We start from the raw sequence: 1,050,000 nt of genomic DNA, 5'->3' as shown, positions 1-1,050,000 counted from the left end.
TTGAGAAGTACACACAAAAAAGTGTAAGACAAGCACTGACACACCATTCAATTTATATAGATTCAACCATATAAAAAAAGAATAAACCATACTAAGTAGAGTTAAATGGCAAAAAAGTATACCAGAGATCAGTGTGAAGGTTTTGAGGTTGACTGGTGAAGTGATTTAGTTTCTGTGCAGTTTTTTTCTTGAATATGTGTCTCCAAATACCTATGATTATTTCCAAATATGGGCATTCTCTTATGTTGCTGCCTTTATCAGGAATGTCCTCCCTCCCCTGTTCTGTTTCCAAGACCCTCATGATCAACAATACCCCAGGTTTCCCTCTGCATTTGTTATCACATGGATCATCAGTTACACGTTCTTGAAGCCTTTCATGTGATTCATGCTTGTCTTCAGTTCTCTGTGCACCCTAAACTTCAGTGTCTTCCATAGCCCTTCTGTCGGCTGGTCTGGAATTATCCCAGCATTGATCTTTCTTTTGAAGAGCATTATAGGCTTTAGAGCACGATTACCTCATCAACCACCTTCTGTTGAAGATATCAGTTACTTGGAGAATGCTCTTGGCCTTGAATAGAGTAAGAAAATAAAGAATATGTAAAACGCACACACACACCTCTCTGTGTTAATCACTAGAACTTATTTTTCCTCTTATCAATATGATAGTCTCAATCCAACTATAAGTGGAACAGAAACAATAAATTCTGTGTTAATATTACTAACGTTGTATGACTAGCATGCTACTCCTGAATCCCTGTTTTGTCTTTCAGAGTGGGCCTTTCAGAGTTGGCTTTAGTGGAGACAAGATTGATTCCCTGTCACTTCAGAGACTTGTAGGGGAAGACACATAATAGGGGCATGATAGATGCTGGTTGAATTGAATTCTTTAGTGTTAGAGAAACCCTGTCATTGAAAGAGAATATAGTTAACTTTAAGAAGACAAGAAGTATTGCTTGCAAGTTCTTATTGACATGTTTGAGCAGAGTGGATTAAAATACCTACCTGCTGATACAATTAATAATCTGCATTATTTTATTTTATTTTCTAATGCAGGGCTGATTCTAGGGAGAATAGAAATTCAGAAAACCATGTCTTCATTCTCTCCTCCTTGTGACTTGATACTTGTCCCTTGGCAAGAAGCCACAGGACCCCTTCCCTCATTTCTATCTCAGGCTTGTTCTCCCTGTGTAACTGCTAAGCTCTAGACATTTCATGATTTTTCCTCGCCTTCATAAAAAAATATAAGTGTACAGGTCTGAAGCTCCACTCTCCCTATGCCATTCTTGCTACTTCCTTGAAATTGGTTAATGAAATAAATAGTAGACGTATTATTTGTTTAATAAAACCAAATCCAGGCTAATGTGGTCTTGAAAAAAAGTTAAACCCTCAACCCCCTTTACATCCCCAGTAATTCAAGGGCATTTAATTATTGTCTTCTTGAGACTATACCTTTGCTTCAACCCAAAAAAAGTGATTTTTATAATGAAATTTTTAAGTCAGGAAGAATAGACAATGGTGGTCTTTCTATAGAAAAGGAAAAGTGAGGCCACACATGGTGGCTCACTCCTGTAATCTCAGCACTTTGGGAGCCCAAGGTGGGAGGATCACTTGAGGTCAGGAGTTTGAGACCAGCCTGGCCAGCATACCAAAAAATACAAAAATCAGCTAGGTGTGGTGGCGGGCACCTGTAGTCCCAGCTACTTGGGAGGCTGAGGTGGGAGAATTGCTTGAACTTGGGAAGCGGAGGTTGCAGTGAGCCGAGATGGCACCACTGCACTTAAAAAAAAAAAAAAAAAAAAAGAAAAAGAAAAAAAGAAAAAGAAAAGTGAAGGTAGGTAACTAGTATTTGTTGAGTGCTTCCTCTGTGCTAGGCATTTTATTGCAAGCTATATGCACATAATATCATTAAATCCTCACACCAGCTCTGTGAGATAGGTCCTATTATTATGCTAATTTTATATATGAGGAAACTGAGACTTCAGGCAGTAATCTCCCAAGGTAAGAAAGAGCAAATAGTGATACTGAAGTCCACTTTTATCTCAATGTGTTCTAAAGCTGAACGACTTTTCAGGTTTCAAAGTGAGGTCCAGCCGTTGCTGTAAGGAGTATAGACAAGGCTTGGTCCTCCATCATTCAATCATCAGGGTCTCCTAGTATATGTGGGGCTCCCATCTGTGAGTCTTTACCTGCCTTTATGTGAGACTGGACCCAGAGCTAACTTCCTCAGCCCCATATATAGGTGTGTGCTGCAGTTAAACATGACTGCCTATGGGGAGGGTGTCAGGGGCACACACCACAGAGCACCCTGCTCCACATAGCTGTGGAAGGAACAAGAAAGTTTCCTGTGATACTTATTTTAGAAACTTTGAAGGCCAATTAAAAGAAAGGCATTGGCTGCCTTTAGAAAGCCACTTTAGTTGAGCAAGAGGTTGCTTTCCATCCAAAAGGAGGTGATGCAGTGCCTGTTAGGAGTCTAGGACAGGGTTCATGAACTCTTGAGCCAAGGCAAAGTAAGAACTTCATCAAGGACACCCTGGAGGTAGAAAGTCACATCTTACAACCTCTATTTAGAAACAAAAACTTGTCCCTTCTGTCCCAACTAGTGCATAGGCATTCAGAGAAGTGGACTTCCCTCTCCACCACCCTCAAGCCTTAAATGGGTCATCGGGAGTAAAGACACCTAGGATGGGGAGAAAGGACAGGTGACCCCTCTCTTTCAACCCTATGTCCCTCTCAGCTGGAATTCTGCCCAGGCTCAGAGAAGGACTGACAAATTCAAGTGATCAAAAGCCATGGAAGGGGTCAGTGGTCCTCTTACTGAATAAATAAGTTTTCTTCTCAGAGTTCTCCCTTCCTTGCCTTCCCCAACAGATGAAAGAAGTGTGGGCCTGGAAAGCAACTCAGATAGCACAGTCAGAAACAAAGCTAGAGATAATCATATGGAAAAAATCAAAGTGAGGTCTAGTATGAGTGTCAACAAAAGATGAGCAAAGTGTCAAAGAACGAGGTGGAGCAATCTAGGTTCCAGTCATTGTTTGGGATTTGTGTCTCCTTCTTTCCCCCTCACGGCTTTCGCTTGCTCTGCTCCCGCCATGAGTGGACTTCCTGCTTGCCTCTGCTGCCCAAATGCATCAAGGACAACCATCCTCTCTGGCTCCCTGCCTGAATCTCCAGTACTTATTTCTCCTCTCCCTTAACTGGTCCTCAGCTCACTGTTGTCACAGCTCCTCTGTACCTGCTAAGTACTCCCGTCCCTGTGTCTCCGTCCTAGTTTGCTTTTCTCGGTATCATTTATACTGCAGTTGTTTCAGGATTTGTTTTGAATGTGGGTGAATCTCCAAACTCTAATGGCCCTCAAATTCAAGTGGAGGTTGCAAACCACACTGCCCAGTCATTTGGGGCTTCCCAAATTCTCTTTCTCTTTCTTTTATTTATTTTTGTTTTTATTTTGAGACAGGGTCTCACTCTGTTGCCCAAGTTGGAGGGCAGTGATGATCTCGGCTCATTGCAACCTCTGCCTCCCAGGTTCAAGCAATTCTTTTGCCTCAGTCTCCCAAATAGCTGGGACTACAGGTGCCTGTCACCACGACTGGCTAATTTTTGTATTTTTTGGTAGAGATGGGGTTTTAGCATGTTGGCCAGGCTGGTCTTGAACTCCTGACCTCAAGTGATTCACCCACCTTGGCCTCCCAAATTGCTGGGATTATAGGCGTGAGCCACCATGCCCGGCCTCTCTCCCTCTTTTAAAAATGAAACCTAGTAGGGCTCCTGTGCTTTCTGTCACAGTCCTTTGGCTCTTCTATCCTGGAGCACCACCTGAAACAGGCAGGAACAATCAGCCATTACCAAAGACAGATTCGTTTTCACTTGTGAAACTGCTGTTGGTTGTATAATATTTACAGTCGTTTGGAGCATGTGTCAGCCTAAGCAAGTATGACAGAATCAGTGTGGCAAGAAAATAAAGATTTGTATTTATTCTCTCTGTGTGATTCCATTCCCCTGACTCCTCCCCACACAGCAGGTAACCAGCCTTTTTCTAGCAGCAAAAATTGCTTGGAGCTTCTATTAGTTTCTGAAGTTGAGTTTTGTTGTGACGTCTAAGCTCACTGAAGACATTTTGCTGGGTGTTCTGAGAGGGAGGGGAAGCTTTCAGTGGTCCTAAGAGAGGAAAATGGGGGAGATGCTTGCAAAGAGATTCTTGGGAAATAGTTGGAATGTTGGTGGGGGCCTATGGGTCATTCCAAGGTGTTGTCCTGGAGTGGGGACAACACCTCAGAGGCTTAGGAGCTTCCAGGCAGAAGCAGCAGGACCTTGAAATATGAGAAAATCCTTTGGGTTGGGAGACTAGGCCTCTCTGATAACCAGAGTGAACCAGCAGCTGGAGAAATATCTTAGATACTTTCACATCATGTGAAAATGATGACAATGATGGTGATAGATATTTGCTGCACAGCTAAGTGCCAGACATCATTCTAAGACACTTATATATATTAACTCATCTATTGTCTAAAAACTCTATGAAGTAGTTACTATCATATCTCCATTAGTCATCAGATAGGTTAATTAAGTTACCCAACATCTCACACTAGTAAGTGGCAGGACCAGGATGCAAATCTAGGTGGTCTGGTTCTAGAGCCTTCAGATAATGTCATTTTTACCTCTCTAAAAGGAGACCTTTGCATGACCTTGAGTTGGAGGTGGCAGTGAGTAGGAAGAAACAAAACCTCATAATGATTAAAATTGAATTTCCCACCACCTGCTGGGATGGAGATTGAGTTTTATTTAGGTTTATAGAAAGGAAATAAAGAAATGTGACTTTTTTTGTATTACTAGCTTGTGGACCAAAAATCAAACCTTTTTCATATATAAAAAACTTATTTTTAAAATACTGTATTAACATTACCACCAACAAATACAAGGCAGGAAATTGACTTCAGACTGCATGATTCATTTAATCTTGCATATTTTGTTCTCTCATCAGGTCTAGATCACCTACTGACTCTCTCTAGCTGTAGCTCTCTAAAGAGACTTCTCCCCACTGAGACCTAGCGGGGCCAGCACAGCTAGATGTGGATATAAGATGTGTGCTCCGAAAAGATGGGTGCCATGGTAACCTCATGAACAAGTAAGGGTCAGTGATTCTAAGTCAGGTGGGTGGGCTTTTGTAGACACACATACAAATGCATATTCATCGATTAAACAATTTCCTAGTTTTTTTTGTATTTGTACTGTCTCATTATACGAACACAAAACAAAAAACAATGTGAAGAAAATTTCTTCCTATTTATCACTAGCTTGAGGGTATGATTTAGACAATATTTCTAAAGAGAAATGAAAGAGGAGGAATAATTTAGACACTACAGTAAAGCTATGATTTCAAGAGGGTTGTGAGCTGTGGGATAAGTTGTGATGGGTGTTGGGAGCCACCTCAGGAGAACCAGTTTGCAGCCACATGGATTCTCTTGCAGTTCTTTGAATAGGTTGAGTTTTTCTTGCCTCTGGATCTTTGTACTTGCTGTGCCCTTTGTATAAAAAGCTCTTCCTTCACTTTTCTTTGTGCCTGGCTCCTTCTCAGCCTTCCATGACTGTGCTTTCTAAAATAGGTCCTCTCTCCCTGTTCTGCCTCTCAGCATCCTGCCTGCTTCCTTCATAGCTCTATCATAATCTTAAATGTGGTATTTGCTTACTTCCTAATCAGGTTATTTATTTATTTGATCTGCTCCCCACTCCCTGCTCCCTGCCATAATATAAGCTCCATGAAGTTAGAGACTGTTCTCTTTACCCCAGTACTCAGCATAGTGTTTGTACAGAAAACAGTATCAATTAATATGTGTTGGATAAGGTGCAAATGGAGTCAGGCTTGGCTCTACAATTGGTAGTTCCTTTTCCTCCCCTCAGCAGTGCTGCACTTGAACAAAAACCTCTCTGCTTGTACTCACTTTGTCTCCTCTAATCCTTTTCACATTATTATCTTGGTTTGGCTGGGTCCTAGGCTTCTGTTTTGTAGTGACTGTTACGTTTGCTCCATGTCACCCTGATTCTCCACCATGGTTTTGCCTCTGGTTTTTGCTGTTTGACCTGATTTCTCCCAACTCCTGCTGCTTTCCTTCTTAGCAATGGCTCCTGTGACATTGTGACTGACTTGACTGGATTAGATTCTCATAGCAGATGCATTCCAATTAAAATTAAAAAAAAAATTTAAATGAACAAAAATAAGCTGTACTTTCATAAAAAGAAAAATAAAAACCAGATTTTAACGTAATTTTAATTAAGCTCATCTTAAATTTTTTATTCTTATTTATTTATATTGGAGACAAGATTTCTCTCTGTCACCCAGGCTTGAGTGCCGTGGCACAATCATGGCTCACTGAAGCCTCATCTTGTTCTCAAGTGATCCTCCTGTCTCAGCCTCCAGAGTAGGTAGGACTACAGGCACACTCCAGCATGCCTGGCTAATTAAAAAATAATTTTTTTGTAGAGACAGTCTCACTATGTTGCCCGGGCTGACCTCAAACTCTTGGCCTCACATGATCCTCTGCCTTCAGCCTCCCCAAATGCTGGGATTACAGGTGTAAGCCACCATGCCCAGCTGAGCTCATCTTAATTAGACAATTAAAAATAATACATGGGTTGGTTATTCAATTCCATATTCCCAATTGCAAGACTTAATGAAACTATTTATTATGAACCACTTTAGAAAGTTTTACTAAAAAAAAAAAATCTACATTCAGGATATTCTTCCAGGAACTCAGAGTGCCCAAATTCTTTAATCAATTTATGTGATGAGAAATACACCTAAAATGACCTTACTAAACCCCACCACTAGTTGGAAATCAAGACATGGAAATTCTTATCAGAAATTCCATGACTTTCTCAGAAGAGACTAAATCTTTATCACTAAATGCCCTTCATTCTTAGCAAGGGACTTGGGATTTTGAACGTCATCTAGAAGGAAAAGTCCTTCCCTAAAAGGACAATTTCCTTTACTTTGATTGGTGCCAAAGTGTTTCTATTTTTGTGTCTAGACTGAAACCACATTATCTTCCTGCTACCTAGTTTTTGAGCTCTTTCAACACCCTCTGCCTCAATGGAGAATAGAACCAGCCTCAGAAACTTACTCTTATCTTTGTTGGTGTCCCTTCTGTGCATCAGATGGAAGCTTTACATTATGTTTGGAGGGAGCAGGTGGGAGGAGCAGCTGGTATGAGAAGTGAGCAGCCTGACAACAGTAAAAGTGAGAAGCATGTGAGCATGTGTGTGTGCATGTGTGTGTGCACGTGCGTGTGTGTGAAGAGAGAGAAAGTGCCACAATATGAAAATTTGCCCATAAATTGTAAACCTTACAGTCTGTTCTCCAGAGCTAACAGTACAGTAAATGTGCCAGGTAAAAAGTCAGTGAGACCCTAGACGTTGTGAAAATCAGAACAGCAGAAATTTGGATTAGTATTTGTTAAAACACAGCCGAATTTACAAAGAATTTCAGTGATACATTATAACATTATGTTTTTTGTTGTTTCTTTTAGATACAATTCAATTTACATATTTAATTTACTCAGAATACTTTTGTGCCCTTATACTGTGTCTGGTTCTGTCACAGCCTCTGGGGATGACAGGGAACAAGACAAAGACTCTATTCTTATTGAATTTACCAATTTTCTTTTCATTTCATTTTGAGACAGGGTCTCATTCTGTCACCCAGGCTGGAGTGCAGTGGTGCGATCTCAGCTCACTGCAACCTCCGCATCCCAGGATCAAGCCATTTTCCCACCTCAGCCTCCCGAGTAGCTGGGACTACAGGTGTGTGCCACCACACCTGGCTAATTTTTGTATTTTTTTGTAGAGACAGGGTCTCACTATGTTGCTCAGGCTGGTCTCAAACTTCTAGGATCAAGCAATCTGCCTGCTTTGGCCTTCCATACTAATTTTTTTTTAATGGCAGAACACTGAGGCTATTTGGGATTGCTGTAACTGTTGTTTTTACACTGTGAAATAAACATTGTCCCTTTTTCAAGTTTGAATTATTATTTTTTAAGTTTCAATTATAAATAAATTATTTTAACATTAGGTTTGTTGTTGCAACAATGCATTTTATAGAGCTAGCTAATTGAAATCTTTCAACTTTTTATCTGGAATGTTACCTGAAATTGAAAGCCTACATATCTTTTCAAACATTAATGTTAGCCCAGGATGACACATTTAATTGGAGATTATAAACTAGAATTTTTATCTTTTTCATTTTGTGAGCCATTCATTTTTATTCTATTGTATTTAAATCTAATTAAATGATTAATTTGAATAGGTAATATATAAACATATTACAGCATTAAAAATATGCACAGCGTCATGAATACTAAGAGTACATTTCCTTTACTTCCTCTCTCCTGGCCAGCTTCTCCTCCTTGTAGGCAACCTTTGTTATGAGTTTCTTATATATGTTTAGAAAGATATTCATTACATAAGCAAGCATATGTATGTATGTGTATATATATATTTCTCTGCTTCTGCAAACCCAAAAAGAATTATAATACACATATTTTTCTGCACTCCTTCACTTAACAATATATCTTTTTATTCCAAATTAGTATATAGAAAGCTCCTTTTAACAGTTACATAGAATTCCATTGTGTAAATATACTATATTTTATTTAAGCAGCTCCTGTTGATGGACATTTAGGTCCTTTCCAATCTTTCCAAATAATGCAATGATGTATATCCTTGTGCATAAATAATTTGGCAAATATTCGTATGTATTGTAGAATAAATATCTGGAACTGGAATTCCTAGGTCAAAAACTATGTATGCTTGTGCTTTTCATATATATTGTCAAATTTCTGTCAGTATGTTGTATCAATTTACACTGATAATATATTCTTTGGGCAAGCTTTTGAGAAAACATGTTCTTAGGTATTGCCAAGTTTTTGATTCTTATCAATCTAATAGGTAGAAAATGCTACCTCTTAGTAACTTTAATTTGTATTTCTGTTATTATGAGTAAGACTGAGCATCTTTTCATATATTTAAGACTTATTCACATTTCCTGTTTTTTAAATGTCTTAAAACAACACAAACTTATTAAATTATAGTTTTGGAGGTCGTAAGTCATTTCTCCACATTTCTTTTCTAGAAACAGTCTGTTCATAATCATTGCCAGTTTTTCAACAGAGCTAGTGGCATTTAGCCCTAGTGTAATGCAAAATATGTTGCAAATATTTTATCCAATTTGTTGTTTTCTTTTAACCTTGTGATGGTGTTTTTTTTTCACGTAGAATTTTTATGTAGTTGAATTTATCAACCTTTCATTTTATGTTGTCTAGTTTTGTATTATATTGAGAAAGGCCTTCTTACCTCAAAATTATAAAAATATTTCTCTCATGTTTTCATACATTTATAGTTTTTGTTTTGTTTTTAACATTTAAATATTTAAGACTTCTGGAGTTTTTTTTGGTGTAAGATATGATACTGGGACAAAAGGAACTCTACTGGTTAAGTTCAGCTAAGAATGATAATTAAAGTGATGAGATATGGATAAGACTGAAGTTTCTGTGTCTCTCTCATGCAGATTCAGAGCTTGTGTGATATTTCATGATGAAGGATTTCTGCTCTTTCCATTTCATTACTTCACTATCAGAAACTTCTATTTCCAAGGTCACTTTATGGTCCAAGATGGCTGTTGGAGTGCCATCCAAGACTTATGGATTCCAGCAGGAAGGAGGAAAGGATGAAAAAAGCCACATCCTTTCCCTTTAAAAACACTTATTGAAAGCTGTATATCAATTCTATATTCATCCTTATTGGCTAGTACTTAAGTCACGAGGCCACAGTGAACAGTCAGGGAATCAGGGAAATGAAACTATGTATCCAGCTAAAGATCAGGAATTCTGTGACAAAAAAAGAAGCAGAGAATGAATATTGAGGGATATTTCATAGTCTGTGCCACAAGATCCAATTTTATTAATTTTCTAGATGGCTATCTACTTGTTCCAACAGTATTTATAAAGTAATTCATTGTCATCCACACTTCTGAAATGCCACTTTGTTAATTTTTGTATGTACTGGGTCTATTTTTGGATGTATTCTATTTCATTTTCTGTTCTGTTTGTATGCCAGGACCACACTGTTGTCTTTTTAGTCTACAGTCTTTCATATCAGAAAATATTATTTTTACTTATTTTTTCCTTCAGAATTTAGCATTTTTTTGGGAGGGCTATTATAGGATTTTTTTTTAAATAATATGATTGGTCCATAGATATTTGGAAAAAAAGTTTATCATCTGTTTCCAGAGTATAAAAGTGGTTTTTAAAAAATAGCATATATATCTATTTTATTAGGCATTTTTTCCCCAAATTCTTATTTATTTTTGTTTGAGCATTCATAAGCTGGAAAAAATGAATAAAAACTACTACCATTAATATATTTCTGTATATTTCTTCTTGAAGTACCTTGTATTTTTGCTTCATAAATGTTGTTGACTGGTTATTAGGTGCATAGGTATTTGTTACTTTTAGATATCCGTTGTGTGTCATGTTTTTTATTCTGATAAAATATCTTTGTTTTGGTTAAATATTTTGGCCTTGAATTCAGCTGGCTCTGAATATTAAGATCATGACTGCTTCTTTCCTAACGGTTTATATACGCTGACATATTTGCCCACTATTTTTCACTTTCAAGTTTTTTGAATCACTGGTGCAGCACACCAGCATGGCACATGTATACATATGTAACTAACCTGCACATTGTGCACATGTACCCTAAAACTTAAAGTATAATAATAATAATTAAAAAAGAATTTTAGTTTTAACCACCAGGTTATTGGAATAAATATTTTATAAGCCTCTTAAGGAGGTTACAGAAAGTCTGTGCCTCTTTCCAGCAAGGTGAGCACTGCTTGCCTGCATCTCTGTGTTGGGATGGGTGAAAAGTCTAGCTTGTAAATGCTTCATAGGAACAATTATTATCAAACTACGGAAATAAAAGTGGATTTTCAAAAAAAATAAAGTTGTTTCTTTTATATCTTAGCATTTTGCTGAGTTCAATCAGTTCTGCCTCTCTTTATTTTTGAGTGAGTTTTCTTATCTGATATATTTGTTAGTTCTGTTCATTATCTTAAGTTTCACTCTGTTTCTGTAACTTAAAAAACTCATAAATAACCTGCCTTTGCTTTGCTTTCTATTTCTTTTGATAATTTGGAGGGTTCGTACTTGGTTAAAACTTTATTAAATATTCTTAATCATTTTTTTAGTAAATATATCAACTCCGTACTATAAGCAATGAGAAAATGAGTATATTTCTAAATTCTCTGACTACTTTTACCCAACTATTTGGTTTTAGTTATTTATATTCTTTTTCTAAGTATTTACCTTTAAGTATATTGTATATCCATTACTTGAAAAGTTCACTTTAAATGATCTCTTTTGACTTTTGGCTATCGGCATTATTATACTAAAGTAACAGGGAAAACAAGTAACACACAAAGCTTACCAGATAAATGTAGCCACCAAGTCCATGAAAATTGTGACCAAAACTCTCCACGACATCAATAAAATCTTAAAGAAGCAATGAAGGAAGAATCAATATCATGAAAATGGCCATACTGCCCAAGGTAATTTATAGATTCAATGCCATCCCCATCAAGCTACAAATGACTTTCTTCAAAGAATTGGAAAAAACTACTTTAAAGTTCATATGGAACCAAAAAAGAGCCTACATTGCCAAGTCAATCCTAAGCCAAAAGAACAAAGCTGGAGGCATCATGCTACCTGACTTCAAACTATACTACAAGGCTACAGTAACCAAAACAGCATGGTACTGGTACCAAAACAGAGATATAGACCAATGGAACAGAACAGAGCCCTCAGAAATAATGCCACATATCTACAACCATCTGATCTTTGACAAACCTGACAAAAACAAGAAATGGGGAAAGGATTCCCTATTTAATAAATGGTGCTGGGAAAACTGGCTAGCCATATGTAGAAAGCTGAAACTGGATCCTTTCCTTACACCTTATACAAAAATTAATTCAAGATGGATTAAAGACTTAAATGTTAGACCTAAAACCATAAAAACCCTAGAAGAAAACCTAGGCAATACTATTCAGGACATAGGCATGGGAAAGGACTTCATGTCTAAAACACCAAAAGCAATGGCAACAAAAGCAAAAATTGACAAATGGGATCTAATTAAACTAAAGAGCTTCTGCACAGCAAAAGAAACTACTCTAAGAGTGAAGAGGCAACCTACAGAATGGGAGAAAATTTTTGCAATCTACTCATCTGACAAAGGGCTAATATCCAGAATCTACAATGAACTCCAACAAATTTACAAGAAAAAAACAAACAACCCCATCAAAAAGTAGGCAAAGGATATGAACAGATACTTCTCAAAAGAAGACATTTATGCAGCCAAAAGACACATGAAAAAATGCTCATCATCACTGGCCATCAGAGAAATGCAAATCAAAACCACAATGAGATACCATCTCACACCAGTTAGAATGGCAATCATTAAAAAGTCAGGAAACAACAGGTGCTGGAGAGGATGTGGAGAAATAGGAACATTTTTACACTGTTTGTGGGACTGTAAACTAGTTCAACCGTTGTGGAAGTCAGTGTGGCAATTCCTCAGGGATCTAGAACTAGAAATACCATTTGACCCAGCAATCCCATTACTGGGTATATACCCAAAGGATTATAAATCATGCTGCTATAAAGACACATGCACACATATGTTTATTGCGGCACTATTCACAATAGCAAAGACTCGGAACCAACCCAAATGTCCAATAATGATAGACTGGATTAAGAAAATGTGGCACATATACACCATGGAATACTATGCAGCCATAAAAAATGATGAGTTCATGTCCTTTGTAGGGCATCATTCTCAGCAAACTATCGCAAGGACACAAAACCAAACACCGCATGTTCTCACTCGTAGGTGGGAATTGAACAATGAGAACACATGGACACAGGAAGAGGAACATCACACACTGGGGCCTGTTATGGGGTTGGGGGAGGGGGGAGGGAGAGCATTTGGAGATATACCTAATGTTAAATGACGAATTACTGGGTGCAGCATACCAACATGGCACATGTATACATATGTGACTAACCTGCACGTTGTGCCCATGTACCCTAAAACTTAAAGTATAATAAAAAAAAGAAGCGATGAAGACATTTATAAAATAAAAATTCATTGCCAGGACTTGATGGCATTAATAAATAGATATTCAGACAAAGATACAAGAGTTTAGAAAAGTTGGTCAGATACCAGAAAAAGATGGAAATGAACTCAAGAAAGTAAGACTGTTGGAAACAAAGGAAGGGACACATGAGATAGAAATGAGAAAAGTGAAAAAACTTTTATAAAACAAAAGAGAGAAAATGACTGATATTAAAGACAAAGGAGCTCTATCATAGGTGTTTGGTATCTCTAATTACGAGAAACAAATTAAGATTTTTTAAAGATGTAAGTCAAAAAACAAAGAACAAATCAAAGAAGATGAAAAGATTTGAAGAGTGAAAGAGAACACACTGTTGTAGGAAAATTTAACACACAAAGTTTAAAAACCACACATATCCAAGTAAAATGAAAGGACTTCAGATAAATAATCCTTTAGGCATTGAGGCAGAGAAGAACAAGCCATCTGTAAGGGGAAAAAAAAATCAGGTTCAACTTGGATTTCTCCTCAGCAACATTTAACATGAATACATAAATGGGAAATACATGAAAAATCTTCAGGAAAGAAAACGTAACTCTGAGATACGGGGGGAAAAGTTATTTTCCCACTTTCACTCACCACTCAACACAACAGTTCTGACACCTGATGTGTGTGGGATTTTCCCCACAAACCAAGCAACTCTCCAGTGGACACCAGCTGGGTTGTCTTCTAATTCAATTCAATTCAATTCTGACACTGTCTGCCTGGAGGTAGCCCCAGATCCCACAGGTTAAGGGGGTTCAGTCACAGAAGACTCTCCCCTACTTCAAATTCCAATCACAAGTTCCAGGCTGTGACCTATATTTCGGACCTACCATTTATAAATCAGGGTTCTCATGACCTTCAACTCAGTTTGAATAATTGGCTAGGACTGCTCACAGAACTCAGGGAAACACTTTACTTACATTTACCAGTTTATCAATAAAGGATATAATAAAGAATACAGATAAAGAGAGGCACAAGGCAAGCTCTGGAAGGACTGAACACAGAAGCTTCTGTGCCCATTTACGTGGTTGTGCCACCCTTCCAGCACATGATGCATTCACCAGTCCAGAAGCTCTCCCAACCTTATAGTTCAAGGTCTTTTATGGAGGTTTATTAACTCCATTTTCAGGCACTCTGTCTGCTCTAGAGAATGAGGGGTGAGGCTGAAATCTCCAAGCTTCCAATCATGGCTTGGTCATCCTGGTGACCAGCCCCCTTTAGGAGCCCAGCAAAAGTCACCTCATTAGAACAAAATATGCTCTTATTACCCAGTAAATTTCAAGGGATTTAGGAGCTCATTGTCAGGAACCAGAGTCAAAGATCAAATATTAGAACAAAAGTTTCTCCTAGCACCCCTATCACTCAGGAAAATGCAAGGATTTTAGGAGCTCTGGACCAGGGGCTGGGGGCAGTTACATATATTATATGTCTTATTATTTCACAGTAACCCAAGGATTTAATCCCCAACCAAATAAGCCTCAAATACAAAAATATGGGAAAAATTTGCACTTCTAAAAAGTCAAAGAATACATTTCCCCCTAAGCCCTTCTGAAAGATGATGTTAGAGAACAAACAGCAATGGAAAGAGATGAATAGAGAACCTCCAATAAATAGAACTGACAGCGAGCATTGACTCTACCCATAGGACTAAAATTAAAATAAGTCTAAAATGACAAAAGTACTTGCTATTTTTCATGGCTAGCATATATATTTAATAATTTAAGAGAAAAATAATTAGACTTTATTGGGAATTCAGTTTTGTTGTATTCTGCATCCAGACTAAAGAACTTTTAGGTTTCTTCCTCTTAGATGAAGTTCAAATTATATCAAGTTTTTATTTGAATAAGACAATAACAGTACAACTGCCATAATTTTGAGCTGATCCAGAGTTGTGGTTTTTTAAAAAATTTTTATAAAAGCCATATATCTGCATTGTAGAAAATTAGAAAGTACAGATGAGCAAAATTAAAATATCATGTTTCTATCACCAAGAGATTACTATTCTTAACCTTTTAGTGTATATCCATGTTTTGTGTGAAACCGTTTTTCTCAAAATTTATTTTTTGAACATTCAGTTGGAAAAAATGTTTTTTCTCTATCAAAATAAATCTATTAACTGTATTTTGTGTCTGTGTTCATGAAAAAGTAAACTCTAGTGTAAAGAGAAACCCAAGAGATGGCGCAGATAAGCAAAAAGAGAAAAAGACTTGAACGTCTAAGGAAGTACAAATTCATTTGATGGTGAATTGCTCTCTTTTATAGATAACTTCATGAGCATCCACAGACTCTGCTTAGCAACACAGCTGGAGGTTATCAGTTCAGACAGGCTAGAGAAAAATGTCCAAATTACTTCTCAACCAAAATGGAAATGTTTTCCAAACATTGCAGAACAGGAAGAAGCCCAGAGAATGAGTGAGAGCAGCAAGTCTAAAATATAAAGGAAACAATTCATTCTGTAGTTCCAGTTTTTAAATGACAATAAAATTGGCCTTTCGCTTTTTGCCTGGTCTTCTTCTAAGCACCTCACATGTATTATTGCATTTTTTTGTAACATTATCAAATAAAATTATTCCTCTATATTGCCATCAGTAATTCGAATGTTCATATATTGGAGATTTATTTTTATTGGGTAGTATATGGTAAATGAGACACTCCTGATAAATGATTTTACCTAAGGAGGAAGATGGTTCAAAACAGGCTTTGTAAAGATAGGCTTTACAGTGGAAGTGGAACAGATTACATACAACAAGGCCTTGAATGCCAGGGTTTTTGCTTTGGATGGAAATCTTTCTGAAAGGCAATGGTAAATCTTTGGAAATTATTGCTTAAAAGAGATTATATGACCAAAGCAGAGTGGCAAACTTTTCTTCTGTAATTATTTGATTTTGATACCTCCAAAGTTAAACTAGCTTTGTAACATGGTTGGATATTAAGAGATGGAATGCATGATACTGAGTTAGCTGTGAGAACTTCAGTGGGCCCAGGTAAGTACAATCACGAAAAAAGTAAGATTGTTTGAAGACTGTAATATTGCATTCTGATGCAAACTTATGGCTTTGTCATTTTACTAATTTTGTGATTTGGGGCAAATTTTCTAATCTATGAGTTTTAGCTTTTATATCTGTAAGATATTAAAAGTATTTTATTTTTTTCTATGCTATTATTGTAAATGGATTTATTTTCTTAATTTTCTTTTTAGATAGTTATTAGTGTAAAGAAATGCAACTGTTTTTAAAATTTTTTATTATTTTTATTTATTTATTTATTTGAGATGGAGTCTTGCTTTGTTGCCCAGGCTGGAGTGCAGTGGCGTGATCTTGGCTCACTGCAACCTCTGCCTCCCGGGTTCAAGGGATTCTCCTGCCTCAGCTTCCTGAGTACCTGGGACTACAGGCTCCTGCCACCATGCCTGGCTAATTTTTGTATTTTTAGTAGAGACAGGGTTTCACCATATTGGCCAGGCTGGTCTTGAACTCCTGATCTTGTGATCCACCCAACTCGGCCTCCTAAAATGCTGGGATTACAGGTGTGAAATTTTTAATTTTTATTTTGTTCACAGGTACATGTTTAAGTCTGTTACATAGGTGAATTTGTGTGATGGGAGTTTTTTGTACAGATTATTTCATCACCCAAGTACTAAGCCTAGTATCCATTATTTATTTATTTTTTAATCTTCTCCTTCCTCCCACCCTCCACCATAAGGTAGGTCCCAGTGTGTGTTTTTCCCTTCAATGTGGCCATGTGTTCTCATCATTTAGCTTCCACTTGTAAGTGAGAACATTCTGTATTTGTCTTTCTGTTCCTGCATTAGTTTGCTATAGATAATGGCCTCCAGCTTCATCCATGTCCCTGCAAAGGACACAATCTCACTCTTTTTTATGGCTGCATAGTATTCCATGGTGTATATGTACCACATTTTCTTTATCCAGTCTAACATTGATAGGCATTTATGTTGATTCTATGTCTTTGCTGTTGTGAATAGAGCTGCAATGAACATACACGTGCATGTGTCTTTATGATAGAATGATTTATATTCATTTGGGTATATACCCAGTAATGGGATTGCTGGGTTGAATGGTATTTCCGTTTTTAGTTCTTTGAAGAATCATTACACTGCTTTCCACAATGATTGAACTAATTTACATTCCCACCAGCAGTGTATAAGCATTCCCTTTTCTTCTACAACCTTGCCAGCATCTGTTATTTTTGATTTTTTAATATAGTCATTCTAATTGGATGAAAGATGGTATCTCATTGCAATTTTTATTTACATTTCTCTAATGACCAGTGATATAATTTTTTTAAATGTTGATTTTGTATACCGCAACTTTACCAGCTGCAGAATGTTGTTAAATTTAAACCTCACTTTTTTGAATATTGATTTTCTATACTTCAACTTTACTAGTTGTAACAGTTTTTTTTTTGGAGCTCTTAGGGTTTTCTACATATAGGATCATGTCATCTGTGAACAGGAATAGTTTTACTACTTCCTTTCTGATATCTAAATCAGATGCCTTTTATTTCTTTTTCTTAACCGATTGCTCTGGTGGAGACTTCAAGTACTATGTTGAATATAAGTGGCAATAGTTGGGATCCTTGCTTTATACCAGATCTTAGAGGAAAAGCTTTCAATTTTTTCCCATTGATTATACTGTTAGCTGTGGACTTTTCATAAATAGCTTTTATTGTGTGAGGGAATTTCCTTCTATACCTATTTTGTTGAGAGTTTTTATCATGAAAGGATGTTGAATTTGTCAAATGATTTTTCCACATCTATTGAGATGATTGTGATTTTTTTTTTATTTGGGGTTCAATTTATTCCCTCTGCTTTATTTTTTTATTTTTATTTTTTATTATACTTTAAGTTTTAGGGTACATGTGCACAATGTGCAGGTTTGTTACATATGTATACATGTGCCATGTTGGTGTGTTGCACCCATTAACTTGTCATTTAGCATTAGGTATATCTCCTAATGCTATCCCTCCCCCCTCCCCCCACCCCACAACAGGCCCCAGTGTGTGATGTTCCCCTTCCTGTGTCCATGTGTTCTCATTGTTCAATTCCCACCTATAAGTGAGAACATGCGGTGTTTGGTTTTTTGTCCTTGTGATAGTTTGCTGAGAATGATGGTTTCCAGCTTCATCCATGTCCCTACAAAGGACATGAACTCATCATTTTTTATGGCTGCATAGTATTCCATGGTGTATATGTGCCACATTTTCTTAATCCAGTCTATCATTGTTGGACATTTGGGTTGATTTTTATCCTTCATTCTGTTACTGTGGTATATGACAGTGATTGATTTGTGTATGTTAAACCAGCCTAGCATTCTGGGGATAAACCGCCCTTTGTCATAATGTATAATGCTCTTGATATGTTGTTGAATTCAGTTTGCTGATATTTTACTGAGGAGTTTTACATCTATGCTCTTCAAAGATACTGGTCTATAGTCTACTTTTCTTGTGGTATCTTTGTTTGGTTTGGTATCAGGATGATGCTGGCCTCATGAAATGAGTTAGAAATATTCCTTTTACTTCTATTTTTTGAACGGTTTGAAAAGAATTGGTGTTAATTTTTCTTTGAATGTTTGGTGGAATTCAGTGATGAAGCTATCTGGTCCTTGGCTTCTATTTGTTGAGAGGACATTGATTACTATTTCAGTCTCCTTATTAGTTATTAATCTGTTCAGAATTTCTATTTCTTTTTGATTTAGTCTTGATAGGTTGTATATTTCCACAGATTTATCCATTTTCACTTATACAATATATTGGCATATAATTGTTCATAATAGTCCCTTGTGACCTTTTAAAATTTTTATTACTGAGGCATCCATTGTAATGTCTCTTCTTTCCTTTCTAATTTTATTAACGTAACCAAAGAGGTGACAGATTTGTTGTCTTAGTCCATTTGTACTACTGTAACAAAATACCTGAGACTTAGTAATTTATAAAGAATGAAAAGCCTCAGGCACCCTACTCTAATTGGTGAAAGCTGTGGCATGGGCTGCACCAAGCAAAGATTTGTCTCATGGAGAAATCTACTTTTCCAAGGTCAAGGAACCAGCTGGTTCAGTATCTAGTGAGGGCCTTTTTCATTGATAGCGTCTTCTCACATTGACACTCTCACATGGTGGAAGATGGAAGAGTAAGAGAGGTGAACACTCTCTGAAGCTTCTTTTATAAGGACATTAATCTATTTATAAGGTCAGAGCCCTCATGACTTAATCATTTCCCTAAAGGCCTCAATTCTTAATATAACCACAATGGAGATTCAGTTTCAACACGAATTTTGGAGAGAATATCACATTTACACCATAGCATCTATACACTGAAAACTATAACACGCTAATGAAAGAAATTGAAGAAGACAGAAATAAATAGAAAGATATCCTGTGTTCATGGATTGGAAGAATTAATATTGTTAAAATGTTTACACTATTCAAAGCAATGTATAAATTCAATGCAGTCTTTATCAAATTTCAATGGCATTTTTTCATAGAGATGGAAAAAACAATTCATATAGAACCACAAAAGATCCTGAAGATTCTAAATTTCATACAGAACCACAAAACATCCTAAATAGCCAATCTTGAGAAAGAAATACAAAGTTGGAAACACCATACTTCCGGATTTCAAATTATATTACTGCATGTATAGTAACCAAAACAGTTTGATACTGGCCTAAAAACAGACACGTAAACCAATGGAACAGAATTAAAAGCCCAGAAATAGGCCCAGGAATATATAGTCAACTAATTTTCAACAAGAGCACCAAGAATATATAATGGAGAAAAGATAGTCTCTTCAGTAAATGATGTTGGGAAAACTGGATGGTCACATGCAAAATCATAAAATTGGACCTTTATCTTATGCCACACACAAAAATCAACTCCAAATAGATTCAAGTAAGACTTGAAACCATAAAACTTCTAGAAGGAAACATAGGGGAAAGGCTCCTTGACATTGGCTTTGGAATGTAATTTGGTCATCATACAGGCAACAAAAGCAAAAATAAACAAATGGAACTATATCAAACTGAAAAGCTTTGCACAGCAAAGAAAACAATCAACAAAATGCAAAGGCAACTGACAGATTGGGAGAAAATATTTGTAAACCACATTACTGATAAGGTATTAACATCCAAAATATATAAGGAACTCAAACAACTCAATAGCAAAAAGCCAAATAACCTGATTAAAACATGGGTAAAGGTCTCAAATAGACATTTTTCCAAAGAAGACACAAAAATAGCCAACAGCTATATGAAAAGGTACTCAGCATTGCTAATCATCAGGGAAATGTAAGTCAAAACCATGGTGAGATATCCCTCACACCTGTTAGGATGGTTATTATGAAAAGATGAAAGATAGCAAGTGCTGGGGAGGATGTGAGCAAAAGGGAACCCTAGTATACTGTTGGTGGGAATGTAAATTGGTACAACTATTGTGGAAAATAGTGTGGAGATTCCTCAAAAATTAAAAACAGAACTACTATATGATCCAGCAATCCCTCTTCTGGGCATATATCCAAAGAAAATGAAATCAGTACCTTGAAAAGCTATCTGTTGTCCCAAGTTCATTGCAGCTTTGGTCACAATGGCCAAGATTTGAAACCAATATATATATAGTGATATTATTCAACCTTAAAAAAAAAGGAGATTCTGCCATCTTCGACAACATAGATGAATTTGGGAGATATTATGCTAAGTGAAATAAGCCAGACAGAAAAAAAAATACTGCATGACCTCATTTATATGTGGAATCTAAAAAAGTTGAATACATAGAAGCAGAGAACGAACAGTGGTTACTAGGGACCTGGGGGTAGGGGAAATGGGGAGATGTTGGTCAAAGGCTTCAAATGGACAGTTCTATGATGAGTAAGTACTAGAGACCTAATGTACACCATGGTGACTATAGTTAATAATAATGTATCGTATACTTGAAATTTGCTAAAAGAGTAGATCTTAAGTCTTCTCACTACACACACACAAAAGTAATTACATGAGGTGATGGATATATTACTTGCTTGTGGTAATCATTTCACAAGGTATATGTGTATCAAAACATCAGTGTACACCTTGAATAGATACAATTTTTAAATTTGCCAATTATGCCTCAATAAAGCTTAAAATATATGGAAAGTAATGTTCATTTCACAGGGTTGTTAGAGTTGAGACACTATCTACAAAGCACTTAATACAATGGCAGCCATATGTAATAGGTGCTTAATGAATGAAAAGTAATTCAAAACCCCAAAACAAACAAACTGAGGGGTAAGTTTTATGAGTAGAGGAAAGTTAATTGAAGGGAATACAGTATCCTTCTTTCTTTCATGTACCAGAGACACTTGTACTTAACAATTGTACAAAAATAATTTCTGTGTCTGTCTCCCCTCTACAGACTGTGAGATTTTCAAGATGGGAGAATGTCTTTATTGTTATGTACTCATACCTAGGACCATTGCTGACACACAACACATAATCAATATTTGTTGCAGTGAACTGAGCTGAAATTGACCACCATTAGCTGTTTCTCTCTGCATGCTACTATGTTGTGGGAAAATAGCTGAACAAATATTCCCCAACCGTGGACTATGCTTGTGATTTTCTGACTTAAAATAGGAAGTATTTGATGTACATAACATTCAACTTCTGGGCGGGCTCTGGGCAATACCTCAAAGGGAGAGACGTCATCTGAACCTGAGAGTGGAAGGACTACAGGACTGCTTTGAGGACAGACGTGTTATGTATTAAGATGTTCTGGACTGAGAAAGCAAAAAAAGGTGTAGAATATGAATCTTAAATGGACAAATCCCAAGGACTCTGCTTCATTGATGTAAAATCAAGCTGTTTCTCACTCAGGTGAGTTCTGCCTGAGAGCCTGATTGGGGTGAATGATAGCAAGGAGTTCCTTTCTTCCTTCCAGGTGTGCTAGGTGCTAAGTTACAAAGGTGAATCTCAGCTTCTGCCCCTGTGAGCTGGTCTAGTGTGACAATGAGGATGTGCACCTCCCTCACAATGTTCTACCTAGTTTTCACCAAAATAATCCTTAATGTTTATAGGTTTCTTTAAAATTTTTTTAAACCCCTTTTCTTCTTGCCCCGAGCATCATTGTGTTTCTGGCTTAGCCAAAGTTTTCCTCTTGCCCCGAGTCTTGTCATCATAGTCCTGATTCAACTTCCACATTGCCAAATTCATAATAAATTGTTATAGTGGTCGTATCAGAATGGAGGGGATTATTGGTGAATTTAATTTCATTTCTTTGGGTTTTTCCTTGATTTATTTTTTAATTAAAAAAATGGAATGCTTCACGAATTTTCATGTTATCTATGTGCAGGGGCCATGCTAATTCTTCTCTGTACTGTTAAAATTTTAGTATATGTGCTGCTGAAGCAAGCACTTCTTTTTCTATCACCTCCAAGTGGGCATTACTTTTGCAATTAGTTACAGAAGTTATTGAGAGAAAAAGAAAAGTATCAACTTGCCCTGAAAAATCCTAATTATCTTCCTTTAAACATTTAAACTCATATAATTGTATTAACATTTTAACAGAGAAAATCTACACCCCCCCTCCACCTCCCACCTTCTGAGACATTAATGTGTTACACTCCACAGTTTTTGGGAGGTGGCATCTCTCCAGAGAATACAGGATGGGGGAGTTACCCAAGGCTTGGCACGATTTACGCTGAGTGAGCTCATTGCTCCATCTGAGGGTTCTTCACAGTCCAGAATGTTGAGAGATGCAGGACTCACTCCATGCCACGTGAATCTGTGGACTGTGACCCAGTAATCACGTATCCCAAGAGGGGCTGCTAGATATGTTATAAGAAGCCAGTTGGTATTAATTAATATTACTATTTTCTTGTCAGCTGCTTTTGACACTTCATAAAATTATTCATTAGCTAGTTAGCTCTCTTCTCAATTCTCTTTAATATGTTTGCACTAATTTAATTTGAAATTGTTACAACCGTTGCCACAATTTTCAGTGTGGCAAAATCTTAATCATTAAATCCAGGGACCTATAAAAGTTCAAGATGACAGAATATTAGAAGTGTGTTTAATAGGCTTCCTCTGTGCAGCAGATACTAACTGGCTATAACAGTTTCCTCTTTTCCATGGTGATATGTTTCAAGACCCCCAGTGAATGCCTAAAATCATGGATAGTACCAAATCCCATATATACATTTTTTTTTTCTATACGTACATACCTATGATAAAGTTTGATTTATAAATTAGGCACATTGAGAGATTAACAATAGCTAATAATAAAATAGAACAACAATAACAACATCCTACCACCACTACTCTTGTGCTTTGGGGACATTATTAATTAAAATAAAGGTTACATGAACACAAGCATTCAGATACTGCAACAGTTGATCTGATAACAGAGAGAGCTGCTGATTGCCTCGTGGGTGGGTGGCCTCTACAGCATGGATACACTGGACAAAGAGATGACTCCTGTCCCAGGTGGTATGGAACAGGACAGCTTGTGATTTCATCATGTTACTTAGAATAGCTATCAATTTAAAACTTATGAATTGTTTATTTCTGGAGTTTTCAATATAATCTTTTAGGATTGCAGTTGACTGTGGGTAACTGAAACTGTGGAAAGCAAAACTGAGTATAAGCAGAAGCTACTGTATTTCTAAACTCAAATTTCTCTTTTCACTCAGCTCCTCTTAAACCTGTAAGTACTCACCAACCTTAACACGGAATACTAGAGTATTAAAATGAGTGATGATGGATGGGATTTATTTTGAGTACAGGTCAAGGTTGAAGTTACTTTCCTTAGCAATAAGCATCCTTACCACCCCTGACCCATGGTTACTCAACTGTTTATAGTGAAATTTTTTTGATTTTATTTTAAATTACAAAGAGAAGTTGTAGACTCACCTTCTCATATTTATGGCCGCAGGAGAGATTTGAGCAATCTGCAAATAATCGGGGATCCCTAAGAGTAGCCTGGCCAATATCCAGGTAGCGAACAGGTGAGATATGGAAACAGATTTATTGACCTATTCTGCCCCCTTACATCGAGATCATTATCTACAGAAGCAGTCTTGCAATGGGTTGTTATTTTTTCACATAATAGGCGCTAATTCTTTTAGGTAAATGAATGCTGGGGTAGAGAGTAGTAAATAGATTACACAAAATTGCAGAATTGTCTCTCTTGCAAACATTGAGAAACTTGACAGACTTTTTAGAATTCCCTTTGTAGCGTTCAGTCAGATATTTCCTTAATGCACATGACAATCCTGTGGTTCTATTAAGCCACTGCCTACTTACACATAAGGCTTCCAAAAATACGTCTCATTAAAATCTCACAGAGCCCTAACAAGTGAGAATGTTAAGCCTATTTTAGAGAGAAGGAAATGGAGGCATAGAGTGGTTAGCAACATGCCCTAGGGCAGAGAGCTGAATAGCAGAACTGAGACTTGAAACTCTGGAGTCTTGATGCCAAAGCTCGTGTGCTTTCCACTGGTCTGGAGTCAAGAGTTTGGAGGCACTGGGTGAGGGGAGATTGGGTACTGAGGGTCAGTGAAAAGAGGCCTTTGCAGACAGCCTTTATCTAGTTGTAAATTTTTTCCTTCTTATTAGGTAGGTCTACTCTCCAAAGCCAGATTGGGAATTGATAGGCTGGTCTTTGGATCCGGAACCAAGGCAGTCACTAGTGACATAGGACAGCTGAATTTGAATGGTGTGTTGAAAAATGCTCACATTGGGGGGTCAACTGCACCCCACACTCTCCTCCCTGCTCCCTGGCATCAGTCTGTGGGGTCTCAGGCAAGCCTCTGACTTCCTGGGCCTCAGTTTCCTTATCTGTCAAAGGAAGGCAGTGAACTAGACAATCTATAAAGACCCTTCCTTCTGTGATATTCTGTGTTGCTGATATAGCCTCACTCTGAAGAGCAAGAGATTCATCAATCCATTACAAATTGAATTGGTTGTTAAAAGTTCTCCCATCTTATTTTGGTTTCAGAAATATGTAACACTGTACTGTTTTGGTAATATTTTCTTCCTCTCAGGGTAGATATAGTATATGATGAAAATTAAAAGAAGCCTGTGAATAGAAGTGAGAAGAGTTGGGACAGCGAATCAGGTGGCAGAATATCTGGAAGCTTCTTGCAGACACAGATGGTCGGCGTAAACTGTTGTGGCGGGGAATTTCTGCCAGACATCCCATGGAGTTTATTACTAAATGTGGGATCAGTAAACTTTTAAAAACATACTGTGCATGTAAAATCATTTAACATACTGCAAGTGCAAAATCTTTTTGTTTCAGCAATACCTAATCCTGCCCTTCTGCTTTATAAATAATTTAAATTAAAATCTCAGCTTTGGTGTTGAACAGTTTTATTTTTACAATATTTTTGAATGACTCATTAGGAAAAGTGAAGGTTCTGATTGTTTGGTAGCCCCTGGTTCTAGGATAAGCTTCACTTAACCTCCAAAAAAATTTTTAAGACAGAAATACTGTAAAGGACAATTAAGTATAAAATAAATGTGAAACACTGGAATAAAATGAAAGGATATTATGCCACAGTGTGTGGTCTGAGTAAAAAGCATTAAGGTTGAACCAGCTGCTAAACTCTGCACTAAAGCAAAACAGTTAATTTTATAATGTAGCAGGCAACCATAATTAGGGAATGGTTTTATCTTTAAAACGTAACCCTGTATAGTAAAGCCAGAGAGCCTTGCAGGTGGAAGCTGGGATTTTTATGGAACATTAAAATGTTTCAGTGGAAGAAATCCCAGCTGCAGAAATTTGTAATTGAATATATGCTGTTTTTCCTCAGCATATAATAGCTAATATTTTACAATTTATAAATATTTTCACATATATTATCAAACTTGATCATTGTACCCCAAAAGGTACGTGGAAGATATTATTGCACTAACAGCTTCACTTTAGAGATGAAAAATTGGGCTTCAGACAGGCTAATGACTTGCCCAAGTTAAAATAACTAGTAAGCATACTCAAACTGAGTTTCTATTGGAGCGTCTGTGTCAGCAGCCGTAGACAGAAGCTTCATGGAACAACATTTAGTGGTACTTATTTTGTCCTGAAATGAGTTGTAGACACTGGTACAATTTCTGGTATGATCTTCAGGCAAAAATTATTTACATTTTAATCTCCAAGTTCATTCTTACCTAAGTAAGTCATCCATGAATTGATATTATTATGTCTATTTCTGGGGAAATTGAATTTGAGGTTTTTAGAACAAAATAAAATTGCCAAAAATCTTTGCTGAGTTGATATTAGTTTTTAAACTCTAAATATGTTGAAGCCAAAGGACATTGGCTGGCTTCTTTATTTGGCATGGCTAAAGGAGCCATCCCTTTATATGTAAACGTATGTAAATAAATACAGAAAAACAAACTAATGGAGTATAGAATGTTGGAAGAGATTATTAGGTCAGTGAACCCAACCTCCTTCTCATGGCAGGAATATAATCCATACCTCTTTGGCAGGTATTTGTCAAGTTCATTGCTTTAAAAGGCAATCAGTTTTTTATAGGATAGCAGTATTCATTATGGACTTCTTTCTCAAAGTGAATCCAACACTGCTTCTTGTCAGCTTCCTTAAATTGGTACTAGTTCCACCCGCTAGAGACCCTCAGAGTTAGTGTAAGTTCTCAGGAAAGTATTTTCTTGTTTGGTCCTTTTTTCTCTAGACCCCATTAAGTTATTATTTATGACATGGTTTCTAGACCCTTCCACTTTCTAGTCCTCTTTCCTTGGAAGTGTTTGTCAATGTATCCCTTAAATACAGAATCCAGAGTTGAATAGAATCATCTAGATGTAATGATATTGAGTAGTGGTATGACCAATACTCTTGTTTTGGACACAAGGATTAATTCTCCTTAAGGATGCATCTTATATGATAGTGCCCTGCCAGAAGTTTGACCAATAGCTAGCTGGGCCTGGTGGCTCACACCTATCATCCCAGCACTTTGGGAGGCCAAGCGGGGCAGATCAGTTAGGTCAGGAGTTCGAGACCAGCCTGGCCAACATGGTGAAACCCCATCTCTACTAAAAATACAAAAATTAGCCAGGTGTTGTGGTGGGTGCCTGTAATCCCAGCTACTCAGGGGGCTGAGGCAGGAGAATTGCTTGAATTTGGGAGGCAAAGGTTGCAGTGGGTGGAGATCGTGCCACTGCACCCCAGCCTGGGTGCCAGAGTGAGATTCTGTCTCAAAAATTTTTTTTTTTTACTCACAGCCACATTGCAATTAAGAGAAGCTCATAGATTGCTTTTTTGCCCCACTTGATTGCTCTTGTGCCAGATCTACCACATTCTGAACTCCAAGTCAGTTTTCTTTTGATCCTCAGTGTAGCACTTCACATTGATTCCTAATACATTTTATTATGCTGGTTTTGACATATTATTTTACAATTTTGAAATAGTCATTTTTAAACCTTCTCAAATTTGTATTCTCAGCAGATTTTGTGAGCATGCTTTAAAAGTCTTTATTTAAGTTGATAACACGTTTAAGAGTCAGGGTAAAGTGTAATGTTCTGTGGAATGCATCTAGGGACATCCCTTAATATTGACAAAAATCTATTAACATTCTTTGAGCACATTGCTTAACCAAGAAGAGTTCAGTCAGAAAGACTGTTATTGTCTAATTCTTCACGATTGACTTTGGGCCTTGGTTTCTTGTACAATCCCTTATACTGCACAGGTCCCTGACAAAGTTATGTGGAATTGAATGGAATGTCCCCCTTCATGGCTCTGCTTTGCATTTTGGATCTTTGGCTCCCTGTAATCAAACAAAATCTTATGTATACTTCAGAGGGGAGCTCGTATCCCTCATCCTTCAGAAAGTTTTTCTCTACTAATTCTAAGCTAATAAATCCTTTGAAAATTCTGTAGCTTAACTTGCTTGTATACAGAGCTGCACATTTAATTATGGGCAACTTCCTGCTGTTACTTAAAGTTTGTGAATGTAATTGTGTGTTTGCAATGGTGTTTGCATAGCAACACGTTTTTCTTTTTTTTCAGTGCAACATTCTCTACTATTTCAGCCCCTTCTGGTTATATATTTACTGTCTGAGCATTACCCCATTGTGGTCATATTTGATTGGTTCAAGTTTGGTTACCTGACCCAGGATTGGACAATCAGAGGGCTTCCTGGGAATTTTGAAAATCAAGAAAGAGGTGGCTAGCTCTATTTAGAAGCCTAAATCTTGTAAAAATGTTTGGGAGTTATTCATGGCTGCAGCCTCGCCATCAGAAGACATGAATAAAATCAAATCAATGAGAGAGAGAGAGAGAGAGAGAGAAGGTATGGGGGAGAGAGAAATGAAGGAGCTGTACAGGAAAAGTAGCCATTACAACTGGAAAATTCTGATGAGATTTGAGTCCCTGAACCCAATGTTCCCAAGATCCAGCCACATTCCTCAGCTTGGGCCCCATAAGATACACTCAATGAATTACCCTTCTTAAGCCAGTTCAAACTGTTACTACAATATTTAAAACAGAAATTTTAGAGTTGTCCATTGGCATCTCCAATAGCAGAAAGGAACCCTAGAATTTGAGATGGAAGACAGGTTCTTCTTCTAGCTGGATAGACTGCCTCATACAAGTCTTATTTTTCTCACATAGTATTTAAAAAATTAAAATAGTAGCCACGTCTTTTAAAATTAGGAAATTTATACATACTGGATATCTGGCTTCTCTTGAAAAGTTAGCAGATCTGGTGGCATTGGGTTGGCAACAGAGGCTGGAGCTGGAGACCAGTTGCCTCCTTTAGAAGACGAAGGCACTTTTTAGTTTGCTTGAGTGCTTACCATCCCCTACTTACTAGAAAATGAGGCCAAAATCAATCACATCAAACGGACAGACATACACACAGACACACACACACACCATACATACAAATATATATTTTTAAAAACAGTAACTTTAAGAATAAGGTAAAAATTTGCAAAAGGAAAGGCTGACAAAGCCATGTGTTTGAAGAAAACTTTATTTGTGAAAGTAAAAGCTACTCATTAACTTTATTGCCTTGCACCCATATGCATATAAGCCTGGAGAGAAATGTGCCCTGTAGAATGGAGAAAAGACAGGGCTTACCTAGAAAAATGGCCAGTGTAATTAACCTGTGGTAGGGAATGGCCAATGAATTGCTAGAGATATTGGTGTTTAATGTTCACTATAAAGTTATTCCCGACTTTAATTATCCTCAGTAAACATACGTTGTATATGTTATATGTAATGGCCTTAGGTGAAGAGTGTTGGTGGAATAAAGGCAATGGGAATTTCAGTCCGGGACAGTAGCAAATCTCCAGTGAGCTGAGAACAATGGTTAGAAGCCAGCTGGCAGTGAGGAGGACTGAATTGGATGGAGGCATGAGAAAAACTCAATTTCCCAAAATATACTAGACGATGACAAGATTATGCTATCGTGTGGGCTGGATGATGCAAATAATTGAGTAGAATCATTTTATTTGACATTAAATGCAATTACTTAAACAGCTAACATGACATTTACTGCCCTACAGTTTGAGTTTAATATTTTATCTCTTGGGTTTTGCTCTCATCATCAACTGTTTCTAACACTTTATATTTGTCTTGTATTCAGACTCCTGAGTGAGATCTGACTCGGTGAGTCCATCTCTATCTAAGATAAAACATCTCTAGTGGCTAGGAGTCTTTTCCTAGATCTTCATATAAGTTGCATGACAGCCTGTAGCTGGTGGCTATTGGGTCAAATGTGGCCAAGGAAGGAGGTTCTAATGGGCAGTTTCCCAAGAGTAACATAAATTTGACTCTAAATACACTGCAGCATTGTACCTAATAATTCTACCTAATATCGTAAAATTTACTCTGTAAAGTCTTGTCTAACTCACCATATATTATTATTTGGAAGTGAGTAGGAGGGCACTGTTAATACATTAAAAATATAGAATAAATATTCTGATGTTTATTCTTGATTTTGTAAACTCAAAGATGATTATCATTAGTTCCTTGGTGGTTGTTATGTCTTAGTTTGGGCAGCTGTAACAAAGTACCATAAACTGGGTGGCTTATAAACAACAGAAGTTTATTTTTTACAGTTCTGGAGACTGGAAGCCCAAGATCAGGGTGCCAGTGTGGTCAGGTTCTGGTGCCTCTTCTGGGCTGTAGACCGCCAATTTCTCCTTGTATCCTCACATAGTGGAATGGGAGCTACCTAGTTCTCCAGCCTCTTCTTATAAAGGCACTCTGCCAATCCATTTTGTATTGCTGTAAAGGAATACCTGAGACTGGGTAATTTATAAAGAAAAGAGTTATATTTGGCTCATAGTTCTGCAGACTGTACAAGAAGTATGGTGTACTCAGAATGGCTATTACTAATAAGTTGAAAAATAACAGATGCTGACAATGTTGTGGAGAAAAAGGGATGCTTATACTATTGGTGGGAGTGTAAATTAGTTCAGCCACTGTGGAAGACAGTGTGATGATTCCTCCAAGACCTAAATACAGAAATATCATGCAACCCAGCAATCCCATTATTGGATATATACCCAAAGGAATATAAAGTATTCTATTTTAAAGAAACATGCATGAGTATGTTCATTGCAGCACTATTCACAATAGCAAAGACATGGAATCAACTTAATGTCTATCAGTAATAAACTGGATAAAGAAAATGTGGTACATATACACCATGGAATACTATGCAGCCATAAAGAAGAATGAGATCATGTCTTTTACAGGGACATGGATGGAGCTGAAGGCCATTAGGACCAGAAAACCAAATGCCACATGTTCTCACTTGTAAGTAGGAGCTACATGATGAGACCACATGGACACATAGAGGGGAATAACATACACTGGGCCCTTTCAGAAAGTGGGGGAAAGGGAGGATGGAGATGATCAGAAAAAATAACTAATGAGTACTAGGCTTAATATTGGGTGATAGAATAAGCTGTACAACAAGCCCCCATGCTGCAAGTTTACCTATGTAACAAACCTTCACATCCTGCACATGTACCCCTGCACTTAAAAGTTTTAAAAAAAGAAGTGTGGTGCCAGCATCTGCTTCTGGTAAGGGCTTCAAGAAGCTTACAATCATGCCAGAAGGTGAAGGGGGAGCCGGCATATCACATGGCAAGAGAAGGACCGAGAGAGGAGGAGGTGCCAGGGTCTTTAACAACCAGGTCTCATGTGAACTCATTACCATGGGAAGGACACCAAGCCATTAATGAGGGATCTGCCCCCATGACCCAAACACCACCCACTAGGCTCCACCTTCAACATTAGAGATCACATTTCAACATGAGATTTGGAGCAGACAAACATCCAAACTATATCAGGCACTTATGCCGTTCATGAGCGTTCCATCCTTATGACCTAGTCATCTCCCACAGACCCTACCTCCAAATGTCATCACACTGGGATTAGAAGTTCAGCATATAAATTATGGGGGGACACAAACATTCAGTCTACTGCATGTTACTTTCATTTCTTCAACATTTCTTCAGCTTTGGTCAGAATGAACACCAATACATTCATAAGATACTTCATCTGAAGACTGAAAAACGAGAACTCTTTATGTGAAAGCATTTTCATATTTTATTTCATATACTTATCTTCATTTTATATAAGCCTGCACACATTTTATCAGAAAAAAAAACCTTAAGTACTCCAATATTTTATTTCTGAACTAAGTGTCTGGAATTAAACTTTGAGGGACATTTTATTTGAATAAGAGTTAACCAGAGTGTCAGCTGTGGTACGAAAACCTACTTTTATTTTACTTTTTTTTTTTTTGATATGGAGTTTTACTCTTATCACCCAGGCTGGAGTGCAGTGGTGTGATCTCGGCTCACTGCAACCTCTGACTCCTGGATTCAAGTGATTCTCCTGTCTCAGCCTCCTGAGTAGCTGGGATTACAGGTGCGGGCCACCGTGTCCAGCTAATTTTTTGTATTTTTAGTAGAGATGGGGTTTCATCATGTTGGCCAGGCTGGTGTTGAACTCCTGACCTCAGGTGATCCACCTGCCTCAGCCTCCCAAAGTGCTGTGATTATTTTACTTTTATCTAATGCATTAGTCAACTTAATGTATGCTTGGCCTGACCTTACAATTTCTGTTTAGTAGAGTACAGTTTAAAGAATATTAATTGTGAAGGAACAGTCATTGAGTCATCTTTTAACATTTTTCTTTAAGTGAACAATGAAATGTGAAGCAATTTTGCCTTAAGGTCTCAGGCACTTCGTTGTTGAAACACTGCTCTGCATGTAACTGTGGTACATTTACTTCCACCTTGTCATCTGCCTAGTGCTTGTCAATACTATTGATACAGGAGTGCTGGGAAGGGAAGATTGTCTTCCCTTTAAATGATAAGGAACGGAGAAGGGAAGTGCTGGGTAGAGAAAGGCCCGTCCCTGGCTAGGGCTCCACCCCCATGGACCTAGGTGATGACAGGCGTTTCTGCCTTCCAACCCAAATGTTGTATTTTCTAAGACCACCCTGGCCCACCACACACCCATCCTGGGCCTATAAAAACCTGAGACCCTAGCGAGGCAGAGATAGAAGCAGCTGGACGTCATGAAGAATACTTCGGCAGAAGAAAACACGGATGGCTTGTCGTTAAGAGCATGCTGACAGGCACCACCAGACCGGCAGGCCATCCACCAGCAGAATGTCACAGAGTTTGGCTGGAGCAGTCTGAGAAGAGCCGGGGCTGCCTAGCAGCCTGACTCCAGGGGAAAACCATCTCTCTTCTGGCTCCATCATCTGTTGAGAGCCACTTCTACTCAATAAAACCTTGCACTCATTCTCCAGGACCATGCGTGATCGGATTCTTCTGGTACACCAAGGCAAGAAACCCTGGAATACAGAAATTCCTTTGTCTTTGTGATAAGGAAGGGGATCTAACTGAGCTGGTTAACACAAGCCGCCAGTAGACGGCAAACTAAAAGAGTATTCTGTAACACTCACCCACTGGGGCTTCAGGAGCTGTAAACATTCACCCCTAGACACTGCTGTGGGGTCAGAGCCCCACAGCCTGCCATCTCTATGCTTCCCTAGAGGTTTGAGCAGCGGGGCACTGAAGAAGCAAGCCACTTCCCCATTACACACCCTGCGAGGGGGACAAGGGAACTTTTCCTGTTTCACTATTGATTAGAAATGCCGCCCACCAAGTGTAAAATCAAATATTTGAAAGTCAAGTGAAATGATAAACTACATTTCCAGGCTTAATGTGCTATTCTGAAGCTGGTTTGTGACATTCTCTGCCTATTCCCAGAAATGCCGAATTAGCAGCCAATGATCCTGTTACATGGTATTTGCACGAAGTTGTCATCTTTCTAGTAAGGATGTGGAAACGGGACAAGAATAAACTTTAATAATGTTAGATTTGCACTTGAGGAAGCAGAGGTAAAGTTACTGACAAGGAAACTACTACGTCGAAGGCAAGACAGCCGCTAGGAAAAATCGTAAAACAGTGTCCAATGACGAGATATTTGCTTTGTAACTCATTGGCTAAATTCTGAATAGAAATGTAGAATTTCTGGGAATTTTGAAAATGTAGCAAAACAACAGGTTGGGAAAAGGATGTCTTCGTCATTTGAGGGGTTGGGGGCGGGGTAGATTCCAATGTACACATCGCTTATTTGTTTAGATTTCTCCACAGGTCTTGTCATTGTGTTAGTTTGTTACATGTTAAGTGAGACACCTCCAACATGATTGCCATCTTGAATTTGGAAGTATAATTTGGGGCAATAATATAAAAATTGTTGTTTATTCTCAAATGTTCTAAAGAGTTTTAGAAAATGACTTACAAACTTCTGTTGTTAAAAAAAGTAAAATCTTTAGATTTTTGACGATTTGCAGAAAATAGGCAACCACTTAAATGAAGAGAAAAAGTCTCGGCTGGGCATGGTGGCTCACCCCCGTAATCCCAGCACTTTGGGGGGCTGAGGTGGGCCGATCACCTGAGATCAGGAGTTCCAGACCAGCCTGGCCAACATGGCGAAACCCCGTCCCTACTAAAAACACAAAAATTAGCCAGGCGCAGTGGTGGGTGCCTGTAATCCCAGCTTCTCAGGAGGCCGAGGCTGGAGAATTGCTTGGATACAGGAGGCGGAGGTTGCAGTGAGCCAAGATCGCGCCACTGCACTCCAGCCTGGGCAACAGAGAGAGGGAGACTTCATCTAAAAAAAAAAGGTCTCCAATATTATAGTAAAAGAAAAAAGTCAATTAAAATTCCTGGATTTGCAGTACTCATTTTCAGAAAATAACCTGAGAAAAGGAAGGATCATGCCTACTCCCCTCCAATCCACAAACTACATTCAATATATTTTTCACCATATGGGAATGGGTCTACTCAGTTTTTTTCCATCCACCAAAATTGTCTGTTGTACTGAACTGCATCGACATACATTTCCTAAGCTATTGGTAGTTTTTTTTATTTAACTTTGACTTATGTAAACTTATTTTATATTTCATATAATAGAGCACAGATGGTCTCTGACTTATGATGGTTTGACTTAATGATTTTCAACTTCACAATGGGTTTATTGGCATATTAAATGTATTTTCGACTTACAATATCTTTGACTCCAGTGGGTTTATTGGGCTGTAACCCTGTCGTAAGTCAAGGAGCATTTGTAATGAGAAACTAGTTAAAAGGCAAAGGAGTCTGAAGCCAGGTCACTTGTTTGGTATATGGGATACACTTGTCAGGAAATCCTTTTGCATTCCTGTACCAAACCTTGAAGATATTCTGATTACTGAAATGTTCGAAGAAGCTTTCCAGTGTCAAATTTTGTAACCCATTTAAATGCTTGCTTTTTTTTTTTATTGTAGCAAACCTATGTAGTGCCTAGTTTTCTGAATTTCCTCATTTATGTTTGCCCATTTTCTTTCTCCATGAGCTCTTTTTTTTTTTTTTCCAGCTATTCAATGATTATTTGAAATTTCACCTCCTACACTAGGATCTTAACTTTTTATCACAGTACCTTGGATACAAAATAATCTCTGAATAAATATTTGAAATCATTAATTATGTTGATTGTGTAGTAAACTCTAAAATAGAAGTGGAATGGTCTCATGTCCCAGACATTTCTGAATTTTTAAATATTTGGCTACAAATGTAAAAACATGGAATAAAAGCAAAAAAGTTCTGACAATTTTGTGTAATGGGAAGGAAGCAAGCAGACCTGCATCCTAATCTTGACTATGTCTCATGTGTAATCGTTTCACTAGTCTTTTTTAATCTCCTTGAGCCTGTTAACCTTATTAGTAAATTAAACAGAATTGGTTTGGTAGAGCTCTCATCTTATTCTAGAATTTACAACTCTATTTAAGACTAATTTTTCTCTATCTCAATGGTCTTAGGCTTTTTTGATATCAAACTACTTTTCCCCTTGGGACCTATTCTTTTTTTGGGGGGTGCTACACAAGGGCTAGAAGAGGTGCAGAGTTTGGACTATTTTTAGAGACAGCAGGTCTAGCTAAGATGCCCAAGTGGGAGGCCCTAAGAAGTCAGGACGGCATGAGACCACTGGGTGTTTGGGGATGAGGGCAGGGAAAAAGAGATAGAACCCCCTGAGGATAAACTTTACTTGGTACACAGTTTTGCCCAGGACTCTCTGTGAATGATTTCCATGGGAGAGAAATTTGAGGAAGTAGAATAATGGAACCATAGAAATGTTACAGTGATTCTTTTTTACTTTTGTCAAAAAGAAAACCTTTCTAGCCACTAGTGCTGCGCTGAGCCATATAAGAGCCAGAGGAAAAAGAAAAAGGCAGTAATACTTATCTTTATTTAAAATTTTGGTATGTTGTTCATCATGGATGTTTTTGCATTAATTTTTATTTCTCAAAATATTGCATTAACATATTACTCATCTGGATTACCAAGATTTTTGGCACTCATTCAATTTTGCACCCAGAGAGACTATCTCACGTGCCTCATCCTAATCCTGGCCCCTGCTAGGCACTCAATAATGACATTTTATTTTTGATTTCTATCTGCCTCCTAAGTAGGTTAGCAACATGAGAAAGGAGGGTCTACTTTTGGTTGCACATTGAGAATGCGCCCTCTAGTGGGGTCTTGCTCTCTAAGGACTTTGTAATGCATCAGTTGATGGCACTATATGGACCAAAAAAATGTATAAAGTGCAGTTTTCAAGAATGTCATCCGTGGTCTCTTTTGTTGCAATCATGTGCAGTTCACATTCCTAGCAACCACTAAATTGTATACTTAGTGAGGTTATTCCTGAAGTTTTAAGACAAAAGATTAATGCAGAAGAAATTCTTTCTGTAGGCAACACAAAATTACACCACTAAATGAGACAATCAATCTGCCAGAAGCAGGAAGAGCAGCCTGCAATTGCTCTGGGAAATGACATGGGAAAATTTTTTAAAGGAGGAAAAGGACTGGAAAGTGTAACCACAATCTGGTGGTGTGGAAGGATCTGGGTATTTAGGGGAGCGGAGGACAATTCCCAGCATATGTGTAGGGTAACTAATAATAGGCCTTGGACGTGTTTCCTTCCATTCAACCAAAATAGTGCTTTCCCACAGTGCTGTCATGGAGAATGGAAATAATATGGGCTACTGAACTAAAAGAAGAAATATGTACTTAATTACATGTGATTGTTTAATAGAAAAACACAAACAAAACCAAGTGTTAAAATGGGGACTATTTTGCAGGCCATTTATAAAAGTCAGGAGTATAGTGTGACAAGATTAAAGATTACACAGGCTGGCTCTTTGAGATACAGGCCGATTATTTATTCCGTCCTTTTTTTTCTTGGCTATTCTAAGGCTTAAAATAAAGTTGCTTGAGAAGGAGAAAACTGCTGTTGGGAATGTAAAATGGTGCAGCTGCTGTGGAAAACCGTTTGGTGGATCCTCCAAAAGGTTAAACCTAGAATGATCATATGCCCCAGCAGTTTCACTCTTAAGTTATAAACCTAAAGGAATCAAAAACAGAGATTCAACAGATACCTGTCCAGCAGTGTTTGTTGCAGCATTATTTACAACAGCCAAAAGTTGAAAACAATCCAAGTGTCTATCAACAGATGAATGGATAAATAAAATGTGATATGCACATACAATGGAATCTTATTTGACTGTAAAAATGAAGTTCCAATATATGCAGTAACATGGATGAACCTTGAAAACATGCCAATTGAAGTAGCATAAGCCAGATACAAAAGGACACATATTGCATGATTCCACTTACATGAAATACTTAGAGTAGGCAAGACTCATACAGATAGAAGTAGATTAGTGGCTATTGGGGGTTCAGGGGAAGGAGGAATGGGAAGTTGTCACTTAATGGGTATAGAATTTCTGATGAGTATAATAAAGAATTTCAGAAATAGATATGATAACGGTGGTACAACATTGTGGATGTAATTAATGTCGTTGAAATGTACATTAAAAATGACTAAGATGACAAATTTTATGTTACATATATTCTACCACAATAAAAAGAAAAAAATGTAAACCAAAAAAAAAAAGAAGGAAAAAACTCAGGACAGTATGGATATGTGTGAAATATAACACTGTACAGTAATGAAGGCCAATTGCTGTATTTGGAGCCATACTCTTGATTGGATATGACTAAAGCAACCTAGTGTTAGTGGGTTACTTCTCCACGAAAATTTCATAAAAGAGGTTCTAGAGAAGTAAAACGTTGTGTGAACCATTAAACAGGAATTTAATATGAATGAAAAAACACACAGTGACCATTTTGGCTTCACAGAACTCTATTAAGGCTAAATGATGCCTTGGCTATAGCGATCACTATGTTGCCCCTCTTTCCTACAACTAATCAATAGCATCATCTCCTAGGAAGGGAGGGGTGATCCTGACATCCCTCTCGCCACTGCTGTAATGTTTTCTAGCAAATTTACACACGGCAGTAGCTGTCAATGGGCTGGGGTGGGGAAGTGTGGTTTACACCTCTTCCAAATAAGAAATAGCTGATATCTTATTGGTATAATTTTGAAATATTGTGACTCTAAATGTCTGAACACATTAGAATGTGGAATTAAAAGCATTTTTATACTATAGATTTTCTGTGATTAACTTAAAATATACGTGGCAGGTCATACCTTTTAAAAAACCTAATTTGAATTTGATATACATTTAAATTTGGTAAGAATATTTGTGGGCTAGTTAAGAAATTCTGCTTATCTATTCATTAAATCCAGGTTCACCACATTAACCATTTGTTGGCCTTCTTGGATTATTATAGATATCTGAAAGTATTAAGGTTTCATTAAAAATATCTATTTTTCCCAGACTAAACTTACAGGCAAGTAGTCTATACAGGGTTCACTCCATGTGCAGCTGCTAGAAGCTGAGGTACAGTTCTTCATGTTTGCCTAACAATTTAAATAAGGTTTGGAAACCTAAGGAAGAAATGTGACTTTCCTATGGTGTTGGAAAAACTTTATCCCCCTTGAAGCCTGCTTCTACAATTTTCTCTTCAAAAGTGTCATTATTTTTAGCTTTTTGCCAAGTCCCTGTGTGTGTTTTGTTCTTTTTTTTTTTCTTTAACTGCTTCATGCTTATTATGCTGAGAAAGGGTAAGGGGGATTTTATGACTCAGTAAATCATCTGTAAATATACTACATGTGCAGAGTATCCACCTAACATGTATGAACATGCAGGGTGTTATATAGGTGAATGTATACGTACCTGTAAAAGTATGTGTAGACATACATCTCTGTGCACTTCCTATGAAGAAAGAGGAGCCAGAAAAAATAAAAAGTGGAGTGGTCTGTTTGAGGTAGGTGCTTCCTGAAACCAAGTGGCTGTATACGTATAGTGTCGACACCTATACTTACATATAAACGATGATGTAATAATACACCTTTTATAAAGACTAATTTGAGGCACATTTAAGTGTGTCTAAAACACATGTATTAATCTCTGGAGTTGTCATTTAAAAAATTTTCAAGTGTTTTATTGTTTTGATGCCTTAGGATTCTAACTTGGTGTGATGTTTGGTTCGGTCTGAAATGGATGAAATCCCTCCAAACTTAAAATGTTCCTCACAATCATGTGTAACTTCAAGGAGTCTTTGGAAATGGTTCTGTGTGGACATTTGCATCAATAGTTTGTTCAGTCTGAGGGTTGCAGTTGCTGATGCTAAGGGCCCAAATGATTGCACTTGTAAGTGGCACTTCCTGGCCAGAGAGAGCTGTTGTTGAATCTCAGCTAGGAAAAACTCCCCATTATAGCAATTTAAGTGTGCATGTGCATCGGTGACCTGCCCTTATTCCTTTAAGAAAGCAAGGGCACTGCATGTTCTCACTCATAGGTGGGAATTGGACAATGAGAACACTTGGACACAGGGTGGGGAACATCACACACCGGGGCCTGTCGTGGGGTGGAGGGGAGGGGGGACAGATAGCATTAGGAGATAGACCTAATGTAAATGATGAATTAATGGATGCAGCACACCAACATGACACATGTATACATATGTAACAAACCTGCACGTTGTGCACATGTACCCTAGAACTTAAAGTATAATAATAATAAAAAAAGAAAGCAAGGGTAGGAGTTACACACAGGGAGGCACCACCACACCCCACACCCTGATAACCTCTCACCTCTTCTCTCCTCTTTGCCACTCCACCCTATAAGTGGAAGAGTTGGGCTCACTCCTTAGATAAGAAAACAGATCCTGGAGAATAGAAAAACACCAGCAATTACCATGTCAAACACACACATAATATTTATTCTAGGAGTGCTCACACATTCAGCATGCAAGCACCTAAGAATTATATATGTGCTTTTTGTTCAGTGTAATTTCAACAAATGTGTAATATTATAAACATTGATTGAATATCTGTGCTTTCATGAAAGTAAGGTCCTGTTTTTATGCAAATATTAACAAAGTAGTTAAGAAAACACAGGGAAGCAATGAGGAAATATGACTTGTGGGCAGATGGTTTCTGCAATTATATATTTTTCTGTGAAGCATTAACCAATGCTTTTTAAAAGCAAAACAACATTTTGAATGCGGGTGTATAGTATAAGGTAAAATACCTTCATTGCACAGTGCAAAGTTTACTTTGCCATGTACTTAATGTATAATATGTTTTGACTTTCTTCTCTTAATATATTTCCTCAAAATTGTTTGGTAATTTTTTTTAGGTGGGGAGAATATTTCTGGGACAGTTTTTATTTGAGGGCTGAGAGAAATTTTGAGAGAATTATCCGGAGCAGAAAAGATTTTATTTAAAGAATGCCTTCTTAAAAGGTGTGATTCTACAATTTCTCATGTAAAGTCTTCCTAAGGTTTATCAGCTGCTCTCTGTCAGGAAAATCGTTTAAAATTTTTCATCTAAGTATCCCATCTTGCACATCTAAATCCTTATTTTCTTATCTCTCTAACAAAGAACAGCTGGCCACAGAATTCTGGGTAAGACCTTTTGTATATGTGAAATAGCTTACTAAAATTCTCTCATAATCTGGATTTTAAAATCATTTTTTTTCCATAGACATAATTTTATAACAACTGGCTGATTTTGAAGAATCTCCCCACCCACCTTCCTATATCCTATTCCATCTTTAAGTGGTGGAAATGGAAGTGGACACGCAGTGGAGCCAAAATGGAGAAAACGGGGCTTCTGGTTTGTCAGTACAGCATTCCTACTTTTATGTTACATTATTTTAATAGATTTCCAGATGACAGTGACAGGTTGATGTTTAAAATTCAACTTGATGTCCCATCTGACCTCTAAAGTGATTTCTACTCTCAACTGGGCAGCCTCAGTACATGAGACCGTCTGGCTGGTCGCTCACATGAATGGTCTTTCAGGCAGGTTTGCTTCCTGGGACAGCGTGGAGATGCAGCTGCAGAGAAGCCTGGTCCCTCTCTTGCTATCCTGTGTGTCTCTAATCAAATGAGTGCTTAATAGAAAATCACCACTTTCCCGGATAAAGTTGTTTTTCATGTAGAGGAATATGAACTGTGCTTCCTAGCTAGCACTTTTATTTTTAAAATATTAATTTCCCTTCCTTATTTGTACTACTCTTTTGTCATCCTCTCTTTAAATATTAGCTCAGTTTTGACCACTTCCTCAATTTTAATAAAATACATCTTCATATTACGGAGCTCTTCTCACTGCCTCTTAGATGTCAACTGCACATTTAAGGCCTATGGTTTTCATTTTATCACCAGGCCAAGAGACTTTGGTTTAGTTCTCAGAGGTTGATAAGCCCCGAAGGAAGAGTTATCTATTTTCTAGTGTGCTGGGTAATTTTATTCTATTGGCTGGAGTCCAGGTCTAGACTATGCTATCCCTGTTTTCTTTTTTACATTTCTTTACCTTTCCCGTTTCTTTGATGACAATACCATATGGCACAGGATGAGAATTCTTGCTAAAGTTGGGACATTGCATTTATCTCTGCCCCTTGATCTGCCAGGCCTATTACTCTGTCATGTTACAAAATTAGGTTAGTCTAATGAGACCTGCTCCTTACAGATCATTCATTTTGATGTATTCAAGGTGTTTGTGAATTTATTGTGTAATGATTTCTTTGCTCATTTTTCAAGCATAGCTAATAGATTTGAAATATTTGGAAGAATTTCATTTTTCAAATATCATCTACTCTGACCCTCCCTGATCATTTTTAAAAAAGGGAGCTATTTCAAATATACAGAAAAGCATAAAGAATCACATAACAAGATAATATCCCATAGTTTAACCACATAATTTTTAATCCATTTTTCTGTTGGTAGACTTATAGGTTATTTTCAACATTTCACTATCACAAACAGCAGTGCAAAGAATATTGTGTATAGGTCTCTTTGGAGACCTTGTTACAGTTTCTGTAGGAGTAGAATTGCTGAGACAAAAAGTATGGCTATTTTCAATTTTATTAGATATTGCCAAATTTTTCTCCAACATTGTACCAATTTGTAACTCCATCAGTAGTTTAGGAGAGTTCATTGCTTCATATTCTTGCCAACATTCGGTACTTACAGATTTTAAATTTATTGCTAACTTCATGAGTGTGAAACGGTATCATATCATGGTCTTAATTTGCATTTTCTAGATTTCTGAGTAGGATAACATCTTTATATTTGTTCGTTAGCGATTCATGTTTCTTTCTCTTTGACCTTCCTATTTCTATCTTTGGCCTATTTTATATTGAGCTTTTGTTTTCTTATTTTTCAGAGTTCTTGCTAAATTCTGGATCCTATTCCTTGATGGTTATATTTGTTATACCTTCTCCTGGTATATAGCATATTTTTTTCTTATTTATGTGTCTTTTGTGCTACTAAAGTTTTATTTTAAAAGTATAGTCAGTAGTATAAGTATTTTCTTTATTGCTTGTCTTTTGATGCCTTGTTTCAGAAATTTTTTTTCATCCTGCAAACATAGTCTCCGTTTCTTATAAATGTTGTAAACTTTTGTTTTTCATTTTCTGTTGTTTTAAATCACAAACAACTTTTGTGTATGGCAGCCCAATTTATTAAATAAATATGTTTTAACATAAATATTAATATATTTGCTCAATTATCTGTACCACAACCATTTATTAACAGCTTCTTTCTTTTTTGAGCATTTTATTCATCTCATTTGTGTAATTAGTCAAGACTCCATTGTCTTAATTACTAGAGTTTTGTAGTAAGTGTTGATTCCTCACTGCTTTGTCAAGTTACCCCAGCTTGTTCGTTGTCTCCAAAACTATCTCAGCTTTTATTGTTCCATTACTTTTCTAAATAAATTTTAGCATCAGCTCTTCAAGTTCCATAGAAATCTACGGAGTTTTAAATTGGAATTACATTGATTTATATATAAATTTGAGCAAAATGAAAAACTTTATGGTTCGACTCTTTCCACCCATGAACACCATATATTTCTTCTTTCATTTGGTTATTTTTTTCTACCTTTAGATGATGTTTGGTAAATTTTTTCCATATGGGTGCTACCCAACATTTTAAATTTTATTTGTATGTATTTTATAGTTTTTGTTGTTGTTATGGAGTCTTTTTAAAAATGGAGTCTTTTAAAAAATACATTTTCTAATTGTTACACGTATATGGAAGCATTACAGATTTAATGTATTGCTTTTTTCTCACCTTGCAATTCAGCTAAACTCTCCCATCCAAGTACTAACCAGGCCCAGCTCTGCTTAGCTGCTGAGATCAGATGGGATTGGGTGCATTCAGGGCGGTATGGCGGTAGACATGATTCCGCTAAACTCTCTTGTAATTTATCTGCAGATTTTCTTTAAGTGTTCTAGGTTGAAAATCATGTTATATACAAAACAGTGATACTTATGCCCACTCCTTTCCAATCCTTAACTCTTTTTTAAATTTTATTTTACTGATTGATTAGGAATTCCAGGACAAGTTTGAATAGAACCAATAATAGAATATCCTTGTCTTATGTTTGACTTTAAATAACTTTTTATGTTTGACTTTTAAAGAAACATCCTGATTTTTCTTTAGTATAATATTCCATTAGCATAATACTCATTCTGAGTTTTTATTATATATTCTTTTTAAATTAATGAAGTTTTTTTTTCTAGTACTATTTTGCTAATGTAAAAAAAGTCATGAGTAGGTTAAATGTTACCAAATGCCTTTTTTTCACTCTACCTGTTGAGGTGATTATGTAATTTTTTTTCTTACAATCCATTAGTATGATCAATTACATAAACAGATTTTTATTGCATTAATTCATCTTTGTATTATTGTTATAAATAAAATATTTTATTTTTAAAAAATATACTGCTGGATTTGGATTGATAATATTTTGTTTAGGATTTTGTGTTCATGATCATACGTAAGATTAATCTATAATTTTACATTTTAAAATATCTTGATTTTTGTGTTAAGGTTACTTCTTGATACAAAATGAGTTGGGCATCAGTATCACCCTCCTTTAAATTAAATCAGTATATACAAGACTAGAATTGTCTGTTCTCTGAATGTTTGGTAGAACTTACTTTTCCCTTGTAAGGCATCTGAGCCTAGAGTTGTATTTTTCACAAATGAAAATAACCTTTTCTTAACTGTTATCATATATTAATATTCCTTTATTTAAATACATGTATGTTATGGAGAATTATATGTGGATCTGTATATGAAAATATTCAAATCTCCATATGACACAACTCTTATTTATACATATATTAAAATACAGAATGCCATGCATATTGTTTATGACAATTATCTAATCAGGGGCACAATTTTAAATTCTGAGCTCCTATGTAAATCCAGAGCCTCTTAACCTTTGGAATTTTTAATAATCCAAATTTGTAATATTGAGTATGTTGGTGCTATGACAATAATAACAATTAATATTTGTTGAGTACCTATTCAGGGTCAGGAAGTTTACCTACATTATTAACATTTAATGCCTATGACAATTATGTGAGACATAGCTAATTCTATTAGGCATGAGGAAGTTGAGGCCAAGAAGATGGATAATTTGTAGAAAATATCATGGATAGTGAGTGGCAGATTTGAGATTTAAACTAAATGTGTCTGAAGGAAAGTGGGTGTTCTTTTCACAACACCTAACTAGGAAATGAATGATAAAGATAGATTCAGTTTTGATAATAAGTAATAACAAATTTGTTGCTGTTACTTTTTGAAATTGAGTTTAATGATATAGGACAGCAGGAAAATTGACTATGGCAAATATAAATACTGCTATGGCTTTCATGTACTGTCACATAGCCTGTATACTGCACAATTCCAGGGGGCACCATGTATATGAGCCCCAAAGTGAATGGTGCTTCTCTGGATTGTGCATATGATGGCATTTAATGCTGTGAACAGGTACTTGCCTTGCAAGGTTCTGAGGAAAGAAAGAAGTCATTCTAATGAGAATATACTTACTTTACAATTAGTAAAAGATTAACTGAATTACTGGGCAGAGTTTTGGGATTCATGTTAGTACATAAATGGGACTTGTTAAGATTGTATTTTTCAAAACTTCTGTTTGATATTTGCTATTTTTGGTTTGATACTTCATAAAAAAGACAAATATATTTTGGGTAGGGCAGCTTCTTAACCTCTAAAATTTTAGTTGAGCATTGATTGTAATATTAAAGAAAGAAGTTTAAAAAGGAAATTCACAGGTTTGATGATTACTTCATGCAAAAATTCTTGCAATGCAATGGAAAAAGGAAGCAAGTATGTTTCTTAAAGAGGTAGAGACTTTGTTTCTTATTTCTTTATTTTTCCTTACTGAAATTTAATTTGGAGTTTTTAGTAACTAAGGATAAGTGACAAATATAGTAAATGTGACAATCTATTTAGTCATGATGCTAGCTTTGGAAATAACAAGTACACTAAAAAAGGAATTTCATAGCACGAACATATTTTACAGGCATTAGAAGTAATTTGTTTTTTTTTTCTCAGAGTTTTTTTTCCTCAGAGTTTCTTTTCTGGTCAATATTGTGTCCTATATTTTATGTTTTGAATGCAAAACTTTTATAGTGTTTATGATTTTCCCTGACCCATCCATTCTTCTGTGCTTGTTTCTCCATTTCCACTACACTTTTGCTTCCTTTACCCTGAATATATTTTTTCCTTCTAAGTCCTTTTATCACAGCAGTATCCACTCTCCCTGCTGGCTGTCAGTTCTTTTTCTCCTCTCAAAGTCGTTTCAGTCATTGTTTTTTATGCCTCTCAGAGGAATAAAAAAAGGGCTGGTCTCTGAATTATTATTTCTCTTTGAAGCAAGGAAAATGCCAAGTGTGCTAAAAATCACTTTAATTTAATAGGCTCCAAAAAAAGTGAATTCAGTTTTTCTCTCTATTGCCATTAAAAAATTTATTTACCCTGTCATTTAAACTTTATAATAGATTACAAAAACTTTTAACATTTAATATGACATGAACATTTGGCACTTTTCTTTTTGAACTCACCTTCAGGCAATGTGTAAAAACAATGCCTCTCTACCCTTGGTGAAAGTTTTGACGTCTCAAAACAAATGTGTTAATGCAATGTTTTTCTTGAGTGAAGCAACACTAAAATAGTTATTTTTTCCCTTGGATTTTTAAAGAGCTCTGCATATATTCCCACGGAAAATCTTGAAGTCTTTCTCAAGTATTACACACATATGTACATATGCATGCAGCCCCCAAAGGTTAAATTGTTAGCTCATTCACTAGGATATGGAATGTATTTCCCCATAATAGTCATAGAGTGGTGGTTATATTTATTTACATCCTATTCCACCCCAATGTCAATACTATATCACCAGGCCTAACTTCCATCAGTAAGGTCTTATATGAGTACTACATTCTGATATCTGGTGGTAGTTATGGCTATGGAGGTGGAATGGGTAATATCTTTCGGGGCATATCCCTTGAGTGAGTCAGGCAAAACTAACTACATATAATCTTGACCTGATTTTAATTATTATTTACACAGAGCACAAAACATCACATATCTTGGGGAAATAAGATAGTCTGAAAAAACCAAAGCCACATAATGAAAATTAGAAGAGCGTATAATATGGGTCAAGGTTCTCAGGCATCCCATAAACAAACACATAAGTGCATTAACATAATTTAACAAAAATGTAATTGGGGTTCCATGAGCAACATATTTTTATTTTCAATATTGACTGTAAATGCCTTCTTAATTTCTTTTCATAGCTAAATTCATTACAACATTGAACTAAATAATACAAGTTTTTGTTTGTTTGTTTGTTTGTTTTGAGATAGAGTCTTGCTCTGTCACCTGGGCTAGAGTGCAGTGGTGTGATCTTGACTCACTGCAACCTCCGCCTCCTGGGTTCAAGCAATTCTCTGCCTCAGCCTCCCGAGTAGCTGGGATTACAGGCGCCTGCCACCATGCCTGGCTAATTTTTGTATTTTTAGTAGAGACGGGATTTCACCATTTTGGCCAGGCTGGTCTTGAACTCCTGACCTCATGATTGACCCGCCTTGGCCTCCCAAAGTGCTGGGATTACAGGTGTGAGCCACTGCACCCAGCCAAGAATACAAATTTTAACGCCTTATTGATAAAAAATCTGAGACAGTGAAAGATGAATGGAGCATTTGTCTTCTCCATTCTTTATTAAATTTTGTTTTTGTGACAGGGTCTCACTCTGTCACCCAGGCATGTGGTGCAATCATGGCTAACTGCAGCCTTGAACTCCTGGGCTCAAGTGATCCTCCTGCCTTAGCCTCTTGAGTAGCTGGGGCCACAGTTGCACTCCACCATGCCCAGCTAATTTTTTTTTTTTTTTGGTAGAGATGGGGGTATCACCATGTTGCCCAGGCTGGTCTTGAACTCCTCGGATCAAGCGATCCTCCCACCTAGGCCTGCCAAAGTGCTGGGATTACAAGCATGAGCCACTACACTCTATCATCCTACCATTCTTCAGCCTGTTTTTACTTGTTTTCCAGGCCTGACTAATGCTTCTCCAGCCTGCCCCAATTTTCCTTGTGAAGTCTAAAGTGTATTTGTATATAGATTTTGGAGCATAATTTTAACCTCTAGAATATCCTCTCTCCACTGATCTCTCCCACTCTCCCCTTCCTCTCCCAGCATTATTTATTTATTTATTTATTTATTTATTTAGGGATGGGTTTTGCCATGTTGCCCAGGTTGGTCTCAAACTCCCGAGCTCAGGCAATTCACCTGCCTCAGCCTCCCAAAGTGCTAGGATTACCGGCATGAGCCACCGTGCCCAGCCTCTCCTAGCATTTCATTCAGTTTATCTTATTCATCTCTCAAATTTGGTAATCTGAATATTTTGCCTATATGTGATTTCATCAGATTTCTCCATTTCTATTTTGTGTATTGGAGTTAGGGATTGTGTACTTAACATACAACTACATAATGAAACACTAAAAATAATTTGACTTATTTTTTTCCTGTGTATCTAAGACCAGTGGTGTGTGAATCTTTTAATATGGTTATAATAATAGTACCTAATATTCTTTCTTTTGTGGAGCTGGCTTTGTTGTACACGGGGAGTTTAGCCTTTATTATTCTCAATCTAGATTCTGTATTTCTTTATTTCTGGATTCAATCTGCCTTCACCCAAGAGTTGCATCACAGAGTGCCTAAATGCTACTTAAAATGAAATCTGAAAAACTGATAATTAAATAAACTTTATTATTATTTCTGTACTAATCTTTTATGAGGGAAGGATCAATAACAAATAAATTACCATCAGATGCTTATTCAAGCAATAAGAATACCACGGAGGCAGTAGACAGTTTAATCTCTTTATTCTCACTACACTGATTTGATTGGAAAGATTTGAAATCAATTTGTTTCAAGCAATTTGGGGTGAGGGGAGGACACAAGATATGAGAATCAAGAAGAAACCAGAACTAGATGTCAGCTCAGAATTCAAGGCAGATCTAGGGATTTGGACAGCAGGAGTCTATTGATTTTGAGTCAACGGCTCTGCCATTATTGTGATTCAGTTACCTTTCCTGTGTCTGTTTCATTCTCCTCACTCTACTGACTTTATTCATCACCCTCCATTCTTTATATATCTTTTCTCTGCGTTTTGCCTTCTGCTTACTCATAATTTTGGTTTGCTCATAAATTCGGCTCTCACAGTTTCCTTCATCCTATATTTTTCCATGAACCTTCACTGGCTTTCTTTAATAGATATAATATATATTTTTAACAAGTTTAAATTTCCTAAGACAGAGGTTGATATTTTTCAGGTCAAATAATATTATAGATTACTGACTAGACTGTGGATTGACTTCTTATGGGTCAATAATCATCTTGGTCCAATCAGCAGATGTTGCCCGGACTTTCAAACTATGCAGAAACTGTGGGCATGGGGCAGTTTCCATTTGCAGGGGCTGCTGGCATGGTAGCCACCATGATTAACAAAATCTGTCCTCATTATATGTTGGAGTTAAAAGCTTCTCAACCAAATGTTCGATCTGTTAAGCAATGATGAACTTTCCCTTAGAAACAAAATTATACAAGTAGAGGTAATTTCAAAAGAAGAATATCTGAAAATTCTTACCCCTCAATTCAGTAATGACTCATTAGTGTACATATTATTTAATTATAATGTGATTAAAATTCTAAGAATAAATACTTTTCAATTCTTACTACTGTGAAGCACACTTCTTGAACCTTAGTTAATATTTACTGACTACTATCACCTGTGATAACACAGTAAGTATAACTTATACAGTAAACAATCTGACTGGCTGCTGAAAAAGGAATGGAGAATAAAGGGTTTAGGACCATGTATTGTAGAATTCAGATAATTCTAAAAAAAAAAAAAAACAAAAACGAGTGCCTTTATGGTCTATGGGATGGTCACAATGCATTGCTTAAATTTGCTTGGGAAATACACCTATTCTTCCTGATATTTACTTTCACAACCATAATCTGTAAGATGAAACTATGTCCTTAAAACATCAACAAGTTATATCCAGTAGGGGAACTGGACAGGTGTGCTGGAGGGTGGTTAGAGGGAAATTCCTAGTAATCACCTTCTGTGTACTATGCAACGTATTATATGTGTCTATAAAACATTTATAATGCTCATTTTATAGATGAGGAAGTTGGCCTAAAACTGCCCAGTGTCACAAAATTCCTAAATGAAAAACCAGACATGATTCTTTCTTCATGTTCAAAGCTTGTATCCTTTTTTTAAAAATTTATTTCAGTAGCTTTTGGGGTACAACTGGTTTTTTGTTACATGGATGAATTATATAGTGGTGAATTCTGAGATTTTCATGCACTTATCACCCGAGTAGTATATATTGTATCTAATATATAGTTTTTTATCCTTAGCCCTCCTCTCACCCTCCCCCTGCTGAGTCTCTAGAGTCCTTTACATCACCTTATATAAAGCTCATATCTTTTAACAACATGCTGTTGCTTTACTTTGGCCCTTCTCTGATATTCTTTCCCTCTTTAATATTTCTCAAATAATGATGATTTCCTCAGATATTTTATGACAGTTTCAGTATTCCAACAGGTGCAGTCATTGTGGACTGGTGAGAGAGGAAGAGATAGAAAAGCAGCTTAGACTTCTGAACTGTTAAAGAACTCCCAGAGGTCTTGGCTTTGAATACAAGAAAAGGAACATGAATATTTGCAGATATTTCTAGGTGCTCTTGCCACAATTGCTGATTAGTAGAATGGGTTGGGTGGTGGAGTATAGCATATTATCTTATGACTGACAAATGAAGGTAAGGTATTCTTCCAGTGGAATACCCAGATCAGTATCTGTACTATCTCAGAACTCTGCATATATTCCCAGGGAAAATCTTGAAGTCTTTCTCAAGTATTACACACATATGTACATATGCATGCAGCCCCCAAAGGTTAAATTGAATAATTAATAGAAATAATAGAAATCTCTAATTTCTAACCTTTATTTATATTCTATATTTTATGAAGTATAGTATGCAAGAACCACAGCATAAATCAAGAAGTTTTCAGACCAACCAGCTTTAAGAAAATGGAAGCAAAGCATCATAATAACCCACCAGCTTTAGGACAAAGAACTTTTAATTTTTTTTCATATAATGTAGGTTAATTAGAATTAAACCTAGAAGGCTAAATGCATTGACTATTTTACAAGTTAAATTTTATTCTACTTTGTAAAAGTATGAATAATTCTTAATTTTACCTTTTATTTCACTAATCTTATATTTTAAAACAAAATTCCATTGACCCTTCAATGAAGAGTTCTAATTTACATTTCAAATTTGTGCCTAATTATAAAATTTTAGAATAACTTAGGAAATCATGCGGTCTCTAGCTTTCAAATTGATTAATTGCTTAGGCAATGATATTAAACTCTGGTTTGATATCACTCCAGGGAGAGTCCAGTGATCTAAAAATTATTGAAATAAACTTTAAACTACAAAGTAAATGTATACTTTGAATATTGAGTTGGTAAAACATAAAAAACTATTTAAACCAACTTGATCTATGTGTCATTAATAGAATACTCATTTAAACAATGGGAGAATATGAATTCTTTCCAAGTATACTTGGAACATTCTCTAAGAGAGACCATATGCTGAACTATAAAACAATTTTCAACTACTTTTAAAGGATTGAAATTATGGAGAATTTGTTCTATGACCACAACTGAATTAAATAAGTTATCAATAACATAATAATCTAGAGAATTCTGAAATGTTTGGAAATGTAACAACACACTGTAAAAAAACTGATGGGTCAAAGAAGAAATGACAAGAGAAATTAGAAAGTAGAATTGAATATTAATGAAAATACAATATATAAAAATTTGTGAAATGTAGCTAAAGCAGGGTATAGAAATCCATTCATGTCTTTAAATGCTTATGTTAGAAAAGCGATTTAAATCTAATGATCTTGGCTTTCATCATAAGAAACTAGAAAAAGAACCCAAAGTAAGTAGGAGGAAAGAAACAATAAAGAGCAGACATTAACAACATAAAAATTAGAGAAACATTAGATAAAATCAATACAACCAAAAGCTACTTCTTGGAAAGTACAAAAAATGTTGATAAACCTCATCAGACTAGTCAAGAAAAAGAGAGACAAATAACCAATGATTGAAAGAGGGGATATCACTACAGATCCTACAGAATTTGAGAAGACAACAGAAAATATTTATGAACATCTTTGTGCCAATAAATGTGACAACTTGGACTAAATGGACAAATCTTTGAAAAATACCAATTAACAAAATGAACTAAAATATAAATAAAAAATGAGAATAGATCTATCTCTACTAAATAACTTGAATTCATAAATAGAAACCTTACCTCAAAGGAAACCATAGTTTTACTAATGAATTCTATAAAACATATAAGAAAGAAATATTTCCGGCTTTACAAAAACCTCTTCCAGAAAATGGGAGGCCAAACTAATTTTATGAGGCCAACATTACTCTAATATTAAAACCAGATATCACAGTAAAATAAAACTACAGATCAATGTCCCTCGTGACATAGACAAAAAAATCTGTAACAAAATATTGACAAATATGTATTATGTTAGAAAGATAGCACCTCTCCACTAAGTATGGTTTATACTAGAAATGCTGATAGAATCTACACCCAACCTAAACAAATGAGGCATTTAAGTTGGCAGAAAACATTTTCAAAAAACCCTGCTAAATGCAAGTTTATTAAGTTTAAAATTGCCTACTTTAAAATATATCTATAGGTTTTGCTAAACATATAAAGCTTTACAACACAATTCTTGTTGGCTACTTCTAAGTTTGCATGCTACATTCTTGCACCTTATTTTTCTAAAACCTACCCATTAGCATTGGTATTGTGCCTGATTTGATAGACATTTTCATAATTCATAAGAAAATGGAGGAGATTAAAAGAAAAAATTTTAGTTGTCTGCTTTTCTGATCTAGAATAATTTTTCTATTTATTCTATGTATTGAACAAGTACAAATCTTTTAAAATTGAAAAAATATATTTTTTGCTTATGATACAAAATTTATATAATGCAAAAAACAAAAAGTATAAAAAATAGTCTAAGATTCCATGCTTCTAGATTATTATAATCAATGTCTTGATGTAACTTCTCTATACAGTTTAATAATAAATATGTCAGTGGGAAGAGAACTAGGGAGAATTAATAACTGTGAGTTTTAATCTGGAGAAAATGAATGTAGGACATTGCTTAAGTGACTTAATCCCTTTGGGCCTCAGTTTCCTCATCTATAGAATGTGGGGACCTGGTTAGACATTCTTATTGTCCCTTCTAACTTTCAAGTATATATTAATACAAAGTGAATCTCACAACTCTTGAAGGCATAGAAATAAAGTGAAAGTCTATACTAAGCAGAAGGTGGCAGTGTTGTTGAAGAAAAGGCCTAGATTTTAATATCAGTAAATGCAGGTGGATTGCTATGCATGGTGTTTGCACCTTGATAAAATTAGTGCTGGAGCAAATTAGTGACAAACCACTAATTTAGCAGGATTAAGATATCCTGTTATAACAGGTAGTTGTTTTTCTGAGGTCAATAATATCATTATATATGACATTGCTTTGCTGTGAAATGAGACAGAATCAAATATGATCACCTAAAGCTCACACAAATATAGAAGTCATGCTAAGCTCAGAGCTTTTAAGCGAATAATAATTATTGTTATATCGGTTTCAGGTATTTTGAAAGAGTTTTCCTGGCTATTATTAAGTGACAACTTACTCATACATATTTGCAGTTTGGCACCGATATTTTTAGTGAGGCAAAGTTTTTCATTCTTTGTTTTCTAACTTTTTGAAATAAAGGAGGATTCAAGCACATACATTTTAATGGGCTTTAGAGAGCTTATCTTTAATACATAGTAATGGTATTCAATAATTTTTGTTCTTTGTCTTAGAAATATCTGAGTTCAGTGCTTATAGTGGGGTTAAGATATGATATTTAAATTTATGATCTATTGTTTGTTTAGCATAACATACTAGAATACCATTTAATAAGGCAATCAATTGTAGGGACAATTGTTAAATTAAGATTTCATTTAGAATGAAAAAAATCTGTTAGTAGATTTTGCTTGAGTCAGGTACAGTACTCCCCTAAAATCCCTCAAATTTCTACATTAACTAGATACCGCTGTCTTAGTCCATTTGGACTACCATAACAGTGTATGATAAATCAAGTAGGTTATAAACAACAGAAATTTATTTCTCTCTGTTCTGAAGTCCAAGATCAAAGTGCCAGCAGCTTCAGTGTCTGGTGAGAGCCTGCTTTCTGGCTCATTGAGAACACCTTCTTGCTGTGTCCTCACCTGTCCCTCACACCTCACTAGGAGTGAGGGAGCTCCCTTGGGCCTCTTGTGTAAGGCTCTGCCCTCATGACCTCATCACCACCCAAAGGCCCCACCTCCTAATAGCATCACTTTGGAGGTTAGGATTTCAGCATATGAATTTTGGGGAGACACACACATTTAGACCATAACAACCATTTTTTACTGCAATATCCCTCTCCTCTGCATTTCTGGGAATATATACTATAGGAAGCAGATACACATCCAGGCCAAATTGTCTTTCTGTCCCTCTGCAAAATTTTGGGGAAAGATTAAACTATCAGAAAAAACAGAACCAGCTATGCCAGAGATGAAGCATGAGATCACATGCTAATGCTAACACTCTTCCAAAACTCCTTTTTATCTGGGTTTGTGTCATTTGCATGCAGCCCACAGGGTGGAGGCAGAAACCAGTGTGGGAGAGTGGAAGGCCTCTCCAGTTGTAGGAGTCAAAGCCTCCATTCTTAATTGAATACCCTTTATTTCTTTCTCTTGCCTGATTGCCCTGGCCAGAACTTCCAACACTATGTTGAATAGGAGTGGTGAGAGAGGGCATCCCTGTCTTGTGCCAGTTTTCAAAGGGAATGCTTCCAGTTTTTGCCCATTCAGTATGATATTGGCTGTGGGTTTGTCATAAATAGCTCTTATTATTTTGAGATATGTCCCATCAATACCTAGCTTATTGCGAGTTTTTAGCATGAAGCGCTGTTGAATTTTGTCGAAGGCCTTTTCTGCATCTATTGAGATAATCATGTGGTTTTTGTCTTTGGTTCTGTTTATAGGATGGATTACGTTTATTGATTTGCGTATGTTGAACCAGCCTTGCATCCCAGGGATGAAGCCAACTTGATCATGGTAGATAAGCTTTTTGATGTGCTGCTGGATTCGGTTTGTCAGTATTTTATTGAGGATTTTTGCACTGATGTTCATCAAGGATATTGGTCTAAAATTCTCTTTTTTTGTTGTGTCTCTGCCAGGCTTTGGTATCAGGATGATGTTGGCCTAACGTAAATGACGAGTTAATGGGTGCAGCACACCAACATGGCACATGTATACATATGTAACAAACCTGCACGTTGTGCACATGTACCCTATAACTTAAAGTATATATATTTATATATATATAAAGTATATATATACATAAAGTATATATATATATACATAAAGTGTATATATATACATAAAGTATATATATATATACATAAAGTATATATATATACATAAAGTATATATATATATAAAGTATATATATACATAAAGTATATACATATATATATATATAAAGCCTCCATTCCCCCACTGCTGGGCCACCATCCCCCAAGGTTGTTGCCTTACTCCTAAATTACCATGGCTTTTCCAGCAGGAACATTAAAGTTTTGTTTTAGGTAACATCTTTCCTTCTTTATGAAGCTGACTCCTCTGTCTTTAGCTATTATTCTATAGAAAGAGTCACTCCATATATCTAAGCTACATATTCTCATGTCTGGGGTAACTTCCTATATTATACCATGAGCATCTCTTTCTATTGCCTCAAATTCCCATGGCAGCACCCATCAGAGTGACCTCCTTGTTCTTCCTTGATGATGCCAGACCTGTTCCCACCTCAGGACTTTTACAGTGGCTGTTCCCTATGCCTGGAATGCTTTTCCCCTGATAATCATGTGACTAACTTTCTTAATGCTTCCAAATCTTTTTGTTCTAATGTTGCTTTCTCTGTGAAGACTTCCCTGATCTTCTATATGCAGTTGCTACTCCCTTCACCCCCACCGTCCTCTGTCCCCAGCATTCCCACTCCCCTTTCCACTCAATTTTTTCTCCATAGCACTTCCCACCTTCTAATAACTACATAACTTACATATTGATTTTGTTTACTGTTTGTCTCCCTCTGCCAAAATGTAAGCCCTACGAAGGCAACGCATTTTGTCTGTTTGGCTCACTGCTGCATTTTCAGTGCTAAAAAAGTGCCTGTCAGAACAGAAATAAGCAATAACTACTTCTTGAATGAAGATATCAGTACATTTTCTCAAAAGAACTTTCTAAGTGGTTAGAAAATTATTATTCTCTATTCATTTTCTTCAAAATAAAAGAAGGAACAGGGATGTATGCAGTAGACAGAAGCATACATACTTTTCAAGCTTGGTAGATATTTTAAAAATATTTCAGAGATTCTTTGTATTCTTAATGCAACCAAAGATGACTTATAGGAAAATATGTGTCAGGATAAGAATTGAATTCATATCCTGCTGTATAAACTTAATAATAGAATAATTTTAAGATATAGGTTAAGGCCAACTTGGATCTTTTTGAATATTCTCACAGGTGAGTTTATTATTCTGTGCCCAGTGTTTCCTCTAGTGGGCTGCAGTAATGCTTTGGCTGCCAGGTCATTGGGCAACATTACCAAGAGGTGCTGAACATTCTAACTCCCTTCCTTTCCTTCCCATGGCTAACCTGGAAAAGTGCAAGAAGTATAACACATTCTGTAGATCACTAGCCAACGTGTGGTTCCTCTGGGGTGTGTGTCTAAGTCATATGCTTATTAGGAGCTTGGTGAGTTAAAAACCTGTACTCAAAGAAAGTTATTCTGATGATACTTTACCTATAATTTGGAAAGCAAAAAAGCATATTTTCAGACACTCTGAGCTCAACCAAAACTGGATAACTCTGTTTTCCTTACAAATACAATTTAAAAGTTAGCCTTACGCCAGGATCCTCCCTTCTCTCTGTTTTTAAAAAAATTTAATTTAAAAGCAAATTTTACTTTTTTTTCTTTTTTTTATGAGACAGGGTCTTGCTCTGTCACCCAGGCTGGAGTGCAGTGGTGCCATTTCAGCTCACTACAACCTCCACCTCCCGGGTAGCTGCCTCAGCCTCCTGAGTAGCTGGGATTATCCTGCCTCAGCCTCCTGAGTAGCTGGGATTACAGGTGCGTGCCACCACACTTGGCTAATTTTTTTTTTTTTTTTTTGCATTTTTAGTAGAGATGGGGTTTTACCATGTTGGCCAGGCTGATCTTGAACGAACTCCTGGCCTCTAGTGAGCCGCCCACTTTGGCATCCCAAAGTGCTGGGATTACAGGTGTGAACCACCGTACCTGGCCCAAAGACCCTCCCTTCTCTAGAACAGATCTTTTCAGTTTTCTTACATTCAAATTTTCCTCATTTTTAAGGCTCAATTTAAAGGCTACTTCTTGCTTATTTTTGTTCCTGGATTCTCCAGATGGAAGGTAGTATCTAACTTCTGTCTACCACCAATGCTAGTCTTTCATTTCGAGGAGTTTATAGGCCAGCAGGAAGGATAAGTTGTGTTTGCTAATAACTATGAAACAAGCTAGAAATTGAGCAATGTGGTTTTGGATAATCAGATAAAATCCTACAAACATTTAGAGACAGATAGTCAGCTTCTGACTGCTTCATGGTGGAGGTGGTATTTGACCCTTAAGGAATGGATACAATTTGGGTGGGCATAGAAAGAGGAGGAAAGAAGGACTTGCCAAGTTAGAAGTTAAGAGCAGACACAAACATGGAAACAGGAATTCTTATAGGAAATAGTTATTGGTTCAATGAATGTGATGTAACAAAGTTTAACAAAGGAAACCTAATGAGAGCCAGGGCTGGAAACGTAAGATTGGTCCAAACCGTGAAAAGGTCTGAGTGTCAGGCTAAGGAATTTAGATTTTTTTTTCTTTTTTTTTGAGACAGTCTTGCTCTGTTGCCCAGGCTGGAGTGCACTGGCACGATCTTGGCTCACTGTGACCTCTGCCTCCTGGGTCCAAGTGATTCTCCTGCCTCAGCCTCTGAGTAGCTGGGATTACAGGCACCCACCACCATGCCTGGCTAATTTTTGTATTTTTAGCAGAGACAGGGTTTCGCCATGTTGGCCAGGCTGGTCTTGAACTCCTGACTTCAGGTGATCCACCCACCTTGGACTCCCAAAGTGCTGGGATCACAGGCATAAGCCACTCTGCCTGGCCAGAAATTTAGATTGCTATTGAAAATGGAGAATTATAGAGTTTTTTATCAGGCAAGTGACATGGACACAGATCTACTTAAGATTAAATTAAACCAATGTATAGATAGAATGGCTTAGAGTGGGGAGATTCTGTAGACATGGAGACCATTGCAATAATCAAGCAAAGAGATGATAGAGGCATGAACGTAATAGTAGCAATGAGAAAAGAAAGATTGGGATGGTTAATTGACAGGGCCGAGCTAGAATCAACAGGACTAGACAACTGGCTGGTTGAGTAAAGGGAAGAGGTGTTGTGTCTCGGTTACTGGGAGAATGGTGTTTATTAACCAAAATGAGTATGTAGGTTTTTGTGTATGTGGGACAGTTAGGTTTTACTGAGAAAAGAAGAAAATGTTGTTTAGGGTGTTTCCAGAAATATATCAGAGTGGCTAACTAGTAGGTTATAGATGCCAGCTTTTTCTAACTTCATAAATATTATTATATAGGCAATTTAAGGTGAGGAACAGTGTCTGATATTTTTCATTTTTACCTTTCATCTATCCTGAGACCTAGAACAGTGCTGAGCACATTGTAGGTACTCAAGACATATGTATTGATTGATAATGTATTTTACTTTTGGAAACAGGTTTGTGGAGAGAAGGTACTGGCCTCACTCTAAAATTGCTGATTAAAAAGTGCCCACTGGCCAGGCGTGGTGGCTCATGCCTGTAATCTCAGCATTTTGGGGGGCCAAGGTGAGCAGATCATTTGAGGTCAGGAGTTTGAGACCAGCCTGACCAACATGGTGAAACCCTGTCTGTATGAAAAATACAAAAAATTAGCCGGGCGAGGTGGCACATGCCTGTAATCTCAGCTACTCAGTAGGCTGAGGCACGAGAATCGCTTGAACCTGGGAGGCGGAGGTTATAGTGAGCCGAGATCATGTCAGTGCACTCCAGCCTGGGCAACAGAGCGAGACTCCATCTCAAAAAAATATAAAAAGTAAAAAAATAAAAAGCACCCATGGCTCTGAAGTTTCCTTCCTTGACTAGCCTGAGGCCTGACATTCCCTGCACTTGAATTCTTTGGGTTACTACAATGTAGGTGGCCATTAACATGTAAATAATATCTGCATGGACATAACACACTACAGTTAACATATTCTTTAAATGAACAAATCAGTTCCTTAGATGAGAGCTGGGTTCTAAGGGAATAAGAGAAAGGACAGGTACTTTCTGTAGGGAACAAATGAGAAGGGAAATTGTGAAAGTAGGGTCAGTGACAGGCCCAGTAAAGTGGTGAATTCTGGGCAGATCTGAAGTAGAGGCTGGAGGAAAGATGGGAAAGAGTAGTGCTGGGCAAGCAAAAACAATAGAAATTCACTACACTGAATGAATGGGATCATTTAATTTACAGTGTAAACCAAGAATACAATTTTAAGGCCCTCAGCCAATTAAATGGATCCACTTCTTGGCCACAGGCATTCCAAAGTAAATCTGAAACACTAGTTAAGGCCATAATGGGAAGTGGGGGGGTGTCAAACATTCCTCACTATATCGTCCTCCCTTTCGAATTCAGACACAACTGACCAGCATTAAAATTAAAACAGAGATCTTAAGACTGACAAAACTGACTCTTTGTTGCAGTAAGATACACAATTCCAGCCTGACTCCAGTGTGGCATTGCATGACAGATAACAGGCTCTAAAGGAAATTGAGTATTTTACCCCAAAATACATTTCTTTGACATATTTTGAAATGGCCCTGCAAAGTTGTGTCTTGTGGGGAAAAATCTACATTCTGTAGAGAATCACCTTCCCTTTCCAGGTATTTTCCTGATCCAGGAGAGATTAAGAGTCTGGTACCTTTTTAGGTTTGATTAGAGACATTTAGCATCTACATTCCCTGAAGCCTGCTACCTGGAGGCTTCATCTTCCTAATAAGAACCTTGGTCACCACAACCACCTGTATTTTAACCCAGACACTTCTTTCTATTGATCCCAGGACTTCAGATACTAATTTAACTCTTTCAACCAATTGCCAATCAGAAAATCTTTGAATCCACCTGTGATCTGGAAGCTCACCACCCCCCACCCCCAGCTTCAAGTTGTCCTGCCTTTCTGGACCAAACCAATGTACACCTTACATGTATTGACTGATGTCTATCTGTAACTTCTGTCCCCCTAAAAGGTGTAAAGTCGAGCTATAACCCAACCTCCTTGAGCACATGTTCTCAGGACCTCTTGGGGCTGTGTCATGAGCCTTGGTCATTCATATTTGGCTCAGGATAAACCTCTTGAACTATTTTATAGAGTTTAACTCTTTGTGTCAACAACAGTGTCATGTGTCTTCAGTTATAGATAATATAAATTGCAGTGTTACTTACAGTGGGGAGACTCTGAGGCTGGAAGTCCAGAGGCCTAGCTGTCCCCACTTCACTGGCTAGGTTGCCTAGCACCGTTTTTAAACCTCCAAATGCCTCTGTGAGGCAACCTAGCATAGTGTAAAGAGGCTCCAGATCCAGAAAATCTGAGTTAAATTTTGACTCTTTCACTTACCAAGTCATGTGCCCTTAGAAAACTTACTTCAACTTGTTCAGCCTTAGTTTCCATCTTTGTAAGCTGGAGATATCATTACATCATACCATTTTTTAAAGGATGAATGAAATGACAAATTTAAAGCACTTGGTAAGTAATGGGACCTCAGTAAATATCCTCTTTTTCCTTTCCTCTCTTCACTTTCCAAGTCTATGAAATGATAGAACTGGACTAGATACATTGCATATCCCCCTTTCCATGCTTCTTTTAAAAAATGATTCTATGAATTCTTGAAATCCTTCCTCCTACATTCCTGCCAAAAGTCTGCAAGAATCATAAATTAATGCTGCCCGGAAAATGAGTCAAATAAATGACTTCTTTTCTCCTCCTCTGACATGCTGGTGTTCCCTCTGTTACCCTTCCCTTCCTTTTCCTCTCTCTTCAGAAGGCTGTGTTTTAGTTTGGCTAATGTTAAAAAAAAATCAGTGTTAATTGTGAAAGCGCAGTAAAGAAGAATTTATTCAGGAGCATCGTGATAGGTAGTGGCTCCACTGCAATGTAGTCTTGTGGTGGGGAGAGAGATTGAGCTTGACTCTGAATACAGCATGGGTAAGTGGGAATTTATGGCCCAGGAGAGGGTGGGGGTCAGTGGATAGAAAATTAAGAGGAAACATCAGGGGTAAGAGGGATTCTGGCTAAATTGATCTAACAGGATGCTTGATGAGGGCAGGTCAGGGTGATCAGACATTATGGAGAGTGGGGGATGGTTGAGGATAAGAAACCTGATCAGGTATCCAGGGCAATCAGATACTACCAGTGGGGAGTTCTTGCTAAACTGACTTAGCAGGGTTCTTTGCTAAAACTGGTTTTTATAAGAAAGGGCACAGACGGGCCTACGAAAACATTCAGGAGCTGACTAAAGTTTGGACAAACAAAGAATCTTTGTCAATACTAAAGGCAGATTACAGCCACACCTTTCCAATGGTACTAAATGACTGTGGCTGAACATAGGATTTTTTTTTCTTTATGTGTTGAACAACAGGCTAACAGAGATGTTGGCAGGAGAAAAGAAGGCCAAGATTCCTTTGGTGAGGTGATTCAGGACTCAGGTAATGTTTGCTAGAAGACAATACCCTTAACATTCCCTGAAGAGGGAAGGGAATGTGTCCTTATGGCAATCTACACAAATACAGACAGCTGGGAGCTGCTGAGTCCCTTTGTGGGGATAGTTGCCAAGCAGAGGTGCTTGGAGGCTGCCTGTTACAGTGAAGTACAAGTTCTTGCAAATATTTCTGAGGCCACACTTGATCCCTTGAGGCTGCCCACTTTAAAAAGGGTGAGGTCTTCTCACTGCCTGATTTTGACTTCTGAATCCTAGCTACCGAGGTTTGTGTTGGAGTGCCTCAGTGTTTGCTGTAGGCTTGCTTCTGAATAGGCTGGCACATGGGAACTTATGCTTCTTGTGTTTTGTCCCTGAAGTGTTCTGCATCAAGTGCTTTTTCTGTTTATTATTCCTTGTGCTTACTGTTTGTTTTTTTCTGTTCTTATTGGAACAGAATCACAAATGTACTAACTTTTTCTGAATTTTGGTCCATCTCAAGGAAGGCTCCAATCTAAGCCCGCCTCTGGGTAGAAAGGGTTCTTTACTGCTTTTTGCTCTAAGAGTTGGCTGTCAACAACATTTAGGATCTCCACCTGGAATCCAGATTGTCCTTGATATGGTTTGGCTCTGTGTCCCCACCCAAATCTCATCTTGTAGCTCCCATAATTCCGACATGTTGTGGGAGGGACCTGGTGGGAGATGATTGAATCATGGAGGCGGGTCTTTCCCGTGCTGTTCTTGTGATAGTGAATGGGTCTCACAAGAACTGATGGTTTTAAAAATGGGAGTCTCCCTGCACGAGCTCTCTCTTTGTCTGCTGCCATCCACATAAGATGTGTCTTGCTCCTCCTTCTGCCGTGATTGTGAGGCCTCCCCAGCCATGTGGAATTGTAAGTCCAATTAACTTCTTTCTTTTGTAAATTGCCCAGTCTCAAGTATGTCTTTATCAGTAGCATGAAAACAGACTAATACAGTTTTGTGTTTTGGATGAAGTTGGTAATAGATCTTAACAAAAGCAAAATATGGTTTCAAATAAGAAGAGTAAGCCTGTCCTCTTTCTCTGTATATTAATATGCTATTATACTCAGGGAACAATGTTTTCCAGATTCATATCAGAGAACCAAAAAAGTGAATGTAACTTTCTGCTATCACTCTCAGTTTCAATCAATTAGTTGGAAAACCCATCTGAATAGGCTAGCAAATAGGACTTGATAGGATGAGAATTGAATGTAGGCTGGCTGGAAAGACAGCCATAAGACCATACTGCAACACACCTGCAATCCTGATTCAGGGCTTATACTTTTCATTGACCAAGACAAAGATGTCCTGGACAGGGAAATTGTCTGTGCAAAGTTCCCTACCAAAATATCTCTAATCCTTATAGCAGCATCAGAGAACATTCTGTTATCCATTTCATTAATTTCTCATGGAGCACAATGACACCTACTGTTGTTATAAGGTGTTTTCCTAAAATTTGATAGACTTATTTCTGAGAGCACAACTGAGAAAGGTGGTTACTCCCAGAAAATACTAGTGAAGAATTCATACATTCAGAGTTGAGCTTCATAGGATTAGTTAGAAGACCAGAAGGGCAAGAGAGATAAGGAAATGTTGGGAACATAACTGAAGTTTAGGGGTAGAACATTCGCTCAAAAGGGAGCTAATGGATGGGAAATAAATGGAAAGTGGGTGTTATGGAGGAACTGGGGGCTTCAGCAAGGTTTAAAAAAAGCCAGATACATTGTGTTTAAAACAGTGAACAAGTTAGACATATGGAAGTTTCAGTCATTCAGTGAGAATTAATTTAAGATTTCAGAGAGAGTAAATGAGAAGTCCTATGTGACTAGATGTAGATACCTGTGAGAAGAGCTTCAGGAGTTAAGACTGGAGTAGTAGTTGGGGCTAGACTCTGAAGGTCTTTTATGCCTTTTTAAGGAGCTCTAACTTCATCTGAAGACAGCTGAGGTAAAACAATGGGGTCTTTGTCTTGGGGAGTGGCAGAATCAGCACTTGTTTTTAGGATTATGTATGTGAATCCTTGCCACGAGAGGGAGAAATTGAGGTTATTTCTTCAATGCATTTGCCAGATAAGGAGTGCTTAGTCTAAGGCAGAGGCAATGGTGCAGGAGAGAAACTAGATTTGCAAAGCATTTCTGTGATTGATAGAACTCATGGGTTTTGATGACTCACTGGGCAGGGTGAGAGAAAGAGAGGAAGCACAGAATATTACCAGGCCTTTACATTTGAAGTGTCACCCTTAACGGAGACAAAAACATGAGAAGGAACAGGTTTTGAAGTGGGATGGGGTAAGGCAGAGCTAAAATAAGTTTTGGTCATGGTGTATGAGAAAAAGCTATGAAACATAAAGGTGGATATGGGTGTCTGGACCTCGGGAAAGATTGGGGCTGGAGCTGAAGATTGAAAGCTTATCAGCTGTAGATGGTAGCTGAGGTCATGAAGAGAGAGCAGGTGGTGTGAATGGAGAAAATGACCTCAGATGCAAACATGGTAACCAATAGAAGTAGAAGTAGTAGTCACTATGGCATGAAAGAAAATGACCAGAGAGGAAGGAGGAGAAGCAGGAGCCAATGGGGCTCTGGAAGATATGATAAACAATACTAAATGCTGCAGAGGGCTAGGAGGGGTGAAGATAGAAAATAGAAAGTTGGATTTAGCAATAAGAAGGCAACCTAGAGCATTGCCAGTAGAGTGGTGGAGGCAATGAATTGAGGAATGTCCGTGTAGTGAGAAAAAGTAGATAGTGTGGATAGAATTCACATTTGATGAGTTTAGTGATAAAACAAGTGCACAGCACTAGAGAAGAAGGTCCTGTCATGAAGGTTGTTGCTGGATTCAGGTACCTAAAAAGCTTTAACCTTGCAAAGGGCTGTGAGACAACTTGGCAAATGTAGTCAAAATGAAATCACTCTTTACAGCTGTGTCTTCTTGGGCTTTAACTAATGTAACTGTTATGTCTTGGGATATATTCATTTCATCCTCAGAATATCTATGTTTACCAGCAAGCTGTATTATAAAGCAACTCTGTTACACATTATTTAAAGAATTAGAAACCATCCGTTTTGTTTTCCTTACCCAACTGCAAAAATTTTCTTTTTTAAAAGCAGGGCTGGGCTATGATGACAGTTCATGGCCTACATCAAGCACAGGCTAAGACCCCTCACTTCCAGCTGGCCTTTCCCAAGTTTTCCCCAGTTCTTTGAGACCTTTGGAGGGTGGGCTTTTCTGTACATAAAAGACTCAGACGTTTTTAGTCCCTCTAATTGCCCATCTCTTTGAGTCACAGATATACACACAGCCTTCTGAGAATTCCTGCCCTAATCTTTGATGGGTGATGTGTTAGCTATGCAGACTATTTTCAAGTTATTGTTTTAATAGACCTTTACCATCAGGCTCAAATAAATCATGACTGCTTTATACTGGTTGGAAGACAGATTTAGACTTAATGGGAGAGCACAACTAAATCACAGTATAACACTTGGAAAATTTACCTTCTTTTAATGTCATATTTCTTTCTAAATGGCTGTGATGAGTGGTTTCTTAGAAGGCTTGTGAAAGTAGTAGAGTATTTTAAAAGTTAATACTTTATGACAGGTTTCAAAAATATCTGAAAATCAGTATATATGTTCAAGCTTAATCGTTCTATATCATAATACCTGTAATAGATTTTAAAAACCTTTCTTGGCAATTAAAAAATTAACTAATCCTAAAGAGAGATGAAAAAAACTTAAAACCAAGTGAAATGTGTCAAGATTTTAGGTGGAAGCTGAAAATGAATATGTGGGTTGGAGAATAGGGCAGACTTTTTATTATATTTAAAGCTATCTAGAGTTTAGACAATGTGAAATTATTAATGAGGCTGGTTCTCTCCTTCTGCACCCAGAGGAAATAACTCTTCTGCCTATGGTTAGGGATCTTCCTCCTTATGCTTGTGACAAGGTGACCTCTAAAATCATGGAAGACATGCTAATGCTAAATAAAAGTTCAGACCAGGTAAAAATTTGTTTTCAGTACTTTCAGCCTCTTCTTTCTCTTCTCTCCCTCAGGGCTCACTCAGATTCTTCCTGGCAACTTACCTACCTAATCCTCTTCTCAGAAAAGGGTCAGGTAAGGGCAATTTTCAGTTTGCAGTAAATTTGCTCATCTTTTACCTCTTCTAAGGGGATTTACATTTTAGGTTTTATTTCTAGTTATTGTGTGATGGAAAGGCTTTTTCTTCTGTCAGATTTCCAGGCATTCGTCAATTGGTGGAAAGGTCTTTACAGGAAGAGGGGAGCTTGCTGACATGCTTAACATCACACCATGTAGATAGCAGTTTATAACACTGTCTACTCAGGACCAGTGTGGTTTTAACAAGTGGGCTGAAGGTGTGACTGTGTGTTTGCAATGTGTGTTAAATAAGCCACGTGTGTTAGTCTGGAAAGAGCTGAGCTGGGTCTGCTTGCTTTCACTTGCTCAACTTCCTAATTAATCTTCAACCCAGGAACCCCAGCTTCCACCCCTCCTCCCTCCCTTCAGACTCATGAATGGTTCCTTAGTTATCAAATCCAGTAGACATTTTTTTTTCTGTGCCTTTTCATGTCCTGGTAGCAACATTTAGTACTGGTGACCACGCTCTCCTCCTCTCAGTGGTTGCCATGATTTGAGCCTCTCCTTAGGAATTCTGTTGCCTCTGCTCACCTCATATATCAGGCTCCTTCTTGGTCCCTCCTATTCTCACCTCTGCACTCACTTATGCAAACTCATCATGCTCATTGCTTTAACTGCTCCTTCTGTTCTCTGCACATTCAACTCTCACAAACCATCTCTGTCTATCCTGGTCTTTTACTTGTTTTACTCAAGATAGAAACTTCAGCATTATTTTTGTTGCTTGCCTCCTTCTCATGCCTATACCCAATGACCAGATTCTATATGTTCATGTCTGTGTGTTTGTAAGCATTCCCTCATTTCTATTTACTATGACTACTGCTTTATTTCAGGAATGCACCATATCTGGCCTGAGGTTCTGACTCTGCCTCTCCTATCTTGCAGGCTTGTTTCTGTGACTAGAACGTTCTTTCCAAAATTGAAATCAGTGAGTATTCGTCTCTTTGTCATAGTTCTCTGTGTACCACTTATAGGATAAAATCTGCATTCCGTAGCCAGGCACGAATGATCTGTTTCCTATCAACCACTCGAGTTTTCTCTCCTAGCTGTGACTCCAACTATATTGTACCCTTTGGCAATACCAATCTCTTGGCAGCACGTCAAGCAGGCAGTGCTCTTTCATGCCTCCACGTTTTGGCAGATGTAGTTCCTTTTGCCTGAAATGTTCTCTCTTTCTTCCTAGACTGAGAAAAATCTCTTTTCCAATTTCATTTTTTTTTCCCTTTGGGAAGTTTTTTTGCCTGATACTTCCAGGCAGGCAGCAGGCATTGGCCCTCTTTTGTTTTTTATTATTCCTATTGTATCTTAAACACACTTCTAATACTTCTCTTATCATACTGTATTATAAGTTTTGGGTTTTGTGGCTGTGTTACCACTCACCTACAAACTCTTTGAGGGAAAAGACTGTGTATTTCCTTAACTACCTGTGGTTTCTTGAACAATGCTTAACATTTTCAATAGATATATATTCAGTGAAAGAATGTATGGATTAACTTAAAATGCAGAAACATGTCTTTCATTTTTCTAAAACTGTTGGGGCACTTAGAAAGAGACTTAGCCCTTAGCTTCTTCATCGTTATTTCTCTATAAACATTTTTAATGAAGACCTCTTCTTTAATAACCACTTATGGAATCTGCATATATACTCCTGAATTGGTCTGTAAGTTCTGCCATTATGGACACACAGAAAGGAGACAGTTGAGACTCAGAAAAGATGCAGAAACCACAAAGGGTAGAATGATAAAGAAGAAAAACAAACCCTAAATATGGCACAGTCTACCTTTTTTCCAATGAAAATAGGATTTAATTTCATTTTAAGGGTATAATTGTGATCAGAAGGTATGACTAAAAATACCTTATAAACATTCTATTTGGTATTTCCAATAGGATGACATCAAGATTTTGAAAGCAATATTTCATCAGAATTATTTCTTTTTTGGCTGTAATATTTAATTCTTAAGTAAAGCCAACATAGCACACGGGGCATATAGTTTCCATACAATTACAGGTTCTGGGAGCTGGGAGGTACTTTAGAAGTCGTCTCTTGATTACCTTAGAGAATATTTACTGGGTAGTTACTAGAGCAGGTATTGTTTTACTGCTTCACATGTATTAAATCATTTCATGAGATAAATGCTATTATCACCCCCCATTTTACAGATGAGGAAGCTGACGCACAGTGAAGTTAAGTAATCCATTCAAGATTATGGAAATTAAGTGGAAGAGCCAGGCCTTGAACTTAATCTAGTTCAATCTGTTCATTTGACACATATGAGAAAACTAAGACTCATCAAGGGCACACACTTAATTACAAGGAACCCACTCTTACACTTTTGGCATAAGGAAATACATTGGCACTTTTTGATTTGTTCAGGGTATGTATTACAAATTGGTAGCAGACCATCAGGAGTAGTGCTTTTCTATAGTCAGTGTCAGCTTAAGTCAGGGGCTGTTCATAGCAAGAAAATTTTTGAGAATTCTTCAGTTCAGAATCAGAACAAAAAAAGCCAAATAAAACTCACATACATACATACATCTCTTTGCACTGACCATTCTTAATCAGTGAGTCTCTTTTTGTTCATTGTGGGAACATAGAACAGGCCAGAAAATTATAAGAATACCCATTTGAATAGTACAATAAGATGCAGATATATATATATACATATATATATAAAATTATTAAGACTTGATTTTAGAGTATTTGAAATTTAACTTTGATACAAAACTATTCCATGTTTGGTTTTTCTCCATTTCTGATGTAAAAGCTTGGATTCCTGAGTTCCTGGCCTCATTCTGAGAAGCAGTCAACCCATATGGGACTGCACATGTTAAGTTGCTATGATTGTGATTTGCAAGGCTCATGGAGAAAGCTATTTCATGTTTTCTGTGGGGATTACAGAACTAATTGTTGCACTGGTTTTTGTATCTTTAAATTAGTAGTTTTGTGTGGTGGTGGGCTATTCTTCTAGCAGCATGTTTCTACTTATTGAAAGCTTTGCTGAACACAATATACCCACTCTGCTATGTAAATAAAGACATTATTGTTGGAATAATGTAGTTCAGGGGATGCCTCTTCTGGTAGCCTATCTGTCAATCTGTGTTTAGTTGGCTTTCTCAGCCCACCTATTCTAATTACTGCTTTTCAATCTCCTAGAATGGAGATCTGGGAAGGGGATTTGTGACAACTGGGTTATTTAAATGGAATTTTCCAAATATACAGAATCTCCTCCTCAGATCCCAAGCTCACTCCCCTATTCCTTCCTGCTTGCTTTAGAAGCCCTTGGCAGGCTGTTATTATGGGCTGAAGGGCAGGTTTCAAGCACCCTCTATTTATGAAATGGCAAGGGCCAGTCAGTAAGCTGCATGTGTTTGGAATTGTTACCCTTTGTTCTAACTGCATTTTGACTTCTGCTGAATTTGGCAGTGTAAGTTTTTTCAGGAGATAAATTCATAAATGTCAAGTATTAGATATACTGTCAGTCATCTGGTTATTTTTGTGATTAAAGTTTGTGCTGACATTGGAATTAATAGAGGTAATTTGATGGATGCTATATTCTAAATATTTTGTGTTATCAAATTACTTCTAGTAGGATCTATTTTTTGAAAAAGATCTGAAAATGTTAATTTGGAAGTGTGAAGGAAAACATTACCTTAAAAAGTTGTATACCTGTGACACTATTTGTTTTGTTTAGTAAAATGATGGATGTCTTTGCAATATCCCAGCCCTTGGCCTAAAGGCCAGTGGCTCAGAATCAGCTGCACGTGGCTAGGATATGGTCTACTTCACATCAGTGTAGATTTCTCTGTGTATCTTCTTACATGTGAGAGCCTGCTATGTCTCTTATTGTGACCTATTTGTAAAGGAAACATTGAAACACTAGAGGCAAATTTTCCAGCTCTATAAAATGGATGGTTCTTCTCTACTCTCTTCTAAAATATTGCAAACTTGACATGACTCATAATTTCTTTTTCTTTCTTTCTTTCTTTCTTTCTTTCTTTCTTTCTTTCTTTCTTTCTTTTTCTTTCCTTTCTTTCTTTCTTTCTTTCTTTCTTTCTTTCTTTCTTTCTTTTTCTTTCTTTCTCTCTTTCTCTCTCTCTCTCTCTCGCTCTTTCTCTCTCTCTCTCTTTCTTTCTTTTTAAATTGAGACAGAGTCTCGCTCTGTTGCCCAGGCTGGAGTGCAGTGGTTCGATCTCGGCTGCAACCTCCTTCTGCCGGGTTCAAGTGATTCTCCTGCCTCAGCCTCCTGAGTAGCTGGGACTACAGATGCACGCCACCATGCCTGGCTAATTTTCTAATACTTTTAGTAGAGAGGGGGTTTCACCATGTTGGCCAGGCTGGTCTCAAACTCCTGACCTCAAGTGATCTGCTGGCCTTGGCCTCCCAAATTGCTGGGATTACAGGCGTGAGCCACTGCACCCGGCCAAGGCTCATAATTTCTTTAAGCAGACATCTTGTCCCTCCCCAACCCTTCCTTTCTCTACCAATACTTTCTAAAATCGGGTATTGTCTGCATTTCTCATTTTCTACTCACGTTGTTCCTTGTAGACTGGCTTCCATTCCCACTCAACTCTCTGAGGACACTAATGATCTCATTGTCAATCTCCTCATTGACATTTCTCTGTATTCCTTTCTTTTTAATGTCTATATCATCTCATCTTATTGACCATTCCCCCATGACCTTTGTATTTCTTTGTAGTAACCATAATAGTAATAGTAATTAATAAAATTATTAATAATATAATTATAAATTACATGACAATTTATAATAATAATTATTACCACTTTTATTCTTAATGTTGCAAAGGGCTGGTTGCCATTCTATTTTTGAGTTAATTTTCTCCATCTTCTTTAATGATTCTACTCTCTTCTACAATCTTTTAATCTGAGGCATTTTCCAATTTACCTAGCTGGGAAATTTTTGAGTCACTTTGGCTTCTTGTTCTCTCTCTCTCTTTCCCCTCATAATTCGTTAACAAATCTTTTGGGTCTTCTTGTATAGTGCATTTCCCCCTCATCTTTTCCCCCTCATTGCCACTGCTCTAATCTGTCTTCATTACCTCCTGTCTGGACTGCTGCCTCTCTTTGCCCCTCCTAGTGCAGCCCACATCGCAAGAATGAACTCTCCAAAACAATTTATGTGCATGCTGTCTTCCTTGTCAAAAGCCATGTTTTTACTAATAGGTGAAATTTTGAGCTTTGCAGTTATATCTACTTATATTACTTCCCATTGCTCCCTTATGTGAATGCTATGCTTCAACCAAACATGCCATGGATGTTCTCTTCATTCCCATACCCACTTCTCCCTTCTCCTTCTTGTTTGTTTGTTTTTTTTGGCCATTTTTTCCCCTTTCCTCTTTTTACCACTCACTGACTTGTTCCACAACCATGAATGAAGCTCTTACCATGGGCAAGTCATTGTGTAGGTCCTGAAGACAGAAAAACAACTATAAATCAGTTACACCCCCTCCAGGTTCTAGACTAGTAAGTGGTACTAACAAGTGAAAAAATCATGTTACCAGGATAAATGACATAACCAAGTTCTGTTCAAAGAGTTTTTAGAAATGCAGAGGTAGTAACCAACACTGATTGGCAGTGTCAGAAAGAGTCCTACTGAGAATATGACCCATCAGCTGAATGTTGAAACCAGTTTTTTTTCAGACAAACAAGAGGAAAGATCATTCCAGTCAGAGGAAACAAACTGCAATTATGAGACATTATGGCAAAATTTGGAAATTACTAGATATAAGAAAAACTGGATATAAAGGGAGATGAGAAAGAAAAGGTAGGCAGATGTGCAGATGATAGAACTTGTATTCTCTCATTCTGTGGTAGATGAAGGGGAGGCAGGGACGTATTGACATAGAGAATGACACAACCTTGTTTCTAATTTAGAAATATTACTCTGGCTCCAGTTTGGAGGATGAAAGGTGACTGATAAACTGGAGGCCAGAGACCAATAGGATTCCATTGCACCAGTTTGCCCAAAAGATATATGGGCCTGAAAAAAATCAATGATCCAAAGCAGAGAATGGAATGGTGTAAGAGATATTTATTATTCGCAGGACTTTGTGACTGATTGGGTTCTGGGGAAAATGGAGATGAAGGACTTGAGATAAAGAGCTGGATATCATTGTATAGGGGGTAGTTGAAGCCATAGGAGGAAAGTAATCACCCTGGAAAGAGAAAGCCGAGGACAATTTCACTTCTAAAGAACAGAGATCATCTTCTTTCTTCCCTCTATTGCAGTTAGAGCCCTTGATTCAAAGAAACTCTTACCTGAATGCCAATATGTAAGGCAGATATACAAATGAAGCTGCTCATATAAAAGCTTAGCCTGTTTGACCTCCTCATCTCACCCCATCAATGGCTGGGGTTCCTGAGGCACCAGAGGGGAATCACTGCATAGCGTTTGATAGAGGAGTAGAGGTAGGTAGGGGAAGGGAATTATATTTATTGAGTGTCTCCTTTGTGCTGAGCACTGGTCTAGGTACTTCTTGTGAATGAGGTATGATTAAGATTGATGATCCTGGGAAAAATCAGTAATTTCTTTTTCCAAGATATTAAAAGTTATTGCTATGCAAATCCTTCCTAAAGCACTTAAAAATTCTTCATTCCACTTGGAATTAGTGTATGTGCTTTTCAAATGAGAAACAAACATAGAGATGTTAAATCTGTTATACAAAAGTAGTCACTAGAAGCTATTTGACTCCAGAAATGTAGTTCTATTCATGAATGCTTTCCAAAAATTCTCTTCTGAAAATATAGATGTTCCAGGTAACTATTGGTTATAATCCCTATGAGGAATTATTTTGCCAGGTTATTTTAACACATCTGGCAAATTCATTTTATTCTCTCACACACTTCTTTTTTATTTTTATGGGCCGTCAATGACACCACATAAGGGATTCTGAGCTATGTGTTTTGTTTAATTTCCAAAAATTTCTTTACTGATGGCTTTAGACATTTTTGAGAACTAAACACCATGGGAGTTTGTTTAGCACCTTTTGGCAAGTAATCTGTTAATCATCCTGGTATATATTTTAATTTTTTTTTCTTAGCTTGTATTAGCGTGTGTTAAAAATCTTACATTCATAGTGGTATTATAGTCTCCTTGGCTTTGCATTACTGCTTTATCAGGAGGTAGTAGAAAAGTTTTAAGATAAAAATTCCTTAAAAAATTGATTCATTCTGTGTGTTAGGTTTTAAATTACTTATAGCTTTAATTCCATTCTTTAAGTGCATTAGCTTACTTTATATTTTGTTTCTGCATTGTGAATACATGATTCAACTTTTATAGATTTTCTTATGAAAATTGTTTATAATTTTTATTAGAATAATATATCATGTCTTTGTAAGATCTTATATTAAGTCATGAAGAAAGCTTTTTTGTAAATATTTCATACTAAGAGATTACAATGAATATAAATTGATGTAAATAGTTAAAGAGTTAGATTTCATATTTCTAAATTAACATCTTAAAAATATGGCTTTCACAATTTCCATATCTGAGAGAATGCTCTTCTATGGTCGTAAGCAATGAAACTATTTTTAAATTAATCTTTCATATGGAAATTTAATTATTCATATTTTGTTGGGTTGTTTTATAAATTTTTTTTATAGTAAAGAAGAACAAATAAGCCCACAACAATACAATAAAGGCTTCAGGGCCATTTAATCAAAGGAACCAAGAACCTAAGAATTTTTATTTTTTTCTGGTGACATATTTAATGGACTGCCATTGTTCTCTTCATTTCTGGGTTTATTGTGACCTGAATTAGGAAGGCTTTTGCAATTTCCCTCTTTAATTAGATAATAATTTTGTAGTTAGGAGTTTCCTGGAGATAGCAGATTTATTGACACTGTAAATAAAATTCTGTATATAATTTCATGCTGTTCATTTCATTGTTGGTAGATATAGAGGTCATGCACAGTATGGGGCAAATGTTAATTCTGCCAAAAAATTAAGTAAGTCTTTAGTAATATAGGATTATCTTGAAAACAATGGAAGAAAGATTGGGATAGTAGCCCAAGTGAGTGAAATCCTGCAGAAGATCAAGAATATTCTGATATTTTTCTAAACATTGGCAAGCATGCCCTGCATTTTATAGAATTAAATATGTGAAGATACGGGAGTGTCTGAACTGTTAATATCAAGGATTCTCCAACCCCATAGTTCTCGAGATAAGAATATTTATAACTGAAAGATAATGAGCTACAGTAATTTTCTCTTTTGTTGTTGACATTTAGGGTTTCTCACCCATATAGTCACTTGAACTCTGACCTGGGCTTTGTTCCTTTGTATCTTTGGAAATCTTTGTAGGTATTAACACACAGCTATGAATATTTTTGCCTAAACAGTGTTCTCAAACTTTTTTTTTTGCATCAGAACCTTCTTTTCACTTAAAATTTTTCACACAACACCAATCTATAAAAATTGCATTTTTCTACAATGAGTTTTTTTAAGTTCAAATTTTGATGTTTACTTTTAAAAGAATTCACTGAGAATGATGAAATTATTTTGACAAACAGAAAATTTAAAACTGGGCATTATAGATGAAAGTTTATCAGCAACCAATTTCTGTTTTCTGATTGCATAGTAATGAGAAAATAATGGTATACAGATAGGTAGCTACAAATAATAAAATAGTAACTATTTGTTTCCCCCTTAAGCACTTGCCTTTCAATTCCTAAATAACTTTCAACTAAGGAAAACCAGAGATTTGAAAGAGAAATAACAGAGACTTTAACTGGTAGCCAAGATGGAGTAATGAGACAAAACATATACAGTAACGGTTTTCAAATATTGGACATCAAGCAGTGCAGGACAGTGATCCCTGAGAGACAGGAAATGTGCATGGGGAGCCTACAGTTAACCCAGCTTACTGTCTAGAAAAAATTTCCAGGCAACAATGCTGCAAGGAGGAATACAAAAGGAGTCCAATAGTCTCTCTGAATTGAAGAGGTGTCACTGGGAATTAGGTAGGGCCAATGAGGCTAGACTTCATAAAACAGGGTATCTGAACACAGCAACACAGGGAGATGGCTTCAGAAATAGGCAGTGGGGTCTCCTTGAGTCTGCAGCTGAGTATTATCCCTGAAACAACATTAAGAAACACATGTGTGTGAGAAAACTAGTCAAGGCCAGGGAAAGAAGCAACCATACTGGTCCTGTCTAATAGAACTTAAAAGCAAGCCTCAAAGGATGAAACAGTTTCCTGGCAAGAAATACAATCTTAATGAGGAGAAAAATCAATTAATCAAAACTGACTCAGAAATGACCTAGATTACAGAATTAGCAAAGACATTAAAATAGTTATATAACTATATTGCACATATTTTTAAAGTTATATAAAGATTGAGCTTATAAGGTAGAGATATGAAAGATACAAAAAAGACTCATTAAATTTTTAGACATGAAATATAAAATATCTGTGATTAAAAAATACATTGTACAGGAACAACAGCAGATTAGAATCTGTAGAAGAAAAGATTAGTGATCTTGAAGACACAGCAATTGAACCTACCCAAAATGACAGAGAAAAAAACTAAGTCCTCCCCCCAAAGAGCCCACCCTCAACAAAGATAAAAAAGAGATTAATTGAAATCTAATAATATAAAATTATAATGCAATAAAAAGGATTATATTTCATGACCAACTGGGGTGTGGGACTGAGGAATGCAACTAAGAACCAGAGATTTGAAAGAGAAATACCAGAGACTTTAACTTGTAGCCAAGATGGAGTAACCAGACAAAATATATGAAACAATGGTTTTCAAATATTGGACATCAAGCAGTGCAGGACAATGACCTCTGTTTAACATTAAAAAAATTGATCGATGTAAACTGACCATATTAACAGAACCAAAAAGAAAAAAAAATGATAATTTCAATAGATGTAAAAGAAAACATTTTATAAAATCCAACATTCATTTGTAATGACAACTTTTTGAAAACTAGGAATATAATGGAATGTCTTCAACTTGATAAATGGCATTTATGAAAAACCACAGCTAATATTATAGTTATTGAAAAAAATTGAATGCTTTCTGTCTTCTCAGGGATCCAAAAGAATACCCACTCTCATCACTTGCATTCAATATTTTCTGGCCAGTGCTATTGAACTATTAGAACTAATAAGTCAGTTTAGCAAAGATGCAGGTCTCAGGAGCAATAAATAAAAATCAGTTGTATTTCTCTGTACTGAAAAAGAACAAATGGAAATTGAAAAGAAAAAAATACCATTTTTAAATTAATATCACAAAGATGTGAAAAATATGACAAAAATGTGTAAGACATGTACACAGAAATCTGTAAGATATTCCTGAGGGAAATTAAGGAAAAATTAAATTAATGAAGAAATATTCTGTATTTATGCATCAAAAGACTCAAAATTATTAAGATACCAATTCTCCCCAAATTTACATATGCAATGCAATTTCACTCAAAATCTCAAGTCTTTTTTTTGTATAAATTGATTTAACAAAACCCTAAAATATACATGAAAATTTTACGTGAAAAAGCCAAAACAATTTTGAAAAAGTTCAAGATTGCAGGACAGACTTATAATAAATCTATAGTAATCAAAACTGTGTGATAATTAATGGCAGAGAGATAGGCATAGAGCTTTGGAATAGAATGGAGCATCCAGACTCCCCCACTCATGGTCAATTGATTTCCACAAAGTTTTCAAGGCAATTTAAGGGGGGAAAATTGCAATCCTTTCAATAAATGGTTCTGGAACAATGGATAGCTATATGCAAAACAGTAAATACAATTTAAAAATTAACTTTGGCTTGCCATATTAAAAAGTTAACTCCAGATGGATCACAGACCTAAATGTAAGTGGTAAACTCTAAAACTTCTAAAAAAAATGTTGAGAAAAATCACAGTGGCTTTGAGTTTGGTAAAGATTTTTTAAAGGAACCAAATCAATAAATTAGACTTCAGTAAAAGTAAAAACCTTACTCCTCAAAAAACATTGGTAAAAATGGAAATAAAAGCCAGCAATAAGGAGAAAGTATTTGTAAACAATATACCTAACAGAGGCTCTTGCTAAAGCTTGAGTATTTGTCCCCTCCACATCTCATGATGAAATGTGATCCCTAATGGTTGTAGATGGGGCAGAGTGGGAAATGTTTGGATCATGCGGGTGGATCCCTCATGAATGGTTTGGTGCCCTCCTCACAGTAATGAGTTAACGGGAGAGGTGGTTGTTAAAAGAGCCTGGTACGTCCTCCCCTCTCTCTCTTCCTCTCTCTCTCTCTCTCTCTCTCTCTCTTTCTCTATGTGACATGCCTACTACCACTTTGGCATCCAACCTAATTGTAAGCTTCCTGAGGCCACACCAAAAGCAGATGTTGACACTCTGCTTCTTGCTACTTGTACAGTCTGTAGAACCATGGGCCAGAATAAAACCTCTTTCCTTTATAAATTATCCAGCCTCAGGAATTCCTTTATAGAAATACAAAATGAATTAATACTTCCTCATTTCTAGACATATAAAGAATTCTTACAACTCATTAGTAAGGCATCAATGCAATAAAAAATAGGAAAGTATTTAAACACATGGGTGTCATACAAACACAGGAAGAGACGATTAACATAATTTGTTGTTAGGGGAATGCAAATTAAGCCCATACTACATACCCACTAGAATGGCTATAATTTATAAAAACCTTACCACTTTAAATGTTGGTGGAGATATGAAATGACTAGAACCCTTATTCACTGCTGGTAGAAATGGAAAATGGTTAAAATGATTTTGGAAATTTTGGTACTTTCATAAAAGGTTAAGTGTAAAAGTACTATGTGACCCAGTCATTCCACCCAGAGGTATTTATTAAATGAAAGCATATGTCCACTCAAAGATTTGCACATAAGTGTTCATAACTGCTTTAGTTATGATAGCCCCAAACTGGAAATGACCAAAACTTTTTTAGCAAATTAATGGTGTGGTAAATGCATACAATGGAATATATTTCAGCAATTAAAAGGAATGAAATATTGATACGTGCAACCACATGAATGAATTTCAAAATAATTATACAGTGTGAGAGAACTGCAAGAAAAAAACACATATGTATGATTCAATTTACATAAAACTCTAGGAAATGCAAATTAATCTCTACTGGCCAAAAGCAAACCAGTGGTTACCTGGGCACTGTGGGGAGGAAAAGCAGGAAGATTATACAGGGACACAAACACAATTTTGGGAGTGATGGGTATGTTCATTATCCTGCTTGTGGTGCTGGTTTTATGAGTGTATGCTATGTCAAAATTTATCAAATTTTATACTTTAAATATATGAAGTTTATTGTAAGTCAATTAAGCTAAATAAGATGTTTTTAAACAGGAATAATTGTGAATATTTTGAGGCTAAATCTAACAAATATTCACATTCTGTAATATAAGCATAAGCATCAGATAAGAAACAGTCAAAATGTGTTAGTTCTAAAATGATTTTTAATACAATCCTAATACTGTGCTTCATCTTAATCCATTCACTTGTTATTGTAAAATTGTATATCATACGTTGAGGAGAGTAGATGCACCCATATTATTGCAGGGCACTTGCACAAAATTTTTTATAAGTATAGGCGTGCATAGGACTGTATATTTAGAAAAAGCACTTTATTGCCCAAGGAAAATGAAAACATGTCCATTCAAAACTCATACTCAAATACTTGAAGATGTTCTATTCACAACTGCTGAAAATGGATAAACCAACAGTCATATAGCCAGACAATGAAATATTACTCAGCTTTAAAATGAGTGAACTACTGACATATGCAACAATATGTGTGATCAATAACATTTTGCTAAGTGAAAGAAGATACAGAATACTACATACTGTATAATCCCATGTATATCAAATTCCAGAAAAGGCAAACCAATAGTGATGAAAACCAAATTAGTGGTTAGTAAGGGCCAGAGGGCAGGAGTAGGGAATTGACTACAGAGAGGCACATGCAAACTTGGAAGGTGGTGGTATATATACATATATACACACACACACACACACACACATATATATATACACACACATACATGTATATACATATATACACATACATGTATATACATAATATACACAGGTACACACACACATATATATATGAGAGAGAGAGAGAGAGAGAGACAGAGACAGAGACAGGGTTTTGCTTTGTCACCCAGGCTGGTGTTGATCTCCTGGCTTCAAGTGATCCTCCCGCCTCGGCCTCCCAAAATCACATCTAGCCGAGGCTCACCATATTATATAATAATCTCTCAATTTTATTTAAACATTCCCTACAATATTTGATAAACTAATAGGATGATTGAAGGTTTAGTCTCATCAGAGCACTCATCCTAATGCAGAAATATGTTTCACAAGTAGCCTTAGCAGCCTGGTGAGGACAATTCTTCATCTATTTATAAGGAGTTGTATCATCTGACTGTCATTTTAGGAATTTTTTGGATGAATCCAAAGATAGGAAGCTGAAAAGCTGAATAAGCAATTGATCTATTAGTGAAACTAAAAGACAAGTTATAGGCACTTTGCACTCAAGGTGGATAGGTTCTTGTGATGTTAAGGACTGAAAGTGTATGGTGATCAAATCTGTTCCTTTGAAAAGCTCCTTTGGAAGTCCTATTCAGGATTACTTTGATCATTTCTGTTTGGTCAGAACTGGGAATGGCTACCCTTAGTTACAAGCACAGCTCAGAAGGTAAGTATTGAGCTGTTCACCTTGTATTCATGAGCAAAATAAGGGTTCCACTTTAGTAAGAAAGAAGAGCAGCATGGGTATTGGATAGACAGCTAGCGGTGTTCACCACTGGGGGCGAGAATGGAAATGGGTCATGTTTGAAGGCTACTTCAGGAACTATGGTGAGAGATGATGGTGCGTGGACTAGGAAGATAGAGGTAGTTGTAGTAAACCGTGGTCAGATTTATGATTTTTTTTTAAAAAGGATCAACATGCGCTTGATAATGGATTTAATGTGAGACGACAAGGTAGTGAGTAGCCAAGGATAATTTCCAAGTATTTTTCTTGCTCTATGGGTGAAAATGATATCATTTCCTAAGATCATGAAACTTGGGAGGAGTTGACTTGGGAGAAAAAAATCTGGAATTCTCTCTCATAGGCAGAGATGTCAACATTGCTAATGTCAGAGGTAGAAGTGCTTTTGGCTGACTATCAGACATGTTGTGGCAGATGTACAAAGGGAAGATGGGTTGATGGACATAACGGTTGAACTTTTCAAGCTTCCAAATATGTTATTCCATACAAAGCAGCAGCCAGCTGTAGCAAAAGAGTCTGTCTTTTACACTCTGGAGACCTTGAATCAATGGAATTCTCTCATATCATTACAGTTTTTGTGTAACCAGGCTTTTTAAGTAAGAAATATGCTCTTGGGCTTGCGAGTAGAGTGATTTTCTCTGAAATAGATAGGCCACTGAAGAAATAGAACCAATATGAATAGGGTGGGGAATATGCATGAGCTACAGGAATGGGCATTGTCACTTTAAAGAGGATTTAAGAGTGAATAATTAAAATTTGAAATAGCAGAATGAAACTTCGAGTTAATACTGTTGGACACTGCTTCCATAATGTTACTAACCTAGCATGGTGCCTTTAGGATTGTTAAGATACAATGGCCTCTTAATCCTGAGTTAAGTTCCACCTTCTTGGCCTGCTTTTCAAAATTCTTCAGGATATGGCTCCATCCAACCATATTATGTCAGTGCAATTAGTTTCTGTGGGCTGTTTCTTCTGCCTCTCTGTTCCCCGGTCCATGTAGATGTTGGTATCAGTGGTCCCTAGATGTTGTACAGATCTGATGTGGCCAGGAGGCTCATCATGAGCTTCAGCACCATGATCACATGGGGATCAGAATTCAGTACATTGTCCACTAGACTCCATGTTCTGGAGCACCCTGAGAAGCCCTCTGGACCACCTTGAGAACTCCTGAGTCACAGCACTACACCTTGGTCTGGGCTTCTACCTCAACCACACTTCATACACTACCAGCTATTTTGCACAATACTGTTGTTTTCTGTGAGGATTGGGGATGCTGCTCTATTTTCCTATCTGCATATATCTCCCTACTCTTGTTACCTTGGAGAGGTATATTGTGATTCCTTCAGTCTTAGCTACAGGTTTTCTTTTTCTCTGTTGTAAATGAACAGGTCTCCTAGAACCACATGCAAATGCCCACTGACTCCTATATAACTATGCAGAGACTACTGTTACTATGTTTTGTCCTATGGATTAGGAGGACAGAGCCATACTTGTTTGTTTTGCTCTTTGGCTCTGTATTACAGACCCTTTTATATATATATAAAACATAACATATATATAACATATATCTGTGCTACTCAATAATGAGCCCTTGTAGGCATAAAATAAAATGTGTGTTTAAATTAGTCTGAGTTAAGGTAAACCTTTCCTAGTGGAATTTGGGATTTTCGCTATCCAAAACTGCATCTCACCCACCACCTATACTTTCTCTCTACTAGCTTTTTTTTTCTGTTTACTGTTGAAATAACTGTGACCTTGGCTTAGACAATGGTTTATTACATAAGCAACCAAAATAAAAAAATAGATCACTTGCACATTAACAATATTAAAAACTTTTATGCTTCAGAGGACATCATAAGGTGAAAAGAAAGCCCGTAAAATGAGAAAATTTTTGTAAATCACATATCTGATAAAGGACTTGGATTTAGAATGTATAAAAAACCCTTAGATCTCAAAAAGAAAAAGACAAACAACACAGTTTTTTAAATGGGCAAAGGATCTGACTAAACATTTGTTCCAAAGAAGATATATAAATAGCCAATAAGTACATGAAAAGATGCCCAATGTTATTAGCCACCAGGGAAATGCAAATGAAAACCATAATTACATACCACGCCATATCCATTCACTCATTCACTCACTCACTCACTCACTCAAATGGTTTTAATAAAGAGACAATAACAAGTGTTCACAAAAATGTGGAGAAATAGGAACCCTGATATACTGCTAGTGGGAATGTAAAATGTATGACTGCTTTGAAAAACAATTTGACAATTTCTAACAGTTACCTTATGATCCAGCAATTCTAATCCTAGCAATACACCCATGAGAATATGTCCATCCAAGCACTTGTACATGAATGTTCATAGCAGCATTATTCATCATAGCCAAAAAGTAGAAATAACACATTTGTACACCAACTGATCAATAGATAAATAAAATCTGGTATACCTATATAATGGAATATTATTTGGCAATGAAAAGAACTGAAGTACTGATTCATGCTACAACATAGCTTTGAAAATATTATGCTAAGTGAAAGAAGCCAGTCACAAAGAACCACCTATTTTATGATTCCATTTATATGAAATGTCTACAACACGCAGGTCTACAAAGACAGAAAGTAGTGTTTGCCTAGAGCTAGGGGAGATGAAGGGATTGGGAGAGTGATAGCTAAGGAGTATGGGGTTTTTTTTTAGGGGGGAGGGGATAATAAAATGTTTTAAAATTGATTGTGGTGATAGATGCACAACTCTGTTAATATATTAAAAACCATTGAATTGTACACTTTAAAATGGCGAATTGTGTGGTATGTGAATCTCAATAAAGCTGTTTAAGAAAACCCCAGACTTCACTCTATTCAGCTATTCCTCCTCCCTGCTCCCAAAAGGTGCCATTGACTATTTCTTTGTAGTGAGTGTTGTGATGCATTACACAGACCTACCCCTTAAGGACTAAAGGACTTAGTCTTACAGCTGCTGAGAGTATTGACTACTGTGGCTCACAGCTGAGTCTTTCCTGGAGTCTTCAGTTGATGAAACTGCTCCTCAAAAATGATACCTTATCCCAACCATGGCTCACACCAAATAACTGCTCATTGTGGGAGTGTAAAGGCCTGATCCCCTTGCCTCAATTCAGGACATTTCTGAAGAGTAATCTCAGCCCCAGAGCTTCCCATGGGATCATTTGCAACTGTATCTCAGTTTAATGTTTCCCTTACTCTTTTATAGATGTTCTTACTAGCACTGCTCAGTAAACCTTCCCCATACAAATCTCCTTCTGAGAGTCTCCTTCCCAAGGAGCTCAACTTAAAACACCTGACACTGAATGACTCTGACTGATTCTGTCTTTTTTCATTGATGCATAACAAATGTATGTAGTTCTGAGATATGTGTGATAATTTAATATGCTCATATAATTGGCAAAGGTCAAATCAGTGTACTTGGAATATCAATCACCTTAAATATATCTTTTCTTTATGCTAGAAACATTTGAATTCTAGCTACTTTGAAATGTACAATAGATTGTTGTAAATGATAGTCTCCCTGCTGATCTATCTAACACTAGGTCCTATTTCTTCTATCAAAGTGTATGTTTGTACCCATTAATCAACTTCTCTTCATCCCCTCTTCCCTGCTACCTTTCCTGGCCTCTGGTAACCACCAAAATACTCCCTACTTCCACGAGATACACCTTTCAGCTCTCACATATGAATGAGAACAAGTGATATTTGTCTTTCTGTGCCTGGCTTATTTCACTTAAGGTAATGACTTCCAGTTCTATCCATGTTGCTGCAAATGAGTGGATTTCATTTTTTTATGGCTGAATAATATTTTGTTTTATATATATGTATATATTCCATTTTCTTTATCCTTTCATTGACTGATAAGCACTTGGGTTAATTCCACATTTTGGCTATTGTGAATAGTGCTGCAAGAAACATGGGTGTGCAGATGTCTTTCTGATATATTGATTTCCTTTCTTTTGGGTATATATACCCAGTAGTGGAATTGCTGGATCATATGGTAGTTTCATTTTTAGTTTTTTGAAGAACCTCCAAATTGTGCTTCACAGTGACTACCACGACATTACACTCCAACAAACAGTGTACAAGGGTTCCCCTTTCTCTCCATCCTTGCCAGCATTCATTATTGCCTTTTTGATAAAACCACTTTAATTAGAGTTAGATGATATCTTATTGTGGGTTTTATTTGCATTTTTCTAATGATTAGTGATATTGAGCATTTGCACATACACATTTTAGGCAAGTTGTATGTCTTCTTTTGAGAAATGTCTATTCAGATCTTTTGCCCATTTAAAAAATCAGATTAAATTTTTTTTGCTATTGAGTTGTTTTGAGATAGATATATATATATATATATATATATATATATATATATATATATGTACATGTATATGTATATATTCTGGCTACTATTCCCTTGTCAGATGGTTAGTTTCCAAATATTTTCTCCCATTCTGTAGGTTTTTACTTTGATGATTGTTTCCTTTACTGTGCAGAAGGTTTTTAGCTTGACATAATCCCATTTATCTATTTTTGCTTTGGTTACCTGTGCTTTTGAGGTCTTACACACAAAAAAATTACCCAGACCAATATCCTGAATTGTTTCTCCAATGTTTTCTTCTAATAGTTTCATAGCTTCAGGTCTTACATTTAAGTCGTTAATCCATTGTGATTTAAATTTTTGGTAAGGTGAGGGGGTCTAGTTTCATTCTTCTGCATATAATATAGCTATCCATTTTTTGCTGCATCACTAATTAAAAAGATTATCCTTTCCCCACTGTAGGTTCTTGGTACCTTTGTTGAAGATAAGTTGGCTGTAAATGTGTGAATATATATCTGGGTTCTCTATTCTGTTCCATTGGTCTATATGTCTGTTTTTATGCCAGTACCATGACGATTTGGTTACGCTGGCTTTGTAGTAAAATTTGAAGTCAGGTAGTGTGATGCCTTTACTTTGTTCTTTTTGCTCAGGATTGCTTTGACTATTTGGTGTCTTTTGTTATTCCATGCCTTTTATATTTCTGTGAAGAATGTCACTGGAATATTGATAGGTATCACATTGAATCTGTAAATTGTTTTGGATAGTATTGTCATTTTAACAATATTCTTCTAATCAATGAACATGGAATATCTTTTCATTTTTGGTGTCTTTTTCAATTTCTTTCATCAGTGTTTCTATAGTTTTCCTTATATAGAACTTTCATTTCTTTGGTTAAATGGATTCCTAGGTATTTTATGTTCTTCGTAGATATTATAAATGGGATTGCTTTCTTGATTTTTTTTAGGTTGTTCACTGTTGGCATATATACATTATACTGATTTATGTACATTGATTTTGGATCATGCAACTTCACTGAATTCATTAATAAGATCTAAGAGATTTTTTGTGTGGGTTCTTTAGGTTTTTCTAAGTATAAGACTATATCATCTGTGAACAACGCTAATTTGATTTTCTCTTTCCAATTTGGATGGTTCTTATTTCTTTCTCTTGACTAAATGCTCTGGCCTGTACTTCCAGTACTATATTAAATAAAAGTGGTGAAACTGATCATGCTTGCCTTTTTCCAGATCTTAGAAGAAAGGACTTCAATTCTCCTCATCCAGTACAATGCTAGTTGTGGTTTTGTCATATATGGCCTTCATTATGTTGAAGTACGTTTCTTCTGTACCCAGTTTGAGGAAGGTTTTATTGTTAAGGGATGTTAAATTTTATTGAATGTTTTTGGCATCTATCGAAATAATCATATGTTGTTTTTCCTTCATTCTGTTTATATGATGTATCAAATTGATTGATTTGCATATGTTGAAACATTTTGCATTTCTGGAATTAATCCTATTTGATCATAGTGTGTGCTCTTTTTAATGTGTTGTTGAATTCAGTTTGCTGGTTTCTTTGTTGAGGATTTTTGCATCTTTATCAGTTATACTGGCCTGTAGTTTTCCTTTTTTCTTGTTGTTGTATCTTTGTCTGGTTTTGGTAGAAGGGTAATGCTGGCCTTGTAGAACAGGTGAGGGAGAATTCTCTTCTCTTAAATTTTTTTGAAGACTTTGAGTAGAATTGGTATTAGTTCTTTAAATGTTTGGTAAAATTCAGCAAAGCCATCTGATTCTGGGCTTTTCTTTGAAGGCAGACTTTTTATTATAGCTATTAATCTTGTTATTCATTTTTGGTTTATTGAGGTTTTCTATTTCTTCATGGTCCATTCTTGGTAGGTTGCATGTGTCCAGGAATTTATCCATTCCTTCTAGGTTTTCCAAGTCATTGGCATATAAGTGTTCATAATCTATATTATGATTAAAACGGAATTGATCATAATGATTTGTTATATTTCTATTGTTTCAGTGGTTATGTCTCATATTTTGTTTCTGATGTTTATGTAGTTTTGTCTTCTCTTGTTAGTCTAACCAAAGGTTTATCAATGTTATTTGTCTTTTCAAAAACCCAAATTTTCATTTTGTTGATCTTTTGTATTGTTATTTTGGTCTTTCTGTCATTTATTTCTGCTCTAATCTTTATCATTTCTTTCCTTCTACTAATTTTGGGCTTGATTTGTTTTTGCTTTTCTAGTTCCTGGAGGTGCACTGTTAGAATGTTTATTTGAAGTCTTTCTACTTTTTAGATGTAGGTGTTTATTGCTGTAAATTTTTCTCTTAGTACTGCTTTTGCTGCATCCCATAGATTTTGGTATGTTTTATTTCCATTTTTATATGCTTCAAGAAAATTGTTAATTTCCTTCTTAATTTCTTTAACTCAATGGTCATTCAAAAGCATATTATTTAATATGTATTCGTGAAGTTTCCGATTGTTATTGATTTCTAGTTTTATTCCATTGTGGTAAGAAAAAATACTTGGTATAATTTCTGTTTTTTCAACTTTGTTCAGACTTGTTTTGTTGCCTAGCATACGGTCTATTCTGGAGAATATACTATGTGCTGATGTAAAGAATGTGTATTCTGCAGCAATTGGTGCAATGTTCTATCAATTTCAGTTAGGCCTATTAGATCTAGTGTGTAGTTTTAACTCTGATGTTTCTTTGTTGATTATTTTTGTTGAATGAGCTGTTCATTACTGACAGTAGGGTGTTAAAGTCCCCTACTATTATTGTTTTGTAGTCTATCTCTACCTTCAAATTTTTAATGTTTGCTTTATATACTTGGGAGCCCTGGTATTGTGTGCATAGAGATTTGTAATTATTATATACTCTCTTGCTAAGTTGACCCCTTTATCATTTTACGCTCACTGTCTTTTCTCTTTTTACAGTCTTTGATTTGTAGTCTCTTATCTAAGTATAGCTACTCCTGCTCTTTTTTGATTTTCAGTTGCATGAAATATCTTTTTTCACCTTTTTACTTTTAGTCTGTGTGTGTCAATATAGGTGAAGTGGAATTCTTGAAAGTAGTATATAGTTGGGTCTTACTTTTTTTTTATCTATTCAGCCACTCTATGCCTTTTAATTGAAGAATTGAGTCTATTTACATCCTGTGATGGTTAATATTGAGTGTCAACTTGATTGGATTGAAGGATACAAAGTATTGATCCCCTGGGTGTGTCTGTGAGGGTGTAGCCAAAGGAGATTAACATTTGAGTCAGTGGGCTGGGGAAGGCAGACCCACCCTTAATCTGGTGGGCACAACCTAATCAGCTGCCAGTAAATATAAAGCAGGCAGAAAAAACGTGAATGAACAAGACAGGCCTAGCCTCCCAGCCTACATCTTTCTCCCATGCTGGATGCTTCCTTCCCTCGAACGTCGGACTCCATGTTCTTCAGTTCTGGGACTCAGATTGGCTCTCATTGCTCCTCAGCCTGCAGACGGCCTATTGTGGGACCTTGTGATCATGTCAGTTAATACTTAATAAACTTCCCTTTATATATATATATACATACATATATATACACACACATACATATATGTATACACACATACATATATACATACATATATACACACATACATATATGTATACTTACATATATACACACACATATATACATACATATATACACGCACATATATACACACATATATATACACATACATATATATACATACATATATATACACACACACACACATATATATATATAGAGAGAGAAAATGAGGGAACTAATAGGTTCTTTATATATAGTTCTGTCCCTCTAAGAGAACCCTGACTAATACATATCCTGTGTTGTAAGTAAGTAAGTAAGTAAGGACTTACTGCTGTCGTTTTCATTTTGTTGCTTATTTTCTGGTTGTTTTGAGATTCTTCTCTTCCTTTCTTGTTGTCTTCCTCTGTGATTAAGTTATTTTTTTTCTGGTAGTATGTTTTAATTCATTGCTTTTTTATTTTAATCTATATATAGGTTTTTGTGTTGTGGTTACAATGAGGCTTCTCAAAAAATCCTATATATAGCTATATAGTTATAAGTTATATAAATTATATAGTTATTTTAAAAGAGGTGACAAATTATCTTAGATCGCAAAGAAAATAGAAACAGAAAAAATAAAAAGGAATCCTACACTTTAACTTCATCCCCACACATTTTGACTTGTAGTTGTCCCAATTTATATATTTTCATTTTACCTGTTTCTTAAGAGGTTATAATAGCTATTATTGTTTGTGATTTATTTGTCTTTGGGAGCTTCATACTAGAGTTATGAGTGGATTGTACAATAATAATTGTAGTATTCTGGGTCCATTTGCATACTTCATTTTATTGGGAGGTTTTATACCTTCAGTATTTTTTCACGTTATTGTTTTGTTTTGTTTTAAGATTGAAGAATTCCCTTTAGCATTTCTTATAAGATGAATCTGGTGGTGGTAAATTCATTCAGCTTTTGTTTTTCTGGGTGTGGGAAAGACTATCTTTCCTTCACATTTGAAGGATAACTTTGCTAGATACAATATTCTTGGACGGCAATTATTTCTTTCAGTGCTTTGAAAATGTTGTTCCCGTTTCCTGGCCTGTGTGGTTTTCACTGAGAAGTCAGTTGCCAGACAAATGGAAGCTCTTTTATATGTTACTTGATTCTTTTCTCTGGCTCCTTTTAGGATTCTCTGTTTATTCTTGATCTTTTTTGTTTTTTTCAGTCTTGCTCTGTTGCCCAGGCTGGAATGCAGTGGAGCAATCTCAGCTCACTGCAACCTCTGTGTCCCGGTTCCCTTGACCTTTGAGGACCTTTGAAAGTTTTGTTAATATGTGCCTTGAGGTAGTCTTATATGGGTCAAATATGTTTGATGTTCTCTGACTGTCCTGTACCTAGATATTTATCTCTTAAGTTTTGAAAAGTTTTTTTGTTATTAATTATTTGAATAAGCTTTCTACTTCTTGCTCTTGCTTAATTACCCCTTGAACATCAATAGTTCTTTGATTTGGTCTTTTTAGTTAATTTTCTGTATCTTGTAGGCAATCTTTGTCACTTTCATTCTTTTTTTCTTTTGTCTCCTCTGACTGTGTATTTTCCAATAACCTGTTTTCAAGTTCACTGACACTTTCCTCTGCTTGATCCATTCAGCTGTTAAGAGCCTTGAATGAATTTTTCAGTTCAGCAAATGTATTTTACAGTTCCAAGATTTGTTTGATTTTTAAAAATTATTACAATCTTTTTGTTAACTTTCTGTGATAAATTTCTGGATTGCTTTTTTGTATTATCTTAGAAATTAGTAAGTTTTCTTAACACTACTATTTTGAGTTATTGGTCACAGAGCTCACATATTGCCATATCATTAGGGTCAGTTACTGGTTCCTTGCTTTGCCCATTTGGGAAGATTGAAGTTCCCTGTTTGTTGTTATTTCTTGTGGGTGTATATCTTTGCATTGAAAGATTAGTTAATTATTCCTGTATCCCTGTCTGGTTGTTTTGGTTTTTGTTGGATATATTTGCTTAGAGGTTCTTTACTACTAGTTTACTGCCTCCTTTTGGCTCCAGGTGATGTCTTGTGCCTATGTTCACCTTGGCTCTAGTAAACACGCAGAGCACTGCCTTTGTCAAATACGGGAGGTACCAAAGGGGATGTCCTAGAAGTGGAAAGACTAGCTATGGGTTCCTGCTCAGGGTACTTGTGGGACAAACCTCCTACAGCATGGTGCTGCTGAATAGCCACTTTAATTTGGTGTTTCCTTTGGCTGAGTTACAGTCCAGAGCTTCCAGGGCTGGGATGATAGTCCCACCTCCCCCTTTTGTCTCTGCCTGTCTTTATGGACATTTCTCCCTTCAGGCAATTGTAATGCTTCATGTGGGTTAAGGCAGGGACAGGTGTTCTTCAAGAGAACCCAAGATGGTGGGGAAGCTGGTTGTCCACCTTGGTATCACTTTGCTCAGTGTAGAAACAATGAGTTGAGGAAAAATTTCCACATGCTTGGTGCCAGGCAGTATGGGATGAGGCGTGTTGCAGATGTGGAAATCTGATTCTCTTACAATCTGCTATAAGTTATTTCATTTTTCTGTGGTTCTAGGAATTGTCTCATCTTCATATTTGAGTTCTGGGATATTCCTGACAATAATCTCACTGTTGCAAATTTGTTTTTTATTTTCTGTTGGTTGTGTGCAGTAAAGCCAGCTTGCTTCTATACCACCATTTTGGAACTGAACATCCAAACAGTGCCTGATTTTCACTGTCTTTAATACAAGTAGTCCCCATCAGTCACATATCAGGCGCTCAAAATACTCGGTGAACTGAATTCTTCTCTAGAGACTGAGTGGTTTGCCATTTCTGTGGAGAATGGTTTTACGGACAATGGCTGTTTATCTTCTCCTTGATTTCTGAAGGTAGTTATTTCACAAGGTTCAATCCTCTGACCTCTCTCTTTGTTCTGTATTTTGGCAAACTCAACTTTTTTCACAATTTCAATTCACCAAATAAATCTTTCTCCTGGTAAATGTCAAATCCTCACCAGGCTGCTAAGTACTCCACTTTGTCCTGCAGACTCCTAGTTAAGATTGAATGCTAGTCTGTTCTATTCCTATGGGTTGGCAGAATTAAGAGTGATAGTGAGGGGTGGCAGTGAAGCATGTTGAAGGGGCCTCTTAGATTCTAAGGGCAGAGAAGAATGGAAGGAAAACACAAGAAGCACCTGGAAGCTTGTGAGAAGGAGACTGAGGGAGAGAGAAAATGAAGGTATGCTGAACTTGTTAGAGAAGAAGTAGCTGGTATTTGCAATTTAGGACTGAGAGATAGGCACACTGCAATCAGAGCAGTTAGAAATTGTGACTTTACTATGATTTGATCATTACACATTGTATACATGTCTAAAAATATATATATCCCAAAATATGTACAACTATGATATATAAAAAGAAATTATGGCTTGAATCTTGAGCCATTTTTATGACGCAGCCAGGTGTGTGTTTATTTCTGAAAATGTCAACTGTGGTGGATGTCACCACACCCCTAACTCAACAAACTAACACAAAACCCAGTGTCCTATTTTAACTTGATATCCCTAAATATCTGTTTGTTAATTACTGGCCCCACTCTTGTTCTGATCACTCATTCTCAGAATATTCAAGAAATCTCTGACCTTTCCATAGACATTGTCCCTCATAGCCACTACATTTTAATATTTTTGTAATATCATTCTTTCTCCAATTAGGGAGAATGGAGTTACAGCGAATGCTTGCTTGATTCTGAACTGATTTTTGGCATTCATTAAACAAATATTTATTAAGCATTTACCATATATCATTTACCATTGTGCTGGGGCTACAATGAATACATTGTAAAGGTACAATGTATTTCATTATACAACAAATATATTGTACAGTGAAACATTATACATGGTTCTCAGCTTATAGTCTAAAGGAGGAGATAGATTTTAATAAAACAATTACATAAATCAATGTTAAACTACAACTATAACAGTTGCTAGCTAAGTAGGAGAGATAAATAGTGCTATAGGTGTTTTAACAGGAAGATTTCGATAAATAGTCAGATGGCAGGAAAGAGACCCTTGAGTACATAAAGATATAAAGAAGCATATATACGATATATGATAAATAGGCACTGTTAGACAAGAAAAGGAGGGAAGGGTGTTCTTAACAGAGGGACAGTTTGTGCAAAGACCTTCTGTGGGAGGGAACATGGCAAAATGAGGGAATTAAAGGAAAGAAGCATGGCTAAGGCATAAGAAATGTGTGAGCTATTGCTAGACAGCCAGGGGCCAGGGGCTCATAAGCCACAGTAAGGTACTTTGTCTTTATTCCAAGAATACCACTAATGTTCAAAGCAGGGATGTGGCATAATTGGTGTTCATATTTAACAGATCACTGGCTGCTGTGTAGACTGGTTTGGGGAGGGTGGTGACCGTGAATGGGCTAGAACATCTTGAAGAGTTGCCTTGTGAGAAATGAGGGTATCATTCGATGGCTGTGGTGGAGACAGAAAGTAGTGGGCATATTTGAAAGGTACTTGGGATCAAATAGGCATGATTTTATGATGGATTGAGGGAGAGAGGAAAGCATCAAAGATGATTCTGAGGCATCTGGCTTTTGCCACTGGATGAGTTATGATAACATTCAGTGGCATAGGAAACACTGGAAATTAAACTTAGATTTTTGGGGAACTTTATAAGCTAATTTTAGACCTGCTGAGTTTGAGATACTTGTATGACTTCCAAAAGAAGATGGTCAAGTAGAGATGTTGGTTAAATAGGCAGCTGGATATATGAGTCTGGAACTCAGAGGAGAGGTCTAGGCTGGACATACAAGAAGATCATTAGGTTACGAATGATAATTAACGTGTTGGTGTATTTTAGCCCAGGGAGAGAGTACAGTGAGGAGAGGAGAGGGCCTAGGACAAAGACTTGAGGAACTCTAAGATTTAATGGACAAGCAGAAGGTAGGAAATGAGTGACTATTAAAAGTAGAATGCAAAACACAAAAACCTTCCATCAAAGAAGCCAAGGAGAACCCACTGAGTGGTAGACAAGGGTAAGTAAGACTATTGGTTGGAGAAAACAAAATGTCACTTGTATTCAGTGATATGAATACTGATGGCCTTATTTGCACTGTTTTGTTGGAATAATGGGAGCAGGGACAGATGAAAGACTTGAAGAATGTGTTGTGGTTGAGGAACTGTGTGAACACGTTGGAGAAGTTTAGTTACCTACCGAAAGAGAGATAGGGCATCAGGTGAAGAGGGGTGAGGATGAACAGGGTGTTTCCTTCTTTTTGTGATGGAGGAGAGTTTGGATATAGCAGTATGGAAAACTTCAAGAAATGCAGACAGAAAGAAAGGTATCAGAATCAAGAAATACAGACAGAAAGGTATCAGAAATGTGAAGGATGGTTTATGTAACTGCAAAAATGAATAAAGCATATCTATACATACCGAAAAGGAATAATCTCCAAGATACATTTTTAAGAAAAGAACAATATGCAGAACAGTATTATAGATGCTACCATTTGCATAGAAACTTGTATATTCATGCTTTCTGGATAGGTAGACATTTAGATTGCTTTTAAGCTCTTTTTTTTTTGTTACAATCACCGTTACAGTGAATACTCACCATATCTTTGCAAACAGATAGATTCTTAGAGCTAGAATTAATTTGTGGATATTCATTTAAAATTTTGATAGACATCAGTTTGTCCTCCAGAGAAACTGTTTCAGTTTCCACATTGACACTAATATATGGGAATGTCTGTTTCTCTACATACTGGCTGACATGATGTATTATCCAACAGTGCCAAACTAAGAGATAAGAAATAGTGTATTCATGTCTTAATTTTATGTATTTAATTTTGATTGAGTTTATACATATATAAATTATATTTATATTTCTTTTAAAATGAACTATCTATACATAACTTGGAAAAAAAAAAAAAACCTCTTGTGTCCAGGGTTGACTTTCAGTAAACTGCAGTGAGGGAGCTGCTCCACTACGTACAAAACATCCATGCAGAAGCAGGTCATTTAGAATGGTTTAGAACCAGCATCCCCATGAACATGCATTGTGGAATGGGCGAGGGGGTGGCCACCTTTCTGGCCTCACCCCATTTCCTAGAATGAGGGGATCTTAGCACTGAATCCCAGTTCTGGTGCACAGTGGGACATGCCTACCTAGTTATGACTGTTTTTTTCTTATTGGGTTGTTGATAATTTTTAAAAATGATCTTTAAGAGCTTCTTATATATTAAGGAAAATATCCTATTATCTTTCACATTTAGTTGCAAGTTTCTATTTGGTTACTTGTTGTTTGACTTGTATGGCTTGTAAATTATTTTTGTTATGTTGAAATTTCAACATTTTGTTTAACGAAGTAAGGGTCATGGGTTTATACCCTAACTTCCTTTGAAGTTATTTAAAAATATTTTTTTCTGGTAAATTTTTACTTTACTTTTGTGTTTGAACATTTGATCTATTATGATGCAGTATATTTTATTATAAAGAGCGAGTGAGGGATACAGCATTTTTTAACCAGATGGCTAGCCAGTTTTTCTAATACCATTTATTGAATAATCTATTTTTCCTACCAATTTGAAATGTCAGTTTACTAATAAGTAATTGATGTATATGGGCCTATTTCTGGACTATCCATACTTTCCCATTGTCAATCCATTTTAATTAATTTGCTTTATAATATGTGTTTATGTCCTGTGGCTCTAAATTGTATGATGACTTTTTCTTTTTTATTTCTTTCCTGGGTTTTTCAGCATATTAAAAAAACCCATAAAACTCCTTTGGTCTTCTTATTTCTTTCTCAACTCCTTCTATCTATGCTTTAAACTTTTATTTCATAGATGCCATTTTTGCTACTGAAATTTTCTAAAGAATTGTTTAGCTGGATGATCACCTGTTCCATGGGAAAATTTTTCTGGAGTGCATTATTTGTCTGCCTGCTATTTGTCCATGTTTCTTTCCTTCTTTTTCTTTCAGTATTCTCACATAGGTTTATGTGTTCTTTCTCAGCATCATTTTGTATACAGGTCCAATTTTTACTGCAAACTCTCGTTCAAATATACTGTGGTTTGTCCAATCTATTTCTGTTTCTTATTCTCCTTGTTGTTTTCAGATAGTTTCAGAGGGAGACAGAATCACTAATGCCTTTATTCTTCTGTTTTAAAGCTTGGAGTTCTCTGACTTTTATCTCTTGAGGCTAGATTTTGCCTGCCTTGAGTGCTATTGATTTAAAGACTTAGCTGCAAAGTTTTGGAAACTTACACTGATCTGCATGGCTCTGTTACTGGGCAAGTACTGGAGTAGCTACAGGACTATGGAGTAATTCAAAGTTTGCTGGTTTATATATTTTCTTTGTCTGATTCTAATAAATATCTGAAAAAAACTGGTATTATAAAATATGTCTATATCAAGCTTTTCATCATGGGAGTTATTTAGAGTCCTCAGTCAAATTTCTGGTCCTCTGTGAAAAAATACGGGAATAGATGTGAAAAGCATTTAGGATCTGGGGATAGCTCCTTGGTAGAGAAGACATAGGTGTATAATAAGGAAGCAGCCTAGACATTTTTTTCTACTCTTATTTTTAATGGAACTCTCTTGGAAACTTATTAAAGGAAAGAGGTGATTCAACATTTCTTTAGGATTAACTGTTTTGGAAATTATATCTCCCAAGGTCTATTTTCTGTGCCCCATTGTTTCAGTATTAGAAATTAGACCCACATAAAGTGTCCATTTTGTTTCTTAATCTTATCAAGAAGTAGAAAATAAACTATGGACTTAATGGGTCCATAGTGATGCAGCCATACATTTGGGATATTTCATTAATATCTCCTCTAGTCATGTAATCATCTTCAGAAATTATCTTTTAGGGTTGATGAGGGAGTGAGGCAAGAGAAGATGTTCTGGACACAGGGAACCTAAGACCAGTTTGCGCTGAATTTCTGGAACTGGATTAAAAGGAAAATCCCACCTCTCTATGCCCAAGTGACAAGGGACTAGAGGCCACTCCCCGTACTCCACTGGGTTACAAATGAAAAGTGCCTCTGATTGGCCATGGGCCAATACTTCATTTGTATAAGGTGCCAATTCACATCAGCCTGAGTGGCTGTGGGCCAAGCCTTTGCTCAGCCTCTAACTGGCCATGGACCAATTCTTCATTTACATAGGGCGTAACCAATTGGAGACATCTAAAGAGTACTTTGGGGTGTTACAAAATTCTCTTAGCTTAATAAAAACCCTGCAGAACATTGTAATTGGGACTCTTGAGCTGTTTGCTCAAGCCTGCTCCCACACTGTGGAGAGTACTTTCATTTCAATAAACCTGTGCTTTCATTGCTTCTTTATTTTGTTGCTTTGTGTGTTTTGTTCAATTCATTGTTCAACACACCAAGTATCTGGACAACTCACACTCAAGACTGTCCATCCAGTAACGGGGGTACTAAGAAAACATTGCAACCCTACCTATATGTAGTTGCCACAGGTTCAGAATTTGTTATGTTCCACATTCTATTTTATATATATATATATATATATATATGAAGTTTGTTATTAGTAATCAAAATTTAAAGTATGTTGTGTGCTGGCTAAAAACAAATAAAGAACTTTTTCAAATATATTAGAGAAAAAATAAAAATCTAATATGGAAGAGAATTTTTAAGTGGGTAAAATAAAACCTTAGTAAAATACTGAAATGAATGAAAATAGTTTAATATTTTCCCCTGTGGAGTTGGTTGTATAAGAAAACTGTAAAAATGAGGGGTACACTGAGTAGACTCATTGCTTTTAAGAATTATAAAATAGTTCACAAAAATCTACTTTTTATTTAAACAAACAATTATTTTTAAATGCAAAGATTTAGTTGTTAGATGATATATAGGTGTTATTTCTTATTGTTCAGTTCAATGTATTAAAAGTGATGCAAAAATAACAATGACAATATCCAGACCAAGACAACATATGTCCCTCAACACATGAGTAAATACAAGAATTGTTTTTTCTGTTGCAAAGTGCATTAAGCACCTGTTTTCCCACACAGCATGTTTTATAGAAGCAACAGTTTTTGCTTTAGATTTTCTTTCCCATAAAACAGTGATTTTACTACATCCAAAAGAAGGCAGGCCAAAAGAGTTTTTATCTGACTTTTAAAAATATGCTGCTTGTTTATCTTTCCTTCATTTTTGTTGTTTTGTCACTGTTGAGAGATGTAATTTTTTTGATGTTCACTCAGTTACAGGCAAATTGTATGTACAGCTTAACATAAATGTTCAATTTTTTCACAATCATTTTAACCTTTTTTTAAGGGCTCCACAAGTTCAGATAAAAGAAGTAGATCCAAGATGTTTATATCTAGGACTTTTCTGGAATTTGCAGGTGTCCAGTTCTCTATATGATGACTTGACTTTTATAAAAAGAGGAGCTGCCATCTATTCGGAGATAATCAACTGCTGTAACCTATTTGTCATTTCATCATAAATGATACTGTAGAAGGTTTGGCCCCATCAAAGCACTAAAAATTAAGCAGTGTTATAATTTAGTTTTCTCTGATTCAGTACTAGTGGTTCACTGTTGATTACTGTTCTTCCCAGACACACATTATGTGAAGTGCCTCTAAGTTCTAATTATCATATCAATTCCAATGTACTAACTATCAATGATCATCCTGTATAGAGCATTCAGTCTAGTGTAAAGGAGATTTAGGAAACTTTATTATATTTCTTTCTAATTAATGATTTTATTATTGTAAATATGGGAAGAGAATGGTCTTGGATAATCTAAATCAGAGATTCACCCCAAAGTGACTGAGATTGGGGTTAGTAAGTTGTATGTCATTTTACGGTTGGAAGCAAATTTATCTGTTTCATTCTATTTTACTATATTGAAAATATTCACATTTTTCCTCTCCTGCTGCAAAGAAGGATCTGTAGGTTTTCTCCAAATCCAAGCCAGGCTATTCAGGAGAGCTACCAACAATGAAGGTTTAAGTGGATAGAAATAGAACTTTTTGGGAACTTGGGTGACAAAATGTGACATGGAGTTGAACAGGTTGTCATTCTCTTCTCTTCCACATGGAGCTTAGAAACAAGTCTGATATTTGTTCCAAAGATTGGAAGTATTAGGAGTCTCTGTAGTTAGGACCCTTGATTTGGACCTTGGAGTTTCAGTGATGGATAGTGCAGAGTGGAGCCTCTCTTGGTGGTTTTATGAGAGGTGAACATAGAACAGTTGAAGACAGAATGGTTAAGTCCTATAAAAAATTGATTTTTTGGGGAGTTCCAGAAAAACTGAAGGAAATTATGAGAGAAACTAGTTTTCAGTAATTAGTTTGTTGGGAAAGGGAAATGAAATTACAAAAATCTGGTCTTTAAAAGTAAATGGGGCCTTAAGGGTGCTTTAGTTAATTCTGAATCTCTACAGGGATTTTTTATAATAATTGTGCAATATATATCTGCAACCACTGCCTCACTCATAGAATGAGATTTATTGCTTTTTCTCAGAATTATCCTTAAAGCTGGGCAACCAGATTTTGAGGGGCTTTTCTCTGGCCCTCCTCTCTATACCCTCCCTAGAGGGTATGGAGACTGCTGGGCTAGGGCATGTGCCTGCCCAGAGCCTGTGTCCTATACTCCAGACAATGCTTATTGTCTGTTAACCTGGAGCTTCTTGTCTAAATGGGCCAAGCATGCTTCCAGAACCAGCATGGGCCTCTGCTCCCTGGGTGTCCTCCTAAGTACAGATCATGCTCCCTTAGGCTCAAGTGGTGGAGGTGTGGATAAAGGTTGGCTCTTGGGTCAGAGTGTACATATACATATGTTTTGAGGCCCCATACATTGCAAGAAAAAGCTGTGACTGGGAGGAGAAGGAGGTTGGAGCATGGAACTAGAGTCTCCTGATATATTCTTACCATAGGGCCTGTAAATATTAGGAGCAGGCTTAAACTTGGGACAATGTCAATGTCTTTATTGGAGGATTAGTACATGGAATATGGAGGAGGATTTTCAGAGATTAGATCTGGTGTGGTGGATATTAGTGAATTGAGGTAAAGCTTGATTTAGAGAGATTTTACACGTGGCCTTCAAGCTCATGGGAAGAAACTTCACGTGGGAAGTTAACAAGTTTGCAACATTTTTTGAATTTTTCCAACATATTCATTTCCTCATAATTTTTCCTCTTTATAAGAAAAAGAGAATATATGAAAGTGATTTTAATGTTTCTGTTTATCAATTTGTGTCTTATTCCATTTTTTGCTGCTATAACAGGATACCACAGATTGGGTCATTTATAAAGAACAGAAGTTTATTTGGCCCACAGTTCTGGAGGCTGGGAAGTCCAAGAGCATGGTGCTGTCATCCCACAGTGGAAGGCAGAAGGGAGAAAGGAGCATGTGATACAGAGGAAATCAGGTCAAACTCATCCTTTTTTAAATCAGGAAACCACTCCCAAGATAATTAACCCACGTCACAATAATGGCATTAATCCCTTCACAAGGGCAGAGTCCTTATGGCCTAAACACATCTTAGAGGCCCTACCTCTTAATACTGTTATAATGGCAATTAAATTTTCAATACATAAACTTTGGGAAACATATTCGAACCACAGCACTGTGGATTTTTAAAAAGACAACCAACCCAAAAGTTTCATATGAGGTTCATATGAGGTATGATAGCACTCCTGACGCTCCCAGTAGTGTTTCTTAAGTGTACAATGATAGTTTTATTGCTCTTGTATATTAATGTGTTTCAAAAGTTCCGTTTTAACTTCTAATATGATAAATATCAATATATATATAACCCATATAAACAAAAATATTTGGGGCATGCAATAATTTTTAAGAGTATAGAGTGTTCTTGAGGCCAAAATGTTTGAGAACCACTGGGTTAGACATTACTGTTTCTCACAGGAATACAGAAGCAAATCACTTTTCAGCAGTACAAATGTTTTGCTAAGAGCTATAAAAAGACCAACAGCACTGTGGTTTTTAGGCCTTCCCAGTACAGTAGTTTAATGTTATTTTTTTTTTAATCACTGACCACCACTAAATACATTGTCAAAAACAAGACAGAACAAATCAAAGGGAGCCACTAAAATAATTCCTGCCAACTATTTCTGATCGTTGTTGATAAGAATAAGACCTGGAGAATGGCTTCATCTAAGTAAGATTTGCTGAGCAGGTCTCCCGATCACATGGGAAAGAGAGAAGACCGTGAGGCAGTAATACAGGGAATGAAGATGGGGCTACTGACGTTTCACACTGGAATGTTAGCCTGCATAGTTTTGCAGCACTTATTCAGTACTCTTTGATCCTGAAGGTATGTGAAGGACCTCTGACCTGCAGGAAAAGAAGCTAAGACCAATCCAGATGTAGACTCTCATTTTGAAGGGGACCTTGGAATGAGTGGTATATTTTAGATGGGAATACAGTGGGAAGACTGTGGGAAGGAACAGGGCAATATATGGATTTGTTTCCCATCTCATGCTATTTCTGGGGTGCCAGGAATGCCATACAAAAAAGTTGGGTTTCCTGGTGAGACTGTTTCTTGGATCCCACCTATGAAGAAGTACACAGGTATATCAATGGAATGATTGTGCTCTTCCTCAGCCTCTACAAAATAATTGTTAGAGGAGACAGTAATCTTTATAAAGCAATATAATGATGTTTTCAGAGGGAAAGTATATAGGGAAAAAACTTTATTTCCTGGATTGTTCTACCTTCCTTCCACTATTATCTGTATAACAGAAAAATTAATTTTGAAATTATCCAAGGCATTTTCCATTCCTCCTAATTCTTGTCATCTCAGCCTTTCATACATTGAAGGGAGGCAGAACTCAGCCAGTGATAACAATAAAAATAATTATTATTTTGTTAGTGATAACACAAACATAGTGCTTTTTAGTACATGCTAGACACTGTTCTAAGAACTTTACATATTTGGCTGTACCTTGAAGAAAGTCTCCTCTGTAAGCATTATTCAGGCAGATCACCTCTTCTTTCTTTTTAATCGTGTGTGTGTGTGTGTGTATATATATATATACATATATATATTTCATTTTATTTAAGAAAGAATGTTCTTGTAGAATCTTCCAATTTCATTTTGCGGTTCTGATTTTGAATGTTAGAAATAAAATATATTGAGTTGAATATATTTCAATTCTTTAATAGTACAGACTCTCTGAGGGGCCTTTTGTTCCTGACCAGTGTGAGACAGAAAGCTCAATATGCAGGCAGCTATGGAGGCAAAAATAAGGGCCCAAAACAAAATCTGAACAGGTTTAAGGGAGGTTACAGTCAGGAGACTCATATTAGAAAAATTATTTGGCTTATCTTCTATAAAATGCTTACAAATATAGATTATACTGATGTTCAATTTCATAACTACATACAGTAGGACAAATAAAATCTTGCCTATTTTTCTAAACATAGAAAAATGATCATTACATAATTGGATTATATGCACATAATGTTTTATTGTGCTTCACTTTATTCTGCTTCCCAAATAATGAGTTTTTCACAAATTGAAAGTTTGTGGCAGCCCTGTGTCCAGCAAGTCTATTGACACAATTTTTCCAACATATGCTAACTTTGTGTCTCTGTATCACATTTTGGTAATTGTGGCTCTGTATCACATTTTGGTAATTCTCACAATGTTTCAAACTTCATTGTAATTATTATACCTGTTATGGTGATCTGTGATTGATGGTCTTTGATATTACTACTGTAATTGTTTAGGGCACCATAAACTGCACCAATACAAGATAGTGAACTTAATGGCTAAACATGTGTGTTCTGATGGTTCCACTCACTCACCATTCACCTGTCTTTCTATATCTCCTTGGGCCTCTCTATCCCCTGAAACACAATAATATTGAAATTAAGCCAATTAATAACCCAATAATGGCCTCCAAGTGTTCAAGTGAAAGAAAGAGTCACATATCTCTAACTAAATCTAAAGCTAGAAAAGATTCAGCTTAGTGAGGAGAACATGTCAAAAGCTGGATAGCCCAAAAGCTCAGTCTCTTATACCAAATAACCAAGCTGTGAATGTAAAGGAAAAGTTCTTGAAGGAAATTAAAAGTGAAACTCCAGTGAAAACATGAATAATAAGAAAGCAATATAGCCTGATTGCTGATATGGAGAAAGTTTGAGTGGTCTGGATAGAAGATCAGAACAGTCACAACATTCTCATAGGCTAAAGCCTAATACAGAGCAAGGTCCTAACTCTCTTAAATTCTGTGAGAGCTGAGAGAGGTGATAAAGCTGAAGAAAAAAAGTTGGAAGCTAGCAGAGTTTGGATCATGAGGTTTAAGGAAAGAAGACATCTTCATGACAGAAAAGTGCAAGGTGAAGCAGCAAGTACTGATGGAGAAGCTGCAGCAAGTTATCCAGAAGATCTAGCCAAAATAATTGATGAAAGTAGCTACATTAAACAACAAATTTTCAATGTAGATAAAATAGCATTGAAAGATGTCATCTAGGACTTTCTTATTTTGAGAGGAGAAGTCAATTCCTTGGCTTCAAAGCTTCAAAGGACAGGCTGACTTTCCTGTTGGAAGCTAATGCAGCTGGTGACTTGAAGTTGAAGTGAATGCTCATTTACCATTCTTAAAATTATAGGGCCCTTAAGAATAATGGGAAATCTATTTTGCCTGTTGCTCTATCAATGGTACAACAAAGCCTGGATTGACAGCACATCTGTTTATAGCATGGTTTACTAAATATTTTAAATTCACCATTGAGACCCACTGCTAAGAAAAAGGTTCCTTTCAAAATACTACTGCTCATTGACAATGCACCTAGTCACTCAGAGCTCTGGTGGAGGTATACTAGGAAATTCATGTTGTTTTCATGCCTGTTAACACAACATTCATTCTGCAGTCCATGGATCAAGGACTCATTTTGACTTTCAGGTCTTATTATTCAAGAAATACATTTCATAAGATTATAAATGACATAGATAGCAATTCCTCTGATGGATATGGACAAAGTAAATTGAAAGCCTTCTAGAGAGGATTTACTATTCTATATGCCATTATAAACATTTATTATTCATGGAAGGGGGTAAAAATATCAACAGTAACAGGAGATAGGAAGAAGATAATTTTAACCTTCATGGATGACTTGGAGGGGGTTCAAGATTTCAGTGGAAAAAGTCACTGCAGAGGGGGTGGAAATACCAAGACAACTAGAATTAGAAGTGGACACTGACTGATTTCTGCAATCCCAGAAAAAAACTTGATTGGATGAGGTATTGCTTCTTTTGCATGAGTGAAGAAAGTGGTTTCTCAAGATGGAATCTATTACTGGTGAAGATACTATGAACATTGCTGAAATGACAATAAAGGATTTAGAATATTACATAAACTTAGTTGATAAAGCAGTGGCAGTTTTGAGAGGATTGACTCCAATTGTGAAAGAAGTTCTACTGGAGGAAAATGCTACTAAATAGTATCACAAGCCACAGAGAAATCTTTTGTGAAAGGAAGAGTCCATTAATGGGGCAAACTTCATTGCCATCTTATTTTAAAAAATTGTCACACCCACCCCAGTCTTTAGCAACCACTACCCAGATCAGTCAGCAGCCATCAACATTGAGGCAAGATCCTCCACTAGCAAAACGATTACAACTCACTGAAGGCTGAGATGACTTAGCATCTTTTAGCAAAAAAGTATTTTAAAATTGAGGTATGTACCTTGTTTTTAGACATAATGCTGCTGCACAATTAATATACTGCAGTATAATATAACATTAATATAATAGTACAGTATAATATAACAAAACTTTTATATTCACTGAGAAACCACAAAATTTGTGTGACTCATTTTATTGTGATATTTGCCTTATTGTGGTAGTATGGAGCTGAACCTGTAATATTGCTGGAGGTATGCCTGTATTTACTTGTTCAAATAATTAGTACCAGTGAGCTAGAGTAATATTGGAGAGTAAATAAGAAATCATGTTCAAGTGATATTATAAATATAAAATCTATTTGTTACTTCAACAAATCCTTCAAAAGATAATTTGAAGCTATAAGAAAAATATAAACCTTTTAACACAGTTGTGTAAAGTCTTATTCATTAAAATGCAGTTGTGATTGGATGAACTCAGACAAGAAACTTAGACTCTCTTTGAATTACTTATGACGTAGCTTTGTATTTGCTACAAATGATCCATTCATAAAGTATATATGTTGAATTTAAGCATACTTGGTGTTGTGCAAAAGGATTAATGTATTATTTTTGAGTATGTGAGTGATCACAACATGAAGAGCCTATTGCACACTATCCTCTGAACTATAATTTAGAATAAACACAATCTTTCCTTTTTATGCACAGGACTTTCAAATTCATTTAATTGCACATGAATCAGGAATGTATGCAATTCTGAATTAATAAATATATTTATTCTACTTTCATGATTCTCTAAAAAATCTGTAACAATTCTAAAATCAGCTTTGACATCATAACATTGTTTTAATTTAATAATTCAGATTGATTGGCACAAATGTCAAAACAATCCCACATATCCTTCCTCGATATGCAAGAAGTAATCCTGTATCTAGTAATTAATAATATCTTTCCTTGATATTCTTCTCCTCAAGTAAACGAGAGAGTTAGATAATGAATCCTGGAAGTAGAAAAATGTGCCTGCCTGGAGGAGAAAAAAATACCCTAGATTTACAAATGATATGGAGAAACAGTGTTTTATGATCAGAGTGTATTGTAGTTGAGTGATGGACCTTTTACTCTGAGAGCATCAGCTTAATGTGAGGATGTAAAAATTATGCCCATAATCAACATGGAACCCAAAAGATGTAAATGTGTATGTCCTGCAAACACTCTCATGCACACACACACTCCTGTTCCATAAATTAATTCACAGTTTCAAGTTATTTTCTTCCTTTCCTTTCCTTTCCTTTTCTTCTCTCTTCCTCTCTCTCTCTCTCTTCTCTCTCTCTCTTTCTTTCTTTCTTTTTTTTGATGGTGTCTCACTCTGTCGCCCAGGCTGGAGTGCAGTAGTGTGATCTCGGCTCACTGCAACCTCTGCCTCCCAGGTTCAAGCAATTCTCTCACCTCAGCCTCCCGAGTACCTGGGATTACAGGCGTGCATCAACATGCCCGGCTAATTTCTGTATTTTCACTAGAGATAGGGTTTCGCCATGTTAGCCAGTCTGGTCTCGAACTCCTGACCTCAGGAAGTTAAATTTCATTCCATATAGTTTAAACCCATGGTTCTCAAACTGTGTGCTGAGACACTGAGTCACTGGAATGAACTCACAAGGTCATTGCATGATATTTCAGATATTCAAGGAAAGAGGGCAATACTTCACATCTGTCAGGAACTACATGGGCTACTAGCTTGAGGTAGTTCACAGTTTGAATATTAGATAGTGCTACATTCCCTTCAGTGATGCCATATCTTTGCAAAGTTGGTTTTTTGGTGGTTGCTTTGAGAAAAAAATGACTACCACGTAAAATCAGTGTGGAACAGAAAATGAGGGTGGCATGTAGCCTGATGCCAAGATTTGCGAATTTTGTGTGTCCCAAAGGCTCACACATCTTATGAATAATTGTTGTTGAGAATGAGATACAAATATTTTCTCTATTATTTTTTCAAAGGCTACTAAGTTATTAGTATATAAATATGTATTGGTTGTTTAGACCTAACTACTTAATACATAGGATGGTTAGGTATTTCTTTGGGCCTAGAGGTGCTGTGAAAAGATTACTCAGGCATTCAGGGTGCTGTGAAAATTTAAGAATCTTTGGATCAGCATTTATTTTTATAGTAACAGCCAAAGTCATTTTGTGTTAAATTAAAATTTTCAGTACCATAAATATTTCCCAAATGAAAGTTCTTTGTGAATGAAAAGAAATTTTTGTTTTACATCACTTTTCACTTCCTATTTGGGAATGCTTTAAAAAAATGACAAAAGGTAAGTGACCCTTGCAGCAACAGAATGTGAGGTAAATTCCTAGCCTTTCCTATTTTCTCCCCTCTCCAAGTGGGCATCTGGCATTTAGGGAGGTTTAGCATATCCCAGCCCTAAGCCCTGCATGCCCCCAAGTAGGCAGCAACTCCAATCGTACCACGGGAGTTCAGAGTGGGGCGGCTGCCCTCCAGTGTGAAGCCAAAAGGGGGAAGCCAGCGATGGGGCCCTGACGCTGAGGTGACCAACAGATCTCTGCTTCCTGTCTTTCGCAGTTACCTGGATTCCTCGCGTCCATTTTCTGGTAGTCCTGGGCCACCACAGTAAGAGGCCACAGGCCTACAAAGGCCTTACAGCTAACCAGTCTACTTCTGAAGCTGGTGAAGATCTCTGCCCATGAACAATAGCTAAGTCTGAGGCTATGTGACGGCCATTGTTTTTCTTTGTAGCTATGACCCCCCTCAAAGGCACTGTGAGAAGCACTCGTTTGTACCTTGAGGGCGCTGTCTTGAGCCTGCAGGAGGTTTGCTAAGTGGATAGGCGGCTGAGGTCTCTGGATCGCTGACAAGTCTGAGGCCACCACAGGTAGCTGAGGAGTCGGCAGTGGGCGGGAGGAAGGCGGGAGGGGTGCTGGGAGGAGTCACGTGACGGGCGGGGCAGGGCGCGGGCTGGGGCTTGATGAGGCGGGTGGAGCGGGTGGAGCGGGTGGAGGTGCCGCACGCTGAGGAGGCGCAAAGTGCTTCAGGAGCGGAGCCCGGCTGAGGCAGAAGCACAGGTGAGTCGCCTCGGGGCAGCAGGAGGGGCTTGGGCAAGGGTTGGGGTGCAACTTGGGGACTTTTTTTTTTTTTTTTTAATACTTACACTTCATAGATTGTACGTACCTTTCAGGCAACGTTTATATGGGGAAAATGTGTATGTACATTCCGCAAACTCAATACAACGTTTTTAAATAAAAGGATGTACAGTAAAAAGTCTGGAGTTATTTCAGAGTGACAGAAGATCAGAATACCGTGTAGACTTTTCGAAAAGCCACAATCTTGGGCATTTTGAATGCTGCTGGCTCCAGCTGGGGCGTCACTGCATCGTACTCAGTGTGACCCCCACTCTGTCATTGTGTGCTGGTCCTGAACTGTTTCTACAATGCCTTTGTATTTAGGCCTCGTTTTGCCTAAAACTGTGTAATAAGAAAATATTGAACAAAATAGAGAAGAAGATAGTGAAATGGCAAAGCTACTGAGAAAAACAAGTGGAAAAGATGTTACTTCATAGAAAGTTTTTAAACAAGCATATTAATGATGTTTAGTGATCAGAAAGAGAAGTTTTGAACATTTTAATCCCCAAACGATTCTCTGTTAGTTATAAATAGGCACAGTGTTACTGCTTCAGTTTCTATTTAGGAAGTCGACTGTGGATTTTTCTAATTTGGAATAACATAGGCTGGTGAGCATTTGTGCATACACATTCAATTTTTGGGAACAGATTACTGGTATTAAGTATGAGATGCTTTTAGTAAATTATTTAATCCTTACTATCCCATAAGATAGATGCTATTATTTGGATCCATTTCGTAGACTGGAAAACTAAGATTCAGAGAAATTAATTTGCCAAGGTCACACAGATAGATAAGGGCAGTGCCAGGATTGAATCCAAGAGACCTAACCCCAGTGTTTATGTTTTTAACCACAACTCTGTGAAGTCTCTCAAGACTCCTTTCCAAATGGTTCTCTATTAAATCCCTAGAAGAGACAGCAGCCATGACAGTGGCTTTCAACTGTAAGAACCCAGCATCTGAAGAATATTTTCTTTTCTTCGTCCTTGCAGGATGTGCTTATTCTTTCTCCCTCACCGATTCCTTCCATGTGATTTTGGGATAAAACCTTTCAGGTGAAGAACTCCCAGAAAGCTTTGCTCATGTGTAAGCAGAGGATACCTGTGCTCTGCTTCTTGATAATTGTTAGTATGTTTATTCAGGGCAACAGATCCTTAGAAACAGTGAAGTTGTAGGTAGCAAGTATTTTAGACTTTGCCGTCGATAATGGTTTTTGTCACAAGGACTTAGCTTTGTTGTTGTAGGGTGTATTAGTCCATTCTCATACTGCTATAAAGAACTGCCTGAGACGGGGTAATTTATAAAGGAAAGAGGTTTAATTGATTCACAGTTCCTCATGGCGGGGGAGGGCTCAGGAAACTTACAATCATAGTGGAAAGGGAAGCAGGCACCTTCTTCACAAGGTGGCAGGAGAGAGAAGTGCAGAGCGAAGGGGGAAGAACCCCTTATAAAACCATCAGATCTTGTGAGAACTCACTATCATGAGGACAGCATGGGGGAACTGCCTCTGTGATCCAGTCACCTGCCACCAGGCCCCTCCTCCAACACGTGAGGATTATAATTCTGATTGCAATTCAAGATGAGATTTGGGCGGAGACACAGAGCTAGACCATATCATAGGGTGAAAGCAGCCATAGGCAATATGTAAATGAATGAGGCATGGCTGGTTTCCAAGACAACTACTTACAAAAACAGTGGCCCGCTGCATTTGGCTTGTGGGCCTGGCTATATTTTGCCAACCCCTGGTCTAGACTCTAATTTCTATTAATAGATCATTTTTCTGGATAACAGTCAAAGTATATTATGTGGATGTTCTGTGTCAGGCACTGCATACGTACATTATATGGACTCATTTGTTACAGTATATGAGGCAAGTACTTTGAAAACCCTGTTTTACAGGGAAGGAAATGAAAATATACAGAAACGAAGTTAACTCAAATGCAGGCATACTTCATTGCGCTTTGCTTGATTACACTTTGCAGATACTGCATTTTTTATAAATTGAAGGTCTGTGGCAACCCTGCATTGAGAAAGTCTATTGACATGATTTTTCTGTCAGTGGGTGCTCATTTTGTGTCTCTGTGTCACATTTTGGTAATTTTCACAATATTTCAAACTTTTTATTATTGTATCTGTTATGGGGATCTGTGATCAGTGATCTCTGATGTTACTATTGTAATTGTTTTGAGGTGCCATTAACTGCATCCTTTTAATACAGCAAACTTAATAAATGTTGTGTGTGTTCTGACTGCTCCACTGACCAGCTGTTCCCTGTCTCTCTCCCTCTGCTTGGGCCTCTGTATTTGCTGTGACACAACAATATTGAAATTAGGTCAATTAATAACCTTATAATGGCCTCTAAATGTTCAAGTGAAAGGAAGAGTTACAAGCCTGTTAAAATCAAGAGCTATAAATGATTAAGCTTAGTGACGAAGGCATGTGGAAAGCTGAGATAGGCCAAAAGCTAGGTTTTTTGCACCAAATATTCAAATTGTGAATGCAAAGGAAAAGTTCTTGAAGGAAATTAAAAATGTTACTGCAGTGAACACATAAATGATAAGAAAGCAAAAGAGCCTTATTGCTGATATGTTGAAAGTTTGAGTGGTCTGGATAGAAGACCAAACCAGTCACAGCATTCTCTTAGGCCCCAAGTCCTATCTAGAGCAAGGTCCTAACTCTCTTCAATTCTATAAGGGCTAAGAGAGGTGATAAAGCTGAGGGAAAAAAGTTGGAAGCTAGCAGATGTTGGTTCACGAGGTTTAAGGAAAGGAGACATCATTATAATACAAAAATATAAGGTGAAGCAGCAAGTGCTCATGGAAAAGCTGCAGCCAAGTTATCCAGAAGATCTAGCTAAGATCACTGATGAAGGTGGCCACACTAAATCAGATTTTTAGTGTAGATGGAACAGCTTTCTAATAGAAGATGCTATCTAGGATTTTCCTAGCTAGAGAGAAGTAGTCAATTCCTGGCTTCAAAGGACACACTGATTCTTGTTAGGGGCTAATGCAGCTGGTGACTTCAAATTGAAGCCAGTGCTCATTTACCATTCTTAAAATTCTAGGGCCTTTAAGAATAATGGGAAATCTACTCTGTCTGTGCTCTGTAAATGGAACAACAAAGCCTGGATGACAGCACATCTGTTTATAGCATGGTTTACTGAATAAGCCTACTGTTGAGATCCACTGCTCAGAAAAAAAGATTGCCTTCAAAATATTACTGTTCATGACAATGCACCTCATCACCCAGAGCTCTAATGGAGATGTACAAGGAGAATCATATTGTTTTCATGCTTGCTAACACAACATCCATTCTACAGCCCTTGGATCAAAGAGTCATTTGGCTTTCAAGTTCTGTCATTTAAGAAATACATTTTGTAAGGCTATAGCTGGCATAGATAGTAATTTGAGTCTGGGAAAAGTAAATTGAAAACCTTCTGGAGATGATTCACCATCTATATGCCATTAAGAACACTCATGATTCATGAGAGGAGATCAAAATATCAACAGTTACAGGAATTTGGACAAAGTTTATTTTAACACTGATGGATAGCTTGAAGGGGGTTCAAGATTTTAGTGGAAAAACTCACTGCAGATGGAGTGAAAATAGAGAACTAGAATTAGAAGTGGAGCTTGAAGATATCACTGAATTGCTGCAATCTTAGGATAAAACTTGAATGGACAAGGTGTTGCTTATTTTGGATGAGCAAAGAAAATGGTTTCTTGAGATGGAATCTATTCCTGGTGAAGATGCTGTGAACATTGTTGAAATGACAATAAAGGATTTAGAATATTGCATAAATTTATTTGATAAAGCACTGGAAGTTTTAGAGGATAGACTCCAATTGTGAAAGAAATTCTACTATGGGTAAAATACTACTAAACAGTATCAGATACTACAGAGAAATCTCTCGTGAAAGGAAGAGTCCATTGATGGGGCAAACTTTGTTGTTGTCTTATTTCAAGAAATTGCCACAGCCACCCCAACAACCACTTCAACAACCACTACCCAGATTAGTCTGCTGCCATCAACATTGAGGCTAGATCCTCCACCAGCAAAACAATTAAAACTCACTGAAGGCTGAGATGATTCTTAGCATCCTTTAGCAATAAAGTATTTTAAAATTAAGATATGTACATTTTAAAGACATAATGTTATTGTCTTTAAAAGTTAATAGACTATAGTATAGTGTAAACATAACTTATGAGAAACCAAAAGGTTCGAGTGACTCATTTTATTGCAATATTTTCTTTATTGTGGTAGCCTGGAACCGAACCCACAATATCTTAGAGGTATGCTGGCGTCTCATAAGTAGGGCTAGAATTTCAGGAAATTTGCTCTTAAATACTACATTCTACTAATTGGTGTTTTAACTCTTCCAGTATTATTTTTATTTCATTATTCATTCTTATATACTTGGAAATTTATGTTACCATTCTAGTTATCCATATTACTTTTTGAGTCTGCAGTTGTTGCTGTTTTTGTTGTTTTTAGTCTGCAGTTTCTGTCTTAACATTTCTGTTCTGAGTCTTTAAATTTAAATAAAAATCCTGATTGCCCATTTTGCATCTGATGCTTAGCATGTAGTCATTAATATTTATATAGGCTACATGGATTATAATACCATCTGTTTATGGCTATGAACATAAAAGGTCTAATGACTTTGAAGAATACTTAAGAGCAATATCCAAGAATTCGGGAGGTAAGTACTTTTGGAACCACTTGACAAAACTATAATAGAAGATGCAGAAACAAGATCACTTCTCTCTGCACAAGAATAGCGAAGACAAAAGACCATCCTGGGAATATGAGAAGGTTTTCTTTTTGTTCTTTTCGAGTATGCACGTGCCAGCTGAGAACAGATAGACTAGAAGGGTATAATGCCAGGGTATGAGTGACATCCTCTGTGAGAATCTTTGGTCTTTTCTTTCACCAAAGAACAGGGGCCCCAAATTTAACTTCTGGTGAATTAATGATATCATTAAGCAAACGAGCATTAGAAATCATCAAGATATAATTTTTATATGCAAGAGGATATATTTGTTTTTGAATGAGTGTTTTAATAAAGAAATTTAGTCATACAATATAAAATGTATTTAAAAGGAATAGTCATTCTGTTTGGATTTAAGAATTTGTAAAGTACTTATATAGAATGACATTGTAAAACAGAATTAATGATAGTATTTTTTAAAAACAGTATAAATTTTAACCAGAGGCCTCAACAAATGCAATAAACCATCTTATTTTTGTGTCAAACATTCTTGGTTGTACCCTTCAAGTACTATCTCTGTTTTCCAGTGAAAACAAACAAAAAACTAAAGCCAAGAATATATAAAGAATCCTGCTTAAGGCTCTGCAATGGAGCAGGACAGAGATGCTGACTGAATCTAGGTTTCTTGAATATTTTTCTGCTTTTTATACAACTGGATTAAACAAATAGCTGATAGCGAAAAAGAAGTTATTTTAGGCAGAAATTTCTGGCATTTTCCCTCTTGTTAATTTTTTTATTTCATTAGACTACATCACCTACACTATGGACTTTTGCTGAGCATTATAACCATTTCAACTTTGAATTTATACTGAAATTTTATTACCCTGATTTCTTCATAGCCTACATATATTTCACTGCAGAAATTCACATTAAAGAAGTCATTTTTGACCACTTTTCATTAGATCACTAAAATAAATACAGTTCTGGTGAACATCAAAATAAAGCATCAGAGAATATTAAAGATGGAAGGGAGTTCAGAGGTTATTTAATGAAGGATCTTTCAACCTCAGCACTATGATAATTTGAAATGGATAATTCTTTGTTGGGAAGTAGTGGGGGCAGGAGGAGACAGTCCTGTGCATTGCAGAATGTTTAGTAGTACCTCTAGTATCTACTCACTAGATGCTGATAGCATCTTTTTATTTATTTGTAGCTGTGACAATGAAAAAGTTCTCCAGATGTTGCCAAATGCTTCCTGGGGGGCAAAATCACCCTCAGTTGAACCACTGATTCAGGGCAACCCCTTTATTGTAAAGTGATGTTAATATCCTATCTGTTTCCTGAATTAAGAGGCTTTCCCTTATTTACCCAGTTAGTAGCATAGGTAGGTTTATCTAGTATGCCAGAGGTAAGAGAAAACAATGAATGGAGTTATGGATATAATTTATATAAATAGAAATGACAGATACAAAATTTTTATTTAGTGGCTTGTTTTTGCTTTTAAGGTCCTATTGTTTAGTTCTTTTTCTAGCGCCTTCAGATTGTGCTATAGAGCAGTGCCACTGAAAGTCACTAAACACCGTGTTTAAATTCAGCTAATTATTTATTAATTCCTTTTGTAGCAAGACTTTCTCAATGAAGGAAGCAGTGTTGATTCCCAGTGTAAGCTTCTATCTTCCCACTGTCCTGAAACAAAGAGTTCACACAAGAAACTTGCTGGTTCCTTGTTTGGTGGCACTGATATAGAGATGGTCATGGCCTGTAAGTGGGCACCCTAACTAGGTTTACATCTATGCCTACTACTCTCCTTGGACATTTCTCACCCTGAGGCTCTTTTGTCTGCCTGCCATATTCACAAAACAAAATGTATTGTTACCTTCACCAGGTTCATTACATGCGGATAATTCTATGTCCAATTCTCTTAAAATTTATACTTGCATCTTCACAAGAATGCCCTAGTAAGAGAAATTTTTGAGACAGATGTCTTTTGATGGCAACTCTAATTCTATCAGACATTAACAAATACTGTGTGTATGTGTATTAGAATCAGAGGGAGAGAGGTAGAGATGAGATGAGAATGAGAAATAGGTAGGCAGGCAAAAGGGATCATAGTACTTCCAGCAAGAGTGTTCAGGTAGAGAGAGGGATGTGTGCAGGCTCCAGTACAACAAAGAGTTTGGTGCCTTGCAGAATGGGAAGGAGTTTACTGAAGCTGAGGCTAGAGTTCAAGGGGGAAATGGGGCCTTGAAAGAGTAAACAGAAGGCAGATGGTACAGGACTTGTAAGCCAAATTAAGTAGTTTTGATTTCATCACAAAGACAATGGAAAGCCAGGGATGTAAATTGAACAGATTTAATAAAGACTATCTACCAGAAAGTTATTTCTACTATGGAAGGGTTTCTAGTCTTTTGCTACCTTGATCTTAAAAGTGACCTAGGAGAGCAGAACTACATCATAATTATAGAGAAACTGAGACAATACTGTTTTCTAAATGTGTGAATGTTTGTGGAATGATGCCAAACTAAACAGAGGGATCAATCACAATTTCATACAAAGGGGTATTTGGTTCAGAATCTAATAGCCAGGAAAATATCTAGGCATATGACCAGATCTTCTAGGCAAGAGAGAAAAGAAATAGTCTTTAAATTCCACTTAGAAAGCTAATGAGTACATTAACTGCTATTAGCATTTGAATAAATAAACTTAGCCCTAACTAGAGCATGCACATTTGGAAAACAGTCTCAGTTTTAGAGAAGACTGCTGCTGGTTCGATTTTTGTTCTGCTGATGGAACAATCTGTTCCTGTTATGGTGCCCCGCTACCTCAGTGAAATAGAAAGATTGCAAGCTGTACAATTGGGAACCCAACAAAGTCAAGCTGTCCTGACTTTTCTAGTTTAGCCTTTGAATTGTCAACTTAGCCATAAACTGGGACATGTTTAACACAGGAGGAGGTCCATATTGCCACCCCAAAATGTGGAATGCTTATTACTTTTTCTAAATTTAATTAAACATATGATTGTTCTATGTAATATGAAGAAAGCGAGGCCAATGAATCAGAGGATGACTAAAATAGAACCACGGTGCTCTTTGATGTAAAATCATAGAGTTTACATAACTGAGTGGGATCTGGCAATGATAACTCCTGTCATTATTCAACTTTTAAAGAGTTAAATCCTAAAGTTTGACTCCCTCCTACTGTAGTTCATGTAGATAACAATCAGTGAGAAAATTATTAACGTAAATTCTACTTAGTACTTTTCCCTGAAGCTGTTGGACAAGATTCTTTTCATATCATGAATGAATAAACAAGAACCTAGTATTTTATCCATGTTGCCTCTTAGACTTTGAAAGGCAGGACATTTTAATTGTAAGTTAGAATAATATTTTTTTCAGGATTGTTTTTGGACATGTACAAGGTAAAAGTACTATTCAAATTACTTAAAAATAAATGTTAGGTATTTGACACAATGTTTTGAGATGCTTAGTTAAACTCCAAGGATTTCTTTGAATTTTTACATTAAGTTATCAAATTCTTTTCAAATGAGGGTTTGGGGGAGATTATCTTGGCTATACTGGCTTTGGTAATAATTCCATTCATTTAGTGTACTTTATTTCCTGTTTTTTAAAATACTAGTTTTGATTCTGAGAAAATTAAGAAAGCCAGTGTGGTAAAGTCAATTTTCTTTTTATGTAAAAATAAAAAGTCTTACTAATTTTACAAACTAGTTCTGCATTCTAAGTGTGGGGTTACATTAAAAAATTTTTCAAAAACTGAATTTTTTTTCTTTTTTGAAGAGGTGCTTGTTAGGTCACAATTGGAACTCTCAGCAGTATTGCAGTTCTTTCTACACTATTCTTGAAAATAGAGGAAATTTCTGCACTTGATACAGAACAGAGGTATTGTAAGTATAAAAGTTGCAGGGTAAAAATATCATCATACTGTATTGAAGAACTGTGTTAAAATAAGAGTGGAGTAATGGGCCATGGAAGAGACATGTCTTCCAAGATTGACAAATGACTAGGAAGAGAACACTGAGGATAAGAAAGACTTTAGTGGACAATGAGTATTTAGAATTAGCTGCCTTTTCTGAGGACAGGGGAATAACGGTTGTAGATGAAAGGGACTGGTTTTACTTTCATGCTTATTCACTCTCACTTGAGTGGATGGTCTTTATGTCCTACCAGCTGTTTGCTTTTAAGAAGAAAATATCTATTATCTTTTGGCTTCGTCATCATGATGAACACTAATTATGAATAGTTTAGGTAGACTGATAGTAGTTAAAGAATCCAGTAAATAGTCTTCCCCAAACTGAGATATTTGGGCAGTCTTCTTTTGATTTATCTTATTGTAGTGAAATAGTACTATTGCTTCTCAAGTTTTATCATTATTTAACATTTCTCCATACAGTCATGTCTTAATGCTTTTTGTCATTCTCATTCTTCTTTCTTCTCCTTAGGTAGTATACTTTCCTACAATACATATTTTAACATTTTTTTCTTTCTTTCTTGGTTCTCTCCCTATTAAACTTCTTGCAGTTTCTAATGTGTAGTATGTGCAAAGAGTGCTTAACTAGCTACCTCTGTACTTTAGACATGATCTTTACTCTGTCTAGCGCCTTCTTGACACATCTGGAATATAATGGGATGGACTAAAGCAGTGTATCTCAGTGAAGATTGTCATAAATTGGGTTCCATGGAAACAAACTGAGAGGGAGAGTTGAATGCAGAAGTTTTACTGGTGTGTGTTCATAAGAGATACTTTTATAATGAAGTTGAGAAGGCAGGATTGGGCAGAGGGGGAAGCTATCCTGCAATAGGATACCAATTGAGGCCCTCGGTCAATCATACAAGGAGCTATAGGAATAGGAAGGCCCTGTGGAATTGTCCCAAGTTGAAGCAAAGGAGTCAGCCATTGTTTCCTGTATCAGCAGACATCACCCATGGGTACCACCTGGGAGGGGGAATAATAACCTTGGGCAAGGCAGGTCTCTGCAGCAATGCTTGATGAAAGACACAGCTGTGATCCAGAAATAAGCAATATTCCCAGAAAATGGGAATGGGCGGCCTTGAAGAGAGGACCTGGGTAAAGCACCAGTTCTACTGCTGGTACTTTCGGCAGGGGAATTCTTTGTTATATGGAAATAATTCTGGCATTGCAGGCATGTGGCATCCCTGGCCCACTCACTAGGACCATCAAATACTCTCCAAAATTTAAAAGTAATCCTTAGGAACCTGTTTGAAAATCACTGGAAATAACTGGGCACAAAGATTGCTCATGTCTACTGCGGCTCTAACGTTGTTTCTGGATGTGTGAGTGTATTCTGTATTAGAGTACTAGCTGATTAAAGTTAGAAAAAAAATCTGGCAAGTGAGTGAATCTATTGTGAATCAAATAATGCTGTGCTGGACTTACTTGTCTATAAATAGTTATGTGGAATTACTGGGTATAAGGGCATGAAGATTTTAAAAAGCGTTGCTTTATATTGCCCTACAGAGCAGTTGGACCAATTTATACTCTCATTAGCAATCTAGCAATCATGTCCTTTTACTTTTTTCTCCCTATTAACTTGAATCTCTGTAAATTTCATTGATATTGTGGATGGGGTCCAGGAAGGGAGGTAAGAAAACGCGGCTTGTGTAACATGCTGCTATGCATAGTTTTTTTTGTTTTTTTTGTTTTTTTTTGAGGCGGAGTCTCGCTCTGTCACTCAGGCTGGAGTGCAGTGGCGCGATCCCGGCTCACTGCAAGCTCCGCCTCCTGGGTTCACGCCATTCTCCTGCCTCAGCCTCTCCGAGTAGCTGGGACTACAGGAGCCCTGCACCATTCCCTGCTATGCCTAGTTTTATTCAGGTTTCACTAATGCTTGCAAGGACCACTTTGACAACACAGGAAAGAGCCAGGCAAAAGAGAGCAGTAGAATTGATAGGCACTTATTTACAACCAATATTTAAGAAAAACCAGAGCACTTAAAAGAGGTAAGCACAATTAGCTCGGCGTGGTGGTGCCCGCCTGTAGTCCCAGCTTCTTGGGAGGCTGAGGCAGGAGAATTGCTTGAACCCAGGAGGCGGAGGTTGCAATGAGCCAAGATCACACTGCAACTGCACTATGGCCTGGTGACGGAGTGAGACTTCGTCTCAAAAAAATAAAAATATAAATAAAAAAATAAAAAAATAAAAAAAAGGTAAGCACTTATAGGGAAGAAAATGGAAATGTTTTAAATTTTGACCATAGAATTCAAATTCCCTTGAAGGCAACCTTTGTTTCCAACTTAATAGATTTAGGTTAGTTCAACTTTATCCTTTTAATATTTATTAACAGTTCAAAAAGAAGTTATCTGCTGTTAGCTTAGTCTTGTTCCCAAGAGGCCAGCTGGTGCTGGGTTTGGCAGCTTCTCTGGAGAAAGACTCAATGAGTGTGGAGACTAAAATAACAAACTTGTTTTGAGACTGAATGCTTTCAGAACATGATCGGAGACTTTAAAAATTGATTCCAGAAGTAGCCAACTATCATCTACGAATAGAAGAACCTGTCTTCCACATTTACACAGAATCCTTTATGTGATTAATTTCAGAACCCTTTATTTTCCCTTGTTTATTTTTTTTCTGTAACTATGATTCACCCTCTAAATAATTAATCTGTCATCGTATTTTAGTGTGTTGGTAGGCACCATGACATTTTTCTACACATTGCTAGAAAATGAGTCAGCCAATCAACAGTGTGTGTTGGATACTGATATTACATCACCCATTTTAGTTTAAAAACCAATTGACCAGCAGACACTTACAATTTTACTTTGGAAAGGCTAAAAATATAAGGGTTAGAGCGAGTATTAGCTATACCCCTTGATTTTAGATTTTAGAAGCAATGAATCAATTATCTTAAATGTGAAAAAAAATAATACTCGGAAGACTGGTCTATTTTAGTGTAGCTGCAAAAAGAGAAAAACAGTATTTCTCTGTAAAAACAGATTGGTTTTCTTTAATTAATGTTTATGAGCCTATTAAAGATGAATATTTTAATATAAATTCTTTGGTTGTAAGAAGTTTAATTATTACAAAGACAAAACATGTTTATTAAAGAAAAATCAGGAAATATCGAAACAAAAGGAAGAAAATAATATTTATGATTCAACTATTCATAGACAACCATGTTAACCTTGGTTAATATTTTTCCAAACTATTTTCTTTTCTTTGTTTGGTTACACCTTTCCAGACTTAAAAATATGTATTTGATTACATAAATTGTATTATGCTATAAATAATTATCCCCTAGCCTGCTTTATTCAAGCAACACTATGCCAAGAACAGCTTTTTAAATATTAATCTACTTTACTTTTCTAAACAAATGAATAAGATATCATAGTATGGAAATACCATAATTTGGTCAACAAACTGAGGGACACTTATGTTTGTTTGAAAGATGTCACCATTTTAACTAATTTTTCCATAAATGCCTTTCTACACAACTTATTGAATACTTGTTAGATTAGTTCCTTAGAAACATCCCTAGCAGTAAAATTACTAGTTTGAAGGCACATATATTTTGATACTGATGTAGATTGCTAGATTCCTTTCCAGAGAACTTCTACCTGTGTATTCCCTCATTGGCAATGAAATGAGTCCCAACTTCCCCAGCACTGGGCATTAATAATCATAATAATTTTTGACAGATAGGTGAAAAGTATCAGATTGTTGTTTTAATTGTTATCTTTTGCTCATCAATGAGATCAATCATCTTTTAATTACTGGCCATTTTCATTTATTTTATGAATTGTCTGTATTCTTCTGATTTTTTAAAAATAATGTTCATCTTTTTAAATCAACAATTTATACTTTATTAAAGATATGCTGCAAATGTTTTGCTCAATAATTTTTATATCTTTTGACTTTGTTTATGGTGTATTTTTTGAACAGAAGTTATAATTTTACATGTCAAAACTTTTAATATTTTCCTGTATGATTTTTGGCTTTTTAGTCATGCTTAGAAAGAACAGCCTCAAGATAAAAATATTATAATTTTTAAAATATGCTATTGGATTTTTATACATAAAATTTTATTTTGGGGACAGATATGGTGGTTCATGCATATAATGCCAGCACTTTGGGAATCCCAGGTAGGAGGATTGCTTGAACCCAGGAGTTTGAGAGCAGCCTGGTCAACAAAGAGAGACTTATCTCTACAAAAATTAAAAAAATTAGCCAGATGTGATAGTGCGTGCCTGCAGTCATAGCTACTCAGGAGGATGAAGTGGAAGGATTGCTTGAACCCAGCAGTTCAAAGTTGCAGTAAGCATGATCATGCCACTGCACTTGAGCCTGGGCAACAGAGCAAGACTCTGTCGCTAACAATGACAACAACAATAACAATAAAAGTTACTTCCTCTGTAGTTTATTTTTTGTGTGTTATGGTGTGTGGTAGGATTTCTTCTTTCCCAAATGGAGGGTTATTGTCCCAATTATATTTATTTTATAATTCAGTCTTTTCTATTTATTTCAAATTATCTTTTAATATTCTGAATTTTTTATTCTCTCCCATTAATATGTATGTTTGAAACAGAATAAAGGAATATTTGATAGTTTAGTCTCTCATGAGAATCATTCTAATGTTTCATTGCATCTAGGACCCCTTATGGACAGAACCCACTCTATGACCATTGCTGCCAGCTCTTGATCTTGCTTTTGGTTTTATTACACCTCCATTTGATGCCTATAACCTGAGAAAACTCCTTAATTTATCTGACCTTTGATTTATGCAGAAGTAGAATAAGAATCCTAATAATGATAGAACCACCTCAATTAGATTGTTGTGTCTAGCATATTAGCTACTACTATTATTAGAATCTTGAGTTTTCCAATGGATTCATTTCCCACCCAGCAGTCAGAAAAGCTCGACAGTGGTCACTTTCTGGACTGTCTTCAGAACTCATAGTCAACAATAAATGTGGAACTCTTGCTCACTCTCTGTCTCTGCTCTTTGTCTTCTCACAAAGACCCATAACCTACTTCAAGAGAGAGTTAATAATTAATGGCATGAACTTTCTTGCATAACATATGTTTCATGCTCTTGATATACATCATAATCTCTACTTCACAACTAAAAACCAAAACAACCAAAAAATAAAAATAAAACAAACAACAATAAGAACAAACATCAGAGGCTCTGAGTGATTATATAACTAGCCCAAATTTACACATCCAGGAAGGATCGCAATCAGGATTCCAATTCAGGCTTTTGGTTTTATGCAATTCTTCAAATAGTCAAACTTTTCAAGATTTTATCTCTGGACACTTGGCCTTTTGTCCTAGGATTTTAAAAATCTCCATTTAAATATTTTAAAAATGCAATTTCAATTCTTTCACATTCTAAACTTGGGAGCAAAGGTGCAAGTTAGGTAAGTATACCTTGACGTCTTGTCCATCTTTGCAACAACTTATTTCCTTTATCTTGTGTTCCTTATGTGATTTTCTATACTTTCTATTAATCTCTGAAAACCTGGAAAGATATCAGTATCTCTTAACCACTTTCTCCTTCTTGGAAACATTTGTGGCAGTCAAGCCTTTCTCCACTTGTGGAAATCAAAATAAAACTACTTACAGAACAGAATGCGTGAAACTTCTCTGACTTTATTTCAACCTTGATGACATTCCTGCTGTAGGGAATTCAACTAAAAGAAATTGTCAGATGTAAGGGCTATAGTCATTGCTGAAAAGGTGAAAATGTGGAGGCTTCTGTATTTGGACTAACTGAGGTTTCCAGTCAGCTTTTCATTTTTGGAAACCTTTAAAGACATTTAAGTCCTGCTTTTCTTCAGTTTTCTTATCCACTGCCTTATTCTTTAGGTATCCGGTATTTATCATTTTCATACTAAATTGTTGTGTCAAAAAAATCACCAGATGAACACATGCGTGTTCAGAAGACCCAAAGTCCTGAAATCGTTTTTTAGAGTGTGCTCAGAGTGATATAGTGAAACATTACAAGTCAGTGTTGTTGGTGAATTATGACCAAGGTCATGGAAAACACATTGCTTTTTCTAGTGGTTGCATGATTATCATGCCTCTGATGATAAATCTGCACCCACTGAAAATGCAGTTAACTTACCTTGGTGATTTTGATTTATTAGCCTTGGGATGGACAAGGTTGCACATTTGTTAGTGCTTGTTTTATATTTGAATAGCTTGGAAGCATATAAATTTGAGGCATAGCTTAGAGTTGGTTTAGCTATTTCATATTTCATAGAAGGCATCTGATCAGAGAACTTTGGTTTCTGATATTTCTATTGTGACACTGTATAGTTTTTAGTATAGTGAGGATATCTGATTTACATTTTGGAGCATCTCTTTTCATGATAAAAGTTGAAGTTTCAGATAACTGTCAGAACTATAATAGAAACAGGAAAATTGCCAGTGAAGAATCAACTTCATTTGGGGAGTAAAAGTTAGATGGTTTAAATAGAAGACATTGAAGGACTAGTGACCAACAAAATGTATTTTATTTAGTTTCTCTTTGAACTTTTGTTCAAAATAGACATATGACCCTGAGGGCTTTTATTAAAAATGGTACTTAATATTAATTATTCAGAGGTATCTGCCAGCATTGGACTGGAATGGCATAAGAAGATTCTTGAATGTAAGTATGTGGCTAGAATGAGAGCTAAATGAATGCGTATGGACTTGGAGTGCCAAAATGTAGAATAAATTATAGGGTTAAATTGACCATTGAAAAAGTTATTTGTTAGCCCTAGGTCTTTCATCTTCCTTATTACAACATGAATCATAGCACATTAATAGGATCTTTGTAGTGTTAGTCCTTGTGTCAGGGTTTCTCAATCTTCACGATATTGTTATTTTGGGTTGGATAATTCTTTGTTGTCAGGGGTTTGTCCCGTGTATTGTAAGGGGTTTAGCATCATGGTTTAGCATCATCCCTGGCCTTTACCAATTATATGCCAGTAACACTATCCCCATTGCGACAACCACAAATGTCTTTAGACATTGTCAAATGTCCCCAGGTGGGTAAAATCATCCCTGATTGAGGATCACTGCCTTATAGTGGTGGTGCAAGAGAGAAGAGTGACCAAGAAGGAGTCAATTTTGAAGATACCACAATATGTGTATTAAGATCAGATGCCGATCACAGTATTTAGCGCATTTACTACCAAGCCCAGTTAAGCTGAACTCTTATAAATTTAAACCAGTCAGAGATGGCTGCAAAGTAATTTCAGTTTTCTAGGTCTAATACTGTACAACATTTGTTAGTTTTGCATTCAATGTTGCATTTGATGCAACATTGATTACATCAAGCCTTTTGATGTAATCTAATATTTGGTTTTATCAGCATTGCAGTTTTAATCATCCATGGACAACTGTGGTTTTATACTGTTATGTAATGTTAAATATTTTAAGAAATGATGAAAAATAAGGAATGCTTATCCTTCAGTCAACTTTTATTGGTTCTTTTAAATCTTACATGTTAAAAGTAAAGTCTTTCTCCCATGAGGCATTTTACTATTTTCTGTTGTCAGATTTGGTGTTCTTCACGAAGGAGCTTAGTCTGTACCTGTACTGTTTGGAATAGAGAGCTCCCCCTGACATAAGCAGGATGATAATAATAGCCAATTATCTAATACATCACAAATAAATATTCTGATTCTAGAATTCTTTTGATGCCCAAAGAAGACAGGCATATGTGAGAAGAAGCAATCAGAAGATTGGCAGGATTTAGAAATCTATTTGAAATATTCATTACCTATTTTGAACTGGTCTTAAAAATTTAAAGGAATGTAAAGCTGGATAATTAAAGATAAAAAAGGAAGAATACAAGTTTTCTATGCTATGAAGCGACTGAGATTATTATTATTTTGGGGCAGTGAATTTGTTTCTAGAAGTTTTGTTGGAACTAAGGCAAAAAGGTAAGTACTATCAATTGGCTTAAGTAGTATTAATTATCTGTTTCTTATAAAAAGCTTTACACACTTACTGCAAGGCACATTTTTTTTCTCATTGAATTTGTTCAAAGAAATAAGTTTTCTTAGGATTTGATAAAATTATGTTTATAACTTTTTTTTGCTTAGATGATAAGATATATGGTTGACAATGTTTTTTGCTTTACAAGCCGTGAGTATATTTTCAGTGAACTCTCCTGTGCCTTCTAGGAAGAAAAACAAATGACCTTGGAATGAAAAACTTTAAGGTAGAAGTTACTAATATACCACATTGTCTGTATATAACAATTCAGGCCCCTTGGTCAGTGTCTGATTTTAAGCAGCATTGCATCCTCATGTGCCTTCAGTTATAAACTATACCCCCATGTAGCTTCATGAGTTGGTTTGCTTATTTGGGCTACTTAAAATTTTCCTTTTAAAGGCTAAGTGATTTTGCCAAATTAAATACATTTAATGTTAATACTGAGCTGTTATGACTATTGTCAACAGAGACCACTATGTATTTGAGAAGCCTCTTACAAAGAGAAAATAAAATCATGCATTTTCAAAGAGTAGGATACTCTACTATTGCTTTATTTTTGTAAATCAACACCATTACTAAATTGCTTTTACATATAGATTTTTAGGGTGCTCTTGAACACAGACATATTTAATCTCTTTAAAGACTGAATTGGAAGATTGAATGTGGCATGAGAAAAATCCTAGCTTTTAACTGTATATGATTCATATTCCAGTGTGGTCATATACAGAATCATCAGCATTATACATTTTTTTACTCTTGATGGTCTCTGCCCATTGGGTCAAATGCTAATAACAGGTCCAAGAGATAGGTCAAAGAAATTATTCAGAGAAATTAATCTTAACTGTTAATTAATCTTAACTGTCCCTAAGTGAGATGGAACAGAGGTGAATAGTGGTTTTAGAATAGCTATTCTGGATACCTGATTGATATTTGTCATTTGTTACGAAAAAAATCTGTTATGGAGTTCTAAAAACATACTAAAAATATTATCAGTCTGTTTTTTGGAATGATTAAGTATGAAGATATCACCTTGAGCATCTTGAAATAATTACCCTGTATACTTAAGATAATTAACTTGATAAAGACTGGGTTGTTCTTTCAGAACGGACTGTGAAAATAATTCTGGTGGTAAGAGATCATTTTCTAAAGCTGATTCCAATATAGCATGACTAATTATATGTTTTCAAGGGGAGGAAGTTACAGGCTTGTAACATGATTTTTAATATGGAACTATCAACATGAATTATCATTTAGAGTGAAATTATTTGACCAGTATTTGATGGACATTTGTGCTTCAATGTTTCCTCTTGGAAGGTCTTGCAATTTTAAAACATAATTCTCTGTATTTTAGAAGTTTAGGTAGTGTGCAGAAGGTTTTATTGCAATGAATATTAAAGAACTCAGGACCTAGGCTCCATCTGATTTTCTGTATCTTAACCATATCCAGAGAGTTTCCTGTTTACTTTTAGAAATGTAAAGGAATTCAGAAGATTCGTTTCAACTGCTTCCTACCATTCAGATACTTTCTTCATGAAGCCCTGGATTACAGCATGCTCATAATGAATTGCAGTTGTTCAATTATTGGGAGGTTTGTAATGAAGCTTTGGAGTTCTAAATGGGTCAGAGCAGGTTTTGCACTTTATCAACTTGTGAGAAAATCCAAGTGGCACTCTGTGCTAAGGACTCTAGAATAATAATTTTGGCACCTGTTGGTCTCTGTTTTTCTAAAGAGAGGAGGATATTATTGAGGACTAGCCAATAAATGAATTCTTTAAAGGTATTCCTTATCTGGAGATGAATCAGTTTGTTCTGGCTCAATATAAAGATGCTTAGATTCAAACAAGATTCTAGTAACTTAAGTAACTAAAGTGGAGTAGGGGAAGACATATAGGTATCTAATTACTTCTCAGATAGCTTTTATCCAGTCTCCTTATTTTAGGTTTCTATCTGCCTACCCATTTTTAATTCCCAGTTTTAGAGAAATTGGTACTGCCAGTTGCTGAGCATTTGGGGGTATCTGTTGTGTAACTAGTTAATTCTTGGCTTTTCCTATCACTCACTTAAGATTGAGCTTTCTTTGGTATAGTACTTCAATTACTTCTTGTCCACCTGCTTCTCAGCTTTAAAAATTTCATTGCCATTGTCTCCTGTCCTGTTCTTCCCATTCTTGTGGGTTCATGTCTTTAAAAAAAAGATGCATTAGATACATTTGTTCAATATTTTATATTACCCTAGAACACCCTATTCAAGATGTACCTTTGAGTAAGAAACTGACAACCTCTTTCAGATGATAGATCTGAAGCTAATAGTACAGCAGGGTCTGGTGTAGAAAATTTACTTAGCTGAGAAGGATTTATTTTTTGAGTGGAAAGAAAAAAATAATAAAAATTTTCTTGTTTGCGGGATACCAGGACTAAGAATGCTTTTCTTGTGTAATAACCTTTAATCCAGCCCCATCATGTGAATTTTGAATATTAAGACAAAATGTAATACTTTAATGCAATGAAAAAGTTCACCGAGGGTTAAATATAGCCTGACATTTCTGCAAAAAGATGCTCATTAACTCTGAGATATTAATGTAGCTGACTGATAACCAGGATTAAGTTGTTGATTTTTAAAACTATTACAACAGAATAAAATGCTAGAGGCTTTTATCATGACCAGAGAGGTCTCCATTGTCACCTGGGTGTAGGGGAGGGCAAAATATACAATTAGCCAGAGCAGAGGATCAGCTTCAATTTATGTCAGTGAAACTGAAGGCCGAGAGTAAGTAGTTCCTTCTCTTTGCATTTTATACCTGGTATAAGGGCAGAAAAAAATACACTGTCAATCAAAGCAAAAAGGTAGTCCTAATCATGTCAAACCTAATTTATTAACAATAATGATATGATAGCATTGTAATTATCAATGTTATTCCAAAATTTTAGACAATAGCTAAATTTTAAGAGAATACTCTGTAAATACTGTTTGAGGAATAGTGGATTTTACTATCCTCAAAGGATAGTGTGTGTGTGTGTGTGTGAGAGAGAGAGAAAGAGAAAGAGATCTAGAAGGTAGAATGGATAAAATGAAAGGAAGAAATTTAGCATGAGGTTTCTTTTCCAGTATATTGTTATTTGCATCTTCACAATATACAGAGCTATATCATGTATTTCTGGTGCTCATTCCCATCCTCCAATTAAAAGTTAAAAAACATGTAAGTAATCTAAAAAGGGTCACTTCTGCAACAAAGGATTTGCCCTTTGTCATAGTGATATTTGGTGTTTAAGGATGACTCTTAGGAATTTGGCTCCAAATTAAAAGAAGCATTTGTATTTCTCAGTTCACCCAAAGGAGTAATAAACCATACTTTGACTTCTGAAGTCTGTTTCAAAGTCAAATGCCTTCCTTTGAGAGTACTTTGCTGCTCACTTATAAAACTGGAAAAGGACATTTCAGTCAATGCTTTATTCTCCTAGTTAGGAATGGAGGCTGAGTATGTGGCCACCAACATGGATAATTTAAGGAACTCTTAGAAGGCCCTTCTATAAAAACATATCTCCCTGAATGAAGCCTATATATTTCTCTTTACTTTTTTGAACTGTTTGAAAGTCTGCCTGTTACAGAGTCACTCAGATTACGGTGTCCTCTTTTAAAAGAAAAATATCCCAGGGAGGGTTAAGTAGTCTGTTAATCAATTATTCACAGTCCAATGTGGCTTAGTTTAATTAAATTGCTTTTCTGTAGTTATGGACATTTTGATGGAGCCCAGGAAGAGAGAAAAGGGAAGTAATTTAGTCCCCGGGAGTTTTTAGTATAAGGCAAGCCTGAGCTGAGAGCACTGAAGTGGGCTCACTATTGTCATCCAAAAGGCAGAATGAGGACCCTGGATACCTGGGAGTGGGGCAGAGGAGACAGGAGCTAAGAGAGGAAAAGAGAAAGAGAAGCAGGGAAATGCCAAAGATAAACTTTGACATATTGTGGATCAGTCCATTCGCTATCATAAAAGCTTTTACGTTAATATTGTTGGGTACTGTGCTGAAATGGTTTTGTATTTCTTTTTTGAATTTGTTTTTTGTTTAATATATATCTTGATATTTTGGGAAAAAGAATGTAGACAAGCTGTATTAGAATGATGCTGTAAACATACAGTGCTATATATATGTTATCATTAAACATGGTTGTGGATTAATTATTATCCAAAGCAAGGAGAAAAGCTCAGAATTACTCAGTTAAATAATTTGGAAACTCTGTTGATGGAAAGAAATCACTAGATTTCTATCAAAGATGAATTTTTTTCATGTACTTTTGGTACATGGCAGTGATAATGCAATGTAGTTGTGTCATTGGTAGACTTGAAAGATATTTCAGTTCAAGCAGGTGCCTTTTTTTTAAGGCTTGCTCTAAATTGTAAAGACTTTGAAATATAATACACTTATTTTAGAAATTTTTAGGCTTGTTCTTCTTATAGAACAGTATCTATGAGTAGAAAAGCAAGCTAAGAAATCTAACCAATCTTGGTTAATCACACCAATGGGAAACTGACAGCTATAGCAGGGTTCAGGCACCACCTACTACTTCGAGTGTTTAATTTGCAGATATGTTACATAGGAGGAAAGAAATATCATTCATACAAACTTGGCAAAGTTTGGCGGGTTACATAAATTCAAATACAATAGCTAGGATGATTACATGATTTATCACCCAATCCAAATCCAGACGATTTTGAGAGTGAAAGGTGATGTTCAAAATAATTAAAATTATATGTTTTTGGCTGGGCATGGTGGCTCATGCCTGTAATCCCAGCAATTTGGGAGGCTGAGGTGGGCAGATCACGAGGTTAGGGGTTTGAGACCAGCCTGACCAACATGGTAAAACCCCATCTCTACTAAAAAAATACAAAACTTAGCCAGGCGTGGTGTCGTGTGATTTTAATCCCAGCTGCTCAGGAGGCTGAGGCAGAAGAATCGCTTGAACCTGGGAGGCAGAGTTTGCGGTGAGCCAAGAGTGCACCACTGTACTCCAGCCTGGGTGACAGAGCGAGACTCTGTCTCAAAGAAAAAAAAATTAAATATTTTTGAAATAATATGTATCCATCTATTAATAGGTTTATTATCTTTTATTATTAGTAAATAAAAGTTATTATTTACTAACTTTTTTTTTTTTTTTTGGAGACAGTCTCTTGCTCTGTCATCCAGGCTGGAGTGTAATGGCGCAATCATGGCTTACCACAACCTCTGCATCCTGGGCCCAAACAATCCTCCTGCCTCAGCCTCCCAAGTAGCTGGGACTACAGGCATGTGCCACTGTGCTCCATGATGGGTTTCATCATGTTGCCCAGGCTGGTCTCAAACTCCTGAACTCAAGTGATCCACCCACCTTGGCCTCCCAAAACGCTAGGATTACCGGTGTGAGCCACTGTGCCCAGTCCGTACTCTAACATTGTAATACCTGTGGGGAGGAAAAAGCAGCTGATCTATGACCGAGGGAGGAGTTGGAGATACAGATATATATCTGTATATCTACAGAGAGAGAGAGAGAGAGAGAAGAAAGAAACATGGGAACGTGCTAATCAGACACGGTATTTATTAAGGAAAAGAGATAACTGAGAGTACTTGTCTGTGGAATATTTTCAGCAGAAAATATCTGATCTATCTGAGTTGCTTATGGTAAACAACAATAGCATTGAAAGATTTCTGGTGCATATCATGTTTGAAATTGTCAATGTCAGTTTTAGGTAATTATCAGAATATGAAATGGAGATGCTTTATGATCAAAATAGTTCCCACTCTGTAAGTAATGCCTCTCATGCATCATTTGGTGATTACATGTGTTAGATGTGGACTGGAGCACATCCTAATGTGGCAAGGATCAATCGAAGAGTTGTATTGTTGCCCTCAGACTTCTTTAGGTGTTGCCTGTGTATCAAGCTTACTTTTATGTTTTGAAATTACTAAAGTTTGATACTGGGTAAGATTTCTTATTTTATTGGCAATTCAATTATTTTCTGGTCTCAAACTATAAAATACTCCTATTCAAATACTATTTTCAAAAATAAAAATCTTTAAGTCAATTAAAATAAATAAGTCCATATACATTAAAGCTAAACAAACAAAAACCTACTTGGTTATCTGACTATCAAAAAAATGACTATAAGTGGAATAGCCATTTTTGGGAAGTATTTGTGTACTGTAAGATTGTTCTTAGCCTGTTTTTATTATAGTGACACCAGTATTTGTCTGAAAATTGTATTTTTCAACTGTTTTTTTTTTTTCTTTTTGAGACAGAGTCTCACTCTGTCACCAGGCTGGAGTGCAGTGGCACGATCTTGGCTCACTGCACCCTCTACCTCCTGGGTTCAAGCGATTCCCCTGCCTCAGCCTCCCGAGTGGCTGGGTTTTTCATAAAATTGAACTTGTTGATACCTTCAGTGAATCTTGTCTAAGAACACACTATTTTTAACTGAGAAAACACTCTCTACAGGTGCTGAGGTGCCTGGTAAGTTCAGGACAAATATTAAATGAAGGATATCCCTAGTTCTCATTTTTTCAAAATATTAAAATTTATAAATATTCCAAAACAAACATCTTCAAAAGTGTTTGCTACATTTTTACTTCCATTTAGAGTAACTTTCTTCAAAAAATTGTCTTACAAGACGACTCATCAAATTTGTTTCTATTTATAATTTCTATGAATATTTCACAAAACTTAGATACTACAGTCATACCCTTCTAAATTTCATTACATTCTGATAGAGGATATATATTTATCCACTTAAAAATAAGCACTTCATCAAGATTCTTCTCCCACGTTGAGAAACTTGAAGCACAAATATAGATTTTCTTTATTTTATTTTTTATGATACATTGTACGTATTTTGGGGATACATGTGGTATTTTGATACACGTATACAATGTGTAATGATCAAATCAAGGTAATTGAGATATCCAACACCTCAAACATCTACCTTTTTGTGTTAAGAACATTATAATTATTCTCTTCTAGATATTTTGAAAACTATGATAAATTATGATATATTATTAACTATAATTTCTTTACTGTACTATCAAATATTAGAACTTATTGCTTCTATGTAACTGTATTTTTGTACTCATTAGCCAACTTTTCTTCATCCTTTCTTCCTCCTCTAGTAACCACTATTCTATTCTCTATCTCCATGAGACACACTTTTAGCTCCCTCATATGTGTGAGAACATGCAATATTTGTCTTTCTGTCTGGCTTATTTCACTTAACATAATGACCTCCATTTCCATCCATGTTGCTGCAAATGACAGGATTTCATTATTTTTATGTATGAATAATATTGCATTGTGCATCTATACTACATTTTATCCTTTTATCCACTGATGAGCACTTAGGTTGATTCCATATCTTGCCATTGTCAATAGTGGTGCAATGAACATAGGCTTGCAGATATCTCTTAAATATACTGATTTCCTTTCTTTTGGAAATATGCTCAGCAGTGGAATTGCTGGATAATATGGTAGTTCTATTTTTAGTTTTTTGAGAAACTTCCATACCATTCTCCATAGTGGCTATACTAATTTACTTTCCTATCGATAGTGTAAAAGTGGTCACTTTTCTCCACATCATCACCAGCGTTTGTTATTTTTTGTCTTTTTAATAATAGTATTCTAACTGGGGTGAGGTGGTTTTGACATGCATCTTCCTGGTGATTAGTGATGCTGAACATTTTTTCATATGCCTGTTGGCCATTTGTGTGTCATCTTTTAAGATGTGTCTATTCAGGTCTTTGACCACTTTTAAAATTGGATTATTCGTTGTTTTTGCTATTGAATTGTTTTTTTCCTTATATATTCTAGCTATTAATTCCTTGTCAGATGGGTAGTTTGCAAATATTTTCTCCCGTTCTGTGGGTTGTCTCTTCACTTTGTTCATTGTTTCCTTTGCGTGCAGAAACCTTTTAGCTTGATGTAATCTCTTTTGTCTATTTTTGCTGTGATTGCCTGTGCTTTTGAGATCTTACCTTCCAAAAAAAACTTTGCCCAGACTGATGTCCTGTAGCATTTCCTCAGTATCTTCTCATAGTTTCTAGTTTCAGTTCTTACATTTAAGTCTTTAATCCATTTTCAGTTGATTTTTGTATATGGCAAAAGATGAGTATCTAGCTTAATTCTTCTACATTTGGATATCTGGTTTTCCCAGCACAATTTATTTAAAAAGAGTCTATCCCTTCCCCCAGTTGTATGTTCTTGGAGTTTTATGTCAGTACCATGGTGTTTTGATTACTGTAGTTTTTTTAGAATAATTTGAAATTAGGTAGTGTGATATTTCTAGCCTTACTTTTTTTGCTTAGGATTGCTTTAGCTATTTGGGATCTTTCATGATTCCCTATGAGTTTTAGGATTTTTTTTTCTATTTCTGTAAGAATGTCTTTGGTATTTTGATAGGGATTGTGTTGGATATGTAGATTGTTTTGGATAGTATAGAGATTTTAATAATATTCATTCTTCTAGTCCATGAGTGTGAAATATATTTCCATTTTTTTGTGTCCTCTTCAATTTATTTTATCAGTGTTTTATAGGTTTTCTTTTAGAGATTTTTCACCTCTTTGATTTAATTTATTCCTGTTTTGTAGCTATTGTAAATGGGATTGTTTTCTTGATTTTTTTGTAAGATTGATCACTGTCAGTGTCAAACATACATTTTCAAAATTAAATCATGTATGTTTTTTAAGCTCTCATCATTTGATTTGTTTATCCTTCCTTTGCTTTTTGCTGTGATACATGTATAGGTTTTTCTGTTTACAAGCTTGTTTTCAAAAATTGCAATTTGTGAAAAGCTTCAAGGTCATAAGATTTTTGATCCTTTATTTACTGATGACTTTTATTAAAAATTTCCAGCTATTATTTAATAAAATGCAACCAGGGACTTACTTATAAAAGTTTATTACCATTTCTCAATTTCTAGGCACAGAAAGAAAAATGTCACCTGTTCCTACTCATATGTAGGGGCTAAAACAAATGTATCTCATGGAGGTAGACAGCAGAATGCTGGTTACCAAAGACTGGAAAGAGAAGAAGGGAAGGAGGATGAAGGAAGGTTGGCTAATGGGTACAAAAATACAGTTATATAGGAGAAATAAGTTCTGGTATTTGATAATACAGTAGAGAAATTAGAGTTAACAACAAGTTATTATATATTTCAAATTAGCCAAAATAGAATAAGTGTAATGTTCTCGACACATAAAATAAGATAAATCTTTGAGGTGACCGATATACCTCCTTAAAAAATAACTAAACTAAATTAAATAAATAATATTATCCTGGAAAAATAATCCATTTGAGCTGCAAAGAAAGAAAACACATAATACCATGCTAAAGCATATACATAAAAATTAACATCTTTTTACAAAAATTCTTTTAAATTAATATCTTTAATATTTCTATATATACTTCTTTGCATATTTTGACAATCAAAGTTTCTATTTCATTTGGCAGAATATCATAGCTCATTTTGGATGTGAATATATATATTATGTGTGTACCAAAAACAACTCCAATTATATTTCTCCAAGCTTTATTAATTTAGCAAACCATTGTAACTTATTGTGTGCTACCAAAATTTATATTAACATCACAAAACAAATAATTTAATCTTCAACATTGAATTTTTAAGCTGATGTTACATGCATATTCACAATACTATCTGATGTTTAATTTTGACAGACTAAAGACCCAGAGCTTTAATTTCAGTCCAAGAATTAGATGAAAAATAAAAATCAAACACTATTGGAATTAACTGTTTTTTTCCTTCAAAGCAACTGATGACATTGATATGAAATTGGAAATATTTAACCATTTGCAAATTCTTTTTATGCTAATGGAGCCAACATTTCAACAGCTATTACTTCACTTTGTGTAATGAGAAAATTTAGAATTAAAAATATACAAAGTTGTTTTAAAAGCCTTATCTGATCTAAATGAAAGGTCATGTTTCACAGAGTGACACATAAAAATATCTTCTGCAGCTACATGTTAAATTTTAAGATAACTTTAAAACAGATGCTGATATTTCTTCAGGATGTTTGTTCCTCTTGGTTTCATGTGGCTAGAAATGACCATCCCAAAGGATGGAAAATGTTGAAAAACACTTTGTGTCAGTTACACATTCATTATCAACTCTCTAGAGAAAAGAAAATTCATTGCTCATTTTTTATTTAACATGTACTTTTTTGAGCTGATTTCTCAATAAAGTATTTATTTAAAAACAAACAGAAAAGCATTTCCAAGAAATAAAATGAATGAATCACTGTAGATATACAGTATAGAATAAAATTTAAAAACTACATAGCAAGAGTACTCATACTATTCTCTATATGCTCAAGAGCAGATTTAAATTTCTTACACATATTCATGCAACTCTAGCCTATAATTTCTCATATTTCTTACTGCTCATTACTGGTGGCTTGACAGCTTTATGAATGGCACAAACCTCAGCACAGAACACTTCACAACTGGCTTTTCTTTTAAGTGGCCAACAGGACAGCAATGTGAATACTTCTCCCATCATCATTCAAGATTAGAGGCAGTTATATGTTCCCAGCAGGTTGCATCCTACTTAGTGCACTTCATTTTATTAGTAAATGCCCTAGATGCTGTTCTTGAAAGGGATGTGCTACTTATACTGTATCCAGAAAGGGTCCGTGGAAAAGAGGAAAATACACTAAATATTTTTCAAATTTAATCATGTATTAAAGTGAGAAATCTGCCCACTGCACAACTGTTTCTCTCACATGTTACTAGAAAAGACCACGACAGAAGTTAGAATTAACAAGTGGAGGTCTACGAAGCCCATCCTGGATTATTTTAATGCAACTATTAATAACAATACTTTTTTTCTAAAAAAGGGATAAACATACAGGGCAAAAATTAAATAGGCAAAACTTCCAATTTCTGGTCTGACATGTCAGCTTGGAAGTCATCATTTCTGTCTTCACAACAAGAAAAAAGCTGAATAAACTGAAAGTCAACAACTCTTCTTAGATTCTTTAGACAGTTAAGGTCACAGGGCAGTCTGTCACTCTGTAAACTGGAGAGACAGGCAGATACAGAGAATCACAGCTCATTGGCAGTGGAAACTGCTGCTAGAACCTGGAAGGGACTCTTAAAGGGTAATTGACTACTGAAGACTGAGTGTGGACTTCCTAGAGAAATAAAAATTCCTGGGGTCCTAGCTTAAGGAAGGTCCCCATACTTTGTAAATTTTGTGTCCAGGAGCTAGGTTGTCATGGCACTAGGTTGTCATGGTGAAGATTAAAGAAAAATCCTCTTGTGCTTCTGTCAGGGTGAGGGAGAAAGTAACTGTTTTGAAATAAGCCCACAGTGCTCTCTTCTCCTTAATAATGACCTGCCCTCAAGGAAAACTATCTTACCAGAGCCAAATCTCCTTGGGTTTTACTAGAGCCAAACCAACTTGAGGAAAGGGAAATACTCAACTCCAGCCCGCTGTAGCCTTCCATGTGGAGAAGGAAAATATCTAGTGCCAGCCCCTCCAGCCATCTTGTATCACCTAAGGGGAGGAGGGAGAAGCTAAGAAGCACTTTTGAAGATCACAACCCAAGGGCACAGGCTTATTAAAAGACTGAGACCCTCAGAAGATTATAGAACATTTCCTCTCTCATCTTACCACCACATTAATAGGGCTTTTATATAATAACAGAAAATTAGAGCTCAAAGAACTGCACATCTCAGACCCTATTTAAGAAATAGTCTGTAGGGAAACCCAGAGACGACTGAGGAGAAAAAACAAAAACACTAGCAAAAATGTTGACACCTATAAGAGAAGCAAATGTAGACACAGATAAACTTCTAGCCAGATAAACATAAAACTCCACACTAAAGGTGTATTTACCCCAGTTCCTTTTCATGAAACTGTCCAGCTTAAAAAAAAAATGAGGCATTCTAGAAGGCGAAAAACACACTCTGAAGAGACAAGACAAACATCAGAATCAGACTCAATTGTACCAGAAATTTTTGAATTATCAGATTGTAAATCAAAGGAAATGTGAGAATGAAGAATGCCTTTGATGTGCTTATTAGTAGGCTGAAGATGGTCAAGGAAAGGCTCAGTGAGGTTGAATAAATGTCAATAGAAACTTCCAACCTTCTCTCAAAGAGAAAAAAGAATAAATGAAAAAGGAGCAGAGTATTTAAGAACTGTGGGAAAATTACAAATGTTGTAATATGCATATAGTGGAAATATTATATTGCCCATTATATAATATATTACATGGGAATTGTCCTTATGATGGCACATAACACGATATAGGAAGGGAAATAGACAAAATCAAGATTATGGAAGGATTTTTTTCTTGAACATAATCTATGTCTCAGAAAGCTTTAATGACTTTCTGTACCAAGTATTTAAGAGTACATACAGGCTCTGGAACTAGAAGGCTTGGGTACAAACCTCGGTTCCATAGTTTACTAGCACATGGATTGTGGGCAAGTTACTGCATCTGTCTGAGGATCAGTTACCTTATAAAATTGGGCTAATCATAGAGTCTAACTCATGAAGTTGATGTGATGATGAAATGAGATCATATATATTAAATTTTTAGGATTGTTCCTGACCTCCAAACATAGGACATTAGAAAGTATTGTCATTGTTGTCATATGTAGAGCAGCATTTTCCCGAGTATCTTCTGTAGAACACAAGATTCTAGGGGTGTTAAGAATTACCAGAAACATGCTCCACAATAAAGAACTTTTAGGAAATATCTGACTACATAAAGAATTTTTAAAAGTCTCTTTACTATATAACCTTGAAAATGTTATGTATTTTAGAGAAGGGGAATTAATATGAAGCATTTCTCAAATACATTTGTCATCCTAAAAGGAAGAAGCTGAGGTACAAAATATAATTTAGAGTTTACTTGCGCCAAAGTTAGGAAAGCTTCCCAGGACATACTTTTATGTTGCCTTGGAGAATGCTCCATTGACTTTTGTTACAAGCAGGTTTTTAAGGGCAAAGGGAGCAAAAAGTGGGCCAGTACAAGTTGTTTGACAGGAATTCTCATCAGTTTACAGAAACAACATTGATAGTGATTGGCTGTACATCATTGAACTATAGGTTATGAGTTATGGTGTCTAGCCTGTGGAATTTTTATGGCTACTTGGGCAGTCAGTAAGGAGCCCACATAGCCAGTGACTACAAGAGGCAATTATTTAGCTCAAGGTGAAGTGAGATGTGACTGCTGTCACATTTTAAATGCTTCTGTTGGCCTGATAATTTTAAGGGGCTTACATTTGTCAGATGAAAAGTTTTTTTTTTCCCTCTTTCACATTTGACCGTAGAACATTTTTAAAAGGCTCATCCTAGGGGACTAGTTTTGCATGAAGCATACTTTGGGAAACATGGCTTTTACATATTGGCTGCCACTTAAATCCTTTAAAATTTGGCCTAATTTAACTTACCAAACTGTATAAGCCATACTTCTTTTTTGTTTTATATTTTTATTCTTTTAATTTTTTGTGGCTGCATAGTAGATATATATATTAATAGGGTACATGAGATGTTTTGAAACAGGCATGCAATGCATAATAATTACGTCATGGAGAATCTGGTATCCATCCCCTCAAGCATTTATCCTTGGTGTTACAAACAATCCAATTATACTAGTTTAGTTATTTGAAAATGTATAATTATTATTGACTATAGTCACCCTGTTGTGCTATCAAACAGCAGGTCTTATTTATTCTTTCTATTTTTTTTGGTACCCATTAATCATCCTCACCTTCCCTCCAGTCTCCCACTACTCTTCTTAGCCTCTGGTAACCATCCTTCTACTCTCTATGTCCATGGTTTCAATTGTTTTGATTTTTAGATACCACAAATAAGTGAAAACATGTGATGTTTGTGTTTCTGTCCCTGTCTTATTTCATTTAACATAATGATCTCCAGCTGCATCCACGTTGTTGCAAATAACAGGATCTCATTTTTTATGGCTGAATAGTATTCCATTGTGTATAAGTACCATATAAGATAAAGAACATATAAGTACCATATGTTCTTTATCCATTCAACTGTCGATAGATACTTAAGTTGCTTCCAAATCTTGGCTATTGTGAACAGAGCTGCAACAAACACGGGAGTGCAGATATCTCTTTGATATACTGATCTCCTTTCTTTTAAGTATATACCCAGCAGTGGGATTGCTGGATCATGTGATAGCTCCTTTTTTAGTTTTTTGAGGAACCTCCAAACTGTTCTCCTTAGTGGTTGTACTAATTTTACATTCCCACCAACAGTGTAAGAGGGTTCTTGTTTTTTTCTACATCCTCACCAGAATTTGTTATTGCCTGTCTTTTGAATATAAGCCATATTTGTTGGGGTGAGATGATCTCATTGTAGTTTTGATTTGCATTTCTCTGATGATCCGTGATGTTGAGCACCTTTTCATATGCCTGTTTGTCATTTGTGTGTCTACTTTTGAGAAATGTCCATTCATTTTGCCCAAAAACTTTGCCCCCAAGTATTTTGCCCCAAAAATGCCCAAAGGATAACTTTGGCTATTCGGAGTCTTTGTGATTCCATACCAATTTTAGAATTTTTTTTCTATTTTTGTGAAGAATGTCATTGGTATTTTGACAGGGCTTGCATTGAATTTGTGGAGTGCTTTGGGAAGTATGGACATTTTAACAGTATTGACTCTTCCAATCCATAAACATGGAAGATCTTTCTGTTTTTGGTGTCCTTTTCAATTTCTCTCATTTGTGTTTTATAGTTTTCATTATAGAGATCTTTCACTTCTTTGATTAATTCCTAGGTAAATTTATGTGTGGCTATTTTAAATGAGGTTACTTTTTGATCCCTTTTTCATATTGCTCTCTGTTGGCATATAGAAATGCTACTACTTTTTCTGTGTTGACTTTGTATGCTGCAAATTTACTGAAATTTTTTTCAGTTCTAATAGTTTTTCAGTGGAGTCTTTAGGTTTTTCCAAATATAAGATTATATCATCTGCAAAGAAAGATAATTTGACTTTTTCCTTTCCAGTTTGGATGCCCTTTATTTCTTTCTCTTGTCTGATTGCTCTAGCTAGGACTTCCAGTACTAAGTTGAATAACAGTGGTGAAAGTAGGCATTCTTGTGTTCCAGATCTTAGAGGAAAGGGTTTCAGTTTTTCCCCCCATGATTCTAGCTGTGAGTCTGTCATATATGGCTTTTATTATGTTGAGATATGTTCCTTCTATACACATTTTTTGCAGGCTTTTATTTATGAAGTAATGTTGAGTTTTATTAAATGCTTTTTTAGGTGTTAATTGAAATGATCATTTGGTTTTTATTCATTATTCTGTTGATATGATGTATCACATTGATTGATTTGCATATGTTAAATCATCTATGCATCCAAGGGATAAATTCCACTTGGTCATGATGAGTGGTCTTTTTAAAGTATTGCTGAATTTGGTTTGCTAGTATTTTGTTGAGGATTTTTGCATCAATATGCAGCAGAGATATTTGCCTGTAGTTTTCCTTTTTTGGTATCTTTGTCTGGTTTTGGTATCAGGGTATTACTAGATTGTGGAATGAGTTTGGAAGTATTCCCTCCTTCTCTATTTTTTAGAATAGTTTGAGTGGAATTGGTGTTAGTTATTTATATGTTTGGTAGAATTCATCAGTGAAGCCATTAGGTCCTGGGTTTTTTTTTTTTTTTTACTGGTAGACTTTTTATTACAGCTTCAACCTTGTTACTTACTACTCATCTGATCAGGTTTTGGATTTCCTCTTGATTCATTCTTGGTAAGTTTTATGTGTTTTGGAATCTGTCCATTTCTTCTAGATTTTTCAATTTATTGGCATGTAGTTGCTCATAGTAGCCACTGATGGTCCTTTGAACTTCTGCAGTATCAGTTGTAATGTCTCCTTTTTCATCTCTGATTTTACTTCTATCTTCTTTCTTCTTTTCTTAGTCTAGCTAAAGGTTGGTCAATTTAGTTTAACTTTTAAAAAACCAACTTTTTGTCTCATTGATCTTTTGTATTGTTTTCTTCATTAAAATTTAATTTATTTCTGCTCTAATCTTTATTTTTTTTCTTCTACTAATTTTGGGTTTTGTTTGCTGTAGCTTTTCTGTTCTTTTAGATGCATCATTAGATTATCTGAAGTTTTTCTTCTTTTTGATGCAGGCACATATAGCTATAAACTTTCCTTTTAGTACTTTTCTGCTGTATCCCATGGGTTTTGGTGTGTTGTGTTTCCATTTTTATTTTTTCAAGAACTTTTTCAATTTCCTTGGTAATTTCTTCATTGACCCACTGGTCTTTCAGGAGCATACTGTTTAATTTCCATGTATTTGTATAGTTTCCAAAATTCCTGTTGTTATTGATTTCTAGTTTTTTTCCATTGTGGGTAGAGAAGATGCTTGATATTATTTTAATTTTTTGAATGTGTTAAGCCTTGTTTTGTGACCTAACACATGTTCTGTCCTTGAGAGTAATCCATGTGCTGAGTGAAAAAAAAAAAAAAGGATGCATATCTTGCAGCTCTTGGATGAAATATTCTGTAAATATCTATTAGATCCAATTGGTTTATAGTGCAGATTAAGTCCAATGTTTCTTTTTTGATTTCCTGTGTGAATAGTCTGTCCAATGCTTAAAGTGGAGTGTTGAAGTCTCCAGCTCTTATTGTATTGGGACCCATCTCTCTCTCCAGCTCCAATAATATTTGCTTTCTATATCTAATTGCTAAAGTATTGGATACATATATATGCACCCTCTTGCTGAATTGACACCTTCATCGTTATATAGTGAACTTTTTTGTCTCTTATGGTTTTGTCTTGAAATTTATTTTGTCTGATATAAGTATAGTGACTCCTGCTCTTTTTTGATTTCTATTGGAATGTATTATCTTTTTCCATCCCTTTATTTTCAGTCTATGTGTGTTTTTACAGGTGAAGTGTGTTTCTTGTAGGCAACAGATAATGGGTCTTGTTTTTTCATTCATTCAACTACTCTCTGTCTTTTGATTGGAGAGTTTAGTCCATTTATCTTCAAACATATTATTGATAAGTAAGGACTTACTCCTGCCATTTTGTAATTTATTTTCTGAATGTTTTGTTGTCTTTACTTCTTTCTTTCCTTCTTGTCTTTCTTTAAACTGTTTGCAAAAACAAGCAAAAAGAAAAGTAATAAAAACTCTATGCCTTAACTTTGTCCCCATACTTTTTAACTTTTTGTGCTATCTATGTCTTGAAAAGTTGTTGTAGTTATTATTTTTGATTGGTTCATTATTTAGTTTTTCTACTTATGACAAAAGTAGTTTACACCCCATAGTTACAGTATTATAATATCCTGTGTTTTTCTGTGTAATTACTATTACCAGTGAGTTTTGTATCTTTAGGTGACGATTTATTGCTCATTGTTGTCTTTTTTTTTTCTGATTGAAGTACTCTCTAGCATTTCCTGTAGGACAGGTATGGTGTTAATGAAATCCCTCAGCTTTTGTTTGTCTGGGAAAGTCTTTATTTCTCCTTCATGTTTAAAGGATATTTTTTATCATAGTATGCTATTCCAGGGAAAAAGTTTTTTTTCTTCAGCATTTTAAATATGACATGCCACTATTTCCTAGTCTGTAAGGTTTCCATTGAAAAGTCTGCTGCTAGACATATTACACCTCTATTACATGTTATTTGTTTCTTTTCTCTTGCTGCTTTTAAGGTTCTTTCTTTATCCTTAATTTTGGGAGTTTGATTATTAAATGCCTTGAAGTAGTCTTCTTTGGATTAAATTTGCTTGGTTTTCTATAACCTTTCTGTACTTGAATATTGATATCTCTCTGTAGGATATTGGATATCCTATTATTATCTTATTATCCCTTTGAATAAGCTTTCCACCCCATCTCTTTCTCTACCTCCTCTTTAAGGCTGAGAACTCTTAGATTTGCCCCTCTGAGGCTATTTTCTAGATCCTGTAGGCATGCTTCATTTTTTCTTCTTTTTCCTATTGTTTCCTTTGACTGTTATTTTAAAATAGCCTGTCTTCCATGCACACGTATGTTTATTGCGGCACTATTCACAATAGTAAAGACTTGGAACCAACCTAAATGTCCAACAACGATAGACTGGATTAAGAAAATGTGGCACATATACACCATGGAATACTATGCAGCCATAAAAAATGATGAGTTCATGTCCTTTGTAGGGACATGGATGAAGCTGGAAACCATCATTCTCAGCAAACTATCGCAAGGACAAAAAACCAAACACTGCATGTTCTCACTCATAGGTGGGAATTGAACAATGAGAACACATGGACACAGGAAGGGGAACATCACATACCGGGGACTGTTGTGGGGTAGGGGGAGGGCGGAGGGATAGCATTAGGAGATATACCTAATGCTAAATGACGAGTTAATGGGTGCAGCATACTAACATGGCACATGTATACATATGTAACAAACCTGCACGTTGTGCACATGTTCCCTAAAACTTAAAGTGTAATAATAAAAAAAAAAAAAAAAAAAAAATAGCCTGTCTTCAAACTCAGTAATTCTTTCTTCTGCTTGATCAGTTCTGCTACTAAAGAACTCTGGTGCAGTCTTCATTATGCCAAACGCCTTTTTCAGCTCCAGATTTTTTACTTGATTCTTTTTAACTATTTAAATCTTTTTGTTAAGTTTATCTGATAGAACTCTGAATTCCTTCTCTGTATTATCTTGAATTTCTTTGAGTTTCCTCTACACAGCCATTTTGAATGCTCTGTCTGAAAGGTCACATATCTGTGTTTCTCCAGGATTGGCCCCTGGTGTCTTATTTAGCTGATTTGGTGAGATCATGTTTTCCTGGATTGTCTTGATACTTTGTAGGTGTTATTTTGTGTCTGAGCATTGAAGAGTTAGGTATTTATTGTAGTCTTTGCAGTCTGGGCTTGTTTGTATTTATCCTTCTTAGAAGACTTTCTAGATATTTGAAATGACTTGGGTGTTGTGATCTAAGCTGTATTTGCTTTAGGGGAACCCCAAGTCCAGCAATACTGTGGTTCTTGAAAAATCATATAGGTGCTGCCTTGATAGTCTTGGACAAGATCTGGGAGAATTTTTTGGATTACCAGGTAGACATTCTTGTCCTCTTCCCTTACTTTCTCTCAAACAAATGGAGTCTCTTTCTGTATTCTGAGCCATCTGAAGCTGGAGGTGGAGTGACTCAAGCACCCCTGTGGCCACCACCACTATGACTGCACTGTGTAAAACCTGAAGCCAACAAAGGACTGCATCTCACCCAAGGCCTGATATGTAATCACTCCTTAGCTACTGCCTATGCTCACTCAAACGCCTGGGGCTCTACAATCAGCAGGTTATAACCCAGTTAGGCCTATGTCCTTCCCTTCAGGGCAGCAAGTTCCCCTCAAATTTCCGGCAGATACAGAGGTGCTGTCCAGGAGCCAGGGATTACAGTCAAAAACCTTAGAAGTCTACCTGGTATTCTACCGTACTGAGGCTGAGCTGACACTTAAACCATGAGACATAGTTCTTCCCACTCTTCCTTCCCCTTTCCGAAGGGAGAGGAGCCTCACTCTGTGACCACTACCACCTCAGGCACAGGAGGAGTACTGCCAGACTACTGCTTATGTTTTCTTATAGCCCAATGGCTCCTCAGTCAGCTTGTGGTGATGCTGCCTGGCTTGGATCTCACCCTTCATGGGAGTGGGCTCCCCTCTGTCCCCAGGGCAGGTCCAGAAATGCTTCCCAAGAGTAAAGTCCTGGAATTGGACACCTCAAGGCCCCACTTGTTACTCTACCCTTGTGGCCAAAGACAAAGTCTCCCTTACTTTTCCCTCTGCTTTTCTCAAGCACAAGGAGTCTCGCCCCAGGGCCACCATAGCTGGCAATGTTCTGAGTCTTACCTAGAGCCAGCAAGTCTCAGAGTCTCACTCAAGGCCCTCAGTGAAGTTCCTGGGTATAACTGCTGGTTAGTCAGTGCCAAAGGGCTCTTACAGTTAGCAGGGGATAAATGCTGCCAGAACTGAGTCCTTTCCTTCAAGGTAGTGTGTTCCCTTCTGGCCCAGGGCGTTTCTAGAAGTGTCATCCAGGAGCTAGGGCTTAGAAAGGGGGTCTCACAATTCTGACCAGTGCCTTATCCTGCTGTTGCTGAGCTGTTATCCAAGATGCAAGACAAAGTTCTCCTCACTATTCCCTCTCTTCTCCTGAAGCAGAAGGAAGGGGTCTCTTTTGGAGGTGTGATCTCTGCAGCCTGGGGTTAAGGGTGAGGAGATGCCAGCACTTATTTAGCCACCCTAGCTGTTGTCTCATTAGGTTGCATGTCCCGTGAGTCCATTGGCTCTGGGCCCAGTTCAACACTAGGACTTGCTTAAATGTGGCCTTGTGAAATTTATTTAGAGCCTCAGTGCACTTTAGCCTGCAGTGGTGAGGCTTGTGGGAACTCAATTCTGACCACTGGGATCAGTGATTCCCCTCTGGCTAGGGCTGGTTTAAATGCTCCCTCTTTGGGTGGCTGTTAGCTGAGTTTGGTCTGGTCTTCCTTTCTGTTATGACTGCACAGCACTGAGTTAAATGCCTCACAAGTGCAGTCCTCTCCCTCCCCCAGCACACAGAAGTGCTCTCCACAGCAATCCATGGCTGCCAGGGGTGGAGGAGTTATTAATCTGTTTTTTAATCTATGCCCAGTTTAAACATGATCACTTTTACTGACCTCTATGAGTTCACTACTCTTTTCTTCTGCAGCATGCAATCTGACGTTAAGAGCATTCAAATAATTTTAAAAAATTTTAGATATAATTTTCAGTTGCAGAATTTCTCTTTAGTTCTTTTTAGCGTTTCCATTTATCTCCTGAATACCCCATATTTTCAACCATTGTATCTTTTACTATAAATTATTTAATGTAATTATTATTGATGTCTTAAAATCCTTGTCTCCTAATTCCAATAACAGGGTCATCTGTGATCCGCTTCTGTTGAATATATGTTCACTCGATTATTAGTTTCCTGCCTCTTTGTAGGTCTTAAAGGTTTAAAAAATGATATTCTGAATTTATTTACTAAAGAACAAAAGCTGAAATATCTGTATCTATCTTTTAAATTTACTGTTTTTTATTGTGTGAGTTTCTTGACTTTATCTTATAGCTCTTGTATTGAATTCTAATTTTAGTAATTATATTTTCAATTTCCTTTAAGCTCTTATTTTCTAATCACTCCACCACCACAACACAGAAGTCTTTTTTTATTATTATATGAATGCACCATTTCTTGGAATTTCTCTTATGCTATTGATTTTCCTCAAATGTCTGGTGATCCATGGTTGTCTACTGTTCCTTGTTAATGGGAAAGGTTGAGTAACATAACTCGCTGGCTAGTTTTCCTTCACCATTGTACTAGTCTGTCCCCTGAATGGGATATTTTAACATAAACTGTGTATACTTGGGTGAACACGTTCACTGATTCAGTGGTAAATAGGCTTGAATTTAATATGGACACTGTGTAATAGGCAGATAAGCTGGTAGTTTTCTCTGGAGTGTAGCGCTTCCCAGAAAAATTATTCAAATTATTTAGAGATGAACTGTTTTCCTCCTGTGTCATATGGCATTTCTGCCAGTTGTCTGAAAGTGAAAATGTGGGAGGGATTTATCCAGCTGTTCAGTAGTCAGTACTTTAATGAAATATCCTCAATACTGCCCTACAATCTACTCCTGCCCCATTTCTAGCCTGTGTGGTTAAATCTTTTCTGGGTTCTTTCCTGGGCAGAACAGACCCATCTTCTGTATAGGCCCCACGTGCCACTCCACAGGCTCTGTCTTCTCCATCACTGCAGTAATCCCATCTGCATGCTATCTTCTCTAAACCCTGTTAAACACTGTAGAACACTCATTACAGTTTTCTGGCCACTCTGCTTCCATACCTCATTCACTTTTTGCTATTGCATTCTGTTTTTACATTTTTAGAATCATTTCAGTGTGATTTAGGAGGTAGAAAGGTAAATATTCATGCTCAGTCTGCTCTCCTGCCTGAGCAGTAGCATGCATTTAGAATGTCATCTTGTTATTTAAATATTCATGCTTTTGCCTTTTTTTGATTTTCAAAGAAATTTAGAAGGAATAAAATCAGTCTTAAGTATCTTATAGGTTTTTTTCCCTCTCTTTATATTTTATAGATTCTATCATGGACTGAATGCTGGACAGACCCAGTACATACTTGTTGAGTGACTAATTTATAAAATCCATTAACATAAACCATAACTGAATGTATTACAACAGAATGTGTAGAAGTTTTGTTGTGGCAAATTTGTGTTCTGGCAAAAGCAGAAAAGCTAAAAGCAAATTCATAACATGCATATTTAAAATAATATATGCTTAAAATGAATTGTGCTTAAAGCAATTTTTGGCTTTGCTTGATTTTATTCTTAGGAAGCAGGAAAGGATAAAGATAGTCAGAAGCTGGTGCAATTAGAAGAGAGAGGCACTAGGAGGAGTAAAGCAAAAGAACTGACAAAAGGTGGAAAATGAGGTGCCTAAAAGTAAAGAGTAAAAATAGAGAATATCTCATCTTCTGCCTCTTGTCTCCTTTGGCATGGAAGGAATTTTGAGGTGGTTCTGACCCTGAACACTTAGAACTCAAGACTATTACAGAAAAACAAATCTGAATTTCTCTAGATCTTGGGTATAAATGCATGGATTCATTAGTTCTCCTCAGGTAGAAGGTAGCTATCTACTTTTTAAGCCAGTGGAGTGTTTATGAGAACTAGCAAGGGGCTGCAAACCTCTCTTAACACTTTTTAATTAGGCTGAAATTCCATCAAGGGATTTGAGCTGACCTCATAAATAATGAATTGAAATTTAATTTTCCAAAGTCACAGGTGCCCAGTCAAGGATATAGACAATTTATGTATCTTTTCAGGATAGGCTACTGCATGTGAACATTGCTCCCCTGCTGAGATGTGTGGGGCCTATGGTAGAACCTGCTTTTGCATTATGGTTGAAAACTTCTTAAAGCATTTGTTCCTCTGAACACTTTGGAGATCAGTCAGGTGCATTACTACCTGACTCACTATAATTTTGCAGCATCACTTGTATTTTCCATCACTTGGTTTAATTGTTTGCTTTTCTAATATCTGGAAATGTTATAGTACAATGAAAACAGTAAGCATAGGATTTAGTTATGGCTTCTGTTTATAAACACGTCGAATACTAAAGAAGGTAAATGAAGATGGGCCAAAGACAAAAGTAGAGACTGCTTACATGTTAAATTTTTGTATTGTTTGAAAGTCACCTATGATGCATTTTGGGAATGATTGGACAGAAAATATTTTTTAAAATAGGCATTTTCCCCCTGGCTAACTTCCCTGTGATGAATTAGCGTAAACATATAACTTTGTAAAAATAACATGACCCTTTAAATTATAATACTTTACAGTTAACATCACATAGTGTAAAGTGCTCCTGCCTGAAAATTTTATATATTTTTTATTTTTGGTAGAGACAGGGTCTTACTATGTTGCCCAGGCTGGTTAATATTTAATTTTAATCTTGCAGAATTACACTGTATAAATAGTTCTTGTACTATCAAAAGTAGTTAACAATGCATATTTCATTTTTACATATGGTAAAATTTTCTCAAGTGAATTAAAATACTGTTAATCTTTTCATTGACTATAAATATGGGCTCCCCTCTGATGTAATTAATATAACCTATACTATTCAGTAGAGAACAGAAATGTTAAATCATACATTTAAAAGTGGCAAAGAGTATTTCATTAGCAAACCAGTTTTCCAATTTCCATAGACTTATGGAAAATGTTATTCACCTCTTGGGGAAAGCTTTTGGCAGAAAGCTGAGTTTTGCTTGGCATCCTATTTGCATCAGTTTAGTCTCTGGTTAGCCTGCTCTTGATGTCAATTGTGTATATGCTCTTCATGTGTTGAAAAAACAATTTTAGTTTTCAACCCATATTTATTTTTTCTACTGGTATTTAATCTCTGTGTTGAGTTTAAGATTTAGCATTCCAATGTGATAGCTTAAGTATGTACTGTTTGCAATAATGACTGTTTGCAATTGATCATATGGGATTCTGAAGTTTTGATGCTTATCCTATTAGATGCTCTTCATCTAAACATCCCTGTGGTATAAAATAAGAACATTATATGAAGTATGGTTATGTTACTTATACATAATAAGCCTTTTAGAATTCTCAGCCATCCAATAGCATACATGCAGAATGCACACTAAAAAACAATTTCTAGGTAAGAGTAGAATGATGGTTACCAGAGGCTGGGAAAAGGTAGTGGAGGGGGAGGCAGATAAAGAGGGAATGGTTAGTGGGAACAGAAATACAGTTAGATGGAAGGAATATGATCTAATGTTTGGTAGCACAATAGGGCAACTACAGTTAACCATTTTTTTGCATATTTCAAAATAATGAAAAGAGTGGAACTGAAATGTTTCTAACACAAAGAAATGATAAATGCTTGAGGAGATAGCTCTCCTAATTACTCGGATTTGATCATTGCACAACATATGCTTATATCAATGTATTACATGTACCCCCCCCAAAGTGTACAACTATTATGTATCTATAATAATTTTTTTAAGTTTCCAGTTAAAAATAATGAGAGTCGATAAAAATCAATAAAAGACAGTAATAAAATTTGGCCAATAAACATGTGTTATCTACCAAAATGATTTATGTTAACGAAATATGAAGCATACATGTCACTATTAATCCTTTTATTGGAATTTTTGGCTCCTGAATAAAATTACTTGCACTTTATATTGCTTTACTTTTTAATTACTGAAGGTTTGATTATCTGTAACCTTTGCTCTAAAATGAGGTCAGTAGTTCTCAACATATGAGTATAAGAGAGTTCTTTTCTTTCTTAGAGTACTTTATTTTATTTTAGAAGTAAATGTTTTATTCTTCCAACTAATTCCAGTTCTACAAGGGCAGTAAAACAATGATACACTGGAAAAAAATGCAGCAATAAACATTTGTTAAAAAGACTGATAGAATAAATAAAACTACCAAAAAAAAAAAAAAAAGGAAAATCATATAAACCCATTCTGAAACCTCAAGAAGTCCTAGAATACAGAAATGCCCTCCTCTGTCGCTATTTCACAGGAGGCACTGCAGGCTATTTTCTTAATATTGTCCTGGGATTATATTCTAAAATTAGTACCTAGTTAGAGCTTAGTTGTACTGCACAATTAAAATCACACTAACTTTATTTGAGTGTCATTCTGCAGTTTTTTTATACAACCAGTGAAGGGCATGTTCTAGAATACCGGCTTTAATCCTTTTAAAACATTAATGTAAGAAGCCAAATTGTAATGATGCCTTACAAAATGAGGCCACTGGTATTAATACAGGTAGCAAACATCCACATCCAGGTGGTACTGACATCGGGGAAATTTCCAAAACCAGTTGCTGCTGCTTAAGAGTAGTTGCCACTGAAGAAAGCTTGAAATAGCTTGTATTCACAGAAGGGGTATTGGCATTGCTGCATGTCATAAGTGGGACCTCTTGCAACAACTCAGCAAGGAACAAGGCAGCTCGCAAATGCAGAATACGTGATTCATGAAACATAACTAGCAGGCTGTTCTCCATATTGTCACATTATTTGATCATGCGTAAACTTCACAGACGCATCATTATTGTTCTGCAAGTTTTGTGTTCAATATTCTTCATATTCTTCCCAAACTTTCTCTTCATGTTCTTTCAACAAATGTTCACAGATCATCCCAACCTGCCATAGAGTAAATAAGGGCTGTTCTTTTTTTAATGGTGAGGATGCTGCAGATGAAGTTCCTGGTGAAGCTGATCCACTGAGGAGAAATGCATGTGCATCAGAAGTACAACATGGATCTGTGTCTTGGAAACTCGTTTCTGAGTATCTTCTTTTCTGCCTTTCTTTTCTTTTTGCTTTGGCAAAGGCAAAAGCCTTTGCATTTTTGTGTTTGCCTTTGCCTGAGACAGAGTCTTACTCTGTCACCTGGGCTGGAGTGCGGTGGTGTGATCTCAGCTCATTGCAACCTCTACCTCCTGGGCTCAACAATCCTCCCAACTCCTTAGCCTCCTGAGTATCTGGGACCACAGGTGTGCAACACCATGTTCAGCTGGACTTGAACTCTTGAGCTCAAGTGATACACCCACCTTGGCCTTCCAAAGTGCTTGGATTACAGACGTGAACCACTGCACCCTGGCTCTTAAGGTGTATGTATTCATAATATTTGTCTGGATGTTAATATTGAGATGATAAATTTAAAAGCTAAAGACCATTAACATGGAATGACTGAGTTACTTACCTCAAGTCACAATACTTTATTAAATTGATACTGGAAGGAATTGGGGGTACAAATGGCAGTACGTTTTTTCTTGCTATGTGGCCTGATCCTTGGGTTGTCTCAGAATAGGATTTATAATTACTGAACTGTGCTATTTCACTGTCCTTTTGTTATATAATATTTTAAATATTTATGGAGTACATGTGATATTTTTTTGCACGCATAGAATACCTAATGGTCAAGTCAGAGTATTTGGGGTATCCATCACTCTGAGTGTGTATCATTTTCATGTGTTGGGAACATTTTAAGCTCTCTCTTCTAGCCACTTTGAAATATACCATACATTGTTGTTAACTATAGTCATCCTACTTTGCTGTTGAACAATAAACCTTATCCTTTCTATCTAGCTGCATGTTTGTACCCATTAACCAGCCTCTCTTCATCTCCTCTACCACCTGCACATTCTTCCCAGCCTCTGCCATCCATCACTGTACTCTCTACCTCCATAAGACTTACTTATTTAGCTCCCACATAAGAGTGAGAACATGTGATGCTTGCCTTTCTGTGCCTGACTTATTTCACTTAACATAATGACCTCCAGTTACATCTATGTTGCTGCAAGTGACAGGCTTTTATTATTTTCTAAGGTGAATAGTATTCCATTGTGTATATATACCACATTTTATTTATCCATTCATCCATTGATGGACACTTATGTTGATTCTATGTCTTAATTGTTGTGAATAGTGCTGCAATAAACATGAGGATGCGTGTATTTCTTTGATATACTTACTTCATTTCCTTTGGATAAATATCGAGTAGTGGGACTTCTGGATTGTATGATAGTTCTATTTTTAATTTTTTGAGCAATCTGCATACTGTTTTCCATAGTGGCTGTACTCATTTACATTCCCACCAACAGTGTATAGAAGTTCCATTCTCTCCACACCCTCACCAGCATCTGTTATTTTGTGTCTTTTTATACAGTAGCCATTCTAACTAGGGTAAGATGATATTCAGTTGTGGTTTTGATTTACATTTCCCTGATGATTAATAATTTTGAGCATTTTCTCACATATCTTCTGGTCATTTGTATTTTGTTTTTGTTTTTTGTTTTTTGAGATGGAGTCTTGCTCTGTCGCCCAGGCTGGAGTGCAGTGGCGCGATCTCAGCTCACTGCAACCTCCGCCTCCCGGATTCAAGCGTTCCTCCTGCCTTAGCCTTCCAAGTAGCTGGGATTACAGACTTGTGCCACTATGCCCAGCTAATTTTTGTATTTGTAGTAGAGATGGAGTTTCGCCATGTTGGCCAGGCTGGTCTCGAACTCCTGACCTCAGGTGATCTGCCCGCCTTGGCCTCCCAAAGTGTTGAAATTACAGGCATGAGCCACCGCGCCTGGCCTGTATGTGTTCTTTTGAGAAATGTCTATTCATGTCCTTTGCCAACTTTTTAATGAGATTATTTGTTTTTTTCCTATTGAGTTGTTTGAGCTTCTTGTATATTTTGAATATTATTTTGTCAGACAAATAGTGTGCAAATATTTTCTTCCATTCAACTAGTTGTCTCTTTGTTGATTGCTTCCTTTGCTGTGCAGAAGCTTTTTACTTTAATATGGTCCCATTTGTCTATTTTTTATTTTGTTGCCTGTGTTTTTGAGGTCTTAGCCATAAAATCATTGTCTACACCAATGTTTTGAGGTGTTTTCCCTGTTTTTTTCTAGTAGTTTTATCGTTTCAGGTCTTATGTTTAAGTCTTTAATCTGGCTTGGGTTGATTTTTGTATATGGTGAGAAATAGAGAGTCCAGATTCATTCTTCTGCATATGGATATCCAATTTTCATAGCATCATTTATTGAGGAAGATGTTCTTTCTCTAGTGGATGTTCTTGGCATCTTTGTAAAAAAAATTAGTTAGCTGGAAATACATGGATTTATTTTCAGGTTCTCTATCCTGTTCCATTGGTCTATGTGTCTGCTTTTATACACATACAACGCTCTTTTGGTTACTGTAGCTTGGTAATGTATTTTGAAGTCAGGTAGTATGATGTCTCCAGCTTGGATATTTAGGATATTTTTTGTTTCTATATAAGTTTTAGGATTTTTTTCCATTTCTATGAAAAAGGATGTATTTTATTTTATTTCATTTATTCCTCTATTTCTTCTAAAAAAAAAAAAAAACCCAGGGTACATGGGCAGAACGTGCAGGTTTGTTACATAGGTATATGTATGCTGTGGTGGTTTGCTGCACCTATTGACCTGTCCTCTAAGTTCCCACCCCCATCCCCCAACAGGCCCTAGTATGTTGTTCCTCTCTCTGTGTCCATATGTTCTCAATGTTCAACTCCCACTTATGAGTGAGAATATGTGGTGTTTGGTTTTCCGTTCCTGTGTTAGTTTGCTGAGGATGATGGCTTCCAGCTTCATCCATGTCCCTGCAAAGGACATGATATCATTCCTTTTTATGGCTGCATAGTAGTCCATGGTGTATATGTACTACATTTTCTTTATCCAGTCTATCATTGATGGGCATTTGGGTTAGGTTCCATGTCTTTGCTGTTGTAAGTAGTGCTGCGATAAACATACGTGTGCATGTGTCTTTATAGCAGAATGATTTATATTCCTTTGGGTATATACCCAGTAATGGGATTGCTGGGTCAAATGGTATTTCTGGTTCTAGACCCTGGAAGAATCACCATACTGTCTTCCAATGGGTGAACTAATTTACATTCCCACCAACAGTATAAAAGCATTCCTATTTCTCCACAGCCTCACCAGCATCTATTGTTTCCTGACTTTTTAATAATCATCATTCTGACTGGCGTGAGATGGTATTTCATTGTGGTTTTAATTTGCATTTCTCTGATGATCAGTGATGTTGAGCTTTTTTCATATGTTTGTTGGCTGTATAAATGTCTTCTTTTGGGAAGTATCTGTTGATATCCTTTGCCCACTTTTTGATGGTTTTTGTTTGTTCTTTTTCTTGTGAATTTGTTTAAGGTTCCTCTTCTACTCTGGGGTGGTTCTGTTCTTGGTCTTGGGTAGTTTCCTTATATGTATCATTATTTAGCTGAATATTCTAGAGTACATTTTTACATCTCTAGACCTCTTTCTCTGTAAAATCTCTCCACTCTGATATTCTGCTTCCTGATCTCTCCAGATTACCAGGTCCCCTTCAACTCAAGGAGCTTGCCTGGCTCCACCTGGCTTCCTTCGTTGCCAGAAATTCCCTCCAGGCAGTAAGCTGGGGGCAATTGTAAGGCTAATTTTGTGTGAGTCATATGTCTCAGGAATTACTGACCCTTCATTGTGTGATTTCCAAAGTCCGGAAATGTTTCTTATATTTGGTTCATTTATTTAGTTGTTCCAGATGGAAGGAAAATTAAGCCCTTATTTCATCTTGGCCAGAAATGGAAGTTCTACACATTATAATATAATTTGGAAATACAAAATACCACAATTAGTTTTACTTAAATTTAACAGAATCAAAAGATTCTAGAGTGAAACTGAAGAAACAATGGAATTTTGGCTCAGTGTTACATCATTGTAAGCCAGGACTCAACAAACTACATCAAGCAGGCCAAATTCAGCTCATGGCCTGTTTTTGTGCAGGTTGAGGGCTAAGATTTTTTTTTTTATTTACATTTTTAAAGGGTTGTAAAAGAAACAAAGAATAATAAGCAACAGAGATTGTATGTGGTCTGAAAAGCCTAAAACATTTACAATCTGACCATCCACAGAAAAAATGTGTACAAAAAAGCCTAAAAGATCTAAGGTTAGAAAAATTTTTATGAAGGTTTAATTAAGTTTTTTGGGTCATTTTTTTTTTAACAATTTCATGCTTCAAGTTGAGATAATATAAATTTTCTCCCTGATGTTAATTGTAAGGAAATACTTCTTTCAGCCATTTGTGTACCATCCTTCAGTTTTGTTGGTTATATTATTTTTCTTTGTCAAAGTTTAAAACATTCAAATTATATTTTCCTACCAATTACTATAGTTGTTTAAATAAATTATTTAAATTGATGGAATGCCTACCAACCCTTATTCATTAATTACATTTCTATTTGAGTTCCTTATTTTATACGTTTCTTGATTAGCATAGGATTTTACTTTTCATAAAGCTAGTGTAAAAATTATATTTCTTATAACTTTGTGTGCCTAATAAAGTCAGCTGCCTCAGTCTCAAAGGAAGTTTGATGAGTATAAAATTCTAAGGTCACACTCTCTTTCTCTTAGAACATTTTACTCATTGCTCCATTGTTTTCTGGCAGTTGTTGTGAACAGGTATGAAGGCAGCCTATTTCTCATGAGTGGAAAAGTTATTATTTTTCCTGCCTAGATCGTAAGGAATCAGGAAGTTAGCATCTATTATAGCCATGGATGCATTTTCTGTTCCATCTGTTACATAAAACATATCTCTATATTAAATTGTTTTGTTTACTCTTCGTATCTGTTAATTTCCCTCTAATTTCTTCAATGTCATAGTGTATTCATTTTGATTGTTAATTTGTTCATTAACTTATCTACTTATTTATTCATTTGCTTATTTAACAAATGATTTCCATATATAAGTTTACAACAGTTAACAAAGTCTGTACCTCCTTACAGTTTACATTCTGGTACAGGGAGAAATACAATAAATAAATGAATAAATGCATATTAGGCAGTGATATGTGAGTGCTAATGAGAAAATACAGCATTCAGACATTCGCAATGCATATTGGTTGGGGATAAGATTTACTTTTTTCAGGCCGGGCGCAGTGGCTCACACCTGTAATCCCAGCTTTTGGGAGGTCGAGGCGGGTGGATCACGAGGTCAGGAGATCCAGACCATCCTGGCTAACACGGTGAAACCCCATCTCTACTAAAAATACAAAAAATTAGCCGGGCGTGGTGGCGGGTGCCTGTAGTCCCAGCTACTCGGGAGGCTGAGGCAGGAGAATGGCGTGAACCCAGGAGGCGGAGCTTGCAGTGAGCCGAGATGGCGCCACTGCACTCCAGCCTGGGCGAAAGAGCAAGAAAAAGATTTACTTTTTTCAGAGAAGGTGTCTCCAACAAAATGATCTTTGACTAGGGATCTAAAGAAGGTGAGGGTTGTGAGCCAAGGAGGATATCTGGGGGAACAGCATATTCAGGCAGAATGTTTGAAATCTGTGAGCCAGTGGCAAGTTTTTCATATTTGGGGAGCAACATAAAGGCCATTGTAGCTAGAGCAAAGTGAGAAATATAGACAATGGAAGATGAGTCAGAGTTGGATATAGGCCAAATTGTGGAAATAACTTGAGATTTTACTCTGAGTAAAATGGAAAGCCATTGGAGGAAATATTAGTTTTCTATTGCTGTGTAATACATTATCACAAATTAAGTAGCTTAAAACAACACTTACATTATCTCATAGTTTCTATGGGTAAGGATGCTGGGCATGGCTTGAGTCTGTTTTGTGCTTTGAAGTCTTAAAAGGCTTCATTTAATGAACTAGCCAGCTTGCATTCTCAACTGGAGGCTAGACTGAGGATGAATCCACTTCCATGCTCATTCATGTTGCTGGAAGAATTTATTTCCTTGCAGTTATATGATTGAGGGTCCTAACTGTTTGCTGACTGTCAACTGAAGGCTGCCTCAGGTCCTAGAGGCTACCTGCAGTATCTAGATGCTATTGAAGCTCTTTGTCACGTGGACTTCTTTACATGGTCACTCACTGCATCAAGCCCACAATGAGAGCCTCTCTCTCTAGTCTGATGAGATAGTCTTACATAATGTAATTATAGAGACAACATTATACTAGTCTTGCCATCTTCTATTGGTTATAAGCAAGTCATAGCGCCTACATACTCAAAGGGAGGAGATTACATAATGACATGAATATCAAAGGGCAAGGATCACCCTAGAGTCTTTCCACTACAGAGGGTTTTGTGCTGGCAGTGACTTGATCTGAATCTTGATATTAAATGATTATTCTTGTTGCTATATGAAGAATATCCTGTAGGGAGGTCAAGACGGAAGCAGGTGGCCCAGCTAGGAGGCTAATGTAATAATCAAGTTGTTTGAAATAGGGTGGTAATGGAGAAGGTAATAAGAAGTGGTCAGATTCTAGATATAATTTTGAGAGCATTTGTTAATACTAAAGAATTACATGTGATATACAAGCAACATAGAAGATTCAGGAATTATGTGCAAGTTTTTAGCCTAAGAAAATTGAAGAAATGAATTGACATTTACTGAGATGAAGACTTGAATGAAGAATAGGTTTTATTGTGAGATGGTTAGAAAAAAGAATTCAGTTTTAGACTTGTTAAGTTAGGAAATGCTGGTTAGATAGCCAAGTGGAGATGTTGAGAAAGTAGTTAGATAGATGAATGTGGAGTACAGGGGAGAGTTCTGTACTATAGATATACATTTAAGATCAATCAGACAAGATGGAATTTAAAACAGTGAGACTGGATGAGATCACCAAAGAGGTAGGAATAGAGAATCAAAGCCATCTGAAGTCTGATATATGAAACACTCTAATGTTTAGAGGTGGAGAGATGAAGAGGAAACAGCGAGGAAGACTGAGAAGGAGTGTCCAGTGAGGGTGGAAGGTGAAAGAGAACCACGAGAGAGTAGAATCCTAGGAGCCAAGTGAGAAAAATGTTTCACATGATTATCATAAAATCTGTCTTCCTTCTATATCACTAATTAGATTTCTAGCTAAGTCTTTTCTATTCCTTGCTTTTTTTAAGGTATCAATTACCTAATAATGTTAGATTCACAGTGGTTGATAGTGGTGTTTTTGTTTTTTTTTAAGTTCTGGAATCTTCCTTTTTCTTTTGAATCTTATTGTATTTCCCACCCCCACCCCTCCCCCCCACCTTTTTTTTTTTCTTTCTTTGAGACAGACTCTTGCTCTGACACCCAGACTGGAGTGCAGTGGCATGATCATAGCTCATTGCAGCCTGGGCTCAAGCAATCCTCCCACCTCAGCCTCTCAAATAGCTGGGACTCTAGCCGTGTGCCACCACATCTGGCAATTTAAAAAAAATTGTACAGAGAGAGTCTCACTTTGTTTCCCAGGTTGGTTGTTATATTGTTTTATCATCTTATTTTTGAGTTCTTGTTTTATTACATATTTAGTGTGAAAAATATTTTGGGAAAAATCTATTTTTTATTTGCCTTATATTTTTCTTTCCTTTTTTTCCTCATAACTGAGTTCTTCATCTTTGCAATGATTGTTTCCAGTTTGCATGTATGTGTATATAAATAGTAGTAGTAAGAGTAGCATATATATTTATTATCTTGCTTATGCATAACATGGGCAGAATGGGTAAATTTTTCTTGAATCATTTTCCACTGAATTTATAACTTATTTGCCCCTCTGGGCTACAGTTTGAAGGCTAAGTATTGTTATTATTATTATTGTTGCTTGAGCAAATAAGTGCTAGGGCTGTTTATTGTCTTATTTGAGACATGGTCTTTTCTCTCTCTTCTGAGATTAAAAAAAAATATTGTCTTATGCAGTCAGAATACATTATCTTCTTGTGGATGGATACCTTTAGACATCATATTGTTTCTCCTACTCAGTGTGTTTCCCCTAGCAGGTTTTTATGCTTTTGCCAAGATCTCAAATTCTTGGAGGTTTTTCATGACCTTTTCCTAGGCTGCCTACTCATTCCCTTAGTCTGCTTCTTTTCCAATGTATCCAGCATAGAATATTCTTACAGTTTTGTCAATTCATAATGTTTTGGCCGTTCACTAGTCTCCCTTTGAGGGGGATGCATTCCAAGACCCCCAGCAGATGCCTGAAACTGCAGATAGTACTGAATCCTATATATACCATGTTTTTTCCTATATGTACCTATGATTAAGTTTAATTCATATGTTAGGCACAGAAAAAGATTAACAATAACTAATAATAAGACAGAACAACTATAACAATATACCAGCATCACTACTCTTGCACTTTGGGGCCATTATTAAGTAAAATAAAGGTTACTTGAATATAAGCGTTGTGATACCTTGACAGTTGATTTGATAAATGAGATGGCTACTAAATGACTAAGGGTGGGTAGCATAAACATAGCATATATATGCTGGACAAATGGATGAGTCACATCCTGGGTGGGATGGAGTGGGACGGCATGAGATTTCATCATGCTACTCAAAACAGCATGCAATTTAAAACTTCTAAATTATTTATTTCTGGAATTATCTGTTTAATATTTTTGGACCATGGTTTACCATGGGTAATTGAAACCACAGAAAGCAAAACAATGGATAAGGACAATTACTGTATACAATAGTTCAGGGGCTTGCAGTGAAGATTGAAGCTACAACTTCATCATCCTTAGCTTTCTGCTTCTTCTTTTCTTGAAATAGGAATGTTTTCCAAAATCCAGGTTCTCAATCCTTTCTTTCTTTCTCACTTTGTACTTCTTTTATGTATTTAATGATTATATCTATATAAATAACTCTTAGAGGTTTATGTCTTTCCTGGACTTCTCTCATCATTACTTAAATTCACCATTTGAATGCCTATTATTTCCTTAAACTCAACATGTCTAAACCACTCATCTTTGCATGATACCTGGCACATGGGAAGTGAACAGTGCATTTAATACATTCCATTTTAATTCATCTATCTCTTCACTATCTTAGGCTTTTAGTTCTTTGATTTTTCTTTTTAATCTAGCCCCATGTACAACCACTTACTGGTTGTGGTGATGTTTCTTTGGAGTGTTTTTCACCTCTAGACCTGCTTCCTACTCCCTTTGTCAAGGTATTTTAAATTCATTTCCACCCCTGCCCTGAAGAAATGAAATTTAGGAACTGTTTTTCTTTCTCATATATCTCTTTTCAGTACAATAAACCTTTTTTGTTTACTTTTACCAGTAAGTTTCAGGGTAGCTCTATTTAAGGGTTTTCTTCTGTGGAAAAAAAATATGTTTTTTATATATATATATATATATAACTTACATATTTTAAAGTTACCTCATTAAGGCTAAGGATTTCCTCATTGTTCATGTTGGGTTTCTGATGGTGTCTTGGATGATGAGACTCTCTCTCTTGGTTGGTAGTCACTTTTGGCCAGTGTATTTTTTACCTGGGTTTTGAAATCTTCATGCAGAGAATTATTGAAGAATCATTTTGTTCCCTACTGTGAACTTTTGTTTTCAGGCTAATCCATCAAGACGTGTCAACAAAGATATCGTCCCTGTATGTGTTTCAGGGTCAAATGTGCAAAAGCTGGACAGTATTTTCTTGTTCTAACATGAGTTCCTTTTCCATAGAACTAAAAATAATTATAACATTTCTAATTACTCCTCACTTGTAGGGATTGTCTTCAACAATATGTTTCTAATGTTTATGCTGTAATATTTAATTGTGTCCTTTTCTAATTGACATAGACTTGATGGCTTAAATCGAACAAATATCTCATTGAAGCTAAGAATTTGCTACTTTGGATACATTCAATAATTTGCATCTTTCCCTCAAATTCATTTGGATTGATATGACATACTTCCTATCACTAGTGACAGCCATTGGATTTGGATTTTTCAGTGTTTCACTAATTTTGTGAAGTAATGAGGCAAAATGCAATAAAAATTTAATTAGCTGCACAAACACCGTAGTATAAAGATAGTGACCTTACAGCAACTAATTTGTTGCCTGGTAGCCAGTGCCAATTCAGGGCTTGAAAGTTGGCATAAAGTTGTCAAAACATATTTATGGGATATTCAAAAATCAAATGCATATTTGGAGACTCTGTACCAGAACCTTTTACCAACTGCCTTCTCTTAGGGAATGAATAGCTGCCTGCTTATTTAATACTGGTTCTATCTGATTTATTTTTCAGTTTTGACTCTCCAAACCTATTATTACATTTTATATTTAGTCCATGATTCATTTTGAATTTTTTGTATAAGGTTTAGGTTGATGTTCACTTTTTGGTCTACAGATATCCATTTGTTCTAGTATCATTTATTGAAAAGGCTTACTTCCATTGAATTTTGTTTCTTTGTCAAAACCCAGCATATTGGTGTGGGTTCTTTTTCTGGGTGCTCTACTCTGTTTTATTGACCTATTTGTCTATGCCAATACAACACAGCCTTAGTCACTGTAGCTATAGAGTAAATCTTGAAATTGGATATACTTTAATTCTTCCCACTTTATTCATCTTTTTCAAAATACTTTAGCTATTCTAGTTCCTTGACTTTCATATGAATTTTAGAATAATCTTGTCTGTATCTATAAGAAATCTTGATAGGATTTGTATAGGAATTGTTTTAAACCTGTTAGTAGAGTGGATTACATTGCTGGGTTTTTGAATATGAAGCTAGCATTGAATGACTGGAATAAACTCTACTTGGTCATGGTGTGTAATTTTAAAAATATTTGCTGAATTTTATTTCCTTCTATTTTGTTAAGAATTTTTCTGTACATTCATGATGAATATGAGTCCTTTAATTTTTTGTTTGGTATTATCCCTGTCTGGTTTTACTGGATTAGTAAAATGAACTTGGAAGTATTTCTCTTGTTCAGTATTCTAGAAGAGATTGTATAGAATTTGTGTTCATTCTTCTTTAATAATGTGGTAGTATTTACAGTGAAACCATCTAGGTCTGGCAATTTCTTTTTCAAGAGTGTTAAAATTATCAGCTTTATTTATCTAATAATTATAAGGCTATTCAAAAATATCTGTTTCTTATTGGCTTAATTATGACAATTTATACTTTTCGAGGAATTTGTCTATTTCATTTGTTTTCATATTTGTGTATATAGAGCTGTTTCTAGTATTTCCTTATTTTTTTGATATCTGCAAATCTGTAGTGATACCCATTTCATTTCTAATATTAGTAATTTTTGTCTTCTCTCTTTTTATCTTTTGTCAGTCTTACTAGGGATTTCTCAATTGTATTAATCTTTTCAAATAATTGGGTTTTTGCTCTTATTTTTATTGCTGTTTTTCTAAGTTCTTGAAAGTAAAAACTCAAATTGTTGATTTAAATTTTCCTCTTTTCTAATGTAAGCATTCAGTGCTATAAATTTCCCTCTTACCACTGTTTTAGCTTTGTTGCCCAAATTTTGACATGTTGTATATTAAATTTTCTTTTGTCTTTTTTCTTTTTTTTTTTTGAGACGGAGTCTTGCTCTGTCTCCCAGGCTGGAGTGCAGTGGCGCCATCTCCACTCACTGCAAGCTCCGCCTCCCGGGTTCACGCCATTCTCCTGCCTCAGCCTTCCGAGTAGCTGGGACTACAAGCGCCCGCCAGAATGTCCGGCTAATTTTTTGTATTTTTAGTAGAGATGGGGTTTCACCGTGTTAGCCAGGATGGTCTGGATCTCCTGACCTCGTGATCCACCCGCCTCGGCCTTCCAAAGTGCTGGCATTACAGGCGTGAGCCACCGCGCCCGGCCAATTCATTTTAATTTAACTGTGTTTTTTAAAATTTCCCTTGAGACTTTCTTTCTGACCCATAGATTACCTAGAAGTACATTGTTTAGTTTCCATGGGTTTGGAGATTTTCCTGTTCTTCAAGGTAGAGAGAATAGGCTTTGGTTTGGTTTGGGCCTTTTTTTTTTTGGTCTGCATCTGTTGGTATTCTTGGATTGCTGACTTCTTTACTTCCAAGTCTGAGATATATGAAATGAAAAGAAAAGTTAAGGAACGCACCACTGCGTCATTCCTTGGGTGCTGAGGTCCCTAGCTAGCATGCCGCCTCCTCTTTACTTTCATAGTCTTCCAATGCTTATTTTATATAATGTCCAGAGTTTTTAGTTGTGCTTCAGGGAAAGAAAAGGGAAAATTACGTCTACTCCGTTTTCTCAGAAGCAGAAGTGGTATTTCCTTTATTTCTATATTCTTGAGGAGCACCATGCTTTTGGTCACGTATGCCTATTATAGGCAAAATAGATGAAAGATGTCAGGGAATAAATCTCAACACAACAATGAAATGAAAATTATTTTAATGTTACCAGCAGTTTTTCAAAGGGTGACATATAAATCTCATTGATAAATAAACTTGTTTCTCAGAGTTTACTATCTTTTTAGAAATCCATTATAAAAGCTGAAAAACAGGCATATAAAATGGGCTGTACCAGGCTGTTAGAAAGCCAGTTTTGAACCAGGCGACGTTGTAAAAACACATACACATCCTTTTTATCATGGACATTGTTTTCCCTTGTCTGCATTGAATGCTCTGAGAGTGAATGTCAATATTTATACATTATTGAAGAGTAGAAGCAGAGACAAATTGGCAATTTTTATTTGGCCACAAATTTGCTGCCAGTGGTCAAAGATTAGGTGCAGAATTTCAGACAGCCTTTGTCCTGAAAGGAAAGATTTTAGTAAATCCTAGTGGTCATAGGTAGAAGAGAGACTATTGCTCTAATAGTAGCTTTGGAATTTGGAGAAATTTTCCAAACCAGGTACTTTAGAGGTGGGATGTTATATATTCTGTTCAAGAACATAAAAACGTTATACAACTGGAGCAGAGATCTATACGGCATGAGAAGCGTTCTGGAGGTGCCTGGAACTGATAGGATGAGGACCTTATCGACAGAAATTAGATTCTGATTTAAAAAATATCTTAAATCTAGCCATCTTATCAATTTTAAAATTTTTTAGTGGTTATTGTTTATTATTATTTTATTATAGACTCTTGAATGTTCTATGTATATAATCTTATTAGCAAAAAAGATGTTTTTATGTCTTCTTAGCTATTCTTCATTTGTTACAACTTAAAAGACAATTTGAATAATAATGATAAGGAGGACATCCCTCTTTACATTTTAAAATTGTTTTAACTATTTTTTGTAAGTAATCTTTACATCATATAAAATGTTTCATTTTATTAATCTGCCCTTATTCATCCACAAATACATTTTACCGTCAAAATAGTAATACTTTCAAATTGGTAAATGTTTTCTCCCTATATCTTTATATGGATGTTATAATCAGAAGAACCATGTTTCTTTCAAGTTGTGATTATAGAATTTAGCTGTGTGTCTTGTGGTTACAGTTATTGATGCAGCAATGTGTTATAGTGGAAAGATATTAGATTTGAAATTAGAAAACCTAAAAGTTCAAGCATTGAACCTAACATTTATTAGCTATGTGACCTTAGATTAGTCCTTTAGCTTCTCTGAGCCTCGGTTTTCCCATCTAAAAGTGGGGATAGTATTGTGTTATTGATCTCATATCTTTGTTTTCAGAAAGAAAATAGATTTTTGAAACAACTTAGTAAACTACAAAGCATTGTATGCCATAGTTAGGGTGATTATATGTTCCAGTTTTCCTTGGACATTTATGTCTGTTATCCTTGCTTGATTTCTTTTGCTTTCTAAATTTAAATTAAATTAAATTTTTTAGAGACACAGCCTTGCTCTGTCCCCAAGCTGAAGTGTAGTGGCGTGATCAAAGTTCCTTGTAGCCTTGAACTCTTGTGTTCAAATGATCTTCCCAAATTCTGGCTTAATTTGTAAGAGCACCTCTCCCAGTCTCAAAAGTGTCCTAGATTGAATAATAAATTTTGTCATCTAAAGTACAGTTATTATTTTTCTTATACATGTCATCCTGGGTAGACTGAAAACTAACTGAGGACAGGGATAGCTCTCCACCTTTGTGTTACCAACCCCACGTAGCTCAGCGCCTTTCATTTGGGGCACTCTTAATCCTTGGATTAAGGAATATTTTTTAAAAATAGGTATTTAAACCTGCTATAGATAGTGTTTTCTAGTGAACATCATTATCTTGGCTGATACTAGAACTTAAAATAGGTTATGTGGGAGGAACTTGCAGCTATATAATATGCCATGTTTTTCAGTTTGGGCAAGCAAAGTATAATTTAAGAGATGTATCTATAATAAATTGGAAAATATGCACTTAGAATCACTGAGCTGCTTAAAGACCTGATTAAAAGCCCTATGCAATACCAAGTGAGTTTATGACCTGTGTTGACAAATAGAACTATAGAAAAGAACATTATAAGATTGGGAATTTAGAAGTGATGGTTTTATCTCAGATTATTTAGCAGGTTTTAGTAGTTTTAGAGCTCTATTTTTATTTTTATTTTTTGTCTCTTAATCAGGAGATTAAAGTGCTGGTGAACTGCAATGAATGCTTTGCTAAGTATTTACTGGATTCCCTTTTGTAAATCTTAAAACTTCAGGCACTACTTCTTTTTTTTTTGGCTTGGGCTGAGAAATAGTATTCTGGGTCATATCGTGAGACATTTGTTTTTGGAGAAACAACATTCAATCAGACACTTATTTTAGAGAAGATTTTGTATTTAATCATTTTCAAGAACATGAGTAATCAAGAAATCTATCTCCTAGAAACCTTGAATTGAGGGGTAGGATGAAAGAAAATAATTTAGCTTTTAAATGTTCATAAGAAAGGAGGAATAATGCAAAGTTGCTGCATTGTCTAAAGTAACTTGGATTTTTTTTTTTTTTTTTGGCAAAAAGAACTCAAGAAAAATGTGGGCTTATTTTCAGGATCATTAAATGACAATGAAGCAGTAAAACTCATGAACCTGTCCAATAATGTGGAAATGATTACTTGGTAAAAAAAATAAATGTCTAATTATTACAACATCTTAACTTGCTAAATAAAAAATTAAAACATATTTTTCTATCCTCTCTTTTATATATACTTTCCTCCTGGGAAAGGGAGACAGTTGGAGGTATTTTACTTCACCTTCCTGAATATATATATATATATATATATATATATATATATATATATATATAGATATAGATATTGGTTTTAAGGAGAGGGAAGTTTAATAGGCAAGAGGAAGGGAGAAGAGAGAAGGAAGAAGCTCCCTCGTACAGAGACAGAGGGAGGGGGCCTCCAAAGCTGAAAGAGGACATCCCCAAGTGCGGCAGACTCCAGCCAGGTATATATGCAGAGGCTGGAGGAGGCCGTGTCTGATTTGTCTAGGGCTCAGGGGATTGGTTTGACCAGGCATGTCATTCACGTGGCCTGCGGAAAAAGCTGGCCCTCCCACCCTTGCCTTTTAATATGCAAATGCAGGGCACCATGATGTTCTACACACGTGGGGATATGTGGGGGCAGCCATGTCTTGAGGAACATGTGAATATTGTTTTTTTAAAGGAAGTAGAGGTTTTTATTTTATTGCAAGCTTGTTGCTGCTGTAGGTTTGCAAATTGAGGAGGTGACATGTATTACAGAGTTAGTTTTGGTTCTGCAAGAAAAAGAACTTCTGGATATCTGTTTCAGGACAGCATGAATATACTTAATACTACTGAACTTTAACACTTAAGGTTAAAATTGTAAATTTTATGTTATGTGTTTTTTTACCACAATAAAAAAATTTTTTTTTTTACCTGGTCAATGTAGTCTATTTTCTGTAAATAAACCTTGGGTTAGAGCTTACCCAGAAATCTGAAACAATGAAGCCTAGAGATTTTAACAGACGATTTTCTTGGTATGAGTGACATTTACCTTGAAAGTCACAATAGAGAAGGACGAGGAATCAGCCATGTACATACACAAATATATAAGGTGTGTAAAATTAGAACTATGAGTTAGGCTAGATGAGCTCCGCATTACCATATTAATATTGTTACAGATTTGGCATTTCAGGGCTGAGATGACAACTATATTCTCAATCTTCAATTGTAGGTTTAGTTAACAAACAAAAAACACCAAAGGGAAATAGATAATCAGGATAAAGTGTTAAGGGAGCATATGCATAATACCAATTCACCACTTTGGCCAGTAGTATTGAACACTTGCATGAAATAATTATTCTAACTTTTAACATGCACAGCAGTCAACTCATTTAAATGAACTCCTCTTTGCCCCCTCCACCTCTGGTGGGAGTGCTAATGAACAGTGAAGTGGCTGAGAAGAATCACTAACTGGCTATTAAATGATGGAACATCGGCTTTATCTTACAGTTTGATGTAAAAAGAAATGTGAGAAATGTGGATTAAATCTCAGTAATATTAACATCACATTATGCCGGATTTGGAGAGATCATTACAGAACAGTTCGTTTAAATACCCATCTGATGCCTAGCTCCTTTCTCTAAAACAAGATTAAGAAGAGCGTATTTAAAAACAATACCAGATTCCAAACTGGTTGTCATATGGGCTCTTTTGCACTGTGATATTCGATCTGTTTGGTGGATAGTAATTCTTTCTTTTTTGTTTTTTTTTTTTTGAAACGGAGTTTTGCTCTGTCGCCCAGGCTGGGGTGCAGTGGCACCATCTTGGCTCACTGCAAGCTCTGCTTCCCGGGTTCATACCATTTTCCGGCCTTGAGTAGCTGGAACTACAGGCGCCTGTCACCATGCCCGGCTAATGTTTTTGTATTTTTAGTAGAGATGGGGTTTCACCATGTTAGCCAGGATGGGCTCGATCTCCTGACCTCGTGATCCGCCAGCCTCGGCCTCCCAAAGTGCTGGGATTACAGGCGTGAGCCACCACGCCCGGCTGATAGTAATTCTTAAGTGGTTAGCTCTGACCATTAGCTATTTCTTCACTAGATGATGCAAAATCTGTGTCCACTTAAATTTTTTCCCTCAGATAAGCATTCCCAGGATCTTTAAGAGTTCTCTATACAACAGGCTTTCAAGTGTTTTTTTTTTTTTTTTTTAAATCTTAGCTGCTAGCCTTTAATAAACATGTTCCACTTAAAAAAGTTTCTCTTTAAACTGTTCACAATATTAGACTCAAAGTGATATTTAGTTGTTAGTTTAAGTAAGTACTTCAATTTTAGACACTTTTCTGTTTGAATTACTGTTTGAATTAGTAACGTCTGAAACAGCACAGAAAATGACCTGTTACTAACCAATGTTACCATGTTATTTTCAAAGATGCTTCTTGCTTTATGCCTCATTTACTTATACAAATTGGTTTCTCTACTGCCCAAATTCCAAAGTGGTAGATTTTTTTTAGTCATCCTGATTCTCTTTCTTATATTCTTGTGACAATGTATTTTTTTTGTTTATAAAGTGACACATTATTAAACAAAACTTGAAAAACACAGCAGTTTGAAGGAAATATATGACCCATAATAATTATCCATAACCATTCATCATTTTGCACATTTCTATTTTTCTGAATGGGGGGTGTATGTATTTATGCATGAAATATATATATAACAGAGTAGAGATTATACTATATACACATTTTGTACTTTATTTTTTCTATCAAAATTACATTTTGAGCATTTCTTATTAATTGAACATTTGAAAAACCATAATGTGTAAGTTATGTATAATATTCCATTTATTTATGAACTATTACTTAGTGTTTCTTCTATTTACATTGTTTACAACTGTGTTTACACTGAATTATAAATAATCTCATAATGGACATATTTTTATACAAATGTGTATCTCTGCATTTGTAATTATTTTATTTGCATAGATTTCTTGAAGGATGAATGGATCAAAAGATATGAACATTTCCTGAGGCTGAGAGTTACCTCTCTAAAAGGCAGGGTGACCATGTTGTTGATCATTTCAGCCAGGACATTTTTACCAGAACAAATGCTAACCTGGACAGAACTGGGATAATAGGTGCAAAGATTTAACTGATTGAAATGGGACATAGGGTCATCCTACTAAAAGAAAATAGAATTATTTTTCTTTTAAGTTAAAAGTCTTCCAATGTTTACCCCTTAGTAGGATTAAAAAATAAATCCGTTAGTATGATCTATTTTAATAAAGACAGTAAAAGCATATTGTCATGATAATCATTATCAGCACAAGAATTTATGCTTTCTTATTCATCAGAATCTGTTTATGAATGAATGTGAAGACACATTGAGTGTTAGAAATAACACGTATAGACACACACCCAAACTTAGGATCTACAAGGTAATCTCACTATAAAATTACAAAATAGATCTGAACATAACACATTTCAAAGCATTACTATAAAGAGGAAGCCTGAACCAAGTAACCAACCAAGAAGTAAATATGTGGAAGAAAGAACTTTATTAGTCTTTTAAGTCTTTCCCAAATAGAATGAGAAAAGGATTTTACTCTATATGGGATATTTTGAAGAGATAACTTTCATAATCTAAGTGAATAAATTAATTAGCTTGTAATATGAGGTTTTTTTTATGAGACAGTATGACATTTAAGCGTGACACAACTATTTTAAGGCCGTCTTTGTCTTTAGCTTTTATTCTTTTGCCTATATATGACTTGGAACTTGTGATAAGGCATTGTGCTTGACAGGGGCAGATAGTTAGATGACAATTCTAAGACAAAAATTTAGTAGGACATTTTTGCAAACAGTAGATTTAAAAGGGGTTGCTAAGAGGGTTCTTGGCAGGCAATGATATTCTGTTTCATAGATAACAGTTTCCTTGGGTCATCTGTCTGAAAAATAAAATTGTGTTCTTTATAGAAAATATATAACTGCTAATAAACATTCTTTAGTAATTTTAATTGTAGATTTCTTTTACTATTTAAGATATATAAAGAGATGGAAAATATAAATCATGAAGTTAGAGGTATGGTAGAATGAGCACTGGACATATAAAGACAATTTTCCTCCCTTGCCAGTCCAGATGTCTTTCGTTTCATTTCCTTTGCTTATTGTACTGATTAGAACCTTCTGTACAATACTATAGAAGAGATATTGAGAATAGGCATCCTTGTGCCACTCCTGACCATAGGGGGAAAATTGTTCAGTGTTAGGCTGTTAATTTAAGTATGATACTAGCTGTAGGTTTTTCACAGGTGCTCTTTATCAAGTCCAGAAAATTCTATTCATAGCTTGCTGAAAGTTACTTTAAAATGAAGAATGAATATTGAATTTTGTCAAACTTGTTTTTCCCTAAATCTACTGAGATGATTATATGGGTTTTCTCATTTAGTTTGTTAATATGGTGAATTACATTCATTATATTTTATTGGTAAGACAATTTGCATTATGGGATGAACTTTATTATGATGTGTTATTCTTCTTACATATTACCAAATTTTATTTACTAATTTTATTTTGCATCCATGTTCATAAAGGATATTGTCCATAGGTTTTGTTTTGTTTTCTTGTAATGTATCTCTGGTTTTGCCTTAATACTTGCCTCACAGAAGTTGGAAAGTATTTTTGTCCTTTCCAATTTTCTGGAAGAGCTGTGTAGAATTGATATTATATCTTTCTTAAAATTTTGGTAGAGTTCACCAGTGAAGCCATCTGGGCCAGGAGCTTTGTTTGTGAAAAAGCTACCCAGTCAGTTTTAAAAATAAGCAGGTTATCTGTTTCTTCTTGAGTGAACTTTGGTAGTTGGTATCTTTTAAGAATACCATTTTACCTAAGTTGTTGAATTTTTTTGACATAAAGTTATTGATAAAATACACTTATTATTTAACTTTTTGTAGAATCTGTAGTGATGCCCCTTTTTTTATTGATAATTTGTGTCTTCACCCAGTTTTTCTCCATGAGTCTGGCTAGCAGTTTGTCAGCTTTATTGATTTTCTAAAGAATGAGCTTTGGAGTTTATTAATATTTTCTATTTTTTTCTTTTTTGTTGATTTCTGCTCTGCTATTTATTTATTGTGCTTACTTGAGGTTTAATATGCTATTCTTTTTATTCTATAAATGCCAGTTATGTCAAGTTGCTTGATAGTGTTGTCTCCTGCATTGTTGCCAATTATCTGTTTTTCTATCAATTATAGACAAAGAAATATTCAAGTTTCCAACCATAATTCTAGATTTGTGTATTTCTCTTTGCAGTTTTATTAGGTTTTTACTTTGTGTATTTTCAAGGTCTGTTATTAGTTGCATAAACCTAAGCACAATAGGATTGTTATTTCCTCTTATACAATTGACCCCTTTATTATTATGAAGTTTTTTTTTTTATCCCTGGCAATATTCTTTGCTCGAAATATTTAATATTAATATAGCTACTCCATTTTTTTCTTTTGATTACTGTGGCATGGTCTACCTTTTCTATCCTTTTACTTTTAATCTTTTTTTTTTTTTTTTTTTTTTAGCTATAGAGCATTGTACATTTTGGGGCTCTCGGTTTTGTGTGGGTGGATCTTTGATATCATTTTGTACTTTTGAGGGACTTGGACTGTATCTTCTTTCCCTTATGTGTGCCCCATTAACATTCTGAGTCAGAATGGTAGGTAGTTTTATTTGTGAAGATATGGAGAAGGGCTCATTTTGGATATAAAGGGTTGTTGGATTTTATGTGGTCAATTTGAGTTAGCAATTCCTGATGGACTACCTTGGGGGCGGATATGTCCAGCAGGCAGTTGAACATATGGTTCTGGATCTCAGGACTACATGTTCAGGAGGACTTGAATTCATGGGTATGGAAGAGTTTCCCTAATAAAACTCTTCAGAATGAGAGGACCAAGTATGAAAACCTGGCATGCATGAATATTTAATGAGATAGAATCGGTAGTTTAGGAAAGTTCTAATGCCATAGTGATACTTATAATAATAATTTTTTTATATCTATGAATTGTTAAATACAAAAACAGTGAATCCTGTATAATGAAAGATTATTTGGATATTTCACGCTATGATCTGCAGAGATTTTAATATTTCTTCTAAAGTACTTGATCTAAATGTATTACCTCAGATAGCTTAAATGTCCATAAGTATATATTTTTTTAAAATTTAGTATTGGATGCCACAAAGAATTCAATTGTCCTGGTGAAAAAGTTACATAAAGTGCCCAAAAAACTCAAGTTTGTCAGCCTTTTTGTTCATAACTGTTAGTGCCAAGTCATATGACAGCAGATTCACATATCCTAAAGCTTTGATAATTATGTGATTCAGTTGCTGTGTCTCAGAGTATTTTCCCTAATGATCTTTGATCTCTGTTTAAGTGCTCCTGTTGTTGAGTAACCTTATCCTGATTAGGGGTGGGGAAAATAGTGGGATAATCCCATTACATGAAAAATATCACAGGCTGAATTCTGCATGCTGGAACTCTTGGCATCAAAAGTTCAAGTTCCTAAGGGATGTGGGTAGGCTGTTCAGAAAATTGATCCATGTAAGATTTTATTTTAACTTTAAAATGCACTTGTCCAAAAACTTTTAAAGTGATGTAATAATATTTGGCATAATGTCTCTACTTAATTTTTTAATGTTAACTGTTGGTTATCTATGAAATTTATTGTACTTATCCATAATCCAATGACAGGATAGAAAATTGGATGGTTTATTATAAGTGATCTACCTAGAAAGTAAAATTTTCAGATTCTAACTCTGGTTTTATTATCAGCAGATTGTGATGTGGGCAGTTATACGCTGGCTGGTATTACAGTTAATTCAATGTCCAAATTTCGGAAGGATTTTGAAATTATGTCTTTGCTGAAGGCATGATTACTAGCAATTTAATTTAACCATTCCTTCATGTTTTTATAAAATATTTAATTTAAAGCCAAATGCAAGATTTGTGAACAGAACCTCATCTCCAGTTTAATTATTATTTTAGGAACTTTGGTGATAAAATTAGTTACATCAGGGCTGTGAGTTACTTGAGACATGGAACTGATTATCACATTCATTTCACATGAATTTTTTTCTAGGCCCATATAACTAAAATTAGGCCAGCTATGTAAGTTAAAAATAGTAAATACTGTAAACCATAAAACAGATATTCTTAGTGTATATATATTTATAAAAATCCATTTTATGTTGTCACTTAAAAATGTGTCTATAGTTCCTCTACAGTTGTATTTATTCTCTTTGTATTTTTTCAGGAAATATTTACGCATAGGGATTGCAATTATTCAAAAATCATTTTAACTTGTCATGTTAATGATAAGAGTGATGATCAGCAAAGGTAATAACACAGCTCAACAAACCATTTAATACAACGAAAAGGTGCAGTTACCATACTGAAACTTTTACTCACCAACATAATCAGTGAGGGAAGACCATAGGCCTTCAAACAAGATGCATCCTAGAAACTGGGGTCCAGTTCAGGAAATATTATCCTCCAATACTGATGCTAGCACCATGCATGGATGGGATTTGCTATTTAAAGCCATCTCTCGTCTAGTGTAATTTTGAAACTGCAAGAGCTGAATATGACAGCAGGAATGAACCAAACTAAAATATAATTAAATATAGTGAAATAAAAATTACATATTGTGGACATATATTGAAACAAATACAGGTAATAATCTTGCATGAACTGTTGAAAAACCAGTTATAGAGTAAGGATTCTCTTTGATACACAAAACTTGTGTGTATCAAGTTTTCTCAGGCAAGATGGCACCCAGCTTAATACCCTTTTATTGTAATATCTGAGCATCACATGTCTTCATGAAGATCTTCATGATAGTTACTTTAAGAAATAAATAAATGGCCATTTTAGTGATAGATAATTTTGGTTAATGAAAATCGTTTCATTAGATTTTACCTCTTTCTATTCTCTCTTTTAAAAATTATATGAGTAATACATGTTGTTTTTAGAAAAATTAGAAAAGAAAAAAGATGAAATTGCATCACAATTTCATTTGTACTTTTTATAAAATATGATCCTTTTAAACATATTATTTTAAAACCTAATATTTGTTTTTGTTAGTGATATCATTAGGTAAAGATATTTCAGTTAGGAAAAAATATGATTACTACTATTAGGTTTACTTTCCATTAATGTGAAAAGAGTAGCAGTAGTAACACTGAATTTAAACATCAGAAAGTTATATGCAGTGATTTTTTTAACCTGCAAGCCTGAGAGCCAAATCCTGTACCTATAGGAATCCACCAAATTTTCTATTTTCGTCAACCATCTTTTCTATATTAAGATTTATTCATAAAAAATCTTCCTGTTATGGAGTAATAATTGCAAAATAGTAACAGTTGGGTCATTTGTTAGCAAGTAATAGAAATACAATAATAGAAATGTTAACAAAAGACCATACGACCTGTGGGGACAATAAAAGGGGCTTTATTTTCTGATAGTAATCTCTAGATTGGGTAGACCCAGCCTTTGGGACAATATAAAACTACACTCTGAGGAAGGACTGGAGAGTTAGAGATTATAAAGGCAAGAACTGAAATGCAAGGGAGGGGTATCTGGGGAGCCAGGAACAGAGCCTTGCTTGGACCACCTTTAAGCCTAAAATGACAAGTCTCTATTGGTTAATTCCAAGTGGTCAATTGGGAAATTTTTAGCAGCAGTCTATTTTGGCATCCATAGGCATCAATAAATAACAGGAACTGGTTTAGCTTGATTGCAGAAAGGGAAGTCATAATATTTTTGCAACATTTTCCAAGAACACAGAGTATGTGACTGCCCCTTCATCCTACTATGGCTGCCAAGTTTTGCTTTAACTTGAGTGTCTCAGTTAGCCACAGGGAGTCCATTTTGTCTGTAGATGGGGCATAATTTGACAGCAATAAGTGTTACAGCCCAGTGGGTTCTTCTTGCCTGCTGTACAGAAAAGCCAATACACAGAGACAGTGGTGTTGCAGTACAGAGAGAGTTTATTTATTGCAAGGCAGCTGAGTTGAAGAATGGGAGATATTTCTCAAATTCACCTCCCTGAGAACTCAGAGGCTAGGATTTTTGAGGATAATTTGGCAGGCAGGGAGCTAGGAAATGGGTGCTGCTAATTGGTTGGGGATGAAATCATGGATCTTGGTCAAAAAATTTCTTGGGTGCTGAGTCAGTTTCTGGGTAGGGGCCACTGGACTGGTTGAATCAGTTCCTTGGTATGAGTCATTGATCTGGGTGGATTCAGTCCGTTGCTAGAATGCAAAAGTCTGAAAAATAACTCAAAGACCAAGATAGTGATGTTATCTATAGGAGCAAATGGGGAAGTCACAAATCTTTTGATCTCTGGTTACATGACTCCTGAGAAGGAAGAAATTATAGAAAAGCAAGCTAGGATACAATAACTGGTTATCATTTAGCTACACTAACATTTTAGCAGAATTCAGGCCCCTCCCATAATCCTAACCCTGTGGTCTTTCGTTAATTTTACAAGGGCAGTTTTCAGTCCCCAACCAGAAGGGACTTAGTTTTGGGAAGGGACTATTATCATCCTTGCTTTAAAGTTAAACTATAATTTCTGTTAGCTTGACCTACACCCAGGACAGTTAGCTTGTGAGGTTGGAAGCAAAATGGAGTCAGTTATGTTAGATTTCTCTCAGTGTCATAATTTTTGCAAAGATGATTTCATAAGCACAGAGATTCTTATCTTTTTTCTCTTCGAAATTACTTCATCTTTGATATATCTCTTATATTCTCACACATATTTTTATCTTGGCCAATGTCTGTTTCATACTTCATAATAATGCCACCTTTATTGCTCCTTAAGGTCACCTCATTTAGGAGAAGACTGTTCCAGACAGACTCTGACCTTGTTTTTTGGTTTCCCTGATCCCAGCATTAGCCAGTACATAAGATGCATTAGTGTAGCTAAATGTGTCACATTCTAAATTTTTCAAGGATAGTTCATAAAGAATTTTTTTTTGGTAATTTTTCTATGTTTAAAGTGATTTTGAGTTGGTTTGATAGAAGAAACATTTTTTTCTATGTCTAGCAGCTGTCAACTCTTCTCCTCTTTATCATTTTCTAGGTTAGTGGCAGACCCAAATATCACTCTGAGACCCCTTTACTGTTCTTTCCTAATTTCTGTAACATTCAGAAGCAAATGTTAAAGCAATGCTGCTATTGAGTTTGAGCTATGGTAGAAGTAGTAAAACCTTAGTAAATCATTTTTGTTCAATAATGCATACCATACCTGACCAGAGATATATGGCTTGGGACTTGTCATTTTTGTTAGGGAAATGTGGGATTTGTAGTATGTCAAGCTTTTTTATCCAGCTATGAGGTCTCTAGTACCTGTTCCTGCACTAGAGAGTTGTAGAAAGGCAGGGGAAACTTTCCCTTTGTCCTCTGAAAGTTTGCTGAAAATGAACTGACAAAAGGCATATTAAAAGGAGAAAAGGCTTTCAACATTTATTGATGTGCACACATATGCAGGGGAGTCATACAAAATGTGAACTTAAAGAGGGGCCAGACGGTGGTGCTTAAATACTCTCTTCACAAGAGAGAGATGTATGGGCCTGGGAGGCATGAGGCAGACATTATGTGAAGGTGAGCGGGGAGCTGCACAGCGACAAAAGTTGTCTCATTATGCAGACTAAGTCCCTCAGGAAATCTCTTGGAGATGCTCTCAGAAGAATAGATGAAAATTCTGTCCAGGCTAGTGAGGACTGTCAGTCTCTTTTCTTATGCAGTGATTGGTCTTTCCTGGTTATTTGATGAGATCCCTAGGGAGGGGGTTTAAGACAATTGCATTTCTTTGGAAAGATGTTTTCTTGGTCAGATAAGGAAATTCCAAAGAGAGTCTCTCCCAGTGCTTGGGGGTGAAATAAGACAATGTTAGACGGACCTTGAATCTGATTCAGGTTCTAAGATCTCTCAGCATATCCAAGCACCAGTTTTTGTGGCGATTGGTTGTTGTGCCCCAACAGGGTATAAGAGCATCCTCACTGAAATCCAGATTTGCCTTGTGATTCAAGTACTTGATTCCAGCACTTTTGGTCACAAGGTAAATTTGAGGATTTTTTTATTTTTTATTTATTTTATTTTTTTTAAAATGCATCTTTTCTGTGGCAAATAGGGCTCTTTGCTCAGCTCTAACACAAAGATCACCAAGTGTTTTCTGTTCCGACATCTTTCTCCTCATTACAGAGATTCCTGCAGATTAAAAAAAAAAAGTTCCCTGTTCTTCAGGTATTGCATCTTTTTGCAGGACTTTCTCTTCATTCATTTCATAGTGAAAAGCAGCATGCCCAAAGATTAAGAGCTTGAGTTTTGGAGTCAGAGGAGTCTGGATTGAATCCTGGCTCTGCCACCGTAGCTCTTCCGCCTTGAGCAGATCACTGGCTCTCCCCAAACCCCAGTGTCTCTAGCTAAGAAGTTGAGATTATTTCTGCTAAATGCGGAGCAATTATTATTAAATGTAGCTTTTCAATAATATAATGTATTAAAGGGTTTAGCATAGTAACAGTCATACCCTGGGGGCTTCACATACCAGTTTATCCTAATTTACAGCCTTTTGTGAGATTCCCTCTGATGTTCTAGTTTAGGAGAGGAGCTCCTCCACTCATTGTGCTTTTCTAAGCCTCTTTTTCTCCTCTAGAAACCTCTTTAAAATCCCATCTTTTGCATGGATTTTTGTGTATATCCTCAACTCAACATGCAAAAAAATAATACTCTGTGATGACTGCAGATGTTTATTTCACCATATCTGGATTTGGCATCTGCTTGTCTATCTTTCCAACTAATAGTTTAGGATGCAGACTAGGCTTTTTTTGTTTGTTCTTCCTGATGTCATATAAATCATGCTATACTGTGCACTACTTGGTATAATATGCTGTCCACATTATTGCTTCCTGGTGATGACCGTGATGATGATGATGAGTTCTGTACAAATACAAAGCCATAATATTGTCAGGATGAAGGCCAATATTAGATTAAATTTAATTAGATTTTAATGTGACTAATTGAATGCACTCCATAGCCTTTTGAATTTAACTTCCTATGGAGTATGAAGTTATAGGAGCATGGAACTGGTTGTAATACATACAATTCTCAATACATATTTACATGAGGATGTGTGCACCTCATGTAAATATGTATTTAAATTTAACATGTTTATGAAGCTGCTACTAAAAATTGCTATGTGGCAACGGATTAACATCTCTGAGAACTCCTTATAAGAGTAATTAGGAAAGGTGATTCAAATAAAGTATTAAGCGATTTGTTTGTTAAATCTTATAGAGGTCTGTGGAGAACCTTATCCCCTGACTTACAATTGAATAGGCTTTTAATAAATTAATCTGAACTAGAAATTATTTTTTCAAATCCCTCATGTGGAACTCCACCCAAAATTTATTAAATAACAAAGAAATTAAATATAATTTCCCTCCTGGCATTGATTGTCTTATAGAGAGGAGAGATGAGCAGAGCCTAGGAGATCACAATACCTTTTTAATATAAAAATACTGCAACCTTTATGTTCAATGCACCTGTCTTTGTAAGTAAGGGCCTGCTCTCCTAATCTGATCTTGTTCTGTTCATTACTTTAAAACTTGCATATCCCTCTATTTTCCCTACCAATAAAGAATTTCCCCTGTCACATTTTTCAAGCTTTTAGATACAATTTTAAAGATTCACCATGCAGTTTTTCTTAATATTTTGCTTAAACTTGTTTTACTGTATCTTAACTTTATCATTTCTTATTTGGCTACCCTAATGGTTTTTTGAGGCCTGTCCTCCTTAACTGTGACAGCTATAATACTGCCTCCTCAGTCATTTCTTCTTCTTTTTCATCACTGAGCATGCCTAAATCTTTTATCCTTTAATCATGAAAATTATTTTGGGAAGCTTGCACCTTTAATTATTAAATTTTTAAAAATTATGACCTCTTGTGTCTCACACATTCTTAAAGTACCACCTTACCTAGAGTTATTGTCCTAATTGATGATTAAGCCTTGTCAATGGAGATAAATTCTTCAGTTCTTTATGATAAGCTAGCAGGTTGATTTTTTGGAGGATACTTACAGTAGCATCTACATTAGTTTCTAAAGATCTTAATTTTTACTTTGTATATCATGTAACTTTTTTCATAAATTTTATAAGTTAAAAAGTTTTTACTGCTCTTAATTAATGCTATACATATTTGAGAAATTAAGGTCCCAGAAAATAAATCATATCATAGAAGAAGTCAGTAGCTAAACATAGTTTTGGCACATATATTTCTGAGGAACTAACTTTTTGTACTACTAACAAAATCACTGCAATTTATTGCTATATCAATTGTTTTGCAAATAGTTTTGAACACTTGTATTAGAGACTCTTCCTAGGAACTATGAGGGATATTATAGTTCAGACAGAAATATTATCCTTAAGACTCTTGTAAATATAGTGGGGGATATAACATGTGCACACAAATAACCATACTACAAGATTTAAAAGGACAAGTATCATAGAGGATAGATAGTGTAAGTGCTGTGGGATTCTTACGGGAGAAGAAAGACTTCTGATGAGGAGGAGCAAAAGGAGAAAATTTTGTGGAGGAGGCATTCAGTATGTTCCTCTAAAGAAAATCAATATTGGAGAAAGCAGCATGAGCAAAACTAAGGAAGGAGGAAAGCACAGGGTGGTAGTAGTGTTGGGAATAGGAAATGAGTTCACCTTTGCCCAAACTTATTGAGCATCAGTAAGGACATGGGGACTTTGAGCTGGACATGTGGCTTTGGATTATTTATTATTAGATTATTTATAAACACTGGTACTTTTATAAAAAGAGATCCACAAATAGATCCACGATTAAGGGGATTTTTATGATTTTTTAAGTATTTAGTAATAAGGTTGTATGTGAAGGAAAGCTAGATTTTATATCATTTATTTGGCTCTAAACACTGTTATTTAGTTTCACGTGCTGGCGTATGTATCAAAGGTATTGTTAGCCCAAGGAATTGGCAGAATACTAGTGGTCCCCCCTTTATATTGTGATTTTAGAAATACCAGGAAAGTTTGTTTTACAAAATTCTCTGTCCTCTAATACCTGATATTTTCTTTGACATATTCTCTAAAAGCAAGTGATCAATGCCTTGATACATTTCCTTTGTTAAAGTACAAAAGACTTTGGGCATAATATGGGAGTCCTGTGTAGGGAAAGAATATCTCTTTGAGTAAGTACTAAGAGTATTTATTTAAATATTATTTAAACTCTTTGAGTAAATACTAAGAGTAAATACTAAGAAGAGAATATCTAGGCCAAATCTGGTTTTAATATTTTTAGACTGACTTTGTAATTTTATCTACTCTGTTCTGATGTATCTCAGAAAAATGTCAAATATAAGTAAATGAATATATATATAAACATGAATATAACACTGAGTTCATTGGTAGTTTTTATCTGTATATTTTAATAAAAATTAAATAAAATAATCATTGTTTCTGTCCTAAAAGGCATTTTCCAGCACATGAAATCTGCTGGAAAGACCCTTAGTGGGTAGTTGGATTAGGGATCCTTCTCTGGAGGAAGATTGGCTGTGGTTTCCTAATGACTACCTTGATTTCTGTTAATGAGCTATTCAGATGTATAAAAGGACAATTAAGTTCACTTTCAACCTTCTGCTGTACTATTTTCATCTTGTATAAATAGTTCTTAATAAAGTCATTTTATTCTAAATTGCTTTTATTTTTTGTAATGCCAGCTTTTTACTTAGAAAGAAAATACTTGAAGAGCTAGCATATGGTTAACTTATGCCACTCTTCACTTGGCTTTCTTGTTGGTATATTTCATGCTCTTCTTTGTGGTCTTTTTTCCTTATTCTCTATTATTTCTTCTTTGATGTAAGACCCATTGCTTTTGTGCTGCTCTTGAATGTTTGGGCCTTCCTTGCTGTCCTTTAACTGGGCCTATTTTGTCCAGCCAGTACCCTAACAAAATCTAGAGTTCTCTCCCCATCATCTTCAGCCTTGCCATTTTTCCTAATATTCTTCCCTCCCTCCCTCCGTCCCTCCCTCCCTCCATCCCTCCCTCCCTCCCTCCTTCCCTTCCCTTCCTTTTCCTTCCTCCCTCCCTCCCTCCCTCCCTTCCTTCCTTCCTTCCGTCTAGAACCTAGAGGTTTGTATATTTTGTTAATATTTACAAAGAACTAGTTTTGATTTTGTTCATAATCTCTGTTGTGCCATATTTTGCAGTTGTTTTCTATTCATTTTTACTCCTTTAAATTTCTTTCTTCTATTTTCTTTGAATTTAATATATTTTTTGCTTTGCATCTGTTAAAGTTGAATACTTGTTTAAATGCTTATTTTGTTTTAATAAACACATTTAAGACAATTAACTTATTTCTTGATATTACTTTGCTTTTCATAGGTATGGTTTATTGTGTTTCTGTTTACTCCCAATTTTAAATATTTCATAATTTCCCTTGTGATCTATTCTTTTTTTAAAAAAAGATATTTAATTTTTTAAGAGAAGTTTTGGCTTTACAGTAAAATTAAGAGGAAAGTATAGAGATTTCCTATATATTGCCTAAATTCACTTGTGCTGAATTTTATTTGTATTATTTGATAATGTCTATTGATAAGTGAATGTGATCTGTTTATTTCATGAGGCTATACTATAGTTTCCCCTATTATTGACATCACCCACCAGAGTGATATATTTGTTACAATTGATGACCCTATATTGACACATTATTATTGCCCAACACCCATAGTTTACATGAGGGTTCACTCTTGGTGTTATACATTCTGTGGGTTTGGACAAATGTATAATGACATGTATTCACCATTACATGGTGTATTTCACTGTCCTAAAAATCCTCTGTGCTCTATTAATTCATCTCTCCCCCTCCCTTTACCCCTGGCAACTAGTGATCTGCTTACTGTCTGAATAGTTTTGCTTTTTCCAGAATATCATATAGTTGAAATTATATAGTATGTAGCTTTTTCAGATTGGCTTCTTTCACCCAGTAGTATGCATTTAAGTTTCTTCCATGTCTTTTCATGGCTTGATAGCTCGTTTATTTTTAGCACTGAGTAATAATTCATTCTACTGAAGGATATCGTGGTTGCTTCTGTTTTAGCAATTATGAATAAAGGTACTATGAACATTCATATGCAGGCTTTTATGTGGACATGTTTTAAACGCTTTGAGTAAATACTAAGGAGTGCTATAGCGGGATTACATGGTCAAAGCACGTTTAGTTTTGTAAGGAACTGACAAATTGTCCTCCAGAGTGGCTGTATCATTTCACATTCCCACCAGCAATGAGTGAGTTTCTGTTGCTCTGCATCCTGTCAGCATTTGATGTGGTCAGTGTTCTAGATTTTGGCCATTCTAATAAGTATGTAGTGGTATCTCATTGTTTTAATTTGCATTTCCCTGATGATGTATAATGTGAAGCATCTTTTCATTTATATTCTTTGGTGAGGTGTCTGTTAAAATATTTGGCCCATTTAAAAATCAGATTGTTTTCTTATTGTTGAGTTTTGAGAATTCTTTGTATATTTTAAATAACAGTTCTGTATCAGATATATCTTTTGCAAGTATTTTCTCCCAGTCTGTGGCTTGTCTTCTCATTCTCAAGGCAGTGTCTTTTACAGAGCAGAAGTTTTTATTTTAATAAAATATAGCTTAAATCAATTATTTTTTCATGAATAATAACTTTGGTGTCATATTTTAAAAAGTCACCAGCAAACCAAGTTATCTAGATTTTTCTCCCGTTATCTTCTAGGAGTTTTATGGTTTTGCATTTTACATTTAGGTTTGTGATCCATTTTGAGTTAGTTTTTGAGAAGGGTGTAAGATTTGTGTTTAGATTCTTTGTTTTTGCATCTGGATGTCCAGTTGTTCCATACCATTTGTTGAAATGACTGTCTTTTGTCCATAGATCCTTATTTATTCCTATTAATAATTTTTCATCTAATGTCTATTTTATCTGATAACATTATTGCTACAAAAGCTCCTTTGTCAAAGGTCAGCTGACTATATTTATGTAGACTATTTCTGGGCTATCCATTCTGTTCCACTTATCTGTTTTTCTGTTCTTTCACCAATACCACATTGTCCTGATTACTGTAGCTTTATATTAAGACTTGAAATGAGGTAGTGCCAGTCTTCCAACTTTGTTCTTCTTCAGTGTTGTGTTGGCTATTGATCTATGGTTTAATCAATGAGTTATTCAGGAGTACATTTTAATAAGCTATCTTTATTGTTCACTTTTAACAGTTATATTCAAATGTTTAACATTTATTGAGACATTTCATGTGACTTAGAATATGGACACTTTTTGTAAATGCCCCACATGTGCTTAAGAAGAATATGTATTTTTTCTGCAGAAATATATACACATACACACATATATATATAATATCAGGAATATATCTAATGTTAGATCTAAATCCTTTCTAATTTGTGTGTGCTAAAACGTTTGGAACTATTTTGTTAGGTACGTATGAATTCATGTTTACCCTGTCTTCCTGACCTGTTGTTGTCTTAATCATAATTTGGTGTACCTATTTATCCCTATTAATAATTTTTCATCTAATGTCTATTTTATCTGATAACATTATTGCTAAAAATTTTTTGTTATTATTTCTTCGTATTTATTTTCTCAGGAATTTTCACCCTTTCTATGTTCTTTGGTTTTAACTGTATATTTTATAGCCAACCTGAGCTGAACTGTATTTGTATTATTTGATAATCTCTATTGATAAGTGAATAGAATCTGTTTATTTTATTGTATTTATTAATTTATATTTATTTTAGTATCTTAATTTAGGTTTCTGCTTATCTTCGTTTTTCCTTTTCTTTTTCTTTTTCCTCATATTTGGCCTTATTTTTTTTTTGAGACGGAGTCTCGCTTTGTTGCCCAGGCTGGAGTGCAGTGGTGTGATCTTGGCTCACTGCAAGCTCTGCCTCCCAGGTTCATGCCATTCTCCTGCCTCAGCCTCCTGAGTAGCTGGGACTACAGGCGCCTGCCACCATGCCTGGCTAATTTTTTGTATTTTCAGTAGAGATGGAGTTTCACTGTGTTAGCCAGGATGGTCTGGATCTCCTGACCTCGTGATCCACCCACCTCGGCCTCCCAAAGTGCTGGGATTACAGGCGTGAGCCACCGCACCCGGCCATCTATGGCCTTATTTAACTTGATAACATTTTCAAAAATTACTATGTGGTTTCTCTGGTAGTTTGGGAGTTATACGTTATATTTCTATTCTATTAAATGTTACCTTTAATATTTCAATGGCAATATTTGTCTCCAAATTTTTCTTTAAACGTTGCTTAGTCTATTTATCCTCATCTTAAACAAGCTAAGGACCCAGAACCGTTAATCCACTAACTCCTCCTTTTTGTGCCTTCTTTCCCCCTTCTTGATTGTTGGGTTTAAAATTTTAGTTCTACATGAAAAAATCCACACTGATGGCTCTTTTAAATTTTTGTAAGTAATAGCTATTTAAATTTATAAACATAAACATATTTATAAGCATATTTGTAAATATCAATTTCTGGGCTTACTTTTTTTTTCTTGTGTTCCATTCATTCTTTTGGGTTCATTTTATTCTTCCTGTGAAGCTTATTTTTTAGCAGCACTTTTGAGGATCTATGTGTTTGGGTATGTTGTATGATTTCTTAGACTTAGTATTTTGGAAAGTCTTTGTTTTGTTCTCATTTTGCGTGACAGTTTAGATTGATTTAGAATTTTATATTTATTTGTATTTTCCCTCAGATGTTTTAAAACATTGTCTTCTGTTAATTATCATTGCTGTCAAGAGTTCTTTTATCAAAGTTGCCATCCTTTTCTAGATAGCCTATCTTTTTTCTATGTGAGAATTTAAGTTTTTTATTCATTATTCTTCAAATATTTATTGATTTCCAGTCAGTGTTGTAGGCACGGGGGGATACATCAGTGAACAAAGCAGTAAAAAATCCTGGCATTCATTAACCTTGCAGTCTAGGGAGTGAATATATAAGCTAAGATAAAGCTAGATGCTATAGTAAATTAAACTCCCAATTATCAGTAGCTTGATTACGTGAGATTTTATTTTTTATTTATCAAACTGTCCCAGTTAGACAGCTCTCCTCCAAACAATTATTAAAAGACCCAGCCTTCTTATTCTGCTATGTGACTCTGCTATCTTTTACATTTGGACTTTGGTACCAATGGTGTCCTAGAGTCACCTCCATTCTAGCAGGCAGGGAGGGGAAAGGGCATAGAGGATTGCATGGGGCGGGTATTTAGGCACCAGGTTTACAAGGGGCACTTATTTTGACCACATTTTTTCTTGTGGCCAGAACTAAGTCACTTGCCACACTTTAACTTCAAGTGCACCTGGAAAAAGTAGTCCAGCTATGGGTCCAGGAGGAAGAGAAAATACATTTGGGAATCAGCTAGCAGTCTCTGCATGTAGAGATGAATAATAAATGAGTATCTATATATATTGTATGTTAAATAGTATTAGTGTAAAGGAGGAAAATAAATCAGGAAGGATTTAGGGAGGGTTGCAATCGTGAATGGGTGGCTGGTGAAGGCCTCATGGAGAAGATGTGTTTAAGTGTACACCTGGGAGAAGTGAAGGGTTGGTACCTTGTGAATATGACAAAAGAACATTTCAGGCAAATAAAGTAGCAAATGCAAATATCTTCAGGTGGGGGCAATCCTGGTCTGATCAGAGCAGCTGGGAAAGAAAGCTGTGTGGCTCCAGGAGAGGGATTGAGGGGCTGGAGGGAAAATGAGGTCAGCTAGCCACAGATAATATAGGGGTGTGTGGGGACATGGTGACTTCTGTATTTACTCCATTGTTACGGGAAGGCATCAGTAGCTTTTGAATGGAGGATATTGTCTGACCTATGTTTTATTTGAATAACTCTGGTTGCTGGGTTGGGAGTAGGTCATGGATAGGGGCAGGAAGTAGAACTAGGCCACTTAGAAGGCTATTCTGATAATTCAGGTAAGAGACAATAGTGGTTTCAGCTAGAGTGTTAATAGTAAAGGTGTTGTGAAGCTATCAGCTTCTGAATATATTTTGAAGGTAGAGCTGACAGGATTTGCTAATGAATAGGACGTGGAATGTACAAAACAGAGAAGAGCCAAGGATGATTGTCTGGCCTCAGTAACTGGAAGAGTGGAGATGTCATTTGCTGAGGGAGAAATCATCAGAATAGGATCAGGAACTCAGTTTTGATGTGTAAAATTTGAGATGGTTTGGTGACATCCAAATGAAGATGTGAGATAGACAAGGGGAGAGGCCCAGGATAAAAATATCTATTTGCTAGTTATCAACATAGAGATGGTATTGAAAGCCATGAGCCAGGACTAAATCACAAAATAAATATATGTGGTGGAAAAGAAAAGAGATTCAAGGCCTGAGCCTTGGGATGTTCCAATATGCTGAGGTCAGTGAGATGAGGAGGAACTAGCATAAGAGACTGAGAAGGAAGTAAGAGAAGGTAAGAGAAAATCTAGGACACTGGAAATCCCTGGAAGCTAAATGAAGAAAATATTTCAAGAAGGAGACAGTAATAAAATACATAAAATGCTGTTAACAGGTCAGCTAAGATGAGGACTAAGATTGACAATTAGATTTAACAGCATGAAGGTTATTGGCAACTTTGACAAAGAATGGCAGGCTGCATTCCCCAGAAAGACCCTCTGACATGGAGAAGAGAGAGATGTTTGTTAATTAGTGCTCTTAAAATAGCCATCTCTGGATTTCGAAAGGGAAGAAAGCAGGAATTGTCAGAGGGGGAAATTCAGCTTTGATGCTGTCTAGTGAAGACTCCCCGGGGCGAGGAGGGGCTTTGATGTTGAGTTGACCCTTCAGAGTTGTCCTGAGTTGGGACAAGTTATCTGAGCCTGCATAAACCCTAGTTGACTAGTCACTGATATTGGACTGCCCTTTAAGGTAACTGTGTGACTCCTCAGCCAGGGCAATTCTGAAGGGCAAAGCTGTGGACTGTAATCTGGTAGCATTGCTAGCAGCTGGGTAATAAGTTCTTTAGGGGGCTCTTAGTAGTGCGTCACAGAGTTCACTAGAAACAGTTTAAAGTAGCAAGGGCAAAAGCCTGGTGAGAGCCAGTTCAAAAGAGAATGGGAAGAGAGAAATTGGAGATAATCAGCTTAGATGATTCTTTTTTTTTCTTCATTTCTGATACTCACTAGGAAGTGTCTGGGTGTGGATTTATTTTTATTCTTTCTTGGCATCTGGAATGTACTTTCAATCTCTAGATTCATGTCATTTTTCAATATGATACTTCAAATATTGTTTTTCCTCCATTTCCCATCCCCCTCCCCCAAACTTCCTTTATACACATGTTGGAATCTTTCAATTTTTCCTTTATATCTTTTTTTTGGTCTCAGTGTTTTAATTTTGTTTTTTATTATACTTTAAGTTTTAGGGTACATGGACACAATGTGCAGGTTTGTTACATATGTATACATGTGCCATGTTGGTGTGCTGCACCCATTAACTTGTCATTTACATTAGGTATATCTCCTAATGCTATCACTCCCCCCTCCCCACACCCTCCTTTATGTCTTTTCATTGTTATTTCATCTTTCTTTCTCTATCTCATTTCATCAACTTCTGAGAAACTCCTTAGTGTTATCTTCTAGCTCACTGATTCTCTTATACTGTGTCCAATCCAGATTTTATTCTGTATATCAAGCTTATACAGTTTTTGAAAGAATGTATTTTTATTTAAAGGATTCCAATTTGTTCTATTTCATATCTCTATTTTGTTTCTGGCTATTTTGTTTCATATTTTTATATTCTTTTTTAGAGATATGATTTCCTCCTCTGTCTCTTGGTAGAGTCTTAACCTATTTATTTTAAATTATTTTTCATATTCTTTTATTGTTTTCATTTCCTATGGAGTAAATTACTAATCCAATTGTTGATCTTATTGATCTTATTGGCTGTCTTTCCTAGTGTTAGTTTTGGACATATGTTTAATAATTTTTAAATTATTTCATAATAATTTTCAGGCTTATGTAGGGTAGTAAGTTTTATTATATTTTTATGTTTTATTTACTTCTAATGCTCACCACTTTCTGATTCACAGTTTTGTAGTTGCCACTAAGTTCCCAGTCCAGAACCAGATCTTATATTGGTTCTTTAGGGCTCCTGCCCCTTTGATAGTGATATTTCAAACCTGTTTCCGAGTCAGTGTTGGTGTGGCTAGGGTGTGGTGGTGAGACATGTCTGTCTCCTCTGCCTCTCCAAATATGGAGCTTGTGATAACCCCCTGTATCAAGCACCAGTGGGAAGTTGCATTTCTACCTCTTTTCAGCTAGTCATTTTTAGCAGAGCCTGGCTGTGATCCCCTACCTCACATGAGAATTACTCTGAGTTCTGGCTACTACACTGGAGCTGAACTCCAGGTTGCCTCTACTTGGCTTCTGGGAGCTGGGACAGCATCCACAGCTTCAGTCCCATCACCCCTCTGTATTAATTTTCTATTTCTGGCCCTTGAAGATGACTAAAAGTACATCCCTACCCTATTAATGCCTGTCTCATTCCTTAGGGAAAAGCTTTCAGCCATTTTTTTTTTTTTTTTTTTTTTCAGACAGAGTCTCATTCTGTTACCAGGCTGGAGTGCAGTGGTGTTATCTTGGCTCACTACAACCTCTGCCTCCCAGGTTCAAGCAATTCTCCTGCCTCAGCCCTGTGAGTAGCTGGGATTACAGATGCATGCCACCATGCCTGGCTAATTTTTGTATTTTTAGTAGAGATGGGGTTTCACCATGTTGGCCAGGCTGGTCTCGAACTCCTGACCTCAGGTGATCCACCTTCCTCAGCCTCCCAAAGTGCTGGGATTACAGGCGTGAGCCACCTGTGCCTGGCCCTTCAGCCAGATATCGATGAGAAAAAGAAAGGTGCTTTGATAATAGTTAGTCAATGTGTTATTCCTCTCAGGGATTTTTTTTTTTCTAGAAAGATGTAAATGCTAGACATGATACTGTATGCATCAATGATGTGTTAATTGTGGACAATATTTGCTTTCTTGGGGACTCTTCATGTTTCTAAAGTCACCCATGTAGTACACAAAATATTATACCTATTTATCTCTTATCCTTTCTCTTTCTTCTGTTTTAATTCTTTATAGAATCCACACATATTTACAGACTCAAGAGTAGAGTTTATTACTAAGTCCTTCCACGCAGATCATGTCCCTAGAATTCCCTTCTTTTCTTCTTTGATGATGTTGACGAATATGGCCTTGAGGCACTTGCCATCCTTCTTTGTGTTCTCTGTTCTTTCTATGTTATTCCTACCCTCCCCGAGTCTGCTGCTTGCCCTGTTTCTCAGATAACTCATTCTCTCTCTTGGTTTTACATATCATCTCTGGTTTAAACTACTCTCAAATTTAAATCTCCAATATAGAATAGATCCAATAAGAAGTAACAGATATGGAAATGAGTATTTACTGAGTGGACCAGGTGTAGACCTGTCCTAAATGTTTTTAGACATTCATTCATTTGGTCTCGCAGTAGCCCTGTGAGATATAAAGATTATATAATGATTATTACAGATAAAAGAGCTTAGTCTATGAGGGTTAAGAAAATTGCTGTCCTAATTTCTGGGACTGTGCAGCTCCCAGGATTCAGGACCTTCAGTTTTAAAGCCGGGAAAATCTCAGGCAGACTGGAATGAATTGATTACTTAAGGCCTAAGACCCTTGATTGGGAAGTGATTAAGCCTGGGCTTGAACCCAGTCCCATCTGAGCAAATCTGTGCTCTTCACCATGACGTCATACTGTCTCTGTTAGAACAAAGTAGAATAAGAGAGTTCAGTCAGAGAGCAAGGTAAAGAAAGAATTCACGGAGGGGAAAATTCTTTCAGGGAATTTCATCAGGGGGATTCTTGCTTCATCAGGAGTCAGGAAACCCATATTCTGGTTCCAGTTCATTCACAAATCCAGTGTTAAGCTGAAATCGCCTACATCCCTATGTTGCTCTTCCCTCTCCTGTGAAATGAGAGGCTAAACAAGACAACTCCCAAGATTGTTTTCAATTTTAAAGTTGTTTTCCTTGAAACTATCCCTTACATATAAACGCTCCAAAACCATTTCAGACTTTGTAAATATTAGCTAGTTTTTACAAGGTTATAGAGATAAAAAAGAAAACAAAATATAAGCCAGAATTTTGCAATATTTCATGATTTACTCAAATTTCTAGATTTTGCTCTTTAACATCACTATTTCTAAGCACAGCATAATTCTATTGGAACAGTTGAACAGTTTTGGCCTCTAATTTATTGTATTTAATTTGTTGTAATTAACTTTATGGTGTTTTCATTGTTGTCTTTAACTGTTAACATAGTGTCCCAAACATCTCAGCGGGGAATGCTTTATAAATTTTCTCTCTTTATTGTTATTTATAAAATGTTAATGGCTTCTATTTAAGGCATGTGAGATTAATAACTGGGAGAATGTACTTTTATAACAGCACTGTTTTAATCTGTGAAAATCACAAGAAAAACAAAGTCACAGCATGCCATAATTATCAGTGAAGGCATACCTGCATGTACTGATATGGGACTTTTCATAAAATATTTTGAAATCATTTCTGATATAGTAGAGTTCTAAGGAAATAAGGCTCTTTTTACCTTTTTTGTTCTTGGACATATATGCCCTAACTGATACATTTCTAACTGAAATTCCCCAGAAATAAAATTTACAATAAGACATAACTTCTAATATTTTAACATTTTGTTCAAGAAAAGCTTCACTCTATTACCCCTACCTCTGCCTTTCTCTTGGCATATGAGAGTTGTATTCAATGACTGAATGGGAATTTCAGGTGAGAAAAATGTGGAAAAATGTGAACTTTTCTGAAACCAGTTTTTGGAGAGTGTGTGTGTGTTTCTTTACCATTCACTTTGGATCAAAGTACTTAGCTCCTCATTGGATAATTATGGTCTTCCTATCAAAATCTTATCAAGATAACAAGAGGGAAAAAATTAAATAAGCAAAGCCCATTAGTCACATTACAAAAATTCATGACAGGTTATACATACATTTCAGTAGTAGCGGGATTTCCAAATAAATATTAGGAACTCTGAGAAAACGAAGAAGATTGTAATGCTAATGCTTTAGGACTTCTTTGCAGGAATTCAAATAAACAGTTTTTATAGAATTTTATTACTTGGCTAGTCATGTGCTCAGTCTTATGGAAGACAAAGAAATTTAAACAACTAGTTCCTGACCTGGTGGGGCTTACCATCCAGCACAGATCTTGGTGGCTTTTACCAAAGCTCGATGCTTCATATTTCTTTTGAGTGAGTGTAAGAAGAGAAATGGAACTACCTGTAATGACTAGGGTAGTATTTTTAGGGTTCTAACAGGTTATACTGAAACATTAATAAAGTATATATAATTATCGTTAAGTAAATAGTAATTGATTTATAACATATAATCAGAAAAGTGCACAATTCCTGTGTGTAGCTCAATGAATATTGACGAAGTGAACACATCTCTTTAATCACCGTCTGATAAAGAAATGCGTACCCCCTGGAGGGTATTCCAGAGGCCCTCCTTGTGCTCCCCACCTCAGACCCTGCACTCTTTCCTCACAGGTCTCTATTATCCTGTTTCCTATTGTCATTAGTAAGTTTGGCCTGTTTTTGAACTTTATATTATTAAAAACATAGACTGTGTCCTGTTTATGCTGGCTTCTTTCAAAATAATATATGTGAGAATATACTATGTCTTTGAATATACCAGTTTATTTTCACTGATGTGAAATATTCCATTGTATAAACAAAATGCAAATTCTGTATTCTACTGTCAATGGACATTTGGGTTGCTTCTAGTTTTTAGCTGTTACAAATAGCACTGCTATGATCATTCTTATATGTGCCTTTTGGTACACATTATAAGCCTTTCTGTTGGGAGTCTGAGGGTTGGGTCATGGTTAGGTACAGATTCAATTTTTAAAGATAATACCAAATGGTTTCCTGAAGACTACCAACTAACACTGCAACAGGCAGTGTGTGAATATTTCAGTAGTTCTATCTTTCTCAACATTTGCTATTTTTAAAGAAGCCATTCTTTTGGGAGTGTGATGGTCATGGTTTTATTTGTGTTTCCTGGGTGATGAATGAATTTTGAATGAGTGTCTTTTCACATGCTTCTTTCCCATTTGGTTGCTTATTTTTATATTCAACTGCCTGTATTTTTCATTGATTTGTAAAAGTTCTTTATATTATAAGGTACATTTGTGCTTATAATTGTGGATGATACATGGACTAAAATTCAGTATTTCAATTTATTCTAGTAGTTGATCTCTACTCAAGTATAGGTCTATCTAACATTGATCATTTCATTTTTACCCCCAAGTTACTCCACTTAACCACTATGAATGATAGTCTTGTCTCACCAACCCCAGCCCATCATCTGTTGGTAAGCTTTGATCTTCAGTGACCTTCAATGTACGTGTTCCTGTATTGCCAAATCCTATTTTATACATAACTGTTGTCAAAATCCTAAAATAAAATCACAGAAAAACTCCATAGCTTGTTGAATATGGCTCAGAATAGTTGGTTTTACCCATTAAGAGAGTCAAAAGATGAAAAAAAGAGTGTATTTTAGCCAAAAAAAGTAAGAATTTTAAAATATAATGGGAGAGTGTTCTCAGTTTAACATCTCCTTTTTAATGAGTTGAGAACTGAAATGTATTAATAACTGCTTTTTTGTGATTTAAAGATTTAAATATTTCATGTAAAGCTGGGAATATTTGAGATATCTTAATTAATGTAAGTGTCCATGCATGCCCATAAAAGAATAGAACATAATATCTATTTTATGAAAGAGTGAAAACTTATATCCAGAAGTTACCTTTGAAGTCATTGATGGTGTGCCTCTGAACCTGGGGGGTGCTGGGGTTGAAGGTGGGTGGGAGGTAGTCGGGAGTGATGGGCAGTTCAGGGAAAGCCCATGAGATCCTCTTCAGTCAGAGCAGCCAGGCTTTCCACCTGTTATTCTCATTGACTTCTGAGACAGAGTTCCTTTAAACATAAGTTGAAGCTGCTATTTTTAATATTATGGGTCTATTTTAAATCTTTTGCTTCTAGATGAGGTAGGATTCAGAGAGGTTAATTGGTTTGCTTCAGATCACTTTGGCAATGGCAGAATCAGGATTGAAATCCAAGTTTGCTCTCATCACAGTGCTCCTAGACTCTGAGCTTTGTGTTAGCTAAAGTGATATCCTAATGATTCATTTATATTCTTTCCTTCCCACTTCCTGGTTCTGGGTAATATATTAACCTGAATTAATTAGAGATTTAGAGGAAGGTTTCTGCATCAGGAAAGGAGTACAATTTCATGGGCTTGCCACTGTTCCATGTGGTCCCTGGGTTCCTAGCTAGCCTGATATTAATCATAAATTCATAGAGTATCTTCTTTCGAACTCATTTTATGGCTGTCTCACAAGTTTGGATTATAGTTTAATTTTGCAATTATAAATTTCTTATTCTCCTATCATCTACTGTAGTTGAACCTCTGTATCCATGGATTCCACATATGTAGATTCAACTAAACATGGATTGAAAATATTTTTTAAAAATGGACAGTTGTGTCTGTACTGAATGTGCAGACTTTTTCTTGTCATCATTTCCTAAACAATATGGTGTTAGAACTACTTGCATAGCATTTACATTGCATTAGGCATTATAAATAATCTTGAGATGATTTAAACTATATGGGAGGGTATGCATAGGTTACATGCAAATACTATGGTATTTTACATAAGGGACTTGAGCATCTGCAGATTTTGACATCTACAGGGGTCTTGGAATCAATCTTTCATATACAGAGCAATGACTGTATACCTTTGCATATTTTAGATGCCTAATATTTGTCCTGTTATACTGGCCCTCATTGGAACTTGTTCTGTTTGGTTTTCTTTACCTGCTCTCCTTTCTCTTTTCTTATTCCTATTGTTTGGTGCTAGCAGATCTGATGATTTGGTCAGAGACACCAGGAGACTTGACAGAAGTCAGTTAGAAAGAAAATCCAGAAAATAACCTAAAGGTCCTTGTTGACTTAGTAGAGGAAAAGTGGAAGGGGGCTTATACTTATCAGAGAAGGGTGACTAGGACAAAAGCTGGGAAGGAGGTCCTAGTGGCCTAAGCTTGAGAGACACATGATGAGGCCTGCAACTAGGGACATGACCAGAAGTGGCCTGGTCTAGACTACTTTTTTTTGGTATTCTTCTCCAGAGTTACAGAGCGCAGAGTAAAGTAGAGAAGGTCAGGAGGGAGGCATGAACTCTTGCCCATGCAGTTGATTTCTTGGATTTGGAGCCAACTATTTTTTTGGCATAGTATACAAAACAATGGAATAATAGTGTTTTAGAAACTGATGGGGTCTTAGAGATCTTCTTGCCCAAAAATTTTACCTTGTAAATGAGAAAACTAAGTCCAAGAGAAGTCAAACCAAGGCTTCTGGCTCAGTTCTGTGTGGAGTTGTGGAATGCCAGTACTATGCTTATCACCCATATATACTCAGTTGCATAAGAGAGAAGAGCTCAGGGCAAGAGGTTACGTTTTATTTTAAATGAAGTTCAGAAACCATGGAAGGGAAATAATATGATCTGATACACGATTAAGAAGATGACTTCTGCTGTGTGGAGAATGAATTGGCAGAGAAAGAGAGGAAATTGAGAGAGCAGTTAAGAAGCTATTTCAGCAGTCCCAGAATGAAATGATTGTGGCTGGGAGATTAAGATGGGGAGAAGCAGATGTATTTTTAAGTTAAAAACCTAGAAGACTTGATGAATTGGATGTGGTAGACAAAAATATAGGAGAAATAAAAGATATATGGCTTGAGCAACTAGGTAGATATAGGTACAATTTGTAAGATAGAGAAATGGGGAAGGGTGAAAGCATGATTCAGGGTTAGGAGGATTGAGGTGGAGGAACAGTGGGGAGAAAGTTTTGGGTAGTAAATGAGGACTTCCATTTGCCGTAATATCAACTGCTGAAACTGCCTTTCCAGATCCCTGGAGCATGGCTTGTTTCCCTGCATCCTGCTAATTACCATAAGGCATTTTTTTTTTTTTTCCAAAAGAATACTGAATTATAAGGGCCATGATAAAGTCTTGGCTTGTCTTGTTTTTTTCTTTTCTTTGAGACAGGGTCTCACTCTGTTGCCCAGCTGGAATGCAGTGGCACGATCATGGCTCACTGCAGCCTTGACCTCCCAGGCTCAACTGATCCTCCCACCTCAGCCTCCAGTAGAGTAGCTGGGACTACATGAATGCACCATACCCAGCTAATTTTTGTATTCTTTGTTGAGAAGGAATTTTACCATGTTGCCCAGACTTGTGTTGAACACCTGGGCTCAAGCAATCCTTCTGCCTCAGCTTCCCAAAGTTCTGGGATTTTAATACTGAGCCACTGTACCCAGCCTTAAAGTCTTATCAGTCATCTACTTTAGGAATGTCAAGCTAAGAAGATAAGGTAGGGAAATAATTTCTACTTCTGTTTGTCTTTCATCCATGTAGAAATGGAATTAGAAATCCTTAGCATTCCTGTAACCCAGTTTCAGAGAGCCTTAAATTGCATCTACTGTAAAAGAAAGGGTGAAAGGACTTTTTCACAAATGTGCTGAAGGAAACGTGAGAAGGTAGGTCATCCCTGTCCAGTATGCTGTTGCCATAATTACTGATTATACAAATAGCAAATGCTTTTTGAGATCCTTCCAAATACCAAGCCTTGTTCAAGGCATGGGAGGTTGCAGAGAGGAAAACAGAATCTTTGCCTTTATGGAAGTTACATTCTGGAACATTCGTTATGTCAATGCCCTGTTCAAAAACTTTCAATAGTTCTTTGACCATTTCAGCAGCATAAAATGTAGCCCTCTGCTAAAATCAAACAGACACACAACTTGATGTCCCCCAGACTACGAATATTCTCACCTCCATGCCTTTGCTTGTACTATTTCTCTCACCTCTCTGTCTTCTCTGCTCTTAAGTTAGGCATTCTGATCCACTCAGGACTGGTATTCAGTACCACAGGGGTGTACTGGCCAGCATTTGGTTCTGATTAACCCTGTGCTCACCCTTCCAGGTGTAAGTAGCTCAGTTCTTCTTGAACTCTCTTTTATGTCACCTTCTCAGGCCTCGGTGATGTTGTCTTCATTTGAACTCATAGTACTCACGGATTTATATCACTTATTTCACAAAGCTCAGAGATTTCCTTATGACATCTGGCATACTTTTTGCATGTTGTTTGCATCTTTATTTAAAATTTGATTTATGTTTTTGGCTTTTTTTTCTGAAATAAATGGCAAGTCCTTTGCACAGCTCAGGCACTAAATATGCTTTTATTAATTGATGGATGCATTAGGAAGGACTCAGCATCTCGTAACTGTCTGCTGGAGACTTAAAGTGGAGAGGGGCCCCATTTGCTGATATTTTGTGGCATTTTGCCCATCTCTAAGCAATTCCATCCTTCATGGCCTTTCTACACCCCCAGCTCCTGTCTCAGAGTCCTCCCTCATCAGTTTGCAGGGACATTACCATGCCAGCACCCCTTAGGATGCTTGGCTAGTTTTCTGCATTAAAAGGACAGTGGGATGTCTTGCTTTCCAGCCAATTTAATGCAGGCTGACACTCCTGGCACACTGAATTAAGGTGGAGGAGTCAACAGACCCAGAGAAGAGTCCATTTCTGTGGAAATTAAAACAAGAAAATGATGGAGCACAAAACATTTTTATTTCCTTCTTATACTTAAAGAAGACAGTGTAATTAAACCAGGCCAGAAGATGAGTTCTGATTGTTAATTGCTGAGGGAGATGCAGTATTTTAATTTATCCCAGTTCATTTGCAGAACTAGGCAGACAAGGTACATGTTCTGTGCTCTAGCCCATGAGATGATGCTGACAATTTGAGAATTAATCATTTTTGGAAGTTCCAGATTTGCTATTTTAAAACTGTAACTGCAATAGTATTTTCCCCCCTCTGGGTAGAAGCTGAGGAAAAGTGTTGTAGTCTTTTATCTAAGAGCATGAGGCTACAGGGTCCTGACTTTCATAGGGCAAAGCTGGCTTACAGATTTACTGAAATAATTACCACATTATTTAATAGGTTTTGGATTCTGAACTCATAGTTTGTTAGTCAAGTCTGTCAACTGAACAATTATACATAGAATCTTAGAACAAGGGCCTCCATGGAACTCTGCTAAAGCATTTAATATTCCTATTTCTAATTGTAAAGCCATTTGAGCATATAGTAGTATGCACTGGTGTAACTGACTCCTTGGATATAGAGGTAACATTTGATGCATTTTGGATAATGCTTTTGAAGTAATGATAATATCAAATGTAGAAGGGCTCAGCTAATGAAACCATTAATCAGCCCTTTATTGAGCACCTCTAGAATGCAATGCACTGAGCTGGGAACCATGAAGGATGAGGCACAAGGCAGATTTCATTCCTCTAACTGAACATTTAAATATTCTGGGAAACTTTCAAAAATACCAGATGCCTAGGTCCCACTCTAGACGTATATTTAAAAACTCCTTAGGTGATTCTGATATTCATCCAGCATTGAGAACTACTGGTATAAAGTATAGTTTTGGTTTCAAGGCATTTGGAGTCTAACTGGGAATATATAGGACTAAAATTGGGAATATAGATATGTAGTATATATCGATCACTGTGTTCTTAGCCCCTTACACAGACAGCATATGATACATTTCTTGGGAGAGGCATGGACAACATAACTACTGTATTTAAGAGAGGAATAGATCACAGGAAAAGAGGCTGGGTGGTCATGGAAGAGGTAGCATTTGAACCTAGGCTTTGAGGGCAGGTAGGATATAAATAAATCTAGACGAGAGGTCAAGGCGTTCTGAGTGGAAGGCTTGCATAAACCTAAGCTGAAGGCAGGAGTGTATAAGGTATGTGCCATACCTTATTATTAGTATTAACTAATAATATAAATATATTATTAGTTAATATATTTATATATATTAACTAATATAACCAACTATAATAACTAATAAAAATACCTTATTATTAGTATTAACTGGATATTAGTTGAAAGTAGTAAGAAAGCAAGTAGTAGAAAGTAGTAGAAAATCAGAGAGACCTGCATAGGGTCTTGAGCCCAAACATCTGGATTTGAGTTTTGCACATGCCACTACATAGCTTCTTACCTTGACAAGTTATTTTACTTCTCTAAGCTCCAGTTTCCACATCTGCCAAATATTCATAATAATAGTTCCTATCAGGTTGCTTAGAACCAGTAAGGCAACATGTATATGAGCACTCGATAAACTACAGAGCCCTACCCAATGCTAGCTATTGTTATTGTGTTTTGGAGGGGAAGGCATTGAAGGTTATAGAGCACAGAAATGACATATAAAAAGTTTTAATCATTCACCCTATTTACCTATGAGTGAGCAAAAGAAATAGCTAAAAATAAATATTTAACATCACTGAATTACTTAATGTAACTGTGTTTAAGGACTTGGAGCTCACACTTTAAAAAAGAAGATCATTCTAACTGCTCCTCATGACTGCTGAAGAGGCTATGCCTGAAAAAGCAAAATGTGAGTATCTATGCTTACCTAACATCGTACAAGTCATAACACTCTGTTTTAACCAGTCTTTTCTATTAATTAGTGACCCTCAGAGCACTACACTTTTTGGCACGTCTTGAAAGGATTTATTCCATTCCCTTTATTTAAAAATAACCAACTTTTGAGAGATCTTTTTAACTTATTGTGCTGTCCCATGTGGTATCCACTTGTCACATGTGGGCTATTCAGTCCTTGAAATGTGGCTGGTGAAACTAAGGAACTGAATATTTAATTTAAATTTAATGAATTTTAATTTAAACTTAAAAACTGATAATTCAGTTATTGGAAAACCTTTAAGCATGTTTGGAACAAATTTGGGCATATAAATCTATTTTTTCAAGTGATGATTTTATAAAATGTAAATACAGATTAAGTAGTTCTGATAAAAATTTAGCATGTGAGTTGTGATGTATGTAAGTACAAACAAAATACATATAGAGTTTTGAAGATGGAACAAAAAGAATGTAAAATATCTAATTCGTTTTAAATATTGATTAATGTTGAAGTGGTAATATTTAGATGTATTTTATTTAAATAAAATATTCTATAAAAATTATGTTAGACAAATTAATTTCACCTTTTTTAATATGTCTACCAGAAAAATTTAAATTACATGTAAATTACATATTCAGTTCACACTGTATAATCTTCTAGCTTTATTGAGGTATAATTTGCAAATAAAAATTGAATATAAAGGTGTGCAATGTGCGTGTTAACATATATACACATTGTAAAATTATTACCTCTATGAAGCTAATTATAATATCCATTACTTCACATAATTAGCTTTTTTTCTGGTGTGATGAGACTACTTAAGATCTCTCTCAGCAACTTTCAGATATACCATACATTATTATTAATTACACATTATATTTCTTTTAGAGTTAATCTAGACTTGGCAGCAAATACAAGCAATCCTAACATATAGTGCTGCACATAGAGCTGAGGTTATTACTGTTCTGCTGCTTCGTCTTGGCTCCTGTTACCCCTGACAGTATACGATACAGGCCAGCTGGCATCTGCCCAGGGCTGCCAATAGAGCTCTGTGATGATCACTTTAACTCTCTTTTTATTTGGATAACACAGAACATTTTTAAAGATGGGAAGGTCAGAAAGGGTGGAAGATCCAGGAAGTGGAGGAGAAATATTCTCTAGTTCCATTTTGCCTTAGGTCATGCCCACATGACCTTGATGCTATGAGCCTGGCATTTCCCTACATCTCCTTAGTAACCTGACCACAGTCTGAGAAATATTAATATAGAAAGATTTTTGGGCAGTACCCTGTAAAATATGTCTGAGGTATATATGAAACTTATTAGCATTTCTTGGTGCAAAGAAGGCAAGATACTCTGTTAAAGAAGACCAGAGAATAAGGGAGGGGGAAAGTGAGTCAGTAAGAGACAACTCAACAGAGTGCCTTTAATTTAGAACTGAAGAGTTGAGTCTTAATGCAGAATGTATTATGGGAAAAAATGTTGAATATGTGTTTTAGGAGATGATAACCAAATGCCACTTGAAACTTGGGTTTCATTTGGTTCTTTAACTCTTTTTAGGAAGAAATTAGAAATAATTTATGTTTTCTTCACTTACATGTAATGAAATTAATATAAATTATTGTATTTGAAGTTTTTGTCCAAAGAGCTTCTATTTACTTTCCAGCTCCATAACTCTTTACCCTAGAACTGATGGCCTTAATTCCAGCTTCTCTCCTCTTCAGCTTCTACTCTCTACAGCTTCTCCCCAATTCTTGGTACTCTAATCCTTCTCTCCATCTGAACCTGTTTACAAGCAGGTTCTTTCCACAGATGCACTGTTATTCAGACCTTTATTTGTTTTTTGTTTAGCTGTTGTGTGTTTACTTTTCAGCAAAGAAATTCTGCAAAATAAAACTTAGGAAGAGCTCAAATATGTAAAACAGATAAGATCTGAGCTTCTTTGATTGAAAGAAGAAAGCACCCCCAAGGCACATGAAATTAATGAAGCACATATTTAAAACCACTGCCTTAGCCTGGCTTCCATTCACCTATTTCTCTTGGGATATTTCTGTTTTCAATGTTATTTTCAATAATACAGTGTAAAGCTTTATCTTTTTAAAGGGAAATTCATACATTAGTGAGCTAGCGGTAGGGGGTGTTGGTAGTTTATGTTGGCTTCTATCACAGTGCCTATCTTAACTGACTGTCAAGGCATTTATTTACACATTTTTTTCTAGCACTAGACTCTTAAGCACTTGGAAGACAGAAATAGCTAGTCTTACTTATTTTAGCACATTTAGCATCAAAACAGCATCTAGCACTTAGTAGGTACTTAAAAAATGTGTGCTAAACTGAGTCCCATTGTGTCTGAGGTGGGGCTTTTGTTACACCTGTCAGGCATTTACTCTGATTACATACACAGGGTTGGCCTTAGCCATGTGGCCACACATCTTTGCTTAAGATTATCTTTTAACTAAAATTTTGTGAAGCCTCTCTGAAGAATGTAACCTGTTAATGGGAAGGATGTAAACCCTCTGAGTATGGCCGGTTGTTTTTATTATTGTTATGAAAAGCAAATGTTTTTAAGCCCCTGGGTCTTTTTGGATACAGAAAATACTTACTCAATGATTCTAATTAAGAGATGGCTCATTCTCTGTCATAGTTTCCATAACTAGATTTTCTTTTTGTATCTTCACTTCAGAGGCTCACTGGAGCAACTATGTAGAACCTCTAAAGTAGTAGAGAAATCTGGTTTTATGAACCATCATCACAGTTGTGTTAAGCTGATGATATATGAAAAATGAATTTTTTTTTAAAGATAAAATAAATGTGTGAAAATTTTTAGGCTAGTGAAATATTTGGGATTAGAGCTACTCATATTTTTTTTCCTATGGGAATGTTAGTATTTGCACTCATGTCTTAGATGAGTTTAATATGACCATTTCAACCTCTTCATGAACTTTATTGCAAAACATTTATTATTGCTTATAATGACTTACTATTGCTTTTGGGAACTTTAATAACATGAAGAATCCTACGTATGAAAATATTTTATTAACTGCAAACATATTAGTTTTGGATAAAAGGAATTTTAATAAGACAATTTACGCAAACTGCATTAGGAAGTTATCTTTGTGATTTTGAAGAAATGAGGGTTGACTAAAAAAAAAAATTATATAAACACTGTTGGAGAAAAGTTTAGCCCAATGATAGTAATGCAATAATATCAAAAATAATAAAATTTCTCACATTTATTGAAAGCTTTTATGTTAGGTGCTGTGCTGTTTTGTAACAATGTTTAAGTTAATCTTCAGACAAATCTCTGTGACATATATTATTATTATCCTCAGTTTACAAATAAGAAAAATAAGGCTAAGACGATAAGGTTCATGAGCAAACTGGAATTCAAGCACAAAATAGTGTGACTCAGGAATAAGAGCTCTTAAAAATCATTCTATATACTATCAATATGTATTTACAAATTAAGTTATAAGTATAGTTTTCATAATAAAGAAGGAGCAGACCTTGGCAACTTCCTCAAAATAATAGATGAAGTGCACTTGAATGTGTAAAAGATGCAAGCTTGTATTCTTACCCCATTATGAACAAAGAAAAGAGAAGCCTCAAAGATTATTGACTAGATGGAGCTTTAATAAAAATGTTGTTTGATTTCTCGTAATTTTTAGACTCATTTGTGGAATAGATACATGTCCTTGGAAATTGTAAAAATAAATGATGCTATCATTGTCTTTTCTAAGGCATTGAGGTATGAGTTATCTTGTACTATCTTGTGAATTTCACTCTTTTGTTCAAGGGCTACTTTTTAGTGATGGTAGAAAATCGGAACAGCTACCTCAGTGCCTCAAATAACAACAAGGGCTCAGGACTGCCAGCTGGAAGTCAATGTCCACATGCCTTCATTGGAGCCATTTCAGGATCTATGTGAAATTGCTGCTTTCTGACCTTGGCTGCTTTTCTCTGCTCCTTTATGAACAGTCTCAGGCCTTGTTCTGCTCAATAATCTCATGGCCTGACTATATGGGTGTGCTGTGACAATACCTTGATATGTCAAGATCTGCTTTCTGGCCCCAACAAGGCCATTAGCGCTACTAGAGCGCATATAGTTTCTCCACAGTCCACAGGTGATGGGTGGCACTTGTGGACAGGGGAAATCAGGGACTAATCAACAAAGAGCCCAGCAAGGAAGAAAATGCTACTTTGGGAATTTAACTCCTCTGTCAAAAGCTAATTCTAGTTACAAAGGGGGAAATCGAAACAGCTGCATCAGCACATTAAATGACAACAAGGGGCAGGAGTGCTGGCTTAAAATGCAAGTGTCAGGGAAATCTGCATATCTCACCAGTGTGACCAGCCAAGTTTCAGAGGAATTTCCAGTACTCATGAGGTGTACATGGCACTGGGAAAAGCAGTACATTTGTAGAAAAGAGCAGCAAGGAACTCAGGAGCACAGTGCCTACGCAGAGCCGCAGTACTGCTGTGTGACTTCAGCAGGCTGTCAGGTCTCTGCTTCTCAGAATTTGCCTATAAATGAAGACTAGAACATCTCTAAGGTCTTGTCTGAAATGAAGACATGATGGTTTCCACAAAGCTACATTTTGAACAACAACAAAAAACCAGTGACTTAATATATTAATAAATTATATTGCTTGTCATGTGTACGACACATGACAATGTTGTAATTATAAGTGATTGTAATTAAAGTAATTGTAAGGGATATTTGATTAGTCAGAAAAAGGGAATTAAAAGAGGAAAGGACTGTCACGAGAGAAGGAAAAGGAGGACAGGTTGTGAAGTCACACCTACGAATAGCTCGCTGCCTTTCCTCCATGAAGTAAATGCTCTGGCTAGAGGCCTCCTCAAAGCAAAATTGGATTTTAGTTGAAATTTGATGAAACAGTTTTAATTCCAGAACTCTTGCCCTTTCCATGTGAGGACAGTGCTTCTTTTGGCTTTGAATTGGGAAATTAATGTGAACCAGGCTCCATTCCTCAGGACCTCATTACCCTAAGGTAACAGCTACCTGTGGCCTGTGAGTCTACGTGGTGAAAAGCAAGGAGATATTTTGTGCAAGAATAAAGAGATAGTGTGGCCTTCAATAATTTATTATGAAATTTTCAAACATACAGCAAACTTGAAAGAATTTTGAATCAATGCCCATATACTTACTACCAAGTTCTTACCATTAATATTTTTCTGTACCTGATTTATCACATATCCATCCATCAATCAACATGCATATCATTAGTTAGAATTAATTATTTGTTTATAGTTTTTCTTCTTTTGATGTAAAATGTACATACAATGAAATGCACAAATCTTAGGTGTACATTGAGTACACTAATGATAATATGTGCCTGTATAATCCAAATTCCTATCAAAATACAGAACATTTATCACTCCAGAAATTTCCTTCATGTCTCTTCTCAGTTAATCCATCATACCTTCCCACAGAATAATAACTGTTTTGTTTTTTCCACCATAGATTAGTTTTACCTGTTCTAGAACTTTGTATAAGTGGAACCATGTAGCATGTGCTTTTTTGTGTAAGTCTGCTTTAACTTGGCATAATATTTATGAAATTTATCCATAGTGTTGTACATGTCAGTACCTCTTTTTATTGCTAAGTAGTAGTTTATTGTACACATATAACCACAGTTTACAAACTCTTCTGTTGTTTCATATCTGGGCTGTTTTCAATTTAGAATTATTATGAGTAAAGCTACTGTAAACATTTTTGTACAAATCTTTTGTGAACATACATTTTCATTCTCTCTGGTAAATACCTAGGATTGGAATTGCTGGGTTGTAGGATGAGTGTATATTTAGTTTTATAAGAGATTGCCATATCTTTCCCAAACTGATTATGCTATTTTACATTTCCACCAGCAATACTTGAGGGTTCCAGTAGCTCTACAGCCTCATCAACATTTGGTGTTATCAGTCTTTTTAATTTTAGCCATTTTGGTGAGTGTGGTGGTATCTCATTATAGTTTTGATTTACATGAAGATTGAGTTTTTAATTGCTTAAAATTTGAGTGGGTGAAGAGTAGAGAAAACCTTCATAGTAAGAGTACTAATGGAGGTAGAGTTATAAAAACAGAGAGCCCACTGGCCAGACTTTGAATAGGTAATATATTTAAATTTCGCTGAGTTCGAGTTAAGAGGAGGAAGCCAAGAAACACTTATAAGTGTCAGGATCCACTGATACAATTCCATTTTTAGTATTTGTGCTGCTGAAGCAAGCACACAATCAGCTAATAATAAAGAAAATATATAAAGAGGAAAACTTAGACAAGGCTAAATGAGAATGATGTAGTCTACATGCTGTGGAATTGTATACACAGCCCTGGTTAAAAGAAATTAAGAAACTTAGGCCGGGTGCTTTCGGTCACACCTGTAATCCCAGCACTTTGGGAGGCCAAGGCAGGTAGATTGCTTGAGCCCTGGAGTTCGAGACCAGCCTGGGCAGCATGGTGAAACCCCATCTCTACAATAAGTACAAAAATTAACTGGATGTCGTGGTGCACGCCTGTAATCCCAGATACTCAGAAGGCTGAGGTGGGAGGATTGCTTGAGCCTGGAAAGCAGAGGTTGCACTGAGCCATAATTGTGCAACTGTACTCCAGATTGGGCAACAGAGGGAGACTCTGTCTCACAAAAAAAAAAAAAAAAAAAAAGAAAAGTCGAAAGAAATTAAGAAACGTAGAAAAATCCATAGGCATGTGTTTTTTAATTTCAGTGCTTCTTCTATTTAATAAATTTATTGAGGTATTTTATTTTACAGTTATAATTTTATCAACAAGTTGGAAGGTAAATACTCTTGAGGAAATGTACAGCTTCATACATTAGTCATCAAGTATGGAAAACACAGATAGACTTGTTAATAACTTTTGTGCCCAAAACATGTTGTTATATCTTCTATACAGTAACATTTAAAGGACTTTCAGAACTGAAGGATGTTTCTGTTTTGTATATTTGTTTCTGTTTTGTATATTTTCTTTGCTTTCTCTGGACTGAAGTAACTTAGGATAACCTATCTTATCACTTGACCATTACAACCTTATATTTCTTCTTAAAAGCAAAATATTATGTTAAGAGATCATTATATTCTTTTGCTTCCTTTTATAATGTCAACTTATAAAATTTACTTTCACATTAACTGCTTAAAAAATGTTTCTCTGTTTCTATATTAGGTCCTACATTAGAGATCACCAAGCAAGACTTTTTTCAAGAAGCAAAAGCTCTCATTGCCCAACATTATGAGAAAATAAATGAGGTTAGTCCTTTGCATTTATCTAATGTTACATTTTAAAATTTTTGCATACTACAAGGATTATTCCAAAGAATTGCATAAACCCTAATATATGATAGAATAAATAAAAAATAGAATAGAATTGAAAAGAAAAATGAAATGCTCACTAGCTATAAAAATTGATTTCAAATGACATTTTAAAATAAGATTTTTTAGTTATATGAATTTTAATTATATAAATGTGTTTAATTTGTACATTTAATACAATTTAAAATTTTTTTGAAGAATTTTAACATAAATAATTGGATTTATCATCTCAAGTAAATATCCCTTTAAATGCTGTTTAGTCAGAGCTAAACTAGAAAATAAATTGTGAGATGAGTCTCTTCTATACCCTTGGCATGATTACCTTAGCATTATACATTATATTCCATGTATCTTTTTGCATTAAGATTGTCCATTTGCTGGTCTGATAGATCCTTGAGGGCATAGACTATTTTTTGAATGCTGTATCTCTAGCAATAATGATTATGCCTGGCTCAATAAATATTTGCTGAATGGCATATATTTGGAAAGTGAGAAGATGGAGTGAAAGGGAAAGGGATAACAAAGAGACAGAGGAGGGTCAGCACAGGGTGACGTTTTGGAGGAGAGCATCTATAGAGGAGGTAGCAAATTTGGGGAAGGGGCAACTATTGTGACCGTTGGGCCTTTGGGAAGACAGGTGAGGGGAGAGTACCTTCGGATGTTTTACTGTGTATCAAATGATCCTAGTCCCCTGCTGAATACTTAAAAGTTTTTTTAAACAAAATTTTAAGTAAGCTTTTAAATATTTTTCAATATTTCTTGCAGTTGGAGAGGAGGATTCTAATTTTTACTTATGTTTCTTTTGAATGGTCCTCTATGCCACGACTGGCCATACATACTTTTAATCTTGTAATCAACATTGTACACATTGCTTAACTAATTTTTCCTCTAACCAATTTAAAATGATTTTCAATTATATTAATTTCACTGGTGGGAACATGGGATGAATGTTTCATGGTCTTCAGAGTTAGACAGATGTGCCTTAGAAACTTGACCTGTTTTAAAATTTGTATCTAATAATAACAGCCCAATGTTCCATCTTCAGTTGCCTGGCAAAATGTAATACTAGCACACTAAAACCTCCTTATTGACCTTTTGAGTCAGCAACAATTTGAATTTTTCTAAACCTTTTTTTGGGTGTGTGTGTGTTGTTGGGGGAATAGGGAAGAACTATAGCTCTATCTGTGTGTAGAACAGTTACGCTATTTGGATAATTACCTGTCAGAGACCTGGAGCTGTATTATTTCTCTGTTGTTCAAGGTGGTCAAAATAAAGAAGCAATTATGATTAAAAGGATATGAAATGTATGTCCTATTACCAGTATGCTCTTTTTGAGAGCTTACCTCCATGTATGTTCAGTTATTTCTGTTTCAGCAAAGGAAGAGATTTGGGGGATGTTAGCATTTTATGGACATCTGAAAGTTCTTCAAAGATGGTTGAAAATAATTTAATTCCTATATGTCTATTTGAAAAACTCCTATTTTGCAGTGGACTTGAAACCTGTAATTAAAAATATCACTTTGGGGAGAAAGTTGCTATTTTAAAATTTACATTTCTTTCGAAGGGGAATATAATCCTTATGCTTGTGAAGGACTTTTAGAGAGTGACATGGAATAACATCTGATTTAGCTGGTTACTGTCATTTGTAATTTACATTAGAGTAAATGTCTTATATAGTAAGGTACCTTGTAAAATGTATGTAGTAGAGATGCAATTTTGTGAACTTATTAATAAAATTTATTATTTAACTTTATTAAATCATGCATACTAAAATTAAATTTTGCCAAAATCTATTTTTGTTTTATTCATAGAATAAAGTTCAAGGTACTTCTATAAATGTTTTTAGAAAGAAACACCAAAAACTGAAATCTGGCAAATACATACCTTTGGAGATTGACAAAAAGGAAACACGTGATGTGGTGCAAGAACATCAGGCAACACTCAGAAGGATTTGCTTTCCCAAGGAGCTTTCCAAAAGTGAACATCTTCAGGAACCCCCACAACGAATCTCCTTCAAGGAACCACACATTTTTAGTAGAAGAGAAAGATGCAGGCCCATAGATCTAATTACAAAAGGTGAGTTTTTGGTGGAGTGAAGAAATTCAGCAAACCCACGGGCAAAACTATTTGCTTCTTATGTACCTGTAATGGAATTTTCTTGTTCAAATAATTCCCTGAACTTTAAATCTTAACAGTGAAAGATAGGGAGGCCTGATTATTAGAGCTGCTAATCTCTGGGCACCACCAGAAATTGAGATGAACCCATTCTAAAGGGAAAGAGAAATTTAGGGGAACAAAACTTGTTAGCCATGTCTTCCAGAAGTGATTTTCTTTCTAGTGAAAATACTCAGAAACTGTTTATTTCACAGATGCTAAAGCAGCCATGGATGATAGCCCTGAATTCTGTTTTTGAGCAGGATCGATAGGATAGGCAACTTACTCGTGAGTGTGTTTCCTCAAAACACTAAAAAGATTTTTGGAAGCTATAGAGTTTTCCCTTAAAAGAAATTGTAAAGGTTTATCCTCTATCAGTGACATGGTAGGTGTAAATTAGAGATCGCTTTAAGCAAAGTGATATTGTTTTCCTGAAACTAATGGCATGAATACATGACCACTTATAATACATTTCTAGTATAGCTTTCACAGCCTCATCTTATTTTTTTCCTCTTACGTTATTTCTAAAGATGTTTATTTATTCATACACTCATTTGTATTTTTCCTATTCAACAAAGAATGACTGCTCTGTGCCAGGCACTAAGTTAAGAGCTGGAGAAACAGCAATTAAAAGGCTCAGAGAATAATGGTGAGGATAAACACAGGGTAATTTCTTACTATACAGTGCAGCAGTTGCTGTAAGAGGGTAAGTGTGAAGCATTATGGAAACACTGAGGAGTAACCAACCAAAGACCAGAAAAGATTTCTCCTGAAAATTTATCAGAAGAGATCTCTTTAGAACTGGGTTTTCAGAAGTAGGATGGAAACAGGAGATGCCATTCTGAGCCACAGGAACAAAATGTGTTAAAACTCCAAAGGACGTAAGAACGTGATATATTTTGGGAAGGGAGAGATGTGGTAGGAAATAAATTTTGGAAGATGGGTGGGCTAGAGTTTGAAGGGAATATAATAGTAGACCTAGAATTTGAACTTATGTTTAATGGAAAGACATGATGATTTCAAAGCTGTAGGTGGGGGAAGAGGTGAGATATAATCAGATCTTTCAGTTAGAAAAATAAAACTGGCAGCAGAGACTGTAGAGAGAGTGATGACAGAGAGCTAAGTGAGGAGGCTGTCCAGGTGAGAGATGACAGGGCCTAAATTAGGGCAGTAGGGAAGTATAAAGTGTGGAGGAGGGCTGTTCCATCAGCATTTCTCAAAGCATGCTCTTCAGAATGTTAGTCGTGAGTGATTCAGTGACCTGACAAAGGGTTCTTTGGTTAGAAACATTTAAAAAAAATACATGTTATAATCCTTATTGGAGATTCGTATTGATTATTAATATATTGAAAGATCTAGGAAATACTGCAGAAAAGAAATCTGTTTACTGTTTTTAACCTTGCTACCGCCGATTCATTTGGCCAAAGAACCCCCATTTTTTTTCACATTATACCAGTTAATGTCCTTGAGACTAGTGTTCTTTTTAATACATTTTGATAAATTCAGAATTAGTGGATTATTTTAGGATGAATTAACTGGTTTTTGAAAAATCAACTGATTGTGTAATGAAAATGAAGATGATAAAGTTATTGAGGTTTCTAGACTGAGAAACTGGACAAAAATCCTTAGGATTGGATAGAAATTTAGAGAGTATCTTAGTCTGTTATTGCTGCTATAACAAAATGCCTGAATAATTTATAAACAGACTAAATGTATTATTCATAGTTATGGAGGCGGGAAATCCCAGATCAAGGTACTAACTAGCAGGTGGTTTTGTGAGGGTCCAGTCTCTGCTTCCAAGATGGCACATTGAATGCTCTGTCCTCTGGATGGGACAAAAGCTGTGTCCTCACGTGGTGGAAGGGATGGAAGGGAAAAGGGCTAGCAGCTCTCTGAAACCTCTCTTATTAGGGCATTAATTTCATTTATGAGGGTGAAGCCCTCATAACTTAATCACTTCCTCAAAGGTCTTATCTCTTAATACTATCACATTGGATCTTAGGTTCCAACATGAATATTGGAGACATACAAACATTTGAACCATAATAAGGGGAGAAGCAGATTTTGGACAAGTGGGGAAAGGGCCGGGGGAAAATAATGAATTCAGTTTTAGACCTGTTAAGTAGACACACATGTGGAGATAGCCATTAGGAAGTTGAAAAAGGAGAGCTAGCACTTGAGAGGTAGGTGAAGATTGAAAATAGATGTGAGGGGTCACTACCGTACTGAAATTGTGGGGCTCATGCATTTCTTCACCTAACATTTGTTTAATTTAATATATGAGGTATGAGAGACAAAAGATATGCTGCTTCCCTTCAAGAAATTCAAATTTGATGTATATAGTTTTTGCAGCGTCATTGAAGGACAATAAATAGACAATTATAGTATGACTCATACTGTAACAGAAAGTAACTCTACTGCTTTAAAATGAATAGGAGGATATCTGATTCAGATTTAGGTGTCAGGAATAGATTCTCAGGAAATTTAAAGTCTTTGGTAAATTTTGAAAGATAAAAAAGTGTTAACTCAAAAAAGAAAGAAAATTCTGTCTAGCTAGAGGGCCTAGCATCTACCTGATAGTGGATATCTGAGAAAGTGATTATGATGTTTTTGACAGAATTAAAATGATTTTACATGACTGGAACATGAGGATTGGGGAGTGATTACAGATAACGGACTAGATACTGAACAACATTGAATTTTAACCTAAAAGCTATGAGAACCATTTAAATGTTTTAAAGAGAAGTTGCAGTGATAATATTTGCATTTTAGCATGTTTACTGGCTGTAGAGATGGGGTGTGATGGATTTTAGATGCATAGAGACCAATAAGGAGATAGTAATTTACACGGGGAAAGACAATTTAAATGAAGGTAGTAACACTGGGGATAGTGTTGGGAGAGATTTTACAGATATTAGAAAGGTAGTGTTATTTAAACTTGGTCAACGATAAAGTAAAGCATAAGGCACAGGGAAGAGCTGTGGTACTGGGTTAGTGGTTTACACTAAGTGGCAGCATGAAGCCAGGTATAGGAAATTAGAAGGTTGGAGATGCATCTTATATAATGGTAAAAACTGCCACCAGCAATAAGTTGGAATCTAGACCATGTACCTACTGAGCTTTGTAGCTTCAGGTAAAGAAGTTGGGAAATTCATCATTAAGACATATTGCTGGTTTCTGGCTTGCTTTGGGAATTATTATAAACATGAGATAAACTGAGAAAAGTCCTGGCTAGTCTACAATTAGAAATGAATGGGCATAGAGAGATACTAGGTACTTGGGGTCTTGGTTTTGAGCAAATATCTACTAATACTTAACATTGCCACAAAAAGCATATTAAAAGTACATCTTTTACCACACAGCCCATTATCTCAGATACCCTCATGGCAGTCATTATTGAGAGACTAATCCAAGGGGTAAGGGAAACAAAGATGCAAAGGAGATTTTAGAGCCATATATTAAAAAAAAGACTTTGCATTCTGGCCAGCATGGTGAAACCCCATCTCTGCTAAAAATATAAAAATTAGCTGGGCATGGTGGCACGCTCCTGTAATCCTAGCTATTTGGGAGGCTGAGGCAGGAGAATCGCTTGAACCTGGGAAGAGGAGGTTGCAGTGAGCTGAGATCGTGCCACTGCACTCCAGCCTGGCAACAGAGTGAGACTCCATTTCAAAAAAGGTAAAAAAAAAAAAAAAAAAAAAAAAAAAAAATACTTTGAATGTGGTTATTGTCAGGCAGAATTAACTGGAAGCAAATAGATTAAAAAGCCTAACAGATTTTTTTAGAGAATTTAATTCCCAAAGAAACCATGAACCTTGATGTAATTGAATGTTGAAAAAGTAAGATAACCTAGATTTATCAGGAAGTGGGTGACACAAGCCATACAACCTCCAAGGAGGGTAATGGCAAGATGTGTCCAAGGAGCCAGTAAAAGGCTTCTCAGAGAGTAGATCAAGAGGCCACTGAAAAAATGAAGAGAGCACTTCCCAGGACAAAATCATTGTCTATTCAAGGAACTTCCCCACCTCCAGGTTAGGGGGCCTTCTCAGTGACTTTCCAATAGAATTCTATAACATCTTTGGACTGGTGACTATTATGTTTACTTTCTTCCCTTTCACTAATGGAGTTTTTACTAAGGTTATCCTATACCTGCTCTATTACTGTATGTTATATGCTTTAGGAAAGATGGAGATATCTTCTGTACTTGGGTCTCATATTACTGGACCATAAGGAACCACATCTGAACTTGTTGGATAAAACTACACAGCAGCTGGAGGTCCTGCTCTCGGAGCTGGATGTAGCGCCTGGGGGGAACTTTGGGTTGTCATCTTTGGGGAGAGGAAAGGTGTGTTCTGTAAAGGAACAAGAAGGAATGAATATTTAGTGTCCTAAAGAACAGACTGTAGCAGAGACGGGATAGATGCTCATCAAACTTGTATCCTTTTATTTCTTGGTACTTGGAAAATAGATGGGGCTATGTGACAGATTTGTCTCAGTGGATTATAGCTGGAAGTGATGCACATAAAATGCACATAAGTGATGCCCATAAAAGTGTTATGTCTTCTTCTCCCAATGTGGCTCCCCACATTTTCAAGTAGGAGGACTTCTTTTCAATATTCTTAAAATAATTAAACAGTGGTAATAGTACTTTTAATATGTGTTGATTAAAAAACTTAGTTCAGATATTCAGTAAATATACAAAGCTCAGTGCAGAGAATACAAAGGAGAAAAAATGGACATAAATTGTGTCGTCGTGGAACCTGTGGTCTAGCTAGGGAAACAGATATCAATTAACAATCACATATATACAGATTGAGAGTACATCACAAGTAAATTGGACATGGACTGTGTGTCAGCAAGACTTCCCAGAGGAAATGATATTTGAGCTAAGATGTAAAAGATGCATAGGTGTTACTCAAAGAGTGGGAAGTTTAAGGCAATTGCAAAACCATTTGCAATGATGCAAGGTGTAGGGCACATGGAAGAACTTTCAAATAAGTGAAAAAAGAGTTAATGTGGTTGCAGTTCTGAGAATCAGCTGGAGAGAAGTGAGCTGAGACTGTATAAGAACAGAACCTTTTAGTCAGTGCTGTGCTAGCACATGTTTAACAACTGGCTCTGGTGAGGGGAGGGAGGAAGGCCTGGTTTGTAGTTTTTACTGATTTCCATGGTGTGAATACTCTTAACATAGCCAGTTTCAAACTACCAATAGTGGTACCACTGATTACAGGAGCTGGGAAGAGATGTACACAGTCAGCTCTCCTGAGCAGGTCTGAGCTTGCTGCAGCACACCACTGCATGCAGGCCGTGTCAAACACTTCTCATTCATCACCTGAAATCCTCTTGGGCTCATCTCTTATTCCAGGCACTGCAGCCACTGCTAGGGTGACTGGTCCTTGTTCCATACTTCCTGGACTCCTTCCTGGCTTGAGACATTCATAGGACCAGCTTCAGCTGACACATAAACAACCAGGAAGGGGGGATGAGAGCCAGTGGATAAATGTTTCCTCCCTTCTGTCCCTGGGCAGAAGGGTCTCAATAACCTTTTATAAAGCTTCTCAGAAGGTTTTGGACAGTTAAGCAACCAGTATCTTATAATGATGGTCAACTCAGAAAAAAATTTCACGTTAGTTTTCCCTTCTTGCTTGTTTTATTTTCTCCTCCTTCATTTCTAATATCACTTTAAAAATACTGTCATAAAAATATTTTAATGGAAGAATTGTCAGTACTTGCTGAAAGATTAGGTGTGGAGTGTAAGGGAAAGACAGCATGAAGGATGACTCTTAGGCTTTAGTCCTGATGAACTGGAAGATGAGAACTGCTACTTTCTGAGATGGAGAATAGAGAGAGATGCGTTTTAAATGGGCAGAAACCAAGAATTGGGATATGGATATATTAAGTTTGAGGAGGCTATTAGACATACAAATCAAAATGTCAAATAGGTAGTCCATTATAAGTAAGTGCAGACTCATGGGAAAGGTTGGAGTCATTAATTTGTAGATAATATTGTCCAGTAGACATGCCACATGAGCCACATATAATAAACAATTTTCTAGTGGCCACATTAAACAGTAAAAAGAAACAGGTAAAATTAATTTCAATAATATATTTGGGGCCAGGCGTGGTGACTCACACCTGTAATCCCAGCACTTTGGGAGGCCAAGGCAGGCAGATCACTTGAGGGCAGGAGATAAGCCTGGCTAACATGGTGAAATGCCATCTCTACTGAAAAATACAAAAATTAGCCAGGCTTGATGGCAGGCACCTGTAATCCCAGCTATCCGGGAGGCAGAGGCTGCAGTGAGCCGAGATTGTCCCACTGCACTCTAGCTGGGAGACAGAGAAAAAAAAGATATATAATATCTCAATAATTTTTACATATATATATAAAATTATTGAGATATTATATATTTTTCATATTAAATCTTCAAAATCCAGTGTATATTTTACTTACTGTTACTCTTAAATTGGACTAGCCACATTTCAAGTGCTCATAGCTGCTTATGGTAATTGGCTATCATATTGGACAACACAGGTATAGATACTATTTACAGTCATAGACTTAGATAAGATCATTGAGGAAGTAAATGTAGGTAGAGAAAAAATCCAAGAACTGAGCCCTGAGAATTTCTAACACTTAGAGGGCAAGAAAAGGAGTATCCAGCAAAGGAAGCAGAAAATGAACAGGAGCCAAATCAGGGGAGTGGGAAATATATTAGTCTTATTTCAGTTAAGGAGTAATGCATTAGAAAGGAGCAAGGACAGCTTATTTGTTGTCCCAAGAGAAAGGCAGGGGCATGAGTGCAGATGCAGGTGGATTGATAGAGCAGGTGATGAGATTACTTCAATTTTTTTTTCCAATGAAGTTAGAAGTGAGTTATTCACTTGAGGGTAGGATGGGACCGAAAGTATTGGGGTTTTGAGGAGCAAGGAGAAGGGTGAAATAATCAAGTTTGGAAAAATGTGAAAGTGAAAATATAGTTCGCTATGAAAAAATGAAATTCCTTCTTTCTTTCTTTCTTTCCTTCCTTCCTTCCTTCCTTCTTTCTTTAGAGGGAAGAGAAATGGTTGGGAAGTGTCACTGAGCATCAGCGAAGGAACTGTTTTGCCTAAAGCCCTAGGGTATGTGAAGGGTAGAAGAAAAGAATAGCTATTCGTTGAGAGAGCTGCTGAAAAAGCTGTCTCCTTAGGAAAATAGGATTATTAGAACAAGAAGATAGGGGGAACATGTACAGAAGATAGCAAGAATATTAATTTAGCTGATAGAAGGTCTTGGGTTTCTTAGGACAAATGAAGAGTTTGGGAGCTGGTTCGAGGAAGAATGAAAGATGGCAGGTCTATGGAGATTGAGGTCAGCAGTAAGAAGAGTGAGAAGACTAGTTCCGAGGGTCACTTAGAGTATGTGAGTAATCCTTTCTAATGATAGTCTCTTTTGGGGGATTTTTCTCTTTAGCACTTTGTTATCATGAGGCCAAAGTGTTGGGGGTGGACAATGTTGGTGGTGGACAATGTAAGAGGGAAGTGAAGATTTTATCAGGAGCACAAGGAGGGCAGAAATCCTCCTGAAAATCTCATTATAGACTCTGCTGAGGTCGGAGACATGCTACTAGGAACCTTTGCATGTGCCTCACTAGACAGCTCTGAAATGCTGATCTTTGAGTTTATATTTGAATTAAAATTGCAATTCATTTTTCAAAGTTCTTATCTCAAAAGGCATGTATTAGCTCTGTACTTTGGATCTATTTTTAAAGCATATTCCCAATATTCACTTCCCGGTGAATGGAAGCATGATCTAAGATATCAGTGGCATTAATTCCAGAACTTGATTAAAGTCTGTGACATTAGAAAGAAACGTGTGTACTGCGTGTGTAGAGTATGTAGTTTCTGCTCAGACAGCCCAGACAAATTCAGTTGCATTATCTTCCATAAACTGAATATCTTACGTGAGAATAGGCCAAACATTCCTTGAATTTGATCCAAGGATATCAACTTAAAAAATACCCTGTAACAATTATAGTATCAAATATCCTTTGTAAATATCTTCTTTGTGCTTGCCTGTAAATACATGCCCATAGTTTTGATACAGCAAAGTCAGGAAAAATATGAAATTATCTTCTCTTTCTGTGTATATTCTACAGTACTGCTTAACCAGTTTGTATTGTCATTCTGCTGATAATTTATGAATCTTAATTATTAAAAATTATTAAATTTTAAATTATTGGATTACTAAAATGATTGACTATTAGAAATTAGAAATCTCATGTAAAATCAGTGTTTTTGTGATATATATAAAATATTAATGTTAGTTAGCATATAATACAGTATTGTCTTGTTCATGTAGTACCATATAATATATAATTTGCATTCTCTTAGGAATTAAAAATATTTATATCTATTTTGAGTTATTTAAATTTGAAAACAGGCTGTAATTAAGCTCAACAAGATTTCATTACATCCATGTCATGCACATATACTTAGGGTTGATATGGAGTTGTTCTTTACCCAGTCTGGAAGAAGGTAAAAATATGTATGAGTGTGTGAGTTGTGAGAGTGTGTTTGAGTGTGTATGTGTGTGTTTGTGACTGTTTATATATGTTTATGGGTGTGGGAGAGTCTCTACATATGTGTATGAGTGTACGTGTATGTGTGTCAGAGAGAGAGAGAAAGAGAGAGTGTTTATGTATTCCTTGGTCTCCAAATCACAAATCTTTTCCTTTATATATAAAATGAGAGCATAATAAATTGTAATAATGCTTTAAAATGACTACATAGCTAGAAGGCACTGGAGAAATCTATCAGAAAAAAAATGACTTTGTGCTGTGATTATTCCTTTGCCTACAGTGGTGACAACTTACCAAATAGTTTTTTGATCAACAATGTTTATGAAACCTAATTTATATTTTAATGATTTCAGGTATATGATCATTCCTTGGTATCTGTGGGGAATTGGTTCTATGAACTCTGCAGATTCCAAAATTGGCAGATGCTCAAGTCCCTTATTTAAAATGCTATAGTACAGAAATACAAGCATCTGAGACTACTATGTACACCTCTATGCACACAAACTAGAAAATCCATAGGAAATAGATAAATGCTTGGAAACATACAATTCTCCTAGCTTGAATCAGGAAGAAATAGAAATCCTGAACAGACCAGTAACAAGCAATGAAATTTAATCAGTAATTTAAAAAAAAGTCTCCCAGGAAGAAAAAAAAAAGCCCAGGCCCAGATTCATAGACAAATTCTACCAGACATCCAAAGTAGAATTGGTATCAATCCTACTGAAACTATTCCAAAATATCAAAAAGGAGGAAATCCTCCCTAACTCATTCTATGAAGCCAGTATCGCCCTGGTACCAAAGCCAGGAAAGGAAATAACAACAACAACAAAATTACAGACTGATATGCCTGATGAACATAGATGCAAAAATCCTCAACAAAACACTAACAAACTGAATCCAACAGCACATCAGAAAGATAATTCACCATGATCAAGAGGGTTTCATCCCAGGGGTGCAGGGATGGTTCAATATGTGCAAGTCAATAAATGTGATTCACCACATAAACAGACTTAAAAACAAAAACCATATGATTATCTCAATAGATGCTGAAAAAGCATTTGAAAAAATGCAGCATCCCTTTACAATAAAAACCTTCAACAAACTAAGAATATAAAGAATATACCTCAAAATAATAAAAGCCATATATGATAGACCCACAGCCAATAACATGCTGAACAAGGAAAGGTTGAAAACATTTCTCCTAAGTACTAGAACAAGAGAGGAGTACCTGCTTACACTACTTCTATTCAACATAATACTGGAGGTCCTGGGCAGAGCAATCACGCAAGAGAAAGAAATAAGACGCATCCAAATTAGAAAAGAAGAAGTAAAACTATCTCTGTTTGCTCATAATATGATCTCATGTGTAGAAAACCCTAAAGACTCCTCCAAAAGACTCCTAGATTTGAGCAAAGAATTCTGTTTGGTCTCAGTTTACTAAAACAATATACACAAATCAGTAGCACTGCTATACACCAACAATGACCAACCTGAGAATCGAATAAAGAACTCAGTTCCTTTTACAATAGCTACAAGAAAAGATACCTAGCAATATACTTAACCAAGGAGGTGAAAGATCTCTACAAGAACTATAAAACACTGATGAAAGACATCATAAATGACAGAAATAAATAGAAAAACATCTCATGCTCATGGATTGAAAGAAACAATGTCACAGAAATGACCATACTACTCAAAACAATCCACAGATTCAATGCAATTCTGATAAAATTACTAATGTCTTTTTTTCCCATAGAATTAGAAAAAACAGTCTTAAAATTCATACGGAACCAAATAAGAGCTCAAATAGCCAAAGAATTCCTAAGCAAAAAGAAAAATTCTGGAGATATCACATTACCCGATTTCAAATAATACCACAAAGCTATAGTAACAAAAACAGCATGGTACTGATGTACAAGTAGACACACAGGTCAATAGAACAGAATAGAGGACCCAGAAACAAAGCCAAATACTTTATAACCAACTGATCTTTGACAAAGCAGATGAAAGCATACACTGGAGAAAGGACAACCCTATTCAATAAATGGTGCTAGGAAAATTAGATACCCACATGTAGAAGAATGAAACTGTATCCCTACCACTTGCCATATGCAAAAATTAAGATAGATTAAAGACTTAAATATGAGACCCAAACCATGAAATTCTAGAAGAAAACCTAGGAAAAATTTTTCTGGACATTGGCCGAGGCAAATAATTTATGAGTAAGTTCTCAAAAGGAAACTCAAGAAAAACAAAAATAAATTAATGGGACCCAATTAAACTGAAAAACTGATGCCTTGAAAAGGAAATATTCAACAGAGTAAACAGATAAACTACAGAATGGGAGAAAATGTTTGCAAACTATGCATCTGACAAAGGGCTAATATCCAGAATCTATAAGAAACTCAAACAAATCAGCAAGGAAAAGACCAAATAATCCCATTTAAAAGTTGGTAAACAACATGAACAAACATTTTGCAAAAGAAGATATACAAATGGTCAAAAAACATATGAAGAATTCTCCATATCACTAATCATCAGGGAAATGCAAATTAAAACCACAGTGAGGTACCACACTACCATAGCCAGAATGGCCATTATTAAAAAGTCAAAAAACAATAGATGTTGGCACAGATGTGGTGAAAAGGGAATGCTTATATGCTGCTGGTGGAAATGTCAACTGGTACAACCTTTATGGAAAATAGTACAGTGATTTCTCAAAGAACTAAAAGTAGATCTACCGTTCAACCCAGCAGTCTAACTACTGGGTATCTACTCAAAGGAAAAGAAGTCATTTTATAAAGAAGACACCTACATGCACATGTTTATCACAGCACAATTCACAATTGCTAAGATATGGAATCAACCTAAGTGCCCATCAACTGATGAGTGGATAAAGAAAATGTGGTATATTTATACCATGAAATATTACTCAGCCATATAAAAGAACAGAATAATGTCTTTTGCAGAAACTTAGGTGGAATGGAAGGACACTATCTTAAGTGAAGTAACTCAGGAATAGAAAATAAAATACTGCCTGTTCTCACTTATAAGTGTGAGCTAAGCTGAGTCGACACAAAGGCATATAGAGTGGTATAATGGACACTGGAGATTCAGAAGGGAGGAGGGTGGGAGAGGTCTAAAGAATGAAAAACTACCTATGGAGTACCATGTACACTATTTGGGTGATGGGTACACTAAAATTCTAGACTTCACCACTATACAGTTCAATTAAGCAACCAAAAACCACTTGTAGCCCTAAAGCTATTGAAATAAAAAATATAAATAAAAGAAAAAAATGAAAATGGCGTATTTGCATATAACTTAAGCACACACTGTTGTATACTTTAAATCATATTGAGATTACTTATGATACGTAATACAGTGTAAATCCCATGTAAATAGTTGTTGTTGTATTGTTTTTTAAATTGTATTATTTTTTATTGTTGTGTATTTTTAAAAAATATTTTCAACCTGCCATTAGTTGAATCAGCGGATGCTAAATCTACAGAAACAGATGACTGATTATACATACAAACATGCAATAAACATGCTAAAACGTTTTTACTCATTCCTGCAAAATTACTTGGAAGAATTTAAGGAGCCATAACAATTTATAAAAAAAGTGGAAACTAGAGATTGTTTTCAATGAGGTGGAAAATTATGCTGAGTTTGGTGTCACAGAATAATTTGATTTGAAGTCTCGGAATTTGAAACATACTAATATTTCTCCATGCATAAAAACAGATCCTTATTGTGAAATTTCTAAATGAGAGAATAAGTTTGAGATAATCTCTTGAGAGATTATCACACAGAGAATTTTGCAAATGCTTCTACTTTTCTTCATTTCTTCCTGGTTTAGATTGCTGTATTTCTTCTCATTTCTTGTCAGGAATTTTCTTTTGCTGGCCCTTTTGAATGCTCTTGCAGAAAGAACCTAAACAGAATTCTTAAATTAGCACATGAATAGAATTATAATTCATATCTGAATGACAAATGTTTTGAACATGCTCCTTTCTTCTTTATACTTTTTCTCTTTTTATACTGACCTGGTAAGCTCTGAAATAGAAAGATGCAAGATGAGGACTCAGAGTAAGACAGGAGACTCATTGCTTCTGAGCAACTTGGTTTACTACAGTGAAGTAGCCACAAAGTTCACTAACTTTTAATGAAGTTAATAGCATCTTAAATATGAATTAATATAATTGAATAAAGCTATGAATACATAGAATTAATAGTACGTTATAAATAGAAAAGATATTAAAACGTTATAAGGATTTAGAAGCAATTGAAACACATTCTTTTTTACCATTTTTCTTTTTTTTTATTTTTTAAATTTTTTATTTTTTAAAATTATTATTATTATACTTTAGGTTTTATGGTACATGTGTGCAATGTGCAGGTTAGTTACATACGTATACATGTGCCATGCTGGTGCGCTGCACCCACTAACTCGTCATCTAGCATTAGGTATATCTCCCAATGCTATCCCTCCCCCCTCCCCCCACCCCACAACAGTCCCCCAAGTGTGATGTTCCCTTTCCTGTGTCCATGTGTTCTCATTGTTCAATTGCCACCTATGAGTGAGAATATGCAGTGTTTGGTTTTTTGTTCTTGCGATAGTTTACTGAGAATGATGATTTCCAATTTCATCCATGTCCCTACAAAGGACATGAACTCATCCTTTTTTATGGCTGCATGGTATTCCATGGTGTATGTGTGCCACATTTTCTTAATCCAGTCTATCATTGTTGGACATTTGGGTTGGTTCCAAGTCTTTGCTATTGTGAATAATGCCGCAATAAACATACGTGTGCATGTGTCTTTATAGCAGCATGATTTATAGTCCTTTGGGTATGTACCCAGTAATGAGATGGCTGGGTCAAATGGTATTTCTAGTTCTAGATCCCTGAGGAATCGCCACACTAACTTCCACAAGGGTTGAACTAGTTTACAGACCCACCAACAGTGTAAAAGTGTTCCTATTTCTCCACATCCTCTCCAGCATCTGTTGTTTCCTGACTTTTTAATGATTGCCATTCTAACTGGTGTGAGGTGGTATCTCATTGTGGTTTTGATTTGCATTTCTCTGATGGCCAGTGATGGTGAGCATTTTTTCATGTGTTTTTTGGCTGCATAAATGTCTTCTTTTGAGAAGTGTCTGTTCATGTCCTTCGCCCACTTTTTGATGGGGTTGTTTGTTTTTTCTTGTAAATTTGTTGGAGTTCATTGTAGATTCTGGATATTAGCCCTTTGTCAGATGAGTAGGTTGCGAAAATTTTCTCCCATTTTGTAGGTTGCCTGTTCACTCTGATGGTAGTTTCTTTTGCTGTGCAGAAGCTCTTTAGTTTAATTAGAACCCATTTGTCAATTTTGTCTTTTGTTGCCATTGCTTTTGGTGTTTTAGACATGAAGTCCTTGCCCATGCCTATGTCCTGAATGGTAATGCCTAGGTTTTCTTCTAGGGTTTTTATGGTTTTAGGTCTAACGTTTAAGTCTTTAATCCATCTTGAATTGATTTTTTGTATAAGGTGTAAGGAAGGGATCCAGTTTCAGCTTTGTACATATGGCTAGCCAGTTTTCCCAGCACCATTTATTAAATAGGGAATCCTTTCCCCATTTCTTGTTTTTCTCAGGTTTGTCAAAGATCAGATAGTTGTAGATATGTGGCGTTATTTCTGAGGGCTCTGTTCTGTTCCATTGATCTATATCTCTGTTTTGGTACCAGTACCATGCTGTTTTGGTTACTGTAGCCTTGTAGTATAGTTTGAAGTCAGGTAGTGTGATGCCGCCAGCTTTGTTCTTTTGGCTTAGGATTGACTTGGCGATGTGGGCTCTTTTTTGGTTCCATATGAACTTTAAAGTAGTTTTTTCCAATTCTGTGAAGAAAGTCATTGGTAGCTTGATGGGGATGGCATTGAATCTGTAAATTACCTTGGGCAGTATGGCCATTTTCACGATATTGATTCTTCCTGCCCATGAGCATGGAATGTTCTTCCATTTGTTTGTATCCTCTTTTATTTCCTTGAGCAGTGGTTTGTAGTTCTCCTTGAAGAGGTCCTTCACATCCCTTGTAAGTTGGATTCCTAGGTATTTTATTCTCTTTGAAGCAATTGTGAATGGGAGTTCACTCATGATTTGGCTCTCTGTTTGTCTGTTATTGATGTATAAGAATGCTTGTGATTTTTGCACATTGATTTTGTATCCTGAGACTTTGCTGAAGTTGCTTATCGGCTTAAGGAGATTTTGGGCTGAGACAATGGGGTTTTCTAGATATACAATCATGTCATCTGCAAACAGGGACAATTTGACTTCCTCTTTTCCTAATTGAATACCTTTTATTTCCTTCTCCTGCCTAATTGCCCTGGCCAGAACTTCCAACACTATGTTGAATAGAAGTGGTGAGAGAGGGCATCCCTGTCTTGTGCCAGTTTTCAAAGGGAATGCTTCCAGTTTTTGCCCATTCAGTATGATATTGGCTGTGGGTTTGTCATAGATAGCTCTTATTATTTTGAGATACGTCCCATCAATACCTAATTTATTGAGAGTTTTTAGCATGAAGGTTGTTGAATTTTGTCAAAGGCCTTTTCTGCATCTATTGAGATAATCATGTGGTTTTTGTCTTTGGTTCTATTTATATGCTGGATTACATTTATTGATTTGCATATATTGAACCAGCCTTGCATCCCAGGGATGAAGCCCACTTGATCATGGTGGATATGCTTTTTGATGTGCTGCTGGATTCTGTTTGCCAGTATTTTATTGAGGATTTTTGAGGATTTTTGCATCAATGTTCATCAAGGATATTGGTCTAAAATTCTCTTTTTTTGTTGTGTCTCTGCCCGGCTTTGGTATCAGGATGATGCTGGCCTCATAAAATGCGTTAGGGAGGATTCCCTCTTTTTCTATTGATTGGAATAGTTTCAGAAGGAATGGTACCAGTTCCTCCTTGTACCTCTGGTAGAATTCGGCTGTGAACCCATCTGGTCCTGGACTTTTTTTGGTTGGTAAGCTATTGATTATTGCCACAATTTCAGCTCCTGTTATTGGTCTATTCAGAGATTCAACTTCTTCCTGGTTTAGTCTTGGGAGGGTGTATGTGTTGAGGAATTTATCCATTTCTTCTAGATTTTCTAGTTTATTTGCGTAGAGGTGTTTGTAGTATTTTCTGATGGTAGTTTGTATTTCTGTGGGATCGGTGTTGATATCCCCTTTATCATTTTTTATTGCATCTATTTGATTCTTCTCTCTTTTTTTCTTTATTAATCTTGCTAGCGGTCTATCAATTTTGTTGATCCTTTCAAAAAACCAGCTCCTGGATTCATTAATTTTTTGAAGGGTTTTTTGTGTCTCTATTTCCTTCAGTTCTGCTCTGATTTTAGTTATTTCTTGCCATCTGCTATCTTTTGAATGTGTTTGCTCTTGCTTTTCTAGTTCTTTTAATTGTGATGTTAGGGTGTCAATTTTGGATCTTTCCTGCTTTCTCTTATGGGCATTTAGTGCTATAAATTTCCCTCTACACACTGCTTTGAATGCATCCCAGAGATTCTGGTATGTTGTGTCTTGGTTCTCGTTGGTTTCAAAGAACATCTTTATTTCTGCCTTCATTTTGTTATGTACCCAGTAGTCATTCAGGAGCAGGTTATTCAGTTTCCATGTAGTTGAGCGGTTTTGAGTGAGATTCTTAATCCTGAGTTCTAGCTTGATTGCACTGTGATCTGAGAGATAGTTTGTTATAATTTCTGTTCTTTTACATTTACTGAGGAGAGCTTTACTTCCAAGTATGTGGTCAGTCTTGGAATAGGTGTGGTGTGGTGCTGAAAAAAATGTATATTCTGTTGATTTGGGGTGGAGAGTTCTGTAGATGTCTATCAGGTCTGCTTGGTGCAGGGCTGAGTTCAATTCCTGGGTATCCTTGTTGACTTTCTGTCTTGTTGATCTGTCTATTGTTGACAGTGTGGTGTTAAAGTCTCCCATTATTAATGTGTGGGAGTCTAAGTCTCTTTGTAGGTCACTCAGGACTTGCTTTATGAATCTGGGTGCTCCTGTATTGGGTGCAGATATATTTAGGATAGTTAGTTCTTCTTGTTGAATTAATCCCTTTACCATTATGTAATGGCCTTCTTTGTCTCTTTTGATCTTTGTTGGTTTAAAGTCTGTTTTATCAGAGACTAGGATTGCAACCCCTGCCTTTTTTTGTTTTCCATTTGCTTGGTAGATCTTCCTCCATCCTTTTATTTTGAGCCTATGTGTGTCTCTGCACATGAGATGGGTTTTCTGAATACAGCACACTGATGGGTCTTGAGTCTTTATCCAATTTGCCAGTCTGTGTCTTTTAATTGGAGCATTTAGTCCATTTACATTTAAAGTTAATATTGTTTTATGTGAATTTGATCCTGTCATTATGATGTTAGCTGGTTATTTTGCTCGTTAGTTGATGCAGTCTCTTCCTAGTCTCGATGGTCTTTAGATTTTGGCATGATTTTGCAATGGCTGATACCGGTTGTGCCTTTCCATGTTTAGCACTTCCTTCAGGAGCTCTTTTAGGGCAGGCCTGGTGGTGACAAAATCTCTCAGCATTTGCTTGTCTGTAAAGTATTTTATTTCTCCTTCACTTATGAAGCTTAGTTTGGCAGGATATGAAATTCTGGGTTGAAAATTCTTTAAGAATGTGGAATATTGGCCCCCACTCTCTTCTGGCTTGTAGGGTTTCTGCTGAGAGATCCGCTGTTAGTCTGATGGGCTTCCCTTAGAGGGTATCCCGACCTTTCTCTCTGGCTGCCCTTAACATTTTTTCCTTCATTTCAACTTTGGTGAATCTGACAATTATGTGTCTTGGAGTTGCTCTTCTCGAGGAGTATCTTTGTGGCGTTCTCTGTATTTCCTGAATCTGAATGTTGGCCTGCCTTGCTAGATTGGGGAAGTTCTCCTGGATAATATCCTGCAGAGTGTTTTCCAACTTGGTTCCATTCTCCCCGTCACTTTCAGGTACACCAATCAGACGTAGATTTGGTCTTTTCACATAGTCCCACATTTCTTGGAGGCTTTGCTCGTTTCTTTTTATTCTTTTTTCTCTAAACTTCCCTTCTCACTTCATTTCATTCATTTCGTCTTCCATGGCTGATACCCTTTCTTCCATTTGATCGCATCGGCTCCTGAGGCTTCTGCATTCTTCACGTAGTTCTCGAGCCTTGGTTTTCAGCTCCATCAGCTCCTTTAAGCACTTCTCTGTATTGGTTATTCTAGTTATACATTCTTTTAAATTTTTTTCAAAGTTTTCAACTTCTTTACCTTTGGTTTGAATATTCTCCCGTAGCTCGGAATAATTTGATCATCTGAAGCCTTCTTCTCTCGGCTCGTCAAAGTCATTCTCTGTCCAGCTTTGTTCCATTGCTGGTGAGGAACTGCATTCCTTTGGAGGAGGAGAGGCACTCTGCTTTTTAGAGTTTCCAGTTTTTCTGCTCTGTTTTTTCCCCATCTTTGTGGTTTTATCTACTTTTGGTCTTTGATGATGGTGATGTACAGATGGGTTTTTGGTGTGGATGTCCTTTCTGTTAGCTTTCCTTCTAACAGACAGGACCCTCAGCTGCAGGTCTGTTGGAGTACCTGGCCGGCCGTGTGAGGTGTCATTCTGCCCCTGCTGGGGGGTGCCTCCCAGTTAGGCTGCTCGGGGGTCAGGGGTCAGGGACCCACTTGGGGAGGCAGTCTGCCTGTTCTCAGATCTCCAGGTGCGTGCTGGGAGAACCACTGCTCTCCTCAAAGCTGTCAGACAGGGACATTTAAGTCTGCAGAGGTTACTGCTGTCTTTTTGTTTGTCTGTGCCCTGCCCCCAGAGGTGGAGCCTACAGAGGCAGGCAGGCCTCCTTGAGCTGTGGTGGGCTCCACCCAGTTCAAGCTTCCTGGCTGCTTTGTTTACCTAAGTGAGCCTGGGCAATGGCGGGCGCCCCTCCCCCAGCCTCGCTACCGCCTTGCTGTTTGATCTCAGACTGCTGTGCTAGCAAACAGCGAGACTCCGTGGGCGTAGGACCCTCTGAGCCAGGTGCGCGCTATAATCTCCTGGTGCACCGTTTCCTTAGCCTATCGGAAAAGCACAGTATTCGGGTGGGAGTGGCCCGATTTTCCAGGTACCGTCTGTCAGCCCTGGAAAGGGAACTCCATGACCCCTTGCACTTCCCGAGTGAGGCAGTGCCTCGCCCCTGCTTCGGCTGGCGCACGGTGCGCTCACCCACTGACCTGTGCCCACTGTCTGGCACTCCCTAGTGAGATGAACACGGTACCTCAGATGGAAATGCAGAAATCAGCGTCACTGACGCTGGGAGCTGTAGACCAGACCTGTTCCTATTCGGCCATCTTGGCTCCTCTTACCATTTTTCTTCTGCTAACTCTGATATTATTGGCCCAGAGGGGAAATTAAGGAATAAGAAAAATCTTAGAATAGAGTGGTGACTTGTAGACGTTTTCTGATTAAGCACATGTTTTGGAACATTAGAACATGTTTGTTCCATGTTTTGTACTTGACAAAGAACACAGGCAGAGAATTAAAATGTTCGTCAAATGTTTTACAGTGGTCCAGGGTCATTCTGTGAGCTTTATGTGGGTGTAAATAATACCACCTCTTCTGAGGAAGTGAAATGAGAGCCGTAGCTTTCTAGAAATGGTTTTCTATTTGTAGTGCAGACCCTCTTCAGTGAACATGTGTTGGTTTTGGCTTCTCGGTATTCTTTAACCTTAGATCTTGTAACAAGATTTCAATTTGATTTGGAAAAATACTCCTCTACTTGGAGTTCATGCAGTTTGGGTAGGACTGTTATGTCACCTGTCATCTTTGGGCTTGTGATTCAGGCATAGCCAATGGTATTAGATTATTCTCTTGGCCACAGTGATGGGTTGAGTGATGGGACTTAATCCAACAAGGATGATGTGAGCTTGGAGGTCACAGAGGACACAGTATGAAATTCTGGAATAAAGCCAACATGGAAGAAAGAGCTGAATGGTGGAGGGAGATGAAGTACTGATGACATTGTTTATATCTTTGAATGAAGCATTGCTGAAGATAAACTTTAGCTGGACTTTCCAGTTTATGTGAATCAGTGAATTCTTCCCTTTTGAGGAGGCAGATAGATGGTTTAGTGTCTCAGAGCATGGGATTTCAACTTCCCAGGCTCAAATCCCAGCTTTATCACTTGGTAGTTTCTTATATTTGTTTCAGATAATTTAGTTTTCTGTTGATAGTCACTGGAGGTCTAATGGAGACACCTTTCTTTTTGCTTTTTTTTTTTTGAGACTGACTTTTGTTCTTGTTGCCCAGGCTGGAGTGCAATGGCGCAGTCTTGGGTCACTGCAACCTCCACCTCCTGGGTTCAAGTAATTCTCCTGCCTCAGCCTCCGGAGTAGCTGGGATTACAGGCATGTGCCACCATACCCGGCTAATTTTGTATTTTTAGTAGAGATGGGATTTCACCATGTTGGCCAGGCTGGTCTCGAACTCCTGACCTCAGGTGATCTGCCCGCCTCGGCCTCCCAAAGTGCTGGGATTACAGACATGAGCCACCATGCCTGACCTGGAAAACCTTTCTTATCCAATCATTCTTGGAAAAATTTCACTTCAGGTGTAAATAGTAGGTTGAATAATGGCCACCCAAAGATATCAGATGATAATTCCTAGAACCTGTAAATGTTTTATTTGGGATAAAGGTCTTTGCTGATGTGAGTAAGATAAGAATCTTTGGGTGGGGAGACTATCTTGGATTATCTAGGTTAGCTATAAATACTGTCACAAGTGTCCTTATAAAAGAGAGGCAAAGGGAGATTACAGACAAAAGAGGAAAACACAAAGAGACCATGGAGGCAGGATTCATGTGATGTAACCACACCAATCTGGCAGTCACCGGAAGCTGGAAGAGGCAAGGGATGGATTTGTCCCTAGAGGCTATGAAGGAGAGCAGCCCTGCCAGGATCTTGATTCTGGACTGCTGGCCTCCAGAACTGTGAGGAAATCGTTGTTTTAAGTCACAAGCTTCTGGTAATTTGTTTTAATGGGCATATAAAACTAATACAGTATACTTATGAAAGTACATTTCAATTCTAGACATCCTTTTTCTAAAATAATTTCCTTGTCAAAAGGAGTATAGAAGTGTGATCAATAGGCTAATTGTTTCAACTTTCATCTCTTCATTCATGTATTTATTCAGCAGCTATATTAAACTCCTACTTGAACAAGATACTGTGTACCATGGTCTGTGCCCTCATGGAAGTTTTAGTTTAGCAGACATCACTCTTCTTCTCTCTTGCTTGAAAAAATACATATTTCAGGGTTTTTGAGGGGAGGGTAGGAATCAGAGTTATGGTAGCACCACCTTTTTCTTTCTGGGTTTGGAACCACTTGAATTGAGAAGTAAGACACAGGAATGGAGCAAATGATCAAATGTTTATTTTATTATGGAGGAAGTTGATTAGAGAATATGGCTTTAAATAAGTGGTTCCATGGTTTGTTGTTCCTCTCCCAGAATTAAACTTACCCTTCCAGTTGTAGGCAGGAGGGCCTTTTACTCTCACCAAAGCCATGAACCTCTCTGTCTAGCCAGTCTTCTTTGTCTAAACTAAGAGAAAGGGCATAAATATATTCCCCATGGATACAAATTCGTATCATCAGAGGCCACCATGTTACTAACTACTTGTAGGCACCGGGGATTTGCCAATAGCATGAGGTTTACATACCTTTTGGAGGGTTTAGGAAAGGGACAACCATAAACCAGTTATTAAAGTAGTTAAATCTTTTATTGAATGGCACATGCATTTCCTCCTAGCAGTATTAGGCCCTTTAGGACTTTAAAAGTCTATGCCATGAAATACTTTCTGTCTCAGTAATTTATATGTAGCCAAGGGACCCATAATTATTTTTGCCATACTCTGTGTAAGTTGGTCAACCTCACCCATTAACATTTGTATTACTTTAACCTTTTTCAGGCTCAATTCTTATTATTAAATGCTAATTAGTAAATCAAGCAAAGTTAACTTTAAACATTTGAGGCTGAACTTAATAAGATTTTAGTTTTCTTTCTGGGATAATAGTGTGCTGAAATTGATGTATATTTATATAAAAGAAGTTAAAATAATGGAATTATATTTTACTAATTTTGAAATGGGTTTCTCAGCTATAAAGGGAAAAACAAAGTGTGTTTCTTCTGTTCTCTGCTAACCACAACACAGAATAATTCTGTGTCCTCTGGTCACCAAAACGTATGGGAATTTCTCCTCACACACTGAGCAGTTCTCCAGTGGACACCAGCTGGGTGTCCTCCAATTCAATTCAAATCTGACACTATCTACCTGGAGGTAGCATCAGATCCCATAGGTTGAGGGCTTAGTCCTCAAACTGCCCGTCACTTCAGATGCTATTCTCAAGTATGAGCATCTAGAATTTCTCAACAACTGGCTATAAATTGGGAGTCCACAACTCCCAACTCAGTTTGATGAATTTTCTCAGCTCACAGAACGCAGGGAAACACCTTACCTAAGTTTACCAATTTGTTGATAAAGGATATAATAAAAGTTATAAATGAACAGCCAGATGAAGAGATACATAGAGTGAGGTCTGGATGGGTCCTGAGCTCAGGAGCTGTTGCTGTAAAGTTGGAATGTGCCATCCTCCTGGCACATAGTGTGCTTGCCAACCTGGAAGCTCTCCAAACTCCCATAGTTCAGGGATTTTTGTAGAGGCTTCATCACGTAGGCAGGATTGATTATTAACTAAATTTCCAGCCCTTCTCTCCTTTCCAAAGAACCTAAAGGATTTTCTGATGAATTGGTTATTTGGATGTGAGAGGAAGATGACTCCAAGCTTTTGCCTTTATGTACTGTGGATGGGGTTGTCATTTACCAAACTGGGGAAGTCTTTGTGAAGAACAGGTTTGATGGGTATGAACTATTGTTCAGCTTTAGACATACAATAGCGATGGCAGCAGCAGCCCATCTGGAGCGGCTGCTGCAAAGATGCTGGCTGCAGCCGGGGAGGCTTGGCTGGGGCAAGGTGCTCCATGGAGCCGCAGGGAACCGAAAACAGGTGTGAGCCCCGCCCCCTTCTGCGTTGGAGGATCTTGCCTTCTTTGGCGCAGCTGCAGCTGCCTAGCTGCAACAGCGGACCTGGACATCCCTGCTCTCTTGAGGGCCTGGGAGGCTCCACCTGCCCCCCACAGGCTCAGAAATGCCTGTTCCTGCTGCCTGGCCTCTCCCAACTCCCAGTCCTCACTCCAATTTTGGAGCAAAGTTGTGGCCAAGCCCCAGCACTGTCACGACCCAGCCAGGTGTGCACATGCTCAGGGCTGTGCTGACGTGCCAGCCCCCTGCCATCTTGGCCTGCTCTGAACTTTGGGCACCAACAAGCATGGGACGGAGGCCAAGGGGGTTGCTGAAGGCAGCTCGGTGTGGGACTGGAGGTACCCCTTGGCATGAACAGCTTGGGTGCTGTGGGTGCTGTAGATGGCAGGTTGATGGCAGCAAGAGGCAGACAGGCTCCTGGGCAGAAAGGGGCAGATCCTAGTGAAGCCTCACCTTCGAGCTGGGGATGGCCTGAAGCCTGAGGCTGGGCTGCCAGTTCTGTGGACTAGAGTGAGAACCTATGGTGCTTTTTCTGGGTCCGCCCATGGTCCACCCATAGACCAATCAGTAAGCACTTTCTCGCTGGGACTCAGCCAGACTTGGACAGAGGACAGGAAGACCTATCTGCAGTTAAGAGCCACCCACTACTGGTCTCATCTCCCCTGAGGGCTGCAGAGACATTGATGTTGGGATGACCTGCCTGTGGAGAGGAATCTGTGGAGCTGAGAGCTGAGCAAATGTCTGACTGACCTGCCTGCAGAAAGAAGCTACCCACTTCGGGTCTCCTTAGAGCTGTACTGTTGCTCAATAAAGCACCTCTTCACCTCACCCTCCAGTTGTCCACATACCTCATTCTTCCTGGACATGGGACAAGAACTCCGGACTCACCAAATGGCAGGACTGAAAGAGCTGTAACACAAACAGGGCTGAAACACGCCCTTTGCTCACCATGTTGCAGGCCATGAGAAGGAGAGAAGAGGAAAGGAGAGAAGAGCTGTGGTCCTTCAGGGAGCCCAGACCTAGGAGCTCCCCAAGCCAGGACTGTGACACTCTCTTTGGGGCTCTGCGATTCCTGGCATCTCCAAGATTCCAGGGATTACTATGTTCCCTGGTGCCAGCAGTGGAAGCTGCTTGCAGTATGCCTGGTATAGCTGCAGCCTTGCAGGAGTTGGTGCTGGGAGCTGGCCACCCCTCCACAGCCAGCATTACTGACTCTATGCAGTGGCCGAACCCTGTGCTCGCTCGTTCATGCACCCCTTGCCACTCCATGCCTGGCTCACCCTTGGCAGGCATGGGATCTGGGCCAGTAATGTGAGCTGAGCACAGCCTGTCAGTCCAAGCAGGCAGACTGAACCCAGCAGGCCCCAGCAAAACTCAGGCAAAGGCGCCACCAGCCACAGAGGTTTCTGGCTGGTGAAGTGATGCCCCAAGGATCCCATGACAGTAGTCTCTCCTTATCCATGGTTTTGTTTTCCATGGTTTCACTTTCTGAACTTTTAGTTACGTGAAGTTAACTGTGGTCTGAAAGTATTAAATGGGAAATTCCAGAAATAAACAATTCATAAGTTTTAAATTATACATCCTTCTGAGTAGGGAGATGAAATCTTGCCCCATACCAATTCATCCCACCCAGGATAAGAATCCTCCCTGTCTCCAGCATATCCACACTATATATATGCCCCATCCATTTAATCACTTAGTAGCTGTCTTGGTTATCAGCTTGGTTGTTGCCATATTGCAGTATTTGTATTCAAGTAACCCTTGCCTTATTTAATAATGGTCCCAAAATGCAAGAGTAGTGATGGTGGCATATTATTATAATTATTCTATTTTATTATTGTTGTTAATCTTTTACTGTGCCTAATGTGTAAATAAATTTTATCATAGGTATGTATGTATGTATGTATAGGAAAAAACATGGTACATATAGGATTTGGTACTATCCACAGTTTCAGGCATCCACTAGGGGTCTTCAATGTATCCACCCTCAGATAAGGGAGTACTACTATATAAAGTCTGAAATGTTTGTTAGATATTTAGATGGAGATATTGAATAGAAAGTTGGATATCTGGATTTGGAGTTCCTGGGAAAGGACCAGTATCAGTTATCAACCTGGGATACCTCAGTTTGTAGATGGTAGTTAATGCCATGAGGCTATGATATAATCATGGGAGGAAGTTAGAGAAGTCTGAGTAGTAAGCTGTGGATTATTTAGATTTCAGGGAAATGTGGAGAAACTAACAAAGAGACTGAGAAGGAGCGGCAAGTGAGGAAGAAAAAACAAAAATGGGAGACTGAGATATGCAGGATACTGAGTGAAGACTGTCTTCCCAGGAGCAGAGAGTGTTGGATCTACTGTGTTAGATTCTGCTTACAGATCAAGGAAAACAAAGACTTAAAATTGACATTGGGGTTAGCACTGTGGAGGTCAACGATGACCTTGACACCTACTATTTTAGTAGCGTGATCAATTCAAAAGAGAATTGAGGGAGAGAAATTAGATAAATATGGATAACTATTGCAAATAGTTATGAAGAACACAGAAATTAGGTGACTATTGGGGGAGGTGAGATCAAGAGAGCACTCTTTTTTCCCTTTATTTAAGATGGGAGAAATGTCAATATATTTTTATACTGATAGAAACAATTAGGAGGAGATGGAAAATCACCAGTGAAGGAAGAAAAAGGAAGAATTGCTGGAACAGTATCTATAAGAAGGTGAGAGTGGGTGAGAGCTGTTGTAATATAAGTACAGGGGTTGGCCTTAGATGGGAATGTAAAATATTTTCACCTGTAGTAATGAGAGGGCACATGGAGTGTATGGGAACAGATACTCTCAGGACGCAGGCTTTGGAAGGTCTCTTCTGATTGCTTCTGGTTTCTCAATGAAATAGGAAGCAAAAAAAGCAGCTGAAAGTAAGGGCAGGGGGACGTGTTAGAGGTTTAAAGAGAGAAAATATGAAATACAGACCAGAGAGTGAATGGACTGAGAAATGGAGGATGATTACTGGATAACAGTTATGTCCACTTGGGTTAGTGTTAATGTTATATGAGACCAGTCATGGTTTTGTTTTCTCCCATCACATTAATTATGCAGAGTACAAACACCACAGGGTAGATAGAAAGACTTACATTTAACTAGGGCTTTGTGTTTTCTCAAATAAGATGACAAAATAAGAGGGAGGCAACAAAATCAGCCTGTGAGAGGAGTGTTCATAAGGATTGACCTTGGAATTTAAGCTGCCTAAGGTGTGAAGGTGGCAAGGGAAGGTAAAAAGGTGGTAGTATCAATGAATCACAGGGCCTGGTAGGGGGTCCAACATTGTTGGTGATAGGGAATAACCCAAAGAAAGGAGAAAGTGGTGATTGGAAAGTGGGATGCTTCAAAATGAGCTCATCAAGTAGCAGTGATGTTTCACATAGCCTCTATGTTTTAATATTTTGTTTTAGTAGGACTTCAGTAGAAAATCCTATTATCATCTAGATTGTTAATCATCTAATATTAGTTATTTTGCTAGTGAACATTACTATTAGCAAGCCTTGGCTAGCCAGGATCTTTATAAACTTTTTGACATTTTCTCCTAATAAGGCCCCTTATTTGTATCCTGACCTAGGCAGATAATTTGTACCAGAACATATGAGGGCAAGTTATTTTTCAGGCCAAATATTTTAAAAATAATAAATGTTCTTTATAGTCCTCTACTCCAGGGATATGGATTTCTTGGAAAGTAGCCTCATGAGACATGAACAATCTTCCAAAATTACTGGGGGCAGTATTCAATATTCTTATTACCATTTTGGAGAGGTATTAAGTACTCCTGAAAAACACCTTCCATCAGATTGGTTTGCCTATGTACTAATCTGTACCCTATGCTAGAAAGTAAGCCTGTAGAAGGCAGAGACCTTACCAGTCTTGTTTGTATTTCCATCCTCTGTGGCTAAATAGAAAAACAGTAGGCTTCTTGAGAATTTTAAATACATTCTATAAATGCTTGTTGCATAATGAAATGAAGTGAATATATGAGTGTAAGTGTAAATTGCTAGCCAGGTTTAAGCAAACCAGGTGGTTTTTCAAACTGATCTATGTACCACGGAGGGGGTACTTCTGTTATGCTGATCCCTGAGTTATACCAGAAGACTGTGTGTGTATGTGTGTTGTGTGTGTGTGTGTGTGTGAACATTGACAGTATAACAGTATCTGCACAGGATAAAGAGATCAATCCTAATCACTGTCCGGTGCAAAACAGCTGTTGCCTGAGCAAGTCAGTGCCCAAGGTAGTTATTAATTTCTCTGGCCTGCATGAATGCTTCCAAAATGATTCTGTCACAGCATGTGTGTTCTGGCATTCCCTCTGAACCCTGGGAATCCTGGAGCCAAGGATCTATTAGTGCCTAAAGTGTGGAATGTGAGACATTGATCATCCCTTCTCTAAGCTGGCGCTGCTCTGAAGCAGCCTAAGAACCAGGGGAACAAGCCTGCTGCCAAATCCTTCTGGTTTTGGTCCCATTGCAGTTAATGAATCAAAACATTATTTTAGAGACACTTTATTTTTTAAACTATTCCAGAAGCCCAGTGAGTACTCTGAATATACTTAGTGAAGATGGATCAAAAAAGCATTTTATATGCTTACTGTAGTAGAGGCATTCACAAAGACATATAACATGCCATCATCACATTTAACAGGTGCTCATAAGTACTACCAATGTGACTGAGTTGATGGTAGTTTCTGCCAAAATTCCTGGTGTCCAACTATACTCAACTGTTAAGTATGGCCTTTAAGTAGCTTTCAAAAATAGACTGGAATAGCTGGTTGTAGCTCTGTAAGTAAATGACCTTTGCTTTTTTATTTTATGAAAGTTCAAAAATGTGTTTATATCTCTGCAAAGTGGTTTTTGGTTTTAAAAACCCAAAAATGCTTCCACTGCTTTATTGAAAGCCAATTTATAGAGAATAGGACAGAGCAGCTAAAAAAAGTTGGCCTGTATTGAGTATCTCCTACTTATCAGTCAGTATATTAAGCCATGCATTATCAAAATCTTGCAAGATTTGCATATTATTAGATGGATTTTACAGACAGGAAAACTCAGGCTCAGAGACATGCTGAAATTGTCACCAATAGTAAATGGCAGAACCAGGCTTTGAACCTGAATTTAGTCTTTCTGAATGTAAAGCTTTCACTCGTTTAATTCATACAGTGTGCTACACATCCTCTTTCTTGAGTAATTGGGGTATGTGGAGGAATGAGGGTCTCTCAAGTGCCTTGGGAGTATGGAAGTGACTCTTAGTCTTTTTCCAAATTATTGTATAACCTTGAGCAAGTTGCTTTTCTTCTTAGCATCTCAGTATGCCTTATAAAACTGATCTGGTCTTAGCTGCTTGGAAAAAACTATTTTATTTTCATAAAGAACTATAAGCTTTCAGAAGAAAGGTGGCATTTAAAGTGCCCAACATTATTCTTAGATAATAAATTATCCTATTGTCAGTTATATCCTATAGCAATTGAGTACTTTCCTGCTTCTTCCAAAGATGTCCCCAAGTGTCTGTGTCATTTTCAGTAGGTCCTCACAGAGGTGTCCTATGGATGAAGACAAAAAATGCCGGAGAGTGGTTATGGCTAGGTAATTCAGCTCTGATTTCTTGTATGGGTCAGTGGTGAAATATTGGACTACTGCTACTCCCTCCACTTTCCTGTCTGACCAAAGCTACAAAGACCTGATGAATTTCAGAAACTTCACCAGAAAAGAAATGGCATCTGAGAGGTATATTGTGCTACAGATCAGAGAGCCCAAAAAATTCCAGGAAACAAATATAGTTTTGCTAGTAAAAATAAATAGAGAGCTAGTGTTGTACAAATATTTTAAAGGTTAGAATATTAGCTTTGGGATGAGCTTTGTCAGTCACTTTTTTATTGAGAAAATAGTGACTGTTCCTACGTCTACCTGGAGAGTCTTTCTAACAATACCACATTTATTAATGGGAGCACAGATGGTTTTCTTGAATGGGAGGAGCAGCAAGAATATGGGCATGGATTGCCTGTTTCTATAAAGAAGATGAGGGCGTGATTACTTTGCTGGGCCAACAACGATGAATTGTCCAAAATGGCTATAAAGTTTGTTTTGGAGCTCCTAGACAGTTTCTTAGATAAAATTGTTCTGTGAATAGTTAGAAGTGAATAGACACTATACATTTAGAATTCTAGGACCCAATGCTGGGCCTTGGGTTTACACCTTGCAAAGCATTTCTTTGCCTAGCTTTTAAGTGAAGCCTTATTTTAATTTGTACACAGTGCTTTTGCCTTATTTAAGAAAGAAGATAATAACTAGAACCCCAATTTGCTCAGAGCTGCCTCTTACAACTGATTTTATTTACTTATAGGGTGCAATTACATTTAGAAAGAGTTTTATGACATCAGCAATAAAATCAAATGAGTGTATAACTTTTCTAGTCATTTATTTCCTACAGATAATTTAATAGTCCAGACATTAAATTTGGATCATTCTTTCCCTTGAAAACAGAATGTTACTCTCAAAGAGTTGATTTTCACTGTTATAAGAGGTTGCACTCCTTTTTTGGTTGGCCTGCAAGCTTTACTTTCTTGAACCTGTAGTGAATTTTATATCTTCCTAGACTTGTTCCTGTGTTAGTTGCCCTGAAGTAAACATTCCTTCCAGGAGAAAATGTTTGCACTCCTTACAGGAGCAGCTTCTGTGGCTGGAGAGGATGAGTAACAAGACTTTGCATTTGTGCATCCATGCTGTGAACGTAGTCCAGAATGATGGTTTGTTTCTGGATGATAATGGGAGTCTAATTAAATGTGCCACACTTAATAAAATCACTGCATCTACTTAGAAAGAATCTGGGATTTAGGGACCAAAGATCAAACACCAAGGTCTGGTTCTCCTGCTGAAATATCCTGGCCAAATTATTTAATATGCTGGATCCTCCATTTTCTATGTTGTTAAGTGGTGATGATAAAAATAACTGCTGACTATATTGCTGTGAGGATCAAATGAGATTTTTGTGTGAAAACATAATATAAACTATAAAATACCAGACACATTAGTGATGGCTCCTTGAAAGACTCATAAGAGTATATATGCTCATACAGAAAAGCAGATGATCCTATATCAGGGCAAAGCAGGCACAAAGTGCTTTTGTAAAAAGAGAATTTTCTGTGAAATACAGGTGGGTTGCATGTTCTCTCTTCCTTTATTTCTCTTCAACCAACAGTTTGTATTTAAACCTTACTTTCATTTGGCAGAGAATCTAATGCTTAGTATAATACATTTACCTGGAGTTTATCTGAAAGCTAATGTTCTAGTTTTATGTGACCATGTTCAAGCTATGTTGATACCCCAAGTACATTATGTGGTTTTAGAGTTTAGTGTTTCTTATGGCTTTAAAGAGTTAATAAAACCTTAACTACTTAATAAACTGCTATGAAACAACTGTGACACATGTTTTTGGCATCAGATATACTGGGAAATAGGACTTTCTGCAGAAGTGTTTTAATTAGCTTTGGGGCCAGGTTCTATCCTCTATTTCACCTTGATTTCTGATTCTGCAATGAGTCACAAAAACTGGTCAGCTTTACAGCCTAGAGCTTTGTGATTGGCTGCAAATGAGTTGGATTCCTGTTCTGTCTGGTTGTTAATACCATTGGCAAGTTTATGTAGATAAACAATAAAAAGAGTGCCAAATTCATTTGAGGACAAACAACATATTATAGTTTGGCAAGCATCTTTTGTCCTTTCATGTAGACTTAGTTTTAGGCATAGAAAAAATATGACTCCTAATGCAAGGTCAGAAAGTATGTCAAGATGTTTGAGATATATTACCTAAAACAAACAGTAGTATACAATGTGAGGAAAGCTAAGAGCTGGTGAGAAATAATCATGTACAAAGAGCTGTTTACCTCACTGGAAAATGATCCTAATCAGGAATTTGCATTTCTTTAAAGCCTTTCTGTTAGTGATAATATCTTTATCCCTATTTCTCAAAAGGCAATTATCACATAAAATGGTTTATAATAGAAGTGCTATTGCTCTCCTAGCATTCAGCATGTAAGATTTTTTATTGGTTTGCTTGTCTTTTTTTTTCTAAGCACCTGTAATTATATTTACATTCTGACAAAATATAGTAGAGGTGGCACTTAAATCTTCAAGTTCCTGTCTATGATCCTAAGCAATTTTACAGTCTTTTCAGCTTTGTTTTTCTGTAGCAATTTCAAGTGCAATTAGGGATAGAAGTATAACTTGTAAAGTTTCCACTACGAGAACATATTTTATATTTCGGTGCTGGATAACATTACAATAACTTGCTTTACAATTAGTGTAGCAGATCTGGGATCAGCTCAGGATCAGAAGAACCTTAGTAGTGAAGCTGTAAGACTTTAGCTTTGAACGTGGGAAACATTCTGACTGTGTGAAGATAAAGAAGAAAGGTGGTGAAGTACTGGCATTTGTCAGAAATGTTGAGTGGATGGCAGAGTGGGATGTTGATAATGCAGTGAATTATGCAACAGATGACAATTTGTGAGGACTGGAAGAAGGAAGATTGCAAACATCACACAAATTGTCTTCCTGGTTCTAGATTAAAATATAGAACTGTGTTTATTCTACCAAGAAAAGATAATGAAATACATATGAAATACACTAATTTGCATTCATCTAACAATCATACATTTACTAAGCCTCTCCGTAGGGTCTCTGAAGGGTCTGGAATTTCCCCATATTTACAAGCTAAAAAGTTAGTGCTGCCAGTTTCATGGGTATAGGCAGAAAACACAGTCACGACTCATTAGAGACAAGAACATTATTACTTATAAGTACAACATGTAGGCTGAGCTTTCCATCCATGTCAGTTTCCCCCAAGTCCACTGGGAGCAACATAGAGGACTCAGGTAGATGCTGCACCCATAGTAGATTTGTGTTAGAGCTGAGAGATGTGAGCTTGGGGAGTCTATCGCTTTTAGAGCAAGATTGCTCTTTGTCCCAGGGAGAGATGTTACTTCATTCCTCAAGGATGCCCTGAGAAAAGGCCTGGATAGAGAGCAAAGAGTGGCCAGAACCTCACATTCGTGGCATACCCAGTATGATTTCAGGGATGCTCTGGGTCCATGGTGGATAGCCTCTTCCAACACTAAGGAACTCATATCTTATAAACAATGTGTCTGTTGTAACATGCATAACCACTATACACATATATTTGCAGTTTCAAAGCATTATTATTCCCTGTTTTTAGCAAATGAGGAAGTTGAGGCTCAATGTATTTGAATAAGAAGCTAAAATCACAAGTAAATGACATGGCAGGCACTGCAACATAGCATTCTTAGTTCATAGCCTAATGCTACTATCATTAACCAGTTTACCTCACTGCTAAAGAATTTTCAAGCCATGTTGGCTCCATGTTTTAGTAAGAACTTTTCCATTATTTTATTTATTGCTCTCTACATTTCAGGAAATGAGCACTTCTTTCCTGAAGTTGTTCATCTATTGCTGTCTTTTGATTCAGTCAGTCTACTGTGTTCCTACATCTTTTCTTCCTTTAGCTTGGAAAAACCTGTTTATTTCTAAAGGCCTTTCACAAAGTTCTAGGAAATAGACTCAAAACAATGAAATTGCCTGTTATCTTAGAACTGTAGAATTGTAGAAATAAAATGTACATTAGACTCACAATTTAACCATCCCATCTTCATTTTAGGAATAAAAAACAGAGGTCCAGAGAGCCTCAGTGAATTTCCACTCAAGGTCACAAGTCTTATTAGTGGAAAAGAGAAGACCAGAACCCATTTTTTTAATATCTAAAATTCAGCATTCTTGTCATTATACTACGTTATATCATGAAAGAAAAAGAATTAAAGGATATTGGTAGAAGCTTACTGCCTTCACATTATATGTTCTCAAGTTTGGTTTAGTAACAATAGGACTTCTGTTTTACATATACAAGATAATACTTAGCTGTCAAAATAACAGAATTATAATTCCTTATAAGTCATGAGTTCCAAACTCAAATGCTCTTCTAAGATCAGCAGGTATTTCAATGTGTGAAATAGCTGATGTGATCAATGGAAGGAATGGAGTCTATGGCAATCTAGAGAAAGCACAGCCATCTAGACACACTCTGATTTAATATTTCCTAAATACCACATGCCCCCCAAATCCATGTCTGCCTCTGGCTTTGACCTTCTTGCTGCCATTTTGCAATACCTTACCTGAATAGTGTGGTTTTAAAAGATTTTTTTATATCCTTAAATATGATTTTTGTCACATAGACTTTCAGAGCTAAATGGGATATTAATTACAGCTGCTCTAACCCATCATTATGCTGAAATGGAAATAAAGAAGATTCAGTGACATGCTGAAGTCCACAAAGCTAGCTTGTCACACGAATTGTGACTAGAACTAGATTTGCATACTCCTAGTCCACTGTTTTTTCTACTTTATCTTGAAACTTTAAAAAAAAAAATCCTATTTTGCAATGAAAGCAATGGGAAAATTAGATTTGACATGTTGCAGTGTATTTTGTACATGACTTCTGGAGAACCAATTAATAATTACTTATTGAGTACTGTATATTACCAAGTGACATGGGGCATACAAAGATATAGAATATTTTTGTTTATTTCTGTCTTCTCCAGTTGGGAAGTCAAAACTAATATAGGAGAATAACTAAATGCTATAATCTTTGGCATTGACTTTAAATATAATAAAACTTCAGAAAGAACAGAAAGTATTGGTGACTGAAAGCCTTAACTCTCCATATCCCAACAAATATTTTTAGTAGCATATTTTTAAAAACCCTCTTTCATGACCAAAGGAATACTATGATATTTACTAGAAGGTGCCAGTACTAGAATTATGTGTGTGCAGGTATATGTGTGCTAGAGAGACACTGAATTGGAATCTTTGCTATTCATTATTTATGTTAAATTATAATTTTTGCCATTGATATCTTAAATATCTCCTTGGGCCTATTTTGACGTTTATGGCAAGTAGAAAAATGGATATAAAAGGTATGCCAACTCAAGTTGTGCTGGAATGGAGAGAGATACCTACCCTCTGATGGAGGTGTTATTAGAAACACCAGTTAAAAAAATAATGCCACAACTATTGCTGTCTATGCCTTTTGACTTATGTTTTCTTTTTACTGGTATTAAAGTTCCATTTTTGTACCCTGTCATGCTATAGTCAGCCCTACTCTAATAGTTGTATCCTGGTAGAAAATTTCACTCCTATGCCTATTGTATTAGGGCTCTCCAGAGAAAAAGAAACAGTAGGATAGAAAAAGAAACAGTAGGATATATATATATCCTACTGTTTCTTTTTCTATATTTATAATATATATAAATATATTTTATTTTTATATATTTTTATATATTTATAATATCTATATATAATATAGATATATATGATTTATTATGGGAATTATATCATTAGCATGTGATTATGGATGCTGAGAAGTCCCACCATATGCTGTTTGCAAGCTGGAGAACCAGGAAAGCTGGTGTTGTAAGTCCAAGTCTGAAGGCCTTAGAACCAAGGGTGTAAGTTCTGGAGTCAGAGTCCAAAGGCTTGAGAATGTCTAAGGGCAGCTGTCATGTCTAAGGGCAAAAGAAGATGAACATTCCAACTCCAGAAGAATTTGCCCTTCTTCTGCCTTTTTGCTTTATTTGACTCCTTGATAGACTGAAGTTGCCTATCCATGTTCATGAGAATGGATCTTCTTTATTCAGTCTACCGATTCAAATGTAAACATTTTCTGGAAACACTCTCACAGACACACACAGTAATAATGTTTTCTAGCTATCTGGGCATCCCTTAGCTCAATCAAGTTGACACATAAAATTAATCATCACACCTGCTTTGCAACTTTGTTGCCATTCTTGGCAGATTTATCTCTTCTGCCTCTCTTTTCCATCTCATATGCTCAGCCTTATTACTCTGTCTGGAGAACTTTTCCTTCATAAGTACCTTGAAATTAATCCTAATCTAGGGGTCAGAAAACGTTTTCTGTAAAGGGTGAGATAGTAAATATTTTTGGCCTTGTGGGCCGTATGATTTCTGTCACAATTATTCATATCTTTGTGGCAAGGAAGTGGCCAGAAGCAATTGGTAAACAAGTTGGTTGGCTGTGTACCAATAAAGCTTTATTTGCAAAAATAAGTGATGGGCTGGATTCGGCCCAGACCATGGTTTGCCAATCCCTGTTCTAATCCATTGGTATCATGAGGAGTGTTTATTCCAAGGGTTGAACCAGATGATACATGATTGTGTAGGAAGAAGCTTCTATTTATATTTTTTCTATATCTTCTGAATACAGTGTGTATTTCAGTGTTAGTTTTATAGTGTATGTGATATGTTAATAAAGTAAAATAGGAATATAGTTTATAATATAAATAATGTTAAGCAGTAAGATAAATAACTTTACATATATTGGGGTAGCTGGTGAAAATTTTTTTTAGTAATAGCAGTATGCAAAAAAGATTAGAAAATTGGAGGCACCTGCTCCACCTTTTCACACTTTTCACAAAGACTGTACATTTGGAATATATCACTCCTGTGCTTGTATAAGTGAAAGGAATTCTTAGTATAGGGAGCAGTGAGTATGAGATGTGAAATAGTGAAAGGGTTCTAGAGAATGTTAGAACCTTATTAATTCTCACTGTCTTTACTGTTCTAACAGTTTTTGGGGAAACTGTCTCAGCTACTAAACATTTGACCATTAGTTCATTTATCCCTTTAGTAGTAATTATTTTCCCTTTGACAGTCACAAGAATATTAGGAATTACTGCTTTCTACATATTGTTAAAATAAATTCTTATTCTGTATAAGATACTATTCTCTAATTTTATTGATGGCTCAGACCATGTATTTTATATATTTTATAGCTTTTGTTAACCCTGCAGTGTCTGACAGTATGTTTGATATGCAAAGAGCAACATGCTCATAACTAAATAAAAAGTAAACAGGGTTGCCTGAAAGCCCTGTTCGTCTCTATAGAGACCATAGTTCAAGATGTTGGCCTACTGTCTGTACCAACACTTCCCAACCATTTTTTTTGAAAGTTATGATAGTTATGAGATTTTGTGTGTATTTTTTATCCATTCTTCCTAGCCCTTCTCCAAACAATCTACTCCTAAACATGCCACTGGAAGTACTAATTTTTATGTTAACATGAATAAGAATTAATTGATTTTAAGAACTTTTTTGTTAATTCCATAAACCCATTTGATACAGTTTTAGTACCTTGGGGCTGTTGTAAATCTAGAGCAGAATGTCTCTGCTTTCTAGTAGTGTACTTTTATTCTTGTACTAAAGAAGTTGTATGAATTATCTGTGGCTGCTAAACATTTAAGTATGTATGCATTTAAAGAGAAAGTTGCAAATGTAAAATATGATGAAGACAGTTTTGCATTTTTGGTGTGGCCTTGTCAACTTAGCATTTGGATTAAGTTGATAACACAAAGCAAGCTATGTTAGTATACTGTCTTGATCAGCTTTTCTTACGTGCATTTTGTGGCAGGTTGGCTGTCTCCACACACACATTTGCAGAATTACTCTGATTTCTTGTCAGAATATTTGAAACTGAAGTAGGCCTTTTGAACCTTTACCAGTGCTGTCAAAATGTTAGCATAATTAGTCATTATTTGTTTCTCTGTTAAGAGCAGGATCCCTCAGATAAAAAAGTTACTCTCTTACTTTCCAGTAATTAGTTGTAATCTTTCAGATAGCCAAAATTGTAAGTATAAATTCCCTCTTCCTAAGATGGAAAAATTCTTTTAAATTGTCTGAGGAAAATAATTTCAGATACTAAAATCTTATTCAGAGCATGCCTAAAAATGTCGCTATGAGTTTCCATCTGTACTTTCTTATTTCTCTTTTTGCTTTCCTTTCATGCTTACCAGTGGGTCTCAGTTTCTATTTGTATTGAAACAAACCAGACATTTGAACTTAAGGAGGTGTCTTGGGAAGTTGGAAAGACAAGGAGAGGAAAAGGATGAATCTTTACTGAGTGCTTAATTTATGTCAGATGTTTCTTCAAGACCATTCTCCTGTGTGAAAAGCTTCTTTTTATGGGTCTTAACATGTTTATTGTCATTTATTTATGTATTTGATTTTTGGTTGACTGTGGGGCAGAATAAGTTAATAAAAAATACAGGTAGTATTTAGGCGGTCAAATGCCAATGTGCTATGGGGGTGTGTGTGTGTGTGTGTGTGTGTGTGAAGTGAGGGAGTCATCAGTGAGTGTATAGAGGGAGAATAGAGGAAGTCGTCAGGTATGTGATTGCTTTACAAAAATTGTTGGTGACATGTGTGTCATTATTTGTAAGTGCCAGTGAATATCTTACTTAGTGTGTTATCAGTTGTAATGACTTTATATTTGTGGCAGATATAAGTCATTCTATTTTTGTTTAAATAGATTGACTTTAACACATTAAGCTGAAACATGCATCGAGATACATACATAAAAATTCACTCAATATTTATACTGGATTAGATCAAGTGACTGGATTGAGGCTCTTGGGCTTGTTATGTTGGAGCATATGGACAAGTTGTGAGGCTAGAAAAGATGTATGGTGTTTTAAATTTCCTTCTAATTATATAATCTTATCTACATCAATAAAAGTTTATATTTAACTTTATAAGAACTGTATGGTGAGAAAAATAATTGTACTCATCCATACATCTGTAAAACATAAATTAGATTTTGATAAAAAGTAAAGTGATTCTTGATAAAGTTCTGAATGTTAATGAAACAAAAATTCCCATCTGACTCTAACCATTTTCTATTCTTGTAGTATCTTTTTTAGTGATATAGGCTGATTTTTTTGGCACCCACATATAGCAAATAACTGTGAAACATTTCAAACCTCAAAGTGACACTAAAACTGTGAAGTATGAAATGGAAGTGCCAGAGCGTGTGAGACACATTGCATAGCACTGCTCAGTAATTCAGTGTGTGCATGCAAAAGAAATGACAACACCATTGCAAGATGCAACATGATTAATGCTACAAAAAAATTAAATAAATAAAAACAACCTTTATTCTCAAACACTCTCTCATGCCTTAAAGTTACCACTTTCTATGTTTAGCGGCCCTGCCCTAGTAATTACACCTTTTCGTCCCATGCTGTGAGGAACAAAATGATACATGAATATTCTTCTTGCTATGTCAAGGTTACTAAATGGTTATAAGCAAGGACTGTGGCGTTTTAGGCTTCTCCATGAATGCTTTTGTTTTTCCCCCAACACATGAAAAAAATTATTTTTGGTCATTACTTTGGTTTTTATTTCTGTCTGTCACCCGCCACTAATGACTGCTCCCTTCTCAGGTTTCCTCAGACAGTATCCCAGCTGGGGTTAAATGAATTCTTTCAGTTCTCAAAATATTATTGAGGGCCTATGTTAGAGTGATCCTATAAATGTACCTGTTTCTGAGCCTCAGTTTGTATATTTGTATGCCTCATTTTTGGGAAGCATGTAAAGAGGGATTTGGGGTTATGACTAAGTCTCCTATATTCTCCAGTTCAAATACGATGGGAAAGAAAGATGAATTCTACTAGAGTATCCCTGATGATTTCCTTAGTGGACTCAGGAGTCCTGCCAGGTAAAACAGATGCTGATGAATTTATGTTTCTTTTGCTTTTCACAATAAAAATATTAATAATAGTAAGTGTTCTCTATTTCTTGAGTGCTCAGTACTTTCTGTAAGTTGTTTATAGCTTATTTAATACATCACAATCTAATTTATAATGTTCAGAAGTATCACTCACCAATTTTAAGAAAGAGGAAACAGAAGTTCAGAGAGGCTAAGTGACTTTCCCAAGGCAAGCAGTCAGGCAGCTGAGTCTACTAAATGGCCATGCTCCTGACTTAAGTATATCACACTCTATGGTTTGGTGCATTTCCTGAGAGAATAAATTTTTTTGAGTTGTTTTCAAAAATCCTTGTCCTGAAAGACATTTGCAACAGGATAGTTACCACTAGAGGGTTTAGTAGGTACTCAGTAGGTACCCATCTGTGAGCTAAAAGAGAATAGTGCCAAAGCCGTAAAGGTACCGAGAACAGCCTTCTTTTCAGTGATGAGAGAGCTGGGGGACATGTGTGTATGTGTGGGAGGGGTGACCTGATAGAGGTACATTTGAGGACATCAGGAGCTGCCCGGAGAAGAGAGTGAGAATACAAAGGTGTTTAAGCTTGGAGAGCAATTACAAGGGGCCAGATTAATTGATGGACTAAAGATAGTTTAAACTTCTGGAAGTCAGCTCTTAACAAAGCTCCATTTGGGCTATCTGTGAAGGAGAGGAGTATGTCAGACCTGCTTAGATTAAGTTTTAAAATCTTTATGTATGCCTATATGTATGCCTATCTAGCTATCTTGACAGGAAACACAGAATTTCTACATCAGAGACAGACTGTGATTACTCAGAGCATCTTGCCTCAGTTTTCCCATGCCTCGGTCCTCTTTGGGGCAACACAATGAGGGCAAGTGTTATCTACATGAATAATGCAGTTAGTACCACAAAAAAGGAACACTGGATTTATGAATCTCAGAACTTAAGTAGGGCATCAGGCACATTTTCCCCTCCTCCACTGCAGGGAGAGAGAGGGAAAAGAAAGAGAAAGAGATAGAGGGAGAGACAGAAGGGGAGGGAAAGCAAGTGCTTTGTAAATGCAAACACACCCAATCTGGAGACAGGTGGTGAACTAAAGGTCCCCAGGTCTATCATTCTTTGAAATGTAAGTAAATAAATGGCACAAGGGGAGGTGCCTGTAAATCTCCCTCAAGGTCTCTGTCTTTAACTTCCATGGCTTTTTTTTTTTTTTTTTGCCACTCAAACCCCTTTTAACCCAGATGCCAGAATTCCTTGCTCACAAAGCTCTGACTCTACAGACACGTGAAAATATTCATGAAGAATTGTCTCCTGGACGCTTGTTTTAACTTTTTTTATGGGGAAGATCAGGATTGGCTGACTAGGGATATATGCCTCTATCTTTCCATCAGATGGACTAGAGCCCAGTAAGCCTGAGCAAAGGCTCAGATTTGATAAAGGTATTGAACTGTAGCCATATCTGTTATTGTTGGAGAGGGTAATCCAGGGAAGATCAATCTAAACACATTTCTTCTGGGCAATTTTGCTAAGCCTCTGACCATGGTATTTATTTGGTAAAAATTCACTTTTCTCACTAGTAGATAATGGTATTATTTTCTTTTTTGGGGAAGAGTGTATACTATCTAATTTGGCAAAGACTTGATGAGCACTTTTGTATCTTATAACTGACATGGGAGAAAATTGTTGATGGAGAAGTTTTGGTCATGGAAATATAAAGCACAATATAACTTTGCATTTTGTTTTCAATATGTTGTGCTATTACTAAAAGTTTACATATTTCAGATAATATTTTCATATCATTTTGTCTTATGGCACTTATAGTCTTATACTGTATGACATTATGTGTCTGACTCATCTGTTGTATAGACCATAATATCATGTTGTTAAAATTCATATCTTTATAATCATCAACATCACTAATTTTATTGAGTACTTACTATGTACCAGGCCTTGTGCTAAGGACTTTGCATGTATCATTTACACAATCCATATGACAATCTATTATTCTTATGTACTTTTTTACAAAGGATGAAGCTGAGCTCAGATGTGATATAACTTGTTGAGGGTCATACCGGTGATAAATTGTAAAGTTCAAATTTATACTTACTTAAGTCTGTCTGCTCTCTTAACCACTTTTCTGAATTATCTCTCATAATTAATGCAATATATTTACCTGGAAGATAAGATTTAAATTCCTGAAATATATGTTAGCATAAAAGACATTGAATTGGTTTTCATTACATTGTCTTTATTAGAGTTGTACAAACTTCATCTTACTTTTCATTACTATCATGTTTTTAGATTTCTGAAAATAGTTATGTTTTTGTAGTACATTTTGCTCTATTGCTACACACATTGAAGTTTCGTGGTGAAGTTAAATTGCACGGACAAAACATGGATTAACTTTCAACTCTTCTACTAACATTGTAGAGAACTTTATATTCTTAAGCATTTAATTCAGCTCTGCCCTCAGTTCTTGGCTGAGTTTCATTCATTTATTCAGCAAACATTTATTGGGTGCCTAATATATGCTAGGCCAGTCACTGAGATATTTGTTCAATCAATATTATGAACAATATTATGGGATTATGGGATTATGAAATATAAACTTTGCTAAGTGGAAATGATGTTTCCTTTTTTTTCCCCTATAACCTCCATGGTCCCTAGCACATGGCTAAAAAGAATAGTGAATAACAACTTATTAGTTAAATGATCTTATTGAATTGAGGACAATAATTATTTACATGAAGGTAGAGTAGGAAAAAAATCTGTATAACGAAGTACAAAGTATTCAGACAACCTGTCTAGCACAGATGTCTTTATTCCCCTACCTTACATCAAATCTGAAATTCATTATATCTGTACCTAGTAAACACACTAATAAATTATTTCATTTATCCAATTAATATTTATTGGGCTTCTGATTTATAATGCTATATGTGAGTTAGAAAGAGAATAAGAATGTTTCCATTCTTAAAGAACTCATAATATACCAGGGGAAGTTCATTCATGCAATAAGTATTTATTGAACATCTATTATATGCCAGGCATTCTTCTTGACATTGATGATATAGTTGTGAATAAGTGAAGCTTACATTCTGCTGGGAGTAGATAGGCAAAATGCAATTAAGGAGCAAACAGATAAGATAATGACAAAACATGATAATCACAATGAAGGCAATGGAATGATTTAATAGACTAACTGTAGGGACACATTTTAGATGCCAATGCCATGAATGCCTGTCTTAGGAACTTATGTATTTGATTTGAGATCTGAAGGACAAGAAGGACCAATGGTGTGCTGGTAAATTTGTTCTGCAGGGGGCAAAAAAACCTGATTTACGGCATGTCCTGACTCCCAGGGTATAAATATTCTCACCCTGGCTGATTTAAGGCTACCAGACATTTAATCTGGATTGCAAAATTCCTTATAATTAACAATCAACTCTTTTTTTTTTTTACGCTGAAATGACTTTATTTTTTTTTATTATACTTTAAGTTCTAGGGTACATGTGCACAATGTGCAGGTTTGTTACATATGTATACATGTGCCATTAATGGGTGCAGCACAACAATCAACTCTTGAATACTGGTACAAATCAGCCCTGAGGAGGAACAGGCCTTGACTTATTCAAGGTCCTGAAGGGAAATATTGTGGCTGCAGCGTAATAGCAGATAAAATGATAGTGATGTTAAATCAGCTGAGAGAGATAGGCATAAATTAGATAATGTGTGGCCCTGTAGGTAATGGCAAAGACTTGATTTAAGAGTGGTAGAAAGTCATTGAATGATTTAAAGACGAACGTTATGATCAGATTTCCATTTTTAAAAGATATGCAGGCCTCTATTCTGTAGGATGGAATAAACAGAGGACAGAGGAAAGACCAGAGAAAGTGATTTTTAAATCTAGGAAAGAGATAATGATGGCTTAGATTGGGTTATTGTTCCACCTTTCCTTTCCTCCTCCACCTTGGTTTGGAGTATATTTTCTTGCTTCACTAAATTTGAGATTGACCCTATCTTGTTTTGGCTAATGGAAGATGAGAAGGCATGATGCAGACAATGACTTTAAATGTACGTAGTAGTTTATCTTGTCTCTTACACTTTTTGATCTACCAAGAAAAGACCATGCCCCAGGTGGTGGCACCTATCTAGCCTGATCCGTATAAGCCAGCTGACTCATAGCTTGAAGCAGAACTGCTCTGGCTAACTCAAAGGACCATAAGCAAGAGACATCTAAACTTACAAACTGCATTAAAATGTCTCTTTAATGGAAGAGTTCCATTAAATAGATTATATTTGAGATAGTAATTAATGCATACATAAGTCTGAAATTTTGAGGAGAGATATGGGCTGGAGAATAAAGTTTTGGAGTCTTTGGTGTGTGAACAGTATTTAAAGCCATGGATGGAACTGGATGAAATTTCCTAAGGAATAAGTGAAGTTAACATAAACAAAAAGGCTTAAGACAGAGGCTTAAGATATTTCATTCATTGGAGGTCTGATAGAAGAGGGAGAGTCAGCAAAAGAGATTGACAATGAGAAGCAGCATCACAGGAGGAAATCTAGGAGAAATTTTTGGAATCTTTTCATAAAAGAAAATCATTATCATTGAGTGCTGCTGTGAAGGCTCAGCAAAAAGCTGACAAATACTTGTTCATTGGGTGTGCTACCATGGAAGTCGTTGTATCTTTGATGAGAGCAGTTTTCACAGAGCAACCACTGTACAAGGTAGATTGGGAGTGTAGTGATGAAAAAGTGTGGTGAGAAAGAGCAAACAATATATGTAGACAACCAGTCTAAACATTTTGTTATGAAGTGTGGAGAAACTGAACAATAGGAAGAGAAGGTTTGTGTTTCAAGTGCTAGCTAGCTATGATTATGACTGCATTAAGTAGTAATCTAAGTTAAAAATCTTTAATTTGACCTTTTTCAATTCTTTTACCCATCTCACTTACTATTTAGCCCAAACCTTCACAACCGTTAACAAATCTCAGCCTGCTTCCCTCAGTAAATGACCTTACCTCCTACTTCATAGAGAAAATAAAGGTCTTCATGGTGAACTCACTGGAAACTTATTAATAGCCACCCAAAATCTCGTCTATGGTTTTAGAAGATGCCTCTTCAGGTATGAATTCTATCCCATTCTTTCTGTTTTCTTTCAGGAACCTATCTTATCTATTATGTATTATTTGCCCTCTTTTATGTCTCCATCTCTCCTTTCCTATAACCTATAAGCATACTAAAGTTTCTCTCATATTAAAAATATATTGACACTATAATTTACTTTCTCAAACTTGTGTTTCTGTGGTGATCATTTCATTGCTGTCTGTTTCTTCAAACCACATACCTCTTGAAAAGGGAGTCTACATTGATTACCTCCAATAACATTATTCCTTCAACCCAAAGAAATCTTGTTTCTACTTCCATTAAATTGTCCAATGACATCCCAATTACAAAAGCTGAAGGGTACATTTCATTCCTTGTTTTAAATTCATGAGATAATGAAAATAAAGTTTCACAGCACTGTATTTGGAATTATGTAATTATTTGTAGTTAATTTCATTCCTAAGAATGTTGACTTCATAATCTCCGGGTTCTTTTTTGCATTCCTAGTGCCTAGCAGACTGCCTGTCACATTGTAGGTATTCAATAAATACTTGTTGAATGAATGATTGAATAAATGGATGGATGCATAAAAACACAATGTCTGTCCTCAAGAAACCATCAGAGTTCACAGTCTAGTGAGGAATTGGCATTCTATATAACACACATGTGCTTGAAATTCCAACAGTAGAAAATTATATGACATCTACCCAGCCCACACACTAGAATGTGAAATGTCAGTAAATTGCAATCTGTCATTCTTGACTAATGAATCTGTCTATAAATTTGAAACTTTAAAATTTTTAAGTTTCATTATAATTCATATGGAATTAAATAAAATTTAAACAGTGGGTCTTAAAAAGAGAGAAAGGTGAGAAAACCATTTTATAATTATTCAGTGTACAAAATATAAAATCTCTCATTGTTTGAATGAAAATGATGTTACCGACCTGAAGCACTTTCATAGTAGTAAGTCTTTGTGTAGAAGAGACCTTAAAGCTCTTCTAGCCCAACTATTTTCACAACATAAAATCCCCTCTACAATGTTCTTCTGAAATTTTCTGCTAACAGATATCTGTGATGAGGAACACACTCCCTTTTCTGACACTGAATTTCCAATTTGTTTGAGCTTTAAATTCTAGAAAACTAGTTTCCAATAACACATTGGTTCAGTTTAACTATTTAACATAGACGATTTTTACAACCTGAAATAGAGATGCTGTTTTATTTTTTGTTCTTTTTTTTTTGTGGAAGGATGGGGAGAAATAGGGATTCTTTATGAAGGTCAGGAGAGCAGTGGGAATTAGTGGAAGGAAGTATGTATATAGTATCTACGGTATCCGAGAAAGTAATGGAAAGAAATTAATCCATGGCACTGGCAAACAGAAAAGTGATACTGAAAAATCTATGTGACTGAATAAGAGGTATTAAATGTTTTATTTATTGATTCTTATAACAAATGTTTGTTGAATGTGCTGGGTATTCTAAGGAAATGCTGAGTATTCAAGGGAAATAAGTCCCAGTCCACATGATCAGAGAGTTTACAGATTAGTAAAGGGATGATGGGCCAACCAAACAATGAGTGCTGCAAATTGTTTCAATGTTAAGATAGATTAGAGAATATCCCTTGTACTGAGTCTTGAAATGACTAGCAAAATGGGGAACAATTAAATTAACAAGTTGATTTATCAGGTAGATATAAGACATTGCTCCTAAGAATTAAATAATATACTTATTTTCAGACAAATATGGAGCATTATGAAAACTGACTACACAATGGTATATAAAGTGGGAGTCAACCAATTTCAAAGAATTAGAATTATACAAAACCTGTTCTCTGACTACTGTGATGTTAAATTAGAAAACAATAACACCATGATAATTTAAAATTCCATGATTTGGAAATGAAAGATTATTTATGGAAAGTATGGAGGATGGGTTAGAGTTTCATGGTTGGATGCAGGAATCCAAGCGGAGAAGCTGCTAATGTACCAGATGAAAGATGATAAGGGTCTGAATTGAGAGAGTATGAGTGGGAAAGGATAGAAGGGATTTAATAACTCTATTAGGGGATTGAGGGAGAGTGAATAGTGGAGATGACTTTCAGGCTTGTGGATGGACAGTAGTGTCATTACGTGTGAGAGGGACATGTTGATTGAGATAGAGATAGTTGGCTATTCAAATTTGGATCTCAAGAGTGGTCTAAGCAAGATATACGGATTTGTGCACATTGAAGTGCTAAATATAGCCAAGGTCATGGACCATAACATTCAAGTAAAGGGTTAGAAGGTAGCCAAGGAAAGAAATAGCTTTGGGGGACACACAATAGCTGGAGGTGGTCAAAGCAAAATGAGCCCATGAAGGAGAAAGGCAAAATTGTCAGAAATGAATGAAATTGAATGGATGATTGATTTCAGGTGAACAAATGATTGAGCTCAGGTGAATGAATAATTCCAGCTGGACTCTGAGGAGCAAATAGTAAGTAGTGTTAGAGACTAGAGTCTTTTGGTTGGGAGTTTTTGTTGTTGTTTTTCTTTTTTGCCTGTCAGCTCATACCTAAGTTGGCAGTTTTAATGCCTTACATTCCTTTTGCTTAACTTCATTGTAAGACCTCTAAGAACTCATCACTTTACCTCTGTTTTTTTTTTCGCCCTGGTCTCCCTTTTGGTCTCTCTTTGAATAAGTATTCTAATCAGAAGTTATTTATAATTTATATTTCAGAACTGAAATTCTAGTTTGGTGGAATTGGTTTAACTACTAGATTTTACATAAGCAATAGTTAGAAATTCAGAGATGTTGTAATTGGCCTAAAGTCACACACTAAGTCTCATTTGCCGTCTAAAGGTTTATCTGCAGCAATGTTAGATTTTCATATGTTTTAATTGCCTTTTTAGAGATCTCCTTTAACTTTATATACTACTTTTTAAAGAGTATATCTGCATTTATTTTGTATGTTGGATGCAGTCCTAATATGATTTAGCTAAATGGTCTATAGAGGGCTTTTAGTGTAGCACTTAAATGGATTATACCCAAAGTATTTAACAGGTTTTTTTTCTCTAAAATAGACATATCTTTTTCTTAATTATTGTATTAACACAAACTCATTATAAAGATTTTAAAAATACATACATATATAGGATTGAAAGGGAAAGTCCTAACAATACTACATTTTCCACTTCCTTCCAAAGATAGACACTGCTGATGTTCTTAGTTTGGTGTAAATATTAGACAAGAAAGGTTGCACTCTGTTGAGTAACAAATGAACCCTGGAGTCTCTGTCACTTCATGTTTCATAAAGACTTATTTTCCCCCTACATCAATCACAGTGTGATAGACAGTTTACCTTATAGCTCTGCCATTTGGCACACAGGCTTCCTGGGGCAATGTGGCAGGGAAAGAGTGGGCTTCGGCCCAGGTCTCGTAGTGGCTCACACCTCATGTACTCACATCTCATTGGTCAGAGTCTAATTACATGTCTTCAAAGTAATTTTAAAGGGGTATGGAAAATATAGGGGAGCACATGGATAATTTGATGAGTACTAATTGTCTCTGCTGTAGTATACATTCTTCCATATCTTTCCTTGCATTTGCAAATAAATAAACCAAGATACACATATATGTATGTTTTCTGCATAGATGTGTATTTTTACAAACGTGAATTCCTCATTAGTGAAAATTTATTTTCATAATGTTGCTTTCAAAATAATATTATCCTTAAATAATACCTTCACTTGTGAACTTCATCATATCCTTCCTAGGTATGCAGTGAACCTGTTCCCTGCTCATGTATTCAATTCCAAGTGTATTCAGATGTGAGTATCTGTAATCTCTTGATCTATATTGGCTCCTTTCCTACCTGACTTGAAAACCTCCTGCCTTGAAAAATAAAACAACAACAAAAATTTCACTAAATCCCAATGCTTTCTTTAGCTTCTATGATTGTCTTTCTTTCATTGCAAGGTTAATTTCTTTACCATTGCTGTAAAATTTCACTCTTTATATCTCCAGATTGCACTTCCCATCACCTTTGCCCCATCCTTTTCCTCCTTCACTTTTCTGCAGTGATTTTCACTGTTATGCTGTCCATTGAAGGTAGCAATAGTGCTTTATTAACCATTATATTCTACACTGCTCCCCTCCCAGGAGTTAGCATAGCAATTTTTATTAAGTAGATACTCTATAAATAAGTACACTAAACAAACAGGCATATTGAGCATCAGAGTGATTAAGAATTCAGGTTCCAGGGGCTATCTGCCTGGGTTTGAATATCATCTCTACCTATTGCTAATGGTCTAATCTTGGGGAAAATAATCACACCTCTGCTTTCATTTCCTCATCTGTAAAATGGAGATAGTAATAGTACTTAATCTATGGGATGTCTCTAAGAATAAAACATGATAATCCATATATAGCAATTAGCACACTTGGCATATGGCAAATATTTTAATGTTTCTATTTTTAAGACTCAAACTTAAAAATTCTTCTTTAATATGATATCACTTAACATACCACGTGTCTTTATATAAAGTGTGTCCTCTGAGCTTTATAGTTAACTTCTGAAGTAAACAAGGCAGAAATTACCCACTTTTACTGATGAATCCCCTGAAGCCCCACAAGTTCCAGGGGGCAGTGTAGAGCACAGTGAAAAAGAATGGAGTCCTGGCTCTATACCTTCCAGGTTAAAGGATCTTGGGAAAGTTGCTTCTCTGAGTAAACGGACTAATCACAGTACTTTACAAAAACAAAAACAGAACAAAACTGTTGAAGCTTACATGAGATAACTCATAAGGAATGCTAACCAATACTTCTGGTACCTTATAAATGCAGCCTTTGCTCAGTATCCTTGGGGAACTGGTTGCAGGACTTCCCCTACCTCCATCATTCCAAGATCTGAGAATGCCCAAGTCCCTGATAAGATGTGTAGTATGTATTTGCACATAATCTATGCACATTTTCCCATATATTTTATTTTTTAAAATTTATTTACTTTTTCTATATGTTATTGGGGTATTGGTGGTATTTGGTTACATGTTAAATTCTTTAGTGGTGATTTGTGAGATTTTGGTGCACCCATCACCCGAGCAGTATACACTGCACCCTATTTGTAGTCTTTTATCCCTCATCCCCCTCCCACCTTTCCCCCCAAGTCCCCAAAGTCCATTGTATCATTCTTATGCCTTTGCATCCACATGTCTTAGCTCCCACATATCAGTGAGAACATATGATGTTTGGTTTTCCTTTCCTGAGTTACTTCTCTTAGAATAATAGTCTCCAATCTCATCCAGGTTGCTGCAAATGCTGTTAATTCATTTCTTTTTATGGCTGAGTAATATTCCATTGTGTGTGTATATATATATGCATACACCAGTTTCTTTATCCACTCGTTGATTGACGGGCATTTGAGCTGGTTCTATGTCTCTACAATTGCGAATTGTGCTGCTATAAACATGCATGTGCAAGTATCTTTTTCGTATGATGACTTCTTTTCATTTGGGTAGATACCCAGTAGTGAGATTGCTGGATCAAACGGTAGTTCTACTTTTAGTTCTTTAAGGAATCCCCACACTGTTTTCCATACTGGCTGTACTAGTTTACATTCCCACCAGCAGTGTAGAAGTGTTCCCTGATCACTGCATCCATGCCAACATCTGCTGTTTTTAATTTTTTTATTATGGCTGTTCTTGCACATTGTGGTTTTGATTTGCATTTCCCTGATCATTAGAGATGTTGAGCGTTTTTTCATATGTTTGTTGGGCATTTGTATATCTTCTTTTGAGAACTGTGTATTCAGTTCCTTAGCCCACTTTTTGATGGGATTTTGTGTTTTTTTCTTATTGATTTGTTTGAGTTTGTTGCAGATTCTGGATATTAGTCTTTTGTCAGATGCATAGATTGTGAAGATTTTCTCCCACTCTGTGGGTTGTCTGTTTACTCTGCTGACTGTTCCTTTTGCTGTGCAAAAGTTCTTTAGTTAATTAAGTCCCAAATATTTGTCTTTTTTTAATTTTTATTTTTTATTATTATACTTTAAGTTCTGGGGTACATGTGCAGAATGTGCAGGTTTGTTACATAGGTATACATGTGCCATGGTGGTTTGCTGCACTTGTCAACCTGTCATCTACATTAAGTATTTCTCCTAATGTTCTCCCACCCCCCACAGGCCCCAGAGTGTGATGTTCCCTTCCCTGTGTCCATGTGTTCTTATTGTTCAGCTCCCACTTATGAGTGAGAACATGCAGTGTTTGGTTTTCTGTTCCTGTGTTAATTCGTTGCAGATGATGGTTTCCAGCTTCATCCATGTCCCTACAAAGGACATGAACTCATTCCTTTTTCTGGCTGCATAGTATTCCATGGTGTATATGTACCACACTTTCTTTATCCAGTCTATCATTGATGGGCATTTGGGTTGGTTCCAAGTCTTTGCTATTGTGAACAGTGCCATAATAAACATACGTGTGCATGTGTCCTTATCTTTGCTTTTATTGCATTTGCTTTTGGGTTCTTGGTCATGAAATCCTTGCCTAAGCCAATGTCTAGAAGGGTTTTTCCACTGTTATCTTCTAGAATTTTTGTAGTTTCAGGTCTTAGATTTAAGCCCTTCATCCACCTTGAGTTGATTTTTGTATAAGGTGAAAGATGAGGATCCAGTTTTATTTTCCTAAATGTGGCTAGCCAATTATCCCAGCACCATTTGTTGAAAAGGATGTCCTTTCCCCACTTTGTTTTTGTTTGCTTTGTTGAAGATCAGATGGCTGTAAATATTAGGGTTTATTTCTGGGTTCTCTCTTCTGTTCCATTGGTTTATATGCCTATTTTTATACCAGTACCATGCTGTTTTGGTGACTATGGCCTTATAGTATAGTTTGAAATCAGGTAATCTGATGCCTCCAGATTTCTTCTTTTTGCTTAGTCTTGGCTTTGGTTATGCAGGCTCTTTTTGGTTCCATATAAATTTTAGAATTGTTTTTTTAAAAAATTCTGTGAAGAATGATGATGGTAGTTTGATGGGGATTGTGTTGAATTTGTAGATTGCTTTTGGCAGTATGGTCATTTTCACAATATTGATTCTACCCATCCATGAGCATGGCATGTGTTTCCATTTTTTGTGTCATGTGTGATTTCTTTCAGCAGTGTTTTGTAGTTTTCCTTGTAGAGGTCTTTTGCCTCCTTGGTTAGGTATATTCCTAAGTATTTTATTTTTTGTTTGCAGGTATTGTAAAAGGGGTTGAGTTTTTGATTTGATTTTCTGCTTGGGTGCTGTTGGTGTATGGAAGAGTTACTGATTTGTGTACATTAATCTTGTATCTGGAAACTTTGCTGAATTTTTTTTTTTTATCAGTTCTAGGAACTTTCTGGAGGAGTCTTTAGAGTTTTCAAGGTAAATGAAAGTATCTTCAGCAAACATTGGCAGTTTGACTTCCTCTTTAGAGATTTGGATGCCCTTTATTTCTTTCTCTTGTCTGATTGCTCTGGCTAGGACTTCCAGTATTACACTGAAGAGGAATGGTAAGAGTGGGCATTCTTGTCTTGTTCCAGTTCTCAGAGGGAATGCTTTCAACTTTTCCCCATTCAGTATTATGTCAGCTGTGGATTTGTCATAGATGGCTTTTATTACATCGAGGTGTGTCCCTTGTATGCTGATTTTGCTGGGAGTTTTAATCATAAAGGGTGCTGGATTTCATCAAATGCTTTTTCTGCATCTATTGAGATGATCATGTGATTTTTGTTTTTAATTCTGCGTATGTGGTGTATCACATTTATTGACTTGAGTATGTTAAACCATCCCTGCATCCCTGGTATGAAACCCACTTGATCATGGTGGATTATCTTTTAGATATGTTGTTGGATTCAGTTAGCTAGTATTTTGTTAAGGATTTTAGTATGTATGTTCATCAGGGATATCAGTCTGTAGTTTTCTTTTTAGTTATGTCCTTTCCTGGTTTTGTTAGTAGGGTGATGCTGGCTTCATAGAATGAATTAGGGTTCCCTCTTTCTCTGTCTTGTGGAGTAGTGTCAAAATGATTGGCATCAATTTCTTCTTGTATACTTTAAATCATCTCTAGATTACTTATAATACAAAATGCTATGCAAACTCTATGCAAATAGCTTTCATACTATATTGTTTTTAAATTTATATTATTTTTATTGTATTGTATTTTTAAAATTTTTTTTCTGAATATTGTCAATCTGTGGTTGGTTGAATCTGCAGATGCAGAACCCCAGGACACCGAAGGCTGACTGTAGTTAATCAATATTAATGTTCTGTTTTCCATTTCTACAAAAATTTTATGTTCTCTGAACGTACATTTTGAATATACATTACATAATTCAGTCTAGTATACTCTTCTTTTTGATGACATTGAGATCCAACTAGCCTGTAATTTTCTAAAGCAGAGGGTTTTGTCTCATGTGTTCTGTATCTTTTATTATTAATACATCTGAGCTAGTAGCTAGAAGGTGCTCAATAGTTACCTGATAATATTTTTGTTATAATATTTCAAACTATATATTGGTCCCATTATCTGTGGACAATAGAAAGTAATGAGTATTTTAAAAATACTGATGTAAATTTCTCTTTAGACTTGAATAATTGATTTTTTAAAAAGTAGAACCTTTGCCTTTTGTGGATGTTAGTCTTACTCTATCAAATAATGAGATTTCTGGAGCACTTTGTGTTCCTATTTATAGGAATGAGAGATTTGCCAAATTATTTTAAAATAGCAGCCCCTTCTGTAAGAACTAAGCTTTGTGATGATAATGATTATAATAATACTGATATGTATAAATGAGGCTGTTTGTATTCATCGGTATATGCTATGCTGTTGCAGCCATTTCTCTGAGAGCAATCTCCTTTCTGATTTATGTAGTTCATTTGCACTATAATTTTCAGTCCTAAAGTTTAGTAATTGCAAAGCATCTGAGTAGCATGGAGTGAAGAAAACTACTCAACTGTGATTTTTAGTATCTCTGTGTTAGTAACATTTTTAAAGATTATAGCTCTTGTTATTAAAAATCTGTGATTTGCAATTGAATTCAAAAAATGCATTTACAACTTGAAAACTAATAGTATGCAATTAAAACTTTAACAAAATTTCAGGACAAGTTAAATTGGATAAAATCATGACTATTATTGAACCAGTGAGTAAAAAAATGGAGACAGCAAAGCAACAGCACTTTGAGGAGTCCAGGTAATGTATAATTAGCTAACCTATAGAAAATATATATTTTCTTCTACTTTGCCAATATTCCCTGACCAATTGTCATGGTCTCTCAAGTTTTTCTGTTAACACCCCATACATGAAGCTAATTTATTGTTCTGCTTGAGTTCCTCAAAGCATATCAATTATCAAAATTTTTGTTTTCAGTTCAATTAACTTTTGAACTGGAGGATGTCTGAGTAGTTAAGTAAACCATCTGGGTTTTACAGTGCATAAGCTTGAATCCAATTTGTGGCTTTCCTGAGCAAAAAATGCCATATTTTATGGTAATATTACATAAGTTTAGAATTTTAATAACTCATCTGCAGCAATTATGGAGCAGAGTAAGTTATAATTTTCCTTTCTAAATCTAATAATTAAAGGTTAGTCTTTTTCTAACAGAAGGTGACGCTGGTTCTACAGAACATAGTTTGAACGCAGGAATTCTGAGCATTGCCTCTGCTTTCCAAAAGTGACTGGAGATGGGTCAGTTCCTTTTCTGAATTATTGCATGAAATAGCATCACTGTCTTCAAGATAACTTTAAAATTACATACACAATAGTTGGCCCTGGAGCTATAGACAGAACCTCTAAGCCCTTCAGCACATATTTTGTAAGAACATTTATACTTACAGACAGTAAACACTTCTCTGCTAAAATGTATTTTTCAGTAGCTTGTTTTACAATAATTCATTGATATTATAACATGGTCAGAAATTTGGGGTAATTGGCACAGCTATAAGTTAGTTGAGGAAATGCTGGCAAGGCTACGAAGAACTTTATGGGTCTTCCAACGTTTAAGTTGTGAACTATGTGCTTAACACTAGAAGATCCATGCTCAGGGTAACCACTTTCTTGGCTTAAGTGTAATACAATACTCAAATTTGAAAGAGTGAAATATATACACAGCCTTAATACTAAAGGTTTGGTTATACCCATGATGAGGGAAGACATTAATTACAAAGGAAAAGAAATTATTATATTGGAAATTTACTAGTTTTTATAAATTTCTTTTCTGCCTTTGAGTTACCCATTTTAACTCAAGATCCAAATTGGTCTAGCAAATTGGTAGCTCCTAAAAGAGTAGTTAATATAGCTATTTAGTCAAATTGTTTAGAATTTCATGTCAGCTTTTACTAACTGAAAAGGTTAACTGATTTGAAAATCATTTTCAGTATCTTTAGATGAGGCTGGTAAGCCATGGCAGAATAATAATGTTTTAGGGACACGTGAAGCACTTATTAATAAATCTGGTCAGGTATAATATCTTTCAGTATAATGTCTTTCTCAAGAGAGTTGACTATTTTCCGAAGAATTGTTTCTTCTGCAACTGGTAGAAGATAAGGGTCCCTTGACACCCTAACTTTCCATTTTTAATGAAAACATGTGCTGCTTAATGAGGAAGATCAACATCCTTTGAAATTAAGAGCAAGTGCATGTACTTCCAGTGACAGCCCAGGGCATATAAAGCCTGAACTTCAATACACCTGGGCTGCCTTGTCTTTATTTATAGCTAGTTGATGGTGGTAACTTGTTTCCTACTTTAACAGTTAACTTCACTTCATTAATGTTAAAAGTGTGATGGGAATGCAGGGGGAAAGACAAATAAGTGCTTTGGGACGTGGTGACTAAGGATTTTTGGAAACCTGTGCTTAACTAGACAAATAGAATGTGATTAGACAAAATTTTTTTTTGAAATCGGGTTCACCACATAATGAAGATAAGGAAACAGCAATGAGAATATAAGCAGAAGAAAAGATAATATAATCAGTTGGGAAATAGATATGAGATTGTTACCAATGCAGGGACAGGCTCTAGGACTAATTAGTATGAATGACCCAACTCTTCATAAAACTCCCAAAAGGTTTTTGTTCAAGTTAAATAGACCCCTGTGAGAAAAGTTGTATATAAACAACTTATAATTATCCTGAAGATGCCTTGAAAAATACTGATTGTTAAGATGACTATAATATTTTTGGGATGACTATTGAAATATTGGCCCAACAAAAGAAATTTCCTTGAGCAAAACATGAATATGAATATGACCAAATCTTTTAAATATATGATTTCTTCCCTTTTCTAAACTTGTCTATTTTTGACCTGTGGTGGGAAAACACAATCGAATACTTTTACAATTTCAATATAAGTTTAAGAAAGTAAAGTTCTTCAATGTACCTTTGAATTCTAAATTCAAAGATTGCCCTACATTAAAATACTCTTTATGATGATGATAGATATGGGTTCATCCTAAATTTTAATTTCCCATCAACAAAATGCATTTATTAATCACTTATTTACTAGTGCTAATTTTTAGTTGATATTATTTGGTGCATTTGAAGGTATGACAACTGAATTTCAGTAAATGCATTCTGTAATTTAGGCAAGTGAGCCTGGACTTCTTTGCCCAGTTTTGTGATCAGTGAGTTTCCTGTGTTACATGACAATTCATGTTTAGGTTGTTCTGATCAATTTCATAACAGAATGAGGATATTATAAAATAACGATAGAATCCCTCATGGTATTTCACATTTGTGTGAAGCAACTGCCGTTTCATCTTAATGTCTGTAAAATATTTTGCTTCAGTGGTTGAATGGTCTACTTCCATTAGAATCTTTCATTAGTCAGGAATAATTGAAAATACATAATTAGTTCTAACTTGGTGATTAAATAACACTTATCCATGGACCAGATATTAGAAAGCAAAGGAAATTATGCCTGATCAATGAAATTTGATCCCATTCTTGGTGATATATAAAGACGTTCTAGAATTTCAAATGGAATTTTATAAAACTGCATACTCATGTCTCTCTATTTTCTCTTGATACAACTTAAGGGATACCTCAGTCCTTTGGCCAACTCCGTGGGCATGACCACATGAGTGACAGTCAAATTAATAGATCCTATCATTAGTTATTTCTTTACTATTTATTGAGTGCCTACTATGTGCCAAATGTGAATCTCTGAAGAGTCTCCTCCTTCATAGACCATGCTTCTTTGTGGGCAAATGTTTTAAAATTCTAGAAATTTATGTAAGATTTACATAACTTTTGAACCAACCTTTTAATTTCTAGGCATTTATAGTAACACAAGGAAATACAGGTGCACAAATATGAATGTTCAAAGATTTTCATCCTTGTTTATAAACAACAAAAAAGCAAAACCAACAAATATATCCCACAGAAGAACACTGGTAAATAAGCGATCAGTATGTCAAAATCTATACAATGAATTTCTATGTAACGGGCCAAAATAACATGGAATTCTATGTAATAGGTCAAAATAACAATGTGCACCTTTGTACATTTATAAAGAAAGATCTCCATGATATATTAGTGCAAAAGAATAGTATAAAATTTTGCGTGCATTTATGTACACTGAAACAGAGAAAAGGAATGAAATATATTCCATATGCTAATCATGTCAAATGGAATCAGTATAAAATAGTAATATGGTTCCTGAAGTCCCACTGCCTGAATTTCAATCCTGACCCCACCCATTTCTAGCTGAAATAATCTGAACTGTATACTGCTTAACCCCTAAATGTCTTAGTTTCTTCATTTATACAATGAGCATCATAATAGTAAGTACCTACATGCTTGTTTTGAAGAATAAATCAGGTAAAACATATAAAAAGGATTAGAATAGTGCCCTGAATGCTGGCCTATAGGAAGTATTGAAGGGTTTGCAATTATTACTAAAATATCAGGGTAATAAGATTAGGGGAGATTTTTATTTTCTTTCATTTTGCTTATTCACATTTTCCAAAGTTTCTATGTGATACTTGTCTTTATTCACCTGTTGGGATTGAAGCTCTCCAAATCATGTTAGGAAAACATGCTACTCAAAAATCTCTTGTAAAACACTGAAGAAATATATAGATATGATGCTTGTTCATTTTCCTGATTTTTGCTAGTTTGGGCTCATTTGGAAAGCAAATGTTCGTATTTGTTATTCATCTCAGAACCAGCAAAATTTGGTAGTATTTTCTCTTTGTTTAATAATATTTACTCTTCAAGGCACTGAGAGAACAACAGGTATAGTCCTGTTGACCAGAGACAAGTGGTTTTCTATGATTAGCATTTAGTCCTATAACTTTAGTGTTGAAGATTTGTATTACAAAATAGGGACTATCAAATTACTTAAAGATCCAATTTAATGTTTCAGAAACAGAATGTTGGAATTACTCTATCCCTTTCCTGTCCATCTTTACTTACAACCTGGGACCTCTACCTTGGAACTTCTGAAAGAACCTGGTGAGTCTTATACATAAATGTTGGTGGCAGCACATTGATTTTCATTATTTTGCATTCATTTAAATGCAAAAACAAAGAGCTAGTATTGAACAGAGTTATTTCCTTTATTTTCGTTTCAAACACTGTATCAAAGATAAGCAGATTTTGGAAACAACTACTAATAACTAGTTTTCCATGCCTTTATCTGAAATTGAGAGACTGGATTTTTAAAAATATGAATATTGCAGGTTGTAGTAAATTATAAAGATAAAATTTGTAATTTTAAAAGTTTATTTACAGTTGAGTTATTGTTGTTTTTAAAAAAATGCATACGATTCTTTAAAAGAGAATATAGATGATTCTTTAAAGTCCCTTAAGTGTAATTGAGAAACTCTCTGGAAATTGAACTGCTTAAAGACCTAGGGGCTATTGATTCAAAACAACTATTTTTTAGTTTTCCCTCTTTTTAACTTGTTCCTCATGAGCTTCAGGCTGTCATTAAGGGAAAACTCTTCTTGTAAAGTAGGACTTTTATTGATTTCAGAAGAAATTTTTAAAAGTTTGCTGAATAAACTCTTCTTTGGGTTCTCAAGGCACTTTTGCATATGATAACCTTTATAATTTTACCACCTTTTGTTTGGATTATTATAGAAGGAACTCAAGCATTAAGTGGAAGCTCACTTCCAAACAAATTCTATGAATCATGTTTTCATTATTCCAATCAATATTCACCAAAACTAAAATTTGTGAATATGCTGTCAAAATGTTGAAGATATGCAATAGATGTGTTTTACAATTTTGATTGTTACATTGGTTCAGAGCTTAAATTCTTTTAAGGCTTTATTAGATAATTTGAGGTCCCAGGGCAATACAATAATGTATGGGTCTCAAGTGATTCTAAAATTGAATATACATGTGTGGAAGTAAATGTAGGCAAATATTTATACAAGGCTAGGATCTAATGGGTGTAATAAATAATACTTTTGAAATCTGATCTCCTTGAAAGCTGTGTTCTATAGCTCTTTACCATAAGTCAAAGTTCTACTAATTCTGTGACATTTAGAATTTATTCAGGATGATCGAAGGGTTGATGAAAGCCTCAGTCTTCAAGTATCATTCACCTCACATGGACCAGTTGTGTCATCATCTTGCAGGGGAACTTTTCAGCTCTTTGAAGGACTTGGCAATTCTCATAGCTTTAGTTTGGATGTTGAAATTAATTTAAGTCTTATTTTTCTATATTTATGGAGCTTATATACAGGGGCTAGACCACAGTTTATTTAATGCTAAACAAGAGTATAAAACTTTTCTAAAATATTTGAGAGAATACTGGTTATTAGATACAGATCATTATGAAATTGTGAATGGAAAAGGGTGGCAGAATTGGTAGTCACCCATGTGATAAGTTTTGAAATTTGCTAAAGGTTCTACCCATGCAGAAATGTTCTGCTGAATTGTGAAATGTTTCTTAATTGAACCATAACTTCATAGAAGCTAAAAGACTCCTCATAGTTATTCCAGTGCATGACACATACATAGTAGGTGCTAATAACCATATGTTAAATGAATGAACAAATGTAAATTAAAAAGGAAAAAACCACCCAAGTGAGGTATACTTCAGTATTATCTGTGTACCTGTCTCTGCACAGTAGGCTAAAACTCAATAACTGCTAAAGAAAAAAAGAAATTGAGAAAATAAGATACTAGATACTATTTTTTACAATTCTTTTTAAAAACTGATTATATGTAGACTGCAGAGATACCATCAAAATAAACAAAATGTTATGCAGTTTAGTTTATATGGTTTAAAAACAAATTGTTGAGGAGATTATTAGTTTTATGATAAGTATCTCAATACTCATATAACTTCATGGAGAGTTGGAAGGTTGAATATGCTGAAAAAGTAAAAATTTTACAATAAAAATCATACTTTCCAAATGCTATAGAGTAGGTGTTCTTTTTTCCTTTAAAATGAAATGTATCTTTAATCAAATAAGAACAGGGATTTTCACTGATTTGTTATTTAGGAAGTTTTTATTTTATTTTCAGCCACACCATTCTTTTATAATTACATATTTTTAAAGCAAGGCTAGAAATATCTGAAAGATTATGGCCAGCAACTTATTTTGTGTAAGCTATTAGTGAAATGTGAAAAATGTTCATTTTTGTGGAATAATTTAAGAGTGGTCCACACTTTGTGTCTTTGGTGAAAAATAATGAATACTTTTTATTGTTGTTATTTTTTTTGTTCATGTTAAGGCTATAGTCTAAAAAGTCTGCACAAAAAAGCTTATTCTCCACAACATTATTATAACTCGACGTAATAATTTATAGCTTCAATGAATATCTGACATAATCATTGAGGTCTATTTAACAAGATAATATATAAATAGTAAAAAATGTAGATATTGCCATTTTCCCTGGGGTATATGGTAATCTACTGGACTCAAATTATCACCCAATTCTTTTTTTTTACAATTCATGCATAATACATGTACACAGTTTGGTGATACACATGATTATTTAATACATTCATGTAATTTGTAAAGATCAAATCAGTTCTTGGGATGTCCATCACCATAAATATTTGTCTTCTCTTTATGACAGAACCATTTCCATTCTTCTCTTCTAGCTATTTTGAAACATGCAATAGATTATTGTAAACTGTAGTTACCCTGCTAATCTATCTAACACTAGGTCTTATTTCTTCTGGCAACCCATATATTTACATCTTCTTTTTATTTATTTATTTATTTTTTTTTTTAACTTTTCTTTTTTATTATTATACTTTAAGTTTTAGGGTATATGTGCACAATATGCAGGTTAGTTACATATGTATACATGTGCTATGCTGGTGTGCACCCATTAACTCGCCATTTAGCATTAGGTATATCTCCTAATGCTATCCCTCCCCCCTCCCCCCACCCCACAACAGTCCCCAGAGTGTGATGTTCCCCTTCCTGTGTCCATGTGTTCTCATTGTTCAATTCCCATCTATGAGTGAGAACATGCAGTGTTTGGTTTTTTGTCCTTGCGATAGTTTACTGAGAATGATGATTTCCAATTTCATCCATGTCCCTACAAAGGACATGAACTCATCATTTTTTATGGCTGCATAGTATTCCATGGTGTATATGTGCCACATTTTCTTAATCCAGTCTATCATTGTTGGACATTTGGATTGGTTCCAAGTCTTTGCTATTGTGAATAGTGCTGCAATAAACATACGTGTGCATCGGTCTTTATAGCAGCATGATTTATAATCCTTTGGGTATATACCCAGTAATGGGATGGCTGGGTCAAATGGTATTTCTAGTTCTAGATCCCTGAGGAATCGCCACACTGACTTCCACAAGGCTTGAACTAGTTTACAGTCCCACAGTGTAAAAGTGTTCCTACTTCTCCACATCCTCTCCAGCACCTGTTGTTTCCTGACTTTTTAATGATTGCCATTCTAACTGGTGTGAGATGGTATCTCATTGTGGTTTTGATTTGCATTTCTCTGATGGCCAGTGATGGTGAGCATTTTTTCATGTGTTTTTTGGCTGCATAAATGTCTTCTTTTGAGAAGTGTCTGTTCATATCCTTCACCCACTTTTCGATGGGGTTGTTTGTTTTTTTCTTGTAAATTTGTTGGTGTTCATTGTAGATTCTGGATATTATCCCTTTGTCAGACGAGTAGGTTGCGAAAATTTTCTCCCATTTTGTAAGTTGCCTGTTCACTCTGATGGTAGTTTCTTTTGCTGTGCAGAAGCTCTTTAGTTTAATTAGATCTCATTTGTCAATTTTGTCTTTTGTTGCCATTGCTTTTGGTGTTTTAGACATGAAGTCCTTGCCCATGCCTATGTCCTGAATGGTAATGCCTAGGTTTTCTTCTAGGGTTTTTATGGTTTTAGGTCTAACGTTTATGTCTTTAATCCATCTTGAATTAATTTTTGTATAAGGTGTAAGGAAGGGATCCAGTTTCAGCTTTCTACATATGGCTAGCCAGTTTTCCCAGCACCATTTATTAAATAGGGAATCCTTTCCCCATTGCTTGTTTTTCTCAGGTTTGTCAAAGATCAGATAGTTGTAGATATGCAGCGTTATTTCTGATGGCTCTGTTCTGTTCCATTGATCTATATCTCTGTTTTGGTACCAGTACCATGCTGTTTTGGTTACTATAGCCTTGTAGTATAGTTTGAAGTCAGGTAGTGTGATGCCTCTAGCTTTGTTCTTTTGGCTTAGGATTGACTTGGCGATGTGGGCTCTTTTTTGGTTCCATATGAACTTTAAAGTAGTTTTTTCTAATTCTGTGAAGAAAGGCATTTGTAGCTTGATGGAGATGGCATTGAATCTATAAATTACCTTGGGCAGTATGGCCATTTTCACGATATTGATTCTTCCTACCCATGAGCATGGAATGTTCTTCCATTTGTTTGTATCCTCTTTTATTTCATTGAGCAGTGGTTTATAGTTCTCCTTGAAGAGGTCCTTCACGTCCCTTGTAAGTTGGATTTCTAAGTATTTTATTCTGTTTGAAGCAATTGTGAATGGGAGTTCACTCATGATTTGGCTCTCTGTTCATCTGTTATTGGTGTATAAGAATGCTTGTGATTTTTGTACATTGATTTTGTATCCTGAGACTTTGCTGAAGTTGCTTATCAGCTTAAGGAGATTTTGGGCTGAGACAATGGGGTTTTCTAGATATACAATCATGTCATCTGCAAACAGGGACAATTTGACTTCCTCTTTTCCTAATTGAATACCCTTTATTTCCTTCTCCTGCCTAATTGCCCTGGCCAGAACTTCCAACACTATGTTGAATAGGAGTGGTGAGAGAGGGCATCCCTGTCTTGTTCCAGTTTTCAAAGGGAATGCTTCCAGTTTTTGCCCATTCAGTATGATATTGGCTGTGGGTTTGTCATAGATAGCTCTTATTATTTTGAGATAGGTCCCATCAATACCTAATTTATTGAGAGTTTTTAGCATGAAGGGTTGTTGAATTTTGTCAAAGGCCTTTTCTGCATCTATTGAGATAATCATGTGGTTTTTGTCTTTGGTTCTGTTTATATGCTGGATTACATTTATTGATTTGCGTATGTTGAACCAGCCTTGCATCCCAGGGATGAAGCCTACTTGATCGTGGTGGATAAGCTTTTTGATGTGCTGCTGGATTTGGTTTGCCAGTATTTTATTGAGGATTGTTGCATCAATGTTCATCAAGGATATTGGTCTAAAATTCTCTTTTTTGGTTGTGTCTCTGCCTGGCTTTGGTATCAGGATGATGCTGGCCTCATAAAATGAGTTAGGGAGGATTCCCTCTTTTTCTACTGATTGGAAGAGTTTCAGAAGGAATGGTACCAGTTCCTCCTTGCACCTCTGGTAGAATTTGGCTGTGAATCCATCTGATCCTGGACTTTTTTTTGGTTGGTAAGCTATTGATTATTGCCACAATTTCAGCTCCTGTTATTGGTCTATTCAGAGATTCAACTTCTTCCTGGTTTAGTCTTGGGAGGGTGTATGTGTCGAGGAATTTATCCATTTCTTCTAGATTTTCTAGTTTATTTGTGTAGAGGTGTTTGTAGTATTCTCTGATGGTAGTTTGTATTTCTGTGGGATTGGTGGTGATGTCTCCTTTATCATTTTTTATTGCATCTATTTGATTCTTCTCTCTTCTCTTCTTTATTAGTCTTGATAGCGGTCTATCAATTTTGTTGATCCTTTCAAAAAACCAGCTCCTGGATTCATTATTTTTTTGAAGGGTGTTTTTTTGTCTCTATTTCTTTCAGTTCTGCTCTGATTTTAGTTATTTCTTGCCTTCTACTATCTTTCGAATGTGTTTGCTCTTGCTTTTCTAGTTCTTTTAATTGTGATATTAGGGTCTCAATTTTGGATCTTTCCTGCTTTCTCTTATGGGCATTTAGTGCTATAAATTTCCCTCTACACACTGCTTTGAATGTGTCCCAGAGATTCTGGTACGTTGTGTTTTTGTTCTCTTTGGTTTCAAAGAACATCTTTATTTCTGCTTTCATTTCGTTATGTACCCAGTAGTCATTCAGGAGCAGGTTGTTCCGTTTCCATGTAGTTGAGCGGTTTTGAGTGAGTTTCTTAATCCTGAGTTCTAGTTTGATTGCACTGTGGTCTGAGAGACAGTTTGTTATAATCTCTGTTCTTTTACATTTGCTGAGGAGAGCTTTACTTCCAACTATGTGGTCAATTTTGGAATAGGTGTGGTGTGGTGCTGAAAAAAATGTATATTCTGTTGATTTGGGGTGGAGAGTTCTGTAGATGTCTATTAGGTCCGCGTGGTGCAGAGCTGAGTTCAATTCCTGGGTATCCTTGTTAACTTTCTGTCTCGTTGATCTGTCCAATGTTGACAGTGGGGTGTTAAAGTCTCCCATTATTATTGTGTGGGAGTCTAAGTCTCTTTGTAGGTCACTGAGGATTTGCTTTATGAATCTGGGTGCCCCTGTATTGGGTGCATGTATATTTAGGATAGTTAGCTCTTCCTGTTGAATTGATCCCTTTACCATTATGTAATGGCCTTCTTTGTCTTTTTTGATCTTTGTTGGCTTAAAGTCTGTTTTATCAGAGACTAGGATTGCAACTCCTGCCTTTTTTCATTTTCCATTTGCTTGGTAGATCTTCCTCCTTCCTTTTATTTTGAGCCTATGTGTGTCTCTGTACGTGAGATGGGTTTCCTGAATACAGCACACTGATGGGTCTTGAGTCTTTATCCAATTTGCCAGTCTGTGTCTTTTAATTGGAGCATTTAGTCCATTTACATTAAAGTTAATATTGTTATGTGTGAATTTGATCCTGTCGTTATGATGTTAGCTGGTTATTTTGCTCATTAGTTGATTCAGTCTCTTCCTAGTCTCGATGGTCTTTACATTTTGGCATGATTTTGCAGCGGCTGGTACTGGTTGTGCCTTTCCATGTTTAGCGCTTCCTTCAGGAGCTCTTTTAGGGCAGGCCTAGTGGTGACAAAATCTCTCAGCATTTGCTTGTCTGTAAAGTATTTTTTTTCTCCTTCACTTATGAAGCTTAGTTTGGCCAGATATGAAATTCTGGGTTGAAAATTCTTTTCTTTAAGAATGTTGAATATTGGCCCCCACTCTCTTGTGGCTTGTAGAGTTTCTGCCAAGAGATCTGCTGTTAGTCTGATGGGCTTCCCTTTGTGGGTAACCCGACCTTTCTCTCTGGCTGCCCTTAACATTTTTTCCTTCATTTCAACTTTGGTGAATCTGACAATTATGTGTCTTGGAGTTGCTCTTCTTGAGGAGTATCTTTGTGGTGTTCTCTGTATTTCCTGAATCTGAATGTTGGCCTGCCTTGCTAGATTGGGGAAGTTCTGCTGGATAATATCCTGCACAGTGTTTTCCAACTTGGTTCCATTCTCCCCGTCACTTTCAGGTACACCAATCAGACGCAGATTTGGTCTTTTCACATGGTCCCATATTTCTTGGAGGCTTTGTTCGTTTCTTTTTATTCTTTTTTCTCTAAACTTCCCTTCTCGCTTCATTTCATTCATTTCGTCTTCCATGGCTGATACCCTTTCTTCCAGTTGGTGGCGTCGGCTCCTGAGGCTTCTGCATTCTTCACGTAGTTCTCGAGCCTTGGCTTTCAGCTCCATCAGCTCCTTTAAGCACTTCTCTGTATTGGTTATTCTAGTTATACATTCCTCTAAAGTTTTTTCAAAGTTTTCAACTTCTTTGCCTTTGGTTTGAATTTCCTCCTGTAGCTCTGAGTAGTTTGATCGTCTGAAGCCTTCTTCTCTCAACTCGTCAAAGTCATTCTCCATCCAGCTTTGTTCCGTTGCTGGTGAGGAACTGCATTCCTTTGGAGGAGGAGAGGCACTCTGCTTTTTAGAGTTTTCAGTTTTTCTGCTCTGTTTTTTCCCCATCTTTGTGGTTTTAACTACTTTTGGTCTTTTATGATGGTGTTGTACAGATGGGTTTTTGGTGTGGATGTCCTTTATGTTTGTTAGTTTTCCTTCTAACAGACAGGACCCTCAACTGCAGGTCTGTTGCTGTTTGCTAGAGGTCCACTCTAGACCCTGTTTGCCTGGGTATCAGCAGTGGTGTCTGCAGAACCGCGGATTTTCATGATCTGCGAATGCTGCTTTCTGATCATTCCTCTGGAAGTTTTGTCTCAGAGGAGTACCCAGTCATGTGAGGTGTCAGTGTGCCCCTACTTGGGGGGTGCCTCCCAGTTAGGCTGCTCGGGAGTCAGGGGTCAGGGACCCACTTGAGGAGGCAGTGTGCCCATTCTCAGATCTCTAGCTGCGTGCTGGGAGAACCACTGCTCTCCTCAAAGCTGTCAGACAGGGACATTTAAGTCTGCAGAGGTTACTGCTGTCTTTTTCTTTGTCTGTGCCCTGCCCCCAGAGGTGGAGCCTACAGAGGCAGGCAGGCCTCCTTGAGCTGTGGTGGGCTCCACCCAGTTCAAGCTTCCTGGCTGCTTTGTTTACCTAAGCGAGCCTGGGCAATGATGGGCACCCCTCCCCCAGCCTCGCTGCCGCCTTGCAGTTTGATCTCAGACTGCTGTGCTAGCAATCAGCGAGACTCCGTGGGCGTAGGACCCTCTGAGCCAGGTGCGGGGTATAATCTCCTGGTGTGCTGTTTCCTAAGCCCGTGGGAAAAGCACAGTATTCGGGTGGGAGTGGCCCAGTTTTCCAGGTGCTGTCTGTCACCCCTTTCCTTGACCAGGAAAGGGAACTCCCTGACCCCTTGCGCTTTCTGAGTGAGGCAATGCCTCGCCCTGCTTCGGCTGGTGCACGGTGCGCTGCCCCCACTATCCTGCACCCACTGTCTGGCACTCCCTAGTGAGATGAACCCGGCACCTCAGATGGAAATGCAGAAATCACCCATCTTCTGCGTCGCTCACGCTGGGAGCTGTAGACCGGAGCTGTTCCTATTCGGCCATCTTCTTTTCATTTTTTCTCCTCCCTGCCCTTCATGGCCTCTGATAACCACAAATCTACTGTTTGTCTTTGAGATTCACTTTTTTTTTGCTTTCACATATGAATGAGAACACACAATATTTATCTTTCTGTGCTTGGCTTACTTCACTTAACGACCTCTAGTTCCCTCCATGTTGTCACAAATGACAGGATTTCATTCTTTTTTATGGCAGAGTCATATTCCATTGTGTATAATATATGTCACATTTTCTTTACTCATCTGTTGATGGGCACATATGTTGATTCCATATTTTGTCTGTTGTGAATAGTGCTGCAATAAACATGGGAATGCAGATGTCTTTTTGATATATTCATTACCTTTTTAAAAGATATATACCCAGTAGTGGAATTGCTGGATCATACGGTAGTTCTAGTTTTAGCAATTGTAAGGAAACTTCATACTGTTCTGAATAATGTCTCTACTAATTTCCATGCCCACTAACAGTGTTTAAGGTTTCTCTTTCTTCATATCATCAGCACCTTTTATTGCCTGTCTTTTTGATAGAAGCCGTTTTTAACTGGGGTAATATCATATTTCATTGTAGTTTTGATTCACATGTCTCCATTGAGTATTTTTCATATGCCTATTGGCCATTCGTATGTCTTTTTTTGAAACATTATCAATCTGCTAACAGGTCAGTCTAGCTATTATTGTTGTTGCTAGATTTGTCTTTAGTACTTCATACTAGATTGATTTATTAGTGGATTGCATACAACAATTATATTATTATAGTATTCTGGGTTTGTCCTTGTACTTAATTTTACCAGTGGGTTTTATTACTTCCATTTTTTAAAAACACATTAGTGTCTTTTTCTTTTAGATTGAATAACTTCCTTTAGAATGTATTGTAAGATGGATAACATGGTAATGAATTACCTCCACTTTTGCTTGTCTGGGAAAGAATTTATCAGTCTTTTATGTTTGATGGGTATTTTTGTTGGATACAGTATTCTTAGCTAGCAATAGTTTTTCTGTTTCAGCACTTTGAAAATGTTATTCTATTCTCTCCTGGCATGTGTGATTTCCATTGAGAAGTCTGTTGCCAGATTAATTGGAGCTTTTTTATGTTATTTGCTTTGTTTCTCTTGTTGCTTTTAGGATTCTTTCTTTATCCTTGATCTTTGAGGGTCTGATTATCATATGCCATGGAGTAGTCTTATTTGAGTCAAATCTGTTTGGTGTTCTCTGACCTTCCCATACCTGGATATTTATCTTTAATCAAGTTTTGGAAAGTTTTCTGTTATTTCCTTGAATAAGCTTTCTACCCTTTGCTCTTGCTGACCTCCCTCTTAAACACCAATAATTCTTAGATTTGGTCTTTTGAGGTAATTTTCTATATCTTTTAGGTGATCTTTCTTGATTTTCATTCTTTTTTCTTCTCCATATATTTTCAGATAGTCTGTATTTGAGCTCACTGATTCTTTGCTCTTCTTGATTCTTTCTGTTGAGAGCTTCTAATGAATTTTTCAGTTCAGCAAATATATTTATCAGTTTCTAGATTTCTGTTTAATTTTAAAAAATTGTTTCAATCTGTTAAATTTCTCTGATAAGTTTCTGGATTGTTTTCTTGTGTTATCCAGGAGATCACCAAGTTTCCTTAAAACTACTATTTTGGGTTCTTGGTCAAAGAGCTCACCAATTGCTGTTTCATTAGGGTCAGTTGCTATATCTTTGCTTTGTCTGCTTGGGGAAATCATGGTTCCCTGTTTGTGGTTGTTATTCGTGGATGTACATCTATGTCTTTGCATTGTAAGATTAATTTGGTCTTATTTAATTATTATTTTATTTATTTTTGTCTTCTCTGTCTTGCTTCTTTTGTTTTTTATTGGTTATATTTGCTTATAGGTTCTTTACTGCCAGGTAACTCCCTCCTTTTCAGTTCTAGATGGCACCTTAAGCCCAGATTTGTCTCAGCTCTAGCAAGTGTTTGGAGTGCTACCCTTCCCAAGTTCAGGAAGTCCCAATGGGGATATCTCAGCAGTGGGATAGGCTGGCAAAGGTTTGTGCCCATGAGACATGTGAAACATCTCCTGGAGTGTGGTGCTGCTTAAAAGCCACTCTTGTTTGGCCCTTGGCCAAGTTGTAGAGCAGTTTCCAGAGCTGGAGATGGTAGTCCTGCATCCCTACTTTGTCTCTACCTGTCCTCAGGGATATTTCTCCTTTCAGGCACTAATGATGCTTCTTATGGGTCAGGGGAGGGACAGATCTCCTGTCAGAGAACCCAAGATGGTGAATAAACTGTTCGTTCACTTTGATCTCACTTTTCCAGTGTCAAAACAGTGATTTTGGGGAGTATTTTTTGCACACTTGGTGCCAGGCAGAATGTGGGGTGAGGCATTGTGGATGTGCCAATTCTCTTACTGCCTACATGAAGTTTTTTCACTTCTTTGTGGCCCCAAGAACTGACTTGTGTTGATAATTTTTGTGTTTGAATTCTGGTATATTTCTGGTAATAATCTTGGCACTGTATATTTGTTTATGGTTTTCTAGGGGATTATGCTAGCTTGCTTCTATGCTGCCATTTTGGAACTGGAGGTCCTCAGTTCTTCTTTAGAATAAATAATTATTCTTATTAAAGGAAAAAGAAAAGGATATTAGAACATAAGATATAAGGCAAGTTATGATTTCTCTCCGTTTGCTTAAAAAATCATCTATTTGTTTTGAAGCCTTGCCTTTTAAAGCAGGATGGTATAGTGATTAATAGTGAAAGCACTGAAGTTACTCTAATGAGGTCAGAATTCTGGCTTTGCCTGTTTCTAGCTTCAAATCTTATCCAAGTTACTCAATTGCACTGTGACTCAATTTCTTCCTTGGGTAGAGGGGGGATAATACCAATTCCAACCTCAAAGTGTTTAGATAATGCTTGTCAAGTGTATAATGTACCTCCTGGTGCTTAATAAAATTGAGCTACCATAGTCACAACTTCCTACATTCATATAAATTTTAATGCATAATATACTAAAAAACATGTTGTTCAATTACTTAGCTTTGGTCCTGTCCTAAAGGACATATTACTGTAATCACAAGACACACCCTATCACAACATTGACTGACTTTCGCTATCACATTGTGAATTCAGGAAGTGGCAGTGAGGTTTATGGTCTTGTGTAAATACAATAACTGTAGCCCTTCGTGGAGTCTGCTATTTTTGCTATTGTCACTGTTATCCTGCTAGAGAGCTTGACTCTGCCTTTTGCTCTTCTATTTTGATACATTTGGTAGGTCACTCTTAAATTGATATTCCTCAAGTGTTCATTTTACTGATCATTTTAAAGTTTTTGTAAGGAAACAGACCCATGGCAGAAACTCTTTTGTTAAGAGAAACACTTTAAGAGACTTTTTCAAAAGAAAAAAAGCTAATAGTGCTCTACATAATAACCAACTCTCTGTGTGGCCTGGTGCGAATCTCTTCAAACCTCTGGGCTTAGTTTCATCATCTGTAATCCTCAAGGAAAGAATGAAATGGCCCTCAAAGAGATAAAAAGTTAGAAAATTTCCTCTTTCTGGATGGCTGCTTCTCAGATATTAAAAACATCTCTACATAATCATTGGCAGCAGAGAGGAGGGATTCCCTAAAGTCAGCTCCTGGCAAGATTCTTTATTTCTCTCTACTTGCCAAGTTGACAGCCTTCAGACTCTTAAGATGGATCTCATTATGTATTTAAGCTCTGTCTACCTCAGTCTCCACAAGACACCTAGGACTTCCAGGCTACCTGTGATCACTAAAACCCCACTCTATATAGTTTTGTATATCTTCTTTTCTGATGTCACCCCTCAACCTTCCCACTCCTGAAATTCATCCATTATGCTCCCTGAATTCATAGCCAGCAAAAACTCAGAATCCTTAACCTCATCTGAGTGTTTCCTTCCCCTTCCTGGCCTAACTGAAATCTGTGCCCTGAAGACAGTTCTTCCCCTGCCACCCTTTCAGGTGGTGCTGGGTTTTTTTCCTCCCGTGCCTCATACCTCTGAGACTGGTGGTGGGGTGGTTTCCTCCTTGCTCCTCATTGCTGTTTCCAAACCATTCTCCCTTCATCTTCCCTAGCATGCTCAGCTTTGAATCTCATGTCATCAAACTATATCCTCTCCTTATAATAATCTGTTGATTTATATCTATTCTCGCATATCTTTAAAGAAATGTAGACCCTGGATCCTTGTCAATTTCTCTAACACTAATCTTTTCGTAGTTTTTGGTGATATTTATCTTGGATAGATATCATCTTTTAATCCATTCACTTTTCTATTCCTTGAGCTCTTTTCCTCCCATGATTTTGCCCTCCATCATAATACATATATTCTCCAATAGTTATGGTCTAGAAATACTTCCAAATAACAAAAATCTTTGTAATACTTCCAAAATCTCTTGAAGAGCACTACTGTTCAACCAGACCACCTTCTATATGCTGACAATTTTTAAAATCCATACTGGGGCTCTCAGTGGTTACACTAGGCCCAGATATCAAGTTTTTAATTTCTTCCCTAGCTAAACAACATTCTCATGTAATTTTATCCAGATCATGGCTTTAAGTACCGTTAATAGGCTGATGATTCCACAATTTTATCTGCAAACTGGTTATTCTCCAAAACTCCAGCTCATATTCAACTGCTTAATTAAGGTTTCCACCTGGATTTTTAATTTTTAATATGCATTTCCAACCTAACACGTCAAACTCAGGGACTGTGTACATTTTGTTCTCTCTGCCTGGAAAGTTTTTTTCTTTGGAGATTACAGGCATCAATCCATCACTATTTTTATGCTTTGCCCAAAGGCCTCTCTAACAGTAAGGCCATCCCTGATTACTCTGTCGTAGGCATAGCCACATCCTCCAGACCTATCTACTTCTCTTTCTTTGATTTCTAGCATTTAAGATATCAAGATATACGGCCTATTTTACTTATCTGGTATTATTTGCCTCCTCCTGCTAGAATATAATCTCCATAAAAGCAGTTAGCATTGACTCATTTGTTCATACTAAATCCTTTAGAATAATGTCTGGCACATAAAAAGGGCTTACTACATTTTGTTGGATTAATTAAGATATTGGCATTTTATTTTGTAAAAGTGTTGTAATAATTATCATATTTTTTTCTATTTAATGAGGAAAGTTACCTAATTTATTTTATTTTATTTTTTTGATGTCTTTTTATTATTATTATTATTATTATTATACTTTAGGTTTTATGGTACATGTGTGCAATGTGCAGGTAAGTTACATATGTATACATGTGCCATGCTGGTGCGCTGCACCTGCTAACTCATCTAGCATTAGGTATATCTCCCAATGCTATCCCTTCCCCCTCCCCCCACCCCACAACAGTCACAGAAGTGTGATGTTCCCCTTCCTGTGTCCATGTGTTCTCATTGTTCAATTCCCACCTATGAGTGAGAATATGCGGTGTTTGGTTTTTTGTTCTTGCGATAGTTTACTGAGAATGATGATTTCCAATTTCATCCATGTCCCTACAAAGGACATGAACTCATCATTTTTTATGGCTGCCTAGTATTCCATGGTGTATATGTGCCACATTTTCTTAATCCAGTCTATCATTGTTGGACATTTGGGTTGGTTCCAAGTCTTTGCTATTGTGAATAATGCCGCAATAAACATACGTGTGCATGTGTCTTTATAGCAGCATGATTTATAATCCTTTGGGTATATACCCAGTAATGGGATGGCTGGGTCGAATGGAATTTCTAGTTCTAGATCCCTGAGGAATCGCCACACTGACTTCCACAAGGGTTGAACTAGTTTACAGTCCCACCAACAGTGTAAAAGTGTTCCTATTTCTCCACATCCTCTCCAGCACCTGTTGTTTCCTGACTTTTTAATGATTGCCATTCTAACTGGTGTGAGATGGTATCTCATTGTGGTTTTGATTTGCATTTCTCTGATGGCCAGTGATGGTGAGCATTTTTTCATGTGTTTTTTGGCCGCATAAATGTCTTCTTTTGAGAAGTGTCTGTTCATGTCCTTCGCCCACTTTTTGATGGGGTTGTTTGTTTTTTTCTTGTAAATTTGTTGGAGTTCATTGTAGATTCTGGATATTAGCCCTTTGTCAGATGAGTAGGTTGCGAAAATTTTCTCCCATTTTGTAGGTTGCCTGTTCACTCTGATGGTAGTTTCTTTTGCTGTGCAGAAGCTCTTTAGTTTAATTAGATCCCATTTGTCAATTTTGTCTTTTGTTGCCATTGCTTTTGGTGTTTTAGACATGAAGTCCTTGCCCATGCCTATGTCCTGAATGGTATTGCCTAGGTTTTCTTCTAGGGTTTTTATGGTTTTAGGTCTAACATTTAAGTCTTTAATCCATCTTGAATTGATTTTTGTATAAGCTGTAAGGAAGGGATCCAGTTTCAACTTTCTCCATATGGCTAGCCGGTTTTCCCAGCACCATTTATTAAATAGGGAATCCTTTCCCCATTTCTTGTTTTTCTCAGGTTTGTCAAAGATCAGATAGTTGTAGATATGTGGCATTATTTCTGAGGGCTCTGTTCTGTTCCATTGATCTATATCTCTGTTTTGGTACCAGTACCATGCTGTTTTGGTTACTGTAGCCTTGTAGTATAGTTTGAAGTCAGGTAGTGTGATGCCTCCAGCTTTGTTCTTTTGGCCTAGGATTGACTTGGCGATGCGGGCTCTTTTTTGGTTCCATATGAACTTTAAAGTAGTTTTTTCCAATTCTGTGAAGAAAGTCATTGGTAGCTTGATGGGGATGGCATTGAATCTGTAAATTACCTTGGGAAGGATGGCCATTTTCACGATATTGATTCTTCCTACCCATGAGCATGGAATGTTCTTCCATTTGTTTGTATCCTCTTTTATTTCATTGAGCAGTGGTTTGTAGTTCTCCTTGAAGAGGTCCTTCACATCCCTTGTAAGTTGGATTCCTAGGTATTTTATTCTCTTTGAAGCAATTGTGAATGGGAGTTCACTCATGATTTGGCTCTCTGTTTGTCTGTTATTGATGTATAAGAATGCTTGTGATTTTTGTACATTGATTTTGTATCCTGAGACTTTGCTGAAGTTGCTTATCAGCTTAAGGAGATTTTGGGCTGAGACAATGGGGTTTTCTAGATATACAATCATGTCGTCTGCAAACAGGGACAATTTGACTTCCTCTTTTCCTAATTGAATACCCTTTATTTCCTTCTCCTGCCTAATTGCCCTGGCCAGAACTTCCAACACTATGTTGAATAGAAGTGGTGAGAGAGGGCATCCCTGTCTTGTGCCAGTTTTCAAAGGGAATGCTTCCAGTTTTTGCCCATTCAGTATGATATTGGCTGTGGGTTTGTCATAGATAGTTCTTATTATTTTGAGATACATCCCATCAATACCTAATTTATTGAGAGTTTTTAGCATGAAGGGTTGTTGAATTTTGTCAAAGGCCTTTTCTGCATCTATTGAGATAATCATGTGGTTTTTGTCTTTGGTTCTGTTTATATGCTGGATTACATTTATTGATTTGCGTATATTGAACCAGCCTGGCATCTCAGGGATGAATCCCACTTGATCATGGTGGATAAGCTTTTTGATGTGCTGCTGGATTCTGTGTGCCAGTATTTTATTGAGGATTTTTGCATCAATGTTCATCAAGGATATTGGTCTAAAATTCTCTCTTTTGGTTGTGTCTCTGCCCGGCTTTGGTATCAGGATGATGCTGGCCTCATAAAATGAGTTAGGGAGGATTCCCTCTTTTTCTATTGATTGGAATAGTTTCAGAAGGAATGGTACCAGCTCCTCCTTGTACCTCTGGTAGAATTCGGCTGTGAACCCATCTGGTCCGGGACTTTTTTTGGTTGGTAAGCTATTGATTATTGCCACAATTTCAGCTCCTGTTATTGGTCTATTCAGAGATTCAAGTTCTTCCTGGTTTAGTCTTGGGAGGGTGTATGTGTTGAGGAATTTATCCATTTCTTCTAGATTTTCTACTTTATTTGCATAGAGGTGTTTGTAATATTCTCTGATGGTAGTTTGTATTTCTGTGGGATTGGTGGTGATATCCCCTGTATCATTTTTTATTGCATCTATTTGATTCTTCTCTCTTTTTTTCTTTATTAATCTTGCTAGCGGTCTATCAATTTTGTTGATCCTTTCAAAAAACCAGCTCCTGGATTCATTAATTTTTTGAAGGGTTTTTTGTGTCTCTGTTTCCTTCAGTTCTGCTCTGATTTTAGTTATTTCTTGCCTTCTGCTATCTTTTGAATGTGTTTGCTCTTGCTTTTCTAGTTCTTTTAATTGTGATGTTAGGGTGTCAATTTTGGATCTTTCCTGCTTTCTCTTATGGGCATTTAGTGCTATAAATTTCCCTCTACACACTGCTTTGAATGCATCCCAGAGATTCTGGTATGTTGTGTCTTTGTTCTCGCTGGTTTCAAAGAACATCTTTATTTCTGCCTTCATTTTGTTATGTACCCAGTAGTCATTCAGGAGCAGGTTGTTCAGTTTCCATGTAGTTGAGTGGTTTTGAGTGTGATTCTTAATCCTGAGTTCTAGCTTGATTGCACTGTGATCTGAGAGATAGTTTGTTATAATTTCTGTTCTTTTACATTTATTGAGGAGAGCTTTACTTCGAAGTATGTGGTCAATTTTGGAATAGGTGTGGTGTGGTGCTGAAAAAAATGTATATTCTGTTGATTTCGGGTGGAGAGTTCTGTAGATGTCTATTAGGTCCGCTTGGTGCAGAGCTGAGTTCAATTCCTGGGTATCCTTGTTAACTTTCTGTCTCGTTGATCTGTCTAATGTTGACAGTGGGGTGTTAAAGTCTCCCATTATTAATGTGTGGGAGTCTAAGTCTCTTTGTAGGTCACTGAGGACTTGCTTTATGAATCTGGGTGCTCCTGTATTGGGTGCATATATATTTAGGATAGTTAGCTCTTCTTGTTGAATTGATCCCTTTACCATTATGTAATGGCCTTCTTTGTCTCTTTTGATCTTTGTTGGTTTAAAGTCTGTTTTATCAGAGACTAGGATTGCAACCCCTGCCTTTTTTTGTTTTCCATTTGCTTGGTAGATCTTCCTCCATCCTTTTATTTTGAGCCTATGTGTGTCTCTGCACGTGAGACGGGTTTCCTGAATACAGCACACTGATGGGTCTTGAGTCTTTATCCAATTTGCCAGTCTGTGTCTTTTAATTGGAGCATTTAGTCCATTTACATTTAAAGTTAATACTGTTATGTGTGAATTTGATCCTGTCATTATGATGTTAGCTGGTTATTTTGCTCGTTAGTTGATGCAGTCTCTTCCTAGTCTCGATGGTCTTTACATTTTGGCATGATTTTGCAGCGGCTGGTACCGGTTGTGCCTTTCCATGTTTATCGCTTCCTTCAGGAGCTCTTTTAGGGCAGGCCTGGTGGTGACAAAATCTCTCAGCATTTGCTTGTCTGTAAAGTATTTTATTTCTCCTTCACTTATGAAGCTTAGTTTGGCTGGATATGAAATTCTGGGTTGAAAATTCTTTTCTTTAAGAATGTTGAATATTGGCCCCCACTCTCTTCTGGCTTGTAGGGTTTCTACGGAGAGATCCGCTCTTAGTCTGATGGGCTTCCCTTTGATGGTAACCCGACCTTTCTCTTTGGCTGCCCTTAACATTTTTTCCTTCATTTCAACTTTGGTGAATCTGACAATTATGTGTCTTGGAGTTGCTCTTCTCGAGGAGTATCTTTGTGGCATTCTCTGTATGTCCTGAATCTGAATGTCAGCCTGCCTTGCTAGATTGGGGAAGTTCTGCTGGATAATATCCTGCAGAGTGTTTTCCAACTTGGTTCCATTCTCCCCGTCACTTTCAGGTACACCAATCAGACGTAGATTTGGTCTTTTCACATAGTCCCATATTTCTTGGAGGCTTTGTTCGTTTCTTTTTATTCTTTTTTCTCTAAACTTCCCTTCTCGCTTCATTTCATTCATTTCATCTTCCACGGCTGATACCCTTTCTTCCATTTGATCGCATCGGCTCCTGAGGCTTCTGTATTCTTCACGTAGTTCTCGAGCCTTGGTTTTCAGCTCCATCAGCTCCTTTAAGCACTTCTCTGTATTGGTTATTCTAGTTATACATTCTTCTAAATTTTTTTCAATGTTTTCAACTTCTTTGCCTTCGGTTTGAATATCCTCCTGTAGTTCGGAGTAATTTGATCATCTGAAGCCTTCTTCCCTCAGCTCGTCAAAGTAATTCTCTGTCCAGCTTTGTTCCGTTGCTGGTGAGGAACTGCGTTCCTTTGGAAGAGGAGAGGTACTCTGCTTTTTAGAGTTTCCAGTTTTTTTGCTCTGTTTTTTCCCCATCTTTGTGGTTTTATCTACTTTTGGTCTTTGATGATGGTGATGTACAGGTGGGTTTTTGGTGTGGATGTCCTTTCTGTTAGTTTTCCTTCTAACAGGCAGGACCTTCAGCTGCAGGTCTGTTGGAGTACCTGGCAGGCTGTGTGAGGTGTCAGTCTGCCCCTGCTAGGGGGTGCCTCCCAGTTAGGCTGCTCAGGGGTCAGGGGTCAGGGACCCACTTGAGGAGGCAGTCTGCCTGTTCTCAGATCTCCAGGTGCGTGCTGGGAGAACCACTGCTCTCCTCAAAGCTGTCAGACAGGGACATTTAAGTCTGCAGAGGTTACTGCTGTCTTTTTGTTTGTCTGTGCCCTGCCCTCAGAGGTGGAGCCAACAGAGGCAGGCAGGCCTCCTTGAGCTGTGGTGGGCTCCACCCAGTTCAAGCTTCCTGGCTGCTTTGCTTACCTAAGCGAGCCTGGGCAATGGTGTTCGCCCCTCCCCCAGCCTCGCTGCTGCCTTGCTGTTTGATCTCAGACTGCTGTGCTAGCAATCAGTGAGACTCCGTGGGCATAGGACCCTCTGAGCCACGTGCGGGCTATAATCTCCTGGGGCACCTTTTCCTAAGCCCCTCGGAAAAGCACAGTATTCGGGTGGGAGTGGCCTGATTTTCCAGGTGCCCTCTGTCACCCCTGGAAAGGGAACTCCCTGACCCCTTGCACTTCCCAAGTGAGGCAATGCCTCACCCCTGCTTCGGCTGGCGCACGGTGCACTCACCCACTGACCTGTGCCCACTGTCTGGCACTCCCTAGTGAGATGAACAGGGTACCTCAGATGGAAATGCAGAAATCACCAGTCTTCTGCGTCGCTCACGCTGGGAGCTATAGACGGGAGCTGTTCCTATTCGGCCATCTTGGCTCCTCCCCAATCGAAAGTTACCTGATTTATTAGAATAAATATTTTCATCTGGGTCTAAGGAGCTCAAGTATGCTGTTTTCATTTTTAATAAAAAATACACCTGACAAAAATCATTGGTGTGTTTTTGTTTCATTGTATCTTTTTCTGAGAATATGGTGAACAACTCTGTAAAGAAAGACTTCTGAGTACAGAATACCTAATAATGCTGCTTAAATATGGAAAAATAATTTTTAAAACCTGGCCAAACTGGCAAGAAAGTGTAAATAATTACATTCAGAAAATATAAGACAGCTATATTATATGGGGGTTTAAAGTTCTTTAGAGTTTGCTTTCATGGTTCATACCTATTTCTGGTGGCCTAGAACTCTCCTAGAAATAAAAACAACAACAAAAAACTTAGCTTTTTTTGGAATAAGTGCAAAGTGGTTCTGAGAAGAATGTATATTCTGTTGATTTGGGGTGGAGAGTTCTGTAGATGTCTATTAGGTGTGTTTGGTGCAGAGCTGAGTTCAATTCCTGGATATCCGTGTTAACTTTCTGTCTCATTGATCTGTCTAATGTTGACAGTGGGATGTTAAAGTCTCCCATTATTATTGTGTGGGAGTCTAAGTCTCTTTGTAGGTCTCTAAGGGCTTGCTTTATGAATCTGGGTGCTCCTGTATTGGGTGCATATATATTTAGGATAGTTAGCTCTTCCTGTTGAATTGATCCCTTTACCATTATGTAATGGCCTTCTTTGTCTCTTTTGATCTTTGTTGGTTTAAAGTCTGTTTTATCAGAAACTAGTATTGCAACCCCTGCTTTTTTTTTTTTTTTTTCCATTTGCTTGGTAGATCTTCCTCCATCCCTTTATTTTGAGCTTATGTGTGTCTCTGCACGTGAGATGGGTTTCCTGAATACAGCACACTGATGGGTCTTGACTGTTAACCAATTTGCCAGTCTGTTTTTTAATTGGAGCATTTAGCCCATTTACATTTAAGGTTAATATTGTTATGTGTGAATTTGATCCTGTCATTATGATGTTAGCTGGTTATTTTGCTCATTAGTTGATGCAGTTTCTTCCTAGCATTGATGGTCTTTACAATTAGGCATGTTTTTGCAGTGGCTGGTACTGTTGGTTCCTTTCCATGCTTAGTGCTTCCTTCAGGAGCTCTTGTAAGGCAGGCCTGGTGGTGACAAAATCTCTCAGTCTTTGTTTGTCTGTATAGGATTTTATTTCTCCTTCACTTATGAAGCTTAGTTTGGCTGGGTATGAAATTCTGGGTTGAAAATTCTTTTCTTTAAGAATGTTGAATATAGGCCCCCACTCTTCTGGCATGTAGAGTTTCTGCTGAGACATCTGTTGTTAGTCTGATAGGCTTCCTGTTTTGGGTAACCTGACCTTTCTTTCTGGCTGCCCTTAACATTTTTTCCTTCATTTCAGCTTTGGTAAATCTGACAATCATGTGTCTTGGGACTGCTCTTCTCGAGGAGTATCTTTGTGGTGTTCTCTGTATTTCCTGAATTTGAATGTTGGCCTGACTTGCTAGGCTGGGGAATTCTCCTGGATAATATCCTGAAGAGCGTTTCCCAACTTGGTTCCATTCTCCCCGTCACTTTCAGGTACAGCAATCAGATGTAGATTTGGTCTTTTCACATAGTCTCATATTTCTTGAAGGCTTTGTTAGTTTCTTTTCATTCTTTTTTCTCTAAACTTTTCTTCTTGCTTCATTTCACTCATTTGATTTTCAATCACTGATACCCTTTCTTTCACTTGATCGAATCAGCTACTGAAGCTTGTGTATGTGTCACGTAGTTCTTGTGCCATATTTTTCAGCTCCATCAGGTCATTTAAGGTCTTCTCTACTCTGTTTCTTCTAACTAGCCATTTGTCTATCTTTTTTCAAGGTTTTTGGCTGCTTTGCAATGGGTTCGAACATCGTCCTTTAGCTTAGAGAAGTTTGTTATTACCGATCATCTGAAGCCTTCTTCTCTCAACTTGTCAAAGTCATTCTCTGTGCAGCTTTCTTCTGTTGCTGGCGAGGAGCTGCGTTTCTTTGGAGGAGAAGAGTCGCTCTGATTTTTAGAATTTTCAGCTTTTCTGCTCTGGTTTCTCCCCATCTTTGTGGTTTTATCTACCTTTGGTCTTTGATGATGGTGACGTATAGGTGGGGTTTTGGTGTGGATGTCCTTTCTCTGTTAGTTTTTCTTCTAAGTCAGGACCCTCAGCTGCAGGTCTGTTGGAGTTTGCTGGAGGTCCACTCCAGATCCTGTTTGCCTGGGTATCACCAGCGGAGGTGCAGAACTGCAAATATTGCAGAAGGGCAAATGTTGCTGCCTAATCCTTCCTCTGGAAGCTTTGTCTCAGAGGGGCACCCATAGTTGGAAGTAAAGCACTCCTCAGCAAATGTAAAAGAACAGAAATTATAACAAACTGTCTCTCAGATCACAGAGCAATCAAACTAGAACTCAGGATTAAGAAAATCACTCAAAACTGCTCAACTACATGGAAACTGAACAACCTGCTCCTGAATGACTACTGGGTACATAACGAAATGAACTCAGACATTAAGATGTTCTTTGAAACCAATGAGAACAAAGACACAACATACCAGAATCTCTGGGACACATTTAAAGCAGCGTGTAGAGGGAAATTTATAGCACTAAATGCCCACAAGAGAAAGCAGGAAAGATTTAAAATTGACACCCTAACATCACAATTAAAAGAACTGGAGAAGCAAGAGCAAACACATTCAAAAGCTAGCAGAAGGCAAGAAATAACTAAGATCAGAGCAGAACTGAAGGAAATAGAGACACAAAAAAACCCTTCAAAAAAATCAGTGAATCCAGGAGCTGGTTTTTGAGATCAACAAAATTGATAGACCGCTAGCAGGACTAATAAAGAAGAGAAGAGAGAAGAATCAAATAGATGCAATAAAAAATGATAAAGGGGATATCACCACCGATCCCACAGAAATACAAACTACCATCAGAGAATACTATAAACACCTCTATGCAAATAAACTAGCAAATCTAGAAGAAATGGATAAATTCCTGGACACATACACCCTCCCAAGACTAAACCAGGAAGAAGTTGAATCCCTGAATAGACCAATAACAAGCTCTGAAATTTAGGCAATAATTAATAGCCCACCAACCAAAAAACGTCCAGGACCAGATGGATTCACAGCTGAATTCCACCAGAGGTACAAATAGGAACTGGTACCATTCCTTCTGAAACTCTTCCAATCAATAGGAAAAGAGGGAATCCTCCTTAGCTCATTTTATGAGGCCAGCATCATCCTGATACCAAAGCCTGGCAGAGACACAACAAAAAAAGAGAATTTTAGACCAATATCCTTGATGAACATTGATGTAAAAATCCTCAATAAAATAATGGCAAACCGAATCCAGCAGCACATCAAAATATTTATCCAGCATGATCAAGTTGGCTTCATCCCTGGGATGCAAGGCTGGTTCAACATATGCAAGTCAATAAATGTCATCCAGCATATGAACAGAACCAAAGACAAAAACCACAAGATTATCTCAATAGATGCAGAAAAGGCCTTCAACAAAATTCAACAGCCCTTCATGCTAAAAACTCTCAATGAACTAGGCATTCATGGGACACATCTCAACATGATAAGAGCTATTTATCACAAACCCACAGCCAGTATCATACTGAAGGAGCAAAAACTGGAAGCATTCCCTTTGAAAACTGGCACAAGTCAGGATGCCCTCTCTCACCACTCCTATTCAACATAGTGTTGGAAGTTCTGGCCAGGGCAATCAGGCAGGATAAAGAAATAAAGGGTATTCAATTAGGAAAAAAGGAAGTCAAATTGTCCCTGTTTGCAGATGACATGATTGTGTATTTAGAAAACCCCATCATCTCAGCCCCAAATCTCCTTAAGCTGATAAACAACTTCAGCAAAGTCTCAGGATACAAAATCAATGTGCAGAAATGACAAGCATTCCTATACCCCAATAACAGACAAACAGAGAGCCAAATCATGAGTGAACTCCCATTGACAATTGCTTCAAAGAGAATAAAATACCTAGGAATCCAACTTACAAGGGATGTGAAGGACCTCTTCAATAAGAACTACAAACCACTGCTCAATGAAATAAAAGAGGACACAAACAAACGGAAGAACATTCCATGCTCATGGGCAGGAAAAATAAATATCATGAAAATGGCCATACTGCCCAAGGTAATTTATAGATTCAATGCCATCCCCATCAAGCTACCAATGACTTTCTTCACAGAATTGGAAAAAACTATTTTAAAGTTCATATGTAACCAAAACAGAGCCCACATTGTCAAGACAATCCTAAGCCAAAAGAACAAAGCTGGAGGCATCGTGCTACTTGACTTCCAACTACACTATAAGGCTGCAGTAACCAAAACAGCATTGTGCTGTTACCAAAACAGAGATATAGACCAATGGAACAAAACAGAGCCCTCAGAAATAATACCACACATCTACAACCATCTGATCTTTCACAAACCTGACAAAAAAAAAGAAACAGGGAAAGGATTCCCTATTTAATAAATGGTGCTGGGAAGACTGGCTAGCCATATGTAGAAAGCTGAAACTGGATCCCTTCCTTACAACTTATACAAAAATTAATTCAAGATGGATTAAAGACTTAAATGTTAGACCTAAAACCATAAAAACCCTAGAAGAAAACCTAGGCAATACCATTCAGGACATAGGCATGGGCAAGGACTTCATGGCTAAAACACCAAAAGCAATGGCAACAAAAGCCAAAATTGACAAATGGGATCTAATTAAACTAAAGCGCTTCTGCACAGCAAAATTAACTACCATCAGAGTGAACAGGCAACCTACAGAATGGGAGAAAATTTTTGCAATCTACCCATCTGACAAAGGGCTAATATCCAGAATCTACAAAGAACTCAAACAAATTTACAAGAAAAAATCAACCCCATCAAAAAGTGGGCAAAGGATATGAATAGACACTTCTCTAAAGAAGACATTTATGTAGCGAACAGACAATAAAAAAATGCTCACCATCACTGGCCATCAGAGAAATGCAAATCAAAACTACAACGAGATACCATCTCACACCAGTTAGAATGGCGATCATGAAAAAGTCAGGAAACACAACAGGTGCTGGAGAGGATGTGGAGAAATAGGAACACTTTTACACTGTTGGTGGGACTGTAAACTAATTCAACCATTGTGGAAGGCATCTTCTATCAGTTGAGTAAGTGTTTATAAAGATATGTTTAAATTGTCAAAAGTATTGCTATAAAGTTGTTCATAATAATATCTGTAGTGATATCTCTTTATTCTTGATATTGATTATTTAGGTACTTGCTCTCTATCTCTCTCACTTTTCACCCCTTTTTCCTCTTTCTCTTTGGATAATTTTGCTGAAGTACTCTCAACTTTATTTTCTTCTTCTTTTAAAAGCCAACTTTTAGTTTTGCTGATTTTCTCTATATCACATTGCTATATATTGGTATTTCTTCCTGCTCTTCATGTTGATCAGCTCTGACCAAACACTTTGTTTGAAGTCCTAATATTTGTTATTTAATTTTACTTCAGCATTTACTTATAATAATTCACATTTTCATTCTTTTAATTATTATATTTCAGTTCTGGGAAACGTGCAGAATGTGCAGGTTTGTTATATATGTATACATGTGCCATGGTGGTTTGCTGCACCCATCAACCCATCATCTACATTAGGAATTTCCCCTAACGCTATCCCTCCCCTTGCCCCCCACTGACCTGAGAGGCAATGTTGATGGTCTTTACATTTTGGTATGTGTTTGCAGTGGCTGGTACTAGTTTTCCTTTCCATATTTAGTGCTTCCTTCAGGAGCTCTTGTAAGGCAGGCCTGGTGGTGACAAAATCCCTCAACATTTGCTTGTCTGTAAAGGATTTTATTTCTCCTTAACTTATGAAGAATGGTTTGGCTGGATATGAAATTCTGGGTTGAAAATTATTTTATTTAAGAACATTGAATATTGGCCTCCACTCTCTTATGGCTTGTAGGGTTTCTGCAGAGAGATCTGCCGTTAGTCTGATGGCTTCCCTTTGTGGGTAACCCGACCTTTCTGGCTGCCCTTAATATTTTTTCCTTCATTTCAACTTTGGTGAATTTGACAATTATGTGTCTTGGGATTGCTCTTCTCGAGAAATATCTTTGTGGTGTTCTCTGTATTTCCTGATTTTGAATGTTGGCTTGTCTTGCTAGGTTGGGGAAGTTCTCCTGGATAATATCCTGAAGAGTGTTTTCCAAGTTGGTTCCATTCTTCCTGTCACTTTCAGGTACACCAAACAAATGTAGTTTTGGTCTTTTCACATAGTCCCATATTTCTTGGAAGCTTTGTTTGTTTCTTTTCATTCTTCTCTAATCTTGTCTTCATGCTTTATTTCATTAAATTGATCTTCAATCTCTGATATCCTTTCTTCTGCTTGATTAATTCGGCTACTGATACTTGTGTATGCTTCACAAAGTTCTTGTGCTGTGTTTTTCAGCTCCATCAGGTCATTTATGTTCTTCTCTAAACTGGTTATTCTAGTTAGCAATTCCTGTAACCTTTTATCAAGGTTCTTAGCTTCCTTGCATTGGGTTAGAACATGCTCCTTTAGCTCCAAGGAGTTTGTTGCTACCCGCCTTCTGAATCCTACTTCTGTCAGTTTGTTAAATTTATTCTCTGTCCAGTTTTGTTCCCTTGCTGGGGAGGAGTTGTGTTCCTTTGGAGGAGAAGAGGTGTTCTGGTTTTTGGAATTTTTAGCCTTTTTGCGCTGGTTTCCTCATCTTCATGGATTTATCTACCTTTGGTCTTTGCTGTTGGTGACCTTCGGATGGGGTTTTTGTGTGGTTTTCCTTTTTGTTGATGTTGATGCTCTTCCTTTCTGTTTGTTAGTTTTCCTTCTAATAGTCAGGCCCCTCTTCTGCAGGTCTGCTGGAGTTTGCTGGAGGTCCACTCCAGGCCCTGTTTGCCTGGGTATCACCAGCAGAGGCTGCAGAACAGCTAAGATTGCTGCCTGCTCCTTCCTCTGGAAGCTTCATCCCAGAGGGGCATGTGCCAAATGCCAGCCAGAGCTCTCCTGTATGAGTTGTCTGTTGACCCCAACTGGGAGGTGTCTCCCAGACAGGAGGCATGGGGGTCAGGGACTCACTTGACGAGGCAGTCTGTCCCCTTAACAGAGCTTGAGTGCTGTGCTGGGAGATCTGCTGCTCTTTTCAGAGCTGGCAAGCAGGGACGTTTAAGTCTGCTGAAGCTGTGCCCACAGCTATCCCTTCCCCCAGGTGCTCTGTCCCAGGGAGATGGGAATTTTATCTTTAAGCCCCTGACTGGTGCTGCTGCCTTTCTTTCAGAGACGCCCTGCCCAGGGAGGAGGAATATAGAGAGGCAGTCTGGCTACGGTGGCTTTGTGGTGCTGTGGTGGCCTCCGCTCAATCTGAATTTCTGGGCAGCTTTGTTTACACTGTGAGGGGAAAACTGCCTACTCAAGCCTCAGTAATGGCAGACACCCCTCCCCCCACTAAGCTCTAGTGTCCCAGGTCAACTTCAGCCTGCTGTGCTGACAGCGAGAATTTCAAGCCAGTGGGTTTTAGCTTGTTGGGCTCTGTGGGGGTAGGATCTGCTGAGCAAGACCACTTGTCTCCCTGGCTTCAGCCCCCTTTCCAGGGGAGTAAATGGTTCTGTCTTGCTGATGTTCCAGGCACCACTGGGGTATGAACAAAAACTCCTGCAGCTAGCTCAGTATCTGCCCAAATGGCTGCCCAGTTTTGTGCTTGAAACCCAGGGCCCTGGTGGTGCAGGCACCCAAGGGAATCTCCTGGTCTGTGGATTTTGAAGACCATGGGAAAAGCGTAGTATCTGGGCCGGATAGCATTGTCCGTTACAGCACAGTTTCTCATGGCTTCCCTTTGCTAGGGAAGGGAGTTCCCCGACCCCTTGTGCTTCCTGGGTGAGGCGATGTCCTACCCTGCTTCTGCTTGCCCTCCGTGGGCTCCACCCACTGTGTAGCCAGTCCCAATGAGATGAACCAGGTATCTCAGTTGGAAAAATCACCCACCTTCTGCATTGGTCTCACTGGGAGCTGCAGACTGGAGCTGTTCCTATTTGGCCATCTTGCCCAGGAATGAAGGGGAATTTATTAAGGAGTATTGACTCACACAAGGTGAAGTCCCACAATAGGCCATCTGTAAGCTGAGGACCAAAGAAGCCAGTCTGAGTCCCAAAACCTCAAAAATAAGGAAGCCAACAGTGCAGCCTTCAGTCTGTGGCCAAAGGCCTGAGAGACCCTGGCAAATCACTGATGTAGGTAACAGAGTCCACAAGCTGAAGATCTTTGAGTCTGATGTTTGAGGGCAGGAAGTGTCCAACATGGGAGAAAGATGGTGGCCAGAAGACTTAGCCAGTTGAGTCCTTCCACCTTTCTCCACCTGCTTTTATCCTAGCCACACTGGCAGCTGATTAGACGGTGCCCACCCAGATTGAGGGTGGGTCTGCCAATAATTAACATTGTCTAAATACAGTTCCATATGAAATTATTGTCCAATTAGTGTGATGGAACCTTCTCTCAATAAGGTGAATGAGAGTTGTTAGGATAGCAATCTCTCTCTAAAATGAGCTTGTAGGCAAGTGATAGCATGGCCAACTGGAGTTGCTTGGCATTTTTCTCCCCACAAAGAGAGACCAAAACAATAAATAAACAAGTATATTTCATCTGGAGTGACTGAGGAAGTTTGCTGGATAGCACCAGAGGAGCAGCAAAATCTGTGGAGCATGGAAGTATAGGACAGCACCATAGAAAAGTGAGTGAGTCACTCTGCCTCTGATACACAGTCTTCCCTGCTAGGACAGGCTCAGAGTCAAGGAAGACTTCTTACAAGGAAAAAGTAAGGTGGAGACCCCTCAGTGGTCCTCATTACTGCCTTAGATGCCAGTAGTTTACTACAGGAGAGTCCTTCAGTCCTCACAGGACCTGAAGCCAATTTGGAGAATTGCTAGGAGTTTGTGCTGCTGAATTGTCTTGGGGTAAGGGCCCATGTTTAGCACCTTCCTTTCCTATGATTTAAGTTGCTATGGCATGGCACCATCCTGAAGCTGGACCTACTACCAGAGTGTGTCCTACCCCAGGGGCCAGTAGCCCCTGACTCTTTCCATTTGTGAGGCCCTACAATTGTTCCACCACATTCACATGGGTTTCTGCAGCACTGCAATTCTGACTGCCCAGAGCCTAGGTCCAACAAAACAGTTGATAATTTGATTTCAAATTCTATGTGCCTAACCTCTTTCTAGGGAATGAAAAGATCTGCATAGTAAAGAAGCTGCCTAATAGCTAGCTGACCTGCTGCACCTGTGCACACTGGCATAGCATTGCCAGCTGGCCTACTGAGGCTGTGTATGCCTATGTCCAGCTTGAAAGCCAGAACATTGGTGGCCCTGCCTCTCTGGAGAGACCAACTCACAGCCACCTGACTTGCAAAACTTGCTTGTAACCCCACCTGTTGCCTTTCCAGACAGTCAGTCTGGCAGCAGCCCTGCACCCTTAGAAAGTTCATTGCACAAACTGTTGATCCATTATAAGTAAACATGCTTGGCCTGACAATCAGCCCAGTGCCCTTGTCCCCAACCAAACTGTGGCATTGCCATCACAAACTCTCACATCTTAGCCATTGAGACAATCACAGACATAATGAGGAGGATTATAATTAAAGAAATTGCACAGAGATGATGCTACTGAGTCCTCACAGAACCAAAGCCAATGCACCATAGCCAACTGACACTCTATGACCATCTGCAGGAAAAAGTCTCTCCCTACAAAAGCTACTCCATAAAGTTAGAAAAAGTGACGGCTCCATTGGATCCACAGATATCAATGTGGGGACTTAAGAAACACAAAAAAGCAGGGACATATGACACCCTCAATGGAACAAATAAGTCTATAGTAACAGACCCCAAAGAAAAGGATACTTATGAAATGCCTGAAAGGAATTCAGAATAATAATCTTAAGGAAGCTCAGGGAGATACAAAAGAATATATACAAATAATTCAATAAAATTAGGAAAAAAGTTTATGATCTGAATAAGAAATCCAATAAGGAGATAGATATTATAGAAAAGAACCACACAGAAATCTTAGAGCTGAAGAATTCAATGAATGAAGTAAAAATACAATTGAGGGCTTCAACAACAGACTAATCAAGCATAAAAATTTATAAACTTGCTTTCAAAATAATCCAGAGGAAAAAGAATCAAACAATGAAGAAAGCCTATGGGACTTACGGAACATCGTTAAGTGAACTAATACTTGCATTATAGGGATGCTGGGGGAAGAAATGGAGAAGGGTACATAAAACTTCTTTACTTAAATAATTACTGAAACCTTCTGAAGTCTAGGGAAAGATATGATCATCAAGATCCTGGGATTTCAAAAATTCTAAATTATATTCAACCTGCAAAAATCTTCTCTGATGTACATTATAATCAAACTGTCAAATGTCAAACACAGAGAATTCTAAAAGCTGCATGAGAGAAACATCAAGTTACAGAAACTGAAATTCCTGCTAGATTATCAGCAGATGTCTCAGCCAAAACCATCCAGGCTAGAAAAGAATGGGATGGTATATTCAACATACTGAAAAAAGGAAAACCAATTGTCAGTAAAGAATACTATACCTAGCAAAGGTTTCCTTCAGAAATAAAGGAGAAATACTATACCTAGCAAAGGTTTCCTTCAGAAATAAAGGAGAAATAAAGATCTTCCCAGACAAGCAAAAGCCAAGGGAATTCATCACTAGCCTAGCCTTACGAGAAATGCTTAAGGGAATATTACAGCTGTAAACAAGAGGATGATAATTACTATCATGAATACACATGAAAGCATAAAACTTTCCAGTAGAGGTAAATACATAATCAAGCTCAGAATACCCCAATGCTCTAATGGTGCAATCTAAATCTTTCAGTGTTCTAGTATAAAAGTTTAAAGTAAAAACAGCTAAAAAAAAAGCAACAGATACCATTAGTGGCTGAGGAACACATACTACATAAAGATATAAATTAGGGAAAAAAATAAATTGTAGGGTGGAGGGAAAATATCTAGAGTACTTTTATGTTCACTAAACTAAGAATGTTATCAGCTTAAAATTAGCTATTACAACTACAAGACTCTTTATGTTAGTCCCATAGTAACCACAAAGAGAGAAATCATAGTAAATACACAAAAGAGAAAGAGAATGGAAACAAAGCTTAGCATCACAAAAAAACCACCAGTCTAGAGAGGTAAACAACAAAATAAGAACAAAGGGCCTAAAAAACAATCAGAAAACAAGGAACAAAGTGCAGGAGTAAGTTCTTACCTATCAATAATAACGTAGAATGTAAATGGATTAAATCCCCTAATTAAAAGATACAGAGTGAGTGAATGGACAAAAAACAAGACCCAACTGTATGCTGCCAACAAGGTACTCACTTTGCTTTTAAAGACAAACATAGACTGAAAGTGAAGGAATAGAAAAAGATATTCTTTGCAGATGGAAAACAAAACTGAGCAGGAATAGCCATGCTTATGTAAAAAAATAGGCTTTAATTAAAAAATTATAGAAAGAAGCAGAGAAGGTTATATAATGATAAAGGGATCAACTCAATAAGAGGATGTAACAATTGTAAATACATATTCACCCAGCATCAGAGCTCCTAAATATATACATATTATTACATCTAAAGTGAAAGATAGACTGCAATATAAAATTAGTAGAGCACTTTAACACCCAACTTTCAACAATGGACAGATCATTAAGATAAAAAAATAAAGAAACATTGGACTTAAACTGCACTATAGACCAAATGGACCTAAAAGACATTTATGGAACATGCCATCCAACATCTGCACATGGAACATTCTTCAGGATAGATCATATGTTAGGCTACAAAACAAGTTTCAACAAATTTAAGAAGACAGGAATTATATCAAGTATCTTTTCTGATCACAGTGGTATAAAGCTAGAAATCAACAAGAAAATCTTCAGAAACATAACGAAAACATGGACATTAGTCAACATGCTCCTAAATAACCAGTGGGTCAATGAAGAAATTAAAAGGGAAATATAAAAATACGTTGTGACAAACAAGAATGAAAACACATCGTACCAAAACCCATGGGACATAGCAAAAGCAGTTATATCAGAGTTGTTTATAGTAATAAATGCCTACATCAAAAAGGAAGAAAGATTTTTAATAAACAACACGATAATACACTGCAAGGAACTAAAAACACCAAGAAAAACTAAACTCAAAATTGGTAGAAGGGAGGAAATAATAAATCTCAGAGCAAAAATAAAAAAAATACAGATTGAAAACCATTCAAAAGATCAATGAAACAAAGAACTTTTTTAAGAAACATAACCAATATTGACAAGTCATTAGCCAGACTAAGATAGAGAAGACTCAATAAAATTTGAAATAAAAAAGGAGACATTACAACTTGATACCACAGAAATACAAAGGTTCAAAAGAGACTTGTGAACAACTATACCTCAACAAATTTGATAATATAGAAGAAATATATAAATTCCTAGACATTTACAACCTACCAAGTTTAAATTATGAAGACATAGAAAATCTAAACAGACCAAGGGTGAGTGAGGAAATTGAATCAGTAACAAAAAATCTTTCATCAAAGAAAAGCTCAGGACCTGATGACTTCACTGCTGAAATCTGCAAAATATTTAAAAAAGAACTAAAACCAGTGCTCTTTCAACTCTTCTATAAACTTGAAGAGAGAATACTTTCAAGCTCATTTTGTGAGGCCAGCAATTTACTGATTCCAAAACAGACAAGGACACAACAACAACAAAACTACAATTCAATATCCCTGACGAATGTAGATGCAAACATTCTCAACAATATACTAGCAAACTAAATCCAACAGCACATTAAAAAGAGCATTCAATAGGATCAAGTGGGATTTATCCCAGGCATGCAAGGATAGTTCAACATATGCAAATCAATAAATGTGATATACCACATTAACAGAAAGGAAAACAAAAACTGTATGATAATTTCAAAATTTTTAGGAAAAGCATTTGACAAAATTCAACATCATTTCCTGATAAAAACTCTCAATAAATTAAGTATAGAAGATACGTACCTCAACTCAATAAAGGCCATCTATGACAAACACACTGCTAACACCAAACTGTTCCTCTAAGATTGGAAACAAGACAAAGATACCCATTTTTTTTAACCACTTCTATTCATCATAATACTAGAAGTCTTCATCCAAGCAATTAAGCAAGAGAAAGAAACAAGATGCATCCAAATTGGAAAGGAGAAGGACAAATTGTTCACGTTTGAAGACAACATGATCTTATGTATAGAAAACTCTAACAACGCCACCAAAAAACATTAGAACTAATAAATGAATTCAGTAAAGTTTCACAATACAAAATCAACATACAAAAATCAGTAGCATTTCTATATGCTTATAGTGAACTGTCTGAAAAAGAACTCAAGAAAACAATTCCACGATAGCTATAAAAAAATTAAGATACCTAGAAATAAACTAAACCAAGGTTGTGAAAGATGCCTTCATTGAAGACTACAAAACACTTATGAAAGAAATTGAGGAAGGCACAAATAAATGGAAAGTTATCCCATGTTTATGAATTGGAAGAATTAACATTGTTAAAGTGGCTATACTACCTGAAGCAACCCTATGAAAATATGAATATTCTTTACATAAATAGAAAAAAATCTTAAAATTCATATGGAACCACGAGAGACCCCAAAAGCCAAGACAGTCTTGAGTAGAAGGTACAAAGCTTGAGGCATTACACAACATGACTTCAAAATATATTACAAGGCTTTAGTAACCAAAACAGCATTGTACTGGCATAAAAACCAAACACATAGACCGAGGGAACAAAACAGAGAGCCCAGAAATAAATTCCGACATCTACAGCCAACTGATTTTCAACAAAAGTGCCACCAAGAACACACATTGGGGAAAAGATAGTCTCTTCCATACACAGTGGTGGGAAATTGGATATCTACTTGAAAAAGAATGAGACTAGACCCCTACCTCTTAACACACAACAGTAAACTCAAAATGGATTAATGACTTAAATCTAAAACTATCAAAATACTAGAAGATAACATAAGGAAAATACTTCACAACATTGAGCTGGGCAAGGATGAGACTCAAATGCACAGGGAACAAAAGCAAAAATAGACAAATATGATTATATCAAATTGAAAAGCTTTTCCACAGCAAAACAAAACAAAAAATCCAAAACAAAATAATAGCATAAAGAGACAACCTACAGAATGGGAGAAAGTATTTGCAAACTATATATCTGACAAGGAGTTAGTATCCATAATATATAAGAAACTTAACAGCAAAAAAATCTAGTAGCCCAATTAACAAATGGGGAAGAGACCTTGATAGGCATTTCTCAAAAGAAGACATACAAATGACTGACACATATATGAAAAAATGCTCGTGACTAATCATCAGGAAAATATAAATCAAAACCATAATGAGATACCATCTCATCTGAGTTAGAATGGCAATTATGAAAAAGACAAAATAAAACAAGTATTAGCGAAGATGTAGAGAAAAGGAAACACTTATATACTGCTAGTAGGATTGTAAATTAGTACAGCAATCATGGAAAACAGTATGGAGGTTTCTCAAAATGTTAAAAATAGACCTGACATATGATCCAGCAATCAAACTACTTGGTCTATATCCACAGGAGATGAGTTCTGTCTGTTGAGATATCTGCAGTCCAAAGTTTTTGCAGCACTGTTCACAATATCCAAGATACAGAATCAACCTAAGTGTTTAACAATGGATGAATGGTAGACAAAATGTGGTATATATACAGAATAAAATACTATTCAGCTATAAAAAGAATGAATCCCATCATTTGTGACAATATGAATGAACCTCAAGGACATCATATTTAGTGAAACAAGCCAGACTCAGAAAGACAAATACCATGTGATCTCAGTCATATGTGGAATCTTAAAATATATCAATATCATAGAAGCAGACAGTAGAACAGTGGTTACTAGAAATTGGGTAGGCAGGAGGTGGAGGAGGATGGAAAGAGGTTAGTCAACTGGTACAAAGTTACAATGAGATAGAAGGAGTTAAGTTCTGGTGTTCTGTTGCACAGTAGGGTGATGATGGTTAACGGTAAGGTATTGTATATTACAACATAGCTAGAAGAGAGGATTTCAAATGTTGTTGTACGCAATAAACGTTAAAGAGCATTTGGAGAAATGGAAAAAACTTTTCTTAATGCCACCACCCTCGCTCAGCCATGATTAACAACTTAGTTTATTTCCTTCTGATTTTGTTCTCTTTGCTTCTCCTTAAAACACACTGGCTATACAAATTGGAACTTTTTTATAGTTAAGTTTAATATAATTATTTCGTTTCCGTAACTGGAAAAAAAATGTCCAGTTCATTTTCTCTCAAGGCTTGTAAGAGAATTCCACCCTACGTACCAGTGCACCAACTCTCCAGTCTTCCCACCTGCCTGCCCCACCATGGATTGCTCAGTATCAGAGCAAAAGCCATGTTGTTTTTCCCGGTCTTCTGATACTTTGTGACGGCAGCTGAAGGAAGTAAGGAAAGGAAGGAGGTATTCTCAATCCATTTTGAAAGTGGAAAATAGATTTCTTAAAATAATAAAATTTAAACATTCTAAATAGATTTAATGTCATGCAGGAATCCACTGTATCACAACAGGTACAGTGGGAGGTAGATGATGCTTGCCTACGTACATTCAGGCTGTTGCTGTTTGCCCTTTTAATTCTATGGTCAGCTGTCTCCCAAAATTCGATTGTCATCATCAAGTATCTTTTCATAAATATTTTTATTTATTGGTGTGATTTTAGTAATTTATACCAAGATGATTCCAAAATGATTTGAAAATGCTGAAATTTAATATATTTAAAATATTTTTATTTTTGTTACAATAACTATTCAAAACATTAATTGAAGTGTAGATGTTTATAATAAAATAATAGAATAAACTCATTTTTAATATAATGATAGCATAATTTGTGTCACACATTACTGGTAACACATTTCTTTTATGTATGCTCTCCTTTGAGTTTCACAGGCTCCCCAGGCATGGCCAGCCTTACTTTTCCTGTTTTTCAGATGAGGGAATTAAAATCAGAAAGTTTTTGACTACCTGAAGCCTCAGAAGTATCTGGCTTGTGATTCCATGTCTTTGTATGTTCCATTTTATAATGTTGCTTTGTGTGTGCTCATACTGTCTTATGTGTATTTATGACAATTTTGTTTTTTGTTGATAAAATTGGAATACTTCAGTTTTATCAAACCATTTCAGTTTTATTAAAAGGCAAAACAAAGTGATTCAGTGTAGGAGGGGCTTATAAAGTGAGCGTTTTGTGGTACAGAAAATACCAGTTTAGTTTAATTATGAACTAAAGCATAGTATAAAGTTGTGTGATTTTTTTTGACAGTTTTGGTCCATGAACTCTCAGTTAAAATTTGGTGTTTCTCATTATTTTACATATTTTTTGGAATTGCATTTTCAATCATTCTTACAAGTTTATCAATATAGTTACTATCTCTTACACAACTTTCGAGTGTTAGGCTTTATCTTGAATTATAAATTTATATTGCTCTTTCAGTATGTAACAATATTATAGAAAAGATGCCATTTTGTATGATTCCCCACTGTTCATATTAATAGATATTTCATAAAGACAAATGTTTTATTATCTGAAAACACATCTTGCCTGATCTTCTTTAGGAAAACATGAAAAATATTTTTAATGTATCAAATTCTAAACAAAATTTTTCATGCTGGCAGAAATGCATGCATGCTATCATATTAAAAGTGTTCAGCAAATCTCTAAGAGAGACTTGTGGGATGTAAGAAAAGAGTTTTAAATCCATTACAAGAATTTCTGTGTCTGAAATTGAGGTGTCTCCTGCTCAATGTGTGCTCTGTCAGGAAAATAAAAACCAACAGGATTTAGCCAATTTTAATTTGACTTTTAAAATTTTAAGAGAGATTGAATATACAGTCAATAAGTATTGATGGTGGCAGAAAGTGGATTACAGGTATTTCTTATTTGAAATAATCTTGAAATATAACATTTAAAAATTACAGGTAGGTAATTCATGTATATATCCTAAAGCGAGATTGAGATGGCATCTTTAGGCCAGTGGTGTATAATAGATATGAAATGTGAGACACACTTATAACTTAAAATTTTCTGGTAGTCACATTGAAAAAGTAAGGAGAAATTGTTAAAATAAATTTTAAATATACGTTTTATTTAACCTCATATCCAAAATTAATTATTTCTACAGGCAATCAATATAAAAAATTATGTTATATGTTTTACATACTTTTTACCAAGTCTTCTAAATATAATGTATTATTTAATTTACAGCATATCTCAAATCATACTGGCCACATTTCAAGTGCTCATAGATGTACATAGCTTGTAGTTACCATATTGACAGTTCAGGCTTGGATGTTGTGTTCCAAAGGACTTTGGTCACTCATTTCTACATTTGTACTACCTCTCATAATGGTTGACACTTAGTAAATGTACAGTGTGTTATGCTGTTCTTGCGTCACTATAAAGAAGTACCTGAGACTGGGTAATTTATAAGGAAAAAGAGTTTAATGGTTCTGCAGGCTGTAAAAGCCTAGTGTAGACATCTGCTTCTGGGGAGGCCTCAGGAAGCTTTTACTCATGGCGGAAAGTGAAGCAGGAGCTTGCATGTTGCATGGTAAAAGCAGGGGCAACAGAGGGTGGTGGGGGCAAGAGGAGATGAGGGAGTAGGTGCCACACACTTAAACAACCAGATCTACCAAGAACCCACTCACTATGGTGAGGACAGCACTGAGTCATGAGGGATCCACCCCCATGGCCCAAACACCTCCTACCACACCCAATCTCCAACAATGGGGATCATATTTCAACATAAGATTTGGTGGGGACACAGATCCAAACCATATCATACAGTAGATATTTAAGAAAGGAAGACAATGAGAAAGGAAAAGAAAGGTAATAGAACTTTGTAGTAAATAGAGCTACATATCCACTTACTAGCTGATGGCCTTGGTTAGTAAATTATCCTCCCTAACTTGTGTTCTTTATAGGAATGAGGATATTTGCATCTGCTTTTCAGAAAAATTGTGTAAGAATCAAATAAATGTAACATATGTAAAGCACCTTTGTTTTCTTCCATCCTTTTCCTTTCTGTAGTCTTAATTAAGTTATATATTAGATGACTTAATATATGTGTATCCACTTTTATTAGATTTTATAAATTGCCCCACCAAACATAGTACATTTTTTTTTCCCAGTTACAATTGAGTAGAAAGGAAGAAACTAAAAATCAGAAAGTAGGAGTTTCTTGGCATCAAGATTATAACCAAGGACAATTATATTAAATTGCTTAGCATGCTGTGGAATTAATTGCCCATGATCTTAATTATAAATAATTTATAAAACAGCCTCTAAATGTACAGGTCCACATTTCGATGTATGACCATTTTGGTAAATGTGTCAGCCTGATATCCGATTTAAAAATTTAATGTCACAGTCACCTCAAATCTTCTCAATTTCCTTCTGCTCACACCTGATCCATGGCTCAGGGAATTGCAGAAGAAAATAGGGGCATGATCTGTTCTTTTCTACACTCATGCTCATACATACACACATACAATATAAAAAGCCTGAAGAAGTATGCAGGAAATATATATATATATTTATGTTATATATATATAAATATATATATATATTTATGTTATATATATATAAATATATATATATATATAACATATATGCACACACACACACATATATGTTATATGCATATATACATAGAAAGAAAGAGAGGTTGGCTTCATGGGCATGAGACCCTGCAATCACACAGGACCTTGCCTTTAGAAGAGTTTAATGCTGTGTAGCTGCTGTCTTAAAATTCTCAGTGGCTTTGTCTTTAAATCTGTGTTTGGTAAGAGAGTCTGATGGGATAAGGAAACATGCAATGGAGGTTTGGAGCCTTGGCTTTCAATTGGCCACACCTGCTGCCATCTTCTCCACCTCCCAGGGAAGATTCTTGACCACCTGCTCCCTGGTTCATGTTATTAATTTTAAATGATACACCATTTACCAACTTCTTTTCCCTCTCAAAATTTTGGTTAGTTAAGATCTTTATTGATTTTATAACTTAGGCTAGGATAAAAAAATCTCATGTTACACTTATTTTCCTTGAGTATTTTGTCAACATTTTTCACTGCCTTCTAGTCTGCAGCTTTGCTTTTTATAGGCAGATTGTTCTTTTTGCCTGGCTATTCAAAAGATTATTTCTGTATTCTAGTAAAATTTATGAGGTGTGTTTTGGTGAACATCCTACTGTGGCAATTCTTTTCCCCTGAAATAAGATATGTCCTTCAGTTTCAAGGTTTTAATCTCATTTAACTTCAGTAACTTTTTATTAAACTATGTCTTTAACATGTTTTCTATTATTTTGTTTCCTTTCTTCTTTTTGTTTCATTTCTTCTTTTTCTGTTTACCATGTCTATCATTTTTCTTTTACTCCTTTTAAACTCTTCCTTTATTTTGTTTCTTGTTGTTCACATCTATCAATCCTATTTTCAATGTTACATCTTCTCTCTTCATTTCTGGAAATGATGTTTGTTTTTTCTTTGCTACTTTATTGAACTGTTGGCTCAAGTCGTACTTTCTGTTGTCTCACCATTATCTCTCCTCAGCTTTTATATCCTTTTTGTTGGTTTGTTCTTCTAATAGAGGTGATACCTTTTTGCCCCCAAAATCTTTTTGGTTTTTATGCTATGGTTTTTTTTTTTAATTTTACTTTAAGTTCTGGGGTATATGTGCTGAATGTGCAGGTTTGTTACATAGGTATACATGTGCTATGGTGGTTTGCTGCACCTATTATCCCGTCATCTGGATTTTAAGCCCCATGTGCATTAGGTATTTTTCCTAATGCTCTCCCTCCCCTTCCCTCCACCCCTCAACAGGCCCTGGCGTGTGAAGTTTCCCTCCATGTGTCCATGTGTTCTCATTGTTCAGTTCCTACTTATGAGTGAGGACATGAAGTGTTTGGTTTTCTGTTCCTGTGTTAATTTGCTGCAGTTGATGGTTTCCAGCTTCATCCGTGTCCCTACAGAGGACATGAACTCATTCTTTTTCCTGGGTGTATAGTATTCCGTGGTGTATATGTACCACATTTTCTTTATCCAGTCTATCACTGATGGGCATTTGGGTTGGTTCAAAGTCTTTGCTATTGTGAATAGGGCTGCAATAAACATATGTGTGCATATGTCTTTATAGTAGAATGATTTATGATCCTTTGGGTATATACCCAATAATGGGATTGCTGGGTCAAATGGTAATTCTTGTTCTAAATCCTTGAGAAATTGCCACACTGTCTTCCATAATGGCTGAACTAATTTACACTCCCACCAACAGTGTAAAAGCATTTCTATTTCTCCACATCCTCACCAGCATCTGTTGTTTCCTGACTTTTTAATGACAGCCGTTCTAAGTGGTTGACCCCAAAATCTTCTTAGGCCATATGTTTAGTCAAAATGTTTATAATGTTAGGGGCAATATTTTTTTTTCCTTAGCAACATTTTTCTTTTGTCATTCATTGGTCATATCTTTTTATACCTTTTCCATTTTGTTACTGCAGTAGTTTTGTATACCTTGTATGTTAGTTCATTTTTAAATTTTTTTCACTTTTAATGTGGTGGATTCTTCCCAGACCAGCCATTTGTAAGGAAGTTTGTGTGTGAGAGTAGCCAGAGCAGTGTTCCAGGTGAATGGGAAACACTTGTAATGACACAAATTGTGTATGTGCATGAATTCTTTTAGCCTTTATTTCTCCTAGCCAGGTTATTTCCACACTGAAGGGCAACTCACTTTGTTGAGTAGCTCTTCTTACCCCTGCTTCAACTGGAGGTTGAGTCCTAAAAATATGAATTATCTGTGAGATTCCTCATCTATTTCCACCTTCCAGTTTCTTGAGACCTTGGGAAAATGTGGTCCAGGGTGCTTCTGCTGTCAGAATAAGCACTTTATCTCCCTTTTTCTCAGATGGATTTGCTCCTCAGGATATGACCACTTATTTTAGAAGGCAATTTTCTGTTGTCTCAGATCTGCAGCTGTGGATGTCTTTAAGTTCCTCTTCTTTCACTTCCAATTTAACTTTCATTTATATTAGGAAGTTTGTTCTCATGCATTGTGCTTTAGGGTTATCGATGTCTTCTGATTTAATGTAAGGAATTTGAATTCCTGATTTTTCACTTTTATTAATGGTTTTGGATTATTTCCAAGAAGAAAAAGGGGCAAAGACTGTATTTTTCCTCCACCATTTACAAATCAGAAGGTGTGTAACAACCTTTTGAGGAACTAAAGCAAATGCCAAGAAGCAAGCTTCCTTGAAACAATTACAGTTCGTAAACAAATATTTAACACAAAACTTATTGCCAATCTGTACTTTTATGTTAAATGGTAGTATTAAAACTTCCGCAAAAGATGTAAAACTAGGGTGCGTTAGTTTCTTAGCTCTGTGGTAACAAATTACCACAAACTGAAGGGCTTAAAAACAACAGAAATTTAGGCTGGACGTGGTTGTTCATGCCTGTAATGTCAGCACTTTGGGAGGTCGAGGTGGGCACATCATCCGAGGTCAGGAGTTCGAGACCAGCCTGGCCAACATGGTGAAACCCTGTCTCTACTAAAAATACAAAAATTAGCCAGGCATGGCATGCGCTTGTAATCCCAGCTACTTGGGAGGCTGAGGCAGGAGAATCGCTTGAATCCGGGAGGTGGAGATTGCAGTGAACCAAGATCACGCCACTGCACTCCAGCCTGGGTGACAGAGTCAAAAAAAAAAAAAAAAAACCCAGAAATTAATTGAAACAAAGGTGTTGGAAGGGCCATGTTGCCTCCAAAGTTTCTAGGGAAGGAATCTTCCTTGTGTTTTTTAGCTTCTGGTAGTCCGTGATGTTACTTGGCTCATAGAAGCATATTTCTAATCTGTGCCTCTGACTTTCACAAAACTGTCTTCCTGTGTGTCTTTGTGTCTCTCCTCTTGTTATAAGGACATAAAACATATTGGATTAGGGGCCTACCCTACTCCAATATGACCTCATCTTAATTTAACTAATTACATCTGCAATGACCCTATTTGAAATGAGGTCAAATCCTGAGGTATCAGAGTTAGAACATCAACATACCTTTTTGGGCAACATAATTGAATCCATAACATGGGGCCTACTATCTTTTGGTAGATACTGGATTAGCTGATTATTTTAACTCATTCATAGTTTATTTTTTAATAGATAAGCAAGGCTTGTGAAACGATCCTTAAAAAACACAAACATTGTTCTCTTTATGATAACTATATCAAACCACTGAAACGTGGATTTCCTTGTTTTAATACTGTGTCTAAATTTGTATATTTTTAAAGCTGGGTAAAAGATGTTTGGAGACCTGACAGTGATTATTGTATCAAGAGATTTAAATACAATCCAGCATTTCCTAGCTATCTATTTTATGGGCAGATGAATACTTAGTAAGTCTTTAAAAGTTGTTACCATGCAGTCAAAAAATGGAGGCCTTGGAATAGTGCTTTGTTTTAGTTTGTGGGTAAATGAAACCTATTAAGCTCTGGCTTTTGTAATTTGACAATTTGAATGAGGTAATTATTTCAGTTAATGGGTGGGTGGTAATATTATTTGAATAAATCATCCTTTTTGAAATAATGAAAAATAAACTTTTTTAAAAAATCATCTTTAAAAAGTCACCATAGGACTTAAAAAACAGTAGGGGAACCCCACAGATCAATTTTTGTTTGACCAACTATATCCAGAATAGGAAGTGAAATATTGGAGTGCCACACCTGTTTATGCCATGAAGGCATTGTTGACACTGCACACTTAGGAAAATCAAGCATGCAGGTAAGGGAAACAGTCAAGGCCTAAGGTCTGTCCATGTTGGAGATCTTCATAAAAGACCCTCCCTGCATTAAGCCAGGGTGAGAGCAAACTAGAATGGAACCCATTCCATCACCCAGCAGATGATGGGAACTGTTAAGGAAAGGACCCCTCCTTAAGAAAAGGAGGGGTCCTTTTCTGAACAGGTGGGGTGGGGGGATTCTTTTTTGCTGAGGAGAAAAAGAGAACAATGACAAAAATCCTCTAGAAGTTGTGGCCACATACAATCTTGCATGAATTTACACCTTTTGTATGCATAGCCTAGCTTGGTCAGGTGATCTCAAGTTATAATGTAGTTTAAGATGATTTCCAACTGGCAATGCCCAAGATGCTGGCATAAGGAAATGTGAACCATATCGAATAAAGGTAACTTACACAAATTATTTTTTCTTTTTTTAATTTTTGTGTTCTTTTTTTTCTTTTTTTTAATTATACTTTAAGTTTTAGGGTACATGTGCACAACGTGCAGGTTTGTTACATATGTATACATGTGCCATGTTGGTGTGCTGCACCCATTAACTCATCATTTACATTAGATATGTCTCCTAATGCTATCCCTCCCCTCTCCCCCCACCCCACAACAGGCCCCAGTGTGTGATGTTCCCCTTCCTGTGTCCATGTGTTCTCGTTGTTCAATTCTCACCTATGAGTGAGAACATGCAGTGTTTGGTTTTTTGTCCTTACAGTTCAACCATTGTGGAAGTCAGTGTGGCGATTCCTCAGGGATCTAGAACTAGAAATACCATTTGACCCAGCCATCCCATTACTGGGTATACACCCAAAGGATTATAAATCATGCTGCTATAAAGACACATGCACATGTACGTTTATTGCGGCACTTTTCACAATAGCAAAGACTTGGAACCAACCCAAATGTCCAACAATGATAGACTGGATTAAGAAAATGTGGCACATATACACCATGGAATACTATGCAGCCATAAAAAATGATGAGTTCATGTCCTTTGTAGGGACATGGATGAAGCTGGAAACCATCATTCTCAGCAAACTATTGCAAATTGTTTTTTTAAAGACAACAACAAATTAGGAGTCAATAATAGCTAAGCACATAAGGAAACAATGCAAAAGGTACAAAAACCAACGGAAAAAATAGACAATTATAACAGCTTCAATCAGATTCAGATATTGGAATGATAAGATTTAGATACTAAGGCAATTATATTCCATGTGTTTAAATAAATAAATGAGAAGACAAAAATATCTGCAGAAAACAGGAAATTATAAACAGGAACATAAATTTGAAATAGAACAGCAGAAATTCTAGAAAAAATATATTGTCAATGAACATATTTGTTAGCATATTGGATGCAGCAGAGAAGAGGTAACTAGTGGAATGAATTATCCAGAATGCAACACAGAGCAATGAGAAAGAAAATACAAAAGAGTAGGTAAGAATGATACTACAAAAAGTGCCAAGATCTTACATTCCTACAATCAGAGTCCAAAAAGAAGAGAATATTTTCTCTTGTGGATATGGCAAAGGCCACATCTATAGGGACAATGGCTCAGAATGTTTCAGAAATGATGACAGACATTAATTCTTAGATTCAAGAGACCCAATTAATCCTAAATTTGATTAATACGAAGGAATACACACTTTGAAATCATAGTGAAGATGAAGAAAACCAAACAAAAAGAGAAACAATTTTTAAAAGCCAGCAAAAAGAGAAGAAAAAAAGAAAAGAAGTAAAAGAAAAAGGATAAGAAAAATAGAGAAAAATTATTTCCAAAGGAAGAACAGTAAAATAACTGATTTCTCAACAGTGATAATGAAAGCTTGAAGATAGTGGAATAATAACCTTACTAGGTTTAAGAAACACGACTTCCAATCTAAAATTCCACAAGCATCTTTCAGGATGCTTGATAAATAAAGACAAAGTAGATAAATAAAAACAATGTGTTTATGACCAGCAAACTTTCATGAAGGAAATAGTAAAACTGTACTTTAGAACCAAGAAAAAAATGTTCTTAGAAGGGAGACCTGAAATATAAGGGGAAATAAAATTTTCCTTTAAAGATTTAAAAAGCCCAAAATAGTAATTATAATCAATCTATTATCTATACATTAACATATAAGTTAAGGTATTAAAGAGCAGTTGAGTTGTTTTATCCAAAAAGTGGGTAAAATTTTTACGTATGCATTTTTTAGTATCTACAGTATCACTTTTAAAACTGTACAACATTCAAACTAGTAGTGGGTTTCAAACAACATAATAAAAAGTATTTAATGCAAATAGGTACAAGAAGGGGGAGAAAAGGAACAAGTGGCAAAAGAGAAAAGGCAAATTAGAAGGTGAACACACACAAAAATTATTATTATTATTTTTTGAGATAGAGTTTCGCTCTTGTCACCCAGGTTGGCGTGCAGTTGCGCTATCCCAGCTCACTGCAACCTCTACCCCCTAAGTTCAAGAGATTCTCCTGCCTCAGCCTCCTGAGTAGCTGGGATTACAGGCGCCCGCCACCACGCCCAGCTAATTTTTATATTTTTGGTAGAGACAGGGTTTCACCATGTTGGCCAAACTGGTCTTGAACTGCTGACCTCAGGTGATGTGCCTGCCTCAGCCTCCCAAAGCACTGGGATTACAGGCGTAAGCCACCGCACCCGGCCTAAAAAAGTTATTAATTGAACATAAATGAACGAAATATACCATTTGAAAGTCAAAGAACTTCAGAGTGTGGAAATCAATGATCAAATATAAAAGACACATTTAAAACATAAGATATAGAAAAGTTGAAGTAAAAAGTTTGCCAACTTTCTTTTGATTACTGCTTACATATCTTTTTTGTCCTTTTATCAATATTAAGAATGTAGAAGGTGATATTATAGATATAATAGACTAACAGAAAAGAGAGAGATGTTATACCAATACTTTTGAAAATTTAGACATAATGAAAATATTCTGGAAAAATATTCTGTACCCAACTGACTCAAAAAAAAAAAAACCTTGAGAATCCATGATGCATTCAAAGGATAAATAACTCTAATCTGATATTTCAGAGGATATTAAAAGTTTATATTTCAGAAATAGAAACGATTTATATTAGTCTAGGTCTAATCAAGAGGCATAAACAATAGAGTGATTTAATTAAGGGGAAGTATAATATAAAGAATTATTAAGCCTTGATAGAAGAATAACTATTAGATTTAAGAGAACTCTACAGGGTTCCCTAAGGCTGACAGAGAGTACCTAGGGATGGAAAAACTTAGACCCCTTCTCCCCCAAGGCTGGGATTCAGACTTCATTAGAGAAGGTATAGTTGCAGACCACTGGATGGCAGAAAAGTTCACTGTGTGCCTGAGCCAATCCACAGGCACTGGATAAGCAGGAAGTATTCCTCTGGGTTGCAAGCAAGTCTCAGCCAGGGGCAGGTACACAGGCATGCAGGTGTGCAGAGGAAGTAGGGATGCTACTGTGGGTGGGAGGCCTGGAATGCCTGGTGTCCGCATCAGGAGGGTAATGGAAGACAAACCTCTGGGAGGGGATAGGTGAGCAGAGGGAGTTGGGTGCCACTGTTGGCAGGAGGTCGGGAGTGTGATGTCTTTACTACAAGGGCCTTGGGAAAGTAATCTCCAGGTCAGTCTGGGGCTATGAGTTTGCCAAGGGATCTACACCCTATATGCACATTTGATGTACTAAAAAGGCAGTGCTACATATGAATAGAAAAAGAAGGGATTTTTCAATACACAATAGAGAAATTATCATCGTAGAAAAAGGCAAAATTGGACAGTTGTCTCACATCACCTTACTGTGGGGCAGTACTGATTAAAGGGGAGCATCAGAGGGGCTCCTGGATTGCTTGAAATGTTCTGGTTCTTAATCTAAGCACTATTAACCAAGATGTTGTGAAAATTCATTAAGTTGAATTCTTATGTTCAATTTTCTACAAGAAATTTCAATTAAAAAGTTAAAAAATGTGAATCTTTTAACTTCTGCAGACAATATAGGAAAATACACTGATTTTGCAGTAGGACAGGATTTCTTAAAGAAGATGCATAATCACAAACATCAATTAAAAAACTGATGAAGTTACATTAAAATTAAGAACTTCTGTTCATCAAATAAAGGAGTGAAACGATATGCTACTCTGGCTTGCAAAAAATTGTAATACATATAACCAACAATTTTTAAAAACCTACATGTATAAGACATTTCTGGAAACTAAAGAGTAAATGAGGAAAACCCAACAGAAAACTGGACTGAGGACTAGAAAAGGGGTTTTAAAATGAAGAAATCCAAATCTTTTATAAACTTATGGAAAGATGCTCGAACTCATTAGTGATTAAGAATATGCAAAGCAAATCTAGGAGAGTCCAGTATATACCCACCAGATAGTTATAGATCTAAAAGACTGACAGTGCGAAGTGTTGGTGAGGATACAGAAGGCTGATATACTTCTGGTGCCAAGTAAAATTTAATTCCAGTGATTGCACTCTTTAGGTTATATTCTGGAGAAGTGCTTCTCTTATTTTTCTCTGCATACTATTTGCACAGACTTTAATGTGCAAATGAATGTTGTTAAAATGGAAATTCTTATTCAGTAGGTTGGGAATGAGGCCTGAGCATCTGCATTTCTATCAAGCTCCCACATGTTGAAGGTTCTGCTAATCCGTGGACCACACTAACACAGCCCTAGAGAACCTCTTGCATTTGTACCCCAGGATGAACATACAGCAATGTTCACAGCAGCATACTCTGTAATAACCTCACACTGGTAACAATTCAAATGTCACCAACAGTTCAATAGATAAATAAATTGTGAAAAATGCATTCAAGATAAGAGTATATAACAAGAAAGTAGACAATCTACATTTGCATGCAACAACAGGAATCAGTTTTATAAACAATGTTGATCAATAAAAGCAAAACATAAAGATATTTTGGTAGATCAAATTCAAATAAAAAGTTAAAGCTAAGATTTATAGTTTAACACCATTGGCAAGTTTATTTCTTTTAAGAAGGCAAATATTTACAAGAAAAGTTAGGAAAGTCGTTAGCTCTTGGGGGAGGAAAAGTACTTTGGGAAGGAAGGATTCTGGGGTGGTAGCATCTATATTGTTTCCGCTAAGTGGCCCACTATCAAAAGCTGTAGGTACATAATTTAAATCCTTTTTTCTGTGTTATATTTTACAATAGTAGATTTAAAAAAACCAAATTTACTAGAAAAGGAGGTGCTGAGCATCTATTTTGCCAGATGCTTTGGGAATAGGAAATTTTAGGGTGACCAACTGGCCCAGTTTGCCTTAAACCGAGCTGTTTTCTTGGAGCATGATTTTCAGTGCTAAAACCAAGGCAGTCTTGGGCAAACTGGATGTTTGGTCACCATGTATCCATTTAGACCACTTTATCACTAAAAAGACCATTAAATGTGAAGAGTAAGGCCTGGATAGTTCATCAGTTAATATAAAATTATGATCGGAAATATATTAAGAGTAAGAAGGCGGAGTCTGTAAACCCAGGAATTAAAGCAAGAATCTAAAGTGTAATCCACTGGAGAGATTTATTTGAAGTTTCTAGTTATAGCATCTAGGCACAGGCCACAGTATTAAACAATTACGTGTTTTTTACAAGCTTCTAACTGCCAAGGCTTGTCCTGACTGACAAGCCTCTCTGGATACCATTGGCAACTTCTGGATTTTGACTGGGTTTTCTCACTTACACCCTCCTGTTTGGATAAACAGTGCTCGGTACTTAAGTCATAGAGATATCTAAAAAGGATTTGAGTACCCTGATAACATGAGTCTCAGAGCCTGATCTCATTTTTATTGTTGCTGTATTCTGAGAAACAGAATCTTTTTCACCCCCTGGGGGACCTACTCACCAACCTTTAATGTCCAGCTTAAACGTCTTATCACCTGGGGAGCTATCCCTAGACTTCCTCTGGTAGAGTTGCTTTGTCTTTGAGCAAGCCTCCATAACGTAAATCTATGATAACACTTAGCACAAAGTGATAGTGAATTTTTAAAATTTACTTTTCCCCATTAGATGGTATACTTTTTAAAGCCTGGGGCTTTTTCTTGTACATCTTGCATTCTCAACACTTGGTACATGCCTGACACAAAGTAGGTATTCAGTGTTTATCTGCATCTAGTAAATATGAAATAAATACCTGCTGAGGTTGTAGACAATAACTCCATGTGTTAAACTGAAATACTAGACGTTACAATTAGTTTGGCCCAAAGAAAACCATGCTATGTTGTTCCTATGTCTGGTTGAATATAACTGCGGTAAATAATGTTTTGATTTTTTTTAAGTTAAAAAAAAGGAAAAAATTAAAAAAATTTAAAAAAGGTCAGTACTGATCTGTAGGCTACTGATTCTTATTGAATATAAATGTCTTAGAATATAAACCACTCTAGGGCAGGTACTATATTGTGTATGAGTTCTGCTAAGTAACCACCAATTATTACAATTTTTTTAAAAAAAGTAACATATGTTTTCTCTCTGGAATACATATGGCAAAGAGTGGTACAAATTTTATGAACCAGTAGACTTGTTTGTGTCCCTAAATATATTTTTGAATCTATCCCAAATCTAAGGAGAACTATTCATTATTATGTTCTAACTCATAGCGAAATGAAAGTCATTCTCAAATTTAATATACTGGAACAATATTCTAGTGTTCTAAAACGTACTTTAAATCAATGAGGATCTCTGTTGTCTTTGGATGGCTGAGCTTTGAAGGAGCTCCAAATTTTCCTGTGTAGTCCATAGATGAGTTTATAGTTTAGATATATGAAGGCAATAACTGTTGGGATCACAGAATATCTCTTATTTGCTGAAAGAGGAAAATACTTTTTATCATTCCTGACTACTTTGCAAGAGGTAAAATATTTCATTGCCTTAAAGTTGGAATTAATTTATAGCAACTATTCGAAGAATCTATTCAATTACACACCAATGGATATGAAAATAGATTTATTTTACGACCTCTCATTTTTATCAGTTTGTGCTAAGCTGTGTCCACTGGGAAATACAGTGGCTATATATATGCAATGTTTCTTTCAAGCATTTCATATATATGAATCTTTTAAACATGAGGTAGTAAAATTATGCTGGCAAAATATACTATAATTCTATTGTTTTAAAATAATAAGCAAAGTTGGTTTGACTTGAAAGTTTACTGAAGCTTAGCAGTTCTTCAAAGTTCCATTTATTAAATGTCATATTAATTACTTAAACTATCACCCCTGTAAAGCAACTCTCTGTGCAAGCATTTTCTGATTCTTTTCCCCCTTGTTCACTGTCTGGACTATTTCTTCTTGAGTATACACACTGAGGATTTAACTTTGTCCACAGATAGACAAAATATTAATGTTGGTTAATTTATCTACAGTGAAATTGTTGAACTAATTTTTAGAATACAAAATCAAGATCTTACTCCTTAATTTGGCTTTTTTAAAAGGCAATTTCCCAAACAGATTAATGATCTTTTTTTATCCCCAAGGTAGTTTCTCTGGCATATGTTTTAAAAATTGGAATTAATAATTCATGACCCTAGTAAATTGCAGTCATGCTATATAACACGTTTTAAGCTTTATCTGACTTAAGGAATAGGAAAGAAACCAAATCATGGAAATAAGGATAATTTTAATGTTCTAAATTTTTCATTTTCTGATATCATAATATTTTGTTGAAATCCTCTGTAGAGGAAAATATGGTTGGGAAATATATTGAAAAAACATTTAAATGACTGATGCATTTTTCTCTTATTGTATTTAAAAAATGAGACCATTTATATCCCATTTACAAAAAGAGAAAACACACAGACTTTAAAAAATATTTTTGCTTATGTTTTTCATGATCTTTAATTGCCCCAAATCATTTTCATCTAATTGTATATGAATGAAAGTGTTTTTCTTCAATTAATTTGTAGGACATTAATTTTTAAAATGGTATTTATAATTTTTCTTCATTTTCAGTGTTTCTGAAAGTGCATAATTAAATATAGGGAAGGATTTTGTGGGTGATTGTAATATCCTGGGTCTTTTAAAAGTAATTTCAATCAGAATTAATAAATAGATGTAGAGAAAAACATTAAATAAACTGGCTAAATAACATAATTGTTTTATCTTTTTGTTATAATTCTTTTCTATTTTTCTGTTGTTTTGTTTTCTCATAGTTTAATATTTGAGCATCAATTAAAATGAGAACACTTTTTTTTTTCTTTTTTTGAAACAGGAGTCTCACTCTGTCACCCAGGCTGGAGTACAGTGGCATGATATCGGCTCACTGCAACCTCTGCCTTCTGGGTTCAAGTGATTCTCCTGCCTCAGCCTCCTGAGTATCTGGGACTACAGGCGTGCACCACCACACTTGGCTAATTTTTGTATTTTTGGTGTGGACGGGGTTTTACCATGTTGACCAGACTGGCCTTGAACTCCTGACCTTAGATGATCCACTGGCCTCGGCCTCCTAAAGTGCTGGGATTATACAGACGTGAGCCACTGCACCTGGCTGAACACATTTTCTGAAAGGTGGATCAGGGATGTTATCTGGTTGTTAAAAAACTTTTAATATATTCTCGACTCCATTAAATTGACTTTGTATCAAAAGATTGGCCTCAAAATGAGAGAAAAAAATCACACAAACACAACGTTGGATAAAAAGGATAACTTCTTTAGAAAAACTGAAGATGTTAACTATGGGAAAAGCCTTAAAGATGATATAGAAATGCAAAATGTGGTTAGAATTTAAGCAGTCCAGAAGGAAGACAGTTTTAAAGGAAAGATAATTTTCAAGCAAGATAAGGAAGAATATTAAGAGAAGAGAAAATGATAGCTTTGCCTTTTTCTAAAATGGTAGAAGAAACCACTTTCATCTACTTCTCATGGTGAATATGAGGACCAGGTGAGATTGTTTATGTACAGGTTAATTTATAAATTGTGAAGCATGAAACTTTATTGATTACTGTGTTTAGAATAAAGTGTTAATACTTGAATTTTTGAATAATTTAATATAATATTGTTCTGCATTTTAAAGTAACTAATAGAGTATAACTGGATTGTTTGTAACACAAAGGATACATGCTTGAGGAGATTAATATCCAGTTTTCCATGATGTGATTATTATGTGTTACATGCCTATACCAAAATATCTCAAGCATTCCATAAATATATATGCCTACTATGTACCCACACATTTTTTAAATTAAAACAATTGTTCTAAAATTCTAAAGCCAATTTAAAATAACCACAAGAATTTTGATTCTCAGTGTACTTTGAAATCCACCTGAATGCAACATTCAAGAAATAATTTTTAAACTTATTGCATGTGCCAGTGAAAGAAAAAGAGCTTAATTTCAGAAAATTGAGTTGGCTACTTTAGATTTTGAAATGCTCTAATTTATTTTGCAAACATTTTATTTTAATGATGTAGTTGTCTTACTCTGTCACCCAGGCTGGAGTGCAGTGGTGTGGTCTGGCTCAATGCAACCTCCACCTCGCTGTCTTAAGGTATCCTCCCACTTCAGCCTTCCAAGTAGCTGGGACTACAGATGCACGCCACTATGCCTGGCTAATTTTTTTATTTTTAATTTTTTTGTAGAGCTAGAGTTTTGCCATATTTCCCAGGCTGGTCTCAAACTCCTGGGCTCAAGTGATCCACCCACCTCAGCCTCCCAAAGTGCTGGAATTATAGGCATGAGCCACTGCACCTGGCCGAAAGATGAACTTTAAATTAAGAAAGTATCTTTAAAATATTTGGTAGGAGCTTTTAACCTTTCAGGAATATGACTCAAATTTGATTTGGCACCATAACATGAATAATATAAATTGCTTATGTGGAGATACTAATAGAAGATAAGTTGATAAGTTGAATATTTAACTTGTCTTCTTCTTCTTTTTTTTTTTTCATTTTTTTTTTTCTTCTTCTTCTTATTATTATTATTATACTTTAGGTTTTATGGTACATGTGCGCAATGTGCAGGTAAGTTACATATGTATACATGTGCCATGCTGGTGCGCTGCACCCACCAACTCGTCATCTAGCATTAGGTATATCTCCCAATGCTATCCCTCCCCCCTCCCCCCACCCCACAACAGTCCCCAGAGTGTGATGTTCCCCTTCCTGTGTCCATGTGTTCTCATTGTTCAATTCCCACCTATGAGTGAGAATATGCGGTGTTTGGTTTTTTGTTCTTGCGATAGTTTACTGAGAATGATGATTTCCAATTTCATCCATGTCCCTACAAAGGACGTGAACTCATCATTTTTTATGGCTGCATAGTATTCCATGGTGTATATGTGCCACATTTTCTTAATCCAGTCTATCATTGTTGGACATTTGGGTTGGTTCCGAAGGTCTCACTCTGTTTCCCAGGCTGGAGAGCAGCAGCAAGATCATAGCTCACTGCAGCCTCGATCTCCCGGGCTCAAGCAATCCTCCCACCTCAGCCTCCTGAGTAGATGGGACCACAGGTGCGTGCCACCATGTGCAGCTAATTTTTAAATTTTTTGTAGAGACAGGTCTCCCTGTGTTGCCCAGGCTGGTCACAAACCAGCGGGCTCAAGTGATCCTCTTGTCTTGGCCTCCCAAAGTGCTGGTATTATAGGCGTGAGCCCCTGCCCCAATCCCTGTCTTCATTTTTTGATTGAAATATAATTTATATTCAGTGAATGACCAGATCTCAAACGTGACTTTCAGTCAGTTTTGGCAAGTAGATGTCACCTTAGAAAGTTCCCTTTGGTTCCTTCTCAATTTACCCTTGCTCCACTCTCTACCTCTAGAAGTAAATGCTGATCTGAGTTTACTTTTGCCAGTTTGGAACTTTGAAGCTGGCAAAACTAAACCCTGATAGTGGAGAGTTTAAGCTGACGGTAGAGCCATGTGATGCTTTCTGTCCAGGTTAATATTTCAGGGCCCTGCTTTCCTTCTTGGTGTATGCATGTGCTGCTCACATCCACCATTTTGCAACAGCCTTGATGAATCAGCAGTTGCTATTTAGATAGCTGGCTAATTGGATCTACCTAGGCTAAGCTAATTCACTGATTGGAATTAGTCAATAGCTGATACATGAAATCCTACAGTACGTATATTTTCTTGCCTTGCTGCTTTTAATTAGCATAATATTTTTAGATTTATCCATGTTTTTGCATATATCAGTAATTCATTCTTTTTATTAACGAGTAGTAGTCCATTGTTTGACTACACCACAGTGTATCAATTCATTATATTGTTGAACATCTATCTTATTTCCAGATTTTATCTAGTATAAAGCATCTTCCAGTATTTGTTTCCTCATATTTGTGTGGGCATATGTATTCATATTTTTAATACCTGGCTGTGGAATTGCTGGATCATAGCATAGATGTATGTTTACTTAAGAAACAAAAGAGTTTTCTCACATACCATTTTACACTCTCATCAGCCATCTATGAGTGTTTCAGTTGCTCCACATCCTCTTCTACATTTTATGTTGTCAATCTCATTTTAATCATGTCAGTGGGTTTACCCATTGGGGTTTTAATTTACACATCCTTGCCTGATGACTAATGATGCTGGGCACTTTCTCACATGCATATTTTTTATTGGTCTATTTTCTATTGTGAATAATCAGTGTCCTTTGCCCATTTTAAAAATCGAGTTGTCTTTTTATTATTGAATTGCAGAACTCTGTATATATTCTGAATTTAAGTCCTTTGTCCTGTGTTGTGAATATTTACTCACAGTCTGTAGCTTGCCTACTTTTTTCTTGCCTTTTCTTATGAGCAGCTTTTATTTTTGATTAAGTCTAATTTTTCCGTTTTTAAAATAGTGTGATTTTGTTTTGTCTGTTCCAGGGTTGTGAAGATTTTCTACAGTTATTCTTTGGTAGCTTTGTTGTTTTAGCTTACATATTTTGACCTATGAGCCACCTCAAATTGATTTCTGTGTGTGGTTTAAGATAGTACCATTTGTTGAGGAGACTTTTCCTTCTCCGTTGAATTGCTTTGGTACCTTTGTCTTTGATATTATATGTGCAGGTCGATTTAGGTACTCTCTGTTCTGTTCCATTGGTCTGTTTGTATATCCTCTTGCTAATACCGTATTATCTTAATACTGTAGCTTTATATTAAGTCTTGAAGTCATGTCATGTATGCCTCCTAGTTTTGTTTCTTTTTAAGATTGTTTTAGCTATTCTTGTTTCTTTTGCCTTTCCAGGTAAAATTTTAAATTATCTTGTCAATTTTCAGAAAAATCCTGCTGTGATTTTAATTGGGATTACTTTGAATCTATATATGAATTGAAGGGACATGGAATAATAATCTTAAAATTAAGTCTTCAATCCATGAGCATAGTGTATCTCTTTATTAATTTAGGCCTTCTTTAATCTCTCAGCAATGTTCTATATTTTGAGTGTACAGTTCTTACATGCTATTTATTAAATTTACCCTTAATACTCAAAGTCTTGAAACTATTATAATTAATGTTGATTTTACATTTTTCTAATTGTTTCAGTTACTATATAGATTACAATTAATTTTTAATTTACTTTGTATACTGTAACATTGCTAAATTCACTTTCTAGTTCTGCTAGTTTTCTTTTGGATTTATCAGGATTTCTACATACATGGTCATATCATCTGTTAATAAAAACAGCTTTACTCCCTGCCCCCCAATTTTCTGTCTACTTATCGTTTTCTTATTTTATTTAACTGATTAGAAACTCTAGCACAATGCTGAATAGAAGCAGTGATTATAGACCTCCTGCCTTATTTTTAAATCTTAGGCAAGATTTAAAAATAAAGAATATTAAAAAAAATAATTGCCTGGTATCAGTGTAGAGGTGAGGCATGCGTGGCTTTTCTGGTCCTTCTCAGCAGCATTTATGCAGTGTTTGGATTGGAGATAGACTTCTCCGGGTTCTTCTGCTCCACCTCCAAATCAAAAGAGGATCCACACACCTCTGTCATGGAGGAGGTCTCTCTTAGGTCTCCTCTCCTGCCACCAGTCTTTCTCGTTGCCAGTCAGTGGAAGTCCTTACGTAAGAGTAGTAGAGTCAGTGCAGATACCCATTTTGTCCAGGGCTTCTGAGGATTCTGTACTCTCAAATTGGGTCACAATTGGCCTTTAAAGATTAATTAAAATTTTATCTGTTTTCTTCTTGCCTGCTTCTGTGGTGGCCATCTCTTTCTCTTTGGTCTGCCCAAGGTATTATAGTAGTGTGTTCCGTCTCTGCGGAGGAGTTTGTCAACTTTGTATCGCAGTTCATCAGACTGCCTTGTGACCATAGCACTCTAGCTAGAAAACGAAATCATTATTTTGTAGACTGTCTGGTTCGTTCTCATTGTTATAGTGGGAAATATCTCTTTTTATGGCGTTCTATGTCTAAAGTAAACATAGAACTCTATGTGTTTTAAGATTTTTAAATGATATTTCTTAATATTGTACCTAAAAGTTGGTGTAATGCATTTGATTTTTAAAATCTCTTATTCTGTGAGCCTGAGTTCAACCTCTCAGCATCTATTTCCTCTATTACTAGAAATAATGATACTGGAAATGCTTGATGAATTGATGGGGCCCAATTTAAAGAAATATACAGGTATTTCTATAATTTATAGAATAATGAACTATGTGTCAAAAAACAGAGTTGGAATCTCATCAGATTATCAATATATTCTGAGTTTCAGTTTTTTTCTTTTCTAGGACTAGAGAGGTAATTCTCGTTTTTATCTACCTCTCAGTGGACATAAGGCTAACATGAGAAGAGGCATGCAGGTGTTATTTGTAAATTTTTAATATGCAAAATAGATAAGTTAATGATAAGCTATTTTCAGAAAGGAATATACATAATTAAAATTGGAAACTTTGAAATGAATTTTTATTCTAATAGCTTAACATTCATAATACTTTATGACCTTTTTGTAGTAGGCAGGAGAGGGCATATTTTATACATAGAAATAATTGACAAATGTATATTGAGTACCTGCTATCTGGGCTGGATGTACTGTTTGTTGCTGGAGAGATACTGGAGAACAAAGTAAAGATGTTGACCTAGTGGCACTTACATTCTAGTTGAAAAGATAGCTAATAAGCAAGTAAACACATTTCTGATGCTTTGCTCTAACTGAGAATAGTTCTGATCTGGGAGTTTACAGTATTTTTAACAGTCACCGTGTGAGGATCTGGAGAGTTGCTTGGGGGATTGCTGAGATGTGCCTCCTTGCACTTTATGATGCAGTTCCATTCTTTCTCTTTTAAAGCCACACTTTGTTGGAAAAGTAGTATTATTCATGTTTTGCTGTGAGTCTGATCTCTTTTCCTCATGAATAGATGTTTAATTCAAACTTTTCTTGGCATTGGAAAAGTTTGTGCATTTTGGAATAAAGTAAAAAACAATTTTATTATAGAAAATCTAAATATACAAAAGTAAAGGAACTAGGATAATAAATCCACAAATATTCATCATCCAGCTCCAACAATTATGAATGCATGGCCAGTATTATTTTATCCATGCACCCATCCAATTCCCTTCTCAGCTTGGATTAGATGAGGCAAATTCTTTGATATCCATTCATAAATATTTTTCAGCTTGTATTATAAAAGATGAAGAATCTCTTCTTAAAGTGCAATCAAAATACATCACCTAAAATTAACAACTTATTAATATGAACCTAATATATAGTAATTGTTCTAATGTTCATGTTTCATTATATTTGATAGAGGCTTCATTCAAATGCAGATGGGTTTGTTTCATCTTTTTTTACTTCCATCTTTTAAAAGGATAAAGGCTTTTGTTATAAGTATATAGAATGAAAATGAAAATGTCATCTGAGTTTTAAAGGCAAAGAAGTGTTGACTAAGGATTTTTTGTTCATGTTTTGAAACGTGACCATACCAAATGCTGTGCTATATATATAGGAATACAAATTAATTTTAGATGTCATCCATGCCTTATAAGGAATTTACAGTCTTGTGGCTGAGTTAGAATACAAGAAAAGATAATCCCTTTTGTAATCTACAATACCAGGCAATGGGGTGTGTTCTGTTCCAGTGGTGGAGATTAGTAGTTCTCATTCTCCATGGTCATTCATGTTAGCATATCAGGATCAGTGAAGTGATTGCAAGGTATATTTTCTAAATACTGAAAAGAAAAAGCTCACTTTGGGAGGCCAAGGTGGGCAGTTCACTTGAGTTTGGGAGTTTGAGACCAGCTGGCCAACATGGTGAAACCCCGTCTCTATTAAAAATACAAAAATTAGCCAGGTGTGGTGGCACGTACCTATAATTCCAGCTACTCAGGAGGCTAAGGCAGGAGAGTCGCTTGAACCTGGGAGGCAGAGGTTCCAGTGAGCCGAGATCATGCTACTGCACTCCAGTCTGGGCAACAGAGTCAGAGTCTGTCTCAAATAAATAAATAAATAAATAAAAGAAAAAAAAGAAAAAGATAAAGCTGAGAATTATTTAACCTTTTAATAATTAGAGTAGATTCAGGGTTATCTTTGTTATCACATAGTCACATTCCTTTGAATTCAAATGTACCATCATGAGTGGAAAGAAAAAAAATAACGGTATAGCTTGGCCTTGAAAGTTGCCCATACTTTTGGAAGGTGGAGATCAGTGAGGATGGGTTACTGGGGGACCGTGGCATAGGCAACTGTGTGGAGATGTGTCTCAAAGTTATTTCAGGTTGAGGTAGTAGAGTAGTTTAACTGGAGGAAAGGTTCATATGTGGACATAGTAGTTAGTAAGACCAGTAAAGTAGATTGAAAAATTAACTTAATTTTGTTCTTAATTATTCCTAAAATTTCTATGCAAGTAATACATATTATGTTTCTCAAAAGAACCAAATTATGTTGAATTTGATCTGTTGGTGTGTAGGAGGGAGAAGACAGAGCATCTGTGGAATATTTTATTAGTACCATCAATTTTCAATTATTAGTAATAATGGAAACAGAATCCATGTGGCTATCTGAGCTTTATAGATAACATCCAAAGCATTAATATTCAGAATTTTCTTCATCCTCTTAAGACTTAGCCTTTTACTTATATTGATAACAAGTAGAAATGATGATTTGTGTTTCATTTTGCTTTCTTTCTGATGAAAGGACTAAAAAGGATAGGCAGAATTTGGCTAATCCGTACATCCAATAATTGTAAACATTGATCACAATAATAGAAAGTCTTTGCCTTAGCTCATTTCACTATTCTTGTTTCTTATATTTATGTGTGATATTTGCTTTATATTTATCTTTTACTTTACCTTTATCACTTGGACTTTGTGAGCCTCTTAGTACTAACACAGATTTTTAATTTAATTCTCCACATGCCTACGATTTAGTGAAGTTCCCACCAATCATATACAGTTCATACCTTGTAAGGTGACAAGCTAGTTTCCTCCCAGCCCTGACTAGGAGAGTAGTAAAGAATAGAGTGGTTTTGATTTGCATTTCTCTGATGGCCAGTGATGGTGAGCATTTTTTCATGTGTTTTTTGGCTGCATAAATGTCTTCTTTTGAGAAGTGTCTGTTCATGTCCTTCGCCCACTTTTTGATGGGGTTGTTTGTTTTTTTCTTGTAAATTTGTTTGAGTTCATTGTAGATTCTGGATATTAGCCCTTTGTCAGATGAGTAGGTTGCGAAAATTTTCTCCCATTTTGTAGGTTGCCTGTTCACTCTGATGGTAGTTTCTTTTGCTGTGCAGAAGCTCTTGAGTTTAATTAGATCCCATTTGTCAATTTTGGCTTTTGTTGCCATTGCTTTTGGTGTTTTAGACATGAAGTCCTTGCCCATGCCTATGTCCTGAATGGTAATGCCTAGGTTTTCTTCTAGGGTTTTTATGGTTTCAGGTCTAACATTTAAGTCTTTAATCCATCTTGAATTGATTTTTGTATAAGGTGTAAGGAAGGGATCCAGTTTCAGCTTTCTACATATGGCTAGCCAGTTTTCCCAGCACCATTTATTAAATAGGGAATCCTTTCCCCATTTCTTGTTTTTGTCAGGTTTGTCAAAGATCAGATACTTGTAGATATGTGGCGTTATTTCTGACGGCTCTGTTCTGTTCCATTGATCTATATCTCTGTTTTGGTACCAGTACCATGCTGTTTTGGTTACTGTAGCCTTGTAGTATAGTTTGAAGTCAGGTAGTGTGATGCCTCCAGCTTTGTTCTTTTGGCTCAGGATTGACTTGGCGATGCGGGCTCTTTTTTGGTTCCATATGAACTTTAAAGTAGTTTTTTCCAATTCTGTGAAGAAAGTCATTGGTAGCTTGATGGGGATGGCATTGAATCTGTAAATTACCTTGGGAAGGATGGCCATTTTCATGATATTGATTCTTCCTACCCATGAGCATGGAATGTTCTTCCATTTGTTTGTATCCTCTTTTATTTCCTTGAGCAGTGGTGTGTAGTTCTCCTTGAAGAGGTCTTTCACATCCCTTGTAAGTTGGATTCCTAGGTATTTTATTCTCTTTGAAGCAATTGTGAATGGGAGTTCACTCATGATTTGGCTCTCTGTCTGTCTGTTATTGATGTATAAGAATGCTTGTGATTTTTGCACATTGATTTTGTATCCTGAGACTTTGCTGAAGTTGCTTAATAATAATAAAAAGATAAAAAAAAAAGAAAAAAAAAAAAAAAAGAAAAAAAAAAAAAAAGAATAGAGTGAAACATTTGGAATGAATATATAAATATAAGCAGTGCTAAAATTTTGTTCTGTAATTATCCCTTTGTTTTTGTCACCAGGATCTTTCTTTCCTCTTTTGAATGTCTTACGTTAATTAACTTTCAGTAAAGATAATGTTACATTGGTGACCTTCAATCTTCTGACAAGCCAGTCATCAAAAACAGATGAAAATAACAAAATTAATAATCTTTTTTAGGGGATTAGTTTCTTATTTTTGTTTCCTAAAAAGGCTAGCTCATTGAATTTGCTCAGAATTTGCACAATTATTCTAGCTCATACATAACCTGTGAATAAATAAAATACCAAAGATTTATGACATTACATTTTGTAGGTAGTTTTTGTTTTCTAAAGCTTAATCATTCTTTCACATTGCCAATCAAATATCTCTTCATTATAAAAATTCTGGAAAGCCAAATGTTCAGGTCTGTTTCTTTACAAAACCTGTAGAAATTTCCTTTAGTAATGGAGCTTATATGTGAAGATATCATGGAAAGTCATCCCCTGACCCCAGTCATTCTCAGTTCTAGACTTCCCAATGCTGGGATTATCAACCAGTTTCAGAAAGAACTGGCGAGGTTGGTTCACCTCTCGGCTAACATGGCCTGCTTCTGTTCATTCACCTAGCTTTTAAACTGTTAACATGTAAGATTTGATTTTATCAGATTATTTCTATGTGGTATAGAAACCAAACTGGGTAGAGTTTGAGCCAAATATGTCCAATGTGCTTAATCACTTATGTCCAACTCATATGCGTTTGCCTCAGACTCACGGACTGCTTCCTAATCCTGTCCTCCAAAGCTCAGTGGCAAGTCTGGTTTCACAGTGAAACCACGGTTTAGGTACAATGGCAATTGATATGGAGAAAAAACAATTAGAATAACATTCCTTAAGAGGTGGCAATATGTGAGTCAGGTATTTAAGGTTTCATGAACTCCACCATCAGTCCATTCAGAAATAAGAGAATAGAATACAGAAAAAAAATTGATCAAACCAAAAGCTATTACTTTTAACATTTTGGCACAATTTTGTGAAGTCTTTTGGTTTATAGATTTTTTTTGGTCCATAATTAAAAGCACAAGGTATATGAGATTTTTTTTCTTACAATACAGTTATAATGCAAAATACTTCATAAGCATAACTTTTGTTGTTGAGGAATAAGTCAATGCATGATATAGTAAAATTTATCCAGTCTTCCATTTCTGGACATTTATATTATATTTACATTTATATTTTTTCCAATTTTATTTTTATATTGGAGTCCCAAAGACCACCCCAAGTTTGCTGATTCATTAGAGGGTCTCACAGTACTTAGTATATGGTCGTAGTCATGGCTAAGGTTTATTACAGTGAAAGGTTACAAAGCAAAATCAGCAAAGGGAAGAGGTACAGGGAATGAAATCCACAGGAAACCGAGAGCAAGAGTCCAATAGTTCTCTCCCAGTGGAGTCAGAAAGGATGCCCTGAATTCCTCCAGCAGCAAGTCATGACAACATGTGTAAAGTGTTATATACCTGGGATGCTTGTTAAAAACTTAGTACCCAAGATTTTTATTGGAGCCTAGTCACATAGGCATACTCTGCCTAGCATGTACCAACATTTTGGATTTCTGGAAGGAAAGCAGATATTCAGCAAAAACCATATTGCTTGCACAATTGGTCTGGGTATAGTGAGACACCCTTATCATTTAAGGAAAGTTTTATATCAGGAATTGTTTACCCGCTAAGTTTTAAGATATCAACCAAAGGTCAACTTTACAAGCAGATGTTGCTAAGAGTAGCAGTCTCAAGCTTGCTATATTAAGTGTTTTCTGCATAATTATTATAAATAATGCTATAATAAACAATTTTGTTAATCTTTAGTCACATTTCAGATAATTTTCTTAGGAAAGACTCTTAGAAATTGGTATTACAAAAATATGAACATTTAAAAGACTTTTTTTACTGACAATTCTTTCCTAAAAGTCTTTTCAAATTTTCATTTTCATCAGGGATGTATGAGTTCAGGCATCAAAGCCTTGGCTAAAATAGGTAAGGTACATATGATTCATACATCAATATATGATAAATTTGGAATAATTCTTATTTTTTAAAAAATCAAATTATGTGAGATAAATGAAAAACTAATTAATTGTTGCTTCCTTTTCAGGTAGACCACTAAGAATATGACTTTTAAATTATCACTCAGTGTCCACTTTGCCCCAGGACCTCTGTCTTTCTTGCTTAGAAACCTATACTTCCCTGTTATCTGTAAAACATGTATCATCTAGTTCACTATAACAATCATTTGTGCTATAAAATTAGTGCATATCCTGTTCCAGTAACTGTGGTTATGCAGGCAGCAAAACAGTGCCCAGGACACAGTCCCAATCCTGCTGGAGTTTGCAGCCCATTGCCCGCAACAACTGCGTTTGGCAGAGTGCTTCCTGACAAAGATGACAAGTATGCTGCCATCCAAGCCAGATAGTAGCCACTACATTGCAGAAGTCAATCTTTGATAGACTTGTCATCAGGACCTCTGATTTTCTTAATCAAGAGTCTTCACTTTGTAAGCCTGAGACCAAATCTTTCTAAAGCTATTAGACAGCAGGCTGTCTCTCTCCCTTCCTGGGAAGGTAATATGAGTTCTCACTTTTACCTAATGATACTGTGGTTCACACCCTGCCTACCCCCCACCCCACACCCGGTCCCAAAAAGGTGCCATTGACGGCATATTTAAAGGAAACATTCATTTTATTATGTATCTTTATTAAAGGAAGTTTAAACAAATTGTATTTTCTCCTTTGCAAATACAAAATGTTCTCTTTAGAAAAAGATGAGTGCAATTTAGTCTCAATCTAATGCTTCCTTTGAGGCAAACATTTCTAAAACTCATTTTGCTTTCTCCATACCTTGCTTTTGCTCATAATTTTAACATAATTTTTGCCCACTTTTACCTAAAATTATATAGACTTATTTTTAATGTGTTTTCTCTAAAATTGCCATTAGTTATGATTAATTGCAAAACATTTGGAAAATACAGAACATTATCATGACAGCCATCTAGTATTCTCCTGCCTAAAGGCAATTGCTTGTTAATTTTTTTTCTCTTAGTTAAGCCACCCAGCTTTATAGGAACACCCAGAGGCTGTTCCCATGATATAAGGAAGAGCTTTCTGAAGGGCAAGGTCATGATTCAGGTGATTCAGTTTGAGTTGCTAAAATGGAGAAAACTCATATTTAAGTTATAAGAAAATAAAAATCGCCATTATATTGGGTCTCTGGGTACATGTTCAAGCCAAATAAAATGTTTAGTCTTTGCAAGTGCATAACAGAACAAACTGGTTATTGTTTCTTTGGATAATCATAGGGCAGGATTCAGTTTGAAAGCTCATTTCATTTGAACTGTGAGTGAGTTCAAGTTTATACCCTAGGGGAAAAAAATGGTTTAGTTCCTAAGAAAGTAGAATATGCAGAATAGAAATCTGTGAGGTAAAGCCAGGCAGGACCACACTTTAAGACCAAGCTATAGAATCCATGTAACTACACCTGATCCTATGAGAACTGAGTATATTGGTGAGGGGAGGAACTGCTAGTTCTCTTATACTGTGGTTTCTAAATTCTTTGATTGATTCATGCCTCAGTCTTTAGTTAAGTGTTTTCTGAGCAAATTTTCAGAGCACTGATGTATTTGATAATGATTTTTTTTCCTAGCCTTTACACATGGAAGACAATTTGGTTATAAAATTTATTTAACTTTTCGCTTTCCTGAAAATTCTGTTGGTGGTCTATTATTTATTGATTCTTTTGCTGTTTCACAGAAGAAATTTGAGAATAACCTGAAGTTTATACCTTTGCAGATGTTTTTCTTCTTGAATACGTATTAAATTTTCTTTATTCTTATCATTTAAGTTTTCTTTACTCCTGTAATTTTGCAGAATATACTTGCATGCAAGTCTCTTTTAATAAACTTACCCCATAACTCAGTGAACTCCAATAGTCAGATGATTCAAATCTTTTGTTCAGCTCAGGAAATTATTACATAGTATGTTTTCTTCATTTCTGATTGTTCTAGTTTCATCTTCAGTAATGTGTGTGGTTCCTTTGATGGATATTTATTTTTTTGTGCTCTTTAATCTATAATCTTCTCTCTTATAATTCTCATCTTTGATGCTTTTCTTCTGCATTCTAGGAGTGCTTGCCAAATCCAGTCATTTGATATTCCATGCTGTCACTTATACTCCTACTAACTCTGAAGTACATTTTTATTCTGCCATTACATTTTTGGTTTCTTTGTATTTCTTCCCTTTTAAAAATGCTAATTCTCATTTTTATTTGGCTTACAATTATTATTATTGTTAAACTTTTAGTTATTTCTTTATTGTTTTGGCTTCTATTTCAAAGAGTTGGCTTATTATAATATAGTGAGAATGCCAAGCATTTTTCTATAATTTTCCCCTGGGTCTAGCAGAATATTTTTAGATTTAAACACTTCTACTGAATTTTTAGAATTATAGACTGTGTTAGTTTCCCTATGGCTGCTGTAACAAATTACTGAAAACCTGGTAACTTGAAACAATCCCCAATTTTTTCTTATATTTGTAGAGGCTAGAAGTTTGAAATCAATTTCACTGAATTAAGTCAAAGTGTCTTCTGCAGGACTAGTTCCTTCCAGAGATGCTAGGGAAGAATCTGTTTCCATGCCTTTTCCAGCTTCTGGAGGCCACCTGCATTCCTTGGCTTATGAGCCCTTTTTCACATCACTCCATTCTATTTTTTGCCTCATCACATCTTCTCTTCTGTAGTAAAGTCTGCCTCTGCCTCTCTTGTAAGGACACTTGTGATTACATGTGGGGCCCACCAGGACAATCCCAGATAATCTCCCTCCCCATTTCAGAATCCTTAATTTAATCACAGTTGCAAAGTCTCTTTTGCCATATAAGCTAACATTTATAGGTTTCAGGGATTAGGACATGGGTCTCTTTCTGAACAGTCTGCCACAAAGACCTTTTCCCTTGTGTCAGTCACAGGTAAGCTTCAAGATAGACCTGGGTTCACACAACCTCTTACCCTCTGAACTTGACCAAGGGACATAATATGTTTTCTCCTCTGTTAAATGGAACATCCACCTCATAGGGTTATTCTGCAGCATAGGTCAGGTAATGTGTGTAAATTGTTTAGTAATTTGAGCCTTCAATAAGTGTTAACAAATATTACCATGATTAATATAGGCCCTAGTTTATTTACTCTGCCCCAGATAAGGAGAAATTGATCTATGCAGTGAGTGATTACAAATAGAAAGAACGTGTGGATTTTTCTCAGCCCTGAGAAAAATCTAGTTCTATAGTTGATGATCAGGTGTCAATGCCTGGTTCTCTGCCTAATTCCCAGTAACTTGCAGACATCTGTCTCAAACGGTTGAGCTTTGCTGAAGTAGAGACTTTCCTATTCCACACCTTCGTTCTTATTATTTTCAGCTATTTACCTCATGAAAAATTACAATCTCCATTATGCATTGTTATCAATACCTGCCCTCCCCAGCCTCCACACAGAACTCTTTCCTTTCCATAGGACTGTATCAAATACTGCTGCTAAAGCCAGGGCTGCTTTCTTTCCTAGTTGTTGTCTTGGAGCTATAGTGTCTAAGTGAATTGTGGTAGATGAAGGTAGGAAAAGGGAATCAGTTATTTTAAAGCAGCACCTACATTGTAGAGAAACATTTTTTGTTCTTTTTTTTCCCGTATTTTTTTCCTTGGGAGATATTAAGCATCTTTCTACCATCTTTCAAATTAGGGAGGGGTGAGTATATTATTATGTAAAAGTCACTGATTGCTTTCCTCAATTCACTTCCATTATCCTAATTAAATTTTCTTCTCAATTGCAAATTGGTAAATGGTTAGATTTATTTTTTGTGATCTTGAGATTTTCATCTTCTCCTTTATCATTATAGTATTTATTGAGGTTGTAAAGGGGCTGCCTCACAGCCAAAGGTAACAGACCATATTGAACCAGAAGTCATTATTTTTTTGAAGAATTTTTATCTACTATTAGCTTCAAAGTATCTACCAAACTTGTTCAAATACTTGGCAATTCAGAAAGATGTTATGCAACAGTGATGCTACTGTTCTACATCACATTCTTTTCTAATCAGAATGAAGTTCCCATACATTTTCTAACTTACCTTAAGTTTGTTTTGCTGCTTAGTATTTGCTATCTACAAACCTCTGGTTCCTTCAGATAGCTAAAAAAGGATTAGAAGTATGTCTTATTTGCTATAAACTCATATATATATGTTTATTAAGCATAACTAACACAATCACAAGATCCCACAAAGGTCCCACAATAGGCTGTCTGCAGGCTGAGGAGCAAGGAGAGCCAATGCGAGCTCCAAAACTGAAGAACTTGGAGTCTGATGTTCGAGGGCAGGAAGCATCCAGCATGGGAGAAAGATGTAGGCTGGGAGGCTAGGCCAGTCTCTCTTTTCATATTTTTCTGCCTGCTTATATTCTAGCCATGCTGGCAGTTGATTAGATTGTGCCCACCCAGGCTAAGGGTGGGTCTGCCTTTCCCATCCCACTGACTCAAATGCTAATCTCTTTTGGCAACACCCTCACAGACACACCCAGCATCAATACTTTGTGTCCTTCAATCCAGTCAAGTTGACACTCATTATTAACCATCACAGCACACAAAGTATTAAACAGAACATAGTATGAGAAGAATTATCCATATTTCTTAGATATTTTATAACATAGAAATGGTATCCATGATTATTAACTGGCATTCACTAGATGTACATAATTTAGTCTATCGAATCTGTCAGGACTCAGAACACGATACCCCAAAAATGCCTTGGCATGCTGAGTGGTGCCTTGGCATGCTGAGTATTTTGAGTTGCAAGAATTGAGAGGACAGTAGAAGCAGGAAGCCCTCTCTGGATTTTTCTCCCTAGAAGCTGGACATAGAAACTAGAATTCCTCTCCTCCAAAGCTAGCGATAAAACCCAGGAAATTCACTCTTGACTTCCTCCCTTCCCTCCTGAAGACTCTCTTGTGACAAATGTCCTGCCCCATATCTGGAAGCCAAGAAAAATCTGAAGAAATAGGTCTTGCTGAGTTTCCCATAGTTTACTACCATAAGGTCATACCGCATTTTGTCCGATCATACTTCTACATAAAAAATACAGTTCTCCCTGAGTCTTTGTGTCTTCATTTCTGAAGCCTCCTATGTTACACAAAACTTTGATAAACAAGCTTGTTATACTTTTCTCTTGTTAATCAGTCTTTGTTATAGGAATGTCTCCTCCATGAACACTTCCAATGGGTGAGGAAAATATATTACTTTTTCTTCTCTACAAATCTTTGTTTTCATTGAATCCTTTTGGAAACAGCTTATTATAAACAAACAAAAGAAGGTGGTTTAAGTAATTTTAGAGTAAATGCCTTGTTCATTTTGTACTATAAATTCAACACATATGAATTGATTTAAATGGACATTTCAGTCATTAATTCTAGAATTTAAGCTAATGTAACAGATGGAATTCAGCCACCCAAGCAAGCTTCTGGGGTTTGATTATTCAAATGATTAAGATGCTATTTGTCAACTCTAGTTTGCCACCCCTTTTAATTATATAGATAATCAAACTAAGAACTGCTAATTCTGTCTCCTAACTATTAATTGTTTGTAATTACCTACAGAATAAAACTGCATGTGCAATTAACTCAAAGAATTAATTGATATGAGAGAATTGATAAAAGGGAAACAGAACGAGCTTGGCATAAAAGAGGCTCTAGGGACACGGGACCACTAAACTCAGTAATGTCTTTGGTTTTATCATATCCTAATAAAGATACATTTTCATTTGAACTGCCTTCTACTCTGGAAAGCAGATATACAGACTGTTTCTTAAGAGCATTTGGTTTCTAAGTTGACTAAAACAGTGTATTTTTAAACGCTGAACTACTATTGCCTTTGGGTCTTTTGCTGATATCCAGGTGAATTGAACCAATCTATTCATTTGTGATACGAAGATAATATTTGTCACTACAAAAATTATAGATGTGGGGATTGTTTTAACTACCTAAGAACTTTTCTTTCCTTCCTTTTTCTTTCCCTTGCTTCTCATTCCCTGACATGATCACCTGTCGTATACGATCTTTTCAGTTTTCTGTGAGTCATTTGTATAATTTAAGCTTATAAAATAACAACTACTTAGTAGGTTTTGGAAATGTCTCCCACCTGTGTAAATAATGGGCTAATTGTCAACTACATAAATTTGAATAAAAACAGAAAATAAAATTGAAAAATGATTACCATTATAAACGTCAAGATGATGTTAGAAAGTGAGGGGAGATGGTCTGGTGAAAAATACCTAAAAATCAGAATTTTAAAAGCCTATTTTTAAGGATTTTCTGTTTCTTCGTGTATTTATTTCAGTTGGATTCTATGGGACCTTTCACTCTTACGGTTTTGTTGGTTAGCCTTGTAGTCAATGCCAAATCGGGTTCTAATCCAGGAGCACATGTGCGCGTGCACACACACACACATACACACATTTGGGGCACACCATTAGATTCAGTTTCATGGCGCATACAAAGCAAGTGAAAGACTTTAAGTCTTGATGTGCAAATTAGATATGCAGAAAGGCAGCGCACTAACATGAATTAATATTTTTTGATGATAGTCTAAAATATTGAAGAAACACAAAGTCAGATATCAGTATGAGTAGTTATTTAACAAATTTTTTAATGTTCAAGGATAGCTACTTTTTAACTCCTTGTTAAACTGATGTGAGCATTTTGGTTTCTTTCCAAATCTTGATATTGCGTTTTCCTCAGATTTGTTTACTCTTACAATATTTTATTCTGTCCTGCTGACTGATAACTGGGATTACTGACAAAATTTCTTTTCCATCTATCAATATACGGCCTACTCTTGTGCACATGTGTACACACACACAAACACACACACACACACCTGGGATTCAGAACCTTTATTTCTGTGTGTCATTATCTGTGAAGATTGTTGACTCCAGGAAGGGTTTGTGAAGATTTAGTCTGAATAATGACTTTGGTCTTCATCAAACTATTAGCTTATAACTTTTGACTGACTTTGTGGAATAAACTGGAATTTGTTGCATGTCACCTTCTGTGCCTGGCTTCTAAGGAGGAGTCATTAGCGTACATCAGTATGTGAATGATTACCTTGAGGATTTTAGTGGAGGCTTTGCTGCTTCCTGAAGCAGAAAAGTCATAGCTATATTTTCTAGTATGATACCTATATACTGGGAGAAAATAATGCATGGTGTTTTCAACTCTGTGAGTCTGTTTTGTGAGTAAGCAAGATAAAACATCTGAAAATGCTCTGGACTCTATTGGAAAAATAAATTGTATAGGTTTTAGTTTCATATATTGGGTTGGACTCTTCAATGATCAAGAAGATAATCTCTTTGCCTGTAAGATTTAACCTTTTCAGACCAATTCATTTTTTAATCACAGAGCAATTTTATTTATTTATTTAATTTTATTTTTTAAATTAACAAGTGTACACATTCATGGGAGTACAGAGTGATGTTTTTATACATATAATGTATAGTGATCAGATCAGGGTAGTTAATATATTTATCATCTCAGACATTTGTCATTTCTTTGTGTTGGGAATGTTCAATATCCTCCTTCTTATTCACCAGTGTTTACATAGCTACCTTATTCACATTGCTAATGAATCAGAAACACAGAGCAATTCCAGGTAAGTTATAGTCCTTGCCTTGGAACAGTTTATAAATTCAAAAAGGAGATTGGAAAGAGAAGCACGATTATCTAAAATATGAGATATTGCTTATTGTATGTAGTGGTGCATTAAGGGGAGTGGGTAGGTCAGGAATAATGCTGATGAGCTGGAGAATGCTTTGAATTCGTTAAGAGGGCTTCATAAGAAATGTAAGGGTGTATACATCTTAATAACTCTTGTGTTACTCTTTTACATTCCCTTGGTCTTATAAAGCTGCCAAATGAAAATATAAAGGGCATGGTCTTTCCATTGCTATCTTCTTCTTAGGTACTAAAATGCTCAGATTCTCTACAAGCTACTTGTTACTGGCCTTTACTTCCATTAAAGAATTTTGAGTTCGAGACCATCCTGGCTAACACTCTGAAACCCTGTCTGTACTAAAAAATACAAAAAATTAGCCGGGTGTGGAGGCGGGTGCCTGTAGTCCCAGCTACTCAGGGGGCTGAGGCAGGAGAATGACGTGAACCGGGGAAGTGGAGCTTGCAGTGAGCTGAGATCGTGCCACTGCACTCCAGCCTGGGGGAAAGAGTGAAACTACGTCTCCAAAAAAAAAAAAAAAAAAGAATTCCACTGGTTCACATTGAATTGTGATTGAAATATATGATTGTGTTGCCTCTTCTAGAGATTTTGCCTTTTTGAAAGAGTGCAGAGACTCTTGACTGAAATGGAAGAAATATATATAAAGTTAAAACGAGGCAGAATGTTTATGTACTGATCAGAATGTCTCTGAGATAACATTACCTTTTTATTATTTTATGTTATTTCATTGCCTCCCCATAGACCACTCAAATTATGATCCTGTAAATAAATTGAAGCAATGAAGTGAGAGAATTTATTACTTCTTGAGTTTTCTATAAATTTATATAAAACTAAGCAGTCCATGGATGACTTTATCAAATTGAAAGTTTCAGGAAAGACTATATAGATACACATATATACATATATACATATATGAAGGAAAATTGGAAATATGAAAATAGTTTGATTCATTTGGATGGCAGGATTGAACTGAATTTTCTTCTTTTTAAATGATTAATATCTCTGAGAAAAAAATGGACAAATAAATCTTAGATCTCTTTCCTATGATTAAAGAAAAAAGGTTCCTGTAGAAATCTTATGTACCAACTGCCATGAGACAGAACAAATATGTGGTGATGCTGGCTAACCTTTTGTGCTTTCGACCTATTTACCTTAAACACTTTTAATAATTTAATTTACTTTGCAATATCAAAACTTGTGCCTTATAAAATACTGAATTTTCTTTTAAAGTATGTAACACAGAGAGGTTTTCCTTTTATTTTTATAAGTGCTATTCGCAAACATGATTTTCGTTTAAGCCTTCTTTAAAAAAAGAAGTTGATGTTCTTCAGGAGGAGATAGTGAAGAGAATGAACCTATTAATTTTCTGATGGGCACACTGTGCAATAAAAACACGAGAGCCTTACGGTATGAAGGAGCCAATTAATCGAAGCCTCTCTCTATGCAATCCTATCACTTCTCTCTGATTAGATGACAAGATGTGATTTTAATACAGAATAGTGAGGCCATAAAGATGATTTGCTTTACTCTTTGCAACATTAAGCAATATAATCAGTGTGTACTTTTCCTGGATAGATACTGTTTTAACCTGCATTGATATTTCTAACAGACAAAGCATTCTATGACTGGAGAGGATTTGTGCCGACAAGGTCTTTCTGTTTTGCTTGTGACTCTGGTCGAGTTAGCTTCTCTCAATCATCATCAATATTTCGGGATTATTATTCTGTAAGTATTTATAAAACTGGATGTAGATTTGAATTACCATTTTTCCAGTAAATTATTGGGTTAATTTTGATGAACGCACTTGAGATTTTACTATGGACCTGTTTCGGTCCTAAGATGGTTCTCCACTGAAATTCATTTTTTCTGAAGCATTACTTTAGTTCTGTTCTTGTGTCTTGTGTAAATCTTGCTGATCAACCGATCCCACAATATGCGTGTCATTATTTATTGGAAGAGCATTAGTTAAAGTGATCATCACATGGTTTGCCCCAAATGTGTTAGCACCTCAACTATTTTTGTAATGGTACATAGACCGTCAAGAAAACATAATGAAGTCAGGGGGAGAATGTAGAATGTAGACATCTGTTAAAGGCATGATAATGGAAGGATTAAAAAATCCAAGGGCAGTTTTATGACCACATGTTGATGGTTTTCTGAATGAAGACTCTAATCTAGGACATGAGAACTTGTGATCTGAAAGTAGAATTGGTACTTTAAATTTATTTATTTCTCAAAGCAAGTCCTAATATACATGTGAATAGTAGAAGAAACTCATGTTATTCAGACATCTTTAGCAACAATTTCTTAAAAGATCACGTAATGCTATTTTACAACATTGTGTTTTGCAGTGTCTGTAGATATGTCTGGGTTTCTTACATCTCCCACATGTTCTGTTGTGTGTGTGAATATGTCTGTCCTGTCCTTTATCTTCTTTATCTTTTTCTCTCTTTTCATATCACTGATTTTTTTTCCCTGGACTTGCTATTTGCTGCTATTACAAAATACCACAGACTGGATGGATTAAACAACAAAAATTTATTGTCTTACTATTCTGGAGGCTGGAAGTCCAAGATGAAGTTGCTGGCAGCATTGGTTTCTCCTGAGACCCCTTTCCTTGGCTTGCAGACTGCTGCCTTCTCATTGTGTCCTCACATTGTCTTTCTTCTTCTTCTTTTCTTTTTTTTTTTTGAGATGGAGTCTCACTCTGTTGCTCAGGCTGCAGTGTAATGGTGTGATCTCAGCTCACAGCAACCTCCACCTGCCGGGTTTAAGTGATTCTTGTGCCTCAGCCTTCTGAGTAGCTGGAGTTACAGATGCTTGCCACCATGCCTGGATAATTTTTGTATTTTTAATAGAGGCGGGGTTTCACCATATTGGTTAGGCAGGTCTCAAACTCCTGACCTTAGGTGATCCGCCCACCTTACCCTCCCAAAATGCTGGGATTACAGGTGTCAGCCACCATGTGCGGCCATGTTGTCTTTCTTCTGTACTAATGCACCCCTAGTGTCATATTGGATTAGGACCCTACCCTTATGACCTCATTTAATCTTAATTACCTCCTTAAAGGCCTTATTCCCAAATTAAGTTACAGTTGAGGTTTGAACTTCTACATTTGAATTTCAAAGGGACACAATTTAGTCCATAACATCATTAGACAACTGAAATATATTTTACCAAATTATTTTATCTACCTGTTGAATAGTTCTTAATCTGTCATTTTAAATAGCACATGTTAGATTTTTATTTTTTTCTGTAAATCAAAACTTTTAAGTTATTAATATATCATATTTAGCATATGTTGCTAAATTCCTTGTGAGTCAAATTTACTAAAACCAATTGTTTTTATTTTTAATGTTTTTATTATGTTTGTTTTTATAGATTTAGAGATAGTGTAGTTGTTTTACATGGATAGTTACATTGTGCTGAAGTCTGGGCTTCCAGTGTAGCTGCCACCTGAATAATGTACATTGTACACAATAGATAGCATTTCATCCCCCACCCCTTTCCCATCCTCCCACCTATTAGCGTCTCCAGTGTCTATTGGATGACCACCGCTACCCATAGTTTAGCTCCCACTTACGAGTGAGAACATGTGGTTTTTGACTTTCTGCTTCTGAGTCATTTCGCTTAGGATAATGGCCTCCAATTCCATCCACGTTGCTGCAAAATACATGATTTCATTCTTTTATGTGACTGAGTAGTATTCCATGGTGTATATATATATATTTCCCACATTTTTAATCCAATCATCTATTGATGAACATTTAGGTTTATTCTATGACTTTGTTATTGTAAACAGTGCTGCCATAAACATAATGAATGTGTGTATACAATGGTTTCTTTTTGTTTGGGTAGATACCCAGTAGTTAGATTGCTGAACTGAAGTTAGTTCTATTTTTAGTTCTGAGAAATCTCCAGACTGTTTCCCATAGAGGGTGTACTAACTTATATTTCCACTAACTGTATAAGTGTTCCCTTTTCTCTGCATCCTCACCAACATCTACTGTTTTTTGACATTTCAATAGCCACTCTGATGTGTAAGATGGTGTTTCATTGTGGTTTTAATTTGCATTTCTTTGGTGATTAGTGATGTGGAGCATTTTTTCATGTTTGTTGGCTGCTTGTGTGTCTTCTTTTGAAAAATGTCCACTTATGCCCTTTGCCCACTTTTTAATGGGATTATTTGTTTTTTTCTAGTTTGCATTTCTAATAGATTCTGGATATTAACCTTTTGTCAGATGCATGTTTGTAAGTATTTTCTCCCATTCTGTAGGTTGTCTGTTTATTCTTTTAATTATTTCTTATCTTGTACAGGAGCTTTTCAGTTTAATGAAGTCTATTTGCCCATTTTTGTTTTCATTGCATTTCCTTTTGAGGGCTTATCTGTAAATTATTTGCCTAGGCCAATGTCCAGAAGAGTTTTTCCTAGGTTTTCTTCTAAGAATTTTATGGCTTCAGGTCTTACATTTAAGTCTTTAATCCATCTTGAGTTAACTTTTGTACATAGTGAGAGATAGGGGTCCAGTTTTATTCTTCTGCATATGGCTTTCCAATTTTACCAGCACCATTTCTTGAATAGGGTATCCTTTCCCCGATGTATTTTTTAATTGCCTTTGTCAAAGATCACTTGGTTGTAATAATGTAACTTTATTTCTGGGTTATTTATTCTTCCATTGATGTATGTGTCTATTTTTGAACCAATATCATGCTGTTTTGTTTATTATGGTCTTGTATAATTTGAAGTTAGGTAATGTGATACCTCTAGCTTTATCATTTTTGCTTAGGATTACTTTGGCTATTTAGGTTCTTTTTTGCTTCCATATAAATTTTAGGATTATTTGTTCTAATCCTGTGAAGAATGACATTGGTAATTTGACAGTAATTGTATTAAATCTAGACATTACCTTGGGCAGTATGATCATTTAAATTATTTTTATCCTTCCAATTCATGAGACTGGGAAGCTTTTCCATTTGTTTGTGCCATCTATGATTTCTTTCATCAGTATTTTTTAGTTTTCCTTGTTGAGATATTTCGCTCCCTAGCTTAAATGTATTCCTCAGCGTTTTTTTTTTCCTGTAGCTTTTATAAATGGGATTGAGTTATTGATTTGGTTTCCAACTTGATCATTATTGGTATATTGAAATGCTGCTAATTTTTGTACATTGATTTTGTATCCTGAAACTTTACTGAGTTCATTTATCTGTTCTAATAGTTTTTTTGATGGAGACTTCAGGTGTTTATAAACTGAAAGTTTGGGGTGTACTGGAGTGGACACCAGGTGGTCAATAAAGTGACCTTTTGTACCTGTCCAGTTAGAGGTAATAAAGGTTTATATCTTACCCTTGTGTACCAACTACATGGGTGGGGGTGTGTCTGAATAAATATGAAAGAATGATATTCAAACACTCAAATTTGTTTTTTGCTGCTCACTTCATTTTCAATTTTCACCACTGGAAGTCTAAATGGATGTTTTAGTAAGGATTCCCCTTTTGTTTATTTTTTAAAATACCAACACCTATAACAAGAATCAAACAGCAAGTTGTTTTTTTGTTTGTTTTTTGAGTTTACTTTAAGTTCCAGGTTATTGGCTGGGTGCAGTGGCTCATGCTTGTAATTCCAGTACTTTGGGAGGCTGAGGCAGGTGGATCACCTGAGGTTGCGAGTTCAAGACCAGCCTGACCAACATGGAGAAACCCTGTGTCTACTAAAAATACAAAATTAGCCAGGCGTAGTGGCACATGCCTGTAATCCCAGCTACTCGGGAGGCTGAGGCAGGAGAATAGCTTGAACCCAGGAGGTGGAGATTGTGGTGCTGAGATTGCGCCATTGTACTCCAGCCTGGGCAATAAGAGTGAAACTCCATCTCAAAAAAAAAAAAAAAAAAGTTCCAGGATATATGTGCAGAACATGTAGGTTTGTTACATAGGTATACATGTGCCATGGTGGTTTGCTGCACCTATTAACCTGGCACCTAGGTTTGAGTTTGTTACATAGGTATATGTATGCCATGGTGGTTTGCTGCACCTATCAACCTGGAACATAGGTTTTAAGCCCCAAATGCATTAGCTATTTGTCCTTATGTTTTCCCTCCCCTCCCCACACCCTACTGCCGCCCAACATGCCCTGTGTGTGTTGTTCCCCTCCCTGTGTCCATGTAAACACCAAGTTCTAAGTAGACTTTTTTCATTTTAAATAATGAAAATAATTTAAAATTATTGTTTATAAGTTTATTTTTGTAAAATATACATAACATAAATTTTACCATTTTAACTATTTTTAAGTTTATAGTTCTTTGGCATTTATCACAATCACATTGTGTGTAACCATCATTACTATCCATCTCCAGAGCTTTTTTATCTTTCCAAACTGAAACTCTACATAGTAAACACTAATTGTCTCTATGTCTCTCCCTTGATTCCCTGGAAACCACCATTCTACTTTCTGTTTTTATTAATTTGACTACTCGAGGTATCTCATAAACAGAATCATAGAATATTTGTTCTTTTGTGGCTGGGTTATCTCAGCATGTTTTCAAGGTTCATACACATTGCATCATGTGTCAGAATTTCTTTCTTAGGCTGAATAATATTCTATTGCATGTATATACTACATTTTGTTTATCCATTCTCCCATCAGTGGACACTTGGGTTGCTTCCACCTTTTGGATATTTTGAATAATGTTGCCACGAACGTGGGTGTACAGATATTGTTTGAGTTCTACTTTTACTTCTGGGTGTGTACCCGGAAGTGTAATTGCTAGAATATATTGTATTTCTCTGTTTAATTTTTTGAGGAATAACCATATCATTTTCCACAGTGGCTGTACCATTTTACCTTCCCACCAGCAATGCACAAGGGTTCTAGTTTCTCCCCATTTTCTTATATTTTCTGGTTCTTCACATCCTAATGGATATGAAGTTGTAAGTCATCTTGATGTGAAATTATTTAATCAATTCAGAAGACAAAAGGTAACTGGGAAAACTCAAAACAGAGAAGCCTGCCTTGTTAAAAGAGGAGTGGAAACAAGGGCATAGGAAACTTGGTTTTTATTTCATTGGAAGAGAGATAAATATAACATACTCTACTTAGAAGAACTCTTTACAACTTAGTCTTATCAAAATTTTAATTTGCTAAAATAAAGTTATTGTAGATATGCATTCTTTAGGCTAGAAGAACACTAACCTTTTTAAGCCTGAAGTGCTTTTTAAAATGTATTTTGTATCCTCATATGTTTTTAGTTCTAATTAAAAAAAATCAGTAGTGCTATATGTCTTTATGCTTTAAACGTTTCACTTCTGCAACCACATGTTTATTGTATTAGAATTATATTAGAATTTCCAGTTACTTTAATCAGTGGCACATGGGCCCCTAAACTTTTTAATGTAAAATTTTAAAAACTGCATCCTGAAGAAACAGTTTCTAGTATTACTTTTTATGGTCTCTGAAGTACTAAGATATTTTTAACCTTAATTATCCTGAAAGATAATATTTATCTAAGGTGAGTGAGACCTGGAATATAATTCCTTGTGTAACATAAAATGTAATATTACATTGCAATCAGATAGGAAAGATCACCATCTCCAACTTTCTTGTGGCAATTTCTCATCATAACTCTGCTTTAAAAGGTTTGCTAACTTTATAATGTATGAAGGAATCATGGAACATATAATGTAGGGGATTGTAGTCATAGTTGAAAAAAAACAAAATCTAACCTTGGTATTTATCAAAATTCTGAGACGCGACAATCAATGCACTTATCTATAGGGTTCTTAAAATAGGAGGATAGAAACAAATATTGGCAAAAATTTGTATAAATAATTTCTAGTTAGTATTTGGAAATACAGAAGAGTGAAATAACTATAATCAATTAGCTGTCAGTATGGCAGGACTCTCCTCAGCAAGTAGCTAACATACTATGTTGCAGTGGTCCTAAGAGTCAGGAAGGTGTCACTGAGAGGAGCTCTGCCAGTTGTGGATGCCCTAGAACAAGCTTGTCCAGCCCGCAGCCTGTGGGCCACGTGTGGCCCAGGATGGCTTTAAATGAGGCCCAATACAAATTCGTAAACTTTCTTAAAACACTATCAGATTTTTTGGCGATTTTTCTTTTTAGCTTACCAGCTATCATTTAGTGTATTTTATGTGCGGCCCCAGACAATTCTTCTTCTTCCAATGTTGCCCAGGGAAGCCAAAAGATTGGACACCCATGCCCTAGAATGAGGAAAAGCTGACAAGCAAGGGAATGTCTGTGCTGCATGAACACATGCACTTTGCAATGATGATAGGGCCCAGGGATAGCAGGAAAATTGTTCCAGCCACAGAAAGGACAGTTGTGGTTGTCCAAGGTGCAAAGACAGGATTCATTTCAGAGACTGAAATAAATTAAGTGTGGCAAAAGCACAGCATGCTAGAGGGAAAGTGGCAAGAAGTGAAGCAGCGAGAACCAAGACACAACATACCAGAATCTCTGGGATGCATTCAAAGCAGTGTGTAGAGGGAAATTTATAGCACTAAATGCCCACAAGAGAAAGCAGGAAAGATCCAAAATTGACACCCTAACATCACAATTAAAAGAACTAGAAAAGCAAGAGCAAACACATTCAAAAGCTAGCAGAAGGCAAGAAATAACTAAAATCAGAGCAGAACTGAAGGAAATAGAGACACAAAAAAACCCTTCAAAAAATAAATGAATCCAGGAGCTGGTTTTTTGAAAGGATCAGCAAAATTGATAGACCGCTAGCAATATTAATTAAGAAAAAAAGAGAGAAGAATCAAATAGATGCAATAAAAAATGATAAAGGGGATATCACCACCGATCCCACAGAAATACAAACTACCATCAGAGAATATTACAAACACCTCTATGCAAATAAACTAGGAAATCTAGAAGAAATGGATAAATTCCTCAACACATACACTCTCCCAAGACTAAACCAGGAAGAAGTTGAATCTCTGAATAGACCAATAACAGGAGCTGAAATTGTGGCAATAATCAATAGCTTACCAACCAAAAAAAGTCCAGGACCAGATGGGTTCACAGCCGAATTCTACCAGAGGTACAAGGAGGAGCTGGTACCATTCCTTCTGAAACTATTCCAATCAATAGAAAAAGAGGGAATCCTCCCTAACTCATTTTATGAGGCCAGCATCATCCTGATACCAAAGCCTGGCAGAGACACAACAAAAAAAGAGAATTTTAGACCAATATCCTTGATGAACATTGATGCAAAAATCCTCAATAAAATACTGGCAAACAGAATCCAGCAGCACATCAAAAAGCTCATCCACCATGATCAAGTGGGCTTCATCCCTGGGATGCAAGGCTGGTTCAATATACGCAAATTAATAAATGTAATCCAGCATATAAATGAACCAAAGTCAAAAACCACATGATTATCTCAATAGATGCAGAAAAGGCCTTTGACAAAATTCAACAACCCTTCATGCTAAAAACTCTCAATAAATTAGGTATTGATGGGTCATATCTCAAAATAATAAGAGCTATTTATGACAAACCCACAGCCAATATCATACTGAATGGGCAAAAACTGGAAGCATTCCCTTTGAAAACTGGCACAAGACAGGGATGCCCTCTCTCACCACTTCTATTCAACATAGTGTTGGAAGTTCTGGCCAGGGCAATTAGGCAAGAGAAGGAAATAAAGGGTATTCAATTAGGAAAAGAGGAAGTCAAATTGTCCCTGTTTGCAGATGACATGATAGTATATCTAGAAAACCCCATTGTCTCAGCCCAAAATCTCCTTAAGCTGATAAGCAACTTCAGCAAAGTCTCAGGATACAAAATCAATGTACAAAAATCACAAGCATTCTTACACATCAATAACAAACAGAGAGCCAAATCATGAGTGAACTCCCATTCACAATTGCTTCAAACAGAATAAAATACCTAGGAATCCAACTTACAAGGGATGTGAAGGACCTCTTCAAGGAGAACTACAAACCACTGCTCAAGGAAATAAAAGAGGATACAAACAAATGGAAGAACATTCCATGCTCATGGGTAGGAAGAATCAATATCATGAAAATGGCCATCCTTCCCAAGGTAATTTACAGATTCAATGCCATCCCCATCAAGTTACCAATGACTTTCTTCACAGAATTGGAAAAAACTACTTTAAAGTTCATATGGAACCAAAAAAGAGCCCGCATCGCCAATTCAATCCTAAGCCAAAAGAACAAAGCTGGAGGCATCACGCTACCTGACTTCAAACTATACTACAAGGCTATAGTAACCAAAACAGCATGGTACTGGTACCAAAACAGAGATATAGATCAATGGAACAGAACAGAGCCATCAGAAATAATGCCACATATCTACAACTATCTGATCTTTGACAAGCCTGACAAAAACAAGAAATGGGGAAAGGATTCCCTATTTAATAAATGGTGCTGGGAAAACTGGCTAGCCATATGTACAAAGCTGAAACTGGATCCCTTCCTTACGCCTTATACAAAAATCAATTCAAGATGGATTAAAGACTTAAATGTTAGACCTAAAACCATAAAAACCCTAGAAGAAAACCTAGGCAATACCATTCAGGACATAGGCATGGGCAAGGACTTCATGTCTAAAACACCAAAAGCAATGGCAATAAAAGCCAAAATTGACAAATGGGATCTAATTAAACTAAAGAGCTTCTGCACAGCAAAGGAAACTACCATCAGAGTGAACAGGCAACCTACAAAATAGGAGAAAATTTTCGCAACCTACTCATCTGACAAAGGGCTAATATCCAGAATCTACAATGAACTCCAACAAATTTACAAGAAAAAAACAACCCCATCAAAAAGTGGGCGAAGGACATGAACAGGCACTTCTCAAAAGAAGACATTTATGCAGCCAAAAAACACATGAAAAAATGCTCACCATCACTGGCCATCAGAGAAATGCAAATCAAAACCACAATGAGATACCATCTCACACCAGTTAGGATGGCAATCATTAAAAAGTCAGGAAACAACAGGTGCTGGAGAGCATGTGGAGAAATAGGAACACTTTTACACTGTTGGTGGGACTGTAAACTAGTTCAACCCTCGTGGAAGTCAGTGTGGCAATTCCTCAGGGATCTAGAACTAGAAATTCCATTTGACCCAGCCATCCCATTACTGGGTATATACCCAAAGGAGTATAAATCATGCTGCTATAAAGACACATGCACACGTATGTTTATTGCAGCATTATTCACAATAGCAAAGACTTGGAACCAACCCAAATGTCCAACAATGATAGACTGGATTAAGAAAATGTGGCACATATACACCATGGAATACTATGCAGCCATAAAAAATGATGAGTTCATGTCCTTTGTAGGGACATGGATGAAATTGGAAATCATCATTCTCAGTAAACTATCGCAAGAAGAAAAAACCAAACACCGCATATTCTCACTCATAGGTGGGAATTGAACAATGAGAACATATGGACACAGGAAGGGGAACATCATACTTCGGGGACTGTTGTGGGTGGGGGGAGGGGGGAGGGATAGCATTGGGAGATATACCTAATGCTAGATGACGAGTTGGTGGGTGCAGCGCACCAGCATGGCACATGTATACATATGTAACTTACCTGCACGTTGCGCACATGTACCATAGAGCCTAAAGTATAATAATAATAATAATGATAATAATAATAATAAATAAAATAAAATAAAATAAAGAAATGAAGCTGAAGAGATAATCAAGGACCTATAATCATCAAGTGCCATGTAGACCTCTTTAATGAGCTTATGCCCTAGGATAGGAGGAAGCCAGTCAATCACTTTATAGCTTCTTAACTCTCAATGAAAAGAATTTGCCTAACCTTGATGCTTGAAGTACAGGATTATGAGCAAATACAATTCAGTCTCATAATAGGCTTCATTAAAAATTGTTTTCAAAGAACACATTATGGACTTCCGGACATTAGACTTTTCATCCCCACCCTCAACACTCCCACCAAGGGGAACACATCCTACATGAGAGAGGAGAATAAAAAAGATTTGCTGGTCATATTTTTTAAAAAACGTAGGTTTAGGTCATGAAAAAAACAAAAACAGGTCATTCGTTTTGTAGAAACATATTGTTTCAAAGACTTGGAAGCAGCCCATATGTCCAACAATGATAGACTGGATTAAGAAAATGTGGCACATATACACCATGGAATACTATGCAGCCATAAAAAATGATGAGTTCATGTCCTTTGTAGGGACATGGATGAAGCTGGAAACCATCATTCTCAGCAAACTATCGCAAGGACGAAAAACCAAACACCGCATGTTCTCACTCATAGGTGGGAATTGAACAATGAAAACACATGGACACAGGAAGGGGAACATCACACACCGGGGCCTGTTGTGGGGTGGGGTGGAGGGGGGAGAGATAGCATTAGGAGATATACCTAATGTTAAATGACTAGTTAATGGGTGCGGCACACCAACATGGCACATGTATACATATGTAACTAACCTGCATGTTGTGCACATGTACCCTAAAACTTAAAGTATAATTAAAAAAAAAAAGTGAAAACAGGAATTTCAAGTATAACTTAAGTTCTTCACATCAGGTTAATTTTGACCATAGAATGGATTGACGAGATTTTAATATATGAAATTTCTCATTTTTCTCTGGAGAAATTTCTTGAATCATTTTGGTAAAAATGAATAAGGGAAGAATCTAAGGAGATTTTCTTCTTCTGACTTGGAAATTTCAACATCTTTTAAAATTCCTTACCAAACTGTACTGTGAGAAAACTGTGGGCGTGCACTTGAAAAATTTTATTACATAATGAAAAATAGTAAATTAACTCTTATTATATAAAACATATTTACTCATTTTTTTCTCCCTCATCATATTTTCTTCTCTTTGCCCTTTTTCTTCTCTCCTCCAAAACATTTGAGGAGGTATTGTAATTATTTTCATACTCATGATTTTCTCCTCTAATGGGTTACATTTGATAAAAGATGGTTATCTCATTTGATTTTCTGACATTTCTATGAATTAGCACAAATCATCAGAACTACTAAATTTAAAAATTGCTTTTATTCATATGATTTCCTAATTTTAGAGGGTCATTTTGTTTAGCAATAAAATTGCTTTTGGGAAATTCTGTAGTGGGGTTGGAATTAACTCAGGTCCTGAGTTAACAGTTAAGTGACTATGATTTTTTTTGACATTTTGAATAGCATTCCAGTAGTTAATTCTTATCTGTGTTTTGTGTTTGTTTTCTTCCTACCGTAAGGAGTAGTGATGCCCAAGGTTGTACATTATCTTTAAACTTCCCAATTTTAATTTTGAAATGCATATTTCTTTTCCTATGAAATATTCATATGAAGTATGAATCTCTTTGACAAAATGACATAGATATTTACTTTGAAAAAAACCGTATATTTAGTTTACATAGTTTACAGTTACAGTTACATAGTTTACATAGTTACATAGTTACAGTTACATAGTTACAAAAAAACCCCACTTTTTTTGTTTCTTAAAACAATTTTATTGTACAATTTAGAGCACAGGAATTGTTCCTGCTTTGCTACTTTTAGTACAAGTCATTTCATGTCTTTGTGATCCATCTTGCTCTGTTGAAAATGAACATACATATGTATTTATGTATTAATAACTCACCTTGTTTCACAAAGGTTTTAAATCTGTGTCTAAAAGTGTGACAAAAATGACCTCAGAAATATGTAAATGAGAAAATGGGTGGAAAAATAAAATGAAGCTGAGGTTATTTTGGACATACATAAAGTAATTTCACTTGGTAGAGATGGCCGTGAATGTGCTTTGGAGCTTTACAATCATAATTGCCAAAAGAATAGTACGGTTTGGCTCTGGGTCCTCACCCAAATCTCATCTCAAATTATAATCCCCATATGTTGGGGGAGGGCCTGGTGGGAGGTAATTGAGTCATGGGAATGGACATCCCCCTTGATAGTGAATTTCCACAAGATCTGATTGTTTGAAGGTGTGTGGTACTTCCTCCTTTGCTCTCTCTCTCTCTCCTTCCACCTTGTAAGATGTGCCCCACTTCCCTTCACCTTCCACCATGATTGTACGTTTCTTGAGGTCTCCCCAGCCATGTAGAACTGTGAGTCAATTAAACCTCTTTTCTTTATAAATAATAAAATTATTGTTAATTATTGTAAATATGTAATAGTTGTACATTTTCATGGGATACATATGATATTTTGATACAACATATAATTATCAAATCTCAAGTATTTATTATTTCTTTATGTTAGGAACAGTCCAGTTTCACTTTTTAAGTTATTTTGAAATATACAATAAATCATAGTTAACCATAGTTGCCCTATTGTTCTACTGAACACTAGATCTTATTCCGTCTGTCTAACTATATTTTTGTACCCATTAACCATCTCTTCTTTATCTCACCCCCCCCAGTACTCTTCCCAGACTTGGGTAACCATCATTTTACTCCCTCTCTCCGTGAGATAAAATTATTTTTTAGCTCCCATATGTGAGTGAGAACGTGCAATATTTATTCTTTTGTGCCTGGCTTATTTCATTTTACATAATGTCCTTCAGTTCCATTCATGTTGTTGCAAGTGACAGGATTTCATCCTTTTTTACACCTGAATAATATTCTATTGTGTATATGTACCATACTTTCTTTATTCATTCATTTGTTGATGGACTTTTAGGTTGATACCATATCTTGGATTTGTGAATAGTGGTGCAACAAACATATAAGTGCAACTGTCTCTTTGAAATAGTGATTTCCTTTTCTTTGGATATATACCCAGCAGTGGGGTTGCTGAATCATGTAGTAGTTCTATTTTTAGTTTTTTGAGGAACCTCCATACTGTTCTTCATAGTGGCTATAGTAATTTACATTTTTCATTTCTCTGCATTCTCACCAGCATCTGTTATTCCATTTTTTTTTAGTAAAAGCCATTTTAACTGGGTTGACATGATATCTTACTGTGGTTTTGATTTGTATTTCTCTGATAATAGTGATGTTGACAATTTTTTTCATATTCTTGACCATTTGTATGTCTTCTTCTGAGAAATGTCTATTCAGATATTTTGCCTATTTTAAAATCAGATTATTTATCTTTTCCTATTGAGTTGTTTGAGCTTTTTATATATTTTGGTTATTAATCCCTTGTTAGGCAGTAGTTTGCAAATATTTTGCCCCATTTGTTGGCTGTCTCTACTTTGTTGATTTCTTTGCTGTGAAGCAGCTTTTTAACTTAATATTATCCCATTTGTTAATTTCTGCTTTGGCTTCCTGTGCTTTTTAGGTCTTATTCAAGAAATCTTTGCCAAGACCTACATCCTAGAGTGTTTACCCAATGTTTTCTTCTAGTATTTTCATAGTTTCAAGTCTTATATTTAAGCCTTTAATTCATTTTCATTTGAGTTTTGTGTAAGGTGAGATATAGGGGTCTAGTTTCATTCTTCTGCCTATGGATGTTCAGTTTTCCCAGCACCATTTACTGAAGACTGTTATTTTCCCAGGCCGTGTTCTTGGCACCTTTGTTGAAAATGAGTTTACTGTAAATACATGAATTTACTTCTTGTTTCTCTGTTCAGTTCCATTGGTCTGTTTTTATGCCACTATTAGGCTGTTTACGTTACTATAGCTTTGTAGTATAATTGGAAGTCAGGTAATGCAATGCCTCGAGCTTTGTACTTTTTACTCAGGATTGCCTTGGCTATTCAGGGTCTTTTGCAGTTCCATATAAATTTTAGGATTATTTTTTATTTCCGTGAAGAATGCCATTGGTATTTTGATATGTTTTACACTGAATTTGTAGATTGCTTTGGGTAGTATAGACATTTTAACAAAATTGATTCTTCCAGTTCATGAACATGGGAATATCCTTCCATTTTTTTGTCCTTTTCAATTTCTTTCATCAATGTTTTATAGTTTTCGTTGTAGAGATATTTTACTTCTTTGGTTAAGTGTATTCCTAGGTGTTTTTATTTGTGACTATTATAAATAGAATTACTTTGTTGGTTTCTTTTTCATATTGTTGGCAGTTGGCATATAAACATGCTACTGATTTTTGTAAGTTGATTTTATATTCTTCAACTTTGCTGAATTTGTTTATCAGTTCTAATTTTTTTTGGTGGAGTACTTATGTTTTTATAAATATATGATCATATAATCTGCAAACTAGGATAATTTGACTTTTTCCTTTTCAATTTTGATGCCCTTTATTTTTCTTGTTAAATACTCTGTCTAAGGCTTATAGTGCTATGTTGAATAAAAATGGTGAAAGTGGACATCCCTGTCTTGTCCTAGATATTAAAGGAAAGGCTTTTCGTTTTTCTCCATTTAGAATGGTATTGGTTGTGAGTTTGTCTTCTATGGCTTTTGTTATGTTGAGGTATGTTCCACCTATACCGAGTTTGTTGAGAGTTTTTTTTTTTTAATTTATTTATTTATTATTATTATACTTTAGGTTTTAGGGTACATGTGCGCAATGTGCAGGTTAGTTACATATGTATACATGTGCCATGCTGGTGCACTGCACCAACTAACTCGTCATCTAGCATTAAGTATATCTCCCAATGCTATCCCTTCCCCCTCCCCCCACCCCACAACAGTCCCCAGAGTGTATGATCCCCTTCCTGTGTCCATGTGTTCTCATTGTTCAATTCCCACCTATGAGTGAGAATATGCGGTGTTTGGTTTTTTGTTCTTGCGATAGTTTACTGAGAATGATGATTTCCAATTTCATCCATGTCCCTACAAAGGACATGAACTCATCATTTTTTATGGCTGCATAGTATTCCATGGTGTATATGTGCCACATTTTCTTAATCCAGTCTATCATTGTTGGACATTTGGGTTGGTTCCAAGTCTTTGCTATTGTGAATAATGCCGCAATAAACATACGTGTGCATGTGTCTTTATAGCAGCATGATTTATAGTCCTTTGGGTATATACCCAGTAATGGGATGGCTGGGTCAAATGGAATTTCTAGTTCTAGATCCCTGAGGAATCGCCACACTGACTTCCACGAGGGTTGAACTAGTTTACAGTCCCACCAACAGTGTAAAAGTGTTCCTGTTTCTCCACATCCTCTCCAGCACCTGTTGTTTCCTGACTTTTTAATGATTGCCATTCTAACTGGTGTTTTTATCATAAAGGGATGCTGGATTTTGTCAAATGCTTTCTCAGCATCTATTGAAACAATCATATGATTTTTGTCTTTCATTCTGTTGGTATGATGTATCACATTTATTAATCTGTGTGTTTTGCCATCTTTGCATCCCTGGGATAAATCCCATTTAATCATGATTAATGATCCTTTTAATGTATTGTTGAATTTTGTTTGCTAGTATTTTTGGAGGATTTTTGTATCTATGGTCAAGATATTGGCCTGTAGTTTTCTTTGATTTTGTTCTGGCTTTGTCTGGTTTTGGTATCAGCATAATACTGGCCTTGTAGAATGAGTTTGGAAGTATTCCCTCCTCAATTTTTTTAAAAAGTAGTTTGAGTATGATTGGTATTAGCTGTTCTTTAAATGTTTGGTAGAATTCAACAGTGAAGCCATCAGGTCCTGGACTTTTGTTTGATGGGAGATTTTTAAATTACTGCTTCTATCTCAATACTAGTTGTTGGTCTATTCAGGTTTTTTATTTCTTCATGGTTCAATCTTCGTAGGTTGTATGTGTCTAGGAGTTTATCCATTTTTATAGGCTTTCCAATTAATTAGCATATAGTTGCTAATTATAATCTCTAATGATCCTTTGAATTTCTGTGGTATCAGTGGAATATCTCCTTTTTCATCTCTCATTTTATTTATTTGGGTCTTCTCTCTTTTTTTTTTTTCAGTCTGGCTAAACTTTTGTTCATTTTGTTTTCCTTTTAAGATACCATCTTTTTGGTTTTTGATCCTTCATGGTGTTGTTTTCATTTCATTTATGTCTGCTCTGATCTTTATATTTTTCTCTTCTATTAATTTCGGTTTTGGTTTGTTCTTGCTTTTCTTATTCTTTAAGATGCATCATTAGGTTATTTGACTGTTTTCTGCTTTTTTGATGTAGGCATTTATTGCTATAAATTTCATTCAGTGCTGCTTTTGCTGTATCCCATAGGTTTTGGTATGTTGTGTTTTCATTTTCATTTGTTTCCAGAAAGTTTTCAATTTGTTTCTTAATTTTTTAATTGACCCACTAGTCATTTGGGAATATATTAACTTCCATATGTTTCTACCATTTTCAAAGTTCTTCTTGTTATTGATTTCTATTTTATTCCATTGTAGTTAGAAAAGGTACTTCATATGATTTCAATGTTTTTAAACTTTTTGAGACCTGTTTTGTGGCATAACATATAGTTTATCCTTAAGAATATTCCATGTATTGAGGAGAAGAGTGTGTATTTTGCTGCTGTTGAATAAAATATTCCATAAATATCTATTTAGTTCATTTGGTCTATAGTGAAGGTTAAGTCTGATGTTTCTTAATTGATTTTCTGTCTAGATTATCTGTCTAATGCTGAAAATGGAGTGTTGATGTACTCAGCTATGATTATATTGGAGTCTATATTTGTCTTTAGTTCTGGTAAAATTTGCTTTATATTTCTGGGTGCTCCAGTGTTGGATGAATATAATTTGGAAATTGTTATATTCTCTTGCTGTATTGTCTCCTGTACCATTATATAATAACCTTCTTTTTTCCTTTTTGTCTTGAAATCTCTTTTATCTGATAAGTATAGTCATTCCTACTCTTTTTTTGGTTTCCACTGGCATGGAGTATTTTTTTTCCATTCCTTTATTTCAAGTCTATGTGTGTCTATAGGTGAAGTGACTTTTTTGTAGGCACCATATTGTTGGCTCTTGTTTTTTAAATCCATTCAGCCGCTCTATGTATTTTGATTGGAAAATTTAGTTCATTTATATTCAATGTTATTATTCATTGGTAAGGACTTACTACTGCCATTTTGTTATTTGTCTCCTTTTTCCCCTCCCTCCCTTCCTTCCTTCCTTCCATCCATCTTTGTTTGTGTAAAAGTGATTTTCATTGGTAGTATGTTTTAATTTCTTTTCTTAAAATGTTATGTATCTAAAGTAGGTTTTTGTTTTGTGGCTATCATAAGGTTTACAAATAACATCTTACAATCAATTATTTTAAACTGATGGCAACTTAACTATTATTACAAAGAAAACAAAGAGAAAACTAAAATACTCTATATTTTAACCTCATGCTTCCTATTTTTTGACTCTTTCTTACCTCTATTTATATCTTTTATATTATTTATCTCTTAAGTTGCAGTTATTATTTTTGTTATATTTGTCTTTTAGTTTTTCTACTAAAGATATGAGTGGTTTACACATCACAATTACATTGTTAGAGTATTCTGTGTTTGTGTACTTTTAGCAGTGAGTTGTATACCTTCAGGATGATTTCTTGTTGCTCACTAACCTCTTTTTTTTCTCGGGTTGAACAAACTCCCTTTAGTATTTCTTGTAAGACGGGTCTGGTGTCAGTGAAATCTCTCACCTTTTGTTTGTTTGGGAAAGTCTTTATTTATTTGTGTTTGAAGGATAATTTTACGGGATATAACATTCTAGTTGTGTTTTTCCTTCAGCACTTTGAGAATGTTATCCTACTGCCTCCTAGCCTCAGAAACCTGTTGTCAAGACTTGTCAGAGCTCCTTTATATGTGACTTGCTTTTTTTTCTTTTGCTGATTTAGGGTCCCTTCTTTATCCTTGACCTGTAAGACTTTGATTATTATATGCCTTGTGGTAGTCTTATTTGGGTTGAATCCGCTTGGTATTCTTTGAGCTTCTTGTACATGGATATTAATATTTTTCTCTGGATTTGGAAAGTTTTCTGTTATTATTTCTTTGAGCAAACTTTCTACTCTGATCTCTCTGTGTCTATATCATCTTTAAGGCCAGTAACTCTAAGATTTGCCCCTTTGAGACTATTTGCTAGATGTTGTATGTGTGCTTCATTGTACTTTTTTCTTTTTTCTCTTTTATGTACTTTGAAATAGCTTGTCTTTGAGTTCACTAATTATTTGTTCTGCTTGAGCAATTCTGCATTGAGGGACTGTAGTGCATTCTTCAGTTTGTCAATTGAATTTTTCAGCTCTAGAGTTTCTGCTTGATTTAAAAAATTATTTTAATCTCTTTGTTAAATTTATTTGATAGAATTCTAAATTCCTTCTATGTGTTATCTTGAAGTTCATCAAGCTTCCTCAAAACAGCTAGTTTGAATTCCCTGTCTAAAAGGTCACATATCTTCATCACTCCAGGATTGATCCTTGGTGCCTTATTTTGTCAGTTTGGTGAGGTCATGTTTTCCTGAATGTTCTTGATCCTTGTGGATGTTCACTGATGTCTATGCATTGACGAATTAGGTATTTATTTCAATCTTTGTGGTTTGGGCTTGTTTGTATCATACTTCTTGAGAGGGCCTTCTAGTAGTTTAAAGGGGACTGAGTGTTGTGACCTAAGGCTGTGGTCACTGCTGCTGTTTCAGTACTATGGTACACCAGTGTTCCTGGTAAACCCAGGAATATTGCAACTCTTGGGTTACCAGGCAAAGTCTCTCACTGTATTTCCTCTGTTTCCTCCAAACAGAAGGAGTCTCTCTCTGTACTGGGCTGCCTGGAGCTGGGGGAGGGGTGATGCTGGTACTCCCATGGCCATCACAAATGGCATTATGTAGGTTCCCAGCTGAAGCCTTGCAAACCGGCACAGAACTGGGTTTCACGCAAGGCCCACAGCAAATACTGCCTTGCTTCCTTTTTTGCTTATTCAAGGCTCAATGCCATTTTAGTTAGAAGGTGGTGAATCTTGCCAAGACTGGGTCTGTCGTATCAGAGCTGTGGATTCCCTTCTGACTGAGGGTGGGTTTAGAAACACCATACAGGAGCAAAGGCCTGGAATCAGGGGTTTCAAGTAATTTCTCTGGTACTTTATTTTACTGTGGCTGAGCTGGTATTCAAGTTGCAAGACAAAGTGCTCTGTACTCTTCCCTTGCCTTCCCCCAAGCAGAAATCTCTCTCTGAGCTTCACTGCCTGCAGTTGGGGGAGGGGTTATATAGGCATTGCATTCCCTTGGCTACTACAGCTGGTGTCATATTGAGTCACGTACACCCCAAGTTCACTGCCTCCAAGACCAGTGTAGCACCAGAATAAACGCCCATATTTTAATAGTAATGTTTTCTTGCAGCAATATTATCTGGGCCTAAAGTGTATTTTTACAACTATCATTTATTTTATTTTACTTAATGTTTCTTTTTAGATAATAACCCTACTATTGTCCTAGCTTAGAATATACTTATTGGGAGAATGTACTACATGCAAAATTTATTTAGCAGTAAATAGATCAAGATGTATATTCAACTATTCTCATAGAGTTTTGAAAGAAAGCACTCTTGGCAAATGCAAGATGTGAATTGTGATGTTACTTAGATATACCAACATGCCACTTCCTAGACCACATCACAGTTCCACCCACATAAAAGATTTTCAAATGTGGAGGTTTAGGTAAATAAGTGGTATAATTTGAAATGTGTATTTTTGAATGAATTTAATATTATAGAGAAAACTCTTAATACCTATTTTCAGTTTCCTTTATTATAAAAGGCCATTGACTTTTTGTTTTGGAGGCCACTTCACATTCTTTCTTTACTGTAGAAGCCAAAATATTCAACCCAATTCTCAATCATAATTGACCTTTTGCTCTGAGATATCCTTATGTGGGAAAGATATCTGAGGAGCACTAGGCCCATACACATTAGTAATACTGTTAACAATAGTTTTAGTTGTACAGTTGTGTCAACATAGGCATTGTTTGGTGAGATAAACAGATATGTGGTTGTGAAATCACACAAGTGAATATCTGGATGGGAGAATGAAAAGTTGAATGTAGAGAGCATTTGAGCAGATAGCAGATTAAGAAAATGAACAGACTGTGCCTGCCCTGGGGAATCCCTCCTCCCACCCCCCATCACCTCCTGGGAAGCTAGGTATGCTTGTTCTCTAGTAAAGGGAACATTAACTAAATTTCTTAAAAAGTAATGAAAGAGAACAAACTGTAAAAAGGCAGCCAAATAAGGCAAACATCTGTTACTGAACATGTCTCACTTGACTTCCTTTTAATGTTCTTAGGAATAAATTTATAAACTAGGGAAGGTTTAATACTAATTAGCTTGTTTTCATCAAACAAAATGCACCAGACATGAGTGTTGAATACAAATGAAAATTTCAATAGTAATAATAAGAAGACTTAGAAAGTGGTAGTAGCCAGGGTTATGGCCACAGGCTTTGGATATTGTGGCTGTTAATATTGTGTTGGTTTAAATTTGCAGTAATTTTTTTAAATGATCAGGTAAAATGTTTTAAAAGTCATGTATTCATTAAACAATAGATGGATCTTTAGTTATACACCTTTAGGCTGATGAGCTGTTAGAATGATCTGGAATAACAAATATAGAGCTACATAAAGGCAAAGTTTTATAACACATGCAGCAGCAGTGGTAATAGTTACAGCTTATATTAGTTGTGTAGATCTATAATCCTTTATTTGAAACTCTTGGGCCTACACATATGTAAGAATTCTGAAAATTTAAAATTTTAGAAAGGTAAGAAGATAAGTGGATTCACAATCAAACCAGTAATTACACTTGCTAATATTTGTAGCATATGCATATTCTCATTAAGTGGTAGATAGAGGCCACTATATAGGCCTTGTGTTGGTCAGCTTAGGTCAGGTTTTGCCACCCAAAATCAGGTGTTAAGTTTTACCTTTATATATATTATGAAAACTTTGTTGGTTTTCAGAGCTTTTTATACATTTCAGAGTCTTAGAATTGTAGACCTGCAGCAGTAGTACTAATAATAACAGTAGTGGTGGTAGTAGTTGGTGAAGGAGACTAGGAAAGATAAGGAGATGAGGATGCACATGTCACAGGTGTGCATATACACATAGTTCAAAAGCAGTGAAAAACACAGCTATAATATTAAGAAGAGGAAAAGGAGTAAAAATGCTGAATTTAGGATGTTGTCTACATTTTGCTGTAATTTTTTTTTTCTATATTGACAACAAAGACTCATACAGTCCTTAATTTCTGTTCTGAAATTGACTGTTTTTTTTTTTTTTTTTTTAAACTATTCCTCTTCTCTGAAATCAGTGGCCATTCTTATTTTGTCAGGGAATTTTCATGTTGATTTCTCTTTTTCTATTTTCTAACACCCTCTAACACTCATTAGAAGACCACTTTTTCGACCACAGGCAAGGCATGTTGCATTGGCTAGATGGAAGGATTGAGTCTACCACAGGGACACAAACCCAAAACTTTGACTCTTAGGGGATCCTAGTAATGAAGAATAGGTCATGAATGGTGAGACCTGGTTGGTAGTAATTAAGAGGCTACACCAAGTTGTTGTGTTAGGAAATTATCAAACAATTGATGCCATATCAATGATGAAAGATTATTTTAAGATACTTGAGTCCTCAGTGATTGATTCCTAATCTGATTCCAGTTTTACTCTTGAACCAAACATGTAAGATAACTTTTAACCTTTGCCTTTTAACATTTGTCTTTTATCATGTGTTAAGATTTTTTAAAATTATGCTTTCAATACATATATTTTGAAGAAAACTCAGATGAGCAAAATAAGGAGAAAATCAACCATAATTATTATAACAATATTTAATAGCCACTATTTTTTCAAATTAATCTTTCTATATAGATTAATATATTTCTTACCATGAAATAAATGACAGCAATATCCTATTTATGGAAATAACTTGTTTTTTGGTTATTTGGCAATTGAACAGAGCTTTGGCAACTTGTAGTACACTATATTTGTAGTTAAGTTTTTGTAGATTTAATATTTTACAATAAATTCCTTGCAGTGGAATTTTTGGTACCTTTCCTACTCCTACCTTTTTCCTTTGTCTTTTGTTATATATTGTTAAATTGCCCTCTAAATAGTGTTGGTTTTGAATTTTTTGGATTTTTATTGCTTCTTCTATTCTGAAACAAGAGTGCATAAAAAAGGACAAACTGATAACCAAAAAAAAAAATAGATAATCCTATATGAAAAGGGCTTAGCATAGTATTAGTGGGTTATAGTAAGGACTTACTATATTATAGCTATTATTAACTTTATTAAATATTTAAAAATTTATTACATTCTTTCATGAAGAATTTATGATACCCTATAAAAATCTATACAACATGAAATATTACATAAATAAAGACATCAGGGGTTATGGAAAAGAAAATAGAAAATAAGAATTTAAGATTTAGGTAAGTATACAGATTCAGAATTTGGTATATTAGATGTTTGTAATACAAAGGCCATAAATTTGGCCATAGACATTTTAACAATTAATAAAAGAGGATATAATTTTTGGTCACTTGATTCAGAGTATTTCCATAAAATAAATGCAAACAAACCAGAAATATGTGCCATGTAGATGATAATAAAGAGGATACTATGAAATAAATATAATGAATATAGTTATCTCACTATATGCATGGGGGATTGGTTCCAGTATCCAAATTAGTATTCGAGATTCTGAATTGATATTCAGTAGATACCAAATTCCAGTAATGTTCAAATTCCTTACGTAAAGTGGCATACTGTTTTTTGTATAACCTGTACAAGCCCTCCCCTGTACTTTACGTCATCTCTAGCTTACTTATAATGCATAATATGATGTAAATAGCATGTAAATAGTTTTTGTACTCTATTGTTTTTTGCTTGTATATTTTTATTGATGTATTCTAATTTCTTATTGTTTAGTAAAAAACGTATTTTTTTTCTTTTTCTTTTTTTTTTTTTTGGTCACCCAGGCTGGAGTGCAGTGGCGCGATCTTGGCTCACTGCAAGCTCTGCCTCCGGGGTTCACGTCATTCTCCCGCCTCAGCCTCCCAAGTAGCTCAGACTACAGGCGACCGCCACCATGCCTGGCTGATTTTGTTTTTGTATTTTTAGTAGAGATGGGGTTTCACCGTGTTAGCCAGGATGGTCTCGATCTTGGGATCTGCCCACCTTGGCCTCCCAAAGTGCTGGGATTACAGGCGTGAGCCATCGCGCCAGGCCATATAAAACATATTTCTATTCCACTGTTGGTTGAATCTGCAGATGCAGAACCAGATGAAGGGTTGACTGTAATGTACTAAAACATACACTTTCATAAAATGTAGTAGTATACTAAATATTGACCCTCATTTTATTTATAAGCCTGAAGTACAATTTGGTGAAAGCACTTTTTCAGGAGTGGGAGGGCTTAGAGGTGTCGGTTGTTGTGGCAGTGGTGTGGAAACAATATTATCCTAGAACAGCTGGCCGTACTTATCCATAGGTTCTGCAACTATGGATTCAACCAATTGCAGATCAAAAATATACATATTTTTAAATTGCATCTGTACTGAACATGTATAGCCTTTTCTTCTTGCCATTTCTCCCTAAACAGTAGCACAACTATTTTGTTTCATTGTGTCATTGTTTGTTTAAGTTCACCTACATGCTGACTTAGTTTCAATCAGAGATAGATTTGAAGGTATCTTGAGGAATGGAGGCATATATTTTTGGCCCTGTCTGCTCTATGTGTTGTCCATGGGTCAGTAGCCTTGTTACCACCTAGGAATTTGTTAGAAATGTAGAATCTTAGGCCCCAGCCCAATCTATTGAATCAGAAGATCTGTAGTGATTTATAAGCACTTTAAAGTTTGAGAAACACTGTTTTAAAAGATTCTCCATAAATTATTCATATTAAGTGAGCTTTTTATAAGTAGTGACAATGTGTACGAGGTAATTTTTTTCCTGATAAATACCTGAAGTGCAGAAATTCTATGAATTTAGTCATGGTGTGGGGTAGGAATGCATTTCTCTGTGAAAGTTGGGGAATGAGATAATACCCAATCAAAGATATTAGAAATACATTCTCAAATAATGAAATAGGACCACAGTTGATGTCAAAATTGTCCTAAAAAAATTTTCCAGGTATTTGGGTAATAGAACTTTCACCCAAATGGATTAATCTGGACAGTTTCAACAAACTGATATATTTATGTAAGCATATCCTCAGTCTCTAGGAATCAGATCCCTGGTGATTTATAAGCACATTAAAGTTTGAGAATCGCTGTTTTAGATAATTCTCCATCAAAGTCCTCCAAACAAGGAGTGATAGTCAAGTTGTAGTTGGGAGGCTAGGGCAGCCTTTGACCCCAATGCATTTGATAGGCAGCTGTAAATCCCATTAAGATTAATTCCCAGAGACTCCCTAGAAAATCACTGGGTCTTTTCTAAATAAATAAACAATGTAGAAAACAAAATTGCTGATGGCTAAGTAATTAAAAATCTAATGTGAATTCCATCATTATCTTTTTTCACTGTATTCTATTTTCATAGATTAAAAACTTCCTGCCTGTATCCCCAATTTAACTTTCTGAATTTTAGTATATTGAATTTGAATCCTATCTATCTCTTACTTGTGGAATCAAGGTAAGGATACTAAATTTTTCAATTTCCTCAGGAAAAGTGGGAATAAAACATCTGCTTTGCAGAGTCTTGGTGAAGATTGAAGATAATACACATAAAGCACAAAGCAGGCTCTAATTGTTAGATGTAACAATTTTTTATTAGTTCTGTGATGCAGCTCCAGGCCTGCCACGTAGAATATAAATCTCATAATAATAGCAAAACTCATCATTTAGAATGGATTTACATTCAAATTAGTCCTGAATAAATACACAAATAAAAAGTATTGAATTCAATTTTTAAAAATACTGTCCAATTTATAACTGAATTGTTTAGTAAAAATTAACTACTCAGGGGGCTCCCTTAAAATCTAAAGGTGGGAATCATGTTCAAAAGCAAATAATCAACTTGCATAGTTTTAAGTATCAACTTCAACATCAATATGAACACAAGTATATTAAAATGCCCCCAAATTATAAAATGGAAATTCATTTCTTCAGTCTGGCCTTTTAGATATAAAGTTTTAATTCCAGTTAATAAAAAATTAGTAGCAAGTATTACAGACTTGTACAATTTAAAACTTCAGAATAAAGTAATTAACACCTGGCAGCAGCTGTTCATTGCTTGGCATTCTTCAATCTTAGAGTTTCCAAAGCATACACAAACCACAGGAGAAATTTGGATCCATATAACCTTATAGGAAGTTGTCATATATCTGCCAAACCTATTATCACAGGGTGATATGCTCAATTTAAGCTCAAGGAATATTTCCACAATTTTATTAAAAATTTCCTATTGTTTTATATGTCAATCATTTAAAAGAATATATATATGTATACCTGCATGTGTGTGAAGGAATAATACTCAAAAAAAAGTCCCACAAAGCTTAAGGATTAGAACATTGTATGTCTTTTCTCTCTTCATATCCTGAGGAAACATCTCTTTAATTTTATGTTAATGATTCTCTTACATTTCCACACAATTTTAGCACATGTACACATTTTTCTAGTTAGTATCTTGTTTACTTTTGCTTGTTTATAACTTTGTGTCAATGTAATTATAATTTCTTCGCTTTCTTTTTTGCTCAACAATGTATTTTTGTGATCCATTCATCTTTATTGATGTGATTGTATAATCCCATGGTTCATTCATTTCTATCAATGCACAACATCCTATTGAATAAATATACTCTAATTTATTTATCCTTTCTATAGCTGAGAGATATTTTGCTTTTAAAAAAGGTACTTCTTATTGTGAATAAACCTGCTACAAGCATTCTTTTATATGTCTCCTGAAGCATAGGTGTCAGTTTCTGTAGGGCAAGCACTCCTAACATCAATATAAACCTGCATTCTGTTGCATCTGGGATGTCATTCATATGTGTATATATATATATGCCATCCAGTCTTGGGGGTGGATGGGCAAGGTCAGTGCAGTGGGAACTGTATAACTGATTATTGATTACCTGAATAATTGATTTCCACTAGCTATAAGCAGCTCCTCTATTTACTCCACCAACTCCTACAATCCCTAGCCATGGAATGGCTGTGCTGTCAAGTGAGCATAGGTTCAACTTTTCCAGGCAATAGCAAGCAGCTTTCCACTTCCAGAAGCGGTTTATGAGAGTCTCCATTGCTTCATATACTTGGAAACAATTAATATTGTCGAAGTTTTAACCTTCGCCAACTTGGCACTTATGAAGTTATATTTCGTTGTGATTTTTAATTTACATTTTCCTAATGACAAATAAAATTGAGAATTTTTATATGTTTCTGGGCCATTATTTATTTCTTCTTTGTGAACATCTCATGGTTGTGTTTTAAAAAACGTATTTAAATGCATTTCTTTCATTTCATTTTTGCTCTTTATTTGTTCTTTCCATTTTGTACTTGTTATTTGCCCAAGAAGAAGAAATAAAAATACTTCTCTTATTTTTTGAAATATCCTCTTGCGCTTTCATTTCTGCTAGCTTGGCATTTATATTTTTGTTTTTATTTTTTTATAAATGGTTAATCTGTAGATTTTAATGTATTTTACCTTAAACTCCCTACTTTCTTATTCCACACAACAATGGTAGATTGACTTAACTTCTAGAGTTTAGTTCTTTCTTTTTTAAAACCTCAAAAATTAGACACAATTATTTTGTTTCATTGTGTCATTGTTAAAGTTTATCTATATGCTTCCCAATTATTTTACTTGCCATTACATCTAGCATCACAGACCTCTTGGATAATTTTCCTTCTTGAACTACATCCTTTAGAAGTGCCATTAGTAAGGGTCAGTTGGCAAAATGCTTCAATTGATAATGTATTTTTTCTTCCTCTCAACCATACTTTCTTGGCATTTTGAAGTTATTCTTCTGTCTTCTGGCTACCATTGTTGCTGGGGGGAAAAAAAGATGTTTGTCAAGTTGTCTTTCTTTTGTAGGTAATCTGTCTATGTACTCTATTTCTAAGAACTTTTTTTTTTCTCATTCTGTTGTAAGTGTAGTTTATTTTGAACTATTCTCCATTTTTGTTGGGCTTCTTATATCTGAAAATCAATGTCTTTCAGTAATTATGAGAACAAAAACCCCAAACACAAAACTCTGCCACTGTATTTTCAAATACTATCTGTCTTCTATAGTTTCCGTATAAAACTCTAATTAAAAATTTTATGAATCTCTAGGTCGAGTGCAGTGGCTCACATCTGTAATCCCAGCACTTTGGGAAGCTGAGGCAGGCAGATCATTTGAGGTCACGAGTTAGAGACCAGCCTGGCTAACATGGCAAAACCCCATCTCTACTAAAAATACAAAGATTAGCTGGCCATGGTAGCGTGAGCGTGTAATCCCAGCTACTCAGGAGGCTGAGGCAGGAGAATTGCTTGAACCTGGGAGGCGGAGGTTGTAGTGAGCCGAGATCATACCACTGCACTCCAGCCTGGGCAACAGAGCGAGACTCTATCTCAAAAACAAAAAACAAAGAAAAAAAGCACAACAACAAGAAAAAACTTTATAAATCTCTAATCAGACATATGTGAGTCATTCAATTGTCATTGTCCTTACTCTTTTTCCTCTTTTAATATTTGCCGTCTCTTTCTGTCTCACTGCTGCAACCTAGGTGTTTTTTTATCCCTCATAGTTTATACTCTATATTATCAGTTCTCTTTTTATCTGTGTCTATTATTTTCTTTTGCTATTCACTGAGTTTCCAATTTTAAATATTATGTGTTTTATTTTTATAATGTCTATTGTTACTTTCCAAGTCTGCTCAGTCAATTTTAATAATTTTTTGTTTCTTCAGTATATTTCTCTAAACATGTAGAAATGGAATTTCATTCTTATTTTATAGTCTGTACATAATAATTACAGTATATTTAGTCTTTGAGGTTCTGAATATGTAGGTTCTGATTCCTTGATTGCTGCTTTCTCATTTTACTGAATTTCCTGATTTTGAGCTATTTTTTCTTGGTATTTTATTGTGAGAATTCTTAGAAGTGTGTGTTAAACTGCAATCTAAAAATGATTGACAAAATTGCTTTTACCTGGTGCTTTAGGGCACTACTAAGGTGAGACCACTTTTATTCTAAATTTTCGAACTTTTTTGGTGGCGGCCCAGAGTTGTACAGCATTACAGTAATCTGAATTGAATCTCTAAATCTAGGTAAATGGTATATTGTCATTAGAAATTCCCAGAGAACTTCTAGGAATTTTACCTCTTCACTCAGAGCCAAGGCCATAGTGTGTACATGGTCTCACAGTCTCTCTCTTTCTACAGGACAATTTAAAAATCTTGGTTTATGCCTTAAGTCTACTGCCCTTCCAAGACCTGGGTTTTATGAGTACTTTTCTTAGATTTGACTTTCCTTGGTACTCTGGGTTCCAGTGTTTACCTCTCAACTGAAGGGCATGCAGGTCATTAAAACCTAGACTCTAAGCTGTCAGAAATTGCCATACCATCCCCAAGGCAAAGACAAGCTTCTGAACTTATAAAACAGTAATTTCAACATTTCAGTGTTTGGCCAGAATGGAATTCCATTACTTTCCCATCAGCTCAGCCATGCATTAAACAACATCTTTTATTTTTATGTTTTTAGAATTTATTGTTGGATTATGTTGAGATCTGTTACTATGAACATATTCCTAGAAACAGCAATCCCCTTGTATCTTTTTTCAAATAGATTCCAACATTTACAGGGCCTTATATTGGGATGCAAAGTTCCCTATCCATTTCCCTCCTTCTCTTCAGCCTGTGTATTGCCTCCTACACTTAGCTTAAACACCTACATAAATGAGTAAATTTCTGTAGTTTTCATTTTTTGTGAAGGTTAAAGAAATTTTCTCTAGTGACTGGTAGATGAACAACATGTATTTTTCTGCGTCATCTTCTCCAGTCTTTCCTAATCTGAAAGTTGAATGGCTTTTTGAAGCCATGGCTATTACAGAGTGACCAGCATTATCTTTGGGATACCTTCACCTCCATAAAGAAATGTAAATAAAGGGAATACTACACTTAAGACCATCTTCCCAAGTGGAGGCTGGTCTGGCTCCATGAGAAGATTTTGCATAACTCCCATGGGTGGTTATATGGCTTCTAAACCATCCTGTGGTTTGTGTGCATTCCTGGAAGCTCTAAAATTCAAGAATGTAAGGAGATTGGCTTGTGAAAAATCTCAGACGGATGTGTTTGTTACCTTCTGATTCTGCATGTGTGCAAGTGATTGACGTTTTTTCTGTTTAAACCATAGTAGTAGCAGCATAAAGAATACAGCTCACCGCTATTTCACAGAAGGCACTAGGGACGTGACTGACTTCTTCAGGGCAAATGCTAGTGTTAATAGCCCAGCCTGGCAGAAAAAAACTCTTCAGTTTACTTCACATGTTTTAATATATAATTTGTAATTTTATATGTATTTGCAATTAATAATTTTCTCTTCACAGTACCTATTAAAAGAAACCTTTCGTATTACCTTGAGTGATGTGTTTATTAATGTTTCTGGTAGGGTCACAAGGCTGTTTAAAACCAAGAAAATCTCTTCCTACTTAGAAAATAAAGGGATGACGGAAGATCTACCAAGCAAATGGAAAACAAAAAAAAGCAGGGGTTGCAATCCTACTCTCTGATAAAACAGACTTTAAACCAACAAAGATCAAAAGAGACAAAGAAGGCCATTACATAATGGTAAAGGGATCAATTCAACAAGAAGAGCTAACTATCCTAAATATATATGCACCCAATACAAGAGCACCCAGATTCATAAAGCAAGTCCTTAGAGACCTACAAGAGACTTAGACTACCACACAATAATAATGGGAGACTTTAACACCCCACTGTCAACATTAGACAGATCAATGAGACAGAAAGTTAACAAGGATATCCAGAAATTGAACTCAGCTCTGCACCAAGTGGACCTAATAGACATCTACAGAACTCTCCACCCCAAATCAACAGAATATAAATTCTTCTCAGCATGACATCGCACTTATTTCAAAATTGACCACATAGTCGGAAGTAAAGCACTCCTCAGCAAATGTAAAAGAATAGAAATTACAACAAACTGTCTCTCAGACCACAGTGCAATCAAATTAGAACTCAGGATTAAGAAACTCACTCAAAACCGCTCAACTTCATGGCAACTGAACAACCTGCTCCTGAATGACTACTGGGTACATAATGAAAGGAAGGCAGAAATAAAGATGTTCTTTGAAACTAATGAGAACAAAGACACAACATACCAGAATCTCTGGGACACATTTAAAGCAGTGTGTAGAGGGAAATTTAAAGCACTAAATGCCCACAAGGGAAAGCAGGAAAGATCTAAAATTGACACCCTAACATCACAATTAAAAGAACTAGAGAAGCAAGAGCAAACACATTCAAAAGCTAGCAGAAGGCAAGAAATAACTAAGATCAGAGCAGAACTGAAGGAGATAGAGACACAAAAGCCCTTCAAAAAATCAATGAATCCAGGAGCTGGTTTTTTGAAAAGATGAACAAAATTGATAGACCGCTAGCAAGACTAATAAAGAAGAAAAGAGAGAAGAATGAAATAGACGCAATAAAAAATGATAAAGGAGGTATCACCACTGATCCCACAGAAATACAGACTGCCATCAGAGAATACTATAAACACCTCTATGCAAATAAACTAGAAAATCTAGAAGAAATGGATAAATTCCTCGACACATACACCCTCCCAAGACTAAACCAGAAAGAAGTTGAATCCCTGAATAGACCAATAACAGGCTCTGAAATTGAGGCAATAATTAATAGCCTACCAACCAAAAACAGTCCAGGACCACATGGATTCACAGCCAAATTCTACCAGAGGTACAAGGAGGAGCTGGTACCATTCCTTCTAAAACTATTCCAATCAATAGAAAAAGAGGGAATCCTCCCTAACTCATTTTATGAGGCCAGCATCATCCTGATACCAAAGCCTGGCATAGACACAACAAAACAAGAGAATTTTAGACCAATATCCCTGATGAACATTGATGCAAAAATCCTCAGTAAAATACTGACAAACCGAATCCAGCAGCACATCAAAAAGCTTATCCACCATGATCAAGTGGGCTTCATCCCTGGGATGCAAGGTTGGTTCAACATACGCAAGTCAATAAACGTAATCCATCATATAAACAGAACCAAAGACAAAAACCATATGATTATCTCAATAGATGCAGAAAAGGCCTTCGACAAAATTCAACAACGCTTCATGCTAAAAACTCTCAATAAACTAGGTATTGATGGGATGTATCTCAAAATAATAAGAGCTATCTATGACAAACCCACAGCCAATATCATACTGAATGGGCAAAAACTGGAAGCATTCCCTTTGAAAACTGGCACAAGACAGGGATGCCCTCTCTCACCACTCCTATTCAACATAGTGTTGGAAGTTCTGGCCAGGGGAATCAAGCAGGAGAAGGAAATAAAGGGTATTCAATTAGGAAAAGAGGAAGTCAAATTGTCCCTGTTTGCAGATGACATGATTGTATATTTAGAAAACCCCATCATCTCAGCCCAAAATCTCCTTAACCTGATAAGCAACTTCAGCAATGTCTCAGGATACAAAATGAATGTGCAAAAATCACAAGCATTCCTATACACCAATAACAGACAAATAGAGAGCCAAATCATGAGTGAACTCCCATTGACAATTGCTTCAAAGAGAATAAAATACCTAGGAATGCAACTTACAAGGGATGTGAAGGACCTCTTCAGGGAGAACTACAAACCACTGCTCAACGAAATAAAAGAGGACAGAAACAAATTCAAGAACATGCCATGCTTATGGGTAGGAAGAATCAGTATCATGAAAATGGCCACACTGCCCAAGGTAATTTATAGATTCAATGCCATCCCCGTCAAGCTACCAATGACTTTCTTCAAAGAATTGGAAAAAACTACTTTAAAGTTCATATGGAACCAGAAAAGAGCCTGCATAGCCAAGACAATCCTAAGACAAAAGGACAAAGCTGGAGACATCATGCTACCTGACTTCAAACTATACTACAAGGCTACAGTAACCAAAACAGCATGGTACTAGTACCAAAACAGAGATGTAGACCAATGGAACAGAACAGAGCCCTCAGAAATAATACCACACATCTACAACCATCTGATCTTTGACAAACCTGACAGAAACAAGCAATGGGGAAAGGATTCCCTGTTTAATAAATGGTGCTGGGAAAACTGGCTAGCCATATGTAGAAAGCTGAAACTGGATCCCTTCCTTACATGTTACACAAAAATTAATTCAAGATGGATTAAAGACTTAAATGTTAGACCTAAAACCATAAAAACCCTAGAAGAAAACCTAGGCAGTACCATTCAGGACATAGGCATGGGCAAGGACTTCGTGTCTAAAACACCAAAAGCAATGGCAACAAAAGCCAAAATTGACAAATGGGATCTAATTAAACTAAAGAGCTTTTGCACAGCAGAAGAAACTACCATCAGACTGAACAGGCAACCTACAGAATGGGAGAAAATTTTTGCAATCTACCCATCTGACAAAGGGCTAATATCCAGAATCTACAAAGAACTTAAACAAATTTACAAGAAAAAAAAATCAAACAACCCCATCAAAACGTGCGTGAAGGATATAAACAGACACTTCTTAAAAGAAGACATTTATGCAGCCAACAGATACATGAAAAAATGCTCATCATCACTGGCCATCAGAGAAATGCATATCAAAACCACTGTGAGATACCATCTCACACCAGTTAGAATGGCGGTCATTAAAAAGTCAGGAAACAGCAGGTGCTGGAGAGGATGTGGAGAAACAGGAACACTTTTACACTGTTGGTGGGACTGTAAACTAATTCAACCATGTGGAAGACGGTGTGGCGATTCCTCAAAGATCTAGAACTGGAAATACCATTTGACCCAGCTATCCCATTACTGGGTATATACGCAAAGGATTATAAATCATGCTGCTATAAAGACACATGCACACGTGTGTTTATTGCGGCACTATTCACAATAGCAAAGACTTGGAACCAAGCCAAATGTCCAACAATGATATACTGGATTAAGAAAATATGCCACATATACACCATGGAATACTATGCAGCCGTAAAAAGTGATGAGTTCATGTCCGTTGTAGGGACATGGATGAAGCTGGAAACCATCATTCTCAGGAAACTATCGCAAGGACAGAAAACCAAACACCACATGTTCTCACTCATAGGTGGGAATTGAACAATGAGAACACTTGGACACAGAGTGGGGAACATCACACACTGGGACCTGTCATGGGGTGGGAGGAGGGGGGAGGGATAGCATTAGGAGATATACCTAATGTAAATGACGAGTTAATGGGTACAGCACACCATCATGGCACATGTATACATATGTAACAAACCTGCACATTGTGCACATGTACCCTAGAACTTAAAGTATAAAAAAAATACCCTTTAACCACATTTGGGATTACTCCCAAGTGTTGGGGTATAGTTGGCCAATTATAAATTACATATTTTATAATTTTATGCTAATAGGAGTTAAATGAAATTTATCTATAAGATGCAGAAATTGAAGGCTAAATATTTATGGTTTATTAATGAAAGAATTTAATCATTAGACCATGAAGGAATTGTCAAAAGAAAAAAAAATCCCAATGAGATTTGAAAAGAGGAAGGGAATTGATGGATTATACAGGTGCTTTTTTAGAAAGAAGCCTCAGGTGTAAAAATATTGTGTAAATTATCAGAAGCTTGGTACCAGTTAAACTGTGGGATTTGAGAAAACATATGGGGAAAGGAGTATGAAAAGTAGTTTTCAATACATCTATTTAGGTTGTTACAAAAATTTGAAAATTTTACCAGGGGAGTTTAATAAATGACTTACATATTCAGCCAAGTGTTTAGAATGTGTTGGCCAAATGCATTGGCCTGGGAAGACCAGGTTTTTAAAGAAGGATGATAAAGCATTCTGCTATAAAGACACATGCACACATATGTTTATTGCAGCACTGTTCCCAATAGTAAAGACTTGGAACCAATCCAAATGCCCATCAATGATAGACTGAATAAAGAAGATGTGGCACATATACACCATGGAATACTATGCAGCCATAAAAAAGGATGAGTTCATGTGCTTTCCAGGGACATGGATGAAGTTGCAAACCATCATTCTCAACAAACTAACACAGGAACAGAAAACCAAACACCTCATGTTCTCACTCATAAGTGGGAGTTGAACAATGAGAACATGTGGAGACAAGGAGGGGAACATCACACACTGGGGCCTGTTGGCGGGTGGGGGGCTAGGGAGGGAGAGCATTAGGAGAAAAACCTAATGCACATGACGGGTTGATGGGTGCAGCAAACCACCATGGCATGTGTGTACCTATGTAACAAATCTGCACGTTCTGTACATTATCCCAGAACTTAAAGTATAATAATAAAAAAAGAAGTTGAAAGAAGCAGGTAGTGGCTGTGTAAAGAGGAGAGAAAGAATTTAAGAGAAAACAGAGGTGAAACATCAGGCATAATGGACTTGAGATGTGAATATATAAGTATGTAGAAGACTAAGACTTAGAAAAACACCAGACCCCTTGTAACAAAGGCGATATTTACTTTGCAAAAAGGAAAGCAAAAAAAAAAAAAAATCAATTGCTAATTATGTTAGGTAGAAAACATCAATGGAGGTTGCAAAGGCAGTGAAGTTGGAAGAGAGAAAATAGAGTCACAGAGGATATCTAAAGAAAGGAAATCCTCAGGAATGTTTGTCTGAGATTGTTTTACTTAGCAGCCTTCACATTTGCCACCCCTCATTATGGAGAATGTGCCAATTCAGTTAGTCTGGCCAAGAAGGAAAGACTTGAAAAAAAAATTAAGTTAGCAAGTGTAAACAGTAGTAGCACAGGAGGACACTGTGTCCCAATCCAAGTGTATTGTTTTGTGTAAAAGTATGAAATATCAAGATTAACAATTATTTTCTGGCCATTAGTATTTTTATAGCCATGAAAATGTGTCACAGAACATCTTGAGGGCGACATTTAAAATGTAGTTCCTGCTTCCTGCTTTATTATCATTTACATGTTGTACATATATTTTAAAAAGTACAGTATTATTCTTGAGGATTATTGTTTACTTTGAAAAAGGAAACATGATCAGGGAATTCTAAATGTAACAAATATTGAGAGATGATGCACAGCAATTTTCCAGGTTATTGTATTCCCGAAGAAAGGTCAATGTTAGTTCTTAAGAAATGAATCATGAAATGAAATTAACACTTACAAGTAAGATTGCATCTGAGATGGCAGCATAAGTCAGAATGAAGCTTAACTCAGTAAAAGAGATTTGTGATTTTTTAAAAATGTTTTAGAAATCAGTGCATGTCTTAATGCTGAGTATTTTTGCAAGATAAACACACTTTCTTCCACATTTTATCTTTACATTGGCTCTTTATATCTCCTGAGAGTTTATAGAAGAGACATTTTTGGCTTTAGTTGTCAATGACACCTTTGAAACTTAAAATTCAAAACTAAAATAAGCACTTTCCTTGTGGTATCATGAACACACCATATATCACTGACCAATAAATTTTTGTTACTGACTTCTTAGAGTGTCTGAGGGAGACAACAACACTAACAACTCAAAATCCCCTAACCATTTTACTCATTTATCAAGTTTACTTCAAATTCCTCTTCCCTATTTTCTAAAAGCTATTTTATACAAAAATTGTCCTGGAAGATTATAAAGTAGATATGCAAGCCACCAGTGCCTCTAGCTATCAATTTTACATTTGGACCACACTGAATGACCAGACAGGCAATGGCCCAGTTTTTCTGGGGTCTTGTAGAATTATCTTCCTCAGTTATTCTTCTTATCTTTGACTAACATTGAAGGATTATATAAGAAAAATCCATAAATTGTTGGAATTGATGCTGTTGAAGCTGGTACATTATACCAGGTTTATTTGAAAAACCTATGGAAGCAATTTTTCACTGAAAATAAGCTTGCTTTGTTACAGACATTGTGAATGTTAGAACTACTGTTTTATTTGTTACTGTGTGTATTAGTGTGTTAGGGTTACCATAAGAAAATACCACAGACTGGGTGACTTAAACAACATAAATTTATTTTCTTACAGTTCTGGGGGCTGGAAGTCCAAAATTAAGGTGTCTGTGGGGTTGGTTTCTCCTGATGTTTCTCTCCTTGGCTTGAAGATGGCCATCTTCTTATTGTGTCCTCACGTGGCCTTTTCTTGGGTATTTTTCCTCCTCTTATTTGAATTAGGCCCTGCCCTTTTGACCTCATTCAGCAATAGTTACTTCATTAAAAACCTTATCTTCAAATACAGTCACATTGAGGGGTTAGGGCTTTGACATATGGATTTAGGGGAAGCACAATTCAGTTCATAACACCTCAATAGTTAGGTTTTTGAGAGCCAAATTTCAAATATCACAAATTATCAGGGCATATTTGGCATTATTTTTCTACCCATAGTTTCCCTTTCACTGGATTTTATTTCCCTTTTGCATATGTACTGTATTTATTAAAAGGCATCTTAAATCTCTTTTGTAAGACAGAGGACAAATAAATAAATAAATAAAATTGTGATCTATAATATAGTTGTAAGGATATTTGCTCATTAAAATAACTAGTAGGAACTATGTTCCTAGGTGCTAAAAGGATCTGAAGGAGGTTCAACAGTCATACCCTTCTGAGTACACTAAAAAATGTATACAAATATGCAGATTTATAATATATATTATAATGAGTCTCCGTTTGATAATATAACAGAACATCAATGGAATTAAAATTTTATAGGTGATGACATTGTTTTTCTAGTTATGTCAACTCTTCTTTTCCTTGTTATAGAAAACGTTTAAAACCTTTATTAAAAAGGAGCGACAACCTATCAAGCCAGAACCAAAATCACAACCCAGGTATATCTTTTATATAATAGAAAAGTGTAAATTAATGCACTCATTTTTGTTGTTATCAATGTAATTGCTGACTTTAATAACTAGGTTTAAAGAAGTATAGGTTGTTGAAAGCTCAGGTTTTTAATACATATTTTTCAATGTGGCCTTTTAATTTGACGGAGGAAAGGAGAAAAATACATTTTTTTTGAGTGTTTTAGTAATCAGTTAGTAGACCCAGCTGAAGTTTTACTTTTCAGTATCTAGGAGAAAGCAGTGGAAACATTTAATTTGCCATAAATGACAGTAAATGCCGTAAATGACAGTAAATGACAATGTCGTAAATGACACTGCATATGTTTTAGCTATTTTTTTTTATTAGAAACTATGTACCACAATTCACTAGGGTTAAGCATGCATTTCAATGACTCTATTAAAAACTCTTAGATTGCTTTGCTACTTTGTATACTTTGTTGATAAACTGTTTTGAAAACATTGATTTTGTGAGACAGATTAGAGCGTGAGATTGAAAGAAGCAATTGTAGAAAGTTAACAATGAAGTTTCTGAAAAAGGCAGGTTTTATACTTGTGTTTTCTTATTCACTGGGAATATATTCATTTATTAATTATAAATGATTATAACCCCCCAAAAATAAAAAGAATATTTGAAGGCACTGGAGAGTAATGGCATGTGGACAGAAACTGGAGGGAAACTATTTGACTCTTGAAAGAAAGGAACTGCAATGGGTAAGATCCCCATTTATCTAGCTTTTCCAACGTCATGCAGTGTAAGATAGTGAGACCTTAGGCAGAAAACCTCAGTGTTAATGGTGTGAAATGTCAGAAGACAGAGTTTAGAGCTGCCAAAATGACTAAAAGTTGATTAGGAAGTTTCATAAAAGGAGAAAACCACAGAGAGAGGAGTCCCAATTCTGTGTACAAACTCTTCTAAAATTATGGGCTGACTCCTGAATTGTGCATGTGTAGAAAATACTTCAAGAAAGTGCATCCTAAAGTAACAGCTTGCATAGTTTTCAATTGCTTCATCTGTTTACATAGAAAGAAAAAAAATCTTTTTTTCTTTCTATGGATGTTGGAATTAGCAGATAATGGCTTTAAAGCAGTTACTATAAATGTTCAAAACTTAAAAACGGTGTTCATAATAACAGGAGATCACCAGTGCAGAAATAGAAGTTACACAAAAGAATCAAGTGAAAATTCTACATATAGCAGATTTTAACAAACCATTAATTAATTTGCCAAAAATGACAGTTATAGAAGACTATATCCAATAATGTAGAACATACATTATTTTTAAGGGCACATATAACAGGCTTTATAAAGATAAGAATAGAAAGCAATGAAATAGAAATTAGGGAAGCAATAAAGCAAATTAAGAAAGCATATTAATCTTTGGAAAGATTAATAAAATTTATGTGCTCTTTTTAAGACCAGTTTTTAAAAAAGAAGAGATAAAACACAAATTACCAATACCAGGAATGAAAGAGAGGGCATCATTATATATCCTGTAGACATTAGAATGATAATAAAATAATATGTAAATAACTTCTTGTCATTTGCATTTTATAGGAAGTAGTCTAATTTTTTGAAAACAGATAGCATACCAAAACTGACACAAGAAGAAATAGAAAATCTCAATGACCTGTGTCTACTAAAGAAATTGAATTTGTTTTCAAAAACCTTCCCACGGAGAGACTTCCTCTAAAGCAAATAAATTATAACAGTCACATATACATTATTTTGAAAATATTTGATGGTGTTCAAAGCAGTTTGTGTTCTTGCATAAGTCCTTTTCCTAGAAATATTCTTTACCTGGTTAATTTGATTGGGAAGCCTTTTTTCCTTACAAATGCTACTAAAATTACTCCAGCCATTTCAATGATAAAACATTGGACAGCCTCCAAGATGAGCATTTATTATAGTTATTTCCCTGGGGCCAGCCAGCCAGTCAGATAATCTGGACTCTAAACATTTTTCTGTATAGTCTACCCTCTGTAAGTTTTTCGGGGATGTCTTAAATATTTTAAAGAATGATGGCTGAAGGAATTTTAGACATCACTTGGTTCAATCCTTCTGTTTTCCAATTAGGAAAACTGGGATAAAAAAGATTTAGTGACTTCTTCAAGGTCCTGAAAGTAAAAAACAGAACTGTGACTAGAATGTAAATCTCACCTCACAGCATAGTGATATTCTTAGTCAGTTATGCTTCTTTTATACCATTTGTATCTTAAATTTTAATAGACTTTCTGATGATTACTTAAGAGAGGTAAATTGAAACTATACTTAATAAATTATTAAACTTGAGTGGCTTTAGCGATTTAAAAAATATTACCAGCATAGAATCAAAGAGAGAGAGAAATATAAAAGAGTGAAATTGAATGTGAAAATAAAGCAAAGTAGTGAACAATATAAAACTGTATATATGTATATATGTGAGACTTTATATATGTCTATATAAAATACACAAATGTACTTAATTGAAAATATTTAAGTAAATCAATATTAAGATTCTCTTCTTTATTTGAAATCCTGCACCATTTCTATCATAAAAATTCCATGAAACTTTAGAGTCCACATGTTGGATTTATAGCTTTGCCTAAAGAACTTTTCTTGTTACAGAGGAATTTCCCATATATTTTTCGGCTAGAGGTTTCCTTAGAGCCTGCATGAGGCACAGAATATTATAACCTTCCATCAGTCATCAGTCAACTTCAATAAAGTACTGGCCGATTTCTAAAGTACTTTTGTGTTTCAAGGGTAAAAATATGTCACACATATATTACTATTGCCAGGCTACAGTAAATATAAGAGAGTCTGTTTTCCCCCATCTCTTCTTAGTTATAGAAAAAAAGATGATGGAATTAATTTACACATACCCACAAGCTTTGCGGGAACCCTTTACAGTTGGCAAATAGGACTGGTTTATGTACCCACTCAGCAGTATTTTTTTAAAAGAGGCAGTCACTTGGCTGTTAAAGGTAGGAGTGGGGAAGTTAAGCAAACTAAAAATGCTGCAGCAGCACTTGGTCTGGAATTACTGCTAATGTGAACACTCACTCCTATTCTTGGTTGCCTTATATGGATAAATAGTGGTGGATAAGTCAGAGTCCTGGTTATTTCGCTTCTAATCTTCAATGATCACAAACCTAAAAAGCAAATTTCACATTCATTTGTCATTGTTGTTGTTGATTTTCCTGTTTTCTTCAACTGTAAACATTTCAATATTCAGAAAGGGAAGAAAAGATGGCTGTATAGTGCTTGGGTACGTTTGTTTGTACAAATATATGTACAAGTATATATAAGATTTTCCCTTAGAAGCATTATTAAACAGAGCTATAATGTTAAAATCTCACATATTTAGAATGAATTTACTGGGTTGAAAAGACTGCATAGTGAATATAGATACTTGATTTAATTTGGGGGTTCTTAAATATATTTGTGTATTTTTATGAGAAAAAGTTTATCTTTTTGCTATCATTTTATAATTCTGCTATATAAGTATTCATTTCATATACACCTATGCTCAACATTTATACTAAATTATTTTCATAGATGAAAACTTATAAAACAAAATTGCTTAATATCTGAATTTTTCTATTTCCTCAATATTTTAATTTAAATGACACATTTTCAAATTGTTAGAACTCCATAAGTTTCTGAAAGTTGTTAGAAATTCATAAGATTAAAATATGGTTGAGAAATTCTAAAACCATTTTTAAAGGAAAAGAAGTTTATGTTAAACATTTCAAAGAAAGCCAACAAATCTCAGGTCAATCAGAATTGCCAAAGGAACATTTTTGTGTTTTTTAAATAAAATATCTATTTTTTTAAAAAAATTAAATACCTCTAAACCAGATAGAAGTGATTCAAATAATTGTTGTTCTTAATTTTTAGTTTAAATAAATGTAATGTGTACATGAATGATAGTGTACACATTTATTTTTTATTTTTATAAAGTTAAAGATTATTTTGTGATGAAGTGGTATCTCATCTTTTCCTAGCATCATATTTTTCAACTACTTCTTTATTAATATATTTTCTCTTTTTAAATATAGTATCCTTAATATAAAGTATGAAAAATAGTTTATATTATTAGCTAAAGGGAAATAATGAATTGAGAGTTCATTCTCAATATCTAAGCAAAAACTGTGAACCAGAAGCTGTATAGATTATAATTCATTGTACTATTGTGATGACATTGTTCTTTTATTTTCCATAAGAAAAAATACTTTATATATAATGTTCCTTGAGGTCCACTTGAATTTGTTTAGTACCTCTAACCATATTGCAAAAGTCTACATTTTCCTTAAGATAACCTATCGCATTCCATGAATAAAACACTCTTTTGATTTTTTTTTGCAGTGAGCTGTTAATCCTTTGTAGATTAATATGACCTCAGTGATAAATTTTCCTTTTGTTGAACTTCGAAAACTCATAATTGTTTTTAAAAATGCTTGACTGATTTCCAGGTATAGAATATAACAATTGATGGGTCTTTAATTCATAGAGGAAAAACATTCTATTGTTGACTCATAATATTAAATTTGTGATTGTGATAAGTTCAGAGGCTGGTCATCAGCCTTTCATATTTTTAGTATTTAATTTGCTTTAATTATTGATATAAGTGTTAACATTTAAATTTACCATCTATGAGGTAAGTGTACTGTTTTGGAACTTTTGAGTTTTCCTTATTTTCAAAAAATCTTTAGAATTTCAAATATTATTATAGTTCATGTAAATATGTAGATGAAGAATAATTGTATTCTTCCTTCTTCCTATTTTGTAGCATACTGAAACTAAAATAATAATAAGATATGACACTAATATCTTTCTGAAAGGCAAATTGAATTACCAATTCTAAATATTTCCTTTTTTGATATAGTGGCATATGGTACATCAACTTACATATCTAAGTATAAATTTCACATTTCAGAGTCCAGATATTTATGTAGGTTCTTGAATGTTTCCCTTTTATCTTGAAAATTACTGTATTCTCTTTGTCACCATTTTTTTTTTTCCTGAAAGAAATCAAGTCCTCTTATTTTATCTCAAAACAATCTTACAATTTCCTACCTAAAAACCTTTCTTTGGTCTCTTCTGAAATTTTGTTACCTATGAATGGAAAGTTACCCTGCTTATCATTAGACATCTTTTGTCAATAGGTTCTTCTGGGTCAGTGCCTATCCTAAGCATTATTTGAAAATAAATGTATGGTGAATAACATTTCTCAGGTGACCTCTACTTGTGTGTTCTGTCTTTGCAGAATTATAGACTTTGAGAGTTTGAGGAAACTTAAAGATTTTCTACTAAAACTCTCTTTCCAAAGGACAAATCTCCTGTATAACACTGTACACACATAGACTCTATTTGCAAAATCCAGGGATTCATAATACCTCAATTCAAGTGTCATCCTATTTAATTCAAAGGACTTCTCTGATTTTCAGACAGTTGTCTGATTTAAGCTTAATACCTATCTCTCTTGAACTGGTATCCCTTGGTCTTCTAGAAGTCACCCCTCCTTACCAACTTTTTCTTTTCTGATTAAGCCCCTCAGCCTATTTCAACTATATATATATATGTCTACAACATCTTCATTGGATTGACTGACCCATCTAAATAGAAATTACAAGGGTGCAGGATCTGGTGGCTGTTTGTTCTTTGTATCGGTTTAGCATCTCAGGCTCAGATGACTCAAGGACTCAAGTAATGTCTTCAGGATGCATTGTCTTTTCTTTCATTTTTAATCTCTGCTTGGCTTTAATACCTCCTTCTATAGAATTTTTCTCCATGTGGCAAGGAAAATGAGTAGCTCCCAGGTATCTAATTCACTTCTCGATCTTACCAAAATGGCGGTGTTGTATTAGCACAAAAAATAAAAAACAAAAACAAAAGCAACAAACAATCCCCCACCAAACCTCCCCGCTCCAAAACAGAAAGCACCTCGCCCCTCCCCTTCTCCTCACATACACACACACACAGAAATATTCTGGCTGACTTCCCACCTTGGAAGACATGACCAGCCCTAGACAAATCATGGGAGAGTCCCATGACTGGAATGGGGAAGTGCAATTCTCCAAAGAATAGGAGGTGCCAGACAGAGGAAAGAAACAGATGCTCACTGTACTAAAAAATGTCCCCATTAAAATATGCTTCAGAAAGAACACAGTATTTCAAATGAAATTTTAGTAGCACAATGTAAAGTGGAACCCAACCCTAGACCCTGTAGATCAACTCATGAAACCCACCATGTCAGCTTTAGGGGTCAACTTCCCAAGGGCAATAACTCATACTGATTTGAGTTCCGAAAAAAAGACAAACCCCAAGAACTTTTCAGATATTCTAATGTGTTACCAATATATTCTTCCTTTCTCCTTCCTTCCTGTTCTTTCTCTACGTCTTTCTTTCTCTCTTCACCTATTATACAAGAAAAGTAGTCACTTTCAGGGATTCTGGGTATAGAAGGGAGATATACCTGGAGATCATTATAAAATAGTGTAATAACTACAATGAGGGAGGTAAGACACCTAACATCTTCAAGGTCATAGTGAAATTATTGTGCAGTCACACACACACACACAAATATATATATATATGTGTATATATGTATGTATATATATGTGTATATATATATATATGAATTGAAGTACTTTACAAGTAATTTTATTACATTTTGACTTAGCTTCTTGTCACATTTTCCTCACATAATTACTACATGTCATCTTTTCAGTAACCTCTCCACCTGCCATGATATACTATTTAAAATTGCGTATTCGATCTCTGCCAGAACTCCCCAACCACCAAATCCTACTTAATTTTTTACCATAGCACACATCATCTTCTAACATACTCTATTATTAACTTGGTTACTGTGATTACTTTTGATCTATTCTACTGGAATATAAGCTCAATAAGGACAGGGGAATTTTTTTTGTATTTTATTCAACAGGTTATCTTCAACATTAGAATAGCACCTTACACAAGTAATAAAATACATATGTAAATAAATAAATACTTGTTCAATTATTGAATCACCCTTTTAATATATTTTCTCTGCTTTATAATGAATTTTCTTTCTCTTCCATCTGTGTATAGTTCTCATCTCAAGTTAGAAATTAGAGACTGCTTCCTGGGCATCTTCACTAGAATATCCCGTAATAACTTTTCAAAATGGAAATAATTATGTGTTAGTTTTCCCGTCCTTTTCTACTGTGTTCTTTATTCCAGTTAGTAATGATGCAGTCTTCCTCCCATCACCCAAGACCACCCAATCAGCCTATAGTTCCCTACCTTGTTTACAAAGATTTTATGAGAAGCTTGAAAATTGCCTACCTGAAATTCAGACACATTAAAAGTTATTTCCTGGTCTAGCAATATAGTAAGAAAAAGCAAAATAGCTATACAATTAAATTAAAATAAAGAAAATGAGTTTAGCATGGCATGACTTATTCTTTTTGTATACATTCTGGCTCTTGGCACCACTGCTTCGTTTGTTAAGTCCTCACCCAACATCCAATTGATAACTGATAGACTCTGAGATTTAATTTACTGGCCTAGAGTTTACAATTTTTTATTCTTTTCTTTTTTAAAGTGAGGACATTTGCCATTCTCCAGAATTCTCACATCACTTTTATTCTCCAGCTTCTCAAAGATAGCAGATCAGCAGATGTCTATGGAAAATTATTCACCTGAGCCCAGAAAATTTAACTAATTAAAAGAAGTCTCAATTTTCTTTATGAGATCTTTTGTGGCTTGCATTTCAGTTCTCTCCTATCAGTATTTGTTCTATCATTTTTAGGCTGATGGTTATTCTTTTTGAGCATAGTAGAATCGAAATGGCCTGAAATACTGCATTTCAAATAAACTCTCAGGTGATACTGATCTGCTGGTGCTCAGACCACACTTTGAGCACCAAGTTAGAGAATATACTTAACTATGTCCAGTACTTACTTTCCTGGCTCTGTCAATTCCTAGGATGACTTAGTTCTTTCTGCTTTGATTAGCTAGTTAATAGAGCTATAGTTAATTACCTTGATGATATCTCAGTGTCATGATCTTGGGATAGGATGAAGTCTTCAAAAGCAGCTACTAGAGACTGCATCTCCTGAAAATGCTACCATCTCCAAACTCCCTTGTATACCTCCAAGTCAAGTGTTATTTAGCTGCACCTTAAGTCTTCTAGGCCTGTTTTCTTTAGGATTGCTTCTCAGTGGTATGAAGCAAAAATAAAGATAATCAAATTTAAGGCAAGCAATTGCCTCTTATGCAAAAGTCCTGCCCAAGAGAGCTGTAGGCTGAAGCAGGAGCACGGTCAGGCGGTGAACTGCTGGTAGTTCATGGCTCTGAATGTGTCCAGAGTCTAACACTGGCATTAGTCACAAGGCATCAGAATGTCAGCATCACTCATTTCCCAGTCTAGCCTAATTGGATGGAAAAAAACACTGCTCTGATAGGCAGAACAAAGAGGACACAAAATAACCAGTTACTGTCGGCTGGGATCTCTGGTAAACCTGAGTTAGAGCATATTGGCTTCAGGTACAGGCTGAATCGGGGCCTTCTGCTTTCTCCCCTGGAATAGAAAAGGCCTCATCTCTAGAGAAGTCAAGAGTGTACTTCCTCACTCGTAAGCATGGGATACACATAATTCCACTAGTTTCTGCTGAAGGGTGTAGCAGAGAGTAAGGAAACTGACTATAGGAAATCAGCAGCTGCGAAAGAGGAAAACTAGGCCTAGTTCAAGAGGAAGTTGTAGGTGTGACTCATGCATGTAATAAGAAGAAAATTGTCCAAGGAGGAGCAAGCAGAATAGAGAGACAGAACACACATAAGTTCTCTTCTTTAAAACATAGTAATCCTCCCTAATAGTGCTATGAGAATGAATGAAATCTCAGGCAGGGACAATCAGATTTGCAATTGCTTTTTCATGGAGGAACAAATTAAGAGGGTGAATAGAGAGGCAAAAGCAGGGGAAAGGGGGGCAAAGGATCCCATCTCTCTCTAATCCAGGTTACTTTCAGACTGTCCACAGTTCTACTTCTCTAACAGGCTTTGCCTATGATTGCCTGACCATCATTCTGTGTGTTCCCACTTGAGGGTCTCCCCAATCTTTTGGAAATGGTAGTCCCTGATATATACGTGGTTGGGAATAAAACATTGAGTATAATATTAGAAATTGTTTTTAGAATCACCTTAATTGTGGACATTTATTTATTTTCTGGAGCCCTATAATCTAAAGTCCCTATTCTAGGGATAAGGAATCTTATCTTTCACCCTTTTTTGAGCAGAGGTGAGAGAGATGGATGGGAGTAGGTAAAGTCAGCTCTTCTCCATGACTGACTAAAGTTTGGATTGGGAGCAGAAGTATCCCCAAGAGGAATAAATAACTGTGTTGGGATGAAGAGCAGAACAATTTACTATGTTCCATTTTTCATAGATAAAAATTGACACCTCTGGTCACTGTGCCACTGAAAAATCAGCCCTCATCACGCCTTTGGCATAAACACCCTAGTTATTTCAGTTGACTTCAATGGTAATATTTTTCAGTATCCTACCGGTAAAACATGTAGGTACAATAAAATGGAGTTTCCGACATGTTTAGGTTAAAGAGAGTTCCCTAAAATGCATTATATATTAACTTGATTTAAAAAATCAGAATCTAGAAGTCTTAGCCAGAGCAATCAGGCAAGAGAATATAAAGATATAAAAGGTATCCAAATAGCAAGAGAGGTCAAACTATCTCTCTTCATAGATGAAATGATTCTATACCTAGAAAACCCCATAGCCTCTGCCTAAAGGTTCCGTGATCTGATAAACTTCAGCAAAGTTTCAGGATACAAAATCAATGAACAAGTCAGTAGTATTTCTATTCACCAATGTCCAAGCTGACAGCCTAATCAGGAACACAATTCCATTCACAATAGCCACCAAAGGAATGAAATACCTACAAATACACCTAACCAGGGAGGTGAAAGATCTCTATAATGAGAATTACAAAACACTGCTGAAAGAAATCAAGGATGACCCAAACAAATGGAAAAACATGCTCATTTATAGGAAGAATCAGTATTGTTAAAATGGCCATACTGCCTGAAGCAATTTACAGATTTAATGCTAGTCCTATCAACTACCAATATCATTTTTCACATAATTAGAAAAAACTCTTTTAAAATTCATATAGAACCAAGAAAAGTGCCCAAATAGCCAAAGCAATCCTAAGCAAAATGAACAGAGCTAGAGGCATCACACTACTTGACTTCAAACTATACTATAAGGCTACAGTAACCAAAACAGTACAATACTGGTACAAAAACAGACATATAGACCAAGGAACAGGTTAGAAAACTCAGAAATAAAGCCGCGCACCTACAACCATCTGATCTTTGACAAAGCCAACAATAACAAGCAATGGGGAAAGGATTCCCTATTCATTAAATGGTGCTGGGATAATTAGCTAGCTATACGTAGGAGATTAAAACTGGATCATTCCTTTCATTATATACAAAAATCAACTCAAGATAGATTAAAGACTTAAATGTAAAACCTAAAAGTATAAAAAATTCTAGAAGAAAACCTAGGAAATACCATTTTGGATATCAGCCCTGGTAAAGATTTCATGACTAAGACTCCAAAAACAATTGCTGCAAAAACAGAAATTGGCAAAATTAAACTAAAGAGCTTCTGCACGCAAAAGAAATTATCAGCAGAGTAAACAGACAACCCACAGAATGGGAGAAAATGTTTGCAAACTATGCATCTGACAAAGATCTAATATCCAGAATCTATAAGGAACTTAAATCAACAAGCAAAAAACCCCATTAAAAAGTGGGCAAAGGATATGAACAGACATTTTCCCCAAAATAAGACATATATGTGGCCAATGAGCATATAAAAAATGCTTAACATGACTAATCAGTGGAGAAATGCAAACCAAACTTACAATGAGATACCATCTCACACCAGTAAGAATGGGTACTATTAAAAACTCAAAAAATAAGATACTGGTGAGGTTGTGGAGAAAAGGGAGCACTTATACATTGCTGGTGGGAATGTAAATTGGTTCAGGCACTGTGGGAAGCAGTTTGGAGATTTCTCAAAGAACTTAAACTATCATTCAACCTCGCAATCCCATTACTGGGTATATACCCAAAGGAATATAAATTGTTCTACCATGAAGACACATAAACATGTATGTTCATGGCAATGCTATTCACCATAGCAAAGACATGGAATCAACCTTAATGTCCATCAGTGGTGGACTAGATAAAGAAAATGCAGTACATGTACACCATAGAATACTATGCAGTCATAGAAAAGGACAAAATCCTATTCTTTGCGGCAACATGGGTGTAGCTGGAGGCCATTATCCTAAGCGGATTAATCCGGGAACAAAAAACCAAATACCATTTGGGTGATACGTGCACTAAAATCTCAAACCTCACCACTATACAATTCATCCATGTAACCAAAAACCACTTGTACCCTTAAAGCTACTGAAATAATAATAAAAAAGCAAATCAAGCTAAATATTGAGTACACACGGACACAAGGAAGGGAACAATAGACACAAGGACCTACTTCAGGGTGGAGAGTGGGAGGAGGGTGAGGATCAAAAAACTACTTTTTGGGTACTGTGCTTATTACTTGGGTGACAAAATAATCTGCACTTCAAAACTCCGTAACACAAAATACCATATACCCATAAAAAATCCTGCACGTGTACACCTTGAACCTGAAAAGTTGGAAAGAAAAAAATCAGAATTGATTAAATTTGAATAAAAACAGTATTTTTTCTGGTTTTGCTTTTCCATTATGTGAAATGATAATTCCAACTTAATTCATAATAAGCAGTGCTCCTGCAGAATGTTTATCTATGCCAGAAGGAAAGAAATAATTGTGTTTTTTGAACTGAATTTGGAATTTTAAAAGTCTCTATTTTGTTTTGAGGAAAATCTGTTGGAAAATTGAAACCAAGCAGTAATAACAATAAGACCCCTCTTTCCTTAGACATGATATCATGCGCCTGGAAAATGTCTTCTGCCTCCTGCGCCCATGCCTAATTCTCTTCTCCCATAGTGAGTGCCTTCAGCATTTTACTACCCGAAATGTTCTAACTAGGAATCTATATAGGTGGTAAAAATATCCTACCCAGAAATTCCAATTCTCTCAGAGATTTTAAATGGGTTATCAATCTCCATCCTTTGATATATCTAGTTAAACAGATTGCTGTGGACCTAGAAACAGTCAAAAATAGGAGGGCACTTGTTTTTTGGGGGTTGGCATGGAGTAGCATTTTGAGGAATGATTGGGGTACAAAAAGAACAGAAGGCACCCAAGAATTACATCTCCTTTAGGTACTTAAACTATTTTTAAAATTTGCCTGAATTAAAGTGACATTATCTTCCACTTCAGGGTGCATCTTATTTTAGAAAGTCCCAGGAATGCTGCTCTGATTTTTGAAGTGAACAGGTTTTACTAGCATGAAGTACTGAACCCTTGGGAACATGTAGAAATGGAATAGTAAAATAATAATGAGACAAAAGATGAATTTCACAAGCATGTATTACATCCCTCCTCTTAAAAATCTATGTCACCCATGTTGAATTTAATGCATTGTTTTCAAACTTAACAGAAATAATTTAGGGGTTTAAAGTAGGCCACAAACTTGTTCTACTCATTACCCAAGTTACTTTCAAATCCCACATTCAAAGCACAAGAGTATCACATGTTTCTACTTCAAGGCTGCACGTACAGGAAACGAAAGCCCTCGACACAGCTTGGTAGCAGCAGATCCAAATCAGAGTAAATTGTGTAAATTATAACTAAATTGCAAAGCATTTGGACAAAGCAGGCATGCTAGTCTAATCAGGAAAGCAGTGATATTTACTTTTCAATAATGCAGGTTGGAAGAGGAATTGGGGGAGGGAGGCATCACAGATCTCTTTTAATATATTTCTGAACTTGGCAACCTGATCTGGTTTTGTCACATATTTGCAGCTTAAAAAGTATTTGGCTTTTACAACAGCCAAAATAAGTATCCTTAATCACTTTCAACCTATGAACAGATGGGCAAATAGTGCTTTTATAAATGGAGCATACAAAATACTTCAATATCAGCCAAAACTAATTAGTAGCAATATCTGAACCAAACTCTAAAACTGATTTAGTGTTTAACATATATTATCGTATAAGCATTAGCAGTTGAAAGGAAATTCCCTGTTCAAATGTTTGCCAAGCTCAGGGTGTAATGTTCGGACATGATTAACTTACTAATTAACTTATCGTATCTTTTCTCACATGTAATCTTGCATAATGTTCTCTTATCTCTCTGAAAACTATTTGATTTGATGCTTTGAGCATAGATTTGTCAAACTTCAAATGAAAAAGTAAAAGGCAGCCAGTCAGCCCTGTTCTTTCTCTCATTCTTAGAGTGACATTAGTAGGAGGTGGCATGAAAACAAGTGGAGTGGTCTCTTCTGTGATGAAAACTTGTTTTGTATCTTGCCTTTAATGACTCACATTTTTATTTTCATGAGGATTTTTTAAGAGTTGTATGGAGACTCTTTAGTGGCTAAAAATGTCTGTAAAAATGACAATTTGCTCCATATCAAAATTCTATGGTAAAGAAAGATAAATTTAAAAATTACATTTGGAGGGTAAGCAAAGAATAATTTCTATTATTCTCTAACTCAGAGGAGGTCACTTAGTCTCCATATATCTGACAGTCACAATACATTTCTCATATCTCATCTACAACTCATATAAAGAATGAACATAAAGTCCGTGGCATAAAATTGAACATTTCTGTAATAGTCTGTCTGTATTTGTGATATGGCTGTATCTTTCAATACTCCTGAAACAAACAAATGAACAAAAACCTAAAGCCAGTTACCCAAGTCATCCTAACTATTGAGGATAGGCTATTGTCAATACCACCCTTTCTGTTGTCATGGCATAATTTTGTCCTCCTTTGATTTCATCACACAGAGGATCAACAGGGCTTGGAATTATGGCTGTGCTACTTATAAATTTATCATTTATAAAATCAGAATAATAATCATCCAACAAAACTATTTTTTTTTTAATTTTGATTTTTTTTTTTTGAGCCAGGGTCTCACTAGGTTGCCTGGGTTAGTTTCTCACTCCTGGGCTCAAGCAGTTCTCCTGTCTAAGCCACCTGACTTGCTGAGACTATAGGTGCACGTCACTGCCTCCATCCTTAACAATACTATTTTGAAGAGTGAAGGAGAAAGTATGTCTGAAATAAATGCTTAATAAAAGATTGTTACTACCACTACTGCTGATATTAATGGATTTAATTATTATACTTTTACTTTACGCAGTGAATGCTAGCCTATTTCAGGAACTGTGAACAAAATCGGAAAACAAGAAACAAATTATCATTTTTCTTTACAACCTAATGTTTTTTTTTACAACCCAGCATCTAATCAGGAATTTGCATCAGTTTTACTGAAGGAGTCAATGAAATAATCTTTGAAGGAAGGTCCTGAAGAGGAGTTCCCTGGAAATAATTGGCGTGATTCCTATCCATTCCTGATTTAGAAACACTGAGTTAATATAACCATTAATAATATTTGGCATGTTTTTGTAGTCTTTTATATATATGTATATAAATATATACATTTTTTAAAGTTACAATTATATAATGCATATTAATATCCTTATTCTTTTAATATCAATTTTTGGAATGACAAGCGTTTACTCAAATTATTACATAATCTTCAAAAGCAACACCTTTACGACCTCATAATAGTCTATTGATTGGCTCTAACACAATTTACTTAGATATTTGTTTCTAAATTTTTTCTATTATAAATGAAACTGGGGATGAATGTCTTCATGCATATAGCTTTTTTCATACTTAGGGGAAATTTCCAAAGAGGAAATTACTAGGTTGTATGCTCTTGATTCATATTGCCAAGTCAATCTATTTTCCAAGTAGATTACACAATTGAGAATAATGTTGGAAATGCATCTTGAACCAAACTTTCTCTGGAATTTTATAGATTCACAGGGTTTTCCTCCTAAATTTGGAAGTGAAAAATGGTGCCTTATTTCTATTTTAACTTAAAATAATTATTGAAACATTTTTCTGTATGTATGTTTCTAATTATTTTTTGCCAGGTGTGTGTTTTAACTAATCACAACAAAAAATTTATTTGAGAACATGATGAAACCTTCAAGGGACTCTGGTGGTGTGGTTCTCACAAAAATATGTTCAGAAATTATTATTCCAAAGTTAGGAAATATAATTCAGATGAAATACGGGATGTTCATTTTGGAAGGGAGATTTTATATATATACATATATATGTTTTAATAGAGATATAAAATTTGAAATTAAGTGAAAGATGCTTTTATGAAGACAGGGTTGGTTGCTGGAAACTAAAAGAAAAATGAGCCAGGCTTAGTGATGCATACCTGTAGTCCCAGCTACTTGGGAGATTGAGGCAGGAGAATCACTTGAGCTCAGGAGTTAGAGGTTGCAGTGAGCTGTGATTGCACCACTGCACTCCAGCCTTGGTGATAGAGCAAGACTCTGTTTCTAAAATAAAATAAAAATAAAAATATATTAATAAAAGGAAAATAAAAGAAAAAGATCAGCAATAGATATTGTTTTATCCAGAAAATAAGTACAAATCTGAAATAACGTGAAGGGAGCCAGTCCCTTTTGCTTGTCTGCACATTATTACCATTCTTAGAATGTGTTAGGTGGTCAAAAACTAAATGACTGACTAATGCTTTACCTTCCCATCCAGGGTCATCATATATATATCAGTGAGAGCTGTAAGTCATTCTTTGGTTATAGATTCAGTAATAACTTATATAAAGAAAGGGGGAGCCCTAGAGATTCTAATTATTTTGGAGATTAGTGCTAGACAGAATTACCTGTGTTTGTTTGTCACAGGGTAGCAGGTGCTTATTCCCCTCGATTGTAAGATATTATATACTATTTATGCGTTATGGAGGAAGCTAAGTTGTTTACTTTCTCATCCCTATCTTGTGATCAAGATGCATTCATAAAGCATGGTTGTGACTGCGTAAGTTTGTTCAGCAACTGTTTCTTTGGTTTACTCATTATGTATTTTTATTTACAGACAAAATTGTATGTATTGTGTACAACATGATGCTTCGAAGTATATATATGTTGCGGAATGACTAAATCGAGCTAATTAACATATGCATTACTTTACATAGTTATCATTTTTATGGTGTAAACACTTTATGTCCACGCTCTTAACATTTTTCAAGAATACAATATATTGTTAACTATAGTCACCATGTTGTACAATAGATCTCTTGGACTTATTCTGCCTATGTAAATATCATTTTATATCCTTTGGCCAACATCTCCCCAACACCTGCTCCCAAGTGTTCCAGCTCTTTTTGCCACCATTTTACTCTCTACTGTGAGATCAACATTTTAGATTCTACATATGAGTGAGGTCATGTGGTATTTGCCTTTCTGTATCTGGCTTATTTCACTTAGCACAATGTCCTCCAGGTACATCCATGTTGTCACAAATGATAGAATTTCCTTCTTTTTATGGCTGAATAGTATTCCATTGTGTATATATACTGCATCTTCTTTTTTCATTCATATGTTAACAAACACTTAGGTTGATTCCATATCTTGGCTATTGTGAATAATGGTGCAGTGAGCACGGTGGTGCAGATATCTCTGACAAACTGATTTCATTTCCTTTGGATGCGTACCCAGGAGTGGGATAGTTGGATTAAATGGTATTCTGTTTTAATTTTTTGAGGAAACTCTGTACTGTTTTCCATAAGGTTGTGCTAATTTACATTCCCACCGACAGTGTGCAGGGGTTCCCCGTTCTCTGTGTCCTCTCTAATACTTGCTGTCTTTTCTCTTTCTGATAGTAAATTCTAACATGTGTGAGGTGATAACTCATTATGCTTTTGTCTTTCCCTGATGATTAGTGATGTTGAGAATTTTTTCATACATGTTTTGACAATTTGTATGTCTTCTTTAGGGAAATCTCTATTTGAATGCTCTACCCATGTTCCAGCAACTTTTGATTCAATATCATTAACTTGGTGTTTTACTGAGTCAGTTTCATTGGTAAACATGGAATAAGGAATGGATTAAAACGTGGATGCTTTTATTGTTTCATTAGCAAAACTAGAATCATGATACTAACATATCAGTAACTTCTGTCTAGAAGACTGATAAATCCCCTGGTGTCATATTATATTCTTTCATAATGATTTTATGTAGCAGGATTTTTATTGCCCTTGTCAGTTTTTTCATTGAGGTTAGGAATTAGGAATCATCCAATTTTCTTCTTCCAGGTTTTACCTACATTACATATAATGGTAAAAACACCCGCTTTCTCTTTTTAATATCCTCAAGTTTCCCAATATGTGTTTTCCTGTAACATTACATTAGTTGGCAATCCCTAACCAACATAGAAAAGAGTGAGCTGGTTTTTTAGGAGGACCTAGTGGGCATCATTTTCACCTAAAGATTAAATCCACGTTCCTTAATAGGAGCCACCATACTAGTTTATTGACTTACCTTTAAATGTTTTATATTAAAATGGAAAATAGATTACAAACTTGATTTTTCAATTACATTATGATAGAAAAAAGTATCAATTCTTATTAAAACTTTGTAAATAAATACTTCTATAATGAACTCAGTAAAGGAATTTTGTATATATTTAACTATTGTTCTATATTGTTTTAAAGATAAAATAAATGAAAATGTATTCTTAATTTCCATAAACTTATTCACAATGATTTATTAACTTATTATATATATGAACATTTTCATTAAGACTTTTTTTCCCCTCAAGTTCTGAGGGGTTAGTTGAAACCATTTATATACTATTTAAAGGATATTTCATTCCAGTTTGTACTAGTAAAAGCAAACAAATTGAAGTTTATAAATTGATTCAAAGAAAAAGCTTTCTCATATTTTATTAGGAAATAAATATGAAACATAATTCAATCAGTGTATTCAATTCTAGATAATTAATTCTTATTTTGCTGATCTTGGTTTAAGCAGATTACCATGTGAAGTTTTCTGTTTCTGGATGAAAAAAAGTCCTGAAATCCTGAATCAGTTCTTCTGCTTAGTCTAACAGGTTCATGGTTATGATGTCAGTTTAAACTGATAAACCTGTACCCTTAGGTCTTTTACTGCTACTATAAACTGTTAAGAAAATGCATTGTTCATAAGGCTACCATTCTTTTGATGTTTCTTTCAAAAGATGAAATTTATAACCTGTAACTTGTAGCAGGGCTTTGGGCAGAAACTACCTGCTAATGATATGATTGATTTGTATAATATATGTTTAGCAAAAATTTGCTGTAATAATCAACAATCTCAGAGTGGAGAGGAATAGAGTCCTCTACTGAGGACATACATTTTTTTTTCATATGGATTTAGTCATTGATCACCTTGAAATAAGAACATATTGACAACAAGGACATTGACAAACCTCAAGGTTTTAAAAATTTCATCCCTAATGTCACGACTTGACAGATAATTTACCTCTGAAACAAAACCTTTGAAAAAATCAATTTGACAGTTATTGTGTTAGTCTTTGAGTATAAACCTAAGTATATGCATCAGTTATCTATTGCCACAATGGCATCACGAAACTTAGTGGCTTAAAACAACAGCTATTTATTATTTCTTGTGCAACAATAATGATGATCTGGTCCAGACCTGGGCTCATGCTAGTGGGTACAACTTCTCTCTTCCCCACGTGGCTTCTCATCCTTTAGAGACTTGCTGGCTTATTGTCATGTAGATGTAGGGTTCTGAAAGAATGAAACTGTGTAAAGTCTCTTAAAGCACATACTTAGAACTGGCACATTATCACTTCCATTGGATTCTATTGGCTAGACCGATTCACAAGACCAGCTCATAGTCCTAGAGTAGGTGAATAGACTCCACCTCTTGATGAGTAGGGCTGCACAATCACGTTGCAAAGGTATGGATTTAAGGAGGCTTTAATTGACCATCAATATACCATACTGTGCTTCTAATATGTTTATGTTAATGTAAAAATATGTATGTACACGCGTATTTTGAGATAGGGTCCCACTCTGTCACCCAGGCTGGAGTGCAATGGCACAATCATTGCTTACTGCAGCCTCGACTTCCTGGGTTTGGGCAATCCTCCCACCTCAGCCTCCCATGGTAGCATGTGCCACCATGCCTGCTAATTTTTCATAGTTGTTTTTGTAGAGACAGAGTTTCACCTTGTGGCTCAGGCTGGTCTTGAACTCCTGGATTCAAATAATCCACCTGCTGCAGCCTCCCTAAGTGGTGGGATAACAGGCATGGAGCCACTGTACCTGGCTTTATTAATATTTTATTTGTTATATATTCAACTTAGGCCAAAATTTTCCTTGATTAGTCACCTCTTTTTATATTTTGAGATTTGATAAACAGGACAGCCCTCAATACAGTATTGAATTAGATAAAAATATGGACCATTGTAACAAGGTCAAGGATCATGAGTCTTGTCAAGGAAAAGACATGACCCTGAAGTGGCAGTAGCCCATACCAAGCTGTATTTGGGCAGCACATGGATAGGTTTGCATGAGAGGTCTCTCCCAGCAAAGGCCTTCCAGAGGCTGTGACCTGCAGCCACTACCCAGAAGGAGTAGTGGTCTCCTGTGGGAGAGGGAAATCAGAGAGGGGACTTCCATGTCTAGATGATGACACTCAACCACAGGATGGAGAATCTCTGGGTCATTGAGCTCCAAAGAGCAGCAGCCACATGAGGTCTTTTATAGCCCCAGGATGTGCCTTATTGATGTCTAACAGATATTGGAAGCAATTTCATGGTGTAGGCAAAGCAAGTAGACTCTAAACGGCTAAAAATATGCTTATTTGGGCCATATTTAAAACAACTGAATGTCTAAGAATTTTGAATTTGGAGCTGGCAAGCTTTTGAGCCAATGGTCCTAATATGCAGAAGTAAACATAAGGGCCAACATATAGGAAACCTGGCTTTAAAAAAATAAAATTGTTATAACATTTGTATAACAACCACACAAGACATACCTTGTCATGTCTTGCAGCCCTCCTTTTATATAGTGAAGAAGAAAATCTTTGGTATGATCCTGAAGCCATCTGTGATACCCAAAAGATAGGTTAAAAAGACATTATAATGTTTTGTTTGTTTGTTTGTTTAATTTGCAACTTGAGGCCCGGCACCGTGGCTCATGCCTGTAATCCCAACACTTTGAGAGGTGGAGGCAGGGGATCATTTGAGGACAGGAGTTTAAGACCCACCTGGCCAGCATAGCAAAACCCTGTCTCTACTAAAAATACAAAAAATTAGCTGTGTGTGGTGGCACACACCTGTAATCCCAGCTACTCGGGAGGCTGAGGCATGATAATTGCTTGTACCCAGGAGGTGGAGGTTGTGGTGAGACTAGATCGCACCGCTGCACTCCGGCCTGGGTGACAGAGCAAGACTCTGTCTCAAAAAAGGATAATAATAATAAAATAAAATTTGGAACTTGAATGTGGGGAAAACATTGAAAAAATTGTCAGATGAAGTAAAACATGAACAGAAGTCACAGGTGCCTTTTGAGTAAAAAAGAAGTAACAGAGACACAAGTAACTAAGTAACTTTAAATGTTAGGAATACCAAACTTTGCAAAAAAGTCACAAAGAAGAGAAAAAAGATTCACAAGCACAATAAAAGGAATACTTATGTGATAAAAGGAACTTTTTGATATTTGGGCAAAATATATTGAAGGCACAGAATGGTTTTCCCTATGTTAAGAGCAGACTATGTAATCAAAAATCAGTTTGTCAGTGTAACAAAAGTGATATCATATTCTAATTTTACTTTTAAAATGTACTACCTATGTAATGTTTTATAGTTAAGGATTCACAAGCATTTCTCTGTTTTATGATTAAGCTCATCAAAATTTACCATTGTCAAAATTTAGTGTATTAGCTTCTTTTCAAACTCATTATTTGTAAATACAATTTGTTTTCCATCAAGACTTCTATAAATTGTTCACTTCTATAAATTGTTCTTGTCTTTTCTTTAACATTCCAATTATCTAGAGATATAGTATTGATCAAAGTTCATCTGTTTCAGACCTAAGATAAAATTCATTTCTTTTCAATTGTTATGATAACCAGACAAACCACATTCATCATTTTGTAAACATGCTTGCATTTCTTCTTATTTTTTACGTAATATAGTTCTGATTATTCATATTAACTACAGCTTTTACCCCAAGTAACTTTCAATTCTCTCTCTGCCTCTGTTGTCTGTGTCTCTCTTTCTTTGTCTCTTTTCTCTCTCTCTCTCGTACACATGTACACACACACACACACACAAACTTTTCAGTAGAGGATTAAAAACTCTGTGCCTCTCAAGGCAACTTAGGAGACCAGAAGACTGTAATGACCTAGAGCTGTCACTTCAATAGTACACATTACATATCACCCTACCATTACACATATTCCTTTGCTATTTGCATCTTGTTAGAACATGAAACCTTCCCTCACTTTTTGGCTTGGGTATTTAACTATTTCTATAACAGTCCTCTTATTTCCTCCGAGAGAAATGAGAAAAAGATGTCAACTCAGAATCTCTTAGGTCTTGATGCTACGGACAAGCCAGAAGTAATCATTACTATTTCACCTGCATTCCACTTGATCTCATACATCTCATACATCAATGCCCGTTCCTGAAATTTATTATATTAGCCAAGCAAAAATCCTCTTAGAAGGCAGAGCTGCCCCTTTTCTAAGCTATTCAAAATCAGTCTTAATTTAAACAAACAAATACAAAACCTTGTTTCCTATTCTTCAGCTCTTCTGGCAGCTTTGTTTAATAAGACATCTATCCCTCAGTGTACAAAATGATATATATTTGGCTCAGTAATTTATAAAAATTTTCAAGAGAGTGAAAGAAAGAAAATGATAGAATGAATCAGCCACTGATACAAAAGAGCTACAGTTATAAGAATATTGTACAAGACTAATTTATTTCCTTTTGCAAAGAGGAAAATGACTTTTTTTTCATTTACACACAGAAACAAAGAGAACTAGCAGCCTCAGTTATACATGTTTAGATATAGGTCAAAAATAAATATACAGCACAATTTTCTGTGCTTCAACAAATCTCACTGGTTCATTGCAGCTACTTGGGAGTAGGAAGGTCAGGAAGTAAAAAAGATCTCCAACAAATTCTTCTTATGAAAATTTCTTAATCTTGGGCTGATCTCCATTCTAGTGGGTGGGAAATTTTCTCCTGAATGATATTCAAACTAGTGTTCAAAAATGGTGTTATGCTAGTGTTCAAATGACATACAATATAGAGAATATCAGGAGATAGTACAAGCTTCAAGAATAACTACAGAAAGACAAATATGAAAAGACAGAACTGGGATTTCCTGCCATCTACCACTGAACAGAGACTTTGTGGCTGGGTCAAATAATCAAAATCATACTCCACATTTCAGTTACCAAGAGAATAAAAATAATAGCCATATACAAAACAGAACAAGACTTAAGAATCAACTTAACATAAAAATTAAATAAAACAGACTAAGAAAATAATGCAAAAACAGAGTGAGCATGAGTCAGAGATTCACTCTGAGAATCAAGAAACTTGGGTCTGGGATTCAGAGGTGTAGGTACAGATCATTTTTGGGGCAAGACTGAGCCCTGGTGAATGAATTGACCTGGGCATCTCAGTCAGTGGAACTCCATTTGTGAGAGGGCAGAAATAAAAACATTAAGAAGAAAGCATTTTTATATGCTAAAAATTGCAAGGGAACTAGACTTTGGACTTTGGAAGACTTTGAAAAAACTGGCTATCATATGTAAAACATAACAGGTATATACATATAACAAAAAAGCTGACACAAGGTTACCAAGATTACAGATAATCTGTTAATGGTAGTAAATCTTCAGTTTTCTCAAATGTTATTAATCGCTGCTAGGGTCACTGTATTAGGGTTCTCTAGAGGGACAGAACTATTGGAATATATATATATATATATGTATAGGAATATATATATATAGGAATATATATATAGGAATATATATATAAGAATATATATAGAGGAATATATATATAAGAATATATATATATAGGAATATATATATATAGGAATATATATATAGGAATATATATATATAGGAATATATATATATAGGAATATATATATATAGGAATATATATATATAGGAATATATATATAGGAATATATATATATGGGAATATATATATATAGGAATATGTATATAGGAATATGTATATATAGGAATATATATATAGGAATATGTATATATAGGAATATATATATGTATAGGAATATATATATGTATAGGAATATATATATATGTATAGGAATATATATATAGGAATATATATATATAGGAATATATATATATAGGAATATATATATATAGGAATATATATATATAGGAATATATATATATAGGAATATATATATATAGGAATATAGGAATATATATATATAAGAATATAGGAATATATATATATATATGTATAGGAATTTATTAAGTATTAACTCACATGACCATAAGGAGGTCCCACAATAGGTCGTCTGCAGGCTGGGGAGCAAGGAGAGCCAGTCGGAGTTCAAGACTGAAGGACTTGGAGTCTGATGTTTGAGGAGGCATCCAGTATGGAAGAAAGATGTAGCCTAGGAGACTAGGCCAGCCTCTCTTTACACATTTTTCTGCCTGCTTATATTCTAGCTGCACTGGCAGCTGATTATGTTGTGCCCACCCAGATTAAGGGTGGGTCTGTCTTTCCCAGCCCACTGACTTAAATGTTAATCTTCTTTGGCAACACCCTCACAGACACACTCAGGATCAATACTTTGTTCCTTCAGTCCGGTCAAGTTGACACTCATTATTAACTACCACAGTCACCCATAGCCGTATTGCAGACTGGTCATTGTTTGCAGTATCACCCTTCCCATCTGCTGATCCTATAGGCCATGATCCTACCACCATAGTACAGAGACTCTCAATTCAAAGCATTTGAATCAAAGTTACTTTTCTGATGATGTTTGGTTAACAGAATATCAGTGCCAAATAATTAAATAATTTTGAAGCGCTCTGTAGTTTAAAATAGCTTCTAGGACAGGAAAATTATTTGAACTAACCTGCCGTGTCATATGAAAACATTCTCTTTGGAATAGTTGTAGATAGACTGACAAATTCACTTTCTTTTGGATTTCTTTTCATTAGAAGGTTAATTTTATCCATGTAATATTGATCTTGGCATATTCAACCTTCTTTGGAGGACCTTATTGACATGTCCTGGTGATACTATGTATTGAATTCTATGTACAAGTTATAATATATTCCCTATTTCAATGTATTCATCATTGAAATAATTTAAAACTGTTTGTGGAAGTGTTAATTTTTCATATTATCTATAATAAGAAATTGTTTTATTTTTAGGATAAAAGGTACTCCAAATGAAACTGATAAACTTGACAGTAAAGTTAAAAGAATTGGACCACACATAGAAATCTTCCAAGTGTTCCGAGAAAGAAAAAAATTCATGATTACTCCAAAATTGATTAGAATGGTCACCATCATGCAGGCACACGTCAGGGGATGGCTTGAACGCAAAAGACTGCAAAGAGTAATGACCAAGGTAAGATATCCATCAGATATTATAATGTGTTTAAAATTTCTCATTAGATTCAATTAAGTAGAATTTTGAACAGTCATCTGGTCAATATGCCTCTGATTTTTCTAAGTAAAATTCTGTGTACATACTTTTTTTTTTTTTGGAGATAGAGTTTTGCTATTGTCGTCCAGGCTGGAGTGCAATGGCGTGATCTTGGCTCACTGCAACCTCTGCCTCCTGGGTTCAAGCGATTCTCCTGCCTCAGCCTCCTGAGTAGCTGGGATTACAGGTGCCTGCCACAACATCTGTCTTGTTTGTTTCTGTATTCAAATGCCTAGAATGGTGTTTAGTATGTAGTAGGCACTCAACAAATACCTATTGTATTTGATTATATGTAGGCACTTAACAAATACCTCTTGAGTGGATGAATTAATATAATTGTAGAAGTTTATTATGGCAGTCTAAGGAGATCACACACACACACACATCCTTAAAGTTCTGTCTACACACATTTGACACATGCTATATAGTTCAATTACAGCATTTCCTAATATCAGAAGTAATTGTAGAATCATTCATATCCTCTGGGACAAAAATGAATCTAAAAAATTGAGAGAGAAAGAATGGGCCAAAGATGAGGGTGAAAAGGAGTGATTTAATTGATAAAGAAAATGCTGAATTTCTATACGGAGATAGAATTTGAGATTTAAAAAAACGTACTTTTAAAGGATCAGAGCCAATATAAAGTAGATTGTTGACTTTTATTTGGTTATAAAATTTGTTATGATCATTGATTTTCTTTTTTATTCCATCAATGGCATGATGCTTTGTCTGTTGGATGATTGCTTTGTTGATGTGGTTAAAGTTGTTTCGCCTACTGTCAAAATCCTGGTATGACAGCCTGTAATGCAGTTAATAGTAAGTTTCCTGGACTGTGCTTGTGTGAAGGGTTGCTGTTGGGGGAATTCTTGATAACTTTCTGCTCTAGAGGTTGCACAGCAAATCACTGGATAATTGTCAGCACAGTGGCAGTCCCTCCACTGGGAGACTTCCATAGTCATATTGCTTTACTGCCACCTCAGAGTTTGTTGCTGTGGACAGTGTCTGCTAGAATGTGTGCTAGAAGTTTAAGATTACTCAAGAGACTGTACAATTTCCATTCCCTGTGAAAAATTTAGTTTGGAATTATTTGGAAATAATGAAGCAGCATCAAATTATCTTACCTGTTATACATCAAAAGACCACAGAGATTGCTGTATTTTAATATGAATATTTTTTCCACAATTAAAAATGTCCTTTTCCTTTAAAAATTTTTGTGCTGTTTGTTTGCATGTGTTTTGGTATAAGTAATAATGATATTAAAAATTATAAAGACACAAAACAGGGTATGTTCCTTGATGTAACGCTTCTAGGCTCTTACTTAATTTCAATATTTTTCTCTAAATATTTATAATTTTAAAGTTTTAATCCTTAATTAAATATATTCTATTGCTATTGGCTAAAAATGTTGAAATTCCAGGACATTGGAATGGTTGATAGCTACAATAATAAAAAGTGTTTGAAATTGGCTTTTAATGAATATTTGTTGAATCAATAAATTTGGAACAGCGCTGGAGAATCTGAGTTTCAATATTACTATAAGAATAACTCAATGGTCTTCAATATTTTGGAGGTTATAGAATTCTTTGAAAATTTGATAAAGTAGGAATTTCCTATCATTATCTCAAAAGAACAAAACAGAAATAATAACAAAATCTGAACCTATTCATGAAGCCTATAGGACAGGTCACATTGTATAGCAGCAATCCCCAACCTTTTCAGTGCCAGGGACCAGTTTTGTGGAAGTCAATTTTTCCATGGACCAGAGCAGGGGCAGGGATGTTTTCGGGATGAAACTGTTCTGCTTCAGATCATCAGGCATTAGATTCTCATTAAGAGCACACAACCTGGATCCCTTGCATGTGCGGTTCACAATAGGCTTCTTGCTCCTATGAGAATCTAATGCTGCCACTGACCTGACAGGAGAAGGAGCTCAGGCAGTAATGCTTGCTCACCCACCATTCACCTCCTGCTTTGCAGCCTGGTTCCCAACAGGCCACAGACCAGTTGGTTGGGGACTCCTGTTGTATAGAACAGTTTTATTACATAACATGTGCTAACACTCACAAGTACCTGAAGACCTATGTTCATTTATTCAATAACATATGTATTTTTTGATTTGATAATAGTTACTATATACTGGGTCCAATTTCCTGCCTGGTGTGTGAAGAGCATACATAGTCTGGTGAGCAATGCAGACAACTGAAAGAAGTCTTAGGTATCATTAGAGCATTTAGAAAGGCCATTTAACCCCAAGTGTGTTTGATGTGGCAATTGGATAGGACCAATAAACTGAGATCTGGAGGGTGAGGCTTTATTTTGTCAGGTATACTGGGAGGCTGAGAGGCACAGGAAAGACAATATCAATGAGCTTAGGTGAGCTATTTACATTTAAGGGGCTGGGGCATAGCTGGGAGGACAATGGCAGTAAAGGAAGCTGAAGGTAGGAATCAGATTAATAAAGTTCTTAGAAACCTTAATAAGGAGTTTATACTTGGTGTCTGAGAATGGATGCCTTTAAAATAGATCAGTGACACCAATAGATTTGTATTTTTGAAAAATTACTGACTTTGGACAATGGATTGGGAGGAGAGGGTGACAAAATGGAGGGAGAACAACTAGTATGCTTTTTCAGTAATCCAGTGCATGGTGGTGATGGGGAAATGGACAGTTGAGAGGACTTTGGGTTTGGTTGTATTTGGAGATAAGGAAGAGGGTGGAGTCAAGAATGATTCCCAGGTGCTTGTCTTGAGCAATCTGGTGTATGGTTGAGAAATGCAGAATTTAAGGGAAAGGGCAGGCAAGAGGGAGCAGAAGAAAGGAACGAAGGTAGAGTCCAATTTTCAACACTGTGTTTTTAACACTGAGTCCAAGTTTCAACACTGAATTTAAAACTTCTGTGGGAAATCCTTGAGATGTCTGGGAAGCAGTTGAGTATATGGGTCCAAAATTCAGAAGGGAATTGGGCCATATAGAAAGACTTGGGATTTATCAGTAGTTCTTAAATTCTTTCACTGAAGAAGAATGTAAAACCCTCTCATCTATAAAAGTACCTCATTTTGGCAATGAATCTCATTATATTTCTGAGAAAGCTCTTCCCCCAGGTGACGCTCCTTTACTTCATTCAGGTCTCTGCTCATTGTCACATTATCGAAAAGCTGCCCCATACTAACCTGTACAAAATACTCTCTAATCACTCCCTGTCTCTTTTAAAACACTTTATTGTTCTTCATGGCACTTACTACCACCTAACATATATTTGTTTATTAGATTATTGCTCCTTTCACTAAAATGTAACCCCCTAAAAACAGAAATTTTATCTTTCCTGATCTTTAATCTATTCACAAGGTCTTGTACATTCTTGGCCCATACTAGGAGCCTAATACATGTTTTTAATAAATTATTTTCAAGAGAGTGAAGGACACATAACAGCATTTTGGGGCCAGGAGGGATTTGAAATTTGAGAAACGTCTTCTAAATATGTTGATGCAGCTCCTTGACCAAAGATGCCGTCCTTGAAACCTGCCACCACCCATAGATTTGAGAATCATTGTTACTGATACTAACTGGAGCCATGAGAGTCAATGTCATTGTCTAGGGAGACTATGTAGAGTAAAGAGAGAATCATAAAAGGAAAGATTGAGAGGAACTGGTTGGCGTTCAAGGGGAAGCAGAAGATGAGTATTCCACAAACACTAAAGTAGTAACCAGAGAGGTAAGAAGAAAACCAAAATATGCTAGATCAAGGAACTTGAAAGGCAGTACAAGGAAGAGGGTTAGGTCCATAGTCTCCAATGCTGCTAGACAGAATTTTCTGGCTTTATTAACGGTACGTTCATGCAGTGAAAACATCTGCAGTAGATAAATTGAGGCACTATGAGGTTTAGAGAAGGATAGTTTAAGATAAAAAATATTTATATATATTTAATGCCCATTGGAAGAAGACAGTAAGAGAGAAAGGTTGTCAATACAAGAAAGATGAAGATAATCCATATTATAAGGCCTTTAAGGAGATTGGAGGGGGTGGATTTCTAATTTACTTGACAAGATTAGCGTTAAGTGAGAGGAAACATATTTCTCCATTGTTGCAGGAGAAGAAGATGTGTAGATGCAGCAAAGTGTTTAGACTTGCTGGTGGGAAGTTGGGGTTGCAATAAACTAATTGTTTTTTCTTCCTTTGTGAAGTAAGGAATTAGGCCATTTGGTGAGAGTAAGCATTTAGATGGGTTTGAATGTTTGAGAAGATTGAGGTAATATAGAAAATGGCAGAGAGATGCCTTAAAAAGCGTGCATGAAATTCCAGGCCACTTTGAGAACCCCATTGAGGTTGGTGATCAAGAATTGGAGTAGTATCATTTCTCCAGTTTGTATAATTTTCTTTAGTAATTATGAAAAATGAGGCATGGAGATGTAACATAATTACCCAAAATTGGACATCTTGCAAGTGACATAGTTGAGAATGAATTTTGAGAATCAAACATAAGGCTGTCTAGCTCCAGAGCACTATAAAACGAGGCCATTCTGGTACCAGAAGTGTCCAATTATTGCAAATGGTGGAGTCTTTTCTCAGATCAGGCTCAACATGAACATTGGAGTTTCCTGCCAAAAGCCAAGGCTAGATAATACTCCCACCTGACGCTAATAGAGCTAATCCAGGTGAGCTCACATCAGAGACATGAAGCCAAGAACCACGGCCTATAGAGAGGCACCCTTTCTATGGCAATCAGGAGCTGCTATTTAACATTTTTCGGAGTACACTGGGGGAAAACAATATATTTTTATTTATATTTAATGATAAAGTTGACCAAGAACATTTATTTAACAGTTTCTATACTGAGCAATTAGACATAGAGTGATTGAGGCATATGCTTCAGGTAGTAGTAAAAATAATCTCTTTGACTCAGATCAAAATGAGTACAGCAAGCAACAGTGACACAGAGGAGAGGCCTGAAAGAGGGCAAGAGGAACCAAACCTAGGAGAGACACATGTCCAGTAGCTATGCATGGATAAGGTCTTCACTAGTTTCTCAGTGGATGGGAAAGTGAATATAAGATTCACACTTAATGGTATTTGTGGCTTGTATATTTGTAAGTGTGTGTTTATGCGTATGCGATTGAGATAACTATTTAGAATGTTCAATTTTTATTTCACTGTGTATAGGTTTAGCCATTTTAAAACATTTTCCCTTTTGTTTTTATAAGGCTTTTGAATAAATTTTTTTTGGTATTTTCATACCTAAATGCTTAGACAAGGTGGGACTTCAATCAACAAATGTGGTCAGGATATCTTCTTATAAGTCTATAGAATCTTTTTTCAAAGTTAAAAGTCAAACTGGCAAAATAATTGCTGAAATATGACATGAAGTTTAAAAAAGCCTAACATATAAAAATCTCTTACAAACTGGTAAGAAACACACTAACGGAAATTAAGTCCTACTAAGTGTTGTATGATGGCGGAATTCTCCAAACAATGAATAAATTACTTAAGAAAAAAAAAAGACATGACCATATCAAGCAAAAGCAAACTGAAATAAATACTGGAAAATTTTATTAAATGTTGATAAGTATAATACATTTGTCCATTAAGATAACAGAAATTGGAATATTATAATCAGTAATTTACAATAACTCTTTATATTGCAATATTGCTGTTGTAAGTAGAAATTTGTACTTCTTGTCTGATAAATTCTACCTTGAGAAATATTTAGACTTATAGTGAAAGATTTACATACTGAAATGTACTAGCACAATAGCTGAAGCATATTGCCATGCAAAAGGCTGTGAGGGACACTCCCTGTAATAAAAACCACATGGATGGACCATTGACATTTTCTCTGGCTCAACTTCCTAACCATGAAACACCCTAGGTAACCTTCCAAATGCCTGAGATCTGAAAAGGGCTCCCTTAAAAGATAGATTGTGTTCCCCAAAAGAGTTATTACATTCAGAGGAAAAGGTACTCAAATTGAAGTCGGTGGTTGCCCAATGCCCTTCCTTTTCTCAGAAACATCATCTGTCCAAGTAGCACATTCCAAGAGGGAACTTTTCTATTCAGGTTTTAAAGATACAATCAAAAAACTGCTTGATTCTTAATTATAAGCAAAAGAAATCCACTTATAGATTTAAGCAGAAAGATGTTGAATAGGATATTGTACAGAGGTCTAGAGAACTAAGTTCAGAAGCATAAAGGAATAGTAAAGGCTGGGTAGCTCCCAGTTATCCAGCCAAATCCTATACAGAAAGAGTCCGATGCAGAGACTGAATCCTGGGTGTTCCTGACTTCACAAATGCTGCCCTTGAAAAATGTATATTGGTACTACAGTTACTCTGTCACACAAATAGATTTCCCACTGTTTCACTCTTAAAATCATTATTTGTTTCCATTCAAAGTTTGGGATTGGTGGAGATAATGGATGAAGTTTACATGTGTGCATCCTAGCAACAGAAGAGGTATGAGTCATGAGCATCTGACTTTTGGCTTCAAATTGTGGGAAGTGAGTTCTGCCTCTCACTAAGATTCATATGTTGGGAATGTGCCAAAAGTGCGACCAATTTATTATTTTTTTTAAAGACAAAAGCCTATTGAACAAAAGGCAGATTAAAAATACACATTGAAAAATGTTATTAAATGTTGAGAGACATTAGCAGATTCTGTGTATGCATTTTCATCCAGAATCTGCTATTAGATGGAAGGAGAAAGGAGAAGAGGAAGGTAATAAAATTATGCTGATTTATTTGTCATTCAAATAAACAAAAAATATTATTTCACATAAACGGAAAATAACATGACAGAAACAAGAAAAATAATGTGTAATATGGGCCGGGTGTGGTGGCTCACGCATGTAATCCCAGCACTTTGGGAGGCCGAGGCGGGCGGATCACAAGGTCAGGAGATCGAGACCATCCTGGCTAACACAGTGAAACCCCGTCTCTACTAAAAATACAAAAAATTAGCCAGGCGTGGTGGCGGGCACCTCTATTCCAAGCTACTCAGGAGGCTGAGGCAGGAGAATGGCGTGAACCCGGGAGGTGGAGCTTGCAGTGAGCCGAGATTGCGCCACTGCACTCCAGCCTGGGTGACAGAGCGAAACTCTGTCTCAAAAAAAAAAAAAAAAAAAAGAAAGAAAAAAAAGAAAAAATTAATGCGTAATATGAAATATGCTAGGAAAGAAACAAACAAAAAAAATCTTGTAGAATGGATGAAAACACGGCCAGGTGCGGTGGCTCATGCCTGCAATCCCAGCACTTTGTGAGGCCGAGGTGGGCAGATCATGAGGTCAGGAGATCGAGACCATCCTGGCTAACATGGTGAAACCTGACCTCTACAAAAATACAGAAATTAGCCGGTCATGATGGTGAGTGCCTGTAGTCCCAGCTACTCCAGAGGCTGAGGCGTGAGAATCGCTTGAAGCCAGGAGGCAGAGGTGCACTCCAGCCGGGTAACAGACCGAGACTCTGTCTCAAAAAAAAAAAAAAAAAAAGGATAAAAACACTAAATCAAAAGGAATGTAGAGTAAAATTAAGCGGGCTCTGGAATGCCTCTATGCTAGTTTCAAAACCAATGATACAACTTACTGGCTATGGGGCCTTGGGAAAGTTATTTAAAGATTTTCTGCTTCAGTTTTTTTCATTTATAATATGGTATGCAAAACACAGAAAAGGAAAGCCAACTCAGCGAAAAGTGTGTAAATGTAAACACATTCCTAAACAAACAAGAAATAATGAAAATTTAAAAAATTAAGCCTTTAAGAAGTCAAGAACAGGAAAATAAATCTAAATATTATTTAGAAAGGAATTAATAAAGATATATAGAGACATTAATAAGCCAGAAAATGTAAAACGTAAAAATAATTGACTTGTTAACTAAAAGGGAATGGCTCTTTAGAAAAGAGAAAAAAATATGAAATAGGTAAATATTTAAAACTTTAATAGAAAAACTGTCGGTGGAATGTTGAAAATGCATACACAGAAGAATGTAGTCACAGGTAAACTAATAAAACAAAATTTGCACATATGCTGAAAAGGGTTAATTTCTTGAATATTCAAAGAGATTTTTAGAAATCAACAACAACAAAAAAACCTTAAAAAGCCCAGGGAAAAATAGGTAAAGGACATGAATGTACAATTTCCAAAGGAAATAAGAGACAACAATTTGAGCACCCAGAGAGGACTGCTTAGACAAGAATCATCTATTACAGAATAATACCTTAATAAGACTACATTGTTTCTGGCGGAGTGGGCTACATATTATAGAAATCCGGACACAAGTATAGGAAGTGTCTGTGAAAGAAGCCGATATTGGAAGCTCTATTCTATGGGAAGTATGAATATATAATGACAAAGCAATTCATAATGGAAATCTCTGAACTTCAGGGAGATTATGTTACTCTACAATGCGTATATTTAGCCAGCCTAGGCAATAAACAATAAATACACCCATAATCTAAGAAACTAGGTGAAATAGACTAAATGAAAGCGGCAAAATCAAATTAAATATAAATACTAGAAATATATAAGGAGCTTTTCTGTCTTTGTAGGCTTTGGATCATGGACCGGATATGAAAGCAGTTATTAACATGTATGGCAGACTAATCCACCGTGTTAGATATCGACGTGGTCTTTGGAGGACAAGACAAATTGTCAACTTAGCAGAGCTAGAGGAATGGATGGACCGAAAAAAATGTAAGTGATACAGACACTTCTGGTTTGAATTTAAGTTTGGAGTTAATTTAACCATTGGAATTTTAAATATAATTACCTTTAGAAAGCAAAGGTAGATTATATTTTATATTGCTGTAAGCAATATGCATTTTAAATTAGAATGTTGTATATTTGAATTAATTTATTTGGATCCTCTGCAAGTAACAGAAAACTCATTCTAGCTAACCAAAGCAAAAAGGAAATTTAACAGCAGAATATTGCAAAGATAGTGAAACAATTAGCTTTCAGACTGAATATGAAACACAACTGCTTCAGAGATCTAGGGAGCAGGAAATAAGGGATAATCTCAATTTGCCTCTGGGGGATAGATAAGCCCCTACCACTTAAAGACTCTTTGTTGCTATGCTTTAAATTCATATTCCAGGGAGACAGCAGCTGATATGTATAACTTGAGTCATAAATCCAACACTTTGCAGTGGGAGGGTAGGGAATCTTGCTTGAGAGTTGTACAGAAACTGTTTTCATTGGAGGAGGGGTAGCTGCACAAAGGAAAACTAAGTATTTATACCAGAATAATAGTTAATGGACACCGAGCATACTAGACAACACATTGCTTATTAGTGTTAGAATTCTATTCATAGAACAAATTATCTCATTGATGTCTTAATTTTCAGAGATCCCAATTTATATTTATATTTAATGAATTCAGTATTGCTTAGGATTAGGATAGATTATTAGTGCCAGTTTCTTGACTAAAAAAATGATACAAGTAAATTATATTTAATTGGAATCATTGTCTTACTGCTTTATAAGGTAAAAATGTGAAAATGTTGGTAGTCTCAGCTAGTCATACAGTATTTATTTTACATTTAAGACTGTAAGTTCCATGAAGAAAGGGATTATGTCTGTTATATTTATCAGTAAGTACTATCTAGCAAATGCCTGGTTTCTAAGAAGGGCTCAAAAATATCTGTTAAAATGATAGTTTTCATTAAGTTATGATAAAATTATGTGCTAAAAGCTATTTGCAGATAACCAGAACTCTTTGAGTTAGAATAGTTTCTTTTCTATGGCTAGAGGTAGAGGGAGGAAGAAGTCAGAGAGAGAGGAGAAAGAGAAAAGGGAGAGAGAGGTTGTTCTATATAAGTCAGACGTCCCTAGATCAATTCATCCAGCCCAGCCCAACAGCCTGGTTTCTAGAGAAAAGAGCAGAAAGCAGCAAAGTGTTGGAGAGATGGGAAGACAGGAAGAAGAAAGAATGAGAAAGCGAGAAGAGAGAGAGAGAGGCAGAGATAGAGAAAATCCTTCTCCCATTAAGAAGCTACTTGGACTCCTTTTACTTATAGAACTGAGAGAGAGAGAGAGTGAGAGTCAGATTTTAAGACTTTTGCCCATAAACTCTCCATACCACTAGTAGAAAATTCAGGAAGATCTTAGTACTTTTTTATGAATCGTAGTTTATGTTATATAATCTGATATAAATGTACTGATTTTATAATACTTATCAAAATATATACTAAAACTTTACAGTTATTACACTGACCACATTTTCTTTTCCATCCACTTTAATTTTTAGCTGCTGACTTCTAAATCACATATCCTTTCCAAAATGCTCCTACTATTTTACTCAATTAGTCTTCTCTTCATACCCCAAACTATCACTAAATTGATTTTTTAATGTTATGGAATGTTTATTTTTCATAGCTTTACTTTCTTTCCATGGTTTCTCCTTCTCAATTTGTAATGCAGATTTCAATATTTTTGCATCCTAAAATATCCCTTCAGTTTGAAAAAAATAATGTGATTTCTGTTTTCCAGCCTGGACTCTGGTGCTTTCTAGCTGAGAAGCTTTTTGAGTAAAAGTCTTATAGATAGTGAGGGATAAGCCAGGTGGACTCTGGGGGAAGAAGGTTCTAAGCAGAGGGAGCAGCAAGCACAAAGGCCTTAATTTGGAGATGGCTAGTCTTGGAGAAAGCCAGGAGACTAGTATTACTGGAATGAAGTTTGTGACTGGAAAGCAGAGCAAAATGAAATTGGAAAGGTAGTGGTGAGCACAGGTTACGTCAAGCTTTATAGACCATTGCATTTTACCTTGAGAGAATTGGGAAGCCATTGGAGGATTGGGAACAGAGGACTATGAAGCAACTTGTGTTGCAGACATCACTCTGGTAATTTTGTTGAGAATAGGCTCACATGTGGCAAAAACAGAATAAAGGAGTCCAGTTAGGACAGGTGGTGGTCTGTCCAACATAGGAGCTGAACAATAGAACAGAAATTGGTAAATGAATAATTTAAAGAATTACCATGTGTTCTCATTGTTCAATTCCCACCTATGAGTGAGAATATGTGGTGTTTGGTTTTTTGTTCTTGCGATAGTTTACTGAGGAGGGGGGAGGGATAGCATTGGGAGATATATCTAATGCTAGATGACGAGTTGGTGGGTGCAGTGCACCAGCATGGCACATGTATACATATGTAACTTACCTGCACGTTGCGCACATGTACCATAGAGCCTAAAGTATAATAATAATAATAATAATAATAAAAAGAAAAAAAAAAAAAGAATTACCAACCAGAGCATCCATTTACATTGAGGGGTAAAGTAACTCAATAGAGACAGAATTTGCAAGTTCTAATTTGTCTTCATGTTACTTAGAAAATTCTTCATCCTTTCCATGTGTTGATGGCTAATTGGGTGACATTTGGCAGATACCTATACCCTTTTTAAGCATCTTTCAATGATCAGAAAATTTCATTAATTTTCGTGATTTAAATTTTATATTTACCCTAAGTATGTCATCCTTGAATACTAATTCTCCTTGCATGTTGCTGAAAGTTTGCTCATAGGGCATAATATACAGGTTAAGGGCACTGTTATCAATTATACAGTTTCAAAGTCATGATATTAATAGGTATATCAATATTATCTTGTGAGAAACATATAAAATGATTAATTCAAGGAGAAACTAATAAAGGTCTATATACTTTTTCAAGGAGAAATACATTTACTTAATCACAAAAGTAAAAGGTGATATTCTTTTTGTTTTAGTTTAGAATCAGATCCTGAGACAATAATTCAAGTACAACTAATTTGCTTGGGAGTTAATCCTAGGCAATACTGTTAATGGAATGGAGAAAGGAGACAGAAGGGAAAGGAGTCAAAAAAGAGTGCAATATCAAGCAAATTAGTATGTGGACAACTGAAGCTTAATCCCTCTAGGGAACTCAGAAAAAACAGTGTAAACAACTTGCCCTGAGTGCTGGGTCTTTATCAACCAACTCCCCTGAGTCAGTGGTTGAGGCCCACTGCTTGGTACATAGATAGTTTGAGTGAAGGCCTGTAGCCAGAGGGAGCCCTTAGGCAATGGAATGCAGATGCTGGCAATTGAAAGTCAACTTAGCATGCACAGAAGTAAGGGACAAGGAGATATGGATGGGGCACTGAAAGAAACTGCTCTAGTTTGCTTATTTCAAAAGAGACAAATAGCCATAAATAAACTAAATATACATTTTCATTTATTTTACTGCTGTGTTTTAGGATCTCAAATAGCTATTCATATTTAGACAGTCACTAAATATGTCTTGAATCTGTTGATGTCTGATAGCTATCTCCCTCAACTAAATGAATGAATGAATAGAAAAACAGAAATCCATGTGGTTGAGTGCCAGGATGATATAACTTCTGTTAGAAACCACCTTGGTGCCCTTTGCCATTGGCAGCCAGAGCTAAACATGTATTTGAGCAGTCCCTGACATCCTATAAATGTTGACTTATACAATCAACATTTACAGGATACAATTATACAATTCATGGGGTTAAATGTAACATATTTCAAAGTAGAAACTCAGTGTCACTTTTTTGAAAAAAGAAAAAAGGAAATTATTTATGGAAAACTACACTTATAAAATGTATGCATCAATTTTCTTGCTCATTATCTAACTCCCTTCTAAAGTCAAGTATGGGAGATAAGTGATAGGTGGCCCAACTGAGTGGTTTTCTGTGGTAGTCTTGAGCCAGGAGTGACAAAGTATCTTAAATGTGAAAGTAGAAATACATGAAGTTAGTGAGCAAAAAGTAGACATTGCTCCCAATTAGAGGCCAACTTTAGAAACAGAATAAGCCATCTAAAGTAGAATTACCAATTTAAGTAGTTAGAATGTGAGTAAAAGCCAAAAAGAGATGAAAAAAGTAGAGCAGCTAATAAACAATGAAGAGTGAACTGGATCAGTAGGTGTCAGGTCCTCAGAAGTCCTGACATAAAAACTGTCTTATGACATGGTTGAGTTGACATTATAGGATTTATGGTCAATTGTCATGAAGCCAGTATAGAAGATGCCAGTATTCATCTTGGGGAATCAAGTAAAAATTTCACTACTATGGAATGTGAGGAGAGAGAAACATGCCCACTTCCTTCTAACCTTTGCCAGAAAGTTGACATAGTGCTAGACTAATCATGGAGACTTACTGGTAGACAGGAAAATAAAGCTAGAGTTAAAGTTTTTACTTGACGTATTGTTTAAAAAATTTTTTTCCTTTACATTTTTGTCCTTTTAGTCTATGAAATAATGTTTGCTAAGAGGGAAGATTGGCCAAAAATTGAAAGAAGTGAGCTCCCCAATTTCTTCAGTGACTGTGGTCATTTCCCAACTCAGAAACAAATTGATGATACTTGGGACCTGGTCCATCAAGGTGAGTAGTTTCTCATTTCTTTTTTTTTTCCACCTTCTTTTCCTTTCAACTTCTTTCTTTTCTCTTTCCCAACTTTCCTTTGTTGTTCTCTTCCTTTCTTCATTCCTTCCCTTACTTTTACTAAATTTTTTGTATAAATCCTTTCCCTCAAATTTCTTTGTATCTGATCTTAATATTTGTGAAGGAAAATATTTGAAAAGTAGGCTAAAAGAAGTTAATACAATACAGGTTTTTTTGGAGGAAGGTGGAAGAGGTGGTTTTCATTTTTATAGTTTTTAAGTATTTTTGGATATAAAATAAGTTACATCAAGCTGAGTATATTTTAAACCATCGTATTTTAAATACTGATGCTAGGAGGCTTTCTCCTGCATAGTTAGATTTGGTATTGGAGAACACGGTCAAGTTAAAATGTATAAACATTGTAAGCTATTTCAATATAATAGACTTTCACAGAAAATCATTTCTTTTCTAAATAATACATGAAAAAATATTGTTTATGAGAATATTTAATAAGTTAAATTGAGCAAGATTTCTCTCTACACTAAAGACTAATAAGGGGATGTAAATTGTCACAAAAGCATGAAAAAATCTCGATGAATTTTCCTTTAATATTTTAAGATTCTTTTCAGCTTTTCTTTTTTCCCCAGCTTTGTCAAAGTATAACTGACAAATTAAAATGATTTATATTAAAGATGTAATGTGATGATTTGAGATACATATGCATTGTGTAATGACTATCACAATCAAATTAATCAATATATCCATCACCATCCATAGTCACCGTTTGTGTATGTAAGTGTGAGTGTGTGGTGAGGACACATAAGAACTATTCTTCTAGCTAATTTCAGGTAATCAATACAGTATTAACTACAGTCACCATGCTGTACATTAGATCCCCAGAACTTATTTGTCTTTCAAACTGAAAGACAAAAAGTTTGTATGTTTTGACCAACATCTCCTTAATTCACTCCAACCCTCAGCCCTGGCAACTGCCATCCAACTCTATGCTTTTATATCAACTTTTATAGATTCCACATATAAGTGAGACTACACAGTATTTGTGTTTCCATATCTGGCTTGTTTAACTTAACATAATGTCTTCCAAGTTCATCTTTATAGTGACAAATGACAAAATTGCCTTATTTTTAAAGGCTGAATACCATTCCATTGTGTATAATACCACTTTTTAACAAAGCTGGAGGCATCATGCTACCTGACTTCAAACTATACTACAAGGCTACAGTAACCAAAACAGCATGGTACTGGTACCAAAACAGAGATATAGACCAATGGAACAGAACAGAGCCCTCAGAAATAATACCACACATCTACAACCATCTGATCTTTCACAAACCTGACAAAAACAAGCAATGGGGAAAGGATTCCCTATTTAATAAATGGTGCTGGGAAAACTGGCTAGCCATATATAGAAAGCTGAAACTGGATCCCTTCCTTAACACCTTATACAAAAATTAATTCAAGATGGATTTAAGACTTAAATGTTAGACCTAAAACCATAAAAACCCTAGAAGAAAACCTAGGCAGTACCATTCAGGACATAGGTATGGGCAAGGACTTCATGTCTAAAACACCAAAAGCAATGGCAACAAAAGCCAAAACTGACAAATGGGATCTAATTAAACTAAAGAGCTTCTGCACAGCAAAAGAAACTATCATCAGAGTGAACAGGCAACCTACAGAATGGGAGAAAATTTTTGCAATCTACTCATCTGACAAAGGGCTATTATCCAGAATCTACAAAGAACTCAAACAAACTTACAAGAAAAAACAAACAACACCATCAAAAAGTGGGTGAAAGATATGAGCAGACACTTCTTAAAAGAAGACATTTCTGCAGCCAAAAGACACTTGAAAAAATGCTCATCATCACTGGCCATCAGAGAAATGCAAATCAAAACCACAATGAGATACCATCTCACACCAGTTAGAATGGCGATCATTAAAAAGTCAGGAAACAACAGGTGCTGGAGACGATGTGGAGAAATAGGGACACTTTTACACTGTTGGTGGGACTGTAAACTAGTTCAACCATTGTGGAAGACAGTGTGGCAATTCCTCAAGGATCTAGAACTAGAAATGTCATTTGACCCAGCTATCCCATTACTGGGTATATACCCAAAGGATTATAAATCATGCTGCTATAAAGACACATGCACATGTATGTTTATTGCGGCACTATTCACAATAGCAAAGACTTGGAACCAACCCAAATGTCCATCAATGATGACTGGATTAAGAAAATGTGGCACATATACACCATGCAATACTATGCAGCCATAAAAAAGGATGAGTTCATGTCCTTTGTAGGGACATGGTTGAAGCTGGAAACCATCATTCTCAGCAAACTATCGCAAGGCCAAAAAACCAGACACCGCATGTTCTCACTCATAGGTGGAAATTGAACAATGAGAACACTTGGACACAGGAAGGGGAACATCACACACCGGGGCCTGTCGTGGGTTGGGGGAGGGGGGAGGGATAGCATTAGGAGATATACCTAATGTTAATGGGTGCAGCACACCAACATGGCACATGTATACATATGTAACAAACCTGCACATTGTGCACATGTACCCTAGAACTTAAAGTATAATAATAAAAAAAAAAACACTTTTTTTTGTCCATTCATTTGTTGACAGGTTGCTTTCTTATCTTGGCTATTGTGAATAATGCTGCAATGTAGGTACAGCTATCTCTTTAACAAACTGATTTCATTTATTTGGATGTATACCCAGTAGTAGGATTGTTGGATCTTATGGTAGTTCTATTTTTAATTGTTTAAGGAAATTCCATACTATTTTACATAGTGGGTATACCAATCTATATTCTACCAACAGTGTACAAAGGTTCCCTTTTCTCCACCTCTTCACCAATACTTGCTATCTCTTGTCTTTTTAATAATAGCTATCATATTAGGTGTGAGGTAATATCTCACTGTTGTTTTGACTTGCATTTCCCTGATGATCATATACATGTTGGCCATTTGCATATCTTCTTTGGAAAAATGTTTATTGAGGTTTGTTGGCCATTTTTGAACTGAGTTATTTGGGGATTTTTGCTACTAAGTTGTATGTTTATCATTTATTTTGGATATTAATCCTTTATCAGACATATGGTTTACAAATATTTTCTCCCATTCTGTAGGTTCTCTTTTCGTTTTGTTGACTGTGTTTCCTCTGCTGTGCATAAGCATTTTAGTTTGATGTAGTTCCACTTGTTTTTTAAAAATTATTTTTATTTTTTATGATAGAGACTGGGATCTAAGTTGCTTAGGATAGTTTTGGACTCTTGGTCTCAAGTGATCCTCCTGCCTCAACCTCCCAAGTGGCTGGGACTACAGGCACATGCCACTGTGCCCAACTCTTTTTTGTTTGTTTGTTTGTTTTTGCTTCTGTCACCTGTGCTTTTGGGGTCATATTAAAAAAAAACATAGCCAAGATTGCCATCACAGTGTTTTTCCCCTGTTTTCTTCTAGAAGTTTTGTGGCTTCAGACTTTACATTTAAGTCTTTAATCCATGTCAAGTTAATTTTTAAATATGGTGTTAAATAAACAGCAGATTTTATTCTTTTGCATGGGGCTATCGAGTTTGCCCAACACCACTTATTGTAAAAACTATCCTTTCCCTATTGTGTATTCTTGTCACCCTTGTCAAAAATTAGTTGCATATAAATGCAAGGGTTTACTTCTGGGCTCTCTATTCTATTCCATTGTTCTATTTGTCTGTTTTTATGCCTGTATCATACTGTTTTGAATACAATAGCTTTTTAATATAGGTTGAAATCAGGAAATGTGATGCCACTAGCTTTGTTTTTCTTTCTCAAGGTTTATTTAGCTATTCAGGAACTTTTATAGTTTCATGTAATTTAGGTTTGGTTTTTATAAAATGCCATTGGAATTTTGTTATGGATTGAATTGAATCAATAGATCATTTTGAGTAGTATAGGCATATTAACAATATAAAGTCTAATTCATGAACACAATATATCTTTTCAACTATTTGTGTCTTCAATTTATTTCATCAGTGTCTTATGGTTTTCAGGGTACAGATCTTTTGCCTTTTGGGTTAAATTTATTACTAAATGTATTTTCTTTGATGCGATTGCAAAGGGAATTGTTTTCTTAGTTTCTTTTTCAGATAATTTTTTGTTGATGTAGAGAAATGCAACTGATTTTGTTTGTTAGCTTTTCTTTCTATTTATATACTCATGCTCTGGCTTTCTACTGTGTTTAGAGATAATGTCTCCACAATGTAATTGAGAAGAGATGGTAGGGAAGTGAAACAAACATTTCAGGATTTTTTTTTAATCTAAAGAAAGGGCTCACATACTAGTACAAAGGTGTGAGTAAATCAGAATGTAAAGATGGATGCTTCATTATATGTTTGGAGTTCTCTTCTTTCATTCTTAGTGCAAATTTAAACAATTCTTTACCTATGGACTTTGTTTTGCCACTGCTGTATCCTAGTACCTGCAACAACTTTTTAGACTTTGATAATTATTTGTTCATCTATTTGTAGAAGCACCTACATCACTTTGTGCTTCAGTTTAGGTTGTTTAAGTGACTTTTTCTTAATGACAAAAGTATTTAATGTTTTATTATAGAAAGTTTGGAAAATATAGAAATATATAAAAATTTTGAAGAAATAGCAATTGTTAACATTTTCTTTATCTAAGTTTTTCTGTCAATATGACATTATTTTATGAAAATCCAGATTTTCCATATATAGTTTGAACATATTGTTTTTGTTTAACAATACTCATTAGTTTCAAAGCTATAAATAGGTTTTACGGTGTTATTTTTGACAGAGTAGTAATCTGCCATATGGATGTTCTATAATGTATTTATTGTTATACATTTAAGTTGTTTTCATTTTTCTTATAATAATAAAATTAAAAAATTAAATGCAGCAAGAAATCAAGTACTTAAAACACATATATGACTAGTGTTAGTAATTTAGAATATGTATTTTTTTTTCAAATTAACAGTTTCATAGGGGTATTTTTCTCTATTCATTATTTTAGAGTATATCATAATGGCTTAGATTTAGAGCATGGCTCTGTGATTAGCTTGCCTGGGCTTAATTCCCTGCTTTACCACTTTCTAGCTGTCTTTAGACAAGTTATTTATTCCTTCTATACCTCACTTTTTTCAGCTGTAAAAGGAAGATAATATCTAAGTCACTGGACTGTCGTGAGGCTTAAATGAAATAATTATGTAAAATATGTGGTCCATTGTAAGTGCACAATAAAAGTTTGCTATTATTCATAAATAATTCTTACATATTCTTAATTATGAAAATAAACTTTTATAATTATCTTCATTTTGAAAATGTTTAAATATTAAACAAAATTGTATAATGACTCATTTTAACAGAGATTTTATACTGAATGTCATCAGTTGGTTTCTACCCATATCATCTCTTTTGATTATCATCATGATCTATATGCTAGAGGAGGGGATATGCCCATTTATACATATTTTATGGATGGGAGAACTGAGGCTTAGAAAGAGACTTTTCTAAGCTCATTGATAGACCTGGAACTTTAATCTTGCTCTCTTCAAGTTAAGGTGAATGCTTTTTCCATTTTACTATGTGCAGACATTTTAAAAATCAATGTTATAAAAACATAATTGGATGGATGATTAAAACATTCTTGATAGCATAGGCTGCCTTTTATTCATGTTTCCCCGACTAGCTTAATGCCTTGCAATATGTTAGATTTTTCTGTAAATGATTGTGTCTGTTAAGATTCTTATTTAAACTAAAATTTTCAAAAGAAAAGTTAATTTAAAAGCATATTTTTATTATAATGCATAAGATTGGAAAACTTTCCTTTACAGAAAGGGGCCACTCCAATGTAATTTTAAATATATGTCTAATTATATTGCTCCATCCAGCTACAATACTTTTTGACGCATAAGAAGATTTAATTTAAAATGGAGGAGATATTCTAAAATAATGAAAAGACAACAGAAAATTGATACAAAAAGGAGCTAAATTAATGGATTCCTATTTGCTTCTGGTATATATTCTATTCTTAAAAGAATTTGATTTTATGCATTTTAGATTGTCTATCATCTTCATTCATACTGACTTCTTTGATTGTGTATAATAGCTCCAGATGTGCAACCTACGCATTTTTTCATCCAGTAGAATATTTCACCTGAATGCATATGTAACTAATTCAATTGATTAACTACTTTAGTGTACGACATCAAGTGGGTCACATTTCTAAAACTGTCTTCAGGTATTTTTAGCTCTTTTTTTTTTTTCATTCTTTATTCTTATCACTATGGTAACAAAAAAATTTGTGACTGAGGACATGATTTTTGTCTAAAAATCTTACTTTTGGAGAATGAAGCAACTTCAGGCTACATGTGTAGGCAGATCTTAAAAGCTGCAGAATATGCAAACATGAAAACCATTACTTGATATCCATTTAAATTCCAATAAATGAAACTAATAATAAGAGAATAGCATATCAAAAAGTAAAGAAAATAATAAATTGTGGGTGTATGTTATCTACTTATACTTTTGTCTAGTCTTTAGAAATGTGAACTTTGAAGGTTTTCCCCTATTTTTCCAACATGTAAATAGAACTTTTAGTTCATTTTCTGCAATTAAGATAATCAAAAAAACTCAACAATGATAAGTTCATTTTTAGTGAGGAGCCATAGACAAAAATCTTAAAAAACATGAAAGGTACTTATGTTCTGTTTAACCTGAAATATCCTATGCATCTGAACAAATTATAACCTGAGATATTATATGAGTCATTTTAGGTTTTCTGACTAGTTAGTGACAAACTATAACTATTTCCTGAGCCTCCTGTTCCTCAGACCACAGCTTTGTCCACCACAAACCAACAATGCTGCGTTTTCTGCTCCTTTACCAATATATAGCTTTTTGTTATTAGATGGGAAACATATAATGATTTTCTCTTAAAAGTTTTTCACATGAACAGGCACTCTAATCATAAAGTTTAATTATCTAGGAAGGGATTTAAAAGGATATTTTAAAAATAGAGGAATTTAGATTATAAAAAATTTAAGACTGAAAAATTCTGATGGTAAAAGAATGAAGACGTATCAGAGGTAACATGTTACAATAGCCTTATTTTAAATAACTTCTAAAATTGAAATTTAACACATTCTTATTGTAACACATTTTGAAAATACACACTAAAAATAAAAGGTGAAATGAAGAACACTGGCAACTTTATGTTTGAGAATGGCGTGAGGCTCCTGACTAGGGATCAGAATAGGTAGTCAGTACTTATAAGGATCTTATAAGTTCCCCCATTAACATTTGGTTAAATGTGTTTGGCTATTTATCGTCTTCATTAATAGAATAAAAATAGGATCACATTATACATATGTTGCTGGTGCAAATTGCAGCTCACAAGCTCACTGTTTAAGACTTACTTTATATTTTCAGGCTTCATGCATCAGATTTAATTTCAGGCAATTTGACATTTCATTCTATTTTTTTGAGGTTTTTGTTAAATAAGAATGGACGACAGTCAATCTCTATTGCCACTATCAGCCCCAACCAACCACTGATCTGCTTTTTGTCTCTATAGATTTGCCATTTCCGAAAATTTCTTGTAAATAGAATCATACAATATGAAGTCTATTGTCTTTTAGGTAGTGACATAGCTTGTGGGGTCCAGATGATCTGCAATATTAGCTGTCAACTTTGGCACTTCCTGGTAGATAGTTCACTACAATCCCACATACTAGATCACTTAAACAATGATAATTTAGTGTCTCATAGTTCTAAACATCAGGAGTCTAAGATCAAGGTGTTGGCTGATTTGGTTTTCCTTAAGGCCTCTTTTCTGGGCTTGTTTTCTTGCTGTGTCCTCACATGGCCTTTCTTCTGGGCAGGCTTACCTCAGTATCTCTTCAGTTTTACAGGGACTCCTGTCCTGTTGAAGTAGGGCCCTACCCTTATGACCTCATTTAACCTTAATGCCTTCTTTAAAGGTCATATCTCCAAATAAAGTCGCATTACAGGTTAAAGTTGCTTAACAGGTTAATTTTGGGAGGAGACACAATTCAGTCTATAACACCTGGGATATCCACTGGACTTATTGGCACTTATTAGTCAATTTAATCAGGATGAAATAAAGATTCTCTTTTTATTTTATTTTTTGAGATGAAGTCTTGCTCTGTTGCCCAGGCTGGAGTGCAGTGGTGCCATCTGTGCTCACTGCAACCCCCACCTCCTAGTTCCAAGAGATTTTCCTTCCTCAGCCTCCTGAGTAGCTAGGATTACAGGTGCCCACAACAATGCCCAGCTAGATTTCTGTATTTCTTTTAGCAGAGACGGGGTTTCACCATGTTGGCCAGGCTGGTCTCAAACTCCTGACCTCAGATGATGGGTCTGCCTTGGCCTACTGGGATTACAGGCATGAGCCACCACTCCTGGACAATTCTCTTTTTATTTTTTAACATCTCAATTGAGTTATAATTTACATCTTAAAAAATTCACCCATTGTAAGGATTCAGTTAAATGATTTTTAGTAAATGTACAACGGTGTACAACCATAAGCATATTAGATTAAATTTAAAATTTAAAATTTTAACCTCAAAACATCATTTTGTGCCCATTTGCAGCTAATCCGTACTGTTACTCCCAGCCCCAGACAACCACTAGACTGCCTTCTGTCTCTATAGATTTGTCATTTCTCATAAATAGAGTCATGCAATATGTAGTCTACTATGACTGGCTTTTTTCAACAATATTTTTGAAGTTCATCCATGTTGTAGCATATTTTAAGTACTATATTCTTTCTTATTGCTGAATAAGATTTCTTTGTATAAATAAGCTACATTTTGTTTATCTACTCATTAGTTGATGGACATTGGGGTTGTTTCCACCTTTTTGTTATGAATAATGTTGCTATGAAGATCTCATTGTGGTTTTAATTTGCATTTCTCTAATAATGAATGATGTTGAGCATCTTTCATTAGACATTTTTATCTTCTATAGAGAAGCCTATTCAGAACTTTTGCATATTGTTTCAATTGAGAGCTTTATTTTCTTATTATTAAATTATTAACGTCTTTCTATTCTGGGTACAAATTCTTTATCAGATATATAATTTGCAAGCATTTTTTTTCCCAGGCTGTGGAATATCTTTTTATTTTCTTAATGGTATCCCTGAAAAGCAAAGGTTTTTAATTTTTATGAAGTCTAATTCATCAGTTTCTTTTTTTCTTTTCTGGGGTATACTTGTGGTGTTATATCTAAGAAGTTTTTGCTTGTAACAAGATAAAAGTTTTTTTCTATGATTTTTCCAAGTATTTTAATGACTTAGCTCTTACTTTTTGGTCTATAGTTTATTTTCTTTCAGCCTATTTGCAAATTTGAATATAAAGTGTTTTCTTATAGAGAGCATAGAGTTTGATCTTTTAAAAATGTAGTCTGATTGGAGTCTTTAGTTCATTCATATTTGGTACAATAATTGATATGCTACATTTATGTCTGTCATTTTACTATTTATTTTGTATATGATTCATGTCTCCTTTGTCCCCATGTTCCTCCTTTGCTTCCTTCTTTTGCATTTTGTATGTATACTTTTAGTGTACCATTATAATTATACCAGGAATTTTTAAAGTATATTTTAATAATTATTTTCTTAGTGGTTGCTCTAGGTGTTGCAATATACATTTTATTACAATATTTTTAGATAAATACTAAAATAATTCCAGTTAAACGTAGTCACTTTGCTTCAATACAGCTTCCTGTCATCCTTCCTCCTTTGTGTTGTTATTGTCATATGTGTAACATATGAAATTTATAAGCCTAGCAATATAGTTTTATAATTATGTTTTATGTAATAATATACTATTGAAAGGAGTTAAGAGAAGATATTTGCAGATATCTTTTATACTGTTATATATATATAAACCTAACATATATAAGTGTATAAAAGATATCTGCAAATGTATATTGCAAATGTATATATATACTCATATATGTATATATATATGAATATATTTACAATTTCCTTTGCTCTTCATTATTTCTCTGGATATGAGTTACCATCTGGTGTCTTTTTCTTTCAGCAGGTCTCTGGCAGTGTATTCATTTAATGTCTTTATGTCTGGAAATGTCTTTATCACCTTTATTCTTGAATAATATTTTTGCTGGATATAGAATTCTTGGTTGACAATTTTTTTATTTTTCAGTCAGCATTTTGAATATATCCTTCTACTGCCTTCTGCCCACCATTGATTCTGATGGGAAATCAGTCATTAATCTTATTTTTGTTATCTTGTGTATGATGAGGCATTTTTCTCTTTCTTCTTTCAAGAGTATCTCTTTGCCTTTGTCTTTCAACATTTTGGCTATAGTGTGTTTACATGTGATCACTTCATGTTTGTTTATCATACTTGGGGTTCATTGAACTTCTTGGACTTTTAGATTAATGTTTTTCTTCAAATTTGGCAATTTTCAGCCAATGTATTTTTCTTCACTTTTCCTTCTCTCTCCTTTCCTTTGATAACTCTCATTATACTTATGTTAGTATACTTAAAGTTTTCCCAGAAGTCTCTGGTGTTGTTTATTTTTACATCTTTCTTTCTTTGGTTGTTCAAATTGGATAATAGCTATTAATCTGCCTTCAAATTAACTATTTCTTCTGCCTTTTCAAACCTGTGGCTGAGACCATTTTGTAATTTTTCTTATTTCATTATTGTATTTTTCAACTCTAGAATATATTTAGTTCATTTTATTGATTCTATTTCTCTTTATAATCTCTATTTTAATATTATCACATTTTTCTTTAATTCTTTAAATATAATGTATAATAATTATTTGAACATGTTTGTAATAGTGTCTTTGAGTTCTTTGTTAAATCTAACCTCTGAGTTCATTCAGAGTCAATTTTTAGTAACTCCTTTTCACATAAGTATGGGTCACCCTTTTCCATTTCTTGGCGTGTCTCATTTTGTTGTTGTTATTGTTGAGTACTGGAAATTTTAGATACTTTATTGTTACAACTATGGATTATCCCTTTTCCATTATGGCCTGCTCCAGGATTTACTTATGTAAAGGTTTTGGGCAGTGGTGTCAACAACTTTTGTGTAGCAGGCTGCCACTTTTCTGATATTTAGTAGGTATTCTTTAATGCTTTCACCCTTCTGAGAGATAAAAGTACATTCTCTTTTCTGGTTAATAATTTAAAGAATAAGTCAAAAAGTGAAAGGAAATTCATGAGAACATACTAATGGATACCTTCCTTGGTTGAAGCAATCCAGAGTCTTTTTGGATGAAATTGTTTGTAAATATAACTAACAAGTATAATATATTTTGAACACTTAATATGTGCTGTGAAAGTAATGTGGTTCAAATATTTCAGACTCTCCATAATAACTGGAGAGACATACACACATATAACTACATACATATAATGTTACAAGTGCTTAGACATTCACACATGTATCAAGTGCTAAGATGATATAGTATTAATTACATGTTCCTTAGATAGAGGGTAGGATTTGAGTTAATCATTGTAAGATGAGTTAACTAGATAAAATAAAAGCAAAGGTTTAACACATAGAAGAGAGATAATGTGCAAAGCAGATTAGAATTTTCAGGATAGCTGGTAACAGTGAATAGGGGAAAGTCTGTGTCTGTGGGGTGGATACCTGGAGAGGGAGCCATGCTACTAAAACTGCTGACTAAAATACGTGTGATCATTTATTTAGGTCTAGTGAATTGTGATTGCTTTTCCCCATGGGATTCTATTGTTTTCAGTTCGTTATTTACCTATCATCTGCTACTGTAAATGGATGTTTTCAAATATACAATGCAAATTAGATTTTGGAAATAAATCAATATTGTCAGTAGAAGCTGTTTAAACCCTTTTCCCTAGAGCTGAATACCTCTGGATAAACAAGAAACCAAACTCTAAGGGCAAAGAGCAACCCTGAAAGATTTGTCTTATCATCACCTAGCTTTAGCTACCTAATCCAGGCAGCTGTTCCTACAATTCTGCCTGCCCTCTTCTCTAGCACTTTTTAAAGATGGTTCTTGACATATGGTCTCATCTTACATTATTTAACTCTGTTAATGCCTGCTTTCACCATAGCAATAACTGTGTAAAGCCTATTAAAGCCTCTGGGAATCATCATGGCTAGTGAAAGGCTTTTTCTTCCCCTCCACTTTCCTGTCTTACCCTACAGTCATGTGAGTTGTTACTCCAATTAGTAAGTTACTCTAATTTGCCATTCTGTATTTTTTAAACCTTTGACTCTTATTATTTGGTTTGATATATTTGTACCATTGTTATGTAAGCTGCATAGAGAATCTGATTAAATTCTGTAATATTACTTAACAACAGTTATTCTTCTAAAGTGTGTCTGTTTTCTTTAAGTAGAAAATAACCATCTTTAAGAAATAGCAGGAACAGCAGGGGCTTTAGGAATGGTGTAACTTCAATAAAGGTATAATTACTTTCATAAGTCTGTTAGAGAGCAAGACTTTTGGTTCCTTTTGTTAGATCTCTGTTTATTAAGATTATACACCCAGTACTCGTAACATGCAGAGAGCCACTAGCAAGTCTTTGTTTTATATGATTAAATTGCTATAATACTAGGAATATAAACTCCCTGATGAGAACAACTTAGCCATACAAGTCTCTGATACATGAAAGGAACATGAATATAAAATATTGTATCATAAATTCTTGAATACAAGCTGTTAAAATATGCAAACTTTTAATTAATATAATTATTCCAACATCGTAAACATAGTATTAAGGATATTTTTATTTTTTCTGGCATTTATCTTGGTCCAGAGTCCTACAAATTGCTACAGTAAAGTGAAAACTTCCAAAGGACTTAAGATAGTTTTCAGTCCTTTACTGTCATAATGTTTTGTAGTTCTCACTCAGTTTGCTTAAGTCACATTTAGTAATGAACATTTTTCTAGCTTTTCTGAATCAAGCTTTTATTATACATTACGCATTGCTCAATAAGGCAACAAGATGCTTCCATGCTGTGAAGCCTATCACGCATGACATAAATTATTAGTGGTATTGAATTGAAAGCTTATGATTCAGGTTTGTAAAAGCAAGCCTCTTACTAGGAGCTGCCAATTTGGCGGAACATAAGCCAATTGTTTATGCTAAAAGCTTGGTTTTTTAAAAAGTTTACCTCTAGAGCCATGATTGGTCCATAAGAGTTTCATTTTGGTATTTTGATTTCCAGAATTTAAAATTCAGTTTTCATATTGAAATTAACATGGAATACAGTGGTGTAGCTATGTCTTTTATAAACCATGCTGACTTATAAAAGGAGATGTTTATGGAGTAAACTTCTTGGGGGCATAGTTTTTCAGGGATTAATATAAATATCTCATGTTCCTACCATAAAACTGTTGAGTTTTTATTCTTTAAAAATATTCTCATCAATGATTATATACCATTGTGTATATATATAATTTTAGCATGATGAGGGACCAAACATCTTTTTGGCTGATGTTGTTCAGTGGTTTGGATATAGAGGACATGATTTTCGTATACCTCTTCATATGCACTTGTCATCTTTTGAAGTAAACACAGATACACACATACAAGCATATTTGCATAGCATGTACATCAATAGTAATGCCCATTGGCGTTAACAACTTCCTATATTAAAGGCAGATATCAGAACCATCTCTTTCTCTTTTTTTGTGGAGTTTAATTCATAATACTAATGAAAAAAGGCACAAAATTGAATGTTCACCTACAATTTATAGTATGCATTTTCTAGCATTAAGGTTTACATTTAACATTAAACAAATATTTAGTGGCTCTTAACCAAGGTCTCATAACCTATTTATGTATTTAAATAAATTGTAAAGTGAGTGCCAAATAAGTTGATTCTAAGAAAGTTAACGTACCTAGATTTTTAAAGTAAGAAATAGATTTGAATGGATTAAAGGATAATCAATATAACATCACTGTTACTGTCTAAAATTCTAAAGACAAAAAAAGCAGTAGAATTTCCCTGCCAGATATATTACCCTTCTTGGACTTTTTCATTCTATATAAATGTGAGAATTAGTCTCTCTAGTTCCATGAAAGTGCAGTTAATATTAAGATAGTTTGTAGAGAATGGATTTCTTTTTTTCTATTAAATCTTGCTATTTAACAATAGTGTTGTGGTTTGGATGTGTTCCCACCCAAATCTCATCTTCAACTGTAGTTCCCATAATCCCCGTGTGTGATGGGAGGGATTCAGTGGGAAGTAATTGAATCATGGGGGCAGTTACCTCCATGCTGTTCTCATGATAGTGAGTTCTCATGAGAGCTTATAACTGTATAAGGGGCTTTCCCTCACCTTCATTCTGGACTTCTCTTTGCCTGCTGCCATGTAAGATGTGCCTTTGTTCCTCCTTTGCCTTCTGCCATGACTGTGAGGCTTCCCCATCCATGTAGAATTATGAGTCCATTAAGCTTCTATTTCTTTATATACCCAGTCTCGGGTATGTCTTTATCAGCAGCGTGAGAACGGACCGATACAAATAGGCTATCTGCTTACTTAAGTTTTCTTTTGTATTTTTTAATAAGGTTTTTTTTAATTCTCTATAAAGAACTTATGGATCCCTTTTTATACTTATTTCTAAGAACCTTAGTCTTCTGCTGCTGTTGGGAAATAAAGGAGATTCAGTTCTCTCATATGTTTTCTTAAGTCAGGCGCTAGATACAGAGATGCTTATTTCTTTATTTCTTTTTTATATGTCAGAAATACTTCAAAATAAAAATATAAAAATTCTCTCATTCCTTCCTATCACATGTAGAATAAACACTTAACAAATGACACATTTTCTACCTTTCTGACTTCAGCTCCTATTCCTCTCATTTTTGCTCACTGCACTCTAATTAGGCAAATAACTTGACTTTTTAAATACACTAAATTACTTGCATTTGCTGTTTCTTCTATTTAAAATTTTCTTCCCTCATGGCTCCCTTTGTAAGAGTTTGACTCATGTCTTTTCTTCAATATCAATTACTCATAAAGCCCCTTCCTGACTTTTCTCTCTAAAATAGCCTACTGTCTTCCCACTGACCTCTGCCCTCCATCTTTGCTCCATTACCTTAATATTTATTTTCTTTCATTCCACTTATTACTACTTGAGATTATATTACACACGTTTCTCTTTATTTGTTTATGGTCCATCTCCTTCTACTAGCCTGTTGATTTCCAGTGTGGCAGGGGCCATACCTTGCATGTTCACTGCTATGACCCAGTTCATAGAATAGAACCTTGTTTGTAGAAAGGAGGGAAGAGATGGTGTCACCAGCCACAGCAGATTGAAGGCCACATGCCCATACTAAGCTAAGAAACATGAAAGGAAAATCTTTCCTACTTTCCTTTAAAATTAGTAGTGTAGGAAAAAATTGTAAAGAGGTAGTATATGCCCCCACATAGTCCTCTGGTGATAAAAAGAAATGATTCAGCCTCTTTTTTTTCTTGTCTTGGGACAAAAAAAAAAAAAAAAGATAATTATCCTTCAGAAAAAGCCTTCTCCTCTCAGAACTTTCCAAAACTCTTTGTCAGGAAAGCTTGTGGAGATCCTGTAGTATTTCCCAGGTAATACTTTCTTATTCATGAGTATTCTGTGTGATTCTTGGGAAATATTATTTCAAACATGGAATCTCTTGTAGATCTCTTGCCAATGTGTCGCCTGGTAGGCACTGAGAATGCCTAATGGACCCTGGCATCGTACCAGCATTGCCTTTGTATACTAGGTAAAAGACATATTGCTGCTCTTATATTTATTAGTTTGTATATTGTTTTTGAGCTTTCTAAGGTGAAAACAGCTTTCATGTATACCGAGGCTATATCTATACAGGAACACTCGCATTATTTTCTGCTATGATCTTGTGAACTTAGGACACACTTGCAGAGCCGGCCAAGTATGAGTCACCCAACAAAAGTGAAAGTTGGGAGGGGATTAAATAAGATTAGGATTTAGATACATGAGGTGATAGTGGAGCTGGCCCTCGTGTCAGGCAAAGCTACCCTCTTATGTGGCCAAGAATGAGCCTTCAATGACCACTTATGTTAATAAGACACCTGCTATAAACAATATGTTCATAAGAAAGTTAACAAACAGTACCAGGCCAGTGTCTGTTATGAGTCAGGAGAAATTGACAGTTTAATCACAGAAAATGTTTAAATATTAAAAAGACCATTATTCTAATTGTTAAAATAAAAGTAAAACAGAATGGTAACTAGTATGTATGCAGTCTCCTCTGAGGGGCTCAGTTGTGCTAGTGCTACATATAATTAATTTTAAAAACTGATGGCTGCCAGTTTACATCCAAGAAATTTCTACATATTTATAACAGTTTCTGGTGATAAATGCATTGAAATTAATGCTTTTTCCTCTTTTACATACTAGGCTATAAGCACCTGGTCATTATCTTATGCCTTTTTGTATGCTCAGGATTAGCACATTTTAAAAAGGTTGATAAATATTTGTTGAAGGAAAGAAGGGAAGGAGAAAGAGAAGGAAGTTGCAGTTGGAAAAAGAGAGGGAATAAGGAAGGAAAGAATGCAAGGAGGAAAGAAGGAAGCAATGAGTGAGGATTACAGTAGTTTTGAACTTTTTTAGGTTGAAACATACAGAGTTTACAAAAATAGAGAAAAATCTCTTCTCAAATGTTTATCTTGTTACCATCATTTCTTGCCATTTGAAAGGAGTTAGAAAGGAGTTTACTCAGAACTGGCGTACCATACAGATGCTTAAGAAGTAAAACTCATGTCACTTTTTAAGGGATGAGTTTACACATATAACAAAGAGAATGAATCAAATAGTTCTTCATAGAATCTTATCATACAATGAATATAGTAAATTTATCATGTAGACACAGTTATAACTTACTCTATCATTTCTGCTCCTGAGTAAAACTTTTTCACATGAATTCCAGTATTGTCTAATTATATTGAATATATACATGAAGTGTGGAAGTTTTTCTTAAAAGTATTCCCAAAACATTGTTGCAAATAAGTTCCAGTTGTTGTTAGCCCACCACTCATCAGAAAATAAATGTGATAATTGTGCATATAGAACATAAAACAAAGTAGCCCATACATTTTTAGGAATCTGTGCCTCTTCTATTTCTCTACCTGGAGATTTTATGGCTTAAAATAGGCTATGATGTTAACTGATTGAACACAATTAGTGTGTATGTGTGTGTGGGCGGGGGGGGGGCGGGGGGTGTCTGTGTCTGAGTATGCAGGTGTAGGTAACATGATAGCTAGATATATCTTCATTGGATAAGGTGTTAGCCTTTTCTTTGTTCTTTCTACCTGGAAATAAAATCTCTCTGATTGTCTTAACTGAATCAGGCCCCTAGTGGTAACTATCAGTGGTAAAGTACAATATGAAGAGAAACTAAATAGATTTAATTAAGAATTTGGGATTTAATCTATTTCCAGTCCCTTTGCCATGATGCTCTCTCAGGACTAATATATTTCAAAACTACTTTTATGTTCCAATAACTTAGTCTATGTGTCAATTCTGTATCCTCTCTTGTATACACAGAGATTGCTTTCCTGGTTGTTCCCATAGATACATAGAGTTTTCTATCCCATTCACTAATTCAACGAATATTTATTGAGCATCTTACATGTTGTATGTTCTTCAAGGTTCCATGGGTACAGTATGAATAAAGCAAATTTCCTGCCCTCCTGAAGCTTACATTGTACTGGAGAGGGAATTATATATATGTATATATATTTATATATATAAATTTTATATATTTTATGTGTATATATACACATACACACATATATATTTATATGTCAAATCAGTGATAAGTTCTATGAAGAAAACTAAAGCAAGGTAAGAAGACAGAGAGCAAGGTGGGGACATTTTTCTTTGGGGTGGTCAGAATAATTGTTTGGAATACCATGGTGTTTGAGCAGGGACCATAAGGAAGTGAGGGAGGGAACCATACTGATGACTGTGGGAAGGATCAAGTCCTAAGGCAGGAGTGGATAATGAGAGACAGCAAGAAAGCCAGTGTAGCTGGAACAGATGGATCAAGGCAGGTGGTGAAAGGAAACGACAGTGGAGCAGTCGCCAAGGACTAGGTCATAGAGTATCTTGAAGGCAACATTAAATACTTTAGATTTTATTGTAAATATGATGGAGACTTCATGTGACTTATATTATGAAAGAGTGGCATGACTTTCATGCGAATGGGCTGTGGGGCCCAAAAGAGGAAGCATGAAGAATTGGCTGGGAAGCTATTGCAACTGGACCTGTAAGAGAGTGGGAAAGCTCAGTTAAGTGGGTTTACAGGGTATGATGAGAATGATGGATTCAGGAACCTCTCAAGAGGAGCATTTTATAACCTTTGAAATCCTTGCAACTAAAAACTGGACTATGTTAGAGATGTTCTCTGTAGAGCTGTAGACTTTTGGTAACAGTGCAAATCTTTATTCAAAGATTTGGCAAAATCCCTATAGCCTAGCATATGGCCTGTAGGAAGACACTGTTGGTCAATGCCAATGAAAGCCTGAGATGGGATGAGACCTTTATGATTTTATGAGAAAAATATGTCACCAACCCAAAGGAAGTAAAATATAATAACTCAAAACCAGAATATTTGGAATGACGAAAACCTTTCTTTTAAAATGTATTCTTCTGGCTGGGTGTGGTGGCTCACGCCTGTAATCCCAGCACTTTGGGAGGCCAAGGCCCGCAGATCACTTGAGGTCAGGAGTTTGAGATCAGCCTGGCCAAAATGGCTGAAATCCCATCTCTACTAAAAATACAAAAATTAGCCGGCTGTTGTGGTGTGTGCTTGTAATCCCAGCTACTTGGGAGGCCGAAGTGGGAGAATCGCTTGAACCCAGGAGGCTGAGGTTGCAGTGAGCTGAGATTGTGCTACTGCTCTCCAGCCTGAGTGATGGAGTGAGACTCCATCTCAAAAAAAAAAAATATATATATATATATATTTTCCCTACCCAGTAATATTTGCTTTTCATAATAAACTTTGCTCATTAAATATTATGCCTCTGTGCTCAATTCCTTTACTTTTGCTTTATTGCTACTTTTTCACTTGTTAAAGGAGTATATTATTTAATGAAGACCCTTTAGTGCAGCAGAATAAAAATGCTTTTACTTCTTATGCAAAAAAAATTCTTCCTTTTGCTCCTGTAAGCTTCACCTCAAGCAGAATGCCGTTCATACCTCAGAGAGCTTCTATAGTGCAAGGTACACTGTCTGTCAAGTTAACTGATGGTCAGAAGTACCATCTACTGAGCATTTAAACTAGCCTAAGACAAACTGTGGCATGTGAGAATTTGTCTTGGGGAGTCCTCCATCAATGTTGATACTTTTATACTCATTTTCTATACCCAGAATCCTCATTGCCATGTTCTGTTACCTCAATTCCTCAGGCTTATTCTTTCCTAATTTACTCTCCTACTTCAAACATTTGATTCTCCCATGAGCCACTTCTTCAGAGCTTTACAAGGCAATTGGATGATTACATTTTACCTCATCTTTTCAGAATTTGAGATTACCTATGTTATGTAGTAATATCTGATGAGATAGTGATGGGTGCATAATACTATCCTTGCCATGTAGCAGGTATGTAATTTTATAAAATCTTTTAATGCCTTAACTCAAAGAATTGATAAGTGATGATTGACAAAATGTCAAGCTGTGAAGCTTTTTGGGTTCTACATGGTGCCTCAGTTGAGAAGACTGAGTATTCTATTTAAAAATCAAGATAGGCTGGGTGTGGTGGCTCACGCCTGTAATCCCAGCACTTTGGGAGGCTGAGGTGGGTGGATCATCTGAGGTCAGGAGTTCAAGACCAGCATGGCCAACATGGTGAAACACCGTCTCTACTAAAAATACAAAAATTAGCCAGGCGTGCAGGCAGTTGCCTGTAATCCCAGCTACTCAGGAGGCTGCGGCACGAGAATCACTTGAAAGCAGGAGGTGGAGGTTGCAGTGGGCAAAGATCATGCCACTGCACTCCAGCCTGGGCGATAGAGCAAAACTCAGTCTCAAAAAAAAAAAAAAAAAAAAAATCAAGATAAATCTCTCATGAAGATATCCAATCAACATCATTAAGTACCTATTATGTACAAGATGACTAGGAAGAAATACTGTTACTGAGTCAATTGCTGATGTCAGGGAAAGGAAAGTGGCATTATTCTTTGAACATTGCCTCAGAAAATCACTTTTTTCTTCATATTGCTGCATGGTTGTGTTTACTTTAACACAGCATGGCATGGGAGAAGCAAAAAGACTTGAGTGAAATATAACTTGTTTTAATTTTGGTTCCACCACAAACTAGCTGTATAATCTTGGGCAAATTTCTCTTTTGGAACCTTATTAACTCCTGTGTAAATTAGAATAACACATACTGAAATTCAACAGGTATCTTACTCCGCTCAGGCTGCTTAACAAAATACTATAGCCTGGGTGGCTTAAACAATAAATATATATTTCTCACAGTTCTGGAAACTGGGAAGTTCAAGATCAAGGGGCTGACAGATTGAGTGTCTGGTGAGGACTCTCTTCCTGACTTGCAGATGGCAGCCTTCTTGCTGCATCCTCACATGGCAGAAGGAAGAGCTCTTGTTTCCTCCTCTTCTTAAAAGGACACTCATCTCATTCTGGAGGTGCCATCCTCATGACTTAATTTAAACTTAATTACCTCCTGAAAGCCACCTGCTAATACTATCACATTGGGGGTTGAAGTGTCAACATATGAATTTGGGGAAAGGCACAAACATTTAATCCATAATAAGAGGGAAATACATGTCACATATAAAGCAACACATCTTCAGGTTCATAAATATTAGTCACTTCATATCCTTAGTCTTTCTTATTCTTGTGAAAAACATTCAACTATTAAATCTGCTTTGGTAGGTGTGGCCAGCACCATGCTTAGTTTAGTGCTTGATAGTTTATGGGAACGATAATCATGATCTTTTTATAGTAAGTTCAGTTCATATGGTGATTCCCGTTAGTTCTTGCTGAGATCATAATTCCAGGAGTCAGATAGGAAAGTATTTTGGCATGTAACTAGAATTCCCCTTGCTCTACTGATCTGTAAATGTCCTATAAACTGACTATATATTATTACTTTCCCAAGAGGCTATAAAAATAAATAATGGAATATATTATTTAAAAATTTTTATAATAAATTATTTCCTTAAAATGGAATAAAACATTCATTAATAAGCAAAATATATAGGAAACAACAAAAAAATAAAAATTATGCAAGGTAATTTTTTAAATTCTGGATATTAATATGTTGCATTCACAGTTTACATATTTAAAATATTGCCATAAAATATTTTTTTATAGAACTTTCTAGTTTTACCATTTACACATATGTTCATTGTCAAAAACAATATCAGCTCATTTTAATTCTGTTGAGAGCATTTTATCATTATAGTATAATTTATTTATACATTAAACAGGGATTAATCTGTCATGATGATTGTACAGAGAAGTAGGTTTCACTTGTCTAGATTAAATTTCCATTTGTGTAATGTAAATAATTTGAGGAGCCATTTTTTACATTTTTATAGCTCTTTGAAATTTTTCACAGTGAAAAGAACTCTTTTGGTGATATAAATAATATATTTTTGTAAAATTGAAAAATATTCAGTGCTCTTCTTCTTGCTTATATATGAATATGAAAGTACATGTTTATGGTCATTGTTTATTACACTGTCTGGAATCACCATGAGAATCTTCTAACCCTTTTCAATGTCTTCATTATGTTCCATGATATAAATATACCCCATTCTATTCAGTCATTCTCCAGTTAGTCAGAATTCACTTTGTTTATAGTTTGGTGCCCTTACAAACATCTTTTTGGATTGGTGCTTCTATTTTTATGAAACAGATTTACAAGAGTAAAATTGTTGGATAAAAGTGTATAAATATTTTTAATTTTGATTGATATCTACAGAATGATTATCAGTTCAAATTTCTCAGCAAAATTTGAGCACATCTTTTTATTTCTGAATTCCCAATGGTAGATGTATTTGCCAATGTGATGAGTGTGAAATGATTTACACTTATTTAATTTACATTTCTGTGATATATAGTTGCTCTTCATATATATGTGGCTCTTCTATGGATTGCCTATTTATAATTTTTGTCTATTTTTTAATTTTTTATTTGTCTTTTTCTTACTGATGCACATTTTACCCTATTTATATATTAATCCTTCTCTTGTCATTTATTTTATAACAATTTACCAGTCATTTAATTATGACCTTTGTTTATGTTATCTTTGGTAATATGAAATCTTTAAATTTCTATGTAATTAGTATATATTTACACTTTTGGTTTACCTTTTTTTGGTTAAAAACATTTTTCAAACTCCATAGGTACACATAGAACCTATTAACGTTTTCTTCTAAAATTATTATTTTACAAACCTTTAATACATCTGGAACTTATATCCGAATGTAGTGTGAGTAGAGGTCCAACTTATTTTTCTTCCAGCTGGATATTTGTTTATATCAATATCATTTACTATCTTTTGACCACTAAGTGAAAATAATTCTTTGTACATTAAATTCTCATATATTCTTAAATCTAGTTAAGGGCACTTTGTTCTGTTGTATTTATCCATATGTCTGTTATAAAGTTTCGGTAGGATTGACTGCTTGATTCAATCTATTGCCAGTTTAACATCTATGAATCACATATTTTTTGTTTTAATATTTTGATTTAATACATTTTATTAGCAGATTTGCTGGCATTGTAGTGACTTTCCTAAAATAAATATACTTTTTTATAGTGAAAATCTTGCTACATTCTATTTTGTAATATTTTATGTAGAATGTTTCATCTACTTTCATAAATGAAGCTAGTCTGTGACATTTTGATAACTTCAAATTTTACAGTTAAGATTATGTTGGTTTCACAAAATAAAGATTTTTCTGTGATCTCGTAGGGTTCAGGGAAGTTTAATTAAAATACTGGAATTATTTTTCCTTAAAGATTAGGTAAAATTTAGGTAGGAACATTGGGTTCCAGTGCTTCTTTGAAAGGAAAATCATTGATCACTGTTTCAATTGACTTTAAAGTTATTGTTTTATTCAAATATCCATTTTTTTATTAATAGTGATACTTTATGGTACCACTATTAGTTTATATTAGTTTTAGGAAATTATTGATTTATTTTAGGTTTATATTACAATCAAATTGTTTTTCATGTTCTCATAATTTATTTTAATATTTTCTCTACATATGGTTATGTCTCTTTTCATTCTTATTGTCTTGTATGTCTTCTCTACTCTTCCTTTGAAAGCTTGCAAAGATTTTCTATGGGATTAATTATTTAAAACCACTAGGATTTGAATTTACACTCTTTTATTTTTTGTTTTCTTTTGTATTCATGTCAGCTTTTATCATTACTAATTTTATTTTTTGCTTATTTTATTATTTAAAACTTAAAGATGTGTATTAAGTTCCTTTATTTGTAGTTGTTCTCCCTTTACAATGCTACAAATTTGATCTAGCTATTGCTCTAGTTCTCCTAATTTTTTTGGCGTGAAGTATTCGTTTTTCACTCTTCTCTAAGAGAGTTCTAATTTTAGTTTCTTTATTTTAAATATTTATTTAATGAGACATAACTTATCTACTCTTAAGTTTACAGCTCTTAAGTCTTAAATCTTACAGTGCACAAATCTTAAGTTTACAGCTGGATGAATTTTACATATCTGTACTGTACATTTGTGTAGCCACCATTTAGATCAACATATAGAACATTTTCATTGCCCCAGAAAATTTCCTGTGCTGCTGCTCCTCAGTCAGTACACCACTCCAAGAGATAACCACCAAATTGACTTGTATTACCATAGACTAATTTCTCAACTTCTTGTTAGGGGACTCATACAGCATCTGCTCTTTTCTGTCTGATTTTCTTCACTTTTAACATTTCTGGGAGTCATCTATGTGGTGTATAACGGTATTACATTTTTAAAATTGTTATTTGGATTTCCAAATAAAATTGTTATTTGAATTTATCTATCATAAGTTATTCATTCTCTTTTTGATGGAAATTTGATATATTTCCTGGTTAGGGTTATTATACACAAAGCTGTTATAAACATTATATATGCAATTATATATGAACAAGTTACTATTTCCACCCACTCTTTTCAGTCTAGAATGCGTTTACTCTGCCCTTTTCCTTTGGTTTTGCAGAGAAAGTTAATTATTTTTACTTGAAGATCATTGGATTTTTCTTTGTATTATTAATATTCCTTTTCCAGAATTCTTATTTAGTACTTACTTTGTGTATAATTCCAGTCTCTTTCTCATTTTCCATTTTGATATAAATCTATTAGTCAATCAACCAATCAGTTCATCAATTGATCCAGCTATCCACCCATCCATCTACCTATAAATATTGATGTAGATATTCCAGTGAATGATTATTGCTCACCTTTGTCTGCTCTCCTCTTTGTCTTTCTCTGTCTTGTGGTTTTTCTTCTGATTTATTTTTTGTTGATCATCATGCTCAGCTGGAATACTTGGGTATGTAGTCTCAAAATACTTGACTTTCCATAAACATATTTATTTTTATATTTATATATTTACTTTTATGTGACATGTGAACTGTCCTTGTTTGTGTAAATATGTTTGGTTATATTCCTTTCTCCTGACAATTTGAGGATTTTTTTCATCTGTCTTTTAACTTCTTATGTTGTTGATGAGAAATTCAATACTTTGTCTGATTCTTTTTTCTTTGTAATTGCATGCTATGGACTGAATGTATTTCCCCAAAATTTGTATGCTGTAACCCTAATCCCCAGTGTGATGATACTTGGAGATGGGCCTTTGGGAGGTAATTGGGTCGTGAGGGTGAGTCATGACGGGATTAGTGCTTTTATAAGAAGAGACAGGAGAGCGCTTGCTTCCTCTCTCTCTGCTGTCTGCCATGTGAGGATGCAAGTATAAGGCAGTTTTCTATAAACCAGGAAGCAATTGCTCCCTCACTAGATACTGCATCTGCTAGTGACTTGATCTTGGACTTCCCAGCCTCTCCAGAATCATGAGAAATAAGTATTTGTTATTTAATCCACTCAGTCGATGGTATTTTTGTTATAATAGTCTGAGCTGACTAATATATCATAGTTTTCAGTCTGGAATCATGTACAAATTTTTTGTTTTATCTTTGGGGTTCAGGAATTTTACCAGGATATACCTATTTTGTGTATTTTCTTATAGTCCCAATAGGAACTCTGGAGCTTTATAAATTCTTTCAACTTATACATTCAAGTTTGGATTAATTCAAGCAATATAATTTTCTATCAGTTGATTAATTACTCTTCCTTCCATAATTACTTTTTTCTTATAAAACCTCAATTTCTGTGTTATATTTTTTGGATCTGTTGATATGTTGCTTATCTTTACTCTGGAGATATTAATTCCTCCTTCTCCCCACTTTTTCCCCCTCTATGTCTTGAATTATTTCCCCCTCTGTATCGTCTAGGCTACTAAATCAGGCTTTAATAATGATTATCGTCTTTTTACAATGAATCCACTGAATTATTAAAGTAGAAAATCATATTTGTGTTGTTGTATAAAGTCTTTTTGGTCTTTAATGGTATGTTTTCTTACGTTATTTTGTTCAAGTGCTATTCTGTCTCCATCTCTTCTATTCTGATAGGAGCCGTCTGTTTTCGGTGTTCTGTTTCTTCTTCTACTTGACTCTTGGGTTCCTGGAGCATAGCATTATTTTCGTTTGCATACTTATGGTCCTTTATATCTTGGCAGACAGGGCCAGCTACTGGTTACTTTAAGCTGTGGCAATCTGGTTAGTGGTGGGGTGAGCAGCTGTCCTGCCCTATGAATTGGCAGGGACTGGCTGGTAGTGACAGGAAAGGTTCCAGAGGAACTAGAAGAACTCTGTCTGTTCCAAGGTAGTCTTAACAGCATAGGCTCTCTTAGCATCAGATGTCAGAAACTCTGGGATTATCTGCTGGCTCCCCTGTAACACCCCCAGTGAGAGGGAGACTAGCATATGCTCCCTGGAATTGGCAGCCTTTTGTTTCTAAGTTTTATATCACTACTGGTGCAGCTCTGTCAGAATAAGGGGTGGTGTTTTGATCCTTTTCCCAGGACTGTCCCCTCAGCATTCAGTGTTTCTTGCATTGGATGCAGATGTCAGATCTACTGAGCCCTGGCCTGAGCCCTGGATTTACTCATGCTCTCCAGGCCCATCTTGTCTGGAGACAAAGCAAGCATTCCAGTCAGTTGGACTGCAGTGGGAGAGGACTGCAGGTATGAGTCCAAAGGCCAATATAACCTGACTCATTACCTTCATTTCCCAAGTTGGAACTGAGATACTATTAAATTCATGTTTGTCTCAGTCACACCCAATTAGTCCAGTGAAGCCTTTAATGCTGTCGCTGTTAGATACTTAAGTAATAGCTTATGCTTTGGAGAAAGCTTGGTCAAATTATTGTCTAAAGGGTCAATTCATTTCAAGACTCTTCAACTAAATGACATCTGGATTGCATTTTGACCTAAAACATCTGACCTATTCTCAGGAAGCTTGAATGATTCAAATATTTAAACTGAATTAAACAATTACTAAAAGTAGATTGATTTTTCTGTCTCCGAAACAAAAACTGATTTTTTTTGTGGCAATTGTGAGTAGGTAATAATTTGCATGGTAGAAAAAAGAGAAAATTTTTTTAGATGCATTTTTCCTTTTATTTGTCCCCTCCCTCCCTTCTGCTTGCCTTGCCTTCCTCCCATCCTTCCTTTTTTCCTTTCTCTCCTTGTTTTTGTTCTCCTCTTCCTTTCAAATGCATGGGGGCTAAGAAAGACGAAAAGGAGGAAATGAGCTCACAGACTAATTCTTTGTCACCTCTTGTTCTCCAAGTAATAACCTGATTTAAGGCTTTGTTTAAAGAGGGTCTGTGACCATGAACAGAAAGAACTATTCATGAATAATTTGATGACACTTTGGGTAAGAACAGATTCTTATGGACCCAAGTGAGAAACTGCAGACCAGAGTGGGTTAGCTAGCTGTCCTGTTTCAGCTCTGCATCATCACAGAACTCAGGGTAGCTTGGGATCCTGCACAGAAGCTACCAGCAGAGTGTTACTGTGCACAGCAGAGCAGCGAGAGAAGCTGGGGCACTTGAGAGAGTGCAGTTCTTTTGGGCATATGAGATAGGAACAGTGTCCTTGCTAAGTAGGAGGCAAGGTGGGAGAGCTTGAAAGCATTTTGTCTGCAGGTATGTGGTATATATTCTGGAGACTCTAAGATAACTGGGAAAGACTTTGAGGGAAGTATGATGTCTTGGCATTATCCAGATGGTAACTAGAATTTGTTCATTGAAGCTAATGAGACTGCATTTTTGCTGACAGGTTAGTGACATCTGGAGCACTCAAATTACATTTCTATAATAAGGAAAAAAACATCTGATATATTACTAGCCCCTTGAGATGGTACATTTTAACTTTATTCACTGTTCTTAGCAACAGTTTCTTCATTTTCCCCTTTTTCATCCTCAGCACTGCTAGCTTTCTGCCAAGGAGGCAGTATTGTGTTGTTGATAAAGATTTGGGTTCTGGGTAGGCTAACGATGTAATTCATCATCCCAAATAGGACATTTTGAGAATTAAAGGACAAGCCACTAATAATTACCCTGGGACAACAGGCAAAATGGTGAACCACCCAGGAAAACAGGAAGGTGTTCTTCATTGAGCTCTGGAGTCAGCCATGTGGGTTTGAGCTCTGCATCTGCCATTTATGGGAGCCTGGGTGCATTACTCAAACTTCCTTTGCTCTGATTTTCTTACCTGCAAAAAAAAAAAAAAAAAAAAAAAGATGGTGCCCACCTTATATACGGTTTTGTGTGGAATAAACCAATTAATATACAGAAAGTACTTCAAGCCATGCCTGGGCTATAGATAAGCACTTTAAAATGTTAACCATTATTACCCTACCATTATTATTTAGTGGGCATTCTTAACCAATTGTACTACATATTGTTTAATGGATATAAAATAGGATAGTGGTTTTTTGTTTTTGTTTTTGTTTTCTTTGAGACAGAGTCTTCCTGTGTCTCCCAGGCTGGAGTGCAGTGGCGTGATCTCGCCTCACTGCAAGCTCCGCCTCCCAGGTTCACGCCATTCTCTGCCTCAGCCTCCTGAGTAGCTGGGACTACAGGCACCCGCCACCACACCCGGTTAATTTTTTTGTATTTTTAGTAGAGACAGGGTTTCACCGTGTTAGCCAGGAAGGTCTCAATCTCCTGACCTCGTGATCCACCCGCTTCGGCCTCCCAAAGTGCTGGGATTACAGGCATAAGTCACCATGCCCAGCCCAAAACAGGATACTGTTTTAAAAGCATGACGCATATATTAAGAGGCACATTTTTAAGAAAGCAAGCTTTTTTTTTTGAGACAGAGTCTCGCCCTGTTGCCCAGGCTGGAGCGCAGTGGCGCGATCTGGGCTCATTGCAAGCTCCACCTCTCAGGTACATGCCTCCCGGGTTCATGCCATTCACCTACCTCAGCCTCCCGAGTAGCTGGGACTACAGGCGCCCACCACCACGCCTGGCTAATTTTTTTGTATTTTTAGTAGAGGCGGGGTTTCACTGTGTTAGCCAGGATGGTCTCCATCTCCTGACCTCGTGATCTGCCCGCCTTGGCCTCCCAAAGTGCTGGGATTACAGGCGTGAGCCACCACGCCCGGCCAAGAAAGCACTTTTAAGGGTATGGTCTGATTAATAGAAAAGCAAATATCATTCTTTTTGCAAGCAAAAAAATTACAATAATTTTCCAATGATTCAAAATGGTACAAACACTCACCAAACACCAGTAGAAAATGAATCACAACTTTGTGTAACACTTTATATTGTATATAGCATCAAGCTGCTCTTATTTATTTGCTTTTACTCGATTCAGAAAGGCGATTTCTATCTAGAAAAAGAAAAGTAATGTCTGGGAAAAATGGTCACTTGCACTGTTTGACAAGAAACCAGACCATGGGATTTAGTGTCTTTCCTCTGCTTTTTTCTCGAAATCAAATGATGGAATTTGTTATCTATTATTTTTTGTGTGATTGATTTTGTGGGCAAGGAAGCTTAATATTCTCTCTTTGTTTCCTTTTTACCTCCTCCCTAAGTGCAGGAACTCTTCAAGAGTGCCTCCCTTGTTGCTTTCTATATGTTTCCATAGTACTTTCCTTAAGTAACCTCATCATCTTTCTCAACTTCTGTCTGAGACTTTTACATTTCTCTCTCTCTCTCCCTGGTCTGGCTCCTTGACTGAACTCTCTTTTCACCTTTACAATATTCTGTGAGTCATTTCCATCTTAATATCCACTGGAACCTAAAATCCATTGTGATTCTTTCCACTTGTTTCACACCATTGAATTAGTTGTCAAGTTTTTAAATCCTTCTTTCACAATATCTCTGACTTTCTTTTCTTTCTATTTTCCTGGCTAGTACTTTATATGACCCATGTGACTTGTAATATGCTAATGAGACAGCTCCTAAATATTCCCTTATTTGGAAAAAAAAGGATATAAGAATTTACTATTCTTTTCAAGCTTAGTATTACCTCCTTTCTGGGGAGCTTTTTTATACTACAGGTTTCCTACATATCACAGAGACTTAAAGGAATAAACTTAAATAGTGATATTTTAGGTAGATTGGTGAGTAGGGGAATACCCTTTCACAGGGCTCTCATCTACCCAGTAAGCACTAGGGTAAGAGAGACCTACTCGTATTTTGCTAAGTAAATTATGACATTGAGGCTTGCGAAATGTTCATTTCCCCCCTCCTACTCCCTTCATGGTAGGAGTATACTTCCCTACATTCTTGATACCGTACTTGGACATATAACTAGCTTTAGCCTCACGGTAGGTGAAGTGTACTTTTTTCATTCTTTGGCGCTGGGCTTGGCTATGTCACTTGCCTTGGTCAATGGGATATTAGTAGATGTGACACCAGCAGAGACTCGAAATATGCTTGTGTCATTACTATAACAACATACCCCAACTAGTCAAGAACCCCTGTATTAGTCAGGGTTCTCTAGAGGGACAGAACTAATAGGATAGATACATGTATATAAAGTGGAGTTTATTAAGTAGTATTAACTCACACAATCACAAGGTCCCACAATAGGCCATCTACAAGCTGAAGAGCAAGGAAGCCAGTCCAAGTCCCAAAGCTGAAGAACTTGGAGTCTGATGTTCCAAGGCAAGAAGCATCCAGCACAGGACAAAGACCTATGCTGGCAGGCTAAGCCAGTCTAGCCTTTTCACATTTTTCTGCCTTCTTTATATTCTGGGCACACTGACAGCTAATTAGATTGTGCCCACCCAGGTAAAGGATGGGTCTGCCTTTCCCAGCCCACTGACTCAAATGTTAATCTCCTTTGGCAACACCTTCACAGACAAGCACAAGGATCAATACTTTGCATCCTTCAATCCAATCAAGTTGACACTCAGTATTAACCATCACAAGTCTACCTCTTGTTAACTTGAACCCATACACATCTCCTGAGATCATACATAATCTTCAAATAAAGACAATAATAAGGTCATAATTATGCCTAACAATACAACTCTCCTTCGCATGACTGGAAATGCACCAATCCCCAACCCAAATGCTATTACATAAAGTTAACAATACTTAAATGCTGATAAGAAGTCAATAAAATCTTATGTCACATGATAAAGGGTAAAGGAAATACAATGAAGATATTTTCTTAGTACAAGTGTGTACATGCACAAACATGTTTTTAACAAAAGAAGGAGGAAATACTCATGCAATTAAGTCCTTGTTTCTGCAACTGGTTACATGGTCATAGCTGGAATTGATGACTACCTTCTTCTACTACCCATTCTGTATTCCCTTTACCTTTAGCAAGCGCCTCAGCAGGTTGTGGCTATTTTTTTTTCCTGGTGGAGTGACCCAAACCTTCATTCCTGAAGGGTCTGGGTCATTTGTAGTCATGCCTGGATTGGGTTGTTGTAGTTTCCCATTGACCTTAATCACAGGTCGTGGTAATACTAAGAGATGCCCTAATGGATCTCCTCTATTCCATGCATACTCTTACTTACCTTCGTTATGGAGTAGTAGACTAATTTCATCTTGATATTCTGGGTCAATCACCCCAGCCAACACTGTAACTCCCTTCTTAGCCTGTTGACTTAAAGATGGAAGTGACCAGGTGGTAATCTTAACTTCCAGTTTACTGAATCATTGTGTCTCCTGGTGGCAGTGTTCCTCCCTCTGGAACTAAGACCTCTAGGCAAGCAGAACGTGATGTAACAGAAACAGGAAGCAAAAATTTTGCTAGTGAATCACTAGGGGTGATGGTGAGTGGTGCCACTTCCACTTCCACTTCCACCCCTTGATTCCTGGACCTGTGAATCCTGGCTATGGGAGAAACAGTGCCGTATATTGAACACTGATTCAGAGCCTACATGGCCTTCTGGAGAACTTTGCCCCAGCCCTGAAAAGTATTGTTACTTGGTTGGCATTGTAATTGTGACTTCAAAAGGCTATTCTACCATTCTGTCAATCCAGCTGCTTCAGGATGATGGGGAACATGGTAAGACCAGTAAATTCCATGAGCATGAGCCCACTGCCATACTTCTTTAGCTGTAAAGTGAGTGCCTTGGTCAGAGGCAATGCTGTATGGAATACCATGATGGCTGATAAGGCACTCTGTGAGTCCATGGATAGTAGTCTTGGCAGAAGCATTGTGAGCAGGATAAGCAAACCCATATCCAAAGTAAGTGTCTATTCCAATGAGGACAAACCTCTGCCTTTTCCATGATGGAAGAGGTCCAGTATAATCAACCTACCACCAGGTAGCTGGCTGATCACCCTGAGGAGTGGTGCCATATCAAGGGCTCAGTGTTGGTCTCTGCTGCTGGCAAATTGGGCACTCGGCAATGGCCATAGCCAGGTCAGCCTTGGTGAGCAGAAGTCCGTGTTGCTGAGCCCATGCATAACCTCCATCCCTGCTTCCACAGCCACTTTGTTCATGGGCCCATTGGGTAATGACAGAGGTGGCTAGGCAGAGGCTGAGTGGTGTCCACAGAATGGGTCAACCTAACCACTTGATTTTAAAATCCTCTCTTCTGAGGTCACCAGTTGGTAAGCACTCACATGGGATACAAATATCTTCACAGTTTTTGACCACTCAGAGAGGTCCATTTGCATACCTTTTCCCCAAATTTCTTTGTCACCAGTTTTCCAGTAATGCTTTTTCCAAGTCCCTGACCATCCAGCCAAACCATTGGCTACAGCCCGTGAATCAGTATACAATTGCTCATCTGGCTATTTCTCCTTCCATGCAAAGTGCACAACCAAGTGCACTGCTCAGAGTTCTCCCCACTGGGAAGATTTCCCTTCACTGCTGTCCTTCGGGGATGTCCTAGAAAGGGGCTGTAGTGCTGCACCTCTCCACTTTCAGGTGGTACCTGCATATCGTGCAGAACCATCTGTGAACCAGGCCCTAGTCTTCTCTTCCTCTGTCAACTGATCGTAGAGAACTCCCCATGAGAGCGTTGGTGCAGGCTGAGGGAGAGAAGGCAGTGTGGCAGGGGTGGTGACCATGGGTATTTGAGCCACTTCCTCATGTAACTTTACTATTGCCTTCAGGACCTGCTCAAGCCCAATCACATATATACAACTTCCATTTGATGATGGAATGCTGCTGTGCATGACCCACTTTATGGCTAGATGGGTCTGAAAGCACCCAGTTCATGATGGGCAATTCAGATCACATGGTGACTTGATGACCCATAGTCAAACGTTTGGTTTCCACCAAAGCCTAGTAACAGGCCAAGAGCTGCCTCTCAAAAAAAGGAGAGTAGTTATCTCCAGAAGATGGCAGGGCCTTGCTCTAAAAATCCTAGAGAACTCTGCTGTGATTCACCTATGGGCGCCTGCACACACACACACACACACACACACACACGTATATATATGGGAGTTTATTAAGCAGTATTAACTCACACAATCACAAGGTCCCACAATAGGCCATCTACAAGCTGAGGAGCAAGGAAACCAGTCTGAGTCCCAAAGCTGAAGAACTTGGAGTCTGATGTTCAAGGGCAGGAAGCATCCAGCACAGGAGAAAGATGTTGGCTGGGAGGCTAAACCAGTCTAGCCTTTTCACATTTTTCTGCCTGCTCTATATTCTGGCCATGCTGGCAGCTGATTAGATGGTACCCACCCAGATTAAGGGTGAATCTGCCTTTCCCAGCCCACTGACACTTAATATCCTTTGCCAACACCTTCACAGACACACCCAGGATCAATATTTTGCATCCTTCAATCCAATCAAGTTGACACTCAGTATTAACCATCACAAGCTCCAAGAAGGTTAAGAGACATTAACAGACTGAAAACCAACCTGCGGCATATAGCTGCCCAGCTATGCCCAGCCTAGATCAGTTGAACCCCACCTGACTCACATGAGCTAACTAAATGTTTATCATTGATATGATAAACACATATGAGGTAAGTAAATGCTTTTCATCATATGCCCCTGATAGCCATTGTTTGTTTCACAATAATAGCTGCCTGATACAAATTTCTGTAAGATTTGTTTAGCTTCAAATAAGCCAAGTATTTTAGTATGTGATACTCATTAAGAAGGTAAAATGAATTCGTATAATTTGCAGATTGTCATAATAATGTTTAAGGAGAAGAGAGGAATCCTAATATATATTTAGCATGTTCTTTCACAATTAAAAATCGAATTCAGCAGATCTCAAATTTTCATGTGATTAAGAATCACTTGGGCAGATCGTTTAAAGAACAAATTCCTGGCTCTAACCCTAGCAAGTAATTCATTTGTTTTGGGTCAAGTACTAGGAATCTGTATTTTTAATTATTACTCCCAAATGGTTATAACGCAGTTAGTTTAAGAAACATTGGTTTCTGGTTTCTTTTTTTTTTTTTACATTCTTCTCTTCTCTTTTTCAAGATGCCACAGAAACAAAAAGTATAAGATGTATTTGAGTGACACATAAAACAAACAAATATAACATAGAAAATGAAATGATAAGGGGTCTGTTCAGTTCATTTATACTCTGCTGAATCTTTTTGGCTATTATGAGTTGAAGATTGAAGAGCAACATCGTCCTAATATTTCTGGTATCTAGGAGTTTATGTCATAAACTTGGCATGCTTTAATTTTTATTTTAGCATTATTTCTTTTTAATACCAAACAATTCTCCAGAGACCTCTTTTCAACAACCAATGTTCCCTTTGGCAGTGAAATCCACTTACCTTAACTGACTGTGATTATACTTCAACCTAGTTCTCAGAGCCATGATGGTAACATTCATTTTACTCTCCCAAAAGGCTCTTAGTATTCATTAAATATTTGATTAACATTGTCTAATAAAGCTTATAGAATGCAGAAACATGAAACCTAACTCCACCATGATTTTTACTTCTGTCTCTTTCATTAACACCGTGAGTTGCTTCTCTAAAATAATTAAAATCCATAATTGAATACACTAGAATAATTTTGGAAAATTAGCTTAATTATTCTAATACTTCCATTTGGAAAGCTTGCATTATTTATTACAACTAAATGGATAAATGTGGTCCTTCTTTTCTTTTATTTTCATTTAACATTTACTATTTATAAGGGAATATTAGTTTTGTATGTTTTTATTGTTTTCTAAAGGAAGTGAAAAATAGCCTTAAAGCTAAGTTGACAAGAAGAACATAAGGATGACTTGGGCACTATAAATAAGATGAGTGCACTAACTGCAGAAGTCTCATTCACCTTCAGGAATTGGCTCATTATACTCTGAAATATCCAGCTCTCTCTCCTCACTGAGTATATTTTCCAAGTTTTAAATTATTCCATACCCTTTAGAAGCAAAATGGAATATGGGAAATGGTAAATTTTTCAAAGATTCTCTTTGGAATAAAGAGACTAGATTTTCTTTCTCTACTAACTTTAGGCTTTATGATTCACTGGTAACCTAGAGTGAATTTGGGCTACAAATAGTTCACTAGTCTGCATTAGGTCTGTAGCTGAGCATGGCATCTAGGACACAGCTTGGTTATTTATATAACAGAAAAACTGGAGGTGTTTTATGGACCCAAATATAAACCTAAATAAGACATTGTAAACTTAGATTAAATCCCTCTTCGTTATATTCACATAGCAATCCAAGCAATCATACTGTAGGTAGAGGACAGTATTTTTATTAAAAACATCTCAGTTCAGCTTTATGAGATAAAAGTTATTCAGAACACTGATGACTATAGTGACTTTATTTTTTTTGAGACACATATTTATGAGAAATAGCAAGGGCCTCAATGGGAATTACTCAATTAATATTTTAGAAGGTCTGGGGTTCACCCAGTCAGCAGTAATATGAGCTGCTGGGTCATAAGTCACAAATATGCTTGGATTTCATAATTGTAAGTTTTACCTCTGGCTTAGTAGAATAATTCAACTGTCTACACAAAATCAAATAAAAATACTCAAACAATTTAAAAGAGAAAGAAATTAAACCTAATATAAAATGTCAAAAGCTCTCCATTAAAATTTATATTTGTGAATTCTCTCAAGTTAAGTTAAATAAGCATCTGTAATAAAGAGTTCTAAAACGCCACTGCCAACTTTACTACCAAATTTATTAGCTTAGCATTTGAAATAAAATTTGCAGAACCAGGTTGTGGCATGGTATCATGTCAGTGCTGAAATCCCCAATTTCTATACCATTTTCTCTACTTTCTTTGATATTTCTATTCCCCATTCCCACACTGCCCCCCCAACCCCTATAAACTACTTACTTAAGCTTTCCAAGGGAAGCTGATCATGGAATAAGAGTACTTGATTTATATTTCCTATGAAGTAGAGCTCATGTTGCTCTGGAGCCTAAGGGGTTGACCAGTCAGTATTGACAGGCACAAGGTGGCCCATGAACAACTTTTTGGAATGGACTTAACCTTTTAAAAAGTTTCATGATTTTTTGCAGTACATGACACTATGGTCATGAAAGCAGAGGCCCTGTCTGTCTTGTTCACTAGGCACCCAACACCTAGGACTTAGGATGTATCTGGCACAAAGGAGGTATACAATAAATATTGATTGAATAAATGAATGAATAAAGGCATGCATAAATAATTGAAAATTAAGAGCAATAAACACATGTTTTTGAGGCTACTACAGTCAAGACATTAGTATTTTGAAGCAACATGTATTTATTTGTTTATAAAATATTTACTCAGTACACATTATGCAACAGGCACTATGCTAGCCTCTGGAGACACAAACGAAAGAGGATAGACACTATCACTGCTCTGCTGTAATGTGTAGTCCTAGTACAAGATACAGAGGATTATAACACACAACAAGAAGGTCTATGACAGGGGAGGACAACATGCCATGGGAGCACAGAGATATGTCACCAGACCCAAACTGGAGATCTCACGAAAAACATTTTTTTAAATGTTTAATATTTATTTATTTATTTATTTAGAGACAGGGTCTCATTCTGCCACCCAGGCTGGACTGCAGTGGTGTGATCTCAGCTCACTGCAACCTCTGCCTCCCGGGTTCAAGTGATTTTCCTGCATCAGCCTCCCAACTAGCTGGGATTACAGACATGTACCACCGTGTCTGGCTAATTGTTTTTTTTTTTTTTTTTTTTTTTGTATTGTTAGTAGACATGAGGTTTCACCATGTTGGCCAATCTGGTCTCAAATTTCTGACCTCAAGTGATCCACCTGCCTTGGCCTCCCAAAGTCCTGGGACTACAGGCATGAGCTAACGTGCCCAGCCACAAAATACATTTTAAAAAGTGATATATAAGTTGGTATCTGAAGAAAGAATAAGATTTAACTCAGTGAAATTAGAGATGAGGGAGAGAAAGAAAGAATATTATAGACATGTCAGAATGAAGCTGAGAAAGATACTGACAGTGACATCCTCTAAGGACTTAACTTAGGGGTCATGTTAAGGAGGCTGGCCTTTATTCCATAAGCTATGAGGAAGTATTTGAGGAAAGAAACTCAAAAGTTTAAATGAAAATTATGCATTTGATTATAAAAAATGTATGCCTTTAGTGACTTGCTTTCAAAGAACAGAGTATAGAAAGAGACAGGTAGTAACAATGGAGAAACCTGGCAAATACTATAGTATCTAAGTGATCAAGGTTACTACCATCAGTGATGTTGTGTGGATAGCAGGTACTGCCTGATATGATGTGATGAGAAGGGCACTCTATGACACTGTATCTACAAACACATAACCCCAGTCTAATTATGAGAAAAATATCAGACAAATCCAAATTTAGGGTCATTTTATAAAATACTTGACTAGTATTCCTCAAAACTGTAAAGGTCATGAAAGAAAGACTGAGAGACTATCATAAACCAGAGGATACCAGAAAGACATAACAAATAAATATAATATGGCATCCTGTATCAGTAATATATCAATACTGATTTATTAGATTTAACAAATGTCTCATGATGATGGAAGATGGCAACAGGTGAGGGGATTTCGGTATTCCCTATACTATCTTTACAATGTCTCTATAAATCTAAAATTCTTCCAAAATAAAAATGTTTATTGTAAAACAGTGAAAAATAATGTATGGCTATGGCATGATGGATTTGTAAATAATACTTGTAATACTTTAGATATAAATATTTAAATTCTATACCACACAAAGATTATTGAAATTGATAAGAGAAACACAAATAACTGACTAGAAAAATAGGCCAATTTTATTATAAAGAATTTCCCAAAAGAGTACATTCGAATGACCAATAACCATGCTCAGTCTTACCAGTAGCCAGGGAAATGCAGATTAAAATAATGAGATAATCGCTTTTTAACCTAGTAAATTGTTAAAAATTTAAAAGAGTGGTAATTTCTGGTGTTAACAAGGATTCTAAAAATTTAGCATTTTCATATATTGCACGTGGAAATTTTGCTATATTTTTGTGGAAATCATGTTGGCAATATATTAGAATATAATATGCATACATTTTCCTAGCAAACAGACTCATGCTTTCTGCTTCTATGATTTCATAAAATTAAAAGTTAGCATAAAATAAGGGTAGATATTGCAGTGGGGTTTTTTGAGCAACAGAAATTATTGAAATGAAAAGGAAGTTATTAATATGAGAATGATGAAAAATGGGTGAGTACATTGGACCAAAGATTCAAAGCAATCATTATGGATGAATCAGAATCAAGGTTTGGGAGGCTTTCCAGAGTATTTTACTAAATTCAAAATAAAGATATAGATAAATATATAAAATACAATTGTCTTTTATAAACTTAATGATATATATTTATATACACAGTGAAAGTGAAAGTCTCAATACCTTACACTAATGAAATCATTTTTGCTTTCCTCCACTAATAAGCAGACTTTTCTCAGATCTCCCTTTCTTGGCCTTAGATTATATCTTGATGTCAGATTTCTTGTTTTTTCCAGTCGTATTTATAGATAATAAAAATCTAGGCTGGGTGTGGTGGCTCATGCTGTAATCCTAGCACTTTAGGAGGCCAAGGAGACCAGCTTGGGCAAGATAGCAAGACCCCATCTCTGCAAAAAAGAAAAAAAAAAACTGAGCATAATTGTGCATGCCTGTAGTTCCAGCTACTGGGGAGGCTGAGGCAGAAAAATCACTTGAGCCCTGAGAGGTTGAAGCTGCAGTGAGCTATGGTTGTGTCACTGCACCCCAGCCTGGGCAACAGAGCAACACCCTGTCTCAAAAAAAAAGAAAAAAGAAAAAGTCAAATCTAATCTAATATCAAAACTTCAATCTCCTGAACAGTTCAAATTGCCTCCCATACCCCTAGCTCAGGCTGGATCTTGGCTTCTGTGAAACATATTGAGGATGATGAAGGGAAGGGTGGTGTATTAGTCTGTTTTCACCCCGCTGATAAAGGCATACCCAAGACTGGGCAATTTACGAAAGAAAGAGGTTTATTGGATTTACAATTCCATGTGGCTGGTAAGGTCTTACAATCATGGCAGAAGGTGAAAGGCACATCTCACATGGCAGCAGACAAGAGAAGAGAGCTTGTGCAGGGAAACTCCCCTTTTTAAAACCATCTGATCTCCTGAGACTTATTCACTATCACGAGAACAGCACTGGAAAGACCTGCCCCCATGATTCAATTACCTCCCACTTGGTCTCTCCCACAATGTGGGTATTCAAGATGAGATTTGGGTGGGGACACAGCCAAACCATATCATTCCAACCCTGGACCTGCCTAAATCTCATGTCCTCACATTTCAAAACCAATCATGCCTTCCCAGCAATCCCTCAAATTCTTAACTCATTTCAGCATTAACTCAAAAGTCCATAGTCCAAAGTCTCATCTGAGGCAAGGCAAGTCCCTTACACCTATGAGCTTATAAGTCAAACACAAGTTAGTTATTTCCCAGATACGGGTACAGGCATTGGGTAAATATAACCATTGCAAGTGGGAGAAATTGGCCAAAATAAAAGGGCTACAGGCCCCATGCAAGTCTGAAATCCAGTGGGGCAGTCAAATCTTAAACCTCCAAAATGATCTCCTTTGATTCCATGTCTCATGTTCAGGTCACACTGATGTAAAAGGTGGGTTCCCATGGTCTTGGGTAGCTCTGCCCCTGTGGCTTTGCTGGGCACAGCCCCCTTCCTGGCTGCTTCCATGGACTGGCATTGAGTGTCTGCAGCTTTTCCAGGTACATGGTGCAAGCTGTCAGTGCATCTACCATTCTGGGGTCTGGAGGATGGTGGCCCTCTTCTCCCAGCTCCTCTAGGTGGTGCCACAGTAGGGACTTTGTTTGGGGGCTCTGATCCCACATTTCCCTTCCATACAGCCTTAGCAGAGGTTCTCCATGAGGGCCCCACCCCTGCAGCAAACTTATGCCTGGGCATCCAGGCATTTCCATATATCTTCTGAAATCTAGGCAGAGGTTCCCAAACCTCAATTCTTGATTTCTGTGGACTCATAGGCTCAACACCATGTGGAAGCTGCCAGCTTCTACCCTCTGAAGCAGCAGCTCAAGCTGTACCTTGGCCCCTTTTAGTTACAGCTGTAATGCAGGGCACCAAGTCCCAGACTGCACACAGCAGAGGGTCCCTGGGCTCAGCCCACCAAACCATTTTTCCCTCCTAAACCTCTGGCTCTGTGATGGGAAGTGCTGCTGCAAAGGCCTTTCACATGCCCTGGAGACATTTTCCCCATTGTCTTGGGGATTAACATTCAGTTCCTTGTTACTTATGCAAATGTTTTCAGCCCGCTTGAATTTCTCCTCAGAAGATGGGATTTTTTTTCTATTGCATTTTCAGGCTGCAAATTTCCCAAACTTTTATGCTCTGCTTCCCTTTTAAAACTGAACGTCTTTAACAGTACCCAAGTCACCTCTTGAATGTTTGCTGCTTAGAAATTTCTTCTGCCAGATACCCTAAATCATCTCTCTCAAGTTCAAAGTTCCACAAATTTCTAGGGCAGGAGCAAAATGCCACCAGTCTCTTTGCTAAAAGGTAACAAGGGTCACCTTTGCTCCAATTCCCAACAAGTTCCTCATTTCCATCTGAGATCACCTCAACCTGGACTTTATTTTCCATATCACTGTCAGCATTTTGGGCAAAGCCATTCAAAAAGTCTCCAAAGTTCCAAACTTTCTCACATTTCCCTGTCTTCTTCTGAGCCCTCCAAACTGTTTCAACCTCTGCCTGTTACCCAGTTCCAAAGTTGCTTCCACATTTTCAGATATCTTTCCAGCAGCGCCTCACTCTGCTGGTTCCAATTTACTGTATTAGTCTGTTTTCACATTGCTGATAAAGGCATACCCAAGACTGGGCAATTTACAATAGAAAGAGTTTATTGGACTTACAATTCCACATGGCTGGGGAGGCCTCACAATCATGGTGGAAGGTGAAAGGCACATCACACATTGGCAGCAGACAAGAAAAGAAAGCTTGTGCAGGAAAACTCCCATTTTAAAATCATCAGATTTCATGAGAGTTATTCACTATCATGAGAACAGCATGGGAAAGACCTGCCCCCAGGTCCTTTCCACTATATGTGGGAATTCAAGATGAGATTTGGGTGGGGGCACAGCCAACCTTATCAGCTGGGTAGTGATGCAGTATCATTTATTCTTTCACTATTGCTCTATCTTGTTCTTACCTTTCCCCTCACACTCTTGCTGCTTCTGACACTGCAGTGTCAGAGCAGGAAGGGGAGATAAGAGGTAACCAGGCAATGGCTGATGTTACTGGGAATTTTTTCTTGGTTCCTCTATGCTGTCTGCCATAACAGATGTCTAACTGTTGCTAGCTTTTTCTCTTAGGAATTATTTGTGGATTCTTTAGAAACACTACTACCTCTAGCAGCCTGGTACTATGGCTTTTTATATTCCACCTTTTTCTAGTTTGAGTGATACACTTTTAGTCTAGCCTTTTATTATTTTCTCTTAACTTCTTTCCAAAGGGTATATATCCTGGGTCCTCTCCTTCTGCCAAGCACCCTAAAAAGGGATCCTTTCAAGGCAGCTTTAGCTTACTTACAATGATAGTATCACTTGACATGGAAAACTTAACCTCTTGCCCCACATCTATGGAAATGTGTTTTACTCTTGTTGCAATCTTCTCTCCTTATTCTGATGTCAGGGAATTCAAGCAGCTTTTAGTTTTATCATGTATTCTTCCAAATTCTTGTAGGGATGTGTAATATTTTCCAAGAATCCTTTTGCAATAGAGGTAGATGAAGGACTAGTTGGGCTAATGAGTTTCCTTGGGTCATAAGCATCCATCCAGAAAATAACTGTGGCAGAATCTCCTTATGCAAGTACCCTTGAATGTTCCCAAGGACTTTGTGGCCATCTTCCCTGTTCTCCACTCCTGCCCTTGGCTTGATAGGTGAGAGGGCAGCATCCACTCCACTAATAGAAAGAGGAAAGGCAGATTCACACTCTTTTAAGTCAGTACCTCTTTGTATAAATAAATCTTCATATGTAGGCTAGATCTTGCGGGTAAGTAAGAGTCACAGGCCCGATTGTGTTCCCCTCTTAGAAAGCCTTGTAAAAATGTATCCAGGACCTTTCCTTAACAAATTTAGAATGTTTTGACATTTACTACTCATCATCTTCTGCTTACGGCTTCAGGCCAGTATCAGAGTACAGGGTCAATTCCATTTAACATTCTGTTATGTAAAAATGTGTACATGATTATATAAATGTGGGGAAAAGTAACAACCAGATTTTTTATATTGATTTTCTAGATAGAGAATGGAGAATGGAGGGGTGAGAGAAAAGAAAAAAGGAAAACAAATGCATTCACAAATAACAACACCATTTTAGAATGATCTCTAAATATACACGTTTGATGGTGTGGTTATATAGACATGGAAAAATGAAAGAAGAGAAGGTCAGCAACAAACTGTTTCTGATGATTATCTCAGGATGGCGGGATTTCAGATGATTTATACTTGCTTCTTTATGCTTTTCTTTATGACAGTGTTTCAAAACATTTGTATATGATCAGGTAAAAACTATAGAGCAACATTTTAAAAAATACAAGTTTTGGGAATCTTAAAGAAGATGAAAAATTTATCTTTCCGAAGTTTTCAGAGCCTTTAATTTGGTAACATATATTGGGAAACTCTAAGAGTATTTGTCAATACAATGTAACTATAAACTCTCATTTTTAAAGTATAGAACACGTTTAAGAAACTCTACTCAATAGATATGTCAAACAAAGATTATTTTAAAATTACATCTAAGTCATTGATGTTCTATAACTGAACAATTTCTGTTTTCTTTCGTATGTATGTTTGAGTTAAAAAAACTCTCATTTTTAAAGTATAGAACACCTTTAAGAAACTCTACTCAATAGATATGTCAAACAAAGATTATTTTAAACTTACATCTAAGTCATTGATGTTCTATAACTGAACAATTTCTGTTTTCTTTCGTATGTATGTTTGAGGTAATATATTCAGAAATGTCAACGATATGCCCGCTGTCCCCCTTTTTCCCATTATAATATAATGGGAGCATAAGAATAGGGATCTGAGCTGACATGTGTAACACTATAGGTTGCTGTCTTAGTTCACTTGGACTACTATAACAGAGCACTATAGACAGGGTGGCTTATGATCAACAGAAATTTTTTTTTCCTCAGGTCTAGAGGTTGGGGAATCTACGGTAAGCTGCCAGCAGACTTGATGTTGATAAGTGCCTGCCTCCTGGTTTATAGACAGTCTTCTTGCTGGGATAAAGGAGCCAGGGTCTCTCTTTCTCTCTCTGTTGTTTTGAGACAGAGTCTTGCTTTGACACGATCTCAGCTCACTGCAACCTCTGCCTCCCGGGCTCAAGTGATTCTTTTGCCTCAGCCTCCTGAGTAGCTGAGATTACAGGCACCTGCCATCACACCCTGCTAATTTTTGTATTTTTAGTAGAGACAGGATTTACCATATTGGCCAGGCTGGTCTTGAACTCCTGGCCTCAAGTGATCCACCTGCCTCGGCTTCCCAAAGTGCTGGGATTGCAGACGTGAACCAGTGCACCTGGCCCCCGGTCTCTCTTGTAAAAGCACTAATCTCATTCATGAGAGTTCTGCCTTTATTACCTAGTCACTTACCAAAGGCCCCACCTCTTAATATGGTAACATTGTGGGTTAGGATTTCAACATACGAATTTGTCGCAGGGGTCGTGGGGAGTGGGTGTGGGCTGGGCGGTGGGGATTGGGATTGGGGGAGGGGAGCACACAATCATTCAGTCTATAGTATCCCCATTTAGAATAGTACCTGACACATAATTTGTAATCAGTAAATATTTATTAAGTGAATAACTGGATGATTTGTCTATATTGTTCTTAAATTCGGTTGCACATTCATTTTGCACAGTAATTTTAACATAGAATTGTTTAACTATATAAGAGTAAATCATTTTTAAGTTTTTTTAAATTTATACTGTAAAATGTGTCTGGAGAAAGACTATAACATTACTATATTACCACCAGTTGTGTATGAGACTATCCATTTCTTCTCACTCTGGCCATCTTGGGGTAGTATCATGCTTTTTAATTATTATTAATCTGATAGATGAAAAATGGTTTCAGAGTATTGTTTTAATTTTTTTTTATTCATTGGCTAGTAAGAATGAATCTTTTCTGAAACTTACCACTTTAAATTCCTCTTTTGTTAATGGTCTATTTGGGTGATTTGCTGATTTGTTTAATTTGTGTGATTGTCTTTTTTTCTTAATAATTTGAAAATGCTCTTTAAATGCTTCAAAAAATAGCTTTTATCTCCCTCAAAATTCCAGATGAATTTCATCTCCAATTTGATATTTATGTTTTTACTTAGATGGTTTTTTTATATGTAGACATTTTGATGTGAACATGTCCCTCAATTCACTGCAATCTACATGAAATTTTGCAAATCCTTAACATTTCAGGACTGATACAGATTAAAAAAAATTTTTGTCTATTTCATTTTAGTTTTTAATATTTTAGTCATTTAGTTTTTGATATTTTCCTGTGGTTCACTGGCATATACCTTCAAAAAAATTTATAGAAAAATACCTTATATCCTAGATTCTGAATCTTAGCATTCAGATAATGTAAGTCTTTAGCATTTACATGTCTTCTACAATTTGGCTGCACATCAAAAATTTTTTCTAAAAACTCTATAGGTATCATTTAATTTTATTATTTAATAAATGGTGGGAAAATTCTGAAGCCACTTTGATTTTGGTTCCCCTCATCCTCAAATGTCTTTAATCTGGATGATGAGGAGAGTCTTTGTCTTTAAAATTTAAAAATATCACTGCTATGTATAGCCATGTGTTATTTTCTGCACTAATTTTCTCAGTTTTTAGTAAGCTCTTTAGATATGCGAATTCAGGCATTTCTATAGGTCAGAAAAGATATTTTATTATTGTTATTCATATTATTGTATTTAATTTTATTTGTAGAGACAGGGTCTTGCTCTGTTGCCCAGGCTGAAGTGCAGTGGCATGATCATAGCTCACTGTAACCTCGAACTTCTGGGCTCAAGCAGTCCTCCTGCCTCAGCCTCCCAAGTAGCTAGGATTATAGCCACATGCCATCACACTGGCTAATTTAAAATAACAATTTTTTTTTGTCGAGTTGGAGTCTCACTATATTGCCCAGGCTGGTCTTGAAAAATCTTCTCACTTCAGTCTCTCAAAGTATTAAGATTAGAGGCATGAGCCACTGTGCCCAGCCTATTTTTTTTTTTAATCAAATTTTTTCTGGTATTGTGTTTAGGAACAACACATATCTGTCAATTGGATACTGATTTTCTAGCCTTTAGTTTATTTGGCCTTCCTCTGATTTCTTGTACATTTTCACTCATTCATCCTCTACATTCTGTTAGGATGATTTGACCGTTCATTGCTCTTGGCACATATTTCAGTTCTTCAACTGCATTTCTTCCATTTCTCTCTCTATTTTATTTGTTTGTTTGTTTGTTGTTGTTTTGTTTGGCTTGGTTTTTGAGAGAGGGTATCATTCTGTCACCCAGGCTGGAGTGCAGTGGCGTGAGCATGGCTCACTGCAGCCTCGACCTCTAGGGCTCAGGTGATCCTCACACCTCAGCCTCCTGAGTAGCTAGGACTTACAGGTGCATGCACCATATCCGGCTAGTTTTTTGTTTTGTTTTGTTTGCAGAGACAGGGTCTCCCTATGTTGCTCAGGCTGGTCTCAAACTCCTGGGCTCAAGCCATCCTCTCACCTCCACCTCCCAAAGTGTTGGGTTTAAAGGCATGAGCCTTTAAAGGCATGCACCCAGCCTCTTCCATTTCTCTTATCTCATTGTGCTTTTACAATTTTTCCTCTCAGTGTGTTTTATTTTCTTTACCATTTTATTTTTCATCTCTGGTTTAAGAATCCATTTATTCTTTGAATTTTATTGTGAGTACAAAATTGACAGATTTACAATTTTTACTTGTGTTCTTAATAATAAGGTACTTTGGGAAAAGTACATACATACATATATATGTGTGTATGTGTGTATATATGTGTATATATATATAATTATAAAAAATTATTCATTGAATGAGAGGAGTCTATTCATGGCTAGTAATTACCCATAAGTGGTTTGATGTATTCTCACTGTCTAAATTGTTGCCATAAAAATTTACATAACCAGTGGTATATGAGCTTAAGGTGAATCAAGAGGGAGCTAAAGTTATAGGAAGTTCAAGCAGGGGAAATTCCTTATAGAGAATTTTCTTCTTAATGAAACTGATACATTGGGAACCAACTTTCAGATGATGTCTTCCTTTGGTCTCAGCCTTGCACCAGGGTCAACCTTCCTGATCTGCTGCTGCTCCATTCATCTGCACATAACTGTAGCCCTGGGTCTTGCAGGGCAATCAATTTCCAAGTGGCAAACAAGAGTCTAAGTGGGGTGTTCCACATTGGCCATGTGCTGTTCATGACTCCAGTGTTTATTCTCCGAAGTTAGTTACTGTTTTTCCCTTCTTCCTGGTGTTTCTAATGTTTCTTAGCAGGAGAATTTGGAGATCATTTCTCATTCCTATCTTCAATATTATCTGTACTTTTTTGTATAATTTACTACAGATTGTTATTTTGTTGGTGGACCCTCTCATGGTTGAGCAGATTTCCCTATTTTATTTTTTTACATTCTACGGCTCATTTCAGTAGGAATCTGGAGCAATGAGCAGGCCTTTCATGTTACTAGGAATTTTCTGTTATCTAGATGGCTGCAGTTTCTTCTGCAATTTCTAACAGGAGTTTCTTACTGTCCTGACAAACTTCTGGAATCATTCAAGTTGGTTTTATTTATCAAATACTGAATATCTGTTATATTTCAGGCCCTCAAGATAACAAGATGAATTTTTAAATATGCTTTCTTCCAGACAGAACCATCTAAATGGCTAAACAGCAAGAAAATTTACACACAATGTGATTAGTTCAATCATTCAGGTATGGGAAAAATATTTCTGCAGCTCCTTAGTGGAGGCAATAGGGAGAATATAATTGTAAGTCAAATTGAGATTAGTTGGAAATGCAGAAGCAATCAGGAAGGGCAAAGGAAAGTCACTGAAGAGGAAAGTAACTGCATGTGAGCAAGCCAAAATATGAAGGGGAAAAAGCTTTAAGTATTTCATGCCAAATAAATATAAAGAGATTTTTGTCTTCCAAAAATGGATAATCATGACTTCTGTGTCTTCTTTCAAGTCACTGAAGAGCAATGTTGCCAAAGGAAACAACCTCATGGCATAGAATAGCATAACCATCAGGATTGGTATTATGTCATTGTTCTATCTCTTTCTACATTATATCCTAAAATATCATGTGATTTTGCTGAATATTTTAATGAAATTGTCTTTGTATGTCTGGGCTATTCATCTATTCTTCTAATAGAGAAACAGTACCAAAAAAAGGAACTAGTATTGATTTGATTTAGATTTTCTTACTGACCCTAGGTGGACTGCTTTGATTTCCACTCTTTTCTTCCTAAATATATACAAGCCATCTGCTTAAAAACCTGTCCCAGTATTTTCTTTTGAGATTGATGTCAACATTTCTATGGTTTCTGGAGCCCAGACTTAAAATAAAAGGGATGAGACACTTTTTGCCTATCTCAGTCTTTTGGTACCTTTTCAAGTTTGTATGGCTTTTAAAAGTTAATTTAAGGTAGGATGTGTTCATATCTGAAAATGCCTCAGCCATCTCTATTTCAGTAATCTGGGTCTGAATATTTGAACTCTTTTCATACACTTAAATGTTAATTTAATTTCTTCTCTGTTATCTTGAACTTCAATTCACTACATCTCACAGATTTTAGTTCTTTCTAGACGAATAGAAAGAAGGTTTATATTATCTAAAAAATGCTAACTTAAGCCTGTGAGTCATTTGACACTTTGCTGTCTTGGATCATAAATAATTATGCCAACTTTTAGAAGGGCAAAATGTAAATTGTTCCTCTGCAGGGATCTCTCCCACTATTGATAAGTTCAGACTTCTCTCATTTAATCATTTCTTATTGTTATATTAGATTCTTTACCTTTCAAATACTAAATGAAAGGTCATTGAACACAATTTCTTAACCAAATTGTATTTGGACAAATTAGAAGCTTATTTATTGGTTGCTCATTTAAACTACTTTTCTCCAGAGAGAGCTGGAAGGTCTGCTAAGCTTAGGCTGTTGCCTTGGGCTAGCTAGGAAAGAGACCTATGTATTCTTACAATGGAGTGCATTACAGGAAGTTGTTGAGCAAGGAAGGGTCAGACACAACAACTTGCGTAGTCTTGAGGCAGTTTCTGAGGTATTCTTTGTATTCCCTTGGCTCTAATATTGGAATAAAAATTATATCCCAAAGTAATTACAACTGACTCTCTGTCTACTATTTTAGTCAGTCTATATTCCTTTCTTCATTACTAGGGATTATGTAGACATCTTGAATTTATTTCCAGGCCACCACTTTAATTAGTATCACATTACTGTAATATAAGATTTGGATTTTTTTCATGATGTCTTTAAGGTCTTTCATTTCTTGCCTATAAGGTATATAGGTGTTACCTTAGATAATAAATAAGGACCATTTCTATTAAAAAAAAACTATTGTAGCAATTTTTGCTTTGCTTAGTCATCTGCCTCCAAAGGGAAATCAGCTAGATTTTAAATATTGCTGTGTCTTTCTGGTTTTATAATATATCTTATTATCCAATATAGGTTCAGTATCTTTCCAAATTAGAGTTACTATGTTTACATTCTCCTTTACTAAGGCAAATTATTTTTTTCCTAATATTTTAATGAAAAAAGTATTGTTTTCTTGAGAAAATTAAAAAAGCTAAATGAAATTGTAGTGATTGTATTTTTTGTTTCTAGCAAAAGTAGCAGGTATATGCACATGCATGTATATTTTTAACTTAAAGAGTAATATATGATATTCAAATAAGCATTGGCACCTGACATTTCCTGTTCTCTGCATAACATCCGCCCACCCTACATTCTGCTTTCTAGGAGCCAGAAATTGTATTAGTGTTCCAGGGACTTTTGGAAAATTGAATATATGCTTTCTCTGCTTTATTTTAAGGAGACTAAATCACAGTCTCAAACTTTATTTCTATTTATATATCACTTGTAAACACTCAAATATGCTGGTAAATACAAGTTATTGAACAATTTGAACTTGGTGGAGAACATCTATTTTTGTTTTTTTTTTATTTACCACCTTTAGCTATCCCCCCTCTCTGTCTCTTAACAATTTCTCACTTTCTTTTACATTTATTCCAGTGCAAAACTTCAATTATATTTCTTTCATGCACCCTATCCCTTTCTAACCCAAACAGGTGGGCCTTGGCTAGAATCATGGTAGGAAAGTGAGCATGGCCTATGTGTTCCTTCACTCACCTGTGCCATCTTCTTCTGCTTCTCTTGAAGGTGGACCATGGTATTGGAGTAGTAGGAAGAAGTGGAGGGAGAAGAGGAATGTAGATATTTTTTACCTGACTGTCTTCCAATCACTTGCTCTCTATGAGCTGTATGTGTTCTTCAGGGCACCCTGGGAGGGCCTCCCTGCTGCAGTTTCCTGATCGAGAGATGGTTCCTACATAGCCCCTCTTAGTTCCTGCCCTGCTCCTTGGTATTGCTCAGAGCCTGCTGTACCAGGGTTGCTGGGATCCCCTTGCTCAGAAGGCAGTTTTCTTGGTTGAAATGCCTGCAAGGAAGTCGAAGCCTGGCTACATTCCATGGTAAACATGGTCTGCCAGGAAGATAAAATCCTTGCCGCACCATAATGGAAGTGATGGCAGGTCCCACCATTGATCCTGCCTCTTCTACCACTTGTCTCAGTTCCTTTTTCTTTGGTCCAAGAGTCACAGAGCTGTTCTGCTCCATAGGCAGAAATAAAATGTTGGTCTCCTTCTTGCAACCTCACCCATTTTTTCTGGGTCATCACTTGTTTTTGTGTGGGAGGAGCATATTTCTCCCTTTTCTTGTTGAGTGAGGAGGGGAAAAGCAAGTGGTTTCCTACCTAGCTCACTCAGTCGCTGCTCCAGACATTCTATCTTACATTCCTAATGCCTGTTTAAACAGGGTGGACCTGGAGTTGGGTACAGGGTAATGGTGGCAGGGCCAGTTCTAACTTTTCTTAGGAACTTTTCCAATAATATATCTGGGCTAGTCTTTAGAATGTGGTGTTTTATCACATCTATGACGTTCATCTTTGGAGCATCAGGGCATCAGTTACAATTTGGTGGCAGGAGAACAAAAACCACTCAACATCATGTGGGAATAACATATAGACTTGTAAACCAAAAAGAAAAATACTAAGAGAAAAAATTTTATATCAGAGTACACATACTTGCAATTAATAGAAATATATATAGGTTCTTTTTGGGTGGTTGCTTTCTTTCTTCCTTTTTTTTTTTTTTTAAAGGGAAATACAATTTCAACACTACTTTTTTCCCTTGACAGACTTTCAGGAAAAGTGACCGATATGGTTTGGCTCTGTCCCCACCCAAATCTCATCTTGAATTCCCATGTGTTGTGGGAGGGACCCAGTGGGAGGTAACTGAATCATGGGGCAGGTCTTTCCAGTGCTGTTCTCATAATAGGGAATAAATCTTATGAGATCTGATGGTTTTAAAAAGGGAAGTTTCCCTGCACAAGCTCTCTTCTCTTGTCTGCCACCATGTGAGACGTGCCTTTTGCCTTCCACCATGATTGTGAGGCCTACCTAGCCACGTTCTAATAAACCTCTTTTGGAAATTGCCCAGTCTTGGGTGTGTCTTTATCAGCAGTGTGAAAATGGACTGATACTGTGACATTTCTCTCCTAATATCTGGCCTTCTGGAGAGGAAATGGATTAATTTGCTGAGGATGCTGGTGCCTGAAAGCCCTAGGGCTTTTCTATTATTTTTCCTGAGAGAACTTCTTAGGCCCAGTCCCTCCCTGAGGCTCCTCCTCCTCCCAGAAAGCCCAGGATCCAGCTGAGGAGGTGGGAGCTGGGGTCACTCAGAGCATTCTTTGAAAGACTGACTAGGAAATGGGCTGGACTCTCCTGCCCCATACATTAAAGAAAGGAGAGACAGAGGGAGAAATTCCATGAAGGCTTTCTGAATGCCTCTCTCTCTTCCTCCAGCAGAGCTGAACTTTCTTTCCCACCTACAACTATCATCCCACTCTATCACTTAAAATATTTTATTACACTTATTTGTTTTTGTGCCCTCCAATAGACAGCACTTTAGGAGCAAGTACCTTGTCTTATTTTGCTGTTCATATTTCAGACACCAAAGGAGGCCTTGGCATGCCTCATGGCTTAAGTATTTGATGAATAAAGGGATTAATGAATATTGAATGAAAGGAATTATAAAAATAATAAAATGAGCAAATTAGTGAGCTTACAAATTTTATTAGCTTCTTATTGATGCTATAGCAAATTACTATAATGGCTTATACATAATGGCTTAAAACAACAAGTGTTTACTATCTTGAAGTTCTGGAGGTCAGAAGTCCTAAAATCAAGGCATCAGCAGGCTGCATTCCTCTGGAGGCTCTAGGGCAGAATCTATTTCCTTGCCTCATCTACCTTCTAGGAGCTGCCTGCATTCTTGGGCTGATGGCCTCTTCCTCCTTCTTCAAAGCCAGCTTCATATCTCTTCCTCTCGGATTTCTGCTTTTATCTTTACCTCTTCTCTGACTCTGACTCTCCTGCCTCCCTCTTATAAAGACCCTTGAGATTTTATTGGACTCACCCAGATAATCCTGAATAATCTTCCAATATCAAAATACTTCACTTCATTATATCTGCAAAGCCTCTTTTTTCCATGTAAGGTAAAGTATTAACAGATTTCAGGATTGAGATGTGGATATCTTTGGGGTACTATTATTCTGTCTACCATAGATCCTTGCAGGGTTCTTATAACTCATGTAATGCCTGGCTCATATTAAGTATAAATGAGAATTATGTTGGGTTGAGCTACAAATTGTTATTCCTAGAGCTAGAATTTGCAAATATTCCCATTTCACTCCCATACTCTCCTACTCCTCCACCCTCTCAAGTCTGACGCTCTTTTTAGAGAAGACTTTATTGCACATTTCTCAAAGATGCCCGCTTCCCCATACAAAGGCCAATAAATGGAAACTGCCCAGTTGCAGAATATCATGGACCTGATCCATTTGCTTAATCTCATGCAGCTAAGTATCTTCCCTCTGAGATGGTGAAACACACAATACTCAGAGATCATGTAAGTAAGGAGCTATAAGATTTTTACCTTTACTGAAATAAATTAGGCAAAACACTCTACCAGCTTAGGATAGACATTTATTTTTGGTGTCAATTGTTTTTAGCATATCATGACTTAGGCAAAATTACATCTGAGGAGAAGTATTTTCCCAAACTTTTCTTGACTTCTCTAACTGAGGTACCTTTATCTTACCTATTTTTTTTACTTATACTAACCATTTTGCCTGGCAGCTCCACCCTGCTCTGCCTTTGTGTAAAAAGCTTACCTTGCCATCAAGTTTCATTCTACACTGCCCTCCTCAAAGTAGCTTTTCCCCATCCCAGATGCTTAGACTTGGAATCAATATTTACTCTATTGTACTTTTACCATAGCGCTTTTAGTGTGTGTATGTGTGTGCATGTGTGCAGGTGCACATGTGTTTTGAAAGTCCTGGGGTATAAATGGTCAGGGTCATGGATTTTTGAGCCAAACTGCCTCAGTTTTAAATCCTGGTTCAAACATTTATCTGCTCAGTTGCTTGGGCTTATCACTATATTCTAGACCCCAAAGCTTTCACCAGTAACATGGGTTTGTGTGAGATTGAATAAGTAAGGCTCTCAAACTAGTGCTTAGCTTACATTTAATATATCTTATGTGGTAGCTATTCTTTTCCAATGTTTGCTTATGTATTTGTGTCTCTGTGTCACAGTAGATGTAGCTTTTAAAAGACAATGACAATATCTGTGCCATAAGAGAGTCCTTGGAATATATAAGAAACTTAAAAATTGTTGGATTGAATTTTGTCTAAGCCTTCATTCTTTTTCTTTCTCTGTATCCCCTGTTTCGATAAATGGCACTGTCACCCTCTCATATGCCTGAGTCCCAACCTGGGGCTGTTTATCTCTACCTTTTTCTTACTTTCTCCTCTAATAACTATCCTTGATCTGTCTGTCCTTTCTGGCATTACCTCCAGTTCCAATCCTGAAGACCATAAATCTTACTACAGTAGACCATGAGTGGTTTCTTGGTTTTCACTTTGGCCCCATACAACCCATTCTCTAACCAGCAGCCAAAGAAACGTTTAAGACACATAAGTCAGATCATGATATTAACTTGCTTAAAATCCTCCCATGACTCTATTGTGCTTTGAATAATATATGTTCCCCTTATTCTGATCCACCAAAATTTCTAAACCCTGGTTGCTGTCTGCTTCTCCAGTCTCATCTAGTTGCAGTCTCTCCTGCCTCATGGGCTCCACCTGCATTGGCCTTTGTTCTATTCTTTATGCTTGTCAAGAAGCCTCTTACTACCTTAAGGCCTACTGTTTGCAGATGGAGTGCTGAAAGCTTGCCCTGCTTTGTTCTGGACTGAGGTATTATAATTTCTTTCTGTTATGGAAATGATGCAGTCACCCAAGTGCCTTGAGTTCTTGCTAGTATCTTGGGCACAAACATGAAAATTGAAGACTTGATTTTTGTTTTTGTTTCCTAATCAGGGCTTTCATTTTTTGGCATTAAAAGTACAATCTCATTAGGGACTTTAGTGTATTGAAATTACTGAAGGCAACAAAAGATCAGAGCTTTGAATGACATTCATACCTATGCAATTGTATTGAGACATGTTTCCTTGGTTGCTGCTGGTTATTTTTCTTTATATTCCCTTATTTGTTGCACAGACTTGTTGCAATTGTTGTAAATGTTTATATCTACTTATTAGAGTGATTACTTTGCATTTGTGTCTCAGCAGTGTGCATACTGTAACTCACACAAAATGTTAGCCTTTAAAAAAGACTGCTGGGCCTGAGTTAATTAAAAATACAGAGGAGGCTGAATCTTATTGTGGGTATAGTATCAGGCTCTGTTTGGACAAGAGTTTTTATATATTGTGATGTTGAAAGTGCAAAAAAACCCTTAAAAAAACAAAAAAAGCAAAGCCTTGTATCTTGACAGAACCACATGCTTGAACCATGCTTCTTAATTTTTGTACCACAAAGTAGATGGTTTGTGTCTGATTATAATTCTGCTCTTCAGAAATTTATATGCCAACAAGCTCTTGGCAGAATATAGATTTTTTTTTTTTTTTTTTTTTTTGCCATTTCCAAATTCCTTTCCCTGTAGTCCTCCCAACTACTCGCACCCACCTATTTTTTTTTCTCCTCAGTGAAGGACAGTGTTTGCAGCAGCAACAGCACTTGAATTAACTTAATTTATTTTTCTGTGTGTTTGCAGAATGGTTCAAGGTCCATAGCAAGGTGAATCGTTCTCTTATTATGCACACATTCTCAGACTGCAGAGGTCACCTAAGGGTAAAAGTACTGATTGCTGGGAGCCATTAGAATCCCCCTCCTTCTCTTCCTTTAGAAAGACAGGCAAGTCACAGGGCTACTTAATGCAAACACAGGAGATCGCTCTCAAACCACATAGTTAGAGGCAATTTCAACATATATATTTTGGGGAGATAATATATGTTAACAAGCAATTCTATACCTGCTTGGATGAACTAATAGTACTTAATTAACATTTGTGATAAATATGTCAGTTGGTAACACATTTTCCAAGAATGATAAAATTATGTTGTCCAGATTAAAATATTACTTTCAAAATCCTAATTTTGTCTTTAATTGATCAAAGATAGTTCTTTTAATTCAAGGCAAATTAAAGTTCATTTAAGTTTTTGTTGTAGGAAAATTATTTTCTCCTCTATATCCCCTTTTTCTCAATGAGGAAAAAAAAAGAAAATTAAAGATGGCAAGAAAAATTAAAATTTTAAAGTATTTAAAGGTTGTTAACCAATTGAATATGAGGGTATTGAGAAAAAAATTCTGGATTTTCTGGATGAGTTAGTTGCATTTGGGGATCATGGGTGGTCCTGGTTAACCAACTTCCCCAGGAGTGAATATTCCCCATGAGTCTGATTCACGTCATAAGTAATCATCTTATACCCACCACTTGATGTTCAGGTAGTTTATTTTGGCAGTGCTCTTACAAGACGGACATCAGGAGCACACCAGTGGCATGGGCCACATGCAGTTGGGGGTCAGATGACTTCCTGACTGGGAGGATCTCTGCCCTTTGGAGACCATTCTGAGTTTGGGGACTTCTTACTTCTTTTTTATGCCTGTTTTCAGTCTGGGCTAGTTACCAAGTGTTTCTATCATAAAGGGAATTTAAGCTATTCTTGTAAGGGTAAGCTTTGTTTTAAGCTTCATGAAAGTTGCATCTGTGCTAAGGGGATCTTGTCTCTAGGGCAAACAGGGTTTTAAAGTCCCATTGTCATAGAGACCCTGTAATCTTGGGGCCAGAGTTAGAAATTCCCAGACCAGGTTGCATCATACTACTAAGTGACACAGAATGTAGGCCTTGCAAGATGTTCGAATGGGCCTTATGGCTATCATTAATCTTGTAACTACAAAATGTCTCTTATAGTATATTAAAATGGTCAAGTTGATAGTGTTACCATTAACTGAAGCAGAGAATATAAGAGGAGGAAGACTTGTGCAGGTCAGCACCAAGTAGGGCTTAGTTTGTAGATGTTTGTGCTGGAAATGTCCAACAGTCAGTTAGACGCGTTTCTCAGTAATGAAGGTGACCATTCATCCCATTGGTGTTAGAGTTATCTGACACATCTAATGTTTTAGATCATAATCTTTTTTTCCCTTTCCACTTCTGTAACCCATCCAAAGTTGTGTGAGAAAATTACCTTCCCTGATATGAATAACACTTACTTTGATCAAAGACCTATTTAAGAGTTATAGTCACTGTAAAGAGAAAACCCTATGGAATGGGAGAAAATATTTGTAAACCATATATCTGATAAGAGGTTAATATCCAAAATGTATAAGGAGGTCACCTCAATAATTTGAAAACAAAACACTGGATTAATAAAATGGGCAGAAGATCTGAATAGACATTTCTCAAAAGAAGACATATAAATGACCAATAGGTGTATAAAAAACATGCTCAAAATCACCAATCAGAGAAATTAAAATAAAAACCACAATGATATCAGCTTACACCTATTAAAATGGCATCTATGAAAAAAATGAAAGATAACAAGTGCTGGAGATGATGTAGAGGAAAGAGAACCCTTGAAAAAAATGGTAGAGATATAAATTAGTATGGCCACTATGAAAACCAGTATGGAGATGCCTCACAGAATTAAAACTATAACTACCATATGATCCAGCAATCTCACTTCTGAGTATATAGACAAAGGAAATGAAATCAGTTTGTTACAGAGACATCTGCACCCCGTGTTCATTACAGCATTATTCATAACAGCCAAGATATAGAATCAGCCTAAGTGTCCATAAATGGATGAATGGATAAAAAAGTCTTATATGTACATAATGTAATACTATTTCACCTTTAAGAAGAAGGAAAGCCTTCCATTTGCAAAAAACATAGATGAACCTGGAAAACATGTTAAGTGGAATAAACCAGGCACAGAAAAACAAATACCACATGATCTCACCTACATGTGAAATCTGAAAAGGTTGTACTCATAGAAGTAGAAAGTAGAATGATGGTTTACCAGGGGCTGAGGGTTGCGGTTTGGTCAAAGGATACAAAATTTCAATTAGTTAGGAATAATAAGTTCAAAAGTTTTATTGCAAAAGATGGTGACTATAGTTAATAACAATGTATTATATTCTTGAAAATTGCTAAGAGAATAATTTTAAGTGTTCTCACCACAGGAATAAGTATGTGGGGTAACTCATATGTTAATTAGCTTAATTTAGCTGTTCCATAATGTATACGTATTTCAAAACAACACATACACAGTATGCACAATTTTTTTGTCAATTAAAAAAAGAGTTATGGTCACCTGTTAAAAAACTCCAACGTGGGTCAGGAGTTCAAAAGTCAAAGCTGGTAATTTAGGCCTAGGAATTGTTTTATCCACAGTTCCACAGGATGGTGAATGGCAAAAGAGAAACTTGCAGTCAGTAATCAGTTCCACTCACGTACTTTATGAGCATAGGAGGCTAGGCGAGTCCCATAGGAAATGATACATCCAAACTAATCTTCCTCTTAGCATCTGTTTCCCTTCTGTTTCCTCATAGGCTACTGTCAGGGTGTGTGCTATGGTTAGCAGTCCACTTGTGTGGAGAAATCATCCAGGTCACGGGAGATTGTGGTTAGCGTTACAAAGGATAAATATGTCTTTCATATGCATTATTAGAAGTAGGTAATATTTTGTTAAAGAATGAAATTTTCATGGGATGGTTGCTGGTGACAAGAGAAACACTTTCCAGGTGCACTATGGGAGCTGTTATACATATGAGTCCTCAAAACTTGTGTTGGACTATGAGGAAAATGCATTGTAATGAAGGAAAGGGATTGAAAGAAAAATAGTGGGCAATATATTTATTCAGTCAAAGCTGAATAATGGAGTAAAGGATAAAGAGTAGTCAGGGATAAATTAAGAATATGATTCTAAAACATTTTTCCAGTCTTACCTGATTTGGCTCATAGTATGTTTTCTATTTTCTATTGAGGAAGTTCCATCTTAGAAATAAAGATTATTTTCTTATGAAAACTCAATGCAATTAGAGTTGGCAATAAACTATATTTGAGATACAAGACTTTACCTTTTTGAAAATATGTTTAAGCATATCCCATTGAGATTGTGTGATCATAGATATTGTTTCCAATATCTAATTAAACATTGTTTTCAATGTTTAATAGAATGTGACACTTGGTTTCAAAATGCTTATCAAAACATATGTATCTGCATAGGTAAATCTATTATGCATGCAGATATATATATATATATCTGGTAATTGAAAATTAAAGAATTTTAGGAATCATAACTGAGTCTTTTTAGAACCATTAGTTTAGTACTTTGACTTTTTTCATTGATTATGCAACTTATTTCTCCAACCTACTATAGTAATGTTTCACGCTTTATGAACCTGTTCATTTTCAGAAACTGCTTCTAGTGTTCATAGAGCTAGCATCAGTAAAATGCAAAATCAGAGACAACTATCTTCTCTAATGTTGGATTTTTAAAACACAAATATTGATGTTTGTATTTAACCACAACAAAAACAAAAATTTTAATCATTTTTATGTATAGCTTGTATTTCAAATTCTAGACAACTTCTCATTAATATATTTATTGTGCTTAGGAGAATTTCAATAGAATGATAAAAGCTGTATTCTAATATATGTTTATAGATATGCATATATATGTACATATATATGTACATATATATGCATATCTATATGTGTGTGTATATATATACACACACACATATATGTATTTAATTGTAGAGATATCCTTGAGCCCATAATACATGACAGCAAAGCAGGTCAATTTTTTAAACAACAGTATTTCATTCAGTACCTTGGTGGCTGTAATTAACGTTTCTGTTTAGTTCTAATTATAGTTTTTGTATCACAGCCATTATGCTAATGGTGTTATTCAGTAGTATGTGAGATTGCATTCATTATCACTGGTGAATTAAACCTTTATTAAAGAAAAATTCCCACAGGCCTCATTCTGGAGTTAAGTAATTATTCATTTGGTTTTATCCTAGCAATTAGCTTATATACTGTAGCACTCATTATTGAGTTTCTATACCTCACTGAGATTAACCCACCATGGTAAATAAATGCCTAACAGCTCCCAAGCTCACAATGTGTTGCTTTTTAAGCAAATTACTATGTAACAAAATAAGGAATCAGAATGCATTAAAACAGCATTCTGACTTCCAACAAATAATGTACTTGCTGAGAAGACTATGCTGGACATTTTGTGTTTAGTTCGAAATTTTTAAAAAATGCAGTTGAAGCCCTCCAACGCTAAGTTCACTGTCGTGGGTGTATGTTTTCCTTTGTTTAATTCCATTCCATTACTTCCTTGCTTGTTGAATTATGTTACTATGCCTGTTTGATGTTGACAAAAGTGTAGTTCAATAGCACGGTCTCTAAATAGAACATCCAATTAGATCTCCATTCCAAATGACTTTGAAGAGGGCTGATCATGAAAGTCTTTTTGATAGATGGGACTTTGGAAATCACTAGAATTTGTTGATCTATAGTTTTAGTAAAAATATCTTAAATTACTGTTCTGTTTTTACATAGCCATTCATGTCATCAAAAGGTCTACCTTCTCACTATTCTATATAAAGGCTACTCACATTTTCAGATAATCACATTTATCAGCTGATGTTACCTTTGAGATAAAGTGTCTACTATTGCCTTTTCTCTTCTTGGGAATTATCTTAATCTACCTACTCTGCCTCTTTGATTTTTTTCTAGAATTTACTTAAAAAAATTGTTCCAAATTAAAGTTACCCTCAGGGACTGAAAAGAGGCGGGTATGACCCAATAGAGGCTTTTTGGGTCATATCTGACTATTTTCTGTCCCTAAGGAGAAAGTTGTCACTGTTTTTACACTTTTCAATGTAGTCTGTAATCGATGTATACAACCTCAAACACAGCAGCATGAAGTGTGTTATGACAGCTATCTATCTGGAAAAATACTATTAATAACTTTACATAATGTATTTATGTTTTTGACCTAAAAAGAAATTTATATGAAGATAAACTTAGAAGTTTCAAATTTGGTTGTTTCAAATTCCTAGTCTATCCCAAATGTATTTTTGGAAAATGAACAGTATTTTCAGATAAGATTTTTATCATTTTGAAATAGTTGGCTCATTTTAGCATAACTATATTTTTATGCCTGTTTTATAATCAGAATATTCCTCATAGTACTGATTCATTGGTAAATATTTGTAAGGCAAATTAATATATTTATTTCTGAATGCTTTTGTTTGTAATAGATAAATATTGCATGGTAACCCCACACTTTTCACATCAATGTAGACATTGAAATCCTTAACAGCATAACAATACCAATAAATTTATATGAAGAATTTTATATGGTAAACAAATAAAATATCATGATAAAATATGTTTAAATATTTTATACCTATCTAAATATCTCTTTAAACACACACACACACACAAATGGGCAGAGCAAGATGGCAGAATAGAAGCCTACACCGTTCATCTCCCAACCCCCTGCTGGAACACCAAATTTTAACAAGTATCTGCGTACAGAAAAGCACCATCAGAAGAACCAAAAACCAGATGAGCAATCACAGTACCTGATTTTAATTTCATATCACTAAAAAAAGCATTGAGCTGGGCAGGAGAGAGAAGAGTCTTGAATCGCCAGTATCACTCACCCCCATCTTCCAGAAGAGGAACTGCTACAGGAAGAGATAATCCTGTGCATTTTAAGGAAGGAGAGTGCAGTGACTAGGGGATTTTACAATGAACTCAGTGTTGTCCTGTCACAGTGGAGAATAAAGCCATGCGGTGCATAGCCTGCACCTGTGCACAAAGGGAGCACTTGGAGCTTACCTAGCCAGAGGGGAATAGCCCATCCCAGTGGTCAGTACTTGAGTTTCTTGGCAAGACTCGTCAACATGAGCTGGGGTCCTAGGTAAACTTAAAATGCAGCCTAGGACACAAGGACTGTAATTCCTAAGCAGCTTCTAGTGCCAGGCTGAGCTTAGAGACAGTGGACTAAGGTGGCATGTAATAGGGAGACACCAACTGGCACAGCCAAGGGAGTGCTTACACCATCTCTCCCCCAATCCCAGGCAGTGTAGTTTGCAACAATGAAAGTGAATCCTTCTTTCTGCTTAAAGAGAGGAAAGTGACAAGTAAAGAGGGCTTTGTCTTGTATCTTGGATACCAGCTCAGCCACTGTAAGGTAGGGCACTGGGCAGAGTTGTGAGGTCCCTGTTCCAGGTTCTAGTTCCTGGATGTCATTTCTAGCCACACCCTGGGCCAAAAGGGAATCTGCTGCCTTGAAGGGAAGGATCCAGTCCTTTCAAGATTTATCACCTGCTGACTAAAAAGCTCTTGGACCTTGAATAACCAGTAGTGATACCAGGGAGTACACTGTAAGCCTTGGACTCTGAGACGTGCTGGCTTCAGGGGTGACCCAGAACATTCCCAGCTGTGGTGTCTATGGTGAAAGACTCTTTCTGTTTGAGAAAAGCAGAGGGAAAAGTAAAAGGGACTTTGTCTTGTACCTTAGGTGCCAGCTTGGCCACAGTAGGATAGAGCAACAAGCAGGCTCTTGGGGTCTGTGAGTCCAGGCCTAGGCTCTTGGACAGCATTTCTGAATCTTCCCTTGGCCAAAGGGGAGCCCACTGCCCTGAAGAGTGAGCCCAGGCCTGGGAACATTCACTACAACCTGATGAAAGAGCTCTTGGGCTTTTTTGTTTGTTTGTTTTTGGAGATGGAGTCTTACTCTGTCACCTAGGCTGGAGTGCAGTGGCACAATCTTGGCTCACTGCAACCTCCGCCTCCTGGGTTCAAATGATTCTCCTGCCTCAGCCTCCTGAGTAGCTGGGATTATAGGTGCACACCACCACACCTGGCTAATTTTTGTATTTTTAGTAGAGACGGGGTTTCACCATTTTGGTCAGGCTGATCTCGAACTCCTGACCTCGTGATCCACCCACCTCGGCCTCCCAAAGTGCTGGGATTACAGGCGTGAGCCACAGCACCTGGCCGAGCTCTTGGGCTTTAAGTGAACAGAACCCCAGTGGATTTGTGGTGGTGGTGGCAACAGGGAGAGGATCCTCTGTCTGTGGAAAGTGGAGGGAAGAGTGGAAAGGACTTTGTACTATGGTGTGGGTGCTAGCTTAGCTACAATACAATAGAATGTCTAGCGAAATGCTAAGGTTCTTGATTCCAAGCTCTGGACTGCAGATAACATCTCTGGACACACAGATAGCATCTCTGGACACACCCAGGGCCTGGAAGAACTTGATGCCCTGAAGAGAAGGGCCTTGAGCAAGATCAAGTGCTTTGTTGGCTTCAGGTCTGACTCAGCACAGTCATAGTGGTAGTGATCACAGGGATGCTTGTGTCAGTCTACCTCCAGCATCTGGTGGCTCAGAACAGAGAGAGAGAGAGAGAGAGAGAGAGACTCTGTTTGCTTGGGAGAAAGTAAGGGAAGAGAACAAGAGTCTCTGCCTGGTAACCCAGAGAATTCTTCTGGATCTTATCCAAGTCCACCAAGGTGATACTTCTATGAGTATGCAAAAATCACAGCATTATTGGGCTAATTGTCCAAGTCTCTTTGAATACCTGGAAAGCCTTTCCCAAAATGGCAGCCCAGACTGTGAAGACTACAATAGATACCCAATTCTTCAATGCCCAGACACTGAAGAATATCTTCAAGCATCAACACCATATAGGAAAATATGGCCTTGCCAAATGAATGAAATAAGACACCAGAGACCAATCCAAGATAAACAGAGATCTATGACCTTTCAGACAGAGAATTTGAAATAGGTGTTTTGAGGAAACTCAATTCAAGATAACATAGAGAAGGAATTCAGAATTCTGTCAGATAAATTTAACAGAGATTGAAATAACCTAAAAGAATCAAACAAAGTCTAGAGTTGGTAAATGGAATTGACATGCTGAAGAATGAATCAGAGTCTCTTAGTAGCAGAATTGATCAAGCAGAAGAAGGAATTAGTGAGCTTGAAGACAGATTATTTGAAAATACACAGTCAGAGGAGACAAAAGATAAAAGAATAAAAAACAATAAAGCGTGCCTACGAGATGTAGAAAATAGCCTCAAAAGGACAAATATAAGAATTATTGGCTTTAAAGAGAGGTAGGGAAAGAGATAGGAGTAGAAGGTTTATTCTAAGGAATAATATCAGAGAACTTCCCAAACCTAGAGAAAGATATCAACACTCACATACAAGAAGATTATAGAACACCAAGCAGATTTAACCCATAGAAGACTACCTCTAGGAGTTTGATAATCAAACTCCCAAAGGTCAAAGATAAAGGATCCCAAAAGTATCAAGAGAAAAGAAACAGATAACATACAATGGAGCTACAATATGTCTGGCAGCAGACTTTTCACCGGAAAACTTACAGGCCAGGAGAGAGTGGCATGACATATTTAAAGTGCTAAAGTTAAAAAGAAAAACAGAAACAAAAAACTTTTACCCTAGATTAGTATATTTGGGGAAAATATCCTTCAGGCATGAAGAAGAAATAAAGACCGTCCCAGATAGATAAAAGCTGAGAGATTTCATCAATATCAAATGTACCCTACAGGAAATGCAAAAGAGAATTCTTTAATCTGAAAGAAAAGGATGTTAAAGAGCAAGAAAAAATCGTCTGAAGGTACAAAACTCAAGCACACAGAATAACAGAATAGTATAACCACCAACTGCTGTGTGTAAGCTATTCTTGCCTTAAGTAGAAATACCAAATGATGAACCAAACAAAAATAGTAACTACAACCACTTTTTAAGACTTAGTGCAATAAGACATAAAGAGAAACAGTCAAAAGTTTAAAAAAAGGGACAAAATTAAAGTGTAGAGTTTTTTTTTTTTTCATGTTTGTTTGTTTCTATATGCAATCAATGTTAAGGTGTCATCAGTTTAAAATAATGGGTTATAAGATAGTATTTGCATAGCCTGTGGTAACCTAAAATTGAAAAATATACAATAGATACACAAAAAATAAAAAGCAAAAAATAATACCACCAGTGAAAATCACCTTCACTGAAAGGAGGACAGGTGTGAAGGAAACAGAAAAGACTGCATAACAACCTAAAAAACAAATAACAAAATGGCAGGAATAAGTCCGTACTTATCAATAATAACATTGAATGAAAACTGAGTTAACTCTACAATCAAAAGACATAAAGCAGCTGAATGGATGAAAAAACAAGACTCAATGATCCATTGTCTACAAGAAACATACTTCAACTGTCAAGATACACACAGGCTGAAAATATATATTTCAGGGATGGAAAGAGATATTCCGTGCCAATGGAAACAAACAAACAAAAAAAGAGCAGGAGTAGCTATACCTATATCAGATGAAATGGATATCAAGACAAAACAAATTTCAAGACAAAAACTGTAAGAAGCAACAAAGAAGGTCACTACATTATGATAAAGGAATCAATTTAGCAAGAGAATATCATGATTGTAAACATATATGCATCCAAACTGGAGCACCCAGATAGATAAAGCAAATATTATTATAGCTAAAGAGAGAGATAGGCTCCAATACAATAATAGCTGGAGACCTCAACACCCCAGATTCAGCATTGGATAGATCTCGCAAACAGAAAATCAACAAAGAAAGCTCAAACTTGATTTGTACTATAGAAAAATAAATGAACTAATAGGTATTTACAGAACATTTCATCCAATGGCTACAGAACACACATTATTTTCTTCAGCATATGGACCCATCCCAAGGAGAGACCATATGTTAGGTCACAAAACAACTCTCAAAGCATTCCAAAAAACTGAAATAACATCAAGCATCTTCTCTTCCCACAATAGAATAAAACTAGATATCAATAACTAGAGGAATTTTGGAACTATACAAACACATGGAAATTAAACAATATGCCTCTTAATGACCAGTGGGCCAATGAAGAAATTCAGAAGAAAATTGAAATATTTCTTGAAACAGTTGGTAATGGAAACTCAACATACAAAACCTATAGGATACAGCAAAACCAATACTAAAGAGGGAAATTTATAGCTATAAGAACCTACATCAAAAAAAAGAAAAACTTCAAATAAATAACCTAATGATACACCTTTAAACATTAGAAAACCAAGAGCAAACCAAACTCAAAATTAGGAGAAGAAAAGAAATAATAACAGTCAGAGCAGAAACAAATGAATTTGAAATGAAGAAAACAATACAAAAGATCAATGAAACAAAAAGCTTTTTTTGCAAAGGTAAAGAAAATCAACAAACCCTTAGCCAAACTAACTACAAAAAAGAGAGAAGATGCAAATAAATATTAATAAAATCAGTGATGAGAAAGGAAACATTACATCTAATACCACAGAAATTCAAAGGATTGTTAGTGACTACTATGAACAACTATATACTAATGAATTGGAAAATTTAGAAGAAATGGATACATTCCTAGAAATATACAACCTACCAAGATTGAACCATGAAGAAATTCAATACCTGAACAGACCAATAGAAAGTAGCTAGTTCAAAGCCATAATAAAACATCTACCAGTAATGAAAAGCCTGGGACTCAATGGCTTCACTGCTGAATTATACCAAACATTAAAAAAAAATACCAATTCTACTCAAACTGTTATGAAAAATAAGGAGAAGAACATGTTTCCAAATTTATTATATGAAGACAATATTACCCTGATACCAAAACCAAAGACATATTAAAAAAAGAAAACTTCAGGCCAATATCTCTGATGAATATTGATGGAAAAATCCTCAAAAAATACTAGAAAATTGAATTCAAAAATATGTTGTAATGATTATTCATCATGACCAAGTGGAACTTATCCCAGGGATTCAAGGATGGTTCAACATATGCAAATCAACCAGTGTGATACATCATATCAACAAAATGAAGGACAAAAACCATATGACCATTTCAACTGATGCTAAAAAAGAATTTCATAAAATTCAACATCCCTTCATGATAAAAAAAAAACCTCCAATAATTGGGTATAGAAGGAACATACCTCAACATAATAAAAGCCATTTATGACAGACTCACAGCTAGTATCATACTGAAAGGGGAAAACCTGAAACCCTTTTCTCTACGACCTGGAACATGACAAGGATGCCTACTTTCACCACTGTTATTCAACATGGCATTAGAAGTTCTAGCTAGAGCAATCAAACAGCAGGAAGAAATAAAGAACATCCAAATTGGAAAGGAAGAAGTCAAATTATCTTTATTTGCAGATGATATGATCTTATATTTGGAAAAGCCTAAAGACTTCACCAAAAAACTATTAGAACTGAAAAATAAATTTCAGTTAAGTTGCAGGATACAAAGTCAACATATAAAATGTAGTAGCATTTCTATATGTCAACAGTGAACAATCCAAAAAAGACATAAAAAACAATTCCATTTATAAGAGCCACACATAAAATTAAATACCTAGGAATTAATTTAACCAGAGAAGTAAAGATATCTCTATAATGAAAACTATAAAACACTGATGAGAAAAATTGAAGAAAACCACCCCCCCCAAAAAAGAAAAGATACTCCATCTTAATGCATTGAAAGAATCACTATTTTTAAAATGTCCATACTACCCAAAGCAATCTACAGATCCAATGCAATTCCTATCAAAATACCAATGACATTCTTCACATAAATTTTTTTTGGATCCTAAAATTTTTATGGAATCACAGAAGACCCAGAATAGCCAAAGCTATCCTAAGCAAAAAGAAAAAGAAAAACTGGAAGAATCACATTACATGACTTCAAATTATACCAAAGAGCTATGGTAACAAAAAGAGCATGGTACTGTCATGAAAACAGACACGTAGACCAATGGAACAGAATTGAAAACTCAGAAAGAAATCCACACACCTACAGTGAACTCATTTTTGACAAGCCAAGAGCATACACTGGGGAAAACACAGTCTGTTTAATACATGGTGCTGAGAAAACTGGTTATCCGTATGCAGAAGAATAAAACTAGACCCCTATTACTTGCTCTATACAAAAATAAAATCTAAATAGATTAAAGACTTGAATATAAGCCCTCAATCTATGAAACTACTACAAGAAAACGTTGGGGAAAATCTCTAAGACATTGGTCTGGGCAAAAAGTTTTTGAGTAATATTCCACAAGCATAGGCAACCAAAGCAAAAATGGATAAATGGTATCACATTAAGTTAAAAAGCTTCTGCACAGCAATGGAAACAATCAACACAGTGCACAAACAACCCACAGAATGGGAGAAAATATTTACAAACTATCCACCTGACAAGGGATTAATAACCAAAATATAGAAGTTGTTCAAACAACTGTCTAGGAAAAAATCTAATAATCTAATCAAAAAGAGGCAAAAAAAATTGAATAGGTATTTCTCAAAAGAAGACATGCAAGTGGCAAACAGGCATAGGAAAAGGTGTTCAATACCATTGATCATCAGATAAATGCAAGTCAGAACTACAATGAGATGTCATCTCACCCCAATTAAAATGGCTTATATCCAAAGACAGGCAATAACAAACACTAGCAAGGATGAGCTAAGGAACCTTTGTACACTATTCATGGGAAGGTAAATTAGGAAAACCACTAAGGACAACAGTGTGGAAGTTCCTCAAAAATCTAAAAATAGAGCTACTATAGGATCCAGCAATCCCACTGCTGGGTATATACCCAAAATAAAGGAAATAAATATATCAGAGAGATATCTGCACTCCTATGTTTATTGAAGTAGTATTAACAATTGCCAAAATTTGGAAGCAACCTAAGTGTCCATCAATGGATGAATGCCTAAAGAAAATGTGGTACTTATACACAATGGAGTATTATTCAGCTATAAGAAAGAATGAGATCCTGTCATTTGCAACAACACAGATGGAACTGGAAGTCATTATGATAAGTGAAATAAGCCAGGCACAGAAATACAAATATTGCATGTTCTAACTTATTTATGGGATCTAAAAATCAAAACAGTTGAACTCATGGAGATAGAGAATAGAAGGCTGGTTACTAGAGGCTGGGTAGGGTAATGGGAAGGTATGGAGGAGATGGGGATGATTAATGGGTACAAAAACAAAGAAAAAATAAATAAGACCTAGTATTTGATAGCACAACAGGGGGGCTATAGTCAATAATAATTTAAGCATGTATTTAAAAATAACTTTAAAAAGTATAATTGGATTATTTATTATGCATTGCATGCCTGCACCAAAATATCTCATGTACCCCATAAGTATATACACCTACTGTGTACTCACAAAAATTAAAAAGAATAAAACTAAAAAAATACACAATTGGTAAATCAGAGTGATGTTATGTGGATCTACCCATGGCATATTAATTAACAATGCTTATGATGTTTGCAGAGAAAACATTTTACATGTCAGTAGTCATATAAGATCATCCTTTAATATTGGACAATGGCTTTTCATTGCAAATGAGTTGCTCTTTGTACTTCATATATTGTCTACATGTGTATTCACACTTAATTTTTCTGGGTATTATCTTGTTTCCTGGTGGCAGTTTCTACTAAAGGTCTGGGCATATGGTACATTATTTAATATAAGAGCTTTGGTATAATCTCTTGGGCCCCTGTCTTGGGCTCCCTATGCATGGCTGCCTTCCTCACCCCACTTGGGACCTAACTCAGTGCACCAGGCTGTTCCTGGTTGGAGACCCCCTCCTTGTCCTGCCCGGGCTCTGCACTCCATCATCCCAGGCCAGAGATACTGTGGCTCTCCGTGCCTGGTGCAGGCGTCTGCCATACTCAGTTTCACCTAATGGCTTTAGATCTGACTTGTTCAGAAAGGGAAGGAAAGAAAAAGAAGAAGGAACTCCTTGAATTCTTAATGTGGCTTTGCCTCTTAAAATTGGTGTGACCTTGTGAATTTTACTTTGTTTTTCAGGGTCCTCTTCCTTAAATGGAAATAATAAGAGTGCCTATTTCTTAGAGTTACTAGGAAGATCACATGAGTTCATATGTGCCAATCCCTTAGAACAGTTACTGATGTATAGTAAATAGTCTCAAATAATTGAGATTTATAATTATTATCATTGGTATTATTTTAAAATTTAAGGGGCATGCCCAAATATTATAACTTTGGCCATGTGGCAGAATCAGGATCTATGATCTCTACCCCTAGAATGGCGTTTCCCCTCCATATACCATGCCATTTGAGAGGAATCTTTTGAAAATAAGTGGTTCATCATGTTGCCTTTCTGCATCATACTTAAGGTAATAGGTTCAGTGTAACCAGTCATTGTCATTAAGTTATTCAAATATGAATTACTGTGCTATCCTGTAAAAAGTTTTCTCTTCTTGCGACACTTGTCCAAATTTTGAAGCAGAGTAAAATTGAGTGATTCTTTACTTCTAAAATACGGAATTCTTGCCTCTTTTGATTCTGTCAAAAGTTTTTATTCTATTGAAAGGACTCTAATCATCATCAACTAATATTTATTAAATGACTTGTTAAGAATTGGGGGGGGGACACAGTCCCTTCACTCTAGGTGGTTGTATTTTGTTTTGAAAAATAATAAGCATATATAATCCAAATATCGTGTCATCATTAACCTATACATATGAATGAAATCACATTAATGTTAATATCCAAATTTCCCCTAATTATAACTAACTGATTTGACTGTAAGGAGTTCCATACCTATCAGTATTTTCCTAGGAGTCCCTAGAAAGACTCTTGTAGGTTCTCATGTACAGGATCATTCCTGCTTGCCTCATGTCTTCAAATGCCTGAGGAAAGCTTAAGGCTACAGTGCTATTTCCTGCGACTTGTCTTCTCCATGAAATTGCTCCAGTGTGTATCCTGGTAGTCCAAATCTACATAACTCTAGAGGTATCAAGTATGCTGTGTTCCCTCCAAGCCTCACTGAGCCAGAATTTTGTTGTTTTTCATACCTTAATGGAAAGCATATCCCTCTCACTAATTATGTATCATGACATTCTTTTCACCTGGTACCTAAACTGCTGAGTTAGTGACCCATGCATCATCATGCCCTGCATCCCTTTGCTATTTAGAAGTCCAACAACCCTTGTTCCAGGCTGGAGAACAGGCCCAGACTTTCAGGATATGGGAGTCTATGATATCTACAATCCACGGTTTCTAGTGTGTGCAATCTTGCACCTGCTATTACACAGATAAGAAAGACAAGTCCTATGGTCACTAGACTTGATGCCCATCTCCTCGCAAAGACTGTTAAACTCTTGCTCACTTATTTCAAGTCACACCAGCCTGGTTTGTGTTCTTTGAATAAGCCTCAGGGGCTTTTCATGTGCTTTTCACTCTATCTTAATAATAATAACAGCTAATACTAACTGTATACTAACTACATCCCTGGCAGTAGTCTAAGTAATTTTAGGTGTTTATTTGTCTAATTCCACAAAACAACCCCATGAGATAAGTATTATTATTATCTTCATTTTATAGATTAATAAACAGAAACATACAGCTTAAGAAATTTGCCCAGTGTCATACATTTGAAGGTTGAGAGTCAGAATTTGAACTCATGCCAGAGATCTCCACTAAGCAAGTCCTTCCTGTACAAGACCTTTCTTTGAGAGCTCTGTTCCATTTGACCATACCATTCACTCCTCCCACATGCATTTTTCCCCCAGTATACCCTCTCATTTTTTGTCATCTCTGATACCCATTTATTCCCTCCTGGGCAATTCTAACACCTATATGGATTTCTCCAACACACAGGCCAGGATATTCCTTGGCCACTTCATTTACAGTGACGTATCCTTTGTTACATTTTAGCTACCCATTCCGAAAGCATAATTTCATCCTTGCCATTACACATAGCTGCTCCATTTCTGTTTGCATTTACCTATGGGACAATTTGATTTAATATCTGTCTTCTTCCAGCCCCCGCTGGACAGTAAGCTCTGTGAGGGCAAGGACCATGTGGATTTTTACTTCCTTATATATACCAAGTTCCCAGCACAGTGCATGATACAGAGTAAATACTCTAAATATTCACCTCCTGGTTTTTCACATGTCCTCTCCCTCTTACCAGAGGGGAATTTCTGCTTTACAGGCTCCCTTACCCTTGTGCATATCAGCTCTTGTTAACAAGGCCCTGAGAGATCATAGCCTCCCAGTTCATCAGAAAAGGGCTGAGCATCAGTCCTCATTTAGGTTTGGCTGAGACAGAAAAAAATAGCTTCAATAGAAAGTAGTCTAAGATAAGCTCCAAATGAACATCATCAATTGATTTATCAAAGGTGGCAGGAAGGGCATTTGGACCTTTAGTTTTAACTTTATGTATTCAGCCATATTTCACAAAAACTGATGTCTTTTGATAGGTTTAAGATCTGTTGCTACTTATTTTACCCTTAATTTCTTATCTTTGGGATGTGATTAAATAAAAATGAAGAGAATACAGGAAAGTGCTGATGGCGTATAAGCTTCTATGTAGCCAGCTGCCTTCCCAGGGGCCAGATTTTGGTCTTTCCTGTATTTTTGAGGCTCCTTTCAATGTAATTTCCATTTAATATAAATTATAAAATTCTATTCAAATGAAAGGTTGTTGTTATTGTACCAATAGGTATATTATTAAAGTACAACAGGACTCAGTGCCACTGATCTGAGATGGAGGCTTTTTTTCTGATGAATGGGCAAGTTTACCCTCCAAGTGTGCATTTTCCTATACCTGACTCCTAAAGTTTCTTAAAACTAGTTTAAAGGAAAAAAATTAAACATTTTTTCCCCTAGAGCTTAGTCTGTCTAGTCTGATAGGAGATAGCTGAGATCCAGCCTCCTCTACCTTTAGGTTGATGTCTTTTATTAGACCTTTCAAGATAATGTTTTTTTTTTCCAGTTTACAAAGAATGTATTAATACAAACTTCTATTACTTTTACAAGCCTATAGTCCCAGTCTCTTCTTCTTTGAAGTAGACTCACATAGTGACCACACTGAAATCCATATATCCCAATCTTACAACTTGTCACTTAAGCTTTAGTAATGGTTTGATCACTTTCTGCCTTCAAAATTAAGTCATCTTACCTATATGATAATTTCATATTGTAATACAAATCCTTACTCATCATGGAGAATCTATACTCCTCCTGCCACTCTGGGGAACTTAAGTAAGGAAACTAAGATTCATTTTGAATTTCGTTTTCTTCCAGCAGACAAGTAGGCTGATGCATCTTCCCATACAAAAACTATTTACGCCTTTGTTATTTCTATCTAGTGCTCTGCCTTTCTCTTGCTGCCATAGATGTGCCAGTTTATTCATGCTTCGATCTGAAGTTGGTTCATTCACTTGTGCCCTAGATCCAGCCCTATCTTTCCTTCTTAAGGCCCATTACTACAGTAATTTTCATCTCTCTCTCCAAATCATTATTTTTTCTTTTTACTGGATGTTTCCTATCATTATACAAACATGCTATTATTCTTCCCATCTTAAAAAACTTTCCCCTCTGTCATCTGCACTTCTTTTGCAGCAAAACTTCCTTGAAAGAGTCATCCATGCTCATTGTCTTCAATTCCTCACATCTTATTCTTTCTGAAATGCACCGTCCTACCCTATCCCTCATGACTCCACCAAAACTGCTCATGTCAAGGTCACCAATAACCTTCATTTGGCTAACTCTAATGGCCAATTCTGTTATTATTTTACTTGGCCTATCAGCATGATATCCCAAAGTTGATCGTTCCCTTCCCTTTGATATAATTTTTTTAAATTTTGTTGTTATTCAAAGACAACCCACTTTTTTGGTTTTCATCCTCTTTTCTCTGGTTTTTCGTTCTCATTCTCCTTTGCCAATTCTGCTGCTTCTTCCCCCATCAGTGCTCTAAATATTATTTATATGCTGTATATGCTGACTATGCCCAAATATCTAGTTCTAGCCCAGAGTCTCTCAACACCAGGATCACATATGTATCTGCCTATTCAATATCTCCATGTGGAGGTCTAATAGATTCTCTAGATTCAAACTGAACTCCTGATTATAGTCCAAATTGGCCCCACCTATATTCTTACCCATCTTAGTTAATGACAACTCCATCCTTCCAATTGCTTCAAAATCTGGAATCTGGGGACATCTTTGACTCCTCTCCTTCTCTCATCCTCACATCTAATCTGTCAGGAAAACGTATGGGCTCTACCTTCAATGATATTCAGATATGACTACTAACCTCTCCTGCCATGAGATAGTCTCATCCATCTTTTTACCTGGATTACTACAATAGCATCCTCACGTGCTGCCTTTGTGACCCTCTAACAGCACAGAATATTTTCGACACAGTAGCCAGAATGGTCTTTTCAAAATAGGTTATGTCTTTCCTCAAAACCCTCCCTCAGTTTCTCATTCAGCTGAGTAAGGATCAAACCTTTTCAATGGCCGTTAAACCCTTGCATTATCTGGCCCCCAAACCACTCTGACTCCAACTCTTATTACTTTCCTCCTCACTCTACTTCTAGCACACTAACTTCCCTGTTTTTTTTTGAACACCACGGCCATTCACCAACTGTTTCTTCTTCCTAGGATGCTCTCTACACAGATTTTCATCCAGCTAACTACTTCATCTCCTTTAAGTCTTAGCTCAAATGATACTTCTCAGTTATGTCTACTCTGTTTTTATTTTTTAATTATATGTATTTATTTATTTATTTTTGAGACAGTTTCACTCTTGTTGACTAGGCTGGAGTACAAGGACACGATCTCTTGGCTCACTGCAACCTCTGCCTCCCAGATTCAAGCGATTCTCCTGCCTCAGCCTCCCGAGGAGCTGGGATTACAGGAGCATGCTACCACGCCTGGCCTTTTTTTTTTTTTTTTTGTATTTTTAGTAGAGACGGGGTTTCACCATGTTGGCCAGACTTGTCTCGAACTCCTGACCTCAAGTGATCCACCTGCCTCAGCCTACAAAGTGCTGGGATTACAGGTGTGAGCCACTGCACCTGGCCTAATTTTTATTTTTTTAAAGACATGGTCTTGCTCTATTGCCAGGCTGGAGTCCACTGAAGTCTTGAACTCCTGGACTCATGCAATCCTCCTGCCTTGGCCTCCGAAAGTTCTGGGATTACTGGCCTGTGCCACTGTGCCCAACCAGTTATGTCTACTTTGACTACTTTATTTTACAGTCCTCTATCCTGATTTCTGTATGCCCTATTCCTTTTCCTTCCATTATTATCATTATTATTATTACTTTTCATAGTTACTGCTTTCTTTTTTTTTTGACTAGCAATCTTATTTATTTATTTATTTTTATTATTATACTTTAAGTTCTAGGGTACGTGTGCACAACGTGCAGGTTTGTTACATATGTATACATGTGCCATGTTGGTGTGCTGCACCCGTTAACTTGTCATTTACATTAGGTATATCTCCTAATGCTATCCCTCCCCACTCCCCCGACCCCATGACAGACCCCAGTGTGTGATGTTCCCCACCCTGTGTCCAAGTGTTCTCATTGTTCAATTCCCACCTATGAGTGAGAACATGTGGTGTTTGGTTTTCTGTCCTTGCAATAGTTTTCTGAGAATGATGGTTTCCAGCTTCATCCATGTCCCTACAAAGGACATGAACTCATCCTTTTTTATGGCTGCATAGTATTCCATGGTATATATGTGCCACATTTCCTTAATCCAGTCTATCATTGATGAACATTTGGGTTGGTTCCAAGTCTTTGCTATTGTGAATAGTGCAACAATAAACATACGTGTGCGTGTGTCTTTATAGCAGCATGATTTATAATCCTTTGGGTATATACCCAGTAATGGGATGGCTGGGTCACATGGTATTTCTAGTTCTAGATCTTTGAGGAATTGCCACACTGTCTTCCACAATGGTTGAACTAGTTTACAGTCCCACCAACAGTGTAAAAGTGTTCCTATTTCTCACATCCTCTCCAGCACCTGTTGTTTCCTGACTTTTTAATGATTGCCATTCGAACTGGTGTGAGATGGTATCTCATTGTGGTTTTGATATGCATTTCTCTGATGGCCAGTGATGATGAGCATTTTTTCATGTGTCTGTTGGCTGCATAAATGTCTTCTTTTGAGAAGTGTCTGTTCATATTCTTCTCCCACTTTTTGATGAGGTTGATTTTTTTCTTGTAAATTTGTTTAAGTTCTTTGTAGATTCTGCATATTAGCCCTTTGTCAGATGGGTAGATTGCAAAACTTTTCTCCCATTCTGTAGGTTGCCTGTTTACTCTGGTGGTAGTTTCTTTTGCTGTGCAGAAGCTCTTTAGTTTAATTAGATCCCATTTGTCCATTTTGGCTTTTGTTGCCATTGCTTTTGGTGTTTTAGTCATGAGGTCCTTGCCGATGCCTATGTGCTGAATGGTATTGCCTAGGTTTTCTTCTAGAGTTTTTATGGTTTTAGGTCTAAATTTAAGTCTTTAATCCGTCTTGAATTAATTTTTGTATAAGGTGTAAGGAAGGGATCCAGTTTCAGCTTTCTACATATGGCTAGCCAGTTTTCCCAGTACCATTTTTTAAATAGGGAATCCTTTCCCCGTTTCTTTTTTTTTTATCAGGTTTGTGAAAGATCAGATGGTTGTAGATGTGTGGTATTATTTACGAGGGCTCTATTCTGTTCCATTGGTCTATATCTCTGTTTTGGTATCAGTACCATGCTGTTTTGGTTACTGTCGCCTTGTAGTATAGTTTGAAGTCAGGTAGTGTGATGCCTCCAGCTTTTTTCTTTTGGCTTAAGATTGTCTTGGCAATGCGGGCTCTTTTTTGGTTCCATATGAACTTTAAAGTAGTTTTTTCCAATTCTGTGAAGAAAGTCATTGGCAGCTTGATGGAGATGGTATTGAATCTATAAATTACCTTGGGCAGTACGGCCATTTTCACAATATTGATTCTTTCTATCCATGAGCATGGAATATTCTTCCATTTGTTTGTGTCTTCTTTTATTTCGTTGGGCAGTGGTTTGTAGTTCTCCTTGAAGAGGTCCTTCACATCCCTTGTAAGTTGGATTTCTAGGTATTTTATTCCCTTTGTAGCAATTGTGAATGGGAGTTCACTCATGATTTGGCTCTCTGTTTGTCTGTTATTGGTGTATAGGAATGCTTGTGATTTTTCTACATTGATTTTGTATCCTGAGACTTTGCTGAAGTTCTTTATCAGCTTAAGGAGATTTTGGGCTGAGGTGATGGGGTTTTCTAAATATACTATCATGTCACCTGCAAACAGGGACAATCTGACTTTCTCTTTTCCTAATTGAATACCCTTTATTTCTTTCTCTTGCCTGATTGCCCTGGCCAGAACTTCCAACACTATGTTGAATAGGAGTGGTGAGAGAGGGCATCCCTGTCTTGTGCCAGTTTTCAAACGGAATGCTTCCAGTTTTTGTCCATTCAGTATGATATTGGCTGTGGGTTTGTCATAGATAGCTCTTATTATTTTGAGATACGTCCCATGAATACCTAGTTTATTGAGAGTCTTTAGCATGAAGGGCTGTTGAATTTTGTCGAAGGCCTTTTCTGCATCTATTGAGATAATCATGTGGTTTTTGTCTTTGGTTCTGTTTATATGATGGATTACGTTTATTAATTTGTGTATTTTGCACCAGACTTGCAACCCAGGGATGAAGCCAAATTGATCATGGTGGATAAGCTTTTTGATGTGCTGCTGGATTTGGTTTGCCAGTATTTTATTGAGGATTTTTGCATCGATGTTCATCAGGGATATTGGTCTAAAATTCTCTTTTTTTGTTGTGTCTCTGCCAGGCTTTGGTATCAGGATGATGTTGGCCTCATAAAATGAATTAGGGAGGATTATTCTCTCTTTTTCTATTGATGGGAATACTTTCAGAAGGAATGGTACCAGCTCCTCTTTGTACCTCTGGTAGAATTCGGCTGTGAATCCATCTGGTCCTGGACTTTTTTTGGTTGCTAGGCTATTAATTATTGCCTCAATTTCAGAACCTGTTATTGGTCTATTCAGGGATTCAACTTCTTCCTGGTTTAGTCCTGGGTGGGTGTATGTGTCCTGGAATGTATCCATTTCTTGTAGATTTTCTAGTTTATTTGTGTAGAGATTTTTATAGTATTCTCTGAAGGTAATTTCTATTTCTGTGGGATTGGTGGTGATATCTCTTTATCATTTTTTATTGCATCTATTTGATTCTTCTCTCTTTTCTTCTTTATTAGTCTTGCTAGTGGTCTATCAATTTTGTTCATCTTTTCAAAAAACCAGCTCCTGGATTCGTTGATTTTTTGAAGGGTTTTTTGTGTCTCTATCTCCTTCAGTTCTGCTCTGATCTTAGTTATTTCTTGCCTTCTGCTAGCTTTTGAATGTGTTTGGTCTTGCTTCTCCAGTTCTTTTAATTGTGATGTTAGGGTGTCAATTTTAGATTTTTCCTGCTTTCTCTTGTGGGCATTTAGTGCTATAAATTTCCGTCTACACACTGCTTTAAATGTGTCCCAGAGATTCTGGTATGTTGTGTGTTTGTTCTCATTAGTTTGAAAGAACATCTTTATTTCTGTCTTCATTTCGTTATGTAACCAGTAGTCATTCAGGAGTAGGTTGTTCTGTTTCCATGTAATTGAGCGGTTTTGGGTGAGTTTCTTAATCCTGAGTTCTAGTTTGATTGCACTGTGGTCTGAGAGACAGTTTGTTATAATTTCTATTCTTTTACATTTGCTGAGGAGTGCTTTACTTCTGACTTTGTGGTCAATTTTGGAATAAGTGTGATGTATTGCTGAGAAGAATGTATATTCTGTTGGTTTGGGATGGAGAGTTCTGTAGATGTCTATTAGGTCTGCTTGGTGCAGAGCTGAGTTCAATTCCTGGATATCCTTGTTAGCTTTCTGTCTCGTTGATCTGTCTAATGTCGACAGTGGGGTGTTAAAGTCTCCCATTATTATTGTGTGGGAGTCTAAGTCTCTTTCTGGATTGCTATGGACTTGCTTTATGAATCTGGGTGGTCCTGTATTAGGTGCATATATATTTAGGATAGTTAGCTCTTCTTGTTGAATTTATCCATTTACCATTATGTCATGGCCTTCTTTGTCTCTTTTGATCTTTGTTGGTTTAAAGTCTGTTTTATCAGAAACTAGTATTGCAACCCCTGCTTTTTTTTTTTTTTTTCCATTTGCTTGGTAGATCTTCCTCCAACCCTTTAGTTTGAGCCTATGTGTGTCTCTGCACGTGAGGTGGGTTTCCTGAATACAGCACACTGATAGGTCTTGACTCTTCAACCAATTTGCCAGTCTGTGTCTTTAAATTGGAGCATTTAGCCCATTTACATTTAAGGTTAATATTGTTATGTGTGAATTTGATCCTGTCATTTTGATGTTAGCTGGTTATTTTGCTCGTTAGTTGGTGCAGTTTCTTCCTAGCATTGATGGTCTTTACAATGTGGCATGTTTTGCAGTGGCTGGTACTGGTTGTTCCTTTCCATGTTTAGTGCTTCCTTCAGGAGCTCTTGTAAGGCAGGCCTGGTGGTGACAAAATCTCTCAGCCTTTGTTTGTCTGTAAAGGATTTTATTTCTCCTTCACTTATGAAGCTTAGTTTAGCTGGATATGAAATTCTGGTTTGAAAATTCTTTTCTTTATCAATGTTGAATATTGGTCTCCACTCTCTTCTGGCTTGTAGAGTTTCTGCCGATAGATCAGCTGTTAGTCTGATGGGCTTCCCTTTGATGGTAACCCGACCTTTCTCTCTGGCTGCCTTTAACATTTTTTCTTTCATTTCAACTTTGGTGAATCTGACAATTATGTGTCTTGGAGTTGCTCTTCTCAAGGAGTATCTTTGTGGCCGTTCTCTGTGTTTCCTGAAATTGAATGTTGGCCTGCCTCACTAGGTTGGGGAAGTTCTCCTGGATAATATCCTGAAGAGTGTTTTCCAACTTGGTTCTATTCTCCCCGTCACTTTCAGGTACACCAATCAGATGTAGATTTGGTCTTTTCACATAGTCCCATATTTCTTGAGGCTTTGTTTATTTCTTTTTATTCTTTTTTCTCTAAACTTCTCTTCTTGCTTCATTTCATTCATTTGATCTTCAATCACTGATACCCTTTCTTCCACTTGATCGAATCGGCTGCTGAATCTTGTGCATTAGTCACGTAGTTCTTGTGCCATGGTTTTCAGCTCCATCAGGTTATTTAAGGACTTCTCCACACTGTTTATTCTAGTTAGCCATTTGTCTAATCTTTTTTCAAGGTTTTTAGCTTCTTTGTGATGGGTTCAAAATCCTCCTTTAGCTCAGAGAAGTTTGTTATTACCGATTGTCTGAAGCCTTCTCTCAACTGGTTGAAGTCATTCTCTGTCCACCTTTGTTCCGTTGCTGGTGAGGAGCTGTGTTCCTTTGGAGAAGAGGCGATCTGATTTTTAGAGTTTCCAGTTTTACTGCTCTGGTTTCTCCCCATCTTTATGGTTTTGTCTACCTTTGGTTTTTGATGATGGTGACGTACAGATGGGGTTTTGGTGTGGATGTCCTTTCTGTTTGTTAGTTTTCCTTCTAACAGTCAGGACCCTCAGCTGCAGGTCTGTTGGAGTTTGCTGGAGGTGCACTCCAGACCCTGTTTGCCTGGGTATCACCAGCAGAGGCTGCAGAACAGCAAATATTGCAGAACGGCAAATGTTGCTGCCTGATCCTTCCTCTGGAAGCTTTGTCTCAGAGGGGCACCTGGCTGTATGAGGTGTCAGTTGGCCCCTACTGGGAGGTGTCTCCCAGTTAGGCTACTTGGGGGTCAGGGACCCACTTGAGGAGGCAGTCTGTCCGTTCTCAGATCTCAAACTCCATGCTGGGAGAACCACTACTCTCTTCAAAGCTGTCAGACAGGGATGTTTAAGTCTGCAGAAGTTTCTGCTGCCTTTTGTTCAGCTATGCCCTGCCCCCAGAGGTGGAGTCTACAGAGGCATGCAGGCCCCTTGAGCTGTGGTTGGCTCCACCCAGTTTGAGCTTCCTGGCCGCTTTGTTTACCTACTCCAGCCTCAGCAATGGCGGACGCCCCTCCCCTAGCCTCGCTGCTACCTTGCAGTTCCATCTCAGACTACTGTGCTAGCAGTGAGCAAGGCTCCGTGGGTGTGGGACCCTCTGAGCCAGGTGCAGGATATAATCTCCTGGTGTGCCATTTGCTAAGGCCATTGGAAAAGCACGGTATTAGGGTGGGTGTGTCCTGATTTTCCAGGTACTGTTGGTCACGGCTTCCCTTTGCTAGGAAAGGGAATTTCCTGACCTCTTGTGCTTCCTGGGTGAGGTGATGCCCCGCCCAGCTCCGTGGGCTGCATCCACTGTCTGACAAGCCCCAGTGAGTTGAACCCAGTACCTCAGTTTGAAATGCAGAAAACACCCATCTTCTGCGTCACTCACGCTGGGAGCTGCAGACTGGAGCAGTTCCTATTCGGCCATCTTGGAACCTCCCCCTAGCAATCTTCCATAGTTACTGCTTTCTAACATGCAATAACAGATATTTTTCATTTGCGCCTTCAGTGCCATTCACCCTACTCTGTGCCCTGCATTGATGAAATGTATAAACAGCATCAACAGGCTCCCTAGTCCTTTGGGTTCCAGTTAAGTATAGCCAATGGGAGGCAGCAACACTAGATCTGAAGGCAGAAGAGCAATGAAGTTGGAATATTTATTTCTCCAGCAACCTCACTGCTGTGTCTGTCTCTACCAATTAGCTGCATTGCTCTACTAAAACCCACAGCTCCTATCAGACAGACTTTTCTGGGTTCTGATAACTATGCTCTTCACTTGTTCCATCCAGCCTCCTGGTATAGCAAGACCTTGAAATTTCTAGTCTGGGAATTCTGCATGAGGCTTGGTTGGTTTTCCTAAATCTTGCCCTTACCTTTTAAAAGAGGTCTTTTCATTAAACTTTTTATTAAGTATGTCATGTTTCCAACTGAAGTTCTAGCTGAAAAACATACAAACAATTTACTTATTTATCATGTTATTTATTGTCTGCATTTCACAACAGTGATCTTTGCCAATTTTGTACATGGATGCATCCCTAAAACCTAGAACAGTGCCTGGGACATGGTATATACTCAATAAACAAATGAATTAAGGATTCTCATTATGCCTTTTCTCCTTCTTCTAATAATGTTGTTCCCAACACTCTTAACTTATTTGATTTGAAATATTCTCCCAAATTTAAGATTACAGCATCTCAGCTTTGGAAGAAATTTTTATAGGCATCTATTCTTCTAGTGATTATTCCTGAAAAGTGGTTTCCTGAAAAGGTGTTGCCTGTCCACATGTTGAGTGATAGCACACTATTGCCTGTTACAGAATATTTTCACTTTCACATTAACAATTATTAAATTTGTGCTATGGTCTGAATGTATGTGCCCCCCCGAAAAGAAATTCATATATGCAAACTTAATCGCCAATGTTATGGTATTAATGGAGTGCCTTTAGAAAGTAATTAGGTCATGAGGGCCCCGGCTTCATGAATGGGATTAGTGCCTTTAGAAAAGAAGCTGGAGGGAGGCTTTTTGTCCCTTCTGTCTTGTGTGGATGCAGCAAGAAGGCTTTATTTCTGATTAACAGATCTTCACCAAAGACTGAATCTGCTGGAACCTTGATCTTGGACTTCCCAGCTTCCAGAACAATAAATTCTGGGAGGTAAATTTTGTTGTTTTTAAATTAGCCAATCCAAGGTATTTGTTGTCACAGCCTGAACATATTAAAACAATATGTTATTAAATTGAATGAAAATTCTCTGTTGAGATTTACATTCTTTTCTCTTAATTCTACCTTCCAAAGTTACAGGGACAAATTTCATCTGTCTTCCCACTGGCATTCTCGCTAATAATTATAGACAGCTATCATGGCTGTCTGCATTTTTGCTCCTCTTGAAAATAAGCATTGTCAACTGTTTTCTGATAAGTAGTCCATGCTAATCTTAGGAGACTTTTTAATATTTCTCCTGATAAATACACAAAAAGTGTAATGCACAGACTTGAGTATACAATTTCAGATGTGGCCTGACCCATGCAAAAGAGATCAGAACAGGAATCTCCCCTTATCAGATTATTACACTTCTGTTAGTGAAAACTAAGCTCCATTAATTGAACATTATTATTATTATTGTTAGACCTCAATTATGATCCAAAATGAAGAAAGTCTCTTGGGTTCTATGATATATTCAGTGCACTTCCTTCACTCAACTGGCTTACAGCCTAGTTGGAAGAGGCTGGACAAATAAACAAATAAAAGTAGTGATGTGTCCTAGCTGATATGATAGAAGTGTGCATATTATCAGCATTGTTCACAGCTACATCACAATGTTGATGAACAGAAGAATTATTTGTTGTGGTGATAAAGATGTATTGAGTCAGCTGGGTTTTAGTTCTAGTTTACTCAATGCTATTAATCAGTTTGCTTTTTGAAAATTTGGTGAGCACAACAATATTTCAACTGTTTCAATATGTACTTCTTCTCTGAGTATAAATAAGGTTGACACCCTGCCACCTCTGCAGTGTATCCTTCTTGATTTCATGGAAACTGGTGACATGAGGGCAGTCCTCCCTGTGCCACCTGACAGTTCTCTACTATGCCATTAGGAATCATTCCCTACTCTTTTTTTTTTCTCCATTCCAGTAGCACAGAGGCAAATCAGTAAGCATAGTGGCTAATACATGGCCAACTAGAAACAAAAAAAAAAACCTTTTTTTTTTTCCTTCTTGAAGAAGCCCTGATTATTTACAACCAATTTTCTGGAATCTTTTTCATTTGACTTGGGAGAGGGTTCCACAAGAAGGTGAGAAGAAGGAAATATTTTCTTTCTCCCCTCAAAATGGCTTTCTCTCAAAGGCACCTTCATTTCCCCCAGTTGTGGTGGTGGAGATTGTATAGTGGGGTGAAAGTTGAGCTAGTACTTGATCCACAGTATATATCTCTCAGCAAGCTCTTTGGGGAGATAGTTTCAACAGCATAGCTTTGTGTACTTAGAATGTGGTTAATCAGCCTTTTTTTCGGTACTCATCTGGGAGCCCTAGTTACTAGTTTTGTCCCTTGGCTCCTAATATCATCCTATTGTATTGAGAAACACTGTCTAGTGGCTGTGCCACAAGGGCTTATGTGTAGCTTGAGGAACAATTAAAAATTTCTGTATTATTTATATAAATTGTGCTTGTCAAGCTACATATCTTACATCTTCTGTTAGCAATTGATTAAAAAAACAAAATGTATTACTACATTGCTCTTCATAGAAATTTATCTTATTTATATTCAATAATATAAAAAATCTTATATAAAAACTTGCATCTAAATATCATTTTTCTTGACATATCATCTTGAATGTGTTATCAATCCTGTTGTTAATAGTTTGGACACTTGTGTAAGCTGGTTAGTGTCATACAATGAAAATAAAATGAAGGCAGAAGTAAAATAATAATATGCATGGTTTTCTTTTCTTTGCAGGTCTATGTACACACTCTTCATCTAGATTTCATAACTATTCCTACTTAAATTTGTATTGTGATTTACATTTCTAAGCTATCAAGAGGTTAGGATCTAGATCTGTGCTATCCAAAATAATATCCCATTAATCAAAAATTTTTAAATTAAAAATTTAATTCCTTTAGTCACATTAGCCACATTTTATGTACCTGAGAGGCACCAGTTGACAGTGGCTACCAAATTGAGTGGCACAGATATAGAATATTTCCATCATTCCAGAAAGTTCTTTTGAGTAGCACTGATCATGGAGAACTGGAACCTAGGGATAATGTAGATCCCCTAGGTCAAGCAAAGTGATCTCAAAAGGTCAAAAGGTCTCAAAAGGTCCCATCAAAAACAATACTTGGAGTTTGTTTGCCATATGGTAAGCAAGGCATGATGCCTGAGGATAATGGTAGTGGCAGTAGTCACATGGCAAGATGGCAAAATCAGACAAACCTGGCAAGAAAGAAGCTTTAGGGGCCAGGGGCTTAGTCCAGAGGGCTCTGGCAAGATCAAAGCAGGAGAGCTTCTAATCCTAGACGGGACTGGAAATAGACAAGATACTCTGTCAAGAATTTAGTTTGTGGGATAGGAAGGATCTGAATCCTGGATTTGGAGTGAATTTAAGATAGATATTGAGATTTATTTAAGTGGACCTAGTCTAGAAACCAATATATAATCTCAGATTAAGCTAGCATTAAGAGTAATCAAGCTTCCCCGATTAAGAATGTGGTATACAGCACAACCCTTACGTAGAGTTGTGTCCTTTCTGTCAGGTGAGAGGTATGAACATTCTGAGTCAATAGTTCATTTTAGTTAGCCGTGTAGCAGAATTACATATACAGTAAGAGGAAAAAGATGGATACCACAAAGCTTTATAATTCTACCTTTGTACCTAACCTGGAAAGAAATGTGCTGTTTACTCTAACTTTTTATCTGAAGAGCTACTGCTTTGAGATTCAAGTTTTCTTTCAAAATAGCATGATTCAAAACTTTCGAAAAAGGTCCTACTTATTGAATCTCCTAGTATTATTTTCATGTTTTACTTCTGAACATTTTTATAAAGCTAAGTCTCCATTATTTCTCCAGAAATGTTGAACATCTGGTATGACAATTGTAATCATTCTTTTATATTCATTATGATTTTAATTTTGATTCTCAGCTATCATATTTTGAAATACCATATTTGCTTTAAGTTACCTAATCAAAATGTTATAGGCATCTTGTAAAGAACAATGAGTTCATTTTAAAGGGAAACAAAATAAAAACCCATATGCTTAGTATTGAGGTAGTAGTTACAATAATGCACTATTTAGGGACTTGTAATTTAGCCATCACAATTTCATAACCAATTGTTCCCCATTCCTCAGGGATTCAGAATATGGTTTCCATGGTAATTCTGAATTTTGAAAAGACTCATCTTTGCCCTAAATGGATAGTAAATAGTTTGAATAGAAAACGACCTGTCTGTTAGCTAGGATTATACTTTAGTGTTGCAGGAGAGAGAAATACACTACCCATTTAAAAATAGATGAGTTTCAGGGCACCGTAATACATTCAACGTCTCTAAAATCACAACCCCTTGATAGCCAGTGTTAACAAAAGCTTGTTCTTTAATTACCTATATTGCATTTGGCTTCTGTTTCCTTCCAAAACCCAATTATGGTTAATAGCAGCAGTAAGCTGCACTCTTCTTGTTTATGGCAGTTCATTTTAAAGTGCTCTGTTTGATCATCATTTGTCTTCATGACTTGACAAATCAGGTTCAGATTTTCATTGGACAACCCCATAGGCTTCACCTTGCACATGTGTATAAATGGAATTCTTATATAATGCGGATGTCTTTTTAAAAAAATTTTCCTAACCAGAGGCTGTTCCCTAAATATTGGGAATCATGCTATTTTTATAAGTTCTTACTAGTGGTCTTTTCAATGCAATAATTCCAATACCCCACAACAAACGGATATTTAAAATTTGTAGAAAAGGGACAGAGAACTTTTATTTATCCCTTCCTCCTACAAATCCATTTTCTCCCAGTGTGCTGTTCATTGCCTAATCATTCTCTGCAGCTCAGATTCGTATGTTCTCCTGCAGAGACTAGCAGTCTGCCTTCTAGAGTTGAATCCAGAATAATTCAGCAGTCTAATTTCTGATTTAATTTTGCTGCTCTCCAACTGTGGTGTAAACCCAGCTCTGAGAATTGAATGCAATTTGTAGCACTTTGCCTCAGCTGAAAATACTTATGTCTTTATTCCTCATTCTCACCAGAATCATTATTTCCATGATAACTAATGGGTCCCAAGTGGAAAAAGGAGAAAAAGACACATGTAAGGTAAATAGGAAAAGACAGAAATTCAAACAGTAGGAAATACTCCTATTGCTTTATTGAAAATTAATTTCATTGTACTGTTTTATATAGGTGGTAGGTGCTGCTGTAGAGATGGGAAAAGATGAGTAGTTTTTCATTTGCTTCTATTCCTCTAACACTCCATCCTCTACTTCCTATGTTTTTAGATGGTCAAGGAAACACATGGACAAGAGGACAGTGGGCCTGGCCTTCCATTCTGTATAGTTATTTATCATTATTTTGACTGAGTCATTTTCTTTCTGAAGAAGTATCATTATTCTGCTTTTGGTCTATCCCACAAAAAGCCCCTCTTCTTGCATTGGCAAACCAGCCCTGGAGAAGCTTTCCACTGAATGTGCAGTGGTATCAGCAACATTGATGTCACTTGGGCTTATGTCAGAAGTGCAGAATCTCAGGCTCCACTCCAGACCTACTGTATAATGACCTGCATTTGTGCAGCACAGATACAGAACATTAACAAATTTCCAAATAATTCATAAATCACTCAATATGTATTACATATAAAACCTTTTTAAGTACAGTATATTGAGAGAGGTAATAATACATATGTAATACATAAAGCCTGTAAAAGCACCTGATTTTTATAGGATAGGATAAGGGACCCCAACCCCCAGGCCACAGACCAGTACTGTTAAGACTAATCCATGTTTTGATAAAATTCAATCTTTTCTAATAAAAATTTCTTCTGTTGAAAATGATCCATACTGCCAGATATAGTGTCAGGATATTTATATATATATATATATATATATATATATATATATACATACATACATACACACTATATATATATATATATATATATATATATATATATAGTATTCCTTTAGTTTTATTGGCTTCAAGTTGCCATTGATAAGAAACTTGCCATATTAGAATCTTTCTCCCTTTTAAAAAATTAATTTAAATATTGAAAAGAAAATCAAAGGTTTTTTTTTCATGTTCTTTTTCTTTCTTTCTTTCTTTTCTTTTCTTTTTTTTTTTTTGGAGACTGGGTCTTGCTCTGTTGTCCAGTCTGGAGTACAGTGGCACAATCACAGCTCATGGCAGCCTCGACCTCCCAGGCCCAAGCAGTCCTCCCTGCTTAGCCACCCAAGTAGCTAGGACTACAGGCACATGCCACCACACCTGGCTAATTTTTGTATTTGTTTGTAAATATGGGGTTTCGCCATGTAGTCATGTTTGTTTTTACATTTTCTAATCTAGGTTGTTTTAAACAAAGACAGATATTCATAAGCCTAGTGGGTTTTAAAGTTCCTATAAAGGGGAAATAATTATTGATATCATAACATTGTAAAAGTGGTCATTAGATGTTACCTTACTGTAAACAATAGCATTCCTTGTGACTCTTTAGCTGTTTGGAGTAAAACACTACTTTGATTTTTTTTTTTTTTTTTGTGAGATGGAGTTTCGCTCTTGTTGCCCGGGCTGGAGTGCAATGGCACGATCTTGGCTCACCACAACCTCTGCCTCCTGGTTGAAGTGATTCTCCTGCCTCAGCCGCCCGAGTAGCTAGGATTACAGGCGTGCGCCACCACACGTGCCTAATTTTGTATTTTTAGTAGAGACTGGGTTTCTCCATGTCTGTCAGGCTGGTCTCGAACTCCCGATCTCAGGTGATCTGCCCACCTCAGCCTCCCAAAATGCTGGGATTACAGGCATGAGCCACCGTTCCTGGCCAATGACATTTTGACATTGATTTTTTTTAAGCAGAAAAATTTCAGGGTGTAACACTAGTATGTCAAGGGGGCCAATGGGATCTTTGAAAATCAGTACCTCATTTTGTTTTAAAAGCAGACTCCTTTATTCCATTAGAAATAAATATTTTCCAATTATTGTCAGTACCTTTTGTTCTACATGGCAAAGGTGGGTATTAAAAAGCATTACAGCTTTCTGTGTCCTCTGGTAAATTCATACATTGTATCATTTGATCCTTTCTTCCTCTTTTTGCCTTTCTTCCTTCTGATCTTCCTTTAGTTTTTCCCTTTCTTTCTTCTTTCAACATATTACTATTGATCCTCTTATGTGATGCTCTACCTGTTACCAAGATAAAAATTTTCATCATCAATTCCAGAGACTTTGTAACCTGAGGCAACATAATTATGTTACTCAAGGTAATTTAAACATTTCTTTGGTAATTCTAGAGTAGACATTATACAGCTAAAAATATGCTATATATGTCCTCATCTGTTTCTAAAACCTTGAAACAGTTAAAATTAGATTATGAAATTTTTTAATGAGTAGACACTATCAACAGAGTAAGAAGACAACCCACAAAATGGGAGAACATATTTGCAAATCATATATCTTATAAGGGGTTCATATCTAGAATACAGAGAATTCTAAAAGGTCAACAACACAAAAACAACCCAAGGCAAAAATGGAAAAATGACTGGATTAAACATTTCTCCAAAGTAGATATACAATGGCTAATAAGCACACGAAAAGATGCTTGACCTTACTAATCATTAGGGAAATGCAAATCAAAACTACGATGAGATACCACCTCATACCCATTAGGATGGCTACTATCCAAAAAACACAGCAGACAAAGAGTGTTGGTGAAGATGTGGGGAAATTGGAACCCTTGTGTACCATTGGTGGGAATGTAAATGATATATAGCCTCTGTGGAAAACTGGCAACTTCTCAAAAAATAAAAATAGAATTTTATGATATGATCCAGCAATTCCACTTCTGAGTATTTACTCAAAATAATTGAAAGCATGGTCTTAAAAAGGTATTTGTTCAACCCACGTTCACAACAACATTATTCACAGTAGCTAAAATGTCTATTTATGGGTAAATGGATAAGCAAAATGTGGTATATACATATAATGAGATATAATTCAGCCTTAAAAAGAAAGGAAATTCTGGAATATACTATGACATAAATTAATCTTGAGGACATTATGCTATGTGAAATAAGCCAATCACAAAAAGACAGATTCTGTATGAGGAACTTAGAACGGTCAAAATCATAGAGACAGAAAGTAGAATGTTGGTTGCCAGGCGCTGGGAGAGGAGAGAGTGGGGACTTATTGTTTAATGAGTCTAAAGTTTCAGTTTTACAAGATGTAAAGAATTCTGGAGATAGATGGTGGTGATCGTTGTACAACATTATAAATGCATTTAATACCACTCAACTGTACATTTAAAAATGGCTAAGATGGCAACTTTTATGTTATGTGTATTCTACTACAATAAAAACATTGGAAAAGTTGGGGAAAAGGGGTGTGTGCATCATTTTTGCAATTACTTCTTCATTGTTCTCTTTTCAGTTAATTCAACAGCCAACATTTAGTGATTACCTGCCAAGTGCCAGGCACTGGCAAGGCAGAAGTGAATGGCTGAGAGACACATCTGACCTTAATGGGAGGCAATGTAATAACCTCAGCACAGAGCACCCTTGGTTTCATCCTGTGTGTGTTTTGTTTTTATCTCATTGAAAGAAGAGAACAATTATTTTATATTTATCTCAAATATGTGATCATACCATAACCTTTTCGAATAAGTTTTCTTGAGGTATTTGGAACATTGTGTCAGCACAGTCAAAGTCACTCTATGAAACATATGGGAATATTTTGAAAGCATCAGGCAGGGATTCACACCCCCACTGCACTATAACCTAGTGGTGCTGAAAGTAAAATAACAACAGAAACCCTCTATCTAGCTTTATTGTTATGACTTCCATTAGCCATTTACTAGACTGGATGGCTGCCTAGGGCACCCAAAAGATAAACTATTTCATCTGTGGTAAAGCATAATCCTGAAACCTAGTATTTTACAGAGGATAATGGAAACTAAGTAGTTTTTATAGATTATATCTGCTTGCAACCTATTAATCAATTACTAAATTTTTCTATTCCTCACCACAAGGAGAAAAGATTTTGCTACCAAAATACTAAATTCTGAATTAGCTTTTAGAACGTTTAAGACAACAAACTAACTTGTCTATAAGAACATTGGGTAAAATAGTTTGAATTTCTCCTTGTTAATCTTTTCCCTAAGAAAATTAACTCCTAAGTTGGTTTTCTGTCTTGCAAACTAGATGCTAAAAAATTAAAACCTACCACACAGCAGGGTTATTTAATTTTAAAAGATTGGCATTTAAGAAAAGTCAAAAAACACTAAGAGGATTAGAGAATAATCTTATACTTTAGAGCTTAAATGTTCTCTTTATTTTCACTTATTTCTTGTTGTCTTTTACTAATCTTTGGCTCTAAATTTATTTACTGGGTACTTTTTAAAAAATAAATCTTAAGAGCTTTTATCATTTCTTTTTTCCTCAATTTATTTTGTTCATGTATTCAAAAGTACTAAGCATAGTACACTGTTTACTGCTTAGGGAAGTTCCTTTTACATTCTTTGTTGGTGTTATTTTAATATTAATAAAATCACATTATTTCTCAGATGGCTAAGATAATTTAAATGATTAGCACAGTATCTTAGTTATTAAGCACTTTCAAGTATAAAATTAAGCAGTTTCCAAACACTTCCATATTTGTTTTCCTGAAGGGGTTTTATAAATCTTAACCTGTGGTACTTACAAAGCTAAATTTTTTTGTTAGTTGTTTGTTTGAAATCTACCTCCCTACTCTATTTTATGTTGCTTCTTTTATGTTCAACTTTGTTGAACAAAGTTCAACAAAGCATCACCCCTCTAGCATCACCTTTACTGATGTGCATATAGCAGTGCTTAATTTATGTCTCCTAAACCAATTATAACTTGTATATGATGTAAGGAAAAGAAAGTAACAAGTCAAAATGAATTTCTAATTTTTTGTTCTCCCTCTTAAAATACATATATTTTTCTTTATTACCAAAAGGGAGCATGATTGCTGTAGAAAATGTTAAAGTTACAGAAAACTGTAGAATTCTAAAATCTATTTGTAAATCACATCTTTAAACTATAACATTGTCATCATGGTACCCTTTGTTCCAGTCTCTTTTTCAAGAAATAACTTTCTATATTTTGATCATACTTCTGTATCATTTTATCCTTCAGCCAACCAACCTCTGATAAGTCTTTTTTTTTTCTTTTCTTAGGCTAGTAGCAAAACAAAAACAAAAACAAAACCTAAAACTGATGTTTTTCATGTCTTGTTTTAGAATTATTTCAATTTATTATACATTTAAAAAACCAAGTATTCCAGATGAATGACCCTTTGCTAGAGTCTCTTCTGGAAATGCATGTTAGAAGACAGCACACTATTCAGTTTATCTCTTCTACTTTTGGGTGCATTTACATCACCGTGCTTTTGTTCTAATGATAGTGACAAAGGTAGCTGTCACTAAGTATTGAGGAGGCTAGAGAGGACAATCAGAGAGATTTCCAGGGCCTGTGTACATCTGTTTGCGGACAAATAGGACACTGCTTTTTTAGATAGTGCTAATTGTAATCCCAAAGCAGAGAAAGTTTCTCAAAGCTTTCTTGTAACTCTAGTTATAAGCAAGTGAGATAGGTGAAAACTGTATCAATTTTAAGAAAAAAAATAAATGATTGGTATTCTTTTTAGTATGGCCTCAGGAGAAGAAAATTGAAATCAGATAACTCTGAGTTTGGAACTACAGCTTCATTTAGAGTTGTGGAACATTCAGCAAATTTAACCTCTCTGAGCTTTTTAAAATGTTTAAACAGGAGTAACAAAAACATAAAATCTTGGTAATTGATGCAATCTCATGTGTGGCAATGCCTGGGACACCACTGGGCTCACAGAAAGTTTTAAATGTTAACTCACCTCTTTATTTTTTCTTTACACTGGCTTTCATGGAGTTCAGGACATTCTAATCCAAATTAAGGTACTTTGGCATATGAGAAAACAGCAGAAGCAGGAAGGTCTTTCTGACCTTCTTTCGTCCTTCTGAAGCGGGCCATAAAGAATTCTCTGACTTTTCTCTAAAGTAGGTTATAAGACTCTCATGAGAGGGATTCTCTCCCTATGCAGGTTTAATATTTTTCACCAAAAAATCCAAAATCTGCTCCCAAATTAAAAACTTTTTGAGATCCTGCATGACACCACAAGTAGAGAATTCCTCACCTGATCTGCCTGATCTGCTCATGTGATGGGTTGCAGTCAAAATGCAGTCAAAACTTTGTTTCAGTCACAAAATTACTTAAAATACTGTACAAAATTACCTTCAGGATATGTGTATACATTGTATATTAAACATAAATGAATTTCATGTTTAGACTTAGGTCCCATCCCAAATATATCTCATTTGTATATGCAAATATTCCAAAATTAAAAAAATTAGAAACCCAAAACACTTCTAGTCCTAACCATTTTGGATAAGGGCTACTCAATCCATAATCCAAGAAAAGGAATGTCCCTACCTCTGAAGACACAAGGACACAGAGAACAACTTGAACAGGTTTTGCTAAGTTCTCCCAAGTTTATTACCATGAAATCATATCCTCTTTGTCTGATCATACTTCTGCACAACTCTCCACTCTTCATTCACAAATTTTCCTATTTCTTTGGGTCTTCATTTCTGAACACTCTCATGTCATGTAAAACTTACATTAAGTAAATTTGTGTGCTTTTCTCTTTTTAATCTCTTTTTTTAAATAGGGATCTCAGCCATGAACCTAACTGATGGTGAAATAAGAAATCTTTTCATTTTTAAAATTTTATTTTTATTTTTTAAGACACAAGGTCTCATTCTGTTACCCAGGCTGAAGTGCAGTGGTGTGAATATAGATCACTGCTGCCTCCACCTCTTGGGCTCAGGCGATCCTCCTGCCTCAATCTCCCTAGTAGCTAGGACAACAAGTGCATGCTACCACACCTGGCTAATTAAAAAAAAAGAAAATTTGTAGAGACATGTGTCTCGCTATGTTGTCCAAGGTGCTCTCAAACTCCTGGCCTCAAGTGATCCTCCCACTTCAGCTTCCCAAAGTATTGGGATTACAGGGGTGAGGCACCATGCCTGGCTTATTTTACTGTTGGAAGTGTGGCTTTACATGTCTGCAGCTCCTGCTAACAAAATACCACTCCAGCAATAATTCATTTATTTATTGTATCTAGCACATAGTAGGTGCTCAGTTTGCTCAACAAAAGGAATAGCACTCTGCTATACACTGAGTGTCTGGGAGTTGTAAAAGGGACATGTCTTCATGTCCTCATGTCTTTGTGGGGTTTAAAGTTTATTGAGGAAGGTGGTCGTAAATACATGAACAGTCATATGTTCTACCAAGGGGTGCTGGGAAGGGCATTCTCACAGGATGTGAGGCAATGAAATACTTAACTGCAGAGTCTGGGTGCCAGGTAGGAGTTGGGCTTCTCCCACAACATTCTGCCTTTGGGATCAGGTAGTTTGGGGTAAATCCTGCATTGGGTGAATGAGCCGCATCTATAGCTCCTCTGAACCTCGCTCATCTTACAGCCTTCATCTCCCTTGGAAGATTGCGTAAACTGCCAGTGCAGCAAATGCAACACAGCAGTCTCTCTTGAATAAAGCTTACAACAAGGTTACATCTAATAAATGTATCATACATTGTTGGGTTTTTCAGGATGTAACCACCATAAGTTGAGAAGCATACTGAATGTTTATCACTTTCACACCATCATTATGTTGAAAAATTGTAAGTCGAATCTTATGCTGAACCATCCTAAGTTGGAGATCATGTGTATTACTCAATGAAAGGGTATTCACAGAGTCATGCAACCATCACCATAACCTAATGTTAGAACATTTTCTTCATTGCAAAAATAAACCTTGTACCCATTAGCAGTCACTCCCCATCCCCTACCCAGCTACTATTTACCCCCATCCCTTAACCTTAGGTAACCACTAATCAACTTTCTGCCTCTATGAATTTGCCTATTCTGGAGGTTTCACATAAATGGAATCACACATGAGGTCTTTCATAACTTCTTTCACTTAGCATAATGTTTTTGAAGTTTATTCATGTTGTAGCATGTGTCAGTACTTCACTCTTTTTTATTACCAAATAACATTCCAGTGTATGGATGAACCACATTTTAAAAAAAAAAAATTTTATTTTAGTTTCAGAGGTACATGTGCAGGCTGATTCTGCAGATAAATTGGCTGTCACTGGGGCTTGATGCACATACTATTTCATCACTAAGATAATAAGCATAGTACCTGATAGGTATTTTTTTGATCCTCACCCTCCTCCCACTCCCAACCCTAAAGTAGGACCTGGTGTCTGTTGTTCCTTTCTTTGTGTCCATATGTACTCAATGTTCAGCTCCCACTCACAAGTAGCAACATGCAATATTTGGTTTTCTGTTCCTGCATTAGTTCGCTTAGGATAATGGCCCCCAGCTCTGTCTATGTTGCTGCAAAGGACGTGGTCTCACTCTATTTTATGGCTGTGTAGTATTTCATGGTGTGTGTGTATAGAAATATAGATATATATGTATATACGTGTATATATGTACATATATGTACATATATACATATATATGTACATATACACACATGTATACATATATATGGTGTGTATATATATATATATGGTGTGTGTATATATATATATACACACACCATAAATTGTAATTGTGTGTGTGTGTGTATATATATATATATATATATATATATATATATATCACATTTTCTTAATCCAGTCTACGTTTATCGGAATTTAGGTTGATTCCATGTCTTTGCTGCTGTGATGAACACACACGTGCGTGTGTCAAAATTTTGTTTAGCTACTCATCAGTTGATGAACATTTTGTTTATGTACTCATCAGTTGATGAACATTTGTTTACCTACTCATCAGTTGATGAACTGCTAAAATTTCCCATTTTTAGCTATTTTTGATAATACGGCAAAGAACATAGATTACGAGTTTTTGTATGAACATATATTTTAATATTTCATGGGTAGATACCTAGGGGTAGAGTTGCTGGGTCATATGGTATATCTTTAGCATACTGAAGAACCGACAAACTCTTATGCAAAGTTGCTGCGCCATTTTACAATCTCACGAACAATATATGAGAGTTCTAACTTCTCGATAATCTTTGCTGTCACCTGTTATTTTCTGTCTTTTTGATTATCATCATTCTAGTAGACGTGAAGTGGTATCTCACTGTGATTTTGATTTACATTTACCTGATGACTATGATGTTGAATATCTATTCATGTGTTATTGTTCATGTGTATATATTCTTTGGACAAAGTGTCATTCAAATAATTTGCCCATTAACATTTTTTTTGTCTTTTTTATTGCTGAGTTGTAGGAGTACTCTACATATTCCTTATACAAGTCCATTTCCACAAATAAGATTTGCAGATATTTTCTTCTAGTCTATGGGTTGTCTTTTCATTTCTTTGATGGTTTCCTTTGAAGCCTAAGTTTTTTGTTTGTTTTTTGTTTTTGTTTTTGTCAAAGTGCAGTTTACCGAGTTTTTGTCTTTTGTCATTGTGAGTTTGGTGTTATATTTAGGAAACCATTGCCTAACCCAAGGTTATGAAAATTTACTCCTGTCTTTCCTTCTAGGAGTTTTATAGTTTTTGCTATCACACTTAGGACTATCATCCATTTTAAATTAATAATTAATTTTTGTGTATGGTGTGAGGTAGAGGTCCAAATTTATTCTTTTGCAGTTTTTAGTATACAAGTCTCACACTTTGTTTCTTAAGATTATTTCTAATTGTTTCTTCTTTCCTACGATGTTGTAAATTGCTTTCTTTTTGTCATTTTTTTTTTACTCATTTCCTTTTTTAAAAATTTCTACCTTTATTTTAGTTACAGGGTACATGTTCAAGTTTGTTACATGGGTATATTGCATGATGCTGCGGTTGGAATTACCTCAGCATCATGCAATATACTCTATTTGTTTAAAGCTTTTTTTTTTTTTTTAACCCACTCTTTCTTAGTTTCCAATGTCGTTCTTAAAATTAAACTTTGCTAGAGAATTATCTACTTTATTTAAGTTGTTTAACCACTTTATTAAGCCCTAATTGACAATAACAAACTTTACATATTTAAAGTTTTCAATTTGAAACAAATCAATAATGATAATAAAGAGAGCAAAAGAAAACTTTGGGAGGCGATGGATATGTTTATGGCCTTGATGATGGTGATAGTTTCATGGGTATGTACTTATGCACAATATGTATACACTAATTTTGTACAGCTTTTTATATGTCAATTATTCCTCAAAAAAGTTTGAAAAGACTGTCTTTTCCACACTAAGTCATCTTTAAAACTTTGTCAAATATCAATTTAACCATATATATCTGGGTCTATTTCTGAACCCTATACAATTCTATTGATCTATTTATCTTTACGTGAATATCATATTGTCTTGATTACTGCAGCTCTGCAATAAGTTTTAACATTGATAATATACGTTCTTCATTTTATTTTTTTTTTCAAAATTGTTTTGGCTATTCTAGATACTTCATATTTTCATATATGTTTTAGAATCATCTTGTCAATTTCTACAAATAATTGTGTTAGAATTATAATTGGGATTGCATTGAATCTATAGATCAATTTGGGGAGAATTGATGTCTTAACAATACTGAGTATTTTGATAAATGAATACGACATATCTCTCCATTTATTTAGATTTTCCTTAACTTCTACTAGTAATGTTTATAGCATTCAGTGTTCAAGTCTTGCGTATCTTTTATTTGATTTATACTTCTATGTTTAATATATCATGATGCAATTTTTATATTATTTCTGATTTTTATTGCACATATAGAAACAATTGATTTTTAAATATTTAGCTTGTAATCTGCAAGCTGACTAAAGTCACTTGTTTATTCTAGCAGCTTTTGTAGATTTTATAGGATTTATACATAGACAAACATGTAGTCTGTGAGTAAAGACAGTTTTATTGCTTCCCTTCTAAGATAGATGCCTGTCATCACTTTTTCTGGCCTTATGGCACTAAGTGGAATCACCACTATGGTGAAAGGAAGTGCTTTGTTACTGAATTTAAGGGGAAAACATACAATTTTTCACCATTACATATGATGTTAGCTATTGTTTTTTATAGATGTCCTTTATCAGGTTGAAGAAATGTCCCTCTGTACACCGCTGAGAAAATTTATGAGAAAAAGTCTATTAGATTTTGTAAAATAGTTTTTCTGCATCTATTGAGATATTATGTGGTTAAATAACATGGCGAATTTAATTGATTAATTTTCTATCAATTGCTCTTTTTTTTCTAAAGTCTTAAGGCTTTAGACTTTTCATCTAATTGTTATACCAGAATCTCTGGAATAAACCTTACTTACTCATAATGCATTTTTAAATGAATTTTTTATTTAAATTTTTGCGGGCAAATAGTAGGTGTATATATTGATGGAGTACATGAGATGCTGTGATACAGACATGCAATGAATAATAATCACATCATACAAAATGGCGTATCCATCCCCTCAAATATTTATGCTTTGTGTTACAATCTGATTATACACTTTTAGTTATTTTAAAATGCACAATTAAATTATTATTGACTAAAGTCACCCTGTTGTGCTGTCAAATACTAGGCCTTATTTATTCTTTTTATTTTTTTATACCCATCAATCAGCCCATCTCCCCTGACCCTTCCCTTCCTTTTGCAGCCTCTGGAAACTATCTTTCTACTCTCTATCTTCATGAGTTCAATTATTTGATTTTTAGATCCCACAAATAAGTAAGAACATGTGATGTTTGCCTTTTTGGCCTGGCTTATTTCACTTAGCATAACGACCTCCAGTCCCATCCGTGTTGTTGCAAATGACAGGATCTCATTCTTTATTATGGCTGAATACTAAACACATTCGGCTTATTCCTTCATTAATGGACACTTAGCCAAATTTTGGCTATTGTGAACAGTGCTGCAACAAACATGAAAGTGTAGATATCTCTTCAATATACTGACTTCCTTTTTGGTGGGGGGCATATACCCAGCAGTGGGATTTCTAGATCGTATGGTAGCTTTATTTTTAGTTTTTTTGAGGAACTTCTACTTTGTTCTCCATAGTGGTTGTACTAATTTACATGACCACAAACAGTGTTTGAGGGTTCTCTTTTCTCCACATCTTTGCCAGCATTTGTTATTGCCTATCTTTTGGATATAAGCTATTTTATCTAAGATGAGATTATATCTCATTGTAGTTTTGATTTGCATTTCTCTGATGATCACTGATGTTGAGCACATTTTTATATGCCTGTTTGCCTTTTATATGTCTCCATTGAGAAATATCTATTCAAATCTTTTGACCAGTTTTTAATTGGATTATCAGATTTTCTTCCTACAGAGTTTGAGACCATTGTGTATTCTGGTTATTAATCCCTTGTTAGATGGGTAGTTTACACATATTTTCTACCATTCTATGTGTTGTTTTCTCACTTTGATGATTGTTTACTTTGCTGTGCAGAAGATTTCTAACTTGATCTGATTCCATTTGTCAATTTTTGCTTTGGTTGCCTGTTCTTATGGGGTATTACTACTCAATAAATTTTTTCCCAGACCAGTCTCTTGGAGATGCCTCCCAATGTTTTCTGGTAGTAGTTTCACAGTTTGAGGTCTTAGATTTAAGTATTTAATCCATTTAGATTTGATTTTTGTATAGAGTAAGACATGGGGGTCTCGCTTCATTCTTCTGCATGTGGACATCCAGTTTTCTCAGTACAATTTATTGAAGAAATTGTCTTTTCCCCAGTATATGTTCTTGGCACTTTTGTCAAAAATGAGTTCACTATAGGTGTGTGGATTTGTTTCTGAGTTCTCAATTCTGTTCCATTGGTCTATGTGTCTGTCTTTATGCCAGTATCATGCTATTTTGGTTACCATAGCTGTGTAGTATAAGTTGAAGTTAGGTAATGTGATTCCTCCAGTTTTGCTCTTTTTGCTTGGGATAGCTTTGGCTACTCTGGGTCTTTTGTAATTCCTTATCAATTTTAGGATTTTTCTTTTCTATTTCTGTGAAGAATGTCATTGGTATTTTGACAGGGATTGCATTGAAATCTGTAGATTTCTTTGGGTAGTATGTACATTTTAACAAACTGATTCTTTCAGTCCATGAACATGAAATATCTTCCTTTTTTGGTGGCCTCTTCAATTTCTTTCATCATTGTTATATAGTTTTCATTATAGAGATCTTTTGCTTCTTTGGTTAATTCCTAGATATTTAATTTTATGTGCAGCTATTTAAATGAGATTACTTTTTTGAAATTTCTTTTTCAGATTGTTCACTGTTGGCATATAGAAATGCTACTATTTTTTATGTGTTGGCATTGTATCCTGCAACTTTACTGAATTTGTTTTTCAGTAATAATACTTTTTTGGTGGAGTTTGTAGGCTTTTCAAAATATAAGATCATATCATCTGCAAACAAAGATAATTTGACTTCTTGCTTTCAAATTTGGATGTCCTTTATTTCTTCCTGTTGTCTGATTGCTCTAGCTAGGACTTCCAGTACTATATTAAATAAGAGTGGTGAAAGTGGGCATCCTTATTGTGTTCCAGATTTTAGAGAAAAGGGTTTCAGGTTTTTCCCATTCAGTATGATACTGGCTTGGTTCTGTCATATATGGCTTTTATTATGTTGAGGTATATTCTTTCTATACCAAATATTTTGAGGGTTTTTATCATAAAAAGATGTTGAATTTTATTAAATGCTTTTTTAGCATCAGTTAAACTGATCATATAGTTTTTGTCCTTCATTCCGTTGATATGATGTATCACATTGATTTATTTGTATATACTGAAACATTCTTGCATCTCTAGGATAAATCCCACTTGGTCATGATGAATGATTTTTTTCAATGTACTGTTGAACTCAATTTGCTAGTACTTTGATAAATATTTGTCAATATTTATCAGATATATTGACCTGCAGTTTTTTTTTTTTGATGTGTCTTTTTCTTGTTTTGGTAACAGGATAACATTGACTTTCTAGAATTAGGAAGTATTCCTTCCTCCTCTATTTTTTGGAATAGTTTGAGTAGGATTGGTATTAGTTTTTCTTTAAATGTTTGGTAGAATTCAGCAGTGAAATTGCTGGGTCCTGGCTTTTTTTTTTTTTTTTTAACTGCATGATTTTTTATTGTGACTTCAATATTTTTAATTGTCATTGGTCTGTTCAGGTTTTGGATTTCTTCATGGCTCATTCTTAGCAGGTTGTATGTTTCTAGGAGTTTGTCCATTTCTTCTAGATTTTCCAATGTTTTGGCTCATATTTACTCATAGTAGCCGTTAATGATCCTTTGAATTTCTCAATATCAGTTGTAATGTCTCCTTTTTCATCACTGATTTTATTTGGATCTTCTCTTTTTTGTCTTAGGTAGTCTAGCTTAAGATTCGTAAGTTTTGTTTAACTTAAAAAACAATTTGTTCCTTGATCTTTTCTATTTTCTTCATTTCAACTTCATTTATTTTGGCTCAAATCTTTATTATTTATTTTCTTCTACTATTTTTAGATTACATTTGCTTTTGCTTTTCTAGTTTTTTTTTAAGATGCATTGTGTGTTATTTGAAGCTTTTCTTCCTTTCTGACGTAGGGACTTATAGCTATAAACTTACCTCTTAGTACCGGTTTTGCTGCATCCCATAGGTTTTGGAGTGTTGTGTTTCCATTATCTCTTGTTTCAAAAAAATTTTTAATTTTCTTCTTAATTTCTTCATTCACCTACTGATCGTTCACAAGCATACTCTTTAATGTATATGTATTTTATAGTTTCCAAAATTCCTCTTGTTATTGATTTCTAGTTTTATTCCACTGTGGTTAAAGATTATGCTTCTTATTATTTCAATTTTTTTAATTTTTTAAGACTTGTATTCTGAACTAACATATTGTCTATCCTTGTGAAGGATCCATGTGCTGGGGAAAAGAATGCATATTCTGCAGCCATTGGATGAAATTTTCTGTCAGTATCTATTAGGTCCATTTGGTCCATAGTGCACATGAAGTTCAAGTTTCTGTGTAGACTTTCTGCTTGGGAGATCTGTCCAATGCTGAAAGTGGGGTGTTGAAGTCTCCAGCTGTTATTGTATTGGGGCTTATATCTCTCTCTCTAGCTCTAATAATACTCGCATTATATACCTGGGTGCTCCAGTGTTGAGTGCATACATATTTATAATTCTCATCTCCTCTTGCTGAACTATCTGCTTTATCATTATGTAGTGACCTTCTTTGTCTCTTATTACAGGTTTTGTCTTGAAATCTATTTTGTCTTGTATAAGTATAGCTACTACTGCCTTTTCTTGTTGTTTCTATTGGTATGGAATATCTTTTTCCCATTCCTTTATTTTTAGTTTATGTGTGTCTTACTAGGTGAAGTGTGTTTCTTATAGGCAACAGACCATTGGGTCTTGTTTTTTAATCCATTCAGCCACTGTATGTTTTTTGATGGGAGAGTTTGGTTAATTACATTCAATGTTATTACTGATAAGTAAGGACTTACTCCTGACATTTTGTTATTTGTTATCTGGTTGTTTTGTATTCTTTTCTTCCTTCTTTCTTCCCTTCTTGTCTTCCTTTTAGTGAAGGTGATTTTCTGTGGTGACATGATATAGTTTCTTGCTTTTTATTTTTTGTGTATTCATTGTATATTTTTTGGTTTGAGGTTGCCATGAGGATTACAAATACTCTTATAACCCATTATTTTAAGCTGATAGCAACTTAGCACTCCTTGCATAAACAAACAAAAACTAGTTAAGACTACACCTTAACTTTGTCCTTCTGCTTTTTAACTCTTTTTTGTTTCTATTTATATCTTATTATACTGTCTATGTCTTGAAAAGTTGTTGTAGTTATTATTTTTGATCGGTTCATTGTTTAGTCTTTCTATTGAAGAATAGTTTACACATTACAGTTATAAGATTCTTTTATAATATTCTGTGTTTTTCTTTGTGGTTACTGTTACCATTGAGTTTTGTATCTTCAGTTGATTTCTTATTACTCATTAATATCCTTTTCTTTCTGATTGAAGTACTCCCTTTAGTATTTCTTATAGGAAAGGTCTGGTGTTAATGAAATCTCTCAGCTTTTGTTCGTCTAGGAAGCTCTTTATTTCTCCTTCATTTTGAAGGACATTTTCACCAGATATACTCTTAGAGGGTAGAAGTTTTTTTTTTTTTTCCTTCAGCACCTTAAATATGATATGCTACTCTCTCCTGACTTATAAGCATTCCACTGAAAAGTCTGGTGCGAGATGTATTGTAGCTCTGTTATAGGTTGTTTGTTTCTTTTTTCTTGCTGCTTTTAAGATCCTTTCTTTATGCTTGACTTGTGGGAACTCAATTATTAAATGCTTAGAGGTGTTCTATAACCTTCTTGTACTTAAATGTTGTTATATTTCTAAGGTTTGGGAAGTTCTCTGTTATTATTCTGTTTAATAAACTTTCTACCCCTATCTCTTTCTCTACTTAAAGGGGTTTAAGGCCAATGAAGCTTTTTCCTTTTGAGATTATTTTCTATTAATAGGTTCTATAGGCATGCTTGGTTGTTTTTTGTTCTTTTTTTCTTTTGTCTCCTCTGTGTATTTTTGAATAGCCTGCCTTCAAGCTCACTAATTCTTTCTTCTGCTTGATCAGTTCTGCTATTAAATTTCTCTGAAGCGTTCTTCAGCATGTGAATTGCATTTTTCAGCTGCAGAATTTCTGCTTGATTCTTTTAAATTATTTTAATCTCTTTGTTAAACTTATCTGATAGAATTATGAATTCCTTCTCTGTGTTATCTTGAATTTCTTTGAATTTCCTCAACACAGCTATTTTAAATTGTCTATCTAAAAGGTCACGTATCTCTGTTTCTCCAGGATTAGTCTGTGGTGCCTTATTTAATTCATTTGGTGAGATCACATTTTCCTGGATGGCATCGATGCTTGCCAATGTTCTTCAGTGTCTGGGCATTGAAGAGTTAGGTATTTATTATAGTCTTCTCAGTCTGGGCTTGTCTGTACCCATCCTTCTCGGAAGGCTTTTCAGATATTTGACAGGATGTGGGTATTTTCGTCTAAGCTGTATTTACTTTAAGCACCACCACCCCCACACCCCCGCCCCACACACAACCCCATAACCCTGTGGTTCTTAGACTCATAGAGGTACTGCCATGATGGTCTTGGATGAGATCCAGAAGAATGCTCTGGATTACCAGGCAGACTCTTGTTCTCTTCCCTTACTTTCTCTGAAATGAATGGAGTCTCTCTGTTCTGAGCCACCTGGAGCTGGATGTAGAGTGAGCATTCACTCCTGTGGCCACCTCCACTAGGACTGTGCTGGCTAAGACCTGAAGGTCTCACTAAAGGCCTGTTGAAGCCACTCTCTGGCTACAATCTGTGTTTGCTGAAGGTCCTGGGGCTCTACAATCAGCAGGTGGCAAAGTTAGCCAGGCCTGTATCTATCCCTTCAGGGTGGTGAGTTCCTCCAAGCCCTGGATGTGTCCAGAGGTGACATTTGGGAGCCAGAAATTAGAATCAATAACCTTAGAATTCTATCTAGTGTTCCATTGTACTGCAGCTGAGCTCACACTCAAATTGCAAGATGCAGTCCTTCCCACTCTTGTCTCCCCTTTCCAAAGACAGAGGAGTCTCACCCCATGGCCACTACCACCACAGGCCCACAGGAAGCACTGCCAGACTACAGCCAATTTTCCTTTAAGGCCTAAAGGCTCTTCAGTCAGCTTGTGGTGAATGCTACCTGGCTTGGGACTCACCCTTCAGGTAGTGGACTCCCCTCAGGCCCAATGCAGGTCCAAAGCTGTCCAAGAGCCAAGTCCTGGAATTGGGGACCCAAAGAGCACACTTGGTGTTATATCCGCCTGTGGTCAAGCTGGTATCTAAGGTGGAAAACAATGTCTCCTTTGCTTTTCCTCTGCTTTTCTTGAATGGAAGGAGTCACCCTGTAGCCACCACAGCTGAGAATGTGCTGAGTCTCACCTGAAGCCAGCAAGTCTCAGAGTCTCACTCAAGGCCTTCAGTGTAATAACTGGGTATCACTGCTGGTTATTCAGTCCAGTGGCTTTTTAGTTAATGGGTGATGCATCCTGCCCACAGTGTGTCTAGAAATGTTGCCTGGGAGCTATGGCCTGGAAAGTGGGCCTCATGAGTCTGACAGGTGCCCTATTCTACTGTGGCTGAGCTGGTATCCAAGAAGCAAGGCAAAGTCCTCCCCACTCTTTCCTCTCCTCTCCTCAAGCAGAGGGAGGGGGTCTCTTTGGAGGCATGAGCTGTGCAGCCTGGGCTTAGGGGAGGGGTGACGTCAGCACTACCTTTAACCACCCTGGCTGGTATCTCAATAGGTCCCATTCCCCCTCAGTCCACTGTCTCTGGGTCCAATACTGCACAGGACTTGCCTAAGAGTTTCAGTCCTCATGGCCTAGACTTTCTTAAAAGTTTATTTGGAGCCCCAGAGCACCATGAGTGGCAAGGCTTGTGGGTATTCAAGTTCAGACTTCTGGGATCTGCCATTCCCTCTAGTTAGGGCTAGTTTAAATGCTCCCTCTGTGGGCAGGCATCAGCTGAGTTTTGTATGGTTTTGTTTACTTTTATAAGGCGGCACTGAGTTCAATGCATCCCTTCAACACACAGAAAATACCCTCCTTTCCCTAATGCCCAGATATACTCTTTGCACCATGCTGATGCTGCCAGGGAATGGGGAGGGGTGGCATTGGCAATTAAAGACTGTTTTTCCTACCTCTTCTGTGCCTCTTTCAGCAACATATATATATAGATAAATATATATAAACCTGGTTTTAAAACCAGGTACTGTGAGTGCTCACCTGATTTTTGCTTCTTATGAAGGTGTTTTGCTTTTGTTTGTTTGTTTGTTTGTTTGTTTTGATAGATACTTGTTAAATTGGTGTCCTTGTGGTGGGGGGTGGGGGGTTGCGGGGGAACAGTTGGTGGAGCCTTCTATTGCACCATCTTCCTCTACCTCGAGTCCATGATCTGTTTTATTTTATTTTGTATATTGCTAAATTCAGTTTGCTAAATTTTAAAGAATTTTTAAATCTATGTTCTTGAAGGATATTTTTCTGTAATTCTCTTGTAATATATTTACCTTGTTTTTATATTGGAAATATTTTGACTCATATAATGAATTGGGAAGCATTCCTTCCTATTCAAATATCTTTGAAGTCTTCCAAAGAATTGCTATAATACCTCCCTTAAGTATTAGGTGAAAATTATCACTGAAGCCTTCTGGGCATGTAGGTGTCTTTTGTGGGAAGGTGCTTAACCACAAATTCAATTTCTTTCATATATACAGCTTTTCCATTTCTCCTAGAGTGAACTTTGTTAATTGGTGTCTTTCAAAGAATTTGTCAATTTTATCAAAGTTGTTGAATTTATTGGTATAAAATTGTTTATAATATTCCCCTGTCATCATTTTAATTATCTGTAGATGCTGTAGTGATAACATTGTTCTCATTCCTGATATTAAAAAATTTTTTGTCGTCTTTTTTTTGGCTAAAATTTAATCAATTCTATTGATCTTAAATAATATTTTTTGTTTCATTGATTTTCTTTATTGTTTTTGTTTTATATTTCACTGTTTTCTCCTCTGATCTGTATTTTTTTGCTTTATTTTATATTTTCTGGGTTTCATTTACTCTTCCTTTTCAAGAGTCTTAAGATAAAAGCTTGGCTGTTTAATTTGAGAAGTATTTCTTTTCTAATATAGGCATTGGTACTATAGGTTTCAAAGTACCATTTTAGTGACAGCCCAGAGATATGAATATTTTATGTTTTCATTACCGTTTAGTTCAAAATATTTTCTAATTTCCCTTTGAGCCAAGAGTTATTTAGAAATGTTGTATAGTTTCTAAAGTTTTCAAAATCTTTCAGATACATATAGATTTTTATTTTTCACTTAACTCCAGTTTAGTCATAGAGCATATTGAATATAACTTGAATCTTTTGAAATTTATTGAGAGTTTTTAATGCAGAATTTAATCAATCATGGAACATGTTCTGTGTACAATTGACGAGAATGTGTATTATGTTGTTGTTTGTTGAAATGTTTTGTCAACGTCAATTTAGTTAAGTTATTGGTAGTATTATTCAACTCTATATCCTTGTTGGTTTTCCATGTACTTGTTCTCTCGATTATTTTAAAGGGAATATTGAAATCTCATTGTTTCTAATTCCTATCTTTGTTCCTCTGTATGTAATGTCTTTTTTGTCTGGATTCATTACAGTTTATTTCTTTATCACCAGTTTTATACAGTTTGATTTTGATTTATCTGTAGTTTCATTCATGTGTCTTATGCTAGGAGTTTGTTGAGCTTCTTGGACCTATGAGCTTATAATTTTAATTTAATTTGGAAAATTGGTCATTATTTTTCAAATATTCTGTTCTGTCTTTATTCTACCTCTTTAGGGAACTTGAGTTACACATATATTAGGCTTTTTGATGTTGGTTCCACAGCTCACTGACACTCTATTTTTTTAGTCTTTTTTCCCTGTTTCATTTGCAGAGTTTTCATTGGTATGTTCTCAATTTCACTTATCTTTCTTATGCAAAGTATAATCTGCCATTAATCCCATCAACTGTGTTTTTCATCTCAGATTTGTATATTTCACTTCTAGATGTTTAATTTTAGTCGTTCATTCATGCTTCTACTTCCTTTAACTTCTTGAACATGTGGAATATAGTTATAATAACTGTTTTAATGTCATTGTCTATTAAATCTATCATCTGTGTCAATTGAAGATTGGTTTGGATTGATTTTTCTCCTCAGTATGAGTTGCATTTTCCTACCTCTTTGCATGCCTGGTAATTTTTATTGAATGCCAGACATTGTGAATTTGACCTTACTGATATTTGCTGTTTGTGTCCCTAAAAATATGCTTGTGCTTTCAATTTCTATGAAATAAATTTCTCACAAACCTACCTTACGTGGTTCATTCTTCTTCTATCTACTATATTATTTTCTCTCATATCACTACATCCTTTAGCTGTGTTACATGAGAAATAATTCTTTTGTTTTTGTTCATTTACTTCTTTATTATCTCTCTGTCTCATATTCCAGTAGGCCATCATCTCCATGAAAGGAAGGGCCACTTTTCTCTCTTTTTATCCCTATTACCTAACACAGTGTCTATCACATAATTGTTCAATAAATAAATGAATTATTTTATATTTTTGCTGTTTTAACATCATGAGTTAACATTTTGTTTTGTTGACAACATTCTTGACAACATTTAAATTTTATTCTAATAAATGTAAAATATAAGCCATCTTCAGGTTTCAGAGTTTTGATTCTGACTATCTTTAAGGAATTTAAAACAGTATATTTTGCCCTGAAATTTTTAATGAAATGTTCTAATAAAGGAATGCTTCATGGTGATACATATAAATGTATAATTTATAAGAATGTAAAATGTTTTTAATTTGAATTTTTAACCTGAAATAAGTATCTAATGCTACAGTTAATAAATGAGTAAATGTAAGACCCATTATTTCCCTCAACTGCTTCCAAATGTAATTCACATTAAGATCCTGGTGTTGCATATGTTTTAGTTTGCTGTAATAATTTCTCAAGTTTTCCCACATGCCTGTGCCTCTCCAGAAAAAGGACACTTTGCATCTTAAAAATGTTAATAAAATAAAAGTATCATTCACATAAATTTCTATTATTGTTCAAAAATTTAAGTGTTATTCATATTTGAGCCAGTAAGCTCTTTTGAATGGAGCATATTAAAGAAAAGTAGCATCATGGATTCAATTATTTCATGGACCAGTTAGCTTACCGCAAAGAATCCATTCTGTTTCATTGCTCAAGAATAAATTCCTTTTTAAAGACAGCTTTTTTATAAATATATCTCAGAGTTCATAAGAGTCACCAAATGAGAGAGTGTGAACAGCTTATTCCAAATTTCTCAGGACAACTAATAAAAGAAAAAAAAGCTTTGAACTATATTTTTAGTATTTTAAGTCAGTAACATGACAATGTTATTCAAAACATTACATGTATGAATATAATAATTCTCCCATATTTGTTCTTAGTCCTTGGTGATTTATCTGAAAGTAAGATAAAATAATGTCAAGATTTTTGAGGGAAAATGCTACACAATTGAGAAGTAGATGTTATTCTTTAGTTTGTAATGCTGATCTAAACCTCTTGGGAGTAAATATAGGGAAAAACATTTTTCTTTAAAACCAGATCAGTAGCAGATCACATGACAAAATAAATGAATGGGCAGCTGTATTTCTCAGGGAAAAAATGATATTCCTTTTTTATTTTCAACTGCAATCTTGAATAAAATATGTTGATGCTGCTTGAAACATAAACGTCCCTTTAAAAATCAGAATCAAGATCCCAAATTTTAGGGTAAATCAGCAGAGAAACAGCTGTTAGCCTGTTATGAAAGGGTTGCATAGAGTAACGATATAGATAAAAAGGCTGAACTCATGAAACCTTTTGTTTTACTGCCCAATGATGATAACAATTACCCTAAGCACAGGCAACATTTAGCAGAATGATTAAATTGCTTCTCTGTAAGTTATCATTTTGACCAGAAAGTGAGGCTGTATATTTGATCTTACCAGGTTCCTTTATTAGGATCGTATTTTTAACTATCAGGTGGATGGTTTATTATATTGATTTCAATCTTAATTTTTAAATTATATACCTGGAGTATCAAGTGTGTACAAACTAAAAAGCATGATAATTTATCTGAGAAATAACTATGTACATGTTTTATGTCTAAAACTGAAGGATGCACATAAATATTTATATCTAAATGTGGTTACAACTAACTTACATGAGCCTGTGAAGGAATCCAGGTTTATCCTACCTTGACAGTCCTGTTGCCCATTTGGCCGCCATTTTTTTCAGTCACTTATATTTGATTAATTCTAGTCTTTGAACCAAGAAGACCACACTAATGTTCAGGAACGAAGTGCCCCTGAAGGCCTGTCCACAGGTTATATTGTTCACAAGGAAGAGCTGATTGTCACCAAAATGTCTCTTGATCGTGCTTCAGGGTTAAAGGAAAATAATGAATATTGTAACTATGATCCAGTCACAGTGCATTATGTATTATTTTAGACATGATTCGTATAAAGGTTATTTCCAACCCAAATGGGAATGGACATTGACAGAAAGGGGATAATTTAATGAACAGTAGTTCTTTATTTTAATGTAGTCAAAATCATCCATCTTTTCTTCTTTGTTCTATTTCTGAAGAATATTTCAATGCATTATCTGAACTACGTTATATGAACTTTTCCCCTATTTCCTCAAGACAATGCAATATGTTAGGCTCATATTTGTTATCAATTTAACTAATATCTTCTCTCAATTTGCTATGTACCACTAAAAACAACCTGTTCATTATTTCCTTCGATTAATTTTATCTTAGTGCCTGCTAATCTGTTTTTTTTTCAGTTTCCATATAATTTTTTAATGAAATCTTCTTTAAATCCCCATTAATAGAGTGATAGCTGGTCTCCAATTTTCTTTATCCTTTAAGCTTGTTATCCTATGAAAGAAATTAAATACAGCACAGTGGACTGCATACACATTTATAAATGATGTGAGCCTATCTTTATTCAAGCAATTAATCTTGCTCTTTTAGAAGAAACCCAAAGGGAAATAACCCAAGTTGTCTTATATTTCCAGGAAACATCATGCACAAAACAGAGGAATTTACTGTTTACTATATCTCAAATGTTAGAAATATATCACCTAAGCAGCACTTTTCTCCCAAATGCTAATTATTAGATAACCTGATTGATAAATGTTTACTTTGATCTAGAAATCAGCTCAAACTGACAAATTTATATATTATAGAAAAAGTGTGCTATTTACACATTCATTTTTAAAAGTATGCCGTGAGAATTTAAAAAAAAACAAAAATATGTCTTTTCAAATGTCTTTAATCCATCTGGATAATAGAGGAAGATAATATAAATATATGTAGTCTTTCTCCTTTGAATTGATAGCCAAACCTCTAAATTGTTGAAGGCCGCAATATGTCTGGCTAAAATACTATGTTATGCACTGGGAATTTAGCTTTATTAGGAATTATTATGTATTATTTTTGATCCTTTTAATGAATGCTTTTACAAATTAGAAACTTAAAGTAGTTCCTGAATTATCAATCTCCCCTACTGACATCCTACTAATAAAATAAGAAATTTATCACATTTAAACTTGCTTTTACTTCTCCTTCCAAACATCTCCCTATAAGAAAAAAATTAATAGTTAAAAATATTTTCAAGGATTCTAGCATTTGTACTTTTTCTACAAGTCTTACAGTTCTTTGACCTTGTAGTCTGATGTATTTAAATGGGTTGAATGCTTGCCAGTTTTCTTCCTTTCCTTTCCTTTCCTTTCCTGCTGTTTTACCATTGGCTTCTTGATTCTTTAGTTATTTTAATTCAATTTTATTGGGCTCTATTTTAACAAGATTTAGTATTTCATTTTGTTTTATTCCAAGAAGAGGTTGTAGGTGCTATATTTTCTGAGAATGTTTTTTGGTGTCTTTATACTTAGCTTCATATAAAACTTTTGATTACACAATTTTCTCAGAACTTTATAGGTATTTTTCTTGTTTTGTTGAATGTTGTTTTAGAAAATCTAAAGCCAGCTGTTATTGCCTGTTGGAAGTGATTTGGATTCCCAAAGGACACTTTTTATATCCTTAAGTTTATTAAGCTTGTCATGAACTTCATGATGTACAAACTTGACGAGACTGTGATTTCCAGTTATTCAATCAAACACTAATCTAGATGTTGCTGCAAAAGATATTTTGTAGATTCGATTGAAGTTCATGATCAATTGACTTTGAGTAAGGGAGATTATCCTAGATAATCTGGGCAGGCCTGGTACAATGAGTTGAAAGGGCTTTAAAACAGAACTGAGGCTTCCGTGAAGAAATCCTGCCTGTGAATAGTAACATCAGCCATGCACAAGAGTTTCAACTTGCTTTTCCTGATGGCCTGCTTTGTGGACTTAGGACTTGGCTAGTCAAGCACACAACTGCATAAACCAGTTCCTTGCAATAAATTCCTTTCTCTCTCTCTCTCTGTGTGTATTGAGAGATAGCCTGCTAGTTCTTCCTCTATATCAGTTGAACACTGACTAATATAGATTATCTTAAAATGTAGAATCAATCAGTGTGTGGAAGCTACAATATTGAGAAGCCTTATAGGAAAAGCCTAGATTTCCTTGAACAGACCATTAGTAGAATTATGGATGTCAAAGATTCTGCTCATAAGGACTCAGAAAGAAGTGAGGAGCATGGTAGGGAAAACCTAAATTACCTTAGAGAATATCTAATTATAAACAGACTGTTAGTAGAAATATGGAAGTTAAAGATGCTACAATTGACAGCCCAAGAGGACATGAGGTGCATGCTATTGGTAACTGGATGAGAAGAGATTCTCGTTATGTAGTGGCAGAAAGCTTAATTAGTGGAATAATGTCCTGCAGTTACATAGGAGGAGAATTTTCCAGATATGGCCTTGGACATTCAGTTGAGAACAGTTTTAAGCAGAATTGAATGTGCAACCTATTTTTGTTTTTTGGTTTTTGGGGTTTTTTTTGTTGTTGTTACTTATAGTAAAATGCCAGGGAAAATTGCATTTGAAAGAAGTACTGTTGCACAAAAAGGAACCAGGACTAGATGATTTGGAAAATTCCAATCCATCCAGATTGTGAAAAATGCTAAAATGGAGATTCACTGTCAGGAAAGCATACTCTAGAGGGACAACTGAGATACGGCTAGACAACCTTTTTCTGATACCTCAGAAAGATCAAAAAGAGAATTTAGTCACACAAAGGCTCTTTGAAAAGAATAAATGTGTGACTCACAAGTCTCATTAGTTATCAAGCAGAAGCTAGAAATGAGGATAGTTTTCTTAGTTTGTTTTGTGCTGCTATAACAGAATACCTGAGACTGAGTGATTTATAATGAACAGATATGTATTTTCTCACAATTATGGAGGCTGGAAAGTCCAAGATCAAGGTGCTAGCAACAAGTGATGGCCTTCTTAATCTATCATTACATGGTGGAAGGTAAAAGTGCAAATGCACAAAAAGGGGCTGAACCTAGGGCATTAATCCCACCCATGAGGGCTGTGCCCTCATGGCCCTATCACCTTCCAAAAGTCCCACCTGTCAATACTGCCGCAATGGCAACTAAATGTGAAGCTGAATTTTGGACAAACCAAACATTCAAATCATAGGAATGGGATTATACAGGAAAGATTTGTGGAGAAGTCTCTTGTCTAATGAAGTGAATTCCCATAATACATATGAGACCTCAGGATTTTTGAAAAATTTAAATCAGTAGAACACTGCCAGCTTGGACCAAAAGTGACAGAAACCGTATTAATGGAAAGAAGGCTTCTGGACTCCCAAAAGTGTACAGGCAGGAAATAGACTATTAAAATGACTCAGCTGCTAACCCATGCTACTTTTCATGAAAAAAGAAGGATGACTTAGAGGGCAGAGCTGAAAACCACAGAGGATTATTCTCAGACTTAGAAATGTTCTCAAGTTTGCCCAGCTGGGTTTTAAAATGGCTTGGGATCAGTAACCCTTTTTCATTTTATTTTATCTCATTTTGAATAGGAATTGCTTATTCCTGTCTTATCAAGCTATTTTGTGAGCAGATAACTTATTCTTGAGTTTCACAGGTCCATAAATGAAGAGGAATTATGCATCAAGACGGATTACACCCAGGGCTTCACCCATGCCAAATTTAGATATGTCAACTCTAGACAGTCTCTTTTATTTAGGTGTTAATTTTATTGTTTCTGTTATATATTCTTTAAAGTTATTGGAAGTTGTAGGAATTTTCATGCTTCAGTAAAGATGCAGTTATATTTATATTTTTCATTGATTAAAATATACTTTATCTTGGCATTGTGGGAGAGGAAAAGGGAAAATCTTTGCTCTTATTGTGTCTCTTTTAACTAGGAAAATGATTACCTATTAATGCATATAAATAAATCAGGGCCAGAAAATTGTACATTTGTTAAGTAAGTAAATTCTTCCATTTATAAATTGACTTGTATCCAATAATGTTTCGGAAAGAATTTAAAGTAATCTTAACATTAGTATAATCAATAAACAAGCCTTAAATTATAGACATCTTGAACAGGATTGAGAAATCTAAATAAGTCTGGAAAACGAAGTCTAAAAAGTTAAAGAATGGCTCAATTCTGAAAGACAGCACTTATTTTTAAAAATTAATACATAAATTTAAAAAAACATTTATTTGGAATTCATTTCGAAAAATCCATCAGGAAAAATTCTCACTTGTTTGGAGTTCATTTTTTACTGAAATAGCGTGGTATTACTTTTGCCTCTTGAATCTAGAAAGAGGCCTAAGCACAAGAAAAGGAAAAAAACATGTATGTATTTTTGCATGTCAGGGGTAATGTAATTGTTGAGTAAATGCGTAAAGCTAAGCTTGTTATAGTCAACTACCAATTATTGCAGTTTTTCTTAGGGATTTAAATAGTATGGGAAAATAATACTTAAAATATTTAACTGTGTAATTAACTGCAATGTTTAGCTCAAAATACATTTAAAACTGATATTAGTAATGAATAGCTTAAAAATTCATTGAGTTGCCCTCTGCCCCTTAAGGATATAGAAAAATAACCAAAATGATGTGATTTGTCTCAAGAAAAACAAAAGGACTGGGTAATTCAAATTTAATTTAACAATGAAGAATAGCTACACTTGCTGGGCGCTGTGGCTCATGCCTGTAATCCCAGCATTTTGGAAGGTCAAGGCGGGCAGATCACCTGAGGTTGGGAGTTTGAGACCAGCCTGACCAACATGGAGAAACCCCGTCTCTACTAAAAAAAAAAAAAAAGGCCGGGCGTGGTGGCACATGCCTGTAATCCCAGCTACTCGGGAGGCTGAGGCAGGAGAATCGCTAGAACCCAGGAAGCAGAGGTTGCAGTGAGCCGAGATTGCACTACTGCACTCCAGGCTGGGCAACAGAGCAAAACTCCGTCTCAAAAAAAAAAAAAAGAATAGGTACACTTAATTGGAAATTCATGCATCTGACCTGCGAGGTAAATTTTTTTATTAAAGTTATCTTCCCAACAAAGTGAAAAGAAATATCTTATGGATTATGCATGCTGAGCCCAATAAAAACTGTCACTATGCTCTTAAATTTTAAGAATTTTTTGTGTTATTGTATTACTCTCACAAATATAACTAAGGTGGGAGGAGCGTTTATCTTTAGTCTTTTGTCTTTAGTCAGAGCAAAGTCTCATTAATGGATTTAACCTACCCATGTTGAGACTGAGAGATAAAAATATTTGTATTTTTAAAATAGAGTACTTAAAATTAATCACTTTAATAATTTGAGATAATGTTTGTATTACTTCCAGTACACAGACACACTTACACACACATACACACATACACACTCACACACACATGCTTTTAGAAGAAAGAAAATGCTCCTCCTAAGGAATCCTTATAATTCTATTGGAATTATTAACTAAAAGTATTTTAGTGTTTTGGGCAGCTATAAAATTTATTTATATATAGTGATATGATCTGTGTTTCTATCTAAAGCCCTTGAAGACAGGGAAAGGAAAAAGTCTTTTAGCTTCATATATCGAATACTTGAAAATCTATTTAATTTGTTTATTAAGCAAACAAGCAAAAAATAAGTAAATACAGAATGAAAATAAAGTTAAAATGTTAGCGTATTTCTTTTTGAACTCTTTATTCCACTGAAGAAGCGAACCTTTTAAACTAACTGTAGTTTGATTATTGAACAATTAAATAGCTGTGATTCCCTAATTTTCTACTCTAAAATGGCATTTTGATTGGATTTATAAAGGTATGTATCAACAGCACAATTTTCATACATTTAACATTTAAATGTGTAGTGAAGAATATTCTGGCAAAATTTAAAATATGTGCCTGTTTTCATGACCTGAAGGGATTTAAAGGTGGTAATATTTGCTATAATTTCACATTTTTGAATAATTCATATCCTCATTTTATATTATTATTTACTCTTAGTCAAGGGTTAGAGAACATTTTCACTCTTGTTTAAGTTAAGTAATGTTGGTATTTCATTGTAATATGAGATCAGTGGTCCTAGCATTTATTTTTACAGATCATATTATTTATTGGCATATCATTTAACTGTCTTCTTAACCATTTTGTCCCTTGGTTTTGAATCTTAATATTTTCCTTCATCAATGATCTTTAAGAATGATCTTTCAGCTTAAAAGAAACTAAACATAAGAAAGTTTCATTAATTTAAGAATGGGGCTGCTTTGGATTCACATTTCCTTGTTCAAGAAGTACATAATTTTTCATATTGATAACTTTGTATCCTCCTTTTTAAATATTACTAATGAACAGAAATAAACTTAGATAAAAATGGCATGACAAAAAACTATGACATTCACTTATTTCAAATCAAAGAAAATGAATGCAACATAAAGTGTTTAACTGAACACTGACAAGGTATTAAAAGTACAGCATTTAAAAACTGGTCATTTGTGCTGGGTTATAGATTATTTGTCCACCAGTTCAAACTCACATATGAAAACTCCATACTAAAAACCTCACAGTATTGGCTAGTAGTCCACGAAGGATTCATTAGCAATTTAATGAATATCATTCATTATTTATTAAATATTATGCATTACGTTGCTAATTCATTGTGAATGCATAACATTCACAATGAAAGAAAACATCTACCTGTTGCCATTGTTTTTAGCCTGTATTAGTATGAAAACTATAAAATATGTTTTTTTTTAAACCTTGCAGATAAATGTAGTTACTCAATAGTACCAGTACAGGGTAAAGATAAAGGATTAGGCTATTTCTATCTGTACTTATAAATACTTGTTAAAAATTGACTTCAGTAACTAGCCCTACCATTCTGGTTTAATAACCCAAGGTCACTAGTAAAGCTTTGTTAGCCACAAGTCTCCCTGGTACACTTAGGACTGGTCCTGACCTTAATAATTTATACATTTGCCCTTTTTAAAGTATTGTGTCTATGCTGGCATTTGTGTGAAGGTGCAGGTACGTTAGAAAGAACTTGAAACTTTAAAATATCCTGGAAATTTAGGAATCTCCAGGGTTCAATGTAAATTATTGTTCTTTCATCTGAGATGTTCTTGCCCATACATTTTGAGTGGTGAAATATCCTTCAGTAATACAAACAAAAGAGGAACAGTTATGACAATAGATGCTCTTTCTTTTTATTATGCTCACTTAGCAGACCATAAATCTGTCTGCCATCTTTATGTCAATTTTCTAATATTATTTATTTATTTTTAAAATCACTGTGATTCTTGAAGTACAACCCTGGAGCCACTGCCTTAAATACTCCAGGCTCTGCAGGAGGGAGGCACCAAGCTCTCAATAACACAGCACATTGTTTGGGAGAGGAAGGGAAGGGCAACTTTGAGTTCTCTGAAAACTCCTCATCTACCCTGAATATTAAGCATAAAGAGCCTCACTTATCTGAGAAGAGGGGAAAACTAGAGGTGGTGTAGAGTTCATATTGTGGGATTTTATACTAGCCATTATTCTTAGCTAACTGAGAGGGCCATCATCAGTTTATAAATGGTGGTTTTGACCTGAGGGCTTTTCAATAGCTGCTACAAAATAAATTTTTGTGGAGAAGACCAACATCAGTAAACCTCCAGGAAAGAGCTATATGCTGCTCTCAGAGGGCTGACCAGCAGAGTACACTTTACAGGTACAGCTGTAGAAGGATTTAAAAAGATTGGAAGGGTGATAGCAATGGGAGAGACCACCAGTTGACTCGTAACTATGGAAGTGCTAACAGTCTCCTGATACCAGGAACCATTGGTTAAAACAATATGCATTGTGGTTTAAAAGACAGGCTTTGAAGTTAGACAGAATAGAGAATAAATTCTGGTTTCACGACTTACCAGCTGGGAGGCCTTGAAAATGCCCTGTAACCTCCCTATGCTTCAGTATCTTGAGCTGTGAGGTATGATAATATTAACCTCATATGATTGTCAGCAAATTAAACATATTCTGATTTTAGAATTAAATTAGCAAATGTGTATAACCTGCTTTGCACACCTGTTGTATACTAAGCTCTCAATAAATACTGGCAACTATGTTATATACATTTGTTAATTTTAAAAACTTCAGATATTGCATATGTGGCCTGGTGAGGTAGGGTTAAGGAAGAGCTCTTACTCTTTTGAGTTCTAAGAGTAGTGTATTGCTACATCTAAATCCCATATGGCAATATTGACTTAGTATATCAAAAAAGAAGTAGTCCATAAACAGCAAAAATTATTAATATCAGAAACAAATTAAATTCCTGCTTTTATCTTGGGATGACGTGTAATGAAATATAAAGAAGAGAGTTTTACCAGCTATATGCCTTTTGAAATGAGAAAATGTTTATTTTTAGTTAACTTTGTAATTATGAAAGAAGGCACAATCATTTAAAAAATCATGAGGCCTTGTTTGTGTAAGTTCCAAGGCTCCATTGACACTATCAATTGGAAAATGAGACATTAGCAAGACTCTAAGCTACAAACCTTCAATATGTGTCTAATGTTACATTTATCTTTACATTATCCTTGCAAATTCAACACTCACTCCATTGACTTCATGTGTTTCTATTAGTCTTCAATCAGGATAAGCTAGTGGGAGAAAGTGGCAGTTCTATATTCACCACTACTTAGATTTTAGTGTAGACATTTTATTTGACCTGATATTGAAGCATATGAAAAATATAGGTAAGTAATTGTAACACAGTGGTAAGGATTTGTGTGTCTAAACACATCTAAACATAGAAAAGGTACAGTAAAAATGCAGTATCCAAAACAAAACGTGATACACCTATATAGGGCACTTAACATGAATGGAGCTTGTAGGACTGAAATTTGCTCTAGGTGAGTCAATGAGTGAATGTGAAGGCCTAGGACATGACTGTACACTACTGTAGACTTTATAAACACTGAACACTTGGCGACACTAACTTTATAGCAACAATGTTTTCTTTCTTCAATAAAAAATTAACCTTAGCTTATTATATTTTACCTTATAAACTTTTAAATTTCTTTGTAACTTTTTGACATTTTGTGATAACACTTAGCTGAAAATACAAATAGATTGTACAACTGTAAAAAAATATATTCTTTGTTTGCATTCTTATTCTGTAAACCCTATTTTAGGATTTGTTTATATTTTTTATTTTTTAAGCTTTTTATTACAAATAAACACACAAACATACACATTAGCCTTGGCCTACACAGGATCATCAATATTCACTGTCTTTCTCCTCCACATATTGTCCCACTGCAAAATCTTCAGGGCCAATAGCAGCATGAAGCTGCCATCTCCTATGATAACAGTGCTTTCTTTTGGAATAGCCCGTGAAGGACATGCCTGAAGCTGTTTTACTGTTTTTTGTTTTTTTTTTTTATAAGTAGAAGGAGTACACTGTGACGTAATGTTAAAAATTATAGTATGGTAAATACAGAAACCACTAACAGCCATTTACTATCATGTATTATGTAATGTAAATAGTTGCATGTTCTGTACATTAATATAACTGGCAGTGCAGTAACATTGTTTACACCAGCATCATCATAAACATATGAGTAATTCATTGTGCTACAATGTTAGCACAGCCAGGACTTCACTAGGCATTTTAGCTCCGTTTTATATCTGGTCCATCATTGACTGAAATGTTGTTATGCAGCACATGACTATATTTCAAAGCCCATTAAGAATTAGAACCCAGTTCTGTCTGTATCAGTTAGGGTCCACTTAGCAGATAGAAACTACATAGTAATTTAAGCAGGAAAAGTCTAATATAGTAGTTATTAACTATGACAGAGATTGGAGTAAATGTGATTTTCTACTAAGGGGTAAAATAACTCTAATAATTGACAAGAGCAGATATAGGGACCCCTTGGTCTGAGGCAGAGCACCTGAGGAAGGAACAAATGTTTACAAAGGCCACCCATGGGGAGTCAGTGACTGGTGGAGTACACTGAGCTGGCATTCTAGTGGTACTCATGGAGAAGCTATTCTGGAGATCTGGGGCAAACTCTCTGTAGGGTGATGTCACATTGTGGAACTCAATGGGAAGCCATTCATAGGAAGGTGCTGCACTGGTGGAACTATCTAGGAAGCGCCCAGTGATGGGAGGAGGGGAGTGCCCTCTGAGATGCCAGAGAAGTTTCAGGAGCCTTCTGAGAGATGCACCAGATCCAGAAAGAACTCATTCATCCTCTAGTTCTCTCCATTGCCCAATTTGTTTTATACTTAAAATCATGCCATATTGCAAGAAAGAAGTGTTTTAGCCTCACAAGCAGGACAGTGAAGGATGGATTTGGATCTGTGAGGCAATAGATGGATACCTGGCACACTGCTCGCCATCAAATCATGTCATATGGCCTTATATTCACTTTGCCAGAAAATATGACATGTAACAAAATAAAGGAGACTAAGAGGAAAGGAGGGAAATATATGTAATCGGGTTATAAGTGGAGATTTACATTAGTGTCTCTTTTCTTTAAAATGTTTCTAGGCAGAATCACTTAAGTCCTCAGGAGACTGCTTTGTTGAATTTTAGGACCCTGGCTTATCAACCAAAAACTAGAATTACAAACTGGAGGCCCAATGGGCATACCAGAGATTTTTCACTGTGCAATTTAAATTATTGTTTAATTCCAGTTTTCTCAGCTACTAGTTAATACAGGTCATGTTCAGCTGACAAAGATTCATTTGCAAATAAGAGTTTCCTTAGGTATCTGAAGCCCACTTGCATCATTTATAGACTGTGAAATGTAGGCAAGTTATTTAACTTCTCTGGGTCTCAGTTTGTACATGTAAAAGGAAATAATAATAGAACTTACCTTACAGGTATGTTACGAAAATTAAATATGTTAATATTTTAAAGCACTAGGAATAATCCTTTGCACATAATATGTGCTATACAAATGTTTGCCAGATAAAAATAATTCAGTCACAGCAATATGCATTTTATATTTTCTTAAAAACCATAGCCTAGGAATATTAATTATTTTAGTAGTTCCAATATATGGAACTCTATATTTACTCAACGTTTTTGTCAGATTAGTCTGATTCCATTGTTTAATAGAAATTAAAAGTAAGAATATATGGTTATGTTATAGAATCTATAACATGAATGCTGTTCGTTGGGTATCTTATTTTTTTTCACAGCCTTAACAATACTGCTTCAAGACGATAGTGGTTTAAGATGGTATTAGTAAAGCCCTTACTCCTTAGTTTTTGCTTGGAATTAACAAGAAGATTTTTGGTAAAGTAACTTTGACTAAAAAAAAGACATGTTTTCAGTGTGACCTGTTGTATCCAAATGTTAGTTTTTAATTTGCATCCCTTAAAAGAAGCAAGTATGACACTCTGTAAAATGTCTAAAATTTTATATATTTTTATCTTTTCTTTATAGATGGCAAAGAAAAATATTCTGAACTAATCAAAAAGTCCAAAGCAATTGAAATGCTATTTACACTCTATCCTCCTGAAGGTGCACATGTGCCTGACAGTACACTACTCAAGTCAACTTGGTTGAGACCCATAGTAAATGGGGAAGAAGGTTATAGATATATAGGTAAGATATTGAACCTTATTTTTTATTGTAAAGAAGAAGTGATACCTTATCATATTAAATATATAACTATATTCATCACTTAGATGATGTGGGATGATACATAGATCTTATAGAATGTTCTCTTTACTTCTTAGATACTCTGCCTGCAATTTAAAAAGGGACTATTTTATGCTTTGGTGCCTCCACTAGAATAGTGGAACTACATTGTGCCTGTCTATTCACTAGTTGATGGAAATTTGGGTTGTTTTCACTTTTGCGTTACTACCAGTGAAGCTGCTATGAACATTCATGTTCAGGACTATGTTTAGACATGTATTTGCATTTCTGTTGGCTAACCTGTTTTCCAGTCATTATAACATTTCATATTACCACCCACTACAGAGATATGAGAGTTGCATTTGTTCCACAGCTCTATCAACAGTTGGTACAATCAGTCTTTCTAATTTTAGCCAATCTAATAGATGTATATTGGTAGCTTTTTGTGGTTTTAATTTGCATTTCTCTAGTAAATCATGTTATTTTGCCTCTTTTCATGTATTTGCTATTTGTATGTCTTTGTTGAAGTGTCTATTCAAAACTTTTGATCATTTTCATATTATTTAGTAATGTTTATTAAGTTTTGAGACTCCTTTAGATATTCTGAATACAAATAATTTAACCTATATATGCTTTGTTAATATTTTCTCCCAGTGTATGGTTTGTCTTTTCTGTCTTTTAATAGTATCTTTTGAAGAGCAGAAGTTTTCAATTTTGATAAAGTACAATTTACTATGTGTTTCTTTATTGCATGCTTTTGCTGCCATATCCAATAAGCGTTGGCCTGGATTGTAGCAACAAGGTTTTCTTCTATAAATTTTATAGTTTTAGATTTATATTTCAGTGTGTGGTTGATTTGGGGTTAATTTTTATATATGGCTCAAGATATAAATTGAACTTCTTTTTTAATACTTTGATATCACAAACTTTCCAACAGTATTTGTTGAAAAGACTATTTTTCTATAAATTAACTTCGCAGTTTTGCAAAACCAAATAGTCAAAGAAGATATATAGATAGCAAATGAGCACATGAAAAGATGATCAACATCATTAGTCATCAGGGAAATGCAAATTTAAACTACAGTGAAATACTACTTCTCACTTATTAGAAAGGCTAAAATAATTTTTTAATCTAATGATACCAAACAAGGAGGTGGAATACCTCAAACACTCACACATTACTGGTGGAGATGCAAAATAATACAGCCACTTTGAAAATATTTTGATACTTTCTTATAAATTAAATATATTCTAATCATAAAGCCTAGTCATTCTATTCCTAGGTAATTACCCAAAATAAAAGAAAACATTTATTTACACAAAGCATATATATATATATATATGCAATATATAAAAAAAGGCAATATATACAATATATTATATATGTAACATATATATGTACACACACATACATATATATATATATAATCAACATTATTCAAAGTTGCCAAAAGCTGGAAACAACACAGCTGTTCTTCAACTGGTGAATGAATAAACAAAATTTGGTTCATCCATAAAAATTTGGTTCAGCAGATTTGGAGGAGTGAACTATTGATACACACAACATGGATGAATTTCAAATGCATCATATTAAGTGAAAGAAGCCAGAGTCAAAGGCTATGGTATGATTCCATTTAAGTGGCACTTTGGAAAAAGCAAACCTGTAGGAACAAAGGTCAAGCCTGTGATTGCTAGGGCTTAAATTTGATGCTAGTGTTTTACTACAAAGAGGCAGCATGAGGGAGTTCTTAGGGTGATGGAACCATTCTGTATCTTGATTATGATAGTGATGACATAATTATAAATAAGTCAAAACCCATAGAATTGTACACCAAAAGGAATGAAGTTTACTATAAGTAAAATGTTTTAAAATAAACACAAAATTAGAAGAGAAGCATTTATATAAATGGCCAAAAAGTCCATAAGAAGTTGTGTACCATCATTAGTCATAGGAAAATGTGAATTAAACCACAGTGAGATATCACTATATATCTACAAAAATGGCTAAAGTTAAAAAGACTGGCCATATCAAGTGTCAGCAGGGATGAGCAGCAACTGGAACATTAATATCATGCTAGTACAAATATAAAATGGTAAATACACTTTGCAAAATATTTTGCATTTATTTATCTATTTTCTTTTCTTCTTTTTTTTTGAGAGAGAATCTCACTTTGTAGCCCAGACTGTAGTGCAGTGGCACAATCTTGGTTCACTGCAACCTCTGTCTCCCAGGTTCAAGTGATTCTTGTGTCTCAGCCACCCAAGAAGCTGAGATTACAGGTGCCCAACACCACACCCAGCTAATTTTTGTAATTTTTTTTAGTAGAGTTGGGGTTTTACCATGTTGATCAGGCTAGTCTCAAACTCCTGACCTCAAGTGATCTGCCCGCCTCAGCCTCCTAAAGTGCTGGAATTACAGGCATGAGCTACTGCGCCTGGTCAATTTTTTATAAAATTAAACATACATCTGCCATACAACCAGGCATTACACTTCTACATATTTATCCCAAAGAAGAGAAAGTATATGTCTATTCAAAAACTTGTATATGAATATTCATAAAACTTTTTTGTAAAAGACTCAAACTAATAGAAACAACTCAAATAACTACCTACAGATGAATGGATAAACATATTGTGATATATCCATGTAGAATACTCAGCAGTATAAAAGAAAAACCTGGATACCTTTGATACGTATAACAACATGGCTGAATCTCAAAATAAGTATGCGAGTGAAAGAGGCCAGACAATAAAGAGTACATACTATATGATTCCATTTATGTAAAATACTAGAAAATGCAAACTGATTAGTGACAAAAACAAATCTGTGGCTACCTGGGAATGGGGATTGGAAGTAGAAGTGAGAGGTGATGGGTTAAAAAATTTGAGAGTGATGGAAATATTTATCATCTTGATTGTGGTTATCATTTCATGGATGTACAAAGTAAAAAGTTATTAAATAGTACACTTTAGGCAGTTTATTGTATATATTTTATGCCTCAATAAATCTATAAAAAGAAAGTTAAAAATATAAATATTAAAGAACCAAGGTAGGGAAGCTTTTATTTTGGTAGTATTTTTAAAAGATGTTTCCTCTTGAAGCTTTAAAACTTGCATTTTAAAACTTACTTAAAGAGAGTCACAAATTCAGTGTAATATTACTGGGCTGGTGCATACAAAGGCATATTTAAGTGCTCAGTTCTATAATAGCCAAGAGGAAGAAGAGAGAATGAAAAGGAAGGAAAATTATGAAAAAGAATAACTTAAGTTGAAAGTTTTGGGTTTAATAAGATGAATTAAGAACCTGACTGCTATTTATTTTCTCTGCAATTTTCCACCTGAAATTATCGGAAGGTGACCTATACCTATTTGTGTTTGTTGTTTAGAGCCTATTTGCAAACACTTTGTTAAAATAAACAAAAGGAAATATGCAAGTGGCATTATGTTGTTATTTTCAAACTCTGTCTTCCAAGCTTTTTGCTGATTTTTTTCTTTTTCTTTGGGTAAGTGACCAGAGCCTTGAATCTTTTTGAATTACATGGTTATTAAATTGACTGACAAGAGATTTGCAACAATTGTCTTCAAAAAGATTAGTCTATTACAGAAGTGCTTCCTAAAACTGAGTAACTCCTGAACTATAAACATTTTAGGGAAGAAAGCTCTGGGAATTTATTATGTGTTCCAACATTAATACTCTACAATGTAGGTATTCCTGTTTATTGATTTCACTGTGTAAATTCGGAGATCTATCAACAGCAAGAACCAAGGAATAAATAGAGTTACGAATGCTCCGTAAATGGCTTGGGTTGCTAACAAATTGCCTAGTATTAGGACCATACATTCTCTAAAAATACCTGGTACATCCATATTTTTATTCCCATATTTCCTAGAATAGTGGCTTGATTGTAACTGGAATGCTGCATAAGTCATAATTTCAACTTGCTAATAGGCACAAAGAATTTCTTCTAGATTATAATTTTATAATCTTAGACCAAGTAAAAAACAAGTCTTTAATTTTTTTCCAGGAATATATGACTTGTCATACTTATTTTTGGAAAGGCTATTTTGGAAAGTTAGTCTTTTAACTTATTTTCGGTTGTCTTTCCTTATGCACTGTCTGTCCTCAAGTTCCCCAACCCTCTGGACTGTCACAAATATGCTCAACTTGTTTCTCTCCTTCGTTAAGCTTTTGTGACTTTGGCAAATTTTTAACCTTGAAGCTGTAGATTATATTAAGGAGCATTTTAGGCCTATAATTCTTGGAATTCTAATGGAGATACCTTGAAGTGGTGGATTAGCTATTATCTTTCAAGAAAATCACTTAGGGAATACAAATGAATGATCAAATTACTTTCCCAAACCAATGGTCCATTTTAACTGAAATGGTATTATTGTATTACTGTCAAGTTTCTCATTAGTTCAGATGCTGAGTAATATCAACGACCTCTAGTTCTACTACTTCTTTTTCATATCATTTCCAGCACTTCATATAATACATTTTACTTTCCCTTATAATACGTGGTTATTTAAATTACGTGATTAATACTAGAACCTGATTTCTTGGCCTAATTACTGTTTTTTTCCCATTAAAAAAGTACAAGGTATTTTTTATGCAATTCAGTTTGCTTCACTGTCTTTAGTCAAGACTTGATATACATTTGCTAAATTAGAATCTATCTTAGCTTTAAAGATTCCAGCAATTAGACAATCATCCTTGACAGTTAAGGCTGATTTTTGGTGATCTTCTTTAAGAATTTTCTACTTTGTAACATAAGACTTTCTTGTATATCCTTTATTGCAGTTGAAACTTATTCACTAACAACAAAATAAAGGCTATGGGTAGATTATTATGACTCTCTGTTTTCTAAAATAGGCTATTTAATGTATTCTTCAGAATCCCTCCTAATCCTTGATCCCTTTTGGCACTTCTCTCTGAACATTTTTCCAATTTTCTCATTTCTTTTAAGGGATGAAGCTCAGAATACATGATAATCCAATACATGTTTGATTTATTGTGAATATAATCTTAGCCACTACTAGTTCTGCTTATATTTTTGCACTTTTTAAAGGCTTTTAAAAATACGCATCCCAGAATTTACTTGGATTTCTACCCGTATTTTTTAATCTAATTTTTTGTCATATTTTCTTGTAACTATTTGATGAGTATATGATTTATTTTGCTTTCTTAAATTTGCTATCCTGGTCAAAAACTAAGCTTAATTTTGAGCCTATTCTTTGAGGTATTCTGTAGGATTAATTACGGTAAAAAACTTACATTATCATTTGAAAGAAGCTCTATATATTTTATATCATTTATATCTGCTCAAGTATACAAAATGGCCTATTCTATTTTGGATACATTTAAATGCACTATGTTTAGGTCAATGTCGTGCTTTGCCTGTAGAGTATCTGCTTGCTCGAGATGAATAATATAGTCACTGAAAAATATATTTTATACCAAATAGGATTTGAAAAGTTGTTTGGGTATATACCCATTCATCCCTTATTTTATCCACTATACACTGCCATCAGCCTCCAATGTCATGTTCTCTAAAGTCCTTTTGATTTTCTTTGGTAGTGGCAAATGGATGTGAATGTGTTTTCATGGTAATTGTAATTGTTGATGGGAGAAATGTTTTATGTTCACATGGTTGAGTTGGTTCAAACTTTCAACACTTGCTGTACTTACATGAATCATCCAAGAGTAAGATAAAAACTATTGCAATATTGTATCTGGCTAAAGTTTTTGACTATATTCAAGTTACAAAAAATGTATTAGGGTGATGAATTAGGTCTTTCTCATTTAGTGAAATGGTTGTGTTCTATGTGAATTCCATTTTCCCTTAAACTTCAATGATAAAATCAGAGATGTGTCTCCTACCTCCCAAGCCCAACTTCAACAAGCATGTTGGAAACATTTGAGTAAGAAAATATTAAGATGGCACCAGGTCTGTTAGATAAAGAAAATGTGAGTTGTACATTTACAACAATCCACCACTCAATACTGCTTAACTTTGTGAGGTGAAATTTGGAAGATTAATATTTCATTATGATTTCTGCATCTATTTATTTAACAAGTATTAACTGAGTGTCTACTATATGCTTGGCAATAAAGATTGAGAAATAACTTAGGCTTAATACCTGCCATAGAAGTGTTCACATTCTAGCAGATATAAAGCAACATCAGAGTTTTGGCTGCAGTAGGTGCAGTGAACACTGTTGTTGGTTCCTGGGTCAAATAGAATGCTTTCAAATGAGGAACTTCAAAAAATCTAGGAAGAACATCTAGAAATTTAAAAAAAGGATGACACTAACACTGAGTATCTGAAATAAAACCCATGAATCTGAATTTACTATCTATTTAAAGAAGGGGGCATTATACTGGTTAAGCATGGTCTCTGAGCAAAGCAGGCTGTTGATCTTATATAGGGTTTTCAGGAAGAGTGGTAGCCAGTCTCCAAGATGGCTCCAAGGATGTGGTTCCTGGTTCATGCTTGTGTGTATTTTCCTTCATAGTGTGTCAGGTGTTACCAATAGAATATAGCAGGTACTTCACTTCTGAGTCCAGATCATAAAAGAGAGTCTGGCTTCTTCCTTGCTCTCCCTTGGGTAAGTTGCTCTGAGGAAAGCTAGCTGCCATGTCATGAGGACACTCCAGCAGCCCTTAGAGAGGTGTATGTGGTGATGAACTGAGACCTTCTGCCTACACAAATGAGGCACTGAGTTCTATGTGAGTAATACAATGTGGAAATGGAGCCTCCAGTTCAATCCTTCAGATGACTGCAGCTCTAGTGAGAGCTTGAAGGCAGTCTTATGATAGGCCCTGAGCCTGAACCACCTAGTAAAGCTACCCAGATTCCTAACTCTCAGAAATGGTGTGAGATAAATTTTTGTTGTTTTATGCCTCTAGTTTGGGGGTAATTTGTTACACAGCAGTAGATAACTAATATAGAAAGCATGTAGGTCAGTGATTAATGGCTTTTAGCAGTGAAAGTAAAATGACACTGGATGCTGAGTGTGGTTAAACAGGAAAGACTGAGTTGCTGATTGGCTTTCAGAAATGTGTTACTAGAATAAGACTTTTGTTCAGTGGTCAACTTTGAAAACCAGGAACTCCCGCTGACTGGCTGGCTTTCAGAAGTGTGTTTACTAAGTTTAGCTGTCACTGGTTGATATTTAAAACTGGTTCTGAGAGTTTCTTATCACCATGATTATAGAAATATAATGGATTAATTAAATAGGTTCAAAACAAGTTCTTGTTTTAACTTGTTACCATGGCTGTAGAACTCTTAGAATATTCTTAGGAGTGTGGGGAAATGTTACACTCAAGAAACAGGGCATAAAGAAAAACAATAGGGATTGCATGTTAGTTGATGTAATAGAAGCAATTAAGTATAATGCCTAGGAAAACAGAATGAGTACATCTGGCAGTATAAAATATACACATAGATAGATCTTGAAGTAATATTTAATAGTTATAAAATAAATCTATATAATGTTTTGAAACTGAAATCTATTATGACTCGAGTTTTTTGAGCAAGGGGTAAACACGGTTGGACAGCTTCACAGTTCCTTGTATCTACTATAATTGTTGTGAAGGTTAATTTTGTCAACTTGACTGGGCTTAGGGATGCCCAGATGGCTGGTAATTTTATTTCTGGGTGACAGTGTTTCTGGACGAGTTTAGCATTTAAATCAGTAGGCTAGGTAAAGAAGATTTCCCTCATTGATGCAGGTGGTCATCATCTAATCTGTTGAGGATTTAAATAGAAAAAAAAGGTGGAGGAAGGGCAAATTTCCTATCTACTTGAGTTAGGACATCCATCTTCTCCTGCCTTGGACATCAGTGCTCCTGGTTCTTGGACTTTTGGACTGGAACCAGGACTTACACCAACCCCCAAGATCCTAGTCCTTTGGACTCAGACTGAGACTTATACCATTGGCTCCCCTAGTTCTCAGACCTTTGGGTTTGGACCATCAGCTTCTCTGGGATACTAGGTTACAGATAGCAGACTGTGGGACTTCTTGGTCTTTGCAATGGCATGAGCTAGTCCTTCATAATCAATTTCTTCATGTATATCTCTATATAGCCTATTGGATCTGTTCCTCTGGAAATCCCTGATGGATACAATTACCATGATGACAAAATTGTATAATTACTGTAAAGTTAATATTTATTCACTTTATACTCTTATAAGACTCAGAGCTATACATTTTATGTGCATTTTCTCATGTTATCTTCATAATCTATATGATAGAAGCTATTATCAAGCTCATTTTACAGAGAGACATATTATTTCCTAAAGAGGTTAAGTAACTTGCTTGAAGTCATGCAGCTACTGAATGGTACAATCAGGATTTCATTCTAACTATAGAGCAAACATTTCCACATTAAACTGCAAGAAATATGCTTTGTTTTGATGGAGATGATACTGAATCATCAAGAGGCTATTAAATTATAATCAGTATATTCTTATAGAATTTAGTGAGATGTGTAAAATAATCATAAGAAAATAATGCGTATGGATTTATTTACAAGGATGATAATTACAGCATTGTAGTGAAAAGAAATGTTGAAACAATGCAAATGTCCAGCAATAGGGGAATAGTTAAATAAATTATGATTCATAAAGAAGATGGAATTCCATTTGACCATTACAATTATGTTATTGAATATTTATAGTAAAATATGAAAAATAAATTTTAATGAAAAAAGATCACAGAATGGTATATCGTGTATAATAGACTCATATAGTTACATAAAATGAGTTAAGGATATATAAACTTTAATATCTAGATTTTGTGAATCCAGTGGACTTTATTTACTGTTTAATATAACAGAAGTTTCTAATTTTTCTGCATATTCTACACATTTTGATGCACATTCATTTTTTAATATAATAAAAGATTGACACTTAAAAATATTATTCTGAACTTCCATATGTTATGCCATATTCCTCAATTTAAAATTAAGCTTTATATATTTTTATATTGTTCTTTGTTGATAAATATACATTTATCTTATTTATTTTGATTTTGCTGTTAAACTATGACAAAAAGAATATGTTTACATCAAAGTAAAATATAGCCTTTCAATGAAAAGGAGAAATGAGGCCATTTTTTATGTCATATTTCAAAACTATTTAAAAATAGTTTTACATTTTAAAATACATGTGAAATATATAATATTTATTTGAGAAATCTCTGATAGTTCTATAAGATTTTGAGAAACATTCTACTTATTTATCCTTATTCCCCACTGTAATTCTCAGCCCATAGTAGGTATTTGTGCATAAACTATTTAATGTGTACATGAAGGATTACTATAGCAGCTAAGCTATGTTTTCAAACTAAGGATAAATACATTTTTATCATTTATATATTGAAATTATTTGCTCTCTCTGGGTTCATTCAAAGATTGCTATAACATATGGCTGTAAAGTATGGCAGTTCTTTAACATTTAAATTTTTTATTTAATAAATAAAATATAAATTTACCATTGGGAGGCAAAAATCCAAGGTGAGATAAGAGTGTTATTCAGTCACTCCACAAATATTTATCAAGTGTCTGTATTCAATACCCTATGATAGACATGAGGAGGATTCAAAAGTAAATAAAACATCTTCCCTCTCATGTATTGGTTTAGACTGGGTAAAAGATACATATAAATAATTAACCACAATAAAAGATAGAAAGTGATGAGTGATGTAAAACAAGCACACAGTGAGTGCTCCGTTGTTCTGCTAAGCAATGTTGAGAGGAAAGGTAAAGAAAACACTTTGCAAGAGAGAGGAGCATGGAGGCTGCCAACATCTTTGGAGAACAGTAAGGGCTTCTTTAACATTATTCAAAGCTCACAGAAAGAGTCCACTCAACTGAGACTGATACAGTTTTGCTCTATGTCCCCACCCAAATATCATCTCGAATTGTAACCCCCAAGTGTCGTGGGAGGAACCTGTAATCTCTACTTGTCCAGGGAGGGAGGTGATTGGATCATAAGGGAGGTTTCCCCCATGCAGTTCTCATGATAGTGTGTGAGTTCTCACGAGATCTGAGGGCTTTGTAAGTGGCTGTTTCCCCTGCTCTTTACTCTCCTGCTGCCTTGTGAAGAAGGTGCCTGCTTCCCCTTCCACCAGTTGTAAGTTTCCTGAGGCCTCCCCAGCCATGTGGAACTGTGAGTCAATTAAACCTCTTTCGTTTATAAATTACCCAGCCTCAAGGAAGTTCTTTATACTAGTGTAAAAATTGACCAATACAGAGACATTCCAAGTTGGCATAACCAGCCCTTCTAAAATAATAATAATGAAAAATAATGCATTTGTTTACTAGGATTAAACACTATTTCATTATACAGTGATCAACTATAATGTCCTATGCATCAATATTTTTATGTATAAATTTAAAGTGGATTGCAAAAAATTTGTAAAATTGCAAACCAAGCACTTAGTCTCTAATATAACCACTTTTTATTATTTTGTCATAGTTTTGTCCACGATTTTATAAAACTATTTATAACTATAGAATATTTACACCTTGAGTGGGATATTATGCCAACTTCCTTTTGATGTTTACAGAGAGCCAGTTAGGAGGTATTAGAAGAATATTTGAATTGAGGAGCTGAGGGCACAGAGGCTAAGTGGCTTGTTCATGATCATGTCCTTAATTTTAACTGCTTTGAGGATTCAAATTCAGGGTTACATTAGGTCCATACTCCACCCCCTTCATGCACACATGCGCGTGCACGCACACATACACATGCAGAGTCTCCCAAACTTCCTGGCTTTTTATGAAAAGTAATTTCTCTGGGCAAAGTAAACATAACATTTGTCTATTTATTAGTCTTTATTTTTCTCTTTGTTTTCCTGAAGCTTAAAAATAGGTTGTTGGTTTTGCCCTTTGAATATTTTCTGAAGGAAAATCTGAAAGAAATACTGCCCGTTCCCCCTATTGCTTTCTTGGGAGTAGAGGTGAGTCAAAGGCCTTGGACTAAGGTACCCTAGCCTTGTAAACTTGTTGCCTGTGGACATGTTGAGTACCAACTTTTTGGAAAGCTCTGATCATGCATTTTTGGCCCCTCAAATCTTGCTTTGTATGCCTATTTTAAGCTCAATTCCTTTACTTTTCCAACTATACATATTAAGTATTAGGAAATAGCACTTCATTATGAAACCTCTCATAAAACAAAACTGATACTTATTATATGTAAATGTTGCTGAAGCTGAAAATTATTATCCCTAGGGGAGAATTATGACTTTTCCCCAACCAAGACTGCAGCATAGTGAAGTGAAGATGTTTTCACAATAGTTTGGAATTTTTATAGTTGTCCTCTGTATTGTTTGACTGTCAGTTAAATTAGAACATTTGATAATTGTAGGGAGCTGATAAGACTTTCTATTAAAGGTATGTCATTATGTAAATCTCAGTTCAAATATAGTTTGCCAGAATCCTGTTTTGATTATATAATATTATAATAAATTAGCCTGTTAAATAAGCATACCTGCAGGGCATAGAACATTTTAAATGTCTTTAAAATTAACATTAAACAAGCATGTAAATCTTATACTAAAACCATACTTGTCTTTTTTCCTTAAAGGCTTTAGAATTTGAAGCATAGATTTTTATATAGATACTTTAGACTTAAAATCAACCTATGCATATAGTTTATTTAGCTGTAGCATTTGCATACTGTGGGAAAATAGTGAATGATGAATACAAAAAAAATATGTAGAGGCTCCCAGGTTTCATTTGGTATGCAAACACCAGGATACTAGAGTTATTTAATAAACATATTGACAACTGTGTGTATAAAACACTTAAAATTGTATAAAAAATAATTTATCTTTGTGGCATGTTGCAAATAATAGATGTTCTCTAACAATTTCAACCATATTTATTTTATTTATGGATGGGAAGGGCTCAGTGATCAGATCATGGTTATCACATATCTGTTTTTATACATTCACATCACCGTTATGTTCTCTTCATATTTTTGGTGGTGTGGCCCACTTTTTTTTCAGTGTAAGTTCGACACATATCTGTGCAAAAAATAATTGATTATATCCCAGCTTATTGGAAGGAAAGTTTCAAATCTTCATTCGTGTGTATACTCATTCATTTAACGAATACTCTAAAGTGCATACTGTGTTATTATGTACCAGGAATCTGTAGCAATGTAGAGACAAAAAGAATCATGGAGCAACTGGACATTGAAGAGATTTCTATCTATCCAGTACACAGATGGCCTCCCAGAGTGCCTGAATTTAAAAATATGCAGAGCATAAAATGTTTTGGCACTATTGAACATTTGTGCTGGTCATAATTATGCATAATAACCTCCATCTGACAGTCTGTCTAATGGGCACCTACTATAGACTTTAATAGTAAGATTTAGAGGCAGAAGAGAAAAGTGGAAGAGATGGATGGGAGAAGAATTTTATAGCAGAAGCTGGTGCCTCACTACACATTGCTATGGGTATAGGCAAAAGTCAAGAGGATGATTTTTATCATTCAAAATCAAAATTTCCACAAAATTCACAACATAATTACTATATAATATACAACCTATATATGTTACCAGTACTCACTCTATAATAATAACCTGGTGTCTGTGGTTTCAGTTTCTTGTTTTAAGTTTGAGGTAATTGTAGTTCTTTTTATAATTAATTTTAATTTTTGTTTTAAGTTCTGGGGTCCGTGTGCAGGATGTGCAGGTTTGTTACACAGGAAAATGTGTACCATGGTGGTTTGCTGCACCTATCAACCCATCACCTAGGTATTAGGCCCAACACACATTATCTATTTTTCCCAATGGTCTTCCTGTTCCCACCCCACCTCCCAACAGGCCTCAGTATTGTTATTTTGCTCCCTGTGTCCATGTGTTCTCATTGTTCAGCTTCTACTTACAAGGGAGAGCATGTAATACTTGGTTTTCTGTTCCTGCATTAGTCTGCTGAGGATAATCCGTGTTCTTGCAAAGGACATGATCTTGTTTCTTTTTACGGCTGCATAGTATTCCATCGTGTATATGTACCACATTTTCTTTATGCAGTCTATCATTGATGGGCATTTGGTTTGATTCCATGTCTTTGCTATTGTGAATAGTGCTGCAATGAACATACATGTGCATGTGCCTTTATAATAGAATAATTTATATTCCTTTGGGTATATACCCAGTAATGGGATTGCAGAGTCAAATGGTATTTCTGGTTCTAGATCTTTGAAGAATTGTCACACCATCTTCCACAATGGTTGAACTAATTTACATTCCCACCAACAGTGTAAAAGCATTCCTATTTCTCTACAACCTCACCAGCATCTGTTGATTCTTGACTTTTTAATAATCACCATTCTTACTGGTGTGAGATACTATCTCATTGTGGTTTCGATTTGCATTTCTCTAAAGATCAGTGATGTTGAGCTTCTTTTCAAATGTTTGTTGGCCATGTCAAGGTCTTCTTTTGAGGAGTGTCTGTTCACATCCTTTGCCCAATTTTTAATAGGGTTTTTTGTTTTTTCCTTGTAAATTTGTTTAAGTTACTTGTAGATTCTGGATATTAGACCTTTGTCAGATGGGTAGATTGCAAGATTTTTCACCCACTTTGTAGGTTGCCTGTTCACTCTGATGATAGTTTCTTTTGCTGTGCAGAAACTCTTTAATCAGATCCCATTTGTCAATTTTGGCTTTGTTGCAATTGCTTTTGGCGATTTTATCATGAAATCTTTGCCCATGCCTATGTCCTGAATGGTATTGTCTAGACTTTCTTCCAGGGTTTTTATAGTTTGGGGTCTTACATTTAAGTCTTTAATCCATCTTGAGTTAATTTTTGTATAAGGTATAAGGAAGGCATCCAGTTTCAATTTTCTGCATATGGCTAGCCAGATCTCCCAGAACTACTTAGTAATTAGGGAATCCTTTCCCCATTGCTTGTTTTTGTGAAGTTTGTCAAGGACCAAATGGTTGTAGATATTTGGTCTTATTTCTGAGTTCTCCATTATGTTCCATTGGTCTATGTGTCTTTTTATACAAGTACCATGCTGTTTTGGTTATTATGGTTTTGCGGTATAGTTTCAAGTCTGGTAGCGTGATGCCTCCAGCTTTGTTCTTTTTGCTTAGGATTGTCTTGGCTATAGGAGCTCTTTTTTTGGTTCCATATGAATTTTAAAATAGTTTCTTCTATAGCTGTGAAGAATCTCAATGGTAGTTTAATGGGTGTAGCATTGAACCTCTAAATTACTTTGGGCAGTATGGCCACTTTCATGATATTGACTCTTCCTTTCCATGAGCATGGAATGTTTCTCCATTTGTTTGTGTCCTCTCTGATTTCTTTGAGCAGTGGTTTGTAGTTCTCCTTGAAGAGGTCCTTCACTTCCCTTGTTTGCTATATTCCTAGGTATTTTATTCTCTTTGTAGCAATTTGAATGGGAGTTCCTTCATGGTTGGTTTCTCTGCTTGCCTGTTGTTGGTGTACAAGAATGCTTGTGACTTTTGCACATTCGTTTTGTATCCTGAGACCTTGCTGAAGTTCCTTGTCAGCTTAAGAAGCTTTTGGGCTGAGATGATGGGGTTTTCTAGATATAGAATCATGCCATCTGCAAACAAAGACAATTTGATGTCCTCTCTTCCTATTTGAATATCCTTCATCAGAGATATTGGCCTGAAGTTTTCCTTTTTATTGAATCTCTGTCAGGTTTTGGTATGAGGATGATGCTGGCCTCATAGAATGAGTTATGGAGGAATTCCTCCTTTTCAATTGTTTGGAGTACTTTCAGAAGAAAGGGTATCAGCTCCTCTTTGTATTTCTGGTAGAATTTAGTTGTAAATCCACCTGGTCCTGCATGTTTTTTGCTTGGTAGGCTATTTATTACTGCCTTAATTTCAGAACTCATTGTTGGTCTATTCAGGGATTCAACTTCTTCCTGGTTCAGTCCTGGGACAGTGTATGTGTCCAGGAACTTATCTATTTCTTCTAGATTTTCTAGTTTATTTGTATAGAGGTGTTAATAGTATTCTCTGATGGCTGTATTTCTGTGAGGTCAGTGGTAATATCCCCTTTATCTTTTTTTATTATGTCTATTTGATTCTTCTCTCTGCTTTATTTGTCTAGCTAGTGGTCTGTTTTATTAATTTTAAAAAAACATATCCTGGATTCATTGATTTTTTAAAGGGTCTTTTGGTCTCTATCTCCTTCAGTTCCTCTCTGATCTTGCTTATTTCTTGTCTTCTGCTAGCTTTGGGGTTTGTTTGCTCTTGGTTCTCAGTTGTGATGTTAGGGTGTCAATTTGAGATCTTCCTAGCTTTTTGATGTGGGCATTTAGTGCTATAAATTTCCCCCTTAACACTGTTTTAGCATTTGCTAGGCTCAAGAGTATATAGGTGATAATTATCATTCATCCCATAAACCACAATTGCTGTTGATAAATTCCTACAATCTTCAAGTGGCTATTTTTACAAACTTCAAAGTGCCTTCCAAAAAAAAAAAAAAACAAAAAAGGAAAAGGGAAATAGAGAACGCTTTTGTTGCATTTGGCATCTGAACATATCCCCACTAGCTTGGAACCTAAAGGGCAAATCATTACAGAGGAGACAGTAAAGTGTGTCTTTCTCCTGCATAACAGAGAGGGATGACTCAATTGTACAACTTTAAATATTAAACTGTGGACCTTGAATCTAGCTGGTTTTATGTACCAATCTGTGATGCACCCGTTAAAAATGTCCACTGTGATGTATAATGAATTATGTTTCTAATTTAGTCACATTAGAAGATTATTAAATTAAACTTCACTGGACTTAAGCTAACAGAATAAGGTGACACCTAGAAATATGTTCAGGTAGGATTAGTTCCAGTGGAACCAAAGTATGCCAGAACAACCAAGCTTCACAGCACCATGTCCTCCTGGCACGTAAACTGTACCACACTTCCGATCTGACATGAGGGGATCAAAATCCATGTGCAAGAGATAAACATGCAGATAGATCTCCAGGGAATCTCTCCTCCAAGCTTTAGGGAGAATTCTAAAGGATTCTTAAGGACAAGCCCAGATCAGCCTGTGGCAAATGTTCTGACAACATGTGATCTGATGGGGTCCTTGAATTTGCAAACTGAGTAAGAAAAAAACCATTTTATGCAACTTTGCAATCTTGAATTGAGTTTTGATTAATCTCTTCATCTGCTAAAGTATGTCTAAAATAATTTGAAAATTATATAAGTCTTCACATCCCTGTGAAAGTCTTTCTGTTGCCTTTGTAAAACTGGAAAGCATATGAGAGTCTTAGGTCTAAATCTTTTCCCCCAAAAGCCGAAAAGCAATTCCTCAGTTATTTTATATATTTAGACAGTTTTTTATTACAGAAATTTTCAACAGACAGAATAGCAGTGAGCCTCATTATCAAGCTTCATCAGCTCTCAGCATTTTCCAGTGCTCAAAACATACCTTGCTCTCTATTTCCATTCTTGTTCAAGTCACATTATTTATCTCTAGTTTGGACTACTTAAAGTCTAATAATCTTCGTCTTGCCCACCTAGTCTGTATTCCACACAAAGGCAGAAGGGTTTATAACTATGTGAATTGGATCATGCCATTTCCCTGCCTGAAATCTCCTCTAATCAATACCTAAAATTGTATCATTTCTCTGTTCATGAAGTAACTCTTACCTCAAGAACTATGGCCACCTATGTTTACAGGTGTGTCCTCCACTGCTAGCCATATGGTTTCTCAGCCCTCGTCGCACACTAGAATCACCGACCTAGACAGCATTGACTAATAAGGTCTGGGGTGGGGCCCAGGCATCACTTACTCTTTTTCAGGCTACTCAGGAGATTCTAATGTATACCAAAAATTGAGAAACACTGCCTTATGAAAGAGATGAAAATGCCTGGAGCATAGAAAGTACTCACCTAATAACCTTTTATTTAAACAAATGAATGCGGTCTTCTAATTTATAGAGACCATGTACCAGTTTCTAAAAAAAATTATATTGAATACAAAAATAGATATTTTCTCAGGAATATATTATTTATTTAAATCTTCAGGATCACTATGTTCTGCAGCATTATTTTTAAGGCTCCATGGGGGAGGGAGGGAGACAGACAGACAGAGAGAGAAAGAGAGAGATTGATCCCAAGATTCCTGTGTCTTCATCCCTAAATGAAGAAAAATCTGTCTGGGTTGGTTAGTGTTAACCAGGTTTTTTGTGGGTCATACTCACTCAGTCATCTGATTAGGAATCTAAATTAACTCTACTAACAGGCTTTTTTTAAAATTATACTTTAAGTTCTAGGGTACATGCGCACAATGTGCAGGTTTGTTACATATATATACATGTGCCATGTTGGTGTGCTGCACCCATTAACTCATCATTTACATTACGTATATCTCCTAATTCTATCCCTCCCACCTCCCTCCACCCCACGACAGGCCCCAGTGTGTGATGTTCCCCTTCCTGTGTCCAAGTGTGTACGAACAGGCTTTTTACCCAGTTCAGCTTTTCTAGACTGAGATGGGATTTTGTACCAACCTCGCTATGCAGCTCTCTGACTCTGAATAGATGAGTTTATGAAAAGCTATCCTTGCAGAGTTTATTACTACTTTACCTATAATATTACATATTCCATTATGGGATATTCTATTGTTAGTCTCATCCCTGACCCCTTTTTTCCTAGTTTGGTTGCAATTTATGATTAGATGTAGGGTGAACATTGCTGTTAGGTGGAAAAATTTAGAAAAATACTCTGCCTATTCTAAAAAAAAGCAGGAGCCACAAAACAGAGTAACAATCATTTGGTGTTCTAGCAAGGATATTACTGCTGTCTTCCTTGTGAATATTTCCATTTATTATGTGACTCTCAGAAAGAATTATAAAACACACTTACCACTGTGATCATTTCCATAATACTGAGGCAAGTAATAAATAGATACTTTCTTTTTCATTTTGCATAGTAGAAAACTGAAGTTTAAAGAATGATGTCTTGCACAAGATTCCCTAGTCAGTGGATGGCAGGTTCTCTTTCATATAGTGGTATCATCAATTACAAAGAATGATGAGCAAGAAATGGTGATTGAGCTTTCTTCACAAGTCAGTGATTGCAATGTAATTTTTCTAGGTAACCTCAAAACTTCAAATGTTCAAGGCTATCCTTCTCTACATATATTTTTAAATATGATGAAACTGTGACATGATGGCATTTTAATCAAAGTATCCATTTCTTTTGACATTTTTAGAAGTCATATAAAGTGAGTTTATTTTCAACCAGATACAAATACTATGGAACATAAATGAAAAATAAGAATTATAAAAGAAAATATATATAGCTGGATCTATGTTACAAAATACAGTTTTATTGTATTTTGATGCAAAGTATCTTTCTTCATGAATCTACAAGCCAGAGAGGGTTTTTTACCTTGCTTCAATATACCTGATTTTTTTCCTCTGTGACTTATTGTCCTATAAAAATCAATTAAAACTTTTAATCTATCAAATTTTATATTTGAGACTTCCAATTATTCTATCAGTGCGAGAATAAAATTCTTAAATAGGTATATTGTTGCTAGAAGGAGAAATCTTATTTTTTAATTTTTAAAAAATTTTGGATTTTTTTTACTTATAAAGATTAATGACATAAATCTTAGTTATATAATTAAAAAGTATCTATAAAATATAGAAAATTATCATGGGAGCACTTAAAAAGGTAGAGGAAAAGATAAAATGAAAGTATTAAATTTTTATCATAAGGAGTATAATGGACAAACTCTGAGTGTATCGATGATTATTTATTTCACTAATATATGGCTCTGTGCGCTCTCTCAGGTTCACATCTCTGCTTTCCAAAACTGCTTTTCTCTCATAGTGAGACTCAAATGAATGTACCATGAATCAGAGACTGAAATTCAGACCTTAGCATTCTTATATAATAGAAAAACTGTTATCGTGAAAGGAAATCTCTTACTCCTGAGGTAATTTGAGGCATCGGTTTTGGGCAAAATCATCTTTTATGAAGAAGATACAGTAGAATTGACCGCATACTTTGGTGATATTCAGAATGTATTGGAGCTCTATGTCCTTCAGCAGTTGGATGAAGAGAGGAGAAAGCTCTGAATTTACTCATTAATTGTTCCTCAATCCTCTCTCAGGAAAACATTCATTATAAGAGAGGAGGTGATAAATAAGACAGGGGTTTAAAATATAAGAGAAATCAAACCAATTCTTTTGTGTGGCATTTGTCATTTTCAAAAATGTGCATTTTAAAAAACCACTGGATCTCAAGCAAGACTTTGCATTAATACTAGAACTAGAAATGTTTTTATAACATGCCTAGAGGAAAATTCTTTGTTATGGCTTCACTGAATACTCATTAATTTTGTAACAGAAGAAGAGAGTTGACAGCAATTTTGCACCTATCTCCAGATGCATGAAATGTTTAGTTATTTTAAGGTAAGAAATTCTCACATGTCAACATTTCAGTGAATTTAACAAAAATGTTTAGTTTCTGTAAGGAGAATTTAATGTTTAATAGTCAGAGGTATCAAAATTCTCCACTAGTTAATGAAGTTTATTTAAAAGATATAAGCATGTGAATAAGCTATATTTTTATTTTTAAATATTTCAAAAACAGAGAAACATGGAGACATGTAATGAACACTCACCTATTCACAGCCCAAATCGAACTCAGTAAATTTTGTTTAGACACTGCTCTTTGCTTTACTTTTCTCCATTTCATTGATTTTTTCCTTATTAAAGTCTTGATATAGAGCATGCAGCAGAAGAGTACCCCTAGGAACTGTGTCAGCCATTTTTATTATTCTTCCTAGTGTGTGTGTGGTTCTGAGCAGCCAAGGCAGATGGCGTCCTGGCATTCGCACTCCCCTGCCCACCCTATCTCAGCGTCAGCCTCTGCTCCCCGCTACAGGTTTAGCTGAGGTTCCCATTATTTCCTGGACAGTCGCTCTGGCTCCACCGGATTTCTTTCCCACTAGATTCCTTTTTCAATCTATTCTCCTTACTTCTTCCTGAGTTAGTCTCTTTAACAGGCAAAGCTGATTTCAGCATTTGCTTGTTTTCATATCTTCTGTATTGTCATTGCCCAAAGGAATAGTTTCTAAAGTAGGGTACACAGACATAGAATGAACTATTAGGTAGGAAAAGGCAATGTTAGCATCTCTATTTGAAATTGTTATCTTGTATTTTTGAAATTTGTGCTTTTAATGTGTATTTTATAAAGTGCATACATGTTCTTCTATACATAGATAAATACAAGTATACTGGGGGATTCATGCTAATGGAGGTGAACAATAAAAGATTTTAGAGACCACTGGCTTTGAAAACAAAACTCAGACTCCTTCACAGTCTGACCCTGGCAGCTTTCTCTCCAACCCATCACCCACCACTCTCCTACCTCCTTGCCATTCTGAACTTTTTAACTTTTCCTGGGCATGCCTAAGCACATGTTCCCTCTTACAGAAAAGCCCTGCTCTCCCTCTGGACTGGAAACTCCTTCACATACATTAACTAAATCTAAAACATGACACCATGATATAAAACATTAAGATTTCTGTAGTCGCTGCATCCTCTGAATTCACATACTCCCTTATTCGGACATTTTGAAAACACTTAGCACAGCACATTATAATTTAGATCTATACATATCTGTCTCTCAAGTTCTATACTGAACTATGGAAGGTGGGAGCCATATCTTGTTAATCTTTCTAGCTACAGCACCTCACATATTGCTGCTACATCACAAGTGCTCAGTAAATAGTTTTGAATGAATGAGTAGAAGAAATGTGAGATTGTACTACAGAGGTACTACTACTGCTTATAACCAACAGTAAGGCAAACAAATATATGGCTTGAAGTTTGGTCAGTGCACAATGACTCAAAGAAGATGTCAGAATACAAATGTAAGAATTAGGACCCTTTGGGAGGGGTCTAGGTAATCTACAGTTGGTTTTTTAATGGTCAAAAAATAAAAAGATATTATAATTTAAGTACTGTAGGGAAGAAAACCTCACTAGCCTTATTTTCAAGTTTTGAGGAATTTCTTAGGCTCAGGGTGGCCTGGGCTTGTACTTTTTTCTCCATGGAACTCAAAGATATAACTATTAGACCAGTATATCTACTGTGGGGCCACCTCCATTGTATTCCTTTTCTGTTCTCCAAGATTGATTGCAGAGTGGTGAGGTGAGCAAGTGTGGGAGGACTGAAGAATTTTACACACACACACACACACGCACTAAATGTTACATGTTTTAAGAAATACGTGTAAAGATCTATGAAGATATTTAAAATATATATGATGATATCCATTTAAAAAGACTATATAGCTTAATTATATAATACTTTTAAAAACCCACATGACTAGCTGAGACCTTCAGTTCTGAAGTAGAAAAAAAGAACAATTTGGGCTCAATCTCAGCTCCATTACTACAGTTGTGTGTCATAGGACATAGTATTTATTTTCCTTAGCACCAGTTTTTAAAAATTGATAAAACAGTATTGTGTTGATTGAATAATGTAAGATATTTAAGTAACATAGCACAGTACCCAATTAAAAATACCTAATAATTGTCAGCCATTTTTATTATTCTTCCTAGTAAATGTAAGTACTTTTCTTAATCTAATAGAATTAATTTTAAGGTGAACTAGAAATATTAATCTAGTGAAAAACATCTTAGAAATTCCTTTCCTTTGCTTTTTCTTCTCTTTCTCTGGGTGAAATATTTGATCAATAAATTTTATTTTTCTATATGGTTGAAAAGTGATTTATTTATTTCAGTCTCTGTTAATGTTGCCGAGTAAATTTTCATTCCCAAATACAAATTAGTTAATACATAATTTGTCACCCAAAAGAAGACTTGACACATAGTGAGCACTTAAAAAATGTTAGCTACAGCTAGCTCTTTTACTGACAGATTTTTCACCTTCTTTCATAACCAAAATATGTGTAAAAATACAAACATATTTTGAACTGTAAAACAATTCTGTTTTCTCCAACAGAACTGTAATGAACAAAGTCTGTATTTTGCTTTAAAATACACTAAAATATTAATCATGTAAAAATGATATTTGAAAAACATTGTAGAAAAAAATTGCTACTAAAGACTATTGAAAGTGAAGTATTGAGGATACCTAAGTTTTATAAATTTCAGGGACATTGCAGTAGAAGTGCTATAATGTAATAGGTGATTTTGATGAACTTCAGTTTTTTTGAAAAGACCATTATTAGAAACAGGATGCCCATATCCATGGCAACAAAGAAGACAACTCTTAGCTTTTAGAAACACAAGAAGATTATTAATTTTATTTCTTTTTCTTTTCTAGAATTTAAAACAGCAATAGAAAAGAGTTTTGCTCATTTGTTCACCACAATATTATACATATCCAATATAAAAATTAAAATCCAGTGAGGTGAAATCAATCAATAACATCTATTCTGTTGAAGGGTTGGGAATAGGTCCTTTGTCTATGTTAACTATTGGCCAGCACTAACATAGCTTTGCTAAGACAGTCAGCTAAAGCCACAAAATTTCATCTTCATCAGATATCATTAGATAAAGATAGAAGTCTGACTTTTTACTAATTTTAGCCTAAATGTCATTGAAAATAGCTCTTCATAAGGCAAAGGTACAAGAGCAATTTGCCTGTTAAAAAAAAAAAAGTGTGACAATGTGAATGCTACTGTTAATATCCTTGATCTTGAATTCCAGTATATAGAAATACAAATTTTTCATGACAAGCCAGTGGTTTATAAATTACAAAATGAAAATATTACATAAATTTTAGTTATTTATATTAGGATATATATCATATATTGATATATAAGATGAAAAAATATATAAAAATATTTAAATATATATATTTGTGGAACAACCTCCGTCCAAGAGGGAAAGCTTATTTTGATAATTTAAGGCCACCTTGTTTGCTATATAAATATGCTCTATAAATATAGTACTATAAATAGTATTAGTTAAAATTGTGGTTTGAAGGAGTGCTAGGGTGCAAATGGGAGCAGTTTGGGACCTTTTGGCTGTGAGAACTGTGGATTTTTTTGTTTGTTTGTTTTTTTGCTTTAAATGGAGCCTCGCTCTGTAGCCCAGGCTGGAGTGCCGTGGTACAATCTCGGCTCACTGCAACCTCTGCCTCCTGAGTTCAAGCAATTCTCAGCCTCAGCCCTCTGAATAGCTTGGATTACAGGTGCCCACCACCATGCCTGGCTAATTTTTGTATTTTTAGTAGAGACGGGGTTTCACTATCCTGGCTAGACTGGTCTTGAACTCCTGATCTCGTGATCCACCTGCGTCGGCCTCCCAAAGTGCTGGGATTACTGGCCTGAGCCACTGGGCCAGGCCAAGAACTGATTCTTTTACCAGGCTGTGCTACTGGATGCAGTGTGAATAAGGCCAGCTGGCAGGGTAGGTAGAGACCAATAACAGGCTATTGCTGCTGCCTGCTTATCCTTTCTGTGCTACTGCTTCACTACTAAGGCTTTTGCTTCTTTTAGAGAGGGAATGTGGAAGGTCTTCATAAATGGTGGAAGAAACACCAGGGAGAACAGGAATATTTTCAGCTCATTAGGCAGAATTCAGAGCTGTTCAGAAGCTTTTGTGCACACTATTCTTTCTCTTTTATTTATAAAAACAGTTACACCCTATGTCACCACACAAATTTCCAATTGACTTCAAAAAGGGAGTTGGTGAAGAAACTTCAAAAAGTTTTCTGCCATCCTTTGTTTTGTTGTTTGCCAGTTGGGCGTTCACAAAATAGAACAAAAGCAGCTCCGTGATTTCTACTTAGTGAAATGCCAGATTGATAATTGCTGGACTATTTGCCACATCCTATGACTCAGCGTGCAGCCATAGGGAGTGCCAAAATATCTGAGTGGAGGCCATTCTGGTGTGGGTCATGAATTCCTGGGCTAGAGGATGACTGGCATGGGCCACAGTCCAACCCCTGCTAGGCCTTTCAGTCTGTCAATTCACACATGCCTCCTTGGACCCATCCTAGAGTCATTTGTAACATCTTCTGAGGCCCCATCTCGACTGACCTTTTGTGCTTCCTCAGTAAATATTTTCTGATCTGGCTTCTCATTCACTGGATCATTTCCAAAGGCCCTGGAAGTAGCCCAAGACCGCTGCTGGTAGGGAGCCCAACCTTATTTTCCAGAATGACATGGGGCAGTATTTCCACCATCTTCAAGAGTGTTATGGAGAGTTCTTGATCATTTTATGTAACTTTACCTGGTTTGGAAAATAGAAGTGTTTGCAGAAAGTAATTTTGTTAAAAGTTGCGATGTGTACACAAACTGTTGAACAGCTAGGTTGAAGCAAGGTGAGGTTTTTCTTGAATGACATAAAAAAACACGTCTAGACCTCCCTGCCTTTTCTTTCATATTATGTACCAGCTGCTAGACTTCTGGTGAACCTGAGAGCATCAACTGGGGAGATGTCTGCTCTTAAGGAGCAGCAGTTGTGTTTCTCTGCTATGATATTATCTGAAAAAAAAAAAAAAAGAAAAGCCTCAAATGATATATATTTTTTTACCTTTTATAACCTAATATTCAGTGATATGTGTACACATACATAAACACAAACATACTGAGGATAATAATCAGAAACATACTTGGAACTTATTAGAACCTTAAATTTAAACAAATTTCCAAGTTCTTTAAGACTCACCTCCTGTTGTTATAGTACCAGAGAATGGGGATTGAGTGACTGCTAAAGCTGTTTCTTAAAATTGCCTGATTTCTAATGGGTATTTCTTATGTGATAGGAACAAAAGGCATTCAGAGGTAAAAGAAACAACACCACAGTTCTGTTCATTTAAATTCAGATGGCGTAGTATATCAGTTTAGGAGAAGCTCTTGTAGCTTTCAGGATGACGTATCTTATGCCTCTTATCAATATTTATCCTTTGTCAATTATTTTATAACCAGTTTACTTTTCACATTTTAGATATGATAATCATCTATTTCATACGTTCATAGTTCATTTTCTTTATTACTCCATATGTCACAATAAGTTGGTTTAATTTTAAGTAGAAAAATACCTGGTTTTCCTGGCATTATTTTTTTGTAAATTGACAATTTGTAATTGTATAAATTTATGGGGTACAAAATGAAAGGAGAAATACAAATGACCAACAAACATATAAAAAAGATAAACATCACTAATCATCAGAGAAATGCAAATAAGAACCACCATCTTCCACCAGTCAGAATGGCTGTTATTAAAAAGTCAAAAAACAGCAGATGTTGGTGAGGCTATAGAGAAAAGGGAATGCTTATACACTGTAGGTGGGAATGTAAATTAGTACAACAAAACTCTATGGAGATATCTCAAAGAACTAAAAATAGAAATACCCTTTGATCCAGCAATCTCACTACTGGGGATCTACCCAAAGGAAAAGAAATTATATAAAAAATCCTGTGTTTATATGTTTATTGTAGCACTAGTCACCATAGCAAAGCCATGAAATCAACCTAAGTGTCCATCAACTGTTCCAAACTGAGTGTCCATCACTGTTCATCATCCAAAGATTATTGCATTAAAAATGTGGTACATATACACTATGTAATACAACTCAGGCATAACAAAGAATGAAATCATCATGTCTTTTGCAGCAGCATGGATGAAACTGGAGGCCACTGTCCTTGATGAAATGACTCAATAACAGAAAATTAAAAAAAAATCCGTTTCCACTTTTAAGTGGGAGCTAATCAATGCGTACATGGACATTGAGTGGAATAATAGGCACTGGAGACTCCAAATGGTGGGGCACCAGGGGGAGGGATGAAATACCACCTGTTGAATACATTGTATACTACTTGGGTGTACAATGTACACTAAAAGCCCAGCTTTCACCACTACTCAATATAATCATGTAACACAACTGCACTTGTTCCCTTAAATCCGTAAAAATTTGTTTAAAAATTAATTTCAAAATGATGTTACAATGTATGAATGCAGTGTAGAATAATTAAATTGAAAATTAACTGTTAGACTGTGATACGGTTTAGCTTTGTCAGTCCCCACCCAAATCCCACATTGAATTGTAGCCCCCATAATTCCCAAGAGCTGTGGGAGGGACCTGGTGGGAGATAATTGAATCATGGTGGTGGTTTCCCCCATACTGTTCTCATCGTAGTGAGTAAGTCTCACGAAGTCTGATGGCTTTAAAAGGGGAAACCCCTTTCACGTGGCTCTCATTCTATCTTGCCTGCCACGATGTAAAACGTGCCTTTCGCCTTCCACCATGATCATGAGGCCTCCCCAGCCATGTGGAACTGTGAATCCATTAAACCTCATCAAAACTTCACAAATTACCCAGTCTTGGGTATGTCTTTATCAGCAGCGTGAAAACAGACTAACACAGACTGTTAGAATTTAATTATCTAGATAACTAACATCTACCTCAGATTTTGGAAAAATAGGCATCTTAGTAGAAAACACTGAAAATATTACAGCTGCTGTAATTCAAGGAATTAATCAATAAATAATTCAGTTTGTGTGCTACGTGATGATCATGACACTGGTCATGTCATATATTCTGCTTTGGCTTAAAGACATGTGTTTTTCACTTTGCTCTGAGAATAGAGACGAAAGTCCTTACTAGGACCTGTAACCCCTTGCCTCCTTACAGAGCACTCTGATATTCCCAGTGTTCTATCTATACAGGTCTTCCTAAGTCTTTTGCCTTTCCCATGCTCCCTCTTGCCACAGGACCTTCATGTGTGATGTCCGCTCTATGTTGAATGCTCTTCCTTCTTCCTTACTGGTTTATTCTATTCATTCTTCAGATCTCTCTTCAAGTGTTAGTTTCTCAACACAGCCTTTTCTTACCTCCCTGACTGGTGGTAATATTCAATATTGTGGGCTCACTACTATACCCTAACATTTGTCACCATATCATGTTTATATGTCTATATTATTATAATTATCTCCCTTCCTAGAAATGAATCCCACAGGGGCAGAGGCTTTGATTTGCTCACTATTAAATACATTGTGCCTGACAGTTCCTGGCTAAGGGTAGAACATGTATATTCAATGGGAATGATATTTTCTTCAAGGAAGCAAACTTGGTTCTTAAGAGAGTGAAAAAATCTTGGCTATTACAATGGTTTGTGAACTTCCAAAGGGCCAAAGTTCATAAAAATATCTACAGTATATCTGTGGTATTATAATTTCATGATAATATCAAAATAGAGGATAGAGGAAGGAAGGGGTTTAAGGAGGAAGGGATATATATATATATATATATATATATATGGAGATAAATATATCTATGAAGATATATATATGGAGAGATATATATAGGAGGTGAAAATTTAAAAAGGGTTGAAAAATACTGACGTAGATGATCAATAAATATTTATTGAAATAATAGATGAATAAAACAAGTTTGTGACTTTAAGTAATATTCCTATCCTGCACATCATTTCAGAAGCTATTCAAAGCGATTTCAGAAGCATATTTCAACATTAAGTGACTGATTTTGAATTTTCTTGAGGCTTTTCAAATTTTATTTTCTATCCCTTTCTTTAGTCTTTGAGGGTCAGCTATTACTTATTCTTTTTATTATACTTTAAGTTCTAGGGTACATATGCACAATGTGCAGGTTTGATACATAGGTATACATGTGCCATGTTAGTTTGCTGCATCCATCAACTTATAATTTACATTAGGTATTTCTCCTAATGCTATCCCTCCCCCAGCTCCCCATCCCCCGACAGGCCCCAGTGTGTGATGTTCTTTTTATGTGTTTACTTATCTCCATCTCTAATGTCTTGGGAGCCAAGAAAACAAATGACAAACCAAGAAAAGTGTTTAAAATGAAGGCTAAGTGGCTGTAGAATGAGGACCTAGGAAGTTCCTGTTTGACTTAATTCAGTGATCAACAAACCCTTCAAGCACTCTACTAGGAACTGTTTGTTGTGTATATTATGACTTTATGCAATTTGTTTTGGCTGCTTAGAAGCATTCTTCTTTTTTTTCCTTTCTTTTTGTGGCCTAATTTTTCTTCTCTTCTGGACATGAAAATTTACCAGACAGGAGACTCCTAAATGAATGAACTCTCATTTTATTCCCAAACATAATTTTCTGTTTCAAGATGGAACACTTTTATACATTTCCTGAATTGTTGCTTCTCCATAATGGGAAATTTTAGCAAATAATTTCAGTTTGTTAGATCTTTAAAATTATGCTTGCTACATAGAATATAGATTGGTGTCTGTGTCTGTTAAATATATTTCTCTATGAAATATATTTCTCTGCTTTCTCTAGAGGACACTTTGTTATTAACTGGTTAATTCATATTTTTCCATAAACACTTGCTATAAAAAGCCTTATATTTGTATACGTATTTTCTGTACAATTCTTTTTGTACACCCTTGGTGACTACATTCTTTTCTTTCGTTTATAGACTGCAAACGCTGCCCTGTCTATGGTCACTAACTGTACTTTTTGTTCCATATCTGATTTAATTTTGTTCCTTTAGCTTTCACCAGCTGCTAGACTTCTGTATTTTACGCTCCACGAAATAAACACCACCTTTCCTATAGAGCATTTCTGATATTGTCTTCTAGCTCTGTATTCATGTATTGAAACTTTTCATAATATCTCCACCTCTTGTGTATTGCAATGTTTTTAGTAAAGATTATTCAAACATAACGTTTGAACTCTCAGGGTACTCTTTTGTTTGAGAGTCAAGAGCCCAGAAACTTTTCTGTGAGTTTCCATCTGGTTAATATTTTCTAGCAGAGTTTAGAAATAGAAGTCAAAGGTCAAATATTTAGAGTCTAGGGAGGTCTTACTAAATCATGCTTTGGTAGTGGCCATTTGCACTACTATACTGATTGATTTTCTACGTTGATTTGTCTGATAAAGACGTGGCAGCTGGGGTTGCTTCAATCTACTCAGTTCTATCTCCATGAATCTGGGTACATATCTGAGTGAATTTGAACAGTGGTGCAAGGTGTATCGAAGAACATGCGTCTCTTTAGTGCTCCCAAGAGGTGAGAGTTCTTTAAGGGAAGAAATTCTGTCTTACTCTGTGTATCCATCTTTTTATCCATTTTGCTTGACAGGGTGTCTAGTAAATATTAAGCACTTAATAAATGCTTGCTGAATACTTGATAATTAAAGAAATATTTATTTGGTTGTTTGTCTGTACTTGACTCATTTCTCTCCTTCATCAGCACCATTTACTTCCTAACTAACTCATCTTTAATTCTGCTATATGGTTGTGAATATTTAAAAAATGAAAAATTGAAAATGTTTAATTGCTTTTCCATAATGTATTATCTGTGACATCAACTACCTAATCAATATTTTACCTCTAATTGAATTTGCACACATAGGGACATTATAAATGATGTCTTACGCACTCAGTTTTGTCTTCTGAATCCTCAAAGCTGTTCCTTTTTCCTCCATCTGTCCCATTATGCTCTGGATTTGATGATGATGCTACTATCAGCAATGGCAGGCATATTCATAGGATGAGTGAAAGACTCATGCAGGAACTGATCACTAATTAGTAATGCATTTCCCATAGTGAAAAATTGGCCTAAAGTTTCAAGGAAAAAAGAGTAGCTGAGGCTGAAAATTAGTCTGCCAGTTCAGGCCCATAGCAAATTGCTACTGCTCTCAAACTCAGGATCTTTACAATGGATAATTGAAGATTCTTTTAACTAAAACATTGTAAATGGCATAACTATGATGATCCTATTTGGAATTCAGCCCTTGTTTTCAAGAATTTACTGTTTTGAAAAATGTTTGATAAATTTATTGCAGAAGAGAAAATACTTCTGCCAACTACGTAAGTGCTTTGGACATAATTTGTATTCCTGCTGTTACATGCAGGAACTTGTGCCAGAGGAAAAAAAGTAAAAAGAAATTTTGTTTGGAAAGAAATCAGCAATCTGGAAAGGTAGTTTCAATCTATAAATATCTCTCTTAAGGAGAATTGAACACCAGCTAAATTCAGTCTTAAGAAATAAAACACTGAAGATAATCAAAATATTTCATTCACTTAAAAATGCTTATGCTGGATATGTTTGTGATGCACTTTTAAATATGAATGACATCTGAGGATTATGATAAATTATTTTGTAAGTGAAAAATATAAAGCCAGTACATCTTCTGTATCATAAAATGCAAGTACCATGCTGAATTGGAAATAACATGTGATAGAGTTGAAAGAACTTGATTAACATCCTGGTTTGGTCATTTACTAGTCATTGAAAAACCTCATTTATGAAATGAAATGAACTACTCCAAAGTTGTGAGGTTTAGATAAAACCTTTTTTTGTGAAACTGCTTTGCAATTTGTGAAGCACCATAAAAATAAAGGCATAATTTATTTTAAATAATTATATGACATAGGATACTCCAACTACAGACTTCCTAGTTAAGTTTCTAGTAACTACAGCGTTCTATTTGTTTAGTAAAGCATTGTTACACAATTTCTAATTTTGGTTTATAATATATTGATCCCCAACATGATTATGTCACAAAAAAAGAAACATTGTTTATTGAATGTAAGTAAGTGTCATTAAGTCAGTATTCTCTCCTCTCTTATTCTGTCTCATTCCTTTGTAAGCCAAACCCCTTCACCTTCATGGGAGGAAATAATTGATCATGGCCTAGAGTTAGTATTAGATACATATTTGAAAACACAGTTTCAGAACCAACAGATATCCACCAAAATGGTTTATAATCTGTGAATACTAATTTCTGAGGTAACTTATTTTTTTTGCTAAACTCACATGAACTCCCTTATATATTTTGTGACCTTAGGCCTCCATCACTGCTTCTTCTTTATTGAATTTCTACAAAGGTATGGGTAGAAGATCAAAAGGAATATCTATTTTTCTAGATCCCCACAATAGGATCTAGTGTTGTCCTGTTATTGAGCATATAGAAAAATGAAAGCCAGTGGAAAAGAGGAACCCAAGAACCTTAATATTGTTTTGTGCCTTAATGGAATTCACCAAGTTCTGAATTTCAAGAATGTATTATTTCTATTTTTTCACCTCTGTCAATGGCAATAACAACTTCAAGAAAAATATTATAATTCAGACCAAATTATCCATAGAGTCGTCATGAAAAATTACAACTTATATCCATATATCAACATTTCCCTATAAAAAAGTTCTGTCTATTTCCACATCATTCAATTGAACATTATAGTTTTGTGTTAAAAATATAATTAATGTTTAAAGTTGCATGGACAAAATGCTCTCAATATCCTAGAATCTAATCAACCTTTATAAAAGGAATCTTCAAATTGTGCTAAGTTTTCATGGAGTATTTGTTGGGAAAGTTGTCATTTTCATTAGCAGCTCTGAAAAATAATCGTTCAGAAACAGATTCATTACTCTAAAATTATTATACTTTCTTAACTCATTTTGTAAGCAAAATATCTACCTAACCATTGAAATGTAATGTTTGATACCTGCATTTTAAATCATACTTTCATTGTACTTTGAATCTGCAGTGTTGTTCTGGTCATCTTCACAAAAAAGGTAAATATATTTCCATGAGATGTTTGCTAGTCTGTATAGTGACATAATCAAATTATTTATCACATAAATATTGATAAAAAACTGGACTACAAATATCTGGATCAAACATATATGGTCCTTAACTAAATGTTTATGGTCAAATATCAGGGAAATTCTGAATCTCCTGAAATTGTGTGAAAAAATGATTGTCTCTCTCTCTGTTTAGGAATGTTTACTGGTAGGGACTGTATTCTCAAAGTCTGTCACCCACTAAAATATAAAGACCATTCTAAATAATGTACATGAATTTAAAAGTTATATTTATTTGCTTATTTGGCAAAAACATAAATGTTTCCCTATGTCTTCTTGAATTAATTTGAATACTGTGAATTCATAGAATATTTGCTTTGCATCTGCCTTAGACATCTGTAACATTCTACTTGTATTATCTTTTTGGGGGGACTTACATCATCATATCCCTTCTCCTGGTTGTAAGGTTTTTGAGGGTGGGCCTATCTTATTCATCTAAATTTAGCACAGCCAGAAACATCTAAAGAGATATGCATTAAATTATTTATTGTGAATGTATTGAGCACACAGACACTCTTTTAGGAATTGCTGAAAAACAGCAAGCAAGTCACCCCTTCTAATAGATGTGAAAAGTACTACAGCAAAGTATACAGCAATAGCATATGACAGGGCACTCTGGTTTCCTTCTGTAGACATGGTCTGTCATAAGAATTAGTCTATACAGCTTTACATGAGATTTGTGGATAAACCTAATTTCTTTTCCATTAATAATGTTAAAAATTATTGAGTGCTTCTTTACTTCACCATCATTTGGCCATGCCTAATGTATCATGTTAAACTTTTGGATATTTATTGACTTTAATATTACACCATTGATCTATCATTTAGTTGTCACTCAATGATATATTAATTTAGTTATTTTTGCCTCATAATGTATTTTAATATACAGAAGGGCTGGTGGTATTAACCTGTCATTCTTTTTTCTGAATATTATATTCTCAACTACAAGTTATCAAAAATTGAATTTAAAACAAAAACGTTATGTTAAGATTTTTATTTTGATTTCTATTTATATTGGTTAGGAATGTATTTGGCTGGAAATAGTGGAACCCAGAAAGGCAGCTCTTAAAATATATAAATGTATCTCATGCCACGTGAAGTCTGCATGTAGACAATCTAGAATTAGTGCCATAACTCCATGGTGCCATAAGGCACTCACATTGTCCCTATTTTCCACTCTTTCACCTTTAACTTTTAAGGCCTGGTTTTTAAGCTTCTCACCTTAAGATAGCTCACCTACCATTATAATTTCAGGTCCATGTTCTAAGCAGAAGGATGTAGGAAGAAACAAAAAGAAAAAACAAAAAACTCAAACAAACAACAAAAAAAAAACTTATTCCTAATGTCCCAGGGACTCTAACCTACTCACATTCTCTTCTCTCATTGACCATAATAGTGTTACATGACATCATAAGCAGTGGAGGCCAGAGAATTGAGTAGTAGAGATTTTTAGCTTCTAAAGTTAAAAAACATAAGCAACAAAAGTATTGATAATGCTTTTCTACAGCCAGTCCAGAGTCTGCAATTGTATTTCATTAAATTATGAAATATTTGTTGTGTGTGTATGTGTGTGCATGTGTGTGTGTCCACCCTTAAAATGACAGGGTGTTTTTCTACATAAATTCTAGCCTTCTCATATAATCTCTCAAAAAGGATAACAATTAGCATTTATTGAAGAGAACTTGCTACATTTTAGGCACTGTGCTAAGCACTTTGCATATATTAATTTATAAGTAACCCCATGAGGTAAAATAAGCTATTATTTCTGTCTTACAAATGAGGAAACTGAGACACAGGGTAATTAAGCAGCCTGCCAGAAGTTACATTCAGAGCATGAAGATGGCAGGATTCAGGCCCATACAATCTGACTCCACAGTCTGTGCTCTTAATCATTACTAGAAGTTGCCCATTTTTGAAGAAGAGGGTGAGTGCAAAGAAATGGTAGTTTTAAAAAATATAATTACAAATGCCTTTCATCTATTTTTAGTGTCTTTTATATTTACATTTTTGTTGCTATTTGAGGGAGAGCTCTATAACCCTCCTCTTTCTATCACTCTTTTTTTCTTGTCTTGTTACTCATCTTTTCTTCACTCACTCCCTTCCTCCCAACCTCCATTCCTCCTGACCTTGTGTCTCTCTTCTTCTGTTCCCTCTTCTACCACTTCTTCTAATTAATATATATTTATGAAGCTATTGTTTGTAGCATTGTCTGTAGTTCTCATGGATGTTAATTCCAGTGGGAACCAAAACCTGCTGGGGAGGAGTCATTATTTTAAGTAGGGTGGTGTGAAAAGACCACACTAAGAGGATGATGTTTGAGAAAAGACCTGAAGGAATGGAAGGCGGCACCATATGACTCAGAGACAAGAGCCTTGAGAATATTTATGAATGTTACTCGATTCATAAGTGTGAAACTACATGTGCACAAGTTTATTTACTATGTCAGTATTTGTAACAGCGAAAGATTGGAAATAAGCCAAACATCCATCAAGAATAAAATATGGGGCCAGGCACGGTTGCTCATGCTTGTAATCCCAGAACTTTCGGAGGCTGAGGCAGGAAGATCACTTAAGCCAAGTAGTTCAAGCCCAGCCTGGGCAACATAGTGAGACCTTGTCTCTACTAAAAACAAACAAAGAAATAAAAACAAAACAACAACAACAAAAACTAGCTATGCATGGTGATGCATGCTTGCAGTCCCAGCTGCTCAGGAGAATGAGGCAGGAGGATCAGTTGAGCCCTGGAGTTTGAGGCTGCAGTGAGCCATGAGTGTGCCTCTGCACTGTAGCCTGGGCAACATAGCTAGACCCTGTCTCAAAAAAAATAATAATAAAGTATAGTACATCTACACACTGGAACATTAATCTGTCAAAAAAGAATGTAATAATAAACTATCCAGAAAGTACATTAAGAAAACAATTCTATTTACAATAGCATCACAAAGAATAAAGCTTAGTTAAGGAGGTGAAAGACTAACATACTGTAAAACTATAGATCATTGATGAAAGAAACAAGAAACACACATAAAGTAGAAACACCTCCTGTGTTCATGGATTGGAAGATATAATATTTATTGTTAACATGCCTATACTAACCAAAGTGACCTACTGATTCAATGTATCTCTGTCAAAATCCCAATGACATTTTTCATAGAAAAAGAAAAAAAATTCTAAAATTCATATGAAACTACAAAAGACCACAAATAAACAATCAATCTTGAGAAAGAAATCTAGAGGTATCATTCTTTCTGATTTCAAAATATATTACAAAGCATCAAAATAGTATGGTACTGTTACAAAGACATATAAACAAATGGAGCAGAACTGAGAGCCCAGAAGTAATTATACCCATACATGGTCAACTAATCTTCAATAAGGGCACCAAGAATACACAACACCTTCAATAAAGGTGTTGGGAAAACTGGATAACCATATGCAAAAGAATGAAATTGTACCTATTTTTCTTACACCATACACAAAAATCAATGTAAGACCTAAAACTGTAAACTCCTAGATGAAAACATAACGGAAAACCTTTGTGACGTTATCTTGGCAATAATATCATAGGTATGACACAAAAAGTACAAGAAACAAAAATAAACAAATAGGACTGCATTAAACTAAAAAGCTCTGCACAATGAAGGAAACAATCACCGGAGTGAAAAGGCAACCTATGAAATGGGAGAAAATATTTGCAAACCATATATCTGATAAGGGGTTAATCTTTGAAATGTATAAGGAACTGCTACAACTCAATAGCAAAATAAGAAAAAGAAAAAAAAAAACCCTAGTAATTGGATTTAAAAATGGGCTAAAAACTTTACTAGACATTTCTCCAAAAAAGACTAAAAAATTGCTGTATTAGTCCATTTTCACACTGCTATAAAGAACAGCCTGAGACTGAGTAATTAATAAAGAAGGTTTAATTGACTCACAGTTCTGTATGGCCTGGGAAACCTCAGGAAACTTACAATCATGGCAGAAGGCAAAGGGGAAGCAAGGCGCATCTTACACGGCGGTGAGAGAGAGACTGAAGGGGAAGTGCCACTTTTGAACTATTAGATCTCATGAGATCTCACTCACATTATGAGCACAGCAATGGGGGAAATCACCCCCATGATCCAATCACCTCCCATGAGATCCCTCCCTCAACACCTGGGGATTACAATTCGAGATTCGATTTGGGTAGGGACACAGAGTCAAACTATACCAATTGCCAATAGGTATATTTTAAAATGTTCAACATCACTAATCATCAGGGAAATGCAACTCACAACCACAATGAAATATCACCTCACGCCTGTCAAGATGGCTATCATTAAAAAAAATAAAGAATTGTTAAGTGTTGGGGAGGATGTGGAGAAACTGGAACACTTGCACATTGTTGGTGGAAGTGCCAATTGGTATAGACACCATGGAAAATGGCATGGAGTTTCCTGTAAAAATTAAAAATAGAACTACTACATGATTCAGCAATCCTATTTCTAGGTATATAACCAAAAGAATTGAAATCAGTGTCTCCAAGATATGAGCATTCTTATGTTCATTGCATCATGATTCACAATAGCCAAGATGTGGAAACAACCTAAATGTCCACCAACAGATGAGTAAAGAAAATGTAATGTATATACATTATTTAGCCTTACAAAAGAAGAAAATTCTATAATATGTGACAACATGAATAGACCTTGAAGATATTATGCTGAGTGAAATAAACCAGTCACGGAAAGACAGATACTGCATGGTTACACTTACATTACGTATGTAAAGTAGTCAGATTCAAGAGAATCAAAGAGTGGAATGGTAGTTCCAGAGGCTAGTGGGAGAGATAAATGAGGAGTTACTAATCAATAAGAATAAAGTTTTAGTCAAGCAATACAAATAAGCTCTAGAGATCCACTGTACCTATAGTCAATAACAACATATTGTACACTTAAAAATTTGTCAAGAGAGTAAACCTTATGTTAAATGTTCTTCCAATAATTTTTTTAAAAGAACAATAATGACCTACTATATACTGACATGCAAAAATCACCAGGATAGAATATTAAGCAAACAAAACAAGATGTAGAACTGTGTAATGTATGCTTGTTTTGTTTGCTTAAAATTGTGTCCTAGTAATTTCTGCATATCAGTGTCTAGTAGTATTTTTTTTCTTTTTTTAAAATTATGGTAAGAACAATTAGCATATAGAAAATTTTCTTATATAAAATATATGTATGTATATGTATACCTGTACTTATTTTTCAAAACAAATGGAGAGAGAAGCTAAAAACTAATTAAAATAATTACCTAAAGATTATGGGTAGACATTTGGGGGACAACTATAACAATTCAATTAAGCTAATAATTATAGAATTAAATTGACCACCTGATGATGCAGGTATTTTTTGTAGTATTTTTCAATTTTCTATATGTTAAAAATATTCATAATTTAATGTAAAAAAATTAAAATGCAAATATTAGACATGATTGACATGTTGACCTTTATCTGTTAAAAAACTAAAAATATAGAAATTGAACAAAAATCATGTCATTTTTTGCTAATTGCCTACTTGTTTTAAATTTGTGGCATGGTAAATTTGGCCATTGTCTAGCAGGGAGAATTAAATTCAACTCAGAAGTAACGCTAATTGGGAAAAAATAGAACTGGATTTTTATTTGTATAGAGAAAGCTGAAGAAATAACATATTAGTGTTTTCAGGGTTACAAGAATTTTTATAAAATGCAAAATGTCTAGCCATTTTCCCCTTCTGGGAATAGAGAATAGGTCTTAATACTAATTATAACAGCCAGCATTTGCATAGCACTTTATTGTTCCCAAAATATGTTCCTGTCTCCGGATAGAAATGGTTGTAGCTAATCGAAGTGAGCTACTTAGAATAACATTAGATTCATTCTTGTTCTTTAGCAAAGACAACCACATGTCAGTTGGGTTGTGCAATTGCCCAGTGGTTAGAAAGAAGCAATGCATAACCCTTTGGGATTCCTTCCTGTTTGTACTTTTATATCTCCCAAACTTCGTCATATAAAACTAACTATGCTTCAATAAAACAGTAAATCCAGGGTGCTCATTCTCGAAAGAGCAGCACTCTAATTGGACCTGAGTCTATTAATCCACATACTGGTGTTTTGCCTGAAAGCCATATTCAGCAAATGATATTTCTGTAATAGAAACAGTTATTACTGTAAAAGTAAATCTCTACCATTTGTGTAAAGTGGCACTTCTTAGTTTTAAAACACATACAACACCCCTAATACTTTGGATTCTAAGGAAGGTTAGCCTTTTAACTGCTGGCAATGAAAATAGGATTTTCTTCCTAGTTGCCATGTGTTTCCTAGAGGAACGTGTGATCAAAACAAATGTTAGCTATAGATATGTTTATATGTTTTACTTCATGACATCTTTCCCATTTGAATTGGCCTCCTTCAAATTCTTAGATTTCAGTAGGGAAGCTTTAGATATCTATTTGTGGACATGTGTTCTTCCTATTCCCTTAGCTAGGTTGTATTTGGTGGAGTCTCCTTCCAAGATGTTTTTCATGTCAGTAAAATTATAGGCCAATAAAAAACAAAATAAGCTTGTCTGGAGTGAGTGATATGTCCTCATGGCAGTGTAACTGCTTATCAAACAAATTCTCTAAAAGCATTTCAGTCCCTTTTTCTGATACAAGTTAATGAATAACTAGGTAAAAAATATTCAAATTAATCTTTCCCCAAGATGAAGAGATTAGATATACAAAACTATAGTAAATCTTTTAAGTTTAACTCTTCAGAGTGTGTGATGTAATTGCTACTGTGGAAGTTAGATCCTTTGCGCTTCACACCAGTTTTCAAGTAGTGGCATTGGACTTAGTTGAGCAGGACTTGGGCATCCACCTGTCAGAACGCCTACTGTGACAAGCACCCTGGAGGCCATAGAGACTGATCCTCACCGCCAGGGAAATTGAGACATCTGGTTATATCAGAAGAGAAAGTGAGATGACCTGCCAGGACTCTCTCCATAGGCAGGTGTGACTGCGCAAACCTAAGGAAGTACATAAATTAGGCTCAGTACAACAGAGAACCCAAACATTGCTTGGAAATCAATAATATAATGAGCATTAAAATAATACTTTTGCAAGATAAATATCTCTGAAAGAAAATGATGAAGTACACAACAGATTTTTAAAAATTGGGAACAAAATATAAGAAAATTAGAGGATTAATCTGAAGAACAACTCTGCAATATTACAGTTTCAAAACATGAATTTAAAAAATGAAGAGAATATTATCAAAGGAATAACGAAAGAAAAAATTTCAGACATTTAAGATATGAGCCAGTTATATAGGCTTTCAATGTACTCATCAAAATAAATGCAGTAAGATAACCAAGATATGTGAAATTATCCAAAAAACTCACCAAGAGAAAACAAAATGAATAAAACGACATAATGTTTAAATAAAGTGAAGTAAGTATGGCATTGGACATGCCAAGAGCAATACTGACTATGAGAACACAATGAAGAAATGCATGTGAAATCCTACCTCTTAATTTGGAAACTACTGTTCAGTGTTTTTAGATCCACCCTGCTTATTGTTTTATACATGCAACATTTGTTTAGAGGTTTTTGTTTTGTTGTTTCCATTTTCTTTGCTCATTCTTATCAATTCTTCTTGCATCTCAGACTTTCCTTTTGGAATCCTTTTTCCAGAAATATATCTTTTAGAAAAAATTTTAAGGGGCTGTTGATGATAAATAATTCTCATTTTTTATTTTCTAAAATTATCTTTATTCTCATTTGGTTTTGAATGATACTTAAGCTGGACATTTAATTCTTGGTCTACAGTCATTTTCTCTTGGTTAATAATATTAATATGGTCTATCATTGCCGCCATTTTTGTCGTAACTATATTGTTCTCCCTCAATCCTTTTACAATCTCTTGGTCTGTGGTTCCCCACAGCTTCGGCAAGCAGTGTTTAGATGTGTATCCATTTTTATTTATCTTATTTGGGATTTGAGAATCTTGAATTTCTGTGTATCTTTATGTTCTTAAAAATTCTTATCTACTATTTTTTAGAATATTTTATCTTTTCCATTATATTCTTTGAAAAAAAATGCTTCCGTTAGGTTTATACTGAAACCTCTCATTCTTTTCTTCCTATTTTCTCTCTCATATCTTCCATCTGCTCTACCTTCTGGCTAATTTTTTCAACACTTTTTTATGGCTTGCTCATTTCTCCTCAACAGTATCTATTTTGCTATTAAATCAAATGGAAGTTTATAATTTCAATCATTATATTTTTAATCTCCAGAAATCTAATTATTTCGCATTGCCTGATATTTTAATAGTATTTTATTATTTATTTATATATGTGTATATATTTTTTGGAGGCAGGGTTTTACTCCGTAGCCCAGACTGGAGTGCAGTGAAACAATTGCAGCTCACTAGCCTTAAATTCCCGGGCTCATATGAGCATTCTACCTCAGCCTGCTGAATAGCTAGGACTACAGGCATGTGCCACTGTGCCCAGCTATGTTTTTATGTTTTAATTTTTTGGAGACAGGGCCTCACTTTATTGCCCAGGCTGGTGTCTAACTCCTAGCCTAAGCAGTCCTCCCACCTCAGCCTCCCAAGGTGCTGGGATTACAGGTGTGAGCCACAACTCCCAAATATTTGTTTATATTTTGGTTCAAATCTTATTCCTTAAAATTTAATTAATTCCCATTATATCTCATATATATTTAAAATTTGAAGTTCTTGAGAGTAAGTCCTCAGTGTTCTGCATTCACTGATGGTGGCCTTTTTCCTGGAGCATTGTGTAAATTTTGGATTCTGAGTTTATAAATCCCTTGGCAAAGATTGGCCCTGGCTTCCTTCCAGGCTTCTGGGACACCCCTTGCATGGAACAAATATAAATTAATTTCTGAGTCTGGAGTTCTGGAACCATCAAGTTAGTATAAATTTTAATATTAAACTCATGAGGGAAAAACTTAGGTTATGTATATGTACTCAAGGAAAAAAAATCTGCCTGGTATCCAGGTCATGTCAGACATGTATCTATGTCATTTCCTTTTCCCCATGGACAGATTTTAATCTAGTCCATTCTTCTACTGAGGTTGCAACCTTCAAAAACATTATATGATGGTGGTAGTTCTAACTGTTTACAGTTGCAAAGCTTGGTTACAGTTGATAGAGATTAACAAATCACCACTGGCTAGCTATAGCTTTATGTACTGCTTTATCTTCAACCTTCCTGCTTATATATCTCCATTTATTTTTGTCCCACCAAAAATGTGAATACAATCACTTACAGGAATTTCAGTCATTGATTTCAAATTTGTAAAACAAGCTAATAGTTAATAATATTTTGCCAAGAAGAATACCTGCCAAATATCAACAAGATACATTCACCTACTAATGGACTCCCAAATTATATGAAAAAAACTGACAAAATTGAAGGGAGAAATAGACAACTCAACAATCATATTTGGAGCCTTCAATTTCCCACTTTCAGTAGTGGGTAGACAGCTAGGGAGAAGATCAACAAGGAAATAGAGAACCTAAACACTTAAACCAACTAGACTTTATAGACATCTAGAGAGCAAAGCAGCCAACAGCAGCAGAATACACATACTTCTCAAGTGCATATGGAACATTCTTCAGCATAGACCAAATGCTAGGCCAGAAAACAAACCTCAATAAATGTGCAAGGATCAAAATCAGACAAAATATGTTATTTGACCAAAATGTAATTAAATTAGAAATCAACATCAGGAAAATTTGGGAGATTCATATTATGTGGAAAATAAATAACAGCCTCTTAAATAGCCAATGAATCAAAGAAGAAATTACAAGTACAATTAGAAAATACTTTGAGACAAATGGAAATAAAAATACAACATACTGAAACTTATGAGATGTAACTAAAGCAGTGCTTAGAGGAAAATTTATATAACCGCAAATGCCTACATTTAAAAAGATTTCAAGGCAACAACCTAATTTTCTACCTTAAGAATCCAGAAGTAGAAGAGCAAACTATACTCAAAGCAAGAAGAAGAAAGGAAATAATGAATGTCAGAGAAGAAATACAGTAAATGAGATAAATAATAGAAAAACAATATATTGAAAATCAACAAAACCCACAAGTTGGTTTTACAAAATGGGAGAAAATTTTTGCAACCTACTCATCTGACAAAGGGCTAATATCCAGAATCTACAATGAACTCAAACAAATTTACAAGAAAAAAACAAAAAACCCCATCAAAAAGTGGGTGAAGGACATGAACAGACACTTCGCAAAAGAAGACATTTATGGAGCCGAAAAACATATGAAAAAATGCTCACCATCACTGGCCATCAGAGAAATGCAAATCAAAACCACAATGAGATACCATCTCACACCAGTTAGAATGGCAATCATTAAAAAGTCAGGAAACAACAGGTGCTGGAGAGGATGTGGAGAAATAGGAACACTTTCACACTGTTGGTGGGACTGTAAACTAGTTCAACCATTGTGGAAGTCAGTGTGGCCATTCCTCAGGGATCTAGAACTAGAAATACCATGTGACCCAGCCATCCCATTACTGGGTATATACCCAAAGGACTATAAATTATGCTGCTATAAAGACACATGCACACGTATGTTTATTGCGGCATTATTCACAATAGCAAAGACTTGGAACCAACCCAAATGTCCAACAATGATAGACTGGATTAAGAAAATGTGGCACATATACACCATGGAATACTATGCAGCCATAAAAAATGATGAGTTCATGTCTTTTGTAGGGACATGGATGAAATTGGAAATCATCATTCTCAGTAAACTATCGCAAGAACAAAAAACCAAACACCACATGTTCTCACTCATAGGTGGGAATTGAACAATGAGAACACATGGACACAGGAAGGGGAACATCACACTCTGGGGACTGTTGTGGAGTGGGGGGAGGGGGGAGGGATAACTTTAGGAGATATACCTAATGCTAAATGACGAGTTAATGGGTGCAGCACACCAGCATGGCACATGTATATATATGTAACTAACCTGCACATTGTGCACATGTACCCTAAAATTTAAAGTATAATAATAATAAAATAAAATAAAATAATAAAGTTTATTTGCATAGAGTAAAATAAATAAATAAATAAATAAATAAAAAATATCAACAAAAGCTACTAATTTTTAGTTAGACAGACAAAGAAAAAAAGACTCAAATTACTGAATTCAAGAACAAAAGGGGGGCTATCGTTATTGACCTTATAGATGCAAGAATAATAAAAGAATACTATGAGCAACTGTATGCCAACAAATTAGATAACTTCAATAAAATGGACAGATCCCCAGAAACACATGAACTATTGAAACTGACCCCCCCAAAATATGTAAAATATGAATAGCCCTAAACAAGTAGAGAGATTGAACTACTAGTTAAAACCCTTCTCATAAGGAAAATCCCAGGTCCAGAAAGCTTCATTGTTGGATTCTATCGGACATTTAAAGAAGAATTAATACCAATTCTTATCTAACTAATTTTTATTCAATTTATCTCTGTCCATCCTCATGCCAGTATCACATTGCTTTGCTTACTTCTGCTTTGTAGTTATGTTTTGAAGTCAAGAATAGAAGAGGAGAGGATATTTCTCCCACTCATTCTGTGAGGCCAGTATTACCAACACCAGACAGATATAAAGAAAAAAAAAAACTACAGACAAATATTCCTTGTGAATACAGAAGCAAAAAATCCTCAACAAAATACTAAAAAGTTGAATCTGGTGGCTTGTAAAAAAGATTACACCCCATGATCAAGTGAGATTTAACCCATGAAACAAGATTGATTTAACTTCTGAAAGTCAATTAATGCATTATACAATATTAATAAAGAAAAGAAACACATGATTTTCTCAATGCAGAAAAATTATGTGACAAAATCCAACACAGTTTCATGACAAAAGCCCTCAACAAACTGAGAATGTAAGGGAATTCTTCAACCTGATAAAGACAATCTATGAAAATCCCATAGTTAACATAATATTTAATGGAGAAAGAATTATTACTTTTCCCCTAAGATCAGAAATGTCTTTAGGATAGATATTCTCACCGCTGCCATTCAACATTGCACTAGATGTTCTAGCCAGGATAATTAGGAAAAAAAAAGCATCTAGATATCCAGATGGAGAAGGAAGAAGTAAAACTATTTCTATTTGCAGATGATAAAATCTCATAAAAAGAAAATCCTACTGTTAAATGAATTCAGCCAGGATACAAGGAAAATTAATATATAAATCCAATTGTATTTCTATATATCAGTAATTAGTAATTAAACAACAAAATTAAGAAACTGATTCCATTTAAAATAGCACAAAGAATGAATGTTTTTAAAAGAATAATTCTAACAATATAAGTACAATACTTGTGTACTGAAAGTACAAAATATTGTTGAAATAAATTAAATAAGATCTAATTAATTGAAAACATCTCATGTTTACAGATCAGCATTGCCACCAAGATAGTGGTCTCTCCAACCTGATCTACAGATTCAATGCAATCCATATAAAATCTAAGTTTTTTTTTCTAGAAATTCATAAGCTGATTCTAAAGTTCATATGGAAATACAAGGGACCAAAAATAGAACAATCTTGAAAAAGAAGAACAAACTTGAAACACCCATTTGAATTGGAGGATTCTTGATTTAAAACTCAACTACAAGGAAACTGTAATCAAGACTGTGATATTTGCATAAAGATAGTCATATCAATAAATGGAATTGGATTAAGAGCCCAGAAACAAACTCTCACATTATGATAAATTAATTTTTATAAGATTGCCACAAAAACTGGTAGGAAAAGAATCACCTTTTCATCAAATGGTCCTGGGACAACTGTGTATCCACATGCCAAAAGAATGAATTTGGATCCCTTCCAAAATTACATACACAAAAATTAGCTCAAGATACATTGTATGCATAACTATAAGGGTGAAAACTATGAAATTTCTAGAATAAAACATAAGAGTAAATCTTTATGATAACAGATGAGGCAATGGTTTCTTGACTATGAGACAAAAAAAGCACAAATAAATAAATAAATAAATAAGTTGTACTTCACCAAAATTTAAAACTTCATGCTTCACAGGACACCCATCAAGAAAGTTAAAAGACAACCCACGGATTGGGAGAAAAAAATATCTGCAAGTTATATTTCTGATAATGGCCTTGTATTCAATATGTAAGAACATTTATAATAAAAGGCAACCTAATTTAAAAATAGGCAAAGAATGAGGATAGTCCTTTTTCTGATTATATGTGTGTGTGTGTGTATATATATATATATATGATATATATATATGTCAGGGAAAGGGCATATATAATCAGAGAAAGGACTATCCTCATTCTTTGCCTATATATATGTATATATATATTTCATATTCTTTGCCTATATATATGTATATATATATATATTTCATATTCTTTGCCTATATATGTGTATATATATATTCTTTGCCTATATATGTATATATATACATATATATATATTTGGACATATATATGTGTCCAATAAGCATGTGAAAAGACACTCAGTATCTTTAGTCTTTAGGGAAATGAAAATCAAAAGCATAGTGAAAGTCTACTTCATGCTCACTATGATGGCAAAATAAGAAAGTCAGTATTAATGAATGTATTCATATATCCATGATGAATATATGGAGAAATTGGAAGACTTATTTATATGTCACTGGTAGGAATGTAAAACGGTGCAATTTGGAAAACAGTTTGTACTTCCTTGAAAGGATAAACACACATCTAACATGTGACCCAGCAATTCCACTCCAGATATCTACCCAAGAAAAATGAAAACATAAGTCAGTATAAAACTCATCAACAACTATTCGTAGCAATATTATCCATAATAGCTCCCAAATGGAAATAACCTAATGTCCATCAACTGAAGAATGGATAAACACAATATGCTATTTCTGTACAATGGAATATTGTTCAGCAATCAAAATGATGGAGTATTGATGCATGCTTTGACATAAATAAACCTTGAAAATGTTGAGCTAAGTGAAAGAAGAGAATCACAAACTGGGTTATTACATGATCCCATTTATGTGAGATATTCAGAATAAGCAAATCCATAGAGACAAAAATCAGATTATCAGTTGCTTAAGGCTGAGGAGTAGAGGTAGTAGGGGGTGACTGTTAATGGGTGGGCTTTTTGGGAGGGTGGGTGTTGAAAATGTTATAAAATTCTACTATGATGATAGATTGCACAATTTCGAATATACTAACCACCACTGAACTATGCACTTTAAAGGAGTGAAATTTATGGTACATGAAATAAAGCTATAAAGAAAAAGAAATAGGCCCTGGACCAGTTTCTATTATCAAAGGAAAATAATTAAAAATAATGCAGCTTTCTATATGAACAATATTTCAGGGCAAACCAAAAGCCTTGAATGATAAAAGAAAGTTTTTCTTGAAAAGAAATTCCAGCAAATAAATATGAGAGAATTGATAGAAAAATCACCACTTTGTAACCCCTAAAAAACCTAATTTGGACAAAGATCACCAAAGAATGAAGCTATTGGGTAAAAGACTGATTGGTAATTCTATAGTAGAGGGCTCCATCTGTCACCACCTGCTATGGTCGGAAAGTTTGTGTCTCCTAAAAATTCATATGTTGAAATCCGGACCCTCAAGGTGATGATATTAAGTGGTAGGGGCCTTTGGAAGATGATTAGGTCATGAGGATGAAGCCCTTATGAATGGGATTAGTGCTAGAGGAGCTTGTTTGCCCCATCCATCATGTGAGGACTCAGCTAGAAGGTGTCATCTATGAATCAGAGTGTGGAACCTCACCAGACACTGAATCTGCTAACACCTTGATCTTGGACTTCCCCGTGTTGAACTGTGAGAAATAGATTTCTGTTGTTTATAAGTTATGCAATCTATGGTATGTTGTTATAGTAGCCTGAATGGACTAAGACACTAATCAAATCCATATCTATTTTAGCATCACTAAGGGGTAGACCACCAGGTATTGTATGCCTGATTTGTGGTGCTATATGAAATATGCAGCATCACTTATGTAGTTTTTGGTAAAGGGAGATACAAAAAGATATTAAACCTGAACCTGTTAAAACCTTTTGGGCTGACAGCTGACAGAAAATTTGTGTTGCTGGTAAGAGAAGTTAAATGAAACCACAGAGGATCAAACAGAAACATATATAATATAGGACATTCTGTAGAACAGCTGACCTAATTTCTTCAAGTCAATGGGATGAAATTTTAAAAAAACCTGAAAAGGAATAGTTCAGATTAAGAGACTTAGAAGACATAACCAAACACACTGTGTGGACCTTGTTTGAATCCTTATTCTAATAACCCATGTGTAAAAAAGATAGTTTTTTGGGACAAACGAAAGGTTTTGAATATGGCTTTCATATCAGATGATACAAAGGAATTCTTGCTATTTATGTTAGTTATGATAATGACAATTGCAGTATGCAAGAAAATCTTCATTTTTTTAAAGGTATATTTAAATATGTTGAAATTAAGTGACATGAGATTTAGGATTGCCTCTAAAATACTTCAACTAAACATTTAGAATGCAAAGTATTGATAACTGATCTATGTAATAAGTATAGGGAGTTTGTTACATATTCTCTGTACTTTGTGTTTGAAAAATAATTGTGATTAATTTTATTTTAAAAAATATGTGCCGATGAGATTACCACTTTCTCTCATTCTTCTCTCTCCACTTGCATCCATTGAAGTACATGACACCCAGAGTTTTCAATTATTCAATCTGGAGGTGTCATCACAGTGAACATGCTATACAGTAATAGTAAATTGCAGGTGCACAAACTCACATTTCTTATCTTATTTTGTACAAGATGGAGCATTAGCCAATACATTTATGTAGGACCTTCTAAGTCTTACTATTATGATTTTTCTTTAAGCGGTGAGAAGCCAATGAAGGATTTTAAATAGGAAAATCACATTAGAGAGCTGACTAGGTCACTATGCCTTCCCTCTGGAAAAATGAATGAGAGAGTAAGGAAAGGGAATGAAAGGAATGTAGTTCAGTCAATAATATATTCATTTAAATATATTTATTAAGCATTTAGTATATGATAGGCATTCTTCTAATTACTGAAGTAATGTAATAGTAAAGGCTGTTGATGATCATAATTTGAATTATAGTAGTCGTCAAGAAGAAAATTGAAGAACTTTGACTTATTTGAGAGATATTTTGGGGGTAAAATTAACAGGAAAAGACTTGGAAGTAGTTTAATAATGGAGGAGTCAAGATTAGATTTCTGACTTGAGACATAGGATGGAATATCTACAGTGAAGAAGACCAGGTTTGTAAGGAAAGATAATAAGTTGTATTTGAGCATGTAAAGCATGATAGATTCATCAAGTAAATCAGTTGGATATATGGATCTGTATTTTAGGAGAAAGATTTTGGCTTCCAGGAGTTTTTTATATAAATTTGTGATTGATCCACCAATACAAAAGTGGCATAACTTATCACCTTCCCCTTAACAAGCCACTTTTCATGAGCTCAAGGGTCACCTCTATTGATTTTTGTCAATTTATCCTGTTACAATTGTCTACTCCTGCCTTTGTCCCCTGTTATTCTGGCACAGGCTGCTACCATGGTGTCTATCGCCTCTTCATTGTACTCGTTTTTTGGCTGTCTCCTCATATTTGATTGTAAGGCCTTTAAGGACAGGCATCGTGACTTCCCTTTGTTAGCAAGTGTCTGATACTTTGTAAGCCCTAAGTAGTATAGGTAGGTGCCTAATAGTATGAATATGGAGGCAGATTAAAACATTTAAGCTCGGGAATATAGCTAGTGCTACAACATTAAAACAGTAGGCACTCTCCAGTATCTTTCTAAAACAGTCCTTTAGGATAAACGGCAATAGCAATCCCACCCCTCAACTCTCCCCCACCTCATCATCACCTTAATACATGTAGCAAGTAGAGGAATGGAGCTCTGAAGTGGATTGTGTAGAAAATTTTAATGAAGCATTTTTTAAAGTAAAGAAGCTAAATCACTAATAGCCGGATTACAAACACACCACAGAAATAGATAATAATGAGGAAATTCTTAATGTTTTTATTTAACCAAGTAGCAACTAATCAAGTGTGTCATGAGATGTCAAAAGGGAGGAAAAACGTTTCCTCTACTCTCTTAGGTTTATAACTGGGGTTTGCAAGTTAAACTGACCAAAAAAAAAAAAAAACACAGATTAACAGGAGAAAAGGCATACATATGTTATTGATGTTAATATTTTTACATGCGTAGTTAGAGAGGGGTTCACAGAAAAGAAGTTAAAATCCCTAAGAGGTAGTTAGAACCAGGGGCTTATAAATCATTTTAACAAAGGATGATAAATTGTGGAAAAGTGACTGGACAAAGAAAAAGAGGTTTAGCCTTCTAAAAATGGTAAATTGTGGGAAGGTAAAAATATGGAAAAACTAATGTAAAGTAAGGATTGTTTAGTAAAGATTCTTATGCCGACTACTCTCCAGTGACAAGAGTAGTCTCTAGTGATTAAGAATTGTCTCTTTTTCTTGATATGGGAGAAGAGAGCAGGAAACCTTCATAAAAGGAAATTTATGCCCTATTTTTAGTTAGAAAGTGGGAGGACAGAGAATTCTTCCTTCATCTGCTGCTTCTTAGTTGCTTTGAACTCAAAATAATTCTTATGCCAAAGTAACGTGTTTTGGGGTGGCCTGTTCATAATTCTTATGCCAAAGTTACATATTTTGGGGTGGCCTCTTCTGATCCCTTTCAGTCACATAATGCAATTATAACTTCTAATATCAATCCATATCACTTTGCTTTACTGAATCTCAGTTTCTTAACTATAATATAAAAATTACAGTAAGATAATCTCTAATGTTATTCTCAAGTCTCAAATTTCATGAGAAGATATACTTTTTATCATCTGTCCTACATGATTTTCACATTCACAGAAACTGTAATTTTATAAGAATATCTAATAAAGGATATGCTCTGGAATATTCTTCTTTTTTTTGAGATGGAGTTTCGCTCTTGTTGCCCAGGCTGGAGTGCCATGGCATGATCTTGGCTCACTGCAACCTCCGCCTCCCGGGTTCAAGTGATTCTCCTGCCTCAGCCTCCTGAATTAGCTGGGATTACAGGCATGCACCACCATGCCCAGCTAATTTTTATTTTTGGTAGAGATGGGGTTTCTCCATGTTGGTCAGGCTGCTCTCAAACTCCTGACCTCAGGTGATCCACCTCCCTCAGTCTCCCAAAGTGCTGGGATTACAGGCGTAAGCCACCATGCATGGCTTATGCTGTGGAATATTCTATAGAGAATATGAAGATTAATCATAGAGGACCTTAGCTGATCCCTTCAGTAGACAGTTTACCAAAAAGATCTAGTCTTTCAAATGTCACATTAGATTTTGTAGCTGAAGACTTTAAAATTTCTGGAATCAACTACTCAGTCTGTGACATAACTTAATTGTACACTTTAAAACAGGATTGTGTTAAATGTGGTTTATTGCATATACCAAAATGCTGTCCACTGGATCACAGTATCGCATTCATGTGGTATAAAATTTTAGTGCCTGTCGGAATCCATATTATCTTTAGAGAGCCATTAAGGTATTCGTTTTTTACTTATGATTTCAAACATGATTTAATGACTAGATATTACCTAAGTTTCCTAGATTCTGGAGAAAGTAAAAAATATATTGACTATCCATTTTGTCCCAGTTTGTATCACCCATATGATTATTTAAAGTGTCTACATATGGCAATGCAAGCAATTACCAATCTAACCAGACATCAAAATCTTAGAGTATGAAGACACAAGAAATTTAAGACAAAGTGTTGTTATTTCAGCCTGTGGACAGATGGGGGGACTTCATACACTTTTGATCCTGGTGTTGTCTCATTGGGATATGTTTGTGCCTCTTTCAGGGTATTGATACCTCAATATAATTTTTCTTTTTTCTTTGCTAAAGAATATGACCAATAATGTCAAATAAGATTAAAAATAAAACTCAAGTTTTTGTTTTTTCCTTGCTGGTCTAAAGTAGATGCACCAGCCATTAGCAAAATTGATGAGCTTGAATCTGTGTCATTATTCTAACTGATGTATCAGAGCCTCAGGGTGATTCTGCCTTTGGCATCACTGAAATTTAATGTGAACAATATCACTCGAAACAATTACATAATAGGGCCTTTATTGTTGGCTCATTAGCATCCAGAGACAGTTTTACAAGGGATTATTCCCTTCTATTCGGCAGGAGGTTTTTCCTTTCTTCTCACTGACATTGTGTTTTTATCTGAGAAGATTGCTGTGAGTGATCAGATGCCAAATAAAACATGAGCTTTTTATCTAAGTTCTACAGGAAAAAAAAAATGCCCAGGGAAAGTACTTATTCTGCTACTAGAGAAACTTTAGATTGGAAATTAGAATTGTAATATGCCATGGTGTCATATTAAAACTAGGACCCAGTGCCAATTTCATTATAATCAGTTTACCAAGCATCCATGGAAACAACTCTTTCACTGACTAAATTACTATACATACCCAAATTTTGGAAGAGAAATCTACACAGATGCAGAATCTAAATAGAACAAAGCAGAGCAAAGAGTTGGCAATATTCCACTGAAATAGGGCAGTGGAGACAAATAGTTTGTGTAATTCAGCCATTTCCCCAACTGCACCCCCACAAGTATTTTTATTATATGAATTCATTTATTCATTTATTCAAGGGTTTGTTGAGCATCTACTGTATGCCAGGCACCATTCTAGAAACATGGGAAACAGCTATGATCTCAATAGTCAAAAATCCCTGCCAGCAAAGAGTTTATATTTTAGTAGAGAGAAACAAAAAAATTAAAAATGAAGAAAATGCATGCTTCTAAATACTATGGAGGGCCAGGCGTGATGGCTCATGCCTGTAATCCCAGCACTTTGGGAGGCTAAGGCAGGTGGATCACATGAGGTCAGGAGTTTGAGACCAACAGGGTGAAACCCCATCTCTACTAAAAATACAAAATTAGCTGGGCTTGGTGGCACATGCCTGTAATCCCAGCTACTCGGGAAGCTGAGGTAGGAGAATCACTCAAACCTGGGTTGTGGAAGTTGCAGTGAGCCAAGATTGTGCCATTGCACTCCAGCCTGGGCAACAAGAGCCCATCTAAACTCCATCCAAACTCCATCTAAAAATACATACATACATACATACATACATACATATACATACATACATACATACATACTATGGGGGAAAGAGCTGGAAGAGGGATAGGGCATCCTAGGGGTAGGTGATACTTTAGTTTAAATGCAATGATAGGAAAAACTGCACTCAGAAGTTGACATTTGAGCAAAGACCTGAAGGTTAGTAATGGAGCTAGGCAGATAAGTGAGGAGAAATCCCGAGAAGTGGAGTGAACAGCAAAGGCAAAGGGCCTGAGAAGAGAGTGTCTGGATTGTTTCAGGAAGAGCTGAGAAGCCTATGTAGTTGGAAAGAAGTCAATGAGGAGGTGAATAGTTGGAGGTGAGGTTAGACAGCGAAAGAGGAGATGACATTATAAGGTTTTTGGCTTTTAGCCTGAGAGAAATGGGAAGCTTAATGGCATGGCGATCAGTAGAATAACATGGTTTAATCTGGCTGCTGTGTAGAAAATAGACTGAAGGGAGAAGAGGAGGCAGAAACAGGTACTACAAAGGGTTATTGCAATAATCCAAGCAGGAAAAATAATGGCTTAGAAAGAGGTGGTGACAATGAAGATAATAAGAAGTGTGCAGACTGAATATTCTATTCAGAAAATAGAGTCAGCAGAACACGCTATGGGGTTGGATACAGTTATGTGAGAAAAAATAAATCAAAGTCAAATAGTTTTAGCCTGAAAAAGATACAGAAATTTACTGAGCTGAGAAGAAGATGAAATGTGCATGAAGCACCTTTGGGGGAAATTCAGGAGTTCAGTTTTACGCATGTGAATTTTGAAATGACTGTTACACATCTAAGTAAAGATTGCAAGAGGTAAATTAAATACCAACTCTGGATATTAAAGAAACTTTTTTCTCAACTAAACCTTAAATAGTATTATTAATAAGAACTTCTGAGCAAAAGTGGTATTCATTTGAGAACAGAATGGAAGCATGTGAAACCTAATAAAACTATGCTGCATGGGAATTGAGGTTGTAGAATGTCAATTGGATCTCTCTCCCTCTTTCCTGGACTGTGGGATGTCTTAGCACTCTTTCTCTTTGCACATTTACTTTTTTCTCTTTCCTGATACCTGATTTCCTCTGCCAGATAACACATGGGTTTTTATGGCAGCAGTGTCAAACAGGATATATAAAGATGACTTTCCACCGTTGCTACCAACAGCTAATTAACCCTCTTCTTCCAAAAGAGAATCTGGCCAGTTTGTGTTTAGTATCTCCTCCCTGAGCTAAGCATATAGATCAGAGAGAGATTAGAAGCACCAGTATTATAAAATTCTTAATCTAGACAATAATTATGAGCAAAATTTTCCTAAAAATAATTAGATTTTTTTCCTTGACTTCATATATTGCCATAACGTAATTACATCTGGAATAATAGGTTACATACCTCTTGGCCACCAAATTGAGCTGCCAATCTGGATTTGGGACTTTGTGTGTATAGAGTTACTTTTAATAAACTAAAGGAATGGATTTAAGGAATAGTATTAAAGGAATTGCTAATACAATAATCTTTTCACACACACATACACACACACACGAGCACATTCATTATTCATGATCTTCTTGGTCCTGGTTTTCTTGGGCCTTGTATTAGTCCATTTTCAACATAGCTGAGACTGGGCAATTTACAAAAGAAAGAGGTTTAATGGACTCACAATTCCATGTGGCTGGAGAGGCCTCACAATCATGGTGGAAGATGAAAGGCACATCTCACATGGCAGCAGACAAGAGAAGAGAATGAAAACCAAGTGAAAGGGGTTTCCCCTTATAAAACCATCAGATCTCATGAGACTTATTCACCACCATGAGAACAGTATGGGGGAACTGCCCCCATGATTCAATTGTCTCCCACTTGGTCCCTCCCACAACTCAAGGGAATTATTGGAGCTACAATTCAAGATGAGATTTGGGTGAGGACACAGGCAAACCCTATGATTCCACACTTGCCCCCTTCCAAATCTCATGTCTTCACATTTCAAAATAAATCATGCCATCCCAACAGTCCCCCAAAGTCTTAACTCATTTCAGTATTAACTCAAAAGTCCACAGTCCAAAGTCTTATCTAAGACAAAGCAAGTCCCTACCACCTGTGAGCCTGTAAGATCAAAAGCAAGTTAGTTATTTCCTAGATACAATGGGGGTATAGGCATTGGGTAAATACAGCTATTCTAAGTGGAAGAAATTGGCCAAAACAAAGGGGCTAAAGGCCACATGCAAGTCTGAAATCCAGCAGGGCAGTTAAATCTTAAAGCTCCAAAATGGCCTCCTTTGACTCTATGTCTCACATCCGGGTCATGCTGTTGCAAGAGGTAGATTCCCATGGTCTTGGGCAGCTCCACTTCTGTGGCTTTGTGGGGAATAGCCTCTCTTCTGGCTGCTTTCATGGGCTGGCCTGGAGGGTCTGTGGATTTTCCATGTGCAGGGTGCAAGCTGTTGGTGGATCTACCATTCAGGGATCTGGAGAACGGTGGCCCTCTTCTCACAGCTCCACTAGGCAGTGCCCCAATGAGGACTCTATGTGGGGGTGCCCACCCCACATTTCCCTACTGCACTGCCCTAGCAGAGGTTCTCCATCAGTGTCCACTCCTGCAACAAATGTCTGCCTGGACATCCAGGCATTTCCATACATCCTCTGAAATCTAGGCGGAAGTTCCCAAACTTCAATTCTTGACTTTTGTGCACCCACAGGCTCAACACCACGTGGAAGCTGCCAAGGCTTGGGACTTGCACTCTCTGAAGCCATGGCCCAAGCTGTACTTTGTCCCCTTTTAGTCACAGCTGGAGCGGCAGAAATGCGGGGCACCAAGTCCCTAGACTGCACACAGCAGAGGGACCCTAGGCGCAGCCCACGAAACCATTTTTACCTCCCAGGCCTCCAGGTTTGTGATGGGAGGGGCTGTTGCAAAGGTCTCTGATATTCCCTGGAGACATTCTCCCCATAGTGTCTTGGGGATTAACATTTGGCTCCTTGTTACTTATGCAAATTTCTGCAGCCAGCTTGAATTTCTCCTCAGAAAATGGGATTTTCTTTTACATTACATTGTCAGGCTGCAAATTTTTCAAACTTTTATGCTCTGCTTGCCTTATAAAACTGAATGCCTTTAACAGCACCCAAGTCACCACTTGAATGCTTTGTTGCTTAGAAATATCTTCTGCCAGATACCCTAAGTTATCTCTCTCAAGCTCAAAGTCAGACAAATCTCAAAAAAGGGCAGGGACAAAATGCCACCAGTCTCTTTGCTAAAATATAACAAGAGTCACCTTTGCTTCAGTTCCCAACAAGTTCCTCATCTCCACCTGAGACCATCTCAGCATCTCAGCCTAGATTTCATTGTCCATATCATTATCAGCATTTTGGTCAAAGCCATTCAACAAGTCTCTAGGGATTTCCAAAGTTTCGCACATTTTCCTGTCTTTTTCTGAGCCCTCCAAACTGTGCCTGCCTGTTACCCAGTTTTAAAGTCACTTCCACATTTTTGGGTATCTTTTCAGCGGCTCCCCACTCTACTGGTACCAATTTACTGTGTTAGTCCGTTTTCACGCTGCTGATGAAGACAGAGCCTTTAATGGACTCACAATTCTGCGTGGCTGGGGAGGCCTCATAATCATGACAGAAGATGAAAGGCACATCTCACATGCTGGCAGACAAGACAAGAGAATGAAAACCAAGTGAAAGGGCTTTCCTCTTATAAAGCCATCAGATCTCGTGAGACTTATTCACCACCATGAGAACAGTATAAGGGAAACCGTCCCTGTGATTAAAATATCTCCCACTTGGTCCCTCCCACAACACGAGGGAATTATGGGAGCTACAGTTCAAGATGAGATTTGGGTGAGGACACAGCCAAACAATATCAGGCCTCTTCAGGATGTGATATGCAGTTGTGTTCTGCTAACCCAGCTCTGGAAGGGCAGGTGAGGATTTTTAGCATTTGCTGATTTTCATGGGCTAAATACTCCCAATATGGCTGATTTCAAGCTACCCGCATGTCTCTGAATGCAAAATTGGGAGGAGACATACAGAATTTGCTCTTACTAGTATAGCACATCACTGGACAGGGTCCACATTTTCCGGATATGTAGTAGATCATAGGATCCCTTTCCCCACCAAATCGGGAACTTAGGGAGATATTCAGACTGGAAATATACATTTGATAAACACTAACAAATTCATGATATTTAAAGACACAGGACTGAACGAGGACATCAAGGGAGTGAAAAAAGAAGACAGTTTGAGGCTCAGAATATGATTTCAGGTCAGAGAAAATGGAGAATCTCTAAATATTGAGAAGAAGTAGCTCAATAAGGTAGGAGGAAACTAGAGCGTTGACTCACCTGGAAATCCTGCAAACATCATTCCAGATGAGACTGGAAAGATAGGAAGCAGCCAGACCTTTTAGGGCTTTGCAGATAATCTTCAGAAATGTTTTGTTTATCATAAACTAGTAATTGCTTTATGTCTTGAATTGAAAATTCCAAAGATTTCAATATGTTGTATTTCAGTTCTAGCATCTAAATAAAATTTAATTTTTTTTCAGAATGTTAATTGATTCAATCCTATCAAATCGGCCAATGTTTCAAAATATATTAAAAATATACTTTTTTGTTAGATGGATTAAAGTAATCTTATTTATTTTTGGTTTTAAAACTAGAAATTTTCTGTATTCTGGAGAAAAAGAATGGTCTATAAAATATTATTATAAACTTTAATTTGACCCAGTAGCTTCATATGACCAAGTAATTCATATGTCTAACAACCAGAGAGTGACATAACCCAGTATGAGTGGTAGCATTATTATATTAAATTGTAGATATTTTTTACTCTACTGATTTTTCCTTCATTTAAAGCAAATACAATCTGAAAGCCTAAATTAAGGTCTTGAATAGTCATACAAGATTTAAAGCCTTTTCAAAGAGCAGAAAGATGTGTGTGCTCATTATCTTATGTACATATCAGACTCAATTAGATAAAAGTTAGTAGCTGAAAATGGACCCACAAAATATGTTTAGTTTTTTTTATTGCAGAAAAATGCATTTCTTATCTCTCTTACCACATAAATATTAATCTGGTTTCATGTTAGAGTCATAGAATAATCTCCTAAACTAAAGGACCAGTGAGTGCCATTTGTGAATAACATCAACAGTTTCGGATGATCCCAATCATCTGTCACTGCACATTGTCATCTCAGCTGGGCAACCCTGGCAATATTGCAGCAGGCTATTGTTTATTGAGAAAGCTAATATTAGGAGGAGATGTGATAAGAATGCCTTAAAAAAAACTAATTGAATGCTATCTGGTTTTTGGCAATAGCATCTTGTATCTCTCTGTAGTTTATCGCTTTAGAGTCCTTTATTCAGTCTTTTTATAAAATCCCATTATTTAAAAATTGAGGGCAGAGTGATGGCATGTAAGGAGTTTTATATATTAGTCTGGTACTCAATGATAACCCTTTCTTCTCTACTTCTCAACAAACCCTACTTTATTGAAAAACATGGGAAAACCTGCAGAAAATATTGAGATCTGAGTCACAAAGTCCCAGGGTTCACTTAAAACATTTTCCAAATTTTTATTGTAATTTGGATAGTAAAAAGCAAAATCAAAATGTATGAAAACATTATTAAGTGTGGGGTAGGAATATTTCTATAAAATCACGCCCTTTCTAATGTTTTTCACCTGATTCTTCTTTTGAGGTGGTTACAGAATTCCCAAACAGAGCAAATAGATGGAGAGATGCATGATAAAGAAAACACAGCAAAATATTAATTGTACAATTTAGGTGGTTTCTCTGTGTAATTCTTCCATGATTTTAATATGTTTGTAAAATTTTATAATAAATCATTGGAAACAAAATACCTAAATATTCAATTTCTGGCCTTATCAGTGAAAATTGAACAGACGTTTGTTCGTTTCATTAAATGATTATTTATAAGTTTAAATCAAAATAACCTTGAAGCATCCAATTCTGTTTTCTGAGAAAATTTCATACTTCCAATCTGAATTTGAAGAAACATAAACCGGGAGGAAGAATCAATGAATTCAATGGAAATATTTAGGAAAAACAGCAGCAAGAAAATAGCAATGATAATTGTAGTTCATATTTTTGTAAAAGACCTGGAAAGAGACCAAATGACAAAAAGTGCTTATTCTTTCCACAGAAATGTATTAACCTGATTAATTTTTCAAACTAATGTTTAAAACACTTTGAGAGTAGAAATTGTTTACTACATGTATTTTTACAAACCTCTTCCTGATTGCCATCCAGAAACAAAAAGTAGAAACTAACCCAGATCCTGGTGATATGGACTTTCCTTTATGTTAGACTTCTCTGATTTGACCATGGTGTCTGGGACTTAGACATAGTTCTTGATCTCTTTGCTTCCTCCCTTCCTTCTACAGGGAAAGAAGACAAGAACAGAAATATCAGATGGCCTGTAGGCGCCCATCTATGTAGTAGCACAAATACCAGCTGAACGTAGTTTTGGTCAGGTACAAAGAAACAAATGCCTGTTGGTTTTCCCAAATGTTGTTTACCCTTCTGATATTCTTCCCAACAGCCATCACATATAAATATGTATGGTATTTATTTTAGGGTGCAGCTGAGTACAAATTAAGCAAGGTGCTTCGATACCAATATGTATTCTTCGATATGAAGTTACTGAGCTATTTAACTGAATGGATTTGAGACTACCTTAATGGCTACTTCTCTGTTAAATTTTGCTAATGTAACTTACCTGCACGTTGCGCACATGTACCATAGAGCCTAAAGTATAATAATAATAATAATAATAATAATAATAAAAAGAAAGGAGACAGACAAAAAAAAAAAGAATATCACACACACACACATACACACACACACACACACACAAAGAAGATGTGGCAGAGGCAAGGAACTTGGCATAATCTTGTCCTCTAGTTTTTATATGCATGTCTTGAAGACAATTATATTTTATGGCAAAAGCCAAGTATCAGGTAAAAGCACCTAAACTCCTTTTTTGAAACATAACATTCAGGGCAAGATCAAGCAGCAACAGCAGCAAAGCATATAACCACAGTGGTAAAAGGTGAGTGGAAGGTCAAGGTTGGCAGGAGTTGGGAGCTAGGTCTCAGGACATGTTTCCCAGTATAAATACACCAGAAAACAGGAAAGCAAACAAACAAAACTTCCTTTCATTAATAACATTATTATTTTAAGTGTCTTACAACAAATAAAAATTTGAACATTCTATTTCTAGAATTTTCTTTTTCTATCAAAATAACATTCCTAAACTGGAATGTTATCATTTTGGGTTTGTTAGGCTTGGCTGTCAAAATGGTTTTCAAAGATGTTTTTGGAGTAGTGAATGGATGAAGTTACTGAGAAAGGGGGATGGGATGAAGAAGACTGACTGAAATTCATGGAGAGACAAAACTGTAAAATAAGTCAGCAACACAGTGTCTGAAAGGCATTAGCTACAAGAACTTCTATCAGGCAGCACTAATGCAGTTTAAACAATGAATACTGTATCAGTCAAAACCCAGGGCAGGAAATACACACTAGAAATGTGATAGATAGATAAATAAATAGATGGATACAATAATTAAGTACTTAAATTTGTTGGAGGGCTGAAAGGGTGATTTCTAGTTTGGGCTTCCAGAAATGACTCAGAACACTAAAGAGATGACCTATCAAGGATGCTACCACCTTGGTGTCTAACATCGGATTGGAGTTATGAATTCAAGAACATACCCCAGGTGGGGATCCTCAAAATCAGGATGTGAAATCACGAAGATGCCATTGCTGCTGCCACTGCTGCTGCTACTGCAAATGCTTCTGTTCTAGATACCAGCCTTTCTAACACTAAAGCAGAAAAAACTCACCTTTCCTTGACCTTGCCTGCAAGAAGAACTAAAAGAAAAGGTGAGGGCAGAAAAAAGGTTTCCACCTTATTTCTGTCTTCTGAATCTTAAGTGAGTGTAGCTAATTGGTGGAAAATAATTAACATCCAGAGTTTGAGTTCCACGGGCCTCTGAGAAATAGGTTTTAAAATTTCTAGGTGCTCTAGATCTAAAAGGTGGCCAGGAGTGAGGAGTCAACCCACAATATCCGTGACAGAATCAATATCCACAAATAGAAAATATTTATAAATGCTTTTATAACCATTTTATATTTTAATTCCTGGGCCTAAGATTATAATGTCAATAATGAAAACAAATTTGTATAAAATACACATATATACCTGAATTAAATATTTATGCAGGTAATTTATATTCACTTAATAGACAAAATTATAGTCTGTTGACTAGCTAGATTCAAATCCTGAACAGCCATCCATTAAATATAATGTACAAGTTATTTAACCTCTGTGAACCTTCGTTTTCTCATTCTTAAAATGAGAATTACGATAGTAACATCTCATAGGGTTAGTGTCAAGGTTAAATGAGAAAATGCAGGTATAGTGCTTATATGGTGTCTGATTCGTTGCTGTTATTGTTGCTTTTGGATTCAGACACCCCACTTACACTACTTAGGTTTGAAGTCCAGTCATGGAGTTTACTAGCCATGTGACTGCGAGAAATTTACTTGTAATTTCTATGCCTCAGTTTCCTCGTGTAAAATTTGAGATTACAATTGTAGGTGTCACGTAAGTGTAGTGATTTAAAAAATAAAATAATATATAAAGTGATTTCACTAGTGCCTGACACAAAATAAGATCCAGAGTATTTTTTAAAACTTTCTACATTTAGTTACTTCATTTGCTTTCACAATATCAGTCTAGTCAACATTTTCTTTCAGAAGATTTAACACAAGGTCTTTATTTTTACAGTTTTTCTGAGAAGCATCACTTACCTATTCTTTTTATTATGTCTTATAGACACAGATTTCATGATAAATCATCTCAGGCATGAAACTGTCTGGATTGGTACACAATATTCATGTGCTATTCAGATATGGTATAATGGATATTATATGTAAAATCTTTACTACCAGTATAGTAGATGCCAAATGATAAAAATTCTAGGATGTAGCACCACTAATTTTGTCCCTCAAAACCAAGGAACTGTGACAATAGAATGAAGTAAGGAAAAGAGGTGCAATTGAGAGTATGATTACAAACTGATTTTCTTAAAGCTAGTTTGTTAATAAGAAAAAAAATAAAGCCATAACTGGAAAATTTAAGAAACAGTCCTCACTTTGAAAGATTGCTCAGTTTAATGAAAATTAAATAAATGTTATGGTCAGAAAACCCAATCTGCATGTACACCTTCATCCTGCCAATTACTGTCTATGTGACCTTAACTTGTTCTTAAACCTTCTGAAAGGCTATCATGTAGCCCCATATTTGAATGAGGCTTTCTCCATTCAAATATGGGGCTAACCTACAGGTTTCTTAGGAAGGTTACATTTAAGTTTACACATATCTACATGCCCATGGGTTTAGCAGGCACATCCCCTAGAGTTTCTTTTATTCTAAAATTCATGGAACACCTTATATTAAACACTTACTTTTATTCATAAAACTTATCGGTAATACAGTGTATGAGTTCATAAACAATAGTACAACTTTAGTTTACAAAACAAAATGTAAATTTAATGTAAAGATAACTTGAAGAAATACAACTAAGCTTACAAATAATTGAAATATATTTATCCGAAAATGTAGGTAACAGTCAAGCTTAGCTTGATTGTCAACTGCAGTTACTGTGGGTTAAAGCCCAAGCTTTGGCATTTAGTAGCTCCTTAATCTTGAGCAAGCTACTTAAATTGTTAGCTTTAGTTTCCTCCTTAGTTGTGAATAGGGATAATTAAAGTACTTATCAGAAAGTTGTTGGAAGAATCAAATATCAGATATTGTTTTTAAGTATTGGTTCAGATTAATTACAATTTTTTTAAAGCTTGAGAAATTCATGAGAAGTATCAAATGGAGAAAAAGGATTTGGTCATGGTTAGAACATGCCACTGGATCTTTAGGAATGGCCATCCTTAGAAGCAGAGAAATGCTACACGTGAATCTAGAAAAAGTAGAATTGGGGCTTTTCATGAATTAAGCAATGTTTTATCTCTTCACTTCCAGTACTGTTTTGAGAAGAATAAAAATGCTGCATTTTCAGCCTCAAAATTAACTTTCATGATCTGTCAGCAGTGGTAGAATGAATCTTGGAGAATCAGGGACACAGCTAGGTCATATTTCTGTGGAGCTTTATGTAATAAAGAGGTATTGACTAACCTTAGTTTTCCTCACAAAATCCGAGGTCCATATCAGTTCTTGCTAGTGATACCAACACAATCTAAAAGAACAAAAGAGGTAATTCCATCAGCCTTCTGGCATGATGGAGCTTGAAAAGATAGATACTCTTGGAGACAGAAACACGGCAGTTGTGCCTCAGCCCTTTGGAGGTGGATAGTTAATAAATGAAGTCCTTATTGGTGAAAATAAGTGGGTTCTCCTATCCTGATCAGAGGACACTCAGAGCCAGCCTCAGTATTACATTGGAAATTAATCTTTATTATTTGTTTCCAGTGTGGCAGTGGGTCACCGGCAGAGTTGATGTTACTGCTAGGTGTTTCTCAGGCCTGGGGCAAGTTCCTTGACTCCAGAGTACTTTGGTAGTAGAAAGTTGCCCCACATTTGCTTACATGTTGCAAAGAGTGACATCTAGTGGTAATTTACAACTTTGAGCATATTTACCCTATAAACACATCCTGCTCCCAGCCCTTCCATAGATGTAGACCCTGTTTGATAAGGGATTACATACTCATCTTAACAACTATGCTTACTCAGAAGTTGTCATTGCCTAACTTCTAGGTCTAAAAGAAGGAAATTTGAGAAATTCCCCTGACTGAGTCTTAGAATATTTCCAGAGTCATGCGCATATAAGAAGGGAAGGGTGAGACGGCAGGGAAATTGGGCTATGTACTGATTATATCTTAGATACACCAGGTAGATTTATCTATCTGATTTATCCATAAAGAATTAACAAAATAAAAATACACATTTGCTAGAATTTAATGTGGTGTGTAGGTGGAGGAGTAGGGTTGTGTGTTGGAAACCTATCAGAGTGAAAGAAGAATTCTATATTTCAGTGGTCTACACATCTGAATGTAGACACATAAGTGGTAGATACAGAAACGTATCTACAGGGAAAGGTTAGAAGAAACAACTTGGTGGTCAGTTCACTGGAAGAAAGAGTTGTTTGCTTGTCTGCAAGTGCATTCACAGAGCCAGCACACTCTTTTTACAAAACCCAATAAACCCCATATAAGGGTGTGTGTGTGTGTATAGTGTGTGTATAGAGTGTGTATAGTGTGTGTATAGTGTGTATGTGTGTTATATATATATATATATGCAAATGATGATAAGCTATTACTTGTCCTCTGGGTGGAGGAGGACAAAAAAGAGGAAAAGGGGAATAATAACAGCTAAAGTTTATTGAGAAATTATTATACTTCAAATTAAGTGCTTTATGTATATTTTCTCTTTAAATTCCTATACTAATCCTTGAAGGTAGGTTCTGTTATTTTCATTCTACAGATGAAGAAATGCAAGTTCATCTTTCTTAAAATCACAGAGATGTTAAGTAGAAGTGCCAATATTTGGACTCTGGTCTTAACGAATTCCAAAGTTCATGCTCATAAACTCTATGCTAAAAAAGTTACAACAGGTGGGATGTGGTGGCTCAAGCCTATGATCCCAACACTTTGGGAGGCTGACACAGGAGGATTGCCTCAGGGCAGGAGCTTGAGACCAGCCTGGACAACATAGGGAAACCCCCTCTCTACAAAAATAAAAAAATTGCCAGACGTGGTGGCCCCAGCCTGTAGTCCCAGCTACCTGGGAGGCTAAAGTGGGAAGATCTCTCGAACCCAGGAGACTGAGGCTGTAATGAGCTGTGATTGCACCACTGCACTCCAGCCTGAGTGACTGAGTGAGACCCTGTCTCCTAAATTAATATATTGAATAAGAATAAATAAATATTTTTAAAATTATTGCAAGATTTTTATCACTTTCTGGTGAGATATTGCTTTGCAAAGTTTGTCTATTAAACGTTGCTATCTAAATCCCATTAAGATAATTTGGATTTCAATTAGAACCCAAAAGATTATAAGCACAGATGGTTTGAACCTTCTTTGCTCTTTCTCATTGTGCACATATATCAGAACACTTGTTTAATTTTCTTATGATTATTTCTTCTCAGGCGATTTGGCAATTCAAATCTTCACTGCTGTTTTCCTAACATAGTTAAAATAAAGTGAATAATTAAGCACTTGCTTGAGAATTTTCTGGTAGATCATCATAGTAATGCTATACCACTTTTATGACAAGCTGTAAAAAAAGGTTAAGGAATATACCAAGTTATGTAGAACATTTGGGGTAAAATGCATTTGTACACTTTTTTTAGGTTTTAAAAATGTCTTTTTTAGGTGGGCCTCTTCCTTATGTTAATCTCATATATTTGTTTGGAATATTAGGATCTAGGTCAGCTCAGAGAAATGTATTTGTGCCAGCCAGGTGTGGTGGCTCATGCCTATAATCCCAGCAATTTGGGAGGCCAAGATGGGAGGATCACCTGATGTCAGGAGTTCAAGACTGGCCTGGTCAACATGGTGAAACCCCATCTCTACAAAAATACAAAAATTAGACAGGCGTGATGGCAGATGCCTATAATCCCAGCTACTCGGGAGCCTGAAGTGGGAGAATCGCTTGAACTCATGAGGTAGAGGTCGCAGTGAGCTGAGATCATGCCATTGCACTCCAGCCTGGGTGACAGAGCGAGACTCCATCTCAAAAAAAAAAAAAAAAAAATATATATATATATATATATATATATATATATATATATATATATACTTGTGCCTTTCACATTGACTCTAATGTCTTTAACTTTTATTACCCTGTATTTTCCAATCATTCTCCTTAAAGCCTCAAAAAAAGAAATATGATGAAGAATTTCAAATTCAAAGCCCTAAAACTGATCTCATATTTTCATCTCTCATGTCCTTGCTTCTTGGAAGCCTCACCTCTTAGCTACTGGAAGAGAATGAGATCCAGGTAATAAAAATAGCCCCAGCTACTTTTTATATAAACCTGGATGCAGAGCTATTAACTGAAAATGGATTTGTTATCATTGAACCTGAAGGATCCAAAGGTTTCTAACAAGGTGGAAATGGTGGAGTATTCTTTGCCTTAGCAGTCATGAGTACTGAGTATGTGGAGAAAAGTTAAGTTGTCCAGCCATCTATTGAAGGATATACTAAGGCCAAATACATTCTATTTCAGAATGATGCCATACTAATAATTCTATTCTCATAGTTTATAACATCAATACTTTTAAGAAGGATGGTTATATAATATTACCATGAAATACTAAAAGAAGTAATTGATAAAATTCAACAAGTCTAAAACAATTAATTATTTAATTAATAAAAACTCTGGAAGCCAATCTAGAGAGCTGCATATTCAATTTAGGAACAGGAAAGATATTCTTAATAAAGAATATAAAAGAGAAGATAAATGACTTTGTTTTTATATAAATTTCAAAACTTTTATGTGAAAAATAATATAACCAAATCTATAAAATTAATTTGAAGGGGAATTGCACTTTAGAAGGCAGAGGTTTGATACAATGAGCTATTTAAAATAGAGAACAAGGGGACAATCTAATAGCAAAATAGGCAAAAGATATTGAGGAACCATTCGCAAAACAAAAATGCAACAGCTATCAAATATATGCAAAGATGCTCAAAATCACTAATAGGTGAAAAAACACGTGAGATTAACAGCTTTTAGATTGGCCAAAATTAAAACAAAGCAAAATAAAGCAACAACTTCTTTTGCTGGCTGAGACCTAAGCAAAGATGCACTGTTCCACATTGCTGGTAGAAATATGACTTTCACAGAGTTTTAGATAGCAACTTAGCAATATCTATTCAAATTAATATGATATATACTTTTGACTCTGCACTTCATGTTGGAAATCTTATCGCATGGAAATAAGAGTATACTGAATAAATAAGCATACTTATTGTAGCATTATTTTTAGTTGGTAAAACTGGGCAACAAAGAAAATGTTAATCAGTAGAGGAATATTATGGCCCATTCATATAATAGAATACTATGTACTACTTAATGAATTAGAGATACACTAGTTGGCTTGGATAGATTTCAAGAGATTCCTCTTGAGTAAATAAGTCAAAATGTGAATAGTATGATATAATTTCTGTAAAACAAAATAAGCATTATCAAATATTTACTAAACACTCATTTATCTGTAAGATACTCTCCTAGAGTTTAGTGTAGTGATATAGGGAAGTGAATTACCTCTGTTTTGAAGTGAATTACTGGTGTTTTGTTTGTATACAGGGCATACATATAATAAAGCACACAACAATATAATGTAGCATGGAACTCCATAAAAAATGAGTGATATAAATAGTGCTATGGTTTCCAATGAGTTGCTGTAAACATTTCTGAAATCATATGTGGATCAAGACTTATCTATAGCTCAATGAAACATGTTACTAATAGCAGTCTTAGTTTCTCATAATAATAATGATAGTATCAGGTATTGGTAAACAGAAAAATTGAGATAATATAAGTACAGCACTTAGCACAGTGCCTTGCACAGAATTAAATACATTAAATGGCAGTTATTATTCTCATTGTTAGTTTTTCTCATTGTTTGTCATTATTAGTTTTTCAAGTCCTGTTTTGCAATTGACAAAATATGCAATTATTTCAAATATTTTTGAACTTCCTGTATTTTTTCCCCAGAATTTTATTGTGAAAATTTTTATACATACAGGAAATTTGAAAGAACTTGTTGAGGAACACATCCATTCTGCCATTCACCCATCAAACCATATCTTTTTTTTAATGCATTTTAGAGTAAGTTGTAGATATCAATACATCCCCTAAATCTTCTTGTAGTTTCTTCTGTTTGTTTATTTGGCTTGGTGTAGTTTTTCATGCTGTTATGTATTTTCTAAGCTAATGGACTTTCCACTCTCTTTTTGAGGACAATGAAACATATAGTATTAAAAGTGGTAAACATTGACATAGAGTAAAAAGATTATAGAATTTAGAAGACAAAGTTGTTACTAATGTCTGGGAATTCATCAAACAGACATGAACTTGAACCTCCTATTGAAGGATAGCCAAGAAACAGGCAATGGAGCAAACAGGATGAAAGCATTCAATGAAAAGAGATATGGGAAGTTTTGGAGGTAGGATCATGGAGGAGTAGACCGATTTAGCTGGGAAAGAGGATTGAAATAGGGTTCTTTCTTTCTAAAAGCCATAAGTAGTATATTTTGCCATTATGTTTCTAAAATTTGTTGAAAACTACACCCTAGGTTTTCACAAGCCAGTCTAAAAAGTCTAGCATCTAGCCACTATACTGTTGGTACTCTTTTATTAGAGCTATAATATTTTCTTTTGTATTTCCGTTATTTTGCTTTAATGTTTGGGTTACTGGTGATAGCCCTCCTATATAGTAAAAAAGGTGGTACCACTTTTTAAATGAACTTTTCAATTTGGAATAATTTTAGATTTATAGAAGACTTACAAAGATAATACAGAATTCCCTCCCCTACTTCTCCTATTAACATGTATGAGATAACTGTGGTACAATTGTGAAAACTAAGAAACTAACATTTGTACCTTGTAATTAACCAAACTCTGAACTTTATTTGGATTTCACTGGTTTTCCCACTAACGTCCTTTTTCCATTCCAGCATCTAATTCCAAATTCCACAGTGTGTTTACTTGTCATGTCTTATTAGGCTCATCTTGGCTTTGACAGTTTCTCAGTATTTCCTTGTATTCATGACCTTGACAGTTTTGAGGATTACCGATTGGGTATTTTGTAGAATGTCGCTCAATTTGGATTTGTCTGACTTTTTTAAGCTTAGATTGGGGTTACAAATTTTTGGAAAGAGTATCACAGAGGTGAAGTGTCCTCATCATATCAGTGAGAACATGCTATCAATATGACTTATCACTGGTGATATTAATCTTGATTACCTGGCCAAAGTAGTGTTTGTCAGATTTCTTCATTATAAAGCTACCCCATCCCTTTACACGATCTGTTTTATGAAAGCACATAACTAAGTCTAGCTCACACTCAAAGGATGGGGGTAGGGGACAGGAATTAAAGTTTTCTTCTGGATGTGGGAGGTATCTATAAAACTTATTAAGAATTCTTTTGTACTAAAATTTTCTTCACCATTTATTAATTATACTACTAAATATTCATGTATTTTTTTTATAGTTTGAATTCTAATCTAATACTGTATTATTTTGTTATTGTTGTTGCTCAATTTTTTCCAGATTTAGAGATTGGGAGCTTTTTCAGGTTGGCTCCTGTGTCTCTTTGACATGTCCCCATCTTATTGTCTTTTGTGCATTTCCTTACTTGCTGTCACTACACAATTCTGCAGGCACATCTTGTATTGCTGCTATCCCAGCCCTGGAATCATCTATTTATCCAAGGAATCATGTTTCCTTTACTTGGAAAATAGTATTTAGAAACTGGATGTGCTCATTGCTACTGAAGTGTCACTATTTCCAGGCCCTCTCAGAGGGTAGAAGTAGGAAATATATTTATGAATATGAACCCATATTTGTAAACATATCTATAATTATATGTATATATAATCCATCTGTATCCATGTGCATTTTGTCTTTAGCCTCTAGTTTCCAATCAAAACACTGATTTCCAGAGTTACTTAGGTTAGCTCCTTTCCACCCCTTGCCCTTCACTGAGTTGAAATCACTTTTAATGAACCTTATATTTCCAGGTTGCACAGTGTATAGGGTTTCAAACTCAAGTATATCATGTAGAAAATATTTTCCTGTAGGTAATCAGACTGACTTCTTTTATTTCAATATTCTATAAGCTACATTTTGACTTTTTATGATGTTCTTATTATTTATATGTGCCATCTAATTTCATTCTCTATTCTTTCTTACTCTGTGACTGGGTACCAATTTATAATAGGCCTGCTCTCTCATTTCCTTTCATCTGGTGCAGACATCCTCAATGCAATCTCATCTCCTTGCTGGCCTCCTCTGTGGCATAAATCATGCCACCTGGACCTTAGGAGCCATTAGTTGGCATTCATTCTTAATATCTGCTATAATTCCAGCAACCGAATGAATATACTCTGTCCTCTTCTTATCCTGGCCTTAGATCTTTTCCGGTCAGACAGCCTTCTCAGAATTCCCATACCCCTTGGGAAACTCAGCAGTATCAGTAGCTCTCCTTATTCCACCTTGAGCTGTGATGTGTTCTGTAAGGCTGCAGAAACATCATCTAGATGGTGCCCAGAGCTATTGCTATAGCCCCCTTCAATAAAACTCCTGCACTCCTGATTTTACCCAAAACAATACGTGACTTTTATCATTGAGATTTCTCTTTTTCTATTCCTCCAGTGTGAGGGACAATGGGAGAGGGTGCCTGGTCATTTTACAAGAGTTCAGGATCTCATAAATCTCTTCTATTTTGTTCCTTCTCCAGTCTTCCAATTCAGTTTTTGTCTCCTTAAAATTGGAAAGGGTTCTTATGCCATTACATAATCTTCTTTACCATATGTCTCTATGTGTTAAATTCCTTAGGTTCTGTCTGATATTTTGGATCCTAAGAATGCTATTGATTCTGAACAAAGTCATACTATTCCAGTAGAATCATTACTTTTGAAAGTGTTGTTTATGTTTTATGCTTTAAAACCTTCTTGAAATGCACTTGTCTTCATTATTCTTGGGTTTTTCTGCTTGAGGGCAGTGAATATATGGAATGCCAGAAATTTATTCACTTCAATTTAAGTAGCTATGTTTATTAAATAGCTATATGTCTTCCATGTTTGCAGATTATTAAAAAAGGACCTGATTATTTAAAAACTCAGAAATACAATATGTATTAGCAACTTATAATTTTTTCCATGTTTCAAAATTGGTAAACATAAGAAATGAAGTGACTTGTTTCCAGTCACCCTTTAGGAAACCATTATTCCTGCCTGGATGATAGACTCAGGAGCTAGGAGCAGTGAGGGTTGGAAAGCAAATGTTTAGTATTTCAAAACAATCTCTGAACTATATAACCACATACATATATATATGTAGATACATATATAGTCACAAAAATGGTCACAATCTCTGCTGTCTATGAAGACAATCCCAATAATTGCAATAAATTCTACAAATTCTCCTTGGATATCTTGCATGCACTTATAAATACGTCATTCTAGACTGTAACATGGAATTCCATATTCCTGGACCCACCCTACTTCAGTCTGCCCCCATTGCAGTGATGTCTGATGCTGTCACTCTGAAGCTCAGGAAGCCTGATGAAGGTGTCTTGCTGCTGCTGTTGCCACTAGCACCTGTCCAGGCCATGCTGTGGTGATTCCACAAGGGGTCAAGTCAACCTGCAGAAGGCAGAAGGCCCTCTCCTGACATTTCTGCCCTAGTTACCCTGATCCCAGAGCACTGATGCTCTGTGCTCTCAGCAACCCAGGACATTGTTTAAGAGGATAGCTTTTCAGTTACTTCCATTTTCTCACTGGGGACTTCCTCTGACAAAACGTAGGCCAAAGTCTTCCTACTTGTGGTATGAAAAAGTGAGGAAGAAGAGAGTGGAAAGTCAAAGCAAAATAGCAAGAGGCATTCCAGAGTACGTAAAATCATCCAGCTCTACCAACTGCCATTATCTTATTGGAACAAGACTGAAATACTCAGCTCATTCTCCTCTTATTAAAAGTTTTTCCCCAAGAAGTTTTGTTGGTCAGAGGTCCCTAGAAGATTTCTTCTGCCAGTGTTCTGGATGTATCCCTTTGAGAAATTCTGAAGTACACAAAACTTATGTTCAAGCTTGGACCTCTGCTATATAAATATAACAACATTAATTATATTAGTCTGTTTTTACCCTACTGATAAAAACATACCCTAGACTGGGAAGAAAAAGAGATTTAATTGGACTTACAGTTCCACATGGCTGAGGAGGCCTCAGAATCATGGTGGGAGGTGAAAGGTACTTCTTATATGGTGGTGGCAAGAGAAAATGAGGAAGAAGCAAAAGCAGAAACCCCTGGTATAACCATCAGATCTCATGTGACTTATTTACTATCATGAGACTAGCACAAGAAAGACTGGCCCCTATGATTCAATTACCTCCCCATGGGTCCCTCCTGCAACACATGGGAATTCTGGGAGATACAATTCAAGTTGATATTTGGGTGGGGACAGAGCCAGACCATATCATTCCACCCCTGGCCCCTCCAAATCTCATGTCCTCATATTTCAAAAATCAATCATGCCCTCCCAACAGTCCTCTGAAGTCTTAACTCATTTCAGCATTAACCCAAAAGTCCGCAGTCCAAAGTCTCATCTGAGATAAGGCAAGTCCCTTCTGCTTAGGACCCTGTAAAATCAAAAGCAAGCTAGTTACTCCCTAGATACAATGGGGGTAAATACAACCATCCAAAATGGGAGAAATTGGCCAAAACAAAGGAATAACAGGGCCCATGCAAGTCCAAAATCCAGTGAGGCAGTCAAATTTTAAAGCTCCGAAATTATCTCCTTTGACTCCAGGTCTCACCTCCAGGTCATGGTGATGCAAGAGGTGGGTTCCCATGGTCTTTGACAGCTCCACCCCTGTGGTTTTACAGGGTACAGCCTCCCTCCTGGCTGCTTTCACAGGCTGGTATTGAGTGTCTGCAGCTTTTCCAGGCACATGGTGCAAGCTGTTGATGGATCTAGCATTCTGGGATTTGGAGTAAGGTGGCCCTCTTCTCACAGCTCTCCTGTGCCCCAGTAGGGACTCTGTGTGGGGGCTCTAACCCCACATTTCCCTTCTTCACTGCCCTTGCAGAGGTTCTCCGTGAGGGCCCCACCCCTGCAGCAGACTTTTATCTGGGCTTCCAGGTACTCCCATACATCTTCTGAAATCTATGAGGAGGTACCCACACCTCAATTCTTGACTTATGTGCACCCACAGGCTCAACACCATGTGGAAGTTGCCACAGCTAGGGGCTTGCAACCTCTGAAGCCGCAGCCTCAGCTGTATGTTGGCCCGTTTCAGCCACAGCTGGAATGGCTGGGACATTAAGTTCCTAGGCTGCACACAGCACAGGGACCCTGGGCCCTGCCCACAAAACCACTTTTTCCGCCTGGGCCTCCAGGCCTGTGATGGGAGAGGCTGCCATGAAGGTCTTTGACATGGCCTGGAGATATTTTCCCAATGGTCTTGGGGATTAACATTAGGCTCCTTGCTACTCATGCAAATTTCTGCAGCCAGCTTGAATTTCTGCCCCAGAAAATGGGGTTTTCTTTTCTATTGCATACTCAGGCTGCAACTTTTCCAAATTTTTATGCTCTGCTTCCCTTATAAAACTGAATACCTTTAACAGTACCCCAGTCACTTCTTGAATGCTTTGCAGCTTAGAAATTTCTTCCACCAGATACCCTAAATATCTTTCTCAAATTCAAAGTTCTGCAGATCTCTAGGGCAGGGGCAAAATGCCGCCACTCTCTTTGCTAAAACATAACAAGAGTCAGCTTTACTCCAGTTCCCAACGACTTCCTCATCTCCATCTGAGACCACCTCAGCCTGGATCTTATTGTCCATATCACTATCAGCATTTTGGACAAAGCCATTCAACAAGTTTCTAGGAAGTTCCAAACTTCCCCACATTTTCCTGTCTTCTTCTGAGCCCTCCAAACTGTTCCACCTTCTGTGTGTTACACAGTTCCAAAGTTGCTTCCACATTTTCGGGTATCTTTTCAACAATGCCCCACTCTGCTGGTACCAATTTATTGTGTTAGTCTGTTTTCACACTCCTGATAAAGGCATATCCAAGACTAGGAAGAAAAAGAGGTTTAATTGGATTTACAGGCCTCAGAATCATGGCAGGAGGTGAATGGCACTTCTTACATGGTGGCAGCAAGAGAAAATGAGGAAGAAGCAAAACAGAAACCCCTGACAAACCTATCAGATCTCATGATACTTATTCAATATCCTGAGAATAGCACGGAAAAGATCAGCCCCCATGATTCAGTTACCTCCCCCTGGGTCCCTCCCACAACACTTGGGAATTCTGGGAACTACAATTCAAGTTGAGATTTTGGTGGGGACACAGCCAAACCATATTATAAGTGCCTTGGTATACACAGAGAATTGACTCCAGGACCTCCTGAGCATACCAAAACCCACAGATGCTCATGTTTCTTATAAAAAATGGTGTAGTATTTGCGTATGACATACACCTATCCTCTTGGATACTTTAAATGTTCTCTAGATTACTTATAATACCTAATACAATGTAAATACCATATAAATATGTATTGCACTGTATTTTTTAATTTTTGCTTTTTATTGTTATAGTGTTATTTTTATTGCATTTTTCCAAATATATTAGATCCACAGTTAGTTGAATTGAGGTACAGAAGGCTGACTATACTTATATACATTAATTGCCATCTAGAACTATATTTTGCTTTATGTTGATTATGATAATCATCTGATGTGCAGATCCTGATACCGTGTTAGGTAGTGCTTTCACTTTATTTTTTTTTAAATAGATGACTATGAGTTATATAATAATTGTAGTGTTTTTCTCTCTTGTTTATTTCTTGATTAGGAAATGGAGACCCAGAAAGCTCTCAGCTAGTGCCCTTTATATCACCCCACAGCACTTAGCATGAATCTAAACAAACAGGACTCAGTAGATACTCAATGACCTAAATGCTTATTTTATTTTGCAAAACTATCTGTGTTTGTTTTCTTTCCAAGTTGCTCTACAAAGATTAATTTTAAAGTGTTCACAGGAAGTAGCCAATAGTGTTGAATGATATATAACCTTGAGTAGGTCGTGGAATTTGCATGAAAAATAATAACATGGACTTGTGAATATAAAAATTTGTAGATAATTTAAAAGAAAATATAGGATACAACAATACTTTGAACCTTTGAGAAAAAAATAATATCCCATTTCTGAAAATCCAGCCTATAAATCGTGTATTCAGCATATTATCTATTTTATTTGAACATTTCCACAATTTAAAACCACTTCTTTAAATTGTTGAAATAGAAACAAAAATGTTGTTTCTGATTATTTCCTAATTATCTGCAATAAAAATTACATTCTACCATGCATTCCAATCTGGAAGCTTAAATCTCTAATATTGCTATTTTTACATAAATAATATTTTCCATTGAAAATGTAGATAAGCAAAAAATATAAGGCTAAATTATAAATAAACTCATCATTAATATTTTGGTATTTAATATTTTACATGTATTTCTATCTGTATAACTTTAAAATACCAGTATTACAGGTACTGCTTTTGCATTGAAAAATACATTGTAGCACACTATGGGTTAATAAAATATGCTTTTATGACATATTTTAAAGGCCTTTGTTGAAGTTACTTTCCTCTAGAGATGTTTTTTATTTGTTCTTGGGGACCAACAAGCATTAAAGTTATTTGGGATATTTTTGGATCACACAGGTGACAGGAACTGGAACACCAAACCAAGGGCCAGCTTTGGGGTTATTTATGATCTCTCTACCCAGCTTATGGAAACAGGGAAATTTCCTTGATGTCCCCTTCTTTAGGTTTTTTCATTTTTTCTTTCTTTTTACTTTTCCCTCTCTCCCTCCTTTCCTGCACCCTCCCTACCCCTCAACCCGTGTCTCTCTCTCTTTCTCATTTCCACTCACTCTGATAGCACAGCCTTCCACTGTGGTCTCATGATATACTCACAAGAGTATATCATGATATACTCACAAGAGTATATCATGATATACTCACAAGAGTATATCATGATATACTGTCCATTGTGTTCTCATCATACACTCCCTCTTTTGGGTGGATCCTATGCTTTATTCTCTGTCCCCAGCCTACAACCAAAAAAACTGGCTTGGCATTTCAAATATTTACTAAGCTTACTGATTTCACTTTGTTTTTGGCTTTTGCATTTTTCTTCCCTCTTTGCCAGCTTAGTAATGAAGTTAAAATATATTTAATATATTATCCAGGATTTGACTTGTTTTTATCAAAAGGATTGTTCTCTGAGTCTATGCTGCCATATGACAAAAATGAGGATTAAGAAACTCACTCAAAACCGCTCAACTACATGGAAACTGAACAACCTGCTCCTGAATGACTACTGGGTACATAATGAAATGAAGGCAGAAATAAAGATGTTCTTTGAAACCAACGAGAACAAAGATACAACATACCAGAATTTCTGGGACACATTCAAAGCAGTGTGTAAAGGGAAATTTATAGCGCTAAATGCCCACAAGAGAAAGCAGGAAAGATCTAAAATTGACACCCTAACATCACAATTAAAAGAACTAGAGAAGCAAGAGCAAACACATTCAAAAGCTAGCAGAAGGCAAGACATAACTAAGATCAGAGCAGAACTGAAGGAAATAGAGACACAAAAAACCCTTCAAAAAATCCATGAATCCAGGAGCTGGTTTTCTGAAAAAAATCAACAAAATTGGTAGACTGCTAGCAAGACTAATAAAGAAGAAAAGAGAGAAGAATCAAATAGATGCAATAAAAAATGACAAAGGGGATATCACCACTGGTCCCGCAGAAATACAAACTACCATTAGAATACTATAAACATCTCTACGCAAATAAACTAGATAATCTAGAAGAAATGGATAAATTCCTTGACACATACACTCTCCCAAGACTAAACCAGGAAGAAGTTGAATCTCTGAATAGACCAATAACAGGCTCTGAAATTGAGGCAATAATTAATAGCTTACCAACCACAAAAGGCCAGGACCAGATGGATTCACAGCCAAATTCTACCAGAGGTACAAGGATGAGCTGTTACCATTTCTTCTGAAACTATTCCAATCAATAGAAAGAGAGGGAATCCTCCCTAACTCATTTGATGAGACCAGCATCATCCTGATACCAAAGCCTGGCAGAGACACAACAATAAAAGAGAATTCTAGACCAATATCCTTGATGAACATTGATGCAAAAATCCTCAGTAAAATACTGGCAAAATGAATCCAGCAACACATCAAAAAGCTTATCCACGATGACCAAGTGGGCTTCATGCCTGGGATGCAAGGCTGGTTCAACATACGAAAATCAATAAACATAATCCAGCATATAAACAGAACCAAAGACAAAAAACACATGATTATCTCAATAGATGCAGAAAAGGCCTTTGACAAAATTCAACAACACTTCATGCTAAAAACTCTCAATAAATTAGGTATTGATGGGATGTATCTCAAAATAACAAGAGCTATCAATGCCAAACCCACAGTCAATATCATACTGAATGGGCAAAAACTGGTAGCATTCCCTTTGAAAACTGGCACAAGACAGGGATGCCCTCTCACCAGTCCTATTCAACATAGTGTTGGAAGTTCTGGCCAGGGCAATTAGGCAGGAGAAGGAAATAAAGGGTATTCAATTAGGAAAAGAGGAAGTCAAATTGTCCCTGTTTGCAGACGACGTGATAGTATATCTAGAAAACCCCATTGTCTCGGCCCAAAATCTCCTTAAGCTGATAAGCAACTTCAGCAAAGTCTCAGGATACAAAATCAATGTACAAAAATCACAAGCATTCTTATACACCAATAACAGACAAACAGAGAGCCAAATCATGAGTGAACTCCCATTCACAATTGCTTCAAAGAGAATAAAATACCTACGAATCCAACTTACAAGGGACGTGAAGAACCTCTTCAAGGAGAACTACAAACCACTGCTCAAGGAAATAAAAGAGGATACAAACAAATGGAAGAACATTCCATGCTCATGGGTAGGAAGAATCAATATCGTGAAAATGGCCATACTGCCCAAGGTAATGTATAGATTCAATGCCATCCCCATCAAGCTACCAATGACTTTCTTCACAGAATTGGAAAAAACTACTTTAAAGTTCATATGGAACCAAAAAAGAGCCCGCATCGCCAAGTCAATCCTAGGCCAAAAGAACAAAGCTGGAGGCATCACACTACCTGACTTCAAACTATACTACAAGGCTGCAGTAACCAAAACAGCATGGTACTGGTACCAAAACAGAGATATAGACTAATGGAACGGAACAGAGCCCTCAGAAATAATGCCACATATCTACAACTATCTGATCTTTGACAAACCTGACAAGAACAAGCAATGGGGAAAGGGTTCCCTATTTAATAAATGGTGCTGTGAAAACTGGCTAGCCATATGTAGAAAGCTGAAACTGGATCCCTTCCTTACACCTTATACACAAATTAATTCAAAATGGATTAAAGACTTACATGTTAGACCTAAAATCATAAAAACCCTAGAAGAAAACCTAGGCAATACCATTCAGGACATAGGCATGGGCAAGGACTTCATGTGTAAAACACCAAAAGCAATGGCAACAAAAGACAAAATTGACAAATGGGATCTAATTAAACTAAAGAGCTTCTGCACAGCAAAAGAAACCACCATCAGAGTGAACAGGCAACCTACAGAATGGGAGAAAATTTTTGCAACCTACTCATCTGACAAAGGGCTAATATCCAGAATCTACAATGAACTCAAATAAATTTACAAGAAAAAAACAAACTACCCCATCAAAAAGTGGGTGAAGGATATGAACAGACACTTCTCAAAAGAAGACATTTATGCAGCCAAAAAACATATGAAAACATACTCATCATCACTGGCCATCAGAGAAATGCAAATCAAAACCACAATGAGATGGCATCTCACACCAGTTAGAATGGCAATCATTAAAAAATCAGGAAACAACAGGTGCTGGAGAGGATGTGGAGAAATAGGAACACTTTCACACTGTTGGTGGGACTGTAAACTAGTTCAACCATTGTGGAAGTCAGTGTGGCGATTCCTCAGATATCTAGAACTAGAAATACCATTTGACCCAGCGATTCCATTACTGGGTATATACCCAAAGGATTATAAATCATGCTGCTATAAAGACACATGCACACGTATGTTTACTGCGGCACTATTCACAATAGCAAAGACTTGGAACCAAGCCAAAGGTACAACAATGATAGACTGGATTAAGAAAATGTGGCACATATATACCATGGAATACTATGCAGCCATAAAAAATGATGAGTTCATGTCCTTTGTAGGGACATGGTTGAAGCTGGAAACCATCATTCTCAGCAAACTATCACAAGGACAAAAAACCAAACACCGCATGTTCTCACTCATAGGTGGGAATTGAACAATGAGAACACATGGACACAGGAAGGGGAGCATCACACACTGGGGCCTGTTGTGGGGTGGGGGGAGGTGGAAGGGATAGCATTAGGAGATATACCTAATGCTAAATGATGAGTTAATGGGTGCAGCACACCAACATGGCACATGTATACATATGTAACAAACCTGCACGTTGTGCACATGCACCCTAAACCTTAAAGTATAATAATAGAAAAGTTAAAAAAAGAATATTTACTTTGAAAGATTAAAGATATATTATGTGTACTTGTATTTTTATTTTTCCTAAATGAAATTATTCTTTAAATGTTTACAAAATAATAATGTTATAATTGCCAGTGAAATTTCTTTAAAAAGCTTATTTTATGATATCATAGGGTAGATAAGAATCCAGCAACTATTTTTTAAATACTTATAAAGTATCAGAGACATGTCTGTTTTTAAATTAATAAGCTTTCAGTATTATCATTATTCTACTTTTACAGAAATATTGGTTTACAGAAATATTGAATGGAAAGTAGAGTGTTCCCATGTACTCTCACACCTGCACCCCAGCCCTATTAATAGAGTCTCCTATTATTAACACGTTGCATTAGTGTGGTACATTCATTACAACTGAAGAGTTAATATTCATGAAGTATTATTACAAATATATCTTTTGACATAGAGTTTTGGGTCCTTTCAATAACTGGACAAGATAGATATTATCCCCAGTTTCAAAAGTAGGGAAACTAAGATTGCGTACCAAACCTGGATTCACTCAAAAATGTTTAAGAACAAGAACTCAGGCCCTTATTTTCACATTTCTTTCTATTTTAACTCCTTTGAGTAATATTATATTATAAGTATCTCTTGCTTGATGAAATATATGCTTGGTATTATCAAAGAAATTCATAATAGGAAAGCACTTAATCCTAGGATCTCATTTCAAGAACTAGCATGCATATCTCATGTTTTTCTAGTATAACTGTAGTAAATTAGGATTACGACACTGATCTGTGGTTGCATTTCCCTATGATCTCACTAGGAATGAAAACTACTAATTGTTTTGCAATTACTGTGACCTAATTTGTCAGTTTTAAAAAATAAGTTTTATTGTGTATATTTAAAGTAAACAACATGATGTAATGGGATACATATAAATAGTAAAATAGTTACTATAGTGAAGCAACATAGCCATCATCTCACATCATTCCCATTTATTTTGTTTTTGCGACAAAAGCAACTGAAATCTTTAGTGGGAATCCCAAATACGGTACAATTGTATTGCCTGTGGTCCTCAGGTTGAGCATTAGATCTCCAGACCTGTTCATCTTAAACATCTGCTGCTTTGTGATCCATGAGCTACTTTCCCCCATTTCCTCTCCATCCTCCACCTCTAGTAACCAATTTGATTCTCTATGTGTGTATATTTGACTCTTTTTTTCAGATTCCACATGTAAGTGAAATCATGCAATATTTTTTCTTTCTGTATCTGGCTTATTTCACTTAATGTCTTTCAAGTTTACTCATGTTGTGGCAAATGGCAGGATTTCCTTCTTCTTAAGGCTGAATAATGTTCCATTGTATATATATGCTATAGTTCTTTAATCTATTTATCCAGTGAAATATATTAAGGTTGTTTCCATATTTTGGCTACTGTGAATAATGCTGCAGTGAACGTGGACGTGTAGACAATCTTTACAAGGTGGTGATTTCATTTCCTTTGGGTATATGCCCAGAAGAGGGATTGCTGGATCTTATGGTAGTTCTATTTTTAATTACTTTAGGAAACTCCATACTGTTTTCTAGAATGGTTACACCAATCTAAATTCCCACCAATAGTGTATAAGTGTTTCCTTTTATCTACACTCTTGCTAACATTTGTTATCTCTAGACTTTTTGATAATAGCCATCCTAAGGGGTCCGAGGTGATATCTCATTGTGGTTTTGATTTGCATTCCCTGATGATTAATGATGTTGAGTACATTTTCATATACCTGTTGTCCATTTTTATATCTTTTTTGGAAAAATGCCTATTCAGGTCCTTTTGTAATGTGGCCTAATTTAATCTTGTCGTTATAAGGCCTTGCTCTTTGTCAAATAACAATGTGGAGATACATTAACCCAGAAACAATTCCTTGTTTCTTATAACACCTCAAGTCGTTAATTTCCTTTTAGCCATGTTGATTGTTCTTATAATTTTAACCGGTTTTTGGCAGCTGGTTATGTTTTTGTTTAATAACAACTATAGGACCTAGACAGCAAAGATATACTACCCTATCTATAAATTATTTCTTTGTATAATGGTGGCCACAGTAAATCTATACCTTTTATTTATTAATTGCAAAGTCATTTTATACATAAAGATGGATCTATACAAGCAATCTATATGAATAGTGGTTTATGTTAATTTAAATATCATTATCAGAACTGATTACACTGTAATGTAAAAAAAGTCAATACTGTTTGTCTTAAAAGCAAACATGTGTTGCATCTAATTTATTTCAAATATGACTTTCCCTCAGTGCTGGTAGGAAATTGGTTCCAGAATCTCCCTTGAATATGAGAATCCACAGACGCTTAAGTCCTTTATATAAAATGGGGTAGTATTTGCATATAATGTATACCCATCTTCCCATATACTTTAAATCATCTCTAGTTTACACATAATACCTAATACAATAGCTACACACCTCTTCATTCATGTGGATTCAACATAGTACTTGTGTAGCAAATTCAAGTTTTACCTTTTAGAACTTTGTGAAATTTCTTTTTCTGAGTAGTTTTTATCTGCAGTTCCTTGAATCCATTACTGGGGAACCCACAGATATAGAGGGCTGACTATATTCTGTGTATTAGTGGAACCCAGTTTCACCCATCCCTTCCCTCAATGCTTTGGTCTAACAGTAACTTTGAGTCTCTTGGCACGATATATAAGGTAACACACTACACCCGAAGGAAATGAGCCCAAGTCCAGTCTTTTGCATGTTCCAACACAACCATAATTAGTTTCCTGTAACTTATAGAATTTCAAAAGCATGATACATTACTATCATATTAATTGAAAATATATTAATGTAATTGTATGTTTTGTATTATAGTAAATGGACATCCAGCACTCAAACGAGCTAACATCCAGGTTGTTGGAAAGTTGGTGGCCAGATCCATAAGAGAAAGGAAAATGAGACAACATTATAAGTCATGTAAAGCTGAATGATGTTTCCAACGTATTATTACCTGTAATAGTTAAACTTCTCTACCCAAAGAGACAAGTTAATGTTGGAGGTGGATCAATTCTGTATGAGTAGGAAGAAAGGATAAAAATCTTTGAATACACAAAGAGCTTTGACAAGTTTATCTATAATTTCTAGTATTTTTAGATGAACGCCATTCATTTGATCTCCTTCATAAAAAAATCTGTTTTATCATAATGAAGTGAACCTGCATAGTGTCAAGTACTCCTTTCATTAGACTATAATTTATGTTGTTCCATTACCAATAAATACCATAAAGAAACTTTAAAATTCTTATTTCTAAAACTCATGAATCTGGTATACAATACTATTGGATTCACCTTTTTTATTCTTTAAAAAGGTAACAGTGTGATGTTTCATTGAAATCATATATGTCAAACAATTTCTTTGTTTTCCATAATGTCCTTTATTACGTAAAGTTTTTGGAAATGGTTGTTTTAAACTGTGTTAATTTTTGGTAGAGTCGTGGTGTTATTTTTCCCTACTCATTGCTCACTCTAAAGTAAAAAGGTGAGAAGCAGTATACAGTATTCCTGAGTATTCCTGAGTTGATTTGCCTTAGCACTGAAATAATTTTTTTTTTTTTTGAGATGCATTCTGGCTCTGTCACCCAGGCTGGAGTGCAGTGGCGGAATCTCAGCTCACTGCAGCCTCCGCCTCCAGGGTTCAAGCAATTCTCCTGCCTCAGTCTTCCAAGTAGTCAGGACTACAGGTGCATGCCACCACACCCAGCTAATTTTTGTATTTTTAGTAGAGACGGGATCTCACCATGTTGGCCAGACTGGTTTCGAACTCCTGACCTCAAATGATCCACCCTCTTCAGCCTCCCAAAGTGCTGGGATTACAGGCATGAGCCACCGCACCCAGCCCCAATGCTGAAAGAATTTGAAGCAAAGTTTTCTTAAGAATCTTTAATTTAATTTTATCCATCGATCTATCCATCCCTCTATTTCGAATGGAATTAGAGAAACAAGTGAGGAACCATAATTGAAGGAATAGAGTCTATACATAGCATAGAGGCTAGATATGAAAAGAGCTGGGAACTACATGGCAAGCGTCCCATTGTTTTCACAGCTTTTACTTTGCATCCATTACTTCTGTAATAGTCTCTTTGATTTTAAAACAAACAAAAAACTCTCAGGTTATTTTTATGCAATTGAGTTTACTATAAGAATATCTATGGAAGTTATTAAATCTTTAGAAAAGCCAATTAGAAGAATCATGTTAAGTCAGGCCTCACCAAAACCAAACTCAAGGTGGACTAAAAATCATGATGAAGCGCTAACCAGAAAATTGTAACAAAAAAACCTTTGAGCAGGGCGAGGAAGTGATTACTAGCTAAAGCTAAAATATGGAATTTGGCTTACCTGTGAAATTTAATTATGCATATCTCCTTACTGATAATTGAATTTTATTTTAAAGATAAAAGTAATTTTGTTTACATACTGAAAAAATGGAAAATGCACAACTTTTTTAAAAAGGAAAAAAATACACAAGTTGAATATAAGCATGATTACAAGTCATCAGCCTGCTCCTTTTTAAAAACATAATTAGGATAAAAATTTGGCTAGATTTCAACCACTGCTATTCCAAAAACATTAGGAGCAAAATCGTGGAGTTATAATGAAAGGCACTTACAAACCTAAATATAAGATTTCTTAATGAGTGTTGTGTAATCACTATTCCAAGTAGTAAATATATTTATAAGAGAAAATTAATAATATCACAATTACTTTATACAAATATAAAAGTTGTTCTGATTATGACAGTTTGGGACAGGTTGTGGAAGTTCACTTTTCGTTTAATAAAATGTGATTGTTCTTGTTTCAGGTTTTCTACATTTGACTCCTTGATTTTTAGCAAGTTGAAGTAAGGCTACTGAATGTCTTTTAGAGGTGTGAGCCTACATTAAGTTCAGTGACAATATTTCACTCTAGAGCTGTAGAAGACAGTGTAAGGTCATGGAAAAGAAGCCTTCACTTTTCAATAGTCAGTTTCTATATAAAAATTGGCACTTGGTGCTCATCAAAGAACAAGAAATATTGGATATGCTCTAAATGTCCATTGTGTTTTTGAGCCAACTACCTGATGGAAGTCATCACTTATATGTAAATGAACTGTCAATGGCTTGCCACAGTTGGCAATCACTGGACTGTGAAGGGTATGTCTTAATAAAAACTGAAGCTCTTCACAGACTTTGATTTACTGGAAATAAAATAGAAAAGTCCTCTGAGACTACAAAGGACACTTGTTTCACATAAAACATCTAGACGGTAGCAATATATTTAGGGCTTTTATTATAGCAAAACTGCAAATTAGAATGGAGTGGTGAGAAAGTTCCAGTGACCCAGCTGAATTCTAAAACACTGCTTCTGACTAGAGTAATATGATCTTTAAAATAGCTAAGCCAAATTAAATAAAAGTGCATTAAGGAAAAAAAACAGAAACAATGCAAGGTCAAGATTCAGGTTTGTTACATCTTTTAAATTGTTTATGACTTGTGTATTACATCTTTTTATATATCTATATTTTTTTAATCAGTGCAACTATTAGAATAGTTGAAAGCCCAACTTCTCTGGTCCTATAACATGGACTTCTCACAATATTCAAATTTAAGAGGATTTTTCTTGCCTATTCATTCCTTTCCCCAACTTCCATCCCAAGCACAAACACAATTGAAATATGGAATTCTGTGTAACTATTAATATTTTTATTGTTTTATTAATAATAATATATTTGTAAAATGCTTTTGAGTTGGCAGTAGACTTTTGCACCAATATGAAGCAGCTTGAATATGTAGATCACATTTTTATATTGACTACTTTCTCCCAAAGCACAGTATGTTCACAGATGTACATCAGTCAGGGTAGGTTAAAAGTGTTAAACAGTAATCCTGATAATCCCAATGCTCACTTTACATTCCAGTGTGAACAGGCAGGGACTCTGTTCCATTTTTTTTGTTTTCAGACAGAGTTTCACTCTTATTGCCCAGGCTGGAGTGCAATGGTGCGATCTTGGCTCACCGCAACCTCCACCTCCTATGTTCAAGCGATTCTCCTGCCTCAGCCTCCCGAGTAGCTGGGATTACAGCATGCACCACTGCACCTGGTTAATTTTGTTTTTTTTAATAGAGATGGGGTTTCTCCATGTTGGTCAGGCTGGTCTCGAACTCCTGACCTCAGGTGATCCGCCTCCCTTGGCTTCCCAAAGTGCTGGGATACAGGCATGAGCCACTGCGCCTGGCCTCTGTTCCATTCTTCAGGGCCAGTGCTGCAGCCTTTGCACTCAGGCAATAGACAAAAAAGAGAGATTGTGGAGAAAGCTGACTTTCTTAACCACTTCAATCTGAACTTGGAACTTGTCACTTCTACTCACATTCTAGTGGGGAGAACTTGTCAGCTGGTTCCCTCTAAATTATAGAAGTCTAGGAAATGTGGTCTAGCTTTGTATCAAAGAAGAGAATGTGCCAATTTCTGCCAAAGAAAATGAGTTTAATTCCTCGTTATTTTAGGAAACAAGAAATATTTCAAATAGCTTCACTTAGATTGTCAAAAATCTGGTTTAAAATTTTTATTATAAAAATATCCAAACAATTCAGCCTTTCCTAGTTTCTTCAAGATTTTGATAATAATTCCCTTGCACAATTCGTCAGGAATCCTGAAAACAGCTAGCATCAGTGTAAAGAAAACATATATTTTTTTAAAAAGTATTGATAGATACTTTTCCTTCTGGAATGAAGAACTCTGGGTTTTATTTTTGTTTATTTTTGTTTTTTGTTACTCAAATACAAATTATGTAAAGTAAATAATTTTCAGTAATATGCTGATAAGAATAATTTTTCTTATGAAAGCAAAAACAACAACAACAACAATTTTCAGTTTAGGAAATAGGCTGTCAGAAACCAATACTTCCAGAACAGGGAGAGGGACACAAAATGATATTGTCTCCAGATTTTTCTATGTAAATAATCAAGAAAAGAAAGGCCAATAAAACTGTGATAAGATATGACCGTCTTACACCTCAGAAGTAATTCTTAACTTTATTCCAATAGGTTGAACAATTAGAAATTCTCTCTCTCTTCCCTCTCTTTTATGACTTGGAAACAAGTCAGGGGAAGGAAAAAGAGAAACCTTAAAGAAACAAAATTCTAAATAGATTTGCTAAAAGTTTTGAACAAATATGCTAGTTTAAATCTGTTGTCTTCAAGATTGCAAGATCTTTCTGGAATAAATCCTTAAACTTCCAAGATTTGGGATCGTTAAACAGATTTCATATTAGATATTTTTAAATTTGCCTGTCTCCTGATTTTTTTTGAGAAGTCTGCATATTTTGCTAATTTTCCACATTGTAAAACATGTATTTTCAATATAATAATAATAATATTACACCAAACACTATTCGCCTTCCTCGCCCCCACAGAAAACTTTGCTTTAGAGCTTTGTTACGTAGGGATAAAGGGCAAGCACAGAGCATTCATCCTACTGGTATAGCGCCTGGTATGGGGCCAGGTTCTGAAGTCAGCAGCTGTGGGGTGGCTTTCTGATTCAGTTTCCTGATTTTGGCAAGTGAGTTATGGGGTAATAAAAGGAGTAATTCATGGAACACCTCTTACAATCTGTTTCTTCTGCAATTGCAACAATTTTGAGTTGTCTATGTGTCTTAATAAATATCTTTCTGATTAATACAGCTAATGTTACCCTGTGTTCTCTGAGAATCCTGACTCATGAGTTATCTTTCCTTCCTTCCTTCCTTCCTTTTTTCCTTCCTTCCTTCCTTCCTCCCTTCCTCCCTCCCTTCCTCCCTCCTTCTTTCCTTCCTTTCCTCACTTCATCTTTTCCTCCCTTATTATTAAATAATGCTAGTCAATAAAGGCTCTACTAATAAAAATATATTTAAAAGTTAAGGTGCAGTTTTCAAAATGAAGACTTTTGAGGTACTCCATAAGCATATGCCAGATATCAGATATCCTGGTATGTCACATTGTTCTAAGCAATCCTAGTTCCACTTTTCCTCTGCATATTACTGCAGCTTCATCTTACTGGAAAGAATATTTGATATCCTAAATAGTATTCCTATAAGTGATTCTCTATATAAGAACAGGCAGAGGTATCAGAAATGTAACTTTATATTTGATAGCAGGATGATTATTTAGTTATTTATTTATTTTTGAGACGGAGTCTTTCTCTGTCACCCAGGCTGGAGTGCAGTGGTGCGATCTTGGCTCACTGCAAGCTCTGCCTCCCGGGTTCACGCCATTCTCCAGCAGGATGATAATTTGATAAAACTCCAGAGGCTTGACAGTTGCTTATAATTCACAAAAATGAAAGGATGCAATAGGAAGATATTTATCAATTTAATCTCTCTGAATTTTGACAACATGTATATTAAAGACTAAAATATTTGTAAATTTAGTAGTAAATTTAGTACAGTGTCAATGATAATGTAGTTATTCTGGAAGAAAAGTCTCTCATGTAATTATATGACTAACAGAAGAAATATCGGGACTTTGTAATGAGTGAAATATGATTATAATGAAAACTGATGTTGTCTTATGCATGTGTAGGTTCTATAGATTTTCACTGTAAACCAAGAAACATGGCTAATCTGTAAAACAGCCTGAAAACATACATCTTTAAAACATCACCAGCTTTTCAATCTCAAATAGGTGATTTTCTTGATAAAAGTGTTTTTTAAAAATAAAATTCTCCTGTACTAACTAAAAGAAAAATACCAATAACAAAAAAGACTGTGAGGATAAAAATGTGAGTAACTATCTTATAGAATGGAGTAGCTGGAGTAGGTATTACTTATCTAGTCTAAGGCCCTCATTTTACAAGAGTAAAAGCTGAGATGAAGAGGGTAAGTAAAGTCATTCAGCAATTTAGTGCCTGAGCTAGAATTGGCATTGACTTCTGATTCCCAATTCAATCTTCTTTATCCTATTTTGTATACCTTCCCAGAAGACAAAGTGAGTGTGTATTAATTAGCTAGAAGGAAGAAGGATCTACAATGCAAGCCCAAACTGGGCAACAACACAAAGAAACTACACACAACCCATATGATGAATGCCTCTTTCTGACTTCTTCAATAATCTCCCTTCCCATATATAGAAAAATCTCTCTGGTGTTCTTGCTTGCATCTCCCTTTTCCTTGTGCTTTAGAATAGGTTAGATAATTTGATCAATTAAGTTGGCTCAAGGTGCTAATGAATCCTCATGGCTTCATGTATCACCTTGTTTGCATTTTAACAAGGCCTGTCAACTCATCATGTATGACTAATGACGAGAGCTTTAGATATCTCACATCTTGTGCAACCCATTTCAGGGGCATCCTGGTAATCTTCATGTCATATGGATTGACTACTAATTTTATAGAATTATAAAAGCCTCCCTATCTATAAATTTTATCTTGTGTGTTTGTTATGACTTTCTTTAAGTGAGCTTCCCTCCTAGTATGCATCTTGTAACTACATGATTACATCAATATATTATATTATTTCAGGTTTTATGTAGGGAAAATACTTGTTTAATTTTGGATCCCAGGCTAGCTAGCACAGAATCTCTGCATTAAACAGCCACAAATAATTACATTTTTTTAAAAACCTCATGCTTCTTTTAGAAGATAATTTACCAATTCTTCTCAACTCCTTTTTCAAAATATTTCTGGATTTGTCCTTTTTTTTTTCATTCCAGCATTCATTCTGCTAGTCCAGGTCCTTCTAAGTCTAGACTACTTGATATGTCTCAGAATTGTCTCAGATATAAATATCCCCATTCTTCAATTCATCTAGCGTTGTATGGCCCTCCTACTCAAATCTGTTCTATAATCTCTCAATTATAACAGTCTAGACCCTTAGCTGAAGTTCAAATCTTCATGCTTATATCCTATGCTGCTTACAATGTATCTCCACCTTATTGACCAAACTGCTGACCACCCCAGAAAAGCCATATTCCTGACTTAGTTCATACCATCAACCCTTCCCTCCCATTTATTTTCTCCTTGTCTGCTGAAACTTTAGCTGATCTTTCTAGGCAACCAGTCCTAGAGTCACCTTCAAAGCTTTCCCAGAAAACTCAGTCATCTTCAGTGCTTTCATTTCCCTTCTGTCAGTGTGAATTTATCTGCACCATTTATTTTTGTTATTAAAGCTATGTTGCACTTCTTACTTGCACTGGCCTCACTTTGCTTCAGAAGCATTACTTTTTTTTTTTTTTTTTTTTTTAGCACATGCGTGTTTATCTCTTTAATTCCTCTGTGAGTCTAACATACAGATGACTAGGTCCCACAGGACATAGGAAAAAAAGCAACATGTTGCAGACAAGTGTCAAAATTTTTAACTCACCAGAAAAAGAAAAGAACAATTCCTGAGAATGATTATCCACATGCCTAACACTAGTGCAAGTTTTCTAGAAATTCTTATTGAACTAAGATCATTTAAACTAGACTAGTTTACAAAGCAGAGTAGGCTAGCAAGGGTATTATCAAGAAGCAAAAGGCTTTAATTTTTTTATCCTACAGCAATTTCTAGAAAATATATAGATAGTAACAGGTCATAAAAAGACTTATCAAAAATATGTCATCTAAACTGAGATCATTGTGAATGTAAAAGGAGTACCAAAAGGAACTAAAATTATGTATTTATTTTTCAACATACTAGTTTTATTATATTGGTGAACCTATACAATAGTCACATCTGAAAACATTACAAAAATACAATTTTTTAAAATAACATACATCTATAGGCCTTAATGTAATATAGAAAGATGTTTTCATTGAATATTTAAACATTAACAATTATATAAACAGAATAATTATTTTTGGTATTATAAGGGAAAAAAGGGTATATGTTTTCCCCACTCATCACGAGGTTTATGGCCTACACCCCTATAACAAAAGAAAGATTAACAGGAGGAAAGCATAACACAGTCATGTAATCAAAGTTTTATGTGACATGGAAGCCTTCAGAAATGAAGATCCAAAGACCCAGGGAAAACTGCATTTTTATTGTTAGTCTGAGGAAAGAAGTGGATAGTCTTGAGGAAGCATGATTAGACAAAGGGGGCTATGATCTAATCATGATAATAACCTGGGGAGAACTCAGCAAGGCCTGTTTGTTCAGATCCTCTTTGGCCTTGCTTTGTAGCACTCCCCTCCCCTGGTACAGGGCAGCAACCCTCTGGAATGATAACCTGTTGACTAACTTTCAGGAGAGGTAGGTCAGAGAATTCCTTTATGGCCAGGCTTCACACAGAAAGGCGAGGGAAGGTCAGAGTGAACTTCTTGCTTCTGTGACTTCTGTCAATGTGCTGTATTTTGAGATATCACATTCTGAGCCTTGACAGTATAAATTCCCATTTTTAAATCGGATAATTTCATGAATTACTTACCTGTAGCCCTTTAATACAATGTCATTGGTATGTTTCCCACATACGGTCTCATTTTCTTTTTTTTCATAAAATTATGTACAGTATTATTCTAAGTTGCATTTGATGGCTAACAATTTTAAAATTGTGACATCTTTAATTAAATCTTTTCTTTAGATTATATTATTTTTAGCCAAGAAGCCAAAAAAAAAAACTTTTTATATGTGCAGTAAGTTCAGAGCAAATTCTGCTAAGTGAAGATATTCTTAACTGTAAACATTTTGTGTGTGTTGATATATATATATATTTCACCCCAAATGTTTTCAGTGATATTCACTTTTGGTGTCCTGTTAAGGTATATTCTTCAACAAATATTTTTTGCATGAAAAAAGTATATCAAATATATATATATATATAATTTATTGAATGTTTTACCAACTTCAGGTCCTGCAAAGTCATTGGCACTGTCAGTTGCATTGCATCCAGAACATAATTTGTCCAATTAAATATTAGAACTCCAATAACATAGTGCTTCTACCAGTCAACATACTTCAATGTGAAATTACAGAATTTCAGAATTACATCTTACATGCTGTTAAAACTACTATTGTTTCATTTCTCACTTCTTCTATTGCTTTTATAGGGATAAATGTCAGTGTCTTTCTCTTTCCAAGAATTGTGATTTAATAAAATATTTAAAAGATGGAATCTTTTAGCAATTATGTTTATTGTATATTTTTATTAAGGGTTTTATATTGATTCTGAAGAAAATGAACCCCAAATCTAAAGGACTCATGAAAGGTTCAATATCATTGTAGGACTCTTCAGTTGAATTATACAATAGTTCTTTAAAGGAAAAATATTTCTGAAATATTTTTCAGATTGATGATGGGCAAGAAAGAGAGAAAATGCTTACTGCCATGCTGAAGTATTGCTGCATTTTCAATCTCATCTTCATGCCCTCAACTTTGTAGTAGTTATTCTAACTCTGTTTACAAATATGTGTATGTGGGTTTGAAATTTAACAACTCCAGCTTCTATTTCAAGTTATAGAACATTACAGCTTGTTTGTATGCAATTACGAATTATGTATGCACTACAACCAATTCTAGGAATATTTCTGCCCTAAAGATTTCTTGATTTTATAAAGACATTGTTTTTACCAAAACACCATTCTTCATAAAATTTATACTATTACCACTGCAAAAACAAAAATTTGATTTTCTATGTTAAACTTTTAAACTAAATTTACAAGTGTTCATTAACATGTCAAATATGTCACCTTTAAGAGAATAAAATTCCTAAAAACTTTTCTTTAATTCCATGAAATATATGAAAAAAATTAGTATTATTTGAAGTATCTTAATCTATTATTGTTCTCTAAATAGGATCTGATTATGTTAATGTAATCTGATTTGTATAGTGTCTTTCTGCCAAAAAAAGTTAACACATAACAGCTATTGCTTAACCTGGAGAACATGTTAAAAACAAACTTGAGGTTTTGCTGGCAAGATGGCCGAACAGGAACAGCTCCAGTCTGCAGCTCCCAGTGAGATCAATGCAGAAGGTGGGTGATTTCCGCATTTCCAACTGAGGTACATGGTTCATCTCACTGGGACTGGATGGACAGTGGGTGCAGCCCACAGAGGGCGAGCCAAAGCAGGGTGGGCATCACCTCACCTGGGAAACCCAAGGGGTCAGGGGATTTCCCTCCCCTAGCCAAGGGAAGCCGTGAGGGCCTGTGCCATGAGGAATGGTGGACTCTGGCTCAGATACTGCGCTTTTCCAATGGTCTTCGCAACCTGCAGACCAGGAGAGTCCCTCCAGTACATATGCCACCAGGGCACTGGGTTTCAAGCACAAAACTGGGCAGCCATTTGGGCAGACAATTAGCTAGCTGCAGGAGTCTTTTTCATACCCCACTGGCACCTGGAATGCCAGTGAAAGAGAACCGTTCACTCCCCTGGAAAGGGGGCTGAAGCCAGGGAACCAAGTGGTCTGGCTCGGCAGTTCCCACCCCCATGGAGCTCAGCAAGCTAACATCCACTGGCTTGAAATTCTTACTGCCAGCACAGCAGTCTGAGGTCGACCTGGGACACTCGAGCTTGGTGAAGGGAGGGGTGTCCGCCATTGCTGAGGCTTGAGTATGTGGTTTTACCCTCACAGTGTAAACAAAGCCACCAGGAAGTTCAAACTGGGTGGAGCTCACCACAGCTCAGCAAGGCTGCTGCTGCCAGACTACCTCTCTAGATTCCTCCTCTCTGGGCAGGGCATCTCTGAGAGAAAGGCAGGAGTCCCAGTCAGGAACTTACAGATAAAATCTCCATCTCCCTGGGACAGAGCACCTGGGGGAAGGGGCAGCTGTGGGTGCAGCTTCAGCAGACTTAAACATCCCTGCCAGACAGCTCTGAAGAGAGCAGCAGATCTCCCAGCACAGTGTTCGAGCTCTAATATGGGTCAGACTGCCTCCTCAAGTGGGTCCCTGACCCCGGAGTATTCTGACTGGGAGACACCTCCCAGTAGGGGCCGAAAGACACCTCATACAGGAGATCTCTGGCTGGCATCTGGGACAAAGCTTCCAGAGGTCTTTGCTGGTCTTCAGCCTCCACTGATGATGCCAAGGCAAACAGGGTCTGGAGTGGACCTCCAACAAACTCCAGCAGACCTGCAGCAGAGGGGCCTGTTAGAAGGAAAACTAACAAACAGAAAGGAATAGTATCAACATCAACAAAAAGGACGTCCACTCAGAGACCCCATCCGAAGGTCACTGACTTCAAAGACCAAAGGTAGATAAATCCACGAAGATGGGGAGAAATCAGCATAAAAAGCTAAAAATTCCAAAAATCAGAATGCCTCTTCTCCTACAAAGGATCACAACTCCTCACCAGCAAGGGAACAAAACTGGACAGAGAATGAGTTTGATGAATGGAAAGAAATAGGCTTCAGAAGGTGGGTAATAAAAAACTCCTCCAAGCTAAAGGATCATGTTCTAACCCAATGCAAGGAAGCTAAGAACCTTGAAAAAAGGTTAGACGAATTGCTAACTAGAATAACCAGTTTACAGAAGAGCATAAATGACCTGACGGAGCTGAAAAACACAGCACAAGAACTTTGTGGAGCATATACAAGTATCAATAGCCAAATTGATCAAGTGGAAGAAAGGATATCAGAGATTGAAGATCAACTTAATGAAATAAAGCAAGAAGGCAAGATTAGAGAAAAAAGAATGAAAAGAAATGAACAAACCTACAAGAAATATGGGACTATGTGAAAAGACCAAATCTACATTTGATTGGTGTACCTGAAAGTGACGGGGAGAATGGAACCAAGTTGGAAAACACTCTTCAGGATGTTATCCAGGAGAACTTCCCCAACCTAGCAAGACAGGCCAACATTCAGATTCAGGAAATACAGAGAACACCACAAAGCTGCTCCTTGAGAAGAGCAACCCCGAGACACATAATCGTCAGATTCACCAAGGTTGAAATGAAGGAAAAAATGTTAAGGGCAGCCAGAGAGAAAGGTCGGGTTACCCACAAAGGGGAAGCCCATCTGACTAACAGTGGATCTCTCAGGAGAAACTCTACAAGCCAGAAGAGAGTGGGGACCAATATTCAACATTGTTAAAGAAAAGAATTTTCAACCCAGAATCTCATATCCAGCCAAACTAAGCTTCATAAGCAAAGGAGAAATAAAATCCTTTACAGACAAGCAAATGCTGAGAGATTTTGTCACCACCAGGCCTGCCTTACAAGAGCTCCTGAAGGAAGCAGTAAACATGGAAAGGAACAACCGGGACCAGTCACTGCAAAAACATACCAAATTGTAAAGACCATCGACACTATAAAGAAACTGCATCAACTAAGGGACAAAATAACCAGTTAGCATAAAAATGACAGGATCAAATTAACACATAACAATATTAACCTTAAATGTAAAGGGCTAAATGCCCCAATTAAAAGACACAGACTGGCAAATTGGATGATGAGTCAAGACCCATCAGTGGTGCTGTATTCAGGAGATCCATCTCATGTGCAAAGACACACATAGGCTCAAAATAAAGAGATGGAGGAAGATTTACCAAGCAAATGGAAAGAAAAAAAGCAGGGGTTGCAATCCTAGTCTCTGATAAAACAGACTTTAAACCAACAAAGGTCAAAAGAGACAAAGAAGGGCATTACATAATGGTAAAGGGATCAATTCAACAAGAAGAGCTAACTATCCTAAATATATATGCACCCAGATTCATAAAGCAAGTTGTTAGAGACCTACAAAGAGACTTAGACTCTTACACAATAATATTGGGAGACTTTGACACCCCACTGTCAATAATAGATCAATGAGACAGAAAATTAACAAGTGTATTCAGGACTTGAACTCAACTCTGGACCAAGCGGACCTAATAGACATCTACAGAGTTTGCCACCCCAAATCAACAGAATATACATTCTTTTCAGCACCACATCGCACTTATTCTGAAATTGACCACATAATTGGAAGTAAAACACTCCTCAGCAAATGCACAAGCATGGAGATCTAAACAAACAGTCCCAGACCACAGTGCAATCAAATTAGAACTGAGGATTAAGAAACTCACTCAAAACTGCACAACTACATGGAAACTTATCAACCTGCCCCTGAATATCTACTGGCTAAATTACATAATTAAGACAGAAATAAATAAGTTTTTGAAACGAATGAGAACAAAGACACAACATAAGAATCTCTGGGACATAGCTAAAGCAGTGTTTAGAGGGACATTTATAGCACTAAATGCCTATTGGAGAAAGCAGGAAAGATCTAAAATCGACACTTTAACATCACAATTAAAAGAACTATGGAAGCAAGGCAAACAATTTCAAAGGCTAGCAGAAGACAAGAAATAACTGAGATCAGTGTAGAACTGAAGGAGGTAGAGACACCAAAAACACTTCAAAAAATCAATGAATCCAGGAGCTGGTTTTTTGAAAAGATTAACAAAACAGATGGACTGCTAGCCAGACTAATAAAGAAGAGAGAAGAATCAAATAGATGCAATAAAAAATGATAAACAGGATATCACCACTGATCTCACAGAAATACAAACTACCATCAGAGAATACTACAAACAACTCTACACAAATAAACTAGAAAATCTAGAAGAAATAGATAAATTCCTGGACACATACACCCTCCAAAGACTAAACCAGGAAGAAGTCAAATTCCTTAATAGACCAATAACAAGTTCTGAAATTGAGGCAGCAATTAATAGCCTACCAACCAAAAAAAGTCCAGGACCAGATGGATTCACAGCCGAATTCTACCAGTTACAAAAGGGAGCTGGTACCATTCCTTCTGAAACTATTCCAAACAATAGAAAAAGAAGGAATCCTCCCTAACTCATTTTATGAGGCCAGCGTCATCCTGATGCCAAAACCTGGCAGAGACACCACAAAAAAAGAAAATCTCAAGCCAATATCCCTGATGAACATCGATGCGAAAATCCTCAATAAAATACTGGCAAACCGAATCCAGCAGCACATCAAAAAGCTTATCCACCATGATCAAGTTGGCTTTTTCCCTGGGATGCAAGGCTGGTTCAACATATGCAAATCAATAAATGTAATCCATCACCTAAACAGAACGTATGACAAAAACCACATGATTATCTCATAGATGCAGAAAAGGCCTTCAAAGAAATTCAATACCCCTTCATGCCAAAAACTGTCAATAAACTAGGTATTGATGGAACATATCTCAAAATAATAATAGTTATTTATGACAAACCCACAGCTAATATCATACTGAATGGGCAAAAGCTGGAAGCATTCCCTTTGAAAACCGGCACAAGACAAGGATGCCCTCTCTCACCACTCCTATTCAACATAGTATTGGAAGTTCTGGCCTGGGCAATCAGGCAAGAGAAAGAAATAAAGGATATTCAAATAGGACAACAGGAAGTTAAATTTTCTCTGTTTGCAGATGACTTGATTGTATATTTAGAAAACCCTATTGTCTCAGCCCAAAATCTTCTTAAGCTGATAAGCAACTTCAGTAAAGTCTCAGGATAGAAAATCAATGTACAAACATCACAAGCATTTTTATACCCCAGTAACAGACAAACAGAGCCAAATCATGAGTGAACTCCTATTCACAATTGCTACAAAGAGGATAAAATACCTAGGAATACAATTTTCAAGGGATATGAAGGACCTCTTCAAGGAGAACTACAAACCACTGCCCAAAGAAATAAGAGGACACAAACAAATGGAAAAACATTCCATGCTCATGGACAAGAAGAATCAATATCGTGAAAATGCCCATAGTGCCCAAAATAATGTACAGATTCAATGCTATCCCCATGAAGCTACCATTGACTTACTTCACAGAATTGGAAAAAACTACTTTAAATTTCATATGGAACCAGAAAAGAGCCCGAATAGCCAAGACAATCCTAAGCAGAAAGAACAAAGCTGGAGGCATCATGCTACCTGACTTCAAACTATACTACAAGTCTACAGTAACCAAAACAGCATGGTACTCTTACCAAAACAGATATATAGACCAATGGAACAGAACAGAGGCCTCAGAAATAACACCACACATCTACAACCCTGATTTTTGACAAACCTGATAAAAACATGCAATGGGGAAAGGATTCCCTATTTAATAAATGGTGTTGAGAAAACTGGCTAGACATATGCAGAAAACTGAAACTGGATCATTTCCTTACACCTTATGCAGAAATTAACTCAAGATGGATTAAAGACTTAAATGTAAGACCTAAAACCATAGAAACCCTAGTAGAAAACCTAGACAATACCATTCAGGACATAGACATGGGCAAAGACTTCATGACTAAAACACCAAAAGCAATGGCAACAAAAGCCAAAATTGACAAAGGGGATGTAATTAAATTAAAGAGCTTCTGCACAGCAAAAGAAACTATCAGAGTGAACAGGTAACCTACAGAATGGGAGGAAATTTTTGCAATCTATCCATCCGACAAAGGGCTAATATCCAGAATCTACAAAGAACTTAAACAGATTTACAAGAAAAAAACAACCCCATCAAATGTGGGCAAACGATATGCACAGACAATTCTCAAAAGAAGACATTTATGTGGCCAAAAAACATATGTGGAAAAAAATCTCATCATCACTGGTTAGACAAATGCAAATCAAAACCACACTGAGATACCATCTCACACCAGTTAGAATGGCAATCATTAAAAAGCCAGGAAACAACAGATGCTAAAGAGGATGTGGAGAAATAGGAATGCTTTTACACTGTTGGTGGGAGTGTACATTAGTTTAACCATTGTGGAAGACAGTGTGGCAATTCCTCAAGGATCTAGGACTAGAAATACCAGTTGACCCAACAATCCCATTACTGGGTATATACCCAAAGATTATAAATCGTTCTACTATAAACGCATGCACATGTATGTTTATTGCAGCACTGTTCACAATAGCAAAGACTTGGAGCCAACCCAAATACCCATCAATGATAGACTGGATAAAGAAAATGTGGCACATATAAACCATATACAACATGGAATACCATGCAGCCATAAAAAAGGATGAGTTCATGTCTTTGCAGGCACATGGATGAAGCTGGAAACCATCATTCTCAGCAAACTCACATAGGAACAGAAAACAAAACACCACATATTCTCAATCATAAGTGGGAGTTGCAGAATGAGAACACATGGACACAGGGAGGGGAATGTTACACACCAGGGCCTGTCGGGGGCTGGGAGGCTAGGGGAGGGATAGCATTGGAGAAATACCTAATGGAGATGACGGGTTGATGGGTGCAGCAAACCACCATGTCACATGTATATCTATGTAACAAACCTGCACCTTCTGCACATGTACCCCAGAACTTAAAAGTATAATAATAAAAATGATAATAATAAAAAAACTTGAAAATAAGCAAAAACCCATTTAGTAACTGATCTAAATGAAAGTTGAGCTTCTCAGAATTATACTTAGATATCTTCTAAATTTTCACATTTTAAAAGATTGCACATCTTTGGGTGCAATCTCCTTAAAATAACTACTAGAAAATGTTATTATTAATCTTTTGTGAAACAAATTCAGCCCTTAATTTTTAATTGAATGTAGATTTTTTTAGTTCATGTCTGCTAACAAGTGTTGGTTGAAAAATTAAAATGTTACCAAACAAGATATGAGTTGACAATTCTGAAACTATTAAGTACTTTACATGTATACTAGACTGGAACAAAGAAATCTATTGCAGATAATGACAGCTAAGTTTCTCACTTTCTGAGATGTTACAAATAAGCAAATGAGAGCTAGAATGAACTCTACTAATATTATTGGATTTTCAACTCAAAGAGGAAAAAAAATCCATGAATCCATAAAAGTACAAATAAATGATTGAATACATAAATGGGGAAAGGGAAAAAAAGTGTTACCAACATAGGTGTCAATTTTAAAGCCACTGTGCAATCACATTCAGATTATTCTCTACACTTTATGGCTGCCTGCTGAGCCTCCATTTCCCACACAAATTTCAAATACACCTAACCTGTAATTTCCCTTGTTTCCTACTGACTCCAGCAACCTGAGGTCTGGGAGCTCTGTGGATCTTCCAAACTATGGCAGGGCTACAGCACAACTGTGTGGTACACCATGTGACTGGCAAGAACAGCAGCATGAAATACATTCCTCCTTGTAGCTGGTGCCAAAAGTTTGCTTTCTCTAGCTGCATTTGTTACCACACACTGTTTTATCATTGAATGCTCTGCAGGTTGTCCTTGAATAGAAGGTGTAAGTTGCATTACTCATGAAAAGACTTGGGAAAAGACAGATTGTTGATGACTGATTTTGTGAATTAACCTCATGTTGAATGAAAACTAATTCACTGCACATACATACCACACACTACTAGATGAAACTGGTAGAAGCTAGAAGTACACAGTAGAGGGTTACCAAACCAATTCTGGTTTATTTTAAATTTAATTTAATAGTTTGGTAAAAAATCTGGGAAAAATACTAGCCAGAAAAGCCCAGGGAAAATACTAACCAGATTGGAAGGTGGGACAATGGGTAGAAGCCAAAACTGTTTTAAGCAGACTAGAATGTGTTGTCACCTTAGTTATAGATTGGAGACTGAGTTTGTTCCATAGATGAATTGTTTATGAAAATGTTAATGCCTTTAGCCAGGAGCATTTACTTTCAAATTTGCCATATCTTCTTACACCACAAAATGATTTCATTAATTTATTTGAGTGGATTGAGCATCTTTATACTATTTCCACTCATAATCATGGTGAATTTCATCAATTATTTAGGTGTGATGAAGAAAAGCACACTTAACAGATGTCAGCTAGTGACTGGTTGGTGACAGCTAGATGGCAGTGAATATAATGTTACAGAACCCCATCAGCTGAGGTCGTTGAGACTGTGATGGAGGGAGGCAAAAATAATGCCATTACATGATGACGTAGATCAACACAAGCAAATCACAAAAGTAACCAAACATCCCCTTTCCCAGCTAACGTGTGTGTGTTACTTCTTTGCAAGTTGCAGAATTAGCCTCTGTTCCTCATACCTTAGACAAAAATTGTTAAGATCGTCAGTGACCCCCCCACTCCCACCTCTGCTTTCTGACATCATCCAGAGAAAATTGTCACTTCTTTATGCTCTCCCCCAAGTCATTTAATACAAGCTGGAGTTTCAATTTAAAAAAACCGCCATATACATTTTCTTCCTACTGAGATGCCCCCATTCTTCCCCATGGCATGCAGTTTTCCTTGCTGAGTCAAATAATCTTTAAAATTGACAATGGGTCAGTTTGCCAGTTTGACAACAGGTCTGTTATCCTAATGGTCTTTGACTTTTGGACAATGATACGGGACTTCTGTGTACTTAAATAATGCCTTGAACTTTGGGATTGTTATGGGTCGAATTATGTCCCCCAACAGGTATGCATAAGTCGTAACCCTTAGTACCTCAGAATATGATGTTATTTGGAACCAGGGTCATTACAGATGTAATTAGTTAAGATGAGGTTGCGCTGGAGTAGGCTGGGCCCCTAATCCAATATGACAGGGGTCTATATAACAGGAAGGCCATGTGAAGACATGGAGACAAAGTGAGAAAGAACGCCAGGGGAAGGTGGAGGGAGAAGTTGGCATAATGCATCTATAAGCAAGGAACACCTGGGGCTATGAGAAACTGAAAGAGGCAAGGAAGGATCCTCCCCTAGAGGATTTGGAGGGATTATAGCCTTGCTCCTATCTTGATTTCTGACTTCTAGTCTCCAGATCTTTGAGACAATACATTTCTGTGGTTTTAAGCCACGCAGTTAATGCTATTTTATTAAGGTAGTCCCAGGAAATGAAAACAGGGCTTACTTACATATTTTTACACAGTTTTTTCCTAGGTATATTGTAATTTTTGTTGCTATTACAATTAGTATAATTTTCTATTATAAATTTTAATTATTGGTTTATTTTTATTTATTTAATGTATTAAAATTGTATATTTTAATATACAATTAAAACATGTATATTCCTTTTGATTTTTATATATTAATTTTATACCTAGTCATTTTGTTCAATTTTATTATGATTTCTAATTGTTTAGAGATTATCATATAGCTTCTTTATTGATAAACATGCTGTAAATAATTAACATTTCTTTTTTTTAGCAATTCTTATGTATTTATTATTTTTCTGGTATCCTTGCCTTGGCTAAGAACTAGTACAATGATGGATAATGATGAGTCATGGGTAATGATGGGCAACATTTTTTTATTTGTGACTAATGGAAATGTTTAAGTTTTACTGTTTATAAATTCCTTTTCTCAGAAAAGTGTTCGTTTGTCAACATGTAAATTGCATTGCAGTATCTTCTGAGGTTGAATTATTGTCGAATTCTTGTGACGAGTCCTCCTTGGTTACAATGTATTTATTAACACTGATGGATTTGATTTACAAAAGTTATATTTAGGTTTTTTGCACCTGTGCTACTACATGAGATTGTCTATAATTTGGGATTTTCTTGAATTCTGTGTCAGGTCTTATTTTCAAAGCAATATTAGTTTCCCAAAATTAATTTGTTAACCCACTCCCTAAATCTATTATGTACACCTGTTTATATAAGATCGGATTTGATGGTTAAGAAAATGATCCTGTAAAATTGCCTGAGCTTACAAATTTTTTTTTGAGGGAGGAATTTTAAACTGATAGTTCCATTTAACAAAAAATATGTATTGTATTATTTAGTTCTTTTCTTCTTAAGTTACTTTGGTAATTGACATTGACAGGTTTTCAATTTATTGGCAAAAAGTTGTCCTCAGAACCTGCCATTGATTTGTAAAATCTCTGCTGTATTTATGGCCATGTTCTCCTTCTCCTCTTGATGTTCATGTTTCTTTGTGCTATTTCTTGATAGTACCTACCCTATAGGGTTGCTGTGAAAATTAAACAAATTAATGTAATATAAAGCATTCACCTCAGTGCCTTGATAAGGAATTATTTTATTAGTCTTTTAAAGAAACATTCTGTTGCTCTTGTATGCATTTTTTTATTTCATTATTGTCTGCTCTTGTTTTTTTCTATTCCTTAATTTACTTTCTTTAAAATCTATTTCTCTTTTAATAGCTTCTGTAAGCAATTTGTTTTAATATCTGTTGTTATTAATACAAATGCACTTTATCTAAAGTTTCTTTCTAATCAATGCTTTATAAGCATCCCATTAGATTTGATATATAAGTTTTATGTTGTTTATTGTAAATTTGGATTAATAGGGCAGGCAGGACTTGGAGGGTAGTCAAGAAATATGGTCTTAGTTTACATAGCACAAAAAAGGGCCAACAGAAATGGCTTCCCGCCTAAAGGGATGTGTGTGTTTGTGTGTGTGTGTGGGTGTGGGTGTGTGTGCATTTGCACATGCACACATGCACACAGGATTGAAAAAGAGAGAGTGCGAGCATATGTGCATGAGAGGGTGGATACCAGTGTGTGAGGAAACAACCAGAAAATAAGACAATTTACTCAGGAATCATTAATGGCTGTTTCATTAGCAAGCAAAGACTGAGAGAGTACTGTTTCAGTAAGACAGAAATTAAGGACAAGTGGGTTAGCAGCAAAATGGTTCAAGAAAAATGCACTCCAGTCTGGGCGATGGAGTGATAGAGTGAGACTTCGTCTCAAAAAAAAAAAAAAAAAAAAAAAAAAGATCAAGAAAAAATGGCATACATGTTGAGAAATCTAGGTATAGGCTTGATGGTCCTGTTCCAGTCCCTGATACCCCTTAGGAGTCAACTCAGTGACCACTGCATATTTCTGAGCCTGAAGCCAAACAGGCATGTAGCCTTAGCCCTTGATTTTTCTGAGTTTCTGTTCAATTTCAGATGCATGGAGACTTTTATCTCTTTATTTAAAAAATATAGGCCTTATTAAATACATATGTATATTTATATATATCCATATATATATGAACTTTCAGATGTATATTAAATATATATGTATATTTTTATATATATTCATATATATATGAACTCTCAGAGGGATCTGGACTCCAATACACAATATATGCTTAATGCATGCCTAAGATTCATTTCTAGAGTAGAACATAGAGGAATGTTCTGGGTTGGGTACATTTCCTTTTTAAAATGTTTGCACATGAAAAGAGTTAATTTTAATGTGATTATTACACGTTGCATGCCTGTATCAAAACATCTCATGTATATGAATATATACACCTATGTGTACCCACAAATACAAATTTTAACTTTTTTTTTGTAGCTGTGAGGGCCTTGTTGGGCTGAGCCTGGTTAAGGGAAGCAGGGCTTCAAGCCCCCTCCTTTCACTTGGGCATTATTGAGTTGACAGCTAGGAGCATTACCAAGTGATAGAAATTGTTATTTTCTTTTCTTGTGCAACCTGTGAGGTTGAACTCAAGTGAATAAAATCCACCAATTCCACTTCTGAGTATATATCCCAAGGAAATAACATGACTGTCTCTAAGAGAGCTGCAATCCCATGTTCACTGCAGCATTATTCACAATAGCCACGATATGGAAACAACCTATATATCCATCAACAGAAGACAGATAAAATAAATTGAATAGATAAATATTATTAATCCATATAAAAGAATATCCTATTTACTACAACATGGATGTAGTAAGTAGGATATCTACCATTACCTAGCATAATCTAGAGGACATTATGCTAAGTGAAAGAAGCCAAACAGCATTTGTATTTGTACTTTTCTTTACAAATACTTGATGATCTCGTTAATACATGGAATATAAAAAGTCAAGCTCATAGAAACAGAGGGCAGAAGAGTGGTTATCAGGGGTCAGAGGTGGGGAAAAATGGGAAATGTTGGTCAAAGGGTACAAACTTAGAGTTATAAGACGAATGAGTTCTGAGACCTAATGTACAGTGTGGTCGCTATAGTAATAGTAATGCATTATATGTGAAATTTGCTAAGAGAGTAGATCTTAAGCATTCTCACCACAAAAACAGGTAACCATGTGAGGTGTGGATATGTTAATTACCTTGATTGTGATAATCATTTAACAATGTATACATATATCAAAACATCATGTTGTACACCTTGAAATACAAATATTATTTGTTAATTATATCTCAGTAAATCTGAAAAAAATAGTGGCAATACCAAATGCTGGTGAGGATTTGGAGAAACTGCATCATTCAAACATTGTTGGTGAGAATGCAAAATGGTACAGCCACTATGGGAAATCATTTGACATTTTCCTTAAAAAAATGAAACATGCAATTACCATATGAGCCAGAAATTCCACTCTGGGGCATTTATTCCAAAGAAATAAAGACATATGTTTAAATAAAAACCTGTTCAGGAATATTTATAGTAGCTTTATTAATAGTAGCCTCAAAATATAAGCAACAAAAAGTGAATGGCTTCACTAACTGAGATACCGTGGAATACTACTCAGAAGTAAAAAGGAACTGACTATTGATATACACAACAACTTTATAGGTCACACACTGTGTATTATTCATAATTTATGTAGCATTGCTGAAATGAAGACGTGATAGATATGAGGAACACTTAGTGGTTCCCAGGGGTTAAGGAGAGGATGAAGGTGAGAAAGATGTGGAGGTGACCATGATAGGGCAATGTGAGAGAGCCTTGTAGTGATAGAAATGTTCTGCATTTTGGTTACATCAATGTCAGTATCCTACTTGTGATATTATACAGTAGTTTTGCAAGACGTTACCATTGTGGAAAACTGGATAAACGGTATACGGGATCTCATGATACTATTTCTTAAAACTATAATTGAATCTATAATTATCTCAAAATTAAAAAGTTTAATTACAAATAAAGTTAAAAAATCTGCATCAGAGCATATCAGGTAGTTCTCTTCCCAAAGAGGGCTACAGCCTGGGAAACTCAAAGTGGAATGTTGAAAAGGTAACATAGCAGCAATACACATTGAGTGCTTGCTCTGCATCAAGGCCTCGCAGGTCGGTGGTCTTAATGCTCAAAATTACCCTATGAATATATTATTGTCCTCATGATATGGATGGAGAAACTAACGGCAGCTCAGACAGTGCAGTTATACCAGGCCTGAACCAGAGGAGAAATTTAGTAGTGCCTGAACCTGAGCTAAAGCTCTTTTTCCACCAAATACCCTTCCCATATGGCAAATGTGATTTCCCACACATTAAAGGATAGTAGTGAAAAAAGGCTTTAAAAATCCACTAGGCAGAAATACTCTTTTCTCCTTCACTGTAGCTCATCCTCCCACATTCTAGTCATTGACTACTTTATCCAACACCTTTTACCCATTCCTCATGTTAATGAGAATACACACATCAGCCTGCAGGAAATAGTATTTGTTCCCTGGCAAATTTAGAGGTCGTGAAAACCAAACAAGAAGAAAATCCAGAGGGAATGGTGAGACCAAAAGGCTCAATTTCCTTTAATCACACTTCTGACTCTTTTTTGGTCCTTTAGCAGATGGACTTGGGTTTATTTAGGGGATTGTTGAAATCCCTAAAAGATGGGTGCCGTTGGGGTAGAGTTATCCACAGGGACAAAGCTTAGAGCAAAACAAATGTCTTACTTCCTAGGAACTGAAAATGTCAACAGGATAAGCTTAAAAATCAATCTGCTCATTCACAGAAAGGATCAGAAAAAGTGTAAAGTGATCACAGATGCTCAATTTTCAGAGCAGACATGGTGTGGATTGAAAGAAGAAAAAGTACTCTTGCTAACCACCCAGATTCACTTTTCTCTAGACTGAGGAAGCAGTGTTTGTGAGAAGGCAAGGCTAATACGTATTTCTCGAGAAAAAACTGAAAAATTCACTTGTTTGGCATAAAGGTCGAAAGAATACAACAATACTAATAAGAGCAATTGAAAATATATGTCAGGAGTGCTTCCCATATCAGGAAGTAGCTGTTTATATAACACCTCATTTAATCCTTGCAATACTCTATGTGAGGTACATATTATTGCTCCTATTTTGTGGACATATAATTAATGTTCAGGAAAGCTAGTAAACAAGAGTCTGAACTTCAAATCCTATCTGGACTTTTTGTGTTATTATGATTGCCATTCATCAGGGTTTTTCAATGTCAGTACAAGTGACATTTTTGGCCATATAATTCTTCGTGGAGAAGGATTGTTCTATGCATTGTAGGATATCTAGTATCATCTTTGTTTTTTATTAAGACATTTACGGTACTATGAAGAGATGGTAGTGATTCCACACTTGTGACAACCAAAGACACCTTCAAGCATTGCCAAATAACTCCTAGACAGTAAAATTACCCCCAGTTTAGAGCCATTTCCTGTATCAAACTATTACAAAAAAGAAGAATTGTAGGTAAAAATTAAACCTGCCCAGAATTATAGGCAGATTTGAGGTTTATAGATATTACAGGTTTTGTTTGGCATAGAAAAAGAAGGACGTATCAGTCATACTCAATAAGAATCCAGGCACTTGCTAAAGCCACTCACAAGAAAGCAACTTTGCACCAAGAACATCTACTGGGCTGTTTGGAGAGGTTATAGTCACACAAAAAAAGCCATGGCTCTATCCTCATCATGTAGGAGGAAATAACATGATATAGCAACAAAATAATAGGATTTGAAGTTTGATGAACCTGGGTTTGAACATATGTAGATCTTTTATTTATAGTCCTATTTGAGTGATCTTGGCAATAATTACTTACACCTGCCAAGCTTTTATTTCTTCATCTATAAATATGAAAACTTTACTCTTTTTCATGTTTCAAGTTTTTAGAGGCTTACATACAAACATGAGTGTATGTGATATACAGTATAGAAACTGGCATAAGTGCAAGCACTTGTTCCATCTATATTAATATAAACTGACTTATGACCAAGAATATTTATAAACTTGCTTCTGTATGTTATAACCCCAAATATTAAGACTGATATTCTCATTAGATGTTATGTAACAAAACTTAACAAAATTCTGAATCTGAACTGCTGTGTGTACAAGCAAAATTGGCCACATTCTTCTAAGTGACAAATGTTTCTGTAAGCAGAAGTCACAAGAGACAATTTTGACTTTGAGAACAGGGGGCAATAATGGGGTGTCACCGAGAACTTGGGAAAGAGGCATCAAAGTTGGCTTTTGAGAGTTAAAGTGTAAAATCACAATGGATCAGAGCATAGATGACCAAACATTTTATACAGCAAATGACTCCCAGGCAATCAAGACAAAAAACATAACCTGATTAAATATACTGGAAAGTCTAGAGATAAATAGCATGTTCTACCTTCAGGAAGTAGGGTGAGAATTTGTGGACCAGAAGAAGCACAAAAGGAGAATCATTTTGGTAGTGCCACATGTCTTGGGAGAGAAGAATTGACACCAGCAAACTCCAGGAGTTTTGGACTTATTAGCAAGGCTATCTCCAGAGAGGGATGCATAAAGCCATATTAGCATAATTCTTCCAACATTTCATTTATTCATTTGATAAATATTTATTGTATTCCTACTATGTATTGTTACTGAAATGCCAGTGGTTTGGTCTAGGTCCTGTTTGCTCACTGCATGGAAAGCCAATCACTGAGATGATGAGTATCACCAGGGAAGAAAGCTTTAATCGGGTCCTGTAGCCAAGGAGATGGGAGATCAATCTCTAATTTGTCTCCCTGCCTGGCTAAAAACAGGGTTTTATATAGCAGGCAAGAAAGGTAACAATGTGTGGGAAGGCAGGAATTAGGGAGGGGAAAGGAAGAGGAATTGGTCAGCAGAAAGCAGGTGATAGGACAGGCAGTCATGATAGGTGAGAGGCCTAGCATCACATTGTCCAGGTGTCATGATCTGGTAAGTTTCCTTGATACATCAGGAAACCTGATGGTTGGTTTCCTGAGAAAAGAACTCAGATAAGACAAATGTAGCTTTCTCAGGTTTTAAGACTGGGAGGATCAATTTCTACATTAATGTTTAATTTCTAGAAAAACTCTAATTTTATCCCTTAGAATCAGCCCTTACAATCTCACATGCCCACCTTTTCCACAATAGTCCGTGGGTCTGGAAGGATTGAATAGTTTTAATTTTTGGCCTGTGTTTTACAAAAGCAGTTCATTTTAATTGTCATCTTCTCCTGGTTCTAAAGAGGAGGCTTTGACTACTATAAAGGCTCAAGATTTAGCAGGAGTCAGTACCTCTTTTACAGTCAGAACTCTGTCACTTAACAGCACAAGGATTAGTTAACAGGACATTTATACAGCAGAAAGTCCTATCATTTTTCTCTAACATGTCACCAAACACTGATTTAGTGTCTAATCAGCACTTGAACCATTGTATTAAAGTGGTCAGGTTACTTCTTGCACATGTCCAATTACTAGCATTTCAGTGACAGAACTGTGACCAAACGCATTAAAAACATGTGATAGGTCCTATATCAAACTTATCAAAGTAAGACAATTAACTTTCCTCTCCATCAAAAAAAAAAGGTAAATGCAAACATCAGTTTTGGAAATTCAGTATGAGGATAAATAACCTCCTTTCACTTAAATACTGTACAACAGGGGCAAAGTAAGAACAAGCACACAATAATGTCTTTTCAGCTATTTTAAAACAGCATCATCACACACTTCCAAAATAGATTGGCTTCTAGGTATAGTACTGACAACTGATTAGGCAACTTTCACCATTAGAATCTTCAAACCAGTGCTACACTTGTACATATTTTATTTTCAGGTATACACATGAAAGCCTAATAGTGGTAAAAGGCTTGGGATCAAAAATGATGAGAAAGTCTCACTTTTAAAAATTACTACTTAATCCAAGTGAATTTAACTTAATTTTAATAATGGTAAACACAACTAAAGTAGTTTGAGAGATATCCTAGTCAATATAATTTCCTTAAGGACAAGTCTAATAATTTCTGAACATTAAAACTTTGTACCCATATCACAGTTTTTCTTCATTACTTGAAGGAAAAGATCTGAAACCACTCAAGTTATGAATTCAATTAAATTATCTTGGAAATAAGCACTATTTAAACATTTCTACTCTTAGCTACCTTTCCAAATAACAAAATAATAATGTACTATTTCTGCTCAGAACTTATAAAAATAAGTCTTTTATTTAATGTTTTTTGCCAGGAAACTTAAAGCTATTATAGGTCTCTAGATCATCAGAGGTAATAAAATCCAATCAGATTTGACATGGCTGTTGCACTCTATCAACTTTTGCAGGTTTGACAAAGGTAGCTTAGGAACTTTAGATAAATAGAGAAAATAATGAACTTTGGAAATGCATCTGGCTATTCATAGACCCAAATACAAGCCTTTCATTAGAAATTAAAAAACACCACAATGGTATTATATGTTTATATATGAGTAAAGCCCAAAGGAGAACAAACAGCAAAGAAATGAAATCAGTATTGTGAAAATGGCCATACTGCCCAAAGTAATTTATAGATTCAATGCTATTCCCATCAAACTACCATTGATATTCTTCTCACAATTAGAAAAAACTATTTAAAATTTCATATGGAATCAAAGAAGACCTCACATAGCCAAGATAATCCTAAGCAAAAAGAACAAAGCTAGAGGGATCATGCTACCTGACTTCAAACTATACTACAAGGCTATGTAACCAAAACAGTACGGTACTAGTACAAAAAAAGACATATAGACCAATGGAGCAGAACAGAGACCTCAGAAATAACACCACAGATCTACAACAATTTGATCTTCAACAAACCTGACAAAAACAAGCAATGGGTAAATGTTCTTCTATTCAGTAAATGGTGCTGGGAAAACTGGCTAGCCATACGCAGAAAACTGAAACTGGACCACTTCCTTACACTTTATACAAAAATTAACTCAAGATGGATTAAAGACTTAAATTTAAAACCCAAAATCATAAAAACCCTAGATGAAAACCTAGGCAATAGCATTCAGGACATAGGCGTGGGCAAAGACTTCATGACTAAAACACCAAAAGCTTGCAATAAAAGCCAAAATTGTCAAATTGCATCTAATTAAACTAAAGAGCTTCTGCACAGCAAAAGAAAATATCAGAGTGAACAGGCAACCTACACAATGGAAGAAAATGTTTGCAATCTATCCATCTGACAAAGGTCTAATATCCAGAATTAACAAGGAACTTAAACATATTGACAAGGAAAAAACCCCATCAAAAACTGGGCAAAAGATATGAACAGACACTTCTCAAAAGAAGATATTTATGTGGCCAAAAAACATATGAAAAAAAGTTCATCATCACTGATCCACAGAGAAATGCAAATCAAAACCACGATGAGATATCATTTCAAGCCAGTAAGAATGGTGATTACTAAAAAATCAGGAAACAATAGATGCTGGAGAGGCTGTGAAGAAATAGGAATGCTTTTACACTGTTAGTGGGAATGTAAATTATTTCAGCCATTGTGGAAGACAGTATGGCAATTCCTCAAGGATCTAGAACCAGAAATACCATTTGACCCAGCAATCTTACTGCTGGGTATATACACAAAGGATTATAAATCATTCTACTGTAAAGATACGTGCACACATATGTTTGTTGCAGCACTATTTACAATGACAAAACCATGGAACCAACCAAAATGTCCATCGATGATATACTGGATAAAGAAAATATAGTACATATACACCATGGAATACTATGCAGCCATATAAAAAGGAATGAGATCGTGTCTTTGCAGGGACATGGATGATGAAGCTGGAAGCCATCATCTTCAGCAAACTAACACAAGAACAGAGAACCAAACACTGCATGTTCTTACTCATAAATAGGAGTTGAACATTGAGAACACATGGACACAGAGAGGGGAACAACACACACCAGGGCCTGTTGAGGGGTTGGGGGAGAGAGGAAGGAACTTAGAGGATGACTCAATAGGTACAGTAAACCACCATGGCACACATATACCTATGTAACAAACCTGCATGTTTTGCACATGTATCCTGTTTTTTCTAAGAAATAAATAATAATAATAATAATAATAATAATAATAATAATAATAATATATAACCACAATATTATCTCACCTGAAAAAAAGGAAATTAAAAGCAAAAACAAATATATGGGAAACCAACCTCCAATTTTTCTCCTACTGAGTTTACCTTGGAGGCTACAGCATTAACCAGACCCTACAAATACAAATGATGAATATTTTGTTCGTGATACATGAATTCAAGTTTTTAAGTCCACCAACATCACTATACATTTTGTACAATTAAGAAATTTACTTCAGGTGTGTGACCAGTAAGTATTTGAGTGCTAGTACTATTTATGCACAATAATAAATACAGTATGAAACAAAGCAGTGCAAGCATTTATGTGAAATTTGGCTCCATGCCGAAACTGGCATCATGATTAACTATATTAAAAAATAATTGCTAAACTGCCAATGTATTTCTTTACAACTTTTCATATTTTACCTTCATTAAGATGAAGAGCTTTAACTATAAGCAATGTTAATTAGCCAAGTTTCTCCAATTTTCTGTCAGGTTTTAAAGAATATTTGATAATCTAAAATTTTTCAACTTTCTATTTTTCTGCATATGTACATAAGGATAGACACACAGAGAATCAGAAAAAAAATAAAATAAAATAAAAAACTGCATATGACTTACACAGACCATCTATGACATGCATGGACTTTCTGTTTTATCCTACGTTTTCTCTTTTTAAAATAACCAGTTCATTTTAGTTTAGGACAAAAATTAACCACACAAGATTTTTTTCTCATAAAAATATATTTTCTTTATAACCTTTCTTACCCAAATACATCTTTATATCCTTAACTAGAAAGTCACAATTTTGCAACCATGATGGTAATAATTGATTAAGGCAAGAATCATCAATGGATGCTAAGACTAAAAGTTGGGAGTTTAATGAGAAGTAGGGTATATACGTAGTCTCAAAGTATCTTCTCATCAATTATTTATTAATTGCAAAGGAAAAAGTGATAACTTTACAGGGAGAAAACTTGGAGGACATTACTTTAACAAAATGATCAGAGATGATGTATACCAATAATGGGACAAGTCAATGCTTTGTGCCACCTGATGAAGATTCACTGATGAGAACATAACATCACTTATGTACTCCTACCATACATGCAAAGCCCAAATCTCATCATGAAGAAAGCCTCATCCTACCAAAAAAAGGTCCTGTATTCTTTAAAAAGTCAATGTCATGAATGACAAATACAGTCTGAGGAACAATTCTACATTAAAGGAAGTATGACAGGTAAATGTATTCATGATCCTGGATTGGATTCCTGACCAGCAAAACAAAATTACTACAAAGAATATTATTGGAAAAAATGGTGAAATTTTCTTAATAATGTAAAATAGATAATGGTATTATATCAATGTTATATTTTCTGATTTTGATGACATCATTGATACAATATTATGATTATGCTGAAGAATTTTTCTTGGTCTGGGGAAATCCACAGAGAAGTAAAGAAGTAAAAGGGCTTGAGGTCCCTAATCTACTCTCAGTGGTTCTGGAAAATCCATGAATGACAGAAAGAGAGAAAGTGATAAAGTGTAACAAAATGTAAGCAGTTGGTGAATCTGGATAAAGGGTATATAGAAGTTTTTTGTACTATTCATGCACATTTTCTATAATTATAAAATTACTTCAAAATAAAAGTTTAAAAAATTATTGAGAATCAATGTATAGTAGTTGGAATGCTGAGGGAAGATCTTGCCCAGGGGCATAATGACTCAAAAACCAGAGAAGAAATGTTTTAAGGAGGAGGATGCCAAACTGCTGAAAGATCAAGCGAGGGTGGACTGAGAATTGGCCATGGGATTTAACAACATGGAGTCCTAATTGGAGTGGGTTCAAGAGAGAATGGAAGGCTGAGGAGACTGCAGAGACAACAATATAGACAACTCTTCAGAGTTAGGAAGGGAGAGCAGAACCATGGAGTTATTGGTGAAGGGAGATAGGTAATCAAAAAGCATATTATTGACTATTGGATTATTATGGTATATTTCCACACTATAACTGCTCATGGTCTGATTTCTGCTTACCAAGAACCCATCTAATATGTATTTAGCTTGCATGGAGGTCTGCATGCAAGAAATTTGAATATTTTGGTTTCATTGCAGATATTATTCATTGTAAAATAGCAAATTGTTATTCTAATTTTGTATATGAGCTGATAAATACGATTCTGTCCCTCAGCTATATATAAAATCAAATCATGTTTCTGCTGCACACAGAGCTTTTGGGGGTCAAGTAGCGGGATGTGTCTAATTTTGCCATGTTCTTTTAGAAGTGCATTGAAACTTTCAAAGGTACAGTAAGTTGGCTACATAAATTCTATAACATTAGAGCCAGTTCTACTTGTTCTGCAACAGTGTAAAAACAACTTTTCAAGAAAAAAAGACAACTACCACCTACGGTAATTACACCTCAGTAATTGTGACTTTTAAACACTTTCACCATAACAAGCTTATATCTGAGCATACAAGTTCATTGGTCACTCTTTGCACCATGGGGAAATCACTGGGATAATGAATGTCTCTTTGTGAAGCCTCTTGTGAGACAGTCTGCCTGCTTTTTCTTTTAGCAGCACCAGTCCAACTTCACTTTGAGGCTAGGATTTCAGAATTATTTTTCCACTGTAGACATGTGATGTTTGCAATATCTTGCAAAACCTTACTTGAAAATTTTTTAGTAAAAATTTTGACAGAAGCCTCAATGTTTTGTTTTTTTTTCTTTTATTTAACCAAGGAAAACCTTCATCGATACCATTATAAATTTACTTTGTATAATTTTAATATTCTTGTCTTACTGTATTATTAATTTTAGAATGATATAGTCATTTAAAAGAAAAAAATGTAAGTAAATTTAGAATAATTTACATAATTGCTACCTATTCATTGAGAATTTACCAACTGCAAAGAAGATACTATAATTTTTAAGGTATATCATCATTTCTCAGAAAAAAATCCTATGGTTTAGGTTGTTATTATCACATTACAAGAAATGAGATGATTGTGGCTTAACTTGAAGCAACTGAAGCACAATTTGAAATGAGCTGGCCCCAACTGCTTTTTCCACTCTGCACATTGCTTCTCTACCATAATAATTTGCCTATCCACAACTGTATCTAATCTGATTTTACTTCCTTACTCTTGCTCCTTGTGAATATCCACTGAGATTTTTACATTCCAGGAGAGAGAGCCTAAGATTCTTTTTTTTTTTTTTTTTTTTTTTTTACTTTTTTTTTTTTTTTCTTTTATTATTATTATTATTATTATTATTATTATTATACTTTAGGTTTTATGGTACATGTGCGCAATGTGCAGGTAAGTTACATATGTATACATGTGCCATGCTGGTGCGCTGCACCCACCAACCCGTCATCTAGCATTAGGTATATCTCCCAATGCTATCCCTCCCCCCTCCCCCCACCCCACAACAGTCCCCAGAGTGTGATGTTCCCCTTCCTGTGTCCATGTGTTCTCATTGTTCAATTCCCACCTATGAGTGAGAATATGCGGTGTTTGGTTTTTTGTTCTTGTGATAGTTTACTGAGAATGATGATTTCCAATTTCATCCATGTCCCTACAAAGGACGTGAACTCATCATTTTTTATGGCTGCATAGTATTCCATGGTGTATATGTGCCACATTTTCTTAATCCAGTCTATCATTGTTGGACATTTGGGTTGGTTCCAAGTCTTTGCTATTGTGAATAATGCGGCAATAAACATACGTGTGCATGTGTCTTTATAGCAGCATGATTTATAGTCCTTTGGGTATATACCCAGTAATGGAATGGCTGGGTCGAATGGAATTTCTACTTCTAGATCCCTGAGGAATCGCCACACTGACTTCCACAAGGGTTGAACTAGTTTACAGTCCCACCAACAGTGTAAAAGTGTTCCTATTTCTCCACATCCTCTCCAGCACCTGTTGTTTCCTGACTTTTTAATGATTGCCATTCTAACTGGTGTGAGATGGTATCTCATTGTGGTTTTGATTTGCATTTCTCTGATGGCCAGTGACGGTGAGCATTTTTTCATGTGTTTTTTGGCTGCATAAATGTCTTCTTTTGAGAAGTGTCTGTTCATGTCCTTCGCCCACTTTTTGATGGGGTTGTTTGTTTTTTTCTTGTAAATTTGTTGGAGTTCATTGTAGATTCTGGATATTAGCCCTTTGTCAGATGAGTAGGTTGCGAAAATTTTCTCCCATTTTGTAGGTTGCCTGTTCACTCTGATGGTAGTTTCTTTTGCTGTGCAGAAGCTCTTGAGTTTAATTAGATCCCATTTGTCAGTTTTGGCTTTTGTTGCCATTGCTTTTGGTGTTTTAGACATGAAGTCCTTGCCCATGCCTATGTCCTGAATGGTATTGCCTAGGTTTTCTTCTAGGGTTTTTATGGTTTTAGGTCTAACATTTAAGTCTTTAATCCATCTTGAATTGATTTTTGTATAAGGTGTAAGGAAGGGATCCAGTTTCAGCTTTCTACATATGGCTAGCCAGTTTTCCCAGCACCATTTATTAAATAGGGAATCCTTTCCCCATTTCTTGTTTTTGTCAGGTTTGTCAAAGATCAGATACTTGTAGATATGTGGCATTATTTCTGACGGCTCTGTTCTGTTCCATTGATCTATATCTCTGTTTTGGTACCAGTACCATGCTGTTTTGGTTACTGTAGCCTTGTAGTATAGTTTGAAGTCAGGTAGTGTGATGCCTCCAGCTTTGTTCTTTTGGCTTAGGATTGACTTGGCGATGCGGGCTCTTTTTTGGTTCCATATGAACTTTAAAGTAGTTTTTTCCAATTCTGTGAAGAAAGTCATTGGTAGCTTGATGGGGATGGCATTGAATCTGTAAATTACCTTGGGAAGGATGGCCATTTTCATGATATTGATTCTTCCTACCCATGAGCATGGAATGTTCTTCCATTTGTTTGTATCCTCTTTTATTTCCTTGAGCAGTGGTTTGTAGTTCTCCTTGAAGAGGTCTTTCACATCCCTTGTAAGTTGGATTCCTAGGTATTTTATTCTCTTTGAAGCAATTGTGAATGGGAGTTCACTCATGATTTGGCTCTCTGTTTGTCTGTTATTGATGTATAAGAATGCTTGTGATTTTTGCACATTGATTTTGTATCCTGAGACTTTGCTGAAGTTGCTTATCAGCTTAAGGAGATTTTGGGCTGAGACAATGGGGTTTTCTAGATATACTATCATGTCATCTGCAAACAGGGACAATTTGACTTCCTCTTTTCCTAATTGAATACCCTTGATTTCCTTCTCCTGCCTAATTGCCCTGGCCAGAACTTCCAACACTATGTTGAATAGAAGTGGTGAGAGAGGGCATCCCTGTCTTGTGCCAGTTTTCAAAGGGAATGCTTCCAGTTTTTGCCCATTCAGTATGATATTGGCTGTGGGTTTGTCATAAATAGCTCTTATTATTTTGAGATACGTCCCATCAATTCCTAATTTATTGAGAGTTTTTAGCATGAAGGGTTGTTGAATTTTGTCAAAGGCCTTTTCTGCATCTATTGAGATAATCATGTGGTTTTTGTCTTTCGTTCTGTTTATATGCTGGATTACATTTATTGATTTGCGTATATTGAACCAGCCTTGCATCCCAGGGATGAAGCCCACTTGATCATGGTGGATAAGCTTTTTGATGTGCTGCTGGATTCTGTTTGCCAGTATTTTATTGAGGATTTTTGCATCAATGTTCATCAAGGATATTGGTCTAAAATTCTCTTTTTTTGTTGTGTCTCTGCCAGGCTTTGGTATCAGGATGATGCTGGCCTCATAAAATGAGTTAGGGAGGATTCCCTCTTTTTCTATTGATTGGAATAGTTTCAGAAGGAATGGTACCAGCTCCTCCTTGTACCTCTGGTAGAATTCGGCTGTGAATCCATCTGGACCTGGACTTTTTTTGGTTGGTAAGGGTATCAGCCCTGGAAGATGAAATGAATGAAATGAAGCGAGAAGGGAAGTTTAGAGAAAAAAGAATAAAAAGAAACGAGCAAAGCCTCCAAGAAATGTGGGACTATGTGAAAAGACCAAATCTACGTCTGATTGGTGTACCTGAAAGTGACGGGGAGAATGGAACCAAGTTGGAAAACACTCTGCAGGATATTATCCAGGAGAACTTCCCCAATCTAGCAAGGCAGGCCAACATTCAGATTCAGGAAATACAGAGAACGCCACAAAGATACTCCTCGAGAAGAGCAACTCCAAGACACATAATTGTCAGATTCACCAAAGTTGAAATGAAGGAAAAAATGTTAAGGGCAGCCAGAGAGAAAGGTCGGGTTACCATCAAAGGGAAGCCCATCAGACTAACAGCGGATCTCTCGGCAGAAACCCTACAAGCCAGAAGAGAGTGGGGGCCAATATTCAACGTTCTTAAAGAAAAGAATTTTCAACCCAGAATTTCATATCCTGCCAAACTAAGCTTCATAAGTGAAGGAGAAATAAAATACTTTACAGACAAGCAAATGCTGAGAGATTTTGTCACCACCAGGCCTGCCCTAAAAGAGCTCCTGAAGGAAGCGCTAAACATGGAAAGGCACAACCGGTACCAGCCACTGCAAAATCATACCGAAATGTAAAGAACATCGAGACTAGGAAGAGACTGCATCAACTAACGAGCAAAATATCCAGCTAACATCATAATGACAGGATCAAATTCACACATAACAATATTAACTTTAAATGTAAATGGACTAAATGCTCCAATTAAAAGACACAGACTGGCAAACTGGATAAAGACTCAAGACCCATCAGTGTGCTGTATTCAGGAAACCCATCTCACGTGCAGAGACACACATAGGCTCAAAATAAAAGGATGGAGGAAGATCTACCAAGCAAATGGAAAACAAAAAAAGGCAGGGGTTGCAATCCTAGTCTCTGATAAAACAGACTTTAAACCAACAAAGATCAAAAGAGACAAAGAAGGCCATTACATAATGGTAAAGGGATTAATTCAACAAGAAGAGCTAACTATCCTAAATATATATGCACCCAATACAGGAGCACCCAGATTCATAAAGCAAGTCCTGAGTGACCTACAAAGAGACTTAGACTCCCACACATTAATAATGGGAGACTTTAACACCCCACTATCAACATTAGACAGATCAACGAGACAGAAAGTCAACAAGGATACCCAGGAATTGAACTCAGCTCTGCACCAAGCGGACCTAATAGACATCTACAGAACTCTCCACCCCAAATCAACAGAATATACATTTTTTTCAGCACCACACCACACCTATTCCAAAATTGACCATATACTCGGAAGTAAAGCTCTCCTCAATAAATGTAAAAGAACAGAAATTGTAACAAACTGTCTCTCAGATCACAGTGCAATCAAGCTAGAACTCAGGATTAAGAATCTCACTCAAAACCGCTCAACTACGTGGAAACTGAACAACCTGCTCCTGAATGACTACTGGGTACATAACGAAATGAAGGCAGAAATAAAGATGTTCTTTGAAACCAACGAGAACCAAGACACAACATACCAGAATCTCTGGGATGCATTCAAAGCAGTGTGTAGAGGGAAATTTATAGCACTAAATGCCCACAAGAGAAAGCAGGAAAGATCCAAAATTGACACCCTAACATCACAATTAAAAGAACTAGAAAAGCAAGAGCAAACACATTCAAAAGCTAGCAGAAGGCAAGAAATAACTAAAATCAGAGCAGAACTGAAGGAAATAGAGACACAAAAAACCCTTCAAAAAATAAATGAATCCAGCAGCTGGTTTTTTGAAAGGATCAACAAAATTGATAGACCGCTAGCAAGATTAATAAAGAAAAAAAGAGAGAAGAATCAAATAGATGCAATAAAAAATGATAAAGGGGATATCACCACCGATCCCACAGAAATACAAACTACCATCAGAGAATATTACAAACACCTCTACGCAAATAAACTAGAAAATCTAGAAGAAATGGATAAATTCCTCGACACATACACCCTCCCAAGACTAAACCAGGAAGAAGTTGAATCTCTGAATAGACCAATAACAGGAGCTGAAATTGTGGCAATAATCAATAGCTTACCAACCAAAAAAAAAAAAGTCCAGAGCCTAAGATTCTAATACATTCAATTTACAATGGTCTTTAAACTTGAATCTAAAGAAATTTGAGAGAAAAGAAATTCAAATGGTTCAATCAGAGGACTATATTGAAAAGGAAATCAAAACTAAGATAAAATCTCCATGTTGAGTGATATCTTCCACTGACCACTTGCCTTCTCAGCAATATTGAATTAATCATGCTATGCTGCAGGTGCAGATGTGTTAGACATTTATTTGTGGTATCTACCTAATTTTCAGGGAACAGTCTATAATTAGAAAGTATTAGCATTCTGTACACCATGCCAAGCAGATAAGATCCTAATGTACCTTTTCATTTGGGAAAATAATGGCTAGAAATATAGTTACTAAAAATGAACGGTGGCCTAGAATCATATTCATTTTCCCCTTTGTTAATAGTAGTTAAGCTCCATAGTCACAGTATATTAACTCGTGCATTTTCAGCTTCGCTACTGGGGATAACAAAACTCAAAAGATTCTCTGCTTCAATTAGCAAATTTTATATTTATAAAATAGAAAATGTTTGACAATTTTTGTCTTACAATTAACTCTTGCCGGAGAGACACAAAGTTACTTGTAGACTTACCTAAGCAATGATTTTTATTCAAAAATGTCCCAAGGTACTATTTTTTTGTGAGAAGAACTTAATAACAAGAAGCATCATAGTGAAAAAAATGAAAGAAAGAAATGCATTTATTACTGGACCAAAGAAAATTCAGCTGATCTAAAATGAAGTTATTATTGCCATACGTATGATTTTGTTTGTATTTGGTCAAATCTGTGTATATTTCAATTTAAGTGACAAATGAATCTTATGAAGGAGGTTTTTATATAAAAGCAAAATAAGAATTAATGATTATTAAAACAGTAAGACAGTTTCTATCTGACTTTAAGGTACAAACATGCAAACATGATAAACTAAGGTAGATTTTTGTTGACTTTTGTAAATTCTTTTTTCTGCTCAGTGTTTTAAACAATACCTTCATCATTTGAAAGTATTAATGTAGCTTTCAAAGATGACTGAATTACATCCAGGAAAAGATATACATTGAAAATGTCAAAATCTGAATTATGTAAAATATAAAATCTACATAGTTTACATGTTTTCTCATTTGTAGCTACTTAGCACAATCTAAATTTATGACTATAGCTTTATCATAGTTATCAATATAAACCAATTATTTAAAAATATTATAAAAACACAATATACAGTAAATAAAATAAATATTTTTTCATTAGAAAGTGTGGTCAATTATTTCAATTCCTCTCTCATATGCCATTCATAGTTCTAGGCACTTGGAATATGTAAGTGAGCCAAAGATAATGCTCCCTACTATCGTGGGGCTTACTTAAATTCCAATAGGAAGTGATAGGCAACTAAAAAAATATAACAAGGCTGGGTGTGGTGGCCTGTAATCCCAGCAATTTGGGAGGCCAAGGCAGGAGGATTGCTTGAGCCCAGGAGTTTGAGATCAGCCTGGGAGACCTGCTGAAACCCCATCTCTACAAAAAATTCAAAAATTAGACCAGCATGATGGTGCACACCTATAGTCCCAGCTACTTGGGAGACTGAGGTAGAAGGTTGGATTGAGCCTGGGGGGTCACGGCTTCAGTGAGCTGTGATTGCACCACTGTACTCCAGCAGGGAGAAATATATATATATACATATATATATATGTATATATATGTATATGTATATATATATGTATATATATACACACACATATATACACATATATATACACATATATATATCTCACTATATATATATGTAAACTTTATAATGTTCAAAAGCAATACATTCTATAGACCAAAATACAAATATAGCCCATAAGATGGATTATGATGGGAGGACAGTATTAACCTGGATGGCCAGATAAGGTCTTATTTAAAAGATTCCATTGGCGCTTACTTGAAAAAGGTGATGGATTTCTGTCAACTCTTGGACTAAGAGCAGACTGGGTAGTGGGAACAGGTAGTATAAAGACCTGCAGGAAGAGGCATACTAGCATATCTGGGTATAATAAGGAGACCTGCAGGGTTGGAGTGGAGTGAGAGAGGGAACAGCACTAGGTGATGAGATCAGAGATATGCATTTTGAGGGATGGAGACAGCATCGTGGATGGACTATCATGATAATTAGACTCTTTTCTTCTTGTGACCTGGAACCTATTACAAGATATTGAGCAGAAGGGTGAAATAATCCAACTTCCTTTTTAAGAGGATCGCTGTGGTTCCTGTGTAGAGCATGGACCATAGGGATGCCAGGGCAGAGGCAGTGAGGTAAATTAGGAGGCCCCGCAGTGATCAGATGAGAGGTTACAGTAGTAGCATGGAGCGGTCAAAGTCGTCCAATTCTGAATAGACTTTTTAATGAGACTTGTGTTGCCCTATGAGGAACAAGTTAACAGAGAGTTGTAATTTTGTGAAAACAAAATATATGCAAGTGAAATGATTTTTAAAAATGCAATATAACTAATAAACCCTGAAATAGCATTAGTTTTGGGGAGAGTATGTGCATGTGTGGTGGGGTGGAATAACCACTGAAATGTCCACTGGGTTCTAGTTGCAGCTCTGTCATTAACTAGCTAAGTGATTTGAGGCAAATAGTAACACAACGACCTCTCTTGGCTCCATTTTCTCATCATGTAAAATACTGAGTTTAGATCAATTTATTTCTAAGATGCCCACTATATTAAATGTTTTATAATACATGATCTAAATTGACTCATATAACAGGTATTTATTGATTATAGCCTATTAATAAGACATGGAGCTTATGGTTTTTATTAAAAATATGTGAAAGTGATGAAAATTTCAAGAACAAGGATACTTAATAGGAATGTGTTCATGCAGAAAGTCACTAGACCCATTTAAGTGATTTTTACTAACTCTTTAGACTTTTATACGGTTATATAAAACTAACATCTTAGAGTTGTATAGAAGTTTTGGTATTTTTCCAAAATATTATATGATGTGATGTTAACTTGATTAATTTCGGTATGATTCCTCAAAATCACGTATTTGCAGATTTCAAATCAAATTTTGTATACCTACCAAAATCATCAAAATTTTATTAAAATTAGGCTTATATAAAACTAATTTATATACGGTTATATAAAACTAACATCTTAGAGTTGTATAGAAGTTTCGATATTTTTCCAAAATATTATATGATGTGATGTTAACTTGATTAATTTTGGTATGGTTCCTAAAAATCATGTATTCACAGATTTCAAATCAAATGTGGTATACATACCAAAATCATCAAAATTTTATTAAAATTAGGCTTATTAAAATATGTTCATCTTAGAATATATTAATAACTTACTGTTTATGAAAAAACAAGTTCATATGCGCTACCCACTAATCTATTAAAATTGCATGAAAATTACATAATTTGAAATTGTTTTCACAATTTACTTTGAAAAATATAAATATTCATTACCTCTGGATTTAACATGTGGAATGTGGTAAACTGTTTAGCACTTCTCTAAAACTACATAACCATGTAGTATTATTTTTTCCAAATATCTTATGCTAAATAAACTATGTGTCAACTGGTAAAATACCTTACTTGTTAGCAATAATGGAGGAAGTGTACTTGTTCCATGTGTGACCATGTCCAACTTTTCAACTCCATTTCTGTTAATATGAAGATTCCAACATTCGTTAACACGCCTTGTTCTCCTTTCGTGAGCAAGCAGTTGAGTTCTTTTATATATGAACTCAAGAAACTCAGATTCTTACATGTTCATGAGATGTTCAGAAACTCTACATACTTTATATTTTTAATAATAGATTTCCCACACATTTTGCCAATTGTTTTTATTTTACATAAAATGATACTACTTGCAGAAAAATCCCTAATTTTTGTATCTTCCTACTTTCTTTAAATTTAGTTCTTAGAAAACCATAAATGCTTTATTTGTACATGCAAATATGTGTCTAATTTATTTTGATATTTTTTCTAATGTGCTGAGATGGTTTGGATTTGTGTCTCTGCCCAAATTTCATGTCAAATTGTAATCTTCAGTGTTGGAAGGGGGACATAGCGGGAGGTGATTGGATCATGGGGGCAGATTTCCCTTTTGCTGTTCTCGTGATAGTGAGTGAGTTCTCATGAGATCTGGGTGTTTAAAAGTGTGTGGTACTTCCTCCTTTGATCTCTTCCTTCTTCTCCAGCCATGTAAGATGCACCTGCTTCCCCTTCACCTTCCGCCATGACTGTTAAGTTTCCTGAGGCCTTCCCAGCCATGCTTCCTATACAGCCTAAACAACTGTGAGTCAAATCTCTTTTTTTTTATAAATTATCCAGTCTCAGGTAGTTGTTTATAGCAATAGGAAAATGGAATAATACATGAATATTAAAATTTTTCTAATGTGTAAAATTCGAATTTATAGATATTAGCTTGTTCTCACACTGCTAATAAAGACATATCTGAGACTGTGCAATTTATAAAGGAAAGAGGTTTAATGGACTTACAGTTCCACATGGCTGGGAGGCCTCACAATCATGGTGGAAGGTGAAGGAGGAACAAAGGCACATCATACATGGCAGCAGGCAAAAGAGTGTGTGCAGGGGAACTGCCCTTTATAAAACCATCAGATCTCATGAGACTTACTATCATGAGAACGGCATGGGAAAAATCTGCCCCCATGATTCAGTTACCTCCCACTGGGTCCTTCCCATGATAAGTGGGGATTATGGGCACTGCAATTCAAGATGAGTTTTGGGTGGGGACATAGCCAAACCATATCAATAGGCTCTTGATTTTCAGTGTAGCTGGGCACACATGGAAAAATGTTTAGCTAGCAAGTTATCTAACACAGTGCATTCTAGTTGCATTCTTATAGACCCAATATTACATCAAAAGTAGTTTTTAATTCCTCTTTAAAAAGTCAAAAATTACTTGATTTTGAATAGCCTATGTGTAAAAATATGTATGCATGCACATGTGTGTATGTGTATATATATATGCATGTATGTATATTTAGGATAACATATATTTCTTAGAACAAGCTTTCTAATATTTCAAATTTTCACATGAAACAAGTAAAATGTAATGTGATTTTATATTTTATTTTAATAAAAGTTTTCATTCCTAAAATAGAGTATAACAGTACTACATACTTGTTTATTTCTTGTGTCACTAAAATAAAATATAGAAATACCTCTTGTCTTCATGTTCTACTTATAAAAGCTGATATGTATCTATGTGCCAAGTTAATCTTTCAGTTGGTCTATATGAAATTTTAAAAGTAGGTGATGTATCAATAACAGGCTTTTATTCTGTCTTCACTAAAAACCTATGTTTTTTTATCAATGTGGAAATTGTTGTATTTTTATAATTATATATTATTATAAAACAAATAATTTTAAGAACTTTTACATGTATATGAGTAGAATTTATATGCATGAATAATATATGGAAGTCTGTGCTCACAGGTTTGAATTAGAAAGCTATAAGACATCCAAAAATAACCAGTCAATTCCCTTGACTACAAATGTGGCCCTACTTATATAGTGCCTTGAATATCTTTTGCAAAGGATATTTTAAATTTTTGTTAAATAATGAATTATTTTCAGTAATTTTCTCAAAATATCTAAAATAAATCTTTCCTGGTGCAGTTTGAATTATTTTTTTCTCCTCATTGTAACTCCCACATTCTATGGGCTTTCTTTTAATTTAAAAACTCAAACAGCCCTGGCCTTAATAACCTGTGACCCCATAACAGTTAAATTTCTAGAAATAATTATGATAATCTTAAGCCTCTCCTTATTTATGCTGCAATTTTCCCTCCTTAAATTGTACATCCCTCGTCTTACAGAATTTCTCAGGGTGTTGCTCTGCGTGTGCTCAGAGAACAGTCCCCCATTTGCTACTTCTCTGGCCTCTTGCATAAATCTCCACTCCTTGCCCTGCTACTTCAATGTAACTACTGATCCCCCAGGTACAAACTTCCCTGCAGAGATCAGTTGTGTGGCTCACACAACCAACACTCTGGCCTGATGGATGGGGCTGTAATGGGTCCTTATGGCATCTTTATACTTCTGTTGCAGTCATGGTTCATGATCTTTCTTAATGCCCACAGTGAATTAAATAAGACTATACTATATCAAACCATTTACTCAGGTTTAGAGTAACAGAGACTAAGTATCATTTTAAAATGCTATTACGTGTAACAGGTATATCTATGGTCAGAGCCTGGAGGGCAAGATCATCCCTAATTTTCTTTATTGGATGTCTCCCATCCAGCTTCCAGTCTAACTGCAGCAGGGGCCATGAGGAGAGCTCTAAACATGTTTGTTCCTTGGTGCCTTGGAATTCCTAAGACTTAGAGGAAAAAAACGGGGGGCCTCCTTTCTCTCTAACCTATGGCTTTCCTTTTAAGCTCTCCATTGCTGACCTAAGATTGTTCTCTTCTCTGAATGATTGACATTGGGAAGGTCCATTGCCTTCAGAAAAATTCCAATATATAAACCATACATGTCTTTTCTTGTGCTGTGACTCTTGCTAGAAAAATTATTTCTATGCTTCATCATACACATTAGTAAATCCCACCAACTTAGTCTTAAAAAAAATCATGCAGGATAGCAACTGAGTAGCCCCATTGATTTCCTTTAGTCCAATACCGTTCATATTTGTGAAGCTCATGCTTGCCTATATTATCTGCAGTCTTCTGCTTTTTATTCTGTTTACCTATGAACAAATTTTTGACTGAGAACTATCTCTACAAGGACAAGCCATACAATGATTCCTTGATTCTAAGGCATCATGGACTGAAAGCAAACCGTAAAATAAGGATTTAAATGCAAGTCATTTATTTTGGAAGTGATTTCAAGAAACACTGCTAGGAGACAGAATTGAGGCAAGGAAGGGAAGAAAGTCAGGAAAGCATTTTTTTTTCTTTTTTTTTTTTCTTCAATCAAGTTGCTGATGTGGAGAAATTGTCCTCAAAACCACTGGGGAAACTGGGTGACAGTATAAAACATATCCTGGAGTTATCCTTGCCAAGTGGATTTACCCTAGCCATCCATTCTTATTTGCTGCTACTCTGGAATAATTGCTCCCAATACTTATAACTTGAAGGGCACAAAGACTGCTCCTGTGGCTGGATACGGTAAAAGTCCTCAGGCAGAGATGAGGTCTTTGCAGTAAACACTTCAATATGTACAAATGTGTGCCAGTGGGATAAGAGACGGACACTGACTGTGTCGCACCAACCAAATTTACTTGTGTCCCAAATTAAGGCTACTCAGTTTTGTCACTGATTCTCTAGGTAATTACTGGTCACAGTTTTCCATAAAAAAGACTTCTAGCAGGAAGATTCTGGGAACAAACATTTTATCCTATTGCAATTGGTCTGGAGACCGTAATTGGTATTTACATTTTCTCCTTTACCACCCATTTTATTATCTTTTACCCTTGGCCAGCTTTTTTGTTAATCTAAGTAACTCTCTTTGTAAGGTAATCTAGACCTTTAGCTCTGAGGGGTCGGAGATCCTGGTTAAAGCTCCAGAGTCTAGTCATGGATGACCTATTTCCCTGTTCATAGGAATGGGAAACATGAAAGTACCAAGAGGGGCAACAGTGAAGGGATTCCAATGGAATAGTTTTAGATATGTATTCTAGATATTCTGTTTTCAGGTCACATCATACAGTAGCAATTTTATCCTTCATGATCATCAGGGTCAACAACACTGGTAGTCTGCCAACTCCTTTCCCACTTACTGCTCTATTGGCACAAGGAGCCCAAAACTATTTAGTGAAATCCTTAATGTGTTTCCTCTGGAAGTATCCCTCTTCTGGGAACCAGACCTATTTTCTGCAAGTGGGTCACTGAGAGTGGGATGACAAGGTCACTCTTATTTCTACCCTTTTTTTTCCCCCCAGACCACATGTTCTACCTTTCAAAGACACAGTGCCATATAACAGCTGCTTCAAAATATAGACCACATATTGAAGGACAAGTCCAACCTCATAGGGTATCATCTTCAAGCAGGCATCATAGATGTACATTTAAAAGATTATTACGTTTTCATTCTGACGGTTTCAGGATGAGGTGGTAATAGTAAGAATAGAAGATTGCACAGTCATGTACTCACTGTCTTATCTTTTCCACTATAACGTTAGTCCAGGGTAATGTTGCATAGGATTCCTTGATGGTAGATAAATCAGACACTTTGTGAATCCTTTTATGGTGGTGCTGGCTAAGACAATAAAGGTAAGAAAGACAAACTCATACTCAGAAACTGCATTTATCTCAATAATTCTGAATCTCTATCCCTTTCAGGAAGGAAATGGCTCAATGTCATCATCTTTCTTCCACATGATTCCTTGGTCTCTGCTATGGTTTGACTGTTCCCTCGAAAACTCCTGTCGAAATGTAATTGCCAATGTAATTGTATTGGGAGGTAGGACTTTTAAGAGGTGATGAGGTCATGGGGACTCTTCCTTATGAAAGGATTAATGCTTTAACTTGGCAATGAGTTAGTTAACATGGGAGTGGATTACTCATAAAAAGGTTTTTGGCTTCCTTGTTTTCTTGCTCACTCACATCCTCCTCTCTCTCATGTACTCACCACGTGATGCCTTCTGCCACGCCCTCGCCAGATGCCAGTATCATGCACTTGAACTTTTTGGCCTCCAGAACTGTGAGCTGAATACACTTCTCTTCTTTATAAATTATCTAGTCTGTGGTATTCTGTTATAGTAGCAAAAAATGGACTAAGACAGTCTCGTTGAGGGAGGATTCTTTAGAGAATTCCATCTGGCAGGAATAGCCATGAAACACAAAGAACTGCAGATTCTGCTTGCATTTTCATAGGGCCAGCCACGGACTTCTTTGTCTCTAATTTTTCAATCATTCTTTTCGTAGGCCTTCTGATCAAACAACCAACCACGCCATTCACAACTGTCCAAGTATACCCATACCTCACAAGATTGATGATCAGCTATACTGCTTAAAACTCTGCCCACTGAAATATTGTCTCTTGCCAATGCTTTCAGGACCACCCCTGAGTGGTGCTATGCTGCCATAGTGCATTTGCAATTCAATTTTGATTGTCACAGATGCAACAATACAGCTCATCTGTGAAATAAGTTAGGTTTTGTTCCATCCCCTTCATTATCTAGTCTAGACAATCCTCAACAAAGCCACTTTTGTGAGCTAATAGAGAAAGGGTTAGTTGCAACAGAGGTAGGTGACCTAGTGGTGTGGGCCACCTGTTCACATAACTTGCTTTTGCCTTTCTGTCCTGATTAAATCTCATTACAAATATGCCATTTCTGTTGACTGATTGATTGCTTCTGTGCCCATCAATCTTATGAGCTGATGGTCTGGCAATACCCAGCCCATGATAAGAAGCTCCAGTTATATAGTCACTCTACTGAAGCATAGTCGCATGGGAAGTTCACTTTTTCAATGTTGACAATATGGCCTTGCTCCAGAAATCTAGGGGAATGCATTGTGATTTTGCTCTCAGGGTTTGCTAGCAAATCCATATGATGTCTTTATCCACCATGGGTAGCCCCTCTAGTAACCTAAGACCTTTCATGTCATGTGGCCAAATAGCAGGATTGTTTGTACTACAGTCTGTATCTGCTACAGAACCCTCTTGTGGCTCCATATAAATTACCAGGCTTCCAAATCACTTGATAAGTGGGTCAGGGCTACATTCCCAAATGTTTGATGTGTTGTCTCCAAAACTCAAAGTAAGCTAATATGCATCATGCCTGTTTCTTAGTTGCAGGTAATACAAGGTGCAAAAACTTGTTTGTTATTTATGTGGCAGAAAGCAGGAGAATTAGCTTAGCCCTGAAGCAAAACCAAGAATATCTACTGCTGTTTATCTTAGGTGAATGTAGATTGCTTCAGAATCTCCTTCATGGTAGGAATTGAAAAAAAAAACACAATTACTAGGTCAATAGCCACACACTGTTTTACTTTCTGTGGTTTTAGTTACCCATGGTCATCCATGGTTCAAATATATTACATACAGTAAGTCATTTTGAGAAAGAGACATCACATTCATATTTGGTTTATTATAATTCTTTTATTTTATTATTAGTTATTGCTGTTAATCTCTTACTGTGCCCAATTTATAAATTAAACTTTTTCAGCCAGGCGCAGTGGCTCATGCCTGTAATCCCAGCACTTTGGGAAGCCGAGGCAGGTGGATCACGAGGTCAGGAGATTGAGACCATCCTGGCTAACACAGTGAAACCCCGTCTCTACTAAAAATACAGAAACAAAATTAGCTGGGTGTGGTGGCAGGCACCTGTAGTCCCAGCTACTCGGGAGGCTGAGGCGGGAGAATGGCGTGAACCCAGGAGGTGGAGCTTGCAGTAAGCAGAGATCATGCCACTGCACTCCAGCCTGGGCGACAGAGTGAGACTCCATCTCAAACAACAACAACAACAACAATCAAAAACAAAAACAAAAACACTTTATCATAAGTATGTATGTGTAGGAAAAAACATAGTGTATATAGTGATCAGTACTATCCATAATTTCAAGCATCCACTGGGCATCTTGGAACATATCCCCCGCTGGATAAAGGGGAACTACTGCATTTCCAGAGGCTGTGTTGATGTGTTCCAGTAAATATATTACATCTTGCAGAGCAGCTGCATTTGGGGCTACTATTTATTTAAGTTCTCAGCAGTTGGGTCTCATCTGTCATGATTTATTTCGTTTTTCAAGGCACCAGACTGGTGAATTTCATGGAAATATAATGGGGCCACTACTTCTGCATTACTTACAATCTTTGTAGGAAACACGAATCTTGTATTTACTGAAGATGTGTTTTTGCTTCTGCTTTGTGATTTGGGCTGGGTCTGGGGTTGTTTCAAGAGCTTTTTCTTGTTTGTTATTCTACCTATCACTATAGCCTTTATTGTACACATTAGGAAACCAATGTGTGGGGTTCTGCAAGTATTGATTATACCCATGCTGATTATACACTCAGAGATTGGACAAATAACCACTGAGAATGTTTATAGACTTCATTTATCACTAGGCCTCCCAAAGTTGAACTCTATCAGGGAGCCATGTGGGACTTTTGAGTCGTCTAGCTATCAGTGTCAGGTCATTCCCTTTATCCAGCAACCCTTAAAATATCTGGGTACAATCCCTCTGATAAATGTCTGTATGTTTCTTTGGGGGTAAATTGGAGAATAAATGCTATGAATATTTATTCAGACATTTGTAGATTTCTTCCTCAGACTACCTCACCTTCCCTTCAGTCAATGATCTTTGGGTCTGAGAGCCGATTTATGTCTAATAACTGGTCAAATAATCATGTTTTTCTACTCTATTGACTGACATCAGTATTTTCTTACATTTGATTTTTTTTGGCAGGGATATAGAAGTTAAGCAATACATTTGTTAGAACTTTATCTTACCTCTCAAAACACTATGGTTTGTTTGCCATCACAGATATCTCATGGTTGGTTCCCCTTGGTAACATTATGGCTTTTCTGCCCATTATGATAATTGGCTCCAATGATAAAGTGACATTATTTGACTTGCATTATCATAGAAGTCTATCATTTTCATTGACATCATAGGGACTAGTTACTTAACTGTATCATCTATACTGACTGCAAATGATAGCCATTACGGAATTTCTCAGTGTTATCAATTCCCCCTTACTAACCTATTTCTTATCATTTGAATAAAGGGAGTTTATTAGCCAGGGTTCTCCAGAGAAATAGAACCAACAGATGATACTTATTTATTACAGGAATTGGCTCATACAACTGTAGAGGCCAAGAAATCCCATGATCAGCCATCACAAGCTGGAGAACCAGGAAAGCTGCTGGTGTAATTCAGTCCATGTTCTGAAGGCCTGAGAACCAGGGGAAGTGTTGGTTGTTAAATCCCAGTCCGAAGGCCTGAGAATGAGGAGCAAGATTCCGGAGAACAGGAGAAGATGAATGTCCCCACTTAAGCAAATGGGAAATTTGCCCTACCTCCACCTTTTTGTTCTATTCAGGCCCACTGAATAGAGAGATTGGATGAATCCCACCTGCAATGGTGAGGGTAGATCTTCTGTACACAGTCTACTGATTCAAATGCTATTGTATGTGTGTGTGTGTGTGTGTGAGAAACACCATCACAGACACACCAGAAATAATGTTTTGCTAGATATTTGGGCATCCCTTAGCACAGTTGAGTTGACACATTAAATTAACCATTACAAGGGGTATTCCTTGGGCCCTCCTGGAGAAAACGTTCCCCTGTGTCTTACATGATAATCCATTCTAGCATACCCACCTCTCTGAGCCTTTGATCCCTTCCTGAATAGTTTGGCAGGGCAGTTCAGATATCTTCACATCAATTACCATCATTTGTCCTATGCTTGAAATAATTAACCCATCTGTTTTTTTAGGTCTGGCTGTAGGTGACCTTACCAGGATGCTGAATCTTACCTCGTATGAAAGTGCTTCTTTATCAGTGAACTCTCTTTATTCAACCTTTTATCCAGCAGCCTTGGGCTGTCACTCACAATATCCATTCCCAGTCATGTTCTCCTCATTCTTTTCAGAATATTCTGGCCAGATCTCAAAGCTGTTTTGGTGATAATCCTTTTCCTCCAATAACAGAGACTTTTTTTTTCCATCTGACTATGCTGAGCCTTATCTCTAGTTATTTATCCAGAAGAACTGAGCAAAGATGGGGACAGATTTTCAGAAGGGGAGTCATAGTCTTGTGAGACATCTGCATCAGGTGAAACATTTACATGCTCTCCAACAAAAGGATAATGACATTCTTTAGTAAAGGAGAGGAGTCCTCGTCTGGCCAGCCCAATAATTTCAGGAGAATCTGCAGATTTATGCTTCTCAAATGTATTCACCCAAATGTTCTGATTTCAAGAACTCTCTGAGGACCCTAACTTTAACAAAGGAAATTTGTAGGTGATGGGGTTTTAATCTATTGCAGTTAGCAATGGTCAATATACTTTGCAACGCTATATTACTGTAGATTCTATATCGTTTAAGACTAGAGGTTTTGCATAAGCCAGGAATTCCCCTCTAGCTGTAATTCATCTCAATTCACCACACATGACAGCCTCAGTAATTAAGGTGCTACAGCACATCAGGAGTTGTAACCACTCACTTACAGCCATCAATGGTGCCCTTAATTGCCATCTGATTGATGAATGATTGAATTCAAGAGTATCATACTGAGAGACTGTTTTCTCAACAAATTCCTGTACTTGCTATTTTAATCTTAGTTCCTCAAGAAGCAGATCCTGAGACAAGGATTTGAGTGCAAGTAGGTAATTTTGCAGGTGATTTCAGGAAAAAAACAAGTTGGGAGAGTGATGAAGTGAGGCAGGGAAGGAAGTAATAAAGGGTGACTTAGCAAGCCAACTACCACCATGGACAACTGGGGCTTAATTCTTTCCCCCATTAAAAGAAAGAAAACAACTTGGGAACTCTAGAAGACTATGTAGAACACACCTCAGAGTTACCACAAAAAGATACAAGTGATCTGAGGCATTTATGTACTAGTTTCCTGTCACTAGATGATGAAGTAAGTGTGTGTGTGTGTGTGTGTGTGTGTAAACATCACTCACTCCAGGGTTGCCCTGCATAAAGTTCCAGTGTACACCCACAGCCAGAAAAAAAGAAGTTATTGGGTAGAGAATTTGTAGGTTTCTAATAATTCCTATTATTGAAGCACTCTCTTCCCTTTGCTTCTAAGGTGGCATACTCTACTGGGTTTGAGAGACCACCACCAAGGTCCAAATTTATTCTTCTAATCCAGTATTTCATGTACGCTAGATATTTGCCTGTTAGATAGTTCTATTTAGAGTACTCACAAGAATTTGAAATTTAACATATCCAAAACTGAACTCATCATCTCTCCACCTTCTAAAATGGTTCCTCCTTCTGGATTCCCTGAATATATGATTTGCACCTCCATACCCATAGTTGCCTAAATCAGAAATCCAAGGTTACTCTAGCCTTGTCTCCCTCACTGTCTCTTCCTACATTTACTAGTCACTCAGAGCCACCATTTTATCTTCTAAATATCTTTTTAATCCATATTTTTATCCCCCCCACCCACACTGTTATATTTCAGATCATCATTATTCTTAACTGGATTACTCTTACAAAGACATAATTTGTCTCTCTGCTCTCCATTCAAACTATTCTTCATAGTGTAGCCACGTAATGTTGCCAAGGGCAAATTTGACGAATTGTTTCTAGACTTAAAATCTGAAAGCCAATCCTACTGAGGTAGTGTTCAAGATCCTTTATGATCTGGCCCCCGCTTCTCTCTTTATGGTCAGTTCTTGTCACTTCCACTTTTAGAGACTGGAGTTCAGCTCCTAAACTTCTTTCAGATCCTTCCTCTTCTCCAAACTTTCACTCAAATTGTTTCTCTGCCTGTTACCCTCCCTTTCTGCTACTCACTCTGCCTTGGCCTTGTAACTGCTAATAATATATTAGGTCCCAGCTTAGACATTTTCTCATAAAAGTCTTTACTCTTTGATTATCTTGAATGGCTTAATTGGCCAGTTACGTGCTCCTGTTAGTAATCTTTACTTCCTTGTCAAAATTGATCACATTTCCTTGGAATCATTTTAACTCACTTCCTCTTATGCGAAACTACATGATCTGAAGGTCAGTGATCATGTCTTTCTTATTTGCATTAAAAATCTCAGCAATTAGCCATAGCTTCTTGGATATATTAGGCACTTAATAAATATCTGTTTATAAATAGGTTATTTTTTAACTCATTGAAAAGTTAGTATGTACAACATCATGTATTTTATAAGATATTTTTCTTAGTCATTTCTGTTTCTTCAGTGCTTAGTACAGTGCTTAACATGTAGAATGCACTTGATAAATGTTAATTGACTTGAGAAATTAAGATCTTATAACATTGATTAGTAATGATAGCAAACACTGCACATTACCAGTACTAGACAAAAATACTTAATGAGAAAATGTGTATGGTTATATTTGTGCTCAGGGTATATGTCATTTTCAGTTTGCTAATGGTATCCCTATTCATAATTACGTATGCAATGTAATAATATACCATGCAAATTTTATTTCTAAGTGAATGCAGAATGAAGGATTACTTGTTAAATAATATCTGTGAATATTTCCCTAGTTTTGTTGGGGAAATAAATAATTCACATACTCAAACTAAAAAAAATTTGACAAATCCCCATAAAAGCAATGAAAATCATTACCATTCCAAGATTCAGTGTTGTAGTTTAAGATAAGAGTTGAAGAGGCATCCTCAGGGAATTATCTTAGCAGGGAAACCAAAGAATTTCCCCTATAAAGTTTTCGCTCCATGGAGCTAAATATTAAATACCTTCATGGTTAGGAAATGTATTCTCCTTTCCACTAGCTAACTATTTCTCTGTGACTTGTATTATCATTTCCTAAATCTGTCATGACATGCTCCTTCAGATTGCAGCCCGAAGGTGCTTCTGTTGCTTTCCTTCTGCCTTGTGAGGAATATCTAATAACTTCCCACCAAATCCTTCATGTCTTAGTTTTCCATGCTGGAAAACATATGGTCTGTTTCAACCAAAGAGAGTTCCTGTCAGGCAATTGAGAGACCAGGATATCCTGTTTTAAACTGAGGTTATCTACTGGGAAATGACACTTTTTGAAAATATCTATTATTCAGTGGCTTGTCATGGAAATAGTCATGAAATTTGATGAGAGAAAGAGAATATGGTAATAGAGATTCATTTTCTGTTTTCACCATCCTGTGGTTATTGCCATTCTTTCTCCCACTAAAAGAAAGAAAACAAATGATTTTTTGGAAAAGTTCTAAAACAGTACTGTACTAAAGGATTTCAACTGATAGGTAAAGTTGTAAGACTTGGAAACTGGGTGATTGGACAGGTGAGGGGAGTCAGTCTCCTGAATGGGTCATTTAAGAAAGTGAGCACATATTGGAAGGATGTATTTTTGTCATTTCGCATAAGGCAAAAATCCAGGAAGCTTGACTGAGCAACAGTGTCTGCAGTCAGATACAGTATAGTTCTTTCATTAACATTAGATTGGATTCTGGAGATGGTCCAAGATCTCTTAATGGAGATCTGCATGAAAACCTGATTCACATTTGTTGAATTTTCCATGTGTTTCTAACTGCCAGATCTGGTATCAATGGAAGTGCTGTATATTAAAACCCCCAAAACTATTTTCCATTGAGATCAGACAGTCACCAACACCTTGAGATTTTTGTCCAATTGTGTCAGATGCCCTGAGAAAAGCAAAATGGCATCCTTTTATGTTAAAACTACTATAGTAATTTTCTTCACGAAAACTAATAAAGATCTATAGAATTCTCTAGTGTCCACATAGGGCATGTTTAAGTGAGTCCCCTTATTTAAAGCTGCTAGGCTAGCACACATACTACACAGAGATAATGAAGATTTTATTTGAGAAAAGAATACCAGTATTCTGGCAAAAAAGAAAAATGTTTTATACTATAGTATTTTGAAGAAAGTTCTAAATAAGTTTCTATTTGATTTTAAATTCTTATAACCTGCAGAGTTTTATTTTACCATGATTAGATTGCCCTTTCATATATTCAGAGTCCTACTGCCCTCCAAAAGCACCTGGGCATGTATCCAATGGTCTGTGGGTAACCTTGAATTTAGTAAGTGAATATTTTCAGAGAGTTTAATTCACTTCTAGGTATAATACAATATAAATGGTTAATGAGGTATTAACCATTGCGTTAACCATAATTACTGTTTTAAGCAGTGCTTCAGTATTTGCTTTTTTGTTGTTCTTTTTTTCAGTACAATACCAGTACCTTTTCTTTTTTTCTGATACGTGTCTACTCATATACATGAAAGTTATAATTCTACTAATTCAAATAGGTGTGAGCAATGTAGTCATAAGTCAAATTCCCATATGACCCCTCCAACTAAAAAAAAAATGTGTATTTCATTGTGTTTTACTCTAATGTGAATTGAGATGTGATAAGCCTTTTTTTTTCATTTTCTGGTTCTAATTTTAACAGCAACACCTGTGCACATATTCACAAATCTCTGGCATCCCATTTAAAGTGCATATGTTAGAGACTGAAATTCAGTATAGAATAGAGAAGTAGTTAAGTGACAGGGATTGGAGAAATGTAATTATTAAGAAAGTTATGTCAGCAGCTCAGTGCTCTTTCTTCAAAGTAAATCCACCACTAGTGAACATATGGGTTTTTTTTCCTTCTAAGATAAATTTGCTAATTCTGGACTGTACTTAGACAATTCAGTACAAGTTATTGGCTAATAGCATGAGCAGAAATATTCTTGGTAATTTAAAGCTATACATGCTAACTATTTCTATCTTCAAATATATAATTTACTTGCCATATGGAAACCTTTCATCAGCACATTGTATAGGACTGCAATAGATTTAATTTTAATTGTCTAAAGTCGTCTAAAATCATCTATTAAACTTAGAAGATTAACATTGGTATTTATGTGTTATATTTAATAATTCATTGTCAACTGGAAGATACTGAGTTTACATTTTTATCTTTATTCCAAACTTATCCCACGGGAAAGTTATTGAGGAAAATGTTATCTCACATCAACATTGTAGACTAAAACTGTCATACTCTTTACTTTCAAGGGAGATAGAAGAACCTATGAATATTTCATGGATTCTTTAATATAAAGTATCTGAGAATAATATTTTCTTCAGAATATTTATTTGAATTGAACAAGAACAAAGATGAGATGCTTATCTACTTCTACAGCATATGTATACTTCAATGAAAGCTATAGTATAATCTACAAAGAGGGACTCTGCAAGAGGAAGACCTTCAATTTCTACACTGTCATACTTTTTTACTCTGAGGAGGCTATTCATTCCTTTAAATCTTATCTCAGAAAGATGTTCAAGCTCTCAAACATCTAGCTTTGCTTCTCAGTTGAAATCCACACCATAATTGCAATAAAAATCAATGACACATTTATTTTACTTGAGGCTTATATGGTTGGTATGCATCCTGAACATCTTTCCTCATTTAATATTTTGGAATATTACAACACAGTCTAGAAATGTGATTCATTTCAATCTAAGCATTCTGACAAGCTTGACCTCAGAATGATCCTGAAATTTACAAGCTAAATAAAATAATTATATTCTAATCTTGGGAATGGGACCAAAACTGTATAGATGATGCAGAGGAAGGCAGATTACAGTTTCTTAGAAAACATGAGGCATAGAAAAATCAGGTTTTAGTGTGCTCACAATTACTGCTATTCAACATTGGAATTGCAGAGTCTATCATTGAATTTCAATGTAGGAGGTGCCATAGAGCTCATCTCAATATAATTGATTTTCTACTCATTTTTACCTCATTTTATGTTGTTCAGGCTAATAATAAATGAGTACCTACGAGGTATTTTTTCCTCCTGATACCAAATACATGGTGTTTTCCCAACACCACTTCTCAAACTCTGCAACACTCACTAGGTATGCAACAATTCAACCCAATTTTTACACTACCTGGAGTTAGTACAGGCTCCACAGTTCAAGGGCTCAGCCCCACAAGACTGCTCACTGACTTCATATGCCACTTGTAAGTCTAAGGCCACCTGGACTTCTTACTAACTGTCCATAAACCCAGAAGCTCTGTGAACTCCATTGCATAGGGTTTTTTCTGGAGGTCTCATTAGTAAGCCTCATTAATAAAATCACAGGCATTGGTGATGAACTCAATCTCTAGCTCCTCTCTCCTCCCCAGAAGTTGGAGGGTTCAAAGCTTTGAATCCAGCCATGACCATTCTGGTGACTAGCCCCCATCCTGACACTATCTAGAGGCCCACCAAGAATGCCCTCATTAGAACAAAGGCTCTCTGTCTTCCTTGTCACCCAGCACATCACTGTTCTCCCCAGTCCTTCTTCCATAGGTTTCTCCTACTTTTCTTAAAGCCTTTTGATATCCTCCAAATATAGAAGAAATCCAAACTGGCTCCAGGAAAAAAATAAAAATAAACCAAAATTATCATTTGCTCAACCTCATTGGTAACATGTACTTGGAATAAAAACAGTAACGTACATTGGAAAAGTTAAAAACAATGAGGGATGCTTTTGAAGGAATACACTTCATTCCTGTTGAAATTTTAATGTAGCATATAATTCTCTGTAGACGCTGTGAGGCAGACATTGTCCAGATTTCAGATTTTTAAAAATATCACATTACAGCAGCCAAAATGCTGTTATTTTGGTAATTACTAGCACCTCTGTTTTCTAGGATAATGGAATAAAATGTTGCCCAGACCACTGACCACAGTCAGTGTTGCCCTCCCTGTAGGCCACCTGTAGGGGATGGTTTGCCCCAAACCACAGGTTTAAACAGTTTGGTCTCTTTAGCAGTGTCTCAGTTGTGGTTTACACAACCATCTTCACTTATTATGATCTGTGTCCACCAAAGACGTTTTTAAATTTACCTAAAAGGTAAATTAATAAAATGTCATTTCAAATCTAAATACATAAGAAATAAAGTGTCATTTCAAATTGTGCACCAGCATCTGATGTTCAATTAACGTCATTATTCTCAATTAAATCAAGTCCCTGCAGCTATCCTCTTGCAAGTGAAATAGCACAATTCACCTAGATATAAGCAAAATAATTTCATATTTTTGGCAATATCATACTAGCACCTTTTAGTCACTCCATTTGATTTTACCACTCATCTTTCTCTCAGATGATAATCAGTGGTGTTTCAAGATTATTATAATAAATGTACTGAAGTTGGGTGATAAGCAATCTTCTCAGGAGTTAGCTCTTTAAATGTTTATGTATAGTAGAAGCATAGTGTTTGATCAAGATCTTTAATAATATGAAACATGTTTATACCAATGAGTTATAAAAATAAACATGATACATAAAAAGGAGAATAACATGATAAAATTCAAGTTTAATATGCACTAGGGAGGAAAAGTTTCTCAAGTATTCAGGCACATATATATCAAAGACTCCCAGTAATTTTAAAGCTTTCTTCTCCAAGAAGCTACAACCAGCTACCAAACCTAAAAAGGCCAGTTATCAGAATCATAGTTCCAACCTGGGAAAGCCAGTATTTCTGCTAAAAGTATTTCTTTCATATTAGCAGAATTGGAGTAGAGGAGAGCTCCAAGTCAGAGATGATTTGAGATGTTCTGTAATACAAATCTCTTATAATACAAAAGATAAACTTCCCACTCCTTTATCTGAAGCCCATAAGATAATGCTAATATCAAAACAATATACCAAAAAGAAAAAATGTTGATGAAAATCCTAAATAAAATATTAGCAAATAGAATCCAGCAGTACATTAAAAGATTAATTCACCATGGCCAAGTGGGGTTCAGTCCAGGAATCCAAAACTGATTCAATATTTTAAAATGCATTAATAATACTCAGCATACTAATAAGTCAGAGGAGAAAAAAACAAATGGTGTCTTTAACATATGCCAATATGACATTTGAAAATTTCCCTTACCCATTCTTGATTCAAGAGGAAAATCTGTTCGAGAAATAAGAATAGATATAAATTTACTTCAAGTGAAAAAATATTTATGACAACAAAAAGGATCATGGTGAAGACTGAAGCACTTGAAACATATTAATCAGAAATGTCATAGTGATGCCTACAATTACTGGTAATTTAAGACTAAAGAAGAAACATGTAACTTGTTGGTTAAATGGGAAAATATCAGTATTTTATCCACTTATTCCACAAACATTGATTGAGGGCCTGTCAATGCCAGTCATATATTACGGTATTATATACAATGGTAATTATTAGATACAGTTGACTCTTGAACAACATGGATTTGAACCTCATGGGCCTGCTTATACACACATTTTTTTCAACCAAACAACGATGGAAAATACAATATTCAGGCATGCAAAACCTGTGAATACAGATGGCCAACGTTTCCTATAGGCAGGTTCAACAGAGCTAACTTCAGGACTTGAGCATGAGTAGATTTTGCTGTATACAGGCGGTCCTGCAATCAATCCCCTGTGTATTCCCAGGGAAGACTGTACTGCCATGCAAAGATGAACTGGCTGCCCTCATGGAGTTAACATTCAAGGGTGGCAGCTTATTTACAGATTATGTTACGGCTGCATATCTGGAGGGAAAAAACACAATTTTGTATTTTTTAAATTTAGTTGGGTACAAGTTAAATATTAACCTGCAAATGTTAATAATCAGAAAAGATGACTGAATGAAAATATTCCAGTCAAAGAAATAACAAAAACTCATAGAAATATAAAAAAAAAATACACAGCACCTATTCTTAAAAATGATAAAACATAAGTGTGAGAATTGTATCTTTAAAATGGGGGAGACAATCTTTATTGTACAGAAAGACTCAATACTGTAATGATATAAATCATTAATCTATACAGTAAATTAAATCTCAATGTGAATCATAACATAGCTTTTTTTTAAAACTTCATACATTTTATCTAGATCTATAAATATCTGAGACTTATATGGAAAATGGTGTATGGAAGAATAATCAGGAGGAAATATTCATATCAGATTTTAAATTGTTTTTATAAAGCTACAGTAATTAAAATAACCTACCAGTAAGAGAAAAGATAATCCAATGCTACAGAATAATGAATCAATAAATTAAAATATTTATTAGAATTCACTGTATGATTAAAATGGCATTTCAAATCAGTGGGGAAATGATAATTATTCAATCACTGATGTTTTGAATAGTTATATAGTCATTCAAAAAATTGGAGTTGGATATCTACCTCAAACTTAACACCAGAATAAATTTCAGATAATTAAAGGTTTAGATGTTTAAAAAAAATACAATCATAGATGTATTGGGATGAGATGCAACTGATAATATGAAAATCTTGGCTTAAGGGAGCTTTTACAAGCCTGACATAAAATCTAGAAGTCCTAAAGAAAGGAATGGATACATTTTTACTATATACCATTTTCTTAATTGACAAATAAATATATACATATGTATATTTATAGTGTTCACCATGATGTTTTGAAATATGTGTATATTTCGGAGTGACCAAGTTGAGCTAATTTGCACATGCATTAGCTCACATATTATTTTTGTGTCATGAAGGCATATCATTTTTTTGTGGTGAGTAAAATCTACCCTTTTAGAGATTTTCAAGTATATAATACCTGAATTACTATAATTTGACTTGGTATGGGATGTAGATGTGTAAATTCATAGAGACAGTTGTACAGTGCTATACATCAGACTGAGCAGTTTTTATCCTAGGGAATTGGATTCAGAGGAGGAGGACTGAGCAGGGAGAAGAGAGTATTATATGTTCTACTTTATATCCTTTTGTAATGTCCCAGTTTTTAATATATAAGGAGCAATAATTATTTTTATTATTAAAAACTACCTACAAAGACTTAAAAATTATTTCCTAAAAAGAAATCTGGAAACAGAACTCTGTTTTCCATATTTTCTAATTCTCTTTGAGAAACTTTTTTTTTCATTTATCCTGGCATGCTGAATTTCTAGCCAAAGTTAACTTTATGAACAAGTTAATAATCTACATTTTGAATTATTTATATGCACTTTGAAGCTTTAAGGCAGGGAGGGCAGCTTCATGTTTTCCTCTCCTTCAGATCATAATCCTCCTTCTGACACCATGGTCTTCTCCATATTAATGAGGTCCATAGAGTGGAAAGAATGTTAGATTGCAGGTTCAGGGTGTGCTATCCCCTCTTATCTGTTACCTTTCACATGTTCACCATGAAGGGCAAAAGAAGTGAATTAAAACTGACAAATATGTAGTATTCTGGGCCTTAAAGGCAACATAGCACAGGAAAACAAATTTCTATAGATATTTTAGGAAGGATTCTTGATGAAAGATTTTTTTTTCCGATTTTGGCCTAGATCGAGGGATAGTCTTCACCCCTACCACCTCTGCCTCCCAGGCTTAGAGTCAGGTTTGATCCTTGGGGAGACCTGGGATTTGATTCCAGATCCTTCAGTGGACCGTCTTTGGTCCTGGTTCCTACTCAGGCAAGGGCGCCATTTCGAGTCTAGTGTAACCTGAGAAGGTTGTTTGTTGTAAAGAAGGGAGGCAGCTTTTATTTTGGCTACTTGCCATGAAGTTAGTTCCAAAGAGCATTCAAGTGGATCCAGCCCTGTGAAGTGATTCTTGTTTCCTTGTAGTTCCCCTGACCAGCCAAGACCCACAGCCAAGCAGCCCACCAGACCAGAAGCGTAGGTAGCCCCGGCCAGGCCTAGAATCTCATAGGTTCTTAAAAAAGAATTCACCTGTTCCTCTATCCATTGTGCTAAAATTTGCCTGAAGAAGAATAGCTGTGTGATTTTCTATTTTCTAGACTATGGCTCTAATCTATCAAGTTGTGTTTTGTCTGTGTGCTGAGCAGATCTCAGAATAAAGCAGTTTTTTAAATGTTTTCTAAACATTCTCATTGTTCATTCATTGCCATTCTGTCAAATATTTGGCACATCAGTTGCCCGGAAATCTGGCAGGTGTGATGGCATTGATTTGAGTTATTTCCCCCTCTAAATTCTTTGCCAGAGCTCTGATGTGGTAAGAACCATTATACCATGTCTCATCTGTTCCCTGTATTTCAAAAATGCATTCTTCTAAAAGAATGACCAAGTCCTCCAAAGGCTGGAAAAAGAAGTCACTGCTTCACTTCAAAAGTGATCAGGAAACAATAAAGACACTGGTAGAAAACAGGAGAACCAAAAAGAACCAAGCATGGCTTAGCATTGGCATTTTGCCATGGAAATACTGCCTGTTTCTAGTTTTGGAATTATGTGCTTCCAGGATGTAAAAGAAAAGACACATAAGATGGAAGGAACAAATTCTATTTTAACAACAGACATTGTTATTGCGGTCACGGCAGATGCAGAACTCTACATCAACACTTTTCTAGCTCTGGATAAGCATTTAAATATTGCAAGAACTCACTCCTTAGATGTTGTCATTGGGGACCTGAGAGACTTAAGCCACAGGGAGGTAATATAAAATAACACTAGTCTGATCGAATTTCCTTCTTTTTTTTTCCATTTCCTTACCTGAAAATCTTTAATAGTTGTTTTAGTGCAGAGATCATTTGATGGATTTACCTTGAAGAAAGAATAATGTGGCCAAGGCTTATATGTGTTTTCTTTCTTATTTCTGAAATCCTGTAAAACCACAGAGTGTGAAACTTTATATTGAGACAAAAACTACCAGGAAATGAGAATAGTCTTGTTGGAAAAACAGTAGCATAATAATATTGAAGGAGCAGGAAGCCTGACTACAGCATAGGGTTTAACAGGTGTATTAGTCTGCTAGTGCTGTTACAACAAAATTCTACAGACTGGGTGGCTTAAACAACAGGAATGAATTGTCTCACAGTTCTGGAGGTTGGAAGTCCAAGATCAAGGTGTTTGCAGGTTTGGTTTCTCCTGAGACTTCTCTCCTTAGCTTGAAGATGGCCATCTTCTCCCTGCGTCTTCACATGGCCTTTTCTGTCTGTGTGCATTTCCTTCGTGTTCCCCTTTCTTCTTGTCAGGACACTGATCATATTGATTATGGCCCCATCCTAGCAACCTTAATTTAATCACATCTTAAAGAGCTTATCTTGAAATACAGTTACATTCTGAAGTATTGGAGGTTGGGATTCAACGTAGGATTTTGCGGGTTGGGGGCACAATTCAGTTTATAACATGGGATGAGAGAACATGGCTCCAATAAAAAGACATTTAAAGAGGAAGAATGTGCCATTAGAGTTAGCAACATTCACAGGCACTAAGGAGAAACTGTGATGATTGATTAGAACCAGTGAATTGTAGAAGGGAATTCCCTGATTCTTCAGTCATAATATTGGCTCTTCAGCTAGCTGTGAACCTGGAGAATTCTTTAACCTCTTGCAATCATATTAGATACTTCATCAAAATAGGATAAAAATGGCCACTGAACCCACCAAGCATAGATCAAATACATTCTATATTTTAAATTTTAAAATGCAATCTTAAATATAAAGTATTTTTATAGCTGCCAATTCTCTGTGGAAATTCTCTGGAGGAAGTAAATGTTGAGGAACATTTTGGAAGAGGAGAAAAGGGGAAAGCTGCCAGAAAGAAAAGCACATTTTCCATGGGAAAATTATTTGTGTTCATAGAGCAAGTGTTTTTTTGAATAAGGGACAATTTAGAAGACTTGATTCTTTGGAATGAACAGCTCAATACACCATCTCTTTCTTAGGCCTTGCAATCTTCATTTTTTTTAATTTGGGGAACTGGGTAATTGATTAACTTGCTACATGGCCTTAGTCACAGTGCCTTAGTTTCCACATACATAGAATGGAGAAAACAACATCTGCTTAGCCAATTCACAGAAACTTAATCAAATAATAGATGAGAAATTTCTTCAAATTGGTAAAAAAGAAACTGTGCAGTTGGGAAGTGATAATATTTTAAATAACAGAACTAGCCGGTATCCAGCACCCAGCATATGGCAAGAGCTGAATAAATGTTCATTGACTGACAATGATGGTTTAAATAAAACACCAAATTTTTAAGAAGAGTGTAATTCCAAGCTGATACTTTTGGAATTGACTTTTCAGTGTCATGTAGGAAAGAGAAATGACAGAAACAGGATAGCCAACTGGGATGCACACAGGCATGATCCAGTTAGGGCCGATCTAAAGGCCATGAAAATTGAGGGGGAAGGGATAACATACTTTGAAAATTAGGGACATCAGCAGATAAGTATAGAAAGAATGTTAAACAAACCACCAGTCTTACAATGATAAGGCAATTTTCTTCATTATAGAATTAAAAAGTGTGTTTTTGCAGGCTTTCTTCAAATGCTTATGCAATGCACAATACATTGCTTTGTCTGCAAGATGATTCTAAAGAATAATAATTTTTACTCTTAGAACTTTTATGGAATTCTGCTCAAATTTTCTCAATTTCACTCTCCATTACCCCTAGTTATGCCCTAGATACCCACACGATAAAGCTCAAAGTACATTTTATTTTCCTTAATACTCAGCTCTTTTGTCTCTCCGTGCCTCCACCAACAAAAAGTGTCCCTTCTTGTATATTTTAATATTTTCCACAGTTTTATTTCTATCTTTATACCTTTATAATCTCTTTCTTGTGCTGAAAACTGACTTGGAGTAGATTTTTAGATCTCATTATAAAATGGGTGTGGAAAATTGCTTCTAAAACTGGTTATATTATGTTCTTTCCTATCAAAATATCCTTACTGTGTTACTTAGCAGTTCTTCCCATCAAGAGATGAATACAACCCTACCCATAGAATCTGGGCTGGCCTTGTTACTTGCTCCGACCCACAGAATGTGGCAGAAGTGAAAGTTCAGAAATTCCAAGTTTAGGCCCCAATACAGTCTTGATCCTTTGCTGTTTCAGAATTCTGACTTGCCAACATGTGGGCTAGCTTGCTGAAAGATAAGACCTTGTGTTGCAGAAATGAGCCATCCCAGCTGACTGTAGATTTATAAGTCCAGCCAAGCCCAGAAGAACCAGCCAGTTGAGCCTAACTCAAATTGCTGGCCCACAGAATCAGAAGCTACGTAAATACCATTTTAAAGTAGTTCTTTATGCATTGAAAGCTAACTATTACAGTGGGCTACCTGGGATGTTTATGAAGTCTCCTTCTCGTTTCTTCTGTAAGTAATATTTGCAGCAATTCTTACATCAATGTGCTACTGGATAAAGGATGAGTAATACCTTGAAGACATTTCAAACTCCTTAATTTTATGATGTAGTAACATCCAGATACATTTTTTTAATGACATTTGGAACATGCCAATATTCTTAAATATGCCAAAGTAAAAGTCCAGAAGTTATACATTTTCATTTAACTTTGCTCTTGCAAACATCTCCTGTGGGTTCAAATATAAAGAGGATCTGTCAGCGAACAGAATCCAGAAAAGGTTAATTTTCTTGATGCTGTCATGGAGAGATCATTGGCTTGGTGCCATTGCTGGTGTGGGGTCATAGCCAATCTGGGAATGAACAGCTGTTGTTATTCAGAAAAATTCAGACAATATTTGGGAAGACATTATTCAGGAGAAATAATTAAGAGAAAAATGGGAAAAAGGCAAACTAAATCAGAATAGTATTTTTAGACTGTAAAAATACCTAATGATTCCAGAATTGTTTAATATACTTTCCAATATAGTCCAGAGGGAAGGGAGGTAGAAATAAACAGAATTTGTAATGTCCCTAACAAGACATTTATTTGGAGAGCAACATGACGTAGTGACAGAATACAGGATTTGGAGTCAAGAGATGTTGATTCTAAGTTTTTGCTAAGGCAATAATTTTTTTATGTTTTCATACACATGGAAATAAGTAACTTTCAGCTCTGCTTATGACTGTATAACACACACCATCTTAAAATATATTCATGGTTTCTACATAAAGAATCATATATAATTGGTTTATTATTGTCAATTTAAATTTAAATTGAATTAAATATATTTGTTCTCAGTTTTAATTTCTAATATTGTAAATACTGATAGCCATAACCCATAAACAACAATTCTTTGGCATTTTTAATAACTTTTAAGAACATAAATGAAAACTGAGACAAAAAAACATTGAGAACCACTGCTGTAGAGAAAGTTAGGTCAGTTATAACATCCATGTTATAGATTGGGAACTAAAGCAATTAAAAATGAATTCCCTTGATGAGGGTGACTTATTAGAGACTGATCTAGCATGAATACCTTCTAACTCAAAGTTTCTTTCACATTTTAACTTTACTATTCCCAATACCATTTTAATACTAAAACAATTACATTGTTCAAAATAAATACAATAAAAATATAATTTTTAATTTGTCTGAATTTTTACACAATAGTTTCATATAACCATTAACATAATTAAAATACAAAACAGTTTCATCACCACAAAATATTCCCTCATTTACCCCTTTGTAATCAACCCCCTTCAAGTGATATGTTTTGACTTTTTGAGAATATCATATAAATGAAATCACATAATATTTACCATTTTAAGACTAGCTACTTTAGCTCAGCATATTGCCTTTGAAGACATCTAAGTTGTGTGTATCAAGAGTTCATTTCTCTTTATTGAGAGTAGTGTTCCATTGTAGGAATGTTTCACCGTTTGTTTATCTATTCACTCACTGATGGATGTCTTGGTTGTTTCCAGTTGGGCCAGTGCCAGTTTGGGCCAGTGTCCAGGAATGCAATTGCTGGGTCATATGGAAATCCTCTAAGAAGCTGCCAAACTGTTTTCCAGAGTGGATGTAACATTTTGCATTCTCACCAGCAATTTATAAAGTTCTAATTGCTCTGCATTCTCACCAGCCTTTGGTATTACCAATATATGTATATATATTTTTTATTTTTAGCCTATTTTACACTTTATACTAAGTATGTAATGGTATCTCAACATTGCTTCAATTGAGGATGTCTTGGATGTTCAACATATTTTAATGTGCTTACATTTCATGTATATATCCTTTTTGGTGAACTGTTGCTTCAAGTCCTTCGCTCATTTTTTAATTGGGTTGTTTGGTTCTTTTATTGTTGAGGTCTGAGAGTTCTTTACATATTCTGAATGAAAATGATAGCCTGGGCATATAATTTACAAGTATTTCCTAGTCTGGAGCTTATCTTTTCATTCTCTCAATAGCGTCTCTCACTTGCTATCCAAGTTTTTAATTTTGATAAAATTCTGTTTATCTATTTTTTAATTTGATGGATTACGCTTTTGGTGCCATGTATAAGTACTCTTGGTTAACCCTAAGTCATGCAATTTTATTCTATATTTGTCCTAAAAAATAAGTTTATATCAGTTTTATGTCTGACATTTATATCTATAATCCATTATGTGTTAATTTTTGTATAAGTGAAGGTTTAGGTTGAAGTTTTGTTGTTGTTGTTCATTTGATATACAATTCTTCTGACACTATTTGTGGAAAATACTATTCTCAGTGAGTTATCTTTGTTTTTAATTCTTTTTTTCTTTTGTACTTTTTAAAAAAATTTACTTTAAGTTCTGGGATACATGTGGAGAAGGTACAGATTTGTTACAGAGGTATACATGTGCCAAGGTGGTTTGCTGCACCTATCAATCCACCATCTAGGTTTTAAGCCCTGCATACGTTAGGTATTTGTCCTAATGCTCTCCCTCCCCTTGCCCCCAGCCCCCAACAGGCCCCAGTGTGGGATGTTCTCCTCCCTGTGTCCGTGTGTTTTCATTGTTCAACTTCCACTTATGGGAGAGAACATGAGGTATTTGGTTTTCTGTTCCTGTGTTGGTTTGCTGAATATGATGCTTCCAGCTTCATCCATGTCCCTGCAAAGGACATGAACTCATTATTTTATGGCTGCATAGTATTCCATGGTATATATGTGCCACCTTATTGCACTAACTAGGACTTCCAGTTTAATATTGAATATGGCTGGTGAGAGTAGAAATTCTTCCCTTGTTCTCAATCTGTACTGGGAAGGCATTCAATATTTTACCACAAACTATGTTAGCTGTAGTTTTTTTGCAGATGCTCTTTACCAAGTTGTAAAAGTTCCTTTGTTACCAGTTTGCTAAGAGTTTTTATCATAAATTAATCTGAAAGTTTGCCAAATTCTTTTTCCTCATGAATTAATGATCATGTTGTTTTTCTTCCTTAGACTGTAATATGGTGGATACCAATTGCTTTTTGAATATTGAAATTGTCTCACTTTCCTGGCATAAATTTCACTAGGTTGTGGTGTAGCATTCTTTTTATATATTGCTAAATTTGATTTGCTTATATTTTGTTCAGGATTTTTGTATTCATGCTATCAGGGATGTTGATCTGTATTTTTTTCTTATATTATCTTTATCTAATTTTATCAGAAAAATGCTGGTCTCATAAAATGAGTTGGGAAGCATTCTATCCTCTTCTATTTTTCATTAGGAAGTATGCAAAATTTGTTTTTGCTTTTTCCTTAAATGTTTGGCAAAATTCTCCAGGAAACCCATTAGGGCATGTATATTTCCTTTTTGGAAGATTTTTAAAAATGAATCAATTTCTTAATAGTTGTAGAGCTATTCAGTTTATTTATTTCCACTTGGGTGAGTTATGGAAGCTAGCAGTTTCAAGGGATTATGTCATTTTATTTACATTCTCAACGTTATGTGCATAGATTTGTTTTAGTAGTCCTTTGCTATGCTTTTATTGTCTTCAAAATCTGTAGTGATATAACCTGTTTCATTTCTTTTTTTTTTTTTTTTTTTTTTGAGACAGAGTCTCACTCTGTTGCTGGGGCTGGAGTGCAATGATGAGATCTGCTCACTGCAATCTCTGCCTCCCCAGTTCAAGCAATTTTCCTGCCTCAGCCTCCCAAGTAGCTGGGATTACAGGTGTCCACCACCACACTCGGCTAATTTGTATTTTTAGTAGAGACTGGGTTTTTCCATGTTGGCCAGGCTGGTCTGCAACTCCTGACTTCAGGTGATCCACCGCCCCTCAGCCTCCCAAAGTGCTGGGATTACAGGCTCATTTCTTTATTGGTAATTTGGGTCTTTATTCTTTCCTTGTCAGTTTTGCCTGAGATGTATCAAATTTATTAATTTATTATAAAGAAACAACTTATGTTTTCTTTTTTCTCTTTTTATTTTCAATTTTATTAACTTATTCTTTTTTATTTCATTCTTCCTGCTTTATATGAGTTTGTTTCACTTTTTTCCCTTAAGATAGAAGTTCATTAGCTTGAAGCCTTTCTTTTTTATCCAGTGTAAACATTGAATGCTATAAATGTACAGCTAAACACTGCTTTAACTGCCTCTCACAAATTTTGATATGTTGAAAATATTCTTTTTGTCTTTGAGATGTCCTCTTTGATCTGTGAATTATTTAGAATTATCTTACTTAATATTCAAGAGCTTTGAGATTTTCCTGTTAGCTTTCTGTTATCTATTTATAATTTAATTACACTGTGGCCAGAGAACACACTCTGTATTTACTAAAGTTTATTTTATCATCTAGGGTAAGATCCATCTTGGTCAATGTTTCATGTACACTTGAATAATAAAAAAAAATGTTGTTGGCTATGAGTTTTATAAATGTCAAATAGATCCAATTGGTTGGTAATGTTTTTCAGTTTTTCTATGTTCTTGGTGATTTTCTGTCTGTTGTTTCTACTGATAAACTCTTGTCTTAGATGTAGTCTCCAACTACATCTTCAACTACAATTCTAAATTTGTCTAATTCTTCCTTCAGTTCTGTTATTTGTTTTATGCATGTTGAAGCTTTGTTTTTTGGTGCATATTTAGAATTATTATGTATTCTTGGTAAATTTAATTTTCTATTATTATTTAATGTTCTTTTTTTCCTGGTAATTTTACTTGCTCTAAAGTCTATTTTGTATGATATCAATATAGCCATTCTTACTTTCTTTATATTGGTATTTGTACAGTATAGTTTTCTGATTCTTTTACTTTTAATCTAACCGTATAATCATATTTGAAGTAAGTTTTTGTAGGCAACACACAATTGGATCAGGTTTTCTTTTGTTAAAAAATTCTGACAATCTCTGTTTATTTTGTTTTTCATTAGCTCTCTTAGACCATTTTTGTTGAATGTAATTTTTGATATGTTTGAACTTGGGTCTACCACTTTATTATTTGATTTGTATTTCTTCCCTCTCTTATTTGTTCCTCTGATTCTAATTTCTTACCTTCTTTTGAGTTAATTGACCAATATAAAAATATAAAAATCCTAAAAAGTGTTCTGTTTTACTCTATTATATTTTTTTATTTCTTTGTACAAGATTTTAGTGGTTTCTCTAGAAATTATAATATATATAACTTTTCTCAATTTAAAATCAATAGTTTACCAGTTGAGGTAGAATGTAGAAAACTTGCCATCATTTAGGTATCCTTACCCCAGCCCCCTTTGTGATATAGTTGTGTAATGTTACATCTACATACCCTGAAAAATATATCAAGGAATGTTATAACTTTTGCTTTCTACTATCAAACATATTAAAAAGAATTCAATAGGAAAATAGCCTATTATATTTACCCAGTTATTTACCATTCTGTTGCAATTCCTTTATTTCTTACCATCCCCAAGTTTCCTTCTTGTATCGTTTCCCTCTCTCTGATGAACTTTCATTAGCAATTTCTTCAGTCCTGGTCTGCTCGCAATAAATCCTTTTAGTTTTTCTTCATTTGTTAATGTCCTTATTTTACTCCCATTTCTGAAGTTTATTTTTGCTTGATAGAGAAATCTGGGTGGGTTTTTGTTTTGTTTTGTTTTTGTCTCACCACATTATTGTTCTCACTTCTGTTTTTTCCTTATGAAAAATGCAGTCATTCAAATCATTGCTATCCTATAAGTAATGTGATTGATATTTTTATCTGGTTTCTTTTATGGTTTTTTTCTTTGCTTTTAGTTTTAAGGAGTCTGATTATAATACATCTCTGAATTTCTTTGGGTGTATTCTGTTTAAGGTTTTCTGCACTCCTTAAATCTATAGGTTTACATTTTTCTCCAAATTTGGAAGTTGTTATTTCTTCTTAAATACTTTTCCAGCATAATGCTCTTTTTCCTCTTCTATTGTGTCTTCATCGATACAAATTTTTAACTCTTTGGCATTGTACCACAAGTCCTTAAGACTCTGGTCATTCTTTTTTTACAAAATCATTTTCCAACCTATAATTCAGATTTGAAGTATTTTTTAAAGTCTATCTTCAAGTTTATGAACTCTTTGTTCTGTCATTTCCATTCTTCTATCAAGCTCATCCAGTGAGTTTCAAAATCTGATTAAATTTATTTTTCAGTTCTAAAATTCTCTGGTTCTTATTTATATATTTTATTTATTTGGTGAGACTTCTCTCTTTCCCTTCATTTTAATAGTATTTGATCTTACTCTCAAAGGACTTTTCTAATAGTTTCTTTGAAGTAATTGTTAGATAATCTCAACATCTGTGTCACTTCAGTGTTGGCATCCGTTTATCTTCTTCTACACACATTGACATTTTCCCAGTTCTCCCTATGCCAGGCAATTTTGGATTATATCCTGGACATTTTTACTATTATACTATGATTCTCTGAGTTTTGTGTAAGTCTTCTGGAGAATGTTGATATTTCTGTTTTAGCAGGCAATTGACATGGCTGGTTTCAGATTGCTAGTTCTGACAAGCCTTATAGGAGTTGTGGTCTTAATGTCGCTTCCTTGTGCCTTTGCAGAATTATTTGGATTTGCCCTATGTGTGTGACATCTGTAGTCATTCTGAGTTATGGGTGATCTATCTTGTAGTTCAGTTCTCAAAGCTGACGTTATGCTATTATGTGTCAAAGCCATACATGTGCATCTTGTGGTATTCCTTGAGTTTATAACTACTTTTTCTGGTCACTCTCCTAGCTCCTTCCTCTCTGTGATCGCCCCAGAACTTTTGGCTCCAGAGCTCCTCTTTTCAGTTCAGACAGAAATATGGGGCTTTATTTTTCAGCTCTGTCATGCACTTCCTGCAACTGTGATCATTTCTTGAGCCTAATTGCAGCAAGAAAAGAGAGAAATAAACAAGTGCTCACCTCACCCTTTGGGGTCCAATAACTTCTGATTTGAAAGAAAAGGTTTTTTCCTCACTCCATTAGGCTCCTATGCACCCCGTTATCATCGTTATTGCTGTTATTGCCACTGCCATCACGAATAGCGCTGGATTAGTTGATGATGGGGTGGAAGGTGGCATGTAGGAGAGAAAGGAGAAAATAAACACCAAAGGGGGATTTCTACCACTTTCTGAGCATTGAACACCTCCTTCCCATTTTGCAACCCAAAACTTGAGGGCTTCTCCTGTAGCTCTATGTAACTGCAAGGACATCTATTTCTGAGTTTGGGCTGCATTGAGCTCAAACTAGATATGTCAGAGAAAAAAATGATAAGATTATTGGTGATTTAGTGGCACTTAGCATTCTGGTCTTCTTTCCCAATTTGCCTACTACTGTTTACTTTTCAGAGTTCTCAAATACCTGTTGATGCATTCTGTCCATGTTTTATAGCTGCATTCAATAAAAGAGACAGGGTTTAATGTTCTTACTCCATCTTACCTGGGACCAGAATTTCAATGAACTTTTTCACAATCACATAAGGCAAGCACTACAAATGTCTAAGAGGATCTTCGGAGCATCCATTAGGGAAATATGCTAGTTGAAATTTATGCCACATTTAGTTCTCTGACTTCAGTCTCCATTTGTGATCTTTTACCTTTAATACCTAGTATTATGGTAATTTCTCAGAAGGAGTTTCCCTAACCTGAATCAGAAGTCAATTTTCCCCTCAACGTCTTACAGTACATTTGGTATCTAATTGGAATGTTTAAATAAAGTTTCATCCAAAGTTAATGATAAAAGAAATAAGTAGATATAGAGTAATATGTGACTAACATGATGGGTAGGCAAACTAAGGCCTTTTCATAAGCCACATTTAGCCATATCAATTCATTTATCTATTGTCTATTGCTGCTTTTGTGTTCTAACAGGAGAGATGAACAGGTGTGGCAAAGACTGTCTGACTTTTCAATGCCTAAGATATTTACTGTCTTGCCTTTACAAAAATGTTTGACAATTATTGAACTAGATTATCTGAACTGCAAGGTATAGATCATTATGGTCAGCTTGGCGCTCCAAGACATTCTTCTATTAAACTTCTAGCCTGACCTCCTATCTGTGAATGGGAGTGTACCCTCTAGATAGTCGTTTAGGGTAATTGGAAGTCTTTCCCTTTTCCTTCTAAAATCCTAATTCCATTCATTCCATTAATACCAATAAGATAACTATTATTTTTCCACACACTGCTAGATGCTTAGGATACAGTGTGACAAAAGATAGATGTCATTCTTGCCTTCGTGAAGCTTAAAATATAAAGTAGTTTATGTATATAATTGAAAGCAACCCATTTCTAACAGCTCTTTATTGATCCTAAATCTATTCTATTAGGCAACATAGAGAAACTCTAATATCTCTTTTACATAATAGCATGTCTGATCAGAAAATATGTTTTATGTTTTTTCAGAATCTTCTCTTTCCCAGGTAAATATTTGCTTTCTTAATTTGTGATCAAGAAATGATGTTAAAAATGCAAGTCTAGTGAGAAATATTCATGCTTGCTGATGTATCTTTGCATTATCTGCAAATGCAGAGAGTACATCTAATTTGTTAGTATGCTGTCCCAAAACATACATAGTGGATTATCCCTGATAATGGATGAAAACCTCCTTTAGTTTCAGAAACCGATAAACGTTTCCCATTACACGTTACATTTCCATTTACTTATGAAGAATAAAATTTTAAATATGCTTATTTCAAAACTGAGAGGCAAGTTTAACAAAACGATTGAGCAACAAAATCACAAGTTGAATTCATCTAACCCGTGAATTCTAATGACTGTCTGTTTTCTAGATATTTTATAGGCTCTTCTTGCCTATCAGCTTCTTCTCAACCATCAAATGGTAGCATTTTCTCTGTAGAAAATATATCCATAATGCAAATCAGGAATAAGTTAATAAATGGTCTAATGTCAGAAGTGCTATAAAGAGAGGTAGAAAGAAGATTGCTGTAGACTTTGTATATTTTTGCTGTTGTTAAACTTAATTATTTAATTATTTATTTTTTTCTTTACATTCATGAACCAGGAAAGTCAAGAAACCATTTTGTTGGGAGTGTTGGAATCTAGATTAGTTTGAGACTATAATTCATTTAATGGATCAAAGGTTACAAAAATGCCAAATAGCATCTGGATTGGAAAAAAGAGTCAAGTAAAAACATGACTAAACAAAAGCTGTAGGAAACAGCTGAAAGATGTTCTGTCTAAATTCATGTTGTTTGTAGTGTCCAGCTAAAGTATCTGGGTCTAGATCAGGAAACTTTTCAGGGCTATAAATGATTTTTTTGAAACTGTGAAGCTTTATTTTGTGGTCTGTCACTCCAAGAAGAAATGAAAATTTGGTCATGAATATAAAGAAAACAAAACAATTGGCATGAAGTTGCTTCAATATTTTCATCCTATGACTTCCCCCAAAATTCTCAGCACCATTACATGTTCTGTTTGAACACTATGTATTCAGAGACAGAGCTAAACACTGCCAGATTTTGAGACATGAAAATAATATAGATTACTTCTACTTATGAATTTGTCAAATTTTATTCACTGGCTCATTTCTACTATTTCACAAATGACTGTATTTCTCTTTTCATAATCTTTAATCATTTATTTAGTGGTTTTTACTCCTGATGATCCAAGAGAATAAATCAGAAATATGTAGCTTGATGCTTTAAATTTATTTATTTATTTTCCCACTGAATATTCATTTTAGAACAACCGTTTTGTTAATAGAAACACTAGGAATATGTGGCATTATAAAAGTGGGAGCTACATACAATTCTCTTACCATTACAAAAATATTAGAAAAATTAATATGGGTGACTGGGCATAATACCAATATGAAAATAAACAAGGTTTCATAATAGGACTGACACATACTCTTTTGCGTTCTCTGAAACACATGCTTTCCAGAGATGAAAGCAGTATAATTCATCATCATGGGTCCTTTTGGTTCTGGTGTCGAAGAAGCTCAGGGGCAAAGTTAGAGTTCAACTGTATAATTGAGTCAATTTTGCTAGTCTTTCTTTTAAAATACAGTGTAGCTGCATTCTTTCTTTCCCCTTATATCATATTTGCTGACTCTGTTCCCCCAATATTATTGTGTTTCTTGTTGCACCTTTTCTATAAATTACCTTAACTCATTTTTTCAAGAGTAAGGTTTAGACAAGTTAAATGTCGAAAAAAATATACAATGCAATGTCATCACTAGATCGTGACTCGAAGGCCTTGAGTTCAACCATAGAGGTTGTTACATTGAGAAATATTCCTAGCTACTTTTATGAGTCTGATCAGGACTACAGTTCTCTCTCTTCAGAGACAAAAACAGGAACTGAGTAGTAGAAAATACAGCTGGGAAGGATGATCTCAGAGCACTTCTAAAATTTTCTCTGAAAATAACACAAATGTTAAAGCAAACAGAAAGTACCAAAGCAGAATTCTATAAGCCTATTGGTACCTTATCTGATTAATTACCTAGGTAAGAATTCATCATCAGCAAATAACCAGAAATGGGAAAATGGCATGTGAATTGTAGTAAAACAAACAATAACTCATTTCATCCCAACATTTCTTATAACCCCTGCCTCTGCTGCCTCATAGACATAGAAAATTATAATGTAATAACATGAACTCAATTAAAATAGCAGAGTGTTTAGGTAGTTGTATGGACTTTAAGGTCAAAATGATGAGGGTTAAAAATTGGTTTTGCCTCTTACTTGTCATAATCCTGGGAATTTTTAAAGGCTTGAATGTTAACTTTTCTCACTATAAATAATAAGGATATTACCTTCATAAGATTGTCATGAGAATTAAATGAGGAGATGTATATATATACATACATATATATGTATGTTACTATCACAGTTTTAAGTGGTCAATAATATTAGCTGCATTCATCTTTATTTGGAAATACAGAAAAGCATAATCCATCTTTTCTTTATTGTAATGGAATCTAAAGATGTCATTTTTTAGTACAAAGTAGAAGAGAAAATTAAACAAACTTTTACACATGATTAATGGCTGAGGTGACTACAGGTGAGTTTTACAGACTGATCACAGACTGATCAATGTGGTTGATATTGCACTCATGTTGCTAGGACTGTCGAAGAAACTGATTAAAATATTGCTCCATAATTTATTAGACAACAAGGCCATCAGGAAAGGATGGCTTACTTCTTCTGAACTTAGACCCCTGAGAGAACTCTTTTGACACCTCTAAAATCAAACAGCATTTGACATCAGTGTCTGCAAAAATTAGTTCTAATTATTTACTAACAAAAAAAGAAGATTATTTCTTATTATGCCATGCTGAGAATTATTCTGTAATAAACCGGAAGGACAGAAGCACATTAGTATTCCAAAATTATCTGGTTCCTATGCTTATCTCACATCACCATGATTGTACATTCACCCAAAATGCTCTTCCTTGTCACCCTCAGGATCCATCCTTTCTCTGCACTCTCTCACTCTGACATGCACTCTCCCAGACCCCACTTTATCAATGTTTGATCATGTGTATGTGTGGATGGAAGCTAGAGTTATCCTCTGATATTTCTGAAAGCAAAACTGATAATCTTCCTTGCTAGAGATTCCTGGCCAATATCCTTTCTTTCAGAAAGCAGTGTAGTGTGAGCTCACAGGTGAACCTTTTCTGATCTTCCGATAGTTGGTGCCCTTTACCTTCACAGTAATTATGCTACCTTAGCATTCATCTTACTGAAAACATCTGGGGAGAACTTAAGTGTGAAAGGTGCAATATAAAACCCAATATTTTTCTTTCGAGGAATATCACTGATTGCAATTTCACAGAAAGGGAATATCTAGCAACTGCAAGTGGAAAAAGAAAAAAAAGTTTAGAAATATTTATTGAGTAAGGAAAGCCCTCAGAAATCTTCTTTTACAACTAGAGAAGAGCTTTAAGTTCTTTGACACAATGCAATATGACGAACTAAGTCCTCCAATTAAAAAACATTTCCCATTACAAAACTACAGATTATTTACTAAAATTACAGAACAAGCTCGGTTATTTACAGGAAACTACGACTCTGGTATATGTTTTCCCAACAGTTAAAAGGAGAGAAGAATCTATTTTGGTACTATTAGTTAGCTCACAGCTGGGTTTAATAATGAGGGGTGTTTGGGATATTCGATGTGGTATGTAAGACAAACCCAAGGAGGTTTATTTAACCATGGTCCATGGCCAGAGACAACAAAGATAATGACCAGTGGGAAATATCTATTTCATTCAATTTCCAGAGTCTAGGGAAAAGCTTATGTTATAGAACTTACATGTAATTTAAAGGAAACTTTTAGTCACAAATCAACACTTGCTATTTCTTCCCCGTGTTTTCTTATTAAAATAAATGGAACTTGCTAGAAAGAGGCTAAGTATCTCAGAAAAAGCAGAAAGAAAAATCCAAGGGAAGGAATAGGTCAGAACCACAAGATTAAGGAGAAAGTGTTGAGAATGAATACACTGATTTTCTTCTTTTAGAAACTTGATTCATTTAGCCAACATGCAGGAGCCCCTTAAATATTAAAAGCACATGAAGGAAAGATAAGCCCAGGTTTTATGAGTTAGATGTGCTGAGTATTCCCTTAAAAATACAGTTTCACATTATGGTACATACTGTAACTTAAACTGTAATAGTGATTTTATTTTAGAAATTCTAGGATTGCCTACTCTATTGAGAGATGAGAATAATTCACAGTTAATAATATTGGTTATTTTTATTAAAATGTTTACTCCTAATTTCTTGGGAAGTCGGTCTTTCATTGTTATTAGAATACTCCCTGCAGCTCCAACAATCTCATTCGCTCTTTTAAAATCTATTGGTTCATTTAGCAAAGAAAAGTTCTGTTCTGTCTTTTGTTGAATTATCAAAAGTTGTCATAATTCTTATCAGATTATGCTTTGCTGCTCTAGTTTCCAATTCCCCTTATCTAATTGGAAAGGGAAATGTTGTATCTTTCTTTTTTAAATGGCCTTACATGTAGTTTTGCCTGCTTTCTTGTCAAGAAGCTTGTGCTTCTCTCCCTGCATCTGGTTCTGTGAGGACGTTCTGCCTTATATCTTTTTGGTAGAAACAGTGATTAAATCCCCCTTCCCCCTCCTAGCTTTAGACAGACATAATCTAATCTGTGTCATACGAAAAGACCAATTAGTCTCGCCCACTCTCCAGCCTTCTGTCCCTCCCCTCTCAGCTGCTACCCTCTTGGCACTCCACCTCTTTTAGGAAGTAGTGATGGGAGCCAAATTTCTAAACTGAATTCATTAGATGAATATGCAGGTCCAGATTGCATAAATGTGCTCACATCCTCAAGTAGAACTCAGACTCAAGACTTCTGACTTTTTCCGTGCAGCACATTTCATGTTCATCAGATTTCCCACTGCAAAACCTCCTCACTGGCTAGAAAGAAAGAAAAGGTGCATGGACTTGAATGAGGGCAAGTGGAAAACCCAGAGCTGGACGACACAAAATACACACAGAGAATGTCATCTTTTCTTGGATGTACTAAGTTATTTTTTACAGCCTTTTACAAGTAGTAACCTGCCTACTTCTGACAGGCATAGGTGGCCTGCAGAGTCTAGATGATAAATGGACAAGGCAAACCATTCATAATTCATGTGGAGAGCACTTGCACTACAACCAGTAGGGTCAACCACAATCAGAACGGAACCCTGGAGACCAGACATGGAAACACAGCACAGCTGGTGGTGCACGATTCTGATGAGTGCTATTCTTATGTAGCCAGATTGGAGCCACCATGGCTGGAGACAGCACTGCCAAGAAAGCCTGACCCATCTAAATGTTGTGGGACCAAAAGAGAAAACATGTAAGATCGCTTCATTTTGTTTGTGTTGTCCGAAATGGTTTTCTACTAAAGGAGACATGAACATTCTACAGTAGCTGGTAGTTTAAATTTCAAAACAGATAACTATAAATATTATCTCATGTTACCTGACAGGAAGATCATAGTAACTGTCTCTGGGTCAATCACTAAAATAAACATTGGACTTTTTTTTTTTTTCCAATTTTACAGTGTCCATCAATAAAACCGAAGTCACACTGCAAATGGGCCTACTACTCCATGTTTATTAGGGAATACTATTGTTGACTTCCTGATGTTTTAACAACACAGGTAGACCCCTTTGGATTAACAGAGTTTCCTTATAAATACATAGATATGAGAGTGAGACACAAAAAGGTAGAGAAAGAAACAGAGAAAGAGTCTCACTCTGTTGCCCAGGTTGGAGTGCAGTGGTGCCATCTCAGCTCACTGCAGCCTCCGCCTCCCAGGTTCAAGCAATTCTTGGGCCTCAGCCTCCTGAGTAGATGGGATTACAGGCATGAACCACCATGCCCACCTAATTTTTGTATTTTTAGTAGCGACAGGGTTTCACCATGTTGCCTAAGCTGGTCTCTAACTCTTAAGTTCAAGAGATCCACCCACCTCAGCTTCCCAAAGTGCTGGGATTACAGGTGTGAGTCACTGCACCTGGCCTAAATGCCAAATATTATACATTTTTTTAATCTAGGGTTTGAGAGGACAGACAATATAATAATATTTGTTCTGTGTGTCAGTTTGCCCCTCACACTGCAAATTCTAGCTGCCAAGTTCATTGCCATCTGCTCCCAAATCACCACCCACAAGAAGCCCAAAGGTATTTAATGTGATTTCACAGCCCATGTCCTCATGACTAAGAAAATCTTGGCTGTGACACTATTGACTCTGTGTTCATACCTGCCGTAAATAGCAGACTTAGATTACTGACCTAATCAATTGGATGGAAATCCCCATTATATTGGCAGGAAAACAAAACTATTAGTAGAGTATCTTGAAGTCAATTTAGATGTGACCTGAGAGTAAAAACATGGCTACTTGGACATTGAGGCTGTTCTCGTGAAAACATTTCAGAGCACTGCCTCTTTTTCTAATATATTTGACAGTGTAAATAAGAGTCAGAATTATTTTCTTTCCATTTTTTTAAGTGGTTTTTAATCTTTTGTTGCTCAAATTTCAATTTAGTAAATTATCGATATGACCTGTGCAATAAAGTTTGTATGTAATCCCAGTGCAGTGGCAATCAAGGTAGCTTGGCCGTCTGTCTTTCTACAGTAATTCACCATTTCTCTGCATTTTCCATACTGTGACTTGTGCTGCATTACAGGAGCTGCTGAAGCCAGCTGGATCCTTTGTCTTCCCTTGACTTCTGGCCAGCCTCCATTCATATTGCTGCTACCAGAAGATTAAAAAAAAAAAAAAAAAAAAAAAACTCGTAGGTTTAAACAGTCTATAAAACTATGACAGAAAATTATACTTAAGATGGCCGAATAGGAACAGCTCTGGTCTACAGCTCCCAGCACGAGCGACGCAGAAGACGGGTGATTTCTGCATTTCCATCTGAGGTACCGTGTTCATCTCACTAGGGAGTGCCAGACAGTGGGCGCAGGTCAGTGGGTGAGCACACCGTGCGCTAGCCGAAGCAGGGGCGAGGCATTGCCTCACTCGGGAAGCGCAAGGGGTCAGGGAGTTCCCCTTCCAGGGGTGACAGACGGCACCTGGAAAATCGGGCCACTCCCACCCGAATACTGTGCTTTTCCGAAGGGCTTAGGAAACGGTGCCCCAGGAGAGTATAGCCCGCACCTGGCTCAGAGGGTCCTACGCCCACGGAGTCTCGCTGATTGCTAGCACAGCAGTCTGAGATCAAACAGCAAGGCAGCAGCGAGGCTGGGGGAGGGGCGCCCGCCATTGCCCAGGCTCGCTTAAGTAAACAAAGCAGCCTGGAAGCTTGAACTGGGTGGAGCCCACCACAGCTCAAGGAGGCCTGCCTGCCTCTGTAGGCTCCACCTCTGGGGGCAGGGCACAGACAAACAAAAAGACAGCAGTAACCTCTGCAGACTTAAATGTCCCTGTCTGACAGCTTTGAGGAGAGCAGTGGTTCTCCCAGCACGCAGCTGGAGATCTGAGAACGGGCTGACTGCCTCCTCAAGTGGGTCCCTGACCCCTGACCCCCGAGCAGCCTAACTGGGAGGCACCCCTCAGCAGGGGCAGACTGACACCTCACACGGCCGGCCAGGTACTCCAACAGACCTGCAGCTGAGGGTTCTGTCTGTTAGAAGGAAAACTAACAGAAAGGACATCCACACCAGAAACCCATCTGTACATCACCATCATCAAAGACCAAAAGTAGATAAAACCACAAAGATGGGGAAAAAACAGAGCAGAAAAACTGGAAACTCTAAAAACCAGAGTACCTCTCCTCCTCCAAAGGAACGCAGTTCCTCACCAGCAACGGAACAAAGCTGGACGGAGAATGACTTTGACGAGCTGAGAGAAGAAGGCTTCAGACGATCAAATTACTCCGAGCTACGGGAGGATATTCAAACCAAAGGCAAAGAAGTTGAAAACTTTGAAAAAAATTTAGAAGAATGTATAACTAGAATAACCAATACAGAGAAGTGCTTAAAGGAGCTGATGGAGCTGAAAACCAAGGCTCGAGAATTACGTGAAGAATGCAGAAGCCTCAGGAGCCGATGCGATCAAATGGAAGAAAGGGTATCAGCCGTGGAAGATGAAATGAATGAAATGAAGCAAGAAGGGAAGTTTAGAGAAAAAAGAATAAAAAGAAATGAGCAAAGCCTCCAAGAAATGTGGGACTATGTGAAAAGACCAACTCTACGTCTGATTGGTGTACCTGAAAGTGACGGGGAGAATGGAACCAAGTTGGAAAACACTCTGCAGGATATTATCCAGGAGAACTTCCCCAATCTAGCAAGGCAGGCCAACATTCAGATTCAGGAAATACAGAGAACGCCACAAAGATACTCCTCGAGAAGAGCAACTCCAAGACACATAATTGTCAGATTCACCAAAGTTGAAATGAAGGAAAAAATGTTAAGGGCAGCCAGAGAGAAAGGTCGGGTTACGCACAAAGGGAAGCCCATCAGACTAACAGCTGATCTCTCGGCAGAAACCCTACAAGCCAGAAGAGAGTGGGGGCCAATATTCAACATTCTTAAAGAAAAGAATTTTCAACCCAGAATTTCATATCCTGCCAAACTAAGCTTCATAAGTGAAGGAGAAATAAAATACTTTACAGACAAGCAAATGCTGAGAGATTTTGTCACCACCAGGCCTGCCCTAAAAGAGCTCCTGAAGGAAGCGCTAAACATGGAAAGGCACAACCGGTACCAGCCACTGCAAAATCATACCGAAATGTAAAGACCATCGAGACTAGGAAGAGACTGCATCAACTAACGAGCAAAATAACCAGCTAACATCATAATGACAGGATCAAATTCACACATAACAATATTAACTTTAAATGTAAATGGACTAAATGGTCCAATTAAAAGACACAGACTGGCAAATTGGATAAAGACTCAAGACCCATCAGTGTGCTGTATTCAGGAAACCCATCTCACGTGCAGAGACACACATAGGCTCAAAATAAAAGGATGGAGGAAGATCTACCAAGCGAATGGAAAACAAAAAAAGGCAGGGGTTGCAATCCTAGTCTCTGATAAAACAGACTTTAAACCAACAAAGATCAAAAGAGACAAAGAAGGCCATTACATAATGGTAAAGGGATTAATTCAAGAAGAAGAGCTAACTATCCTAAATATATATGCACCCAATACAGGAGCAGCCAGATTCATAAAGCAAGTCCTGAGTGACCTACAAAGAGACTTAGACTCCCACACATTAATAATGGGAGACTTTAACACCCCACTGTCAACATTAGACAGATCAACGAGACAGAAAGTCAACAAGGATACCCAGGAATTGAACTCACCTCTGCACCAAGCGGACCTAATAGACATCTACAGAACTCTCCACCCCAAATCAACAGAATATACATTTTTTTCAGCACCACACCACACCTATTCCAAAATTGACCATATACTTGGAAGTAAAGCTCTCCTCAATAAATGTAAAAGAACAGAAATTGTAACAAACTGTCTCTCAGATCACAGTGCAATCAAGCTAGAACTCGGGATTAAGAATCTCACTCAAAACCACTCAACTACATAGAAACTGAACAACCTGCTCCTGAATGACTACTGGGTACATAACGAAATGAAGGCAGAAATAAAGATGTTCTTTGAAACCAACGAGAACCAAGACGCAACATACCAGAATCTCTGGGATGCATTCAAAGCAGTGTGTAGAGGGAAATTTATAGCACTAAATGCCCACAAGAGAAAGCAGGAAAGATCCAAAATTGATACCCTAACATCACAATTAAAAGAACTAGAAAAGCAAGAGCAAACACATTCAAAAGCTAGCAGAAGGCAAGAAATAACTAAAATCAGAGCAGAACTGAAGGAAATAGAGACACAAAAAACCCTTCAAAAAATCAATGAATCCAGGAGCTGGTTTTTTGAAAGGATCAACAAAATTGATAGACCGCTAGCAAGATTAATAAAGAAAAAAAGAGAGAAGAATCAAATAGATGCAATAAAAAATGATAAAGGGGATATCACCACCGATCCCACAGAAATACAAACTACCATCAGAGAATACTATAAACACCTCTATGCAAATAAACTAGAAAATCTAGAAGAAATGGATAAATTCCTCAACACATACACCCTCCCAAGGCTAAACCAGGAAGAAGTTGAGTCTCTGAATAGACCAATAACAGGAGCTGAAATTGTGGCAATAATCAATAGCTTACCAACCAAAAAAAGTCCAGGACCAGATGGGTTCACAGCCGAATTCTACCGGAGGTACAAGGAGGAGCTGGTACCATTCCTTCTGAAACTATTCCAATCAATAGAAAAAGAGGGAATCCTCCCTAACTCATTTTATGAGGCCAGCATCATCCTGATACCAAAGCCAGGCAGAGACACAATAAAAAAAGAGAATTTTAGACCAATATCCTTGATGAACATTGATGCAAAAATCCTCAATAAAATATTGGCAAACAGAATCCAGCAGCACATCAAAAAGCTTATCCACCATGATCAAGTGGGCTTCATCCCTGGGATGCAAGGCTGGTTCAATATACGCAAATCAGTAAATGTAATCCAGCATATAAACAGAACCAAAGACAAAAACCACATGATTATCTCAATAGATGCAGAAAAGGCCTTTGACAAAATTCAACAACCCTTCATGCTAAAAACTCTCAATAAATTAGGAATTGATGGGACGTATCTCAAAATAATAAGAGCTATCTATGACAAACCCACAGCCAATGTCATACTGAATGGGCAAAAACTGGAAGCATTCCCTTTGAAAACTGGCACAAGACAGGGATGCCCTCTCTCACCACTTCCATTCAACATAGTGTTGGAAGTTCTGGCCAGGGCAATCAGGCAGGAGAAGGAAATAAAGGGTATTCAATTAGGAAAAGAGGAAGTCAAATTGTCCCTGTTTGCAGATGACATGATAGTATATCTAGAAAACCCCATTGTCTCAGCCCAAAATCTCCTTAAGCTGATAAGCAACTTCAGCAAAGTCTCAGGATACAAAATCAATGTGCAAAAATCACAAGCATTCTTGTACATCAATAACAGACAAACAGAGAGCCAAATCATGAGTGAACTCCCATTCACAATTGCTTCAAAGAGAATAAAATACCTAGGAATCCAACTTACAAGGGATGTGAAAGACCTCTTCAAGGAGAACTACAAACCACTGCTCAAGGAAATAAAAGAGGATACAAACAAATGGAAGAACATTCCGTGCTCATGGGTAGGAAGAATCAATATCATGAAAATGGCCATCCTTCCCAAGGTAATTTACAGATTCAATGCCATCCCCATCAAGCTACCAATGACTTTCTTCACAGAATTGGAAAAAACTACTTTAAAGTTCATATGGAACCAAAAAAGAGCCCGTATCGCCAAGTCAATCCTAAGCCAAAGGAACAAAGCTGGAGGCATCACACTACCTGACTTCAAACTATACTACAAGGCTACAGTAACCAAAACAGCATGGTACTGGTACCAAAACAGAGATATAGATCAATGGAACAGAACAGAGCCGTCAGAAATAACGCCACATATCTACAAGTATCTGATCTTTGACAAACCTGAGAAAAACAAGCAATGGGGAAAGGATTCCCTATTTAATAAATGGTGCTGGGAAAACTGGCTAGCCATATGTACAAAGCTGAAACTGGATCCCTTCCTTACACCTTATACAAAAATCAATTCAAGATGGATTCAAGACTTAAACGTTAGACCTAAAACCATAAAAACCCTAGAAGAAAACCTAGGCATTACCATTCAGGACATAGGCATGGGCAAGGACTTCATGTCTAAAACACCAAAAGCAATGGCAACAAAAGCCAAAATTGACAAATGGGATCTAATTAAACTAAAGAGCTTCTGCACAGCAAAGGAAACTACCATCAGAGTGAACAGGCAACCTACAAAATGGGAGAAAATTTTCGCAACCTACTAATCTGACAAAGGGCTAATATCCAGAATCTACAATGAACTCCAACAAATTTACAAGAAAAAAACAAACAACCCCATCAAAAAGTGGGCGAAGGACATGAACAGACACTTCTCAAAAGAAGACATTTATGCAGCCAAAAAACACATGAAAAAATGCTCACCATCACTGGCCATCAGAGAAATGCAAATCAAAACCACAATGAGATACCATCTCACACCAGTTAGAATGGCAATCATTAAAAAGTCAGGAAACAACAGGTGCTGGAGAGGATGTGGAGAAATAGGAACACTTTTACACTGTTGGTGGGACTGTAAACTAGTTCAACCCTTGTGGAAGTCAGTGTGGCGATTCCTCAGGGATCTAGAACTAGAAATTCCATTCGACCCAGCCATCCCATTACTGGGTATATACCCAAAGGACTATAAATCATGCTGCTATAAAGACACATGCACACGTATGTTTATTGCCACATTATTCACAATAGCAAAGACTTGGAACCAACCCAAATGTCCAACAATGATAGACTGGATTAAGAAAATGTGGCACATATACACCATGGAATACTATGCAGCCATAAAAAATGATGAGTTCATGTCCTTTGTAGGGACATGGATGAAATTGGAAATCATCATTCTCAGTAAACTATCGCAAGAACAAAAAACGAAACACCGCATATTCTCACTCATAGGTGGGAATTGAACAATGAGAACACATGGACACAGGAAGGGGAACATCACACTTCAGGGACTGTTGTGGGGTGGGGGGAGGGGGGAAGGATAGCATTGGGAGATATACCTAATGCTAGATGACGAGTTGGTGGGTGCAGCGCACCAGCATGGCACATGTATACATATGTAACTTACCTGCACATTGCGCACATGTACCATAAAACCTAAAGTATAATAATAATAATAATAAAAGAAAAAAAAAAGAAATTAAAAAAAAAAAAAAGCTCCCTTCCACCTCATTTTCCTTTCATTAAGTCCATTTTTCCTCAAGCTAAAATTCCAGGCAAATTAATAAAAGAATTAACTTTCTAATTTAAAGAAAAAAAAAAAGGAAAATTATACTTGAGGTATTATTTATCAACTAGCTCCTAGGAAGCTTCTAACATGTTCTGAACATGCGAAGCGCATCATGGAAAACAAAAATGTGCATAGCCAAGTTCTTGCCCCCATGGAAGTTTCAACAGAATTGATGATTTGAGGAAATAACCCCAATTTATTATGCGTTTGAGCTTCCATAGAAGAGGTGACACATGGTCTGGAGGCCTTCAAGAATTAAACTGCCCACTTGAGGGTGTAAAAATTGAGAGTCTCTCTGAAAATCTGTCATCAGCTTTTATCTAAGTTCTGAAAAATGTTCATAGTCTTTGACCAATAATTCCAATTCTAAGAAACAAAAATGAAATAACCTACAATATACAGAAAGAATTATATACAAAGAGGGTCATCATAACACTACTCAGCAGAGTAAAAAGTTATAGCAAGAAATTAAATGTGAAATAACAAATAGGAGAAAAGTTAGATTGTGGCAAATAATATATTTCTGTATATACACCTAGCCTGGATCTTTGCATTAGAAATATATAAAAATATGAGCTTCAATCATTAGATAATATTTTATAATGTTGTTTTAAATAGCCCCATATTTAGGATCTGGGCAAGGGTGAGGCAAAATAAGTACCTTGGTAGCAACATTTAAGGCAGTGCTCACCCTCTGCAGTATTAGCACTTGGACAATGATGAGAGTGAGTCCTTACATTTTGTGACCTGAGCATCTCTCTTGCCGCATCTCAGTTTCAGACTTGCACAAAGTATTCTGCAGATGTACCACGATGTTCATAATTGTTGCTCTACTGTTGGGCACTTAGGTCATTGTTAATATTTTGCTGTTATAAATAACACTATGATGATGTGGAAACATTATAGACATTAGATTTTATCATTGCAATACATTTAAAGTCATAGGGTTTCTTCTTAAAAGGTTTAAGGATTTGATCTATATTGACACATTTCCTCCAGGAAGTTGATAGACATGGAAGTATATATATTCTTCTTCTAGTAGTATATTAGAGTGCTTATATTTTTTACATATTTTAATCTTTGCAATCTGATAGGATAAAAATATGGTTGTTTCCCTTTTCATTTTTAGTGTCAGTGATATGAAATATTTAAATGCTTTCTTTTCCACTGTATTTTCATGTGTGCTTATTAGATGCTTATGTTGCTTAGCAATTTTTCTGTCAGTGTCTTTGATTTTCTCTTAAAGATTTGTACATTCTTCACAAATTAAAGCTATGTACTCTGCCTCTCAGATATGTTATAGACATTTTTTTTCTTTTGCCATCTAGATTTATTTGCTGTGTTTCGCTGTGCTCTATAAATATAGTAAAAAATAATAATAGTTACTACTTTGAGCATTTTGTGTCAGGCACTGTTTTCATTCTTTAAGGGTACATACAATTATTATTATTTTACATTGGATGAAACTGGAGGTACAGAAAGGTTAAGAGGTAAAAGAATATGCCCTAAGTCATTCAACTACTTAGGGGCAGGCCAAATTTCTTATCTAGGAAGTTAGGCGCCTGGTTCTGAACTGTTAAGTGCTACCATACATCATCTCATATGGTAGGATAGACAGTAAGAAAACTACAATTCATCTATTGACCATTTATGTTTTACTATCTCTATTGTTTGCTATTTTCTTTTTTTATGGTTTACTCTTCAAATAAGTAGATTAAAGATAAATTATATAATCAATGATGTTGGGATATTTGCTATACTCATCTTTTAATAAATTAAATGCTTCATCTTATTATATAATAAAGTTTATTCCAGATGGATTAAAGAGTTAAATGCCAAAAAGTTAAATAAATTATGTCTTCTTAGAAAATTATACATTGTATCAACATTATCATTTAATTATATGTAAATTTTTCATAATCTTTTTGTGATCTTTTTATCTGTGGTTATCTGTCTTTTAACAGCACACCTTTCATGTCAATTTGTGAGGAAAACATTAATCTTATTTGTGCCCTATTTGAAAAGGACTGACATTGAACAACAACAACAATAGCCAACACCATAAACATATTAATTGGTTCAGTTTACACAATTCTGACTGAAAAATTAAAGTTGAGCAAATTTTTCACCAGATAGATGCCAAAACCATTGTACCCAGAGCAGCTGCAGACAAAAGTAGAGCTTTCCATGGAAATATCAGGAACCTGAAACATTTCTTTGAAAAACAGTAACAGAAGATGAAACATGGCTTTACTGGTACAATCCTGAAAAAAAAGCACAATCAAAGCAATGGCTACCAAGAGGTGTAAATGGTCCAGTCATAGCAAAAGTGAACTCGTCATGAGCAAAGCTCACGGCAACAGATTTTTGGGTTGCTCAAGGCATTTTGCTTGTTGACTTTCTGGAGGGCCAAAGAATGATAACATTTGCTTATTATGAGAGTGTTTTGAGAAAGTTTGCCAAACCTTTAGCAGAAAATGCCCAGGGAAGTTTCACCAGTGTCTTTCTGCACTATGACAATACTCCTGCTCATTCCTCTCATTAAATGAGGACAATTTTGCAAGAGTTTTGATGGGAAATCATTAGGTATTCACATTATATTCCTGATTTGGCTTGTTCTGACCTCTTTTTTTTCCTAATCTTAAAAACATCTTTAAAGGGCACCCATTTTTTCTTCAATTAGTAATGTAAAATAGAACACATTGATATGACTAAATTCCTAGGACATCAGTTATTTAGAGACAGACTAAATGGGTGGTATCATTGCCTATAAAAGTGTCTTGATCTTGATGGAGTTTGTGTTGAAAAATAAAGTTTATGTTTTTAATTTTTATCTTTTAATTCAATTTTCCACAAACTTTATGAAGACCTCCTTGCATACCTTCCATGCTTTCCAATTTTCTGTTTTTCACTTTTCATTCAGGCCATCCAGCTAGTGTTTATCTTAGATTATTTTATTCCTTTAAAAAAATTCAAATAATTAACCCTTGGATTTATATACCACTGGCAGAGTTGCTTAAATAATCATGAATTATTTCTTAAATAAATCTTGGCTTCTGTTTACCCTGAAACATGTCACACTGAGTTGTACAGATAAGTTGCCGAGCAATTACCAATCAGTATACGTAATTTAGAGCATCTGTCTGTGTTCAAAGCCAATTCTCTATAGGTCTTTCTCATTTCCGTACATATTGTTAGCATAGGTACAGGGAACCTTTGTTCAGGACCATCTTTTCAAGAATGTTTGTACAGCAAACAGCTTTGAAAAACAGAGATAATGTCTCCCTCTGAAACAGAGGTGAGATTTGTTTATTGTGTAGCAAAATAAAGAATATCTCCCTTTGGAACAAAAGTCAGGCAGGTTTCATGGCAGCCCATTATAAAAGATTTGGGTTTGGCTCAGGGTTCTTCAGCTGTGAAGTAAATCCACTGTGTGCACAGTATCCATCTGGCCCACTCTACATCTCCCCAGTAGGACTTGGGGTGCAATGAGAACTGATGCAAACATGGAAGAACGCAAGTCCTTTGGGTCTTGCATCTTCTGCCATCATCCATGGAACTCTGGTAGGCTAACTTGCTATTATGAAGGTAGGATAAAAATCTCAGACTCCTTATAGTTCTTGATCCTGTCTTTATGATTTGTTATTTTATACTTACATTGAAATGGCCTATTTCTTTATCTGTCTATTATATCTTAACATGAATGGCATATTTCTCCTGTCTTGAAGTCTATGCATCACTCATTATGCCTCAGCTCCAGTTGCTTTGTACAATTATGAACTTTTCTTTTAGTTATCCTGATCGGCTCCCAAAGTGAAGTTCGTAGCCTTTTTTTGACAGCAGACTATCTCAGTTGTCCTCAGGATTAGGTGAGAACTCATCCTCAATTTTAACTGTATTGAAATGTGAAAGTGTTTTTATTTGCATTGCTCCATAGAACCTCTAAAATTAATTTCAAGGGGTCCACATATTCAATATTTTAAATCAAGTGATCTCAAACATAATCCCATATTTTATTAACATCTATAGAACTGGCTTTGAATGACACAATGAAAGGAATTTCTTTTGTTTATAGATTTCTGCGATATTTTGCCTATATTCATTCACTTCTGTATACATCTTAACCCCTACATCTTTTTTCTTTTGAACTATTTGTTAATTTATTTGTTGCAAATCTTCATTCCTCATTTTAGTCATAGTATTTCATGGTGTAAATTTGCTTTTAATTGCAGCTTTGACCAGGTTCCATAGATTTTAATATATAATATTGTCATTATCATTCTTTATATATTTGATAAATTCAGTTTGGTATATTTAATAACCCACAGTTTATTTAGAAGGGTATTTAATTTTTAAGTGCTTCATCAATATCAAGAACAAAATCATTTTTGTGATAACCCTTATGATGCAAAATGAAAACATTACCATACTTTACTTTCTCACTCAAATCTTGGTTTTATTTTCATGTAATCTAAGATTATAATTCTGGTTTTTAAAATTCTCACAATGTCACATATCTTATTTTACAAAAATTAACATTGTCATTTTTACAACCATATATATAACAATTTTTAAACCTTTAAAAATTGATTCAATGTCTACCCTCAGCCAGTTATATTATTACTTTCCTATTCTTTAAATCTATATTTTAGCATTTTGGAGCCCAACAGGGCCGAGTTTAAGTCCCAGCTCAGTGGCCATTTACTTTTCTTTGTGTAAATAATAGGCAATCTCCAAAAGAGGAAAACTGTCTTTTACTAGTGGTCAATGTCACTAGGAATTATTCCTTGTGTAAATAATAGGCGATCTCCAAAAGAGGAAAACTGTCTTTTGCTAATGGTAATGGCGCCAGTGGGGCCTGAGAGAGGAGTGTCATCACACACTCACTGTCTTTTCAAGAACAGACCTGCTTCTTGGAGGAAAAGCGCCCATAAGTTGTCTGCTGTTTTTAAACACCCTGGGCATAGCCTTGATATCTTCAGTCCACAACTGCCAAAGGAAACACCTTCTGCTCTAAAGCTCACCTTCATCTCTAATCTTCTGCTCTCCAAATGAGACGGTCTTTATAATATCTTGAGTTCTTCTTCCTGGATCCCACGAGGTCACCCCTGTCTCACATAGAAATGAATGGCAACTTGCCCCTGAATGTCTCTTCTCAGCATGGTTTCACTGTCGTTATTGCTCTTGGGAAATCCTTGAAAATTCCACCGTGAGGAGGATATCTTCCTCAGACATTTTTCTCTTACAAATTTCTCACTCCCCATTCTCACGTAATTCTGGTTATGTCCATGGTTATTTGAGGAACACTCATATGTTTGTATATGCAAGACATTCTACTCAGAAATCTACGTTACTTTACTTTTCCTTGCCTTAATGCCCTGTTATAATTTAATAGTCAACTTATAATAAAAAAGGACAAGATACCTGTTTTCAAGTAATAGTAGTCGTCATTTGGAACTGATCATTGTGCTAAGTGCTTTGTATATGCATTATGTGAGGGAATTCAAAACCACCTGTGGGTACAGATATGTGTTATTCATATTTAACAGACAGAGCATCTGAGGACTTGAGAGATTGTGTCATTTTCCCAGGGTCACATACGTTATAACTGGCAGATAATATCGCCAGATAATTACGAGGTAATATACAGCAAGGAACATGTAAGCAGAAAAGAGAGTTAGCACCATTAGGGATTTAAAAAGGAAGAAGGCTACTGTGCATTCGAGGAAACTGGGAAAGGAAGTGGTCCTAAAATTGCACCAACAAGTATTATGTTTGGAATTACAAAAAAGAGAAAGATGCGTATCCACTGTTTAGACAGAAGGGATGGAAAGCCAGCTATAAGTTAATTTCTCAGTGAAGAGCAAGTAAAAGACAAATGCGACTCTGGCTAAGGAGGGACTGGGCTGAGGAAGATGAATTCCCTCTTCTAATAATCATCTTTGAAGATACAGGAGCTGGAGAGGATGCAATCAAGTCATGGTTTGAGGAGGCTAAATGTACAGGATGAATTAGCCATAAAGACAAAAGTTGTGAAAACACTTAGGAAGTCTTTGTGTGGAGGAGTCTGAACCAAGACAGTGGCCTTAAAAGTGGTGGAGACATTATGAAGGAAAACTCAGGAGTCCCTGTGGGATGATCAGTAATAGGCGACTGGAAGACAGGAGGAATCAAAGATGGACTTCGTAAGACACAAGAGCTGATAAAACATTAAAACAGGCAGTCCAATGTCCTCTCTTTATAATAGGAGAAGCTGCAGTTGGGAGGGGAAATACTTACCGAGTCTCCCAGCTTGTGAATAAGAAGGCTTCGTCACCACCAGCCCAATACGCTCTCTGCTGCCTCACAGAAATACATGGGTTAACGTCATTCTGAGATCCTGAATGTGGTGAAATGAAATGTATAAAATTGAAGTAATTCCCCATTTGCTACATCTTTCACAACAAATGCAGTTCTACAGCCTTCCTCACTGTATCTCAAGCCCCACTACAGTTCCCACTACAATGCCTCAAATTTTCTACGTGGTTAGTATTTTAGACCATCTATAGTTTAATTTACCTCATCTGAATATGGCCAGGGAAACGCTTTACATAGTACATGAGAACGTTTCTCATATGTATCCAAAGAAGAAAATGTGTAACATATGTATCCAAAGAAGAAAATATATATCCAAAGTGTATTTAGTTAGAAGATAAAGAAGATGAAAACAGGACAATTTTGAGCCACCCGACTGAGGGTTGGCAGTAGGCAGGTTGTCTTCTTAGTTTTGTTGTGTGTTTATGAACAGGATTTAAATGGCAGATAGCTAAAATACATGATATTATTTCTTAGGTACAAAATAATAGAGCTATGACCTCTCATAAACCAGTCCTGGAGAAGGAGGGCTGATAAAGTGGTATGGTACTCAGTGCACTGGAGTTTTCTAAGCACCAGTAATAGAAGGTGAAAGAATCTCTGCACCTGACTCCACACACAACTCACTAAAATCAAGGAGCATTTATGGAATTCTTGAGGCCTGTAAAGCATTTTTTGAAGTGCTGTGGGGCATTCTAAGATGTACAAAGCAGTGTGTGTGTCCCATGAAAATTTTGGATCTAGTTCTATTCATTCACTGGAAAGGCCATGAGGGAGAAAAATGTACTTTCAGACTCTAAAGTACGTAAAGAGCAAAGAATACAGCAAGAGATAAAAGATAGTGTGTCTTCATGTGACTAGGAAACTGAAATTTCTGCTTTTATTTAAAATCATACTCATTCTCATAAGCCCCTTAAAAGTGAATAAGAAAGAAAATATTTTACAGTTAGATATTTAATGTCTTCCCAGTGTAAAATGAAACTATTTCTATGGTATTTCATTAGCCTGCTTCATAAGAATGAAAGATTAGGGAGATTTCACTGTTTTATTAAGTACGGCTCCAGAATAGCTAAGGCAGTCACGGGCAATAGCAAAATCTGGCAGAGATGCATATAAACTAGGCAATCATATTAATAGATGTTTCAAAAATTGGATTTCTCTTCTCTATTTTACTTAATTTTTCATGATTAATTCTCTCTCTTACACACACACAGGGTTTACATTCTGTTAGTTTAGTCATGTGTTAAGAAAAATGGAAAATGGGTGGTCTTATTGGGAAAGGGAAGTGGTGATATTTTCAAACACAAAGAAGCAAAATATGTAAGTAGTGAAAAATGTGGTGGACAAGGTGCAAAGATTCTTGGAACTTTTCTGCAAGTCTTCAGGAAGCGACCTCTATATTCACAATGATGTTTCTGTCTTGTCAGCATTTTTTCTTTATTTGTGTTGGACTTTATGACATATCTAAGAATAATAAATAATTTATAAGATGCAATAATTGTCTGGTACATTTCTGGCAGATTTAGAAAAAAATCTTTTCCAATAACTCATTTGATAAACTCTTCAGTTCTTTTCTCTAGAACATTTCACACAACAATGCTTTGTTTTAAGCGTTGTCTATCAATGAGTGGCAAAGCATTCATTATGTATTCAAGCCTGCTTTTTTTCAGTCTCTTTCTTGCTTCCTTTTATTTTTCCCATTTAAGTGGTATTTTTCTGGGAGCAATCTGATTTTGGGGATGTAAAATAAAATCAAGCTAGAAAAATATTAACTCTTTAAAATCACAAGGAAAATGACAGTCTCTCAAAGCAATAATCAAACATCAAAATACAATGTGATTTAATGCATATTTTATCATTTGCCTACTCATCCCTACCCAGATGCATATACATGCACATGTAGCAGTTAGACTGCTGGGCTATGAAAACGGGAATATAAACAACAGAAATTTCCATGTTATTCCTGAGAAATAATAATCTTTTTGTCTTACCAGGAATTGAATGAATATATATGTACATATGTATACACACAGAAATATATATACACACACATATATGTGTGTGTGTGTGTGTGTGTGTGTATATATATATAGAGAGAGAGTTAGCTTAGTCATGTGTTAAGAAAAATGGAAAATAGGCAGTCTTATTGGGAAAGGGAAGTATATATATATACTTAAGGAGTTGTCTGGCCATTATCCAAAACTAATGCAGTATGTGATTTCTCTCCTCTCTTCACTTTTATAGTTTCTATGGATAATCTCAAACTAGGTGGCAGGGGATCAGAGACAGTTCTTATTCTTGATTATTTCCTGTCCTGCAATGTGGGTAGCTTAGCCTGCTGTCCTTTGTGATTAAGGTCATGTTCACACTGTGCTGTCAGCATGTTTAGTGCTGAAGAATGTGTTTCTAGGTAGAATTCTAGGTACACTAGTGATGCATGCTTTTTGTTCTTTCTGGACCTGCTTGTTACCAAGAATTTCACTTGAAAACTGGCCAGCTGCTATTTGGCCATAGACCCAAGATTTTACATCTCTAAAGTAACTAGAGTTTATCATGAATGAGAAGGTTCGGGCAAAATATGAATGAAGACAGAAGGGAAAGGCAGCTATATTTAAAGATGACTATGAATCCCAGTGATCATAGGGACATGCGAGGTTAGCAGATTCACATTTAAGAACAAAGGAATCCAGGAAAAACAGTGAACAGGTGGCTGGCTCCCTTTAAAACAATTTCTTGTAGTTCTTCAGAAGTCAATATTAGCTATGATGTATTCCAGTCATAGATAAGACTTACTAGTTTCATTCCAGGAATGACATAGAAACAAAGACTCTGTACCTCTCTGAAAAGATGGAAAGTTTGTCTCCTTACCCTCAACCATGTACTCTCTCGGGAGCACATAGAAATCCAATATCTGATCCTTAAGTTTGGGGTTTGGACCTATATACTCATTCCTCAAATCAAAGATGCCATTTATTCTAAGATGTGCCATTGAGTAATAATTGTTTTCGCACATGCACACAAAGTCAACACTAGCAATATTAAATGTAATATCCAATTAAGAGGTATTTTAGCCACAGACAGTATAATTTTAAAACATGCTGCGTAGGATTAAGATCAGTTGTTAGTCTCCAGACATAGACATTTTAACTTGAATGCCCCTTATTAATGACATAGGCTTTTTTTTTTCTTTTTTTTTTTTTTTCCAGATACAGTCTTGCCTTGTCGCCCAGGCTGGAGTGCAGTGGCGTGATCTTGGCTCACTGAAACCTCCACCTCCTGGATTCAAACGATTTTCCTGCCTCAGGGCCCCAGTACCTAGGATTACAGGTGTGTGCCACCATGCCCGGCTAATTTTTGTATTTTTAATAGAGACAGGGTTTCACTATGTTGACCAGGCTGGTCTTGAACTCTTGACCTCAAGTGATCCGCCCACTTCGGCCTCCCAATGTGCTGGGATTACAGGCATGAGCCACTCCACCTGGCCTGACATAGACCCTTATTCATTCATATATGCATACATGCATTGAGTCCCTTCTGTTTGTAAGCTCTGCTCTAAGTGTTGGGAGGATTTAAAAAATAAATTAAACTGGACTCCTTAAATACCTTATGGCTCAGAAGGGGACAGATCAAATTATGTTAAGTACATTCCAAGCTGAAAATGGAAGTATCCAAAGCATGGTTGAGAAAAAAAACAAGTACTTGAGAAACAAATTCTAAGTTTTGGTTATTTATCTTAGAAGGCTACTTCCAGTTTGGCTGGGGAAGGGAAGGGAATGGATGAGGACAATCTTCATAGAGAAAGCGGCATTTTCTTTTCCTACACTGTGACTAATGAGTAGAATTTTCTATGTAACGTTTTCACTGTAATGATCCCAGTTACCTTTAAAAGTGAATTTCATCAAATCATTGTGCATTACATGTTTTCAGCCTGAGCTTTACATAATTTATCAAAATACTGTTCATAGTTTCTAGTTGTGTTGTCAGGTGCTGGGCTTTATTTTTACGATGCTATCTTACCATTAGACTGTCATTGAACCTGCCTTCTTTAAACACAGATTTACCGAGCACCTGAGTGTGCTGGTGCTCTGGGTAACTGCGATATAACGAGATAAAAAATATCAGTTTTTTCTTAACCTTGTTTAGGGATTTTGGTTGTGAATTTAAAAGATAAGTAACGACTCAAGACAGTATGTAGTAGTAGGAGCTAGCTAGGAAAACTGGAGGAAATACTAAATACTGCAGGAAGGGAAAAAAACCATGTTTTCTGGGAAACAATGTTTCATAGACTGTATCTACTAAGAAAGAAAAAATGTAAAAAGTAAAGAGGTGAGGATGTTCTGTGTCTGGGGATCAGTAAGTTGGTCAGCTGGGTTGGAGATGTGTTTATGTTGCGACATAGGAAGAGAATTACATAAAAATCAACAATTTTGTATTGAGCACTTGCCATTTCTCAAGAACTTTCCTAGGCCATGGAGATATATAAAAGTTACAAAGATATTATTTTGTTCCTTAAGACACCTCCAATCTATTAGGAATGACTGCCAAATCAGTAGATAATATCAATATTTTAAATAGTTAAAACAGGAAGAGGGGCTCCCCCACACACAAAGAGGACCGCTGAGGACCTTGGATCAGGGAAAGGTGTTTGCAAAGCAGTATTATCAGGAGCAAAGCGATGAATGCCAGATGTAAGGAAAGAGCTAGGAAATGATTGCAAAATCTATTTGTAATGTTTATTTATTTTTCTATTAGATATGAATATTAACATATGAATAAAACACCCTGTATATAACATTCTAACTAATCACTACCTTTAACTTAAACAGCCAGTTTAATCGTCTGTTTTCAGCAGAAAACTATTATATATAAACCAACTCGAGTAAGGCTCACTCTTGGAGTATACATTTTCTACATTTTTGGCTGGCATTTCTAGGTCCCTGAGCGATCTTTTTTTTTTAATTAATTAATTAATTATTTTATTATTATTATACTTTAGATTTTATGGTACATGTGCACAATGTGCAGGTTAGTTACATATGTATACATGTGCCATGCTGCTGGGCTGCACCCACCAACTCGTCATCTAGCATTAGGTATATCTCCCAATGCTATCCCTCCCCCCTCCCTCCACCCCACAACAGTCCCCAAAGTGTGATGTTCCCCTTCCTGTGTCCATGTGTTCTCATTGTTCAATTCCCACCTATGAGTGAGAATCTGCGGTGTTTGGTTTTTTGTTCTTGCGATAGTTTACTGAGAATGATGATTTCCGATTTCATCCATGTCCCTACAAAGGACATGAACTCATCATTTTTTATGGCTGCATAGTATTCCATAGTGTATATGTGCCACATTTTCTTAATCCAGTCTATCATTGTTGGACATTTGGGTTGGTTCCAAGTCTTTGCTATTGTGAATAATGCCGCAGTAAACATACGTGTGCATGTGTCTTTATAGCAGCATGATTTATAGTCCTTTGGGTATATACCCAGTAATGGGATGGCTGGGTCAAATGGTATTTCTGGTTCTAGATCCTTGAGGAATCACCACACTGTCTTCCACAATGGTTGAACTAGTTTACAGTCCCACTAACAGTGTAAAAGTGTTCCTATTTCTCCACATCCTCTCCAGCACCTGTTGTTTCCTGACTTTTTAATGATTGCCATTCTAACTGGTGTGAGATGGTATCTCATTGTGGTTTTGATTTGCATTTCTCTGATGGCCAGTGATGGTGAGCATTTTTTCCTGTGTTTTTTCGCTGCATAAATGTCTTCTTTTGAGAAGTGTCTGTTCATGTCCTTTGCCCACTTTTTGATGGGGTTGTTTGTTTTTTTCTTGTAAATTTGTTGGAGTTCATTGTAGATTCTGGATATTAGCCCTTTGTCAGATGAGTAGGTTGTGAAAATTTTCTCCCATTTTGTAGGTTGCCTGTTCACTCTGATGGTAGTTTCTTTTGCTGTGCAGAAGCTCTTTAGTTTAATTAGATCCCATTTGTCAATTTTGGCTTTTGTTGCCATTGCTTTTGGTGTTTTAGACATGAAGTCCTTGCCCATGCCTATGTCCTGAATGGTAATGCCTAGGTTTTCTTCTAGGGTTTTTATGGTTTTAGGTCTAATGTTTAAGTCTTGAATCCATCTTGAATTGATTTTTGTATAAGGTGTAAGGAAGGGATCCAGTTTCAGCTTTCTACATATGGCTAGCCAGTTTTCCCAGCACCATTTATTAAATAGGGAATCCTTTAACCATTGCTTGTTTTTGTCAGGTTTGTCAAAGATCAGATACTTGTAGATATGTGGCGTTATTTCTGACGGCTCTGTTCTGTTCCATTGATCTATATCTCTGTTTTGGTACCAGTACCATGCTGTTTTGGTTACTGTAGCCTTGTAGTATAGTTTGAAGTCAGGTAGTGTGATGCCTCCAGCTTTGTTCCTTTGGCTTAGGATTGACTTGGCGATGCGGGCTCTTTTTTGGTTCCATATGAACTTTAAAGTAGTTTTTTCCAATTCTGTGAAGAAAGTCATTGGTAGCTTGATGGGGATGGCATTGAATCTGTAAATTACCTTGGGCAGTATGGCCATTTTCACGATAATGATTCTTCCTACCCATGAGCATGGAATGTTCTTCCATTTGTTTGTATCCTCTTTTATTTCCTTGAGCAGTGGTTTTTAGTTCTCCTTGAAGAGGTTCTTCACATCCCTTGTAAGTTGGATTCCTAGGTATTTTATTCTCTTTGAAGCAATTGTGAATGAGAGTTCACTCATGATTTGGCTCTCTGTTTGTCTGTTATTGGTGTATAAGAATGATTGTGATTTTTGCACATTGATTTTGTATCCTGAGACTTTGCTGAAGTTGCTTATCAGCTTAAGGAGATTTTGGGCTGAGACAATGGGGTTTTCTAGATATACAATCATGTCATCTGCAAACAGGGAGAATTTGACTTCCTCTTTTCCTAATTGAATACCCTTTATTTCCTTCTCCTGCCTCATTGCCCTGGCCAGAACTTCCAACACTATGTTGAATAGAAGTGGTGAGAGAGGGCATCCCTGTCTTGTGCCGGTTTTCAAAGGGAATGCTTCCAGTTTTTGCCCATTCAGTATGATATTGGCTGTGGGTTTGTCATAGATAGCTCTTATTATTTTGAGATACATCCCATCAATACCTAATTTATTGAGAGTTTTTAGCATGAAGAGTTGTTGAATTTTGTCAAAGGCCTTTTCTGCATCTATTGAGATAATCATGTGGTTTTTGTCTTTGGTTCTGTTTATATGCTGGATTACATTTATTGATTTGCGTATATTGAACCACCTTGCATCCCAGGGATGAAGCCCACTTGATCATGGTGGATAAGCTTTTTGATGTGTTGCTGGATTCGGTTTGCCAGTATTTTATTGAGGATTTTTGCATCAATGTTCATCAAGAATATTGGTCTAAAATTCTCTTTTGTGGTTGTGTCTCTGCCTGGCTTTGGTATCAGGATGATGCTGGCCTCATAAAATGAGTTAGGGAGGATTCCTTCTTTTTCTATTGATTGGAATAGTTTCAGAAGGAATGGTACCAGTTCCTCCTTGTACCTCTGGTAGAATTCGGCTGTGAATCCATCTGGTCCTGGACTTTTTTTGGTTGGTAAGCTATTGATTATTGCCACAATTTCAGCTCCTGTTATTGGTCTATTCAGAGATTCAACTTCTTCCTGGTTTAGTCTTGGGAGGGTGTATGTGTTGAGGAATTTATCCATTTCTTCTAGATTTTCTAGTTTATTTGCGTAGAGGTGTTTGTAATATTCTCTGATGGTAGTTTGTATTTCTGTGGGATCGGTGGTGATATCCCCTTTATCATTTTTTATTGCATCTATTTGATTCTTCTCTCTTTTTTTCTTTATTAATCTTGCTAGCAGTCTATCAATTTTGTTGATCCATTCAAAAAACCAGTTCCTGGATTCATTAATTTTTTGAAGGGTTTTTTGTGTCTCTATTTCCTTCAGTTCTGCTCTGATTTTAGTTATTTCTTGCCTTCTGCTAGCTTTTGAATGTGTTTGCTCTTGCTTTTCTAGTTCTTTTAATTGTGATGTTAGGGTGTCAATTTTGGATCTTTCCTGCTTTCTCTTGTGGGCATTTAGTGCTATAAATTTCCCTCTACACACTGCTTTGAATGCATCCCAGAGATTCTGGTATGTTGTGTCTTGGTTCTCGTTGGTTTCAAAGAACATCTTTATTTCTGCCTTCATTTCGTTATGTACCCAGTAGTCATTCAGGAGCACGTTGTTCAGTTTCTATGTAGTTGAGTGGTTTTGAGTGAGATTCTTAATCCTGAGTTCTAGCTTGATTGCACTGTGATCTGAGAGATAGTTTGTTATAATTTCTGTTCTTTTACATTTATTGAGGAGAGCTTTACTTCCAAGTATGTGGTCAATTTTAGAATAGGTGTGGTGTGGTGCTGAAAAAAATGTATATTCTGTTGATTTGGGGTGGAGAGTTCTGTAGATGTCTATTAGGTCGGCTTGGTGCAGAGCTGAGTTCAATTCCTGGGTATCCTTGTTAACTTTCTGTCTCGTTGATCTGTCTAATGTTGACAGTGGGGTGTTAAAGTCTCCCATTATTAATGTGTGGGAGTCTAAGTCTCTGTGTAGGTCACTCAGGACTTGCTTTATGAATCTGGGTGCTCCTGTATTGGGTGCATATATATTTAGCATAGTTAGGTCTTCTTGTTGAATTGATCCCTTTACCATTATGTAATGGCCTTCTTTGTCTCTTTTGATCTTTGTTGGTTTAAAGTCCATTTTATCAGAGACTAGGATTGCAACCCTTGCCTTTTTTTGTTTTCCATTTGCTTGGTAGATCTTCCTCCATCCTTTTATTTTGAGCCTATGTGTGTCTCTGCATGTGAGATGGGTTTCCTGAATACAGCACATTGATGGGTCTTGACTCTTTATCCAATTTGCCAGTCTGTGTCTTTTAATTGGAGCATTTAGTCCATTTACATTTAAAGTTAATCTTGTTATGTGTGAATTTGATCCTGTCATTATAATGTTAGCTGGTTATTTTGCTCATTAGTTGATGCGGTCTCTTCCTTTTCTCGATGGTCTTTACATTTTGGCATGATTTTGCAGCGGCTGGTACCGGTTGTGCCTTTCCATGTTTAGTGCTTCCTTCAGGAGCTCTTTTAGGGCAGGCCTGGTGGTGACTAAATCTCTCAGCATTTGCTTGTCTGTAAAGTATTTTATTTCTCCTTCACTTATGAAGCTTAGTTTGGCTGGATATGAAATTCTGGGTTGAAAATTCTTTTCTTTAAGAATGTTGAATATTGGCCCCCACTCTCTTCTGGTTTGTAGGGTTTCTGCTGAGAGATCCGCTCTTAGTCTGATGGGCTTGCCTTTGAGGGTAACCCGACCTTTCTCTCTGGCTGCCCTTAACATTTTTTCCTTCATTTCAACTTTGGTGAATCTGACAATTATGTGTCTTGGAGTTGCTCTTCTCGAGGAGTATCTTTGTGGCGTTCTCTGTATTTCCTGAATCTGAATGTTGGCCTGCCTTGCTAGATTGGGGAAGTTCTCCTGGACAATATCCTGCAGAGTGTTTTCCAACTTGGTTCCATTCTCCCCGTCACTTTCAGGTACTCCAATCAGACGTAGATTTGGTCTTTTCACATAGTCCCACATTTCTTGGAGGCTTTGCTCATTTCTTTTTATTCTTTTTTCTCTAAACTTCCCTTCTCGCTTCATTTCATTCATTTCATCTTCCAGGGCTGATACCCTTTCTTCCATTTGATCGCATCGGCTCCTGAGGCTTCTGCATTCTTCACGTAATTCTCGAGCCTTGGTTTTCAGCTCCATCAGCTCTTTTAAGCACTTCTCTGTATTGGTTATTCTAGTTATACATTCTTCTAAATTTTTTTCAAAGTTTTCAACTTCTTTGCCTTTGGTTTGAATATCCTCCTGTGGCTCAGAGTAATTTGATCGTCTGAAGCCTTCTTCTCTCAGCTCGTCAAAGTCATTCTCCATCCAGCTTTGTTCCGTTTCTGGTGAGGAACTGCGTTCCTTTGGAGGAGGAGAGGCACTCTGCGTTTTAGAGTTTCCAGTTTTTCTGCTCTGTTTTTTCCCCATCTTTGTGGTTTTATCTACTTCTGGTCTTTGATGATGGTGATGTACAGATGGGTTTTTGGTGTGGATGTCCTTTCTGTTTCTTAGTTTTCCTTCTAACAGACGGGACCCTCAGCTGCAGGTCTGTTGGAGTACCTGGCCGGCCGTGTGAGGTGTCAGTCTGCCCCTGCTGGGGGGTGCCTCCCAGTTAGGCTGCTCGGGGGTCAGGGGTCAGGGACCCACTTGGGGAGGCAGTCAGCCCGTTCACAGATCTCCAGCTGCGTGCTGGGAGAACCACTGCTCTCCTCAAAGCTGTCAGACAGGGACATTTAAGTCTGCAGAGGTTACTGCTGTCTTTTTGTTTGTCTGTGCCCTGCCCCCAGAGGTGGAGCCTACAGAGGCAGGCAGGCCTCCTTGAGCTGTGGTGGGCTCCACCCAGTTCGAGTTTCCCGGCTGCTTTGTTTACCTGAGGGAGCCTGGGCAATGGCAGTCGCCCCTCCCCCAGCCTCGCTGCCGCCTTGCTGTTTGATCTCAGACTGCTGTGCTAGCAATCAGCGAGACTCCGTGGGCGTAGGACACTCTGAGCCAGGTGCGGGCTATAATCTCCTGGTGCACCGTTTCCTAAGCCCGTTGTAAAAGCACAGTATTCGGGTGGGAGTGGCCTGATTTTCCAGGTGCCGTCTGTCACCCCTGGAAAGGGAACTCCCTGACCCCTTGCGCTTCCCGAGTGAGGCAATGCCTCGCCCCTGCTTCGGCTGGGGCACGGTGTGCTCACCCACTGACTTGCGCCCACTGTCTGGCACTCCCTAGTGAGATGAACACGGTACCTCAGATGGAAATGCAGAAATCACCCGTCTTCTGCGTCGCTCGTGCTGGGAGCTGTAGACGGGAGCTGTTCCTATTCAGCCATCTTGGCTCCTCCCCCTGAGCGATCTTGTTAGCTTGGTGATTTTAATCTCTGCCTTTAAGAAATGAAGGTCTTTCGCTCCAAATTCCTTCACTTGATTTATACCTTCTTTATCCTTTTCATCATGCTGCTGCCTCCCCAGGAATATTAAAGAGTGATTATTGGGCTTGAGCAACACCACAGGCTTCCTTTTGATTTAACAGTCAAATATACACAGGATTTTGTGATCATTTTAAAATTCCTTGTAAACTGTATTTGTATGCTGAGCTCTTGAAACTGAATAAGCAGCTTCTTGGCCTTGAAAGGAGATTGATGCCACTGTATTTTTTGTTACTTTAGGCAATATTACTTCAAGTGTTTTTCGACTGTGGCCCTTACCCAACTACAGTTCATCTAGGCTTGAAAGGAGGCTCTGGAAATGGCACTATCAGTTCTATTCTGTGTTACATATTCCTAGTTTACAAATAAGCTGACATTTATATTAATCAGCCCTCTAGAGCAACCATAGCTGAGGAAGGGCTAATACATCATCCCCAAATTGCTACCCAAGTTGTATTCCAAAATCTTTATTGCTGCTGCTGATAAATGGAATAAAGCAAAATAAAAATTTGGAATTTTCAGTGGTCTGGTAACTATAGGGAAGATAATGTTACGTAATTGGAGATAAGTTTTGAAATCTGCATATATTTAAATAGTTTTGATGAACCAATAATGATGACATGTCATAAAATGCATATTTATTGTGTTTTCCCAGAAGATTATTTTAGATGAATATGAGGTTAATAAGCCCCCTTTTTGGTCCTGGAGTGGCTTCAGGACTCATTGCCCAAGTCTAAGAATGTACGAAACTATATAGCAATGTCCAAAATACTTACTGATATTTGGGATGATATTCATTGGCTTATGTAGGCATTTTTCACAAAGGCTTTACATTTCAATTGTCTTATACAAAGTGAAATATCACAGCCAAAAGGTAAAAAACCTTCTAACAGAGTCTAAGAAATGTAGTCTTTTTCCTACAGATTATAATGAAGGTAAGACATGCAGTAGACTGGTCTTCAATCTTTTAGAGCACTGGAACTTGGGACTGTCTAATGATGTGAAAGCAGGATGCTTAAATCTGTCCATCAACCTCTGAAACATCACCATAATTAAGTTTCAAGGCTGCACTCTATAGATCACTGAAACAGATATTAGGGTTGAAAAGGTCTCATTGATATGAATGGCACAAGCCATCTAGATGTCCAAGCAGAGATGACAACTTAAATATCATCCTTTGATTAACCCTGAAAGGAACACATCTACTGGGAGGGAGAGAGAGGCCACCTGAAAAAAAAAAAAAAAAAAAGCTACTGAAAAGTAGGTGGTTCTTCTGATGAAAAGCAGGCTTACAAAGAATAAATTGCAAGACAGGGCAGGAGAATAAAACACAAAGACAAAGAGATGGTATTGCATATATGTAAATACAAGGCCTGGAGGAAAAACAAACAAGCAAAAGAAGTCATATATTAAACTTTAGGAATGCACAACTCTTGTTACCAAGGTCTGCTGAATCTTCTTTCAGACTCTTTTGGGGAAGCTTGCAACTACTACTTTACCAAAATAGCACCTAACTTAAAAAACTATTTCCAGCTACACCTAAAGCTTCAACCTAGCTTCAACTAAAACTGCTTCATCCCATGCTAAGCAGGGAGAGACAGGATCATTATAAAGGAAACACCTAGACTGGAAACAGAGAAAGTCTTTATTTGCGCTTCAGTAGTGGCTTTTTTTAAAATATAAGCTTTGCAAACTTGAAAAATTGCTTTAACCCACCTGAACCTCAGTTTCCATTTGTGAGAAAGGTGCAATATTCCTGCTCATCTTGTGCATTAATGAATATGAACAGGGATTTGAAAACTGCAGTATTGTGCAAACTGAAAATTATTGCTATTAAGAATCAATTTGTTCACAAAGTAATTTTTACTGGGAAGATATTATATATATTAGGAATGCCAGTGAGAATAACTAACAGATAACTTGATCTTTGGCTTTAACCCATGTCTTTAAAGAGAGTCATTGTATTTATTTGTTTTCCATTGGGTTGACACCTCTAGGTATACAGCCTGAGTGTCTCTCTGGAACCCAGGGACCTTGTGTCTGCAATTTTTAGCATTTGCCACCAGATGGCACAGTGTAGCAAGCAAACACCAACTGACTGATCCTCAGGTAGGGAAATCTGCGGTCCTTCAGCACAGGGAAAAATAATTTATGGAGACATGTTCATGATGGTTATTTTCATGCTGTGCACACTATTTTTAAAAAGCAATAAAAGTAGAATTCTATTGAAACGAATGTGCAAACAACCCATATATCAGGCCATATTTGTTTTCTGTTTCTTATGCATTTTTTTGTGTTTTTTTTTTTTTTTAGGGGTGAATGATTCTATGGTTAGCTCAGTGCCCAGCTTCTCAAGCGTTTCAGCTTTGAGTAAAAGTATTATTGTAGTTCAATAAGATCTTGTGTGATCATAATTGAATTTATGCTATGTAGAGTTTGCTGAGTTTTGCTGTTTTTTCAACCTTAGAGGTGCAAATATTTCCCCATATGCCTTGCTTAAATAAATCTAAGCTTTAAGATTTGCGGTCTACATTGTATACAATTCAAAAGAAATCCAGATGTTACTCCAGAAGCCTTCAATACTGTTATAAATCTGTTTTGAACTCTCTTGAAGTGGCAAGAAAGTGGTACCAGCATGGGTGGAGAACATTTTTTTAAACAAGAGCAGCCTTTCCAAACTCTTTTCAGTTTCCCTCAAAACTTTGATCCTCTCCTCTTTCCTCTTACATTCCATATCTATTTTTCTTCCCCCCTTGCCTTCCCCTAAATAACACCTTGCTCTCTTAGGTCTTAGTTTTTTTCTAGTCCTTTCCAAGGTTATTTTCATCAGCACTATTAAACCTTAGGTGAGTGGTACAACATATGATTCTTCATAGAATGATTTTTTTTCCCCTTAATGTGGCAATCTAAGTGGTTGCAGGTAACAAGTGACTAGAAAAATCCAAGTTGTTGGAAGTTATGGTCATGAAAAGTCAATTAAGTCTTAATGTCATCCAGAAGTCCACTTTTCCCACATTGCCAGATTCACCAATCCTGATGATTAGGAATCAGCTCCTCCTGAACCATGTGAGCCATAGAGGGTTCCCCTCTTCTGGGCTCTGTCACAGTGCCCTATGATATGTTGCTTTACATGGCTTAATATCCTTTAATATGTGCATGTATCTCATGGCCTGATATTGTTTAAGAATGTGTTTGCTGCAAGTAACAGAAAAGCTAGTTAAACTTACCAAGGCCTAAAATATGGAGTTTATGTTTCATACCTAATAAAGAGTCTAGAACAACATGGGCAGCTCGGCATTTCATTTGGAAAACTCTTTCATGATAACAAGATGGCTACACCAACGTCAAGCACAAGCCAAGTCTGCTGTTTCATCAGGAATGCTTATTTTCCCCAGAAGCCCTGAGCAATTTCTACCCAAGTTTCATTGGCAAGAACTGGACCTGTGACCACTCTGGGTAGCAAGGGCAACTAGGATTGTGAGATGAGCTCTTAGATCAAAGGACCAAAAGACTAGGAAAGGGCCAGTTTAGCTAGTCAATCATCACTGCCAGATTCTCTGTGCAAGAGACTGCCAATTAGCCTCCAACATTTGATAAAAGCCTCGAATTTTAACTGAGCACATGAGTTCCTAGAATAAGAGCCTTTCCCAACTTCTCTTGTAGCTCAGGGTGGCCACTTGACTATTCTTACAGACAGATATAAATATAAATGTATATATGCAAGTCCAAAAAAAGCCATACCATTTTTGGCTTCGGTTTTTATTCTTGGCTTTCTTCTACTCTATTTCTCTTTCTACTGTCTCAAAATCAGATGTGGTGGCTGGAGAAACCATCATGGATTACATGGTGGATCTTCAGAAAGAAAGTTGCTTTTAGCAGGAAAACAAGACAGTAGGAACCTGGGTTGCTGACACAGTATGGATAATTATATCAGCATTTGACTGTTTGCCTAGGTTTTATTAGAGAGAAATAAACTCCACATTGTTGTAGTGGGTTGAACTGTGGTCTCAAAAATATGATTCCACATCTTAATTCCTGGGACCTGTGGATATAACCTTATTGGGGTGGGAGTGGGTGGGAAACCTTTGCCAATATAATTAAGTTAAGGATCTCAAGATGTGATCATCCTGAATTTTCCAGGTGAGCCCTAAATGCAATAACAAGTGTTTTTATAGGAGTCTCACAAGGAGAGTCACACAGAAAATAGAGGAAAGGATGCAAACACACAGAGGAGATGGAAAGGTACACAGGGAACAGAGATTTGGGTAATACAGCCACGTGGAATGCCGGAAGCCACCAGAAGTTGCAAGAGGTAAGGAAGAACTCTCCCTCAGAGTCTCTAAAGGGAGGCTGGGCCTGCCAACACCTTGCATTTAAATTTCTGACCTTCAGGACCATGAGAGAACACATTTCTGTTATTTAAAGTCCCCAAGTTTGTGATAATTTTGTGCAGCAACACTAGGAAATAGATACACTTTTTTAAGCCACTACTTTTTCTTAGTTTTCTGCCATTCATAAAGTAATCTAATGCTAAATAACATTTTCACAAACTATATTGTAAACATCTTTAAATCAAAGATTGCATCTCATAATTATTTATATCTCCCACATGAACTAGAAGAGAGTGTGTGTATGTGTTATTACTAGTGGCACTACTTTTGCATTGCTATCCATTCATAAGGGAATTGGCATTTAGTAGATACTGCTAGTTTCAAATAAAGCTTGGAAGGATTTCAAGAATTATCATTATTATCATTATTATTGCCTAGCAAAATACATAAGCTAAAGCAAAAGATAGGTGAAAGGCAAGTAAAACCTAGAGTGACAAATCTAAGTTTTGGATATGCTAATATGTTGCTATCTATTGCAAGGTTTAGTTTATACTGTGAATGGATTAGACATTTTTTTTTTTTTACTCATCAATATTAAATAAAAACCCAGCAGGTTGTCTGTTGTACTTATATTTAACCCGCTTCCCAAGTTAATTGGTTTCCTTCCAGTTTTAGCATCTTGAAGACTTCCTCAGTTTTCTATCATGCTGGTTTGTGGCTTATTTCACTTGAATACTAATTCACATTTTTGTTTGCTTGTTTTCATTGTAGTACTCAACTAGGTATAGAAATAGTCAATTAGGGCAACCTGATAATTTGCAGAAATGAGAATTTGAGAGTTCTACTGACTTACTGGCCTTTATGAAGATCACATAAAGTATGAGAAACTTTGAAATACTTGTCTTAGATTCAAACCTGAAATTTTGCCATTTTAAATCTGAGTCAGGTTCTCAACTGCTATATATGTAAGGGAGGAATATGTATGTACATACACACACATATAAATACACATATATCATATGTAAAGTATTTACTATGGACTAAGTAGTTTTCATAAATTACATTATTACATTCTTGTCTCAGTTCTGAAAGGAAAGCATTACTATACACTATCATCAGAGAAAGCTCAGAACCTTGTTTAAATCATTTACCCAAGATCAAGCACTAGTAAGTAGCAGAATCAGGTCCAACTGACGCCAAAGCATGATGCTGCAAATTTATTCTTAAAATTTTATCTTGGGAAAACATTATTGATTTACCATTTTGTAGAAAGATGAGCTATTACAGGCTTGATACTGCTAGATAATTACTGGCTTTTCTTTTTTGGAATGTGTTCTTTGTGACTATGCCTACTTTACATCTTGTCAATTTAATCCTATCTGCAGATTCTTGGGATTTATCCCATTACTGCCTATCTGTCATTAGAGAATATGAAATTTAAAATTCAATGAACGTTCCCTAAAGCTTGTGACTATTAAACATGGACAATAATTAATTTGTATTTGTATTTGCTGATATTACTTTTAAAACTACTTGTGTATTTGAAATCTTTCAAAGTCATATTATTGGTTTAACATGTCTTTCCAAATATATGTATTTGTATATTATATAATATGTTTCAAAATTAAACAATGGAATTGTTTATGCCATTCTACTTAATGCACAGACCTTCAACTCTAAATGATGCAAGGTCCATGGTAACTATATTTGGAGGAAAGTTTTGATAGCATAAAATTTCTCCAGGCAACCAGATGAGCAGCAGATCCATGTCTTGGTGTTCTGGGATCTTGTTCACTGTGCTGAGGGCCATGGTACTTCTGTTTACCTGTGTTCATCTGCCAAGCACGCCTTTCAAGATAACAGGAGGAAACTTAAATCCCATTCTTTTCTGAAAATGAACCATACTAGAAGTGCTGGAGATTTTATTTCAAAGAAAAATGGCTACTTCATTTCAGTGCCACACATGAATCCAAAAACCATTTACATCTAGAGACAGCTAAGTGGATAGGAACTTTCATGAAATTAGACTCACCTTTTTCTAGAAATGCAGAAGCAGCCACATGCTGACAAGATGTTATGTCAAACATTGCAGATGTCCCCTTTCCTTGCAAATATCTCTGTTGGACATTCCAGGAAGTGCAGATTATCAAATGCCAGCTATTTGGAATGCATTCATTTCCTTTTGATTGTCTTGGATATAACTCATAAAATGCTACTGAAAGTCTACACTAATATTTAAATTGTCCAGATCTCCAAGAGTTCAGCTGTCAGGCTAATAATTGACATACACTCTACCAATGTTTGAATCAATTTACATTAAAAAAATAATTTCTTGTGCCAGTCTAGGTAATTTAAATTTCTATAAAAGAGGACACTAAAAAAAACCCAAATTCTTTAAAGAAATTAAACATTGAAAGGGTTAAGCCTATTAAAAAGTAAAGTGGAACTAAAAACAGACAAGATGCTAGGCCATTCATACATAGCCCAAGATGGTTTATGGGAAGGACGAATGGCTGTCTGGATAACAAGGAGCTCTCTTTGCCCTAGTGCCAAGTTAGTCCTGAGGAGGGCTCTTCAGGGGGGCACATTCATTCTTTAAGGCACTAGGAACTCATTTAGTACCCTAAAATGGACTCATTATTTCTTAAAAGCAATGCTGCAGCCCACCTAAAAGTCTTTTATACAGAATCCCACAGTTTAAACTAATTAAATTCTGCATTATTTAGTTTAATGCACATCATTAAAGTCATTTTTCTTCCTTGGGAGTGTGGAGAATTGAAGTAATAATAATGCCTTGTATTTGTAAAGAATTTAACTTATAAAGCTTTTTTCCTCATTTATTATCCTGCCTGATCCTTAAAGCAAGCATATGAAGTTTCCTGTGTATGCAGCAATTCTACAAGAAACTCCATAAGAGGAAGGGCCAAATCTGTCTTATTCCCTATGAGTCCCCATATCTAGCGGGGGGCCAGGAATTATGATGCAAAAAACACCCAATGCTCACTATTTACCAGGCACTACTCTAACCATTACAACTCAGTTAAATGAGTTGATTTACAATAGAGTCCTAAGAGGCAGGTAAAAGGGCTGAGTAACTTGACCAATGTCTTGCAACAGGATGTGTGGCCCTCCAAAGTGTCACCTGTTGGCCACTGTGTTCCACCGTGATAATAGCACAGGATAGAACACAAACCTTTGTTGCATGAATGAAGAAATGCAAGGATATGGTGGGCAGACACAATATCATCATTCCCAGTTTAGAAGTAAGGGCGCTGAGGCTCAGAGAGAGCATCATTTTCTGTCATACAGCTGGAAGTTGTGCAGCTGGACCTGAATAGGTCATCTGATCCTAGCCCAGTGGTCTTTCCACTGTGTTATTTCTGCTTCGCTCTACTTGTCCATTTACAAGCCACCTTTTAAAAAAATTAGTTATTTCTTTTAGATATTTTAGCTTGGGAGTTTTATGAAGCTCTTTATGGCACAGGCTCAGTACACTGGATTTTTATTCTGTGAGGCTAATGCTGACTTCCTCAGATATCAGAGTGGCCCACAGACTCCTCAGTGCAGAACAACTTTCTTGATTCTTATCAAGTATGTTGAAATAGATCCAATGGTAGGATCTCAAAGCCTCTCTTATTTGGCACCATCTGTATCTTTAACTCAATTCAATGTTGCCTGGGAACAAGAAGTGATTTAACTTTTTGAAAATAAATTGAAATTTTAAAAATGTATTTGGCAAAGTATTTGTTAATCTTTCTATCCAAAGGTGCATTTTAAATTTCCAAATAAATTCAACAATGCAACCATAAACCACATGGGATCCTTACTGGGATTTAGAAGACCGGTTTCTAAGACAGGATGAGCTTGGTTATTGAGGAGGGAAAAGTTCTTTCCCTGTATGTATATTTTCAAAATTAAACAATGGAATTGTTTATGCCACTTCTACCTAATGCATAGAGACCTTCAACTCCAAATGATGCAAGGTACATAATAATTATATTGGGAGGGAAGTTTTGATAGGACAGAATTTCTCCAGCTAGCCAACTGAGCAGCAGATCCATGTCCTGGTATTCTGGCATCTTGTTCACTGTGAGGCCCATGGTGCTTCTCACCTGTGTCCTTCTGCCAAGATACACAGCACAAAGGAGAATTTGAATGTTGATCTCAGAATCACTATTTAGAAAGACTCAGTGATTCTGCCATTTGTAATGGACCACACTTAATTGAAGATTTATGTCTCTAGGTACAAGTTTCAATGTTTGAAAGGCAACAACAACATTCCATGTTTTTGGTTTCTTTCTCTGCAGCAAAATGTGAACAGACAGCAAAAGTCTCTGGCTCCAAAGTCCCTAGCCTCTAAGGAAAGCAAAAACAAAATTCATTTTCCCATGTTGTCAGCTTAGATTAGCAGTAAAACACTGAAGACATGGCCTGTGGACCGTTTCTGTGATGGGGAAGATATCAAAGAACATAAGAGGGACTCAGGAATAGTGTCTAGGGCTTCATGGGCAGAAGGGGCCTTTTACTTCCCTCTCACTCTCTGCCATCCTGCATCTCATCCTGCTCCTGGTGACAGGGTCCATGATCTGAGGAGAAGTGGGTCATGAGATCAGGATGAACAGGGAGAGTTGTTTACCGGAAGTGGCCAGAAACAATGTAATTCATGGGAAGAACTAACTCCATGGCTGGGAAACCAGGCAGTAGCACCAGTTAGAATTGCATCTGTGGGTAAGACTTTTCCCCTTGTACACTTTTTACCTCTGGTGAAAAGTGGTGAACTATCCTGTGTCCCTGTTCATATCTAGGCTACTCACTCTATGCTGCACCCAATTTCATTTCTTCTCACCTTCTCAAGGCTTCTGCTCCTTCCTTCATTTATCACCTGTCCTTCATCTATCTCTCATCTCTCGTTCATCTCTCTTTTTCTCTCTTATCTATTTCTCATACCTCTCTCCCCCTGCTCTTCCTTTACTTTCTCTCATCTCTTCCAGGTTAACCCCACCAGCTTACTAACAAGCTGCATTATCTCTAATCTAAGCCACAAAATAAACTAAAACAAACTTCCCTTCACCCCATGTGTTCCCCTAGCTCTTACCCATTTATTTGCTTCCTTTTATAGTAAAAATCATCCGAAGAGATGTCCATACTTGGTAACTCCTCTTCCTCACCTTCCCACTTCTGCTTACCCCAATCTAGTTTGTCCCCAAGACTCCATTAAAACAACTCTTGCTAAATTGCAATCACCTCTGTCACCAGGAGCAGGGGGCTAATATGAGATGCAGGATGGCAAAGAGAGAGAGAATGAGAAGGTCCTTGGAATCCCAGTCTCTGTTCCTGAGTTCCTCTTATTTCAAGATATCCTCTCTGTAGCAGAAATGATCACCAGGACACATCTTCAGTGTTTTCCCTGGCCTTTGTGTTGCCAAACCTGATGATCGATTCCCAGCCTATTGAACTTAATCTATCACACAGTATTTGATGCAGGTGTTTGCTTTATCTACTTTAGTATATTCCTTCCCTGGCCTTTGAAGGACAACACTATCCTAGTTTTTGTCCTACCATTCTCTTTGCTGGTTCCTCCTTTTTTTCTCTAAATGCTGAAAGACTCATTTCCTCTCCTTGGTTCCCCTCCCCCTCCTCTCTTCTCCGCTCACCTCTGTCTTCAAACCCAGAGTGGGTAATGATGCTTGCCTGGAAATGAGAACTGTGAAGTAAAGGGAGTTGTATTCAGTCTCAGCATGTTGCTTTGGGTGCTTCCAGGTCACAGGCCATCTGTAACATGGCATCAGAAGACCTAGGCAGCTACAGTGAGAGTGTGATGGTTTCCCAGTACGCATACAGAACCAGCAATCCAGCACTGTGGAGGAAAGTAAAATGAAGCCTAATTATTACTCCTTGTTTCTGATTTACTGAGAGCAAAGCTGTCCACCTACACATTGCTTGATGGACGCCAAGTGTTTTGCAAACTTCAGAGTAGCTTTTTTTGAAACTTAACACTTTGATATGTTTCCCATCAGATCTTTTATGTGACAGAATTCTTGTATTGCTTGGAAATCCTCTGTCTTCTCAGTAAACGTACACACAGTACTGCAAAGAGATAAATACCCAGTCCTGCTTTTATTTTGGGGAGGGTAAGGCTGACTTTATCATGCAAGTTCACATGAATTTTTGCAACTGTCAAATAATATATTTATAAAAGAAATGTAAGAACCTAAGAAGTCTTATTATAAAGAATGCCCAAATAATGGGCTAATTTTAATTTTATTCATAAGTTTCCAAACTGTGTATTCACACCTTCTTCAGGGATGCTAACTTGTCACAAAACAGATTCATTTGAATTTCATTATTCATTACCTGCCTTCCAAAGCATACATAAATTAGCTTTAAAATAGCCAAAAGGCTAGAAGTATTGAAGAAGAGGATAAAGAGAATGAATATCCCAGAGCAGGGTTAAGGATGCATTGTGAGCTGGGACCAGTTTAGGGGATGAGTAAATTCCCTGCATCTGACATTCTCACAATGACAGAATAACAAGACGTTCATGTAAGGGATGGACAACCCAGAACAAAGCCAGCATTGTCTGGGGTCTGGTCTAAAAGTCAGAAAATGGGATGAGATGAAGCCTGGCTTTTCCTGATGAGATTTCAAAGTAGCAAAGATAACCTGCACATAACCATGAGAGAGAGGCAGCCTGGTGTGGTGGTAGAGCACAGATTATGGAGACAGGATGCTTGGTCTTCAATATCAGCCTTGCTGCTTATCAACTATGTGACCTTGAGCCAGTTAGTTAACCTCTCTGTGTCTCACTTTCCTTATCTATAAAATGAGGATAATAACAGTATCTACTTAATAGGGTTGTTAAGAAGATTAATGAGTCAATATACAGAGTTTGTCAGCACTGGTACTATTGATATTTTTGGCCAGATAATTCCTTGTTGGGGGTGGGTTGGAAGGGAGGTGGGCTGTCTTGTGCATTATAGAATATTTAGCATCACCTCTAGCCTCTATCTATTAGACGGAGTAGCAACACCTCCTCTCAAATTGTGACAACCAAAATTATTTCCAGACATTGCCCCTGGTATTGAACCACAGAGCTAATATTTTTAAAATTCTTAGAGTAGTGCTCAGCATACAATAAGTGCTATGTAAGTATTTGTTAAATAAAACCAATCGTATAACTGACAGCAATATTTTTAAAGCAAGTGATAGAAATAAGGCATAAAGATGGGCTAGACATGCAGAGTAGGTGGAAGAAAATAGGCTGTTGGTCTTTCTCAGTTTATGGATTCCACCCTTAACCAATTATCAAGATGTGATTTATTAAGAAATGATACCCCATATGCCTGAGAAAATAACTTAAAATTAAATGATTTCAGGGTTGACTCTCTGAAACCCATGACTGCTGCTAGATTGAAACTTCCCTGATAGCCACTAAGAACCATTCATTCCTCTATACTCATCCTTTGCTTGCAGGTGCTCACCTAGGGCAACATCCATCTTGCCTATGTGACTTTCCCATTCTCCTCACACACCTAGCTTAGTAGAATCTCACTTTTTGAATAGCTTTTCCTTACTTCTTATTGAAGTCACTCTATTCTCCCTAAAAGTAAACAAAGAATCCCAAACCCTGATGCCTCAGGGGCGAAGAAGATAATCAAAATGGCAGAAGTGGTTCCAGGAAGAGACACGACTGATTTCCAGCAGTTGGGTAGCATTGGAGATGGACCCAGGTATTCTCTGTAGAACCTCCCTAGAACCTCATGAAGATGTCAAATGCAACTTGATAAAGTATCAAGTGAGTAACTATGATTTTCCAGCATCTTTTTTTTTCATTGAATTTTCAGAGGATTGTAAACTTGACACCAATATTTCTTTGGAATTTTGAAGCAATTGTGTGGGAGAATTTTGAGAAAATACACAAAGATAATTCTAGTACTGTTTGCTGTACACCCTTGTAGTCCTATATGCCTGAGAAAATAACTTAAAATTAGCATTTGGATAGTGTTTAAAATCTACAATCCGGTGGAACCAATGTATTGTCACTAATATATAGACATCTTGCTTACTTTGATACAAATAATGTTTAACCAATATTTTAACTGTGGGTATTAGGGAAGGAATCTTTATTTATAACTGCATTAAGTCACATTGTAATATTTCAAATAGTAAGGACATAGTTTGCATAGTAATCTTTCACTAGCAGGAACTTCATTCATTTTGAATAGTTTGATAGTAACTAATTGTGCAGAACTGATTGTTAAAGCCAAAATAAGCAATTCAATTATGCTATGGCTGATTAGGCTTTGTCATCCAGACAAGATCTCATAGTCAGTAACTGGTCACACATTGTCTATATACACTAAGTAATTTCATAACTTTATAATTATCATGTCCCACACATCTCAACAATGAGAGAATAAGACCAACTCCCCCATGGTAATAGCATTTATTGATCATACATTAGGTGTGAAACATTATACTAAGCACTTCATGTATATTATTATATTTAAATCTGACAACAACCTGTGAGATAGGCATCTATTTTACAGGTGAGAAAATTTAGGCTCAAAGAGGTTAATTATTTTGCCCAATATTACCAGACACTAAGTTGTGTAAATTATTTTAGATCAAAAACTCCCTTATTACACCAGGCTAATTTCCATCTTAGAATTAAAATAAACACAATGGTGACATGTTAGTTAAAAAAATATATATCAGGTGTATGTATGTATGTATATGTATTTATATATATAAAAAATATAAAAATTTATCTCTGTACATACATATATATGTACACATACACACATACCTATTCATTTGTAGGCACTGTAGACACAAACATGTGACAATTATACAGAAAAGCGTAAGTGACTACCATCGTAGGAGATAGAGGGATGGTTAACATACCAATAAGACTTAGCACCATCTTGGCATGGAAGTTTCAGAAGTGAACAAAATTGACACAAGTCTTGCCTTACAGAGCTTACCCTTCAGCAAGAGTGCAAAGCAGTGCCAGAAACAAAAGTCAAAGAAGAGAATCCAAACCTAAAGAAGCCAAAGTCAATCACTTTAGCCAAATTTACTTAAGAATGTCACCCACTGAAGGAAGGGTTGGATTGGATGTTAACATTAGGACCAGGCTTCATTTATAATTAAACCTAAGTAAAATGTATGCAGATCTCATTCCACAGCCATGTCTCCATAGTTTGATTAAGATTTAGTAATGATTCATTCTATTATTTTTATAGATAGTTGCTCAAACCTAGAGACATAACTCAAAATCTCAGGATTCTGGTACACAAAACAAACAGAAACACTTTTTTACATAGTAGTTCCTTAACAAGAATCAATTTTTTAGAGGGTAAAGCAAAAATAAAGAACAGATGCAAATACAGATGAGATGTAACAAAAGGGAAAAATAGATAGACACACAAATACATTTATTCCAGTTGTGTGGTCAGAGAATAATTCCCAATTTGTAAAGAGACAACATAGTTTGAGAGTGCTCAAATTCTATGATTTCTGAAAATTTATGGCCCTCTGCAAGATTTCTACTGGATCCTATTTTTAACTTTACGGACTTCTTGACCTCCCTCAGTGATATACTATTGCCCATAGGACTAAGCCTACTGGAACAAGATAAAATAACACAGTAACTTCTCCTATCCATCTCAATAATATGGTGACTTTCAAACCCAGTTATGAGCACCTAAATGTAAGCTCTGTTAAATATTTCACTTCTAATCATTGTAATTGCTGTTAATAAGTTCATTCAGTATAAAGAAAGATAATGACTTGCCAGGCCTTGATATTCAATGACAGAAAAAAAAACATAAATTTATATGAATATTCACAAGTCTTAGTTTGCCTAATTGAGAGTCTTCATATTTTGTAATTGGCTTAAAATACAACCTTTTAAAGAATATACTTGCTGTTCTGGATCCTATGAGTTTTTGGGAAAAATAATGTGAAGGCAGTTTGAATTAATGAAGAAATACATTATAAATGGCTTTCCTTGTTAGTATATTTGGTTTTGAAATTTGAGTCCTTGACTCAAGGGATTTCATCAACAAAAAGTAGTCCATGTTTGCCTTTGATTCAAATATGTCCCAGTGTATAATTTTATCGGAGATTTGACTCACAGCCTTACCAAATGATTTTAAGGTCTCAGTACATTTAGTTGGTGATCTAGGAGCTAGCAGACAAACTGAAACTTATCATACTGCTCCTGCAGCTCGTCAAAGAGAAAATTAGATGGAGCTGATTGATTGAAGACCCACAAGAAAGAAAAGAAATTTAAAAACAAACAAACAAAAAAATGGTGGAGACACATATGGATAGAGAATATAGTGAGACTAAAGAGAAACAGGGCATTAGGAGGCTGACTCTACCTTAAAGGATGTCATATTTCAATAGAATTGAAAAGCAGGCACTATTCACAATAGCAAAGATTTGGAACCAACCCAAATGTCCAACAATGATAGACTGGATTAAGAAAATGTGGCACATATACACCATGGAATACTATGCAGCCATAAAAAATGATGAGTTCATGTCCTCTGTAGGGACATGGATGAAGCTGGAAACCATCATTCTCAGCAAACTATCACAAGGACAAAAAACCAAACACCGCATGTTCTCACTCACAGATGGGAATTGAAGAATGAGAACACATGGACACAGGAAGGGGAACATCACACACAGGGGCCTGTTGTAGGGTGGGGGAAGGGGGGAAGGATAGCATTAGGAGATATACCCAATGTTAAATGACGAGTTAATGGGTGCAGCACACCAACATGGCACATGTATATATATGTAACAAACCTGCACGTTGTGCACATGTACCCTAAAACTTCAAAGTATAATAAAAAAAAAGAGAGAGAAAAAAAAGAAAAGCAGGAAATATTGTCAATAGATAAATGAAGTATAAAAAAGGTCAATTATCTATAAATCAACCTTGTGTTATGATTTGTTTATGTATCTGTCTGTCTCTCCCCATTGGATGATGGGCAGAAACAATGTCTTCTTCATCTTTCTATATTGAGTGGTTAATCATCTGTTAGAGCTCCATATGCATTAGTTTGATGAGTAAATAAACTTGACCACGTGTCTTTCACACTATTCATGGAGTGGTGAGAAAATACTCAAGCATGCCCTCCTAAGTTGTATGCCAACTGTCAGCCTCTCTAGCCACAACAAAGAGCCTCCTCCTGGTGTGCCGATTATCAGTTGCCACAAGAATTCTTTGGAAAATATCTGAGGAGAAAACTTTTGCTTTTATTGGTGGACAACATCATGAAGAAGGGTTGGGAAAGAACTCATTTTAGACCAGGCTAGATGATATATCCAAGAACGGGTTCAGAGAAAAATGTTTTCAAGAAAGTAATTCACTTACACAGTCACTTTTCATATGCTATCCTATGCTATAATAATAATAAAAGCCATCATTAATGGAGAGTTTACTGTGTTCCAGGCACTAAGTTAATAGCTTTATATACTTTATCTCACTGAATCCTCCAAATAGCTCTATTATTTAGAAGAATGCAATGTATTGATCTTTGTTCATTTGGCTGAGCCTTCCATACCAATACCCTGGCATCCAACATCATGTCTCCTTGTGACCCCTACCAAAGTTTTCAAAACTTCTACGGAACACAGATGAAGGTCAGATATAACTACAGGGCCATGAGTGGATCCAGAATGTCTAGAAAATTCACAGTTGGGGACAAACTGAAAAATAATTGAATTTATAACAGAAGATATTAAATCTGATTAAGACATATTATGAAAAAAGAAAAAGTGAGGACAGATCTGGGGCCAGAGCTAGTTGGGACTGAACGAAGAATAACCAGAGGAAATTCTTAGAATCATGGACTTCTCTGGTGGGGCTCTCATCAAAGGCCTTTGACGGTACCGACAGATGCACTTTCTTGAATATTAAAAAAGAGCTCCCCATGAGAGAGGCAAATAAGGTTTTTCTTCCTTATTGGCTTAGAAGGTGAATTAAAAGCACTGTCCAAAATGCAAATGGAAACATCAAGTACGGTGACTTCTACCACATACATCACTGATGTACGGCAACAGCATCAGTCTCTGCTCAAACAGTAAACTTGGAGAAACCTAACCTGTGAGAATAGAGCTAAGGTGCATTACAAATCTCTTTCATGCCCACCAATTTATTTTCATCAAGCCCCCTCTCAATTTCATTTTGAGCAGGAAAAAAATAAAAAAAACTTATTCAGCAGATTGAATGTGGCACCAATACGGAATCCAGTTCATGGACAAATAAAAGGTGTATAAAGGGGTAATATTTTTAACCTTCTGGAAACTAAGTGGCCTATACCTTCCAAATACATACCTCACATCTGGCTTCCTGAACACCACCACTAATATAGTTTTCTTTGGATGGATAAATAAATCTTCCAATGGGTGAGCCCTAGAGAGGGTTAAATAAAAAGAGGGCTGCTCCATAAAAAGGGCCTTGGAACTTGGTCAACATAGGAATGAAGTGATGTAAGACAGAGCACACCTGGACTAGTGACAGCAAAAATAGAGAGGCCCTGAACAAGGAGGACAGAAAATACCCTGCAAAGATAAAATGAAACACCATGAAAAAGGGGTGATACCTACATTAAAACAGCAGAAACTGGTCAAACCAGAGAGGAAGGGTGAGAATTGATCTTAACTGATTGCCTATTATGATTCTGGCACTTACCTCTCATTTTTGTATGTTATCCTATGCTATAATAAGAATAAAAGCCACCATTAATGGAGAGTTTACTATGTCCCAGGCACTAAGTTAATAGCTTTAGATAACTTATCTCACTGAATCCTCTCAATAACTGTTATACCCTCATTTTGCATATGCAAAAACACAGTTTAGAAAATGTTAAGTACCTTGCCCAAGGTCATGCCATAACTAAATGACGAAGGAAGGATTTGATCTCGGGTCTCTGACTCCAAAGTAGATGATATTTCCACATGGTGTCTTCCTATGTGGCCAAAAGGCAGAGTCACTTATAAGAGATAAACCCTCAAAATAGTGGAAACCATAAAGAACCCATTATTAATTCTTTAAAATAATGTGTATGTCAGCATAGATAATATTATCTTACAATTTTCTATAGCAAGCGGCAGTGATATGCATCTATATGCCAGCTGTATCCAGCATGTGAATTCCAACAGTCCTGATCAATCACAATCCTGATGTACTTCCTGAAGGATCTAAGCTTGGAGTCAACTCTAGAACACTTGCATTGATTGGACTTACTGCAAGGCAGCACATTCTCTCTTACGCACCCCGCTTGTTACTCACAGCATGCATTTGCAAGATGTCTGGCCAGGTTTGGGGGTACAATGTGTGAATGTAGAATAGATTTGTTTTTTTTCTCTGAGTCAATTTTCCCGGTTTCTATGGGGAAAGAGTCCATGCTTTTGGCCTTATTAGCACTGTACCAACTGAGCTCGCTGACCCAGATAAATATTGTCTGTCTGACATGTGCTTCAGGAATAATAAATATGCAAAACTATTTTTAAACAGAACTCTGTTCTCAGCTATGGGCATTCACTGAGAGAATCAGAGATTGGAATAACCCCCAACATCAGAGAGCTCCATACTTTTTCCCCAAATCATTCCTATTTGTCTTTGGTCTCTGCTATATGATGTGTGTTCTGTGGTTTTAAGATTCTAATAATGCTTTGGTTAAGCTAAGGTTAAAATTAGTTTGCATTTGCTGCCCACACAGCAACTGATGGCAGGGAATTTATCCCGGGAGCATGCTGCACAGTGGGAGAAGCTGGCTCAGAAGTGCCGGAGGTAATTTGGGAAGTGGAAGATGTTCATGATGAACATGGAAAGGCACTGTAGATCACTGCCATCACACACACACAAAATCCACTTATTGTTCAAACATAGTGCAAAAAGAGCTGGAAGCTGGGATTCACAGCTATAGGGAAACAGAGGGGAGAAGAGAAGTTTACACATAAATGCTGATGCTGTGGCAACAATAAGGAGTAGACTCTAAGTGAGAAAGGGGGCATGGGGCCAGTTTTCTTAGGAAAAAAAAATTCCGCTATTGTTATAGATTTTCCATAAGAGATAGTTTTTCTAGGATCTAGCTTATTCATCTGTGAGTATAAAAATAATGCCATTTTCTTTTTGTATTATGAGATTTATAGTTCATTTCTTTTACTCATGAGAATTTGCAACTAAAAAAAAACCTCAAAATGCTTCTAATTAAGCTGCTTTGTTGACTAGTCAAGGGACCTTGCTGCCAAGGCTTTCATTCTGACTTGATAGTAAAATCATTGACACTATAGGCATAATGCAAGGAATTAAAAATGTAAAGACTACCACTGAAAACCATTTTCTTCTATTGGAATGTTTTTGTATATGGTCCAGATTACCACTGAAAATTTTTGCCTTTAGGTAAGTTTATAACACTTTTTCATTTTAGAAGAAATGTGGAGTTTTTGTTTAGAAATGAGCAATATGAAAGTTAAATTGAATTTGTGTTTCTTAAGCTCAGAATGCTAAAATGCAGTACAAAATTATGAGAAGAGGAAGTCATCAGAAATTTCAGAACTGCTCAGTGTGTAAGACTGCAGAGGCCCAATCATCATAAACTCAAATGCATTTTAATAGTCATTTTCATTTAATGTAAAATTCTGGTTTATTCAAACTGTTTAGCAGCTCAGAGATCACAAGATGTGGCTCTATGACTGTTGTATGCTAATCAGAAAGCAGCTGGGAAACAGAGAGTCATTTGACAGAAGTTCTTTATCTTGGCAAGTTTATGTGGAACTAATCTCGAATAAAGCACCGTAGCCCACTACTACAGGGACTTAAAATGTTCTAAAATATTAAACGTAGCACTTTTCCCCTTAGTTTACTGAGCTTTGCTTGGTTAATAATTTAACTAGCAAGTTTCTCTGTCCCCATTGCAAGTCTTTGTTTCTGTTATGCTTGTAGATTTAGAAGGATCTAGTCTTTGCATATTCAGTGGCGAAGTCTCTTTTTCACTACAGAAATACTAGTTAAGAAACAGCTTCCACCAATGTATCAAGGTGACCGATGAGAGGAAATGCCGTTCTCCAGCTATCTGCTGAAAATGCAGCACAGACTCTGGCTACACTCACCAAAAATGGGTACAGGATATAGGTGAGGCAAGAAAGAAGGTTTAACTGGACAAACGAATGTAGACCATCATGAGCAAAAAAACTATATGCCCCCAGAATTCCTGAGCTTCCAGGGCCACTTCTTCATGTTGCAGATGTTGATTGTTAGGACCATGGAGAGGTAGGGAAGGAACAATTTCCCTCAGCTTCTACATGCAAATATTCCTGTAGCCTGATAAGGCAGTCTGGGTCTTTTACCCCAGTGGCAATGTTTGTTTGGCAATACCAACAAGGTAAGGGCTTGAAGTCATCATTAACAAGCTAATATTTAGAGCAGTCATAGCTTAGTAGTTTAAAGAGTAGTTTAACAGTTCTGTATGTATATCAGGTAGGACTGAATTTGGCTCTTACAACAAACTTGACAAACAAAGGGATAAATAAAACTGGAGATTATCATTCTCAAAAAACAAAAAGTTTAGTTGTAGGCAGTTCAGGACTGGTTTGATTACTTAAAGATCTTATAAAAAACCTGCACTCCTAATTTCTTGTTATCTTTTTGGTTTACAATATGGCTGTCGAACTTATGAGACATCATGTTTGTGTCTCAGCAGGGACAGAGGGTAATGTCTTCTCCTTGTGAGGTTTGTCTTTGTATCTGGGAAGGAAAGCCCTCCTTAGAAACTTATGCTTACATCTTCCTGACCAGGATTATGTTGCAGGTATGTCATTTTTAGTGGAAAGGGAAGCTGGGAATTCATATATTTTGCTAACATCTATCAATGTGTCATGGAGAAAGGTGAAGAAGGATAAGGGGTTGCAATGGGTGTGGAATAAGCTGTCCACAAAGTAGAAAGTGGAAGGGGACAAACTGTAAGAATATCAAGCATAGATATATATATATATATCTCAAAAGAGTGACCAAGTTAAACGAAATAGGAACAAATTCACCCCCAAGAAGACCTGGTGATCTTGTTTTATTTGAAAGTGACATGTCATGAAATGTATGTAGTGTAACTTGAATGCGGTAATAATCTGGAGAAGGATACAAAGATGAGTGAAGAAGGCCTGATTTTATATTTTCTTTTCTTAATTTAGAAATACTTTACCCTCCCTGAATTATGTCTGCTTGTTCATCCTTTTTTGTTCTCATATTGTCCAAAACACATGACATCTTACCTTGAGTTCTACATAAAATACTACAAAATTTCTAGGGCAATAAAAGTTGTAATTTGAGCATGCCTCATATGCAGTGTTCACTGATAAGTGAGGATTATCTGAAAACCCACAATAGTATTATTGATTCCATTACTACAAAGCTCAGACTATATTACATTTGTCAGAGCACAAGTATATCCCATTACAGAGCTAGATATAGAAATAGAAAGTGCAGTAAGACAGGGTAGGCCAGCAGATTCTGGGAATTAAGTGAGCATATTCACTGGAGTGGAACAAGTTGCATGTGGGATGGTGGGGAGTGGGGTCAGTAGCTACAAGCAATTTGAGAAATGCAGACCTAGAGAGTAGTAGTTTTCAAAGTGTGAGCCCTGGACAAGCAATAGCAACTCCTAGGACATTGTTAGAAATGCAAACTCTTGGACCCCACTCTAGGTAAACTGAATCAAAACATAGAAAAGAACTCTGCAAGAGATCGCATAAACTTATCTTGGAGTAGAGATTTAGTGAACTTGAAGAGTAGCAAGATATGTCACTCCAAGTTAAGCAACTTTGGCGTAAGGATAATTTTGGCTGAATGCAATTGAGAAGAAACAGATATAAGTTAGCTGCCCTTCCCCAGTTTGATGAAAAATAAGACATAAGTTTGTAAAGATGTCCCTCCTCTTCTCTCTAGCAGGAAGGACAGAAGTTTATAACCAAAGACAACTCTAGAAACATATTAGCCCCAAGATGGTAATAGAGGAATCTATACAACAAACACTACTATCTAGCTCTTATCTCTCATTAATTCCCTCTATATATTTGCCTTCCACAATTTTCCATGCCTAGAAGTTCAAAGTTTTTCCCTTTGTCTTGTCACCTTTCTAAAAAGTATTGTTCTTTTGTTGAGAGACTATATAAACTCAAGTTCTAACCAACCCCTTTGAGTAACTCATCTCTGAGTAACATGTGTATGTGTGATGCACATGTTAATAAACTTCTGCTTGTTTTTCTTTTGTTAATCTGACTTTTGTAAGTCTATCTTACAGGGCCCCATCAATGAATCTAAGATGTATAGAGGAAAATGTATTATTTTTCCCCCTACAGATTCTAGACCGAGCAGAAAATTTAGCACGAGCTAAATGTTTCATGATTTCTGAGGTGAGCAGAAGGTGGTAAAAAGAACTTGGGTAAAGACCTTATGACTTGGTGTTTGAGACAAAGCCAAAGCTTAATTATTTTGTTCTGAGTGAAGGTTAGAAAAGGACTGCTATCGACATGAAGTCCTTGCCCATGCCTATGTCCTGAATGGTATTGCCTAGGTTTTCTTCTAGGGTTTTTATGGTTTTAGGTCTAACATTTAAGTCTTTAATCCATCTTGAATTAATTTTTGTATAAGGTGTAAGGAAGGGATCCAGTTTCAGCTTTCTACATATGGCTAGCCAGTTTTCCCAGCACCATTTATTAAATAGGGAATCCTTTCCCCATTGCTTATTTTTGTCAGGTTTGTCAAAGATCGGATAGTTGTAGATACACGGCATTATTTCCGAGGGCTCTGTTCTGTTCCATTGGTCTATATCTCTGTTTTTGTACCAGTACCATGCTGTTTTGGTTACTGTAGCCTTGTAGTATAGTGTGAAGTCAGGTAGCGTGATGCCTCTGGTTTGTTCTTTTGGCTTAGGATTGACTTGGCAATGCGGGCTCTTTTTTGGTTCCATATGAACTTTAAAGTAGCTTTTTCCAATTCTGTGAAGAAAGTCATTGGTAGCTTGATGGGGAGGGCATTGAATCTATAAATTACCTTGGGCAGTATGGCCATTTTCACGATATTGATTCTTCCTACCCATGAGCATGGAATGTTCTTCCATTTGTTTCTATCCTCTTTTATTTCATTGAGCAGTGGTTTGTAGTTTTCCTCGAAGAGGTCCTTCACATCCCCTGTAAGTTGGATTCCTAGGTATTTTATTCTCTTTGTAGTAATTGTTAATGGGAGTTCACTCATGATTTGGCTCTCTGTTTGTCTGTTATTGGTGTATAAGAATGCTTGTGATTTTTGCACATTGATTTTGTATCCTGAGACTTTGCTGAAGTTGCTTATCAGCTTAAGGAGATTTTGGGCTGAGACAATGGGGTTTTCTAGATATACAATCATGTCACCTGCAAACAGGGACAATTTGACTAAAACACCAAAAGCAATGGCAACAAAAGCCAAAATTGACAAATGGGATCTAATTAAACTAAAGAGCTTCTGCACAGCAAAAGAAACCACCATCAGAGTGAACAGGCAACCTACAGAATGGGAGCAAATTTTTGCAACCTACTCATCTGACAAAGGGCTAATATCCAGAATCTACAATAAACTCAAATAAATTTACAAGAAAAAAACAAACAACCCCATCAAAAAGTGGGCAAAGGATATGAACAGACACTTCTCAAAAGAAGACATTTATGCAGCCAACAGATACATGAAAAAATGCTCATCATCACTGGCCATCAGAGAAATGCATATCAAAACCCCAATGAGATACCATCTCACACCAGTTAGAATGGTGATCATTAAAAAGTCAGGAGACAACAGGTGCTGGAGAGGATGTGGAGAAAGAGGAACACTTTTACACTGTTGATGGGACTGTAAACTAGTTCAACCATTGTGGAAGTCAGTGTGGCAATTCCTCAGGGATCTAGAACTAGAAATACCATTTGACCCAGCGATTCCATTACTGGGTATATACCCAAAGGATTATAAATCATGCTACTATAAAGACAACATGCACATGTATGTTTATTGTGGCACTATTCACAATAGCAAAGACTTGGAACCAAGCCAAATGTCCAACAATGATAGACTGGATTAAGAAAATGTGCACATATACACCATGGAATACTATGCAGCCATAAAAAATGATGAGTTCATGTCCTTTGTAGGGACATGGTTGAAGCTGGAAACCATCATTCTCAGCAAACTATCACAAGGACAAAAAACCAAACACCGCATATTCTCACTCATAGGTGGGAATTGAACAATGAGAACACATGGACACAGGAAGGGGAACATCACACACCGGGGACTGTTGTGGGTGGAGGGATGGGGGAGGGATAACATTAGGAGATATACCTAATGCTAAATGATGAGTTAATGGGTGCAGCACACCAACATGGCACATGTATACATATGTAACAAACCTGCATGTTGTGCACATGTACCCTAAAACTTAAAGTATAATAATAATAATAATAAAATAGAAAAAGACTGCTATCACTGGTGACTTGCTGCCATTTCCCATGGCCATCTCCTTGAATTTCTCCTCAGACAACACTGATGGCACAGGAGAACTAGGTAATTAGAGATCAGACCAATTGTATTAGTCTGTTCTCACACTGCTAATAAAGACATACCATAGACTTGGTAATTTATAAAGGAAAAAGGTTCGGTTAATGGGCTCACAGTTCCACATGGCCAGGGAGGCCTCACAATCATGGTTGAAGGCAAAGGAGAAGAAAAGTCACGTCTTACATGGAGGCAGGCAAGAGAGCTTGTGTAGGGGAACTCCCATTTATAAAACCATCAGATCTTGTGAGACTTATTCATTATCATGAGAATAGCATGGGAAAAACCTGCCCCCATGATTCAATTACCTCCTATCGGGTCTTTCCCATGACACGTGGGGATTATGGGAGTTACAATTCAAGATTTGGGTGGGGACACAGCCAAACCATATGACCAATTAAATCACAATTTCTGAGGGAGGTTCCCAGGCTTTGGCAACCCTAAGAATCTCTTCTGGAGGTTCAGAATGTGCTACCAAGGTTGAAAACCCTGCCCCAGGAGCCTCTAGGTAACAACCAAGGACTTCAGCTTGGGAAAGGAAAGAGCTATGGAGACGGATATGACATTCTAGCAAGGAGCTAACTGACTACTCTTTTCTCATCTGTAAATTGGAGAAAATAATAGTACACTTAGAAGAGTCTCTAGCACAAAATGTTCAACAACGTATATGTGTCCATATTTCTTATGATAATGTAAGCTTTGTAAGAATAGAAGAATGGGGATTATTTATGACATTCACCCCAGCACCAAATCCACTGTAAAGCACACAATCAACAAAGAGTAAGTATTTGTTAAATAAATAGATGAGGCCGGGCATGGTGACTCATGCCTGTAATCCCAGCACTTTGGGAGGCCAAGGCAGGCAGATCACCTGAGGTCAGGAGTTTGAGATCAACCTGGCCAACATGGTGAAACCCTGTCTCTACTAAAAATGCAAAAATTAGCCTGGAGTGGTGGCATGAGCCTGTAATCCCAGCTACTCGGGAGGCTGAGGTAGGAGAATCGCTTGAACCTAGGAGGCAGAGGATGCACTGAGCCAAGATTGCACCATTGCACTGCAGCCTGGTAGACAGAGAGAAACTCCATCTCAAAAACAAGCAATCAAACAAAAAACCTGATGAGTATTTCAGTTTCCCAGGGTTTAAGATGAAAGCTAAGCACATTCCCAATATTCTATTTTCACAGATAAGCACATTCCCAATATTCTATTTTCACAGAGATGGAGTGAAGGCAGTTAAGCCTAATCAAAAAAGCTGTTTTGTGAGCTGCTGCTTCTTCTTTTTTTTTTTTTTTTTTTTTTGAGACAGGGTCCCACTCTGTCACCCAGGCTGGAGTGCAATGGCATGACAACAGCTTACTGCAGCCTCGACTTCCTGGGCTCAAGTGATCCTCCCACCTCAGCCTCTCGAGGAACTGGGACCACAAGCATGTGCCACCACACTAAGCAAATATTTTTTATTTTTGCATAGAGACAGGGTTTCACTATATTTCCCAGGCTGGTCTTGAACACCTGGGCTCAAGCAATCATCCCACCTCAGCCTCCATAACTGCTAGGATCACAAGCATGAGCCACCATGCCTGTCCCTGTAATTCTTAAAATGTATATATTTTAAATCTACAACTGTGCTGTCCATATAGGAGCCACTAGCTGCATATGGCTATTGAGCACTTAGCACATGCCTAGTCCAAATGGAGATGTGCTGTAAGTATAAAATATGCACAAGATTTTGGAGGCTTAGTATGAAAATATAACATAAAATATCTGATTAATAGCCTGAGCAACATAGTGAGACTCTGTTTCTACAAAAAAAAAAATAAATAAATAGCCAGATAGAGTAGTGCATGCCTGTAGTCCTTGCTATTCAGGAGGCTTAGGCAGGAGGATTGCTTGAGCTTAAAAGTTTGAGATTGCAGTGAGTCATTACTGTGTCACTGCACTTCAGCCTGGGTGACAGAGCTAGACCCCATCTCTATAAAAAATTATATATTAAAATTATAATATTTTGGACATTGAGTTAAATAAAAATACATTATTAAAATTAATTTATTCTGTTCCTTTTCCTTTTTCAAAATATATTAGGAAATTTTAAATTACATATATGGCTTGCTCTTTAGGACTGCTTTATATTACTGTTGGACAGTATTGGTCTAGAAGGCAACAATACTATGATGCTTTGGCTTTACTTGATGGCTGTGTCACAGGAAACAATTAAGACAAGAAAATCAGCAAGGCCTTGCTATTTTGAGTTAGAGCAGCCCGGTTTTAACCATAGCCGATTATAGGGAAATTACAAGCAAAAGGTATGAAGACACTTAATAAAGCAAAGAAGAAGGCTTTATGAAGTCAGTTATCCAATCTTAGATAACCCTTTCCTGGAAAGCGGTTTTTGTCTAACCTGAGTTTAGTGGCCCCCTATGTGAATATATTAGGCCTGTTATCCATTACAGGCCTTTGGCTAGGAATTATTGCCTACATATTGTTTCTCTGAAACATCTACATCAACCCTGTTACTTTAACATCTGTGTTTCTTCATCTGTTTATAATCATGGCAATATTCTTCACAAAATTTGCTTTTTGCTCTTTAAAGATTTTTTACTAAATAAAAGTTTGCCGATGTATTAGATGCATTGATATGTTATCAATAAAACTTCCCCTTTCTGTCCAGGCACTTAAAGTACCAGGCCCTTTTTCAATTGGATTGCTGATGAAGACAAGTGTGTGAGTGTGTGCCTTGCATGCAGACAAATGAAAAAATAATATAAAGTATTATCTGATTCATTATTTTTTGAATCCCTACTTATCATTGATGATTGTAGGTTTTTAAATTAGGATTAAATTAATTGAGCTGAGGAAGTAATAACATGCCTTTAAAATCATGGTATGTTAGACATTGATAAAATAAGCTTTAAAAATGTATTATGAAAAGAACCTAGTTCTCTCCCCACCCCCCTTTGTAGGTAATAGAAAATGAAATAGTGTTAACAACAATCTAATGCTCAATAACAGCAAAGAGAGGCAACATATCATTATCCATCTGCAATAGAATTATCATTCAGGAAGACTTCTATAATGAGACATATATCCATCTCTCTGTTCATTCTATTCATGGACGAGAAGTCTTGTGCATTCTTAAGTACTTGAAACTTGCAGTCAAAGATCTTTTTAGATTAAGCAAATAATGTGCTTTGAAATACAAGTGATGAACTTGGGGAATTTGATTTTTCTCTGAGATACATAGTAGAAATCTGTGCTTTTAGACTAAAAAGTAAGATGACATAATTTCATGGTCTTATATTCTTCAAGATACGCTATTGATTACTCCATTTTTGAATTGGCTCTGCTCCCTAATAGTTCATTCTTCCATTTTAGTCATTCCTTATTGACTCTTCCTTCTCTGTGTTCTCTAAGGAATTTAAATTTTATGCCAAACTCAAGGAGAACACCATGAAAATTTGTCATCACCACGATGTGAAGTAGGGTGAAACCAGAATCCAGTTGACAAACGATGAAGGTCTAAACTTAAAAAGCTGAAGGTAAGACACAGAAAGGGGGATAGATTCCACAAATATTAAGAAAGCCTAACTGTCTTCCATTTCTATCATGACAGACTGGATATCCTAAACAACCCTATTGAAGACGATAACTAATAATTTAGGTAACATTTTAAAATAATGAAAAAGACAAATTTTAGTATAAAACGGAAATGGCAAACACACACACACAAACATACACACACACACACACTCACACACACACACCCATACACACAATAGATGGAACCAATAGAGGACAAAAAATGAAGTGAAAGTAGGAACTCTGAGAGATCAGCCAGTGCCTAAGCCACTCTGATGACTTCTGCAAAACTCTAGTGACATTGAGTTTTAGTTTCACTGACTACAACATGTGTGAAACTTACAAGCTAGAGCAGACAAAAACATAGACTCCGATAAAACTCCCTCACATAAATATGGGGAACAACAGGACTATATCCTCAGTGTCAGGGTGCCCTGCAGAAGAGGCCAGCAAGGAATATTGCCTATCTTAATTTTGTTGCTACAAGAATATGAAAAATTTTCCCCTGAGATATCACAATGCAATCCTTTTATTATATGAGGCTGTAGCACAAATTCATGTCAGCTCAGATAAAGTGACTCTAAATTGGTGGTCCTTCTGCAAATAAGGAGAAGCAAACTCAATTCCTCTTTGGAAGATGTAACCTCAGACCAGGCATAAAAGAATATTCACATAAAAAGTTTTAAGGAACCTGAGTTCATAGTTTAAAGTCATAAAGAAAACAAAGACACATGCTCCATGTTGTTCAGCAAAAACAATAGGAGGTAGCATCAAACCCACAATGATATTTAAATTGTAAGACAGAGTAAAAATTAATTATCACTAATAGATTTTAACTAATAAAAGAGGAGATTAAATATATGAACAAAGAACATGAGCATATAGAACTTACCAAGGAAATTTGAAAAATAATAATCAGAAAAAAATTCTGTGCATAAAAACAATAATGACAATTTTAACTCAATAAATAAGTTAAACTACATATTAAACTCAGTTGAAGAGAGAATTAAGGAATTCTGTGAGAAGTTATAAGAAGTTATCCAAAAAGTAGCCCAGAAAGATATATTTGTTGTCTGTAAAGAAATAATCAGGAGAATAAGAAAATGATACTATGTAGAAAATATTACTCAGTTATGGAAAGACAAGATGGGAAGCACAGAGTGAGAAAGTAGAAATAAACTTAGAAAGTAATAACAAAAATGTAAACAAATTAAACTCTTCGCTTAAAAGACAAAGATTGTCAATTATATTTTTTATAATACATTGAGTTGTGTGCTTTACTAAGGAAACTCCAAAAATATAAAAATGCCAAATGATCGAAGATAAAATATAAGAAGTTATGAGGCAAATACTAATCAAAGAGTCTCAAAATCTATAAGGCAAAAATATTGCAAATTAGAAGCTAAACTTGACAAAGATAAATTTTCATGTCTTGTTTTAGGAGCAGATTTAAATTATAACTGATCACAGGTGAAAAAGAGAATTAATGTTCAAGAATAAATAATTAAGCAGACAAAAAATCAGCAAGGATATATGACTTTAAAGAGTTTGATGAGCAAGCTCAACTAATGGATACATGAAATATTATACTATGCTGGGCACAGTGGCTCATGCCTATCATCCCAGCACTTTGGGATGCTGAGGTGGGCAGATCAGTTGAGGTCAAAAGTTCGAGACCAGCCTGGCCAACATGGTGAAACTCTATATCTACTAAAAATACAAAAACTTAGCCAGGCGTGGTAGCACACGCCTGTAATCCCAGCTACTTGGGAGACTGAGGCACGAGAATCACTTGAACCTGGGAAGCAAAGGTTGTAGTGAGTCAAGATTTCACCACTGCACTCCAGCTGGGCAACAGAGAAAGATTCTGTCAAAAACAAAACAAAACAAACTATACTTGATGCATAGAAAACACACTTTTTTCAAACACATATCGTATATTTAGGAAAATTGACCATAACCTAGGCAATAAATCAGTCTCAATAAATGTTCCAGAATTTGACAAACAGTAATGTAAGATACAAGAAATGCTATTTTTTCAAAAAATGCATAAAACTATTTGATAAAATTCAATAACAAAAAGATGACCAGGAAAGATGCTTATATTGAAATTTAAAAATCACATGTATATGCAATTCTTATTAAAGAAAAATACTGAAAATTGGGAAATATTTAAAACTAGTTTTAATGAGAAAACCTCATATCAAAATCTTTGGTATGCAGCTAACAGTGTACATAGAGGGAAATGTAGACTTTGACTTAAGTGCTAACATTTTTAAAAGAAAGTCTAAGAATTGAAAAATAAAACACCCAAATTAAGAAGTTGCAAGAGGAAAAGAGAAGAGTTAATCTGCCAAAAATAGAAAATGCAAATAAGAGCACAAATAAATGACAAGGAAAATAAACCCATAATGGAGCAGATCAACAAATTTAAGAGTTGGGTCTTTGAAAACACTAAGAACAGATAAAAACAATGGCAAGATTAATGAAGAAAAAAAGAAGAAAAGAAAATACAAACAACATGGAAATAAATTGAGTTTATATTTAAAGATACAAATTTGAAGGATCATTACAAGACTTGCCAATAAATATAAATGCAATTTAGAAAGTCAACAAAACCTTAAAAGTTGAGTACAAGAAAGAAAATTATAGACCAATCTTTTTCATGAACACAAGTACAAAAATATTCAATTACAATGGCTTTCATTTATATAATACCAAATGTCAAGCATGATTCTAAGGACTTTACATACATAAACTCATTTAATCATCAAAGCAACCCTATGAACTAGGTACAAATATTGTGCTCAATTTACAAATAAGAAGACTGAGACACAGAGAGCAACTTGGTCAAGGTCATACATTAAGTTGCAATGCTGTAATTCAAATTCTGCCAGTTTTGCTCTAGGGTCTACTAAAAAAGCTGGCAAAAACAAGTTTTGGCAAGATGCAGAAATATTGGCATGCTCATGCATTGCTGGTGGGAATGAAAAATAATATAATTTTTTGGAAAATAATCTGGCCATATCTTATACACATTCACCTTCCCTATGACTCAGGAATTCTACTCCAGGTACTTTCCCAAAAGAAACAAAACATATGTCCACAAAAGATCTGGGGGCTACAATGTTCAAAATAGCAGCTTTATTCATAATTGCCCTAAAATGGAAACAACCCAATGCCATAACCAGGTGATTATAATAAAATTGCAATATATTCATATGATAGAATACTTAGCAAGAAAAAGAACAACTACTGATGTACACAACTTGAATTAGAATGCCAGACACCAAAGATTTTATTTACATATATGTTGCAATTTATATGAAATTCTAGGATAGGCAAAACTAAGATATGGCGATTGAAATCAGAGCAGCCTCTAGGATAAGGAGATGAATTGGAAAGGGACATGAGGGAATGTACTAGTTTTTTGGTGCTGTATAACAAAGTACCACAAACTTAGCGACTTAAACAACATCCATTTATTATTTTACAGTTTCTGTAGGTCAGAAGTCTAAGTATGGCATAGCTGGGTCTTCTGACAAGGGTTGACAAAGTTTTAGCTAGAGTAGCAGTCTCACCTGGAGTCCAAGGTCCTTGTCCAGGTTCTTGTTTTTGCAGGAACAATTTAGTTCCTCACATCTGTAGAATTGAAGTCCATGTTTCTTACTGACTTTCAGATAGAAGTCACACTCTAAATGCCTAAAGTTACCCTCATTTCCTAATCACAGGGACCCTTCTATAGGCAGTTCACAACAAGCCTGATTATTTTTTTATGAATCAGAAGTGTGTCCGCTGCTGCTGGCGAGGATGTGGAGAAGTAGGAATGCTTTTACACTGTTGGTGGGAGTGTCAGCCATTGTGGAAGACAGTGTGGTGATTCCTCAAGGATCTAGAACCAGAAATACCATTTGACCCAGCAATCCCATTGCTGGGTATATACCCAAAGGATTATAAATCATGCTACTATAAAGATGTATGTTTTTTGCACATGTACGTTTATTGCAGCACATTTACAATAGCAAAGACTTGGAACCAACCCAAATGCCCATCAATGATAGACTGGATAAAGAAAATATGGCACATATACACCATGGAATACTATGCAGCCATAAAAAATGACTTTACGTCCTTTGCAGGGACATGGACGAAGGTGGAAACCATCATCCTCAACAAACTAACACAGGAACAGAAAACCAAACACTTCGTGTTCTCATTCATAAGTGGGGGTTGAACAATGAGAACACTTGGACACAGGGAGGGGAACATAACACACTAGGGCCTGTCGTGGGGTGGGGGGTAAGGGGAGGGAGAGAATTAGGACAAATACCTAATGCATGGGGGGCTTAAAACCTAAATGACAGTTTGATAGGTGCAGCAAGCTACCATGGCACATATATACCTATGTAACAAACCTGCATGTTCAGCACATGTATCCCAGAACTTAAAATAAAATAAAATAAAATAAAAATAAAAGCTACCTAATTACAGTAGGCTCACCCTTTTTATTGAAATCGACTGACTAAGGACATTAATTATAACTGCAGAATCTCTTTGTCTATATAACAAAGCATAATAACGGCAGTGATATTTCATCATATTTGCAGACCTTACCCACATTTGAGGGAGGGAATCATATAGGGTGTGAACCCTAGAGACTAGGAAATTTGGGGGTCATCTAAGAATTCTTCCTACCACATGGAATTTATTGGGGTCTGTACATATTTATCAAAACTGATTAATCTCCATATTTAAAATCTGTATGCTATATTATATTTATAATATACTTCAATAATAATAATAATAATAATGACATAGAGTAAACATTATATTTAATGATAAAATATTGAAAGCTTGTTGCCTGATCTGGAAGAAGAAAAGATTTTTGCTATCACCAATTCTATTTAACATTGTACTCATGTGCAGGCATCCATCTTGGTCCTATACTTCATCTTCAGGAGACATTAGAGATGGGGAGAAAAACTGAAACAAAGATGTTGAAACTCATGTTGCTTTTTCTTATTTATCATACTTTAAGTTCTAGGGTACATATGCCCAACATGCAGGTTTGTTACATAGGTATACATGTGCCATCTTGGTTCACTGCACCCATCAACTCCTCATTTACATTAGGTAATTCTCCTAACACTATCCCTCCCCCAGCCCCCACCCCACCAACAAGACCCAGTGTGTGACGTTCCAGTGTAAAGGCATTCCTATTTCTCCATATCCCCTCCAGCATCTGTTGTTTCCTGACTTTTTAATGATCACCATTCACACTGGTGAGAGATGGTATCTCATTGTGGTTTTGATTTGCATTTCTCTGATGACAGTGATGATGAGCTTTTTTTCATATGTCTCTTGGCTGCATAAATGTCTTTTTTTTGAGAAGTGTCTGTTGATATCCTTTGCCCACTTTTTGATGGCGTTGTTTGTCTTTTTTCTTTTAAATTTGTTTAAGTTCTTTGTAGATTCTGGATATTAGCCCTTTGTCAGATGGATAGATTGCAATTTTTTTTTTCATTCTGTAGGTTGCCTGTTCACTCTGATGATAGTTTCTTTTGCTGTGCAAAAGCTCTATAGTTTACTTAGATCCCATTTGTCTATGTTGGCTTTTGTTGCCATTGCTTTCAGTGTTTTACTCATGAAGTCTTTGTCCATGCCTATGTCCTGCATGGTATTGTGTAGGTTTTCTTCTACGGTTTTTACGGATTTAGGACTTATATTTAAGTCTTTAATCCATCTTGAGTTAATTTTTGTATAAGGTGTAAGGAAGGGATCCAGTCTCAGCTTTCTACATATGGCTAGCCAGTTTTCCCAGCACCATTTATTAAATAGGGAATCTTTTCCCCATTGCTTGTTTTTGTCAGGTTTATCAAAGATCAGATGATTGAAGATGTGTGGCATTATTTCTGAGGCCTCTGTTCTATTCCTTTTGTCTATATAACTGTTTTGGTACCAGTACCATGTTGTTTTGGTTACTGTAGCCTTGTAGTGTAGTTTGAAGTCAGGTAGTGTGATGCCTCCAGCTTTGTTCTCTGTGCTCAGGATTATCTTGGCTATGCAGGCTCTTTTTTGGTTCCATATGACATTGAACATAGTTTTTTCCAATTCTGTGAAGAAATTCAGTGGTAGCTTGATGGGGATGGCATTGACTCTATAAATTACTTTGGGCAGTATGACCATTTTCACGATATTGGTTCTTCCTATCCATGAGCATGAAATGTTCTTCCATTTGTTTGTGTCCTCTTCTATTTCATTGAGCAGTGATTTGTAGTTCTCCTTGAAGAGGTCCTTCACATCTCTTGTAAGTTGGATTCCTAGGTATTTTATTCTCTTTGTAGTAATTGTGAATGGGAGTTCACTCATGATTGGGCTCTCTGTTTGTCTCTTATTGGTGTATAGAAATGCTTGTGATTTTTGCTCATTGATTTTGTATCCTGAGACTTTACTGAAGTTGCTTATCAGCTTAACGAGATTTGGGGCTGAGACAATGGTGTGTTCTAAATATACAATCATGTTGTCTGCAAACAGAGACAATTTGACTTCCTCTTTTCCTGATTGAATACCCTTTATTTCCTTCTCTTGCCTGACAGCCCTGGCCAGAACTTCCAATACTATGTTCAATAGGAGTGGTGAGAGAGGGCATCCTTGTCTTGTGCAGGTTTTCAAAGGAAATTCTTCCAGATTTGTCCAATCAGTATGATATTGGCTGTGGATTTGTCATAAATAGCTCTTGTTATTTTAAGATATGTTCCATCAAAACCTAGTTTATTGAGAGTTTCTAGCATAAACGCCTGTTGAATCTTATCTAAGACCTTTCCTGCATCTATGAGATAATCATGTGGTTTTTGTCATTGGTTCTGTTTATGTGATATATTACATTTACTGATTTGCGTAAGTTGAACCTGCCTTGCATCCTGGGGATGAAGCTGACTTGATCGTGGTAGATGAGATTTTTGATGTGCTGCTGGATTCAGTTTGCCAGTATTTTATTAAGGATTTTCACATTGATGTTAGGGATATTGCCCTAAAATTCTCTTTTTTTGTTGTGTCTCTTCCAGGCTTTGGTATCAGGATGATGCTGGCCTTATAAAAAGAGTTAGGGAGGATTCCCACTTTTTCTATTGAATGGAATAGTTTCAGAAGGAATGATACCAGCTCCTCTTTGTACCTCTGGCAGAATTTGGCTGTGAATCTGTCTGGTCCTGGAGTTTTTTCGTTGGTAGGCTATTAATTATTGCCTCAATTTCAGAACCTGTAATTGGTCTATTCAGAGATTCAACTTCTTCCTGGTTTAGTCTTGGGAGGATGTATGTGTCCAGGAATTTATCCATTTCTTCTAGATTTTCTAGTTTATTTGTGTAGAGGTGTTGATAGTATTCTCTGATGGTAGTTTGTATTTCTGTGGGATCGGTGGTGATATCCCCTTTATCATTTTTTATTGCATCTATTCATTTCTTCTCTCTTTTCTTCTTTATTAGTCTTGCCTGCAGTCAATCTATTTTGTTGATCTTTTCAAAAAACCAGCTCCTGGATTCCTTGATTTTTTTGAAGGGTTCAGTTTCCATGTAGTTGTGCAGTTTTGAGTGAGTTTCTTAATCCTGCATTCTAATTTGATTACACTGTGGTTTGAGAGACTGTTTGTTGTGATTTCTGTTCTTTTAGATTTGCTGAGGAGTGTTTTACTTCCAATTATGCGGTCAATTTTAGAAAAGTGTGATGTGGTGCTGAGAAGAATGTATATTCTGTTGATTTGGGGTGGAGAGTTCTGTAGATGTCTATTATGTCTGCTTGGTCCAGAGCTGAGTTCAAGTCCTAGATATCCTTGTTAATTTTCTGTCTCATTGGTCTGTCTAATATTGACAGTGGGGTATTAAAGTCTCCCATTATTATTGTGTGGGAGTGTAAGTCTCTTCATAGATCTCTAAGAACTTGCTTTATGAATCTGCTTGCACCTGTATTTGGTGCATATATATTTAGGATAGTTAGCTCTTCTTGTTGAATTGATCCCTTTACCATTATGTAATGCCCTTCTTTGTCTCTTTTGATCTTTGTTGGTTTAAAGTCTGTTTTATCAGAGACCAGGATTGCAAACCCTGCTTTTTTTTTTTTTTTCAATTTGCTTGGTAGATCTTCCTCCATCCCTTTATTTTGAGCCTATGTGTGTCTTTGCATGTGAGATGGGCCTCCTGAATACAGCACACTGATGGGTCTTGACTCTTCATCCAATTTGCCACTCTGTGTCTTTTAATTGGGTCATTTAGCCCATTTACATTTAAGGTTAATATTTTTACATGTGAATTTGATCCTGCTATTATGATGCTAGCTGGTTATTTTGCCCGTTAATTGATGCAGTTTCTTCATAGCATTGATAGTCTTTACAATTTGGTAAGTTTTTGCAGTGACTGGTCCCAGTTTTTCCTTTCCATGTTTAGTGCTTCCTTCAGGAGCTCTTATAAGGCAGGCATGGTGGTGACAAAATCTCTCAGCATTTGCTTGTCTGTAAAGGATTTTATTTCTCCTTCACTTATGAAGCTTAGTTTGGCTGGATATGAAATTCTGGGTTGAAAAATCTTGTCTTTAAGAAAGTTGAATATGTCTTGCCCCCAGAGGTGGAATCTAGAGAGGCAGTAGGCCTTGCTGAGCTGCAGTGGGCTCCGTCCAGTTTGAGCTTCCCTGCTGCTTTGTTTATACTGTAAGCATAGAACTGCCTAGTCAAGCCTCAGTAATGGCAGACTCCCCTCCCCCCACCAAGCTCCAGCATCCCAGGTCGATCTCATACTGCTGTGCTAGCAGCAAGCAAGGCTCCATGGGCATGGGACCCACCAAACCAGGCATGGGAGGGAATCTCCTTGTTTGCCAGTTGCAAAGACCATGGGAAAAGTGCAGTATTTGGGCAGGAGTGTACCATTCCTCTAAGTACAGTCACTCATGGCTTCCCTTGGCTAAGAGAAGGAAATCCCTCAACCCCTTGTGCTTCCTGGGTGAGGCAACACCCTACCCTGCTTTGGCTTGCCCTCCGTGGGCTGCACCCACTGTCTAACCAGTCCCAATGAGATGAACGAGGTACTTCAGTTGGAAATGCAGAAGTCACCTGTCTTCTGCGTCAATGTCACTGGGAGCTGTAGACTGGAGCTGTTTCTATTCGGCCATGTTGTAAGTGACCTCATGTTGCTTCTTATGCTGTGTGAAATAATTTTTCTTTGTTTCTGGCCCAAGAGTTTCATGTCTTCTATCAGCATTCATGAAAGAGTAATATACTAATCTATTAGCTTATAAATAGGGTAAAATAAAAATTTTTTTTTTTGAGGTGGAGTCTCACTCTGTTGCCCATGCTGGAGTGCAGTAACATGATCTCGGCTCACTGCACCCTTCGCCTTCTGAGTTCAAGCTGATTCTCCTATCTCAGCCTCCCAAGTAGCTGGGACTACAGTGCACACCACCTCACCCAGCTAATTTTTGTATTTTTAGTAGAGACAGGGTTTCGCCATGTTGGCCAGGCTGATCTTGAACTCCTGACCTCAAGCGATCCACCTGCCTCGCTCTCCCCAAGTTCGGGGATTACAGGCATGAGCCACCATGCCCAGCCAAAATAAAATTCTTGAACTAACAGGTATATACCAGTAGAAATGTAAACATACGTACACCAGGATGTACAAAAAAATGAATGTAATCAGACTATTAGTAACAGCCACAAATCCAAAACAATGCATCAGTATTAGAATAGAAGAGTAAATTGTGAAGTATTACCATGTTAACTGAAAACAAATCACACAACTTATAAATTTGGAGAGAGGACTCTATTTCTAATAAAGAGTTGTAGCCTGCAAGGTGGCCATCCTGCAGGCTCAGAAGAGTAGCCTCTGGCAAAGACCAGAGACAGGTACTTCAAAGGAGGAGGGGTTGTGGGAGGAGGTTTATGCTGAACCAGTTGCCTAAACATAGATATCCAACAGCTTATAGGAGAAGCTATGAATATTCATGAAGGTGGTCCTGAGGCATGTGTATTGAACAAACATGCATGTTACATACAACTCATGTTCACTTTGGAGTGGAGACTGAACATTTAAATGTATTACAATTAGACCCTATACATCAAAAGCTCTTTTCAGGACATGAAGGCACTCACATATGCAGCCTCATGAAACTGTCCAGAACCAATCCATAGTCTCCAGTCTTCTTATCAGGAGACAGTTACTGAAATCAATCTCTTGTCCAATCAAACCTGTAGTTATGGTTTATGGAACAGGGGCTGGAGGGATCAGTTTAGTCAGCATCTGGGGAAGGTGCAATTGCTTCAGCATTGCTTATCTCAAGGCCAACGCTTGTTTAGCTGCCAGAGAAAAAGAAAAATCTTGTGGTAGTTGACATAGTTCATTCTTTAAGTGTAGGGGTGTGGCATGGTCTTAGGTCATGTTTATGATTTGGTATCTTATTGCCACAAAGAGTTCATTCTATTAACCTCATTTCTATTTTAACATGAATGCTGATCAGTTGTTGTGTCTAAACCACAAAAGGGAGGGGTTATAACGAGCTGTGTCTGACCTTCTGTCCTGCCATGGCCAGGAACTCAGTTTTTAAGGTTTCTCTGGGGTCCTCTCGGCTAAAAGGGGGTTCATTCAGTCAGTTGGGGGGCTTTAGATTTTATTTTTAGTTTACAATCACAATGTATTATACAGCAATGAAATGAATAAGCTAATGCTGCATTGATACATCTCATTAATGTAATGTTGAGTTAAAGAAGCCAGTCACATACTATATGATTCTAATAAAATAAAATTTTAAAAAACAAGTAAATTAATTTATGAATTAGATAGAATAGTCATACTTCTGAGGAGAGAAGGTATTGAGACTAGAAGCATCCTGCAGGTGTCTTCTAGGGTTATGATAATGTATGATAATGTATGATAATGTTTGTCTAGGGTTATGATAATGTGTCATAGTTCTGAATGTCATAGTTCACTGAATGTTACACTTATGATTGTGAACTTTTATATATTTATGTTAGTCTTCTGTTGAAATTTTACTGTAAAAAGGTAACTTTACAATTTCAATAAATACATAAAATACTCTAAAACTAATATACAAAAGCTAAGCAAGCTCTTTGTGGATTTTGTGAAACATGATGATGATACAGTAAAGTATACTCACATAAATCAAGACATATGGCATTTATATAGATTGCAATATATAAATTCTATCATGATTTTCTATATATTAATATACATTCTATAAAAATTCTAACAAGATCCTTTCACGTACTCAAATAAGCTGTTGTCATAACTTGTATGGAAGATCGGTGGACCAAGAATAACCAAACATTTCTTAAGGGAAACAAAGGTGGAGTTGGGATGGATTTTGCTGTGAAATACAAATATATCATAAAATTATATTAAGGCAATTTTTATATTAATGTACAGTCAATCAACAATGAAAAAATAGACTATTCAGGAGCAGATTCATGGACTTGTGAAAATTTGATTTGTAATAAAGTTGGCACCAGTATTTTGAATGAAGGGATAAATTGAGTATTCATGTGGAAAGTCTGGCATACTAAATAAATGATAGAGAAACACTGGTTATGATTACTGGAAAAAATAAATTTAGATTCCTACATCACACTACACAAAAATCAGCTTCAGTTGAATTAAGGACATATATAAAAAGCTAATCTATAAAAGTCTTAAAGGAAAATAGAGACAAATTTTTTGTATCTTTGTGGTAGGGTAGGATTTCTTAAACAAAATACAGAAGTGGGACAGCTGGGTCAAATGGTATTTCTAGTTCTAGATCCCTGAGGAATCGCCACACTGACTTCCACAAGGGTTGAAGTAGTTTACAGTCCCACCAACAGTGTAAAAGTGTTCCTATTTCTCCACATCCTCTCCAGCACCTGTTGTTTCCTGACTTTAATGATCGCCATTCTAACTGGTGTGAGATGGTATCTCATTGTGGTTTTGATTTGCATTTCTCTGATGGCCAGTGATGATGAGCATTTTTTCATGTGTTTTTTGGCTGCATAAATGTCTTCTTTTGAGAAGTGTCTGTTCATATCCTTTTCCCACTTTTTGATGAGGTTGTTTGTTTTTTTTCTTGTAAATTTGTTTGAGTTCATTGTAGATTCTGGTTATTATCCCTTTGTCAGATGAGTAGGTTGCAAAAATTTTCTCCCATTACTGGGCATATACCCAAAGGATTATAAATCATGCTGCTATAAAGACACATGCACATGTATGTTTATTGCGGCACTATTCACAATAGCAAAGACTTGGAACCAAACCAAATGTCCAACAATGATAGACTGGATTAAGAAAATGTGGCACATATACACCATGGAATACTATGCAGCCATAAAAAATGATGAGTTCATGTCCTTTATAGGGACATGGATGAAGCTGGAAACTATCATTCTCAGCAAACTATCGCAAGGACAAAAACCAAACACCACATGTTCTCACTCATAGGCAGGAATTGAACAATGAGAACACATGGACACAGGAAGGGGAACATCACACACTGGGGACTGTTGTGTGGTGGGGGGAAGGGGAAGGGATAGCATTAGGAGATATACCTAATGCTAAATGACAAGTTAATGGGTGCAGCACACCAACATGGCACATGTATACATATGTAACAAACCTGCATGTTGTGCACATGTACCCTAAAACTTAAAGTTTAATAATAATAAAAAAAATACAGAAGTGACTAAAGATAAAGAACAATATATTCAACTTCAGATCATCATAAGACATCATAATGTTAATAAAATTATAAGAGAAAAACTGGGATAAGATAGATAGCTATATATAACTGAAAACAAATTAGCAAGAAATAAAGAATTCCTATAAACCAATTAGAAAACAACCAACAGACCAATAGAAAAAGAAATGAATAAAAGATATGAAAAGGCACTTCTCATACGAGGAGATAAGATTGCCTGGGAGAAGCTGCCCAGCCTCGTTAGTAATCAAGAATTTGTACTTTAAAACTACAATACCACTACTTGAGATGCTATTTCACCCCTGTAGATTGTCAAAAGTTAAAAAAGACTGACAATATGTGTATTGATAAGGATAAGGAGAAATAAAGACTCTACTATATTGATAAAAATATAATTTGGTACAAACACTTTGTTACAGTCAATATTACTTTGTAGATTGACTATGCACATATCCTATCACCATATATTTGTACTCCCAAAGGCACACATACACAAAGAAACATGTAGGAGAACACGATAGTGTTGATAGAAATTGTAAAATTAGGAAACAACCCAAAAGTCCATAAGCCATAAAAAAAATAAATTTTACATCATTATACAATGAAATGGTATATAAACTAAATTATATTAATAAATATTAAGAGTGTAGCTAATTTATAATGCAAAATTATGAATAAAATATAGCTGCACAAATCAAGATGGAAAGATGTCAAATACTTCGAGGAAAATACATTACAGAGGATGCATAATATATTATTATATAAAGTACAAAATCAGAGAAAAGTAACGATATGTTGCATAAAGGTACATATAAGACTTTTAAAACTTTAAGGAAAAGCAGGTAGTGATTAAACACAAACTTCAGGATGTTAGAGACCTTTGGAATGAGAGAGTAGAATACATTACGGGAAAGAAATAGGGTCCTCTGTATTTCTGATGTTCTATTTTTCAAACTGGGATTGTGTACACAGTTATTAATACTATTCATGTACATTACTTTGTACATAAGATAAAAATAACAGTAACTTTTAAGGAATAAATTAACAACATGCAGGATGTTACATGTGGTAAGACAGAAAAGGAGTTTATTGTTGACTTTCATTTTTTTTTTTGCTTTTGTGGGTCTGGAGCTTCAGTTACTTTCCTCCTGGTCTTCTTCACACACTATGCTGCTTGGGCTTCCTCACAACATGGTGCAGGGTTCCAAGAGCAACCATGTCAAGATACAGGAATTGAAGATAGTTTTTTTAAAAAATTTAAGTTGAGGAATACACGTGCAGGTTTTTTATATAGGTAAATTTGTGTCATGGGGGTCTGTTGAACAGATTATTTTGCCATCCAGGTATTAAGCCTAGTACCCATTAGTTATTTTTTCTGAACCCCTCCCTCCTCCCACCCTCCACTCTCCAATAGGCCCCAGTGTATGTTTTTCCCTTCTATGTGTCCAGGTGTTCTCATCATTTAGTTCCCACTTATAAGTGAGAACATGTGGTATTTGGTTTTTTGTTCCTGTGTTAGTTTACTAAGGATCATGGCCTCCAGTTCCATCCATATTCTTGCAAAAAAACACGATCTTTTTCTTTTTATGGCTGCATAGTATTCCATGGTATATATGTACCACATTTTCTTTATCCAGTCTATCATTGATGGGCATTTAGGTTGATTCCATGTCTTTGCTATTGTCAATAGTGCTGCAATGAACACATGTGTGCACGTGTCTTATGATAGAATGATTTATATTCCTTTGGGGATATACCCAGTGATGGTATTGCTGGGTCAAATGGTATTTCTGTTTTTCGGTCTTTGAGGAATCACCACACTGTCTTCCACAATGGCTGAACTAATTTACACTCCCACCAACAGTATATAAACATTCCTTTTTCTCCACAACCTCACCAGTATTCATGGACTTGTGAAAATTTGATTTGTAATAAAGATGGCACCAGCTTTATTTGTTTAACTTTTTATTAATAACCATTCTCACTGTTGTGAGATGGTATCTCATTGTGGTTTTGATTTGCATTTCTCTAATGATTAGTGAGGTTGAGCTTGTCTTCATATGATTCAACAATCATGAATGTATGTCTTCTTTTGAAAAGAGTATGTTCATCTCTGCCCACTTTCTATGGGGTTATTTGGAGTTTTATTTTTATAAATTTGTTAAAGATACTTATAGATGCTGGATATTAGAACTTTGTTGGATGCATAGTTTGCAAAATTTTTCTCCCATTCTGTAGGTTGTCTGTTTACTCTGTTAATATTTCCCTTCACTGTGCAGAAGCTCTTTTGTTTAATTAGATCCCATTTGTCAATTTTTGCTTTTATTGAAATTGCTTTTGGCATCTTTGTCATGAAATTTTTGCCCGTTCCTATATCCTGAATAGTATTGCATAGGTTGTCTTCCAGGATTTTTATAGTTTTGGGTTTTACATTTGAGTCTTTAATCCATCTTGAGTTAATTTTTGTATATGACGTGAGGAAGGGATCCAGTTTCCATTTTCTGCCTGTGGCTTACCAGTTCTCCCAGCACCATTCATTGAAGAGAGGATCTTTTCCCCATTGCTTGTTTTTGTCAAGTTTATCAAAATTCAATAGTTGTAGATGTGTGACCTTATTTCTGTGTTCTCTATTTTGTTCATTTGTCTATGTGGCTGTTTTTGTACCAGTACCATCCTGTTTTGGTTACTGCAGCCCTGTAGTATAGTTTGACATTGAGTAACATGATGCCCTCCAGCTTTGTCCTTTTTGCTTAGACTTTGTTCTTTTTACCTTGGCTATTCAGGCTATTTGGACTCCTTTTTCATTCCATATGAATTTTAAAATAGTTTTTTCTAGTTCTGTGAAGAATAATAATGGTAGTTTAAGAGAAATAGCATTGAATCTATAAATTGCTTTGGGTGGTTATGGCCATTCTTATAATATTGATTCTTCCTATCCATGAGCATGGAATGTTTTTCCATTTGTTGTGTCATCTCTGATTTCTTTGAGCAGTGTTTTGTAGTTCTCCTTGTAGAGATCCTTCACCTCCCTGGTTAGCTGTATTCCTAGGTATTTTATTCTTTTTGTGGCAGTTTGGAATGGGATTGCATCCTTATTTGACTCTTGGCTTGACTACTGCTGGCGTATAGGAATGTCAGCGATTTTTGCACATTGATTTTGTATCCAGAAACTTTGCTGAAGTTGTTTATCAGCTTATGAAGTTTTTGAGTGGAGACTATGGTGTTTTCTAGATATAGGATTATGTCGTCTTAATTTCATTCAAACAGGTGTAGTTTGACTTCCTCTCTTCCTATTTGGATGCCCTTTATTTCTTTCTCTTGTCTGATTGCCCTGGCCAGGACTTCCAAAACTATGTTGAATAGGGGTGATGAGAGAGATCATCCTCATTTAGTGCTGATTTTCAAAGGAAATGCTGCCAGCTTTTGCCCATTCAGTATAATGTTGGCTGTAGGTATGTCATAGCTGGCTCTTATTACTTTAAGGTATGTTCCTTCAATACCTAGTTCATTGAGAGTTTTTAACATAAAGTCATGTTGAATTTTATCTAAAGCCTTTCCTGAATCTATTAAGATAATCATGTGGTTTGTGTTAGTTCTGTGTATGTGATTAATCACATTTATTGATTTGCATATGTTGAACCAACCTTGTATCCCAGTGATAAAACCTACTTGATCATGGTGGATAAACTTTATGATGTGCTGCTGGATTTGGTTTGCCAGTATTTATTTTTTAGGATTTTTGCATGATGTTCATCAAGGATATCAGCGTGAAGTTTTCTTTTCCTATTGTGTCTCTGCCAGGTTTTGGTATCAGGATGATGAATTAGAATGAGTTAAGGAGGAGTCCCTCTTCCCCATTTTTTTCAAATAATTTCAGCAGTAATGTATCAACTATTTTCTGTACATCTGGTAAAATTCAGCTCTGAATCCTTCTGGTTCTGGGCTTTTTTTGTTGGTATGGGCCATTTATTACTGACTCAATTTCAGAGCTCATTATTGATCTGTTTAGGGATTCAATTTCTTCCTGATTCAGTCTTGGGAGGGTGTGTGTATCCAGTAATTTATCCATTTCTTCTAGATTTTCTAGTTTATGTGCATAGAGGTGTTTATAATATTTTGTGATGGTTGTTTTTATTTCTGCGGGGTCAGTGGTAATATCCCCCTTGTCATTTCTGATTGTGTTTATTTGAATCTTCTCTCTTTTCTTCTCTTTCAGTCTGGTGAGTGTTCTATTCTATTATTTTTTTCAAAATACCAGCTCCTGGATTTGTTGATCTTTTGAATGGTTTTGCATGTTTCAATCTCCATCAGTTCAGCTCTGATTTTGGTTATTTCTTGTCTTATGCTAGCTTTAGGATTTGTTTGCTCTTGAATCTCTAGTTCTTTTAGTTGTGAGGTTATTAACTTGAGATCTTTCTAACTTTCTAACTTTTTGATGTGAGAATTTAGTGTTGTAAGTTTCCCTCTTAACACTGCCTTAGATGAATCCTAGAGATTCTAGTTTGTTGTATCTTTGTTCTCATTAGTTTCAAAAAGCTTCTTGATTTCTGCCTTAGTTTCATTATGTACCCAAAAGTCATTCAGGAGAAGGTTATTCAATTTTCACATAATTGTATGGTTTTGAGTTAATTTCTTTGTCTTAATTTCTAATTTGTTTGCACCGTGGTCCAATGGATTGTATGCTGTTATGATTTCAGTTCTTTTGCATTTGCTGAGGAGTGTTTTACTTCTAGTTATGTAATCAATTTTAGAGTAAGTGCCATGTGGCCATGAGAAGAATGTATATTCTGCTGAATTTGGGTGGAGAGTGTAGCTATCTATCAGGTCACCTTGATTCAGAGGTGAGTTCAGATCCTGAATATCTTTGTTAATTTTCTGTCTCAACGATCTAATATTGTCAGTGGGGTGTATAAGTCTCACATTATTATTGTGTGGGAGTCTAAGTCTCTTTGAAGGACTCTAAGAACTTGCTTTATGAATCTGGATACTCCTGTGTTGGCTGCATATATATTTAGGAAAACTCTTTTTGTTGAATTGAACCCTTTACCATTATGTAATGCCCTTGTCTTTTTTAACTTCTGCTGATTTAAAGACCGTTTTGTTAGAAACTAGGATTGCAACCCCTGCTTTTTGATCTTTACCAATTGCTTGTTAGATTTTTCCCCATTCCTACATTTTTAGCCTATGTGTGTCATTACACATGAGATGAGTCTCTTGAAGACAGCATACCAATAGGTCTTGCTTCTTTATCCAGCTTGCCACTCTGTGTCTTTTAATTGGAGCATTTAGCCCATTTGCATTTAAGGTTAGCATTGGAATGTGTGGATTTAATTCTGTCATCATGATGTTAGCTGGTTATTTTGCAGACTTGTTTATGTGGTTGCTTTATAGTGTCACTGGTCTTTGTACTTCAGTGTGGTTTTTTAGTGGTTGGTAACTGTCTTTCTTTTCCATACTTACAGCTTCCTTTAGGAGCACTTGTAAGGCAGGTCTAGTGGTAGTGAATTCCCTAAGCTTTTGCCTGTCTGAAAAGGATCTTATTTCTCCCTCACTTATGAAGCTTAGTTTGGCCAAATATGAAACTCTGGGTTGGAATTCCTTTTCTTTAAGAATATTGAATATTAGCCCCCAATCTCTTCTGGCTTGTAGTCTTTCTGCTGAGTGGTCCACTGTTAGTCTGATGGGTTTCCCTTTGTAAGTGATCTGACCTTTCTCACCAGCTGCATTTAACATTTTCTTTCTTTCATTTCAACCTTGGAGAAACTGATAATATGTGTCTTGGGGATGATACTCTTGTAAAGTATCTTACTGGGGTTCTCTGCATTTTCTGAATTTGAATGTTGGCTTCTCTACATAGGTTGGGGAAGCAACTTGGAAAATATATATTTCAAGATATCATCTCATGGATGACATTCTGAATATGGATCATTCCTATCCATATTCTGAATTATATTTCTGTTATTTCAGCCATCTCAGTTTGGTTCAGAACCCTTGCTGGAGACATGATGATCTTCTTTCCTCACTTGGAGGAAAGAAGATACTCTGGCTTTTTGAGTTTTCACAGTTCTTTCACTGATTTTTTATCATCTTTTTGGGCTTATCTACCTTCAATCTTTGAGGTTGCTGACTTTTGAATTTTTTAAATCATATTTGATGACCTTAAGGGTTTGATTGTGGTATAAGGTAGATTTGACTGACTTGCTTCATTTCTGGAAGATTTTAGGGGTCCAACCATCAGCCCCCAACTCCTGGACTGCATGCCCTAATTCTAGGGTACTTGTATTGGTCCCTGATTTTGTTCTCTGGCTCCTCAAAGTTTGGAATCCATTGTGCTGGAGGTGGGGGGTGGGGGGACTGAGATGTAGCAGTTGTGGCAGAGTACCAGCAGGTGCCAGGATGTTTGCCTCCCTCCCTGCAGGCATTCATCACAGTGGCAGAGGCAATGCAACCAGTGGGAGGAGTGTGGGGAAAAGCGGGAGAAGGGCCCTTGCTGGAGACTGTGTGCTGTTGCACTGGAGGTGGTGTTAACTTGGAGCATGATGTTGGTGGGCATAGGTCTGGGTGACTTACCTGTGCCCCACGAGCAGGAATGATCACTCAGGGTAGAAGAAGATCTGCTGTTATCTTCACAATGTTAGCGCAAGGGCAGGGCACTGGTAGGGGTGGGTCTTACTGGCTCTGTGCCCACCAAGGCGCTATCTGCAGTGGCAGTCAGGTGGGGGACAGACTGCCCTCCTGCATTCTGGTGGGGCAAGGAAAGCAAAACCTGCCCATGCAGATATGAGCCAACAGATTTATGTGAGGAGTTGCCATTGGTCCAGGAAAAGCTGCAGTATGAGGAGGGAGCAGGTGAGCTGGTACATAGCCATAGGGGTCACCTTGCTGGAGCTTTCCACTAGTCAGGCACAGTCCATCAGCTCAGAAACTACACTGTGGGCTCCCAAAACACCCAAGACTGCCCTGCAAGCAGGCATGACCAGGCTGGGGCCCCTAGAGAGGTCAGCAGACCAACGGGCACTCAGGTTGAAACAGCCCCAACTGATGGGCTAGACCACCATGCAGAGATCAGGTCCGACAGTTCCCCTAGGACTAAAATCTCCTATAGGAGCAAGTTGAGCCTAGGAGTTGGCCATCCCTGGCTATGCTCCACAATAGCCACTTCCACACCAAACCCTCTGGGCTCCATGTCAGCTGGTTTACTGCCCCTAACACTTCTCTAAGCAGCTCTCCCTGCCAACTTGAGTGTCTGTGGTGGTGAAGGGATCTTATCCTACCAGGGTTCCAGAGGCCCATGGTGAGAGTGGGTTGCTTCTTGCCAGTTCAACTCCCCTGTTTCCCCAGAGCTATTGTGAACCAAAAATGAGTCCTGGTGCATGGTCGTCCCATGCATGTTCCCAGCTTTCTCCCCTTTCAGCCCAGCTTCTGTGTCTTCCCCCTGTACACTCTCAGCACTTTCCTTCTGAAGATCTGTTAAAAGCACTCAAGTCATCTCAGTCTCCCAGTGGAAGCTGTTCCACCTGATTCCATCTTGTCATCCATCTTGCTCTCCTCCTTTGTCAGTTTCTTAAGGTCTAGTCCCAGAAGCTGACACAATGTCATATTACATTCATCAGGCAGTCAGACTCAGATTAAGGAAAGGGGATATAGGCTCCATCTTTTGACAAGGAAGAGTGTCAGAATACATTGTGACTGTGACTTAAATCTGCCACCAGTTCACCCATGACCACAAATTAATTTATATTCTACCCACATGCAAAATACACTCATACCCTCCCAACACCCCTCTACTCTCAAGAGCCTTATTTATTACAACATCAAGCTTAGGCTCCAGCTTCAGGATCATGTCATGTACCTCAGGTCCAGGTGCAAATGCGGTTCCTCAGTCACAGCTCCTCTCAAACTGAAGACCTATGGATTAAAGAGACATATTTCTCCACCACCCATACAGCCAGCATAGGACACCCACAATAGATATTCCCATTCACAAAGGGTGAAAATGGTTGTGATAGTGGCTGGTTCATGACTGGTGCTGGCATATGCTGCCACTTCCTTATCAGAGCCTGGCCCTGGTCCCCAAGAATGATTAATTGTGGCTACTAGATCTACCCTCTGGGTTCTTGGTCCTGTCCTTTTCCATAATAAAAATGAGTTTGCAACTGAATTTCCTTCTCAGCTGCTTCTTGTCCATAATAAGTTGGAAGCCTAAAAGCTCTTTTCATTTTGTACTATCTCTGTTCTTTAGAGTTAAAGCTGGTAGTGCTTCTTCCAGAACAATTATATTTAAATCTGTAAATTTCTATGACTCTTACTGAGTTCACTCCACTAGATAAAAGTTATATCCCAAAATCTATTTGAGATAAACTCTTTCTATTATGGATAATTGAAGGGCAATGTCCTTAATATTCTTAGAAGTACTACTGTTTGATAGAAAAAGCCTGTGAGGTGTGTCTTTAACATCTTTTGAAAATCTTGTGTCTGCTCGAAAGGCTTTATAAGGCTTTGGCTTAAATCTTATAATTTCTTAACATAGAGTCTTATAAGATCACCATAGATTTGACCTTTTATTGGAAGCCACATTTTAATCTGAGAATTTTTTGTTATGTAGAGAAGCTGGGAATAAGAGACTTTTATTTTTCATGTAGCAGATCTTGGATTATTTATATTTCCTCTAAATTTCCTCAAAAACTCAATGGTTTCTTTTTTAGCACATCTCTCTCCTCTTTAAAGTTATAGAAGACAGCCAGATGAAGCCAAGCAGGACCTTTAACACTTTGCCTGAAAATCTTCTTAGCTAGCTAATCAAATTCAGTAGGCATGTTCTGTTTCCACATTTCTACAGGTGATGATGTTACCAAATTATCTACCATTATATACCAAGAGTCTCTTTTCTACTAGCTTTCAAAAATATTTTCCTTACTTTATTTTAAACTCTCACCAACATTGTTGTGAAGCCCTTCAGACCTCTACTAACATTCTCTTTAACACTTAAGGCTTTTACTAACACTCTTCTTGAGATTTTCAAGGCTTCCATAAACAAGTTTGTCAGTGCTCTTCCAGCTTCTGGTAGATATCCAGGCCAAAATCAATGCCACAGTTTTTAGGTTTTTGTTACAGCAGAGTACCACTTCTATCACCAATATCTGCATCAGTTTTGTATTGCTGCATAACAAACTACTCCAAAACTTAATGGCTTACACAACAATAATAACTTGTTTTGTTCACAAGTATGCAATTTGGGCAGGGCTCAGTGAGGACAGTTCACCTTTCATCTATACCATATGATGTGGAGCAGCTCACCTAGAGATGGAGGATCCACTTTCAATACTGCTCCTCAAATGGCTGGCAAATTAGTGTTGTCTGTTGATTCTTCTCCAGATAAACCTCTCCACAACCCAGTTTGGGCTTCCTCACAGAATGGCTCCTGTATTAAATGGAACGAGAATAAAAGCTGCTATTTTCTTAAGACCCTGTTCTAGAAATTAGCAGCATATTTTGTTGGTCAAGCATTCAGAGTGAAAAGTTGTAGGAATAGGACATATGCTCCAAACCTCAATTAAAGAAGAGTAAAAAAAATTAGGGGTCATAATTCCCTTTCTATTTGTCTCCTTTTCATTGTCAAACATTCACAGTTTTTGATCCTTGCTTTCTCCTCTTCTTCATCTATCACTTATTCTTTAATTTGGTAATCTGGCCTCTAGTAATCCTCAGCTATACTGAAAACTACTCTTTACCTTAGTCATGAGTATTTCTCATCCCATGTCACTAAATTAAAAGAGCATTTTTCAATTATTTTGTTTGGCATCTCAGCAGTCATTGACATTGTTGTATTCACTTTTCCTTATAAATCTCTCCCTACTGATTTCTGTGTCTCCAAGCCTCTCTTGGTTTTCTCTCTATTCATTTTTTAATAAAGAGGCATGTTTTTCTTAATTTTGAGTGTGGTTCATAAGCGAGGCTAGCTAAATTACTTTAAGGTCTATGCAAGGACATTTGTGGCAAATTAGTGTGGAAAAACTCATTTGTATTTAATCTAACTCTAAAATTTACAAATATCATTGTCAATTCAGCTTCTAACGACAGGTTGATATTTAATGATTTTATTTTCTATTTTTGTCTGTCAAATTATTTTTGCTTATGGCTAGCTATGTAGTCAAATGTAATGATAGTTTCTGAAGTGTCATGAAAGTAGTTAATTGAATTCTAAGGTGTTTTGATTTTAAAATTCTTCTGTTCTCACTATATGGGTCGAGAGATGCAGGAATTCTCCTAGACCAGATTTCTGACCTGCAGAGCAGAGGCTCAAACATCCTCAAGGAGCAAATCACTAAACTATTAAGCAAGAACTTTGAAAGGAATCAATATTTATAATGGATCTTAATGGCTCACTCATGCTAGAAGGACACAGAAACACTCTTTCTATTTCATACTTATTAAATGTGAGTTTGTTTGCTTATATATTAATCTATTTTTTCTCATAATTAAGACCACATACAAAAATATATTCAATAATAAATAAACATCACAGGCGGAAGTGTTGTATGTTATCCAAAGACGCAATAGCATATTATCTTTATTTAAGACAGATCCTGTGTTTTAAAAAGAAGTGTTATTCTCAATGTAAAGTAAAAGTACGCAAATGTATCATTGGAGATAAGAAGGCTAACATATGCTAATTGACTATGCCTAACAGGAAACATAATTATTTTTGAGATGGGATCTTGCTGTGTTTCCCAGGCAGAAGTCAAACTTCAGGACTCTAGTGATCCTCCTGCCTCAGCCTTCCAAGTAGCTAGGACTAAAGGTGCGTGCCATCACACCCAGGAAGAAACATAATTTTGATCTTAAAATAACATATCTACTTAAGGCTCTAACCCATTAACAATATTAAAACTTACAAATAATGCAACAGTTTCTTTTATTGAACATCCCAGACTACTGCTGGGATACAGTGAACAAAAGTATAAGATCCCAGCCCTGCAGAAACTCATGTGATAGTCATTATAAATTCTTTGATTAGATAAAAAAAAGTAGTTCTCTATGTTTTAAACTGTGATATAGACTTTTTAAAACATTGCTTTTATTTTAGAAGTATATAATAGTTTGTGGAATGTTCTAATGAGTTAATAATCCATTTTGAAGTACTTCTCATGTGTAATCTTTTAAAATTTTTATTTATTCTATTTTATTTTGCTTTTGTAATTTTACTTTGTGGTAGGAAATTAAGAGAGCCTAAAATAAAGACAAATACTATATTAATAATATTACTGCTATGCCACAAAAGTTTTCTTACATGTTTAGAGACAAGAAATGTTTTCCAACTCAAATAAATTTATATTAAAATATCTTACATGAATTATTAGTATTATTTCATTTATTTCATGAGCCAACAATGAGGTCATTCTGTAGAGGAATAAGGCCAGATTATTATCTTAGACTCTGCAAAGAGAAAAATATAAAAATCTAAGTATTAGGTAGCACTCATGCTTATTTAGGAAGGAACCCATAGTTCAAAGCAAATAAGTGTTCTTGATTATATTATTAAAGCCTAAAGTAAACAGTAACCTACTTTTCCTGTAAAATTTTATCCAAAATTAATCTAGAAACATTCAATTTCAAACATAAGGGAATAATATAACTGTAATTAGGTTATAATGTCAAAAGTACCCATGCAGAAATTATTAGCTTTACCATTTGTAAGTTAAAAGAATCCTGTCCCATTTTATCTAAAATCAGGCTGGGCATGGTGGCTCATGCCTGTAATCCAAGCGCTTTGGGAGGCTGAGGCAGGAGTATCACCTGAGGTCAGGAGTTCCAGACCAGCTTGGCCAACGTGGAGAAACCTGCCTCTACTAAAAATACAAAAATTAGCTGTGGTGGCGGGTGCTTGTAATCCCAGTTACTTGGGAGGCTGAGGCAGGAGAATCACTTGCACCCAGGAGGTGGAGGTTGCAGTGAGCTGAGATCGCACCACTGGACTCCAGCCTAGGCAACAGAGTGAGATTCCATCTCAAAAATAAATAAATAAAATAAATAAATAAATAAATAAAAATCAATTAAAATACGACTCTGCCCTCTAATATTTTTCATGGAGGGATGATTTTGCTAGTTTTTAATTCATTAATACACTGTAAATTGTCTTTCAAGAGGATCATGAAAATTTTAACTCTTTAGCTAGTCTGGAATTCAATCTTCCCAAACCCTAAATTCATTTTAGGGAATTCATATAACCATAACTACATTTGAATAGTGATTTAAACCCTATCTCCTCCATATACATTGATTTTTCCCCATTTGCCAGGTTTCAACATCATCCAGGTTAGATAGTTCCAGAAATCCAGATTGAGAAAAACTATCAAGACAAAAACAAACAAAAAATCCTCAATAGTGGGCTTGAAATGAACCAAAGAGATGAAACTTTCATTTGAATTTTTGCTTTCTTTAAACATCTACTTGCCAACATGATTTGGTGAAGGTCAATTGCTATGAAAAAAGTTGATTTGTGAAAGAATGAAAATCAGTGGAAAAAAATGTTTTCCAAAATAAAGTCCAGAGGCCTAAATAATTTACATTGATTCTATAGCTCTTGTGAGGAAAAAAAGTGGGGGTGGGGGACAAACATGTAATTTGGGGTTAATGTCTGCCAACCTGAATGATGACATTTGTAAGGACTTAATTTTTTAATTGCAGTTAACTATTGGAAAATGAACTGGCTTTTTTTGTTTTTGTTTTTTTGGCAACTACAATGTATCCCTACTTCTTTCTGTGCTTTCTTCTCTCTACAAGAACTGTAGAAGCTTATAAACGTTTCCAAGATTCTTTTATTCCCAGGATTCTAGTTGCATTTCCCATTCGGCCAAAAAAAAAAAAAAAAAAAAAATGTTGCTCAAATCTAGTAAGAGACATGGGCCTTGGAAAACAAGAGTTTTGTGGGAGCCTCTGGCGTTAGGCACTGCCCTGTGAATGGCCTGTGTGAGCACTCCAGCAACTGGGACATTTATTTAGTAGCAGTTTGGCACCATTCCTAACCTGGGTGTCCAGAGAAACTTCCTGATTCTTTGGAAACCCATGGTAGTCTGGAGAGCTGATGTTGTCCTCTCCATTCTTAAATGATGTTTGATACACCAAACTCCTTAGGTTAAATCGCTTTCTGCTTCGAATATCTAAAAATGCTATTTCTTTCTCAATAAAACTCTGACTAAAAAAGAGTACTCGTGGCTTCTATACATTGTGGCTTATCAACAATGACTTGCTTTAATGAATCAGTCTGCCAGAGGCCTGACTAGAAATAAGGAAGGCATGAGAGAGTGAATGCATGCTCACTTGAGCTTTCTGATTCCCTTATAAAGCTGAATAAATACAACATTCTAATTACTTGAAAGTAATGTTTGTATTGACAAAAAATTCACATAACATAAATTCATCATTTTAACCTTTTTAAAATATACAATGAATTGATCTTGGTATACTCACAATATTGTACAACCACCTATCTAATTCCAGAGCTTTTTCATCACCCCAAGAGAAACCACATATATGCACTGTCCCTTGGTAATCACTAGTCTACTTTGTGTCTCTGTGGATTTTCCTATTGTCGACATTTCATATAAATGGAATTACACAATAGTGGCCATTTGTGACTGACTTCTTTCACTTAGCATAATGTTTTCAAGGTTCATCCTTGTGGGAGAATGCATCAGTACTTCATTCCTAAAATGGTTGAATCATATTCTGTTAAGTGGATATACCACATTTGGTTAATCCATTCATCATTTGATGAACATTTGGATTGTTTCCACATTTTTGCTATTATAAATAATGATGCTGTAAATATTTGAGTATAAGTTTTTCTGTGAACATATGCTTTCAGTTCTCTTGGGTATATATCGAGGCATGGAATTACTGGATCATATGGTAGCTCTGTGTTTAACTCTTTGAGGAACTGCCAAACTGTTGTCCACAGTACCTGCATCATTTTATAGCCTCACCAGCAATATATATGAAAGTGTTTCCACATCCCTACCACACTTGTTATTTTCCTATACATAAATATAGGAAATAGTGTTCAGTGGTACCTCAAATCTCACTGTGGTTTTGATTTACATTTTTCAAATGACCAATAATGCTGAACGTTTTTTCATTTACTAATTGGTCATTTGTATATTTTCTCTGAGGGAACATCTATTCAAATACTTTGAGAAATTTTTAATTGGGTTGTTTTTCTTTGTATTGCTGAGTTTGAGTTCTTGATATGGTCCGGATACTAGATCTTTATCAGACATATAATTTTAAAAGATTTTTCTCCCATTCTGTGGGTTTTCTTTTTACTTTCTTGATAGTGTCCTTTGATGTACAAAAGTTTTTAATTTTGATGAAGTCCAGTTATCTCTATTTATTTTTATTTGTGCTTTTTGTATCATATTTAAGAAACCATTGCTTAATTCAAAGTCAAGAAGATTTACACTTATGTTTTCTCCTAAAAATTGTATGGTTTTGTTTTATACATTTAGATATTTGATACATTTTGAGGAACAAATTTGATACATTTTGAGGAAGAAATACTTACTTTCACTGGTATTCTTTTGTTTTCTATTCTGTTTATGCTCTCCATTACTGCAGATAATTAAGAATTAATTTTATTCTGAAATCCTGCTGATTACGGAAGCTTTGAAGAATGCAAGCATCAATGCCAAAAGAGTAAATTCAAACATAATGACTCAAAAAACAAAGTGCTACTAGTTAAATATAAAACTCTGAAGTCTTTCTTTAATGTTATTTAAAATTTCAAATACGTATATGTTTTTCTTGTATGACATATAATTGTAACATCTGAAGCATTTTTCACACTAGATTAAAAACCCCTAGTCTTTTTTCTTTGATATTCCAACCCCAGCTATAAGATTCTTATATACAGTACCTAGAAATGGGATCTTTCCCAGGATTCTGGTTGAAAATTTGTTGCTTTACACAATATAAAATACCGACCATATCATTACATTTTTTTGTGAATTCAGGAGTTTTCATCTTGAGTCAGACCCAAAGTTCATCATGCCAGCATTCTGTGAACAGAGGTTTTAAACAGTGTTTTGTTGAAAAACAATGGTGTAACTTCTCTCAATATCAGCTTTAACAATTATGTATACCCAAATTTTTGTTAAGTAGTCATTTTTAGCTCTGTTATTTGTAATACTCTTCCAATTTTTTCAAAATCACTTAGTTATTGCTATGGTTTGAATGTTTATTCCCTCCAAAACTCATGTTGAAATGTGGCAGTGTTGAGAGGTGGGGCCTTTAAGAGGTGATTGGGACATGAAGGCTCTGCCTTCACAAATAGATTAATTCATTCCTAGATTATTAGATTAATGGGTTATCATGAGAGTGGGACTGGTGGTTTTACAAGAAGAGGAAGGGAGATCTGAGCTTGCATACTCAGTTCCCTTGTCATGTGACACCCTGTGCTGCTTGGGAACTCTCTGCAGAGTCCCCATCAGCAAGAAGGCCATCACCAGATGCAGTCTATCAACCATGAAATTTTCTGCCTCCATTTCTGTAAGAACAAAATTATTTTTCTCTATAAATTACCTAATTTCAGGTATTCTATTACAAGCAACAGAAAACTACTAACACTAAGAGGTAAAGTACTTGATCTCTTAATAAGTCTATGTTTGAAGGAAAGGATTCATCTAATTTAAAATTTGTTAAGTTGGAAATACCTACAGCATATTAATTTGGGGTGATTTGTTCATTCATGGAAATGAATCTGATCACAATCGAGTAATATTTAGAATGAGGAAAAAGGCCAAGGGAAAGTCTGGTTGGGTGTGGAATAGATGTTAATATGTAAGTAGCCAAGAGAGGAAAGGGAGCCAGCAACAAAGTTGAGGAAGAAGAGTTGACATAAAGGAAGAACACTAGAATGTGAAATATCCCACAAGCTGGAGAAAAAAAGAAATGCAAAACAAGCTTATATATTAAGAAATTTAAAAACAAGAATGTAGTTAAATGTTAACAATTTCCATGAAACTGTGAATAGTGAGACTAGTGGTAATCTTTGCTTGAATTGCTTATTGTGGTATTGTAGAAGTAGATTCTGAACATGACCACAAAATGAAGTTGGGAGAGCATGCATAGACTTATCTTTATCTTGTTAAAATTGGACTTATTTAGCCTCAGAATACTGGGTAAATTCTGGACTACTAGACCTAGCAACAGGAAAGTGCCTCAATACTTCATCTACTTCAACCCCCATGACTATAATGCAAATAAAGACTCTAGATTCTTTACAAAAGGTGATGTAATCAAGCCTCAAAGATTTACCCAATGCCAATAGTTAGTTAATGGCTGAATGGAAAGACTAGGATACCAGGAAGGGAAGTGCCACCAGAGAACATGAGAAGCACATTTCTGTGGTTGATGGATTTCTGGGGAGTCATTTTGCTAAATGTTGTTTTGGAAGTTGGAGCTGTGCAATTGCTCATTGTGTATAACATAATGTAAGGTAATTGGACACTGATAACCTAACACAGTTGTGCTCTTTAAAGGTTTAAAATGCATTTTCATCTGTATATTTTAGTTATAATGATATGTTGGACTTTTTAAAATCTAAGCATTTACCCCCTCTTTTGAAAATTTATTGTCTACCAAAGGACACACAGTAGATCTAGCTATCTGAGTTAAATGCCTCTGGTTATGAGCCTACACAGAACCAGAAGCAGGAACAAAATAAGCCCTTTGTGCTGCCTATGGCACCACAATAGAGCAGCTACTTGAGCATCAGTATGTTTTGTTGTACAAGGTCTTTATTAGGTCATAACCAAATATGTGTTAAAGCTTTACAAGAAAGAGAAAAATGGAATAAACCTAATAAGCTAATTCTACACAGTGGAAAAATCCTTGATAAAACAGCTTTTAGAATTCAAGTTATTATAAATTTACATAAAAATACTAAAATAATCTAGAAACCTTCTTGGAACAAGATGGCAATTTCAAGGTAGCTACTTATAGGATTCCATTAAATTTCATCTACTCAGCACTGTAAGTGTATACTGGGGTTTTATTCTGTTAATGGGATTTGCTTTGGTTTTAAGACACATCAGTTTCTTAAAGCACCATATGTAGAAGTAGGCTCCTGCTGTTTTCAAGGTTTTTGCTTTCCCACCCCACCCAACGAAGACTTTAAGAGAAAGACTAAATAATGAACACATAGAATATGCATCTGTGTGAATATATAGCATATAGAAATATCATTCATTTGTTTAGCATTATTAAACCTCTCTCATATACAAAGCATATATTAGGCATTTGGGGGTGACAGATCCATTCAACTAAACAAATAACTATACAACATCTACTATGTTCAAGACACGAATATAAAGATGATTAATCGTGGTCTTTGTTCATAGGGGTCTGATCATCTCTTTTATATGTACTAACTGAAAAAAGAAAAAGTAAAGCAATCATAGTTGCAGATATGCATACTGTAGTCAGCCACTCAAGGGTTTTATTTGCCATGGCATCTGTAAATTACTAATTCGCTGAAGAAGAATGTGAGCATCTCTCTGCTGCTAGTAGGGAGAGTAGTTAGGCTGCGGTTACAATGGTCTATTCAGGAAACTGCAAATGCCAGAGACAAAGCAATGGAAGTAGAAATAAAAATTGGGGATTATTCAGTTTATATTTAAGTGTTATTATCAATAGGAATTGGTTTTGGATTAGACAGAGACAGTGAAAAGGTGGACTATTCATGTACTGAATTTCACTCGCATTTGGGGCCTTTTTGATCAAGATCTAGCAGTGGCTTCTTGGGGCTCTTTTACTATTTAAAAATTTGATGACAAATATGTATAGTCTCCTAGAGAAAGTAGATATACCAAGAAAATTTTGCACATAATATCAAGAACATTATGTTCTCCTTGAAATCCAGCTATGATCTCTTTTGATCTCAAGCATGGTTTATATAGACTTGGATGATTTGGGATTAAATTCCAACTGAAAGAAAATTAATCTTTTCTGCTATTCCTTTTTATTATTAACAGGTATATATTCATACAATTATATTTATTTGATCTCTTAGGATGTTTTAGGGTCTTCCCATTTATTAATAGTATGCAACATTTCATATTTTGATAATTGAAACTATTTTCATGAGCCATGCCCATTTTACTAGGTACTGCAGACACATCAGTAATCAGAATAGGTGAGATCCTTTGTCATAAAGACTGCAGCGTGATTAGAAATGTGGCATATGCTCTGAAAGATAATTGAGGGGTGTTGTGAGGACATTCTCAGTCTAGAGGTAGAGATGGAGGTAAAGAGGTGACAATGTCAGAGAAGGCCAGTCTGGGGTAGTGTATGTGTGTACATGAATGAATAAAATAGTGAATGATAAATGAATAAATGAATATTAAGCCCCTATAAGCTTACCTTTTTAAAAATATGTATGTAACACCTTTACTGAGATATAATTCACAGACCATGCAATTTACCCATTTAAATAAGTACACAATTTAATGGTTTTTAGTATATTCATAAAGCTGAACAATTATCCATCACCACAGTCAATCTTGGAACATATTCAATACCCCAAAAGGAGACTCATATGTATTTACAGTCACTCCACATTTCCCTCCAGCCCTGAGCCCCTCCCCCACCATTGGCAGGCACTGTTTTCTGAATCTTCAGATTTGTCTATTCTGGACACTTCATATAAATAAAATCATAAAATATATGGTCTTCTGTGCAGACAATGTCTTCAAGGTTCATGCATGCTGTGACATGCATCAGTACTTCATTCCTTCTTATAGCTACATAGTATTCAGTTGTATGAAGACACAATATTTTGTTTATCCATTCATCAACTGATGGACATTAGGGTCGTTTCTACTTTTTTGGCTATTATAAATAATGCAGTTGTGAACTTTCATGTACACATTTTTGTGTAGGTATATGTTTGTTTACTTGTTTTCTCTTGAATATATACCTTGGAGTGGAATTGCTAGGTGATGTTAACTCTATTTTTACCCTTTTGACAAACTGCCAGACTCTTTTCCATACCTTTATTTTAAATCCATTACATTTATCTTATTACTTATTTCTCTTACATTGGGTAATAGATCTTTTCTGAAAAAATTCCACTGAAGTTAAATTATTTGCTAGTGGAATCTGTGTGTGTGTGTGTGTGTCCCCTAAAGGAGCTTGATATTTAATGGCATCTGGCTTTTTAGCACATATATAAAGCTCTGATTTAGAAAACAGAAAACCCAGATTCCAAAGCTGAGTTCTAACACTAACTTACTATGTGACCTGGATATGACTTCTCACCCATAAGAAAGAAAGAAGTTTTTTTTTTTTTTTTTGAGAAAAAATGATCTAGCACAATACACAATGGCTAGTGAAGTACATCAGAAAGGAAAATTACGTCTGGTGCCCTAGATTACACCATGTTTAGACAAGGATGTCCAGAAAACAAACAAACTAACCAAGTACAGATAAATTAAAATTACTTAAGTGGAAGGTCTAACTGGGACATTTGTTGTTTAAATTTGATTTATAATTGAAATACACAAGTAATTCAAAGTGAAACTATCATTTTAATCCATCCACTCTCTTTCCCCAGATATTCTTTGGTCAGAGCTTTAGTTCCAGCTTTTCTGTTGCCACATTTTACCTAAGGGTTAAGCAGAACAGGGAAACAAGTAGGAAGATTAAAGAATCTGAACAATCAGTTAACTGATCAGCCCCTTAATGTTGATGTTCAGAATTTTAATGCAGAGTCAAGCATTCAACAATGCCGAAATTCCTGGGAAACCAGGTTAGCTGTATTCCTCGAGCTTAGACGGTGTAACATCTGGTATATAGCTGCCATTACTAGTGGTGGGTTGATTTTGTTTTGTTTTGTTTTGTTTTTTAGATAGGCTGATTCTCCAGCCTTATATTTTTAAAGGAGATAGACTACCTGGAGATGGGAAAAGATAGGCTGGTGAACTGTAATTTTTGAGCTCTTCCTTGTATGGAAAAGAGGGAGATAATATTCAATTAGTATTCAGCATGCATATATTGACAGCCTTGTGCATGCAAAACATTTGTCTTGGAAAGGTGGTGAGTTCAAAGATAAATAATACCCACTCCTTCCCAAAAACTTATCATCTGAAGCACACACATAGTTATTATATATGTTGAAAATGTCTAAAGGTCATCATATCACTAAATAAAGAAGCTAAGGAAATTCAGAGGAAGGAGAAATGACTCCTGCCAGAAGAATCAGAGAAGGGTTTGAAGAGGGGATTTGGTTCCACTTAAAATGAACCTTGGAGGATGGATCATATTCCATCTGGCAGAAGAGGTAAAGTCATTCTAGCCAAAAGGCACAATAGGAGCAAAGGCGTATAAAATAAGAAACTCTATCAGGCCTGTTTGGGTAAGAAGAGTTTTATTCAAAAGTATTCAAGAAAAGCCATAGAAAGGATCTTCCACAAATTCTCTGGATGTTTCAAATAACATATGAATTGAACAGCCTTCTAAGAATCTTAAAACTCTTTTTCTGCATGACTTTTGGGGGATCCTTTTCTCCTCATTTATTGTCATCCCACTGGAGTAAAATAGAATCTCAAAAGATGGAAAGGGAGATGGTTATGCTTACCATGTGACTTTATGCAAAGAGAAGAATGTTTCTGTCCAGTGGCAATGCCCACATAATATTCCACTATTAGGCCCTTCTTCCTGAAGACAGGGACATCCGGAAAGTATCTTGGATGAATGAATGAATGAAGAGGAGACCAGCAGACCATGGTTTATGGTATAGACAGGAAGCTTAGAGGAACTTCCTTAGAAATGAGTTGTAACATGTTCTGATACTTGCTCTGTGAAATCCCCTCAAGACTGCTTTTGGGGTACCATAGATCATTTTACTACTTCCTATAGAGACCACAGAATTCATGCAGAGCGTGGAGAGATGAAGACAGAAAGGGAGAAAGATCTTCAACAGTTAAACGTTTGCCAATGAAGTAATTTAGCTCTAAACATGCCATTGCCAATACATGAAACTAAACATTTATATTTTCAGTCTGCTTATTGTTTGGCATTACCATATTCAGAAAAGCAATAGAAAGATGTTCAACATTAAAAAATATAATGTATAATCCAAGAGACAGAAGATATATTTTTATAAATGAATAAAATCTAGAATGTAATATGTGTCAAGAAGCTTTCTATAGACTTCAAATGATGTTGTCTTTGAAGGAAGCTATGAAAAAAGAATTAAAATGAATTTAATCAATTTAATTAATTAATTAATATTAGTAAAATGATAATTTACTCAATTTAATAAATTAAGTACTTTCATACAGAATTTGGACTTTCAAGTCACCATGGGCTTCAATAATTTAAACTGACCAAATCTACAGATAAATATTAAACCTTTGACTATATAACATAATCTGAAACTGTCAATTATAATTTTCAATCTGAAAGATACTATATAAATTAAGCAATTAAAAAGGTAGTTCTGATGATGTTTGTAACTAAATCGAGTCATAAACACAATTGAGAAGAGTTAACTTTAAGAGAAATAAACTTAAAAGACAAAGCAAGAAGAAAAACAATTCTGCCTTTTTCTCTACATGAATTGAAACCATATATAATTTTTAATTGCATAGCATGTGCTCTAACCAGTTGTGCAAACTATTTATTAATGTCATACCTTTAGCTGTGGCTGAATTTGTTTGCTTTTTGTTTTTTGCCAGAGCTCAGTATTTTGGCATGTTTTATATCAGAGTTTTCTTATGGTGACACAGTATTGCAGATACAGGTGGTGCCTTGTGTTCCTCTTGCAGTTTTATTTCTCTCCTTTATCCAGTGGTAACCACTAACTTGAGTTTAGTATTCTTCACTTCCATAACTCCTCATTCATTGGATAAATCTTTTTTAAAGCCTCTTAGGGCCCAGGGTCTCTTCTCTGTGCTGGAGAATACAGCAGTGAACAAAACAGACAACAGTCCCCAGGCTCATGGACTTTATATTCTCATGTGGGAGTGGACAGGCAACATGCAAATAAGGAAGCAAATTATTCTGACAGAGGTGATCATTTTATTTGAAGGATGACATTTAACACTAAAATTTATCTTCATATAAAGTGCATGGGGCCAATTATATTTATTAGTCTTAACATGTACACCTCAGAGTCGGTCAATGGGATTGTTTGTGAATACTGCCAAGCATCTCTGTTCATGCGTAGTGAAATTTGTATTGCCCTGAAAATTCCTCAGTGTTTATAAATAGTCTGATCTGGAGTGTATAGACCAATTACACAGTAACAAGAGGCACCAAACTTGTTGTACAGTGTCCAAACTTTAGTGAATTCACTTGGCTTGTTGTCAGCAGTCGACATCAGATATCAAGCTTCTGGCAGGAGCCTGCATGAAATCATCTCTTCCACCTTCACTTGACCTCTTCCCAGAGGCTGTAGAGCTCAGCTGTAATGTTTCATAATACATCAAGACACATCACTTCCATGCCAGCCTGCCCACCATCCTGGCTGAGCTTAACTAATAAGTAAAGAAAGCAAGCTGAATTATGAGAAACAATGTTTTCACCCCATTAGGATGTTTAGTAGATTTCCTACTTAATATGATTTTTATTTCAGGAAGCAAAAAACAGCATCCAATCTAAAATCAAACCCTACTGTCCGCATTTAAAAAATTGTTTTATCTGGTGCAATGGCTTTTTTCTATTTTTACATACCAATCATTATCAGAGGCAAGGTCAAAATTATAGGATATAAAAAATAAATATGAGATTTTTGTATGCCATTTCTGGTCTGCTAAGAAGCAGAGTATACTAGTAAGAAATCTGTACATTTCAGACAGATTTTTAAAATTCCATCTGAAATAGTAAATCTAACTGATATATTGGAAGAGTCATTCATTGAAAACTGTGTTGTTTGATGCCAGTATAAATATACAGGCACAACAAGAATAGATTTGGAGCTATTAATCTTGTAACCAATCTTAATCAAAGGGCATTAAGATGGGATTTCAACTAAGTGGACTAATAAACAGCAAAACTCCAAGCAAAAAATCCTAACTCGAACAAGTTGAAGTGGTTTTATAATGTGTCTGTTCTCTTGGGGATAATCAGGAATGAACAAATATTCACTGAGAATCTACTTGCATGTGCAAGTCATTTTACTAGTGAAGGTACCATTATTAAAATGCCATTTTCTTTGCCTGGAAAAACAAAAGGGATGAACAAAGGATTCTGGAATCTCAGAAGATTTTGGAACTGTAGAGATCACTTGCTGGTTCACAAAGTTGAACAGCTTTTCACTGAAACAACAGGACCTTGCCGTAGTCACTGGGAGGTCTGAGTTTTGGAGAGCTCACAAAAGGACTTTCTTCCTTCATTTAGTATGTCTCAGCATTCTGAAGGTTGTCCAACTCTGGGAGCTCACCAAGTTTCATTTCATCCATTAGGCTGGGAGTAAAGAACAAACCTGCAAATTCTGTCAAAATTGGTGATGTATGGCTGCTGAGAAATTCAAATTGCTTTAAGTGTGGGAGCCAACAAAGTAATGTCCAGCTACAGGATGAGATCACATCATGCACTCACTCTTTATGTGAGCTGCATTCTATATGCATGGGGGAGAGCCAAAGCATGAGTTCATTGAAGAAATGGTGAAGAGCTTCTCCTTAACTCTCTAGCTTCCAACAGTTCAACCAGATCCAACATGAATACGACCATAGACCCTACTTTGGATGTCTCTAAACATTGACCTGCACTCCACTTGGCCCTAGTAATGATAGGTGAAACAGATGCATGCAGAACAAAATGCAAACTCAATTTAGATTGCTGATTGGACTGGGATTCCCAGGTGCACTATCATCTTATCAGCCAGGATGGTCAACATTCTCCACATTTATAAAGTTTGGCTGGAATGAGTTTAAGAATCCTGTTGTAGCAACAGCGTTGAGTGAGTTGTCCAAAATACATATTGTATATGTAATAGCAACAAGTGCATTTTGGAGAAATAAAACTAAGGTGTTGGTTTATGAGGAGAGTTAAATTTTTTGAGACATTTTGCAAAAGCATTTAGCATATGTAAAAGCATTCAGCCCAGGGCAGTTTGGATGCCTCCTCTCCTCATTTGTACCAATTATTTCTAGATTGCAGAAGACAAACTATGTTCACAAGAGGGGAATGTTATGTCCACTGAAGGATTAAAACAATGTGCGGTCATCAGGAAGAGGTTTCAACAAAACATAGCCTCACATAAAAACAGTTTGGATAACAAAATGTAGTAAAATACATTTGTGGCTCTTATCTCAAATAAGGCTTTCAAATTTGTATTAGAGTACAAGAGATTCTCAGAATTCATGAGGAATATTCAACATGGGCTTGAAATAGTGATGGAGAGGGAAAGTTATGCAAGATAGGGACTGATAGAGAGGCTTTTCATGGAATGGTGATATGACCTCAGCTATCATGCACCTCCTTTTCCTTTCTTCTTCACAAGCTTGTCCTTGTCCATGCTGTCTCCCCACATCTAAGGCTGCTGAGGAAATTACAGAATGTCCAGTTAAATTTGCATCTTGGATCATTGAAAAATATTCATTCATTGAAAAAATTAAATATTGTTTATCTGAAATCAAGTTTAACTGAGCATCCTGTGTTTTTATTTGCTAAATCTTGCAACCCTACCAATATCCCATCCATTCCATCCCACCCAAGCTTAATAGCAGACGGAGAAAAGGATTGTCATTAATAATATCAGCCAAGGAATGCTTTTCCAAATGAATCAGGTTGGCCTTAGTACCTCTGGTTTTCTGCCCATCTCTATCCTCGCCTCCTCCCCAGCACTGACAGCTTTTCTCTTAAGTTAATGTTTTGAGTAAAGTACTAAATAAAGTGGTTAAGCCTCTTGTCTTCTAGAAACTGTCACAGGTAAGGGGCCCCTACACTATCTGTGAAGAACACTTATTCTCCATGGGAGGAGTTGATGGGGTCAGCCTTTAGGTTTTTGTTCATTCTCATTCAGCAAAATGGAATCTAGCAAGCACTGCTGTGAAGTCACCCTCTTGGTTTGGCTCACTAATTTTTGCATATGAATGCTTTGGATATTAAGTAGAATCTTGAGAAAAAAATGAAAACATTGCTGTGTTGCTGCTCTCACACATTTACCATGGGGGATAAATGTTTTCAAATATGCATTGCTTTGGACAGATTTATGAGATAACTATAAGAAGAAGAAAAATAAGCCTTATGTATTGTTGTGTACTCACTGAAAACGCTTGCACTAAAAAATCCATGATTGATTGATGCAAGCCATGGAAATGTGTCAAATTTAACAGCTTTTATGAACTATTTTGCAAATTGCACATATTTTTTTTTCTTATGTAAAAATTTAAATCGGCAATAAATTGTATCTGTTTTAGTCTCAGTAAATTATATAAATAACTTCCATGATATACAGAATTTCTCATGAATGCATCAAATGTTACAACACATTTTCATCTTTACTACATAGATCACATATAGAACGTAGAATGTACCTAGAATGTGAACTATAAAGATGTTAAAATGTAGCAAATACTAGGAAAATAAGCATTCCTTTGCAGATTGGAATGAATGCCTTCCAAGTGATAAGGCAAAATACCACAAATCTGCTAATAAATCTGCCAGTAAACTTTCTTTCCAAATGTATTCAAAGGGAAAACAATTACCTTATAAAGATTAATACATAAATATGCCTGTTTATTATGCCTCAGAATATCTCTTCCGCAAGTCTCTTTAATGTTCAAATCCAATTCTACCTAATTTTAAGTAATCATTTTTATTGTCATCTTACTCTTTTCTTATCTGTGAGGCTGTCCCAAAAGTGTCAGCAACTGCACTTATTTTTTTTTCAGATCTTTAACCCAAGACTTTTTTTAAACCAAGTCAGACCCAGAAAGACAACCGTCACATGTTCTCACCGATAAGTAGGTGCTAAAATGTGTACACATGAATAGAGAGGGTGAAATGATAGCCTATAGAGACTAGGAAGGCTGAGAAGGTGGAGGATGAGAAATTACTTAATGGGTACAAAGTACATCGTTCAGGTGATGGACATCCTAAAAGCCCTGACTTGACCATTACACAATCTATGTGTGTAATGAAATTGCACTTGTGCCCCATAAATTTATATATTTAAAACGATTGTTTTTTTCTCATTAGTGTCCATCCATAAAACTTAAATATTAGAACTTATTTCACTTTGCTAACAGAAAAGAGCCAAGGTATTTACTTTGTAACTGTATTTTACTTATGCACATTACAAATGTACGTTGAGCAGACACTTTTTATTGCCCGTATTAAACTTCTTTTCTTTTAAATTGATTTAGAGGTCTGTTTAAATGTACTTTAAAATTGTAAAATACTGTAGTAAAATTGATAAATATGAATATTTCAGAAATGTATTTTGTATGTGAAATTACTCAGGTGTCACAGCTGGCTGAGGATGAAATATCCAAAGCAAATGAGCGTGAATTAGATGTTGCCACAAAGATCAAAGGACTGAGGTGGAGAAGAGACAATGATTTCGTCTGATTAGAAAGAGTTTTATGGGCTCATGATCACACAAAAAAATGTAGCACAGGTATTTTAACTTTTTGTTTCTGATTTTGTGTTTCTTTTTCCTTCCAAGTCTAAAAAAAAGCAGAAGCTGGAAGAGCCAAGGTAAGCTAGGGCAGAACTCTTGGAGCAGAGATGACAACAATAAACTCAGAACAATGCTTGTCCTTTATTAACGGTAAGTGGGGAGGGAGGATTACCTTATTATAAGGGGTTATCAAGAAAAATGAGCTTTAAAAACTCACTGCTCTAGTGCCACAACACTAGACTCTGAGTCTAACCTAACCCTAATTTTTCCCCAAGGGAGAGGGATTTGCCTCTTTGAAATGATTATATTTGGGGATAAAAAGTGTTCTGTATGGAAAATGAGAGTTAGATAAGTAGTAAGTGATGACAGTTGAGAATTCATGAAAACAGTCCTAAATTGTACTTAGATTATTTATTTCTTTAAAGCTTTCTCAACGTTTATATAACCTTGTTATATAGTTGACATAATACCTTTCCCTAAGCTTAGCAAAATACCCAGAAAGAAATATGTAGAACTTAACATCTTGACTTTGCAAACCCATATCTCAGTTTAAAATAGAGCAACAGAAATAAATGCACAATGACCTGTAAATCTATTACTTCCCCCTGACCATTCTCCCTCCCCAAAATCCAGTTGTACACTTCCGTCTACCTATCAGACATCTCTGCCCCAAATCTGAACTAATGTTTGGGTGACTGTCTTTGTTCTGTCACTTGCTTTTCCTGCAGTGCTCTGTCCGTCTCCCCTAATCCTTCCATTCTGTGTATTGTCTCACCAGAGTATTCTGCTTGGCCTCTCCCTGACCATCTTCCCGTTCTCAGCACCACCATATACCCTCCTTCTGGTCCCTCTGAGCTGTCACTTGACCTATTTCAGCACCTTCGACTTAGTCTTCCTGACTCCAGTCAGGGATGTGAACATTCTGGTTTGTTTGATTAAAGAATCAGACACATTACTAAAAAATTCAATTGCATGTGCAGTTGAGTCATGAATAATCATTATCATTTAAGCAGATATCCACATAAAGTGTATTCACAATTATTTCTCAACAAATAACTACTTTGAGTTAGGATTTTCAAGGAACAGTTTTTGTGGATTCTTAAAGAGTTTCTGCTGTCTGGTAGGTCTGACATGCCCTATTTCAGTTCACCCAATTTCATTTAACACTAAACTAAATGAGGGAAAAAATGTCTTTCTAATACAAGATTTTAAAGAAAATTATATAGAAGAATAAACACATTATTTATGCAAAGACTCCATGTTGATAAGCATAATGTAATAGGAAATAATTGAGAAGAAGTGATATATATGTTAAAATATTGATTAATCCTATTGAATGACAGACAAATTTAAATAATAAACAAGGGCCTGAAAGACTTTTAAAGTCTTTTGCAAAAAATACAAAGATCAGTAAAAAATTGTTAAATTTTAAAATTCCAACTGAAAAAGATTTTCTATAGTGTAGAGTTGAAGAACAGGATACTAATGCTAACATGCATGATAATACAGGGTAAATTGACAACTTGGGATGAATACTGATTAGAAAAAAATAAGTGATTGTTGGAATCGGTGTAGTTTTGTGCCAAGATCTGAATGAAAATTGAGAAATGGCTAGTGTTTTAAACTTTCAACTTCAAAGACTGTTCATAAAATGGAAGATGTAGACAGGTCAATAATTTACAGGACATATGTAGTTAATGAAAAGGTTTCTTGTCTCATTTAAAGAAGTTCCGATAATCTGTCCTTCTGCATATAGGCATTTCTTATTCTCATCCATAATGGATATAAGGCCGGTTAACATTTAACTGGCACACAATTGCAAAGCACTTTGCAAATATAAAATATTATGTAAGTGCCATAGAATCCATTACTTAATACTCAATCTTCAAGCAACAATTAATGAACAATGCAGCATTATAGAATAGTTTTATTAATGGAAATTTAACTTCCCTTTAGCTTTGGAAGATTTCAGAACATTACATAATTGTGTAAAGTCAAACTGAATTTTAATCCATACATTATTTATGCTATTTGGTTGTCTGGCTTTAAGTAGAGACACATATATAATATTTCATACATAGCATTATATATGTATGCATATGTAAAATCTCCCATTTCCTGCATGGGGTAATAATTTTCATTCTAGAATTTCTATATTTATGGCCTCACGACTAAACATTTAACTCATATATGCCCTGTGCTGAGCATTATCTGTAATTTGCAAGAGACTCAGCCTTCTCGAAGCCAGTATCACTAAATGATCCTTCTATGAAGAATTCAATGAAAAAATACAATTTTTTAGTCAGATTTTGAGGAGAATTTTATTTGTAAAAAGAGCCCCGGGAAATTTGCAAAGCTGAAGGTTGTCATAATGTGACCCAAGACTCTAATACAGGCAGGGGCTACTGTTGTATCACTTGCAAATCTACTCACTGTTTTCACGTTGTTTGAGTAGATGAGATTAGCCTCAACAGCTATACCAGTTTTCAATGTTTGGCACTTTCAGTATACTCCTGTCTTTAAGAAAAAAGTGGGAGACAACGGACACAAAGAACTTCAGAAACTTTGTCAGTTCTCAGAACTCCTAAGTGTTGTGCAGGCAGATGAGGTGAAGGTGAATTTCAAGAATGAAGATCTTGAGGCACGCTACCCTTTCAGTGAACTGAACAGATTTGAAAATGTGTGGGCCTCATCATTTTCAACAAAAAGCTGTGCTCATCAGGTCTAAGAAGAAAAGTTTGATCAACCATCTCCTACTGCTTTTGGTATTTTTGTTGCTAAATAGATTTTTAGGTACCTCTAAAGATGGTAATTTTGTTGGAATTTAGTTGACTTCACTACTAAATTAAACCTAATTTAGGAAATCTTTCATAGTAGTTTTAGGCCACCATTCCAGGACTCTTCAGAAGAAAAGAAGAAATGAAAACATTCTGTTCAACAAAGCCCAGAATATTTCTGCAGCATCTGACCCAAGTGGAATAATTTATTCATTCATTCTGTCATTTATTCATTCAAAAGACGTTTATAAATTGCTACTGTGTGCCAGCCATTGTGTAAGAAAGTAAACATGATGGGGATGCATTAGAAAGTTCACAGTGGAGATTAAAAAATAAACAATTATCATACAATAGGACAGCTGGAGAGATAGATTTATGTATGACGAGGGGTCTCTAACAACCTGAAAGGTAGGTGGGTCAAGACAAGTTATTCTGAATATGTGACTTTCAGTTTCCATAAATGAGGCAGAAAGGATATTCTTCTTAGAAGAGATAGAAATATCAACTTTCAGGCAGGAGATAAGATTATAATTGCACACAAAACTTGTTCTTGGAATGTAGAAGATATATGAAAGAGTAGCAGAAAATATAGCTAGTGAGAGAGGCAGAGATAAGATCACAAAGGCACTTGTATGTAATACTGAGTTTGAACTTTATCATGAAGACATTAAAGAGACACTAAAGAATAGTTATTGGACAGATGGATGAATAAATGAATATACAAGTGAGACAAGAATACTTTTAATACATTTCCAAAGTGGAATGGAAATCTTTGGTAGCTTTGATGCTCTTATAGGTCTAATACACATATACACACAAACAAACACACATATAAGTGTGTATGTTTATATATCTATGTGTATATATATGTGTGAATATATATATTTTATATATATATATAGATAGATAGATAGATAGATAGATAGATATAGTTAAAATGATCTGTAAACAGCTTCAAGCAAAGAAACTGGTCACCATAGTGTCCTAGGCCCTAGAATAGGGGTGGCCTGGCACATAGTAGATGCTCAATATATAGTTGCTGATGAAATGTATGAATAAACATATTTTAAGCAGGAAAGGAAGCCATATCTCAGAACATGGAATGGAAAACAATATGGAAAGAGGAGCACCTAGGGAGGATCGGCATGTTAGTGCAGTGATTTGAAGAAGAAATGATGAAATGTTGGATTAGGAGCCTGAAGACTGAAAGGCTGAGAGAGAGTATAAAGACACTTGTAGAACTTAATTGAAAATGAGATGATGGAAGTCAAGGAGTGATAGAAAAGCAGGATAACTCCTAGGTTTCTTGTTTGGACTAATGAGTGGATTTCAGGCTCTCCCTCAGAGAGGGAATTTAAGAGAATAAAAGTATTTGGGATGTGAAAGTAAAATTTTATTTTAGATGTGTTGATTTTAAACTCTCAGTGAGACAGCCGGGGATTTCAAGAAGGTAGCTTGATCTGTAACATTAGGAAATCTGAATTTTAAATGGTAGATGAAGCTAAGGGAATACATATTTTTCCAAAAGAATATTTAAAGAAGAAAAAAGATTGAGTGAGATGATAGGAAGAGGACTTGCTCTATTTTCTACTTGACTCACCCCATGGGGCCCTGCATCCTGCATGGACTGTGCAGATATGCCACAGTGACCATCTGTCAGTCACAGTGTGACTCCACAGAACTCACTTCTATCTGCTCTAAACCCACCAAGCAGAACTCCCTGAGAGATCACTGCTTGGATAATGCCTTGGACCTCAGTGAATGCCGTGGTTCCTAGGTCTTCTTATCTCTCTTGTTCCTCACCTGCTGGTTGAGTGTCCATACCGCTTCCAATTGGCTTTGTAAAGGGTGCTGTCCTTGTCTCTCTGGGATCTGTGAGTAAGAAAGAAATGCTCTGTCTTTCTCATGAGAGTGGCCATAAGCTCTATCTCTGTCCTGACTAGTAATCAAAAGATTCAATCGTGGATGTTTACAATGTGCCTCTCATGGGATCCTTTTTTTATCCTGGTAGACACTCTACTGCCTAAGTGTCCAACCCATGACCAGGTGGCCCTCTCACAGAAAATTCTCTATGCCGACAAATGCCGTTGCTGCTCTTGTCTGATCTCTGTTTTATTTCTAGTAATGTAGCCACTCTCGATGAGAGCCCTAACTGGGAAAGAAGTTAGGTTTGGGTGTGTTGGTCACATGAGACCCAGAGGAGGCAACTCAACAAAACACATGAAATAACAGAACCATTTTCTTACTCACAGATCCCAGAGAGACAAAGACAGCACCCTTTACAAAGCCAATTGGAAGGGGCATGGACACTCAACCAGCAGGTGAGGAACAAGAGAGATAAGAAGACCTAGGGACCATGGCATTCACTGAGGTCCAAGGCATTATCCAAGCAGTAATCTCTCAGGGAGTTCTGCTTGGTGGGTTTACAGCAAATAGAAGTGAGTTCTGTGGAGTCACACTGTGACTGACAGATGGTCACTGTGGCATATCTGCACAGTCCATGCAGGATGCAGGGCCCCATGGGGTGAGTCAAGTAGGTTGTATCTAGCTGTCCTATAGGAAGGTAGTCACCAGAAGACGGTTGTTTTAAGGCAGATATCTAGGGCTACCACTTTGAGGAACTGGAAGGAAGCAGAGAACTGGAAATTGTGTCAATGGTGGCTAAGCCCTGCTTCTGTGAAGAGAAAGTTAAGCTTATGTTGAAATGGATGACGAAGCAATATGAAATTACAAGAATTCACTTCCAGATGTCATATAGGAGATGGAAGAAACATTCAGAGAGGTGGAAGAAGAAACCAGGAAAGTGTGGGGCCTCTGAAGCTAAAGGAGAAAGTAGATACCTTTTTATTGTGCATGATGAATTTTAAAGAAAACTATTAAATACAATGTAGAGACATAAATAAGAATAAAGCAAATAATCAAATAATTGGACTTTTCTTTCTTTCATGATTACAAGGGGCCTAGATTAGATAACTTGTCTAAACATATCTTTACATAGAAAAGTAACCCAACTTTGATATTCCCTTCTGTTTAATCCACACGAAAGAACAGGAGTTCTCTTTAACCCTGTGTCCCTCTAATATACACGAAGAACCTGGTGACAAAATATTCACAAACTATGGTTATAATAGGGAGATGACAGCATTCTTATTATAAGGGCTATAGGATTCAATTTTCCTCCCTGGACACTCCCCCATCCCCACCATCATTTGTCAATGCAGTGAAACCAGCATTTATTGAGTACTTATCATATTACAGGCTCTGAAAACTTTATGCAAATCATGCCATATCTTTTAATCTTGAAAATGATACTTTCTCCAAATAACCAGTTTTTCCCCATTTTACATAAAAGAAAACAGGCACAGTTACTTAGCTGGCGAATGAAAAAGTTGGAAATTGAATATAAGCAGTTAAACTTTAAAGGCTGTACCGTTAACCATCATACTATACTTTTTCAGCATCAGCAGAATAATGATCAAACACCCCTTCAATCAGAATAGTAATTGCAGTTTTTAAAAGGTGTACCTATTTAGCACAATAGTGACCTGTATAATTATATACTCTTTTAGACACTGGAAAATATCCTTGGGAAATGCCTTAGCTTGAGCTCTCCTGCTTTTATATACCAACAATAAAGAAAAGTTTCACATTTCAGTTAGGAGGAATATTTCTAGTGATCTATTGCACAGCATGGGTGACTATAGTTAATAATAATGTGTTGTATATTTCAAAATTGTTGGAACGGTAGATTTTAAATATTCTCATCACAAAGAAATAAGTATGAGAGGTGAGGTCATGTTAATGACCCTGATTTAATCATTCCACAATGTATACCTGTATCAAAACATTACATCGTAACACATAAAAATATATAATTATTATTTGTCAATTAAAATGTAATTTTTTAAAAAAAGATTTAAAGTTATTGATATGTTAAAACATTTTTTTAAGTTTGCTAATGCAATTAAATTACAGTCTATAATTCATCATGCTTTCTCAAGTTCATTTACATTATTTAAATTATGGTTTTCTAGGCATCCTTTTATGTAAAATCTGATAAAATGATGAACTGATCATTTACACTCTCTAATTAGTATTATTACATAACTTTGCTTATAATTGAAAGCTAATGATTTGTTTTTCAAGATGGTAAATTTCTGACAGACAGGAAAATGAAAATAATACCAGAAGCTAAATTAATTTATTAGCATCTATGTTAAACTGAAAAATCTCTATCAGCATAGAAATCATGTAAACTGATGGAAAATGATTTTAGGACTAAGGAGAAGAATATAAAAAGACATAATTCCAAAAGAAAATAAAAATCTAGAGAATTTTTTAAATTTTTATTTTATTATTATTTATTTTATTTATTTTGAAGCAGAGTCTCGCTCTGTCACCCAGGCTGGAGTACAGTGGCACAATCTTGGCTCACTGCAATCTCCTCCTCCAGCATGCAAGCGATTCTCCTGTCTCAGCCTTGCAAATACCTGGGATTACAGGGGCCCACCACCATGCCCGGCTAATTTTTTAATCTTTTTGGTAGAGATGCAGTTTCACCATGTTGGCCAGGCTGGTCTCGAACTCCTGACTTCAAGTGATCTACCTGCCTCAGCCTCCCAAAGTGCTGGGATTACAGGTGTGAGCCACCGTGCATGGCCTAGAGAATATTTATTTTTAAGTTGCTTCAACTAAGAAGGTAGATACTATATGTAGACACAAAGTGTTTAGAATTGTCCCAGTTCATAGACAAATGAAGACATATTTTCACTGGATGTAAACACAGATGAGTAAGAATAGGAGAGTGATTCAATAGGAAGAACCACCCATATGAATTGATAAATATTTAATCATGAATAACGCATACATCTCAGATGATGAATAATGAACTGATTATTCTGGACATGAATAGAAACAGGAGAGGAATTTGTTTATCCTAAGTAATATGGGAGGCAGCATTCACTATTTTATGACACCAGGTAGTATTACTTGCTTTTACATCCTGTTAATAAATATGAAGCCCAACATAGCTGTCTTCAGTTTGTAGTGAGGTAAGAATTTTGAAGAGAAAGTGACGTTGATCCTGCTGCAATGATTTCTTTAGAGTTTGACATTGTAGCTCAGCATATGAAAAGGTGAGTGTCTTCATGATCTGCATCTTCAATGAGGGTGTTTTAAATCGTCAGCGTATTTAAATAGAAAAGGACATACAGGATCAACATCTTAATTTCTCTGCAATTGCTCAGTGACTTACCCTCTGATTTAATACATGAACCCTTTGTACAGATAGCTATCTGTTTCAGGTCTATGACACTTTTCTTTAGACATGATGTTTCTTCTTTTCTTTTTCTATTTCCTTTTTATTTTGGGGGTGGGGGTGGTGGGGGGGTTGTCTTTGTTCTGGAGCAATGGTTCTTTGCCAGTGCCTCTCTGCCTACTCTCTCCCCTCTGCTCAACCTCCTCCTTCCTCAGACATTACAACTTCTTCTAGAGGTAGAGACAGCAGGTGGTGGTGATGGAGAAGGTCTGTTCATACCCAGAATGGGATGGATTTTGGAGCCCTTTTCTCTCTGTCTGAATATTTTGGAACTGTTTTCCATAGTTATGAAGGAATCTTGCTTCCTGGCCCCCACTCACTAACGTTTCCCCCCACCATCCGTCTGTGAGCATTGCTTTGTTTCTGTGATCACTGAACTGAAACCAGTTGAGTGTCAGCACTTATCCCATATGTTCATTAGCAGTGAATCTGTAATTAATTTCTTGTGGTTTAAAGTTAATGAAACTGTGTGTGTGTGTGTGTGTGTGTATGTGTGTGTGTGCTGTGTTTATGGGTTTTTAAATGACTGCTTAATTATTTTTCTTAGTGTTGCCTACATTCATAATAAAGAGACCTTGTTTTGTTTGGCTGTTTACCAGTAGATTTTTTTTGCATAAATCTACAGTGTAGATCACATCACATGAAAGGAAGAGTTTTACTTTTGAGCTACCTTGTTGATTTTGGGGGCAAAAATATTTTACTGGCACATTAGTAAAACCCATTAAACTATTTCATAGGGAGACTGATGTATGTTTTCACATGTTTCTAGAAAACCACAGTAAAAATAGACTATGAAAAGCATACAGACTAGTCATGTAATATTAGATATTGTTTAGGCAGGTTTTTCTTAACTTTTTTAGTTGATTGATAGCTGATAAAAGACAAATGATAAATTTAAAAGTTAAAAACAGTGCCAGCATAAGCCCATTTTATATGTGCACATATATATATATATACACACAAAACAATACTTTCTACAATGCTTTCTATAGTTTTCTACAATGATCATGTATTATGTATGTAATAGGAAATAAAAACAAAAAAATACTCTGAATGTAAACAAAAGCACACATCATGTTGACTTTTCAAAAGACATTAATACTTGATGTTCTTCCTATATATTTTCAACCATACCAGCACTTAAAGAAATAGGAATTTACTAATTTAACAAATATTTATTGAAAGTATACTTTTTACAAAGCAATATGAGAGATTCAAAGATGAACATGGCCTGGGAGGGCTGATGAATGGGCAGTTGCAGTCGGGGGAGTTAATATCGGAGAAGGTGTGCTGGGCCTAAAGAAGCACATGCTCAAATTTCTATCACACATAGATTTTTTCAGGACATTTCTATATAATAGCTCTAAGGTAAGAAAGAAACTAACATGTGTTCAACTTTCTTGTCATAAAAAGACTTACACTACAGACTCTAGAAACTCCAGCTATTAGGGAAAATAGCGAAGAGCTATGAAATTTTTAACCTAAATATTTGAATATTGAGGAATCAAAATAGGCAGAGGATCTGTTTTATCCTTTTTTTTTTTTTTTTTTTTTTTTTTGAGACAGAGTCTCATACTTTCGCCCAGGCTGGAGTGCACTGGGGCAATCTCGGCTCACTGCAAGCTCCTCCTCCCAGGTTCAAGCGATTCTCCTGCCTCAGCCTCCTGAGTAGCTGGGACTACAGGCGCCTGCCACCACACCTAGCTAATATTTTGTATTTTTAGTAGAGACAGGGTTTCACTGTGTTAGCCAGGATGGTCTCGATCTCCTGACCTCATGATCTGCCCGGCTTGGCCTCCCAAAGTTCTGAGATTACAGGCATGAGCCACTGCACCCAACCTGTTTTATCCTTTTCTTGTGATTAACAACATGAGACTAGGAGTCAGAAACCCATGGGTTTAAATGCTGGGTCACTGTTTGCCACTGTGTGACTAGGAAGAGGACTTAGCCTTTCTACTCCTCATTTTTAACAAGTGTTGAATGGTTTTTACTGCATAAATTTGTGGTAAGCATTAAAAGAAAAAATATCCTAAATAATTTATGACAATGCCCAGCCAAAAAAATCATAATAATCAGTCAATACTTTCAGCATCACCAGTATTTGTATTTTTACTGGCTTGGAGGCAAAGCCTCATACGTCAAAATAATTGTAACTTTCCCTTTGTGAACCTGAAATAGGAAGTTTCCCATTCTCACAGGGAAAAGGAGCTGTGTAAAGAAAAATCTGGAGAGACATGCCATTTTGCTGACTGTAAAGAAGGGCCAGAGAAATGGCCCTTGTCAGTGATATGCATTACAACAGTCATCTCTCTTAATTCAGGAAAAGATTCAGCTGCCTATAGTTCATTCTAACCATGCCAAGTGCCTGTCTTTTGGGTTCTGAGTTGTGTGGGTTGTATATCATTCTAGAGTCTAGTTCTGGAGACATTTCTTTGACATAGGCTATTTCAATTTGTTGTAGTAAGGCAACTCTACTTCAGAAAGGCCAAGGAACACATCGTCATTGTAGGAAGAGTCTAGGTAAATTAGGAGGTCGGCGGGGGGGTTGGAACTGTAGCAGATTAATGAGGCTCCTGATTGCTAGTTGATGCCAAGACCCTGGAAAGACCTGAAGATCTCACTTAAGGATTCCTAGAGAATGCAATGGAAAGAAGCATCCACCAGCTTCTTATGCTTCCAAAAAGCAACAAGTCAGAATTATCTTGCCTCAAGCAGTTTGGTAGAAATATCTACTTCCTCTTCTTAGACAAGAAGATACAAGTTGGGCCTTTGGTACCCTGTGACTGAATTCAGGTCCACAACATGTGGGTAAATGCCATGAAAGCCATTTCCAAGTCTGGCCTTTAAAAATATCTTACACAATCCCCCATCGTCTTTCTTTCCCAGTCTCAGCATCCTTGGGGACTACACATTCTAAATCACACAGCTATGGAATGGAAGAGACTCCTGACCTATACCAGACTTGACATGAAGAAGAAAAAATTCTATATTGTGCTACACCACTGAAATTTTAGAGTTTATATTTGTTATTTCAACATAGCTCAGACTATCTTGGCACATGGAGAGACTGTAACTCTCCAAGTGTCATGGAGAATGGTTGTGAGAACTACTCGCAGAATCATATCTTTGAAAGCTTAAGTCAGATCATACTTTTTTTATAACCTTCCAGTGACTTCCTCTTATAATTAGAATAAAATCTGAATTCCTGGCATGGTAAGACCCTGCATAACCTGATCCCTGTCTCCCTCTCTGGCTTTCTGGCCTACATTTCCCCTTTGAATTCAACTTTTTGAAATCCTTTGAACAGGCCATGGATGTGTCAGAACCGAAGGTCTGAGCACTGACTATGACTTCTCCCTCAAATGTCTTTGCCTGAGAATCCACAAGGTGGGCTGTTTCTCATCCTTCAGGTCTCTGTCACTTCCCCAGTGTTACTCACTCCTGGTGAATTCACTCATGAAGAATTTCTCTCCCTTTATCCTGTATTGATTTTTTTCTGAATATTTGAAATGTTGTTACCTAATTATTTACTAGTTAATTGTCTGTCTCTCTCACCTTCCACACTAGAATATAAGTCCTGTGAGGTCAGCCACCTCATCTGGATGAAGTCAGACACACCCTGTGTCTAAAACAGTGTCTGACACATAGCATATATTCATGAGTAAATGGTTGCTTACTTAGTGAAAGAAACAAGGTTGTTGGGGTTTTTTTCACTCTTAAATCCAAGTGGCAATATAACAAAGCTCTATGATTCCATAGGTCTGTGTAACAAACAAACAAACAAAAGGCAACATTACAAGGAGATATATTAGAATATACTTGTACTAGGTTGAATACTGTCCCAGAAAATTTCATGTTCATCTGGAATCAGTGATACAGTTGATACAACCCCTTTTGCAAATAAGGCCTTTGCAGATGTAATCAAGTAAAGATGAGGTCATGCTGGATTAGAGTGGGTGCTTAATCCAGTGTGATTGACATCCTTTTAGAAAGAGGGAAATCTGGGCACAGAGACACAGACATACAGGGAGAACACCATGCTAAGACGAAGGCAGACCTTGGAGTTAGGGTATCCCAAGCCAAGCACCACCAAGGCTTGCCGGCAGCCACCAGCAGCTAGGAAGAGGCAGGAAAGGATCAGCCTTCAGAGCCTTCAGAGAAAACATGGCCTTGCTTGTGTGTTGATTCCAGATGTCCAGCCTCCAGGACTGTGAGAGAATACATTTCTGTCACCTTAAGTCACCAAGTTTGTGGGGCTTTGTTGCAGCAGTCCCAGTAAGCTAAGCAACAAAACAAACCTCAAGAAGTCTAATTTAAAGCAGGGTGGTATTGATGTAAAGAAAGCAGGGTCTTAGAGGAAAAAGGAAGACCCTAAAATCAATTCAGCTGCATAACATTTTTATAAGAAAAAGTAAAATATGAAAACAAAGCAGAAGCGAAGTCCATTTTAAAAACTGTATGGCTAGAACTGCATAGCAATTGACAAAAAAAAAAAAAAAGTAAATATAACTCAAGTGGGGTTATACTAAATTTATACTTTTCCTTCTAGAATTACCTTCCCCTTTAATTTAAGTAACAATAAACAAAGCCTTATCCTATTGGACTCCAGGAAAACTAATCTCTCGTCCAAGTATTTCTGAATATGTTAGGGCCTCCTTCCATGTGTTCTAAGAGTAAAGTATTCTAGCAGTGTAGCATTCTTTCACCAACTTCACCTCCAAAACATGAATGTGGACATTTTATTATTACTCAGATTGTAGTTGCCTTGATAAGACTGAGGCTGGAAGCTAAAATAATGAAGTGACATTGTGGAAAATAAAACTAAAAATAAAATATTCTAGTTCCCAGCATCCATGGTTTGTCCTAAGATAATCCTAGAAGGATTTTGTTTATAGGCTGTCCTTCATCGTTTGCAGTCACCATATTTCTGAGGCAAACCATCCACCCCTCAGGAGAGCATTCTATTCCAAGTCGTCTTGTTTTCAAGTTCACATCCTCCCAGTCAATTCCAACACTAGCACCAGTTGTAGAGGCCTTGCCAGTGAAAGCTACAAATTAGTTAGTGTCATGAAAAATCTCAGCACCAGAAATATACATCTCCACCTTCTAGAGTAAATCCCAGAGATCACGGCTTTCTTCCTTACAGGATGTAAAGGATAGCGACTTCTAACTGAAAATAATACAGAAATTTTAAAAATCTATAGATGAAAGTCTATTCGTTGTATTTGACACAACAAAGTAAATTACAAAAGGACACTGAAAAATTAATATATGTTTAAAATGCCTATGTAATAAAAATAAAATTAACATAAAAAGAAAATGGGTGTTGGAAATCTTTGGAATAAGATTGATAAGGGGTTGCTGTCTGTCATATCAAAAGAACTTTAACATTTACTAGAACAATAGCAAAATATCAAGAGCATATATTTTGTGCAAACTTGTGTAATGGTATCCCAAATAGGCATGACACAGATATCCGGGAATTTATTCATAAGGATGGAGACTCAGGTACAACACATAAAGTATAGAGAGGACGAATAGGGATTTTCAAACAAGTGATTTCCCAGGTAAGACACAGAGTAACTGTTTTCTCTGCACAAAATCAGTAGTCTTGAGGGACAGGAGAAGATGGTAACAGGATTTGCTTCATGAGGCCATAGATAATTGGCACAGTACCTTTTTGTCTCACAATAAATGGGAGAGGCCAGCACATGGCTAAGGTTAGGCTACTGAACTCCAGTGGGGCTCCCCAAATAATGCTTTAAGGGTGGGAACAACCCTAAAACTGTCCAGGACTCACTACTGAGGCCAAGAAATCCGAGCAGAAAAGCTCTCCATCTTTTCAGCCACACCAAGTAAATAGGAAGATGAAGGAACATTGCAAATTGACATTACAAGGAAAAGGAAAGCATTTTGCTTAATATTTGGTTTTTCCTCATCATTTTACATGGTCTTTTTTTTAGGTTGTTGTGACTTTTTCTGAGTTATAAAATGATTGATAGTCCTTGTAAAAGCTTCAAAGAAAATATAGGAACGTGTAAATAAAAAATAAATATGACTAATAATCCCATTACTTTTTAATAGTCACTGATAACTTTTTTGCATTTTATATTTCTATCTAACCATTTCTATTTATACATCTCTACCAATAGCTATAGGGATATGTATTGGAAAAACAACCTTTCCCCCTCTCTACTTGTGCTATGGTTTGGATATGTGTTCCTTTCAAAACTCATGAAATTTAATCCCCAATGTGGCAGTTTTGAGAGGTGGGGCCTTTAAAAGGTGATTGAGTCATGAGGGCTCTGCCTTCATGAATGGGTTAATAATGGGTTGGTGGATTAATGTGTTCTCATGGGAGTGGGACTTCTGACTTTATAAGAAGAGGAAGGGAGACCTGACCTAGCTCACTCAGCGCCCTGGCCATATGATGACTTGTGCTGCCTTGGAACTCTGCAGAGAGTCCCTACCAACAAGAAGCCTTTCACTAAATGTGCCCCCTTGACCTTGGACTTCACAACCTCTATAACTGAAGAAATAAATTTCTTTTTTTAAATAAATTATCCAATTTCAAGTATTATTTCATATGCAACAAAAAAACAGATGAAGACAACTCTTAACCCTTCACTTTTGCTCACCAAAATGTATGAGGATTTTTTTCATGCTGATGAATGCTCCAATTCTCTGCAGACACCAATTAGGTGTCCTACAATTTTTTTTTTTGGAGACAGAGTCTTGCTCTTATCACCCAGGCTGGAGTGCAATGGCACAATCTCCGCTCACTGCAACCTCTGCCTCCCGAGTTCAAGCGATTCTCCTGTCTCAGCCTCCTGAGTAGCTGGGATTACAGACACCCACTGCCACGCCCAGCTAATTTTTTGTATTTTTAGTGGAGATGGGGTTTCACCATGTTGGCCAGGCTGGTCTCCAACTCCTGACCTCAGGTAATCCACCTGCTTCAGCCTCCCAAAGTGCTGGGATTACAGGCATGAGCCACCACGCCCGGCCGGTGTCCTATAATTTAACTTACTTCTAACACTATCTACCTGCAGATAGCATCAAATCCTGAGTTAAGGACTCAGGCTCCACAATACTGTCCCCCACTTCAGATGCCACTCGCAAGTCTTAGTCATCACCAGTGCTTCTGAGCAACCAGCTATAAAATCAGAAGTTTCCACACCTTCTCGTTGGGGTTGATCATTTAGCAGAATGTTCCCCCAGAACTCAGGAAAACAATTCACTTATTAGATTACTGGCTTATTATAAAAAGCAATGAGAGAAGAGATGAGGAGCTTCCCTGGCCTCTCTGAATATGCCATCCTCCCCGCACCTCTATGTATTCTCTAACCTGGAAGCTCCCTGAATCTGTCATTTAGGGTTTGCCTCTTTTTATGGGAGCTTCATTACATAGGCATGATTAATCAAATCATGCCTTGTTGATCATTCTCTAGCTCATCTCCTCTCTCCTAAGGTTAAGAGGTGGGGCTGAAACTTCCAGCTCTCTAATCACATCCTAAGGCTGTTCAGGAGTCCCTAGCCACCAGTCATCTTATTAGCATTCAAAAGGATACTCATCATTCCAGAGATTCTGAGGGTTTTAGGAACTGTGTGCCACAGAACAGGGGAAGAGACCAAATATATATTTCTCATTATGCCACAGCATATATCTGAATGATGTATGTGTATAATATTCCATCATAAGGATATACCTTAATTTAGAGGATCATCCCCCTATTCTTTAGAAATTTTGATTGTCTGCAAGGGTTACTATTATACTTGTATGATATACGTATATAATATATAAAATAATGCAAAATTTCATTATAGTGAAATTATATGTAAGTTTCTATACAGCCCTCTCATAATTTTAAAAAATGCATTCCTAAAGCATTTATGGTAAAGTTAATGGCATGAATATTTTGAAAAGTCTTAATAAACATCATTAGAATTCACTCCACAAAATTGCACCAACTTAAATTACTACCTTCAGCAAATGAGAATATCTTTTACTGTGCACTTTCCAATACCAGATATTAACATTTTGCTTTCAATTTTTGTTAACTTGATAGTTTAAAAAAATGTTTTAATTTTTATTTCTTTATTATTAATGAGGTAGAACACGTTGGATTCTTTTTTTCTGCTATTCAAATTCTCATTGTAAATCAGTAACAGGAGAAATTGTATGATTATAGTACATTAGGAAAAAAATAAAGGAAGCTATTTAATTGGAGTTAATAGATATTCCCAAGTGTTCCACATACAAACAAAATGGGAAACTTGGAAGAACTATAATCTGGACCTTTTTGCACATAAAAGCATAAAAATTACACATAAAAAATTGAACTCTCCAGCATCAAAGACATACTAATATATATAATAAGTTACAGTTTATAACAAAAGGTGAATCAGCCCCTGTTAAGGACCCACTGCTGTGTCATTCTAGAGTTGCTATGCTAGGGATGATAATAAGGGAGGGAAGGATCTGGGTGATAATAAGATGTGGCTGGGGAAGAATGGCTAATTCTGAGTAAAAGTGAATTATCTGCTATTCTAGGTAGCAGTTACAGACTTTTGTAACCATTGAAGGGGAAAAGATTACATAATGTCAAGTTAAAATAGAATCTTTTCTGCCATGCATTACGTGTACTTATGTCCAGGATTTACCAGGGATAGGGTTTAAGAACAAGTGTACCATGTAGAAGGCTTTAGGTTAGGATATCTTCCTAGACATGGCAGGGAGAATGGCTAACCATTATCACTGGCTGCTACTGATTTTGGTTTTGTAAAGATGCCAAAAACATCCATGCCTCCCTATCTTTGTTTGCCTGAAAGGAAGAAAACTGTAGCTTCATCACAAGATAGATGGCAACGTGACTGACAGAAACCAATGGAAATAGATAACATAATACAATTTACTTTACCATCGAAAAAGATACGGAAACATAACTGCATTAAAGCTGAAGTTGCCCCTACAGTGCATGGACCACAGCAGCACTCCTGATCAAAGTCCCCAATTTCCAGGCATACGTCTTCAAGCTAATAACACTTCCTTATCACAGTGGGGACACCATCAAGTCCTTCAAGGTGCGTCCCGGTTCTGTCTTTTTTTTTCTTTTTTGAAATACCTACGCCCTTCCACCCATGCTGGAAAACCTGGCTGTGAGCCTCTCTATCTTTCTGTGAGGTATAAGTAACTGGTGATGTAGGCATGTTGCTGAATATTTACTGTGAGGTGAGTGACTTCAAGACCATTTCCCAAGCACATGATCACTAGCAGCTCTAGGTTTTATGCTTTCTGCAGGCCTAATTCTAAAGTTATAAAATGACAGGTACACACTGAAAATATATTAACTTACTGTAGTTTTTTATTATACTTTAAATTCTAGGGTACATGTGCAGAATGTGCAGGTTTGTTACATAGGTATATACGTGCCATGGTGGTTTGCTGCACCCATCAACCCGTCATCTACATTAGGTATTTCTCCTAATGCTATCCCTCCCCCAGCCCCCCACACCCTGAAGGCCCTGGTGTGTGATGTTCCCCTCCCTCTGTCCATGTGTTCTCATTGTTCAACTCCCACTTATGAGTGAGAACATGTGGTGTTTGGTTTTCTGTTCCTGTGTTAGTCTGCTGAGAATGATGGTTTCCAGCTTCATCCACATCCCTGCAAAGGACATGAACTCATCCTTTTTCATGGCTGCATAGTATTCCATGGTGTATATGTGCCACATTTTCTTTATCCAGTCTGTCATTGATGGGCATTTGGATTGGTTCCAAGTCTTTGCTATTGTGAATAGTGCCACAATAAACATACGTGTGCATGTCTTTATAGTAGAATGATTTACAATCCTTTGGGTATGTACCTAGTAATGGGATTGCTAGGTCAAATGGTATTTCTACTTCTAGATCCTTGAGGAATCACCACACTGTTTTCCACAATGGTTGAACTAATTTACACTCCCACCAACAATGTAAAAGCGTTCCTATTTCTCCACATCCTCTCCAGCATCTGTTGTTCCCTGGCTTTTTAATTATTGCCATTCTAACTGTTGTAAAATGGTATCTCATTGTGGTTTTGATTTACATTTCTCTAATGACCAGTGGTGACGAACTTTTTTACATAGGTTTGTTGGATGCCATAAATGTCTTCTTTTGAGAAGTGTCTATTCACATCCTTTGCCCACTTTTTGATGGGGTTGTTTGTTTATTTCTTGTAAATCTGTTCAAGTTCTTTGTAGATTCTGTATATTAGCCCTTTGTCAGATGGATAAATTGCAAAAATTTTCTCCCATTCTGTAGGTTGCATGTTCACTCTGAGGACAGTTTCTTTTGCTGTGCAGAAGCTTTTTAGTTTAATCAGATCCCATTTGTCTATTTTGGCATTTGTTGCCATTGCTTTTGGTGTTTTAGTCATGAAGTCTTTGCCCATGCCAATGTCCTGAATGGTATTGCCTAGGTTTTCTTCTAGGGTTTTTATGGTTTTAGGTCTTACATTTAAGTCTTTAGTCCATCTTAAGTTAATTTTGTGTAAGGTGTAAGGAAGGGACCCAGTTTCAACTTTCTGCATATGGCTAGCAAGTTTTCCCAACATCATTTATTAAATAGGGAATCCTTTCCCCATTGCTTGTTTTTGTCAGGTTGGTCAAAGATCAGGTTGTAGATGTGTGGCGTTATTTCTGAGGCTTCCTTTCTGTTCCATTGGTCTATATATCTGTTTTGGTACCAGTACCATGTTGTTTTTGTTACTGTAGTCTTGTAGTATAGTTTGAAGTCAGGTAGCGCAATGCCTCCAGGTTTCTTCCTTCTGCTTAGGATGGTCTTGGTTATGTGGGCTCTTTTTTGGTTCCAAATGAAATTTAAAGTAGTTTTTTCAATTCTGTGAAGAAAATTAATGGTAGCTTGATTGGGATATCATTAAATCTATAAATTACTCTGGGCAATATGGCCATTTTGATGATATTTGTTCTTCCTATCCATAAGCATGGAATGTTTTTCCATTTGTTTGTGTCCTCTCTTATTTCCCTGAGCTGTGGTTTGCAGCTGTCCTTGAAGAGATCCTTCACATCTCTTTTAAGTTGAATTCCTAGGTATTTTATTCTCTTTGTAGCAATTGTGAATGGGAGTTCACTCATGATTTGGCTCTCTGTTTGTCTGTTATTGGTATATAGGAATGCTTGTGATTTTTGCACATTGATTTTCTATTCTGAGACTTTGGTGAAATTGCTTATCAGCTTAAGGAGATTTGGGGCTGAGATGATGTGGTTTTCTGAATATACAATCATGTCATCTGCAAACAGAGATAATTTGACTTCCTTTTTTCCTATTTGAATACATTTATTGCTTTCTCTTGACTGATTGCCCTGGCCAGAACTTTCAATACTATGTTGAATAGGAGTGGCGAGAGAGGACATCCTTATCTTGTGCCGGTTTTCAAAGGGAATGCTTCCAGTTTTTGATCATTAAGTATGATGTTGGCTGTGGGGTTGTCATAAATAGCTTTTATTATTTTGAGATATGTTCCATCAATGCCTAGTTCATTGAGAGTTTTTAGCATAAAGGGCTGTTGAATTTTCTCGAAGGTCTTTTCTGCATCTATTGAGATAATCATGTGGTTTTTGTCATTGGTTCTGTTTATGTGATGGATTCCGTTTATTGATTTGCGTATGTTGAACCAGCCTTGCATCCCAGGGATGAAGCCGACTTGATCATGGTGGATAAGGTTTTTGATGTGCTGCTGGATTCAGTTTGCCAGTATTTTATTGAGGATTTTCTTTCCTTATTTTATTTTATTATTATTATACTTTAAGTTTTAGGGTACATGTGCACAATGTGCAGGTTAGTTACATATGTATACATGTGCCATGCTGGTGTGCTGCACCCATTAACTCGTCATTTAGCATTAGGTATATCTCCCAATGCTATCCCTCCCCCTTCCCCCCACCCCACAACAGTCACCAGAGTGTGATTTCCCCTTCCTGTGTCCATGTGTTCTCATTGTTCAATTCACACCTATGAGTGAGAACATGCAGTGTTTGGTTTTTTGTCCTTGCGATAGTTTACTGCGAATGATGATTTCCAATTTCATCCATGTCCCTACAAAGGACATGAACTCATCATTTTTTTATGGCTGCATAGTATTCCATGGTGTATATGTGCCACATTTTCTTAATCCAGTCTATCATTGGACATTTGGGTTGGTTCCAAGTCTTTGCGATTGTGAATAGTGCTGCAATAAACATACGTGTGCATGTGTCTAAACTATTCCAATCAATAGAAAAAGAGGGAATCCTCCCTAACTCATTTGATGAGGCCAGCATCATCCTAATACCAAAGCCGGGCAGAGACACAACCAGAAAAGAGAATTTTAGACCAATATCCCTGATGAACATTGATGCAAAAATCCTCAATAAAATACTGGCAAACCGAATCCAGCAGCACATTAAAAAGCTTATCCACCATGATCAAGTGGGCTTCATGCCTGGGATGCAAGGCTGGTTCAATATAAGCAAATCAATAAATGTAATCCAGCATATAAACAGAACCAAAGACAAAAACCACATGATTATCTCAATAGATGCAGAAAAGGCCTTTGACAAAATTCAACAACACTTCATGCTAAAAACTCTCAACAAATTAGGTATTGATGGGACGTATTTCAAAATAATAAGAGCTATCTCTGAGAAACCCACAGCCAATATCATACTGAATGGGCAAAAACTGGAAGCATTCCCTTTGAAAACTGGCACAAGAGAGGGATGCCCTCTCTCACCACTCCTATTCAACATAGTGTTGGAAGTTCTGGCCAGGGCAATTAGGCAGGAGAAGGAAATAAAAGGTATTCAATTAGGAAAAGAGGAAGTCAAATTGTCCCTGTTTGCAGATGACATGATTGTATATCTAGAAAACCCCATTGTCTCAGCCCAAAATCTCCTTAAGCTGATAAGCAACTTCAGCAAAGTCTCAGGATACAAAATCAATGTACAAAAATCACAAGCATTCTTATACACCAATAACAGACAAACAGAGAGCCCAATCATGAGTGAACTCCCATTCACAATTGCTTCAAAGAGAATAAAATACCTAGGAATCCAACTTACAAGGGACGTGAAGGACCTCTTCAAGGAGAACTACAAACCACTGCTCAATGAAATAAAAGAGGATACAAACAAATGGAAGAACATTCCATGCTCATGGGTAGGAAGAATCAATATCATGAAAATGGCCATACTGCCCAAGGTAATTTATAGATTCAATGCCATCCCCATCAAGCTACCAATGACTTTCTTCACAGAATTGGAAAAAACTACTTTAAAGTTCATATGGAACCAAAAAAGAGCCCGCATCACCAAGTCAATCCTAAGCCAAAAGAACAAAGCTGGAGGCTTCACGCTACCTGACTTCAAACTATACTACAAGGCTACAGTAACCAAAACAGCATGATACTGGTACCAAAACAGAGATATAGACCAATGGAACAGAACATAGCCGTCAGAAACAATGCCGCATATCTACAACTATCTGATCTTTGACAAACCTGAGAAAAAGAAGAAATGGGGAAAGGATTCCCTATTTAATAAATGGTGCTGGGAAAACTGGCTAGCCATATGGAGAAAGCTGAAACTGGATCGCTTCCTTACACCTTATACAAAAATTAATTCAAGATGGATTAAAGACTTAAACATTAGATCTAAAACCATAAAAACCCTAGAAGAAAACCTAGGCATTACCATTCAGGACATAGGCACGGGCAAGAACTTCATGTCTAAAACACCAAAAGCAATGGCAACAAAGCCAAAATTGACAAATGGGATCTAATTAAACTAAAGAGCTTCTACACAGCAAAAGAAACTACCATCAGAGTGAACAGGCAACCTACAAAATGGGAGAAAATTTTCACAACCTACTCATCTGACAAAGGGCTAATTTCCAGAATCTACAATGAACTCAAACAAATTTACAAGAAAAAAACAAACAACCCCATCAAAAAGTGGGCGAAGGACATGAACAGACACTTCTCAAAAGAAGACATTTATGCCGCCAAAAAACACATGAAAAAATGCTCACCATCACTGGCCATCAGATAAATGCAAATCAAAACCACAATGAGATACCAACTCACACCAGTTAGAATGGCAATCATTAAAAAGTTAAGAAACAACAGGTGCTGGAGAGGATGTGGAGAAGTAGGAACACTTTTACACTGTTGGTGGGACTGTAAACTAGTTCAACCTTTGTGGAAGTCAGTGTGGCAATTCCTCAGGCATCTAGAACTAGAAATACCATTTGACTCAGCCATCCCATTACTGGGTATATACCCAGAGGATTTTCATATCAATGTTTCTCAGGGATGTTTGCTTGAAATTTTCGTTTTTTGTTGTGTCTCTGCCAGGTTTTGGTATCAGGATGATGCTAGCCTCATAAAATGAGTTAGGGAGGATCCCCTCTTTTTCTATTGTTTGGAATAGTTTCAGAAGGAATGGTACTAGCTCCTCTTTGTACCTCTAGTAGAATTTGGTTGTGAATCCGTCTGGTCCTGGACTTTTTTTGGTTGGTAGGCTATTAATTGCTGCCTCAATTTCAGAACTTGTTAGTGGTCTATTCAGGGATTCGACTTCTTCCTGGTTTAGTCTCAGGAGGGTGTGTATGTGTCCAGGAAGTTATCCATTGCTTTTAGATTTTCTGGTTTATTTGTGTAGAGGTGTTTATAGTATTCTCTGATGGTAGTTTGTATTTTTGTGGGATCGGTGGTGATAACCCCTTTATCATTTTTATTGCATCTATTTGATTTTTCTTTCTTTTCTTCTTTATTAGTCTGGCTAGTGGTCTATCTATTTTGCTGATCTTTTCAAAAAACCAGCTCTTGGATTCATTGATTTTTTTGAAGGGTTTTTCATGTCTCTGTCTCCTTCAGTTCTGCTCTGATCATAGTTATTTCTTGTCTTCTGCTAGCTTTCGAATTTTTTTGCTCTTGCTTCATTAGTTCTTTTAATTTTGATGTTAGGATGTCGCTTTTAGATCTTTCTTGCTTTCTTTTATGGGCATTTAGTGCTATAAATTTTCCTCCACACACTGCTTTAAATGAGTTCCAGAGATTCTGGTACATTGTGTCTTTGTTCTCATTGGTTTCAAAGAACATCTTTATTTCTGCCTTCATTTCGTTATGTACCCAGTAGTCATTCAGGAGCAGATTGTTCAGTTGCCATGTAGTTGAGTGGTTTTGAATGAGTTTCTTAATCTTGAGTTCTAATTTGATTGCACTGTGGTCTAAGAGACTGTTTTTTATGATTTCCTTTCTTTTTCATTTGCTGAGGAGTGTTTTATTTCCAATTATGTGGTTGAATTCAAAATATGTGCGATGTTGTGCTGAGAAGAATGTATATTCTGTTGATTTGGGGTGGAGAGATCTGTAGTTGCCTGTAAGGTCTGCTTGGTCAAGTCCTGGATATCCTTGTTAATTTTCTGTCTCATTGATCTAATATTGACAGTGTGGTGTTAAAGTCTCCTACTATGATTGTGTGGGAATTTAAGTCTCTTGTATGTCTCTAAGAACTTGCTTTTTGAATCTGGGGCTCCTGTTTTGGGTGCCTATATATATTGGAGAGTTACCACTTCTTGTTGCATTGATCCCTTTACCATTATGTAATTCCCTTCTTTGTCTCTTTTGATCTTTGTTGGTTTAAAACCTGTTTTATCAGAGACCAGGATTGCAACCACTGCCTTTTTTTTTTTTTTTTTTTTTTTTCTTTTCATTTGCTTGGTAGATCTTCCTCCATCCTTTTCTTTTGAGCCTATGTGTGTCTTTGCACATGAGATGGGTCTCCTGAATACAGCACACCAATGGGTCTGGACTCTATTCAATTTGCCAGTCTGTGTCTTTTAATTGGGGCATTTAGCCCTTTACATTTAAGGTTAATATTGTTATGTGTGAATTTCATCCTGCCATTGTGATGCTAGCTGGTTATTTTACCCATCAGTTTATGCAGTTTCTTCATAGCGTCGATTGTCTTTACAATTTGGTATATTTTTGCAGTGGTTGATACTGGTTGTTCCTTTCCATGTTTAGTGCTTCCTTCAGGAGCTCTTGCAGGGCAGACCTGGTAGTGACAAAATCTCTCAGCATTTGCTTGTCTGTAAAGGACTGGATCTCTCCTTCGCTTATGAAGCTTAGTTTGGCTGGATATGAAATTCTGGGTTGAAAATTCTTTTCTTTAAGAATGTTGAATATTGGCCCCCACTCTCCTCTGGCTTGCAGAGTTTCTGCTGAGAGATCAGCTGTTAGCTTGATGGGCTTCCCTTTGTGGGTAACCCGACCTTTCTCTCTGGCTGCCCTTAACATTTTTTCCTGTATTTCAACTTTGGCGAATCTGACAATTATGTGTCTTGGGGTTGCTCTTCTCGAGGAGTATCTTTGTGGTCTCTGTATTTCCTGAATTTTAATGTTGGCCTGCATTGCTAGGTTGGGGAAGTTCTCCCGGATAATATCCTGAAGAGTGTTTTCCAACTTGATTCCTTTCTCCCCGTCACTTTCAGGTACACCAATCAAATGTCGGTTTGGTCTTTTCACCTAGTCCCATACTTCTTGGAGGCTTTGCTTGTTTCTTTTTACTCTTTTTTCTCTAATCTTGTTTTCTCACTTTATTTCATTGAGTTAGTATTCAGTCTCTGATATCCTTTCTTCCATTTGATCAATTCGGCTATTTGTACTTGTGTATGCTTCACGAAGTTGTCATGCTGTGTTTTTCAGCTCCATCAGGTCATTTATGTTCTTCTCTAAACTGTTTATTCTAGTTAGCAATTCGTCTAACCTTTTTTCAAGGTTCTTAGCTACCTTGCATTGGGTTAGGACATGCTCCTTTAGCTTGGAGGAGTTTGTTATTACCCACCTTCTGAAGCCTACTTCTGTCAGTTCATCAAACTCATTCTCCATCCAGTTTTGTTCCCTTGCTGGCAAGGAGTTGTGATCCTTTGGAGGAGAAGAGGCATTCTGGTTTTTGGAATTTTCAGCCTTTTTGTGCTAGTTTCTCCCCATCTTTGTGGATTTATCTACCTTTGTTCTTTGAAGTCAGTGACCTTCAGATAGGGTCTCTGAGTGGATGTCCTTTTTGTTGATGTTGGTACTATTCCTTTCTGTTTGTTAATTTTCCTTCTAACAGTCAGGACTCTCCGCTGCAGGTCTGCTGAGGTTTGCTGGAGGTCCACTCCAGACCCTGTTTGCCTGGGTGTCACTGGCGGAGGCTGCAGACCAGCAAAGATTGCTGCCTGCTCATTCCTCTGGTAGCTTCATCCCAGAGGGGCAGTTGCCAGATGCCAGCCAGAGCTCTCCTGTATGAGGTGTCTGTTGGCCCCTATTGGGGTTTGTCTCCTAGTCAGGATACATGGGGGTCAGAGACCCACTTCAGGAGGCAGTCTGTCCCTTATCAGAGCTCGAATGCTGTGCTGGTAGATCTGCTGCTCTCTTCAGAACTGCCAGGTAGAGACTTTTAAGTCTGCTGAAGCTGCACCCACAACCACCCCTTCCCCAGGTGCTCTGTCCCAGGGAGGTAGGGGTTGGATATATAAGTCCCTGACTGGGGCTGCTGCCTTTTATTCAGAGATGCCCTGCCCAGAGAGGAGACAGTCTGGCAGCAGCAGCCTTGTTTAGCTGGGGTGGGCTCCACCCAGTTCGAACTTCCTGATGGCTTTGTTTACACTGTGATGGTGAAACCACCTACTCAAGCCTCAGCAATGGCAGATGCCCCTCCCCTCACCAAGCTCGAGTGTCCCAGGTCAAGCTCAGACTGCTGCTGTGCTGGCAGTGAGAATTTCAAGCCAGCAGATCTTAGCTTGCTGGGCTCCATGGGGATGGGACCAGCCTAGCCAGACTACTTGGCTCCCTGGCTTCAGCCACCTTTGCAGGGGAGTGAACAGTTCTGTCTTGCTGGCATTCTAGGCACCACTGGGGTATGAAAAAAAAACTCCTGCGGCTAACTCAGTGTCTGCCCAAAGAGCCACCCAGTTTTGTGCTGGAAACTCAGGGCCCTGGTGGTATAGGCACCGGAAGGAATCTCCTGGTCTGTGGGTTGCAAAGACCTTGGGGAAAGTGCAGTATCTGGGCCAGAGTGCACGTTACAGTCCCTAATGGCTACCCTTGGCTAGGAGAGGGGGTTCCACAACCCCTTGCACATCTCCAGTGAGGCAACGCCCCACCCTGCTTCACCTCTCCCTCCTTGGGCTGCACCCAGTGTCCAACCAGTCCCAATGAGATGAACCAGGTACCTCAGTTGGCAATGCAGAAATCACCACCTTCTGCATCAATCTCATTGGGAGCTGCAGACCGGAGCTGTTCCTATTCAGCCATCTTATTGTAGTTATTTTTTAAAAATTCTATCAGGATGAGGAAACTTTCCACTTTCTCAGCATTAATGATGTTTCCTGTGATGGATATTAGCTATATGTGACCTAAAATTGACTGAAATTTCTATGTCCTTACAATCAGAATCAATACATTATTAAACCCAACTTAAAGTCATCTGTGTTATCTACATGGTGATGATGATTATGTAATATTTTAAATAATACACATGAACAATCTGAACAGAGTTTCTGTGAGTATTAATATTGTCAAAAATAAATTTTGTGATATCAGTTTTTTATCTTGATGCTCAGAACATCAATAAACCATTTAACAGTCGACCCTGTAATTCAGGTACACCACAAGTAGCAGTCAACTATATTCAGACCTAAAAAGAGTTTTCAAGTCAAAAATTTTTACTAGGGACTTCTAAGCTTGGTTTAGTCACCAAGAAGAGTATGATCTCTTAAAGATAAGTGAATGCTTCAAGCTCATCAATAATAAAATTTAGCCAATGTTTCTTAGTCAGTCAGGCAATTTACAGTTATTAGATTGTGATGGTTAATTTTATGTGTCAACTTAACTGGGTTAAGGGATACCCAGAGAGGTGGTAAAGTGTTATTGCTGGGTGTGTGCATGAGGTGTTTCTGGAAGAGATTAGCATTTAAATCTGAGTAGAAAAGACCTGCTCTCACAAATGTGAGTAGGCATCATTCAATTCCTCATAGGTACCAATGGAACAAAATGGCTGAGGAGGAGTGAGTTTGCCTTCTTTTTTGGAGCACATGCATTCCCTTATGCACACAGACAGCAGAACCCCAGGTTGTTGGGCCTCTGGACTCTAGGTCTTACATGAAGCCTCACCCCTACCCACCCCATCCAGAGTTTTAGGTATTTGGGCTCAAACTGAATTAAAACACCAACTTTCCTGGTTCTCCAGTTTGCAGGTGGCATATTGTGGGACTTCTCAGCTTCCATTATCAAGTGAGCCAAGTCCCATAATAAATCCTCTCTTGTGTATCTGTGTATATCCTACGGTTGGTGTTTCTCTGGAGAACCCTGGCTAATACACAGATGATAGGTAAACCTTTAGAAATGGCTCACACTGACAAAAACATCCATATAGTCCATGACTTTTGATTCTCAGAAAGCAGTTTAACTTCTATGGCTTATCAGCCAATTCAGGTAAATAACATTAACCTATAAAATATATTTTCATTTTAAAATATGAAATCAATATACATTGAAAATATTTAAAATATATGCTAATCTTTTAAATGATAGAGCTATGTATACTAAAACAGCAAGTAAAATACACAAAAATTATCATTTTTTCTAAAAGGAAAACTAAAGAGGAAAGAGTATATATAAAAATGAGTGTATTAAAAGAGAGAGATAATGTTAATTCACTAAGAGAGGCTATGCATTATAAAACTGATAAAATGTTCTTGAACAAGGGTCGTGAAGCATTTATGTAGAGGGAGTAAAAGCAATGAACATAAAATTTCCCCAGAATTTAAGACATTTCTTAATATAATAGAATACAAAAAAACTGATTTACAAGGTCAGCAATTAAAGTGTGAAGGAACAAGATATTTGAATGAGGGGGAAGGTAGTTTGAATAACTAAGATCGAAGGGAATTGAGAATTGTAACTGGTCAGGACTAACTAATGGGCTGCCACAGGGATAAGTATTAAGACAGATTTTTGTTTGCTTTATACATCAATGACCAAAAAGAGGGCATCTGCATTAAGAGGATAAAATCTGCTGACATAGGGATAGTTGGGGTGTTGAAGGGGCATTCACTAAGAATGCTTAGACGGACTTGGACAGGCTAAAAGCATGGAGTGATAAGTGGCTCTCTCTATTCAATTCTGAAGAAAAAATTCCAGAAACTTAAAACCATAATAAAATAAAAGGGAATATATATCCTTAAAATCTCTGGAGGCTTGAGCTCTGAAAGAAAGACACTGAGGTAAATCTTTGGTTATGCGTAGAAGTAAAAATACAGGGAAGAAATAGGAAAGTAGGTGTTCAGTATATGGGTATTATATCAATAGCCTAGAAAATTGTACTTCTGCCGTAAGATTCACGTGTCCTCATTTCTCAACCACCCACATCCCCAATTTTTTCTCCTTGACCCCTAACATGCAATGACTCATCATGTTGAGACTGCACTTTTCTTTTATCTTTTTAGATATTCTGGAGACTAGTAATAATCAGGACAGATGTGGCCATCTATCTACCCTGACCATGTACGTGTGTGCGTGACACAGTTAACCATAACAGGCACAGCAGAATCCCCACAAGGTAGCCCAAGGGTATTTTGCCCCTACTAGTTTTCATAGTTTCTATTAGCATATTTATTATTTATTAATAAGAAGCAGGAGAGAAGTGTAAGACGGTAGTTGAGTAACAGAAAACTAGACAACCCAGTGACTCTTATACACAGAAGACTGGCAGTCCCTGACTATGCCTATGCCCAAGGTGAAGGAATCAGACCAAATCTCTTAAATTCTTGGTAGTTGCAATGTAATTGCAGAGTGACTTGTGTTCCACAAATCTGAGCAACAACAATAGAAGTAGATTACTAAATATTATGTATCACTACCTATTGATGAATTCTTTAAGTCAAAAATCAAGCCTCTTTTCTGCTCTACATAGAAATCAAAACCAAGATATAGTTATCAACTGTCCTACTCACTTGCCTAAAACATTTTTAGTAGCTTTCCATTCATTACAGGATGATAGTCATACTGGTAGGTAAATAATGAACATTCAGTAATAATTATGAAGCAAGACACCGTGGTTTGAGTTTATTTAGTCTTCACAATAATTCTTCAGGTTAGTATAATATTGTGCTAATTTTACAGATAAAGAAATCAAGATCCAGAGATATCAAATAATTTTTTGAGATCTCAGAGCTAGAGAGAGATGCAACCTGGACTCCTACCCAGGTCTATCTCATGTCAAAGTCCTTGTTCTTTCCATCACAATTGTGATGTATTTGTGTTTACACCAACAGGTAACAGTCAACTATATTTGGACCAAAAAGTGGTTGATAGGAGGCTGGAAGATAGAAAAATAATGCATAAGAAGATAAGATGGTCACATCCACCTACATGCATACCCTCTCCTTACCTTGCCTTGGCATTCCAGGTCTTCATCAACAGGGCTGGCATCTTGTAAATCCTTCACCTGCTTCATGCACTGTATGCACCAATTGAGCTATACTACTGGGTATTTCTCTTGAACGTTCCTTGCTTGTTACAAGCAGCTTGCTGCAAGCAGTCCCACAATCTCCAAATGTCCAGCTCCCCACAGGGGGAACAATTCTCTCCCTCTCCAAATCATGCTGTTTATGCTGCTCTTTTGCACTGCAGCTATTCATACACTTCTTGGTGCCCTTCATGTCTGAAAATTTGTACTTCCTGCCCACATCACTAGCACATTGCCTTGAACATGGTAGCTGCTCAATGTGTGTTTGTTGGATGCATATACTTATGTGCTTATGTCAAGTGGTAACTCATATAGAGCTCACCTAGCATGCTGAATTTTTTATACTTGATTAACTCCCAGCATGTAAAGCAGAATTACTATTAATCCCAGTATTGAAAGCAGAATTACTACTGTGAAGTCTTACACTTTACTTTTTTCCAGTGTTGTATAAATTTGCAAAATTTGTCAACCTTCTTCAAACACTTTTTCCTTTCCTTTAGATGCTATTATACCTAACTTGATGTCATAATAGTCTGGAGGAAACTAACTTTTCAGTTAACGGTGCAGGCTCTGTATATTACCTAGATCAAATCCTGGCCCAGGCACTTGTCTTGTGACCTTAGGCAAATCACTTAAACTTTCTGTGCCTCAATTTCTTCATCTGTCAGATGGGTTAGATGAGTACCTACCTTCCTAGAAAATTCCCTGGAACATTAATAATAACACTTAGCAAATATTAGCTCAGACTGAAATAATTACAAATCTGATTATCTTATTTCCTCCCACTTTGCTCTTCTTTCACTTCATTTATGATCTTTCCTCCTTCAGTAGATAGAAAGCTCTAATTTAAGGTTATAAAGAAAATTAAGATGGATTCGTGTTCCACATTGAGTTAAATTAAGCTCACAAACAATTATTGATAATGTACGATGGGTCAAGTACTGGCCTGATGCTGGGAGACAAAGAGCAGAGCAGACATGCATATTCCCTTCTGACCTCGATCTTACAGCAGAGAAGCAGAGAAGCACCTTTAAAAATCACACTATCTGGTGCTCTAAACAGAGAATTGTTTAGAAAGTGATCTCCAGATGCCAAAGTAGAATTTATTACCAGAGCTAAGTTCCTTATTCTTAGGCAACAAAATGATTACTTTGTGAATCACTTTGATACCTTTCACCTAAATACCAGCAAGAAGCAGAGTAAAACCCTGAGTTATCATGGCCTTTCCCTGACAGCACACACTGGCCTTCGGCCTCTAGCACAACCCACCCATCTATCATAGGAACCACAGATGGTGCTCTGCTAAGGGCAAGCAACCTACTTTGTAAAACGTGTTTTGCGCCTCAATTCTAAAGTCTAGGTTTTGGTTTCCCTAGGCTTAGGAGTAGCACCAAGCTAATTATTTTGGAGAATTTCTGTATAAAGCACATTTAACATATTCAAAGATTATTACTTAATGCATGTTCTGAAAGCATTGTTAGAAATACTGTATTTAGAGGACAATATATGTGCTTGTTAATATTACTGGTTTAAATAATAAGCTGTCTAAATAAGTATATTGAACATATATAATATGTGCATATTATATATATAATGTATTATATGTACCATATGTTTATGGTAGAAAAAGGCATAAATGAATCTATCAGTATTATGGCAAACTCTAAACTAAATACAAAGAAATGTGTGTGTGTGTGTGTGTGTGTAATTCCCCTCTCCTCCTCCGTATAGACATATAGGTCCGTTTTCACTTGTTTTAAGTGGTAAATTGCTAGTTATTATCTATTATGTTCTTCAAGTGGATACAATGTTATGAAAATATTGCAAAATGCAGGAAGCGAGACAAATTGTACATTAGCAAATCTCTTGGTGACTGTCCAGCTTCTTGGCTGTCCTCATTTCCACTGAGGTCTTAGGACAACCAACAGTGACCTTCAGGTTCTGGATTCAAGGTCTCTTCTCAGGAAAAGAAGTAAGAGAAACACCATTTCTTAAAGTTGCTATAGCATTTTATGAATGGTTTCCTTATGTTTAATACCATTTAGTAAAATTTTGTGTTTCTCATATGATTGCATAAAAAAGTGGCAAACACCAAGAGTCAAATTGATAATTGTTTTATTTTCATTTTAAGCAATAAAAAATAATTTTATTGATGTAAAGAAACTAAGGCCACACACATGAGAAAAGCAAATTATTTCAATTGATTTCAAATACAATGTGTAGTGACTATATTTCATTTCTAAGTGGTGAATAGCAATTGTTACATCCATATTTATCTATATTATTGGATTTGCTGAAGGCTCAGACAATAGTCCAGATGCCATCACCAATGTGCACTGGTTACCATTTGCATCAATGAGAATTTATTGAGCAACATTTAAGGCCAGGAATACAATGAGTACAAGGACACGTTAATTACATTTAAGAGTTCCCAGTATTTTATTGAGGATTTTTGCATCAATGTTCATCAAGGATATTGGTCTAAAATTCTCTTTTTTGGTTGTGTCTCTGCCTGGCTTTGGTATCAGGATGATGCTGGCCTCATAAAATGAGTTAGGGAGGATTCCCTCTTTTTCTATTGATTGGAATAGTTTCAGAAGGAATGGTACCAGTTCCTCCTTGTACCTCTGGTAGAATTCGGCTGTGAATCCATCTGGTCCTGGACTCTTTGGCTGATAAGCTATTGATTATTGCCACAATTTCAGCTCCTGTTATTGGTCTATTCAGAGATTCAACTTCTTCCTGGTTTAGCCTTGGGAGAGTGTATGTGTCCAGGAATTTATCCATTTCTTCTAGATTTTCTAGTTTATTTGCGTAGAGGTGTCTGTAGTATTCTCTGATGGTAGTTTGTATTTCTGTGGGATCGGTGGTGATATCCCCTTTATCATTTTTTATTGCATCTATTTGATTCTTCTCTCTTTTTTTCTTTATTAATCTTGCTAGCAGTCTATCAATTTTGTTGATCCTTTCAAAAAACCAGCTCCTGGATTCATTAATTTTTTGAAGGGTTTTTTGTGTCTCTATTTCCTTCAGTTCTGCTCTGATTTTAGTTATTTCTTGCCTTCTACTAGCTTTTGAATGTGTTTACTCTTGCTTTTCTAGTTCTTTTAATTGTGATGTTAGGGTGTCAATTTTGGATCTTTCCTGCTTTCTCTTGTGGGCATTTAGTGCTATAAATTTCCCTCTACACACTGCTTTGAATGCATCCCAGAGATTCTGGTATGTTGTGTCTTGGTTCTCGTTGGTTTCAAAGAACATCTTTATTTCTGCCTTCATTTCGTTATGTACCCAGTAGTCATTCAGGAGCAGGTTGTTCAGTTTCCATGTAGTTGAGCGGTTTTGAGTGAGATTCTTAATCCTGAGTTCTAGCTTGATTGCACTGTGATCTGAGAGATAGTTTGTTATAATTTCTGTTCTTTTACATTTGCTGAGGAGACCTTTACTTCCAAGTATGTGGTCAATTTTAGAATAGGTGTGGTGTGGTGCTGAAAAAAATGTATATTCTGTTGATTTGGGGTGGAGAGTTCTGTCCAACAATGATAGACTGGATTAAGAAAATGTGGCACATATACACTATGGAATACTATGCAGCCGTAAAAAATGATGAGTTTATGTCCTTTGTAGGGACATGGATGAAACTGGAAATCATCATTCTCAGTAAACTATCTCAAGAACAAAAAACCAAACACCGCATATTCTCACTCATAGGTGGGAATTGAACAATGAGAACACATGGACACAGGAAGGGGAACATCACACTCTGGGGACAGTTGTGGGTTGGGGGGAAGGGGGAGGGATAGCATTGGGAGATATACCTAATGCAAGATGACGAGTTAGTGGGTGCAGCGCACCAGCATGGCACATGTATACATATGTAACTAACCTGCACATTGTGCACATGTACCCTAAAACCTAAAGTATGATACTAATAATAATAATAATAAAAGAGTTCCCATATTCTGTCCTCAAAGAACTTAGGTGCTTTGGGGAGAAGAAGGCACAGATCTCAAAGCAGGTAACTAATACAAGCCATAGAAAAATAAGTTTATTAGAGCAATATGAGCTTAGGCTTTCAGATGGAGCGAGAAATGTGAGTGGAAATTAGTACAAAAATATTTTGGAATTGAATAAAAGCTGGAAAGGAAAAGAGGAAGAAAGTATTAAATATAAGAGAAAAGGAGGAAGAGCAGCTGCTTCATCAGACTTCGTCTTTAAAAACAAGACAAACATCTAGAGAGTGAATTCTTAATTTATGTTCCCAATAGACTGTGCCATGATAGATAGAAGAGGCTGTGTGTACTTTTAGTTCCAGTTTGATCCCAAGCACTCAGCACACTTCCTTGGCATGTAGAAATTGGTGCTCAGTAAACATTTGTTGAGTGACTACTCCGTCTTCTACTCCTCTTGCATTCAGTAATGCTTCAAGATCATTTACTCTGCTGAATTAAGCTCCCTCTCTTCCTTATCCTATCTTTTAAATGTTATATTAAGTTAAACCAGGTGGAATTCCACTTTTTTAAGTCCAAATGGTTGGAAAGCAACAATTTTATGTGGTTCAACCTAATAATGCAACTAGTGTACAGGAGTTCATCTATTTACTCCAAGAAACTAAGACAAACAACTAATTACATTGAAACAAATGCATGATACATTTTCCCAGGCACAATCTAACAGGAAGGTTTCCCAGAACCTTAATCAAAATGGTTCATAGGACTAAGTGATGTGGCTATTTACAATGTTGACAAATTTATCAACAATTGCTTATGTACTTCAAACCTGAGCCTCTGCGTACATGTAACTGGGTCCTACTTGTGGTTGACTTCCATCATCTGAATGCTCTGTTCAGATACTCTGCTCTTCACTATTTAGCTTTCCTTACTAGAAACTCTTGTAAGATATTAATGCTTTTTAATGCTTTACTTTTGATGTAGTGGATGTATCCTACAGTGACGCTCTTCCTCTTGCTTCTATAAACCATGCATTCTTTTGTACCGGACCTGATATTCAATCTCAGCTTCACTTCCTGTTTCACAGTCTCTAGAAGTTGGATTGTGACAAGGAGTAATGAACCTCAACAGGCAAAGCGACTATGATGCCTGGTATTGGGTTAAGAATTATGACAGAACCCTATGTATTCTCATGACAGGAGCATGTGTCCTTAATTAATAGAATGACCATGTAATTTATCATACAAATATGGATATCTTTGAGAGTGAAAAGGTGGAACTATTAAAAATTACACCAGAATAACAGACCTAAACAGAGACTGTCCCGGGCAAACCAAGACATCTGCCTATACTACAAATTGAGGATTTTCTGAAGTACTTTCTTTAGAACACATCCTGAGGTGCATTTCTGTGAATAAAATGGGTAATACAATCAAATAACTAACTCACTAGAGAGTGACTTAGATATTAAGAAGGAAAGGTCAAATTTGTTATTATCTAGATAGTTTGACCCTCTTTACTTCACATTTCACATCCTATATTTTTGTTTTCTGTGGGACTTTGTGGCAAATGCTACATATTATTTTCCATGACTTTTGGCAGATAGTAGTAATTTTTCTGATTTCCTTAAATTTTCTTAAATTCATTTGGAAGGAAAGAAATTTCCCTATTCTGTTATTCCCATAATGCTTAGTACTAGATTATTATTCTTCAGCTACCATACTTTCTTGTTTGATTAGAAAATGAGTAAATTAAAGCAAAATTATGTGTTAATATTTGACTAATTTCTTTAATTATAAGCAACAAGGTATGAAAGGTAGCAAATTCAGGCCAAAAGTCAGAACACTCATTTTTTGATTTAATCTCTGCTATTAACCACCTATGAAATGGTAAGTGAGCCCTCATATTCTCAAAGGAAAAAAAAAAAAAAAAAACAAGAGGATAGAACATTCTACCTGCCTTCTATGTGCTAGGATTGCATGAGGCTATGCATAAATCTCATTTACCTCCTATAACTGTCCTGTAAAGGTGACACTACATTGTTTATTTGCAAGTTCATAGAAATTTAGTAACTTCCCCCAAACCCTCACCTAGAAAGTGACAGGGCAGGATTTGAATCCAGTTTTGTATGCAACGTTCATGCTGCCAGAAGAGCATTTCCTTATTTAGCTTGAAAATAAGAATCTTATTAGTAAATCACAATATTGTTGTGATGAGTCAAAGAATAATTAAATACTAAAATATGTTTTCAAATTCAAACAATGTATAAATTTGGGTATTACTGGTCCTTTTCCTTGTATTCTCTATTCTTTTCTTGATTCTTTAAATTGGGATTTAAATAAAACTTTTGAGACAGCTATTATATTTTATAAGAAGAGAATGGACTGCAAATATTTTTCCAAGTAGTGTCTAATTTCCTTTGAGTCCAAGTCAAGTGCGAGACCACCATGCTGGGATGGTATCTGTTCCTAGGGGCTTGTGCCATGGGCATTTGCATCTTTCTATTATCACCACTCTAGGTCACCCTGACATTTCAAAACACCTGCTTTGTCTTGTATTTATATTGGAGTCCTTTATTAGACCAAGCTACAGTTTATTTTAATTATTATGTCATTCTGCCTTCATCTATAAGATGACATTCTAGCTAATCAGCTACAACACTACTATTTAAGGCAAGAGAAGAAGGTGAAAGGAGAACAAGGCAATTACAAGGTTAGTCTCTATTTTCAAAGCATTGCCTGAGGCTCCATTCAGGTAATTCCAATTAACTTTTATGGAAAGTTACTCAGCTAAAACTCCAGCAAATGCTACTGTAACTAGATTCAGTGCTCTAGCGCTACGTAACTGCTGAGGAATCTAAGCTATAAATTTTTTCACACATACCAAAAACAGTGCTTCCAAGACTGACCTACGTGACATGTTCCCCATGGTCTAATGCAAATTAAGATGACTGTGATATAAAGATCTTCAAGACCAGGGTCATCATGGAAACATTAGCAGACCCTTCACTACCAAAGCCCTGTGGGGGGCCATTAAGATATTTTATGGAAGTGCTAGTGGCAGCCTTAGAGCAAATGGCAAAGAGCAGGAAACATAAGCAACTGTAAAAGGAAAACAAAACAAAAACCCAATAAGAGACAATGAGGACATCATTAAAAAAATAAAGGCAATGAAAATGCCTATGGTGTATTTTCCATTATCTGTGACCTTGAGTTGCAGTTTTGGCTCTGTGTTCATTATCAGTTTCAGAAAAATGTCACCTCATACTCAGCTCACACATTCTTTGTATGATTCCTTAGAAAAGGAGAGACAAAGTCCAAAGCTGGCTGTCAAAACACAATTTACTATTCTCATCTGGTAGGAATTTTTTCTCTGCACTTTTCATTATTGTCTCTTGGAGAATCTATCCAGGATGACAAGAAGATAAAAATTAGTTTGAGGCCCGTTACCCTGTCTCGACTGTTCATAGCCTCCCAGTGTGTTATTCATATTAACAAATTCAGCTTTCTACCTCCAAAAGGCAGTCAGTTAGCAAGATTCCACTGAGCAAAAGAGATCTCTTAGCCACAGTTAACCTGTCAGGTTATCATAAATTAGAATCACAGATAACAGTAATCTAGATGTAGAAATGTTACTGAACCTAGATCATGATCCAAATTTGTAAGTGATTTCCAACAACTCCTCTAAAAAATAATAAATAGGCTTCTTAATTCCTAATATGTTTAGCTTTTTCTTTTGTGTTTTTTAAGCGCAAGGCCAAAAATATATATGTGCTTTAACTTTAAGTGAAATAGGTATTAAATATTCTAAATAAAGTGAGTAATTGGAGTTAATTTCTCGATTCTTCCCATCACAAGGTATTTTATTCCAGGTATCCCAAGGTTAAAGTCGATGCCACCACAGACTACTAGGAAAATATATGTCCTCATTTCTTCCATTTGCTTTGCATGTATAAATACAGTTTTTACATAATCTTTTTGTAGAATACTAAATTAAATGTGACTGTGAAGCCTGTATTTTTCCAATATTTAGTAGATGTTTGATGAAGTTTGGCAACCTAATTCTCATAAAAATGATTAAGTAGAATTATATTGGCAAGAATCAGATATCACATAATATTTGTGACAGTGGATAAGAAATAAGATAGTGAGTGGGAATTTTTTTTTCTCTGTCTTGTTAATCAGATAACCTTTCTATATGATTCTTACATAATTGAAACTTAGATCCTAAAGAATTAAGCATGAGGTATATTGGGGGTTCTTCTTTGTGATCAGTCTGAAATGGATTGATTTGTTATCCTTAGAATTACTCTCTTTCTACGTAAAGTAAATTACACTAATTTTTTTCTCCATTACCAATGCTACTCTTCTTCTTACTTAATTTTCTACTGGTACAACTCTAAAGTAAAAAAAAAATTAGATTTGAACTAGAAAATGAAAATTACTTACAGAGATTATTATATTTCTTTTCATTTGAAAAATCTTTCAAAACTGACCTGTAGCATTCTTGAGGCTCATATTCAGTTAATGGTTGAGTCTTTCTCTTTGCACCTAAAAAGATGCATTAGATAAGAATCTTTCTGGAGGGAGAGGGGGTGTTAATTAAAGCTCCTCTCTCCAAAGCAGTCTCATGAATAGACATACTAGAGAGAATAGTTAATTTTTTAACTTATTATGAATCTACTTTGAAAACTACCCCCTACTTCCATGCTTGCACTCGATGTCGAGGTCAGTTGATTCGTGGAAGTTAGAAAGCAGATTGAATAGTCAGAGAATATGGCAGAAATGTGGATGTAGAGAGTCCTCCAACCTTGACCTCAACCACTGGATGAGTAAGAAGCTAGCAGAAATCCATGGAGCCAAATCAAGCACAACATCAGCCAAGAAGACAGCCAGCAGGGACCAGAACCCATAGCCACAGTAGAACAGAGCTAAGGCTGGAATACCAAAAATTGTGAAAATAGATGTAATTTTAAAAAGTTCAAGGTCAAGGCAGATGGTTGAAATCTAGTGTCTCTATAGAAACAATAAGCAAAACCATACCAATAGTGACAGACCAATGTTGAAAGCGGTATCTTGTTTTGATTTCTTGACTTGTAATTGGTTGTGAAAGGCAAACAGCAAGCTCACAGTGCCTTATCTGGATTCTGAAGAATGTGTATGTGTGCGTGTGTGTAGAAAATAAGAACCCCCTGGCTGGGGTGTAGAAGGGTGGGGAGGGATAGTTACAGAGGAATTATAGCACTTCTCTTTGGGATCAGAATGGAACTGTGCTCACCTCACAGTGTTACCCTTTTCCCCCTGGTCCTCCCAGAATGGCCCAGCTGCTTAGCCACACTACAAATTCCACGCACATGTCCTGAAAGACCTCTTGTGGTGAGGCACTGTCTCTCTGCTTTCAGGCTGGGTGCTTTGGCAAAATCCATTCATTCAATAAAGAAAGTCATGCTTTCAACCTCTTTCTCCCTTTCTTTCCAGGAGAGGAAGAGATGCCTCAAATTCTTCTATGGCAGCTCACTTTCTGTATGCTTTGGAACAGGATATGATAGGAAAGAGGGGGCAGATTAAGTTTATATTTGAAAAATTCCTTCTGCGTGAAATATGTGCCTGCTCTCTCTACTACTAAGTTAATTTTTTCCTCTTCTTTTTTCTTTTTGATTGTTGACTTTTAATCAATTAATAACAAAACCAAGGAGTTAGGTGGACTGTGACATATATTATCACCCTTATTTTCCCCAAAATATAGGACTTCTGATAAACTGTTGGAAGATAGAGTTGCTTTTACAAAACATCATAGGTTCCTCACTTCCAGGATAGTGTAGGAGAAAATGTGAATTACATATTGCTTTTCTTTAAGGTTGCAGACAAGTCATGGATTATTTACACATGGTATATGACTATATAGAAAAAGAAACAAAATCAAGAAGGCTTAAGAACTAATAAAAACATTTAGAAATACTGCCAGATATAAAATTAACCTACAAAGTTATACAGCACTGGCAATAAGCAACTAGAAAAATAATTAATAAAAATCATGTACAAACACAGCAAAAATTATAAGGTATATAAGTATTAACTTTATTTAGAAAGTGTAAGATCTTCTTGGAGGAAACTACAACATTAATAAAAGACAAATAGAAAGACAACTCATGGTTGTAGACAGACGTTGTTTATATTATACAGATGATGCTACCTATGTTCTTCTATAAATTTAATGCAAGTTTAATTAATATCTATTTAGACATTTGAGGAACTCAATACAGTTTCTTAAGTTACTTGCAAAATAGAGATCCACAAATAACTACAGTTTGAAAAATGAAGAATTATATATAGAGAAATTGCCTTATCAGGTTTTTAAGATATATATTCTGAACAGCAAGCAGGTAATCCATGGATCCTGAGCTAGGTGTGCTTTTACATGCAGAAAAGACCCAGGGAAGAATCTCACTAACTTTCTTTCAGTTCTCCAAAGAGTGTGACCCAAGAAAAAGAGAGAATGAAACAGAGGCTGAAAGGCTGAAACTGTGTCTCCACTTGTGAGGTGAAGGAATTCCACACTACTGAAAAATGTGAGCTAATGAAGATCAGACTCATACCAATGAGTTTAGTAACTCCTCTGACCTTGAGGAGTACAGGTAGTGAGGAGGGCAAAGGCTCTCTTACAAGGCCAAGTGTGAAAGTAATGGAAAGTGATAGTGAGAACATGGGGACTGGGGAACATGGGCTTCCCTCTTCATAACATTCGTAACATTCTATCATAAGGATGTATCATAAGTCACTGAACCATTTTCAGATTCTTGGAAAATCAATTTGTGTCTAATTTTTTAGCATAAATAATACTGTAATATATTGGTAAATTTAAATCATTGGATACCTGTCTCTGTTTAAATATTGTTTGCAAAAATATAAAAAAGCAAAAATAAAAAGCTAAACACCTTTTCACAAAGTGTTTCAAATTTAACATGAGCATTTACTTAACACAGTGACCAAGTTCACATTTGCCCTGAAGATAATGATTATTACTTTTTTAATTTTTAAAAATTTTTGTATGTTTAGGAGGTACAAAGTACAGATATCTGACATGCATATATAGCATAGTGGAAACTCTGGGCTTTTAGTGTACCCAGATAGTGAACGTTGTACCCAATAAGTGATTTTGCAGCCATCACCACCCACCCCCCGACACCTCCCATCCCCTGCCACCCTACTATCTTTTGGAGTCCCCAGGGTCTATTATTCCACTCTCTATGCTCATATGTTCCCATTGTTTAGCTCCCAATTATAAATGAGAACATGTGGTATTTGACTTTGTTTCTAAATCCTTTCACTTTGGATAATGGCCTGAGGAAGGTTATTACAGTTTACTTTGTCCAGTACCTTTCTTTCCATTTACTTTCTATGAATATTGACTCTAAAGTCAATAGCATGGAGGTGACAGTCAGCAGGCACCCTTTTGATTCATACATTAGCACTTGCACAGACTACTGAGGCCTGCCTGGAATCTCCAAATCTTTGCTATGAGAGGACAAGACTCACAAAAGGAACCTCCTCAAGGCTGGCTTCCAGATCAAGGATTTTGCTAATGCCCATAGTTGTTCTAGAGACTGGCCTAAAGATTACAAAACTTCTTTTTTTTTCTTTCTTAAAATAAAGACTATTCTGTCCCCACCTCAGTACGAAATTTGAACTTATTAGGGCAAATTGAAATAAAGATAATTCCCATACTTAGTCACATTCCTTTCCTCCCTTTCCCCAATGATTTCATCCAAAGTCTACCATTCTCAGCCCAGTTGTCTGTGGAAAAATATTTTAAAATATTAGAGAGACTGCCTCTTGTTGGCCTTCTCAAAAAGTATTTGCAGAGCTAAAGTGGTGATTGCTTAAGTTGTTAATACCTATCTTTTATTTCATCCATTCATTTCTTTATTCACTCATTCGTTAAACAAATAGTTATTGAGGGCTTTTACATTGTCATTTATAATATTTGATCCAATGGTGAATAAAACAGACATATTCTGTATCCTATGGAACAGATATAAAATGAAGAAATAAAGTAATTACAAATTGTGATGAGTGAGTAACATAAATTAAACCAAAAAAGGAGGTGAGATAGAAAATCATGGAAAAGAATGACTTGAGATGGAGCTCTTTCAATGGTATATCCATATAAGAAAGATCATGTGACATTTTTTCTGATGGAAATAAACACAACCACTTAGAATACAACAACAAAAATCAAAATATGAATATCGCATGAGTATTATTCACTGTAGTAGAAAAAAAATACTACAGTTCTATAAAGTCATCTTGATGTATCAAGTACAATTTCCAAGGTTCTAAGCAAAGACTTGCCTTGACAGGAATATTAGTAGCTGATAACTGTGGATTTGGGCTGTCTCATTTTAGTCATGTCACTTGTGGGACATATTCATCAGGAAGCTATGCCAACTAGCACAAATATCAAGAAGATTGAACTGCTCTGGGAAGGAATTCTAAGTATGGTACACCCAAGGACTAGACCCAAGAGGTTTAGCGGAGAAGCTCTGCTGCAGAAGAGCCAAGTCATTAGTACTTATTTCTTAACCATCAACCCTGAGGATTGTGTGTGCATGTGTGAGCCATTGAAACTGTGCTCTGAAAGTGTAAACTGAAGACAGTACGTACCTGACACAATTTAGAAAAGACAGTGTTTCCTGTATAGATCACAACTATTTTAGCAAAACAGTTATTAAAAATAACTACATTACCTCATGCCTGTAATCCCAGCACTTTGGGAGGCTAAGGCAGGTGGATCACGAGGTCAGGAGATCGAGACTATCCTGGCTAACACAGTGAAACCCCATCTCTACTAAACAAAATACAAAAAAATTAGCCGGGCGTGGTGGTGGGCACCTGTCGTCCCAGCTACTCAGGAGGCTGAGGCAGGAAAATGGTATGAACCCAGGAGGTGGAGCTCGCAGTGAGCCGAGACAGTGCCACTGCACTCCAGCCTGGGCAACAGAGTGAGACTCCGTCTCAAAACAAACAAACAAACAAAAACTACATTACATTTTTCAAAATTAACTTCTTTATCTAAATACTAAATATGAAGCACAAAAGATGCCTTAGTTCATGTTAAGGACCAAATTCTTGTAAAGCTGTTATAATGTCATTTTTGGAATACAAACTGCATTTGCTCTGAGCTTTACATGCACGTGCAAAATAAAACACACCCCAGCAAATGCCTGTAGCCACTCCAATACATACCACCTACTGTGGCTTCCCCATATATCAAATACAGCTGAGTTTATTTCAAGATTGTTAAGAATGCATCTCGCCCACAATTGTTAAAATGTAAGTTCAGCCCAATAGATGACCTAAATGACCCTTCATTTCTACACAGCTCTTATTACGTCTTGTAGAAATCAACAGTGTAAATATTCTGCCCCATGTCAACTAACACAGAAACTGGTGGAGCCAGGTTGCTGGAAATTCTGGCATGGTGTGTAAATTCACAAGAATCCATCAAGCTCTTCTATTATTTATTCTGTAGAATTTGTAGGCAGTCTGTGGAGTAACAGGTGTAGCCCCTATGGGTCGACCACCACCTGAATTATGCATGGGGAAAGGAAAGCAGTACCATATATACCACAGTTTGGTATTGTTCATTTGGGGGAATAATTTTGCCTAAAATGGCTGTCTGAAAAATCTTCCTTAGCAATGGTCCATATGTTGTATGAGCATGTATGTTAGCTAGGGCTGCTTCCTTTGTGCCTGATGAGCAAGAGTGAAACCTGGCAGTCCCACCTACTGTTTACTGATTTTTGATTTTGGTCAAGACATTTTTTTTTAACTTAGTTAACTTTCAGTTTCATTACCTGAAGAATAAGGAAAACAATATATATGTAAATAATTTATCATTAGTAGAACACTAATAACTGGGTCTTATTATTATTTTAAATGTATTAAGGTCTTAATTATTAGATAGAAGGGACAGGAATAGAACGGCAGTTATTTGTGTTTGAAAATCACTAAAGTCGGGGAGGAGCCAAGATGGCCGAATAGGAACAGCTCCGGTCTACGGCTCCCAGCGCGAGCGACGCAGAAGACGGGTGATTTCTGCATTTCCATCTGAGGTACCATGTTCATCTCACTAGGGAGTGCCAGACAGTGGGCGCAGGTCAGTGGGTGAGTGCACCGTGCGCCAGCCGAAGCAGGGGCGAGGCATTGCCTCACTCGGGAAGCCCAAGGGGTCAGGGAGTTCCCTTTCCAGGGGTGACAGACGGCACCTGGAAAATCGGGCCACTCCCACCCGAATACTGTGCTTTTCCGACGGGCTTAGGAAACGGTGCCCCAGGAGAGTATAGCCCGCACCTGGCTCAGAGGGTCCTACGCCCACGGAGTCTCGCTGATTGTGAGCACAGCAGTCTGAGATCAAACAGCAAGTCGGCAGCGAGCCTGGGGGAGGGGCGCACGCCATTGCCCAGGCTCGCTTAGGTAAACAAAGCAGCCTGGAAGCTTGAACTGGGTGGAGCCCACCACAGCTCAAGGAGGCCTGCCTGCCTCTGTAGGCTCCACCTCTGGGGGCAGGGCACAGACAAACAAAAAGACAGCAGTAACCTCTGCAGACTTAAATGTCCCTGTCTGACAGCTTTGAGGAGAGCAGTGGTTCTCCCAGCACGCAACTGGAGATCTGAGAACGGGCTGACTGCCTCCTCAAGTGGGTCCCTGACCCCTGACCCCCGAGCAGCCTAACTGGGAGGCACCCCCCAGCAGGGGCAGACTGACACCTCACACGGCCCGCCAGGTACTCCAACAGACCTGCAGCTGAGGGTCCTGTCTGTTAGAAGGAAAACTAACAGAAAGGACTTCCACACCAAAAACCCATCTGTACATCACCATCATCAAAGACCAAAAGTAGATAAAACCACAAAGATGGGGAAAAAACAGAGCAGAAAAACTGGAAACTCTAAAAAGCAGAGTACCTCTCCTCCTCCAAAGGAATGCAGTTCCTCACCAGCAACGGAACAAAGCTGGACGGAGAATGACTTTGACGAGCTGAGAGAAGAAGGCTTCAGACGATCAAATTACTCCGAGCTACGGGAGGATATTCAAACCAAGGGCAAAGAAGTTGAAAACTTTGAAAAAAATTTAGAAGAATGTATAACTAGAATAACCAATACAGAGAAGTGCTTAAAGGAGCTGATGGAGCTGAAAACCAAGGCTCGAGAACTACGTGAAGAATGCAGAAGCCTCAGGAGCCGATGCGATCAAATGGAAGAAAGGGTATCAGCCATGGAAGATGAAATGAATGAAATGAAGCGAGAAGGGAAGTTTAGAGAAAAAAGAATAGAAAGAAACGAGCAAAGCCTCCAAGAAATGTGGGACTATGTGAAAAGACCAAATCTACGTCTGGTTGGTGTACCTGAAAGTGACGGGGAGAATGGAAACAAGTTGGGAAACACTCTGCAGGATATTGTCCAGGAGAACTTCCCCAATCTAGCAAGGCAGGCCAACATTGAGATTCAGGAAATACAGAGAACGCCACAAAGATACTCCTCGAGAAGAGCAACTCCAAGACACATAATTGTCAGATTCACTACTGGGTACATAACGAAATGAAGGCAGAAATAAAGATGTTCTTTGAAACCAATGAGAACCAAGACACAACATACCAGAATCTCTGGGATGCATTCAAAGCAGTGTGTAGAGGGAAATTTATAGCACTAAATGCCCACAAGAGAAAGCAGGAAAGATCCAAAATTGACACCCTAACATCACAATTAAAAGAACTAGAAAAGCAAGAGCAAACACATTCAAAAGCTAGCAGAAGGCAAGAAATAACTAAAATCAGAGCAGAACTGAAGGAAATAGAGACACAAAAAACCCTTCAAAAAATAAATGAATCCAGGAGCTGGTTTTTTGAAAGGATCAACAAAATTGATAGACCGCTAGCAAGATTAATAAAGAAAAAAAGAGAGAAGAATCAAATAGATGCAATAAAAAATGATAAAGGGATATCACCACCGATCCCACAGAAATACAAACTACCATCAGAGAATATTACAAACACCTCTACACAAATAAACTAGAAAACCTAGAAGAAATGGATAAATTCCTCAACACATACACCCTCCCAAGACTAAACCAGGAAGAACTTGAATCTCTGAATAGACCAATAACAGGAGCTGAAATTGTGGCAATAATCAATAGCTTACCAACCAAAAAAAGTCCAGGACCAGATGGATTCACAGCCGAATTCTACCAGAGGTACAAGGAGGAGCTGGTACCATTCCTTCTGAAACTATTCCAATCAATAGAAAAAGAGGGAATCCTCCCTAACTCATTTTATGAGGCCAGCATCATCCTGATACCAAAGCCTGGCAGAGACACAACAAAAAAAGAGAATTTTAGACCAATATCCTTGATGAACATTGATGCAAAAATCCTCAATAAAATACTGGCAAACAGAATCCAGCAGCACATCAAAAAGCTTATCCACCATGATCAAGTGGGCTTCATCCCAGGGATGCAAGGCTGGTTCAATATACGCAAATCAATAAATGTAATCCAGCATATAAACAGAACCAAAGACAAAAACCACATGATTATCTCAATAGATGCAGAAAAGGCCTTTGACAAAATTCAACAACCCTTCGTGCTAAAAACTCTCAATAAATTAGGTATTGATGGGACCTATCTCAAAATAATAAGAGCTATTTATGACAAACCCACAGCCAATATCATACTGAATGGGCAAAAACTGGAAGCATTCCCTTTGAAAACTGGCACAAGACAGGGATGCCCTCTCTCACCACTTCTATTCAACATAGTGTTGGAAGTTCTGGCCAGGGCAATTAGGCAAGAGAAGGAAATCAAGGGTATTCAATTAGGAAAAGAGGAAGTCAAATTGTCCCTGTTTGCAGATGACATGATAGTATATCTAGAAAACCCCATTGTCTCAGCCCAAAATCTCCGTAAGCTGATAAGCAACTTCAGCAAAGTCTCAGGATACAAAATCAATGTACAAAAATCACAAGCATTCTTATACATCAATAACAGACAAACAGAGAGCCAAATCATGAGTGAACTCCCATTCACAATTGCTTCAAAGAGAATAAAATACCTAGGAATCCAACTTACAAGGGATGTGAAGGACCTCTTCAAGGAGAACTACAAACCACTGCTGAAGGAAATAAAAGAGGATACAAACAAATGGAAGAACATTCCATGCTCATGGGTAGGAAGAATCAATATTGTGAAAATGGCCATCCTTCCCAAGGTAATTTACAGATTCAATGCCATCCCCATCAAGTTACCAATGACTTTCTCCACAGAATTGGAAAAAACTACTTTAAAGTTCATATGGAACCAAAAAAGAGCCCGCATCGCCAAGTCAATCCTAAGCCAAAAGAACAAAGCTGGAGGCATCACGCTACCTGACTTCAAACTATACTACAAGGCTACAGTAACCAAAACAGCATGGTACTGGTACCAAAACAGAGATATAGATCAATGGAACAGAACAGAGCCGTCAGAAATAATGCCACATATCTACAACTATCTGATCTTTGACAAACCTGAGAAAAACAAGAAATGGGGAAAGGATTCCCTATTTAATAAATGGTGCTGGGAAAACTGGCTAGCCATATGGAGAAAGCTGAAACTGGATCCCTTCCTTACACCTTATACAAAAATTAATTCAAGATGGATTAAAGACTTAAATGTTAGACCTAAAACCATAAAAACCCTAGAAGAAAACCTAGGCAATACCGTTCAGGACATAGGCATGGGCAAGGACTTCATGTCTAAAGCAACAAAAGCCAAAATTGACAAATGGGATCTAATTAAACTAAAGAGCTTCTGCACAGCAAAGGAAACTACCATCCGAGTGAACAGGCAACCTACAAAATGGGAGAAAATTTTCGCAACCTACTCATCTGACAAAGGGCTAATATCCAGAATCTACAATGAACTCCAACAAATTTACAAGAAAAAAACAAACAACCCCATCAAAAAGTGGATGAAGGACATGAACAGACACTTCTCAAAAGAAGACATTTATGCCGCCAAAAAACACATGAAAAAATGCTCACCATCACTGGCCATCAGAGAAATGCAAATCAAAACCACAATGAGATACCATCTCACACCAGTTAGAATGGCAATCATTAAAAAGTCAGGAAACAACAGGTGCTGGAGAGGATGTGGAGAAATAGGAACACTTTTACACTGTTGGTGGGACTGTAAACTAGTTCAACCATTGTGGAAGTCAGTGTGGCCATTCCTCAGGGATCTAGAGCTAGAAATTCCATTTGACCCAGCCATCCCATTACTGGGTATATACCCAAAGGACTATAAATCATGCTGCTATAAAGACACATGCACACGTATGTTTACTGCGGCATTATTCACAATAGCAAAGACTTGGAACCAACCCAAATGTCCAACAATGATAGACTGGATTAAGAAAATGTGGCACATATACACTATGGAATACTATGCAGCCATAAAAAATGATGAGTTCATGTCCTTTGTAGGGACATGGATGAAATCAGAAATCATCATTCTGAGTAAACTATCGCAAGAACAAAAAACCAAACACCGCAGATTCTCACTCATAGGTGGGAATTGAACAATGAGAACACATGGACACAGGAAGGGGAACATCACACTTCGGGGACTGTTGTGGGGTGGGGGGAGGGGGGAGGGATAGCGTTGGGAGATATACCTAATGCTAGATGACGAGTTGGTGGGTGCAGCGCACCAGCATGGCACATGTATACATATGTAACTTACCTGCACGTTGCGCACATGTACCATAGAGCCTAAAGTATAATAATAATAATAATAATAATAAAAAAGAAAAAAAAAAAAAAGAAAATCACTAAAGTCACATCTTCGTGCCCACTACATGAAAGGCTGTATATCATGGTAAGTTATTGTCATTATGTACTATTTTAGTACATATTTCTGGTGTCATTTCTGATTGTGAATGGTGATCATGGAGAGTGAGGCTGCATCATGAAGGGAGAAGAGGAACAGACTTCCACCCCCTGAAGGGCCTGTTCTAATTCAGACTTGTGATTGGAGACCCAGCAAGTCACAGAACCTCTGTCATTAAATATTATCATTTGGACAGTAAAATGAGGATCCAAAGTAGCTTATGAAAGTTATGCAGCTGTTATACTTCGCTATATGTATAAGAAACCTCACATGTAAGGAGATTATATGAGGTATAAGAAAGCCTAAGTAAGTCAACTGAAGTTTACACTTGTTTATGGAGGAAAGCACTTTGTTATGTCACTATTCATTAGTTACAAGCAATGGAAATGCACAACAATCATAACAATAATAATTCTAATATTATCTGACATTTACTGAGAATTTGCTCTGCGTCAGGTATGCTGCTAAGTGCTTTATGTTTCATTTCCTCATGCAATTCTTATAGTATCCCTAAGAGGCAGGCATGAATATCATTTTGATTTTTCAGAGAGAGAAACTGAGGCTTAATTAGTTTAAGTAAATGGTTCAAGTCTACACCAGGACTAAGAGCTACAGCCAGTTATGTTTGACTCTAAAATTCAGAATTATAGTTGCTCTTTAAAGTTACCTATGACAAATGTAACAGGATTATTTACCTCTCTGTAAACCAGATCAACGTTTTTGCTGTGGTGCTCAACACAGTTGAGACACTGACATATGAGAGAAACAAATGCCTACTTTCTTCCAAAAAATAATGGAATGAAATTTTCATAAATCTTGTCAGCTTTGTTTCAAAATTTTCTTACTATGACTCATAAGCATAAAAACCAAAGCTGCCATGAAAGATGGAGAATTAAACAAAGTTGGAAAAAATGCATTTTTGAGTCTCAACAATACTCTCTACTCACTTTATGTTTGTGGCCCTGATTTCCCTGAGATATAAATATTATATGTATGTCTGTGTGGAAAGTACTGCATGAGATGAGGCATTTTTTATTATGAGTTTACTTTTTCCCCAAATGATAAATTATCCCATTCTTAGAAGTCTATTGTGAGCCCAGATGATAACTCATAATCTCACTGTTATTTGCAATTGAAGACATTTCAGAGCGTATTCTGATCATTGAAAGTTAAAGAGCAAGAGGTTCTGAAGCACCATTTATACCTTCACTTCACAGTAGATGGGTCTTAAAGGCTGGGAGTAGGAAGCCCCAGAGCTAAGGGTTCTTGGGTTGTTAGTTTCTTGCATGTTTCTTTTCTGGAGATAAGAAGCCAATTATTTTCCCTCCAAAAAACAACAACAACAACAAAAAAAACAGTCTTGAGTGAGACGCAATAAACAGCCCCTCCCATTTTCCAGAATGTTGATAAAAATCCAGAACGAAATGAAAAAGAAGGAGAAGAAGCAGAAGCAGTGACAAGCCAGGAAGAAGTGGCCCAAGTAACAGAGAAAAGGTTGAGAAGGTGAAGGTATGAGGGCTCTAAAAAGGGAAGTGATTCTCCACATCCTTGAAAGCTCCACCATTCCAAGGTGTGTGAGCACTCCTGCAAGCCAGAAACAGAGAGAAAATGAACTCAGCAGTAGTCACAAAACCCCATCTGTTTTAAGCAAGGGAAACATCAAATGATAAGAGAAAAAATAATTAATAACTAAACAAACAAATAAGTAACTATAGACAGAAAGAGTGCTACATAATGAGTGAGAATCTGCCAGGGCAATCTGTAAAATTCCTACCAATAAAATTGTAATATGCATATTAGAGAAGATTTTTCACTTCAATTTTTGTGACACAGCTTGCAAAAGACTTTAACAGAAGACATTCCAATTAGCAGAGAGAGGCACACCTCCCAAAGCTCATATTTTTGCTCACATTTGCACAAAAACAGAATAGTAGAAATATAACTGGAAAAGTCATTGTAATTGAAACTGACTATTAAGCAATTTCAGTCAGTGAACTGTGCAATTAGTACTTTTGTTACCAGAAAGCTAGTAGTGGACTGAGGAAATCAGAGAAGACAAAAAGAGTATTTAGAAAAAAAATTTCAGCGTTGAATTAAAGCTGATTGACATTGCAGTTATACTGTATACCATAGTAGTTATGGCTAGATTGTCTTAGGCAACTTGGGCTGCCATAACAAAATACCACAGACTGGTGAATTAAACAACAGATATTTATTTTCTCACAGTTTTGGGGGCTGGATGTGCATGATCAGGGTGCCAGCAGGATCAGGTTCTGGAGAGGGCTCTCTTTCTGACTTGTAGATGGCTGCTTTCTCATTGTGTCCTCTTGTGGCCTTTCCTCAGTGACTGCCAAGAAGAGTGAGCTCTGGTCTCTTTCCCTTATCCTGTCATAAGGGCTCCACTTTCATAATCTAATCTAATTCAAATTACCTTCCAAAGGCATCATCTCCAAATATCATCACATTGGGAGTTAGGGGTTGATATGGTTTGGCTCTGTGTCTCCACCCAAATCTAAACTTGAATTGTAATAATCCCCATGTGTTGTGGGAGGCACCCAGTGGGAGGTAATTGGATCTTGAGGACAGTTTCCCCCATTCTGTTTTCATGACAGTGAGAGAGTTCTCACAAGACCTGATGGTTTCACAAGCTTCTGGCATTTCCCCTGCTGACACTCATTCTCTCCCCTGCTGCCGTGTGAAGAGGTGCCTTCCACTATGATTGTAATTTTCCCAAAGCCTCCCCAGTCATACCGAACTGTGAGTCAATTAACTCTCTTTTCTTTATAAATTACCTAGTCCCTGATATTTCTTCAAAGCAACATGAGAACAGACTAATACAGGGGTTCAACATATGAATTTGAAGTTACACAAACATTCAGTCCATGACATATATGAATATTTATAATTACTCAATAAAAGCTAAAATCTCTTCAGCGGCCTGTACAACAGTCTACATGTGTACGTGATCTGCCTCCTGCCTTCGGTACTTTTTATCCTTCAAAGACACACTGATGTCTTTGTGTGTCTTATCCTTCATCAACCACACTGATGTCTTTGCTGTCCCTCCAACACACTAACATTACTCTTGGTATTTACACTTGCAGTTCCCCTTACCTGAAATGCCCTTCTCCTAGGTAGCTACCTCATTTGCTCTTCCTTCCAGAAGATGTTGGTTCAAAGGTTATCATACCAGAGAGGTTTTCCCTGAACATCTGATATGAAATAGCAGCCTTGCCTACCCACCCTCACCCTACCTTGATATGCTATCCTGTTTACCAGTTTCATTTTTTTGTATACTTCTCAACATTCTGAGCCGTATATATCCATTTATCATCTGAGTGTCCTATCAGGGGCCACTGTGTTTTGTTCCCTGCTATATCTCCTAGGTCTAGTTCTATATTGGAGCACAATTGCTTTTTATAATTATTTGCTGACCTACTGATAAGTGAATAATGCATGTGCTACGCATATTTTACATACACAAACTTAATGCATCCTCATACTAACTATTGTTACACGAAGGTTCTGTTATACTTCTTGTAAATGTACCACTCTGCTTTGGGAAAGAAATTTCAGGCAGTGTCATTTCGCCCACATATCAGTTCTTAACAACTTTGGTATGCCACTCACTTAGTCAAAACATAGCCCAGGCAAATGAGAATTTTGTAAAAAGTGTTGCTCACATGCCATACCACTTTTGAACAACAGGCTCTCGATCACTGTTGTTATTTGAAGTTGACCATTCCATATAGTGAACTAAAACTATGCTGTTCTTTAATTCGAAATTTAATAAAGACTACTGAGAGGATTAATGAGATGACCTGAACTACACAATGAAGTGAAAATGCTCTACATATACTTTATTAAGGAGGTAACATATCATAGAGAACTCACATAATACAAAATGTAGTACTAATAAAAATGTTCAATTTCTTGGCCAAAGGAACTGCAGAAATCTCTTAGGTAACTCTGGCTAAGTAAATAATCCCTTTTTGGTTCTATTCTGGTCATCAATTGCTATGTCACACCAACTCCCACCCTGCACCAAAAAAAAAAAAAAAAAAATCTTAAAAACTAGTGGCTTAAGATAACAGCCACCACTTACTTGGTGCAGAGTAGCAATCTAGGCAGGGCTCAAAGGCGAAGGCTCTTCTCTTTTACATGTGGCATCAGATCAATTGGACACTGGGTGATTCCCTCCCATCATGGCATAGTCACATGGCTGGTGATTTGATGATGGTTGTCAGCTGGAGCTCAGTGAAAGCTGGAGGGCCAGGGGCCTCAGTTTCTCTCGGCTTGAGTCTTCTCTTGTGGGCATCTCCATAGGCTTCTTCTTGGCCTTCTCATATCAAGGTATCAGGGCTTACAGAGAAAATGTCCTAAGAGAGCAAGGTTGAACAGAATTTTTTACAACCTAGCCTTGGAAGTTACAAAGTATTACTTCTACTGTATTCTATTGAGCAAAGCAGTCATAATGGTCTACCTGGGTCCTGGGGGAGGTGGGTGCTGGGGACAGGGATCCCACTACTTGATGGAAGGATGGTCAATGCCATTGTAAATGGAGCGTGGGGGATGAAGTATATTGTGGTGTCCATCCTTGGAAAATACAATGTACCATAGGTCCTGGCCTGATTTCTCTTCTTGCATTATCCCAATTCTCCTAACTCTGTTTGGTGTTTCCTACACCATGATTTTCCCACACTTATCTGCTGTGGGTTGCTGCTTACTTGTATCTGAGTCTTTATTATTATTTATAAACGATCCTGATTCTCTGCTTACGTACCAAGCCTTTATTCAACAGTGTTCCTTAGGAGCTTTATTTTATCCAAAAAAAAAATTTTAAGATTTCTACCATTAATTGCTTAGTATTCTGAGAATTCCTTATTTATTTTTGTTGATCCCGAAACTCTACTTAATCTCTCTCTTCCTTAGGCATTTGGTACTCTCTGGCTATTTTTTTCTGAATTCTGTATCTTTTCTCACTCTATGTTATCACTCTATGATAACAACAAAGAAAGTCATATCCTTCTCTTATTTTGATGAAAAGAAAGTAAGAAAATTGGGATACTTGCTGATTAGGGCTTGAGAAGAAAATGAGTATTTCCCTTCATGTCATATGGGAGCACGACATTTTCTCTGACATTCTATCAGCTGGCCTTTACCCACATACTTACAGGTACCCCCATAGGGGAGTTTTCCTTTTACAGAAGATTAGGCATCATTACCTTTTCCCTAAATTGAACCTTAAAAGATTGGACTGGCAGCCACCTGGCAGCTCCACGGCTCATCTTCTTCTGCTACCCTCCATGAATTTTCTGTGTAGCTGTGGAAACCACTGGGGTCCTCTTTTACACTGTGGTGTATCATGGAAAATTGGGAGGAGTATGGTTACTACCATCTTTCCCCCAAGTACACCTCACCCTGTCCCTTTAAGGGCTGCTGACATGGGCCTTTCTACTACAGAAAGCTCAAGGCCAGACTCCATGTCTACATATACTTCCCAAACTTCAGAAACACAGTTCTTCTTCCTCCTGGTGGAAGAAGAATACTGAAAAGGATAAAGTTCTACACTTTGGACTCTCAATGCTCTTCCAGAACCCACTCTTTATGACTGTACTCAGCATCAGTGATGGCACAAAAGAGAAGCTTTGTGTTCTGCTGCTCAGCACACATTCGGCCAGGTTCCTCTTGCAGGCCCTGTCAATCTTTATGTGATTCTCTTCGAGGTTTCCCACTTTGCATTAAAAGGGGAGAAACAGTGCTTTCATTTCATACCCAAACTCAACTCTCTCCCCAAATCTTAATGCCTCTCTCCCCAATCAGCCTTCCTCTTGCTTTGATCGGGATGATGCCGGCAAGTGGAAGGAGTTGGTGGATACACATTTTCTAGACAGGTTCTTCCCCCTAATCCCTGCTAGGAAGATGATGGGGTCCCTGAACACAGAACATGAGGTACATTGGTTCTTGGTTTTGGATCATAACAGCAACTTTAGAAATACATATCCTATTTGACGTCCTATTACATATATAAAATTTCTCACACACACTACTAATCTATACATTTGCCATTAAGGATCTGGGTTGCAAAATGATACTGGAAAGTCCCAGGCAATGTGAATCTTTAAATGCTCACTTGCATCTCTCACAAATATAAAACTTGATTCCTTAACTAATTCCACAAATGAACCCTTTGTTACGTAAGCTGCTTCTGTGGTTGTACCTGGCCCCCTGAGATGGACATGTCCTCATTCAGTGTATTGTTCCTTCCCTTCCCTGGAAATGACTCCTGAAAAAAATAGATTGCACGTCAGAGAGAGTAGGAAAAGCTTCTCTCATACACCTAGGAACTACCAACTCTCTTCTTTGTAGCTACCAACTCCATAGTCTTTCATCCTCATCTTTTTTCGCACAAAGAGAAAAATAGAGAATCTCCTACAACAGATGAAGGGTCATACAAAGTTGCAATTTTCTTAACACTCACCTAGCAACAGGCCCAGTGAATTCTTTCCACCATATTTCTCTTGGGTGTTATAACATAGACATAACAGTGTGGATAAAGATATAAATGTAGATATATGAAAAAATACATCAGGAAGCTCACTGCTGTGTAAACTCTATAGAGTTTTTCCTATAATACTGATTCCATTTTCCTTCTTTTTTATCTTTCCTATTTTTTTAAAAAAAAAGTCATTGTTTTGTTATTGTCACAAAATTTCTTTAGTTTTCTTTTCAGAGAAAACTAACCGAATGGGTCGAATTCATCCAATATGTGACTCTGAAGCCAGACAGTCTTAGATTTGAATTCTGTACAACCTTGGAGTTTTATGTACCCAATAAGGTAGCAGAGTTTATGAAAAATGTATTTGCATGGAAGTGGTTTTTACAACTATCAACTTCACTTCCAAGAGCTCTGCATGGAAAGTATAATAGGGAAGTAAAAAGTATACTGGAGAAGATGTAATTCATTCGTTCAGCAAATGATGATCAAGTGCGTTCTAAATGCCAGACATACGTTGAAGGCTGAGGTAACAACAGTAAGTAAAAGAGACAAAAATCCTTCTGATGGTGATCACATTCTCATGGGAGGAGGTAAGTAATAAATGAATTAAAGAAGAAAAATGTTGAATGTGTTAGAAGTTCATAAGTGCTAAAGGGATAAAAAGGAAGCATAGTCATCACCAATCCATAATTCAGTGATAGTGGGCTGTTGTGTACCCTAGTGAGATTTGCTTTTCTCCTCTGTGAAAGAGGGTTTGTGTAGATGATCATTAGCTGGTTTTTGGTACTGACATCCTGGGAGACTTTCCTTTCACTCTTTTCTGGTCTAGTTTGTTGGTGCTGAGTTTAGAATGGCCTCCATATAGGCAATACTCCAGATCCATTCACTAAGGGAGGGAAAGATTTAGGTCAGACTTGTGTCTGGACAACTGATGTGATTCATAAATTTGCAGTAATTGCTTTTAATCTACTCCTTTTTCTTCTTTGGTCCTACAATTCGACTGAATAATCAAGCAACTGTATATTAACTTTACCCTACAGACCTTAGACCACCTGTCTGTTTCCTGTTTTCCTGGCCAAGTGTCCCTTCGGGGAAAATCTGATTGGAAACACAGCAGGATAAAACTCATTGCTCTCCTTTCTGTGTTCCATCTGTCTCCCCTCTCATCTGGGAGATCCCTTGTTCTCTTCCTCATTACTTCTCACGTTCAAGGCTAAGTCCTCCACCTGTGTGCCTGATCTACTACTTTCCATCTTCTGCCAGATGTTGCTGCTATAAGTCCTACTCTTTCCCATCACCCCAGCATTTTAAATCTCTTCCTCTACTGACTGTTTCACACAAGCTGAAAATATTACCATGTTTTTTCTATAGATCTCTTCATTCCCGGTCAGGTGCAGTGGCTCATGCCTGTAATCCCAGCACTTTGGGAGGCCGAAGCAGGCGGATCACCTGAGGTCAGGAGTTCAAGACCAGCCTGACCAACATGATGAAACCCCGTCTCTACTAAAAATACAAAAAATTAGCCAGGCCTGGTGTCAGGCACCTGTAATCCCAGCTACTTGAGGCAGGAAGATCGCTTGATCCCGGGAGGTGGAGGTTGCTGTGAACCGAGATTGCACCATTGTACTCCAGCCTGAGCAACAAGAGCAAGACTTTGTCTCAAAATCAAAACAAAATAAAACAAAACAACAGCAACAACAAAACTCTTAATTCCCTCTAGCTAATGCTCTAATATTCATTTTTAATTCACCAATCATGCCTCTCTGAAAAATACTCTGCATTTCACATATCCCCCTACTCGTACCCTATGAACTTTTAAGGCACTGATGCAGGCTTCTAACTGTAACTGCATTTGAAACTGGTTTCAGCTAGGTCTTCACTGATACACTAATTGCCAAGTGTTTTCACTACTCTCTGCAACATTTGACATTATTAGCCATAATATTTGTAAATCTCACCCCTTAGTTATTATCTGGGATACCAATCTCTTCTGTAACCACTCTCGTATTCTGTCATAGGCCCTTTTTCTGTCTTACTTCTCCCGGAATGTCAATGCTGTTTCTTTCCTACTTCTCTCTTTTCACTTTAAATCTACTTGCTCGTTCACTTTAAATCTACTTGCTCGTTCACTTTAAATCTACTTGCTCGTTCACTTTAAATCTACTTGCTCGTTCACTTTAAATCTACTTGCTCGTTCACTTTAAATCTACTTGCTCGTTCACTTTAAATCTACTTGCTCAATTTCAACCACTGCATTATAATACTCAACTTTCCAGATACAAACACCTTTTTTAGAATCTTTATATCTGGTTGCCTCCTGGATAGTTGCATATTTGAATGTGGGGCATTGCCCCCAATGTTCTATATCCTTAATAAAACCTACCCCCAAATGAACTCATAACAATCCTCTCCCCCTTGACAAACATGCTCATTTTATACATTTCCTTTTCAGGTGAAGGGCTACCATCTCCTCAAGATTATATTTTTCATATTTCCTGCATTGATACATATAAATCTAGTTATTTATTTTAACTACTTATAGACTATCTGGGTCAAATCCTGTTTCTGTCATTCACTAGTTTTGTGACTTTGGGCGAGTAAATTAACTTCCTCATGTTTGAATATTTTTCATCTGAAACATCAAACTTTTATAAGTAGTATATGAGGCTGTTATTTCATATGTGCATATAATCATATGTATGTGTGTATATATTCATACACATATATTTACCAACACTGGTTATTACTAGACATTTCAATTTTTGTCAGTCTTCTGCATTTGAAATAGTATGAAATTGCTGTCTCATTTGAAATGTCTAAGCCCCACTGGGCTTTGCATGGAAAAATGAATACCTATTGGGCAAGTGCTTAGGAAAGTGCCTGGCATATAGTAATACCTCAGTAAATGTTACTAATGCTCTTATTGGTATTATTATATATTATTTTTTGGTAATTCTATAATACATGATTTTATCCTTTTACTTTTAATGAATTAGTCTCTAAATTTTACCTGTTAAAAATCTTGTTCCCATTAATATGCTAATCTATTCTCTTTGCAGATAATTGATTTGGGAATAGGCATATAACCAATGCTCACCAAAGATAGGTCTGGAAATGGTTTCTGTACTCCTGTGTTGCAGGAAGATAGGGATTTTATATTCTTCTGGATATTGTCTGTCTGGATAAGATCCATGTTGCTGACATCAAGAAGGAGGCCAGTCTGTGATCTAAGCTGAGGTATTAAGAATGGCAGAATGAGAATTAGAAAGGACTGGATTCTGGAAGACTTTTAGAGCCCCTGCTCATTATAAGCCTGATTTTAAGGGTGACAGTAGATTTCCATGGTAATTAAGTCAGTTTTATATAAGGTTCTTGTTGCCTATAGTCAAAAGAATTCTAACTACACATTGTCCTATAATAGTTTTTAAAAATGTTATACTTCCACCAAGAACATAAAAGGGGTTGTATTTATCCATTGCTTTATGAACACTTGGTATTAGCAGCTCTTTTAATTTCTGAAAATTATGTGGATGTGAAATTGTAGCTAGTTGATTTGTAATTTAAATCTCTGTGATTTTCTAGGTATATAGTCATATAATTCTTAAAAATCAATTTATTTATTGATAGTTTCTATCTCATTTCTTTTTCTTCTCTCATTACATTTGCTAACACTTTCTAGTACAGTGTTGAGAAGAAGCAATCATGGTAACAGCAGCTTAAACGAAGTGGAAGTTTCTCTCTTACTTACATTTCAAGAGGAGTGGAAGCCATCAGTTTGGGGCTGATATGGTGCCATATGTTGTTAAACACTCATTCCTTTTCCACCCTGGCATCCCTTGGTTTATGGCATCCTCCACATCAGCAGCAACAAGGAGAAAGAAGAATACAAGAAGAAAGAACAAGATCATGGGCCAGGTATGTATTATGGAAGGCTCCTGGAAGCTGCAACATAGAACTTGTACTTGTATTCATTTGACTAAACTTACGCTTCAAGGCAGATACGTGGGGGAAAAACTAAGGTAGGAAATGTTTCTAATGGTTTGCCATCACTGTATTTGCTTGCCTTTTAGTAATAATTAGGTTAGGAAATTGACTTTCTATTACTACTTTTGTTCATTGTTTCTTTCATATGTTGATTTTTGGATTTTATTAAATGGCTGCTGCATTCATTGAGAAAATGTTTTTCACATTGTCAATTTGGTGTATTACATTAATGTGTTTTCTAAATTTATATCCTCTTACTACTCTCAGAATAAACCATATTTAGTTATGAAATTGTTTTATCTTGCATACACACACATGCACACACAGTATGAATCAGTTTACTATCTTTGTGTTATTTTGGCATCTATTTCATAAATGATAAGGCCCAATAATTTTCCTGGTTCTATTATATTTGCAGCATCATTAGCAATCTCATATTAGTTTCATAAAATTAGTGGAGAAACTTTAACATTTTTTCCAAACCCTGGGGAAGTGTTATAAGAAAAGTGTTATCTATTTCTTGATAACTTTCTAAACACAACAGTTAAAACCTATAGACCTGTTGCTTTTCTTGTATGTAGGTTTTTTTCTCTAATGATTAAATATCTTTAATTGCTATAGATTTGTTTAGGTTTTCATTTATAGATGAGTACCTTTTTCCCACTTTTTCAGTTTTACTCTATTATTTTTCTAGCCCTTTAACTGTAGTTTAGATAAATAATGTTTAATCTGTCTTCAACTCTATATTAGGTAGAATATGCTCTAGTCTGATATAATGAAAATCCAAACTAAATTTTCAGGAATATTTTGAATAAGACTCCAGGCCTCTGAAGATGGCTTAAAAGCTTTAAGAGCTTGAAATATTTTAATTTTGTTCCTCTCCTATCCCTAAATAATTGCCCTTATATGCATAGTAGAAGATTACTCAACAGCATAGCTGCATTCCAGTCCATAGGTTTGGACAATGAGAGAAGAAAAAGATTTTTTTCTCATTTTTCATTGAGGACACAACTCAGAAAGTGTAATATCACTTCCATTCACTAGGACTAAAGAACAATGCTCTCTTCCTCCCCTTTGGTTGGCTTGCATTGGTTCGTTGGTTGCCTACACACACATACACACACACACACACACACACACACACACACATCAATTTATATAAATAATTTTAGACATTAAATAATTTATCATGGTTGAATGGGTCTAGGTTCTAATCCTGGCTCTACAGCTTTTCAAACTGTAACATCCAAGAAATCATTTAAATTTTCTGAAACTTGTGCTTGTCTGGAAAATGACAGTAATGAAACATATCATGACGTTATTGAAATGCTGAAAGTAAGGCAAGTGTGCAGTTCAGTGTCTGGCACCTATTGGCATTCAATAAATGTGCACTTCTGCATATTTACAGGAAATACCTCAGTAAAGGCATGATTACATGATTCCCAAAAAGTTCAGAAGAAACTGCTCTGTGATTTTCTTGCTATGTTCCTGCTCTGGGGACACAAGACATTGTTTTTGAAAGGTGACAATTCTCTAATCATGGTACACAGAGATAAATACTTTATTTTCCTCCAGGGAGAAAAAGAGATGCAGTAAATGCTTAATGGTTTTTCTTCAATGCCACAAAGTCAGTAGCTATAAATCTTGAACACAAGTTGAATTATTTTTGACTTTTTATTTCCTTAGGATGTTTTGACCACATCATTAAACTCTATCACCTGTCATTGACCTAATTTTATCATGGAGTTCAAAGGATTAAATAAATACTTTAAAAAACAAAAAGGAAACAAAAAAAAAGAAAGGAAAAGAGGTTCCATGCAGTTAGTCTGATGTCCCTGCTAATTCCTTTAATTTGCTATTAATTCTTTGTTTTTGCTTGAAAGAATGCAGATGAAGCTAAAAAAACTTGACTTTCTTTTATGGCATGGTATTTCCATAGGAGGGGAGGCTATAAGGAGTCTAGCTCAATTTTTCTTATTTTATTTAATATTTATCAAGAGCAATATCTAAGAATAAGATGAAAAATGCTCGTCACAAATTCGTTTAAGTGAATTTTGAAAATGTAGGTTTAGAGGTTCTTGTTATTATCCTTTATCTCACAGATCGGTATACCTAAACCTTAGAATTCAAACATCATCCTGTGCATACTTGCTAGAACAAGTGTTTACTGCACAAAACAGAAATCAGTTAGATGGGATTTTTTTCCCTTGAATGAATATGAAATGAGGCCTAAGAAATGTATTTTTACCCCACCTGAGACACAAGTAATATAACTTGTTTCGTATTATACATTTCTATCCAAAAGCTCATCTAGAAAAAAAAATCAGTTGATTCTAAAGTTGATAATATAACTGCAGGGGAAAGATGAGAACAGATTGTGGGAGAAAGACAGAACAGAGTCGGAGAGACACAGCAACAGCCACATGGACAGACAGACAGAGAAAGAGACAGTAAGAGGGAGAGAATGACAGAGACAGAGGCACTTCCCTCTGCCTCTAAATGAAGTCACTTGCTCCCTTGGTTGGTGTCTGCAGGCTGCCAAGTACAGAGTGGGGGCTAGAGAAAGCAAGAGCAAGTAACTTCACAAAATCTCCGTAAACTCATTTTAATTAAAAATTTGCACTTCTTCTATCAAAACATATTTTTTTTCTTCTTAAAACTACTCATATAAGGCTAGGTGTAGTGGGTCATGCCTGTAATCCCAGCACTTTGGGAGGCTGAGGCAGGAGGATTGCTTAAAGCCAGGACTTCAAGACCAGGCTGGACAGCACAGCAAGACCCGTCTCTACATTTTTATTTAAATAAGCCAGGCACAGTTATTTGTAGACTATCTGTCTATAGTCCCAGCTACTCAGGAGGCTGAGGCAGGAGGATCATGTGAACCCCACATGAGCTGTAGTGAACAATGATGATGCCACTATACTCCAGCCCAGGCAACAGAGTGAGACCTCGTCTCTAAATTAAAAAGTAGATAAATAAAAATAACATTTTAAAATGTGAAAAGGAGTAGTGATACATACCATTGGAAGAACTGAGACATTTGATGTTTGGCTTTTTTTTTTTTTTGCCTTTCTCGATCTGTCTCAGGGGAAGGTGCTATTCCTCAGAGAAAAGAACTCAATACCTCCCAAGGCACAAGCAAGGCAAACCCCACCAAAGGCCACATCTAGGCTATCATCTTACAATGATGTTGAGTGTTTTCCCCCGGTCAAATGGATCTGGCTTCCAAAGTTTAAATCCAGTTTTACATAAGCAATCTATGCTCTTGATTTCTTTCCCTTAGACTTCCTTTCCATTCACAGCTATCATTATTTGATTTCCCGAGAAAATTGTTTTTTTCCCAAACTAAAATTAACCTTTGTTGAATTCTATTTTCCACAAAATAACACAAAAAGGGCATTTTTTGCAAATATAACTGATTGTTCCAATAGTGGTGGAGATAGCTTGAACTGAGAAAATATGCATACTTTGAGGTAATGGTGAAAAAGAAACAACCTGAAGGGAAGCTTTATTTTGATGAGTAACTTTCTTAATTTACATTTCCACTCTACCACGCTATGTGCAGCTGAATCAATAGTTGATCTCTCATAGCCACATTTCCTTCTGCTCATCCCTGCAGTGTGCCTGTGACACCGCAATCTGTCACATGGTATGACTGTAACCCCCACTCATTCAGCATTAGCCATACCAAGTGTAACGAAAAGCAGAACAATATCCTCCATACTTAGTTAAAATGTCACAGAAAGCTGTGAAAAACACACACACACAGTGTTCCGTGTGTCCATTTTTCAGCATGATATATTTTTAGTGTTCTGTAGCCAGGAAGTCTTAATTCAAATCAAAGAAAAATATCAGTGGACTGCATATGGTATACTTCTCAGCATCTTTAAACACATTCGAACTAAACAACATCATCCCCACTGTATTTTCCAGGACTAGACTGTCACTGCTAACATGTACAGCCCCTCCATATCAGGGGATGGAAAAGCACAAGGAGGAATCATTGCCAGGCATTTTTCCTACCTTCCTGGATTTTCTCAGGGTTCTTGCTAGTCCTTCCTTATCTCTCCCATATCTTATGGGACCTTGAACTTGAGCCTCTTGTCTTTTATGGTCTTTCCTATTTACATCCATCCCCTACTCTCACCCAGACCCAGGTCTTTAGCGATCATCTATATGCTGATGATTCCCAAATTCATATTACCAGCATGACCCTTCCCCGAAATTTAAATTCCTATATCCAGCTCCTGACTTGAATTCTTCACTTGGATGTGTAAGAAGCAGCTCAAACTGAATATGTTAAATATGTCCAGACACCGACCCCCAAAACATGCTTTCCCACCTGAGTTCATGGCAACTTCAATTTTCGAGTTGCTCTGCCTCAAACGTCTTAATAATCTTTAAATACTTTCTTTTTCTTATAACCTAAACCAAATTGGCAGCAAGTCCCATTGGCTTACCTTAGAATATATCAACAACTCACCCACTTCTATTCACAACTGCTACCATTTGTTCTAAGCCACAACCACCTCTCATGGGCATTCACAGATTGCCCCCAACTGATCTCCATGCTTCCACCCTTCCTCCCACCAACCACACACCCTGCAGTCTACTCTCATCACAATCATCAGTAGTGTTTACACGTAAGTTAAATCGTGTCACCCTTCTGTTCAAAACTGTCCAGTCATTCCTCGTGTCACAGTAAAAGTCATAGTCCTAACATCTTATGTGATTTTTCCTTCACTCCATTACCTTTCTGATTCTTCAGGGAGGCTATATTGGCCTCCCTGATGGTCTTATTTGCAAACACACACATTAATTAATTAAGAGGGCAGGAGGAAACTTTGGGAGGTGATGGACATGTTTATTGCATTGATTGATGGTGATGGTTTCACAAGTGTATATTTATCTCCAAATTCATCAAGTTGTATACATTAAATATGTACAGCATTCATTGTCAATTATGCTTCAAAAAAGTGGCTTTTTAAAAAAAGAACCATCACTGATGTTAAAAGTCCTTCACACTTGGTATTCCTACTTTATGCTTAACTTTATCCTTTATTTTAAATTACTTTGTGTGTTGGCTATCCTTGCAACCAGAATGTAGGCTACTTGAGAGCAAGTTTCTTTCTCTCTCTCATTAATTTTGTTCATCCCCAGCACTTAAAACAGTGCCTGGAATATAATGAAAGACAGAAAGAAGAAATATAATGGAAGGAAAAAGAGAAAAAGAAAGACAGAAAGAAAGAACAAAAAGAACAAATGAATGAAGGAAAGAAGAAATAGAAAAAAAGGAAAGAAAGAAAGAAGAAGAAAATGAAGATGAAGAAAGAGGAGGAGGAGGAAGAGGAGGAGGAGGAAGAGGAGGAGGAGGAAGAGGAGGAGGAGGAAGAGGAGGAGGAGGAAGAGGAGGAGGAGGAAGAGGAGGAGGAGGAAGAGGAGGAGGAGGAAGAGGAAAGAAGGAAGGAAGGGAGGGAGAAATAGAGAAAAAGAACGAAAGAAAGAAAGAAAGAAAGAAAGAAAGAAAGAAAGAAAAGAAAGAAAGAGAAGAAGAAAATAAAAACAAAGAATAAGGAGGAAGAGAAGGAAGAGGAGGAGGAGGAAGAGGAAAGGAAGGAAGGAAGGGAGAAAAAGAAAGAGAAAGAAAGAACGAAGAAAGAAAGAAAGAAAAGGAGAAGAAGATGAAAATGAAATATAAGGAGGAGGAAAAGGAAAGGAAGGAAGGAAAGAAGGAAGGAAGGGAGAAGGGAAGGAAAAGGAAAGGAAAAGAAAAAGGAAGAAAGGAAAGGAAAAAGAAGAAAGAAAGAAAGAAAAGAAGGAGAAGAAGAAGATGAAAATGAAGAATAAGGAGGAGGAGGAAAAGGAAAGGAAGGAAGGAAGGAAAGAAGGAAGGATGGGAGAAGCGAAGGAAAAGGAAAGGAAGAAAGGAAAGGAGGAAAGAAGGTTTTTTTCCTTCAGTGCTGGAAAAGTAGCCTACTAATGGAAAATGGTGCTTTAATTTTAGGGAGTACTTTTCTTCTTTATGAATATATATATTTTTTAAATGACTCTACTACCCCTTTTTTATTTGCTTCTTCATTTTTCATCTCCCTCTTACCACTGCCTCTCAAAATATTTAGTGAAAGGTGTTGGAAGATGGGGAATGGGGAGCAAAGTGTTGAAAATGGTTTAGGATGAATGAGATTAAGAAGATGTAGTAAACACACATACACACATATGCAGAGATTGCTTCTCCATTAAGGCAAACCTCACTTCATCAATCCATGTAAAATGTCCCAGGTGTCTTGTTATTCTATTTCTAAAAATTCCAAAATGTAATAGCTTTTAAAAGTATATTTTAGTAATTCCTAACATTGAAAGCACTGACATAATTTATTGCATGTTGAAAAGGCCACAGGAAATGGACTCCACAAAATGATAGGATAAGCAAAGAACCAATGCTTAACACAACTTTATGCCATGGGCCTCAAAGAATGGCAGAATAGATGAATAAATAAAGTAGTATAGAATTCATAATATATTAATGTCAATATGTAAAGTGTAGTCACTATTTAAGAATACAGACTATAGCAGTAAAATGTAAAAAATACGTAAAAATGAAGTAATTGGGCCTCTTTCATTTACCATAAAATCAAGAAGTGATTTATCCTCATTTCCCTAAATCCTGTGTTTTGAAGAACTAGCTGAATAAATTGCCCCAATAAATGCAAAAATTTGTCAAGTTTGAGGAATAGCTAGTACGAAGCTAATGAGTAAAAGTCCATAAGAATATTCTCTATTCCAAAATATGCAAAGTATATATTGCTTAGATAATATATCCAGCTAATGTTCATCAGCAAGTTAGCTTACAAGGAACTATTATTTATCAGTGTATGGCCATTAAGCTCCCATTGTAGTACATAATTTCATAAAGAGAGTAGAGAATGCGCCAAAGTGTCTGTTGAATTAAACACTCATCCCAAATATGACCAAAATATGTTGATGACTCTTTTTCAAACTCTTACAGTTAAAATTCTTACCTTTTGCATATGGGTGAAGCTAAAGAATACTGGCTTGGAATAATGTTTTTAATGCTTAAAATATAAAGGAAACCAGTATATTGAAATGGTGTCAAAAAATTAAGAAAACATTTATGGTAATATTTCTTATTTAAATATTAAATAACAAGCAAAATCTAACAGTTGGTCTAATGACTACCACAATATTAAAATAGGAATGAGAATAAAATTTGTAAGTATCTATAATAAATACAGTGTGTTATGTAAATATCTTATTTCTATTGGAGACAAAGTCATTGATACTACTAATACGAATGTATTGGGTTGTCTGCATTCGTAATGGTAGGAAATGTCTAAATTTAAGTTATAGGTTAGTAAAAATAAAATGTACCTTTTTCCCATCTAAATCTGCAAACCCCCTAGATTTTCTATCTACAGATCTCTTGAGGATGGGGGGAGTCCCTATGTAGGAATGCTTGGTTTAGCACCACTTTTGATTAAATGGTGTTTTCTTGAGCCTGTTAAACAATGCATGTTTTTCTTTTCCTCTTTAAGGATTAATGTTTGGTCAAAATATATATATATATATATATATGCCTTTTGTAAATATTAACTGTCATTTTAGTTGTGATAGATACTCACTTATCCTAGGGTAGCACATCCATAAGTATATTCATGTTTCTTTCCATGTTTCCTCCCATGTTCTCAGTAAAAACTTTGCTCTCCTGTGCATTCTCCAAATTAGGTTGCAGAAAGCATTTGCTTAAATGAAATGCTCATTTGTGATGCTTAATCAAAAGGGGAAAAGCTTTTCCCCAGCTTTTTCTAACTTGACACATGAAATAGCTTAAAGTATTTTCAATGAGACTCATTTATGTGGTTGCTGATTAGTAGCTGGCTGCTTGTTTGGGGTGATTGATACTCATTTCTGGAGAACTATGAAATGGAGTTTTGCCAAATTTAGAAGCTGACCCACCCTAATGGGGTCTGTAGTTTTGAACTAAAAAAAATGAGTCTTTGGGTGTTTAAATTTGTTTGCTCTTGGCAAACTACATCTCAAAAGACTTCCTGGAAATCCTATAATTGTTAAAAATTAACCTTAATGACTTCAATGACTTCAATTATATTAAAAAGTTTAGAGTGTTTTTGCTTTTCAATGAAGGTTAATCCCTCGGGAAAATATGTGTGGGTTTATAGTGAACTTCAAATGTATACATGCTATGAAATCTTTAGAAACCCAGAACAGATTCTGAGTCATTAACACAGGGTTGGTTTGGATCATAAAGATCTGTCCTCAAATTAGAAGGCCAGAGTATCATCTTAACTTTACTTCTGCTAGTCTGCAGCACTTGTCAGTGACAAGAGTCTTAAGATTCTATGATTGTTTAAATGTGACTTAGAAGGTCTGACACTAACCCAATTTTCCTTAGGGAACTTACTGAGAAACACACAAAGAGAGGCTTTCAACACATCCATCAGGAAAAGATGGAAGTTGATATTGAATGAATCCTCTATGACAATTAATTTTAAATAATGTATGTCCCAAACACCCACGGTATACAAAGTCAAAATTGGTATTTTGGAATATAACTTAAATAAGTCATAGTTTTTGCTCTTATAAAGCTTATAATCCAAAAAAGAAATATCTTTCCAACATATCCACTTCAGATTGTGCTCATTTAAGATGTTTAATATTTGCAGTCATCCTCATTTATTCAACAAATATGTACTAAACACTTACAACGTCCTAGGCTCCATGCCAGGTATGCCAAACATAAAAATGGATAAATTACAGGCCCTTCTCTCAGTGAGCTCGCAGGGTAGGGAGAGACTAACAGTTAAATATTCTTTAAGGACACTAGCTCCTTCCACTTTAGGTGGCTCCACTTCATATCTAGATGTTGTATCCTTGTGCTTTCTTCTTTCTCTTGGAATTAGAGAAAAAATTAGACATCTTTAGTATTCCTGCATTATGTATTTCATAAACTCATGCTACAAAATTAAGACTAAGAAATATACTTCCCATTTTTACAGAAGCTTGGCATTGGTGTGAGTCACAGACTAAGAGAAAAATCATTCTCCCTATTAGAATCTCCTGATATGAAAATGTCCTTCCTCGGTTTCTTAACATTTTTCCACTTTAGTCACCAGTAAGTCCTACATCCTGAGAAAGGAAACTGTTTTATAAAGTTTGAAATTTTAACAAATTCAGTTCTTATAAGAGGTTTGACAACGAGGGCAAAAACCTTGAGATGAATACTGTATTGTCAAGAGTGGGCATACTGCAGCTTTATTTAGTCATGCTTTGCTTTGAGTTATTTCTTATCAAGAGAGTTAATTAACAATTGCAGTATTTAATTCAGCCTTAAAAAGAGTCATTAGCCCACTCATCAAGAAAGACTGACAAACTGTTCCTTACTGTTTATGAAATCTTGATTATACCTCAAAGGCTATTCTCACCTCTCCAACAGGCTAACAATCTGTGAAAAGAATTATGGGTAAAAGTGATTTTGGAAATGCTTAGAATGGATCCCAGCTGTGTAGACCGAAAAAGAAAGATAAAAGAGGAAAGAGAGAAGTAGAAAAAGACTAGGCCATGAGAGGAACAATGGAAATGAAATAGGAATGCATGATAATGGGAGAAAAGTTCAGCCAAAAAAAAAAAAAAGCAACTAGTATCAAAGTTAGAGTTTTCAAAGTGCCTGGAATTAAGGAGTAAAACAGATGATGGAGTTTGAAAAAAAAAATTTGGAAATCTATTGACTCTTATAGACTTAAAGAAGCCCGGTAGGACTAAAAATAATTAAGATGAGCCAAGTTCAAGAGACATGAGTTTCCACTGCCCTTTTTGTGTAAAATCATTTGAGAAAACCAATTTTTTTAACTGGAGAGTAAAGAAAATGAACAGTCACAGTGCTTGTAGAATAAAAGACAACTTGGAGGATGAGAAAGCAGTGGAAGAAAAAAAAAGGAACTCATGTCTCATTAGCTTTTGGAAATTGAATTGTTGATGTGGGGGGCAATAGTTCAAATGAGGTTCACTTCCAACTTTACTATTTAAAAAAGATAAGTTTGCTTGGTTTTGAAGGGGCTGTGAAAATATTGTGTGCTTAAATTGACCTCAGTTTCTGTTAATATTGGGCCACTGTTTTGTAAAAGGTGATTATTTTTCAGTAGCAGTTTTTGTTTGTTTGCTTCAGTAGCATGATTATTTTGCAGTGTGTGGGGTCTCAGTTGTTAGGTTGAAGAACTGTAAACTGTTTTTCAAATTATCACATACAAAAATGTGTATGCTGACATTGGCACAAACTCTATCCCACAGTTCACTCTATTGTTTTCCTGCCACTTTTTAACTACTTCTATTTCTTCCCCAAATTTTTAGAATTAATTTTTTAAAAGTTTGCTGTAAACACACACAGACACACACACACACACACATACACACACACATTCTTTATCAAATGGCTTCAGCCCCAAAAGAAAGAGAATAAAAGTACAGAGAACACATTCAATTTATCTTATTGCTACTAGAAAATTTCCATTAGAATTTCACTTTCATTTCAAGAGCATTACTATGAGCCCTTCTAGGTTCTAAAACAATGGAGAGGCCCTCATTTTGAGACTCTATCAGTCTCCTACAAAGTTTTGTTCCCATTTTATGCATTCTGTAATGAACATTAAAAAGATTAAGTCCCCACTGGAGTTTTATTAGCTGGAAGGGAGAATTTTAATTTGCTTATTCTAGAATATAGATGCAACTGGGTGTGGTTTTCTACATGACTTAAGAAAAGTAGCTGGTGTCATAGTCTGGGATTCTATGACAGAGTGAAACTGATGTTCTATGAGCAAGCTTTCTTAGAGCATTAGCTTCCAGGGATCTTCTGTGGCCAGCAACTTGTCTGGCTCTCTTCAGGGTTCCCTTCTCCAAAGGAATGGCCCATGAATGATGAAACTGATGTCCTTTCAATCTCAAGAATTTGGAAAGTTATCCATATCTTTGCTTCTTCAGCTGAGGTTGCCAAAAATTTTCTGTGATTTCTTTTTATCATATCTAGTATATTAGGTTTAGTCCCCAGTAATACTGGGGTTTTTTAATGAATGTAAACAGTATGACCAAAGGCTTATTTAAGGATATTGGTTTCCGGCTAGAGTGTAATTTCTAAGCCAATTCACTCTTTTTCTGAACATGAGGAAGTTAGTTCATCATACTTGACTGGAACATTTTTATATAAATCCCTAGAGTGAGCCTTTTCACTTAGGCTGAACACTAAAGCTCAAACAGGCACCAACTGATGTAAACATTAAACCTAATTTTACCTAGAGAATGTGCTTGTATGCAGCCTACAAAATATAAGGGAAGTTTGCTCATCAGCTGCTACTCCTGCCTGCTTAGTCTTCACATGGGAAGACTTTCATCTGACAGAACTAGTTGTCTGTTTCTTCTCAAAATTAAATTTCCTTAGTGTGTTTCCCACCCTCATATTTATAATTATATCTGGTTCACTGAGACATGGAAATCAATAGAGGATGTACTGTTTTTTTCAGGAGGATAGCAGCCAAGTGAGATGTGTAAACCTTAGTCTGTCTCTGCATTTCCACCCCTGCCCTGTGGCCAGGCTGTAAGAGTTAACTCCTTTTTGGTAGTACTCAGTTTCCCCACTAGTAATTTGGCCTCCATTCCTATAATATAATCATGTCTTCTGAGATGAAAAATAAAATAATTTCTGTAGAGTTATGATCTAACAAGGAAGGCATATAGATACAGAGAGAGAATTAATATTGGGGATACAGGGCAGGCAGATATTTTAGAAGATGCCTGTATATTTTGTTAATTTCAAACATAGTTCTCCAGTGAAGCAGGAATGCCCATAGAACCTCTTGCAATGCGAGAACTGTTTGACTGCAGTTTACTCAGAGATTCACCCAAATATAAGGCCAATTATTTGATGATTGTTGGAGTGAACGGATGAATGGCCTATGACAAAGTCACCACCAAAAATCACCACCACCTTCCTACCCTCATGATCTCAAGAGGACATTTAAACTGGCTTAAGGACTTTCTTCTCTAACAAGTCCTAAAATAGATGTGAGAGACAGAGACAGACAGACAGATAGGGACTCAGAGAGATCCTCTCCTCCTAAATGATGGACAACTAGGAACTTGGAGTTACAAAATACATATTATATTCATAGAATTCTAAGCCCTTGCAGCTGTGAAGACAGCTCTCAGCAATTTTCAGCCCTTAGATATACACATCCTGGGGGAGGGCAGGCCTAAGGTAATATTGTTTTTTTTCCCACCTTTGCTGTCCTGTGGCCCAGGCTGAACATGATCCAGGAAACGCTAGTTCATCACATTTATAACACAGCTGTGCATAAAATGGGGCCAAAGCGTCACACATCTCAGTTCTGGCCTCTCTCTTTGGAGGTATTTTCTCATAGCCTCATATCCTCACCTCCGGTACCTCCCTTATCCCCCTGAGCCATCTCTACAATGGCAGGACCATGTCTTCCCACATGGAAAGTTCCAGCACCTTTTGTCCTGCAGAAGAGTGTTGCATACAGCATGACTGTGTGGTTTTGTAAGAGCTGTGGATATACATAGTGACATCTCTTTCTTGGACTGTACGGTGTGTGAGGGTGGACTCTTTCATGGACACATTATCCAAGACAGCCTCTGTTCTTTACAGGCAAGAGAGCAGGAGAATACTTGGACGATGCTTCAAAATGTACAGCAAAACCCTGGCTTCCAGTCAAGGACAGAAGGCTGAGGGGCTTAGGAGGAGGTTAAGACTCCCTCAGCATTTATAATATAGACCAGACTTGAATCCATATGGCATTGTAACAGCAATCATTGTGGTTTCACTCTCCAGCCAATTCTGATCTTAGCAGGGAAGAAGTGTTTCTTTTGTTGGGTGTGCCCTTCCTCTTTTCTGAATATTTTGGGGCCTGCATTGACTATCAAATAGTTGAAAAGATGGAATTGTTCATATGTTACTCAGTTTTCACCGTAGAGTAGAAACTATCAAAAATCTGAGAAACCCATCTTGTTCTTACAAAATTGACTTATTTTAGGAAGAGCTGAGAACTTTCAGAAAAGGACACGTTAAAAAAATGGTATGTCACAAGTGAAATATATTGACAGTCCATAGCTTATCCTTGGGCCTTCCCCTCCCTGGATTCAAATTAAGTCAAATCTTTTCAATAATATTCTCACTGTGGTCCTAGATCTGCCTCTTGGGTAACAAGTAAATAGGTAACAAATCAAATCTCTGCTTCCTTCTCTTTGGCGCCCTTTAAGAGATAAAGGGGCTCTAGGGACACTTTGGCAAAATTTACCAAGATTCTGTATAAACATAAAAAAGAAGGCTAGAATATTGCCATAAAAATGGAATGTCTGGTTTGCATAGTTTCCAGAAATAAAACTAATTCTAAATATAATATATTCTAAATCAGAATAATGGCTTTGAGGTTATTTGAAGACCGAAACATGGAGGAGCCATGATACCACACAACTTTCTATCATTGGACTTGCTCTGTCTCCTGGCCTTATGAGTCCTTCTCTCGTAGGATCCCTGTTATTCTCCCACTGGATAGGGAACAGGGAAGAGGTGGCAGAAAGAAAGGGAGGAGAAGGAGTCGAGAGAAGTAAAGCCCACAAATCCAAGAGAAAGGAAGTGTCTAGAGTGGAATTGGGAATATGGGGAATTAGACTCTGATGCATATGGAATTGTGACTCTCTAATAAACATTTTTTACAGTTGGAAATAACAATGCAGTATAAAGATTTGTATAGAATTCTTTAATAGAAGACCAGAAAATAAAAGGCAGTGCAGGTAGAAGGATTTGCTGAAAATAAATGGGGAGGCAAGAGGGTCTTAAGGTTGTCATTGCTTGTTAGTGCTTGGCTGCCCTGGGAGGCTTGGAAGTGCAGACTAATGGCTTATTGGGACAGAAAAGGTTTTCTTGCATCAGCATACTCTTCTTTCTAGCCCTAACTCAATATCTTGGGGGGCAGGGAGTCAAAATCTCCTTTAGTCGTTACAAAAAGTATGTTTATTGAGCTATTTCAGGTCATTCTACACTTATCAAACCCCTCAGAAATTTCCTGGTGAAGAAACAGTCCTGTGACTTTAGATAAAAAATTAAGGAAAAATAAAGTTATGGCAAATGGTAACTCTCAGCATGTAATGACGGAAGTGGTTCAAATCCAATTCAAGTCTGTTAAAGGTCCTCAGGGTTTAGTAAGATGTGTCAGCCTACAAAGTGCAAAAGTGAGATTATCGTTTTCCTCACTAGCCAGGAACTGGGGCTATTCTAGAAGCTGAAATAATCATTTGGTAAGAGGTCATTTTCTTTTGTTTTCATTTGTTGTTTATTTATTTGTCATTTTCATTTTTTAGAGGCAGGGTCTCACTCTGTTACCTAGGCTGGGGTGCCGTGGTGCAATCACAGCTTACTTCAGCCACGAACTTCCAGGCTCAAGCAATCCTTCCGCCTCAGCCCCTCGAGTAGCTGGGACTACAGGCATGCAACCCCACGCTGGCTAATTTTTTTTTTTAATTTTTGTAGAGATAGGATCTCGCTATGTCGTTCAGGCTGGTCAGAAGTCACGTTCTTAACCACAAAATATACGTCAATTGAAATTACAGTTCTGTTTGCAAGGCATGGGATCCCTTTAATGCACATGATGCTGTAAAGGTATTTGACAGAAAATATTTAGGTGGCTTCATTCATCGCATCCTGCCTAGCTATGTTGCTGTTTGCTAAAGTATGGCAACATTAAATTGAAATGTTTTAACTAGAACTGAGAAAACTTGAAAGTGTCCGCCCATGTAAACACATTTATTTTCCTTAAGAAAAGGAGGAATTTGAGAGGGAAAAGAGAGCGCCAGTCCTGGCCACACTCAGAAACCTGAGGAAGGAGCTCAACTTCCGATTACACCTAAATTGAAAGTATAATGATGCCTTTGTCAGTGTCACTCTGAAAGGAGCATGTTCAAACGTGATAACTCTGAAGCCCTCAGTCAAGAAGTTTGGACATCAGTTTATATTTTTTGCCAATTAAGTCACTAGAGTTCTACTTATTTGCTACAAGCACTGTCAAATTTCTTACCACCCAACAATTATCCCCAAAAACATGTGAAGAAAGAGATTTGGATGGTGAAAATAAATAAATGATACAAAGTAACTAACTTTTGACCTTGGAATTTTAAATGTAGTCCAATCCACATTGGGGAGAAACATAATTTATCCCTGTGTGCAAACATTTATTCTCACCTGTTCTTTCATTGTTCTGGTAAAGAATCCTAGATATTTGTAACATTAGTCAGATGAAAAAATTGTATGGAGGTTGGAGGGCGGCTGCTGAATAAGAGTCCTAAGGTCTAAAGAGGAAAATAAGATTAGTTCTTATGCTAGGCCAGGCGTGGTGGCTCATGTCTGTAATCCCAGCACTTTGGGACGCCAAGGCAGGTGGATCACGAGGTCAGGAGATCGAGACCATCCTGGCCAACATGGTAAAACCCCGTCTCTACTAAAATACAATAAATTAGCTGGGCATGGTGGTGTGCGCCTGTAGTCCCAGCTACTCGGGAAGCTGAAGCAGGAGAATCGCTTGAATCCAGGAGGCGGAGGTTGCAGTGAGCCGAAATTGTGCCATTGCACTCCAGCCTGGCTACAGAGCAAGACTCCGTCTCAAAAAAAAAGTATTAGATCTTATACTGAAGGCTAGTAGTAAAGATAGAGACTGTATTAGTTTCCCAGGATTTTCATAACAAAATAGCACATATTAAGTTGTTTAAACAAGAGAAATTTATTTTCTCATAGTTCTGGAGGTTTCTTCTGAGATCTCTCTCCTTGGTTTGCAGATGTCCAGCCTCTTGCTGTGTTGTCACGTGGTCTTTTCTCTGCATATGACCACTTTTCTAATGTCTCAATGTCTCTTTGTGTGTTCACATTTCCTATTCTTATAAGGATACCAGTTAGATTAGATTATACACGTCATTTTATTTTGATTATCTCTTTAAAATCTTTATCTTCAAATACAGTCACTGTATTAGGCTGTTGCATTTCTATTAAAGAAATACCTGAGACTTAGTAATCTAAAAAGATTGCCTTAGTAAAGGTTGTCTGTGGGAACTCTGCCCCTGCAGCAGCCTTCTGCCTGGATACGCAGGCTTTTTCATATATCTTCTGAAATCTACATGGAGACTGCCAAGCCTCAACTCTTGTAGTATGTGCACTCTCAGGCTTAACACCACATGGAAGCCACCAAGTCTTACAGCTTGCACCCTCTGGAGCTGTGGACCAAGCTGTAACTGGGCTTCTTTGAGCTGAGGCTGGAGCTGGAGCAACCAGGATGTTGGAAGCAGTGTCCTGAGACTGTTCAGGGCAGCAAAGGTCCATGAAATGCCTTTGAGGCCTTTTTCCCATTGTCTTGGCTATTCACACTTGGCTCTTTTTTGGTTATCCAAATCTCTCTAGAAGTGGTTCCTGCAAGCCTGCATAAATTCTTCTCCTAAAAATGCTTCTTCTTTCCTTGCCACATGGCTAAGCTGCAAATTTTCCAAACTTTAACACTCTGCTTCCTGTTTAAATATAATTTCTAACTTCAAGTCATTTCTTTGCTTCTACATCTGTGCATAGGTTTTTAGAAGCAGTCAGATTACATCCTGAATGCTTTGCTGCTTAGGAATTTCTTCTGCCAAATACCCCAAGTCATCACTTTCAAGTTCAAACTTCCACAGATCCCTGGGGCATGAACAGAATGTAGCCAAGTTCTTTGCTAAGGCTTATGCCTTCGCAAACATAGGTAACCTTTGCTTTAGTTCCCAATAAGTTCCTCATTTCCATCTGAGACTTCATTAGCCTGGACTTCACTGCCCATATCACTATCAGCATTTTAGTCACAACAATTTAATCAGTCTCTAGGAAGTTACACATCTTCCATCAAGCCATCCAAACTCTTCTAACCTCCGCCTATTACTCAGTTCCAAAGCTGCTTCCACATTTTTGGGTATCTTTATACTGAAATGTCCCACTCCTCAGTATCAATTTTCTGTATTAGGCAGTTCTTGCATTGCTATAAATAAATACCTGAGGCTGTGTAATTTATAAAGAAAAGAGGTTTAATTGTCTCAAGATTCTGCAGGCTGTACAAGAAGCACAGTGCTGGCATCTGCTTGGCTTCTGGGGAGGCCTCAGGAATCTTTAATCATGGCAGAAGGCAAAGAAAGAACAGAATTTTCACATGGCCAGAGGAGGAATAAGAGAGAGAGAGCAGACTTTTAAACAGCCAGATCATGCTAGAAGCCACTCACTAACATGAAGACAGCACCAAGGGGATGGTGCTAACACATTCCTAAGAAATTTGCCCCCATGATCCAATCACCTCACACCAGGCCCCACCTCTAATACTGGAGATTAAATTTCAACATGATATTTGGGCAGGAACAAATATCCAAACTGTATCAGTCACATTCTGAGGTACTAGGGGTCAGAACTCCAACATATAAATTTGGGAGAGAACACAATTCAGTCTGTAATAGATACATCAACAGATAAATGAAGAGGTGTAACAAAACAGTGTGGTATAATAATAGAAGATTGAATGGGAGTTGGAAAAAAAGATTAATTCTGCCCAGAGGCATGCAAAAAGAGATAAGTTTGAAAATGATACATGACAGTTGTCCAAGCAACGAATGGATGTTAGGTGGGTGGCATACAGAGTTGAAGAGAAAGAGGGATATGCAGGAAAAGCATTTCAAGCCCAGGTGTATGCATAAGTACAGGCATGGGGTTATGAAACAAGATTTTATACAAGATCAGTCTAAGGGAACAAGAAAAAGGTGTGACAGGAGAGAAGCCTTAAATGGCAAGCAAGTGTGAGGTCATGGCAAGCCTTATACTCAAACAATGTTGCCTTATGGTCATAAGAGCAAACTCTGAATCAGACAGACCAGAGTCCAGACCCTGGCTTGTGTACTTCCAAGTAGTACATTTTTCAAGTTACTTAATATTTTTGTTCTTTCATATCTTCATCTACCACATAGAGTCTCTATAGAATAATATTAACTAATTAGTAATTTATTCCTCAGGATGTTTGAGGATTAATTATGCTTAGCAGAGTTTGGCACTCTGGGCCTCATTATCATTATTATTTTGTCATTTAATGGTTTTGGACTTTGTTCTCCAGGATATTTGGAGACAATTAAAGTTTTTAAATAGAGGGGTAGTGTGATTAAATCTTAAAAATCATTCTGGTAACAGTGTGGATCACAAATCAATAAGGCAAAAGGCTGGAGGAGAGTATCTGTTTGAAACCTCTTGCAAAATCCTTGTAAGAGACCAAAGAACATAAACATGGGAAGTTCAAGTGAGAAGGAGAAGAAGAAGAAGGAGGAGAAAGAAAGAAAGAGAGAAAGAAAGAAAGAAAGAAAGAAAGAAAGAAAGAAAGAAAGAAAGAAAGAAAGAAAGAAAGAAAGAAAGGAAAGAAAAGAAAGAAAGAAAGAAAAAGAAAGAAAGAAAGAAAGAAAGAAAAAGAAAGAAAGAAAGGAAGGAGAGAAGAGAAGAGAAAAGAAAAAGAGAGGAAGGAAGGAAGGAAAGAAGGAAGGAAGGAAAGGAGAAGGAGAAAGACGGGGTAATCCATCATTGAGGAGAGAACAAAACACAAGAATCAAGTTTGGAGAGAATTTTTGGAAATGCTTGTTGACCATACCATTCATGACCTCTATCCCTTCTCCCCAAGCTTCAGTTCCATAGTTTTTCACCATAATCATTCATTTGAAAATCCCCTCAGCAACTTTACCAGTCTTTGCATCTATCATTACACATAACAAAACGCCAACCACAGTTAAAAACACATCCCCACAGCAGAAAGCAGCTACAAGAACAAATCCAAAACCATGTTGACTTGTCTCACTTTAAATTTATGACCACAATCTCAAGTGGGCCATCCTGTCCAGAAGTTTTTTTTCTTTTTTTTTTTTTTTTTTCTGAGACAGAGTCTTGTTCTGTCACCCAGGCTGGAGTGCAACAGCGTGATCTCGGCTTACTGCAATCTTCGCCTGCTGGGTTCGAGCCATTCTCCTGCCTCAGCCTCCCAACTATCTGAGACTACAGGCATGTGCCACCATGCCCGGCTAATTTTTGTATTTTTAGTAGAGACAGGGTTTCACCATGTTGGCCAGGCTGGTCTCGAACTCCTGACCTCAAGTGATCCACCCACCTTGGCCTCCTAAAGTGCTGGGATTACAGGCATGAGCTACCGCGCCTGTCCCAGAAGTCTTATTTTAACTGACTTCTTGTGGGAAGTCAGTTCACCTCCCACAACTATTTCAACCATTTGCTCTTTCCCCAACTCCCCAATCTTCAGTCTAGTCTCAGCTGATAAAACATGTTTAATCGTTTACTTAGAAACTAAAAGCAACCAGAAGTCTACATCCTCATCTTCCCCATTCCCCCAGCATCTCTCACCACATACTCTGTCTTCTTCCTATCACAATGGGTGAAGTGTCTCTTCTATTAAGACCAATCCTTTCACTTGTCATTGGATTTCCATCCCCTCTTAAATATGAAAATCTTTGCTCCCACATTCAATCCTGATTTCTCCTTATTTTTAGTTTCTTCTATTGGATGATTTCATCAGCATGTAAACATTATATAATATCTCTCATCTTAAAAAATAGCCTCTCCCATAACACCAGGTTTTCCTTCCGGCTTCTCCCATTTCACTGGTCCACTTTTGACAAAACTTCTTGGAAGACATATTTACATTGTCTCCTTCTTTTTTCAAGCCATTCTTCCCTATCTACCAAAATTCTCCTTTCCCGTCTCTTTTGTTGATTGTTCATTCCTTTGGTCCAAAGACTTCCTTTCTTCAATTCTACACCCTCTCCTATGTAAAGCCATCCAGTCTCATCCCAGTGAGTAACATCTTTATTCTGGTGGAGCTCTAACCCCAGCCTCTTCTTTGAGTTTCTGACTTGCATGTCCAGTTGCCCATTCAACATCTCAAACTTAACATGTCCAAAAAAGAATTATTGATATTCCTTCACCCCACACCCAGCTTCTCCACAATGTCCCCATTTAAGTAAAGATACCACTGTTCACCCATATGCCAGGCAACCTTGGAGCCATCCTTGACTCTTCGCTTTCTCTAACATTCTGTGTACAAATCTGCCAGCAAGTTCCATCTACTCTCCCTTCAGTGTGTGTCTTGAATTAAATTACTGGCATGCAGCTGATAATAGAATTATTAACAGTTAGGAGGCTGAATATGTGAAACGTTTCAGCAATATGGAAGTTCCAAGGAGGCACCTGAATTTTCAGGTAAGAAACTAAAAGACAGTAATGATGATATATATATGTATTTTCTCTGTTCTCTTAACTCCTGAGGGTATTTTAGTGATTGGATATGGAAAGAAATCACAATTTGCATTTAAAATTGTGAAATTGTAATTCAGTGGTGAGACCATGAATGTACTGGCTTGCTTTTTCACATTGAGCCATTTCCCTAATTTTTGTTTTATTATCTTTTAATTCAAAAGAGCATTTTTGGGTGAATATTATATGCAAACAGCTAGGTGGTAGAAAATGCACAGTGGTGCCTTGAAATTTGAAAAAGGAGATACTATATGAATGCTATGGCTCCTGAGGGACAAATTGTTTCAAAGGGAGCTAAGATTCTATTCTAGGCATTCAGGCAAAGAATAAGAACCCAGAGAACAAACTAGCAACCACCAACATTAGAGCCCTCAGCAACCCACATAACTACTTATATACCATTCCAATGTTTTCAGGTTAGTGGGATGGCCAAAGAAGAGAACAGACCATTCCCACTTCAGGGATTATAGTGAGAAATTAAGTAAGAGCTACTTAATTTTTTACTTAAGTAAAATCTGTCAACTGGTGTTACTTTCTAATGGAAGAAAATAATCCGTTTCATACAGCACCTGGCACTCCTATAATCTTCTGTGCTTTGATAAATCTATGTTACCAGGAAAGATAATCTTGTAGCTCTCTGATCACATGGTCTCACCCTCTCGATCCCACTCTCCCTTTCCTTCTCTTTTTCTTCCTTCATCCCTCCCTCCCTTCTGCTCTCTTTTCATTTATCTGTCTCTCTATCTATCTTAATTTAAATTTCAAACTGAATTACTTCAGAGTAAGCAATCACAAATTCTTGGACAGGAATCTTATAAATGCTATCTGGAATATAGCTATCCTAGCTAATTCTAAAAGCTTTCTCTTCAAGAAAATCCTCAACAAGCTTACTTGCTGAGTTTTACACCTGCTTGTTAAAGGTCTTAAGGGTGAGGAAAGAAAGGGGGAAATAGTGAGATAATTTTTTTAATCAAATAAACTAACTTTAAAAGAACTTCTTTCAACCTGCCAAGGTTCTTAGAAAAATGGGATAGCATTTTATAGTAGGCAACAAATTACATTATTTCCTCTGGTGTTGCCTGTGATAATCACATTACTTTCCAGCAACCCTCCAGGTATTCACGTGACTACAAGGTGTAATTCCATAGTAGTTTAGATGCTTCACTGTAATTTATAGTAACCTGAATTAATATCCATTTACTATGAAGCATTAATAAGAAAAATACATGTAGGGGCTTTGTGTAGTACTGTGTTTTTGTACTTTACGGAAAAGAGAAAACCTTGCACAGTACCACATTCCCTAGTTATTCACAGTGAAAGCTTATTAAACCGTCATTTGGCAGGCCAATAATCTGAGGTTACCAAAGGCTGAGGACACAGTAACAAATGATGAAATATTGGTGGCTTGGGAAAATCATGCAATTGATCAAATCAGTCAAGTAGTTGAGAAAGAGCAAAGCAGATGAAGCAAAATGTTTCCAGGATGTATTTGATCACAATGGGTTTTGGCACATTTTAAGTCTCCCTTTGATGCTTCTAGCCCTCTACCTTCCTACCCCACTGACTGACTGACCTCACACCAATGACTTGGTGACAATGGAATATGAATGGAAGTGACAATGCTTTGTCATGAGTGCTGTGGTCCCATATTGCCGTTCCTCCATCCACCTGCATCACTGAATAAGTAGGAGCTGGAGCAGAGATCTTCCAGATGGGCTACCCCACAGGGAATGGGTAATGGGGATAAGCAATAAACATTTGTTGTTTTAAGTGACAGATGTTTTGGAGTCATTCATTACTGCAGCATAACTTGGCACAGGTAAATAATACAACCTATTTCAAAGAGGCAAAAATTTTCTCAATCTGAAAAAAAAAAAGAATAGGATTTCGGTTGCAATCATGTAATTCTACTTACAATGCAAAAGGCCACAGATCTTTATTAAACTTAGCTTCCAGGGAAAACCTTCTTAACATTTCCAAGATTACAAATTCCTTTTCGTAATCTGCAATTTTTTATCTTTATTTCAATTGAAATATAAAACGAATACGACTAATTAATAGTTGTGATGTTATCTGTGGTAAGAATTCACAAAGAGATTTCATTTATTTGTGTGAACAAAGAGCTGAACACTGGGGCAATTTAATTCACCTTTTAGCCAGGGATAGTGGTTCAAAACTAAAGGAAGGCAAAATAAAATCATTAGAATTCTCAAAACGGAAAAAGCTTCTCATTCTGGATGTGTAATGTTAGGTGTGTCTTTCATAAATTTGTACCACGTGCTTTGTTCTACCTAGTAATAGAGCCTTACTCTAACTTTTGAATTAGTTGAAGAGGTTATGAAAAAACAGCTATTCCATGGTACTCCCACATGAATGTCTTTTCTAACAAGTGACCCAGACTTACCCAAGGCTATTGCCTTACCCAGTTTGGCAGCCTGAATGCAAATTTTCTGAGCAGTATCTGGGAAAACGACTCTTCAAGAGACAAAGAGTAGTCCAATATTTGGTACCATGCCATGCTATACCAGGCCCTGGTTTTTAGACTTTCGCCAAGTGATGGGAAATTGACAGCCGCAGTGCAGAGATCAGCATGGAGGGCAGGTTCCTGCAGCAGCAATCAAAGCCTGGGCTTGCCACTGTGGCAGCCCTTGGATTTCTCATTCTTTTTTATTAAGCTCAAGCTGTTTTTCAGGGAATTCAAACAACTATGGCTTATATTTCTAGTGAGGAGATAAACTATAGAATTGTGACCCTTCTTTCATAGAAAGAAACTAAATATAAGTAGTTTCCCACTCCTTCCCACCAAACCTAACCCTATAATATTCCTGCAGCCTGGACACTCAGTCTCTGCTTACTCATCTCTAGAGATGGAGAACTTAGCGTCTCCTATGTCTGCACAGCTGGAGCTATTAGAAAGCATATCATTATACTTCACTAAAATCTGGCTCTCTCTTGTTTACACTCATTGACCCTAGTTTTATCTCTAGGGTCACACTGAATGAGTTTGATCCCTCTTCCACATGAAAGGGCTGAAATACTTGAAGTCATTCAATATTGCTTCACCTTTCCCAGGGCAAGGACTCTCTGCCCCAAACAAACCTTCCTCTTTCTAAACAAATAAGTCACTATCCTTCCACTACTACTCATTTGGTAGAATTTCTAATCTACTCACTTTTTTTTTTTTTTTTTTTCTAAGACAGGGTCTGACTCTGTTTCCCAGGCTGGAGTGCCAGTAGCAGGATCATAGCTCACTGTAACCTTGAAGTCCTGGGCTCATGCAGTCCTCCAGCCTCAGGCTTCTGAGTAGCTAGGAGACTACAGGAGCATGCCATCATGCCTGGCTATTTTTTTTTTTTTTTTTACTTGAGACAGAGTCTCGCTTTGTCACCAGGCTGGAGTGCAGTGGCACGAACTCGGCTCACTGCAACCTCTGCCTCCTGGGTTCAAGCCATTCTCCTGCCTCAGCCTCCAGAGTAGCTAGGACTACAGGTGCACACCACCGCACCCAGCTAATTTTTGTATTTTTACTAGAGATGGGGTTTCACCATGTTGGCCAGGATAGTCTCAATCTCTTGACTTCGTGATCCACCTGCCTTGGCCTCCCAAAGTGCTGGGATTACAGGCGTGAGCCACGGTGCCCGGCCTCCTGGCTAAATTTTTTAAAAAAGTTTGCAGAGAAGGGGGCCTCACTTTGTTGCCCAGATCATCTCGAACTCATGGCCTCAAGCAACCCTTCCACCTTGGCCTCCCAAAGCACTGGGATTATAGGCATGAGCCACTTCACCTGGCTTCATCCACCATTTTGATACTCTCCCCAGAATACACTAAGGTTTAACATTATTTTCCTTAAAATAGGAGTCTCTGGGCTCCCTGTACCAAGCCTAATTATCTAGAAAATGCAGAGAAATGTATTGCCATCAGCCTTTCACTCTAGGTATTTGACCGCTGGGCTGTGTGAGCAACCACACCCCACTATTGATCCATTAGTGCTACTTATCAAGGAAACTCTTTAAATCCACTTTGTATCTGTGACTCCTAAACCTTCTTCATTATAGGGTAGTGCTAAGGGAATATTTGGCACCAAGGTTTCAAATCTTAACTTAGTAAGATGAAACTTCACCTTGCTAACATGGATGGAGAAATCAAAAGACTGAGTATGTAGTCATAATTCCTACCAACTAAAGGTAATTTGAAGATAAGTTTTAGCTATTAGGACCTTTAATGGGATCCACCTAGCCCTGTAGGATTGTGGAGAAAGCACTGAGAGCTGCTACCACAAAAGGGTTGTTCCATCCTTGTTCAAATCTCTGGCACCCAATATAAACAAAGCTCTATGGACTTTTTTGCATGTTCACTCCAACTCCATGAAACACGTCTCATAAACGTCTGCTAAGTCATTTTCTCAAGCCTCTGGTTAAGACAAGGAAGCCCTAGCAGCAGAAGCATCAGCAGCACAACACACAGCCCCTCCACCACAAAGAGAAAAATGAAATTTTATTCTAAAAATACTCCTTACCATCTTATTTCTTGCACAAATATATAGATGCTGACTGTGATATTGTAAACATGACAGTCCCCTCAATGTGAGCTGAATTAATTGATTTATTAGGAGCAAAATAGCTATGTGGGCTGGACTAAATTGGCTTATTAAGGATTCAATTGTACTAATTGCTTGCATAGTGGGCAAAGGAACAAAGGGAGGAGGGGAGAAAGAGAGGCAAGTGCCTGTTGGAGAGATCCTTGCGAGTCAGTCCACAGTGAAGGAGAATGCCCTACATACACCTCAGTGGCTTGTGTAAAGCTACTGGGCTCCTGCAGGGAAGCAGGAATTTAGAATACCATGTTAATCCAGCTAAAGCGCCAAAGAAAAATCTATTGTGTCACAACTAGTCACTTGTCTTATTCTGCCTGCACAGATATTGGTGCATAAACACTAAGAAAAAATAAGGCTCTCCTTTCTCACTTATAAGAGAGTAGGTTCTCTGAAAAGAAAAGAATCCTGGCTCTGAGCTGAGGGAAAGCAGGAAAGGCCTGAGGTGACTAGGTGGTGTGTTAGGGCAAGTTTAGAGTTTCCGCAGGCACAGAGATTATGGAGAAGCCATGCCAAAGACAGCTTAATCATGGTACAGAGCATAGATTTTGGAGTCAGAGAGAACTGAGTTTGAGCTTCTGTTGTGTCATTTTCTGTCTGTTCTTATGCAACTTACTTAGTTTTCCTGAGCCTCAGTTTCCTGTGCCTACCTCACAGAACTTTACAGAGATGCATATGAGAGAATATTTGAAGGTGGTTTTTATCATGCCTGGCACATAATAAGCATTCAATAAATGAAATCATTTTTTAAATGCCTCCGTGATTGTCAGAAGAACAATTTTATATAATCCACTCTAGAATCTCTTCCAGATCCAAAATTCTATCGGTCTCCATCTGTACAGTTAATTAGAATCACAGAATGTTAGAGCTAAAAGGGACCTTAGAGATCATCTATTTCAACCTTCTTGCATTACATATGGAAAAACTCAGGTCCAGATTAAAGATTAAGTGCTTTGCCCACACTTCTCCTAAAATTATTCTTATCAAGAGAAAATTATCTTAAATTTTAACTAATTAAAATCATATTTCAAAAAAAGTGCTTTGCATGTACTATGCACTTCAGCTTTCATCTACAGAGCTCACAAACATCACTCAGTTAAGGTGCAAATCACCACTGTGGTGTAGGTAAGTATTAATTCTCATTACTTATTTAATAGGTATTAAGCACCCACAAGTAAAACTCAAAACATAAAAAATAACCCTTGCCTCATGATGTTTGCTCATAGATGTTTCAGGTTAGCTTTGCCTTCCTTCCCACCCGCCCTACCAATATCTATCTCTCTATAAATGAGCCTCAGTATCACTGGGGTTGATAGCCTTTGTTAGTACTGAGCATCTGTTGTGCGCCTTCATTGTTGGCTCAGGACCTTAGGTGGGAGTAAAGCCTCTCTGGCCTTGTGTTCAGCTATGAGTTTGCACTGGTCACTCGTGATTATGGGGCCTGTTGTAACTGTGTAAATGGACCTAGTAGAATAACATTCGCCAATACATCATCCTCTTCAAGGCTTCCATATCCATTTAGGAAATTGCCTCTTCCTGGTGCCTCAGGTTCATTGTGCTATTATAGTATTTAAAAATAACCAGAGAGGATATTACTCAGATGATAGTGGTTGGTTGTTTTTGTCTCTCTATTGAGGGCAGATTTTTATTTTAAGTTATTTGATGATGGCAGGAAGGATTTCAGGCAAAACAAGGCAAATATCTTGACTGAGGAGGACCAAGAGAAGTGAAAACTTCATCCCCAGAACCATTATACAGCTCCATTTTCACCTTTCTGTGCAGTGGTTTATAAGTAGCCTGTTGAGAGGCAGGGAGTAGATGGCTCCCTCGAGGTTCCTTTGAGCACAATGATCACGTGCTCTGTTATAATATCCCAGGAGACCTTGGATAAATAAAACTATGACTTGAAAAGTATTTCCTTCCCCTTGTTCACATGGAAGACAAATATGTCAACCACATCCTCCCCTGATACGCTCTTTCCTTTTCTGAGAAAAAAAGAACCTAAGAAGAAAGGACACTTTTTCTCCCAAAGAAAAGGACCTCTCTGTAGACTAAGCAGAGTAGAAAAGAAGGTAGATATCATATAATATCTCTCAACCAAGAGAGATAAAATGAAGCCTTAGCCCCAATATTGCTACTGTAGGAATCCAGCTGAGACTCAAGTCTGGTGATCCTGACTCATGAGCTCCTGGTGTCCGGGGTACTGCAGGAAAAATTACAACAGAAAATGAAGGCTGGGCTTGATTTAAGGATTATAGGGGGTCAGAAATAAGCCAGTGTTTATGTTGCCTACAAAGAGCTTAATAGCGATAGTGCTTGAACTTTTGTGTTTATTTTAAAAAATGCCAGCAAACAGCATTCTTTCATTTTTCTTTGCAGTAACTGTTGGTTGTTTCAAATCCCTTCGTGAATGTATTATGGAAAACTGGGACAGAGTTTTCCCCTTGTTAGCTAAGTGCAGGCCTGCTGAGGTTTTATGTTAGAAAATAAGATTTTCTTTAAAGGAAATATACAGTAGAAACCTAAACCATCAAGCACAAAATCATGTAGCCCAGAAATGCACGCCTGTTCGTATCTTTTTTGCCAAACCCTCTACCTTCCATTTATTGTATGCACACTATAAAGCTGAACAATATTAGTTTTAAATGTATAATATGTTAAAGGGTTCAACTTTGGGTTACTTTTTTGTTGTTGCTGTTATTTTTTGAGACAGAGTCTCACTCTGTTGCCTAGGCTGGAGTGCAGTGGCGCCATCTTGGCTCACTGCAACCTCTGCCTCCCGGGTTCAAGTGATTCTCGTGCCTCAGCCTCCCGAGTAACTGGAATTACAGGCACTCACCACCACACCTGGCTAATTTTTTTTGTATTTTTAGTAGGGATGGGGTTTCACCATGTTGGCCAGGGTGGTCTCGAACTCCTGGCCTCAAGTGATCTGCCTGCCTGGGCCTCCCAAAGTGCTGGAATTACGGGTGTGAGCCACTGGGCCCAACAAATGGGTTCAACTTTAGAGCATTTTACCTTTCTTTGATCTGAAATGAATTTATTTCACAAAATACTTTATTAAGCATTCATATGAATTTATATTTTTGTACTCTTATTTATGATCTGGTGGCCAGAACATAGTCTTTTACACAGAATATACTGAACGTATGTTATATTTGCTTTCCTGTGTTAACACAGGATATATATACATGTATATGTATTTGTTAACACAGGGTATATATACACATATTTGTTTACACAAATATATATGTTAACACAAGAGATATATATATATTCACACACACATACATACACACACAAATAAAATATATTGAAAATACTTGAAACCCTAGTAAGTCTTCCAGTCCCTTAAAAATTTATGTATGCTTTTGGCTTGACAATCAGCTTTTTAGTGGCAAATGCATGAAATTTGGAGTTAGACCGAGGTTTGAATCATGTCTTGGTACTCACATAATCTCTGAGTCTTGAATCCCTAATTCATAAAATGTATCTATCAAGATCCACCTCTGTAATCCCAGCACTTTGGGAGGCTGAGCCAGGCCGGATCATGAGATCAGGAGATCCAGACCATCCTGGCTAACAGGGTGAAACCCCGGCTCTACTAAAAATACAAAAAATCAGCCAGGCATGGTGGCAGGCGCCTGTAGTCCCAGCTACTCGGGAGGCTGAGGCAGGTGAATAGCGTGAGCCCAGGAGGTGGAGCTTGCAGTGAGTCGAGATCGCGCCACTGCACTCCAGCCTGGGTAACAAAGCGGGACTCTGTCTCAACAAAAAAAAAAAAAAAAAAAAAAAAAAATCCACCTCATAAAGTTGTGGGGAGTATTAAATGAAGTAACTGGCACATAGTTCCAAGTTCACTCATGCTATCTAATCAGCTTTTAATCAATAGTAGTTATTGCTAATATTTTCAAAACTCTACAATAAGAGTCTATTCTGAAACCTATATATACTCTGTCTGCACAAACTCTTGAGTGCTAAAATTTTATGGAGAAAGACCCATGAAAATAATCCTGGATTTCCTGACCTTAAAAGGTTTTCAGTGATGAGTGTTTAAAAAAAGTCAAATATTTAAAGGCTGTTTGTTCTATATTATCTCCACTAATTTATCAATGCAAAGCTTTTGTATGATAAGCCACATGTCTCAGCCAAATATCTAGGCTTTGAGTAGCGACATTACAATGGACAGTCCTTTATTTTTCTGTGCTATGATGTTTTTATTTTTTCGTCCTTGAACAAGTTAATACAATATTAACCACAAATAATAGTTCATCGAATTTTCGTTTCTCTAGAAGAGGAGTAAGCTTGTAATTGTCCTATGCTCTGTGACCAATAAGATTAAAGAAAATTCTTCCTGAACAGGCTATTTTCTCAATACAAAAATATGAGTAAATTATTACAGTTGTTCTCCCACCTTAAAGAGTGATTGCGATCTGACATAAGTACAGGTTTAGCAGAAGATTGCACCCTTTGATGGGAGAAGTTAATGTCATGTTTAAAATTAAAAAATATATATTTTAACTTAATGATAAACGTACATTTCACGTGGTCTCTGGCATTTTTGAGCTTTTAACTTCAAAAAAATAGGTGGATTGGTAATTGAGAAGAGGGGAATACAATGTGATTTTTTTAAAAGAGCATTTTTTAATATTCTGGGTATTGCAAAGATCTGACTCTCCAGAAATTATATTTTCCATGACATTGTAAGCTCTTTGAAGGCATAGATATTTGTTTTATTTGCGGATGTATTCCATGCATCTAGAGCAGCAAGTCCTGGCTAAAAGGTGCTCAGAAATTGCCCAATGGAATTAATGACTAATAATCACTTAGATCAGAATGCAACTATATATTGTGTGCATATTACCAATAGTTAACTAATAAGGGAGGAAAACAATTCTTGCTTTATTTATCTCTCTGTTCTTTGAGATTTTCCTGCTATTACACTTGAAGATTAACCAAAATATCAAGTACTGCCTCATGGGTGTGATCACACTGCCTTCCAGCTCCTTTGATGGTCTCACCTGCGGCCTGCCCTTGTCATCAGCCTGGGACTTAACTGCAAGTTCTGCATTGTTTTTTAATTGCAGATTTTCTTACCAAACATATTCTAAGTTTGTTTTTTAAAAAGGTGGAAAAACAAATTTGGAGGTCTCAAAACAGCAGATATGAATTTAGGAGCTTATTTTTTATGCTTACTCCTGTGTCTAAATACCACAGATTAATTTCAACGTTTGTGGAAAACCAGATACACACCAAGCATTGTGCTAGATGGAAATGAGCGTATATAATTGTAGACAGAAGGTTTTCTAAGCATTTAACAATAGTCAATTCTCGGTTCTCTTTGGTGTTCAGTTGCAGTGCTTTGTCACACCTTAAATATTAGCATGTGTATTCAATAAATATATACATATATACATATGAACATATATAACATATATGTATATATTCTTTGTCTAAGAACAAAGAATAGCTAATTTATGTATTTTTTGAATAATGGGATAATAAAGTCCCAAATTTGTAATGCCTCAGATATTGAAATGTCATGATGTAGTGTAAATAACTCTTTCAGTAATCCGGAGGAAGCCATTTTACCAGCAACTTTTTGAAGACTTCATCTTTAGGTTCTTTCTTTTTCCTTGGTATGTGAGACATTTATATGCTTCTCACAACCTCACATAATTCCTAGTCCTCATCCTCTGTACTACCAAGCTGAGAAATGTTGGGAGTCCAGAATCATTACGCAAACCACACAGCTGCTGTCATATCCCTTGCCTCTATAATTTCCCGTGATTGATATATTTGTGCTCAGAATGGATAATCCATCATTTTAAAAGGTTAATATAAAATGCTCACAATGGCAATTTTATTTGTATTTGGTTTAATTCTATCTTCTCCCACTCTCCCTTATTTTGCTCTGTTCTTCAGGACTGGGCTTCCTTATCCCTCTCTGAAAAGCACAACTGGAAATGTTTGCCTGTTACCCATCAAACACAATATGGTTGTAATAGAAACAAAGGACATTCAGCCACAAGAATGACTGGGACAGACACAAAGACAAATATCTAATGAATTGGGACTAAAAGCAGCAGAACAAAATGAGAACTTTTTCCAGATTGACTATGATTTACAGTCAAGCACTTAGAATACCTCGTAGCATCCTTTTCATCCTTTGATGTGAAAAATCTCCATTTCTCATGCATTCGTCAATAACTTCAGCAAACTTATACAAGGCATTTGCTGCCGTCAGGGACTGTGGAATATACTGGGGACCAAAAAATTAATAAATCAAATATGTTTTCTATCTTTGAGGAACTCAAATTAGTGGGAGAAATATACACATAAATAGATAATCACAATGCAATTATATACATGTAATGGTATTAAGTCATCTGCAGGGACATTGCACCAAAAGTAATGAACTTCTGCCTGAGGAAGTAAAGAAAAGCACCAGAAAAGAGGCGGTATTGAACTTGGCTTTGAAACAAAAGTACAAATGATATCTTACATGGAAAGTGGGCTGGTCCCACGATGCCAAGTTAAGAACATCTAGCATGCGAGCTGTGGGGGAAATTGATACAATGCTGGGAAGGGGGAATGAGGCAGCATTGCATTGCTGTGGAGTTTCCATTTAGTTGTAAAATCAAGGGTTTCAAAGCAGGGGTTAATATTGCCTTTCCTAGAAACAGCTCTAATGCTAGAAGGAGGAGAAGAGGTGGGAGGAATAAAGACCTGCTGGGAGGCAGAAGTGTTAGGAGTCATTTGTTTTCTCTTTTTCCCATGTCGCCATTCATTCAACGAAGCATTGTCACATATTATTTTGTCATCTCAAAGTCATTAGAGGCTTGTTTTATTGCAGAACAAAGCAGAATTGTCTTATTTAAAGCCCAAGCCTGGCATGGAAGAATGAGTTGTCTTCTCTAACATTCCAAACGCAAGGTGATGTGTGTGTTTCACAAAGAATCATTCATAGATATTAGTCAATTCTTCCTAAGGTAGCAGCCTCTGGAAGCAACATCACACAAATCCCATTTCTGCTGCCTCCTAGCTCCCTCAGGTAGTGTCTGATATTATCCAAAAAGAACTGCACGTTATTTTTAGATACTTTCCAAAACTTTCTCAAGGACCTCAAGAGACCTATTGCAGGTCTAAATCATTATCTCCTTCCATCTGCTCTCCTCTTCTCCTTCTCTTCTCTCCTGTGTCTCCTCTATCCTTTTCTCAGATTCTGGAGGTTCTCCAGCTTTCCATTTTGTATTCCTTTGGGAGTTTTTGATTGTGCTTAGTCCTAAGGCATGGATATATGCAGCATCCAATGAGTAAAAAATGTTCTTCTTCCCATGTACTTTTTTTCTGTCTCCATATTTGTCAGCCACAGAATGCAATAGCCACTCATCAAGGTTTCATTAGAAACTTCTGAGAAGTGACCAACCATTACTCTATAAAATGAAGTGCTCCGTATTTGCTGTGTTTGTTCATGTCTGCCAATTCTGTTAAAAGAATCTTTGAGCTTTCCTTGGGATTTTGTTCCATCACACATGCCCTGAAGAAGGGTATTTCTACCCACAAAATGTGCCCAAATGTCTGCTTCACTATTTTGAACTCTTGAGAAGGGCACACAGTGTGACAGTTCTCTCTGCTTCCTGACAAAGGGGAAAAGGCCCCTGATCCCTTTCACCAGGATCCTGAGAGCAAATCCTGAGCCAAATGAACTGCTAAGTGATGCAGGCATTGGTTACTGAAGATTTCCTAGATTGGCCTCCTGGTTTCACTCCATATTATTTCTTTAGCTGCTTATTTACTTTTATGTTTCTTTAATCTTTCTAATTGAAACTTAGAAAACATCATGATCCTTTTTACTGGAGAAACAATGTTCTAGTGGAAGGCTTTAGAATTCAATCATATTAATTCACAAGTTTGCTTCCCTTAAAATCATTATTTTTACTATTATCAAAATTACACATGCACATAACTCCAAAAGTCAAACAATCCTGCAAGTCTTAGAGTTAAAAAACATCAGTTCCCTGCCCCCAAATCTTCCAAAGCTTCATCCCTAGTTTCTGGAAAAAGCCACATTCAGCTTTTCTATTTTCCTTCATATTTCTGAATAACATGCTTATATACTCATTTTTATTTTTCAATTTTCAGAGAATGTCTGTTATTTTTCTTCATCATATAAAAGATGAAGATTTCGCTCTCTTAAAGACTTTCTGCTCATCCCCCACACACATGATTATCTCACAATTCTTGCTCAAATCCATCTTCAAGTTCACTTTATTATTAACGTATACATACTAAGACATGTAAAATGCTTTCATTATATTTTCTTTTGTATACTACTATCCAATGTGGTTCTACCTGTTTACAATTCTGCCAATAGTGTAGGAGAAATCTGTTGATTCACATCCTCATCAGCAACTGATATTGTCAGATTTTATTTTTAACGTTTGCCAAAGTCAGCCCATAGTGTACCATGAATCATCGATTCAGGAAGATCTGGGATGTGCAAAGAGGCCCTTGCTGTCTGATGGTTTGGATATTCCCCAATTAAGAACTCCTGATAAGTGGGTATTTATTCAGATCTTCCTTGGCTAGTTTTCTTATGCCTTTTAAATATTTTAAAAAATATTTCCTTTTCCTTTTATTCTTTTTAGTGAATGCATATTTTGTAGATGATTTGGTTGAAGGAGAAAGCCACATGTTTGGAGAGGGGAATGCATTCCTGATGATTCACAGTCACTTCTCTTTTGTCCATCCTCCAGCTCTGCCTCCAAATATGATATACTGAGCCCAGCATTTGTCACTTTAGCTCAAAGCAACACCCCAATCACAGCAAATCTTACTGTGCTAAAACATTCTCCACCATAGATAACATAAGGAGGTACTTCAATGTCAATTCTACCTTTTAGGCTTTAGCCTTTAGAAAGTCTTGAGTTCACTGAAGCACTATAAGTTGTTAGCCAAGTAGTTAACTAGCACTGGCAGGCGCTAACTGTCTATAAATACTTGAAAGCAAAATTTGCCTCAGGTAAACTTCACGGAGCAGACAACTTGCCTGAGGAGTCTAAGTTAGCTACACAAATAACACTCCAGGACCAATATAACCCCTACCATAGAATTCCCAGGATCATAAATGAAATAATATATTTTGCTAGTTTCCAAAATTTTCTGCTGCTTTGGAGTTGCACTAAACCTTAACACTTAATGACACAAAAGATAATAATTGCTTGTAAATGCCATGCTAGTGATCAAATTGTCTACACATAGTTCTACCCAAGAAGAAAGTCTCTTTTTAGTGATTAATACTTCTCGGTTTCATGCTTTAATCTGTTTTGTGCTGCTATAATAGAGTACTTGAGACTAGGAAATTTATAAAGAACGGAAATTGATTTCTCACTATTCTGGAGGCTAGGAAGTCCGAGATCAAGGCACTGACGGATTTGGTGTCTGATGAGGATCCAATGTCCACTTCCAAGATGGCACTTTGAACGCTGCATCTTCCAGAGGACACAAACGCTGCTCCTCACATGGCAAGAGTGGAATGGCAAAAAGAGAGAACCCACTCCTGAGAGCCTCCTTTTTTTTTTGGAGACTGAGTTTCACTTTTTTTGCCCAGGCTGTGCAGTGGCGCGATCTCGGCTCACTTCAACCTTCTCCTCCTGGGTACAAGCGATTCTCATGCCTCAGCCTCCTGAGTAGCTGGGATTACAGACATGTGCCACCACACCCAGCTAATTTTTTGTATTTTTAGTAGAGATGGGGTTTCTCCATGTTGGTCAGATTGGTCTTGAACTCCTGACCTCAGGTGATCCCCCTGCCTCGACCTCCCAAAGTGCTGGGATTACAGGCGTGAGCCATCGTGCCCCGAAAACCTCTTTTTAAAAGCATTAAACCACCCATAAGAGTAAACCTCTCTTTGTCTAATCACCTCTTAAAGGTCCCACCTTTTAATACCATCAGAATGGCACTTAATTTCAATGGGAGTTTTGGAAACAGCAAACATTAAAATCATAGCACATGTGTATGCATATTATATTCATCATATACTGTGACAATTTTGAGAATTTCAAGAAGGAAATATGTCATAGGTAAAATGTCTGGCTCATAAAACGTAACCATCACCAAAAACACAACTAAAAAGAAGCAATATAATTATTAATAATAATTTGGTTGTATAGTACCTGTATTTTCTCTGCACTGATGATTATTCATGCTTGGTTCTAAAGATATTAACAACATTAATAATATTGATATCTTTTCTTTTTAAACCCACAAAATATGTTTACATTTTTGAAAATGTTGACCAAATTACTCCACGTCTTAAAATATTGATTTTTTTTTATCTTTTCCACATGATGTTCACTCCATAACCCTTTCTTACATCCTTAACCATCAGCAACAAACAGGAGGTGCTCATGTCTCTTCAGGATCAGAAAGGAAAAAGTAGAAGGTAACTAGGCATTTCTTTATGACTTTTAAGAAAAGCCTGAATTTGTGTCATTTTGTGATATGGTTGTACAACACAAAACTATTATTCAACTGAATGACAGAAATATCAGCAAAATTTATCTTTTTCAATCAAATATCATTGAAGTTAAAAAAATCAAGTTATCTAAGTATCATATAAACACAGTTTAGGACTCTAAGATGGAATATAACCTCTGCCTGATGCCAAGAAATTACAGAGTTAAGCAGCATCATGCCTCTTACCCAGCCTAATTTTTGGAAGTTTCCCAGGGTGGACTCCATTTTATTGCTGGTTTCACTTCTATAGGTAATTCAGTAATCCTTTATTTGTTCTGTGATCTTGTTTTATTTTTGCAAAAGCACTGCAGTTTCCCTTTTAAATGATTTTTGTGATGTTGTGCACCAAAATCATCTTAACACATATACATAATATTCTGGGATACATAAAAATGATGATGACATATTTTGGCTTGTATTTTTTTTTAGAAGTGAGGAGGTTTTTCTAAACTAGAATATAAATGATGGAGTTTATATATTTAAAAAATGTCTAAATGTGTTTTTTAATGAGGCATTTCTGTATTTCCCATGGCAATTTAAGATAATCACTGTGTACAATCTTTTAAAACAATTTTCCACATTTATTTTTAATTAAACTTGAGTAGGCTGAAAAATCTCTCAATTTACCTTCAAATGAACACTCTGTTTAATTCAAGTCTACCTCCCATCCCCAACTAAACCTCTGGCCAAGCAATGAGGTGAGCAACGTTTTCATTAGTTTTTAAATATGGATGTGTGGGCATTTTCTCTACTGGTACAATTAAAGTTATAATTCTTTGCTTCTGGAGTTGTGATAAAGTAATACTTTAAGGATTGACCTTGAGTAACATATATCATTGTAATTGTTTTCCCTTCTTTTAAATCAGAATTATAGATGTTACAAAGAAGTCACATAGAATTTATTTACTATGACATTCTAGTCACCAATATTTATTAATCAAATGTCTAATTTTTTGAATGATGTATTCTATCTGGTTTTGAGGTCCAAAATGGGAGGGGGAGGGCAACCTCTTCATTAGAGACAAGCAGTCTCATCTGATAGCTTTTATCTAAATGGTATTACTAAGGAAAATGTTGCTGTTAATCATGCTTATGCATCACAATTTTTCCATGAAGTAAATCCTCGCTTTAAAGGTGAAATAAATGGTATAGAGAAAATTTGAAGTTGCTATCAGTAGCTGAAAAACACGCAGTCTGAGAAAACAGTACTGCCCAATGAGTGACTTTTTCTTTAGGCTCTCTATCTACTGTGTTCAGAAGAACAGTTTCCAGCGCAACTCATAGCCAATGAACATCACTGGCTATCCCCATGCCTTGTAAAACAAAAGGTAACGTATCAACCTTTGCCTCATGGGCAATCAACATATAACAAAGGGCAAAGAAGAATTGATGTGACTGACCAGGAGCTGCCCTCTGTGCTCTAGGAAATGAACTGGGACAATTAATCTGATTTTCCTGCATAACAGCAACAAGAGCTCCACTATGCACTGAGAGAGGTTTTTTATCCAAATGGCTCCAAGTGCACCACTCCAAGGGAATGGCTCATAATTATTTCCTTATTGTCACTCCTGTCCAGAGCAGATTTGAGTCATGATCAAAGAGAAAGCAGGTTGCTGATTAATCCATATCAACTGTCATCCAACAGATTCATGGTATAAAACATTACCTGAACTTTTAAAACAAATAACTGTAATTACCATTTAATTGATTTTTAACCTTCAACCACATTTTTCAGTCATAATTTTAACTTAAGCTAGAACAAAACTGAGTTATCAGATGACTATGAACCTGCAAAGAGGGTACTGCAGGAAAGAAGGAACTCAATTCAAAGCAGGTTAACTTTTATTAACCTTAGCCATTACTCTAATAACATGTTTCCTTCTTCTCACGAAGTGTCTGCGACTAGTCTAATAAAAAAAATAAGTCTTCATAGAATAGAACTAAAACAGCCTATCAAATAGTCACCTAACCTAAACCTTAAATTTCATAGATTTAAGACTAAGACCGGGAATTGTAGGCAATGTGCTCAAAGTGACAGAAATAGCATTGAAACTACATCAGCCACTTTCTTCTACAAACATAAAAAGTAGAACCTAAGGATTTCAAGTCATTTTTTCAAGTTTATGGGCTGGTTGGTGGAAGGGCCAGAACTAAAGCTTGGGTCACTTCCAGGTTATCCCTAATATATTCTAAACTCAAGGCAAGAGTACATATGGAAACTCACATACCATATGTCTAAATACTTAAAAGTTATCAATCAAACTAACAAACTGTTAAATAAAACATGTTCTGTACTTTGTCAACCTGAAATCATCAAAAGGATTGGAATCTAGTTTTAAAGAATTTAATTCAAGCGAAAAGCTGGGAATAGCGATTTGGGAAGCATGGACTCCACAGAAATGGGGTCAGTGCTCCAAAGTTAAAAAGTTAAGCTCTGCTCATCATCACTGGCCATCAGAGAAATGCAAATCAAAACCACAATGAGATACCATCTCACACCAGTTAGAATGGCGATCATTAAAAAGTCAGGAAACAACAGGTGCTGGAGAGGATGTGGAGAAATAGGAACACTTTTACACTGTTGACTGTTGGTGGGACTGTAAACTAGTTCAACCATTGTGGAAGTCGGTGTGGTGATTCCTCAGGGATCTAGAACTAGAAATACCATTTGACCTAGCCATCCCCTTACTGGGTATATACCCAAAGGATTATAAATCATGCTGCTATAAAGACACATGCACATGTATGTTTATTGTGGCACTATTCACAATAGCAAAGACTTGGAACCAAGCCAAATGTCCAACAATGATAGACTAGATTAAGAAAATGTGGCACATATACACCATGGAATACTATGCAGCCATAAAAAATGATGAGTTCATGTCCTTTATAGGGACATGGATGAAGCTGGAAAATATCATTCTCAGCAAACTATCACAAGGACAAAAAACGAAACACCACATGTTCTCACTCATAGGCGGGAATTGAACAATGAGAACACATGGACACAGGAAGGGGAACATCACACACTGGGGACTGTTGTGGGGTGGGGGGAGGGGGAAGGGATAGCATTAGGAGATATACCTAATGCTAAATGACAAGTTAATGGGTGCAGCACACCAACATGGCACATGTATACATATGTAACAAACCCGCACATTGTGCACATGTACCCTAAAACTTAAAGTACAATAATAAAAAAAAAATTAAGTTCTTACTACTATAGACAGAAAACAAAGACACTTAGAAGGATATAACATAGTTTATACGAGGCTGGTTGATGACTAACAACAATATAATTAAAGTTTGTTTTCTTTTCTGTCCAGTTTATTTTCTCTCTTTTTTTTTACAGCTTGTTTTCTTTTTCTTTGTAATTTAAGAGTGTATTTAACATTGCATCCTAAACAATGTGATAGTCATGAAGTACTTGTATGAGACAGGAAAGAGTAGCTAATCTATAATGAAGATTAACATTTAAGAGGGAAGTGGTCTTCCCTGGTACTCTTCAGTCATTTATGACATTTACACAATAATGTAGGTAAGGAAGAAGGCTAATCTGTAATCAGAAAAATAAAGACTGTCACTGTCTAGGTTACAGCTCCCAGTTTACATGACCCAAGTCCCATAATCACATTCCCTTAAGGCTCAAAATATTTTAAAGTTCCAACAGTTTAAATGTTCGAATTACTTATTTTCACAATTTTTCCCATTCATCAAGATCTTTTGAAGAGATTATTGTAGATGAATTCAATGGTTTGACTTCTTTTATGTTCAGGAATTTTAGTCTCACATTACTAGGAAGCCTCATTGCTAGGATATCATGTCCCACAGCAAGAGATGACTGGACAAGATATGAAACTGATGGACTTTAGGCTGAATTTAAAGCAACATGAAGGAAGTAACTCTGTGGCCTGAGTCAGGCTAAACAGCTCTATCTTCAATGAATGCAATTCTTTGGGAAACCATTATTTTAGTCTTTTCAGTCATGCATTGGTTCCATTGTAAACAAATGCTGTAACAACAGTGTTGACACAAACTGGCCAAAACACAACATGCAATTATAATTCCTAGAATAAGTAACAGCTTTTGCCACCAATTTCCTTAGGATCCAATTTAGCGACCTAGGGAGTGTTTAGAGAAGATTTTAGATATGAAAGTTTGGTCATTTGGGTTTTCATACCAGTCATTAATTTAGTGGTATTATTTGATTTATCTGGGATATAGGCATAAAGTTCAGATTTTATGATAAGGCAAGTTCCCTCTTGGGCTGCAGTGACTATGTCTAAAGCCACACAGTTCTGCGATATGGCCTTTCTCATGAGAATAACTTTCTTGTTTAATAATGAAATACCCACGTGCCCATCATTTAGGGTTTTGTGTATAATTGGTTATGACCTCTACATGCCAAATGACATAATCAAAATCCAGTTGTGGTACAAAAATGGAAGCTAAAAAATCATACCAATGGAGCACAGAATGAACCCAACAAGATGGTAAATGAGGAAAATTTGCAAGTTTTTACAGCATATGTCAACTTTGTGCCCAAGCAGAACCCAAGGAACAACCTCTTAACCATCTGAGAGTAATCTTGGCCATAGGTTAGTGCCACACAGCCAAGATGTTCCACTTGGAACTAATCAGTAAATAGTCATTGTGTCCTTTCAGTGTCATGTCAATCAGTACTTTGTAATATAATGGTGTGGATACACCATGTTTCGGGGATCTATATCTCTGGTGCAATTGGACCAGGTATCTTTGGTATGATTTCTTTTTTCCCAACATTAAGAGGTTAGTCGACTTATGCTGACCAAAGGAGAGGGCAAACCAGATAAAAATCTCCCAAATTTGTGTTATACCATCTTGACATTGAGTTATCTTATTTCTCAACTGGGGAAGCATCAGTGTTAAAGCTAATAAACTAATATCTTCTACTGAGAAACTCTTCCCATGCACTTTATTCTGTATTAATTATAGGCCTGTGATGTACATTATCTTTAGCCATACTAGTGTTAAGCACCAATGACTGTTTTTGAGAAACACAAATATATTTCTGATATTCTATCCAATCTCGTCCTTGGAAAGGAGATACCTACCATAGGAGTCCAGAACTACTGGACAGGGGCATGAGGGTGCAGACCCAACAAGCATCCTTTTGTAATCTACTAGTATCGTCTTGAACCCACTACAAAAGAGGTTTGCTTTATGGAAAACAGCTAGTGACGGTAGTACCAAGACGTAACAACTAGGATGAAAAGAAAGAAGTTTAGTGGGAGCTTGTAAAAGAGAACCTTTCCCATCTATTATCAATTGATACCATTAAGCATTCTTTTAAATACAGGTCTAATCCAGGGCCTTGGGAAAGCTGACCCTGATGTCAGCTTTCTAATCACTTCTGATGTCTTTATCTAGTCCCAGCGTCACTTATCTTAACTTGAAGATCATTTGGCAAAACTGTCTATTTAGTAGGTTCAACTTTTTTTTTTTGAGGCAAAGTCTCGCTCTGTCGCCCAGGCTGGAGTGCAGTGGCGCAATTTCAACTCACTGCAACCTCCGCCTCCCAGGTTCAAGTGATTCTCCTGCTTTAGCCTCCCGAGTAGCTGGGACTACAGGCACGTGCCACCACATCTGACTAATTTTTTGTATTTTTAGTAGAGACGGAGTTTCACCATGTTGGCCAGGATGGTCTTGATCTCCTGACCTCATGATCTGCCCGCCTTGGCCTCCCAAAGTGCTGGGATTATAGGTGTGAGCCACTGTGCCCGGCCCAGTAGGTTCAACTTTCTTACGATGAGAGATGTGAATCCAGGAGTCTATGCCTTCTAGTTTAGTAGCACAAGGATTAGTAAGGAATACCTGGTAAGGTCCCTTTTATCTTGGTTGGAGAGAGTCCTTGAAGAGATGTTATTTCCAGTAGAAAAAGGGTCCAGGTTGAAGCCCCTGGTTCTTGAGATTTTTGTCTCTGCAAGTTTACTGTGAAAAGATTCTTTTACCAATTCATATTTTTTAGTTAATTGTTTCATAAAACCATTAGAATAGGTGAATATATCTCCTTTTACTAATAAAGAGGCACAATTTCCAGGAGATATTTCCCTAAGTCTACCTCTTATAACCTCAAATGGAGATAACTAGTGTTTATTGAAGAGTGGATCTTAGGTTTAGCAAAACTTTTAAGGAGCTTTTGGTCACCAAATTTTAAAAGCCTCAGTTAATTTTGGTAGTTGAGTTTTAATTATCTTGTTTGTATATTCTATTAATCCAGATGACTGGGGTTAATAAGCACAATGAAAATGTTGGGAAATAGGCCAGATTCTACACATTGATTGAATGATTTTTCCAGTAAAGTCAATGTCTCTGTCACTATGAAGTTCCAGAGGAAATCCTCAGGTTCAGAATAATTTTTTCTAAAAGTATTTTCCTTACTGCTAATGTTATTGCTTTTCTGTATGGAAATACCTCTACCCAAATGAGAAAATATGCAATTCATTACCAGGACATATTTGTAGCCTTGTGACGGTGGCAGCTGAATAAAATTTAGTTGCCATATTTCAAAGGGAGCCTCAGGTAAAGAAAAGTGTTCTTGAGAATCACGTAATGGTTTTCTCGGATTATACTTTGGCAAATATGACAGCAATTATATGCCTTACAAGCTGTAGTCTAAAAAGGTTTCCAATAATATCGTTTTCTTCAAGCAACCATTTTGTCAAGACTCCAGTGAGTTAGATCATGCACAGAAGTTAAAAATGATAACTGTAATTCAGCAGGAAGTATGGGCAAGTCATTTTGCCCATTTAATACCTCACCTTCTGGGGAGTATTTTCCCCCTTTTGTTTTCCAAACTTACTGTTCCGACTTTGGGGCACTGTATTAAATTAATTTTACATCAACTTTGGGTGCTTTTTTAAAAGTTACTATAGGTTGGTTTTCCTGTTTAGATGTGTTTGGAGCAATTCTCTTTATTATCTTTTCAGTTGGCTGTTTTCCTCTGCTTTCTGGAGTATCTGATTTGGAATGACCTGGAATTTGAGTAAAAGCCAGTGATTTTGGCAATATGGCTTTCAGTAGTTGTGAAATAAGATGTCTATTTTTTTATGGATTGTCCTGAAGAGGTTAATAACCATCTTTGTTTCCATAATATTCCAAAAATAATGGGCTATTCCAAAAGCATATCTACTGTCTGTATAAATATTAGTGGATATTACTTTTGCCAATCGATAAGCCCTAATTAATGTTATTAATTCTGTTTATTGAGTTGAGGTGGATTTCAGAATATAGGTACTTTCTATCTCTTCAGTTAAAGACACTATAGTGTATCCAGCTCTGTAGACTCGAGATTTATCCTTTAAGTAAGATCCATCTGTAAACCTAACAATATCAGTATTGGTAAGGTGGGGGAGGGTCTCTCATAGGTCTGACCTGAAAGAAAGTAGTTGATCAGTTAGGGTTATGGAGTCATGCATCATCTCATCTAAAAATTAAGGCAACACAGTTGCAGGGGTTAGATGGTTACACCTAGAGATAATGATGTGAGGAGCTAAAAGAAGCAGGACCTTATGTGAAACCAATCTACTAACTAAGAAATGTTGAGTATGATGTGAGTTCAGCAATGCATCCCCAGAATGAGGGAAATGGCTCAAGTAGTTCATTTTCTCTTTATTATTAGTGCTAATTCTTCATCTAGCTCATTTATAAAGCTAGAATTGAGGAGTTAATCATTCTGACGATTAGCATAACTTGCCTCAGATAAGCCTGAATATTGTGTAAATATCTTTTTCAAAGCTTTCAAAATATGACACTACCAACTCATCTGGATTTTGTCAACATTGTTGTATTTTATGCCAGTCAACTACCTTTTGGAAGACTAAAGGCAGGGCTGTAAGCAAAACCTTTGCAGTTTCACAAGCACTCCTGTGGTATTCTTCTGAACATTTATGGAAATCCTCTAGGAGATTTCTCCAGGGGGCCTTATCTATCCAATCTTTAGTCTTACTTTCTAAAACTAACATGTGAACTAGTTGATATAAATTCAAATAGCCAGGATCATAAGCTTGAATACTTAATTAAAATTGTTTAGCAAAGCCAATAGAATCCCGATGAATGTCAGGAAATTCCTTAACTATGTCTTCAAATTCTACCTTTGACCATGGTTGATAAAGTAAGGCAGGTCCCTTCTTGCCCCACTACCAGGCATTGGCTGTTCATGAAACTGAGCCAGAACAGCAGAGGCAGGGGAGGAGGAAAGGAAGGCAGATGAGGGTAACGTAATTCAGATGGTAAAGGGTAAAGAGAAAGGGGAACTGAGGATGGGGAGGAGAAGCTTCTAAGGGAGGAGTAGAAGCTTCCAGAAACTTTTAGAATGCAGAAATTGTTTTAAACAATCTTTCATTTTTCCTCCACAAAGAAGTAACTTTATTAGAACCTTCTTTGGATGCTTCCAAATACCATTGGAAATAACTCTCACAATTATTTTGTTTTATCTTAGAGCCAGCTTTTTCTAATTAAGCAGGCAAATAAGTTATTAATACTTTAGGTATTTCAAAGGTACCTCAACTTGGCTATTATAATTTAGGTTCATCACAGGTTATATGAGACCATTTTAAAAAATAATTACAAGAGGTGACATCATAAGTATTGCATATGAATCTAGCTGGAGTTTGCAAAGGCAGATCTCTCCTTAAGGAAGACCTGGCTTTAGATGGCTGATTGCCTGTAATTTGTATTCTCGTTTTAAGTGACCAAAAAGCTGAAAGGGAAAGATATTTTGGATTAAATGTACCGCTTATGGGAATAGCTCTCCAAAGTGTCACCCTCGGGTTGGTTCTCCTCTCCTACATGTTGTATTGAAACCCAGGAATTCTGGGCACTAAAAGCACTGGGAGATTAGCCCTTTTTGTGGAGTATCTTCCAATATGTCCTTCTTTGGGGATTCCCTAGGGGACCAATGCTTGTCAGGAGCTATAAACTCTGACACTCTCACAAGACCTTAGTCACCTAAGGTGCTTTCTGGCCAGGAGAATCACTGTCCTTTCATCTTTGGCACTTATCACATTCTCATAAAGGTTTTTTTTTTTTTTTAATAGATTTTCAGTCACTCAAAAGAAGAATTTAAATATGCCAATTTGAACCAAGCTTCAAAACTTGGCCAGTTTGAAACTCTCATTCTTGCTTATGCCAGAGACATTTATTCCTTCCTACTAAAGAGAAACAGCTTTATCTTTAACCGGTTTTGAAAGAAAGAAAATGTTGCAAATTTTAGCAAGTAAGGTGAACAAAATCTTAACTTCAAAGAAAACTGAAACCACAAACCTGCTAACAGCAGCATCTCCACAGAAATAACAAAAAAATTCCTTTCTTAAAGCAGTAGAGCTTCAATTCCAGCCCTGTTGAGCACAGAATCAGGTTGCTTGAATAAAGTCTGGATCTCACCTAAGCCAGGGACGTTAGAAACCAGAGAAGGGCTCCACCAAGAGCTCCCATAAATTCTGGTGAAAGACAGTTGGACAGAAACAGTTCTGCAGGTACCAGGTGCTGATTAACGAAGCAACAGGAGTCAAAGGAAAGGGCCTACTTTGGATTCCATCTGAGTCACCATTTTCTTCAACCAGAAATAATTGAAAGAGTCAGAATCCAGTTTTAAAACATTTATTCAGGCAAAAAGATGGGAATGGCCATCCAGGAAAGATGAACTGCAGAGAAATGGAGTTAGTGCTCCAAAGTTAAAAATTAAGACCAACTGGGCATGGTGGCTCATACTTGTAATCCCAGAACTTTGGGAGGCCGAGGTGGATGGATCATTTCAGGTTAGGAGTTCAAAACCAGCCTGACCAACATGGTGAAACCCCATCTCTACTAAAAATACAAAAAAAAAAAAAAATTAGCTGGGTGTGGTGGCACATGCCTGTAGTCCCAGCTACTCGGGAGGCTGAGGCAGGAGAATTGCCTGAACCCAGGAGGCGGAGGTTGCAGTGAGCCAAGATTGAACCACTGCACTCCAGCTTGGGCAACAGAGCAAGACTCTGTCTCAAAAAAAAAAAAAAGTTAACACCTTGCTTATATAGGCAGAACACAAAGAAATTTAGAAGGATTATAACATTTTCTATACAAGACTAGTTTTTGACTTACAACAATTTAATTAGCTACAGTTTGTTTTCTTTTCTGTACAGCTTATTTTAATTTTCTTTCTAATTTAAAGGAGTGATTTAACATTTCATCCTAAACAATGTGATAGTCATGAAATCTTGGTGTGAGAGAGGAAAGAGAGAAGTTAATCTTTAAAGAAGATCAACATTTAAGATGGAAGGGGACCCTTTAATCACCTGCAACATTTTACGCCCTTCAGTCATTTATGACTGGCACCCATTAATCATGACATTTTATACAACAATGTAGGTAAGGAAAAAAGCTAATCTGTAATCAGAGAAACAAAGATTACAGCTGTCTAGGTTATAGCTGCCTGTTTACATGACTTGGATTCCATAATCACAGTCGCTTAGGGCTCAAAATATTTTAGAGTTCCAACAGCTTAGATTTTGATTTTCTTATTTTCACAACTCCTACTTTGACAAACATACGTCATTATGATGTGGAAGGCTAGGTTTGAAGTCTTTAGACTCCTTAAAGTGCATGCAGAGAGCCAGCCCCTAGTACCCAGCCTCTGCTCTGCAGCCTACCATATTTTTCCACCCCTGGCTCCAACTCATGCCACTGTAGGCCTCACGGACATACTTGTGGACAATGTGGCTAGCAGTCTAGGCATGTCTGAGTCCCATCTCTCTGCTTCCCTTACTCTCTTGGCCACCCTTTGGGCTCCTAGGTCCAGGAAAGAGGTCTTCCCAGGTCAACAAGCTGATTCATGACTCTTAAGTGTATTTCTTAAGTGTATTTCAAGATACCCGTTACCCAGAGAATGGTCTAGTGGTAGTGGTGAGTGAGACAGGTGCTGCCTCTGGATGGACACACACCATTGGCCCTGAAGACAACTAACCATAGATAGACAGAGAGTAAGTTTAGAGTTGGAGCTTGCAAAATATGGAGGCCTACAGCAGGGGCCTTTCTTGCTTAGCTACAAGGGAAGCACTCATCTCTTTATTTCAAAGTCCTGTGTTTTTATTCTTTACCAGGATAACCCTCTGAGACATAATTGTTCAAAACATTTTATTATCCTTCAATAAGATAATTTAGAACATCTTAATTTCTCATCCCATTTTCTATTTTAATCAAAACTGATCAACAGTGTTGGACTGACTAATTCTATAACTTTTTCCAACATAAAATGCATTTCAGCTGTTCACAATCATTTTAAATCCGAACTGCATATACCATTATCAATGAACACATCTTCTTTTTAATAGACTATGAGACAAGCTAATTTAAGATTCCAAATGATTGGAGGAATTTATAAAACTGGGAAGTCTTATAGAAATATCAAAGAATTTCAATATGAAATATTTAGTAAAAGGTTAAAATAAGTGGTAGTTGTTATAGTTTAATAAATGATGGGCTGAGAGATAAATTAATAGTCATCTTTAATTTGATGAATGATACTACATTATCTCTCTGACTTCTACTGTGGGTAGTGCCAAAATTTTGAACAGTAAAAATTAAATCAATGATCTAGATTTTTCTAATTGTATAAATTCTCATTACAGACATCACCCACAATGCACACATACCCACCCACATGAACATATCTCAATAATTTAATCTGTTACTCTTATCTGAATATTTGCCTGTATGTAGTTATCACTCTCCCTTTTCAAATACTATTTCTTCAAACCATTCCACTTCCCCTTTACCTAGAGGGGAAGCAGGTAGATAAAAATGCTAGATTCTTTAGAGTTCACAAAAGTCTTTTCCCCAGTTCTCTCTTAACTTTATGATATCCTATGAAGTAGATATTATCCCCAATTCACTGATGAAAAAATTGAACATTAATGGCATGAAAGAAACTGAATAAGCCACAAAAAAATTATATGGGAAGGCAAGGACTCAATCAAGAAATGAGTACATGCCCAGTGTCCCTTTTGTTTACATCATGTGTTTCTCAAACAAAAAACATCAACTAACTCCTGAGTAGTGAGCACCAATATAGAGATAAGAATGTTTTAAAGGATTTCATACTTAAGCAACATCCAGTTAAAACTGAACTTCAAACTATTAGTTTGGTACAAAAGTAATTTTGGTTTTTGCCAACCGAATAGCAAAACCGCAATCACTTTTGCACCAACCTAATATAAGCGATTGTTGGAGAATCACAAGCTGCATTTGTGTCAGTCCTCTAAATTCCTGGCACCCTTGTTTCATGCTTTCTCAAACACACCTGTTGCTGACATTCACCTCTTCATCTATATTTGTTCTTTGTGTGTCAGTTGTTAGTTTATTCTGACTCCCTCCCATTACCTTTTATGTGCTCTGATAAGATTTGTTTTGTTATTATTTAGTGAGAAAACTGAGGCTAAGAATGAGTAATTGCCTTCTTTAAAAACCACACAACTGGGAACTGTTAGATCCAGAGCCATATGACTTCCACTGTATTGGGCCAGTGGAAAATTCAAAAATGGATAATCTACAAAAACCAGGAAATAATATCATAAAACCCCTATTATCATAACTGCTACAGTTGATTGCTTGCATCTTAAATTTGAAAATTCCTCAGAAATCTAGTTAATAAATTAGGCGTTAACTAACTAGGGAAAGAAATAACAGCTGCTGATGTACTATAGCCATGTTCTTCAGCCTTTTCAAATATAAAGACCTTAAAGTAAATATTTAAAAAAATATTGGTCACTACACGATAGTAGTTAAACTTTGAGTATTCACTGATTACAAATATTTTTTAAACCCACAACAAATTCAGGCACATTTTAAACTAAATTTGGGTTTCAATGGTCTATTATACCTACATACATTAAAAATGGGTGATATAATAAGACGTGGAATTTTAAATACATGTTGCTAAGTGAGAGGCTCCATATTATATGATTCTATTTATATGACATCCTGGAAAGGGCAAAATTATAGAGGCTATAGAAAGATCAATGGTTACCAGGTATTTAGGGAGAGAGAAGAAGGGTTGAATAGGTGAAGCATGGGATTTTGCGGAGCTGTGAAACTATTATGATGCTGTAATTGTGAGTACTTGGCAAAAGGCAAGTACTATAGAATTTCACCACACAAATAGTGAATTAATGTATGTAATTGAAAAATAATTTAAGAGGTGGAATGATCTGAGAATGTGACAGAACATCTAACTTCATTACAAAATATGAAACAACCACTCTGGAGGAAATACGTGGGAAAGTGCTGATCAAAATAACTTTGGAAATAAGAGGAATGTATAAAACTGAAGACAAGAAAAACTGTATGTAAGCACAATATTCCAGTTTAAAAAGTTGTTTGGCTTGGAAGTATGGGTTAACCATTCTACTACTGCTATACATGTACAATGAAATTGAACAATTATGTAAATGGCAGGTAGTGGGAACCAGGTATCTTACTGTCGGGGGGAAAATTTACAGATAGGCAAGGGGAAGAGGGAGAATGATCCATGTGGCAATAAGTTAGAGTTGAAGATATCAATATGAAATCATTTTTAGTTTAACATACACACATATGGTTGCATATAGAAGTATTTATAGATGTGTGTTTATACATGTGTTAGTGTACACACATATATTTTCTTTTTCTTTCAGGTGAGATGGTCTGGAAACAATACAGTAGCAATGAGCACACTTAGAACCCAGATTTTGGTTTCTAATACCATTCTCCAATAAAAAGATCTTCTTTGAGAAATAGCTGATTGTAGTACTAGGGAAGGGAATATATAAGATGAGCCTAGAGCATATTGTAGTAAGAAGTCAGAAGTCAGAAAGTAAGAACTCATCACACAACACACATTCAATGGTTGGAGACAGGAGCAGTCTGAAAGAGCTCCAATGGCCAAAGCTGGAGCAAGTTGAGCTTGGAGCATAGCATCTTTTAGTGTCAGAAAATAAGAAAGTACTAAAAACATCTCACACACACACACACACACACACACACACACAGATGAAACAGAGAAGCCAACTGAAAGAACTGCTAACGGCCAAAGATGAAGCAAATTGAGCAATAAAATAAAATATATTATAATCCAAACTTAAATATCCATGAATCTACACTCATATTAGTAAATGATTTAATATAAAATTACATGTAGGAGAAGAGACAAATTTCCCATGCAGAATGACTGAATAATTTATGTAGATAAACCACCCCCAAGAAGGTGAAGCATAACTCCACACTCCTTAAGTGTGGGCTGCATATACTGATTTCTTTCCAGAGTACAGAATGGTAAGGAGGGGAAAAGAGTAGCTTCATACCGAAGAAACCTGACAAATGAGTGAGAAATTTTATTTATTTGGTCACCCCACAACTCTTGGTATACATATTTATTTATAGGTGCTGTTTAATAGCTGTGTAACTCCATGACCTATATCTTGGATACTCCTTAGTTTATAAGGAAAATAATGCAATGTTCTGAGAAGTTTAAAATCCCATTGAAACAAATATTAGAATTTCTGCTTCTAATCATGACGTGGTAACTGGTACCAGACTTGCCTCCCCACCAAAAATAACTATATCAGTAGAAAAACTATATGAAATTGGCAGCCCAAGACTGTAATGCTTTAGAGAAGGAAACCACATGAACTGAGCTCCATGTTTTCTGGCATTTTTGCCTGAAAGTAATTTCTGGAGGGGTAGTATAAAGAAAGAAGGGTGGAGCAATGATCAGAGTTCAGACATACTGAAGTGCCATAGTGTGGGGCAGGGTACCAGAATGTAGGGAGCTATGCAAAGGGTGGCCAAAATCCCTGTGAGGCATCTCTATGGGTTTTGGCCAAAGGCTTGGCTGTGCATACACAAGCCTAGACAAACTGAGGCCTCATAGGAAGTAGCTTCTGTGAGACTGAGAGCTGAACAGGGACAGCAGAGCTATAATGGATAGAACAGTTAGCACAGGTAATGCAAATCTAAGAGATACTGGCGCTCCAGCCAAACCATAGTAAACTATACTGAGATGTTTCTTCATTCAGTTTATATACCAGAAAACCCATGCTTACAAGTAAAAACCACACCTTTGAGTAAGGGCCATACTCTAGGACTAAGAACTAAGGATAAAACCCAAATAATCCCATCTTAACAAACAATAAGCCTAGCCTGAGAAGCTCTAAAGAATCTAACAATAATTTAACTGTCTTCCAGAATAAAATGGAATGTTCTTTAAGAAGACAGAATAATCCAGAATCTGCATCTTTCACAATAAACAATATAAATTTTTTAAAAGATTATGTAGCTTAAAAAGGAGAAAATTGAGATGCATAATCAACAAAAAAGCCAATGCAAACAGGCTACAAGATGACTCAGAAGTTAAAATTTGCAGAAAAAATCTTTAACAAACTTGTCCAAGGATTTAAAGAAAAATATGGACACAATAGGTGAACAAATAAGGAATCTCCACAGATAAATGTAAAAGAATGTTAAAAAGCAAAGAGGAAATTCTATAACTACAAAGTACAATATCTGAAATAAAAAAATTATTGAATGGGATTAACAATAGATTAGAGATAGCAGAAGAGATGATTAGTAAATTTGAAGAGACTCATAAAAATATTAAAATCTGAAAAGTAGAAAGGAAAAAGCCTGAACAAAGAAAAAAGCCTTATGTATCTGTGAAGCATTAAGCAGTCTAGTATACATACAACTGGAGTCCTACAAAGAGAAGAGGAGGAGTCTGGTGGAAAAAAAAAAGATTAAAAAAAAACGGCTGACAGTTTCACACATTTTAACAAAACAAAAACTACAGATTCAAAATGTTTAGTGAAGCCTCAAAAAGAAAACCGTATTTGAGCCATCATAGTCCAATTCCTCAAAACCAATTATAAAGAGAAATGCCTTGATAGACTGTATTAGTTCTCTATTGCTATGTAACAAATTACAACAAACATGGGAACCTAAAAACAATACTCATTTATTATCTCCCAGTTTTTTAGGTTGGAAGTCTGGGTGGGCTCAGCTGGGTTCACTACTGAAGGTCTCAAGAGGTCAAAATCAAGGTGTTGGCAGAACTGAGATTTTATCTGGAAGTTCTTGGGGAATAATTCTGTTCCAAGTTTATTCAGGTTTTTGGCAGAATCCAGTCCCTTGTGGTTGCATGTCTGAGATTCTTGTTTCCTTTTGGCCTGTCATTCAGAGGCTGCTCTCTGACCCTAGAAATTACCACTATTTCTTTTCATGTGGTGCTTTCCATAGTCAATACCAACAATGGCACATCAACTCCTTCTCACACTGAATCTCTCTGATTTCCTCTTCCACATGTTTACATTTGGCTTACCCAGATAATCCACAGATTGATTAACTTAAAGTCAACTGATTAGTAACCTTCATCAAGATTACTAATATCTTTTGCCCTGTAATGTAACAAAGTCAGGGCATGATATCTCATCATATTCACAGTCCTGAGAATAAATATGGCAAATTTCAGGGGCAAGGAACAATTTTATTACTCTGCATGCCACAAGTGAGAAAAGAAACCTTGTTTAAAGGTAAATAATTATTCCTGATTTCTTATCAGAAAAAATATATGACAGTAGACAATAAAAAAGTACCTTTAAGACATAAAGAAAGACAACAAAAAACTGCCAACCCTAAGTTATATATCCAGCAATACATCCTTTCATAAGAATACATTAAAATCATAATTCTTAAATAATAATATTACAGCCTTATGAATTTATGAGATAAAATTAAAAAAACATTTTTATGTAACTAAAATCAGAGAGAATTCATAAGATTGCACTATAATAAATGTTAAAAGAAGTTGTTCAGGCTGCAGGGAAATGATGCCAGACTAAATTCACATCTGCAGGAAGAAACAAAGAAAATTAAATACGGTAAATATGTGGTCAGATATAAAAACCTATCTTTTTTATTTTTTTTATTTTATTTTTTATTATTATTATACTTTAGGTTTTATGGTGCATGTGCGCAATGTGCAGGTTAGTTACATGTGTATACATGTGCCATGCTGGTGCGCTGCACCCACTAACTCCTCATCTAGCATTAGGTATATATCCCAATGCTATACCTCCCCCCTCCCCCGACCCCACAACTCCTGAAGTGTGATGTTCCCCTTCCTGTGTCCATGTGTTCTCATTGTTCAATTCCCACCTATGAGTGAGAATATGCGGTGTTTGGTTTTTTGTTCTCGAGATAGTTTACTGAGAATGATGATTTCCAATTTCATCCATGTCCCTACAAAGGACATGAACTCATCATTTTTTATGGCTGCATAGTATTCCATGGTGTATATGTGCCACATTTTCTTAATCCAGTCTATCATTGATGGACATTTGGGTTGGTTCCAAGTCTTTGCTATTGTAAATAATGCCGCAGTAAACATACATGTGCATGTGTCTTTATAGCAGCATGATTTATAGTCCTTTGGGTATACACCCAGTAATGGGATGGCTGGGTCAAATGGAATTTCTAGTTCTAGATCCCTGAGGAATCGCCACACTGACTTCCACAAGGGTTGAACTAGTTTACAGTCCCACTAACAGTGTAAAAGTGTTCCTATTTCTCCACATCCTCTCCAGCACCTGTTGTTTCCTGACTTTTTAATGATTGCCATTCTAACTGGTGTGAGATGGTATCTCATTGTGGTTTTGATTTGCATTTCTCTGATGGCCAGTGATGGTGAGCATTTTTTCATGTGTTTTTTCGCTGCATAAATGTCTTCTTTTGAGAAGTGTCTGTTCATGTCCTTCGCCCACTTTTTGATGGGGTTGTTTGTTTTTTTCTTGTAAATTTGTTGGAGTTCATTGTAGATTCTGGATATTAGCCCTATGTCAGATGAGTAGGTTGCGAAAATTTTCTCCCATTTTGTAGGTTGCCTGTTCACTCGGATGGTAGTTTCTTTTGCTGTGCAGAAGCTCTTGAGTTTAATTAGATCCCATTTGTCAATTTTGGCTTTTGTTGCCATTGCTTTTTGTGTTTTAGACATGAAGTCCTTGCCCATGCCTATGTCCTGAATGGTAATGCCTAGGTTTTCTTCTAGGGTTTTTTTGGTTTTAGGTCTAACGTTTAAGTCTTTAATCCATCTTGAATTGATTTTTGTATAAGGTGTAAGGAAGGGATCCAGTTTCAGCTTTCTCCATATGGCTAGCCAGTTTTCCCAGCACCATTTATTAAATAGGGAATCCCTTCCCCATTTCTTGTTTTTGTCAGGTTTGTCAAAGATCAGATAGTTGTAGATATGTGGCGTTATTTCTGACAGCTCTGTTCTGTTCCATTGATCTATATCTCTGTTTTGGTACCAGTACCATGCTGTTTTGGTTACTGTAGCCTTGTAGTATAGTTTGAAGTCAGGTAGTGTCATGCCTCCAGCTTTGTTCTTTTGGCTTAGGATTGACTTGGCGATGCGGGCTCTTTTTGGTTCCATATGAGCTTTAAAGTAGTTTTTTCCAATTCTGTGAAGAAAGTCATTGGTAGCTTGATGGGGATGGCATTGAAACTGTAAATTACGTTGGGCAGTATGGCCATTTTCACGATATTGATTCTTCCTACCCATGAGCATGGAATGTTCTTCCATTTGTTTGTATCCTCTTTTATTTCGTTGAGCAGTGGTTTGTAGTTCTCCTTGAAGAGGTCCTTCACGTCCCTTGTAAGTTGGATTCCTAGGTATTTTATTCTCTTTGAAGCAATTGTGAATGGGAGTTCACTCATGATTTGGCTCTCTGTTTGTCTGTTATTGGTGTATAAGAATGCTTGCGATTTTTGTACATTAATTTTGTATCCTGAGACTTTGCTGAAGTTGCCTATCAGCTTAAGGAGATTTTGGGCTGAGACGATGGGGTTTTCTAGATATACAATCATGTTGTCTGCAAACAGGGACAATTCTTCCTCTTTTCCTAATTGAATACCCTTTATTTCCTTCTCCTGCCTAATTGCCCTGGCCAGAACTTCCAACACTATGTTGAATAGAAGTGGTGAGAGAGGGCATCCCTGTCTTGTGCCAGTTTTCAAAGGGAGTGCTTCCAATTTTTGCCCATTCAGCATGATATTGGCTATGGGTTTGTCATAGATAGCTCTTATTATTTTGAGATACGTCCCATCAATACCTAATTTATTGAGAGTTTTTAGCATGAAGAGTTGTTGAATTTTGTCAAAGGCCTTTTCTGCATCTATTGAGATAATCATGTGGTTTTTGTCTTTGGTTCTGTTTATATGCTGGATTACATTTATTGATTTGCGTATATTGAACCAGCCTTGCATCCCAGGGATGAAGCCCACTTGATCATAGTGGATAAGCTTTTTGATGTGCTGCTGGATTCTGTTTGCCAGTATTTTATTGAGGATTTTTGCATCAATGTTCATCAAGGATATTGGTCTAAAATTCTCTTTTTTGGTTGTGTCTCTGCCTGGCTTTGGTATCAGGATGACGCTGGCCTCATAAAATGAGTTAGGGAGGATTCCCTCTTTTTCTATTGATTGGAATAGTTTCAGAAGGAATGGTACCAGCTCCTCCTTGTACCTCTGGTAGAATTCAGCTGTGAACACATCTGGTCCTGGATTTTTTTGGTTGGTAAGCTATTGATTATTGCCACAATTCCAGCTCCTGTTATTGGTCTATTCAGAGATTCAAGTTCTTCCTGGTTTAGTCTTGGGATGGTGTATGTGTTGAGGAATTTATCCATTTCTTCTAGATTTTCTAGTTTATTTGAGTAGAGGTGTTTGTAGTATTCTCTGATGGTAGTTTGTATTTCTGTGGGATCGGTGGTGATATCCCCTTTATCATTTTTTATTGCATCTATTTGATTCTTCTCTCTTTTTTTCCACCTATCTTTTTTCTTACAATAATTTCTTTAAAAGACAACTGGCTTTTTGGAATAGTGGCAAACACACTACAGGCCATGGGCCAAATCCAGCTCTTGGCTTGTATCTGTATGGCCTGATACTAAGAATTTTTTTAATGTTTAAAAGATTACAAAAGCAAAATATAAGAACAAATCAAAAAGAACAACAAAAAATAATAATATGCATGCAGGACATATATGGACATCAAAGCCTAAAATATTTACCACCTGGCACTTAAGGGAAGTTTGATGACCTTCTTTTTTAGAGCAAAAAATGTAATAATAATAACATTTCATTATAGAGATTATGATAAATATTGTAGTTATATAACAACAGGAGCATGAAGGATGGAAAAAAGTAAATGAAATTATATTTTTGAGAGATTCTTACATTTATGTGAATATTAAAATCACAATGTTAACTATAGGAAAATTGTGATAAGAATGTGTATTGTCGTCGGGGGTGGAGCCAAGATGGCCAAATAGGAACAGCTCCAGTCTACAACTCCCAGTGAGAGTGATGCAGAAGACGGGTGATTTCTGCATTTCCAACTGAGGTACCAGGTTCATCTCACTGGGGAGTGTCAGGCAGAGGGTTCAGAACAGTGCGTGCAGCACACCGAGCGTGAGCCGAAGTAGGGTGAGGCATCGCCTCACCCGGGAAGTGCAAGGGGTCAGGGAATTCCCATTCCTAGTCAAAGAAAGGGATGACAGATGGCACCTGGAAAATCGGGTCACTCCCATCCTAATACTGCGCTTTTCCAATGGTCTTAGCAAATGGCACACCAGGAGATTATATCCCATGCCTGGCTCGGAGGGTCCTATGCCCACGGAGCCTCGCTCATTGCTAGCACAACAGTCTGAGATAAAACTGCAAGGTGGCAGCAAGGCTGGGGAGGGGCGGCAGCGAGGCTGGGGAGGGGCGCCCGCCATTGCCGAGGCTTGAGTAGGTAAACAAAGTGGCCGGGAAGCTCGAACTGGGTGGAGCCCACCACAGCCCAAGGAGACCTGCCTGCCTCTGTAGACTCCACCTCTGGGGGCAGGGCATAGCCAAACAAAAGGCAGCAGAAACCTCTGCAGACTCAAATGTCCCTGTCTGACAGCTTTGAAGAGAGTAGTGGTTCTCCTAGCATGCAGCTGGAGATCTGAGAACGGACAGACTGCCTCTTCAAGTGGGTCCCTGACCCCCGAGTAGCCTAACTGGGAGGCACCCCCCAGTAAGGGTGGACTGACACCTCACACAGCTGGGTATTCCTCTGAGACAAAACTTCCAGAGGAGCAATCAGGCAGCAACATTTGCTGTTCACCAATATTCACTGTTCTGCAGCCTCCGCTGCTGATACCCAGGCAAACAGGTTCTGGAGTGGACCTCCAGCAAACTCCAACAGACCTGCGGCTGAGGGTCCTGACTGTTAGGAGGAAAATTAACAAACAGAAAGGACATCCACACCAAAACCCCATCAGTATGTCACCATCATCAAAGACCAAAGGTAGATAAAACCACAAAGATGGGGAAAAAACAGAGCAGAAAAACTGGAAACTCTAAAAATCAGAGTGTCTCTCCTCCTCCAAAGGAACGCAGCTCCTCACCAGCAATGGAACAAAGCTGGACGGAGAATGACTTTGACGAGTTGAGAGAAGAAGGCTTCAGAAGATCAAACTACTCTGAGCTAAAGGAGGAAGTTCGAACCCATGGCAAAGAAGTTAAAAACCTTGAAAAAAAATTAGATGAATGGCTAACTAGAATAACCAATGCAGAGAAGTCCTTAAAGGAACTGATGGAGCTGAAAATCATGGCACGAGAAATACGTGATGAATGCACAAGCCTCAGTAGCCAATTCAATCAACTGGAAGAAAGGATATCAATGATGGAAGATTAAATGAATGAAATGAAGCAAGAAGAGAAGTTTAGAGAAAAAAGAATAAAAAGAAACTAACAAAGCCTCCAAGAAATGTGGGACTATGTGAAAAGACCAAATCTACGTCTGACTGGTGTACCTGAAAGTGACAGGGAGAATGGAACCAAGTTGGAAAACACTCTGCAGGATACTGTCCAGGAGAACTTCCCCAATCTAGCAAGGCAGGCCAACATTCAAATTCAGGAAATACAGAGAACTCCACAAAGATACTCCTCGAGAAGAGCAACTCCAAGACACATAATTGTCAGATTCACCAAAGTTGAAATAAAGGAAAAAATGTTAAGGGCAGCCAGAGAGGAAGGTCGGGTTACCCACAAATGGAAGCCCATCAGATTAACAGCTGATCTCTCAGCAGAAACTCTACAAGCCAGAAGAGAGCGGGGGCCAATATTCAACATTATTAAAGAAAAGAGTTTTCAACCCAGAATTTGATATCCAGCCAAACTAAGCTTCATAAGTGAAGGAGAAATAAAATCCTTTACAGACAAGCAAACACTGAGAGATTTTGTCACCACCAGGCCTGCCTTACAAGAGCTCCTGAAAGAAGCACTAAATATGGAAAGGAACAACTGGTACCAGCCACTGCAAAAACATGCCAAATTGTAAAGACCATCGAGGCTAGGAAGAAACTGCGTCAACTAATGAGCAAAATAACCAGCTATCATCATAATGGCAGGATCAAATTCACACATAACAATATTATCCTTAAATGTAAATGGGCTAAATGCTCCAATTAAAAGACACAGACTAGCAAATTGGATAAAGAGTCAAGACTCATCACTGTGCTGTATTCAGGAACCCCATCTCACGTGCAGAGACACACATAGGCTCAAAATAAAGGGATGGAGGAAGATCTACCAAGCAAATAGAAAACAAAAAAAGGCAGAGGTTGCAATCCTAGTCCCTGATAAAACAGACTTTAAACCAACAAAGATCAAAAGAGACAAAGAAGGCCATTACATAATGGTAAAGGGATCAATTCAACAAGAAGAGCTAACTATCCTAAATATATAAGCACCCAATACAGGAGCACCCAGATTCATAAAGCAAGTCCTTAGTGACCTACAAAGAGACTTAGACTCCCACACAATAATAATGGGAGACTTTAACACCACACTGTCAACATTAGACAGATCGACGAGACAGAAAGTTAGCAAGGATATCCAGGAACTGAACTAAGCTCTGTACCAAGTGGACCTAATAGACATCTACAGAACTCTCCACCCCAAATCAACAGAATATACATTCTTTTCGGCACCACACCACACCTATTCCAAAATTGACCACACAGTTGGAAGGAAAGCACTCCTCAGCAAATGGAAAAGAACAGAAATTGTAACAAACTGTCTCTCAGACTGCAGTGCTATCAAACTAGAACTCAGGATTAAGAAACTCACTCAAAACCAATCAACTACATGGAAACTGAACAACCTGCTCCTGAATGACTACTGGGTACATAACGAAATGAAGGCAGAAATAAAGATGTTCTTTGAAACCAACGAAAACAAAGACAAAACATACCAGAATCTCTGGGACACATTTAAAGCAGTGTGTAAAGGGAAATTTATAGCATTAAATGCCCTCAAGAGAAAGCAGGAAAGATCTAAAATTGATACCCTAACATCACAATTAAAAGAACTAGAAAAGCAAGAGCAAACACATTCAAAAACTAGCAGAAGGCAAGAAATAACTAAGATCAGAGCAGAACTGAAGGAAATAGAGACACAATAAACCCTTCAAAAAATCAATGAATCCAGGAGCTGGTTTTTTGAAAAGATCAAAATTGATAGACCACTAGCAAGACTAATGAAGAAGAAAAGAGAGAAGCATCAAATAGATGCAATACAAAATGATAAAGGGGATATCACCACCGATCCCACAGAAATACAAACTACCATCAGAGAATACCATAAACTAGAAAATCTAGAAAATAAACTAGAAAATCTAGAAGAAATGGACAAATTCCTCAACACATACACCCTCCCAAGACTAAACCAGGAAGAAATTGAATCTCTGAATAGACCAATAACAAGCTCTGAAATTGAGGCAATAATTAATAGCTTACCAACCAAAAAAAGTCCAGGACCAGATGGATTCACAGCCGAATTCTACCAGAGGTACAAGGAGGAGCTGGTACCATTCCTTCTGAAACTATTCCAATCAATAGAAAAAGACGGAATCCTCCCTAACTCATTTGATGAGACCAGCATCATCCTGATACCAAAGCCTGGCAGAGACAGCACAATAAAAGAGAATTTTAGACCAATATCCTTGATGAACATTGATGCAAAAATCCTCAATAAAATACTGGCAAACAGAATCCAGCAGCATATCAAAAAGCTTATCCACCATGATCAACTGGGCTTCATCCCTGGGATGCAAGGCTGGTTCAATATACGCAAATCAATAAATGTAATCCAGCATATAAACAGAACCAAAGACAAAAACCACATGATTATCTCAATAGATGCAGAAAAGGCCTTTGACAAAATTCAACAACTCTTCATGCTAAAAACTCTCAATAAATTAGGTATTGATGGGACGTATCTCAAAATAATAAGAGCTATCTATGACAAACCCACAGCCAATATCATGCTGAATGGGCAAAAACTGGAAGCATTCCCTTTGAAAACTGGTGCAAGACAGGGATGCCCTCTCTCACCACTCCTATTCAACGTAGTGTTGGAAGTTCTGGCCAGGGCAATCAGGCAGGAGAAGGAAATAAAGGGTATTCAATTAGGAAAAGAGGAAGTCATATTGTCCCTGTTTGCAGATGACATGACTGTATATCTAGAAAACCCCATCGTCTCAGCCCAAAACCTCCTTAAGCTGATAGGCAACTTCAGCAAAATCTCAGGATACAAAATTAATGTACAAAAATCGCAAGCATTCTTATACACCAATAACAGACAAACAGAGAGCCAAATCATGAATGAACTCCCGTTCACAATTGCTTCAAAGAGAATAAAATACCTAGGAATCCAACTTACAAGGGACGTGAAGGACCTCTTCAAGGAGAACTACAAACCACTGCTCAATGAAATAAAAGAGGATACAAACAAATGGAAGAACATTCCATGCTCATGAGTAGGAAGAATCAATATTGTGAAAATGGCCATACTGCCCAAGGTAATTTATAGATTCAATGCCATCCCCATCAAGCTACCAATGACTTTCTTCACAGAATTGGGAAAAACCACTTTAGAATTCATATGGAACCAAAAAAGAGCCTGAATTGCCAAGTCAATCCTCAGCCAAAAGAATAAAGTGGGAGGCATCATGCTACCTGACTTCAAACTATACTACAAGGCTACGGTAACCAAAACAGCATGGTACTGGTACAAAAACAGAGATATAGACCAGTGGAACAGAACAGAGCCCTCAGAAATAAGGCCGCATGTCTACAACTATCTGATCTTTGACAAACATGACAAAAACAAGCAATGGGGAAAGGATTCCCTATTTAATAAATGGTGCTGGGAAAACTGGCTAGCCATATGTAGAAAGCTGAAACTGGATTCCTTCCTTATACCTTATACAAAAATTCATTCAAGATGGATTAAAGACTTACATGTTAGACCTAAAACCATAAAAACCCTAGAAGAAAACCCAGGCAATACCATTCAGGACACAGGCATGCGCAAGGACTTCACGTCTAAGACACCAAAAGCAATGGCAACAAAAGCCAAAATTGACAAATGGGATCTAATTAAACTAAAGAGCTTCTGCACAGCAAAAGAAACTACCATCAGAGTGAACAGGCAACCTACAGAATGGGAGAAAATTTTTGCAACCTACTCATCTGACATAGGGCTAATATCCAGAATCTACAATGAACTCAAACAAATTTACAAGAAAAAAACAAACAAGCCCATCAAAAATTGGGTGAAGGATATGAACAGACACTTCTCAAAAGAAGATATATAAATATGCATAAATACGCAGCCAACAGACACATGAAAAAATGCTCATCATCACTGGCCATTAGAGAAATGCAAATCAAAACCACAATGAGATACCATCTCACACCAGTTAGAATGGTGATCATTAAAATGTCAGGAAACAACAGGTGCTGGAGAGGATGTGGAGAAAGAGGAACACTTTTACACTGTTGGTGGGACTGTAAACTAGTTCAACCATTGTGGAAGTCAGTGTGGTGATTCCTCAGGGATCTAGAACTAGAAATACCATTTGACCCAGCAATCCCATTACTGGGTGTATACCCAAAGGATTACAAAACATGCTGCTATAAAGACACATGCACACGTATGTTTATTGTGGCACTATTCACAATAGCAAAGACTTGGAACCAACCCAAATGTCCATCAATGATAGACTGGATTAAGAAAATATGGCACATATACACCATGGAATACTATGCAGCCATAAAAAATGATGAGTTCATGTCCTTTGCAGGGACATGGATGAAGCTGGAAACCATCATTCTCAGCAAACTATCGCAAGGACAAAAAACCAAACAATGCATGTTCTCACTCATAGGCGGGAATTGAACAATGAGAACACATGGACACAGGAAGGGGAACATCACACACCGGGGCCTGTTCTGGGGTGGGGGGAGGGGGAAGGGTAGCATTAGGAGATATACCTAATGTTAAATAACAAGTTAATGGGTGCAGCACACCAACGTGGCACATGTACACATATGTAATAAACCTGCATGTTGTGCACATGTACCCTAAAACTTAAAGTATAATAAAAAAAAGGAGATATACAAATAATCAATAAACACATGAAAAAAAGAATGTATATTGTAATTTCCAGAGCAATCACTAAAAAAATACACAGTCATATCTTTAGAAAGCCAAAAGAGGAATCAAAATAGACCACTAAATAATCTTTTATATACATGAACTAAATCTCAGGAATAGAACAAAATAGAAAAGAAAATAGATTAGAAAATTAGAAAGCAAGTAGAAACATAGTAGAAATAAGTCTAGCCATATCAATAATTTTATTAAGTATAGTTGGACTAAAGACTCAAAAGCAAAGTCTGTCAGACTGCATAAAAATCAAGACTTAATCAAATATTATGTGCAAACTACATTCTTTACATATAAACATATAAATAGGTTGAAAGTAAAAGGTTGGTGCAATGGACTGAATTGTGTGCCCCACAAACTTCATATGTTGAAGCCTTAACCCCTCCCCCACCATATGACTATATTGGAAAGAGAGTGTTTAAGGAGGTAACTAAGGTTAAATGAGGTAATAAGGATAGAACTCTGATTCAATAGAACTGGTATCCTTATAAAGGGAAAAAGACATCAGAGATCTATCTCCCCCTACCACGTAAGCATACAGCAAAAAAGAGGCCATCTGCAGAGAAAAAGACCCCCTCACCAAAAAACGAATTCTGCCAGGTCTTGATCTAGGACTTTCAGCCTCCAGAATTTTGGACAAAATAAATTTCTGTTGTTTAAGACGTTGAATCTATGTTATGCCACCCCATAACAAAATGCAGTTCAAAAAAGATATACAACACAAACAGCAAGAATAAGGAAGATGATGTGGGTATGTTAATAATAGGCATCAAGACAAAGTATGTTACAAGAAATAAAGAGAGACATTTCAAAATGATAAGAGTTGCCTCCTCAGGAAGACATAATATTATAAATGTGCATACACTAAATACAAAACCAAAAACTGATGAAACTAAAGGGAGAAATAAACACACATTGTTAGGAATTTTAATACTCTTTTCCTGATAATTGATAGAACAAGTAGATACAAATCAGCAAGACTACAGAAGATTTGAACAACACTGTGAACCGCCTTGACTTTATTAACATTCATGAAACACCCTACCCCAAAATAAAAGAAAGAACATTATTTTTAAGTGCACATGAAATATTCACCAAGATACTCCATAGGCCATATGCTGGGCCATAAAACTAGTCTCGATAAACTAAACATATTAGAATCATACATTATGGTGTCTGATAAGGGTAGAATTCAATTGCATATCAATAACATTAACATCTATATAAAGCCCCAATTATCTGGAAATTCACCCCACACTTCTAAATAAACTAGAATTTAAAATACAGGATATTGAAAATTAGATGTTTTGTAACTACTAAAGAAATTAGATTTCTAATCAAATGCCTTTATGCACACATACACACATACACACACACACACACACACACCAGCATAAATGTTTTCATTAGTGAGTTTTATCAAATCCTCCGGCAAGAAACAATACCATTCTGATACACATTTTTTCAAAAATTAGAACAAAGATTATTTTCCAACTAGTTTAAATGAGGCCAGCATACCTGTGATACCAAAACCTGACAGAAACATTACAAGTAAAGAAAATTGCAGGTTAAAATCTCTTAGAAATATTGGTAAACTAATTATCAGCAAATTGATTGATTCCAGCAATATATAAAGAGAATAATAAATCATAAGTGAGGATAATCCAAAAAATGCAAGGTTGGTTTAACCTCTGAAACAATCAGTGTAATATGCTGCATTTACAAAATGGAGGGAAAAATATTATCATCTCAGACAGATGCAGAAAAATATTAGACAAAATCCAATACCCATGTTTTATTTTTAAAATTAAAATCCTAGCAGGCTTTTTTTTTAAATTAAAGAGAGTTGAAAGCCAATTCTAATATGTGTGTAGAAATTCAAAGATCCTAGAATAGCCAAAACAAATTTGAAAAAGAGCAAAGTTATGGGATTAATACTGCCTTGTTTCAAGACATATTCTAAAGCAATAGTAACCAAGACAGGATAGTATTGATGTACAGGAAGGCTAATATATCAGTGGAACTGAAAAGAGACTTCAAAAATAGACCCACGGATTTACAGTAAATTCTACCACTATAAAGGTGCCAGTGAGGACATAAGTTTTTTTTTTTTAAATAAATGGTGTTTTAAAATGAATAAAGCATGTGGAAAACACAAATCATACCTTTCACCATAACCAGTAATTAATTCAAGAGGGAACTCAGGAACATTCTAATTCCAGTCTTTTCATTATTTTAAAATATACAATAAATAATTAACTATAGTTGCCTTATTGTGCCACAGAACATTAGATTAGATCTTATTCCTTCTATCTAACTGTAATTTGTACCCATTAACCATCCCTAACACAAAGAAATGACAAATGCTTGAGGTGATGGATACCCCAATTACCCTGATTTGATCATTGCACATTGTATGCTTGTATCAAAATATCACATGTGCCCCATAGACATGTACAACTTTTATGTATCTATAATAATTGAAAATGTTTAAAGGAATTCAGTGGGTTCACATAATTTAAAGGGTTTTAAAATTTTGTTTTTGCTTTGTTTTTGTTATATTTATTTTAAAATAAAATCTAAATCTATAAACCTTCTGAAAAAGAAGTTATAGGCAGCCAGCCACGGTGGCTCACACGTGTAATCCCAGTACTTTGGGAGGCCAAGGCAGGCAGATCACAAGGTCAGGAGTTTGAGACCAGCCTGACCAACACGGTGAAACCCCGTCTCTACTAAAAATACAAAAATTAGCCAGGCATGGTGGTGTGTGCTTGTAATCCCAGCTACTCAGGAGGCTGAGGCAGGAGAATTGCTTGAACCCGGGAGACAGAGGTTGCAGTGAGCCGAGATCACACCACTGCACTCCAGCCTGGATGACAGAGCAAGACTCTGTCTCAAAATAAGTAAATAAAGGCAAATAAATATCTTCATAACATGGGAGTAGGCAAATTTTTCTTAGGTATTATGAAGAAAAGCAATAGCATAAAAGAAAAAATAATAAATTAAGCTTCATTAAAATGTAAAACGTTAGCTCATCAAAAGACACCATTAAGAAAGTAAATAGGCAAGCCACAGTCTAGGAATACATATATAGGTCTGAGAAAGTACTTATATCTAGAATATTCAAAGAATTTCTACAAATAGAAATGAAAAAGAAAAACAGAATAAAAATGGGCAAAAGACTTAGAAACTTTGCAAAAGAAAATATACAAATGGTGAAAAAGTACACAAAAATTTTCTCAGCATCATTAGAGAAATGTAAATGAAAATCTACTAGAATCACATTCTGCACACCTGCTCCAAATGGTAAAATGTGAGACAGATGATACAGAATGTTAGTGAGAATATAGACAAACTGGACCTCTCAGACACTGCTGGCAGGAATAATAACTGCTATAATTTCCTTGGAAAACTCTTTGGCAGTTTATTATAAAAGTTAAATATATACTTACCCTGCGACCCAACAATTACACACTTATTTATTTACCCAATAGAATTTAAAACAAAAATCTGAAAGAGTCTTCCACAAGAAAACTTGAAATAACTTTGTTTGTAATAGCCCCAAACTGGAAACAACCCAAAGTCCATCATAGGACAATGGATAAACAAATTATGGCATATCCACACAAAGGAATGCTTCTCAACAATAAGAAAAGAATAAACCACTAGTATACCAAATAATATCAGTGAATCTCAAAATTGTCATGACCAAAGGAAGCCAAACATAAAAGATTACACGCTGTTTGATTAGACTTATGTAAAGTTCAAGAATATGAAGATAAAAATCAAAACAGGAGTAGCTTATGAGGTATGGGGAGTTATTGGACAAAAATACTGGAAACTATCTGGGGTAATGAAATTGTTTTATATCTTGACTAAGGTGTTTAATTTGTCAAAGTTCATTGAATTATAATCAAAGATATGTATATTTCTCTGCATGCAAATTTTACCTAAATTTTTGAAACTCACAACGTAAAAGATGAATAAAAACCATCTTCCAAGGCCTTGGGTAACAAATTTAGACACACGACTACACGTGAGCAAAGTAACGAGCAGAAAATCTAAAAAGAGTAGGCAGAAAAGTTAGACAGTGTCATGCCAATACCACCCAAGCTGTTTACAGCCTGTCTGTAAAAGGTTTCTCACAAGTGGAAAAACAGACAGGCCCTGTATTTGCACTGCCAACTTTGATTATGGAGGACACCATGGGGATTGGACAATCTGCTGCCATTACTGTCCCTCATCAGTAAACCACTTCAAGGATATCCAGCAGGTAATCTTTGAAAAAATCTTTGCAAAGCAAATATTCCAGAGAAACATTGACAGCTCTGGTCCCATAAAAGGCTATATAAAGAACCACTCAATGGGAAAAGCTGTTGATGAATTTGAAAGACTGTTCAGGGTATCTGGTGAGAACAGAGTGTGAGTCCAGACGGAAGAAGTAAATCAAAGTACACGACCAGATTGAGATTTTTTAAATCTGAACCATGATGATGGCCTAAATCTTGCCTTTCTTAGGAGAAAAGTGCTGTAACCAAAGGGGCCTCTCAGGGAACTTAAAGACACACACCAAACTTTGAAGAAAAGAATTAGCAAGACAAAAACAGCCAGTATTATTTTTGAACAGTTTCACCAGTAAAATAGATGCCTATAGTCACTTCAAAACTAACTTAAAATACAAGCAACTAGTTTGTGGGAGCTCTATGCCAACAGCAGGGCAATTTCAAGGCTGAATTTGATTAGTGCACTGTCCAGGAACGGAAAAAGATGCAAAATGTCAAGAGATGATGAAATGATACAATTACAACATTCATCAGGATAAAAGAATGAGTGAGATGCAAGATGGTGACGAAAAAAAAGCCCTGCCTGGAGAAGTTTTATCACTATCAACTAATAACCAGAGCAGTTTTTGATACGTGCTGGCCATGTTTGTAGGATCTCTGGTTCTTGGATTCTTAGTGAGATGAACATGCTGACCTCACTGACCAGCATGCTTATAGATATAATTCACAGTCTACTAGTTTAACTGAAGCTGTACTTCAATTTTAGAAAGTCATTTCTTGCAAAAGAAAAAAATTAGTACATGTGAAGATGTAATCAGCATCAACAGGGTTCAATTAACATCCCCCTCTCCTTCATTTTAAACAAATGGAAGGGGGTAAGCTTGAAACTGCATTTGTAGTTTCATGCAATTTTACTCCTTCGTAGTACATAAAAACCACATTCTCTACTGTATCTTTTTAAAAAAGTCTAAGCTCAAGTGCCACTGAGGAAGGACAGCTAGAGCTGATTGAAATCTAAAAGCAACCAAGCCTCAAATGCCTTAGCAGTCTTCATTTTGTCATAGTATGAGTGCTACTGTAGTTAAGAAAGGGCATTTAGCAATTGTAACTGCATGAACTTCAAGCTGGGAAAGTGAATTAGAGAAGTTCACAGCCAGGACCTAGGCTAATAGAAAATGAAATGTTTTCTAGAACACAGGTAGTCATTGGGAGCTGGCCCACAGGGACCTGTGTCATAAATGCCTGCTCCTTCCTTCCCTTCCCTGGGGGCTTGTGGTCAGATGAGGCTGGACTGCCCCTCTCTGACCAGAACAAGCTGGATATTCTCAGCCAGCCCACAGACTCAAAGGACCTCAAGGAAAGGGAAATACAAGGCTTGTCTCCCTGTTCTCTCCAGTCACAAGAAGGATGAATGCTGCCCTGAATTGCTCAGAATAAAGGATGCTTTCTTGCTAGGGACAGTATTAGTGGCTGGAGGCTTTCACTATGTGAAGAAAGATGCTCGAAGATCAATAGCATGGAGTTGGGGGAAAAGGCAGTCTTTCTTTCCTTTGCTCTCTCTATAAATTCCTTCTCCTATGCTGCAAGGCCTCATAGTTGTTCTTCTTGAGAATAACTTCCATCACTGTATTTCAAGGTAAACCTTGTTCTGATGCTGTCTGAAGCCCTCAGATGGACAGTTCTTGGAATCCGGGTGCTCTTCTCTCTGGATGCATTCTGTTAATTTCCCACCACCTCAGAGATGCATTCCTCCTGCACCATCCTCCACAAACAATAATGATGATGATACTAATAAAGCCTAAGACAAGAAATTGAGCTAGCTCTGAACTAGACATTGGGATGAAACTTTCCAGCCTGCCCTTTCCCCTGTCTCTTGTTAGTCTTCTGCCCATATCTAGATTAGCTCACTATCAAATTGCATTGAGATTGAGGACCCAAGCCTTAGCCACTAATTACTATACTATTTCACCTAGGGTGATGTCTACAAGAGGTCTTGCCTCTGAAATCCACAACTGTAAGGCCTATTTCATCCTCGATGTCTCCATTTGGTGTCTCACAGGTGCTTCAAACTTAATATGTCCAAAATAAAACTCTCCTTCTCTCCATCCAACCTATTTTTATCTCATTCTTCTCCATTTTAGTAAACAGCACCTAGTTGTTAAAGACAGACTTACGAATTATATTTTATCTCTTTCTCTTTCCTACCCACCCCATTTCTAATCTTTCTCAAAAAATCTTGCTCATACTATCTGCAAAATATATCTTGAGTTTGCCACTTCCAGACCAGGCCAGCATTGCATTATCTCTTGGCTTGTCTTGTCTTGTCTTGACTATGAGGTAATAAATGTTTTTTGTTTTAAGCCACTAAGTTTTGTGGTAATTTGTAACACAGCAATAGATAACAAATAGAATTTACTCATCTATAAAATGTGCATAATAATACTTAACTTGCAAAACTGTTGTTAGGATTAAAAATAATCTATCATGAGCATCTTGCATATCATAGGTATTCAATAAAGAGCTGAATTTGAAAATAAAATACAGTCCAATGAGAAATTGGAAAGGAACGCTGCCCCCAAACTCCTGGGCAGTCGACAAATGCTTATTGATATTATGTAAATATTTTCCATCTAGCAAGGGTAAAAAATTTCCTGAAAAGCTCAAGGGAAAATGTATTTTATACTCCATTCATGTGTTTCCTATATTTTATTTTCTCTTTCAGAAAATGTAAACTCCTTGAATATGTTCATCATCCTATTATGTTGATCACCATCATCAACAATAAACACTTGCTGAGTGTGTTATGCTCAGTTTTGCACACGGCTCCCAAGATCCTCCAGGATTAAGAATGCTCATTCCCACACCTATAATCCCAGCATTTTGGGAGACTGAGGCAGGCAGATTGCCTGAGCTCAGGAGTTTGAGACTAGCCTGGGCAACACGGTGAAACCCTGTCTCTACTAAAAAATTAGCCAGGTGTGGCAGCATGTGCCTGTAGTCCCAGCTACTTGGGAGGCTGTGGCAGGAGAATTGCTTGAGCCTGGGAGGCGGAGGTTGCAGTGAACCGAGATTGTGCCACTGCACTTCAGCCTGGGTGACAGAGTGAGACTCCATCTCAAAAAACAAAACAAAACAAAAGAAAGAAGAATGCTCATTCCTCACAGCCCATTCCCAACAACTACTGTGTACCCTATTGGAGCTGTTGAAGGCTAGGGACAATCAGTGAACTCACATAAATTGTGCTTTGTTCTGGGATTTCTCCCATTTATTTTGGACATTACAACCCTTTGTTTTGAGGGGCTATTACCCCTCCCATTCCAACCATAAGTGTCTCTGCTCTTTCCTCTTCCTTACTCCTCCGCTCCTCAGAAGTGGTGGGCATGGGACCCAAACTGATCAGAAGCCTTCCCCAGGACTTTTCAAATTGAGAAAGGGGCAAATAAGGGAAGTGGAGCATTGCTAGTGGTAACAGTCATGACTAGAGCTTTGTGAAACAGGTTGGTCTGAAAGAATGACGTTGTCATAGAAATGAGAGAGAAACTGACACAAAATACTCTGAAGTGTTCCAGTCTCTGAAGCTTGCTTTACCCTTCTCTCTGCAGTAATTTATTTACGTGCATCAATATATTCCACTTTGCGCTGTTTCAAATTGGGTTTCTGTCCCTTGATATCCAAAGAACCTTGACTAATGGAGCTAGGCATGCCGAGAATGAACCTGGAGGTTCTAGAAGGGTAAGTGGACATTCAGTCCAAATTTGGATGGAATGTTGAATTTGATGAGGTGCCCTTATTCAGCTATAATTAAAAAGTAGGAGGGGAATCTATACCAATTCAAAATGTAAATTATTCAACTTATCTTCTGAATACATTTGTAATAATTGCTCTTTAATGAAGTAGAGCCCACATAGTGAAAGCTGCACACATCATGAATATGCGGCTCAATGGATTAATCCCAAAATGGACATACTAAGGAACCATCATCCAGATTAAGAAAAAGTGTCACTATTACCCCAAATGCACCCCTTAGTATTAGTGTGCTGAGAGATCAAAGGAGGTTGCTTTGATCTCATCTGAAATTAAGCTAGATGGGCCTCAGAGAGCCACATGAGCTTGATACAGGCCCCTGGAGTTTAAGTGACATCACAACTGGCATGTAGTAAGCCCTAAAGAAGCTCGGGCTGGAGGTGTGATGGAAGCTGCTCCTTCCTGAGCACAGACTTAACAGAGCCAAGTTGAGAATGAGTGCATCACATGCACAGACAGCAGGGCAAAGGTGGGTGCCTTTCCAACACCAGAAGCGGGCTTTGCGAAAGGTCTTGGGTCCATCAAAACTGAGTTTGTTTTAAAAAGAATTCCACTCAAGAATGACTTGAGAGGCAAAAGATCCCTAAAATGAGATGGAACATAAAAGCCTAGAAGTTGTGAGACGATAATGGAGATTGCCGGTGGGAGGACCTGCGTGGCTTAACTCATGGCAGACGCAGTCGGGGGCAGTGAGTGAGAGATGTTCTCAGAATGTGCAAACATATTACATGGGAGAGTCCTTAACACAGAATCAAGCAGGGAGAAGGAGACAGGAACAAGGCTGCTTTTATATGACACTCATATTATACTCTAACAAGTCCAACTTGTTTGACAAAACAGATTCAGGCACATGTATTATCTTCCCTACTCAGTGGTAAACAGTCTGAAAACAAGTGTGTTTTGTTCACTCCCACCTGTACCATGCAGATGAATACATTACATACTTACTGGTCAGCACACTGAAGTGAGTTTTGATTCACTGCCTGTTAAGTGAAGATACACAAAGTGTCAAACACAGATGGAGCAAGGGGAAGGCTAGAAAATGAATGTGAAGACAAGAGTTATTCAGCACTTCCAGAGATCTAATGCTATTTGTTGCTCTTCCTCTTTTTTTGTCTTTCTATTCCCTTTCCATACCTCCATGACTAGGAGCTGGGGTGGCAGCAGCCCAGGACATGTGTCAGGCCAGGAGCTGAGGAGAGAGCAGCAGAGTCAGGGCAAAGTTGCTGGCCTTCAGGGAGGGTCACACATGGGCCTTGAGCAGAGGAGGAGGTGTGGAGGGTGATGAGAGCAGAGTTTCTCACTATTGGAGAAGGGATTTGCAAATCCGGGAAAGGTAGGAGTAGACATAAAAATGTGTGTGCATACATGTGTGTCTGTGACATGTATAATTATGTATATTGCTAGATATTTATTTTCTAGTTCTGTTTCTGAGAGGGCCTCTGAGCAACTCCAGAAGCAATGAGCATAGTGAGGGCCCAGATCATGACTCCTATAAACCTTCTTCCACTAAAACAAACAAGGAGGCCTCAGAAAAATGGCTGATTCAGGGCTAGGACAAGGAAAGTACAAGACACACCTATAACATCTTTTTTTGTGGCAAAATGTAAGGAAGTGCTCAAAGAATGGAAGGGACATGTCAGAAGGACACAGGAGCCCAGGAACAGCCTGTCACTGACAAATTTTGGAAAATTTGAGCATCAAAATAAATAATCATAGAAACAGATTGCAGCCCTTTGAATAAGATAGAAATCTTGAAGAATATTCTGGCCTCAAAAAATAAATGAAGAAAGAAATTTACATGAATTTTCCTTAAATTAGTATACAAAATAGTAAGGGTGGAAGAAATAATGGAAACAGAGTATACCACATCAGTGGTTGTTGATCCAGGTGGTAGTCTTCCAACAGATGCTTAGGCTGGGAGCTAGAGGTTTGATGAGGAGCAGGATGTTGATAGTCTCAGAGTATTTCTCTTCAAAATACTTTTCAGTTACAAAAGGAAACACAGGTACTTTAAGGTGAAGAAATCTGACAAACATCCACTTGGATGTGATCAAAGTTAACATCATCGGCTGTGGGACAGATCAACTCCATGTGGCCCCTGATATGGATTCACTGAGATGAGCTCAGCATCATTTCTGTAGTATTCCTACAGGAATGCACAGCTTGAGACTGGACACAAAGAAGAATCTGGCAGACAGATTGAAGGACAGCCCACAGAACCAAACTGTGAAGATCCTAAAAGACAAGGAAAGATGAAGAAACAGTTGCACATTAAAAGAGACAAAATACACATGACAACTAAAGGCAATATGTGATTCTGAACTGAATCTTGAGCCAGAAAGGAAAAAGAGACCTAGTTGAGGTACTTGGAAAAAATTTAATATTCTTCATTGACTAGATGTTATTGTTGCATTAACATTGATTTACTGATTTGGGTGGTTGTAGTGTGGTTATGTAGGTGTCTGCCAACTCTCAACACCTTGTTTTGGAGATTTACATACTGCTGTTTTTAAGGGTAAATGCATATTAAGACTGCAACTTGCTCTTGAATAGTTCAGCAAAGGAATAGTATACCAGGGATGGGGAGGAGGGAGGGAGGAGAAAAGGAAGGAGAAACAAAGAGAGAGAGAAAATGTGATGAATACAACAAAATGTTTACAGAAGAGTAAGACTGAAAGGGATACAAGAGTTTTTTGTTCTGTTGTCGCAACTTTTCAGGAAATATGAAATTACTTATGAAATTACTTCAAAATACATTATTAAAACATTTAAAATAGTATTTTAATTATTTATGCTTACATATTGTCATTTATTTGATTCATATGACAAGCTCACTAATTGTTATGAGTTGAATTGTATTTTTCCAATATTCATATGCTGAGGTCCTAACCCCCAGTACCTCAGAATGTGACTTTATTTGGAAATGAGTCATTGAGGATATCAATAGTTAAGTCCAGATGAGGTCACATTGGATCAGGTGGGCCCCTAATCAGCTATGACTAGTGTTCTTGTTAAGAGGAGAAATTTGGAGACAGACATGCATGCAAGGAGAGTGCCATCTGAAGATAAGGACAGAGCCAAGAGATACAAAAGATTTCCAGCAAACCACCAGAAGCTGGGGCAAAGGCAGGGAACATATTTTTTCTTACAGTCTTCAGAGGGAACCGACCCTTATGATTCCTTCATCTCAGGCTTCTAGCCACCAGAACTGTGGGAAAATAGTTCCTGTTGTTTCAGCCACTCAGACAGGGCCACTTTATTACAACAGCCCCAGCAAACTAATACACAATCTCTGAAAGCCTACGGAAATGAAATGAAATGAAATGACAGTGTTACACAATAAGATGCAACAGTTAGGAGGGACTTTAAAACAGTTTCTTTGGATTAGGAAAAGAAGATAATTACCTGATATTCCTTTACTTATTCAATTAATGTTTGCATATTTTTAATGTGACAATCTCTGTTGTAACTACAGGGACACAGCAGCCGCTATACAGGCAAAGCTCTTACTTTCATGGAGCTTATATTCTAATGGAGGAAGGGGGATAATAAGGTGGTCACAAGGAAGAAATATAAAATAAAAAAGGATGAGGAGCTGTAGAATAATAAAACCTACTATTTTAAATGGGTCTATCTGAGAAGCCCTCTCAAAAACTCAAATAAAATGAGGGGATGGGAAAGAGCTTTCCACTAGTGAGAACAGCAAGTGCAAAAGAGGCAGGAATTTGGCGTATTGAGGAACAGCAGGAAGGCCATTGTAGCTGAAACAGAATAAGAGATGGGAAGAGTAATTAGAGATTGCACTGGAAAGGTAGCCAAGGATGAGATCATGGAGGAACTTTAGAGCAAGGATTTTAAATTTTATTCCAAGTGTCAAGGAAAGCCATTTCAGCGTTTTAAGCACTAGAATGATGTAAATAGATTTATATCTTCAAAGGGTTCCTATGGCTGCCATAAACAGCCTGTAGAAGGCTTGCATAGAATAAGGAGGCCGCCTGGGGGCCTGGGCTCAGGAACTTCTATTTGCTCCTCCAGACCCTCTCTGTACCTGTCTCCACTCTGGGTCCCTAGAATCTGACTTTTCTGTGCTATGTCCGAGTTTCCTTGATTTCAGCTCATGGGAGCTGCCTGCAGAAGACTGAGAAGAGAATGTGGCTGGTGCATTAAGCCTCCCTGCTCCCTCCCTGCTAGGCTGCTGAGGGTTGGCTGCATCGCCCTACCAAGGCCACAGCTGCTGTCAGCCCCTAATTTCCCTGAATTTTGGTATCTGCTCGCTCCCTTTGTCCCTTCAGGGTTTTGGGTGAAAATCACTTCCTACTGATAGAACATTTCTTTATTGGTTTCCCTAACCCTACCTTCACCTTTTCAAATAATCTTAGCTTGCCTCCCTAATTCATCAGTTTGTGTGTACTATCTTTTAACCCTGCGAGATCCCGGACTGACACTGAGCTATTGCAGTAATCTGATGTTGTCTTGGAGTAAAGTGGTATCAGTTAAGGTATAAAGAGGTTGGATTTGGAGTGTATCTGGAAGGTGGAGTTCATGGTATTCGATGATGGATAGGCTATGGGGCATAAAAGAGAAATAAAAGAGGATGATTATAAATTTTGGCTTGAATGACCAGAGCACAGAGGAGAATTTAAAAGCAGCTTTTGCAGATAAAAAGAATTCAATTGTGTGCACAATCATGTAGAATGTTAGACAGTCAAGTTTTAATGTTGAGTGGGTAGTTGCTGTTGAAGAAAAAGGCCAAAATTAGACACTGGCCTCCCTCCAGTCACCATGGAGCAATAGGGGCTGGACTTATCCTCTAACCTGAAACAATGAACAAATCGAAAAAAAATATGAAACAACAGTTTTTAAGACACTTGACACCAGGCAAACAAAGGACAGTGAAACTGAGGAAAGAAACCAATGGGGTGAGGTGTACAATTGCCCTGGGTTACTTCCTTGAGAGAATTTACATACTCTGACATAGGAAAGAGGAACCCAAGTAAAGCCTGGAAGACTCTGAGTTGAGGAGATGGAGTGGAGAGTGCTGGGAGGCCAAGGAGGCGGATTTCACAGGACAGAGTAGCAGAGAGGAGAGAGTACACAGAAAGAGAATTCCAGAGATCCACATAGGGTTCCCCTCAAGTATTTAGGAAAGTATAGATTCATTCATGTATGTGAGGAAATTATCCAAGGCTAGAGAAAGGACCACTTGAAGAATACTTGGAACTCATACAGGACCAGAAATAGTGCCTGTCCCAACCAGCCGGAATAAAAACATCATTGTTTATAGGCAGTGGTAGAGTACACAAAAGGCCCTCCCTCAGTAGTGGGGATTAATAAACCCTGGACTGAGCACTTGTCTTGTCTCATTTAGCAAATCTTTAAAGCAAGATTTGAAAAGATCAAACTGTTTGCAAGAACTAAGTAACTGACTATATCCCAGAACTAAGCTCAAGAACATTTGCAGGAAACAAAAATGTGTCCAGCCCTCAACAAGTTAAAATTTACAATGACCCATCAGCAATCAATATAATCAATCTTATCTGTCTAAATTCAGACAGATACAGATGTTAGAATTAAAAGACAAGGATGTTAAAACAGTATTTTAAAACAGTATTCCATATGTTCAAAAGGTTAAATAGAGAGAGAGAAAATTGGAGGGAAAAACAAACTTGTTGAGGTGAAAATTACAATGTGAGAAATTAAAAAAAATAGTGCTGCATGGGATTAATAGCAGATTAGACATTATGGAAGAAAACATTAGTGAACTTGCAGCCATAGCAATAGAAACTATGCAAAAGAAGAAAAGGAGTGAAAAATAATGGAAGGATTAGTGAGCTGTGGAATGACTTCAAGTGGTCTAATTTGCCTTTAATTGAAATCTCCTAAAGAGAGTAGAACAAAGAATATTAGGAAAAGTCATGGAAAAATGTTTCCAAATTGCATGAAAACCTATACACGTAAGAATTCAATAAACTCAATCACAAGAAACATGAAGAAAACTATACCTAGATACATTATAATCAAATTGGTTAAAACCAGTAATAAAGAAAATTCTAAACACAGCCATAGAAAATATATAGAGTACCTACTAAAGAACGAATTTAACAGTGACACCAGATTTCATATCAGAGACAAAGCAAATGAGTAGACAGCAGAGTAACATTTTTACTAAAATGAAGAATGCAGATACAAATTGACAGTCAACAACTTTTAGATGATATTTGAAACTATGGAAACTAAGAAATGAATGACAGAAAAAAAGAGGATAAAGAGAGTGGAAAAAGAGGAATGAATAAGTAATAATGAAAAACAGCTAATACCTATAAGAAAGAAGTTGACATGAGACACTTGGAGGCTGACTTTTTGAGAACTGATAACACCCTACTTTTGTTCTTGACCGATAAGGCCAACAATTGTTAATATCACTTAAGAATAAGTAAGACACAATAGTATGAGATCAATTTGCAACTGTTTAGGGGGCAAAATTTTGCTAGTATTTTTATTTTCATGCTCAGTAGAGCCACATGAGGTAGATTTTTTGCTGTTTTGGGGATTGTTCAAAAAGAGACTTTTGTTTTTCTCTTTCTCATGTCTCCAAAAGGTTATGACACATTCATCAGATTCATTGAGCCCTCTGATGTTGTCCTTATCTGAAATGACTCCTAGAAATCCTTGAATTAATCCATTTTGTTCAAAGATAAGGCTTTTAGTTTTAATTATGAAATTAAAACCAAATTTGGAATCCGTATAACAAATGGCATGGCTTCTCTTAGAAATAATTCTGAAAGGAAAAATAATTTAGGAAAAATATTCAGGTTTGTTGTGATTATGACTGGGCTGTCAAAAATTGAAAAAGGGAGAAGAATGAGGAAGAGGGTAGAAGAGAATAGACAAGGCAGTCTGGTGGCCACCACAAAGCCAGCCTCCACACTCCACAATGCAAACAGGAACTCAACCAGAAGCTAGAACCAGGGGACCTTGGTTTGGTTTGTGCCTCAAAGAGGGAAAGATACCGTAGTGGCCAAAAAATAAAAAAGGAAGTCAGACACTTTAAATATATCAGACTACATATTTTCAAATTTGTAAGTATGAATATGATATTTAAAAATATTTTTATACAAAGTCAAAGCAGAAACTTGACTGTATTCTCTATTCACTGTCATTGTCCGTAATGATGGTTTTGTTTTCTGAAATTATACTATTCTTCTTTAACTTGTGTGAAAATCGATGTATTTTATAGCATATTTTTAACTATTCCATCACCAGGCAATTCTGCCAAGGCCTAATTTGAAAGTGAAGCAATTCTATCACTTTGTCTGTGACTACTTCATACCTTTCTCTTTCCTTTGTCTTTATTCCCTCTCAATATTTATCCCTCTCCCTTTCTCCTGCTCTCACGCTCTCTCTGTATTAGTCCATTTTCTTGCTGCTGATAAAGACATACCTGAGACTGGGTAATTTATAAAGAAAAAGAGGTTTAATGGACTCACAGTTCCACTTGGCTGGGGAGGCCTCACAATCATGGTGGAAGACAATGAGCAAAGGGACATCCTACACAGTGGCAGGCAAGCGAGAATGAGAGCCAAGTGAAAGGGGAAACCCCTTATAAAATCATCAGATCTCCTGAGACTTATTGAGTACCAGGAGAACAGTATGGGGGAAACCACCCCCATGATTCAATTCTCTCCCACCGAGTCCCTCTCACAACACGCATGTGGGAGCTACCATTCAAGATGAGATTTGGGTGGGGACACAGCCTAACCATATCACTCTCTCTCTCTTTTACAGTGAAAAAGAAATAATTTATGTGGCATTAGAGGCAAAGCAAGCCCCTAGGGATGCAAAAGGGAAAGAGAACAATGCTAGCAATCATCCATTACATTATGTGAGTGTAGCTAATCACAGTTTCTTTCTTTTACTTGCAGCAAACATGACCAGAATTGTAGAGAAAATAGTGCACTTAAAAATAATGCCTTTTAGAAGAGTCATGTTTTTATCAGTTCAGTTGAAAAGACACAGTATTAGATTCTATAGTGGCAATTCCCTAAGGCAAAGAAAGGAAATTCCACTTTTGGAAACATTGAAAATATTGCTACTATTAAACTATTTTAGAAAACATGGTTGAGCCCTTCATCTAAAGATCCAGTTCATATCACAGCTATCTTAAGCAACTGCATTTGAGAGCAATGAGTGATCCCCTGAAAAAGACCCAGTTGGCCCTGTTCCAAGTGGGCCATATCATTTCAAATCACAGAATCTTAGAGCTAAGAGAATTTTAGAATGTATCTATTCCAATCTTCCAATGAATTAAAGAATCCATTCTATAATATCTCTTATTATGCTAATTGCATCTCCATTTGAACTGCCCCCAAAATAGGAAACTCACTACCTTACAAGGTATCACATTTCAGTTTTTTGAATGATGTTAATTGTAGAAATGTCTTTTCTTAATTTTTTTAATCTTTTAAAAGTTTTTTAATTTTTACTTTTTTTTTTAGTCTTTTTTATATTTAACTAAAATCTACCTTCTTGCAGCTTCTATTCTTGGGAAAAGATCGTAAGCATCAGCACTGGTCTCTCTGCACTGGGAACTGTTCTAGAGTTCCAAATTCAGAGATACCCATCTGGCCAGCATTAGATAGGCAATGCAGATGCCAGAAGAGGGTGTGGGATACAGGACACTGGAGAACAGGGATTCAGGACACTTTAGAATCTGGGTAGTAGAGAGTCACAGCTAGGATGATCATATAATTTATATGTAAACCAAGACACATTTTTGTCTTTTTCAAATTTAATATTTTAAAATGTTTATGGGTGCACAGTAAGTGTATATATTTAAAGGGTACATGATATGCTTTGATACAGGCATATGATGTGTAAAAATCACATCAGGGTAAGTGGAGTATCCATCACCTCAAGCATTTATCATTTCTTCCTGTTAAAAACAATCCAAGAATACTCTGCTAGTTATTTTTAAATGTACAATAAATTTTTGTTGACTCTAATCACCCTGTTGTGATATCAAATACTAGATCTTATTCATTCTTTCTATTTGTTTGTATCCATTAACCATCTTCACTCTCCTCTACCCCACCCACACCCTTCCCAGACTCTGGTAACCATCATTCTACTCTCTAGCTCCATTAGTTCAATTGTTTTAATTTTTAGCTCCAACAAATTAGTGAGAAAATGTGAAGTTTGACTTTCTGTTCCTGATTTATTTCACTTAACATAATAACCTCCAGTTTATCCATGTTGTTGCAAATTACAAGATCTCGTTCTTTTTTATGGATTAATAGTATTTCCTTGTGTATATGTACCACATTTTTTTATCCATTCATCTGTTGATGGACACTTAGGTTGCTTCCAAATCTTCTGCTATTGTAAATAGTGCTTCAGTAAACATGGGAGGGCAGATATATCTTCAGTATATTGACTTTCTTTCTTCTGGGTATATACCTAGCAGTGAAATTGGTAGGTCATATGGTAGTTCTCTTTTTAGTTTTCTGAGGAGCTTCCATACTATTCTCCATACTGATTGTACATTCCCATCAACAGTGTACAAGAGTTCCCTTTTCTCTACATCTGCACCACCATTTGTTATTGACTATCCTTTGGATGAAAGCCACTTTAAATGGGGTGAGATGATATCTCACTGTGGTTTGGTTTGCATTTCTCTGATGATCAGTGATGTAGAGCACCTTTTTATATACCTGTTTGCCATTTGTATACCTTCTTTTGAAAAATGTCTATTCAGATATTTTCCCCATTTTTAAATAAAATTGTTACTTTTTTTCTAATTGAGTTGTTCAAGCTTCTTATATGTTCGGGTTATTAATCCCTTTTTAGATGTATAGTTTGCAAATATTTTCTCCCATTCTGTGGGTTTTCTTCACTTTGTTCGTTGCAGAAGCTCTTTAACTTGATATGACCCCATTTGTTCATTTTTGCTTCGGTTTCCTGTGCTTGTGGGGTATTTACTATTCAAGAAATCTTTGCCCAGACCAATGTACCAAAGAGTTTCACCAATGTTTCCTTTTTGTAATTTCACAGTTTCAAGTCTTAGATTTAAGTCTTTAATCCATTCAGATTTGAATTTTGTGTGTGGTGAGAGATAGGGGTCTACTTTAATTCTTCTGCATATGGATATCCGGTTTTCCAAGCACAATTTATTGAAGAGACTGTTCTTTCTTTCTGCAAAATATGTTCTTGGAACTTTTGTCAAAAATGAATTCACTGTAGATGTATGGATTTGTTTCTGGGATCTCTATTCTGTTCCATTGGTCTATGTGTCTGTTTTTATGCCAGTATCATGCTGTTTTGGTTAGTATAGCTCTATAATATAAGTTGAAGTCAGGTAATATGATTCCTCCAGCTTTGTTCTTTTTGCTTAGGATAGCTTTGTCTATTCTGAGCCTTTTGTAGTTCCACATACATTTTAGGATTGTTTTTTCTATTTCTGTGAAGACTCTCATTGGTATTTTATAGGGATTGCATTGAATCTGTAGATTGCTTTGGGTAGTACGAACATTTTAACAATATTGATTCTTCCAATTCATGAACATGAAATCTCTTTCCTTTTTAGGGTGTTCTCTTCAATTTTTCTTATCAATGTTTTACAGTTTTCATTATAAAGATATTTCACTTCTTTGGTTAATTCCTAGGTATTTAATTTCATGTGTGGCTATCATGAATGGGATTACTTTTTAATTTCTATTCCAGATTGTTCACATTGGCATATAGAAATGCTACTGATTCTTGTATGTTGATTTTGTATCCTGCAACTTTATTGAATTTGTTTATCATTTCTAATAGTTTTCTGGTGGTATTTAGGTTTTTACAAATATAGGATCATATTATCTGCAAACAATGATAATTTGATTTCTTCCATTCTAATTTGGATGCCCTTTATTTCTTTCAGTTGTCTGATTGCTCTAGATAGGACTTCAGTACTATGTTGAATAACAGTGGTGAAAGTTGTTATCCTTGTCATGTTCCAGATTTCACAGGAAAGGCTTTTAATTTTTCCCTGTTTAGTATGATACTAGCTGTGGGTCTGTCATATACAGCTTTTATTATGTTGGAAGTATGTTTCTTCTACACTTAGTTTTTGGGGTTTTTTTTTTTAATCATGAAGGGATGTTGAAAATTATCAAATGCTTTGAAATAATTATATGGATTTTGTTCATTCTGTTGATATGATGTATCCATTTATTTATTTGCATATATTGAACTATTCTTGCATCCCTGGGATAAATCCCACTTGGTCATAATAAATGATCTTTTTAATGTGTTGTTGAATTCAGTTTGCTAGTTTTTGGTTTAGGATTTCTGCATCAATGTGTGTCAACGACTTTGCTTGTTGTTTTCTTTTTTTAATGTTTCTTTGTTTGGTTTTGGTATTAAGATATTACTGGCATCATAGAATGAGTTTGGAAGTGTTCCCTCTTCTATTTTTTGGGGTAGTTTGAGCAGGATTGGTATTAAAATTCAGCAGTGAGCTCATTGGGTGCTGGGCTTTCTATACTGGGAGACTTCATTACAGTTTTGATCTCATTACTTCTGATTGGTCTATTCAGGGTTCGGATTACTTCATGGTTTAATCACAATAGGTTGTATGTGTGTAGGAATTTATTCATTTCTTCTAGGTTTCCCAATTATTGGCATATAGTTATTAAGTAGCCCACTAATAATTCTGTGAATTTCTGTGGTATCAGATGTAATGTCTCCTTTTTCATCTCTGATTTCATTTACTGGGTCTTTTTTTCTTTAGTGTTGCTAAAGGTTTGTCAATTTTGTTTATCTTTTTTAAAAAAACCTTTTGTTTTATTACCTTGTGTGTTGTTTTTTATTTCAATTTCATATATTTCCAATCTTATCTTTATTATTTCTTTTCTTCTAATTTTGGGTTTGGTTTGCTCTTGCCTTTCTAGTTCTTTAAGATGCACCATTAAGTTGTTTATTTAACATTTTTCTACTTTTTGGATGTAGGTGCTTATTGTTATAAACTTTCCTCTTAGTACTGCTTTCTCTGTATTCCATAGGTTTTGATATGCTGTGCTTCCATTTTCATTTGTTTCAAGACACTTTTAAGTTTTCTTTTTAACTTTTTCATTTACCCACTAGTCATTCAGGACCATATTGTGTAATTTCCATTTGCTTGTATAGTTTTCTAAGTTCTTCTTATTAATAATTTTTAGTTTTATTCCCTTGTGGTCAGAGAAAATACTTGATATGATTTCAATTTTTTGAAATCTTTAAGACCTGTTTTGTGGCCTAACATGTGGTCTATCCTTGAGAATGATCCACGTGCTGAGGAGAAGAATGTGTGTTCTACAGTCATTGGGTGAAATGTTCTGTAAATATTTATTAGGTCCCTTTGATCTATGGTGCAGATTAAGTCCCATGTTTCTTTTTTGACTTCCTGTCTGGGAGATCTGTCCAATGCTAAAAGCTGGGCCTTAAAGTCACCAAATTGTATTGATTTCTTATCTCTTTCTTTAGTTTTAATAAAATTTGCTTTATATATCTGGGTGCTCCAGTATTGGGTACATATATAGTTAAAATTGTGATACTCTTCTTGAATTTGACCCCTTTATCTTTGTATAATGGCCTTCTTTGTCTCTTTTTATAGTATTTTTCTTGAAATCTTTTTGTCTGATATAAATATAGCCACTCCTGCTCTTTTTTCATTTCCATTTGAATAGAATATCTTTTTCCATCTCTTTATTTTCAGTCTACGTGTGTCTTTATAGGCAAGATGTGTTTCTTGAAAACAACACATCACTGGGTCTTGTTTTTTTATCTATGCAGCCGCTCATTGTCTTTTGATTGGAGAGTTTAGTTCATTTACATTAAACGTTATTATTAATAAGGACTTGCTACTGTCATTTTGTTATTTGTTTTCTGATTGTTTTATCTACCTTCCTTCCTTCCTTCCTCTCCCTCCCTCCTTCCCTCCCTCCATCCCCCACTCTCCCTCCTTTCCTTTCTTCCTGTCTTCAGTTTTGTGAAGGTTATTTTCTCTGGTGGTATGTTCTAATTTCTTGCTTTTTTATTTTTTGTATATCTCTTGTAGGTTTCTTAATTTAAGGTTGCCATAAGGCTTGCAAATAACATCTTATAACCCATTATTTTAAGCCAATGGCAACACTGATTACAAAAGCAAAGAGAAAACTAATAAAAACTATACTTTAACTTCATACCCCCTCCTCACTTTTTGACTTTTTGTTGTTTCTATTCATGTCTTATTATACTAGGTTTTAAAAAGTTATTGTAGTTATTATTTTTGATAGGTTCATCTTTTAGTCTTTCTGCTCAAGACATGAGTCATTTATACATAATTACAGTGTTATAATATTCTATGTTGGTCTGTGTACTTACTACTACCAGTGAGTTTTGTACCTTCAGATGATTTCTTATTGCTCATCAATAGCCTTTTCTTTCAGATTAAAGAACTCCCTTTAGCATTTCTTGTAGGCTAGATCTGGTGTTGATGAAATCCCTCAGCTTTTGTCTGGGAAAGTCTTTATTTGTTGTTCATGTTTAAAGGATATTTCCACTGGATACATTATTCAATGATTAAAATGCTTCCCTACAGTACTTTAAATATGTTATGCTACTCTCTCCTGGCCTGTAATGTTTCCACTAAGAAGTCTGCTGCCAGACATATTGGATCTCCTTTGTATGTTGTTTCTTTTCTCTTGCTGCTTTTTAGAATCCTTTATTTATCTTTGACCTTTGGGAGTTTGTTTATTAAATGTTTTGAGGTAGTCTTATTTGGGGTAAATCTACTTGGTGTTCTATAACGTTCTTATACTTGAATATTGATACTTTTCTCCCAGTTTGGAAAATTCTGTCATTTTCCTTTTGATAAATGTTTTACGCTGATCTCTCTCTGCCTCCTATTTAAGGTCAATAACACTTTTGAGGCGATTTTCTAGATCTTGCAGGGGAACTTCAGTCTTTTTTTTCTTGTTTTCTGTCTCTTCTGTGTTTTTTAAAGTCTATCTTCTAGCTCACTAATTCTGTCTTCTGCTTCAATTCTGCTATTAAGAAATTTTGATGCATTCTTCAGTATGTCAATTGAATTTCTCAGTTCCAGAAATTCCGTTTGATTGTTTTTAATTATTTCACTGTCAAATTTATCTTTTAGGATTTTGAATTCCTTCTCCATGTTATCTTGAACTTCACTGAGATTTCTCAAAACAGCTATTTTGAATTCTCTGTCTGAAAGGTCACATATTTCTGTCACTCTGGGATGGGTCACTGGTGACTTACTTATTTCATTTGGTGAGGTCATGTTTTCCTGGATGGTTGTGATGCTTATGTATGTTCATCAAAGTATGAGTATTGAAGAGTTAAGTATTTATTATAGTCTTCACAGTTTGTACCCATCCTTTTTGGGAAGGCTTTCCAAGTGTTCAAAGGGAATTGAGTGTTGTGATTCAAGTCTTTGGTCACTGCAGACTTATCTGCAATAGGGGGCACCCCAAGCCCAGAAATGCTGTGACCTTTGCAGACTCATACAGATACAGCCTTGGTGGTGTTGGGTAAGATCCAAGAGAATTGTCCAGATTCCCATGCAGACACTCATTCTTTCCCCTTAGTTTCTCCCAAACTAATGGAGTCCCCCTCCATGCTGAGCTGCCAGGAGCTGGAGGAGACATGGCACAAGCAACCATGTAGCCACCACCATTGGGACTGCACTGGATCAGACCTGAAGCCAACATGTCACTTGCCCAAGGCCTACAGCAACCACTGCTTGGTAACCACCAATGTTCCCTCAAGGCCCAGGGGCTCTACAATCAGCGGGTGGTAAATCCTAACAGGCTTGTATCCTTACCTTCAGGGCAGTGAGCTCCCCTCTGGCCCAGGGTGGGTCCAGAAAAGCTATATGGGAGCCAGGACTTGGAGTTGGGAACTGTATTAGTCCATTTTCACACTGTTACCACCTGAGACTGGGTAATTTATAAACAAACGAGGTTTAATTGACCCACAGTTCTGAATAGCTGGAGAGACCTCAGGAAACAAGGGGAAGGAAGGCACATCTTACATGGTGGCAGGAGGAAGAGAGTGCATGAGGAAGTACCACACTTTAAAATCACGAGCACTTGTGAGAACTCACTCACTATCATGAGAATGGCATGGGGGAAACTGCTCCCATGATCCAGTCACCTCGCACTGGGTCCCTTCCTCGACATGTGGAGATTACAATTCAAAATGAGATTTGGGTGGGGACATGGAGCCAAACCATATCAGAAACCTTAGGGATCTACCTGGTGCTCTATTCTACTCTGGCTGAGCTGGCATCCACACATCAAGATACAGTATTTCCCACTCTTCTCTCATCTTTTCTCAAGCAGAAGAAACCTCTTTCCCTGTGGCCAGCACCACCCCAGGCGGGTGGTGAGCACTGCCTGGCTACTGCCAATGTTCACTCAAAGCCTAAGGGCTCTTCAGTCAGCTTGTGATGAATGCTGCCAGACCTAAGTAGCTCCTTTCAGGGTAATGGATTCCCTCTGGCTTAAGATGGGTCCAAAAATGCTGATCAGGAGCCAAAGCCCGGAATTGGAGGCCTCGGGAGCCCTCTTTGTGCTCTACCTCACTGTGGCTGAGCTGGTACCCAAGCTGCAAGACAAAATCCCCTTTACGCTTCTCTATGTTTTCCTCAAGCAGAAGAAATCTGCCCCCTACCCCCCACCCTGCGCCCTGCCCCATGGCCACCACAGCTGCGAGTGTGCTGGGTCACACCTGAAGCCCTCACTGCACTGGGTCTCATCCAGGGCTTATAGCGAGTACTGTGTGGCAACTGCTGATGTTTATTCCAGGCCCAAGGGCTCTTTGGTAAGCAGGTAATGACTCCTTCCAGGACTGGGTCCTCCCCTTCAAGGCAGCAGATTCCCTCTGGGCCAGGGTGTGTCTAGAAATATCATCTCAGAGATAGGGCCTGAAATGGGAGTCTCAAGACTCTGTCTTGTGCCCCATCCTACTGTGGCTGAGCTGGTATCCAAGCTGCAAGACAAAGTTATCTTTCCTTTGCTCCCCTCCCCTCCCCTCCCCTCCCTTCTCCTCTCCTCTCCTCTTCTCCTCCTCTCCTCTCCTCTCCTCTTCTCTCCTCTCCTCAATGGAAAGAAGGAGTCCCTCTCAGAGCTGTAAGCTGAATTGTCTGGGTTTAAGGGAGGGGTGAAACAAGCACTCCCTTGGCCACCCCAGCTGGTGTCCCACTAGGTTGTGTGCATCCCAAGTCCATTGGCTCCAAACCCAGCGTAGCACCAAGATTTGCCCAGGAATTGCAGTCCTTGTTGCCTAGGCTGCCTTTCAAGTTTATTTAGGACCCCAGCAGCTTTAGCCTGTGGTGGTGGGGCTAGCCAGAACTCACGTTCTAACTGCTGGGTTGGGTTATTCCCCTCTGGCTAGGGTTGCTCTAAATGTTCCCTTTGTGGGCACCAGCCAAATTCTGCCCTGTATTGCTTTCTGCTGTAACAAGACAGCACTAAATTCAATGCAAAGTCTCATAATCACTGTGCTCTCCTCGGAAGCACACAGATTCTCTCCACACCACGTGGTTATACAAAAGTTGTGATGTCGGTGATATAAGACTGTCTTTCCTACCTTCTTCAGTGCCCCTTTCCTTGATATGATATTCAAGTCAGGTATCGTGATTGCTCACCTGATTTTGTTTTTTGTGAATGTGCTTTCTTGTGTGGATAGTTGTTCAACTTGGTGTTCATTTTGGGGAGAGGTGGGTACAAGTGCTGGAGGGTTCTATTCAGCCATCTTGCTCTGCCTCCTCCTCAACCAAGACATTTTGAGAGTGAGAGGGTGTTATGAGCAATCATACCAGGACAATAGGCCTGAATTGATACTCCCTCACGTTACATAAGCATAATACTTAAGAAAAATGTTCCTAGGACAGAAACAATTCTATGTGTTCACCAAAACATTTCATTTTCCTCCTGGACAAGAAAAAACAACACTTTATTTGCTATCATTACCACTCCAAACATACACAAACACACACACTCACAAACACAGCAGATAGATACATTGAGTCAAAACACATAGATTAGATAGATGATAGATAGATAGATAGATAGATAGATAGATAGATAGATAGATAAATAGATAGAGTTATGATTATAAGTCATGGGCAACTTGGTGTGAGCTGAAGTGATGCTCTCTGTTGCAGGCACAGCCATAAAACATCCTGAGTCATATTAGGACAGTCCCCATTGACTCCTTGACGATGGAAACATACAGTGAAACGAGTCAAGATTCTGAGTTTCCTGCTTGGAAGAGAGACACCAAGGAGAGCCACTGACCAGGAACCTCCTCATGAGACTCTGCATGAGCAAAAAATAAATCTTTGTGGTATTAAAGCTCTGTGAGTTTCAGGTTATCTTTTATATTTTATAGCAGTTAGCATACCCTGAGTAGCACAGATCCGAAGCATGGAAATAACAAGATCAAGCATTCCAGGTTCCATTTTTTAAATTCTACTTTATAGGGTTTATCCTTAGAAAAACCCTCTATCATCCTTAGGAAAATATTATGGGTGTACTACTCAATAAAGCAAAACTATTTATTATAACATGAAATTTAAAACAATCTAAGTGTCAAAAATATACATTGGTTAGAAATGTGGTAGATTTGTAGGAAATCTATTTGTAGGAAATATTATGAGAATGTTAAAAATGAAGAAAAAATAGACACATATTTTGTGACAGAGTTAGGCTATCTAATGCCTTACATTTATATCTACGCATAGAAAATGTATTGAAAATATATGTTCCAAAATGTTAACAGTGATTACTGTAAGTTGTGGATGTGATTTTTATCTCCTTTTTTGTTATTTTGTTTTTTTAATATTAAAATTATGAATCCACATACACATATAATGTCTATAATCAGATATTTGCAAATTCTCACAGACAACAACTAGTTGAAATTCAAGAGTGGACAGAATAGAGCCCTGGAATATTCAGTGCCAGGGAAATGGCCATCAGGATCCATGCAACAAGAAACTACTTCTGCAAAGAAGAGGCACACAGGTACCTGTAACAAAGCAAACAAACAAAAAAGACTAAATGTGGAGTCGTTGTCTCAGTCCCACCTGCTTTCACCTGTCTAAGAGCTGATAATGACCTAGTTTTTTAATTTGCTATTGGTAACTACAAACAACTGAGTTAAATGAGGGGTAAATTCAGAGACTACAATCAGACAGTTTTCTGGCAGAAGCATTTACCTGAAACTAACCTTACTTATGGGTTAAGAGTAGAATGGCAGGAGAAAAGATTGGATATCATCTTCCTGCATTGCTAAATATCAATAAGCTTATTTATTGCAACATGTTTTGATCCAAAATGATAATTCAATAAGTATCTCCCTGGAATCTCAAAGGGAAAACAGAAAATGACAGATTCCTCTTAAATTTTTTATTGTTCTCAGTTTAATAATACATCAACAGAAACAATTTTTATGCATTCAACATTCAAATCATGTCTCTTTAAGTCTCTTTTCAGACTAAAAATTGTATCTTTGCAATTTGAGTACTCTAGAGAATAACATCAAAAGTTAGCAAAAATGTATCAATATTCCCAATTTGCAAACATGGTATGTAACTAAAGAAATATATTCAGGGTTTTGTCTGTCTGCTTATTTATTTGGCTGTTTTAAAATTGATCTTTATCTAGTTTCACTTCTTTCAGCAATAGGCCTTTTTTGTTTCCCATTCTTCTTTGTGACTTGTCAGAGGTTTTAAAGGGTGGTATTCCAGAATCAAAAGTCAGGGAAATTAAACACTCTAGCATTTCAATGAAGGATTTAGCAAATCCCCTTTTATAAATGTTCAGAAATTCTGGCAATTAAGTAAGAAGTACTACAGGCTGAATTTCACCAGCAAGACATTTTTATAGGTATTATACCAATAGGCAACATGGTGAAACCCTATCTCTACTAAAAATAAAAAAATTAGCTGGGTGTGGTGTTGTATGCCTATAGTTCCAGCTGCTTGGGAGGCTGAGGTAGGAGGATCACTTGAGCCTGAGAAGTTGAGGCTGCAGTGAGCCATGATTGTGCCACTGTACTCCAGCCTGGGTGAAAAAGCAAGACACTGTCTCAAAAAAGAGAAAATATTATAGCTACGCTATATTTCAGTCTTTGAGGATATTGTTAACATATATCACGATTTCTGATTGTACAATAGATCATACTTCATTCAGGAATCTTATTATGTAAAGCATTTCAAACCACAAAACCATGTTCTTTAAAGCATGAAGTTTATGAGGGGTTTTTGTTTGTTTATTTTTATCTCTTTTTAAAATCTTATCTCTGTAAGACAAAATAAATGAAAAGATGTCCCATGTTTATGGGTTGAAAAAATTAATATTGTGAAAATGTCCATACTACTCAAAGCAATCTACAGATTCAATGCAATTTCTATCCGAATTTCAATGACATTTTTTCACAGAAATCAAAAAAAAAATTCTAAAATTCACATGGAACCCCAAAAGGCCCCGAATAGCAAAGCAATCTTCAAGCAAAAAGAATAAAGCTGAAGATATCACATTACCTAATTTCAAAATATACTACAGAGTTACAGTGACAATGACAGCATGGAACTGCCATTAAAAACAGACATACAGAACAATGAAACAAAATGAAGAGCCCAGAAATAAATTGACATATTTACAGTCAGTTGTTCTCAGACAAAGTTGTCAAGAACACACAATGGGGAAAGGACAGTCTCTTCAATAAATGGTGTTAGGAAAACTGGATATCCATGTATAGAAGAGTAAAATTAGATCCTCACATTGCACCATCTACAAAAACCATGTCAAAATGATTAGAGACTTAAATGTAAAATCTGAAACTATAAAACTACTAGAAGATAACATATAAAAAACATTAACATTGGTGTGCGGGCAAATTTTTTTGGGATATGACCCTAAAGGCACAGGAAACAAAAGCAAAAAATATACAAATCAGATTTCATCAAACTAAAAATCTTATACACAGCAAAGAAAATAATTAACAGAGTGAAAAGGCAATCTATGGAATGGGAGAAAATATTTACAAACTGATAAGGGATTAATACCCAAAGTCCGTAAGGAACTCACAAAACTCAATAGCAAGAAAACAACCCAGTTAAAAAGTGGGCAAAGGAGCTGAACAGACATTTCTCAAAAGAAGACACACAAATGACCAATAGGTATATGAAAAAATGCTCAACATTTTTGTTGAGCATTATTGCAAAAATCAGAGAAGTTTCTCTAATGATCGGGGAAATGCAAATTAAATTCACAATAAGATATCACCTCTCAACTGTTAGAATGACTGCTATCAAAAAGATAAGATAGCAAGTGTTGGTGAGGATGTGGAGAAAAAAAACCCTTGTGTACTGTTGGTAAGAGTGAAAATTGCTATAGCCATTATGGAAAACGGTATAGAGTTTCCTCCAAAAAATTAAAAATAGCACTACCATGTGATTCAGCAATTCCATTCTTGGGTATATAGCCAAAGGAAATGATATCAATATCTCAAAGAGATATCTGCACTCCCATGCTCATTGCAGTACTATGCACAGTGGCAAAGATAGGGAATCAACCTAAATGTTCAATGACATAAATGGATAAAGAAAATGTCTCATATACATATACAATGGAATATTACTCAACCTTAAAAAAGAGGAGGCCAGGCACGGTGGCTCACACCTGTAATCCCAGCACTTTGGGAGGCCAAGGTGGGTGGATCACGAGGTCAGGAGATCGTGACCATCCTGGCCAACATGGTGAAACCCTGTCTCTACTAAAAATACAAAATTATCCGGGTGTGGTGGTGTGCACCCATAGTCCCAGCTACTCAGGAGGCTGAGGCAGGAGAATCGCTTGAACCCAGGAGGCAGAGGTTGCAGTGACCTGAGATCATGCCACTGCATGACAACCTGGGTGACAGAGTGAGACTCCATCTCAAAAACAAAAACAAAAACAAAAACAAAATCATGCAAAGTGAAATAAGTCTAGCACAGAAGGACAAATACCACATGATCTTACTTTTCTCCACATCATCACCAGCACCTGTCTTGTCTTTTTGATAGCAGTCATTCTAACAGTGGAATCTAAAGAAGTCAAGCTTATAGAAGCCGAGAGTAGATTAGTGGCTGTCTAGGGGCTGGAGTGTGGGGAAAATGGGGAGATGTTGGTCAAAGTGCACAAAGTTTCAGTTATACAGCATAAATAAGTGCTAGAGATCTAATGTACAGCATGGTGACTACAGATGATATCATTGGGTTGTATACTTGAAATTTGCTAAGAGAGTAGCTCTCACCACACACACACACGCACACACAAAATAGATATAACTATGTGAGATGATATGTATGTTAATTAGCATGGCTGTGGTAATCATTTCACAATGTACAAAGCATGTTGTACACTAGACATATATACAATTTTTATTTGTCAATAATACTTCAATAAAGCTGAAAAAAATCCTGTCTCTTAATTATTGTAGAGAAAATTACTATAGTCTGCTACACATGGTGATGGTGCACCTCATATACAGTCTTGGTGGCCAAATGTTTTCAAAAAGGAGGAGGAAACAGGGTTATGTAGATCACCACTGAGTGATCTCTCAGTTTCCTTGTGTGTAACATGATTTGTTGTAATAAATTGTATGTTTTATAAGGTACCAATTATTTTAAAAGCATTTAAATGCAATTGTGCAAATATCTGTAGTGTATCTAAATATGTACACTTTTCAATGATTTTACTCTTTTGAAGTTGAAAAGGTCTTATATCCAGAAATAAATTCATTCTCAGATATTTTTAATTTCAAATTTATTTCTAATAAAATTCAGTGAAACATTTTCTCCAGGCTGCCTTACATAAACAATTCCCATTGATTATTTCACTGGAAACAGTGCAGGCAGTTATACCCTCTGCAGCATTTTGGGGGATGATGGGGGCAGGGGTTCTTCACTGACAAGGCATTGAGTCATGAATCTGAACAGTGCTTCTTGTCTGGACACCAAGATGAATGAATTAACAGAACTGGTGCTAGAAATCCAAAAAATATATATCTTCAAGCAAGTCCAAAGCTATAGCATCCCTTTCAGGGCCAAACTGAGACATGTGGGCACACAGGGCATGCTAATAATCTGGCACTGCTTCCAACTGATAGTCTTTGAACATGGAATATATATTAGCAGACAGGCTGAGCACTGAGAGAAGCAAGAGCAGAAAAGTGTTGGTTCAGATATCAGACTCTCCTTCAAACTGCAGAGCAATTCAGGGTACGTTCCCCACTCAAGGAACAAACATTCTCTAGAGGACATTTTAGAAGAAAATAAATGTTTCTTTGAAAGCATTTTAGAGACCATCGAGTGATCATTTCTTATTTGAACATGCCCCTGGAGGTCACATTTCCCATCATTTCTGGTTAATGAATATTATTTAGCACCTACTTTGTTTCAGGCACCCTGCTTAGCTGGGGCTACAAGGGTAAGGGAGCAGCTTATCATATTATGTCTTCCAATCATCTGCAATTCCTCCCTGAGAGGAGCTCTGGAAAATGCAATTTGCTACAGCTCCCAGCATTTTCAGTCAGCTAGAGTGGCCTCATAGACATTTTAGTGCCCCTGGTGCTAGCTCTGCTGACCTATTCCTTATTCTGGCTCTGAGCATACTACTTCTCTACAGACAGAAATAGCTTGACCTTCAAGAAACCGTTCTTATATTTCCTCTCTGCCAAGCTAATTTAAATAACAACACAGGAATGGGCCATCATTACCGTGTTTTACTAACAACTTGGAGTTGGCTTAGCAAAGCTCTGTGAAGTCAGGTGGCAGGGATGGCATCTGAGGTGTAGGAGGGCCTAAGACCAGGGTTCCTCACGCCTGGTTTGATTGGGCCATGTGGGCTGTGAGGGTTTGCAGACTTTCACTGAATCTTTTTCCCAGGTAACATAGACAGGTGGACCACCAGGATTTTATGCAAGCCACTGTTTAACTCTCCTACTGTAAATGGTTCCTTTGACATCATCTGTGTTGCTGGGGAAAGACTTCCAATGGGTTTATAGATTAGAAATCTGTAACTCAGGAATGGTACAAAAAATTGGCCAACAAGCAAAAAGCATAATGCCTGTTCCACCTTCTCTTATTCTCAAAGAGTTCAGAACAGATAAACAGTGACTTGTATAACACGAGTTTTAGAGGTGGTAGAAATGCCTTTTGCTGTATCATATTGTCACCTTCATGGGCATAATACTGACACTATTTGCTGAGGTTGAACCAATTCCTGAGGCTTGCTTTTGTGGCTTCTCCTGCAGAAGCAATCCTTTGGTACACAAATATATTGTTTTGTGGTTTCAAGTACAATCCTTCACTCACTATTTTAACCTTAAAGCAATGGTTAATTTACTCCATTGAGATCATATGCTAATTTTAGCAATTTTTATTGCCTTGATTTAATGGAAGAATCATAAAATAAGGTTTAAAATTCCCAATACAAAAACTATTTTCATTCTGTAGAAGGAGGCCATTTTTTACGTTAGTTTATCTGTACTTCTTGGCTTACTTGAAGAGAACAAAAATGCAACACACCTATAAACGAGTAAAACTGGAATTTCCTCCTTCTTAAGAAAGTAAATCACAAGCATTCTTAAGCCCCAGGGAGGTGTGTTATGTATACATTTTTGGTTGTAACATAGCTCTACTATGGAACATTAATTTAAAAAGCAATAGGACCTTAATATTACAGTCAAACAATCTGTACATAACTTGCTTTCTCGTTTTTGCACATCATGCCTCAGCCACCACTAGTATCCCTCTCTTCCCTGATTCCAACTAAGGCTCCATGTTTACTGATGTGAGTTTTTTTTTTTCTGATTTCACATTCACCAGTACATTTAGCTTGAACTAAGAGGTTAAATATGCCACCTCCTCACATACGTGCCCTCAAAATGTGAAGATTTAAAGACTGGGCTGGGCTTATGAATCAGGAATGCAAATTATCGACCAAATGACAACTGTTAACTGAAGTCTCAAAGAAATTGTGCCTATTTAACAGCTAGGTAGCTAATAACTGTACTTATCTAAACATGCCTTGGGTTTTTGTTCATTGTTGTATATAAACAGGGATGGGGACAGCGCAAGAGAAGTTTTTCAATGTGGTAATTATTTTTCGGTCTCTTCGTTGTTCTTCTACATGTTGTGATACTCTGCCTCCCAAATTCTGGAAACAACTCTAGTGATTTGATAGGAATGTCGTTCATGCAAACAGATGGAGTATTTGAGAGAATAAATAAAAATATTCAGTGAAATTTCTATGCAGAAGTAGCATACCTTCTGTGAAACATCAATAATGGTTTGATAGTTAATAATAACATTGTGAAATTATCAATTATCAATAATATCCAACATATTTTTGCTTTAAAATAAGAAAAAACTATTTGATGCTTTGCAGTTGGGAGGTAGTAGTTAATAATTTTTTTTAATTTAATAAAACATATATGCAACTGACACATGACCTCTGAAAATAAATAAAGCAGCCAAATGATCTCTATATCCTTCTGGTGCTGTTGGGTAGATGCCAAAGTGCAGTGCAGCTGGTAGAAATGCATCTGTGCTCGCCAAATATCATTGCTGCATATTCACTCATGAATGCAGAAGCTCCAGCACATCCAGAGACTGCTGGACAAATAGGCCAGACCCACACTGCTTGCACAGACATTTAGTTTCAATCACATATAGATTCCCTTACATTGATGTGTATTTGTATGTGTGTGAGCACAATATTACTGAACCAAATTGTTCACTTAAAGTTAAATCTTCACGTGCATTTACCACAGTACCATATATGCAATACAGTAAGCACCAAGTAAATACCAATTAAGGTTGATGAGACGGATGGATATAAAAAAAGATTGACTACTTCCATGATGTGGAAAATGGTGTAATCGATACATTAGCTATGCAAATCTGAAAAAAATTATACTTCTGTGAACATCTACGCACACAACTGCTCAAGTTACAGTTGGAATATGACATAAATGTCAAATGATATTGTTAATTTTCAAATTTCACAATGAAAGTAAAATATCTGAAATTCATAATTTCTAAAACTGCACCAAAATATAAGAAATAAAAGATACAGTCCTGACTTTGTAATTATTGTGCTACCGAATATGAAAAAATGGTATACACAAAATGCAGTTTTCAAATAGGTTTTATTACAATCTGAGAAATTTGTATGCTTACATCTCTGTGGTGTGAGGGACAGAAATGCTCAAATATTTCAAACCATTGAAAATTCACATCCAATATATAACAAAAAGAAACGATTAAATTGTGAATTAAGAGTAAGAGAAATAGACTTTGTGAAGAGGAAAATATTTTTCTAGATTGCCAGAGCATGTGTGGTTTGCACCACACTTTCATGTTTTCCTCATACTGTTTAAAACATTAGATTTTAAAGACAATATGACTGTATTCATTTGTTTCCATAGATTCATGTCATTACCACATAGTATTTCAGAAAAACTTTTATATGCAATTGTCTGCGAATTTATAACCAATCGTGTAATGAGAGAATTTTAAATACATATGCTCGTTTTAAATAACATTTCTGGATTTAAAAATATATGGGCACGTGAGTAAGATGTTTATAACCTTCACTGTGATCTGGCTAAGCATTTAGTGTATTTAACATGGAATAAATGCTAGTCGTGTGCTCAGAAACACACAAATGACTACAACATGCATCCGTATTTAATGATGGAGTCCCACTCTTCACAGCTATAAATAACTTATCTGCAAGAAATATGAATGAATGGAAAGATAAAGCTTGTGTTTTGCAACTTGATGTGCACAGGATCCCAACCATAATCACTTATTCCACAATCCATATCACTGCAGAAAAACTTGCTTCGTGAACAGCACACAGCTTCTGTGTGCAAGTAAGACTCTTGGGTTAGCTACTCTGGAAGTTCAAGTTACACTGCTTCATTTGCCTGCCTTTTCACTGCTTTCCTTCAGCTGTGTGAACTATTTCATTTTGACATTTTAAATACCAACCTCCTTAAGATAAAATGTGACTGGGTCCTTTGGAGTGCTTCCTGGCATGGATCCTCTTTGCAAAATGGATGTGCTTTAATAATAGATATTATTCTAAAGCTACCACTGGGCTCCCACCTTTAGCAAATGTCTGAAAGAATTACAGACCTTTATTTTGGTAGTTGCCAAGCTGAGCACTGACCAACCTGGAGGAGGAAGGAGAGGTGGAGGATAAGTATGCCATATATTTACTTACTTATTTATAAAATGGAAAGAAGGAATATTAGATAGAGCCTAATGTATTGCTCCCTATGACCAAGTTGCTGCTGCTATCCAAGTCAGCTTTTAAAACTAATAGAAGCAATGTATTTTAGTCTTTTCATTTGCTTTTGCCTGGTATTTCTGTGAATGTTCTCCTGTGTTAACCATAGAATCATCTCCTAATGCCACACCGGGATGTCTGGTAATATCTATAATTTAGAACAGCATATGAAGAATAACAGGCTATTGATGTTGTTCATGCAACCCCTATTACTATATGTTCCAAAATACTATATGTAGGTCCTAAAGAAACAGTGGCTGCAGACAGCATCCAGGGTTTCCATGTGAAGATGACAGATTGCTCTAATACAGACATGACAGGCAGTGTAATTTCTAAAAAATGTAATCTCACGCTGCATCTGAAAGGAGTATACAGGAGTTACCCAGCGGCCAAACAAAAATAAAAAATAAATAAATAAGAGGGAAAAATAAAATCTTATGAAGCATTTTTTTTCCCACAGCATTTTTTTCTGAATCAATAGCAAGGAGAAAAAGCTATCCTGACATAAAAAATAGATCTAAAACACGCAGTGGCTGAGGAAGGTGGTGAAAATGCAATTGAACACCAGGCAGCTAAAGAGACGGGGCCAAAACTTTTGGAATAGCAAGGAGTTTGGTTAAATAATAAATGACATATAATTGAAGACTGCTCCAAAGAGCTTGCCTCTGGACTGTGCTGTCTCTATTAACTGAACACATGCCTGCCATTGGTCTGTGCTGAGCAGACCTGGCACTCAGGTGACCTGACTTTGACTTTGAGAGTCTCCTAAGAAAACTGATCCCAGACAGCCTTAAGGAGAATCTCGACATCTCACTCTATCTCCTTTCTCTTGCTATCTTGACACAATAGGTTAAAACTGGAGGATTTTCATATTAACTTGCTTTTCAGTTTGAAACATAAAATATTTTGAAGCTGTATAAAAATATTATGTCAATTTCCTATTGTAAATACTACAGGTATAAACATTTAAAACAGACATACGGATCATGCTTAAAAGGATATTTTAAGTGCAACTATTGGAGGGAAAGTACTCATATCAGTAATATTGCTTAAAATAAAATTCCCAAGCATTTTTTCAAGGAGAATATGGGGTTAACTAGCATAAGGGGAGATTGCAAAGAATGCAAGAGCCAGGCATTACAGGCAGGAACTACGTAACCCACTGCCCCCACTCATGCATCTGTTGGATCTCTGAAACTCAGACTTGCATTTTAAAAGCTGTGTCTTTCCTATAGCCATCATGGGCTGACACCAGGGCCTGGTGGCATCACATGCACTGCCAGCAATTGGTGAGACTGTGGGAGGATAAAAGGAAACCCACAGACCTATCAACCTCTTTAACCACCAGGCCTGCAAGATGTTCATAGTTGAGCTTGTATCTTCCCATCTGTCTCCTTGAAGTGAAATTATTTTCAACAAAAAGAAAATTTCAATGTTCACAGTGAGGAAAAAGTGCCTGGTGGAGAGTGTTTTTATTTAAAAAGAAATCAATTCCTATCCAAAAAAAAAAAAAAAAAAGAGAGGTGAATCAGTTAGTTTTGACGGAGATAACAAGAAGTAGCAACGAGCTACTTAAAAAGTTATTAAAAGAATATATTTTCCCCCAAAACTATACCTTAAGTTTATTTTTGATTCCCTTTCCCTAGTGTGGTATTTTCATTAACAGTGGAAAAGCCAACCAGGAAGTCCCAGAGACAAGCTTCCTTTCAGTTTCTTAATTCAACTCAAACATACACTGAGGCTAATGTACCTGGCAGAGTGGAGGAGATGGAGAGGAGGCCTTCGCAAAAGGGGAAGAAAATCTGCAGGAGAGGATAGGCATGATTAGTGACCTCTCAGCCGGGCAGACCCCCAGCCAGTCACACGGAAGTTCTCTTCATATCCTGATGTGTCATGACTAAGCCTGTCTCTGGAACTATTAAGCTGGTTCCCCATTGGGTCCCTGTTCGCCTCAATGAAGGTGCTCAAAAGCAAGTTCCATTAAGCATCTCAGCAAGCAGCTGAGAGATGAAGGAGAAGCTAAAGATGCTGTTCGTCTGTAAGCCAGATGAGCAATACTAGAATATTTAAGATTCGGTCTCAGCCATTTTTCCAAAAATAATGTCAGAAAGGAAATTGTCTTCACATTTCACAGACATAAAACTTAGATTATCCTATTGGGAAGATTAAATATTGTAATGATACAATTCTTCCCAAATCAATTTGTATCTTCAAAATGCAGTCCCCAAACAAATCCCAATGGAATTTATTTTGTAACTTTGGAAAACTTACTGAAAGATACATCTGAAAAAATAAACAGTGAGGAACTATCCAAAATAATGAAAAAGAAGAATTAAATATTGGAACAAGAGGACTTATTCTAAGAGCCAATAATTTAAATGGATAGGTAGGTAGATGGATAGATAGATACATATACATACATACATGCATAGATACAAAGATGCATAGGTGCATAGATAATAGATACAATCTGAGCTGGATTGCTAGTGTTCAATGTTCAAAAAAAATCTATAAAAATTGGAAGAAAATACTACTAAATATTGAATTCATCTCAGGATACGGGGAAAAAGTTTTAAACATAAAAGAAGTTGAAGAGTTTGCATCTTAGAACTAGATATCTGCACATTACATGTTCTTTATTGTCATAAAAAATAAAAATAATACCAGCCAATCACTAAAAGGGTTTGAATAATCCAGTGGAAATGCGTAGCTTGCTAACGACTGTAAACTAGCCACAAAGAGTGCAATTTCCACGTCCCTCAGAATATAACTAAAACCCAACTTCTCATTTGTGTTTCAAATTTGATAAAGCATTTTTATGGCATGACAGTCACAGACCAGTTGGCTATTTAGCCTTTGGGTCATGTATGGAGGATTCGAGTTGTAGGATTCCTACTCTGTAGTAATGTTAGATACCTGAAGGTAAGCAGAGCTTAAGGGCAAGGCAGGAGAACCTCCTCCCACTGAGGAGGAAGGCCTGAGACAAGGTGAGAGAGTGAGAGTGGAGGCTACTTCCCAGAGGAGGGCAGTGAGTAGGTCAAGCTGGCCGAAGAGCAGGGAGTTGAGAAACAGGGAAGAGAAGTGCGGCAAGGGAGGCAGAGCAGGACCTCGGGTAAGGAGGCAGAGGGCCAGCTTAAGCTTTCAGGCCTTTATTTACCGTCAATGGACAGGCTCTGCTGGTTGTAGAGGGTAGAGCCAGGATGGAAGTGAAATTATGAGGGTTTCCTCCAGAGTCCTTTTCCAGTATTTTCCCTCACCTTCTTTTGTTACCTGTCTTGTTTTGGCTTAAAGCAGCAATGACTTAAGAAAATCCATTTATAACTATCAGCATTTTCAATGATCCAGCAAGATACCTCTCTGCTTTATTTTAAAGATCTTGGATGATGACTTTTACCAATGGCGTAAATATACATCCCTTGAATAATATGCTCTATTCTCTGGAACACTATTATCTTCTGTCACAAATGCAGTATTTCTCTTCCTGTTCAGTATATTCGCTAAGATTTTACATATATTTTATCATGTTCATCTTTTTATTTTATAACTTACTTCCCCCGCTCCCCAATCCTTAATCCTAAATATCTAGGACTTAAAGTTTGCATAGTTATCTTTCCTACCAACCATACATGTCCTTCTCTCCCCTTTCCCTTTCTGTAGCCTCACTTATATAGCTTTACATTCTTAAGTGAGATTAGATGTGCATATATATATATATATATACACACACACACACATTTTATCTTTTCAGATTTCTTTTCTGTTTGGATCTCTGCCAACCCTATATCCCCATTTTACATTTCAGTGAATTAATTCAGGGGCTGAAATTTTTCTCCCTGGTGTTTTATGTCTTCTGTCTAGCTCAAATTCACTAGTGAAGTATAAAAACTTTATCTTTTCCTTTAAAAAAGAAGAATTGGTGGGTGATGCAAAGCATGTTTAGGAACCAAGACAGCAGTAAACAAGATAGGCAGCAACCTGCTACCTTCTAGGGATCAGCTCTGTGGGGTGTCCCTAGTCCCTGCTAGGAAGTGGTCTCCCCTGCATTCCCCACCTTCCATCTAAGGCACTTGCTGGCCTTAGATGTTCCTTGAGTGATTCGTGATTAGGAAATCCCTTCTCAATCTTCCCACACTGCTTCAACCTTCGTTCCTATCAAGTGAAGAATTTGTGGTCTACAGTTTTTCTCTTTATCATGGTGGATAATTCAAATACTACATAAAGGTGTAAAGAAAAGACTATAATATTAATGAAAATTGATTTTAAAGAATTAACCCAGCCTCTCTGTCTCTCATCAATATGTCCAATTGTCAGCTGGACTTTACTTTTATAAACATGGTTACAATCGCTACCATCAAAAATACTTTGCATAAGTACAGCTAATGTAGCTGTAGGGCAATATTTAGTGTAACAGCTGGTCTTAAACACACACAGGTATTTGAAAGAGTGGAGGCTGAAATACTAGTGTATCAAGGGTTACCTCTCTTTCACAATCCCAAATGGATTCCTGGCTTGACAATTAAATAAAATAATATATTTTACCTGATCTTAAACCTTCATTTTCCCTGAATTAAATAGACAATTTTCTTCTCAGTCTGAAGGAAAGTCCTGCAGTTTCCAACCTATCGTGAACAATGTATGTTGGTCTTTACATGCTCAAAGATAGGCACACACAGGCTGAAAGAGCCAATGGAAAGACCCAGAATTCTTATTTCTGTAGTCATGGTTTGGTACAAACAAGAAGCTATAGAAGTTGTGTGTGCACAGAATTCTGCTTTTGGAATAAAGCAGCTCAGACGATAAAAGAAAGACATCGATGTGTAGAAGCTAATATAATTTAGATTAGCTAATTCTCAAAATACATTTCTGTAAATTATTTTTGATTTAATAGCTCCCTATCTAATATCAATGAATTTCTTAATTTTCTTCTAGCATTGAAATAAACTCAAATGAATTTGGTTGTCTTTATTCTGTGTATAAGGAAAAAACATCGTTAATTATATATTTGGATATATACACAGAAAAGTTTCCATCATGCTCAACGGAAGAGATGTCCCATCTTCAACAGCACAGAAGGGCAAAGACTAGAATTATGTCATATGTACAATTATTAATCCAGGTTGGCAATTTAGAGAGACAGTGTGGTCTAGCTGATAGAACACCAGATGGTGAGGCATGGGACCTGGTTTCTATTCCCAGTTTTTTCACTGTTAGATGTTTGGCAAAGGATTTCTCTCTGTGTCTGTCTTCCCATGTCAAAGTGTTTATAATTCCTACCCTCTTTTGTCCTCACAGGTACGATATGAAAGGCAGCCCAGAAAATGGCTAAGGATTCTCAAAATGTATTAATAAATATAAAGGTGTTTTCATGTTGAAGTATTATCTGACTTTCTACCTCACTCTCATTGAGCTCCAAATGCTTCCTCACCACAGCAGGTGGGTAGCTAGTTTGCTTGTGGTTGTTGACAAGCTCGGTCATGGTAACATTGGCTCAGGCTTGAAAATAGCTTTCAAAACTCTTTAGCCTTCAAATATGTCTCATTTATTTACTTTGTACTGTTTCCCTGATACCTTCCTAACTTAACTCCTTTCTTTTATGATAATATCCACCTTCAACAACTCAACCAGGGCAAGGAAAGCATCTTTATTTTGCAGTCAATGCTAAGTTTATTAGCTTTTGCTAAGTCTGTGGGACTGCGGTGGATACAATAGGTAATAGAGAATGTCTAATACATCTTTCTCCATGAGAAATGATACAGTCAAATTTGGGAAGTAGACCTAACACAGATGAAACAATTAGATTAATTACTTGGTATTAACTATAAAATATGACAAGAGTTTACAGAAATAACTGTAGTGGACTAAAAGGAAGGCTTCACAGAGTGTATGGAACTTGATCTGGGCAAAATTAATAGGATTTGGGTCAGAAAAGAGAACAATAGAGAGCCATTCTGGAAAGCCGAACTAAATACAGAAAGGCAGAATTAATTAAGGATTAGAGGGAAATGGGTTTCACATAGATGCTATAGCTCCATTACAGAACACCTGGTTAATTATGGAAATTTTTATGCTCATAGGTTTTAAATAACATTTTGGAAGTTTTCAAAATAAGAATATCCTGATGAAAGGATTGAGTTGGGCAAATTAGCCTTGAAATGAATATTATGCAGTATGGCCTTGGGAAGGTCTGGATGTTGGGAGACCAAGGGAAGGAGAAGTGAAGTAGAAGGAGAATATTCAAGGGGCATTTTTAAAAAAGAAATGACCCTATGATTAAGAGCTGGTTTAAATAGAATAAAGATGCTCAGAAGAAAGAATGGGCATGAGTACCAAGAATTCCAAGGTAGGAAGAATAGCCTTCCCACATCAGGTGTATGATATTTCAGTTAATAGTGTGAGAGGTTGAGTGATCATAGATACATGGAGAACCAAAACTGATGGATTTGGTGAGAAAACATGACAATTGGCATATTCAGAGAGGGACATTCCAAGGGAAGTGTTCATCTGAGGAATGGTGCTATGTAATGGTCTGGAAAGGAACCCCACAAGAATGCAGTGATCAACGTGAAGTAGACAGGGATTTGCAGTCACTGTGAGATGTGGGAATCTAATGTAAAGTCATTTGGGGGTGTATTAGTCAGGGTTCCCTACAGGGACAGAACTAATAGGATATATATATACACATGATATATATATATATATATATAAACTAATAGGATATATATATATATAAAAACTAATAGGATATATATATATGAGCCAATAGGATATATATACACACACATATATGTATATATACATATATACACATATACATATATATGAATATATACACATATACACATATGTATATATACACATATATGTATATGTGTATATATACATATGTGTATATGTGTATATATACATATATGTGTATATATATACATATATACACACATATATATAGTAGAGTTATTAAGTATTAGCTTACATGATCACAAAGTCCAACAATAGGCCTCCTGCAAGCTTGGAGGAGCAAGGAGAGCCAGTTCAAGTCTCAAAACTGAAGAACCTGGAATCCAATGTTTGAGGGCAGGAAGCATCCAGCATGGGAGAAAGATGTACGCTGGAAGGCTAGGCTAGCCTCACCTTTTCACGTTTTTCTGCCTGCTTTATATTCGCTGGCAGCTGATTAGATTGTGCCCACCAGATTAAGGGTGGGTCTGCCTTCCCCAGCCCACTGACTCAAATGTTAATCTCCTTTGGCAATACCCTTGCAGACACACCCAGGATCAATACTTTGCATCCTTCAATCCAATCAAGTTGATGCTCAGTATTAACCATCACAAGTCCACCCCTTGTCAACTTGAACCCATATACATCTCCTGAGATCATACATAGTCTTCAAATAAAGACAATAATAAGGTCATAATTTAGCTAACATAATACAAATATCCTTTGTACAACCAGAAATGCACCAACCCCCAACCCAAATACTATTACATAAAGTTAACAATACTTAAATGTGGATATGAAGTCAATAAATCTTATGTCACATGGTAAAGGAAAAAGAAATAAAATGAAGATACTTTCTTAGTACAAGCGTATACATGCACAAACATGTTTTTAACAAAAGAAGGAGGAAATACTCATGACAGTTACAGTGCTAATTTCTGCAGCTGGTCATGTGGTCGGCGCTGGTTTTGATAACTACCTTATTCTACTACCCATTCTGTATTCCCAGCAAGCACCTCAACAGGTTGTGGTGTTTTTCCTGGTGGAGTGACCCAAACCTTCATTCCTGAGGGGTCTGGATCATTTGTAGTCCTGCCTGGATTGGGCTGTTGTAGTTTCCTATTGACCTTAATCACAAGGTATGGTAATACTAAGAGACACCCTAATGGATCTCCTGTATTCCATGCATACTCTTCCTTACCTCCATTATGGAGTAGTAGACTAATTTCTTCTTGATAGTCCAGGTCAATCACCCCAGCCAACACTGTAACTCCCTTCTTAGCCTGTTGACTTAAAGGTAGGAGGAGCCCAAAGTGTCCAGGTGGCAATCTTAATTTCCAGTGTCTCCAGGTGGCAGTGTTCCTCCCTCTGGAACAAAGACCGCTAGGCCAGCAGAACAGGAAGTAAAAATTTTGCTAGTGGATCACTAAGGGTGATGGTGAGTGGTACCACTTCCACTTCCACCCCTTGATTCCTGGACCAGTGAATCCTGGCTACGGGAGAAACAGTATCATATGTTGGATGCTGATTCAGAGCATACATGGCCTTCTGGAGAACTTTGCGCCAGCCCTGCAAAGTATTGTTACCTAGTTGGCATCATAATGTGACTTCAAAAGGCCATTCCACCGTTCTATCAATCCAGCTGCTTTAGGATGATGGGGAACATGGTAAGACCAGTGAATTTTATGAGCACTTGCCCACTGCCACACTTCTTTAGCTGTGAGGTGAATGCCTTGATCAGAAGCAATGCTGTGTGGAATACCATGATGTTGGATAGGCATGCCGTGAGTCCATGGATGGTACTCTTAGCAGAGCATCGCGTGCAGGATAGGCAAACACATATCTTGAGTAAGTGTATATTCCAGTGATGACAATCCTCTGCCCTTTCAATGATGGAAGAGGTCCAATATAATCAACCTGCCACCAGGTAGCTGGCTGATCACCCTGAGGAATGGTGCCATATCGAGGACTCAGTGTTGGTCTCTGCTGCTGGCAAATTGGGCACTCAGCAGTGGCCAAAGCCAGGTCAGCCTTAGTGAGTGGAAGTCCACATTGCTAACCCCTTGCATAACCTCCATCCCTACCACCACAGCCACTTTGTTCATGGGCCTATTGGGCGATGACAGGGGTGTCTATGGAAAAAGGCTGAGTAGCGTCCACAGAATGAGTCATCCTATCTACTTGATTATTAAAATCCTCCTCTGCTGAGGCCACCCACTGGCGAGCACTCACATGGGATACAAATATCTTCACAGTTTTTGACCACTCAGAGAGGTCCATCCACATACCCCTTCCTCAAATTTCTTTGTCACCAATTTTCCAATCATGCTTCTTCAAAGTTCCTGACCATCCAGCCAAACCATTGGCTACAGCCCGTGAATCAGTGTATAATTGCACATCTGGCCATTTCTCCTTCCATGCAAAGTGCACAATCAGGTGCACTGCTCAAAGTTGTGCCCATTGGGAAGATTTCCCTTCACTGATGTCCTTCAGGGATGTCTTAGAAAGGGGCTGTACTGCCGCAGCTGTCCACTTTCAGGTGGTGCCTGCATATTGTGCAGAACCATCTGTGAACCAGGCCCTAGTCTTCTCTTCCTCTGGCAGCTGATCATAGGGAACCCCCCATTAGCCATCAGTGCAGGCTGGTGAAGAGAAGGCAGGGTGGCAGGAGTGGAGAGCATGGGCATTTGAGCCACGTCCTCATGTAACTTGTGCCTTCATGACCTGCTCAAGCCTGATCACGTATATACCACTTTCATTTGATGATGGAATACTGCTGTGCATGACCCACTTTATGGTTAGGTGAATCAGAAAGCACCCAGTTCATAAGAGACAGTTCAGGTCGCATAGTGACTTGATGACCCATACTCAAACATTCAATTTCCACCAAAGCCCAGTAACAGGCCAAGAGCTGTCTCTCAAAAGGAGAGTAGTTATCTGCAGAATATGGCCAGGCCTTGCTCCAAAGTCCTAGAGGTTTCCGCTGTGATTCACCTATGGGGGCCTGCCAAAGGCTCCAAACAGCATCCCTATCTGCCACTGACACCTCAAGCACCATTGGATCTGCTGGGTCATATGGCCCAAGTGGCAGAGCAGCTAGCACAGCAGCCTGGACCTGTTGCAGGGCCTTCTCCTGTTTGTGGCCCCACTCAAAAGTGGCAGCCGTTTGGGTCACTCGATAAATGGGCCAGAGTAACATACTCAAATGAGGATTGCGTTGCCTCCAAAATTCAAATAGGCCCACTAGGTTTTGTGTCTCTTTCTTGGCTGTAGGAGGGCCCAAATGCAGTAACTTATCCTTCACCTTAGGAGGAATACCTCAACAAGACCCACACCACTGCACCCCTGGAAATTTTACTGAGGTAAAAGGTCCCTGCATTTTAGTTGGATTTATTTCCCATCCTCTGGCATGCAAATGTCTCACCAATAAGTCCAGGGTGTTTGCTACTTCTTGCTCACTGGATCCAATCAGCATAATGTCATCAATGTAATCAACCAGTGAGATACCTTGCAGAAGCAAAAAGCGATCACGGCCTCTCAGAATAAGATTGTGACACAAAGCCAGAGAGCTGACATACCCCTGAGGTAGGACGCTAAACATATATTGCTGGCCTTGCCAGCTGAAGGCAAATTGCTTCTGGTGGGCCTTATGGATAGGAATGGAGAAAATGGCATTTGCCAAGTCAAAGGCTGCATACCAGGTACCAGGAGATGTGTTAATTTGTTCAGGCAATGAAACCACATCTGGTACAGCATCTGCAATTGGAGTCACACTTGGTTAAGCTTATGATAATCCACTGTCATTCTCCAAGATCCATCTGTCTTCTGCACAAGCTGAATTGGAGAGTTGAACAGCGATATGGTGGAAATCATCACCCCTGCGTCTTTCAAGACCTTGATGGTGGCATTAATCTCTGCAATTACTCCAGGGATGCGATATTGTTTTTGATTTACTATTTTTCTAGGTAGAGACAGCTCTAATGGCTTCCATTTGGCCTTTCCCACCATGACAGCCCTCACCCTACCAGTCAGGGAGCCAATGTGGGGGTTCTGGCCAGCTGCTAAGAATGTCTATGCTAATTATGCATTCTGGCACTGGGGAAATGACCACAGGATGAGTCCAGGGACCAAATGGATCCAGTGGAAGTTGGACCTGAGCTAAAACTCCATCAATTACCTGACCACCATAAGCCCCTACTTTAACTGGAGGACCACAATGACAGTGTGGGGTCCCTGGAATCAACATCAGCTCAGAGCTAGTGTCCAGCAGTCCCCTAAATGTCTGATCGTCTCCCTTTCCCCAGTGCACAGTTACCCTGGTAAAAGACCAGAGGTCTCCTTGGGGAAGAACGGGAGAAAGATTCACTGCATAAACTGACAGTGATGTAGTGGAGTCCTTCCTCAAGAGGACTCAGCCTCCCCTTCATTCAAGGGGTTCTGGGTTTATAAACTGGTTCAAGTCTCGAAATTGCTTGAGGGGCCGTGATTCTCTGTTTTTTGTTTTTTGTTTGTTTTTTTTTTATATATACTTTAAGTTTTAGGATACATGTGCACAATGTGCAGATTTGTTACATATGTATATGTGTGCCATGTTGGTGTGCTGCAGCCATTAACTCATCATTTAGCATTAGGTATATCTCCTAATGTTATCCCTCCCCCTTCCCCCCACCCGACAACAGTCCCCGGTGTGTGATGTTCCCCTTCCTGTGTCCATGTGTTCTCATTCTTCAATTCCCACCTGTGAGTGAGAACATGCAGTGTTTGGCTTTTTGTCCTTGTGATAGTTTGCTCAGAATGATGGTTTCTGGCTTCATCCATGTCATTACAAAGGACATGAACTCCTCATTTTTTATGGCTGCATAGTATTCCATGGTGTATATGTGCCACATTTTCTTAATCCTGTCTATCATTGTTGGACATTTGGCTTGGTTCCAAGTCTTTGCTATTGTGAATAGTGCCTCAATAAACATACGTGTGCATGTGTCTTTATAGCAGCATGATTTATAACCCTTTGGGTATATATCCAGTAATGGGATGGCTGGGTCAAATGGTATTTCTAGTTCTAGATCCCTGAGGAATCGCCACACTGACTTCCACAATGGTTGAACTAGTTTACAGTCCCACCAACAGTGTCAAAGTGTTCCTATTTCTCCACATCCTCTCCAGCACCTGTTGTTTCCTGACGATTGCCATTCTAACTGGTGTGAGATGGTATCCCATTGTGGTTTTGATTTGCATTTCTCTGATGGCCAGTGATGATGAGCATTTTTTCATGTGTTTTTTGGCTGCATAAATGTCTTCTTTTAAGAAGTGTCTGTTCATATCCTTTGCCTAATTTTTGATGGGGTTGTTTGTTTTTTTCTTGTAAATTTGTTTGAGTTCATTGTAGATTCTGGATATTAGCCCTTTGTCAGATGAGTAGGTTGCAAAAATTTTCTCCCATTCTGTAGGTTGGCTGTTCACTCTGATGGTGGTTTCTTTTGCTGTGCAGAAGCTCTTCAGTTTAATTAGATCCCATTTGTCAATTTTGGCTTTTGCTGCCATTGCTTTTGGTGTTTAAGACATGAAGTCCTTGCCTATGCCTATGTCCTGAATGGTATTGCCTAGGTTTTCTTCTAGGGTTTTTATGGTTTTAGGTCTAACATGTAAGTCTTTAATCCATCTTGAATTAATTTGTGTATAAGGTGTAAGGAAGAGATCCAGTTTCAGCTTTCTACATATGGCTAGCCAGTTTTCCCAGCACCATTTATTAAATAGGGAATCCTTTCCCCATTGCTTGTTTTTGTCATGTTTGTCAAAGATCAGATAGTTGTAGATATGCGGCATTATTTCTGAGGGCTCTGTTCTGTTCCATTGATCTATATCTCTGTTTTGGTACCAGTACCATGCTGTTTTGGTTACTGTAGCCTTGTAGTATAGTTTGAAGTCAGGTAGTGTGATGCCTCCAGCTTTGTTCTTTTAGATTCTCTGTTTTTATAATTCAAATTAGTCTTTTGTCCATTCAACCTAGAATTTTTCTCCTTATATAAATTAAGTGGCAATGCAGTTGGCTTCCTATCAATTTTACTTCTAGGAACACTGTGATGAATTAGCCAGTGCCAGAGCTCTACAGAAGTCAGATTATTCTGGTTGCTGCTTTGTCTCTGCTGTCCATTCCAGTAGCTATGCCCACCTTGTCTTTGACAGTTGAGTGCTGCCACTTGGCCCCTGCCACCTTGGGATACAATTATTCCCATTGTCCTTAAATTTTGTAGTTGAGTGACTGTGGTTCCCATTGTTAGATCTGACTTACAGAGAAGAGCAATTACAGGGCTCTTCAAAGATGCAGTTGTTGCCCTCACAAATCTATTTTGTAAGGCATTGGTCAAGAGTATATCTTCTGGACCCTCCCAGCTGAGATGAGTAGGTCTAAAGTGACTAGCCCATTCTACCATCCCAATCTCCCTAAGCCTTTTGATCCCTTCCTCTACATTAAGCCAAGTGAGATAAGGCATTTCCAGCTCATTCACAGTGGGCCATCTTTTAATCCGTATTTCAGCTAACCAAGCAAATAAACTATTAGAACCTTTTTTAACTCCCCATGCTACAATATTAAGTGCAGAATGAATCCCTATTTAGTGGGCCCAAATCAATAAATTCAGCCTAATCTAACTCTGTGTTTCTTCCACCATTATCACATACCCTTAATATCCATTCCCATGACTGTTCTTCAGATTGCTTTTTATATAAATTAGAGAACTCAAGCAGTTCTTTTCAAGTGTAGTACACCTCCTCATGGGTCACAGTCCCAACCTCACCTCTAGGGGCCCACCAGGACTTTAGTTATAGGTCTAGAAGCAAACAGAGGTGTTGGGGGTGGTTCCTGAGAAGAATCAACATTATTTCACCAGGCAACTGCCTCAGGGGAGGCTGTCACTGTTGCCTCAGGCAGTGCAGGGTTTATCTCCTCAGAGGAAGGTGGAAAGGCTGATGGCAGCATGGGCCCAGGAGGGGATGTTGCCACTACTGGGGATGGGGAAGCTGTTCCTTCTGGCAAAAAAGCTTCATCAGAGTTTACAAACTCAGTGTCCTCAACTTCATCAGGGTCCTCCCACACATCCCCATTCCAAGTTGCAGTGTCCCATTCTTTTCTAATCAATACCCTTACTTTAACAGTAGACACCTGGCAAGGCTGTGCATGCACCATTCATTGCAGGTCAGCCACTTGTGTCTGTTTTTTCACAATTTCAGCTCTTTTTCTACAGGAGATAAGACTCTCACTCAGGGCAATGTTAGCATATTTGAGGCTCATTATCTGCTTCTGAAGCCAGGAGACAGAATCCCTGAGTTCATAGTTTTCTTTCATCACTTTATCCACCGAACTTAGAAGCAGCCAACCAGCTTCATTATGTTCCTTGGTTCTCCACATATGGTCAAAGGTATTATGTATAGAGTCACTAAACTCCTTGTCTCTCATGAGCAGTGAATCAGGAGTGTCAAATGCATTTATTTTGCATAACTGTCTAAACAGTTCACACCAAGGACTATCAGTGTTCTCCATACTATTAGAAGGAGGGTCCTTAGCATCTTTGGGTCTAATCATATTAAGCAGCCAACCCCAGAAACCCCAAAACCAACAAAAGAACTCCATCCTTAATATTCTGTTCCTCTAGAACCACTCCTGGTACCAAAAGCTGTACTAGCAAAAGACTGTTTGTCTTTTGTTCCCTAGAGAGACAGAACTAATAGGAGAATATATATATATACACACACACATATATATGGGAGTTTACTAAGTATTAATTTACATGATCACAAGGTCCCACAATAGGCTGTCTGCAAGCTTGAAAAGCAAGGAGAGCCAGTCCAAGTCTCAAAACTGAAGAACTTGGAGTCCAATGTTTGAGGGCAGGAAGCATAGGAGAAAGATGTAGACTGGGAGGCTAGGCCAGTCTTGCTTTTTCATGTTGTTCTGCCTGCTTTATATTCTCTGGCAGCTGATTAGATTGTACCCACCAGATTAAGGGTGGGCCTGTCTTCCCCAGCCCACTGACTCAAATGTTAATCTCCTTTGGCAACGCCGTCACAAACACACCCAGGATCAATACTTTGCATCCTTTAATCCAATCAAGTTGACACTCAGCATTAACCCTCACGGGGGTAATTGCAGGGGAAAGACTCATATAGGTACCTATACGAGAAAAAAGCAATCCAGAATGGAAGAGAGAGAAGAAATGTCTTTGGTTGAAATTCTCTTAATATTAGTATTGGATTCCTACTAAGTTGCTACCTTGGTTTTATTGGAGATAATTTAAATGTCCTTTAGACCTTGCCCATAAGGACAGCGTTTATTTTGGTGTGAACACTGGATGAACTGATTTTTTGCTGCAAGAACTAGTGAGTAGGGTCAACAGCTGGCAAGAAAATTCTATGGCCATATGATGGCCAATCATCCATCTACCCATTCATCTATTTCTTTACTTATTCACTAAGCACTTCTTACATTCCAGAAATATACTAGTATAGGAAAACATGACACTGCTCTCATGGAGCTTAAAGTATATGGGATTCGTTTTTACAAAAGCTGAAGTAAAGACTGCTATGAAAATATGTAGCAGTGGACACGGTGCTAGCCCAGTTTCAGGGAATGGTTCTATGAGAAAATGTTATTGTTAGTAATTATTAGAAAAGAGGGTTAATATAAGAAGAGGAATATATAGCAAATCCTGAAATTACGATAAGAAATAAATTCTAGGTCTCTATGTGAGTCCAAAATTTCTGTGCTTAATCTCCATTAAATGCATATCTATGCATATAAGCTAGTTTCTGCAGGCAATTGACTTCAGGCAGGAGCACGGCAAGACATCTTGGAGAATCAATACGAAACAAGGCGACTTCCCAAAGTCAGAAATACAACCGCAGGAAAAGTTTAGATTCTAGGAAATATAACACAGCAGCACTGGGAATGAACAACATAGGGAAATGTGCTCTAAAGATTTCCAGAGAACTAGGATAAGGAATAGACCTTATGAATAGGGCATTCCACTTCTGTTTAAGTCCCATGATACTGGGTCAGTGCAGCTTTGCTGGAGGCAGAATGATGGCTATCAAAATTTGTTCTAGACGTGTGATAGAAACAGCACTGGCAAAATGCATGAATATTATACTTACTTTATTTAAGGAATACTAGGCCTCTAATTTTTATTATTTCACTTTTATTCATTTTAATGTCACTTTTCTAATTACCAAAATAATATTGAAAAAAAATCACCAGCTTTTGCTATAGTCAGCTATATCTTTGTAAATACCTGATTATATTCTTCCCTCTGCTGCGTGTGTGTGTGTGTGTGTGTGTATGTGTGTGTGACAGAGAGAGAGAGAGAGAAAGACAGAGAATAGCACATTTCATATTTGAGATGCTGCTATATATACTGATTTACACTTCTTGAGTATATTTTGGTAATCATAATTGGGGAAGAGAAAAATATAGTATCTTAGCAGCTGTCATTTGAGTTCCTTTTAGAGAGAATCTACTGTCTATTGGAAAATTACCTTGATGAGCCACTGGTATAGAAGATGAGATCTGGAAGATATGGGTGTTAGCAGAAGCCAAGATTTTTAGATATATGCATAATAAAATGAAAGTATCACTCTCCTATGCAGTGCAGAAAGAAAAACGCCAGAGCATAGAGAAGGAAGAGGTAAGAAAGAGAAATTAAAGAGATGTTGGGACAAGGATATGAAAAAATGCTCAATATCACTGATCATTACAGAAATGCAAATCAAAACCACAATGAGATACCATCTCACACCAGTCAGAATGGCTATTATTAAAAGTCAAAAAATAACAAATGCTGGCCAAGTTGCAGAGAAAAGAGAACAATTATACACCGCTGGTGAGAGTATAAGTTAGTTCAACCATTGTGGAAAGCAGTATGGTGATTCCTCCAAGAAATAAAAACAGAATTCCCATTTGACCCATCAATCCCATTACTGGGTATATACCCAGAGGTATATAAATCATTGTACCATAAAGACACATGGATAGGAATTCACAATAGCAAAGACATAGTGTATTAGTCCATTCTCATGCTGCTAATAGTGACATATCAAGACTGGGTAATTTATAAAGGAAAGAGGTTTAATTGACTCACAGTTCCACAGGGCTGGGGAGGCCTCAGGAAACTTACAATCATGGTGGAAGGGGAAGCAAACATGTTCATTACATGACAGCAACAAGGAGAAGTGCAGGGGAACTGCCCTTTATAAAACCATCAGATCTCATGAGACTTACTCACTATCACGAGAACAGCATGGAAACACCCACCCCCATGATTCAAGGAACTCCCACCAGCTCACTTCTATGACAAGTGGGAATTATGAGAGCTAAAATTCAGGATGAGATTTGGGTGGGAACACAGTCAAACCATATCACATGAAATCAGCCTAAATGCCCATCAATGACAGGTTGGATACAGAAAGTGTAGTACATATACACCATGGAATACTATACAACCATAAAACAATTAGATCATGTCTTTTGAGGGAACATGGATGGAGCTGGAGGCCATTATCCTTAGCAAACTAATACAGGAACAGAAAACCAAATAGCACATGTTCTCACTTATAAGCGGGAGCTAAATGATAATAACTTATGAACATAAAGAAGAAAACAACAGACACTGGGTTCTACTTGAGGGTGGAGGATTGGAGGTGAGAGAGGAGCAGAAAAGATAACTATTGAGTACTGGGCTTAATACCTGGCTGATGAAATAATATATACAACAAAACCCTGTGACACAAGTTTACGTATGTAACAAACCTTCACATGCACCCCTGAACCAAAAATAAGGTTTTTTTTTTAATGAGATGTTGAGTGTATTAGCCCTTTTTCATGCTGCTATGAAGAAATACCAGAGACTGAGTAACTTATAAAGAAAAGAGGTTTAATTGACTCACAGTTCCTTGTGGCTGGAGAGGCATCAAGAAACTTACAATCATGGTGGAAGGCACCTATTCACAGGGTGGCAGGGAAGATAATAAGTTTGAGCATGGGAAATGCCAGATGCTTATAAAACCATCAGATCTCGTGAGACTCACTCATTAATAAGAGAACAGCATGGGGGAAACTGCCCGCATGATTCAATTACCTCCACCTGGTCCCTCTTACAACCTGTGGAGATTATGGGGATTACAATTCAAGATGAGATTTGGGTGGGGACACAGCCAAACCGTATCATTGAGGAACTAAAGCTATGTTAAGAAAACAGCTAAGGAAATTTCCCCAGTGATGTGGTTGTCTAGTGGCATTTATGTCTATTATTTTGTTTAAAGATATTCAACTTGATCATCCAATTTCAGCAAAATCTTCTACACTTCAGAATACCCTGCAAATGTGATTTCAATTTTTTGGTAGAAACTTAAGGGGGGATAAATTTTACATCTGAGTCAACACGGTAAAGAAGAGAGTCAGCAGGGGACCCAAGGACAGATGTGAACAGAGAACTTGAGTTACCCAGAAATGTTCAGAAGTATTTGAAAAGGCTTTGGGCTGTCATAGGATTTAGACAAGGGAGTTCCACCAGAGTATCTACATCTCTGTAGGACAAGAGAACTCACTTGCATTTCAGTTAGGCTTATTTTCCTAAAACATTGTCTATTTTATTGAAATATTCATACTTATTAAAATTTGTCATATTATATTCTTTTAGAATTTCAAAATATCTATTATGATATGTTTTTGTCATACATAATATCCTATATTTATATTTTCTATCATTTTTATTCATAGTTTGATGTCTTCCAAAAGACCAAAATCTTGGATTAGTTGATCTATTCTCATTATTTTTGGTTTCTAATTCATTAATTTATAACTGTATTTCAATTATTTATGCATATATTGGTCTTATGAATTTTTAAGATGTGTCAAAATATAGAGAATAAAATAATGTATACTCATCTACCATCCTAACTTAAAAATAATACTCTTACTTTCTCGAATTGCCTTTTTATATCTTTTTGCCTATTTTCTGTTGGGTTGTTTGTCTTTTGTTACTGATTTTAAGAGTCTTCATATTTCTGGAACTTCCTTCTGTTACGTTGGTTATATTTGTTGCAAAAAAAAACTTTTCTAAGCCTGTGTTTTGTCTTTGGCTTTTTTAGAAATGGTGCTTTGTGATGTATATAAAATTTTAATATGAATGTGATCAGAGTTGTCAATTATTTCTTTATAAAATTATTTTAGGTTTGGAAAAGAAATCCCTCTTGGCCTCTATGGTCATGAAGACATTTTCCAATATTTTACTCTTCCACTCTTGTTTCCATTACATTTATTTGGTTGAATTTATAAATTTTGTATTTGTGGTGACAGTAGTTCTTATACTTTTCTTGATTGATTAAAAAATTCGATTCATAAATGTTCTGTCTACATCCCATTTGTTTATATATACAACATTGTCATTTTTCCCTAAATATTCTGTACATACAGCTTTTATTTCTTATTTGTTCCTGAAACTATTTAATCAAACTACTTTGTTTAAAATTTTGTCAGTGATTTGTTTTAATTTAAAAATGCCATCAGGATCCATCTAGGAAGTGATTATTATCAGTTTTTTTCTTATACAAATGGTATCATTCTATTTGTGGAATCTTTTGTCTCAGGAAATTTCCTGTAAACTTGCTTTTAGGATTGTTTGTATAGTAATGTTTACCAGTGATCTGTACGCTGGTGCTTCACTTCTGACCTTTAGATCTACCATCTTCTCTCCCATTTGGTCCTTTTGTTCCTACTCTCATCTCTATTTTGGGAAAGCTTTTCTTTTACTCCTTTTACAACAAAAATTTATTTTTCTGCAGTGTCATTTCTGTCTTATTCTGAACCTGGCCTTAATTTTGTGATTATACTTATGTTTTTGCAATTTTTCCTTAGGCCATTCAATTTTTTTTGTCATTTTAGTTGTGGTCTTACCATCCCATCCTTTTTCTTTTGTTTCGTAGCATACAGATTTCCATAAATGTTATCAAGAGGACAAAGATTTCTAACATGCACTCCTTTTGAAGTTAAAAAAAATCCTTTGTATCTTACATGGTAAGTCTGTTTTCATCTTGAAACACGTGGAGAATTTTCTTAGACTTCACATGTTCTTTTCTTTATTTATAAGAAGCATAATCCAGTATGGATTACTAAGGGTTATTCAGGGTTCCCCACGTTGACCTCCTGATTCTTGCAGAATCTTCTCATATAATGGGCTAAGAACTAGTTAACATTCTCCAGCCCTAATATTGGCAGTCTCTTATTTAGAATGGATCTGTTGGACAGGGGAGGAGGTCTCCTACACCATCTGCCACGTCATTGCATAATCAGGAGTTGTAGAGTTTATTCTTTGATGATCAAGCATGAGTATAGTGATTTAATTGCCCAAATCAGAAAATGAGAAACTAATTTCCAGAATTGATTATGCCCCTGGTTCTTCCATTCTGATTGCTTGACTTACAATCCCTTCGTGTAAAGATTCTATTATTCTGTAATTCTGCCTTTAATTGCTACGTATTTCTTCTAATAGTAACAAAGGAGAGGTGACAATAGGTTACCTTGTAAAGTTTCTCCCAGGCAACTAGGTGGTGAATTCTCTTCCTCGGTTTCATGTCCTTGCCTGGGAAATTGGGGTTTCCAGTAGGAGTGCTTGGCTAGAAATCAATGATAAATTTTCCTGCACTGTTCAACATATCTATCTGAGAGATTTTATCCAAGCTTTGGATATTAAGAATTTCTAATATCCAGTATTTGAAGGGTCATATCCTTTATTTCTCATCCAAGTTGTGGTTAAGCATTTGCATTTATCTTTTTGTGTGTGTTTTAATAGCATATTGAAAGACAGAGAATTGGTCATCTTAGATTTCTGGCAAAATTAGAGTGTTTGCTATTTGGTCTCAGGTCCCCTTTACACTCTTAGCAAATATTAAGAGCCCAAAAGAATCTTTGTTTACATGGTTCATATCAATCAATACTTGCCATCTTGGAAATTAGAAATGATAAATATTTAAAATGCATATTTATTAGTTCACATAAAATAACAATAAACCCACTATATGTTAACATAATACAACACGCTTTTATTTTTAAAAATCTATACTTTCCAAAATAAACAAAAGCCTAGTGAGAATAATGGTATTATTTCACCCTTTTGCAGAACTCTTTCATGAGTAATTGAATGGAAGACAGTTCGATTCTTCTACATTCAATCTGTTTTTTTTAAGTTACTTTAGTTAATGTATATAAAACAAATCTCTTTATAAATACTTAATGTAAAAGTGAACCTCTTCCCAAGGGATCCTTGGACCACACTGAAAAAAACATTTGAAAATGTGCTTTTTCATGTTGACATACCTCTGTGCAACACAGATAATCTGATTACAGAAGAATAATTTAGAAGGATCAAGTGACTTGCCTGACCAGTAATTAGTAAAAGCAAAACTTGAACTCAAGGGATCTGAATACAAAATCTCTTCTTTCCTGCATCTAAGCTTCATCTAATCAAGAAATGAATCAGGCTCCAGCCATCTTGCTATTATATATTTTATGTTTGCATAACTCCATGTAACTGGATGATAGGAGAGTGTCTCATATTTAAATTAATCTCAGGTTTCAGAAACAAGATTCAATACTGCATGATGTTCATCTTAGACATACAAAAAGTACAAATCTTTCACTTGTTCTCCATCATTGAATTACAACAGAAGGAAAGAGAGTCAACGTGCAAGCTCCTTGAGGAGGGAAAACCTGTTCACTCTCCATTTGGTTCACCTTGTGCCTAGTGCATAGCATATACCCTGACAGTCAGATGTTTAACAGGGAATTATCAAGAATAAAAAAATTATTATCACTGTGTCCACAATTCAGAAAGTTTTCAATCATCCTAGGAAGGAAAAAGCACAGGAATTGCCCTCAGTAAAGGAAAGGCACAGATGGTGAGATGGGATTTTGGAGCTAGATAACTCATCGGCTGGCTGGCAATGAAAACTGAATAACTGGATTAGGAATAGCCATTGGTGTAAGGTAACATGACAATTGTTAAACCTTTCACTAAAGGTGAACTGGAATGGTACAGCTGTGGAGGAAAGTGCACAGGCAGGTGCAGGTGCAATGTGTCAAGTCTTTCAGAAAAGAAATGGGGAAATAGTAATGATAAAGATAATAGAATTGAATGGCAACTGCTGGGGACAATTAATGTTCTGGTGAAAGACGACAAAGGCTAAAGGTGATTACTCATCAATTACAAGCTAAGTGTGAACACCATAGGGCCTCCAAGGCAGCATATAAAGCTTTCATTTTCTAGAGCAAAGATAAAGAAAGCTGAGGACCAAGCAGATTCCAAAGTTGGTAAATTCTCAACCTAGTCAGGTCCTCTAATGGGGTAGAGGCCTAATGGGGAAGAATGGGACCTAGAAACATGGGATGGGGACATTTGGGCTGATGAACTAAAATATCTCAAATTTCCTAATTCCGTTAAGCCCTCTGAGCCTGCACAAGTAGCTCACCCCTCCCTATAAGGACTTCATACTTTTCTCATCACTTGCAGACAATGCAGAGGCCCCTTTACTACAAGACAAGAGGCACTCCCCTCAGGATCTGCCACTATGTACTCCCCTTGGCTCCAGGCCAACATATAGCATTAAGGTGCAGCATAAGACAACTAGAGAAGGGTTGGGCTTGCCAAGGGAGGAAAGCGAATATACACACATGGAGTCAATATGCACCAGAAAGAAACTGGAGAGTACTACGTTCCTGGATTCTAAAGGTATTTGATTAAGGAGAGGTGGGATAGAATATAAAAAAGGACAAGAGAGCATTTACTATTAAAGCCCTCTCCAAGGATATAGGATGTGATACCCTGGCAAGAATCTTGGACGAAGTATAAATGTTCTTCTGGGATAGCTTGTGAAACTTGGAGAAAGCAGTGACCTAAATTAAATGAACTTGAAATGCCATAAATATCATGGCAGGCAGTAAAAGTAGGGAGCAAAAGGGTTAGGAAAGTTGGCATGCAAGAACATATATACTGTGTAAGTCTAGGAAATACACCAGATGAATACATCCTATGGGAAGGCCTGGAGGGCATGGCAATTACCAAAGTGAGTGAGATGGGTACCCGCATCACTGAGAAGTTCAGGAGAGGCATTCTCCTGTAAATTAAGGCTGATAGTAGGAGATGCTGTTGTGGAACTGGACTCAATTATGGCAATGTGGATGATAGGCTCCCTCCTTCCATCTATCCAAAGTGGCCACCATTTAACCATAGGAGGCAAGATGGACCCAATTATCAAACGAAGTGGCAAAGGCAGAGTAGCATTCAGGGACTTGATCCATGGAAAGCTATAAAGATGATTAATAGAACATGGTATTCTCAGGGGCAAAATAAACGTATAGCCTGCAATGATGTAAAATCTACAAACAAAATAGTTCAGGAAAGGATAATCAAGAGGCTGAGGGCCACTACTACAATAAAAAGTCACAAGCCCTGTCCAGTTTCCACATTTACCCCAGTTTTCCAACTCAGAACCCACTGACTTAAAAAGAGGTGAGTTTTCTAGAGGGAACAGACTTGCAATACTATGGCAAATGCCTATGGTAGCAATTACCCTGATTCATTTCTTGATTAGATGCCGCTTAGATGTCATTTACTTAGGTAATTATGAACTGTGGAAAGAGAATTTTGAGAACAATTGTATACATTAGACATTGATTCTTGATCATCCGAACATCGGGGCCTCCCTGTTAGAGTAGGGGCACTCAGAGTGGGTAGAACTCATGTAATAAATTATAATCCTGGCTTGGATCCAGCTTATAAAAATCCAATAGGTTCACAGACCCACCATCAACCATTTCATTAGTAACATATGATTGATTGGATATAAGTGGTAGTTTGCCCACACTACTCCCAACCTTGGTTGATTGGACTGTGGGGTAAGAGATATCATTCTATAGAAAATCAAGTGGAAACCAAGAAGCCTCAGTCAAAATAGTCAAAAATAAAACCACATTCCTGGTGAATGGGCAGAGATTAGCATCATTCTTAACCACCTAAAAGATGCAGAAGATGTAGCCCTTAATATATCTCCAACAAACTTATCAGTCTGCTCCCTACAACAGTGAAATGTTTCCTAGAAGAGGATACTAGACCACTACAACCTCACCCAAACATTAGCCCCAAGATTCTGTGCTAGATGCACTATCCGTGCTAGGGCAGATTAGCATGGCTTTGCTCATGCATGTAACTTCAAATCTTATAAATTTATCACTCTCCATTTTTATCAGAAAGGGTGTAAGGAACATGGTTGTGCTGCAGCCAAGCAGGCATAGGGCAGCAGGCATAGGCTGAGGTAAACAGCCTGGATGACTCAGCAGGTTTGTGGCACAGGCGCACAGTCCCATGTCTTATATAATCATAGCCATGTAGACATAACATAGAGAAGCTCCCCACCTGGCTCTCAGCCACTATTGTTTGTACAGTGTAGAAATGTAACATTGATCCTGTGAAGAGGCTGCTGAATAAAGCCGTATCTCATCTACCTGCTGTCTCTCGAATGTTCTTCCAGCTCACCCACGTCCACCCACTCCCCTCAGCCCTCAGCTGGGGCTGGAACCTGACCCTGAGCATGACAAAGGGGAATCAGAATCAATTCATGTTCACTCAGAAGGATCAAGAGTGAATAGTCTTGCCCAAGACTATGATATCTCTCTTGACTTCTGTCATGTTATCAGACAAAGATCACTTTGATCAACTATATTGATGATTTTATACTAATTAAACCAGATACACAAGAAGTTTGCAAGTGCTTTGGAGGCTTTAATAATACATAGAAACTACAGAAAGAGGAGCCCCTTCTTAGGAAGAGTTAGGGATCTGACGCAGCAGTAAACTTTTAAAAAGTCCAGTGGTCTGGGGCATGCCAGGATATGCCTTCTAAAGTAAAAGACAAATTCAAATTATTGCATCTCATGTGCCCTACCACAAAGAAGAACGCACAACAGCTGGTAGATGTCTTCAGGTGTTAAGAGGGAGCATATTCCACAATTGGGCATAGTTCTCCAGCCTAGATATCAGATGTAAGGAAAGTCTGACAGCTTTGAATAGGACACAACTGGAAAGGGTTCTGCAGCAGGTCCAAGCGGTATTTATGAACTTATTTCCCAGCAGATACAATCAAATAGGAGACACATGGTGTGAGAAAAGATGCATGAGATGGAAGTGTGAGAGACCCCACTTAACATCCCTCCAAGTGACCCACTATGTGGATCTGAGCTGCCCCTCCCCCAACTCTAGATACTGTGGGGATAGAGGTCCTGGTTCTCAAAGAACACCTCCACCTAGGGACACAGCAGAAGTCCCGTTGAACCTTAAGTTACAGCCACTGCCCACACACTTACGGCCCTCCATGCCAACAGACCACAGCCAAGAAGACAAGTCATCATTTCTGGAAAGAGTAATTGGCCCTAACCATCAGGAGAAAGTAGAAATCCTGTTACACGGTGGGGGCATAGTGGAATAGGATTGGCACCCAGGTGATTCATTTTGATGTCTCTACTTATTCTCACTCAGTTTTTGTGACTCATGAACAGATGATACGCCATGGCCTGAGAAGGGCATGATGCTTATGGGCTCAGATTCCTAAGGCCTGAGGGTCTGTTTCAGAGCCACCCGAGAATGGAAGATGTGCTACCTGAGAATGAGCAGCATGCAGAATGGATAGCAGAGGGAAAAGCTGATGAGTGACAGTTGTGGCTACAAGTTCAGCTCAGGTGTTGAGAGGCTGTTGTTTGTCCCACTCGCCTTCCTCTAAGTTTCTCCCAGGACAAGAGGTCCACCAGAATTTGCTGCTCTCAGAGTCTACACAAAGAATTGGATCGGGGCATCATAAGGGGTGGTCCGTAGTGGGTGCTCTGATGCACCACTTTGATCTCCCTTTAGTACTAGGGGACATAATCCTTATTATTCTGGGAGTGCTGTGGGATGACAGATATCAGCTGCCAGCCTCACAGGAATTACACTCACCTGGGGAGGTACCTTGCCAAGGCCACACTCCTCCCTGGGAGAAGCCTGTAGCCAATGAATGGTATGAATGGTCAACACTGTGGTATAAAGCTCAGCTGACTCTCTCAAGCCAGGAATAGCTTTGAAGGGCCATCCCAGCTGTAGAGCCCTATATGGGTTTAACGAAGAGCTTTGCTGAAATTTCAACATAGCCCAGCTCCTCCCTCTGCCCCATCTTGTTTTCTTTTCTTCTGCCACAGAGCTTGATCCTACAAGTAGTTCCTAATTTCTGCACATTAATCTCTATTTCAGAGTCTACTTCCCTGGAAAGATGACCTGCTGACCTGCATGACCTACAACATGCACCTAGCAATCATTTATGTATTTGATATATTTTTTAATTTGAGCAACTATTATGTGCCTGGCATTCTGTATGGTAAGGGCAATGATTCAGAACACAAGCATGAAACATGAACTTATAAACAATTTACAACCAAGTTAGAGAAGTGCCGTATATACACAGAGAATAAGACAATGCCACATAAAATAACATCAAACACTGGAATGACAGGAAGATAATGGTGACCAGGAGCTCAGCCGTCTCAGACATGAGGGTCTGGGTCACATCACCAAAGGAGCTGCTTGGTAAGGATGAGAAGAGAGTTTAATTGTACACAGTGAGTTCCTAATTGCATAGCAAAGCAGCAAGCAAAAAATGATTCTTTTTCTGGGAAGATATGGACTGTTATGCAGTTACCTTAGCAGAGCCTGCTGTTATCCCCAGCTATTTGTGACTGTGTGGGTGAGTCTGTCCATTTTATAGGTAAAATATTAGCAAGTTCATCTTGACACTTATCCTCCCACACACTTTTTTAAAACTCCACCTTATCCAGCCTGCCTTCATCAGTTAAAAAAAGAAAAAGCTGACATTTTAACTCTCCATTTACTTACTCTCTAATTGGTTCTAAACTCTGATTCAGTGGAGCTGGTGATGGCAATTATTAACTCCCTATGATCCCAGCTGACTGTTAAAAAAATGTAGCCCGATTTCTGAGTATCTGGTCATCATTAGGGGAGAAACCGATGTTCAATTATATACGGGTAAGCAGCCCTCTTCATCGAAGGTGGGTCTCTTTTGAAAAGAGAATTTATTCCACCTATGAACATTTTAGAATCTTCAAATTTGAAGGTTATGCCCAAGATAGCAGGATTATTTTAAGAATAAGTATTTGGATACAGCTAAAATCTTGAAAGCCTATCCTTAAATATTGTAAGGAAAGAAATTTCTGGTTTTTCCCCCATTCTTTGTTTTTTATTACAGAGATTATTTTCTCTCTCTTTATCTTTTTTACACACACAAACTCACACTCAAGATAGAACTGAAGCAGTCTCGACTTCCAGTTTAACAGGAATGAAACTGTGTGTAAATATAGAACATCTACTAGTACATTCATTAATTAAAACCTCATTTGTTTATTTTTTGCTCCATTTAAACTATAAGGAAGATACTACAGTATCCTGAGAATGGTGATTCTATTAAAACACTAAAGAAAGATCCTTAAGGGAAACTGTAAGCATTTGAAACAAAAACAAAAATTATCTCCTGCTGAGGTCATGAGGAACACATAAACTTAGGAGACCTTGCTTAAAGCAACAATTATTATAAATTAAAAATGACTCTTAATAATGGTTGTATACACTGTAATTTTTCCTGAAAAGAGATCATTATGTCCTCAGTTACTATATCACTTAGAACTCAGAAAGCAGAACCATTATGAGTGATATGGAAGTGCAGATTTGTTATAGGAGCTAGATGACACATAATTTTTGAGACTGTTTGAAAAAGTCTATGGAAAGCTGTTGCTGCTACGTCGGTTTGTGGTTTTGACGCTGTTGTAGGTCATCAGGGCTGCCAGTCAAGAAAAAATGCTGGACATGAACTAGCATATAGCAAGGATCAACTGGAATCTGCAAGGAAAAAGTGGAACCCACGCCTGTCTCACCACCTCAAACCTTGATGACATGGATGGGTGACCCACAGAAGAAGCTGGTGCCCTTTCCCACAGACCTGCAAATGTGCCCAGTACAGGACATGGAAGAGCTGAAGGATGAGATCCAATGGGAGCTGAGACAGCTACAAACCCAGTTACTGGCTACAAGCTCTGCTGCTAGCTCACCTTGGCACAGGACTGGCTCAGCAGATCAATGACGATGTGCATGAACTTCGGGGATGCCTGGAACCCTACGTCATCCTTCAAGGTGTAACGGCTGCTGCTTTACTTTTACCTTCCAAAACTTGTGCAAATTTCTTTTGTGGCCAATTTTAATCAGGAGCCATAGAAGGAAGGGCATTCTCAGAAATGTATTTCTAGCTCAGTTAATTTGACACTGAGCAAAAAGAAGAAAATATGAGAGCCCACTCCTTGTCAACTTGGTACCCTTACAAACTTCTTTTAAGCATATTTAACTTCCAGGTAAACATGTTAGAACATGATGCAACTACAATTTGTACAACCAAAAAGACACTTTCTCTGTGAAACAGCCCTATAGACACACTCTCCCTCTGATATTCTGTAACTTAAATATTGAACTATGACATTAACCACTATTAACATGCCTTATATTGGATTATAGAAAAATAGAAGAGGAGGACTAAGTAATTTTTACACATACACACATATACAGTCATGCACCTTATAACGATGTTTCAGTCTACAATGATGGTCCCATGAGAATATAATGAAGCTGAAAAATTCCTATTGCCAGTGATGTCTTGATGATCCTGATTTTGTGCAGGCCTAAACTAATGTGTGTATTTGTGTCTTCATTTTTAACAAAACATTTAAGAAGTAAAATAAAAATTAAAAAGAGATAAAAGCTTTTAAATACAAATTAAAAAGAAGATATTTTGGTACAGCTATCCAATGTGTTTGTTTTAAGGTAATTGTTATTACAAAAGAGTAAAAAAGTTAAAAAATTTAAAAGCTCATAAACTAAAAATAAGCTACAGTAAGCTAATTTCTTATTGAAGAAAGAATTTTTTTAAAGTAAATCTATTGTAGCCTCAGTGTACCATGTTTATAGAGTCTACAGTACTGTACAGTCATGTCCTAGGCCTTCACATTCACCCACCGCTCACTCACTGACTCACCAAGAGCAACTTCCAGTCCCGCAAGCTCCATTCATGGTGAGTGCCCTTTGCACATGTACCATTCTTCATCTTTTATACTGTAATTTTTACTGTCCCTTTTCTATGTTTAGATAAGCTTAGATGCACAAATCCTCACCATTGTGCTTCAATTGCCTACAGTACTCAGTATGGTAACATGCTGTGCAGGTTTACAGCCTAGGAGCAATGGGCTCTGCCGTACAGCCTAGGTGTGTAGTAGGCTATACCATCTAGGTTTGTGTAAGTACACTCCAAGATGTAAGTATGATGACAAAATTGCCTAATGACACAATTCTTAGACTATATCCCTCTCGTTAAGTGAAGCAGGCCTGTATATAAAATTAAGAAAGAAATACTCATAACTGTTAACTCCTTATTTCTGCTATTGGCCATATGGTCATAGCTTGTACTGATGACTTCCTTCTTGCACTGCCCATCTAATATTTCCCTTGCCCTCAGTAATCACCTCACCTTGCTGTGATCCCATGCCTGGTGGAGTGATTAAAACTCCATTCCTAAAGTGTCAGCCATGAGAAGTCCTGTCTTTATTGGGCTACCACGGTTTTATATTAACTTTTGCCACAGGATAAAGGAATAGTAAGCAGTACCCAAGGTGACCAGGGTATTCCAGAAAGCGCCTACTTCTGTGCCCACTGTATGCTGGAAACCCAGTTTACCCCTTGATAGTCAGCATCAAACACTTCAGCCAATCCAGTAGCCACTTATTTGCATGTTGATTTGCTGGCATCACAGTTTTCAGTGAGCAGTCTCGACTTCCAATTTAACAGGAATGTTACTGTGTTTCCTGGTGGAAGCATTATTCTTCTGGAAAAGTAAAATGCCCTAAAGCAGCAGAGGCCAAAGTTGCCAGAACTAGAAGCAAAAATTCTGTTAGTGGATCACGAAGGGTAAACTAAGAGCAGCTGATCTCATTCCCATTCCTTGACATGTTATGGGAGAAACAGCACTATACTTTGGTTGCAATTTGGGATATGTACTACATCCATAGGACACTACCCCAGCCCTATAAGACGATGTCTCCCAGTTGGGAACATAACAAAATCTTCAAAAGCCCCTTCCTTATCCACACTTCATTAGCTGTGAGATGAGTTCCTTGGTCAGAAGTAATGCTACGTGGAATATCTTAACAGTGAATAAGGCATATACAGTTGGTGGTTTTAGCAGAACAAATATGTACAGTGAAAGCATATTTATATTCTAACCAAGTGTCTGTTCCAGTGAGGACAAAATGCTGCCCCTTCTATGATGGAAATAGTCCAGTGCCATCATCCTGCCAACACATAGCTGGCTGACCCCTCCGGGGAATGGTGGTGCCAGAAAATCTTGTAGGTCCTTTGGTAAACCAGACCCAAATATTTTCTTGTTCAACGATGATCAAAGGGAACTGTCAAAGAGGCCACACCTGCAGTTGAGAAAGAGGAGGCCATGTAAAAGGAGTATGAACCATGAGCTTTTGTACAACTTGCTTACGAAACTTACCTGTGCCTTCTTGACCTGTACAGGTTGGATCTTGTATTAACCATTTCCACTTGATGAGGGAATGTTGCTGTGCATACCCAACTTCATGGTTTGGTCAGACAACACCTAGTTCATGTTGAGTACCTCAGGTGGCACAGAAAATTGATGACTAATGGTCTAGCATTTAATCTTTACTAATTCCCAGTAACAGACCAGAAACTATTTCTTAAAACAAGAATTGGTATCTGCAGAAGATGGTATAGCCTTATTGCAAAATGATAAGAGTCTCCACAGTTATTTACCTATAAGTGCATGCTGTAGGCTCTTAACATCATCCCATTGCCCATGGACACTTCAGGCACCATAAGATCTGTTAGGTCCTAGGGCCCAAGTGGTACAGCAGCTTACACATCAGCCTGGACCTGTTGCAGAGACGTCTCTTGTGCTAGGATCTACACAGAAAGCTGGCATCCTTTCGAAGTTATTTGATAAATGAATGTAAGAAGCACACCCAAATGAGGCATATGATGTCTCCAAAATCCCCCTCTAGGTATGTCCCTTTTTTTAGTGGTAGGAAATGTAAGACACAGCAACTGTTTTTTTTAACTTTGGAAGAGCTATCCCAAAATCTTCAGTCCACTGTTTCTCTAGATGTTTCTAGGGATGGCAGATCCTAATTTTTATGGGATCTATTTCCCACTACTTGACATGCATCTGTCTTATTTCATTATCCAGAGTAGCTTCTACTTCTGCTCATAAGTTCAATCAGCATGACATCAACAAGGTGATGGCCTACCATGATGTTCTTTGGAATTGTGAGGCAATTAAGCTCCCTGTGGACCACATTATAACATAGGGCTGAAGAGTTAGTATAGCTTTGAGGTAGGACAGTGAAGATATATTGTAGCCCTTTCAACTGAAAGCAAACTGTTCCTGAGATCATTGCTAAATGGCATAGAAGAAAAAGTATTTGTCAGAACATTAGCTGTATGCATACCTGGCACCGATTTTTCTCCAGAAAGAAAATACATCTGAGATAGCAGCTGGAATTGGAGTCACTACCTTTTTAAGGTTGTAGTCACTCACTACATACTGCAATATTGGTCCTCTACACTGGCCAAATAGGTACGTTAAGTAGAGATCCCCAACCCTGTATTTTTCAAGCCTTTGATATTGGCAACAATTTTTGCAATTTCTCCAGAACACCATTTGTTTTCGGTTTACCATTTGGGTAGGTAGAGTCACTTCCAGTGACTTTCGCTTGGTCTTGGTCTGTTCCATCATAATAGCCCTGACTGCATAGGTTATGGAATCAATGTCAGGATTCTGCCAATAGTTGAGTCTATTATTCTATCTATGTATTTATAAGTGAGGAAATCACCCCAGTGTAGGTTTGGGGGCCCCCTGGACCCACTGCAAGAGGAAAGCAGGCCTGCGAGAGGAAAGAAGTGTTCACCTAACATCCTTTGGTCTTTACTCTGAGTGATGGACCACAGTGGTATTCTATGTCTCCAAAAATTAAGATCAGAGCCAGGGACCAACAATTCTTCTGAGAAATAGCCACATGTCCCTTCAGGGCAAAGCTGGGGAAGAACATTTACAGTGTACATTTTTGGCTGTAGGGCAGGATGCTTCCTCATGTATGTCCTGACCTCCCCTTCATTCAGGGGCTCTGGGTCTATAAATCAGCTCAATTCTGGAAGTGGCTGAGAGGCATGATCATTATAATGATTAAAGTTAGACTTCCATCCATCAGAAAAAATTGTTACCATATATACGTCAAATATTTTTAAAGTCTGCCAACCTATTTCTGTTCTAGTGATACTCTATTGGCCAACTCAAAGTTCTCTGTGGGCCAAACCACTCTGTCTCCAGCCATTAAGTGCCACAACTTGGTCCCTGTCACCACAGGATCACATCATCCCCACTGAATTTAGAGTCAAGTTGCAGTAGTATCCACTGATATTTCGGTTCTACTAGGAATACCCCATCTGGAGCTCCCTCACAAATGTATGCTGCAAAGCCTGAGTGAGAGAATGTCCTCCAGACATAGTAGGGAGGTGAATGAGCAGGTCCTCTTCAGTATTCCAACCTTGGATGGGTACCACCATCTCCAGAGTACCAAGGAAGTTCACTCATCTAACCAAGGTGACTATTAGAGCCATTCCCAGCTGCTAACACATTGAATCTACAATCTCTTTTAAGTGCACCCATATCAGCAAATTCAGACTAATATGGTCTTTGATCCTTATCTAACACCCTTAGGATCCATTCTCATTATTATCCAATTTATATCACCATACCTGGAAACATGTTTCCAGGTATGGTGATATAAATTGGATAATAATTTTGTTTGTTTGTTGTTATAGGCAAATATTTTATTTGTTTGCCTTTACAGGTACCCCTGGAGGCTTGCCAAGACAGGATTTTAATTACAGGCCTAGAAGCAATAAGACATGGTGGAGGCAGGCTCTGAAGAGGATTCGCAGTCCCCAGACAGTCAATTATCACAGGGGAGACCAATGCAGGTTTTCCAGGCAAGGACTTTGACAATGCGGGTTACCCACTGAAGAAGCTGGTACCCCTTGCCACAAGTCTTTCATGCGCCTGGTCCAGAAATTGAAAAGCTGCAGGAGGAGATCAACCAGGCAAGAGCTGGAGGAGCTGCAAACCCTGCTGCTTCCCAATGACAATCTGGCGAGCCAGCAGATCAGGGGGAACATGTGATCTGCAGGGGTGCCTGGAGCCCACACAGACAAATAGGGCATAAAGTCTACTTCCAAATCTCACACAAATTTCTCCTGTGGCCAACCCTAACTGAATTTACACAAGCAAAAGAATTCAGGAAAATATGGTTCCAGCTTAACAGAGTTGATGCAGTAAGGAGGAAAAAAAAATTGCAGTTCCGTATTCACGTGAATGCGGATTTATACTTAAACATACAGTGATACTTAGAAAGAACCTTTTTCTCTGTTTAGTTTTGAACTTGATTTACACGAAGTGTCAAATTCTGACTACTACTTTCTTCGTGTCCCACTGAATTCTGATTGAATCCCTTTGCTTTCTTGCTTGATTATTGGATAGAGCATTTGTATGGTTTCAGAAAAAAATAATACGGAGTTTGAGCTTTGAGTTTCTAGTGAAAATCTTGGACTGTGGGCAGAGTTTCCCAGATTAATATGTAGCCTCAGTCTTCTTCAGAATTCTTATCAATCCACATCATGATTATTTTTGCATGTAGATTTAAAAGCACATTTATGTGTTGACATAGCCCACTGAGGAGAAACATTTCTCAGATATACAATGCATATTTTAATGGCAGAGACGAGATCCCTTGCTGTGTCCTCAAGTATGGCTGATACATTATCAAATGCTTTATTCATTCAATTCAAACAAAACTCTAATTTGTCCCCATTGTTTTCATTCACACTGTTTGAGACGGAAACTTTCTAGGTCCAATGTCATGTCCAATATTTCTGTGCAGGGGAAAGTTGATTGGGAGGGGGAGTCTGGAGCGTCTAGAGATAGTACTTTACATGATATGAGGAATAAAAATGGTCAATGAAGAGGGAATTATAGCGGTCAAGAGGGAGCCTAACTTCCCCACTGAGCCACCCTGGATGCTGCCACTATTTTTGTTTGTGGCTTGCCATTATCTAAGCCATTATCCTTTGAGATATCTCTGATGTGCTTAACTTCTCGGTTAGTATAGAACAATGACTTGCCCCAAATGGGCTGGCAATAAGAAGCAAGTTCAATCCAAATCGAAATCTGTTCATTTATATTTCCTCAGCGACTCTTGAGAAGTTGGAAGGAGAAAGGAAGAAAAGGAAGATATCAGGAAGGAAGGGGTCCACGGTTGTAACTCCTTGATTTACCAGACCTGTGACTTTACAATACTCAGGTTCTCTCTTTCTTGCAAAGTTTTGCACACAGTAAACCACTCAGTAGAATTTCATTTAGTTGAAAACGTGGAAGTGATTTGCAAATGTGTGAAAGGAAATCATTTTTAGGATTTCACATTCTTGAATAGTTGCAGATTTGAATCTATGGTACATTCAATAGAAGAAAAATAAAAGGCCACTTTAATCCTGTATCCACAGGTTAGATGGAAGGGAGTTGAAAGTGAAGGAGGTAAGAGGTAGTTTACTGAGGCAGGGAAGTAACTAAGCTTTTGCTTCCCTTTGCAGCTAGTCTACTTAAATACGAAAGATCCTCTAGACACAGTTATGCAGTGAAAACAAGCCACTGATTTTTGACAACTGCATTTTTTGTGCAGATCAAGTACAAAGTCTCCAGCACTTAAAGACTTTCCAAACACAGTTAAATGTTAATTAATATATACCCTTATGTCTATTTGTGCTATTGCTCCTTAAATGAAAATTCTAATGAATGTTTTGACTCCCTCATTTTTGCACATAAATGAAACAATATGTGGATTAGAGGTTATACTGCCTAAGCAGGTTTTTTCTTCAATAAATTATTCAAATCATTCAGTATTCAATGTCAACTATCACACATATATGAATTTGGATGGTCCAGAAAAATAGTGGATAGAAATCACTTGTTGGAATTTCTTATGAAGAGATTAGATAGATAGATAGATAGATAATAGATAGATAGATAGATAGATAGATAGATAGATAGATAGATAGATAGATAATAGAGATAGAAATATAATTTCTTCATATATATATTGTTCTTTATATTTTGAATTTCAGGAGCTTGTGCTTCAGAGGATGCATAAAGTTTGTCTTGAATCAGGGATTGTTTGAATTATTTAGATACTTCCACTGGAAGCCAAAACATTGCTGAAATTCTGAATATAATAAGACAATCTCTTAATGATATGGTTTGGCTGTGTCACCACCCAAACCTCATCTTGAATTCCCATGCATTGTGGGAGGGACCCAGTAGTAGGTAATTGAATTGGGGGGGCAGATATTTCCAGTGCTGTTCTCATGATAGTGAATAAGTCTAATGAGATCTGACGGTATCATAAGGGGGAGTTTCCCTGCCCAATCTCTCTCTTTGCCTGCTGCCATCCATGTAAGATGTGACTTACTCCTCCTTGCCTTCCACCATGATGGTGAGTTTTCCCCAGCCATGTGGAACTGTAAGTCCAATTAAACCTCTATCTTTTGTAAATTGTCCAAGCTCAGGTATGTCTTCATCAGCAGTATGAAAATGGACTAATACACCTCATCTCTCGGTGTCCCAGCCACCTCAGTAAATCCATATTCTTCCAAAACATGGTCTTTTTGAAAAGGTAATTACATCTGGTCCCTATCTATGATTTTCCTTACGCATGTAACCAGATCAACTATTTTGGCCATTAATTTATTTAGAAGATAAACCAATCAGTCTGAAAATATTCAGTTAAATCTCTAGTCTGACTTAATTGGCTAATTTTATTTTGTTTTGCTTTGAGATTGGATTGTACAGGGAAGGTATTTTGGGGAAATGGCCTGATGAATAATAACATGGGTTCTGTTGAGATAACTTTTCCAAATAACACACATCCCTCTGCAAAACAGATGTGGGAAAAGAGAGAGAGAGAGAAAGAAATTTGGTTGTTGTTGTTTCCATTCCATGAAGTAAATGAGCAAGAATATCTGACAATCCAAATCTGTGGACAGAAGCAAGTCCCAAGCTATCTCACTACTGTCCTCAGCCCTTGCCCAGTGATGCCCAGGCAGCTCTCCTGCTGAAATCCAAATAAATGGAAAGAACTGCTGAATCAGCAGGGGTTAAGTGATATCTAACAGAAACCAGAGAATAAAATGGATACTATAAACCATAATATCTCCTGCATCTGGATTAATTCCTTTAAGAATTTTCTCTTACTAAGTTTGGTGGGGAGATTCCTCCAAGGGTAACAAATGTTCACAAACTGCAGATCTTTTAAAGAAATAATTACTTTGCCCACATGAGACCTAAGAGAAATGTCTGCCTGTCTCTGCTTGGCATCACTGCCACCTCATGGATTAATGAATTCTGTGTCCTCCAGTCGCCTCATTATGTACCCCTGTTTCATGCGACTAGCCAAATGTATCAGAATTCATTTTAATGAATGTGAGTCATTCCTCATTTTTTATAATTTAGACTCACTGGTTTGTAAGTAAGCCATTAACTAAGCTAAAAATAATAGATACTACCTGCTGGAAAACCTGTGTAGTAAAAGGGCTTATTGCCAAGAGCACCAAAGAAAGGGGTGAGGAGAAAAGGGGCTATGATGGCAGAAAAAAATATAGCCCCCACCATTTTTAAGGTTAAAGAAACAGTTCTTTTACCAGAAAGCTTAATTTTATAGTGCCATGGATTCACAGAGCCAAACAATTTTGTGACCATATTCAGAACCACACTCAGTCTATTTTATAGTAAAGAATTCAAAACATCCATGTTTGTTTTCTCATAAAAAAAGAAGGCTCAGTCTTTCTGGTCATGATGACTCTCCCAACTTCTGTAGTTTAGCATCCCCAAGAGGAGCAAACAGGAGTCTGTGGTCTGAATTAGATGTTTCAGTATTTTAGTAGCTGCTTCTGCTAAATGATAGCTGCTTCTTAATAGTTCCCAATAAAACCCAAAGTCCATAAAACACATTTCCTTAAAAGGAGAGTCTCTGTCTATACATGTATGTGTTTGGTTCATTATGTGTCTTCCCCCTTAGAATGTAAGTTCTATGCGAGCAGGGATGTTGTTTTGTTAACTGCTATGTATCTTCAGGGCTTCACTGGGGGGGTTTGGCACATAGTGATTTATCCATAAATATAGGCGGGTGGATCACCTGAGGTCAGGAGTTTGAGACCAGCCTGACCAATATGGTGAAACCCCATCTCTACTAAAAATACAAAAATTAGCCGGGTGTGGTGGCATGCACCTGTAGTCCCAGCTACTCAGGAGGCTGAGACAGGAGAATAGCTTGAACCCGGGAGGCGGAAGTTACAGTGAGCCAAGATTGTGCCACTGCACTCCAGCCTAGGCAACAGATGAGACTTCATCTCAAAATAATAATAATAATAATAATAATAAATAAATAATTGGCCAGAATAGGAGGTTATAATATCAGAAATGACTACAAAAAATAAGTTCATTAAGTCAAAAACATGGGAACTAATATTCTCTTAATTCTACTCAATGATATGGTTATTCAGTATAGAATTTGTAAATGAAAAGGGGAGAAATTAATTCCACGATTTTAATTTGAAATGTGTAATTTAAATGGACTTCTGAGATCAGAGTTATTTTAAGATAAAATGCCATGAACTCCATCTCATTATATTGATTGGCTTCTTTGGCCAACTAGTGTCTATAATTAAATAAGTCCATTGCATTAGCAGTTTCATTCATTCAACCAATTCATATTAATACCTCTCTATGAAAGGCTCTCTGCTAGGTATAATAGACGCAAAGCTGGAAAAAAGAAAGGTCTCCTCCCCAGAACAGCTCATGGTCCAAAAGAGATACAGTAAATCAAAATTGTAGCAGCCAGTAATTCCTATGACAAATGTTCAGGCAGCAAGCTGCATGAGATGCGAAGTCACACTAATGATTGTGGAGAGTCCAGAGAAAGCTTCCTGTGGGAGATGATGCTAGACTTGCCACTTGAAAGAAAGGCAGAATTTGAGAAGAAGAAATGGAAAGGGACACTCTGGATAGAAGGAACTGTGCATTGAAAGTAGAGTGGCCTGAAACATTATAATACGATTTGAAAGCTGGGAGGCGTTTTCTATGCCCCCCATAAAAGCGAGGAGATAATGTCCTGCTTCTCATGTGCACAACCTTCACCAGTCTTCAATAATCATCTTGCCAGGCCAAGGTAGGGAACCCACATGATACATAGACACATTTCTGGTTCGTTGGTTGGTTGGTTTTGAGTACCATTTATATAGACCATAAAGGAGACACGTGGCTTTTCTCATTTTTTCTTTTTGAGATGACGTTGTGACATTGTGTCTGGGCATTTTATCTGTGTCATCAGTTAAAATGGTCATTGTCAGGTATTTACTTACAAATAAACCTACATAAACCTAATTCTGCTGCAAGAGTGGTTTACTATACACGTTGGAATGGGTTTCACTGTTAGAATATTGGGCCCATATCTCACATAGGAATTTTTCCAATCTAGCTTAACAGTGTCCTCATTATGAACTGCTCACAAATTCTAGGGTAGCCTGTTAATCCCTCCCATCAGAACTCAATACCCAAATTTTCCAGTTGTAGTTATTACCACAATGTATATGTAATATAAATGAATTAAAAAGTATGTGCTTTTTGCTATTTGTAAATCATAAAATTATAAGGCTACATTTAATAAGAAGCATCTTCAAGCAGGAAAGGATATGACAATATAGAAAATTTGAATCCAATAACACAAGAAGAAGAGAAAGAAGTGGAGGAGAGGAGGAGGGGGGGGTGATAAATGGATGGCAATCTGCATGATGTCTGGATACAGGACACACGTGGTGTGGTAGAGGGAAATTTGACTGGAGACGGAGGCAGAGAGAATCATGAAGGACCATGGACGTGAAAGCTCTGGGGATAAGTTAAAGGGTGTTTACTCATTGGAGTGGCATGTAAAACTCTTCTTTTGAAACTTCAATATTAAAAGAAAATGCTGCCAGCAAGGTGTAAAACATAGATCTTCATTAAATAAAATTATTTTCAACATTTTCTTCCACCAATGTTTAATGTCATCAGATGACTTGACATTATACACTACTGTCAAAAGAATTTAAGTGTTTCTCCACTGTCTTCAATATAAGTATTTTTCTATTAATATAAATAGCTATTATATATATATAATGGAATATTATTTTGTATAATATCCTATTGGATTAATTTGTCTTTGTGTTCATGAGACTTCTAAATAAATCGAATTTAAATTCGTGTTGCAGCATACATTCATGCCTCCTGCTACTTACACATGTGGATGGAAGAAACATCACCAGTTGTTTTTATTTTATATAAATGAAGAAAGCAAGTTGGAAGAAAAAGCTTCCTTTCTTTCAGGAAGATAGGTGCTTTTGTACCAAAAAACATTTGTTGAAGCATCTGTAAAATCTTATGTTTAATTAAGCACATTTTTGTCACAATGAGTAAAACAGAAAAGACAGGGTTTTTCAACCTAAGAAAAAGTAAAATAATAAATAAAAACAGCAACATGAAAGCTGGTCTTCTATCCACCCACCTTGGTGGAGAACGAAAACAAACAATGACAACTAATTAGTATTGGCCCCAGTACTGTTCTAAGAAGCCAAAAATGAAACACCCACAAAAGAAAATGATTCCTTGTTCACTGCATCGTTTGTTTTTACTTTTGAATGATGAATAAATAAAATTCCAAAGAGTCAAGATAATGCAGAAAATTTGAACACAGAAAGGGTTAGAACAGGAGACTGTTTAAATTTGTCTTTAGTCCACAGCCAAACCTGTAAAATTTTAAGTAAAAAATTTAGAACATTCTTCTAAGATTTCTCAAATTGAATATTTTACATCTCCCTTTCTCAATTGACAGAATGAATAAAATTTCTAAAATAAGTGAAAAAGGGAAAGAAAATAATACTCAACTCTTCTGCATCACAACATGATTGAATTTTTCTGTTGTCTTGAGGTGAGAAGCCAGTTACCTCAGCCACTCTCCTAACAAACCTCACAAATATTTTACTTCCTGTTTTCTTTGTCAACAAACCGACGTACCACGGGTGTTACACACAAGTCCTCTGAAAAGCTTTAAAACTGGATGTCTTTGTCTAATATAAGTGTCAAATGTATTTGACAAATTTATTACTTTCATTTCCATTTAAATCTCTGTCTCCAACGTCCTCACCTGTTTGCACTCTGTTGCTCTTGGGCCTGACCCTTTCTTTTGTCTGTAATCCCATTAAGAAAGATGCAAGTTCAAAGTGGAGATGAAATCTGAAACTTTTAAAAGACAGACACAAGGACAAAGAAGACCAGTTTATCCAATGTCCCTAACAGAAGAGCCAATCAGCTCAGAAATATAATAAATTTAAGATGACATATTTAGGGATGGATTATTTGGCAGATAGTGTAATATATATATTTCTATTCCTTTTCCAGCTCAAATTGAAAAGACAGTAAATTAAGTATAATTATTTGTATTTTGTGAAGAATAATAGCAGAGATTCCTTTTCCTTAAGAAAAATGAAATAAGTGACAAAATCAATCTTACAAATAAAATGCCTTCACACAAATCTAGGCACCCAGAGAACACTCAATAGTTACTGAACGGGTACTGTTGATCACGAGAGAAACCTACTTACAACAAGCTGCAGGGGACTTGGGAAAAGCAGCAATGTCTTGTTTGCCAGACATAGGCTTGCCCGCCCTCCAATGCTGGATTAGTAGCAAACAGTAAGAGTGTTTGAAGCAGTGAAACTGAACTTGGAATTCTTATTGAAATTCAATCACAGCTACCATCAATACACAACTTTTGGATACTCATACGTCCCTAAGTGACAGTGGCTCAGCTTTTATTCTCCGCTCACTTTAAAATTCAAACTAAAAAGAATTCTATTCCCTATCATAATTATTAAATACCATCATTTTCCCTCGGAACTTTGTGACCTCCTCAAAAATGTTGGTTCTCCACTATACTAGTTAGTTTGCCCTTAAGAGGACTTGAAAACACTTTTCAGCATTGAAAATGCTGTTGGACATTTCTCTTTAACTGTTTTAGTAAATGATGCTCACTATTGGCAGAAAAACAAATATTGAAACCATGGGTGAGTTTTTGCCATTTTGAGTGAGTGACAGGTGTAAGTTGTGCTCTACTGTTTGAGGCAGGAAGAAATGGAGACCCTGAGGCTCAGCATATGCTGCAGCCAGGAATCATTTTCACAAAGGGGAAACCCATTCTGCAGAAACAGAGGGGGTATTTTGCATCTTGTCACCGACCCAGGTATGAAAGGGAGAAACTAGACTCAGCAGACTCCAGAATAGGAACTATGAACCTAACTCAAAGTGAATTCATCCAGAAGGTATCTTTGAAAGATCAGCTTGTCTTTGACAAGTTCAGTTTCCACTAAAATTAGGATTACTCTATATTCTGTTCTGGTATGATAGCTTAAGGGCAGGAAGCAGTAATGTGAATTTTAGAAAATTATTAACATTCTGTACTGAAAAATAAGTAAGTCTATAGCGCGAAGAGCTATCTCATCTCACGGACAGTGTAGGGTGGGCTTGGCCGTAGCTGCCCTGAAAAGGTTGCTCTGTACAACGCAGTTTTGGAACTACCTTGGAATTCTCTTTATCATCTACAGTGTTCTCTTCTGAGTATCTTCAATGCTGCTGGGGAGTGTTTTCAATCCTGAGAAGAAATTAAGTGCTAATAAATGCATTATATTGTTTGAATTTTAAAAAATGTGAAGCTGTAAAGCAGAGGTCAAACTGCAAATGCCTATAAGGGCCAGGAAGATAAAGAAGCAGACCAGGTATAAGTGTGCTTGACAACATTACAAGAGTGTTGTGGCCCATGGAAAGGACCGGAGCACTCATACCCAAGGAAACTGCAAGGATTGCCTCGCTAGCCAGTTATTGCTATGTGAGATGCATATGTGATCTTGATAAAGAGGGAACAAAATCTGGCATTTTAATATTGAGTATTACTTTTCTATTTATGTATGACAAATTGCCACAAACTTAAATTACCACAAAAGCTTAAAACAATGGAAATTCATCTTCTCATAGTTCCAGAAGGCAGAAATTCCAAACCAAGGTGTCAGTAGAGTTGGTTCTCTGTGGAGATTCTGCAGGAGAAACCATTCCATGATTGTCTTCAGTTTCTGGTGACTGCCAGCAGCCATTGCTGCTCCTTGGCTTGGGGCTGCACAGCTCCATTCCCTGCCTCCTCCTTCACAAAGCCTTCTTTCTGTCTGTTCTGTTATCACCTTCTCTGCCCACACTCTTTCAGGATCATCTCATCTTGAGATCCTTACCTTAATTACATGCAAAGATCCTGTTTCTGAATAAGATCAGATTCAGAGGGTCAAGTAGACATATTTTTGGCAGCCACAATTCAACCTACTACACTTGGCAACTTAAAATAATATGACTTTACTATCTCACAGTTCTTGTGAGTCAAAGCTTACGTGAGTTAGTTGAATCTTCTCTGCATCTCACCAAGCTGAAATCAAGATGCTGGCCAGGACTACAAAACAATCTCAGCTCTAGGTCCTCTTCCAAGCTCACTGGCTGTTGGCTCAATTCAGTTCCTTCAGGGCATATGACTGAGGTCCCACCATTTTTGCTGGCTGTCATCCAGAATTTGCTCTCAGCTCACAGGCTGCTTGACATCCCCTGCTGTACGGTCCTCTCTATAACAGGGCAGTTTTCTCAGTCAAGGCCAATAGGAGAACATGTACAGCTTTGAATCTGTCTGACATCTTCTCTCTCTGACTTCCAGACTGAGATTTAAATGAGCTATTTGATTGTTTCAGGCTTACCTGAGATAATCTCCCTTTTGATTAATTCAAAGTTAACTGATTAGGGACATTAATTATATCTTTCCCATATAACATAATCTAATCCCTAGATTGAAATTCCATCATAATCACAAACCACTCACACTCCAGGTGAGAGGATTATGCAGGTATGTGTACTGAGGGTGGGAATCTTGAGGGCTACAATAGAATTCCACTTTCCACAATGGGCTCTCTTTTTTTAACTACTATATATGTAAAACCAAAAACACATGCCCCATTTGCTCTGAGATCCCAAAGCAAAGAGATGGATTTTCTAAGCTGGCTCTAAAAACAAATGAGAAAGGGTGAACCTATTCCAAAAAAAAAAAAGGTATATTTTTAGAAAGGTTGCACATTGAGAATGCAAATGATTCACATTCCAGTGGAGTTAGTGCATGGGAATAACAATTTTGGATACTAATTAGTTTGTTTAAGAAAAACCTAGTTCTCTTTAAATATCTTTTGGTATAGCCTAGTATGGAACATTACTAACACTCAGTATGACCATGATATATTACTGGGTTAAAAGCTAGCTGGACATATTCTGTATTACACAATCCAATTTTGACCCCCAAAGATAATAACAACGCAGCCATACATGAGTCTATATGGTACATGTGCACATGTGCATGATGAAGATGGGTGTGTATATTTTAAAAGGCGCCACTGGACCACTGGAAAGATACATATCAAACTGATAAAAGTAACTAGCCCAAGTAGAAGCAGGAAGAGTAGAGGTGTTGTGATGAGGAAAATCTATATACACATTAAATCTATGTATACTCTGGTATCATTTCAAATGTCTACAATGAAAAAAATTTGTTTTTGAAATTTAAAATAGATGTTTAAAATCAATGTCTTCAGCCTGGAAAACAGAAGACCTTATCTCTGCAAATTTTTTTTTTTTTTAATTAGCAGGACATGGTGGCATGTGCTTGTAGTCCCAGCTACTTGGAGTGCCGAGGCAGGAGGATCACTTGAGCCCTGGGAGGTCAAGGCTGCAGTAAGCCAGGATCGCACCACTGCACTCCAGCCTGGGTAACAGAGCAAGACCCTATTTCAAAAGGAAAAAAAAAGAAATCAATGTCCTTATTATATGAATCCCCCAGCTGCTATGCTACAGAAGCTGAAAGGTGGCATTGATGAGTAAAAGGGATTAGGAGTAACACCAAGACAGCCAAGTACTTCATGTGGCTGCTACAGGTTTCATCTCTCCCTTCTCCACTCAAGTTTTTACCAGGTTTCCACCATGAAGAAAGTAAGAAAAGAAGGAAAAACAACACTATGTGTGCTACACTTACTGGCCAAGGAATGCCCCAAAGGCCAAGAGGTGGAGGATTGCTCAATCCTTTATGAAAACTCCTCTCATTGTTGAAAATAAAAACCTACTTGGCCACCAGCACTTGCTCCCTGGAGTACCTCATAATCCTGAGAACACGATAGAAGATTATGAATGGTAAAAACGCCAAAGACCTCAAGAAACCTGATGGGTCATTGAACATTATTTGAAAAATAATGGCAGTTAAGCTACAACTATATATTAAGACTTAATAACTAACTTCAACCTCACTAATCACCATGATTTTATTGACGAAAATCTTAGACAGAAAATCAATGTTCTTGTTCAAGGCAGAGAGTTTGTTTAATTAGAATCAGCATTTAATAAGGGATAAACATTAATGTCTTACATAGGACCATCACTTTTTAAAAGGAAGCCAAATGAGTTGATTGCATTAACTTCCCTTGCCAACAACAACAAACAACAAAAGAGGGACATCTTTGTCATAAGCATCTTTATCATCGAAGAGCTGAGCCTTTTCTCTGGGATAGTTTAGAGAGTGTCTCTGTACCCAGTGGCAAAGCCCAGAGGTATATTTGCAAATCACTTGCCCCTCCTCACTCAGGCATGCGCCGTTGCATCCAGAGCACAGCATTCCTCACCCCACCAGAAACAGAGGCCAATAAAGTGGCCAGAGGAGAGGTCTCAAGAGTTCATATTTGCCCTATACATATAAATGAAATTGGCAAATATTTTAAGGGAAATAAATTCTTAACTGAGGTGCCAGGAAGAAAAGGCAAACCAGACTCTGTGAAGGTATTTACAAAGTGGGCAAGTTTGCATAAAGCACTGTGTCAAACACCAAGAATGCAGATAAAATGGCTTTTCCCCTTGGAGGCTGCAGTAACTAAGGGAACTGGGAAGGACTTAGCAGCCACTTAGGTGTTATTCTGAAGTGTTCCCTGCAGAGAGGCCCTTCTGCCACTGCAGCTATGGTAACTCTGACACTGTGAATATTTGAAGTCCTGGATCTATCAGGAAATTTCCCAAAAACTCTGGAGCAAATATATTCAATTTGGCACTTTATAAAGAAGCTATAGCCAATATAAATCTAAGCAACCGTGCTGCAAATAAAAGGCCAAGGTCAATGCAACACAAGCTAGAATTATCCATAAGCAAAGAAAAAAAAAAACGGAGGTTTTGTTTACATAACAATGTGGAATGATAATTCCTCATTTTGTGACTGATATGACTAGTTTTAATATATACTTGTCTCCAAGAGCCAAATCAACTATACATTTTCCCGTTCCTTATATCACTTTGCAGTATATAAGCCAATGTCTAAAAGACAGCAAGTTAATTTATGTATTCTGCCCTTGCCAAGTGTGATTAATTGATGTAATATGTCAATTCCCTTTATGCAAATGTTAAAAATGGATTTTCATTTATATCTATGTATATTGTAGATAAATGCTTTCAGAAGGAATGATCTCACTGGGGCAGTAGTGGGCAGTAGTTTCTTCACAGTTCAATTTAGGAGATATTTATTATACTTACTACTCAAAAGGCTCTGTGCTTTGTGCTATGGAGGACATAAACTCTTCCTTACTCTCAAAAAGCTTAAAATCTAGCAAGAAAGATCAGCTTTGCTCCCTACAAATCTGTCCTCTGCAGCCTCTTGTCTTCTTGATCCCAGTAAATGGAGCTACTATCCACTATATCACTGAAGCCAAAAATCTAAAAGTCATCCTTTATACCCTCTTCTTCACTCTCTACATCCCTTTTCTCAGCAAATCTTTTAGATTCTAACTCCAAAATATGTCATGAATCTGCCTTCTGTCACCTTCTCTAAAACCACTTGTTTCATTTTCATTTCTAAGAAACACAATTACCCCAAAAGTTAGTTGCATGAAATAACCTTTTTAAAAAAATGCTCGCAGATTCTGTGAATTAGGAATTCAGACAGGGTACTACAGTTTGTGTTTGTTTGTGATGCCCAAGCTTTAGCTGGAAGACCTGAAGGCTGAAGGCAGAGAGGATCTGAAAGCAGATTCATTTGGGTGCCTGCAGAATGACACTGCCTGAGGGCTGGAGGTCTCACTTCCTTTTTATGAGGGTCTCTCCACATGAATCCCTCCAAATGGCCTCTTCACACGAGATAATCTGGGCTTCCTTATAGCATAGTGGCTGACTGCCCATAGCATGAATGCCCCAAAGAGAGATAGCAAGGAGGAAGTTGTATCCTTTTTATTGTCTAGGCAAAGAAGTGACAGCATCAAGTCTACCCTACTCTATTGTTTGGAGCAATCCTAAGCCATTATTCAGTTTAAGTGGAGAGAATATCAACTCCACCTCCCCATGGAAGGAGGATCAAAGCTGTGTGATGGAAGGTAATGTCTGATTATTTATCTGATAATGCAATATACCATATCTGGACTCTTGCAACAACATTCTAATGAATCTTCCCCACTCTACCCAATCTCAAAATCCATTTTCCCCTGCAAAGGCAGTGATCATTATTTTTATATTACCATATTTAAAACAGAAACATCCCTCTTCATCTAGAGCCTATAGATGGATTCCCATTGCACTTACGAAAAAATCCAAACTTCTTAGTGTGGACCCCAAACCCCTAAACACCACCATCCCCCTTGCTTTAGACAATAATCATCTTTCATTTCCTCGGTGTGCCAAGCTCTTTTCTTCTCCTGGGCTTTTGTGCTCTTTCCTCCTCCTGGGTTTTTTTATATCTTTGCCTCTGCCTGAATGCTCTTCCTCTGCTCCTTCCATAACTGTATCTTCTGATCCCTACCTCTTATCTTCAATTTCATCTTCTCAGGGAGGCCTTCCTTGACCAAGTATCTAAAGTTCCTCAGCCTCGGTGATAGTTCTAATTTGTTTGGTTGGGGGATTTTTTGTAGCATTTCTTACAATAAAATTTCATTATTTATTTGCTTCTTTTCTTCTCTCTCCTCTCCCTCCCTTTTTCTATGTTTTGGTCTATCCCTACCACTAAAATATAGGGTCTCTGAAGTTGTTCACTATCATAGTCTAACACCAGCATTTTGCCTAGCACATAGCAGGTGCTTAAGAAATATCTGTGAGATGAAAAACAATGTAAGTATATTTTCTAATAATTATAGAAGAATGTATAATGTGACTAAATATATAAAATTTAAAGTCGGATGGATTACATTTAATCAGAAGGATCAGAAAAGGTTTATAAAGACAAGTTTGAATTGGATTTTAAAGTATGTACATAAGAAGAGAAAGCTATTATGATAAGGAAAGAGAGAGTTATTCAGGTAAGAAAAGCAGAGACTGTTAAGGGAAATTCAAAAAAGCAAGAGTAGACAGAAAATAGGGTGTTTAAGAAGTTAGAAAATAGGGTGTTTAAGAATGGTGAGGTAGTATGAAGCCAGATAATGAATGACCTTCAATGCTATATTTAGGGATTTTGACATTATTCTGTAAGTAGTTAAGGCCTTATTTAATGGCTTAGAGCAGAGATTGAGACATGAGGTGAATTGTATTAAAAGACCATCTTGGCAATAGTGTGTAAGATAAACTGCATAGGATGAAATTGATTAAATATTGGGTAGAGGTTTTTTTCCTACATATATTATCCGCCAAAGGCCTAAATTTTTCTTCACAACTTTTAGTTAAAACCCAATCCAGAAACATGAGGCAGTTATTCTAGCATACAAACTGGAAATATGACACCATTTCTACTTTTTGCTACCAGAGATAAGGGATATTCCCAAATGGATCCTTATTTACCCTGGAATTTACCAACCAACTACTAAAACTCCTCCTGTCTGACATGGATAGGCTTGGATTCCAAGTGTTAACATTATGATTTGTCAGCTTTCCTCTTAGATGATAGCATCATTTGCTGTATTAGTCCATTTTCACACTGCTATAAAGACACTACCCCAGACTGGGTACTTTATAAAGGAAAGAGGTTTAATTGGCTCATGTGGCTGGGGAGACCTCAGGAAACTTACAAGCATGGCAGAAGGGGAAGCAAATTCAGACCTTCTCACACGGCAGCAGGAGAGAGAGAAGTGCCGAGCGAAGGGGGACGAGCCCATCAGCTCTCAGGAGAACTCACTCACTATCAGGAGAACAGCGTGAGAGAAATCACCCCCATGATTCAATTACCTCCACTTGGTCTTGCCCTTGACACGTGGGGATTACGGGGATTATGGAGATCACAATTCAAGATGAGTTTGGATGGAGACACAAAGCCTAACCATGTCATTTGCCTAAAAAAACATGGATTCAGGAACATTATTTCCCTCAAATTCCAGGCTTTAGGCCTAAGTGGAGGAAAAACATTGCGATTAAAATAAGAGAAATGCTGACCATTACAACAATTGAGATAAATATCTCTAAACGCAGAAACCGTTTTTGAAAGGAAAATAAATCGCAGGACCCTCAAATCACTAAGCCAAGGGAAAGGTCAAGCTGGGAACTACGTCAGGCAAACCTGCCTCCCGTTTTATTCCTAAATAAGATAGCCACAAAGATTTTTAGAAAGCTGCATACCTCCCTCACAATTTGTCCACAAGGAAATTCTTTGCAGACAAGGGACAGACAGAACTCAAAGTCGTTCCTCTGCTCACGTGAGACAAATGCACATCTGATGGCTTCTTCTGCCCTCTTGTTCCACTAAGCCAGACTAAGGCATAAGTGACTATTCCTCTACCCACTTCTCACATTAAATTGTGCACTCAGCTAATCAGAGACTCAAAAGAACGCAAAAGGTTGTCTCTTATCTACGTATGACCTGGAGGCCCCTCCCTGCTTGAATTGCCCCTCCTTTCTGGACCCAACCGATGTACATCTTACACAAATTGATTGATGTCTCATGTCTCCTTAAAATGTATACCACCAAGCTGTGCCCCACCACCTTGGGCACATGTCGTCAGGACCTGCTGAGGCTGTGTCTCCTGCACATCCTTAACCTTGGCAAACTTGAGATCTGTCTCAGATACTTTGGGTTCACACATTCATTTGTAAGTTTCCAAGTTCAGGGAATAGCAATTTGTTACTTCTCATTTTGACTAAGCTTTCCAAGCAATACGGGTAGCACTCCTTCCCAAAAATGACCCTTAAGTTTTTTCTATCATGTTTCCAATGTAAAAGCCACTTCACTTTTGTCAAATCTATTTACCTGACAGCAGGAGACCTGAAGGCTTGGAGCAGTAATGGTAATGCTACAGCTATGGATTATCTCAATCAGTAGGATTTTGTCCTGTGGTGCTCTTTTCTGAGGACGGATATAAATTCAAGAGGATAATAGCTAGTCAAATATAAGCACAATATTAAATTTGTTAATAGCAATCCATGAACAAAAGCCTGTTATTGATCTTTTAATATTTAGACCATTTCTGTGTATTGTCACCCTTTGGGTGGATATATTTAGGTTTCTTTGCCTATTGACCCCTTGATAGCTGTTGCTGCACTTGATTTTACCCATAGCTAAACTCAGAGCATCACAAGGGAGCCAGCTAATATCTAACAAATTGGCTACCTAATTTCATAAATAACTTTTGTTGGAGAAAATCATTTTAGAACTATCTCCTGAGAGAGGCTTTTCTCCATATCTCTTATCAGTCGATTATTTAGAGAATACATTTGGTTTTGAATGCCTCATGTTCTGATAAACAAGGTGCTAACCTGCTGGCTTTTAGTTCGATATGAAGCACAGAAAAAAAAAAAAAAAGAACCTGATTAAGTTAGCACGTGGCACTTAAACTGAAGTATTAAAAACTGCCTACGAATGTGTTGAGTTTAACAAATGCCTTATTACTTTTAAAAACTCGCAAAACCTGGAGTATAATAAATTCTAGTGGGAGGCCCTGGATTTGGCAGTGAGGACTAATAATTATGGTAGATTTTGGAACACAGTTGCTGACAGCATGGCTCTGGGTAAGGTTTATCTGTGAGCACAGATCTCTATTGACATGTGGGAGCTCATTCTCACAGCTCTCTGCCCCCGAGGCACCCCACACATCGCTATCATGGCACAATTATAGCACATTGTTTTATAACTGTTTATTTGTCCATCTTTCCCACTAGACTGTGAACTCTTTGAAGCCAAATTTTCTTCCCATTTTCATCTTATTGGGCTCTGTAGTCCTAGTAACTAGCATAAGTTTGACCCATAGAAAAAATTTATCAAAAATTTCTTGTGTATATGTGGGTTTTTTTTAAATAACAGGCACAATTGTCTCTAAAACTATAACTAAACTGCTTTTTCTAGGCGAGATCAATAACATCTTCAGTCGTTCTTCTTACTAAGCATTCAGTTAAATAAGGACCCAGGAAAAATCTTTTACCCTCTGGGTTATATAAATTTAGGTAGATTTTAATCCTGGCCAATCCTTGCCAATCACTGCAATCTGTTCCTCGGCAATACATTTTGTGATCGTTCAATGTGTCTTACTCTTTAAAATCTTTAGATTCTGTGTATTTTCTGAATAGTACCTGAATGGATTACTATGTTTTCCTCTTCTTGGAAAAGGAAATGAAATATTTTGAAGGCGTCAAGAAAACTATAGAACTATATAATGTACTCACTACCCAGTTTTATCAAATCTTAACATTAGGTCACATTTGCTTCTTTATGACTTTTGAGAAGTTGAATACTATATATATAATCGAGGGTCATCGTGTACCTTTCCTGGTGGCTTCTTCCTCTCCTTAACATCCTATAGATGTTTTTATACTTTTCTTATGTGCTTCTGTTCCTTAAGCATTGTAGATTACTACTTTGCAGGTTTAAATCTCTATATTAATGATATAACATTTCATATATACTTATGTAATTCACACTCATTGTCAATTTATTTATTTATCCTACTAACATCTATTGACCTCCTACTATAGGTCAACCAAAGTGCTGAAGATACAGCTGTAAACATCACCAGTAAATTGCCCTCATAGCACATTCAAGAAGGAAGAGACAGAAAATGAACAAATAAGTGATACTTAACCTAATATGTCAGATGGTGATAGATATTACAGAGAAGAATCAGGCAAAATAAAGGAGATCCTAGTACTTAAAGAGGGCATGTGTTATCCAATGGTTGTTATTATGCAGAGATTTCAGGAGAAGACTTTATTGATAAGGAGACACCGGAGCACAATTTGAAAGCCAAGAGTGTGAACCAAGAAGACAACAAAAGGAAGAAAATTCCAGACAGAGGGTCCATCATGCGCAAAGGCCCTGAGGTAGAAAATGACCTGGGATGGCTGACGATGACAGCAATATGTTGTATTTGGAGTAAGGAGCTATGTCATAAAAGGACTTGTAGCCATTGAAAGGATGTGGCTCTTACTTTGAGTGAAGTGGACAACCTTTGAGTGATTTTGAAGAGAGAAGTGATGTAATAACGCTTACATTATATTTGTTTTAGTCTGGCTGCGATGTAGAAAACAGACCATAGAAGGGCAATGGCGAAAGCAGGAAGACCCAGTTAGGAGGCCATTTCATAATTCAAGCTGAAATGCTGGTGGCTGGTAAGAAGTGGTCAGATTCTGGATATGTTTTTAAAGAAGAGAGGCAAAAGTTGGTGAGGATTGGATGTGAGGTTTGGAAAATAGAGGAGTCAAGGATTACTCCAAGGTTCGAGATTTGAACAACTAGAAAGAGAGAGTTATCCATAACTGTGATGGGGAAGACTGGGAGAAAATTCAGGCCCAGAGATAAAAACTTGCAGATTGATTTTAGTCATGTTGCGTTAGATATATATGTCTGTTAAACAGCCAGGAGTGTTCAGTGGTATGTATCTGGAGTTCTGGAGTTCAGGAGGAGGTCCAATAAAAACATGCAAAACTGTTAAAGCTGGAATTCAGCCCTAATGTGTGTGCAAAACCAAGGGACTGAATGAGATAACCAAAGAAGGAGGTACGGATAGAAAAGAGAAAAGAAAAGGCTAAGAATGAAACCCTGGCATATCCCAATGTTTACAGTTTAGGGAGATAAGAAAGAATCAATACAAGATATCTAGGAATAAAAAGAAATATGTAAGATTATATGAAAGAAACTTGCCAGAAAAAATACGCAAAATGATGTAAAAGAAATGAATGACACACCAAGCTCTTGGATCAAAAAACTCAGTGTTACAAAGATATTAATTCTCTGTAAGTTAATTTATAAATGTAATGGGTTGCTGATAGAAAGTACCAATGAGATTTTTGTGGCACTAGACACCTGTGCTATCTGTGGGTGGAAAAACAGACAAGAATAGTGAAGGGACTCTCAAAAAAAGGTGGGGGGCAATAATAGAGGAATTAGCCTGATTAGATTTTAAAAACTACTTGAAGCCTCAACCCCTAAATTGAAACAATGTGTTAGTGGTATATAAATAGACAAATAAATCAATATATAGAAATATGGAAATCTAGAAGTAGCCTAAAGTTGGCCTTTAAAAGATGGAATACTCAAAAAAAATGGAATAACCTGGTAGTCATCTGGAAAAATAAAATAAAATTAGATCTAAGCCTTATACCATATTCTAAGCATAAGTTCTAAGAGGTCCAGAGATTTAAATGTTTTAAATAACAGATCAATAAAAGTACCAGAAGAAAAATTGGGGAAATTGTTTTATAATTTGAGCAGTGCCAGTTCTTCTAACCAAGACACAATATCAACAAGTTACAAAACAAAAAGAAACTTCTGCATGGCAGGAAAAAAAGTATAAACAAAGTAATAGCAATAGAAAAGTAAAAAATATGTCACAGACAGAATGGCTATTGTAGCTTTTTTTATTAGCTCCAATATTTAAAGAGCTCCTAGAAATTGATAATAAAAATAACACAGTTTTTTAAAAAATTGGCAAAGGATAAAAACAAATAATTTGCAGGAAAAGAAATACAAAGTTTTAAACATATGAAGAAATATTCAACTTAAGATAGAAAAATGCAAGTTAAAACTAGTTGCCATTTTCTACCTATAAGAATTAAAAAATTAAAAATTTCATAATAAGACTTCTTGGTGAGGTGATGGGGAAGCAGGTACTCTCATACATTGCTAGAAGTTTAAACTGTCACAATCCCTTGGAAAAGAAGTTTATCAATATCTAAAACAAATTAAATGCCTTTTTTCTTTGACCTAGGAATCCCACCTCTGGAAATTGATTCACATATCCCTACACACATACAAAATAGTATATACACAAGGTCATTTATTGGAGCATTGTAAATGCAAAAGTATGGAAACAATTGAAATGTTCATCAATAGAAAAGTGGTAAAATAAATTAACTAGACACTTGTTAAAAAATAATTGAAAAGCTATTTTGTGCTGATATGAAATGGCCTCCAAAACACATCATTAACTGAAAAAAAGAATTATGCAGCAGTCAGCATAATATTCTACATTTATGTAGAAAATAGAGGAAAATAAGGATATTTATTTGCATTTTCATGTGTTATACAAATAAATTGAACTAATACACAAGAAAGAAATAATAGTTGGGAAAAGAGAGTGGAAATTGTGTAGAAGAGAGATTGGGGTAGATGGAAGAGTTTTCACTGCATGTAGAATCTTTATATTTTAAACTTTCTAAAATATGAGTCTATTATCTATTGAAAATATTTAATTTTTCAATTAAATATTTTAAATATTATTAAAGAAGAATAATTGAAATTTGCAAATAATATTTTGGGAGGCTTCTATTATTGATAAAATAAGAATTTACAAATATTAAGCAAGAGAATGGTAGAAGAATTGGAAACATTAAGTATAGTCAGCTCTTCAAAGAGCTCTACTATAAAGGAAATGGGATAGTAGCTGGAAGGGAATATAAGATAGTTGTATTCTCATGGGAATAAGCCAGTTGAAATAATAAATTTGGTCATGCAAATAAGAGAGAAATTCTTAAGAGTGATGTGTTACAGTGAGTGAGAAGAAATGGGACCTAGTGTACTAATCATGATTAACATGCTTTTGATATTTATCCATGTTGATGGACATAGCCCTTGTTCTTGTTCATTCATTGTGCTGAATGTAGAGTTTCTTTATATAAATATACCACTATAGTATTTATTCATTCCTCTATTGAAAGACATTTGGGTTGCCTCCAGTTATTTACCATCATTAATGATATTGTTAAGAATATTCTTGTGTCTTGCAGCATTCATACTAAATCCCTATGGTTTATATTTTGGGAGTACAATTGCTGGATTATCTAACATGAGCATCATCAGTGTTCCTTGATAATGTCAAATCATTCATTATTCTCCAAATTGGTTGTAGCAATTTACCATTCTTCTTCTTCTCCTCCTCCTCCTCCTCCTCCTCCTCCTCCTCCTCCTCCTCCCCCTCCTCCTCCCCCTCCTCCTCCCCCTCCTCCTCCTCCTCCTCCTCCTCCTCCTCCTCCTCCTCCTCCTCCTCCTTCTCCTTCTCTTTTATAGAAACAGTGTCTAGCTCTGTCACCCAGGCTGGAGTGCAGTGGCCTGACCTTGGTTCACTGCAGCCTCAACCTCAGGGGCTCAAGTAATCCTCCCATCTCAATCTCCCGAGTAGCTGAAACTACAGGCACATGCCACCACATTCAGCTAATTTTTGTACTTTTTGTAGAGATGGAGTCTCACTATTGTTGCCCAGGCTGGTCTCAAACTCCTGGGCTCAAGTAATTCTCCCTCCTTGGCCTCCCAAAAAGCAGGGATTATAGGTGTGAGCACCGCCCCCTGGCTGTAATTTATATTCCTAGCAAGCAGTTTGTTGGTTTTCTATTGCTCTACACCCCTCCCTACACTTTGAATGTTGACAATCTCATGAGCATGAAATAGTAGCTCCCTGTAGTTTTAATTTATATTTACCTGATCACTAGTAAGTCCGACTATCTTTTCTAATAGTTATTGGACATTGAAGTGTCCTGTTCTTTGAAATGCTAAACTATATATTTGCCCATTTTTCAATTTATTTGTCTTTTTCTTACTTATTTTTAGTATTTCTCTATATATTTTAACACCAATTCTATAACATAAGCTCTAACATTATTAAGTGCTTATAATATGCCTGGCCTTGTTTTGGGCACTTTATGTTAATTAGCCCATTTGATCTTTATAACAGCCCTAAAAGATGGGGAGATTTATTATCTCCAGTTTGTGTATAGGGAACTGAAGCACATGGATGTTACTTACCTTACCCAAAGTTGTCCAGGTTATAAGTGATGAAATCTGGTTTGAACTCTGGTAATTTAGTTCCAAAGAATATTTCTCACTGTTTCTCAATCCTGCTTTCATTTTGTATATTGAAAAGATCTCTCAGTCTCTGGCATGCCTTTCCATTTTGTTTATGGTATCTGTTCATATGCAGACTTTTTCTCTTTTTGTGTTTTTTTTTTTTAACTCACTCAGATCAATGTCTTCCTTATTTTTAAAAACTCGTTCCATTATCTTAGGATCACAATGATATTATTACTTATTTTCTTAAAAGTTTTCAAGTTTTGCCTTGGACATTTTGGTCAGATTCCCCACCCTACCTTAGAATTAATCTTTTCTCTTTGTATGTGGTTTGATATAGGGTTCTATCATTATTACTATATTCTATGTGAATTATGAATTTCTCCATCAGCATTTATTGCTTAGCTCACTGGCTTATAAAGTCATCTCTGTCACATATCAATAAAAGGATTATTTTTCTGGCTCTCTATTCTGTTCCGTTTGCCTATTTGTCTGCCTCTGCATAATACACACTGTCTTAATTTCCAAAGCTTTCCAAGTTTGGTTATCTGCTAGGACTTGCCCCTCCCAACTTGCTCTTCCTTAGATTTTCCTTACTATTTTTGGCCTTTTGCTCTACAAAGTAGAGCTCTAGATTAACTCTAGAGCATTAACTCTAGAGCATTAACTAATGCTCTACATTAACTTTAGAAACCACTGTTTTAGTTCCATGAAACACTCTGCTTAGATTTTTATTGAACTAGCATTGAAATATACTGATTACTTGCCTAGAGTTTATATCACTGCAATATTGAGTCTACATTTAAATTAACACCATGTATTCTTCCTTTACATACTAGCTTCTTTTATGTTATTAAGAATTTTTGTAATTCCTACATAATTTCTTAGAGATTTTTGTGATATTCAGTATTATATGCCTTTAATATTTTGTAGCTTAAAAACTAGTTTTTTCTATTATATTGTCTAAAGGGTTATTGTAAAAGAAAGCCATTGAGTTGAGTCTGTTGGGTTCATATCTAACAATTTAGCATTCATATTAGTTGTAATAGTGTGCATATTATCTAATTATATGATAATTATATTGCCTAAGAAAAAATAGTTTATCTTTTCCTTTTTTTTTTTTTTTTTTTTTGAGACAGAGTCTCCGTCTGCCACCCAAGCTGGAGTGCAGTGGTGAAAACATGGCTCACTGTAGCTTCAACCTCTCAAGTGAGCCTTGACCTCCCAGCCTCAAGTGATCCTCCCACCTCAGCCTCCTGAGCAGCTCAGATCACAGGCACATACCACCGCTACACTCAGCTAATTTTTTGTATTCTTTTGTAAAGACAGCACTTCTACATGCTGCCAGGCTGGTCTTGACCTCCTGGGCTCAAATGATCCACCAGCCTCAGCCTCTCAAAGTGCTAGGATTACAGGCATGAAGCAATGCTCCCGCTCTCAACCTATCTCTTTCTTTTTAATTCTTATCATTCTTACTTCTTTGTTTTGCCCTATTATAATGACTGGGATGTTAGGACAATATTGAGTAGAAATGTTGAGTGCAGGCATTATTATTTGCTTCTTAAATAAGAATGCTTCTAGAAGCTTAACACTAAGTATGATGTTTGCTACAAATTTCTGAACATGTATTTTCACATCAAAATCTACTTTGTCAGAAATTAAAGTTAAACTGTATAAAGCTTCACTTTATTCTTGCTTTGTAAAACATTTTTATCATGAATTAGTGTTAAATGTTATCAATTTATTTCTTTTGAATTAATTGAGATAATATGTATTACATTACTATATTCTGCTAATGTTATATCTTCCTTCCTTTCATAGAATACTTGGCCATGATATGTTTTTAATACATTTTAATTTGCCAATTTTTAATTTATATATTTTTACATCTGTATTGTCAAATGATATTGGTTATAATTTATTTTATTGTACTGATCTTATCCTGTGCTTTATTGTCTTTATCAAGGTTATATTTACCTTGTCTCTTTTTCAATTCTCTGGAGTAGTCTATTAAAACTGAGAATTATTGTTTTATGAAAGCCTGGTAAAACTCATTTATAAAACAATGCAAATGGACCTGTGGAGGCAATATTCGATTCTTAGTTGCTATTAGTTTGTTCATTTTCTTCTAATCTTGAGTTAGATTTGGTCACTGAAAATAATATTAACAAATATTAGAAAATATTTATGAAGCACATAATATTTGCCTGGTGGTGTTCTCCACATGTTACAATCATTATTATTTTTATCTTTATATCAGCTGTATGAGGTGCTACGATTATCCACATTTTCCAAATGGAAAAGCTGAGAATTTAATTAATTTGCTCAAGATCACACCATGAGTAAGGAGTAAGCTGAGATTCAGGCCCAGGAAATATGACACAGAGGCCACACTTTTAATCATTATACTATGCTGCTTCTAAAGAAAAATAACAACAAACATTTTTTCTGGAAAATTATTTCTTTCCCTAAGTATTCTAATTTACTGAAACAAGGTTTTTCACGATATTTTCTTAGGAGTTTTAAGGCTCAAATGCATTTGCACTTGCTCCCTTTCCATTCCTAATCTTGTTGATTTCTGCCTATTATTTTTTAGATCAGTATTGATTGAAGTTTGTCGATTTTATGAATCTTTTTCAACAACCAGCTTCTGGTTTTGCTGATACTTAGTATTATTTGCTTTCAATTTTATTAAAGTATGCTCTTATCTTTACTATTTCCTCCCCTCAACTTTCTTTCGTTTAGTATGTGGTTCTCTTTGTAGCATCTTAAATTGAAAATTTAACTCATTTATTTTTTATTCTTATTTTTAGATAAATGTACTTAAAGCTGTACATTAATTACTAATATGGATTAAACTGGGTCACAAATGTTTTGATATGTAGCTTTATTGTCATTAACTGTAATTATTTCCTAATATCTATTTTACTTCCTTCCTTAACCAATAAGTATATGATTAAGTTAGTAAATTTATGTGGGTTGTGGGAGATACTTTATACTATTGTTTTCTAGTGATCAGAGAAGGTAGCATACTAGACTTTCTTGAAATTATGTTGTGACTGGTATTTTTAAGTAGTATATAATCAATTTTTTATAAATGCTCCATTTGTACTTGAAAAAATATGTATTCCCTGCTGTGAAACATTTTAATATATTTATTATATCAAGCCTATTAATTGTACCTTTTTTTTTTCAGTCAGGGTCTCACTCTGTTGCCCAGGCTGAAGCACAGTGGCACAATCACGGCTCACTGTGGCCTCGAACTCCCAGGCCCAAAAGATCCTGCTACCTCAGCCCTCCGAGTAGCTGGGACTTCAGGCACATGCCACTATGCTTGGCTAATTTTCATAATTTTTGTAGAGACGGGGTTTCCCCATGTTGCCCAGTATGGTTTCAAACCCCTGGGCTCAAGCAATCTGCTCACCTCAGCCTCCTAAAGGGCTGGGATTACAGGTGTGAGTGACCGTGCCTGATCATAATTGTACATTCTTGTACAAGCCTTTTTTGTAGACATGTTTTCTTTTCTTTTGGTTAAATACCTGAGAGTATAAATTCTACATCACAGGATATTTGTGTGTTTAGTTTTATAATAAACTGCCATTAGTTTCCCAATGTGGCTGTACCATTTTGTATTCCCACCAGCAATGCGTGACATTTCTTTTACCACATCCTCATCAATACCACTCATTGTCAATTTTTTTACTTTTAGTTAGTTGCAGTTCATTGAAATTTTTTTTTCTAACTATTGATAAGGAACATCTTTTCATATGCTTATTGGCCATTTGTATATCTTCTTAAATATCTGTTGGAGTCTTTTGCCTTTTTTTTCTTTTTTTTTGAGATAGAGTTTTGCTCTTGTCACCCAGGCTGGAGTGCAGTGGTGCGATCTTGGCTCACTGCAGCCTCCGTCTCCCGGGTTCAAGCAATTCTCTTGCCTCAGCCTCCTGAGGTAGCTGGGATTACAGGTATCCACCACCACACCCAGCTAATTTTTTTGTATTTTTAGTAGAGACGGGGTTTCACCATGTTGGCCAGGCTGGTCTTGAACTCTTGACCTCAGGTGATCCACCCGCCGTGGCCTCCCAAAGTGCTGGGATTACAGGCGTGAGCCACTGAGACCAGCCTTGCCCATTTGTTAATTGGGTTATATATTGTATTGTAAGAGTCCTTTATATATTCAGCACAGATGTTCTCTCAGTATGTACTGCCATTTTGATTTTCTTAATGATGTCTTTTGATGAGCAAAAGTTTTTAGGTGTTACATAATATAGTTTATAAGTGTTGATAAATCTTTACCCTTAGGTTGCAAATTTTTCTTCTAGAAATTTTGTAGTTTTAATTTTTACATGTATGTCTGAGATTCATTTTGAATTAATTTTGTGGTGAGGCAGTTAGTCATAGAAAGTCCTCCTAGTCTCTCTCTACTAGGTGCAGCATGGGGAATCTAATTTCCTTGAACTTTGAGCTATCCCACAAACAAAGTATGCAGAAAATGACTTTTTACACAGACACAGATCTAGAAACATCAAAACTATAATATTAGCTAATGCAGTTGCCATAACTGCTGCATTTTTTTCCTAACATCACACCCAAATCTTGCTCTCTCAAAACCCCATTCAAATGCTACCTCTCCCACGAATTTTTTTTCATGAACGGATTAGAGAAGGAATGACACCTTCCTTTAAACTCCCAACACACTTCATCCCTGTGTTTCTTCAGGAGCATAGCACTTCCTGCTACATAGCAGAGTTATTTGATATTTGTCTCATTTTCCCTACAGACAAAAAGCTCCTTGAGGGTGGTTCCCTTGTCTTATCTATTTTGTAATCTTGAGGCCCTGGGAGAGGATGTGTTCTGTCCATTTTTGTGAGATGCATGGATATACTGGCAATTGATATTCTGTGGATGACAACAGCTGGTATTCTCTTGTGGGAAAATAAATCTTCATTTCAGTCTGGATTTCACCATTCAGTCTTACTGATATTACTAAATAAGAAAATAATTCAGTTTATCAAACACAAAGAAAACATCTGAGTATTTACAGTGAGCCGCTCATAGGTAATGTTTAGGAATAAAAAGAAAACGGCCATATGGCCATGTGAACTAGGAGTCAGTTTCTATAACATGTGAAGCTTTTATCTCCCTCTCACAAACATCCCGTTGGCAATCATTGTAGTTAACAACCACTAGTCTTAATAAACATTTATTATCAACCAAGCAGTGTTTAAGTGTTCTATGCATATTATCTCTCCTTCAATCCTTATAGCAATCTTGTGAAGTAAATAGGATCATATCATAATTCCCATTTACTCCTGAGAAAAATTGATGCTTAAAGAGATTAAATAATATACCCACAGTCACAGAGCTAGTTGGTGGTAGAGTCTGGATTTGAACTCAGGCCATCTAATTCCGGAGTCTGTGCTCTTAACCATTACCCAAGAGGGCCTCCCATTATTGTCATGAAGCTAGCTGCCTGGCAAGCATGCATACTAAAATTAAGCCTGCAGAGCAATTATTCCATTATTTTAGTTTAATCACATGTAAGATTTTAAATATCTGGTACATAAATTTGGGCTTGTACAAATAGTTTCTTCTTAAAATTTAATTCTTCAAAATTAAACGGATTGAAGTATACTTCAGTTATATTACCTTCTCTAACGAAAAAAACAGCAAAAAATTTGTATAAAACAATCCTGTAATGTAACATTTTTTGTGTGTGTTTAATTCTGAACTCTACTCCTTCCCTGAAACAATCCTGACACTTTCATGGTACAAATTTCCCTTAAAGTTTGCCTTATCATGGGCTACACAGAGTTAGAGACTATTTTTCTTTGTGATTTTCAGACAGAAAAGGTATAACTCAGAGCGCAGAAGGTAGGGAGGTTGCTATCTCAAACTGCAGGGTGAAGGGAGCCATCAAATATGTGTTTATTAGAAAAACTCTCTACTATCTTATTCCTGGGGTCTGTGGATCCAATGGAGAGAAATAAGAGAAAGATAATTTCAAATTCGATATCCCAAGTGTGATAGAAGGTCTTTTTTTCTTATAGAAAAAACAAACAAACAAACAAAAAAAGGACCTGATGCTTTACATGACTTATTGTTAAGGGCATTTGAATCATTTGGGAAAGTGTGCACAACTATAATTCAACAGTAGTTATATCTGAGTATATCACACCCACACACAAAATCCATCTGAAGGAGAATGCAATTGCCTGTAATATGTATCTACTCTGTAAAGAGTTCTGGTGCTCCAATATGTCTCAATGCACATTTATGCCTTTTGCAATCAATGGGTTGCCTGTAATTATTGATTTTGATATAGTATATTCAGGTGATGGGAGAATTGCCCAAATCCAATGCATGACTTTATGAAGGTGTTAAACCATGAGAATAATATGTTTGTAGCTGCAACCAGTGGGGGCTATGAGAAGAGCTTAAAAGCCAGTCACATTTCACAGGACTCAACTTGCTACACAAGACACAAGAGATTTGTTTACAGATCTCAATGGGAATTTCTCTGTAAGTCTGGTGAAACATGTAGTGTGTGGTTGCACGGCAGCCCGAGATGTCAGGTGAGAGAAAATTTAATTATAACAGATGGCATTAACTATATAAAATTCAGGGGCTCTAGTTTATATCTGAGTAAGCATGGAAGAATTGAGTGTTTGCCTGTATTGCCCCAGAACATGACTAGACTATGTGAGATTATTGTAATTGGTTTCTAATCTAGGGCCAGGTTAGCAGTTTAGAGGGTTATAAGTAGATGACACCTTCTCAGTAGTTAACTGATAATACTCCCTCTGAATGCTTTTCAAAATGGATGTCCCTAAATGTTACAGCTCTTGTACAATTTTTCTAGTAGGTTTTCTGGTTTTTATTGGGAAACCACACCCACTTCCCAACCACCCTCCAGCAAAAAAAAAAAAAAAAAACAGGAAAAGAAAAAAAAAGGGTATCCCTAGAGAACACTGGTTTTTCATCATTTTTTTTCTACTATGCTAAATAGTTACTAACCTAAGTTCTTTTGTTACTGGCCCCACCATTAATCCCAGATCATTAACCATATTTGGGTTCATGTTGACTAGCCTAATACCACCATTGTGAATAGAAAGTGAACAATATAAGGAGAATAGAGAAAAAAACTTTTTTTTCTAAAAGTCTACAGGTTTTAAATCCAAATTTCTGAAAATTTGCAATAAGTTTTATTTTTAAGTAATTAAAGTAATATATGCTTATTATAGACAAATGAAGCTAATTAAAAAAATTAAAAGAATATAAAAATCACTCATAACTCCACCACCCAAAATAGATACTTTAATATTTTAGTATATTTCCTTCTGCTTAATTTTAAGTATTTTTACATTGTCAAAATTATATAGGTTATAATGTTATGTCATTTAAAATTGGGACATATAAGCCAAACATTTTATGAATATAATTTATAATTAAAAGCTATTATTTTGTTCTATGAACAGACTATAATTTTCCAAATCATATTCCTTTTTGGAGGATACTAATTTTTTTTTCAGATTACTTTTAGTATTATCTAGTTATCAGAACATCAGGGGAAAAATATTATTTTTTATTAATTTGCAAGGAAGAGTGAGAATAGAATACAACTTTAGACAAAAAAAAAATGACTCTTATGTTTGTACAAAACATTTAAAAAGTCCTTTGGTTTAAAAACTAAGGCAGGTCCAGAGCAAAGTTTAGAATGGGATGTCAAAATTAAAGAATCTAAACAACTCTGCAAAATAAAGTGAAAGTACATTTCCTCTAAAGGAAAGGGTTTTGAAATAAAAAATGATTTGGAGCAGCTCTCTGTAGTCATCAGAGAAAAGTGTTGAAGCTGGGGGAAGGAATCCAGGAGGGCAAAGTTGCTAGGACTCAAGGAAGAAAGGACAGGGAAGGAGGCTTTGAAAGAAGAGACCAGGGCTCATCAACATGGCTGCAGCGCAGAGCCCAAGGAGAGACTCAGCCAGGAAACAACTCCTGGATGGTCAACAAACTCTAATAGCATGGATGTGGCCCACGCATTTTTAAGTAATTGTCTATCTTGCATTGTAAATCCTTTCCACCACTCTAAATTCTAAATGCTGGAAAAATGATGGAAAAGGCATGAAAATGAACCAGTGAAGCTTACATGACATACAGAGGCAGAGATGAGATGTCATAGGGATTAAGGAAAGGCCTGCTACAGGGCTTTAGAGCAAGATATAGCAGAGACAAGGTAGTATAAATATCTCTTGTCCCCACCTAATTCCCCTATTTACGCATTTTGAAAAGTCACTGGGACTTTCTGCAGTTAATGTGGGTGAGAGCTTGGCTTATTTAACTTGCATATTAAAACTCTCTGGGTAATCCCAGATAGTTGAAGGACCTGGGGATCTTTGGGTTACATGAAAATCAACATATTGGTTTATTTATTCTATATCTGGTATTTTTTCTTATGTTATATTCTAAAAAGAGAAATGACTAACTCAAGAGCGACAGTTTTAAGATTCTTACAGCATGTTACCAAGCTACTTTCTTGTTTACACAAGTTTATAATCCCACAATCACTGGACAAGAATGCCTAAAGATACTGAATACTTTAACTAAAATATGAAAGAGTGATGTTGTTGCCAATGACATCAGGATGGGTCTAGAGATTTTCTAGGTGCTTACACTCTCTCATTTAAGACTGACAAGGTGCTAAGTCAGACATTAATGAGATGTGATTATTTCTTAATTGAGGGCCTCAGCATCTCATGAAAGAGTGAAACACCCATCACCTTAAATTAATAATGATGAGAAAAAAGCTCTGTTTTTAACCAAAATTGGCCAGTGATGCTTTTAGCTTACCCACAGTTCACACCTCTGGTTTTACCTAAAAGTGAGTAAAGAAAATGTAAATTGTGATTCTTGGTTTTTGCAATTCACTGCAGTATGTCTTCTCCTTCCCCAGGCTCTATTTCCAGAAAAAAAAAAACAAAAAACAAAAAAAAACCTGACAGCTGAGCATTCTTAAGAAATCACATAATTAAAGAAGGCAAATACAACACTTTGATTATGAGGCACAAATTTACCCACAAATGAATGCTTTAAAAAATAATACACTGGCTTGCTATTTTCTTCATGGGTGTAAACATCAGTGATATTCTGCTAACTGCTTTTTGAAAACATACATGACAGAAAAAGAAATGGTAGCAGGACCCTGGCATTTCCACAAAAGAGTAAGATTTATCTACTCTTTTTAATCAACACTGTTCTTTTCACCAAGCCCAAATCCACATATTCTAAAGCCTACTATTTTCTCTGGTAGTTTAAAAGGTAATAAATATCTATTTGGTCAGCCTGGTGACAGGGTGCAGGTTGCAACTCAGACCAGGAGAGGTTTTCCTAACATTTTATTGAGAAGGTTCTGTTTCTACTAAACACTCTTACTTGGAATAGCTTTTACAGAAAAAAAAAAGAAAGAAAGAAAGTTGTTTTTTTTAATGCAATATCTAAATAGAAGGGGAAAAGAAAAAGAAAAAAGTATTATTTTTTGGAAGCAAACTTTTATTTTGGTCAAAATCTGTATGGCAATACAAGATAATGTAAACAGTTTTGTTTTAGCAAGAACAATTGTCAAAAGTCTAGCAACTTTGAACATTCATAAATCATTTCAGTTCCCTGAGGCTTTTATAAGTTTTGATTGTTCAAAGATAAGAAAGATCTGGCTCAACTCTAGAGACATTTGGTGTTTTGTATTTTGTTTTGTGTCTGAATGATAGATGTGTGAACAGGGGTGGTTACTATGAGTCCCTAATCATGCATTTGGACACATGAATGGGATTTAACAAACTGTCTCACACAGGATCAGCAAATGCCCATGATACCAATCCAGTAATCAAGTTTCCCACAACCCCAGCTCACAGCTGTCCCCTGCCCCACCTCTGCAGGTATAGAAACTGAGGTTACTACATAAAAGAAAGGGCACATCTTAATGTACTCTCCAAATCTCTTTAGGGGCTGTATTAAACCCAATAATTAGGCCCTAAATAATTTTATATATTGTGCTGGGCACAGTGGCTCATACCTGTAATTCCAGCACTTTGGGAGGCCAAGGCGGGCAGATCACAAGGTCAAGAGTTGGAGACCATCCTGGCCAATATGGTGAAACCCCGTCTCTACTAAGAATACAAAAATTAGGTGGGTGTGGTGGTGCATGCCTGTAATCCCAGCTACTCTGGAGGCTGAGGCAGAAGAATTGCTTGAACCCAGGAGGCCGAGGTTGCAGTGAAATGATATCATACCACTGCACTCCAGCCTGGGCTACAGAGCAAGACTCTGTCTTGAAAATAATAATAATAATAATAATAATAATAATTTTTTATTTCTTAATATGCCTCCTCCTTCCACCCACCACTTCCAACTATCCTTCAACTTCTTAGTTTCTTTGATGTTCAGACCCTCAAATGTCATTTATACAAGTGAAGCGGGCCTTTTTCATATAAAGACATATGTTCTTATTAACCTGTTTAAAGTCAGAAAGTAGAAGGATCTCCAGGTTGTGTTGTCTTATAAGCTATCATTTTCTTTTTGCATTTGCATAGTATGAATCAGGGAATATATGCCCAAAACATGCCTGTATGGAAATAGTTTCCACTCTTAGCTTTCCATTATGGCTTTGTACAAAACTTAATAAAGAGAGCTACTCTTGTGTAATTTAACTCTCCAGCTCCCCCACCAAAGTTGACTGCTAGGTTTTTTTATGTCACTACATCCATTTGTCCTCACATCATTCTCTTAATCCAGCTTTATGGGATATTTCTGGAAAAGATGAGGACATCCACATTTCTAAAGCCAGAAAAGTTGTGCATAAGAGAGCGGGAGATAGAAAAATTATAATTTTTTGCTACATTTTTCCCAGAAATACTTCAAACAGATACTATCTTATTCTTTTATTTGCATATTTCCTGTTTTAAATAATTCAATGTTTTACCTGTGGTGACCTGCCCTTGTTGAAAGTCTTCATCGAGGTATTCAAACTGATAAGAGTAATTCCTTTAAGTTCCTTTGACCTTTTTGCTTTGGGAGGAGGGAATGGTAGACATAAGGGGTTAAAGTAATAGGCAATGATCTAGAAAGATAGGTTATTCAGAGTAACTGCCAGCCTTAGAAATGTGTGGGCCTTAGAAATGTGTGGGCCTTAGAAATGTGTGGTACAGGTGCCAGTACAGTAAATACATTTGGTTCCAATTTCTTCACATCATTTATTCTTCTGTCTGACTCTCAGATGACCTTTAGCACAATACTAGAGGTGCCAAGGAAATGATAAAAGTGCCAGGAAGGGACCAACACCCAGCAACAACACAGCAGCCTATAAATCAATGAAACCTGTTTGATCAGGTCTTTAATGAGAATTCCTACAAGCACCACTGTTTCCATCTCAGAGTCTGGGACTTAAGCAAGGGTTTATTAGCACAACCAACTCTCCCTCTCATCTTCTGGAATCAAATGGAAATAATGAGAGATATCATAGATTAAAAGCCAAGTGCATAAAAATGTGAGAGTTTATGTCATTGTATTAGTCTGTTTTTCACACTGCTGATAAAGACATACCCAAGATTGGGAAGAAAAAGAGGTTTAACTGGACTCACAGTTCCACAGGGCTGGGGAGGCCTCACAATCATGGTGAAAGGCAAGGAGGAGCAAGTCTTGTCTTTCATGGATGGGGGCAGGCAAGGAGAAGAGAGAGCTTGTGCAGGGAAACTCCCCCTTTGAAAACCATCAGATCTCATGAGACTCATTTGCTATCACAAGAACAGTGCAGGAAAGACCTGCCCCCATGATTCAGTTACCTCCCACTGGCTCCCCTCCCAGAACACATGGGAATTCAAGATGAGATTTGGGTGGGGACACAGACAAACCACATCCTTCTGCTCCTGGCCCCTCCCAAATCTCATGTCCTCACATTCCAAAACCAATGGTGCCTTCCCAACAATTGCCCAAAGTCTTAACTCATTTCAGCATTAACTCAAATGTCCACAGTCCAAAGTCTCATCTGAAACAAGGCAAGCTTCCATCTGTGAGCCCATAAAATCAAAAGCAAGTTAGTTACTTCCTAGATACAATGAGGGTACAGGCATTGAGTAAATGCAGCTATTCCAAATGGGAGATATTGGCCAAAACAACGGGGCTACAGGCCCCATGCTAGTCTGAAATTTGGGAGAACAGTCAAATCTTAAGGCTCCAAAATGATTTCCTTTGACTCCATCTCTCACATCCAGGTCTTGCTGATGCAAGAGGTGGGCTCCCATGGCCTTGGGCAACTCTGCCCCTGTGGCTTTGCAGGGTGTAATCAAAAGCAAGTTGCTGCTTTCATGGGCTGGCATTGAGTGTCTGCAGCTTTTCCAGGCACATGGTACAAGCTGTCAGTGGATCTACCATTCTGGGGTCTAGAGGATGGTGGCCCTCTTCTCACAGCTCCACTAGATGATGCCTCAGTAGGGACTTTGTGTGGGCTCCAACCCCACATTTCTCTTTATCACTGCTGTTGTGGGAAGTCAGGGACTCTGAACGGGTTCCCCTGATACACTGCCTTAGCAGAGATTCTCCATGAGGGCCCTGCCACTGCAGTAAACTTCTGCCTGGGCATCAAGGCATTTCCATATCCTCTAAAATCTAGGCAGAGGTTCCCAAACCACAATTCTTGACTCCTCTGCATTTGCAGGCTCAACACCACATGGAAGCTGCCAAGTCTTGGGGCTTGTACCCTCTGAAGCCATGGCCGGAGCTCTACATTGGCCCCTTTCAGCCATGGCTGGAGTGTCTGGGACTCAGGACACCAAGTCCCTAGGCTGCACACAGCACAAGGACCCTGGGCCCATGAAACCATTGTTCTCACTAGGCCTCCAAGTCCATGTTGGAAGGGGCTGCTGTGAAGACCTCTAACATGCCCTGGAGATATTTTCCTCATTGTCTCGGGGATTAACATTCAGCTCATTACTTATGCAAATTTCTGCATCTGGTTTGAATTTCTCCTCAGAAAATGGGATTTTCTTTTCTATCACATTGTCAGGCTGCAAATTTTCCAAACTCTTATGCTCTGCTTCCTTTATAAAACTGAATGCCTTTAACAGCACCCAAGTCATCTCTTGAATGTTTTGCTGCTTAGAAATTTCTTCCACCAGATACCCTAAATCATCTCCCTCAAGTTCAAAGTGTCACAAATCTCTAGGGCAGGGGCAAAATGGCACCAGTCTCTTTGCCTAAACATAACAAGAGTCACCTTTGCTCTAGTTCTCAATAAGTTCCTCATCTCCATCTGAGACCACCTCAACCTGGACCTTATTGTTCATATCACTATCAGCATTCCTGTCAAGGCCATTCAACAAGTCTCTATGAAGTTCCAAACTTTCCCACATTTTTCTGTCTTCTTCTGAGCCCTCCAAAATGTTCCAACCTCTACCTGTTACCCAGTGCCAAAGTTGCTTCCACATTTTCAGGTATCTTTTTAGCAATACACCACTCTGCTGATACCAGTTTACTGTGTTAACCTGTTTTCATGCTGCTGATAAAGACATACCCAAGACTGGGAAGAAAAAGAAGTTTAATGGACTTACACTTCCACATGGCTAGGGAGGACTCACAATCACGGTGGAAGGCAAAGAGAAGAGAGAGCTTGCCCAGGGAGATGCCCATTATTAAAACCATCAGATCTCGTGAGACTCATTCACAATCACAAGAGCAGCACAGGAAAGACGTGCCCCCATGATTCAATTACCTCCCACTGGGTCCGCCCCACAACACATGGGAATTCAAGATGAGATTTGGGTGGGGACATAGCCAAACCGTATCAGTCATCTTCAGATACTGCATCCCATTGGTATCCCAGAACTGTTACCTAAATACATACTAAATATTTGGGCAGTACAGAGCAAATGATCTTGGAGAACAATTCTTCTGTAGATAAGACAGGCCTTACTAGACAGACCACACTGACGGGACAACCCATATATAAACACAAACAGGTCCAAAGTCATAGTTGATACTGCTTTTGTTTCTTCTGAAGATGGAGCCCTTATAAAATTTAGACAGGTGAAATGTTAACATACTGATTCACATCAAGAAAGCCAGTGTAGGAATATCTCATCTCCACCTACACATGTGCACACACACACACACACACAAACACATGCACCACACATGATTTTTATTTTACACTTCTCTCGAGAGAGTGGTGACAAACTGTCATTTTTATCAAAGTCCCTATTCGATCAACATATAGAGCTTTCCAAAGGTATTTAAAGGTTAGGTATTCTGTAGTTGTTGTTTTACACATATTTACATCAACCATAGCAAGACCATTTTGCATTCCCCTTGAGAGGCAAGAATTGCAGTGTGCCCTGGTTCATGTTTAGTACCTCTTCTGGCAGTGTTTCTATTTCAGTGATACCTGGAACCATCAGCTGAGAGGCTCCTGGAAGCCAAGATCTTGCTTTTAGCCTGTAATTCATTTTCATTTCCTTTCATTTTACTTAAATGTGCTTAAACTGTTGAACAGAACATACTATTACTTGTAAAAAACCTGAGGGCCTTTAACCCAGAACTCTCTAATTTAATTTTCCCTACCACCAGAGAGGAAAAATAGAAGCACAAAAATGAAAAATATTGTTATATTAGCTCACACAACCTTGCAAAGGTTTTCACTTGTTTGTTTAAGAAGAGGCCTGAGCAGAAAATCTCAATATACTACCTAAGTTACATCAAATCTCTGCTTCTGAAACTGACAACAGATCTAACCTGCCGGAGGGAAGAAATAATAGGAGATGGCACCAGGAAATGGATTTGTCATTCTTACTTGGGGGTGAGGTGGGGCGGGGAATAAAACACCTAAGCAGTTCATCATCTTACATTTGAACTTTCCAACAAATTATGAACCCACAAGTTTAGTTTTAAAGATAATAAAATTGGCATGCACAAAAGGAATCCCATATAATTATCGATACAGAATAGCAGGTCTCTTCCATGACTAAAATAAATCAGACTCACCGCTCTTCATGGATGTTCAGTGCTCTTCAGACTGGAACTGTATTTCCTAGGAAAATGAATCAGAATCATAGAAATGCAGAGCTAAAAGGGAACTTAGATGTCAGCTAGTTCCTTCCTATACAGCTATTCAGCAATGGAGTCTGCGCTCAACTTCACAGGTCCTGATTTCTTGTCAAGCACTCTCCTCAAGGTGCCTTTCTTTCAATTACGTATTCGTATTTGTTTGTTTGTCTTGTTTTGTTTTAAATGCCAGTGTGTCCCTTCTTTATTTCTTGACCCTACTTCCTATTATTGAATACCATAACTCTTTACCTAGATGAAATTAGCATGGATGTGTTTAAGTTTTCATATGGTAATATCAAAAACAGTCAAGACCTTGGTATCTTCAACAAGTTACAGCATAGTTCGAGTTTGGTTCACTCACAAGGAATCTGGTTGAGCGTCATAATTGTCTATTTGTTACCCTGGTGCAGGACTGCTTCTCCAAGCAACAATTTTGCCAAAGCAGTATGATTTGGATATTGAGGGGGAGAAAGAGCTGCTATCTTTACCGTTGTTTTCCTTCTTTGAGCCATGCTTTGCAATCTTTGGTTTCCTCATCTCTTGTTGGAGTGGGTAACATCTAAATTTGGGTACTTCCCTTATCAAGTTTCCTGCCCAGGTGTCTGTCAGGACACAGAGTTCCACAGCATGCATCAATGGCTGTCGTCAACAAGGGTCCACCTGACATGCTCATTCAACATGGAAGTCCTCAAGAATGCAAGGCCACAGTGCATCCATAGTTCAGTCAGTTCCTATGATAACTAAAGGAATTAAAATATATTTGAGACCTTGAATGTTCCTAAGCATACCACAATCAGAAATAAAAGTTAGCACAGTAAGAAAAGAACACAAAATAACAAGGATCTATTTGTAGTATATAGTTATATCTCTGCTATTTTAAAATTTGCCTATGAAACAATGCAGAATCTTTTATCCTCTCTTTCATATTCAAAATATTTTCTCTATGCATTCCCATCTTAAACATGCCCTGATAAATCTTTTTGGTATTTTTTTGTTGTTCTTTCTGTCTCTCTTGGTCTTAGCTTTATCATACTATCCTTCTCTCATTGCTGGTCTATATGCAAAAGTTCTCTGCCATAAGGCACTGGAATGACTTATGAATTCCACCCCCTGAGTAATGCCTTTGGGTCAAGCTTCCAAGACCCCAGTCAGGCAACCGAACAAGGCAGCTAATGAGACTTGGGAATATCTTCCCCAACATGGATGATACTCTCAACTCCCAACAGGGTCAGTTACAAGGAAATGCTTCGCATCGGTTCTCCTCACTTCCCTCAGTTCCTCCTGATGTCATTTTTGTAGACTAGTGAGATTTTCAGCTTTAGAAACATGTGTGACCCAAAGAAAAACTGGGCCTATATTCAATTGCATATCCCACTCTTCCTGATCGTGCATCTGCCCTGACAGCCTCACAACCATCCCTACTCCCTCTGTCCAATGGATTCTGGTCACTGCAACCCAGGGCCAAGCCAGGTTCTGTGCAGCTGGTCCCTCAGTGCCCCCGTTCTTATCCTCAGAGAAGGGAGGCACAGAATTCTCTATAGTCAGGTTTCCTTTTACTTAACTGCAGGAATAACTCTCATCCTAACCCAGACCAGAAGATTCAGAAAAGTCTTTGGCTCTCGCAAAGGCAAATAGAGCATTTATAAAACATTCCTCTCAGTCAGTCTGAGCATCCTAGGCTACCCCAGGCCACATTTCTTCAGCTACTGTCACTCTGTGCCCATGGTTGCTTGTTTTTATTAAGGAAAAGCAATGAAGGAAGGAAGGGAAAATGGCAGAATCGGAAATCTGCCAAGGAATGAAGACACTGCTTAGAATTTCTTAATAAGGATAAATTAATGAAAGCAATTTAGTGAGTGTTTTCTGTATGTCACCATTGATGAGGTTTTATGGGTATGATATCATAATTTGGCTGTCTTTGACCTGCCCCTCCTGGCCATTCTAAATTCTGCAGACATTATGCAGATACCTTGCCAGCTAAGAGAGCTGAATGCCAAAGGCCTGCTTTATTTGGGCAAAAATCAAAAGGCCTTGTGGGCTTAAGGAAAGGCAGGCACAGTTACTTTCCCCAAGTCCACACTGCTCAGCTGTGGCTAGAATCTGTTTGTAAATATAGCTGGAGCTTGAACTAACCTCCATCACCCCCCAAAGATAAATGAATTTCTAAGCATGTTTGTACTTACAAATGCATAGCATTATACACTTCATGCCACCTTAATCCCTATTAAACTAATCTGAAGTCATGTCAGGCCATCCGTCCGTAGTCAAATGGATTAGACAAGCCAGTTGATCAAATATAGGAATAGACCAAAAGCTTTTCCTTCTGGCACCCATGCATTTAAAGCATCATTTCACGCCAATATTTGTTCTTTTTCATTCTTTTGGGCTTCAGCATATTCACAGATGAAACCAGTTCCTTGAGAATGATGACTTTAAAAACTAAGGCAGAGGCCGAAATCTGTATACTTCTTCAACACATATGAAGAAAACAAAAATATGGCGATACTACGAACTGTGTTTTAAAGAACTACTGACATTGCATGAAAAATAAATTGGAAAACATTCAACTTAAATAATTTGGCATCCACCCCTATATTTTCCTTTATCCCTGCTATGCAGGACAATGGAAATCTTCAGGGATTTGGCAAAATTGGTGGTGACTGAATCCAAATAATACAATATTTTTACAGTAGTTCCTTTGTGTTTTCATTTTGCCTTGACTATTTCCCTGTGTGTTAATGCCGGCACTGAATGGACAGATCTGAAACCTTTATTAGTTTCATAGACTACAAATGGCATTACCAACACTGGAAGGTGTCAAAGAGTAGGTGCCTCACCACATCTCAGATTTCAAAACATATTGATTTGGACTTTATTTAAAAGAATACTGTACTCATCTGTGCTTCATATTGGCTTGTGCCACCTGGTTTTGGTTTTTTTTGGAGGGGGAGGGGTAAATCTGGCTGTGTGGTGGTTTTTTTGTTTGTTTTGTTTTTTTTTTTTTCTAGCCTTCCAACCTCTAAGCTCTCTGTCCTTTAGCCAATTCAATCTGCTAACAATATCTTGAATCACTGTATCACTACCTTCTCCCAAGACACTCATGAGGACTCTATTGCCTTTCAAACGAAAACTATAGTTTATGACTAACTATAAGTGTGTGTATATCCATTGTGGCCAACCCCATTTCCTAATTTATTTCTAAACCCTCTTTTTTCCATCTGTCTTGATTCCCAAATCCATTCTCAAAGGAACGTCTTCCCACATTGTTATGGGTTTTGTCATGCATTTTCAAACGGCAAGAACTTTTCATGACTGTGTAAGTCAGGCAATATGGAAAGGCTAAACTATTTGGGGAGGAGGAGAAAGGAAGGGTTAATAATCAATATTTTAAACAAATAAAATTATTTTTTAGCCAGTTGCTAAACTCAGAGACATACCCTCACCCCAAAAAGTCATGAAATAGTTAAAACGCAAGTCCCAAGTGTGGCGCCTGGTGACAGCTTAAGCTCCCTCTGCTGATAGAGCTTGGTGAATAGATGGGGCCTGGGAAGTTCCTAGAGAATAATGGTATGTCACGTGGCTCAGGAAGCTCTGTGGAGGTGGCACTCAGAACAGAAGTTTTATTCTCCTTGTAGAAAGTTAAGAATTGAAATGGCTCCCATCACTTCTGCGTGTAGATCAAGAAGATATTCCCGGGCAGCTTTGCCAGACATATTTGGCAGGGCAATCTCTGGAAGCAAGCTGCACCCCTTCAATGTCAGCATTTGTTCAGTGGTAGAAATAGCTACAGCTGGAGGACTTTATTTGAAGAAAATTCTGTACTTTAAAATATGAGCAATTGTTGAAGTATACTTAGACTTCTCAGCGGTGGATCTGTCCAGCAGGGAACATGGAAAGGGTAGATCTGGCTGGGACACGTTTCATTATGGGCCCCCAAAAAGATGAGTGAGTGGCAGGTCAGTGAAAGAAAAAGTCTATTCCAGAGCTTAGTGGATGCATCATTCTTTGCCTAAGTGATTCAGTCAAGAGGGTTGGCCATTGACACTGAAATCATACATTGATCTCTATATTATTCAAAGTTGCCATAAATTGTTTTAGTAAACTATGTATGCTTTATTTCACAATGCTGATTCAGATCTCAAATCCTTATTTTCATTACCCCTGTAAAGACCAGTTTTAAATTGTCTCCTTTATTATATTTAAAGAGAAAGAACTACCTGGGTTCAAATTCTGGTTCTGCTACTTATAATCTCTATAACCTTATATAAATAACTTAAGCTTTGTAAGCCTCAGATTTCATAACATTAGATAAGAATAGGATTCATTTCATGGTTGTTTGAGGATTAAATGGCAAGCACCATGTCTGGAACAAAGTAAGTGTTCATTTGTTTATTTGACAAATACTTGTCTTAGGGCTGTGAAGACAAGAAGTCATTTGAAAAAGCTGGAACCAAGGCTGGCTTTATGAGTGTCTGACCTGGGTAGTCATACAGCACCCAGAGGCCAGAAGGCTTCTGTGCTTGGTTGTATGCTCTGTGGTTATGGTCTTGAAATGCTTATGAATTTTATCTTTAAACTTGTGTTTTGAAAGTGAAGTCTGTAGATATGTGGCATTATTTCTGAGGGCTCTGTTCTGTTTCATTGGTCTATACCTGTTTTGGTACCAGTACCATGCTGTTTTGGTTACTGTAGCCTTGTAGTATAGTTTGAAGTCAGGTAGCGTGATGCCTCCAGCTTTGTTCTTTTGGCTTAGGATTGACTTGGCAATTCGGGCTCTTTTTTGGTTCCATATGAGCTTTAAAGTAGTTTTTTCCAATTCTGTGAAGAAAGTCATTGGTAGCTTGATGGGGATGGCATTGAATCTATAAATTACCTTGGGCAGTATGGCCGTTTTCACGATATTGATTCTTCCTACCCATGAACATGGAATGTTCTTCCATTTTTTTGTATCATCTTTTATTTCATTGAGCAGTGGTTTGTAGTTCTCCTTGAAGAGGTCCTTCACATCCCTGGTAAGTTGGATTCCTAGGTATTTTATTCTCTTTGAAGCAATTGTGAATGGGAGTTCACTCATGATTTGGCTCTCTGTTTGTCTGTTATTGGTGTGTAAGAATCCTTGTGATTTTTGCATGTTGATTTTGTATCCTGAGACTGCTGAAGTTGCCTATCAGCTTAAGGAGATTTTGGGCTGAGACAATGGGGTTTTCTAGATATACAGTCATGTCATGTGAAAACAGCGACCATTTGACTTCCTCTTTTCCTAATTGAATACCCTTTATTTCCTTCTCCTGCCTGATTGCCCTGGCCAGAACTTCCAACACTATGTTGAATAGGAGTGGTGAGAGAGGTCATCCCTGTCTTGTGCCAGTTTTCAAAGGGAATGCTTTCAGTTTTTGCCCATTCAGTATGATATTGGCTGTGAGTTTGTCATAGATAGCTCTACAACCATCTGATCTTTGACAAACCTGACAAAAACAAGAAATGGGGAAAGGATTCCCTATTTAATAAATGGTGCCAGGAAAACTGGCTAGCCTTATGTAGAAAGCTGAAACTGGATCCCTTCCTTATACCTTATACAAAAATTAATTCAAGATGGATTAAAGACTTAAATGTTAGACCTAAAACCATAAAAACCCTAGAAGAATACCTAGGCAATACTATTCAGGACATAGGCATGGACAAGGACTTCATGGCTAAAACAACAAAAGCAATGGCAACAAAAGCCAAAATTGACAAATGGGATCTAATTAAACTAAAGAGCTTCTGCACAGCAAAAGAAACTACCATCAAAGTGAACAGGCAACCTACAGAATGGGAGAAACTTTTTGCAATCTACTCATCTGACAAAGGGCTAATATCCAGAATCTACAATGAACTCAAACAAATTTACAAGGAAAAAACAAACAACCCCATCAAAAAGTGGGCAAAGGATATGAACAGACACTTCTCAAAAGAAGATATTTATGCAGCCAAAAGACATATGAAAAAATGCTCATCAACACTGGCCATCAAAGAAATGCAAATCAAAACCACAATGAGATACCATCTCACACCAGTTAGATTGGTGATCATTAAAAAGTCAGGAAACAACAGGTGCTGGAGAGGATGTGGAGAAACAGGAACAATTTTACACTGTTGGTGGGACTGTAAACTAGTTCAACCATTGTGGAAGTCAGTGTGGTGATTCCTCAGGGATCTAGAACTAGAAATACCATTTGACCCAGCAATCCCATTACTGGGTGTATGCCCAAAGGATTATAAATCATGCTGCTATAAAGACACATGCACACATATGTTTATTGTGGCACTATTCACAACAGCAAAGACTTGGAACCAAGCCAAATGTCCATCAATGATAGACTGGATTAAGAAAATGTGGCACATATACACCATGGAATACTATGCAGCCATAAAAAATGATGCGTTCACTTCCTTTGCAGGGACATGGTTGAAGCTGGAAACCATCATTCTCAGCAAACTATCACAAGGACAAAAAACCAAACACCGCATGTTCTCACTCATAGGTGGGAATTGAACAATGAGAACACTTGGACACAGGAAAGGGAACATCACACACCGGGGCCTGTTGCAGGGTGGGGGACGGGGGAGGGATTGCATTAGGAGATATACCTAATGTTAAATGATGAGTTAATGGGTGCAGTACACCAACATGGCATATGTATACACATGTAACTAACCTGCATGTTGTGCACATGTACCCTAAAACTTAAAGTATAATAATAATAAAAAAAAAAGAAAGTGAAGTGTGATAGGACAATAGAGCATGTGTGAGCAAAGGAGAAAGATGCAATATGTGTGTTCACAGTTCCCGGAAGCCCCATCACATACCATGTGATGCCCCATGAGCACAGAGCCCTAGAGGACTCACAATGCACAGGAGCTTGGTGAGACTCAAAGCAAGTACAAGGTAAGCTTGCAACATCTTCAGCTGACAGCCCTGGTAGGTCGCAGTTTCTGTTTGAACCAGGATTTGCTTAGAAGACAGAAGAAGGCAGTGGCGCTCTAAGAAACACAAATGGTCCAGGAATTTCATCATATCTTTCTTACCTGTATTGCTTCCCCATGTTAGCCAACCATTTAGGCTGAAAATAGTGGCATAACAAGAAAGGAAAAGATGAGGCAACCCACAGTTCCTTTTCCTTGTATTTCTACCTTTACTCTTTGAGTAATCCAAAAATAGAGTATTGGCAGAATGTGTATGTATTACAAAGTGAAAAACATATCAGTTGAGTTAGCTTTGTATATAGTTGCCACTGTTCTGGTAAGTACAAAATACATATGCATGTAGCAGCCACAAAATAGGAATTGTGTAATTTCAGTAATTCCACATATGAGTTCAACGTTCTTATCTCTGCCTTTAAAACTGGCCTTGCATAACATAAAGATGAACAGTAACATTCATATGAATAATTTAAAATGCTAATTTTTCTTTACCTAGAATGACATTAAAGAGCAAATAAACACCATAACAAGTTGAGATAGAGATCACAGAAAAAAGAAAAATAAAACGCTTTATATTTTAGAATCTTTAGCAGCCCTTTTTTGCTGCTTTTTAAAGAAGGAGCCACAGATAGAACTTACATAGAAAAGATCGGCACCAACTACGTGAATATTCTAAAGGGAATCTACAAACAAAGAAAAAATTTGATGACGTTTAGTGTGGAAGGGCATAAGATGTCAATTAATTAAAGTACTTCTAGAAAGGTTGAAAGAGAATCTGATGCCACATTTGAGACAACTAGAAATGACAAACTAATCAACTTACCTAATTAGACAACTGACAAGTATGAGAAGCGAAATGAAAAAGCCAAGCCAAAATAGTCAGTAGTCTATACAAATACTAATAGCATAAATAATACAAAGGAATCACTCTAAATGCTTGGCAGCAAGAGCAATACCTTGAGATAAACTCACTAAAGACTTGATGCATGAGAGGAACCAGTTAGACGTCCTATTTATTTACCAACTCTAAAGAAAAATTAGGAAGTTACGTGCGTGGAAAGCACACTTCTTATTTGGACCATCGATCTTTTCCCACTTCTGAGGAGTTTTGTTTCAGTAAGCATGTGACTTTCTCAAAATTTCCTCATTTTTTAAAAGCAAAACTTTGTAATATCTACCTCCTTTGGTGAAGATTAAATTAACTGGGATAGTTTATTTTAAAAGGAAAACAGAGCTTTATGGAGTTTTGCATGAGGAAGTCAGCTAGCTCACCCTCCAGCCAAGTGACAGTTTTCAAACCAGCCTGGAGGCACTTAGGATTCAAATCCTCTCTTAGGAAAAGAAAGATTTGCTACAAGGATGTTTATTGTCACATTATTTTATTCACAATAAATAAATAAATATCTAAACAGGTAACCAATTAAGCACATCTTGACGCATTATGCAATGGAATGCTATGTATTTATAAAAATTATATTGTAGAAGAATATTTAGTGGTTTCAAAAGACTATGCTATTTTGAGTATAAAAAGTAAATTACGCAACATTATTTATAGTATGATCTCATTTTTCTTATATATAGTTTCATTGAAAAAAACACACAAAAAAAATTATATACGTTCAAGTGTTCACAGGGGTTTATCTCTCAGGATACATTGTAATTAATATTTATTTCATTTTTCTGCTTCCAAATTGTATACCATAAGCAAATTTTAGTTTTGTGTTTTCCAAAGAAAAAAATATTTATCTTACATTTTAAAAGTTAATAAAATCTGCCTCAGTGTAGTTACATATGACTTATTACATAACTTACAAGTTACATGTCTTTCAGGGCTATTTACACATACCACAACTGTAAATATCAAATCCACAATGACCCAGAGCCGGGGTGTCCAATCTTTTGGCTTCCCTGGGCCACATTGGAAGAAAAAGAATTGTCGACCGGGTGCACTGGCTCATGCTTGTAATCCTAGCACTTTGGGAGGCCGAGGCCGGCGGAGCACGAGGTCAGATGTTCAAGATCAGCCTGGCCAACATGAGGAAACCCTGTCCCTACTAAAAATACAAAAAAATTAGCCGGACATGGTGGCAGGTGCCTGTAATCCCAGCTACTCAGGAGGCTGAGGCAGGAGAATCACTTGAACCCAGGAGGCAGAGGTTGCAGTGAGCCGAGATCGTGCCACTGAACTCCAGCCTGGGTGACAGAGCAAGACTCTGTCTCAAAAAAAAAAAAAAAATTGTCCTGGATGACTCATAAAATACACTAACACTAATGATAGCTGATGAGGAAAAAAAAAAAACTCAAAAAAACTTCATAATGTTTTGAGAAAGTTTACGAATTCCTCTGTCAGGCCACATTCAAAGCCATCCTGGGTCACAGGCGGCCCATGGGCCGAGGGTTAGACAAGCATGGCCTAGAGTTTCCTGCATGACTTGCAGACCTGAATGTCTGGAGGGGCTTGGCAAAGATAGTGGGTGCCTAGAGAACATGCCCTTTCAAAAGACATTCAAATTCAAAATTTGTTAAAACACTGCAGACCAAACAGAATGTGTTTCTTCTGTACCGCTAACACTCCTATATTCAAAAATAAGTCCCTGACCTCCCCTTCCCTCCAGTTCCTTTCCCCTAATTCTGTTCCACTTCTGCTTTCCTATAGAATTTCTATACTTTTGTCTATTTTCTTTTTCTCTTTTTTTCTTGATCTATCAACATTTGTCACAGTTGATCACTCTTCCTTGGAGCATGTTTTCAAGGCTTCATTAGTTTCCTTCCTACCTCACTGATCATTAGCGGTTACTTTACAGGTTTCTCCTCTTTTCTGCTTAATATAGAAGTTCCCAGGGCTCAGCCCTCAGACCTCTTCTCTGCCTTGATGCTCCATCTCTTCTCGACATTCCCCAGTATCACAGTTGGAAAACTGTCTATACCCTGAAGACAAAAAGATTTCTATCTCCAACCAACCCTTTTACCTGAATGCTAGTTTTCATATCCAATGGCCTAAGTAATATCTCTATTTGCACCTAACAAACATCTCAAGGTTACCATGTGCCAAACTAAATTCCTAAGTTTGATGAAACTGCAAGTCATAGAAACTTCATTACTCCATTTTCCCAGACTAGTAAATTTTGGAGCAATCCTCTATTTGTCTCACACTCTGTCCCCAAGTCATCAGAAAATCTTGCAGTCTCTACTTCCAAATTATATCCATTATCTGATGACTTCTCACTCTCAACCCAGCAGTTGAGTGACTTCAGTCAGATCATGTCACTCACCTGCTCAAAACCTCCAACAGCTCTCTATTTCTAACAGATTCAAAACCAAGGTCCTGACCTATACTATCGGGCCCTCTCTGACCTCTCCAACTTGGTCTCTCACTACTTCTCTTTTGTTGACTCTACTCTGCCATCCTGACTTTCCTATTCTTTGAAAACATCAGGTATGTCTCTACCTCAGGAATTTGGCCCTTTTTCTTCTGCATGAAATGTTCTTACACTGGCCTGGCTTGTTTTCATACTTCCTTCGGGTCTTTGCTTAAATATCACCTTTTCAGTGAGGTTCACCCTGCCCATCTAATTTAAAATTGCACATACACAACCCCCAGCACCCTGAATCCTTGTTATCCTCATTTAGTTTTCTTCATAGTGCTGATAATCTTCTAACATACCTTATATTTTACCTATTTTTCTTGTTTATTGCCTTGCTTACCCTTTAGAATATAAAATCCATGAGCACAGAAATTTGTGTCTTTTTGGTTGAATGCTTTACCTCAGAGCCTTGAGCAGTGCCTAGAAGATAGTGATAAAAAATGCTTCCTGAATGAATTAACCAATTTGTGATACTTGAACTACTGTATATTTTATAATCTCATCCAGATTGTCAGTATCTTAAGAAAAGAATAGATACCTCACATCTCTCTGTAAAAAATGCATATACTGTTGACGAAAATGGCAACAGAAATGATGCTAAAAGATAGTAATAGTGAAACAAACTTTTCATAAGAAAGAAACAATCTAAAATTGCTGTTGGTGAAAGTTCCATACTTAAATAATGTGTATGTGCTAACAGAGCTAAAAATATTTAGTGGAATAGGGAAAGCATCATAATTTATCTTAGTAGTTTTAATAGAGCATTTTAAATTGGAAATAAAGTAGATGACTCTTTCTTGTGAAAGCAAAAGTAAAGGGAATGTACTAGACATCCTAAATAGTAAATAAAAACCAATAGAGGTGATACCTCTGTATGAATCACTTACTCAACTCCCATTTTACAAAAGCATATCACATAGTATTGTTCACTGGGTGTTTGGATCTCAGTAGGTATCTGGATCTCCATTATTTAGCCAATTCTTACAGTTCTATTGCTACCAGTTCCACTATCATTTCTCACTATACAGTCGCAATAGATGAGTGGTTTTAGAAGCAGTAATTTTATTTTCAGGAAAATACTTTCTCCTGGGAAATCAGACAGAGCTATTAATACAATCTAAAGAAATTAAAGCTGAAAAATGTTTGCAAATACACATGGTGTGAGTTTATTTTAGCTATATATATATTTACAGAACATAAAAATGTATGAGAAAACAAACTCTAAACTGATGATAATGGTCACCCCGGAGATCGAAGTGGTGGTGATGAATGCAGGGGGAATAATTAGGAGACAGGGGATAAATATTTTTCACTTTTTACTTGTATATGTCCTAACCGCTTAAAGTTTTAACAAGGAGTACATTTTCTAATTAAAGGTAAAGTAGAAATGTTATGACTATTCATCTAAATAGTGTTCCCAGCATCCAGAATGAGTCAGGAATGTGTTCCAGTAGACTGGGGCACCTTGAAGTCAGGTAGTCAAACAAAGGCAGTGAAGCCATTACCTTCAGTGCTTTCTTGGAGCATTTTTCAGTGGATATTGGTCCTGGGATGGAAGTTTAAAACAGTAATGTTTCCTGAATCCAGGGTTGTCGCAGCCTGGTTGGGTAGGTGACAAATATTGTCTCAGAAGTTGCCTGAAGCATTCTGCTGCCTTTTCATCTGTCTCTGCAACCAATGCTTCTGAATTTAGAGTCCTCACATGCGTTTGGTCAGGCTCCTCAATAGATACCACTGACAGGAGTGTCTTCTTCAAAAGGTGTAGCAAGATTAATGATGACCCCTCACATATATGTCTACACCCTAATTCCAGGAACTTGTGAATATTACATTATGTGGCAAAAGACGTGACTAAGATTCTTGAGGGGGCCAGGCGCGGTGGCTCATGCCTGCAATCCTAGCACTTTTGGAGGCTGAGGGAGGCAGACTGCTTGAGCCCAGGAGTTCGAGAGCAGCCTGAGCAACATAGTGACACCCTGTCTATATAAAAAATACAAAAATTAGCCAAGCGTGATGGCATGTGCTTGTAGTCCCAGCTATACTCAGGAAGCTGAGGTGAGAGGATCACTTGACCCCAGGAGGTCAAGATTGGAGTGAGCCATGATTGCACTACTGCACTCCAGCCTGGGCAACAGAGGGAGACCCTGTCTCAAAAACAAACAAACAAACAAAAAAGATTCTTGAGTTCATCCTGGATTATCTGGGTGAGCCCTAAATTCAATCACGTGTATCCCTATATATATCCTTACAAGAAAGAGACAAAGGGAGTTTTGGTAAAAAGCACACAGAGGAGAAGGTGATACGTAGATGGAGGCAGAGATTGAACTGATACCACCACACACCAAGGAAGCCAAGAAATGCTGACACCCACCAGAAGCTAGAAAAGGCAAGGAATGGACTATTCTCTAAAGTTTCCAGAGGGAGCATAACCCTGACTACATCTTGATTTCAGACCTCTGGCTTCCGGAACTGTAAGATAGTACATTTTTCTTGTTTTAAACCATCAAGTTGTGGTAACTTTTTACAGTAGCCACAGAAAACTAATGCAGCTGGATAGTGCAGAATCAGAGAGTGAAATACCAAATCACTAAATGACTCAGTCCTAAGCTCCAGGTTGAAGGAATATACCACTCCTGTGTTCTATATGCTGAGCATCGCCAATGGCCATGGACATTTGTATAGTGTCCAAAAATCTCTTAGATGATGCACGATAAGCGCATTACATCATTGATCCTAACCACTTTCCTAAGTTCTACCTTTTTCTTGTTTTTCAGATGAAGAAACTGAAACATAGAAAGATGTTCAAAGTCATAAATATATATGCTAGAAGCTGGATTCTATCCTATGCAGTCTGTCTTTAAAAAATAAGTTCTAAACTACTAATATTCTATTGATTGACTTACAGTAAAGGATATCAGAAAAGAATACTATTGTCCAATGTAAGTAATCAAGAAAACCTGTAAAGTACTATAAAATTGTTATCTCTTTATTCTCATTATGTCTAAAGAAAAAGAATGATTAGGAAAAAAAGGAAGCATAAGGAGAAGAGACAGAGTAATTTCAAAAGAGTTTAAAGTACTTCTGAGAATTTTGTTATTATTTCCTTTGAGTCTTTTTTCTTTCAAAAAATGTTTTGTAGGGAAGACTAGGTATGTCATTTTTCTGAAGTTATGTCCTTAATAAATTGTGGATTGTGGATGGATCAGCTGGGGTTGTCTTGGCTAATGCCTCTACAAGCTTGCATAATCATGCTTCCTCACTTTTCTCTTATGCTTCTACCTTTCTTTCACTCAAATGTCAGTCTTTTCTATGTAGCCTATTTTTTTTTTCTCACTAAAACAAAATAGCTGCAAAGCCCTAGATCCTGAGGATGTTTTCAAAAACTTTTAATTGTGGAAAATCTCAAATATACACCGAAGTAGAGGAAATGATATAACAGACCTAACACACCTATCACTAAGCTTCAATAGTTAGCAGTAAATTAACACATTGCCAATCTTGTCTCCACAATTTTGAAGCAAATCTCAAACATTTTATTACTTCTTCTGTATTTTATTATTTATCTCCAAAAACTAAGAATTTATCTGCATAATCATACCTACCATATGATGATCACACTTAGAAAATTAGTTATTTCATGATGAGATCAAACATCCAGTCAACATTCCCATTATTCTGATTGGAGTATATTAAATGTATACATTAACATAGGTAAAAACTGACATCTTTATGATGCTGAGACTTGCTATACAAGATGAAGATATATCTTTTCATTTATTCAAACCCACTTTTCTGTTGTACTTTCCAGTTCTATATTTTCCATTTGTTCTTTTTTATACAATTTTTATTTCTCTGCTGAGATTTTATATGTTTTCCATTTGTTTCCAGAGAATTTGAAATTGCTTGGTGAAACATTTTTATGACAGCTGCTTTAAAATCCTTTACAGATAATTCTAATATTTGATTCACTGGCATGTTACTATCAGATAATTGTCTTTTCTCATTCAAGTTTTGAATTCCTGGTTCTTGGTATGATGTCTCTCTCTCTCTCTCTCTCTCTCTCTCTCTCTCTCTCTCTATATATATATATATATATACACACACATACATATATACATATATATATATTTGAAACAGAGTATTACTCTGTTGCCCAGGCTGGGGTGCAGTGGTGTGATCACAGCTTACTGCAACCTCCATCTTCTGGGTTCAGGCCATCCTCCCACCTTCCACCTCAGCCTCCCAAGTAGTTGGGACTACAGGTGATGCCACCATGCCCAGCTAATTTTTGTATTTTTTATACACACAGGGTTTCACTATGTTGCCCGGGCTGGCCTCAAACTCTTGAGCTCAAGCGATCTCCCTGTCTTGGCCTCTCAAAGTGCCAGGATTACAGGCATGAGCCACCATGCCTGGCTGATAGGTAATTTTTGATTGCATGCTGGACATTTTGGCTATTATGTTAGGAGTCTCTGGGTCCTACTTAAATCTTCTATTTTAAGAGACAGTCCCTCTATTTTGGTTTAACATACAAATACTGGCTTACTTTTGTAGGCTGTGGTTCCAACAACAATTTAATTCTCAGAGCCTTCACAATGCTATTTTGAGCTGTTTAGTTTACTTCCTGCCCTTGAGGCTGCCACTGGTCCTTTATGGTGCTGCTTGAGGGGACAGAAAGAGCTTCCAAAGTCAGGGCTTCCTGGTTCTCCCAAGCTAGGGAAAAGAGTCCTCAGCCCACAGGGGCAAAGAGGTTTCCCATGCCAGTCCACTTGCTGTAGTGGGTTTCCCTTTACTAGTGCTGCAGAGCTGCCAGGTCGCTCTCTGTAGGAGAGGGAAGTCTCAAGAACACAGAGACAAAATCTTCCTGCCCTAAATGCTTCCTGTCACAGGATGCCCCTTGTTGGTAACTCCTAGATTCCCTGTGTCTCTCCTGCTTGGAAAGGAGGGGTACTTTTTGTGGAATAATTTTTTAACTAGTGACTGACTCTATTTCACCTACGATAATTTGTGACTTTCTGTTTCTAATGAGGTCATTTTGGAAATGTACATTTTTAAAAAGAAAGTTACCTTTTTCTCTAAGTCAGGAGTCATGAAGTATTTTCTGTAAAGGCTATTGATAGTAAATATTTTTTCCATAAGATCTCTGCCACAAGTACTCAACTCTGCCATTTTTGCAAAAGAAGCCGTATGTAATACATAAAAGAATAGGTATATTCCAGTAAAACTTTACTTATAAAAATAGGCAGCTGGATAGATTTGGCCATGGGCTATAGTTTATAAAATGCTGCTCAAAGTTTTACAGTGTATTTGCATAGAGCATTGCAAAGTAGTTTCTTACAACTTTTTAAACATTTTCTTTTGTTTATTATTTCTTCCTTGCCATTTTGGATTTTGTGTATTTGTGCTTTCTCCCTTTCTGTATTTGATTAAGTTACACATACAATGGTTTGTCTATTTTGGTAAGTTCTTTCCAAAAACTGGGATTTAGTTTTATTTTTAATCTTACTGTTTTGTTTTGTTTTTTAATACATCAATTTTGTTTTTATCTTTATTCATTTCTAGCTTATTTTGGTTTTGTTTTTCTCGTACCATTTTGAGGTAGGGATTTAATGTATTTATTTACATTGTTTTTTATATACATAATTCTTTAAATTTTCTTCTGATAGCTTCTTTTTCTTTCCCACAGATTCAGACGTCATATTTTTATAATTTTTAAGAAATTTTGTAATTTTGTTTTGTATTTTCCCTTTGATCTATTAGTTACTTAATAGAACTGTTTAAAAAATTCTACATGGAAATGTCTTTCTTTAAAATTGTGTTATTAATTTTTGTTTTTTATTTACTATGGTCTAGACTATTGCTTATATTATTTCTAGTCTTCTTAATTTATTGCATTTTTTTCTACACATTGATACAGTCAATTTTTATAAATGTTCCATGTGCACTGGATAGAAAATGTCTCCTCCATTACTGGGACTGATTTTATATGTAGCTCTAAGATTTACTTTATTGATTATATTGCACTTTTCTCTAACCCAACAAATATTTTGTCTACTTGGTTCGATTTGGATTTAGAGACAGGTGTTAGAGATTTATCTTACCAATGTAGTCTCTGCTTTATAAAAGTTAATACTGAGTTACTGGATGAATTGTAATCATCAGTGCTATTAAGTCTCATTTTTGTATCTCAATGCATTTGGTCTTAATTCTACTTTCTTAGATATTTAGTATTCAATATTCAATTTTGTTTTTTAATCAGTCTGAATATTATTTATAGATGGGTGAGTTAAGCTTATTTACATTCATTGACATGATCAATATGTCAAAATGTTTTACGTTAGTTCTATTACACACACATATTACATGAATACTTTTTAAAATTTAAATTAATATCTTTCAATAGTAACTTTCATTTTATTTTTGGCTATTGGTTATTGATTCCCTACTATAAGCCACATTGAAATTAATTAGTAATCTTTTCTTACCCCTCTACCTTTCTGTACAGCATCAAATTTGAAGTAATACTCTTTTTCTCTCAGTCAGTATTTTTAAAGCAATCAACAGGCTAGTCAATGTTTTATACACATTCTCCATTTTCTCCCAATTTTTGATCATTATTCCCTATCTACACTGTCAGAAATATTACATTACATTTTTAACTTAAAAGTCTCTCCAATCTTTTGGTTAGCTGAAATGTACCCTTTAGTAAATCACTCAGGTAGAGCTCAGGGGAACAGTATTTCCTAAATTACCATATGTTCATAAACATTTATTTGGAGCCTTTATATTGACAAATTGGTTTGGCTACATAGGAAATGTGGCTCACATTTTCTTTCCTTGAGTATCTTAAATATGTTACTCCATTGATCTCTGAAATAAAGTCTTCTGATGAAAACTTCAATGACAATCTGATTTTTTCCCTTGCGAATTGCTTTTTGCCTTGATACCCAAACGATTTTTTAAAATTTAATATTTTTACTAGACTGAGCCTCAGCGTTTGCCTTTCCATGTAGATTTTTTCCAGTATGTGATATACATTTTCATACATTTCAAATAACCTTGTATTTGAAGACTTTTAAATTGATCATTGTTAGAGTATATTCTATCCCCTTGGTTTGGTTTTCTCACAAAGACTCCTATCACATACATGTTACATCTTTTCTACTAACTTCTATATCTATCACTTTCTTTTGAATCCTTTTTAATCTTCTTCCTGATTTATTTTTCACTGTTAATTTTTTCCTCTTTCCATCTTCCATTTCTATGAAGGCATTATCAGTAGTTTTATTCATTCTAGTATTCTTTGACTTTATTCTTTATTTCTAAAATGACTTTTTCTTTGTTTCCTTCTTTTATGCAACTGTCATCATTTTCCACCAAATTTTACTCTTCTCCAATTACCTCATTCTAATTTTTAACATTTGTGTTAATATTCATATTTCATAGCTTTTATCACTTTCTTAATTTCTTTTGGGTAATTTTGAAATATTAGTATGTTAGTTTCCTATTCCTACTGTAACAAATTACCATAAACTTAATGCCTTAAAACACCTCATATTTATTATCTTACAGTTCTCAGGGTCAGATGTCCAAAACTGGTCTCACTGGGCTAAAATTCAGGTGCCAAGAAAGCTGTGTTCTTTCTGGAAGCTCTAGGGGAGAATCTGTTTCCTTGTCTTTTGTAACTTCTATAGATTACTCACATTCCTTAACCAAGGCCCCATTCATCCACCTTCAAAGTCAGTGATGTTGGGCTGAGTCCCTCTTACACTGCCATTTCTCTAGTTCTCCCTCTCCTGCCTCCTCATTCCTCTTAGAAGGATCCTTGTAATTGCATTAGACCCACCTGGATAATCCAGCCTAATTTCCCTATTTTACAGTCATCTGGCTAGCAATCTTAATCCCATCTTCGACCTAATTCTCTTTTGCCATGCCACCTAACATATTCACAGGCTCAGAGGATTAGGATGTCAACAACATCAAGGGGTCATTATTTTGCCTACTACAATCAGCTTACTGTTTTCGAACATTTTGTGGCATGTCAGTTTTGCATGCTTTCATTTTCTGTAGGAATATTAGTCTCCTTGTTCTCTTGTTTTAAATATTACTACTATATTGTATACAAACATAATCTCTTTAAGTAAATGAAGTTTTAAGAAGAAAATAACAATGCGATATCCTTTGAAACTGGTCCTCCTCCCTTTCTTTCCACACCTTTATCTGAACTGCCTAGCCCTTTGGTGCTTCTGTCTCTATTCTGCTCAATTTGGATCCTATTTCTAGCAATTTCTCCATGGTACAAGGCTTTGTCTTGGAAGACAGCTTTGTTTTCATAGTTTTTAGAGTTTATAGGACCCAGATGCCTCCAGAACCATTAGAATTTATAGCAACATAATCCACTGTACTCATCTGTGAATTGGATCCTGCAGGATCCTGTCATAGCTTTTTAGACTGCAGTTCTCACATTAGTTCACCACTCACCTATTCTGAGAAATAACAGAAACCCAGCTGGCTTCTCTCTGCTTCTGCCTACACAGATATAGACACCAGGTATTGTAATTATTGGTGGTTTGTTGACACTCATGTTTGGAGGTTCATAGAGATGCCTTTTCACATAGTTTTGCGTATGAGTCTTTGCTTATGCTATAGTCAGTGCTTGTTTATTTTAATGCGGAGTCAGGAATATTAGAAAAATATGCCATTGCCATATTCCACAGTTTCTCTTTACATTTTAGGGATATCACAGAATCAAGTGCAGCAGACCGAAGCTCCTTTTGAGTGATACATGATAGCTCTGTACTGTATACAGGGTGAAGTGAGGAGACAAATGTCATTTGTTGCTGTCTCTTTAACCCTATCTCTTTTCTTTAAGGGAGGTAGAGTAATATAGGAGAGGAAGAATCGTCAGAGAGAGACAAACAGTTCATTCAGATGGGCCACTTATCTGATTCAACCATCCCTTTTTCATACCAAAGGAGTTCTTGGCCCAGCTCATAACTTGGATTTATTCACAAATTTATTTGTTAATTTAAATTTTTTCAGATATTCATAACGTACCGTCTATATGCTGAATTCTTGGGAGGCCAAGGTGGGCAGATCACGAGGTCAGGAGTTCGAGACCAGCCTGGCCAATATGGTGAAACCCTGTCTCTACTAAAAATAAAAAAATTAGCTGAGCGTGGTGGCATGCACCTATAGTCCCAGCTACTTGGGAGGCTGAGGCAGGAGAATCACTTGAACCCAGGAGGCAGAGGCTGCAGTGAGCCAAGATCACGCCACTGCACTCCAGCCTGGGTGACAGAGTGACACTGTCTCAAAAAAAAAAAAAAAAAAAAACAGGAAGAAAGAAAGAAAGAAATACAAAGATGACTAAAACCTGGACTGTACTCTCAAATATCTTCAGTCTAGTACAGAAGATAAGATGATTCCACAAATAACTATAACTTAAATGCCATAAGGATATATCCTCAGGGAGAGGACTAATTAACCACAAAAGGACCAAAGGAAAACAAAATACCATTTTTTCCTCTACCTCATTTGTATCTGAATCTTCCCAGTAGCTCAAGGATACACTGTAAGTAGGACAGGCAAGCCTCGGTTTTCAACCACCACAGAAAATGAGAGTGATGACTTTGCTCATCTGTAGGGATGCTCAGAAGGGAAGTGTTATCCCTCAAGGGATGCCTGTTCAGCAGTGATCACCATGTGATTAAGTCCAACATTCTGGCAAGAAAGAAAAGCCAAAAATATTCATCATGAAGTTACTCTGTTTTAGAAAGGGGAACTATGAAAAAATACGGGTTTTATTAGGAGGAAAAAAATGAAAGAAATAGTTTTAAAAGTAAATAACCACGAAGAAGCTGAGAGACTGTTTAAGAATGGCTTATTGGAAACTTGGGGAAAACGTCTGACTCAGCCCAAATAGGACAGGCATTTAAAAAATAAACACTAAATGGCAAAGGAAAGAAGGCTATTATGGGGAGTGGGAATGAATCTTTTTATGGAGGAAAAGAATTTTCCAGGAAGAAGACTGGTAATTCTGTAAAATGTGACACACCAAATGCAATGCAAACTAGTAATTAAGTAGGTCAAAAGCTCTTTAATTACCAGGGCACCTTGCAAGGAAATCCAAAATCAAACACCAAAGTTTTCAAACAAAGAAAAGAAAGCTGTTAGAGTATTAATGGAACTACTTGAGGCTGATAAAAACGTTGTACTCAAGTGCAATATATATATATACACACACACATATATATTATATAAATTATAATATACATAATATAAAGACAATAGTGCAAAAAGGAGTTTGTCAGAGTATTTAATTTTTAAAAAGTAATTTTATGGAGCTCTCCCAATTTAAACACTTTAAATTGTACTTTCAACAGAAAATCTGTATCAGTTAGCTTTTGCTGCATAACAAACCACTTCAAAACTTAGTGGTTTAAAGCAAAAATTACTTATTAGTTCATAATTCAGTGGATTGGCAATTTGGACTAGAATCAGTTGGGCAGTTCTGCTGTCTCATCTGGTTCATTCATGTGGCTGTAGCTAACTGGTGGCTCAGCCAGAGCTGGATGGTCAAGATGGCCTCACTCCCATTTCTGTCAATTCTGAGGCTCTCTTCCATATGGTCTCTCCAATAGGCTACTTCAGACTCTTTGCATCCTTGTTTGATGGTGACATTTGCAGCAACAGGGAAGAATCCCTAGTGACGAAGCACTTTATAATACAAGCCTTGGCTTACATCCTATTTCTTCATGTTCCATTGGCCAAGGAAGTCATTTGGCTAAGCCCAGACTCACGGGATGAAGAAAACTCCACTTCCTGATGGGAAGAGTGGCAAAATCTCGTTATAAAGGAATGTGCATAAAACATAGGAGGAAGTACTGTGGCCAGCTTTGCAAGCAACCAACCACAGTTTGCCCTCAGGTCACAAAATGAACTTGCTTTGCGCAGGCAAAATGCAATCTCTGTCTTCTACAAAAGTCATATCCCATGATGGTATCAGGCTTGAAGGATCTTCATTGAAATCAGTTCCAGATATAGATGAGTCTCTTTAGGTGTAGCTCTTCAGGTTCAGCTCCTCTTAATCCAAAGACTTATCCACTAAAGTTTGCTGCCTTCTTCACACACACATACAACATGTAACAGTGAGAGGGGACAGGTAACAGCAATAAATGCTCCCACTTGAAATGGGAAGAACACTGGCACAAAGCAGTCACTGGTTCATAACTACTGTGAGATCCTGCCAGGCAAATTTTAAGAAGGACCTCAACTATTAGAACAGGAAATGTTCCTTAATTAGGGCCCATTTCTAGCTCCCAAGAATTGTTTCCAAGTTCATTGTTCTGTGCTGCTTTTGGCTATACCCTTAAAAAGCCTGAATTCTACCCGTAGAAAGTTGGGGCCCACAGACCTCCTTTGGTTTTAAACTGCTTCAGTCCTTTTTAGCAAAAGCTGGCAGTGCTTTCATAAAGCTTTGTGAATTCCCCCATAAAGCAAAGTCAAGTGCACTCCATACCCCAAAAGCCAAACCCACACCTTCTTTGGAAATAGGCATCTCTCTGATTTGGTATCATTTCAGGCTGATTGGGAGAATGCCCTTAAAATTACTGAAAGCTCTTTTGCCTGGCTGAACGTCTACTAGGCACCATCTTAAATCTATTAGAGGGCTTTAAAAAGGAGCTTATAGCCATACCCTTACGTTATCCTTATTCCCAAAGATATTTCTTGTTTTGAAAATCTTTTGCTGGCTGGAGAAACTGGAAATAAAAAATAGTTTTATTTTCCAACCCAGCAAATTTGTCTTCTTTGTATACCTCTAAATTCTGCTTGCCAAATAGTTATTTATTTAGCTCATCTTTCTCTTGCGGTTTCACATCAGGTACAGCTAGCAGAAGCAAACAGACACTTTCCCCATTTTGCCGTAAGATCTTCTTAGTCCTATCTATAAGTTTATTGCATACATTTTTTAATCTGTGACAGTTTTGTCAATTCTTTTGCAACAGTGTAACGTGAATTACCATCTTTCCAACCTTCTATTGTGGTTTACCACTTTTCTAGACTCCACTAACAGCTTGTTTGCCTTTTTGTTGTTGTTGTTCACACTTTGGTAGAAATTTCCTCACTGCTTTTTTAGCCTCCACTTGCTGTCTGATCCCAAAGCCACCTCTACATGTTTTAGGTTTTTATTACAGCAGCCTCCCACTTCTGGTAGCAATTTCTATGTCAGTTAAGTTTTACTGAATAATAAACTACTCCCCTGAGAAACTGGCTCAGAGAAAAAAAAAAAAAGCATCTCTTTTTTTTACCATGATTTTGTGGGATGACTGGGTAATATTTCTGGTATGGATTGGCTCAGCTTGGGGCTGAATGGTCTAGGACGAGCTCTTTCAGAAATTTGAGGCAGAGCTGGCCTGGGACAGCTGGGCCTCTCTCCAGACTGCCTCTCATCCTCAAAATGGTGGGTCACGCTTGTTCACATGACAACAGCTTTCCAGGAACAGAGGGTAAGGCTCAAGTGCACAAACACTTTTTAAGCTTCTTTTTGCATAACATTTGCTAATATTTCATTGGCCAAAGCAAGTCACATACCAAGCTCATATTCAAAGGGTGCAGAAATAAACTGCACATCTTGATGGAAGAAGCAGCCATGTCACGTTGCAAAGAGGTGTACATGTAAGAATGAGAACAACTGTCTCCCTCTTTGTAAACAATCTGCCACAAAAGCTAATAATTATAGTTCTAACATCAGAAAATGCACACAAGTGTGCTGCACTGATTGATACGCTAGATGCAGACAAATCACAGGTTTTTGGAAAAATGTAAGAATAGAGACAGTAACTATAATATATAATTTGCCAAAGATGGCCACAGGGCTTGAGGCTGGTTGAATAAGCAGCGATCACATTCTCCATTCTACGTGAACATCTCTAGAGAAAGTTCTGGGGAGTGCAGAGATGAGCATGAATGGATAGAATTATACATTTATAGAATCCAGCCTAACTAAGGGTATGAAAAGCAGTACAGTATTTTATACGCCCCCACTATACAAATACTCCCTTACATGTATTCAAGTGAATCGGAGCAAAAGCAATATAAAGGGAAAAGAAGATAATATTTTTTCAAAATGACAACATAAATCTCAAGGACTGCAATGTGGGAAAAAAAAAAATTAGAAGTTGAAGACCGTCTCTCCTGACCTCCCTTACACAACAAAATGATACCTGCTGAATGCAACCGTAGGAGGGTCTCAGGCAGTTTTCATCCTCATTTGGGATTACATACTTCTCTTCCAGTTATTTCCCAGAAGTTTCAGGAATTTACGCTCCATCGCATTATGGATCTTCCCAAAGCGTAAAGTCTGAAGTGATGACCCCAATTGTTATAAACCAGAAATAGCCCTGAGTGGGAGCCATAAGAGAACAGTAGACTGTCCGAAAATAACCTATGGGGGAAAGGCACCATTTGTACCAATCTAAAAAATGCTATAAGAATGCATACTGTGATTTCTTTCTTTTATGTCATTACCACAGGAGAAGACTAGAAAGAAATACATTAAAATAATAACACTGTTTGTCTTTGTTACTTGGGCTCTAATATTTTATTTCTTTTATTTTGTATGTTTTATATTCATAAGAATGTCTTTACCAAATAATAACAGATTACACACTAGAAATGGTAATAACTAAAGATATAAAGTGACTCCATATAACAGCATAATTAATTTGCTTTAAGTACTTTTTTCCAAAGGTAGGATATAAAACATACATACAGGCCTCAACGTGGGATTATCCTTTCTAAGTTAAAATCAATGTTACCTCTCTGACTGAATAAACAGTCTTTTACCCAGGAATTTGCCCTAGAGAAACACATTTTGTTTAGCACTTTTATAAAAGATTAGGCATATAGGGAAACCTTTTTCCAGTTTGCTACATAGGAATAAAATGCCAAAGTGATAAGAAGAATGCATAGAATAATCACACAATAATATGACATAGGCAGAAAAGTGACTGCTGAGTTTCAGGGTGGGCAGAGTAAGGAAAAGTTGAGGTGGCACTCACAGAGCTGATATGGTTGCTGCTCTGAGAGAGCTACAGCATGTGACACTCATCAAAGGAGGGAGGATACACTTGAACTTACTATGCAAATACATTAGCATATTGGGTGGGGATATATTTATTGGAGACAGATATAAGTCTGAACTCATTTAGCATTTTCTAGAAAGGTTTTATTTTGGCTTTGAACAAAATATTTACATAAATCCAAAATTAAACTCTTCCTACTATATTCCCTGTTTAGCTCATGTTTTCCAAAAGGTGGGAAATCAGATGGGGACTAGAGAGACCAACCATACTGTATGTTCCTTACTGAATGTATTATTACCTTCCTCTCCACAACTACGTTAACATCTACTAAGGTGAAACGTAACTATTACCTATTTAGACAGTGAAGCTGTAAGACAGGACCATATAATAATTTCTACTTGCCAAATATAAGAGGAACCATTTGAACAAAATGTGTAAGAGGGAAAAAAGGAAGAATTATTTAATCACACATACTTTCCAAAATCTAAAATAAATAAATATATATACATATATATACACACATACATATATACATATATATATACACATACATATATATATAACAATGAATCAACATTTGAAAACATCTGCCTTATCTACTAAATGTCATTACTTTTCTAATCACGTTTTGTTTTGTTTGTCTGTGTTGTTCATTGCTGTATCTCCAAATCTCCAGTCTCTGGAATAATAGATGACAGATATAGTAGCTGCTTAATAAATATTTGCTAAATGAATTAATGAATAAATGAAAAATATTTTTGTATGTAAGAAAATTCCTGAGAAGAGGTAGCTGCAGGCATCCAGGGAACCAACTATTGGGTTCTCTTAACAAGAAAGGAATATCATATCCTTATCCTTGGATCCACCCAAATTCTATGGTCTTCAAGATTCATGTTGAGATTTACTTCTTTTTATAAGGTTTCCTGACCACACCGGTCTTCACTGGCCTCCCTATGAGACTTTATCAGCTCATCATTTAGCTTGTTTCTTTCTTTCTCATTGTTTACTGTTAATCCACATTTTTTTTAATGGACTACAGTATGTTCAAGCTGTGTCCTCTCCTTAACTCATTGATACAAAGGTTAATAAGACGTGGCCCCTGCCCTTGAGGGGCTTGCAGACTGGCAGGAACTTATAGGTAAAGTAAATGAGCACAGTGTGTCAAGTATTATACACACTTTGGTGCATTTGGATTGGCCTTCCCAACCACAGCTCTACTCTCCCTCTATTTGAAGAAATTAAAAAAACTGATTCCAATAATTACCACAGACACTTAAAAAGCTACGTTTCTAAATCTGAGCTAGGGCATACCAGATGCACTTGCACAACAGTTTAAAATTAATGGGAGGTGGCAACCATGTTCCTGCCTCTATCAATAGTAGTTTGTGGTGACAGGGCCTCATGTCTCAGAGTCTGGTCACCAGCTTTATGGGTATGGGAGCAAGTGGGGCAGCAGCAGCAGCAGTTTCTGATCTCTGGATAGCAGTGATGGTGCTGTGACTGCCAAATCAATAGTCCAGTAGCTGTCTTCTAACTTCCGTTCCTCCTATCCTACGAGCATCAAATTCCCTGAATTAAACACTGCTTGAAATCACTAGTATTTTCATTGTATCAAACCCTGATTGATTTTCATAGTATATGGAGAATAGAGTAAGGACACTAAGAAGAGAGCAGGTGGCTGTCCCACAGGTAAAGTGTTAATGGAAAGATAATTGTCTAGCTGAGTCAGGCAGATGAGAGGTGGAAGAATTGAACTCAACCTGAGTACATAATAGTAACTCAAAAACTCAGGATATTTATTTACACTGGGAAACTTAGCAAATATCTACTCTAGTCCCTTTACCTTAAAATAAAGGAAAAAGAGACTCAGAGAGGGAAAGGGACTCTCCCTAAGAAATGGAAGGTGTGAGTCCAATGAGCAGCAGGGCCAGGGCAGAACTGGAGCTCCTGCTTTCTAATCCAACGTCCATCTAGCTGGAATGCTCCTGTAATTTTTATTAAGAAAAATTATTCAGAGGAGTATCTAGGTATTTCACTTCTTATAGAAAGTAAGCACCAAAATGTTAATATGATGTTATGATTGTGTTTCCACTGATGAACACAATAGCTGAAAATGAGCAGAACATCCTTTCATGGGAATATTGAAATGGATAGCCTCAATAATAAGTGGGAATCAAATTCTTCTAACCATTGCATTATTTCTCCCACCCCTTATATTGCCTATTTTTAATAAACATGTATTTATTACCCCTATTTCTCATCAGATCTCTCTACTCAGAATCCAGTGGGCCATCCCAGCACTGCTCCCGCTCAAACAACATGGCATCAGTGAAGACAGGATTTATAGCTCTGTTTATTCTGGAAAGTTCCTTCAAAGATAGTCACTTGTGAATCAACCACACCTCTTTAGAAAAACATGACACAGCCTCATGTTCTCTGTGACACTCCTGAGTCCATGAATAAATGAATTTGAAAATGCTCCTTCTTCTATTTAGAGTGTGAGATTTTAACTGTCTTCATCAGAAGAGTCAACAGTCTCTCTGCAAACATTTAACTTACTGAAACATACCATAATCTTATGATGGTAAGTCTTATTTCTGGAAGATATTTCAAAAGATTTCCTGATCTAAATCCCTGATATCAAATAGTTTAGGTGTTACTACTTTCATTTTACTGGGGTAAGGCCTATGGGATTAAATTTCTCTTATAAAGTCATAAAGTTAGTCAGAGGCAGAAACAGTGTCAGTCCCTGTATTTCCGTCTTCTCAAGTTTCAAATGCAAAGAAATTCACCCCATGGATTCAGCCACACCCAAATCTCAAGCCAATCCTAACTGAGGTAGGAAGTATACTTGGAGCTCTGTCCAGAATCCAAGTACCCATTGCCCGCTGCAGGTCTCAAGTACCTGCAGACCTATAATCTTCAGACTTCCCCCAACCCTTGCCATGATTATTAAATCCTTATGAATGGCCCTCAGCCTCCCCTGTTTACATTCCATTCCTTCTGGTGTGATTGAAGCCTTGCATGAGCCTCAGTCAGCCTTTGGGGTTGAGGGAAAGTGCTGACACCATACTGCATCCTTCCAAAAAGGAAGCAGTAGCCTTTGGGATATTGGAATAGGTTAATATTCCAACTTATTCCAATATCCCAAAAGCTACTGCTTCCTTTTTGGGTCACTAATTCTGACTGGGCTGTTGTTCCAAACAGAAGAAATCATCTAGAACTAAGACATTGTTCCCAAGACTCAGAATGTTAACAAGTGTCTGGATAGCATTCTTGATTGGCAAAATGACTGATTAAGGTGCAAAAGACAATATTCACATGTCTATTTATTTTTATTACATTGATCCTTTTCAGATGTATATTAATATGCACTAGTAAAGTAGTCTGTATAGTAATTGAATAAATGAATAGAGATATTTATATTAGAAGGATGTGCTAAAAAATATGTATGATCAAGAGAATTTGGAGATTCACTTTAAGAATATGTGCAGCAGGGTCACATCTACCTGAGTGGCGTCCTTTGGATGTTTCTAGACAGTAAGCTCCAGAAAGATATTGTGTCTGTTTGTGGAAGCCATCATCACCACCGAGCACTGTGTCTGGCGCATAACAGGTCTTCATTAAATATTTGTTGAATCAATGAATCAAGAAATGAATTAAAACTGGCCGAAATCAAAATAGTTCCTATATATCTTTAGATACTGTAGTGGGTGGAATAGTGTCCCCCAAAATTTTACATCCACCTAGAACCTTAGAATGTGACCCTTATTTGGAAATAGAGTCTTTGCAGACATACGTAGGTAAAAATTGACATGAGATCATACTGGATTAGCGTGGCCCCTAAATCCAATGAGAATGTCATAATTACAGACAGAAAAGGACACACAGAGACACAGAGAGGAAGGTCATGTGAAAACAGAGGTGGGCAGAGACTGGAGTGATGCAGCTCAGCTACAAGCCAAGGAATGCCTGGGGCCACCCGAAACTAGAAAAGCAAGGAAGCATTCTTTTCCAGGGCCTCAGAGGGAGCATGGCCTCGCTGATACCCTGATTTTGGACTTCTGGCCTCCAGAACTGTGAGAGTATATTTCCAATATTTTACGCTACCAAGTTTGTGGTAATTTGTGAAGACAGCCCAAGGAAACTAGTACAGATAGTATGTTTTAGATGCCAGGCCTCTTGCCTTAGTCAGTCTTATTAGACCTGACTCACCTGTCCTTCTCCAGTGGTCTATTGTAACAAATTCAACACACCCTCCAGTGCAAGTCATAAAATCTAGCTCCCCTGACACCTAGTACAGCATTCTGTTCACTATACATGACCATTTATAGCCAAAGAACTTACGTGACAGGAAAAAGTTCTCAGTCTAAGGTGTGGGGACACACTGCAGGTACATACTCATGAAATTATGATGTAACCTGAAACTCTCTGCTCTTAAAATTGTTTATGAGGTTAAGCTTCTGACCTCTGATATATGCTGGTTCCAGCCAGTTCACAATAATCATGAGACGTGTTATAGTTTTATTTGCGTACTTGATCTTCTGGTCAGGGCAAAAACCAGGAAATGAAGTTTTTTATTTTTTTTTTAAAAACTCATCTTTGTCGTCATTTAGTACTACTAAACTCTCATTATGTATACATATCTATATAAATAAAAAACGAGTTAAATTTTAAGTCAATCACATTTTCTGAAACCTTCAAAGAGAATCAAATTTCCTTCTAATTGAGGCAAAAATAAAAATTTAATTTACTATTCTTCTCCCTAACTAGCCTGTGCCAACAATATAATTAACTTCAAACAACAGACTACCAAAATGTCTTTTGTATACTTTACATATAACTTATATAAACATAGATCTGACTGTGCTTGGCAAAGAAGGGGCACTCAAGAAGTGTTAGGACTGTTTTTCTGGATTAAGAAAGAAAATTAACATTCAGAAATACCCCTTTGATTTGAATTGCTTGCTTGCTTGTTGTTATTAGTTACTGTTGACGTGACTGAAATGATCATATCTTCTGCATCGTGAACTATTTACACAGGTACTTGATTTTGAGCATCAAGAAAGAATGTTATTGGTGATCTCACCTGAGGTCAGGAGTTAAAGACCAGCCTGGCCAACATAGTGAAACCTCATATCTACTAAAAATACAAAAAAATTAGTCAGGCATGGTGGCGGGTGCCTGTAATCCCAGCTACTTGGGAGGCTGAAGCAGGAGAATCTCTTGAACCTGGGAGATGGAGGTGGCAGTGAGCCAAGACTGTGCCATTGCACTCCAGCCTGGGCAACAAGAATGAAACTCCATCTCAAAAACAAACACAAACAAACAAAAAGAATGATACTGGTGATCTGGAAGTGTCATAATTCTGCTGTCATGATTGAGTCACAATCACTGTGAAAATCACAAAGTGGGTAGCAAACCAAGGCAAATGAACCCCAATCTATAAATCACAAAATTTTAAAAGAGAAAAACAAAAACAAAAAAAAGGAGGTATCATCCCAAGATTAGCAATTCAGAAAAGGAAGAAAGATTAAGAAGTGTGGTGAGTTCAGAAGTGAAAATCTGATGAAGACAAACACAAGGGATCAGAATTCTGTTAGACTGAGATCCACAAACGTGTAACAAGCACCCACCATGAGCCAAGCAGCAGGTGAAAGTGAGTAAAGCATGGAGCTCTGACCCACAATCTAGAGAACGCTTAGACATTCTTTGAGAAAGAAAAAAAGTAGGAATCTGAAGAAACTTTTGCATCCATGCATGGTGCAATGTTTTGAACTCTGCTATAAAAGCAAGCTCCAGAGAGCAAGTCTTAGAAGTATCCACAGCACCTAGCGTGCATTTTTTAATACACAAAGAAAGTTCCCAGTAAATGAATATGTTTTGTGTGTTTCACTTAACCTATAAATTAATGTGCGAAGAAATGGGCCATAAAACCAAAGATGAATAGATACAGAAAGAGCCAAGAACAAACAGTATGTAAGAATAATGTGAGGAAGGCTAATATCCAGATGTCACTTTAAAAATTAAACAACTACTCTTACCACATGGTTTTAAAAAACAAAAACAAAAAGAAAAAGCAACAACAATAACTAAAGATTGTTAGAGAAGATGGCTGATGTGGTGTCTGTAGACAGTTACAGGCGGAGGCCTCTGAGGCAGCTCCCATTATCTCTGCAGGGTTCAGGATGACTCAGGGAACCCTAGAATTACAGCCAATCAGATGGGCTGACCTGGAGGTACGCCTAAGAAAAGCACATGGGGTCATGTTCTAGGAATCTGTTTCACACATAGCCTAGCTCAACACTTTTATCAATTACTTGACTGACATTAAAGGGAAAAAAATTATGTGAAATGTGAGGATGTCAGAAAGCCACGGGCCAAAGAAAAATTTAATTGTCAAATGATGGAAATAATTTACAAATATACTGATTGGCCAAGTTGGTGTGTATAAAGTTATAGTAAGAGTGTAAAGTTTCATGTTGGGTTCAAAAGGTCGATCACACTAATACAGAAAGGGTGATCTAGTTGCTAGAAATTTATGTTGCTATTTGTTTTCTACTTCATTCCAAACTTAACATATAATTTAAGTGCATGCACACACACACACACACACACACACACAGAGACACACACACACAACCATTTGAGTCTACGTGTAAAAAATATAAGATGCAAATTAAACCCTATTTTATTCTACACTGGTCCAGGTTTCAGTGTGCCCCATTCTGAGTTTATTTTGGAGGCCCCTGCAGGATCTGGAAGCAAGGATTTGGAAAAATTTTGCACAGAGGAGAGATCAATTCAGGGAATCAGTAGAGGCCTCAAATAGCTGAAGGTATCACGTAGTGGAAGGAGTTGATTGATTATACTATTATAAAAGGTAGAGGAAAAGCAACAGGCAAAAGTATAGAAGGACAGTCTTCAGTTGAAGATAATGAGTCATACTCTGTCATTAGAGCTGTTCAGCAATGGTCGGCCTACCTTACGAATACATGAGCCCTGTGTCACCAGCAGCATTCTAGTAGGGCTGGATGACTATTGACAATGAGGGGCAATGGAGAATAAACTCTTTACATCCTTTTCTACTCTAAAGTAAATAGTACAAATAACAGAAAAAAATGTAGAATCAGATAAGCACATGTTCCCATACATACCATCTCTGGAATGTCAGACAACTTTTTAAACCTCTAAGAAAACTGTTCCTAAGCCTACTTCTCAGATTAAATAACCTGTGTAAAGCACCTGCCACATAGTAGATGCTAAGTAAATCATGGAAAAACAAATTATCATGATATCATATAGTTTCTACAGAATAAGGAATAGCAACCCTCTTAATACCACTAGATGAAAAAGAAAAACAGAGAAATGAGATAATGTTCTTTAGCTTTCCGATCCTACCTCTGTAACACGAAACTGTGGGTCACACTCTGATTACCTGCTGACTATTTAAATAAGAGATCTTCCTTTTGCAGAAAACATTTACTTGAATTAAAATATTCATACTTCACAGGCAAGTTGGATTTCTGATAGAAATAAAAAGCAAACCAGTAAAGTAAGATTCAAAATTCTATTTTCAGACAAGTACCTTAAATAGAAAAATATTAAAAATATACAATTGAGAGTGGAGCGTTTTTCTCAAATGGTTTTCCCCCCAATATTATCTGAAGAAGGGGCCCTTTTCAGAAAGAGAAATTTATCATTTAAGATAGGCATCATATGTCAACCTATGAAAGCTGATGTTTGATAACTTTGAAAATTGCTTTATCTTTTAGATTTCTTTTAAAAAAATGGACAGACTTCAGGTAGCTTAGCATATAGATTAATTTTTAAAATTTATTGAAACATCCTTTAAGTGTTAGTGAATTAAGATTCGCAATTAAAAGTTTGTATCCTTAAGTGCGAGTGAAACTGTGCTGGATGTTCTCATTATGAACTTGCCCAATAAATCACAATTAAGATATTCACAATAAAAGCATTCATCTTAGAAAGAAATTTGCTTGAACATAGTGCTAGGAAAAAAAGAATTGCCCTAATATAGATAGAGTGAGGAACATAGCTTTACACAGAGACCTTTACCAAACAGGCCAAAAATATACACAAAAAATTATTTTGAAGAAACTTCACAGAAACTTTTTTTTTCATTTTTGAGAGCAGATGAAAGACATTTGTGATATTAAAAGCAGTAGCTGTCACCTGATCTGTGAACTCTGCCAATTCCAAGGATCTAGGTAAAACTAGTGTAAGGAGAACTGCTTCCTGGACTGTTAACAAATACAGACAACAGGAGAAATGAAGCTTATGTAAAGATATTGGAAAGTTAATCCAAACAATTATCACCAGAGACAGGCAAATGGAAAGAAAGACAGAGGGAAGGTACAGGCGCGGGGAGGGCATGGGGGGAAGGGGGAAATAGAAGAGTGACATTTGGTGATGAACCATATGTGCGTGGTTTGAAAGACATGACTGAATTGTTTTTGGTGCAGTATTATTCTGACATTTAGAATGAGGCAATTTTCCATTTCCATTAATGTACTGCCAAATAGAAGGGGAACTGTCGCGAGTTAAAGACTAAAGAAAGCTGTTCCTCAAAGTTGTATTAAATCATTGCTGATGAACTCATTAAGAACAAATTAACAAGGTAAATTGTACTAGGAATAACCAGCAAGAAAATCCAAGTGAATTATACAACTTCACTAGTTTCTAAACGGTTCAGCATTAAGCAATGCCAGCACATGACGTCAAAGTGGGAGATACTCTTTGGTCTCTACAAATTTCCCAGTATCTTCGGAAAGGACCCAGGGTTACTTCAGAAAGAGGAGAAAATTTGACGTAGTATCTCAACAGACTTCATAACAACTAAAAGATGTTAAGGGAAATGATCCCCGCCCACCTTTCCACTCTATTTTTCAAATAGAAAAGAGGCTAAAACTTTGTGTGAGGCATGATAAAAAAACAAAAATGGGTTGTCTGTGATCCAAGCAATACATTTAGCCCTTTGTTCTAATGATCAGCATAGAGAAGATTATTAAAACTGTACAAATAAGTTTCCTCATTTTCCATGAGATTAGCTAGACATGAATTTTTTTTTGCCTTTCTCAGACGAGGGTGAAAAATCTTCTCTGTTGTCTTCAAATCCTCCTAATGGATTTCACCTTTCAGGTGGAAGAGCTGAAAAATAACATCGAGGTGCTCCTATCTCAACATTCCAGGATTCGCAAATCCTCTAAGGTGATCAGCCACTTGTATATCTAGTTACAAAGCAACTCAGACTTGTCATTTCTGTTTTACTCTCAGCACTGGTGCTCTAGGTATCGTAGACAAGCTGAGAAAAAAAAAAGGCAGCAGAAACTCACAGCAACATGCTCATTAATTTGTCCAATGGCCACACTCTACATTTCCTCATGTTGAGTCCACGTTCTGGAACTCAGTAATGAAATCCTGAAACCTTTTTACATGATGATGTCCGCCCTCTCACATCATGTTTTCTGTTGACATTTTGATAGGTCTTCTTTCTGCCATAAAAGAGAACTCAAGACATCTCCGTGACAGCGTGAGTCTAGGTCCTGGACTCCTTTTTTCTCCCTATGGCATTCCTAGGGCCTAGCATGTTGCTTAGAACATAAGAGGCACATAATAAAAGCTGTGTTATTTGAATAGAGGAACGAATAATAATGCTGTGTACTTACATTATGGCCCATATACAGAATTCTCTCTCATATATTAACAAATGATCATTTGAAATTCCAGGAAATACTGGTTCTAACTTGAGATTGATACAATAACAGCCATGTCTTAAATGTGAATTAATCTACTGCATTTTCTCTAATTTTTCATAGTCATTAAAGCTAAACTTCTCAAAAGCAATGCCTTTATAATATATTGTAATATTTTTACTTCAACTGATTTAATTCATTTATGAGAATCTTTTTTAAAACTACAATTTCAGTTGGGTTCATTTTAAATGATTTTGAATCATTCACATTTATATAGCCCTTCATCTTATGATCTCAAAGTCCATTTATATGTTATTTATTTCTAATGTAGAGCAGGATGGAATAATTGTTCCCATTTTACAGACACACTGAAATAAACACTAAATATATGGCTTTCAGTAAATAACTCAGATGGGAAATTTGAGACTCAAGATCAAACCCATTATTCCTCATCCAAGAAATCACATATTTCCATCATATTGTTGCTTAAAAATTTATTTTCTATTATAACTTCAGTCTTCCTCATGGAACACCTAACTTCTGCTTACTAAACTTTAAATAGAAATATGCATATGGATTGCTCCAGCCCTTCCCTCCCCCTAATTCATCTTCAAGGTCATTGAATATGACCAGTTGTAGTTAAACCGGTGCTAAAACAAGTTCTGCTGAAGTCAACAGGAACCAGAAATGTGCTTGATGAAAGGTTTAAAGTCTGTATAGGTATCTGATTTTAAAAATTGTAGCCCCTTTAAATTAATTTAAAGGACTACTGAGTGCTGGCCAGGACACGCTGCCTAACCATTTCCATAATAAAGGATTGCAACATGAAAACTATTATGTCTGGACATGTTACCCCAACTTTGTTTACATATTAAATATCTCATAATCAAAATATATAAAACCAGGATAAACCACCTTTGCCTTTTAAATCAGACAATTCATTTTGCTTTTGCGATTCGTGGTTGCAGCTTACTGATCTGATAATTATATCCACAGAGAAACTGATCTTAGCAAGGAAGGAGAGAGGTCTAGAGAATAAACCAAAAAATCCTTTCTGCTTTGTTTGGTTTGTTATTTTTTCAAGGAATTTTTTATAATCATTTGTCTTATAGATAATAAAAAAAGTTTGATGAAGTAAAAACCATTTAAATAAAAGAACCTAAGTCAATTCTCTCCTCTGAAAATGTTCTGGCCTAAGGGTGCATTTTTCCAGCTTCATTGCCTGCCAGTACAAGGTCAGGGCTCCTACTGAATGTTGTTTTCTGAAATCAGGATGCTTCATTTTAACCTAAGTAAAGTCACCAAGGACCATGAATCCTCTTCTGACCTCCTTGGGGCTGAGCTCCATGCTCTGTTAGCTGGCTAAGCAGAGCGTAGTGAAGGCCCATCTAACCCTGGATACATACATTTCCAATGATCCCTGCCTAGAGTCACACTAACGAGAACACTTATGGAGTGTGGAAGGAGGATCCTCTTTTCGGTCATATGACTTTATAAACACCATCTCCATTAGTGGAAAACCACAGTTAAAACCTTTTCCAATGACCTGGTTATGCTTTCCTTCCTGATTTACTCACTCACCACGGTAGCATTCTCAATTTTAATGAAAATAAAAATGTATTGGAATTAGATCATTTTTTATTTAAAATAATTTTTTGACTCTAAATATGTGAGATGGGCAGCTTCATAGGCACATGACTGCTTCTTTATTTACACTGTGAATGTAAGAAGACTCTCTACTACCAGGCTTGAATCTATGAATGTAAGGATAAAGATGTTTTACTTTAATCTTTATGGTAACTCAACAATGGCAATGATCCTTCTAGGGCATGTTAGTAGCAAATATCTGAGGACAAATTTAGGTCAACTCAATTTGACCTCTTTGAGGAAGACCTCTTTGGTCTTCCCTATCCCCTTCAGGCCAATTGCCAAAGCTTGCTTTCTAACCCAATTAATTACATTCTGTAGGTCTTTAAACTTTGACATAATAAATCTCACCTTCTACCTCTTCAAAATATTCTTCAGTCTTCTCCCTAGTTATAAGAATACCCAAAGGCCTTTCTATTCTTCTTCTACAGTTTTCTTTAGCAAGTCATTCTTAGCCATTTCCATTCTATCAGATTATCATGTTTGATGGGATATAATGGTCTAACTTTGAATGTTTTTACAGAAAAATGGATTTTCTCTAATTTCATGTTTAGGAAATTTTTTTATTTTCCACGTACATTGCTGTAAGCTTAAGCTGACTTCGGCACTTAGTTTCCCTTCTGGCACCTCTCCAAGAACAAATATTCCCATGGAGAAGCATTCCCTATGATGAGACATGCATCTTGACACCTCATCACCTGAGACTGATGAATCTCCTTCCAGATATTTTATTCATGTCATTTGATAACCACCACTAAATTCTTTTCCCCAGACTTGGCTTGTCTTACATCATTAAGAAAACTCCACAGCCAATTCTCTAGCTGCAACCTCTATGTGTTCTAATCCAGACATACTATCCCTGCTAAAATAAACCTTTTTCTTTTTTCAGATTTACCATTCCCCAAATCCTTGCATTAGCTTTTCAAAACCTCCTCCCATTGGTAAGACCCATACAAGTGAGGTTACTCCTTCCTGTTTTGTACGTGCAACCCACTGTCATGACTGTCCTCCCAGGTCTCCCAGGTGCTATTTGCTAATTTGTAGGCTTCTTTATCACATTTGCCTCATGGCAACAGATATCTGAAAGTAATATCCTTAAAAATAGAGGAAACCAGCCTCTCCAATTGCTTCCCATGGCTAAGCATAGTGATTTGAGCCTCCATGCCTCCCTCTTTCAGTGCCTCTGAAATTCAAAGCTTTGTCCTTTAAGCAAGTCTCTTCCCATACCTCAGTCTAGACCTCTTTAGATGATTAATACACTCAATTAAGAACCCAAATCAATTTCTGCAGCACACACTAGTGATGGACAAGAAAAGCTCAGCATGCATCCAGCTGTCCTACAGGAAGGAGGTGCAAATAGTTAAAAGCGTATTGGAGTTAAAGAAACTGGAGTTTGAATCTCAGTTTTGCTACTGACTAACTGGGCAAGACATTGGGCAGGTGACTTAAATTTTGGGGGCTTCAATTTCTCCACCTGCAAAATGAAGATAATAATAAAGCTACCTTAGTGGCTGACATTTTGCATGTGAAGCACATTTAGCATAATACCTCCCGTATAATAAGTGAATACTGTCTTTCAATAAAACTTCACATACTGCATTTGACTATTTACTGTGGATCTGAAGTCACATTATACTTTAGGACAATATAAAATATTATGACCAAGAATTTTTCCAAAGGAATATTTTTATATCAAAATATATATGTATAATCAGAATATCATGGAAAAGTTCATAGTCAAGAGAGGCTCAGAGAGACTAACCAGCTGTTTGAGGTTTAAATAGTTGGTTTGTTATAGAGTTCTGCATGAGAACTTAAGCTGCCTGGCTCCTAGTTAAGTGCTCTTTTGCTATACAGAACTGGCAGTGATCACTCTTCTCTGAGAATTATTAATTTTAGTTTGTAGAAAAATGCATTTTTTTGGAAATAGAAGTGATTCTGCATGTTTACCCTAGAAAGCCAACTGAGTTGCTTTGAGAAGAAAAATGCTCAAGTTTTAAGGTGAAATGCCCATCAGCTGCCAAGGCAACTCCAGCTACAACAAATGTCTGTGGTTCACTGCTCCTCTTTCACTCAGCACAGACCTTTGTCTCATAATAGAGTTGTTTCTTCTCATTGAACTTTTTCTTTGTTGTTATTACTGAGTATTGTAATTAAACATTCTTCTTGAATCTGCTTGGCAGCTGCCACTGTGTTCTAAGGAACCATTCATAGCCTTGTGTATTATTATCCTAATCCTCTGTTATAAAGAAAACTACTTAATGCCAAAAATCAGATACAAATACTGAAAGCACTTTACATTTGGTTTTATTAGAATGAGTATTAATTGACATATTGGGGGTGGGGGCGGGTCCAATTCTTCAAGACACTAGGACCTCTGTTAAGTTAAAGTAAGCGTGCAATTTTGAGTTCCACTTGAGTTATATTCAGCTTATGTGTTAACTTCAACATAGCTTGGGAAGCATTCACTGCACTGAATATTCATATGGTGTGCGTGATACAGACACTGAACCCAATTTAGTAAATGAATACTTGTAATTTCACCAAAGCCCCGCCGAGAGATTATTATGCAGATTTATGAAGGAATATCACTGAAGCAATTCTTGGCTATGTCTTCACTCACCAAGGACTCAAAAGTGTGTAAACCTCAAATCATTTTCTATATATTTACCGCTACTGGTTTCATCTTCTGAACTTTTCTGACATTACCTCTCACTCTCTGTTTTATCTCTAATTTTCCCTTTAATATTCTTGCCCTTGAGCAAAGAGCCAGCATCAAAACACCTATGAGCACTGCCAAGTTCCTCCTGACAATATCCTGGCTGCCATAATGCCAGCAATCTGTTCCAATCCTGTCACTGCAAAATCTCGTTAAAGGCAGAAGGATGCCGGGTCACAGGCATATAGATACACAGCAGAAGGGGCTCATATTTCCAGGACTGGCTATGCCCTGTGCTAGGTCTCCTGATGTCTTCAGAGAAATCACATGTTGGCAAAGAGCTGGGCTCAAAGAGCAGAAGCTAGTGTTGCTAGTGCACGCTGCAGTATAGAGACCTAACAACCCTATTCCCTTGAGAGACATTAACAGGTTATAGAGACCAGATTCAGAACAAGCACATTTCCCCAAAGGTTTGTGCAAAAGGAAATGAGACACAGCCTGATTGAACAAGGCCTGGAGTGCATTGCAGGAGGCCTGGATTTGAGTTTAAGCCTACAACTAGCTTATGGTCACCCTGGAACAGTCACTTAGATCCTCTGCACCTCATATTCCTAGGCCATTGGAACATCCAGATCTTCAATTCTATAGTAATTTTCTAGAATTTACAAATGAAACTCCAGAATTTTATAGGTGAAAAACTCCAACTCATACTACAAATTAGCAGGAGACCCAGACTTGTAAACTTCCAAGAACATCAGCTAATGAAATGACAAACACTTAAGTCCATGTAACAATTCCGTTCAGATCTAATAAGTTATCATCACATCTCAGTAAGTGTGCATTGGAAGTTTATAGAAAACCCCAAATAATTAAGTGGCAAGCTTTTTTATTACAACTTACAAAATCATCTTACAAATGTCCATCTATCTATCTTTACTTCTTTCTGTAGCTCACTGGAATTAGCTCTTTTTCTGGGATTAAAACCAAAAAGATACCGCTATAGCCATATATACCACAACATAGTGTTACATTTCACATCTTGGGCTTTGGAGTGAAGCAGTCAATCCTAACTTCTTAACTTCTCCAAAGTTAAACCACCTCTTTGAGCAGATGTGAAAATTAATAAAATAATGCAGGAAAAAGTTCTTAATACTGGGCATGGCATTTATTAATAGTAATGCTTAATAAACTTCAGTTCTTATTGTTATTATAGCAAACAATTTCATTGCAATTTCTGTGAAAATTGCCCTAGGGTGCAAGATACTATTACAGTAGCAAGAATCATTGGGGGAAAGGGTTGAAGAGAGACTGAACAGAATGGGATTTTTTCTTGGTTTGTCTATATGTAGCTATGTAATCTTGGATGAGCAATTTAACTCCTTGAAGCCTCAATTTCTTCATTGGTAAAACAGAGATAATACTAATGTTATGTGAAAATGAAGTAAGATAATACATGTGACAACAAATATGGAAGGAAAATTTTCGTGTTCACCTGAAATCAACAATGGAGCTCAAGTCCAGGGACCATGAGTTAGAACCCCATATTTACAGGGCAGCAGCCAGCAGTTGGGGCCACAGGGCCCTCTAGGGTCTTCTAAAAAGGGGGAAAAGGCTGGGTGCGGTGGCTCACTCCTGTAATCCCAGCACTTTGGTAGGCCAAGGCTGGCGGATCACGAGGTCAGGAGTTCAAGACCAGCCTGGCCAGCATGGTAAAACCCTGTCTCTACTAAAAATACCAAAAATTAGTTGGGCATGGTGGCGCATGCCTGTAATCCCAGCTACTCGGGAGGCTGAGGCAGGAGAATTGCTTGAACCTGGGAGGCAGAGGTTGCAGTAAGTGAAGATTGCACCACTGCACTCCAGCCTGGGTGACAGGGTGAGAATCCATCTCAAAAGAAAAAAAAAAAAGAAAGAAAAAAAGGGTGTGGGGGAATAGTCTTAGCACAATCAACCATAATCACTAGACCCTTGCTAATCTACATGTGGTCCATAAACCAGCAGCATCAGTATCACCTGGGAACCTGATAGGAATCTCAGGCCCCACCTCACAATTATGGAGTTAGAATCTTCATTTTAAAAAGTTCCTGGGTGACTCAGGTGCACATTAAGTTTTGATTAACACTTGCTTAGACCATCTGTATAAACTTTAGTTTATACAAGCAAAAGACAGGTGAGGAAAAGAGAAGGAAATCTTCAGATTAATGAGTTGTCAGCTCCTTTAGGTTGGGGAGAGACATGACTATGGGTTTTCTCTCCCAGGGGGCATGGTTTAACTAAGTGTGCAGAGGAGCTAGGTAGGTAGAGCATCAGATGGATCACTTGAAAAGATTAAGGATCTCTGCAAGAAGGAGAAGTTGGCATTTTAAGTAGCTTTTTGATCATTTTGTGGCTGCCTGAAACAAAAAAGAGCAAATTGGTGAGAGATAATAGAGTAAACACAGTGGGAGCATAATGCAGAGGCAAGCTGCATCCTCCTCATTTTCTGGGGCTGAAGTTCCTGAGTTTCTGTATGGCAAGAAACACTGCTAGAGATAGCCAGGGTTGAGCTGCCATTTTGCTAGGGCCCTCCTGCAGAGTGCTGTCCTATGAGCAAAGGACATAGGAGGTGGGAGGTGGGAGCTGAGGAGGCAGGAAATTGCTCAGTCAGGTTCAATCTTGTGCTTCTCCACATCAGGGAACTCTGTGATGAAGAAATCTCTACAGGACTCTGAGAAGAATGGTCCTGTACTGGAGTTTGAGTTTTAAACTAGGAAAATGACTTATAATTGAAAATAATGGGAACGCTGTGGAATTTTCTTTGTATGTCATCATGAAATTGCTGTGTAACAAAGAACCAAGATCCAAAATAGCAAGACTGGGAGGTATGACTGCAGAAAAAATTTCATTCCATGATAAGAACCAGTGGGTTGAAACTGTCCAATAAACGTTGCTTAATGAAGCCCAGGAGTGATTATAAACATCCAATGAATGGTAGATATTATTATAAAAGTAATATTGAGAAACAACAAAAATATAATTTTCAACAATAATATATTAAAGTATGATACATCAATATAATAGAATAATATACCAGTAAATATTATGAAGAGAGAAATAATGAAGAGATGCACAGAAGACAGACACGTTATTAAATAAATGGTCCAATGGTTTTGTTGATATGCACATTTATATTATCTACACATATTTAGGAGGATAGACTTAGTAAAATATAACAGATGATCAGAGTGTGTGATTTTGTGAATAATTTTTATTTTGTAATTTTTCTTATCTACACTTAGTAAATTTTCTTTCATGTATCTACTCATCCCGTAATTAGAGGAAAAAAAGATGATGCTATCTATCCCCAAATCTCCTGCTATAATTTTACCCCTGTCCTATCTGTTGAAGAACTCTTATATGGGCACATAACTGTTCATAATTTTGTTCACAAAGAGTTTGTGTGCTGCAGGAAGAGACCAATAAGAAAGAGAAGATCAGTCAGTGCATGGGTAGATGACATCTGTGCATCCCATTGTGTGAAAAATAATCTGCTGATTTTGCCCTTTGTTCTAAAATAAATTCATTACATAGGCCATATCGTGACTGCTTCTCAACATCTTTATGTATAAAGATGCTTTATCTTTGCAAAGCTGTATCTGATTTGCTTTCAATATTCTAGTTCTGGAAACAGCAAACCTAGGTGATTTGACCCTGCTTTCTGTTTTATCAGTAAAACTTCCTCTCCTCTCTTCTGCTCCTCTTTGCAGGCAATAAGACAGCTGTGTATCATCTATGACTGCTGTGAGCGTGGGGAGTGTTCCAGGCTAAGTGGGCCTTGGAAGGAGCTGAGAGCATTGCTCTACTGGGACTTCAATTCTGAACCTGAGGGAGTCATGATGACCTCCCCAGAGTTTTTTCTGCTTTGCTAGGTTTGCCCATTTCCCAAATTTCTAGATTGCTATCCCTATACTAAAAGATTACATTGTCAGAGTTGAGACCATGTTGAGCTTTTCTTTGCATGCTCCACCACGCCGAGCCCAGTCTTTGGCATATGAGGGGCTAACTTGGTGTGAACTGAATTCCTATTATGTGAAAATACTAAAAGCCTTGAAAATTCATGTGACCCTGCACTAAAACAGATAAAGTTTAGTATAAAAATTTTGGGGTCAAGAATAAAAAGGAGAAGAGATTATTATAAAGTAAGGGTACAAATAAGGTTTTTACTTTTATACAAAATGTTTTTGTTTTTTTTTTCTTTTTATTACCTCAATTTGGTTCTGTGTCTATGGCTTTTATTCAAAAGTTGAATCCTTCGGAATCATTGAGCTATTATCGTTCCCTATCCCATATAAAGGAAAACGCATCTAGTATGAAGAACTCAGGAATGTTAGTTAAGGGAACCTGTATTGTCACAGGGTCTCCATCACTTACTTTTTTATGTTTCCTTGCAAATCATAGATACTGAATTTTGAATTGCCAATAAAAAAGAAAAGAAAGAGTAAAACGTGGCTCTACAGCAACAGTTATAATACCCTTTAGATAACAGCCTTTTAATCAACCTATGTTTTATTGATTTCTGTTTACATCATCTCCAAAAGTAAATATGCAGGAGGATTGGAGTGAACAGAGACAACCCATACAATTTGCTCTGCGTGACACCACTTGTAAGCATTTCCAAACCCATGTGGGCACTGGAAATTTACACTTTGTTTTTAACTATTTTACTCTTATTACTCTTTCCTACTGCTTTCTACAGTGGTGTTTCCACAACCTTGCTCTCTTAAGTCACTGTCTGTAACCAACATTCCCTAGTAAAACAGTTAACAGCAGAATGGGTGTGTTTGCACTCTATGGTTCTACTGCCCTCCAGGCTTTAGCTTCTCTTTTCCTTCTCCAGTAATTTCAGAATGTGCTTCTGAGGATCCCTGCTCCTGGGTTTACTGTGTTGTGTGTGCAGATGTGTATGTAATGGGCTGAAGGGGGACATGCAAAGCACTCAGGAAACTGCTCCTAATTCCTCTCAAAGCTACCTTCATTTAAGCATTAAAAAAAAAAGAAAGAAAAGAAAAGAAACAGAAAGTGCTCCACTTCCAAAGGAGTGCAGCCTA

The 1,050,000-nt window shown here is 36.5% G+C and overlaps 1 protein-coding gene, 1 long non-coding RNA gene and 2 other non-coding genes across 9 annotated transcripts; 3 read left to right on the top strand and 1 right to left on the bottom strand.

Moving 5' to 3' along the window:
• Nucleotides 1-22,494: 22,494 nt before the first annotated feature.
• On the bottom strand, nt 22,495-22,602 carry LOC129035890 (U6 spliceosomal RNA). Its single transcript, XR_008502384.1, has one exon. It is a non-coding gene; the product is annotated as a U6 spliceosomal RNA (small nuclear RNA).
• An 83,360-nt stretch (nt 22,603-105,962) lies between these two features.
• On the top strand, nt 105,963-611,506 carry IQCM (IQ motif containing M). Of its 6 annotated transcripts, none has more exons than XM_054485868.1 (15): nt 105,963-106,059; nt 189,863-189,925; nt 193,029-193,150; nt 195,996-196,080; nt 203,300-203,382; nt 205,257-205,521; nt 258,078-258,168; nt 262,342-262,430; nt 334,581-334,696; nt 371,726-371,793; nt 396,265-396,463; nt 405,076-405,220; nt 409,755-409,889; nt 529,782-529,943; nt 611,066-611,484. In XM_054485868.1, the coding sequence occupies exons 4-15, from the start codon at nt 196,044-196,046 to the stop codon at nt 611,179-611,181; spliced, it is 1,506 nt and encodes a 501-aa protein (XP_054341843.1). In that variant the 5' UTR covers nt 105,963-106,059; nt 189,863-189,925; nt 193,029-193,150; nt 195,996-196,043; the 3' UTR covers nt 611,182-611,484. The 6 variants fall into 6 exon arrangements, with proteins under 6 accessions (XP_054341843.1, XP_054341841.1, XP_054341844.1 ...); XM_054485867.1 differs by lacking the exon at nt 105,963-106,059 and adding an exon at nt 122,525-122,735 and having other exon boundaries at nt 189,863-189,954; nt 611,066-611,321; XM_054485866.1 differs by lacking the exon at nt 189,863-189,925 and having other exon boundaries at nt 105,966-106,059; nt 611,066-611,301.
• A 386,714-nt stretch (nt 611,507-998,220) lies between these two features.
• On the top strand, nt 998,221-998,282 carry LOC129035944 (U7 small nuclear RNA). The gene has a single exon (XR_008502424.1). It is a non-coding gene; the product is annotated as a U7 small nuclear RNA (small nuclear RNA).
• A 48,764-nt stretch (nt 998,283-1,047,046) lies between these two features.
• Nucleotides 1,047,047-1,048,487, top strand: LOC129034733 (uncharacterized). Its single transcript, XR_008501991.1, has 3 exons — nt 1,047,047-1,047,083; nt 1,047,588-1,047,774; nt 1,048,346-1,048,487. It is a non-coding gene; the product is annotated as an uncharacterized LOC129034733 (long non-coding RNA).
• Nucleotides 1,048,488-1,050,000: the final 1,513 nt, after the last annotated feature.

This window comes from Pongo pygmaeus, chromosome 3, assembly GCF_028885625.2.
Source record: "Pongo pygmaeus isolate AG05252 chromosome 3, NHGRI_mPonPyg2-v2.0_pri, whole genome shotgun sequence".
Lineage (NCBI taxonomy): Eukaryota > Metazoa > Chordata > Mammalia > Primates > Hominidae > Pongo > Pongo pygmaeus.
This window is presented reverse-complemented; position numbering and strand designations above follow the sequence as displayed.

Excerpts from the sequence above, each read along its gene's own strand:
- IQCM (XM_054485869.1), top strand. The coding sequence starts at position 196,044 with ATGACTGCTGAAGAGGCTATGCCTGAAAAAGCAAAAT. Across the intron at positions 203,383-205,256 it reads ATTATGAGAAAATAAATGAG|AATAAAGTTCAAGGTACTTC; the intron begins GTTAGTCCTTTG and ends TTTTATTCATAG. Across the intron at positions 205,522-258,077 it reads CATAGATCTAATTACAAAAG|GACAAGTTAAATTGGATAAA; the intron begins GTGAGTTTTTGG and ends ACAAAATTTCAG.